The sequence below is a fragment of the Pinus tabuliformis genome, chromosome 7 (assembly GCF_031772625.1).
Source record: "Pinus tabuliformis cultivar Carrire ecotype Pingquan chromosome 7, CPIR1, whole genome shotgun sequence".
NCBI classification, from domain to species: domain Eukaryota; kingdom Viridiplantae; phylum Streptophyta; class Pinopsida; order Pinales; family Pinaceae; genus Pinus; species Pinus tabuliformis.
The window spans coordinates 819,619,019-820,772,451 of NC_142293.1; the positions used below are offsets into that span (position 1 = coordinate 819,619,019).

The following is a 1,153,433-nucleotide window of genomic DNA, read 5'->3' on the forward strand; positions in this document are numbered from 1 at the left end:
TAAATTCAGTGTAAATGAGTCTTTCGCGAATGCGCGAACAGAATATTGTTTATTTGTGACAATGCGGGCAAACAAGGCTCAGCTAGTGTTTTTGGAGTTCACAATTGTAAATGGGGTGTTTGCAGAGGGAAATTGCCGGTGAAATTGTGAGTTTCATCGTTCCTTAAGCCCTCTGAGTAATTTTATAGACAACTGCAGGCGTACGGAGGATAGAAGATGAAAAATACCTGGTAAACAGCGAGCAGAGGTCGCGTATGCGGGCAGGATTTGTACTCTGGAGGTCTCCTTGGTCGATTTAGCAGGTTGGCGGTAATTTGGACGTGAACATCATGCAGCAGAGAGAATAGAAAATAAACGAAAAGAACGTAAAAACCGAGATTTTGGCCAAAATATGGACCTTTTGGCAATTTGGCACCTTTTTGTGATGACGTCAGCATGACGTCATTGGTGGGGTCAAGGTCGGATGACGTCAGCTGACGTCATCGGGTGACGTGGCGAGATGCTATTGGTCCATGGGGGACGGTGCGGTGGCAGCCACGTCGGCGGAGGGGCAGACAAAGGACTGATGCGATGGCAGGGTGGAGGTGACGTGGGCATGACGTGGGATAGCAACTTGGCGGTTAGGGCCGTAGCGGTTACGGTTAAGGATAGCCGCCACGGTTTCTCGGGGCGGTTAGGGTACGGAGCAGATCTTGTCAGAAGGCACTCCGAGAGTCCTGAACGGGCGACGCGTGGCCGCGCCCTGACGTAACACAACGTCATTTTCTCGGGTGCTAAACATCCGCCACGGGGCTGCTCCGATATTGATGAGGACCGTCGGATCCCATGGATCCGATCCGACGTGGACGGGGGAACGATGTGATCGGGGGATACGGATGCGGGCGGGGAATTAAACAATTATTTCTTTTGGAAAGTGCGCCAGGCGGAAGACCATCGGGCATGGGTTTTTCATAAGGTTTTCAATGTATTTTAACAAATCAAAAATGCGCGCTGAAACTTTGGATAAATGCCAAAGGTGGGTTTTTTGGGGTTATCTTTGCAAATGAAGGGGGTATAGGTAAAAACAAGGTTATTTATGAGGCTTCTTTTGGCAAATGAAGCTTTCCAAGGGGCCAAATGACTTCAGAAGAGGGGAGGGGTCTAGGGTTAGGTTCATCAAAGTGACCAGATGCCATTTGATCCCTGACACAGAACTTATTGGCTATAATACCAAGGGGAGGGATATTTATACAAAATTTGGGGTTTATACACCATGGTGTTTAATACTAGTAAGGGAAAAGGTAATGTAGGGGATTTACATAGTAGTGTTAGAGTTAATATGGATGAAGGGGTAAATGGGGGGAAACCACTAAGCTTATTTGAAACTTACTTAGTTTAGAGAGTAGATCAAAATGAAAAGATTTTTAGACAAGAAATGTGGCTTTTGAATGAACAAGAACCACCATGAAACCATGATTTTCTTCCATGAATCTCAGCTGATGAGGGGATGTTAGTAATGAAATGGAAAGGGGAAGGAGGGAGGTTAGTCATGCTCCTTGCTGTAACTTGATGAAGATGAACACCTTGTCAATTGATTGACTTTACTCTGGTAAACACAGTTAACATATCTGCAATGGTAAAGATAACCTTTCTGCAACCCCAACTACTTACCCAGCTACTTATCTAGCATTTTTTTTTTTATTTCTTCTTGGAGGGTGCACTTGGACTTGCAAACCCTTACTTGCCTTTTCTTTTCTTTGGCTTTTTCTTTGTTTTTTCTATCTACTTCTACCCTTATCTCTTCCAAGGTCCCAGATTAAGCTGTTGGGAGCCTTTTCTTCTCTACCTGAACTACTTGTCTGCCAAGATTAAACAGTTTGGACAGACTCCTTTCTCTATTCTACAACTGCAAATTTAAACCATGGAATGATCCAGATTAGACTGTTGGGCCATCCATCAAAATTTTAAAGTCCATACCAAGCTATAAGCACAGATCAGACTCTTTAGGAAATATGTGATCTTTGAATCATCAAAGCAGAGCATATTTGGACCTTCCATAGCCAATCATGAAATATGAAACCTATTGGTATAGGTAGCTAACAGTGGCTCCACATGGGGATGGTTTTTCATTTGAAAGACCAAGAACAGCAGGTCAAATTGCCTTGCTCTTTGGCTTCCCATATCATTCTTGGAGTTTGCTGCTTTGAAGTGCCAAATTGTGTGCTTCTTTTCTTGGTAGACCTCTGATTCTATTTACCTTTTGCTAACAGTCAATAAAGTAAGAAAGCTGCATTTTTTACAATTTTCAACAGAAAATAATATATACATCTGCATATTTACATGGGAGAATCAGGTTGCACTCATGGGTGATATTCAAAATAGTGCTTCAGCATCCTGCCATTCACAGGACCTTCATCCAAATCAGTTTCATTGAGACTCTTAAGGAAATAAGTGTTGTTTCCTTGTACTGCTTGGACAGCAAATGGTCCTCTCCATAAGGAATCAAATTTTCCATGTTTTCTTCTCTTCTCTTCTTGCATCCCACATTGAGGACTTTATCACCAACATTAAAATCTTCTGCTTTGGTTCTTCTGTCAAAGGCTTTCTTTAGTTTTTCTTGTAATACCTGAACTCTGCTGAAAACTTGGTCTCTGGTTTGATGCAGACATATGATTTGATTTATCCTTCTTTGCATATCATTTGGTTCAGCTTGGCTTTCTTGAAGAAGCTTCATAACAGGCACTCCTAGTGAAGAGGGAAATTTGGCTTCTAGTCCATAAACCAACTCATATGGGCTGGTCCCAATCGATCTTTTTGTTGTTAGTCTATCTGCCCATAAGGCATTGACTAGTTTCTTATGCCAATTCTTTTTGTTCTCTTCAAGTACCTTCTTTATAATATTTACAAGGCTTTTGTTTGATGATTCAGCAAGGCCATTTCCTTGGGGATAGTATGCAGTAGAATGGCCCAAAGTGATATGAAATTTGTGGCAGAAGTTCACCATCTTCTTGGATCTGAAAGCAGCAGCATTGTCTGTAATGATTTTATCAGGGCAGCCAAATCTAGCCAGTATGTTGTTCTCCAAGAACTGAATGATAGTGGAATCATTTGCTTGTCTGCATGGAACAACTTCAATCCACTTGGTGAAGTAGTCTGTGGCTGTGAAGATCCATCTATGTTGGCCTGAAGATGAGGGATGAATTTCCCCAATGAAGTCCAATCCCCATTGTTGAAAAGGTCTCTCTGTTGCAATAGGCCTTAAAGGAAGTGGCAGCAGTTGTCTCTTTCCCTCAAACACTTGGCATTTATGACAAGATGTGATAAATTTCTTGACATCAGAGAACATGGTGGGCCAGTAGTATCCAGCCCTTAGTATTTTATCCACAGTGGACTTCCAGTACAAGTGTCCACCACAGTCTCCTACATGAAACTCTTGCATGATATTGTTAGTTTCATTTTCAATTAAACAGTGCAGCAATATCCCTTCATGGTTTTTCCAAAGTAAATTGCCATCCATCACACAAAATCTTGATGTTTTCATTTTTAGGAACCTACACTTAGTTTTGGACAGTCTTGGGGGAGCACACAGGTTTGTAACACATAACAGATATCAGAGTACCAGGGGGATTGTTCAAAGGCTACATTGATCTTTGGAGTCGCCAGCTCTGTTTCACTGTCCAGCTGATTGATGTCTAAGGCTTGAAAATTTGTTTCTGTCATTAATTTGGCCAAGCCTTGCCCTTTTATTAGTTTGGTAGGTTTTATCTCAATGTCAAATTCCAAGATGCTGGCAATCCATTTTCCTCTTCTGCCTTCTAAATTTTCTTGGGTGAGAATGTCTTTGACAATAGGACTTGGCACATATGCTTTGACATGGGAATAAAGGATATAAATCCTAAAGTCTTTGATTGCTTTGACTAAAGCATAAGCTTGTTTTTTCATGATTTGATACTTCAAAGGTGCATCTCTGAGAGCTTTGCTAAAGAAAGCAATTGGCTTCTCATTTCCTTGGTCATCCTTTTGTAATAAAACAACAGCAATAGTATGTTGGGAAGCAAAAGAGAGAATGATAAATTCTCTGTCAAACTGAGGATTGGTCAAGACTGGGGTCTGGGTAAGGGCCAATTTTATACCTTCAAATGCTTGATTGGCTTCAACAGTCCACTTCACTTTTGAATCCTTTTTCAGCATGTTATTTAATAATCTGGTTAGCTCTGCTAGGTTTGGGATAAACCTTCTCAAGAAATTGATTTTTCCAAGAATCCTTGTAATTCTTTGACATTCCTTGGGTGAGGCATTTGCAGGATAGCTTGTATCCTATCTGGGTCAATTCTAATGCCATCTTTTGAGATGATGTGTCCTAAGAGCTTGCCTTCTTCTAAACCAAAGAGGGACTTCTGAGGATTCAAGGAGATTCCATATTTTCTGCATTTTAGGAAGATCTGTCTCAAATGTTTTATGTGTTCTTGGTCTGATTTTGAGAAAGGCGTTAGGTCATCTAGATAAATGACTAAAAAGTCATGAATTTCCTTGGCAAAGGCAATATCCATTGCTCTTTGAAATGTTGCCCCTGCATTCTTCAATCCAAAAGGCATCTTTACATATTTGAAAGTTCCCCATGGGGTTGTAAATGCTGTTTTGTCCTGATCATCAGGGTGAACTAAGATCTGGTTAAAACCTGAAAATCCATCGAGTAATGAGATCCTTGAGGCCCCCACCACCCTTTGAAGAATGTGATCCATCTTGGGTAAGGGGTAGTTGTCCTTTAAGGATACTTGGTTTAGATTCCTTAAGTCCACACACAGCCTGATCTCACCAGTCTTCTTTCTTGTAGGGACTAAGTTGGAAATCCATTCAGAGAATCTGATTGGTGCTATGATGCCTGCTTTGAACATTTTATGTACCTCTTGTTCCATTGCTGGGAGAAGCATAGGATTGATTCTCCTCAGTTTTTGTTTAAAGGGCTTTTGATCAGGTTTGAGAGGGATGGTGTGTTGGATTACAGAGGCGTCATAGGACTTTAGGTCCTCATAGCTCCATGCAAAAACATCCTGGAACTCTTTGAAGAGGTCAATGTATTTTGGCTTTTGGTCAGGAGGTAAGGAAGTAGATAATTTAATTATCTTGGGTTTGTCAATTGTACCTATGTTGCACTCTTCAATGGCTGCATTCAGGGGGTGCATTTTTGGTTTTCTGGGAATATCATTTGAATCAAAAATGTCTTCTAGTGGGGTTAGGCATGTTGGTAAAAAATTGTCTTTTAGCTCAATGATTTCAGTTTCAGCATTGGACACTCCCTCTTCCCAGTCAACTTGTTGAATTTGCTGGATGTTTTCTATATTGAAAATAGTTGGATTCAGCATTTGCTTTGCAGTCCTAGGTGATATTGGCTGAGCAGTCTGTTGAAACTGTATTTGTGATGGACTTGCTCCATTAAGTATTTGTGATTGACTTGCTGTCTCAAGTATTTGTGATTGACTTGCTGTCTCATTGTCAATATTTAATCCTGCAAATTCTTGCTGCAGAGTTAAAAACTGGTTTATTTGCTTGTCATCCTCAAATACTTGCCAATCATTGATGTTGTTTGGAATAGAGGGTCTGTGTTTTACTTCAGCTGTGAAACAATGGTGGGGCTCAAAGGGCAACTTGCAGGTACTTGCAAAGGTGGCTAAACTATGAGCATGTAGATTTTGGGTTCTGGGAATTTTCGTAATTTGGAATTCAGAGAAAAAGTTTAGTATCTCAGCAACAGCAGACCTATAAGTCCTTAGTCTTTTGTCATTGGTGATAAAGTTTCCTTTCACTTGTTGGATAACTAAATCTGAATCTCCCGTGATTGAAACCCTGGCAGCTTGTAAGAATTTTGCCAACTTGAGTCCTAGTAAAAGAGCTTCATATTCTGCCATGTTATTAGTACATCTGAAATTCAATCTATAGGCTCTGCCTTCTGCATGACTATTTTCTTTATTGTGTACCCAAACTCCAGCTCCTGCCCCTAATTTGCTGACCGAGCCATCAAATTCAAGGAACCATTGAATATCTTGTTGGGGAGGAGGTTTTATGATCTGTTCATGGGCTAGTAATGTAAGTAGCAGTTGTGGTTTTTTCTCTAGCTTGTCTTCTAGGGCAGTCTCATCATTTAATTGAATGTTTTTGACAACTAAGGCAGCAGCACTATCTAATGTTTGATTGACTGTTGTTTTATGAGTGATACTACTCTCATTTGCATCTTCCTCTTGTATGAATATCTTGGTTTCAACTTCACCCTTTGAGGGAGTAGTTGTATTATTGAAGAGAATGTATGAGTCTATGTCTGAATGGACAACATATATAGGAAAATTTTGAGGTTTTTCTTCACTGCTGACCATGTACTTCATTAGTGTTTCTCTGTACAGTCTTTTTGGTTGCCCAAACACAGAGATGGTAGCATATGACATGTCTAATTGTAGGGAACCTTGGAGTTTGGCTCCCCATGATCTTGATAACAACATTCCATACTTAGGTGGGATATCAACAACTACCACATCCATTAGGATTGTCTTGTTTGGGTATTGAACTAGAGAGACACATAAGTCTTTTATGAGACCTAGACACTTGACTTGGCTGGAGTCAAAGGAAAACAGATCCTTGTATGGTCTTGTTATGTCCAAATTCAATCTTTCCATGACTGCTTTTGGCATAAGGTTGTGAGAGGCACCTGAATCAAACATTGCATTATGTAATATTTTATCATGAATATGTAAACTGACATAGAAAGGCAGTACCCCTGTGACTACTGTTTTTCCATCCACTTCTGGGCCAAACAGGAGTTCTGGGGTGTCATCCATCACATTGACATCATCTTTGCTACTAGTGAGTTGAAGGGACCTTTTGATCTGTAGTTTATAGATGTCATGCTTGGCAAGTTCTAAGAGAGGAATTGCTATCTTTAATTTGCCAACTTCTGTTTCGAGATCAAAAGGTTTTTCAGATTGCATCTTGGGGTTATAGGTGACAGTTCTTTCCTTGTTCATTACATCTTCTTCTTGATTTTTGTCTTGACTGTGGGACTTATCCTTTTTACTCATCTCTTGAGGAGAAAGAGTTGAACGAGGATGAGCAGGGGGAGTGACCATAGGCTGCTGTTTTAAGGACAGTGGTTCAGTGATCTCCTCAACAATCACTTCTTCTGTATGTGAAGTCATTTTGTCATTAGGTTCAATGACTATAACTCTTTCGGGCTGCTGATTATCCTTTTCCTTTTCAGGATGGTTAACATTCACAGTTCTGCTCCTCAGCTTGTATTGTTTATGGACTTCATAAACAACAGTGTCATAGCCTTGTTTGAAGTCAAAGGATTCACCTGATTTAGTTTGGAATAGTTTGATTTCATCATCCTCATGATCTTCTTGTGTTAAGAAAACTTGACTTTCACCATCTAGACCCATTAAATTAATCTCAGGATCTTCATTGGGCTCAGCTGATGTGGAAGTTTCTGCATAATTTTCTTGGAAAGGGGGTCTTATGTCCTGGTCAGCACTGGTCTTGCCAACGTTTGGGTTTGGATTTCTCCTAAAATTTGGATTCCTAGGAGGATTATTTTGTGGTGCTTCCCATGATGCTTTTCTCTCCACTGATTCTACCCTATCACCCAACCTTTTCATACCATTAAGTATTGCATCAAGTTTTTGATCAAAGGCTGTAGGTTCTTCTTTGTATATGCTTCTCTTTTCTAACCTTGCCCTGTTTCTTTTGGCAATCAGGTTTGCTTCTACTGTGACAGCAGCCTTCTGGGCGTCTTCAAGGGTTTCAGGTTCTCTTTCCTTCAACTGATATGCCATGTCAGGATCAAATCCATCAGGGAATTTGTACAAGGCCAAATCAGGAGGAGGTCTGAGGTTTTGTGGTATTGCATTGTACACATTGTTGAATCTAGCACAATACTCCAGAACGGTCTCTTGCGGACCTCTCTTGATTGTTTCATATTCAGCAAGTATGTGCAGGGGATCTTTCTTCTTCTCCCATCTGGTAGTAAAGGCTTGATACAGTTCATCAGGAGTTGCAATGGAGTTTGCATTCAGGGATCTAAACCAAGTTCTTACATCCCCAGTTAGGCTTTGAACAAACATCCTCATTCTGACACTGTCATCATCTATTTCATAGGTCTCAAAATGGTCTTGCATCTTCTTCGCATGCTGGACAGCTGTCAAAGGGCCATTGGAGTCAAAATATGAGATTTTGGTTTGGTAGTCTTGAGGTAGAGCTGTAGCATTAGCTGGTATTCGCAAGGGTGCATATCTGTTAGCCATATTTGGAGGGTTGGGTATATTAATAGGGGCTGCTGGGATAATAGGAACAGTGGGTACCACAGGGGTTACAGGTGAAGCTGAACCTAAAGTGTGGTTCAAGGGAGTATGTGCAGTGGATGAAGATGGGAGAGGAGGACTGTGAGAAGTGGATGGTGAACTAGGGGAAGTAGGGGTAGACCGGAAAAGAACTTTTATTGGAGTAGAAATGGGGTTGGGATGAACTGTATGAGGGGTTAAGTCAGCAGGCTGCTCCTGCCTTTGCTGCCTCCTAATGTTTCTTGGGATGGTATTTGGATTATCAACAATGATAGGTGGATTAGGGTCAGGATTTGCCCTAGTATGCCGTGGATTTTTCTTAGGAGCCAGCTTCTAATTGTTTTTTAGGATTTTGTAGGAAATTTTATTATCTGGAAGGACTGGATGAAGATTTTGGAATGGCTATGTATATTTCAAAGCTAAGATGAAGATTCCCTAAATAAGCTCTTCCCTAAAGCTGTCACTGTGATGCAGAAACAGTTTTAAGGCCTCTTGGCTGATTTCAGGCTTGATGGTAGCTTTAGAAGATAAATAGCAATTTAACAAATCCTAAAAGTCCCCAGTGGAGTCGCCAATTATGTTAACTCCCAGGTTGTTCCCTATGACTCCCAAGGGAATACGGCCGGGGTAACCACTAACCAATCTTTGGATCATAGTTTCTAGCCAAACTGTGATCAGAGAGGGCTCTCTCTTTATGATTTGTCTCTGTTATGATGGTGTTTTAGGCTAGCTATTTTGCTCAGGTTTTGGTTTATATTTTGGTTGGAGGATTTCCTTCAGGTCTTATGATATAGTGTTTAGATAGTGAAATACCATTGGGCAATGGAGTCTGGAGTTGTGAAATGATTTGATACGCTGGATTGGTGGTGTTCAAACTGCAGGGCCTATTGTGTATTTTAGACAAACAAAATTAGCTTAAATGGTGATGTATGTCAACCAACAGAAAGCAATTAAGAATTTTCTATTAAGTTGGTGAGGTGAAGGTGAACACACTGCACAGGAGCAAAACTTGAATTCCTGTGACAAAGGCCACTGTGAAAGGTGTATTCTGAAAGTGCAGCAATTAAGAATTACACTTATCTAGATTACAGCTGAAGAAAACATTCATAAACAACACAGATTGAACTCAGGGTACTCAGTGAATAAATCCTGAAAGTTATTCTTTTTCTTTGTTGCTTAGTATTGAAAATCAGATAACATGTATGGATTTTAACAAAACAACTAATTGACAGAGAGAGTTACAGAGACTTATTGTATGGTGAAATACAGAGGAATCCAACAGTTATCAACAGACACCAGGATGCATTCAACACTTCAGAAATCCGAGAAATTCCATCACTTTCTTTATTAAACTTCTGAAAGGATTACAGCATAAGAATTTCTTTAGGAGAAATCAACAACAACCCTTGCAAGCTCATGCGAAGGGGACTTTATAGGAATGTTTATACAAAATATCTCAGGCATTGAGTCATCTGAGAGAGAAAATATCTTCATAACTTCGTACAGAAAGTAGAAAAGAAGTTATTACAATTTTAAATGCAGCATAAATGCTCTTCAAGTCTGTCAGAGGATAATTTTGACCTTTGGAGGTCAGTGAGTCGGTTGAGCCGCTTTGCTTTAATGCTGGAGAACGCGTCTTTAAGTTTGCTGCGCTGTATTTTCTCGGGTTTGCCACCTGTGACTGTGATTGCTGCTGTGGTGACCGAATAGCCCTGCTGAGTTGGCTCAGCCTTTATCTTTCCTCTGTATGCTTATCTATCAAAATTCTGCCTGTGTATGACTACTTATAAACTGGACAAAAATTAACATTTTACAGGTTCTGGCTTGATAATATTATCTGTGTCAAATTTTTCCAGACTTCCTGTGGGGGCAATTGGTGCTTCACAATTGCCTCTATGGTTTCATCTGCTTCTGTATACTTAAAAAAGTTTGGAGGCACATCAAACAGATGATTGATCTCATTCATAATAAAAAATAGGTTGTCCACCCTATTGTATAAAGTTTGCCCTGATGCTGGCCCTGATTCTGCTGAAGTGCTGGGCTGTTTTGCAATTTGTCCTGCAGCATAGGCATCAACCCTCTTGGTGTAGTTTTCAAGGGTAAGCAGTCTTCCTACACTGCTTAATATGCTGGGGAGGCCTCTGTTCTGTAATGCCTGAAATCTGTCCATGAACTTGTTGATTTCAGTCTGCATATCCTGGGTTCTTCTTTCCAATGTTCCAACCAGGTTTCGTAGTGTCAGGACCCTTTTAACCATTGAGATTGTCTCAGTCCTGTGAGCAATTCCCATGGTGGCCAGTTGAGAGCTTGTCCTGTTGTTTAAAATATTGATCATTCTGGTGGCAGCATCAGGCATGTTGCCAAGGCTTGCTCTAGCTCTGTGTATTTCCCTGTTTGCCTTTGCAATGAGTACTGTTTGTTCATCTATAGTCTCAATGTACTGCCACTGATTGGTGATAGACCGGCCAATATTGGCCCAAAGGACTGCTTTTAGCTCTGCTGTCACCTTTTCTAGTGTGAGCTCCTTCTCAAGCTCAGTTATCCTCTTCTTTAGAGCTTTTATTTCTCATTCCTTTTCAACCGCATTCTGTTTGCTCTTATCATATCTCTCATTTATTTTAGCCAAAGATTCTTTGGCTGAGTTGAGCTCCAACATTTGAGCTTCCAGGATTTGAATTTCATTTTGGAGCTTCTGCATATCCAGACTATGAGTCTGTTCTGTCGCTGGTGCAGTTGTTGATGTAGTTGGTGCTGTAGGCCCTGTTTGCTGAGGAGGAGGGGCAGTTGTTGGAGCAGCTTCTTCAAGATTGATTATTTCAGGAGGAGGCTGGGAGGTTTGACCCTCTTCTTTTTGTTTCAATGCTGCCTGTAGTGCTGCCTTTGCAGCCTCTGATTCTCCTAGTTTGTCTTGAGTCCGTATTAGCTCCTTGTACAGAGATATCAATAGGGTTGTGGCCTCTTGATCATGCCTTTGCTGGGCCACATCATCTGTTTGAGGGTGGATTGTGGCAGGGAGTTTCATCTTTCTCCTTAATGCTGCCATGTCAGCATCCCTCAACTTCAATATCTCTTGGATCCCTTTGATATCTTTGGGATCATGTCCAATCTCAATGATTATTTCTTCCAAGGACCTTATTCTGTTGTCCTTTGCCTGGGATGATGCCCTCTCTAACTCCAGTTGAGAGGCTGTATTGTTAAGGCTGTTTTGTAGCCTATAGTTATCCAAGGTCTGGTCTGCCAGAGAAGCATAGACCATCTCACCCGTTTGCTTGTGCAGTTCTATTTTGTCCATTGGGTGGATATCCTTGGCAAGGACTTCCAAGTTAGTCCTCAAATAATCAGAGGCAGTTTGGGGCGGTACTGCTGTTGGCATGAAATGACTCATGATCATTTTGCCTCCCTGCACATCATATGCAGACATGAGTCTTTGCTGATTGGTGGGAGCCAAGTTTAGCAGATGGTTGTATAGCTGTCTTTTGATGGGCTCATTTCTCATCTTAATATCGATGAACTGTTGTTTAATACTAGGCCCACCTTCCCTTTGCTGCCTGGAGGAACTTACTTCTCCTCCCATTGCCCTATCCTGTTCCTGTTGAAAGGAACTTGCTGATGTTTCCCTGCTGGGTGGGACCATCCCCAGCGGCTGCCCTATTGGCATCTCTTCCTCTGAAAGAGGAATGATTCTCTGCCTCTTCTCCCCATGAGTTGCTGACGTTGTAAGGGGAGTTTCTCTGTCCCTTTTCCTGCTTGTGTCCTCCTTTTGTGGAGTCTGGAGTGTAGATGCCTCAGCTGAAGTCTCTTGCCTTGGAGGCTCAGTTTGTTCAGTGGATTTAGGGACTTCCACTGTTTGCTTTTGCTGGGCAGGCTGTTCCTGCCTTTGTTCTTTTTGTTGTTGCTGCTCCTCTTGCTGCTGCCCTTCACCCTGCTGCTCCATCTCTTCTTGTTGCTGCACTAGGGTTTCCATTTCCTCTTCGGTCATAGGAGGTGGCTGTTCCACCTGCTTTTCTTTGCCCTTGTTGACTGTCTGTGGAGGATTCATGGCAGCTTGAGGATGCTTTGTTGAGGACGAGGCAGCTGCTCCAAGTTGTTTTTTGTATGAGAGGGGAACCTGTCCACAAGTTTCTAAGTCAGCTTCCTTTTGAATATTTCTAGCCTGTCTCTCTAGCAGCTCTTCACTAGTAATTTCCTCTTCTAGGGTACCTTCTTCCCAGCTTAATGCATTGGCATACTGCTCAATCTCAGGCTGCCTCACGTGTGAATAGCTGCCCAATTTGTATTTTATCCTCCTGAGGGAGACAAAGTGATTGGGGTCATAGGGTATCCATTCAAAGCTAGTTTGCAGTTTGAGGGCCTCTAGGATACTGTTTGCCTCTTTCCACCCCTCCTCTTTTCTGTTGTATAGGAAAGGGCCCAGCTGGCTCCTTACCTTTAACTGTGACTTCTTGTTCTTGCTTTGAAAGTGGAGGTAGTCGGCATTCCCAAACTGCCTGAAATATTCTAAGGCAAAAAGCCTCATGGGGACATACCTTGGCAACCTAAAAGGCTTCAACTCACAGCCAAATATTCTGATGACTGTGTGGTCTTGGTAGAGGTACCAATTACCAATGCTGTAGGTTTTGTTCAGGTGGAGAATTCTCCTCATGTCATCAGTTAACCTTGGAGGAGGAACACCATACAATACTGTCATGGCTGGATGAATGAATAAGTCAATGAACTCAGAGTATGTGTATGGTGATACAGAGGCACAATGAAAGACAGAGGTCCAAAACACCACTGACCTTGGATTTCCCTGGGCATTGACTTGCTTCAAGGGAATAGAGAAGCTGGCTGGCTGATAAAACAAGAATAGGTGGTATATGTATGAAGTATACCTGAACAGTCTTTCCCTCTTCAAATTCATAAGCTGGTCATGGATCTTATCTGCAATGTATGTAGCATAATCATAATGTACAGCTGGGGGTTTACCAGGAGAGAATATAGACAGCATTGCCATTATGATTTCACCCACATCCTCCAGTCCTTTGAACCCTAGGACATAGCTGATCAAATCTACTAGCATTCTCCCCAATTCATTTAAGTACTGATATCCAATAGGAGGAGTTCTGATGGCTTCAGAGCCTGGTTGTACAAACAACTGGTTGATTTTGATGACTTGGTCATTTTACAACTTGTTCCCCTTCTTTATCAAGTTCTGCATGTGGAGGGGGGGCAATGGCTTTGCAGTATGGAAGTGCAGCATCTCATTTATGCTTTCTGGGGTGATATGAAACAGAATTGCGCCTGTAGGGCTGAGGACAGCTCTTTGGCCTGGATCATAGCACTCCTGGCATCTGTAGATCAACTCTGGCATAGGATTTACCTGGGGGAGGTTGTAGATGGGCAAGTTTGAGTCCCAAATCCCTAAGATGTCTGCTCCACTAAGGTGCTGGGCTTTCATCTCATTCAGCATCTGAATATTATATTTGGAGCCCAATGGAAACCAGTCTAGCATTTGATAATCCATATCTCCCAGGGCTTTCCATTCTAATTCCTGGTGAGGGGTATTGAGAGGCTTGATGTTCAGTGCAATTGGAGTCTCCATGGTCTTCTTTAAGCTTGTAAACTGTAAGTGAACTGTTTGAAGGGAGCAGCACAGCACAGAAGTGATTTTTATAATGACAGTTTGAGTTTCAGGTACCAGAGGGAGAATTGATGCAACATCAATTGAAATACTGTTTAAATTAGGAATAGGACTACTGTCTGGTCTCACTTTGTCTTCCTCAGCAGGTAAATTCAGTGTAAATGAGTCTTTCGCGAATGCGCGAACAGAATATTGTTTATTTGTGACAATGCGGGCAAACAAGGCTCAGCTAGTGTTTTTGGAGTTCACAATTGTAAATGGGGTGTTTGCAGAGGGAAATTGCCGGTGAAATTGTGAGTTTCATCGTTCCTTAAGCCCTCTGAGTAATTTTATAGACAACTGCAGGCGTACGGAGGATAGAAGATGAAAAATACCTGGTAAACAGCGAGCAGAGGTCGCGTATGCGGGCAGGATTGGTACTCTGGAGGTCTCCTTGGTCGATTTAGCAGGTTGGCGGTAATTTGGACGTGAACATCATGCAGCAGAGAGAATAGCAAATAAACGAAAAGAACGTAAAAACCGAGATTTTGGCCAAAATATGGACCTTTTTGGCAATTTGGCGCCTTTTTGTGATGACGTCAGCATGACGTCATTGGTGGGGTCAAGGTCGGATGACGTCAGCTGACGTCATCGGGTGACGTGGCGAGATGCTATTGGTCCATGGGGGACGGTGCGGTGGCAGCCACGTCGGCGGAGGGGCGGACAAAGGACTGATGCGATGGCAGGGTGGAGGTGACGTGGGCATGACGTGGGATAGCAACTTGGCGGTTAGGGCCGTAGCGGTTACGGTTAAGGATAGCCGCCACGGTTTCTCGGGGCGGTTAGGGTACGGAGCAGATCTTGTCAGAAGGCGCTCCGAGAGTCCTGAACGGGCGACGCGTGGCCGCGCCCTGACGTAACGCAACGTCATTTTCTCGGGCGCTAAACGTCCGCCGCGGGGGCTGCTCCGATATTGATGAGGACCGTCGGATCCCATGGATCCGATCCGACGGTGGACGGGGGGAACGATGTGACCGGGGGATACGGATGCGGGCGGGGAATTAAACAATTATTTCTTTTGGAAAGTGCGCCAGGCGGAAGACCATCGGGGCATGGGTTTTTCATAAGGTTTTCAATGTATTTTAACAAATCAAAAATGCGCGCTGAAACTTTGGATAAATGCCAAAGGTGGGTTTTTTGGGGTTATCTTTGCAAATGAAGGGGGTATAGGTAAAACAAGGTTATTTATGAGGCTTCTTTTGGCAAATGAAGCTTTCCAAGGGGCCAAATGACTTCAGAAGAGGGGAGGGGTCTAGGGTTAGGTTCATCAAAGTGACCAGATGCCATTTGATCCCTGACACAGAACTTATTGGCTATAATACCAAGGGGAGGGATATTTATACAAAATTTGGGGTTTATACACCATGGTGTTAATACTATTAAGGGAAAAGGTAATGTAGGGGATTTACATAGTAGTGTTAGAGTTAATATGGATGAAGGGGTAAATGGAGGGGAAACCACTAAGCTTATTTGAAACTTACTTAGTTTAGAGAGTAGATCAAAATGAAAAGATTTTTAGACAAGAAATGTGGCTTTTGAATGAACAAGAACCACCATGAAACCATGATTTTCTTCCATGAATCTCAGCTGATGAGAGGATGTTAGTAATGAAATGGAAAGGGGAAGGAGGGAGGTTAGTCATGCTCCTTGCTGTAACTTGATGAAGATGAACACCTTGTCAATTGATTGAATTTACTCTGGTAAACACAATTAACATATCTGCAATGGTAAAGATAACCTTTCTGCAACCCCAACTACTTACCCAGCTACTTATCTAGCATTTTTTTTTTATTTCTTCTTGGAGGGTGCACTTGGACTTGCAAACCCTTACTTGCCTTTTCTTTTCTTTGGCTTTTTCTTTGTTTTTTCTATCTACTTCTACCCTTATCTCTTCCAAGGTCCCAGATTAAGCTGTTGGGAGCCTTTTCTTCTCTACCTGAACTACTTGTCTGCCAAGATTAAACAGTTTGGACAGACTCCTTTCTCTATTCTACAACTGCAAATTTAAACCATGGAATGATCCAGATTAGACTGTTGGGCCATCCATCAAAATTTTAAAGTCCATACCAAGCTATAAGCACAGATCAGACTCTTTAGGAAATATGTGATCTTTGAATCATCAAAGCAGAGCATATTTGGACCTTCCATAGCCAATCATGAAATATGAAACCTATTGGTATAGGTAGCTAATAGCACTGACCACTGTGCTCGACTCTTATGGGCACAAGACTTCGAGGTGGTCACATCTGTACAAGAGTGATCCATAACTCGAGAACACATACCAGACACTCTTGGAAGGCAAGCAAGTTCCAAAATTTCATCTCCATGATACGTTGTTATGTCACCTAGGACACATTTGTATTCCTTCAAGTGAGCATGACAAGATGATTTGGGAGATGCACTACAGTCAGTTCACTAGACACTTTGGAGTAGAGAAAGCAGTGGCAGTGTTGCAGAAGTATTTTTATTGGCTGAACCTTCGACAAGATGTTGGGAAGAACATCGAATCCTGCATTGCCTATGCCATTGCCAAACCGACCATCAAGAAGCAAGGCCTATATACTCCTCTGACTACTCCTAGTTGACCTTGGGAATCCACATCCATGCATTACATGTTGGGCCTCCCTCCTACTAAGCATGGCAATGACTGCATTTTCGTGGTCATCGACAAATTCTCTAAGATGACCATTCTGGCAGCCTGCAAGAAGAGGATCACAACAGATGCCACTACTAAGCTCTTCTTTGAACGAGTATGGGTTCACTTTGGGATCCCACAATCCATTATCTCAGATCGGGACAAAAGGTTCATAAGTACATTTTGGTCAAGTCTCTAGTTGATGCTGGATACCAAGCTCACTAAGTCAATGAATTTCCACCCCAAATTGATTGCCAAAGTGAGGTTGTTAACATGATGATTATACACATTCTGCACATGTACAACTCGAAGCATCCACACACATGGGACGAAAGCCTCTCATATGTCCAACAAACCTACAACATATCTCTACATAGCTCAACTGGCCACAATCCATTTCAGGTGGGGTTGGGATTCCATCCACCATGTCCCATTGATGTGGCCATACCATTTGTAGCTACTTAGGCAGCTTCGTACCATGTTCAGTCTGAAGCTAGTAGGGCTAATAACTTCATTGAGCGCATGAAGCACATCCACCAACAGGTCCATGACATATTGGACAAATCTAATGCTAAGTACAAGTGATGACATGATCAACATTGGGTGCCACACAAGTTCCAGGTGGGCGACAAAGTTTGGTTACATTTGTAGAAGGAGTGCCTTGTTGGGACTCATTGTAATATTTGGTCACTCTAATATGGGTCGTACACCATCACCAAGGCTATAGGGGACAATGATTTCAAGCTCATCATCCCAATGTTCCTTAGCATGCACCCAATGTTCAATGTGACACATCCGACATTGCAAAACAACTCACACGAACAAAGTTAAACCTAGAGTACATGGAACACGTCACAACTGATCGGAATAAGGACACATAGATCAAGAATATTTGACAACAAAAGATCCAACTATATCGGGTTGTCAAAGCTGGCCAACTCTTGCACCAAGGCAAGTGGCTCACTAGGGACCAAGTTCAACAGAAGTTTCCTCATCTCATGGAGGTACTCAATGCAATGGTGACCATTGATTCCTAAGGGGGGAGGACTGATCCACGTGGATATTGGTGGCCACCTGCTTATTCCACTTGGACCCCCACCACTGTTTCTTTTAGTTTTCCAGTTTCCTTAATTCTAGCAAAATTTACTATTTTTGGCAATTTTTTTTCTAGTTATGAACTTCTGGAGTTGTTTTGAGGCCCTAAACGGTGTTTTTTTGGAAAACAGTCAAACATGAGGCAAAAATTGATGTTTGCAGCCAAAATTTGCATTCCTCGGATGGATCTTTCTAACGAGGTATTTTGCGCGTCAAACAAAGATCATATGCCATAGTTATGACCTTAGGAAGTTGATATACCAATTTACCCAAACAGGGCCCATAGTTTTGGCGCTTCATATCCTAGGGTTAGGAAGTTGATATACCAATTTACCCAAACAGGGCCCATAGTTTTGGCGCTTCATATCATAAGGTTAGGTTTTTATATGTTTAGGGTTTTCCATTGTTTCTTAAAAATAATTATGTCTTCGAGCCTCAATTTAACATAGTTCAGAGGCATGTAGCTACCACATCTCTTCTCAAAGATAAGCTACCATCTCCCAAGCTAGTTTATTTCCATTCTGTTTGTAAGCATATTTCAGTTCTTTGATATTAGTGAAATGAAGTGTTATTTCTATTGCATCTCTATATTTGTGGTTATATCCGTATTTTGTTGCATTCCTATTTAAGTTTGGATCAATTGAATTATACATGACTCTAGTATTTCTGCAACCACATGTTCAATTTCACTCTTCTGGGCATAGGTATATGTTTAAGGTCTCATGTTTGGAGGAATGATTCCTAGAATCAAGTGAATACCATGATTATGATCGAGAATAGTTGGGAAAACTTTGGGAGTCCCAAATACCTTGGAATGATTGTCAAGGAATTTTTTGATATTTGGGGGAATGGATGACTTAGATGTTTGAACATCTAGTGAGCATAATTGTGCAACTATCCCTCACTATTCCTTTTTCAAAAGCTTTGTCATGCCATTAGAAGTGATTATCTTCTCAGTTTTCCCTACGACACCCCTTAATTCAATTTCCTTTCCTTCCTAGAAAAATTTCAAGAAAAGTTCTTTAAAATTAAAAGCTATTGTCACTAATTGCTCCATCTATAGTGTCCATATTATTGGATCCTTGCCATTAAACTTCCTCATATCAATATTTGGAATATGGATGGTCTTCAATCCAAAGTTAGAGTCTTTAGAATCATCATTCACATTCCTTTTGTTCTCATCACGAGTTTCATGGAATACATTGTCACCACTAGGAAGCCTTTCTTGTAGCTACTTTGTCAAACCTTCCTTCCAACCTTCCATGTCTAATTTTAAATATTTAATGCCCTGTTTTATGTATTTTTTTAATTCTTTCATCATCACTTCCAGTTCATCTTTGGTTGGCCTTTGTGAGAGCAAAATTTTTTGCACTTGGTCCCGTAATTTTGATATATCAAGTTACATTTATTCCTATTCTTCATATGTCATAGTAGATATTTTTTGAGGGCTTAATGAGTGTAGAATTTTTTTGTTTTGCTTTAGAGGCATTTTGTAACCAATTAATGATATCTATGCTTCACTATTCCCTTTGAATAATTTCAAACTGATTTTTCAAACAAAATTCATGCAAATTTAAAAATACACACCTTTTAAGAGCTTGACTGTGAGTTTGTTGAATTGAATGGACTTGAAACTATTGTATCTATGTGATTTTAGCCTCCCAAGGTCTAAAATTTCGTCTTGAGTTATCTCTCTTTGTCTTCTCTCCAACCCCACAAGTGAGACGAAGATTGGATTCTTCAAGAAAAAGTTATTGCAAATCTCCCACGATGACCTAATTATGGACTGGTTTAGTAGAGCGAACTTGCACAAGATGCCACATATCATTGGTTTTGATTTTCAGCCCTAAAACTTGTACCAAAAAAACTACAGTCCGTGCAATTTCATTCAATTTTTACAAAATTCAAATTCGATGCTATAAGAGAAATTTATGATGAATTTCCCCGAGACACTTGTTTGAGACTGAACTCTGGAGCATACGAAAACCCTAACTTCCTTGGACTATATATCTGAAAATATAATGAAACAAGGTTTAAAATTGTAATCATATATTCATCAATATTTTGTATCCACGTGGTAATAATTTCACGGTCTGAAGTTTCATATAAAAAGTGCTATAGCGAAAATGCCACGATAACCCCTTTGAAGAAACAAAACCCTAGGATCAAGAGCTCTGATACCAAATGTTATGTATCCATATTAAAATAACATAGAAACATAAGAAAGATAGATCAATGACTTGATAACAGTCCACTTCAATGGGGAAACCTCCTTTTACATCACATAAATGAACAATTCTTGGATGATTCAAATTACATGACCTCCTTGGTATATATAAGATTCTAAAGGGTCAAAATATAATTAGGGCCTACATAACAATAATAATATAAGGGGACAACATAGTGGGCTTCTATGGGGCACAAGAATAACAATATAGGGGCTACACTAGTATTATGGAGTCCTAACAGACACATAAACATGCAATCTCAACACTTCATCAACTCCATGTCATCTCCACATTAGTTCCGTGACATCTCCACATTCAAGGTCCTTATCACGCCTAGTAGTGTTTATAGAACAATCTAATAATGGAGTTTCCCAAACCCCTGATATCGAAAAGTTGATAGGTCGATATACCATTGTCATATGACAGTAATCAAACTCTTGAAATATGATGAAATTGTTGGGTTTTTTCTTTATTAGGGGGTTGCATTAATAAGCTCTCCACAACTTGCCTGACACTTCAATGCCTAATATCCTAATAGCCTACGTTGTGGCCTATGAACCACCTCCATTATACTCACGGGTTACACTTTTCCTTTCAATTTTTCTGTCCACATATGAGCTAAAGAACATAAATCCACCTCTAAATAATCCTAAATGTAAAGGGGTCAAAATCCAAATTCCAATAGTTGATCTGCCAATGTTTGATGACTGACACTCTATCAATTGACATGAAAAGTCTTAGGAACTTGTTGGTGTATTAAAACAATAGTGTTGGGGAAATGGTTACAACAATTTTATATGAAATGCTAGACAACATGGCCCAATATCTTGATAACCAGAGACTCTAATAATTTTTCTTCTTCAGGGTTATGCCCCCTTTCAACATAGGCTCCCGGTCATAGCCCCATGTCAACCATGTGACTAAGGGTTGAGGCCAAGGTCTCCAAACTGAAAATTATGAACATTTTGAAGACATTGGAGGGTTAGTCTCTAAATTTCTATTTAGCTTGAATCGAAAGTGGTTAATTCCCTGATTCCCCCTAGGAAACCATGTATGTAATGGGGATCCTTAGTCCATATTGAGAGCTAAAAAGGAGAACTTGATAGAGCTTTGGTTTGCATAGAAGGCTTTTGAACTACAAATATATTCACCAACCCTGAAGGCACCCAAACACTTCATCCTTATTATCGATAACCATCCAACTTCTGAAGTAATTACCAGAGAGGTCACTACACACAATGTGCCTCTTCTGAGACCTTAGATCTCTACTTCCAACCAAGGAAACCTTGTAATTGATCATTAGTCCAAAAAAATACACATCATAGCTACTAAATACTCCATATGTTGTAGTAAAGGCCAAACAACTTCACCCAAAGGTTTTCTTATACTCTTTGAAAACCATCCAACCATCTCAAGGGCTCTTAAGTGAACTCTATAACACTTATTATCAAATGTTTTATGAAGACACTTCTCATTTAGGTCTTCACCTTGTAGTAAAGGTTATTTATCTTGCATCTTGGTCCAAATCACTAACAAGACCTTCTAACTCCATAACATACACAATGCTTTTATAAATTAAATCTCACTAAGAGTTCCTCACAACCAACTAGCCATCATGGCTATCTAGAAGGCTGAGGGGTTAGTTTCCCTGGTTTTCTCAGGCATACTTCTTACAAGATTTAGGCTTGTAATCAGCTAGGAACTTTAACAATTTCCAAGACTATAGATATATCGGTCATGTTCTCTTGGGAGCACAATGTAAGAGTACACGAGGATATACAAGTAGACATATAAACATTACACATGCAACACAACTATTAAAATATATATTTAACCTCTCATGCCATAAAAATGCATCTCATAGAGCGAGACATCCATACAAAAATAAGCTCATTATTACACACAACTTAATACCATCATTTCTATTTCATTTAATATGGATTACGCTATAGGTTTAAAGTCCCCAAGGGAACTTATCTATTTATAAACAACTATTGTCTACAATTGATGAAGGGTGAGCCATGATAGGCTAAACTACATTGCAATATTTCTTGTAATTGGCCAATGAGGGAAGATCTTTCTCAACAACACATGGCAGAGTCATGAAGGCCATTCTCCTTCATCAAGTCAAACTCACCAATTATCTTCCTATATGTCTATCTTTTGCTCTATTCCCGCACTCCCATGAGTGTTTATCTCTACTTTTCTTTGTCCTTGATCTCCTCACTTGTCTCTTTTGCTTCCACAGGTGCATTCCTTCATCAATGACCCTTCCTCATTGCTCATGTGCCAAACTCTCTTTGAAAATTCCTTTTCCTTTGCGCAGATGAGTTCTTCTTACACACACTTCCTCGTCTATCCTCTATTTCCCAAATTTCTTCCTTGATGGGTTTCTTGTCAAGTTTGCCCATTTTGGTTAAATCAAAAACTTCTTATTTAGACTCTAGAAGTCCTTTTAGTAGTACTTTTCCCATACCTTGAATAAGATAGTTGGGGTGCAACGCCACTACTTCCATAAATATGGAAGTTATTTCCGCACTTTCTCATTATATATTTTCTTGGGAATAGTTGTCACTCTCAGATCTTATGAACATTTTGCCCAACTAATTAATTTATTGGAAAATGTTAATTCTATAAATCCTCTTTGTTGGCTTCCTTCCTCCTCATGGCTTCTCATGGTATGTATCAAGGCTTATTTTGGGTATTTTTCCCATTTACATTTACATTCCCCATATAAGGATCACTAACATAATTAATACAATTACAATATCAATGGAAAATTAAAGACTAAGATGTTATACTAATGCTCCACTGCTCCAATGGAATGCCCACGATCCTATATTAAAAAAAAAAGTGAAGCAAAATATGTTTGATGTGATGTGTGGGTGAATAAATTCTTCAATCCAAGTTTAAATAGAGAAAAATCATTTTCTTGGTAATTATTTTATTAATTTAATTTTTATGACATCAAAATTTCTTTTAAATACTTTTATAGGTAGGATTTTTTGGAATCATACACGTGAGATAGTTAATTTGTAAACTATATTAAATATAAATTCTACCAGTAAACCAAATCTATTAATCAAGATAATATTAGAACTTTGTATAGCTTAAAACTCTCTAGGGCTTGATGGTGCTTGCAAATTCTAATCTCCTATGGGGAATTTGGCTAAACCAAAGTATTTTGATTATTATTAATTTAAATATTGCATTTCTCCACTATGTGTGTATGATTTGATTATAAACTCCTCGTAATAGCATTTTGTATCTATGAACTCTTTTGACCCTAAAATTGATAGACTATTAATTTATGTCAATGCAAATTGAAAGGCATTAAAATATGGTGGTGGACAAGGGTGAATGCCAAATTTCAGCATTGTTTGCGCCCACCACACAAGCATTGCTTGTCTTGTAAATGCTCTGTTGTAGGGCCTAGTTGAATGCTCTACTCTAAGCCCTAGTTGCAAACAACTAATTTAACCCACATATTATGGATGATATGCTCGAGGATCTTAAAGTAATAAACAAAGTTAAAGCTATGGTTCTATCAAAACGAAGTTTAATGTTTCTATGGTTTTATATGTTTTCTTTATTAATTTTTTAAAGGATAATTTATTCAAGTATATCACTATAAACTCTTTATTATTATTGATTTGTTTTACTTTAAACTCTCCATAACTCAAATCTTAAAGTTTAGTATTAATACTATCAACCATGCATTATATACCTTTTGTACCAATTAAAATTGCATATTTTTTTTGTTAGTACTGCAAATACTCATCAATTTAGAAAGTTGTAGTTATAGTTTCCTTATGTTTTTTTATCTCTTCCTTCATCAACCACATTTTTAGGGATATAATTTGAGCATGACCACAACTATGCCCCCCATCTAAGATTGTTCCCTGCATCCATCCATTATCATGACAATTCCCCAACATTGCCCCTTCTAAGCCACAATCATTATTGAAGTGAATGTTCTTGAATGGCCACTTCACATTCATACTTGTGCACCCTATTTGCAATCTCCCTCGAAATTTGTTTTGAACAATGGTTTCCATAACCACCCACTTGCCCTTAGATAAAATCTTGTACCCATGTTGCCATCATCGGGATCCTCTAACTAGGTCTTACAACTAAGTGGAAGATAATGTTAACTCCATGAGATCTATATCTCACTTACTGGCAAAGAGTGATCATCAAAGAGAGGTTGCCTAGAGGGAAGGCACATCATCATGGGGACCAAAATGATGCCACATTTTGGGTGCTAGCATGATAATCCTACATGTATTGAAGGATAAACAATCTTAATCTTTGATGGGAAAACATTGAAAATGTTAATATAATAATAATAATAAAACTAGTTTTAAGGTTTAGCCAAGCCAAACACCGAATTGGTGTATCCCTTGTTTGTAGGACAAGGGACCCCTCTCCATTCAACAATTTGACTTAAAAATTATAAATATTTTAATTATAATAAATCTTTTTAGGAATCTCAGTATAAAAATTAGTGAATATGGGACTCAAATTGATGAATATTGTTGTTATGTTCATAGTGGTATATAAATTATAAAAGGAAACATTTCCTAATAAGAGGTTAGAGGTTCAAATATAGAGTGGGGTAGAGTATGTACAACTCCATAAACTTTAGCAGTCAAATTGTTGCGCGAAAGCAAATCCCCTATCCCATAAAGAATGGGGTCTCATACACCAATTTGGTGTTTGGCTTGGTCGTGATCTTAAAACTAGATTATTATTATTGTTATTATTAATATAAAAGAAAATGTGTAACAAATGGGATTAATGGTGACTATTTATTATTTTTATCCGATTTTACTATATGGACAAAGTTATCTTAGCTCCCACTTTATCTATTTATCATTGTGCGGATCTCTAGACTTGGAACTAAACACTGTTATTGCTAATATTTTAGTATTAAATAATGCATCTTTGTTTTTCACAATAACATCAAAGCAAGCATTGGACTTATACGATATTGTTGCTAAAATTTTAGTCATAAATAATGCGTATCACCCTACCTCTACAACTAATTAAGTCGGGTCCACAATTCACCCACATTTTTGTCTTAGCCAATGCTTGGTTCACAACAACCACCTCTACCCAACTTCTTCCACATACGCTACCTCTGGACACGCTTCCTCTACACATGCTCTGGGCTAGACTCCACCAAGGTGAGTGGCTATTATACATCCTACCCTTTTTTCCCACTCTTAGCATTATTCGTATAGGCTAAAATGGGGGTGCTCTTACTGTAAGTATTGAGACTGTAGCTATTCTAAAAGAGAAGCTTAATGGTTTAAACACATATTCAATTTAACCAAATTAGTTGATAGCTTAATGTTGTTGCTTATAGGTGCTACTCAACTACACATTACAATACTTTTTAATTAGTTTGATTGCATTAAGAGAGTAGTTTAATGTTGGCCTCAGTTATGCTTATAAATTCACTTGATCCAATGCTTCCGCAAAACGCATATTCTATTAATATTATAGAGTTAATTAATTTTATTGCATTAAAAGAAGAGTTTAACGATGGCCCCGATTATGCTTATAAATTCACTCGATCCATTGTTTTTGCCAAATGCATATTCTTTTAATATTATAATATTATAATATAGTTAATGATTATAGTTAATATAGTTAATACATATTAATGGTTAATCACTATAGGCATTAGGAATGTACGCCTATCTATGCTCTTCCTTGTAATTATATAATAGAGCAGAATGAGATATCTGGAACATTATAAAAATTGAATCATGGTGCGGAAGATTGACGTGCAAAGGTCGACACAATGAGCTAAACTTTTGCACAAAGTTCTATTAGGTCCCTATAATACTAGTGTATTCCCCTTATTAGTGTAGCCCCCTATTGTTATTGTTGTTCCCCTTAGAAGCCCACTATTGTTATTGTTGTGCCCTTAGATTATTATTGTTATGTAGGCCCTGATTATATTGTGACCCCTTAGACTCCTATATATACTAAGGAGGTCTTATCATTTGAATCATCCAAGAATTGTTTATTTATGTGATGTAAATGATGTTCCCCCTCGAAGATGATATTCTTTAAGTCTTTGATCTATATTTTCTGTGATTTGGTTGCATAACATTTGGCATCAGAGCTTTGGATTCTAGGGTTTCGCTTCTTCAAACAGGTCATCTTGGAATTTTCACTATAATTTTTTTATGATAAGCTTCAGAAGTTTATTTGTTTACCACATGGAACCCAAATCTTGGTGAACTTCATAAAAAATTGAGAGCTTGGTTCACTATATTTTTTGAGATATGATCTGAGGAAGTTAGGGTTTTTGCAGGCTCTTGAATTCAATCTCAAACAGTTGACCTAGGGAAAATCGTCATAAATTTCTCTCCGAGCATCAAATTTGAATTTTGTAGAACGTGACTGAAAGTGCATGGAATCTAGTTTCTGGTATATTATTTTTAGGACCGAAGGTCGAAATAGTGACATGTGGCACTTTGTACAAGTTCGCTCTACTGAACTAGTCCATAATCAGGTCATCTTGGGAGATCTAGCATAACTATATATTGAAGAATCCAATATTGGTATGAATAAAGGAAATGAAATAATATTCATAGGGCTACCACATAACCAAAGTTCAGACCTTGAAGATCCAAAATTACAGAGTTACAACCATTTCAAGATTGATCTCCAAAAAGCAAGAAAAAGGTGTGTATTTTTTATTTTATTTTTAAATTGCATAATTTTTGTTTGAAAAATCAGTTTGAAGTGATTCCAAGGGCATATTGAAGCATAGATATCTGTATTGGGTTTGAAAATTCCTCCTAAACAAAATAATTTCACACCCATTAAGCCCTTAGAAAGCTCTAATTTGACGCATGAAGAGGAAGAATTGCAACATGATATATCAAAATTACGGGACCAAGTGCAACAAATTTCGCTTTCACAAAGAGCAAACAAAGATGACATGGATGGTTTAAAAGGTGACATGAATGGTTTGAAGGCAGACATGGAAGGTTTAAAAGGTGACATGAATGGTTTGAAGGCAGACATGGAAGGTTTAAAAGGCGACATGAATGGTTTGAAGGCAGACATGGAAGGTTTGAAGGAAGGTTTGACAAAGTTGTTGCAAGAAAAGCTTACCAATGGTGACAAGGTAATCCATGAAAATCACGATGAGGAAAAAATGAATATGAATTATTCTTTTAGAGACTCCAATGTGGGGTTTAGGAACCACGACATTCCAAAGATAGATATGAGGAAGTTTGATGGCAATGATCCTGTAACATGGATATTGTAGATGGAGTAATATTTTGATCTAAATGATGTGCAACACACACAAAAGGTACACATTGCATCTTTATATTTAGAATCCAATCAATTTGTATGGTATCAATGGATTTCTCGTAAAGCACTTGTCGCTTGGTCAATTTTTACGGAGGAAATGATAGCGCATAATGACGTTACAAAGAGCAACACCTTCTTTAGCCAATTCATAAATCTCAAACAAAAGGGTTCAATGGCGAAGCACAATGAGGACTTCCCAAAATTGAATATTATGGTAACTAATATTCTAAAGGAGCATATGATTGATGTATTCATAGGGACTTTTAAGGATAACATCCAACATGAGGTTCACCTTTGGGAACCTGATTCATTGGAGAAGGCATTCAAGGTGGCAAGAAAAGTTGAAAGTAAAATTATGGCATCAAGGAAGTCTACCACTCACAACTATAAAGATGGAAGTGTTGATGCTACTAGCCTTCCACAACCTACAAGGTTGATGCCACAACAATTGGAGGAAAAAAGAGAAAAAGGGATTTGTTAAAATTGTGATATAAAATACACTAAAGGTCACAAGTGTGCCGAGAATAAATTATTCTACATAGATTGTGAAGGGGAGGAAGAAAAGGAACAAGAAACATCAAAAGAGGAGGATACACACCAGGAACCAACCCCAAATAAAGAAGAAATGAATCTCCTCAAACCATTAAGATAAAAGGATATATCAAGAAGAAAAAGGTAACAGTGTTGATTGATTTAGGTAGTACTCATAATTTTATTCATTGTAAGACAGCCAAAGAATTGAATTGCTTCCCATATTGAACACCTGAGTGTCAAGTGATGGTTGCAAATGGAGGAACTATAAATTTCTCTGGAATGTGTCATAATATCAAGCTAACCATGGGGGAATATGTATTGAATAGTCCAATGCTTTCCATTCCAATGGGTGGTGCTAATGTTGTACTAGGAGACCAATGATTACAATCTTTGGGGACAATAACTTTTATTTTTCAAGAAAATTTCTTGAATTTTTTTTGGGAAGGAAAGGAAGTTGAATTAAGGGGTATCACAGGGAAACCAGGAAATATAATAAGATCTAATGGCACGACAAAGATTATGAAGAAAGAACAATGAGGTGTAATTGCACAATTATGATCACTAAAGGTGCAAACATCAAAATCATATATTTCTCTAGATTTCCAAAAAGTCTTCAAAAATCATTCCAAGGTATTTAAGATTCTGAAAGGCCTCCCACCTATCCGTGATAATGACATTTATATTCATTTGATTCCAGGAAGTGTTCCTCCAAACATCAGACCTTACAGATATCCCTATACCCAAAAGAGTGAAATTAAACGTATGGTTGCAGAAATGCTAGAGGTTGGTAAATTTCAACCTAGTAAAATTTCTTTCTATGCTCCAGTAGTATTGATGCACAAGAAGGATGGATCATGATGTATGTATTCAGATTATAGGGAGCTCAACAAGCTCACTATTAAAGATAAATTTCCCATTCTTGTCATTGATGAAATGTTAGATGAATTAAATGGAGAAATTGACTTCACCAAGCTGGATCTTCGTTCAGGATATCATCAAATTAGAATAAAGACTTAAGAAATTCTGAAAACAACATTCAAAACTAATGAGGATCATTATGAATTTTTGGTCATGCCTTTTGGCCTTACTAATTTAGCTTCAACATTTCAAGGTTTGATGAATTCCATTTTCAAACCCTTCCTTAGAAAATTTTTGTGAGCATTTTTTGATGATATACTAATCTACAACAAGTCTTGGAATGATAATGTTCAACATATTGATAAGGTGCTCAAATTATTAGAGGAGAAACAATTATATGCAAAATCCTCCAAATGTTTCTTTGGAGTACATGAGGTGGAATATTTGGGCCATACTGTATCTCATGTGGGTGTTAAGGTAGACCCTAACAAAATTAAAGCCATTAAGAAATGTAAAATCCCCACAACCATAAAGCATTTTCGAGTATTTCTTGGGTTGACAGGGTATTATCACAAGTTTGTTAAGAATTATGGGAGAATAATAGCACCTCTAACAACACTACCGAGGAAAGATGCATTTTCTTGGACTATAGAAGCAACTAAGGCCTTTGAACATATTAAAGAGGAAATGTGCCAAGGACTAGTCTTAGCTACACTTGACTTCACAAAACCTTTATTGTTGAATGTGTGCCTCAGGAAATGGAATTGGTGTTGTTTTAATGCAAGAAGGAAGACCCATTGCTTTTGAAAGTCATCCAATCAAAGGAAAGTATTTACACAAACCTATTTATGAGAAGGAAATGTTGGCAATACTACATGAACTAAATCAATGGAGACCTTACCTAATGGGAGGAAACTTCAAGGTAGAAATAGATCATGGTAGTCTTAAATAATTTTTAGAACAAAGATTATCGTCAGAAGAGCAACAAAAAGGGGTCACAAAGATGTTGGGTTATGACTTTGAAATCATCTACAAAAAAGGGAATCAAAATGTTGTTGTAGATGCACTCTGAAGAAAGAATGAGGATGTGGAAGCATTGGTTTGTGCCATTTATATTATCCAACCTGATTAGATAACTGAAGCAAGCGATGAATGGAAGAACGACGAAGAGGTGTGGACACTCATTCAAAATTTGCAACAAGATCCTTGTACATCTGGTACATTTAACTGGAAAAATGATTCATTATGGTACAAAGATCACTTATATCTTTGTAAGAATTCTAAACCCAAGAAAAATATTCTTTTGGAATTGCACACCTCCCCCTTAGGAAGGCACTCAGGATTTTTGAAAACTTATCATAGGGTCAAGAAGGAATTTTTTTGGGGTGGCCTTAAATTTGATATTCAAAAGTTTGTGGCAGAATGTTTGGTTTGCCAACAAAATAAAGTTGAGAAAATTAAGGCCCCGAGTCTGTTACAACCTTTATCCATTCCAAGTCAATGTTGGGAGGAGGTCTTAATGGATTTTATCACAAGTTTACCCAAGTCTGAAGGAAAGAGTGTCATCGTGGTGGTAGTTGATAGACTTACCAATTATGCACACCTTTTTGCATTATCTCATCCTTTTAAAGCTAGTACAGTTGCTACTGCATTTATGGAATTAATTTAAAAGCTACATGTAAACCCAAATATTATTGTAAGTGACAGAGATCCCATTTTCACTGGATTTTTTTGGACAATTTTTTTTCTTGTCTTGATACTCAATTAACTCATAGCTCATCTTATCATCCTTAATCTTACAGGCAAACTGAGATGGTGAACAAATGTTTGGTAGGATATCTTTGTTGCTTCATATTGAATAAACAAACACAATGGGTCAAGTGGTTACATCTAGCTGAATGGTGGTATAACACTTCCTTCCATATTGCAACAAAAATGACCCCATTTATTGCACTTTATGGATATCGTCCACCATCCATCACATCATCTTTAAGAGAAAATTCTAAGGTTCAAGTAGTGGAATATCACATCGAGCATCAACAACAAGTTCTCCAACTCTTAAAGGATAACCTCACTCTGGTGCAGAATCGAATGAAACAATAGGCATATTAGCATCACAGTGAAAGAAATTTTGATATAGGCAACTAATTATTTTTACAGCTACAACCATACAAACAAATGTCCCTCAAGCAAGCTAAAAAGGATAATAAATTATCACCCAAGTATTATGGTCTTTACAAGGTGTTGCAAAAGATTGGTACCATGGCATACAAATTTGAGTTGCCTGCATCTTCCTGATTACACCCAGTTTTCCATGTTTCATGCTTAAAGAATGTTATCGGTGACAAGCTCCTAGTTAAAACATTGTTGCCAGAACTTGACAAAGAAGGAAAAATCATATTTGAGCATGAAGAAATCACAAAAACAAGGACCCAACACCGACAGAATCAATTAATTTTAGAGTATCTCATTAAGTGGAAGAACTTACCTGCTGAAGATTCCAAATGGGAGGATGATAATTTTATACAGAAGCATCTGAAACTACTCAAGCGTTGAGGACAACACTTTTTTGAAGGAGAGGGGCATGTTAGGTCCCTATAATAATAATGTATTCCCCTTGTTAGTGTAGCCCCCTATTGTTATTGTTGTGCCCCATAGAAGCCCACTATTGTTATTCTTGTGCCCTTACGTTATTATTGTTATGTGGGCTCTGATTATATTGTGACCCCTTAGACTCATATATATACCAAGGAGGTCTTATCATTTGAATCATCTAATAATTGTTCATTTATGTAATGTAAAGGAGGTTTTCTCCTTCAAGAGTATATTTTTTAAGTCGTTGATCTATCTTTTCTATGAGTTCGTTGCATAACAAGTTCATTGTGCAAGAGTTCAACTCAGTGTGTAGACCAATGCACAATGAACTTCTGCATAATGGCAATGTAGATGCGGAGGACTATGTCGTGTAGGGACCAAAAATCAAAACTCAGCTTGGGAATATCGAGTTGAAGTCAAGCTTTTAGATATTTAAATATTTCAAGCTTGGAGAACTCCCAAAACAATGATTTTCTTTTGGATCCACTTGCATAATCACACATAAGTTCAAGTCCTTGGTACACTGAATGCCACCAGCTCCCACAATAAATACTGCAACTTACTAGAGTAAATGCAAATAGCAGGAGTATTGTATCCCACAAACACAAGTCCATTGCAACACTCCCCGCTACACATTACAAGCATGGCATCACCCTCCTACAGACCAATCAAAACCCAATAGACTAGCCCACAATTTTTCACCGACATATTATGTTTTCCCTATGCCATTTTAAAATTTAGGTCAATGAAAATTTAGTCGGAAGAATGCATAGGTTAGTTCACAAATGCCAGTAATATATGTACCACAAACACATAACTAGTATCCAAATTAAAGTCATTCCAAAAACATTATGTGTCTATCCGAGAAAATGTATAGAGAATGCAAAGGATAGGGTTTCGGTAATGGTATAACAGATCACTTTTATGGAATTTTTCTTCTTCTGAAACTAGGCATATGTGCGGAAATGTGGAGAAATCGCATGGTGCGGAGGAAGCTTTCAAGCACCTCCTTGTATGCAAAGTAACCCTGTTTTTGCAATAAGACCGAGACAAGCGGTGCACCTATACAATATTATTGGTAATGTTTTAATTATAAATAATGCTTTTATCACTAGTATTTTAGTATTGAATAATCCATATTTGTTGTTCGCAATATTTTAGTTATAAATAATGCAAATTTTCGTATTCCCGAATATCACTAGTCAATTAAGTAAAGGTTGAATTATTATGGAATGCAAAGAACCTGTAATCACATCAATGTTCATATGAGTGCACAAAGCTTTGTTTATGGTTATTTTGCTGAAATTAGGGACATGTGCGAAAGTGCGGAGGAAGTCCATTGTGCTAAGGAAGCTTTCAAACTTCATTGTGCCGATCTCTGCACTTCGCATTAAATACACTTGTATATTTTTTCTCGAAGAAGCTTAGAAGATTTCATCGTGTGTATCTCCGAACTTCACATTGAAGGATTTTTTTGCTAATATTTTAGTGTTAAATAATCCATATTTGTTTTTTTGCAATAACACCGAGGCAAGTGGTGGACCTAGGCGATATTATTGCTAATATTTTAATTATAAATAATGCTTTTATTGCTAATATTTTAGTATTAAATAATCCATATTTTCTCTTGCAATATTTTAATTATAAATAATGTGTATCTCCATATTCTCGAATATCAACAATCAATTGAGTAAAGGTTGTGCGTAGTTCGAAGAAAATTGGATCATTGAGCACAAGCTTTGTTTATGGTTATGTTGCTGAAATTAGGCATATGTGTGCAAGTATGGAGGAAGCTTTCAAGCTTTGATTATTCAAACCCTTGAATTTCGCACTAAAGGATTTTGTAGATTTTTTATCGGAACAGATGCATGAGTGCAGAGTTTGGATTTATCAAATTTAATATCACATATTATACTCGTTATTTGTGTAGTATAACATTAGTGTTTATAACATATTTTATTATGTAATTACTATATATTTTGCCTGGGTAGTTGCAAAGGGAAATGCAAGATCAATGAGAAACAATTGTTGAAATCCCAGGCCCACGTGAAAGGGGTTGTTTCCAGTTGAGATATGTAGATCTCTATTGCCATTAGTTAGAAATATTAGTCATAAACCTTAATTTCCAAACCTATAAACAATTCTTGTACGCTAGGTTGCACACGAAGTGATAGTTATGCGAATCGACTTGATTCTGTTTCTTTGATGCCAGATTGAATCTAGTTCGAATGCTATTTTTTGACTAAATAGTTTCATATTTTTTTTTCTATTACGTTGTGCCTATATGAAAATACAACATGAAAGTAGATATTGTTATTAGCCATATTTTTGTGGTGATATTTCAGAGAAAAATGGTTTTTGGCAATGCAATGATCCTGCAGGTTTTCCAGATGCTGGAAGTTTTGTTAGAATGTTGCATAGTTTACAATCAAAGCTTTTGTTGTGCAAAAAATATTATAATAGTTTTGGAATACTACTTTTTAGCTTAACGCAAAACGAAAAACTATACAAAGTTATAAACTATTACCTAATTTACTTATTTCAGTGAACAAAGTTCATTTAATATTTGGATAATGCGACAAAGACAAAAAGGCATTCAAGTGGTGAATTGACATCTAGGATCTGAAATTACTTTTGCAAAGTAAAAGTTGGCCGATAACAAGGCAAGTATACATAGTAAATGTGTTGGATACACGTTAGTTCAATGAATAATTACGGAAAATACTTTTATTTATTGGAAAAAGAGCTTTAGTTAATGAAAATAGAATGCAATTTACGATATTAATAAAATAATATCTCGATATCGATTTCTAAAGCGTGTAAGACAGATTAATCATGAAACATAATCATGTCAATTGGACTATGTCAAATTGGAATTTAAGTAAAACATATATGATTTAAAGTAATAGATTTTACAACAATATTTTTTTGATTAAAGATCAGGCAAATCAATACTATCCACATTGATAACGATCATTGGTTAGTGGATACCATTAAAATCGATAGTAGTTAAATGTCATTTTAGAACTTAGATGTCAATTCGTGATTTAGATGACTTATTGCCTTTGATGCATTATATATACGCCTGTTTCCTATAAAATCAATTTGTCAATGTTCATTTTGTTCTAGACTGGTTAGTAGGTTATAGGCAATCTACTTGCTTTGTTATACTGACACTGTTAAGAGTTTTAAGCTTTTGATTTATAATTTGTCTATTGCTTTTTTGCATTTGTTACTAACATTGAAGAAATGGCCCATAGAAACAATGGCATGAGCACAAAGCTAGAAGTACATGCAGGGAGCGAAGATATCTTAATGCTTAGCAAAAATATTTTAATGCCAATGGATAAAATGCTAGAAATTTAGCAAATGCTTAGGCGTCTCGAAGATGAATTAGATGTCATAAGAATGTTGTGAGAAGAGCTTCTGCAAAACATGAATAGATCAATCAATTCTTTATTATGGTAGCATAATTAGTACAAGCGTTAATGTCCATAAACAATGGTTAATTAGTAAAGAAATCACTACCAATTTTTGCTATTTGCTGAACCAATTTTGAAATTTAGTATATGCTAAAGGCTATGTATTGTAATATTCTCGACAGAGTTAAAGCAAAAAAACATATCAGACTATTCTGGATTATAGATCTATGTATAAATGCAATATTTTTTATAAGTTATATCGTAATCTTGGTTTTTCGGTTAGAAACTCATTTCAGCTTTGTATGACAATGACTTATTTAGATATTTGTTTAAATCTTGTATGGAATAGTTGTTTAAATAGAAAAAAATACTGGATTGGTCGACATTGTAAACAAAGAAAACTGTGATTGTAAAGTAATGTCACCGAAAATTGCAATGTAACCAACTTGTAATATTTCCTGAGTAGTTATAGAACTTGAAAATTTGATAAATTAAGAAACAATGTAAGAAACGAGACTACAAAAAAGCAAAAAATGACATAGCATAGTACAAAACATAGAGCCAAAACAAAAATAGTTCATTGGATTACGTTTATGTACAATGTCATACTAGCATTTGCATTGGTAGAAGAAATCGCCTTGTTTTCTCTAATGATTACATTTCTAATCTTGTTCCCATGAGTATAGTATATTGATTGATAATGTGAAATCAGATCCCAAATATTGAGTAAAATGAAAGAGTTGTTCGACAAAAAAATAAAAATTCATTTCCTGAATCAGAAACTTTGAGACAATATTAGGATGCTTGGAAATGCAAGGAGCAAGCATTGTGTTGTTACTGAATTTCTTAACAATGTAAAGAAAGAAACCTGCCATTGTATATGTACAACTACGCTATGATGGTATATTGTAAATGTGTCATGCGTCTCGAAGTTGGTCAAGATTTCAATAACATCTATTTTTTTCTGTGAATTATTGGTCGTAGGAAATTTGTCGTAGTGCAGGTAATACTCTTTCCAGTTCAACACCCCTCAGTATACACTGTTTTTTAGTCTTATCACTTACATGTATGATGTAGTTTAAGTGACGAAAATAAAGAAAGCGAGAGTCCTGCGTGCAAGTGTCGCAATAAAGCATAGTTTTGTTCACAACTCTAGTAGTTGTAAATGGAGTACTACATCTCACGCATACAATCTTGAATGGGTTCGTATATACGCTAAACACTCTTAGGTATCCTTGGAAATGTTGTAAAATTGATATATAAAATGTAGAAATTCCTTGTAGATTCAAAATTCTTATGTGATATGCTAAAACAAAAGACTTGAATCTACTCTACTCATTAGCGGAAACAATTAATTGATTGAGAAATCACAAAACACGAGACAAGATCCAATCACATATGCTCATATATTTATCTAAAGGGAAATCTTGCTGCTCAAAACCCCTTACTATCTATATATTGCACTAGATCAAAAAATAGAGAAGAAAATACAATGCTTGTTCAACCTGAACAATATTTGCACAAGTACAATCTATCTCGCTGCCTCACAAGTTGACTCTGGCCAATACTTCGCCAATTTTGCTGCCTTCCAAGTTCTTATTTCCTTTTGTTGTTTCTCAAGGAATTAGTATGATATTAATTAGGGAAATCCCAAACCTGAATTTTGCAATTCCTATAGCCCCTTCTTTGACTACATGCACCACTTGTACAACTTGGAAAATTATACCACTGATAGTACACTGCCCTTGAACTCCAATATCAACTGGATAACTCGAATTTCATGCATGCATGAGTTAATTATAGTTGATTTATCAGTTAATTGGTTGAACACATGAAGTTGCACCCCATTTCTAGACCTCCTACTAGTTCCTCCAACACTTTGAACTAGTTTAACTGACATTAACTCGGTTTAACTAAATTAAACTATTACAACTCAAATTAAACTCAACCTAGGGTCCTAAAATTTAGGAACCACCCTACATGACTCAAGCTAGGCCCTCAACTCGAATTAACTTGGCCAACTTAATGAAATTAACTTAGTTAAACTAGTTGAACACATGAAGTTTCACCCCATTTCTAGACCTCCTACTAGTTCCTCCAACACTTTGAACTAGTTTAACTGACATTAACTCGGTTTAACTGAATTAAACTATTACAACTCAAATTAAACTCAACCTAGGGTCCTAAAATTTAGGAACCACCCTACATGACTCAAGCTAGGCCCTCAACTCGAATTAACTTGGCCAACTTAATGAAATTAACTTAGTTAACTCATTCTCGTTGTCTTGTGATGTGGAATTACAATTTTCTCCTAATTTAATTCAAGGGAAAATTAAATCAAGATTTTCTTGTTTCCATTTTCAACACTCCCTCTCAACAAGAAAGGGATTATCTGCTACCCTGATCTTGCCTCTATGGAACTTGAATTTTCATTTTGACAATGCCTTTCTCAAAATATTTGCATCATGTTCCTCTGTAGGAATGTACTCCAACAACATGATTCTCCTCTGCACACAATCTCGTAGATGGTGATACCAAATGTTGATATGATTGGATTGATCATGAAAAAATGTATTCTCAAAGAGTTTTATACAACTTTGGTTGTCACAGTAAATCACTCTAAGATCCATCATCTGACCAAATAACCCAACAAGAATCTTCCTCATCCAGATAGCTTCAGAAGTTGCTTGACCAGCAGCCATGTACTCTACTTCTGCTGAACTGAGTGCAACTGATCTTTGCTTCCTGCTGTACCAAGAAACTGCTGCTGACCCAATGCTGAAGATGCCTTATGATGTGCTCGACTACCTGCCTAATATGCATCTATGAAGCCTTGCAACTTCACTCCCTCTTTTCGCCTATACCAAAGACCATATTGAGTAGTGCCTCTGAGGTATATCAACACATGTTTGGCTACCTTCCAATATAGTTTGGTTGGCTTAACCATTGTTTGAATAAGCTGGTTAATTGCATAACACATGTATGGTAGTGTGTTCACCAAATATATAAGTGAACCCACAAGCTGCCTGTAAATAGTAGCATCCACTACTTCACCTGAAGTAGTGTCTTTCTTCCTCCAATTCCCCGCTAGAGGAGTCTCTATGGGTTTTCTTCTCTCCATGTGGAAATTCTTCAGTATCTCATTGGCATACTTGCTCTAAGATACAAATAGTTCCCCATCTCCTTTACATACTTCCATACTGAGGAAATAATGCATGAGCCCCAGGTCCTTCATCTCGAATTCTCTTGCAAGATTTTACCAACTTCTCATCACTTGTTAGAATTAAATCATCGACATATAATACTATAATCAATAATTTACCTTCAACCACAATATGGTAAAAGTTTGCATCTACTTCAATTTTGGTGAAGCCCAACCTGGTGAACTCCTTCCGGCTGCTCAATGTATGCCTCTTCCTCAATCACTCCATTGAGGAATGATGTCTTCACATCCATTTGATGTATCTTCCATCCCATCTGTGTTGTAAGTGCTAGAATTGATCTGATAGAAGAGTACCTTGCTACTAGAGCAAAGGTCTCCTTGTAATCAATTCCCTCCACCTAAGAGAACCCCTTGGCCACAAATATGGCCTTGTGTTTCTCGATGCTTCCATATGCTGCCTACTTCACCTTGTAGATCCACCTCGAACCTACCACTGACTTGTTCTCTGGTCTTGGGACAACTTCCCAAACACTGTTTATGACTATGGAATCATATTCCTCTACCATGGCATCAACCCATACTAGATTCTGCATTGCTTCCTCAAATGAGGATGGTTTTGTCTCAACTAGCTCACTCATAAGAGCCATGTACCCAATGTACCGATCTAGTGACCTCCTTTGCCTGCGCTATGATGTGGGTTCTCCCACATTCTCTCTGGCATCATGCAGTAATCTATAAACTTCCCTGGTGTGCTTCCTTCCATCTCTAGATGTATCTACATGAGTGGGTGCTTCCACTCTCTGCTCCTCTGTTCGTGGCTGCTCCACTCAACTATCAATTCTAGCTTTTTCCTTGCATCCTTGGTAACATGACAGTAAAATGATGAACCAAAGATCCTGAAGTGTGACACATATGGTTTCTTCCCTTAAAAATCTATTCTGGTGTACTCATCCTAAGAATCCGATGAGGACTCCTATTTTGCACATATACAACCGTGTTTCATGCTTCAACCCACAAGTGCAATGGTAGGCCTTTATCATGAAATATTGCCGGTATAGCTCCCACAATACTTCTGTTGTCCTATGAACATGAGAAATTTCCACTTGATCCTTTAAGGCATTAACGTGATAGAGCATCAACTGAGTCTCATGCATCGACTAGAGGGCGACCTTCTATGCATGATGATGAGATTGGTCATGGATTGAGGAGATTATCAGATGAATCGGGTGAGGGCCATCATTCGTTACATCATGATCATGGTATATATATGTTTATTTGAAAGTTTTTAAATGATATTTGTTACAGCATGATCATGGTATATATATGTTTATGTGCAAGTTTTTAAATGATATTTTAATAGTGGGTGCTTCCACTCTCTGTTGCTCAATGTACGCCTCTTCCTCAATCACTCCATTGAGGAATGTTATCTTCACATCCATTTGATGTACCTTCCATCCCATCTGTGTTGTAAGTGCTAGAATTGATCTAATAGAAGAGTACCTTGCTACTAGAGCAAAGGTTCCTTGTAATCAATTCCCTCCACCTAAGAGAACCCCTTAGCCACAAATATGGCCTTGTGTTTCTCCATGCTTCCATCTGCTGCCTACTTCACTTTGTAGATCCACCTCGAACCTAACACTTACTTGTTCTTTGGCCTTGGGACAACTTCCCAAACACTGTTTATGACTATGGAATCATATTCCTCTACCATGGTATTAACCCATACTGGATTCTTCACTGCTTCCTCGAATGAGGATGGTTCTGTCTCAACTAGCTCACTCATAAGTGCCATGTACCCAGTGTACCGATCTAGTGACCTCCTCTACCTGCGCTATGATGTGGGTTCTCCCACATTCTCTCTAGCATCATGCAGTAATCTATAAACTTCCCTGGTGTGCTTCCTTCCTTCTCTGGATGTCTCTACATGAGTGGGTGCTTCCACTCTTTGCTCCTCTGTTTGTGGCTACTCCACATCATCCTGAGGTTCTTCCTTTGGAGCAAAAAGCTCCTCATCTGCATGTAACCAAATATCCCTCTCAAGGGAACATATCATGGCCTTCTCTTCATCAAAATTCACATCTCTACGAACAAATATCATCCTGTGAGATGGAAAATACAACTGATAGTTCTGAGGTGTATCAGTGTACCCCACAAATATGCCCAACTCAACTATCAATTCTAACTTTTTCCTTGCATCCTTGGTAACGTGACAGTAAAATGATGAACCAAAGATCCTGAAGTGTGACACATCTGGTTTCTTCCCTGAAAAAGTTTATTCTGGTGTACTCATCCTAAGAATCCGATGAGGAGTCCTATTTTGCACATATACAACCGTGTTTCATGCTTCAGCCCACAAGTGTAATGGTAGGCCTTGATCATGCAACATTGCCCGTATAGCTCCCACAATACTTTTGTTGTCCCGTGAACATGAGTAGTTGCCACTTGATCCTTTAAGGCATTAACGTGATAGAGCATCAACTGAGTCTCATGCATCGACTAGAGGGCGACCTTCTATGCATGATGATGAGATTGGTCATGGATTGAGGAGATTATCAGATGAATCGGGGGAGGGCCATCATTCGTTACATCATGGTCATGGTATATATGTTTATGTGCAAGTTTTTAAATGATATTTGTATAATCATATATACATACATATTGAATTGATATTTTTTCAATTTAGCTTTATTAATTTATAATAAATTCCATCTTTTTTAGGAGCATCTCTCACTAGGTTGAAGAGAGTATCAAATCAATCATTGAAGGGCCATCATTCACATCATCGTGGTATGGTATATATATGTTTATGTTCATTTTCTTAAATGATAAATAAGTAGAATCATATGTACCTACATATATTGAATAGATTTTTGTCAATTTAACTTAATTAATTTTTATAGTTTTTATTTTTTTAGAAGCATCTCTCACTATTTCATTGCGTGAGGGTGGTCAACAAGCTCAAACAACTCATGTACTTAGGCATGATGGTGCTCAACCATTTCCGGTTGGTCATCAATCTCAATCAGATCATCATGAACCTCATCCTTTTGATATATATATATATATATATATATATATATATATATATATATATATATATATATATATATATATATATATATCTATATATATATATATATATTATGTTAAAACAAATTTGTACATGTAAATGAATTGTATGTACATATACATATACATGTCTATCTTGCATGTGTACAAATACATTTGAACATGTTTTTATATTTATGTGATTATATTGAAGCAGGGGGTGAAAATGTTGATTGAAGTAAATGTAGGTGAAGCAGGGCAATTCAAGAAGAAGACCATATACCAACTACCACCTATCCATTCGATATTCATGATGAGCTTCCTTGGGAAACAAACGCCCAACAATCTACGTTACAAAGGTGCATAGCTCATTATTCAACATAGAAGAAAGATCTTGCGAGTTTGGAGCTCCCAGTAGAGAGTTGACAAAGCTTAGAAATAGTTGTGCACTCTCTAAGCTCATTTCTTGATATTTACAAGAACCTTGGGCCTGTTGGGTGTGGAGCTTGATTATCTTCTTTATTAAGAGGTATCACCACGTTGGACCATAGTTCGTTACGTGGCAGCCCATTTAATCATTGTCAGGGGGTGTCCAGGGGAGGCGACAATTTTATGAGCCCCTCCCTGGCAGGGGTTCAGTGACAACACCTCTGAAGCTAAAAATAGATGGAAACTTTCCTTGTAAAATATTGTAATTTCATAGTCAATCTAATTTGTTCATTAGGCGGATGATATGATGATAGAAGTTATGTTTCATTTAGGGTTTTTTCCCTAGAAGGAAACCCCTTGCTATATATGAGGGAATTGTATTGCGGCTGTGGATATGTGTTTTCTGAGCGAGAAAGAGAGAGGATATTGTGTGAGAGCGAAGAGGAAATTATAACGGATTTGTTGTAGGTTGTATCTCTTCATTTTGCTGGATAATATAAAGGAAGGATTGGTTGTTTCTCTGTGGATGTAGCCCAAATTGTGTGAACCATGTATATCTGTGTCTCTCTTGTTTTATGCGTTTTCTGTGTTTGTGTTTCTGCAATATTTTATGTGCTCCATTGCTCTGTAATATATAATTTTATAAAAACTGGTATCAAAGCCGAAGGTCTATTCAGCTGATAAACTTGTAGGAGAGAAGGGTTCCTGGTTTGAGTGGGAGCAATGACGAAAGATGGTAAGTTTAGGGTCAAGAAATTTAACAGCCAAAACTACCAACTGTGGAAGATGCAGATGGGATATTATATGTATCAGAAAGATTTGTACCTAACATTGAGTGGAAAAACGAAGAATCCAATGAGTATGATAGATGAAGAATGGGAAATTCTTGACAGAAAAGCACTTGGAACAATACGACTATGCTTGGTGGCGTTAGTAGCCTTTAATGTTTCAAAGGAAACGACAATAAAGAGTTTAATGGCGACATTGGCTAAACTATATGAAAAACCCTCAACCTCAAACAATGTATTTCTTATGAAGCAGTTATTTAATATGAAGATGTCAGAAGGTGGATCTGTTGCTGATCATTTAAATGAATTTAATACGGTTACTAGTTAGTTAAGTTCTATAGGGGTAAATTTTGATGATGAAGTTAGGGCTATGTTATTTCTATGCTCATTTCCAGAAAGTTGGAATGGCTTATTTATGGCCATTAGTAACTCTATCTCTAGATCTAGTACTTTAAAGTTTGATGATGTAGTTGGTGCTATCCTTAGCGAGGAAATGCGATGGAAAAGCTCCAGTGAGACATTAGGTAATGATTTGACTATAGAGACTAGGGAAGAAAAATAGAAAGAGGAAAGAGCCGAGGATATTATAGTAAGTCAAGGAAAGTCAGAACCAAGTCCAGACCAGGGATAGTGTGCTAGAAATCAGTGAAGAAAGGACACCTAAAGAAAGTCTGTAATTATTGGAAGGGAAAAGAAGGAGACACACAACAAGAAAACGATCATGAAGCGAATGTGACAGGTGATGTGTTTCAATATGCTTTGATTCTTTCATTAGAAAATATGATTGATGTCTGGGTGGTAGATTCAGGGGCCTCATTCCATGCCACACCTGAAAGGAAACATTTTCATGATTATGTTCAAGGAGATTTTGGACAGGTTCATTTGGGTGATGATAAACCCTGTAAAATCATTGGAATGGGTAAAGTTTTCATAAAACAATAGAATGCAAACCAATGGCTATTGAAGGAGGTAGGGCATGTTCCAAATATGAAGACAAATATAATTTCAACAGGGCAGTTGGGAGGTGAAGGTTATGTAAATACTTTTACAAATAAAGCATGGAAGTCACTAAAGGAGCCCTGGTAATAACAAAAGGAGAAAATGTTGGTACATTGTATTTATGAAATGGTATTTCTAATTTTGTTAATGATTTAACCTTCACTGGAGCAAATACAACATTATGGCATCATATGCTCGGGCACATGAGTGAGAAGGGGATGCAGATTCTTCACTTAAGAAATTTGTTGCCAGGTTTGAAGCATGTTGATTTGGATTTCTATGAGAAGTGTGTTTATGGAAAACATAAGAGAGTCAGATTCCTCAGAGTTGGGAAAGAAAAGAAGAGTGAAAATTTAGAGATTGTTCATACCGATGTATGCGGACCTGCTAAGGTATCATCTCTCGATCACTCTCATTATTATGTTACTTTTATTGATGATGCATCCAGAAAAAACCTAGATTTATTATATTTGAAATAAATTTGATGTATTTGATACTTTCAAGAAATGGAAAGGTTTGGTTGAGAATGGGACAAGAAAGAAGTTGAAGTGTCTCAGATCAGACAACGAAGGTGAATATTGCAACAAATAGTTTGATAAGTATTGTTCAGAGCATGGAATTTGCAGAGAGAAGACAGTTCCAGTAACACCACAGGAAAATGGTGTGTCAGAAAGGATGAATAGGACAATCATGGAGCGTGCAAGGTGCATGAGATTGCATGCAAGATTGCCTTCATAATTTTTGGCAGATGTTGTAGATACTATTGTTTATCTAATAAACAAAGGGCCTTCATGTTCCTTGGATGGTGGTATTCCAGAGGAGGCATGGAAAGGTAAAAAGGTAAACTACTCATTTTTAAAGACTTTTGGTTGTGAAGCCTTTATCCACATTAATAAAGAAAATAGAATAAAGCTTGAGGAAAAATCAAAGAAATGTACCTTTATTGGATATGATGTTAATTATTTTGGTTATCGCTTTTATGATTATGAAATCAAAAAATCATTACGAGTAGAGAAGTCATATTCAATGAAAGGGTCTTGTATAAGGATCAAATGCAGGAAAAGAAACAGGAAAAAATAAATAGAGAATACACAGTGCTCGATGAGATCACAAGAAAAGTAAAGGTGTATTAAAATCATAATGATCGACAGCCACAACAACAACAACAACCACAAAAACAACATGCACCTCAAACACCTAAAAGTGGAATTAGAAGATCTATGAGGATAAGTAGACTCCCTGAACGATACTCTCCTTCATTATATTATGTATTGTTGACTGATTCTGGTGAACCAGAATGTTATGAAGAAGCAATGCAGGTAGAAACTAGGAAGAAGTGGGAGCTAGCCATGAAAGAAGAGATGGACTCCTTGGTACATAACTAGACTTGGGACTTAGTCAGGTTGCCTGCAGGTAAAACAACATTATAGAATAAATGGGTTTACAGGTTGAAGGAAGAAGATGGAGGTAGAAAAAGGTATAAAGCTAGACTTGTGGTGAAGGGGTTTGCACAAAAGAAAGGTATAGACTTTGATGAAATATTTTCTCCTGTTGTTAAAATGACTTCAATCAGAACTATTTTAAGTCTAGTAGCAACAAAAGATTTGCATCTTGAGCAATTAGATGTAAAGACAACCTTTCTCCATGGGGATTTGGAGGAAGAGATCTATATGCAGTAGCCATAAGGATATGAGGTCAAAGGGAAGGAGAAACTAGTGTGTAGGTTGAAGAAGAGCTTGTATGGCTTAAAACATGCTCCAAGGCAGTGGTATCTAAAATTTGACAGGTTTATGTCTGAACAAGGTTATACTAGATGTCACTATGATCATTTTGTTTATCTCAAAAGGAAAAATGATGGTAACTATTGGGTCCCTATAATTTTCGCTATAACTTTTTTTCTGTGATGTTTCAGAAGTCGCAAAAAAAACCCATTTGAGAAGAAATCACGCTGAACGTTGGGTCCAAATTTCAGAGCTTTTCACGTGAAATTTGTGGAGATATGATCTAAGGAAGTTGGTCTTTTTGCAGACTCCTGAATTACATTCAAAACAGGTGACCTGGGGAAAATCGTCATAACTTTCTCTCTGGGGATTGGATTGAAATTTCATAAGAAGGTACAGAAAGAGGAAGGACTGTAGTTTCTTGTGTGCATGTTTTAGATCCAAAGGTTGAAACAGTGACTCATGGCACGTCGTACAAGTTCGCGCTACTGAACTAGTCTAAAAGCAAGTCACTGTGGGAGATTTCACATAACTCTTCCTTGGAGAATCCAATTTGGGTCAGACTTGTGGCGTTGGAAAGAGGACACAGAAGGCTACTACAGGTCGCAATTTCAGAACTGGATGATCCGAAATTACAGAGATACATCAGATTCAATATCAGGCTTCTATGAAGCGAAAAAAGGTGTGTAGTTTTTTTTAAATTTTTGTGTAAGCTTGGTTTAACGGAATTTAAAGGGCATAGTAAAGCATTATTATCGGTAACTAATGCCCCGAGGAAAGAAAATGCAAACACCTAGTAAGGAACCTGAAAGCTCTAGCATGACTCATGAAGAAGAGGAAGAAATGCTACATGATATATCAAAATTACAAGAACAAGTGCAACAAATGTCACACTCACAAAAGCTAACAGAAGCTAAGATAAATGACGTGGAATCTAAGATAAATGGCGTCGAATCTAAGATAAAGGGCATGGAAGCTAAGATGGATGATTCAAAGACAGATTTCAAGAGACATGGCAGATTTGAAGATAGATTTGAAGACAGACATGGAAGAATTGAAGAAGTTGCTACAAGAAAGGGTCACTAATGGTGAAAGGGTAGTAAAGGAAACTCACGATGAGAACAAAAGAAATGTTAATCATGATTCCATAGACTCTAATGTTGGATTGAAGACCCACCATATTCTAAAAATTGATATGAGGAAGTTTGATGGCAAGTATCCCGCCACATGGATATTACAGATGGAGCAGTTCTTTGATCTCAATAATGTGAAAAACACACAAAAGGTACGTATGGAAACTATATATTTGGAACCAAATCAGTTTGTATGGTATCAATGGCTTTGCTCTCGCAAACAATTTATCACTTGGGCAATTTTTACGGAAGAATTGATAGCACATTATGAAGATACAAAAAGCAACACTTTTTTTAGCCAATTGATAAGTCTCAAACAAAAGGGTTCAGTAATGGAGCACATTGAGGAGTTCCAAAAATTGAACATAAGGGTAAAAGATATTCCAGAGGAGCATAGGATTGATGTGTTCATAGGGTCTTTAAAGGATAATATCCAACATGATGTTCGCCTTTGGGAACCTGATTCATTAGAGAAGGCATTCAGGTTAGCAAGAAAAATGGAAAGCAAAATTATGGCAACCAGGAAGCATACCACTCACAACTATAAAGACGGAAGTGTTGTTGCCCCTAGTCTTCCACAACCTATAAGGTTGACGCCACAACAATTGGAAGAAAAAGGAGCTAAAGGGCTTTGTTACAGTTGTGATAGAAAATATACTAAAGGTCATAAGTGTGTTGAGAAGAAATTATTCTACATAGATTGTGAAGAGGAAGAAGAAAAGGAGCAAGAAAGGTCAAAAGAAGAAGATATACTCCAGGAACAAAGCCTAGATGAAGAATAAATAAATCCGACCATATCTTGTAATGCATTGGCGGGAATTACCACTCCTCAAACCATCAAGATAGAAGGACAAATCAAGAAGAAAAAGGTAATAGTGTTGATTGATTTAGGAAGCACCCATAATTTTATTCATTGTAAGGTAGCAAGAGAATTGAATTGCTTCCTATATCTAGCACCAGAGTGTCAAGTGATGATTGCAAATGGAGGAACAATAAATTTCTCTGGAAGGTGCCATAATATCAAGCTATCCATGGGAGAATATGTATTGACTAGCCCAATGCTTTCCATTCCAATGGGAGGTGCTGATGTTGTACTAGGAGTCCAATCGCTACAATCCTTGGGCACAATAGCTTTTAATTTTCAAGAACTTTTCATCAAATTTTGTACGGAAGGAAAGGAAGTTGAATTAAGGGGTATTGCAGGAAAACCAGGAAAGATAATAAGCTCTAATGGTATGACAAAGCTTCTAAAAAATGAGCAAAGAGGTGTAATTGCACAATTATGTTCGCTAGATGTTAACACATCGGAATCATCTATTTCTCCAGATCTCCAAAAAGTCCTGGACAATCATTCCAAGGTATTTGAGAATCCCAAAGGTCTCCCACCTATGCGTGATCATGATCATGCTATTCATCTGATTCTAGGAAGTGTTCCTCCAAACATCAGGCCGTACAGATATCCCTATGTCCAAAAAAGTGAAATTGAACGTATGGTTGCAGAAATGCTAGAGGCTGGTATAATTCAACCAAGTCAAAGTTCTTTCTTTGCTCCAGTAGTATTGGTGCACAAGAAGGATGGATCATGGCGCATGTGTCTGGATTATAGGGAGCTCAACAAGCTCACTATTAAAGATAAGTTCCCCATTCCTGTCATTGATGAATTACTGGATGAATTGCATGGATCAATTTACTTCACCAAGTTGGATCTTCGTTCAGGATATCATCAAATCAGAATGAAGATTGAAGACATTCCGAAAACGACATTTAGAACTCATGAAGGTCATTATGAATTTTTGGTCATGCCTTTTGGCCTTACTAATGCACCTTCAACATTTCAAGGTTTGATGAATTCAATTTTCAAACCATTCCTTAGAAAATTTGTGTTAGTATTTTTTGATGATATACTAATCTACAACAAGTCTTGGAAGGATCATGTTGAACATGTTGACAGGGTGCTACAATTATTGGAGGAGAAACAATTATATGCAAAAAGATCCAAATGTTTCTTTGGAGTCCAGGAGGTGGAATATTTGGGTCATATTGTATCTCAAGAAGGAATTAAGGTAGACCCTAGCAAAATTAAAGCCATTAAGGAATGGAAAATCCCCACATCCATAAAGCATCTGCGAGGATTTCTTGGGTTGACAGGGTATTATCGCAAGTTTGTTAAGAATTATGGGAGAATAGCAGCACCTCTAACAACATTATTGAAGAAAGATGCATTTTCATGGACTCCGGAAGCAACAAAGGCCTTTGAACATCTTAAAGAGGCAATGTGCCAAGCACCGGTCTTAGCTACACCGGACTTCACAAAAACCTTTATTGTGGAATGTGATGCTTCAGGAAATGGAATTGGTGTTGTTCTAATGCAAGATGAAAGACCCATTGCTTTTGAAAGTCGTCCAATCATGGGAAAGTTTTTAAGCAAAGCTATTTATGAGAAGGAAATGTTGGCAATACTCCATGCACTTAAGAAATGGCGACCCTACCTAATGGGAAGACACTTCAAGGTAAAAACGGATCATGATAGCCTTAAATACTTTTTAGAACAAAGATTATCCTCTGAAGAGCAACAAAAGTGGGTCACAAAGATGTTGGGTTATTTCTTTGAAATCATCTACAAAAAAGGGAAGCAAAATGTGGTGGCAGATGCACTCTCAAGAAAGGATGAGGATGTGGAAGCATTGTTGTGCGCCATTTCTATTATCCAACCAGATTGGATAAACGAAGCAAGGGAGGAATGGAAGAATGATGAAGAAGTGCGGGCACTTATTCGAAAGCTACAACAAGATTCCAGTACGTCTGATACATTTAGCTGGCAAAATGATTCACTATGGTACAAAGATCGCTTATGCCTCTGTAAGAATTCCCAGCTAAAACAAAAGATTCTTATAGAATTGCACACTTCTCCCTTAGGAGGGAACTCAGGATTTTTAAAAACTTACCACAGGGTTAAGAAGGAATTTTTTTGGGATGGCCTTAAATCAGATATTCAAAAGTTTGTGGTGGAATGTTTGGTTTGCCAACAAAATAAAGTTGAAACAATTAAGACACCGGGTCATCCATTCCAAGCCAACGTTGGGAGGAGGTTTCAATGGATTTTATCGCAGGTTTACCCAAGTCTGAGGGAAAGAGTGTCATCATGGTGGTAGTTGATAGACTTACCAAGTATGCACACTTTTGTGCATTATCACATCCATTTAAAGCCAGTACAGTTTCTACTGCATTTATGGAAACAATTCAAAAGCTACATGGAAACCCAAAGATTATTGTAAGTGATAGAGATCCCATTTTCACTGGAAATTTTTGGACAAAATTATTTTCTTGTCTTGGTACTCAGTTAGCTCATAGCTCATCTTATCATCCTCAATCTGATGGGCAAACTGAGATAGTAAACAAATGTTTGGAAGGATATCTTCGTTGCTTTGTATAAGATAAACAGACACAATGGGTCAAATCAGATATTATATTATATTGTTATCTTCGTTGCTTTGTATATTATATTGTTATTGTATGTAGATGACATGCTTGTTGCAGGGTCTAACTTACAGGAAATAAATGCGCTCAAAGGAAAATTGGCAAATTCATTTGCAATGAAGGGTTTGTGTGTTGCAAAACAAATCCTTGGTATGAGAATAACTAGAGACACGAAAAATCGTAAATTAACATTGTCTCAAAGTGAGTACATACAAAAGGTGTTGGAAATATTTAATATGCAGAATGCAAAACCAATTAGTACACCTTTGGCTAGCCATTTCAAACTAAGTAAGTAGATGTGTCCCAAGAATCAGGAAGAGATGGATTATATGGCTAAAGTTCCATATGCATCAATAGTTGGAAGCTTAATGTGTGCAATGGTCTACGTAAGATCTGATATTTCACATGCAGTGGGAGTTGTAAGTAGGTACATGAACAATCTAGGAAAAGAACATTGGATGGCAGTGAGGTGGATTCTCAGGTATTTGAGAGGTACCATAAATCAAGCATTATTCTTTGGTGGTTTAAACATTGTTCTACAGGGATATGTTGATGCAAATATGGTAGGTGATAAAGATAACAGGAGGAGCACCACATGGTATGTGTTTACTGTAGGTGGAACAACTATCAATTGGGTTTCAAAAATGCAGTGTTATTGCACTTTCGACAACAGAAGCAGAGTATGTTTCTACTAAAGAGGCTAGTAAATAAATGATTTGGTTACAAAGGTTTATGGATGAATTGGGTATGAAGCAAGAGATGGGCATATTATAATACAGTGATAGCCAAATTGTCATTCATCTTGCAAAGAACTCAAAATTTCATTCCAAGACTAAACATATACAACTCAAGTACCATTTCATACAATCAGTGTTGGAAGATGGACAATTGAAGTTGGAAAAGATACACAGTAGCCAAAATCCTGTAGATATGTTAACAAAATTTGTAACCAGGGAGAAAATGAGATTCTTCTTTTAAAGTGGAAGAATTGTCCAAAAATTGAAGCAATGATGGATTTGCTATAATCAGTCTCCAAGTGGGATATTGTTGGGTGTGGATCATGATTATCTTCTTTATTCAGAGGTATCGCCGTGTTGGACCCCAGTTCGTAATGAGGCGACAATGCCCCCGAAGCTAAAAATAGATTTAAAATTTCCTTGTAAAATATTGTAATTTTGTAGTCAATCTGAGGTGTTCATTAGGTTGATGATATGACAGTAGAAGTTATCTTTAATTTAGGGTTTTTTTTCCCTAGAAGGAAACCCCTCGCTATATATGAGGGAATTGTATTGCAACTGTGGATATGTGTATTTTGAGCGAGAAAGAGAGAGCAGATTGTGTGAGAGCGAAGAGGAAATTATAACGGATTTGTTGTAGGTTGTATCTCTTCATTTTGCTAGATAATATAAAGGAAGGACTGATTGTTTCTCTGTGGACATAGCCCAAATTGGGTGAACCACGTATATCTGTGTCTCTCTTGTTTTATGAATTTTCTGTGTTTGTGTTTCTGCAATATTTTATGTGTTCCATTTCTTTGTATATATAATTTCCTAAGAGGGCCAACAACTGATTGGTTTATAGACATGATGAAGCGTAGAAAGGAAACAATGATTGGTCTTGGTAAATGGGTCAAGGTAAGTAGAAGGGTTACAAAATCACATGCCAAATATATGTTTAATTTCAAAGAAGGGCCATAAAGAAAGGTGCTCAAGGTGCAATATTTCTAGCTCCCTAAAATCGCCCATCATTTGTATGATATGTTCTTTGAAGTGTATGGAAAGCTTCCATGGAATGGCAAGGTTCCACATTATTTTGAAAAATTATTTTATGCATAATTATTTTTGGGTATGAGACTTGATTATACTGAACTTCCATCTAAATTTTATGGTACTGGGAAAGTTCGGATATATGAACATAAGGGTGCATTAAGGGATATTGAATTGCCTCATCCTCTGCCACCTTTGGTACCTTAACATCCAAGTCTAGTTACTTTGCGGTTGGAGATGGATGTCACTTATATTGGTCGAGAAGCAAGGGATGCCATTATAGACAACATACATACTGCATTGACTAGAATTGATTTTGGTCTAAATCGACAAAGAGCACGAGCTGGTGCACATGCTAATTTTGTATATAAATAAGACGAGGAGATAGATAATATGAATATTGAATAGGTTAAAGCATATGCAAAGGGTTGTCGTGATGGTTGGAAAGGCCTAATTGGCCATGAGGAAGAGGGCATGGGATCGTTGTGTGTCAATGTTCAGGGTGGATATTTAATGTAATGTAATGTATGTGTTAATGTTGATTCACATACATTTTGTAAAATTTTTCAGATATAATCTAACACGAATGTATCATATGTTCACCATTTGCAGTTAAGTCATTTGTTGAATGAAAAGTTAGATAATATCACAGTCTTGGGTTCAGGTCCCAATCAAGGTATGTTAAGAGATGTTAGTTTTTTTTTTAAGAGTTCTTGTTGATACTATTATTTTACTTTTATTATATCGACATCGCGAAGACATATTTGTAAAAGAAATAATTACTTATATAATTAAATGTTAATAGATTTCGATTCCATCCGACGTTCTCGACATAGTGCCACTCTCTTCCTCTCTATTAGGAGATGTGTCAAATATTCGCTTGTCAGAAGTATTGAATATTTCACTTTGCAAGTTTCATTAAAAAATGGGATCTCTATCTTACAGTTTTAAATTTTTTGAATTTTAGGTTTGTGGAGATAGTTTCCCTTCTCTAGGGACATTAGCAATGGAGTCAACTATGGGGATATGATCGTCTACACAATTTGAAAAAGTTGTAACAATTTTTTTAATATTGCGAGTTTATGCATTTTCATGTGCAATTTTAAAATTTTAATATATACATGTACATGTATTGTACAAGGCATCCATGAGGGTGCAATGCAGGGGGAACACCACGAGGTATTGCATGGAATTTGAAACCTTTATAATTTTGTTTTGATGATTAAATTCTCATTTAATTTTAAAACATTAAAATTTAATTTTAAAGTACATAATCTTATGTATATATGCATATTACACATGTTGTGCAGGGCACCCATGATTCTGATGAGAGCACGAGGATGTTGATAGATTGTATATTTTAACGAGATTCTCTTTGATGCAAATTTTTATTTGACAACCTTTTTATTATATTTACTTTTATCATGATATAAATTTTGGACATATTTAAAGTAAAACTCTTTATTATGAATTGATCTCTTTGATGCATATTTTATTTGACAACTTTTTATTATATTTACTTTTATAATGATATAAATTTTGGACATATTTTAAATAGAACTCTTTATTATGAATTGATCTTTAATATGCTAATTTTGGAGTTTATGTACATTTTGCATGATGATTCTTATAATGTTAGTAGAAGATAATTATTTGACAATTTTTTATTATATTTACTTTTATAATAATATAACTTTTGGACATATTTTAAATAGAACTCTTTATTATGCATGATGCATGGTTTGATGCATAATGCATGATGCATGATGCATAATGCATAATGCATGATTTGATGCATTTTAAATAGAACTCTTTATTTTGCATGATGCATGGTTTGATGCTTAAAGGTTTTACATTTAAGTTCATGAATATGAAGCAATGAAAGTAAATTTGCATTTAGTTGGTACATTTTGCATGATGATTCTTATAATGTTAGTAGATGATTCTTAGGTTTTGTTCAAAGTTGTTTTGTCAAGTTGTTTAATGAATAGTAAAATTGCAAATTACAAAACATGGTACATTTTGCATTCATGAATCTTATCATGGTGTAGATGTCTAAAATGTTTAATCATAACTTAAAATTGCATTATAAAATATGGTATACATTTTGCATTCACGAATAGATAGAATAATCTTGTATAGAAGAACTATTATGGATGTGGGTTGATACTTAACTTTTAATACAAAGTTGTTCAAGGTAGACATAGTATAAAATTGCATTACAAAACATGGTACATTTTGCATGATGCATGGTTTGATGCTTAAAGGTTTTACATTTAATTTCATGAATATGAAGAAATGAAAGTAAATTTGCATTTAGTTGGTACATTTTGCATGATGATTCATATAATGTTAGTAGATGATTCTTAGGTTTTGTTCAAAGTTGTTTAATGAATAGTAAAATTGCAAATTACAAAACATGGTACATTTTGCATTCATGAACCTTATCATGGTGTAGATGTCTAAAATGTTTAATCATAACTTAAAATTTCATTATAAAATATGGTATACATTTTATATTCAAGAATAGATCATCATCTTGTATAGAAGAGGTACTATGGATGTGGGTTGATAATTAACTTTTAATATAAAATTGTTCAAGGCAAACATAGTATAAAATCGCATTATAAAACATGGTACATTTTGCATCATGCATGGTTTGGCACTTAAAGGTTTTACATTTAAGTTCATGAACATGCAACAATGAAAGTAAATTTGCATTTAGTTGGTACATTTTGAATGATGATTCTTATAATTTTTAGTAGATGATTCTTAGGTTTTGTTCAAAGTTGTTTTGTCAAACTTTGTTTAATGAATAGTAAAATTGCAAATTACAAAACATGGTACATTTTGCATTTAAATGAATCTTATAATGGTGTAGATGTCCAAAACAATCACATAAAGTTCTATAGATCATTTTTCATTCATGAATAGTTCATAATCTTTTATAGAAGGGCTACTATGGATGTGGGTTGATACTTTTGACTTTTAATATAAAGTTGTTACCCAACTTTTGATACCCTTTGTAATAGTTACAATTTCCCCATACCATCTTAACTTCCAATGCTTTGTTTGATGTAAGGTTTCAAGTGACTATATTACTAAGATAATAATAAAAATAGCAATAAAAATATTTGAAAAGATAACAATAAAAATATTTGAAAAGATAAAATGATGGCATGTAAAAAAAATGCAGTGCAAACATGGTAGATGTACAATCAACAACAAACAAGAAAATTGTGATATGCTACATCCTTACATTATAGTAGTATTTGGGATCTTTGAATTTCTTTTTAAATTAACAACAAAGCCACCATATTAATGATTTTTTTTTTGTAATAATTAGTACTAGCTAGAATGGACAACTTAAGAGTGCACAAAAAAAAAGGCTAACAATCTACTTGAACTCTTTCTCAACGATGAATAAGGAGAAGATATTGTTGGGAAGTTCAATTAAAAAAATTCTAATGGAATAGCATCCTCAATGATATGTTCATGGTCAGCCTTTGACATTCTCCATTTTTTAACCTTCATTTTTTTTCTTGATTAAACTTCTATCAACTTTATGCGCTTTGCACACACCAAGTGACTATATTGACAACTTATGGCATCAGCTTGATAGTCTTGAAAGTAAACATGACTCTCATTTTGATGAGTTTCTTGGAAAAATTATCCTTTCAATACAATAGACCCTCTTTCATATATAAACTGTTATCATCATAGTCCTCAAATAACTTCATCTTTCATTCAGTGCACCACATCAAATAATACTTGACATTTTCTATGTTGTTAATGGGCGCAACTACAATAAAAAAATCTCATGCACAATAAAAAACATGTAAATTCAGATAATAATTAACAAGAAATTAGTTATCAACATGTACTTGATTTTATTATCTATTTAGATCTATATTTTAACTATTATCTAGATACTTATACACAATGATTTTAAAAACATAAAACACACACACACACACATATCCTTTGAAAGCAATTGAAATCTTACCTTCTTTAACAAGATTAGAAACTCGAACATGCAATTGAAATGTTACCCTCTCTAATAATATCAGAAACTCGATCACCTTCAGATGACACTATAGTCTCCCCTGATTCCATCTCTTTGAAGCTTGCAAGTGACAGTTTCCCCTTTGTATTAAGTTTTGTATGTTGCCAAGCTTTTACATACACATTGTTTTCACAAACGTCATTGAATTGTGTGTCCTCTATGTAAACAAGGCAAAACAATATTCTTTTCTTCTATCAAATGCAAACACATTTCGATACTCTTTTGTTTTATTTGAATGCAATTTTTGAGTCCCTTTTAATGGTTCAACTTCATATGTAATCGATCTATCTACATCTTGGACTCCAATATGCCAAAAAAACCTATAGTAAATTCAAACAAGAATTTAAATATGTTATTTAAAATACAATTTATATATCAAAGATATTGATCGATCAATTATTTAAACTTTATGATTTATAAATGTTTAAAATTAGAAAATTAATAAAAATTGTCATATATTAAAAATATACACTTGAGTTAATCTATATGTACATACCTGCGTACCTCCCTTGATGGGTTAGTCTCATGGCTTAGTGCAATGCACCATTGAGCAACTTGTTGTTATACAGCAAAATGACCCCCTCATCATCTCAAAGGGGAAAGACATGATAGCTGAAGCAAAGACCAAGATCACAAGCCTTGTTTCCACACTAACGCTGGCTAAACACTGACAACATTGTTGGTTTGTGTTATATTCCTTCCACGACTAGCCCACATAGTTAACCGTGGGGTTAGAAGGGGGGCGGAGCCCCCCCTTTGTTGCGCTGATTGCGTAGCAGGGGGTTTGAGGGGTGCAGGTAACCCCACTCTATGGGGTCTAGGGCAATGCCCCAGAAAATTTTGGCTGTGGACCCTATGTTAGGTTGGGCGGACCTACCTATGGTTTTGTGCATAATTTTCGCACATGGTTTTGGACGCAATGGTTTTCGGTCCATGGTTTTGGACGTGATGGTTTTCAGTCCATGGTATTGGATGCTTTGGCATGTATAAATATGTATTGTAACATTGAAAGGAACATAATGAAAAATCAAGTTGGTAGTCCCGGTTTTGGGATCCAGGGGAAAATATTTGTGTATATGTGTTTTATGCGTTATGCTCTCGCATTGTTTATTTTATGTGTTTTAGAATTCGTATCCAGGTAATTTTTGTACAGGGTTAAAACCTACATTTGGTATCAGAGCAATTTTGGCTTCAAGGGTACGCCTTTGTTGCTGAGGGGTTTTGCTCGGGCCTGTAGTAGACCCTTTTTAGTGGGAGATCTGTGGGATCGATTCTAGTGGTGAAAGAAGATGGCGAGCAGTGGAAAGATAGAGATCGAGAAATTTAATGGTCAGATTTTTGAGTTGTGGAAACTCAAGATGGAGGATCTGTTGGTGGATAAATATTAGTGGATCGCGGTAGATCTAGGTACTAAACCAATGGGAGTGTCCGATGAAGAATGGAAGAAGTTGGATTGGAAGGCAAAGAGCACAATACGATTGTGTGTCCCAAATTCAGTATTGCTGAATGTATCAGGGGAAGCTACAACAAAGGCTTTGTGGGACAAGCTAGGGACTTTGTACCAATCTAAGTCTCTGGTGAATAAACTGTTCTTGTGGAAAAAGCTCTATAACCTGAGGATGAAAGATGGAGACTCGGTGACAGAGCATCTAAACAAATTTAATACTGTGGTAAGTCAGTTAGCATCTGTTGATATTAAAATTTCAGATGAAGATAAGTGCATCAGTTTGTTGTGTTCTCTACCAGATTCGTGGGATAGTCTGATTATTGCAATAGGTAGCAATGCAACTGCCTTGCAGTTTGATGAAATAGTCTCATCCTTACTGATGGAGGGGATGAGACGGAAAAATATGGACAACCATAATGGTGATGCCATGTCTGTATGAGGACGGTCCCAGAATAGAAACAAAAATAAGTCATCGAGTGGGAGATCTAAATCTAGAGGGAGATCTAAATCTCCAGGAAACCCTATAAAGGTGGTGTGCTAGAAATGCGGAAAGGAAGGGCACTACAAAGGGACTGTAAATCGAAAGCTCCTGATAAAGGAAAGGGATCTGATGATGCTCCTTCTGCAGAGGAGAAAACCACCTCAGATGAAGGTGGGGATGCGTACTTGGCTTCTTCAAGTACACATGTAGATAGTGAGGCATGGTTGATTGACTCATGTGCATCCTTTCACTTCACTCCCCATAGAGAGTGGTTTTGCGAGTATGAGAAATACGATGGTGGTGATGTCTTCTTAGGGGATGATAAGAAGGCTAGAATCATTGGTCGCGGAAAAGTAAAGTTGAAGTTGCAAGTTGGAAGTGTTAGAACACTTCCGGGTGTTCTGCATATTCCTCCATTGGCCAGAAATTTGATTTCTGTAAGCAAGTTGGATGATGCAGGTGTAAAAATAGTGTTCGAGAAGGATACCTGCAAGATGGTTCGGGGAGCACTGGTATTGATGCGGGGAGTTCAGATTGGAACTCTGTACAAGTTGCAAGGTAGCACGACTGTTGATGGGTGCAACAGTTCTGTGGTTCCTGAAAGTGGAGCAGAAAATCTAGTGGTCTCTGGAGATAAGACCATGTTGTGGCATCAATGGCTTGGAAATATTGGAGAGAAGGGCCTTCGAATACTTCATGGTAAAGGTATGGTAGAAGGTATGAGTAATAGCTCTTTGGATTTTGATTTCGGTGAAAATTGTGTATATGGGAAGCAGAATCAAGTGAGTTTCCCCTCTGGTGGTAAGAGGGTGAAATATATATTAGAGCTTGTGCATAGTGATGTGTTTGGACATGTGAAGGTTCCATCACTAGGTAAGTCTGTGTACTATGTATCATTTATGGATGACTTCTCAAGGAATACATGGATATATTTCCTTAAGAAGAAATCTGAAGTCTTTAACAGGTTTAAAGAATTCAAGGCTCTAGTGGAAAACCAGATAGAGAAGAAGATAAAGGTGCTGAGGGCAGATAACGGTGGAGATTTTTGCAGTAAGGAATTTGAATAATTCTGTAAGAAGTGTGGTATAGCACGACAGAAGACTACTCCATATACACCTCAGCAAAATGGAGTTGTAGAAAGAATGAACAAGATGTTGATGGAAAGGGCAAGAAGCATGCTCAGTGGTGCCGGGTTAGGATAGGAATTCTGGGCAGAGGTGGTGGAGACAACATGTTACCTGGTCAACAGATCACCTTCATCAGCGTTGGAGGATAAAACTCCACAAGAGGTATGGACTGGTAAGAAACCCTCTCTTTCACATCTGAGGGTATTTGGATGTGATGCATATGTACATGTTCCAAAGGAGAAATGAACAAAGTTGGATAGTAAATCTGAAAAGTGCATCTTTATTGGGTATAAGGATGGTTTAAAGGGTTATAACCTTTGGAACCCAGTAACAAGGAAGGTTGTGTACAACCGAGATGTGGTGTTCAGAGAGGTGAAAGATGTTATTAAACATGAAGTCCAACCAAAGGAACCTGAGAAGATAGAGTTTGAGCTAAAGGAGGAAGAATCAGACTCTACAACAGAGGAGGAATCAAAAGATGAAGAGCCAAAAACTCCGGGTGTGAGAAGATTAGTTCGAGAAAGAAGGCAACCAGAAAGGTATAGTCCATCTACTTTCTGTTCAAATTTTGCTTTATCTATTACTGATGATGATCCCAGAACTGTGAAGGAAGCAGTAGATTTAGAGGATAGAAAACTCTGGAAAGAGGCCATGGTTGATGAAATGGCATATTTGCACAAAAATGAGGCTTGGGATCTGGTGGAGTTGCCGGCTGGAAGGAAACCCATTGGTCGCAAATGGGTGTTTAAGAAGAAGACAAATGCAGAAGGAAAGGTGGAGAAATACAAAGCTCGGTTGGTAGCAAAAGGTTATTCCCAGGTGTCGGGAATTGATTTTGATGATATTTTTTCTCCTGTTGCCAAGGTAACTTCTATTAGATTACTTTTATCTGTTGCTGCTACTTTTGATTTTGAGGTAGAACAGATGGATGTGAAGACAACATTTCTTCACGGGGATCTGGAAGAGGAAATCTACATGAAGCAACCTGAAGGTTTTGTGGTGAAGGGTAATAAAGAAATGGTATGCAAGTTAAAGAAGTCTATGTATGGGTTAAAACAGTCACCAAGGATGTGGTATCAGAAATTTGATACATTTATACGGGGACTTGGCTTCACCAGAAGCAAAGCAGATCACTGTGTGTATTTTAAATTAATTTTTGACTGTGTTATTTATTTGGTCTTGTATGTGGATGATATGTTGCTGGTTGGAAATGACAAAGAAATTATCCAGGATTTGAAGACCCAATTGTCCTCCAAATTCGACATGAAGGATCTTGGTGCTGCAAACTATATTTTGGGCATGGAAATTAAAAGAGATCGGGCAAATAGGAAACTCTGGTTAAACCAGAGGAAGTACGTCGAGACAATATTGCAGAGATTTAATATGCAGGATAGTAAACCAGTGAAGGTTCCTATTCCTATAGGTGTAAAGTTATCTACTGAACAGTGTCCCAAGACACAAGAAGAGGAAGAGGACATGTCCCGTGTTCCATATGCAAGTGCAGTCGGTAGCCTGATGTATGCAACGGTCTGTACTAGACCAGACATTGCACATGCAGTGGGAGTATTGAGCAGGTTTATGTCAAAACCAGGAAAGGAGCATTGGACAACAGTGAAGCGGGTTTTCAGGTATTTACGTGGCACTAGTGATTATGGTTTGTGCTACCAAGGAACACCAGGATTGGATAGAGTGTTGGATATTCATGGCTTTGTTGATGCAGATTGGGCTGGAGATCTGGATCAGATAAGATCTACAAGTGGATATGTGTTTAACCTATTTGGAGGTGCAGTCAGTTGGATGAGTAAGAAACAATATGTAGTGGCACTATCAACTACAGAGGAAGAATACATGACAGCCACTCATGAAAGCAAGGAAGTAATTTGGTTGCAGAGATTGTGTTCAAGTATGGGGTTAGTACAGGGAGCTATAAGCATAGACTGTGACAACCAAAGTGCAATTTTCTTGGCAAAGAACCCTGCATATCATTCAAAGACAAAGCACATTAATGTTCAGTATCACTTTGTGAGGGATATGATAGAAGACAAAAAGGTGTTGCTGGTAAAGGTGGACACTTTGAAGAATATTGCAGATGCATTGACAAAATCTGTGAGCTCTGAGAAGTTCTATTGGTGTAGAGAAACAATGGGCATTGCAGGGCTGGATAAATGACTAGGCTCTCTTGTGGCCCCCTGTGGATAGAAAACAACAAGTGGGAGAATGTTGGGTTGTGTTATATTCTTTCCATGACTAGTCCACGTAGTTAACCGTGGGGTTAGAAGGGGGGCGGAGCACCCCCCTTCATTGCGCCGATTGCGTAGCAGGGGGAGTCATAGGGGGTTTGAGGGGTGTAGGTAACTCCATTCTATGGGGTCCAGGGCAACACCCCGGAAAATTTTGGTTTTGGACCCTATATTAGGTTGGGTGGACCTACCTATGGTTTTGCGCATAACTTTTGCACGTGGTTTTGGATGCGATGGTTTTTGGTCCATGGTATTGGATGCTTCGACATGTATAAATATGTATTGTAACATTGAAAGGAACATAAAGAAAAATCAAGCTGGTAGTCCGGGTTTTGGGATCCAGGGGAAAATCTCTGTGTATATGTGTTATGCTCTCGCATTGTTTATTTTCTGTGTTTTAGAATTCACATGCAGGTAATTTCTGCACAGGGTTAAAACCTACAAACATGCTTTATAAAGCTTCTCTGTAAGCCTAAAAGAGCGTTAGTGACCCTATTAACTCTAGTTGTTAGTTCGGGAACAACGTTAGTGGATCCTAATGAGCATCTAGAGGTCAAAGGAGTGAATTGTCTCATAAATATCTATATATTCCCTCCTAAATCCACTCAGAAAAGCAAGGAAACATCTCAAGTTCGACCTATTTATGGGATTTCTAAATCCTAATGAAGGAGGCAAATGGGAAAGAGCTGAAAAGCATGGCAACGTCATTGCTTTTACCTTAAGAGACTCATGGAGGAACTTGGCAACCCTAACTCAATTTCTACATAAGCAAAGCTAGGTCTATGGTGAAAGGGGTCAGATCATTTGAAAGGAGGGTTAGATAATTTGAAAGGATAGCTTACTTGATTATCGAGCATAGTCTCAAATCTAAGCATAAGAAGTTGGTAAGAAGGGAGGGAGAGAGAGAAGCTAGAGGGGTAAGGGAAGGTTAATGCAACAGATGGTTGTAATCACTCTTCCGACATTAATATAGAACTGCGGTTGTACTTTCTACTTCGTGGTGTTGGTACTATCATTCATTTAGTTGTTTGTCCAATACCTTTTTGCATGAGTAGCTTAGTTATGTGTAACTAGATGTATTTTATATATTCATGTATTAGTTATCAAGGTTGTATGCTGTGATTATGCTTGTCTCTTCTATGTGTAGGACTTGATCTGGAGCCGGCTCAGGGGACTTCCACCTAGCTGCATTGCACTCTCCAGCAAATCTACATAGAGGCTTGAGGTAATCAATTTGTTTTGCTTTGATAGTTAGTTATTGTTTATGGACATGCATGTAACTTTGTGACAGCTACAGATAATCTTACAGTCTGCCAAAGGTCCCGGGAAGACCTTTGAGGGTATCTCCATTCTCCATACACCGTGCATTTTATCCTATAGTAGAATTGGCGACTCCACTGGGGACTATACATTTAGTTCTCGGTTCACCTGGACAGTTCTCAGTTTCCTCCTCCTTCTAGACCTCCCCATACTTTTGCATTCCTTTTCTGGCCCATTAAGACCTTGCTGCATTCTTCCCTCATATGTTCAGCCCTGGATCTGATCCCCAAAGCCCTGTTTTGAACCCTTTTCCCACACTAACGCAGGTTAGCAGAGCAAACAGAGCTTTATAAAGCTCTGTGTCTGCACAAATAGTGCGTTAGTGGACCAAGTAACTCTCTGTGGCCTCTGCTACAGAGCGTTAGTCACCCAAATTTTGACATGCAGCAGTGTCTGTAAACTCAAAGGGATGGGAAACCTGCTCATGGACTGAAAAAGGATCTGCAACTGTACTTTGTTAGCAAGATCTGTGTGCTAAAAGAATTTTTTTTTAGGAAATAAGTTTTTTTTATAAAAGAAAAATCAACATTTTTTTATTCATTCTTCTGCTTAGCTGGTTAAAATCTACTTTATTTTGGTTTCAAATAGTTGTTAGAAAGCATTGGAAAGATTTCTATTGGTTATGCTATGTATTAATGACTGGGATGCATGGAACACATATGAATGTATGAAAGACTCTCACTCGTAGAATACAACTTATTTCATCGAATTGAATATTTTCAAGCATTTTATTTTGCATGATTTTTGAGTTAGAGTCCCACCACACATCATACGTCAACACCCCTACCGAAGACACTAAAAAAGTACACATAAAATTTACCTAAAATCAATCAGTAACTCTTTATAGAGCAAACAAACATTAGTTCAGGCTAGGATCTTGGGATAGGCAGTGTGAGTAAACTTCCCAAGATCAGAAACCAAAACTAGTGTCATTAAAAGAGAGAAAATTCCTTTTGCACTCATACTACCGGGACCACTCCAGTCAAAGCGGAGCTAAATACAAGACAACATCGGATTGTAAGTGAAGGTAGCCCACCTTCGCTTGCAACTCCTTTGGGTATTCTGTGTATTGGGGATCCCTTCAGGGATTTCGGAGCTGAGTCGGGGACTCAGGTATCCTGCCCACACAGCGTACTGTTTGCAACTATGTCCCCCCGATAGTGTCTGTGATCTGAGGTATCCTTAGTGGCCATACTTTTAGGGACTTACACAAGGTGACTGGGGCGGGCTGCCCTAGTACCTAACACAGACGGACCTACTCTGTCTTCAGTTTTTGGGAGGGTGCTCGTCTTCATGAGAGTACTTGGCCCCTCAATCTGAGGTTTGGGTGAAGCTCTAGAGTAACCGTAACTATACATTTGGCCAACCCTCTCTGTTATTCATTGTGATACTGGGTTTCATCTCCAGTGATCGGTGCTTATCAGACAAGGTCATTTCCCTCTGTTTGCTGATTGTTTCACTTAGTGTATTTTTTATCTTTATTTTTTATTTTTTAGGCACTCGAGTGTTATCATTGAGACTTTAAAAAATATCACAATAAAATTTATTGATAAAAATTAACGGTCACCGTGGCTACATCTGGCCCTCGTCGTCAATGTAGACGATTGTTAGGAACTCCTTCACTCATTGTGGAAGATACATCGAGCTCCAGTGAACCATATTCCCCATTGATCTGGAATAGATCCAAGACAATTAATTAAGTTATTACAAACTCATGTGCATGGATGTTTCTATGTTATTTTATGCGACGGATCGATAAGATTTCAAAATACACAGACACTGAAGCAGTTAAAGAAAACACAACAGGCAAACATATAAAGGCAACAAGTTTAATAAGGAGTTCACCCAATACTCCTAGGCTACGTCTCCTGGTCCAGCCTTTAGTGGTGGCCTCTCTATTATGTTTTCAAAGCATAATTTTTACAACAGTGAGCTCAATCTGAGTCTCACATAGTAGATATAAATCAGTAGGACTGTACTTGGATCCCCCAAGTCTCTGGAGTACACAGACTCTTCTTACTGAAACTCAACCTCTATTGGTCACAGTAGTATGAGCCCAATCTGAGACTCATACATGACGGGCATATACAGAGCAGTTCGATTGAACATCTCAAGCCTTCTCTGGAGTACACAGACTCTCTGACTCTCTCTCTATCTCTGTCTTGATGCTGCCTTTGCTCTTACAGGTCAGCTCGACTTGTTCTCTGTTCTTTGCCCTAAGCTTTCTAAATTCGCTTACTATTTTACTGCTTGCTTCTCTCTCTCTCAGTTCATGTCTTTAAAGCCAATCTACTTTCTGACTATTCATTTCCGCTTCCCGGACTTTTGGTTCTCTTGCCTCTATCCGTTTGAATTCCTCTGTTCTGCGTCATCATCACTTTGTAATGCCTCACAGGGAGGTGGCCACCTGTTTCATAACGAACTGAGTGTCAGTTCTCTTGGAAATGTTTGAACAGTCGTTAGTTCCGTTTGCTCCAAGATTTGCTCGCGAAACACGAATCTTTGCCAACTCATTGTCCATGCCGGACTTCAAACCTTATACAATTCGGCTTGTTTACCTCGTTGAATCTAGTCATCCATCGGATCACATTTCCGCTGTCGATCTGGAGCCTCCAGATCCTACGGTCTCTATCCATATCGGGCGGGTAAGTAGCATGACGTTTACCCGTTCGATGTGAGTGGTTTTCTCTCTCTTCCACCAGACGCGTGGCACCCAGTGTGTGGCATCGGGCAGGACTTGGTTGCAACCACTTACCGCTCAAAGCACTTCTGATATTCTGTTGGTTTTTGTGTGGGACCCACCTTTGATAGAATCAGCGCGATATCCATAGGGTTTTATGACTTTTCGGGTCCGGGTCACTCGGGGATTTTCCTTCACTAAGGGGTTTGCCCGACGATATGTGTCGCTAATCGCATATCAGAAACCTCCCCCGTTTCTCAAAAAGACCTCTTGTTTTGCCAATTTGTGACAGTGTGCGTTACCATGGGCCAACGGTCTGTGCACTTGACCGAGGGTCCTCGTTGCTCCACGCTGCTCACAAATTACAACTGTTCTGAAGATATTTCTGATAAGCTCGACCTTTGTAAGTCTTTGAAACTTTGGCATGAATTTTTTAGAGTTATGAAAACTTAGAGAGTGTTTTAGGATCCAATTCGGATCATGGCCTTCCCACTGAAAAAGCTTTTGGACCACCAAAAGTTGGTTTTTAAGCATCCATCAAGTGAGGGTACAGATTCCTCACTTGCCCAATTTCTATCCATTTCGCACTACTTGGTTTTGAACCTTTGAGCCCAATCCTAAGGTACTCAACATCCCCTCTGCGCGTAGTTCTCACCTTCCTATCCAGAACTGTATCTTCCTGCAATTCATTAAGATATTCAGGGAACAGAACATTAATAGAAGGCAATTGACTCTGCTCTTCGAGATCTTCAATCAATGAAGGTTCAAATAGTCTCAAGCTATCTGCATTGACAATTGAGTAGATGTGCATGTAAGCTGGTAAATCAAGGCAAAAAGCATTCTCACCAATTTTCTCAAGTATCTTGAAAGGTCCATACCTTATTGGCTTCAGCTTCTTACCTTCACCTTGCATTTTGTCTTTGTTGATATACAACCAGACTTGATCACCAACTTGGAAACTATGCTCAATCCGATGCTTATCATGCCTTGCCTTGTACTTGGCTTGGCTCTTTTCCAGCTGTTCCTGTACTGCCTGGTGAATCTCTTGGATTTGTTCAATGAACTTGGTTGCCTTGTCCACATCACTGTGTCCATCAACTGCTATGTCTTTACCAAAGACAAAATCCAAGGGAGACCTTGGTGTGAAACCAAAACAGGTCTCAAAAGGAGATCTCTGTGTAGAAGAATGTTTAGCACAGTTGTAAGCATGCTGCACATAACATAAATGTTCATCCCAAAGCTTGGGATGCTTGCTGCAATAGCCTTTGAGCAACTGGATCACTGTCCTGTTGACCACTTCTGTTTGGCCATCTGTTTGTGGATGAAAGGCTGTGCTCTTCTTTAGTCTGGTGTCCATCAATTCCCACAGACTCGACCAAAATTTCCCAACAAATCAAGAATCTCGATCAGATACAATGGAAGTGGGTAATCCAAAATGAACCCATACATGCTGAAAGAACAACTTTGCTATTTGTTCAGCTGTAATCTATTTGTTACAAGGTATTAAAATACACATTTTGCTGAACCTATCCACAATAACATATAAATAGTCATGACCTTTTCTAGATTTAGGCAGTCCCCCAACAAAGTCCATGGAAATACTTTCCCATGGATGAGAAGGAACTAGTAGTGGAGTGTACAAGCCTAGTTTTCTATTGCTGGGCTTGCTTTTAGCACACATAGTACACCCTCTTACATATCTAGAAACTGTCTCATTCATTTTTGGTCAATAACAAAATATTTGTAGCTGTGCAACTGTTTTACTTACACCAAAGTGACCTGATATTAGAGAAGTGTGTGCTTCTTGAATTATCTTTACTCTTTCAGTTTGTAGAATGCATAACTTTCCAAAATGATACAAGAGTTTGTCCTTAACATGATAATCCAATTCTTCTAGTTGTTTGCCGCGACTTAAAGTTGCATATACATCCTTAAAATATATATCTTGAGCATACTGTTCAATGTAGCTTTCATGCAATACTAAATTCTGCTTAAGTATAGTAGATGCATTTATGATTGGTCTGGACAACATATGTAAAACTTTATTGTGTATGCCCTTTTTATATCTGATGACAAGATGAAAATGTTGTAGAAAATCCATCCACCTATAGTGTCTTGATTGATGCAACTTAGTTTGGGAGTGTAAATATTGAAGTGGTTGATGATCAGTATGTATAACTGTCTCTTTGCCCATTAAATAATGTTTCCACTTTTTCACACTCTGTACTAATGCATACAATTCCTTATCATATGTGGGATAATTAACTACTACAGAATTAAATGTCTCAGAATGATAACATATGGGTTTACCGTGTTGCATCAACATTGCTCCCATGGCATATTCACTGGCATCCGTTTCAATCTCAAATGGTATTTGAAGATCGGGTAGTGCTAGTACTGGTGCTGTACTAATCTTTTCTTTCAAGGTGTTGAAGGATTTCTGCTGTTTTCCTCCCCACTGAAACACCTTGTTCAATCCTATTAAAGCATGTAAGGGAGCTGCGATCAAGGAAAAGTTAGAAATAAACTTTCTCCAATACTGTGCTACTCCTAAGAAGCTTCTAACTTCTGTAGTAGATTTGGGTTTAGGCCAGTTTACAATGACTGCAACCTTCGAGGGATCTATCTTCAATTCACCACCCCCTACAATATGACCCAAATAATTCAAAGATGTTTTGCCAAATTCACATTTTGAGAGCTTAACATAAATATTTTATCTTTTCAAAACATCTAGAGTCTGCTTGACATGCTTTAAATGTTATTCCCATGTTTTACTAAATATAAGAATGTCATCTAAATATGCAATGACAAAATCATCAATAAAAGGCCTAAGTACATAATTCATTACTCTCATGAAAGTAGCAGGAGCATCAGTTAAGACAAAAGGCATAACTAACCACTCTTACAATCCCTGCTTTGTTTTGAAGGTAGTCTTCCATGCATCTTGTTCTACAACTCTGACCTCATGGTAACCACTATGCAAGTCCAACTTGGAAAAATAAATAGCTTCTTTTAACTGATCTAGTAGATCATCTATGCGAGGAAGGGGATAACAATTTTTGATCGTTATCTTATTCAGTGCTCGGTAATCAATGCACATTCTCCATGAGCCATCTTTCTTTCTCATCAAGACAATAGGAGACCCACATGGTGATGTGCTAGGTCTTATAAACCCTTTCTCAAGCATCTCCTGTACCTGCTTCTTGATTTCTGCATTCTCTATGGCGGACAACCTATACATTCCGATGTTAGGCATTGGAGCATCTTGCTGCAAATTAATATCATGTACTATTTCCTTTTGGGGTGGAAGACTTTTAGGTTCTTGAAATAGTATATCATATTCTGAAACAACCTTTTCTAAATCAGCTTGCTATTTAGCATTACGACTCTCAAATATACTGGTTTTATCAGGTTTCTTTTCCTTTACAACCATCAGTAAAAATTGTTTGCATGAATTTATAGTTCTTTTCATCTGCCCTGAGTTTATGAGAGTATAATTATTCTTGAGTTTATGAGCTCTTACAATATATTCGATTCCACATTTAACGAGTTGATACTTGTTTTCAGCTCTATAGAAAATAGATTTCCTATCATACAAGTAAGGACTTCCTAAAACAATTCCACATATATCCAAAGGAACTATATCTAACTCAACCTCATCTACAAATGCTGATCCAAAAGAAAACTTAAGTTTACATTGTCTAGTCACTTGTAGCTTTGCTTTATCACATAACCAACCTAATGGATATGGCTTCTTGTGAGGTGTGGTTAGTAATCCCAACTTCTTTACAATTGCTTCAAAAATTAAATTTACTTGTGAGCCACTATCAAACAAAGTATCAATCTTTTGATGCTTGGAAATAACTCGAATATGAAAAAGCTCATGTCTTTTCCTCTCATTTTCTTCATTATTAGTAGATTGTGCAGAATTACTAGTAGATGCTTTAAAATTTTTACCTTTTATACCTATGGCTGCGAATGTTGTTTCATCTCCTGAGTTTGACCCCAAATATTTTTGAATAGCTGCAGCAATCTTCTTCTTTTTTCCATCGTACTTCTTGGGTTTCATCTCTGGATGCAAAATCCAGCAGTGTTCATCATCATGCCCATCCTTCTTATAGTGAGTGCATGAAGGCTTGGTCTTTTGTACAACATTTTTCTTCCTCTCTTTCCATTTCTGTTTTCTCTTTTCCTTGCCTTTGCTTGCAGTAGGTTTTGATGATCCTCTAACTTATGGGTTCACATTCTTGCCTCTAGCCTCTAGATGTGTAGCCTGGACAGATACCTCATCTATGCTAGTGGGATTAAACATGAGAATGGTGTGCTTTAAATAGCTGTGTAGACCACCTATATACTTCAACAGAGTTTCAGGTGAGTCTAAAGAAATTCCTAGAATCAAAGCTCTTTTCCTAAATTCTTGAGTGTAGCCTTGTACACTTTGCCCTTTTAATTGGTGAAGAGTTTGCCAGCTCATCATGGCTTGCTGCATATAGGCTAGTGGATAGAATTGCTTTTTAATTGCAGAAACAAATTCACTCCAGATAGAAAGAATTTTACCATGCTTCTTCATGTCAACTTGTGTCCTGCCTTCCCACCATACCAAGGCGGTGCCTCCAAGGCGTAGGCTGGCCAGCTGAATCTTACTTTTGTCTGAATCGATGCTCTGCACTCTGCAATAAGCATCAATCTGTCTAATCCAATTATCCAGCTTCTCTGCATTCAATTCTCCATCATATATCGACAAATCAAATTTAACATCTAATTTAATCAAAAGATGTTTTCTTTTTATTTTCAAGGCTATTAGGAGGTGTGGGCAACTTTTCTTCTTTCCATTTGCTTTTAGAGTGGTCATGGAGGGGAAATCCTTTTGCTCCTTTATCTTTTTTGGAGTTTGCTGAATCTTCTTATCTACCTTTCTTAAATTCTCTATACGTTTCCTCGACCATGGCTCTCATGGTCATAAAACTGTCCATGAACCAGGAGTCTGATTCCAAGGGACTTTCTTCTAACATTTTCCTCTTTGGATAGACTCTTCCAATTTTTGGGTTAGTTTCAACCAACTGTCCTTCTCCTAATTTAAGCTTTGTTCTAGTTAGCATTCAACAACAAAATCCAGCACAAGCTTGTCTAACCCTAACAACCTAGAGCTCTGATACCACTTGATTTGGAATAGATCCAAGATAATTAATTAAGGTATTATAGACTCATGTGCATGGATGTGTCTATGTTATTTTATGCAACGGATCAATAAGATTGCGAAATACACAGACACTGAAGCAGTTAAAGAAAACACAATAGGCAAACATATAAACACAACAAGTTTAATAAGGAGTTCACCCAATACTCCTGGGCTACGTCTCCTGGTCTAGCCTTCAGTGGTGGCCTCTCTATTATGTTTTCAAAGAAGAGTTTTTACAACAGTGAGCTCAATCTGAGTCTCACATAACAGATATAAATCAGCAGGACTGTACTTGGATCCCCCAAGTCTCTGGAGTACACAGACTCTCCTTACTGAAACTCGACCTCTATTGGTCACAGTAGTATGAGCCCAATCTGAGACTCATACATGACAGGCATATACAGAGGAGTTCACTTGAACCTCTCAAGCCTTCTCTGGAGTACACAGACTCTCTGACTCTCTCTCTGTCTCTGTCTCGATGCTGCCTTTGCTCTTATAGGTCAGCTCGACTTCTTCTCTGTTCTCTGCTCTTAGCTTTCTCAACTCGCTTACTATTTTACTGCTTGCTTCTCTCTCTGTCAGTTCGTGTCTTTAAAGCCAATCTGCTTTATAACTGTTCGTTTCCGCTTCCCGGCTTTCTGGTTCTCCTACCTCTGTCCATTTGAATTCCTCTATTCTGCGTCATCATCACTGTGTAACACCTCACAGGGAGGTGGCCACCTGTTTCATAACGAATTGAGTGTCAGTTCTCTTGGAAATGTTTGAACGGTCGTTAGTTCCATTTGCTCCAAGATTTTCCCGTGAAACACGAATCTTTGCCAACTCATTGTCCATGCCAGACTTCAAACCTTATATAATTTGGCCTGTTTACCCTATTGAATTCGGTCATCCATCAGATCACATTTCCACCATCGATTTGGAGCCTCTAGATCCTACGGTCTCCATCCATATCGGGTGGGTAAGTAGCATGACATTTACCCGTCCGATGTGAGCGATTTTCTCTCTCTTCCACCGGACCTGTGGCACCCAGTGTGTGGCATCAGGCAGGACTCGGTTGAAACTGCTTACCGCTCGAAGCCCTTCTGATATTCCACTGGTTTTTGTGTGGGACCCGCCTCTGACGGAATCAGCGCGATATTCGTACGGTTTTATGACTTTTCAGGTCCGGGTCACTCGGGGCTTTTCCTTCACTGAGGGGTTTTCTCGGGGATATGCGATTAACGACTTGTCGCTAATCACATATCAGAAACCTCCCCTGTTTCTCAAAAAGACCTCCCGTTTTTCCAATTCGTGACAACGCACGTTACCATGGGCCAACGACCTGCGTGCTTGACCGAGGGTCCTTGTTGCTCCGCGATGCTCACAAATTACAACTGTTTCAAAGATATTTATGATAAGCTTGACCTTTGTAAGTCTTTGAAACTTTGGCATGAATTTTTCAGAGTTATGAAAACTTAGAGAGTGTTTTAGGATCCAATTCGGATCACCCATCTTCGAGAAATCAGTGTCCAAGATCTCACACGGAATTTGTTTGGACAACCGACGATTCAAGCCTACCGAAGGATTTCTTTACTGCAGGATTTCTTCCTCCCTATAACCCTCCGATCACGAATCCGTTGGACCCACTCTTGGTTTCCGTACCCCCTGTGTCTTCAGTTGGAACAATTCCATCCATCCCGTCGACGACTAATGGGTCGTGGAACTTTTTGGACAATTTTGGTCCTCCACCACTTCCCCAGTCAACAGTCACTACAACACCTTTGATGGAGAACCCTGCTATCCGATTTGTCCTAGGTACAAACGCTCACATGACACCCTCCACAGGTGGAACCCAACCAGTGCCGGGTTCTACCCCTTTAGTGCTACATACAATGCTCCTTATAACGCTCAATATAGCACAGTTAGTGCGGGTCCCTTCAACCAACAATATTGTTGGCGCCCATTGTATAGTTCTAACCCCCAGATTCAAGTATCTGGGGGCACTCCCAATATGCATATACTAGTAGGGAACGTAACAATTCCCCCTCCATTTTTAGGCATGCATGGTCAGTCACTGATTGACATAAGCACTCGCTATGTCAGTCAAGGACATATGGTTAGTTTTATGGTGGGTGGGAATCCTCAAGGAGGTCCCAACCAATCCATGGGGGCACCCTACTCACAACCGCAAATGAGTCAAGGGGGCACTGCTTATCCTAGGGGAAATGCTATGCCCCAGCATCACATTCCCCATGGAAATCCACATTACTATGCCATACCCAAAGGCAACTACTATACCACGCAACCTATGTATAATATTGGGACTCAAACAATGGGAGGACCGCAAGGATCCTGAATTCATATGTCGTCGCCTTGGTCTGAGTTAGGGGTATTGCACACTCTGCCTTTTTTGGAAACATTGGATATCCCCGACTTGTACAAACTTACAAATGACCCCATCTATCATAACTTACTCTTGCCACCAATCCCGCATAAAATACTGATAGACATCCCCAAGTTCACAGGGAAACAAGGGGAGGATCCGGGTACCCATATTATCACCTATCATCTTTGGTGTGTTTCTAACTCCATGGTGGATGATAGTATCCGGCTATGTCTTTTCCCCACACCCTTACTGGCAACGCAGCCAAGTGGTACATCGAGTTACCACGTGTGTCAGTAAATACCTTTGATGCTCTAGCGATGGAATTCTTAAAGCACTTCCAGCTACCCATCTGCTATGAGACTGGGATGGAACTCCTCACTTCATTACGTTAGGATACCGCCACCCACATCTTTGATCATATACATGAATGGAGACGTAGGCGGAGGTTAGTTAAAGCTCCCCTCCCAGACTATCTCTTAGCGGACTGGTTCTGCAAGTCCCTACTCCCCCAAATCGCTAAAGATGTCGCCTTAGGTGGTGCGGTCATAAAAGACCAATCCATACATCATGCCTAACACTTAGATTTGATATATTCACAGTCTGGCACTCTTTACGACATAATCCCCAATGCCACTCGCAACTCCAATGCTCCCGCTACTCAGCACCCCGGAGCACACGCCGATGGGATTATCAGTGCAACCTCTGGGGCTACTGTAAAACAACTCAGTGGTCACATTGCCCAGATGTCAGTGGACCCCTCTACCAAATCGACTGCTCTTCCTACCACCGCGATAAACTCTGTGCAATCTACGCAAAAACCTGGTGGTAAGAATAAGAAGAATAAGAAAAAGACTGCTCCTTCTGAGGAGCAGTCAACAAAGTAGCAAAACCCAAAGTAGAAGGCCACTACGCCTCTTGATGATGGAAAGGATAAACTTGCCAGATTCCCTTGCAAAATCTATGCTGAAGACCACATGACCTATCGCTACCCGCGTCTTTAATAATGCACAGATTTCATTGCTAAAAGGGATACTGGTAGGACCCCCGCTATCCTTAATAATCCTTTCCCCGCACAATAGCAACAACACATCATTGCAAACCAACCCCAACCCCCACAAGGGGGCAACGGTGGTTCACAACATCCTTCAGGTGGTGAAGGATCCTCTTTCGTTTACACCTTTGAAACAGTAGATCTACAAACAAGAGCCAAATCCTATGGAGCTCTTGTCGCTCATGCAGAGGAACCTTCCTCAAGTCAAAACCCACCACCGCCCAATGATTTGCATATCGAAAGGCCGATTGTTGACCTTGTGATTCGGCCCCCTAAAGGGACACTATGACACACAACGCACAATACATCTGCATGTGCCGCCCAAAACTACAACATTGTAGAAGACTTGGCGAAAGCACCGTCGGCTATGTTGTTAGGATATTTCGACACATAGGAAATAGTTAAGTTCAACTTGGTCTAGTATAGAGTTAGGTAAAGTGTGTTTCTTTACCGTTGTACATTTTGTAACTTACAATCCGACGGTCACAATATGTAGTGATCCGACGGTTCACTCTCTCCTCGGTATTACCGACACTTGATCCGTGGCTTGACACCTGATTGGTCCATGAGTTCTATTTAAAGCGCATGGAGGGTCATTGTTCGGGTAATCCATGCATGAGAGAAGCTTATGTAAATTTTCTTTCTTTGATTAATAAATTGCCTGTAGTAGCCACGTTGGCGCAGGCCGTGGACTGTTTCCCTCTTTGAGGGTTTTAACCACGTCAAAAATACTGGTGTATTGATCTGTGATCTGGTTGTGAGCGGTGTCCTTTTGGTGTTCTTTCTGAGGAACTTACCCTGTAAATTCCTACATATGTCGGCGCTCGAAGTATTACAAACATGTCCAGCATAAAGGAAAGCTTTGCTTTCGGCTATTGGTGGTATTGACCCATAGGATTCCATGCTTGCAATTTTCGACATGGAAAAATGTAAACCTCCCCTTTCCCACCAGCTTGCATTTCAGGTGCAATTCTTTTCGAAAGGTAAAGGTATACATAGAACTGTCATCGACGAAGGTGCTTCTACCTGCGTCATGTCGGCTTCATGTTGGCTCGCTTTGGGTTCTCCAACCCTATATCCACCGTTGAATTCCCTTAGAGTTTTCGACGGCCACACTTTCATCCCAAAAGGTTACCTAGCTAGCTACCCCATCACCTTGTATGGGAAAATGATAATGGTGGACATAGAAGTCGTAGATAAAAAACTCAACTATAATCTTTTGCTAGGTCACAGTGGGACATATGCCATGACGACCATTGCGTCTATTATCTTTCAAATCATCCTATTTCCATTGGATGGAAAGGTAGTCACAGTGGACCAGCTGTCCTTTTGCACCCATGATTATTCCCCATTACCAAGCGGCTCTATACCCCTAGTAGGTGGTGTACCTGACTCTTACGTTAGTATCGGTACCGGTCTATTAAAGGCTTCTTCCCTAATGGGTTGTTTCCCTCTTTAGCCGCCCAAGGTTTCACAGATGGTCAATATGCTTTTATCCATTCCTCATGAACAGACCAGTCCATGGATCCTATCGACTCCTTCAAACATTGACACTTACAAGGAACAAATGCTGCTATCACCAGCTGAATTGGCCTACCAAGCCATTCAATCTACACCCAAATCTCCGGTCACTTTGGTTACGGCCAACAATACCACTACCCCTCCCATAACAGCTCCTTCTTTCGATCCACTTAATCAAGTCCTACCTACAGATGGAGCTATTGGAGAGATCATGAGTTTAGAAGAGCGACCTTGGGAGGACTCGCACCATCGTGTTTCAATATCTGATTTGGACATGATGCCTCTTCAAATCCTGTCACCTGACATACCAGAAATCGTTTCCTCACCCTATACGACTATCCAAAATTTGGAGGCGGAAGGAAACATGGGAAATATTTCAAAGACATTGCTCATCGATATTTCTGTCATGATAGGCATCATGGAAAACACCCAGATTGGAGCGGATTACAATCCTGAGGAAATTGCAAGCTTCACTTGCCTTTTTAAGGATTTCCGCGATGTATTCGCCTGGTCTTATGAGGAAATGCCCGGCATAGATCCGTCTATTGTCGAGCATGAGATCAAGCTTTATGACAATGCTAAACCTATCCATCAAAGGCTTTGACCAGTCCATCCCCGCAAAACGAAAACCATAAAAAACGAAGTGGAAAAGTTGTTACATGCTGGTTTCGTCTATCCTGTTCCTTTAACGGAATGGGTTTCCAATCTAGTTCCTGTCGATAAAAAACAAGGAACCATCCGCGTATGTGTCGACTACCGAGACTTGAATGCCGCGTGTCCCAAGGATAATTATCTGACACCATTCATTGATCAAATCATTGATGACTGCGCCAGTTGTGAATCATTTTCATTCATGGATGGATTCTCAGGTTACAACTAGATTGCTATAAAACCCAAAGACCAGCACAAAACTGCCTTCGTCTGCCCATGGGGCATATTTTCCTATCGAAAACTCCCATTCAGTTTAAAGAATGCTAGAGCAACTTTTCAAAGAGCCATGGACTACACATTTCACGATATCAGGCATATCGTTCAAGCTTACTTGGATGACCTTCCAACCCATTCCAAGCAACGAATGCAACACCTAAACCATTTAAGAGCCATCTTTCTTAGGTGCTGGTTTTACAACATCCATCTGAATCCGCATAAATGCATTTTCTTTGTTGAGTCTGGACACTTACTTGGATTCATTGTCTCCAAGTACGAGATTAGGGTTGATCCCGATAAGGTAAAGGCAATTACTCAATTGCCTGAACCACAATCCATTCTATAGCTCCAACGTTTGCAAGGGAAAACAAACTTTTTACGATGGTTCATCGTAAACTATGCTGAGTTAACGAAAGGGTTTATGCGCCTACTTAAGAAGGGAGTGTCGTATATGTGGGATGATCAAGCTCAACGATCATTTGATGCCTTGAAAAAGGCGCTTATATCAGCACCACTCCTTAGCGCTCCCAACTACGGCCGTGACTTTCTTCTATACCTGGCAGCCTCACCATTCTCTCTCGGAATGGTCTTGGTTCAAACTCATGATGATCGGAGTGAACATGTGATCTATTATCTATCCAAAGGCCTGGCTGGGCCCGAACTCAAATATTCACATGTGGAAAAGCTGTCATTGGCAGTCGTCTTTGCTGTCAACCGATTCTGACACTACATCCTGCTGCGACAGACTACTGTCATTGCCTTGGAGAATCCCATTAGACATTTTTGTCTCGTCAAGTAATTGGAGGAAAATATTTGAAATAGATAGTGATCCTCCAACAATTTGATTTGGCTTTCACAACTACCAAGGAGAAGAACTCCTTAGTCTTCACTGGACTTTTGTCAGACCTTCCCATCGTCGATCCTAACGAGATAGCCCACGATCCTCTTCCAGATGAAGCTATCTATCTTATTGACATCACTGACCCTTGGTACGGTGACATTCTTGTCTACCTCCAAGCACAATGGTTCCACCCTGAACTATCGATAGGTGACCGTCGTCGCATCCGCCACCAAGCGCGACACTATCTAGTGATTAACAATACGTTATATCATCGTGGTGTGGATACATTTCTTCAAAGTTTCCTCACTCATGAAGAGGCGGAACATGTTTTAAATGACTGCCATGATAGGGCATGTGGTAGTCATCTTTCTGGCATATCTACTGCACAAAAAATATTGCGCGCAGGCTATTACTGTCCGACCTTGTTCAAAGATTGTGTCAAGGCCATCTGGCAATGCCATCCTTGTAAAGTGTTCAAAAAGAAAATGCGCACTCCTCCGACCCTACTGCACCCGGTTATCTTCGTCAGCACCTTCGCCAAATGGGGGATAGACTTCATAACTTGCAATCCCGTTTCCTCTGCTGGACACAATTATATCATAGTAGCTGTGGACTATCTCACAAAAAGGGCCGAAGCCCTTCCCACCTACCAGGCCGATGGGGAAACTGTGGCACTATTCTTATTTAATCAGGTTATCTGTTGCTTCGGTGTACCCTGCACGATTGTTACAGACCATGGGTCTCATTTCTGGAATCACATGATGTCTGACTTAACATCGTTGCTAGGTTTTCACCAGGATCAATCATCCTCCTACTACCCCCAAGCTAATGGTTAAGTAGAGGCCGTCAATGGTGTCTTAAAGACCATGATCTATAGGTTGGTAGGAAATCATAAAACCAATTGACATCAAATGTTATATTCAGTGCTATGGGGATATTGAACTTCAGTAAAAACTACCACAGGCTTTACACCGTTTCAACTCACAGGTTGGAAGCAGTTTTATCCATCGAGTGTCAGATCCCTTCCCTACAAATAGCTGTTGATTTCTTTCCCGACACAACTACCGAAGAAGAGCGCCTACTATACCTCAATCAACTGGACAAATCTTGTCGAGATGCCGAATTGGCACTCGAGGTTCACAAGCGCCGGGTAAAAACCCAATATGACAAAAAGGTCAAGCCTCGTTCTTACCAAGAGGGAGATCTTGTTTTGCTCTATGATAAAAAACATGACCTCTTGGGGGTAGGAACACTTCAACCCTTATGGCTAGGTCCCTATGTCATCAAGAAAGCCCTCTCAAAAGGGGCATATGAACTTCAGGACTGGGAAGGAGTCCCACTCGCCGAGCCCAGAAATGGGCTCTATCTGAAAAAGTATTATGCCTAGTATTGCACTGGGCATGTGCTTTGTAATTTTATGTATTTATAAGTTTTTCTTCCTTTTTTGGTGTGATTGGATTGTTTTGATATTTATTGGAGTATTTGTCTCATACATCCTTCTCGCAATGCAAATATCTTCATTACCCTTACCATACGTAGGATATGCGGATGGTGCTAGTCGTCACACATGACACATTGCATCAGCTGCTTGGGTCATCTACACACCTGAGTCAGAACTGTTCTGTTCTGAAGGAGTCTTTCTGGGTACAGACACCAACAATATTGCTGAGTATATGTCCGTAATTTCACTTCTCACTAAAGCATCATCAAGGGACATCTCCAATTTGATGGTCAGGTTAGACTCTCAACTAGTTGTTATGCAATTGACAAATCATTATCACATTCATAATCCAACCTTGTTACGTCATTATTTAAGGGTACGACTCTTGGAACGTCAATTTGAAGTTATCACATATGAACACATTCCTAGATAATTTAATACGGTTGCTGATTCATTAGAAAACTATGTGTTAGATTGGCATCTGTCTCATTCACTATAGAAGCATGCATGAAAAGTAAAAATTTACAGAGTTAAAATTTTTACAAAAAACATTTAAAAAACATTTACGCCATCAAAATACCAAAACCTCTGTATATATATATATATATATATATAGAATCTAGTCTTTTACATTAAAATATTCCAAAACTTGGATGTTTTAAGTACAAAATGGCTACTAAGCCTAGCTACAAACACGTATTGGCTATGCCAAAGCACCTGCTAAAAAGAGCCTACTGCTCCTAAAATGCTAAAACCACTCTAGCTATTCTCTGAAGAGGAACTAGAAACCGCTCAGGTACAGCGACTGTGTGCCGATGCATATGAGCGGGAATCTCCCTCATACGAAGAGGGGGGACACCCATGCTCAAGCCCTCCAGGTTCCTCAAAACCTCACAAAGACTGTCGGCATCACCGCCCCAACAGGTAGTTGGCCTCCTCGTCACATATGGCGGGGTTCGCTTGCAGGTCGTAATGGTGCCACATCTGTGTTAAGCATAAAGGTTCATGTCAGTACTTGTTCACCCCTAAAAAACATCACATAAACATTCAAAAGCTAAAAAATACTTGAAGTACTTTCAAAAACCTTTCTCACCTTGAGGATGCCAGTTGGTCCCGGGCGGCAACATCAAGTCAGGGTCATTGGTAAAATCCATGCCCTCATAAGCATAATCAACAATCATCACGATCTGGCCACGAATCCACTGGAAGAAATATTCCTCGAAGAAATGTCGGATCGGTCCTCCTATGTGAGGATCGAGTGATGACCATCGGCCCTGTCTCGGCTCCCTCGGATCAAAGGGACCTAAGCTCATCCTTGGGTGCATAACAGGTACCCTCTCAAGAATGAATGAGACTATGAGAGTACCATACCCAAAACTTTGTTGGGTTCGAGTCTTGCATGCGGTTAACTCTGCCTTCAACTGGCGAAGCACTGCTTCACACTAGTTGAACATCTGTGGCTAGACACAGTCAACTGCAAGCAACAGTTGGGCCTTTGTCGCAACATGGGGACTCTTTGACCTTGCCAACCACACAATCAACCATAAAATGGCCCTCATAGACCTGGACCTTATCCTCTCTATGGGGACCCTGTTGCTGACAAGTCCACTCTCAGGGATGTAGTAGGATTGCACCAGCTCTAGGGTAGATCGTGGATCAGGCCTACCCCCGGTGAGGTTTTCCTATGCCCCATGGCATGACAGACCAGTTAAAAAGTATATGTCATCATGATCAATAGCCAACTCATGATCTGCAATCTTGAACACTTGCTCGTGTTCATCCCAGCGCTAGATAATCCATCTCAATAAATCCTCCTGCCCTTTCATCAGCTCCAGCTTTGCATACTTCAATAAAATGCAACAGCGAAAAGCAAGTATGTGTGTTGGATCATTTTGCATAAGCAATTCTTGGTTATCATGGGCCTGTTCTCTCCATAGGCTAGTCATTATGGCCTGAAACCTATGCAAAATAACCCAAAAATCAGTCAAAATGGGGCACTACAACTTCAGGAATCACTACATGAGGTTTTAAACTATGCCCTCAAGCTCTAACGCTCCACCCAGTGGTACACAGGGAGGATTAACGCCCTCCAGCAGGTTGTATAGGGCGTTTAACGCTCCCTACAGGCTAGCTAGAGGGTGTTAGTGTGCAAATACTGCTTTAGGGCACCTCAGATCTGCAAAAATCCACCCCAGAAACTGATAAGAAAGGTTAAGCAATGCATAGAGCAAGGTTTTGGCCTCTACCTGGGACTGATGGCATGTCGAATGGTTACCTGGATCTCCTGCAATGGTTCACGGAAAATTTGCTCCTCTTTGGCTCCAAAACGCTCTCACAATTCTCAAATAGTGAAAATGGTGAATGTGAAAGCTCAAAGAACTTCCTTATATTTATTTTTGGAGACATGATTTTTTGGAATCATTAAAGAGGAAGTAGTCCATTCCCCATGATTTTTTATCATGCATGAACCCATATGGATATGAATTGCTGCTTTTTTATACTTTTTCCACTTTTGATGAAAGTACCCTCAGGAATGAAAAGAAGTAAAGCGCTGCATGCAATTCTCAATGAGCGCTTTTCTTTTATGGGATGTTTTCTCGCTCTCAAAAAACTGAGCAATCCCCGAGTTTGTCACCATTGGGCTCGTTAAACACATACGACGATGGTCCAAGCAACTCTTTTTCGCTCTTTTTCTAGCTCATTAAACTGAAAAAGATCATTAGAGCATTCTTTTTAGGCACTTTTTCTCGCTCATAAAACTGAAAAAACCCCGAGTTTTTTCTTTAGGCTCGTTAAACTTTTATAAAGATAACCTGAGCATTCTTTTAGGTACTTTTCTCACTCATTAAATTGAAAAATCTCGAGTTTTTGTCACCGGACTCTTTAAAAATCTAGGTAGCAACCAGAGCACTTGCTTTTTTGGGACCATTTCTCGCTCTTAAAATCGAAAAAATCCCCGAGTTTTTCCCCTTCTTTGGGCTCATTAAATCTATGAAGAAGGAATGAGTAGTTATTTTACCTCTTTTTCCTTGCTCAATAAATTGAAAAAGATACCTTGAGTTTTCTTCATTTGACTCATTAAAATTTGATGAAGGTATTGAGTTTGTTGTTGTGTGACTCATTAAAAATTCACGACGAAAAACAAGTTTAGTTTGTCTCCTCGTACTCGTAACAAAATGAGGTCAACATCTATTGAACATAGGTTTCTCTTTATCTGGATTCAATAGATTAACTCATAGAAAAGTAACTGATCTGGGTATACTATTAACCTTTTGTCGCACCTGGTTAACAACTATGACAAAGGGACCACCCTGGAGTCGTTCTTTACGATCTTTTCAGACTCTCTAAATATGAAAAGACCACCGAGTTGTCTCATCTGGACTCATTAAATTAAATAGACGAGGTATAGAGTCGCTCTTTTTACGATCCTTTTCAGACTCTTAAAATATGAAAAGATCGACGAGTTTGCCTGTTTGGACTCATTAAATTAATCAGATAGGGCATAGAGTCGCTCTTTTGGTGATCCTTTTCAGACTCTTAAAATATGAAAAGATCGACGAATTTACCCATCTGGAATCACTAAACTAATCATATGGGGAAAGTACACAATACAACTACATTCAATATTAGAAAGCGTGGTTTGGCAGCAATCGTTCCCTTGAATATGGCACTCCCTCAGATAAACCTTCCTTGTGATGGCCTCTCAATATGAATCCTACCATCCTATGAGTTTAGCCTAAATACCCCAATGTTCTTGCATCTCTGTATCCTAACACTCTTTGGTGTTCATGAGTCTAGTGTTGCATGGTTAAAATCGTTGTCATGCCTTCCATTGTTCAAGGGTTAACCTTTTGTTTCCTCCATCAACCCATCAATCATATCTTTCATCATGCCCTCTGTCGTTTAGACCCAATGCTAAAAGATTCCTAAAAAAAAAAAATCATTCTTATCCCGTTTCGTGTCGATTGATGTAGGACACATTATTGCCTACCTTTCAACAGGTATCTTCCTATCGACTTCAACACTCTATATAGGAAGACAACCCAGAAACACATTCAGTGCCTTGGTACTTGCAGACATTAGTGGCAGGTCACCTTGTGTTTGATCAAGGGTTCTCATTATTGGCTCCCAGTTAAAATATTCTACGAGTGTTTGACGACAAGAACATTTTTCACACTTGCTAGAGTGTACTGTGCATCTTGGAGACCATCACCATTATTGGTGGCCTTCCTCGTGTCTATTAATGGTCTCCATTATTGACTGGTAATCAGACGATTTCATGCATGTTCGACATCAACGCATATATTCACATGTATCGATATATGCTGTTCAGTAAAGCGAAAATCAAGACCTTGGGTAGAGGCTTGCATCACTCAGCCTTGCTTCCTGTCCCAAGTTGCGTATATTGGTTTTTGGAGACAACTCATCAGAATGATCCTATTATGACACCGGATCTGCATTGTGCTTATCGATAGCCAACATCGTCATATCTCTTTTATGATAAAATCACTCTGATATAGCTAATGAGCGTGGGAATGCTCGATTGAGGACATTATTTTAGTTGTTATATATATATGTGTTGTATCAGGTTTCCCGTACCGCCCGAAGCTTCGATCCTCTCTCTCTTTTTATCAAAGAAGGAAAATTACAGTTAAGTAAAGTATTTCAGCCATTGTCGCAGCCTCTGATCTCATACTTTAGGGGGCATCTGTTATACAGCAAAATGACCCCCTCATCAGCTCGGAGGGGAAAGACATGATATCTCAAGCAAAGACCAAGATCACAAGCCTTGTTTCCACACTAATGCTGGCTAAACACTGACAACAAGCTTTACAAAGCTTCTTTGTAATCCTAAAGGAGCGTTAGTGACCCTAATAACTCTAGTTGTTAGTTCGGGAACAACGTTAGTGGATCATAATGAGGATCTAGCGGTCAAAGGAGTGAATTGACTCATAAATATCTCTATATTCCCTCTTAAATCCACTCAGAAAAGCAAGGCGACATCTCAAGTTCGACCTATTTGTGGGATTTCTAAATCCTAATGAAGGAGGAAAATGGGAAAGAGTTGAAAATCATGGCAACATCATTGCTTTTACCTTAAGAGACTCATGGAGGAACTTGGCAACCCTAACTCAATTGCTACATAAGCAAAGCTAGAGCTATGGTGACAGGGGTCAAATCATTTGAAAGGAGGGTCAGATCATTTGAAAGGATAGCTTACTTGATTGTCGAGCATAGTCTCAAATCTAAGCATAAGAAGTTGGTAAGAAAGGAGGGAGAGAGAGAAGCTGGAGGGGTAAGGGAAGGCTAATGCAATAGATGGTTGTAATCACTCTTCCGAAATTAATATAGAACTGCAGTTGTACTGTCTACTCCGTGGTGTTGGTACTATCATTCATTTAGTTGTTTGTCCAATACCTTTTAGCATGAGTAGCTTAGTTATGTGTAACTAGATGTATTTTATATATTCATGTATTAGTTATCAAGGTTGTATGCTGTGATTATGCTTGTCTCTTCTATGTGTAGGACTTGATCTGGAGCCGGCTCAGGGGACTTCCACCTAGCTGCATTGTGCTCTCCAGCAAATCTACACAAAGGCTTGAGGTAATCAATCTGTTTTGCTTTGATAGTTAGTTATTGTTTATGGACATGCATGTAACTTTGTGACAGCTGCAGATAATCTTACAGTCTACCAAAGGTCCCGGGAAGACCTTTGAGGGTATCTCCATTCTCCATACACTGTGCATTTTATCATATAGCACTTGTTCAGCTGAGACAAGTCAGTTTGCAAAGTGGTCCATTTGATATCTTTGAAGTTTTTGTTTTATACATGCCCCTATGCCATCATGTTCTCCTTTTCCATGGCCAGTCTCAAATAAATTCCAACAATGTTTAATGCTGGTTTTGAAGACGACACAACCAAAATAATCATCGTGAAGATTTGAACTGACCTGCGCATCTATCTAACCATATCCAATGTTCATTTAATTTTATTCCACGACCTTTCAATGAGTCATAAATCTTATCAAAGCAATGTTGTACAAAATGTGTATCATGTGTATGATCATCACTAATATAAAAATGATATTCTTTAATAACATGCTGATTCTCACTGGTACTTTCTATATGATCAACATTTTGTTCAACATGTCTACATAGAACATGGACAAGCATAGACTTGGTTAGAATGATAATATTCACTCCGTATTTCATTTAGTGCAACAAATGTGTAATTTTCTGCAAAATCAAGTATTGACAAAATGGTCGCTCGTGGAAAAATTCATGAGATTTTTTGAATTGCAGGTCTTGCCATTGAGCTTTATGAGAATGCTTGGTGTATTTATAAATTTATTTCTCAAACTTCAAAAACTTTATCACATAAATTTCTTCTTCTTGTAAGTCAATCCTTTTAGCACTTGTACTACTACTTGAACCAATTGATGTATGGATATATTCATATCTCTTCCATTTCACTTTTATGTTGGAAAATGATTGGTCATTCATATCAATAGGATATTTGTCGTGAAATAAAGTCAAATTTCCACAAAGATCACATTTTTTACCACCAACACATTTCTTTTGGTAAAATAATTCATGATTTTCTCTTCCACATAAAATTTTAGATATGAAATCATGGATAGTGGAAGGAGGAGGTGAATTTTTCCAAAATGTTTTGTTGAGAAATGGCAACAAGAAATTCCAGTTTAATTTGTCCTTGAATTAAACTGTGAATTAAAATCAAATTCTATTCTCATAGCAACTTGTAAATAGTTAATTAAGTTTAATTAGCTTAATTAGCTTAGAAATTTTGAGTTGGAAGTCTTTCTGTAGTCATGTATATGTTCTCCATAAATTTTAGGGGTCTAGGATGAGTTTATTAGAGTTCTAATTAGATTAACTTAGTTTACTGAGTTATGGTCAGTTAAATTAGTTCTAATTGTTTGTGGAACTAATAGAGGACTAACAATTAGTTGGTGCACTGATGCATCCGCAAGTGTTACTCCAGTTAATTGAATATTCTCTCATCAGAAACTCATGCATGTCGGTTCTGAGAAAGACCCAATTGAGACTAGAGTGCAGGGACAATGTACTATCAATTGTATGATTTACTGAGTTGTAAATATCATGCATGCAATCAGACAAGGAACTATGTTTGGATTGCGCAGTTTTGGAAACATGAATTCCCTTTAAATATGGGCTATTCATCCTAGGAATTGTGCAAGGAAATAGGGGCTTGGATATCTGCGGAAATTGGCTAAGTGTTGGCTAATAACGAGCTTGTGAGGCAGAGAGTTGAGCATACTTGTGCAGAATTTTTATAGTGAGAACAAGATTTGTATATTCACTCGTATTTCTGATTTAATGCAATACAGATAGGTGGGTTTTTGAGCAATGGATTTCCCCAGGAAAACTTATTGTGTTATGTGCCATTAATTTGCCTTCTTCTTGTTCATATTGTTTTCATCGATCTATTGGCTTTTGCTGGTTGAAAGTAAAAGTAGATTCTTATCTCTTGTTTTAGTAGATTACATGAGCTTGTGAATCTATAGGAAAATTCTACATGGTATCGGACTTGAAGACAACATATTAGAGGAGATTTCGAAGTTTTGAGTTTTGGGTTACAGGTGAAATTCGAATTTGTAATACATACTTCAGGATCGGCAGATGGCGTTCTACGGTTTGCGGCTCAAGTATGCCTTGGAAGGAAACTTGAATTATATAGCCTAGAGGGACAAAATGGAGGTTGTGCTGAAGGATAATGGCTTGAAGGAATTCTTTGATCAAGACATTCCTAAGCTAGCAACATCGGATGCACTGAATCTAGTTGAATGGAAGAAGTGTGTGGTGAAGGCGAGGAAGATAATACTTGAGGGAGCTCGAGACCACATTGTCTCGACTATCCATGGTAAGGAAACTCTCTATATTATGTGTAAAGCATTGATGGACTTGTATCAAAACAATATTGACCAAAGGAAGTTGGCACCAAAGGAGAAACTGCAAAAAATCGAAATGGAGAAAGGCGAGACTATTCCAAAATACTTGACCAAGTTCACTCAATGTTGTGATGAACTTGGAAGTGTTGGAATCACGATTTCCAAGGATGATATGGTGAGTCTTGCTCTTCTGGGACTCCCAAAGAGTTGGCATAGCTATCAGGACTCTGTCAATGGTCGGGAGAAGCTGCCAGATTGGGAACGACTGTGGTCGAATTTGATGCAGGAGGAGATTAGGAGGAACACTAGGCATGGTTGTTCATAGAAGTCTGATGATTAAGAGAACCGTGCCTTAGCAATTAAGGATAAGAAAGGGAAATGGAAAAATTCCCATTCCAAATCATATTCTTACTATGGAGGTAAGAAGAAAGACATGATGAAAATTAAGTGCTTTCATTGTCACAAGCTGGGCCATTTTGCTACAAATTGTTCACTTAAGAAGTCCAAGAAGAAGTCCTCAGGAGGAGCGGTGGGTGAGGTTTTGGCCTCTCAATTCGAATTGGACTTTTCCCTCATTGCATGCATGGTTTCATCAATGATGGGAAGTGTATGGTAATTAGATAGTGGAGCTTCATTCCACATGACTGGCGACAAGGAGTTATTCAGTGACCTGGAGGAGAAATATCTCCAGATGCATATCGATATGGGTGACGACGGGAGGTATAGTGCTACTGGATTGGGCATGGTTACTTTTTAGAGGGAGCATGGGGCTCCACTCACCTTGAAGAATGTTATGTATGTGCTTGGGCTGAAGAAGAACTTGGTATCCATTGCCATGCTTGAGGATAGAGGCTATGATGTGATCTTATCGAAAGGAAAGGTGTTCCTTCGACACATAGCCACGGGTCAAGTAAAGAAGATAGGGATTTAGGTGAAGAATCTCTAAGCTAGAGGTGTAGGATTGTGCTACTTCGAGCACAAAAGTAGATATGGTGCAAAGCCGAGACGTGGGCGAGTTGTGGCACAGGTGATTGGTCACTTGCATCATGGGGCTTTGAAGATCATGCAACAAATCTCCACCAGTTTTCCCAAAGGTACACTAGAGAAAGTTGATACATGCAAGGGGTGTACTTTGGGTAAATACACCAAGTCTTCCTTTCATGATAAAGACAATCGAGCAGAGGCTATTCTAGAGCGAGTCCATTCAGATGTGTGTGGACCATTCTCGACAACATCCATGGCAAAACATAGGTATTATGTTATATTTGTTGATGAATTTTCTCGAAAATGCTAGATATTTTTCATGCAGAAAAAGGATCAAACCTTCACAAAGTTTTGTGAGTTTAAAGCATTGGTGGAGAAAGAGTCGGGAAAGAAGGTTAAAGCTCTACAAAGTGATAACAATGGTGAGTATGTCTCAAACGAGTTTAAGAACTTCTATGTAGTGGAAGGGATTAAATAGGAGTTGACAGCAACCCATAACCCTCAGCGGAATGGGGTGGTCGAGAAGAAGAAAAAAAGCATAGTAGGTGAAATGATGGCGATGTTTCATGATTATGGTCTCCCACTACACTTGTGGGATGAGGCATGCAACACAATGATTTATGTTCAAAACCGTAGCCTGCATCAGATTCTTGGGATGAAGACACTAGAGGAGGCTTATTCCGCTAAGAGGAAAAATGTTGGTCACTTCAGGATCTTTGCGTCATCAATATATTTCCATGTGACAAATATGCACTGAAGAAGTTGGACCCAATAGCAGAGTTGGGGATATTTGGGGGGTACACTGATACACCTCACAACTATCAAGTGTTTTTGTCGACCAACATGATGACAATGGTTTGCAGTGATGTCAGATTCAATGAGGAGAAGGCCATGTGAGTTTCCCTTGAGAGGGAGCTTCAGATACATGCGGTTGAGGAGCCTTAGATTGATGTGGAGTAGCCACATGCATAGGATCCAAGAGTGGAGACATTCACTCAAGAAAAGTCTTCAGGAGATGGGAAAAAGCGCACCAGAGAGGCAGATAGATTGTTGTCGGATGCTAGAAAGAATGTGGGAGCACCTACATCATAACGCAGAAAAAGGAGGTTAGCTGACAGGTACACTGGATACATGGCTCTTATGAGTGGATTTGTTGTGACAGAGCCACCTTCCTTTGAGGAAGCAGTGCAGCAAACGATTTGGGTTGATGCCATGGTGGAGGAGTATGATTCCATATTTCGTAACAATGTTTGGGATTTGGTCCCAAGACGAGAGGATAAGTCCGTGGTGAGCTCCCATTGGATTTACAAGGTAAAGCAATCTGCAAATGGTAGTGTGGAGAAGCATAATGCTATATTTTTGGGCTGTGGATTTTCACAGGTAGAGGGGATTGACTATGTTGAGACCTTTTCTCTTGTTGCAAGGTACTCATCGATCAGATCTATATTGGAACTATCAATGAAAATGGGTTGGAAGATACATCAGATGGATGTGAAGACAACCTTCCTTAATGGCACGACTGAGGAAGAGGTGTACATAGAGCAACTTGAAGGTTTTGAAACCTTCGACCATGAGTCGCATGTGTGCCAACTCAAAAGGGCGTTGTATGGGCTGAAGCAAGCACCTCGTGCTTGGTACACCATGATCGATAGCTACTTCACTGAGTTCAGATTCACGAAGAGTGAAGCGGATGTGAACTTGTACCACATAATTGTGGAAGGTAAATTGTTGATCATTGTACTTTATGTTGATGATCTCACACTGACAGGTGATGATCAACTGATCAAATCTTGCAAGGAGGACCTTGCAAGAGAGTTTGAGATGAAGGGCTTGGGGCTCATGCATTACTTTCTGGGCATGGAAGTATGGCAGGGTGATGGGGAGCTGTTTCTGTCTCAAGGCATGTATGCCAACGAGATACTCAGGAGGTTCCGCATGGAGAGATGCAAGCTATGGATAATGCTCTAGCTGGTAACTGGAGGAAGGAGGATGCTACTTCAAGAGAAGTAGTGGAAGCTACTATTTATAGGCAACTTATGGGTTCACTCATGTACTTGGTGAACACACAACTGGATTTATGCTATGCAGTTAACTAGTTGAGTCAAGCGATGGTTAGGCCTACCAAGTTGTATTGGAAGGCGGAAAAGCATGTATTGAGATACCTCAGGGGCACTAATTAGTATAGATTAAGGTACATACTAACAGAGGGAGTGAAGCTTCAAGGCTTCACAGGTGAAGATTGGATGGGGAGTCCATCCGACTGGAAAAGCACATCAGTAGGGATTTTCAGTATTGGGTCAACGACAGTTTCCTGGTACAACAGCGAACATAGATTAGTTACACTTAGTTCGGTAGAGGCAGAGTACATGGCTACAAGTTAGGTAGCATGTGAGGCCATTTGGATGAGGAAGATCCTGATTGGTCTATTTGGTCAGTAGATGGATCTGATAATGATTTACTGCGATAAGCAGAGTTGTATCAAACTCTCTGAAAATCTAGTTTTTCATGATAGGTCCAAGCAAATTGATATCTGATATCATCATCTCAGAGATTGTGTATTGAGGCAAATCATGTTGTTATAGTACATTCCCACAGAGGAGCAAGATGCTGACATTTTGAAAAAGGAATTGTCAATATGTAAATTCGAGTTTCACAGAGATAGGATTTGGGTAGTAGGTAATCCCTTTCTTGTTGAGAGGTAGTGTTGAGAAATGGAAACAAGAAATTCCAGTTTAATTTGTCCTTGAATTAAACTATGAATTGAAATCAAATTCTATTCTCTTAGAAACTTGTAAATAATTAATTAAGTTTAATTAACTTAATTAGCTTAGAAATTTTGAGTTGGAAATCTTTCTGTAGTCATGTATATGTTCTCCCTAAATTTTAGAGGTCCAGGATGAGTTTATTTGAGTTGTAACTAGATTAACTTAGTTTACTGAGTTATGGTCAGTTAAATTAGTTCTAATTGTTTGTGGAAATAATAGAGGACTATGTTATGAAACCAGCTCAAGAAAAGATAGAAAAGATAGATCAACGCCTTAGAATTCAGCCTCTTCGAGGGGGAAACCTCCTTTACATTACATAAATGAACAATTCTTGGATGATACAAATGACAAAACCTCCTTTCTATATATAGGAGTCTAAGGAGTCACAATATAATCCAGCCGACCTAACAATAATAATATAAAGCCACAAAAATAACAATAGAGGGATTCTATGGGGCACAGAAATAATAATATGGGGGTAATAGGGGCACAACAATATAAATAAGGGGTATAACTACAATAGTAATGGGGTAATCACTAGTATTATAGGGACCCAACATGCCCCTCTCCTTCAAAAAAGTGTTGTCCTCAACGCTTGAGTAGTTCTGGATACTTCTACATAAAATTCTCATCCTCCCATGTGGAATCTTCAGCGGATAAGTTCTTCCACTTGATAAGATACTCTGAAATTGATCGATTTCGTAGCTGTCGAGTTCTTGTTTCTGTGACTGCTTCTGGTTCCAATATAATTTTTCCTTCCTCGTCAAGTTCTGGCAATATTGTTTGAACTGGGAGCTTGTCGCCTATAACCTTCTTTAAACATGAAACATGGAAAACTGGGTGCAATCGAGAAGCTGCAGGAAGCTCCAATTTGTATGCCATAGTACCAATCTTTTCCAACACCTTGTACGGACCATAATACTTTGGTGATAATTTATTATCCTTCTTAGCTTGCTTTAGGGACATTTTCTTATATGGTTGTAGCCGTAGGAATACCCAATCACCTACATCAAAACTTCTTTCACTGCGATGTTGATCTGCCTGTTGTTTCATTCTATTTTGTGCCAACACGAGGTTATCCTTTAAGAGTTGGAGGACTTGTTGTTGATGTTCGATGTGATGTTCCACTGCTTGAACCTTAGAATTTTCTCTTAAATATGATGTGATTGATGGTGGTTGGTACCCATAAAGTGCCATAAATGGGGTCATTTTTGTTGCTGTATGGAAGGAAGTGTTATACCACCATTCAGCCAGAGGCAACCATTTGACCCATTGTGTCTGTTTATCAGATACAAAGCAACAAAGATATCCTTCCAAACATTTGTTTACTATCTCAGTTTGCCCATCAGATTGAGGATGATAAGATGAGCTATGAGCTAACTGAGTACCCAGACAAGAAAATAATTCTGTCCAAAAATTTCCAGTGAAAATGGGATCTCTGTCACTTACAATAATCTTTGGGTTTCCATGTAGCTTTTGAACTGTTTCCATAAATGCAGTAGAAACTGTACTGGCTTTAAATGGATGTGATAATGCACAAAAGTGTGCATACTTGGTAAGTCTGTCAACTACCACCATGATGACACTCTTTCCCTCAGACTTGGGTAAACCTGTGATAAAATCCATTGAAACCTCCTCCCAACGTTGGCTTGGAATGGATAAAGGTTGTAATAGACCCGGTGTCTTAATTGTTTCAACTTTAATTTGTTGGCAAACCAAACATTCCGCCACAAACTTTTGAATATCTGATTTAAGGCCATCCCAAAAAAATTCCTTCTTAACCCTGTGGTAAGTTTTTAAAAATCCTGAGTGCCCTCCTAAGGGAGAAGTGTGCAATTCCATAAGAATCTTTTGTTTTAGCTGGGAATTCTTACAGAGGTATAAGCGATCTTTGTACCATAACGAATCATTTTGCCAGCTAAATGTATCAGAAGTACTGGAATCTTGTTGTAGCTTTCGAATAAGTGCCCACACTTCTTCGTCATTCTTCCATTCCTCCTTTGCTTCGTTTATCCAATCTGGTTGGATAATAGAAATGGCACACAACAATGCTTCCATATCCTCATCCTTTCTTGAGAGTGCATCTGCCACCACATTTTGCTTCCCTTTTTTGTAGATGATTTCAAAGTCATAACCCAACATCTTTGTGACCCACTTTTGTTGCTCTTCAGAGGATAATCTTTGTTCTAAAAAGTATTTAAGGCTATCATGATCCATTTTTACCTTGAAGTGTCTTCCCATTAGGTAGGGTCGCCATTTCTTAAGTGCATGGAGTATTGCCAACATTTCCTTCTCATAAATAGCTTTGCTTAAAAACTTTCCCTTGATTGGACGACTTTCAAAAGCAATGGGTCTTTCATCTTGCATTAGAACAGCACCAATTCCATTTCCTGAAGCATCACATTCCACAATAAAGGTTTTTGTGAAGTCCGGTGTAGCTAAGACCGGTGCTTGGCACATTGCCTCTTTAAGATGTTTAAAGGCCTTTGTTGCTTCCGGAGTCCATGAAAATGAATCTTTCTTCAATAATGTTGTTAGAGGTGCTGCTATTCTCCCATAATTCTTAACGAACTTGCGATAATACCCTGTCAACCCAAGAAATCCTCGCAGATGCTTTATGGATGTGGGGATTTTCCATTCCTTAATGGCTTTAATTTTGCTAGGGTCTACCTTAACTCCTTCATGAGATACAATATGACCCAAATATTCCACCTCCTGGACTCCAAAGAAACATTTGGATCTTTTTGCATATAATTGTTTCTCCTCCAATAGTTGTAGCACCTTGTCAACATGTTCAACATGATCCTTCCAAGACTTGCTGTAGATTAGTATATCATCAAAAAATACTAACACAAATTTTCTAAGGAATGGTTTGAAAATTGAATTCATCAAACCTTGAAATGTTGAAGGTGCATTGGTAAGGCCAAAAGGCATGACCAAAAATTCATAATGACCCTCATGAGTTCTAAATGCTGTTTTCGGAATGTCTTCAATCTTCATTCTGATTTGATGATATCCCGAACGAAGATCCAACTTGGTGAAGTAAATTGATCCATGCAATTCATCCAGTAATTCATCAATGACAGGAATGGGAAACTTATCTTTAATAGTGAGCTTGTTGAGCTCCCTATAATCTGGACACATGCGCCATGATCCATCCTTCTTGTGCACCAATACTACTGGAGCTGAGAAAGAACTTTGACTCGGTTGAATTATACCAGCCTCTAGCATTTCTGCAACCATACGTTCAATTTCACTTTTTTGGACATATGGATATCTGTACGGCCTGATGTTTGGAGGAACACTTCCTGGAATCAGATGAATAGCATGATCATGATCACGCATAGGTGGGAGACCTTTGGGAGTCTCAAATACCTTGGAATGATTGTCCAGGACTTTTTGGAGATCTGGAGAAATAGATGATTCCAATGTGGAAACATCTAGCGAACATAATTGTGCAATTACACCTCTTTGCTCCTTTTTTAGAAGCTTTGTCATGCCATTAGAGCTGATTATCTTTCCTGGTTTCCCTGCAATACCCCTTAATTCAACTTCCTTCCCTTCCACAGAAAATTTCATGAAAAGTTCTTGAAAATTAAAAGCTATTGTACCCAAGGATTGTAGCCATTGGACTCCTAGTACAACATCAGCACCTCCCATTGGAATGGAAAGCATTGGGCTAGTCAATACATATTCTCCCATGGATAGCTTGATATTATGGCACTTTCCAGAACAATTTATTGTTCCTCCATTTGCAATCATCACTTGACACTCTGGTGCTGGATATAGGAAGCAATTCAATTCTTTTGCTACCCTACAATGAATAAAATTGTGGGTGCTTCCTGAATCAATCAACACTATTACCTTTTTCTTCTTGATTTGTCCTTCTATCTTGATGGTTTGAGGAGTGGTAATTCCTGCCAATGCATTACAAGATATGGTCGGATTTATTTGTTCTTCATCTAGGCTTTGTTCCTGGAATATATTCTCTTCTTTTGACCTTTCTTGCTCCTTTTCTTCTTCCTCTTCACAATCTATGTAGAATAATTTCTTCTCAGCACACTTATGACCTTTTGTGTATTTGCTATCACAATTGTAACAAAGCCCTTTTGCTCTTTTTTCTTTCAATTGTTGTGGTGTCAACCTTGTAGGTTGTGGAAGACTATGGGCAACAACACTTCCGTCTTTATAGTTGTGAATGGTATGCTTCCTAGTTGCCATAATTTTGCTTTCCATTTTTCTTGCTAACCTGAATGCCTTCTCTAATGAATCAGGTTCCCAAAGGCGCACATCATGTTGGATATTATCCTTTAAAGACCCTATGAACACATCAATCCTATGCTCCTCTGGAATATCTTTTACCCTTATGTTCAATTTTTGGAACTCCTCAATGTGCTCCATTATTGAACCCTTTTGTTTGAGACTTATCAATTGGCTAAAAAAAGTGTTGCTTTTTGTATCCTCATAATGTGCTATCAATTCTTCCGTAAAAATTGCCCAAGTGATAAATTGTTTACGAGAACAAAGCCATTGATACCATACAAACTGATTTGGTTCCAAATATAAAGTTGCCATACGTACCTTTTGTGTGTTTTGCACATTATTGAGATCGAAGAATTGCTCCATCTGTAATATCCATGTGGCGGGATCCTTGCCATCAAACTTCCTCATATCGATTTTTGGAATGCAGTTATTCTTCGATCCAACATTAGCGTCTATGGAATCATGATTAACATTTCTTTTGTTCTCATCATGAGTTTCCTTTACTACTTTTTCACCATTAGTAAGTATTTCTTGTAGAAAATTAGTCAAATCTGTCTTCAAATCTGCCATGCCTGTCTTCAAATTTGTGTTCAAATCTATATTCAAATTGTCCATCTTAGCTTCCATGCCATTCATCTTAGCTTCCACGCCATTTATCTTAGCATCTGTTAACTTTTGTGAGTGTGACATTTGTTGCACTTGTTCTTGTAATTTTGATATATCATGTAGCATTTCTTCCTCTTCTTCATGAGTCATGCTAGAGCTTTCAGGTTCCTTACTAGGTGTTTGCATTTTCTTTCCTCGGGGCATCAGTTACCGATAATAATTCTCTACTATGCCCTTTGAATTCCTTCAAAATAAATTTTCAAACCAAGCTTAAGCAAAAATTTAAAAAAATCTACACACCTTTTTTCACTTTGTAGGAGCTCGATATTGCCTCTGATGTATCTCTGTACTTTCCAGTCATATAGTTCTAAACTTGTGACCTTTAGTAGCTCTCTGTGTCCTCTTTCCAATGCCACAAGTCTGACCCAAATTGGATTCTCCAAGGAAGAGTTATGCAAAATCTCCCACAGTGACTTGATTATAGACTAGTTCAGTAGAGCTAACTTGTACGACGTGCCACGAGTCACTGTTTCAACCTTTGGATCTAAAAAACATCCACAAGAAACTACAGTCCGTCCTCTTTCTGTACCTTTTTACGAAATTTCAATCCGATCCTCAGAGAGAAAGTTATGACGATTTTCCCCAGGTCACCTGTTTTGAATGTAATTCAGGAGTCTGCAAAAAGACCAACTTCCTCAGATCATATCTCCGAAAATATCACGCGAAAAGATCTGAAATTCGGACCCAAGCTTCAGCGTCAATTCTTCTCAAATGGTTTTTGTTTGTGACTTCTGAAATGTCACAGAAAAAAAGTTATAGCGAAAATGCCACGATGACCTGTTTGGAGCAGCGAAACCCTAGAATCCAAAGCTCTGATACCAAATGTTATGAAACCAGCTCAAGGAAAGATAGAAAAGATAGATCAACGCCTTAGAATTCAGCCTCTTCAAGGGGAAAACCTCCTTTACATTACATAAATGAACAATTCTTGGATGATACAAATGACAAAACCTCCTTTCTATATATAGGAGTCTAAGGAGTCACAATATAATCCAGCCGACCTAACAATAATAATATAAAGCCACAAAAATAACAATAGAGGGATTCTATGGGGCACAGAAATAATAATATGGGGGTAATAGGGGCACAACAATATAAATAAGGGGTATAACTACAATAGTAATGGGGTAATCACTAGTATTATAGGGACCCAACAGACTAACAATCAGTTGGTGCACTGGTGCATCCACAAGTGTTACTCCAGTTAATTGAATATTCTCTCATCGGAAACTCAAGCATGTTAGTTATGAGAAAGACCCGGTTGAGACTAGAGTATAGGGGCAGTGTACTATCAGTTGTATGATTTATTGAGTTGTAAATATCATGCATGAAATTAGAGAAGGACCTATGTTTGGATTGCGCAGTTTTGGAAGCATGAATTCCCTTTAAATATGGGCTATTCATCCTAGGAATTGTGCAAGGAAATAGGGGCTTGGAAGGCAGTGGAAATTGGCTAGGTGTTGGCTAATAATGGGCTTGTGAGGCAGAGAGTTGAGCATACCTGTGCGGAATTGTTATAGTGAGATAAATATTTGTATCTTCACTCATAATTATGATTTAACGTAATACAAATAGGCAGGGTTTTGAGCAGTGGATTTCCCCAGGAAAACTTATTGTGTTATGTGCCATTGATTTGTCTTCTTCTTGTTCATATTGTTTTCATTGATCTATTGGCTTCTGCTGGTTGAAAGTAGAAGTAGATTCTTGTCTCTTGTTTTAGTAGATTACATGAGCCTTTTAATATACAGGAAAATTCTACATGTTTTACCAAAATTAAAGACTTATGTTTCCTAAAAATTTAAAAAGATTTGTTTTTAGTTATAGTACATTAAAAATATGGCCCAAAAGAGGTGGGGGCAAAAAAAACCACAATTGCACTTTGTAATGCAAATATAATCAAAGTACAATAAATAAAACATAAACATGCCTCTTAGAAGAATTATTATTGTTCTTAATGGTATATGTTCTACTTGTATTCATTTTCATTGCCATGACGACATGCGTTAGATCAAATATATAAAAATAAGAAAAATAAGAGTTTCTAATTTCATAGCACGGACGTACATCAAAAATAAGAATTATATGATAATAATGTATTTTGTCCAAATGTGTTTAGTATTGTCATATTATATAGTGTTTGAAATTTGTACATCGTTGCCAAAGGACTATACCGTATATTGTGTAAACGTTCTTAATACTCGCATACAAAACTAATACTGCATTGCTTACTTGTTAATAATGGTACTCATTTTGCACTTTCGTTTTAAATGATAGTCCCTCACAATGTGCAACTACCAAACTATAATGTACAAGCTAGATGAGGATTCTATTTGTAACCAACTCCTCTTAAAACTAGTTTGACATGCATTCCTAACATGTATGCTAGAAAGTTTGCATGATGAACACATGGCGAATGCTTCTACGAACAACACAATCAAAATTAGTGGTTAGTATTATCACATTAGCATATAAATAAGAAACATATGTATTAGAAACTTAAGAAAGTTGGACCTGTACATAGTAAAAATTGTAATAATAATAATAATAAAAAAAAGTAATCGAAAGTCAACAAATTTTGACTATGAATGTTTAAGTTTAATGTCTTCCTTTAAAAAATAAAGAAAAGAATCAATGCCACGTGTTCCTAGATGCTTAATTTTTTACATGCTTTAAAATAAATGATTGACTGGTGTTAGTGTCAGTGTCTTCACACTTCCATCAATGATCAAATTGCTCTTTTGCATGCATATTAGGTGTCTCATCCGATCAGCTGGATTCCATTAGGTCATGGATCAACCGATGGTAGTGTTTTCATGCCAATTTCTCTCATGACATTCACCTGCTGAACTGTTCACACATTTTTTTAGTCATTTACTATCATCCTATTTCACTTCATTTATAAAATTCAGTTTTAGGGTTTAGTCTCACTAGGTCTTATGGTTTTTCATCATGGTCATCTTAATTGAATAAAAAGGTCAGCAGGCACATGAGGAGGATAAATAAGTTTATAAAATCATCAATTTCCTTTTGATATGCTCAATAAATATTTTTTGTAGAGTTTTTCCATTATTGTAAAAATTTCATGTAATTTAAATGTTTCTATATGTAATAAGAATTCAATAGTTGTTCCTGGTGACCTGGTGACAAAGTCAACTCCTGCCATTACAAAAGGTCAATGTAAAAGTCCACCTGCAAAAAGGAAAAAATCAGAATGTAAGTGAAACAGAGAATTTTTGAAATATATGGCAAAACATTAGAAAAGTGGGTCTTGGTTGATGAAAAATTAAATGAGAAGGATATAAAAGCCAATTCATTTGTTTTAAGTCTTCATTGTTGAAATTGAATGAGCCAAAGGGAGAAAATCGTGTTTTTGAAGAAAGAGGGCAAAACAGGGGAAAAAATTCAGTCATCTTGCTGGCGCTGCGCACCTGTGCCTTGGCATTGCGCACCCAACCGGCGCAGCGCACCTGTTGCAGATTTTCTATTGAATTTTGGTCTGGCACTGCGCACCCAACCGACGCTGCACACTTGTTCCTTGGCACTGCGCACCTATTACAAGAAGCAAAATTGCCTCAAAACACCTCCAAACTTCCTAAAAATCAAATTGATGCATGTTCCAAGTAAGTAAATCACTCCTCCTTGCTCAGGAAAGTTATGTTTGGTGGCTTGGATGTGTTTGGTTTTCTTGAGAGCAAACCCTAGCTAGTTGCTAAATCATCTCTTCCAAGTTATTGAAAGTCATTTTCTCTTCTTTCTCACTCCATCCATATTGAGCTTATCAAATCCCATTCCCTCTCCCTAAATCATCAAAATTCACTCCCCAAACCCCTCTCCCATTTACCAATCCTAGCCCTATACCCTATTCCCAAACCCTAACTCCCACATCCTATTCCTTCACTACATCCACTTCATTATCAAACCCCTCATTCCACATTCATAATACCATTCACTCCCCTCATTTCCCAAAAGAAACCCTTCCTCCTAGCATTCACTTCCTTATACACACTGCTTACCTCATATTTCAAAATCTCTTCATACTCATCTGCTTTCACTTCAAATTCATAAGCATGGAGATAGATTCAGATTATGAGAGGGAAGAGGAAACTCTTAGTGATTCTTCCAGAGAAGCTCATGTACCAAGAAAGCCACACAAAGGGGGAAAGATCATTCGGGAGGAGCCCACTACTCTTACAGAATTACTTGCTTGCCCTCTTGCTGTAACTAACTTTAAAAACCAGTCTTGTTATCAGTTTTGTGAAATGGTAGAGAGGGTGAAATTTCATCATGAGCTTGCTAGGTTGTTTGTTCTTCATCTCCACAATGGCCAGGTGAACCTTGCTAGTGTCTCTTTCACCTTGACACCTGACACCATTTCAGCAGCAACAGGCATCCCTAATGTAGGTGAACAGTGGAATAAGGGGCAGCATGTGGGCAGAGAATATTATGAGCCTTACATTAAGGCTGGATATCATAGGCAAATCAGCAGGGTTTTTCCTTTCAAATACTCGTGGAACACTTATGCACCTCTCATGAAACTCATCATCAAGTATTTCACCTATGAAGGAAGGTTTTCCCACCTATATACATATCATGTCAGGTTGTTGATGCATTTCACAAGAGTAAGGATGATGAACCTCCCATACTTTATATGCAGGAATATTGAGATGATGGCTCTCTATGTGCAAAGGAAACCTTTTCCTCAATAATTCAACAACATTTACCACTTATCATTGATTAAAATTATTGTCTTGCATCAGCTAAGCTTGCTGAACATACCATGGGATACCTTTATTGCCCATAACATTTTCAAAGGTCCTTAGGTGATTCCATCAGTGCCTCAAGAGGAAGGAGGGCCATTAGGACAACCAGTTGTTCATGAGATCGAAACTACAGGTGTGCCAGTGTTTTTCACCTATGAGAGAGGCACCAAGAGGCTTTTTGCTGCTACCAGATGAGTACTATCTCCACTAGGGGTGGAAGGGGTCTCGTTTTCTTCACCGGACCACAGGAAAATGTTATATTCACCAGGGGTGAAATGGGATTTGCCTTCTTCTCCAGCTATACAGGTTGGTCAGTAATCAAAGAGCAAAGACAAAGGGAAACAAAAGATGCATGAGGAGGGCCCTACCGAAGGGAAAGACAAAGATTTTATTTTGATTGAGGAGGATGTCATTGATTTGGGCTCTCAAAGATCAAAACTCAAGGACATGATTATCAAAGAGAAGGAGGCTGAAATACAAGCCTTATCACTTAAACTTGAGAGGGCCAAATGGATCATTAACTTTCTTGAGCAGGAAAACAAGCAACTGGAAGATAAACAATCTATTATGGAGCTGCAAATGATTAGAGAAAATAGGCAAGAGGCAAAGAAAAGAAAGATTAAGATGACTTCCCTTGAGCAAGAAATTGAAGCTGACCAAGAATCATGGTTGGAAAGAGCAAACATTCACCTTGAGAAGATGCTTGAGAAAGCCATCAAAGAGAAGAAAATGTTGCGCCATATGGACTATCACTACCTAACCCGGAACAAAATTTGCAAAACAAGGATAAAGAGGCTAAAGGCCAAGCTAAAAAGAGCTTTGAGGAGCAAAAAAGAGCAAGATAAACTCAAGATCTTGGCTGAAGCATCATTGGCTTATCAAAGCACTTAACAAGGGTCAATCATGCCAAATTTCAAGAAATTTGGAGAAATTTTTGTCAATTTTGAATTTTTTAATGTAAAAAACAGGCTTTTTCAGCAGGTGTGCAACACCACCGGCACTGTGCTTTTGTTGGGGACACTTGCTTGCAAAAAAGTTTATATTTTTGGAATCAGCATGGAAAAATATGGAAGCTCATAAATGGCTGAGAATTTTGGACAAGTTCTAGGTCTCCAAAAGGGCAAAAAACACCCAAAAAGTGCCCTCTCTACCACTTTTTTTCCACACAGGAAGCAGTCTTGGGAGAATCAATTTTTGGAGGGGAAAATGGACTCCAAATTCAGAAATTCAAGTTGTTCTAGAAAGTAGACTCATCAAGATTTCCAACGAGCTATCCTACACCTGATTTGGACTCCAGGAAGCCTTCCAAAATTGGCCTAGAAAAAGCGCTATGCATAGGATCAATGGCGCTACGCATAGGAGGAATTTTGCCAGTTTTGCTTGATGCTCCAGATTTCGCCTAGTTTTCTCTACAGTTGACTTTTTCTTGCTCTCTTGGTGAATTAGCATGGTAAATGATGTAACTTGATGTAATTATGGATGTAAAACACTTAATAGAGTAGATACATCAAGTCAAAGGTGGTTTTGAACTGAATGAATTGGTTTCCTTGGTTTTAGAGGCAAGTTGTTCCACTGCCTATATTCCTGTTCTTAGTTTAGATATGGTTGAAACCACCCCTTTTCTCATGGATTCGACCTTGATAGCTAGCTTGAGTAGTTTCCTTGCCTATATCATGTACTTTTTGATTCATTTGTAAAGGTTGGACTTTGGCAGAAGTATTGGACTCACTGAACATTTTGTATCAGCAATTGGCAAGGAATAAAACCAGGTTTCACAACTATTTTTGTGGGATTCTTGTGACAGTGAGTTTTTTGTATTGTTTCTTCTTTGTAATGAGTTTTTCTAATGTTTTATATGTATCTATATCTCTCTCTTTCTTCTAAACTAAATGAATCAAGGTGAATAGACAAAATACACTAGATTTACAGTGCTTTGTCTTGGGATTGCATTTAGTTTTCAATGTTTTCACTGTTTGAAGAGGATTCATAGTTTCTTGTGCCCTCCTCAACTTCTCAACAGTCTTAATCTACCATCTCAATCCTTTGCTAGTACATAAGCTCTTGTCTACCTTGCCCCACAGGACATGACTGTATCCCTGAGTTGATTTCCCGGATCCAATCTACCTTCTCCAATTGATCCAGCAACCAAAACCTAAAATCAAAACTAGAAACCCTAATCTACTATACCTAGCCTAAAATCAGCATTCATTTCAGTCATCTCAAGCCATAGTTGCCATATTCTAATTGAGATTGATAAGGAGAGAGCCCTCTCTCGACCTGGTAGGGCTAGCTACCAGGTTAAGCGTGGTGATGTTACCCTAGACCTGCATTCCTTTAGCCTGAGGTAGATTTAGGCACTATCAACTGGTAAATATGATTAATTTCATTAATTAAATAAGTTTTTAAGCTATAGTTTCAATAATGCCATTACCACTATGGAAATTTGTAAAAGTAATAATCATTTGTTACTTAGATCCCCAACCGACGCTAAGAAATAAACCTTAATTAATAAAAATATATTCTAGACTTGTGCGGAGCTTTGCTTATGCAGAGATTTTAGTGTGTGGAAATCTTTGCATAGTGCCTTACATGTAAAGCTCCATACTGTTATTGGGAAATCTAGTGTTTATGCAGAGCTGCTAGTCCCACTAAGGCTGGTAGCTACCTTAGAAACAAACAAACTAAAACCACTTTCGTTTTCCTTTATAAGAAGTAGATAAGAGGGGAACGAAGGAGACCAACCTCTGTCTTGCGCTTGGTTCCTTGCTTGATTCCTCTCCCTTCTGGTAGATCTTTGCCACTCGCTTCCTCATCTACCCAGCTTCAAAGAGCACCTGTAGAATCAAAGCAACATAACACTATCCAAGAACAGATATCTACTATCATAAACAATATAGGACCAGATATATATTGACCACACAAATGCATATATCATCAATCATACAAGAATGTGGAGGAAAACTCGAACAACTTTATTAATAATCAAGAATAGCAAAGAGGATTACAACCAATTGTTCTGAACCAGCGTCATCCTCTCAGCAAGAAAGCCCTTCTTCACCTCATGAAAAGCTTAGATCACCCAACACTATGATGTTACACCAAGAAACCAACAACACTTCCTTACAAGATACAAAATTCCAGTCTTTGGATCTCTGGGATGAGGGATCCATATATAGATGTTTGCAAGGGGGGTGAGTCAGCTTTTGAGATTTGATTAGTGTCCTCTCTCTGATAGTTCCTGATTCCACTTGGAGATTGATGATCTCTTACTCATTCCTGGGCGAATGCAGAGAGGCAAGTGTCACAGGGGAAGTTTCTGGAAGATTCCATGATCTTCCACCTTGCAAATTGACCCTGCCATTTGTCCACTCTCGCCCATCGCACCCCATAGAAGGGATTTTCAGTATGCATCACACCTCCTGTGTGCATTTGGGTGGGATGCAACACACTTTGACCATGGAGCAGGTGAGATGGTCCAGTTTTGACCAGTTCTGAGTAGTTTTTCATGGAGAACTTCTGGGAGATGCTGTAATCAGTTGACCTTGTTCTTTTAGGGGTTGGAACAACACTTTTAGGGACTTAGGAGCCCTTGGTTTATGGAAATTTATGATTGGGGTTGCAGTGCCCAAAAATGTCTATAATAGTTGCCCCCTAAAGCATGAGGTCGTTAATCTTTTGATGTCAGGTGAAATGATTTATCATGAGGATCCAAAGTTTTTTCAAGCTGGAAGGTGACCTGTAATAAGATACAATACAATACATTATCTTCATAATATTTTCATGATCTAGCTGAGGCGGGCATTCCCATGCTAAGCTTTATAAATTCATTTTCATGTACATAAGACAGACAATCGTCTGAGTGCAGACTGATGATTCTGGTAGAGTCATCATCCCTTAGATTGGATGATTATCTGTGCAGCAATGATGTACATTTGATGTCTTTATTTTCCTGAATATATATCGCAGCCCGGATGGACGAAACTAGATTCGGGGTCTTCAATCTCGTTCGATCTTCACTCAAAGTACAAGTCGATCCATGTGAGAGATGTTCTGGAGTCGAACATGGAAAGACATCACCTGATTACCAGCCAATGATGTAAGCTGTTAACAGGCGCGAGAGGAATCACCGATAATGATGATGACCCTCAAGGTACTACAGTAAAATTCATGTGGTGTGAATAAGGGACTTGGCATCGAACACTACGCAAAATCTTTCGGTTGAAGGCCATTGATGTAAACCTGTCGCCGGAAGTGAGAAACTTGCCATTGAGGCATGCAAGCTTCAAAGTACTGAAAGGGTTGTTCCTAGATCGACTTCCTGGATAATGAGCTGATGTCGAAAAGAAGAGATCCATCATAGGAGGGCCTTAATGAATCCCACATCAATGACACAGAATGGAGCAAATGATTTTAATGGAGGTGAAAACGATCTGATGACATAAGGTTCAGGGTGGCGGTCATGAAAGAATGGAGCGTAAATGTATTGCAGTGGATGAGACACAGGTGAATTCTTTGAGCAACTTCTCTTGAACATATCGGCGACACTGACATGATGGATTGGTAGTGTTAACCCCAAATATGGATGGTGTGATGGACCAATGGTGATATGACCAGTGAACGGAACGACCCAACCCGATTCGGATGCGGAGTGAAAGTGTCATGTTCAAGCGCGACTTGCTACCAATAAAGTTTCTTCAAGTTTTCTTCCCAATTTTTCCCCACTCATTGCTGACCAGTACCTCTTTATTTTTGTCAAGCTTGAGGAGGATAACATATGCTTGTTCTATAATTTTCCCTTCGGGCAAACCCATCGCTATGTTTTAACGAGCTTAGTGATAGTGAAACTCGTTCTTGTCTGTATGGACAAGTTTGTCGCTATTCGGTTTTAACGAGTTTAACGACAAAGATAACTTGGTCCTTTTCAATTTTAGAGAGTCTGAAAAAGGGACGTAAAGAAAACTCCAATAATCCTTTTTCGTCATATAATCCCTTGAGTCCAAAAAAGTATAAAATAATACAAAAGGGATGAATTTTCGGTAATTTTAATGAGCCGAACAAAACAAGCGCTTGATATTTTTGTGTAATATTCCCTCAGGTCCAAAAAGATTAAAATCTAAAGGAGGGATAGCACTTCTGGTCACTTTAACGAGCTGGAGAGGCCAATTGCTCGACAATCTTTTCATATTTTACGAGTCAGATGAAAAGAGCTTAAAGGAGACTCATTTTTTGAGGAACGAGTGATAAGTTCGGGTAGCAACTAATTCCAGGTATTGTTTGGAATTTTCTAATCACGTCAGTGTCACAAGGATGGCTAACAGGATCACTCTTCGCAGCTGTTCCTCAAAAAGGTTAAACAATCAAATGGAGGTGAATGATCAGCCAATACAGAGTGGAGGTGATGATGAGAACACGACCAAGGCTTAAAAGGCTGATGATAATGCATTCACAATGGTTATTTATCAGAAATTGGTTCATTTTTTAATGAGCTTAAACTCTGGGGGAACATTTGCTCATTGCTTATGTTTATTTTTTAACGAGCTTGAATTCTGCGTTAAAACTGCTCGATCCAGTCGTATAATAAGGATGTCTCATCTAAGATGCCAGTTTTTATGGAGCTTGCACCTTACAAAGCTTTGCCCCAGATCCTTTCTTTATGCAAGTTAGGAAACGACCAATCCTACGAGTTTAAAGGGTTAGAGGACCTACGAATTTAAAAAATAAATGGTCGCTCTTCGCTTGCATGCCAAAAGGTTTGCATGCCCCAGGTATAGCGAAAAATTTCCAAGTTACCAAAGATTGTTCTATCCGCACTGCGGATAAAACACTTCCTCGGTGATGTCTATCGAAATAAACAAAGGTGAGTGGCGCAACTGGCTCCACTCACATAACTTTGACGAAGGAATTTTATTCCAGTCTAATCTCATAAACCAGTCATATATCCTTCGCGGAAACCTACCCTATACCCAAGGTTTTCTTGTCGAAACAGACCAGGGTGCATGTCCCCTGGGTTTCAGTCATGTCCTCCGAATCACTCGCGCTCATCAGGTGGACGGACTGGGGATTGATGAGACATTCCTTGCGTGAAAAGACCATTTAGGGATGGTATTTGACTATTTGATATGTGAACTGGGGAATGAACACTGGTCTACGAGCTTGACCACTCTTCCTTCATGCGGAAAACACATTACTCTAAAGAGTGAGGAGACAATGGCTCCCATGCAATAAATATAGTCGCGTCCAAGGAGTAGATTATAATCTAGGGGTCCTTGGACTACCATTACGTTCATGTGAACAATTTTCCTTCTCAATGTTATCGGCACATTGGGAAGGATCCCTAACAGTCGATTGGTTCCTTTGTCAAAGCCTGTTAGATTTCTCATTTCAGGCAAAAGCGATGCTGAACCAAGCGCTTTCCAAGTGGTTGAGGAAAGGATACTCACAGAAGCCCCTTCATCTATGATGGTACTAGCCATGACCATTCTATATATTTGAGCAATGATTTGAAATGGTACACTAGCAGGTAAACGGGGTTTGCCTAGTAGATTCCAATCGAAGGAAACAACTAGGTTGCTTGGAGGTGGGACCGAATAGACGACCATATATGACTCTGATGAACTTCCTTCCTGCGGTAAAGGAATGGGTAGACTGCCCCCATGTTCGTCGGAGTCTGTGCTTATGAAGAGAATTTGAACGATGTCTTTCTTGTTCTCTACGATGACTGTATCATCTGAAGATGGACCTTCTAAAGGCAAGATCGGGTCAACTGCCGCCTTGACCTTTTGACTTTCATCTGGTGTGGATTTAGAGGGTTCATCCTCAATGATAGATGCTTCAGCCGACCACAATGGCGTGTCAGCCGGATTTTCAACTAGTGACGGATTCAGCAAGAGTTTCTTATATCCAGGAGGAAGCCGTAACGGTGAAATCGAACGGTCGTCCAAAACTCTTTTAGCCTCGTCTAAGAAGGGACAACGGTGGACGGCGTGATCGCCTTCACACAATTTACAAGGAAATTTACATTTTCCTTTTTGTCCGGGGACTTCACTTTCACTATTTGACAGTGTATTCTCAACATGATCGTCAGAGGTTGATGACACCAGATTGTGCAAACGAGGAGACCAGTCCCTTAAGATCCGAGGGATGCAAGGACAATCTCGATGATAGTGGTCTCCTTTGCAAATGACACATGGTGATTTAGGCCTGGACGGTGCAATGTGTGGATTTTCACTAGACGATGCCTGGTTGCCCCTTTTCGCCTTTGGCTCCTTCTTCTTCTTCTCTTTCTTCTTCTTCTCCTTCTTCTTCTCAGTTACTTGATTTTTGGCTTTACCAGCTTCATCAAGCGAAGAGGAAGGAGGAGAGGGAGAATTGGACGAAGTAGAAGGTTTGGGGGTAACTCTGGTATCGTTTAGTTGCTGACTTGATTGTTCAGGAATCATGGTGTTTTGAATGATAGAGGTCGAGAAGAGCCATATGGGCAAGCCGATTGTCAATCCTAGAAGCGACAATGTGGCCATATGGGGTGCACCAACATCTCCCCAAGAGGAGAAAGGACTAGGATTTCCTCCAAGAGGAAATCCTTGGTTGGTGGACTCCATTTTCTCAACCTAAGACCAATGTAGGAAAGGTGATGTTTATTCTGGTTAAAATAAATTTTAGACGCCTTGACACAACTTGTTTTTTCAATGTTTAAGAGTCGAGAAAAAACAAAAGATGACTCTAGTCGCCTTCAATTTTTAATGAGCTTCAAGTGAAAAGTGCTCAGATGGACCTTTTCCTTTAAGGAGTCTGAAAAGGAACGAAAGAGACTACTATGGAAATCTAGACAGAGGGATTACCAAACCAATCACAAAACTGCAGAATACTTTTTACGGTACGGTAGTCAATCTTCCCGATTTCTGTGTTTAGTGCATTGCGATCGATAGGGTGACAGACACGGCTTCCTATGGATAAAGGATAAAGCCTATTGTGGTCTCCCAATATATACTCGACGGTACGTGGGAGCACAAGTCCATACTGGCACTTATCGTCTCAAAGTGGAGGAATCACCCAACCAGCAATGAAAACAACAGTTACTAGGCTTTACAACGCCGGAATACGTCTCTAGCCTAGACTTCTAAATGTTGTGCGGTAGGTTCCAAAGCGTTTTTAGATTCATTAAATTTATTTTACAGTTGATCTTGTTTAAGAAATTTGCCTTTCAGGTTCACCACGTGATGTAGATATACAATTCCTAAAATGCAATCTAAGATGATAAACAATTGTTTAATCTTCTTTATGCAATGAAAATCATAGCTACTAAGGAAAGAGAGACGATATTCTTTCAACATAGAGCAGAGAGCACACGCTATATGTACCGTCCTAAATCAAACCAACAAATAGTGTAAAAGTAAATTCACATGCATGTATTTGTTTTCAGCCTTCTTAATGTGTGAATGATAGAAAGAAAGCTAAGCGCAAATCTGAATTATTTTTCAAAGCGACATTACTAACAAGTTTCTTTTCAAGACAAAATGAAGACAATGACGACACTTTGTTATTTGGAATTGAAAACTTGCTTTCGACACTTGAAAAACTACTAATTCAAATCAAATACAAGAGTAACAGTGTAATCGACTATAAAGAACAATCGGATTCTCTTCTATGACTGAAAACGACACTTGCAACACTTCCAAATCAAGAAGCGTCAGTTCAATTACGCTGCTTCTTTGTAAAAGAGAACTGAAAATGGCTCACTATACATAAAAACGTTTACAGTTCTTTGCACAATGGAGGCAGAATAATGGCAAGGAAGGGGGTTTCCAACAGAGGTATACTGATTACAGACAACAAAACTCCTGAATAGAGCTAAAAAGAGTGAAAAAACCAAAGTCTGAAGGCAAAATTAGCCCTTTCTGATCAGCGCACCTGTTACACAGGGATTCCAGTATGCATCCCACCTACAGCACACGGGAAGTGCGATGCATACTGATATCCTTGAAGAGAGAGTGTGATGGTACAGTGCGAGACTTTTGATCCCGTTGTTGATCACAGTTTGCAGCACAGTTCAGGGATTTTGGCCGAGTAAGTGGTAATTAGTAAATAATCACAGGGGTAGATCTAAGGAGGTTACTAGAGCCCACAAGGGCAATTAGAGAGTTTGTAAATCAATTGTTCAGTTCATAAACAAAACCCGGAGATAGACTGAAGCAGCATTGATCTACTTTGCACTTGCATAGCAAATGCAGTTCGAAGGCCAGCTGGCTTGACTTCAGGCTCCGTCTGTAAGTTTATAAAGCAAAAAAATATAGACAAACAAACAATCTATTCTTTCCCAGTGGAGTCACCATTTTGTTATCGGAAAATCTAGTGTCTATGCAGAGCTGTTAGTCCCACTAAGGCTAGTAGCTACCTAAGAAACAAACAAACTAAAACCACTTTCGTTTTCTTTTATAAGAAGTAGATAAGAGGGGAACGAAGGAGACCAACCTCTATCTTGCACTTGGTTCCTTGCTTGATTCCTCTCCGTTCTGGTAGATCTTTGCCACTCGCTTCCTCGTCTACCCAGCTTCAAAGAGCACCTGTAGAATCAAAGCAGCATAACACTATCCAAGAACAGAGATCCACTATCATAAACAATATAGGACCAGATATATATTGACCACACAAATGCATATATCATCAATCATACAAGAATGTGGAGGAAAACTTGAATAGCTTTATTAATAATCAAGAATAGCAAAGAGGATTACAACCAATTGTTCTGACCTAGCGTCATCCTCTCAGCAAGAAAGCCCTTCTTCACCTCATGAAAAGCTTAGATCACCCAACACTATGATGTTACACCAAGAAACCAGCAGCACTTCCTTACAAGATACAAAATTCCAGCCTCTGGATCTCTGGGATGAGGGATCCATATATAGATGTTTGCAAGGGGGGTGAGTCAGCTTTTGAGATTTGATTAGTGTCCTCTCTCTGATAGTTCCTAATTCCACTTGGAGATTGATGATCTCTTACTCATTCCTGGGCGAATGCAGAGAGGCAAGTGTCACAGGGGAAGTTTCTGGAAGATTCCATGATCTTCCACCTCGCAAATTGACCCTGCCATTTGTCCACTCTCGTCCATCGCACCCCATAGAAGGGATTTTCAGTATGCATCGCACCTCCCGTGTGCATTTAGGTGGGATGCAGCGCACTTTGACCATGGAGCAGGTGAGATGGTCCAATTTTGACTAGTTCTGAGTAGTTTTTCATGGAGAACTTTTGGGAGATGCTGTAATTAGTTGACCTTGTTCTTTTAGGGGTTGGAATCACACTTTTAGGGACTTAGGAGCCCTTGGTTTATGGACATTTATGATTGAGGTTGCAGTGTCCAAAAATGTCTATAACACGTACGCTATTTAAAGACTTTAAACACGAGTTGAGAAAAAATAATTTAGATCTTCTTAACAATCTGTCTTTGAGACTAAGTCTATTTTTCTCTCTCTCTCTCTGTTTTTTTCCAAGAGCACAATACACTAAACGACAGTTTAAAGATTTGACAATTTTTTAGGAAATGCAGTTAGAGTGAATCAATGAGATCATCAACTATTTTTTGTTACTTTTGATTATGCTATCGGTTCATGATATTGTGAGTGCTTCGAAAATGTGTTATTGCTCTGCTCAATGGTGCTAGAATTGACGTGTTTGAAGTCTTTTCAAAGTTAGAGTAAACGGGAAACGCTGGATAAATTTTAAATTAATATTAATATTTTTGCTTTTGCAGAGCAGATGACAAAGTATGTGTGGAAAAACAAAGATGAAGACCAAACAATGCTTATGCGAATCAATTTATTAGACCATTCCTCAGCCAAATAGTTTGAGACTAATTTCCATTACGATGTGCTTATATGAAGTTGTAATATGGAAATGCATAATCAATCTTCTTGAATTGTGATTTGCGGAGTACTATTTAGTGTTAGATTTTTGATAATGTCCAGAGTAAGATGATTTTGTCACAATGTGATAATGCTGAGAGTTTTGTGCATACTCAAACATTTATAAAGTTGTCATCGATATTCTAGGATTCCTTCTTCTTCTCTTTTTTTCTTGTGACATACACTATTATCTTGTTACATTTACAAGCGTAAGCAAAAAGAGAATATGAAAATATGCATTATTTATAATTAAAATGTTACCAATAATATTAGCAATAAAAGTGTTTAGTGCGAAGTGTGAATATCCACACATTTTTTTCCCCACAATGGACTTCCTACGCATGAAATGTGGATCCCACTCTACCTTGATCAATTAATTAGTGGTAAAGGCAGGGACTATGCTGCATTGTAGCTATTGCAGAGGGAATTTCAAATTGATATTATTATGTTTCATTGTTCGGAGTTTTGACTGTGAGGAGGGTGAACTATGTGTGTAGAACGAGGTTGCATATGGAACTTCATTTGTACAGGAAAAATTAATTTTATACTATGTTTTCATTTGAAACTTTTGCAAATTTAGCTAATAAGGTCAATAGTTAATGTGTCCATAATTTCTTGTTTATATTTCTTTGTTTAGTGTTATCATGTGTAGAAATATAGGCCACCCACATGCATATTGCAAAGTGTGCTCTGCAAAATCTATTAATAATAAATAAGCATTGTTCTTGGGCCAAAGTGATAACCATGCTTTCAAGTTTCATTGCACATGCCTCCACACCCCACACAATCCACCAATATCAAATTGCAAATGCACTAAATCCAAAAGAGTTGAAAACACATTACAATTAAAACATGCCTCTGCACTTGCGTCATTCCACAAAAATTCCACAAATACTTTATTCAACACATGCATTTGTTCTTTGCATAACATCCACATATGCACAACCACCTCCACACAATTACTTCAGTACTCAATAATGCCCTTTGATCAGTGATTGACATTTGAAACTGTTATTAATTGACATGGGTTTCAAATATTGTGGGGAGGAAGCAATCGTTGCGAAATACATTCCTAAATAAGAATTAAAAAGAGATTTGTAAATTTATTATTTTAATAAATATTTCCGAACGCTTTGGGCATTTGAAAGCTCTACACACATGCATTTATTCTGCGCATGCATTTCTTTCGAATATCCTGTAATGACCCACCTACAATTGCAAACAGAACGTTAATATTAGCATGCATACAGGGCATCCATATCATAGCTACATATGCATGAACCACATGTATTTCACTAGTTTACATACTAGCTAATATTGAAAAATGTCTAAGTTTAGGTTGATGAATAAATTATCGAAATAAATTCCTAACTCACTAGAATATAATAAATATATCGAGTAGGGATATGACATGTGTACCACTCTTATATATATAAACTAAAGATAACGAAATAAAAATTAAATTTATTTAAATGATAATTTTATTTATTACAATAAATAAATAAATAATTTATCTATATGTTAAAATAAAGCAATTTGTTTAAATCCATAAATAAAACAATTTAATTAAAGTGGAAATTAAATAAGATAAAATAATACTAATTCCTAAACTCAATAAAGGAACCATTTCAATGAAGAATATAACCGCCTCTAGCCAAAAAGGAAAAGAAGGATCATGAAGCTAGGAGGGTGACAGCGAAAGGAAACGGGAGTCAGTGGAAGGGAGGAAGCCAACAGCATGGAGGTTGGAAGGCAGTGGATTTAAGCATATAAGGGAGCAGAGGAGGCCATAACAGGGAGGGGGGAATTTTTTTTTGAGTTTTACGAGGACAGTAGGAATTTTTAATAGAATCACTGACAAAAGGAAATTGAGCTTAATTGTTCTTGAAGTTTTGGGCACGGGGTCAGAGTGCTTCAATTTTGAAGTATTTTGGAACTGGTTGTAGAAATTTGGAATAATATGACACTTATTCACAGAGATTATCCCGATTATACACTATTGCAGAATACATGCATAATACATAATCTCCTCTACATTGATCATCAATTTAGCAACATAAAAAACAATGAAACATCAATCACATGCACACATTAACACAATATGTAACCCGGGGAAAGCTTACAGCTGAAAACCCCACACTATCTGTATATTAATGATTGAGAACATGTAACAATACATAGTACAATACTCCTCACAAGTACTCAGTACTATCTCCACTTGTTACACACAAAACTAGCTCAGATCCGAACAAGTCACAGGTTCAAATCTCCTCCGCTGCTTTGCCTGCCTCCACTGCACAATGCCTAGTGAAAATCACGTGAGCACATGCTATAATTTGCTTGTATTGGCCCACACTGCGCAGTCCTCATTGGCATAACTCAATCCCATTGATTGTGCAAGATCTCATGCACAACTATAGTCACAACTGATAGCAATCTCAACCTCTAACACCTGTCTCCACTGAACTGTACATGCACTGACATGCAACTGAGTTAACTAATGTATTCTTTAGTTGCTTTATGAGTTAATATAGTGAATTAGTTTAACAATTAATTCATACAACTCATCATTAGTCTATTTGCAGTTATACTAAATGCAACTAGTTCAACCAACTCAAACTGAACACAACTCCATCAACTCCACATCCAACTCCACCAAACTCAACTGCTTGAGTTCTAACTGAAGTCCTGCATGCAATAGCTCAACTGACCCACAAAGAAAGCGTATTTCCTTCTGACAGCTGCATGTGCCACATCTGTAGCTCAAACTGAAGTGCTCCAAGAGGATAAGATAATGTTTATAGTCCAAATATTATTATGAGACAATAATATTCGACTGTTCTATTTTTAGCCTGGCAGTCTAAAAATAGAAACCTGCCCATATGTCTAAAAATATAAGTCCATCTATTTTTACCAACATGACCAATCATCCACAAATAACATACTGCAACTCATAGACCATGATCCATATGTCTAAAAATAGACATAGTCCACAAGTAGACTTTGCGCCAAACATAGCCTGCGGGCCCACTTAGGGAAGGCGACTTCTTTCCACTAAGCTCCATCATCTTGTTGCATTCTAAACACTCCCTCTCAACAAGATATGGATTATTAGGAACCCCTCTCCTGCCTCGGTGGTATTCGAATTTGCTCCTAGTGAGCGCCTTCGTCAAGATATCAGCATCCTGATCCTCCGTTGGAATGTATGAAAGTAACATGATTCTCCGCTGCAGACAATTTCTGATAGGATGATACCTAATGTCAATGTGCTTAGATCTATCATGAAATACAGGATTAGCTGAGAGTTTAATGCAACTCTAGTTATCACAGTAAATCACAGTAGGCTCCAAGTAAGAACCGAACAACCCGACCAGGATCTTCCTCATCCATATAGCCTCGCATGCAGCCAAACTTGCTGCCATATACTCGGCCTCTGCTGAACTGAGTGCCACGGATCTCTGCTTCCTGTTGTACCAAGAAACTGCTGTCGACCCGATACTGAAGACCCCTCTTGATGTGCTCTTTCTGTCCGTTGGGCTCCTTGCCCAATCTGCATCTGTGAAGCCACATAGCTTCACCTCATCCTCCTGTCTGTACCACAATCCATATCCCGATGTGCCTCTCAAATAACGCAATACATGCTTGCCTGCCTTCCAGAAGAGCTTGGTTGGCTTAACCATAGCTTGTGAAAGCTGGTTAACAGCATAGCATATATCGGGTCGTGTATTGACCAGATACATAAGCGACCCCACCAACTGTCGATAAACAGTGGCATCCACTTCTTCTGCTGAAGTGGCATCCTCCTTCCTCCAACCTCCAGGAAGAGGAGTATCAACAGGTTTGCAGCCATGAATGTTGAACTTCTCCAGTATCTCCCGAGCATACTTACCCTGAGAAACAAATAGTCCATCACTGCGCTGCCAAATTTCCAATCCCAGGAAATAATGAAGGAGGCCCAAGTCCTTCATCTCAAACTCCTTAGCAAGATCATCCTTACATGAAAGTATCAACAGCTCATCACCCGTTAGAATCAAATCATCTACATAAATTACAATGATAAGAAACTTACCCTCCACCACAATCTGGTATAGGTTAGGATCCGCCTCACTCTTGGAGAATCCAAGTTCAGTGAAATAACTGTCTATCCATGTGTACCAAGCATGTGGTGCTTGTTTCAACCCATACAACGCTCTCTTGAGCCTGCACACATGCGAATTGTTGCTGAAGATCTCGAAACCTTCAGGATATTCTATGTACACCTCCTCCTCAATGACTCCATTGAGGAATGCAGTCTTCACATCCATCTGATGAATGTGCCACCCCATCTGCGCTGAGAGAGCAAGAATCGTCCGTATGGAAGAATACCTTGCGACAGGTGCAAAGGTCTCCTCATAATTGATCCCCTCTATCTGTGAAAAGCCTTGGGCAACAAATCTTGCCTTGTACTTCTCCAAACTCTCGTCAGCTGCCTGCTTAACTTTGTAGATCCATCTCGAACCCACCACTGATTTCCCTTCTGGTCTAGGAACAATCTCCCATGCACTGTTTCTGACAATCGAATCATACTCTTCCACCATGGCGTCTACCCATGCGGGATCCTCCATAGCTTCCTCGAAAGAGGATGGCTCAGTCACAACACATTTGCTCACAAGAGCCATGTATCCAGTGTACCGATCAAGCGACTGTCTCTGCCTGTGTTGGGCTGTAGGTGGTCCTACAACTTTCTCTACATCTTGAGCCAGTCGCTCAGCTTCTATCAAGCGCTTTCGCCCTCTGATGGTTGGCGCTGCATGAGTGGTCTCTTCCACTCCATGAACCTCGTCCTGTGGCTGATCCATGTCCTGAAGCTCATCTTTAGGAACTAATATCTCCTCAGCTTCATGCAAGTGTGGCTCCCTCTCAAACGAACACTTCATGGCTTTCTCCTCCTGAAATTTTATATCCCATCGCACAACAGTCTTACCACTGTCTGGAAAATACACACGATAGTTGTGGGGCGTATCAGTGTACCCCACAAATATCCCAACCTCTGCAGTCGCCTCCAACTTCTTCCTGGCATCCTTCGTCACATGCATGTAAACGTTATCACCAAAAATCCTCAAATGAGAAAGATTAGGCTTCTTACCAGAATAAGCCTCCTCGGGTGTACTCATGCCAAGTATTATGTGAGGACAACGGTTCTGCACATATACTTTTGTATTGCATGCTTCCACCCACAAGTGAAGGGTTAGGCCCTGATCATGCAACATTGACCGTGCAGCACCCACGATCATTCTATTCTTCCGCTCAGCAACCCCGTTCTGCTGTGGGTTATGGGGAGCTATGAGCTCTCTTCGAATCCCTTCTACACTGTAGAAATCCTTGAACTCGCCAGAGATGTATTCACCACCATTATCGCTCCTAAGAGCCTTCACCTTCTTCCCCGACTCCTTCTCGACCAGTGCTTTGAACTCAAAGAACTTTGAGTATGTCTCACTCTTCTTCTGCATGAAGAAGATCCAGCACTTACAAGAGAAATTGTCAACAAAAATCACATAATACCTGTGCTTTTCTTTTGAAGCTACTGAGAAAGGTCCACACACGTCTATGTGAATTCTATCAAGGATCGTCGTGGCACGACTATCTTTCTCATGAAAGGTGGCTTTCACAAACTTTCCCAAAGTACACCCCTTGCACTGATCTGACTGTGCAAGAGTGCCTTTAGGAAGCCCTATAGTGATCTGTTGCAGTATCTTCAAGGCTCCATGGTGAAGGTGACCCAATCTCCTGTGCCACAGCTCGCCATCATCTCGGCTCACCAATCATTCTGCCTTGCATGCCATTGCTGCATAGCCATCTACATGCAACTGATAAAGGTTCCTCACTCAAACCCCTATCTTCCGGGTTTCTCTAGTTGTCTTACTGCGCAGGAAAGCATTTCCCTCGCTGAAAACAACATCATATCCCTTGTCTTCTAACATCGCCACAAAGATAAGATTCTTCTTCAATCCTGGAACATGCATCACTTCCTTCAATACGAAGGGTTTACCAGAATCCCTCTCAAAGGAAATGGTACCGATATCGGTCGCACTGTATCTACCATCATCACCCATCTCGATGTGCACTCCAAGATCTTTGTCCTCCAGATCAGAAAACAAATCTCGATCTCCTGTCATGTGAAAAGATGCACCACTGTCTAAGAACCATACCGATCCCATCACACTTGAAACCAAGCATGCAATCAATGAAAAATCAAGCTCAAACTACGAGGCTAGAGCCTCTCCTGCTGCAGATCCAGCAGCTTGCTTGTTATTCTTCTTCTGCGGATAATTAGTGGCATAGTGTCCGTGCTGGTGACAGTGAAAGCACTTCACCTTGGACATGTCCTGCTTCTTGCCTTTCGCACCAGACTGAGAAGCTTTCTTGTTCTTCCCCTTCTTTGCTTTGGCAGCCAAAGTGCAATTTTCTTCATCAGTTCCCTTTGATGAAGATCCATCCCTGGTATTCCGCCTGATCTCCTCCTGCACAAGATCTGACCAAAGTCTTTCCCAGCCTGGCAATTTCTCCCAACCATTGGCAGAGTCCTGATAGGAATGCCAACTCTTCGGAAGACCAAGGAGAGCCAAGCTCACCAAGTCCTCATCATCGACAGTTACCCCCACACTTCCCAGCTCATCCCGATACTGAGTGAACTTCGTGAGATACTTGGGCATACTGTCTCCCTTCTCAGATTTGATGTTTTTGAGTTTATCCTTGAGCGCCAGCTTCCTCTAATAACTCTTTCTTTGGAATAGATCTGTCAATTCTTTCCACATCAAGTATGGAGAAGCCTTTCCATGCAGGCTGGACACAATGTGATCCTTCACGCCCTCCAACAAAATCCTTCGGCACTTTGCTGTCTTCTTTTTCCAATCATCAACCTGCGCAGTATCAGTACGCTTTGGGACCTCAGCGTCTATGAACTCCTTCAGCCCATTATCATCTAACAGTGCCTCCATCCTGTCCTTCCATGCAATATAGTTCGAGCTGCCCTCAAGAGCATACTCCAATCGCAATCCGTTGAAAGACATTGCCGCGTTGATACCAAGAAAACACTGCTGCAAATTCGAATTCCACCAGCTACAAACTCAACCGCCTCTGATCTAGAATTCGTGAGAACAAAGTATTTCTCATACAGAGATTGACTGTATGGTCTTTTACCAGATATCTCACCTTCCAAAGGAAGGATGAATCCAGAGGCTACCTGGCCCGATTACAGACTCCGCCTGAAGAAATAAGATGTAAACACTTTCTGAATAATAGATCTGATGATTAACAACTCTGATACCATGTAGAAATTTTGAATAATATGACACTTATTCACAAAGATTATTCCAATTATACACTATTGTGGAATACATGCACAATACATAATCTCCTCTACGTTGATCATCAATTTAGCAACATCAAAAACAATGAAACATCAATCACATGCACACATTAACACAGTATGTAACCCGGGGAAAGCTCATAGCTGAAAACCCCACACTATCTGTATATTAATGATTGAGAACATGTAACAATGCATAGTACAATACTCCTCACAAGTACTCAGTACTATCTCCACCTGTTACACACAAAACTAGCTCAGATCCGAACAAGTCACAGGTTCAAATCTCCTCCGCTGCTTTGCCTGCCTCCACTGCACAATGCTTAGTGAAAATCACGTGAGCACAGGCTATAATTTGCTTGTATTGGCCCACACTGCGCAGTCCTCATTGGCATAACTCAATCCCATTGATTGTGCAAGATCTCATGCACAACTATAGTCACAACTGATAGCAATCTCAACCTCTAACACCTGTCTCCACTGAATTGTACATGCACTGACATGCAACTGAGTTAACTGATGTATTCTTTAGTTGCTTTATGAGTTAATAATTAGTGAATTAGTTTAACAATTAATTCACACAACTCATCACTAGTCTATTTGCAGTTAGACTAAATACAACTAGTTCAACCAAGTCAAACTGAACACAACTCCATCAACTCCACATCCAACTCCACCAAACTCAACTGCTTGAGTTCTAACTGAAGTCCTGCATGCAATAGCTCAATTGACCCACAAAGAAAGCGTATTTCCTTCTGACAGTTGCATGTGCCACATCTGTAGCTCAAACTGAAGTGCTCCAAGAGGATAAGATAATGTTTATAGTCCAAATATTATTATGAGACAATAATATTCGACTGTTCTATTTTTAGCCTGGCAGTCTAAAAATAGAAACCTGCCCATATGTCTAAAAATATAAGTCCATATATTTTTACCAACATGACCAATCATCCACAAATAACATACTGCAACTCATAGAACATGATCCATATGTCTAAAAATAGACTTTGCGCCAAAAATAGCCTGCGGGCCTACTTAGGGAAGGCGACTTTTTTCCACTAAGCTCCATCATCTTGTTGCATTCTCAACACTGGTTACCGAGATTGAGCCTAGTTTGGCATGGAGGTTTTGGTCATTTCGGTAATGGGAGAAAATTTGGTGCTACAACAACTCGAGATCGGCTTCAAACACGGAAGCCATGTATGTATCTATGAATCAAATTGATAAATTCCTGTTTAAATTATAACTGTTAAATTCTAGTAGAATTTAGGGATTTAATTTTGGTTAGGGCATTAAACAACCAGTGTCGCACAATCACATCCTTACAACCACTTCCATATTTGTGAAATATGTTACTAAATAATAATAAAAAAAGAGATTTGTATATTTATTATTTTAATAAAGCTTGTGCGGAGCTTTGCTTGAGTGGAACTTTCAGTTTGTAGGTAGCTTCACACACTGCTTGTTCGCAAAAGAAATGCTTTGCAAACTGCTTATTCCTCTTGAGAAAACTTGATAATTACGGTAAAGGTACTTAACTTTTGTTTTCTAATTCCCAACTAAGAAATTTCATTCACATTGTCACCAAGGATTCATTGGGAACCCAATTCTATATATATGAAAAAAATGGTTATCACTTCGCAGTGTTACCTGACTTGGCATTATTTCAAAGAATTAAATTAGTAAATATAAAATCATGATTTTCAAAGCATTGAAATATTAATATTAATGTGTATTTTCAAAATTAATACAAAATGCAAAGCTTTGAAACTTTTGTTATGATTTTGAAAGCATTAAAATATTAATATTAATATATAAACTATTACTAATTGAGTTAATCGACAAAAAGGGAAGGTCCATTCAAATTCAAAACCTAAACACGTCTACCGTTGATGATTATTAATAGTCTAATGTTCATATTTGTTTACTAATAGTCTAATGTTAATACGATTCTAGTGTAGAGTCCAGAAGTAGAGTCTAAAGTTTTATTGTATGAAGCATTTCTGTGGATTTTCTTACCTCCGCATATGGTTTTTATGTGAACATGAAGAGGCTTAAATTATGCAACGGGACAACCCCCCTGGAGCATAAGCACAAATTTCAACGAGCACCTCTTGCAGACCTGGTACCGTTTTCGCAGTCCAACAAAATCAACTTCTTCTGCACAAAAACTTTCCTAATCAATTGATTAAAGGTTATGTTATTCACACAGTGAAAGCTTTGTTTATGGTTATCTTTGTGTAAATAGGCATATGCACAAAACTACACATGAAGTCCATTTTGTAGAGGATGCTTTCAAGCTTTCATCATGCGAACCTCCGTACTTTGCACAATGAAATCTTCCCGTACAAGGAAAGTTGTCCGCAGAATGCTTTGCCGCTAATTAATTTGTTAAAGGTTACATAGTGCAACACGAGCAATTGAAATTGAAATCATGTAAAATCAATATATCACTTTCATTTCAAAATACAACAAAAAACTTCCATTATGTACAATAAATAGATATGAAGCAAACGTAATAAAAACCCTTCCTAGAGTATCGTACTCCAGACACATTTAAAAATATGATGACAATGAACATTATTAATGTTTCATAGCAAATTGAACTATTTTCATGGGTCATGTTATTGGCATATATGTATCGATGACATAATACAAGTGATCAAATCACAAGTCTGTAACATTAAGCAATACAATCACAGTAACAAGAACAATATCAAGTTTCAAATTTCAATCATCATAGCTATGATTGAAATAAATAAACAAAATACAAATGCATAGAAGATCAGATGCTAAGCATTAAGAACTCTGATTCTCAATGGGAATCACTTGTATTAGTAATGAAAATGCTCAATGGCTCAGTTCATTGGCTCATTCACTATGCTATCTAAACATTTTCTCTTTAATACTTGCTTCTGTATCTGAAAAAAGTAAATGCGTGAACCGTAATATGCAAAGAGGAAACTGCAAAAGAAACTGAGGAATTGAATTTAGCAACTAGACTATGTGAAATTAGTAAAATTAACAAATCACGATGATTGAATACTAATAAACATAAAATGAATATGCAAAGATTTAACGACAGTTACAATTTTTGAAAGCATATACGCTAATTGTTTCACTATCATCTGTCTTTCGAATACATGCCCTCTTGAACCAATGTCTTCGACTTAGATTGAATGAATTCTTTAATTGGTCCCAATTTAATCTCCAACCTCACATGTTGATTGAATAATTTCTTTTTGATCTCCATCACCTCTTCTTGTAACTGAGCAGTTAACACAAATTTCTTGTCATTAATACTAACAAAGCCAACTAGCCATTTTCTAATTTCTTCTGAAGTAAAATCAGTTATATCATCAAATTGTTCTTCCATTGACTATTTTTTCTTATCCAATTCAAATGTTAGCGTATCTTTTGTAATCAATTCAGAATTCTGTATAATGCATGGGCCATCTAGATCTTGAACAATTTTCATCGCCTTTAGAAACACATCACTTCTCCTATTCTCTATGCTCTCACATTCAAAAATAATGTTTTCTAGTGTACTGATTCTTTTGGACCATCCAATTTTGATTTGCATCATTCGATTAACATTGAGTAGTTCTCTGTTTTTCTTATCCATATCAGACAAAAATTCAATCCTTTGACTAAAAGCAAGTAAGTCATTCTTAATGAAATGATTGTCTTCGTTAATATTACTTCTCACCAAGTCGACAAATGAGTTCACCGTAGCTGAACAAAAACCACCTACCATGCATATTCAATGATTTCTAACCTTGTTGAAGAATGTAAGTAGGTTCGGTCTTCATAAAATGTATTTGAGTCACAATGAAATAGATTTATCAAAAGAATGAAAAATATATTTTTATTTTTGTTATTATGACTTATTAAAGCATGGGTTTCATGCTTGGGTCATCATGTTTTAGGTCAAAGTCCCCATTGAGGGCTTCTAGGATTTATTTTGAGTCACTAGAGTCATTGGACGTTTAAAGAGACCCTTATTGGGCTTTTGAATCATGTAAAAAGGTTTATTATTTATTCAAATAAGGTATTTGTCACCTCCACACCAAGTCAGCCTCAACGAGATCAAGTTAGCCTCAAATTGGGTAATTCAACCTCACCATAAGCCTATATATTAAAGCAGTTCGAATTCATTTAAAAAACATTCTCTCACTCAAGTTCAATATCCCAGAAGAAAGAGCTGGAAAAAGTGCGAAGTTGAAAAAGGAGGCTAAAAGGGGTGTGAAGTTGGAAAAGAAGGAAGAAAAGGTCAAGATCGAAATTTTGGGTTATCTCTCTCTTTCTCTCTCTCTCTCTTGTGTGGATTCCTCTAGGAGATTGAAGTCTCTCTTGTCAAGTCGAAGTTGTTGCTGCTGCTGTTGCCAGTTACTGGGTCGAAATTGCAGCTGCAAGTTGTCGCTGTTAGGTCGAAGTTGTTGTTGAAGGTGTTGGGCCTCAACCTTGACATGACTTTTTTGATGAAACCATCCATTTTCACATCAGTCCATTCATCCATTTTTAGAATTTTTAACCACATTTCTCCATAAACAGACCAAATTCCTGCATACATGTTTACATGGTTTATTATTATTATTTCCATTATTTTTAATGAATTAAGAAGAACTTTGCTTGGTTTTACTAATGATAGTTTGGCCAATTCAAGTTTTTGCTATTTAGTCAAGTTTTCGTAGCTATCTCCATGGTTGAGGTAGTAGCACCACTCTAGAAGGAAATCTGACACTTGGAATTGGTTTCTAGAAGCTCCAATATGGATTTGTATTGGTCAAATTCCACCCAGCTCACACGTGTGGACCTCCAACAAGAGATCAAAGGAAAAACATAGTAGTTTTGACCAGTCAACTTCAAATGCAAAACGAATTTTGAAAAAATAAAATATGGGTTTTTTTTAGCACGAGCCCAATTAGGTTCTCCATGCACAGTTCCTCAAATTCGTTAGCATTTGAGATATTTTCGGGGTACTTTGGAGCCCTATTTTGTAGATTGTGTGAGCAAACAATTTTGTAATTTCACAGTCAATGCCCAGTCACCAAAAAGATTGGAACGAGCCATTCTTTAGAAAATTCATGGTAGGGAGATCATTCTTATCATATTTGGGTTGATCTTTGATCCAAGGATCCATCAAATAAGATTGGATTTTATTTTCAAAACTGATCTCATGACCAGAACTCAAGCAAGAAAATTCTGAGTTTGTTAATTTCCTCAAAACTCTATAAATTTCAGTCTCTTTAATGAGAGGAGAGATCAAATGTCAATGATGAATATTAATTGTTGTTGCTGATTGGAGAATAAAAATCTACTTTTTTTAATGAATGCAATCTTTGTTATGGTGCAATTATGAATGTGATTGGCGATTCCAGTCTTGTGATCTAAGTTTTTAAGCATCTCACACTCACTAGGAGGCCCCCCTGAGGATGTGTGAGAGATAATATAGTTGTCTTTTATTATTTTTTTTCAATTTCTTATGCTTTGCAATTAGATCAGAATTTTCCTCATTCAATTGTTCAATTTATTTAGATGTTTAGTTTCATGTCAATGCTATGTTTTTTAAACTAAAATTGCACTCATTTTTCCTTGTTTCATTACAAGTCAAGCATTTGATAATAAATCAAAAACACCAAAAGATTTACCTCAAATTGTCTTTTAAGCTTAAGTCTCAGATTTATGCGTGATAGGATATGATTGACTTTGGTTTAGAGTGCACACATCAGTAATCTTTTTGAGGCTTCCATAATTATTATTTCATTGCTCTTTGTTTTCTATACTCTAGAATAGTTTTTGATTTCAAAGTATTGTAGTATTTAGATCAACTTTACTTTCATGAATTGATAGACTTAGTTTTCTTTCCAAGTTGATTAGATTAAATTTCTCTTCAAAAAAAATAGAATAATCTTGCTTTTCAAGTTCATAGAATAACCTTGTCTTTCAAGTTCACTAGAATATAGATTTCCATTGTTATAATAGATCTTGAAGTCCTTTCTTTAGAATAAATTTTCTTTGAATTCATTTCCAAGTCTTGAGTTGGAATTAAAAAAAACATGTGCAATTAGTCATAGATATATTTTCATTACATTTTTTCATGTTTCTTATTTTACTTATTTTTCTTTGAATTGAAAGTAAATTGCATATCACATACAATGCATGTATACTTCGCAAGCTCACATACCCTGATTGACATATAAATGCAAGTAATTTAACAGTCAATTAAATTACCCAACAGAAGGGTTATCATCAACAAGGAGGAAGAAAGGGCTGACTTGGTGTGGAGGAAGTCTATGTTTAGGTCAAGAGTCTTGGATTATCTCAAGGAAGTTATTAATGAAGCGTTTTTGACTGGGTTTTCCCCTGGTTTTCTGCCTATATTTAGTGTCTATGATCTTTGTGCTATTGTTTTGATAGTTTCGTGATGAACTAAAGATAAAAGAGGAAAATAAGAAAAACATAAATTCACAAGTAATTATCTATATAAAAGAAAATGATTCTGCCTTTCTAATTTTCTAACATGGTATCCGAGCTAAGGTGAAGAAGGAAAAGGGCAGTTTGAGGATATACTGAAAGGAGTCTAAGAAACCTCAAAAAGTTGAGCAAGGATCATATAAGGAGATCTTATAAGGAAATAATATTACTACCTTCAAGGACATTGCCTAACACAATAAAGGGAGAGAAAAAACTAAAAGGAGCATAAAATTACAGGTCATGGAAGAAAATAATTGATCTCATTCTTGAAAAGAACAAAGTCCTGGATTTGGTCGGAAGAAAAGTGAAGAAACTTACTGAAGGATCCAGTGATGCAGATAAAGTGAAGTTTAGAGAGTCAAAAATATTGGATATGACACTAATGGTAGAAGGTATAAAGGACAATCTTGTCACATAGATTTCCAACATAGACTCTTCTCAAGAAATGTATGAAGCCTTATTAGAATTGTTCACTATCAAGAACATTGGTCAAGTAACAAGTCTTAAGAATTAACTAAGGACCACACAAATGACAAAATATGACAATGTGGCTTCCTTCTTTGTAAGGATATCTATAATTAGAGATGACCTTCAATCCATAGATGATATTGTACCAGAAAAAGAGCTAGTGATTACTACATTATTAGGATTGCCGCCTACTTGGAATGTTTTTGCTTTAGGAATCAAGAGCTGGAAAGAAACTCCTTCATTCGAAGAATTATGGAATTCCTGCAGTGAAGAAGAGATGCGAATCTCATTAGTAACCAACAATGAAGAATAGAAAGTTTCAAATGCCTACTCTGCTCATCACAAGAAAGGAAACTTCAAGAAGTAAAAAGGGCCAAGAAGGAAGGTAGACATGTCCAAAATAGAATGCTACCAATGTCATAAAAAGGGTGAGTATAAAAGTGAATGTCTTGAAAATCCGAAGAATAAGAAAAGGAACAGGGACCAAGCTAATGTTGTTGAAGAAGGATCTTCAAAGAAGAATTAATCCGAAAATTCAGATATAATGGACTTACACTACTAAGTCCTTTTCTCTAAGCTTTAGTTGTTTCATTTTTTATAGCTAGTATTTGTAGGTTTAACATATTTTGGATTTTTTTTTTGAATTATTTCTATAAGGTTATAGGTATCCCTCGAGTTTGGAGGGAGCCCTCACCAACTTACAAAGATAAGTATCTTACTCCTTGTATTACCTTTTCATTTTTGGTTTCCCTCACTTATCTAAGTTTGTTTGGATCAAATACTAATCACATTTCTATTCATATTTTACTTGTTTAGGAAAGGATTGCTGAATACTCGAGGATTATGGAAGAAGGCCTCACAAGACAAAGCATTGGAATTACAAGTTTTGTTAAGAAAAAAAAGGCATGCCTTAGAGTATAAGTTTTTCTCTCTTCATGATAAAGGTATATTCATTCTTGATAAACTATTCTACATTACTAACATTATTGTGTCTAGCTCTCTTGAATCATAAAGATTATTGATTGGGTGATTCATCATTAGATAAATCTACCCTCCTAATATCTTTGATTATTTTTGTGGAACCCTAAAAAGGTTCTTTCCAAAACCCTAACTTAAGGGTATGTCGATGATAATGTGTGAAACCCTAGCCTAATTAGGGTTATTGTTGAAGTCTAAAGAAAATGTTTGATGCTTTGATGATGTCATTTTGGGGTTTTGGTATGGTTATAAAAACCCTAACTTGTTAGGGTTGAATGATGATGTTTGAAATCTCAAACCTTTGAAGTATTTATAAATTAGGGTTTTCTGTTGAAACCCTAGATATTTAAGGTTTGGTAGGGTTTATGAGAAAGGCCCTTATTTAGATAATGTCATAGGAATGAAACCCTAGGAATATGGTTGTCCATATAATAAAATATGTTAGATGTATCAATGTGTTTGTGTCATTTAGTTTGACTAACATGTGTTTTTATGATATGCTTGTGCATGATGATGGAATCCTAGATATATGTGTTGACCTAATTGTTGATGGTCATAAGTCCTAGGGTTGGAACTAAGCCCTAGTTGAAGTTTGATACTCTAGGATGATAACGTTTGTAAATTCTAAGGTCTTATAACTAAACCTTAGTAGAAGTTAAATTCTCTACAATGTGAAAATCTTAGATTTATGAAGTATTGTTGAAATATGAAATCGAGCTGTGATTGGTTTTGATTATTGAAGATTAATTGATCATGTATGAAATCTAAGATCTTGCACTAAATCCTAGTAGAAATGTAACACATGAATTCATAAAGTTGCATTATACTAGTTTGAATTGTTTCTAGGGTTTTCTATATGTTATAAAAGAATTTTTCATATCATTGAAAGAGATATTGCGGCCCTAGATCTAATGAGATTGATATATTGTCTAAGCTACTAATGTGATTTAGGGTTTGTAACAAAACCCGGGCAAGAAATTGAAGTATGTGTCTCTTGCTGATTATGAACCTAACTGAGGTTAGGTATCTAGTGTCTAAAGTCTAATGCTTCCATTATTATATGATTCTGATATGGTTAACTTCATGCTTCTATGTATTTGGTTGAACTTTCTATCTAAGTTGTGTAGGTACATAATCTTTAAGGTTCTAAATATATTCATAAGTAAAGCATGATGAAGGAAGTTATATGAATAATGATGATCAAGAAGGATGGAAGGCATGATAAATTATCCGATTTCATAGAAAAGAAGTCGATCTGCCTAAGTTAAGAGGGAGCCTAGAAAAGAGTATATCTCTTAGGTTGAGAGGGAGGGCATATTATAGTCATGATGGATACCTTGAAGAAGAAATTGGAGAATGCATATTGAGGTGTTGCTGAAAGAAGGAAAGCTGGTTTTGGTTGTTGCATGTGAAGTAGGAAATGAAGCTTAATGATTAAGGAAACCTTTGTAAATTTTTGTTTGGGAAACCTCAAAGTCCTATTGTGATGAATTATGAAGCAACATCAAGAAGTCAAAATACCCCAAAGGTTTGTGTTTACTCATGAGTATTTGAAAGGTTGTTACTATTTGGGGTTGTGACCATTTAGGTAAATCTCTCAAAGTTAAAAAAAAAAATTCTTGAGGTTAGAGAGATTTGATGTGTTGAGGCTGTGTGTGTGAGACACATTTCTTGGGAGGATATCGGGCCGACACTTTGTATTGATGGCTAGATCTCGAAGTAGGGATGGTGACGTTGGTCATAGAGCTTTGACCTCAGATACACACCTAGATCCCTGAGTTGATGGTTAGCAAGTAATCCTCATGGTACCTAGATTGAATGAAAGCTTTAGTCCATCTTAGTCCTACTTGGATAGATTGCCCTGGTCAGGAATCTAGTCTGTGGCACCGTGAGTGCCTAAACTGTTGGAGGACCTTGTATGGAGTGCCCTGGTTAGGATTCTAGTCCATGGCATTGTGGTGACTAAACTCTTCATAGTTCATATGTTTTGAGATCTTCCTTGTACCTCTTATTATGAATATCTCCCTAGTTAAGAGGGAGTGTTTAAGAATGTAACTATGTTCGGTTTTCGTAAAATGTATTTGAGTCACAATGAAATATATTTATCAAAAGAATGAAAAATATGTTATTATTATTATGACTTATTAAAGCATTGGTTTCATGCTTGGTTCATCATGTTTTATGTCAAAGAACCAATTAAGGAATTCTAGGACTTATTCTAAGTCATTATCCATTTAAAGAGACCCTTCTTGGGCTTTTGAATAATGTAAAAAGGTTTATTATTGACTCAGACACGGTATTTTTCACCTCCACACCAAGTCGGCCTCAAGGAGATCAAGTTAGCCTCAAACTGGGTAATTCAACCTCACCAAAAGCCTATATATTGAAGCAGTTCAAATTCCTTTGAAAAACACTCTCTCACTCAAGTTCAATATCCCAGAAGAAAGTATTGGAAAGAGTGCAAAGTTGAAAAAGGCGGCTAAAAGGGGTGCAAAGTTGGAAAATAAGGAAGAAAAGGTCAGGATCAAAATTTTGGGCTATCTATCTCTCTCTCTTGTGGATTCCTCTAGGAGATCGAAGTCTCTCTTGTCAAGTCAAAGTTTCTACTACTGCTAGTTGCTGGGTCGAATTTGCTGCTACAAGTTGTTGCTGCTAGGTCAAAGTTGTTGTTGAAGGGATATCATCTACAAGAAGGAAGAAAGGGATGACTTGGTGCGGAGGAAGTCTATGTCTGGGTCAAGAGTCTTGGATTATCTCAAGGAATTTATTAAGGAAGAGTTGTTGATTGGGTTTTCCCCTATATAGGGGTTTTTCTTGGTTGTATGCCTATATCTGGTGTCTATGATCTTTGTACTATTGTTTTGATAGTTGCTTGATGAACTAAAGATAAAACAGGAACATAATAAAAATATAAAGTCGCAAGTAATTATCTATATAAAAGAAAATATTTTTGCCTTTCTCATTTTCTAACAAACCTCTGGCATATATTACCAACAATACGACATTTGATTGCATTAACTAGTTGCAGATATCTAATATATCCATGAGATGTGCTAGTAGTGGGAATTGTAGATTGTTGAGTTTGTATTGCTACTGGAGTCATTTACAAAGGACCCATATGTAAATCATTTTCCAACACTCCTATTTTTGCTTTCAGTACTAGGTTCTCTATTTTCCATTGCTCGATAGACATTGCAAGTACATTATTGGTAACTACATGCAATGTCAAAACACTTGTGGCTGGAATTCCATACATATGAACATTTGTTTATGTTGTATCAACAACTTTTTTATCATGTACCTAAACTTTTTCAATTTTCAATATTTTACTGTCCCTGTTATAGTTTGCATCTTGAAAAGTGGCAAACTGATCATCAAAAATAGAAAATTCTTTGGCAATTTTCTCCGTTATTTTCTAATTTTTGTTCAAAGAACTACTGACCCAATCAGGTAGTAGAGTTTCAATCTCCTCATTGATAGCTTCTTGATTGCTTCTTGTTTGCAAGGGACTTTTTCATTTTCCATTTTCCATTTTAGTCATGTGCATTTTCTCTGGAATAAACATTCGACGATTGACGACTGATAGTTGACCATGATTCTACTGTGAAACTTTGATTTCTTTTCATTTTCTTTCACTTGAAGGTGAAGCCAAAGCAATTTCAGATATACAAATAGAAGATTACGCAGGTTTTCTGCTTCTTTGTTTACACTTTGTTTTAGTGCTAATATTCACTTCTTCAAGAATTTATCTAATAGTCATTGCTCCTTGATTATTTCTTGGAGCATTATGACTCTTTTTGCTTTCACTTGCAACTTTTGTAAACAAGCTCTCACATTTGATCGTACCTATATGTGAGAACAATAGGCCTTCTGGATCAACGTGTCTCCAACCTTCAACTTCTTTTAAATTAAAATAATGCAAATATTTTGCAAACTCTACAAGTTGACTTCCAATCTTCACGGTTACTCACCCAACGGTAAATGGAAAAGAAATAAATTGTTTCTTCTTTATTTGTTCAAATTCAAGTTGCCATTCTCAGTATTGTCTACAAACTCTGGCAACAAAATACCTGTCCATAACAATTCTTGGAAGCAATGGCGGTTTACTTCAAAACCCATAAACTTGAATAACCATATTATTTCCTCTTTCTTCATGTATCCCTTTCCCCAAGAGGAATATTTTTGCTTCACGAAATATTTGATGGGGATCTTATCTAGTTATCATGCAAATAACTTGCTTTACAAAAATATCTTGAATTAGATAAAAAATTGAAATAGCTTCTTGCTTCCACAATATGGGATAACGAAAATCCATTTTTTTTTTGTCAAAATTAAAATTAGGGTTAAGTGGCAACTCATCAAAAGTATGACTCGACACAAGGGCTATTATCAGATACGCCATCATGAAGAACCTACTGCTCTTGAACAAATTTACTAATTGAAAACAAAATTCATTTGAAATAGGATTAGGTTAGTCGAATACACATTTTTTATTTATGAATAATAGAGATTGGATGTTGGGACACTAGTTGTAGTTTCTTGGCCCATTAAATGCACATATAGTGAATACAACTCTCTAAATGGTTCTCTAAACAAAGTAATATCTAGAGAGGAAAGATTAGAAGGAACCTCAAAAATTGACGAAACAAACTCTTGTATGATTTTTAAGCCACCTGCTTATGACTCTAAAAAACTATTTGGTTTTGACAAATCTAAGCACATATCTAGAATCGATAACTTCAATATCTGCCCGAATGTCTCCAAAGTCAAATAAATACCAGTATCTTTGGTTGGTAGCCTAATTTTTTGTTGTTGTTAAATCAAATTTCTTTATGCATAAATAAATGATTTCTCTAAAATCAAATACTTCTGGAATGCATGCAACATTCACTAATCTAGTAGACCAAATCTTATCACTACTCTTCTCCTGCACAGAAATATTTCGATGTTGCTGATACACAACCGAACACTAAAAGCTCTGATCGATGAGCGCAAGTGAGTTATTAGTATAAATGCAAATAACTTCTTTCCTCCCCCTAGAAGCCATTTCTACAATGTACTTTTAAAATATTATGTCAACAAGCAACATTTTCAATTTTCTTTAGGTATAGATCATCGATATGCTAAACAACCACCACTTGTTATTACTATGCCTGTGAAATCCCTTCTACAAGACATTTCCAATATATAGCAATTCAATATAGAAAAATATGCATTTTCGAAAAACAGTACAAATAATTTGCATAATCTAAACCACCACAATTATGGCCAGAAAACATTAGAAATTCCAACATGATTTTTAGAAAAACAGGCACAACTTTTTGGTAAATCAAATTATAGTTGTCAAACTACAAGATTTTCGGTCTCATAGTAATTGTTTATAGCACTAAATTTTCTGCCTTTTTCCATTTCTGCCAGCTGTTACTATTTTGCGTGTGAAATATGTTTGACTGAACATTTTGAATAAATAACAATTAAAAAATAGCAAAGCAGACGTTTATGAGAAATAATAGAAATAGTTTAAAAACAACTCTCAAAATTCGGAAACCAATTCCTCCATGTACAAAAAAATTAAATGTGAATCTTTTCTAATAATGACAACTAGCTTACAGGCTGTCAACAACCGCATCCACTACTATATTGATGCCAGTTTATAGGTAATAACATTTATGTTCCCAATTACATGTCTATCTGTTCATTCGCTAATGGGGTACTGAAATGTTAATGTCATTATGCCATGTACGAAAATGATGACACCTTACTCCGCACAATGAAAGCGTATTTTTTTTTCCCTCTCTATCTTCTTCTTGTTCTTTTTTCTTCCGCTTCTATATAACATAGTTTTGTAATTCCACATCTTTTTCATATGCAACATGCACCTCTCGCATTGATTACAATCACCGGTAAAACTTTAGCCACAACATTAATAATTGTTTTTTGAAATTGATAAAAATTATTATTAAATAATTTTATTTAATTTAATTTTATGATTTTTAGGTTTATTGTTGTTTAATAAAAGCTTTCATTGTGTAGAAATAGCTTCGTGCTCACAATCTAAGCTTTATTATGGGCTCGAGGCAAGAAAATATTTGCACAATGAAACAAGTTTCTATGTATAGCATAAATTATATAAGTACTTACTTCCGTAGATGCATTTGTTCTTTGCATAGCCTCCGCACAACTACTTTCATACTCAATAACACTCTACAAATACTCATTTACAATTGACCACTGCAACTTTTATGATTTACAATATAAGTTTTAATATGAGTTTCAAACAAGAAAAATCTCTGCACAGTAAAGCAGGTTTCTATATCCAGTAGGACTTATTTAACTATTTTTTTTTTTTAACACGATCGGATATTGATTATATTGCAAAAAAAGAGAGAAGCAAACTCCTATTACATTTGATGGGGATTGGATTCAAGTAGAAAGATGAAAATGGGAGCGTAGTCCCTATTTCCAAACTTGAGTCCAATTTTCTATGTATTCATTTGACTAGCTTGGCATATTGCCGTACATACTGTCCTAGAAGTCGAATGAACTTGCAAGACATATAAAATTAAATGATTTCTCAATACTGGTTGATTGACTACCCCTGGTGAGAGTGATGCTTCTTGCTTTGCTGGGTGGAGTTTTCCCCTTGTTGGCTCTGAGTGATTGATTTAATATAGGCTATGGCTTCCTCAAAATGCTTGCATTTGTTTTTGAGCCTTATTATTTCGTCTTTCTAGTTATCTATGTCTCTCTGTTTATAGATGTTCTCTATTTTCATTTCCGACCTGAGATCCTTGAGTGCTTCGTTGAACCTACCTATCATGAACTTGTTTGCCCTGCATGTTGGGCAACCGTCATTTTTTGCAACTCTTTCTATAGGATTGCACTCCATTTTGATCCTCTGACTTGCTATATCTTTTGTAATTTTTCTATTCCTCTTGTATGTGCTCTTGCTGATCTTACTGTTGTTTTGATATACCTTCTGCTGAGATTCTTTTGCTCTGCTGCGCTGTCCTCAGAATGGGGATTTGACCTGTTGCAGCCTGTTACCACACAATAGAGTCTGATACAGAGTAGCACCCAATCTGGCAAAGAGAAGATGCTCTGAACTTGAGTTGGGGAGATACTTTGAAGCCTATTTGAAGGGATGTCCACCGAGACTTTTCCGGAAGCTGGATGGATGATGGTGAAAAAACTATGAGAAGGAAGATGGATCTGAAGGAAGTGATGAAGATTTCGAGAAGAGGGAGACACACTGCTAAAATGACACAAAGGAATGGAGACACAGGGTAGAATGCTATGTCGATTCAAGGGAGGGATACACAGGGAGTTATTGGGAGCGATATGCTTGTTGGGGGAAACGAGAATGCACTTGCTATTACAATGTTTGGAGATGGATGAGAGACTAACGGTGAGCTCGCAGAGGGATGACGAATGACATAGGTGGATGAAAATGCCTAACGGAGAGAATGCTGCACTGATGGCTTGACACAAAAAGCTGAAAACATATAACTGGGAACTTTTGCTATTCACTGGAGAGTTACATAAGCTAGCATTGAAATTACTAAGCCTATTAATGAACGCGAGGATACAAGTCCTGTTGCAGTGATTGCATATGGTCATTCGATTGCGATTTATGAACACATATTTTTCTTGAAACTTGACACTGATATGACAGAAATCAGCTCGATTCAGGCAGAGAATATTTCTATCTTCCTTGGCCTGCGAGCTTTGGATGGTATTAGATTTTATTTGCATTTGCTGATTATACTCTTGTAGATACCCATTGAGTGCTTCTACTAACAAATCTTGCTCCTCTGATGTACTCTCACTGCTGTTTTGATTTTCCTCATGATATTTTCCATTCCTTTGCTCTTTCTTCATGAGGAATGTAATGGATTATGGGATGGAATTGCAATATATTTCATTGTTTTCCTTGATGCTTCATGCTTCTCTTTTTGTGGCCTTATTGGCGAGGTTATCAACCTATTTATTATGTTCTCTCAGGACATGGTGGAACCTGACCCTTCCTAATCCTTTTAGATTCAATCTTATCCTCTTATATATTATGTTCATTATCGAATTAATGGGATTTTTACTGTTGATCATTGCTTCAATAACAATTGCAGAGTCTCCTATTATCATAGGATCTCGGATTGCTTTTTTTCTTTAATATCCTTGAGCCTAATAGAAGACTATAGGCTTCTGCTTTGTTATTTGTGGTTTCCCCTAAGCCCCATTCGTAGGTGGCGATCTCTTTCCCATCTGGGTCACTTATCACTCCTCCTGCTCCGGCTTTCCCTGGATTGTTTTTCGATGCCCCATCGAAAAAAAGACTGAATCTATTTTGTTTTTTTGCTCCACTCTTCAAGCTCTTTTTCACTCATCCTTAGTTTCCAATTTCTTGCTGTAGGAGCTTTCTTTGGTCCTGTTTTCCTAGTGTTTTCCAATATAGCTTTGCCAATCCAATCTCTCTCCTCTTGCTGAAGATTGTTGTGATCCACTGTTGACATCCCTTTAGTGTTTAAAATTTCTGAGACTAAACCCCATGTTTTTGATAAAATTTTACCTGTTCTTGGCTTTTGGTCTTTGAAGATACTTTTATTTCTAGTTAGCCAAATCTACCAACACAATACTGTTGGGAGGCATTTCCAGAGCCTGATTATTGTAGCCTTGTTTTTTGTAGAGTAAGGGTAATTCTTCTCCCATGCTTTATAAAACTTTGAGAAAGTGTTTGTGAAGTTTAAATTGATTTCCAGCGGGCTTGTAATCTGCTTCCAACATTCTCTGGCTATCCTGCATTCCAAGAAGAGATGTTGAATGGACTCTTCCTCTATCAAGCACATGGAGCACCTAGATGGACCCTGGATTCCTTTTTTTTTTAAGTTTTCAGTAGTTAGTATTTTTCCTTTGAGAAGAGTCCATATAAATGCTTTGATTTTAGGGAGACATTTAGTTTTCCAAACCACTTTCCAGAGGCTCCACTCCTAATGGTTTTGCTTCTCTTGAAGTGCTTTGTACCCTGTTTTAACCGTGTATCCTCCTTTGCTTGGATCCCATACATAATCGTCCTTTTCCTCGATGCTTATGGGCATTTCCCCTTTAAGATGACGTTTTAATTTCTCCCATTTTCCTTTTAAGTTTAAGGGGATTGTTGTGATTTGCCACTCATGCCAAGTTTGTTGATCCCATGCTGAAATTGAATGAGGAGTGTTCATCCCTCTTTCTGCCATCCATCTTTGTATACTAAGGAGGTCCCGTTGAAGGTTTAGGGGCTCTTTTCCCATTATTCGGTCATCCTAGATTGACACCGATTTCCCATTTCTCGGAGTTTTAGATATATGATTCTTGATTGAGGGGATTATTTTCTTTACAAGTTTCCAAACTTGCGTTCAAGGCCTCACAAGAATGATGTTTGTCAATAACTTTGTTCTGGTTTGGTTCAAGTATTTTGTGGCGAGGGATTTTTTCCACCAACTTTCCCTTTCGGTTATCATTCTCCATATTATTTTCATCCCTAGTGAAATGTTCATTAAACCTGGTAAACGTATGGATAGTCCTCCCTGTTCATATGGTAGTGTGACTTGGTCCCACTTTACCAGGCTGAACTTTTTGTTCTCTTGCTTTCCTCCCTGCCAGAGAAAGCTTCTTATGATTATTTCCATTTGCTTGTGTGCGCTTGCCGGAGCCAAAATAATCGCATACTAATATATTGGGAGAGCTGAAAGTAGTGCCTTAATCATAATCACCCTGCCTGCCATATTGAGCCACATCATACCCCATTTTTGTATTTTTTCCTTCATTTTTTCAACATGTTTTCTCCATACTTCATCTTTCACATTCTCCTTGGCTATTGGAAGTCCTAGGTAGGTGAAGTGCGTCCATCTTGCTTGTGTTGGGATCTCAAGGATTTGTGAGATGTTCTGCATTATTCTTGGAGAAGTGTTCCAACCATATATTCTACATTTCAAATTATTTAAAAGCCCTCCAGATACCTGGAGAAAGTCATCTAGGACTTTTTAAAATCTTCTTGCTATTATACTTGATGCCCCTCCCAATAAAAGGGTGTCATCAACAAAAAGAGAATGGTTGATATTTTTGACTCCTTTTGCAATTTGGATACCTGTGATTTTTTTTTTCCTTTGATTTTCCAATGTTGCACTTAGCGTTTCAACCATTATAATATATAGAAATGGTGATAGAGGACATCCTTGTCTCAACCCTCTTGAGCTCTGAAAGAAGTTGTTGGGTCTTCCATTTATTAGAGGCGCTATCCAAGGGGTTGAGATGCAAGCCTGTATGGTCTCGATTATGTCTTGAGAGAACCCAAATTTTTTAAGAACTGTTGTTAGATATGTGTGGCTGACTCTATCAAAAGCATTTGCCATGTCTAGCTTTATAATAATTCCTTTCTCTTTCCTTTGAATGCTGGTATGAATTGCTTCCTGAACAATAATCACATTGTCAATTATTTGTCGGTTAGGGACAAAGCCACCCTGATTTTCAGAGATTACTTCAGGGAGAACTCTCTTGATTCTATTGGCTATTATTTTTGTGATAATTTTGTAGGAGTTGTAGAGAGATATTGGTATATATCTGTTGAAAGTTAATGGGTTGGAATCCTTTAGAATTAGAGCTAGATAAGATGATTTGGTGTTTCCTCCCATTTTTTTTGAATACAATTTTTGTCATTCTCATGAAATCTTTTTTAAAACATTCCAGTGCTGCCTATAAAAGGCGATTGTGAGCCCATCTGGTCCCGGAGCCTTGTCTGGATGAAGACTCCATATTGCTGCCAACACTTCTACTTCAGATCTTTCTTTGTTTATTTCTGAATTTTGATCATCACTTATTTTTTTTGGATGTGTTGTAGAAAATCCTCGTGATCTACTGGCTGTTCATTTGCTGTTAATAGATCTTTGAAGTGGTTATGGGCTGTTTTTTTTAATTCCTCCACTCCCTTTATTTCTTGCCCATCCACTTTAATTTGGTCTATCTGATTTTTGGCTCTTCTAATTTTCATTGTGTTGTGAAAGAAGGCAATATTTTTGTCCCCTGCTTTCAGCCAAAGGCATCTGGATTTCAATCTGAGCTCTTCTTCTTCCTTTCTATTTTGTTTGTATATTTCCCAAAATAATTCCTTTTCTTTCAAGTAATCCTGCTTATCCTCCTCTTTGTTTTCCTTTTCTTCTTGCATGCTGTCCATTTTTTTTGCAGCTCTATTTTCCTTTTTTTTTTTTAATTTCATTCTCTCTTGCCCATATTTTTAGCTTTATTCTCAGATTTTTTAATTTTGTTTCCCATACATAATGGGGTGACCCTGTAATGTTTTGAGCCCATCCCTCTTTGATTTGAGTTCTGAAATCTTCATTGCTGTCCCAGATTGAGTTGTATCTAAAAGGTAGAGGACCTTGATTGTCCGTTTTGCCCAAAATGAGGGTGATTGGTTTATGATCCGAAGCTGTTGTATGTATAATTTTGGATTTGACAGAGGTGTATTCAGATGCTATGTTTTCTTGAACTAAAATTCTGTCCAACCTCTCCTTTATATTACTCTTACCCACTCTCTTATTGCTCCATGTGTATTTCCCATTGCTTGGCAGGATGTCAATTAGTTTGTGCTGCTCCATTATTTCTTCCAGGGCTTCTCTTGACGGATCCGCATGGTAAGTCCCTCCAAATTTTTCTTCTATCTTTCTAACCAAGTTGAGATCCCCTCCCAAAATTATTTTCCCATTTTGACTTTCTGTTAGTACTTCTTTTACCGAGTTCCAACATTGTTCTTTTTCTTTATAATGATTTGGAGCATATATGTTGATGAGGCTGTAATTTTCCTTTGTGCTGAGATCCTTTAAATCTGTTTTGATCCAATGCTTACTGATTTTTTGATTTGTCATTTCCCATTTCCCTTTTTTCCAAAGGGTGCAAATTCCTCTTGAGGCTCCTGTTGCCTCAAGCGCTAATCCTTCATAATTTTTTAATTTTTGTATTATTTTTCCAGTTTCTTGACTGTTTGTTTTGGTCTCCTGGATCATGAAAATGTTCAACACTTCTTTCATTAGGATGTCTCTTGCTGTATTTACTTTGTAGGTTGTACCCAGACCATGACAGTTCCAAGAGACCACTATCATTATTTATTGGTTTGTTGGTGCACGATGCCCTTCCCTCTCTGCTGATTTTTCTCATTGTTTCCTGTATTTTTCCCAAGGAAGGAGTCCATTGGTTGCTGAGTACCTAGGGCCATCTCTTTGGCAGCTGCTTCATCCCTTATTTCCTTGTTAGATTTTCTGCCTGCTTTTTTTTGGTGCTCATTGATTTGTAGAGTCTCTTTGGATTGGTTTCTAGTTAAGATACGGTCCACTGATGGGGGGGGGAGAGGGGAACGAGGGTTTGAAGGGATGGAGGACAAGATAAGGGGATTATGGGAATGCGATGGGGATCGGGGTGAGGGAGGATCTGGAGTGTCTTCCAGTGGCCCAAAGGGGTTCGAATTTGTGAGGTGTGGGGGGAGGGCAGTAGAAGGAGATGGTGAGGAAGTTTCATTTGATACCTGGGGCTGCGAAGATGGGGGGGAGGTTGCTTGTTGGTGGGTTTCTTCCTTTTTACTTGCTCCCATTTATTTTCTTGTTCCTCAACACTTTCACTTTCTTTTTTTTAGGACATCTATTTGCAAAATGACCATATTCGTGACATACCTTGCATTTGAATGGGATCTGCTCGTAGTCCAGCTGCTGTATATGCGTCCATTGGTCGACCTTGATCTTTATCGCTTCTAGGAGTCCTTTTCCTAGATCCACTTCCACGCATATTCTGGCACATGCATGCATATTGTCCTTCAGTTCACATCTATCTATATATTTTCCTACTGCATTTCCTATGGCCTTTACTGACTCATCTCCCCAGCAATGTAGAGGGAGATGAAGTAACCTAACCCACACTGGCACTGCACTTGGCACATCCATTTCAGTATCGAAGCCTGGAGTCCATTTGTTTAAGTATAATCCTCTGGTATCCATGAAATATGGGCCATTTCTGAAGATTAGATCTCTGTCTTCCTTTGTTTCAAAATGAAAGGTGTAGTATCCCCTTCCACAAAACCTTATTGAGATTTTCCCATTGATGGTTGAGCTCCAGTTTCTTTCGACCCATCTTTGGACCGATTTGGGGGATGGCCATAGCCCAGTGAACTGTCCAACTAGACCGCGTTCAGTGAGAGACAACGCTGCTTTGCAAGGAAGAGCAGGAGGGAGGGATATTTCTGGAATGTCATCGAGCTTTTTAACAAACTTGTTTATTGTTGGCCTGATTCTTGGAGGTCCTGTCACAACTATCAAGGAAGCAAATGCTTCAGCTACTTCTTCATTTCCTTGGAGTCGATCTAAAAGTGGATTGCCCTCATCTGGGGGATCCATTGGCTCTGGGATCTCAACAGCAGGAGGCTTCTGAGTGGCAACTGCGTGTAGAGAGGGAACCTGCTAGGTCACAATAGCAGGCTCGTGTGCACAACCCAGTGAAAAAAAAATCTTTTACACTTTTATTTAACTACTTATTTACTTTAAGTAAACAAATTGTATATGTCCATAACCATATTACTTACAAAGATTGGTTTACAATTGACTATTGCAAAACAAAATACAAATTTTTTTCACAATGCTTAGAAAAAACAGATCCCATAGTTTAATGTATCATCATCATCATCATCATCATCATATGTCGTTGTGCAAAGATTTTACTCCAGGTAAGAAGCTTCCTTTGCATAATGAAAACTCTCATTCTAATCTCGATAGAATGAAAAATTAATACAATGAAACACTGATGTGTGCAATTCTTGATTTTGTACATGCATTCATAAATAAAGAGAACTTGAACACAATAGTCAGGCTTTCTGGTTGAGAAACCTTCAACAACTATCAACATAGTTACAGTAACTGTAATCGCATTCATATTCAAATTCCAGTCACAACAAATGCACTAGATATATAACAACCAAAACTTTTGCTAAGTGTTTGATGAGCCCCAGAAATGGGTAACTATATGGGCTCATTTTGCCTATTATTCTCATTTAATCCACCATTCTCCATAGTTTTATGCATGCTTTTGAATATATTTATGTTAATTGAGTGAATGGGAATAGTTACTTTACCACAAAGTCTAATACGTGCTTATTGCACATTTTTGGACCAAGATCAGACATTTATGAGAAGTTTGGCAACCAAATTCGAAGAAACAAGGCTGAGGATTTATAGGAGGGGTGTCTCTTGCACTAAATGACCCCTTCCTTGAGTTCTCCACCATCATCTTGGAGTTCAACAACCCACCAAAGATGATTTCAAGGGGCAGCCAAGCAGGTCTAGTGAAGTGGCTGATTAACTGCAGTTTTGGGCAGCCAAGCTCCTAAAGTTAAGGAGGACTATTGGGAGTCCTCATTTGCATAAGTAGGAAGGCTTCAAGCCTTAGTATTTTAGTCATTTGATAGTCTATTTTCACACTTTAGTGCAGCCTTGTATCAACACATTTTCGAGTTCTTCTTGCAGACAGTTTTTGTGATGTAACTATTTTTTTTTGATCAATAAAGATGAATCTAGCTTTGAACCAGCTCTGAGCTTTCTTAGGAGGCTGTATCTCTTGGGGTTGGGCCCAACCCAAGTGCCCAGTACCTCCTTTGTGTAATTTTATGTGATTTTCTTGCATTCATAGAATAATTTATGTTATTTAGGTTAAAATCTTGCTTTGTTACTTAGGTTGTTTTTGATGATTAAGATAGTGTTCATGCTTCAGGTTGATTTGATAGTTTGGTAACAGAAAAGATCCACAAAAATGCTACAAAGCAGTCCTTGATCTCATTTCTCCCTCCTTGGGACCATGAATTGAGACCAAGGCACACTTGCAGCCACAAAAACATTGTTTTTGCCTTCCAATGCAATTGCTAGTGTTAGATTTTGAATTGGAAAAGTTGATATTAGTTGTGTTTTCATGCTTAGATTTGTTCTTGTTTAGTTTCCATAGCTTTCTTGTGGGATCTCCTATCTATAAACTTCTTTTCACCATGTTTCTGGTTTTTAGGTCAGAATTAGGTCAAAATAGATAAATCTCTGTTTTTTTTAGTCTTTGCTTGGATCAGTTTCGGAAAGAAGTGTGCAGAACACCTGTAAGACACCCCAACCTACCCTTACTCCATCATACAACCTGATCCAGTCTCTCTCTCAAGATTTCCTTCACCCATTCTCCATACTTTCCCAACTTGCCCTAATTTCTACATTTTCGTGCAACATTGCTTTCTTCATCTTTGAACAAATCCAACCATCCGCACCACTCTTGAGCTTCATTTACCAGGTCCTAGATCCCTCAACATCCCTATCCACCCTTCATTTCCACTTTACCACCATTTTTCCACCATCAACCCTCTAAAAACCACTTTCGGCCTGTTCCTGTAGAACTTCCTGTAGATCCCCTGCAGCCTCCTGTGGAAGTTCATGCGAGTGATTTTTCAAAGTCTGATCATGGTGGAAATCTCTAGAAGGGTTCTAGGGACTCCTTAGGTCCTCTCCACACCTTCCCAACCTCCTGCAAACACCCACTCCATTTCCTTTCGCCTCTAAACCTCTGCACAATCATAAATAGTTAAAACACAAGCATAATAATTCTACATAAAATTCCTCAAAAATACAAAAAGATGATTTTTCCGTATTTTCCTTCAGAAGTAGCTTAAACAAGCATTTTACCTTCTCAATAGTCAATGGCATCCATTTCAGTTGTTTGCATCTCTTTTCTTGCACAAGTAGGGTTAGTTGGTAAAACTAGGGTTTGCGTTTCCTTTCAGCTTTCATCTCCTTTCTACAAATAGACTAGCCTCTTTTGAGTTAGCTTTCTTCCATCACAGTTAAAAGCTTCTTCTGAGAACTCATAGAAGTTGGCTTGAGCTCCAAGCGAACTTGTGCCAGTTTGTTACGAATTATCGGGTTGATAAAAGTAAAGTAGGGAGTCCCAAGAGTTGCAACGTCATTGCTGCAATACTGGATCTCACCATCTTTTTGGCACCATTGCCGGGGAAGTGTCAGAGTATTTTGTGATTACTGCTTTTCTTCTATTTTCTACTGCAACCTTCTGCTAAGTAGTTTATTTCAGCAAGAGTAGATTAGTTGTTTCATTTCCATTCTGCAATTTCACTTCAGCAAGCGTAGATTAGATATTTCCTGCTTTCCTTTCAATTCTGCAAAATTAGATTAGACATGTCCTGCTCTCATTTCAATTCCAAAATTTCATTTCAGCAAGATAGATTAGTCCTTTCCTGCTTTCATTTCAATTCCGCAATTTCATTTTAGCAAACTAGATTAGTCCTTTCCTACTTTCATTTCAATTCTGCATTTTCATTTCAGCAAGATAGATTTCAGTTAGTTGTAATTTTTTGTTCAATCAATTTCAGTTTTGCAGGTACAAGCAGGAAAAAAGAAACAAAAATCACCCAAAAAAAAAAGATATTTCCTTTCATGCCTCATAGGAATAGAGACAATTCAAGAAAATTCCTACCCAACACCCCGATCACATCACTAAGTCACCCTTCTCTCTTCTTTGGTGGCAGTGATCCAGAAGAACCTATAGGTGAACCTCCAGAGATATACGAAGATCCTATAACAGAAGAAGAGCAAGAAACCATTCCTCCTGAGACCATGGCTGAAAACAGAAACGATAGAGGAAATGGGGAGAGAGTAGAAGATGCCTTTCCCATCCGAGAGACCAATGGGGACACAAAAATGGAAAACATAAGACCCTCAGCCTTACCTCACTTCCATGGATTGACTACTGAAGACCCTGATACCTTCTTGTTTGAGTTTGCTGTCCTTTGTCGAACTTATGACTATGCAGAAGACAAGAAAAAGTTGAAACTCTTCCCTTCTACCCTCAAGGATGCAGCACTACGCTGGTTCATGGGGCTACCTGGAAATAGTATCACAACTTGGGCTCAAACGCAACAAGCCTTTAATAACAAATACCGGGAAGGTCGAAAGATACAAAGGAAGAAATATTTCGAATGACCATGGGAAGCGATGAATATTTAGAAGACTATGAAGAAAGGTTTCAACTAAGTTATAAAAGGGCCAAGTGCACACTTGACCCCGAATCTCTGAAGTTGGTTCTGCTTAGGGGAGTCCCTGAAGACCTTCTAGATACCCTCATTTGTTGGCCGGGGGAGACATCTACCAGCTACCTTATGATGACATAAAAATTGTGTTTAGAAACCATTCTAGGGCAGCCAGAAAGAAAGGTAGAGGAAGTCAACTCTTAGCCAGTACCCCCTTATCTAGTTCATTCCTTAAAAACAAGTTTGAAAATCAGATGGAAGATTTCAAAAGTGAGATGAGACAAACCATTTCCATGCAAATGGACACCTTGCGAATCCAAAAGAAGCAAGAGGAATCCAAGAGGGAATTGGCCATCTTTTGTCTCAAGTGCACCAGAAAGCATTCTAGGAACAAATGTCCATTGCACTCTGTAGAAGTGTGTTTTGTCTGTGAAAAAGACCATCCTACAAATCAGTGCCCTTCCTTGCCCGGATTTAAAGCTATGTATTAAGGGGCTAAAGGAGCCACTGAACCACTATACTTCATGAACCAAAGGAGGCCACATGGGCCCAGTCCTTACCAACAGGGAATGCAAGGGTCATCCCAAACTTATTACAACCCCAATCAGGCCACTTCCATGCCCTCTTGGGGTCCCCCTACTCATCCTTCCTAGTCCAAACCCCCTCCTTAGTTGTATCCTCCTCAATACCATACTCAACTAGCTACTCACTCGTTTCATTCTCACACTTAGCCACAACCTCAGTGGAATGCACCTCATCAGGGGTGGAGGCCCCAATACAACTCTCCTCCCGCTCTTTTGCCTCCACCACCTGCTCAACCACAACCATTACCTCCTGCTCCTCCAAGACAACCCCAGATACCTGCTCAACCGAACCCAAACCCCAATAACAGATAGGCCCAACAGGTATATACTGGAGAGACAACATGCCCTACCTATGCTGTGGAGATTCAGGAGATCAACCTACGATCTGGGAAGGTCCTCCCAGATAGCCAACCTCCTCCTAAGGAGGATGAGGAAGAAAGACAGGAAAGTGAACTCAAAGCCATTCCACCCTTTCCTGAGAGACTCACTGGAACCACACAACCAAACCCAGAAGAAACTGAAATTTTGGGAGAACTTAAACAGTTATGTGTGAAAATACCACTTCTCTAGGCCATAAAAGATGTACCAATCTACAATAAGTTGATCAAAGAGAAGTGTTTCAGGCACCCAAGTAGGTGCAAGAGAGATGCCCCAACTATTAATGTCATAGGACAACTGTCTGCCTGATGTTGGGACAGGTAATCTGTCCAAAATATCTGGACCCTGGGAAACCTGTAGTCGATGTCCACATCAATGGCACCATAATCCTCCACACCTTGATTGATCTAGGGGCTGCCATTAACGTAATGATTAGGGACACTATGCTTAAACTTAACCTTTAGAGTTCCCTAAGAAAGACCTCAACAGTACTGTAGTTGGCAGACCGCTCCATTGTGACTCCTGAGGGGATTGTGGAAGATGTCATGGTCTCCATTGATTCCTGGGAGTACCCTACTGACTTCTTGTTTCTTCAGCTAAAGGCAAAGCTCACTGGGTAACCCCTCATCTTGGGAAGGCCTTGGTTAGCTACTGCAGATGCTCACATCAGTTGTCGAGCTGGGAGCATGACCATCAAGAATGGGCATATGTCTAAATAGCTAGTCTTATATCCTCCTGCCCAACCTCTGCTAGAACATGACTTACCTCTCTGGTTGGAGGAGGAAGATGAGAATGAAGTCTACTTCGCACCATTGTGCACAGTGGAAGCCACTAAGGGAAGTCCTCAAACCAAGGATGATCTTATTGAGAATTTGATTCAAAATTCACCCCGCAGTGTGCTGCCATTAGAAGAGTTGGTGGAAGAAACCCAAGCCAGTGATTTAGTTGATCTCTGTGTGGTTGATTCGACCTCTCTTCGAGTTAAGAATGTGGAATTTGGCCATGAAAGAACCTTGAAGATCAACTCATCCCTATCCACCTCTCAGGAGAAAGAGCTGTGTAGCTTATTGAACAACCATTTGGATGCTTTTACTTGGAGCTACAAAGAGATGAAAGGAGTCCACCTTCAGTCTGTACCCATCACATTTACATTAAGGAGGATTTTAAACCAGTCAGGAAGGCTCAAAGGAGGATGAATCCAGCCTTTAAGGACATTGTCAAAGAAGAACTGCAAAATTTGTTGGATGCAGGATTCATCTACCCCATCTCTGACAGTGAGTGGGTTTCTCCTTTGGTGCTTGTGCCCAAGAAAAATGGGAGGTGGAGAATCTGTGTAGATTATCTAGAACTTAAAAAAGCCACTAAGAAGGACCATTTCCCTTTGCCTTTCATAGATCAAGTGCTAGATGGCCTGGCAGGGAAGAAGTTCTTTTCCTTCCTAGATGGGTTTAGTGGGTACAATCAGATCCAAATCAGCATGGAAGACCAAGATAAGACCACTTTCACTTGTCCATGGGGTACCTTTGCCTACTGAGTCCTTCCCTTTGGGTTGTGCAACGCTCCTGCCACTTTCTAGAGAGCGGTTCTGAGTATATTCACTGAGCTGGTTCATGATTCAGTGGAAATCTATATGGATGACTTTACCCCTTATGGTTCTAACTTCCAAGAAGCTCTGACTAACCTAAGGAGAGTTTTAGCCAAGTGTATTGAAATTAACATGTCCCTTAGTCCTGATAAATTTGAATTCCTAATGACTGAAGGGACTGTGCTAGGTCATACAATTTCTCAGTAAGGTTTACAGGTGGATCCCAACAAGATTGCTATCATCCAAAGGGTCCCACCTCCTCAAAAAGTAAGAGATGTTTGGAGTTTTCTAGGCTTAGCAGGATATTATAGGAGATTCATTAAAGATTTTAGTAAGCTAGCCTCTCCATTGTTTGGTATTTTAGGAAAAGATGCTGAGTTCATATGGACTGACAACTGTCAAGAGGCTCTGGATGCTTTGAAAGGTAAGCTGATAACTGCCCCAATCTTGAGAGGTCCAAACTGGGTCCTACCTTTCCACATTCACACAGATGCCTCAAATAAAGCTATAGGAGAAGCCTTAGGACAAGTTGAAGAGAAGCTACCATATGCCATATATTTTGTCAGTAAAAACCTGTCCAAGGCAGAGTTCAACTATACTGTAACCGAGAAAAAGCTCCTAGCTGTAGTCTATTCCCTAAACAAGTTCAGACACTACATCACTGGCTATCGAACATTCGTGCATAATGATCATGCTGAAATTAGGTATTTGATGAATAAACTTGATGTAAATTCTCGTATCATTAGATGGTTACTTTTATTGTTGCAATTTGATTTGAACATTGTTGATAAGCCAGGTAAGGAAAATGTTGTTGCTGATTTTCTGTCTAGACTAGATTTGCCTGCAGGTGAAGAAGAGAGGGTGGATGATCAAATGCCAGATGAACACCTGTTTTCTATTTCAGTACTCTCTCCATGGTTTGCTGATATAGCAAATTATTTGGTTTCAGCACAGTTTCCGCCATACCTGTCCTCAAAAGAGAAGAGAAAGATCATGAGGAAAAGTGCCCCATTCACTTGGATTGGGGGCAATCTTTTTAAATTTGGCCCAGATCAGATTTTGAGGTGATGTGTCAGGGAGGAGGAATTTTTTGACATCCTCCTAACCTGTCATGATGGACCCTATGGGGGCCACTTTGCAGCAAAGAGAACCGTCTTCAAAATTCTACAAGCAGGGTACTATTGGCCCACTCTTCAGCAAGATGTCAGAAGATATATCAACCAATGTGACAAACGTTAGAGGATGGGGAAACCTACTCCAAAGGATGAGATGCCCTTGCAGCCTCAAGTGAATTTCGAGCCATTTGAGAAGTGGGGCATGGACTTTGTGGGTCCTATCAACCCTCCTTTAAAACAGAAGTCCTACATCATTGTGTGCACAGTTTACCTGACAAAGTGGGTGGAAACAAAGGCAATCAAAGTAGCAGCAGAAGAAAAAGTAGCTAAGTTTTTGAGGGAAAATATCTTCTACAAGTTTGGCTACCCAAGAGAATTAGTCATAGATCAAGGAAGTCAGTTTACCTCTAATCTGATTGAAGACCTGCTCACTCATCACAAGATTAAGCACAAAACTTCCACCCCTTATCATCCGCAAGAAAATGGACATGTGGAAGTTACTAACAGAGCTTTGGAAGGGACTTTGACTAAGGTAGTGAGAAACAACGGAAAATATTGGGCAGATCGTTTGGTTGAGGCCACCTGGTTCTATAACACTACTTGGAAAACTACAACAGGTTTCACACCCTATGAGCTGGTCTACGGGAAGAAGGCTTTGTTGTCCATAGAATTTGAATATAACACATTGAGGTTGGCAGCTCAGCTGGACCTAGATCTCAGCCATGCACAACAGGAAAGATTGCTTCAGTTGAATGGATTAGATGAACAAAGAATGCAGGCCCTTCTCCACTCAGAGGTAGTCCAACTTCAAAGAAAGATATGGCATGACCGACACCTCAAAGAAAAACAATTTTAGCCAGGAGATTGGGCACTGCTATATGATTCAAGATACAAGGATTTCAAGGGCAAGCTGAGGACAAGATGGCTGGGACCATATACAGTGGAAACATGCAATGACAATGGTTCAGTCCTTATTCGGACCATTGACGAAGAAGCCATCCCCATGCTCGTCAATGGGCATAGATTGAAGATCTACAGGAAGCCCCTTTCCAAGTAGGAGTTCATTGAGACTCTTAATAAATCAGTATTGGTAGTGGAGCAGGTCCATGTCTCCACTCCACCTACACCTTGAGCAAAAAAAAAGAAAAAGAAAAAAGAAAAAAAAAGAAAAAACAGAAAAACACAAAAAAAAAGAAAAAAAGGAATAAAATATCCTTGGGTGAAAACCTCTTGGAGGCGACCAGGGTAGAGAGTGAGAGTGAAGACCTCCTGGAGGTGCCCCAGCTGTCTCAGAATTAAAAAAAAAAAAAAAAGAAGAAGAAGAAAAAAGAAAAATAAAAAATAAACCTAATTTCCATTGAATAAATTGCAGGTTGCAAGAAGGTCATTACAGGTTTTAGGAGGATCGCACAAGACAAAGACAGAGGACATGACCAGGCTGCATGCATCCCTCACAATCCATTCCTCCATGACCATTACCCTTTCCCAAGATTTGGTCTCATTTGGTCCGAAATTTCACATCCTACAGGAAGCTCTGTATCTTCTATAGGAGGATCCTGTAGAAACTACAAAAAAGCCAAAATCGATCTCAGAAGAGGGCCCGAGGGTTTGAAATCTGTCTATGAGGCCTATGAACTTCTCTGCCTCCATCCATCACCCTATGTCACCTTTTCCATCTCTGTACACCTTCATTACACTCGTTTTTACCTCCTTGCATAGTCACATACAAAAATTCTATTTTCTTCATACTGCAAACACAAAAAAAATAAAAAAATAATGACAAATCAAAGTAGCATCCTTTTTCACTCACCATACCTGATACCTTCCATCTGTGATTCCTTATCAGCCGAGACCCTCATCAGCAGTTGTAGCCCTACTCAGTTATTAGCTTGAATTTCAGAAGGAGAAGCAGCTACAGGTAATCCTACAGGATTCCTGTAGCAGCTGATCCCTCTAAAAGACATACTCCAGAGATAGGGACAAAAAAGTATGGAATATGAAGCATGCATGGAGCTCTGTTTGAATGTGTGAACATCAGCAATAGCCTGAGGCCGAGCATGCAGAGCGCAAGCAACAATAACAATGAAGAAATGGGTTACAAAATCTGAAATATGCATAACACAACTGCGACTGCACAGGTAAGTGCCTAAACCTATTCCTCAATTACATGAATCATATTTCAAGGCTGCGTGACTATGGGAATGGTTTTAATTGAATGGAATCAATGGCCAGTTAACTAGCCACCCTAGTTCAGTTACACATCCTCGTGGAATTCAAACGAGCCCCGTCAAATCCAAAACTGCCGATCAGATACACAGCCAGCACGTGTCGTATGTCCATTCAGGAAGAAATATTCGGGACTGGTAGTGGTGGCGGTAGATAATAGGAGAAAGGGATGTGCTGGTGGTCAGACGGCATGTAGAAACATTATGACCGTGACGTAGGATCAACGGTCCGGTCTGGCCACCTCATCTCCTCACCACGAATCACGCTAGCAGTTAAAAGACAACTCAGTTGAAACATTCACCACCCTTTGTTCATTTTGCATTCACGATGTTCTCGACTGGAGTATGCACCTACCACTTCCAGAGTAGCTAACCAGTCGTCCTTTGCCAGTTTTCTGCCTATTTTTCAAAAATCTCCTGCCTGTCGGGCTCTACAGGAGCACAGTTTCATTCTATAGGAGTTGGGTGACTTCTACAGGAAGGTTTCTACAGGAAAGGCAGAGAACAACTCTGCAGAAAGAAAACCTAGGATTTTCATCGAAATTCAAGCTTAAAACGAGGTAGGCTCAGGAAAACTTCTCTGTGCATGATTTGTTTGAGTAAGGTGATGAATTGAACACGGCATTAGATTGAAAAAGAGAGTAAAAGTTTGCCTGCACATTGAAAAAAGTGAAAGTCTACCTGCATAATTCACTAAGTCTACACAGTTTTTTTCTCTGCATCCAAAATCTCCTCATCATTTTTCAAATTCTCCTATAAGGAAGATACATGCAGCAGTAGAGGCCAGCCTGTGTGTGTGAAGAAAAAACTGAATCTGCATATCTATCTATGTGCTGAGAAAAGAACCTGCGTCTTTATCCTCTGTTCTATTAATATATATATATATATATATATATTTTTTTTTTTTTTTTTCTCTTCATAAACGGATAGTCAAATTCAGGGTGACAACAACTTAAAATAGGGGAATTATTGCCATTTGATGTTGTAAGGAGCACATGGGAAATTCCTTCTTTGATCTCAGGAAAAAAAACTGAATTCAGCTATCCTCTATTTCAGTGATTGAATGTTTTTCCCACCTGAGCATTTTCTTTTCTGGTTAAAACACAAAAAAGAGCACTCAACACCATGCCAGGAGGATTCATAAGAAAAGAACCCTTAAACTCTAGCAAATTGTATGAGCACCCTGAGGTGGTGGACCTTTTCACCAGGGCAAACTGGATATCCTTCTTTGACAGAATTCAGTGGTATGATGAGGAGGTGACTGAAGAGTTTTTGATGTCCCTAAGACCACATTCGAGGACACATACCACAATTATTTTTAGGGGTTTGACCCTGCAACTTACACTTGATTCCATCAGTAGAATTACCGGTCTCCCATTGGGGCTCTGGTAATCAGACGATGTTCATGCATGTTCGACTTCAGCTCATATATTCGCATGCTTGAACTTGTACTTTTGTTCGGGTCGAGATGGAGCACAAGACCCTGGATTGTGTTTGTTGTAATCCAGGCGTGATTCTTGATACATGACTCATTCACTAGATGGCTGCGACCATACCTGAGTCAATTTATTGATCCTAACCAGATGGCTGCGTCCATACTATGGATCTAGATTATTATGTACTCTCTTATGGATGGCTGCGACCATACCACATACATCATGTACTTGAGCTATCAGTTGTATCTCTCAATGCAGATTCTCGGCGGCAGCTACATGTGTTCTTGTAAAGCATTTCACCCCTCTCTCTCTCTCGGGCCTCATGCTTTAGGGGGCATCTGTTACACAGTAATTTGTCACCATTGGTCACCGTCCCTATTACCCCTGTTTCCGTACTTTGGAGGACTCATTCCGGGACCTGTGAGTAGTGACATAACCTGAAAACACTTGCATTATGTTCCCCTAAGTATGTACTTCATGTTCCCTGAAGACACCTCCTGCAAAATATCCCTGAAAACTGCCTTTTTTCCATTAGCGCGGGTCCACAATGTCCTACCCACGCCAATCAATGAGATCCTCAAAAGAGTGTGCGACCATTGGCGCTCTGTCTTGGAACAACACCCGTACCAACCAAGTTTGGTAATGATTTTTGACAAACGCGCGCCCAGATGTTTTTTCCCTTCAAATCACGAAGTCTTTTGAGGATAAAGCTCATCTTCTAGATGTTGAAGAGTCATCATCTATCCTTGACATCTATCTACAGCGGCTTTTGGAGATAATGCCAATCCACAATGGGTGTCCTGATGCATTGTATCTTCCTCCCTTCTCCATCTATAAAAGTCTGTCCTCATGCATTTGACAAGCTAGTTTTTGAGTGATGCTAGTTATGATAACACTTGTCTTGAGTGATAGTAAGAGTCTTGAAGCACAGGGAGGTTATGCTGCCGGAAGTCTGAGAGAGAGAAGGTCTATTGCAAGACATGTATAGCTACTCGCCCAGCCAGAGGAGAGGTTCAACGTCAGAACTTTGGTTGTATCTTTCTCTGTTGATTATTCATTAATAAACGACTACTATTATGGTTCCGATCTTATTGTTCATCATGATAATGTTTGATCTATTTCCTTTCTGACTGAAATATAGTTGTATTTTAGTGGATTTTATGCTTGTATTCGCTTCGTTCTTTGCATGTGCAGGTATCCGTTCGTGGGGATCGTGAGGATTGTGACCTGCCGAAGCAAGGGAACGGGAGTATCAACTCTTCTTCGACATTAGCGTTGGACTCCAGGTTGGTTCTCATAATCCACTTTCAGTTTGCAACTAGGAACTTGCATGGTAGCGTGAATTGATTGTTGCTAGACCCATTTTGGGCTAGTGGGATCGCCTCTATCCGCAGAGGGGATTTACCACTCCAAAAATTTGGCGACTCCACTGGGGAGGAGCTATTTGTTGTTTGATTTATAAACCTTGGACGGAGTCTGAAGCATGGCCAGGCAGCCTTTGAAACGCTATTGCTTTGCATTAGCGGAGTAGATCAACGCCACTTCAGTCAATCTCCGGTTTGGTTTATGAACCGAACAGCTTGGAGTTTGTCTTGCATGTTAGTTTTCTCTTGCTTGCTTGCGTAAATGAGCTTTCTGGGTCAGTTTTAAAGTTGTTATTTGCTGTTCGATCTGTATGAGTACTGTCGGCCAGACCCTGGGCTGCTTTATTTATTTTTGGGCCAGCAAACTGTGTTGGCGCATTTTTCTGACTGACAGTCGTGCCAGTTGGCGCATGTTTCACAACAGCAACTCGCGCCAATTCTTTAATAGCACAAGTTGCAGGCTGACAGTCATGCCAGTCCTGTGAATTTTGCCAGGTTGTGTGTTGAAAGCTCTTTAAACTCAGATTTTTGTCTTTTTACATCCTCTGCAGCTTCTGGAAGTGTGTTGGAACTCTGTTTGACTGGTTTTTTACCTTTATCCTTCGGTTGTTTGCCTATTTCTATCGATTTTATATATCGAGCCTTCTGTGGGAGTTTTGGTTCTGTGATTGTCCAGTCAACTTTTTGGTTGTTTTCCGCACCTGTCTAGTGGTTGTTAAAGTTTATTATTCTGTGCTTCGGGCAATTCACCTCTAGCTCGTTTGGATTTTGCTTGACTTCATTTGAGCTTAGATCACATGGTTCGTTGAAGCTCTTTGCAATTTTCCTTGTTTTGACAGTTCATCTTGGTGTTTCAGACTTGGTTCTATTTGCATTGAGTGAATTTTATCTGTTTATGCTTGTTAATATCTCTCGAGATTTCTTTAAATGCATTATGCCATTTTGAAAAGAAAAAAAACAAATGATATTTTTGCATTATATTAGTTAGCATTTATTGTTATTGGCAATTAGTTGCTTTTAAAAAGAAAAAGAAAAAGTTTCATTTCTTGTTATTAGCTGCATTAGGATCTTTGTTGATTGTTTATTGTTCATTTTGTTTGTTTGAAAATCTCAACTCTCCTGTAGTTAGCATTCATTGAACGAAATGATATAATTTTGGCATATAGTTTGCATTTAGGAAGTTTTGAGAGATCACATACGGTAGGACCTAAAAACTGAAACTTAATTGAAGATCAACTGTAAAATAAACCGAATGAATCTAACAACGCATTGTAACCTAACGCATATATTCTAGAGGTCTAGGCTAGAGACGTGTTCCGGCGTCGTTAAAACTAGTCACTGTTGTTTCACATTACGGTTGGGTGATTCCTCCTCTTGTGACTCGATAGTGGTCTAGCACGGACTGAGCTCCCACGTACCGTCGCGTATATAAGGGAGACCCCACTAGGTTATCATCCTTTATCCACAGGAAGCCGTGTCTGCCGCCTTACAAGCCGTAATGCACTGAACACAGCATTCAGGAAGATTGACTGTCGTACGGGAAGTCCTTGGTTTTCATCTGATTGCCAAGGTGTATAAGCACTTTTACGGATTGTTTGGTAAACCCTTTGCCTAGAGTCTCCAGAGTAGTCACTTTTGATCCTTTTCGGACTCCTTAAAAGAAAAGGTGCCAGTGAGCGTCTTGTCACTTTGTGCTCATTAAATATTCGAAGGAGACTAGAGTCACCTTTTTGTCCTTTTCTCGACTCTTAAAACATGAAAAGGTCAAGTTGTGTCTTTGCGTCTTAAAATTTATTCGGCCACGATAACATTTACCCGGTTAGATTTGGTTTGCGTTAGTTTGAGTAGGGATTTTGTCTCGTTAGATTCCCTAGGATTGTGTGAAGTTTCATCCTGGCGGAATTACCAATTTCGTCTTCCGAGATACCGGTTGTGAGTGTAACTCTTTCTGTTGTTCTGAGTATACAACCGATTAGTTCTCGTGCTCCAGGCGACGAGAATTACGAGTTTCATTGGAACCCTGTTTGGGAACCTTCTGAGGATAGTGTCCCTTTTTGGGACTACATTTCTCCTCGTGTTTCAGTCCCACATTTCTCCTTCAACATGGAGGACGTGTCCCCTACTACGACTGATGAGTCTGTTGCGACGAGCGGTGAAATTCCCACCACAACGGAACCCACACCTATCAGTAGTACTCCCACTACTGGGAACCTACCACCAGGCTATAAAGCATTAAGGGATACTATGCCCTCTGGAACTCCTTTCATGGGTTCTATTTGGTCACCACTCACTTTTCCTACCACGGAGCCTTTTACTCCACAAAGTCGCAGTACATCTGTCACCTCAATCACAACCGTTCCAACAGTATGTGTAGCCTCTTCGACTCCCATTTTTAGTAGTCCTTCGGCTTCTTTATTCGGAGTCTTTGATCCTACGTCAAATATCCCAACAGAGCGGCCATACGATCGATATTTGCCATCTCAACCGATTGTTGAGGTATCAGTTCCGTTGTCAATTGATTGGGGTTCCACCTCTTTTCATGGTGGCCAAGTACCGTTTGCGCAATCTCCAAGACAACCTCCTCAAGACCAACAAGGGCAATCCTTCCATGGAAACCCTTTTGCCTCTGGTGGTCCGTTTTTTTCCTCTTATGTTCAACCTTCTGGTAACTTAGGTCAATCTTCTCTTCAACAAGCCCAACCTGGTATCTAGCAAGGTTATCCTACTGGACAAATTGGTCAATCATATGTTAACCAAAACCAATCCAATGTCTAGTATGGTCCGATATCTGGACAAGCTGCTCAACCACATGGTCAGCCCACCGTCCAGTATAGTCAACCTTCTGGGCAAGTCGGTCAGCCGCAAATCCAATCAGGCCAACCAATTGCCTAGCCCACTCAGCCATCTGGTCCATTAGGACAACCTTCAGTTGTGCAACAACAACTCCATTCCCAGTAGGCACAACCTTCTGGGCAGGGAGGCCAACCTCAATATCAACAAGGTTATCCTTCTGGCCAGATAGCCCAACCTATAGGACATCCTTCTGGGACTGCTCAACCTGGTTTTTTGCCCCAGGCTGGACCCCAGACCCCATCTGGTTTTCAAATGCAAGCTGGAATTCAATCTCAACTAGCCTATCAAACTCAACCTATTTCTAAAACTCAGTTTGGAGTCCAGCCACCGTATGGTCACCAGCAACCTCAAGGGCAACCTTTGTTTGCCCCGTATCAAAATTACCAACAACTACAGACAAATCCTTATCAGAATTATCCGCAGCCATATGGTGCTCCTGCAGGACCGTTTGGTAATCCATGGAACGCTGGGGGGCAGAACCCAAGTCCCTACGGACAAAACCCTATGGGGCCAAATCCGTCTGGACCAAGCCCTTGGGGGCAACCGCCAGTTGGTTGGAACCCTGGTGCTCCATCCCACCAGCAGCCCCAGATGTCCTTTAATCCTCAATTACCTTTCTTAGCAACTCTAGAATTACCGGATGTGTCCAAATTGACCAATGATCCGATTCTCCATAATCCATATTGGCCTCCGGTTCCAACGAAAATTCCCGGCGACTGTCCAAAGTTTGATGGTAAAGCTAATGAAGATCCACAAGCCCATGTCATGACTTATCACCTTTGGTGCTCATCCAATTCATGGCTTGATGATTCAATTCGGCTTCGCCTTTTTCAAAGAACTCTCACTGGCTCTGCAGCTAAGTGGCATATTGAGCTCAATTGCGGATCCTTTCAGGATTTCAACTCATTGGCTATGGCATTCCTCACGCATTTTCAGTTACCCATTCGATATGAAACGGGTACACACCTCCTCACATCATTAAGGCAAACAATGGCTATGCATATCTCTGATCATATCCATGAATGGAGACGGCGTAGACGTATGATTAAATTTTGGATTCCCGACCAGCTTCTTATCGATTGGTTTACGACTTCGTTCGTTCCTCCAATAGCTCGGGACATTGCCATGGGGGCGTGTGTCACTGAAGAGCAAGCTATTGCGCGCGCTCAGTACCTTGACTTGGTTTACTCTCAGTCAGGTACATTGTATGACTATCTGCCTGATGCCCCGAGACTAGGAACATCCAAAGCCCCGCCAACACCAACTGTTGACGGTATTATTGGTTCTGTTAGTTCATCCTCGAAGAAAAATTCCGCGAACCCTGGGAAGCAAAAACCAACTGCTTCGAGTGAACAAACTTCCCAGGTAGCACCCATTTCAAATGTTACTTCCGAGGTCAACGCCATCCAATCCACCACGGCAGACAAAGCCTCGAAAGGAAAGAAGAAAGGGAAAGCGAAGAATAAACCAGATCAACCTAAGCAGGAGGCCCCTAAACCTCCGCCCGAGGAGGGTGCCAAACCCAAACCCAAGTATCCTTGTCTTATCTGTGATGAGGATCACTATACCAAAGACTGCCCTAGGCGGTCTGAAGTTAGTCGTTTGTTGAAAGGCGCTCCTGGGACTCCTGCGGTGCTCAAAGAACCCTTTCCCTCACAACAAACTCAAAAAACTCAAATGGTGGCTGACCCTTCTCAGCCTCCCTCTTCCTTCGGTTCTCAAGTGTTTATGGCTGGAACGATACCTGTCAATATTAGTACTCGAACAAAAGATTATCTGCCCTCTGCCGGGAAAGAGCCTGAGATCCCCTCCGACGAAGCCATTATTGAGACTATGTCTCTAGAGGAACCTCCTTGGCATGATTTTCACCATTTTTCCTCGTTTCTACCTGCCCCGCAGGATATGCTTACGTGTTTCCAGCGGTTTGCTCCTTGTCTCCCATCTCAAATCCTTCAAACACCTATCCAAGTTTATCAAGTGTCTTCTGAAGGAAATATGGCGAACATTACGCAAACCCAACCCATCGACATCTCTGTCAAGCCAGGGATTGTCGAGCATCTTCACATAGGAGTCACTTGTACTCTGGAGGAGATTCAACTTTATTCCAACCTTTTTCACGAATTTCGTGAGGTTTTTGCATGGTCCTATGAAGAAATTCCCGACATTGATCCTAGCATAGTGGTGCATGAGATAATCACGTACCCAGGTGCTAAGCTTGTTCGTCAACGTCTACGCCCCGTACACCCCCGAAAGGCTGCAGCTATCAAGGCCGAAGTCGAGAAGCTTCTTAAAGCTAGTTTTATTTATCCTATACCGCTCACAGATTGGGTTTCCAATATCATACCTGTGACTAGAAAACAAGGTACAATCCGTGTGTGTGTTGATTATCGTGATATAAATTGAGCCTGTCCTAAAGACAATTTTCCCACACCATTCATTGATCAAATTATTGACGAGTGTGCCGGAAGTGAAATGTACTCTTTTATGGACGGTTTTTCAGGATACAACCAGATCAATATTGCTCCCGCTGATCAACACAAGACTGCCTTTATCTGTCCATGGGGCACTTTTGCCTATAAGAAGCTCCCTTTCAGTCTCAAAAATGCCGGTGCTACCTTCCAACGTGCAATGTCCTATGATTTTCATGACATTCGACACATTGTACAGCCATACCTGGATGATCTTCCAGCTCATTCAGCCAAACGTCAGGACCACCCTACTCACCTTCGTGAGATCTTTCTTCGCTGTCGATACTATCGAATCAGGCTTAATCCTCACAAATGTGTCTTCTGCGTTGAATCTGGTCGACTTCTCGGGTTTGTCGTCTCCCGAGAGGGCATCCGTTTGGATCCCCTTAAAGTCGAAGCTATAGTGAATCTTCCTCCCCCTGCTTCTTTACAGCAATTGCAGAGCTTGCAGGGTAAAGCAAATTTTTTACGTCGTTTCGTTCCAAACTATGCCGAGGTGGCCAAAGGTTTTACACGATTACTAAAGCGCGATGTCCCTTTTCATTGGGATACCATGGCTCAGGAATCTTTTGAGTGTCTCAAGGGTCTCCTTGTTTCTGCTCCATTGCTTCGTCCTCCGAACTATCATCGTGACTACATTCTATATTTGGTCGCCGCCGACACCACTATCGGCATGGTTCTCGTTCAAGCTGACGATGATGGCACTGAACATGTTATATATTATCTCAGCCACAATCTTTTAGACACGGAAACTCGATATGCCTATGTCGAGAAGTTGGCTTTGGCTGTCGTTTGTGCCGTCCAACGTTTCCGTCATTATATTCTGCTGCGCACCACTACCGTGATTTCTGATTGCAACCCCATGACGTATATTTTGTCACGCCAGTTGCTGGGGGGCAAGTACTCAAAGTGGATTGTCATCCTCCAAGAGTTCGACTTGGAATTCACTACTGCCAAGTCCAAGAAATCACTTGTCTTTGCTGAGTTACTGTGCTCTTTGCCATCTTCTTCCATACCCTCTAGTGTAGAGGATCAAATTTCGGATGAGACTTTATTTCTCATTAGCACCCTCGATCCCTGGTATGGTGATATCATCATCTATCTGCAAACGTCCTCCTTTTGCTCTGGTTTGTCCAAAGACGCTCGGCGAAGGATTCGTCATCAATCACAACCATACTGTATCATTGGGGACACACTTTATCGCCTCGGCGCCGACTTTGTTCTCCGCCGCTGCTTAACTCTTGAGGAAGCTGAGCATGTCTTGAATGACTGTCACTCAGGTGCTTGTGGTGGTCACATATCCGGATATGCCACTGCCCAAAAAATCCTCCGTGCTGGCTACTTTTGGCCCTCTATCTTTAAGGATTGCATTCTTGCCATCTGCTCTTGTCATGAGTGCCAGATATACCAGCGGAAGATGCGAGCGCCTCCTGCTCCATTGCACCCTGTTGTCACCGTCGACCCTTTTGCCAAATGGGGCATTGATTATATGACCTATAACCCTCGCTCGGTCGGGGCGCATGGGTTTATTATCGTTGTCGTCGATTACTTTACTAAATGGGCCGAGGCGATGCCTACATTAACTGAAGGCGGTCACACAGCGACGCAATTTTTATTCAATCATGTTATTTCGCGATTCGACGTCCCTCAAGCCATCGTCACTAATCACGGGAAACATTTCCGTAATCATATGATGTCGGAATTAACAACCCAGCTAGGCTTGCAGCACGATAGTTCAACTCCATACTACCCTCAGTCCAATGGCCAAGTTGAAGCTGTCAATAAGATTTTGGTTACCATGCTTCAACGTACCGTTGGCATGCATAAGTCTAACTGGCATTTGATGTTGTTCCCTACCTTGTGGGCCTACCGAACCTTCGTGAAGGATGCCACTGGTTTTACTCCATTTCAACTCGTTTATGGACTAGAGGCTACCCTTCCAATTGAATGTGAAATCCCTTCATTAAAATTGGCTGTCGAGCTACTTCCCAACACTACTTCATTAGAAGAACGCCTTCTTTACCTAGAACGGCTAGATGAGACCCGTCGCCTGGCCTCTTTGGCCATCGAAACGCAAAAGAAGCGAGTCAAGACTCACTTCGATCAGACCGTACGTCCACGTTCTTTTGTGGAGGGAGACTTAGTCCTGCTCTACGATCAGGCAAAAGATAAGCTAGGAGCAGGAAAGCTTGAGTCTATGTGGCTAGGCCCTTACATTGTCAAGAAAGTTTTGCAGAAAGGGGCCTACGAGATAATTGATTATGAAGGGAACCCTTTTGGGAAGCCCTGAAACGGGCTGTATTTAAAAAAGTACTATGCATGATGCTGGTACATTTTATTTTGTACATACATGTACTCTAGCAAGTGTGTTGTGTGTATGTGTGTTATTTTTAAAGGCGTAGCTGCCACTTATTGTGTCTTTTGCTTCTTGTGCAGATGTCTGATGCACCTTATGTTGGTTTAGCTAATGGTGCCTGCCACAGTACTCGCAACTTGTCCTCTGCGGCGTGGGTGATCTGTGATCCTCATGGCGAGTTGATAGATCTTCAAGGTGTGTGTTTGGGTCATACCACTAACAATGTCGCCGAATATTGTGCTGTAATCGAGCTACTTGTTGAAGCAATTAATCTCGGCATTCGTACATTGGTAGTGAACCTGGACTCTCAACTTGTCGTCCACCAGCTCAACGGGCAATATTCCGTCAGAGACCATCACATTCTAAGGTTGTATTTACGTGTGAGATTGTTGGAAAGGAACTTTGATTTTATCACATATCAGCATATTCCACGACAATTAAACACATTATCTGATGCATTGGCTAATCATGTATTAGATAGACATTTGCGTAATTTGTAATCAAAACATTATACAAGCAAGCACATGAAAACACAATAATAAACCATAGGCATATGTATATATATACGTGTGTGTCATAATGTTTGCGCCACGCGCATTACATAATCCAAAAATAATACATGTCAGAATCTCATATGGCCACAGACAACATGTCTCTCAAAATATGCAAAAATGAAACCTAGGCGTCTAATCATGGTGATGCTCGTGATAGCATGTCACCGCTCGCACCAAACGTCTCAGCAGACGGTGGACACGAGTTGGTACTCCCACTGTATGCCTCTGGTACTCGAAAGGCACGTCTGCTAGCCTAGCATAGTCCGGAATCCCTTGGGTAAGACCCTCGAGATTCTGCACCAGCAGCTCCTCTCCTCTGGCACCCCTTGCCTGTTGAGGGTCGGCTGCGGGTTGTACCCTCCATGCTATATGAGATAGACCAGCTGGTCGCTCTGCACCAACATCTGCATACATATATATAGCTGTTGTCAGAGACATGCATGTATTACACAAAAAAAATGAAATACATAAAAAACATCAAAAACACAAAGAGTTCCTACCAAGCTCCTCATCCCAGTTTTCTCCCGCAGGCAATGGGAGATCTGGATCTCCAGTAAAATCAGTGCCCGCATAGGGCCAGTCCTCTATAACGATCATCTGGTGGCGGAGCCATATGAAGAACTCGGGCCTCCAGGCCATCTGCTGGCCCCCTCCTCCTCTGGGCATGAGTGCTGCCCATCGAGCCAACCTCGGCTCCCGTGGCACTGGATCTGCCACTATACCTCCCTGAATCCGGAATATCGGCAGTCGCTCCAGGAAGAAAGATACCACGATGGACCCATACCCGAACTGTTTGTTGCCACGCTTACACTTCGTAAGCTGCCTCTTGATGTTTGTAGTCACTGCCGTGGCCCAATCAAACAGTGTAGGTTGGAGACACTCGGTTGCCAGCAGTAAGTGATTCTTGCTGGCCTTGTGGGGTGCCTGTACCCCAGCCGTCCATGTGATAGTGAATAATATCACCCGTAATACCAAGTCTGGGACTGTGATAATATCTACCTTGGCACTGTTTGATCCAAACTGTGCCCCAGGACAAACTCGTTCCATCACCTCCCCCATCTTTTCCCCGGAAGGCCTACTACCAGTCAAGATGGGCCGTGCACCTCTCCGCGATAATCCAGTGATAAAGTAGACATCAGAAACATCCAGTTCCAATGTCTGATCTTTCAGGCGGAATACCTGATCCTCCGTGTCCCAAGCATCCACGATAAATCGTAGTAACTCAGGTTGTGCACGCAAATAGGAGGTAAGGAAGAATTTCTTCAAGCCGCAGTCCCTCAAAGCATCCATGCATGCTTCATCCTCCAATGCCATGGCATCTATGGCATCATGCTCTCTTTCTCTCCATTCTACAGCCATTCTGACAAATCCCTGCAACCATAAAGTCGAAAATTTCATCATTAGATCACTGGTGAAACCAAAATTGAAAGAAATTTGCAAAATCAACGGTCAAATCTATGGGAAAATTAGGTCGCACGGTTGGCGCGACTGTTTTCAAAACAGTCGTGCCAATGTCACGCCCCCTTTGGGGAAAAAATCCCATTGGCGTGATCCCGCTCGAGAAACTCGCGCCAATGGCGCAGCCCTAAAATTTTGCAATTCCTCTTGCAGGGGACCATCTATGGATGAAAAACTGAAAAAATGGAATGGAAATGAAGCTAAGGATGAGACCTCTTACCTGTTTCAGACGGCGGCTCGATTGCTTTCCTGGATTGATCATGATCAGCAGTTGAAGTTTGCACCCAAAACCCTCCAATGGTAAACTCACAACGTGAAAAGTAAAAAGTAAATTTGTTTTTTACCATTTCACTATTTATAGCATTTTTCAACCTAAAAATACATTAAAAATAATATTTTTTTGGGTATTTTTGGAATATATTTATGTTGAAGTGGGTTTTACACTGTTTTTTGTATGATGACAGGGGTTGGTGCAACTCAAGCAACGAAATGAGCTCCTTTTTCTACTTTTTTAGGCTCAGTAAAACATGTGAAAAGGTTATTTTAAGGTCTTCTTTCAGCTCTTTTCTGACCGTTTAAAGAGGAAAAGATTGCCGAGTTACTCCTCTTGACTCGTTAAACATTAATAAGGGGCGGTCGTTTTAAGTTCTTTTTGCCGACTGTTAAAACGCAAAAAGATTACCGGGTTTTTGTCGTTTCAAACTCGTTAATGGTTACGAAACGACGTGGTTTTGATCACTTTTTTACTTTTTCAGGTCGAAATCACTATTTATGAAAAGTACTCCTCGATCGTAATGGCCGGGCGGTTCTTTCGGGCATTGTTTTATACTTTTTCGGGCTCGCGAGACACAACTTTATGAAAAGGACACCCCGGGAGTTTCCTTTTCTGCTGTCTTTTCAAACTCTCTAAACATGAAAAGACACCGAGTTCTTCCTTTGTCAGACTCGTTAAAACCTGATGACATCGGATTTTGTCGAAATGACGCACCACAAGCATATGTTATCCCCATCAAGCTTGTTAAAAATAATTGGGGTTCTCGCCAGAAATGGCGGGGGGGGGGGGGGGGGGGGGGGAAGGGGAACCATAATTATTGTCGTGTCGGCAGTATGTCGCTCTTGAACATGGCACTTGTCTGCTTTCGTGTCTGGGTGGGGATATCTCATCTCATTTTTCACTTGCCTCCATGGACTTGGGTAATCCTGTTTGACCTCTCATCTGCTCATTGCCTCGTCACCATGACCTCTGATCCATTGATGTCAAATACTGCCAATTCCACTATAGTGCCGCCGATATGTTCAAAAGAAGTTGACCTCTGCAAAGAAACAACCTCCCTTTGATAGTTCACATAATCTTGATTCACAACATTATCTCTCTGTCTCGTGTCGATGATGTGGGAAACATTATGGGCCACCTTCGATCAAGGTCACTTCCTGTCGACTTCAGCACATTATCCAGGAAGCTGATCTAGAGACTCCCTTCCGGTGCCTTGGAGCCTGCATGCCTCAATGGCAGGTTCTTCGTGTTCGACGTGAGGTTTTCATCATTGGCCTCCGATCGAATGATTCTACGGGTGTTCGACGTCAGATCACTAATTCGCACGCCGTAGATTGTACCTATAGTACCTTGAGGGCCATTGTCATTATTGGTGGTACCTCTCGCGTCTTTTAACAAACTGAAAGTTCCTAGTTGCAAACTGAAAGTGGATTATGAGAACCAACCTGGAGTCCAACGCTAATGTCGAAGAAGAGTTGATACTCCCGTTCCCTTGCTTCGACAGGTCACAATCCTCACGATCCCCGCGAACGGATACCTGCACATGCAAAGAACGAAGCGAATACAAGCATAAAATCCACTAAAATACAACTATATTTCAGTCAGAAAGGAAATAGATCAAACATTATCATGATGAACAATAAGATCGGAACCATAATAGTAGTCGTTTATTAATGAATAATCAACAGAGAAAGATACAACCAAAGTTCTGACGTTGAACCTCTCCTCTGGCTGGGCGAGCAGCTATACATGTCTTGCAATATACCTTCTCTCTCTCAGACTTCCGGCAGCATAACCTCCCTATGCTTCAAGACTCTTACTATCACTCAAGACAAGCATTATCATAACTAGCATCACTCAAAAACTAGCTTGTCAAATGCATGAGGACAGACTTTTATAGATGGAGAAGGGAGGAAGATACAATGCATCAGGACACCCATTGTGGATTGGAATTATCTCCAAAAGCCGCCGTAGATAGATGTCAAGGATAGATGATGACTCTTCGACATCTAGAAGATGAGCTTTATCCTCAAAAGACTTCATGACTTGAAGGGAAAAAACATCTGGGCGCACGTTTGTCAAAAATCATTACCAAACTTGGTTGGCGCGGGTGTTGTTCCAAGACAGAGTGCCAATGGTCGCACCCTCTTTTGAGGATCTCATTGATTGGCGCGGGTAGGACATTGTGGACCCGCGCTAATGGAAAAAAGGCAGTTTTCAGGGATATTTTGTAGGAGGTGTCTTCAGGGAACATGAAGTACATACTTAGGGGAACATAATGCAAGTGTTTTCAGGTTATGTCACTGCTCACAGGTCCCGGAATGAGTCCTCCAAAGTACGGAAACAGGGGTAATAGGGACGGTGACCAATGGTGACAAATTACTGTGTAACAGGTTCCCTTGGAGTAAAGAGGAGAAATCATTGGGACAAGTTGCTAAGAAGACATTTTTTATACCTGAGGAGCATCCTGTAGAAGATAAAAACGGGGTCAGAAGGACAAGCTTGCCTCCTCTCTGGAGTGAAGTCAGTTACCAAATAATGAAGTATATCACATGTGAAGGGAGGTTTAACATCATTTATGGTTATCATTTTAGGTTGCTACATGAATTGAGGTATGGGATGGACTTGCCTCCAGCTAGAAAACTGAGCATCCAATATTTCCTCCTTCAATCTTTAATTGAATGTGGTACAAAGCTAAATGTAGGGGTCCCAGATCAGTTGGTCCACCATGGGCTTATCAAACTGTTGGTGGAAGATGCTTTACACACCTATATGATCCCCATAGCTTGGGAAATCTTCAGAAATATGTCTAGTGATGATGACATCAGGACTTTGACTAAGGAAATTGGCCCATCCAGCAGTGATGAGGAGGAGCAAACTGAAGAAATTGAGAAGAAAAATGATGAGGGAGCACAAGACATTCAAGCAGAGGGCAAAACAAAGGAAGAACAGAAGGAAAAAGAGGAATTTGACAAGACTGCTGAGCCTAAGATAGAAAAGGAGACAACAACAAAAACAAAGAAGGGAAAAATGAAAAAGGTTGGGAAGAAAGAGGCCAAGAAATCCCAAAAGAAGACTGCCACAACGAAGGTAGGGACCCAGCAAGAGAAAGAAAAGACACACCCTGAGATATCAGTGACACAAGCAGAAACAGTGGGCATAGAGATTTCTACAAGAAGTGAAGGGAAAGAGCAGTAGAAAGAAACATCCCCTGAAATCTTGGCAAGGGAGGCAGTAGCTGTGCTTGCTGCATTAAGCACACCTACAAAACAAAAAGGAAAAAGAAAAAGGCAAACCTCCATGTATTTTAAAACTAGAAAAAGCACAAGGATCAAAGTGGGCAAACCCTAGCCACCATCAAAGGAACCAATTGTCATTGAGGACTCACCCACTAAAAATAAGGAAGAGTCTCCTTCCAGGATTTCTATCACCTATGAAAGAGGAAGCCCAAAAAGCTCCACATGGAAAGAGAGAATTAAGTTGATGGTCTCAAAGGCAGTTCTACAAGAAGTTGAAACATCTCTACAGGAAACTCTAGCCAAGTTAAAAGAAACTGAGAAATTGGAGGAGAAGGCAGCCAAACAGTCACAGGGGGAGAGCAAGGCCAAAGAAATACCTGAACCAACCCCTCAGCCTAATTTGGGCTCATATTACAATCTGTTAGAGGGTGGGAAAATCATCCCACAAAAATTTTCTGTACCTTTATTCTTCAAATTAGAAAAAGAGAGGGTGAGAACCCACACATGGATGCAAATCGTCAAATCTAGAGGAGTTGAGGACATAGGCCACATGGAGGACAAGCTAAAGGAATTAAGAGGGGAGTTGGCCATGGTGAGGCACATAGAAAGCAACAAAAGAGCCTAGCTATAGGAGGAGAATGAACTACTGAAAAAGCAGTTGCAGCTACAGGAAGTTCATAAGGGAGATAGGCTGTCCATTTTGGGAGGGCAGAAAAAGCAAGAAATTCCTCTAATAGACAAGGAAACAACCGAGAAACAACAGAAAGAGGGAGAGCTACAAGCTAATGTTGAGATGCTGACAAAACTGCTGCAAGAAAAGGAGTCTCAGGTAGCAGAAGAAATACAGGTTTTAAAACAGCAGTTGCAAGAAAAAGAAGCCCAAATGGCCTGCATGGCCAGCTGGGCAATAGAAGCCTTGCAATGTAGGCAACCTGCTAAATCCTATGCATTATATCTTAAAGACCAATGGTTGCAATTTCAAATTAACACATTGGCCCAAAGGGGCACCATTCCATTCCAGAATTACAATTAGTTTATGCATTTGTGTGACAGTAGCTCAATTGAAGACAAGGCCAAGTTAGCAGAATTTTATTTACACAACTTGGCACTTCCTAAAATGAATCTATGGGACCCAAACACTGTATTAGGAGATCTGCAACTCATGGCATGGCTTCTTGGTTAAGCCATGAGGAAAAGAGGGCAGTCGAGATTCAAAAGATTATGACTAGAAAACTAAGTGAGCCACTCATGATAAGGGCAGAACCAGAAGATCCCTCATCTCTCATATATTCCCATCGGAACCTTGCAGAAAACCCTCACATTGCACCTGACTTTGTTGAAAGGCAAGTTTAGGCCATTGCTCACTTTGAAGATATGGAAAGACTGTTTGGTGATAATTACATTCATGCTTGCACAAGGAGATGGAATACATTGTCCCATAGTCTGAAAATAAGAGAGTACCAGTCCGCAACTAGAATGAGGGAGGCTATGAGAAGAGTACCCCTATACAAACAATCAACGCCGAACTTGAAAGCCAATTGGATTGGCCTTAAGTTCAACCCTCCACTACTACTAAGGCTATTAGAAGGGGTTAAGGAAGGAGATGAACAAAGACAATGGGAGGAAGTGGACAGAAAGGCAGGTTTTGATGATAGAGAAGAGGAAATCACCTCAGAGGCCTGGGATGTTAGAGAGGTAGTCAAAGCAATCAAAGATGATGAACTGGATTAGTTGCTTAGAGGATGAGCAACACATTCAGTAGGGGGGTGATGATGAGCCCCGAAAATGGGTAACTATATGGGCTCATTTTGCCTATTATTCTCATTTAATCCACCATTATCCATGGTTTTATGCATTCTTTTGAATATATTTATGTTAATTGAGTGAATGGGAATAGTCACTTTACCACAAAGTCTAATACGTGCTTATTGCAGATTTTTGGACATTTTTGGACCAAGATCAGGCATTTATGAGTAGTTTGGCAACCAAATTCGAAGAAACAAGGCTGAGGATTTATAGGAGGGGTGTCTCTTGCACTAAATGATCCCTTCCTCGAGTTCTCCACCATCAGCTCAGAGTTCAACAACCCACCAAAGATGATTTCAAGGGGTAGCCGAGCAGGTCTAGTGAAGTGGCTGATTAACTGCAGTTTTGGGCAGCCAAGCTCCTAAAGTTAAGGAGGACTATTGGGAGTCCTCGTTTGCATAAGTTGGAAGGCTTCAAGCCTTAGTATTTTAGTCATTTGATAGTCTATTTTCGCACTTTAGTGCAGCCTTGTATCAACACATTTTCGAGTTCTTCTTGCAGACAGTTTTTGTGATGTAACTTTTTTTTTTTGATCAATAAAGATGAATCTAGATTTGAACCAGCTCTGAGATTTCTTAGGAGGCTGTATCTCTTGGGGTTGGGCCCAACCCAAGTGCCCAGTACCTCCTTTGTGTACTTTTATGTGATTTTCTTGCATTCATAGAATAATTTCTGTTATTTAGGTTAAAATCTTGCTTTGTTACTTAGGTTGTTTTTGATAATTAAGATAGTGTTCATGCTTCAGGTTGATTTGATAGTTTGGTAACAGAAAATATCCACAAAAAGTCTACCAAGCAGTCCTTGATCTCATTTCTCCCTCCTTGGGATCATGAATTGAGACCAAGGCACACTCGCTGCCACAAAAACACTGTTTTTGCCTTCCAATGCAATTGCTAGTGTTAGATTTTGAATTGGAAAAGTTGATATTAGTTGTGTTTTCATGCTTAGATCTGTTATTGCTTAGTTTCCATAGCTTTCTTGCATGATCTCCTGTCTATAAACTTCTATTCACCACGTTTCTGGTTTTTAGGTCAGAATTAGGTCAAAATAGATAAATCTCTATTTTTTTTAGTCTTTGCTTGGATCAGTTTCGGAAAGAAGTGTGCAGAACACCTGTAAGACACTCCAACCTACCCTTCCTCCATCATACAACCTACTCCAGTCTCTCTCTCAAGATTTCCTTCACCCATTCTCCATACTTTCCCAACTTGCCCTAATTTCTACATTTTCGTGCAACATTGCTTTCTTCATCTTTGAACAAATCCAAACATCTTCACCACTCTTGAGCTTCATTTACTAGGTCCTAGATCCCTCAACATCCCTATCCACCCTTCATTTCCACTTTACCACCATTTTTCCACCATCAACCCTCTAAAAACCACTTTCGGCCTGCTCCAGTAGAACTTCCTGTAGAATTTCCTGTAGATCCCCTGCAGTCTTCTGTAGAAGTTCATGAGAGTGATTTTTCAAAGTTTGATCGTAGTGGAAATATCTAGAAGGGTTCTGGGGACTCAGGTCCTCTCCACACCTTCCCAACCTCCTGAAAACACCCACTCCGTTTCCTTTCACCTTTAAACCTCTGCACAGTCATAAATAGTTAAAACACAAGCATAATAATTCTGCATAAAATTGCTGAAAAATACAAAAAAGATGATTTTTCCATATTTTCCTTCAGAAGTAGCTTAAAAACATGCATTTTACTTTCTCAATAGTCAATGGCATCCATTTCAGTAGTTTACATCTCTTTTCTTGCACAAGTAGGGTTAGTCGGTAAAACTAGGGTTTGCGTTTCCTTTTAGCTTTCATCTCCTTTCTGCAAGTAGACTAGCCTCTTTTGAGTTAGATTTCTTCCATCACAGTTAAAAGCTTCTTCTGAGAACTCATAGAAGTTGGGTTGAGCTCCTAGCGAACTTGTGCCAGCTGATCAAGTGACAACCTGCAGTAAGAGCTAGTACTTGTGCATATAACACCGTCTCTTCCAAGTTTGTTACGAACTACCGGGTTGATAAAAGTAAAGTAGGGAGTCCCAGGAGTTGCAGCATCATTGCTGCAATATTGGAGCTCACCAGTGTTCATCTCCATTGTAAACAAAAATGGAACATAATAAAGATTCTTTGTGCTTCACAAGCATTGAAGAATAACCAACAGAGTTAGAAAAACAACAATTGTTTTCATATTCAAATCCTAATAACTATATATATCATTCAAATAAATATCACAAATGCAATAGATATCATTGAACCAAAACTCCTGCTAAACATTTATTTTCATTTCCACCAAATTTCATACCATTACATAGAATATAGAAGCTTAAAGGCATAGTCTCATGAACTTATGTTCAATCAATGATGTTGAGAAACAATAAATAAATCATAGTAATACAATTTCACATGTAAAAAATTATCTAAGAATTATTGATATAACTGGTAATAAGTTTCAATATTAGAACAAAGTAAACATAAATCCATTTTAATTATCATTCATTACAAAACATTAACTAATATATAAAAGTTCAAAGCAAATACTGGAAAATAGATGTTCATTTATTGTTTTCTATACAACATTCAAGAACCCAGGGCCATACAACATCCCATGTGAAACGTTATATGAGAATTATTTACATAATTAGTAAACATATCGAAAGATAAGTTGTATAGAGCCATGGTCAAAAAAATAACCTTTGTTGCATAAAGCATTTATGAAACTGCTAATACTTTAGCCGCAAAGCTAAATGTGTTTGTCCCAATGGGGACTGTGACTGGGATCCCGTCGAATGTACTTTGTAAAAGTCATTTGCAACAAATCACAAGGAACTACATTTAGGAATTAGACCATTCCATCATAACACACAAAATATTTCAATAGTAGAATGATTTTACAACAAAAACAATTCTTCCAATGTATTAAAACACTTACAATATGTAAAATCACAACTCAATATTCTTTATCCCTTAGCTATCTCTTGGAATCAATCCTCTTGCAACAAATTCCTTCAATTTAGTTTTAATGAATTCTTTCATTGGAGCAACAGTAATGTCCTTCTTAGCACGTTAATTGAATATCTCCTCCTCAATTTCTTTTGCTTCTTTTTGTAATTACAAGATTGAGGTAGAGTACTCTTTGTTGACACTAACAATATTAATTAGCCATTTTCTAATTTCCTCCACTAAAATTAGTTATATCATCGAACTTGATTCCTTGTGATTGCTTGAGCTTATAATCCAAATGTATCTGTAATACACGAACCACTTAAATCCTGAATAATCGCTACTGCCTTGAGATACACATATGCTCTTCGATTTTCTATGTCTCCACACTCAGAAATAATGTCCTCCAATGTTATGATTTTCTCAGACCACACGACCCTGATTTACCTCATCAGATTAACATCAATCAACCCTTGTTTATCTTTTTTGGTTCTGACAGTGAATCAAGCTCTCAAATAAAAGTTAATAGCTCATTGTCTATGAATTCCCTGTCTCCCTCCAACTCACTTTTAACTAATTCGACATAAGACCTAGTTCTTTGCTTTAAATACCACAAATAAAAAACAACTTTCCATGCAGATTCAATAATCTGCAACATTTTAGATATATTAGTAATGCTATACAATTTCATTGCACTAAGAAGATTGACATATTTCTCAAATATATTAAATCTTCCAGAACTAGAAATTGCCAATGGTAGTCCCCATATCGCTAATGGGGTCTTCAACAAAGGCCCTGACTGAAGCTATCTTCTATATCTTTTATTTTTTCCTTCAACTTCAAATTTTCTACTCTTTGTGAATAAACAAAATTCGCAATTGCTTCACCACCAACTTGATGCAATTTCATTAAACCTGGCATTGCAATCGAAGACAAATCAAAATTCAATTCTGTCTGATGAAAAACCTTTCTGTCAAAAAGATGTATCCTTTCAATCTTCAATCTCCTAATGACCCCGTCATAATTTTCATCCTGCAATGTGACAAAATGGTCATCGAAAGTAATATCCTCTTTAGCATTTCCTCCATTATTTTCTAATTTTCTTGCAAAAAAGTACTAACCCAATCGGGTAGTACGACGCTATCAACTTCCATGTCCATGAATCTATCAATGGTCTTCGTTTCAGGTGCAATATTGGATCTAAATGATTTAACTATATTATCTCTTTCTAGACTTACTCTATGAGAAGGCTCTTTTTCATCCCCACCATTTGATAGTCTATCAATAATCAATTTTTCGCTTCCAGTAGTTCTTTTCCTTCATTTGCTAGTAGACGAACTCACACCAGTACTGCTTGTGCAAGATTCATATCGTACCATAGGAATTGTGCCTCTTTTCTTAAGTATTTCTCCCATCCCGATGATCTCCTTTTCAGTTATCTGTTCAACATCTACTAACGTTTTTTGATATTTTGTTGATACATTCTAACTTTCCTCGCTCTATTCTCTACTTCTAGAAAACAAGTTCCCGTACCTCATTGACTCAAGGTGTTCCATAAAAAATATTCCTCTATCAAAGCCTTTAATAGCTTCAACTTCACTTAAGTTAAAAGCATCTAAAGACTTTGCAAAAATGTTAGCATGAGCCGTATTCTTCACAATCACTTTTCCAACAATAAACGGAAAAATAAATAAATTGCCTTTTCTTTTTCTATTAAAACACATATATCCAATGATGATATTTCCTGTAGATTTTAGCAACAAAATACCTATTTAGAACAAACATTGGCTAAAACAATGGCCTATCTTCAAAACCATAAGTTCATATAATCGTATCGCTTTCTCTTTCCTCATATTCCCCTTTTCCAGATAGGAAAGACTTAGCCTCTGTAGATATTTGAGAAGGCTCTTGTCCAATTACCATGCAATACACTTCCCTTACAAACACATCTTGAATTAAACAAAATTTTAAAGAATCTTTGTGCTTCCAAATATAGGATACTAGAATTGCAGTGGTTCCTTGAAAAAGTTGAATATAGGATTACAGAGTAAACTATTAAACACATTCCTTGACATGAGAAGTGTTATCAGATATGGAATCATAAAGAAGTAAGTTTTCTTGGGTAACCTATGTAACTGAGCAACTAATTCATTCGAAATGACATGAGCCCAATCGATTTTTTTTTTGTATGTATCATAAATCGCAAAAAAATTCATTTTGAAACATGCGACGTACTTTATAGCCATACTATGCAGGAAAAGAGCCAACAAAAATCCCTAAACGGTTGCCTAAACAAAGAAATATCTACAAGAGAAAGATCAAAAGGAATCTTAGAAGTTGCATAAATGTATTCCCGCACAATGTCAATTTCACGTTCTTCTGGCTCAAAGAAACTATGTGCAATGGAAAATTATAAATGATTATTAGGTTCCAGTAAATTCAATAACCATCTGAACGCATTGGGATTCTGAGGAACCTTTATCATTCCTAGCTTAATTGACCCCTTTCTTAAATCAAAATAATTTTCACAAAGGTAAACAATTTCTTTGAAATCAAAGGCCTCCGGAACACACCCAACATTCACTAATCCGGTACTCCAAATATTGCTACTTGTTTTCTCTTCAGTTGACAAATTAACATATTTCCCATACATTCTTGACCAGTCAAAACTATCATTGACCTCGGCAAGTGAGTTAACTGTATCACTACAAATAACTTCTTTCACTCGCATGCTACCCGTTTTTCGTTTGCAACAAAAATATACTCTGTCAATGAATAACATATTCAAATCCCGTTTCACTTTACAATTCTTCATTTTATTCACAAACAATAGTTGTTACTATTACTCGTTTGAAAATCGTTACACATGAAACTTTGAATAAATAGCAATTAAAGTTACTAAAGCTGAATTTTATGGAAAGTAATAGGAAAAAATTTCGAAATTCCAAAAGCATCATGTCCATTTACTTCGTACTTTGCTCCTGCTTCAATATCATTGATATATGTGTCATAAGAAACATAAATTTACGATATACAATAATAGATGTTGTCTACAGAAATGGTAAATTTGTCCATGTGGCCAAAAAGCACCACACTTTGGATTTTTTGTTTTTAAAAACTAACATCGCAAGTGTTTGAATCATTTTTTTGTAACACTGGAAATGGATTCAACATCATCAAAAACCCATATGCAAATTTTCCCATATAGCAAAAAATTGTTGCAAAATGTTTTGTTTTGCACTTTTAAAATAAAAAATAAAAATAAAAATTTGACAACACGACTGTTGACACCCAAGATCATGAAAGTTGACAATTGTAACCTCGAGTTACAAAAAATTACCACCATGTTTTATCAATAGTGTGCTGGAATTTTTGTTGGTTTTCCGGTCAAATTTGAAGACAATAAAATTATTAATAATAACTACAAATAGTAAAGAACGTAAGGACATTCACAAATAAATACTATGCCAACACGTATTCAACTACCTTCTATGATGCAATTGACTTGACAACTATTCCCCACTACTTTGTAAAACTAAACCAAATTCAATTTACGAATAACTTGACACAACTATTTCTCGCAAAATTTGCGACACTCTTGGGAATCACGATTGCCGTTAGACCAAAACCTGCAGGAGTTAGTCAATGATCGCATCGCTAGAGATAAGGATCCACAAGAGGCAGTTAGTCCATGTCACAAAACACACGGGGAGTGTTGGTTTATCCAATGTCTAAGAATCAACCCCCCAACACAATCCGGGTGTGTATCGAACTCGTGACCTATGCTATGATACCACTTGTTGGTTTTAACCCCATAAAGAAATTACCTGCATACAAATTCTAAAAATAGAAAACAAACAATGGTGAAAGCATAAAACATAAAACATATATACACAAAGATTTTCCCCTGGATCCCAAAACTGGGACTACCAGATTGATTTTTCATTATATTCCTTTCAATGTTACAATACATATATATACATGCCGAAGCATCCATAAACCCCAATCCATTAACCTTGGATTAGAACATAACCATAGTTCCCTTGTCCGAATCTACAAAATACCATGGGAAGAAAACCATGATGCCCAAAACCATGTGCGAAAACCATGCACAAAACCATAGGTAGGTCTACCCACCTAATATAGGATTCAAATTTTTTTTCCCTTAGGTGCTACCCTGGACCTCGTAGAGGTGGCCTACCGCCCCCCTTGTAAGCCCCCCTATTGTGCCCGACACAATGAACAAGGGGTGCTCTCGCCCCCCTTGTAACCTCCCCGCGCGTGGGGCTAGTCGTGGAAGGAATATAACAAACACCCAACATTCTCCCACTTGTTGTTTTCTTTCCATAGGGGGCCAAAGGAGAGCTTAGTCATTGGTATAGCCCTGCAATGCCCATTGTTTCTCTACACCAAGAAAAATTCTCATTGCCCACATACTTTGTCAATGCATCTGCAGTATTCTTCAAAGTGTCCACCTTTACCAACAACGCCTTTTTGTCCTCAACCATATCCCTTACAAAGTGATATTGAACATCAATGTGCTTTGTCTTTGAATGATAAGCAGGGTTCTTTGCCAAGAAAAATGCACTTTGGTTGTCATAGTCTATCCTTATAGCCACTACAGACGATCTCTTACTCATCCAACTAACTGCACCTCCAAATAGGTTAAACACATACCCACTTGTAGATCTTGTCTAATCCAGATCTTTAGCCCAATCTGCATCAACAAAGCCACAGATGTCCAAAGCTCTTTCCAATCCCGGTCTTCCTTGGTAGCACAGACCATAATTAATAGTGCCATGCAAATACGTAAAAACCTGCTTCACTATTGTCCAATTCTCCTTCCCTGGTTTTGACATAAACCTTCTTAATACTCTCGCTACATGTGCAATGTTTGGCCTAGTACAGACCATTCCATACATCAGGCTACTAACTTCACTTGCGTATGGAACATGGGACACGTCCTCTTCCTATTCTTGTGTCTTGGGACACTGTTCAACATATAACTACACCTACAGGAATAAGAACCTTCACCGGTTTACTATCCTGCTTATTAAACTTCTGCAATATTGTCTCAATTTTGCCCAATCTCAATTAATTTTCATGCCCAAAATATAGTTTGCAACACCAAGATCTTTCATGTCAAATTTGGAGGATAATTGGGTCTTCAATTCTTGGATATTTTATTTGTTCTTTCCAATCAACAACAAATTATCCACATACAATACCAAATAAATAACACGGTCACCAATTAATTTAAAATACACACAATGATCTTCTTTGCTTCTGGTGAAGCCAAGTCCTCGTATATATGTATCAAATTTTTGATACCACATTCTTGGTGACTGTTTTAATCCATACATAGACTTTTTTAATCTGCATACCAGTTCTTTCTTACCCTTCACCACAATTCCTTCAGGTTGCTTCATGTAAATCTCTTCTTCCAGATCCCCGTGAAGAAAAGTTGTCTTCACATCCATCTGTTTTACCTCAAAATCAAAAGCATAAACAACATATACAAGTAATACGATAGAAGCTACCTTGGCAACAGGGGAAAAAATATCACCAAAGTCAATTCCCGACACTTGGGAATAACCTGTTGCTACCAATCGAGCTTTGTATTTCTCCACCTTGCCTTCTACATTCATCTTCTTCTTAAACACCCATTTGTTGCCAATGGGTTTCCTTCCAACCGCAACTCCACCAGATCCCAAGCCTCATTTTTGTGCAAAGATGCCATTTCATCAATTATGGCCTCTTTCCAGAGTTTTCCATCCTCTGAATCTACTGCTTCCTTGACAGTTTTGGGATCATCATCAGTAATAGATAAAGCAAAATTTGAACATAAGGCAACTGGACTATACCTTTCTAAATTCCTCTTTCTCGAACTGATCTTCTCACAATTGGAGTTTATGGCTCTTCATATTCTGATTCCTCTTCTACTGTAGAGTCTGATTCTTCCTCCTTTAGCTCAAACTCTATCTTCTTAGGTTCCTTTGGTAGGACTTCATATTTAATAACATCTTTCACCTCTCTAAACACCACATCACGACTGTACACAACCTTCCTTGTTTATAGGTTCTAAAGCTTATAACCTTTTAAACCACCCTTATACCCAATAAATATGCACCTTTCATATTTACTATCAAACTTGGTTATTTTCTCCTTTGGAACATGTACATATGCATCACATCCAAATACTCTCATATGTGAAAGAGAGGGTTTCCTACCAGTCCATACATCTTTTGGAGTCTTATCCTCCAATGTTGATGAAGGTGATCTGTTGACCAGGTAACATGTAGTCTCCATCGTATCTTCCATAATTCTTGTCCTAACTCGACACCACCGAGCATGTTTCTTGCCTTTTCCATCAACATCCTGTTCATTCTTTCCACAACTCCATTTTGCTAAGGTGTGTATGGATTAGTCTCCTGCCGTGCTATATCAAACTTCTTACAGAACCCCTCCTTGTTGCAAAACTCTCCATCGTTATCTGTCCTCAACACCTTTATATTCTTCTCTGTCCAGTTTTCCACCAGAGATGAAATCATTTAAACCTGTCAAAGGCTTCAAATTTCTTCCTAAGGAAATATGTCCATGTATTTCTTGAGAAGTCATCTATAAATGATACATAGTATAAAGACTTACCTAGTGATGGAACCGACACAGGTCCAAACACATCACTGTGCACAAACTCTAATATCCGTTTCACCCTCTTAGCACTAGAGGGGAAGCTCACCCGATTCTGCTTCCCATATACACAATTTTCATAGAAATCAAAATCCAGAGAGAAATTAGACATACCTTCTACCATACCATTACCATGAAGTATTTGAAGTCTGTTCTCTCACATATGTCCAAACCTTTGATGCCATAATATGGTCTTTTCTCTAGAGACCACTGTATTTTCTGCTCCACTTTTAGGAACCACGGAAATGTTGCACCCATCAATAACAATGCTACCCTGAAGCTTGTACAGAGTTCCAATCCAAACTCCCCAAATCAATACCAGTGCTCCTCAAACCATCTTGCAGGTATCTTTCTTGAACATTGTTTTTACACCTGCATCATCCATATTGCTTCCACAAATCATATATCTGGCCAATGCAGGAATATGTAGTACACTCGGAAGTGTTTTAATCCTTCCACCTTGCAACTTCAACTTGGATTTTCCGTGACTGACGATTCTAGCCTTCCTGACATCCCCTAAGAAGACATCACCACCATCATATTTATCATACTCGCAGAACCACTCCCTGTGGGGAGTGAAGTGAAAGGATGCACCTGAGTCAATCAACCATGCCTCATGATCTACATGTGTACTTGAAGAAGAAGCGAAATACACATCCCCATCTTCATCTGAGGTGGTATTCGCCTCTGTAAAAGGAGCACAATTAGACTCCTTTCCTTTCTTAGGAGCTTTAGATCTATAGTCCTTTTTGAAGTTCCATTCCTTTCTGCATTTCCAGCACACCTTTATAGGTTTTCCTGGAGATTTAGATCTCCCACTCAAGGATATATATATATTTTTTCCTATTCTGGGACCATCCTCGTACAGACAAGGCATCGCGATTCTGGCCCTCTTTATTTTTCCATCTCATCTCCTCCAACAATAAGGATGAGACTATTTCATCAAACTACAAGGTAGTCACATTGCTACCTATTGCAAGAACCAGACTATCCCATGAATTTGGTAGAGAACACAACAAACTGATGCACTTATCTTCATCTGAAATTTTTATATCAACAGATAAAAATTGGCTTACCACAGTATTAAAGGCGTTCAGATGCTCTGTCACTGAGTCTCCATCCTTCATCCTCAGGTTATACAAATTTTTTTGTAGGAACAATTTATTCACCAGAGACTTAGATTGGTACAAAGTCCCTAACTTGTCCCACAAAGCCTTCGTTGAAGCTTCCCCTGATACATTCAACAATACTAAATCTAAGATACACAACTGTATTGTGCTCTTTGCCTTCTGATCCAAATTCTTCTAATCTTCATCAGACATTGCCGTTGGTTTAGTACTCGGATCTACTGTGATCAACAGATCTTTATCCACTAGCAGATCCTCCATCTTGAGTTTCCACAACTCAAAACTCTGACCATTAAATTTCTTGATCTCTATCTTTCCACTACTTGCCATCTTCTTTCACCACAAGAATCAATCCCGTAGCTCTCCCACTGAACAGGGTCTACCACAGGCCCGACAAAAACCCCTCAACAACAAAGGCATTCCCTTGAAGCCAAAACAACTTTGATACCAAATGTCGGGAATCACAATTTCTGTTAGACCAAAACCCGCAGGTGTTAGTCAACGATCGCATCGCCAGAGATAAGGATCAACAAGAGGCATTTAGTCCATGTCACGAAACACATGGGGAGTGTTGGTTTATCTAATGTCCAACACACACAACTACGATGTAGTGGGAACCTTATTCCACATAAATAAATTTCATTCTAAACTATTTGATTTCTATAAACATGAAAATAATTTAATTACTGAGAGTGGACAGTTGTAACTTCAAGTTACTTTCGGTCAAATTTGAAGGCTCGTAAAACTATCAATAAGAGATGAAAATAGTAAAGTTACCTTCTATGACAAATCAACTTGACAACTGCTCTCCACTACTTTTTAGAACCGAACCAATTTTGATTTATGAATAACTTGACACACCCATTTCTCACAAAATTCAACACACAATCATGTTGGAAATAATACTCGGGGGGGGGGTGAATCAGTATTATCAAATCAATAACTTTTTCATTTCATACTCTGATTCATATGCGCTACTTCAGTTAAGGGAACCCACGTGTACACGCAACTGTGTTTAATGCAACTAGCGTATATCCAGTAAACTTATGATTAAGTTAATCCATCATATGTTGATCTTTAATCAGTGCATCAGAACTTCATTAACCATATAAATAGTAAACAGGTGCATTAAAACAGAACAGATCATCACACATAAGAAATACAAATGAACACCATAATCTGAAGGCCACGTTTCATCCAATTTTCATACTGGACCCATCAACAACATTGAAGCTCAAAATTAATCACCACTGCAATATAACCATTGCATCAACCAATCATCAAATGCTCAATCACCAATCACCCAACAACTGAATCACTGAAGCCCTGTCATCAAAACACAGTCAACAGAACATAGAGCAGAACCCAGAACTCTTCAACAACCACTAGAACCAATTGCATATTCAGATATCACATTTCATAATGTATACACCACTTTGATGAATCGAACCAGCATGTATACGCACTTTTACCAAAGAGAACCCGCGTACAGATCTGCAAGTAATAATTTATAAACTTCATAGCTATTTCAGTTAGTCATACCTAGATCATAAAATTTGAAAAATAAAACATGTGTCAGTATTCAGATCTAGTCTATCCATGATCAAACCACATAATGATAATACATTCCAAGCATTAAGATCCTGATCCATCATCCATCATCATCCACATAGGAGCATCCTTGGTTCAGATCAAGCAAGGCATCACAAACCCATAACCTGCATACTGGATCTCACACTTCATCAGATATTCAATCCTTGCACACTTTGGCCTAATGATCTTCTCCTCCTTATATAGTCTTAGGACTTTCTCAATACCATGGTCCAAAACCACTTAGGACCAATATCTTGGACCAAATACCTGGGGTCAATACTTTGGACCAGATACCTTGGACCAATACCATGGACCAAATACCATGGACCAAAATTTAGTTTTCCATCATGTACACACCTTTCCTTTTGTGAAACTGCGTGTGTACGTTATACGCTTCTTTTGGTCTGTTAACCCACATGTATACGCTGCTTTGTCAAGGTGAACCTACATATACCTCTCTCTGATCATTAATTCTTTGTTATTGACCTTCTGCACTATGATCTGTCATCTAAGTAAGTTTCCATCAAGGACAACACCTGTATCATAATTCCAACAATCTCCCCGTTTGGACTTGATGGAAACAACAGCACCAAGTCACTCTCCCCCTTTGACATCAAGGGCAAAGGGCGGACCAAGATATTCTCTCCCTTGGATATACATTATGCTGTCCATACTCCCCCTGAGTACTTGTTAAAATCTCTGATTGAGCTCCTCCTTTGTACATGCTAAGATGTATCAATCCGTCCATGCTCCCCCTGAGCACGTGTTGAGTTCTTTGATCGAACTCCCCTTTTGTACATGCTAAGATGTACTAAACCATCCTTGCTCCCCCTGAGCACATGCACAGTCTGCAAAAATATTTCTCAAAAGAATAACATGACTCTACAACTCAACTAAGTGAGTATGACCTTCCTATCACCAATGACTCATACATACATCAATCTCCCAACCAAGTGGGGATATACAAAATGTTTATACATGACTGAAAAACAAGAAACATTACATCATCCATCCCATGCATAGTGGGGTTACAAATTAGGTCTTTGCATGACCTTTACATCAAATGATATACATGACTTTTATAACAAAGACTAGCAATCTAATCAAGACCATGATAGTCATCAGCAACTATCATACACCATATATGATCTGCACCATAAGCATCTGTCAACAACATCCAGACCTGTAACCTGCAATACCATTCTCTTGACCAACCAACAATAAGTATCAAGATGTATCATTTAGCCACATAAGCATCATCACCAAAGACTTCTAACCATAATGCCAACAATGCATTATTTGAAGCATATGTTCCCCCTGAACCTGTTCCATCTGTTCACTATCAGATCTGATCATGCATATATCAACAAGAAGTATCAAGGCATCATCATCAATCAGATATACATCAAGTTAGGATCAAAAGCACTTCTAAACAACATCTTATGAGTACCAACACATTTCCACACATCATTAGCAGATTGTAACCATCATCAAACAGAGCAAATACTTGATTGAACCATATCAGACCCTTTTTCCTGAGTCTATCCCATAGCTTTTCCTCAAACTAACATATACGCGATTGTGTAGCTTCAAACTCGTGTATATATGCGACTTGCCTTCATGAAACTTGCGTATGAGATTTAGAACACTGAAGTTTCACACTTTCAGCTCCCTCTGAGTCTGCCATGTCTGTATACTCTGCTATGCCACATCTTTCTGACTGTACTTCCTTCTTCTTCCATATCTTCGACTGTTATGATGTTTTCTCCTTTTGGTATGATGCCCAAAATCTTCTCTTGCATTCCTTTGCTATATGTCCAAGCTTGTTACATGCATAACATCTCATATGTTTCATATTCCTTCTGTAGCAGTCAATGGCTTTGTGACCAAACATATTGCAAGAAAAACAATATCCCTTGAAGTACCTAGAACATGATGATATTTCTGTGTGACGGTCTTGCACCATTCTACTTCTGCATCTCACTGCAGCATGTCCAAGATTATGACATACATAACAATCAACATTATTTATCCGAGAAAATAATTGACTATCACTTCCATAGTTTGGAGTAAAAGATTTTCTTTGACGGATTTCTTTCCTTGGTTGTTGATGTGGTTGACCTCTTATATCTTTGTTGAGCATTTCAAGTTTTGCATTAGAGTTCCTTGCCTCACACTGTGAGCTAGATTCACCTTCAACAAATTCATAAAAACCAAGACTAGTTTTGATAGCAGGGGATCTTTGACTACTAAGAATATCATCCAAAATCTTAGTATTGTCTTGAAATCGTAACAGTTTATCTTTTTCTTATAATTTACCTTTTAAGATATTTACCTCAACCTGATATTGCTCTTCCTTTTCCAGATGTTGTTTCTTCAAGATTTCTGCAGCCTTTCTTCCTTTTTCCACTTGTTGCCTTAATTTGAGAATCTCATTTTCTTGTTCTTTATCTGCTTGAGGTAGTTCTTCCTTCTGCTTATTTTTTATGATATCACTTCATCCTGCAACATTTGACGTACTTTGAAGGCACACTCCAACTGAGCTTTTAATCTGGAAACTTCTTCTTAGAGGGCACACTCCCTTTTGTTAAATAGATCTTGTTGATCTATGATTTTATCTGATGCTTCATTTGCTTGTTCATCTTCAATCTAAGGTGATTTAGAATCTGAATACTTGCTTCCACCTAACGACAAACTGTCGATGTTCCTTTGAGCTGTCTTCTTCTTTTGATGTGCTTTCTTTCCCATTGTTCTACGGATCTCCTTTAAGTGATCAAGCTTCTACCAAAGGACCCGCTCTGATACCAATTCTTGGAAATAATACTGTTAGGGTGGGGCGGGGGGGGGGGGGGGGGGGGGGGGGGGGGGGGTGGTGGTGAATCCGTATTAGAAAATCAATAACTTTTTCATTTCATACTTTGATTCATATACGCTACTTTAGTTAAGGGAACCCGCGTGTACACGCAACTGTGTTTAATGTAACTAGCATATATCCAGTAAACTTATGATTCAGTTAATCCATCATATGTTGATATTTAATCAATGCATCAGAACTTCATTAATCATATAAACAGTAAATAGGTGTAGTAAAACAGAACAGATCATCAAACATAAGAAACACACATGAACACCATAATTTGAAGGCCACGTTTCATCCAATTTTCATACTAGACCCATCAACAACATTGAAGCTCAAAATCAATCACCACTACAATACAACTATTGCATCAACCAATCATCAAATACTCAATCATCAATCACCCAACAACTGAATCACTGAAGCCCTGTCATCAAAACACAGTCACCAGAACATAGAGCAGAACCCAGAACTCTGCAACAACCACTAAAACTAACTGCATATTCATATATCACATTTCATAAAGTATACGCCACTCTGATGAACCGAACCAGTGTGTATACGCGCTTTTACCAAAGAAAACCTGCGTACAGATCTGCAAGTACTAATTTATAAAATTCATAGCTATTTCAGTATTTAGTCATACCCAGATCATAACATTTGTAGAATAAAACATGCATCAGTATTCGGATCTAGTCTATCCATGATCAAACCACATAAAGATAATACATTCCAAGCATTAAGATCCTGATCCATCATCCATCATCATCCACATAGGAGCATCCTTGGTTCAGATCAAGTAAGCCATCACAAACCCATAACCTGCATACTGGATCTCACACTTCATCAGATATTCAATCCTTGCACACTTTGGCCTAATGATCTTCTCCTCCTTATATGGTGTTAGGCCTTTCTCAATACCATGGTCCAAAACCACTTAGGACCAATACCTTGGACCAAATACCTGGGGTCAATACTTTGGATCAGATGCCTTGGACCAATACCATGGACCAAATACCACGGACCAAAACTTAGTTTTCCAACATGTACACGCCTTGCCTTCTGTGAAACTGCGTGTGTATGTTATACGCTTCTTTTGGTATATTAACCCACGTGTATACGCTGTTTTGTCAAGGTGAACCTGCGTATACCTCTCTTTGATCATTAATTCTTTGTTATTGACCTTCTGCACTATGATCTGTCATTTGAGTAAGTTGCCATCAAGGACAACACCTATATCATAATGCCAACAAATCACAAATAGATTTAATTTTAAATTCTTTGATTTTGTGGACGTGAAAATAATTTAATTACTCAAAACAAAAAATTTAATTCATAATGTAACACACACAATTGCAAAAACTAACCTGTAAACTAGAAATAACAAATATTTTCTCGATTAAATACTTATTACTATTATGAAACATTAAATTAAGTCTCCTTTTAACAGATCCCAATAGGTACTACTTTGCCATATAGGGATACACGATAAATTAAGTGTTTTATGTTAATAAGAGAACATACATAGAAACGATTAAAAAAAAACTATAACTATACCATATACTTTCAACATAACACAAATGCATATGCTATTACCTACGTGAAAACTGCTACTATGACACACTGAATAATTAGCAATTGAATAAACCAAAGCTAATCACAATCCACTGATTTAATAACAGAGTTATACGTTTCATAAGAAACATAAATTTACCATATAAAACAAGTTCGAACTAACTGTAACCATGATAGTCAACTAAGAAACTACCAAATGCAAACAAGAAATAGGTAAAGGTAAATCAATTTAAAAGCTTGCAATATTGTACAACTTTTGTATTTTTGCACTACTACTATTGTCTACGATTTAATAGAATGTTAGGTCCCTATAATACTAGTGATTCCTTCATTACTATTGTCATTGTAGCCCTTATTGTTATTGTTGTGCCCCTATTGTCCCCATATTGTTATTATTGTGCCCCATAGAAGCCCACTATTGTTATTTTTGTGCCCCTATATTATTATTGTTAAGTCGACTTTGATTATATTGTGACCCCTTAGACTCCTATATATAGAAATGAGGTTTTGTCATTTGTATAAGTGAAGAATTGTTATTTTGTGTAATTTAAAGGAGGTTTTCCCCCCGAAGAGGATGATTTCTAAGTTGTTGATTTATCTTTTCTATCTTTTGTGAGCTGGTTTCATAACATTTGGTATCATAGCTTTGGATTCTAGGGTTTCACTACTACAAAACTGGTCATTGTGGAATTTTAGCTATAACTTTGTTTCTGCGATGTTTCAGATGCTAAAACAAAAACCCATTTGAGCAGAAACCTCGGTGATCCTCGGGTTCGAATTTCAAATCTTGTCTCACTATATTTTCAGAGATATGATCCAACGAAGTTAGGATTTTTGCAGGCTCCCGAATTACATCCCAAACATGTGACCTTGGGAAAATCATCATAAATTTCTCTTTGAGTATCATATTGAAATTTAGTAAGAAGTTACAGAAATAGGATGGACTATAGTTTTCTGTGCATCGTTTTCAGGTCTGAAGGTTGAAACAGTGACATGTGGCACTTCCTACAAGTTCGCTCTACTGAAAAAGTGTATAATCAGGTCATCTTGGGATATTGGGCATAACAATTTCTTGGATAATACAATTTCAAACAGACTGGTGGCATTGGAAATAGGACTGAAAGGGTTACCATAGTTCAAAATTTCAGACATTGGAGATCTGAAATTTCAGAGATACATTAGATACAATATCGAGCTCCTACAAAGTGAAAAAAGGTGTGTATTTTTTTTTAAATTTTTGCATAAGTTTGGTTTGAAAAATTAGTTTGAAGGAATTAAAAGGGCATAGTGAAGCATAATTATCATTAATTGATGCCCCAAAGAAATACAATGGAAACACCTAGTAAGCAACCTGAAAGATCTAGCATGACTCATGAAGAAGAGGAAGAAATGCAACATTATATATCAAAATTATGAGACCAAGTGCAACAAAATTCACTCTCACAAAAAGTAACAAAAGCTAAGATGGTTGGTTTAAATAAATGCGTAGAAGCTAAGATGAATGATGTTGGTTTAAATAAAGGCGTATAATCTAATATGAATGATGTTGGTTTAAATAAAGGCGTAGAAGCTAAGATCAAGACAAATTTGACAAAGTTTCTACAAGAAATGCTTACTAATGGTGAAAGGGTAGTAAATAAAACTCATGATGAGATCAAAATAAATGTTAGTCATGATTTCATAGACTCTAATGTTGGATCGAAGACCCACCATCTTCCAAAGATCGATATGAAGAAGTTTGATGGCAAGGATCCCGTAACATGGATACAACAGATGGAGCAACATTTCGATCTCCATAATGTGCAAAACACACAAAAGGTACACATTGCAACTTTATATTTGAAACCAAATCAATTTGTATGGTATCGATGGCTTTGCTCTCGTAAACAAATTGTCACTTGGGAAATTTTTACGAATGAAATGATAGCACATTATGAGGATACAAAAAGAAACACTTTTTTTAGCCAATTTATAAATCTCAAACAAAAGGGTTCAATGATGGAGCACATTGAGGACTTCCAAAAATTGAATATAAGGGTAAAATATATTCCAGAGGAGCATAGGATTGATGTGTTCATAGGGAATTTAAAGGATAACATCCAACATGAGGTTCGCCTTTGGGAATTTGATTCATTGGAGAAGACATTCAGGTTGGCAAGAAAAATAGAAAGCAAAATTATGGCAACAAGGAAGCCTACTGCTCAAAATTATAAATATGGAAGTGTTGTTGCCCCTAGCCTTCCACAACCTACAAGGTTGACACCACAACAATTGGAAGAAAAATGAGCAAAAGGGCTTTGTTACAGTTGTGATAACAAATACACTAAAGGTCATAAGTGTGTTGAGAAGGAATTATTTTACATAGATTATGAAGAGGAGGAAGAAAAGGAACAAGAAACATCAAAAGAAGAGGATATACACCAGTAACAAACCCTAGAGAAAGAAGAAATGAATCCGACCATATCTTGTAATGCATTAGTCAGAATTACCACTCCTCAAACTAATTCAAGATAAAAGGATATATCAAGAAGAAAAAGGTAATAATGTTGATTGATTCGGGCATTACCCATAGTTTTATTCATTGTAAGATAGCAAAGGAATTGAATTGCTTCTTATATCCATCACCAGAGTGTCAAGTGATGGTTGCAAGTGGAGGAAGCATAAATTGATTTAGAAGGTGCCATAATATCAAGCTATCCATGGGAGAATATGTATTGAATATCCCAATGCTTTCCATTCCAATGGGTGGCGCTGATGTTGTACTAGGAGTCTAATGGCTACAATCCTTGGGTTTTTAATTTTCAAGAACTTTCCATGAAATTTTCTTCAGAAGGAAAGGAAGTTGAATTAAGGGGTATCACAGGGAAACCAGGAAAGATAATCAACGCTAATGGAATGACAAAGCTTGTAAAGAAAGAACAATGAGGCATAATTGCACAATTATGTTCGTTAGAGGTTCCCACATCGAAATCATCTATTTCTCCAGATCTCCAAAAAGTCTTGGACAATCATTCCAAGGTATTTGAGACTCTGTTGTGACCATCAACAACCCCCCTTTTTTTAGTGTTAGTAATAACATTAATAAATGGGGACCCTTCTAAAAAAATCAAATCTTAGCATTTAATGTTGCCTTTTTATTTTTAGAATAAAATAGGATGTCAAAGTGGAACTTGATAAAAGATGGAAATTTACCTTCTCATACTCCAAGCGCACAAAACTTCACAAACTACAAATTTCCTTATAAAAAGTGCTACATGACCATAAGACCTAAGGAAAAACTTTACAACAGAAAGTCTTGAATATATAAGAAAACCATGAAAAACCCGCTTTAGAAAATATTATTCTCACATCGCAAAAGGTTACAGCGGACATCCATTATAAAAGTAACTCCTCGAAAATGAGATCCGTGAGAATGCGAGATCACAAAGCTTACAACCACATTGCATCAAAAATTCCAATACTGTGGCGCTACTTTATGTAACATAACCAAATATCGCGAAATGCGATAGCGTTTCGCAAATCGCATATCGCAATGGCTCAACGTAATGATAGTTTTTAACGAAAGCGGGTTTTTGCGATATAACGATTTGCGATATTGCGAACCAAATCGTAAAATCTCTTTTATCGCAATTCAAAGGGCTCAGGATTCTAGGATAGTACTTTACGGCGTTCGATGCAAAGTTATGAACATTAAAGTTTACCATAACGTTCCATTAGTGGTCATTTATTAAAAACGATTAAGATTAGTGTAAAGGACCATTTGACACAAGTTGATATCTTTTGATATGATTTAGAATTAAAGATCTCCCGTCACCTTTATCTTCGTCTTTCTATTGATTATTCCTGTATTCACTATCATCTTATAATATTTTTGCTCTCTGCTTGCAATTCTCAGGAAGAACACATAGAGCATAATACACAAAGAAATGGGGAAGAAAGGCAAGGCTCCTACATCTGAGAAGACAGAAATGGCCCCATTATTCACAAACACTACCTGTAGTTGGGACGCAGGGATATCTACGTGGGAAGCTATGTATTATTGTTGGAGGACGAAAAGCCAAGAATTATTGAAGTTACAGTTACAGCGGATGGGTGTGGCTCCTTTGAAGCATCTCTTACTGAACTTGCATGCTCGTTTCTACATCGCATTGCTGCGAGGCCAAAGATACTCCCCTACACTAACACGGTGAAATCGATTATAGATGACACAGACATATCCGATAGAGAGTTCAAGACGGCCAGACAACAAGTCATGGGGTCATTTACTCCAAGCAATTTGAGGCGTATGTACCACTTACTAGAACCCCAGGCCAGCTACAACAAGAAATTCGTCGAGAAATTCGCCAAGGAGAATGAAGACTTGGCAGAATGCACAAAGCACTGGTCAAACAATGAGGAAAGGCTAAAAAAGGATAAAAACAGTATGTACACCACTGTATCTCTTTGTTCTCCTTACTGTTTTGCCGCTGCAATGTTATGTAGATTGTTTGGGAAACTAGACATCAACAAGTTTTCATCAAAATGGTTACCTTTAGTGGATGCGACTACAAATGCCACAATAATGAATTAGGCCCAAATCCTATCGAACAATTTGGCCACTGCAATTTTAGCATACAAAACTAAAAGAAGCTTTACCACGAGGGTTTACCCTCCATCCTTTTTGAGTGCCTATATTATGGACGCTATATGTTTTGTTTCTGATTTTCCTATTATGGGTTGGAGGTGGACGGTACAAAACCCACTTCCCATTCAGGTTTATCACAAAGTATTGTGGGAATCCAATTTCATCCCACATTTCTTCAAAATCTGTCATGGAGTTATGCTCCCAATTTGTAAAATGCTCTACAACCAAGATGCCCCAAGGTTTTCCCCAGAAGCTGAAGTGGATATTCTCTCAGTGGCAAGGTGGTTTGGGGAAGAATTTTTCATGTATATCAAAGTGTTTGGCAGCATTGCTTCACCCCATGTGCTACCTTTTTACGTCCCTGAAAAACTGATGGCTAGGGAGATAGCCTATCAGACTTGTGGCGTGGGGGGAATAAGCAATGTTCTAAAAGATAACAAGAAGGTCATTTGGCCCCAATTTCCTATAGTATGCGGAGCATTTGCATTGCATGACTTAGGTCATGCTTTCAAAGAAGTGGATAATGTATTATGTTTACAAATACCAAAGTTATGGGGGAGGTAATATGATCTCTTTGGGGTTGTAAGTAATTTCACTACAATGGTTAAAATAAAAGTGTTTTCTCATGAAGAAGATACCTTTGACAATGTTTTTCTACAGAAAAATACCTTTAGAGAAGTTCATCATATAGCACGAATTCAGTTTGACCAAGAAAATCTCCAAAAGGTTGACAATTACAGAAAGCAGGGGTTATCAAAGGTCCCATTGGACCAATTGCTCATCGAACCAATAAGGGAGCCTACTCCCAGTGTTAGCATAAGTGAGGGTTCAAAAGAGAAGTCTAAAACTGTTATGAAACCAGCTCAAGAAAAGATAGAAAAGATAGATCAACGCCTTAGAATTCAGCCTCTTCGAGGGGGCAACCTCCTTTAAATTACATAAATGAACAATTCTTAGATGATTCAAATGAAAAAACCTCCTTTCTATATATAGGAGTCTAAGGAGTCACAATATAATCCAGCCGACCTAACAATAATAATATAAAGCCACAAAAATAACAATAGAGGGATTCTATGGGGCATAGTAATAACAATATGGGGGCAATAGGGGCACAACAATATTAATAAGGGGTATAACTACAATAGTAATGGGGTAATCAGTAGTATTATAGGGACCCAACATGCCCCTCTCCTTCAAAAAAGTGTTGTCCTCAACGCTTGAGTAGTTCTGGATACTTCTGCATAAAATTCTCATCCTCCCATGTGGAATCTTCAGCGGATAAGTTCTTCCACTTGATAAGATACTCTGAAATTGAACAATTTCGTAGCTTTCGAGTTCTTGTTTTTGTGACTGCTTCCGGTTCCAATATAATTTTTCCTTCCTCGTCAAGTTCTGGTAGTATTGTTTGAACAGGGAGCTTGTCACCTATAACCTTCTTTAAACATGAAACATGGAAAACTGGGTGCAATCAAGAAGCTACAGGAAGCTCCAATTTGTATGCCATAGTACCAATCTTTTGCAACACCTTGTACGGACCATAATACTTTGGTGATACTTATCAATTGGCTAAAAAAAGTGTTGCTTTTTGTATCCTCATAATGTGCTATCAATTCTTCCGTAAAAATTGCCCAAGTGATAAATGGTTTACGAGAGCAAAGCCATTGATACCATACAAACTGATTTGGTTCCAAATATAAAGTTGCCATACGTACCTTTTGTGTGTTTTGCACATTATTGAGATCGAAGAATTTCCCCATCTGTAATATCCATGTGGCAGGATCCTTGCATCAAACTTCCTCATATCGATTTTTGGAATATGGTGAGTCTTCGATCCAACATTAGCGTCTATGGAATCATGATTAACATTTCTTTTGTTCTCATCATGAGTTTCCTTTAGTACCCTTTCACCCTTAGGGACCATTTCTTGTAGAAACTTATTCATATTTATCTTCAATTCGTCCATGTCTGTCTTCAAATCTATCTTCCAATCATCCATCTTAGCTTCCACGTCAATCATCTTAGCTTCTACGCCTTTCTTTAAATAGTCCATATTAGCTTCTACACCTTTCTTTAAACCATCCATCTTAGCTTCTACATCTTTCTTTAAACCATCCATCTTAGATTCTGTTCCTTTTTGTGCAAGGGATAGTTGTTGCACTTGGTCTTGTAATTTTGATATATCATGTTGCATTTCTTCCTCTTCTTCATGAGTCATGCTAGAGCTTTCAGGTTCCTTACTAGGTGTTTGCATTTTCTTTCCTCGAGGCATCAGTTACCGATAATAATGCTCTACTATGCCCTTTGAATTCCTTCAAAATAAATTTTCAAACCAAGCTTAAGCAAAAATTTAAGAAAATCTACACACCTTTTTTAACTTTGTAGGAGCTGATATTGCCTCTGATGTATCTCTGTACTTTCCAATCATCTAGTTCTGAATTTGTGAGCTGTAGTAGCCCTCTATGTCCTCTTTCCAATGCCACAAGTCTGACCCAAATTGGATTCTCCAAGGAAAACCTATGTGAAATCTCCCACAGTGACTTGCTTATAGACTAGTTCAGTAGAGCGAACTTGTACGACGTGCCACGAGTCACTGTTTCAACCTTTAGATCTGAAACATGCATACAAGAAACTACAGTCCATCCTCTTTCTGTACCTTCTTACAAAATTTCAATCCGATCTGCAGAGAGAAAGTTATGACGATTTTCCCCAGGTCACCTGTTTTGAATGTAATTCAAGAGTCTGCAAAAAGACCAACTTCCTCAGATCATATCTCCGCAAATATTGCACGAAAAGCTCTGAAATTTGGATCCAAGGTTCAGTGCAATTTCTTCTCAAATGGGTTTTTTTGCGACTTCTGAAACGTCACAGAAAAAAAGTTATAGTGAAAATGCCATGATGACCTGTTTGGAGTAGCGAAACCCTAGAATCCAAAGCTCTGATACCAAATGCTATGAAACCAGCTCAAGAAAAGATATAAAAGATAGATCAACGCCTTATAATTCAGCCTCTTCGAGGGGGAAACCTCCTTTACATTACATAAATGAGCAATTCTTGGATGATTCAAATGACAAAACCTCCTTTCTATATATAGGAGTCTAAGGAGTCACAATATAATCCAGCCGACCTAACAATAATAATATAAAGCCACAAAAATTACAATAGAGGGATTCTATGGGGCACAGTAATAACAATATGGGGGCAATAGGGGCACAACAATATTAATAAGGGGTATAACTACAATAGTAATGGGGTAATCACTAGTATTATAGGGACCCAACAAAAACAAGTTCTGAAAAAGAATCAGCTGAAAAGTTTGGTGATCAGTCCAAGAGTGAACACAACAGAAGCGAGGAGTCAATTAAAGACACAACTCAATCTACAGAAAAGCCTGATCAGCAGGCTTTGTCCCCAAAACAAGCTGAAGTTCCCACTCCTCTTACAAAGCCAACAAAGCCACTTATAATTGATCTGGAAGGGGAATGGGAAAATTTTAGTAAGATTCTGAGCACAAAGGAACAAACTCCAGAGACTCCAACAAATCCAAAAGATACGACTACGGAGATGGTAATAGAAACAACTGTAAATACTTAGGAAATGGAGCACATTCCTGTTGCCCCCTCATCCGAGATTGTACTGAGGATAGAGGAAATTCCTCCTCTAGATGTGTTTTATAGCCCTCAACATAAAGCTGTTGTCAGAAGGCAAATAAAGAAACGAAAATTGGATGTTGTGCTCACTCCCGAGGACAAACCTCTGGATGTTCTTTGGAAAGACCCCACTACAGACCCATCGGAAAATCTAACTAAGCTCTCATAGATCGCTGGAGCATACGCTTCAACAATTAATGATAAAGCAGCAGAAGTTCAATTGTTACTTAAATAAAATGAGGATAGGATTTTGTTTTTGGAACAACAATTATAGAAAGTCAATATCAATCAAGAAGCAGAAACATAGCTAGCAAAACTCCAGCAAGACTTCCAACGACTACAATTGGCACATGAAAGCAGTTTGGTCATTAAAAAAAAGCAGCTACAGGATAGATAGAACTGCATAAAGATGATCCCAAAATTGGGGAGTTCATCACAAAAGCACTTACTCTTAATTCTCAGCTTTTGCAACAAAAAGAATTACTATGCCAGAAGATTTCGCAATGGAATTCCCATTACGAAACAAGTGATAATATTACTGATCAAGTCATAGAATTGTGACTTGAATACGATTCAATTCTTAAGAATTTCTCAAACTTCTTGAACTGGCAGAGATCCGAAGAAGGGAAAAGAGTAGACATGCCTAGAATTGACGAATTGCACAAAGATATTTTATTCGCGAAATGGGATTCTCGGTTAAAAGAACTGGAACAGGCAATGGAAGAGACAGCAGCAGCGGCGAACAATGTCATTGAATGCATAAATGAAAATTTGCACAAGGCCAATTTGGTAGTAGAGACCACTCCGGGCTTCCTTCCAAAGGCACAACAACTTCAAACAGTGTGGAAACAAACAATAGAGGAAAGGGAAGAGGTGATTAAACAGGTAAACAAGTTAAACTGGGAGACATACTGGCAGTACCTGGTAAAACCACATAGCTAATGGATGACCCTGAAGTGCCTCATAACTTCTGTCGAGAAGATAGTGCCAGCTCTTGCCAACGCCGTAGTTGTAGGGCAGTTAAATGCTAAAGTCGGCCAACCAATGCTCTTGAAACCAATGCTGGACATTTGCAATCTAAAAGATCAGATGCAAGATTTATCATAGATACAGTTTATTTTTGTTTTAGTTTATTTTTGCTTAAAATGAGGAAAGTCGTTTAAACCTCCTATCTATTTTTTTTAATAATTATTTTTAGATTTCATAGAGTAGTATCTAAACCCCTCTCATGCATTTAGAGAGGGGTCCAGAGTTTTATCAAAAACAATTCTTCAGAATGTGCATTTTGCCCCTCACTGAGGAGGTTTTGATAAAATGAATGGAACAAGATTTATTTTCTATATGAGTTTGATATCTTCTACTGAAATGCACTTTTGTACTCTTAGCAGATGTTGAGTGATTTGAAGATAGATCTATGTTGCTGCAGCTCATGAGTAGAACATATTACAAATGGTATTTTTATCTCCTAATAATTTTTACTTATGTGTCAAACGATAAATCCTTTTCAGTTATTTATATATGAAAGTTTGAAATGTTTAGTTATCATTATTGCACTTCTGTATGGTGATGAATTACTCTTTATGTTGAATAATGTGAATGACTCTTATGCGATATATTTCTCATAATTGTTTCGGCTAACTTTTTATACGAAACAATAATTTTTAGAAAGGATTCTATTCTCGTTGTGATTGAATGATTTTCAATATAAATTTCTTTTAGAAATTATTTTAGATCGCATAAGTAAACGTTACTCTCGGGATAGTTTAAAGTTAGATGTTTTCTTTGATTACAATAGACTGCATATGATAGTTAAAAGATAGATTAGATTTCGAACAAGCATTCACCTCATAAAACCCCAAAAAAGAAAAACATCATCCCGCTAGCATACACATCATAAATAGATTGGGAAATTGGTCCCATCATCCCCAGTCAGAGCCACTATTCCAAATAGAAAAGGAGCTGCATTAAGGTCCAGATTGGGTGGTTATCCCCCTTGTTGTAGACCCGATTTTTCGAGCCTTCAACATATTTGGCGCTAGAAGGAGGGCCTAACTGTGAATGGAAAGTAAATCTACATTTTCACGCCATTCTAAGAGTAAAACTCCCTCACCATCACCCTCAACTTCTCGTTCGCATGATAAATCTTCCATTTCTGAACCAGAAGTTGAAAAGAAAAATACAGAGCACATTACTGAAATCCAAAACAAGCCAGATCATTCTTCTTCAGATACCCCTGAGTTACAAACTTTAATTCATAAGTTACAGGGAATTTATTTATCTCAAGAAGACTCTGAGTTTTCCTAAGGTAGTGTCACTTCTCACCTGACCCTGTCTCGACAACTGACTACATCACAAAGCGAAAAGTTAGGAATCACACCAGTTGAGTTTCCTTTACCGAGTCATAAGAAAGCTAAGAAAACACCAGCATAATCTTAGAGTGAGGTTCTATCATCATCTTTGTCTACCATCCCATCTATATCATCACAAGGTCATTCATCCATCCCTCAACTCCAGATCATGGTTCACATAGGTACAGGAGAAACATCCTCCTCTACCCAACCACCTTCAACTACTGCCACTCCTCCTCCTACTCATACTCCAACAATGGCAGGAAATCCACCACCAAGGCCATGGGCCAATCCAGGAGCTATAAGAATGCCTGCACCTTTATCGCAATTACCAGCTCATCTTGAGAAATGGCTCCCCAAGTTTAATCCTGATAATGGCCTATCAGTCGAAGAGCACATAAATAATTTCATGTTGTATATTAATTTAAATGGAGTAACAGAAGAGGACGCAGTTGTACGATTATTCCCCTATACTTTACAAGGAGCAGCAAGATCATGGTATTTTTTGTTACCATCGGGCTCCATTAATAACTGGGATACATTTCAAGATCAGTTTTTAACTAAATTTGGAGATGATTGATCTACAACAACCTTAATAAATGACCTCTCCAATTTAAAAGTTGAACCAAGAGAACCAATTAAGGATTTCAATTCTCGCTTCAATAAATTATTAAACAAAATACCAGCAGCGTCGAAGCCTAGCAACGAAGTCCAAAATGAATGGTATATTTCCACTTTGCCTTCAAATTCAACCATCTTTGTAGATAGAGCTGCCAAGCCAATGTTAGCTGAAAACATGAAAGAGGCAATAGCTGTAGAGAAACGTATCCTAGCCGTAGAAAAGAAAAACACTGTAGATGAAAGAAAGTCTAAAAAAGTGTCTTTTAGAGATGATCCTAAGAAAAAACAATCAAAGGACCCATTCGACCTGGAAGGGTTATAGAAAGTTTTGAAAACCATGTCTAACAAAATGGTTGATATTAAGAAACAAGTCACAGAAACCTCTTCTAAGAAACCTTTTAAACCCTTTAGGAGAAATCCTTCAATTGATCCTAAACCACCAAATGCTATAACAAACGCAGAATCAGAAGGGGAGGAAGAAGAGGTTTCGAATGAGGAACAAACCAATGATGTTGAAGTCATGGAACTACAAGGAATGTGGGACTTCATTCTCCCAGATGAAGAAGATCAAGATGTATTACCTGTTGCTACAAGAAGTAGAAATCAACTTGATCCTCCACAATCCAGTTCTAAATAGAAAAACCCAAGCCTGACTCCTAAGGATAAAATCGCAGGTAAGAAATCCTCACCAAAATCTACTCAGACAAACCCAGTCCAATCTGATTCAACAACTCCATCTAAAACACTTATCATCTCTGACGAAATGGAGTATAGCATTGTTAAAGACATGAAGAAAACTAGGGCTAATATTACATTTCACGAGCTCAGCAAATTAAAGCATCAACAGAAATTACTCTTGAAAGAGCTGAATGCAGTACCTATTACGCCTCTACCTGCCACTGTAATTTCACAAGCTACTCATGAAATGGGAAGACCTCCGACTGGCATTTCAAATAAAGTCGATCCAAATGACATTTCTTTGATTGGAGGAAGGTCAAAATCCCATACTCTGCCATTTCTCCTTACCTTTGAAGTTTTCAATAAAAATTTGCATAATTGTCTGGTAGATTCCGGTGCCTGATCTAATATTTTGCCTAAGACAATTTGCGCAAAGTTAAATGTCCAACCTCAGAAATCTACAGTATGAATAGTACAGCTGGATCGGTCTCAAGTTTAGGTTATCGGTGAACTTAATCAAGTGACCATAAGGCTTTCATCAAACCCAAAGGTATGCCAAGTTATTGATATACTTGTCGCAGACATCCCTGAATTTTACGGATTAATCCTTAGCAAGGATTGGTTAGAGAAGCTTCGCGGTTACTTTGCGACTGATTGGTCTCATATGTGGCTCCCTTACAATGGTAAACCAAATCAGATCATGGTTGAGCGAGAAAAACACCAAAAGTATATAGTAACGGAGTTAGAAGGAGAAAACGAGTCTGTAGCGTACAACAACAATATAATTGGAAACTATTTTGTTGATTCGTTCTTAGGGAATTTCAACACTCATACTTCACCTTTTTTAGAAAATTCCGTTTTATCTCATATAGAAAATTTCTCTCAAATGGACACTTCTAGATGCATTGATTTTGTAGATAAACCTGTAAATAAAACTTTGTTTTGGAAATTATTTTTTGATGGTTCTAAGTCCAATGATGGAGCAGGATTAGGTTGTATATTAGTCAATCCAAAAGGAGAAAAACCAATGCTAGCATGTAGACTGGAGTTCGATTTCACGAAAAATACTATTGAATATGAAGCGTTAGTTCAAGGGTTATACAAGGCAATCGGGCTTAATATCAAATACCTGCAAGTATTTGGAGACTCTGAGATTGTTATCAAACAGGTAAGAAATACTATACATTGTCTGTCAGGACACTTGAAGCACTATCAATTGTTAGTACAGGACCTGACTTCACACTTTATAGCATTTAATATTTCATCTATTCCAAGGCTCCAAAATGCTAGTGCTGATCTCCTTGCTAATGTAGCTTCCAAGCTTATTCCATTAGAAGACTATAGCCAAGACAGATTCTCGATTGAATTAATCTTTAGACCCTCCATTCCTGATAACATTACCAATTGGAGAGTTTTCAACAATGACCCTGATATTGTGAGTTTTCTGACATCAGAAGGCTTTTACAATAATTAGCTAATCGATTAAGACCAACATAACAAGCAGATGGAACAAGGAAACAACAATAGTGCTATACCAAAATCCGTATTTAGTCAAGTTAGAGGACCTATATGACCTAAAGGATAGATTCAAATGGTCCACCAATTCAAAACTTCAGAGTTCAACTCTGAGATATGAATTAGTGAATTTGGGGACTGATATAAAACCACAAAACATCAATCTAGGTCTTGGTCTAACATCCGAGGAAAAATTAGCTTTCATTCGACTGTTAAAACAATACAAGAGTGTCTTTGCCTAGAATTACGATGATCTTAAAACTTATGACACTTCGATTATACAGCATACAATCCCGATGATCGCTGATGAAAAGCCTGTCCAGCAGAAATTGAGGAAAATCCATCCTAATTTGGAAAACCAGATTAAATCTGAGTCGAACAAATTACTAAAAGCCAAGATTATTTTCCCTGTTAGGCATTCTAGATGGGTCTCCTATTAGGCATTCTAGATGGGTCTCTAATCTGGTCCCAGTCAGAAAGAAAAATGGTGATATCCGGATTTGTATTGACTTTCGAAATCTCAATAAATCTTGCCAAAAGGATAATTTTCCAATGCCCCCTATGGAACAGATATTACAATTGGTCACAGGGTCTGAACTGATGTCTTTTTTAGATGGCTTCTTGGGGTACAATCAAATCTTGGTCCACCCGGATGATTAATTGAAAACTACATTTTGAACGAAATGGGGCACTTACACGTATCAAAAGATGCCATTTGGGCTGATTAATGCCAGTGCCACATTTCAAAGGGCCATGGACATTGCGTTTAAAGGATTAGTGAACAAGTCAGTGGTGATTTACTTAGATGACATAACAGTGTATTCTAAAAAACACAGTAATCACCTCAAAGACTTAAAACAAATCTTCCAATGATGTCAAAGATATGGAATCTCACTTAATCCAAAAAATCTTTTTTTTTGCATTAAGTGAAGGAAAGCTTCTTGGATTCACAGTGTGTAAATTTGGAATCCATATTGACCCAGATAGTATTAAGGAAATTTCTGAGATATCTTTACCCCATAACAAAAAAGCAATGCAGTCTTTCCTTGGTTAGATCAATTTTGTTAAAAGATTTGTCCCTGACTTCTCATGAATCATGTCACCTCTCCAAGCCATGATAAAGAAAAACTCCCTCTTCAAATGGGGTCATGCAGAACATGAAGCATTTGGCTTGATAAAACAAGCAATTATAAATGCCCCATCTCTAGCAACTCCAAACTTTTCCAGCCCTTTCACTTTATATACATTCGCCTCTGAGAAATCATATGTTGCCATACTTACACAAGCGAATCAAGATAAAGCCGAAGCCCCAATTGCTTTCTTCAGTTCAAACTTGCAAGGAGCTGAATTAAATTACTCCGATGTTGAGAAACAAGCTTATGTTGTTTTCAAAGCAATCAAACACTTCAGACTCTTCCTTCTCAAGATTCATACCAGAATAATAGTACCATTTCCAGTGGTAATAAACTAATTGGTACAAAAGGATGTGGGCAAAAAGAGGGCAAATTGGGTCACAGCCCTGCAAGAATATGATGCTGAAATTAAAGCAGCAAATATTGTAAAAGGTCAAGGTTTTTGCAGGATGTTGGCTGGAGCATCGCACATATCAGAAACGCAGTCTCCAGATAGTGAAGTACAAGTGTATCAGGTAAGCCTAAACGATTCTGAATCAAGGTATGCTGATATCATGTTCTACTTAAAAAACGGATATGATCCTCCACATTTGAATCATACAAAGAAAAGAGCCCTAAGGCTAAAAGCTAAACAATATCAAATTGTAAATGATGTACACTTTAGGATGAATTATGATTCTGTTCTCCTTAGATGCCTTGATAAATATGAAGTAGAAAAAGTTTTGCAGGAACTTCATGACGGACTAGCAGGCAAACACTACGCAGGAGATGCGACAGCACATAAAATCCTGCGCGCAGGCTACTATTGGCCAAATTTATTTAAGGATGCACATATCTATGTAAGAAGATGTCAGATTTGTCAAACTGCTACTGGAAGACAGAGGAAGCCATCATTGCCATTACAACCGGTCAACATTGATCAACCATTTGAACAATGGGGATTAGATATAATAGGTGAGATCGTTCCTCACTCTTCTAAATAGCATAAATACATCCTTACAACTACCGATTACTTTACCAAATGGGTAGAAGCAGTTCCACTCAAGACAACCAACTCTGAGAGTATCATCGAATTTATAGATCAATTCATAATCACTAGGTTTGGCTTACCTTTTGCTTTAATGTTTGATAATGCATCATATTTTTCAGGTAATGCTATGACTGAATTTGCGCTCAAAAGAGGTTTTAAACTTAAATATTCTGCTAATTATTATCCGCAAGGAAATGGGTTGGCTGAATCAACAAACAAAAACCTTATTAGAATCATTAAACGGACTATTGATCAAAATCATAGAAACTGGCATAAGTCTTTAATGTATGCTCTTTGGGCAGATCGAATAACTCAGAAAACTTCTATTGGCACTTCTCCTTTTAATTTAGTTTATGGGAAAGAAGTGGTCCTACCAACAAATCTAGCTATTCCTTCTTTAGCCTTAGTTCAATTCATTGAAGAAACCCCTTCCTCATCCTTGCAATTAAGACAATTGCAGATCCTTAAGCTTGAAGAGGAATGAGAAAAGGCCAGAATTACCCATGCGCATCATCAACAATTAGTAAAAGCTTCTTTTGATTCAAACTTGGTATCTAGAAAAGATTTTCAGCTTGGAGACTTAGTATTAAAATGGGATAAAGCCCATGAAGAGAAAGGCAAGCATACTAAATTCCAATGGATGTGGCTTGGACCATTCCAGATTGTCGAACTCATTGGTCCATCAACTTTCATGTTACAAGATTTAGCAGGGAAAAGAGAATCTTTATCTGTTAATGGATAGATCTTGAAAAAATATTTCCCATAGAAGATGATCTCTTCTATTTTCTGTAGATTATAGTCTAGTTTAGTTTTCTTTTGGTAATAAAACAGGTTGAGAATGTTCACTTTTGGTTTCCATGAAAAGAATAGTGTCTCATATCAATTTTGTTTTTTGCTTGTATAAGTGGGAGTGATTAGGAAAATTAATCTCCATTTTTGAAACATAGGGTTAAGTGCTATCATTTTGAAAATTTTGCCTGTTCTTTTGTCTCAACTATAAAAATTTTGCTTAGAATCCACCTTAGGAAGAATTTTTCCTTATATCAGTTGTAAACGGTATCAATAACAAAACAAAGGTTCTATGCGGAAAAGCTATCTTTAAACTCTACAATTGTCATCCAGAAGAATGCTTAAGGAACCAATGACTTCCCCCCACTTTAGGAAATTGCGAGATTCAAAGGGTAATCCAACTATGCACTTTAAACTTAAAGAATAAGAGGTCTCATCAAGAGTCGACTTATCATGATCATAAAGATTATAACTAATTGACATTTCCATACTGCATATCAAAACAGGGTAATGGCTTGAGATTGTTTCAATCAAAAGACAAGGGGTCTCATCACGAGCCAGCTTGTTCAATTAAGTTATAAATCAAGTGAATGGCACTGTCAATTTTGGCCACCAAACTAAGACATTGTTCTTTAAGAATTAAAAGAGAATAAGAAAAGAAAAATCAATAAGTGTATATGAGGATTTATCTTTGGAAATTGCATGCTTCTTGAGTGGGACACTGGATCATTGCTGGGTAACAGGTAACCCTGTTGAGGCTATGAACACCTGCTGGCAGCAGAGGCTATACCTATGACAAATGAGTACACCTAAACTGATATAAAGAGATGTCTTTGTTTTTATCTTTACAACCAAGTAATGAATGATGTGAGTAAAATGACTAACTCTGAGAAGAAGATAATTAGAATAAAAGATAGTTAGAACAAGATGATTGTTATTAATAAATAGCACTATTTACCTTATATTTCTACAATGAAGTTTCATTTTCAAAACCATTTCTATTTTGGAAGTTTTAGAAAATTCAAAAAACCATCAGAGATAACTGGTTCTTTCAAGTGAATCGCTAATTGTTGTGACCATCAACAACCCCCCTTTTATTAGTGTTAGTAATAACATTAATAAATGGGGACCCTTCTAAAAAAATCAAATCTTAGCATTTAATGTTGCGTTTTTATTTTTAGAATAAAACAAGATGTCAAAGTGGAACTTGCTAAAACATGGAAATTTACCTTCTCATACTCCAAGCGCACAAAACTTCACAAACTACGAGTTTCCTTATAAAAAGCGCTACATGACCATAAGACCTAAGGAAAAAATTTATAATGGAAAGTCTTGAATATATAAGAAAACCATGAAAAACCCGCTTTAGAAAAGATTATTCTTGCATCGCAAAAGGTTACAACGGACATCCCTTATAAAAGTAACTCCTTGAAAATGTGATCCGCGAGAATGTGAGATCACGAAGCTTACAACCACATCGCATCGCAAATTCCAATACCACGGTGCTACTTTATGTAACATAACCAAATATCATGAAATGCGATAGCGTCTCGCAAATCACATATCGCAATGGCTCAACGTAACGATGGTTTTTAACAAAATCAGGTTTTTGCGATATAGCGATCTGCGATATTGTGAAGCAAATCGCAAAATCACTTTTATCGCAATTCGAAGGGCTCAGGATTCTAGGACAGTACTTTCCGGCGTTCGATGCAAAGTTATGAACATTAAAGTTTACCATAACAGTCCATTAGTGGTCATTTATTAAAAATGATTCAGATCAATGTAAAGGACCATTTGACGCAAGTTGATATCTTTTAATATGATCTAGAATTAAAGATCTCTCGTCACCTTATGTTCGTCTTTCTAATGATTATTCCTATATTCACTATCATCTTATAATATTTTTGCTCTCTGCTTGCAATTCTCAGGAAGAACACACATAGCATAATACACGAAGAAATGGGGAAGAAAGGCAAGGCTCCTGCGTCTGAGAAGACAAAAATGGCCCAATTATTCATAGACACTACCTGTAGTCAGGACACATGGATATCTACGTGGGAAGCTATGTATCAGTTGTTGGAGGGCGAAAATCCAAGAATTATGGAAGTTACAGTTACAGCGGATGGGCGCGGCTCCTCTGAAGCATCTCTTACTGAACTTGAATGCTCGTTTCTGCATCACATTGCTGCGAGGTTGAAGATACTCCCCTACACTGACATGGTGAAATGGATTATAGATGACGCAGACATATCTGATAGAGAGTTCAAGATGACCAGCTAGCAAGTCATGGGGTCATTTACTCCAAGCAATTTGAGGCATATGTACCATTTACCAGAACCCCAGGCCAGCTACAACAAGCAATTTGTCGAGAAATTCGCCAAGGAGAATGAAGACTTGGCAGAATGCACAAAGCATTGGTCAAACAACAAGGAAAGGCTAAAAAAGGATAAAAACGGTATGTATGCCACTAGCTCTCTTTGTTTTCCTTACTGTTTTGCCGCTACAATGTTATGTAGACTGTTTGGGAAACCAGACATCAACAAGTTTTCATCAGAATGGTTACCTCTAGTGGATGCGGTTACAAATGCCATAATAATGAATTAGGCCCAAATCCTATCGGACAATTTGGCCACTGCAATTTTAGCATACAGAACTAAAAGAAGCTTTACCACGAGGGTTTACCCTCCATTCTTTTGAGCACCTATGTTATGTACATTGTATGTTTTGTTTTCGATTTTCCTATTATGGGTTGGAGGTGGACGGTACAAAATCCACTTCCCATTCAGGTTTATCACAAAGTATTGTGGGAATCCAATTTCATCCCACATTTCTTCAAAATCTGTCACGGAGTTATGCTCCCAATTTTTAAAATTCTCTACAACCGAGATGCCCCAAGGTTTTCCCCAGAAGCTGAAGTGGATATTCTCTCAATGGCAAGGTGGTTTGGGGAAGAATTTTTCTCGTATATCAGAGTGTTTGGCAGCATTGCTTCACCCCATGTGCTACCTTTTTACGTCCCCAACAAACTGATGGCTAGGGAGATAGCTTATCAGACCTGCGGCATGGGGGGAATGAGCAAGGTTCTGAAAGATAACAAGAAGGCCATTTGGCCCCAATTTCCTGTAGTATGTGGAGCATTTGCATTGCATGACTTAGGTCATGCTTTCAAAGAAGTGGATAATGTATTATGTTTACAACTACCAAAGTTCCCGGGGAGGAAATATGATCCCTTTGGGGTTGTAAGTAATTTTACTACAATGGTTAAAATAAAAGTGTTTTCTCATGAAGAAGATCCCTTTGACGATGTTTTTCTACAGAAAAACACCTTCAGAGAAGTTCAACATATAGCACGAATTCAGTTTGACCAAGAAAATCTCCAAAAGGTTGACAATTACAGAAAGCAGAGGTTATCAAAGGTCCCATTGGACCAATTTCTCATTGAACCAATAAGGGAGTCTACTCCTAGTGTTAGCATAAGTGAGGGTTCAAAAGAGAAGTCTAAAATAAGTTCTGAAAAAGAATTAGCTGAAAGGTCCGGTGATCAGTCCAAGAGTGAACACAACAAAAGCGAAGAGTCAATTAAAGACACAACTCAATCTACAGAAAAGCCTGATTAGCAGGCTTTGTCCCCAAAACAAGCTGAAGTTCCTACTCCTCTTACAAAGCCAACAAAGCCACTTGTAATTGATCTGTAAGGGGAATGGGAAAATTTTAGTATTGATTATGAGCACAAAGGAACAAACTCTAGAGACTCCAACAAATCCAAAAGAGACGACTACGGAGATGGTAATAGAAACAACTGTAAATACTCAGGAAATGGAGCACATTCATGTTGCCCCCTCATCCAATATTGTATTGAGGATAGAGAAAATTCCTCCTCTAGATGTGTTTTATAGCCCTCAACATAAAACTGTCGTTAGAAGGCAAAGAAAGAAATGAAAATTGGATGCTATGCTCGCTCCCGAGGATGAACCTCTGGATGTTCTTTGGAAAGACCCCACTACAGACCCATCGAAAAGTCTAACTAAGCTCTCACAGATCGCTGGAGCATACACTTCAGCAACTATTGATAAAGCAGTAGAAGTTCAATTGTTACTTAAAGAAAAAGAGGATAGGATTTTGTTTTTGAAACAATAATTATAGAAAGTCAGCATCAATCAAGAAGCAAAAACACAGCTAGAAAAACTCCAGCAAGACTTCCAGCAATTGCAATTAGCACATCAAAGCAGTTTGGTCATTAAAGAAAAGTAGTTACAGGATATGATAGAACTGCATAAATATGATCCCAAAATTGGGGAGTTCATCACAGAAGAACTTGCTCTTAATTCTCAGCTTTTGCAACAAAAAGAATTATTATTCCAGAAGATTTCGCAATGGAATTCCCATTGCGAAACAAGTGATAATATTACTAATCAAGTCGTAGAATTGCGACTTGAATATAATTCAATTCTTAAGAAGGTCTCAGATTTCTTGAACTGGCAGAGATCCGAAGAAGGGAAAAGAGCAGACATGCCCAGAATTGACGAATCGCATAAAGAGATTTTATTCGCGAAATGGGATTCTCGGTTAAAAGAAGCGGAACAGGCAATGGAAGAGGCAACGACAGCAACAAACAGTGTCATTGAATGCATAAATGAAAATATGCACAAGGCCAATTTGGTAGCAGAGACCACTCTGGGCTTCCTTCCAAAGGCACAAAAACTTCAAACAGTGTGGAAACAAACAGTAGAGGAAAGGGCAGAGGCGATTAAACAGGTAAACAAGTTAAACTGGGAGACATACTGGCAGTACCTGGTAAAACCACATAGCCAATGGATGACCCTGAAGTGCCTCATAACTTCTGTCGAGAAGATAGTGCCAGCTCTTGCCAACGCCGTATTTGCAGGGCAGTTAAAAGCTGAAGTTGGCCAACCGACGCTCTTGAAACCAATGCTGGAGATTTGCGATCTAAAAGATCAGATGCAGGATTTATCATAGATACAGTTTATTTTTGTTTTAGTTTATTTTTGCTTAAAATGAGGCAGGTCGTTTAAACCTCCTCATCTATTTTTGTAATATTTATTTTTAGATTTCATAGAGTAGTATTTAAACCCCTCTCATGCATTTAGAGAGGGGTCCAAAGTTTTATCAAAAACAATTCTTCAGAACGTGCATTTCCCCCCACTGAGGAGGTTTTGATAAAATGAATGGAATGAGATTTATTTTCTATATGAGTTTGATATCTGCTACTGAAATGCACTTTTGTACTCTTAGTGGATGTTGAGTGATTTGAAGATAGATCTATATTGCTGCAGCTCATGAGTAGAACATATTACAAATGGTATTTTTATCTCCTAATACTTTTTACTTATGTGTCAAGCGATAAATCATTTTCAGTTATTTATATATGAAAGTTTGAAATGTTTAGTTATCGTTATTGCACTTCTGTATGGTGATGACTTACTCTTTACGCTGAATTATTTGAATGACTCTTATGCGATATATTTCTCATAATTGTTTCAGCTAACTTTTTATATGAAACAATAATTTTTAAAAAGGATTCTATTCTCATTGTGATTGAATGATTTTCATTATCAATTGCTTTTAGAAATTATTTTAGATCGCGTAAGTAAACGTTACTCCTGGGATAGTTTAAAGTTAGATGTTTTCTTTGATTACAATAGATTGCATATGATAGTTAAAATATAGATTAGATTTAGAACAAGCATTCACCTCATAAAACCCCAAAAAATAAAAACATCATCCCGCTAGCACACACATCATAAATAGATTGGGAAACTGGTCCCATCATCCCCAGTCGGAGCCACTATTCCAAACGGAAAAGGCGCTGCATTAAGGTCCGGACTGGGTGGTTATCCCCCTTGTTGTAGACCTGATTTTTTGAGCCTTCAACAGACTCCCAAAGGCCTCCCACCTATTCTTGATCATGATCATGCTATTCATTTGATTCCAGGAAGTGTTACTCCAAACATCAGGCCTTACATATATCCCTATGCCCAAAAGAGTGAAATTGAACGTATGGTTGTAGAAATGCTAGAGGTTGGTATAATTCAACCTATTTAAAGTTCTTTCTCTGCTCCAATAGTATTGGTTCACAAGAAGGATGGATCATGGCGCATGTGTTTGGATTATAGGGAGCTCAAGAAGCTCACTATTAAAGATAAATTCCCAATCTTGTCATTGATGAATTATTGGATGAATTGCATGGATCAATTTACTTCACCAAGTTGGATTTTCATTTAGGATATCATCAAATCAAAATGAAGACTGAAGACATTCTGAAAACAACATTTAGAACTCATGAGGGTCATTATGAATTTTTGGTCATGCCTTTTGGCCTTACCAATGCACCTTCTACATTTCAAGGTATGATGAATTACATTTTCAAACCCTTCCTTAGAAAATTTGTGTTAATATTTTTTGATGATATACTAATCTACAACAAGTCTTGGAAGGATCATGTTCAACATGTTGATAGCGTGCTCAAACTATTGAAGGAGAAACAATTATATGCCAAAAACTCCAAATGTTTCTTTGGAGTACAAGAGGTGGAATATCTGGGTCATATTGTATCTCATGAAGGTGTTAAGGTAGACCCTAGCAAAATTAAAACCATTAAGGAATGGAAAATCCCCACATCCATAAATCATCTATTCGGATTTCACGAGTTGACAGGGTATTATCACAAGTTTGTTAAGAATTATGGGAGAATAGCAGCACCTCTAACAACATTATTGAAGAAATATGCATTTTCATGGACTCCAGAAGCAACGAAGGCCTTTGAACATCTTAAATAGGCAATGTGCCAAGCACCAGTCTTAGCTACGCCAGACTTCACAAAAACCTTTATTGTGGAACGTGATGCCTCAGGAAATAGAATTGGTGTTGTTTTAATGCAAGAAGAAAGACCCATTGCTTTTGAAAGTCATCTAATCAAAGGAAACTATTTACACAAAGCTATTTATGAGAAGGAAATGTTGGCAATATTACATGCACTTAAGAAATGGCGACCCTACCTAATGGGAAGACACTTCAAGGTAAAAACAGATCATGATAGTCTTAAATACTTTTTAGAACAAAGATTATCTTCAGAAGAGCAAGAAAAATGGCTCACAAAGATGTTTGGTTATGACTTTGAATTCATCTACAAAAAAGGGAAGCAAAATGTTGTGGCAAATGCACTCTCAAGAAAGGATGAGGATGTGGAAGAATTTCTTTGCGCCATTTCTATTATCCAACTAGATTGGATAAACGAAGCAAAGGATGAATGGAAGAATGACAAAGAAGTGTGGACACTCATTCAAAAGTTACAACAAGATCCCAATACATCTGATACATATAGATAGAAAAATTATTTGTTATGGTACAAATATTGCTTATACTATGTAAGAATTCCCAACTCAAACAAAATATTCTTATGGAATTGCACACCTATCCCTTAGGAGGGCACTCAGGATTTCTAAAAACTTACCACAGGGTTAAGAAGGAATTTTTTTGGGATGGCCTTAAATCAAATATTCAAAGTTTGCGGTGGAATTTTTGGTTTTCCAACAAAATAAAGTTGAAACAATTTAGACCCCAGGTCTATTACAACCTTTATCCATTACAAGCCAAATCTATTTATGAGAAGTAAATGTTGGCAATTTACATGCACTTAAGAAATAACAACCCTACCTAATGGGAAGACACTTCAAGGTAAAAATATATCATGATAACCTTAAATACTTTTTAGAACAAAGATTATCTTTAGAAGAGAAACAAAAATGGGTCACAAAGATGTTGGGTTATGACTTTGAAATCATCTACAAAAAAGGGAAGCAAAATGTTGTGGCAGATGCACTCTCAAGAAAGGATGAGGATGTGGAAGCATTTCTTTGTGCCATTTCTATTATTCAACCAGATTGGATAAATGAAGCAAGGGATGAATGGAAGAATGATGAAGAAGTGTGGGCACTCATTCAAAAATTACAACAAGATCCCAACACATCTAATACATATAGTTGGAAAAATGATTCGTTATGGTACAAAGATCGCTTATACCTATGTAAGAATTCCCAACTCAAACAAAATATTCTTATGGAATTGCACACCTCTCCCTTAGGAGGGCACTTAGGATTTCTAAGAACTTACCACAGGGTTAAGAAGGAATTTTTTTTGGCTGGCCTTAAATTGGATGTCCAAAATTTTGTGGCAGAATGTTTGTTTTGCCAACAAAATAAATTTGAAACAATTAAGACCCCAGGTCTATTACAACCGTTATCCATTCCAAGCCAATGTTGGGAGGATTTTCCAATGGATTTTATCATAGGTTTACCCAAGTCCTAAGGAAAGAGTGTTATCATGGTGTTAGTTTATAGACTTACCAAGTATGCACACTTTTGTGCATTATATCATCCATTTAAAGCGAGTACAGTTTCTACTACATTTATGGAAACAATTCAAAAGCTACATGGAAACCCAAAGATTGTTGTAAGTGACAGAGATCCCATTTTCATTGGAAATTTTTGGACAAAATTATTTTCTTGTCTTGGTACTCAGTTAGCTCATAGCTCATCTTATCATCCTCAATCTGATGGGCAAACTAAGATAGTAAACAAATGTTTCGAAGGATATCTTCGTTGCTTTGTATCTGATAAATAGACACAATGCGTCAAATGGTTGCCTCTAACTGAATGTTGGTATAACACTTCCTTCCATACTGCAATAAAAATGACCCCATTTATGCACTTTATGGATATCATCCACCGTCCATCACATCGTATTTAAGAGAAAATTCTAAGGTTCAAGCAGTGGAAGATCACATCGAGAATCAACAACAAATTCTACAACTCTTAAAGGATAACCTCACTTTCGCACAAAATAGAATGAAACAACAAGCAGATCAATACCGTAGCAAAAGAAGTTTTGATGTAGGTGATTGGGTATTCCTACAACTACAACCATATAAACAAATGTCCCTAAAGCAAGCTAAGAAGGATAATAAATTATCACTAAAGTGTTATGGTATGTACAAGGTGTTGCAAAAGATAGGTATTATGGCATAAAAATTGGAGCTTCCTGCAGCTTCCCGAGTGCACCCAGTTTTCATTATTTCATGCTTAAGGAAGGTTATAGGTGACAAGCTCCTAGTTCAAACAATATTGCCAGAACTTGATGAGGAAGGAAAAATCATATTGGAACCCAAAGCAGTCACAAAAACAAGAACTCAATAGCTACGAAATCGATCAATTTCAGAGTATCTCATCAAGTGGAAGAACTTACCCACTGAAGATTCCACATGGGAGGATGAGAATTTTATACAGAAGCATCCAAAACTACTCAAGCATTGAGGAAAACACTTTTTTGAAGGAGAGGGGCATGTTAGGTCCCTATAATACTAGTGATTCCCCCATTACTATTGTTATTGTAGCCCTTATTATTATTGTTGTGCCCCTATTGTCCCCATATTGTTATTATTGTGCCCCATAGAAGCCCACTATTGTTATTTTTGTTCCCTTATATTATTATTGTTATGTCGGCTTTGATTATATTATGACCCCTTAGACTCCTATATATAGAAAGGAGGTTTTGTCATTTGTATAAGCGAATAATTGTTCATTTGTGTAATGTAAAGGAGGTTTCCCCCTCGAAGACGCTGATTTCTAAGTCATTGATCTATCTTTTCTATCTTTTGTGAGTTGGTTTCATAACATAGAAATACCATTGAGGCACTATTGAATACGCAAGCTTAGCTTTGAAGATAACAATTTATGTAAGGCAACAAAAGCTTCGACAATACTCCAATCTCTTAAACGCAATTTGCAAAGAACAAACACTACATGATTTATTGTTTTTTCTATCACTGCAAATAATGTTTTCCCCTCACTATACTAGCTATTTCAAATGTTTGTAGTCTCATTTCCCTAGAAATCACCACTTGCCACTATTTTGCATCTGAAACACGATACAAAGATAAAGATGCCATCCATAGTTTTTATCATCCCGATGTCTGTCCTTTGAATAAAAGAAACAAAGTTGCAGGGAAGTAGAAGTCATCTCAACATTCAAGTCTCTGATTACACACCTGCTCACGCATTCAGAAAACCACATAATCACTAAAACATCAAATCTAGAAACATGCTTTTCGTATTAATTTCAATATAACACAAATTCATATGTGCGAAACTGCAAAGAAAATGCAATTATGCGCAAAAATCTATCAAACACAACCACCTCCGCATAGCTTCGTCCACACAACTACTTTGGACTCAACAACGCTCTTTTTTTCAGTCACTGACATTTGAAGCTCATGTTAATAAATGTGGGTCCTAAATATCATGGGCAGGAAGCATTTGTTGCGAAATACGTTCCTAAATAAGAACCAAATAAGAAATTTGACAAAGCATTTTTTTTTCCATACACGCTACCTCCAAACAACACAATCCATTGTGTGCAAAGAGCTCTCAAGATTTCATTGTATGCACTTCTGCACTCCACAAAATCTAATAATAATAAAATAAGCACTTCTCTTGTGCACAATCTAGTAATATTGAAACACATTACAATCACTTTTCTCATTATGCACAAATTCTGCACATTAATTTGTTCTCTGCATAACCTCCGTAGACACACAACCACCTCCTCACAACCTCATTCACACAACCAATTACACACTCAATAATGCCCTTAGTCATTGACTTTCAAAACTGATATTAATTAATGATCATACGTTTTGAAATAAGTCTGCAAATAAGAATTAAAAAAATGGGATTTGTATACTTATTATTTTCATGAACTTTGCACAAAATTTTCACATAACATCCACACATGCACAACCACCTCCGCACAACCACTTCCACACTTAATAATGCCCTTCGATTAGTTATTGAAATTCAAAACTCTGCACATGCTACCTACGCACAACCACCTTCACACAACTCCTTCCCCACATCTACTTCCGTGGTTGCAAAAAATGTTCTAAAATAACAATTAAAAAAAGTCTTGTATATTTATTATTTTAATAAACGTTGCACAAAGCCTTTTGCACATTCATTTTACCACAAAACACTTCTTCTTCACACGGATTGTAAACACAATTTATTTAGCACCTTTGTTTATGCGAAAGAGTCCCAGTTCTCTCGCACATACTCCACAATAATACCAATTGGAGATTTGTTCAACCCACACCACCCACCCCCCCCCCCCCTTCCCCTCCCCCATGCAAAAAACCTGCAACCACATCAATTCTTACATCATTGACCAAAGCATTAACATAAAAGTGCCCTGCAACCACATGTCACATGGATTGAAAACATGGTTTATTTAATCCAATGATTATGATAATTGTTGAAAAAAGTGATGCTAGTTTCCTCTGCATCCCCATCAGTGTTAGAGCACCCATTTCTATGCAAAAGACCTTAGTTCTCCCACACATACTTCATCCTCCGCACATTAAAGGTTCCAAAAAAGAAACCATACCAATTAGTGCATCGGTCATCAATGTCACAACACTCACCATGTAAAGGACCCTAGTTCTTCCACACATAAGCAATTTGTAAACTAGAAATAATGAATATTTTCTCGATTAAATACTTATTACTATTATGCAATATTAGATTCTCTCCTTTTAACGGATCCCAACAAGTACCGCTCTGACATAAAACGAATGTGTGGAACAAAGATGCGAAATGTTCATACCTTGTTGAAATGTAGCAAGAAAAGTCTTCATTTGACTTGTGCCTTAGTCAAATGGAGAAATTCAATTTTCCACATCAACATGATGACTTGGATTGCAGTTAGCTGGAGTGACATCACTTTGTCTCCTAGTTAAGTCAGTAAATTTGAGTTATAGGATAGAAGTATAGTTGTGCATGGGTTGATTCCTAAAATTTAGCAATCTAGTAGAGTTATTGTTAGTTAAACTCAGTTAACTGAGCTCTAGTATTTAATGGAGTTAGTAGGAGTTCAGTTGAGTAGTTATAACAATCGTTAACTCACTGATCTCTCATTTAACTGATCAATTTACTAAAATTAAACCTAGTGATGCATGGAATTCGAATTGCCAAGTTGGAGTGGACAAAAACACGCATTGTAATTATCAATTGCATACTAGTTGAGTGTAAAAACTTTTGCATTGAGTATGTGGTCAATTCCTCTAGTAATCGCACAAGTAGGAATTTACCTATTACTTACGAGCTAATTTCCTCTTGGATTGTGCAAGAAAATAGGATGAAGGTTGAGGCTTGAATTAGATAAGAGTTGGTCAGAGTAAGTCAGTGATCAATTTTGAGAAGTGCAATAAGAAAGTCTCAATTTGATTATGCATTGGTCAAATTGAGAAAATTCAAATTTCCACGTCAACAGACAACTTGGATATAGTTAACTTGTGTGACATGGATCTTGTCACTCAGTTATCTCAAAAAAATTGAGTTAGAGGGCTTGGAGTTCAGTTAAGCATGTGTGATTGCTAAATTTTAGTAACCCATTTCAATTATATCCAGTTGAATTTAGTTAAACTAGTTCTAACGGTTGGAGGAACTAGTAGAAGGTTAGTTGTGCAGTGGGACAACAATGTAACTCAATGATCATCCAGTTAATTGATCAATCAACCTAAAATAACTAGTGCATGTAGAGAATTAAAGTTCCTATCTATGATGGAGATGCTAAGGCAGTAAAACAAGCAGCTGCAAACTAGTTTGAGTGTACAGGTGTTGCATGCAAGAAGATGATCAAACCTTGGGAATCACACAATCAGTTAAAGGAAAATTCCTAAATAATAGAGGCCTAATTTTTTAGAAATTGCGAAAGGAAATATGAGCTCAACCAGGGGTAGCAATTGATTAAGTCTAGGTCAGAGCTTCTCATTGAGTAGAGAGATAGGTTATTCACTTGTAGGTTGTGCTCAATTTGGCCAAGCAATTGTAATACATCTCTATTCATCTGATTAATGCAAAGAGGCTTGAGGGGTTTTTCCCAGTTGGGTTCCCATAAAAAAATACTATGCATGTGTGTTATTTCTTATTACATGTCTGAGATTGCTATTCTAAATTGTGAATTGAATTCTGCAAATCAGTAGAGTAGAATTGTGTCTCTTGATTTAGATTAAAATTTCTTGAGCAGTTGTAATCGTATCACCATATTTCTACATGGCATCAAAGCAATATTCACATTAGAGCATGAATTTTGAATTTGTTTCTTAGGAGACTTGAATTTGCAACTTTAGTGTAGGAATATCTCCTCGGAGTTGGGAGAATGACCTTCAATGGACTGAGATTAGATTATGCCTTGGAAGGCAACTCATTGCATGGAAGGATCACATGGAGGCAGTGCTTGATGACAATGGGTTGCTAGAATACATCAAGAGAGATGTTGCAAAACTAGTGGAATATGATGCCCAAAACCTAGCCCAATGGAAGAAAGATGTAGCCAGGGCGAGGAGAATAATCTTGGAGGGAGTGTGAGACCACATTGTCTTAAATGTCATAGGGAAAGGAACTCCTTTTGCATTGTGGAAAGCACTGAAAAATATGTTCAAGAATAACAATAATCATAGAAAAGTGGCCCTTAAAGATGAAATTTGAAACATCAATAAGCAAAAGAATGATACTATTCCGCAATATCTTAGCAGATTTACACAAGTTTGTGATGACTTCTGAGGGGTTGGTGCGAATGTTGCAGAAGATGACCTGGTGATCCTAGCTCTTGTAGGCCTTCTCAAAAGATGGCATAGCTACCAAGATTCCATGAATGGGAGGGAGAAATTACCAAATTAGGAATGCTTGTGGTCCGATTTGGTACAAGAAGAGATCAGGTGGAATACCAGAGATGGAACTTCATCCAAGGGCGAGGATGAAGAAAAGTTTGCATTGGCTAGAAAGGGAATTAATGGAAAAGGGAATAAATCTCAAACCAAATCAGAATCTAGCCAAGGGGGCAAGAATAAATACTTTTCCAAAATAAAATGCTTCAATTGTCATGAATTCGGGCACTATGCTATAAAGTGTCCACACAAAAATTTTGGAAAGAAGAACTCAAGAGTAGCAACAAGTGAAGCTTTGGCTTCATAGTTTGAGCTAGACTTCACCCTTATCACATGCATGGCCAACACGGTGATGGGGAGTGTGTGGTACTTGGGCTCAGGTGCCTCTTTCCACATGATAGGGTGTAGAGAGTTTTTTAGTGACCTGGAGGAGAAGCATCTCTATATGCATATTGAGCTAGGGGACAAAAAAGGTACAATTCTATTGGGATTGGTACAATAACCTTTCAGTGGGAGTCGATAGCTCCTCTTTGCCTCAAATATGTAATGTTTTTTCCAGGCCTAAAGAAGAATCTCATATCTGTAGTAGTTTTGGAAGACCATGGTTATGATGTGATCTTCAACAAAGGGAAAGCATTCTTGAGACACATAACCACTGGACAAGTGAAGTAGATTGGGGTTTGGGTGAAGAACCTATACAAGTTGGATGTGGAAGATTGTGTTGCATTAAGAAGTAAGGTAGAGAAAGTGTAGAGCCGTGATGTCAGTGAAATTTGGCAATACAGATTGGGCCATTTTCATCATGGTGCCTTGAAAATTATGCAACAAATAACCACTGGCCTCCCTAAAGGAGCACTTGAGAAACATGATGTCTACAAAGGTTGTACCTTGGGGAAGTATGTAAAATACACATTCCATGATCGAGACAACAAAGCACATCCAATCTTGGAAAGAGTCCACTGCCATACACAAATATTTTGTCATTTTTATTGATTATTTCTCAAGTAAGTGCTAGATCTTCTTCATGCGGAAGAAGGATGAGACATTCTCAAAGTTTGTAGAATTCAAACCACTAGTTTATAAAGATACCGAAAAGAAGGTGAAGGCTCTTAGGAGCAAAAATGGAGGTGAGTGTGTTTCAATTGAATTCAAGGATTTCTTTTCTCTCAGAGCTGACAAGACCCCACAACCCAAGTGCTAGATCTTCTTCATGTGGAAGAAGGATGAGACATTCTCAAAGTTTGTAGAATTCAAACCACTAGTTTATAAAGAGACTGATAAGAAGGTGAAGGTTCTTAGGAGCAAAAATGGAGGTGAGTATGTTTCGATTGAATTCAAGGATTTTTTTTCTCTCAGAGCTGACAAGACCCCACAACCCATAATAGAATGGGGTAGCTAAGAGAAAGAACCAGAGCATTATTGGAGCTGCAAGAGATATGCTACATGACCAAGGCCTATCATTGCATTTGTAGGTAGAGGAATGTAACACAACAGTCTAATTGCATAACCAAAGTACTCAGTGGATTCTTGGTATGATTGCACCAAAGGAGGCTTTCTCGGGGAGAAAGCCGAATGTGTCTCACTTTAGGATTTTTGGAGCCTCTGTTTACTGCCATGTCTCTAAAGATTCAAGGAAAAAGCTTAAGATGAAAACATAGTTGGGAGTTTTTGTGGGCTACACCGAAGCTCCACAAAATTACCATGTGTACTTAACTTCCCTCAAAATGATAGTTGTGCGAAGGGATGTAAATTTTGATGAGGAGAAAGTGATGTGGGTTCTCTTGAGAGGGAGATTCAGATCCCAATAGAAGAAGAGATTTTATCTACAAAGGAGGAGCCTCAGTAAGTTGTGGATAAACCACAAATAAAGGACCAGAGAGTGGAGACATTCACTCAAGAAGAACCATGCAGAGAAGGTAGAAAAATAACCAGGGAAGTTGATAGATTAGTGCACGATGCGAGGGAGAATATGGGAGCTCCTTCAAATTTGCGTAGGAAAAGGAGGTCACCTGAGAGTTACACTAACTACATGGATCTAATGATTGATCTTGTAGAGAATGTGCCATCCTCTTCTGAGGAAGCAGTAGAGAAATCTATTTGGGTTGATGCAATGGTGGAAGAATAAAAATCCATCATGAAGAACAATGCTTGGGAAGTGGTCCCAAGACCAGAAGATAAATCAGTTGTGGGTTCAATATGGATCTTCAAAGTTAATCATGCAACATATGGAAACATAGAGAAGTAAAATGAAAAATTTGCAGCCAAAGGATTCTCTCAAGTAGAGTGAATTGACCAAGAGGAAACCTTTTCTCTTGTAGCAAGGTATTCATCCATTAGATCAATTCTTGCACTAGCTATGCAGATGGGGTGGAAGATCGACCACATGGATGTAAAAACAACATTTATCAATGGTGTTATTGACAAGGTGTACATAGAGAAACTAGAAGGTTTTGAGACATTTGATCGGGAGTCTCATGTGTGCATACTAAGGGGAGCATTGTATGGTCTCAAATAGGCACCCCGAGCTTGGCACACCAGGATCGACAATTATCTCACTGGCTTGGGCTTCACCAAAAGTGAAGCAGATGCGAACCTCTATCATATTTTGGTAGAAGGAAAATTTATTATCATTGTTTTATATGTTGATTATTTAATATTAACAAGTGATGAGTAGTTGATTAGCTCTTGCAAGGAGGACCTTGTAAGGGAATTTGAGATGAAGGACATGGGTCTCATGCACTACTTCCTTAGGCTGGAAGTATGGCAAGGTGATGGGGAATTGTTTATGTCTCAAGGAAAGTATGCCAACAAGATAATACAAATATTACACAAGATAATGCAAAGATTACACATTGAGAGTTGTAAACCCATGGAGACACCTCTAGCGACCAACTAGAAGAAGGGGACTACCACTTTAGGTGAAGAGGTGGATGCTACATTTACTGATAGTTAGTGGGTTCACTGATGTATCTTGTGAACACATGACCAAATATGTGCTATATAGTCAACTAGCTGAGCCAAGCTATGGTTAGGCCGACAAAATTGTATTGGACGAAAGCCAAGCATGTTTTATGATACCTCAGAGGCACTACCCAGTATGGATTATGGTACAAAAGGACAAAGGGAGTGAATCTGTGTGGCGTCACAGATGCAGATTGGGTAGGGAGTCCATCTAACCAAAAGAGTACATCAGGTGGAATTTCCAGTGTTGGGTCTGCAACAATTTCTTGGTACAACAAGAAGCAAAGATCTGTGGTGCTCAACTCGACAAACGCAGAATACATAACTGCAAGTCAAGAAATATGTGAGACGACCTCGATGAGAAAGATGCTTGTGGGACTGTTTGGTCAGATGATGGATCCAACTATGATCTATTGTGATTATCAGAGTTACATTAAGATCTCTAAGAATCTGATATTTCATGATCGATCCAAGCATATAGATATCTAGTATAATCCTTTACAGGACTGTGTGCAGAGGTGGATAATGTTGCTACAATACATTCCGACAAAGGAAAACATTGCTGACATCTTGACAAAGGCTTTGTGAAAAGGGAAGTTCGAGTTCCACAGGTGCAAGATAGGGGTGGTTGATAATCCCTTTCTTGCTAAGAGGGAGCGTTGAGAAGTGCAACAAGAAAGTCTCAATTTGATTTTGCCTTGGTCAAATTGAGAAAATTCAAATTTCCACATTAGTGGACAACTTGGATGCAGTTAACTTGTGTGACATGGATCTTGTCACTCAGTTAGCTCAGTAAATTTGAGTTAGAGGGCTTGGAGTTCAGTTAAGCATGTGTGATTACTAAATTTTAGTAATCCAGTTCAGTTATATCTAGTTTAGTTCATTTAAACTAGTTCTAACAATTGTAGGAACTAGTGGAAGGTTAGTTGTGCAATGGGACAACAATCTAACTCAATGATCATCTAGTTAACTAATCAATCAACCTAAAATAACTAGTGCATGCATAGAATTCGAGTTCCTAGTTGTGGTGGATATTCCAAGGCAGTGTAAAAGGCAACTGTAAACTAGTTTGACTGTACAATTGTTGCATGTAGGTATATGATCAAACCTTGGGAATTACACAATCAATTAGAGGAAAAGTCCTAAATAATAGGGGCCTAATTCCTCAAATTACAGAAGGAAATAGGGGCTCAAGTAGAAGCAAAAATTAACTAAGTATGGGTTATATCTTCTCATTGAGAAGGGATATATGTTATTCACTTGCAGGTTGTGCTCAGTGCAAACAAGCAATTGAAATACAACTTTATTCAGTTGATTAATACAAAGAGGCTTGAGGGGTTTTTCCTAGTTGGGTTCCCCTAGAAAAAACATTATGCATGTGTGTTATTGCTTATTGCATATATGATATTGTTGTTATAAATTGTGAATTGAATTCTGCAGATCAGTAGAGTAGAATTGTGTCTCTTGATTTAGATTAAAATTTCTTGAGCAATTGCAATTCCATCACCATATTTATACAAGAAAGAGATCATAATTGCAATGCAAGGTGTGCTTCAGGATTGAAGCAAGACATTGTAATTGATCCATATTCTCTTCTGAATTAATGAAAAGTAGCTGGGGGGTTTTTCCTAGTTGGGATCCCTTGTAAAATCATTATGTTCCTTGTGTTTTGATGGTTGCATGTGTTTCTATCACATGTTTTCCTTTCCGTGGAATAATAGAAGAAATTTCTGTCTCTTGATTTCCGTTCGATTTCATTAGCATTAGCAAAATTTCTTGCATTTTATACATGGTAATAGAGCATCAGAAGACTACATAGAAGCCTTGTTCCATATCTTCTCTCGGATAATTTTTTATTTGTAGAGATTTTGGTGCAGATTCTCTTCAATGTAGGAAAAATGTCTTTCAATGGATTTTGGCTTGAGTATGCATTGGAGGGCACCTCAAATTTTTGTGTTTGGAAAGACATGATGGAAATTGTCCTAGATCATAATTAAATATGGGAAATAAACAAATTGATATTCTGAAACCAACAACATCAGATGCACAAGCAATTTCTTAGTGGAATAAAGACACAACAAAGGGTAGGAGGATTATTTTGAAGGGTGTCAGAGATCACGTGGTTTCAAACTTGCATGGAAAGGAGACTCCTTTTACAATGTGGAAAAATCTCACAGATCTCTTCCATAGTAGTGGTGATGTTAGGAAACTGGCATTGAGAGATAAACTCAGGAGAATCTAAATGCAAAAAAATGAAACCATTCCACAATACTTATCCAGATTCACTCATGTTTGAGATGAATTTGGAGTAGGAGAAAATGTACCATCGCCTAAACTTGTGAGATTCACACTCCTTGGACTTCCAAAATCTTGGCACAACTATTAGGATTCAGTTAATGGAAGAGATAAGCTACCAATTGGGAGAGACTTTGGGCTAATTTGGTGTAGGAGGAGATCAAAAGAAACACTAGAGATGGTGTCACAACCAAAGTCGAGGAGGAAGAAATTTTTTCCTTGTAAGGTAAGGGAAAGAAAGCCAAGGGAAAGAATGCCCAAGACAAGGTAGAATCCAACCACAACCAGGGAAAGAAGAAGGACCTCATCAGAATTAAATGTTTTCATTTCCATGAATATGGACACTATAAAACCAAGTGTCCATATAAGAAATATGGAAATAAGCTTGCATGAGGAGCAGGGGGTTATGCTCTTGCATCATAATTTGAATTGGATTTCACCCTCATTACATGCATGGAAAGTACTGTATGTGGTAGTGTATGGTACTTGGATTCTGGAACCTCTTTTCATATGACAAGATCTAAGGAGTTCTTCAGTAGCCTGGACGAGAAGGATCTACAAGTACACATAGGACTTGGAGATGATGGGTGATATATTACCAAAGAGATTGGTTCTGTCACCTTTAAGAGGGAGTCACACTCCCATATTCACCTGAAAAATGTAATGTATGTGCTTGTGTTGAAGAAAAAAATGATTTTTGTAGTTGTATTGGAGGACAAAGGTTATGATGTGGTGTTCAGGAAGGGGAAATGTTATCTGAAGAATGTTACTACTGGACAAGTATAACAAATTGGTGTTAGAGTGAAAAATCTCTACAAGCTAGAGGTGGATGCATGTGCTGCATTGAGAAGCAAAGCAAAACATGTTAAGAGTCGATATGATGGAGAACTTTGGCATAGGTGCATGGGTCACCTACACTATGGAGCTTTGAAAATCATGTAGCATATCACCACGGGACTTCCAAAATGTACCCTTGACCAACATGATGTTTACAAGGGATTCACTTTTTGAAAATATGTCAAAGCATCCTTCCAGGGTTGAGATAGAAAAGGTGGAGCCATCTTGGAGCGAGTCTACTCAAATGTGTGTGAATTATTTTCTACAATTTTAGTTGCAAAACACAGGTATTATGTAATTTTCATAGATGAATTTTCCTGCAAGTGCTAGATCTATTTTATGAAGAAGAAAGATGAAGTGTTTACAAAATTTGTTGAATTCAAAGAATTGATTGAAAATGAGACTGGTCAGAAAATTAAATCTGTGAGAGGTGATAATGGAGGAGAATTTTTGTCTAATGATTTCAAATATTTTTGTGCCAAGGAATGCATTAGAAGAGAATTGATTGCAGCCCACAACCCACAAAAAAATGAGGTGGTAGAGAGGAAAAATAGAGGCATTGTAGGGTCTGCAAGAGAGATTTTGCATGATCAGAGATTGCCACTATATCTGTAGGCAGAATCATGCAACACTTCAGTTTATTTGTAGAACCGGAGCCCTCACAAAATACTTGGCATGATCACACCCGAAGAAGATTTCTTTAGGAGGAAGCCAAATGTATCCCATTTTTGAATTTTTGGAGCTACAGTCTATTGTCATGTCTCCAAGGATAGCAAGAAAAAGTTGGAGCCTACAATTGAGATGGGGATCTTTGTAGGATACATAGAGACACCTCATAATTATCGAGTGTATTTTCCCTCACTAAGGATGACAGTGACAAGGAGAGATGCAATATTTGATAAGGAGAAGGCCATGAGAATATCTCTAGAGTGAGAATTGAGTATTCCACCAGAGAAGGAGCTTCTAGCTACAAAGGAGGAGCCTTAGTCAGAGTTGCAGGATGTTGTGGAGAAACCACATATGGAGGAGCAGAAAGGAGGTTGAGTGAAGCCACCCACTCAACTAGAATCTTATAGAAAGGGGAGGAAGAGTATCAGAGAGGTTGACAGGTTGGTGTAGGATGCACAGGAGCATGTGGGAGCTCCTACATACTTGCACAAGTAGAGGAGGTCACCAGACATGTATACTGGCTATATGGCACTTATGACAAAACTCATTGATTCTGAGCCTTCTTCATTTGAGGAGGAAATTTCCCAACCATGATGGGTGGATTCCATGGCGAAGGAGTATGATTCCATCATGAAGAAAAATATATGGGAGGTGTGTTGAGACTAGAGAGCAAGTCAGTGGTTAGTTCTATATGGATATACAAAGTGAAACATGTAGCTGATGGTAGTATCAAGAAGTAAAAGGCCATATTTGTGGCCAAAGGCTTCTCTCAGGTAGAGGGAGTGGATTATGAGGAGACATTTGTGCCAGTGGAAAGATATTCCTCCATCAGAACCATTATAGCATTAACTGCATAGATGGGGTGGAAGATCCACCAGATGGATGTGAAGACTACCTTCCTCAATGGAGTGGTAATGGAAGAGATTTACATAGAGAAACCTGAGGGATTTGAGACATTTCATAGGGAGACACATGTGTGTAGACTCAGGAGAGCCCTTTATGGTCTCAAGAAAGCATCCCGTGCTTGGTACAATTGGATAAACACATATCTTATGGTATTGGGATTCACTAAAGTAGATGCCAATCTCTACTACATTGTGGTAGATGGAAAATTTCTCACTGTTGTCTTGTTTGTAGATGATTTGATACTGATAGGGGATGATAAGTTGATACAATCTTGTAAGGAGGACCTTGTAAGAGAGTTCAATATGAAGGAAATGGGATTGATGCACTACTTCCTTGGCTTGGAAGTGTGGTAGTGAGATGGAGAGTTGTTTTCCAGTATTCAATTCACCGACTACACACCTGCTCACACATTGAGAAAACCACATAAGAACTAAAACATAAAATTTAGAAACATGATTTTTGTATACTTTCAACATAACACAATTGCATATGTGTGGAATTGCAAAGCAACTTTATTTGTGTGAAAAAATATCTCATGCACAACCACCTCTGCACAACTTCCTCCATATAACTACTTCCAAACTCAACAATGCCCTTCCATTAGTCACTAAAATTTAAAGTTGATATTAATAAATGTGGGTCCCATATATCGTGGGCAGAAAGAATTCATTGTGAAATACGTTCCTAAATAAGAACCAAAGAAGAAATTTGTATATTTATTATTTTAATAAACATTGGACAAAGCATTTGTTCTCTGCACACACTACCTCTAAACAACACAGTCCATTACTTGTAAAAAGCTATCAAGATTTCATTGTATGCACTTCTTCTCTTCGCAGAATCTATTAATAATAAAATAAGCAGTGCTCTTGTGCACAATCTACTAATATCAAAACACATTATAATCATTTACCTCATTTCACACAAATTCTGCACATGCATTTGTTCTCCATTTAACCTCCGTACACACACAACCATCTCCACATAGCTTCGTCCACCCAAATACTTCTGCACTCAATAACACCCTCAGTTATTGACATTCAGAACATATATTAATTAATGATCATACATTATGAAATATGTCCATAAATAAGAATTAAAAATGGGATTTGTATATTTATTATTTTAATAAACTTTGCATTTTTTTTTTTGCATAACATCTGCACATGCACAACCACGTACGCACAAATTTGTCCACACAACTACTTCCACACTCAATAATGCCCTTCAATCATGCATTGACATTCGAAATTCTGCACATGCTAGCTCCGCATAGCCAGCTCTGCACAACCACATTCACAAAACTCCTTCTACACAGTTACATCTGTAGTTGCAAAAAACATTCGTAAATAATAATTAAAAAAGAGACTTGTATATTTCTTATTTTAATAAACCTTTCATAAATCCTTCCACACATTCATTTTACTGAACAACAATTCTTCTTCACACGGATTGAAAACATAGTTTATTTAGCACCCTCATTTATGCAAAAGAGCCCTATTTCTCCCGCACATACTCCTTAATAATATTAATTGGAGATTTGTTCAGCCTTGCTCCCTATGCAAAAAACCTGCAACCGCATCAATACACACATCATTGACCATAACACTAACATAACAGTGCCTTGTAACTGCATATCACATGGATTAAAAACATGGTTTATTTAATATTGCATAATAAGAGTAGCTTTTATAGTCCAATGATTATGATAATTGTTAGAAAAAACAATAATAGCTCCTTCTGTGCCCCTGTCAGTGTCAGAGCACCCTCGTCTATGGAAAACACCCCAGTTCTCCCACGCATACTCCGTCCTCCACACAGTAAAATTTCCACACTTTGAAACTATAAAAATTATCGCATCGTTCATCAGTGTCACAACACTCACTATGCAAAGGACCCCAATTCTCCCGCACATAGTTTGTCCTCTTGCACAAGGAAACATAATAATATTAATTCGACATTTGTTTAGCGTCCCACGGGGGCCTATGAAAACAACCTACAATTGCATCAATTCTCGCATCATTGAATATAATGCTAACATAATAGTAACAATGTCAAATCACTCATCAACACAATGACCACTCACAAAATTACTTTTATTTTAATTTTAAAATGAATTGTCAGGCATTGGAAAAAAACGAAAATAAAATGCCCTCCACTAGGGGAATTATGTCCTATCAGAGCTTCCTCAGCCAATCGGAAATTAGAAATAACATTTAATGAAAATTCGAAAATTATTTTTGAATTTATGCAAAAATGGAAATATTAAGCATTTTCCCGAAACTTTAAATGTGAAAAAACATAGCCAAATAATGCACAATCAATGCAACTTGACTATGAGGCAAATGCTATAGTCCATGATGAGACAAGGACTAATAAGTAAATTATTGAAATTGATTTACATTGATATTCATTTTATAAGGTACAAATTAGATTTGGTTTACGAGCAAGATACATATTTATGATATAAGTTGTAATGTTAATAAAAATATTTGTTTTACTATTTTTAGTTCACATTATTAATAGTTTATGCTTGAATTATTTTAAGAAATGTGTTGAGCTCTTAATAAGTATATCATTACAATTTTCAATTACGCTTATCTTAGGTGATTGGGAGAAATGTTTCTATTCTCCCTACCCAAGTTCAGTTCTTGCAAGTGATATGATGAGCCCATATCGAGTATATTATTTTAATGGCTTTCAGCCTGGTTGTTGAATGGTCTTGAGTCTTGAAGAATAACTTACCCTTACTGATAGACTAGATGGTGGGGTTGTTTGTTTCATGGAAAGAAATTTCATTATAATAACTTCAAGCCTTGTTATTGACCAACCTTGTGCCTTGAATATTTTGGGGGTTTACCTTGCGTACCATCCTCGAAATGAAATGAAGTCCTTGGGGGTTTTCCTACAACATGTGACACACACACACACACACACACCCATACTTGTGGATTTAACACTTATTAATCTTGTTGCATTGACCAACAAATCAATAACAAATAGACATGTCACTTTAAGTAATCTACAACAAAATAAAGTGAAATAGAAAGCCTTCCACATACAACAAATACCTTTAAATTTTAAAGCAATGAGACTATATATAATAAGTAGGAAATGCATTTTAACCATAGTATTTTTAGATCTATATCAACTCTAACTCAGTGGGCTAGCTCTAGCTTTGAGCTTCATGAAAAAGTTATTGGGGTTAATCCCCTGGGTCACTTGCCTTTATTGTGTGTCTCACTTGATGTCTCTATCGAGATACACACCATAATAAATAATGACTAGTTTTCACTAGATACTATCCACAAAATTGAGAAAATGTCAAAAAATTTCCCTAAAATTTCCCTCGTAAAAATAAGATCTATATCAACTAAAAAAACAAAATACAGACATATAAATTAAAATACATACAATTAAAAGTTAACTTGACAAAATATTTAGAACATATTTTAATTTCTTACAACTTACAAAGACATTAATAAGAAAAGAAATTCATAATAATCTAAAATTATTTTTCCTTTTATTGTAATATCATTACTTTGACTTTCCACCTGTAAATTATACACATTTGTCTTTCTATATGTTTAGCATGTGACAATCTAGAATAATAGAATGCACACTTGAAGTTTAAAATAAATTAAAATTTTGATATTAGACATTTTAACATAATATAATGTTGACGAAGATGATAATGGTTAACATCTACATAAATCAAATTTAGATTTATTAAACCTTAAGAAAGGTATGGAGTTACATGATTCACTCTAGAATTTTATTTTGTGTCCAAAAAGATTTAAAATAAACTTTCCTAAATCACCATAGATTTGATGAGTCAAAAAGTTAGGAAGGTTGGAATTCTAACAAATATTTAAAAATAATGATTTAATGTGGGTGTACATAGGACATTATAAGAGAAATTGATTTTCATCTTCCACCTTGTTTTTTTTATGTCAACTAACCCATAGGGGGAATTTGAACCAATGACCTTTTTCACAAGGAGTGTCTTAATGATACACCCATTCACCATCAATTAAAGGCCATGTCGTTCAAACTTGGCTTGCCATTTCCTGGATGGCCATGGTGTAGTGGGTTCCTTGTTGTGATTGAGCTTTGGATGGCTAGTAGACTTTTTATCTTGGTGAGGTGGTCTCGGGAAAATTCCCAAGGGTTGAGGGTGGAGATGGGATTTCTCCTGGAACTCTTGATAGATGGGTGGAGATAGGAAAATTCCTCTGGGTATGGTGAAGAAAGTCAGAGGCATCCAAGCTTTTTTGGTGTTGGTGGTTTCTAGACTGTTTTAGGTGAAATCACTATGGTTGAGGGTTGAGGTGGTTTGGCCTCTGGAAGTCTGGTTGGTTCTATTTTGGTTTAGCCCATCTGATCCCACATTCATGCTTGGAATATGACACAATGGTGATTTGATGAAAGAGAGATTTTGCTTAGCCTAAGCTATGGTTGGGTGGTATGTGGAAGTCCTTGACTTGGTTGGATTTATGCATATGATATTATGTGTTATTTCTTATTGAAATAAATGAGCACTTGTATGAGTTATTCTGTTGATTTTATGACTGGTTTGTCATGGATTTATTTTGGTTAAATGTTGGTTATATGCATGATACCTTCTTGTTGTATAATGTGCCCTTGTTGTGGATCTTGCTTATGTCTTGATAAGATATTGAATGGTATATGAATGCATGGGCTAAGAAATGTTGTTGCAACTATTTTGAGAGGGAATTGAGCCTTCTTGGTGATTCTTTGATGAAGTTAAGAAGATATTGAACAAATAGGCATTCATGACCTATAGTTATTGTGTTTACTATGTGTTTGGAAAATTTTGAGCAAGATCTAGCCTTAGTATTCATCATTCTGAATTTTTATCATATTAGATTGAATTCTAGAAAGTTTTGGGTTGTTCTTGGTAGCTAACCTGTAGCTAACCCTGAAAATTCAGATCTGGGTTGCTAGCCGCACTATTTGAACTGAGAAATTTCGGTTGCAACTGCATGGAGGAAGGCCTATGCGTGCAAATGGAGCCTTCTGGATGCATTAAAGGCTTGTCATACATGCAGATGGGCTGTGTGGTTAGGTAAAAAGTTAGTTCCAACCTAGGGAAGTTCATCAACAAATGTTGTCTGGTATCTGGGTGATGTGGTGCTCCTGGGAGGTTTTTAGTATGTTTGCGGTTGGTAGACCCCACTTCGATAACTGGAACTTGGATGTTGGGTCATGTCATAGTATATATTAACTCATGTTTACCTTAGAGAGCTTGTAAAAGTGGGTAAATGTGGGGTGGGGTGTTATAGAGTGGTATGGGAACGAGGTTGCAACACTGGACCTTGAGGTAAATGCAAATTGTTGTGCATGCAAGTAAGTTATCTATATGTTATTATGAATGCATATTAGCTAATTATTATTATGGATATGATATCCATGTATGAGCTGGTATGATCGAGATGTTGTATCATTTTATGAGAGATTCTTCAGCGTAAATCACATAGAATATCATTTGTCGACGCGTTTCGAACCAACTAGTGTGGTTCATCGTCAGGACAAGTTGAAGAAACAGATCCAGCTTAGCATGTTAAATAGTCTGAGCAGAGTCTCCAACAACTAATTCGACCAACGGCTAATTTTGACTTTGGGACCAGGGTCAAATTATTAATATTATTATTACTATTATTTATTTATTATTATTATTATTATTATTATTCATTTTTAATAAATAAAATAAATCTAATTGGTGTTAATGGTTAGTTAAAAAATTAATTAATTAATTAATTTAATAATTAATAATTATAAAGATTATAATAATAGGTTGTTAATAAAAGCCCCAAGAGTTAGCTCAATCGGTCAAATCAAGTGCCTCGCCAATGGGAGGTCACAGGGTCGAATCCCGAAAGCTCTTGGGGTTAGGTCAGTAAATAGGCCGAGGGGTGTTGATGCCCTTCGGGTGGCGTCCACTCAGTGTTTAAAACCCTGGACGTAGCGGCTACCCATTGACCCGGGTATCCGTAAACCAGTAAGTGAAAAAGAAAGAGAAAATAGGTTGTTAATAAAAGTTAGTTAGAATTAATAAAAATATAGGAACGAGGTAACTTAAAAAATAAAAATAATTGGAACGAGGTAATAAAAATAAAAATACATAAATAAATAAATAAATATTAATGTATGTAAATTAAAGAAGATGGTTATAAAAGGAACTAAAATAAATAAATAAAATAATAAAATAAATTAGTTAATTAATAAAAAATAACCATAAATTAAAAAAAAACAAATAAATAAAAAATAAATTAAGATAAAAAAAAAATAAATAATAATAATAATAATAATAATAATAATAATAAGTAACAAGAAAATATTATCAAGTTAAAAAAGTTAATTAATAAAAATCATAATCCTTCAATTAGGAAGAGAGGGCTGGGATCCAGCAGCTGCTTATCTTCCATCCGTCCTCTCTATTGAGATTGTTTGGTCTTTTCTCAATTTCAAGGGCTTCCCTAAATTTTCGGTGATGGAATTGCGAAACCCTAGCGATAACACTTGCCTCCTATATGCAGACATGATGATTGGAACTCTCTGCATGCTCAGCTAAAGCGGAAGACTTGGTTCTCCTATGCCTGAGGTCAGCTGCATGCTCACTAATCCTTTGACTAATGGAGCAACCAGTCTCACCAATATAGGGTGCCCCACAGGAACAAGGAATAATATAAACCCCTTTCATGTCCTTAGTGTCGATAGGATCCTTCACAGATCTGAGGGATTTACGGAAGGTGTTGAGGGGTCTAAAGGTCGAGGGGACATTATGCCTCTTAAGAATCCTAGCAATCTATCATGCTAATATGGATTGGCCTGTGCAGATGCAATAACCGTCCCTCAGATACATTGAGGTATGATTATTATTATGCTTTTATTTAGCTAACGATGAAATATTATAGGAAATAGAAGGGCAAGAGATGAAGAGTAGAGTAGTTGAGTACAATTCCTATGACTCTTCATAAATTCCTGAAGACACATTGGTAGGATAGGAGAGATCAGTTGAGCAGTAGGGAGAGGACATTCTCCTGTTTTGACAAATACATTGAGAAGTTTGAAGGCATAAATCATGAGTTGCAAGGTAGATAATGAGAAGTTGATTGAGGCATAGGAAAGGCTTGAAAAGCTTAAGAAAAGAAAGCCAAGGTTAATGCATTTATCCTCTAGAGCCTTTCAGATTTGCAGAAGTAGGGACAAATGATCCATCATGGACAAGAAGAAAAGACTAATGGTGTAGATGGAAGTAGGTCTCAGAAAGGGTACAAGATGGACAAAGATGATGTAGTGAAGAGGGGAAGATCCTTGGATACACCTGAGAGGAGGGATACCACATGGACTTCATTCTAGCTCTGATTTGAGAGACATCATCGCAATTATTGCTAGCATCCTTATAGGAGGAGTGAGATAGGGTACTTGCTATAGGAGTTTAAGAAATACAAGCCTCCTACTTTTGATGGGGAAGTGAAGAAATCAAAAGATGTAGAAGCATGGATGCTTGGGATGAAGAAATTATTTAGATTGCATGATTAATTAGAGAATATGAAAGCCAAGATAGATGCCTACAGTCTCAAAGGAAAAGAAAATATTTGGTGGGAAGATGTTAAACATGTTAGAGGCATCAGAGAAGAGGAGCTGATTTGGAATGAGTTTGAAAGAATATTTAGGAAGAAGTACCTGTCTAAGAGATATGATGGTGGAAATGCCAAGGGATTCTATGAGCTCAAGATGGGTTCCGTGATAGATGAATAGTACATGACCAAATTTCTAGAGCTATTGAGGTATGTTCCCTACCTCAAGGATGAGAAAATAAAGGTCCAAGGGTTCATCAATGGATTGGAATTAGCATTCAAAGATCATATTGAGTATGGTGAGCCTTGGTCATTGGAGGAAGTCATATAAAATATGAATAATTGTTATGAGCTATCAAAGTGCAAGCCTGGGTTTAAGTGTTACTGGAAAGGTAATGAGAGGATTAAAGGAAAATGACATAAGAAGCGAGGAAGATCTTAGGATGTAGGTGAAAAGGAAAATGTGGAACCTCATAAGAAGTTTAATGAAATTGAGAGAGGACATGGGTCTCAACTTGAGGAGCAACAAAATAAAGGTGATGATAAGAAACCATTGAGGTGTTGGACTTGTGGTCAAGAACATCACAAGAGGGATTGTCCATCGCATCAAGGTAGCATACCTCATATTTACAATGCTCAGGAGGCACATACAGTTGGGGATGTAGTCCAGAGCATTCCTCGAATCTATGTAGCAGTGGATAAAAAGGATGTAGATCATCAAGAATCTATTATTGAGATGGAAGTGCCATTTGAATAAAGAAGTGCATGAAAAATCTTGACTAGTGTTGAAAAATGCAACCAGAAATTCTCAATTTGATTTTTCCTTGATTAGATTGAGAAAATTCGTATTTCCACACCAAAAAACAACTTAGATGCAATTAACTTGTGTAAAATGGATTGTGTCACCTAGTTTACTTAGTAAATTCGAGTTGGAGGAGTTAGAGTTTAGTTAAGCATGTGCTATTGCTAATTTTTAGCAATCAAAGTCAATTATCTCAAGTTGTTTTCAATTAAACTAGTTCCAATCGTTGGAGGAACTAGTGGAAGGTTAGTTGTGCAGTGGGACTTCAGTCAAACTAAGTGATCATCTAGTTAACTGATAAATTAGCCAAAAATAGATAGTGCATGAATATAATTTGAGTTCCCTAGCTTTGGTGGATATTCCAAGGCAATGTAACATCAATTGTAGACTAGTCTTGAGTGTAAAGGTGTTGCATGCAGTAAGATGATCAACCTTGGGAATTACACAATCCATTTTGGAGAAATTCCTAAATAATAGGGGCCTAATTTCTCAAGGAATTGAGAAATGAAATAGGGGCTCAAGCAGAGGTAGAAATTGATTAAGTTTGGGTTAAATCTTCTCAGTGAGAAGAGAGATAGGTTATTCACTTCTAGGTTATGCTTAGTTGAGCAAAGAAATTGTAACACATCTCTATTCATCAAATTAATGCAAGTAGGGAAGGGTTTTTTTTGCAGATTGCTTTCCCTTGGAAAAATACTGTGTGCATGTGTGTTATTTCTCATTGCATGTTTGTGTTTGATGATCTAAATTTTGAATTAACTTCTGCAAAGCAATAGAGTAGGTTTGTGTCTTGTGATTTTGATTAAAAATTCATGAGCAGTTGCAAATATAAACCATAATTTCTACATGGTATTAGAGTAGGATTCATAGTAGAACAAGAAATTCGAATCTATTTATTAGAAGGATCATATATGAAGTTTAGTGTAGTAGGATCTCTTCAGATCTGACAACATGACCTTCAACGAGTTGAGGCTAGAGTATGCCTTGTGTTAGTGCCTAGATTTACCTCATCTTGAAAAGGTACGATCCAGGGCCAACATCAAACCACGCTCAGCCTTGTAGCTAGCCCTACGAGGACAGGAGAGGGCTCTCTCCGGGTCAATCTCAGCGAAAGATAATCGATGGGGCTTGAGATGACTGATTTAACAACTGATCTTAGGCTAGGTATGAAGTGCAAGGATTTGATTCGAGTTTTTGAGGGTTTTTTGGAAAAAAGGGAAAGGCAAATTTGGGTCCGGGGCGAGGTAGGCAGTAGTTTTGATGCTTTAGATTAAATGAATGGATGGAAAAGACCACTAAGGAGCTGAAGAGGGCAAGAGGGCACCAAGAATCCTCTTCAAACTGAAGAAAACATTGAAAATTAAACAAACTAACAGGCAGAGCACAACAAGCTAATGAATTCTACCTTTTGTCACTCATTTGTTTAATTTCAGAAGCAAAGAGAAGGGAAATGGCATACATAAAACATCAATGAACTTACAATTGCATGAAGAAAACACCATCAAAGCACAGAGCCACAAGGATCCCAACAAGTGCTGCAAAACCCTGGTCTTTCCTTAGCCAAAAATGCAGAAATCAAATGTACAATGGAGTGCCAAGAAATCCCTAGTGTCCAACCCTGAAAATGACTCAGAAAATACATGATATAGACTAGCTCAACCCATTCCCATGCCTCTAGGGGTCGAGCTCATCATTCTAGGAGCTATTTCAACCAATTCTAAACAAAGCACTGAAATCTAGGCAATCAAACAACTTGCCTCTATATGGTAGGAAACTGATTCATTCATTTAATTTTGACTTTTTAGTGAATGAATCCTCTAGAACAAGTAAATATGTACCAAAATTACATCATGGTTATGAAATTACATCATGGTGGATCAAAAGTTACATGAAAAAGTGAAACTAGTCAAAACTGGGCGAATTTCTGAGCTGTACAGTGAAAAATAGGCAAAAATCCTCTATGTGCCGCGCCTGATTCTCTATGCATTGCGCCACTTTGGAGTTGAATTTCAGGCCCTTCCCGAAGTAAAAATTGAGCCCAATATAGCTTGTTGGAAATCCCTTCCTATCTACTTTCCAACCCAAGTGGAATTTCTGAATTTGGATGTCATTTGCCCCTCCAAAACTTCAATCTCCCAAGACTGCTTCCTGTGTGTCAAAATAAGGGCAGTGAGGTCATTTTTTGAGTGTTTTTGACCCCTTGAGGGCTCAAAACCTAACCAAATTTCTTGGCCATGCACAATAAACCATAATTTTTCATGCCAAATCCAGAAATGTAAAGTTTTTGAGATTTGGAGCCCTCTAGCGAAAGCGAGCGACACGTGGCGCGACGCATAGGGAGGCGAAACCTGTTTTTTAGTGCAAAAAATTTCAAGATGCCAAAAATTTCTCCAAATTTCTTGAAATTTGGGCTGGACCTTCTCTATCAAGTGTCATGCTGGGCCAAAGAGACTTCAGCCAATATCTGAAGACGATCATGCTCCTTTTGCCTCTTTTGCTTCCTTATTGCCTTCTTTAATTTTGCCTTTAGATTCCTTATTCGTGCCTTGCAAACCTTGTTCCATGCCATGTAGTGGAAAGCCATGTGTCTCAGCAATGCTTTGTCCCTATCGGCCTTGTCCAATAATCTCTCTAAGTGGATGTTGACTCTTTCGAGCCAAGACTCCCGATCATCATTAATCTCTTGCTCCAATGAAGTGAATTCAATCCTCCTCCTTTGGGTAGCTTGACGATTCTCCTTGATGTTTTGTAATTCCATAATCACCTGCTGATCTTCAAGCTACTTATTCCTTTGCTCCAAGTATTTTATATTCCACTTAGCCCTCTCCAAGTTGAGGGATAAGGCTTTGATCTCTGTCTGCTGCTCCTGGATGATTTCTCTAAGGTTGGCACTTTGCGGGCCCACATCTGTATCATCATCCTGAATGAGAATGAAGTCGGTCTCTCATTCACCTGAAGGCCCCTCATCCTGCATTGGCCTCTTGCCTTTGTCTTGTACCTGTGGTGCTGATGTCGGAAGTGAGGCCCCTTCCACACTGGGTGGAGATAACACTCGCTTTGCTGCTGCAAACAATTGCCTGGTACCCTTCTGATAAGTAATGAAAACCGGTATAGTAGCAGTGTGTGGATCATGGCCTTCATGCTGATAAGAAGGTCCTCCTGTCACATGTCCAACCTCTGAAGATCCCTGTGGAGCTTTGAAGAAGTCACGAGAGATGAAATCATCCCAAGTGATGCCCTGTAATCCAAGCTGATGAACCACCACAATCTTGATGAGAGAAAAATGATAAACACTGTTAAGTTGCTGCTGAGGGGTCTTGTGCTGCACAAGGGTGGTCATCCTTTCTATATTTCGGCATATGAAATAAGGAATGTTCATCATCCGTACCCGGGTGAAATGCATTAGCAGCCTGATGTGATAAGCATACAAGCGGGAGAACCGTCCCTCACAGCTGAAATACTTCATGATTAATTTCATTAGTGGAGCATATTCATCTTTGAGGTACCGAAATGGAAACAATCTCTTGAGTTGTCTCAAAAAACCGGGTTTAATATATGGCTCATAATGCTGCCGGTCAATTTTCTGCCTCTTGTTCCATGGTTCTCCAATGTTTGGTATGCCGGTTGCTAATGAAATGGAATCTGGTGTTAGTGTGAAAGTGACACCAGCTAAAGTGGCCTGATCACCCTGTAAATGTAGTACAAACAGACGAGCCAACTCATGATGAGATTGAACATTAGCAACCTTATCACAAACTCATAACATGATTGACGTTGAAAACAGGAGATGGCAAGAGGGCGGGCCTGTAATTCAGTAAGGGTGGTTGGTTCTTCTCTGATATGTCTACCACCTCTATGAGGCCTCTTGGGTGCATGTCCCTCCATGGGTGAGTCACTTTGGGTCTCCATTTCATAATCAGATGAATGACCGGATGACATGACTACTGTACAAAATGCCTTGGAGAAAACTGATTGCTGATGTATGAAAACTGTGTTGGACTACTTTTTGTGTTGGACTTGACCTCTGCCACCAAGGGGAAAACAATGAAACAAGGGACTGTTAGGAGAGGGGAAAACTAGTGGGAAATTTGGGATTGTTGGGATAGAAGTAATTAGGGAAATATGGGATAGTTTGGGATTTTATGTATGGGATTAGGGTTTAGGGTTTTACATTTGGAAATTTGGGAAAGGGAATTTGGGATAGGGGTTTAGTGATTTTAGGGGGTAGGGAACAATGAAATCAGGGGAAAATGGAATAAGGGAGAAAAGAGAATGATGGAAAGAGAATAAACTTGGTGGCAAATAGTTGTTGAAACCCTAGGCAGCCATTTTTATGTGAGGGCTTTGACATGGTAGGGTTTGATTATATGTTTAGACCATCACCATTCATAAACCACCATAGCCTATCACAAAATTGGATAAATCACAGAGATGGAGGCTCTACCTGTCAAATCGTGCAAGTTAATGGCAATTTGGAGCAAAGGTTAGCAGTTTTCGGGCCTTTTGCTGTGTGCACCGCGCAGCTCACCCAATGCGCCATGCCTTCCCAGTGCACCGCGCCCGTGTTATTTTTCACTAGTTTTTTGCTTCCAGTGTGCCGCGCCTCCCCAGTGCGCCGCGCCTCCTGCTCAGTGCGCTGCGCCGGCCAGTTTTCTTCCAAATTCACCCAAATTTCGCACTTGTTCACCAAATTTGCTCTACCTTGCTTCTCTTTAACAAATGAGCTTATCAAATGAAGGAATTGCTTATAATCAAAGAGCTTTTAAGATTTTAGCTCATGAAACCCACTTTTATAATGTTTGGCAAATAACCTTTATTTCAACCCCTGTTTTTGGACTTTTTTCACTTTTTTGGCATGTTGATGAGCTAAATGAGCTGAACTTTGTTTGTTTTTGCAGGTGTTGGAGCTTCTTAGGCTAAGGAAAGGAACCAGGGTGCAGATGAAGGAATTTGCAATGACGAAAACAAAATTTACATGATTTTTGTACAAATAAGGCTAAATACTCTGTTTTTTCCTCAAAACAGAGTTTTGAGGAAAAACACATTTCCGAACACTTGTTGATGAAATTTATTGATGTTGAAACATCCTCATGGCCTACTGGCAATTATTGAACACTCTGACACATTTTTTGATGAAACCCTAATAAAACCCTAGACCTAAGTGACCATGAAACCCTAAAGACAACTTATGCAATTTTCAAGATAAAAAGACTGTATATGTTTTTTTTTAAATGATGAGCCAGCAGGTAGATAACATGAGGGGAATAAGTGACAAGGCCCTTCCGTCAGACTATGGCATGCTCCCTAACGGAATGCAGATGAATGAACTGTATGAGAAACCTAAAAAATGAAATGCAATAAGAGAAATGATCTCTGACAGAGGGATGTAAAGGCTGACTCTAACATTGGCTCCAATGGGGATGGTAGCTCCTGGGAGGTGCCAAGAACGACAGACCTCTGGGAGAGATAGACAGTGCCTTCGGCCATTGGGCTATGGAGTCCATTATTTTGACCAATTAACACAAGACTCTTGACTTATTTATTGACTGAAAATTTGACTCAAACTGACTCAATTTTGAAACTAAAATGACTGAAAGAATAACTCAACAAACTGAACCCAAAACTAAAATATTTATTTAGAATTATAGCCTTCACCTCAGGCCCCAGACTGAAGAAAAGACCACAAAACACACTTGCAATGAAACTGAAATAAAATGGTATTTACAGTGACAATGTGAACAACAGAAACAACTCAGAAATGATACCGCTTGAGCAGCTGACCATTGGCCAACCCTCCTAGACAATCTTCCCCGTTCATCTCCTTCAGAAGAAAGGCATTCTGACCCCGATATGCTGCAATCTTAAAGGGACATTTCTAGAGATTTTTAAACTTACCGTGCTTGCACTTTTCCTCATTCCTTGCATCCCACTTCAGCACCACATCATCCAACTGAAATTTGTCCGCCTTTTCTTTTTTGTCATAAATTTTCTTAATTCTCTCCTGCAGCTTGAATGTGCTTTGAAAAACTTCTTCCCGTGTCTGCTGCAAATGGATCATTTGATTTAGTCTTCTCTGCATTGGATCATTTTTACTACCAGCTTCCTAAAGAAGTTTGACTACCGGAGCTGTGAGAGAGGTAGGAAACACTGTATCAACTCCATAAACTAGCTCAAAGGGGGACATACCAATGGATTTCTTCTGACTCACTCGATCTGCCCAAAGTGCATGGACCAACTTCTTATGCCAAATCTTCTTGTTTATTTCCAACACCTTTTTAATGATGTTAACCAAATATTTTTTGGAAGACTCTGCCAATCCATTGCCTTTCAGATGATAAGCGGTTGAGTGCCCCAAAGTAATGTGATATTTATGACAAAACTCAACCATCATTTTTGATTTAAAAGCTGCTGCGTTATCAGTGATTAAATTATTTAGGCAACCAAAACAAGACAAAATATTATTCTCAAGAAATGAAATTATTACCGCATCTGTAGCTTGTCTGGTGGGAATTCCTTCGATCCACTTTGTGAAATAATCTGTCGCCGTGAGGATCCATCTATGATGACCTGAAGAAGCAGGATGAATTTCACCAATGAAATCCAACCCCCACTATTGAAAAGGGGCACTCACCTCAATGGGCTTAAGCGGCAAAGGCTGTAATTTCTGCCTTCCTTCAAAAATCTGACATTTATGACAGCTCTTGACAGTCTTAAATACATCAGAAAACAATGTTGGCCAATAGTATCTGGCTCTCAGAATTTTATTTGCCATTGTTTTCCAAAAAAGGTGACCGCCACAATCTCCTTTATGGAAATCCTCCATGACCTGCTTCGCTTCTTCTTCCACCAAACAATTCAACAAAACACCATTGGGATCTTTCCAATAAAGTGCAGAATTCAAAATACAAAACTTAGCAGCCTTTAACTTAAGAGTTCTAGCTTTGTTTCTAGCCATACCAGGTGGTGGGGACAAATTTTGAAGCACATATATGATATCTGAATACCATGGAGAAAGAACAAAGATTTCAGATACCTGAATTGACGAACCTTCCTCATTCTCATCAGACATAGTAGCAATCAGATTTATGTCTAAGACGTGCAGATTTGATTCAGCCATTAACTTTGCCAATCCCTGTCCTTTAACAAGCTTTGTGGGCTTTATCTCCACATCATACTCCAGCAAAGCTGCAATCCACTTGCCTCGTCTTCCTTCTGGATCTGTTTGTACCAAAATATCTTTGACAGCAGCGTTAGGAAGATAAGACAAAATATGAGAATGTAGAATATATACCCGAAAATCTTTCAATGCTTTTACAAGTGAAAGGGCTTGCTTTTCAATGATGTTGTACTTCAAGGCTACATCTCTTATAGTTCGGCTGAAAAAAGTAATTGGTCTTTCGTGCTCATCTTTTTTCTGCATTAATACATCTGCCATACTGTGCTCCGAAGCAAATGAAAACAGTATAAAATCCTGAGTATAATCCGGGCTGATTAGAACCGGAGTTGAAGAAAGAGCCAATTTTACTAGATTGAAAGATTTTATAGCCTCTTCGGTCCACTTCACTTGGTTTTCCTTCTTAAGCATGTTTGTAATCTCTCTTAGGTGTTCAGCAAGACTAGGCACAAAGCGGCGTAAAAAATTCATCTTACCATTAAAAGATTGAATTTCATTCTTGTTCTGGGGAAGGTCAATTTGCTGAATCGCTTCTACATGTGCTGGATCAATACGAATTCCATCTTTTGAGATAATGTGTCCAAGTAGTTTTCCCTCATCCATGGCAAACAAGCTTTTCTTCGGATTCAGCAACACACCATATTTTCTGTGCTTTTGAAAGACAATTTTCAAATGATACATGTGTTCTTCATTTGAATTAGAAAACACCGTCAAATCATCAAGGTACACAACCAAGAAGACATCCTTCTCATTTGCGAAAGCCATATCCATTGTCCGCTGAAATGTGGCACCTGCGTTCTTCAAACCGAAAGGCATTTTAGCATAATGAAAATTTCCCCACGGAGTGGTGAACGCTGTTTTATCTCGGTCATCTTCATGGACCAAAATTTGGTTATATCCAGAATAACCATTGAATAGTGACATACGAGATGCTCCAACTACTCACTGAAGTATGTGATCCATTTTTGGCAATGGATAATTATCCTTCAATAAAACTTTATTGAGATTCCTAAAATCAATGCACAAACGAATCTCACTTGTCTTCTTTTGTACGGGCACCAAATTAGAGATCTAATCATAAAATCTGATGGGAATGATGATTCCTGATTTGTACAACTTGTTTACCTCCTTCTCAATTGATGGCAACAGTTTTGGATTTAGCCTTCTAAACTTCTGTCTGAAAGGTTTTTGATTAGGCTTAATAGGAATAGTATGCTTAATTATATTGGTATCATATGTCTTCAAGTCAGAATAGTCCCAAGCAAACACATCATCAAAGGATGAAAAAAAACTGATATATTTGGCCTTTACCTTTTGTGGCAATGCTTTGGACAGCTTTACCATCTTCGGATGTTCAGTTGTTCCAATATTAACCTCTTCAACTCCCTTCTCTGTTGGCTGCAATGTTGGTTTGCGGGCTACATCATCATGATCAAAGAGTTCCTCTAAAGGTATTGTTATAGACATTTTTGGGCACTGCAACCCCAATCATAAATGTCCATAAACCAAGGGCTTTTAAGTCCCTAAAAGTGTTGTTCCAACCTCTAAAAGAACAAGGTCAACTGATTACATCTTCTCCCAGAAGTTCTCCATGAAAAACTGCTCAGAAATGGTCAAAACTGGACCATCTCACCTGCTCCATGGTCAAAGTGCGCTGCATCCCACATAAATACACACAGGAGGTGCGATGCATCTTGAAAAGCCCTTCTATGGGGTGCGATGGGCGAGAGTGGACAAATGGCAGGGTCAATCTGTAGGGTGGAGGATCATGGAATCTTCTAGAAACTTCTCCTGTGACACTTGCCTCTCTGCATTCGCCCAGGGATGAGTAAGAGATCATCAATCTCCAAGTGGAATCAAGAACTATCAGAGAGAGGACACTAATCAAATCTAAAAAGCTGACTCAGCCCCCTTGCAAACATCTATATATGGATCCCTCATCCCAGAGATCCAGAGGCTGGAATTTTGTATCTTGTAAGGAAGTGCTGCTGGTTTCTTGGTGCAATATCATAGTGTTGGGTGATCTAAGCTTTTCATGAGGTGAAGAAGGGCTTTCTTGCTGAGAGGATGATGTTGGGTCAAAACAATTGGTTGTAATCCTCTTTGCTCTTTCTTGATTATCAATAAAGCTATTCAAGTTTTCCTCCACATTCTTGTATGATTGATGTTATATGCATTTGTGTGGTCAATATATATCTGGTCCTATATTGTTTATGATAATAGATCTATGTTCTTGGATAGTGTTATGCTGCTTTGATTCTACAGGTGCTCTTTGAAGCTGGGTAGACAAGGAAGCGAGTAGCAAAGATCTATCAGAAGGGAGAGGAATCGAGCGAGGAACCAAGCGCAAGACAGAGGTTGGTCTCCTTATTCCCCTCTTATCTATTTCTCATAAAGGAAAACGAAAGTAGTTTTAGTTTGTTTGTTTCTAAGGTAGCTACCAGCCTTAGTGGGACTAGCAGCTCTGCATAGACATTTCTGTTTCTAAGTGAATACTGACATTGCTGGGTGGACAAAGCATTCATATAAACTCTCTGATACTCATCCGACTCTTCTTCAAGAGCTGTGTCATTCGCCAAGATAAAATCTGCATCCTCCTGTATAACTGAACTTTCTGCAAACTCATCATCTTCAGTGATAAAGGTGGGCATATCATCAGGAGTAAAGAAGTGATTTTCTTCTCCTACTACATTGTCTTCATCATCAAATTCGGGACCAACAAAATTTTGCTGAAGAGGTGTCTTTACTTGCTGTTGTTGTGATGCCGGTTCTTGTGCTCGTTGCTCACGCTGTTTGATCCTGAATTGAGGTTGCTGCTGGCCACGAAAATTAGGATTCCAAATCTGCGGTTCAGGCTTATCAAGTGTTAACCTTTCAATCATCTTTTCTACCTTGTGGAGCACTTGATCTGAGGTAGAAGCTTCTTCCTTTATTGAGACTCTCTTCTCGGCTTTCAATCTGGCTCTCTTGTCATTCAGATTTGCCTCAACACTAATGACAATTTTCTGCATTTCTTCTAAGGTAGCCGGATCTCTCTCCCTTAATTGATAAGCCATGTCTGGATCAAAACCATCCGGGAACTTGAGCAAAGCTGACTTTCTATATGGCCTTAAATCATCGGGAATTGCATTATAAACCGCATTGAATCTAATACAGTAGTCTTGCACGGACTCACCAACATTCCGCTTGATCTTGGTATATTCAAAAGTGATTTGAAGAGGATCTTTCTTTACTTTCCAGCGATCCAAGAACTGTCTTTGAAGCTCTTCTAATGTGGGAACACTTCTAGCTACCAAAGCTCTTAACCATTTTCTTACCTCACCGCCGAAAGTCTGCATGAATAATATCATGGTCATGTTTTCTGCATCAATCTCATGAAGATCGAAGAAATCTGTCATTCTATCCACATGTTGCTGAGCTGTGGTACCATGAGGAGTGCCATCAAACAAAGGAATTTTACTCTGATAATCTGCGGACATATCATCCAAAACTTGAGGCAACGCGAGAGGTGCAAAACGAGCAGCCATTTCTCTTGGTGGATTTGCAATCGGTCTTGGTGAAGTTGGGGAGTGGGCGCAGCTGATGTGTGAGGTGTATGAGGAGGTGTATGCAGAGGTGAAACAATCTTGGGTATTTTAGGAGTAGAAGGAGTAGATGGAGGCGATACGACTGCAGATTTTTGATCAGAAATAGTAGGCTGTGGGGAAGGGTAGGAATGAAAGGAGGTTCGGTGGGAATTCTTGAACTAGACGTAATTGCAGATGACCCAAGGGTTGCAGAAGTAGTCTCTAAGAAATCAGCAATATTAGAAGCCGTAATTGAAGTATGGAGCTGGTTCAAAATGTAATCATCAATGGATTTATTAGCCCTTTTAGTTTCAAGATTTCGAACAAACTCAGGATTTAAGACAGTGGAAGCAACAACGCTTTCAGATTTGGTTTCAAACAAAGACAACTCAAACTGCTCATCAAATTCTTAGTCCTCAAGATAATCAAAATCAACAGGACATGACTGAGCTTTTAACATGAGAATGATAGAACTTCCTCGGCGAACGATTCTTGGAATAAGGTTAGGATTTTCGTAGACAGGAGGAGGTTCAGGATCCGGATTTGCTCTGGTATGTCTTCTGGAAACCCGTGTGTTTTTATTTCAAGAAATCAAAGGGACATAAACAACTTGTTTAGCCTATCAAATTCTAAACTTATCATCCAAAAGATTAGAATTCTCAGATGTACTGGGTGATTTGAAAGTCAAGTGTCACGATTACAAGCTAGACCGGAGATTGATTGAAGCAGCATTTATCTACTTCAGCTAATGCAAAGAAAAAGCTTTTCGAAGGCTACTTGGCATAACTTCAGGCTCCGTTAACTTATAAAACAAATGACATCAAGCAAACCATTTTCTTCCCTAGTATGGTCGCCACTATGTTAGTGCCTAGATTTACCTTAGGCTGAAAAGGTAGAATCCAGGGCCAACATCAAACCATGCTCAGCCTCGTAGCTAGCCCTACGAGGACAGGAGAGGGATCTCTCCAGGTCAATCTCAGCGAAAGATAATCGATGGGGCTTGAGATGACTGATTTAACAACTAATCTTAGGCTAGGTATGAAGTGTAAGGATTTGATTCGAGTTTTTGAGGGTTTTGTTGGAAAAAAGGGAAAGGCAAATTTGGGTCCAGGGATGAGGCCAAATTTTTGCAGAGTTCCGATTGGGGCGAGGTAGGCAGTAGTTTTGATGCTTTAGATTAAATGAATGGATGGAAAATACCACTGAGGAGCTGAAGAGGGCAAGAGGGCACCAAGAATCCTCTTCAAACTGAAGAAAACATTGAAAATTAAACAAACTAACAGGCAGAGCACAACAAGATAATGAATTCTACCTTTTGTCACTCATTTGTTTAATTTCAAAAGCAAAGAGAAGGGAAATGGGATACATAAAACATCAATGAACTTACAATTTCATGAAGAAAACACCATCAAAGAATAGAGCCACAAGGATCCCAACAAGTGCTGCAAAACCCTGGTCTTTCCTTAGCCAAAAATGCAGAAATCAAATGTACAATGGAGTGCCAAGCAATCCCTAGTGTCCAACCCTGAAAATTACTCAGAAAATACATGATATAGACTAGCTCAACCCATTCCCATGCCTATAGGGGTCGAGCTCATCATTCTAGGAGCTGTTTCAACCAATTCTAAACAAAGCACTGAAATCTAGGCAATCAAACAACTTGCCTCTATATGGTAGGAAACTGATTCATTCATTTAATTTTGACTTTTTAATGAATGAATCCTCTAGAACAGGTAAATATGTACCAAATTACATCATGGTTATGAAATTACATCATGGTGGATCAAAATTTACATGAAAAAAGTGAAACTAGTCAAAACCGGTTGAATTTATGAGCAGTACAGTGAAAAATAGGCAAAAAATCCTCTATGCGCCGCGCTTGATTCTCTATGCGCCGCGCAACTTTGGAGCTGGATTTGAGGCCCTTCCTGGAGTCCAAATTGAGCCCAAGATTGCTTGTTGGAAAGCCCCACCTGTCTACTTTCCAACCTAAGTGGAATTTATGAATTTGGATGTCATTTGCCCCTCCAAAACTTCAATCTCCCAAGACTGCTTCCTGTGTGTCAAAATAAGGGTAGTGAGGTCATTTTTGAGTGTTTTTGACCTCTTGAGGGCTCAAAACCTGCCCAAATTTCTTGGCCATGCACAAGAAACCATAATTTTTCATGCCAAATCCAGAAATGTAAATTTTTTGAGATTTGGAGCCCTCTAGCGAAAGCGAGCGCCACGTGGCGCGGCGCATAGGGAGGCAAAACCTGTTTTTTAGTGCAAAAAATTTCAAAATGCCAAAGATTTCTCCAAATTTCTTGAAATTTGGGCTGGAAATTCTCTATCAAGTGTCATGCTAGGCCAAAGAGGCTTTGGCCAATATCTGAAGACGATCATGCTCCTTTTGCCTCTTTTGCTTCCTTATTGCCTTCTTTAATTTTGCCTTTAGATTCCTTATTCGTGCCTTGCAAACCTTGTTTTGTGCCATGTAGTGGAAAGCCATGTGTCTCAGCAATGCTTTGTCCCTATTGGCCTTGTCTAGCAGTCTCTCTAAGTGGATGTTGACTCTTTCGATCCAAGACTCCCGATCATCATTAATCTCTTGCTCCAATGAAGTGAATTCAATCCTCCTCCTTTGGGCAGCTTGACGATTCTCCCTGATGTTTTGTAATTCCATAATCACCTGCTGATCTTCAAGCTGCTTATTCCTTTGCTCCAAGTATTTTATATTCCACTTAGCCCTCTCCAAGTTGAGGGACAAGGCTTTGATCTCTGTCTACTGCTCCTGGATGATATCTCTAAGGTTGGCACTTTGCGGGCCCATGTCTGTATCATCATCCTGAATGAGAATGAAGTTGGTCTCTTGTTCACCTGAAGGCCCCTCATCTTGCATTGGCCTCTTGCCTTTGTCCTGTACCTGTGGTGCTGATGTCGGAAGTGAGGCCCCTTCCACACCGGGTGGAGATAACACTCGCTTTGCTGCCGCAAACAACTGCCTGGTACCCTTCTGATAAGTAATGAAAACTGGTATAGTAGCAGTGTGTGGATCATGGTATTCATGCTGATAAGAAGGTCCTCCTGTCACATGTCCAGCCTTTGAAGATCCCTGTGGAGCTCTGAAGAAGTCACGAGAGATGAAATCATCCCAAGTGATGCCCTGTAATCCAAGCTGATGAACCACCACAATCTTGTTGAGAGCAAAATGATAAACACTGTTAAGTTGCTGCTGAGGGGTCTTATGCTGCACAAGGGTGGTCATCCTTTCTATATTTCGGCATATGAAATAAGGAATGTTCATCATCCATACCTGGGTGAAATGCGTCAGCAACCTGATGTGATAAGCATACAAGCGGGAGAACCGTCCCTCACAACGGAAATACTTCATGATTAATTTCATTAGTGGAGCATATTCATATTTGAGGTACCAAAATGGAAACACTCTCTTGAGCTGTCTCAGAAAATCAGGTTTAATATATGGCTCATAATGCTGCCGGTCAATTTTCTGCCTCTTGTTCCATGGTTCTCCAATGTTTGGTATGTCGGTTGCTAATGAAATGGAATCTGGTGTTAGTGTGAAAGTGACACCAGCTAAAGTGGCATGATCACCATGTAAATGCAGTACAAATAGACGAGTCAACTCATGATGAAATTGAACATTAGCAACATTCTCACAAAACTCATAACATGACTGATGCTGAAAATAGGAGATGGCAAGAGGGCGGGCCTATAATTCAGTAAGGGCGTTTGGTTCTTCTCTGATATGTCTGCCACCTCTATGAGGCCTCCTGGGTGCATGTCCCTCCGTGGGTGAGTCATTTTGGGTCTCCATTTCATAATCAGATGAATGACTGGATGACATGACTATTGTACAAAATGCCTTGGATAAAACTGATTGCTGATGTATGAAAACTGTGTTGGATTGCTTTTTGTGTTGGACTTGACCTCTGCCACCAAGGGGAAAACAATGAAACAAGGGACTGTTAGGAGAGGGGAAAACTAGTGGGAAATTTGGGACTGTTGGGATGGAAGTAATTAGGGAAATATGGGATAGTTTGGGATTTTATGTGTGGGATTAGGGTTTAGGGTTTTACATTTGGAAATTTGGGAAAGGGAATTTGGGATAGGGGTTTAGTGATTTTAGGGGGGTATGGAACAATGAAATCGGGGGAAAATGGAATAAGGGAGAAAAGAGAATGATGGAAAGAGAATAAACTTGGTGGCAAACAGTTGTTGAAACCCTAGGAAGCCATTTTTATGTGAGGGATTTGACATGGTAGGGTTTGATTATATGTTTAGACCATCACCATTCATAAACCACCATAACCTATCACAAAATTAGATAAATCAAAGAGATGGAGGCTCTACTTGTCAAATCGTGCAAGTTAATGGCAATTTGGAGCAAAGGTTAGCAGTTTGCGGACCTTTTACTGTGTGCACCACGCAGCTCACCCAATGCACCGCGCCTTCCTAATGTGTCGCGCCCATGTTATTTTGCATTGGTTTTTTGCTCCCAGTGCGCCGCGCAGGCCAGTTTTCTTCCAAATTCACCCAAATTTTGCACTTGTTCACCAAATTTCCTTTACCTTGTTTCCCTTTAACAAATGAGCTTATCAAATGAAGGAATTGCTTATAATCAAAGAGCTTTTAAGATTTTAGCTCATGAAACCCACTTTTATAATGTTTGGATAATAACCTTTCTTTCAACCCCTGTTTTTGGACTTTTTGCACTTTTTTGGCATGTTGATGAGCTAAATGAGCTGAAATTTGTTTCTTTTTGCAGGTGTTGGAGCTTCTTAGGCTAAGGAAAGGAACCAGGGTGCAGATGAAGGAATTTGCAATGACGAAAAAAAAATTACATGATTTTTGTTCAAATAAGGCTAAATACTCAGTGTTTTCCTCAAAACAGAGTTTTGAGGAAAAACACATTTCCGAACACTTGTTAATGAAATTTATTGATGTTGAAACATCCTCATGGCCTGCTGGCAATTATTGAACACTCTGACACATTTTTTGTCGAAACCCTAATAAAACCATAGACCTAAATGACCATGAAACCCTAAAGACAACTTATTCAGTTTTCAAGATAAAAAGACTGTATATGTTTTTTTTAAATGATGAGCCAATAGGTAGATAACATGAGGGGAATAAGTGACAAGGCCCTTCCGTCAGACTATGGCATGCTCCCTATTAGGCCCCTATACAGCTGGTTTCATAACACTCCCTAACAGAATGCAGATGAATGAACTGTATGAGACACCTAAAAAATGAAATGCAATAAGAGAAATGATCTCTGATGGAGGGATGTAAAGACCGACTCTAACACCTTGGAAGGCACATTTAATTTTAATTGCATGGAAGGATCAGATGGAGGCGATATTGGATGATAATGGCTTGCCAGAACACATCGAGATAGATGTTGCAAAACCACAAGAATTTGATGCCCAAAACCTTGCTTAGTGGAATAAAGATGTAGCCAAGGTGAGGAGAGTAATATTGGAGGGAGTACGTGATCAAATTGTCTCAAATATCCATGGGAAATAAACTCCATTCGTAATGTGGAAAGCACTAACAAAATTGTTCGAGAATAGTGGTGACCATAGGAAGTTGGCGCTCAAGGATAAACTTAAAAATATCAAGATGCAGAAGAATGAGATTATTACACAGTATCTGAGCAGGTTTACACAATGTCGTGATGAACTTGGTGGGGTTGGTGTTAATGTTGCAAAAGATGACTTGGTAAGCCTATCCCTTCTAGGCCTTCCCAAGAGCTATCATGGCTAGCAAGATTCAGTGAAGGGGAGGGAGAAACTACAGAAAATTGAACGCTTATGGTATGATTTGGTACAGGAGGAAATAAGGCAAAATACTAGAGATGGGAATTCATCCAAGGGTGAGGAAAATTTTCATTGGTTGTGTTATCTCAAAATCAGACCCTGGAAGGCTGCAGACCAGGAAGACTTCAAGTAACTGTTTCAGACCAATTTTTTAGCTAAGGCTTAGCCTCCTTAGCCTGAGAGGGCTCTCTCAAAGGGTTTAAGATTTGTGATTGTGATTGAGATGGCTAACTCTTTTATGAAACAAATAGTAATGAGGCTGGTAGAATCTAAATTAACAAGCATCCATTGGGCTCATGGAGTCATATGTCATTTAGCATTAATAGTGAATTGGCTTTGCAATGAAATCAAGGCATTCAGACTTCAATATACATAAAGGAGAACAGACACAAAAGGGACAGTATATGAGTACATGAAGGAAATTAGAACATAGCATGTGATTTCTAAGTAATCAAGTACTCATCAAACTGTAAACAACATGAAAGACAACAAGAGGAATTCATACATTGAAGTCACTATGATTCTTGAGCAGCAAAAAACCATTACTGTATTACCAAAGGACAAAGTCTTTACATAAGCTTCACAACAGGCTTTTTTACATAAAATTCCAACCCCTATTACATTTCCCATCCTTCTATATATAGAGTTCCTCCTTAAACATTAAGGGAACTCGAAAACTACTTCTAATGACATCTGTTTAGCTTTTAACTGCCTATTTAATGTAACAAACTTCCACTAGACCTTCTAGATATCTAAATCAAGTAGGACTCTAATTCCATAACAGCCTTGGTCTACAATCATCCTCGTTCTTTGACATCTGGTCCCCTTCTAGTTTGGCTGTGATGGGTCTTCAAGGCTCCATGTTTGTCTTCAATGTCACATGTTTTCCAATGCCCTGAAACATAGGAAACTACCCCTGTGTACCGGTCTTTAGTTTGCCTCAAAATGTTCGGATCCAACGAAGTATATCCTTTATCTTTTAATTACCCAAAATGGAGCAGACTGCCACGTCCTTGATGTGCTGTCCACCGTTTTCATGCATGAAAGCCAAAATTATTGCAAATTGTTTCACATATTCTGAAGTGTGGTAAATATGCTCACTTTATGACAAAAATCTAAAGTTGGATTCGAATACATATTATCTCCACCTATCTTGACCTGGTTGAATCTTAATAGCTTCAGCTGATGCCTTGCATACCTTGTAGACATTCCCCTTTCAAAAATTCCCGCTCATATTCAAAACCGGTTAATTGAAATTAGGCTGTTTAGCTTTAGCAGTTTCGTAGCGCGCTACGAAACTGCTGAGCTTTAGTCATCACCTTCAGCAGTTTCATAGCGCGCTACGAAACTGCTGAGTTGTTTTAAAAATCACAGTTTCAACCCAAAACTTTACTATTTGAGCACTTTACAGTTAAAACATTCTTCCAACTGTTTCAAAACTTTCCAAAACTGAATGGGATGTTTGATTCTTCAAGAAGGATTATACCAAGCAAAAACATCAAAACTTTGAGACATAGCCTTACTTGTAGTGAGATTTCTTCATGGAGATTATTGTAGTTGGCTCAACTGTATCTTTAAGTCTTCAACTTGTTTTTTCATGACTTTGATCCTAAACCTGAGGTCTGTATTGACTTTTCTAATAAAATGAGCTTCCTTTATTGCAGGAGTAGTCCAGCTACGGAATTGAACACTAAAATCAACCACTTCAGGAATTTGAAAATTTTAGTCCTCCCACTGAGCTTGCATCTGGTTGAAATAAGCCTCCTTAACTACAAATTTCCTAGCAGCCTTCTTTAGTCTAGCAATTTCAAGGTTGGCCAATCCTAATTTCTTTTTCAAGTCTTCCACATTACCTTCTTCTTGAGTGGCAACTGTTTTGCCTTTATCCTTTCTTTCATGAGGCCGTGTTTCCTCCCCTGTTTCATCTGCCCTTGGCGGTACCTCCTGTACTTGTTTGAACTTCCTCGTTATGGGTTTGTTACACAAAAATATCATCACCATGATTATTTGCAGTCAGTATGAGTCTATCATCACTTGTACTATCCTCCTAAGCAAGTCTCAGACCTCAGCTCTTTAAGTCAAGCTTTGAAAATGAGAGAAAGACATTGAAAATCAACAAAGTTCTGGTTCCGCACTTCCTCTCACTATTGCCTGCGGTCCCGCACCTCCTGTTTACAAAAACTGTGGACCTGCCTGCTCTGTCCCTAAAGGTGTGGGTGCGGACCCCTGTGAAAGTAAAAAAGGCGCAAGTTTATTCTAAAAAACTCACTTTGGGTTAATTCTAGATGATTCTAGAAGGAATTTTGACGTGGATTGGCCGCTCTTAGGTGGTTCATGCATCCCAAAAGAGAAGGAGCTAATCCCTTGATGAGAGGAGCTATCCCTTTGAAGGAGGGCTTTATCCCTTTGAAGGAGGACCTATTAACTTCCCTCCATTGCACTATAAATTCAGGCATTGGGCTGGTTGCTAAGGAGGTTAGAAGCTGAACATTTTTGAGGGTAAATGCTGGTGAAATTAAGACTTCCTAGTTGAGCTTGAGAGGAGAGATCACATACCTTTTGGGCTTCATTGGGAAGAGAGTGAAACTTGTCAAAGTACAGGAGACTTCTTGCTGGACCCTGGGAGGAGCTTGTACAGCGTCAAGGCACAGGTTGTAAAGTTCTTCTTTGATTTGAATTAATACAATCAGATTCATTTTTCTCAACAAATTGTCTCATGTCATTTGTTTCATGAATTCCTTGACTTTCATGTTAAATATGTTTTATGATATTGGCTTTTCAGGTGCTATTTAATTTGTTTGCTTGTTTGTGTTTGCAGATTCACGACAAGGGAGCTCATTTGGATCGAAGGAGCGAAGGCTTCCACAAACTTGCGTTGGACCTAAGGTAGGCCTAAAACACTTGTTTGCCTTTGTTTATAAATGCATATTTAGAGAAAGATAGTTTGTGATTGGTTTTCTTGTCATTAGGTCTTATTTAGATTCTAGGAAGGTCTATCTTATCCGCAAGATCGACTCATTCCGTGTGACAAAATGGCGACTCTGCTGGGGACTTGATTTTTTCCTTGTTTTTACTTTGACCTGAGAAACTGTGTTTTTGTTTCTGTTTTTGGCTTGTTGTGTGTGGAATTGGGTGGAAATTGTAGATCCAGGGTTATTTTTCATTTTTCATAACTTTGGCAGAGGACCGCACCCTAGCCTTTTGAAACAGTGCGTACTTATCCGCACTTTTGCTTTTAGCACAGAGTGGTACCGCACCTGTGTTAACTGTGGGCCTGCGGACCTTGTCAAAATTTTGAAAAACCTAAGATTTCATCTGTTAGTCAGCTTAGTTTTTGTTTAGAAGTTATTATCCATTGCCCAGATCTGCATATAACCTGTCAGAAGCTTTCCTTAGATTGATTTCATTGGTGTTAGGGTTTTAGGTGAAATTCCTAGGAGTTTTGCTTGTTGGGTTTGTTTTTCATTTTGGTCTTGTAGTAGTTCTGAGCTTAGAAGCTGTAGGAACCTCAGATCACCTTGGTCTCTACCAGCCTTCTTATGAGTATGAACATTTATGAAATCTACCCTTGTTGAGGAATCCGCTTTGTGTTTTCTCTTTACAAAACTTTGAAAATCTTGTGTTTAAAAGTTTGGATTTTCATTTTTAAAAAGAAAACAAAATTGGTTGTTTTTGACTGATTTGTGATTCTGCATAAATTGGTCCTTAGTTTACATCTAGATAAGTAAAACATCCTTAAAAAAGACATCTTGTAGGCTTTGACTTCAAATAGGTTTTTATAATTTATAGATCTCAAAGTTAGTCATTTGCATAGTTTTGAGTGTTTTATAAAAAATAAAAAAAATCTCTTTTGGAAAAAGTTTGTTTTTGTAGTGGTTGAGTGCTTTGAAAAGAAACGGGAAATTTTTTGTGAAAATAACTAGTTGTCTTGTTTTGAGTGCATTGGAAAGGACAAAAACTCTTCTTTTAATTTGTTTGTTAAGAAAGATTTGTGTTTACAAAGTATTTGCATTCTCAAACTCTTTCCTAGCTAGAAGTTCATCGAAGGGAAAAAATTGTTTAAATCATCTTAGGTGCATTTTTAGTGATTTTGAGTCGAGTCTTCATACCACGAGTTTCATCTCCGCACCTTTTGACTTAAACAAAAACCAATAAAAATAACGCTTAAAGTAAAATTCATTTAGTAACATTTTTATTTCTAGGGCTCTGATACACCAACATAGCTTAGGCTAGTGTCTTGGAGTAGGAGAGTAATTAACTCTCCAAGACAGTAAAAACAAACAAGTAGCTGTATCTTGTGGTAGGGAAGAAATCTAATTGTTGCATTTATGCTCTGGGAAAGCTCCTCTTAAAGGAGAAGCATGAGATCGTGTCCGAACCAGTGTGGGGATCAATCCTTCCTCATGGGAACGACGCCAGATATTCACGTATTAAAAACGGTAAACCTCAGATTAACCATTATCGAGGAGCCTGGGGTCACTTGTTGGTAAACCTTGGATTATGTTAAGGAGCTTTCAAGGGGATTGAGCTTGCTACTCTGCCCTTGCGTGCGTATCGGATCGTAGACTGTTCCCCCAGGTATATTTATTTCAGTTGGTAACCTTAGTGGCCATATTCTTTAGGATTCTTCCTAAGGTGACAGTGGTGGGAAGATCCCACTGTACCTGGAGCACACATCGGCTAGACTCACTTGGATTTTCTGGGGGGTTCTCTTCACTCGAGACGGTCAAGTGGAGGAACTTGTGCCAGTCTATTCATTAAGCAGGTTGCCAGGGTAACTGTTCCAACCACCATTTCTGTATTGAACTCTGCGATGTTGGATTTCATCACCAACTAGTGTTTTCAGTACGGAAAGTTACTGTTTGTGTGTGTTTGATCTCCTAGATTCTTTAGGTGTGTGATACAAATTTGTTTGGTTCTTTAGAGGCTTTAGGTGGTTTTCATTGAGATTTTACTTTGTTTGCGTGTGAAGTAGTTAAAATTTTTTAACCGTGGCTGAATTACCGAGGAAGTCCCGTAGAATTTAGGGCCAACCTCCTGAGTTTTCACCGAGCCAGCCTGAAGGGTTGAAAGTCCTCGTAACTCCTAGAGACAGTAGAGTTGGGTCACCTGAAGAAGGAGAGTCTTCTTTGGTAGTACATCCTGATTTTCAAGCTTTAGTAGCAGATTATAATCCACAGTCAGTGTCTGTTTCTGAAGTTACTGGTAGCTTTTCATCTACTAGTGATATAGGTGAGGAACCTAAAATATCCGAACCTGAAAGTGAATTTGCTGCTACTCCGACATCAGGGTTTGCTTCTCTAGCTTCTAGTGGTCCTGGTTCACCTAGGGTAGAAAGAATAATCACCCAAAAATCTTCCTTCTGGACTTATAGCTATCGAAGAACTTGCTACTCCGGAAGAAGAAGTAGGCATCCCTATCCCTGAAAATCAACTTGCTATTGAGCTAAGGGAGCGTGAATCAATTTTTTACAGTCCACCTAGGAGCAGTGCTTGGTATCTTTCTTTGACTAATTTCTTATAAAACCCAGGGTTAAGTTTTTCACCACCTCGTGTTCCTTATCACCCAACACCTAGAGGTTATTATCCTCCGTTAAATATGTCAAGACAGTCGTCCATGTTTACTCAATCGCCCAAATAGTTTTTGTACGGCAGTCCTTCTGTTCCCTCTGGGTATCAGTCACTTTCTGGTACTTTTTCGGGAGCATCTCCTCAACCCATTGAACAAGGGTTATTAACTGGAAGCAATGGTACTAAGCCGTTGAGTGTAGAAGATATTCTCATGATGTCAAGTTCTATTCCCAATCCTCAACCTCAAGGTGGCCAGTTACTGCCTGGGGGGCAGCCTCAAAATCCTCAATTATCGCTTGGGGGGAAACCTCAATGTACCCAATTTGCGCTTGGGGGGCAACATCAAGGACAATACATACCTACGGGACAGTACGTTCCTCAAGGTCAATCCCAGACTCAATATGTACCCCAAGGTCAACCCCAGTATCAATTTATACCTCAACGTCAACCCTAGTATCAGTACGTGCCTCAAGGGTATCAACCCCAAGGTCAGTACTTGAACCAAGGTTTCCAACCACCCTCCGGTCAATCATATGTTCAAGGAACGAGAAATGTACCTTTGAATTATCAATCCTACCCTCAACCCGGTTATGGTCCTCAATATTCTCAACCAATTATGGGTCTGTACCTCGGAATGAATTTAGTGTGGGATCCATCACAAACTCAATAGGTGTTGCAGCCAAATGTACAGTTGTCATCTCAAACTGGAAAACCCTAAGTTTCTGGTACACCCCAGCAACCTGTCCAGTCTAATATTCAAACTTCTGTACCTTCGGTAGTTTCTCAGCTTGGGCCTAGTATGCCTCATACTCCGCCTCAAACGACTGCTGCAACTACCACAACATCTATTCAATCTACCCCACCTACTTCCGGAGTATCGACAGCTCTGTTTTCTACTGTTCCTGTATCTACTCCTCAGACATCTTTACCTCCGTCTGGATCTACGATTCAAACTTCGGTTCAGATGCCTGTAGGACAACCTGGTTCAAGTACGGTTGTCACAAGTCAACCACAATTTACTTATCAACCGTACCAGGGACATTACCAATTCGGTCCTGCTATACAGCAGCCAGTCTATCAGTATCAACCATACCCTGGGTACACATATCAACAACCTCAACAAGGTTAATTTTAGGGGCGAATAATAGCCCAAAGGCGAAATTTAAGGCTTTTTATATTTTAATGGGGTGAATTTTTAATTAAAATAATAATTTTTTTTTATATAATTAGCCCTCATTTTATTTAAAAATTAATTTATTTTTTTATTTTAGCCCAGGGCGGATAAACTAACCGAATCTTATTTTCTTAAAATCGCCCCATTTTGATATTTGCTCCCAGTTTGGCAGATCAAAATCGCCATTTCTGATTTACAGTTCGGGTTTTCTGGTTTGGGAGTGGTTTTTGAGGGTCGATTTGGTCCTGGAAGTGGTTTGTGAGGGTCGATTTGGTCCTGGGAAGTTAGATTTGTTTTGAAATGGAGGGCGGAGCTTAATTTCTTTTCAAATGGAGGGTGGCCCCCTGTTTTCACGGATTCAGTCCGTTGTTTTCATGAATTCCGGATTCAGGGTGTATATGGCTCCCTGGTCCTGTATAAAAATGGTTTTGAAATAGGTTTTTTCATCATAGTTCACAAATCTAAATGTTCTAGTTAGCAGCAGCAGTTTCAGTGCGATATTCTTGCATTTTCATTGTTCAATCCGCTTATTCTTCTCTTGTTTTGGTATCCATGGTTTCTTGGATTTGAACGGCTCATGCCACTGCAGCAGCAACAACAACAATAGTCGGTACTTGACAGAATTGTTGGCTGAGCGCGAGAAATTAGGCCCCTTTATGCAGGTCCTGCCCATCTGTAGCCAGCTTTTGAATCAGGGTAAGTTGGCTTCATATGTCTTGTTTTTCTTCAAGTTTGAAGTACAGGAGAAGATAGTTGCTGAGTATGATACAGATTATTAGTTGTTCTGGAAGGCCAAATTAGGTGGATTCATGCCTCCTGCAGTTGTTCGGTGATAATCACTTTGCCAGTGAACGCTGAATGCTTCCGTTGGTTTGGAAGCAAATATAACCGTACTTTGCCAGTGAACGCTGAATGCTTCCGTTGGTTTGGAAGCAAATATAACCATGGTTGCAAGAGACCATGATTTTTTTTTTAATGGTTGGATATCAAATTTTGTTAAAGATTCTCTCCATCTACCTGTTACCCAGAAGCAAAAGAAAATAACTAAAGCTGAAAAAACATGTAGAAGTATCATTATGCTGATTTGGATTTCATATTTTGGAAAGAAGATTTCGCTTCAAAATTAACCTGAATCGTATATTGACTTTTCAGGAAATGGTCCATTCTGATTGTGGCCGAGGCCTTGTACCATGGTGGAAGTATTGAGGAAGTGATGACTGATAATGACCTTTTTACATCTGATAGAAAAGTTGAACAGAGATCATAGTTTTCAACACGTGAGTGCGTTTCAACATATGAGAACTTTATAAGGTATGCTGAACTGTATTGAATGTTGCTTTATTTTGCTGCCAAGTTTATCCATGGTGACTGTTTTTATATACAACACTGGAGTTGCTCGTAGTATGCGTAATATTTGACTAGACCATGTCTAGCATTGCAAAAATTTGCTTTTCGCTTAATTTTACCCATGGCTGAATCTCTGCTTCCACTTATTCTGCTATGTTTTTCAGAGCATGCAATGGATTTTTCATATTTAACATTATCTTGCCATTTACCCCGGTCATTTGGACTTTGATAAACCACTGACAACACGTTTTTAACACGCAAAGTGGCCTACATTGTTGAACCATTCGAGGAATGATCCAAGCATGCCTGCCCATGCATTTTGTATAGTGCACTCTAAAATGGTCCATTTTCAGGTTTGGTTAACCAAAAATACTAGGACCCAAAGATAAGAGTTGCATGTAGCTATTTCCAGTTACATAAGATGCAAGATTGCACCAATAAAGAATTAAGAACCTGGTAACCTATGGGAGTGCCTACACTATGAAGAACTATGTTTTGAGTTTGGGAAAAAAGACACCCACTTAATATGTAGGATTTTGCTTGAATAGAGGACAGGAACAACTCTAATATTGACCAGATATCTTACACTCCACTAAGGCAATGAGAAGAAGAAACACCAGATCAAACCAAGAAAAAAAATTCCGGTAAAATGTATAATGAGTGAAAAGATAAGAATGCTACCATGCAGGCAACGCAATAATAGCCTTCATATTTCCCTCCCTTATTTGTCAGGCTTATTGTATTACCCAGCATAACCAGACCCCTGAGCATAATAATAATTCTTACCCTCCATCCCATCTAAATCATCATCTCCGTTCTTTGATTATTGAAATTGAAACACCATTCTGTCTAAACCCTTATCTTCCATCTGCGTGGTAATCATGCCTTCTGGAAAAAGTTAAAAATGGCGGTGCCTTATGGATATGGCAGATTCTGCATGTAACTTGAACTACCAGGTTCCTCCTCCCTTTCAGAGTTTTGACCAGTTGTGTAATAATGGGATGCCCAAGGTTCTTGATGGGTTGCTTGGCTGTATATCTGACTTTGATTAAAATCTGGTCTAACTGCTTGGCCTGATCTTTCCCAATCATTTGGATATGAGTTGTAACCATAGTTTGAAGCCACCTCTTGAGGATTCTGATAGGGTAATGTGTTTGTACCTTTGTAGGTATTGTCATTCAGGTATGACACAGTGGACAGGCTAGCTTCAGTAGCTGTGAAACCAGGCCCTGGATTATGTCCTTCAAAACCATGCATGAAGCCATTGTTTACTGGATCTACATACGATACAGAGAAATTATTGCTGGGCTTTTTTGGTTCAAAGATGTTCACACATTCACTAGTTGATGGAACAAATACTATGAAAGAAGGATCAAAGAGGCCATCAAAATAGAAACTAATACAAGTTGTCTTTAGCAAGATGATGGATTAAAGATTAGTTGTAGACTTGTAGTTGGCTTTCATCTCTTAGGAATAATGAAGTGCAAAGCAACAACTGAAGTTTTTCCCTGTGCTCAGTAGTCTAGGTTGTAGGTTGGGTTCTCACACTTGCATCTTAGAATATTTTATATCATGACAAGCATAATCAGCTTACCCCTTTTACTGTGGCTTAATAATGATAACAAAAGTCTATTATAATTCATGTTCAGCCGGTTATACAATTAGTTCATTAACAAATTAAGGAAGCATGTAAATATATATACCGAGGGAAGATGAAATATCTTGACACTAAAGTCCTGATGATGAACATTAGTTTGTGGGCTTAAAACATCAAAAGAACTATGAACCAAATCACATATACTCCAACAACCAATGGAGGAATTCCTTCATTCATCAATGGATGAAATGCCTTCATTACTCAAACTGCAACTTTCAACGATCTAAAGTTATATTACTTATTGTCCTAATAAAATTCAAGTTTATCATTTATAGCTTACGTGTGTGTAAGTTACATAATTAAAATCAAGGATGCTCCCTCATAAAATGGAAAGAAATAGCCAAACCAAAATAAGGCAAGGCTGTAGTTTCCAAAATAAGGCAAGGTTGTAGTTTGAGAGTTTAAAAAAATACACACTATTATGGCAAGGCTGTAGTTTCCAAGAGCATATCGAAAGTAATACAGGGGCAAGTTTGTGGCATCAAGTCATAGGCCAAAAATATGTGGACCTATGATCTTTGGAGGAATGGATTAGACTTCCAAATAAAATTGTTACAAATGTCTCAATGGTTAAAAGGCTCTTGTTCAATCTTTTCCTCTGCCGGGCAATTGGCAATGTGGAGAATAGGAAATGGATTGAATGTGAAAATAGGTGAAGACACCTAGCTCCACAAGATTAATGAAGAAACTATCAAGACCCTGGCAATGGCATACTCACTCAAGCTGATGTTATGTCCAAAATTGATCACCATATAGAAACAGCACTGGAAATTTGCAAGGTCAACAGGCTTGGAAGGAGGTTCAAAGGACAATCGAGATGGCTATGTTAACATATTACAACTAAGTACAATGTGGAGAATAGGAAATGGAGAGAAAGTGAGAATAGGTGAAGATCCCTAGGTGAGGTTTAAAAGGCTCCAGGAGATTAATGAAGAAACTATTGAGACCCTGCATAACAATGGCACACACTCAAGCTGATATTGTGGATCCAAATTTGACCACCATGCAGAAACAACACTAGATATCAGCAAGGTTCTTGATGGGTTGCTTGGCTGTATATCTGACTTTGATTAAAATCCGGTCTAACTGCTTGGCCTGATCTTTCATTAACAAATTAGTTCATTAACAAATTAAGGAAGCATGTAAATATATATACCGAGGAAAGATGAAATATCTTGACACTAAAGTCCTGATGATGAACCTTAGTTTGTGGGCTTAAAACATCAAAAGAACTATGAACCAAATCACATATACTCCAACAACCAATGGAGGAATTCCTTCATTCATCAATGGATGAAATGCCTTCATTACTCAAACTGCAACTTTCAACGATCTAAAGTTATATTACTTATTGTCCTAATAAAATTCAAGTTTATCATTTATAGCTTATGTGTGTGTAAGTTACATAATTAAAATCAAGGATGCTCCCTCATAAAATGGAAAGAAATAGCCAAACCAAAATAAGGTAAGGCTGTAGTTTCCAAAATAAGGCAAGGCTGTAGTTTGAGAGTTTAAAAAAATACACACTATTATGGCAAGGCTGTAGTTTCCAAGAGCATATGGAAAGTAATACAGGGGCAAGTTTGTGGCATCAAGTCATAGGGCAAAAATATGTGGACCTATGATCTTTGGAGGAATGGATTAGACTTCCAAATAAAATTATTACAAATGTCTCAATGGTTAAAAGGCTCTTGTTCAATCTTTTCCTCTGCTGGGCAATTGGCAATGTGGAGAATAGGAAATGGATTGAATGTGAAAATAGGTGAAGACACCTAGCTCAAGAAACTATCAAGACCCTGGCAATGGCATACTCACTCAAGCTGATGTTATGTCCAAAATTGATCACCATATAGAAACAGCACTGGAAATTTGCAAGGTCAACAGGCTTGGAAGGAGGTTCAAAGGACAATCGAGATGGCTATTCTCCGTAAGGATCGACATTCAAATACACTACCTGCACTTCTTTACTGGCCCAGGTTCTGGCATGGCTTTGAGGAATATGCACATTTTCTTCCCTTATAGAGCCACTCTAGAAGAGGAAGATCTCCATAAGATGTGGAATTACCCTGCAACAAGAGATATAGAACAAAGCAGTGGGAAGTGCATATGGCCACCAGAAGCCAATTAGTCTAACCTTTGTGTCTCAACAGAAGCTAAGCCATAGGCCATGTATGGGTTCTTTAGCACCTTTTTCCAAATGATATAGGATTCTCTCTGGTAACCTTGTTATAGTTTCAAGCGATTGTTCTCAAGTTTGACCGTTGTTTCACCTCTTAAGTATTTATAACCATTCTTCATTGAGCATGAATTTGGATGTAATATCCCCTTTTAAGTATTTCTAACCATTCTTCTTTCAGCATGGATTTGAATCGAAGGAAGCCATGATTTTCATTGGAAAAACCATTACTTCTTTCAGCATGAATTTCAATGTGATTTTCCTTTTTAAGTATTTCTAACCATTCTTTCTTTCAACATGAATTTGAATGCGATCTCCCCTTTTGAGTATTTTTAAGCATGAATTTGAATAGATGGAAAGACATGATTTTCATTGAATAAGTTATAACCATTCTTCTTTCAGCATGAATTTGAATGTGATTACTACATTTAAGTATTTCTAACTAATCTTCTTTCAGCATGAATTTGACGGAATGGGAAGCCATGATTTTCTTTGGAATTAATGCCGCCATTAGGTAAGCTAGCTATTTTAGTTCCACATACCCTCTTTATTTCAACAATATTATTTTACAATTATTTTTTCTGTTTTTGTCTGAAACATGTTGAAATATGGCATGTCAGACCTTATGTAGATGGGACAACAGAACATTCTAAGCTACAAAGAAATGATGGCCTTTCCCATGTCTTGGAAGCACATTGCTAACAAATTGTTTATTTTTATCTGTAGTTTTGATGTTGTATCCTGCTTTTCTCTCTTTCAAACTTCAATTTTAAGTTTACTCTATTCAACACATCTTCTGCAGCGTGAGAGTTTCCAATGAACTAGGTGCTGGCCATCCAAGAGCTACAAAATTCTGTGTTATGGTTGTGGTTGCACAATCACTATTGATTGGCATTATTTGCATGGTTATAGTTCTTCTCGTGAAGAACAAATTTGCCGTACTATTTACTGACAGCGAGGTGATCATGAGAGCAGTGTCTAAATTAGTAATCTTTCTTGCAGTAACAATGCTTCTAAATAGTGTACAGCCAGTTCTATCAGGTAATATTTTGTATGTGATTTGCATTCAATCCTCTTATATTTGATTTTGATTTGAGTGGGCAAAGCTCATATCTCCAACATAATTCCGTGCTTATTACCACCTACATGCTTGGGAGGTTTTCACCTTTGCTTATAAATTTTCAATCATCACATTTTTTCAATCATAATGGTCCCTCTGATCCAGAGCACTCTCCTCATAACGCTCAAAGAAAGTAGATTAGTGATTTGAAGTCAAACCAAACAATTAGCAGTCAACCCTAATGGTTTCAAGGTGTAATGTTTTCAAGATACTCATGTTTTTCTCTTGGAAATGTTATCAGGTGTGGCTGTTGGTGGAGGGTGGCAAGGTTTGATAGCCTACATAAACTTAGGATGCTATTATGTTTTTGGTGTACCTCTTGGTCTACTTTTGGGCTACAAGTTTGACTTAGGAGTAAAGGTGCACTAGGCATTCCCATGTTTTGTTTTTTATGCTTTGTTCGTTATGATTCCAACACACTGATTTCAGCATTGCAACCATTATTGGAGTAGAAGGCAAGACTAGTAGGCCTTCTCTGGTCTCTCTATTCCAAGCTTTAAAAATTGATCTTGTTGTAAGCATTGCCTTCAGTGAAAGCAAAAGTTTGTTCAGCCATCTAACTTTTTGTGTATATTTGATGTTGAAATGAGTGAGCAGGGTATTTGGAGTGGGATGATTGGTGGAACTGCACTGCAAACCTTGATTTTGTTATTGATTGTATATTTCACAAACTGGAACAAAGAGGTATGAACTATGAAATGATCTTATGAAAGCTGGAGATGAACTGATGGAATAGTTGTATTTGTTTATATGTTGAACACTTCAGTTCTTGATCTCCGTGGAAATGCAGGCCTCTGCTGCCGAGAATCGTATCAAGTTATGGGGTGGTGGTGTAGTTGAGGCCCTCAAACACAGCTCAGTTGATTTAAAATCAGAGCATAATGCTGATGTCAATATATTGATTGTTGCATAGAAGTAATAATGCTTTAGCAACAGCCAATTATTCGTCACATTAGCTTCCATTCTAACTTTCTTCCACATGAGTAGCAGGCAACAAACGGCAGTAAGAGGAACAGTGAACCATCAACTTTCACGAGAATCAATAATATTTGAGATGGTTGGAGATTGGAGTGGAAGGAAAAATATTTCCGTTTTAAAATGTCTGGGAGATGTTTATTCACAAAGTATCACTTTCAAAGTGTATGCTTATTCACAGGTATTACTATCTTTTGAATGGCTGGCCCAAATTTCACTAAAAAATTGGGAGGTTGGTCAAGTAAATGTTCATTCACAGGTACTATGAAAGCTGGAGGCATATAAAACCACCTACAGGTGCGAGTACAACATATTAAAATATCAAAAAAATTCAGGAATTCTGAGATAAATGAGGAGATAGAGTTTTTCCTAATTACCATTTTTTTTTAATGAAGTATTACGAGCTACAATATTTTCATTGATTTTCATAGCATATATATCTTAACGGAAATTTTTCTTGATTGTATGTACGTATCATATTAATTTCAAATAAGAATACTTTCTAAATTCATAGGCTTTTGTTTTCAGAGCGATGTCAGTTTTAAATGCTGTTGTTCGATATAAGTAACAATTGAGAATGTTTCATTCTCTTCATTTTTTTTCATTTTATTTTAATTTTACTAACATATTTACGTTTAAAATATATTATTATACCTGATAAATCATAATCATAAAAGATATGATAAAACATAATCATAAAAACCGTACCAGTTTTGGTTCAAACTTTTAAATTCACTAAAAATTTATAGGTTACTTATTAATTATTAATTACTTAAATTATTTATTAATTTAAATTTATTTTAACTTTAAATCTATTAAAGGCTATGGGATTCATTTTTTTTGGTGCAAAACATTTTTTTAATGCAAAATTAGGAAATGTTTGCACCTCGAGTGATTTTATGTCTCTCATTGTTTTATAGATCCAGAATTAAGATGGATCTAGAGTGGTTTCAGTGATGCAGGATCACACAAAATTTGTTAAACATTTAATTATTCTGATCATTTAAATATGCTAAATATGTGTATTTTTTTTTCTATGTTAAGACTAACCTAAGTACCCACGGGGGATTTGAACCGGTGACCTATCGCAAGGAGTGCCTTAACAAAGCACCCATTCACCGTCAATCCAAAGCCCCGTGGGCATGCTAAATATGTGTATTATAGATCTGACTATTTTAGTTTTAAATTTGCTCAGTTACCTCAGTTTGTCGAGCTGATGGAGACTATTATAACTTGAATGATGAAATAAAATTTTCGAATGCAAAGTGACAATGTAACAACGTTGAATGATAGAAAATGTGAATAATTAGGATGTAGTTAGTTATAAATAGTTTTCATTGTGATAAACCTCAAACTATTTTGTTCTTGTGTTCTTATTGCCATATATGATAGGTTTTCCATCTTTTCATATCGATCATATAAAAATGGTGTTTGAAATCATAGGCCAATCAAACCTTTAACTTGAGCTATTATAGTAAACACCATACCTTGTCTTTGTTGTTCTCCAATATTAATAGTAGTCTTCTCCAAAGTCAATCATTGTGACTTATGGAGTTTCAAACACCAAGTCAATGTTAGTTGTTTTCTATTGCCTAGTTTGAATGCAAAGTAACTAACAATGTTGAATGATAAAGAATGGGAATAATAAAAATGTAGTAAATTACAATAGTTTATAGTTTCAAGAAGAAAACATTTAAGGTAAGTGAACATTTTATTTAAGATGAAAACTGAAGTATTTTATTTATGGATTGAAAATGTAACACGGAAACCAAAGCATGTCGTCAATAATTTTTTTGTGCTTACACTAAATTCAATGCACACTATTAATTTTATTACTTTGAAATTAATGCACATCATACATCTAGTTTGTAATGTTCCCAAGAAATTAATTGCCTAAGAGACGAAGTACCCTATCAATCCATGTAGGCTATAGTCCTTGGTAAAGGTGAAAACCAAAAAATACCTAATGTTTTGTAGGTTTTTAACCCTGCACAAAAATTACCTGCAAACAAATTCTTAAAACAAAAAATATACAATGGCGAGAACATAAAAATATATACACAAAGATTTTCCGCTCGATCCCAAAACCAGGACTATCAGATTGATTTTTCATTATATTCGTTTTAATGTCACAATACATATATACATGCCGAAGCATTCATAAGCCCCAATCCATTAACCTTAGATTAGAACATAATTGTAGTTTCCTTGACCAGATATACAAAATACCATGGGAAGAAAATCATCATGCTCAAAATCATGTGTAGAATATATGCACAAAACCATGTGTAAAATCCATGCACAAAACTATGGCTAGGTCTGCCCACCATCTTTGGGTTCGCCCACCATCCTTGGGTCCCCCAACTATTATTGGGTTTGCATAAAAAAATCTCGGGGCGCTACCCCAGAACCCGAGGCAAGGGGGTTACTGCCCCCCTACAAACCCCCTTGGAACCCTCCCACTGCGCCCAGATCTATAACAACCATTTGAAATTGAGACATACTCCTCTAACCATGTTATTGGTGCAATTCTTACCCAGCAGGGGAATATCACAATGAGGTACTTTCAGATACAGTCTGAAAGTATCCCACGTATGACAAAGAGATGTATTCTATTGTTCAGGTCTGCCGACAATGGAAGCATTACATTATGGAGAACAAAATAGTCATCCTCACACACCACCGATCCCTGCAATTCATACAGACACACGGGAAGTTAGAGAACGATTGCCATTAAAAATGGTCCACATATCTACAACAGTTCCATTTGAACATCAAGTATAAGAAGGGAAACACTAATAATGTTGCAGACTGTCTCAGCTGACCACCGATTATGGCGCTGACCATTGTGCTCGACTCTTGTGGACACGAGACTTCGGAGTGGCTGCATCTTTACAAGAGTGACCCAAAATTCGGCAACACATACCAAATGCTCTTGGAAGGCAAACAAGTTCGAGATTTTCACCTCCAGGGCACATGTTATGCCACCTTGCACACATTTTATGTTCCTACAAGTGAGCATTCCAAGATGATTTTGGAGGTGCACTACATTTGGGTCGTTGGACATTTCAGAGTAGAGAAAATAGTGGCAGTGTTGCAGAAGTATTTTTATTGGCCGAAACTTTGACGGGATGTTGGGAAGTACACAATATCAAGCACTGTCTACACCATTGTCAAACCAACAATCAAGAAGCAAGGCCTATATACACCCCTGCCTAATCCTAGTAGGCCTTAGGAATCCATCTCCATGGATTACATGTCCGGCCTTCCTTCTACTAAGCATGACAATGACTACATGTCCGTGGTCATCAACAAATTTTCTAAGATGGTCATTCTAGCGACCTACAAGAAGAGTATCATAGCACAAGCCATTGTTAAGCTCTTCTTTGAATGAGTGTGGATACATTTTGGGATCCCAACGTCCATTATCTTAGATCAAGACAATAGGTTTATGAGTACGTTCTGGTCAAGCCTCTGGTCGATGTTGGATACCACGCTCACTAAGTCCACAACCTTCCACCCCCAAACTGATGGCCAAACATAGGTCATCAATAGGATGATTGTGAATATTTTGAGCTTGTACAACTCGAAGCATCCATGCACATGGGATGAAAATCTCCCCTATGTCCTGCATAGCTACAATAGAGCTCTCCATAGCTCAACTTGCCATAGCCCCTTTAAGGTGGGGTTGAGATTCCAGCCACTATGTCTCAGTGATGTGACCATACCATTTGCAGTTACTCAAGCAGATTCAGCTCATGTCCAGTTCATGTTGAAAAGTGTTCAACAGGAAATGCTAAATTTAGAAAGTGCTAAAAATAGAACTCCTAAAAATAACACTTCTAAAAATAGCAATTTGGCGATTGAGCATTTTGGCCACCTTGGGTGAAAGGTGAAACTGCTAAAAACAGAATCTTCTAAAAATAGAATTTTTGGGTCCCTTCCTATTTTTAGCAGCCCTGGTCTAACTATAGGAAGTAAAAACAAATTTAGTCTTAACAGCAGATTAAAATATTAATTAATTAATCTCCATGAGTTAATTAGTTATGGAAAATTAAACTTGAAGTCTTTGTGAGATCATGCAATTAGGAATTTATCCCTTGATTTAGGAATTTATCCCTTGATTAAAGGAATTTCTCCCTTGATTTAGGAATTTATCCCTTGATTAAAGGAGATATGGTTCAGTTCTATATTTAGAGGATCAGTTGACTTAGTTTAACTTAGTCAAGTCTAGTTAGATTATTTGAACAAGTTGTTAAAATAATGAAATATAGTATGTTAATGCTTGCATGCATGTGACAACTAATATTTCAGATAATTGAGCATTCCCTCATGGATCACTGATGCATGTCAGTTCAGACAGAGACCCAGTTGAGATCAGATGAGGGATAGTGTACTATCAGATGCTTGGATATTTCTAGTAAGTATTCCTTGCATGGAGAAGGATCTATTTCCAAGAGAAATATGTATTATAGGAGACTGGAGGATTTGTGGCCTATATATTGAGGCCTAGGTAGTCTATGATATTCATCATCATAGTACAGAAAGAGTAGTATAGCTTTTGAGCTGATTCTTTTTGTAATTTGTTGAAGATTTCCACTTGATTGATAATACATAGTTGGGGTTTTATGCTGGTGCTTTCCCCTGTGACATATTCTGTGTTATGTGTGATTGATTATGTCTTATGCGTTATATGTGTTCATGCTTGATATTGCTCATGTTATAATTGAGTAAAATATTCGCCATGCCTGGTGAGAGATTCGCCAGAAAATTATATATACATATTATATTATTGATAAAATCGCCTTCCATTTTTCCTATATACCATGGAGATTCGCCCAATTATTATATTTATAAATTTGGGGGGGGGGGTTCTTAAAATTTTCCTGAACCTCAACAACCCAGTACGGCCGGTTAATCCTGGTTTTCCCGGGAGGATACAATATCCCAAATGCAATTCCTATTCCTAGTTATCCTGGATATCCTCCTCTTGGGACTGGTCTCATTACCCAGAGTTTTAGGGACCCTAATTGTCAGTTACCGTTTATCGCAACTTTGGACTTGCTTGAGTTGTTGCGCCTAACGAACGATCCCATTAATTATCTTCCGTTTTAGCCGCTAATGCCGAATAGGTTGCCTAGTGATATTCCTAAGTTTGAAGGCAAATCAGAGAGAGACCCGTCGAACCATGTGATGACTTATCACCTCTGGTGTGCGTCTAACTCCATTTCAGATGATTCAATCCGTCTAAGACTTTTCCAGCGTACTCTAATTGGTCTTGCGGCCAAGTGGTACATTGAGTTACCGCGAGGCACTTTTTATAATTTTAGTCAATTAGCTACCTCATTTTTAACTCATTTTCAGTTGCTAGTCCGATATGACAATGGCACGGAATTGTTAACTTCGTTAAAGCAATCGATGTCCACTTACATTTCAGATCATATTCATGAATGGAGACATCGACGACGTTTAGTGAAGGTTTTTATTCCGGCTCAGATCTTGGCTGAATGGTTTGTAAAGTCTTTGTTGCCAAAGATAACTAAAGATGTAGCTAATGCCGGAGTTGTCACTGAGGAGCAAGTAATTTCTCAAGCACAGTACCTTGACTTGGTCTATACTCATTCAGGTACGTTACACGAGAAAATCCCTGATCTTCCCAAGTAAAATCAAATTGCTGCAGCTCCTTCGGGATCTCATGCTACTGATGGTATGATTGGTACGGTTAACACTAAAAGTAAGAAGAAGTCTTCCAAGAATTCTTCTCCTATCATAATCTTGCCTGATTCCCCGACAGGATATTCTTCCGCGGAGATTTCCGCCGATATTCACGTTGTAGAGCCATCTACAGCCAAATCAAAATCCGGTGGGAAGAAGAAAGGGAAGAAGAAGAATAAAACGGACAAAAATTCAAAGGAGAAACCTGAAAAATCAGAATCTAATGATGAAAAGTGCAAACCTCGTTATCCTTGTCTCATTTGTGACGAAGAACATTTTACAAGAGACTGCCCTCATCGTGCAGAGGTTGCGAAGATTGTCAAAGGTTCCCAAACGCCTGCTGTTTTGAAGGATCCTTTTCCAAGTCAAGATAGTAAGATGATAGGTTCTTCCTCGAGTTCCAATGAAGAACCCATACTGATGATGTCCCATGTTAGGATTGTGACTCGATCGCATGATTATGGTAGTAAAAGTCCTGTTGATGGTAAAGAAGCAGAATTTTCTCATTCCAATCCATCAACCTCAGCTCCCGGTTCCGATCCACTACAGATCGAGAAACCTAATCCATACTTGGTAATCAAACCACGCGCCAAGGGTATACTTCGAAAGTCAGCTTTCAATCCACATGCGAGAGTAGCTTAGAACTATAACATTGTTGAGGATTTAGCTGTTTTACCCTCAGCAATGTCGGCTTTGGAAGTGCTGCAATCATGTCCAGCACAGCGTAAATTACTTTTGTCGGCTATAGGAGCTGTTGACGTTCAGGACTCGAACCTAATAATTTTCGATCTAGAAAATAGTACACCGTGCTTACCTCATCAAATGGCTTTCCAGATTCCAGTGATAGTAGAAAACAGACCTATTTATCGGACTGTGATTGACGAGGGAGCCTCAATGTGTATTATGTCGATACAGTGTTGGAGATCGCTTGGTTCTCCTTCGCTAAATCAATCCCCGACGATTCTAAAGGCCTTTTATGGCCGTGGGTTTCATCCTTTTGGCATTCTACAAGATTTGCCTATAGGGGTTGAAGGAAAAACCGTTAATCTAGATGTGGAGGTGGTTGATGCCCCTTTAGATTACAACCTTCTCTTGGGTCGAAGTTGGTCTTATGCTATGACAGCTGTCGTTTCATCGGTCTTTCGGGTTATAAAGTTTCCTCATAATGGAAAGATCATAACAATAGACCAGTTGGCTTACTTTTCATCCGACCTAGCCTCTTTTGAAAGTATTCAGCATGTTGGTAAAACGACTATCCCGTATAAGGATGTTGGAGTAGGGCTAGTTAAAAATGCCGGTTTACTGGGAACTTTTCCTTTTCCTCCGATCAACACATCGTCTTCATTTGCAACCATTCATATGATTACGTCAGACACCATTGTTTATGATGATCCTTGGATCGTTCCTTCTGAATTTGAGATAGACTCATTTGGTGATGTAATGCCTTTGAGTCCATATGAAATTGCGTATGAGTCCGTGCAATCGTTTACCGACCCATCTTCAACCGAAATTGACTTAATGAATGTGGTCTGTGAAGAATCACTTTTGACATCAAGCTCGGATTCAATCACGTTTTTTGAACTTGTTCACTCTGATGAGCAAATTCGTGAAATCCTATGTGTAGATGATTTACCATGGGAAGATCTCCATCACAGATCTTCATTTTTACCCGAGAATGATCATTTCGAAAATGATTTTTCATCAATTTTTACGACTGAATATGTCAAGGAACCTCAGAATCCAATGAAACATCCTGATTCAAAGTTAAATTTGGGAGACATCTCTCGAACTATTCCTATTGACATTTCAGTTAAACCTGGAATTGTTGAGAACATTCATATAGGTGCCTCATGTACAGAAAACAAAATTCAAATATATAAGGCGCTATTTCAAGAATTCTGTGACGTGCTTGCCTGGTCCTATGAGGAAATGCCAGGAATTGATCCCACAATTGTTGTTCATGAAATCAAGACTTACCCGGATGCTAAACCTGTCCGGCAACGTTTGCGTCAGATTCACCCAAGAAAAGCTGTTGCTATTAAAGCAGAAGTTGAAAAATTACTCAAAGCAGGTTTCATTTATCCGATCCCGTTAAGGGATTGGGTATCGAATATTGTTCCGGTTAATAAAAAGCAAGGGACAATATGAATATGTATTGATTATAGGGATCGAGCCTGTCCAAAGGACAATTACCCAACTCCCTATATCGATCAAATCATTGATGATTGTGCCGGAAGCGAAATATTCTCCTTCATGGATGGTTTTTCCGGTTACAATCAAATCAATATTCTACCTGCCGATCAACCAAAAACGGCTTTCATTTGTCCATGGGGGACATTTGCTTATTGCAAATTACCTTTTGGGCTCAAGAATGCCAGAGCAACTTTTCAAAGGGCCATGTCTTATGTGTTTCATGACATCAAGCACAATGTGCAACCCTATCTCGATGATTTGCCTGCTCATTCATTACATCGATCTGATCACCTCGTCCATTTACGAGCAATCTTTATGAGGTGTAGGCATTATCGGATTCGATTGAATCCACACAAATTTGTTTTATGTATAGAAACAGGTCGATTGCTGGGGTTTGTAGTTTCAAAAAGCCGACATTCACGTCGATCCCTCGAAGGTCGAAGCTATTGTCAAATTGCCTCCTCCTTCGAGTCTTCGCCAACTCCAAAGTTTGCAAGGGAAAGCAAACTTTTACGACGATTCATTCCTAACTACGCCGAGGTTACAAAGGGTTTTACCTAGTTGTTGAAACAGAATACTCCATTCTATTGGGATGAGATAGCTCAGAAATCTTTTGATGTGCTAAAACACGCGTTGACCCATGCACTGTTATTGCATCCTCCCAACTACAACCAGGATTACTTCTTGTATCTCACCGCCTCTCATTCCACCACTGGAATGGTCTTAGTTCAGGAAGATGAATTCGGTACTAAACATGTGATATATTACCTTAGTCGAACTTTAAATCCAACTGAGCTAAAATACTGACATGTGGAGAAATTGGCATTGGCAGCTGTTCAAGATGTCCAACGTTTTCGTCACTACATTTTACTACGTAAAACTAAAATAATTTCTGATTGCAACCCTATGATCTACATTTTGACCAAGCAATTGCTAGGGGGCAAGTACTCTAAATGGATTGTTATCCTGCAGGAGTTCGACTTGGAATTTGAAAAATCTAAGTCTAAGAAATCTTTAGTTTTTGCGGAGTTAATGTGTGACTTCCCGCATGCTGACACAGAAACTGTGGCGGAAGAACCCATTGCGGACGAATCCTTGTTTCTAATCAGCACTTTAGATCCATGGTATGAGGATATCATCGTTTATCTCTAGACCCAATCCTTTTGGCTAGAAATTTGAAGGTCGGAAACGTCGGAAAATACGATTCCAGTCCCACCACAATTCAGGATTATTGGAGATACCTCTTTATCGCCGTGGGGCAGACTCTGTTTTTTACGACGTTGTTTAACTCACGAGGAAGCTGAAAAGGGTTCTAAATGACTGTCACCCTGGAGCGTGTGCGGTCATATGTCTAGGTATGCACACACCCAAAAGATATTGCGCGCTGGCTACTTCTGGCCGTCTTTGTTTAAAGATTGTATTACCGCGGTCCGAAAATGCCACAACTGCCAAATTTTTTATCGAAAGATGCGCGCTCCGCTTGCTCCTCTCCACACTATAATTGCCATTGGTCCTTTTTCCAAATGGGGTATCGATTTTATTACATGTAACCCTCACTTGGCCGGGGGGCATGCATATATCATCCTTGCGGTAAATTAGTTTACCAAGTGGGCTGAGGCGATGCCTACATTTGAGGCAGACGGAAAGACAGCTGAAATTTTCGTGTTCAATCATATAATTGCTAGGTTTGGTGTCCCACAAGCGATTATCATTGATCATGGACGTCATTTTCGAAACGTTATGATGACCGAGCTTACAGGCCAACTTGGTTTACGCCACGATAGTTCAACTCCTTATTATCCACAAGCTAATGGTCTGGTTGAATCCATCAACAAAGTCTTAGTCATCATGATCCGACGAATCATTGGGATTCATCGATCGAATTGGCATAACATGCTATTTTCACCGCTTTGGGCGTATCGTACCTCAATAAAAATATCAATAGGGTTCACTCCTTTCCAACTAGTTTATGGTCTGGAAGCTGTGTTACCCATTGAATGCGAAATCCCATCATTGCAAATGGCCATCAAGTTACTTCCAGCCACTTCTGAAGAGGAAAAGCATTTGTTATACTTGGCTCAATTAGATGAGAATTGATGTGATGCTACATTGGCGATCGAGACTCACACAAAACGTATGAAAGCTCAGTATGATCGAAATGTGACCCCTCGAATTTTTCGGAAGGAGATCTAGTCTTAGTTTACGATCAAGCTAATGATAAATTAGGCGCTAGAAAATTCATTCCTATGTGGCATGGTCCTTATGTTGCCAAGCGAAAGCTAGCAAAAGGGGCTTATGAATTGGTAGACTTTGACAGGGACTCTTTAGGTAAACCCAGAAATGGTCTTTACCTGAAGAGGTATTATGCTTAAAGAATGGGTATGGAGATTTTTAGTTAGGATAGTTTTTTCTTTCTAGCTGGTGTGTTTTAGTTTAAAAAGTGTGCTTAGCTTAGAGAGTGTTTTTCATCGTTATTCCTGCTTATCTTGGTTTTACTCTTGATATTGCAGATGTCGATGCCTCTCCAAACATACATTGGTTTCGTTGATGGTGCTTGTCGTAATACACGGAACATTTCTTCCGCAGCTTGGGTTATCTATTCACCCTCTGATGAGTTGGTATCTATGCATGGGGTAAACCTCGGTCAAACAACGAACAACATTGCCGAGTATAGTGCAGTGATTGAGTTATTATCTGAATCGATTTCATTTGGGATTCGGAGTTTGATAGTGAGGTTAGATTCTGAACTCGTTGTATTACAACTTAATAGAGTGTATGCCATTGGAAATCCAGTGTTATTGAGATTATTTTTGAGAGTGCGTCTCTTGGAACGTGAATTTGATTATATTGAATATCAGCATATTCCAAGATCTTTAAATACATTAGCAGATGCAATTGCTTCTCGAATGTTAAGTAGATATTTGCAATAATCATACATGTAAATTTAAAACCATTCCATAACATGATTTACAAAGTAAGCCAGTAATAGTGATATATATATATATATATATATATATATATATATATATATATATATATATATATATATATATAGGAGTGTGTCAAAAAATACATCGTCCTCGATCATAGGTTGAAAAACACCTTATGATCGGCAAAAATGATAAGTTCAAAAAACAAAAATGTCATATGTGCCCACAATAGGTGATCATCCTATGTGATGATGTCGATAAGAAACCACTGCACCAGCCACCTTGCAAAGGAACCTCCTAAAAGGTCCTTGGGCCCCAATCACATAGCGTTGAAGTCGACGAGGAATGTCATCTATGGTGGTCTCCGGAATATCTCCTGTCAAGTGCTCTAGATGACTCTCCAACTCGGCCAAAACCTCTGCTGATTCGCCCTGTGGGGCTGGCGAGGCTGCAACTGGTTGTTTCCTCTCGTAAGGCCGGAGAGCGGCTGGTCGCTATGGACCCACATCTGCATTTGAAACTTTTACTATCAGTTTTGGGATGATAGAAAAATAAAAAAAAAATTAAAATAGGAAAAATGTGAAAATGATTTTACCTGAGTCATCCCACTGCTCTCCTGGTGGAAGAGCCATGTCTGGGTCACCACGAAAATATACCCCAGCGTAAGGGAAGTCCTGAATAGAAAAAACCTGGTTTTCCAACCATTGGAAATACTCAGGTTTGAATCGAACAACCTCTGTCCCCTCGTCCGGATGACGGGCCATAACTGCGACCCATCGCATCAGTTTGGGCTCTCGAGGAAGCCCAGCTCCAACAGTAAGGTGCTGCGGGATCAACATGGGAACCCTCTCTAGACCAAAGCTCACAACCAAAGCCCCATAACCAAAGGTCTTTATTTGTCCGTTTTTGGCTCTGGTCAGTTGGCCTTTCACATTGGCCAACACAGCATCGCACCAGTTGAAGATGGTGCCTCGAAAGTAGTCAACTTCCATCCGCATCTGGGATCCGGTGGCAATATGTAATGTGGCACTCCCGCAAAGTCTGGTGACAGTAAACGCGATCACCATGAGTTCAGGAAGGGATATGGTTTTTATGTCTATCCCTTTGTCTCTAGCCTGGATGTTGCAGAACTCTAGCTGGAGGCTATCAACAGACTGGCCACTTGGCCTAGTCCCGAATAGAGTCAAGTCTTCGCCTCTCTTAGGCAAACTGGTCAAGAAATATATGTCTACCAGCTCGATTTCGAGCTGGTGGCCACCAATGAAGAAGCATTGGTCCTGTATGCTCCATCTGTCAACCAGCCACTGTAAGAAATCCACCTGGGCCCTCATGCCAGGTATGGCCCAGAATTTGTACAAGCCGCAGGCCTTCAATGTGTCGATCAAAGGTTGGTGATTCAACGTGGCTAGATCCACGTCCTCATTCTCTCGTTCACGCCAATCTAGCATGATGTACTCTCTGCATCAAGTAAAAAGACAAATTAGAATGCTAGAAATTAATTTGTTTGGGCCAAATTTGAGAATTTTTGGGTTAAAAACCCTTGCTGCGGGGACCGCACCCTCTGGGTTAGACACAGTGCGTGGGTTCTCACCTTGCCTACATGGAAGGTGCGGACCCCTGACTTTTTCCCCATTGAGAAAAAGTCGGGGTTCGCGGGCTGGCAGTGTTACGCCTGCGGGCCCGCGCGCGCGGGTTTTAAGCCTAAAAACCCTCCAAAAAATGAAATAAAAGCCTAAAATAAGAAATGAAACGGTTAAAAATGAAGAGTAGGATGATGTGGATTACCTGGAGAAGACGACGTTCGATTCCGACGGTTGGATTTTCCGCAATATTCACGGGAAGTTTTCTGGACAAAAGCACTATTTTCTCACCCAAAACTCAAACGGTAAAAATGAATTGACGAAAGCCCTTTTTATAAGTTTTTGAGTAAATAAATTGCAAATTTGTTTATGTTTCACTTTGGAAAAGTATTTTTGCAACATTTTTATCCATTTCAAATAGGTATGAGTAATGTTTGCGTTTTTGTTCAGGATAACGGATTATTCAGGCGAAATCTATCATTTTCGACGAAAAAACATTTAGAGTCATATTTAAGCTCTTTTCTGAATCCTAAAACATGAAAAGATCGTTGAGTTTTTCTTTTAAACTCGTTAAAATGGAACTAAAAGACGGTCCACTTACAGCTCTTTTCTGATTGTAAAAACATGAAAAGATTGCCGGATTTTTGTTGTTTCAAATTCGATATTGGTTATAAAACGACGTGTCGTTGATCGCTTTTTTACTTTTTCGGATCAGGGGCACTAATTATGAAAAATACTCCTTGGTTGTAAAGATCAAGCGGTTCTCTCAAGTATTATTTTATACTTTTTCGGGCTTGGGAGACACAAATTTATGAAAAAGGTCAACCCTGGAGTCTTCTTAAGTTTTTTCAGACTCTCTAAAATTGAAAAACGCTGAGTTTCTCCTATACTGGACTCGTTAAAATTTCACAGTAAAGGACCTGTTCAATTACAAACAGGAACGAACCACTCCTTCTTAGGGTTCGAATTTAAACTAAGTTGGACTCATCCGAAGGATGAGCTTATAATCAAGCAAATGTTATCCTCCTCAAGCTTGTAAAAAATAAAGAGGTACTTGCCAGAAATGGTGGGGGAAAAGAGAGAAAAATAAGCCTGTTTGTCATACTTTGTAACCACTCTTGAACACAACACTTTTATTCACCTGGGTTGGGAAATCCTTTGCCTAACAGTTGATCAAACCACATTGAAAGTCTTCAGCCGGTTTCTGGGTATTAAATTTGGGTCAATTGTCACCAAGCCATCTGTCGTGTCGTTATGTGTTCAAGAGGTCACTGCCAATAAGCCGTTCATCTGCAAAATATATGTCATCCATCTTGACCATCCCTGAGTCAATCCTTGCAACTAAATTTCTTCAACTTGATCTATGATTTCGTGTTGTGGGCTTGCCTGCGACGGATCGCTTTCTATCGACTTCAGCTCATTATCTAGAAAGATGATCTAGAAATCGTCAGTACCTTGGGATATGCATGCCTCAATGGCAAGTTTCTCGCCTTTGACGACAGGTTGCATCATTGACCTTCGATCAAAGGATTCCATGACATGTTCGACATCAACACATTTATTCACATCTCATGGATTGTACTGGGTACTTTGAGAGCCATTGACATCACTGGTGGTTTCTCTCACACTTGTTAACAGTTTACATCATTGACTGGTAATCAAGTGGTTTCTACCATGTTCGACTCAACACATTCATTCGCATGGATAGAATCGTACTATTTTAGGAAAAAGAAATGAAGACCCTGGATTTAGTTTCCACAATCTAGGCTGCGAGGAATTTTGTATTCATTATATAATGGACTATTCATAAACAGATGGCTGCGTCCATACTGTGTCCACATGAGTCTATACTTGTGATGTCTTACAAGATCATTCCTGTATCAGAGCAGTAGTTAGTTTTCTAAGTCAGTTTTGATCTGAGTATGGGAATGCCTACCTCAGTGGTGATATGATCTCATATATATATCTTGCTGTTAGAAAATTATATATTATGGAGCAATGGAACACATAAAATATTGCAGAAATATAAACACAGAAAGCGCATAAAACAAGAGAGACACAGATGTACGTGGTTCACCCAGTTTGGGCTACGTCCACCCCGAACAGCCAGTCCTTCCTTTCTATTATCCAGCAAAATGAAGAAAACACAACCTACAATAGATCTGCTGTAATATCCTCTGTTTTCTCTCACAGTCTCACCTTTCTATTTCCCACTCACAGAATACACATCTATCACACAGCCTCAAATACAATGCCCTCATACAAAGAGAGGGGTTGCATTCTAGGGCAAAAAACCCTAAACTAAACATAAGTTCTACCGTCAGATCATCCGCCTAATGAACGGCCCAGATTGACTAGAAATTACTATACTTTTACAAGGCAATTTTACAGCTGTTTTTAGCTTCGGGGGCGCTGCCCCCGAAACCCCCTACTAGGGGGGCTCCCAAAGGTCGCAGCCACCCCCCTACAATGAAGATATACGTGGTTCACCCAGTTTGGGCTACGTCCACCTCGAACATCCAGTCCTTCCTTTCTATTATCCATCAAAATGAAGAAAACACAACCTACAGCAGATCCGCTGTAATATCCTCTGTTTTCTCTCATAGTCTCACCTTTCTATTTCCCACTCACAGAATACAAATCTATCACACAGCCTCAAATACAATGCCCTCATACAAAGAGAGGGGTTGCCTTCTAGGGCAAAAAACCCTAAACTAAACATAAGTTCTACCGTCAGATCATCCGCCTAGTGAACGACCCAGATTGACTAGAAATTACTATACTTTTACAAGGCAATTTTACAGCTGTTTTTAGCTTTGGGGGCACTGCCCCCGAAACCCCCCGCCAGGGGGGGGCTCCCAAAGGTCACAACCACCCCCCCCATTTCGAACTGGGGTCCAATGTGGCGATACCTTTGAATATAGAAGATAATCAGGCTCCACACCCAACAATCTCCCACTTGGAGACTGATTGTAGCAACTCCACCGCTGCTCCATTTGCTGGACAATGACTCCTTTTTGGACCTGACTGTTCCTCATCTTCATCATCATCCTTGAAGACCAATTGAAACTGAGCATATTCTCAGTTTCTCCCTGGTTACAGCTTTTGTTAGCATATCTGCAGGATTCTGGCTAGTGTGTATCTTTTCCAGCTTCAACTCTCCATCTTCCACAGTGATCGTATGAAATGGTACTTGAGTTGTATGTGTTTAGTCATGATGCTGAGTTCTTTGCAAGGTGAATGGCATTTTGGCTATCACTGTATAATGTGCCCATATCATGATCCTTACCCAATTCACCCATAAACCTTTGTAACCAAATCATTTCTTTACTAGCCTCTGTAGCAGCAACATACTCTGCTTCTGTTGTTGAAAATGCAACAACACTTTGGATTTTTGAAACACAACTGACAGCTGTTCCTCCAACAGTAAATACATATCCTGTAGTGCTCCTCCTATTATCTCTGTCACCTGCCATATCTGCATCAACATATCCTTGTAGGGAGATGCTTGAACCACCAAAGCATAATGCTTGATTTGTGGTACCTTTCAAATATCTGAGAATCCATTTCACTGCCATCCAATGTTCCTTTCCTGGATTGTTCATGTACCTGCTTACAACTCCCACTGCATGTGCAATATCGGGCTTTGTGCAAACCATTGCATACATTAAGCTTCCAACTGCTGATGCATATGGAACTTTAGACATATAATCCATGCCTTCTTGGGTCTTTGGGCACATTTCCTTGCTAAGTTTGAAATGGCTAGAAAAAGGTGTACTAACTGGTTTTGCATTGTGCATGTTAAATCTTTTCAACACCTTTTGTATGTACTCATTCTGAGACAATGTTAATTTACGATTTTTCTTGTCTCTAGTTATTCTCATACCAAGGATTTGTTTTGCAGCTTCCAAATCCTTCATTGCAAATGAATTTGCCAATTTTCTTTTGAGCACATTTATTTCCTGCATGTTAGATCCTGCAACAAGCATGTCATCTACATACAATAACAATATAATATAGCTGCCATCATTTTTCTTTTTCAAATAAACACAATGATCAGAGTGACATCTAGTATAACCTTGTTCAGACATAAACTTGTCAAATTTTAGATACCACTGCCTTGGAGCCTGTTTTAAGCCATACAAGCTCTTCTTCAACCTGCACACTAGTTTCTCCTTCCCTTTCACCTCATATCCTTGTGGTTGCTGCATATATATCTATTCCTCCAAATCCCCATGGAGAAAGGTTGTCTTTACATCTAACTGCTCAAGATGCAAATCTTCAGCTGCTACAAGACTTAAATAGTTCTGATTGAAGTCATTTTAACAACAGGAGAAAATATTTCATCAAAATCAATACCTTTCTTCTGTGCAAACCCCTTCACCACAAGTCTAGCTTTATACCTCTATTTTCCTCCATCTTCTTCCTTCAGCCTGTAAACCCATTTATTCTTCAATGTAGTTTTTCCTACAGGCAACCTGACTAAATCCCAAGTTTGGTTATGCATTAAGGAGTCCATCTCTTCTTCCATGGATACCTCCCACTTCTTCTTGCTTTCAACCTGCATTGCTTCTTCATAACATTCGGGTTCACCGGAATCAGTCAACAATAAATAATATAATGAAGAAGAGTATCGTTCAGGGGGTCTACTTATCCTGGTAGATTTTCTAACACCACTTTCAGGTGTTTGGGGTGCCTGTTGTTGTTGCGGTGGTTGCTGTTGTTGTGGTTGTTGATTATTATTATTTTCAGGAACCTTTACTTTTTCAGTGATTTCATCAAGAACTGCATATTCCTTGTTTTCCTTTCCTGTTTCTTTCCCTGCAACTGATTCTTATAAAAGACCTTTTCATTGAATAATACATCTCTGCTCCTAATGATTTTGTGATTTTCGTAATCATATAAGCGATAACCAAAATCATTAACACCATATCCAATAAAGGTGCATTTCTTTGACTTTGCCTCAAGCTTTGTTCTATTTTCTTTATCAATATGGACAAAGGCCTCACAACCAAAAGGCTTTAAAATAGAGTATTTTACCTTTTTACCTGTCCATGCTTCCTCTGGAACACCACCATCCAAGGAACTTGAAGGCCCTCTATTTATTAGATAAATAGCAGTATCTACAGCATCTGCCCAAAACTGTAAAGGCAATCTTGCATGCAATCTCATGCACCTTGCATGCTCCATGATTGTTCTGTTCATCCTTTCTGACACACCATTTTCTTGTGGTGTTCTTGGAACTGTCTTCTCTCTGCGAATTCCATGCTCTGAACAATACCTATCAAACTCTTTGCTGCAATATTCACCTCCATTGTCTGATCTAAGACACTTCAATTTCTTTCCTGTTTCAATCTCAACCAAAGCTTTCCATTTCTTGAAAGTATCAAATACATCAGATTTATTCTTAATACAATAAATCCAAGTTTTTCTAGTTGCATCATCAATAAAAGTAACATAATAACGAGAGCCACCGAGAGATGATACCTGAGCAGGTCCCCATACATCTGTATGCACAAGCTCTAATTTTTCATTCTTCTTTTCTTTCCCAACTCTGAGAAATCTGACTCTCTTCTGTTTTCCATAAATGCAATTCTCACAGAAGTCCAAATCAACATTCTTCAAACCCAGAAACAAATTCCTTGAGTGAAGAATCTTCATCCCCTTTTCACTCATGTGTCCGAGCCTATGATGCCATAATGCTGCATCTGCTCCTTTGGAAGTTAAAGCATTAACAGAGTTAGAAATACCATTGCATAAATACAATGTACCAACCTTTTCGCCTTTTGCTATTACCAAGGCTCCTTTGGTGACCTTCCAAGATTTATCTGTGAAAGTTGTCACACAACCTTCACCACCTAACTGCCCTGTTGAAATCAGATTTTTCTTTAGATCTGGAACATGCCTTACCTCCTTTAATAGCCATTGGTTTCCATTCTGCTGTTTTACAAGAACCTTACCCATTCCAACGATTTTACAGGGTTTATCATCACCCAGACGAACTTGTCCAAAATCTCCTTGAACATAGTCATGAAAGTATTTCTTATCAGGTGTGGCATGGAATGAAGCCCCTGAATCTACCACCCAGGAATCAGTAATATTTTTGAAAGAAAGAATCAAAGCATCTTGTAACACCTCACCTGTCACATTTGCTTCATGATTGTTTTCTTGCTGTGCATCTCCTTCTTTTCCCTTCCGAGATCTACAGTCTTTCTTTAGGTGTCCTTTCTTTCCACATTTCCAGCACACTATCCCCGATCTGGACTTAGATCTGCCTTTCCTTGATTTACTGCGATATCTTGAGCTCTTTCCTCTTTCCATTTTTCTTCCTCTAGACTCTGCACTCAAAGCATTTCCCGATGTCTCACCGGAGCTTTTCCATCGCATTTCCTCGCTAAGGATAGCACCGACAACATCATCAAACTTTAAAGTACTAGATCCAGAAATAGAGTTACTAATGGCCATTACCAAACCATTCCAACTTTCTGGTAATGAGCACAAGAATAACAGAGCTCTAACTTCATCATCAAAGTTTACCCCTACAGAACTTAACTGGCTTGTAACTGTATTAAAATCATTTAAATGGTCTGCAACAGATCCACTTTTCGACATCTTCATATTAAATAACCGTTTCATAAGAAATACCTTGTTTGAGGCCGAGGGTTTTTCATATAGTTTCGACAACGTCTGAATCAAACCCTCTGTCGTGGTTTCCTTCGAAATGTTGAAGGTGACTGACGTAGCAAGGCACAAACGTATTGTTCCGAGTTCCTTTCTATCGAGAAGGTTCCATTTTTCATCTGTCATACCCGTCGGCATCTTTGATTTTCCGCCCAATGGTAGGTATAGATCTTTCTGATACGGATAATCTTCCATCTGCATCTTCCACAGCGAGAAGTTTTGGCCGTTAAATTTCTCGACCCTAAACTTACCATCTTTCGCCATTGCTCCCACTCGAACCAGGAACCCTTCTTTCTTGCGAGTTTATCAGCTAAATAGAACTTTTGGCTCCGATACCAGTTGTTAGAAAATTATATATTATGGAGAAATGGAAAACATAAAATATTGCAGAAATATAAACACATGAAGCGCATAAAACAAGAGAGACACAGATATACGTGGTTCACCCAGTTTGGGCTACGTCCACCCCGAACAGCTAGTCCTTCCTTTCTATTATCTAGCAAAATGAAGAAAACACAACCTACAACAGATCCGCTGTAATATCCTCTGTTTTCTCTCACAGTCTCACCTTTCTATTTCCCACTCACAGAATACACATCTATCACACAGCCTCAAATACAATGCCCTCATACAAAGAGAGGGGTTGTCTTCTAGGGCAAAAGCCCCTAAACTAAACATAAGTTCTACCGTCAGATCATCCGCCTAATGAACGGCCCAGATTGACTAGAAATTACTATACTTTTACAAGGCAATTTTACAGCTGTTTTTAGCTTCGGGGGCGCTGCCCCCGAAAACCCCCGCCAGGGGGGGCTCCCAAAGGTCGCAATCACCCCCCCTGGACCCCCCCTACAGTGAATATTTTACGGGCGGCGTTGCTTCCCCCATTTTGAACTGGGGTCCAATGTGGCAATACCTTTGAATATAGAAGATAATCAGGCTCCACACCCAACACTTGCATTGAATGTTTTTACAGGTTCCAACCGGGCTCTCCACAAGATGATCCTCGAAATGATAAAGTACTTCACTCTTCCTAAATGATAAATGAAATCCTCATCTACTACAGACTTCGCACTTTAGGGGGCAATCTATTACACAAAAATATTGTCACCATGATTATTTGCAGTCAGTATGAGTCTATCATCACTTGTACTATCCTCCTAAGCAAGTCTCAGATCTCATCTCTTCAAGTCAAGCTTTGAAAATGAGAGAAAGACATTGAAAATAAAAAAAGCTCTGGTTTCGCACTTCCTCTCACTATTGCCTACGGTCCCGCACCTCCTGTTTACAAAAACTGCGGACCTGCCCGCTCTGTCCCTAAAGGTGTGGGTGCGGACCCCTGTGAAAGTAAAAAAGGCGCAAGTTTATTCTAAAAAACTCACTTTGGGTTAATTCTAGAAGGAATTTTGATGTGGATTGGCCGCTCTTAGGTGGTTCATGCATCCCAAAAGAGAAGGAGCTAATCCCTTGATGAGAGGAGCTATCCCTTTGAAGGAGGACCTAGTAACTTCCCTCCATTGCACTATAAATTCAGGCATTGGGCTGGTTTCTAAGCAGGTTAGAAGCTGAACATTTTTTACGGTAAATGCTGGTGAAATTAAGACTTCCTAGTTGACCTTGAGAGGAGAGATCACATGCCTTTTGGGCTTCATTGGGAAGAGAGTGAAACTTGTCAAAGTATAGGAGACTTCTTGCTGGACCCTGGGAGGAGCTTGTACAGTGTCAAGGCACAGGTTGTAAATTTCTTCTTTGATTTGAATTAATACAATCAGATTCATTTTTCTCAACAAATTGTCTCATATCATTTATTTCATGAATTCCTTGACTTTCATGTTAAATATGTTTTATGATATTGGCTTTTCAGGTGCTATTTAATTTGTTTTCTTGTTTGTGTTTGCAGATTCGCGACAAGGGAGCTCATTTGGATCGAAGGAGCGAAGGCTTCCACAAACTTGCATTGGACCTAAGGTAGGCCTAAAACACTTGTTTTCCTTTGTTTATAAATGCATATTTAGAGAAAGATAGTTTGTGATTGGTTTTCTTGTCATTAGGTCTTCTTTAGATTCTAGGAAGGTCTATCTTGTCCTCAAGATCGACTCATTCCGTGTGACAGGGTTTCCTGGGCTTGAAAACAAATTGTTCAACTTGCTCATCAAATTTGAGTTTCTTCGAGGCTTTAACTTTCTTGGCCTTCTCTTTATCTGACTCGATCAAATCAGCTTGCACTAGTGGGGATTCTTCAATGTCAATGGCTTGCAATAAGTCATTTAAATCTCCCCTTGAAACAAGACTTTCTTCAATAGCCACTGACTTACCCTTTTCTTTTGCCACCTGACTCCTAGTCCTTCTTCTTTGAACTCCTTCTCTTGTGCTTGATTCATGTGCAGTTTCTTTGACCTGAGTTTTTTCTTTATTTGACTGCTGGGGTGTATCCTAAATAGTCAGTGGCTTGGTAGACTCTCCAACTTGTTTCCTTGCTTTTAACTTTGAAACCCTCTTGGCTCTTGTTTCTGTTTGAGGACTGGTTGTTGTTGAAGGTTCTTTTGCCGTTAGAGGGCTGAGACCGGTCTTGCTCTTGAAACCGGACATGAATATGAATGTGTCCCAGTCTCTGCCTACCCTCTGGAGTTCATGCAGAACCATTAACTTAACCAAGCCATGGTGGAATAGTGAAGTCTCACAGGCTTCCTTTCTCAGTTGTACCTTATCACACATTTTACTTAAGCTGCGAAACAAGTAAAAAGGTAGATCAATAGATGTTTTCCTTGTGAAATGCAACAGCAATTTAAAATGGTATGAATACACTTTGTTATATCTCACTTCACAGGTCAGATACTTCTGTATACAAGTAAGCAATTGAGCATATGATTCTTTAACATAACTTCTAGGAACAGACTTGCTCAAATCTGAGTTAATGAACTCCTGTTTTAGAAATTCTTTGCATGGATTCATGTCAAATTTGAAATTCTTGAACCAATTTTCTTGCCCTCTTGGTATTTCTGTAACTGTGGATATCATGTCTGGTGAGACCTGCAATTCCAACATGCCAACCTTTGAGTTTAGCCCTGTGAAATTCAGTGCAAATTCCTTAGTCACTTGTGCATGTCCTCCTTGGAGCTTCTTGCAAAAATTCCAACATCCAGCTTGTTTAAATGCCTGTTCGACCTCTCTGTTCTTCAAGGTTATATCCAAACCTTTAGGCTCATTTCTCAGACATTTGCCTGATCTATGGTCTTTCCTTTCTGCCGATCCCTCCATGAAGATTCAGTGACCTGTAGGCTGGAAATTCTAGCACTGTTCAAACTCCCAACTCTACCTCGCTTGAATGGCTGCCTCGCTTGATAGCTGCCTCGCTTGATGACGATGTTTTCAAATTGAAATCTAGTAGATTTGTTTCTCATGCAAAGCCTACAATCATCATTAAAACCGAGCACACTTGGCATTTCTTGGAACTTGTATTTCGTGTGTACCAATGTACCTTATGATTGCAATGATGGAGATAAGTGGTTGGAGACGATGTATGGAGTGCTGTTGTAGGGAAAAGTATCCGACTCGGATGACCCTATCCCACTCTAAGGGTGATAGTACCTTAGCAACAACTGTAAAACAAACTACTTAAGGTTTACTTCTTTATGAAAGCAAAAGAGAATGGAGAAATGCACTAACCGTTGCCTTGCGCTTAATGTCGAATCCAAACTCTTCTCTTTGGCTGCTTGCTCCCAACTCCTTTCTCTTTTGCTGGCCCAGCTACAATGAGATCCTGCAAAATAACAAAGAAGGAAACTACAAGAAGCATGCAATCATAACTGGTTCAAGGATTAGTGTAAACCAAGCATGCAATTATCACAATATATTATTGAAACAAGAGCACATAGAAGAACCTCAATAGCTTTTATTAATGAAGAAGTAAAGGTTCTGAGAGTATTACAACCATTGAAGGCTCCAATCCAGCAACACCTCCCAGCAGAAAGAATTTCTCCTCTTCACCTCTCTCAAACAATCACCCAATAGCTCTATAGTGAAACCAACATCATATCATTATTTTGCACCAAATTCCAGCCTCCTGAGCTCATAGGAGAGAGCTCAATATATAGATGAATTGAGAAAGGATGAGTCAGCTTGCAACTGATGTGTAGCTGCCTTGTGTCCTCTCTCTCTTCAGTTAATCTTTAGTTGATCTTCAGTTCTTGAGTCCACTTGGAGAACCAGAGCCTCTGACTCATCACAAGGCGAAATCCCTGATCCAAGTGTCATTTTTGGAAGATTCCAGAGCAATGACTCATTGTGCCACTTGTCCCATCTCGCTCAGCGCAGGTGGCCTTTGTTCCACTTGCTTTGCAACGCAGGTACACCATGGAGCAACTGAGTTTCAGCGCAGAAACCTAGTGGAGCACCTGCTTTGATTTCAGGATTGCTTGTTTTTGAGTGTTTTCAGGTGGAGAACTGATCTGAGAGCTATTGGTTTGCTGACCTTGTTCCTCTAGGGGTAGGAACATCATGTTTAGGGAACTTTGGATCCCTTGGATTATTGACAATTCATGCTTGTTGCTGTAAGGCACAAAATTGTCTATAACAGATGCCCCCTAAAGTATGAGGTCGTTTATCGGGTGAAATACTTTATTGAGAGGATCCGAAGTTCATTCAATCTGCTGAGAAGTGTCCTGTAATAAGATACAATACAATACATTATTTTTCATACATTTTCATGATCTAGCTGAGGCGGGCATTCCCATGCTCAGCTTTATAAATACATTTTGGTACATAGAATAGACGATCGTCTGATTGTAGACTGATAATTCTCTGCTGAAATTATCATCCTTTGAGAAGGATGATCATCTGCTGTAATGATGTACATATCAAATGTCTTTATGTCCTGAATATATATCGCAGCCCGGATGGATGAAACTAGATCCGGGGTCTTCAATCTCTTCCGATCTTCACTCGATGTACAAGTCGATCCATGTGAGAATTTCTTGAAGTCGAACATGGAAAGACATCGCTTGATTACCGATCAATGATGTAAACCGTTAACAAGCGCGAGAGGAATCACCGATAAGGATGATGACCCTCAAGGTACGGCAGTACAATCCACATGGTGGGAATAAAGGACTTGGCGTCGACCACCATGCAAAATCTTTTGGTCGAAGGTCATTGATGTATACCTGTCGCCGGAAGTGAGAAACTTGCCATTGAGGCATGCAAGCTTCAAAGTACTGAAGGGGGTGTTCCTAGATCAACTCCTTGGATAATGAGCTGATGTCGACAAGGAGTGATCCATCAAAGGAGGGCCTTAATGAATCCCACATCAGTGACACGGAATGGAGCTAGTGATTGTGATGAGGTGAAAACAAACTGTGATGTATGATTCAGGGTGGCGGTCATGAAGTGGATGAAGGATAATGTATGGCAGTGGATGGGACACGGTTGACTCTTTGCAGAACCACATCTCTTGAACATATAACGACACTGATGTGATGGATTGGTAGCATTACCCCAATTTTGGATGGTGTGGCGAGGACCATGGTTATGAGATCGGTGAACGAAACAACCCAACCCGATGTGATACGGAGGACAAAGTGTCATGTTCAAGAGCGACTTGCTACCATTAATGCTGTGAGGTTCTCCCAATTTTTCCCCAGTCATTGCTGACCAGTACCTCTTTATTTTTGTCAAGCTTGAGGAGGATAACATATGCTTGTTCTATAACCTGCCCTTCGGGCAAGCCCATCGCTATGTTTTAACGAGCCTAGTGATAGGGAAACTCGTTCTCGTCTAAAGACAAGTTTGTCGCTATTTAATCATTTTAACGAGTCTAACGACAAGGAAAACTCGGTCCTTTTCATTTTTAGAGAGTCTGAAAAGGTACGAAAAGTTAACTCCAAAATTCCTTTTTCGTCTTCTAATCCCTTAAGTCCGAAAAAGTATAAAACCATACAGAAGGGATGAATTTTCGATTTCTTTAACGAGCCGAACAAAACAAGCGCTCGATCTTTTTGTGTAATAATCCCTCAGGTCCAAAAAGATTAAAATCTAGAGGAGGGATAGCTCTTCCGGTCCTTTTAACGAGCTGGAAGGCCAAAACTCGGCAAACTTTTCATATTTTACGAGTCAGTGAAAAGAGCTCAAAGAAGACTCGTCTTTTGAGGAACGAGTGATAAACAGGGATAGCAGCAGATTCCAGGTACAGGTTGGAATTTTCCAATCACGGCAGTGTCACAAGGATGGCTAAGTGAAATCACTCTTCGCAGCTGTTCCTCAAAATGGGTAAACACACATATGGAGATGAACGATTGGCCAAAATGAACGGATGGAGGTGATGGCATATAAACACGACCAAGGGCTTTTAATATGGCTATCAAAGGTTACATTTCTCAAGGTTATTTACCGGTTCATTTTTTCTGGATGAGCTTGAACTGTAGGGAAAGATTGCTCACAATTTATGTTTATTTTTTAACGAGCATGAACTCTGCACAAAAACTGCTCGATTCTTGCGTTTATTTTTTAACGAGCATGAACATTGCTAAAACTGCTCAATTATACCAGTCTTAATACAAGGAATGCCTTAGGTGAGGTAATCTTATTTAAGGAGTGATACCTCACTAATTACTCCAATTTGGCAGGTTTTAACTTTTGCCTTTCATCCTTTCTTTATGCAAGTTGGAAACGGCTAATCCTACGAGTTTAACGGGTTAGACCTACGGGTTTAAAGGGAGGACCTAAAAATTTAAAAAATAAATAGTCGTCCCGTGCTTGCACTCCAAAAGGTTTGCATGCCCCTAGGTATAAAGTATAATTTCGAGATTCTGTCCTCTTACTTATTATCCGAAAAATGGTTTTGTTCGCTGCCGCAAACTAAACTCTCTTTTCGGCGATGTCTATCATTAGGTTGCTAAGGATGGTGACTACTTGTTTCAGCAATTTCATCTCTTTCTTTGGAGACTGCCCCTACTCTCTTTCAAAACATATTGTTTTAATGGGTGAGGCTTGACATTCAAAGATGGTGGCTACTTGCTGCCACAAGTGGATCTCCTCCTTAGGAGAGCCTACTTTTTTAGACAAAGGGAGCGATTCTTCCGCTTCACATAACTTTGACAAAAGAATTTTATCCTAGAACAACCCTCTCTTCCTTTTTCGGACGGGGTACAGACTAGTCCATTCTTCTGCGGAAATTAACTTTATACCCAAGGTTTTCTCTGCCCAAGGCAGGCCAGGGTGCATGCCCCCTGGGTCCCAGTTCTTTCTTTCTGAATTACTCGCATTCATCGGGAAGTAGAACCGGGGGTGGTGGCATTCCTTGAGTGAATAAACTGTTAAGGGATGGTATTTGACTATTTGCGATGCGTGATCCTGGAAATGAAAGTTGGTCTACGAGCTTGACCATTCTTCCTTCGTGCGGAAAACACATGACTCTGAAGAGCGAGGACACTATTGCCTCCATGCAATATATATAGTCTCGTCCAAGGAGTAAGTTATAAACCAAGGGTCCCTGGACGACCATGATGTTCATATGAACTGTCTTCCCTTTCAATGTAACTGGAACATTGGGGAGAATCCCTAACGGGTGACTGGTTCCTTTATCAAAACTTGATAGATTTCTTATCTCAGGTAAACGCGCCGGGCAACCCAGTGCTTTCCAAGCAATAGAGGAAAGGATACTCACAGATGCCCCTTCATCAATGATAGTTCCAGCCATCACCATTCTGTAGATTTGGACTATGATTCTAAATGGGATACTGGCTGGTAACCGGGGTCTACCTAGTTGATTCCAATCAAAGGATACAACTAGGTTGCTTGGTGGTGGGACCGAATATACGGCCGGATACGACCCTGACGATGTTCCTTCCTGCGATAAAGGAATGGGCGCATTGCCCTGATGCTCATCAGAGTCTGTGTTGATGAAAAGGATATGGACGGTGTCATCTTTATCCTCTTCAGTGAGGGTGTCATTTGAAGATGGGTCTTCAATGACGGAGTCATTGGAGGATGAAACCTCTGAAGGAAGAACCGGGTCAACTGCCGTTTCGACCTTTAGACTTTCGTCTGGTCTGGATTCAGTAGGTTCATTCTCAATGATTGACACTTCAGCCGACCACTTGAGCGGGTCAGCTGAATTTTCAACTATCGAGGGATTAGGCGCGAGTTTTTGGTATCCAGGAGGAAGTCGTAACGGTGAAACCGGACGATATTCTAAAACTCTCTTTGCCTCATCTAAGAATGGACATCGGTGGATGGCATGATCGCCTTCACACAACATACAGGGTGATCTTGGTCTTCCTCTTCGTCCTTCACTCTCGCCAGTTGACGGACTGCAATCAACATGACTACCAGAGGTTGATGCTACCGGATTGTGCAACCTTGGGGACCAGTCCCTTAGTATCCGGGGAATACAAGGACAATCACGATGGAAGTGGGCCCCTTTGCAAATGACACATGGCGATTTAGGCCCGGTCGGTGCAGTGTGTGGGTTTTTGTCAGCTGTCTTTTGCTTGCCCCCAGTCGCCTTCGCCATAGGCCCCTTCTGCTTCTTTTCTATTTTCTTCTTCTTTTCCTTCTTCTCCATGGGAGGCTGACTTTTGCCGGCTCTACCTTGCGAAGATGAAGGATCAGAGGAAGTATTGTAAGAAGTGGAAGGCTGGTGGGTAGTTCTAGACTGGTCTGACTGTTGATTCGACTGCTCAGGATTAGTGGCGATCTGGACTACATTAGTTGAAAAGAGCCATACAGGTAGGCCAATTGTCAATCCTGGAAGTGACAATGTGGCCATATGAGGCGCACCAATATCTCCCCAAGAGGAGAAGGGATTTGGACTTCCACCAAGGTTACTTCCTTGGTTGGTGGGCTCCATACTTTTCAACTGAAAGATCAACGTGGGAATAACAGGTGATTATGTTCCGTTTAAAATAAATTTTATTAACGACGCTTTTAGACACAAACTTGCTTTTTCATGTTTTAAGAGTCGAGAAAAAGCTAAAGATGACTCTAGTCGCCTTCGATGTTTTAATGAGCCCGAAGTGACAAATGCTCGGATGGACTTTTTCAGTTATAGAGTTTGAAAAAGGCCAAAAGAAACTTCTCTGGAGTTCTAGGCAGAGGGTGTGCCAAACTTTTCGCGAAACCACAGAATACGTTTTACGGTACGGGTGGTCGATCTTCGTGAATGCTGTGTTCACTGCATCGCGATCAGTAGGGCGGCTGACACGGCTTCCTATGGATAAAGGATAATTGCCTATAGGGGTCTCCCAATATATACTCGACGGTACGTGGGAGCGCAAGTCCGTATTAGTGTCACCGACTCTCAGGAGGAATCACCCACCTTCGTAGAGATCGACAGTCACTATGTTTAACGACGCCGGAACACGTCTCTACCTAGACCTCTATGTGTTTGCGTTATGTTACAAAGCGTTGTTATGTAAATTGGATTTATTTTAATGTTGATCTTGCTTAGCAGTTTGCCTTTAAGGATCACCACGAGATGTATGTAACAAATTCCTGAATGCAGTCTAAGATGAGAAGCAAACTTTTCAATCTTTCAACTTTGAAAACCTTAACTACTGAGGGAAAAGAAAGGCAAATATTTTCACACAGATCATAGAGCACACACTAAATGCAAATTTTTCCTAAATCGTCAAGCAAACAGTCAAATGCAAAATGCACAATGCATGTATTTTCTTTTCCCTTTCTTAATGTAGATGGGTTACAAAAAGAAAGTTGTTATATAACTTTGATTTCGATTTAAAGTGAAAACAAACAAGCTTGTCCAAAATCAAAAGACACCTTAAGATTTACTTGCTTAATCACTGGAAATGCATGAAATCAAACCATAATGACAAAAGTAAAATGACTAATCAGCTATGGACAGCAAACAAGCTAACTCTTTAGACCAGCAAAATGCCTAACACAGGTTCAGATCTAAGAGGCCAAAAGCAAGACTAGTTTACTCTTCGTCATGGGAAATCGTAAATGAGTAAGAAATACAAAGAACAAGTACAATTTCGTTATATAACAGAGGCAGAATGATGGCAAGTAATATTGGTTTCAGAACAGGTGCAAGACTGGTAACTGGCAGCCAAATCAATAGTGAAAACAGGCAAGAGAAAAGGAGGAAACCCCAACAGCACTAGGCAAAATTGGGCCAACGCAGGTGCTGCACAGCCAGTCTAGCTCTCAGCGCAGGTAGCCCCTTCGGGACATGCGTTGCAAAGCAGGTAGCCTGTGTACTACCTGCTTTGGAAAACGAGAATTGCGTTTTCACAGTTTCCGGGTCATAATTTTCTCAAAAATGCACAGTTTTTGCTCAAATCAGAAACAATCAGTCAAGCACACTCAAAGGGATGATTAGGAGTATGAAAAGCTATCACTAAGAGCTTACAAGGATCCTTGTAGATCAGCTCTTCAAATCATGAACATGCTCAGAAATGAGCTAGAGTAGCTGCCCTCTACTTCGCTTTTGATATAGTCAAAAGCTTTTCGATTTGGTACTCTCTTGTTCAGGAAATGAATAGCAAAATACTACAAACAATCAAACAGATACGATCCCCAGCGGAGTCGCTAGTTTGTTGTAGGGAAAAGTATCCGACTCGGATGACCCTATCCCACTCTAAGGGTGATAGTACCTTAGCAACAACTGTAAAACAAACTACTTAAGGTTTACTTCTTTATGAAAGCAAAAGAGAATGGAGAAATGCACTAACCGTTGCCTTGCGCTTAATGTCGAATCCAAACTCTTCTCTTTGGCTACTTGCTCCCAGCTCCTTGCTCTTTTGCTGGCCCAGCTACAATGAGATCCTGCAAAATAACAAAGAAGGAAACTACAAGAAGCATGCAATCATAACTGGTTCAAGGATTAGTGTAAACCAAGCATGCAATTATCACAATATATTATTGAAACAAGAGCACATAGAAGAACCTCAGTAGCTTTTATTAATGAAGAAGTAAAGGTTCTGAGAGTATTACAACCATTGAAGGCTCCAATCCAGCAACACCTCCCAGCAGAAAGAATTTCTCCTCTTCACCTCTCTCAAACAATCACTCAATAGCTCTATAGTGAAACCAACAGCATATCATTACTTTGCACCAAATTCCAGCCTCTTGAGCTCATAGGAGAGAGCTCAATATATAGATGAATTGAGAAAGGATGAGTCAGCTTGCAACTGATGTGTAGCTGCCTTGTGTCCTCTCTCTCTTCAGTTAATCTTTAGTTGATCTTCAGTTCTTGAGTCCACTTGGAGAACCAGAGCCTCTGACTCATCACAAGGCGAAATCCCTGATCCAAGTGTCATTTTTGGAAGATTCCAGAGCAATGACTCATTGTGCCACTTGTCCCATCTCGCTCAGCGCAGGTGGCCTTTGTTCCACTTGCTTTGCAACGCAGGTACACCATGGAGCAACTGAGTTTCAGCGCAGAAACCTAGTGGAGCACCTGCTTTGATTTCAGGATTGCTTGTTTTTGAGTGTTTTCAGGTGGAGAACTGATCTGAGAGCTGTTGGTTTGCTGACCTTGTTCCTCTAGGGGTAGGAACATCATGTTTAGGGAACTTTGGATCCCTTGGATTATTGACAATTCATGCTTGTTGCTGTAAGGCACAAAATTGTCTATAACAAGTGCATAAACTGACAATGAATGACGTAGCCATAGGTTAACTTGACAGATTTGACAGTTGGGAAAGATTCGCTGCGGAATGCACGAATCTTCGATTTCGCAGCGCGGTCACTGTAAATTTTGAATAATGCGCTACGAAATCACCTAAAACCTATCACGCTGCGAAAACACCTAAAGGACTTTTGCGCTGCGTAATCACCTAATGAACCTTTGCGCTGCAAAACTGCTAAAAGGATTAATGCGCTGCGAAAACACTTCAGAATGGTTACATGCGCTACGCAATCACCTAAAAAGGCTTTGTGGGACATAATGGTTTTTTTTTTAAACCAAACTGACACATGGCTATGATATCGGTGATGAATGAGGGTGACCAATGATAGATGAGAATGCATGCTTGACTCAAGACCTCCTAAGACTCAGACTCTAAGGAAAACGAAATCAAACTTAGACTAACACTGACCTTTATCATCAAGCTAGTATGAGAAATTTTGGCATTAGAATTCTTAAGTGATAACAGTGGCTCCACTTGGGATAGTGTGCTCCTGTAGTACACTAAGAACTCGCAGGTCCAGTGCTTTGTCCATTTTATGAAAAACATATATTTGCTTGACGAGCATTCCTTTCTAGCTTCTTGGGCCTTCACCTCGGGCTTGAGCTTTCTGTTCAACTTGTCATTATTTGCAACAAAAGAAAAATTGATAAAACGGGTATATACAATGTTGTGAGAAACTGGCAGAATTTTGATCAATAATAATGCTTTAGGAACCTGCCATTGACAGGTCCTCCAACATATGGTTTTCCATCAATATCTTGTAGAATGTAAGTATTATTTCCATGAAAAGCAGAAATTTGATATGGCCCTTTCCACAGATTTTCAAATTTACCATGCTTACCTTTTTCTTCGATTCTAGCTTCCCATTTCAACACTTTATCATGGATCTGAAAGGTAACTTCTTTGATCTTTTTATCAAATGTTCTCTTGATTCTGTTCTGACTTTGTTGATGACTGTCAAACACCTCATTTCTTTTCTCCTGCAAGGCTATCAGCTGATTGATTCTTCTTTGTACAGCATTTGGTTCCTCCTCTAATCCTTGAATCAACTTCATCATAGGTACTCCAAGGGATGTTGGAAATATGGCTTCAGCACCGTATACTAACTCATATGGCGATGTTCCAATGGATCTCTTTGTACAAATCCGGTCAGCCCACAAAGCATACTTTAATTTCAAATGCCAAGCTTTCTTATTTTCCTGCAGCAGCTTCTTGATGATTCTTACAAGGCTCTTGTTTGATGATTCAACAAGGCCATTTCCTTGCGGATAATAAGCAGTAGAATGCCCAAGAGAAATGTGATACTGATGGCAAAAATTAATCATCTTCTTGGACTTAAAAGCTTGAGCATTGTCAGTTATAATCTTCATTGGACAACCAAATCTTGATAATATATTATTTTCTAAGAAAGAGATAATCACTGAATCATTTGCTTGCCTTGTTGGTACCGCTTCTATCCATTTTGTAAAGTAATCAGTGGCTGTGAGAATCCAACGATGCTGACCTGATGAAGGAGGATGGATTTCCCCTATAAAATCTAATCCCCATTGCTGGAAAGGCGCTTCAACATATATGGGAACCAAGGGCAGTGGCATAAGCTTCCTCTTTCCTTCAAATACTTGACATTCATGACATGTAGCTATCTTTTTATAGATATCTCTGAACATAGTTGGCCAAAAGTAACCAGCCCTCAAGATCTTGTTTGCAGTAGCTTTCCAATAGTGATGTCCCCCACAATCACCCTTATGAAATTCATCAATTACTTTATCAGCTTCTTCTTCAATGAGGAAATTTAACAATATCCCTCCTGCATCTTTCCAAAACAAATTTTGGTCATACACAAAATATCTTAAAGATTTTAGCTTGACAAACTGGGCTTTGGATTTTGAAAGATTAGAAGGGGCTCTATTATGCTGCAAAACAAATGCTATATCCTTGTACCATTCTGAAAGTAAGAATTTTTCATTTATTTCGACCAATTCCTCTTCATTTTCAGAAATTTCTGAGATCTCTGTACTCAAGTTAATATCAAGACAGTCCAAATTTGATTGTGTCAGCAGCTTGGCTAAGCCTTGACCCTTTACCAACTTTGTGGGTTTAATCTCAATGTCATACTCTAACAATTTTGCTATCCACTTGCCCCTTTTTCCATCTGGATCGACTTGTGTAAGAATATCCTTTATAACAACATTTGGAACGTAGGCAACAATGTGAGAATGAAAAACATAAATTCTGAAATCCTTTATTGCTTTCACCAAGGCATAGGCTTGCTTCTCTAGGATGTTATCTTTCAGCTCAGCGTTTGCTAATGTCTTGCTAAAGAAAGAAATAGGTTGCTCAGTATCTTGACTTCCCTTTTGCAGCAGAACTCCAACAATTGTGTCCTCAAAAGCAAATGTAAAAATAAGGAACTCCTTGGTAAAATCTGGGCTGATAAGTACTGGTGCTTGTGTGAGTGCCTTCTTGATCTCCTCAAATGATTTCTTTGCTTCAACTATCCACTTGAAATCCACTCCCTTTTTTAACATCTTTGTTATATTCTTGAAAGCTTCAGCAAAGTTAGGAATGAATCTTCTAACAAAGTTAACTTTTCCAAGGAAAGATTGAATCTCTTTTCTACTCCTTGGCAAATCTAGCTTTTGAATTGCACTAACTCTATTAGGATCAATCCTAATTCCTTCCTCAAAAATAATATGACCAAGAAGTTTGCCAGAGGTTAAAGCAAAAATATTTTTGGTTGGATTAAGAGAAATACCGAACCTTCTACACTTCAGCAGAACTCTTTCAAGGTGCTTCAAATGATCTTCTTCTCTCTTTGAAAAAATTGTGATGTCATCAAGATAAACCACCACTGATTTGTCCTTTTCTTCAGCAAAAGCAATATCCATTGCTCTCTTGAAGGTGGCTCCTACATTCATGAGACCAAAAGGCATCTTGGCGTACATGAATGTTCCCCATGACGTTGTGAAGGCTGTTTTCTCTTGATCATCTGGATGAACAAGAATCTGATTGTACCCTGAGAAACCATCAAGCATAGACATCCTTTGTGAACCAACAATGTTTTGCAGAATCATATCCATCTTTGGAAGAGGATAATTGTCTTTCAATGAAGCTTTATTCAAATTTCTGAAGTCTATACAAATCCTGATCTCTCCACTCTTTTTCCTAACTGGGACCAAATTCGCAAGCCAATTTGAGAATCTGATTGGAACAATAATCTTAGCATCAAAGAGTTTCTTCACTTCCTTTTCAATCAATGGCATAAGAAGAGGATTAATTCTTCTTAACTTCTGCTTGAAAGGATTTTCATTCTCCTTAATAGGAATGGTATGCTGTATAATTGAGGAGTCATATTGTTTCAAGTCAGCATAGCTCCATGCAAATACATCAATGAACCTCTTCATCATCTCAACATATTTAGTCTTCATATCAGCTGAAAGAAATTTTGAAATCTTGACCATCTTAGGCATAAGTGAATCTCCTAAATTGCAGCTTTCCACCTCTTCTTCATCAGCTTGTAATTTTGGTGCTTTGAATACATCGTTTTGATCAAACAATTTCTCAAGGGGAATGAGTCCCTTTGGAATCAAGTTGTTTTTTAATTGTAAGACTTCAGGCTTTTCCTTTGATTCCACAAACATATTTTGCTGATCCATTTGGGTGCTCTGAAATTCTTCCTTTAACTCAATGAAATTCCTCACCTGTTGATCATCCTCAAAGACCTGCCAATTAATGATGTTATCTGGTATAACTGGTCTGTGACGGACTTCCACCTCATATTTTCCAGAAGAGTGTGTAGGAATAATAAAAAGGCTGGCTGAAACAACAAGAGAGTCTGCAACAGAGTTTTGATCTCTGGTTTTGATACTGAAAGTATGAGTTTGAAACTTTTCCAACATATCCAACACTAAGTTTCTATATGCCCTCATCCTTACATCCTTGGTTTGGTAAGCACCTTCCACTTGTTTTATTACCAATTCAGAATCTCCACAAACAACAATATTTCTAGCTTTCAATTTTAATAAAGCTTCTAATCCCAAAATCAGAGATTCATACTCGGCCATATTGTTAGTGCAATCAAAATTCAACTTGTAGGAGAGAAACTTACTTTCTTTATCAGGACTTGTGATCCAAATTCCAGCTCCTGCCCCCTCTCTTCCTGCTGATCCATCAAAATACAATGACCACCAACCTGCTGTCTCATTCTCATCTTTTTGCTGATCTCCTTGGCGCTGGTTTTCTGAAAACTTATCCTCTGATTCCTCTTCAGCTGACTCATTGAAAAGGATGGCTAATCCGAGAGCAGTGTCACATGAATAAATAGGAAGTTTTGAGGTTTATCCTTGCTGCTTACCATATAAGCCATTCTGGTCTCCTGATATAGTCTTCTTTGCTCACCAAAAACAGGGATAGTAGCATAAGAAAGGTCCATCTGCATTGTGTCCTTGATTTTTGCTGCCCACGATCTTGAAAGAAGCATACCAAACTTGGGTGGAATGTCAGCCACAATAATGTCCATGACAATTGTTTTTGCTGGAATTTGTGTAAGACCCACAACAACATCTTTAATCAGACCAATGCATTGAACTCTTTTTGAATCAAAGGAAAATAAATACTTATATGGCCTAGTTACCTCTAATCCTAGTCTTTCCATGATCACCTTGGGCATAAGATTATGAGATGCCCCTGAGTCTAACATAGCATTATGTAAAGTCATATCATGAATGCTAATGCTTATGTAGAAAGGAGGAAACTCTTCATTCTGTTCATCTTCAAGTCTTGGACCCAAATAAATAACAGGATTATCTTCTTTTACATTTAGGATATCAGCTACTCCTGGTTGTGAATTGAGCATTTCAACAATTTTACTTCTGTATTTGTCTACCTTGAGGATTTCATTAAAGGGGACTGATATCTTGATTTTTGCAATCTCATTCTCAAGGTTAAAAACAGAAACAGTCTTCTCAACTTCTTTAGCAGGTGATGGAGCTTGAATATCCTTTTTGTCAGGTGGAGAATCATTCTTACCTTCAGCAACCTTTGAGTTGTCCTTCTTATCTTCAACTGCCTTTGAGGCATCCTTCTTGGGCTGTGCTTTGCTTGCTGTAATAGGCACATTTCTATTCCTGAGATTGTATTGCTTTTGCATCTCAAAGATAGCATGCTGATAGTGTTACCGGGAAAAGTGTCTATTTAGAACTGCTCTATCCCACTAAGGTGTGACAGCTGCCTTAGAAACAAACATAGAAAAACTACTATTGTATTTCCTTTATGAACTATAGACAGAGAGGAATAGAAAGAACCAACCTGTGTCTTGCGCTAATCCTTTGATCCAATCCTTCTCTTCTTTGACAACTCCCAGCTACCTGCTCCCTTACTTGCCCAGCTTCACCAAGTACCTGTAAGATCATAGAAGAAGAAAACTATACAAAGACATGGATCTATATTCATAAACAACTTAGGATCAGATTTAAGTTAACCATACAAATGTAACAAGCATCAATGATACACAAGCATGGAGGAAAAACTCAAATAGTTTTTTATTGATAAACAAGAAGATCCAGGAGGAGTTACAATCGATGGTTCCTGACCCAGCATCAACCTCCCAACAAAGAAGCCCCTCTTCACCTCCAACAAAGCATAAATCACCCAATACTTTGATATTTGTCTCAAAACCAACAACAATTCCTTACAATGTGCAAAATTCCAGCCTCTGGATCTCTGGGATGAGGGATCCATATATAGATGTATGCAAGGAGGATGAGTCAGCTTGTGATTTGATTAGTGTCTTCTCTCTGTCAGTTCTTGCTTCCACTTGGAGACTGAAGGCCTCTTACTCATCCTTGGTCGAATTCAGTGAGGCAAGTGTCATAGGAGAAGATTCTGGAAGCTTCCATTGTCTCTCCACCTCGCGGAATGACACTGCCATTTGTCATTTCTTGCCCAACACACCCTCATAGTGCATTTAGGTGCATTGCAACGCACCTAGCTAGTGTGTTTAGGTGCTATGCAACACACCTAGCCAGTGGAGCAGCTGAAATGATCCTGTTTTGACTTATTATGAGCAGTTTCTGGTGGAGAACTTCTGGGAGAAGCTGTAATTTGTTGACCTTGTTCCTTTAGGGGTTGGAACAACACTTTTAGGGACTTAGGAGCCCTTGGTTTATGGACATTTCATGCTTAGAGCTGTAAGGCACAAAAATATCTATAACAGTTGCCCCATAAAGTATGAGGCCGTTAATCGGGTGAAATGCTTTATTATGAGGATCCGAAGTTCTTTCAATGCGGGGAGGAGACCTGTAATAAGATACAATACAATACATTATCTTCATACTGTTTTTCATGATCTAGCTGAGGCGGGCATTCCCATGCTCAGCTTTATAAATTCATTTTCATGTACATAGGACAGACAATCGTCTGATTGTAGACTGATGATTCTGATAGAGCCATCATCCTTTTGGTAGGATGATTACCTGTGCTGCAAAGCTGTACATTTTAATGTCTTTATTTCCCTGAATATATATCGCAGCCTGGATGGATGAAACTAGATCCGGGGTCTTCAATCTCGTCCGATCTTTACTCGAAGTACAAGTCGATCCATGTGAGAAATGTTTTGGAGTCGAACATGGAAAGACATCGCTTGATTACCAGTCAATGATGTAAACTGTTAACAAGCGCGAGAGGAATCACCGATAATGATAATGATCCTCAAGGTACTGCAGTACAATTCACGTGGTGTGAATAAAGGACTTGGCGTCGAACACCACGCAAAATCTTTCGGTCGAAGGTCATTGATGTAAACCTGTCGCCGGAAGTGAGAAACTTGCCATTGAGGCATGCAAGCTTCAAAGTACTGAATGGGGTGTTCCTAGACCAACTTCTTGGATAATGAGCTGATGTCGACAAGAAGTGATCCGTCACAGGAGAGCCTTAATGAATCCCACATCAATGACACGGAACGGAGCAAATGATTTTGATGGAGGTGAAAACGATCTGATGATATACGGTTCAGGGTGGCGGTCATGAAAGAATGGAGTATAATGTATGGTAGTGGGTGGGACACAGGTGGCCTTTCTGGATGACTTCTCTTGAACATGTCGGCGACACTGATGTGATGGATTGGTAGCATTAACCCCAAATGTGGATGGTATGGTGTGACCATGGCGATGTGACCGGTGAATGAAACAACCCAACCCGACTCGGACACGGAGTGGAAGTGTCATGTTCAAGAGCGACTTGCTACCAATAAAGATTCTTTGAGTTTTCTTCCCAATTTTTCCCCAGTCATTGCTGACCAGTACCTCTTTATTTTTGTCAAGCTTGAGGAGGATAACATATGCTTGTTCTATAATTTGCCCTTCGGGCAAATCCATCGCAATGTTTTAACGAGCCTAGCGATAGTGAAACTCGTTCTCGTCTAAAGACAAGTTTGTCGCTATTAATCTTTTTACCGAGTTTAACGACAAGGATAACTTGGTCCTTTTCATTTTTAGAGAGTCTGAAAAGGTACGTAAAGGTAACTCCAAAATTCATTTTTCATCATCTAATCCCTTAAGTCCGAAAAAGTATAAAACAATACAGAAGGGATGAATTTTCGATAGTTTTAACGAGCCGAACAAAACAAGCGCTCGATCGTTTTGTGCAATAATCCCTCAGGTCCAAAAAGATTAAAATCTAGACGAGGGATAGCACTTCCTGTCCCTTTAACGAGCTGGAGAGGCCAATGGCTTGGCAATCTTTTCATATTTTATGAGTCAGTTGAAAAGAGCTTAAAGAAGACTCATCTTTTGAGGAACGAGTGATAAAATGGGTAGCAGCTGATTCCAGGTAAGGTTTGGAATTTTCTAATCACGGCAGTGTCACAAGGATGGCTAGTGAAATCACTCTTCGCAGCTTGTTCCTCAAAATGGGTAAACAATCAAGTGGAGGTGAATGATCGGCCAATGAAAAAGTGGAGGTGACGGTGCAAACACGACCAAGGCTTTAATGGCTGAAGTACTTCATTCACGGTGGTTATTTACCGGGGAATATTTCATTTTTTTAACGAGCTTAAACGCGGGTGGAAACATTTGCTCGGTGCGGGTGGACCATATTGCTGTTTATCATTTTTTGTTTATAATGTCCTTGTGCTTTATTCTATCAAGACTTTAATCAAACTCATGTGTACATACAGATGTTGGTCCCGTTCGTCCAGTAGTTCGCCTGAGAGTACCAGCTGTTGCCCCAGCAGGAGAGGCCGTCGGAAGGGCTATTCTTCGTGACCTCGATGTGGCCGAGATTCTCATAGCTTTGCAGGAGCAGGTTGAGGGCCTCACTCTCGGTATTCCAGATGTGAGGACTGACGAGCTACCTTTGCGGTTACAACGGCATACTACTGGTGTGCCCAGATGATGGACTCGTCTCCTACGCATGATCGCACAGGCTGTGACTTGCTATCACGAGCATCATTAGACTAGGGTGCCCCCTAACATTTTGAGTTTTTGGGTCGTTTGACCGATTTTGTCTTGGTTACAGAACATTATGTGTAAACCACAAACAGTTATATGTATTTTTGATTTTCGGAGTTTTATTTTGGTTGAGCTACATGATCCACATGCAAAACATTGATGATATGTTTTTTTTATAAATTTTGCAAATGTCTATCTAACACATAGTTTTCTAGTGAGTCAGTTAATGTGTTTAAGTTTCTGGAAATATGTTGATATTGAATAAGATCAAATTTTCTTTCCAAAATCTTAACCCTTAGGAACTTGCGATAAATAGCTGGGTTTCAGACGGAATATATACCATTGAGTTGTAGTATTACGAGTTGTGAGTCTAGCCTGACAATTAGTCGGCATATACCATGAGTGATGGCATCAGAGAGAAGCTCTATCAATGCGCTATACTCAGCGATGTTATTCGTTGATCGACCAATACATACACCTCTGAAACTTACTAACTCGCTGCTTGGATCAAAAATGGCCCAGGCTGCGGAGGACATGTTTCGCGAACTACGAATCGCTCCGTCGGCATATCCAACACATGGATCCAATAGGTTTGACATCTGCAATAAATGTAAAAAGTGGATTACTTGACCAAAACAAACTCTTTAGCGAAAACAAAAATATAACAAAAGCATACTGGTTACCATTACGCATAGTAACGCTTGAGGTACAACCCATTACGAGGTTGCGCCAGTGGAATTCCGTCATAATCCATTAACTTGTAGGCTCCTTTTGCTAACACTCGTTTAACAATATAGGGGCCCATCCATAAAGACTTAAATTTACCTGCTCCCAATTTATCGGATTCTTGGTCGTAAAGCAAGACCAAGTCACCTTCTAAGAAGACACGGGGTTTGACACTTTTGTCGAACTGCGCCTTGACTCGTTTCTTATGGGTTTCGTTAGCCAAGGTGATGTCACGACGAGTTTCATCCAATTGGATTAATTCCAAGAAACGAGCCTCTTCTTCTGAAGTTCCGGGGAGGAGATCAATTGCGAGTTTGAGAGACGAGATTTCACACTGGATTGGTAAGACTGCTTCCAGGCCATATACCAATTGGAAGGGTGTGAACCCGGTTGCATTCCTTACCGATGTTCGGTAAGCCCACAAAGCTGAGTACAGGATTAGGTGCCATCTTCTTTTGTGAACTCCGATCATCCTTTGCAGCATGCGTTTCAGGACCTTGTTGATCATTTCAACTTGTCCGTTGGCTTGCGGATAATATGGAGTAGAGCTGTCGTGAGACAACCCTAGTTTGGCAGCTAATTCGACCATCATGTGATTGCGAAAATGTGATCCATGATCTGTGACTATAGCTTGTGGTACGCCGAATTTGGCGACTACATGATTGAAAAAGAAGAGGGCAGCTGTTTCACCAGTATTATCTAATGTAGGCATCGCCTCGGCCCATTTGGTAAAATAGTCAACTGCGACTATTATATACCCATGCCCCCCGGTCGAGGTGGGGTTACATGTCATGAAATCAATGCCCCATTTGGCGAATGGCCCAACAACAACTATTGGCTGTAGAGGTGCGGGTGGTCTTCTGGTTTTGCTATCAAAAATTTGACAAGCATGGCAACTTCTGACTGGTGTTATGCAATATTTGAACATTGTTGGCCAGAAGTATCCTGCTCCTAAAATTTTTTGTGCTGTAGCATATCCAGATTGATGCCCCCCACACGCGCCTGAATGACACTCATTCAGGAATTTTTCGGCCTCCTTATGGGTGAGGCACCTTCTCAGAACTGTATCGATACCACGACGGTAAAGTGTATCACCGACGATCATGTAGTCTTTTGCTTGGTATCGAATACGTTTTTGTTCAGAGTGGGAGGTGTTTGGCCTGAATTTTTGGGTTTGGAGATAAATGATTATATCTCCATACCACTCATTGCTTGTAGATATCAGAAACAAACTCTCGTCCACGGTTGATTCTTCGGATGTTTCATCGTTGGATGACGATGGGAGATCGCACAATAATTCTGTGAAAATTAGAGCTTTCTTTGACTTGGATTTTACAAATTCCAGGTCAAACTCTTGTAGGATTGCTATCCATTTTGAGCATTTCCCCCCCAGTAACTGCCGCGACAATATATAAGTCATGGGGTTGCAATTTGACAGAATGTTAGTTTTCTAAAAGAGGACATAGTGTCGAAATATTTGTATCGCTTGAACAGCCGCAAGCGCTAGCTTTTCAACGTAAGAATATTTGCTTTCTGTATCATTTAAGTTTTTACTTAAATAATATATAGGATGCTCAATTCCATTGACTTCTTGAACTAAAACCATTGCGATGGTCGTATCTGCTGCAGCCAAATACAGGTTAAAATCCCTTTGATAATCAGGGGCGTACATTAATGATGCTTTCATAAGGGAATCTTTTAAAGCATCAAAGGAAGCTTGCACAACCTGATCCCAGACAAAGGGTACCTCCTGTTTCAAAAGACGTGTATAACCTTTAGCAAGTTCAGCATAATTTGGAATGAACCTCCTCAGAAAGTTTGCTTTCCCTTGGAGTTTCTAAATCTGAAGCAAATTCGAAGGTGGAGGTGTTGGAAATAATACTGAGAGGGGGGGTGAATCAGTATTATCAAGTTTTTAATAAATCTTCCTTATTTATACTTTGAATTATTTTTGCATGTCAGTACCATAAAATAATGAGCATGAACAAGAAAAACAGATATTCACACCAAAGAAAACCAGATATAAGGTGGAAACCCAATGTGGATGAAAACCACCTGCTGCAATATGTCTCTATCTTCTTTCAAATTAGAAACTCCTTTTACAATGGTTTTGTACTGGTGCAGTCCTTTACCAGTACACAGGCTGCAACCTGCAGAGAGGTACAACTCTCTCTCGTTTTCCAGTCTCTCCTGGAAGGGAGCTACAACCCCCTACTTCTTTTCTTTCAAGGACCACTTTTCATAAATTTTCAAACTGGATCCATGAAAATCAATTGATCATCAAGTACATGTAAATCACACAGTCAACTGCAGTAACCAGATAAAAAATAACAGTAAACTAAACCCAGAACACCTTATCAACAGAAAAATTCAGCCAACAAAAGTCTTAAGACAGATCCGCAGTTTTTCTTTATCTGGCCTGCGTGGCTCCGCACTTCACCTTCTGCTCTCCTGCGTATACCCGCAGAGAGCCTTCTGCTGCACTGCGTATCTACGCACCTGCACCTTTTGTCGCGCCGCGTACATATACTGTAGCTTCGCACCTGCGGCTTCTATCGCGCCGCGTACCTCTACTGTAGCTCCGCACCTGCGGCTTCTATCGCGCTGCGTACCTCTACTGTAGCTGCATACCTACGCACCTGCGGCTTCTGTAGCGCCGCGTACTTTCACTGTGCCTCTGCACCTGAACCTCTATCGCACTGTGTACCCACGCACTGCGCCTTCTTCTGCTGTGCGTACCCCCGCACTTGCACAGTTAATTACCTGCGTACCTCTGATTAGGGCCAAATTGGCAGTCCACCAGTGTGCCACAGATAGTCAGATGCCCAGATCTGATCATGCGCCCGAGAGATCACTCTTCATAGATTCACTTTCAACTTCACTTTTATATAGATCAAGCTTTTAAACCGATAACCCAATATTTCAGATCTTAAGATATTCAATTTGCAAAAGATACTTTGGCCAAGTGATCTCCTTCTCTATTTATAGTCAAGCCCTTATCCACACCATGGGACAAAACCATCAATAACCAATACAAGGGATCCAAACCGGGGCTAAATTAGATCCTATACCACGGGCCAAAACCATAGAATCAAGAACGGCGGGCTAAATACCACGGGCCAAACATAAGAAACCCCACGTGAGCGCGCTTCTCTGCCTTGAAGTGAGTGAACTGGGGGTCCACACCTCATGAACGGGTAACCTGCGGGTATGTACGCACTTTATCTATGATATTCCTGTGGGTCCGCAGCTTTTGTACGGTGTACCTGCGTACCTCTTATTTTCCAACATATTTTGAGAGCCTGAACAGAGCATTGCCACTTAAGAGAGTTGCCATCAAGTACAACACCTGTAACATAGAGCCATACCAGAATCATAATGCCAACAATCTCCCCCTTTGGACTTGATGGCAACTTCAAGATCTTCAACATCATTCTCCCCCTTTGACATCAAGGGCAAAGGGTTATGCTCCCCCTAAGAACATGCTCCCCCTGACTATAAACCAGATCTGCAAAGAAGAACCATAATCCACCAAACACCATAAATGACCATGAAAGAGATAGAGACATATTGCAGCAATATTCAGACCAGCATCCATGATCTTCTTCTGTACTTCCTCCATAATGCCAACAATGCATTATATGCTCCCCCTGAACCTGTGCCATTCGATCTTCGATCAATCCGCAACCTAGCACATGTACGCATATGAGCCTTGCGTACAACCAACCATCAGAAGAGATTCAACAACAAGATGATGCATCAACAACCCCCAGCTTTTGCCTGAGGTATTCAAAGGTCTCCCTGGGCAATGGTTTGGTGAGTATATCAGCAACTTGTTCCTTAGAAGGAACATACTCCAACTTGACCTTTTGTTCAAGTACTTGTTCCCGGAGAAAATGATACTTGATCGGTATGTGCTTGGTCTTTGAATGCATCACTGGGTTTTTTGAAATGCTGATTGCACTTGTATTATCACATAAGATGAAGATGGGTGGTATACAAGTGATTTGAAAATCCTGTAAGGTCTGCATCATCCAAAGGAGTTGAGTGCAGCAAGATGCAGCAGCAACATATTCCGCTTCAGCTGTAGACAAGGCAATCGAACTCTGTTTCTTTATGAACCAAGATACTAATCTGGAACCCATAAAGAATGCACCACCACTTGTGCTCTTCCTGTCATCCACGCTCCCGGCCCAATCTGCATCTGTATAAGCATGAAGTGTGAGATCTGTATCTCTAGGATACCATAAGCCATAGTTTTGAGTTCCTTGAAGATATTTGAAGATTCTCTTTACTGCCTGAAGATGAGTTTCCTTTGGATTTGCCTGAAATCTTCCAACTATTCCTACTACATGCATTATGTCTGGTCGGGTACCTGTCAAATAAAGTAGACTTCCAATCATAGATCTGTAGGTTGGTTGATGCACTGCTGCTGATTCATCATTTGCACTAAGGCTACATCCTGTGACCATGGGTGTACATATTGGTTTTGCAACTTCCATGCCATATTTCTTCAAAATCTGCTTGAGATACTTGGTTTGAGACAAAAAGATCCCTCCTTCTTTTTGTTGGATTTGCAAACCAAGAAAATATGTTAGTTCTCCTAGCAAGGACATTTCAAATTCTTTCTGCATTACCAAGGCAAAGCTTTGACTCATAGCTTCTTCATTGCTGCCAAAGATAATGTCATCTACATACACAACAAGTATTAGCAATTTGTCGTTTTCAACTTTTATATAAAGATTGCTATCTGCTGATCCTTTTGAAAAACCTTGTTGATGAAGATATTTGTCCAAACGATAGTGCCAAGCCCTTGGAGCTTGTTTGAGACCATAGAGAGCTTTTTTTAATCTGCATACAAGATTTGGATCATTCCCAAGAATGAAACCATCTGGCTGCTCAATGTATACTTCTTCTTCCAAGTCTCCATTCAGAAAGGCTGATTTCACGTCCATTTGAAATACTTTAAAGTTTTGAAAGCTTGAGAGAGCAAGGAACATTCGGATGGCCTCAAGTCTTGCAACGGGAGCAAAAGTTTCTACAAAATCTATTCCTTCTTGCTGCGCATACCCTTTACAAACAAGTCTGGCCTTGTTTCTAATTACTTCTCCATTTTCATTCAATTTATTTTTGAAGACCCATTTTGTCCCTATAACATTCTTATCCTTTGGTCTAGGAACCAACTCCCAAGTGTTGTTCTTTTCGATCTGCTCAAGTTCTTCATCCATTGCTTTGACCCAACATTCATCTTTGCATGCCTCTTTCACATTTTGTGGTTCAGTGGAAGAGAGTAATGCCAAATAGCTTGAAGCTTCTGCAATTGTTCTTCTTGTTTGTACACCTGCTTCTTTCTGCCCCAAAATCTGAGATTCTGGATGATTCTTCTGAACATACCTGGATGGAGTCTTCTCTTCTGTCCTTATCTGCTCCTCTGGTTCTTCTTAAGGTTCTTCTTCTTCATCATTCTGTCTTTGAGGGTAGTCTTCATCTTCTTCGATGTCTTCATGATTTACTTGCCTAGGAATGTATCCCTTCTCATCAACCACTATATCAATGCTGTCAACAATTATTCCAAGTCTTTTATTGTAGCACTTGTATGCTTTGCTGTATGGAGAATAACCAAGAAGAATGCCTTCATCTGCTGTAGGTTCAAGTTTTCCAAGTTGCTCATCAGTATTCTTAATATAGCATTTGCTCCCAAAGATTTTTAAGTGCTTTACCGAAGGAGTCTCAACATACCAGAGCTCATGAGGGGTTTGAGTGCTGTTCACCCGGACATTTGTTTTGTTGAGAATAACAACTGCAGCATATGCAGCTTCACCCCAGAAAGTTGCGGGAGTTCCAGACTCATCAAGCATAGCACAAGCCATTTGTTGGACTGTTCTGTTCATTCTTTCCACCACTCCATTTTGTTGAGGAGTTCTAGCTGTAGAGAACTCTCTTCTTATCCCATGTTCTTCACATAAATCGAAAAATTCATTTGAGGTAAACTCCCCACCTCTGTCGGACCTGAGGCACTTAATTTTGTATCTTGATTCATTTTCAACCAAGGCTTTAAAGGATTTGAATTTTTCGAATGCTTCATCTTTGTGCTTCATAAGTCCTAACCAGACAAACCTGGAGAAATTGTCAATGAATAATATCAAGTATTCTTCTCCTCGAGGTGTCCCTTTCCTGAATGGACCACATACATCTGTATGTACTAGCTCAAGAGGCATGCTAGCTGATCCTTCCTTCTCTGGAAAGTTAGTTCTGGTTTTCTTTCCAAACTGACATGATTTGCATATGGTGTTGTCTAGAATTTTGATATCTGGAAGACCACGAACTGCCTGATATTTGCATTCTTTCCTTATTTGTGAAAAGCTTAGATGCCCCAACCTCAGGTGCCATAACCAGTGTTCATCATCCTTGCTCAGATAGCATTGTTGTTGTCCTTCTTCAAATATGTATAGATTATTTGGAGTTCTTTCACCTTTGATCACTGTTTTACCTGTATCAAGATCACGAACAAGACATCCATTTGATCTAAATATCACCTCGGTTCCTTGATCACACATCTGGCTGACACTCAGAAGATTATGCTTCAATCCATCAACATACAAAACATTTCCAGCTTTGACTTTTTCTTTTAACTGAGCAGTGCCTTTTCCTTTTATAGCTGCAGGAGTATCATTTCCAAAAGAAACTTTCTTTCCCTTTTCTAAAGCAAAATATGATTCAAGTTTTTCTTTATCTCCTGTCATATGCTTCGAACATCCACTGTCAATGTACCATAGATTTTCCTGTCCCTCTGCATAAAATGCTATCCCACATCTTTCTGTTTGTGGTTCCTTTATTCTCCATGTTTTGGTGCTTGAGGCTTGTTCCTTTGTCTGCTGAAACCTGCTCCTGCATTCAGAATCTTCATGACTAAAGTTATTGCAAATAGAACATTCAAATTCATTTTCAAGAGCTGAAAAGTTGTTATAGGTCCTTTTTGTAATCCCGGTCATACTTCTTTGTTTTTGAGCTTCTCTAGTCATGATTGTTTTATATGCAACACATTGAGCTGCTTTGTGACCAAAGTTATGGAAAGAGAAACATTGTCCATTGAAGAAACTTCTGCGGTTATTAAATCTACCGGCCAAATGATTGTAATTTCTATTGTCATCCATTCTTGAACCAAATTGAGAAGATTTTACCTGTGGCTGGTTGTAGCTTTTGTTCACCCTTAAGACGGATTGCCCCTAATAGTCTTTGTTTGCAATTCGTCCCTGCTTTACCTGGTGATCTCCATTGTGCTTTTGCTCATTCCTTCTTGCTGCATCAAGATAACTTCTTGAGGTGGATGCTTGAGAAGTTTCTCCATTATAGCCCAGACCTGTCTTGTTTAGAGGAGAATGTTGTACATTGATGATCTCATCCAGAGTTTCAGATCCTTTGACAAACTTAAGATTAAGAGCCTTTGTTTTCTCAATCTCTTTTCTAAGACCAACAATTTCACCTTCTAACTTTTCAAGATATTTTTCTTTTTCATCAATTTGAAGTTGTAGGGTATCAATGATCCTATTCTTTTCTTCTATACATGTCTTGAGTCTAGAAATTTCGTCATAAAAGCTATCCACATCCATAGCATCCATGTAATCATCATCTTCAAATGCCATTAAAAGTTTGTAGTCATTACCTCGTTCATCTTCATCACTATTTGATAGACCATCACTATCTTCATGAGTGTAGTAGCTTTTCTTATTTGCATTCTGTTTCTTGTTCCATCTAGCAGGTTCCTTTCCTTTGTCAATCTTATCCTTATGAGGACATTTCGCAGCATAATGACCTACTCTTCCACAAGCAAAGCATTTAAAGGGTAACTTACCTCTGAACCTTCCAGTACCTCGTTGAAGATTTCTGACAAAATTTGATTCTTCTTCTTCTTCTTCTGGCACGTGACTTGCTTCATAGTAGTCTCCTTTGCCTGAAGCCTTGAAAGCAGCTTCTCTTCTGTCTGATGGACCTCCTTTTCTCATTTCATAAGTAGTTAGGATTCCGTGTAGCTGAGACATAGTAAGAGTTCGTAGATTTTCCTTTTCTTCTATTGCAGACACTTTAGATTCAAACTTGGGGGACAATGATCTTAGAACTTTTTCAACCACAATAGCCTCTTTTATTTCTTCACCCAAGTTTTTCATGCAATTAACAATCTCATCTACCCGAAGGAAATAGTTAGCCACACTTTCATCATTATACATTCTGAGATTCTCATACTGAATCCTGAGGGTTTGAAGTTTAGCACGCTTTACCTGTTCATCTCCTTCGTAGCTCAAGACAATCTTGTCCCATATTTCTTTTGCGGATTTATATTGCATAACCTTCACGAATTCTGTTTGAGATAAGCATCCTACCAGAGTATTGATTGCTTTAGCATTTGTTTCATATTTCTTCTTTTCGGCCGAATCTGTAGGAGTAGCTGAAGGAAAAGTGTAGCCTGTATCTATGATATCCCAAACTTCTGTACCAAGAGATTGAAGATAGGCAGTAACTCTTACCTTCCAATAATTGAAGTTTGTCCCATCAAAAATTGGTGGCCTGATTGATGCTTCCCTCTCGTAGTTTCTCATGATGAGTGATCTTCCTTCAAGCGATCAAGCTTCTCTGAAGGACCTGGTCTGATACCAATTGTTGGAAATAATACTGAGAGGGGGGGTGAATCAGTATTATCAAGTTTTTAATAAATCTTCCTTATTTATACTTTGAATTATTTTTGCATGTCAGTACCATAAAATAATGAGCATGAACAAGAAAAACAGATAGTCACACCAAAGAACACCAGATATAAGGTGGAAACCCAATGTGGGTGAAAACCACCTGCTGCAATATGTCTCTATCTTCTTTCAAATTAGAAACTCCTTTTACAATGGTTTTGTACTGGTGCAGTCCTTTACCAATACGCAGGCTGCAACCTACAGAGAGGTACAACTCTCTCTCGTTTTCCAGTCTCTCCTGGAAGGGAGCTACAACCCCCTACTTCTTTTCTTTCAAGGACCACTTTTCATAAATTTTCAAACTGGATCCATGAACATCAAATGATCATCAAGTACATGTAAATCAAACAGTCAACTGCAGTAACCATATCAACAATAACAGTAAACTAAACCCAGAACACCTTATCAACAGAAAAATTCAGCCAACAAAAGTCTTAAGACAGATCCGCAGTTTTTCTTTATCTGGCCTGCGTGGCTCCGCACTTCACCTTCTGCTCTCCTGCATATACCCGCAGAGAGCCTTCTGCTGCACTGCGTATCTACGCACCTGCACCTTTTGTCGCACCGCGTACATATACTGTAGCTCCACACCTGCGGCTTCTATCGCTCCGCGTACCTCTACTATAGCTCCGCACCTGCGGCTTCTATCGCGCTGCATACCTACGCACCTGCGGCTTCTGTAGCGCCGCGTACTTTCACTGTGCCTCCGCACCTGAATCTCTATCGCGCTGCGTACCCACGCACTGCGCCTTCTTCTGTTGTGTGTACCCACGCACTGCGCCTTCTTCTGCTGTGCGTACCCCCGCACTTGCACAGTTAATTACCTGCGTACCTCTGATTAGGGCCAAATTGGCAGTCCACCAGTGTGCCACAGATAGTCAGATGCCCAGATCTGATCATGCGCCCGAGAGATCACACTTCATAGATTCACTTTCAACTTCACTTTTATATAGATCAAGCTTTTAAACCGATAACCCAATATTTCAGATCTTAAGATATTCAATTTGCAAAAGATACTTTGGCCAAGTGATCTCCTTCTCTATTTATAGTCAAGCCCTTATCCACACCATGGGACAAAACCATCAATAACCAATACAAGGGATCCAAACCGGGGCTAAATTAGATCCTATACCACGGCCAAAACCATAGAATCAAGAACGGCGGGCTAAATACCACGGGCCAAACATAAGAAACCCCACGTGAGCGCGCTTCTCTGCCTTGAAGTGAGTGAACTGGGGGTCCGCACCTCATGAACGGGTAACCTGTGGGTATGTACGCACTTTATCTATGATATTCCTGTGGGTCCGTAGCTTTTGTACGGTGTACCTGCGTACCTCTTATTTTCCAACATATTTTGAGAGCCTGAACAGAGCATTGCCACTTAAGAGAGTTGCCATCAAGTACAACACCTATAACATAGAGCCATACCAGAATCATAATGCCAACAGGAGGCAAATTTATGATTGCCTGGACCTTACATGGGTCGAGACGAATCCCATCCTTGGAGACTACAAAGCCAAGTAAATGACCAGAACTGACGCAAAATACACATTTGTGCGGATTGAGTCGTATCTTGTAGTGTCGGCAACGTAGAAATATCGCTCTTAAATGCTGCGGATGATCAGTCAGCTTTCGCGAATGAGCCGGAAGGTCGTTGAGGTATGGTTGAACGATGTTTTTGATGTCATGGAAGGCATAATTCATTGCCCTCTGAAACGTCGCCCCTGCGTTCTTTAAACCAAATGGTAATTTTCGATATGCGAATGTGCCCCACGGACAAATAAATGCAGTCTTTGACTGGTCCTGTGGGCGGATATTTATTTGATTATACCCGAAGAATCCATCCATGAATGAAAAGATTTCGCATCCGGTGCATTCATCAATTATCTGGTCAATGAAGGGTGTAGGGTAGTTGTCTTTTGGACAAGCTTGATTTACATCCCTATAATCGACGCACACTCTAATTGTCCCTTGTTTTTTCATAACAGGGACAATATTCGGTACCCAATCGGTTAGAGGAACCGGGTAGATGAAACCAGCATGGAGAAGTTTTTCAACTTCTGCCTTAATGGCAGCGGCTTTCTTGGGGTGCACCTACCATAGCCGTTGTCTTACCGGTTTGACATCTAGATACATCTTGATTTCGTGTTCAACGATACTTGAGTCAATGCCTGGAATTTCACTGTATGACCAAGCAAAGACATCTCTGAATTCGCGAAAAATAGCATTATATATTTCCAGTTCTGAAGGAGAACAACATTTGCCAACATAAATATTCTCTACAACATCTGTTTTGGTCGAGATATTTATGGCTATAGTCTCTTCAATGTTGGACAAGTTTCGTTCGGAATCCACCGTATTTACAGTATTTGACAGAAAATCAAATACTGAAGGATGATAAAGGTCATTTTGAGTATCTTCTCCACAATCCGGAAGAAGAGAACGATGGTGGGAATCATATCATGGTGCTCCTTCAATTACCATTGATTGGACAATTCCTTCGTCGGTAACATGCACTTGCGACCAAGGATCTGAAGGAGTATCATATTCTCTAGACCTGTCTATCCAAACGCTTGATGAGTGTTGATTTGGGTTTGACTCCCATGCTAGGGACATTGATTGCTATAATATTTCCGTTGGGCTTGGGGGCAAAACCACTACATGATCCGTGTCGATATCGTTTTCTGAGATATTTGTAGAAGATATCATGTTGCAGGTTCCTACTGACGCTACTTCTGCCAAATTGATTGGAGGTGGAAGAGCGAAAGTTCCCATTAGTATAGGATCTTTTAGTAGGCCTACTCCGATATTCTGAAGCGAATGCTGGCTTCCATGGATCATGGGAATGCTTCTAGTAACTTGAGAACCATTGGGGAGGAAGTTTTGTTGATCGACGATTGTAATCCCTCCTTGAAAGGGAAATGCAATCTTTCTAAAATAGGTCGACACAACAGCTGCCATGGCATATATCCATGGTCTTCCTAGTAGGATGTTGTAATCAAGATTCCCATCGATGACTTCAACATCTATTTCTACCGTTTTCCCTCCTAGTTCAACTTTCAAGTTATTTAGGACACCATATGGGGTATATGTCCTCCCGTCGAATGCTTTTAATGTCGTCGAAGATCGCGACAAGGTTGGAGATCCTAAAGTTTTCCAGCAACTCATCGACATAATGCATGTAGATGCCCCCTCATCAATAATTGTTTGATGAACAGTTTTGTTGAGGGCTTTCACTTGAACAAGGAAAGCTAGTTGAGCTGGTAACTGAGGATCGTATCCTTTATGATCGAAGGATACAAGATTGGAATCCTTTGGGTCAATCCCACCAATGGCCGATAATAAAGCCTGCCTTTGGGATGGGCAATTTTGTAGTACTTCAAGAGTCGATATAGCGGATGGCGATTGGGCCAAATCTTCCACTATATTATAATGTTGTGTCGCTCTAGCGCGGGGATTAAATGTCGACTTGTGTACTACTCCCTTTGGCGGTTTTATCGTTAGTTCAAGGATGGTGGGTGGCACAACTTCTGTCGAACTACTTGGTTGATCTTTATCCTTGTTGTTCGACAGTTGTGGATTCCCATAATCTTTGTTTCTTGTCGATATCAAAGCATCATTTTGCTGTTTTGAAACCGACAACATTAGCACTTGAGACGGGGAAGCATTTCCACTTTCAACGAGATTTGTTCCTGGATTTGGAAACGGATCAGTTAACACTGCGGAGGTTTTTGAATTCTTGAAGAATTTTTTAAGCTCAGCTCTGTGTGGACAATCTGAGGTCCAATGATCCTCATCGCATATATAGCATGGATTTTTTGGTTTCCTATTTCCAGGAGGGTTTGAAGAAGATTTTTCAGGTGATGATTCCTCCTGTTTCTTCTTCTTCCCTTTGCCTTTCTTCTTCCTCCATGGTTGTTTGGTTTCTTTGCCTTTATCTATCAATACGGCATTTACTTCCGAAGCAAGAAGTTCATCTTTTGCATTTTGACCTGAAATCTTACGGGCCTTTTTGGATGTAACCTTTTTCGAGTTCGTGTCTATCGTGCCAATCACACCATCGCCGACATGAGAGTCATTGTTTGATTTAGGAGGAGGAGGAATTGAGAATTCTGGTCTAGGGGCGTCAGGTATTTTGTCGTAGAGCATGCCGGACTGAGTGTAGATCAAGTCCAGATATTGTGCACGAGCGATAACTTGCTCTTCTGTTATGACTCCCCCCTTTGCCACATCTTCCGTGATGGAAGGCAGTAATGACTTGATAAACCATTCAGCTAAGAGCTGATCGGGGACGTACGTTTTTACCATCCTACGACGACGTCGCCACTCATGTATATGATCAGATATGTGAGTGGCCGTTGTCTGTTTGAAGTTGGTAAGAAGTTCTGTTCCCGTTTCGTACCTTATTGGTAATTGAAAATGGGTTAAGAAGGTTGTGGCTAAGGTACTGAAGTTGTCAAACGAAGCTCTAGGCAATTCAATGTACCATTTTGCCGCCGGACCCGTTAACGTCCTCTGAAAGAGGCGAAGTCTTATCGAATCATCATTTAGGGTGTTTGATGAACACCATAGATGAAAGGTCATCACGTGATTCGATGGATATTCACCCAGATTTCCATTAAATTTAGGAATATCTGATGGAAGTTTATGCGGAATTGCTGGCCACCAAGGGGCGTAAGCAATTGGATCGTTTGTTAACCGATTTAAATCAGGTAACTCTAAGGTTGCCACAAAGGGTAACTGTTGATTCAGGTTAGGTGAAGCATACCCAGGATAAGATGGGATTGCCTGAGCAGTTGGTCTTTGCATACCGGCATAATGCATTTGATGCTGGTATGTTTGGTAAGGTTGGTGGACATGACCATTGTAGAATGGTTGATTCTGACCGTTTTGAATGTACGGCTGTCCACTGTTCGCAAATATTTGCTGCTCAGAACCTTGGTATACTTGTTGGAATTGCGGTTGTTGGTATTGGACCAGCCATGGTTGTGAAGCCATGTGCTATTGCGCGATACTAACTGTTTGACCAAGGTGAGGGGTAATTGTACTCGTCTGGACCTACGTCGCTCCACTAGTCGGCGATTGTGGTTGAGTCGCAGGGTCAAGGGGTTGTTGCATTACAACCTGAGAAACCTGAGGTTGGCATACAACAGGCAGCGTTTGAACTTGCAACACCGTCACAATAGCTGGCGTAGTTGGGATATTCGACATAGGTATGCATTGTTGCATCGAATACACAACTCTTGGTTGTTGAGGTAGTATAGGTACCCAACTACTTGAGGTAATTCCAGTGTAACCTAAATGTTGTTGTGAACTCCCGTATGGATATCCTCCCGGAGGGGATAATGAAAGGGCATACTGCCCCCCATATTGTGGTAATCCGGAACTCAAGGGAATTGTTTGCCCTTGGGGACCGGACTGCCCAAATTGACCTCCAAATGGATCAATTTGTTGAGACTCAACATAAGAGTTTCCGGATATTATTCCGGATGAACAAACAGGAACGGACCATACTGTCGTAATAGCCCCTGAGTGGGCTCCTTCTAGCGGCAGAGAGCTAGTCGGGACAGATGGTATGCCGGCGAAAATTGTAGGAGTGATAGCAGGGAGTTCTGCCGTCGCTGTGTCAGATGGCACAGTCCTAGATGTTGACGGTTGTTCAGACATTTGTAATCTATCCAAAAGATTACCTAGTGATTCTACAGGAGCTTCCACTGGTGGTAGACTAACTTCTGATGAAGAAGGATATAAAGTGATCCCGACTCCAAAGTGCGTTGGAGTACTTGTTTGAGGATCTTCTACAATTTCTTCTATTGCAATCAGACCAGGTGGAAGGGGAAGACCGTCAGGTCCGTAAAATATTTCTGGTGCCGAAGAAGGTGTGAAATTGGCAGTGATAGATGTTTGAAGAGTAAGACTCTCCGAACTGGTTGTAGATGGAACTGGTTCGGTAACACAAGTGTTTACTTTCAAACTAGGATCAGTATCACTGTCCTTCCGTGGCTGTTGAACTTCTTCTGTAGAGGCAGGGATTCCAGAAATGCTTGGAGTAACCGGAGTCTCTGATGTCGTTGGAACACTTGTTCTAACTTTTATAGGAGATTTGGAACCGGTTAAATGAGTTCTCTTTGTCCGTACTGGTTTCGATTCCGGAGACAAAGACGGTTGACTCGTAAGCCTCTACGAACGACGGGGTTTCAATTGACTTTCTTCCACGATTGCGGATTACTCGATCAACTAAAATAAAGGGAAGGTATGTTTCCGAATTAAATGAATTTTAGATGCTTTGACACAACTTATTTTTTCAGTTTTTAAGAGTCGAGAAAAAACAAAAGATGACTCTAGTCTCCTTCGATTTTTAATGAGCTTGAAGTGACAAGTGCTCATATGGACCTTTTCCGTTAAGGAGTCTGAAAAGGAACGAAAGGGATTGCTCTGGAGATCTAGGTAGAGGGAGTACCAAACCAATCGCAAAACTGCAGAATACTTTTTACGGTATGACAGTCAATCTTCGCGAATGCTGTGTTCAGTGCATTGCGATCGATAGGGCAGTAGACACGGCTTCCTATGGATAAAGGATTTAAGCCTATAGGGGTCTCCCAAAATATACTCGACGGTACGTGGGAGCACAAGTCCGTACTGACACTTATCGTCTCAAAGTGGAGGAATCACCCAACCATCAATGAGGACAATAGTTACCAAGCTTTACGACGCCGGAATACGTCTCTAGCCTAGACCTCTAAATGTTGTGCGTTAAGTTCCAAAGGGTTGTTAGATTCATTGAATTTATTTTAAGTTGATCTTGCTTATGAAGTTTGCATTTTGGGTTCACCACGAGATGTAGATGTAATTCCTAAAATGCAATCTAAAGATGATAAACAAACTTTTATCTCTTTTGTGCAATGAAAATCCTAGCTACTAGAGGAAAAGAAAGACACAATCTTTTCACAAAGAGCAAAGAGCACACTGTAAATGCACTTTCCTAAATCAAGCCAAACAGACTGTCAATATGCAAATGCACATGTGCATGTATTTGTTTTCGACTTTCTTAGTATTGATGCTAAAAAGAAAGTTGATGTACAAATCTGAATTTTCTTTCAAGCGACAAACACAAACAAGCTTCTTTTCGAAATCAAAAGATAAAGACGATTACGACACTTTAAGATTTTGAAATAAATACTCATTTTTGACACTAGAAAGTCACAAATTCAAACCAAAGGCAATAATAAAAGTATAATCGACCATCAACAGTAATCAAACTTTCTCCTATGATCGAAATCGACACTTGCGACAGATCTAAATCAAAGGACGACAGTACAACTATTCTACTTTTGCAATGGAAAACTGTAAACGACTCAACAAACACACAAAAACATTTACAGTTCTTTTGTACAAAGGAGGCAGAATAACAGTAAGGAAAAGGGGTTTTAGACAGACATACATATACTGATCACGGGCAGCAAAATTCAGAGACAAAACTGGAAAGAATGAATCATAAGAACCTCAGCTGCACAGGGCTAGTCTGATCAGCGCACCTGTAACACAGAGAAACTACAATGCAGCGCAGGTTTCCCTTTCGGGAAGTGCGTTGAAATGCAGGATCTCTTAACAGTACCTGCGCTGGGCCATAAATGAGAATCTGTCCGGGTTCTGGGTCACAGTTTGCAGTTTAGTCTTTGGTTTTTGGCCGAGTAAAAGCAATCAGTAATGCACAATCAGGGGTAGATCTAAGGAGGGTCTAAGAGCTATCACAAGGGCAGTCAGATCGTTTGTGAATCAGCTGTTCAAATCATAAACAGATCCAGTGAATGGATTGAAGCAGCAGATGTCTAATTTTCATTTTTTATGGCAAATGCAGTTCGAATGCTACTTATAAGTTTATGAAACAAACAACAAAGAATGATACACAAACAAACTAATTAGACATTCTCCCCAGCGGAGTCGCCATTTTGTTACCGGGAAAAGTGTCTATTTAGAACTGCTCTATCCCACTAAGGTGTGACAGCTACCTTAGAAACAAATAGAGAAAAACTACTATTGTATTTCCTTTATGAACTATAGACATAGAGGAATAGAAAGAACCAACCTGTGTCTTGCGCTAATCCTTTGATCCAATCCCTCTCTTCTTTGACAGCTCCCAGCTACCTCCTCCCTTACTTGCCCAGCTTCACCAAGTACCTGTAAGATCACAGAAGAAGAAAACTATACAAAGACATGGATCTATATTCATAAACAACTTAGGATCAGATTTAAGTTAACCATACAAATGTAACAAGCATCAATGATACACAAGCATGGAGGAAAAACTCAAATAGTTTTTTATTGATAAATAAGAAGATCCAGGAGGAGTTACAACCGATGGTTCCTGACCCAGCATCAACCTCCCAGCAAAGAAGCCCCTCTTCACCTCCAACAAAGCATAAATCACCCAATACTTTGATATTTGTCTCAAAACCAACAACAATTCCTTACAATGTGCAAAATTCCAGCCTCTGGATCTCTGGGATGAGGGATCCATATATAGATGTATGCAAGGAGGATGAGTCAGCTTGTGATTTGATTAGTGTCTTCTCTCTGTCAGTTCTTGCTTCCACTTGGAGACTGAAGGCCTCTTACTCATCCTTGGTCGAATTCAGTGAGGCAAGTGTCATAGGAGAAGATTCTGGAAGCTTCCATTGTCTCTCCACCTCGTGGAATGACACTGCCATTTGTCATTTCTCGCCCAACGCACCCTCATAGTGCATTTAGGTGCGTTGCTACGCACCTAGCTAGTGTGTTTAGGTGCTATGCAATGCACCTAGCTAGTGGAGCAACTGAAATGATCTTGTTTTGACTTATTCTGAGCAGTTTCTGGTGGAGAACTTCTGGGAGAAGCTGTAATTTGTTGACCTTGTTCCTTTAGGGGTTGGAACAACACTTTTAGGGGCTTAGGAGCCCTTGGTTTATGGAAATTTCATGCTTAGAGCTGTAAGGCACAAAAATGTCTATAACATATAGCCCTTTAAAAAGTCTGAAGGCTCTTCTCCTGGTTTGGTCATACTGGACTCATCATGTTCTTCCTTAGTCAAGAAAATCCCTGACACTTCTTCATCAAGACAATGGATGGACTCCTCGGAATTTCAGGTTCATCTTCTTCATCCACCAAATTTTGTTGGAAAGGAGGTATTACTGGAGGATCTGGCTGTTGATTTCTATTCTCTCTTGGCCTTTGCTGATTTTGAGGTCTTCTGAACTGAGGATTCCTAAATTGAGGTTCTTGCTGTGCTAGAGGAGCAGAGGTATTCCCAAGAGCCAACCGATCCATAAGTTTTTCCATGGTCTTCATCATCGTTTCAAACTTATCTTCTGGAGCTAATGTAGAAGGTTTCTCTTCTTCTTTTAGTTTGGCTTTTGCCATCTTCGATTTCTGAGCAGCAATCATGTTTACCTCCACTTTAATTGCATCATTTTGCATATCATCAAGAGTAGCAGAATCCCTTTCTCTAAGTAACAGAGAGAAATCAGAATCAAATGCTTCGGCATATCTCAGTTGTGCCAAAGCCCCAGGAGGTTTCAAATGAGCTGGGATGGAATTGTATATCTTATTAAACCTCTTGGAGAAGTTTTGGACAGTTTCATCAGGAGCTCTCCCAAGATTGTTGTATTCAGTAAGAGCTTGGATAGGGTTAGTTCTATTTCCCCATTTCCTTAGGAAACTATCTTCAAACTCTGCCCAACTATGAATGCTTCCAGCTCTGAGAGCTTTAAACCATTTTCTAACCTCTCCAATGAAAGTTTGAGCAAACAATCTTAGTTTCACATCCTCATCATCAACTTCCTCCCTGTCAGCAAAATCATTGAATCTGTCTACATGTTCTTCTGCTGTAATGTCTTCATCTCCACCCCATGTTAGAATTCTAGCAACATATTTGCTAGGGAGGTCATGTAGAACAGCAGGGAGGGCTAGTGGAGCATACCTAGCAGGTACAACCATAATGAATGGAGGAGTAGTGATGACAGGTATTGTATGAACAGTGGAACCAGAACTAATATGAGGTGGATTTCCTAGTGTCTGAGAACTACTAGGACTAGCAGAGGCAGAGGATAAAGTGCTGGTACAAAAAGGACTATTTGGACTTTGTAAACCACCGACAAAGGTACTCCAATTTGGAAGGGGTAGACCAGTTTTAGACTTGAGTAAGACTTCAAAAGGATCAAGTTCTTTGAGTTTGTTTAAGTCTTCCTCTTCTAACAGTAATTCTGAAGTAACAACCTCACAAAATTCCTGCTTATCCTTTTGTGACACTAAGGATGAAGTATCAATACCTCTTTTTTGTAAATCTAAAATAATTCCAATAAGTTCTCCTTCGTTCTCAGACCTCAACAACACCTCATGAATTTTATCATCAACAATTTTATCTTCAGGACTTCTTGAAAATTCAGAGAGCAAAGATTTTGAAAAAGATGGAGTACCTGGTGTTTCAGGAAATCTTTGTCTGCTCCTTGAAATGGTGTTTGGATTGTCCACAGGAGTAGGTGGATTTGGGTCAGGATTGCTCCGTGTATATCTCCCTCTCGAAGCCACCTTTTAAAATTTGAAATTGTATGGAGTCACCAAGGTAGAGTGCAGCCTCGAAAAATCTTCTGAGCTCCTGCTACCTTCAGAAGTTCAATCTCTTGTTTTCGGGAATAAATAATCTTCAGGCTCCCGGCAGACGCACCAAAATGTTATCTCAAAATCAGACCCTGGAAGGCTACAGACCAGGAAGACTTCAAGTAACTGTTTCAGACCAATCTTTTAGCTAAGGCTTAGCCTCCTTAGCCTGAGAGGGCTCTCTCAAAGGGTTTAAGATTTGTGATTGTGATTGAGATGGCTAACTCTTTTATGAAACAAATAGTAATGAGGCTAGTAGAATCTAAATTAACAAGCATCCATTGGGCTCATGAAGTCATATGTCATTTAGCATTAACAGTGAATTGATTTTGCAATGAAATCAAGGCATTCAGACTTCAATATACATAAAGGACAACATACACAAAAGGGACAGTATATGAGTACATGAAGGAAATTAGAACACAACATGTGATTTCTAAGTAATCAAGTACTCATCAAACTATAAACAACATGAAAGACAACAAGAGGAATTCATACATTGAAGTCACTATGATTCTTGAGCAGCAAAAAACCATTACTGTATTACCAAAGGATAGAATCTTTACATAAGCTTCACAACAGGCTTTTTTACATAAACTTCCAACCCCTATTACATTTCCCATCCTTCTATATATAGAGTTCCTCCTTAAACATTAAGGGAACTCGAAAACTACTTCTAATGACATCTGTTTAGCTTTTAACTGCCTATTTAATGTAACAAACTTCCACTAGACCTTCTAGATATCTAAATCAAGTAGGACTCTAATTCCATAACAGCCTTGGTCTACAATCATCCTTGTTATTTGACACCTGGTCCCCTTCTAGTTTGGCTGTGATGGGTCTTCAAGGCTCCATGTTTGTCTTCAATGTCACATGTTTTCCAATGCCCTGAAACATAGGAAACTACCCCTGTGTACCGGTCTTTATTTTGCCTCAAAATGTTCGGATCCAACGAAGTATATCCTTTATCTTTTAATTACCTAAAATGGAGCAGACTGCCACGTCCTTGATGTGTTGTCCACCGTTTTCATGCGTGAAAGCCAAAATTCTTGCAAACTATTTCACATATTCTGAAGTGTGGTAAATATGCTCACTTTATGACAAAAATCTAAAGTTGGATTTGAATACATATTATCTCCACCTGTCTTGACCTGGTTGAATCTTAATAGCTTCAGCTGATGCCTTGCATACCTTGTAGACATTCCCCTTTCAAAAATTCCCGCTCATATTCAAAACCGGTTAATTGAAATTAGGCTGTTTAGCTTCAGCAGTTTCGTAGCGCGCTACGAAACTGCTGAGCTTTAGTCATCACCTTCAGCAGTTTCGTAGCGCGCTATGAAACTGCTGAGTTGTTTTAAAAATCACAGTTTCAACCCAAAACTTTACTATTTGAGCACTTTACGGTTAAAACATTCTTCCAACTGTTTCAAAACTTTCCAAAACTGAATGGGATGTTTGATTCTTCAAGAAGGATTATACCAAGCAAAAACATCAAAACTTTGAGACATAGCCTTACTTGTAGTGAGATTTCTTCATGGAGATTCTTGTAGCTGGCTCAACTGTATCTTTAAGTCTTCAACTTGTTTTTTCATGACTTTGATCCCAGACCTGAGGTTTGTATTGACTTTTCTAATAAACTGAGCTTCCTTTATTGCAGGAGTAGTCCAGCTACAGAATTGAACACTAAAATCAACCACTTCAGGAATTTGAAAATTTTGGTCCTCCCATCGAGCTTGCATCTAGTTGAAATAAGACTCCTTAACTGCAAATTTCCTAGCAGCCTTCTTTAGTCTAGCAATTTCAAGGTTGGCCAGTCCTAATTTCTTTTTCAAGTCTTCCACATTACCTTCTTCTTGAGTGGCAACTGTTTTGCCTTTATCCTTTCTTTCATGAGGTCGTGTTTCCTCCCCTGTTTCATCTACCCTTGGCGGTACCTCCTGTACTTGTTTGAACTTCCTTGTTATGGGTCTCCTGGGCTTGAAAACAAATTGTTCAACTTGCTCATCAAATTTGAGTTTCTTCGAGGCTTTAACTTTCTTGGCCTTCTCTTTATCCGACTTGATCAAATCAGCTTGCACTAGTGGGGATTCTTCAATGTCAATGGCTTGCAATAAATCATTTAAATCACCCCTTGAAACAAGACTTTCTTCAATAGCCACTGACTTACCCTTTTCTTTTGCCACCTGACTCCTAGTCCTTCTTCTTTGAACTCCTTCTCTTGTGCTTGATTCATGTGCAGTTTCTTTGACTTGAGTTTTTTCTTTATTTGACTGCTAGGGTGTATCCTGAATAGTCAGTGGCTTGGTAGACTCTCCAACTTGTTTCCTTGCTTTTAACTTTGAAACCATCTTGGCTCTTGTTTCTGTTTGAGGACTGGTTTTTGTTGAAGGTTCTTTTGCCGTTAGAGGGTTGAGACCGGTCTTGCTCTTGAAACCGGACATGAATATGAATGTGTCCCAGTCTCTGCCTACCCTATGGAGTTCATGCAGAACCATTAACTTAGCCAAGCCATGGTGGAATAGTGAAGTCTCACAGGCTTCCTTTCTCAGTTGTACCTTATCACACATTTTACTTAAGCCGCGAAATAAGTAAAAAGGTAGATCAATAGATGTTTTCCCTGTGAAATGCAACAAAAATTTAAAATGGTATGAATACACTTTGTTATATCTCCCTTCACAGGTCAGATACTTCTGTATACAAGTAAGCAATTGAGAATATGATTCTTTAACATAACTTCTAGGAACAGACTTGCTCAAATCTGAGTTAATGAACTCTTGTTTTATAAATTCTTTGCATGGATTCATTTCACATTTGAAATTCTTGAACCAATTTTCTTGCCCTCTTGGTATTTCTGTAACTGTGGATATCATGTCTGGCGAGACCTGCAATTCCAACATGCCAACCTTTGAGTTTAGCCCTGTGAAATTCAGTGCAAATTCCTTAGTCACTTGTGCATGTCCTCCTTGGAGCTTCTTGCAAAAATTCCAACATCCAGCTTATTTAAATGCCTGTTCTACCTCTCTGTTCTTCAAGGCTATATCCAAACCTTTAGGCTCATTTCTCAGACATTTGCCTGATCTATGGTCTTTCCTTTCTGTCGATCCCTCCATGAAGATTCAGTGACCTGTAGGCTGGAAATGCTAGCGCTGCTCAAACTCCCAACTCTGCCTCGCTTGAATGGCTGCCTCGCTTGATAGCTGCCTCGCTTGATGACGATGTTTTCAAATTGAAATCTAGTAGATTTGTTTCTCATGCAAAGCCTACAATCATCATTAAAACCGAGCACACTTGGCCTTTCTTGGAACTTGTATTTTGTGTGTACCAATGTACCTTGTGATTGCAATGATGGAGATAAGCGGTTGGAGACGATGTATGGAGTGCATAAACTGACAATGAATGACGTAGCCATAGGTTAACTTGACAGATTTGACAGTTGGGAAAGATTCGCTGTGGAATGCACGAATCTCCGATTTCGCAGCACGGTCAGTGTAAATTTTGAATAATGCGTTGCGAAATCACCTAAAACCTATCGCGCTGTGAAAACACCTAAAGGACTTTTGCGCTGCGTAATCACCTAATGAACCTTTGCACTGCGAAACTGCTAAAAGGATTAATGCGCTGCGAAAACACTTCAAAATGGTTACATGCGCTACGCAATCACCTAAAAAGGCTTTGTGGGACATAATGATTTTTTTTTAAAAACCAAACTGACACATGGCTATGATATCGGTGATGAATGAGGGTGACCAATGATAGATGAGAATGCATGCTTGACTCAAGACCTCATAAGACTCAGAATCTAAGGAAAACGAAATAAAACTTAGACTAACACTGACCTTTATCATCCAGCTAGTATGAGAAATTTTGGCATTAGAATTCTTAAGTGATAACAGGTTGGAAAGGGAAAGAAGGGAAAAGGGAAGGAATCTCACACCAAACCAGAATCCAACCAAGGGGGGAGGAAACAATATTTTTCCAAAATTAAATTCTTCAATTGCCATGAATTCAGGCATTATGCCACAAAGTGTCCACACAAAAAGGCAAGTAAGAAGACTTTAGGAGGAGTAGCAGGTGAAGCCCTGGATTCAAAGTTTGAGCGTGAATTTACCCTTATCAAATGCATGGCCAACACAGTGTTGGGGAGTGTGTGGTACTTGGACTTAGGTGCGTCTTTCCACATGACAGGGTGTAGAGAGTTTTTTAGTGACTTGGAGGAGAAATACTTGTAGATGCACATCGAGTTGGGGGATGAAAAAAGGTACAATGTGACCGGGATTGGTACAATAACCTTTCAGGGAGTCATGCTCCCCTCGTAGGCTCAAGGATGTCATGTTCGTTCTGGGCCTAAAGAAAAATTTCATCTATGTTGCAATTTTGGAAGACTGTGGTTATGATGTGATCTTCAACAAAGGAAAGGCATTCCGGAGTGTTATAGAAATTTTTGGGCACTGCAACCCCAATCATATATGTCTATAATCCAAGGACTCCTGAGTCCCTAAAAGTGTTTTTTCATGCCCTAAAGGAACAAGGTCAACTGATTAAATCATCTCCTAGAAGTTCTCCACAGGAAACTGCTCAGAACTGGTCAAAACTGGACCATACAGGTTGCTCAATGCTAAGGGTGTGATGCATCTCACCTGCCCAGTGTAAAAGGTGCGATGCATACTGAAAATCCCTTCTGTAGGGTGCGATGGGTGAAAGTAGACAAATGGCAGAGACAGTTTGCGAGGTGTATGATCAAATAATCTTCCAGAAGCTTCTCCTGTGACACTTGCCTCTCTGAATTTGCCCAGGGATGTGTAAGAGATCATCAATCTCCAAGTGGAATCAAGAACTATCAGAGAGAAGACACTAATCAAAATCCCAGAAGCTGACTCACCTCCCTGCAATCATCTATATATGGATCCCTCATCCCAGAGATCCAGAGGTTGGAATTTTGTATCTTGTAAGGAAGTGATGTTGGTTTCTTGGTGGAATATCATAGTGTTAGGTGATCTAAGATTTTCATGAGGTGAAGAAGGGCTTTCATGCTGAGAGGATGACGCTGGGTCAAAACAATGGGTTGTAATACTCTCTTCTAATCTTCATATTAATAAAGCTATTCAAGTTTTCCTCTACATTCTTGTATGTCTGATAGTATATGCATTTGTGTGGTCAATATATATCTGGTCCTATATTGTTTATGATTGTAGATATCTGCACTTCAAAGGTATTATGTTGCTTTGACTTTACAGGTACTCTTTGAAGCGGAGCGGTCAAGGGAGAAGTGGCAAAGACCGGTCGGTGAGGAGAAGGAACAAGCGAAGAACTGAGCGAAGGATTGAGGTTGGTATTCTTTGATCTTCTCCTATCTACTTCTCATAAAGGAATACGAGAGTAACTTTAATCTGTTTGTTTCTAAGATAGCTACCCATCTTAGTGGGACTAGCAGCTCTGCATAGACACTAGATTTCTCGATAACAAAATGGCGACTCCACTGGGGATGCAAACCTCTTGTGTGCGAGTGAGAAGTGACTAGCATAATGCTAACTCTATGGTTACGCTGACTTCAACCGCCTAAGTCGGGTGAATTGTCAAATCGACCGTTCGTCTTCGTAGGGGCCAAATGGCACCGGCAAAGTAAAGGAAAACTTTTCCTACCTAACCTTGGTAGTGATCTTGGTAGTTAAGTAGAGGAGCGTAGTTGGTCGTTCCTAGCTTGCGTATGAGAGGCAACAGAGCAGAGCTTCGAAAGGTGCAAGTTCCCTAAAAATGGAATCTATCGATGAGATGTCCTTACTATATGACTGGCATGAGTAGTTTTTATGTGAAGTTCAAGCTCGTTAAAAATTAAACCTAAGCAATGAGAAAATGTTTCCCCCGGAGTTTAAGCTCATTAAAAAATGAACCAATCTCCGGTAAATAACCATTGTGAATGCATTATCATCAGCTTTTGAGCCTTGGTCGTGTTCTCATCATCACCCCCACTCTTTCTTTTGGTCGATCATACGCCTCCATTTGATTGTTTACCCATTTTTTAGGAACACCTGTGACGGGTGATCTTGTTAGCCATCCTTGTGACACTGCTATGATTGGAAAATTCCAAAACTTACATGGAATCAGCCGCTACCTGAAATCATCACTCGTTCCTCAAAAAACGAGTCTCCTTTAAGCTCTTTTCATCTGACTCATAAAATATGAAAAGATTACCGAGCGATTGGCCTCTCCAGCTCGTTAAAGCTATCGGAAGTGCTATCCCTCCTCTAGATTTTAATATTTTTGGACCTAAGGGATTATTACACAAAAAGATCGAGCGCTTGTTTTGTTCGGCTCATTAAAATTATCGAAAATTCATCCCTTTCATATTATTTTATACTTTTTCGGACTTAAGGGATTATATAACGAAAAAGGATTATTGGAGTTTCCTTTCCATCCCTTTTCAGACTCTCTAAAATTGAAAAAGGACTGAGTTATCATTGTCGTTAAACGCGTTAAAACCAATAGCGACAAACTTGTCATATAGAGAAGAACGAGTTTCACTGTCGCTAGGATCGTTAAAACATAGTGATGGGTTCGCCCGAAGGGCGAATTATAGAACAAGCATATGTTATCCTCCTCAAGCTTGATAAAAATAAAGAGGTACTGGTCAGCAATGACTGGGGAAAAATTGGGAAGAAAACTTGAAGAAACTTTATTGGTAGCAAGTCGCACTTGAACATGACACTTTCACTCCATGTCTAAGTTGGGTTGGGTTATTCCGTTCACCAGTCATATTGCCATTGGTCCATCATACCATCCATATTTGGGGTTAATGCTACCAATCCATTTCAAGTGTTACCGATATGTTCAAGAGAATTCGATTAGAGAATTCACCAACCCATCTTGTGTCTCATCCATTGCAATACCTTTACGCTTCATTCTTTCATGACCGCCACCATGAACCCTATATCATCATATCATTTTCACCTCCAAAAATCATTTGCTCCATTCCGTGTCATAGATGTGGGATTCATTAAGGCCCTCCTATGACGGGTCACTTCTTGTCGACATCATCTCATTATCCAAGAAGTCGACCTAGGAACAACCCTTTCAGTACTTTGAAGCTTGCATGCCTCAATGGCAAGTTTCTCACTTTTGGCGACAGGTTTACATCAATGGCCTTCAATCGAGAGATTTTGCGTGGTGTTCGACGCCAAATCCCATTTTCACACCACGCGAATTGTATTGTCATACTTTGAGGGTCATCATCATTATTGGTGATTCCTCTCGCGCCTGTTAACAACTTACATCATTGGATGGTAATCAGGCGATGTCTTTCCATGTTCGACTCCAGAACATTTTCCTCATGGATCGACTTGTACTTCGAGCGAAGATTGGATGATTTTGAAGACCCCGGATCTAGTTTCATCCATCCGGACTGCGATATATTCAAGAAAATAAAGACATCAAATGTACATCATTGTTGCACAGATGATCATCCGAATCAAAGGATGATGGCTCTATCAGAATCATCAGTCTGCCACATAGACGGTTGTCTGTCTTATGTACATGAAAATGAATTTATAAATCTGAGCATGGGAATGCCCGCCTCAGGTAGATCATGAAAATATTATGAAGATAATGTATTGTATTGTATCTTATTACAGGTCGCCTTCTAGTTCGAAAAACCTCAGATCCTCATGATAAAGCATTTCACCCGACATCAAAAGATTAATGACCTCATGCTTTAAGGGGCAACTGTTATAGACATTTTTGGGCACTACAACCCCAATCATATATGTATATAAACCAAGGACTCCTGAGTCCCTAAAAGTGTTGTTTCATGCCATAAAGGAACAAGGTCAGCTGATTAAATCATCTCCCAGAAGTTCTCCATAGGAAATTGCTCAGAACTGTTCAAAACTGGACCATACAGGTTGCTCAGTGCTAAGGGTGCGATGCATCTCACCTGTCCAGTGTAAAAGGTGTGATGCATATTGAGAAGCCCTTCTGTAGGGTGCGATGGGCGAGAGTGGACAAATGGCGGAGATAGTTTGCGAGGTGGATGATCATACAATCTTCTAGAAGCTTCTCCTGTGACACTTGCCTCTTTGAATTCGCCCAGGGATGAGTAAGAGATCATCAATCTCCAAGTGGAATCAAGAACTATCAGAGAGAAGACACTAATCAAAATCCCAGAAGTTGACTCACCTCCCTGCAATCATCTATATATGGATCCCTCATCCCAAAGATCCAGAGGCTGGAATTTTGTATCTTGTAAGGAAGTGTTGTTGGTTTCCTGGTGGAATATCATAGTGTTGGGTGATCTAAGCTTTTCATGAGGTGAAGAAGGGCTTTCATGCTGAGAGGATGACACTGGGTCAGAACAATGGGTTGTAATCCTCTCTTCTAATCTTCATATTAATAAAGCTATTCAAGTTTTCCTCCACATTCTTGTATGTTTGATAGTATATGCATTTGTGTGGTCAATATATATCTGGTCCTATATTGTTTATGATTGTAGATCTCTACACTTTGAAGGTATTACGCTGCTTTGACTTTATAGGTACTCTTTGAAGCGGAGCGGTCAAGGGAGAAGTGACAAAGACCGGTCGGTGAGGAGAAGGAACAAGCGAAGGATTGAGGTTGGTATTCTTTGATCTTCTCCTATCTATTTCTCATAAAGGAAAACGAGAGTAACTTTAATCTGTTTGTTTCTAAGATAGCTACCCATCTTAGTGGGACTAGCAGCTCTGCATAGACACTAGATTTCCCGATAACACCGAGACACATAGCCATGGGAAAAGTGAAGCATATCGGGGTTTGTATGAAGAACATGTATAAGATAGACGTGGAATAATGTTCTACATTAAGCACTAAGGCAAAGAAAGTGCAGAGCCATGATGTCAGTGAAATTTGGCACAAAATACTTGGCCATTTGCATCATGGCACCTTGAATATTATGCAACAAATAACCACTGGCATCCCCAAAGGAGCACTTGAGCAACAAGATGTATGTAGAGGATGTAATATAGGGAAGTACACAAAATTTACATTCCATGATCGAGACAACAAAGAACATGCAGTCTTGGAAATGATTCACTCTAATGTCTGTGGACCTTTCTCGACATACTCCACTACCAGACAAAATTTTTTTTTTTTAATGACTTCTCACAGAAGTGCTGGATCTTCTTCATGCGGAAGAAAGATGAGACATTCTCAAGGTTCATAGAATTCAAGGCACTGGTTGAGAAAGAAACTGACAAGAAGGTGAAGGATCTTAGGAGTGATAATGGAGGTGAGTACGTGTCAAACAAATTCAAGAATTTTTGTGCAAAAGAAGGAATTCAATGAGTGTTGATATCACCAACAACCCATAACAGAATGGGGTGGTTTAGAGAAATAACCATAGCAATGTGGGAGCTGCAAGGGCAATGTTGCATGACCAAGGTCTACTTATGCATTTGTGGGCTAAGGCATGCAACACAACAATCCATTTGTAGAACTGGAGTCCTCATCATATTCTTGGTATGATTACATCGGAGGAGGCTTTCTTGGGGAGGAAGCTGGATGTGTTTCACTTTAGGATTTTTGGGGCCTCCATTTACTAGCATGGTTCCAAAGAATCAAGGAAGAAACTTTAGCTGACAACAGATTTGGGGGTATTTGTGAGTTACTTAGAAACTCACAAATATCATGTGTACTTGCCATCCCTCATAATGATAGATGTGCAAAGGGATGTAAAGTTTGATGAGGAGAAAACAATGTGGTTCTCTCTTGGGAGGGAGATTTAGATCCAACCAGAAGAGGATATTTTAGCTCTTAAGGAGGAACCTTAGGAAGTTGTGGAAAAACCACAAACTAAGGATGAGAGAGTGGAGACGTCCACTCAAGCAGAACCATCCAGAGAAGGCAGGAAAAGGACCAGGGAAGTTCATATACTTGTGCAGGATGCGAGGGAGAATGTGGGATCTCCTTCAAATTTGCGCAGGTAGAGAAGGTCACATGATCGATACACTAGCTACATCTCTCTAATGACTGAGCTTGTAGAGACTAAGACATCCTATTTTGAGGAAGCAGTAGAGAAAATTGTATGGGTTGATGCAATGGTGGAGGAATACAAATCCATTGTAAAGAACAATGTTTGGGAAGTGTTACCAAGACCAACAGATAAATCAATAGTGGGTTTGAGATGGATCTTCAAAGTAAATCATGCAATAGACATAAGCATATAGAAGTATATGGACATATTTGTGGCCAAGTGGCACTCTCAAGTTGAAGGAATTGACTATGAGGAGACATTTTGTCTTGTAGTAAGGTACTCATCCATTAGATCAATTCTTGCACTGGTTTCACAGATGGGGTGGAAGATCCACCAGATGGACGTAAAAACAACATTTCTCAATGGAGTTATTGAGGAGGAGGTGTACATAGAGCAACCAAAATATTTTGAGATATTTTATCGAGAGTCTCATGTGTGCAGACTCAAGCGAGAATTGTATAATCTCAAACAAGCACCCTGTGGTTGGTACACCAGGATCGATATTTATCTCACTGGTTTGGGATTCACCAAAATTGAAGTGGATGAAAACCTCTATCATATCTTTGTAGAAGGTAAATTGGTTATAATTGTCATATATGTTGATGATTTTATTTTAACTGGTGATGAGCAACTGATCAGATCTTGCAAGGAGGACATTTCAAGGGAATTTGAAATGAAGGACATGGGTCTCATGCACTACTTCCTTGGGTTGGAAGTATGGAAATGCGACAAGGAACTATTTGTGACTCAAGGAAAGTATGCAAATGAGATACTATAGAGATTCCACATGGAGAGTTGTAAACCCATGGAGACACCTCTAGCAACCAACTGGAGGAAGGAGGATGCCACTTCAGGTGAAGAAGTGGATGCTACCATTTATCGATAGCTAGTGGGTTCACTAATGTATCTTGTGAACACACGACTAGATATGTGCTATGTAGTCAACTAGCTGAGCCAAGATATGGTTAGGCAAACCAAATAATTTTGGAAGGAAACTAAGCATATTTTATGGTACCTCAAAGGCACTACCCAATTTGGACTATGGTGTAAATGGACAGAGGGAGTGAAGCTGTGTGGCTTCATAGATGCAGATTGTGTAGGGAGTACATTAGATTAGAAGAATACATCAGGTGGAATTTTCAATGTTGGTTCCGCAGTTGTTTCCTGTTACAATAGGAAGCAAATATCATTGGCGCTAAGCTCGACAGAAGCAAAATACATGCATACAAGTCAAGTAACATGTGAGGCGATATGGATGAGAAATATACTTGTTGGATTGTTTGGTCAGATGACGGATCTAACTGTGATCTATTGCTATAATCAGAGTTACATTAAGCTCTCTGAGAATTCTATACTTCATGATTGATCCAAGCATATAGATATTCGACATCACCATTTACAGGACTTTGTCCAAAGGTGGATAATGTTGGTACACTACATTCCGATAGAGGAACAAGATGATGAAATTTTAATAATGTAATGTTCAAGAGGGAAGTCTGAGTTCCACAGGTGCATGATAGGGGTGGCTGATACTCCATTTCTTGCTAAGAGGGAGTTTTTAAATGAAGCAAGAAATTCTCAATTTGAATTTGCCTTGATGAAATTGAGAAAATTTGAATTTCCACATCAACATAAAACTTGGATGCTGTAAACTTATATGACATGGCTTGTGTCACCCAATTTACTCAGTAAATTTGAGTTGGAGGAGTTAGAGTGCAGTTAAGCATATGTGATTTCTAATTTGTAGCAATCAAAGTCAGTTATCTCAAGTTTTTTTCCAGTTAAACTAGTTCCAATTGTTGGAGGAACTAGTGGAAGGTTAGTTGTGAAGTGGGACTTCAATCAAACTTAGTGATCATCCAGTTAACTGATCAATCACCCCAAAATAGCTAGTGCATGCAGAGAATTCAAGTTCCTAGCTATGATGGAGATTCCAAGGTAGTGTAACATTAGATGTAGACTAGTCTTGAGTGTACATGTGTTGCATGCAGTCAGATGATTAACCTTGGTAATTGCACAATCCATTTTGGAGAAATTCCTAAATAATAGGGGCCTAATTTCTCAAGGAATTGTGCAAGGAAATCGAGGCTCAAGCAGAGGTAGAAATTGACTAAGTGTAGGTTAGAGCTTCTCAGTGAGCAGAGAGAGAGGTTATTCACTTGTAGGTTGTGCTCAATTAAGCAAAGAAATTATAAAACATCTCTATTAATCATATTAATGCAAGAAGACAAGGGTTCTTTTGTAGATTTCTTTCCCTTGAAAAAATACTATGTGCATGTGTGTTATTTCTCATTGCATGTTTGTGTTTGATGTTCTAAATTGTGAATTAACTTCTAAAGAGCAGTAGAGTAGGTCTGTGTCTTCTAATTTTGATTAAAACTTGATGACCAGTTGCAAATGTACACCATAATTTATACAATTGGTGCAGTTGTCTACAAGGGCCAAGAAAAGAGTTCATCATTGGGTGATATCTTTTGAATTTGGGCTTAACGGTATGCCTGCATCAACACATCTAAATGTGCTTCCTTTGGCTTCATATAACGTGCTTTTGGGCATGGACTAGCTGTTCAATCACATGACTAAGGTAGATTGCTATGACAAGGCCATTGAATGCTTGGATGATGATGGAGAAAGGGGAGTCTTGTAAGGAAAGAATAAGACTATATCAGTGAGAATGGTTACAACTATGCAAGCTATGCATTGCCGCAAGAAAGGATTTTTATTGTTTGTAGTACATGTTTCCAATGACAAAGGGAAGGAATATGAGGATGACGAAGTCTTGAGGAAGTATCCTATTTTGCAACAGTTTCAGAAAGTGCTTCCTACAGAGATTCCAGAGCTACTGACTCATAGGGAGGTGGATTTCTCTATTGAGTTGATGCCGAGAGAAATGCCAACATCTAAAGCACCTTACAGGATCAGCACACCCGAGTTGGTGGAGTTGAAGTTGCAACTTAAAGAGATGCTTGATAAGGCTCAGATACATAAGGCCAAGTGTGTCTCCTTGTGGTGTGCCAATGTTGTTTGTAAGGAAGAAGGATGGCACTCTCAGATTGTGCACTTATTAGAGGCAACCAAACAAGGTGATTATCAAGAACAAATACCCATTGCCATGGATTGATGATTTGTTTGATTAGCTAAAGGGAGTTGCAATATTTTCAATATTTGAGATCAGGATATCATTAGGTGTGCATCAAAGAAGAAGACATCTACAAGACTACATTTCGTACAAGATATTGGCACTATGATTTTTTGGCGGTTCCTTTTGGTCTTACCAATGATCCAACCACCTTCATGTGTTTGATGAAAAATGTGTTGTACCCTTATCTGGATAAATTTGTGATAGTCTTTGTTGATGATATATTGGTATATTCAAAGAATGAGGAGGAGCATCCATAGCACATGGGAACAATGTTGATATTGTTGAGAGAGCATAAGTTATATCCCAAGCTCAAGAAGTGCAGTTTCTTTCAGACTCAACTTCATTACTTGGGACATGTTGTTTCCAAGGATGGGTTAACAATGGTATCGAAAAAGATTAAAGCTATCATGGAGTGGCTAGCTCTGAAGAATGTGGATGAGGTCAGGTCATTCATGGGACTAGCAGGTTATTGCAGGTGGTTCATCAAGAACTTCTCTAAGATTGGCTATCCTATCACATATTTGCAGAGGAAAGGGGAGAATTTTGAATGGAGAAAAAAGTGTCAATCTAGCTTTGATCAACTGAAGCATTTTCTCACCAATGCAACAATTTTGAAGATTGTAGATCCTAATAAGGAGTTCGTAGTTTGTACAAATTCTTGCAAGGAAGGAATAGGTGGCTTCCTAATGTAGGAAGGATAGGTGGTTTCCTATGAATCAAAGAAAATGAATGAGCACAAGCAGAACTATGTGTCTCATGATCATGGGTTGGAAACTATTATTCATGCACTGAAGATGTGGAGACATTATCTCCTTGGTAGGAGGTTTGTCTTGATGAGTGATCACATTGGGCTAAGGTACTTTTTTGACCAATCCAATTTGAATGCAAGGAAAGCAAGATGGTTGGCTACTCTTAGTGAGTTTGACTTTGAGACTAGGTACATTAAGGGCGAGGAGAACTAGGTTGCGAATTCTTTCAGTAGGAGAGTGCAGGTGAATCATATTTCAGCTATGAGCTCTTATGAGACAGATTTAAAGGCGAATATCTTGCATGGAAGGATAAATGATGAGAAGTACCAACAACTAAGGAAGAGATTGCAACAACAAGGTGAAGGTGAGAGGGATGAAGAGAATCTCCTCACAACAGATGGCTTGGTTAGATTCAAGAGCAGGATTTATGTGCCATGTAGTAGCGAATTGAAGAAGCTTATTTTGAGATAGTTTCATGTCAAGCCATATTCAAGACAACAAAGATACCAAAATACTTTGACAACTCTTAAGAAGTTCTAATATAGCCGAATTTGAAGAAAGAGGTGGCTAAGTTTGTTGCAACGTGCTTGGATTGTTAGTAGGTGAAATTTGAATGCAAGCATCTAGCTGGTTTGTTGCAGCCTATTTCGATTCCAAAATGGAAATGGGAGGTCATTTCCATGGAATTCTTTAAAGGATTGCCTAGGAAATGGAGACAACATGATTCCCTCATGGTTGTGGTTGACAAGTTGAGAAAGGTATCTCACTTCATTGCAATGAAGTCTACTAATTCAGCTAGTGAGGTAGCTCAGATATTCATTAGTGAGATAGTGAGGTTGCATGAAGTTCCTAAGAAGATTATATCATATAGAGATACCAAATTCACTTATAAGTTTTAAAAGGAGATGTTTGTAGGCTTGGGGACAAAGTTAGCCTTCAACACAACTTATCATCCACAAACAGATGGACATACAAAGAGGGTTAGCATGATCCTTAAGTATATGTTGAGGATGTATGTCATGCATTAACAAAGGAGGTGGTATGATTATCTTCCACAGGTGGAGTTTACTTATAATAATGGGTATCAGGAATCCTTGAAGATGAGTCCATTTGAGGCTCTCTATGGGCGAAGTTGTAATACTCAACTAGAGTGATCCAGTGAACATGGTGTTGATTGGACCGAATATGTTGGATGAGATGGAGCATGAGATGTAGGTTATTCAAAGGAATTTGAAGGGAGCACAAGACATGTATAAGAGTTATGCAGATCAATATAGAGCATTCAAGGAGTTTCAGTTTGGGGAGCATGTGTACTTACATATCAAGACCAAGATGATCTCCTTGAGGATTGGATCACGTGCCAAGATGACACCTCGATATTGCAAGCCTTTTGAGATCCTTGAGAGGATTGTACCAGTGGCCTACAGACTTGCACTACCTCCAACAATGAACATCCATGATGTTTTCCATGTTTCATTGCTTAAGAGATATGTAGAGGATTTTGATCATGTGATTAATTGGCGTGTATTGTAGGTCGAACCAGCGTGAGAGTTCCATCCAGAGCCACAATGCATATTGTAGCAGAAACAAATCATGCTATGGAACCAAGCAATAGAGCAAGTTAAAGTGCAGTGGAAGCACTTTGGGCCCAATGAAGCTACATGGGAGATGGCCAGGGAAAATTTTAAGAACCCCCCCTAAATTTATAAATATAATAAATGGGCGAATCTCCATGGTATATAGGAAAAATGGAAGGCGATTTTATCAATAATATAATATGTATATATAATTTTTTGGCGAATCTCTCACCAGGCATGGCGAATATTTTACTCAATTATAAAATCTTGTAAGATCTTGGCGATTCTTTCACTAAATAATAAAACTTTGTAAAGTCCTAGTGAATCTTAGCATAGGCTACATGCTGGTTTAATTCCCCCATTTAAATAGGCGTGAATACCATGGGTCAATACCATGTGCCATTTTGGTGAATACCATGGGTCAATACCATGTGCCATTTTTATTTTTATTAATTCTAATATTAGGGTTAATAATGGTTTTTTGCATGGTATTAATAACAATCTAGTCCATGGTATTTGTCCCATAGTATTTTGGCCATAGGTTTCACCTAAATATAACCCATTTTTTGAGTGTTCGTAAATATAAGGTGACTTATGGAGTAAATATAAAAAAAATGTTTTATTTGTTTACCATACCTCTCGTTTATTTATATTTTTATTAATTTACCATACCTCTTTTACAAATATGGTATTTGGCCCATAGGATTCACTTAAATAAAACATCTTTCTTGAGCTTTCATAAATAGAACGAGGGTTATGGACTAAATATAAAAAGAGGTTTTATTTATTTACGATACGTCTAGTTTATTTATATTTTTATTTATTTACCATACCTTTTGAGTAAGTATAAAAAGACGTTTTATTTATTTACCATACCTCCACTTTACTTATATTTTTATTTGTTTACACCCTTACATGTATATAAGGTGACTTATGGAGTAAATATAAAAAATGTTTTATTTATTTACCATACCTCTCATTTATTTATATTTTTATTAATTTACCATACCTCTTTTATAAATATGGTATTTGGCCCATAGGATTCACTTAAATAAAACCTATTCTTGAAAAATGGGCGAATGGATTCACTTAAATAAAACCTATTCTTGAAAATGGGCGAATGGAAGGTTGTAAGTCCTAATTTCAAGGGCTAAATTTACCTTTTTTACCCTCTCCCTTAAAATAAGGTGGGCTATTTGAGGTGATTTGTAAAAATGTACTATGATACAAAATATTCGCCCACTAAAAATTTAAAACCCCTTAGTTTCGCCAAAGGGCGAACATTCGCCCCTAAAATTATCCTTGGAGATGGCTGATCATATTCAGGCATTATATCCTTCTTTATTTATGGTTTAAGAAAATGAGTTTTTGGTACACACACACACACACACACACATCAATGTAAATATCACATCAATATATGTTTATAAAGCTCCAATAAGCTATATGTCATGTTTTCAGCAGTTTTCCATTGTAAATACTGCAACGAGCTATGTTATAAAGCTCCAATAAGTAGTATATTTTGTTGGTCATAAGTGTCATAGAACACCGAGGACGGTGTTCACCCTAGGGGGAGGGGTTTGTAACCACATTGATTGGATTTTCCATGTAAATAAATTAAACCAAGGTCATGGGACACACATTCCAAGATGAACGGAGGGGAAATCATTATAGTGGGCATCACTTGTGGTTTATTATTAGCTATGGAAATTGGAAATGACATTGGAAAATGAAAAAGACAATAGATGGAAATTTAATATAAGAAATAAAGGAAAATAGGAGAAAAGGGAGATGAATAGACAAGAATATGCATGCAAGGGAAATTAGAGAGAAAATAAAGGAAAATGAAAGAAAATAGGAAAAGGAAAGGAAGAGACACAAGACATCAATGATAAAAAGGCATATGAAAAACATTTGACATCGTTTGATTAGTTTTCAGTTGGAGAGCTTAGTTTTGCTAAGATAAGAGAAGAGTAAGAGGAGAAAGAGAGCACTTGGACAGTATTAAGCAAGAAAGCAAAGGCAACTAGGGCATCGAAGAAAAAGGTTGGAAAAACAACTAAACCAAGAGAATATTGCAGGTAACTGTAGAAATTCCCACTGTAGATTAAATTGATTATGCAATGTACTAAAGAAAAATACTTAATCTACTTCTACAATCAAACTTGCAAAAGCTTAATCAATTTGAGCAAGATCAATAAAAACACATATAACAGAGAAGAAGAAACAATCACACATGAAACACAGAAGAATACTCTAGGGAAAGCCTCAGCTAAAAACCCCGCTATCTGTGTTATCGTACAAGTGGAAATATCTCAGGATTACACAAAGCTTTAGCTCTCAAGCTATCCAACTCTCAGTACAATCCCTCTCTACTACTCATAGACATAATAGACAACACATATGCCTTCTCCTCTGTCCTCCAAGCCTCCTATTTCCTTGTGCAGTTTTCCCTGGGTCCTCCAGCTATAACCTGTGTGATTCTCACCTCACACACTGCTCTGACCTCTGTAAAAACTGCGCAATCCTCACGGAATGAATTCATTTTGCATGAAAGATATTTCCTCATGGGAATATTCTTGCAACTAATAATACACTATCCCTGCCTTTAATCTCGACTGGGTCTTTGTCTGAACTGACGTGCATGAGTTATTTATGAGAGAATATTCAGTTATCTAGAGAACACTAGTTGCATGCATGCATGCATTAACTGACTGAACTCACAATTAGTTCCTCAAACTATTTGGAACTAATTTAACTGGACATAACTCAGTTAATTGAGCTAACTAATTACAACTCAAATACAACTCATCCTTATCTCCTTAATTAAGAGATAACTTCCTCAATCAAAGGGATAACTGTTGCATGTCTTCACAAAGACTTCATGTCTGAATTTCTTCAACTAATTAATTCAAGATAAATTAATTAATTATATTTCAAATAGCTGGTGAGACTAAATTAAAATTTTAATTCTCAATTTTAATTCAAGGAAAATTAAAATTGGAATATATCCTGAAATGCTATCTATAGCAATGTTATTTTTAGCATTTCTTGTTGCTATTTTCAACACTCCCTCTCAACAATAAATGAATTCAACTTGATCTCGATCCTGAACCTTTGGAATGTTTTGCATGCAAAACTTCTATCAAGTGTTGTTGCTCCAGCAACTCCAGAAACAAAAAAAATCCAACCTAAATCAGTATGATGCATCTGTCATCAAAGTCTCTGACTGTTATTGCCTCTGTCAATTGAAAACTTTGTGCTTCTGCTGACTTAGCCTTTCTGCACTATTGTCAATCCTTCTCTATGCTCTTTAGTATCTGACTGCTCTAGCCTCTGTCACTTTGATCTCTGACTGCATCAATCCCACTGATTCTTCCCGCTGCATCCGTGCTGCTGCTGGTCCTTTCTCCCAGAATTGCATCCGCATTGCACCTCCTCTCATCATGTTACATTATGCTGTCCACTGTTGCACTGCAACTCAGTTACTGAGAAGTAAGTAACTGATCTCCCAATTGACCTCCCTGTTGGGCTAGAAACACCCTCTGATGCTGAAGCTCCCTCTATCACTCCATCCGCATCTGTCTCTACCCACTCAGCCAGTCTTGCTACTCCTCGTCGGGGCTCCCATAGCAAGGTCTAATCAAAGAGGCTGGGTACCTCAAGGATCCTACCCCTATTTCAGCCGTCTTCGGATTATCACTTCACATTGCCCCACCTCGCACCTGGAGGTGTGGCTGCATGCGATCCCTCTGCCCACTTGGCTCAAAATTTCCCCCTACTGGAGGTCTCTGCATGAGTGGATGCCTCCACTTGGTCTCCTCTCAGCATCTCCACTTGTGGCTCCTCCACAATTGCCTGAGACTTCTTCTGGGGCTATATGTTGAGAGGTAATTTACTCTCCCTCTCAACCACCAAGTCTCTAACATTTGCCTTGCTCCTCAAGGCTTTGCATGCATCTTGAACCTAAAGAGAATACAGGTTCTTGACTCATGAACCGATCTGCTTCACTTGTCCCATGGTGATGTGTATAAGGAAAACCTTTCCCTTACTAAAGACAACATTGTAGCCTTTGTCCTCCAACATTTTGATCGATACCAAGTTCTTCTTCAGTCCAGGCACATACTTCACATCTGTCAAGGTGATGAGAGCTCTCTGCTCCCTCTTAAAAGCAACTGTGCTGACTCTTGAAATACTAAACCTTTCATTGTCACCCATCTCTATGAGTATCTTGAGGTCTTTCTCCTCCAAGGTAATGAATAAACTTTTATCGTCGGTCATGTGGAATGAGGCTCCATTGTCAAGAAACCAACCATAACCCATCATCAATGAAACCATGCATGCGATGAGGGTAAAATCCAATTCAAACTGAGAGGCCAATGCCTCACCTTTAGATCCTTCCAAGGATCCCTTCTTGGATTTATTCAATGGAAAATTAGTTGCATAGTGGCCCACCTCATGACAATTAAAGCATCTCACTTTAGATTTGTCAATATTCTTCCCTCCATGAGAAGAACTCGATTTGGGATGAGAATCCTTCTCCTTCCCTTTCCTTTCCTTACTGGCTAAGTCTAGATTTTCTTCATCATCATGCTTAGATGAAGAACCATCTCTAGTGCTCCTCCTGATCTCATGCTGCATCAGATCCGACCACAGTGATTCCTAATTTGTCAATTTCTCTCTTCCATTCATTGAGTCCTGGTGGCTATGCCAGCTCTTAGGAAGACTGAGGAGAGCAAGACTCACCATATCATCATCAGCTATCATGATTCCTACACTTCCAAGCTCATCTTTGTAGGTTGTAAGCTTGTTCAGATATGTAGAAATCGTGTCACCCTTTTCACACTTGATTTTCTAAAGCTTGTCCTTCAGCGCCAGTTTCCTTTGGTCATTGCTATTCTGATATAGGTCCTTCAATGTCTTCCACATTGAAAATGGAGTCTCCTTCCCATGGGGACTCAAGACAATATTGTCTCGAACTCCCTCCAGAAGAATCCTCCTCGCTCTCGCCACCCATTTCTTCCATTCCACCAATTCTTGGGCATTAGCTACTACTGGCTTGGGGACTTATTGATCAATGAAGTCCTCCAAACCATTGTCTTCTAATACCGCTTCCATGCGATCCTTCCATGCTATGTAATTTGAGCTGCCATCCAAGGCATACTCGAGTCTCAAGCCATTGAACGCCATTGGGGAACTTTGAGATGTGATTAGAAATCAATTTTGTACTTGCAATCAAGAGCTTCAAACTTTGAATTTCTCCCTTCTCAATATGCTATTCACAACTCTGATCACCTTTGCTCTAATACCATGTAGAAATTCTCACTGTAGATTAAGCTGATTATGCAATGTACTAAAGCAAAATACTTAATCTACTTCTACAATAAAACTTGCGGAAGCTTAATCAATTTGAGCAAGATCAACCATAACACATATAACAAAGAAGAAGAAACAATCACACATGAAACACAAAAGAATACTTTTGGGAAAGCCTCAGCCAAAAACTTCGCTATCTGTATTATCATACAAGGGAAATATCTCAGGATTACACAAAGCTTTAGCTCTCAAGCTATCTAGCTCTCAGTACAATCCCTCTCTGTTGCTCATAGATATAATAAACAACACATATGCCTTCTCCTCTATCCTCCAAGCCTCCTATTTCCTTGCGTAGTTTTCCCTGGGTCCTCTTGTGTGATTCTCACCTCACACACTGCTCTGACCTCTTTAGAAACTGCGCAATCCTCAAGGAATGAATTCCTTTTGCATGCAAGAGATTTCCTCATGGGAATATTCTTGCAACTGATAGTACACTGTCCCTGCCTTTAATCTCAATTGGTTCTTTGTCTGAATTAACATGCATGAGTTATTTATGAGAGAATATTCATTTTTCTGGAGAACACTAGTTGCATGCATGCATGCATTAACTAACTGAACTCACAATTAGTTCTTCAAAATGTTTGGAACTAATTTAACTAGACATAACTCAGTTAATTGAGCTAACTAATTACAACTCAAATACAACTCATCCTTATCTCCTTAATTAAGGGATAACTTCCTCAATCAAAGGGATAACTGGTGAGACTAAATTCGAATTTTAACTCTCAATTTTAGTTCAAGGACAAATTAAAATTGGAATATATCCCGAAATGCTATCTATAGCAATGTTATTTTTAGCATTTCTTGTTGCTATTTTCAACAATAACATGTTTCATGTGTGATTTCATTGTTGATATTTGCATGCATGGTACATGCATTTGGTTATTTTGGTTGCTTTGCTATCATTAACATGGAATTTAAAATAATTGACAGTGGTTTCAACCTTTCCTTGCCATTTCCTAGGTAGCCATGGTGTAGTGGGTTCCTTGTTGTGATTGAGCTTTGGATGGCTAGTAGCCTTTCGATCCTAATGAGGTGGTCTCAGGAAAATTCACAAGGGTCGAGGGTGGAGATGGGATTTCTCCTGGAACTCTTGACAAATGGTTGGAGACAGGAAAATTCCTCTAGGTATGGTGAAGAATTTCAGAGGCATCCAAGCTTGTTTGGTGTTTGTAATCTCTAAACTTGTTTAGGTGAAATCATTGTGGTTGAGGGTTGAGGTGGTTTGACCTCTAGAGGCCCTGGTTGGTTCTATTTTGGTTTAACACATATGATCCCACATTCATGCTTGGAATATGGCACAGGGGTGATTGGATGAAAGACATATTTGGTTCAGCCCATTCTATGGTTGGGTGGTATGTGGAAGTCCCTGACTTGGTTGGCTTTATGCATATGCTTTTATGTGTAATTTATTATTGAAATCAATACGCACTTGGATGGGTTATTGTGTTGATTTTATGAATGGTTTGCCATGGATTTATTCTAGTTAAATGGTTGTTATATGCATGATACATTCTTGCTGTATAATGTGCTCTTGTTGTGGATCTTGCTTATGGATTGTTAAGCTATTGAATGGTATATGAATGCAAGGGCTAACAGGTGTTGTTGCAACTAGCTTGAGAGGGAATTGTACCTTCTTGATGATTCTCTGATGTAGTTAAGAAGACAATGAATAAAGATGCATTAATGACCTACAATTATTATGTTTACTATGTGTTTGAAAAAATGTTTAGTGTGTGTTTGGAAAATTCTAAGCAAGATCTAGCCTTAGTATTCATCATTATGATTTTTTATCATCTTAGATTGATTTCTAGAAAGTTATGGGTTGTTCTAGGTAGCTGGCCTATAGATAGCCCTGAAAATATGGATCTGGGTTTCTAGCCACACCCTATGAACTGAGAAATTTTGGCTACAACCACATATAAGAAGGCTTGTGCATGTGGTTGGAACCTTCTGGCCACATGGAAGGCTTGGCATGTGTGTGGATGGGCTGTGTCGTCAGGTAAAAAGTTAGTTCCAACCAATGGAAAGTTCATCAATAGATGTTGTTTGGTGTTTGGGTGATGTAGTGCTCCTGTGAGGTTGTAGTATGTTTCCAGTTAGTAGACCCCACTTCCATAACTGTAACTTGGATGTTGGGCCATGTCATAGTAACTAGCAACTCATGTTTACCTTGAAGAGCTTGTAAAAGTGGGTAAATGTGGGGTGGGGTGTTACATATAGTCTCTTAATTTTCTTGTATCCTCTAATTCTTTATCGAATTAAAATTTCTCCTTAGATTTAGATGTAATAATATTTTTAACATTTTCATTATTTTGTATAGTGGTCTCTTCCTATATTCCCCAATGATTTAGCCAAGACATGACATCTTTATGCCAACTTTGCTGGAGCCGCAAGTGAGTTTGAAGCAATTTCAAGAAGCCTCTTATCTTCTATGTTGCTTATTTTGGTCTTGTATATTAAGTACCTAGTCTCAACCATGCCCTTAATGGGGTAGAAATTCACTTCTATGAGGGGATTAGATAAGGTGTATTGCCTTTGATTTTCATATTTTGAGTTATAAACTACTTTTGGATCTTTCTCCAAAATTCTTTAGATATGTTGCAGCCCCAAACTTCATAGCCATATAATATTTTATTTATGAGGATAAAACCACAAATAACATCCATATAAAGAGAAAAATACATGTATGGTGTGTTTTTCAATAGTGAAAGGGTTTATGTAGGTTAAATTTATTGGTAATGGAAGTCAATATATTGGAGTTCTTTTTAGAATCAAAGATCTCTATGGAAGAGGATATTGTTGACTATGGAAATGGGGATGGTTGAGCCTCTTTGGTAATATGCATGCATGTGGAATTATGTGAAGTCCTATAGTGTGTGAAAGACTTGTTTACAAATTTGAGGAAAGAGTCAAAAGTAGGGTTTCCACCTGGAAAGAGTTGTTTAGGACCTTTATCATTAGAATTACATTATATGTTACTTTGTAACATACCCTCTTTGGATATCCAAGACTTGCCTCCTTGTGCCTCAAAGTTGGATAAGAATCCAGAGTCTTGGATTCAACCTAATTCCAGGGAAAAATTCCATAGAATGGAAAAGTGTGTCAAGACATGTTCTAATCAAGTTCACATGGTGTTAGGAAGGGGCGTGGGAATGAAATTAGTGGAGATATTTTTTGTGAAAGTGTTGGTTTGGAAATTTATGGAAAAGGTGGTATCAAGGATGAGCCTAATGAGATGGATGGAGGTCGAATGATGGAGTTTCTTAGGATACTATCTATTTTTTCATATGTTAGTAAAAGTTTTGGTTTGTTTTGAGTTACACTTGGTAGTGATGTTGAGGTGATTTTGTGGATTTGGGGATTGTCGAGTCTAGTCCTTAAAAATTGGTTACCCATGTTCGATCCCTACTCAAAATTGTTTGTGACTCAACATATATGGGTGCTACTCCTAGTGTTTCCACTTGAACTTTGGTTAAAACTACTATTCATTTCCATTTATAGTACCACTGGAAGATTTGTTTTATTTGAAGAAAAGAGTCTAGAACAAGAAGATAATCAAGTCACAAAAATATTGGTGGAACTTGACCTGACTTGAGTTTATTACTAGAATTGGAATTCCGATGGAACAACAAGTGTTTCTTTAAGGTACTCGATTACTAGAAAGTTCTTTTTTGATGTGAAATTTTCCAAGAGGTAGATCATCTCAAAAAATTGTTTGAGGCCCCTTTCTAAGCTAAAAAGGAGACCTAACAAAATATATGATTCTAAAAAGATTCAAATGGAGGAATCAATAAAGTTTGTGGTTGTGTGAGTCCTAAAAATTTACATAACCAAGTAGTTAGGAAGGGATTCAAATGCATTGGTAGAGTGGACAAAGGCTTCTAATTTGGACTAAGTGATGACTCCATTGTAGTGGACAAAGGTATGTATAATAAATTTGATTCTTTGTTGAAGAAAGTCAAGTTTTTCTTATATTCTAAAGATTCATCCCCTCGATCAAAAGGTGTTGTATCCTTCAAAGTGGTTTTGTGTGAGGGATTTATGCACATTGAGAGAGTCATAGTACTCCCATAACCCAATCACATCGATAGGCCTCAATTCCTTTAAACGTGGTACGAACCATCCCTTCATAATAACATTAGACTCATTCTATGAAAATGAAGAAATTAATTGAGTTGGGTGTTGTAGAAGGGGGTGTAGTCCTAATCCCATAGGTGACAAACCTCCTTGGATGTAAGTCCCATTTGTCTAAGGGGCCGCCCCTGATCCGGATTTAAACAGGAACGCAACAAATTACAGAGATAACCATAAACACATAGATGCAACGGAAATAATACTTCATTTCATTAATGTAAAATATTGAAACATGCTTACAAACAGAAATGGAAATAAACCAGCTAGGGCGATGGTAACTTTTCTCTAAGAAGAGATGTGGTGGCTACATGCCTCTAAACTGTGTTACAATGAGGCTCGAAGGCCTATTTATTGTTGAGAAACAATGGAAAACCCTTAACATCCCAAAACCTAACCCTAGAAGATGAAATGCCAAATTGTGGGCCCTGTTTGGGTAAATTGGTACATCAATTTCCCACAGTCGTAACTTTGGCACCCGATCTCCGTTTGACGCATACAATAGCTCATTAGAAAGATCTATCCGAAAAATATAACTTTGGGAAGAGCAACATCAGTCCATGGACCCATGTTTCTCCTATATTTCCCAAAAAATGTCGTTTAGGGCCTCAAAACGGCTCTGGAAGTTCAAGACCCGAAAAACTGCTAAAAATATTAAATTGTGCTATAATTACGGAAACTGAAAAACTGAAAGAGACAGTTGTGGGGGTCCAAATGGGATAGGTGTGTGGCCACCAACATCCACCTGGATTAGTCCCAGAGCGTCGAGCTCTCCATATATTATTAACTCTATGTAAGTTGGATTTTATTATGCTACAAGAAACAATTATTCCTAGGAATAAGGCCTTATTTTCTCTTTTTTCTTTGGTGCCAAACTGGAATTCCTGCTCCACAAAATTTATTGGCCTATCTAATGGGTTGGTTTCTACTTGGAATGATTTGGTTATAGCCTTAAATGATAGTGTTTTATCTGTAGACATCTTAAATGAAGGGAAGGCCAAGGATTTGGGGAAATTATTTAGGGTTATCAGTTATTATGGTCCTTATGTAGACTACGAGGGTTTTAAGGACTCTCTACGTTATTAAGGATTACTAAAGGACCCAAATCTTGTTCTTGGAGGGGATTTGATTATCTAGAAGAGAAGTGTGGGGGGATGCTTCCAGGTTTGACCCCCTTTCTCAGTGTTTGGGCATATAATGAATTCAACTTCTTGGTGGATGTGGAATTTATACCCATGGCCCCAACTTGGAGGAATGGAAGAAGTGGCATGGCCATAATTTCCTAATGTGTTTATAAATTCTTATTGGCAGCCTCTTGTGATCAATATGCTATAATCTTATCTACCTACAACTTGAACATGATAATTCAAAGACTTTAGGGCCATTAAGATTCAACTATTGATGCTTGTAGGAAGATATATTATGAAGGCTAGTATTAAATAATTGGAATAATGATGATTATAACTTATCTAGTTTAGATATGGACCAATTCAAAAGTAACTTAAAACTGATCAAGAAACTTACAAATAAATGGATTATCAACAGAAAGAGAAGTCTCAAAGGAAGATACTTGAATTGGAAGAAATCGTTTAAAAGGTTTATGCCGGTAATTCAACTAAAGTTTTCTTAGAAGCTGAAATTGTAAAATTGTTGGTTTTGGAAGGTTGCAAGGCCAATTGGTTGGTAAAGGAGGAGGTGAAATTGAACTTAAAAAGTAATGCATTATGGTTGAGTGAAGGAAATGGTAACACTGAACTTTTCCACAAACATGTTAATAACAAGAAGGATGTTAACACAATTTAGGAGTGGAATGGCTTAAATGGTTCTAAGATCAACCATTTTCAAGATTTGTTAAAGGTCAAGGTCAAGTATTTAGAAAACTTGTTCACATAATTGGAGGAAAAAACATAATGGATCAAATGTGAGGTCTTTCACCCATTTTTCAATCAAGAAACAAGTGAAAGGGTAGGATCCCATGTTAGCAAAGACAAAGTGAATAATATGTTGATGGGGTTTAAAAGAGAAAAAAATGTTGATTTGGATGATTGAATGGTGGAGTTTTGTTTAGATTTATTCAATCTTCTAAATGATGATTTGTTTAAGGGGGTAGAGGAATGAAAATTTTGATCCCAAAAATCCAACCGTAATTCTTTCATTGATTCCAATCCTATTTCATTGTGTAATGTATTGTGTAAAATGATTGTGAAACTTTTGTCTAGCAAGATGAAGGAGGATTCGTCAAATTGCATTTCGTTTGGTTTTTTTTCAACAAGAAGATATTGGATGCCACAGGGTTGTATCAAGAGGGATTGCACACTATTAAATTAAAAAATATGGTAGTAGTACTCCTAAAGTTTGTTTAGGAAAAAGCCTATGACAAGGTAAGTTGGACCTTTCTGAGGCTAATTCTCCTATGATTGTCCTGGGTTTGGAAGTTGTGAATTAGGTGATGAGTTGTGTTTCATTATTGAATTTTTTTCTTCTTCTTATGAATGGTTATCCAACGAAGTCTTTTAAGGCCTATTGAGTTATAAGGAAAGGATGTCCCTTATCATAGTTATTTTTTTTGCTTATTGCAGAGGGCCTAAGTAGGTTGTTGTATCATTCTAAAATGGAAGGTTATATTAAATGGGTAAAAGGTAACAAATTATGATGTCTTAACACATTTTATTTGTAGATGCTGTTTTTTTGTTTGGTGAAGGAACAATGAGGGAACATAAGACTTTTAAATTTATTTGAATGTTTTCTACCAAGGCACTAGGATGGAGGTCAATGTAGATAAATATATTATGCTTAGTAACAAGTTCCCACGGAAGGTTGAGGCATACATGCAAGAATTTTTCATTTTCAAATTTAATCATATTGATTATGGGTTAAAATATCTAGGATATTTCCTTAAGCCCGATGACTAAGATTTTGGAATGGATGTGGTTGCTTGAGAAGGTTGAGGATTGAGTTAGTTGTTGGTGTCATAGGTGTATTTTTGGGTATGTGCTATGTTCTTTGCATGAATAACCTCACATAATGTACGTTTTGTTGAGATTAGTGGGGACGTCATAAGAGGGTTCAAGGGAAATGCCCTTGAATTTTTTTTTGGAAGTTTTTTTTTGTTTGTTTTTAGTGGTTTCCTCTTTTAGTAATTTTGTAGTGCATGGTTATTTACCCATGGTTTTATAGTTTTGGTTAAGGAACTATGATTATATTCTAATCCAAGGTAAATGGATTGGTCATTTATGGATACCATAGGATATTTATTTTCCAAGATAAAATCTCCTTGCTAATGTGTGTCTTTGACATTACATCTTTCTTGTTTCATTAAGAACCTATTTGCAACATTTATCTGCATAGGGTTAAAACCTACATGGCTCTCATGAGGTGGCCACCTTATTTTAGTGAAGTCAACGGTTGAAAGTATCCCCATTTATTGGATTTTAGTGGTCCATGTCACTAAGTGCATTATGGAGAGAATTAGGAAGAGGTTCTTTAACTCTCTATAGTCAAGTCAAAAGGAAAAAGAAGGTATCCCTTTGGTTGAATGGAGCTTATTGTCCAAGACAAACAAAATGGATGACTGGGGATTGAAAAAAATTTACTGGTTTGGGCAATCACTAGCTACTAAAATTTTATGGAGAACATTGTTTGATGAAGGTTTATTGGGTAACCTCATGAGGAATAAACATTTCCCTATGTTAACTATTGAATAATAGATTAGAACCAAGCCTAAATCTCTTTGAGGAGTGTTAAATATGTATACATGGTTGATTCAATCTTTCCTTGTTCTTGGGAAATGGAGGTATCCCATAAAAACAAGAATCTTGGATTGGCTAGCCATTGTAGATATAATTTTAACCTGGGATAATGGCCAAAGGAGAGCTTGGCATGGACCAAACATACGTGCCTTGTGTAACATTAAGGAAGAGTTTAAAAGAGCGAAAAATGTTGATTTAGATGATTGAATGGTGGATTTTTGTTTAGATTTATTCAATCTTCTAAATGATGATTTGTTTAAGGAGGTAGAGGAATGAAATTTTGATCCCAAAAATTCCAACCCTAATTCTTTCATTGATTCCAATCCCATTTCATTGTGTAAAATGATCATGAAACTTTTGTCTAGAAAGATGAAGGAGGATTCATCATATTTCATTTTGTTTGCATTTTTTTCAACAAAAAATATTGGATGCCATAGGCTTGTCTCAAGAGGGCTTGCACACTATTAAATTAAAAAATATGGTAGTTGTACTCTTAAAGTTTGATTTGGAAAAAGCCTATGACAAGGTAAGTTGGACCTTTCTCAGGCTAATCCTTCTATAGATTGTCCTAAGTTTCGAAGTTGTGAATTAGGTGATGAGTTGTGTTTCATTATTGATTTTTTTTCTTCTTCTTACAAATGGTTATCCATCAAAGTCTTTTAAGGCCTATTGAGTTATAAGGAAAGGATGTCCCTTATCATAGTTCATTTTTTTGCTTATTGCAGAGGGCCTAAGTAGTTTGTTGTATCATTCTAAAATGGAAGGCTCTATTGTTGGCTCGAAAGAGTCATCAGGGGAAAGACCCTGGGTTTGGGCACAGGAGGCCAACAGTGGTCCACTGTAGTCTAGGACAACACTGGTATTTTCACCTTACCCCGAAGGGCAAGGAGTCTCACCCGAGGCGCGTCGTGACCAAAAGGGAGAAGGGTTCAGCATGGGGTCGAAGGAGTATCAATCGGGCACAGTCGATCACACACACACACATCCATTATACGGGAAACAAAGATAACAACATCCTTGAATCATACACATATATCCATTATAGAGAACACAAAGATAACAACATCCTTGAATCAATCTATGAATTACTGTCTACATACAACAGATAGACTATTCAAAATTTTAATAGACCCACTAAGCACGAGGCCAAATACATCAAAAGTCACAACCAACATTGACTCTATCTTGTATTAAACTTAACATAAAAGATTACATTATGATCTGGAATTCGCCATAAGCATTACATAAAGTACTCGGCTTAGTCGCTCGGGTTCAGATCAGCTTTGCAACGAATTCCCTTGGATCCCGACACTCTATCATTCGAGCTCTGCAACTGTGTATCCCTTCGCCTACAACCGACTCCTTCTTCCGCTAGCAGGTTCAACAACAACCATTTTCCTCTCTGGTCTTCCCCTTTTATGTCCTTCTCGGCTGCTTGGACTGCTAGTTCTTGCTCAACTATTTTCTCTCTTGGCTACTTCTGCGCCTTCCCGCCTCCTCGGATACCTTTGCTTTCTATTGCCACCTTGCCACCACTCCTCCGCAACTGTTCGTTTTGCCACCCAACCGTTGCTATCGTCTGTCTCTTTCCTGCCCTTTGGTCATTCAAAACTGGTCAAAGTAGGTCAAAATTAAATGAAGGCCCCAACAGGCCCTGACCACAATTTCTTGACTCGTCCCCGAGTCAAGTCATTTGGACCTCTGGCAGTCCTGATGTTACTTCCATGTGCTCTACAGGTGGTGGTTGCGTTACTACTGACATTGTCTCTGCTGTTTGTTGTACCGGCACTTCTCCTACTTCGATCATTGCTTGCAGAGTGGGTGCCTATTCTGCCTCGATCCTGGCTTGCGGTGTGGCATTTGTTCTTATGACCCTTTCTTGCCCTTATGGTTCCTCCGTTCCAAAAGAAGGCTCCAACTCTAGGACTGAAGCTGTTGTCCATTACCTAAACTCAGTGTATCTTTGAAGGGCCAGGTCCCAGTTGGTGAGGATTGCATCAGCACCTTGAGTGAATGCCTCGACTAATTGCGATGTTAGGTTTGTTAGCCGTTGGCTCTGCAGGTTATCCCATTGCTGGTTGCTGGAGTCACATGCCTCCTTCAAGAGTAGAACTTGCATTTGAACCAGGGGCCACAGATCTCTGATTGTCCATTTCATCTCTGCTGAATCCTCCTCAATGCTGTCAACCTGGGCCTAGAGGATGTTGATTTTCTCATTGATCTGCTACAGTTGAGTATGGTCTATACAATCCCTTGTGCTGGCAAACATTGACTGAATCTTCTCTCTTAGTAGGTAAACCTGGTAGTTCTTTAGTGCTAAACTGCCTGACCAGTCATGGACCTTGCCCATTAGGGCATATCCGTTGGTGAGGGCCTCATCCAAGGCTTTCTTCTTCACTTCCAGTTCTTTGACCTTTCCCTCGACTGTTCGCATGTAAATTTCCACGGGATCTGGTAGTGCATACTTTACCGTCTCTAGCTTCTGCCTCATCTCAACATTGGTGGCTACCAGGCATGTGCACTCCATCTGTATGTGATCGCAACAGTCAACCAATGTGTAGGCAATCATGTCCGCCGGTGCTTCAGTGTTGCCTTAGTGACGGTTGGCCATATTGATCTAAACTGTTGTGTAATTTGATCAACCTGGGCTTGCAATTCCGTGTTTTCTTCCCATAGGAGATCTCACTCCTTCGTCACCATGTGCAACTACTTCATCTATTGTTCATGTTCTTTAGCTAGGTCTTCATGGAGGCTCTCGGCCTTGTGTGTTTCTTACTGAATGAATGAAAATAATTGGGCCAATGACCAGTGATGGAGTGTATCGGCCTGCATTGTGTTTGGTTGAAATGCTGCTGTAGGGGTAGTCCACTGGCAATGGATTTTTCAGAATGGGAGGCTGGTGAGTGGACCTGCTATGATGGTGGAGTGAACTGTGGGGTGGTTGGAATAATGCTAGGGTTTGGCAACACTGCGAGATTTATAGGGAGAGTTGGCAAGTACAATTCAGTCCTTTCCCCTTGCCAAATGGTATCAAGGTGTCTCCCTGTTGGTGGGTTCAACCCAAGCATTGGTGATGTGCTCTCCATTGGTGGCGTTCCCATGGTCGAGATGGTGCCCTCTGTCCAGCCAGCTAACTAAACTTCTACTTCTACAATAGTCCTTCGATGGCCGAAGGGGAGGATCTCAGACAGGGTCATGGAAGTGGAAGCGGTTTGCTCGGATGACTCCCGTGACTGATGTAATGCGGTGGATGTAGTGGCAGGGATCTCTTCGACTATGGTGGTTGTGGGAATTAACTGCTTGACCTCAACAGTGAGGTCAACAACTAGAGCTGGCGGGTTAATTTTTGGCTTTTTACTACCCGGCTTTTTGGCATGTGGGGTTCGGATGACTCGCTTTTTCTGAGGTTTGGGGACCGTGATCTGGGAGGGAGCCTGAGCTGCTCTCAAGGGAAGCGCCATAGCAAGTGGTGGCATTACAATGGGGGAAAGCATGGTGGAACCTTGAAAGTTCTCAAGATAGTTACTCTCACCTGGCTCAAAGTTGGCGACTATCCATCTTAGTTTGAACATCTTTTCTTCCATCTGGAGCAGCATCGGCTGGAGTACTTCATCGGCTGCCTACTTTCGACTGCTTTCTGCCCCATCTCCCTCTCGGCCCTGTGGCATCAAGGCTCTGAAAAGGTACTTGGGTTTCCCTTCCCTTACCTCGCAGGCCACTCCCGGCCAGGACTCCACCTCTCTGTGCAATGCTTCCTCCATCAGGCTAAACCTCTGCGGCCTCAACTTAAACATGCTCGGGTTGACACACCGTGGCCTTAGGTAAGTGTATGCGTGGGAGGCGCCAAACCAGAGCTCGTCTGAGAATTCATCCAAGAGAGCCTTTGGTATCCTATCAGTGTATTGAATGATGTCCAACATCTGCTCATACCAGCTCTTGAAAGCTTTCTCGTTGATTTCCTTTGTGTTGGGATCCCCTGATGCCTTCCACAATTCATACCCGAGCGCAATTGGTTGGTCTTCGGTAATGGTTTCCATTTGCCTCTCTGGTGGTGGCCTCCATTTCCACATTGCTAGTGCCATTAACAAGTACCCGAACACAAACCCAGTTCTCCTCTTGTACACATCTTCATAAGCCTCAAATAGTTGAGCACGAAGGCTGACCAGTTGAGTACTTCCCCTTGGCAATAATGTTCCGTGATTGAAACGTTGTCTAAGGTGCACTCATTCCTTGTCAAGTGCCTCATTGTTTTACATGCAATGAGGTAGCAAGAAAACCTGATATTATCCTTGTTAATCTTGTCCAGCTTTGTGCCCCTCCCACCTTGCTTCGTCCCGTATCTGGCATAGATGTTGTCCTCCGTCTGCTTCTTTCCCCACTTGACCCCAGCCTAGAACACTATGCTGACTGCATTTCCAACTTATTCCAGCCCGGTGAGTTGATTGATATCCTCGACATGAATGGGGTATTCCTTATCCAACCATAGCGACCCTCCATGCATCCTGCTTGCCATCAATTTTGTGCACTGCATAGCGGCAAATTGGGTGCCGAATATGAGCATATTTCTTAAGTGGAAGAGCGTGGACCTCTGTATTCCCCTGAACTCTTCTATGATTTTGGAGGTCCTGGTGCCATCTTCCCTTTGAAATTCTTCCGCATACACCTCCCTTTTCATTGCTGGAAACTGGAAACCATCTGTGAAGTCGTTGTCGATCAAATTTGACCTGTCATACTTCCCATACAGGTCATCCAATTCTTCAATTCATGCATTGAAAGTGTTCTGTGGGACTGATATTATTCCTTTTTCCATCGTCGTAGTTATTTTCTACCGTAGAGAGATTCCTGCTCGCATAGTATACTGATGGTCCATCTTTTCTCCTGGCTGCACTAAGACAACTCCTAGGGCTATTCCAGATGCATCAATGTGTACATGGAACATTTTGTTCCAGTCTGGGTACACTAATATGGGGGTGCTTACTAATCTTTTCTTTAGTCTATTCAGAGCTGCTTGAGAATCCACAGTCCAGATGAATTCTTCCATCTTCCTTAGCAGTTTTTCCATTGGGGCTGTTATGGCTGCGTAGTTCCTGATGAACCATCTGTAGTACCCCGTGTGGCCTAGAGATGCCCTTAGTTGTTTCGTGTTGCGCGGTGGTTCCATGTGGAAAATTACTACAACCTTGGCGGGGTCCACATAGACTCCATATTTGCAGACGATATGGCCTAGTAGAGTTCCAAAGGGAACTACGAAAATACATTTTTTTAGATTTAAGGAGATTCGAAACTATCTGCACCTCTCAAACATCACTCTTAGTAAGCTGGTATGCTTCTTCAATAGGATTTATATTGTCCAATCGTCCATGTAAACTTCTAGGAACGTATGAATATAATCCTGGAATGCAACTATTACAATCCTTGAGAAGACCATTGGCGCATTCTTTAATCTGAATGGAATTACATTGTATGCGTATGACCCCCACTCAGTTGATGAGCCCCAAAAATGGGTAACTTATTGGGCTCATTTTGCCTATTGTTCTCCATTAATCCACCATTATTCATAGTTTATGTATGCTTTTGAAGTATGTTTATGTTAATTGAATGAATGAGAATAGTCACTTGACCATGAAGGCTAATACATGTTTGTTATAGATTTTTGTGACAACTTTTGGACCAAGGTCAAGCATTTATGGGCCATTTGACAGCCAAATACGAGGGGACAAGGCTGAGGATTCATAGCAAGGGTGTCTCCTGCACTAAATGATCCCTTCCTTGAGTTCTCCACCATCAGCTCGAAGTCCAGTAGCCCACCAAAGTTGATTTCCAAGGGCAGTCGAGCAGCTTTTGTGAAGTGGATGAGTACTTGCAGTTTTGAGCAGCCAAGCCCCTTGAATTAAGGAGGACTGTTGGAGGTCCTCGTAGTGCATAAGTAGGAAGGCTTCCAGCCTTCATAGGTTACTTGTTGAACATTTTTATTTTGCACTATAGTGCTGCTTTGTTTCTCAGCCCATTTTGGAGCTTCTACTGTAACACATTTTGGACATGGTTGTTTTTTGAGTAATGGAAACCAGTTTCATGTTGCATCAGTTCTGAGCTTCTTTTTAGGAGCCTGTAGCTCTTGGGGTTGGGCCCAACCCAAGCGCCAGGGCCTCCTCTGTGTACTGTTATATGTTTTTTTGTTGTCTTCATAAAATAATTTCTGCTAGTAGATTAGAATCTTGCTTGGTTATCTAGGTCATTTTTGATGATTGAAAGAGCTTTTCGTGGTTCAGAGTGAGTTGATAGGTTGAAAATAGGAAATATCTTCGAAAAGGCCATCAAGAAACCTTGGATCTCACCTCTCCCTCCTCGGGACCATGAGCTGAGACCCAAGTATCCTTGCTGCCACAAAAACACTATTTTTGCTTCTTCATGCAATTGCTAGTGTTAGTTTCTCAGTTGCAAAAGTTGATACCAGATGTGATTACATGCTTAGATCCATTCTTGCTTGGTTTTCATAAGTTATTTTACATAATTTTCTACCAATGAATTTCTGTTCATCATGGGTGTTGGTTCCTAGGTCAAATTAGGTTAGAATAGCTAGATATTTGGTTTGCATGGTCTTTGTTTGGTCAGTTTCAAGAAGTAGTGTGCAGAACACCTGTGATACCTCCCTACTTACTTTTCCACCATCAGTGAAATCTGTTCCATCCCCTAACTCAGATTCTTGCCCTTCATTTGCCACATTTTCTCACTTTGACCCAATTTCCATATTTTTGTGCAACATTGCTCTACCCATCCTTGAACAAATCCAGCCATCCTCATCACTTCTCAGCTTCATTTGCCAAGTTCTAAACCTCTTCACACCCTCATCCAACCTCCATCTCCACTTCTCCACCTTTCTTCCACTTTCAACCCTCCAAAATCTCTTTTCGAAACATCCTGTAGAACCCCTGCAGAATTCCTGTAGAAGATCATGAGAGTGGATTTTCGAGATCCGATCATGATGAAACTCTCTAGAAGGGTGTTAGGGACCCCTTAGGTCCTCTTTTCACCTTCCCAATTTCCTGCAAGCCCCTCACCATTTCTTTCCATCAATCAACCTCTGCACAGTCAAAACAGTTAAGCACATGCATAATAATTCTACAAGATTACTCAAAAATACAAAAAGACATTCCTTTTTAGATTTCACTGCAAGAGTAGCTTATTCGCATGCATTCTACATTTCTTGAAGTCAATGGCATCCATTTCCACTGCTTTCATCTCTTTCCTAGCACCGGTGGGGTTATTCTATAAAACTAGGGTTTGCATTCCTTTTCCACTTTCAGCTTCTTTCTACAAGTAGACTAGCTTCCTTTGAGTTAGATTTCATCCATCACCATTAAAAGCTTCTTCTAAGAGCTCATAGAAGTTGGCTTAAGCTCCTAGCGAACTTGTGCCAGCTGATCCAGTGACAGCCTGTGGCAAGAGCTAGTACTTGTGCATATAGCACCGTCGCTTCCAAGTTTGTTACGAACTACCAGGTTGATAAAAGTAAAGAAGGGAGTCCCAGGAGTTGCAACATTATTGCTGCAATACTGGAGCCCACCATCTTTTTGGCGTCGTTGCCGGGGAAGCGTCAGAGTATTTGTGATTGCTACTTTTCTTCTACTTTCTACTTCAATCTTCTGCGAAGTAGTTTATTTCAGCAAGAGTAGAGTAGTTGCTTCATTTCCATTCTGCAATTTCATTTCCGTAAAAGTAGATTAGACATTTCCTACTTTCATTTCATTTCAGCAAGCGTAGATTAGATATTTCCCGCTTTCATAGATTAACATTTCAATTCCGCAATTTCAATTCTGCAAGCATAGCTTAGCATTTCATTTCTAAAATTTCGTTTCAGCAAGATAGATTTTAGTTAGATGCAGTTCAATCACTTTTAGTTTTGTAGGTACAAGCAGAAAAAATGCCAAAACTCCTCCAAACATATTCCATTTCATGCCTCGTAGGAATAGAGACAATACAGGGAAATTCTTACCCAACACCCCCACCACATCACTGAGTCACCCTTCTCTCTTCTTTGGTGACAGTGATCCAGAAGAACCTGTAGGTGAACCTCTAGAGATATACAAAGATCCTATAATAGAAGAAGAGAAAGAAAACATTCCTCTTGAGACCATGGCTAAACACAGAAATGGTGTAGAAGATGAGGAGAGAATACAAGGTACCTTTCCCATTCGAGAGACCAACAGGGACATGAAAATGAAAAACATAAGTCCCTCAGCCTTACCTCACTTCCATGGATTGACCACTGAAGACCCTGATACCTTCCTGTTTGAGTTTGTTGTCCTTTGTTGAACTTATGACTATGTAGAAGATGAGCAAAAGTTGAAACTCTTTCCCTCTACCCTCAAGGATCCAGCGCTATGCTGGTTCATGGGGTTACCTAGAAACAGTATCACAACTTGGGCTCAGATGCAGCAAGCCTTTAACAACAAATATCGGGACTACTTTAGGTTAAAGGAAACGAAGGGAGAGATCTTTCGGATGACCATGGGAAGTGATGAGTCTTTAGAGGACTATGAAGAAAGGTTCCAACTTAGTTATAAAAGGGCTACTTGCACACTGGACCCCGAATCTCTGAAGCTGGTTCTGCTCTGAGGAGTCCCTGAAGACCTTCTATATACCCTCCATTTGCTAGCTGGAGGAGGCATCTACCAACTACCTTATGAGGACATAAAGATTGTGTTTAGAAACCACTCTAGGGTAGCCCGGAAAAGAGGTAGGGGGAATCCACTTTCAGCTAGTGCCACCTTCTCCAAGCATGAGTTTGCAAATCAGATGGAAGACCTCAAAAGTGAGATGAGACAGACCATTTCCATGCAACTAGATACCTTCCGAATCCAACAGAAGAAAGAGAAAGCTGAGAAGGCTTTGGCCATATTTTGTCCCAGATGTACAAGGAAGCATCCTAAGAATGAGTGTCCATTGCACTCAGTGGAGGTATGTTTCGTTTGTGAGGAAGACCACCCCACAAACCAGTGACCAACCTTACCCAGACTTAAAGCCATGTACCAAGGGGCTGAAGGGGCCACTGAGCCACTCTACTTCCTCAACCAAAGGAGGCCGCATGGATCTAGACCTTACCAGCAGGGGATGCAAGGAACATCCCAAACTTATTACAACCCCAACCAATCTGCTCACATGCCTTCTTGGGGCCCCCCTGCTCATCCTTCCTGGTCCACACCTCCTCCTTGGTCTTATCCATCTCAATACCATACTCAACCTGCTACTCATTCATTTCACTCTCATTCTCAGCCACAACCGCAGTGGAATGCACCTCAACCGGGGTGGAGGACCCAATACAACTCTCCTCCCGCTATTTTGCCTCCACCGCTTGCTTAACTACAACCATTACCTCTTGCTCCTCCAAGACAACCTCAAATGCCTGCTCAACCGAACCCGAACCCTAACAACAGACAAGCCCAGTAGGTATACACTGGAGAGACAACATGCCCTACCTATGTTGTGGAGATTCAGGAGATCAACCTACAATCTGGAAAGGTCCTTCCAGATCGCCAACCTCCTCCCCTGGAGGATGAGGAAGGGAAACAGGAAAGTGAACCCAAAGCCATTCCACCCTTTCCTGAGAGACTAACAGTAGCCATGCAACCAAACCCAAAGGAGACCAAACTTCTGGGAGAACTTAAACAGTTGTGTGTGAAAATCCCACTTCTCCAGGCTATAAAAGATGTACCAATTTACAACAAATTGATCAAGGAGAAGTGTTTCAGGCACCCAGGTAGGCGCAAGAGAGATGCCCCGACTATCAATGTCATAGGACAACTGTCCGATCTGATGTTGGGGCAAATAATCTGTCCAAAATATTTGGATCCTGGGAGTCCTGTAGTTGATGTCCACATCAATGGCACCATGATCGATCTAGGGGCTGCCATCAATGTGATGACCAGGGACACTATGCTCAAACTCAACCTTCAGAGTTCCTTAAGAAAGACCTCGACAGTACTGCAGTTAGCAGACTGCTCCACCGTGACTCCCGAAGGGATTATGGAGGATGTCCTGGTCTCTGTTGATTCTTGGGAGTACCCTGCGGACTTTTTGGTCCTTCAGCCAAAGGAAAAACTCACTGGATACCCCCTCATTTTGGGAAGGCCTTGGTTAGCTACTGTGGATGCTTACATCAGTTATCGAGTGGGGAGCATGACCATCAAGAATGGGCCTATGTCCAAACAGCTAGTCCTATACCCTCCTGCCCAACCTCTACTAGAACATGACTTACCTCTCTGGTTGGAGGAGGAAGATGAGGATGAAGTCTACTATGCACCAGTGTACACAATGGAAGCCACCCGGGGAGGTCCTAAAACCGAGGATGACCTAATTGAGAATTTGATTCAAAATCCACCTCCCGGTGTGTTGCCATTAGAGAAGTTGGTGGAAAGTGCCCAAGCCCGCGCTTTAGTGGACCTCTGTGTGGCTGATCCAACCTCTCCGAGAGTTAAGAATGTGGAATTTGGCCCTGAAAGAGCCTTGAAGATTAGCTCATCCTTATCTCCCTCTCAGGAGAAGGAGCTATGTAGTGTTGAAAATGCAACAAGATGATGGAGCTTAGTGAAAAGAAGTCGCCTTCACTAAGTGAGCCTGCAGGCTATTTTTGGCGCAAAGTCTATTTTTAGACTATGTCTATTTTTAGACATATGGATCATGGTCTATGAGTTGCAGGATGCTATTTGTGGATGATTGGTCATGTTGGGAAAAATAGATGGACTTCTATTTTTAGACATATGGGCGGAGTCTATTTTTAGACTGCCAGGCTAAAATAGAACAGTCGAATATTATTAGCTCTTAATAATATTTGGACTATAAACATTATCTTATCCTATTGCAGCACTTTAGTTCGAGCTACGGATGTGGCACATGCAATTGCCAGAAGGAAATACACTTTTCTTATGGGTTAGTTGAGCTATTGCATGATGGAATTCAGTTAGAACTCAAGTGATTGAGTTTGGTGGAGTTGATTGAGGAGTTGATGGAGTTGTGTTCAGTTTGACTTGGTTGAACTAGTTGTATTTAGTCTAAATGCAGAATACACTAGTGATGAGTGATGTGAATTAATTATTAATTAATTCAATTCACTAATTATTAACTCATAAATCAACTAAAGAATACATTAGTTAACCCAGTGCATGGACAGTTCAGTGGAGACAAGTGTTAGAGGTGGGTGAAAGGGTGAGTCTACTATCAGTTGTGACTATAGTTGTGCATGAGATTTGCATAATCAATGGATTGAGTATTTCCAATGAGGATTGCGTGGTTCAGCCAAGGGAAATACGAGTTTGGATCAGACATTCTCATCTATTCTCATGCAGGATTGCACAGTGGAGGCAGGCAAGCAGCGAAGGAGATTTGAACCTGTGATTGATTCAGATCTGAGCTATTTTGTGTGTAGTAGGTGGAGATAGTACTGAGTACTTGTGAGGAGTATTGTACTATGTATTGTTACATGTTCTCAATCAATATAATATACAGATAGTTGGGGGTTTTCAGCTGTATGCTTTCCCCGGTTACACACTGTGTTGATATGTGTTATTGTTGTGTTTCAATGTGCACATGCGAATGTTTAATTCTGCAAATTGATGATCAACGTAGAGGAGGTTATGTATTATTCATGCATTCCAAAAATAGTGTATAATAAAGATAATCTCTGTGAATAAGTGTTATATTATTAAAAATTTCTACATGGTATCAGAGCAGAGTTGATCATCAGATCTATTATTCAGAAAGTGATTACGTTTTATTTCTTTAGGCAGAGTCTGTAATCAGGCCAGGTAGCCTCTAGATTCATCCTTCTTTTGGAAGGTGAGATATCCGGTAAAAGCCCATACAGTCAATCTCTGTACGAGAAATACTTTGTTCTCACGAATCTTAGATCAGAAGCGGTTGAGTTTTGAGTTGGTGGAATTCGAATTTGCAGCAGTGTCTTCTTGGTGTCAAAGTTGAAATGTCTTTCAACGGATTGCGATTGGAGTATGCTCTTGAAGGCAGCTCGAACTATATTGCATGGAAAGACAGGATGGAGGCGGTGTTAGATGAAAATGGGCTGAAGGAGTTCATAGAGGCTGAGGTCCCAAAGCCTACTGATGCTGCTCACGTTGAGGCTTGGCAAAAGAAGACAACAAAGTGTTGAAGGATTCTGTTGGAGGGCATGAAGGATCAAATTTTATCCAACCTGCATGGAAATGCTTCTCCATACTTGATGTGGAAAGCATTGACAGATTTATTCCAAAGCAAGAGTGACCAGAGGAAGTTGGCGCTCAAGGATAAACTCAGAAACATTAAGTGTGAGAATGGAGACAGTATGCCCAAGTATCTCACAAAGTTCACCCAGTGCCGGGATGAGCTGGGAAGTGCGGGGGTGACTTTCGATGATGAGGACTTGGTGAGCTTGGCTCTCCTTGGTCTTCCGAAGAGTTGGCATTCCTATCAGGACTCTGTCAATGGTCGGGAGAAATTGCCAGGATGGGAGAGACTTTGGTCAGATCTTGTGCAAGAGGAGATCAGGCAGAATACCAGGGACAGATCTTCATCAAAGGCATCTGATGAAGAAAATTGCGCTTTGGCTGCCAAAGCAAAGAAGGGAAGGAGAAGGTTTCTCTTTTCGAATCCAGTTCTTCCAATGATGGGAAGAAGGTTGACAAATCGAAGGTGTGATGCTTTCGTTGTCATGAGGTGGGCCATTATGCTGCAAATTGTCCACGGAGGAAATCCAAGAAGGGATCCGGGGAAGGATCTGAAGGTGAGGCACTTGCTTCACAGTTTGAGTTGGATTTCACACTCTTCGCATGCATGGTTTCATCCATGATGGGAAGTGGTTGGTTTCTTGACAGTGGAGCTTCTTTCCACATGACCGGTGACAAGATTTTGTTTAGTACTTTGGAGGAGAAATATCTCTAGATACTCATAGCGATGGGTGATGATGAGAAGTATAGTGTCTTAGGTGTAGGCACGATTATTTTTTAGAGGAGCATGGAGCTAACCTTACCTTGACCGCTGTCAAGTATATACTAGGACTGAAGAGAAACTCGGTGTCAATCGCGATGCTGGAAGACAGAGGCTATGATGTAGTCTTCAGTAAGGGAAAGGTTTTCCTTAGACACGTCATCACTAGACAGGTGAAGTAGATTGGTTCACGGGTCAAGAACCTATATGCTCTTGAGGTTCAAGATGCATGCAAAGCCTTGAGCAGTGAGGTAACTGATGGAGACTTGGTGGTTGAGAGGGAGCGTATATTACCTCTCAACATGCAGAGCCAAAAGAAGTCTCAGACGATTGTGGAGGAGCCACGATTGGTGCAACAGCTTCAGGAGGTTGTGGAGCAGCCACAACAAGGGAAGCTGAGAAGAGATTGAGTAGAGACATCTACTCATGCAAAGACCTCCAGTAGGGGGAAACTTCGAGCTAGGTGGGCTGAGGGATCACATGCAGCCATACCTCCAGGTAGGAGGTGGGGTGATATAGAGTGATCGTCCCAAGGAGGAGGGGCAGAATCCTTGAGGTACCCAACCTCTTGGATGAGACCTTGCTACGGGAGCCCCGATGTGGAGTAGTAGGAACAGACTGATTGGGTAGAGATAGATGCGGATGGAGCAGCAGAGAGAGCGACAGTGTAGGGAATCCCAGGACAGGGCATACGTAGTAGGCTGCAGCAATGTGAGAGGCACAAGTGTTTTGCATAGTGCCAGGTGGCAAAGAGAAGTGTGCAATGGTGCGAGATGCATGGAGATGTTGCAGTAGCGCAGATGTCAGAGAGGGAGCACTTGTCAGCAACAGGTAGAGCTTCAGCATCAGAGTATGTTCCTAGCCCAACAGAGTGGTCAGTTGGGAGTGTTTTTGTTCCAAGTGTTGTTGGAGCAAGTGGACTGGGCAAATGTGTTGCATGCAGAACATTCCAGAGTTGCAGGATAGGGGTTGCAGATTATCCATATCTTGTTGAGAGCGAGTGTTGAAAATGCAACAAGATGATGGAGCTTAGTGAAAAGAAGTCGCCTTCACTAAGTGAGCCCGCAAGCTATTTTTGGCGCAAAGCCTATTTTTAGACTATGTCTATTTTTAGACATATGGATCATGGTCTATGAGTTGCAGGATGCTATTTGTGGATGATTGGTCATGTTGGTAAAAATAGATGTACTTCTATTTTTAGACATATGGGCGGAGTCTACTTTTAGACTGCTAGGCTAAAAATAGAACAGTCGAATATTATTAGCTCTTAATAATATTTGGACTATAAACATTATCTTATCCTCTTGCAGCACTTCAGTTTGAGCTACGGATGTGACACATGCAACTGCCAGAAGGAAATACGCTTTTCTTATGGGTTAGTTGAGCTATTGCATGATGGACTTCAGTTAGAACTCAAGTGATTGAGTTTGGTGGAGTTGATTGAGGAGTTGATGGAGTTGTGTTTAGTTTGACTTGGTTGAACTAGTTGTATTTAGTCTAACTACAGAATACACTAGTGATGAGTGATGTGAATTAATTATTAATTAATTCACTAATTATTAACTCATAAATCAACTAAAGAATACATCAGTTAACTCAGTGCATGGACAGTTCAGTGGAGACAAGTGTTAGAGATGGGTGAAAGGGTGAGTCTACTATCAGTTGTGACTATAGTTGTGCATGAGATTTGCACAATCAATGGATTGAGTATTGCCAATGAGGATTGCGTGGTTCAGCCAAGCGAAATACGAGTTTGGATTAGCCATTCTCATCTATTCTCATGCAGGATTGCGCAGTGGAGGCAGGCAAGCAGCAGAGGAGATTTGAACCTGTGATTGATTTAGATCTTAGCTAGTTTGTGTGTAGCAGGTGGAGATAGTACTGAGTACTTGTGAGGAGTATTGTACTATGTATTGTTACATGTTCTCAATCAATATAATATACAGACAGTTGGGGGTTTTCAGCTGTATGCTTTCCCCAGTTACATACTGTGTTGATATGTGTTATTGATGTGTTTCAATGTGCGCATGCGAATGTTTTGATTCTGCAAATTGATGATCAACGTAGAGGAGGTTATGTATTATGCATGCATTCTGCAAATAGTGTATAATTAGGATAATATCTATGAATAAGTGTTATATTATTCAAAATTTCTACATGTAGCTTATTGAACCGCCATTTGGAGGCTTTCGCTTGGAGCTATAAGGAGATGAAAGGAGTCCATCCGTTGGGTCTGTACCCATCACATTTACATTAAAGAGGATTCTAAACCAGTCAGGCAGCCTAAGAGGAGAATGAATCCAGCCCTTAAGGACATTGTTAAAGAAGAATTGCAAAAGTTGTTGGATGCAGGATTCATCTACCCCATCTCGGACAGCGAATGGGTTTCTCCTCTGGTGCTTGTGCAGAAAAATGGGAAGTGGAGAATCTATGTAGATTATCGAAAACTTAACAAAGCCACCAAGAAGGACCATTTCCCTTTGCCTTTCATAGATCAAGTGCTAGATGGGCTGGCAGGGAAGAAGTTCTTTTCTTTCCTAGATGGTTTCAACGGGTATAATCAGATCCAAATCAGCCCGGAGGACCAAGATAAGACCACCTTCACTTTTCCATGGGGTACCTTTGCCTACCGGGTACTTCCCTTTGGGCTATGCTATTACCGGGAAAAGTGTCTATTTAGAACTGCTCTATCCCACTAAGGTGTGACAGCTGCCTTAGAAACAAACAGAGAAAAACTACTTTTGTATTTCCTTTATGAACTATAGACAGAGAGGAATAGGAAGAACCAACCTGTGTCTTGCGCTAATCCTTTGATCCAATCCCTCTCTTCTTTGACAGCTTCCAGCTACCTGCTCCCTTACTTGCGCAGCTTCACCAAGTACCTGTAAGATCACAGAAGAAGAAAACTATACAAAGACATGGATCTATATTCATAAACAACTTAGGATCAGATTTAAGTTAGCCATACAAATGTAACAAGCATCAATGATACAAAAGCATGGAGGAAAAACTCAAATAGTTTTTATTGATATAACAAGAAGATCTAGGAGGAGTTACAACCGATGGTTCCTGACCCAGCATCAACCTCCCAGCATAGAAGCCCCTCTTCACCTCCAACAAAGCATAAATCACCCAATACTCTGATGTTTGTATCAAAACCAACAACAATTCCTTAAAATGTGAAAAATTCTAGCCTCTGGATCTCTGGGATGAGGGATCCATATATAGATGTATGCAAGGAAGATGAGTCAGCTTGTGATTTGATTAGTGTCTTCTCTCTGTCAGTTCTTGCTTCCACTTGGAGACTGAAGACCTCTTACTCATCCTTGGTCAAATTCAGTGAGGCAAGTGTCATAGGAGAAGATTCTGGAAGCTTCCATTATCTCTCCACCTCACGGAATGGCACTGCCATTTGTCATTTCTCGCCCAACGCACCCTCATAGTGCATTTAGGTGCATTGCAATGCACCTAGCTAGTGTGTTTAGGTGCTATGCAACGCACTTAGCCAGTGTAGCAGCTGAAATGATCCTGTTTTGACTTATTCTGAGCAATTTCTGGTGGAGAACTTCTGGGAGAAGCTGTAATTTGTTGACCTTGTTCCTTTAGGGGTTGGAACAAAACTTTTAGGGGCTTAGGAGCCCTTGGTTTATGGACATTTCATGCTTGGAGCTGCAAGGCACAAAAATGTCTATAACAGTTGCCCCCTAAAGTATGAGGCCGTTAATCGGGTGAAATGCTTTATTATGAGGATCTGAAGTTCTTTCAATGCTGTTTTTCATGATCTAGCTGAGGCAGGCATTCCCATGCTCAGCTTTATAAATTCATTTTCATGTACATAGGACACACAATCGTCTGATTGTAGACTGATGATTCTGATAGAGCCATCATCCTTTTGGTAGGATGATTATCTATGCTGCAATGCTGTACATTTTAATGTCTTTATTCCCCTGAATATATATCGCAACCCGGATGGATGAAACTAGATCCGGGGTCTTCAATCTCATCCGATCTTCACTCGAAGTACAAGTCGATCCATGTGAGAAATGTTTTGAAGTCGAACATGGAAAGACATCGCTTGATTACCAGTCAATGATGTAAACTGTTAACAAGCGCGAGAGGAATCACCGATAATGATAATGACCCTCAAGGTACTACAGTACAATTCACGTGGTGTGAATAAAGGACTTGGCGTCGAACACCACGCAAAATCTTTCGATCGAAGGCCATTGATGTAAACCTGTCGTCGGAAGTGAGAAACTTGCCATTAAGGCATGCAAGCTTCAAAGTACTGAATGGGGTGTTCCTAGACCAACTTCTTGGATAATGAGCTGATGTCGACAAGAAGTGATCCGTCAAAGGAGGGCCTTAATGAATCCCACATCAATGACACGGAATGGAGCAAATGATTTTGATGGAGGTGAAAACGATCTGATGATATACGGTTCAGGGTGGCGGTCATGAAAGTATGGAGTATAATGTATGGTAGTGGGTGGGACAGAGGTGACTTCTCTGGATGACTTCTCTTGAACATGTCGGCGACACTGATGTGATGGATTGGTAGCATTAACCCCAAATGTGGATGGTATGGTGTGACCATGGCGATGTGACCGGTGAATGAAACAACCCAACCCGACTCGGACACGGAGTGGAAGTGTCATGTTCAAGAGCGACTTGCTACCAATAAAGGTTCTTTGAGTTTTCTTCCCAATTTTTCCCCAGTCATTGCTGACCAGTACCTCTTTATTTTTGTCAAGCTTGAGGAGGATAACATATGCTTGTTCTATAATTTTCCCTTCGGGCAAACCCATCGCTATGTTTTAACGAGCCTAGCGATAGTGAAACTCGTTCTCGTCTAAAGACAAGTTTGTCGCTATTAATCTTTTTAACGAGTTTAACGACAAAGATAACTCGGTCCTTTTCATTTTTAGAGAGTCTGAAAAGGTACGTAAAGGTAACTCCAAAATTCCTTTTTCGTCATCTAATCCCTTAAGTCCAAAAAAGTATAAAACAATACAGAAGGGATGAATTTTCGATAGTTTTAACGAGTCGAACAAAACAAGCGCTCGATCTTTTTGTGTAATAATCCCTCAGGTCCAAAAAGATTAAAATCTAGAGGAGGGATAGCACTTCCTGTCCCTTTAACGAGCTGGAGAGGCCAATGGCTCGGCAATCTTTTCATATTTTACGAGTCAGTTGAAAAGAGCTTAAAGAAGATTCGTCTTTTGAGGAACGAGTGATAAAATGGGTAGCAGCTGATTCCAGGTAAGGTTTGGAATTTTCCAATCACGACAGTGTCACAAGGATGGCTAGTGAAATCACTCTTCGCAGCTGTTCCTCAAAATGGGTAAACAATCAAATAGAGGTGAACGATCGGCCAATGAAAAAGTGGAGGTGACGGTGCAAACACAACCAAGGCTTTAATGGCTGAAGTACTTCATTCACGGTGGTTATTTACCAGGGAATAGTTCATTTTTTAACGAGCTTAAACGCGGGTGGAAACATTTGCTCGGTGCGGGTTTATTTTTTAATGAGCTTGAACCTTGCGGTAACACTACTCGATTAATCCAGTCGTATGATAAGAATGTCTCATATAAAAATGGCAACTTTTAGAGTTTTTCCCCACATCCTTTCTTTATGCAAGTTAGGAAACGACCAATCCTACGGGTTTAAAGGGTTAGAGGTCCTAAAAATTTAAAAAATAAATAGTCTCTCTTCGCTTGCATTCCAAAAGGTTTGCATGCCCCCATGTATAAAACAGAGTTTCAAGGTTACCCCTTCTTTAGTCCGTTAAAAAATTTGTTTTACCGAGAGAGGCCTACCTCTTACAGGTTACCCAAAGATTGTTCTGTTCACGACGCAAACAAAACACTTCTTCGGCAATGTCTACCGAAATAAACAAAGGTGAACGGATGATATAGTGAGACCATCCCTGACATAACTTTGACAAGAGAATCCTGTACTAGAATAACCCCCTCTTCCAATCACGGACGGGGGTACAGACTAGGCATATTCTCTCGCGGAAACCTACTCTATACCCAAAGTTTTCCTGCCGAAGCAGACCAGGATGCATGCCCCCTGGGTTTCAGTCATATCCCTCCGAATTACTCGCGCTCATCGGGAGGACGGACTGGAGATTGAGACATTTCTTGCGTGAAAAGACCATTCAGGGATGGTATATGACTATTTGCTCTGTATGATCCGGGAAATGAAAGCTGGTCCACGAGCTTGACCACTCTTCCTTTGTGCGAAAATCACATTACTCTAAAGAGTGAGGAGACAATGGCTCCCATGCAATAAATATAGTCTCGTCCAAGGAGTAGATTGTAATCTAGGGGTCCTTGAACTACCATTACGTTCAGGTGAACGGTTTTCCCTCTCAATGTTATGGGCACATCGGGAAGGATCCCTAAAGGTCGACTGGTTCCTTTATCAAAGCCTGTCAGATTTCTCATCTCAGGCAAAAGCGATGGCGAACCAAGCGCTTTCCAAGCAGTTGAGGAAAGGATACTCACAGAAGCCCCCTCATCTATGATGGTACCAGCCATCATAATTCGAAATGGTATGCTTGCTGGTAAATGGGGTCTGCCTAGTTGATTCCAGTCGAAGGAGACAACTAGGTTGCTTGGAGGTGGGACCGAATAGACGGCAGGGTACGACTCTGACGAACTTCCTTCCTACGGTAAAGGAACAGGTAAATTGCCCCCATGTTCGTTGGAGTCTATGCTTATGAAGAGAATTTGGACGGTGTCATCCTTGTTCTCTTCAGTGATTGTATCATCTGAAGATGAAACCTCTGGAGGCAAGACCGGGTCAACTGCCACCTCGACCTTTTGACTTTCGTCTGGTATGGATCCATATGGTTTACCTTCAATGATAGGTGCTTCAACCGACCACCTGAGTAGGCCAGTCGGATTTTCAACTAGTGACGGACTCGGCAAGAGTTTTTTATATCCAGGAGGAAGTCGTAACGGTGAAACTGGACGATCATCCAAAACTCTTTTAGCTTCGTCTAAGAAGGGACAACGGTGAACGGCATGATCACCTTCACACAGTTTACAAGGAAATCTATATTTTCCTTTTTGTCCTGGGGCTTCACTTTCACTAGTTGACGGTGTGCTTTCAACATGGTCATCAGAGGTTGACGACACCGGGTTGTGCAAACGAGGAGACCAGTCCATTAATATCCGAGGGATGCAAGGACAATCCCTATGAGAGTGGTCTCCTTTGCAAATGACACATGGCGATTTAGGCCTGGTCGGTGCAGTGTGTGGATTTTTGTTAGACGACGCTCGTTTTCCCCCATTCGCCTTCGGCTCCTTCTTCTTCTTCTCTTTCTTCTTCTTTTCCTTCTTCTCCTTAGGAACTTGACTTTTGGCTTTACCAGCCCCATCAAGTGAAGAGGAAGGAGGAGAAGAAGAATTAGAGGAAGTAGAAGGTTGGTGGGCAACTCTGGACTCATCTAATTGCTGATTTGATTGTTCAGGAATAGTGGTGTTCTGAACGACAGAGGTTGAGAAGAGCCATACAGGCAAACCAATTGTCAGTCCTGGAAGCGACAATGTGGCCATATGGGGTGCACCAACATCTCTCCAAGAGGAGAAGGGACTAGGATTTCCTCCAAGGGGAATTCCATGGTTGGTAGACTCCATTTTCTCAACCCAAGATCAATGTAGGAAAGGGTAATGAATATTCTGTTTAAAATAAATTTTATAGACGCTTTGACACAACTTGTTTTTTCAGTTTTTAAGAGTCGAGAAAAAACAAAAGATGACTCTAGTCTCCTTCGATTTTTAATGAGCCTGAAGTGACAAGTGCTCATATGGACCTTTTCCATTAAGGAGTCTGAAAAGGAACGAAAGGGACTGCTCTAGAGATCTAGGTAGAGGGAGTACCAAACCAATCGCAAAATTGCAGAATACTTTTTACGGCACGACAATCAATCTTCCTGAATGCTGTGTTCAGTGCATTGCGATCGATAGGGCGGCAGACACGGCTTCCCATGGATAAAGGATTTAATCCTATAGGGGTCTCCCAAAATATACTCAACGGTACGTGGGAGCACAAGTCCGTACTGGCACTTATCGTCTCAAAGTGGAGGAATCACCCAACCATCAGTGAGGACAACAGTTACCAGGCTTTACGACGCTGGAATACGTCTCTAGCCTAGACCTCTAAATGTTGTGCGTTAAGTTCCAAACCGTTGTTAGATTCATTGAATTTATTTTAAGTTGATCTTGCTTATGAAGTTTTCCTTTTGGGTTCACCACGAGATGTAGATGTAATTCCTAAAATGAAATCTAAAGATGATAAACAAACTTTTATCTCTTTTGTGCAATGAAAATCCTAGCTACTAGGGGAAAAGAAAGACACAATCTTTTCACAAAGAGCAAAGAGCACACTGTAAATGCACTTTCCTAAATCAAGCCAAACAGACTGTCAATATGCAAATGCACATGTGCATGTATTTGTTTTCGACTTTCTTAGTATTGATGCTAAAAAGAAATTTGATGTACAAATCTGAATTTGCTTTCAAGCGACAAACACAAACAAGCTTCTTTTCGAAATCAAAAGATAAAGACGATTACGACACTTTAAGATTTTGAAATAAATACTCGTTTTTGACACTAGAAAGTCACAAATTCAGACCAAAGGCAATAGTACAAGTATAATCGACTATCAATAGCAATCAAACTTTCTCCTATGATTGAAATCGACACTTGCGACAGATCTAAATCAAACGACGACAGTACGACTATTCTACTATTGCAATGGAAAACTGTAAACGACTCAACAAACACACAAAAACATCTACAGTTCTTTTGTACAAAGGAGGCGGAATAAAATCAAGGAAAAGGGGTTTTTAAACAGACATATACTGATCACAGGCTGCAAAATTCAGAGACAAAACGGGAAAGAATGAAGCACAAGAACCTCAGCTGCACAGGGCTAGTCTGATCAGCGCACCTGTAACACAGAGAAACTGGATTGCAGCGCAGGTTGCCCTTTCGGGAAGTGCGCTGAAATGCAGGAACTCTTAACAGTGTTGGGTGTGGAGCCTGATTATCTTCTATATTCAAAGGTATCGCCACATAGGACCCCAGTTCGAAATGGGGGCGGCAACGCCGCCCGTAAAATATTCGCTGCAGGGGGGGTCCAGGGGGGAGCGGCTGCGACCTTTGGGAGCCCCCCCCTGGAGGGGGGTTTCGGGGGTAGCGCCCCCGAAGCTAAAAACAGCTGTAAAATTGCGTTGTAAAAGTATAGTAATTTCTAGTCAATATGGGCCGTTCATTAGGCAGATGATCTGACGGTAGGACTTATGTTTAGTTTAGGGTTTTTTTGCCCTAGAAGGCAACCCCTCTCTTTGTATGAGGGCATTGTATTTGAGGCTGTGTGATATATGTGTATTCTGTGAGCGAGAAATAGAGAGGTGAGACTGTGAGAGAAAACAGAGGATGTTACAGCGGATTTGCTGTAGGTTGTGTCTCTTCATTTTGTTGGATAATAGAAAGGAAGGACTGGCTGTTTGGGGTGGACGTAGCCCAAACTGGGTGAACCACGTATATCTGTGTCTCTCTTGTTTTGTGCGTTTTCTGTGTTTATATTTCTGCAATATTTTATGTGTTCCATTGCTCCGTAATATCTAATTTTCTAACAAACAGTACCTGCGCTGGGCCAGAAACGAGAATCTGTCCGGGTTCTGGGTCACGGTTTGCAGTTTAGTCTTTGGTTTTTGGCCGAGTAAAAGCAATCAGTAATGCACAATCAGGGGGTAGATCTAAGGAGGGTCTAAGAGCTATCACAAGGGAAATAAGATCATTTGTGAATCAGCTGTTCAAATCATAAACAAATCCAGTGAATGGATTGAAGCAGCAGATGTCTACTTTGCATTTGTTATGGCAAATGCAGTTCGAATGCTACTTATAAGTTTATGAAACAAACAACAAAGAGATACACAAACAAACTAATTAGACAATCGTCCCCAGTGGAGTCGCCATTTTGTTACCGGGAAAAGTGTCTATTTAGAACTGCTCTATCCCACTAAGGTGTGACAGCTGCCTTAGAAACAAACAGAGAAAAGCTACTTTTGTATTTCCTTTATGAACTATAGACAGAGAGGAATAGGAAGAACCAACCTGTGTCTTGCGCTAATCCTTTGATCCAATCCCTCTCTTCTTTGACAGCTTCCAACTACCTGCTCCCTTACTTGCCCAGCTTCACCAAGTACCTGTAAGATCACAGAAGAAGAAAACTATACAAAGACATGGATCTATATTCATAAACAACTTAGGATTAGATTTAAGTTAACCATACAAATGTAACAAGCATCAATGATACAAAAGCATGGAGGAAAAACTCAAATAGTTTTTATTGATATAACAAGAAGATCTAGGAGGAGTTACAACCGATGGTTCCCGACCCAGCATCAACCTCCCAGCATAGAAGCCCCTTTTCACCTCCAACAAAGCATAAATCACCCAATACTCTGATGTTTGTATCAAAACCAACAACAATTCCTTACAATGTGCAAAATTCCAGCCTCTGGATCTTTGGGATGAGGGATCCATATATAGATGTATGCAAGGAAGATGAGTCAGCTTGTGATTTGATTAGTGTCTTCTCTCTGTCAGTTCTTGCTTCCACTTGGAGACTGAAGGCCTCTTACTCATCCTTGGTCGAATTCAGTGAGGCAAGTGTCATAGGAGAAGATTCTGGAAGCTTCCATTGTCTCTCCACCTCGCGGAATGGCACTGCCATTTGTCATTTCTTGCCCAACGCACCCTCATAGTGCATTTAGGTGCATTGCAATGCACCTTGCTAGTGTGTTTAGGTGCTATGCAACGCACTTAGCCAGTGTAGCAGCTGAAATGATCCTGTTTTCACTTATTCTGAGCAATTTCTGGTGGAGAACTTCTGGGAGAAGCTGTAATTTGTTGACCTTGTTCCTTTAGGGGTTGGAACAACACTTTTAGGGGCTTAGGAGCCCTTGGTTTATGGACGTTTCATGCTTGGAGCTGCAAGGCACAAAAATGTCTATAACATATGCAATGCTCCTGCCACTTTCCAGAGAGTAGTACTGAGCATATTTGCTGAGCTGGTTCATGATTCGGTAGAAATCTATATGGATGACTTTACTCCTTATGGGTCCAACTTCCAAGAAGCATTGACTAACCTGGGAAAAGTTTTAACCAAGTGTATTGAGATGAACCATGCTAGGTCATACAATCTCTCAGCAAGGATTACAGGTGGATCCTAACAAAATTGCTATCATCCAAAAGGTTCCACCTCCTCAGAAGGTAAGGGATGTTCGGAGTTTTCTAGGCTTAGCAGGATACTATAAAAGATTCATCAAAGATTTTAGTAAGCTAGCCTCGCCATTGTTTAGTCTTTTAGGGAAAGATGTTAAGTTTAAATGGTCTGACAATTGCCAAGAGGCTCTGGATGAGTTAAAAGATAAGCTGGTAACTACCCCAATCCTGAGAGGTCCAAACTGGGCCCTACCTTTCCACATCCACACTGATGCCTCGAACAAAGCCATAGGGGCAGCCTTAGGACAAGTTGAAGAGAAGCTACCATATGCCATATACTTTGTCAGCAAAAACCTGTCCAAGGCAGAATTAAACTATACTATGACCGAGAAAGAGCTCCTAGCTGTAGTCCATTCCCTAAACAAGTTCAAACACTACATCACTGGTTATCAAACATTTGTACACACTGATCATGCTGCGATAAGGTATTTGATGAATAAACCTGATGTGAATGCTTGTATCATTAGATGGTTACTTTTATTGCAGCAATTTGACTTAACCATTGTTGACAAGCCAGGAAAGGAAAATGTTGTTGCTGATTTTCTGTCTAGATTAGATTTGCCTGCAGGTGAAGAAGGGATGGTGGATGACCAGATGCCAGATGAACACCTGTTTTCTATTTCAATACTCTCTCCATGGTTTGCTGATATAGCAAACTACTTGGTCTCAGCACAGTTCCCTCCACACCTATCCTTGAAAGAGAAGAGTAGAATTGTGAGGAAAAGTGCCCCCTTTACTTGGATTGGGGGAAACTTGTTCAAACTCAACCCAGATCAAATCTTGAGTTGTGTTAGGGAGGAGGAAGTTTTTGACATTCTCCTAACCTGTCATGATGGACCCTGTGGAGGCCACTTTGCAGCAAAAAGGACTGCCTTCAAAATTCTACAGGCAGGCTACTATTGGCCCACTCTTCATCAAGATGTCAGAATATACATCAACCACTGTGACCGATGTCAAAGGATGGAGAAACTGACTCCGAGGATGAAATTTCCCTCCAACCTCAAGTGACTTTCGAGCCATTTGAGAAGTGGGGCATGGATTTTTTGGGTCCTATCAACCCTCATTCAAAGCAAAAGTCTTACATCATTGTGTGCACAGACTACCTGACAAAGTGGGCAGAAACAAAGGAAATCAAGGCAGTGACAGAAGAAAAAGTGGCTGAGTTTTTAAGGGAAAATATCTTCTACAAGTTTGGCTACCCAAGAGAATTAGTCACAGATCAAGGAAGTCAGTTCACCTCTAACCTGATTAAAGACCTGCTCGCTCATCACAAGATCAAACATAGAACTTCCACCCCTTATCATCCGCAAGAAAATGGGCAAGTGGAAGTCACTAATAGGGCTTTAGAAGAAATTTTTACTAAGGTGGTGAGTAGCAACAGAAAGGATTGGGCAGATCGCTTGGTTGAGGCCACCTGGGCCTACAACACCACTTGGAAAACCACAAAAAATTTCACACCTTATGATATGGTCTACTGGAAGAAGGCTCTATTGTCCATAGAGTTCGAGTACAACACATTAAGGTTGGCAGCTCAGCTGGACCTGGATCTCAGCCATGCACAACAGGAAAGGTTATTACAGTTGAATGGATTAGATGAACAGAGAATGCAGGCCCTCCTCCACTCAGAAGTAGTTCAACTCCAGAGAAAGATATGGCATGACCGGCACCTTAACGAAAAGCAATTTCAGCCAGGAGATTGGGTGCTGTTATATGACTCAAGATACAAGGATTTCAAAGGGAAGCTGAGGACAAGGTGGCTGGGACCATATGCAGTGGAGAAATGCAACAACAATGGTTCAGTCCTTATCAAGACCATTGATGAAGAAGCCATCCCCATGCTCGTCAACAGGCACCGATTGAAAATCTACAGGAAGCCCCTTTCCAAGCAGGAGTTCATTGAAACTCTGGATAAATCAGTTCTAGTAGTGGAGCAGGGCCTTATCTCTACTCCACCCACACCTTGATCATCAAAAAAAAAAAAAAGAATAAAAAGATCCTTGGGTGAAAACCTCTTAGAGGCACTTGGGGCAGACAGTGAGGGTGAAAACCTCCTGGAGGCGCCCCAGATGTCTCAACAAAAAAAAAGAAAAAAGAAAAAGGAAAATAGGCCTAATTTCTGTTGAATAAGTGCAGGTTGCAGGGAAGACATTGCAGGTTAGGGGGGGCGCGCAAAACAAGGACGGAGGTCAGCACCAGGCTACAAACATCCCTCACACACACTTCCTCCATGACCACTCCCCTTTCCTAGGATTTGATCACATTCAGGCTAAGATTTCACCTTCTACAGGAAGTTCTATATCTTCTACAGGAAGATCCTGTAGAACCTCCAGACAGGCAAAAATTGATCATGGAAGGGAATATGAAGGTTGGAATATGCCTGCTAAGCCTGCAACCACCCCTGTTTATGTCCATCACCATACATCACCCTGTTTCATCTCTTTACCCCTCCATTGCACCCATTTTGTTATTTATTCCTGCACAGTCACAAAAAAATATATATAATAAAAAAACCCCTGTTTTCCTCATACTACCAGCAAGAACTTTGAGTGACAAATCTAGCAGTGGTGCTTCGCTCTCCCTACCTGTCAATCTCCATTTGGACTCCTCATCATTCGAATCCCTCATCAGCAGTATAGCCCTGCTCGTTTAGCTTGCATCCCAGGAGGAGAAGTAGCTACAAGACATCCTACAGGAATCCTGTAGTAGCTGATCCCTCTGGAAGACATACTCTGGAGATGAGGATAGTCAAAAAATAACAAAGGAGACATGCAAAGAGCTCATCCTGAACGTGAAAACATCATCAGCAGTTGAAACCAAGCAAGACCTGAGCATGCAGCGACAACAACCAATGGAATGGACTCCGAAACACGTGCATGCAGCGTCAATGAATGAAGGAATGGGTTCCAAAACCTGTGCAGGAAGCAGCAGCAAACGAAGGAATGGTTCCAAGACCCAAAGTCTGCACAATGCGGCCGTGACCACGTAGGTAAGTGCCTAAACTCATTCGTCAATTGCGTAAACTATATTTTAAAAGCTACATGCCTATGGAAATGGTTCGGATAGAATGGGATCGGTGGCCAGTCAACTGGCCACCCTCGGCCAATTACATAGCCTCGTGGGATCCGAACAAGCTCAGTTACATTCAAAATTACCGACGAGACATGCAGCCAACATGTGTGGAGTGTCCATTCAGGGAGAAATCATCGGGACTAGTAGTGGTGGCGACGGTTAACGACAGAGGGAAGGTGATGGTGGCCGAAAACACGTAGAGAAATTATGGCCTTGACGTTGGATCAATGGTTTGGTTCGGCCACCTCATCCCCTCACCACGAATTACGCCACAGTTAAAATATGCTCGGTTGAAACTCACACCACCCTCTGTTCATTTGCACTTGCGACATCCTCGATTGCAGCACACGTCCTCCGCTTCCAAAAACTGTTAATCAATCATCCACCACCAGTTTTTATGCCTGTTTTTGAGAATCTCCCACGTATTGGGCTCACTCAGAGGCACAGAGATATTCTACAGGAACCGGGGAGTTTTCTACAGGAAGGGTTCTACAGGAAAGCCTGCACAGCTTTCCGGAGCAGAGAAGCCTGGGATTTCTCCTCATTGAATTTGGAGTTCCAATCGAGGTAGGCTCGAAAAACTCTTCTATGCATGGTATGATTTGAAAAGGTGGTGAATTGAATGGTATCAGACTAGGGAACCAGAGAAAAATCTGCCTGGGGATTGGAAGTAAAACATTTGTCTGTGTGTTGCACTGGGTTTCTCAGTTGTTTTTGCATCCAAATTCTCCTCCACGTTCCTATTTTTTTTTTAAATTCTCCTGTAGGGAAGATATGCAACTGTGGGGGCCAACCTGTGTATGAAAATTTTGAATTTGTATATCTGTATATGTGCTGGGAAGAAAAATTGAGCTCTGTACTCTGTCTGTAGAAACAAAACTCTTCCTTTCATAAACAGGCAGCCGAGTTCTGGGCAACAACAGTCTTGAAAACCAGGGAATAGCTGCTAATTAATATTGATACCCGAGAAATCCCTTCTTGAGTTCAGGGGGAAAACCATAAACAACATTCCTTTTTCTGATCAAAGCAAAAAGAAAAAAACACTCTCACCATGCCAGGGGGATTCATAAGGAAAGAACCCTCGGACACCAACAAACTACACGAGCATCCTGAGGTGGTGGACCTTTTCACCCGAGCCAATTGGATGTCATTTTTTGAAAAAATTCAAGGTCATGACGAGGAGATAACAGAGGAATTTTTGATGTCCCTGAGAGCTCAATCAAAGACACAAGCCATAGTAAGTTTTAGGGTTTTGACCCTAGAACTTACCCCTGAGCTCTTTAGTCGTGTTACTGGTCTGTCGTTAGGGCTCCCTTGGAGCAAAGAAGAGAGGTCATTGGGCCAAGTTGCCAAGAAAACATTCTTCCTACCCGAGGAACATCCTATAGAAGACAAAAATGGGGTTAGGAGAACCAGGTTGCCTCCTCTCTGGAGTGAGGCCAGTTTCCAACTTATGAAGTACATTACATGTGAGGGGAGGTTTAGCATTGTCTATGGATATCATTTCAGGTTGCTATGTGAACTAAGGCATGGGATTGATTCACCTCCAGCCCAGAAGCTGAGCATTCCCTATTTTCTTCTTCAGTCACTAATTGAATGTGGTACAAAATTGAATGAAGGGATCCCAGATCAGCTGGCCCATCATGGGCTCATCAAGCTATTAGTGGAAGATGCCCTGCACACCTACACTGTCCCCATATCTTGGGAAATCTTTCGAAACATGTCCTGGGATGAAAATATTAGAATTTTGGCTGAAGACATCACCTCATCCAACAGTGAGGAGGGAGAACACACTGAAGAAGGTAAGAAAACCAATGGTGAAGGAACACAGGACATTCAAGCACAACAAGGACAGAAAGAAAAAGGGGGAGAGGGCTAGATTGCTGAGCCTAAAACAGAGGAAGAAACAACAACACAAACACCAAGGGAAAAGAGAATGCAGAGGAGATTAGAGAAGGTCGAAGAACTCCAAATGAAGGATGTCATAGCCAAAGCAGACACACAGAAACAAAAGGGAAAGACAGATCTTGAAATGGCCACAATATAGACAGAAACAGTTGACATAGGGACTTCTACAGGAAGCATGGAAAAAGAACAGCAAAGGGGGAAATCACCTGAAATATTGGCAAGGGAGGCAGCAGCTGTGCTTGTTGCCTTAAGAACACCTCCAAAACAAAAAGGGAAGAGAAAGAGGCAAACCTCCATGTACTTTAAAGCAAGAAGGAGCACACTGTTGAGTCCTAAAACTACATATCTCCTACACACTTTCCTAGACTTTTTCCCCTCACCTGGACCTCATAAGCTATCAAAATCATTGCATATTGATTTCAAAAGAGAATTTAAGTGGTTTTCTAACTGTGTTTTTGTGTTTGCTGTTTGAATTAGATTTTGCTCATTAGCTGTGGAATGCAGCCACTTTCTGTAGCTGATTCAACTTTCCGCAGATGTTTTTGTTAAACTCCAGGTTGCAAGTGTCATCAGGAAAAACAAGACACGTGGGTAGATCATGAATGACCTGGACATGGATCAGGTCCTATTGGTTCAGTCGGATTCATTAAGGAAAGCCGTGGTCAACGGTGGTCAAACAGAGGAATCCTACAGCAACATGACTCCGATTTCAAGCACGTGAAGGATTTGTGGCCGTTCCTAGATCCTTGGGGTCATGTTGACAGCTGTAGACTGCCCCACGATGCGAATCCAATAGCCACTTTTGATATACTGAATAATCTCGGCAACCATTATGTTAAATTCATCGATGCTATCTTTTATGTGTCCTCTATTGACGTAGTTTCACAGGAAAACAATTATGAAGCTTTTGTTATAAATAACGCGTTTCCAAACGCATAGAGTTAGTTTTTTGTTAATGTAATTTTGCTGTTAAGTCTACTGTGTCGTGACACTAATCCCACTGTGGTAACGAGAGGATTCGTCCTTTGTTTTGAATTATAAAGAAGACTCTGTTTTTATATGACTACGTGAGCATAATTTTGGACTGATAGCCTGTTGACCAAGGCCATGCAGAGGGCCCCTACACATTGAGGTTTCGTTTTCCTTACTGCTGTAAAGTTTTATGCATTGTTTCTTTATTTTCATTGCATATATTTCATAGTTATCCACCTGTGTATATTTCATTTGCTATGGTATTAACATTTCATTCCTGTACATGATCTTTCAAGCTTTGTATATTGTTAACACTGATCAGTGTGTGTATGTTTCAGGATAGAGTAGGCCCGGGCATTTTCATACAATTTTTGCAATAATTAGTGACATGGAATTAGCCTCTCTGCTGACTTTGCTTTTCTTAATTTTTTTAATTCCAGTTCTGTTTTTTTGATTTCAGTCTTATTTACTTTCTTTGTTAGTTAGTTTAGATATCAACTTTCTCATATCATTGATGTTATCTCCGAAAGCCATAGCTTAGACTACCTGGCGAGGTATCGGACTATGAATGATGTGATTTGATTTTAGTTTTACTTTTCTGCAATTAGACATCAACTTGCTCATATCATTGACGTTATCTTCGAAAGCCATAGCTTAGACTACCTGGCGAGGTATCGGACTATGAATGATGTGATTTGATTTTAGTTTTACTTTTCTGCAATTAGACATCAACTTGCTCATATCATTGACGTTATCTCCGAAAGCCATAGCTTAGACTACCTGGCGAGGTATCAGACTATGAATGATGTGATTTGATTTTAGTTTTACTTTTCTGCAATTAGACATCAACTTGCTCATATCATTGACGTTATCTCCGAAAGCCATAGCTTAGACTACCTGGCGAGGTATCAGACTATGAATGATGTGAATTGATTTTACTTTTACTAGATCACAGTTTTTGATTTGTTTGAGTGTAGTAGCTTAATTCATTTTTCTATATTTAGACAGTAGCAGAGATAATGGTTTCATGATCAGTAGTTCATTATTTTCTTGATTTGAATAGCAGCACATTTTTATTCTTGTTCAAGTATTAATTTCACCACTAGTATGTTCTAAGACCCTCTAAAGTGTTAAGTTCTGGAAATCATTATAAAAGACATAATTGCCTTAAAATCTATATCCATACTTGCCTTTTGGAGTATTCTTAAAACTCAGGGATAGGATTTCCATTCATATTAGGAGATAAACGAAGATAAAAACCCCCAAAACAAAATAAAAATTGAAAACAACAAAAAGGTAAGAAAGGGGCTGTCTTGCACATATAGTGCGCCACACTTCATCAGTCTACGACTCCCGGATTGATAATTAATGTAGCAATTTAGGACACACTAAATTGACTAAACACACGCGGATCAAAGTGGGCAGACCCCAGCCGCAGTTAAAGGAGCCAATTGTCATTGAGGACACAACACCTAAACCAAAAGAAGGGTCTCCTTCAAATATATCAGTCACCTATGAACGAGGGAGCCCAAAAACCTCGACCTGGAGAGAGAGAATGAAGACAACGAACTCAAAGACAGCTCTATAGGAAGCTGAGAAATCTCTACAGGAAACTCGGGCTAAGCTAAAAGAGACCGAGAAATTGGAGGAAAAGGCGGCCAAACAATCACAGGAAGAAGAAAAGACAGAGGAAATATTGGAACCAAGCCCTCAGCCCAGCTTGGGCTCATACTATAACCTGTTAGAAGCCAGGAAAATAATTCCCCAGAAATTTGCGGTGCCACTCTTCTTTGCACTGGAAGAAGAAAGAATTAGGACTCACACTTGGATGAGGATTGCCAAGTCCAAGGGTGTGGCAGACATAGGCCACCTGGAAGAACAACTCAAGGAGTCAAGGAGAGAATTGGCCATGGTGAAGCATGTGGAAAGCAGTCAGAGGGCCAAACTACAGGAAGAGAACGAGCTGTTGAAACAGTAGCTACGGCTACAGGGAATTCATAAGGAAGACAGGCCCTCCATTTTAGGAGAACAACAGCAACAGGAAAAGCCTCCAGCAGACAAAGAAACCTCTGATGAACAACAGAGAGTGGACGGGCTGTAGGCCGAGGTTGAGGCACTAACAAAACAGCTACAGGAGAAGGAGTCACAGGCAGCAGAGGAAATATAGTCTCTAAAGCAACATGTACAAGAAAAGGAAGCCCAACTGGCCTGCATGGCCAGTTGGGCAGTAGAGGCCTTGCAGTGTAGGAAACCTGCCAAGTCATATGCCTTATATCTTAAAGATCAATGGTTGTAGTTCCAGATTAACACCTTGGCCCAAAGGGGCACCATTCCATTTCAAAATTACCATTAATTCATGACCTTGTGTGACAGCAGCTCAGCAGAAGATAAGGCCAAGTTATCCGAATTCTATTTACACAACTTGGCCCTTCCAAACATGACTCTTTGGGACCCTAATGCTACATTGGGAGATGTGCAACTTATGGCCATGGTCTCTTGGTTAAATCATGAGGAAAAGAGGGCAGCAGAGATTTGGGATATTATGAACAAGGAGCTAAGAACCATAAGGAGGTGGAACACACTGCCCCACAGTTTGAAAATAAGAGAATACTACTCCCCAACCAGGATGAGGGAGGCCTTGGCAAGGGTACCCCTCTATAAACAGTTAATGCAAAATTTGCAGGCCAGCTGGATCGGCTTAAAGTTTAGTCCTTCCTCACTTTTAGGATTTCTGGAAGGAGTCAAAGAAGAAGAAGAACATAGGCAGTGGGAGGAAATGGAAAGAAAAGCAGGATTTCATGATCGAGAAGAAGACATCACCTCGGAGGCCTGGGACATGAGGGAGGCAGTCAAAGCTATTAAGGATGATGAGCTAGATTAGTTGCTCAGAGGATGAGCAACCCATTTAGCAGGGGGGTGATGATGAGCCCCAAAAATGGGTAACTTATTGGGCTCATTTTGCCTATTGTTCTCCACTAATCCACCATTCTTCATAGTTTATGTATGCTTTTGAAGTGTGTTTATGTTAATTGAATGAATGAAAATAGTCACTTGACCATGAAGGCTAATACGTGTTTATTGCAGATTTTTAGGCAACTTTTGGACCAAGGTCAAGCATTTATGGGCCATTTGACAGCCAAATACGAGGGGACAAGGCTGAGGATTCATAGGAAGGGTGTCTCCTGCACTAAATGACCCATTCCTCGAGTTCTCCACCATCAGCTTGGAGTTCAGCAGCCCACCAAATTTGATTTCCAAGGGCAATCGAGCAACTTTTGTGAAGTGGCTGAGTACTTGCAGTTTTGAGCAGCCAAGCCCCTTGACTTAAGGAGGACTGCTAGAGGTCCTCGTAGTGCATAAGTAGGAAGGCTTCCAGCCTTCGTAGATTACTTGTTGAACATTTGTATTTTGCACTATAGTGTTGCTTTGTTTCTCAGCCCATTTTGGAGCTTCTGCTGTAACACATTTTGGACATGGTTGTTTTTTGAGTAATGGAAAACAGTTTCATGTTGCATCGGTTCTGAGCTTATTTTTATGAGCCTGTAGCTCTTGGGGTTGGGCCCAACCCAAGCGCCAGGGCATCCTTGGTGTACTGTTATATGTTTTTTTGCTGTCTTCATAGAATAATTTTTGCTAGTAGATTAGAATCTTGCATGGTTATCTAGGTCATTTTTGATGATTGAAAGAGATTTTTGCGTTTTAGAGTGAGTTGATAGGTTGAAAAAAGGAAATATCTTCGAAAAATGCCATCAAGCAACCTTGGATCTCACCTCTCTCTCCTCGGACCATGAGCTGAGACCCAAGTATCCTTGCTACCACAAAAACACTATTTTTGCTTCTTCATGCAATTGCTAGTGTTAGTTTCTCAGTTGCAAAAGTTGATACCAGATGTGATTACATGCTTAGATCCATTCTTGCTTGGTTTTCATAAGTTATTTTACATAATTTTCTACCAATGAATTTATGTTCATCATGGGTGTTGGTTCCTAGGTCAAATTAGGTTAGAATAGCTAGATATTTGGTTTGCATGGTCTTTGTTTGGTCAGTTTCAAGAAGTAGTGTGCAGAACACCTGTGATACCTCCCTACCTACCTTTCCACCATCAATGAAACCTATTCCATCCCCTAACTCAGATTCTTGCCCTTCGTTTGCCACATTTTCTCACTTTGACCCAATTTCCATATTTTTGTGCAACATTGCTCTACCCATCCTTGAACAAATCCAACCATCCTCATCACTTCTCAGCTTCATTTGCCAGGTTCTAAACCTCTTCACACCCTCATCCAACCTCCATCTCCACTTCTCCACCTTTCTTCCACCTTCAACCCTCCAAAATCTCCTTTCGGAACATCCTGTAGAACATCCTGTAGAACCCCTACAGACTTCCTGTAGAAGATCACGAGAGTGGTTTTTCGAGATCCGATCACGATGAAACTCTCTGGAAGGGTGTTAGGGACCCCTTAGGCCCTTTTTTCACCTTCCCAACCTCCTGAAAGTTCCCTCACCATTTATTTCCATCAATCAACCTCTGCACAGTCAAAACAATTAAGCACATGCATAATAATTCTACAAGATCAAAAATACAAAAAGACACTCCTTTTCAGATTTCACTGCAAGAGTAGCTTAGTCACGTGCATTATACATTTCTAGAAGTAAATTGCATCCATTTCCACTGCTTTCATCTCTTTCCTTGCATCGGTGGGGTTATTCTGTAAAACTAGGGTTTGCTAGGGTTTGCATTCCTTTTCCACTTTCAGCCTCTTTCTGCAAGTAGACTAGCTTCCTTTGAGTTAGCTTTCATCCATCACCATTAAAAGATTCTTCTAAGAGCTCATAGAACTTGGCTTAAGCTCCTAGCGGACTTGTACCAGCTGATCCAGTGACAGCCTGTGGCAAGAGCTAGTACTTGTGCATATAGCACCGTCGCTTCCAAGTTTATTACGAACTTCGGGTTGATAAAAGTAAAGAAGGGAGTCCCAGGAGTTGCAACATTATTGCTGCAATACTAGAGCCCGCCATCAGTCATGAAATTTGTTTTCCTTTTGTCCCCTTCAGCTATTCGGACCTGGTGGTAACCTGAGAACCCATCTATGAACGAGTATGCTTCATTCCCCGAAACATTGTCTAGGACTTCGTCGCTGAATGATGTGGGGAACGGGTCATGCACGCATGCATTTTTCAGGCTTCTGTAGTCGACGCTTACCCTAATTTCAGTTGCATCTTTCTTGTTCTGAATAACTGTGGGGCTTATCTAGTTATCTTCATCCATCGGAAATATGATTCCTGCATCCAACATTTTGTCAATTTCCCTTTTAAATTTCTCTTTTACACTTGGGTTTAGTCGGTATGGTCTGTGCTTTACTGGCTGGGCACCTAGTTTCAGAACAATTTTCATTTCTCCTAGGTTACCTTTTATCCCCTTGAGTTCTGCCACTAAAGCTGGGAACAGGTCCTGGTATTCTTGCAATAAGTCAAAAATTTCTTTGGTGGTTTGTTCATCCCAGTAATCTCCCACCGATGCTATCTTGGGCTTATCTTCCATCCCCACATTCTGTTTTCTCAGCTTCACTGGTAGGAGATGGGCGCCTTTTGTTGAAGGGTTCTCTCGAATACCTCTTTCCCCTTCTATTTCTTCAAAGGCTAGATGTCTAAGCCCCTCTAATCCGTCCTCCTCTGGTTCTGCACCTATTTTGTCACAAGTCACAAATCCTGATGATTCCATATCGTACAAGCATTGCAGAAAGTTTCCTTCGTGCCCCCCTTCAACTAACGTCTCTGAGGTGAAAAAAACCCCTTTTACCGCTTGGAGTACCTCTGTCATTTGTGCCTCATTGCCCTTGAATGAAAAATCGCCGACGAACTGTGCCTCCAAGGTACCCCAACTAGCCGTCTGTCGCCATAGCTCCTCTTGGATATACCAAGCCCAAGGGACAACGCCGAGGGTATGTATAAACACATGTAGCCAGCCATTCCTTAGCACTCCCTGGCTTTCCTAGGTTGTCATGCAGTCTTTGATGTGCTTCTCGGGACTTGAATTCCCCGTGTATTTCCCTTCATCCTGTGGCTGATCTGCCTCCCTGCCAAACCTCTCCTTCATTGCTTGCTTAGCGTCCCTCCAGTATTTTAATACTTTGCAGTGCACCTTCCACCATCTTTCTGGCGTTGCCATAAGCACGATGTCTAGAAAGGGAATTCTTTGGTCTTTTGGTATGTCCTGGTCCACCTTGTCTAAAAAATGATCTATCGGGTCAAGGCCATAGTACTTTAGGTAACCGTCCATTCCCATGTCTCCCCAGTTTACTCAACTTATCATTTCACATCGTCGAGTTGTCAGTTCGTATCCACCCTACTGCCATGCATCCCATGCAACTTCTGAACCAGTTTCCGAGCTTTGAATGCTTCTCCAGCTAACAGATCCTCCGACCGTAGGATTTATGTAGTCCTCCCTTTTCCCTGCTATGAGCGTATATAGTTGGTCTAACACCCCTGGTTCATCCCTGTCATTTGCTGGCTCTGTAAACCTAGGTCCTTGGTAGGGGTCTAACGGCTGGATCACCCTTAGCCCATCTGCTTCAAAAATCATTAGCTCCTTCTTCAAATCTATGACAACGTAGTTTTCATATGCCCAATCAATCCCCAAGAGTGCTGGATATGGGTCTTTATCCCCCATAATGTCAATTACTTCGAACTCGGTGTGCATTTTCACCCCTGCTACATCAACCTCTACATTTTCCAATCTCTCGATGGGCAATATGCAATACTGATTCGCCATTCTTAATTGAATTGGTGAGTACTTCAGCTGTGGCTTCCCCATTGCCTCCCAAGTCTTCCTGGGTAGGATGTTTACATCCGACCCTAAATCTAGCATGGTGTCCCTTATCTGGAATCCTACCACTTGTGCATTGATTCAAAACTCCTTTCCACTCCTTTTCTTATTCCGCTTCACTCTCCTGGAGGCTTTCTCCGGTAAGGTTGCACACAGTTGTCCTTCCTCCATGGATACTGCGGCCTTTAAAATTTTCCACAATTCCTTTAGCATGGCCTCATCCTCAACAATTTTCAAGAATAATTTAAACCACTCCCCAATTGGCTGGGTGTGATCGGTCACATTGACTTGCGGTCTTCAGGTGTCCCTTTCTTTGGTCATTCCTTTGAACAATTTGGCTGCTTCTTGATAGTATTGTTTTTGGCTCTTGGGCTGCCCTTTGTGGTGATGCCGCTTTAACGATCGAGGGGGGGGGGTCCTCTGATCCAGGTGGATGTTGATGGCCACCCACCTATCCCATTTGGACCCCCACAACTGTCTCTTTCAGTTTTTTAGTTTCCTTAATTATAGCACAGTTTACTATTTTTAGCAGTTTTTCGAGTCCTAAACTTCCGGAGCCGTTTTGAGGCCCTAAACGACGTTTTTTGGGAAATCTACCTCCGCAATTTTATAAATAAAAAATCATCTTTTCCATCATAGTCCTCAGAGAGTTCTTTCCAACGGGCTATCAAGCACGTCAAACGGAGATCGTATGCCAAAGTTACGACCCCGGGAAGTTGATGTACCAATTTACCCAAACGAGACCCATAGTTTGGCGTTTCATCTTCTAGGGTTAGGTTTTGAAATGTTAAGGGTTTTCCATTGTTTCTCAATAATAAATAGGCCTTCGAGCCTCATTATAAACACAGATCGAAATAGTTCAGAGGCATGTAGCCGACACATCTCTTCTCAGAGATAAGCTACCATCGCCCTAGCTGGGTTATTTCTATTTGTAAGCATATTTTAGTATTCTCCATTAATGAAATGAAGTATTATTTCTGCTGCATCTCTGTTTTTATGGTTATCGCATCTCTGTATTTATGGTTATCTCTGTAATCTATTGCGTTTCTGCTTAAATCCGGATCAGTGGTATCAAAGCGGTCTGCTTTTTCTCTATTTTTCTTTGCATGTCCCCAACGAGGTCAGGATATAAGGAGTTAGGGCTTGAATTGGTCGAACCTTTGCAAGACCAGCCTCGCAAATCTCGACGACCTCCCATGGCGGATGAGAAGAAAGACGAGGGGGCAGGAGATCTATCAGAATCTTGCTCGAAGAAGCCCTCGAGCGGCAAAGGAACGTGATGATGGATAGCTTTGTGCAGATCCTTCAGCGGCTACCCAGAGGCGACGCATCGGCTTCCAACAGCTACTCTAGAAACGCCACACCGTTTAAGGTACAAGTTAATTATGAAATCCCCATCTTCGAGGGTCAAATAGATGCAGATGCCATAGATAAATGGTTAAATCTGCTAGATGGGTATTTTTCTGTTCATGAATTTTCAAGTCGGGAAAAGATTGTTTTCGCTCTTCTCAAAGCAACCCCCCACGTCAAGGACTGGTGGGAAACATACTGTGAGCAGAAGGATGAAAGTACAGGCTCACTATTTTCAGCCGCCCCCACTTGGAATGACTTCTGGGATGCCATCAAGGAGCAGTACTACCCTGTCAAAAGCTATGAGGACAAATACATCAAATGGACCACACTGCGGCAGGGACGAGACCAAGATGTACCAGAGTTCATAAATATTTTTCATACCCTTCACACATAGTTGGGTATCAAAGATTCTGAGCTGCATCTGGTACTCAAATACCGCAACTGCCTACACAGATACATCCAAGAAGAGATGGAGTTCTTGAACATCTCCTCACTCGGCACAGCATACTGATACGCTGTCAAAATCGAGCAAAAGTTCAAACAGAAGAAGCGAGAATTTGGATCTGCAAATCCGAAGCCCAAAGGAAAAAGCCAAGGCGGGGTGACCCAAGACAACCCCTCTAAGTTGCAAGAAAAGAACAACACCACGAAGCCGAAGAAGGACACAGGAAAGTGGTGTGAGTTCCACAAGAGTCCCACTCATAACACAAGTGAGTGTCAGACCAAGCAGTCGTTGGTGGCCGAGTTGAAGGCTTCCGAATCAGATGCATTTTCTGACTCTGAGCCAGAACCTGACAAGGGGGATGGCAAAGGGAAGCAAATCATTGATGCGGATCCTAGTGCCACTATTGCCACTGCCAAGATCTAGAAGAATGAGCCAGAGGAGGGGAACGTCTTTTCCACTCACAGATGTGGGTGAAGGGTTCGCCGCTGCAATTCATTGTCGATAGTGGCAGCCAAAAGAACCTCATTTCAGTAGAGGTCGTGAAGCGGTTGGGCCTACCAACTATGCCACACCCACAACCGCACAGTATCGGGTGGCTTCATGAAGGACGAGATCTCAAAGTTCACCAGCAGTGCTGCCTTCCCTACAGCATCAAGCCCTTCACAGATGAGGTATTGTGTGATGTTACACCTCTGGATGTTTGTGATGTACTATTAGGCCAGCCATACTTGTGGAGGTGACATGCTGTGTATGAGTCAAGGTCTCGCGCTGTCATTATTTCTTTGGATAATTCATTATACAGGATACGAGAGGTAGCTCCACCTACCACCACCTCTTTGATCACTGCCAAGAAAGGCAACAAGCTCATCTCACAGACTAGGAAATTTATTTTCTATTTGGTTCACTCCCAAAGTAAGGGGAAGATCGTTGCTACATCCATGACCCCCGCAAAGGGTTCCTCCACGCAGCAGCAGCAACATAGGGATACAGTCATGACAAAACACAGGAACAACTTCTCCTTACCCAGAGGGGTACCACACAAGTTTCAGGTGGGCGAAAAAGTTTGGTTACATCTGCAGAGAGAACGCCTTACCAGAACCCATCAGAAACTCAGACCACTTCGACATGGTCCTTACACCAGTAACAAGGTTGTGGGCAGCAATGCTTTGAAGCACATCATTCCTCCATTCCTTCGCTTGCACCGATTGTTCAATGTGGACCATCGCTGACCATGCTTCCCACCATTTCTGGACACATCAGAGATTGCAGAACAGCTCACTGGAGACCCAACTCAGCAGAAGCTTCCTCATCTCAAGGAGGAACTCAACGCAATGGGGACCATTGCTTCCTAAGGGGGGAGGAATGATCTAGGTGGATGTTGGTGGCCACCCACCTATCCCATTTGGACCCCCACAACTATCTCTTTCATTAATTATAGTGCAGTTTACTATTTTTAGCAGTTTTTTCGGGTCCTAAACTTCCGGAGCCGTTTTGAGGCCCTAAACGACGTTTTTTGGGAAATCTACCTCCACAATTTTTTAGTAAAAAATTGTCTTTTCTGTTGTAGTCCTCGGAGAGATCTTTCCAACAGGCTATCATGCGCGTCAAACGGAGATCGTATGCCAAAGTTACAACCCCGGGAAGTTGATGTACCAATTTACCCAAACGGGGCCCATAGTTTTGCGTTTCATCTTCTAGGGTTAGGTTTTGGAATGTTAAGGGTTTTCCATTGTTTCTCAATAATAAATAGACCTTCGAGCCTCATTGTAAACACAGTTCGAAACAGTTCAGAGGCATGTAGCCGACACATCTCTTCTTAGAGACAAGCTACCATCGCCCTAGCTGGGTTATTTCTATTTGTAAGCATATTTCAGTATTCTCCATTAATGAAATGAAGTATTATTTCCGCTGCATCTCTGTTTTTATGGTTATCGCATCTCTGTATTTATGGTTATCTCTGTAATCTATTGCGTTCCTGCTTAAATCTGGATCATCCTCTGCATAGCAGTCCTCCCCTGTCTTCTTCCCTCCTTGGGTGACTATATTGATATTGGTTGCGAGGAGGCCATCATTGGTCCGAGACTCAACATTCACTAAGTTTCCCCCCCGCTGTCCGGTTCTCTCTTCCCACTTCGTAATGAGCTCTAGGCAGTCCTCCGTCGCATGGGTGTTAACTCTTCACTGGGAATACCAGTGTCTCCTCAGGAGTGGGCATTCTCTTGTGACATGTCCTTCTTGGTTGTAGTTGTAACACCTTAAGGGCCCTCTTCCTCCCTTTCTTCCTTTGAATCCATTTCTTCCTCGCCCCCCTTGGCTCACTTCATTGGCCCTAAACGTGGATCTGTCTAGCCTTTCTGCTAGAGTGTCCAACACTTGGCACTGATCGGTGTGATGAGTTGTTGATGCACAGAACTTGCAGTAGTTGTTATTAGGGACATTAGAGTTATTTTGTAGAATTGGGCACATCTGCGACAGGTGTCCATATGCCCTACAGATCTCACAAAAGTCTAGGTTATTCCTTCCTGGGAAGGGTCCTTGTGCTCCGACTGTTGCAACCCCTACGGTGGGAGGGGCCCCTGACGACCCCACCACCCCCTGGGTGATTAACTCCTCGCAACTGTGGGCATTCCATCACAAAATTCCCTTTCGCCAGGCAATGGGTGCACCAAACATTGGGCCTGACTGGTCGTATGGGCTAGAGATCCCTCAGCTTCTTGGTCAAGTTCGCGATTTGGCTCTGCAGGCCTGTGATCACCAGATTTTGTAGACTTGTGCCTCCTCGGTATTCATGGGGTATCCCACCATTGCTTATATTTAGGATGCTTGCTCCAATGCATCCTACAGGGTTCCTATCTTCTATTGTGTCAGCGATGTTCTGGTCAAAGGCAAGAGTGCCTTGATAAACGAGTGTTGTTGGTGGTTTGGGTCCAGGGTGTAACTCAGCTTGGCGATGGCATCCTTAAACCTTTGCATGAGCTCCTAAGCCATATCACCCTCTCTCTGCTTAATTTCCCACAACTCTGATAACCCCTGTTGGTCTATCTGCGGTGCCTTGAATTCCTGCACAAATCCCCTCTTAATATCATCTATTGTGGGATTCTGGTTCTGCTCTACCCACTTTATGAACCAGCGTAGAGCCTTTTATCTTAGAGTGGTCTAGAATTCCACCGCCCAGACGTTATCCGGAGTCTGTGGGCCCTACAGATGCCTTTGCGGAGGTACCAGTGCTGCTCCACATCCTCATTCCCCCTTCCTGCAAATTCTGGGTATCTAGTAAACGACCCCACCATACTGCTCTGAGTATGGGCTAACAACACAAAACCTTTTCTTCCTGGCTGTTGGGATCCTTGTAGTCCTAAGTTACTGCTATAGCTGGCTCTTGCATTACTTAAAATATTGAAAACGACCCTGTATCTCTCTCGCACACTATATACTCGCGCTGTCTTGACTAAGCTACTAAAAAATTCCTCCTGTTTGTGATAAGGTACCAATGGAAGGTTGGGGAAAATGGCACTTATGTTTCGGGTTGGGGCTGTTGAATTTTGATGGATGCTTCTTCCTCATCAAACAACCTCCTCATCCCATTGCCCACATTATCATCATCTCTTTCCTCATGCCGATATGGTTTCTGATCTCGCGATTCTACTTCCACAACCTGCAGGGAAGGTCCCCCGTCCATTCCATGTTGTGATTCTACTTCCGCAACCTTCCGAGATGGTCCTCCTTTGGTTTCCTGTTGCGATCCTAGTTCCACAACTTACAGGAAACGTCCTTCTTCATTTTCCCGGTTCCGACATCCCTCTCTCCCGCACTCGGGTTGCCTAGCACCATCTTCTCCCTCCTCTTCAACTCGAGGTTTTCCCATCACCACTCTTATTTGGTGGGGCCCCTCCTTCTCTTCCCTAGAGCCTGAGCCACTCATGCCTACCAAATGTCCACTAGCAGTGCCCTCCTATATGCTCTAACATTCAATCCTTCTGCATCCATCCCCTCGCAACATCCCTATCCCTCAGTAGGCAGCATCTCCACCTTTAATTCCTTCCCCCAGTACTGGGGTTTTACGCTTCCATCCAAGTAGTAGGTAAAGGAAACAGTCCCTCCTCTACCATAAACATTTTAATCCACGTCGGGACTTCTCTTATCAATTCCCTTCTCAGCCCAAAGTCAAACACAACTTCCGCTTTTGAGAAAGACTAGTAGCTCTCTACAGTAAACTCGACACATACCCTTCCACCATAGTCTTCACCCAGAAATCGACTGCTCTCGTCCGATCGTTATCCAACTATTGTAGCAGTGCAATATCAGATGGAGTCCAATTATGGCAAACTGTCGCCGATCCACCTGACTGACTCTGCCTCTTCAGCTCCCTCAACCAATTGTATAGGTCCTCGGGGAACTTGCACCAGAAAATTTCATAGTGGTCATTGATGCTATCAATGTATAAAATCCCCTCACTTACCTTGCCGATCAGTTGATTCCTGCAGGCAACATTCTCTGCCACAAATTGATCTACTTTATGATTCCACCAGTCTCTGATTTCTCTTTTAAATACCCTTGACACCATATTCTGAACCAGTTCTCTCAACTTCAGGTCCTGGCAACGGAACCATTTGTTGGCTTGAAATAGTCATCAGGGGAAAGAACCTGGGTTCGAGCACAGGAGGCCAATAGTGGTCCGCTGTAGTCTAGGATAGCGTTGGAATTTTCACCTTACCCCGAAGGGCAAGGAGTCTCACCCGAGGCGCGTCGTGACCAAAAGGGAGAAGGATTCAACATGGGGTCAAAGGAGTATCAATCGGGCATAGTCGATCACACACACATAACCATTATATGGGAATAGAGATAACAACATCCTTGAATCATACACATATATCAATTATAGAGAACACAGAGATAACAACATCCTTGAATCAATCTATGAATTACCGTCTACATACAACAGATAGACTATTCAAAATTTTAATAGACCCACTAAGCACGAGGCCAAATACATCAGAAGTCACAACCAACATCGGCTCTGTCTTGTATTAAACTTAACATAAAAGATTACATTATGATCCGGCATTTGCCATAAGCATTACATAAAGTACCTGGCTCAGTCGCTCGGGTTCAGATCAGTTCCGCAACCAAGTCCCTCGGATCCCAACACTCTATCATTCGGCCTCTGCAACTGTGTATCCCTTCACCTGCAACCGACTCCTTCTTCCACTAGCAGGTTCAACAAAAACCTTTTTCTCTCTGGTCTTCCCCTTTTATGTCCTTCTCGGCTGCCTGGATTGCCAGTTCTCGCTCGGCTGTTTTCTCCCTTGGCTGCTTCTGCGCCTTCCCACCTCCTCGGCTACCTTTGCTTTCCACTGCCACCTTGCCACCACTCCTCCACAATTGTTTGTTCTGCCACCCAACCGTTGCTACCATTTGTCTCTTTCCCGCCCTTTGGTCAGTCAAAACTAGTCAAAATCAGTGAAAATTAAACGAAGGCCCCAACATCTATTAAATGGGTAAAAGGTGACAAATTATGATGTATTAACACATTTTATTTGTAGATGATGTGTTTTTGTTTGGCGAAGGAAGAATGAGGGAACATAAGACTTTTAAATTTGTTTGAATGCTTTCTATCAAGGCACTAGGATGGAGGTCAATGTAGAAAATCTATTATGCTTAGTAACAAGTTCCTAAGGAAGGTTGAGGCATATATGAAAGCATTTTTCCTTTTCAAATTTAATCATATTGATTATGAGTTAAAAAATCTAGGCTATTTCCTTAGGCCCGATGACTAAGATTTTGGAATGGATGTGGTTGCTTGAGAAGGTTGAGGATTGAGTTAGTTGTTGGTGTCATAGGTGTATTTTTGGGTATGTGCTATGTTATTTTCATGAATAACCTCACACAATGTACGTTTTTTTGGGAGTAGTGGGGAGGTCATAAGAGGGTTCAAGGGCAATGCCTTTGAATTTGTTTTTTGGTAGTTTTTTTTTGTTTGTTTTTAGTGGTTTTCTCTTTTAGTAATTTTGTAGTGCATGGTTATTTACCCATTTTTTATAGTTTTGGTTAAGGAACTATGATTATATTCTAATCCAAGGTAATTGGATTGGTCATTTATGGATACCATAGGATATTTATTTTCCAAGATAAAATATCCTTGTTAATGTGTGTCTTTGACATTACATCTTTGTTGTTTTATTAAGAACCTATTTGCAACATTTATCTACATAGGGTTAAAACCTACATGGCTGTCATGAGGTGGCCACCTTATTTTAGTGAAGTCAATGGTTGAGAGTATCCCCATTTATTAGATTTTAGTGGTCCATGTAACTAAGTGCATTATGGGGAGAATTAGGAAGAGGTTCTTTAACTCTCTATATTCAAGTCAAAAGGAAAAAGAAAGTATCCCTTTGGTCGAATGGAGCTTATTGTCCACGCCAAAGAAAAGGGGTGACTTGGGATTGAAAAAAAATTATTGGTTTGGGCAATCACTAGCTACTAAAATTTTATGGAGAACATTGTTTGAGGAAGGTTTATTGGGTAACCTCATGAGGAATAAACATTTCCCTATGTTAACTATTGAATAACATATTAGAACCAAGCTTAAATCTCCTTGAGGAGTGTTAAATATGTATAAAGGGTTGATTCAATCTTTCCTTGTTACTGGGAAATGGAGGTATCCCCTAGAAACAAGAATTTTGGATTAGCTAGCCATTGTAGATATAATTTTAACCTAGGATAATGGCCAAAGGAGAGCTTGGCAGGGACCAAACATGTGTGCCTAACATTGAGGAAGAGTTTATGGATCATTTATTTATCTCTTGATATTTTGCAATACGATTCTATAGGGAGGTCTTTTGTTATTTCAATTGTCCAAGCTCTTGGAATGAAAGCTCCTTATACAATTAAATTCTTTCAACAACTACTGTCCTTTGTTTTTTGGGGGATCTAGCTCCAAAGAAATCATACTTTGTTTAGGGGCACTTAAGGAAGTGCTAGTTGAGTTGCACACACAACTTGAGTTACTTTTAAAAAGGAGCAAAGACATAGTGTACCAAAACATACTAAGCCAAAGAATGCATTGAATTTTAGGGCAAATGTGGTTTGAATTTTTTTTTTTTTTAATGGTGCAAACTAAGATATGAAATGTGGGGTAGGTATGACGCTTTTAGCTTAAAGATCATAGTAGGAATTAGATCAAATTTGAGGGCTAAGCTCTTGCAATCTGGGCTCTACATAGGTTTTCTAGTGATAGAGATGTAACATAGCTTCAAGTGGTTGGGGAGTTAAAGGTCATAGTGGATTGGTTTCAAAGGAAAGATAAGTTGGGTATTATTAACTTGCAACCATGGCATTGTAGGAAACTTATGACTTATTGTTAGTGGGTCATATTTATAGGGTGCATAATCAACAAGTAGGCATGGTGCATAATCTTAATCAACAAGAAAACATGGTGCATAATCTTAATCAACAGGCAATCATGGTGCATAATCTCAATATTTACATGGTGCATAATCTTAATCAATGAGGAGACACCATTTGAAAGGAATTTTTTGTATTGGATGAAGGATGTTTGGTATGCATAGAGAGCTAAGGTGGGATAACACTTCTAGAAGTAAAAATACTACAAGGAAAATACATTGTAGCAAAGGGTTTTAGAGTTATTTTTATTTTTTTCCAAAAACACATCTTCTACCACCTTTTCCATTCAGTATAGAGGTTTTAGAAAAACGTTAAATGGACAATCCTTATAATAAAATAATTGTGTGGGTGGAGGTTATAGTGGAATTCTTTTTGCAATGTGCTTTTTGGTAACACATTGTGTTGCTAGAATGTACGTATTGGTGCATTCATACTTAAGGCATTGGTGTTGGTTCAAGTATTACACATCGTATCTACCTTTTAATAACAATTTTCGTTGGTTCTCTTATACATAATATTCCATAGGCGATTATGTTTTGTCTTAAAGCACACCAATGCTAGTATAATTTTTATGCATCAATATTCATAATTTTTTTTTTTAAAGTCGCTAGTGCTCATACACCTATATAACGCACCAGTGCATTTTAAGAGTATAAAAGCATTGGTTCTTCTAGTTTATTTAAAGTGTTATCATGTATATTATCATAAAAACATTGGTGCATAGACAATTACAATACACTAATGTGGTTTGTTTATTTGAAAGAACTAGTGCAATTATTTCATTGTGGGCAGTAATGCATAGATTTTTGTTTTATTTTTTTGTTTTTTATTTTAACCATAATGAAAATTTGATTAACAAAAATCTAAATCTAGGGTGGAACAAAATTCGATAATTACATTAAAATTTCCTTTTAAGTTGAGTTTTGCTATCAAGGATAAAGGCCAAATTTTTATATAATACATCCACAAAAATATATCAACAGTTTTGTTCTTGATAATGTATACAAAATAGAATATGCCCAAAAACTGAATTAATTTAGCCTACATGTAGTCATTATGGATAGGGGTTGTTGTCTCTCTTCACTGTAGAGACATTATGTGACTCTAGATTCAATTATGGCAACGTGTGAGGAGAAAAATTAGCTGGGATAACTTAGAAAGAGGACCAAGGAGTTCCTTGTTGACCTATATTCTTTAGTTTTTTTATTTAACTCTTTAATGCACTAATTTCAACCTCTACGATTTGTACCTATTCTCTCTAGCTAACTGTAATTTCCATTTTGAATTCCATTGAGAGTTCAGGAGAATGTGTTGGGTATAGAGTTGAGCTATCTCATTCTGTATTTCCATGATTTCTTTAGAGAGCTTGAGTTAATTGTTTTTTCCTTGTGACTACTAGGGTGAGCGATGATTCCAAGCACGGTAAAAGGGTTTTGGAGAATAGGTGTAGCTGGTTGAGAAAGGAGAATCAAAATAGCAAAATCTAGGAGGAATGAAGAGGAACAACTATGGGAGGAAAGAATGAGTCAAGATGAAGCTATACAACAATGAAATAACATTTTAAATTGTCTATTATTTTCCTAAAAAACCCATGGGTGATGCCATGTTCACTTAATGGAGGTCCTCATACAATGAAACAATTATCATTTGAACCATGGATCGATCTCCCACCTTGTGCTTCTACTAGATTTCTTCTACTTAGATGGGAGAGGGACTCAATATAATAATGTGAAGGGAAAGTATCATAACCGAAATTGTAATTGACACTTATACCTTTCTCCCACACAACTTAAAATGCCACCATTAGCCACATAAGGGCATCCCACTTATTATTATGGAATTGGTGAGTGCACCTTGATCACATTATGTGAATATTCCATTCCTTTGACTCTATGGCTTGATTAGAAAGCACATGAGCCTTCTTGTTATTGTGACACAATATTTCCATTCCTTGAGTTGCTTCAATTATATTCTAATTATTTGGAATATGGAAGTAAGCTTAAAGTTTGAAGGGGGAGAGTTATAATAAAGGTGATTGATTATTAGATTAGAATGAGGCTAGAGATACTAAGGACTAAAGCTTGTTTTATTCCTTGGTAATAACATACACTTCTACTTGATTGTTAGTGGCTCAAACAAGGCTCCATGAATATGCAAGTTCCTTGTGTCCTCTTGGGTGCAAATGAAGCCCCTCGCATCTACTACCCTTGGTTTTTGTTTAGATGCTTTGTCAAAACATAAGACATTTTTTTTATCTTATCCATTTAGCAAACTCTTTTGGAGAAATTTGGAGTTGTCACATTTTGGGAGAGGGGGAAGTGGGGAGAGAAGAGGAGAGATTAGTTTAAGATTTGATATCCAATTTTCCCCTTGTTTGTCCATATTTTTTGGGACGTAAGCTTCATATCTCTGGAGTTGAGGTGTTTGAAGAAAAGAGGAATAACTCTTTTTGCTACTATCAAGGGTTGGGATTTGTTCTCATGAAATATAACTTTATTTATGGCTAACCAAAGTTTTTAGCAAATAAATTTAGGGAGAGATTTAATATCCACTTTCCCCCTTGTTTTTCCATATTTTGTTGGGACGTAAGCTTCATATCTCTGGAGTTGAGGTGTTTGAAGAAAATAGGAATAACTATTTTTGCTACTATCAAGGGTTGGGATTTGTTCTCATGAAATATAACTTTATTTATGGCTAACCAAAGTTTTTAGCAAATAAATTTAGGGGAGAGATTTCTAAATTCTTTTGAGAATGGGTTTTCTAGAAAAGGAGTTGGGAAAATCCTCAAATAAGTTTTGAATATTTGATGGCTAGTTAAGTCTAAGGGATAGTTCCTTTAAGGAATCAACCCAAAATAGTTCAGAGAAGCTACGAGAGATAAAGAGGAGGGGAATAGTTTCACTGCTTCCTCAACAGAGGGAATAAATTGAAGGGCCTTAAGTTCTTATTTTTAATATATTTTCATTCATGAGTAGTTTTTTATGGGCAAGGGTTTAATAAAATATGTTAATTTTTAGGATTCCATTAGTCTTCTAGATTTTCTTCCATAATCCATCTTTGGGAGGAAGTCCTTCAGTGAATAGGACAGATTCATAACCATTTCTAACAAGTAATATGATCCCCCCCCCCCCCCCCCCCCCCCCCCCCCACCCCCTCAATTATTCCTCTTATATGTGCTTTAGAGTGTGGCTAACTAATTTGGAACTTAGAAGATGGGATAAAGACTATAAATGGGGAGGAACCCTATCAGGATTTCAACCAGTCCAAACATGTTATGAACCTTACACCTTAAAAATCATAAGAAACCAATAATTACAACTCTCTTCATGGGAAACCTCCATTTACAATGCATATGATGTATGATATAATATATTATGATCCCGATGCTTGGTATCCTTAGTATATACATAAGAGATAAGGGGTACAATTATAAATAAATGGGACCATGAAATGTTCTAGCCTACATAACAATATAACAACATAAATGCAATCACTCAATATCTATGGCTTGATAATGGGTTTTAGGGTTAACATAGGGCTTAACATGCCCCTCCTCTTCAAGCAAGTGTTGTACTCAACACTTGACTAACTACTAGTGACTATGAATGAATAAGTCATCTTCTCATGTCACCTTTTCCATTGGTAGGATATTTTGTTTTATGAGGTACTACACAATTTTTGTTTAACTTAGCTTCTTAATATTTGTTTCAAGGATTGTTTTTTCTTCTAATATGATTTTTTCCTTCATTTATCTTTGGTACACTTTTAGGCTGCAAATGAATATCATAATCATGATCACGAGCAGGGGGAAAACCCTCAGGCATTACTCCTATTTTGGAATGATTGTCGATAATATTACGGAGATCCCCTGACATAGACGATATTGGAATTTGAAAATTTAGTGAAACAATTGTGCAATTACACCCTCATGCCTCTGTTTGAGTAGTTTTTTCATTCCATTAGAGCTTATCTCTTTAGAGGGTTTTCCTTGGATACCTCTAAGATCAATATCCTTGTATTATAAGGTAAATATTATGAAGATATCTTGGAAATTAAAGGTCAATTTTCCCAATTATTATAACCATTGTACCCCTAATACAACGTCAACACCACCCTTTCATATTGCAATCATGGGACTATCCAATCAATACTCCCTCATATTTAGATCAATACTATGGCGATTCCTTCGAAAAATTTATGGTACCTCCATCTGTAATCATTACTTGAAACAATGGTGCTAGATATGTGAAATAATTCATAAGTTTTGATACTTTGTAATTGATGAATTTATGTGTACTACTCATAATGAATAAACACAATTACCTTTTTCTTCTTGATATATCCTTCTATCTTGAGGGTTTGTGGAGTATTGATGCTGACCAATGCATGGCAAGGTATTGTTGGAGTAGTCTCTTCTAGCTCTAGATCTTGTGATGGTTCCAATTCTTAATATTCTTCTTCTTCTTCAGAGTCTACGTAGAATAATTTCTTCCCACCACATTTTTAAACTTTACTATACATGTTGTTGCAATTGAAACATAGTCCTTTTGTTCTTCTTTCATCCATTTGCCGAGGAGTCAACCTTGTTCGTCAAGTGAGGTTAGGAGAGAGCATGATTTTCTTTATAGTTTTTGATGACTAATTTTCTAGTAGCCATAATTTTCTTTCAACTTTCCTCACTAGACTGAAAGCATGCCCTAGGGATTTAGGTACAAGGAGGTGCACCTTATGTAGGATGCTTTCCTTTAAAGTTCCCATAAAGAGGTCTAACAATTTATTCTCTGAAATGTTCTTTACCCTAAGACTCAACCTTTGGATTTCTTAAATGTGCTCTATAATTGGACCTTTTTGTCGAATATTTACCAATTTACTAAAGAATGTGCTTCTCTTAACACCCCCATAATGTGTTATCAATTCCTTTGTAAAAATGGACCAAAATATAACATAATCCTCTTTCCTTTCATAAAGCCATTGATGCCATACATGTTGGTCTTTTTCTAAAACCATGGATGTAATATCTACCTTTTGTAAGGATATCACTTGGTGTAGATCAAAGTATTGCTCCATCTAGAATATCCATGTTATAGGATCATTGGTATAAAACTTCCTCATACAATGTATGGAATGTAGTAGTTCCTTGGTGTTGACTTGAAACCTTGACGATGTGGATCTTGGATTGAAAATTCACGAATATAGTTTCATGGTTCACTATTTGTGCTCTTCAATTGTGGTAAAATACTCCTCATATGTGATTGAGTCTCAATTTTATGCTTCTCCTTATGTTCATGATTTCCTTGGATCTCCATATCCTTTTTTTCCTTTTATAGAATGGTTTGCGATTCTTTTATGGATTTTTATATTTCTTCCTTATTTTCATTTTCGATTTCATCCATCATTTCTTCCTTATTTTCATTCATATTCTTTTCCATTTCATCCATCATTTCTCTTTTAAGGTTTCCTTGAGAACCTGATAAATCTACATTTCTCAAGATACACAACCATTTCTTTCACTAACTTTCTTCTCTGATTGGGAGAGCCTAAATTCTAATCTTCACTTTCTTCATAAGTCTTGGATGAGCCTTTCAGAGGATTAATTAGTCTAGTATATTTTTGTTAAGTTATGGTATGTTCTATGCTTATAATAGTTTACTTCTTTTTCTTATTTTATTCCACCGATTAGCAATCACATGTACATAAAGTAAAGTGCAGATAGAACATTAAACGATCGACAGAAAACAAGCCAAGACAAGAGACACAAGATGTGGTGGCTAGCCAGGGACAAACCCCACAATGTGTGGGGAAACCCTTTGATCAAATATTCTTTTATCTTCAATAATTCAGCAAAGAGAAATAGTACAATAAATCTGATTCATATCAGCAGTAGCAAAACCCTAGATCAGCAGCATCAGCATTTGCGGCTTCATTATCAAACTAGGGCAGACCATATCTCACAAACCGACCGTCGGATTGACTTCATTCCACCACCAAAAGTTTCGGCTTCCAGAGGAGGTTCAGATGAACCTACAACGCAGTTCCAAAGAGGAGATCTTCTAGGCCACGTAGGTCAATCTTTACTTCTGCAGTTGCAGCTTTAGTTTCAGCAGTTTCCGGCTTCAAACTAGGGCAGTTGATATCTTGCAAACCGTTCATCGGATTGACTTCATTCCACCACCAAAAGTTGCGGCTTTCAGAGGAGGTTCAGATGAACCTACAGTGCAGTTCCAAAGAGGAGATCTTCTAGGCCACGCAAGTCAATCTTTACTTCTGCAGTTGCAGCTTCAATTTCAACAGTTTCCAGCTTCAAACTAGGTGTGAGAGAGAGACCCATTGCAGCGCAGTAGAGAAGAGACTCATTTCTGCGTAGTAGAGAGAGAGAGAGATGTGATGAGATGTGTGAGTCCAAATGAGGAAAAGTCCTCTTATATTTATACACAACGTTGGTGGGTGAATAGATGCGACTGTTGGGCTTCTGAGCCTACATGAGTTGTAGGTCGGCTTGATAATAATTCCATAATCAAAATCAATTCATATCTCCATGAATACTTATCGGAATTGGATGATCTTTATATCAATCCTACACCTCTCGATGAGAGGAATCTAATAAAAATATTATTAGCCATGAATAAGATGACCCACATGAAGTTTTTCCCTGGTTGCCAATTTTAACACTCCCTCTCAACCATGGAGAACTTCATCTGCAATCTGTCTATTGGTTGTTACTATTCATCCATTAAATGCACTGCCCTGTACAGCCTAACCCTTGCCCTGCTCTGCTCTATTCTGCCTGTTCTGCTTTGTCTTGTTCTGCCCTGCATTGATCTGTACTGTTTTGCTCTGTTCTTCTCTGCTTTTGTCCAAATTATGAAGAAGAAGAAATGATCGAGGATGTATCATACTGACTCAAAGTCAGTCTCAGAGTATGTACCACTGGTCCCAGACCAGTCTCAACCAACTCGAAGTCAGCGTCATAGTGAGTACAACTCCACTGGTCCTAGACCATTATCATCCTCCACTGACTCAAAGTCAGTCTCAGAGTGCGTACCACTGGTCCCAGACCAGTCTCAGCTGACCCGAAGTCAGCTTCATAGTAAGTACCACTCCTACCACTGGTCCCAGACCCGTATCGCAGTCTCAAAGAGTGTACCACTGGTCCCAGACCAGTCTCAACTGACCCGAAGTCAGCGTCATAATATGTACCACTCTCACTGGTCTCAGACCAGTACTGCACTGACACGAAGTCAGTCTCGGAGTATGTACCACTGGTCCCAAACCAGTCTCAACCAACCAGAAGTTAGTGTCATAGTATGGTACAACTCCTACCACTGGTCCCAGACCAGTATTGCAGTCTCAGAGAGTGTACCACTGGTCCCAGACTAGTCTCAACCAACCCGAAGTCAGCGTCATAGTATGTACCACTCTCACTGGTCCCAGACCAGTACTGCACTGACACGAAGTCAGTCTCAGAGTATGTACCACTGGTCCCAGACCAGTCTCAACTGACCCGAAGTCAGCGTCATAGTATGGTACAACTCCTACCACTGGTCCCAGACCAGTATCATTGATCCCAGATCAATGGAGGTCATCCTAGCGTAGGGAGTACGGTAGATACAACGATGCGTCCATCGGTACTACTATGGTCCCTAACTTCATTTCCCTGCTCATTGATCAGATGAGAGGTACTTCCCATGAGTCCCAGACTGCATGGGTAGGATGCCTCGACATGAGAACTAATCAATCCTGTCCTCACAGGAGAACACATCAATCCTGCTACAATCGCCGTGGAGAACACATCAATCCAGGCTGCCATGGAGAACACATCAATCCAGGCCTCACAGGAGAACTAATCATCCTGCTACACAGGAGAGCGAATCATCCTATTCCACAAGAGAGCGAATCATCTTGTCCCACAAGAGAGCGAATCATCTTGTTCCAGTGTGCACCACCAGGGGAGGGTGAGTCACCATGTGGTCATATGTTGCTCTAGTAGGAACCACAAGCCCTCAGAGCTCCCAGAGCTCAATGTATGCAACATGCAGGACCCTTGTACAAGGGTTTCTTGCCGACTCCAAGTCGTTTGGGAAAATCACAGATTAGATCTTTCCTCGGGGCTTTGACAAGGTGTATCAACCTGTACATCATCTTAATGTGATGGAGCTTCCTTGCTCATGGACTTACCATATCCCAGATGAAGTCTATCTGTTGGAGCAATTGACGAATACGGGATTCCTCAATAATCGAATCCCACCTCTGGTTGTTACAGAGAATCACAGTGGTATCCAATGTAAATCCAAACAGCTCACGGAAGAGCTTTTGCAACCAAACTGCCTCACACGACGTTATGCTAGCAACAATATATCCTGCTTCGGCGGTGCTCAAAGCCACCAACTTCTACTTCCTGCTCATCCAGGATATCGAAGCAGATCCCAAGGTGAAAGAGTACCTGGAAGTGCTCTTACGGTCCACCACACTGCCTGCCCAATCAACATCGGTATATCCAACTAGTCTCACATCTCTGGCAGTGTATCTTAATCCATGAGAGATTGTGTCCTGAAGACATCTCAGAAGATTCCTGGCATCAATGCAGTGAGGCTCAACAAAATATGAGCTCACAGTGCTAACTGCAAAACATATGTTCGGACGGAGGTTCACCAATAACATCAATTCGAATGAGTTTTTGAAACTCAGAGGCATTTCCCAAGTCTGGTCCGACATCACTACCATATAAATTCTAAAAGTTAAGATCCTTGAGGTAGTCACAGGCTTGCAGTCCATCATACCAAATCTTTCCAATATCTTTACCACATATTTTCCTTGAGATAGGAAAATTTCCCTTGGCTTCTGCCATACTTCAAGTCCTTGGTCCTTTATTTCAAATTTAGAAGCCAGCTCCCTCTTACATTTGTGAATGAGAGGGTTTGCACCTGTTAGAAAGAGGTCATCCGCATACAACACCAGTATGAGAGGCTTGTCATATTCAACCTTAAAGTAAAGGTTAGGATTAGCTTCACTCCTAGTGAATCCCAGCTTCACCATGCTCGGGGTGCTTGCTTCAGCCCATAGAAAGCCTTCTTCAACCTGCATACATGAGATTTTCAATCATAAATCTCAAATCCTTCAGGTTGCTCCACATAGACCTCTTCTTTGATAGAACCATGCAAGAACGCGGTCTTAACATCCATCTGATGTAGGTTCCATCCTTGTGAAGCCACAAGGGCTATGATCAAGCGGATGGTCGTATATCTAGCAACAAGTGCAAATATCATAGTCTATACCTCCCTTCAGGGATAAACCACGAGCAACAAAATGAACCTTATAATTTTCCATACTTCCATTTGCTGCATGCTTTATCTTGTATAGCCATTTTGAAGTAACAATTGTCTTGTCCAGGGTCAGGGAACTACTTCCCAGACATCATTCTCCATAATAGACTCATATTCTATGGTCATAGCATCCTTCCATAGTTAATGCTTGATGACATATGAGAATGATGAAAGTTCATTTTGTATGATCGTGCTCATGATGGTCAGGTATCCCTGATACCTGTTAAGTTTCTTACTTTGATGGAAGGTTCCTCAGGGTGCAGCATATCCTTCAGCATCATCAAGTATCCCCCTAAGCCATGAAGACCTCTTCCTAGAAGAGGAAGGCTCATGTGGATGAGGACCAATTGGATCCATGGGTTCTTCTACATCAGGAATTGATTCATCATCCTTTTCTTTCGGTTCCCTGGTGTCGGCTTCTTGAGAGCTACTCAAAGTCAGCAGATTGTCCACCTTGCTGAGAGCCATATCTTTGTCAAAGGTGACATCATGACTAATCACGACTTCCCTTTGACCGGTGGTGAACATTTCTTCAAGAGTTTAGGAACCCAATGCTTGATGAGGGCATCGATTTTGTACATATACGGTGGTGATTGTAGTTTCAGCCCATAGAAACTTTGGAAGTCTTTGATCATGTAGCATGGCCCAGACAGCTTCCATCATCGTGTGGTTCTTCCACCACACCATTCTGCTCAGGAGTATGTGGTGTAGTAGTCTCCCTCTTAATGCCAACCTCAGGTATGCCTGAGTAAACCAATTGTAATATATCAGAGGTCTTGCTTTGGCTTGAGGGGAATGGTCCCCTTTTGAGCTTTCCTTTGGCACATCCCGGACATACACCTTCTTTCTCTACTTGGAATTCGGGCATCCCTGTTACCATCTGTCTTACATCGGGTAGAGCTTTGTAATGAAGGTGGGCAAACCTCCGATGCCAAAGTTCAGACTAAAGAGTTGTGTCACAAGACATGACACCTAGCGGACTTCCATCGACCTGATATAATGAATCAACACTAAACCCAAGAGTAAAGACATCTTTAACATTATTTTTCCATATACATACCTTGCCATTGCTGAAGGTTACCTTGTAGCCTCTATCTTCCATTGCCAAGATGGACACTAGGTTCCTTCTGAGGTCAGGTGCATTTAATACATCCTAGAATTTCTAGCCTTCTTGAATGCTTGTCCTCTTCCTTGATTCCCAGCTCTCCTCTTACCTTTGCTGTTGAATTTTTCATTCCTTTGATTGCCATCAGAGGGATTTCGAGTTGCACCACTGCATACTGTACCGTGCTCCTCTAATCATGATTATCATAATGCTGCCCATGTCCATGATTTTATCCATCATAATGCTGCTCAAACTAGAGTGCATCATCATCATGCTATCCTATATGTCAATGATCTCATGTTGCCCTTTATGTCCACGATCTCATTCATCATGATGCTCATGATCTCATACATAGTGACTTGCTTTATCGCAAATGTAACATCGTCATTTTCTTCTAGCCTTAGGTCCAGCCTTTCCTTTTGATTTAGTCCCGGAATTATTTCTTTTCTTTGCATGAGAAGAAAAGGCAGGAGGAGGATCTTTAGGCATGGGCATTTCTTGCACTTCTTCCCTTGTTTCTTCTTGAATGCATCTAGCCATTAATTCCTCGAAACCAGGAATTACATTATAGTTCTAAAGAGTAGTCCTGAACACATACCGTTCAAATGGCAATCCTCCAAGAGTTGTGAGTGCCATTTCTCTGTCAGTAATAGTTTCCCCAATAGATAGGAGATCGTTCTTGATCTCGGTGATTCTTAAGGAGTATGCTTGCATACTTTCATCTTTACCCTTCTTGATTTCCTTCAGCTTATTTCTAAGAAACAAAACTTGATTTGCATCATTAACTTTAAATACACTCACCAGTCTATCGTAGATTTCCTTGGAGGTTTCCAGTTCAGAGATGTAGGCCACCAAGCGCTTGTCGATAGAGTCCCAGATGATCTTTTTTGCTTTAATTTCTCCGTTCTTCCATTTGTTCCTGGCAGCAGGAGGTGCATTTGATGGAGGCTCAACAATATTGCCTCTTACATGACCCAACACTCCTTGATCCTCTAGGGTTAGATCGATAGACATCTTCCATCCGTGATAGTCAGCTTTCTCACGGAGCTTGTCTTCAACAGGGAAGAGTGTTGAGGACCCCGTAGTTCTTTTAGAATAGCCTTGCCAATCTTCTCTTCAATGATTGCTCTTACTCTTGCTCGGCCTTTGTCTTCACCTCAGATCTGATACCATGTTAAGTTATGGTATGTTCTATGCTTATAATAGTTTACTTATTTTTCTTATTTTATTCCATCGATTAGCAATCACATGTACATAAAGTAAAGTGTAGATAGAACATTAAACGATCAACAGAAAACAAGCCAATACAAGAGACACAAGATGTGGCGGCTAGCCAGGGACAAACCCCAAAATGTGTGGGGAAACCCTTTGATCAAATCTTCTTTTATCTTCAATAAATTCAGCAGAGAGAAATAGTACAATAAATCTGATTCATATCAGCAGTAGCAAAACCCTAGATCAGCAGCATCAGCATTTGCGGCTTCATTATCAAACTAGGGCAGACCATATCTCACAAACCGACCGTTGGATTGACTTCATTCCACCACCAAAAGTTTTGGCTTCCAGAGGAGGTTCAGATGAACCTAAAGTGCAGTTCCAAAGAGGAGATCTTCTAGGCCACGTAGGTCAATCTTTACTTCTGTAGTTGCAGCTTCAGTTTCAGCACTTTCCGGCTTCAAACTAGGGCAGTCGATATCTTGCAAACCGTTCATCGGATTGACTTCATTCCACCACCAAAAGTTGCAGCTTTCAGAGGAGGTTCAGATGAAACTACAACGTAGTTCCAAAGAGGATATCTTCTAGGCCACGCAAGTCAATCTTTACTTCTGCAGTTGTAGCTTCAATTTCAGCAGTTTCCGGCTTCAAACTAGGTGTGAGAGAGAGACCCATTTCAGCGCAGTAGAGAAGAGACTCATTTTTGCGTAGTAGAGAGAGAGAGATGTGATGAGATGAGTGAGTCCAAATGAGGAAAAGTCATCTTATATCTATACACAATGTTGGTGGGTGAATAGATGCGACTGTTGGGCTTCTGAGCCTACATGAGTTGTAGGTTGGCTTGATAATAATTCCATAATCAAAATAAATTCATATCTCCATGAATACTTATCGGAACCGGATGATCTTTATATCAATCCTACACCTCTCGACGAGAGGAATCTAATAAAAATATTATCAGCCATGAATAAGATGACCCACATGAAGTTTTTCCCTGGTTGCCAATTTTAACAATTTTGGATCTTTTCTTGAAGTCAAGTGAAAAAATAATAATACTCCTATTAAGGAGGCCATTGAGGTCATCAATCACCTCACTGACCCTGATACCTCTCGTTTAGTAGAGATTTGTCTTACTTCTACTTTTTTATGCTTTGAAGGGGAATTCTATGAACATACATGCGGGGTGTCCATGGGCTCCCCCTTTTCCCCAGTTGTTGCTAATATTTTTATGGAAGACTTTGAATCCAAGGCTTTGGCATTAGCGTGTCTCTTGCCTAAGCTATGGAAAATATTTGTGGATGATATTGGTGTCATCTGGCCAAGATGAGTTATATCAGTTTTTCCAACATCTCAACAATTAATCTTCCTCCTTAAAGTTTACTATGGAGCAAGAGGTTGATGGGTTCCTTCCTTCCCTTGATGTTCTCATTTCGAAGAAGGATGATGGTTCTTTCTCCCACCAGGTGTTTCGGAAGAAAACTCATACTGAGCAGTATCTTCATGCAAACTCTCATCATTTCCCTGCTAAAAAATGGGGTGTTCTCAACACGCTTGCTACTCGTGCTCTGAGAATCTCTGATGAAAATAACCTTGATAAAGAGAAAGCCCATCTTCTTAACGTTTTTGTTAATAATGGTTATAGTAGGGACCAAGGTCTAAAATATTTCCTCAAAGCTAGCAGAGGTCCCAAGGCTAGGAAAGACCCCATAGATCAAGTCTTAGGGGTGCATCTCCCTTTCATCTAGGGGACCATTGACAAGATTGTGAGAATCCTCAAAAAGCAGAATGTTCCCTCAACCTTTAGACCCCTCAGCATCATTCGTAGCTCCCTAAGATCTGTAAAAGACCATGTTGACCCCAAGGGCATGAAAGGTGTTTATGTTATTCCATGTTCGTGTGGGACCCCTATGTTGGTGAAACTGGGACCTCTATTAATCAGAGGATTCATGAGCATGCATATGACATCAATCATGGGAGGACCCAGACTTCAGCCTTAGAAGAGCACGTGGAGAAGACTAAGCATCATATATGTATTGAGGAGGCCAAGGTTATTGCTAAGATTGCTCATTTTCATCATCGGAAGTTTAGGGAGGCCATAGAAATTGAAAGGAGGCCGAGCAATCTCAATAGGGATGATGACTGAAAGATTAGTAGTTGTTGGATCCCTTTCCCTTCCTCTTAGCCCCCCTCCCCCACCCTCACCCCCCCCCCCCCCCTTATTACCCCTTTTCGTCTTTTTATTTCCTTTATGATATTTTCCCTCATCTTCTGGATTGTTTGGATTTCCCTTTCTATTGTTTTGTTGTTTTTTGATACTCGTGACCTTTTCTTTTCTTTTTTATTATTTTATTCATATAAATTTACTTATATTTCATTTGTTGAAAATAAGAGGATAATAAAACCTCCCTTATTATTTATTTAATCTCTGAGTTTAAGTTCTAAAAAAATTTAGTATATTTTTACTTAGTAATTTGATATATAAATAAATAAGTTTAAAATTATAATAATTTATTTTAGATAAAAAATCAACTAATTAATTGATTAATTGATTATCATTTAGGTTTAATCCTTATTGTTCCCATAATATTTTTCTCTCATTTAATATAAATAAATAATTTGAATAAAAGAGTTAACTAATTTATTTAGTAATTAATAATCCTTTATTTATAAATTTATTCTAGTTCATACCATAATACCTCATAGGTTGGAATTATTATGAGTTTATATATTTTATTTATTTTTAATAGAAAATTATACATATTTGGTTATATAAAAATAGGCCTAGTAATAAAATTAACTAATTAGTTATTTATCGAATAAACAAAATATTTTATTCCCTATATTATTATGAGTTTATTTAGTTTTTATTATTAGTAAAGAAAAAAAGGGTAATTAAATTATTAGGTTTATAGTTCCTAGTTCAATTTTTGTTTTGTTTTGTTTTGTTTTTTTTTTTTTTTAGATATATTTAGGTACATATGAACTTAAAAATAAATATGTCTAACAAATTAATTAATGAATTAACTAAAATTTCCCTAACTCTTGGACCAGTCAAATATAGTTGTTGCCCTGCCAATTGTACCCATTCCCTTTGGTCAGTTATAATTGTTTCTTTCTAGCCGTTTGAATGATTTGTCTCTCTATTTAACTTGTGCTTGGATCTGGTTCTTCATCTTGTCCTGATGATGAACCACACTTGCTAGTTCGAAACGTGTTGACAAATGAATTTTGATGTGATTATCACTGAAAACCTGTCTCAAAAATTTGATATGGATCACAGAAGCCTCAATTCAATAATAATACTCCTCTGTATCATAATTTTTAGTCACCCCGAAAAAAGGATCTTCTAATTAAAATTTATGATACTTGTCAGTTACAGACCTTTAAAACCTTAATTTGGAGAATATTTAAAAGACTGGTATTTTTCTTGATATATATGAGATTTGAGCCCTTCTAAATTTGAAACTTTTGTGTGTAATGCTATGATATTTCTTCTTTGTAATTCCACACATTTGCACAGAATTTGATGTGCCAAGTGAAAGTTATGATAACCTTCTTAAAACTTGTTGCTTGTTGACTTCTTCCCAAGATAAATTTTTTATAACTTTCCACATGTCCATTTCTTCAAATATAATTCTAATAACTGAGGTAATACAATATGTCTCCTAAGATCTTTAAAAATTTCAGAGTATAAAATGTCCAATAAAAATGTTATATCAAATATGCCAAGATGACCTATTTGAAATTGATTCCATGACCATTTAGAAACCACCACTTTCATAGAATATATGTAGGACATTATAGTGAACCAAAGTATACATTTTTCACAACATGTACCTCTAACTCATCCTTAAAATAAATTATAGTGAAAATACCAAATAACCCTTTTGAAACTGATTTTAGCAACATTTAGGAATCATAACTTCCTTAGAGTGTACCTCTGAAAATATAGTGAGCCAAACTTTGAAATTTTTATCATGGGTACCTAGCAATCTCACCTATGTCCCCTCAAAATTTCATGGTCTAAAACAACACCAAACAAAATTATAGAAAAAATTTCAAGTTGACATGTTTGAAATTGATTTCAGGAGCATTCAAGACCCTAACTTCCTCAGAGCATATCATTGAAAGTTTAGAGAACCAATATCTAAGATTTTAACCAAAGGTTCCTCGAGATATATCCTTAATATGATCCAAATTTCACCATCTATTGATAATGTTGGAATTAATGTCAAATGATCATAGTCATGTTGATGAGTTTGATTGATGTTCATGAGGTTTCTTGATGTTGCAAGGTCAAGGTTGATTGTGTTGATTGCTTGATGTGTAAAGGATGAACAAAGTGATGTGAAGTGCAAAGGCTGATTAAATGATGTATTGTACAAAGGTTTTGATGTTTGTCCATTGATGATTACTTTGATGATTTTTACAAACAAAATGAAGATATAACATACAAGAATTAGAGAACAAAGTCAGAGAACTAGAGAACATGTTATGGTATCAATAGAATCAAATGTACAAAATCATTTATATTTTTGGCCTATTTATAATAGTAACACTCTTGTTGTTCTCAGGAATAGTGTTATAACACAAATCATCTAGTGTCTAAACTGCGTTACCCTAGATAATAATGCACCATATCTTCAACCAACCTATGTTACGACACATTTGTCTATCTAAGCCTTGTATTATGCAATACCAAATGATTAACTATGATTCTTTGGATGTGCAAACAATAAAAATCAAACTTGCCCCGATTTGAGACAACTGAAAATGAAGAGGTGAGATGCAAATAGTCTTGAAATACCAAGAGACAACTCCTCATTTCGAATTCTTGCATATAATGCAAACAATTAGAGAGCCATGTTTATAAAAGATGCACAATTGAATGAGAATTAAGTTTTATGAATTGAATATTTGTATGGGAGAGTTCTTGAACAACCTCGTAAGGAGAAAGAGAAATTAAAAGAGAAGCAAAAGTGGAGTAGACTTGAAGAAGAGAAGAAGAGATGATAAGTATCAGAAAAGAGGGTAAAAACTAATTTTAGAACAAAGACAAATGCCAGGTAACCAAAAATTCTGATTTGCAATTTGATTAAGGGGACTGTAGTCTCCTTTCAAGTAGTGGCTCGATAAAGAACATGTTGGAACATGCTGAGGTAGGAGCCTCCTTTGGGTTGTAGTCCATAGAAAAATTTTGGGAGTCAGAGCTTCCTTGCAAGTTGAAGCTTGCAAAAGAATTGAGGTAGCAACCTCTTGTAGGTTGGAGCATAATTTTTTTTTGATGTAATAAGGGAGTAGGAGCTTGCCTTCACATCACTTCAACTAATAATTCATGGTTTTCTCACTTTATAGGTTTCCACTTATATTCAGGGTCTTCATGTCTTGCATGTTGAATTTATCATTTGTGTGAATGCTTTTGAATTCAGTTTATATATGCAAATATATCTCTGGTAACTACAAAAGAAACAATTAACAACTAAACATATACATAAGCCATTAGTTAACAAAGAAAGCAATTGAAAAATGAAATTAATTTGAATTGATTAATTGAAAAGATACAATTATTGATTCACCCCCCTCAGTAATTGCCAAAGTATTTATCAATTGTTATTAGAGCATGATCCTTTTATCTCAGCTTAACTATTGGAAGGGAGATCTAGTGCATAGGAATGTCCAGTCAAGGAGGATTTTCAATGAATAAAGTACCCTTGTCCAGTGGTACAAATTATGCTTTCTGGAAAATTAGGATGAAGGCACACCTAATGCCACTCAGCGTAGATGTGTGGGATACAATAGATAATGGCTATAAGAATTGCCTGATAAGGTACAAAGGACCACAAAATTGAATTTAAATGTAATGTTAAAGCTACAAATGCAATTCTGAATGAAATAGCCGAATCAGAGTTCTTTAAAAATGAATGATGACGAAGACATAGGCAAGTTCTTCCTTGGAGTGTATGAAATAGTTAATGTCATGTTGGGACTAGGTGAGAAGATTAAAGAGGCTACAATGGTTCAAAAGATATTGAGATCTCTACCTACCAAGTTCAATCCCAAGGTATTAGCAATTGAAGAAATAACCAACTTTGAGATACTAACAAGGAATCAACTACTTGTTTCCTTGACAACATATGTGATGATAATTTCAAGAGGAAAGTTAGTTACCAGAGATGTAACTTTTGAAGAAGAAAATTCTACAAAAGACAAGGAATGCTCATGCTCAGACTCTGATGAAGAAGAAGCAAAATTTGTTAGAAGATTGAAGAAAGGTACATGTAAGTACAAAGGAAAACTCCCATTTAAATGTTTTAATTGTGGAAGAGTGGGGCATTATGCCTCAAAATGTCCATATAAGAAATAAGAAAATTAGTTTAGAGGGAAAGAAGAGAACAAGTTTAATAAAAATTAGAAAGAGAACAAGTTTAAAAAGAAGAGCTTCAATGCATAAGAAGATAGTAATACATCTGAAGGTTCTAGTGAATTCTCTGGTGAAGATGGAGCTAGCAAATTTATTCTAATGGCCATAGAAAATTTTAAAGGAACTTAATGAATATGAAGAAGAAGAAGAAGAAGAAGAAGAATAAGGCAAGGTAGATCTTGAGGGGGAGTTGATTAGTGCCCTAGAGGAAATAGATAGACTCAAACAAAAGAATAAGAAACAAAAAGATATTTTGTTAAAATTTGTAAAAGAATAATATAATTTAGAGGAGTTTATCAAGTTGAAAGTTGAATTGGAAGAAGCCAAGAAGGTGGAGGACATTCTACTACAATAATTAAAAGAGAAAAGTAAGGAGTGTGAAAGAATGGAAGAATAAATAGTAACCCTAAAGAAAAATCTAGAGAAATCATAAACTGATTTAAATATGAAACTTCAACATATAAAAGGATCTGAAAAATTGGATGTGATATTAAATGCTCAGAGATATCCACTTATGAAAGTTGGGTTAGGCTATGAAGGAGAATTTAGTGAAAGGAATACAAAATACAAAAGGACCTTTAGTTTTGTAAAAGTAGTCAAAGGAGACAATGATAGTCCACATCAACCTGAGAATAAGGAGGTCAACATCACACTTAATATACAAGGAAACATTACACCTAAGGAGTAGCAACAAAAATAAACAAGAAGAGTGGAAAAACATACAATAAGCTACTAGAGACCGTACTTCTTCAAGAGAGAAAGTTATCAAATTCCAAGGAGGATCTATTCTCAAGTATTATCCATTCCTAGGTATCAAAACATTTTCTATGGATATTGTTATTATTGTAAACATTTTGGAAACAAAGCTATAAATTGCAGAGCCCATATCAAAATAAATGAAATTAGAAACCCTAAAAGAAGTGAAATAAGCCATATTTCTACAAATATCAAAACAAATATGAATCTAGACATGAATCTATTTTCTCCACTCTTTGATATCACTAAATGTTTCTACTGTCACAATTTTAGGCATAAGTCATATGAATGTCAGCTCAGAAATAGTAGGTCACAATCTCAAAATAATTGTAGAACATAAGAACATATGTAGTGGAGAAAGAAGAAAGAAGAAAATAAAGCTAATAAGTGTGGCCTAGTTTTGTATGCTCAAAATCAAAATAGTCAATGGTATGTGGAAAATGGTTATTCTAGACATATGACAAGAGACAAAAGTAAGTACTTAGTTTTAGATGAAAATAAAATAGGGAATGTCACATTTGGAAATGATGCAGTAGGAAGAATTAAAGGAAAGGGTACAGTCAGTTTGAATAATGGCAGAGGAAAGGCTCAGGATGTATTATTTTTTGAAGGACTGAAACATAATTTTCTGTGTTAGTAGATGTGTGATAGAGGTTGTGATGTCCTCTTCAGAGCTCAGGATTGTGAGATTAGTTCAACAACAACAAGGAATGTTTTTTCTAAAGGAGTTCAAACAAAAAAAATGTATATATCTTGAAGGAAGAAAATGAAGAGTGTTATATGAGCAAACAAGATGAGTCTTGGCTATGGCATATGAGTTTGTGGCATCTCAATTTTATCACATCATTAGGCTTAGTAAAAAGAGAGCAATTAAAGATCTACCAAAGACAACGAAACCTCAAAATCCCATTTGAAAATCACGCCAAATGGGAAAACAGGCTCAAACTTCATTCAATATCAAGGATAACTTGTCAAGTAGAAAGCCTCTATAATTAGTACATGTGGTTTTGTGTGGTCCTTATAGAATGAAAGCACCAAGATGAGAAATATATTTAATTCCGTTAATTGATGACTACTCTAGATCAACATGGGTAATATTCTTAAGAAACAAGTCATAAGCATTTGATAAGTTTAAAGCATTCAAGGCATTAGAAGAAAATCAAACAGGATACAAGGAAAAATGTATAAGATTAGATAGATGAGGTGAATTTACATATGATGAATTTGTAGAATTTTGTGATGAACTTGGTATAAAAAGGAAATATACTATTGCAGACACTCAACAAAATGGAGTTGCAGAGAGACAAAACAAGTTTGTACAACAAATGGCTAAAGCCATGATGAGAGAAACATTCCTCAAACCTATTGGGCAGAAGCAGTTCACACAATCATTCACATTCTGAATAAGGCACATCTTAAACCAAATTGTGATAATACGCCATATCAATTGTCGCATGGCAATCCAACATCTATCAAACATTTTAATGTTTTTGGAAGTAAGTGCTATATCAAAAACAATGATGAAAAGTTATGGAAGTTTGATTCAAGGTCAAGTGAATGATATTTTTGAGATATTCAACAAAAGTAAAGGATAAAAGTGTTATAATAAATGATTGCATCAGATTGTGGATTGTATAGATGTAAATTTTTTTGAAGAGCTGCATAACAAGAACACGAATACAAGTTTTATCAATCCTCTAGATCAACATTCCAATGAAGAAGAAGGAAAACATGTTGAAGGTTCAGAAGAAATAAAGATCGATTCAAAGGATCCCTCAAGGTATGTGCAAAAGAACCATCCTGATAGTCAAATTATTGGTGATGAAGATGCAAGAGTTCAAACAAGGAGGAAACTTGCAGAAACAATAGATCAAGCCCATGTTGTCAAAGATTGAACCAAAGATTTTTTTAGAAGCAAGCAAAGACAAACACTGAATAAATGATATGAAATAGGAACTCGATTAAATTGAGAAGAATAAGGCCCATGAAATAACACCTAGACCAATAGGAAATACTATCATTGATACAAAATGGGTATTCAAAAATAAGTTGAATGAATAAGGGTCAATTGTTAGAAATAAAGCAAGTCTGGTATGCAAGGGTTACTGACAGGTAGAAGGATTAGACTATGAAGAAACTTTTTCTCCAGTGAAAAGGTTAGAGGCAATCATAATGTTCTTACCTTTGTATATTATAATGATTTCAAAGTGTACCAAATGGATGTAACTTCTACCTTTCTGAATGGAGAACTTGAGGAAGAAATCTATATAGAACAACCCAAGGGCTTCTTATTGTTAGAAAATCCTAACGATGTATGCATGTTAAAGAAGGCATTGTATGGAATTAAACAAGAACCATAAACACGGTACTCTAGGTTGGACAAGTACCTTCAAAACCATGATTCCAAGAGAGGTGCAAATGATAGTAACTTGTACATAAATGCCAATGAAGATGGACTCCTAATTGTGGTGGTGTATGTGGATGTTATTATGTTTGGAAGCAACAAAGACTATTTAGTGCAATGATTTTCTAACGAGATGAAGTATGAGTTTGAAATGTCAATGATTGGGGAGATTAATTTTTACTTGGAGTTGCAAATTTTACAAGATACAAAAGGTATATTCATATTTTAAGAGAAGTATATAAAGGATATGTTGAAAAAGTTCAAAATGGAAGACTGCAAACCTGTCTCAACCCCATGGAAATTGGATGCAAGTTGTGTGTAGATGATGAATCACCTGATGTTGATCAAAAGATTTACATATATATGATAATAAATTTACTATATCTAACATCCTCTAGACTAGATATAATATTGGCAGTCATATTGGTGGTAATATATTAGTCAAAACCTAAATAAAGTCATATTTTAGCAACAAAAAGGATATTCATATATTTGAAAGGGACTACAAACTATGGACTATGGTACCCAAAAGGAAAGGACTTCACATTGACAACATACACAGATGTATATTGGACTAGTTGTATAGATGACAGGAAGAGTATGAGTGGTGGTGCATTCTACTTAGGAGAATCACTGGTTGCATGGTTAAGCAAAACACAATCCTCAGTATCTCTATCTACAGTAGAAGCTGAATACATAATAGTTGCAACTTTTTTCACACAAGTGTCGTGGATGAAAGAAAATCTACAATATATGAAGGTAATTTTCAGTGAACCAATATCTATTAAGTACGATAATATTAGTGCAATAAGCATCTCAAAAAATCAAATGCTTCATTCTAAGACTAAATGAAATATTCATATAAAGTATCACTTCCTCAGAGAATAGGTGGCTGAAAAAATAGTGAAGCTAGAATACATATCAACAAAAGAGAAGATATCAAACACATTTACTAAGCCACTAACAAGAGAGCCATTCAAATATCTAAGGCACAAGTTGGGAATAGTCCCTACTTCCTCTTCTCATTAGTTTGACTTCAAAGAGGAGCTTTAAAGGAATGTAGAGAATATGAAAAAGTATGGAGCATCTAAAGGGAAGATTCTACTACAACAGTAAGAAGTATTTGAATGAAAGTAAGAAGAAACAAAGAATGAAGCAATGTCTAAGTGTCAAGAATTTGAGGCAGCTAGAGAAGCAACATGAATAAAGAAAAATTTGTACTTGCATCAATCCATCTTCATCATGAATGATGCCTTCAACTTAGTCCAATCATTCAGAATTTTATCCTTTGGTACAAAATTTTGTGCAATACATACATACATACATACATACATACATACATACATATACATATACATATACATATACATATACATATACATATACATATACATATACATATACATATACATATATATATATATATATATATATATATATATAGATATATGACACAATGAATAAGCATGTTCAGAATGCATATGATTTATCTTAGCATTTTCATACCTAGTCAAAGCATTTTGAATATGAGTCTAGCTCAAAGTATATTTTTGCATCATTAGAATTCCTCAAAATTGTTCAGCCTTTGATGACTTTAAATATGCATGACCTATGCATCAAAATATTTTGTATTTCTTATGTATTCAATTAATGTTTTCCGAATCTTAAAGAAAGAAAAACAAGTTTTTTTTTTTAATATTTAAAGTGAAAGAAACAATATTGATATCAAGCCAAGATGAACAATAACTATCCATCCTTATTTATGTTTGGTCACAAGGTGTCTTCAATGTGAAGTGTCACGTGAATGAAAACCAAACCATATTTAGTGCAACTATAGTGGTAAAGTTATCATGCTATAAAACTTCATACATAAATGTAGAAGTGCAACTAAGCACATAAGTTAAGAACATATTACATGTCCAACGCAAAAGAATTTCAAATACATCTACTATGACAAGGTTGAAGCAAGTACTATTTGACAGAAAAATGACTTTATCAGAGATATTTGATCAAATGAAGAGCCATAGTATCATAAGGATATGAGCATAACATCAATTCATCATGATCTAATCATTGTGTGATATCTTTGCACCAATATCAATGAGAAGTCTAAAATAATCTAGAGAAAACAAGCATTCAAGTGGAAAAAGAGCACTATTCTTGACACAAAACCATATCCAGAAGTCTTGTGCCAAATCTCTTAATAAAAATTTTGTTTCCAAAACCAATTATGAATAGAGAAAATTAATAGTGATATATGGTCAACTAAAATAATCAATGCAAATGTCAGTAAATAAATCAATCAAAGTTCAATACTGTGATTTCATTACCATAAATTCAAAGCAATAATACTGATGCAAAGTCTTAACTCAAAGTCCATCTTTTTTCAAAAACCAATCATCAATGAATCCTAGAATTAAGAGACATACTGACGCATAAAGAATGATATCAAATGCAAAGATACTATAGTTAAAGACAAACACATAAATAAACTTCTATGCAGAGATATCACCAACGCAAACCACTGAGTAAAGTTGGAATGGGAGAATGATGAATTGAGGTTATTAGTCTTGAATATAGGCACACTGGAATCAAGTTTTAAATTCCAATTAAGAAAAAAAATAGTGATTTCTATTTATCTGGTAAACATGTGTGGCACAATGAATACCAAGTCATGATTCATTATCTGAATATGGTAAAACAAATTGAAATCTATCTCTAGTTCGAAGCTTAACATTTTATTGGTAATATGATATGGATATGACCTCTTTTGAAGCAAACTGTGTCATCTTCTTAACTAGATTTTACATCATCAAAATAAAGTGGTATTCCCTTTCATTTAAACAACAAAGACACAGTCGAGGGTGCATTATTCATATATCGACAGATAAATTCTTCAAAGGTAGTTGGCAATGATTCTTGCAAAAGTCAACAATATGACTCAATGTTCACTAAGCAAATTCCCTTGTCATTGATGTCAAGGGGTGGTGGGGGGGTGAGGAAAGGAGAAGCAACTTTTAGGATAAATAAGAAGAGACTCTCAGGGGGAGGAGCATATTGTTTCCATTGATGCTAAAGGGGGAGAATGTTGGCAATGTTTGCATTGATGTCAAATGATCATAATCATGTTGATGAGGTTGCGTGATGTTGATGAGAAATCTTGATGTTGCAAGGTTAAGGCTGATTGTGTTGATTACTTAATGTGTAAAGGTTGATCAAAGTGATGTGAAGTGAAAAGGATGATTAAGTGATGTGATGTACAAAGGCTTTGATTTTTGTCGATTGATGATTGTTTCAAACAAAATGAATATATACCACACAAGAACCATAGAACAAAGTCAAAGGACCAAAGAAACAAATAATATATGGTATTAGTAGAATCAATTGAATAAAATCATTTATATTTTTGGCCTATTTATAACAATAGCACTCCTGTTTCTCTCAGCACCAATTTTATAACGTAGATAATCTGATGTCCTAGATAGTAACACACCATATCTTCAGGCATCGCGCATTACAACACATTTGTCTATTCGAGCCTTGTCTTATGCAATATTAAATGTTTGACTATAATTATTTGAAAGTGAAAACAATACAAAGAAAACTTTTCCTAATTTGAGACAACTAAAAATTAAGATGTGAGATGCAAATAGTCCTCGAATACTAAGAGACAACTCCTCATTTGGAATTCGTGCATAGAATACAAACATTCAGAGATCCATGTTTATAAAATATGCACTGTTGAAAGAGAATTAAGTTTAATGAATTGAACATTTGTATGAGAGAGTTCTTGAATAACCTGGTAAGGAGAAAAGAGAAAGTGAAAGAGAAGCAGAAGTGGAGTAGACTTGAAGAAGAGAAGCATAGAGGATAAGAAGTAAAAAAGAGGAAAAAAACTAATTTCATAACAAAAACAAAGGCCCGTAACTAACAAATCTGATTTGTAATTTGATTAAGGGGATTGTAGTCTCCTTTCAAGTTGTGTCTTGATAAAGAACACGTTGGAACCTGTTGAGGTAGAAGTCCCTTGTGGGATGTGGCCTATGGAAAATTTTCGGGAGTTAGAGCTTCCTTGCAAGTTGAAGCTTGCAGAGAACATAGGTAGCAGCCTCCTGTAGGTTAGAGCCTACTGAAAATCTGATGTCATAAGAGAGTAGGAGCTTGCCTTCACATCTCTTCAGTCAACAATTCATGGTTTTCTCCCTTTATGGGTTTCAACTTATAATTGGTGTCTTCATGTGTTGCATGTTGAACGTCTCATTTGTATGAATGCTTTTGAATTCAATTTATATATGCAAATATCTATCTGGTAACTAAAAAAGAAACAATTAAAAGCTGAACATATACATAAACCATTAGCTGTAAAACAAAATACATTAAAAAAAAAATTAAGTTAAATTGATTAATTGAAAAGATACAACTGATGATTTGTTAAATTTGGAAACTAGGGCCAAACTTCACATTGGAAAGTTCATATGAGGCAACTCATATTTTTATTGGATTCCTCTCTCTGAGAGGTGTAGGATTGATCTAAAGATCATCCCATTCTGACATGTACAAATGAAGTTATGAATTTATTTTGATTATGGACAAATTGTCAAGGTCGGCCAACAAACTCATGTATGCTCTAAAGCCCAGTAGTTACATCTATTCATCCTCAAGGTTAGCCTATAAATACATGATGCCCCATCCTCATTTGGACACACTTCACTCATTCATCTTTCTCTCTCTCATCTTGATTGGGTACAGATTTATGGGCATCTCTCTCTACACACGTGCAAAGGAAGATATAATTTTCTAGCTATTGCGTTGACAAGATTTGACCGAAATTTCAAGAGGCCGAAATTTCAGAACGCTGAAATTTCAGAAGGCCAAAATTTCAGGAGACTAACTTTGACCAGTGTTGACTTCGGTTTTATGAGGGAGACTTCTGTTTTGGTAGGCTACAATTCTGGGCACAAAAACTGAGGTAGTTTGACCAGCGTTGACTTCCCTAGTTCCAGTTGTTGCGTTGACTTTTGTTGACCAATTATTTTCGGACTTTTTTGGGCTGCATTATCTTGCTATTGGAGGTCGAGTTGACCAAGGTTGACCGAGTTGTTTTGGAGGTCTATTTCAACCCTGTTAACCAACTTTGACTTTCTTGTTAGGGCTTTCTGTTTTCGCTGTTTTTCCTAATAAGATTGGGCAAGTGAATATTGTAAATTGTACTCTCTCTCTACTAAACTTTTGAATAATTATAAGAATAATTGATCATTGGTTTCCCCACATTGGGGTTTGTCCCTGGCTAGTGCCGTATCATGTGTCCTCCTATGTTGGGTTGTCTACTACTATTATTGTTTATGTTCTATCTGCATTTTACTATCATGTTGATGTGATTTCTATACTAGATATGATATTGGGCTAGTAAATAAAATTGAAGTAAAATTTCTCTAAGCATAGAACATACCATTGTTATCCTTTAGGTCAAGACAAATCCCAAGCAAGGGTGAAGAGAAATCACTAAGAGGTGCAATCATTGATCAAGAAAAAGTCTTAATGGCCTCTGCATCCTACTTCAAGTATGATGATAAGCTTCATGATAAGTCTGATTATCATGCATGGATGATGTCTCTTGATTTGACTTTAGAAGAGAAAAATGTCATGGATTATGTGCAGGAAAAGATTCCAGAATCTCTTTCAAATGCACCGGCTGCTACTAAGACAAAGTACAAGAAGGGTGAAGTCAAAGGCAAGAAGATCACTAGGGATTCTATTCATAAGAACTTAGTTTCTTACATCTCCGATTTGAATACATCAAAGGAGATATGTGACAGGTTGGTTGGCATGTTCAAATCTAGCAATATGTTATGGCCTCAAAATTCTGTTGCCGAAACATGGGGGATGACCACCCGGTCTGGACCTTAAGACAACTCCTTTTCCATTTAAAGTGGTGGCTTTGACTGGGGATGATGGGACCAGTTTCCCAGTGTGGGTTTTAAGATGAGAGTGGGTGGTTTATGAGCTATTTGCAATAGAATAATGATAATCTAAGTGACCTATTCTACCATGCAATTTCTGTAACTAACTTATTCTAATATAAACCCGGGTGTTCTTGTGTGATATGCGATCTACAAGGATATCTATTTAGCATGTGGTAATAAATATTGAACACAACTAAAGAGAGATGATAACGTAAAAGATAATTCCTTTGATTAAATAGTTAGTCAAAGGAATTTATAAAATATATCACATATATGATGAGTTATATATGAAAATCACAACCTCAGCTAGGCATTGTTACACTAAAAAATGTCACCATGACTATTTACAGTTAGTATGGCTCAATCAACAGTCATGCTACCCTCTTAGGCAAGTCTTATGCCTCTGCTATCCATCTCAAACTCAAAAAAGAGAGAAAGTCTTGTAAAAAAATGTGTTTATCTCTGGGGATGCAGGTTCTCTCTAGCCTTACCTACGGGGACGCTCACAATGTTCACAAAAGCTGCGTCCTTGGGCGCTCTGTATGTTAAGGGACAGGTGCGTCCTTCTGTAAAAGGCAAAATGCGCAAGTTTCATCTTAAAAAAGTTACTTGTGGTTACTTCTAGAACTTTCTAGAGGTCGGTTTGATGAAATGGATGCGCCTCCAGTTGGTTCATGTATCCCTATTAAGGAGGAACTTATCCCATCAATAAGGGAGCTATCCCACCCAAAGAGGGGGATTATCCCATTGATGGTGGACCTGAATAACCTCTTTACAGCACTATAAATAAAGGCATTGAGCCAGAGGGAGAGGAGGTTGGAGCTATACATTTTCTTTGGGTAAATGCTGCAGGAATTAGGACTCCCATTTAGAACCTTGTGAGGAGATATTGTCTTTGCTTGATTCTACTTGGAAGTGGGTGAGCTTTGTCAAAGTAGAGGAAAACCCTTGATGGACCCTGGGAGGAACTTGCACAACACCAAGGCCAGGTTGTAAGAGTTTCTTTGTTTCGTTATTAATACAAACTGGTTTATTTTTCTCAATAGCTTGTGTTAATGAGTTATTTCATGTGTTCCTTGGTCTGCATGTTGAATATATTTTTTATTATATGAAATGCAAGTGCTTGGTAATTGTTTGATTGTTTGTGGTTGCAGGAATTGATGTGAAGGAGGAGCTCATCTGGATCGGCAAGGACGGACTACAACAACAGCGTTTTGGAATAAGGTAAGCCTAAACACTTGTAGTTTTCATGTTTTAAAAGGTATATTTAGAGAAAGATCACTCCATTTTGTCTTGTTTGTCGCTAGAGAGTTTAGACTCCTAGGGAGGTCAGTTGTGTCTGCACAAACGACTTTTTCCGCCACGACAAATTGGCGACTCAAAAGGGGAAAGATTCCATTGATGAGAAAAGTCTTTTCCTTTATGTGAACTTTGCTTTGAGAAAATTGGTTTATTTTTCTGGTTTTGGCTCTGTGATTCTGTCTCTAGGTGGGTTAGCTTAGGATTAGTTTTATTTTGGTTTTTCTTGAGTTTTTCAGACGGACGCACCCTCTGAGTACTGCACAGTGCGTCTTTGGACGCGCTGTTGCCGTTTGCACAGAGCGGGCCCGCGCCTGTTCTAACGGGTTGCCTGCGTCTTCCTGTAAAAATTTAGGAAAACTCCATTTTTGCTTTAATTGCTTTTAGATTTTGTTTTTTTCTTAGTTTTTTCTGCCCAGATTCATTAGTCCCTTGCCCAGAATCTTCACCTAAGCTTGTTTCATTGGCATTCCTGCTTTTAGCTTTCATCAATTGGGTGTTTTGAGTCTCTTTTTTGAGAAATTCTTAATTTGATTTCCTTTGGTCATTACTTGGAGGTTTCTCTCAGTCTTTTCACAATTTTGCATCTTTTTGCTTTTGTTTTTGCAAAAAAATTTCCCCCTCATTCGCCCGGGGGGGCTAAATTGTGTATGAGTGTTAATCGCCTTTGAGTGTTTTTATTTTATGATCTTTGGAACTCTCACCCAATTTTCTCAACTTGCACTTGATTGGTTCTTAGATCACATTAGAATCGTCTTGTGTTTGAGGATTCTCTTGCATAGATCACATTTGCATAATTAGAATTCTCTTTTTCGGAATATGAATGAAAAATGTGCATAGATTACATTTACATACTTTTCGAGTGAATTGTGCATAGATTACAGTTGCATAGTTTACATTCTGAAAAATCAATTGTAGATTTAGATCAACTTTCTTTGATTTGAGTTTACACAAAAATAAAATAAAAAAAAGGTTTGGAATTGATTTGCATTAGTTTTTCCTGATGAAATTAGTGCATTAGAGAATTTGTTATATTTTCTCTTAGTGATCAATTTTTTGCATTGTTGGAAGTGAATGGAAACTCTCTCCTTACTTTAGTTAGGATTCATCGAATTGAAACGATTACATTATCATATTCGATTGCATTCAGTTGAGTCGGGTCATAACACCATTGGTTTCATCTCCATTTACCCATTTGAGTAATAACAACCTTAATAACACAGCGCTTAATTAAAATTCATCTAGTAATTTTTACATTTCTAGGGCTCTGAAACACCAATATAGCTTAGGCTAGGGTCTTGGAGTAGGTGAGTACTTAACTCTCCAAGACTACAAAACCAAACAGATAGTTTATCTTGAGTAGAATAAATCCAATTGTTTCAATTGCACTCTGGGAAAGCTCCTCTTAAAGGAGAAGCACGAGCTCGTGTCCGAACCAGTGAGGGGATCATTCCCCCCTCGTTGGGAACGACGCCAGACAGTACGTATTACAAACGGTAAACCTCGGATTAACCATTGTCGAGGAGCCAGGGGTCACTTATCGGTAAACCTTGGATTACTGTCAAGGAGCCGGTAAGGGGATTGAGCTTGTTACTCTGCCCTTGCGTGCTGTCGGAGTTTAGACTGTTCCCCCAGGTGTAATTGTTGTGATTGGTAACTTTAGTGACCATAATCTTTAGGGTTCTACCGAGGTGACGGTGGAGGGAAGGTCCCACTGTACCTGGAGCAGACGTCGGTTATACTCACTTGGATTTTCCGGGGGGTTCACTTCACTTCGAGACGGTTAAAGTGGAGGAACTTGTGCCGGTCTATTCATTAAGCAGGTTGCCAGGGTAACTGTTCCACCCGCCATTTCTGTACTGAATTCTGCGAGGTTGGGCTTCATCACCAACTAGTGTTTTCGGTCCGGAGAGCTTACTGTTTGTGTGTGGTTTGACTCCTAGATTTGATAGCGCGTGTTAATTTGTTTGTTTTTACTTTTAGAGACCATAGGTGTGAATTGTGAATTTTAATTGTTAGGTGTGAATTGTGAATTGTTAATTTTAGTTTTAAATTGTTAATAAAATTCACTGAAGTTGAATATAATGGCAAATGTTCCGGAATTTATCAACCTAGGAACCCCTCCTAACGAGAATCCTAGTACTTTTCCTTACTTTGGAAATGTTGGTCCTCCTTATATGGCTACTTTGTCATTACCTAGATTTACAATAGGTTTACCGATATGGTTATTTTCAACTTCGTTGGCCCAAAATACTCCAATTGTTCCATCTCAACCGGATGCTTCACCTCAACAGAGTTCACCATCTCAACATCACCAACCTTCTGTTGACCCTTTACCTTCTTCGCCTAATTTTTCTTCCTCCATTTCTTCCTCTTCGCCTGGTAAAAGCCTTGATGCTAGTAACCAGGAGGCTAAGAAGAAGAAGAAAGGGAAGAAGAAGAAGAAGAAGAAGAAGCAAGATAAGAAAGAAGTCAACCAACCAACCATGGCTGTAAGTGTTAGTTGTGTTGAGGAAAATTCCGACATGCATCGTAAACCCAAATACCCTTGCAGGCTTTGTAAGGGTGACCACTTCCTTGTCAATTGTCCTGGTGTTCCAAAGGTCTTGGAAGTATGGTCAGAAAAATCTCATCAACTTTCCATTGATCCATCAACCAGTGATAGTCAGGTTCCTGGGAAAAAGGGTAAAGTTAGGTTTCCTTGTAAGTTATGCAAAGGGAGTCATCAAACTCACATTTGCCCTCACATGGATGATGCCTCAACATTGTTGGAAAACCTTACTATTCCACAGCAAGAATTTCCAACTGGTTACCGTAAACTTTCTCCCAACCTACCGTCAACTGACGGAGTGATTGATCTAAATTCAAGTACAGTCGATCACACTCTCCCATTGGAGAGTGAAACTCATGTCACTCAGGTTGATGATCCATTAGTTGATCAAGTGGTCGATTCAATTTCACATTCGGTCGATCACACTCTCCTTTTCGAGTGTAAATTTCATACCGCTGATGTTCTTCTTGTTACATCGGATTCTTCTATGCCGGGGGGCATTTCACCTGTTTCTACAGAACCCCCTCCAAGTACTGAGGTCTTTTCCTTTGATTGGAATAGACTGACAGAACCTCGTCTTCCTTCCTCCATCCCTTTCCAAATCATTGTCAAGGCTGGTGGTAGGGACATACATCGTACTCAGGTAGATGAAGGTGCTTCTGTTAGTATTTTATCCTCAACTATTTGGAAAGCTTTGGGTTCCCCTCAGCTTGCGCCTATTACGCAGAATCTGAAAGCTTTTAACAGAACAATTAGTGAACCTTTAGGGATCCTTCCTAAGTTTTCTATTACCTTGGAAGGTAAAACTGTCTGTATTGATCTTATGGTAGTTCGAGGTCCCTTGGATTTCAATTTACTCCTTGGGCGAGACTATGTTTATGCAATGAAAGCTGTCGTATCAACACTCTTTCGCGTGATGTCTTTCCCTCACAATGGCAGTATTGTGACTGTAGACCAGCTTTCGTTCCCTAGTCTTGTCTCAACTACCAATAATATGACACCCCTAAATGTTCCTGATTCTAAAGTGGTATCTACCCTGCCACGGGTTAATTATGTGGCAACTGGTCCCATGTTTTCAGTTACCGATGTAAGTGAGCCTCTCACTGTTGATTTAAATCCGGTAATTGACATGGAAAACTCTATGGGATTATTTGAACACGATGTTCTTATCCCTCTTGAGTCCCTTGACATGTGTTCCTTCCAGAGGAGTATTCTTCCTTCTGATGAAGACCTCTTGGAAGCCATGATCAAGGTGTGTCCATTGACATGTCTTTCTTCCAGTTGGAAGCCATGATCAGTGAGTAGCGAGGAAAGTTCCTTTTACTGAGTCAACCTCGTTAAAAAATGAATCAGGAGCGAGGACAGTTCCTTTTCCTGTGCCAACCTCGTTAAAAAATGAAACAGGTGTCCGTGAGGATAGTTTGTTCCCGTCTCAACCTCATTAAAAAATGAAACTGGATGTAGTGAGGAAAGTTCCTTTTACTGTGTCAACCTCGTTAAAAAATGAATCAGGTACGAGGATAGTTTTTTCCTGTATCAACCTCGTTAAAAAATGAAATAGGTTGTAATGAGGATAGTTCTTTTACTGAGTCAACCTCATTAAAAAATGAATCAGGTAGATTTTAGGTTATGTAGGTAGACTGTAAAAAGTAGGGTTTTGAGGATAGTTCCTGTTACTGAGTCGACCTCGTTAAAAAATGAATCAGGTACGAGGATAGTTTATTCCTCTCTCAACCTCGTTAAAAAATGAAATTGGATAGTACGAGGAAAGTTCCTTTTACTGTGTCGACCTCGTTAAAAAATGAATCAGTGTGGGTGAGGATAGTTTCTTCTAGTCTCAACCTCGTTAAAAAATGAAACTGGACGTCATGAGCATAGTTCCTTGTCTTGTGTCAAGCTCATTAAAAAATGAAACAAGGAGTTGTGAGGATAGTTCTTCCTGTATCAACCTCGTTAAAAAATGAAATAGGAGGGTATGAGGAAAGTTCCTTTTACTGTGTCAACCTCATTAAAAAATGAATCAGTGAGTACGAGGATAGTTCTTTTACTGAGTCAACCTCGTTAAAACATGAATCAGGTAGATTTTAGGATATATAGGTAGATTGTAGAAAGTAGGTTTTTGAGGATAGTTCCTGTTACTGAGTCAACCTCGTTAAATAATGAATCAGGTATGAGGATAGTTCTTCTCTTGTGTCAACCTCCTTAAAAATGAAACAACTCCCTTTTCAAGTTAAATATTGAAAGTAAACCTTCATTTCATCCAGCCGGTTGAATGCAATGAAGCCTGGGGGGCATGTACCTCGCTTTGCATCGTTATGCTGGGGGCATGCGAACTTTTTGAGCATAGTTCCTTGTCTTGTGTCAAGCTCGTTAAAAAATGAAACAAGGGTAGGTTAAGTAGGTAGATTGTAGAGAATAGTTACGAGCATAGTTCCTTATCTTGTGTCAAGCTCGTTTAAAAAATGAAACAACTCCCACAAGTCTTTCCAAGATCTTGAAAGTAAAGCTTCATTCCATCCACCTCATTGAATGCAATGAAGCTTGGGGGGCATGTACCTTGGTTTGCATCTTTATGCTGGGGGCATGTGAACTTATAACAAGCATAGTTTTTCATTTCAAGCTTGCATAAACATGAAACTGAATCCGAGCATAGTTCTTTTCCTGTGTCAAGCTCGTTAAAAAATGAAACAAATCCTCCTCTACTTGAGTCGAGAGATTGACTAGATCTTATAGATGTTAAGTATTTAGGTTAGTTATTTCAGTTTTTTGCATAATTTTCTTACAGTTTTAGGTCAAGTCCTTCAAATGATCTCGTACTTGAACCTTCATTTCATCCACCTTAGTTGAATGAAATGAAGCTGGGGGGGGGCATGCGCTCTAACAGTTATGCTTAGGGGGCATCAAGCACAGTTTTATCTCTGTTTCAAGCTTGTGTAAAAATGAAACTAATTTGAAGCATAGTTTTTATCTGTTTCAAGCTTTTGTAAAAATGAAACCTATCTTGAGTCAATTTCAGTTATTTTCAAGACTCGTTAAACTCATGAAAATCTCGAGATTATTTTGCTATTTTTCATTCTCGTAAAACAAATGAAAATGCCGAGTTCTTTCCGTCTTTTCCTGCTCGTAAATTAAATTGAAAGTCGGCTATATGAGTACATTTTTATCATTTTTTCGAACTCGTTAAAACTTACGAAAAAGTGAAACCTTGGAGTTCTCTTTTAAGCCCTTTTCTGACTCCTAAAACATGAAAAGATCGCCGAGCGTTTCTTTTACACTCGTTAAAACGGAATTAAAAGACGGTCCCCTTTTAGCTCTTTTCTGACCGCAAAATCAGGAAAAGATTGCCGGGTTTTTGTCGTTTCAAACTCGATAAGGAAATAAAACGACGTGTCCTTGATCGCTTTTTACTTTTCAGGTCAACGACACTATTATGAAAGTACTCCTTGGTCGCAAGATCAAGCGGTTCCCCCAGGTATTATTTTATACTTTTTCGGGCTTGAGGGACACAAATGTACGAAAAAGTTCAACGTGGAGTCTCCTTTAGTTTTTTCAGACTCTCTAAAATTGAAAAACGCCGAGTTTCTCCTATACTGGGCTCGTTAAACTTTTACAGTAGAGGACCTGTTCAATTACAAACAGGAACGAACCACTCCTTCCTAGGGTTCGAATCAAAACTAGGTTGGACTCATCCGAAGGATGAGCTTATAATCAAGCATATGTTATCCTCCTCAAGCTTGTTAAAAATAAAGAGGTACTTGCTAGAAATGGTGGGGGAAAAGAGAGAAGAATGAACCTGTTTGTTACCTTTTGTCTCAAAAGAAACTTTATTACCACTCTTGAACACGACACTTTTCATTCACCTGGGTTGGGAAATCTTTTACCTCACAGTTGATCAAACCACTTTGAAAGTCTTTAACCGGGTTCCGGGGATTAACTTTGAGTTATTCGTCACCAAGCCATCTGTCGTGTCGTTATGTGTTCAAGAGGTCTGCAAGCAAAACTTTCATCTGCAAAATACTTGTCATCCATTTGACCATCCCTGAGTCAGTCCTTACAGCAACATTTCTTCAACTTGAACAATGATTTCGTGTTGCGGGCTTGCCTGCAACGGGTCGCTTTCTATCGACATCGACACATTATCTAGAAAGATGACTTAGGAATCGACAGTACCTTGAAGTCTGCATGCATCAATGGCAGGTTTCTCGCCTTTGACGTCAGTTTACATCATTGACTTTCGATCAAAGGATTCCGTGAAGTGTTCGACATCAAAACATCTATTCACATTTCACGGGTTGTGCTTGGTACTTTGAGAACCATTGACATTACTGGTGGTCTCTCTCACGCTTGTTAACAGTTTACATCATCGACTGGTAATCAAGTGGTTTCTAACATGTTCGACATCAAATCATTTAATCACATGGCTAGAATCGTACCAATTCGGGAAGTAGAAGTGAAGACCCTGGATCTAGTTTCTACCATCCAGGCTGCGAGGAGTTTTGTATTCATTATCTATGTAGACTAATCATAAACAGATGGCTGCGTCCATACTGTGTCTACAAAAGTCTATAAAAATGATGTACTGCAAGATCATTCCTGTATCAGAGTAGTTAGTCCATTAGTTAAAGTTTTGAATCTGAGTATGGGAATGCCTACCTCAGTGATGATATAATCTTATACATGTATTTTGTGTTGAAAATTGCAGGTTCCAACTAGGTCATCCACAAGACAATCCTTGAAATGATAAAGCGCTTCACGCTTCCTAGAATTACAAAACCCTAATCTATTCCAGGCTTCGCACTTTAGGGGGCAATCTGTTACACTAAAAAATGTCACCATGACTATTTACAGTTAGTATGGCTCAATCAACAGTCATGCTACCCTCTTAGGCAAGTCTTATGCCTCTGCTATCCATCTCAAACTCAAAAAAGAGAGAAAGTCTTGTAAAAAAATGTGTTTATCTCTGGGGATGCAGGTTCTCTCTAGCCTTACCTGCGGGGACGCTCACAATGTTCACAAAAGCTGCGTCCTTGGGCGCTCTGTATGTTAAGGGACAGGTGCGTCCTTCTGTAAAAGGCAAAATGCGCAAGTTTCATCTTAAAAAAGTTACTTGTGGTTACTTCTAGAACTTTCTAGAGGTCGGTTTGATGAAATGGATGCGCCTCCAGTTGGTTCATGTATCCCTATTAAGGAGGAACTTATCCCATCAATAAGGGAGCTATCCCACCCAAAGAGGGGGATTATCCCATTGATGGTGGACCTGAATAACCTCTTTACAGCACTATAAATAGAGGCATTGAGCCAGAGGGAGAGGAGGTTGGAGCTATACATTTTCTTTGGGTAAATGCTGCAGGAATTAGGACTCCCATTTAGAACCTTGTGAGGAGAGATTGTCTTTGCTTGATTCTACTTGGAAGTGGGTGAGCTTTGTCAAAGTAGAGGAAAACCCTTGATGGACCCTGGGAGGAACTTGCACAACACCAAGGCCAGGTTGTAAGAGTTTCTTTGTTTCGTTATTAATACAAACTGGTTTATTTTTCTCAATAGCTTGTGTTAATGCGTTATTTCATGTGTTCCTTGGTCTGCATGTTGAATATATTTTTTATTATATGAAATGCAAGTGCTTGGTAATTGTTTGATTGTTTGTGGTTGCAGGAATTGATGTGAAGGAGGAGCTCATCCGGATCGGCAAGGACGGACTACAACAACAGCGTTTTGGAATAAGGTAAGCCTAAACACTTGTAGTTTTCATGTTTTAAAAGGTATATTTAGAGAAATATCACTCCATTTTGTCTTGTTTGTCGCTAGAGAGTTTAGACTCCTAGGGAGGTCAGTTGTGTCCGCACAAACGACTTTTTCCGCCACGACAGGCATCATAAAAAAGTGCAATTAACGCTTAACAGAAATAATAAATCTCACATATAATCCATGAAAGTAAAGTTTTGCCACTAATTAAATGTAGACATAATCGATCATACAAGATAATAGTACCATATGTGTGAAGTCCTGCTCATTTGACAAATGACATAGACCAACTTCTTTCTTCAAATCAAATTATCTCCCAGGAATAAAAAAGTGCATCGACAAAGGAAAGTAGTATGATATCTAAAATAAACGATCATGTTCCATCATTTCACCAAAGCATTCACAAACTTACAATAGTGCATTCTTTGCAAATGTTTTTGATAAAATTCTGGACCCTTCTCTAAATGCATGAGAAAGGTATAAATACTACTCTAACTAAATGTGCAAAAATAGATTATACAAAATTTGAGGAGGTTTCAAACGACCTTCCTCCTAACTAGGTAACTAACACAAAAAATAAACAGAGACTAAATAAACAAAACTAAGAGGATGACTTGCTGTTTGCCAACTTGTCCTTTAAATTGAAAATATTGGTCATCGATTGAATTTGAGGAGGTGGCCTGAAATGAGTCCTAAGCTCTCCTGTGAAGATGGCATCGGTGAGCGGTGGCAACATCCTTTGAGTCATGTGAATGGAACAATTGAGAGTCATAATCTGGCTATGTGGCTTAACCATATACTGCCAATATGACTCCCAATTGGTCGTTGTCAGTTTCGTAATTGCCTCTCTCTAACTCCCTGCCTTTTCTTGCTAGTCTATACAGAGCAGTTAAATTAGGCATTTCTTTCGTATTGCCTTCCTTGATGAGATTGGTGGCGAACAAGATGTGATTCACTGCTGTGATGATATTCTTTAATACTCCAGCTGCCCTTGCGACTGCTAGCTCAGATTGTTTGATTATGGCATCCCAATCTATGAAGAGAATGTCTTTATGAGTTTCTTCAATCTCGAGTAGATAAGCCTTCTTTCCATATTCTATTTCCTACCACTCAATGAACTTTTTGGTGTTTAAATCGTTAAACTCCATTCTCTGGTCGATTGTCTTATCTGTTAGATGGTCACTAATTGTCAGATAGGGAGTAATGTAAGACAACCTCTGGCAGAAATACTCTTGTTGTCTCACCATAAGGGAATTTAATTCCAAGGCCTCTTTGATGAACTCCTCAGTAGTGGGAACGTCCTTGTATCTTTCCATGGATTGCTGCATTTCGTGGAGTTGTATGGTTTTACCTAATATATCAGCCTCATGGCTTATTTTCAGGACCTCCATGTCTTGCTGCAATTTCTTTAGTTGCTCCGCCACCTGCCTATTTGTGCTTGCTTTCTCTGCCTTGAGCTCTCGTTCGAGTTGCGCAATTCTCTCCTCTTTCTCCCTAAGTAGAGTAGAGACCTTAGTAGCCTTGTCCACAATGGCCGATGCATATGCTCCCATGAATTGTGATATTCTAGTCAAGTTCTCGTTCGGATTGAAAGGAATGTCCTTCCAGACAACGTCCATGGGCTTGTTTCCAGGTGGGAATTCAGGTGCATCTACCCTTCTCTTTTTCCTTTGCCTTCTAACTACAACCTTGTGGAGAGGGCTATAGAACACATCAAGTGGAGGTATTTCAATCACTTTGAGAACAATTTTCGATGTGGGCAGAGCAGGGATAATTTCAGTATGCTAGGACGTTGTTTCTTGTTCCTCCATAGATGTAGATTGTCTGTCGACAGACTTGGGCTCTGTATCTTTATTAACATGTGGAGGAGTTTTGAATTCCTATATTTCTTAGGCATTTGAGGCTTTAGGAGTAATTTCTGATTAAATTGATCCCACTCCTGCTCCAAACTTCCACCTTTGGTCTCTGAACTGATTTCTGTAGCTCGAGTGCTCATCACTTGCTTCTCAGCTAACTTCCTTCTAGACTCAGCTGTGTTGTCGGCGTCTAGGGGATTCCCTATGTCTGGTGTCTTTTCAGTGTTTACCTGAGAGTCTTTTTGAGATATAGGACATCCACTATCAATGGTGACACTTGGAGTAATCTTATCCTTGGGTTTTAATAGATGCATTGGGATCACCCGGAGCCTCTCATATCTTAATTCCTGAAATCTTTGAAAATATTCAGGTTTCAGATTCGCTTTTGCCCATTCAAACGCTTGTTCGAAGGATACGGATGACTGTAACAAATCCTCAAAATAATTATCATCATTATTGTATGGCTTGAGCTTTACTCTAGTAGTGACATTATATGCCACTTTGTTTGGATCAAATTGCCTCTTAGGCAATGTATGAAGCCTAAGGGCCTCCATATGTACTGATTCCTTAGTGGCATGAACAAAATTGGCTAAAGCAAAAGAAACGCATTTGACAGGGAAAATCAGCCATAATGACTTCTTGTCGTCTTTGAGAACTTTAGTCAGGCCCTTTCCCACAGTCTGGTAGGCAATATCTCTTGCTAATAACTTATCAGAAACATATAAAGGAAGGACATGTGGATCAACCGTGCTACCAAAAACTCTAATATAGGTGAACCACTCTTCAATAAAATACTTGTCGACAGTAAGGAGGTCTGCTGTAGCTTCTTGGGAAAACCTAGTGGCTTTCTTATTGAAAATCATTTGATGTAGGGGAAACACAACAACATGGAATATCTTATAGAAGTGAGGCATGTAATGTGACTCCCATATTTGTTTATGACTGAGATGGATTGGGTAAGGATATTGTAAGGTCCATTTCCAACCCATGGTTGGAAATGTTGTGCAAACATAGATAACATCCATGATGTAGGCACTAAAATAGTAGGGAGGGAGGTTATCTGAAAAGGAGGCTTTCTTCTGTCAATATTCAATAATGGTGGTGGATAGGTTTTCAGATAGGATGGAATGCCAATTCATGATATGGGAATTAACACATACATCAATCAGAGGAATCCATTCTATTGAAAACTTAGTATTATTGGGTAGCCCATACAATCTACATAACATGGTTGCTGCATAGTTGTAGGGGTTTGCCAAAGAGGCTATAGCATACATACCTGATTTGTCATACTTGAATTTGTTGTCCAACACCATCTAACCCTGAATTAGCTTGAAGGGGTCTAGATTCTTCTTTGCGAAGTTAGCCACAAATGTGTTGTCATAGATATCCTGGGGATCAGGTATGTGGTACATCTTCTTCAAATCCTCTGCTCTAAACGACCCTATGAGCTCCATCTTTGAATTCTTGAACTGCCTATCTTCAATGATAAGGTTTTCAATCACCCACTTGATCATATCTATATAGGGGAGGATTTTAGCCCTTGCTCCTATCCTATGAAGGAATGAACAGGAAGCATCTCTACATTGAAGTTCTGAAGGCCTTTTTGAGTCAGATGTTGCTCTCGTAACAGTGATTTTAGGACACTTGTCCTCCAGCCTATTGTAAATTACTTCCCAAGCTGTTATGCCTCCAACAGCATCATGTTACAGGGAAAAGTGTCTACACAGAACTGCTTATCCCACTAAGGTGTGGTAGCTACCTTAGAAACAAACAAAGTAAATCTACTTTCATTTTTCCTTTATGAAATATAGATGAGAGAAGAACAAAGAAGACCAACCTCTGTCTTGCGCTTATCTCCTAGTTTGATTCCTCTATCTCTTGATAGTCTTTCACTACTTTCTCCCTTGTACGCCCAGCTTCATAGAGTACCTGTAGGATCACAGTAGCATAACACTATACAAGAACATGGATATATAATCACAAACAATCTAGGATCAGATGTAAATTGACCATACAAATGCATAAAACATAAATGACACAAGAGTATGGAGGAAAACTTGAATAGCTTTTATTGATAATCAAGAAAGAGCCAAGGGAGTTACAACCAGTTGTTCTGACCCAGCATCATCATCCAGCAAGTAAGCCCTTCTTCACCTCATACAAAGCTTAGATCACCCAACACTATGATGTTGTCTCAAGAAACCAACAACAATTCCTTACAAGATGCAAAATTCCAGCCTCTGGATCTCTGGGATGAGGGATCCATATATAGATATTTGTAAGGGAGGTGAGTCAGCTTGTGATTTGATTAGTGTCTTCCCTCTGATAGTTCTTGCTTCCACTTGGAGATTGATGATCTCTTACTCATCCTTGGTCGAATTTAGAGAGGAAAGTGTCACAGGAGAAGTTTCTGGAAGATTCCATGCCTCTCCACCTCGCGGATTGACACTGCCATTTGTCACTTCTCGCCCATCGCACCCCATAGAAGGGCTTTTTGAAATGCAACGCACCCACAAAGTGTACTTAGGTGAGATGCAACGCACTTTGCCTATGGAGCAGCTGAAATGATCCTGTTTTGACCAGTTTTGAGTAGTTTTTCATGGAGAACTTCTGGGAGAAGCTGTAATCAGTTGACCTTGTTCCTTTAGGGGTTAGAACAACACCTTTAGGGACTTAGGAGCCCTTGGTTTATGGACATTTCATGCTTGGGGTTGCAGTGCCCAAAAATGTCTATAACAGTTGCCCCCTAAAGCATGAGGTCGTTAATCTTTTGATGTCAGGTGAAATGCTTTATTATGAGGATCCAAAGTTCTTTCAAGCTGGGAGGAGACTTGTAATAAGATACAATACAATACATTATCTTCATAACATTTTTATGATCTAGCTGAGGCGGGCATTCCCATGCTCAGCTTTATAAATTCATCTTCATGTACATAGGAAAAACAATCGTCTGAGTGTAGACTGATGATTCTGGTAGAGCCATCATCCCTTTGATTGGATGATTATCTGTGCAGCAATGATGTACATTTGATGTCTTTATTTTCCTGAATATATATCGCAGCCCGGATGGATGAAACTAGATCCGGGGTCTTCAATCTCGTTCGATCTTCACTCGAAGTACAAGTCTATCCATGTGAGAGATGTTTTGGAGTCGAACATGGAAAGACATCGCCTGATTACCAGCCAATGATGTAAGCTGTTAACAGGCGCGAGAGGAATCACCGATAATGATAATGACCCTCAAGGTACTGCAGTACAATTCACATGGTGTGAATAAAGGACTTGGCGTCGAACACCACGCAAAATCTTTCGGTTGAAGGCCATTGATGTAAACCTGTTGCCGGAAGTGAGAAACTTGCCATTGAGGCATGCAAGCTTCAAAGTACTGAACGGGGTGTTCCTAGATCGACTTCTTGGATAATGAGCTGATGTCGAAAAGAAGCGATTAGTGACAGGAGGGCCTTAATGAATCCCACATCAATGACACGGAACGGAGCAAATGATTTTAATGGAGGTGAAAACGATCTGATGATATAGGGTTCAGGGTGGCGGTCATGAAAAAATGGAGTGTAAATGTATTGTAGCGGGTGAGACACAGGTAAATTCTCTGAATGACTTCTCTTGAACATATCGGCGACACTGACGTGATGGATTGGTAGCATTAACCCCAAATGTGGATGGTGTGATGGGACCATGGTGATGTGACTGGTGAATGAAACAACCCAACCCGACTTGGATGCAGAGTGAAAGTGTCATGTTCAAGAGCGACTTGCTACCAACAAAGTTTCTTCAAGTTTTCTTCCCAATTTTTCCCCAGTCATTGCTGACCAGTACCTCTTTATTTTTGTCAAGCTTGAGGAGGATAACATATGCTTGTTCTATAATTTTCCCTTGGGAAAACCCATCGCTATGTTTTAATGAGCCTAGCGATAGTGAAACTCGTTCTTGTCTGCTATGGACAAGTTTGTTGCTATTAAGTTTTAACGAGTTTAACGACAAAGATAACTCGGTCCTTTTCAATTTTAGAGAGTCTGAAAAGGGACGTAAAGGAAACTCCAAAATTCCTTTTTCATCATCTAATCCCTTAAGTCCGAAAAAGTATAAAACAATACAAAAGGGATGACTTTTCAATACTTTTAACGAGCCGAACAAAACAAGCGCTCGATCTTTTTGTGTAATAATCCCTCAGGTCCAAAAAGATTAAAATCTAAAGGAGGGATAGCACTTCTGGTCCCTTTAACGAGCTGGAGAGGAATCTTTTCATATTTTACGAGTCAGTTGAGAAGAGCTTAAAGGAGACTCGTCTTTTGAGGAATGAGTGATAAAATTGGGTAGCAGCTGATTCCAGGTAAGGTTTGGAATTTTCCAATCACGACAGTGTTACAAGGATGGCTAGTGGGATCACTCTTCGCAGCTGTTCCTCAAAAGGGGTAAAAAATCAAATGGAGGTGAATGATCAGCCAATACAGAGTGGAGGTGATGATGAGAACACGACCAAGGCTTTAAAGGCTGAAGTACTACATTCACGATGGTTATTTACTGGGAAATAGTTCATTTTTTAATGAGCTTAAACGTGGGGAGAAATATTTTCTCATGACTTATGTTTATTTTTTAACGAGCTTGAACTATGTGCTAAAACTGCTCGATTAATCCAGTCGTATAATAAGGATGTCTCATCTAAGATGCCATTTTTCAGAAGCTTAAACCTCGCTCCTAATCCTTTCTTTATGCAAGTTAGGAAACGACCAATCCTACGAGTTTAAAGGGTTAGAGGACCTACAAATTTAAAAAATAAATAGTCGCTCTTCTCTGGCACGCCAAAAGGTTTGCATGCCCCCAGGTATAAAATAAAGCTTCAAGGTCACCTTTCATTCTACCGAAAAAACATTTGTTTTATCAGGAAAGGTCTACCTCTTTCAGGTTACCAAAGATTGTTCTATTCACATCGCAAACAAAACACTTCTTCAGCGATGTCTACCAAAATAGACAAAGGTGAGACAATCCACTCACATAACTTTGACGAGGGAATCTTATTCCAGCCTAACCCCCTTTTCCAATCACGGATGGGAGTACAGACTAGTCATATATCTCTCGCAGAAACCTACCCTATACCCGAAGTTTTCCTGCCGACGCAGACCAGGGTGCATGCCCCCTAGGTTTCAGTCATGTCCTCCGAATCACTTGCGCTCATCAGGTGGACGGACTGGAGATTGATGAGACATTCCTTGTGTGAAAAGACCATTCAGGGTTGGTATATGACTATTTGCTATGTGTGATCCGGGAAATGAAAGTTGGTCTATGAGCTTGACCACTCTTCCTTCGTGCGGAAAACACATTACTCTAAAGAGTGATGAGACAATGGCTCCCATGCAATAAATATAGTCTCGTCCAAGGAGTAGATTATAATCTAGGGGTCCTTGAACTACCATTACGTTCATGTGAACGGTTTTCCCTCTCAATGTTATGGGCACATTGGGAAGGATCCCTAACGGTCGACTGGTTCCTTTGTCAAAGCCTGTTAGATTTCTCATCTCAAGCAAAAGCGATGGCGAACCAAGCGCTTTCCAAGCAGTCAAGGAAAGGATACTCACAGAAGCCCCTTCATCTATGATGGTACCAGCCATAACCATTCTATATATTTGAGCAATAATTCGGAATGGTACACTAGCCGGTAAACGGGGTCTGCCTAGTTGATTCCAATCGAAGGAAACAACTAGGTTGCTTGGAGGTGGGACCAAATAGACGGCCGGGTACGACTCTGATGAACTTTATTCCTTTGGTAAAGGAATGGGTAAATTGCCCCCATGTTCATCGGAGTCTGTGCTTACGAAAAGTATTTGGACGGTGTCATCCTTATTCTCTTCTGTGACTGTATCATCTGAAGGTGGAACCTCTGAAGGCAAGACCGGGTCAACTGCCACCTCGACCTTTTGACTTTCGTTTGGTATGGGTTTAGATGGTTTGTCTTCAATGATAGATGCTTCGGCTGACCACCTGGGCGGGTCAGCCGGATTTTCAACTAGTGACGGACTTGGCAAGAGTTTTTTATATCCAGGAGGAAGTCGTAACGGTGAAACCGGACGATCGTCCAAAACTCTTTTAGCCTCATCTAAGAAGGGACAACAGTGGACGACATGATCGCCTTCACACAGTTTACAAGGAAATCTATATTTTCCTTTTTGTCCTTGGGCTTCACTTTCACTAGTCGACGACGTGTTTTCAACATGATCATCAGAGGTTGACGACACCAGGTTGTGAAAACGAGGAGACCAGTCCCTTAAGATCCGAGGGATGCAGGGACAATCTCTATGATAGTGGTCTCCTTTGCAAATGACACCTGGCGATTTAGGCCTGGTCGGTGCAGTGTGTGGACTTTCGCTAGACGATGCTTGGTTGCCCCCTTTCGCTTTTGGCTCCTTCTTCTTCTTCTTCTCTTTCTTCTTCTTTTCCTTCTTCTTCTCAGGTACTTGATTCTTGGCTTTACCAGCCCCATCAAGCGAAGAGGAAGGAGGAGAGGAAGAATTGGAGGAAGTAGAAGGTTGGTGGGTATCTCTGGATTCGTCTAGTTGCTGACTCGATTGTTCAGGAATTGTGGTGTTCTGAATGACAGAGGTTGAGAAGAGCCATACGGGCAAGCCGATTGTCAATCCTGGAAGCGACAATGTGGCCATATCGGGTGCACCAACATCTCTCCAAGAGGAGAAGGGACTAAGATTTCCTCCAAGGGGAATTCCTTGGTTGGTGGATTCCATTTTCTCAACCTAAGATCAACATAAGAAAGGGTGATGATTATTCCATTTAAAATAAATTTTAGACGCTTTGACACAACTTGTTTTTTCAATTTTAAAGAGTCGAGAAAAAACAAAAGATGACTCTAGTCGCCTTCGATTTTTAATGAGCCTGAAGTGACAAGTGCTCAGATGGACCTTTTCCGTTAAGGAGTCTGAAAAGGAATGAAAGGGAATGCTATGGAAATCTAGGTAGATGGGTTACCAAACCAATCGCAAAACAGTAGAATACTTTTTACGGTACGACAGTCAATCTTCCCGAATGCTGTGTTCAGTGCATTGCGATCGATAGGGCGGCAGACATGGCTTCCTATGGATAAAGGATTAAGCCTATTGTGGTCTCCCAAAATATACTCGACGGTACGTGGGAGCACAAGTTCGTACTGGCACTTATCGTCTCAAAGTGGAGGAATCACCCAACCATCAGTGAGAACAACAGTTACCAGGCTTTACGACACCGGAATACGTCTCTAGCCTAGACTTCTAGATGTTGTGCGTTAGGTTCCAAAGCGTTGTTAGATTCATTAAATCTATTTTATAGTTGATCTTGCTTAAGAAATTTGCCTTTCAGGTTCACCGCGAGATGTATATGTACAATTCCTAAAATGCAATCTAAGATGATAAACAGTCTTTTATCTTCTTTGTGCAATGAAAATCCTAGCTACTAAGGAAAGAGAGACAATATTCTTTCACAAAGAGCAAAGAGCACACATTAAATGCACTGCCCTAGATCAAACCAATCAAACAGTCTAAATGCAAATGCACATGCATGTATTTGTTTTTGGCTTTCTTAGTATGTGAATGGTAAAAAGAAAGCTAATGCGCAAATCTGAATTACTTTTCAAGCGACAATTATTAACAAGTTTCTTTTAAAAATAAAAAATGGAGACAATCACAACACTTTACGATTTGGAAATGAATACTTGCTTTCGACACTAGAAAAACTACAAATTCAGACCAAATACAATAGTAACAGGGTAATCGACTATCAATAGCAACCAAACTCTTTCCTATGACTGAAAACGACACTTGCAACACTTTCAAATCAAGGGACGACAGTACAATTACGTTAATTTTTGCAAAGGAGAACTGAAAATGACTCAACAAATACACAAAAACATTTACAGTTCTTTTGCACAATGGAGGCAGAATATCAGCAAGGAAAGGGGTTTCAAACAGAGATATACTGATTACAAACAACAAAACTCATGAATAGAACTGAAAAGAATGAACACAGAAACCAAAACTGAGGAACAATGCCTAGTCTGATCAGCGCACCTGTAACACAGGGAACTTGAAATGCAGCACACCTACTACACTCGGGAAGTGCGCTGAATTTCAGATTCACAGAACAGAGCCTACACTGTGCCAGAGACGAGACTTTGCTTGGGTTCCGGGTCACAGTTTGCAGTTCAGTTCAGGGGTTTTGGCTGAGCAAATGGTAATCAGTAAATCAACAATCAGGGGTAAATCTAAGGAGGTTCCAAGAGCTACCACGAGGGAAATTAGAGAGTTTGTGAATCAGTTGTTTAATTCATAAACAAATCCCGGAGATTGACTGAAGCAGCATTTATCTACTTTGCATTTGCATATCAAATGCAGTTTGAAAGGTACCTGGCTCGACTTTAGGCTCCATCTGTAAGTTTATAAAATAAACAACAAAGAAGATAAACAAACAACCTAGTCGCTCCCCAGCAGAGTTGCCATTTTGTTACAGGGAAAAGTGTCTACACAGAATTTCTTATCCCACTAAGGTGTGGTAGCTACCTTAGAAACAAACAAAGTAAAGCTACTTTCATTTTTCCTTTATGAAATATAGATGAGAGAAGAACGAAGAAGACCAACCTCTGTCTTGCACTTATCTCCTAGTTCGATTCCTCTCTCTCTTGATAGTCTTTCGCTACTTGCTCCCTTATACACCCAGCTTCACAGAGTACCTGTAGGATCATAGTAGCATAACACTATACAAGAACATGGATCTATAATCATAAAAAATCTAGGATCAGATGTAAATTGACCATACAAATGCATAAAACATAAATGACACAAGAGTATGGAGGAAAACTTGAATAGCTTTTATTGATAATCAAGAAAGAGCCAAGGGAGTTACAACTAGTTATTCTGACCCAGCATCATCCCCTCAGCAAGTAAGCCCTTCTTCACCTCATACAAAGCTTAGATCACCCAACACTATGATGTTGTCTCAAGAAACCAACAGCAATTCCTTACAAGATGCAAAATTCCAGCCTCTGGATCTCTGGGATGAGGGATCCATATACAGATATCTGTAAGGGAGGTGAGTCAGCTTGTGATTTGATTAGTGTCTTCCCTCTGATAGTTCTTGCTTCCACTTGGAGATTTTTGATCTCTTACTCATCCTTGGTCGAATTCAGAGAGGCAAGTGTCACAGGAGAAGTTTCTGGAAGATTCCATGTCTCTCCACCTCGCGGATTGACACTGCCATTTGTCACTTCTTGCCCATCGCAACCCATAGAAGGGATTTTTGAAATGCAACGCACCCACAGAGTGTACTTAGGTGAGATGCAACGCACTTTGCCTATGGAGCAGCTGAAATGATCCTGTTTTGACCAGTTTTGAGTAGTTTTTCATGGAGAACTTCTAGGAGAAGTTGTAATCAGTTGACCTTGTTCCTTTAGGGGTTAGAACAAAACCTTTAGGGACTTAGGAGCCCTTGGTTTATGGACATTTCATGCTTGGGGTTGCAGTGCCCAAAAATGTCTATAACACATCACAAACTGTATTAGCAAAGATAGGAGCCTTCTCTGTAAACTCAGTTTTAACAATGGTCTGTTTGCTCTGTTTCTGCATCACCTTTCTTAGGGACGTGTCTTTTGCAAATTTCCTGAGATAGACAAGATATATCAGAGAAAAGTGATTGCAAAGATCGCGATATCGCATTTCGCAAATCATTTGTGGTTGTTCTAATGGCATGGACAAGTTTTTCGCGAACTATGTGAAGTGCGAAATGTGATTGCGAAATGACAAGGTGATGTTATCACAGTGGGAGACCTAATCGCATATCACAATTTTGTAAAGGTTTTTTAACATGGTCATGTGGAAAAGTGTGATTTGCGATATGGATTTCATCCTTAGTTAGTTTTGCAAGGTTTTTCTAGGAATCTTCTCAGAGTTATGGTTTTATTATCCTAAGCCTAAAAATTTAAAAGGGTCCCCATTTACAACTCTAAGCCTAGCTATTATTTGTTATAAATGGGGGGGTTGTTTTGTAGTACAACAATTGGCGATTCACTTGGGAGAACCAGTTATCTCTGAGTAGTTTTCTGAAATTTCTAAAAAATTTCAAAGTAATTAGGGTTATAAGAATAATGATTACATGAGTTATAAGGTAAACAACATGTCTCTGGAATCATCATTACTTGCTCAGTTTTTTTTACTTAATTACTTTACTCTTGTAATGATAGAAGTATAAACATTTGCATCAGCAAATAAAGTTTAAAGAAATATAGTAGGTGTCTTTTGCAGATAACTTTTTTGTAAATTACTCATTTATCACAGATAGGGCCTTTGCTGCCAGCAAGCGTTCATAGCCTCGACAGGGTTATCTTTTAACCAACAATGATTCATTGTCCCATCTATATGAATTTTCAAATTTCAAAATGATATTCACTTGGATTGAATCTCACTTGGACCTTGTCCTATTTTTCCTTTTTTGAATGTAATCTTTGCTCTTTTTTGGTTTCTTAAAAGACATTGTCTAGGCATGGTAACCTACTAATGACAATGCCATTCACTGGTTGTAACTAAACTGAACAAGCTGGCTCTTGATGAGACCCCTTGTCTTCTGATCGAGGAGACCATTAGCTATTACCCTGTTTGGTATGCAATATTGGTAATATCAGTTTAATCACTTCCCTATGAACATGGTAAACAAGCTCATAATGAGACTTTTTATCTTTTAAGTTTTTTATATTTTAGAATTACATTCTAAAAAAGGAAAATTTTAATAGATGGGGTGGATCATTGGCTCTTTTGAGGGTTTTGGGTGATAATGATAGAGTTTTTAAGAAACTGATCTGCAAAAAATCCTTACTAGGATAAAGATTCTTTTCTGGATTGATAACAAAACCTTCATATTCTATACAGATAAGAGTTTGTTCGTAAAATAAATGTTTTACACAAGGTCAAGTTTTTCCAAATAAATCAAGTTTACTTTAGTACTCACATGTCCTAATTATTCCTTTTAACTCTTCCTTTCTTATAAAAGCGAAAAAATAGAAATGTTATCAAATATTTTATTTTGAAAAGCCAAAAGTAAACACTATTTGACCATTATTTTCCTAGAAAGCAATATGTTACAAAATTGGAAGAGGCTATCTCCTAGGAGAAGTACTTTTTCAAAATTTTCCCATTGACGGGCAAAGAATCCTTCTTACCTGACAAGTCTTGTAAAATAAACATTGATTGTCCAATTTTTTCAATGATCTAAAACGGGCCAAGCCATAGCCTTTGGAATTTGGTATGTCTACCCTTTTCCTCACATGCTTTTTCCCATTTCAGAACTAAGTCACCGACTTCAAGATTTTTATGACTGGCATAAGTTGTGTCAAAAGAAGCTTTGACTAATTGTTGATGATGGAAGTGGGTTGATTTAGCCTTTTCTATTTCTTCTTCAAGCTTGAGAATTTGAAATTGTCTAGCCTGGAGAGAAGATGAAGGGTTTTCATCAATAAATTGCACTAGGGAAAGAGATGGGATTGCTACGTTTCTGGGAAGAAAAACTTATTTTCCATAAACTAAATGAAATGATAAGAACCAATAGAGGATTTCTGAGTAATCCTGTCTACCCATAGGGAAAATTATAATTCTTTGTGCCAATTCCAGTGATTTCGATCAATAGTGCTTTTGATAATTCTAATGAGGCTCTTGTTTTTTGATTCTGCTAATCCATTACCTTGAGGATAATAATTGTCTGAATATTTCAACTTGAAACCTCGCTTAAGAGAAAATTATAGCATTGTATTTCCAGAGAAGTAAGATGCATTGTCAAACATTAAAGCCGAGGGTAAGCCAAACCTAGTAATTATGTACTAATCAATGAAGTCTGTAATATTTTCTGTATTAGCTATCTTTAATGGGACAATCTCTACCCACTTAGTAAAGTAATCAGTAGCAGTAAGGATGTACCTATGCTGTTTGGAAGAGTTAGGAACAATCTCACCAATTATGTCTAATCCCCATTGTTCGAATGGTTGTTAGATGTTAACTGGTTGTAAAGGGAATGATGGCCTTCTTTCTCTTCCAGCTATGGTTCGACAAGTTTTTCACTTCCTTGCATATTCATGTGCATCTTTAAATACCATTGGCCAATAATACCCTGCATGTAGGATTTTGTGAGCTGTGGTATTTCCTCCAAAATGTCCTCCAACTGGTCCATCATGTAATTCCTGCATGACCTTTTCGGCTTCAGGTTTCTCTAGGCATCTTAGCAATACTGAATCATAATTCTTCCTAAACAATACATCATTGACTAGCTCATACTGATTTGATTTCAATCTTAAAGCTCGTTTTTTTTTATAATTAAGATGCATAGGAGCATACCCATTTTTTAGATAAAATTTCAAATCAACATATTGTGATTGCGTCTCATTGAGGCTTACCTATGATATTTGTACTTCATTACCTTGATCTTCTTCTGGTGGTAACTGGGAAGCTCCTGTTAACATCCTGCAAAAACCTTGGCCCCTAACAATTTTAGCTGGCCAGATTTCTACATCATATTCTTGGAGTGTAGTTACCCAATTAGCTCTTTTCTCCCTTACTTCTCTTTGGATCAATAATTGTCTTACTGCAGGGTAGGGTGCAATTATCTTTGTATGGGTTTTAAGAAGAAAAGGTATGAAATGTTTCAAAGTTTTAAAAATAGAAAATGCTTGTTTCTCTACAGTTGAATAATTTAATTTAGTGCCTTGCAAGTTAGAACTGAAAAAGGAGATGGGTGCCTCAACATTTTTATCGTTCAGCTGTGTCAAAACTGCTGCATATGATGTATCAAATGAGAAAGTACATAATAAAAAAGGTTTGAGAAAGTTCAGGGTTGTTAATGAGGGAGCATTAATAATAGTTTTTTTAATCAACTCAAATGACTCTCTTTCATCCTTGTTCCATATGAAAAATGTATTTTTTGTTATCATCACTTGAAGAGGTAGAACAATTTGTGAAAAATCTAGGACAAATCTTTTTACAAAATTTATTTGGCCTACGAATGATTGCATGTTTTTCTTGTTGTGTGGGAGGGGAATTTTTCAATCTCTTGGACTCTATCAGGATCAATGTAAATTCCTTTCTTGGATACTGTAAACCCAAGGAGTTTGCCTTCTAGTAAAGCAAAATAGGATTTTTTGGGATTTAAGGAAATGCCATATTTCTTACGTCTTTCGAAAATGTGTTTAAGATCACTTAAATGACATTTCCTATCCTTGGAATAGACTGTGATATCATCCAAGTAAATAACCACCGATTTATTGATTAGACCTCTGAAATCAATGTCCATAGCACGTTGAAATGTGGCACCCACATTAATGAGTCTGAAAGGCTTCTTCTGATAGGCATATGTTCCCCACTTGGTCCTGAATTTTGTCTTTAATTTTTCATCTGGATGGACAAGTATTTGATTATATCATGAGAATCCATCTAGAAAGGACATTAATTCAGAACCTGCAACTGATTGTAATATCTACTCCATGGTGGGCAAGGGAAAATTATCTTTTTGGTATCTCCGTTATTTTTCCTTATGGGTAGCATATTTGATACCCACTTAGAATGTCTAATAGGGAAGATTATTTTGGCTTTCATAAGCTTGTTCAATTCCGATTTGATTTGACTTTCAAGGTTTGGGTGAATTTTGTGAAGCTTCTATTAAATTGGCTTTTCGTTTGAAGTCATGGGTATGGTATGTTGAATTATAGAGGCATCATAAGTTTTGAGATCTGCATAATCCCAAGTAAAAATGCCTTTATATGGCTTCAACAACCTGATGAATGATATTCTTCCTTCAGATGGTAGGCCAAGACCTAGGTTGACATTTTGAGGTTTTTCATTTGACCTTAGGTTTACTACATCAAATCTCAAAGTAAAACTTTGAGTTTTGGAGTTAGTAATTTTCTTAAATCTATCCTTTAGATCATAAAGATCTTCCATTTTAACCATAGACTTTGGGATTGGGTTATGATCATGATTAAGCTTGATTTCTAGATCATGCTCATGTTCATCTATGATCTGTTCTTCATATGATCCCTCTGATGTAAGGAAATTAACTATATCCGCATCGTTGTTGAATACTCTCCAATTTGTTACATTGTTGGGAATTGATGGCCTAAATATTAATTCTATTGAAAATATATCTGGACTAAAGTCTTCTGAGGGCATAAGCTTGGATGCCACATTAGCAAGTAAGTCAGCACTTGTGTTTTCTAATCTAGGGACTGAAGATATGTTGAAAGCAGAAAAATGAGAATTCAATTTCTGAGCTAAAGATTGATAGTGTTTAATGTGCCCAGAGACACAATGAATTGTATTTCTCACCTGTTTCACAATTATCTTCGAATCACTGTAGAATTGCAGGTATTTGACATTAAGACCGATGGCTTTATACAGTCCTTAGATTAGTGCTTCATATTCAACGACATTGTTAGTGCACTGGAATTCAAGTCTGCATGCCAACATGGTTTTCTCTCCTCATGGATTGATCAAAATGCATCCTACACCTGCGCCATCCTCTGATTTAGAACCGTCAAAATAGAGAGTCTAGAATGGAGAGTTATTAGAAACTTTATCTACTAAATTTAGACATTTGGAAGGATCTGTTTGTGAAAAATTTTCGATTTGGGAGACTACAACGTTATCTAAAAAGGGAGACCTCTGAGCATTAAAAGATCCTAAAGAGGACTTGGCTGAGTAATTTCTAATGATATTATTAGTGAAAGCAATAGGTTCATTGCTTCCCTCATGGTCGGTGACCGTGTATTCCATGAATTTCTCTTGGTCTACCCTGATTTGGTTAGGTTTACCATTGTGTGGCAACCACATGTGAGACCAATCAGTTGCGAAATAATCATGCAACTTTTCAGACCAGTCCCTATTGAGAATTAAACCATAAAATTCGGGGATATCAACCACCAGAATATCAATTATTTGTGAAACTTTTGGATTAGAGGAAAGCCTAATTGAAACTGATGCTATTTCTCCAAGGACCTCAACTTTTGTCCTATCTAGCTGAACTATGTGCACTGCAGATTTTTGAGGTGTAATGTTCAATTTGGTACACATATCCCTTGGCATTATATTTGAGGAGACTCTTGAATCAACAAGGCAGTTGTGAATGTTCCTGTTGAAAATTTCAGAAGTGAGCAGAAACATAGGAACATGAGAAATAGACCTATCACCAATCAGAACTAGATATGAAGGATCTACCTTGTTTGAGGATGAGGGAGGTTTTCCCATATTGTAGGTAGCTTGAGTAACTACAACAGATGGCAAAGGGGATACTAGAACTGCTTTCAATTCCCTTAATAAAATCTTCTGCTGCTGTTTGAGTTTAGTGAGCTCATGCAGTGAGATGTTAGCTCTAGTATTTTTCATGTCTTCCTCTATATTGTATTTGATGGTATCTGAGATTACCATTGTTTTTGAGGCATTTGGGGAATATGGAGAGATAGGATCGGTTTGGCTAGTCTTAGATTTCTTATCTATTGTTGTCTCCTTGGCAAGAGTAACAAATGTTTTCTTGTGATTTGTGATAGACATGCCAGGAGAATTTTTGCTTCTTGTAGTCACTGGCATTGCTTGTGCCTCATCTTTAATTGGGAGAATAAAATCCCACATCCTATTTAGTTCGATTTCTTCTTCCGTTTTGGCTTCCTCTTCATTTGGCAAATATTCTTCTACTTCTTGGTCAGATTCAACATTTGAAATGGTGTTTGGGGGTTGTGACGTAGAAGAAGGGTTCCTTTTGAATGATCGAAAAGGTTTCTTGGGAGAAGAGGATTAATCAACTTGTTTTTTAATTTCAACCATTTCGTTTGACATCGTCTTTAACACTTTCTAAAGGCCTTCAAGATTGAAAGGGTCTTTTGAAGCCTTCTTCTTAGAGTCATCCTTAAATGTCACTTTTTTGGTCTTCCTTTCATCTATTTGTGATCTCTTTTCCAAAGCTACGATTCTTCTTTCTACAGACAAGGCTTCTTTCATGTTTTCTACAAGGGTAGCCTTATTGGCTCTATCTCCAAAGATTGCAATATTAGAAGGCAAGGATGACATATACCATTCTATTTGTGCATCTACAGCAGGTTTAGAGGCAGTTGGGATTTTGTTTAGCAATTTGTTAAATATGGAGTTGAAATATTTGATATTTTCATCTGGATTAGCTTTCAAATTAGAAATATCATTGATCAAGGACGCTATGGTCCTATCATCACCAAATTTTGCAAGAAACACTTCTTGAAAAGTATCGCAGTCTCTAATTGAACCTGCTGGGAGGGAAAAATACCAAGACCTAGCAGATCCTTGGAAAGTATAAGGAAACAATCTGATTATAACATCTTCATGTGAAACCCCATTGAGATTCATGGCTAACATAAAATTATTTAGATGTTCTTAGGCTGAGAGAGCATCGTCAGGATTATACTTAGGCAACCATTTTTTTGGGTTTGTTGGGAGTGAATTTGGATTTGCAACTAGGACAGCACCAAGATTTGTCCAAGGTTGATTGGCCATAACTTGAGTTGGGGACTGAGAAAATGGGAAGGTCGATCCAGAAGTAGGTATAGATGGCGAAGAACTTACTACTAGATTAGTAATGATAATTGTAGTACTAATTGGAGAAGTGGATATTTGAGAAGTCGTGGATTGAATGGAAGTAGATGGAGGAGTAAATGGATGGAAAGGTGATGTGATCTTGCTAGTATCTAATTTAGATGTTGATTAAGTGACTTTCCTACATCGTGGAGGAATGGGGAACTCGAAAGGGGTAACCCCAAGTCTCTCACTTTGCAATCTAGTCAATACACCAGTTTGTTGTAATAAGGAGGTAACACTTTCTTCAGATACTTCGGGTCTCTGTGGTTTATTTACAGAAATGGATATCTGTTCCAATTTTTGTATCAAAGAATGGATTGCAGAAGACTTAGGAGTGTAATCTGGGGAAGGTGGTCACCTTACTACTTCAGGAGATGAGGGAGATGTTTCTACAACTTCAGATTTCCAATCAAGAGATTCTGAACAAGTTTGAGAAGGGGTAGAAATGATGGAGGGGTTTTGACTCTTATGAATGCTTTTTGAATGATTTTTAGCTTCATCTGCCATTCACAGTTGAAGGCCCTCCTTCTAGCGCAAAAATGTTGCTGCCTCAAAATTCTGAGGCCGAAACATGGGGGATAACCCCCCGGTCCAGACCTTAAGACAACTCCTTTTTCGCTTAAAGTGGTCGCTCTGACTGGGGATAATGGGACCAGTTTCCCAGTGTGGGTTTTAAGATGAGAATGGGTGGTTTATGAGTGATTTGCAATAAAATAATGATAATCTAAGTGACCTATTCTACCATGCAATTTCTCTAACTAACTTATTCTAATATAAACCCAGGTGTTCTTGTGTGATATGCGATCTACAAGGATATCTATTTAGCATGTGATAATAAAGATTGAACACAACTAAACAGAGATGATAATGTAAAAGATAATTCCTTTGACTAAATAGTTAGTCAAAGGAATTTATAAAACATATCGCATATATGATGAGTTATATATGAAAATCACAACCTCAGCTAGGCATCATACAAAAGTGCAACTAACGCTTAACATAAATAATAAATCTCACATATAATCCATGAAAGTAAAGTTTTTCCACTAATTAAATGTAGACAGAATCAATCATACACGATAATAGTGCCATATGTGTGAAGTCCTGCTCATTTGAAAAATGACATAGACCAACTTCTTTCTTCAAATCAAATTATCTCCCAGGAATAAAAAAGTGCATCAACAAAGGAAAGTAGTCTGATATTTAAAAGAAACGATCATGTTCCATCATTTCACCAAAGCATTCACAAACTTATAATAGTGCATTCTTTGCAAATGTTTTTGATAAAATTCTGGACCCTTCTCTAAATGCATGAGAAGGGTATAAATACTACTCTAACTAAATGTGCAAAAATATATTATACAAAATTTGAGGAGGTTTCAAACAACCTTCCTCCTAACTAGGTAACTAAATCAAAAAATAAACAGAGGCTAAATAAACAAAACTAAGAGGATGACTTGCTGTCTATCAGCTTGTCCTTTAAATCGCAAATATCGGTCATTGGTTGAATTTGAGGAGGTGGCCCAAAATGAGTCCTGAGTTGTCCTGTGAAGATCACATCAGTGAGTGGTGGCAACATCCTTTGAGTCGTGTGAAGGGAACAGTTGAGAGTCATAATCTGGCTATGTGGCTTAACCAAATACTGCCAATATGACTCCTAATTGGTCATTGTCAGTTTTGTAAATGCCTCTCTCTGACTCCCCGCCTTTTCTTGCCAGTCTTTATACATAGCAGTTAAATCAGGCATTTATTTCGTATTGCCTTCCTTGATGATATTGGTGGCAAACATGATGTGATTCATTTCTTTGATGATATTCTTTGATACTCCAGTTGCCTTGCGACTGCTAGCTCAGCCTGTTTGATTCTAGCATCCCAATCTATGAAGATAATGTCTTTATGAGTTTCTTCAATCTCGAGTAGATTAGCCTTCTTTCCATCTTCTATTTCCTACCACTCAATGAACTCAGAGATTCTGGTGTTTAAATCGTTAAACTCTGTTCTTTGGTCGATTGCCTTATCTGTCAGCTGGTCGCTGGTAGTTAGATAGGGAGTAATGTGTGACAACTTCTGGTAGAAATACTCTTGCTTTCTCACCAGAAGGGAATTTAATTCCAAGGCCTCTTTGATGAACTCCTTAGTAGTGGGAACGTCCTTGTATCTTTCCATGGATTGCTGCATTTCTTGGAGTTGTATGTTTTTGACCGATATATTGACCTCATGGCTTATTTTCAAGATCTCCATTTCTTGCTGCAATTGCTTTAGTTTCTCTGCCACCTGCCTGTTTGTGCTTGCTTTCTCTACCTTGAGCTCTTGTTCGAGCTGCACAATTCTCTCCTCTTTCTCCCTTAGTAGAGTAGAGACCTCAGTAGCCTTGTCCATAGTGGCCGATGCATATGCTCCTGTGAACTATGATAGTCTAGTCAAGTTCTCAGTCAGATTGAAAGGGATGTCTTTCCTGACAACGTCCATGGGCTCATTTCTAGGTGGGAAGTCAGGTGCATCTACCCTTCTCCTTTTTATCTACCTTCTAACTACAGCCTTCTGGAGAGGGCTTAGAACACATCAAGTGGAGGTATTTTAGTCACTTTGAGAACAATCTCCGATGTGGGTAGAGCAGGGATAATTTCAGTATGCTGTGATGTTGTTGCTTGTTCCTCCATAGGTGTAGATTGTTTGTCAACAGACTTGGGCTCTCTATCTTTATGAATATGCGGAGGAGTTTTGAATTTTGATTAAATTGATCCCACTCCTGCTCCAAACTTCTGCCTTTGGTCTCTGAACTGATTTCTGTAGCCGGGGTGCTCATCACTTGCTTCTCAGTTGACTTCCTGCTAGACTCAGCTGTGTTGTCAGCGTCTTGGGGCTTCCCTGTGTCTGGTGTCTTCTCAGTGTTTACCTGAGAGTATTTTTGAGAGATAGGACCTCCAGTATCAACAGTGACGCTTGGAGTAGTCTTATCCTTGGGTTTTAATATATGTATTGGGATCATTTGGTGCCTCTCATCTTTGAATTCCTAAAATCTTTGAAAATCTTCAGGTTTCAGTTTCGCTTTTTCCCATTTGAATGCTTGCTCGAAGGATACGGCTGACTGTAACAAATCCTCAAAATAATTATCATCATGATTGTATGGCTTGAGCTTTACTCCAATAGTGACATTATATGCCACTTTGTTTGGATCAAATTTCCTCTTAGGCAATGTATGAAGCCCGAGGGACTCCACATGTGCTCGTTCCTTAGTGGCATGAAAAAATTTGGCTAAAGCAAAAGAACTGCATTTGACAAGGAAAATGGGCCATAATGACTTCTTGTCATCTTTGAGAACTTTAGTCAGGCCCTTTCCCACAGTCTGGTAGGCGATCTCTCTTGCTAATAACTTATCAGAAACATATAAAGCAAGGACATGTCCATCAACCATGCTACCAAAAACCCTAATATAGGTGAACCACTCTTCAATAAAATACTTGTCGATAGTAAGCAGGTCTGTTGCAACTTCATGGGAAAACCTAGGGGCTTTCTTATTGAAAATCATTTGAGGTAGGGGCAACACAACAGCATGTAATATCTTATAGAAGTGAGGTATGTAACGTGACTCCCATATTTGTTTATGACTGAGATGGATTGAGTAAGGATCTTGTAAGGTCCATTTCCAACCATGGTTGGAAATGTTGTGCAAAAACAGATAACATCCATGATGTAGGCACTAAAATAGAAGGGAGGGAGGTTATCTGAAAACGAGGATTTCTTCTATCAATATTCGGTAATGGTGGTGGCTAGGTTGTCAGATAGGATGGAATGCCAATTCATGATATGGGAATTAACACATGCATCAATCAGAGGAATCCATTCAATTGAAAAATTAGTATTATTGGGTAGCCCATAAAATATACATAACATGTCTACTGCATAGTTGTAGGGGTTTGCCAAAGAGGCTATAACATACATATCCGATTTGTCATACTTGAATTTGTTGTCCAACACCCTCCAACCCTGAATTAGCTTGAAGGGGTCTGGATTCTTCTTTGTGAAGTTAGCCACAAATGTGCTATCGTAGATATCCTGGGGATCAGGTACGTGGCACATCTTCTTCAGATCTTCTGCTCTGAACGACCCTATGAGCTCCATCTTTGAATCCTTGAACTGCTTATCTTCAATGATAAGGATTTCACTCACCCACCTGATCATATCTGTATATGGGAGGATTTTAGCCCTTGCTCCTATCCTATGAAGGAATGAACATGAAGCATCTCTACATTGAAGTTCTAAAGGCCTTTTTGAGTCAGCTGTTGCTCTCATAACAATGATTTTAGGACGCTCGTCCTCCAGCCTATTGTAAATTACTTCCCAATCTGTTGCGCCTCCGGCAACATTACAAATTGTATCAGCAAAGATATGAGCCATCTCTGTACACTCAACTTCAACAATGGTTTGTTTGGTCTGTTTCTACATCACCTTTCTTAGGGACATGTCTTTTGTCGCTTTCCTGAGATAGACAAGATATATCAGAGCAGACGATATTTAGTAATTAAGATTGAAATATTCTGTGAAATGACTTTGGATCGTGAGAAAGGTTTTAATGAGATACTTGATTATAACTACCCATAACCATGAAAATGATTATCCTTCCTCGGGCCGCTAAATATTTAATAACCTGCCAACTCGTTTGTTTTGGCATTTAAAACATAATTATTCCACACGTTTTATCGGACTTAATCATGCATCACGGTCTTAAAAGGGATACAGTATAGTGTTACTGGATATATTAAGCGAAATGCAATTGTAGAGATCGCAATATCGCATTTCGCAAATCATTTGTGGTTGTTCTAATGGCATGGTCAAGTTTCTCGCGAACTATGCGAAGTGCGAAATGCGATTGCGAAATGACAAGGTGATGTTATCGCAGCGGGAGACCTAATCACATATCGCAATTTTGTAAAGGTTTTTTAACATGGTCATGTGGAAAAGTGCAATTTGTGATATGGATTTCATCCTTAGTTGGTTTTGAAAGGTTTTTCTAGGAATCTTCTTAGAGTTAGGGTTCTATTATCCTAAGCCTAAAAATTTAAAAGGGTCCCCATTTACAACTCTAAGCCTAGCTATTGTTTGTTACAAATGGGGGGGTTGTTTCGTAGTACAACACAATGCAAATCAAATTCTTTTCCTCAAGAGCAAGCTGAAGGATATAAGGAAGGGAAAATGTGAGGATATTCAATCCTACTTCATGAGGATTATTGAGATAAAAAATGATCTTCTTTCAATTGGTGAAGCTATTGCTGGCAGGGAGCTCACTCTCATTGCCCTTGGAGTTCTTCCTCTTGAATGGCATGTTTTCAACACTACTATTCTCAATAATGATAAAATTCCAGGTTTTGAAGAATTGCTGACTAGATGTTCTCAAGAAGAAACAAGGATGATGGAATTGGAGATGCTTTCGAATAGGAATAATCCTACTGCATTCTCCGCTCATGCCAAGAGGAAGAAAACTGCAGGTTCAAAGAAGCAAAGTCAAGGAAGACTAGGATTCAAAAATGGAAGGAAGGGAAGATGCTTCGTTTGCAACAAGTTCGGTCACTATGTCAGGGAGTGTCCAAATAGAAGGGTCACATCTCGTGATGATGATCACAATCATTTGAGGGGCAACAACAACAATCTAAGGAATGGCAGGCTCAACAACAAAGGGAAAAGGAATGCTTTTGCTACTCAACTTGGAAATGATCGAGCTTCTAAAAGAAAAAGAAACTCCAGGTATGATGAGTCTAATCTTGTAAATTCTAAGAAAAAGGAATTTTATCTTATATCTGCCCTCTCTACTACCTCTCCTCCAGATACTTTGGGAAATTGGTTAATTAATAGTGGCGCCTCAAGGCACTTCACCAGGTACAAGGAAGCTCTTTCAAATATGATAGAGAAGGATACAAATTTGGAAATTTTCCTTGGAGACAATGCCATCTATCCCGTGAAGGGAGCTGGGAATGTTACCCTTCAATTGAATCAAGGTAACACCGTTTAGCTTCAAGAAGTACTATATGTACCTAATCTAAATAAGAATCTAGTGTCTATCTCAATGATGGAAGACATAGGATTCAAAGTGGAATTCATCAATGGAAAGGTACGTGTGTGTAAATGAAATTTCCAAGAAGCATTACTCTTGAATTCAGGGTTGAAAATTTATATCAAGTTGGAGGAAGTCCACTGGGAGCCATGTCTTGCGACACATCTCTTCAATCCGAACTATGGTACCAGAGGTTTGCTCATCTTCACTATAAGGCTCTACTCGATGCAAGGAATATGGTAACAGGTATGCTTGAATTCAAAATATAGCATGGTGGTGTATGTCAGGGATGTGCCGAGGGAAAACATACAAGGGGAAGATTCCCCTCAAGTGATAGCAAGACCACAAACATTTTGCAATTGTTTCATTATTATCTATTTGGTATGTTGCCTATGACATAATTAGGAGGATATTTATATTATGCTATCTTTGTGGATGACTTTTGTCGCAAAAATTGGATATCTTTCTTGAAGAAGAGGGATGAAATGTTCTCATGGCTCTGTGCCTTCAAAGTCTTGGTGGAAAATCAAATAGGGAAGAAGATCAAGATATTGAGGACCAATAATGGAATCGAGTATGAGTCAAATGAATTCAATGACTATTGCAAGGAAGATGGAATTAAGAGGGAGACTACTACTGCATATACTCCTGAGCAAAATGGTGTTGCTGAAAGGAAGAATTGTTCCATTATAGAAGCCACTCGTTCCATGCTTCATGGTCAAGGACTTCCAAAGTTCCTATGGGGAGAATCTGCCAACATTGCTGTGTACATTCAAAATCGATGCCCTCATCAAGCATTGGAATCCAAAACTCCCGAAGAAGTTTTCATCGGTAATAAACCCGATGTTTCTTATTTTTGAAATTTTGGTAGTCCCGTATACTTTCATGTGCCGAAAGAAAAGAGAAGTAAATTAGAGGCATCTGGAAGAAAGGAACTTTTGTGGGCTACAGTGAAACTTCTAAGGCATATAGAATCTATGTGCCTGGTCAAAGAGAAGTAGAGTTGAGTCATGATGTCATCTTCAATGAGGATGTTTCCTTAAGGAAGGTTGGCAACCTTCCTATTCCAAGGAAGGAAAAAGAAGTAGGTGTAGGAAATCAGGGAGATTTGCAGGATGAGTCGATGCCCGATGTTGAAGAACCGATGGATCCCATTGATCCTCCTCCTCATGAACCCTCATCCTCCAAAAGGAGACCCTCATGACTGAGGGGAACTCTCGAAGATGCTAAGAGACATGTTGCACTGAGGGGAAAATTTCGTGAAAGAAAGAAGCCTAATAGGTACCAAGGGTACTTAACTCTTATGAGCACCATTATTAGTCTGAACCTTGCTCATTTGAAGAAGCTATGAAGCAAAAAGTATGGAAGGATGCTATGAATGAAGAGTATGAGTCAATTATGAAGAATGATGTCTGGATGTGGTTCCTAGACCCAAGGACAAATCTGTTGTCACCTCGAAATGGCTCTACAAGATCAAGCATGGTGTTGATGGAAGTGCTAAGAAGTTCAAGGACAGATTTGTTGATCGAGGCTTCTCTCAAACGGAAGGTGTATATTATGATCATATATTTTCACTTGTTGCTCGCTACACCACCATCTGTTCAATTATAGCCCTTGCTATCTCGTAAGGATGGAATATACACCAGATGGATGTCAAGACTGCCTTCTTGCATGGTTCACTTAAGGAGGAAGTCTATGTCGAACAACCTGAGGAGTTTGAAGTTCAAGATCATCAGACACATGTATGCAGGTTGAAGAAATCCCTCTATGGGTTGAAACAAGCACCCCGAGCTTGGTATGAGAGGATCAATAGCTATCTAGTGAAGCTAGGATTTACAAGAAGTGAAGTTGATTCGAACCTTAGTTTAAGGTTGAGAATGATAAACCTCTCATCTTGGTACTCTATGTGTACGATCTCTTTCTGACAGGTGTAGACCCTCTTATTCATCAATGTAAGAGGGAGTTGGCTTTTGAGTTTGAGATGAAGAACCTAGGACTGATGCATTACTTCCTAGGGTTGGAGGTCTGGCAAAAGCCAGATGAGATTTTCATTTCTCAAGGAAAATATATTGTGAAGATTCTTGAAAGATTTGGGATGGTGGACTGCAAGTTCGTGACTACTCTGATGGAACTTAACTTAAATAAGTTATGCATAAGTGTTGTTGGGCTTGATTTGGGAAATCCTTCTCAGTATTGTCAACTCATGGGGCCCTGATGTTATTGGTGAACTCCTGTCCAGACATATGTTTTGCAGTGAATATATTGAACCAGTTTATGTTCGAGCCTCATCACATACATTGGATTGCTGCCAAGAATCTTTTGAGATATCTTCGAGGCACAATCACTTATGGACTGAGATAAACTGCATGGAATGTGAGGCTCCATGGTTACTCTCATGCATACTGGGTTGGCAGTGTGGTGGATCGTAAAAGCACATCTAGATGTTGCTTCTCTCTAGGTTATGCTTCGATATCATGGATGAGCAGGAAGCAGAAGTCGGTTGCCTTGAGCACCATTGCGACTAAATATATTACTGCTAGTTTGGCCTCTTGTGAAGCTGTTTGGTTGAGGAAGCTCTTTAGTGAGCTGTTTGGACATGTGTTGGATACCACCTTGATCTTTTGCGACAATCATAGTGGGATTCATCTTTCGGAGAATCTCGTCTTTCATGATCGCTCCAAGCATATTGATATCAGGTACCACTTTATCCGAGATATGGGACAACAGGGATCAATAAGGCTCCAACACATTGGGACTGATGATCAATTCATCGATATTCTTACAAAGCCCTTGGGAAAGGTCAAATTCTTGACCTTTCGTGAATGAATTGGAGTTATGGAGAGACCCTATTATGAGGGTTCCGTATGAGATGGATGTTGAGCTCTGGGAGCTACGGGGGGCTTGGGGTACTTCTTAGAGCGATGAGTGACCAAAGGGTGAGTGGTTCACCTTCCCCTATTAGCGCGCGATGTATAGGGTGAGTGGTTCACTTTCACATTGGAAAGTTCATATGAGACAACTCACATTTTTCTTAGATTCCTCTATTTGAGAGGTGTAGGATTGATCTAAAAATCATCCCATTCTGACATGCACACATGAATTTATGAATCTATTTTGATTATGGACAAATTGTCAAGGTTGGCCAACAAACTCAGGTAGGCTCTAAAGCCCAATAGTCACGTCTATTCATCTTAAACGATATCCTATAAATACATGATGTCTCATCCTCATTTGGATACACTTCACTCATTCATATTTCTCTCTCTCATCTTGATTGGGTATGGATTTCTGGGCATCGCTCTCTCTCCACAAGTGCGAAAGAAAGTTTGATTTTCTAGCTGTTGCGTTGACCAGATTTGATCGAAATTTCAGGAGGCTAACTTTGACCAGTGTTGACTTCGGTTTTGTGAGGGAGACTTCTATTTGGGTAAGCTATAATTTTGTGCACAAAGCTGAGGCAATTTGACCTTTTCTTTGACTAGCGTTGATCCGGATTTAAATAGGAACGCAACAAATTACAGAGATAACCATATACACAAAGATGCAGCGGAAATAATACTTCATTTCATTAATGGAAAATACTGAAATATGCTTACAATTAGAAATGGAAAATAAACCAGCTAGGGCGATGGTAGCTTATCTCTGAGAAGAGATGTGATGGCTACATGCCTCTGAACTGTGTTACAATGAGGCTTGAAGGCCTATTTATTGTTGAGAAACAATGGAAAAACCCTTAACATTCCAAAACCTAACCCTAGGAGATGAAACGCCAAACTGTGGGCTCCGTTTGGGGTAAATTGGTACATCAACTTCCCGAGGTCGTAACTTTGGCATATGATCTCCGTTTGACGCGTACAATAGCTCATTAGAAAGATCTATCCGAGCACTATCATTGTTGGAACGAGCCCTCGGATTCCCCAAAAAACGTTGTTTAGGGCCTCAAAATGGCTCCGGAAGTTCAGGACCCGAAAAACTGCTAAAAATAGTAAGTTGTGCTACAATTAAGGAAACTGAAAATGCTGAGAAAGACAATGGTGGGGGTCCAGGTGGACTTGGCAGGTGGCCACCAATATCCACCTGGATCATTCCTCCCCCCTTAGGAAGCAATGGTCCCCATTGCGTTGAGCTCCTCCATGAGATGAGGAAACTTCTGCTGAACTTGTTCCCTGGTGAGCCACTTGCCCTGTTGAAGGAGTTGGCCTGCTTTGACAACTCGATACAGTTGGATATTCTGTTGGCGAGTGTTCTTGATCTGTGTGTCCATGATTCGATCAGTTGCAGCTTGTTCCATGCAATCTGGATTTAATTCTGTGGGTTGGAGCTGTTCTGCAATGTCGGATGTGTCTAGCAATGGTGGAAAGTATGGCCGAAGGCGGTCCACATTGAACACTGGGTGCAGGCGAAGGAATGGGGGAATGATGAGCTCAAATGCATTGTCTCCCATAGCCTTAGTAATGGTGTAAGGACCATATCGGAGTGGTCTCAATTTCCGATAGGCTCCAGTAAGGCGTTCCTTTTGCAAATGCAACCAGACTTTGTCGCCCACCTGAAACTTGTGTGGCACCCGATGTTGATCATGTCGCTACTTGTACTTGGCATTTGATTTCTCAAGAATGTCATGGACCTGCTGGCGAATATGTTGGATGCGCTCAATGAAGCTGGTGGCCTTATCTGTTTCGGACTGGACATGAGATGAATTCATGTGAGTAGCTGCAAGTGGCATGGCCACATCAATGGGGCATAGTGGCTGGAATCCCAAACCCACCTGAAAAGGGCTATGGCCGGTGGAGCTGTGAAGAGCTCGGTTGTAGCTATGCTGAACATAGGGGAGGCTCTCGTCCCATGTGCGTGGATGCTTTGAGTTATACATGCGCAAAATGTGCACAATCATCCTATTGACAACCTCTGTCTGGCCATCAGTTTGAGGATGGAAGGCTGTGGACTTCGTGAGTTTGGTGTCCAGCATTGACCAGAGACTGGACCAAAATTTGCTGAGAAACCGACTGTCCCGATCTGAGATGATAGACTGTGGGATCCCAAAGTGCACCCACACTCGTTCAAAGAAGAGTTTAGCAGTGGCTTCTGCTGTGATATTCTTCTTGCAGGCCACCATAATGGCCATCTTCGAGAACCTGTCGACGACCACAAAAACACAGTCATTTCCATGCTTAGTGGAAGGAAGGCCTGACATGTAATCCATGGAGATGGATTCCCAAGGTCGACTAGGGGTAGGCAACGGGGTATAGAGGCCTTGCTTCTTAATGGTCGGTTTGGCAATGGCACGGGCAGTACATGATCGGATGTACTTCCCAACATCCTGTCAAAGATTCGGCCAATAGAAATAATTTTGCAGTACTGCCACTGTTTTCTCGACCCCGAAATGTCCACCAGCCCGACTGTAGTGTGCTTCCCAAATCATCTTGGCACGCTCGCTTGAAGGAACACAAAGGTGACCAAGGTGGCATAATAGGGCATCCTGGAGGTGAAAATCTGCAACATTCCGACCCTCCAAGAGTGTCTGGTATGTGTGGCCGAATTCTGGGTCGCTTTTGTAGAGAAGTGGTCAATCAGAAGTCTCGTGCCCACAAGAGTTGAGCACGGTGGTCAGCGCCATGATCGGTGGTCGACTGAGGCAATCTGCAACATTATTGGTGCTGCCCTTTTTATACTTGATATTCAAGTGAAACTGTTGCAGGTATGTAGACCACTTCTGATGGCGATCATTCTGCAATTTACCTTGGGTCTGTATGAACTGCAGGGGTCGGTGGTCTGTGTGGATGACCATTTCCTTCCCCAAAATGTAATGCTTCCATTGTCGGCAGGCCTGTACAATGGAATACATCTCTTTATCATAAGTGGGGTACTTCCGGACTGTGTCTGAAAGCATTTCACTGTGATATGCCACTGGATGTCCATGTTGAGTAAGGACTGCCCCAATAGCATAGTCAGAGGCATCTGTCTCGACCTCAAATGGTTGTTGTAAATCTGGTAACGCGAGCACTGGTGCTGTGCAGAGGCGATCCTTCAACTCCCTGAATGCCTTCTGTTGAGATTCAGACCAAAAGAATTTTGCTTTCGCCCCTCCCTTGGTGACTTGACTCAAGGGCCAAGAAATATGAGAAAACCCCAGCACAAACCTGCGGTAGAAGTTGGCAAGACCTAGAAAGCTGCGGAGCTCTGTTAGAGTGGTTGGAGAGGGCAAATCCCGAATGACTTGGACCTTGGTTGGATCGACATGCACCCCCTGTTCATCAATGATGTATCCCAGATACTGAACCTCGGTCATGCCAAAAGTGCATTTCTCCAAATTGGCACATAGCTTGTGTTGCCGCAGTGTTTGGAGAACCTGTCGGATGTGGTGGAGGTGCTCTTCCCAACTCTGGCTGAAGATCAGAATGTCATCCAAGTATACTACTACAAAGGAGTTGGTGAATGGCCGCAAGATGTCATCCATTAGCCTCATAAAGGTTGCAGGAGCATTCGTCAATCCGAAAGGCATGACCAACCATTCGAAGAGGCCCTCCTTGGATTTGAAGGCAGTCTTCCACACATCTGAGGGTTCGATTGGTACCTGGTGATATCCTGACTTCAGATCGATCTTGCTGAAATATTTCGCCCCCTTTAATTGGTATAGGAGGTCATCAATCTGCGGGATCGGGTACCTGTTACGGACAGTGATCTTGTTCAGCGCCCGATAGTTAATACAGAGTCTCCACGTCCCATCCTTCTTCTGTACCAACACGATCGGGCTCCCACAGGGCGATGAACTCAGACGGATGTGACCTTTCTGCAGGAGCTCCTGAATCTGCCTCTTGATTTCATTGTTCTCTAGAATGGAGCGCCGATAAATTGGTCCATTGGGTAGCGGCGCCCCTGGGGTCAGATCGATGGAGTGCTTGACTTGACAGTGCAGAGGAACCCCTGCCGGGGAGGTGAAGATGTCTTCGTACTCCTCCACAATCTTGTCCATCTGTAGCTGTCGTGCAGAGGGGCCCTGTTTGGAGGCCGCGACCACTGTCTTCTTCTTCCCTTGATGGCGTATCATCAGGAAAACAAATTTCCTGGTTTTGGAAATGATCTTACTACATTGTTTTGCAGTAATCAAAGAGATGGCGGCAGGTGGTGCTACCTCTGGTATCCTGAACAACTTTTTTCCCAATGTAATGATAACAGCACGGGGCCTTGATTCATACACAGCATGTCGCTTCCACAAGTATGGTTGTCCTAGTAATACATCACAAACTTCAAGGGGAGCAATGTCACACAATACCTCATCCGTGAAGGGCTTGATGTTGTATGGAAGGCGACACTGCTGGCTCACGCGAAGATCTCGCCCTTGGTGAAGCCACCCAATGGTGTATGGTTGTGGATGTGCTGTGGTCGGTAAGCCCAACCGCTTCACGACCTCTGCCGAAATGAGGTTCTTTTGACTCCCACTATCAACAATGAATTGTATCGGGGAGCCCTTTACCCACATCTGGGAGTGGAAGAGACGCTCCTCCTCCTCTGGATCTTCGGGTTCATTTTTCTGGATCTTTGCTGTAGCAACAGTGGTGCTGGGATCCGCATCAATGATCTGCTTCCCTTTTTCATACCCCTTATCGGGTTCTGACTCAGAGTCGGAACATGCGTCTGATTCTGAAACCTTCAGCTCAGCCACCAGTGACTGCTTGGCCCGACACTCACTTGTGTTGTGAGTGGAGCTCTTATGGAACTCGCACCATTTTCCAGTGTCCTTTCTCGGCTTCGCGGCATTGTTCTTTGCTTGCAGTTTCGACTGGTTGTCTTGGGTTGTCCCGCCTTGGCTCTGTCCTTTGTTCTATGGTTTAGGGGCACCTTTCCCCTGCTTTGAATTCGCAGATCCAAAGTCTCGCTTCTTTTGTTTAAGCTTCTGCTCGACCTTGACGGCATATCGGTATGCTGCGCCGAGCGAGGGGATGTTTAGGAATTGTATTTCTTCCTGGATGTACTTGTGCAGGCAGCCACGGTATTTGAGTATCAAATGTTGCTCAGAATCCTTGATACCCAACTTTGTGCGACGGGTATGGAAAAGATTGGTGAACTCCGGCACGTCTTGGTCCCTTCCCTGCCGCAGCGTGGTCCACTTTATGTATTCATCCTCATAGCTTCCGATAGGGTAGTACTGCTCCTTGATGGCATCCCGGAACGAATCCCAGGTGGGTGCGGCTGAAAATAGTGAGCCAGTACTTTCATCCTTCTGCTCGCAGTAGGTTTCCCACCAGTCCTTGACGTGGGGGGCTGCTTTGAGAAGAGCAAAAACAATCTTTTCCCAACTCGAAAATTCATGAACAGAAAAATAACCCTCTAGCAGATTTAACCATTTATCTACGGCATCGGCGTCTAATTGACCCTCGAATATGGGGATTTCAAAATTAACTTGTACCTTAAAGGGTGTGGCGTTTCCAGAGGAGCTGCTGGAAGCCGATGCGCCGCTTCTGGGTAGCCGCTGAAGGATCTGGGCAAAGTTGTCCATCATCGCGTTCCGTTGTCACTCGAGGGCTTCTTCGAGCAAAATTTTGATGGGATCTCCTGCCCCCTCGTCTTTCTTCTCGTCCGCCATGGGAGGCCATCGGGATTTGCGAGGCTGGTCTTGCAAAGGTTCAACCAGTTCAAGCCCTAACTCCTTATATCCCGACCTTGTTGGGGACATGCAAAGAAAAACAGAGAAAAAGCAGACCGCTCTGATACCACTGATCCGGATTTAAACAGGAACGCAACAAATTACAGAGATAACCATATACACAAAGATGCAGCGGAAATAATACTTTATTTCATTAATGGAAAATACTGAAATATGCTTACAATCAGAAATGGAAAATAAACCAGCTAGGGCGATGGTAGCTTATCTCTGAGAAGAGATGTGATGGCTACATGCCTCTGAACTGTGTTACAATGAGGCTCGAAGGCCTATTTATTGTTGAGAAACAATGGAAAAACCCTTAACATTCCAAAACCTAACCCTAGGAGATGAAACGCCAAACTGTGGGCCCCGTTTGGGGTAAATTGGTACATCAACTTCCCGGGGTCGTAACTTTGGCATATGATCTTCGTTTGACGCGTACAATAGCTCATTAGAAAGATCTATCCGAGCACTATCATTGTTGGAACGGGCAACATCGATCCATTCCATGGACCCATGTTGCCCCCGGATTCCCCAAAAAACGTCGTTTAGGGCCTCAAAACGGCTCCGAAAGTTCAGGACCCGAAAAACTGCTAAAAATAGTAAGTTGTGCTACAATTAAGGAAACTGAAAATGCTGAGAAAGACAATGGTGGGGGTCCAGGTGGACTTGGCAGGTGGCCACCAATATCCACCTGGATCAAGCGTTGACTGCCCTAGTTCTGGTTGTTGTGTTGACTTCTGTTGACCAAGTTTGACTGGTAATTTTCAGGCTGCTTTGGGCTGCATTATCTTGTTGTTGGAGGCCGAGTTGATGAAGTTTGACTGAGCTATTTTGGAGGTCTATTTCATCCCTGTTGACCATCATTGAATTTCTGGTTAGGGCTTCTTGTTTATGTTGTTTTGTTTAATCAGATTGGTCAAGTGAATATTGTAAATTATACTCTCTCTGTGCTGAACTTTTGAAGAATTATAAGAAGAATTGATCAAGGGTTCCCCACATTGGGCTTTGTCCCTGGCTGGTGCCATATCTTGTGTCCTCTTGTGTTGGCTTGTCTTCTATTGTTATTGTTTATGTTCTATCTGCATTTTACTATCATGTTGATGTGATTGCTATACTGGATATGATATTGGGCTAATAAAGAAAATTGAAGTGAAATTGCTCTAAGCATAGAACATACCATTTTTATCCTAAAATTAACATGATTTAACCCCCTTCTCAGTAATTTCCAAAGTATTTATCATAATTGTCCTAGAAAAAAATTATAGCGAAAATTCCTACGATTACAAGGTCTAATACCAAATGTTATGAACCCATTGAGCCCTCAACAACTCTCCTTTAACTTTTGCTAAAAAAAATAAAGGGGACCCTCGTTAAAATTTTGAAAATTTCTTTCATTTTGATCATTTGATGATACTTTTCTTGATTTAATGTTTGAATCTTGATTAGAAAGCTTATTGTTTTCCTTTGAGTTATTTTGATCCTTTTTGTTTTTTTTTTTTTGCATGTTGATTTTTAGCAAGATGATCCAATAACTTTGAAATTGCAAGAATGATTGAAGTAATTACATTTGAAAATAAAAATATTATATTACAACCTATTGATTAAAGTTTTTGATTGATATTTTTGTTGGTTGTTTTGTCTCATTATTCTTACATACATAGGGGTTGTGCCACTTTAGTTGGGGTTGTGCCACTTTAGTTCCATCTACTTTCTGTTCATTCAATAATTGTATACACACTCATTTAAACCTATTGAAATGATTGCATAACCCTCTTTCACTTAAAACCAAACTTTGACAAGTTTTCCATCTTCGTGCAAACTTATAAAAAACTCATCATTCTATTCTTCTACTCAAAATATCATTATCTAGCTTACCCTCTACAAACTTCATGTGAAAATGATATAATGAATAAAAGATGAATTAAGTTTTTCATTTCCTTTGTGCATGATTTAATAAAAATTTACATACTTCATGATTTAATAAAAATTTACATACTTCATGTGAAAATGATATAATGAATAAAAGATGAATTAAGTTTTTCTTTTCCTTTGTGCATGATTTAATAAAAATTTACATATACCTTTTAAATAAATTTTCGGATTTTTTGTTATATTATAAATAAATATATAATTTTTAGGATTTTTTAAAAAAAATATATAATTTAAAAAAAAATAAAAGAATAATAATAATAAATAAACAAAATAATTAAAATAAAATGTAATATATGTTAATAAGAAAAATTATTATAATGCACAATTTAATTAATAAATAAGATAACATTTTTTGGTCAGAATATCTATTTGACAATACAATTTTGAGCAAGATTGTAGTTTTTTATTGTTTAAAATGCATTTTTGAATATATAAATAAATGAAAAACTTGAAAGACATTTAAACTTTACAAATTAAACAATTTAAACTTAAGAATTTTAAAAATCTCTATCAATTTTAAGTAAAATTGAAAAAAAATAAATAAAATAAAAAATTATTTTATCTATCAATTAAACAATTTAAACTTAAGAATTTTAAAAATCTCTATCAATTTTAAGTAAAATTAAAAAATAAATAAAATAAAAAATTATTTTATCTATCAATTAAACGCTTATCTATATTAAAAATTAAAATTAAAAAAAAAAATTATATATAATCTCAAAAATAATAATTAATATACCATTTTTATTACTTAACATTACATATAATATTGAAATTTAAATTTTATATATATATATATATATATATATATATATATATAGATATATAAGTGCGGTAACATTACATATGTCACGTGATATTTTATATCATTCGCAATTTCCATTCTTTACTTCATGAACATCTCTTTTATTGGTTAGAAAGTTATTTATTATGTGTAGCTTTATCTTTGTAGTAATGAATCACAAAATAAATTAGTAAATATGTGCACATTGACCAATCAGGTTAGGTTGGTGTGACATAGAGCTTATCCTGTATTATAACTTTTTATGGTAACTTTATTTCATCTCGCATAGTTCATTCACATGGTTCATTAATCTATACATTAAAGGGAAAATGATTATTATCCCAGTCGGGCAGGGTATAACTTATTTGGTATGCGGTTTTACCATTAATTAATGTGGTTTGACAATTTTATTTTTAATAACAGTTTATCATGTTAATTTTATTTATTTATTTATTTTTTAAATAATTTAATTTTGTTTTTTCTATTTTGGTTGGTTATAATTTTTATGGTTTTATTATGATTTTATTGGGTAATGATGACAATGTATTATCACCCTGCTAATAAGTAACAATTTGTTTTTGGAATGTCAAAATTGCATTTTAATAATTTATCAATATTTTCAAATTTTCATTATTTAAATTATCATAAATAGGTGAAAAAATTAAAATCAAAATTCTCACAATTATAACTGGCCAAAAAATAATTTATAAAGAAAAATATAATTTTATTTACTTATTAACTTGCTTATAAAAGTAAAATTTAATCAATTTCACAATTTCATTTATTGATAAAAGCATTCTTCATAAATAACTATAAGAGTTAAAAACCCAATTTCTCTCTCTTAACATATTAAATATATTACAATTTAGTGTAACCTGTTAGATGAAATCTTTTATTAATAAATATAAAGATTTATTCAAAAATAAATAAAAGAATTCAACAAGGTATCTATTTTTATTTATTTGTATGGTAATATAGTAGTATTAATAATAATAAACCAATTTTAAAGCTATAGCCAAGGCTACATCAAATTGGCATATGAGACCCTCTTATGTGTGAGACAAGGGACCTATCTTTGTGTAATTATTTGACTACTAGATCTAGGAAGGTGTACATAACTAACCACTCTAAATTTGAACTTGTGAGCTCTTATGAGGAAATGACATGTTCTCAACCATTAGGCCCACTCAAGTATTTTTGTGACACAAAGATATGTTACTTGGAAAATCAAATGTAAAATATTTTTTTTTAATGGATATGGATCCTTAATTAAAAGTTTAGATAATGACATTTAGAAAAAAGAAGAAGCTTTTATTCGTTTTGTATGACAATACAATGCTATCATGATTCATTGATACAGGATATACATTGGTTAGAGAATCAAACACATAATTTTTTTCTAATTGAAATGGATCCTAAAGCAAAACATTAGACTCACGTTCAAATGTAGAAACTAGTTCCTACCTTTCAAAGTTCAATAATCAGTTCAAATGTAGAAACTAGTTCCTACCTTTCAAAGTTCAATAATCAAATGAAGGAACTAGTTCATGCCTTTCAAAATTCAATAATTAAACTAGTTCATGCCTTTCAAAGTTCAATAATTAAACTAAGCGGCACAGAACACGAGCTACGTGGCTTTGTTTAATATGAAAAGTTTTTACTATTATTCCTTTTTCAACCACTGGCTTTGACCAAGACATCTTAAAAAACAATGTTGGGAAGAAAAAAAAACAATGTTGCCAAGTAAACAGTTTTCAACATTGTGAACCATGCAAATGATGATGTGAGTTGACATCAACCACAATGGATTCTTCAAATACTCATGATGTGCAGGTTGTGATTTTTTTTTTAGGTATGTGTTTATATTAAAAAACAAAAGTGAGAGAGAGCCCAACACTTGTATTTTATATGGAATCTCAGTTACATTATATGTAATTTTATTTAAATTTAAATAAATTGAGAGTTAACTTTATGATAGAAGGAGTGCACCAGTTCACACACATATTTTGCAACTATAAGTCTTACAAAAGAGAACCCAACAAATGCGTTTACAAAAATTCATACTATGACTGCACAATTCATAAGAACCCAACAAATGCGTTTACAAAAATTCATACTATGACTGCACAATTCATAAGAATCCAACAAATGCGTTTACAAAAAGTCATACTATGACTGCACAATTCTTATGAAGTTTGCATATGACTGCCCTCGTTAGGGCCACCGGGCCGACGAACTCTTTTTCACCAGAAGAAGGGGTACTCGCATCTTGCTCATCGTTCGAGTTGCCACCACCAGCAGACGAAGATACCTCCAAAGCTGCCACCCGCTCTGTAAGGAGAAGGATTTCCTCCTTTAGATCATCCAACGAGTCCACTGTTTCCACCCGATGCTTAAGAATTTTTGCCTCTCCATAGAATGTTGAAAATAATTTCGTTGTCGCTCCACCATATCTTCAAGCATGTCAATGGATGCCAACAAGGCCTTAGCTACATTGACCATTCTCTCAATTACCTCGCTGAGGTCCAGAAAATCCTGAGGGTTCGCCATCTTATGAGGGAACCCAAGAGCTGCCTGCAAATAATACTAAGTGCTTCCTCCAAATTCCCAACAGAAGGGACAGAAGGGACTGATGGCCGAAGCCATTGATAAATCAAGATGGCTCTGAACCTTACATGAGCCAACCTGCAGTGATAAGAATGCCTTCCCCATATCGAAGTCACTCGCACTGGGTCTCTGTGCAATTGGGACGATTTGAAGCCAAGGAGTTAAATTTTTGTTTAGCCAAATTTCTCTGCCGTCCTAACTACGCCTATAAATGATATACTCAGGCTGACTTTCCTTTAATAAGAAGTGACTAGGGTGGTAATGAAGTGGCTTAGGAGACGGCCACATGTCCCCATCCATTGAACACTTGTTACTGATGTTGGAATTACAACGCCAAAGGAGAGAGGGGATCCGGGGAGCTTGTCTTGTCAAACTTGAAATATGGTTTACTCATACTTTTCATATTATGGAATTGGAATGAAGAAACTCCTTTGGTTGAAATTGAGCTTTCCTTGAGCCATCAAGGAGCCTTATTTTGCTAATGTGCAATCTCCAAATTCAAGAGTCTAAGGATGTGAAAAAAAAATTTATTCCTTCAAACTTTGATAATAGGGAGAGGATTCTTTGGCTGGTTGGAGCCAAGTTATTGGTGATTTATGTTTTCCCTTTTGTGAACGGTTGGATGATCACTAAGGAGTTTCCAAATACATTTAGCTTTGAGATTTTATGTTAACATGCAATTTCAAGTCTTTTTCATAATGCCAAAAATTCTGTTTGGTTGTTGGTTGCTATGTTTTCCCTTTCGTGAATTGTTGGATGACCAATAAAGAGTCTCCAAATACATTTAGCTTTGAGATTTTATGATCACATGCAATTTCAAGCCTTTTCCATAATGCCAAAAACTCTTTTTGGTTGTTAGTTGCTCTTCCAAATCCCCACGCAAACTGAAACACCATTTTCCCACCAGTATTGAAAATGATCCCTTCCGCCCCATCCTCCCTGAGGAAGCCATGGGTATTACAAGCAAAGTAACATTAGATTACCATGGATTATGAAGGACATCAAAAGCGAATATGGAATTAGATTTTTTAAAATAGAGTTGACCATGCTCAACTCAACGAGGAGAGGAGTGATGGAAAAGTCAAAGTGCAGTGTACAAGTAAAACAAAGCCTAATGCTCTCAACATTGACATGATAGAAAATATGCTACGGAGATCATTACATTCATTATTATAATTTGAGAATCACAAGTGTTCCTTTATATGTATTTAATGGAGATAGGAAAATAGTTTCATATTTAAATTCATTTCAATAAATGAACTAGCCTACGCGTCTATAAACAATACAATGTTTATGGTATGTGGGAGAGAATTTCATTGTATAGACATTTAAGGAGAAGAACTTTGTGGAACTTCGAGTCAACATAAAGGTACAATAAAAATGGTTGAAAATATGTACGAGGATAGGGTGAACGTTGTCATAGATTTCTAAATGAAAACCATAAGGTATTGCCATGATAAGCTAGACAATGATTTTTCTAATTTTTCTATACTACAGGGAAAGTCCAATGCAAAAATCATACCAAAACTAATATTTCTAAGATTCCCAACTGTGACAAAATAACAATGTAGATGTTCAGGCTCTTCAAAGGTTATTGATTCAATGGCTCTTCAAAGGTTATATCATGAAGTACATCAACTATGCACAACCAGATCAAATTGAGGTAATACGACTATAGCTTTTGCTTGTAATGTAAAACGGACGAGAGGAAAATAAATAGTGGGTCTTCTTTGTGTGGTATTTGGTACCTGCATACTTTTTTCCTGTAATGTAAAACTTTAGGAATTTATATTGTGGAAACAAGTTGAACCAGTTTACTAGGAATAAATACTCAGGTGAAATTAAAAGGCCTATTAAAAAGGTTAGATTTTAAAGAATCACTTAAACGTTGTTTCTTTTGGAGAAAACCGAAAAAAATCCTAGCGGCTCCGCTATCACAATCCTTCATCTCCCAAACAACATTGACAGTGATCTCAGTATGGAAAATTTTCAATTAATTTGTACGCTGGAAGAGATTCGAACATTTCAAGTTGCGCCAATCATCACCTTTGCGAATGGAGTTGCAAAATCGGTAAAAAAACTTGCGTTTTGTAAACAAATTGCATCTTTTATTGCCTTTTATTATTCTTTACTTGTGTTTCTTTGTTAGGGTTTTGGGTTAACTACCAGAGCTTTGCAGATCTGAATCCCGATACCTCTGTTTTGCAGCTGGGGAGTCCTGCTTACTAGTAAGGTTACTCATTTTATTTTATTTTTTTTCCAGTGGAAAAAGATTTCATTCTTCATTAATCAAAATGAGAAATTACATATGGTTTTACAGATCGCTGAAACCCAAGAGAGAAAGACAAAAACAGTGGAAAAAACCAGTGAAAGACCAAAGAGGCAGAGGGAATATCAGGAAGAAACAACATTGACAAAACAAATAAAACATACGAGGCCTAGACAAGGCCTAAACAGAGGAGAAGAAAAAGAAAGACCACACATAGAAATAGAGGCAAGACCCAAAAGAAGCGAAATAAGGGATCCCAAAGGAGTCAGATTCCTATAAAGTGGCATCAATCCGGATTTTAAAAAACATAATACTAGGACAGAGAGGTATCCCTCTCTTAGATAAAACATTGATGACCAAATTTTGCTCTCTGTACACATGCATGAATGAGATGTCATTGAAGGAGGAGCAGAGAGCCTCAATGTTGACCATCCAATGGTGAAGGGAAGGGGCCTCTAGAGAGTTCCTCCTGTACAACTAATAAATGACCACTTTAGAGTCACCAACAATCCTAAAGGAATCTATGGCAAGCCACACGAAATTTTGGAGAATTCCCCACAACGCAACAATCTTAGCTTGACTGTTAGTACCTCAACCACCATTCAAGAAGAAATGAAATTCCCTACTAGGGCAGAGTCTTACAAGAGCCCCACATCCACATGAACCATTAATAGAGTCCTTGTTGAAGAAGCCCAAAGGAAATTGATTACCGAGATCCGTGAAGAGAAAGAAGCCCAAAGGAAATTGATCACCCAGATCCTTGAAGAGAAAATAACATTGAGGAGACCAGGGGAACCACAGACAAATTTCTAGGAAATGGCTAACAATTTTAACACTGATAGATTGAAAATCATAGAAAACATTCTAAAAAATAGAGGCATTTATGGAACACCAGATACCCCAAATAACATATAAAGGGAGGGCACAAAGAGGTCTCTAATCCATTTTCTAGTACATGAAGCATTCCAAAATGGAGGACTAGATCCTGTCAACCCTGATGTTAAGCAAAACTACCACTTGGTTCCAAATAGACTTGGCATGAGGGTTGCCAAGAAACAGATGTGTGATATCCTCAAAAGCAGAGCGAGAAAAATGGCATCAACCTTGCCCATTATAGCCCCTTTTCATCAAGTTTTCCCAAGTCACGATGCGATTAAACATAGTTAACTAAGAAAAGCACTTGATCTTCAAGGGAACTTCCCAACTCCACATAGACACAGTCCACACGTCATTTGGGAAGGAACAAGGCGAACAAAATGTGTATGAATAAATTTCACTAGCAGCAAGATTTCCACGAGCAACACGTCCACCCCAGGCAAGAGAACCAAACCTTTCGAGCAACACGATCCCTGCCTCGATGAGCTTTAGTCTATAAGACTCCCATTCGAATTCAAAAGCAACGTTGAGGTCCAAATCCAAAGAATGAGTCTATATGACTTAACTTATCATTAAATATTCTCTCATCATGCTTCAACTTATTAATTTCAATAAATAGATATAATGCTAATAATCTGTGTGTTACAAACCCTTTAATAACAATTGGTTTTATGGAAATTTTCACATATCGCTTGCATCGATTTCTTAGTTGCATGTACTGTAGTTTTTTTACAGTAATGGAAGATTTGCCTAATACTCAGTAAGGGTAGTGAATCGAGAGGGTACCTCTGGATTTGTGTATCAAGAAAACTTACCAGACAATCAAGTGGGCACCGTCAAGAGAAAAACGGATTTGGATCTCAATTTATTCAAATAAGAATTATCTAGATAGGATTGATTCAACAATCCTAGATATGATTGATTTAATTATCTCGATAGGATTGATTCAAGTTTTGGGATGCAACATCTGCAAAAAATCTTGGAGAAGGATAGAGAAAATCCAAAATAATTCTATAACTTATAATATTAATATTAAAATCAATACACCCTATCCTATCCTCCTCATAGAAGTGAGCCTCTCTCCCATTGAGTGCATGGCCATGGTTAGGTACTTAATGTACAAGAACAAGATAAACAACATCGATGACAAGGGGCTACCAAAAATTGCTTCCAAATCTAACCATAACTATCAAAAACTCAAGGAAGGATAACATCAAAACACCAAATCATTGCTAAATCTTTGGGGAATATAGGAAGATGTCATTTTGCAAGATACCAACAATATTAAAAATATAATTACATTTAAATTTAAAGAGAATTTGTGCTACAATAAAGAGTTAGAAAATAAAAGGAAGCTAAGATACTACAAGGAGGTGGTCAACCCTAATCTTGAAGATCAAAAGCATATTTTGGTTTCAAATAACACAAAGAAGACAATCAAATTTGCTAAAATATGAACCAACTCCCACAAGTTACATAGCTAAAATGGGTGTTAGGAAATTCCTAAAACATTGTGGGATGCAAAAATTTGTTATCTTTGTGAAACTAAGAGGGTTGAAGAAAAATGTCACTTTATCTCCAACCAAATTAGAACTTAATTTGAAAATATCTATTACAATACTCACTTTCCTAACCTCCTAACTCATCAAAAATATGGTAATCTTGGAATGCTTCTCTTAATGGTTTTTGAGTGTAGAAATAAGATTCTAAAAGAACATAAGGAATCTTTACCTTTATTAAGCTCCAATAAACCAATTATAGTTTCAATTGACATTCTTCTTTATCATAATTTTTTTTGTAAATGTCGTCCGTTGATTTCTATTGATAAAAAACAATATTACATAGATAAACCTTCATTCCCACACTAGAAGATTTTGAGTAGCTCCCAAAATGTCCAAAAACACAACTGACCAAAAAACTATTGAGACAACACTTATGCCAAGGAATACATATGTAAAAACCCATGATTTACATCTGAAAGAAAACTAACTATGACTGCCATAAGAAAAAAACATCATGGAGATATTGACATCTCTCAATAGAACAAAAGTATCGTGAAAACAAAAAGCAGTATATAGCTACCGACAACTAGAAGTAGATAGTGAACATAGTGTATGTAGAGAGTAGGCATAGTGGATCTATTAGTCAAAAATGATAACTAGAGAGTGAGGAGGAGAGTTTGCATTTGTAGTGTTAAGAGGTGGAACACTGTTAAGAGGTGGAGCATTGATCCTTGCGTCCTCATCCTGATGGTCGTTTAATTCTGTCCCTAAGTTGGAAACAACAAAGCATTCCACTGAATTTAATATAACCACTATATCATCCATGCCATACCTTATGTCTTTGAGTATTCTCTTAATATCCTCCTGACCGACAAAGAGCTTGTAGTTGTCTATCTGTTTGTATCGAATGACCATGCTGAGTAGTGTCTCCATATGCAGTCTTCTTAGTGGGCTGGTCGTAGGTGTTAAGGATAACCGTTCAAAACCAGAAACAATTTCTTCAAGCTTGGGTGGAACTTCTTCTCGGGTTTCCTTTGGAGTATCAGTCATCAACCTCCAATTTTAGTTATTCTGCTAAAAACAACAGAACTATTAAATTTACCCGATATATGGCAAACCTTCTATTTTTTCACAGAACAGAAAGTAATTAAAACCCCAGTTTATAACCTTATCGCATCGATCATTCCCCAAACCTTTAGCATGTTAAACCTCTGATGTCGATCTCATTCCTCAATTTGACGGTTATCGCTTTCCCTACTCGCAAACTAGCCGGACGATCTCCACTGTTGATCAATCCTACTTGATCCAACGGTTGTCGCATAATCTCGCGTGGAATAATACGCGATGTATAACAAGTCGAGAGCATGCGACTAAAGTGGTTTTCTCGTTCTAAGTGTTGGCTGCTAAGGCTAATCGTGTGAAAATTTAAAATACCACTTACAACCTTTAGACCGCATGAGAAATAGCTTCCACCTACGAAGATCGCTTTCCTATTATGTTTAACTTCTACGCTTGTTGGCACGCGATGACCATTAGATTTGTTGGATCTGTTGATTAGACGATTCAGATATTTTCCTGGGTTTCTTGCGAATTTGTTAGTGTTTCCTCTTTCCACTAAGATTTAACACTTCTGCCAAGGTTAATTTGTCTCTAAGCTATATTAAGGATATTGCAAACTAAACTCTGTGATTGCTTAATACATTCGATTTATTTCAATGCGCAGTGAATGAAGATTTAAACGCGATAACACAAGACTATATAAAACTCTAATTCCAGAGAGGCCAAACTGGAAATCAACAACACTTAGAAATATTTCGAAGGAAATTCAACCTCCAGGATTGACCGTTCATGCATAGAATACACAGAGACATAGAGAAGTTCCAAATTTTACAATACAATCCTTCATAACCAAATCCCTTTACATTAATTCAAAACTTACATAAATACCTGTACATACAACAACTAGATCCTAAAGCAATGGATCGAAACTGCCTAATCCTATCTAATCTGCATGATACTCTCCTCGAGAATCTCAACTAAGCCTAACTAATTGAATTAATTACAAGATAATCCAAATCCCTGAAATCTAGCTCAAATCCTATCTAGAATGCTTTGTAAAGTGACAGCTAAAGGATCCCACTCCTTTGCTTATAAACTTTTTTTGTATTTTTGGAATAAGATTCGAAGCCTTTTGTCTTCAAGCCTCATGCTCCTGCATCAGAATCTTGAGGACAAAATTCTTCATGGGCTCCTGTCCATGAGCTCTTCTACATAACTACCCAACTTATGTATCATGGCATTTCATCTAGGTAGCATCAGCAATTGGTTGATCCTTCCACTTGACCAAATACTAAAAATACTCCTATCCTCTTGTCATTTCAAACACTCTCTTATCCAATACCTTCTCTGGCTGCAATGCCTTTGCTGTAGGTAATTGTTTTACCCAATCAACCCCTTGTTCTTCTTTATCTTCTGTTGTATCCTCTGCATTTCCACTTTCATACCTGTACAAATTAGCAACATTGAAAATTGGAGATATTCCAATATCAGGGGATAATTCAATTTCATATTCATTTGTAGAAAATTTCCTCAAGGCTTTTCATGGTCTAATTTTCTTAAATTTTAACTTGTTATACTCCCTTTTTGGGAATCTTTCCTTCCTCAGGTGTGCTAAAACCAAATCTCCAACTTCAAAATTAACTTCTCTCTTCTTCAAATCTGCTCTGCTCTTGTACTTTATGTTGCTATCCTGTAACTGTTGTTTTACCTGTTCATGTATTGCTTGAATATCTGAAGCAAAATCTTCTCCTTTAGCACTTCTCATTTCAGCTTTTCCCAAGTCTCTTAATTCAAACACTCCTCTTGGGTGCATTCTGTAAACTATATGGAATGGAATCTACCCTGTACTCCTGTTAGGAGAATCATTATAAGCATATTTAGCCTGTTGCAAAATTTAATCCCACTATTTTGGATGTTCACTTGCAAGACTTCTCAGAAGATTACCCAAGCTTCTGTTTACAACTTCAATCTGTCCATCGGCCTGAGGATGATAAGCTGAACTAAAACTTATTTTAGTACCAAGTTTCTTCCACAAGGTCCTCCATAAATGTCCAACAAATCTGGTGTCTCAGTCTGAAACAATGCTCTTAGGTAACCCATGCAACCTTACAATCTCCTTAAAAACAGATTAGCCATGTGAGTAGCATCATTGGTTTTATAACATGGAATAAAATGTACCATTTTAGAAAATATGTCAACCACAACATAATTTGAATCATTTCCTCTTTGACTTTTTGGTAAACCCAAAACAAAGTCCATACTTACCATATCCCAAGGTCTATCTGTATAGGTAATGGAACATACAAACCTATGTTTTGGCTCCTTCCCTTTGCATACTGACAGACTTTACAATTTATCACATACTTCTCCACTTTAGATCTCATCTTCGGCCAGAAATAAAACCGATTCAACTGCTCATAAGTCTTGTCTGCTCCAAAACGTCCTCCAAGTCCACCACTATGTGTTGGCATTATGATACAGGTGTTGTCCTTGATGAAAACTCACTCAAATGACAGTTCACAGTGCAGCAGGTTAACAACAAAGGATTACAGATCAGACTCCAGAGATTGAAGAAAGAGAGTAGTTGAAGAACTATACATTGGTTCACCTTGTCCAAGAAGCGTATACACGCAGGTTAACAGAACAAAAGGAGCGTATAACGTACACACATGATTTCACAGGAGGAAAAGCACGTACATGTTGGAAAACCAAGTTTTTGGTCCGAGGTATTTGGTCAAAGGTATTTTGATCCAAGGTATTGGTCCAAGGTATTTGGTCCAAGGTATTGACCTTAGGTATTTGGTCCAAGGTATTGGTCCTAAGTGGTTTTGGTCCAAAGTATTGAGAAAGGCCTAAGAGTATATAAGGAGGAGAAGATCATTAGGCTAAGGTGTGCAAGTATTGAATATCTTATGAAGTGTGAGATCAAATATGTAGGTTATGGGCTTATGGTTCTTGATCTGAACTAAGGATGAACCTTAGCGGTTGATGGGGGATAAGATCTAATGATGGATCAGGATCTTAAGGCCTAAAATGAATTATCATTATGTGGTTTGATCATGTATAGTCTAGATTTGAATACTGACGCATGTTTTATTCTGTAAATGTTATGATCTGGGTATGACTAAAGTCTGGAATAGCTGCAAAGTTATGAGTTAATATTTGCAGATCTGTACGCTGGTTGGCTTTGATAAAAGCATGTATACACATCATTCGGCACATCAAAGTAGCATATACATTACGAGATATGATGTTTGAAGTTGCATTTGGTTCTGGTTGTTGATGCAGAGTTCTTGGTTTTGCTTTGTGTTCTGGTGATTGTGTTCTAGTGACAGTGGTTTGAATGTTCAGATTGATTGATTGTGATTTGCTTTAGTGATGATGGGTTTTCAATGATTGATTCAGTTGTGGTTGATTCATATATTGATGATTGAGTTTCAGTGATTGGTTGATGCAGATATATTTGATGGTTATGGTGATTGATTCTAAGCTTCAATGTTGTTGATGGGTCCAGTATGAGAATTTGATGAAATGTGGCCTCCAGATTATGGTGTTGTGTTCCAGGAGCATCCAGTCTGAAAATTTATGAAACGTGGTCCCTAGAGGAAGAGAGAAGGTCGTAGGCTTCTGTAGGCCGGCGCCTACGTACTGGTAAACATATCGGCTAGTACAAGAGCCAGGGGGTTGTAGCTCCCTTCTAGTAGTAGCTGGAAAATGAGTGAAGGTTGGAGCATTCAGTAGGCCGGCGCCTACGTACTAGTAAACATATTGGCTAATACAAGAGCTAGGGAGTTGTAGCTCCCTTCCAGTAGAACTTGGAGAATGAGAGAAGGTTGTAACCTTCTGCAGGTAAAAGCCTACGTACTGGTATGAGTCTGCACCAGTACAATATTGTAAACAGGGTTTTCCTATATTAAAAGAAGACAACAACAGGTGGTTTTTGTCCCGCATTGGGTTTCCACGTTAAATCTTGGTGTTCATGTGTGTTTCTTATCTGTGATGGTGTTTTTTGTTATTATTGCACATGGTTACTGTTTATATGGTTAATGAAGTACTGATGCACTAATTAAAGATCAACATATGATGAATTAACTGAATCATAAGTTTGCTGGATATACGTTGGTTGCCTTAAATACAGTTGCATGTACACGCGAGTTACCTTCATTGAAGTAGCGTATAGAAATCAGAGTATGAAATGAAAAATTTATTGATTTGACTAATACTGATTCACCCCCCCCCCCCCCCTCTCAGTATTATTTCCAACAATTGGTATCAAAGCAGGTCCTTCAGAAGAAGCTTGATCGCTTGAACGAAGATCCATCAAGATGAATAATCACAAAAACATGCGATCAATCAGACTGCCAATCTTTGATGGGAGCAACTTTGTTTATTAGAAAATAAGAACCGCAACCTATCTACAATCTCTTGGAATAGATATTTGGGAAATTGTGGAAGGAGGATATAAATTTTCAACAACAATTCCTACAGACATGGCAGGTAAAAAGAAATATGAAACCAATGCCAAAGCTATCAATATTTTATTGGGAAGCTTGTCACAATTAGAGTTGGTCAAAGTCATGTAGCTCAAATCAGCCAAAGAGATATGGGACAAAATCGTTCAGAGATATGAAGGAGACTCTCAGGTAAAACGTGCTAAGCTTCAAACTCTCAGAATTCAGTATGAAACTCTTAAGATGCATAGTGATGAGAGTATAGCTAGTTACTTCTTACGTAGAGATGAGGTTGTTAATTGTATGAAGAATCTGGGTGAAGAGATAAAGGAAGTCACTTTAGTTGAGAAAATTTTGAGACCTTTGTCTACTAATTTTGAGTCAAAAGTGTCTTCCATAGAAGAAAAATAGGATCTTCAGAATATCACTGTGACGCAACTTCATGGAATCCTAACTGCTTTTGAAATGAGAAAAGGAGGTCCATCAGATATGAGAGAAGCCGCATTTAAAGCATCAACAAAGGGAAAAGAAAAGGAAGAACACAATGAATCAGGACACATTTAAGAATAAGAAGATGAGGTAATTTTTGTCAAGAAGCTTCAACAGGGTTCTGGAAGGTTCAAAGGTAAGCTACCTTTCAAATTCTTTTCTTGTGGTAGAGTTGGTCATTATGCTACTAGATGCCCTCATGTCAAAGGAAAGATGTTTGTAGAAGGTAATAGAAGTTACTATACTCATGATGATAGTGATGGCTTGTCAAATAGTGATGAAGATGATCAAGAAATTAAACTACTCATGGCATGTGAAAATGATGCCTTAGAAAAGGAAGATTTCCTTAAAGAAATCAGTCAACTCAAAATTAGTTTGGCAGAAAAGGATACAGTCATAAACACAGTGACACATCAACTCACTGAAAAAGACAAACAAAATGAAGTGTTAGAAGGTGAAGTAGTAAGTCTAAGAAAAGAACTTGAAAAGACAAATACTCTAAATATTAGATTTGCTAAAGGATAAAAAACATTAGATGAAATCATAAAAGTTTGAAACATTCGCCCATTATAAAGACTGGGCTTGGTTTTCATGAAGGTGAATCTAGCTCACAACATGAGGTAAGAAACTCCAGTGAAAAATCTAAAATGCTCAACAAGGAGATAAAAAGTCAACCCCATCAACAACCAAGGTAATAAATTCTTCAAAGAAAATATTTTACTCCTAACTGTGGAAGTGATAGTCGGTTATTTCCTTCGATGAATAATTTTGAATGTTTTATATGTCATAATTTTGGACATGTTGTAGCCATATGCATAAGTAGAATGGTTCAAGACCGTTACATAGAAAGATCGTCAGTTTCTAGGTACTTTAGGGGATATTGTTTTGCTTGCAATATGTTTGGTCACAAAGCTATTGATTGCAATAGAAGGAATATGAAACATGTAAGATGCTATGCATGTAACAAGTTTGGACATAAAGTAAAGGAATGCAGGAGAAAATTTCGGACACCATACCAAAAGGAGCAAACATCATCACAATCCAAGGTATTGAAGAAGACGAAATTGTTGTCAGAAAGATGTGGCATAGCTCAGTTTACAGACATAACAGACCCAGGGGAAGCTGAAAGTGTAAAACTTTAGTATTCCAATTTTCATACACAGCTATTATGAAGAGAAGTCGCATATATACACGAGTTAGAAGCTGCACAGTCGCGTATATGGTGTTTTGAAGAAAAAGTAGCTGGATAGACTCAGGAAAAGGAGTCTGATATGGTTCAATCAATTATCTGCTCTGTTTGATGATGGTTACAATTTACTGATGATATGTGGAAATATGTTGGTGCTCATAAGTTGGCACAGGTTTAGGGGGAGCATATGCTTCTAATAATGCATTGTTGGCATTATGTTAGAAGATCTTGGTACTTGAATATGCTTATATTGCTTGATCCACATAGTTGTTTTGATTCATATGATTCTTTTGATGATGTACATATACATGCTGTTGATCTTGATGCTGCTGACAGATGCTAATGGTGCAGATCATATATGGTGTATGATAGTTGCTGATGACTATCATGGTCTTGTTTAGATTGTTGGTCCTTGTTATAAATGTCATGTATATCATTTGATGTAAAGGTCATGAAAATACCTAATTTGTAACCCCACTATGCATGGGAAGGATGATGTAATAATTTCTATTTCAGTCATGTATAAAAATTTGGTATATCCCTACTTGGTTGGGTGGATGAGTCAAAATTGGTGTATCCCCACTTGGTTGGGAGATTGATGTATGTAAGAGTCATTGATGATAGGAAGATCATACTCACTTAGTTGATTTAAAAAGTCATGTTATTCTTTTGAAAAATGTTTTTCTAGACTCTACATATGCTTAGGGGGAGCATGGGTGGTTTAGTGCATCTCAACATGTACAAAGGGGGAGCTCAATCAGAGAATTCAGCATGTACTTAGGGGGAGCATGGACAACATAATGTATATAAAAAAGGGAGAATATCTTGGTCCACCCTTTGCCCTTGATGTAAAAGGGGGAGAGTGTCTTGGTATTGTTTTTGCCATCAAGTCCAAAGGGGGAGATTGTTGGAATTATGATACAGGTGTTGTCCTTGATGACAACTCACTCAGATGACAGTTCACAGTGCAGCAGGTTAACAACAAAGGATTACAGGTCAGACTCCAGAGATTGAAGAAAGAGAGTAGTTTAAGAAGTATATGCTGGTTCATCTTGTCTGAGAAGCGTATACACGCAGGTTAATTGAACAAAAGGAGTGTATAACGTATACACACACTTTCACAGGAGGAAAAGCGCGTACATGTTGGAAAACCAAGTTTTTGGTCTGAGGTATTTGGTCCAAGGTATTTTGATCCAAGGTATTGGTCTAAGGTATTTGATCCAAGGTATTAACCCAGGTATTTGGTCCAAGGTATTGGTCCTATGTGGTTTTGGTCCAAGGTATTGAGAAAGGCCTAAGAGTATATAAGGAGGAGAAGATCATTAGGCTAAGGTGTGCAAGTATTGAATATCTTATGAAGTGTGAGATCAAATATGCAGGTTATGGGCTTACGGTGCTTGATCTGAACTAAGGATGAACCTTAGCGGTTGATGAGGGATAAGATCTAATGATGGATCAGGATCTTGAGGCCTGAAATGAATTATCATTATGTGGTTTGATCATGTATAGTCTAGATCTGAATACTGATGCATGTTTTATTCTGTAAATTTTATGATCTGGGTATAACTAAAGTCTGGAATAGCTGCAAAGTTATGAGTTAATATTTGTAGATCTGTACGCTAGTTGGCTTTGATAAAAGCACGTATACACGTCGGTTCGGCACATCAAAGTAGCATATACATTATGAGATATGATGTTTGAAGTTGCAGTTGGTTCTGGTTGTTGATGCAGATTTCTGGGTTCTTCTTTGTGTTCTGGTGACCGTGTTCTAGTGATAGTGGTTTGAGTGTTCAGATTGATTGATTGTGATTTGCTTTAGTGATGATGGGTTTTCAATGATTGATTCAGTTGTGGTTGATTAAGATATTGATGATTTAGTTTCAGTTATTGGTTGATGTAGATATATTTGATGGTTATGGTGATTGATTCTAAGCTTCAATGTTGTTGATGGTTCTAGTATGAAAATTTGATGAAACGTGGCCTTCTGATTATGGTGTTGTGTTCCAGGAGTATCCAGTCTAAAAATTTATGAAACGTGGTCCCTGGAGGAAGAGAGAAGGTCGTAGCCTTCTGTAGGCCGGTGCCTACGTACTGGTAAACATATCGGCTAGTACAAGAGCCAGGGGGTTGGAGCTCCCTTCTAGTAGTAGCTGGAAAATGAGTGAAGGTTGGAGCATTCAGTAGGCCGGTGCCTACGTACTAGTAAACATATTGGATAGTACAAGAGCTAGGGGTTGTAGCTCCCTTCCATTAGAACCTGGAGAACGAGAGAAGGTTGTAACGTTCTGCAGGTAGAAGCCTACGTACTGGTATGAGTCTGCACCAGTACAATATTGTAAACAGGGTTTTCCTATATTAAAAGAAGACAACAACAGGTGGTTTTTGTCCTGCATTGGGTTTCCACCTTAAATCTTGGTTTTCATGTGTGTTTCTTATGTGTGATGGTGTTTTTTGTTATTACTACACATGGTTACTGTTTATATGGTTAATGAAGTACTGATGCACTAATTAAATATCAACATATGATGAATTAACTGAATCATAAGTTTGTTGGATATACGTTGGTTGCCTTAAATATAGTTGTGTGTACACGCGAGTTACCTTCATTGAAGTAGCGTATAGAAATCAGAGTATGAAATGAAAAAGTTATTGATTTGACTAATACTGATTCACCCACCCTCTCAGTATTATTTCCACCACTATGTTTCTCCTTGATTAAATTTTCCCTCATAGAACAATTTGGTATGCACAACTGATTTCTTTTAAATAACAATCCTTCTTGCAAGAAAAAATCCAGCCACTTACTTTTGTCTAACAAAGCAGGATTTTTACAAGCTTCAAATGCCTCTTTAAAATCTAAATCTTTCTCATATAATTCTTTAAGAAAATCAAAACCCAACACTTGAATTTGACTTTCAAGAACGAAAATATTTTTCCTGCTTAAGGCATCTGCTACTTTGTTTGATTGACCAGTTATATGGTTTAATACACAATTAAAACTTTGAAGATATTCTACCCATTTTGCATGTTTCTGAGTAAGCTTTGGTTGTTGCATAATGTACTACAATGCATGATTGTTTGAATAAAGTATAAATTCCTTAGACATCAAGTAATGTCTTCACTTTTTCAGTGACTGTACTACTGCATAAAATTCCTTATCATAAGAAGAATATTTCTTCTTTGATTCATTCAATTTTTCACTCAAATAAGCTACAGGTTTGTCCTCCTGACTTAAAACAACTCCAATAACTTCTCCACTAGCATCAAATTTCACTTGAAAAGGTTTATTAAAATTAGGAAAAATTAAAATAGGTTTTTTAGTGATCTTTCTTTTCAATAGCTGGAAGTTCTTTTCTTCTTCAACTGTCCATTTAAATGGTTGTTTATCCTTCTTTATAGTGTCAATAATAGAAGCATTGATCTTACTAAAATTCCTTATGAATATCCTATAAAAACTAGCAAGACCATGAAAACTTCTTACCTCAAAAACACTTTTTGGTGAAGGCCACTCTATGATTGCTTTTATCTTCTCCGGATCCATCTTTAATCTATCAGCATAAACAAAAAAGCCCAAATATACCAACTCTTCCTTCATGAATGAACATTTCTTTAAATTTAACAGTAACTTTTCTTGTTGTAGCTTCTGTAAGACATAACTCAGGTTTCTCATGTGTTCCTCTTTAGATCTGTTGTAAACTAATATATCATCCAGATATACTATTACAAATTTACCAATAAATTCTTTTAGCACTTCATTCATAAGCCTCATAAATGTACTATGAGCATTTGATAACCCAAAAGGCATTACCATCCATTCATACAATCCTTCGTTTGTTTTAAAAGCAATTTTCCATTCATCTCCTTCTCTAATCCTTATTTGATGATACCCACTTTTTAAATCCAGCTTTGTAAAATATCTTGCTCCACTTAAACTATCCATCAAATCCTCAATTCTAGGTAAACGAAATCTGTACCTGATTGTTATTTTATTGATTTCTCTTGAATCAATACACATTCTCTAGCCTCCATCTTTCTTTGGACTCAACACTATTGGCACTGCACAAGGACTCAAACTCTCTCTAATTAGTCCTTTATCTAACAATTCCTGAACCTGTTTTTTTATTTCTTCAGTTTCTATGGGAGTCATCCCGAAGCTACTTTATTTGGCAGATTTTCCCCTGGAATCAAATCTATATGATGACTGATTTTTCTAATGGGTGGTAACTCATTAGGCAAATCGTCTACAATGATATCACAATAATTATCCAACATCTCTTCGATTTCAATTGGCAAATAAGAAATCTTAGTAGAAGTAATTATTACCTTAGGTTTGCAAATCAGTGCAAAATTTACCTCATCCTCTTCAATATGCTACAAGAATTCTTTTCCACTCATCAATAAGGTCTTTGGATCAGATTTTCTTGATGCATCCTCTTCTTCCATAGGCAACAATGTATGATTAACACCATCTTTACCAAATTTTTATGTGTTCTTTTTCCCATCATGCATAGCTCCTCTGCCATAATGCCAAGGTCTTCCCAGCAATATGTGACACACATCCATTGGCATCACATCACACAGAATTTTGTCTTTGTATCTACCCAACTACAACTCCACTTTGCACTGTTCATTCACTAACAATTGATGTCCCTTTTGAAGCCATGACACCTTGTAAGGTGTTGGATGTTTCTTTGTCTTTAATTTCAACTTTTCCACCACTTATGTAGAGACTAAATTATTTGTGCTGCCACTAACAATTACCATTTGACAACATTTTCCTTGAATCTTGCACAAAATCCTGAACAAAGCCTTTCTCTGTGCTGGTTCAACAACTTCCTTTGCTGGCTTTAACAAAACTTTTTTAACTACCAAAGATTCCCCTTTCTCTGGTACATTTTCTTCTTCTGGCACCTTTGCTGATTCCACTTCAGTCTAAGCAGCAATTACATTTCTCTGATTTGTCCCTACGTTTTCTGGGCACTCATAGGCTCTGTGTCCCAGCTTGTTACATATGTAACATCTGATTTCTCTTCCTCTGCCTCTGCCTCCTCTTCCTCTGAAAAAACTCCTTCTGCCACTTACATCACCTTCTGTGGGTGTATGTTGACTCGAGCTACTGCTAGCTCCATCTCTAGGTGTTGTAGATATTCCTCTACCACCTTGACTTCCTCTTCTTTGGAAAGTACCTCTACTTCTGGCAGATTGCTTCCTCATGAGTTTTTCTTCAGCCTTCAATACCATATGAGAAGCCTATTCTACTGTTTTAGGAGACAACACACTTATCTCATCTTGGATCTCCATTCTGAGACCATTTATATATCTTGCAACCTTCTCATCTATATCTTGAATTTGTCCAGCTCTTATGCTCACTTTGTAAAATTCCTCTGTGTATTCTTTCACTATCAAAGACCTCTGCCTAAGATTTTGCATCTGTCTAAATAATGATTGTTGATAATCACTTGGCAAAACTTACCTCTTAACTTTGCCACCATCCTATTCCAATTTTTCATTGGCTGCTTACCAAGTCTTTTTCTTTCTGCCTGCACTCCATACCACCAAAGGGCTGCATGTCCTTTCAATTTTGTGACAACATATTTCACTCTCTTTCCTTCTTCCATTTCTTCATAATCAAAGAATTTATCCATGTCATTAATCCCGTCTATCAACTCCTCAGGGTTTAAACCTCATGTATAAATTGTACCCTCAAGTCTGGGTTTAGATGTGGATCCCAACATTGATTTAAAGAATCTCATTTCAGGAGTAACTTTTGTAGATTCCTCTTCTTCTGTAGCTTCAACTTCAGGCTCATTGACATCTCCAGCATCTACATCTCTTTGATTTCCCATTTCCACTGCTTCTAGTCTAGCTTGCATCTGTTCCATAGCTTCCAACACTTCAGCATTTGCAACTGGTCTTCCTCTTCTTCGACCACCACCACATCTTCCTCCAACTCTGAAAGCCATGTTGGATTTCTTTTTCTGATCTTTGAGATCCTGATCAGTGTCAATAAGCTGCTCTGATACTACAAATGGTGGGCTGGTCGCAAGTGTTAAGGATAATCATTCAAAACCAGAAACGATTTATTCAAGCTCTGGTGGAACTTCTTCTCGGGTTTCCTTTGGAGTATTATTCATCAACCTCCAATTTTAGTTATTCTGCTAAAAACAACAAAACTATTAAATTTACCCGATATATGGCAAACCTTCTATTTTTCCATGGAACCGAAAGGAATTAAAACCCCAGTTTATAACCTTATCGTGTCTGTCATTCCCCAAACATTTAGCGCGTTAAACCTCCGTCGTCGATCTCATTCCTCAATCCGATGGTTATCACTTTCCCCGCTCGCAAACTAGCCGAACGATCTCCACCATTGATCGATCCTGCTTGATCCAATGGTTGTCGCATAATCTCATGTGGACGATGTATAACAAGCCGAGAGCATGCGAGAAAAATGGTTTTCTCGTGCTACGTGTTGGTTGCTAATGCTAATCGCGTGAAAATTCAAAATACCACTTACAACCTTTAGACCGCGCGAGAAACAACTTCCACCTATGAAGACCGCTTTCCTATTAGGTTTAACTTCTGTGCTTGTTGGCATGCGATGACCATTAGATCTGTTTGATCTATTGATTAGACAATTAAAATCTTTTCCTATGTTTCTTGCGAATTTTTCAGCATTTCCTCTTTCCGCTAAGATTTAACACTTCTGCCAAGGTTAATCTGTCTCTAAGTTATATTCAGGATATCGCTAACTAGACTATGTGATTTCGTAATACATTCAATTTATTTCAATGCGCAGTGAATGAAGATTTAAATGCGATAACACAAGAGTATGTAAAACTCTAATTCTAGAGAGGCCAAACTGGAAATCAATAACACTCAGAAATATTTTGAAGGAAATTCAACCTCCAGGATTGACCATTCATGCACAGAATACACAGAGACACAGAGAAATTCAAAATTTTATAATACAAACCTCCATAGCCAAATCCCTTTAGATTAATTCAAAACTTACATAAATACCTGTACATACAACAACCACATCCTAAAGCAATGGATCGAAACTGCCTAATCCTATCTAATCTGAATGATATTCTCCTCGAGAATCTCAACTAAGCCTAACTACTTGAATTAATTACAAGATAATCCAAATCCCTGAACTCTAGCTCAAATCCTATCTAGAATGCTTTGTAAAGTGACAGCTAAAGGATCCCACTCCTTTGCTTATAAACTTTTTTTTTTGTATTTTTGGAATAAAATTCGAAGCCTTTTGTCTTCAAGCCTCATGCTCCTACATCACTTCTCTTCCAGAATTTCATTGGATCGGGAACCCATTTGAGAGAACTTCCACCAATTTATGAGTCAGAATGGTATTTGTGATCCCAAAACTCCCTTGCTTCCAAATGGAGAATCTCCTTCGAACCTCCAAGGGCACCGCATTGAAAAAGTTTGCCACCAATTCCCAACCAAATAGCCAATGATGTTTGGAAGAGGATGCCCCCAGAGCACCTCCTCTGTGGTTGGGAAGCCTTTGCAAAGGTGGCATTACCACATGAGTCATGCTAACAAGACACAAAACAAGCACTTGAACTAACTGAGGGACCATATGATAACTAAACAAAACAAACAATGGAATTAACTGAGGGACCAAATGTCTGACTGTAGGATTAGGAGACGACGGTAGAAATGAAACTAGCAGGTTAAAAGTAACGACTGGCAGAAATGACAACCCCAGAAGAATGACATAACATTTCCACTCACGAATCACTTTAAGTAAGATTAAGTGAGTGCGATAAGAGAAGACAAAAAAATCCTTAATCTCATCATCAACAATAAAGAGAAAAAGGCCTTAAACTCAATAGATGTTTGTCATCATCATTATTATCAAATAAATTTTATTTAAAAGTATTAATATAATTTAGTTGATTAAAATAATTAATCAATAAACTTAATAATAAAATCATTATAAAAATATAATCATTATTTAGAATAGAATAAATGATAAAAAGGTAGTAATCAATTAATGAAAATGGCTTTTATCATATCAAATATATTAATGTATGTTATTTATTCCATTTTATTATTATATGAAGTTGATTGATGTTTAATTTAAATTAACAAAGTTAAAATAGCAATAATAAAAGAATTTAAGGTCGGTCATCATTAAAATACTTCAATTTGCATCTTAATTTTACATAACTTTATATAGAGATATAAAGTAAAGGAAAGTAAAATAAATAAATTACCTTCTGGTATGAGGAATAAATGTATTTTAATTCTTTCTAGTTAAGTGATATTTAAAACAAAAATATATTAATAACAAAAAATATTTTACATTCGAACATAAATAAAATATTTCAATGTCCATATTAACTAACATAATTTTATATTTTAAATTAATTTTTTTCTTACATTTTCACTTTCCATAACTAGGGAGTTGTGTACTTTATTTCATTTTTAATATAGAGTTGATATATACTATTTTAAAAATATCAATAATAAAGAAAAATTTAACCTGTGTTATAAATAAAGTATTTCAATACGATAGAGAGAGGGATTGAGAAAATTCTTATTCCATTAATAGTTGCTTTCTAATTCAATGTATGAGGGAGGTTTTTAATTCTTTCAATGATTAATATGGATTTGATATGTAATATTTTAGAAAATATTAATGATAAAAATAATTAAATGTATTTGTACAAGAAAAAATACAAGGGAGTATGTTTTAACATTTTAATGTGGAGAAAGTGAATTATAAATAAAATTTTGCAATGTCAATTATATATATATATATATATATATATATATATATATATATATATATATATATATATATATAGATATATATATATATATATATATATATATATATATATATATATACCAGTGTAGATCCATCTTAACTTTGGATTTACCAAGCGCCCAGAGGGATCAAATCTCTTTTCATTCTAAAAGAGGTTTGCATCTCAAGAGATTTGATCCCTCTCGGCGCTTGGTAGATCCAGAGTTAACATGAATCTAAATTCATTTATTAATGATATATTTTTTAAATATACAGTTAATTTAATTAAATACATAAAAAAATTTAAAATATCAATGGAGTAATTTTCTCAATTATTTAAAATTAGTTAAAGCATATGAGTTTAACATAGTAATAGTGTTAAATTATAACCATAGATAAATTTATGGCCAATCGAAAGATTGTAACAATATCATAATGGTGCATAAGGGAATCCTCTCATATATTAGCAATCCACACATTTTTCCATTGGTCAATGGGAAACCATCTTATTTCTTCACTGTGAGCCAAGGGTTTCGACAACACTGCCCAGTATCTCCATTAATTTACATCATCATGGAATAATCATTTAGTAGGAAGCTTGAATTTGAGCACAATATAGGAAATCTCACTGGAATCAAGGTGGTAAGTGGAGTTAGAGGAATTAATCACTTTCAACTCACTGATGATACAGTCATGCTAGGAAGAGATTCAACTATTGTAAATACTAGATTCGAGAAAGTGTTGGGTCCTTTTTTGGCCATTTCCAAAGGACTTGCAAATCACAACAACTTCTAAACATATGCACGGAATATCAACAAAATACTATTATTACTTCTCAAATCATTTCCTTTCCTTATAAGGATGAAGTGAAGGACTTAAAATACCTTGACATGCCAATTTGTCTTAAAACATCATCATCAATTTAATGTTAGCAAGAAATCAATAAAATAAAGTCCAAGTTTAACCAATGGGGTTCCTATTAGCTAAACCTAGTAGGTTGGTTGGTTTAAACAAATATATTCTCTCCACCCTTTTGATTTTTCAATTTTTAGCCTTGCTTTCTCTAAAAGGGATTGCTTCACAATTAGCTCAAAAATTATGTATAGCAAGGGGGAAATGCCAACACAAAATAATATCATGTAGTTAAATGGGCCACTGTTAGAGCCCTAAAATATAGTGATTGATTAGGAATCAAAGATCCTATTATGATGAACTTAGCTCTAGGAGCAAAGCTTCTTTGGTGGGCCATAACTAGAAATAATTAATGGAGGAAAAACAATCCTCTCAAGAAATATTTGGGGGAACTAAGGAAAAAGTGCTCGGAAATGTCATTGTTAGATCAAGAGGGCTCCCCGATCTAGAAGCATATAAAAGTGGCTCACCTCATCTTACTTTCCAAACTAATTTGGATACTAGGAAATGGGAAAAGCATTAATATTTGGATGAATAGTATCCTAGGACAACACCTTTGAGTATAATCCAAACCTCTCCCTCTTCAAGAATGCCTGATTCAATAGAGGAAAACTTCATTATTTGTTATGCCTTCATGGATGGGTACTGAGATTTGGTCAAGGTGGCATCTCAGTCAACTTGGAACCCATAATGATCAATCTTAAGAACTTTTAGAACTTTCTCTTCATGGATGTGCCCCGTGACATCTCTCTTTTTTATATTAAAGAGGATGGGGTACATCAATCTACACAGTGAACTAGGGTCACTTTCAATAGTTAAGCAATGAAATCCTCCCCCCAAAAGGGACCATTTGGAGTAAAATTTTGGATTCAGATGGCCACCTAAGGTCATCATGTTCTACTAGACCTTGGCACATGGGAAAATCCTCACAACAAATAATATACACATGTGTGACATACATTAACCTTCTTGGTGTGTATTATGCAAACAATAATGGAAATATTGCATCATATGTTTCTTGAATGCCAATACAAATGCACAGTATGATAAAATGCATTAGAATGAATTTATCATCACCACCAATAACCAACATATTGGAGGTGTCTATTTGACAAATATGACAATTTGTATCAGGGATCCTCCAAACATAAATCCTTCTTCAATTAACTCTACATTGCACTCCTGAAATTCATCTGTCGGAAGCTTTGGATTGCTAGAAACAAAGTGATTTTCAACAAGTTTAGATTTTCCCTACACATGTAGCAGTGTAAGATAAAGTTTTACTAATAGAATACTTAATTTCTAAGGGAGTTTAGATTTTAGATCATAAAATTTTGGAAGAAGATGAAGATCCTTGGTGGAAATAATTTAATATTCCAATCTCAACCATGAAAAATCTCCAACCCACTTGTAACAAGTCATCTAGAAGCTTCATTTGAACTCACAAGAATTCAACAAATCATATATTTTCCAAAACTATCATCTCCTCTTCTTTGATGGGCCTTCAAAGGGAAACCCCAAAGAGGTAGGTGTGGGAAGGGTTTTCTATATCCCCAAGGAGGAAAAGGTGTGCACCTACGAATGGATACTAGAAACTATGTCAAACAATAGAGTTTAAGTTTATACTCTCTTGCAAGGGATCAAATTGGCTAAAAGTTTTTAGATCCAAAAACTCATTATGTTAGGAGACTCATGCTTGATTATCAAGCACATGTTATTCAATTCCAATCCACCATACTCACTTTTATCCTCCATTTTAGAAAGGATCGACCAACATTGTGGAAACTTAGAATTGGTGAACTGGTACTGCATTCTTCATGAGCATAATACCATGGTAGATTCAAAATCCAATAATAAAACTTAGAGAAAAGGGGGAATGTTACATGGTAATGACCAAGCTTATGACTAAACTATTCCATAATCTAATTCCCTCATCACTCGTTCCAACATCATTAGGGAAAATAGTGTCAAGAATGACAAGGGTTTCCCATGAAGCTAGGATGGAAGGGATAAGACTTCCATATCTCTGCACCATGCTCTATTTAACTTGCATAGTGTATAATGAATGCTCACCTTAGAAAATATGTCATTAATGTAGGATTATAGCATCAACCTCCAATATAGTGGAATTCACTACTTGTTTTCAGTCTAAGTAAGGGGTGTTGTGTTTAGTCTTAGTGGCCTTATGTTCTCTTGATTTGATTCATTCCTCATAATGCAAATCCTGGTTGTGTTTTTAGAAAGGATCATAGTGAGTGTCACCATAGAGGTCCTATTCTTGCTAGCTCTTTACAATCAATGTAGTTCAAACCCTTCTATTCCAAAAGTTATCGACGAGCCTCATTAGGGAAACAAATCAAGCTTAGTTAGTCTCGTTCTTAGCGAAGTGGAATCATCCCTTAGGTCAAATCCCTCTCCCTCACAAGTTTGCATACTTGGATTTGAAGGATACCTCAATGATGGACTATCAATCATTTAAAGAAATGTGATACACTCTACAAAGGAATGAGAGTATGAACATCATCCCAACTTCTCAATTCTAGCCTCTCCTTGATAACTAAAGAAAACAAGAGCGCAGTGTCAATGTCAAGCTTGAGTTTTTAATGGGTATGATGCTTCAACAAAAGAATAGTTGGATGCATTGGAAACAAAGGTTTGGGATCTCAACCACTAGAAGGGATCCAATTCAATAGATAGTAGGACCGAACTGCAACCAACCTACAAGGTCCAATAGGAGATAACATTGACCAGTTAGGATAGAGAATAGAATAAAAAACCTTCGAGTGCATCCAACACAAGGAAAATCCACAATGAAGGAAACATAAGACTTGACACTCTTCTAGGACCCTATTTTTCAGTTAGAAATGCTATGTTAGCCCATATTTTGGCAATACATTTTTGTATCCTCCTTAGTAATAATTATAGCATATCCTCTAAATAGCTTTTGCACTATAGTTTGTATGATTTCTAACTTGTGTTTTTAGCAAACAAACATTAAATAAAAAAATACAACTTTATAACAAATAATTACTCTCTATGAACAATGTTGTAAATTCCAAATTCAAACTTTTTTTTGTAAGCTGTAGAACTATATTAATATTACGAAGAAACTTGGATTACATTCATAACATTTGCTTCCCAAAATATCTGTGGGATCCCATAAACAACTATTTATGAAAAAACCAGGTTCCCATGATCGCCAGATTGTACCTAAAACTAATAACCAAAACTGACCAACATTCAAACTAAACTGACTAACATTCAAATTGCGTAGCTCATTTATAATGACATACATAGAGGTGTAGCGGGTGTTCACCAAAATTGAGCATATATAGACCATACTAAGACATAGCAGAGGTCTTACAGCCATACCAAAGTCGACATATGATTTCAAGAAAGGAAAATTCACATTTTCAGAAAAGACAGTTGGTCTATTATGATAACTGGAGAGGTATCATGAGAGTTGGCTTGTGGTAGAGCTACAATTGGTGCATTGATAACAACAGGGGTGTGTGGTTGTGAGTGTGAGCCAAAACCTGAGTTAGGAACCACGTAGCATTGCACCTGCGTCAATCTAGTGAAAATTTCATTGAGGTTGTACTTGATATCGTGAAAGATCCTTTTAATCTCCTCTTGACCTGAAAAAAGATGATAGTGATAAAATTTCTTATTATTGATGACCATGTGAAGTAAGGTGTCTAGCTGGCGATGTAGTGCCACTGAATGGAGAAAGTGGAGTCATCATTTGTGGAATTTTCCCAAGTCTGGTGTCCACCTGAAGGTGCTACCACCGATCTCAATATCTAACAAATAAGCCCGATCACCAAATTCCTTGGCTTCTAGGTGGAGGATTTCATTCCTCACTTCTAGGGGCACAAATTCAAAATAATAAGCCACTGGGTGCCAACCAAATAATGCTGGCGGAAATAGGTGGAGGAACTAGTAGCTCCACCTCATTGACTGGGTTAGCGCGTCCTTCGATCCATAAGAATTACTTAAGCGGACCAACTTACTAGACTTGACAAGACAGGGTAAACAAGCCTATTAATGAACCCTTATGTGTGAACAAAACCAATTAACGAAGCCATAGGAAGAGGTAAAAGTCAACAAGAATAATAGAGAAGTAAACCTGTAATGTAGGACGTGAAAGAAGAGTAAAATGGAAACGGAAACAATATGTCGTCAACCAAAAACAAGAAAGAGTACCTTATACCCAAGTGACCAGACAATTGGTTTTGATAGAATTTGAGAATTGGAAAGAATAGAGTGTAGACAAGACCTAACATGATGGTAAAAAAAATCCTGAGATTTCTTCAAAACCAAATTGAAAATGTGTCGGAGTACAAGACACCACAAATAAGGATTCAACAACTAAATGAAATGCCAACGAAATCAACAATTTTGAGGATGCAAAGGGTAGCACAACGACCAATTCAAATGTAGTACCCATCGTTGTATTGTGAATAAAAAGTACGAGGCACATGGGCATTTGTGAGAGCGAGTGACACTAGGAGATCAAAGCAATGCATAATCACCCATATATGAGACTGTGAACCAAACAATTCTAAACTAGGCCGATGCCCAATAATGTAGATACAAGACTATGAAACAAAACAAAGGGTAACCCACAAACAAACTATAAGAGAAATAACAACCCGCAGTGAAATAATATGGGGGAAAGGAAATAAATGGATCTTCTCCATTTTCATAGAATGCCCATGTTGACAAATACTATTGGTCTGAAGCTTCTGTTATCCTACAATCAGTCACGACTATCTACCATCTTGTAGGTCAAACCATGCACTTAAATAGACCACCCATGTCCTAAGCATTGAAGACGATGAAAGGCCGCCCAAGCGAGACGAAACAAAGGAGGTATAAGTGTGCAAGAGGGTACATAAGTTAACATTCACATTTAACACCCACTTCATATGTACAACATCCAGGACTGAATCCATGATCAAGTGCGATCGAACCAGAGGAATGTTAGACAAGATAACAGTTGTGCTCAGGCGGCCAAATTTAAATCAATATAAAAAATGGAGGTAGAGGTTAGGGCCAATGCATTTTCCATGCAAGGGTCAAGGTCAGACAAGTGGTGACGTCATCAACCTTCCCCAAGATCGTCTCTCGTTCCTCCATTGTCTTCATGTGCATGTCAATTATACATGTTAAGATCATTAATTCCCTAAATAACACCCTATTGAGTATTCCAAATTTAACCTTATTATCAATGTAACTTTTTAATATATATTAAAAAATACAACATAACTCACTCCTTATTTATTTTAATTAAAATGTAATACATAACAATAAAAAATAAATACTATTCAACTTAAAATATATATTACATATATTACATAATTAAAATAATATAATCCAAAATAAATAAATATGATTCAATATAAAAAATAATCCAAATTAAAATTCAATATTATAGCAATTATTACTCACTATGAATTATTCCTAAAAGGATAAATATGTACTTTATATATCTATACTTTCCTATAAATACATATTTGTGTTTTTATGGAACAACAATGAGCATTGCCATTCGAGAGTTTTAAAAGAGATTTGAAAACTTGTTGCGAAACACATGGGGTAAAATACAGATACAAATGTTTAATTTTGTTTTGGATACACATTTATTAAGACAAACAATAAATTTAACTTTATTGACATTTAAGGCAATGTATATGTGGCTGATTTTGCATGCATAGGCATGTAATGTTCAAATTTCGCAACTATAATTTATTATGGTGCAATGGAGGGAGCCATTTCCATTATGAAAGGTTCGTTTGGAGGTGAGGGTTGGACCTCGACCTTATATACTTTATACAATATAAAGTATCTCGATCAAAGGATCCACTGTAGTAATGAAAAAGATTTCTCCAAATTTGATCGAATCGATCGAGGATATTATCATCTGTTAGACTGGTCCAAGACAATTTAATAATTGGTCGCCCTGATATGTCACAGAATTTTTTACTGTGTGTTTCTCTTTTCAGCTAAGCTAGTGAAGTTCCTAGGCTTTAGTTTTAATATTAGATTCTGAGTGGCAGGAGTGGGTAGGCTTTGTTTTACGAAGGTGGTGGAAGCCCTGGATAATTTTCTTGCGTATTTAAGCTTGGTTGTGAGATCTAGATGCTTTGAAGGCTGAATGGATGGTGGCTCCATCCTTTGTAACACTTGTCGTGGTATCTCCTTTTGCTTCTTGATATTGTTTAGTTTTCTCGACTGTATTGTTGCATAATTGTGTCGAGTCTGATTTTGAGGTTTTAGAGTCTACGTCATTAGGTTTAGTTTATAAGCCTCAGGTTGCATTTCATAGGTGGAATGGTCCATTTATTTTCCTTCACCTCTCGCCCCAGTGTTGTGGGTTTTGTTTAAATTCTGGACAATTGGTCTGTGTATGGTCTGAATCTGTAAGGCATTAGTGCACTTGTTGTATAGTAAAGCTGGAAAGGTTCTAGGGATGTTTGTTTAGAGTTTTCTATTGCTTGTTTGTTGAAGGTGGTAGGTGCTTATTTTTAGGTCTTTCTCTAGTCTTAATGGAATATGGGTCTGACTCTTTCTTTGAGGAGGTTGTGACTCCTATCTCTCTTGTTAATGTATGTGTTGAGTCTGAAGATTTTGTCCTTAGTTATAGTGATGACATTATAGGGTGGCATCCCAGTCCTGTCGCTATTGGATCCAATTTATTTTCGTGTTATTTTGTAGGAAGAGGTCCTTTCAACAATTTTCCAAGGTGTGGCCCTGGGGTTTCATCCATGCCACTAAGGAAGAGAATGAGATGTTGTCAAGGAGGAGGTGGCAATGCTCCTCAAGGTCACCAAAGAGCATATATTTGCACATGACTCAGTTGTCGCCTATTTTAATGCAATTTCTCCTAAGACCAGAAAGGAAATCCAAAAACCAGAGACCTAAGAAGGGATTGAAAGTCAATCCCATTCAAATTCTAAAATTATAGAGGACATGTTAGCATGGGTTATTGGCCCTAGGCACACTAGGGGTAGAAATAAATAATACTTAAATTTGACAGCTCTACATTAACAGATGAATACCCTCTTGGGCATAGTCTTGAAAGATAAGAAAGTAGAAAGGTATAATGTCTTCACTTCTATGGAAGACATTAAAAGGATGCTTCAGAACCAACATTTTTGTCTAGATAATATTGATTCTCTCCTTGTGCATGTTGAAGGACATGTCACTTGTAATTCTGATAACGGTTACTTGCTGGATCGTTTGGGGTCTAGTGAAAGGTTCCCTGTTACAATTTCTACCTCAAAAAATGATTAGGGTCCAAATGGGATGGCTCTCGGTGAGGCAGTTTGTGCTACTGTCTCTGAAAATGCATGTTTTCTTCTTTATATTTTTGGCACATATGGGATCCTGGTTGTGTTCCCTATTCTGTCTCGACATAAGCACATGTTTATTTAGATTTTCTTAGAGGTTGTTGGAATTATGGCTCGTTATGGTATATATCTTGGTGCTTGTTTCATGGGTAAATTTTTGCATTCTGGCCATGTGAGAATTCTTTGATTCTAATTAACTGGAAATTTATCTCCTAATTGTTCTTGAATTTATTTGTTATTTAAAACAAATATTGATAAACTCACAATTGCAATCTTCACCAAAAATAAATTACATTGCAGAAAATAATCTGGAAGTTGAGAAAATAATGCACACACACAATAAAATAAACATCAATATTTTGGACTAATCGTCCTTGGAAAAAACCCAAAGGGAAAATTGGTGCAACATATGAGGATTTATTTTATTATTATGCGGTAGTAAAATTTTGAGTGCAATAATCTGGATGCCCAATTGACAATCCTCTAGAAAATATACTGGAAAAATAATTTGGAGAAATTTTCTCCTTTCTGCAACAATTTGACCTCCCTCTGGCCTACTTGAACCCTCTCACTGGTAACTAACTATGACAGAATTCACACTGCCTAGTCTGGAAAAAATTGTACAACCTATTAGCTAGCTTCATATGAGCTTTCCTACCTCCCCTTGCATCTGGAATGAAGTCACTTTTCCTTTTGGCCAATCTTTCTACCTCTAGCAACTGAATCAACATCCTTTCTGACACTTCACACCAGGTTCTAGCTCACTCGCACTGGATATGAAACCCTCTCTATAGAAATATTTTACCTCCTATCTCCTGCCAAAATAGCACTAGACAAACACTGGAAACTATTTGGATCTCTTTGATTCCACTCCATCAATATTTGGTGTTCGTCCATTGGCTCAAATTCTTCCATCACTGAATTACCGTGCATTAGTAAATTTGCATTGCTTGGATAATTTGCTCTTCCTCTTGTGTCTATCTCCATCCCATTAAATTTCTCTTATAATCTCTCGTTGGAGCTTCAATTACCATTATTAAATCCTCACCAACGACTAAGATGATCTCAAACTATATCCATGTGATTTTCTAGAGAATTACCGATCTTCTTTAATTAATTCCCATTAATTAACTAGTTTTCCGAAGTTATACTTAAGAAAAATTTTAATGATGGCTAATTAAGGTAATTAAGGTTTTTCACAAGCTTATCTCGTGAAATCTTTTCTGGGTTTTGAAGATGTCATGTTCCTTAGCCTTTTAGACACAAACTGAGACTAGAAAACCTATCCAATGCTACAAAAGCTAACACTCCCTCTTAGCGAGGAAGGTGTTCTCTCATAACATCTCCCCTTTGTACCACACTCCTGGTGTCTAACATCTGTAACAACCTATCATTGTCCACCAAGCCACTGCACATATTATGATTAATTTTCTAACCATGTAGTTGAACCACTCTTCATCTATGTTGTTGTTGACATTGCACTCTGTCTCACTGCACTGTTGCCAACACTGCTTGCACTGCATATGAACTCATGTTGTTGCTACAACTACTGCAACTGAATACAAATATATTGTTCGTGCGACTGGATTTTGCAACTGTCTCTTGAATCTCTGACTGCACTAGAAGTGCTATATCTACTTAGTAACTATCTGGACCCAACTGTCTCTACACCCCTGTAGTTCCTGACTGCATCTAGTTCTGCAACTGTCCCTCAATATCTAACTGCACTTGCTGACACCTTGATCCTCTTACCACTTAATACTATGGGCCCCCATAGCTAAGGTAATTGTCCATGGGGAAACACTTGTCTGATGTTATCCCCCTTGGACCCTGCCCAAAATTACAAATATGAAGCATCACACTCCTCCTCCATTTGGAGGTATAGTCGCTATTAATGTAAACTTCTCCAATTTGGAGGTCAACTTATCTATCTCTACCGAAGCTATGGTCTACTGCTCTCTCTTCTTCTCTTTCTTTTTCTTGGGACAGTGGGTGTTGTAATGACAAAACTCACCACATATGAAGCATTTGATCTTTGACATATCCTTCTTCATCTTTTTTCCTCCCTTTGAGCTTTTTCCCTTACTGGGACCCTTCTTTTCCTTTCCCTTACTTGTAAGGGCTACATTCTCCTCCTCTTTATCATCCTTCGCCCCTTTTATACTACTGCTAGTAGTGCCCTGGACAAGACCGAGCCTTAGCTCCTCCTGTGTGAAGTCCCTACAAAGGTGTTCCTAGTATGGCAATTTGTCTTGTCTAATAATTTCCCTGAAAAACATTGCTCAATCTTTGGTAAACCCATTCAGATAAATTCACACTAGTTCAATGTCCTTTGGTTTCTCTCCTACATCTACTAGCTCATCTCCAACATTCTGAATTTTGGTTAGGTAGGGAGTCACGCCTTCACCGTTATGCATATTTGTGGTCATCATCTTCTTCTTGAGAATCATCTTATGATTCTCTGATGGATCTTTGTATAACTTCACAACGACATCCCACATGTCCTTTGTTGTTTCCTTCTCTGCAATATGTGGAACTATATGATCTCAGACTCCATCCAAGACCATCCTCTTCACTTTGGCCATATCCTTCTTATACTCGTGGAAGCGTATAGGGTCTATTGGTACAACTATGATTGCTGCCACGAACTCCTTCAACCATGCTCATCCAAAAGGAATTGCATCTTAGCCTTTTAGACACTAAAGTTTGAGGCTTTGTCAAGTCTATCCTGATCCCTGAGATCTGTTGCGGCCATCTCTGTGAAAACTCAAATAGGTCGAGACTAAAATTGGAAATCTCCTTCTCTTCCCTTCTTTGCCTCTCTTTTGCTACTCGCAATTCCCCAAGAAATGCACATATCTACTACTGTTTTCACCCAGAAATCCTTCTATGGCTCTCACTCTGCCTCACCTGTGCCTGCTGCTTCCTACTAGGAAACTTGCTCAACCTTTGAGAAGTCCTTCTCCAAAATCTAGCACCCGATCTGCTACTCTTGAAGCTTGCACTGGTTGACTGGAAAAACTGCTATGGTATTTTGCTTTTGGAAATTATGGATTTCCTCCTGAAAATTGGATTTGGAAACCCTATGAGAAATTTTGGAAATTTCCCTTCAGTGTGTTTTTATCTTCTTGTCCCTATATATATTTGTAGCTAAAATCTTTGTTGCAAAACTTCTGTGCCCAAATCTGCTCAATGAACTGACTAATATTCTCACCAGAACCTTATATATGGAATATCTAATACCTGCATATTTTTCTTCTAAGGCTATTCAAATTTTGCCTGCACATGTAACTGGAAATCAAACCTCATTACCTTTGCAATTCACGCTCCTAGCTAGCCTGCTCAGATATGGAGAAATTGTGCCCATATCTCCCTCTAAAGTTACACAATTTTTCTCCTCTCGCTTCTGAGCCTATGATATGATCTTCAATGCTATGATTTCATGTGAAAATTTGTTGATCACAATTAACTGAAATTTATCACCTAAATGTTCTGCAGTTTATTTTTTTTTACAAAAAATATTGATAAACTCACAATTGCAATCTTCACAAAAAAATTACACTGCGGAAAATAAACTAGAAGTTGAGAAAATAATGCACACACACAATAAAATAGGCACCAATATTTTGGACTAATAGTCACCGGAAAAACCGATACAGTAGATGAAGGTTTATTTTATTAGTATGCAACAATAAAATTCTGAGCACAATAATTTGAATGCCCAATCAGTAATCCTTCAAAAAATATATGGGAAAAATAATTTGGAGAAGATTCCTCCCTTCTGCAATGATTCAACCTCCCTTTGTCTTGCTTGAACTCTCTCACTAGCAACTCGCTTTGCCAGAATTCACATTACCTAATTTGGGAAAATCATACAGGCTACTAGCTGGCTCCAGATGAGTTGTCCCAACTTCTTCTGCTTCTGTAATGAAGTCACTTTGCCTTCCAGATAATCGTCTGGCCTCCAACAATTGAATCAACCTCCTTTTCGACACTTCACACTGGAATTTGGCTCACTCACACTAGTTATGCAACCTTCTTTGTAGAACTATTGAACCTCATCTCTCCTAACAAACTTGCATTGCATAGACATTGGAAAATCTCTAGAGCTATCTGTTAATTCTCTCTCAATCTCTAATGCTCCTCCATTGGCTCGAATTCTTCCCTCACTAAATCACTGTGCAATGGGTAATTCACACTGTCTGGATACTTTACTCTCCCTATTGTGTCTATCTCCATCCCATCAACTTGCTCTTATAATAGCTTGTTAGAGCTTCAACGACCATGATTAATTCCTCATCAATGGCTAAGATCATCTCAAACTCGATCCATGTGAGTTTCTAGAGCATTCTTGATCTTTCTTAATTAATTCCCATTAATTAACCAATTTTTCTAAGTTAGACTTAGGAAAAATTTAAATGATGACTAATTAATTTAATTAAAATGTTTCAAAAGCTTATCTCGTGAAACCATTTATGGGTTTTGAAGATCTCATGTTCCTTAGCTCTTAGACACAAATTGAAACTAGAACACTTGTTTGATGCTACAAAAACTAGCAAGCCATTGTTGGTCCCATCCTTGGAAAACTCGTGGATTAGTCAGTCATTTATGTTTAGGTACTATAATGTATGATGTTTCTATATGTGAAATTTTCCACCTTGGTTGCTCCTTGTTTGTATCAACGAAGCATGGCTTCGAGTTTAATTGGGTAAACTATGCTTCTTATGTGGTTGGGTCTTGTACTTGGAGTGCGACATCATGCTCCTTATGATGGTTTGAGCACTCAACTTTGTGTATATTTTTTATATTGGGGCCTTCTATTGGGGATTCTATGAGTGCTTCTGAGTTTGATTTGAGCTTTGTTACGCAACAAAGAGAAATGCACTCGAAGGAGAGATGTATGCAAAACTTTGTAACCCTGCTTTTATCGAGTAATATAAATGCCTTAATTCACAAAACATTTTTACAAATATTTTGGATCAATTTTTATTTTTAACATAAATATTATCATAATTATTTTTAAAATAAAAACAATTTTTTGTTTATGATAAATATACAACTAAAAATCATTTTAACTAAAATTATTAATATAAAAATTTTCATTTAAATGATGCAAAATATAGAAATATTAGTTATATAATTTTTATAAAAATGAAATTATTTTTAATAAAATAATTATTAAAAGACACCTCACTGGGGTGAAATAACATAAAGGGGAGGGAGGTAGGGTAGCCAACCCATTATCATCTCAGGAAATAAGTGAGGGAGGCATGGATGTCACCCTCCCTAGCAAGCAATTGTGTTTAATACTGATTCACCCTTAGCAATGAATGCCTACATCAAAGAAATTTGTGACACTAGGTGGAAATACAATGAAATTTGAATGAGTGATGTACAGTATTCAATGTTTCCTTCTTTGCAGTGCTTTTCTAGTGGTTCAGGGACAACAACTTTCATTATGCACTCTATTAGGTTGTAGTTAGGATTCTCTAAACTTACTGCTTTTGTCACAAAATTTCAGACTCTCTAGGAACTTTCTGGAGGCTTTGAAGAGTATGGTCCAGGCTCTTCTGGCTAGGACATCCCAATTTTCATAAATCATTTTTCTTTGGAGGCTCTACATGTAGTATCAATTCTAATGTCTTGGAGAGGGGAGAAGAGTCACGAGATGTCTAGCATCTAGTAGGTGGTGGCATGGACATCTCAGATTTCATAGTTCTTTCTTCCTGGGAGGCTTTACATTCAACATCCATTCTAATCTCTTGGAGAGGGGAAAATATTCACGAGGTGTCTAACATCTGGTAGGTGGAGCAATGCATAGATACAATTAATATCACCTCTGCTACTATTAGGTGGCGGAACTTTAGGGTATGGCTTATTTGACTGAACCTTCTTGTCCTAAATCGATCGAGGGCTAAGCTACTAGAAAGCGTTGGGATCCGTTACTAATTATTTTTCATCTATTCTGGCTTCTTGTCTAGTTCTATCTTTTTTCGTTGTTATTATATTCTATGTATTTCTATCTTGCTCAAGTTCTTCTGGTTTCTAGACGCAGTTGTATATCTTTCTCTTGTCCTCACAACTCTTGTTTTGTCATGGTAGGAGACTTTGATTGGTCTCAATTTCAGTTATGCTCCTAGAGCTTTACTTTTCAAATTCGAGGCTAGGCATGCTCTCCCTTCTGGTCTTTTTTTAACAGTGTCCTATTTGTTCTCACTAACTCGCTCTATTTTCTGTGATCCTTGCTCTCTTGTTGCCTTTCCCTTTGTGCTTCGTTCTTCATTGTGCCATGGCAGTTCATGAGGTTGTGCCATGGAACATGTATTCGTGGATACCATAGTGGTTTGTGTGCTAGAGTAAGAGCTATCTCTTCTACTTGTTTTTATCGCTTTTAGACTCCCTTAGATATACAATAGGAACTTCATAATGATGATGTTGTCATAATTCAGAAGAGAGATGGTCAATCTGATTCAAAAGTTCTTGTTGAGATGGTGGACTGGGTTCCAGATCCTAGGCACATGTGCAGAAGACAAAATCAATATCTCCACAATGTCGACTTGTATTGGTAGGTGAAATATCTAATGGATAGAGTACCCTTGGAGAGAAATGATATCAAAATGAAGATTGGATAGTAATTGGATGAAATCCAAAAGGAACATGTGAGGCTTATTACTGCACACCTAGACAACTTAGATTGCTAACTAGCTTGCATTAAGGAGAAACTCTACAACAAATCAAATATTTCACCTCTAGTCAATCCAATGATTCTAGACATTATTGATATTTCCATGTCCTCTTGATAGTTTCAGTTAACTTATGGTTTTTCTACTTCACTTCTAATTTATGAGTACATCTAAATAAGCATATAATTATGTTCCTACTATGTCATAATGTATTGCATAATAAAGTTTTGTTCAATGCACTTTTTTATATATATTCGGTTAGTATATGGACATTTGGAACAAAAGACATTGAATTTGGCCATTAATGTGATTTTCTAGTCTGGAAAACCACTACAAAATATTTTATTATTATGTTATTTGGTATCAGTTTAATAGAAAAAAATACTTGACGAAAAACCTTAACTAAGAAATAGACTTATGTTTGCATTTTCAAACTTCAATTACATGTAAATACATAACTGATATTTAATTTGTATAGACTAGTCCAATGACAAATGATATTTAATGTTTAACAATAGTCTAACTAACTAAATGTTAAAGTGGTTGATTTTATTGTAGGCAAATATTTAATTGATGTTTGATATGTGATAACCATTCTACATAAATTTTAAAGTGAAGATGCATATAATTTGTATAAATTTTTGTTTAATTATTTATTTGAAAAAAATTATTATTTTTAATTATTATTTTTTATTATATATAAAATTGGAAAGAGAATAAGTGATTTATACAAATTGGTTTCAACTATGATATCAAACATAACTATTTTATAAATGTTACAAACTAGCCAGTTACAATATGTGTGTGAGATTACAACATGTGCGAAAAAACTTAACAAAATAAATTATTTACTAAACTACTCGAACTAAAATACTTTGACTTGGTTATAGAAAAAATATTAAATTTAACTATTATTTTTATTTAAATTATATAAAAAATAATTTTAATTGATCTATAATATTAATACAAATTGTCATTTTAAAACTAATTAAATACAAAATTTTAATATAATAAAAATATCAAATTATTTTAAATAAAAAATAAATATTTACATAATATACCTGTACATATGTATACCATTCTATTAGATATCATCCTAAGATGATAACAACCATCATCAAATATTTAGTGTCTTTTAAATCATTGTAAACATTTTTGTGTATGTTTCAACATATCTACACATTTCCCTGATTAACCATGTATAAAAAGATGATGGGTATACTTTAACTTGTGAAAAAAAAAGGAATTACACATTTTATTGTAAAATGGACTATTTTGCTAAATAAAATTTACTTATATATTAATTTCCCCATCTAATTAAAATACAAACCTATTAAAATTGAAATAATCTCAAATTCCAAAACATTAAGACTAACCATACGCTAACATATTCTCTTGAAAATAAATTTATTCAATAACTACAAAAATAATAAATAAATAAATGCTCATTCACTTCAAATTAAGTTAAATAAAAAATCTTCCCAATAAACAAGTATCCATACTAAAAATACCAAAAATAACGGACAACTTAAAAATGAAACCTAAAATTAATATAAATTGATCCTAACCATTATTATAACTGACATGTTTATATTTATATTTCTGTGTAATGCATGTTAATGCCAACCACCATAAACACTCGTAAAGTTCAGAAAAAAAGAGAAAGTTGATGCAAAGCTATTGACAGGCTTGAATGAAATGTGAAATACAAGCGCTTCGCTTTCGAGATGTACGCATACTGAATGAAACACAGTTCTTGTAAATGCTTCCAATATGGGAAAATTGTATTAGGTGATTGAGCTCTAATAACTGATCCAAACAGAATGTGCTCTCATGGCAGCATACTAGCATTATTGATGGAAACAGATATTGAACCAACATAGAAACAGCCACAGCCACAGCCACGGCCACGGACGTTTAATGGGTTGAATTTTCATCATTGAAATGTCATGGGTTCAATTCTGCTTTATACACAGATTTCTGGACATAGCTATCACAGATCTCCAAAAACCACACAGCAAGGGAAAGGGAAAAAAAGCGCGAACATAGAAGCTCACAGCTTATTTGAAAAACGAAACGAATAATTGAAGGCTGAATTTAACGATGCACAGGAAGAAGCCGTTGATCAGGAACTGAATCTGAAAATGTCTGGTAAGAAGTGCCGAGGGGGGACTACCGGGAGTAACAAGAAATCAAGAAGCAGCTGGAGGGGCATCTCCATTCTCAACAGGTTTGGCCACAGGAATATCGCGACCTCCTCCTCCTTCCAAATCCCCATCAATGCAAGACGCGCATCTTCGTTCCATCCAGCCGACGCAGTCATATTTGCTGTTTGCACTGAACAAGCGCCCCGCACAGATCCTGCCCAACACACAGGCGATCACCCCCAATATCGTTATCACAGACAAAACTGCTAACACAGGCCCAACGGACCCATTTGAATGAGAGCCGCCATTATTGGCAACTGCATTTTGATAAATCAAAGCAGCTTGCTGTTGTTGTTGTTGCTGCTGCTGCAGTGCAGGGTTGAGGTACGACATGATGTTATAAAAAATAACGAGACGATCAGAATTAAAACAACCTCCTAATAATTATACTGCAGCACTGCTCCAAGTTGAGCTGTGAGTGTGTCTTTATATCTCAGGATCATCTAGCTGCTTAGGCTTTTCAAATGACAACTGTATAACCCAATACAGCCCAATTCAGTTGCAGGTCTGATGGATTATTATCATGCAAACCCTAACAAAAACCATGCATTGGAATTCACCTAATTCAAAGTTTTCACTGCATCTGAACCTATAAAATTCACTACATCCCACATGCAGTGGAGACAGGTAGATGCAGTCTGCTGTGATATACACATAAATATATACCTAGAACTGTTTGTGCTAAAGCTTAGGATATGGGATGAATATAATGAGTGGTCTCTTTTCCTTTACTTAGGCATGGGATCCAACTGAGCATCACCACCGAAAGAGAAGGGAGAATGAAGACCTCGGAAGCAAAGCAGACCGTACAAAAGTCAAATAATGGAATAATTGCAGAGACTGATTGGAGAGTGAAAACAACCTCATCGTCTATCCTGTGCACAATTGTTATTCTCTGGATAGTGATTTGGTTGATTGATCTCACAATGGAACAGCTATTTCCCAAATGGGCCAGGCTCTCTCAATATCAAATTAAAGTAGAAAGTTAAAGTTTTTCATGTTTGGTTAACTTTTACTTATTCCCCTGCCTGTGTACAGCTGATTACAATTTCAAAGTGAAAGAAATGACTATAAAATATAAAATAAATGATGCTTCTCACTTTTTCTTTATTTTCATATATAAAAGAGACACGCTTAGTTATGAAATACAAGGAGTAGTCCACATACATGTAACTCTTTTAATATTGAATTAGGAGGCATGGGACCCCTAGGACTTTGATCCTACTTTTCCAGAAACGTATACCTCATTCAATTGAATTTGAAGACATGAGACACCCCACCATCCTTATCTTGGGTTCCATATGTCTTATCACAACCTCATTCAAATTTTGAGCCCAACCATTATATAACATTTCTATTATATAGGGAAGGAAAATATTTTTTTAAAGTGTGGATTTGGTGAGGGAGATAAGTTTGGATTTTATGAGGAAGATGTTACATCTTTTAATTGATAAAAATAATTTGATATTTTTATATTTTTGTTGTAAATTTGGTAGGACTCTATGATTTTGTGTTTATATGTTTATTATTCACCCAGCTATGGGTGAGGGTAGCACAAGATTTGAATCTAAGACTTTAGGTTCTAGAGACTTCATTTCTGTGGCCACTGCCACTTGAGCTACCACAGGGAAGGGTAGCACAAGATTTGAACCCAAGACTTCCACTTATGTGAGACTTCATTTCCACGGCCATTGCTACTTGAGCTACCCTAGGGGGAGATAGTTAATGTTTATTTTGAGTAAAATGTTTTTTTATTATCAATTTTATATATACAAAATTATTTTTATATTTGATATATATAATTTTTTTTGATTAAAAACTTTTTATATAGAGAAATGCATAATTATTTTAATATTTAATACATAATTAACCTACAATATGTAAAAAAATAAACATATTCACTATATTCTATAAACAAAATATTTCAATTTTTATTTTAATAAAATATTTTAATATCAATTTTTATCTTTTATATAAAAAGTATTATAAAAATAAACATTTAGAAGGTATAATGTAAAAGTGTAATTAGTTTCAAATAATTGATAACATTAATATATTCTACTCTAAACAAAATATTTCAATATTTACTTTATTAAGATATTTTAATATTAACTTTATCTTTTTCCACTTATTTTTTCCCTTTTTACCCTTTTTATATAGAAAGAAAATAATGTAAGAATAAACATAGGTATAATGTAAAAGTGTAATTAGTTCCCAAGTTCATTTTAGGTGTTTTTGTTTCCATTTTTTTAATGGAAAGAAACTTGAGAGAGACCAAAAACTTGTGCTTTTGCTCTTTTGGTGATTTGTTGTGCTTGATTGTGGTTTTGTTTGTGTCTTGTGCATGGCCATGCCATTTTGTTCGTGGTGTCATATTATTGTTGGTTTTCCATGGTTTTCTTCTTGTTTGCTTCTCGGTCTTGCCTTTATTGTTTTGAGTCTCGGGAATTTGTTTGGGAAAGAGGTAAGTTAATGGAGCTAGGGGAGAGTTGTGTGGTACCTGACAGGTAAGGTAAGACCTAGATGAAGCTCGGTGCATGTATAAGGGCAGTTGAGGGCAAGAGTATGACAACTAGTTGCAATGGTTGGGTCCATTGGTATAAATTGAAGATGGTAGGACAATCATGGGAAAGGTAACCAAGAAAGGTAAGGTGAATGGACTTAAGGCATCAAATGCCTTATCTATGTTGGAAATTGTGGTTCTCAATGTTGTGCATGGATAAAGGGAGTTCTCTTAACCTTGACCTTATGATATCTAGTAATTATGTTGTGATCATGATTCTTTTATGCTGATGTTTATATGTATACATGTATGGATGTATGTCATTGTTTGACAGGGTCATCAGGGATCATGATTGTTTTATGTTGATGTTTATATGTATACGTATATGTATGTATGTCGTTGTCTCACATGGTCACCAATGATCATCCTTGTGGAGGAATGATTGCTTACGCAGGTGAATGACATGAAGAGGTTCCTGGTTTATGAGGAATCAAGTGGAAGAGTAGTCATGACAAATATATGAGGCCAATATCATGTGGTTATGAGTTGATATTATGTGATTATATTATGTCTATGCTATGGAAATGCTATACCAAGGGATACATCAACGAAATGAAAGTACAGTGGTCTACAAGATGCTAAGATAAGCATGGATGGTGGAGAGACACTGGAAGCAAGGTTGCTTGGTAGAGATAATGTGGTTTTGGATGTGTGGTACTATTATTGTGCATATGTTGTATATGTTGTACATGTTGCATCTGTGATGTTTTGTGCATGTAGTGTTATGTATATATAGTGTGTGTACATGTTTTTTATGGAATTTTATATACAAAGTGGTACAGATAGTGTTGTGCGAATATTGCACATGCAGTACTAGGTATAGATGGTGCTATGTACATGCTGGATATGCGTTGTTGTGTACATATTGTACTATGCATATGTTGGATATGCAGTGATGTGTACATAGAGTGTTATGTACATGTTGTATATGCAGTTCTATGTACATATGGTGTTGTGTGCATGTTGTATATGTGGTGTTATATACATATGGTGATTGTGTGCATGATTGTACAAGTGGTGTTGCGAGCATGTGGTGTCGTGTACATGTACATATGGTGTTGTATAGCGTTGTGTACATGTGATGGCATGTACATGTTGTGCATGTGGTGTTGTGTACGTCTGGCATTGTGTACACATTGTACAGGTGGTACGATGTACATGTGGCATTGTGTACACGTTTTACAGGTGGTGCTGTGTACATGTGATGTTGTGCACACTTTGTGCAGGTGGTGTTGTGTACAAGTGGTATTGTGTACATGTTGTACAAATGGTACTGGTGTACGTGTGGTATTGTGTGCATGTCGTACATGTTGTGTTGCAGGCATGCAATACTATGTATGTGCATTGTGTAGTTGTGGTATCGTGACATATGTATTCATTGTGTTGTACTCTATGTACGTATTTGTGTTGTGCAGTATACTGGGTGTAGGTGTATGTGTGGTATTTCAAGTGTAGGTGCATGTATTGCATGGTGTTGTATGTCGTGTGTGGTTGTATGTGTGTGATGCACACTATGTGTATGTGCACATAGTTGAGGAGAAGACACTGGGTGTTGTCGGGTGTGGAAACCGATCCTGAGTGCGTACAAAATAAGGACAAAGGCAGAAACTAAGGATTGATTAAAGAATAAGTTTCAATATTTTATTTCAATTTTATTATGCATGTGATTTATGATTCTGGTCTATGATGATTACATGTGATCTATGATTCTAGTTTATGATGGTTACATGTGATTTATGATTTTGATCTATGATGGTTGTGTTTTGAGCTAACCTAATGTGATATGTTTATACCTAATGATTTGGTAAAAGATGCTAGCTTGACTTGTTATGTCAGGAAGCAAACATATTTGCAAGTATACCATATTGACGGGCCACCAATGAGGTATGATTTGTAGTTATTCAATTTGTTTTGAATATAATGGAAATTATTTGCTTGGTACAGGAAAACATGAAATGTCTGGTTGGGTGGTCGAAACTAACAACATGCATTAGCAACAACAACAAAAGGAATTGGAACATACAGTAGTATGTTGGTAAAGCATTTAGGAGCAGGGCCATTGTGGGACATTGGTACCCAATAGTTTCCATTGAATTCCATGAGCATGCTATGACCGGTATGATGGTTTTAAGGCAAGGATACGCCTTGGTTTTTGTATCTTCTCATGTGAGGAAGCCTTGCCAAGGGATGGAATACATGGAAGGGGGTGACCAGATTTCCCGAGGGACTGTGTAGAAGAGAAGGGAAGACCGATGATGGATTTGTTTTGGTGATTAGCATTTCCAGATGGAATTAGATGCACATTGAGAGTGTTCCTTGGTGTAGGTTTTAACCCTGTACATAAATTACCTGCATACGAATTCTACAAATAGAAAATAAACAATGGCGAGAGCATAAAACATAAAACAAATATACACATAGATTTCCCCTGGATCCCAAAACTGGGACTACCAGATTGATTTTTCATTATATTCCTTTCAATGTTATAATACATATATATAGATATATATATATACACGCCGAAGCATCCATAAACCCCAACCTATTAACCCTGGATTAGAACATAACCGTAGTTCCCTTGATTGGATCTACAAAATACCATGGGTAGAAAAATATCATGCCCAAAACCATGTGCAAAATCCATCCACAAAACCATAGGTAGGTCCACCCACCTAATATAGGGTTCAATTTTTTTTCCCGAGGCACTGCCTCAGACCTCGTGTAGGGGGACTGCCGCCCCTGTGCAAACCCCCTGATGGGGGGGGATTCCGTCTGCCAAGTGACCCCCTGCTGCGCCTAGCGCAATGAAGGGGGGGCTAACCACCCCCCCTCTAACCCCCCAGCTTCGCACGTGGGGCTAGTCATGGAAAGAATATAACACACACCCAATACCTGAAACAATGAGCCTGTAACTATTCACTAAGAGGACAAGTGGTGCTGCATTGTAGCACTGGACACTAGATGCAATTTTGACTTTAACAGTGGATTATGGACTTCCTGCGAAGGAGGTGAATCCTGATACTTTTGAGGGTGGAGGTGTGCGCCCTTGGATTCCCTTGTTGATTGATACATGTAGCATATCCTTTTATTTGCTAGTTGAGAAAATGTGTATATGTGTGTATTATTGTAAATACTATATTGAACTAGTTTATAAAGCTCCATAGATAGTATGGTTATTTGTTGGTTGAAGTAAATGTGCTTAAGTATATGTGGTTGTTATTGTAAATACCGTAACAAGTTGTGTTATAAAGCTCCAGTAAATGATATGATTGTCATGTTTCAGCAGTGGTCATTGTAAATATTACAACAAGCTGTGTTATAAAGCTCCATTAGCAGTATGTTTTTCTTTTCATCAGCCTTGCTGGTTATAGGTGTCATTGAACACTGAGGACGGTGTTCCCCCAAGGGGGAGGGTTTTGTAACAACCCTAGTTAAAAATCCTTTTAAAAATATATAAGACCATGGTCATGGGACACGTATTCCAAGATGAATAGTGGGAAAAACATCCTAGTGGGTGTTCATTTGGTTTATTATGGCTAAAGGAAAATGGAAAAGGTAATGGAAAAGGCTCTGGAAAGGCAAAATGGAATTTTTGGCACATTTATTTATGAAAATAATGGAAATTAGGAGAAACGGAAGGCAAAAGGTCACAGGTTTCATGTGAGGAGGAAATTGAAGGAAAATGAAGAAAATAGAAGCATCATTAATAAAAATGCTTCTGAAGGTTAGTTGACAAGCTTTTGCTTAGGTTTTGCATTGGATCAAGAAAGGAAAAGAAGTAAAGAGGAAGGAAGGAGCAAGAAAGGAAGAAAATGATCAAGCATCTACAATAGGATTCTTTGCAGGTATCGATTTGCATGTGTGTTTTCCTTGCTAAATTTTACATGCATGGTATTACATGTGGTTATTTCTATTATGGCATGGGTTTTTCCAGGTGTGAAAATGTTTTTAGCCTAGCCTTTAGATAGCCATGCTGTTATGGGGTTCTCATGTTTTGGTTGAATTGGATTACCGGATGGATTCAAAGATGAGTGAGGTGGATCTCCGAAAGAAAGAGCACATGGCCTAGTGATCTCTGAACCAAACTATGAATTGCGGTAAATACACTAACCTAGTGACTCCTGAACCAAATTATGGGTTGCGGTAAATCCAGGTATTGTGTTGCCTCAATGGGCCTAGGAATCCTCGACAGGTGAGTGGCGAGATATATGGTAAAGCCTAGAGGTGGGTGCTCTCCATCAAGCCTAGTAATCCTGGGATGGGATATGCGGTAAAGTCTGGAGAGTGGGTCTCGGTTTAGGGCCTAGTGGTCCAGTGTGGATTGCGGTAAAGTCTGAGAGACTAAGAGACAAGAAAATTCCTCACAGTGTAGGTGGAGAAATCCAATGGAATCCATGTTTATTTGGCCAGTGATCTGGTGGAGATCATGGTAAAGGATGTTATTACATGTTTATTGTGTTGGCCTAGTGATCCGTGATGGATTACAGTAAAGCCTAGTTTCTATTGATGAGGGTGAGGTGGTTTAACCTTGGGATGCCCTGGTTGGTTCTTTTAGTTTGAGTCCCACATTAATGCTTGGAATATGGCATGGGGGTGAATGACTGAAAAGAGAATAGGCTTAGCCATTCTATGGCCGGGTGGAATGTCATAGTCCCATCCTGGGTTGGATTTTGCATTCATTAATAAGAGGTTATTTCCTTGACATATTATGTGTAAATGTATTGGTTTATATGTGGATTCTATGGCTGATGTATCCTTGATATTTCTATTTTTATTATGTTGGTTATAAGAATGTATTATGACAGTAATGATATATGTCTCTCCTCATGTTTTGATTTGTAAATGAATGAACAATGTATCTATGACCTAATTGATGATACTGCAGCTAATGATATAAGGGAAAAATGCTTCTTAACAATCCTCATATAAGTATGAGACCCCTACGCTCAGATCTATTGTTTACTCCTATAGATTACATATTTGTGATATGTTTGATGAAATTCCTGTCATGGTTAGTAGGGTTTTAGTCAAAGGCTTGTTCAAGTAATTGCATTTGTATCGTCATTCCCTTGTTATCATTATGTTATGAAGGTGTCATTTAGTTCTGGGCAGTGACTTGGGCTTTGGGCCTGAAAAAGTGGCTCAAATCCCGAGGACGCTGGCACATCACTGAGAAAAATAGTCCCTGGACATTGGCATACCATGCTGTGGGAGCATCGAGAGCCTTTTGGATGCATGCATGCCAATATCATGGGAGCGTCTGAGGGTTAATTGACCTAAAAACTCAGTGGGACCCAGGGGTTGGTTACCTGAGAGGTTGGGATAGTTCCTGGGAGTCTTGTTGTTGATGTGGAAGGTCTGTAGCTTGTGTTTCTATCAACTCCACTTCCTTAAGGTCACCTAGGAGGTTGAATCCCATCATAGTAGCCTCTCTTCACATGTTTACCCTAGCTGGCCGATTGCTTGGGTAGATGTGTGAGGAGGGTTTTACAAGAACCAACATTTCTGTCTAGATAAGATTGATTCTCACCTTGTGTAGGTTGAAGGACATGTCACCTGTGATTCTAATAAGGGTGAATTGTTGGATCCTCTGAGGTTTAGTGAAAGGTTTCCTGATACAATTTATACCTCTGAAAATGAATAATGTCCAAGCAGGATGACTCTCGGTGAGGCAGTTTGAGCTACTGTCTTCGACAATGCATATTTTCTTCTTTATATTTTTGGCAGGTATGGAATCCTAGATGTGCTCCCTAGTTTGTCTCGACCTAGACACATGTTTATGTAGAGTTTCTTGGAGGTTATTGGAATTATGGCTTGTTATGGTATATATCTTGTGCTTGTTTCATGGGGACATTTTTGCATTCTTTCCATGTGAAAATTCCTTGATTGCAATTAACTAGAAATTTATCTCCTAAATATTCTTGAATTTATTTGTTATTTACGATAAATATCGATAAAATCACAATTGAAATCTTCATAAAAAATACATTACATTGCGGAAAATAATATGGAAGCTGAGAAAATAATGCACACATACAATAAAATAAACATCAATATTTTGGACTAATAGTCCTCAAAAAAACCCTAAAGGGAAAACCAATGTAGCAGATGAGGGTTTATTTTATTATTATGCAGTAGTAAAATTTTGAGTACAATAATTTGGATTCCCAACTGGAAATCCTTTAGAAAATATCCTAGAAAAATAATTGGAGAAATTTTCACCCTTCTACAACAATTCAACCTCCCTTTGGCTTGTTCAAACTCTCTCACCGGTAACTCACTTTGCTAGAATTCACACTGCATAGTCTGGGAAAATTGTACAACTTGTTAGCTAGCTTCAGATGAGCCATCCTAATTCCCTCTGCATCTGGAATGACATCGCTTTTCCTTTTGGACAATCTTTAGACCTCCAACAATTGAATCGACCTCCTTTCTGACACTTTGCACTGGGTTCTAGCTCACTCACACTAGTTATGCAACCCTCTTTGCAAAAATATTTGGCCTCCTATCTCCTGCCAAACTAACACTCGATAAACACTAGAAAATAGTTGGATCTCTCTGATGCTGCTCCATCTATCTATGATGCTCCTCCACTGACTCAAATTCTTCCCTCATTGAATCACTGTGTGGTAGGAAATTTTCATTTCCTGGATAATTTGTTGTTCCTCTTGTGTTTATCTCCATCCCATTGACTTTCTCTTATAATCTCTCATTGGAGATTCAACAACCATTATTAAATCCTCACTAACGTCTAAGATAATCTCAAGCTTGATCCATGTGAGTTTCTAGAGAATTTTGATCTTCTTTAATTAATTCCCATTAATTAACTACTTTTCCTAAGTTAGACTTAAGAAAAAAAAAATGATGGCTAATTAAGTTAATTAAGGTGTTTCATGAGCTTATATCACAAAACCTTTTCTTGGTTTTTAAGATCTCCCCTTTGTACCACACTGCTAGTGTCTGACATCTGTAACAACCAGTCACTTTCCACCAGGCCAATACACATATTTTGATTAATTTTCTAACCATGTAGTTGAACCACTCTACATCTACACTATTGCTGACATTGAACTGTTCCTCACTGCACTTCTGCCAACAATGCCTGCACTACATATGGACTCATGGTGTTGCTACAACTACTACAACTGAGTACTGATCTAGTGTACTCACATATGATAGAAGCCTTACTATCAGTGAAAAGGATGAAGAAGAGACTGAAACAAATGAAGAAGAAACAGAGAGGGATGAAGAGGAAATAGATGAGGAGTAAGAGGAAGAGAAAGATAAGGAAGGTGATGAAGAAACAAAGGAAGATTTCAAGGAGGAAATTGATAAACAAGATGAGGATCTAGAGGGAGAAGAAGAGGGGAAAGACAAAGGTGAAAAGGGCAATGGAAAAGAGGAGGCAAAGGACAAAGAGGAGTCACCTATGTAGAAGTTTTGAATAATATAACACTTATTCACAGAGATTATCCTGATTATACACTATTTGCGGAATGCATGCATAATACATAACCTCCTCTACGTTGATCATCAATTTTGCGGAATTAAAAACAATGAAACATCAATCGCATGCGCACATTAACACAGTATGTACTAGCGAAAGCATACAGCTGAAAACCCCAACTATCTATATATTATAATGATAGAGAACATGTAACAATACATAGTACAATACTCCTCACAAGTACTCAGTACTATCTCCACCTGCTACACACAAACTAGCTCAGATCTGAATCAAGTCACAGGTTCAAATCTCCTCCGCTGTCTGCCTGCTTCTACTGCGCAATCCAAAGTAAGAATAGGAATGATCCAATCTCATTTTCCTTGGCTTGTACTGTGAAATCCTCATTGGCAATCTCCATCATTGATTGTGAAAATCTCATGCACAGCTATAGTCACAACTGATAGTAGTCTCCACCTCTAACACCTGTCTCCACTGAATTGTCCATGCACTGAGTTAACTGATGTATTCTTTAGTTAATTTATGAGTTAATAATTAGTGAATTAATTAATAATTAATTCACATCACTCATCACTAGTGTATTCTACAGTTAGACTAAATACAACTAGTTCAACTAAGTCAAACTGAACACAACTCCATCAACTCCTCAATCACTTGAGTTCTAACTGAAGTCCATCATGCAATAGCTCAACTGACCCATAAGAAAAGTGTATTTCCTTCTGGCAGTTGCATGTGCCACATCCGTAGCTTGAACTGAAGTGTTCCAAGAGGATAAGATAATGTTTATAGTCCAAATATTATTAAGAGCTAATAATATTCGACTGTTCTATTTTTAGCCTGGCAGTCTAAAAATAGACTCCGCCCATATGTCTAAAAATAGAAGTCCATCTATTTTTACCAACATGACCAATCATCCGCAAATAGCATCCTGCAAATCATAAACCATGATCCATATGCCTAAAAATAGACATAGTCTAAAAATAGACTTTGCGCCAAAAATAGCTTGTGGGTCCACTTAGTGAACGCGACTCCTTTCCACTAAGCTCCATCATCTTGTTGCATTTTCTACACTCCCTCTCAACAATATATGGATTATCTGCAACCCCTATCCTGCCTTGGTGGTATTCGAATTTGCTCCTGGTGAGCACCTTCGTCAAGATATCAGCATCCTGATCTTTCGTGGGAATGTATGAAGTAACATGATTCTCCGTTGCACACAATCTATGATATCATGGTACTTGATGTCGATGTGCTTGGATCTATCATGAAATACTGGATTGGCCAAGAGTTTAATGCAACTCTAGTTATCACAATAAATCACAGTAGGCTCCAAGTGTGACCTGAACAACCCGACCAGGATCTTCCTCATCCATATAGCCTCGCATGCAGCCAAACTTGCTACCATATACTCGGCCTCTGCTGAACTAAGTGCCACGGATCTCTGCTTCCTGCTGTACCAAGAAACTGTTGTCAACCTGATACTGAAGATCCCTCCAGATGTGCTCTTTCTGTCTGTTGGGCTCCCTGCCCAATCTGCATCCGTGAAGCCACATAGCTTCACCTCATCCTCTGTCTGTACCACAATCCATATCCCGATGTGCCTCTGAGATAATGCAATACATGCTTGCCTGCCTTCCAGAAGAGCTTGGTTGGCTTAACCATAGCTTGTGAAAGCTGGTTAACAACATAGCATATATCGGGTCGTGTATTGACCATATACATAAGCGACCCCACCAACTGTCGATAAACAGTGGCATCCACTACCTCCGCTGAAGTAGCATCCTCCTTCCTCCAACCTCCAGGAAGAGGAGTATCAACAGGCTTGCAACCATGCATGTTGAACTTCTCCAGTATCTCCCGAGCATACTTACCCTGAGAAACAAATAGTCCATCACTGCGCTGCCAAATTTCCAATCCCAGGAAATAATGAAGGAGGCCCAAGTCCTTCATCTCAAACTCTCTAGCAAGATCCTCCTTGCATGAAAGTATCAACAACTCATCTCCCATCAAAATCAAATCATCTACATAAAGTACAATGATAAGAAACTTACCCTCCACCATAATCTGGTATAGGTTAGGATCCGCCTCACTCTTGAAGAATCCAAGTCCGGTGAAATAACTGTCTATCCGTGTGTACCAAGCACAAGGTGCTTGTTTCAACCCATACATCGCTCTCTTGAGCCTGCACACATGCGACTCGCTGCTGAAGATATCGAAACCTTTGGGATGCTCTATGTACACCTCCTCCTCAATGACTCCATTGAGGAACGCAGTCTTCACATCCATCTGATGAATGTGCCACCCCATCTGCGCTGAGAGAGAAAGAATCGTCCGTATGGAAGAATACCTTGTGACAGGTGCAAAGGTCTCCTCATAATCGATCCCCTTTATCTGTGAGAAGCCTCGAGCAAAAAATCTTGCCTTGTACTTCTCCACACTCTCGTCAGCTGCCTGCTTCACTTTGTAGATCCATCTCGAACCCACCACTGATTTTCCTTCCAGTCTTGGGACAATCTCCCATGCACTATTTCTGACAATTGAATCATACTCTTCCACCATGGCATCTACCCATGCGGGATCCTCCACAGCTTCCTCGAAAGAGGATGGCTCAGTCATGACACATTTGCTCACAAGAGCCATGTATCTAGTGTACCGATCAGGTGACTGTCTTTGTCTGCGTTGTCCTGTAGGTGGTCCTACAACCTTCTCTACATTTAGAGCCAGTCGCTCAGCTTCTGTAGTGCGCTTTCGCCCTCTGATGGTTGGCGCTGCATGAGTGGTCTCTTCCATTCCATGAACTTCATCTTGTGGCTGATCCATGTCCTGAAGCTCATTCTTAGGAACTAATAGCTCCTCATCTGCATGCAAGTGTGGCTTCCTCTCAAGAGAACACTTCATGGGTTTCTCCTTGTTGGAGAGGTAAATCCCCTCTACGGGTAGAGGCGATCCCTACTAGCCCAGCAGGGGTCTAGCAACAATCACACAATGCTGCTACGCATGTTCCTAATTACAATTAAACAAGAGGTAAAAAGCACCTACTTGGATTCCTGCGTTGTCGTTTGACGAAGAGATGTTGCCTTCGCTCCTCCACTTCGGCTGGTCACAATCCTCCGCGATCTCCGCGAATAGATACCTGCACACACGAAGAGGAAACAAACACAAGCGTGAAATCTAGTAAAAGTAACCATACATCAGTCAGAAAAGATGTAATTCACATTTAACCATTGCATAGACAAATGAGAATGGAACAATAATAGCAGTCATCTATTATTAATCAGAATAGAGAAGAGTACAACCAAATGTTCTGACGTCGGTAACCTTCTCAGGAGGGGCCAGTCAGCATGTATCTCAAGCATTCACCTTTGAGGATGATTTTCCCAAGACAAGCAACTCTCTCTCTCGCACAAATAGCACAAAACAACCTTCCCTAAGCAATCAATCACTTCCACACCTAGCACACCAAACCTATAGCAGCAATCTGAGCACTACAAGCTCTGTACAATCCAAGCTATTCCAAGCTAAGTCTAACTAGCTGCTCATGGTAATGGTGGAAGTTTATATAGGAGAAGGAGTCTCCTAAAAGGGTGGAAGGATGAGCTTATCTTTGAGGGAAACGGTTGCAAAGGGTCGAACAGTCATGCCATAGAAGGGAGTCGACATTCACAAAGCTAACAACCAAGCCTGGAGTTATCTGGAAGGCTGGTTGTTTGAACAAATTCGCCCAAACTGGATCAGCGCGGATAATGAGGAAACTGACGCGATGTCGCCGCGTCTACATAACTGGGACAGTCATGTCAGCGCGGAAGAACATGGGAAAGGCGCGCTGGCGACCAGCGCGGAAAAGTGATGTCCTTCCGAGCTGTCAGCGCATTGAATACACTATGGAGCGCCAGTAATCGCGGATATTTTTCAAACAGACGCGCTGATGCATAAAACTTTAGAAAAATGGGTTTCTGGGCTAGTTCAGAAGGCATGAAGCTTAGTGATTGACACAGCAGGGTGACTGACAGGAAGGCAGTGACAAATTACTGTGTAACAGATGCCCCCTAAAGCATGAAGACCGAGAGAGTGGGAGGGGTGAAATGCTTTACAACACACGCCGAACTGGAACACCACCAAGAAGGACCGAAATATCTCTGATAATCAAGTACATGCAGTCTAGGCATGGGCGCAGCCATCCACAAAGACATGCGAAAAGGTCTGCGGAATGGACGCAGCCACCCAGCTAAAGAGACCATAATAATGACAAGGTATGGTCGCAGCCATCCATGAAGACTCAGGTATGGGTGCAGCCATCCATCAATGAGTCATGTAATGATCATCCACAAAATCGCAACCTGGCCCACAACAGACACGGATCCAGGGTCTTGCGCTCCGTCCCGATCCGAACAAAGTACAAGTTCAAACATGTGAATATATGAGTTGAAGTCGAACATGCATGAACATCGTCTGATTACCAGTCAATGATGAAAACTGTTAACAGACGCGAGAGGTACCACCAATAATGACAATGGCCCTCAAGGTACTATAAGTACAATCTGCGACATGTGAATCAATGAGTTGGTGTCGAACATCCATGGAATCATTCGATCGGAGGCCAATGATGAAAACCTCTCGTCGAACACGAAGAACCTGCCATTGTGGCATGCAGGCTCTAAGGCACCTGAAGGGAGTCTCTAAGTCACCTTCCCGGATAATGAGTTGAAGTCGACAGGAAGGAACCTTGATCGAAGGTGGGCCATAATGTTTCCCACATCATCGACGCGAGACAGAGGAAAAATGATTTGTGTGAGATAGCAGATGAGGTTGTATTATTGCAGAGGTCGACTTCTCTTGAACATATCGGCGGCACTGTAGCGGGTTTGGCAGTATTTGACATCAAATGAGAAAAGGGTATAGTGATGATGGCAATGAGCAGATGAGAGGTCAAAATAGGATAACCCAAACCCACGGAGGCCAGTGAAAGACAAGATGAGATGGTCCCACCCAGACACGAAGCAGAAGAGTGCCATGTTCAAGAGCGACATACTGCCGACACGACTATGATTACAGTTCCATTTTCCCCACCATTTCTGGCAGGTACCCCGGTTATTTTTGGATGACGAGCTTGACGGGGATAGCATATGCTCGAAGAGTGTCATTTTGACAATACCCGATGTCATCAAGTGTTTAACGAGCCTGACAAAGGAAAAACTCGGCGTCTTTTCTTGTTTAGAGAGCCTGAAAAGACAGCAGAAAAGAAGACTCCGGGGGGTCCTTTTTCGTACAGTTGTGTCTCTCGAGCCCGAAAAAGTATAAAACAATGCTCGAAAGAACCGCCCGACCATTACGATCGAGGAGTACTTTTCGTAAATAGTGCTTTTGACCCGAAAAAGTAAAAAAGCGGTCGAAAACACGTCGTTTTAGGGCCTATAACGAGTGTGAAACGACAAACACCCGGCAATCTTTTTAAGTTACACGGTCCGAAAAAGAGCTTAAAATGACCGCCTCTCGTTCTTTTTAATGAGCTGAAAGGAGACTCGGCTATCTTCTCTTGTTTAATGTCGGAAAAGAGCTTAAAGACGACATATTTGGGACCAAGCGATTTCAGAACCATGATGATTTGCCCCGTTTATACTAACCTGCACAAGAGCACTACCCGCATAAATCCATTCGATATGAGTAAAAAACATATTAAAACATGTATTTGACAAAACTAGGGCTAAATTTATGGCAAAAGATGGCAAAAACCCAAAAATATGACAATTTTATGAGTTTTTGCTATAAATAGAAGAGGGTGAAAACTCATTTTTACCATTTTACCATTTCTGGATGTGAAGGACGTGGAGAAGCCAGAAAGTTGACGGAGTGATTTCCAGCCCGTACGGACACCATTTCTCGAACCGCTTCTTCCAGGTAGGTCCTCGCTCTCTTGCCCTGCATTTTGGTCGTTTTTGGTAGAATTTTAGCGGTCGAATTTGCCCAATCGGGCGAATTCTTGGTGCATGGATGCGCTCTCGGTCAGCGCGGATATCCCACGCGGGTCCGCGCTGGCCGAATTAGGACAAAACGCGGCCAACTTCGGGTCAGCGCGGAAAACCCGTGTTCTTCCGCGCTGACCTCGAAAATTAACAAAGGGCTGTCATGGCCAGCGCGTCTGTTTTTAAAACAGCCGCGCTGGCGCGGAAAAATTATTTAGTTTTAAATTGGACGTAAAAATTCCAATGGCAGCACTTCTAATTTCTTTCATGGTTCCTGCAGGACGTAATGGCTTTCCAATGGCAGGAAAGAGTGCACGATGTCGAAGATATTGCTGCTTGGGCAAATGTGGATTGCTGCAATGCCATGCGGGCTTGCGGTTTTATGAAATTTTTCCTCACACCTCGCCTAAGAGCTCAGCATGATCTTCTCGAGCTACTGATCAGGGCATGGAACCCGGTGGATATGAAATTCACTATCCGGGGCCAGGATATCGAATTTGACCACATGGATATCTTCTTTTTGACCGGGCTGTCACGCCGAGGTGCGAGGCCCATCATAGAGGGGCAGCGACCTAGCGGTGGTACGCTAGATGATCTGATGGCTCGGGTATGTCCGGAGGCTGAGAAAGCGCGAAGTGGGAAAGTAGCAATCCCCACAGTGGGAAACATAGTGCTTCGCACCATTCTGTTCATGGTGACCCGGGCAGCGGGTAGTATGGCCAACCACGAGGCCTCAAAGACTCATCTCTTGTTAGCTCTCGATTGCCTTGAGCCTACAGTGTTTGATTGGTGCACAGCAGTGACCAATAACATGAAGAGGCAGCTGAGCAATTGTCGTCGTGGGGAGACGAAACAGTTCGACTACGGGTCCATCTTAGTCCCGCTCATTCTAGAGCAAGTGCCAGCCATGCGGCTGCAGACGATGGCCGTGGATGCTCCCAGGGATCCTCGGGAGACGAGGGCCTCACGATGGGCTCGAATCATGCCACGCGGAGGTGGCGGCCGGCCACATAGCTGGGGAGCATTTTTCCGAGACTGGCTGGATCAGCAGGAGATCTTTGTGGAGGACTGGCCATATGCGGGCATGGATTTCCGCAATGACCCTGATCTGGCACTGCCCCCAGGTGAACAGTGGGATGATGCAGGTATAACACTTTGACTTTTGATTTTTTTAATGTTTTGGATTTTTATGTACATGTCTTTAACAAATGTCATGGTATGCAGATGTGGGGCCTACTAGACTGATTGGCCTGGCTGCCACGGCACGGAGAGAAGGACAAGGAGCTGGGGTCCTGGCCTTAGCCCCTCCAGGGGTTGATACGTCAGAGACTGTGGCTCTCAACCTTGAGGGGTTGCTGGAGGGGGTGCCTGACTACCAGGGGGTCGAGGAGGTCCCCATAGAGCATCAGATCCATACAGTGGGGGTGCAGCCCAGGGTGCACCGCCTTCTGAGGCGGGTGGCACGAGCAGCTGTGTACTACAGAGAGCATCATCCAGCCGAATAGTCGCTTAGGCTTTATTTCCACTGTTATTTTGAGACTCATGACTCAGACATACTGATTTTTGGACATATACACTTATTTTTGAGCGCCTTAGTGCGCCACACGATATATATATATATACATACCGGTTTTTGGATGGATCATTGTTACATGTGATGATGTTTTGTTTATGTTATGCATTTATTCAATACAATTGTGATCTTATGTATGAATTTGCACGACACATGACCCATGGATTTTATATTTTTTAATGCAAGCTTAAAAGCACCCATATGCAAACTATGCTTGAAATGATTTATTTACATATGCTTTACTCTATTATGCTTTCTATGTCTTCTTGCATGATGTTTATCTGTTACGCAAATGTCTATCTAACACATGATTTGCTAATGCGTCGGTCAACGTATTTAATCGTCTCGGAATGTGTTGATAAGTAATGTAATCAAAGTTCCGTTCCAACAATCTTACACGTAGGTACATCCTTAATATGCGCTGGTCTCTGACGGAATATCGCCCGTTGAGTTGGTGGACAACTAGCTGGGAGTCCAGGTTCACCACTAGTTCGCGGATGCCAAGGTCAACCGCTTCGGCAAGTAATTCAATTACAGCGCTGTATTCGGCAACGTTGTTAGTGGTACGACCTAGGCAGACCCCCTGAAGGTCTAACAATTCTCCGTGAGGATCGTAGATCACCCATGCCGCAGATGACAAATTACAAGTACTACGGCAGGCGCCATCAGCGAAACCAACATAAGGTGCACTAGACATCTGCACAAGAAGAAGAAAACACAATAAGAGGAAAACACGCTTGCACACCAAGGCAAAACGAAAACATGCACAACACACAAAACACACGTATATACAAAGTGAGTGCGCGAAGTTATGCATAATATTTCTTCAGATATAGCCCGTTGCGGGGCTTGTCAAGAGGATTTCCTTCATAATCAATCAACTCATATGCGCCCTTTTGTAAAACTCTTTTCACGATGTAGGGACCTAACCACATAGATTCGAGTTTCCCTGCCCCCAGCTTATCCTTAGCTTGATCGTAGAGCAGTACTAAATCTCCCTCAACAAAGGAACGCGGATGGATATTCTGGTCGAAGTGAGCCTTGACTCTCTTCTTCTGTGCTTCGATAGCCAGAGAAGCCAAACGACGAGTCTCGTCTAACCGTTCTAGGTAAAGAAGCCGTTCCTCCACCGGAGTGGTGTTGGGGAGTAACTCGACAGCTAATTTTAATGAAGGAATCTCACATTCGACGGGAAGGGTAGCCTCCAGTCCATAAGCCAACTGGAAAGGGGTGAAACCGGTGGCATCCTTCACAGAAGTCCGGTAGGCCCACAAGGCTGGGAAAAGCATAAGGTGCCAGTTAGACTTGTGCGTATTGACGGTGCGCTGAAGCATAGTGATCAAGACTTTGTTCACGGCTTCAACTTGGCCGTTAGATTGTGGATAGTACGGTGACGAACTATCTTGGCGCAAGCCTAGCTGGGACGTTAGCTCCGTCATCATATGATTTCGGAAATGCTTTCCATGATCTGTAACAATAGCTTGAGGGACTCCGAAACGAGTGATAACATGATTGAATAAAAACTGCGCCGCGGTGTAACCGTCTTCGTTTAATGTAGGCATCGCTTCGGCCCACTTGGTGAAATAGTCCACAGCAACGATAATGTATCCATGCCCCCCGCCGAACGAGGGTTACAAGACGTATAATCGATGCCCCATTTTGCAAATGGACCTACGGTTACGACAGGGTGCAGTGGTGCAACAGGTGCACGCATCTTCCGGTGGTAAACCTGGCATTCGTGACATGCACGTACAGCAAGGATACAATCCTTGAAAATAGAAGGCCAGAAATAACCAGCACGGAGGATCTTCTGAGCGGTAGCATATCCAGACATATGGCCGCCACAAGCGTCGGAGTGGCAGTCATTCAAGACTCTCTCAGTCCCCTCAAGGGTTAAGCATCGGCGAAGAACAGAATCGGCGCCGAGGCGGTACAGGGTATCGCCCAAAATGCGGTATGGTTGAGCTTGGTGACGAATTCGTCGTCGAGCATCTTTCGATGTGTTGGGACGAAACGAAGACGTTTGTAAATATACGATAATGTCCCCGTACCACGGGTCGAGAGTGCTGATGAGAAAAAGCGTTTCATCCGGAATATGTTCCTCTGAACGAGATGGTGTAGACTGAGATGGTAAGGAGCAGAGCAGTTCGGCGAAGACCAGTGATTTCTTAGACTTGGCTGCAGTGAATTCCAAGTCGAACTCTTGGAGGATTACGATCCACTTTGAGTATTTGCCCCCCAGCAACTGACGTGACAAAATATAGGTCATGGGGTTGCAATCAGAGATCACGGTTGTCGTGCGCAACAGGATGTAATGACGGAAACGTTGGACGGCACAGACAGCTGCCAATGCCAATTTCTCGACGTATGCATAGCGAGTTTCCGTATCCAGAAGGTTGCGGCTAAGATAATATACAACATGCTCGGTGCCATCATCATCGTCTTGCACTAAAACCATGCCGATGGTGGTATCGGCGGCGGCCAAATAAAGGGTGTAGTCACGGTGGTAATTTGGAGGTCTTAGGAGCGGAGTTGAGACCAGAAGGTCTTTAAGACGCTCAAAAGATTGTTGAGAGATAGCGTCCCAGCGAAAGGGCGTGTCTCGCTTCAATAATCGCGTGAAACCCTTAGCCACCTCGGCATAATTTGGGATGAATCGTCTGAGAAAATTGGCTTTCCCCTGCAGGCTCTGTAACTACTGTAGAGAGGCAGGGGGAGGAAGATTCAAAATGGCCTCAACCTTAAGGGGATCCAGACGGATACCTTCCCGGGAGACGATAAACCCGAGCAGTCGGCCAGATTCTACGCAGAAGACACACTTATGCGGATTGAGTCGAATACGGTAGTGTCGACAGCGGAGAAAGATTTCGCGTAAATGAGATGGATGGTCTTGACGTTTAGCTGAATGAGCTGGTAGGTCATCCAGGTAAGGTTGTACGATGTGTCGGATATCATGAAAAGCATACGACATCGCACGCTGGAAAGTGGCACCGGCATTTTTGAGACCGAAAGGTAGCTTCTTGTAAGCGAAGGTGCCCCAAGGACAAATGAAAGCAGTCTTGTGCTGGTCTGCGGGGGCTATGTTGATCTGGTTGTAACCAGAGAAGCCGTCCATAAATGAATAAATTTCGCTTCCTGCGCAATCGTCGATAAGCTGATCAATAAACGGCGTAGGAAAGTTATCTTTTGGACAGGCGCGATTGATGTCGTGATAGTCAACACAAACCCGAATAGTACCCTGTTTTTTATTCACAGGGACTATATTAGATACCCATTCCGTGAGAGGAATGGCATAGATGAAACCAGCTCGAAGAAGTTTTTCAACTTCGGCCTTGATGGCTGCAGCCTTTCGAGGGTGCACTGGGCGTAAACGCTGACGAACAGGCTTAGCGCCGGGATAAGTAGGGATTTCGTGCTCCACGATACTGGGGTCAATGCCGGGCATTTCCTCGTAAGACCATGCAAAAACGTCACGGAATTCACGAAATAAATCAGTGTAAAGTTGAATTTCCTCAGGAGTGCATGTGACTCCAATATGAATATTTTCGACAACCCCTGTTTTGACAGAGATGTCGATAGCCAGAGTTTGCGTAATGTTACCCATGTTTCCTTCCGAAGACACTTGATACAACTAAACAGGCGTTTGGAGAGGGATAGATGGGACACATGAAGCAAACCGCTCGAGACATGTGGCCATTTCCGAATGAGGAGGGAGAAACGAAGAGCGATGGTGGTAATCTGACCAAGGGAGCTCCTCGGGAGACATAGTCTCAATGATAGCCTCGTCGGAGGGAAATGATTCCTTCAGGGGATCCGAAGTGGCCTCCCCTCCCATCCAAGGGAAGCGGTCATATGAATCGGGAACGCTGCTTGGAAAAGCAGGTTCAGGAGGTGGAGCCGATGCAGCGACTATCTCGATGTAGTTGAGCTCGGCGGGACTCAACGGCATCATCTCGCCCCAAGAGTCTTCCTGATTCAAGGGAGGGAGAACCCATGGATCGGAACGTACTGAGATCATGTTAACGGAGGCGAGATTTGGAGGTGGGAGGGGAAAGACTCCCATCAGGGAGGGATCTTTAAATAATCCAGCACCCACACTCACTAGCGATTTGGAGGTATGCTCTACGAATGGCACATTCCCTTCAGAAGAGGAAGCGAAAAAGGACAGTTGGTCCACTGTGACGATTTTCCCTTGATGGGGAAAGTGAATGACACGGAACAAAGAGGAAGCCATGGCATGCATGGCATATGTCCAACTTCGTCCAAGGAGGAGGTTGTAAGTGAGATTAGCGTCAACGACTTCAACCTCGACCTCTACCGTTTTCCCTTCTAAAGAGATAGGCAATCGCAGGAGGATACCATATGGACGAGATTCTCTTCCATCGAAAGCCTCTAGGGTGGTAGGAGACTGGCTCAGAGCAGGGGAACCAATAGCCTTCCAACAAGCAACCGACATGATGCAGGTTGAGGCACCTTCATCAATGACCGTACGATGGATCGTTTTGCCGTTGATGAGAACCTGTATAAGGAAGGCCACCTGGTGAGGCAATCTCTGCGTAAAACCCTCGAGATCAAAAGAGATTAAATCCGAATCTGCCGGGTCTATGCCACCAATCGCTGATAGCAGGGACTTCCTCTGGGAGGGGCAGCTCTGGAGGACTTCTAATGCAGACATAGCAGATGGAGCTTGAGCTAAGTCCTTGACAATGCTATAATGCTGTGCAGCACGAGCATTGGGGTTATAAGATGACTTCCTGAGTACACCTTTGGGAGGGGGTCGGGGGATCGTCTCGGTGCTGGGCCGTTCAATGTGAAGGGGACCAGAACTGGACGGAGGAGCGCTGGAGGAAACCTCTGGCTCTTTCCTGGCTGAAGATGGATAATCTTTTGCTTGAGTCGTGACATGGATGGGGATGGTTCCAGCCATGAACACTTGAGAACCGAACGAGGAAGAGGATTGAGAAGGATCTACCACCTGATGCGTCTGCTGGGACGGGAAAGGCTCTTTAAGCACGGCAGGGGACCCTGGAGCACCTTTCAAAAGCCGACTAACCTCGGACCACCTGGGGCAATCCTTGGTGTAGTGATCCTCTTCGCAAAGGAGACAAGGATACTTAGGCTTCCGTTTGGCTCCTTCCTCAGAGGGAGGTTTAGGAGGGTTCTGCTTTGGCTGTCCAGATTTATCTTTGGCCTTCCCTTTCTTTTTGCCTTTCGAGGATTTGTCTACCGCGGTGGACTGGACGGCATTTACCTCGGAGGTATTCCCAGGAATAGATTGGCTCTGAGAAGCATTTTCGTTAGAGGCATTTTGTTTCTGCTTCCCAGGGTTCGCGGCCGATTTCTTAGATGATGAGTTTACGGAACCGATAACTCCATCAACAGAAGGCTTTGGTGGAGCTTTGGGTTGTCCGTGTCTCGGGGCATCTGGCAAATACTCATACAAGGTACCTGACTGAGAATACACTAAGTCCAGGTATTGAGCTCGCGCGATTGCTTGCTCCTCAGTTACACACGCCCCCATTGCGATATCTTTGGCAATTTTAGGGACAAAGGACGTGGTAAACCAGTCGGTCAGGAGTTGATCAGGGATCCAAAATTTAATCAAGCGACGACGCCTTCTCCATTCATGTATATGATCGGAGATGTGCGTTGCCGTATCCTGTTTTAGAGACGTGAGAAGATGAGTCCCAGTCTCGTACCGAATGGGTAACTGAAAATGAGTTAAAAAGGCCATAGCCAACGAGTTAAAATCAGAAAACATGCCGCGATTGAGTTCGATGTACCATTTAGCAGCTGAACCAGTGAGGGTCCTTTGGAAGAGGCGAAGTCGGATAGAATCATCAAGCCATGAGTTAGATGAGCACCAAAGGTGATAAGTCATTACATGGGCCTGAGGATCCTCTCCGGCTTTGCCGTCGAACTTTGGACAGTCACCTGGTATCTTAGTTGGAACCGGTGGCCAATATGGATTATGCAAGATAGGGTCATTTGTTAACTTGGACACATCAGGTAGTTCCAACGTTGCCAAAAATGGTAGCTGCGGGTTGAAGGACATCTATGGCTGTGGATTCGAGGCGACATTAGGGTTCCACCCAGATTGGGGTTGCCCCCACGAACTTTGTCCGGACGGGCCCGGCCCAAAAGGACCTGACGCGTAGGAATTTTGTCCCGACGGACCAGGTCCAAAAGGACCTGGCGCATAGGGAGTTTGTCCGTAGGAGTTTTGTCCGTATGGATTTTGGCCATATGCGGACGGCTGTCCCTGTGTCTGGCCCCCGGCTCCCCAAGTATTAGCAGCTTGCCCGACAGGTTGACCATATTGATAATTTTGATAAGGAGTGGCCTGTGGCTGCTGATAATTTTGATAAGGAGCATACTGATTTTGCCCCTGGGGTGGCTGGTAGCCAGATGACTGCTGGGACCCATACGGAGCTTGGTAGGCAGACTGCGTTTGGTATGAAGGTTGATAACCTGTTTGAGTTTGAGGCCCAGAGTAATGTCCTTGAACCGGCTGGGGTTGAACCATATGTCCCGAAGGTTGACTTGGTCGGATTCGAGATGGACCTGGTTGGCCAGCAGGGTAGCCTTGCTGGGCGCCAGGTTGTCCATGTGCCACCAAGGGTTGTCTCTGCGGAACGGATGGTCGAATTGGCTGGATAGCTGGTTGACGCCGAGGTTGGCCAGCTTGTCCAGTTTGGCGATGAGGGTGGACACCGGGTTGATTCGGCTGTATAGACGGTTGGCCCGTTTGTCCCCCAGTGTGACCAAATTGAGAAGAGGGCTGGGCTTGCTGCATAGCAGGTTGCCCCCCTTGGTGCATGGGCTGACCAGAGGGTTGGCCTTGCTGTATAGCATGTTGCCCCCCTTGTCCAGAAGGATTCGTGATTTGAGGGGTGGGTTGGCCCTGTTGAACATAAGGTTGTCCACCCTGCCCAGGGAATTGACCAGACTGGGTGGTAGGTTGGCCCTGTTGTACATAGGGTTGTCCACCCTGCCCAAGAGGATACCCTTGCCGGACTACTGGTTGATTTGGAGGATTGTAAACTGAGCCAGTTTGTCCAGAGGGGTACCCTTGCTGGAAACCGAGTTGGCCTTGTTGAAAAGAAGGTTGCTCCGGTTGTCCAGTGGGTTGATTTTGATATGGATACGGCGGACCTCCAATGCCCATGGGTTGTTCCTGGTAAGGTTGACCTTGTGGGCCCCCAGATTGTCCTAGGTCAGGTGGGCCATAAAGTGGTTGCCCCTGGGGGGTTTGCACGTAGAATGGCTGGCCTTGATTGGGTGGTCCTATGGGCTGCCTGGGAGGATCCCGGTTCCCTTTGAACATATGAGTAGCGTAATCGTACGTGATATTCAAGGGTTCCTCGTTTTCTTCGAAAGGGCGATGAGGGAGGCCTGAGACGCTCTCAAGGAACTCACCGTTTTCATCATAGAAAAAGAAGGGACCTTCGTAATCCGGGTCCGTTATGGGTTCCCCATAAGCATCATACGGCCCTGATCCTGGAATTCCACCAACAAAAGAACCAGCTTGAGGGATTTCAGACGAGGAAACCGGTACAGCACTGACGACCGGAGTCGAACGTGCTACACAGACAGTAGGTTGAGTGGGAACTGAGGTGACGGGCGTGTTAAGCCCTGTCGTAAGGGGTGTACTAAGGGGTTGCGAAACAAAAGGCCCAGTGGAAGCAGCAAGACTAGGATCCCATATAGTTGTAGAAGTCGTTCTAGCGGCATACCTATCCCTCAGTGATTGGTATCGTAGAGGGAGGGGAGAGGAAGCCGGGATCGGGGTCTCGATGTCTGTGACCACGGGTGTCTCACCGGTGCTGGAAGCTGCCTCATCCATGTGGGAAGAAGACATTGGAGACGACATACCGAGAGGGGTACGAGGGGTACGGGGGGTATAATCGGGCTCCCAGATGGGATTCCAATCCTCTATGTAATCTTCGTCGCCTGGGGCACGTACGTTGATAGGCCGGATACTCGGAACAATGGGAAGAGTACCGCTTACAACTGGTACCTCTGGAGCAACAGAGGACGGAGAACCTTGATCACTTTGACCAGGAGTTGATGGATCAGCCAGGATGACCAGACCCCTTAGAAAACCTAAAGGAAACTAACGATAAAACCCTACTCAAAACTATCGCACACAAGATCTAAAATAGGTGATGTTATCGTGGCCAAATTAATTTTAAGACACAAGAACCAAACTTGACCTTTTCATGTTTCAGGAGTCGAGAAAAGGATGAAAAGATGACTCCAGTCTCCTTCGAATGTTTAATGAGCACGAAGTGACAAGACGCTCACAGGCACCTTTTCGTTTAGGGAGTCCGAAAAGGATCAAAAGTGACTGCTCTGGAATTCTAGGTAGAGGGTGTGCCAAACTTTTCGCAAAACCACAGAATACTTTTTAGGGTACGGGTGGTCAATCTTCGTGAATGCTGTGTTCACTGCATTGCGAATCATAGGGCGGCCGACTCGGCTTCCTATGGATAAAGGATAAAAGCCTAGTGGGGTCTCCCTATATACGCGACGGTACGTGGGAGCGCAGTCCGTGTTAGATCACTATCGAGTCACAGAAGGAGGAATCACCCAACCTAATGTGAAACAACAGTGACTATGTTTAAAGACGCCGGAACACGTCTCTAACCTAGACCTCTAGATATTTGCGTTTAGTTCCAATGCGTTTTTAGATTTATTTGGTTCATTTTATAGTTGATCTTGAGATTAAGTTTCGGTTTCAAGCTCTATCGTATGTTCGCTCACAATTACCTAGATGCAATCTATATGCCAAAGAATTTCGTTTTGTTCGATGAATTCTAGCTACGAGAGGGCAAGGAATTTTCTACCAAACAAAACAAGTACAAGCAAACAAGCAACTTAATGTAACTAAAGCGAGGAAAGGAAACTTTTCTTTTGAAGATGCAAATTAATGAAATGTTCTTTTCCTTTTCAATTTTCAAAAACAAAGCTACTAGTTTGATTTTCTTTCAGCGACACAAAGCATCTTAAATAATTTGGAGGAACCGGAACACCAAGTAAACTACTTAATGAAAGCACACAAAGTTCCCAAAACATTCAACCAAAGCTTCCAAATCAAAGGAAAACAGAGGTCTACACGAGCTATGTGATCTAAGCTCTGTAAGACAAGCAAGGATTGCAAGCAAGGAGGAAGCGAAAAGAAACCACTTGGAAACACAACCCAAAACACTCCAACAATCACTGAACAAGTGCATGAATAGATCTGAACTCGGCTGGTCGAACAAGCAAACAAGCTCCCTACGGCAGGCTTGACACACACACGGCCTCTAGATGTCCTAGAGCTAGAGTGCGAAATCAATAGAAAAAAGCAAACACCCGAAGGACGAGAGTCACAACCAGTCAACTAGAGACACAACACAATCCAGCAATTGCAAAAGCGATGATGGGAACACAAACCAAGCAGCGAAAGCAAAAAAGGGAAGGTATATGCAAACTTGAAACTGAGCAAAAACGAAACCTTATGGAAACAAGCTCCGCAATCAAGCAGTTCAGAGTTCAAACAATGAAAAACAAGTCATCAGACAGGTGGAGAGAAGAAGGGAAAGTCACAGCAAGAGGTTCAGGAGGCCAATTTGGTCAAAAATGAGTTTTACAGGATCAGCGCGGGTAGCCTTCAGCAACTCGGCGCTGACAGGGGGAGGCCTGTAGCAACTTTGCGACGTCAGCGCGGAAAGACAGGAATAAAGCGCGCTGTCTTAGAAAAACGAGGTCAGCGCGGAAAGAAAACACACAGACGCGATGACAAGAAACACAAAGAAGCGGCGGCGCGATGCCAGCGCGGAAGGACACGAATAAAGCACGCTGCCTCTGAAAACGAGGTCAGCGCGACTGTTAGACGTACAGGCGCGATGGAAAGAAAACCAAAAAACAGGAACGCGATGTCAGCGCGACTGTTTGGAATTAAAACGCGCTGAGCGCAAAAACAAGCAAGGCCAAACTAAAAACTTCCCAAACCAAAGGCAAGAGCTTTTTAACAATAAAGATGCTTCCCAGAAATGCCCAGAAAGTTCATAAGCAAAAGAGACGATCCCAAAAACTCGAAAAGAGATCAATCAAAGCCAAACACAAAAGTGGACTCAAGAGACAAAAAGGCTGATCCCCAGCGGAGTCGCCAAATTGTTGGAGAGGTAAATCCCCTCTACGGGTAGAGGCGGTCCCTACTAGCCCAGCAGGGGTCTAGCAACAATCACACAATGCTGCTACGCATGTTCCTAATTACAATTAAACAAGAGGTAAAAAGCACCTACTTGGATTCCTGCGCTGTCGTTTGACGAAGAGATGTTGCCTTCGCTCCTCCGCTTCGGCTGGTCACAATCCTCCACGATCTCCGCGAATAGATACCTGCACACACGAAGAGGAAACAAACACAAGCGTGAAATCTAGTAAAAGTAACCATACATCAGTCAGAAAAGATGTAATTCACATTTAACCATTGCATAGACAAATGAGAATGGAACAATAATAGCAGTCATCTATTATTAATCAGAATAGAGAAGAGTACAACCAAATGTTCTGACGTCGGTAACCTTCTCAGGAGGGGCCAGTCAGCATGTATCTCAAGCATTCACCTTTGAGGATGATTTTCCCAAGACAAGCAACTCTCTCTCTCGCACAAATAGCACAAAACAACCTTCCCTAAGCAATCAATCACTTCCACACCTAGCACACCAAACCTATAGCAGCAATCTGAGCACTACAAGCTCTGTACAATCCAAGCTATTCCAAGCTAAGTCTAACTAGCTGCTCATGGTAATGGTGGAAGTTTATATAGGAGAAGGAGTCTCCTAAAAGGGTGGAAGGATGAGCTTATCTTTGAGGGAAACGGTTGCAAGGGGTCGAACAGTCATGCCATAGAAGGGAGTCGACATTCACAAAGCTAACAACCAAGCCTGGAGTTATCTGGAAGGCTGGTTGTTTGAACAAATTCGCCCAAACTGGATCAGCGCGGATAATGAGGAAACTAACGCGATGTCGCCGTGTCTACATAACTAGGACAGTCATGTCAGCGCGGAAGAACATGGGAAAGGCGCGCTGGCGACCAGCGCGGAAAAGTGATGTCCTTCCGAGCTGTCAGCGCATTGAATACACTATGGAGCGCCAGTAATCGCGGATATTTTTCAAACAGACGCGCTGATGCATAAAACTTTAGAAAAATGGGTTTCTGGGCTAGTTCAGAAGGCATGAAGCTTAGTGATTGACACAGCAGGGTGACTGACAGGAAGGCAGTGACAAATTACTGTGTAACACTCCTCCTGAAATTTGATATCCCGTCGCACAACAGTCTTGCGATTGTCTGGCAAATACACACGATAGTTGTGGGGCATATCAGTGTACCCCACAAATATCCCAACCTCTGTGGTCAGCTCCAGCTTCTTCCTGGCATCCTTCGTCACATGCATGTAAACATTAGTACCAAAAATCCTCAAATGGGAAATATCAGGCCTCTTACCAGAATAAGCCTCCTCGGGTGTACTCATGCCAAGTATCCTGGACAACGGTTCTGCACATATACTGCAGTATTTGATGCCTCCACCCACAAGTGAAGGGGTAGGCCCTGGTCATGCAACATCGCCTATGCAGCACCCACGATCGTTCTGTTCTGCGGCTCAGCAACCCCATTCTGCTGTGGGTTATGGGGAGTTATGAGCTCTCTTTGAATCCCTTCTGCGCTGCAAAAGTCCTTGAACTCGCCAGAGATGAATTCACCACCATTGTCGCTCCTAAGAGCCTTCACCTTCTTCCCCGATTCCTTCTCGACCAGTGCTTTGAACTCACAGAACTTTGAGTATGTCTCGCTCTTCTTCTACATGAAGAAGATCCAACACTTCCGAGATAAATCATCAACAAAGATCACATAGTACCTGTGCTTTGCTGTCAAAGCTACTGAGAAAGGTCCACACACGTCTGTGTGAATTCTCTCAAGGATCGTCGTGGCGCGACTATCCTTCTCGTGAAAGGTGGCTTTCACAAATTTTCCCAAAGTACACCCCTTGCACTGATCTGACTGCGCAAGAGTGCCTTTAGGAAGCCCAGTAGAAATCTGCTGCAGTATATTCAAGACTCCATGGTGAAGGTGGCCCAATCTCCTTTGCCACAGCTCGCCATCATCCCAGCTCACCAATCCTTCTGCCTTGCATGCCATTGCTGCGCAACCATCTACATCTAATTAATAAAGGTTCCTGACTCAAACCCCTATCTTCTGGGTTTCTCCAGTTGTCTTACTGCGTAGGAAAGCTTTTCTCTCGCTGAAAACAACATCATATCCCTTGTCTTCTAACATCGCCACAGAGATAAGATTCTTCTTCAATCTTGGAACATGCATCACTTCCTTCAATACGAAGGGTTTACTAGACTCCCTCTCAAAGGAAATGGTACCGATACTGGTCGCATTGTATCTACCATCATCGCCCATCTTGATGTGTGCTCCAAGATCTTTCTCATCCAGTTCAGAAAACAAATCTCGATCTCCTATCATGTGAAAAGACGCACCACTGTCCAAGAACCATACCGATCCCATCACACTTGATACCAAGCATGCGATCAACGAAAAATCCAACTCAAAGTGCGAGGCTAAGGCCTCTCCCGCTGCAGATCCAGCAGCTTGCTGATTTTTCTTCTTCTGCGGATAATTTGTGGCATAATGTACGTGCTGGTGACAGTGAAAGCACTTCACCTTGGACATGTCCTACTTCTTTCCTTTCACACTGGAATGAGAAGCTTTCTTGTTCTTCCCCTTCTTTGGTTTGGCAGCCAAAGCACAATTTTCTTCATCAAATGCCTTTGATGAAGATTCGTCCCTGGTATTCCACCTGATCTCCTCCTGCACAAGATCTAACCAAAGTCTCTCCCATCCTAGAAATTTCTCTCGACCATTGACAGAGTCCTGATAGGAATGCCAACTCTTCGGAAGACCAAGGAGAGCCAAGCTCACCAAGTCCTCATCATCGACAACCACCCCCACACTTCCCAGCTCATCCCGGCATTGGGTGAACCTCGTGAGATACTTGGGCATACTATCTCCATTCTCACACTTAATGTTTCTGAGTTTATCCTTGAGCCCAACTTCCTCTGGTCGCTCTTGCTTTGGAATAAATCTGTCAATGCTTTCCACATCAAGTATGGAGAAGCCTTTCCATGTAGGATGGATACAATGTGATCCTTCACACCCTCCAACAGAATCCTTCGACACTTTACTGTCTTCTTTTGCCAAACCTCAACGTGAGCAGCATCAGTAGGCTTTGGGACCTCATCCTATATGAACTCCTTCAACCCATTGTCATCTAACACCACCTCCATCCTGTCTTTCCATGTAATATAGTTCTAGCTGCCTTCAAGAGCATACTCCAATCGCAATCCGTTGAAAGACATTTCAACTTTGACACCAAGAAAACACTGCTGCAAATTCGAATTCCACTAGCTCAAAACTCAACCACTTCTGATCTAAAATTCGTGAGAACAAAGTATTTCTCATACAAAGATTGACTGTATGGGCTTTTACCAGATATCTCACCTTCCAAAAGAAGGATGATTCCAGAGGCTACCTGGCTCGATTACAAACTCTGCCTGAAGAAATAAAATGTAATCACTTTCTGAATAATAGATCTGATGATCAACTCTGCTCTGACACCATGTAGAAATTTTGAATAATATAACACTTATTCCCAGAGATTATCCTAATTATACACTATTTGTAGAATGCATGCATAATACATAACCTCCTCTACATTGATCATCAATTTTGCGGAATTAAAAACAATGAAACATCAATCGCATGTGCACATTAACACAGTATGTACTGGGGAAAGCATACAGCTGAAAACCCCCAACTATCTGTATATTATAATGATAGAGAACATGTAACAATACATAGTACAATACTCCTCACAAGTACTCAGTACTATCTCCACCTGCTACACACAAACTAGCTCAGATTTGAATCAAGTCACAGGTTCAAATCTCCTCCGCTGTCTGCCTGCCTCTACTGCACAAATCAAAGTAAGAATAGGAATGATTCAAGCTCGTTTTCCTTGGCTTGTACTGCGCAATCCTCATTGGCAATCTCCACCATTGATTGTGCAAATCTCATGCACAACTATAGTCACAACTGATATTAGTCTCCACCTCTAACACCTGTCTCCACTGAACTGTCCATGCACTGAGTTAACTAATGTATTATTTAGTTAATTTATGAGTTAATAATTAGTGAATTAATTAATAATTAATTCACATCACTCATCACTAGTGTATTCTGCAGTTAGACTAAATACAACTAGTTCAACTAAGTCAAACTAAACACAACTCCATCAACTCCTCAATCACTTGAGTTCTAACTGAAGTCCATCATGAAATAGCTCAACTGACCCATAAGAAAAGTGTATTTCCTTCTGGTAGTTGCATGTGCCACATCCGTAGCTTGAACTGAAGTGCTCCAGGAGGAAAGATAATGTTTATAGTCCAAATATTATTAAGAGCTAATAATATTCGACTGTTCTATTTTTAGCCTGGCAGTCTAAAAATAGACTCCGCCCATATGTCTAAAAATAGAAGTCCATCTATTTTTACCAACATGACCAATCATCCACAAATAGCATCCTGCAACTCATAGACCATGGTCCATATGCCTAAAAATAGACATAGTCTAAAAATAGACTTTGCGCCAAAAATAGCCCGCGGGTCCACTTAGTGAAGGCGACTCCTTTCCACTAAGCTCCATCATCTTGTTGCATTTTCAACAACCTAGGGCGTCTCCAGAACCCATCGAGAAAGAGGTGGTAACTTCCCTCACTGCCCTTAGCACCCCTATCAAACAAAAATGCAAGAGATAGAGGCAAACCCCATTATGCTTTGGAACAGGGAAAAGTACAAGGATAAGGTAGGGAAAACCTCAAACTGCAACCAAGGTTCCCATCGTTATTGAGGACTCACCTAAACATCAGGAGAAGATGGCTCCTCTTATAAAAACTCAAGGAGAAGGATCCTCAGCACAAACCTCCCCCAAGCCTTCTATACTTATGAGAGAAGGCCTGTGACTAGATCTACCTCATCCAAAGGAAAATACATCCTATAGGATACACAGCAGGACCTATAGGAAGTAGAGGTATTCCTATAGGAAACTCTGCTAAACCTACAGGAAACTCATAAATTGGATAAGGAAGGAAGTATGCAGCAAGAAACAAAGAGAGAGAACCCAGAGCTAAGGGAACCTGGTCCTCAACCTAACCTTGACTCCTACTACAAATTTATTGAAGGGAGCAGGGTCATTCCACAATTTTTTTCCATCCCATTATTCTTTGAGCTTCAGAAATAACGAGCCAGAACACATAGATGGATGCAGATTGCCAAGTCCAAGGGATTGGAGGGCATTGGTCACATGGAGAAGAAGCTCAAAGAGATGGGTAGAGAACTAAGTAGCCTGAGGGATAGAAAGGCCATAATGAAAACTCAGTTGGAGGTAGAAAATGCATGGTTGAAAGGACAACTGCAAGAAAGAGAGAATCAATTGGCATCCATGGCCAGTCTATCTTTGGAAGCAATCCAATGTAGGATTCCAGCTAAGTCCTATGCATTATACCTTAAGGAATAGTGGCTATAGTTCCAAATCAAGACCCTAGCACAAAGAGGCACTATGCCATTCCAGGATTATAGACAGTTCATTGATATTTGTGATCAAAGAAAATTGGAAGATAGGACTAATATGTCTGAGTTCTACTTGCATAACATGGCCTTGAAAGATATGAATGTATGGGACCCTAATTAAAAGCTAGGGGATTTACATTTGATGGCTTTGGCATCATTGATGAACCATGAGGAAGCAAGGGTTGCAGAAATGAAGAGGATATTGGCAAGGGAACAAATAGAACCTCTCATGATAAGAGCTAACCATTCCAATCCAATGGTTATCATCAACACACATAATCTAATTGCAAATGATCCTCAACTTACACCTAGGTATCTTGCTGCTAAAGAGAAAGCAATTACACATTTTGAGGATATTTTTAGACTGTTAGGGGATGACAACATGCATCTTGTCAAAGGACAAGGAATACTTTGACTTACAGTTTGAAAATCAGAGAGTACCATTCTCCTCAAAGGATGAGAGAAGCACTGAACAAGACATCCATGTACACCATCCAAAGGCTCAAAGTCAATTGGATTGGCTTGAGACTCATTCCACCACTACTCTTGGGGATGTTAGAAGGAAGGAAGGAAGAGGAAGAAAGAAAACAGTGGGAGGAGATAGAAAGGAAGGCATGATTCTATGCACAAGAAGAAGAACCCATAGCAAAAGCATGGGATGTCAGGGAAGCCACTAGAGTTATGAAAGACATGGATATTGATTGAGTTTCTCAGAGGATGAGCAACACTTTCCGTACGGGGTGATGATGAGCCTCATCATTGGGTAACTATATGAACCGTCATTCACCTCCTAGATTAGTCAAATCAACTCTTCTCACAACTTATTACATGTTTTGATTATTTGTTTAATGAGATGAGTCAAAGTGAGATATTATGCCTATTGGACTAATGTGCATTAAATGCAGGTTCATGAGAGAAAATTAGGGAATTTTGGCAAGCTTAAAGGCTGAAATTCAAATGGGACAAGGAAGAGAGATTGTAGGAGGTAAATCCTCCTCATTTACTCCTCCCTCATTTGAATATTCCTCCATCAATAACACTAGCTCGGAGTACAAGCAACCAAGTCATGAAGATCAAAAGGCAGCCGAGTAAGTGATAGTCAAAGAGTTAGTTCATCTCGATTTTGGAAGCCAAGCCTCCCTAGATTTAAGGAAGTCATTGGAGACTTTAGTTGTATAAATAAAGAGGCCTAGAGCCTCATTAGGATTCAACCTTTTGTTGTAAAAACACTAGCTATTTTGGAGCTCCAGACTTGTGGAAGACATTACTATGTAATTATCTGTTTTGAAAATGAGAATGAGATTTTTCATGATCTAGTACTAAGTTAAATCAGAGGGATGAAGCTCTTGGGTTAGGGCCCAACCCTAGTAGCAAAGGCTCCTCTTCTTGTATCTGTATGCTTATATTAGTTTCATAGATTCATGGTTAAATTGTCCTTAGAAGTATTTCATTGCAAGTAGTGTAGATTTGATTAGTTTGCTTCCATTTATGCTTTACTTCAGCAGTAGGTTAGAAGGGATAAAAGGAACACCAAAAAGCTATCAATAGGTGTCTTGGCCTCACTTCTTCCTTCAGGGATCATGATTTGAGGAAAGGACCCCTATGCAACCCCAAAAAGACAGATTTCTACTTTCTCATAGAATTTAGAGTTTACTGTACTTGAACCAGCATTTGATCAGTTTTCAAGTGTAGGATTTAATTACCATTTCCTCCATTTTTAGTCTTACAGTAGATCTCATCAATGATTCCATTTTATTCTGCAATTTCCCTCATGCATGAAGTAGATAACTAGCTCATTAAACTCTGCATTTTCTAGATTAGTGAAATTCTTCTTTTTTACATGATTTTTGGGAAAATACCATTGTTTGATGTAGTGCAGGTGTTTTGGAAGTATAGAAAGATTTCTTAACAAGAAACCTCCTTCCAACTTCATCCATCCATAATCAGTCCTTGCTTTCACCAAGACCTTCACCAATTTCATCATTTTACATGGAAACTTCTCCAAGCATGTATAGCAAATCCAACCATCTTCCAACCTTGGTTTTGGGTTCTGAGTGATCCTAGGCATTTTCTCACTCCATTCCACCCACCGACCAACTTCGCTAAGCCTTCCATCACCTTCAACACCCATCGTTTTGATCTCGGTTGTATCTTGTAGAAATATAGGGAATCCTGTAGGCTTTTAGGACATCCTGTAGGTTTTCTTGTAGTGGTCTGTTTTGAGGCCGAATTGAGGAAAAACCTCTAGGAAGCCACAGAAGGTCACCTAAGGGTCTCCCAAACCTTCCAACCATCCACCAGCATCCCTAATCCACCTGCCACATCACCAAAAGAGATTAGCTTTCACACTTGTTTTTCCATAAAAAGAATAAAAAGAAAAAAACATATTTATTTCAGTCCTTTACATGCACAATAGTGATGTTTAATGTTTTGAAATTCCATGCTTAGGACAACAACATTTCATACATGTTAGCTTGGCATTCTTGTAAAGCATAGTTTCTCAGTAGTTAGTTAGGAAATAATGTGTTTTTAGCATTGCATTTCAATCCTTTTCCTTATTGGAGTAGACAAGATTTTCCTAGAGTAGATTTCTCTTTCTTGCATCAGTAATCAAGCTTCTTCTGAATCCATTGAAGTCTAGCTTGAAAATCCTAACGGTCTCTCGCCAGCTGAATAGTGATAAAAGACAGAACCATAACTTTTACTTGTGTATACAACATTATCACCTCCAAGTTTGTACAAACCCCAGGTTGATAAAGTAAAACTGGTAGCCCCAAGAGTTGCAACATTCTTGCCGCAATACTAGTGCTCATCAGGGACACTAGGTCTTGTAATGACCAAAATCACCACATCTGAAGCATTTTCTCTTCGTCATATCCTTCTTCATATTTTTTCCTTTCTTTGAGCTTTGTCCCTTACTGGAACCCTTCTTCACCTTTCCCTTACTCGTAAGGGCTACATTATCCTCCTCTTTCTCGACCTTTGGCCCTTTTCTAATACTTCTAGTAGTGCCCTAGACAAGACTAAGCCTTAGATCCTAATCTAGAAAATTTATCTTGTCCAGTAATTCCCAAGACAAAGATTGCTCAATGTATGGTAAACCCATTTAGATAAATTCACACTAGTTTAATGTCCTCTAGTTTCTCTCTTGCATTTGCTAGCCCATCTCAGACATTCTTAATTCTGGTTAGGTAGGGAGTCATGCCTTCACCCTTTTGCATATTTTTGTTCATCATCATCTTCTTGAGAATCATCTTATGATTCTCTGATGGATCCTAGTCTAACTTCATAATGATATCCCACATGTCCTTTGTTGTTGCCTTCTCTGTATATGTGGAACTATATGATCTCAGACTCCATCCAAGACCATCCTCTTCTTTTTGTCCATATCCTTCTTATACTCGTGGAAGTGTATAGGGTATGTTGGTACAAGTGTTGTCTTGTATGGGCCTGACCCAGGTTCAGAGGTGATTTATCCAAGCAAATCCCGGTACTATTGGCCCTTTTGGAAATAGTCCGCGGAGCGCGAACTGAGGTCTCACCCGATGTAGTATGGGAGGGTGCTAGAACCAGGTTTCTGCACCCTCGGGATGTCTGAGGGGCTTCTGGAGGTCCGTGGTCTGACCTGTCGCTATGCATACTTGCGATCCCTTCGCAACCTGCGGTGTGGCTTCTGCGCAGCCCTACATGGGGCACGACCCATATACTACCCAAGTCTCTTGCTACTTACCCAATTACTTAACTTGTGTGTGTAAGAGTTATGGTTATTACAACATATTCAGTAATCATATCAATGCGCACGATACATAACCCAATACAAACATAAAGAAGATAATGCACAAAAAATACATAGAAATAGGAATCAACTTCTCTTTTATTAATCTTCAAACTTGCTTACAAACTCAACACCACCCTACGCACTTGGCTATAGAATCTACTAGGCCTCTGCGCACTCAGCTGTAGAGCCTCTTCCTACTACCACGTCCCAATACACTTAGAATCCTACTCTAAGCTCGAACCATTCCTTTGCTACTTTCTCTATCATCAACTATCTTTACAACTTAGAGCCTCGCTCTATTTATACAATCCCATGGTCCAGACCATGGGTAGGCAGACATGACTTTACATTACATAAAATTACTTTAGGGTGGACAACCCTATGACTTTTAACCTCTACTTCGCGCTCTGCGCCTGTAATTTGTAGAGTCTTAAAAAACCTTTGAACAAAACTTGGGCTTTGAGCCTCAAAACCTATTGTGGGGCGATTCCATGCCCAACAGGCCCCCAAAAAATCATCGTGACTTGTCCTGAGTCACTCTGCTGGTGCGGAAATCTTGGTATGAAGCCCCTCCAACTGGTTCTGTACTACCCAGAGGTCCGCGGTGCACTGTTCTACTGTTTGCTGGACCTGCTGCATTCCTGCTTCTAAATCATCTGTGTCTGACTCATGTCCTTTCTTTGGTACCAGCTTTTGGTGCTTGAGTTTATAGTCCTGCACCCTTGTTCCGCTCCTCGGGCTGCGAAGACTGTGATTCGTCCGTTAGTCAGAGAGTTGGCCCAGCCGTGTAGGGTTTCAAGTGGCTACCATTGACTTTGCCTGGGAAGGGTTCTCCATTGAGTTTGACTAGCTGGACCACACCTCCATCTGTGACCTCTTTTACCACAAATGGTCCCAGCCAGTGCATTCTGAATTTTCCCAGAAATTTTTCACTTGTTGTCATACAGTAGCACTAAGTTGTTTACCTTGAAGGTGTGCAACTTAATATGGTGGTTGTGCTAGGATTTTTCATGCTGCTTTTGTACCTGCTAGTGAAATCCGGCCATAAATCATTCTTCCTCAAGTTCTTCTAATTGCGAGAGCCTTTATTCTAGAGCTTCGCGGTCCGTCATGCCTGTAAGTACTGCTATTCGCAGACTAGGTACGATGTATTCCATCAGCATGACTGCTTCCATACCATAGAACAACCGGAATGGTGTCTATCCCATCAATTTATTGCACATTGTCCTGTATGCCCATAACATAGTGGGTAGGCGTAGGTCCCAATCATTCCACTGCGTGTTACATACTTTGGTCAACGTAGTCTCCAATATTTTATTGAATGCCTCTACTCTTCCATTAGCCTGTGGGTGGTACGGTGTACTTTTTTGATGATACACCTGGAACTCTTCTGTGAGCGCACTGATGGTTTCATTCAAGAAATGTGTGTCGCGATTGATCATTAAGATTTTCGGACAACCAAATCATGTCAACACATTTTCGAACAAAAACTCTGCAGCCATAGCAGCCGTGCAATGCTTGACCGGCTGTGCTTCCGCCCATCGTGTCAGGTATTCCATCGCGGTGATGATGTAGCACACACCTGTCTTTCCCTGAGGTTTGATCAGGCCCATGAAGTCGATCGCCCATTTTTCAAATAGTTGTAGTGTCATTTGGGGATTTAGTGGCATCTCGTCCCTCTATGATGGTTTTCCCATCCTTTGACATATATCGCAGACCTTACAGTGTGCTTTCGAATCCTGGTGCAGGGTTAGCCACCATAATCCTGCGTGAAGAATCATTTGTGTGGTCGCACGTCCTGCATAGTGTCCTCCTGCATCGCCCCCATGTGCTTCCGTGAGGATCTAACCTCGTTCAAATTCAGGTAACTATCTTTGCAATATCTCATCGTTGCACATCTTGTAGAGGTGCCCCGCGATGACATAAAATTCCGTCGCGCGTACCACCAATTCCTTCTTCTGTTGGATTGAGTAATCCTTCAGCGCAGTCCCTGTTGTTAGAAAATGGATTATATATTTGAAGTGTCTACCTGCGATGCACACTGTAAAGAGTTGTGCATCAGGTAGTCCCTCCTCCAAATTTGTTGGTTCCTCGCCCGTCTCAATTCATGACAAGTGGTCTAGTCCTGGAGGGTGAAATGAGTATCGGTGTGGGTGGGGGTGGTAAACATGGAATTCTCTATCTTATCAAACTGACCGTGCTTCTCGGAGAAACTTTCGCAAGCTCCTCCTCTCTTTCCCGCGAGGGTGAAATTAAGGGACTGTTTTCCAACTCCTCACTACTTCTACTTCTGTAGATCTTTCTCCTTCGCGTAGTCCCAAACATTAATTTATTCGCATAACCCGCTTTTCACAAAATAACATCTTAATCTAAGTGTTCGAAGATTTAATATACTTAACTCACAGAACCTTGAGAAAATGTCGCTCTGCCTCACTGTGGTTGATGGTTGTGTCTATCGCGAACTCAGTGATAAATACTCTTATTATTCAGTCGAGCCAGTGGTCCACAACTCGCACTATCTTATCTTCTAAGGCTTTTAGTCTGCGCACTAGTTCCAGAGTCCAGACTATTGATTTGTCGAGCCTACACCTTCCCTAGCTATCTGCTAACTTCGCGATCCATTCATACAGCTCAGACAGAAAAGATGCAAAGAAAATTTCATGGATTTTAATGTACAAGTAGTGATCCAACCACTGTTCCTTAAATATTCATGGATTTCTATTTTCCTGTGTCGCGAACTCGTGAATCTTCTTGTCCAACCACTCTTCAATTTCTTTCTTTGTAGGATTCCAGTGGCACGACATCATACATCCTTTATGTAGATCTCAGTCCCAGCAATGGAACCATTTTTTGGCTTGTATGGGCCTGACCCAGGTTCAAAGGTGATTTAGCCAAGAAAATCCCTGTAATACTAGCCCTTTTGGCAACAGTCTATGGATCGCGGATTGAGGTCTCACCCGAAGTAGTATGGGAGGGTTATAGAACTAGGTTTCCACACCCTTGGGATGTCTGAGGGGCTTCTGCGGTGCGGCTTCTGTGTAGCCCTACCCGGGGCGCGACACATATACTACCCAAGTCTCTTGATACTTACTCGATTACTTAACTTGTGTGTGTAAGAGTTATGGTTATTATAGCATATTCAAAAATCATATCAGTGTGTGCGATACATAACCCAATACAAACATAAAGAAGGTAATGCACAACAAATACATAGAAATAGGAATCAACTTCTCTTTTATTAATATTCAATATTTCTTACAAACTCGACATTGCCCTGCGCACTCAACTGCAGGGTTTCGCGCACTCAACTACAGGCTTTACTAGGCCTCTACGCACTTAGCTGCAAAGCCTCTTCGTACTACTATGAACCAATACACTTAGAATCCTACTCTAAGCTCGAACCATTCCTTCGCTACTTTCTCTATCATCAACTATCTTTACAACTTAAAGTCTCGCTCTATTTATACAATCCCATGGTCCACGGACCATGGGTAAGACGACATGACTTTACATTACTTTAGGGTGGACAACCCTATGACTTTAACCTCTACTTCGCGCTCCGCGCCCACAATTTGCGGAGTCTTACAAAACCTTTGACCAAAAATTGGGCTTTGAGCCTCAAAACCTGCTGTGGGGGGATTGCATGCCCAACAACAAGTATGGCTACTGCCGTGAACTCCTTCAACCATGCTCATCCAAAACAAATTGTATCCTAGCCTTCTAGACACCAAATTTTGAGGCTCCATCAAGTCTATGCTGATATCTGAGACCTATTGCGACTATCTCTATGAAAACTCAAATATCTAGAGACTAAAATTGGAAATCTCATTCTCTTCCTTGCTTGGCCTCTCTTCTGCTACTTGCAATTCCCCAAGAAATTCATAGATCTGCTACTGTTTCCCCCCATAAATCCTTCTATGGTTCTCACTCTACCTGCTTCTTTCTACTGGGCAACTTGCTCAACCTTTCGGAAGTCCTTCTTTGGAATTTGTCACACGATCTACTGCTCTTGAAGCTCACAAAGTTGAGTAGAAAAACTAATATGGTATTTTGCTTCTAGAAATGATGGATTTCCTCCTTAAATTTGGATTTTGAAACCCTCTGAGAAATTCTGTAAATTCCCCTTTAGCGCGTTTTTATCTTCCTGTGCCTATATAAATTTGTAGTTGAAATATTTGTTGCAAAACTCTTGCACCCATATCTACTCAATGAATTGACTAATATGCTCACCAAAACCTTCTATCTGGAAAATCAATTGCCTGTAAATTATGCTTCTAAGGCAATTTGAATTTTTCCTGCACCTGTAACTGGAAATCAAACCTTATTTCCTTTGCAATTCACACTCCTGGCTAGCTTTCGCACATTTGGATAAATTGTGCCTAGATCTCCCTCTAAAGTTGCACAATTTTTCTCCTCTCACTTTTGAGCCTATGATTTGATCTTCAATGCTTTGATTGCACGTGAAAATTCCTTGATTGCAATTAACTAGAAATTTATCTCCTAATTGTTTTGCAGTTTATTTGTTATTATGACAAATATCGATAAACTCACAACTGCAATCTTCAAACAAAAAAAATTACGCCATGGAAAATAAGCTAGAATATGAGAAAATAATGCGCACACACAATAAAATAGACACAAATATTTTGGACTAATTTTCCCCGAAAAAACCTCGAAGGGAAACCCGATGCAGTAAATGAGGGTTTATTTTATTATTATGTAGCATAAAATTTTGAGCACAATAATTTGAATGCCCAACTAGAAATCCTCAAGAAAATATATTGGAAAAATAATTTGGAGAAACCTTCTCCCTTCTACAATGATTTGACCTCCGTCTGTCATGCTCAAACTCTCTCACTAACAACTCACTCTGCCAGAATTTGCATTGCCTGGTCTAGAAAAATCGTACAGCCTTCTAGCTGGCTCCAGATAATCCATTCTGCCTTTGTCTTCCTTTTGAATGAAGTCACTTTTCCTTCCATATAATCTTCCAGCCTCCAACAATTAAAAAAACCTCCTTTTTGACACTTCACACTAGAATCTGGCTCACTTGCATTGGTTATGTAGCTTTCTCTACAGAAATATTCAACCTCCTCTCTCCTGCCAAACTGGCACTGCATAGACATTGGAAAATCTCTGGATCTCTCTCCCAATTCTCCCTCAACCTCTGATGCTCCTCCATTGGCACAAATTCCTCCCTCATTGATAATTCACTCTTCCTCTTGTGTTTATCTCCATCCCATCGACTTGCTATTATAATCTCTCGTTGGAGCTTCAATGACCATGATTAAATCCTCATAAAATACTAAGATCATCTCAAACTCAATGCATGTGATTTTCAAGAGCATTCTCGACCTCCCTTAATTAATTCCCATTAATTGACCAATTTTTGTAAGTTAGACTTAGGAAAATTTTAAATGATGGCTAGTTAATTTAATTAAGGTGTTTCACAAGATTATCTCACGAAACATTTTTTGGGTTTTGAAGATCTCATGTTCCTTAGCCTCTTAGATAAAAATCAAGACTAGAACACCTATCCGATGCTACAAAAAATTAACAGGTCATTGTTGGTCCCATCCTTGGAAAACTCGTGTATTGGTCAGTCATTTATGTTTTAGGTACTATAATGTATGATGTTTCTATATGTGAATTTTTCCACATTGGGTGCTCCTTGTTTGTATCAACGAAGCATGGCTTCGAGTTTAATTAGGTAAATTATGCTTCTTATGTGGTTGGCTCCTATACTTGGAGTGCAACGTCATGCTCGTTATGATGGTTTGAGCGCTCAACTTTGTGGATTCTTTTGGTATTGGGGCTTTGTATTGGGGATTAAATGAGTGCTTCTGAGTTTGATTTGAGCCTTGGTTATGCAACAAAGAGAAATGCACTCCAAGTAGAGACAAAAAAAAATTACAAATATTTTGGATGAATTTTTATTTTTAACATAAATATTATCATAATTATTTTAAAAAAAAAATATTATGATAAATATACAAATAAAAATAATTTTAACTAAAATTGTTAATATAAATTTTTTTCATTTAAATGATAAAAATATAAAAATATTGGTTATATAATTGTTATAAAAATGAAATTAATTTTAATAAAATACACCTCTCCGGGGTGAAATAACACAAAGAGGAGGGAGGGAGGGTGGCCAACCCACTGTCATCTTAGGAGATAAGTGAGGGAGGCATGGATGTCACCCTCCCTAGCAAGAAATTGTGTTTAATACTAATGCACCCTTAGTAATGAATGCCTACAACAAAGAACTTTATGACACGAGGTGGAAATCAATGAAATTAGAATGAGTGATGTAAAATCTCTTTGGTATTCAATGTTTCCTGCTCCATGGTTCTATTTTGGTGGTTCAGGGATAACAAGTTTCATTAAGTACTCTATTAGGTTGCTGACAAGATTCTATAAACTTACTACTTTTGTCACAAAATATCAGATTCTCTAGGCACTTTCTAGAGGCTTTGAAGAGTACGGTCCAAGCTCTTCTGGCTAGGACATCCCAATTTCATAACTCCTTCTTCTTGGGAGGCTTTGCATGTAGTATCAATTCTAATCTCTTGGAGAGGGGAGAAGAGTCATGAGATATCTAGCATTTGGTAGGCGATGGCTTGAACATCTCAATTTTCATAGTTCTTTCTTCCTGGGAGGCTTTACATTCAACATCAATTCTAATCTCTTGGAGAGGGGAGAATATTCACGAGGTGTCTAGCCTCTGTTAGGTGGAGCAATGCATAGATACAATTAATATCACCACTGCTAGTACTAGGTGGCAAAACTCTAGGGTATGGCTTATTTGATTAAATCTTCTTGTCCTAATTTGATCGAGGGTTAAGCTACTAGAAAGTGTTTGGATTCGTTCACTAGTTATTTTTCATCTATTCTGGATTCATGTCTAGTTTTATCCTTTTTTGTTGTTATTATATTTTAAGTGTTTCTAGCTGGCTCAAGTTCTTTTGGTTTCTAGAGGTAGTTGTATATCTTTTTCTTGTCCTCGCAACTCTTTTTTTGTCATGTTAGGAGACTTTGATTGGTCTCAATTTTAGTTACTCCTAGAGCTTTACTTGTCAATTTCGAGGCTTAGCCTACTCGACCTTCTGGTCTTTTTCAATGGTGTCCTATTTGTTCTCACTAACTCGCTCTATTTTCAGTGATCACTACTCTCTCCTTGCCTTACCCTTTTTGCTACGTTCTTCATCGTGCCACCCCAGTTCATGAGGTTGTGCCATGTAGCATGTATTCATGGATGTCATAGTGGTTTGTGAGCTAGAGTAAGAGTTATCTCTTCTACTTGTATTTATCGCTTTCAGAATCCCTTAGATATACGAGAGGAAATTCATGATGCTAACATTGTCATAATTCAAAAGAGAGATGGTCAACCTGATTCAGAAGTTCTTGCTGAGATGGAAGACTGGGTTCTAGATCCTAGGCACATGTGCAGAAGACAAAATCTATATCTCCACAACGTCAACTTGTATTTGCAGGTGAAATATCTACTGGATATGGTACTCTTGGAGAGAAATGATATCAAAATGAAGATTGGATAGTAATTGGATGAAATCCAAAAGTAACATGCCAGGGTTATTACTGCACGAATAGACAACTTAGATTGTTGACTAGCCTGCATTAAGGAAAAACTGTGCAATAAATCAAATCTTGCACCTCTAATCAATCTTGTCATTCTAGCCACTATTGATATTTCCATGTCCTCTTGATGGTTTCATTTAACTTATGGATTTTCTACCTCACTTATAATTTATGAGTACTTCTAGATAAGCATATAATTATGTTCCTACTATGTCATAATGTATTGCATAATAAAGTCTTGTTCAATAGACCTTTTTGTATGTATTTAGTTAGTATACAAAACAAAAAACATTAAACTTGACCATTAATGTGATTTTTCAATGGAAAACCATTACAAAAATATTTTTTATTTTTTTATCAGTTTTAATAGAAAAAAACTTAATTAAGAAATACTTACAAAAAAACCTTAACCAATAAATAGATTTATGTTTGTATTTTCAAACTTCAATTACATGTAAATATATAATTGATATTTAATTTGTATAGACTAGTCCAATGGCAATTCATATTTAATGTGTACCGATAGTCCAACTAAATGAAAGTTAGAGTGGTTGATTTTATTGTAGGCAAATAAATTAATTGATGTTTGATATGTGATAACCATTCTACATAGATTTTAAAGTGAAGATACATATAATTTGTATGAATTTTGTTTAATTATTTACTTGATAAAAAATCCTGGTTAAAAATCCATGTAAAAATATTGAAGACCATGGTCATGGGACATGTATTCCAAGATAAATGGTGGGAAAAACATCCTGTGTTCATTTGGTTTATTATGGCTAAAGGAAAATGGAAAAGGCAATGACAAAGGCTCTAGAAAGGAAAAATGGCATTTTTCCCACATTTATTTATGAAAATAATGGAAATTAGGAGGAAAGGAAGGTGAAAGGTCACAAGTTGCATGTGAGGAGGAAATTGAAGGAAAATAACGGAAAATGAAGAAAATAGAGGCCTCATTAATAAAAAGGTTTCTAAAGATCAATTGGCGAGATTTTGTTTGGGTTTTGCGTTGGATCAAGAAAGGAAAAGGAGGAAAGAGGAAGGAAGGAGCGAACAAGGAAGAAAATAATCAAACATCTACAACCTGATTCTTTGCAGGTATCGATTTGCATGTGTGATTTCATTGCTAGATTTGACATGCATGGTATTGCATGTGGTTCTTTGCTGTTATGGCATGGGTTTTGCCAAGTGTGACAATGTTTTCATCCTAAAATTTCCATTTCCAGATAGCCATAGTGTGATGGGGTTCTCATGTTTTGGTTGAGATGGATTTTCAGATGGATTCAAAGATGAGTGACGTGGATCTTCGAAAGAAAGAACACATGTCCTAGTGATCCCTGAACCGAACTGTGGATTGCAATAAAGCCACTAACCTAGTGACCCTTGAACCAGACTATGGGTTGTGGTAAATCCAGGTATTGTGTTGCCTCTATGGGCCTAGGAATCCTTGACCGATGAATGAAGGGATATATGGTAAAGCCTAGAGGTGGGTGCTCTCTGTCAGACCTAGTAATCATAGGATGGGTTATGTGGTAAAGTCTAGAGAGTGGTTCTTGGTTTAGGGCCTAGTGATCTACTGTGGATTGCAGTAAAGCCTGAGTGACTAAGAGACAAGAAAATTCCTCATGGTGTAGGTGGAGAAATCCGATGGAATCCATGCTTATTTGGCCTAGTGATCAGGTGGAGATCATGGTAAAGGATGTTATTACATGTTTATTGTGTTGGCCTAGTGATCCGTGATAGATTATGGTAAAGCCTAGTTTCTATTGATGAGGGTGACGTGGTTTACCCTTGGGATGCCTTAGTTGGTTCTTTTGGTTTGAGTCCCACATTTATGTTGGAATATGGCACGTGGATGAATAATTGTAGAGAGAATTGGCTTAGCCATTCTATGGTCTGGTGGAACGTGGTAGTCCCATCCTCGATTGGATTTTGCATTCATTAATAAAAGGTTATTTCCTTGACATATTATGTGTAAATGTATTGGTTTATATGTGGATTCTAAGGTCGATGTATCCTTGATATTTCTATTTTTATTATGTTGGTTATAAGCATGTATTATGATAGTAATGATGTATGGCTCTCCTTGTGTTTTGATTTGTAAATGATTGAACTTATCTATGATGTAATAGATGATAATGTAGCTAATGATATAAGGGAAAAATGCTTCTTAGTGATTCTCAGATAAGTATGAGACCCCTATACTCATATCTGTCGTTTACTCCTGTAGATTACATATTTGTGATATGTTTGATGAAATTCCTGTCATGGTTAGTAGGGGTCTAGTCAAAGACTTGTTCAGGTATTTGCATTTTTATCATCATTTCCTTGTTATCTTTATGTTACGAAGGTGTCATTTAGTTTTGGGCAGTGACCTGGGCTCTGGACCTGAAAAAGTGGCTCAAATCCCGAGGATGCTGTCACATCACTGAGAAAAATAGTCCTTGGACATTGGAATACCATGCTATGGGAGCATCTAGAGCCTTCTAGATGCATGCATTCCAATATCATTGGAGTGTCCGAGGGTTAATTGGTTTCAAAACTCAGTGGGACTCAGGGGCTGGTTACCTGAGAGGTTGAGATAGTTCCTAGGAGTCTCGTTGCTGATGTGGAAGGTCTGTATGTTGTGTTCCCATCAATTCCACTTTTTTAAGGTCACCTAGGAGGTTAATCCCATCATAGTATCCTCTTCTCGCATGTTTACCTCGGTTGGCTGGTTACTTGGGTGGATGTGGGAGGAGTGCCTTACAAGAACCAACATTTCTTTCTAGATAGGATTGATTCTCACCTTGTGTAGGTTGAAGGAAATGTCACCTGTGATTCTGATAAGGGTGACTTGTTGGATCCTCTGGGGTCTATTGAAAGATTTCATGATACAATTGATACCTTGGAAAATGAATAGCGTCCAAGTAGGATGGCTCTCGGTGAGGCAGTTTGTGCTACTACCTCTGACAATGCATATTTTCTTCTTAATATTTTTGGCAGGTATGGAATCCTAGATGTGTTCCCTATTTTTTCTCGACATAGGCACATGTTTATTTAGATTTTATTGGAGGTTTCTAGAATTATGGCTTGTTATGGTATATATCTTGGTGCTTGTTTCATGGGGAAATTTTTGCATTCTGGCCATGTGAAAATTCCTTGATTGAAATTAACTAGAAATTTATCTCCTAACTTTTCTTGAATTTATTTGTTATTTATGATAAATATCGATAAACTCAAAATTGCAATCTTCACCAAAAATAAATTACATTGCGGAAAATGTCAGGCCAGGAGTAACTCCAGTTTGGCAGAAAACTCAGAAAAACTGATTTGATTTATTACATTAGGTAGCTATTGTTATATACAAGTGTTATAGACATTTTTGTGCCTTACAGCATTAAGCATGAAATGTCCATAATCTAAGGGATCCAAAGTCCCTAAACATGTTGTTCCTACCCCTAGAGGAACAAGGCTAACAAACCACAACAGTTCACAAAAGTTCTCCACCAGAAACTGCTCAAAAACAAGTCAACTCAGGATCATTTCAGTGGCTCCATTAGCTGTTTGCGCTGAATATCAAAGCCAACACTGGCTACCTGCACTGAATGTCAAAGGCAACACTGGCTACCTGCGCTGAGCGAGAGTGGACATGTGGCAAGTTCATTTCTCAAGGTGTCAGAACCCAGGAAGCTTCCAAAATGACACTTGCCTCGGGGAATTCGACTGGTGATGAGTAAGAGGTTCCAAATCTCCAAGTGGAAGCAAGAACCTCCAAGTGGAATCAAGGACTAACAGAGGGAGAGGACACTAGTCAGATCTCAAGCTGACTCATCGTCTCTCCAAACATCTATATATGGATCTCTCCTCCATGAGATCTAGAGGCTGGAATTTTGTTATTGCAAAGAATTGCTGTTGGTTTGAGATTGGAATCATTGGGTGCTTAATGCTTTGAAGGGGGTGAAGATAGGAATTCCATTTGCTGGGAAGGAGATGCTGGATTGGAACCCTCTGGGTTGTATCTCTTCCTGAACCTTGTTATTCATCAATAAAGCTATCTTGGTTTATCCTATATACTGATGTATTTTTGATATATGATTGCATTAGTATGTTTAATTTATTTCTAATCCTGAACTAGTTATGAATATGAATCCATGTCTTGTGTAGAGTTCTCTTCTTGTGATCTTGCAGAAACCTCTTGAAGCTGGGCGAGCGAGAAGGCAAGTAGCTGGGAACTCTCCAAGAGAAGGGAAACTGGATCGAGGGACAAACGGAAGACACCGGTAAGTCCATTTATCTCTCTTCATTCTTAATTCATAAAGGAAGAGATATTAGAATAACTGTCTCTGTTTGTTGCTAAGGCACTGTCACACCTTAGGTGGATAGGATTGTCCTGCATAGGCATTTTTCCCCACAACAAATTGGCGACTCCAGCAAGTGTACCAAGGTTCTGAGCAGCAGATCTTTGTGAACAATGGACAACCATATATTCAAAACGGTCAAAACCAACCGCTTTACAGTGGTCAAGTCCACCAACCATATCAGTCATACCAACATCAATTGCATTATGCTGGAATGCAAAGGCCAACTGCTCAGGCAATTCCATCGTACTCTGGGTATGCTTCACCTAACCTGAATCAACAATTACCATTCGTGGCAACTTTAGAGTTACCCAATTTACACCGGTTAACAAACGATCCAATTGCTTACGCCCCTTGGTGGCCAGCGATTCCTCACAAACTTCCTTCGGACATTCCTAAATTTAATGGAAATCCTGGTGAAGATCCATCGAATCATGTGATGACCTTTCATCTGTGGTGTTCATCAAACACCCTAAATGATGATTCGATAAGGCTTCACCTTTTCCAGAGGACGTTAACGGGTCCGGCGGCAAAATGGTATATTGAATTACCTAGAGCCTCGTTCGATAATTTCAGCTCCCTAGCCACGACTTTCTTAACCCATTTTCAATTACCGATAAAGTATGAAATGGGAACAAAAATCTTAACCAACTTCAAGCAAACAATGACCACTCATATATCTGATCATATACATGAGTGGCGTCGTCATCGTAGGATGGTGAAAACGTACGTTCTCGATAAGCTGTTAGCTGAATGGTTTATAAAGTCGTTACTTCCTGCTATAACAGAAGATGTGGCCAAGGGGGGAGTCGTAACGGAGGAGCAAGTTATTGCTCGTGCACAATATCTGGACTTGGTCTATACTCAGTTTGGCACGCTCTACGACAAAATACCTGACGCCCCTAGACCGGAATTCTCAATTCCTCCTCCTCCTAAATCAAACAATGACTCTCATGCCATCGATGGCGTGATTGGCACCACAGACACGAAATCGACAAAGGCTACATCTAAAAGGGCCCGTAAGATTTCCAGTCAAAATGCGAATGAGGAACTTCTTGCCTCGGAAGTAAATGCCGCGTCGACCGACAAGGGCAAACAACTGAAGCAACCAGGGGGCAAGAAGAAAAAGAAAGGGAGAAAAAGGAAACCCCCTGCGGGGTGTCATATATGCGATGAGGATCATTGGACGAGAGATTGTCCACATATAGCTGAAGTTAAGAAACTCTTTAAGAGTTCAAAAACCTCAGCAGTATTGACTGATCCGTTTCCAAGCCCGGGTACCAAACTGGTTGCTAATCAAAATGCTTCCCGATCCCAAGTGCTTATGTTGTCTATCTCAAAGCAACAAAATGATTCTTTGGCAAGGAATAAAGATTACGGGAATCCACAGGTGTCGAATAACAAGGCTAATGAACAACCTAGTAGTTCGACAACAACTTTGACCAAAGTTGTGCCACCCACCATTCCTGAACAAATGATAAAGTCGCCAAAGGGAGTAGTGTACAAGTCGACATTTAATCCTCGTGCAAAAATAGCACAGAATTATAATATAATAGAGGACCTGGCCCAATCGCCGTCCGCTATGTCGACGCTTGAGGTACCACAAAATTGCCTCTCCCAAGAGCAAGCTTTATTATCAGCAATAGGTGAAATTGACCCAATGGACTCCAATCTTGTGGCCTTTGATCATAAAGGATATGACCCTCAGTTACCAGCTCAAATAGCTTTCCTTATTCAAGTGAAAGCCCTCAACAAAACTGTTCATCGAACAATTATTGATGAGGGGGCATCTACGTGTATTATGTCGATGAGTTGTTGGAAGAATTTAGGCTCACCACCCTTGTCAAGATCGTCAAAGACGTTAAAAGCATTTGATGGACGATCATACACTCCATACGGGATTTTAAGTAACTTGCAAGTTGAACTAGGGGGCAAAACAGTAGGAATTGATGTTGAAGTAATTGATGGAAACCTCGATTACAACATCCTACTGGGAAGGCCCTGGATATATGCCATGGCCGCAGTTGTGTCGACCTACTTCAGGAATATTGCATTTCCCTTTCAAGGAGGAATTACAGTCGTCGACCAACAAACTTTCCTCCCCGACAGTTCACAAGTTACGGGAAGCATTCCAATGATCCATGGAAGCAATTATTCGCTTCAAAATATTGGAGTAGGTCTCCTAAAAGACCCTGCCTTAATGGGTACTTTTGCCCTACTACCTGCAAGTAATCTGGCGGAAGTGGCCACAGTGGAAACCTACAATATGAAATCTTCTATATCTAATGGATTCGGAAGATTCCTAAACATTTTGTCAGCATGGATCATCGCCCTAATAGAAATACTGTAAATACAGTGGGCTCTGAGGACGGTTCTAATCTCGTGTCAACCTTGTTAAAAAATGAAACAAGGAGTCATGAGGATAGTTCTTTTACTGTGTCAACCTCATTAAAAAATGAAACAATCTCCTTTCCAAATCTCAAAGGTAAACCTTCATTCCAACCACCGAGTTGAATGCAATGAAGCTTGGGGGGCATGCACCTCGATTTGTGTTATTATGCTGGGGGCATGCAAACTTATCGAGCAGTTTTAGCACACAGTTCATGCTCGTTAAAAAATAAACACAAGATCCGAGCAGTTTTAAGGCGGACTTCATGCTCGTTAAAAAATAAACATAAGCAATGAGCAAGTGTTTCCACCGACGTTTAAGCTCATTTTAAAATAAAAAATGAACCACTACCCGGTAAATAACCACTGTAAATGTAACCTTATCAGCCATTAAAGCCTTGGTCGTGTTTGCACCGTCAACTCCACTTTTCATTTGGCCGATCGTTCACCTCCATATGATTGTTTACCCATTTTGAGGAACAGCTGCGAAGAGTGATTTCACCTAGCCATCCTTGTGACACTGCCATGATTGGAAAATTCCAACCTGCACCTGGAATCAGCTGCTAACCCTGTTTATCACTCATTCCTCAAAAGACGAGTCTTCTTTAAGCTCTTTTCAACTGACTCGTAAAATATGAAAATATTGCCGAGTCCTTGGCCTTCCAGCTCGTTAAAGGGACAGGAAGTGCTATCCCTCCTCTATATTTTAATCAAGGATAATTTTAGGGGCGAATGTTTGCCCTTTGGCGAAATTAAGGGGTTTTAAATTTTTAGTGGGCGAATATTTTGTATCATAGTACATTTTTACAAATCACCTCAAATAGCCCACCTTGTTTTAAGGGAGAGGGTAAAAAAGGTAAATTTAGCCCTTGAAATTAGGACTTACAACCTTCCATTCGCCCATTTTCAAGAATAGGTTTTATTTAAGTGAATCCATTCGCCCATTTTCAAGAATAGGTTTTATTTAAGTGAATCCTATGGGCCAAATACCATATTTATAAAAGAGGTATGGTAAATTAATAAAAATATAAATAAATGAGAGGTATGGTAAATAAATAAAACATTTTTTATATTTACTCCATAAGTCACCTGGGTGTAAACAAATAAAAATATAAGTAAAGTGGAGGTATGGTAAATAAATAAAACGTATTTTTATACTTACTCAAAAGGTATGGTAAATAAATAAAAATATAAATAAACTAGACGTATCGTAAATAAATAAAACCTCTTTTTATATTTAGTCCATAACCCTCGTTCTATTTATGAAGGCTCAAGAAAGAGGTTTTATTTAAGTGAATCCTATGGGCCAAATACCATATTTGTAAAAGAGGTATGGTAAATTAATAAAAATATAAATAAACGAGAGGTATGGTAAACAAATAAAACATTTTTTATATTTACTCCATAAGTCACCTTATATTTACGAACACTCAAAAAATGGGTTATATCTAGGTGAAACCTATGGCCAAAATACTATGTGAAAAATACCATGGACTAGATTGTTATTAATACCATGCAAAAAACCATTATTAACCCTAATATTAGAATTAATAAAAATAAAAATGGCACATGGTATTGACCCATGGTATTCACCAAAATGGCACATGGTATTGACCCATGGTATTCACCTGGAATGTAGCCTATTTAAATAGGGGAATTAAACCAGCATGGAGCCTATGCTAAGATTCACTAGGACTTTACAAAGTTTTATTATTTAGTGAAAGACTCGCCAAGATCTTACAAGATTTTATAATTGAGTAAAATATTCGCCATGCCTAGTGAGAGATTCGCCAAAAAATTATATATACATATTATATTATTGATGAAATCGCCTTTCATTTTTCCTATATACCATGGAGATTCGCCCATTTATTATATTTATAAATTTAGGGGGGGTTCTTAAAATTTTCCCTGATTTTAATCTTTTTGGACCTAAGGGATTATTGCACAAAAAGATCGAGCGCTTGTTTTATTCAGCTCGTTAAAACTATCGAAAACTCATCCCTTCTGTATTGTTTTATACTTTTTCGGACCTAAGGGATTAGATGACGAAAAAGGACTTTTGGAGTTAACTTTATGTATCTTTTCAGACTCTCTAAAAATGAAAAGGACCGAGTTATCCTTGTCGTTAGACTCGTTAAAATCATTAAATAGCGACAAACTTGTCTTTAGACGAGAACGAGTTTCACTATCGCTAGGCTCGTTAAAACATAGCGATGGGCTTGCCCGAAGGGCAGGTTATAGAACAATCATATGTTATCCTCCTCAAGCTTGACAAAAATAAAGAGGTACTGGTCAGCAATGACTGGGGAAAAATTGGGAGAAACTAAAGAAAACTTTGATGGTAGCAAGTCGCTCTTGAACATGACACTTTTCCTCCGTACCACAATCGGGTTGGGTTGTTTCATTCATCGGTCACATCCATGGTCTTGCCATACCATCCATATTTGGGGTAATGCTACCAATCCATCGCATCAATGTCGACATATGTTCAAGAGAAGTCGTTCAGAAAAGTCAACCGGGTCCCATCCACTGCTATACATTATCCTTCATCCTTTCATGACCGCCACCCTGAATCATATGTCACAGATCGTTTTCACCTCCATTAAAATCATTAGCTCCGTTCCGTGTCACTGATGTGGGATTCATTAAGGCCCTCCTTTGACGGATCACTTCTTGTCGACATCAACTCATTATCCAAGAAGTTGATCTAGGAACAACCCCTTCAGTACTTTGAAGCTTGCATGCCTCAATGGCAAGTTTCTCACTTCCGGCGACAGGTATACATCAATGACCTTCGACCGAAAGATTTTGCGTGGTGTTCGATGCCAAGTCCTTTATTCACACCACGTGAATTGTACTGCAGTACCTTGAGGGTCATTATCATTATCGGTGACTCCTCTCGCGCTTGTTAACGGTTTACATCATCGACCGGTAATCAAGCGATGTCTTTCCATGTTCGACTTCAGAACATTTCTCACATGGATCGACTTGTACTTAGAGTGAAGATCGAACGAGTTTGAAGACCCCGGATCTAGTTTCATCCATCCGAGCTGCGATATATATTCAGGAAAGATAAAGACATTGACATGTACATCATTGAAGCAGATAATCATCCTACTCAAAGGATGATAATTTCATCAAAATTATCAGTCTACCATTAGACGATTGTCTGTTATATGTACAGGAAAATGAATTTATAAAGCTGAGCATGGGAATGCCCGCCTCAGCTAGATCATGAAAGCAGTATGAAAAATAATGTATTGTATTGTATCTTATTACAGGTCTCCTCCCAACATTGGATGAACTTCGGATCCCCCTGATAAAGCATTTCACCCCATAAATAGCCTCATACTTTAGGGGGCAACTGTTATAGACATTTTTGTGCCTTACAGCATTAAGCATGAAATGTCAATAATCTAAGGGATCCAAAGTCCCTAAACATGTTGTTCCTACCCCTAGAGGAACAAGGCTAACAAACCACAGCAGTTCACAAAAGTTCTCCACCAGAAACTGCTCAAAAACAAGTCAACTTAGGATCATTTTAGTGGCTCCACTAGCTGTTTGCGCTGAATTTCAAAGCCAACACTGGCTACCTGCGCTGAATGTCAAAGGAAACACTGGCTACCTGCACTGAGCGAGAGTGGACATGTGGCAAGTTCATTTCTCAAGGTGTCAGAACCCAGGAAGCTTCCAAAATGACACTTGCCTCAGGGAATTCGACTGGTGATGAGTAAGAGGTTCCAAATCTCCAAGTGGATGCAAGAACCTCCAAGTGGAATCAAGGACTGACAGAGAGAGAGGACACTAGTCAGATCTCAAGCTGACTCATCCTCTCTCCAAACATCTATATATGGATCTCTCCTCCATGAGATCTAGAGGCTGGAATTTTGTTATTGCAAAGAATTGTTGTTGGTTTGAGATTAGAATCATTGGGTGCTTAATGCTTTGAAGGGGGTGAAGATAGGAATTCCATTTGCTGGGAAGGAGATGCTGGATTGGAACCCTCTGGGTTGTATCTCTTCCTGAACCTTGTTATTCATCAATAAAGCTATCTTGGTTTCTCCTATATACTGATGTATTTTTGATGTATGATTGCATTAGTATTTTTAGTTTATTTCTAATCCTGAACAAGTTATGAATATGAATCCATGTCTTGTGTAGCGTTCTCTTCTTATGATCTTGCAGAAACCTCTTGAAGCTGGGCGAGCGAGAAGGCAAGTAGCTGGGAACTCTCCAAGAGAAGGGAAACTGGATCGAGGGACAAACGGAAGACACCAGTTAGTCCATCCATCTCTCTTCATTCTTAATTCATAAAGGAAGAGATATTAGAATAGTTGTCTTTGTTTGTTGCTAAGGAACTGTCACACCTTAGGTGGATAGGATCGTCCTGCATAGGAATTTTTCCCCACAAAAACAAGAATGTGACTGCTTAGTTCATCTTCTGATGACTGTTCACATTCCAGGTTCACCCAACTGCAGAGGATTAGGTGTCAACATTCCCCCCCTTAATCTGAAGGGATGTTGGTGAGTCCAAGCATCATTTTGAATCTTTCAAGCTTTTCTCTTCCAAGCGCTTTGGTGAAGATGTCTGCAATTTGCTCATTTGTGGAACAATGACGGAGATGGATTGTTTTGGCCTCAACATGATGTCGGATCAGATGATATTTAGTATTGATGTGCTTTGTACGATCATGGAACTTTGGATTCTTTGCCAACTTTATTGCAGAGGTGTTGTCAATCATGAGTGGAGTTGATTGTACTTGTTTTACCTGCAAATCTTCAAGAATTTTCCTGGGCCACACAATTTCTTTCGTTGCTTCAGCTACTGCCACGTATTCTGCTTCTGTTGTGGAATCTGTTGGAACTGATTTTTTGCGTGATCTCCAAGAGACAGCTCCTGATCCAAGACTCATAACATATCCTGAAGTAGATACCCTAGTTTCTTTGTCTCCATCGAAGTCTGAATCAAGTTGAAGTCGTCCGCCTATGTATACTTGATTCCAAGGTCTTGAGTTCCCTTCAAGTACCTTAGAACTCTTTTTGCAGCAGACCAATGTCCCTCACAAGGCTTTTTCATAAACCTGGAGAGGATTCCAACAGCAAATGAAATGTCTGGTCTGGTAGTAGTGAGGTAGATGAGACTTCCTATAAGTTGTCTATACTTTGTTGCATCCTCAAATTCCTTTCCTTCAATAGATGTGAGCTTTAAGTTTTGTTCCATTGGAGTAGAAAGAGGATTGCACTCTGTCATGCCAAATCTGTTTAACAAATCTCCAATGTATTTCTTTTGAGAAAGAAATATGGATTTTGGATGTTGGGTTACTTCAATGCCAAGATAGTAATGAACATAGCCCAAATCAGTCATTTCAAAACTTTTCCCCGATTCCTTCTTTATGGATGCAATGTAGCTTTCATTGTTCCCTGTCATTAAAAGATCATCTACATATACCAAAAGATATACAACTGTTTTTCCAACTTTCTTGACAAATAAAGTTGCATCATCAAGATCAAAATGATTGAAGTTGAGTTTCAGTAGATGCTCAGTTAGTTTTTCATACCAGGCTCGCGGTGCTTGTTTGAGGCCATACAAGGACTTCGCAAGTTTGCATACTTTTTGTTCATGTCCTTTCACAGCAAATACTTCAGGCTGGGACATAAAAACATTCTCTTTTAGATCTCCATTCAAGAATGCATTTTTTACATCCATTTGATGGACTTTCCAACCGTTCTGAGCTGCTAGTGCAAAGAGTGTCCGGATGGTGGCCCATTTTGCTGTGGGGGCAAAAGTTTCCTCATAATCGACCCCTTCCTTCTATGCAAAACCTTTTGCCACAAGCCTAGCTTTGTGCTTGTCAAGTGAGCCATCAGCTTTGTATTTGTTCTTGTAGACCCACTTGCAGCCAATTGATTTGGTTCCAAATGGAGGATCAACCAGCTTCCAAGTGCCATTCTTTATGAGGGCATCATACTCCTTTTTCATTTCTTCTTTCCATTCATCATGAGAAGTAGCTTCTTTGAAGGAAGTTGGTTCAAAATATGTAGACAAGTTCAATTCACAATCATAAGTAACATCCATATCAACAGGTGAATTAGAGTCATCTACATCACCTCCATCTTGTCTTTTTGAATTTCTGGTTCCTGTTTTTCCAATTTCATCAGGATGAACACTTTCAAGTGTCTTTGTCAGCCACTTTGGGGAACCTTTCTGAGATGGTCCAAGCTGCTCTGTTGATTGAGTTGGGACTGAATCAAGATTGAGTCTCCCAATTCTATCAATTATATCACTTAAAGCATCATCCGTTGTTGGAGTTTCATGCAGAGGAGATTGTTCTTCAGAAGAAGAAGATTCCACATGTTGTTCTAGTATAGGAATCCCCCCTTCAAGATGAGGAATATGATTATCAAATTCTTGAAATGATTTCGTTTTTGCGAATCTATCCAAGCGATCAAGTTGCCGCTCAACAACATTGTCAGATTTGGATGATTCAAGAAAAATGACATCTCTAGATACAACAAACTTTTTATTTACTTCATCATAGAGGCGGTATGCTTTAGAGGTGTTTGAATACCCGAGGAAGATACACTTACGACTTCTAGCACCAAGTTTGTTTCTATGTACCTTTGGTATCAAAGCATAACAGGTGGAACCAAAGATCCTGAGATGTTTTACTGAAGGAACATGTCCATACCACAATTCATAAGGAGTCTTGTTTCTTATAGCATTAGATGGACATCTATTCTTTATATATGCAGCACATAGAACAGCATCAGCCCAAAACATTATCTTTACATTTTTGAAGAAAAGCATGGATCGTACCATATTCAAGATTGTTCTATTCATTCTTTCAGCTACATCATTTTGTTGGGGATTATAAGGCACAGTTGTTTGATGTTTGATCCCATGTTGGCGAAGATAGTTTTCAAATTCATTTGATGTATATTCTTTTCCATTATCAGTGCGAATAGACCCAATATGAGATTGTGCATCATTTTCAATCCATTTATGAAAAGTCTTGAATGTTTGAAAATCATCAGATTTGTTCTTCAATAAATAAACCCAACACATTCTGGTGTAATCATCAATAAATGTCATGATATATTTATTTCCATTTGCAGAAGGAACAAGCATTGGACCACATAAATCTGAATGAATGAGTTCAAGCTTCCTATGTGCTCTTGAATGTGAATCATGAAAAGACTGTTTGCTATGCTTTCCTAGAATGCAAGCATCACATTGCTTATGTTTCCTAGGAATTGTAGGCAAACCAGCAACACCATTTTTCTTCAATAAGCGAAGATTGTCATAGTTTAAATGTCCAAATCTAGCATGCCATAATAAACTTGATGGAAGTGTACCTTCTTCATGATGAGAAATATATGAGAAATGTTGTGCATGAGCAGAGGTTCCTTGCAGTTTGAGAAGCCTTTCTTCTTCTATTCCCCTCATGACAAGTGAGTGGTCAGATGCTTTTCTTACCTCAAGCTTGCCATCAAACATATGAATGGAGTGACCTTGCTGGTGGATGTGGACCAAGGACAACAAGTTTCTCTTGAGCTGTGGGAGATATAGAACATGATCCAGAAGAAAGTCTGGAAGACCAGGCAGTTTAAGCCTGATTGTGCCAAGCCCTGATGGCTTGATTTTTGACTGATCTGCAAAGTATACTGCTCCATCAACATTGTCAGTGAAATCTTCAAAAAAATATTTTCTATGAGTCATATGACAGGTTGCTCCTGAATCAAGAAACCAATCATTTTTCGAAGAAGCACGTGAAGCATTAAACAAATCTTCATTTACTCCAATGTTACATTGTGCCTCAATATAGTGAGCAGATTCAGGTGCTTTACCTTTGTCTGTATCATCAGTTTTACCTTTCTGCTAGTTTCTTTTCTGCTCAATTTTGTCCCATGGTAGCTTGCATGTAGAAGCATCATGTGATCCATTTTGTTTACAGCGAATGCAATGTAAGTCTGCCTTTTCTCCTTGAGAATGTCTGCCCCCCCCCCCCCCCCCCCCCGCCTCTGAATTATCTTCCTCTTCCTCTTCCTCTTCGTCCACCTCTTCCTCTTGTAGAATCTTGAGCTGGATGCCTTTCTTTATGAGCAAGGCACACAGTCTCTTCAGAAGATTTAGGAGCTGTCTTCTTTCCAAAGGCTTTCTCTCTTTCAGCAAACTTTTTCACAAGAGAGTCAAAGGTTATATCTTTAAGATTTCCATTTGCTTGTAAAGACTCAAGATAATTGGAGTAGGTAGGATAGAGTGCCTTGAGAAAAGCAATAAGAGGGATATCCAGCTCAACCTTAGTGGATTTAGTATCATGCATTATAGACTTTACTTCAGATGCAAGAGCAAGAGGATCATTATTTTTCAGTTCAAGAGTGAAGAGTTTAATCATGAGCTGAACAACTTCAAGTGCAGAATGTGAGTCATAGAGTTCTTTCAGCTTTTGTAAAGCTTCAAAGGCAGTTGAATATGATGAAATATGGCGACTTACTTCTTCATTTACAGATGTTGCGATTAATGCATAGGCTTTGTTGTTCTTGTTTTCCCAAATGACGAGCTCTTTGTCTGATGTAGGCTGCACTGGGTCATTGTCTCCTTCTCCGACACACACTCCTTTCCACAACTCATTGAAGATGAGGATGTGTTTTATCATCCGGGACCATTCAGGATAGTTCTCCTTGCCAGTGAGAACTATTCCTACCATAGAGATGATTGAATGCATTCTGTAAAAAAAATACTTTGGCTGATAAAAAAAAAACTTTTGCTGATAAAAAGAACTTCTGCTGATAAAAAACTTTCCCTGATAAAAAACTTCTGCTGATAAAAAAAACTTTCTGCTGATATACGATGAAGTTGTACTCAAAAGGGCAACTCAAAAGATTTCAAATCCACAATGTGACCCTTATAAATCCATCATTGTATAAATTCACCTTACATAAACCTCATATAAGTTTCATATAAGTCCATCATATAACCCTCATAAAACTTCACCTTATAAATCTTATATAAATCTCATAAAACTTCACCTATAAATATCATGGTCATGCGCATTCTTTGAACTGTAATTTACAGCGGTCAACTTCGGCAAAGAATTAAACCAAGTTATGGGTGAACCAAGTTATGGAGGCCAGCGCACAAAACTTATTTTAAATTCGAACTTATTTGAATCAGGCAGCAAGCGTATTTATTTGAAAACTTCAAAATATATGTTAGCAACATTTATTTGAAACAGGCATTCGATACCATTCTCAATGGAGCAGACTGAAATAAATTGTTTCCATCTCTATTGATCGGAAAAAACTCGATGAATCTGCGACTTCAAAATAAATAAATTCAACTTCTCGATCTCTGTCAAAGATAATTTTTTCGAATGATGAAGCAATCCCTGAAGAGGAAGGGAATAGAGTTAGCTTGAATAAGCCCGGGGCCCCATGGGGATGATATCCCGCTTCCGAGATTGAACAGTGCGACGATGGGCTGTTGAGGGTTCAGCATCGTTTCTCAGCTTCTATAAGACGAACTGTCTTTTCCTTTGCTGTTCGATTATTGTGCCAGTATGCCCAATAATTAAATATAAATACATATATCGTTTTTTTGCTTTTATACCTTGTGATTTCTGTATTTTACAATGGGATTTTCACGAGTCAACCCAGATAAAAAACAAGAATCGTTTTAGAGATTTTGTTTGATGGGTTTAGCTATTTCAAAAAAACTGGGTTGTTTCCAACCATCTCTCGTAACATATATGGGCTTCCATGGACTTTCACCAAACGTGAAGCAAAATAAAAATATATTGATATGCTTTGATACCATTACCAATAGAGATATAGTGCAGGCAGCCCAAAATTTCTCAACATTCCGTGCTACAGCTTGACAACGTACCCAAACAACGGGGCCACGTCCTGCGATTATGGACGACAGCGACTTGGACAATCTCTATTACGAACCCCACGAGGAGGAACCTTTGTTGCTTGATGTGGAGCACCTCAGGTATCTGCTGGAATTGGGCGTCAACGTCAATGTGAGGGACAGCGTTCAATACCACCATACACAGTCAATTGAACAACGTTCCAATTGAACAACGTTTCAATGGAATGGTGCGAATGGGTGCCATAATGGAGATTCGAACCTTGACTGTTCAATTTCAGATGCGATCAGGCCTATGCAGGTCAGAGACAAGCGTTATGGATAGAGCGCAGTGGCAGAGGCAGATTATTTCAGAACAGAAGGGAATAAAGCAGAGGCAGAGGCAGAGGTCAGGATAGAGGAGTTACAAGGAGCATAATAGCTAAAACAAGGAGCTGGCTCTGATACCATGTTAGGCCAGGAGTAACTCCAGTTTGGCAGAAAACTCAGAAAAACTGATTCGATTTATTACATTAGGTAGCTATTGTTATATACAAGAATGTGACTGCTCAGTTCATCTTCTGATGACTGTTCACATTCCAGGTTCACCCAACCGCAGAGGATTAGGTGTCAACAGAAAATAATCTAGAAGTCGAGAAAATAATGCACACACACAATAAAATAGACATCAATATTTTGTACTAATAGTTCTCAGAAAAACCCCGAAGGGAAAACCGATGTAGCAGATGAGGGTTTATTTTATTATTATGTAGTAGTAAAATTCTTAGTACAATAATTTGGATGCTCAACTCGTAATCTTATGGAAAATATCCTAGAAAAATAATTTGGAGAAATTTTCTCCCTTCTGCAACAATTCAACCTCCCTCTGGCCCGTTCGAACTCTCTCACTGGTAACTCACTCTGCCAGAATTTGCACTACGTAGTTTGGGAAAATTATACAACCTGTTAGCTAGCTTCAGATGAGATTTCCTACTTCCCTCTTCCTCTAAAATGAAGTCACTTTTCCTTTTGGACAATATTTTGACCTCCAACAATTGAATCGACCTCCTTTTTGACACTTTGCATTGGGTTCTAGCTCACTCGCACTGGCTATGCAACCCACTTTGAAAAAATATTTGGCCTCCTATCTCCTGCCAAACTAGCACATGATAAACACTGGAAAATACCTGGATCTCTCTAATGCTGCCTCATCAATCTTTGATGTTCCTCCACTGGCTCAAATTCTTCCCTCACTGAATCAGTATGCACTAGGAAATTTGCATTGCCTGGATAATTTGTTGTTCCTCTTGTGTTTATCTCCTTCACATTGACTTGCTCTTATAATCTCTCATTGGAAATTCAATGACCATTATTAAATACTCACCAATGACTAAGATAATCTCAAACTCAATCCATGTGAGTTTCTAGAGAATTATTGATATTCTTTAATTAATTCCCATTAATTAACTAGTTTTCCTAAGTTAGATTTAAGAAAAAAATAAATGATGGCTAATTAAGTTAATTAAGGTGTTTTACAAGCTTATATTGCAAAACCTTTTCTGGGTTTTGAAGATCTTGTGTTCCTTAGCCTCTTAGACACAAATTGAGACTAGAAAACCTGTCCATTGTTAGAAAAAATAACACTCCCTCTTAGCGAGGAAGGTTTTATCTCATAACATCTCCCTTCTATGCCACACTGCTAGTCTCTAACATCTGTAACAACCAATCACTTTCCACCAAGCCATTGCACATATTTTGATTATTTTTCTAACACTGTAGTTGAACCACTTTACATGTACATTGTTGCTGACATTGCACTGTGCCTCACTGCATTACTGCCAATAGTGCCTGCACTGCATATGGACTCATGTTATTGCTACAACTACTGCAACTGAAATCTGATCTACTTTACCTGCAAATAGATTTTTCATTGTCTCTTGAATCGCTGACTACACTAACTGTGATTTGTCTACTGAGTAACTGTATGCACCCAACCATCTCTGCGCCCCTCTGGTTCACGACTACAACTAGTTCTGCAACTATCCCTCAAGATCCAACTACACTTGTTGAGACCTTGGTACTCTTTCTACTGAATACTGTGGGTCCCCGTAGCTAAGGTGATTATCCATGTGGAAACACTTTTATGATGATATCCTCCTTGGACCCTACCCAAAACTGCAAATCTGAAGCATTGCGCTCCTCCTCCATTTGGAGGCATAGTCGCTATCAATGCAAACTCCTCCAACTGGGAGGTCAACTTATCTATCTCTACAGAATCTGTGGTATGCTACTCTCTCTTCTTTTTCTCGGGAAACTGGGTGTTGTAATGATCAAACTCATCACATCTGAAGCATTTTATCTTCGACATATCCTTATTCATAATTTTTCCTCCATTTGAGCTCTGTCCCTTATTGGGACTCTTCTTCACCTTTCCCTTACTCGCAAGGGCTACATTCTCCTACTCTTTCTCCTCCTTTGACCCTTTTATACTACTACTAGTAGTGCCCTGGACAAGACTAAGCCTTAGATCCTCCTATCTGAAGCCACTACAAAGGTGTTCCTAATCTGGCAATTTATCTTGTCCAGTAATTCACAGGACAAAGGTTGCTCAATGTATGGTATACCCATTTAGAAAAATTCACACTAGTTCACTATCCTTTGGTTTCTCTCCTGCATCTGCAAGCTCATCTCAGAAATTCTGAATTTTGGTTAGGTAGGGAGTCACGCCTTCACCCTTCTACATATTTGTGTTCATCATCGTCTTCTTGAGAATCATCTTATGATTCTTTGATGGATCCTGGTATAACTTCACAACGACATCCCAGATGTCCTAGGTTGTTTCCTTCTCTGCAATATGTGGAAATATATGATCTCAGAATCCATCCAATACCATCCTCTTCGCTTCGGCCATATCCTTCTTATACTCGTGGAAGTGTATAGGGTCTATTGGTACAACTATGGTTGTTGCCACAACTCCTTTAACCATGCTCATCCAAAAGAAATTGCATCCTATCCTTCTAGACACCAAAGTTTGAGGCTTCGTCAAGTCTATCCTGATATATGAGACCTAGTGTGGCTATCTCTATGAAAACTCAAATATCTAGAGACTAAAATTGGAAATATCATTCTCTTCCTTGCTTGGCCTCTCTTCTACTACTTGCAATTCCCCAAGAAATTCACATATCTACTACTATTTTCCCTGAGAAATCCTTCTATGGCTCTCACTCTACCTGATTCTTCTTATTGGGCAACTTAATCAACCTTCTAGAAGTCCTTCTCTAGAATTTGGCACATGAGCTGCTGCTCTTGAAGCTCACACTAGTTGACTGGAAAAACTGCTATGGTATTTTTCTTATGAAAATGATGGATTTCCTCCTGAAAATTGGATTTGGAAACCCTCTAAGAAATTCTAGAAATTCCCCTTTAGTGTGATTTTATCTTTCTTGTGCCTATATAGATTTGTAGCTGAAATATTTGTTGAAAAACTTTTGCACCCAAATTTGCTCAACGAACTGACTAATATGCTCACTGGAACCTTCTATCTAGAAAATCAACTGCCTGAAAATTATGCTTCTAAGGCTATTTGAATTTTTCCTGCACCTGTAACTGGAAATCAAACCTTATTTCCTTTGTAATTCGCACTCTTGGCTAGCCTGCAAATATCTAGATAAATTGTGCCCAGATCTCCCTCTAAAGTTACACAATTTTTCTCCTCTCGCTTTTGAGCCTATGATCTGACCTTCAATGCTCTGATTGCACGTGAAAATTCCTTGATTGCAATTAACTCAAAATTTATGTCCTAACTATTATGTAGTTTACTTGTTATTAGGAAAAATATCGATAAACTCACAATTGCAATCTTGACACAAAATAAATTACGCCGCGGAAAATGAACTGGAAGCTGAGAAAATAATGCACACATACAATAAAATAGACATGAATATTTTGGACTAATTGTCCCCGAAAAAACCTCGAAGGGAAACCCAGTGTAGTAGATGAGGGTTTATTTTATTATTATGAAGCATAAAATTTTGAGAACAATAATCTAAATGGCCAACTAGAAATCCTTAAGAAAATATATTGGAAAAATAATTTGGAGAAGCTTTCTCCCTTCTGCAATGATTCAACCTCCCTCTGTCCTACTCAAACTCTCTCACTAACAACTCGCTCTGGCAGAATTCACATGCCTGGTCTAGGAAAATCTTACAACCTACTAGCGGGCTCTAGATGAGCCATCCTACCTTCATATGCCTTTGGAATGAAGTCACTCTACCTTCCAGATAATTTTCCAGCCTCCAACAATTGAATCAACCTCCTTTTTGACACTTCACGTTGGAATCTGGCTCACTTGCACTAGTTATGTAGCTTTCTTTACTGAAGCATTCAACCTCCTCTCTCTTGCCAAACTAGCACTACATAGACATTGGAAAATATCTGGATCTTTTTTTTGATGCTCCCTCAATCTCCGATTCTCCTCAATTGGCTCAAATTATTCCCTCAATGAATCATTGTGCACTGGGAAATTCACATTGTCTCGATAATTTGCTCTTCCTCTTGTGTCTATCTCCATCCCATCAACTTGCTCTTATAATCTCTCGTAGGAGCTTCAACGACCATGATTAAATCCTTATCAACAACTAAGATCATCTCAAACTCAATCCATGTGATTTTCTAGAGCATTCTCTACCTTCCTTAATTAATTCCCATTAATTAACCAATTTTCGTAAGTTAGACTTAAGAAAAATTTGAATGATGTCTAATTAATTTAATTAAGGTGTTTCACAAACTTATCTCTCAAAACATTTTTTTGGGTTTTGAATATCTCATGTTCCTTAGCCTCTTAGACACAAATCGAGACTAGAATACCTATTCGATGCTACAAAAATTAGCAGGCCATTGTTTGTTCCATCCATGGAAAACTCATGTATTAGTCGATCATTTATGCTTTAGGTACTATAATGTATGATGTTTCTATATGTGAATTACGACACATTGGGTGCTCCTTGTTTGTGTCAGCGAAGCATGGCTTCGAGTTTAATTGGGTAAACTATGCTTCTTATGTGGTTGGGTCATGTACTTGGAGTGCAACATCATGCTCCTTATGATGGTTTGAGCACTCAACTTTGTGGATTATTTTGGTATTGGGGCTTTGTATTGGGGATTAACTGAGTGCTTCTGATTTTGATTTGAGCTTTGGTTATGCAACTAAGAGAAATGCATTCCAAGGAGAGATGTATGAAAATCTTTGTAACCATGTTTTATGAAGTAATATAACTTCAATTCACAAAAAAAACTTTACAAATATTTTGGACGAATTTATATTTTTAACATAAATATTATCATAATTATTTTTAAAATAAAAATAAAAATAAAATTATTATGATAAATATACAAATAAAAATAATTTTAACTAAAATTGTTAACATAAATTTTTTCATTTAAATGATAAAAATATAGAAATATTAGTTATGTAATTGCTATAAAAATGAAATTATTTTTAATAAAATACTTAATAAAAGACACCTCATTGGGGTGAAAGAACACAAAGAGGAGGGAGGGAGAGTGGCCAACCACTGTCATCTTAGGAAATAAGTTAGGGAGGGATGGATGTCACCCTCCCTAGCAAGCAATTGTGTTTACACTGATGCACCCTTTGTAATGATTGGATACAACAAAGAAATTTATGACACGAGGTGGAAATACAATGAAATTAGAATGAGTGATGTACAATCTCTTTGGTATTCAATGTTTCCTACTTCGTGGTTCTATTCTGGTGGTTTGGGGATAACAAGTTTCATTACGCACTCTATTAGGTTGCCAACAATATTCTATAAACTTAGTGCTTTTGTCACAAAATATCATACTCTCTCCGTCTTAGAGAGGAAGGTGTTATCACACTAACTGTGATTTGTCTACTAAGTAACTATATGCACCCAACCATCTCTGTGCCCCTCTGGTTCACGACTACAACTAGTTCTGCAACTATCCATCAAGATCTAACTACGCTTGTTGAGACCTTGGTACTCTTTCTACTGAATACTGTGGGTCCCTGTAGCTAAGGTGATTATCCATGTGGAAACACTTTTATGATGATATCCTCCTTGGACCTTGCCCAAACTGCAAATCTGAAGCATCGCGCTCCTCCTCAATTTGGAGGCATAGTCGTTATCAATGCAAACTCCTCCAACTGGGAGGTCAACTTATCTATCTCTACAGAATCTGTGGTATGCTACTCTCTCTTCTTTTTCTTGGGAAACTAGGTGTTGTAATGATCAAACTCATCACATCTGAAGCATTTTATCTTCGACATATCCTTATTCATACTTTTTCCTCCCTTTGAGCTCTGTCCCTTATTAGGACTCTTCTTCACCTTTCCCTTACTCGCAAGGGCTACATTCTCCTACTCTTTCTCCACCTTTGGCCTTTTTCTACTACTGTTAGTAGTGCCCTAGACAAGACTAAGCCTTAGATCCTCCTATCTGAAGCCACTACAAAGGTGTTCCTAATTTGGTAATTTATTTTGTCCAGTAATTCACAGGACAAAGGTTGCTCAATGTATGGTATACCCATTTAGGGAAATTCACACTAGTTCACTATCCTCTGGTTTCTCTCCTGCATCTGCAAGCTCATCTCAGAAATTTTGAATTTTGGTTAGGTAGGGAGTCACGCCTTCACCCTTCTGCATATTTGTGTTCATCATCATCTTCTTGAGAATCATCTTATGATTCTATGATGGATCCTAGTATAACTTCACAACAACATCCCACATGTCCTAGGCTATTTCCTTCTATGCAATATGTGGAACTATATGATCTTAGAATCCATCCAAGACCATCCTCTTCGCTTTGGCCATATCGTTCTTATACTCGTGGAAGTGTATAGGGTCTATTGGTACAACTATGGTTGTTGCCATGACTCCTTTAACCATGCTCATCCAAAAGAAATTGCATCCTAGCCTTCTAAACACCAAAGTTTGAGGCTTCATCAAGTCTATTTTGATATATGAGACCTATTGTGGCTATCTGTATGAAAACTCAAATATCTAGAGAGTAAAATTGGAAATATCCTTCTCTTCCCTGCTTGGCCTCTCTTCTACTACTTGCAATTCCCTAAGAAATTCACATATCTGCTACTATTTTCCCTGAGAAATCCTTCTATGGCTCTCACTCTAGCTGATTCTTCCTACTGGGCAACTTAATCAACCTTCCGGAATTCCTTCTCTGGAATTTGGCACATGATCTGCTGCTCTTGAAGCTCACATTAGTTGACTCGAAAAAGTGCTATGGTATTTTTCTTATGAAAATTATGGATTTCCTCCTGAAAATTGGTTTTGGAAACCCTCTAAGAAATTCTAGAAATTCCCCTTTAGTGTGATTTTATCTTTCTTGTGCCTATATAGATTTGTAGCTGAAATATTTGTTGCAAAACTTTTGCGCCCAGATTTGCTCAATGAACTGACTAATATGCTCACTGGAACCTTCTATCTTGAAAATCAACTGCACTTGTAACTGGAAATCAAACCTTATTTCCTTTGTAATTCGCACTCTTGGCTAGCCTGCAAATCTCTGGATAAATTGTGCCCAGATCTCCCTCTAAAGTTACACAATTTTTCTCCTCTCGCTTTTGAGCCTATGATTTGATCTTCAATGCTCTGATTGCACATGAAAATTCCTTGATTGCAATTAACTCAAAATTTATGTCCTAACCGTTATGCAGTTTACTTGTTATTAGGAAAAATATCAATAAAATCACAATTGCAATCTTGACAGAAAATAAATTACACCGCGGAAAATGAACTGGAAGCTGAGAAAATAATGCACACATACAATAAAATAGACATGAATATTTTGGATTAATTGTCCCCGAAAAAACCTCGAAGGGAAACCCGGTGCAGTAGACGAGGGTTTATTTTATTATTATGAAGCATAAAATTCTGAGCACAATAATCTAAATGGCCAACTGGAAATCCTTAAGAAAATATATTGGAAAAATAATTTGGAGAAGCTTTCTCCCTTCTGCAATGATTCAACCTCCCTCTCTCCTACTCAAAGTCTCACACTAACAACTCGCTCTTCAACGTGCTAGCGGGCTCCAGATGAGGCATCCTACCTTCATATGCCTCTGGAATGAAGTCACTCTACCTTCCAGATAATTTTCCAGCCTTCAACAATTGAATCAACCTCCTTTTTGACACTTCACGTTGGAATCTGGCTCACTTGCACTAGTTATGTAGCTTTCTCTACAGAAATATTCAACCTCCTCTCTCTTGCCAAACTAGCACTATATAGACATTGGAAAATCTCTGGATCTCTTTGTTGATGCTCCCTCAATCTCTGATTCTCCTCCATTGGCTCAAATTCTTCCCTCAATGAATCATTGTGCACTGGGAAATTCACATTGTCTTGATAATTTGCTCTTCTTCTTGTGTCTATCTCCATCCCATTGACTTGCTCTTATAATCTCTCGTAGGAGCTTCAACGACCATGATTAAATCCTTATCAACAACTAAGATCATCTCAAACTCAATCCATGTGATTTTCTAGAGCATTCTCTACGCTCCTTAATTAATTCCCATTAATTAACCAATTTTCGTAAGTTAGACTTAAGAAAAATTTAAATGATGTCTAATTAATTTAATTAAGGTGTTTCACAAACTTATCTCTTGAAACAATTTTTTGGGTTTTGAATATCTCATGTTCCTTAGCCTCTTAGACACAATTCGAGACTAGAATACCTATCCGATGCTACAAAAATTAGCAAGCCATTGTTGGTTCCATCCTTGGAAAACTCATGTATTAGCCGGTCATTTATGTTTTAGGTACTATAATGTATGATGTTTCTATATGTGAATTTTGACACATTGGGTGCTCCTTGTTAGTATCAGCAAGCATGGCTTCAAGTTTAATTGGGTAAACTATGCTTCTTATGTGGTTGGGTCCTATACTTGGAGTGCAACATCATGCTCCTTATGATGGTTTGAGCGCTCAACTTTGTGGATTATTTTGGTATTGGGGCTTTGTATTGGGGATTAACTGAGTGCTTCTGATTTTGATTTGAGCTTTGGTTATGCAACAAAGAGAAATGCATTCCAAGGAGAGTTGTATGAAAATCTTTGTAACCATGTTTTATGAAGTAAAATAAATGCTTCAATTCACAAAAAAACTTTACAAATATTTTGGATGAATTTATATTTTTAACATAAATATTATCATAATTAATTTTAAAATAAAAATAAAAAAAATATTATGATAAATATACAAATAGAAATAATTTTAACTAAAATTGTTAACATAAAAATTTTCGTTTAAATGATAAAAATATAAAAATATTAGTTATATAATTGTTATAAAAATGAAATTATTTTTAATAAAATACTTAATAAAAGACACCTCGTTGGGGTGAAAGAACACAAAGAGGAGGGAGGGAGAGTGGCCAACCACTGTCTTCTCAGGGAGTAAGTTAGGGAGGGATGGATGTCACCCTCCCTAGCAAGCAATTGTGTTTAACACTGATGCACCCTTAGTAATGATTGGATACAACAAAGAAATTTATGACACGAGGTGGAAATACAATGAAATTAGAATGAGTGATGTACAATCTCTTTGGTATTCAATGTTTCCTACTTCGAGGTGGAAATACAATGAAATTAGAATGAGTGATGTACAATCTCTTTGGTATTCAATGTTTCCTACTTCGTGGTTCTATTTTGGTGGTTTGGGGATAACAAGTTTCATTAAGCACTCTATTAGGTTGCTAAAAAGATTCTATAATCTTAGTGCTTTTGTCACAAAATATCATACTCTCTAGGCACTTTCTAGAGGCTTTGAAGGGTATGGTCCAAGCTCTTTTGGCTAGGACATCCCAATTTCCATAACTCCTTCTTCCTGCAAGGCTTTGCATGTAGTATCAATTCTAATCACGAGTCACGAGATGTCTTGAATGTGGTAGGCGATGGCTTGAACATCTCATTTTTCATTGTTCTTTCTCTTTGGGAGGCTTTACATTCAACATCAATTCTAATCTCTTGGAGAGGGGAGAAGATTCATGTGGTGTCTAGCATCTGGTAGGTGGAGCAATGCATAGACACAATTGATATCACCTCTGCTAGTACTAGGTGGCAAAACTCTAGGGTATGGCTTATTTGACTGAATCTTCTTGTCCTGATTCAATCGAGGGTTAACCTACTAGAAAGTGTTGGTATTCATTCACTAGTTATTTTTCATCTATTCTGGATTCCTGTCTAGTTTTATCCTTTTTTTGTTGTTATTATATTCTAAGTATTTCTAGCTGGCTCAAGTTCTTCTTGTTTCTAGAGGCAATTATATATCTTTTTCTTATCCTCGCAAATCTTTTTTTGTCATGGTAGGAGACTTTGATTGGTCTCAATTTTAGTTATGCTTCTAGAGCTTTACTTGTCAATTTCGAGGCTGGGCCTGCTCGACCTTCTGGTCTTTTTTCAACGGTGTCCTATTTGTTCTCACTAACTCGCTCTATTTTTTGTGACTCCTTGCCTTTCCATTTTTGCTGCGTTCTTCATCGTGCCATGTAGCATGTATTCGTGGATGTCACAGTAGTTTGTGAGCTAGAGTAAAAGTTATCTCTTATGCTTGTATTTATCGCTTTCAGACTCCCTTAGATAAACGAGAGGAACTTCATGATGCTAACGTTGGCATAACTCAAAAGAGAGATGGTCAATCTGATTTAGAAGTTCTTGCTGAGATGGCAGACTGGGTTCTATATCCTAGGCACATGTGCGGAAGACAAAATCAATATCTCCACAATGTCAACTTGTATTTGTAGGTGAGATCTTTACTGGATAGGGTACTCTTGGAGAGAAATGCTATCAAAAGGAAGATTGGATAGTAATTGGATGAAATCCGAAAGGAACATGCCAGGGTTATTACTGCACGACTAGACAACTTAGATTGCTAACTAGCTTGCATTAAGGAGAAACTCTGCAACAAATTAAATCTTGCACCTCTAGTCAATCCAGTCATTCTAGCCACTATTGATATTTCCATGTCCTCTTGATGGTTTCATTTAACTTACAGTTTTTCTGCCTCACTTATAATTTATGAGTACATCTAGATAAGCATATAATTATGTTCCTACTATGTCATAATGTATTGCATAATAAAGTCTTGTTCAATAGACCTTTTTGTATGTATTTAGTTAGTATACAAAACAAAAGACATTAAATTTGACCATTAATCTAATTTTTCTAAAAACCACCACAAAAAGAATTTTTATATTTTTATCAGTTTAATAGGAAAAAAAAACTTAATTAAGAAATACTTACAAAAATATTTAACCAATAAATAGATTTATGTTTTTATTTTCAAATTTCAATTACTTGTAAATATATAATTGTTATTTAATTGTTATAGACTAGTCCAAAGACAATTGATATTTAATGTGTAGCGATAGTCCAACTCGCTGAATGTTTCACTCGTTGATTGTAGGAAAATATATAATTTATGTTTGATATGCGATAACCATTCTACTTAAATTTTAAAGTGAAGATGCATATAGTTTGTATAAATTTTGTTTAATTATCTATTTGAAAAAAATCTTTAATTTTAATTAAAATTTTTATTATATATAAAATTGGAAAATGAATGAATGGATGAAATTTTAAGGTCCACTAGACTATGAGACCACAGCTTCCCTGCTTTTCCCCTTTTACAACTCAATATTTTTATTATTCAAATTAATAATGAGCTGACCTAACCATTAGTAGTCCTTCAATAAAAAACAAGCCAAAAGACAATGCCAAAGAAGGGATGTTAACATTGAAAAGAGAATAAATGATTCTTACAAATTAGTTGCCTCTATTATATCAAATATAACGACTTTATAAATGTTACAAAATAACCAATTACAACATGTGTGAGAAGACTTAATCCTCTTAACTAAGCAAACAAATTATTTACCAAACTACTAAAACTAAAATACTTTAACTTAATTATAAATAATTTTAGTTAATCTATAATATTAATACAAATTACCATTTTAAAACTAATTAAATACAAATTTTTAATATAATAAAAATATCTAAGTATTTTAAATTAAAACTAAATACTCACAAAATATACATGTACATATGTATACCATTCTACTAAATATCATGCTAAGATGATAGCATCCATCATCGAATATTTACTGTATCTTAAATCATTGTAAACATTCAGTGTACGTTTCAACACATCTGTTTCAAATTAATTAGTGTTTGAGAGTGACAGCATTAAATAACTTGGTCATGCATCAAGAATGCTATTTTCATATTGTAAGGTGATGAGTATCTTATTGAGATGTTATGGGTTGAATTTTGTTTCACACTAGACATTTAGTGGACATAATTAGTACCTGGTAGACATTTAGTGGACATAATTATTACTGATTTCCAGTAGGAAAAGAAAAATTGAAAGAAATAGCTAATGAAAAAATATTAAAATCGCCATCCTTGAATTCTCATTCTTAAAATAATTTTTGCTATTAAGATATCACAAGTTCAATTCTGTCGCAAAAACAAGTTCAACTCTGTCACATATTTTGTGGACATTTCATGGACATAGCTATGGTGGATCTCCAAGAACCACACAGAAAGGGAAAGGAAAAAAAAACGGCCGTTGATCAGGAGCTGAACCTTAAAGAAGTGCCGAGGGGGAACTACCAGAGAGTAACAAGAAATCAAGAAGCAGCTGGAGGGGCCTGACCTTCATCTCCATGACGGGGTATCTCCATTAGGGGGGATCTCAATTCTTCCAGGGGAATAGCTTCTACTTCCCAATCCCCATCAAGGCACGATGCGCATCTTCGTTCCATCCAGCCGACGCAGTCATACTCGCTGTTTGCACTGGACAAACGCCCCGCACAGATCCTGCCCAACACACAGGCAATCACCCCCACTATCGTTATCACAAACAAAACTGCAAACACAGGCCCAAAAGACCCATTACTGGCAACTGCATTTTGATAAATCAATGCAGCTTGCTGTTGTTGCTGCTGCTGTTGCTGTGCAGGGTTGAGGTACGACATGATGTTATGAATAATAACGAGACGATCAGAATTAAAACAGCCTCCTAATAATTATACTGCAACACTGCTCCATGTTGAGCTGTGACTGTGTATTTATGTCTCAGGATCATCTAGCTGCTTAAGCTTTTCAAATGACAACTGTATAACCCAATTCAGTTGCAGGTCTGATGGATTATTGTCATGCAAACCCTAATAAAAACCATGCATTTAGTATCATGCAAACCCTAATAAAAACCATGCATTTAGTGTGTATTTATTTCTCAGGATCATCTAGCTGCTTAAGAACTGTTTGGTTAAAGTTGTCAATATCAAATTAAAATACAAAGTTAAAGTTTTTTTTTGTACAATTAATCTTATTGGCCAGGCCCTCTCAATATCAAATTAAAGTAGAAAGTTAAAGTTTTTCATGTTTGGTTAACTTTTACTTTTTCTCCCTGCCTGTGTACAGCTGATTACAATTGCAAAGTGAAAGAAATGACTATAAAATATAAAATAAATGATGCTTCTCACTTTTTCTTTATTTTCATATATAAAAGAGACACACTTGGTTATGAAATACAAGCACTGGTCCACATACATGTAACTCTTTTAGTATTGAATTAGGAGGCATGGGACCCCTAGGACTTTGATCCTACTTTTCCACAAACATATACCTCATTCAATTGAATTTGAAAACATGGGACACCCCACAATCCTTATCTTGGGTTCCATATGTCTTATCACAACTTCATTCAAATTTTGAGCCCAGCCATCAATGACATATAACATTTCTATTATATAGGGAAGGAAAAGATTCTTTTAAAGTGTGGATTTGATGAAAGAGATTAATGACAAAAATAATTTGATATTTTTATAAATAAAATACTTAAGGTTTATTTTGAGTAAAATATTTTTATATTAATTTTATATATACAAAATTATTTTTTTATTAATATATAATTATTTTAATATCAACTTTAACTTTTACATTTTTATATAAAAAAGATTATAAAAATAAACATTTATAAGGTATAATGTAAAAGTGTAATTAGTTCCAAATAATTTTTAACACAAACATATTCCACTCTAAACAAAATATTTTAATTTTTATTTTATTAAAATATTTTAAGATCAACTTTATCTTTTTTCCATTTTATTTTTCTCTTTTTTAGATAAAAATAAAATAACGTAACAACACACATAGGTATAATGTAAAAGTATAATTCGTTCCCAAGTTCTTTTTAGGTGTTTTTGTTTCCATTTTTTTTACTCGAAAAAGACTTGAGAGAAATTTTACATGTAAAAAAAATTGATCTTTCTATATTCATATGATTTAAGTGCTAAATAGATTTACATTAATAATTAATATATATATATATATATTTATATAAAAATTTGTGCAATAATTCATAAGCTGTTTTTGTTTCCATTTTTTTATTGGAAAAAAAATTGAGAAAAAATTTACACCTAAAAGAATTAATCTGAATTAATCCTTAAATATTCATATTAAATCAAGAGCTAAATGGATTTGCATTAATAAATAATATACCTTTTTATAAAGAGATGTGTAGTTCCTTTAATAGTTCATAAGGCATTGAAAGGTGACATTAAAAAAATATCAATAACAAAAAATTCAATATTTCTGGTAAACAAAATAGTTCAATATTTGCTTGGTAAAATATTTTAATATGAACTTTATCTTTCTCCCTTTATATCCACAAAATAAAAAAATTCTTGTAGCAAAAGCATTTTAAGACTATAAAGGAAAAGTGTAATTCCTTCCACTCAACATGACATGACGTTGAGGTGCACTCTAACTAATAGACAAATGAATTTTGGTTGGAGTCGGAAAATACAATTTCTAGCAAGATTGAGATTTCTTGTTGTTTAAAATACACTTATGAATGTATAAATGGATTCAACACCCTTAAAAACCCCTAAGAAACTCTATCTTGGCTAATTAAACAACTTAAAATTATAATTTTTAAAAATCTATACCAGATTTTAAACAAAATTGATGAGGAAAAATGTTCAGAAAAATGTCATTTATTCTATTAATTAGACTATGTGTTGAGGAAGTCCCATATGTGTGTGTGTGTGTAGTCTAACTTATAGATGAAATGACCTATTTTGGAGCATTTTTTCTAGTTAATTTTAAGCAAAACCTGATAGAGATTTAAAAAAAAATTGAGTTTAAGTTGTTTAATTTGTAGAATTCAAGTGCCCCAAGGGTTTTTCACAGTGTTGAATCTATCTATTTATGTATTCTAAAATGTATTTTTAAACAAAAAAATCACAATCTTGCTTGAAATTGTATTGTAGGTTTCTAGTGAAAAAGAATATTTCGTCTATAAGTTAGACTATATAGATATATATATATATATATATATATATATATATATATATATATATATATATATATATATATATATATATATATAGTTAGACTTCGATCATAGAGGCCTAAAACGACCTTAACAAAGTCTCAGACTCAATACTTCGTAGGAGTCCAGCCATGTTAGGTTCACATATGCATCAAAGTGCACATGCACATGCTTGTTTAACTCGACCTAAGACATAATGACGCATAGCTTTAGAGAGAGAATGAGAGCTCAAAAGCACAGACTCGAATGCCTAAACGCTGATACATTTTCATTATTTATAGGATTTCAAGAGAGCTTCAAGCACCTTCTTGAAATATGACTTGTCTACATAAAGTGTACAAACTATAGATCTCAAATCTACAATTTTCTGTAGATTCTCTGAAATGTGGGTCAAATCCCACCAAAGTAGGAGAAGTGCTCCGAGTTTCAAATATTCATTCGGAAAGTTAACCTAATATTTTACTTTGGAGGACGAACCCCTCCACTTAGTCATTTAAATTGTCCTGAAAATATCTCCTAGTATTGACACAGTGGAGATTTTATCGGAATCCCACAATACCAGTGACACTCATTGTCAGGTGACTTGACATGAAATACAACGCACCATGCTTCCTTACAAAGATTCTGTCACTCACTTGGATATCCATAATTATCACTGTCACTTGAGTAATATAGATGTTGCAGGCTTGGTGACAAATGGGCTTCTGCATGAGGTGGCATGATATTATAGCATGGAAAGAAAGGAGATCCATACATACTAGGTACCCTCTCATCTACAAGATTACAAATTGATCCAAAGAATCGAGATATCTCCTTGTAGATGGGTTTCTCTGGTGGTTGAATAATATGTACTTTAAGTGTGCTGAACAAATGTTCTATCTGGAATAAAAACCATGCATCAGACTGATATATTCTCGAAGATAATTAATAAATTCATGTTTTCTGATGGTCCAGATGATTCCTTCCCTTGGGCACCAATCATGTAGCAATATTTTGAAGGCGATTAGTGATTGCAGGGGTTACACATAGAACTACATTCAAACATCAGCCAAAATTTCTTGGCATATTTTGTGTACATCATGATATTACAATAGTCTACATAGCTCAACCATGGCTTATACATAAAAATATATATATTTGTCCTACAAAATGTGTAAATCTAATGGCCCCTTGAAACATTTTGGGTGACTCTATAAAATACATAATATTACTTACATTACTATGGCTACTATTAACCAATTTTTCACGAATGTATTCATATGCAAGACTCTCCTTGACCCTATCAATGAGACATTGAAAACAAAATGACATATGACAATATTTACATTTTAAAACCCACTTAAAACCCTCTGGAGTAGGGGAGGTGTGGATGAAGCTAAAGATGATGAACAACTGAACATCTTGATTTCTTTCGGAGCTACTTCTCTTGTAAGAAAATTTGCTAGACAATTATCTTTTCCCTTTTTATATTCAAATTCAAAGTCGAATCCGTCCAACCATAGGCTCCATCTTAGTATCCTATTGTTGCCTTGTTCTAACAATATTTTGTTTCCAAGCATTCCAACCATATGTTTGAGGTATGTTCTTACAATATACCCTACTGGCTTTAGGAACAACCTAAATCTTTTGATTCCATTTTTGACAGCAAGGATTTCTTTATGAGAAGATGGGTACCTAAGTTCAATGTTATTAAAACATCCTGATGCATATGAGCAAACTTCTCCCCTTTGTGCATTCTTTTGCATCAAAACTCCTGCCCATACTTCATTGGATGCATATGTTTCTAAAATATAGGGCAATTCATGTCTTGGAAGAACCATACTTGGGAAAAGTTTGGACCTTTTGTTTAACAATTTGAATTGCAGACATCATAGATGGGGTCCATTCTATTCCTCTAAGCCTCTTCTGTAGGAACTTGACATCTTTAGCTTGGTTTTCATAAAACTTCCTAATTTAATTGAGGCTTCCCAAGAACCTGTGCAATTGTCTGCGGTCATGAATGGCACTTGGAAATCCTATTAAAGCTTTCAACACATGTTCTTGCAAATCAAATTTTCCTTGGAATAGGATTAGTCCTAAATATTCAATTCTAGCTTTTGCAAACTCAAGCTTAGGCTTGTTGAGGACTAACCCATGCTCAAAAATCCTGTGGTAAACTATCTCCAAGTGATTTCTATGTTCTTTTAAATCAAGAGAACATATTAGTAAGTCATTAATATACACAATAACAAATTTCAAATCTCCAAAAATATCTGCCATTCCTTTTTGGAATTCAGATAGCGCATTCTTCAACCCAAAGGGCATTACTTGACATCGGAACTGCCCATGTGGTACCACAAAACCAGTCTTGTATCTTTGATCCCTATATGGCAGAATCCACTCTTAAGGTCAAATTATCTAAACACATTATTATTACAGAATTTTTGAAATAAAGCTTCTTTAGATGGTAGAGGATACCTGATAGGCATCAAAGCATCATTTAATTCTCTATATTTAATTACCATCCGAGGTTTACCTCTCTTTTGTTTTGAATGCTTGTTGATATAAAATGCTGGGCAAGCCCAAGGGCTTCTGCTTGGTTCAATCAACTCTATTCCTAATAGTTCAAAAATCTCTTTTTTACAGAGTTTGAGCTCTAGTTGGGACATCTGGTTTGTTGATGATTTTTTAGGTGTTCCAAAGTAATTTTATTTGTAGGGAAGATCCAAAAAGTATTGCTCCCTTTGCCAAAATGCATTGGGTGCATCTGTTGTACATTCTGCTTCAATTTTCTCTTTTATTTTTCTGATGTATTTTGGCCCTTAGATATGAACATTTTTTATTAATTTGTTGATCTTTGCTAGCTTGTCAAGGGAACATTCATCTATATCTGGGATAGGATCTACAATTCTATTTGCATAGATGGACTTGCTCGAAATGTTTATATTTCTTCCTTGGATGTTGAGGCAAATATGGTTTGCTTCCACAACAAGAGGAATATGTTTCCTTACAAAATATTGTCCCAACAAAATATCACTACCTGTATCAAAACTGTACAGCTTTATAGAAGTATGAATTCTATCAAGAATAATCAGGAAATTAGGAGCCATAGCTCTGATAGTCATTAACGTCATATTTACAACTTTGAAATGCAAGTTTGTGGGTTGCCAATAATATCCATGAATGACACTATGTTTTGCACAGGAATTCATGGCTCCTGTGTCTAGTTGTGCATCCAAATAATATTGTTTATTACCACTGACTTTGACATCTACTCTAACAACAATCCTATCTTCAAATCCCTTCATCTGGAGAATAGATGTACTTGGTTCTGGCTAGTGATATTTTAGTATGCATTATAATGGTTGCTTCTCTCGGTTATGATCTTCTTATTCTTTGATCAAATCTTCAAATTCTTCTCTCATCATTGAATTTTTTAGTTCTGCAAGATGTTTCTATTTTTCGGCCAATTCCTTTTGGTCAACTCTCATACTAGTTAGAATTTAATTAACCAAACCTCTTTTTTCTTCAATGGTGGTTTCTAGATGTAATATTTCTCATTGTAGTTTACGAACCTGGTCTGGTTCTTCTTCTTCATCTGAGAGATTCTCAATGATGGGAGTGGCTTTCTTAAAACCATAATATTTTCTTTGATGAAGAAAGCTTACTTCTTCTCTTCTAATAGTAGATATGCATGGAAACTGCTTCTTTGGTGGAATGTTAGATGAGGGTGTAATGGAAATCTGTGTAGATGTGGTAGGTGTGTCACTTGGATAGTAGGTGCCAAGATTCACCACGCTTGGCTGCGTGATTTTGGCAAGTTGACGCTGGAGGGTTGAGAGATGTTCTGTGAGATGGTGTTAGATGGCGAAATCGCCTGGTGTGAGGGAAGAAATATGAGATTGTATAGATGCAATTTTAGAGCGGAGGTCTGCGGGATTTTCCAAATGAAACATCTTGACATCGGAAATGAAGTCAAGATCTAAGGTGGATTCAGAGAAAGATGAGTCTTAAACATGTGGAGATGGAGGGTTTGACTCATCTGAATATGTGTTTGAAAAATATTATTCATTTTGTGGGGGATGATTTACTTGCTCCCATTCAGTCAGATCATAAATATTATAAAAAATGTCAAACAATTTCTTTTGGAAATGAGTTTTACCCTTCAAAGGACATTTTCTTGCCCCATGGACCAACTTTCATACAAATAAAACAAGTTCTTGATTATGCTCTTTGTGCGCTTTCTTGCCTTCTCTTGAAATATCCTTTTCTTGGTCTCTGAAACCTTTGTCTCCTAGGATAAAACCTTCTGGGCTGGCTTTTCTTCATGCATTTTCAACATTGGCAATCACTTCCACATTGTCCTTTGCTAGCGTTCTTCTTTTTTCTTTTGCAAACAAAATGATAGGTTTCAACATATATATCAAAAACACTTGCATTGAAATCGAGTTTTTTCTTCACTGATTTGGCTATCTTCTTTCAGAGGCATTCTTTCTGTAGAGTAAATACAGTTTGTTCATGGAGACCTGTAAGAGAAAGATTTTCAATATCTATATTTTCAGCTTCAAAGCTAGCCCTGAAAAGGTCTGGGATTCTGCCAAGCATTATAGCTATTTTCTCAAATAAGCTATATTCTATGGGTCTCTTGCATTATAAAGAAGATCCTACATTGTGTAGAAGAACTTAGGAAGTTCTTTTATATCACAATGTCTTTGGCTCATGAACATATAATCATAATGATGGCCATCAACCTTACTTTCTCCATAAAACTTGTGGAGAACTGCCTTGACAAGTTCAATGACTGGCTTATCACTATTCATAATATTTAGCTTGTCAGATTCATGCATTCTAGACCACCATAATTCTAAGTTACCTTGGAAACCCCAAGTTATCCTTAAAGCTAATTATTACCATGAGACCTTGTTTCTATGAATGGACATTTGAGTGCTTGCCCATTCACTCCATGTATGGATTGCCATGAGGATTTCATTTTAGGACTTGCAGTTTAGATTTTTCATTGGAGCTTGATCTATGTTAAATCGACTAAGAGTATGGAACTCATTAATGTTTGAAGGAGCATATGGAGTTTTTCAAGGAGAACCATACTTGAAAATACACCACTTTTCCCATGCAGATTCAAAAGACTGGTTTGTTCCATCACCATCTGCACTTCTAGGTCTTTGGTTGGATCCTTCTTCCTCTTCTTTTACCATTTTTATTTTTGCTTTGTTTTGTGGTGGCATATTAAAGACTAGGATTTGTGATTGAACTAGAGCCACTTTTTCTCTAACAAATGAAATAAAATTTTCGAATTGAAAAATTATGGGATTATGTACAAAGAAGTGTTTGTGAAATAGTGGATTATTTTGCTTTTCAGGGTTCTTTTCTTTTAGCTAGAATGTCTGGCTATAAACTTCTGTTGTAGTAAGTGATTCTTCTAACCCTGGATTTTCTTTCTCGAAACTCAACTTTAAATATACTACTACTTACATAATTTTCTCTAACTTCATATTTACATCTTTAACTTATCAAAATTCTCAGAAGCTTTTTTACTCAAATCATCTAAACTAGAATGGAGTCCTCACACATGGGACTATACTTTTAGCACTTTTTGTGATAGGTCATCTAGATTCTATGCTACACATGTTAGCTGATAATTGTTCTAGTTTTGAAGCCTTATAATCTCTTTGGTCTTCTAATATATCACTTTCCTATATGTTAGGAAATCCACATCAGCTACAACATTCCCATCTTCGAAATTTTGTACAAAATTGCAAGGACCAAGTCTCCTTTCTGGGAGTAGAAGTTTTTCTAAATCTTCCCCTGCCTTTTCTCTAGGAAATGTGTATCTCATGAACTAATATATCTCGGAGAGGAAATCTATAGACATTCGTGACATTCTATATGTTGGCCCCAATGTTCCTCTTTCAATATGGACTGAGGTTTGTGAAAGCCTTGAAATTTTTGATCAAAACTTGGACTTCTAGAGGCAATACAAAATTTGCATTAAGAGGATGATTCATAATTGTATTTTGCTAGATGCTTACTAAGGTATGAAGTATCATGGTTTCTGATAGAGTGACTTCTAACAGGGATTTTGGATAATGTGGTTTCATTCCTTAGTCTAATGATTGGTCCTCTACTCAACTCAGAAATAAACAATCTTTTAGGTTTCGGAGTTAGAAAATACTTTTGAGACAATGGATGGTATTCTGTAGTCCACTTGTCAGGTATTGTTAATTGAGAAAACACTATTGTGATAGGATTGACATTACCAAGTCCAACCACCAATCCTTCTGTTGTGGCTCTCTGAGTAAGCTAAGGATTGAGTGTTGATAGAGTTGTAGAGACAAATTGTAAAAAAACAATGGAATGTAACTATGAAATATCAGTCTGCTTAGTCATATTAAAGCTAGAAAAATGGATGTAATCTTTAAGTAGCTAATTAATATGGGGATCGGTTAACGAAACTTGGTATCATGGGATGATGGATGACTAACTGGACCATTGTGAAAAGGGGACTCAAAACCACCTAGCAGGGCATCAATGAATTGATTATGGCGTGAATCAATAACATAAGCTAAGAGAGGCACATTCAAACCAGGTATGACAAGAGGGTTAATGCTAAATTGTATTAGCCCAATATGCACATACTTATAACCTTGTTCTAGTCCCCATTGGACGTCTTCTAGTTTTAGGAGAGGTATCTGATAATAGGTTGGGTAAGATTGATAGGTATATTTATAGAGGCATATCTAATGAGATTGGTTGCACAAAACTTAAACATTGGAAGGCTATAAATCTTATTAGGAGATATATGCGGAAACTGCCAATTAGGAATGGGGGTAAATTCCTGAACTACTACCCTAATATCATACAAGGGCTCAGATTGTGATTTTTTTAATGTCCTTCCAATCCAATTGGTTTTCTTTAAAGATTTCATATCAGCAAATAAATCAAAACTACTTGAGGCCATTTCTTACTGCAATTCACTACTTAGTATTTCGCAAGCAAGTAAGGAAAAGAAATATGTGAAGGTAAAATACTATGCACCTGCGAAATGGGACTCCCTCGGAGTTACAATACCTTCCTTTGGCTTACATTTTTTGGAAACACGATCCACTAGAAATCTTTGGTGCAATAAGATTTTATATAACGTATTCACACTACTAACCACATTTGCTTGCTATACTGATAGTTAATATGGCTCAAAATTCTTACTCAAATAATAAAGACAACTCACAAAATGACAAGGCACAACTTTTATTGGAAAATATAAAATATTACATCAGATACATTGTAAATACAAAGATTGACTGTAAAATCATTTATCAACTAGATTGAAAACGGGAAAGCCAAAGCTAACTTTGTTTAGAGGCTGAAGGTTTCTTGGCTCGTTACAAACTCTACTTATTACAATGCGATCTTCACACAAATTTTTTGGCTTTGATACCAGATTTTACAGACTTCAATCACAGAGCCGCAGATCGACCTTAACAAAGTCTCAAACTCAATACTTCCTAGGAGTCCCGTCACTTTAGGTTCACATATGCATCAAATTTCACATACGCAGGCTTGTCGAACTCAACCTAGGACATAATGAAACAAAGATTTAGAGAGAGAGAGAGCTCAGAAACAAAAATTCGAATGCCTATATGGCACTACATTTTCCTTATTTACAGGATTTCAAGAGAGCTTCAAGCACCTTGTCGAAATCTGACCTGTATACATAAAGTGTACAAACTATAGATCTCAAATCTAAACTTTTCCATAGATTCTCTGAAATGTGGGTCAAGTCCCACCAAAAGTTGGAGAAGTGCTTCGAGTTTCAGATATTCATCTGGAAAGTTAACCTAAAATTTTACTTTGGAGGATAGAACCCTCCACTTAATCATTTAAACTTTCCCGAAAATATCTCCTAAGATTTACACAATGAATATTTTATCGAAATCCAACAATACCAGTCACACTCATTGTCAGGTGACTAGACATGAAATAAAACCCACCATGCTTCCTTACAAAGATTATGTCAATCGCTTAGATATCCATAATGATCACTATCACTTGAATAATATAGATGTTGCGAACTTGGTGTCAAATGGGCTTCTACATGAGGTGGCATGATATTATAGCATGAAAAAAAAGGAGATCCATACATATTAGGTACCCTCTCATTTATAGGATTACAAATCGATCCAAAGAATTGAGATATATCCTTGTAGATGGGTTTCTCTGGTGGCTGAATAATAAAACCATGCCTCAGACTGATATCTTCTCAAAGATAATTGATAAATTCATGTTTTCTGATGGTCTAAAATATTCCTTCCCTCGGGCACCAATCATGTAGCAGTATTTTGAACCAGGGAGACCAATGATTGTAGGGGTTACACATAGAACTAAATTTGAATATAAACCAAACTTTCTTGGCATATTTCATGTACATCATGATATTAAAATAGTCTACATAGCTCAACCATGGGTCATCCAAACAAATATATCTTTTTCCTGCAAAAGGTGCAAATCTAATGGCCCCTTGAAACATTTTGGGTGACTCTATAAAATACATAATATTACTTACATTGCTATGGCTACTATTAACCTATTTTTCAAGAATGTATTCATATGCAAGAATCTCCTTGACCCTATCTATGAGACATTGACAACAAAATGACATATGATAATATTTACATATTAAAACCCACTGAAAACCCTCTAGAGCAGGGGGAGGTGTTGATGAAGTTGAAGCTGATGAAAAACTGAACACCTTGATTTCTTTAGGAACTACTTATCTTGTAAGAAAATTTGCTAAAAAATTATATTTTACCTTTTTATATTCAATCTCAAAGTCGAATCCATCCAACCATATGCTCCATCTTAGTATCCTATTGTTTCCTTGTCCTAACAATCTTTTGTTTCTAACCATTCTAGCCATATGTTTGAGGTTTGTTATTATAATAAATCTTACTGGCTTCAAGAACAACTTGAATCTTTTGATTCCATTTTTGATAGCAAGGATTTCTTTATGAGAAGATGGATACCTGAGTTAAGTGTCATTAAAACAACTTGATGCATATGAGAAAACTTCTTCCCTTTATGTATGCTTTTGCATCAAAACTCCTACCCATACTTCATTAGATGCATCTGTTTCTAAAATATAGGGAAATTCATATCTTGGAAGAACCAAACTTGGCAGATTTTGGACCTTTTGTTTAATAATTTGAACAGCAGTCGTCATAGATGGGGTCCATTATATTCCTCTGTGTTATGAAACCAACTCAAGAAAAGATAGATCAACGCCTTAGAATTCAGCCTCTTCGAGGGGGCAACCTCCTTTAAATTACATAAATGAACAATTCTTCGATGATACAAATGAAAAGACCTCCTTTCTATATATAGGAGTCTAAGGGGTTATAACATAATCAGATCCGACATAACAATAATAATGTAAGGGCACAATAATACCAATAGTGGGCTTCTATGGGGCACAATAGTAACAATATGGGAACTACATGGGTACATCAATATAATAAGTGGGTTATACTAATAACAATAAGGGGTTACACTAGTAGTATAGGGGCCTAACATGCCCCTCTCCTTCAAAAAGCGTTGTCCTCAACGCTTGAGTAGTTCTTGATGCTTCTATATAAAATTCTTGTCCTCCCATGTGGAATATTCAGCGGGTAAGTTCTTCCACTTGATGAGATACTCTGAAATTGATCGATTTCGTAGCTGTCGGGTTCTTTTTTCTGTGACTGCTCCAGGTTCCAATATGATTTTTCCTTCCTCTTCAATTTCTGGCAATATTGCTTGAATTGGGATCTTTTGCAACTTTTGAATAAGTGGCCATACTTCTTTGTCCTTATTCCATTCATCCCTTGCTTCGTTTATCCAATTTGGTTGGATAGTATAAATAGCACAAAACAATGCTTCCATATCCTCATCCTTGAAGAGTCTTCCCATTCTGTAAGGTCGCCATTTTTTAAGTGCATGTAGTATTGCCAACATTTCCTTCTCATAAATAGCTTGCTTGAGATGTAGCAGTAAAAATACCCAATCACCTACATCAAAACATTTTTCACTACGATGTTGATCTACCTGTTTTTTTTGTTTGATTTTGCACCGAAGTGGCATTATCCTTTAAAAGTTGGAGAACTTGTTGTTGATGCTCGATGTGATCTTTATCTGCTTGAACCTTTTTCTTCTTGATATGTCATTCTATCTTTTGAGGAGTGGTAATTTCTTCCAGTCCTTTACAAGATATGGTCGGATTCATTTCTTGATGCTCGATGTGATCTATCACTTCTTGAACATTTTTCTTCTTAATGTGTCCTTCTATCATGATAGTTTGAGGAGTGGTATTTTCATCCATTGAATTACAAGATATGGTTGGATTCATTTCTTCTTTCTCGATGTGATCTTTCACTTCTTGCACCTTTTTCTTCTTGATATGTCCTTCTATCTTGAGAGTTTGAGGAGTGGTAATTCTTACCAATGCTTTACATGATATGGTCTGATTCATTTCTTCTTTCTCTGGGGTGGTGTCCTGGCTATATCCTCTTCTTTTGATGTTTCTTGATCCTTTTCTTCCTCCTCTTCATATTCTATGTAAAATAATTTCTTCTCAGCACACCTATGACCTTTAGTGCATTTGCTATCACAATTGTAACAAAGCCCTTTTTCTCTTTTTTCTTCCAATTGTTGTGGTGTAACCCTTGTAGGTTATGGAAGGTTGGGAGAAACAACACTTCCATCTTTATAGTTGTGAGGGGTATGCTTCTTGGTTTCCATAATTTTGCTTTCCATTATGTCACAAAGCCCTTTTACTCTTTCCAATTGTTGTGGTGTTGCTCTAAAGAAGGTGTTGCTCTTTGTATCCTCATAATGTGCTATCATTTCCTCCGTGAAAATTGACCACATAACAAGTTTTTTACGAGAACAAAGCCCTTCATACCATAAAAATTGATCTGGTTCTAAATATGAAGATGCAATACATACCTTTTGTAACAGTTGTACACCATGTAGATCAAAATATTTCTCCATCTGAAGTATCCAATTTACCAGATCCTTGCCATCAAACTTCCTCATCTTGCTTTTTCTTGATTTTAGGAGCTTGACCTTGAAACGACTGTAACTCTGTACTTTCAGATCTTTAAGTTCTGAAATTGTGAACTGTAGTAGCCCTCTATGTCCTATTTCCAATGCCACCAGTCTGATCCAAATTGGATTCTCTAAGAACGAGTTATGCACAATCTCCCAAGATGACCTGATTATAGACCTTTCCAGAAGAGCGAAATTGTATGAAGTGCCACGTGTCACTGTTTCAACCTTTGGATCTGAAAAATGCATACAAGAAACTAAAGTCCATCCTATTTCTGTACCTTCTTACAAAATTTCAATTCGATCCCCAGAGAGAAAGTTATGACGATTTTCCCCAGGTCACCTATTTTGAATGTAATTCAGGAGTCTGCAAAAAGACCAACTTCCTCAGATCATATCTCCGTAAATATCACGTGAAACGCTCTGAAATTCGGACCCAAGGTTCAGCATGATTGCTTCTTAAATGGGTTTTTTTTGCGACTTCTGAAACGTCACAGAAAAAAAGTTATAGCGAAAATGCCACGATGACCTGTTTGGAGCAGCGAAACCCTAGAATCCAAAGCTCTGATACCAAATGTTATGAAACTAGCTCAAGAAAAGATAGAAAAGATAGATCAACGCCTTAAAATTCAGCCTCTTCGAGGGGGCAACCTCCTTTACATTACATAAATGAACAATTCTTCGATGATACAAATGAAAAGACCTCCTTTCTATATATAGGAGTCTAAGGGGTTATAACATAATCAGAGCCGACATAACAATAATAATGTAAGGGCACAATAGTACCAATAGTGGGCTTCTATGGGGCACAATAGTAACAATATGGGAACTACATGGGTACATCAATATAATAAGTGGGTTATACTAATAACAATAAGGGGCTACACTAGTAGTATAGGGGCCTAACACTCTGACCCTCTTCTATAGGACGATGACATCTTTAGCTTGATTTTCATAAAATTGTATAATGTAATTAAGGCTTCCCAATAACCTTTGCAATTTTCTGCGATCATGAATGGAATTTGGAAATTCTGTTAAAGCTTTCAACACATGTTCTTGCAATTCAAATTTGCCTTGCAATATGATTAGTCCTAAATATTCAATTCTAGTTTTTTCAAACTCAATCTTAGGTTTGCTGAGGACTAACCCATGCTTAAAAATCTTGTGGTGAACTATCTCCAAGTTCTTTTTATGTTCTTTTAAGTCAAAATAATAGATTAGCAAGTCACCAATATAAACAATAACAAATTTTAAATCTCCAAAAATATCTTCCATTCTTTTTTGGAATTCAGAGGGTGCATTCTTCAATCCAAAGGGCATTACTCGCCATTGGAACTACCCATGTGGTACCACAAAATAAATCTTGTATCTATCAGATGGTTTGATCCCTATATGCCAGAATTCACTTTTAAGGTCAAATTTTCTAAGCACATTATTATTACTGATTTTTCAAATAAAGATTCTTTAGATGGAAGAGGATACCTGATAGGCAACAAAGCATCATTTAATTCTCTATAGTTAATCACCATCCAAGGTTTACCTCTTTTTTTTCCGAATGCTTGTTGACATAAAATGTTGGGCAAGCCTAAGGGCTTCTCCTTGGTTCAATCAACTTTCTTCCTAATAGTTCAACACTCGTTTTTTTACAAAGTTCAAGCTCTGGGGGGACATTTGGTTTGATGATGATTTTTGAGGTGTTCTAGAGTAATTTTCTTTGTAGGGAAGGTCCACAAAGTATTTCTCCCTTTGCCAAAATGCATTGAGTGCATCTTCTGTACATTCTACTTCAATTTTATCTTTTATTTCTCTGATGTATTTTGGCCCTTGGATATCAACATTTATGATTACTTTGTTGATATTTGCTAGCTTGTTAAGAGAACATTCAACTATATCTAGGATAGGATCTACAATTCTAGTTACATATCTAGACTTGCTTGAAATTTTTAAAGTTTTTCCTTGGAAGTTGAGGAAAATATGGTTTTCTTCTATAACAAGAGGAATATGTCTCCTTACAAAATATTGTCCCAACAAAATATCACTACCTGTATCAAAACTGTACAAATTTACAGAAGTAGGAATTCCATTAAGAATAATCAGGAAATCAAGAGCCATAACTATGATAGTCATTAATGTCTTATTTATAGCTCTGAACTGGAAGTTTTTGGGTTGCCAATGATATCCAAGACTGGAAATATGTTTTTCACAAGAATTCATAGCTCCTGTTCCTAGTTTTGCATCTAGAGAATATTGTTTATAACCACTGACTTAGACATCTACTCTAATAACAATCCTATCTTCAAATCCCTTCGTCTGAAGAACATATGTACTTGATTATGGTTAGTGATCTTCTGGTATGCATTGTAATGATTTCTGCTCCCAGTTATAATCTTCTTCTTTGTTGAGTACATATTCAAATTCTTTTATCATCATTGAATCTTTTAGTTTTGCAAGTTGTTTTTGCTTTTCGGCCAATTCCTTTTGGTCAACTCCCATTCCAGTTAGAATTTATTTAACTAGACCCCCTTTTGTCCTCAATGGTGGTTTCTAGATGCAATATTTCTCCTTGCAATTTACTAACATGGTTTGGTTCTTCTTCTTCGTCTGAGAGATTCTCAATGATGGGAGTAGCTTTCTTAAACCCATAGGATTTTATTTGATCAAGAAAGCTTACTTATTCTTTGCTTATAGTAGATCTACAGGGGAACTACTTCTTTGGTGGAATGTTAGATGAGGATGTAATAGAAATCTATGTAGATGTGGTAGGTGTGTCACTTGGATAGTAGAAGCCAAGATTCACCATTCTTGGCTACGTGATTTTGCAAGTTGACGCTGGAGGGTTGAGAGACGTTCTGTGAGATGGTGTTAGATGATGAAATCTCCTGGTGTGAGGCAAGAAATACGAGATTGTTTAGATTCAATTTTAGAGAGGAGGTCTACGGTATTTTCCAAATGAAACATCTTGGCATTGGAAATGAAGTCAAGATTTGAGGTGTATTCAGAGCAATATGAGTCTTCAACATGTGGAGATGGAGGGTTTGACTTATCTAAATCTATGACTGAAAAATAATCTTCATTTTGTGGGGGATGATCTACTTGCTCCCATTTAGTTAGATCATAAATATTAGAAAAAATGTCAAACAATTTATTTTGGAAACGAGTTTTACCCTTCAAAGGATATTTGCTTGCCCAATGGCTCGGCTTCTTACAAATGAAACAAGCTCCTGATTGTGCTCTTTGGGCACCTTCTTTCCTTCTCTTGAAATATTCTTTTCTCGGTCACTGAAACCTTTGTCTCCTAGGGTAAAACCTTTCGCGTTGGATTTTCTTTGTGCATTTTCGACTTTGGCAATCACTTCCACATTGTCCTTTGCTAGTGTTCTTCTTTTTTCTTTTGCAACCAAAATGATAGGTTTCAACATCGATATCACAAACACTTGCATTGAAACTGAGTTGTTTCTTCACTGATTTGGCTATCTTATTTCAGAGGAATTCTTTTTGTAGCGTAAATGAAATTTGTTCATGGAGAACTGCACGAAAACGATTTTCAATATCTATATTTTCAGCTCTAAAATATATCCCTAACGAGGCTTGGGATTCTAACCGGCATTGCAAACAAATATTTTCTCAAATAAGTTGTATTCTATGGGTCTCTTGCCTTATAAAGAAGATATTTCATTGTGCAAAAGAACTCAGGAAGTTCTTTTATATCACAAAGTATTTGGCTCATGAACATATTTGCATAATGATGGCCATCAACCTTAATTTCTCCATAAAACTCATGGAGAACTGCCTTGACAAGTTCAACGACTGACTTATCACTATTCATAATATTGAGCTTGTCAAATTCATGCATTCTAGACCACCATAATTCTAAGTTACCTTGGAAACCCCAAGTTATCCTTAAAGCTAATTCTAACCATGAGATCTTGTTTTTGTGAATGGACTTTTGAGTGCTTTCCCATGCACTCCAAGTATGGATTGCCATAAGGATTTCATTTTTAGATTTGCAGTTTAGATTTTTTTCATTGGAGCTAGATCTATGTTAGCTCGACCAAGAGTAGGGAACTCATTAGTGTTTGAAGGATCATATTGAATTTTTCCAGGAGAACCAGACTTGCCATTACACCACTTTTACCATGCAGATTCAAAAGGTTGGTTTGGTCTATCGCCATCTGCACTTCTAGGTCTTTTGCTGGATCCTTCTCCCTCTTCTTTTACCATTTTTATTTTTGCTTTGTTTTGTGGTGGCATATTAAAGACTGAGATTTTTTATTGAACTAGAGCCAATTTTTCTCTAGAAAATGAAATAACATTTTCGAATTGAATTTTTTTGGGATTATGTATAGAGAACTATTTGAGAGATAATGGAGTATTTTTCTTTTCAGGGTTATTTTCTTCTAGCTGGAATGTTTGGCTATAAACTTTTGCTGTAGTAAGTGCTTCTTCTAACTCGGGATTTTCTTTCTCCATACTCAGATTTAAATATACTACTACTTTCATAATTTTCTCTAACTTCATATTTACATCTTTTAACTTATCGAAATGCTCAAAATATTTTTGACTCAAATCATCTAAACTAGAATGGAGTCCCGACACATGGGATTGTACTTTCAACACTTCTTGTGATAGGTCATCTAGATTCTGTGCTACACATGCTAGCTGATAATTGTTGTAGTTTTGAAGCCTTATAATCTCTTTGGGTTTCTCATCTACCACTTTCATATATTGTAGGAAATCTTGATCAGCTACAACATTCCCAACTTTGAATTTTTGTACAAAACTTCTAGTAACAAGTCTCCTTTCTAGGAGTAAAAGCTTTCTAAATATTCCACTTCCTTTTCTCTAGGGAGTGTGTATCTCATGAAATTAATATCTCTGAAAGAGGAAATCTGTAGACATTCCTAACATTCTGTATGTTGGCTCAAATTTTCCTCTTTCAAGATGAACTGAGGTCTATGAAAGCCTTGAAATTTTTTATCAGAACTTGGACTTCTAGATACAATACAAAATTTGCATTAAGAGGATGATTCATACTTGTGTTTTTCCATATTCCTACTAGGTCTAAAGTATCATGGTTTCTGATAGAGTGACTTCTAATAGGGATTTTGGATAATGCAATTTCATTCCTCAGTCTAATGACTGGTCCTCTAGTCGACTCAAAAATAGGCAATATTTTAGGTTCTGGAGTCAGAAAATACTTTTGAGACAATGAAAGGTATTATGCAGTCCACTCATCAGGGATTGTTATTTGAGAAAACCCTATTGTTATAGGAGTGACATTACCGGGTCCAACCACCACTCCTTCTACTGTGGCTCTTTGAGTAAGTCGAGGATTGAGTGTTGACACAGTTGTAGAGAAAAAGCATAAACAAATAGTGGAATGTAACTGGGAAATATCATATTACTCTGTCATATTAAAACCATAATAATGGATGTAAGCTTGCAGTAGTTCATTAATATGGGGATCGGTTAACAAAACATGGTATTGTGGGATGATGGATGACCTAACTGGACCATTGTGCAAAGGGGCCTCAAAACCACCTAGCAGGGCATCAATGAATTGATTATGGCATGAATCAATAACACAAGCTAAGAAGGACACATTCAAACCAGGTTTGATAAGAGGTTTAATGCCAAATTGTATTAGTCCAAGATGCACATACTTATAACCTTGTTCTAGTCCCCATTGGACATATTTTGGTTTTATGAGAGGCTTCTGATACATAGGTTGGGTAAGATTGATAACAAATATTACATCAGATACATTATAAATATATAGATTGACTGTAAGAGCATTTATCAACTAGATTGAAAACAGGAAAGTTGAAGCTAACTTTGTTCAGAGGTCGAATGCTTCTTGGCTCGTTACAGACTTTGTTACAATGTGGTCTTCACACAACTTTTTGGCTCTGCAAACTTCGATCACAAAGGCGCGGATTGACCTTAAAAAAATGTTAGAGTCAATACTTCCTAGGAATCCCAAGACTTTAGGTTCACATATGCGTCAAAGTGCACATGCGCAAGCTTGTCGAACTCAACCTAAGACAAAATGATACAAATATTTAGAGAGAGAGATCAGAAACACAGATTCAAATGCCTAAATGGTGATACATTTTCCTTATTTATAGGATTTCAAGAGAGCTTCAAGCACAATATCTAAATATGACCTGTCTAAATAAAGTGTACAAACTATGTATCTCAAATCTAAACTTTTCCATCGATTCTCTGAAATGTGGGTCATGTCCCACCAAAAGTCAGAGAAGTGCTTTGAGTTTTAGATATTCGTCTGGAAATTTAACCTAAAATTTTACTTTTGAGGACAAACCCGTGCTAATTTCATTGATATATCAAACAAAATTACATACACTAATACGATGTATTTTAAATTCTTAACATAGATTGTCACAAATGAAACTATATGAGTACAACAACAAAAAGGTTTAAAAAAATTACAGATATGCATGTAGTCCATAATTTACTAGTCACAAAATAACCTCTAGAAATACCTTGATGTGGAGTCCATACTATTTCATATAATGCCACAAAGATAACCACTAAAAACTTGTATGAGGTGAAAAACCCTTTGGCAGAGAGTAAAAATAAAGTAGGGTTCTTCACACTGTCACCGACATAAAATGATTGGCCTAATATCCTCAGGAAATAATCACCATAGCAGCAGAAGATAAAAAAAGAAATCTATTGGTGCTTGGAACAGAGCTAAGCCTAAAAAAGATAATGCCGCATCCATATACAACCATTGATAGAACTCAAAGTGATCTGCACCTTAGGAATCAGTTACATGTCATGTCCTCTGTCCAGAAGAATTCCCTCCTTAAAAAGATTATTGACTTCAAGATTTCTTTCCCTGTATATATGCCTGCAAGAGAAGTATGCAAAGCCAAGACATATCTTCTAATATCTTCCATAATGTTTGACAGATATATGTTTATGCACTGTAGAGATGCATGGACCCAATTGATCACCAACATTGAGTAACCAAAAATTGTGATATGTCATAACATTTCTCAAGGGTGAAAGCTATCAAAGATCTACATGTAAGGGATTCAACTAGTAGTTGTTTGTGCCAAAGATAAAATAATTTTAATGCGATAAGAATGTTAATCAGTTAAGTGAATGATGAAACAATAAAAACCTCGGGTTAAGTTTCCATGTAAATAAAATAAAGCCAAGGTCAAGTGACATGTATTCCAAGATGAATGAAGGGGAACAATATTTGATTCAGAATCACTTATGGTTCATTATTGGCTATGGAAATTGGAATTGGTATTGGAAAAGGTAAAATAATATAAATGGAAATTTAATACAAGAAATAAAGGAAAACAAGAGAAAAGGAAGATGAAGGGACAAAAATATGCATGCAAAGGAAAATGAAGGAAAAGTAAAGGAAAAAAGAAAAGAAAAAGGAAAAAACATTTGCACACGCTCTTGGACATTCTAGCATTCACTTAGAGAAGAGATGAGAAAGAGAGGGAGAGCAAGCACTTGGACATAAGGATGACTGAAGCAAGCAAGAAATTAAGGAAAAGTAAGGAGCACAAGAGGAAGTTTGGACAACAGTAAAAAAGGGCAGGAAATAACCGTGGATTTGCAGGTAACAATGTGCATAGCATGTTGGGATTTGATGCATGGTCTATGCATTAGTTTATTGGTAATGTTTCTTGTCATTGGCATGGGATTTTCCCGGATTTACAGTGATGTACGACCTTGCCTTTTCCATTTTCTAGATAGCCATGATGTAGCAGGTTCCCTATTTTGGTTAAGCTTTGGATTGCTGGTAGATTTTGGATCTCGGTTGCGCTGGTCTTAGGAAAATTCCCAAGGGTTGAGGGTGGAGATGGTTTTCTCTTGGAACTCTTGATAGCAGGCTAGAGAGATGAAAATTTCTCTGGGTATGCTGAAGAAAGTTTGAGGCATTCAAGCTTGTATTGGTTTTGGTGATTTATGGACTTGTTTAAGTGAAATCACTGTGGTTGAGGGTTGAGGTGGTTTAGCCTCTAGATTCCCTTGTTGGTTTTGTTTTGGTTTATCCCATGTGATCCCACATTCATGCTTGGAATATGGCATGACGGTGACTAGCTGAAAGAAAGATTTGGTTCAATCCAATCTATGGTCATGTGGTATGTGGAAGTCTCATACTTGGTTGAATTTATACATATGTTATTATGTTCTATTTCTTGTTGAGAACAATGAACACACATATTGGTTCTTGTGTGGATTTTATGATTGGTTTTTCAGGGACATATTTTGATTAAATGTTAGTTATAAGCATGATACATTCTTACTGTATGATGTGATCTTGTTATGGATCTCATTCATGCTTTGATAAGTTGTTGAATGGTTATATGAATGCATGAGCTAACAAGTGTTGTTGCAACTAGTATGAGAGGGTAGTAATCCTTCTTGATTGTTCTCTGATGGAACTAAGGAAATTATGATCAAATATGCATTCATGACCTTTAGTTACTATGTTTACTAAGTGTTTGTCTAAATTTTCATTATGTGTTTAGCAAGCTTGGGCAAGATCTAAGCCTAAGTATAGATTATGTAGACTTGCGATCATCATAGACTGGATTCTAGAAAGCTCTGGGAAGTTCTAGATAGTGTCTTGTGGAATAACTTTGAAAATATAGCATTGAATCTGCAGCCATAGGCACAGAACTAGAGATTTTCAGTTTTAGCTACACAAAGGACAACTTGTGCTCGTAGTTGGAGCTTATAACAACATATACTAGACTGCATGTTTGCGACTTGGCTGTAAATCTTGGTAAAAAGATAGTTCTAGCTAAGGGAAATATCATCAGTGGATGTTGTCTAACATCTAGGTGATTAGGTGTCCCTTGGAGGTTGCAGTAAGTTACAAGATGGTAGAATGCACTTCCATAAGTAGAAATTGGATGTTGGGTCATGCATAGTAACTATCATCTCATGTTTACCTTATTGAGCTTGTAAAAGCAAGTAGATGTGGGGTGGGGTGTTATAGAGTGGTATCAGAGTGAGGTTGCAGCATTGGACCTCAGGGTAAATGTAGATTGTTATGCATTCATGTTAGTTGTATATATGTTCTCCATGTATGCATGTTAGTTACTTATTGATATTTCTATTATATCATGCACATGATATGTTTTGTCATGCTAATCTGGATTGACATGTTAAAATGCAATAGCCTCAATAGCAATAAGTTGAGGTATTATTTTGATTATGATTTTATTTAGCTAACAATGGCGTATTACATGAAATAAAAGGCCAATAGATGAAGAGAATAATAGTTGAGTACAATTCATATGACTCCCCGTATGGGACAGAAGAGACATTGGTGGGATGGGAGAGATCAATTGATCAACAAGGAGAAGGAGACTCTCTTGATTTAGCATATACATTGAGAAGTTTGAAGGAAGAGATCATAAGTTGCAAGGAAGATAATGAGAGGTTGATTGAAGCATAGGAAAAGCTTTTGAAAGCTCAAGAAAAGCAAGCTGAGGTCAATGTAGTTATTATTCAGATCTTTTTAGATTTGTAGAAGCAGGGAGAGCTAAGAATCAATCATGGAGATAAACAAGAAGAAAATACTAATGGAGTAGAAAAAGTAGGTCTCAGAAAAGGCATAGGCTAGACAAGGATGATATAGTGAAGAGTGGCAGACTCTTGGATACACCTGAGAGGAGGGCTAGTACTCATGGATTTTATTCTAGCTTTGCTTCTAGGAGACATCATCACCATTACTGCCAACATCGTTATAGGAAGAGTGAGAAGGGATATTTCCCAGAAGAGTTCAAGAAAGTTAAGCCTCCTACTTTTGTTGGTGAGTTGACTAAGTAAGAAGATGCAGAAGTGTGGCTTCTTAGGATGAGGAAATTATTCAGACTTCATGATTACTCTAAGAACATGAAAGCCAAGATAGCTACCTTCAGTCTTAAGGGAAAATAAAATATCCAGTGGGAATATGTTAAGCATGTTAGAGGTATCAGGGAAGAGGAGTTGACATGGAAGAATCTATAAGACTCTTAAGGAAGAAGCACCTATCTGAGAGATATTATGATGGAAAGGCCAAGGAATTTTATGAGATCAAGATGGGTAACATGACATATGAAGAATATACAACCAGATTTCTAGAGCTACTAAGATATGTGCCCTATATCAAGGATGAGAAAGAAAATATCCAAAGGTTCATAAAGGGATTGCCATTTTCATTCAAAGATAAAATTGAGTTTGATGAGCCCCAGTCTTTGAAGGAAGCTATTAGGAAGTTGAAGCATTTTTATGAGTAGTCAAAGTGCAAGCTTGAGTTCAAGCATGATTGGAAGGGTAATGAGAAGACTAAAGGAAAATGGCCTAAGAAGCGAGGAATATCTGAGGATGTAGGTGTGTTGTGACAAGCAACAACCCCCCCCCTTTTTCATTTAAGTGTTGTCCATAATACTAAATGAATGGGGACCCTTAGTTAAAATTTAGGAAAAGCAAGAGTTTCCTTTCTTCAAAATAAGGTTACCATCGTAAGCTTAGGAAGATCTTTTGAATACATTAAAACCTAAGTTTATGATGAGAAAAAATTCTTTAAAAAGCTGCATCATAAAATAATAGATAAGCACCTCCATTTTGGTATAATCCCGGTATGTGCAAGATTCTCATACTAAGCAATATATCGCATCGCAATAAGGTAATGCTAATGAGAAAGACTTCAAGATTTTCCGATTTGCGATAACCCCGATCGCATATCGCAGGGAATGGGCTAACAAAATATGGCAAGCATAAAACTTCTGCGATCTGCGATGTTGCGATATTGTGATAAAGCGATGGTTGTGATATTAAGCCAAATCAACTCTGCGATGTTATATTTGTGAGTCGGTGCGAGAGTGCGATAGTGCAATAATGCGATGTCGCGATCTGCGACGATTGCGAACCAAATCGCAAAATCACTCCATCACGAATCTTTCGGGCACGCTATTCAAGAAAAGCCACTTACCATAATCTGACTCAAGATCATGTGCTTTTAATGATAATAAAGGAATTAGTTGTCATCTATTAAATGTAGACGCGTGCTTTTGCAAAGAATTACTTCACGTAAGGTGGCATATTTGATATATCTGCTGCATTTAAGACTCTCCCATCACCTTTCTTGATCAGTCATTTCCATTTCGCTTGTGAGCTGCAGGAACGAAGAACGAAGGACGATACCAAGCCATACGCAAGAAGAAATGGGAAAGAAAAATAAGGCTCAGGGCTCTGAGGTGAAGGAAATGGCACCTTTATATACAGACACAGCTTGTAGCAGAGACGCAGGGATATCGACGTGGGAAAGCATGTACAGACTGCTTGAAGAAGAAAACCCCAGAATAATGAAGGTTACCGCTGTCGCAGACTCACAGGGCTCTTCCGAAGCATCCTTAGAAGAACTAGCGTGCTCATTCCTTCATCGGATAGCAGCAAGGCCCAAAATTCTCCCATATATGGATATGATCAAGTGGATACTTGACAATGCAGAAATGAACAACAGACAGTTCAAGATGCAAGGACATGGGCTCATCGGGTCATTCGCTACACAAGACTTAAAGCTCATGTATCATCTTCCTGAACCGCAGGCGACTTACAATGCACAATTCATTAAAAAATTTGTGGCGGAGAACCCAAACCTATCAGAGACCACCAAAGATTGGTCCAGAAAAGATGAACCGCTCAAGAAAGATAAAAACGGTATGCATAGCACTGGTTCCCTCACCTCTTCGTATTGTTTTGCTGCGGCCATGCTTTGTAGATTATTTGGCATGCCAGATATCAATAAGTTTTCGTCTGAATGGTTACCATTGATCGGTGCTGCCACAAATGCTGTTATTATAGATTGGGCCAAGATCTTTTCTGATAACCTATTCACGGCTATTATCAATTACCGGTCTAAAATATCCATGTCTCAAAGGATCTATCCTCCTTTTTACCTATCTGCATATGTTATGGATTCTATTTGTTATGTGTCTAAATTTCCCGCTATGGGTTGGAAATGGACAACTCAGGACCCATTACCCATCCATGTTTATCATAAGATATTATGGGATTCTCAGTTCATTCCACATTTCTACCAGATTTGTCACGGGCTTATCTTACCCATGTATAGAATGATGTATGATAAAGACCCCCCGAGGTGCTCACCTGAGGCACAGATAGATATCATCCCCATCGCAAGATGGTTCGGAGAAGAATGGTTCACCTATATTAGAGTATTTGGAAGCACCCTCCCCCCTCATGTCCTGCCTTTGTATATCCCTAACGAACTTCTGGCTCGAGAAATTGCATATCAAACCTGTTCAAAAGGCGGCCTAACTAAAGACCTAAAAGACAAAAAGAAGGCCATGTGGCCACAGTTTCCTGTAGCTTGTGGGGCCTTATCATTGTTCGATGTAGGTCACGCGTTCACCGAAGTAGAGAATATGACGTGTCTACAATTATTTAAATTCCCGGCAAGGCCATTTGACCCAAATGAGGTTGCCCAGGATTTCACAACGAAAGTCAAGATAAAAGTGTTCGTTGGAAAGAAGGATTTATTTGATGATTTATTTCAGAGTAAAATCTCACTTCAGGAAATTTTTCGGGAAGCCTAATCACGATTTTCTCCAGATGACCTCCAAAGATTCATGGTATACAGGGAAAGAAGACTAGCCAGTGTTCCTCTAGAAAAGCTGCGACTATCTGCCAGAGAACCGACTCCAAGCATTAGCCTTAGTGGGAATTCAAGCGCTTCCGTATCTAAATCTAAGACTGGACAAGAGATGCCTGAGCATTCTAAAAGATCCGAAAACAACCAAGATAGGAGCGAAGAGTCAGCTAAAGACACCGCTCAGTGAATGGAATTTACACGACAACAGGTTATTACCTCCCCGCCAAGAGATGTCCCCCCTCTCGTCATTGAAGCACCACCCATCACAACAGAATTAGATAAGGAATGGGAAACCTTCAACGAACTGATCAATCTTGAAGGACAAGCCCCAAAAACACCTATGAGCAATACACAGGTAGCACAAGAAGTGGGCTCAGTGTTGCTCTTCAACGAGTGGGACGATCAAATCAGGGAGGCAGAACAAGCAGAATGGAAGCAGAAGGCGCAAGAAAAGGGAAAAGCGGTCCAAGCACTAAACAGGTTAAATTGGGAGTGTTACTGGGCATACTTGGTGAAGCCGCATAGTCAGTGGATGACTGTGAAATGTATCATAAATGCGCCCGAGAAAGTGGTGCCAGCTCTCATAGATTCTGTTTTCTCAGCCCAGCTCAAAGCAGAAGTCAGCCAGCCGACTCTCCTCAAACCAATGATGAATGCATGCAGCTTTAAAGATCAAATTCAAAAGTAGCTTAATTTAGAATGTTGTTTTTACTTAAAAATTTAGATTAGAAAAAGGACTGTCATTTGAAAACCGCATCATAAATTTTGTAAATAAACTATTATTAGAATTAGGAAGTAGTATTTAAACCCTTCTCGTGCATTTAGAGAAGGGTCCAGAAATTTGTCAAAAACTTGTCCTCAGAACATGCACTTTTGCACCCTCAAAGGAGGTTTTGATGAATGAATGGATCAAGGTTTATTAATGTTTGCATTTGATATCTGCTACTGATGTTGCACTTCTATACTCTTGGTAGATATTAGAACAAGTAGAGATAAATCATTGTTGCTTGAAGCTTATGAGTAGGACCAATCATAAATGGTACTTTTATCTCTTGGCCATTTCTGCTTATATTCTTAAAGTGATATACAGTTTTTAGTTGTTTATATGTTATTGCATGAATGTTTGAGTTACCATTTGGCACTTTTGTACGGTGGAGTCATTTATTTATGTTTGATATATGAATAACTTATTATGCGATATGCTGTTCACAACTGTTTTGCCTAACTTTTTATGCAAAGTGGTTCATCTTAATTGATTTCCATTCTTATGATAGCTGAATGATCTTTATTACCAGTTATTATTTGAAATCTCTTTAAATCGCATAATAGAAGAAATACATCCCGGGTTAGCATAGATTAGATGTGCTGTTTTCATTAGATTACAATAGCATAGAATTAGATTAAAGTAGCTTAGATTAGAACTCTTAGATCAACATCATCCAACTCTGCACACACACACACCCTTAGATTGGGAAACTGGTCCCATTATCCCTAGTCGGATCCGCTACACCAAACGGATAAGGAGCTGCCAACCAAGGTCCGGACCGGGTGGGTATCCCCCTTGTTGTCGACCCGATTTTCGGGGCTTCAACATATTTGGCGCTAGAAGGAGGGCCTGAGCATAATGTCTGTTGGAATGGCTTGAAATCGTAAACATTTGAATTAGGATGGCTGCTCACAAACTTCCCATTTGGAGTTGCATCCATGTTCGTGCCTCTTCCAACACTCCACCTGAAGTGGTAAGACTCTTGTCTCAGGTAAAATTCAATGGTAAGAATAATTCTTCTGCTTTTAATCATGCCCTTCAATTTATTCAAAGTGTTTCAAGTTCGAACGTTCAAAGAATTGATGAAGGAATTTTATGCAGAATTTTTACTCTCACATTCACGGCGGAAGCTAGAAAATGGTGTAGAACCCTCCCAGTTGCCTCGATTCACAGCTGGGACCAATTTGTCAAGGCTTTCATTTGTAAATTTGATTGCTATGATTATGATCAGGTATATGATGTAATTGAGTATCTACGAAAAGAAGATGAATCTGTTAGGGATTTTAATATGCGATTTCATCTTGATTGTCTAAAATATGATCTTGAAAATGAACTCATGAATGAAGAATCTTCAGATTATGCTGAGCATTCCCTACCTCCTATGTCCGATCCATCAGAAATTAGTCCAAGTCTTGTTTTATTTTCTTCTAATAGGAATGAAAATTCCAATTTGAATGTGCCAATCACTCATGATGAAGAAACTTCCCAAAGCTTAGGAAACATGCCTGCTCTAATGCAAGAAGACAAAAGCGAGAATGTTGAAAGAAAGCCTGCCTTGGAACCAGAAAGCAACTTGGAGACAAGGTTAGATAATATCATCGCAAGTCAACAAATGCAGATGCCAAGGTTAGAACAGCAAATTAATTCTCTTTCGGAAAATACAAACACGCAAAGGTATGATCTAAAGCCCGATGTCTACAATGAATGCGATAAATAAGATTTTTTCACGATGATATTTTCAAATGCATTGTTTCAGAATCACATTTTTCTATTTATCCTGATGTATTTAGTGATGATAATTTTTTCCCCCTCAGTATTAATGATATCTCAAAAAGTACAGAGGATTATTCAAATGAATCACCATTAGGTTTTCAAGATAAAGAGGCAGCTATAGAACATCCTTTGGTCATTTACAAACAAGAACGACTTGACCTTCCTTTTTTGAAAATATTGGATAAAAAAGAAAAATCTAGAGAAACCTGTGAAATCATTTATGATAGCTACTTTGATGATGATGATGTTGATTTATCTCAAGTAACTCAACAGAGCTCAGATAATGAGAGATATTCTAATTCAAGAATCATATCAGTCGATTCTCATTCCAGAGTGATGGATCATTTGCATGATTTTACTATCCAAAACAATATCCCGATCTATGATTCGTATCATGAGAAAACCCCCATGCCTGTTCCCAATCATAACTTGTTTTCTGATTCACAAGACGTAATTCGAAATTACTCGGATCCCATAATTATGGCCAGTTCTTGTGAAAAAGAAGATATTTCAAGTCAATCCCAGTTGTGCTGTAACGTTAGTTTTACAGATAATCATTGCATTCTTTTTCGCTTGCACTCATTTTGTATAAAATCGGATTGTATTTTAAATTTTCAAACTTTTGATAGATTACTATGGTATATTGAGCACCTTATCAAAAAACATTCGAAATATGTATTACCATTTTGTAAAACTAAATTGTGTCAAGGAAATACAGAACTTCTTCAATTCCACGATCAATCAATATCAGCCTTTCAGAAGAAACTTCTATGTCATGCAAAACATCATCAACGAAAGAAAGTATTTTTGGAAACTTGCCAGCAATTCGCGTTAATTAATAAATCTCTTTCCAAAAATTTCCATCTATTCTTCATTGATTTACTTAGTGATTTATATGTGGAAACTTTCCTTTTACGAGAAATTGCTAAAAGCTTGACTTTAACGCATAGTAGATTACAGGCCATTAAAACTAAAAAATCATATTCCCAACCTGGCTTGTCATCTTTCCTATTACATGATCACCAATCCATAACAGAAATTCATCCTGATTTTTATGATCCAATAGGTATCCAATTGGACAGAAGATTTCATAAGAAAGAAATTTCAGGCGGAATTCCGACTGAAGTTACACTTTCTAATCCTACATTCAATATTCATAGTCCAAAAAAAGTTTTATTCTTAACACTGATGTTTAAAAGGTACATATGTGTAGGAATAAAAATGAAAAGATGGTTTCACTGGAAATATCATTTTACCTAGTCAATTTGTCTGTGTATAGTTAGAATAGAAGTAGGGGTAGTTTAGCTAGGTTATTAGGTGGATAATTTAATTTTTAAATGTTGGTAGGCAAAATAAAAGAAGAAATTATCCCTATCATGTACATAATCCAAGGGAATAGTTACCTCTCATTTCTTTAAATATTTTCCTCCCTAATAAAATTTGCCTGTGGTTAACAACATTTGACATTTACTAAAGACACCATTTCTCTATCATATTTTGAACTTCTGCTTGTATAAATAGCAAATCTTTTGGAAACTTGATCTTTATTATTAATAGATACAGTTAAAAACTTTAAACCAGATATGATACTAGTTTCAACTTCAAAAAATTTGACGAAAGAAATCTTAGTGAAGAAATTGTTTTATATCAGTACAATGAAAGGTATCAATAACAAAATGAGAATTCCCTGTAGAACAGCCATTTCCAAAAAAACTCTATTATTTTCGTCTAGGGCTTTCTTAAGGAAAAAATGACTTCTTCCCTGCTAAAGAAAATCACAGCATCTAGAGAAACAACCCAAGGATACACTATATCTTGAAGAATAAGAGGTCTCATCACGAGCCGGCTTATCATGATCACAGATATTATAACTTGCTGTCTTTGCCATTACTGTCCACCAAAACAGGGCAACGACTTAAGATTGTTGAGATCAAAAGACAAGGGGTCTCATCATGAGCCAGCTTGTTTAGCAAAAGTGTAAATCAAGTGAATGACTGTGTCATAATTTGGCTACCAAACCAAGACATTTTTCTTTAAGAAAAAAAAAGAAAAAAAAAGTGTCAATATGGGTTTTTCTTTGAAAGTTGTAGATCGCCTTAAGCAGGATAAAGGATCATTATTGGGTAATAGGTAACCCTGTCGAGGCTATGAACGCCTCCTGGCAGTAGAGGCTCTACCTATGACAAATGAGCATATTTAAAAAACTGGTACACAGGGAAGACCTTATTTTATCTTTACAAGACCAAGTAATGGCTGATGTAAATGCAAGGACAAGCTGAGGAAGCAAATAATTAAAATAGAAAGAGGTTGGAACAAAATGTCATTGACAGTTTGGAGTATAATACGCTTTATCTTTTTATAATAAAGTTTAAATTTCTAAAAAAAAAATGTTTTGGAAATTTGAAAAGTTCAATAGAAAATCAGAGATAATTGGTTCTCCCAAGTGAATTGCCAATTGTTGTGACCAGCAACAACCCCCCCCCCCCCCCTTTTTAATTTAAGTGTTGTCCATAATACTAAATGAATGGGGACCCTTAGTTAAAATTTAGGAAAAGCAAGAGTTTCCTTTCTTCAAAATAAGGTTACCATCGTAAGCTTAGGAAGATCTTTTGAATACTTTAAAACCTAAGTTTATGATGAGAAAAAATTCTTTAAAAAGCTGCATCATAAAATAATAGATAAGCACCTCCATTTTGGTATAATCCCGGTATGTGCAAGATTCTCGTACTAAGCAATATATCGCATCGCAATAAGGTAATGCTAATGAGAAAGACTTCAAGATTTTCCGATTTGCGATAACCCCGATCGCAAGATCGCATATCGCAGGGAATGGGCTAACAAAATATGGCAAGCATAAAACTTCTGCGATCTGCAATGTTGCGATATCGCGATAAAGCGATGGTTGCAATATTAAGCCAAATCAACTCTGCGATGTTATATTTGTGAGTCGGTGCGAGAGCGCGATAGTGCAATAATGTGATGTCCCGATCTGCGACGATTGCGAACCAAATCGCAAAATCACTCCATCACGAATCTTTTGGGCACGCTATTCAAGAAAAGCCACTTACCATAATCTGACTCAAGATCATGTGCTTTTAATGATAATAAAGGAATTAGTTGTCATCTATTAAATGTAGATGCGTGCTTTTGCAAAGAATTACTTCACGTAAGGTGGCATATTTGATATTTCTGCTGCATTTAAGACTCTCCCATCACCTTTCTTGATCAGTCATTTCCATTTCACTTGTGAGCTGCAGGAACGAAGAACGAAGGACGATACCAAGCCATACGCAGGAAGAAATGGGAAAGAAAAATAAGGCTCAGGGCTCTGAGGTGAAGGAAATGGCACCTTTATATACAGACACAACTTGTAGCAGAGACGCAGGGATATCGACGTGGGAAAGCATGTATAGACTGCTTGAAGAAGAAAACCCCAGAATAATGAAGGTTACCGCTGTCGCAGACTCACAGGGCTCTTCTGAAGCATCCTTAGAAGAACTAGCGTGCTCATTCCTTCATCGGATAGCAGCAAGGCCCAAAATTCTCCCATATACGGATATGATCAAGTGGATACTTGACAATGCAGAAATGAACAACAGACAGTTCAAGATGCAAGGACATGGGCTCATCGGGTCATTCGCTGCACAAGACTTAAAGCTCATGTATCATCTTCCTGAACCGCAGGCGACTTACAATGCACAATTCATTAAAAAATTTGTGGCGGAGAACCCAAACCTTTCAGAGACCACCAAAGATTGGTCCAGAAAAGATGAACCGCTCAAGAAAGATAAAAACTGTATGTATAGCACTGGTTCCCTCACCTCTCCGTATTGTTTTGCTGCAGCCATGCTTTGTAGATTATTTGGGATGCCAGATATCAATAAGTTTTCGTCTGAATGGTTACCATTGATCGATGCTGCCACAAATGTCGTTATTATAGATTGGGCCAAGATCTTTTCTGATAACCTATTCACAGCTATTATCAATTACCGGTCTAAAAGATCCATGTCTCAAAGGATCTATCCTCCTTTTTACCTATCCGCATATGTTATGGATTCTATCTGTTATGTGTCTAAATTTCCCGCTATGGGTTGGAAATGGACAACTCACGACCCATTACCCATCCATGTTTATCATAAGATATTATGGGATTCTCAGTTCGTTCCACATTTCTACCAGATTTGTCACGGGCTTATCTTACCCATGTATAGAATGATGTATGATAAAGACCCCCCAAGGTGCTCACCTGAGGCACAGATAGATATCATCCCCATCGCAAGATGGTTCGGAGAATAATGGTTCACCTATATTAGAGTATTTGGAAGCACCGTCCCCCCTCATGTCCTGCCTTTGTATATTCCTGAAAACTTCTGGCTCGAGAAATTGCATATCAAACCTGTTCAGAAGGCGGCCTAACTAAAGACCTAAAAGACAAAAAGAAGGCCATGTGGCCACAGTTTCCTATAGCTTGTGGGGCCTTTTCATTGTTCGATGTAGGTCACGCGTTCACCGAAGTAGAGATGACGTGTCTACAATTATTTAAATTCCCGGCAAGGCCATTTGACCCAAATGAGGTTGCCCAGGTTGCCCAGGATTTCACTTCAAGAAATTTTGCGGGAAGCCCAATCACGATTGTCTCCAGATGACCTCCAAAGATTCATGGTATACAGGGAAAGAAGACTAGCCAATGTTCCTCTAGAAAAGTTGCAACTATCTGCCAGAGAACCGACTCCAAGCATTAGCCTTAGTGGGAATTCAAGCGCCTCCGTATCTAAATCTAAGACTGGACAAGAGATGCCTGAGCATTCTAAAAGATCCGAAAACAACCAAGATAGGAGCGAAGAGTCAGCTAAAGACACCGCTCAGTCAATGGAATTTACACGACAGCAGGTTATCGCCTCCCCGCCAAGAGATGTCCCCCCTCTCGTCATTGAAGCACCACCCGTCACAACAGAATTAGATAAGGAATGGGAAACCTTCAACAAACTAATCAATCTTGAAGGACAAGCCCCAAAAACACCTGTGAGCAATACACAGGTAGCACAAGAAGTGGGCTCAGCGTTGCTCTTCAACGAGTGGGACGATCAAATCAGGGAGGCAGAACAAGCAGAATGGAAGCAGAAGGCGCAAGAAAAGGGAAAAGCAGTCCAAGCACTAAACAGGTTAAATTGGGAGTGTTACTGGGCATACTTGGTGAAGCCGCATAGTCAGTGGATGACTGTGAAATGTATCATAAATGCAGCCGAGAAAGTGGTGCCAGCTCTCATAGATTCTGTTTTCTCAGCCCAGCTCAAAGCAGAAGTTAGCCAGCCGACTCTCCTCAAACCAATGATGAATGCATGCAGATTTAAAGATCAGATTCATAAGTAGCTTAATTTAGAATGTTGTTTTTACTTAAAAAATTAGATTAGAAAAAGGACGGTCATTTGAAAACCACATCCTAAATTTTGTAAATAAACTATTATTAGAATTAGGAAGTAGTATTTAAACCCTTCTCATGCATTTAGAGAAGGGTCCAGAAATTTGTCAAAAACTTGTCCTCAAAACATGCACTTTTGCACCCTCAGAGGAGGTTTTGATGAATGATTGGATCAAGGTTTATTAATGTTTGCATTTGATATCTGCTACTGATGTTGCACTTCTGTACTCTTGGTAGATATTAGAACAAGTAGAGATAAATCATTGTTGCTTGAAGCTTATGAGTAGGACCAGTCATAAATGGTACTTTTATCTCTTGGCCATTTCTGCTTATATTCTTAAACTGATATACAGTTTTTAGTTGTTTATATGTTATTGCATGAATGTTTGAGTTACCATTTGGCACTTTTGTACGGTGGAGTCATTTATTTATGTTTGATATATGAATAACTTATTATGCGATATGCTGTTCACAACTGTTTTGCCTAACTTTTTATGCAAAGTGGTTCATCTTAATTGATTTCCATTCTTATGATAGCTGAATGATCTTTATTACCAATTATTATTTGAAATCTCTTTAGATCGCATAATAGAAGAAATACATCCCGGGTTAGCATAGATTAGATGTGTTGTTTTCATTAGATTACAATAGCATAGAATTAAATTAAAGTAGCTTAGATTAGAAATCTTAGATCAGCATCATCCAACTCTGCACACACACACACCCTTAGATATGGAAACTGGTCCCATTATCCCTAGTCGGACCCGCTACACCAAACGGATAAGGAGCTGCCAACCAAGGTCTGGACCGGGTGGGTATCCCCCTTGTTGTCGACCCGATTTTCGGGGCTTCAACAAGGTGAAAAGGAAAATGTGGCCCCACGTAAGAAGTCCAATGCAGCTAAGAGAGCACATGGGTCTCAACCCCAGGAGAAGAAAAGGAAAGGAAATGGTAGATACCCTTGAGGTGTTGGGCCTGTGGTGGAGACCATCGTAGGATGGATTGTCCTTTGTATCAGGGTGGTAGACCTTAGATCTACAGTGCTCGAGAGATGCATATAGTTGGGTATGTAAGCCAGAGCATTCCCTGGATCTATGTAGCAGTGGATAATAGACATGTATATCATTAGACATCCATTATTGAGATGGAAGGTAAGCTTTATGATCAATTTATTTCTGTTTTGATTGATTCTGGATCAAATTATAACTATATTAGTCCTGACCTTGTGGATTAGTGTCATTTGAATAAGGAAGTTCTTGCAAAATCTTGGTTGGTGCAGTTGGCTATAGGGATTGAGAGAAGAGTTCATCATTGGTTGAACTCTTGTGCATTTTACCTTAATGGCATGCCTACAACAATCAATCTGAATTTGCTTCCTCTAGGTTCATATAACATGCTTTTGGGCATGGATTGGTTATTTATTCATAAGACTAAGGTAGATAGATATGACAAGGCCATTTAGTGCCTAGATGATTGATCCAGACTTAAATAGGAACGCAAAAAATTACCGAGATAACCAAATACACAAAGATGTAGTGGAAATAATACTTCATTTCATTAATGGAAAATACTGAAATATGCTTATAACCAGAAATTGAAATAAACCAGCTAGGGCGATGGTAGCTTATCTCTGAGAAGAGATGTGTGGCTACATGCCTTTGAACTGTCTTACAATGAGGCTCGAAGGCCTATTTATTGTTGAGAAACAATGGAAAACCCTTCACATTCCAAAACCTAACCCTAGAAGATGAAACGCCAAATTGTGGGCCCCGTTTTTGGGTAAGTTGGTACATCAACTTCCTGGGGTCGCGAATTAGTCGTTCTATCTCCGTTTGATGCGCATGATAGCCCGTTGGAAAGATCTCTCCAAGGACTATGATAGAAAAGACGTTTTTTAGGCAGAAAAATCATTGGCGGTAGATTTCCAAAAAACGTCGTTTAGGGCCTCAAAACAACTCCGGAAGTTTAGGACCCGAAAAACTGCTAAAAATAGTAAACTGTGCTATAATTAAGGAAACTGAAAAAACTGAAAGAAGCACTAGAGGGGATCCAAGTGGAATTAGTGGGTGGCCACCAATATCCACCTGGATCATTCCTCCCCCCTTAGGAAGCAATGGTCCCCATTGCGTTGAGCTCCTCCATGAGATGAGGGAACTTTTGCTGCACTTGGTCCCTGGTGAGCCACTTGCCCTGGTGAAGGAGTTGTCCTGCTTTGACAACTCGATACAGTTGGATATTCTGCTGGCGAGTGTGCTTGATCTGTGCGTCCATGATCCGATCAGTTGCAGCTTGTTCCATGCAAGCTGGATTTAACTCTGTGAGCGTGAGTTGTTCTTCAATGTCGGACGTGTCTAGTAATGGTGGAAAGTATGGCCGAAGGCGGTCGACACTTGAACACCGGGTGCAGGCCAAGGAATGGGGGAATGCTGAGCTCAAATGCATTGTCTCCCACAGCCTTGGTAATGGTGTAAGGGCCATATCGGAGTGTTCTGAGTTTCCGATAGGCTCCAGTAAGGCATTCCTTTTGCAAATGCAACTAGACTTTGTCACCCACCTGAAACTTGTGTGGCACCCGATGTTGATCATGTCATTGCTTGTACTTAGCATTTGATTTCTCCAGAATGTCATGGACCTGCTGGCGAATATGTTGGATGTGCTCAATGAAGCTATTTGCCTTATCTGTTTCAGACTGGACATGAGCAGAATCTACTCGAGTAGCTGCAAATGGCATGGCCACATCGATGGGACATAGTGGCTAGAATCCCAAGCCCACCTGAAAAGGGCTATGGCCAGTCGAGCTGTGGAGAGCCCGGTTGTAGCTATGCTGAACATAGGGGAGGCTCTCATCCCATGTGCGTGGATGCTTTGATTTGTACATGCGCAGAATGTGTACGATCATCCTGTTGACAACCTCTGTCTCGCCATCAATTTGAGGATGGAAGGCTGTGGTCTTAGTGAGTTTGGTGTCCAGCATCGACCAGAGACTAGACCATAATGTACCAAGGAATCTGCTATCCTGATCTGAGATGATAGACTGTGGGATCCCAAAGTGTACTCACACTCGTTCAAAGAAGAGTTTAGCAGTGGCTTCTGCTGTGATATTCTTCTTGCAGGCCGCCATAATGGCCATCTTTGAGAATCTATCGACGACCACAAAAACACAGTCATTTCCATGCTTAGTGGAAGGAAGGCCTGACATGTAATCCATGGAGATGGATTCCCAAGGCTGACTAGGGCTAGGTAGTGAGGTATAGAGGCCTTGCTTCTTGATGGTCGGTTTAGCAATGGCGTAGGCAGTGCATGACCTAATGTACTTCCCGACATCCTGTCGAAGATTCGGCCAATAGAAATACTTTTGCAGTACTGCCACCATTTTTTTGACCCCAAAATGTCCAACAGCCCGACTGTAGTGTGCTTCCCAAATCATCTTGGCATGCTCGCTTGAAGGAACACAAAGGTGACCTAAGTGGCATAACAGGCCATCCTGGAGGTGAAAATCTGGAACATGCTGACCCTCTAAGAGGTTCTGGTATGTGTGGCCGAATTCCAGGTCGCTTTTGTAGAGCAGTGGCCAATCAGAAGTCTCGTGCCCACAAGAGTTGAGGACAGTGGTTAACGCCATGATCGGTGGTCGACTGAGGCAATCTGCAACATTATTAGTGCTGCCCTTCTTATACTTGATATTCAAATGGAACTATTGCAGGTATGTGGACCACTTTTGATGGCGATCATTCTGCAATTTCCCTTAGGTCTGTATGAACTGCAGGGGTCGGTGGTCTGTGTGGATGACCGTTTCCTTCCCCAAAATGTAATGCTTCCATTATCGACAGGCCTGCACAATGGAATACATCTCTTTGTCATAAGTGGGATACTTCCGGACTGTGTCTGAAAGTGTTTCACTGTGATATGCCACTGGATGCCCGTGTTGAGTAAGGACTACCCCAATAGCATAGTCAGAGGCATCTGTCTCAACCTCAAATGGTTGTTGTAAATCTGGTAAAGTGAGCACTGGTGCTGTGCAAAGGAAATCTTTCAACTCTATGAATGCCTTCTATTGAGATTCAGCCCAAAAGAATTTTGCCTTCTCCCCTCCCTTGGTGACTTGACCCAAAGGCCAAGTGATATGAGAAAACACCAACACGAACCTGCGGTAGAAGTTGGCAAGACCTAGAAAGCTGCGGAGCTCTGTCAGAGTGGTTGGAGATGGCCAATCCCGAATGACTTTGATCTTAGTTGGATCCACATGCACCCCCTGTTCATCAATAATGTATCCCAGATACTGAACCTGGGTCATGCCAAAAGTGCATTTCTCCAAATTGGCACATAGCTTGTGTTGTCGCAGTGTTTGGAGAACCTGTCGGATGTGGTGGAGGTGCTCTTCCCAACTCTAGTTGAAGATCAAAATGTCATCCAAGTATACCACTACAAATGAGTTGGTGAATGGCCGCAAGACGCCATCCATTAGCCTCATGAAGGTTGCAGGAGCATTCGTCAACCCGAAAGGCATAACCAACCATTTGAAAAGGCCCTCTTTCGCTTTGAAGGCAGTCTTCCACACATCAGAGGGTTCGATTGGTACCTGGTGATATCCTGACTTCAAATCAATCTTGCTGAAATATTTTGCCCCCTTTAGTTGGTCCAGGAGGTCATCAATCCACGGGATCGGGTACCTATTATGGACAGTGATCTTGTTCAGCGCCCGATAGTCAATACAGAGTCTCCAAGTCCCATCCTTCTTCGTTACCAACACAATTGGGCTCCCGTAAGGCGATGAACTTGGATGGATGTGGCCTTTCTACAGAAGCTCCTGAATCTGCCTCTTGATTTCATCATTCTCCAGAACGGAGCGCCGATAAATTGGTCCATTGGGTAATGGCACACCTGGGGTCAGATCGATGGAGTGATTGACCTGACAGTGCAGAGGAACCCCTATGGGGGAGGTGAAGATGTCCTCGTACTCCTCCACGACCTTGTCCATCTGTAGTTGTCGTGCAAAGGGGCCTTGTCTAGAGGTTGTGGCCACCGTCTTCTTCTTTCCTTGAGGGCGTATCATCAGGAAAACAAATTTTCTATTTTTGGAAATGAGCTTACTGCATTGTTTTGCAGTAATCAAAGAGATGGAAGTAGGCGGTGCTACCTCTGGTATCCTGTACAACTGATTTCCCAAAGTAATAATAACAGCACGGGGCCTTGATTCATACACAGCATGTCGCTTCCACAAGTATGGTTGTCCTAATAATACATCACAAACTTCAAGCGGAGCAATGTCACACAATACCTCATCTGTGAAGGGCTTGATGTTGTATGGAAGGCGACACTGTTGGCTCACGTGAAGATCCCGTCCTTGGTGCAGCCACCCTATGGTGTATGGTTGTGGATGTGCTGTGGTCGGTAAACCCAACCGCTTCATGACCTCTACCGAAATGAGGTTCTTTTGGCTCCTGCTATCGACAATGAACTGTAGCAAGGAGCCCCTTACCCACATCTGGGAGTGGAAGAGATGCTCCTCCTCCTCTAGATCTTCGGGTTCATTTTTCTGGATCTTGGTAGTAGCAATAGTGGTGTTGGGATCCGCATCAATGATCTGCTTCCCTTTATCATTCCCCTTTTCGGGTTCTGACTCAGAGTTGGAACATGCATCTGATTCTGAAACCTTTAGTTCAGCCACCAGTGACTGCTTGGCCTGACACTCACTTGTGTTGTGAGTGGAGCTCTTATGGAACTCACACCATTTTCCCGTGTCCTTTTTAGGCTTTGCGACACTGTTCTTTGCTTGTAGCTTTGGCGAGTTGTCTTGGGCTGCCCCGCCTTGGCTTTGTCCCTTGTTCTGTGGTTTAGGGGCACCTTTCCCTTGCTTTGGATTTGCAGATCCAAAGTCTCACTTCTTTTGTTTAAACTTCTTCTCGATCTTGACAGCATATCGGTTTGCTATGCCGAGCGATGAGATGTTCAGGAATTCCATTTCTTCCTGGATGTACTTGTGCAGGCAGCCACGGTATTTGAGTATCAAATGCTGCTCCGAATCCTTGATACCCAACTTCGTGTGAAGGGTATGGAAAAGATTGGTGAACTCTGACACATCTTGATCCCTTGCCTGCCGCAGCATGGTCCACTTTATGTATTCCTCCTCATAGCTTCCAACAGGGTAGTATTGCTCCTTAATGGCATCCCTGAATGAATTCCAGGTGGGTGCGGCTGAAAATAGTGAGCCTGTAGTTTCATCCTTCTGCTCGCAGTAGGTTTCCCACCAGTCCTTGACGTGGGGGGCTGCTTTGAGAAGAGTGAAAACAATCTTTTCCCGACTCGAAAATTCATGAACAAAAAAATAACCCTCTAGCAGATTTAACCATTTATCTACAGCATCTGCGTCTATCTGACCCTCAAATATGGAGATTTCAAAATTAACTTGTACCTTAAAGGGCGTGGCGTTTCCAGAGTAGCTGCTGGAAGATGAGGCATCACTTTTGGGTAGCCGTTGAAGGATTTGGGCAAAGTTGTCCATCATCGCGTTCCATTATCGCTCGAGGGCTTCTTCAAGCAAGATTTGGATAGGATCTCCTGCTCCCTCGTCTTTCTTCTCATCCGCCATGGGAGGCCGTTGAGATTTGCGAGGCTGGTCTTGCAAAGGTTCGACTAGCTCAAGCCCTAACTCCTTATATCCCGATCTTATTGGGGACATGCAAAGAAAAACAGAGAAAATAAAAGCAGACCACTCTGATACCACTGATCCAGACTTAAATAGGAATGCAACAAATTACCGAGATAACCAAATACACAAAGATGCAGCGGAAATAATACTTCATTTCATTCATGGAAAATACTGAAATATGCTTACAACCAGAAATGGAAATAAACCAGCTAGGGCGATGGTAGCTTATCTCTGAGAAGAGATGTGTGGCTACATGCCTCTGAATTGTCTTACAATGAGGCTCGAAGGCCTATTTATTGTTGAGAAACAATGGAAAACCCTTCACATTCCAAAACCTAACCCTAGAAGATGAAACACAAAAATTGTGGGCCCCGTTTTTGGGTAAGTTGGTACATCAACTTCCCGGGGTCGCGAATTGGTCGTACTATCTCTGTTTGACGTGCATGATAGCTCGTTGGAAAGATCTCTTCGAGGACTACGACGGAAAAGATGATTTTTAGACAAAAAAATTGTTGGCGTTAGATTTCCCAAAAAATGTCGTTTAGGGCCTCAAAACGGCTTCGGAAGTTTAGGACCCGAAAAACTGCTAAAAATAGTAAACTGTGCTATAATTAAGGAAACTGAAAAAACTGAAAGAAGCACTAGAGGAGATCCAAGTAGAATTAGTGGGTGGCCACCAATATCCACCTGGATCAATGATGATGGAGAAAAGAAAGTTTTGTAGGGAAAGAAGAAGCCTACTTCGGTGAGGATTGATACAGTGATGCAAGCCAAGCACAATCGTAGGAAAGGATGTTTATTTTTTTCAGTACATGTTTCCAGTAACAAATGGAAGGAGGATAAGGATGATGAAGTCCTTAGGAGTTATCTTGTCTTGCAAAGGTTTTTGGATGTTTTTCTTACAAATATTCTAGAGCTGCCTCCTCATAGAGAGGTGGATTTCTCTATTAAGTTTATTCCAGGAGTAGCACCAACATCTAAGACACCTTACAAGATGACCACGCCTGAGTTGTTGGAATTGAAGTTGCAACTTAAAGAGATGCTTGATAAGGGATACATAAGGCCAAGTGTGTCTACCTGGGGAGCACCATTGTTGTTTGTAAGGAAGAAGGATGATACTCTTATATTGTGCATTGATTATAAGAAGCTGAACAAGGTGAATATCAAGAATAGGTATCCATTCCCTTTCTTTCATGATTTGTTTGACCAACTAAAGGGAGATGCAACATTTTTGAAGATTAACCTGAGATCAAAATATCGTCAGGTGTGCATCAAAGAAGAATACATATACGAGATTGCATTTTGTATAAGGTATGGGTACTATGAGTTTGTGGTGGTTCCTTTTAGTCTTAACAATGCTCCAATCACATTCATGTGTTTGATGAACAACATGTTACGCCCTTACCTAGATAACTTTGTGATATTATTTATTGATGATATATTGGTATATTCAAAGAATTAGGAGGAGCATGCAAATCACCTGGCAGTGGTATTGAGATTATCGAGAAAGAATAAGTTGTATGCCAATGTTAGCAAGTGTAGTTTCTTTCAAGCTCAAATTCATTACTTGGGACATGTTGTTTCTAAAGAGGGGATAACAGTGGATCCAAAAAAGATTTAAGTCTACCATGGAGTGGTAGACTCCGAAGAATGTGGATTAGGTCAGATCATTCATGGGACTAGCAGGTTATTACATGAGGTTCATCATGAACTTCTATAATATTGGTTATCCTATCACATCTTTGCAGAGGAAAGGGAAGAAGTTCGAATGCACTATTGAGTGTGCAACTAGTTTTGATCAGTTGAAGCAGTTGCTTAACAATGCTCTAGTTTTGAAGATTGCAGATACCGATAAGCAATTTGTGGTTTTTACAGATGCTTGTAAGGAAGGACTTAGTGGAGTCCTGACAAAGGAAGGACATGTGGTTTTCTATGAATCATGGAAGTTGAATGAGCATCATCATAATTATGTGACTCATGGTCTTGAGTTAGAATATATCATTCATGCATTTAAGATGTGGAGACATTATCTCCTTGGTAGGGGGTTTGTTTTGATGAGTGATCACAGTGGACCGAGGTTCTTGTTTAACCAACCCCATCTAGATGTAAGGAAGGCTAGATGGTTGACTACTCTCAGTGATTTTTATTTTGAGATTAGGTACTTCAAAGGAAAAGAGAACTGGGTTGCAGATGCTCTCAGTAGGAGAGTGTAGGTGAATCATATTTCAGCTGTGAGGTCTTATGGGACAAATTTACAGGAGTGGATCTTACATGTAGAGAAACATGATGAGAAGTACTAGCAGCTGAATTAGAGCTAATAGCAGTAAGGTGAAGGTGATAGAGATGATGAGTATCACCTCAAAACAAATGGCTTGGTTAGATTTAGGAGAAAGATCTATGTGCTCAAAAATATTGAATCTAAGAAGCTTATCTTGAGGGAGTTTCATGTCAAGATGTATTTAGGCCACCTAGGATACTAGAAGAATTTAACAATTATCAAGAAGTTCTACTATCGGATGAATTTGAAGAAAGAGGTGGCTGATTTTTTTGTAAGTTTCTTGGACTGTCAATAGGTGAAGTTGAATGAAATCATTCAGTTGGTTTTTTACAACCGATTTTGATTCCAGAATGGAAATGGAAGTCATTTCCATGGATTTCATTACAGTTTTTCCTAGGACATCAAGACAACATGACTTCATCATGGTTATGTTTGACACGTTGAGCAAGGTAGCTCACTTCATTGCACTAAAGTCTACTAATTCAGCTAGTGAAGTGGCTCATATATTCATTACGGAGATAGTGATGTTGCATGGAGTTCCCAAGACAATTATATCAAATAGAGATGCCAAGTTCACTTCTAGGTTTTGGAAGGAGTTGTTTGTAGACTTGGGGACAAAGTTAGTATTCAATACAAATTATCATCCACAGACAGATGGACAAAAAGAGAGGGTTAATAGGCTTCTTGAGGATATGTTGAGCATGTATGTCATGCATCAACAAAGGAAGTGGGAGGATTATCTTCCATTGGTATATTTTTCTTATAATAATGGGTACCAAGAATCCTTGAAGATGAGTCGATTTGAGGCTCTCTATGGGAGGAGTTGTAATAATCCCATTAGCTTGAGTGATCCAGTGAATAGGGTGTTGATTGAACTAGATATGTTGAGGGAGATGGAGCAAGAGGTAAAGGTTATTAGAAAGAATTTGAAGGAAACACAAGACAAGTACAAGATCTATGCAGATCAACATAGGGTGTTAAAGGAGTTTCAGGTTGGGGAGCATGTGTACTTGTGTATCAATCCTAAGAAAATATTCTTGAAGATTGGATCATATGCTAAGTTGGCACCTCAATATTGAAAGCCTTTTGAGATCCTTGAGAGGATTGGACCAGTGGCCTACATAATTTCTTTGCCTCCATCTGTGAAAGTCCATGATGTTTTCCATGTTTCATTGCTTAAAATATATATTTAGAATGAGATGCTGATCATGTGATTGATTGGTTTGTATTTGATCTGAAATGGGACACTAAAGGCTTCTTTGGAAACAACTTACAAGAACCTATCCTACTCCAAAGCTTATATATTCCCAAGATCTATGCTTATGATTAACAAGTTGCAGAATTAAAGGACTTGAAATAGGTGTATGCTTATGTTTGCCTTTAACTGTTTATTTGCTTAAAACTGATATGTAGCATATAAAAGTGAAACAGTGTAGCAAATAAACATCGTACACATAGCAACAAGATGCAGCAAGTAAACAAACCATAAGACAACAAGTTTAATATGGAGTTCACCCTGATATGGCTACGTCTCCTTGAGCTCTAATCAACTCAATTAGGATCTTTGGGATTATGGCTTCAATTATTTTACAAGTTCGACACTCAACTCCATTGGTTTACAACTGAACCAATGGGATTAGAATGCCATCTTATCCCACTGGTTGTCCATACTCTGCAGACAAATCTAGGCTTCTCTAGACTAGACTCCTTCAATCAGCACTCTGAGCTATATTGAGCTCTAGCTTGCACCAAATCCCTCAGAGTTCTTTTAAATGTCTCTAGAATTCCTTCCCCTGTCTTCAACACACATCAGACACCAGTAACATCTTGATCATTTCTATCTCTTTGTTGTTCTACAACTTCATTACAACATCATGGCTCTTAGAAGTCGGCTTTGAGCTCTCTGGCTCTGCGGCTTTCTGGTTTTGCAACTCTGCTGCGCTCAATCTCTCTGGCTCTACAAATCTGTTGCACTCAGCTCCTGAGGAATCACCCATTTACCATTGCCCCAACCTCTGGTGGATTCCTTGGCTTTCTCGAGCTCTCTGGTTCTACGGCCTTGTGGCTCTCAGCTCTATCAGCTCTGTGAAGGGGGAGAGAGTACTATGTGATTCTGTCTCTACCTCCAGCTGTGAGCTCCCTCAAGAGAGAAGTCACTTCTCTGCTACTGCATTTTCATGAGCTCCTCTGTCAAGCGCTCTGATTATTACAATGTGTGAGCTCCCCCCGTCAATTGTGCTCTCTGGCTTTTGTGAGGCATCCTTCCGACTTTGCGACTTCTTGTCCATTTCTCTGTGTGTAATCATTCCTTTGCCTTTATGTTTCTTTGATTGGCCCTTTGGCTCTCTGGCTTTGTGGCTCTATGACTGGCCATCTGGCTCACTGGCTCTGTGGCTCTGTAGATTACATAATGCATAATTGTTCTAAAAATGCCCCATTACAACGTGGAATAAAATGTTGTAGGAATAGAGACCGTTTCACAATGAAAAGAATGGTCTTTTTACAGAACAAAATCTACGAAATAACACATATCTCATTCATAATGGAAATACAAAGAAATACACAAAAAAACCCATCATGGGCCTTAATCTCAGACTTCAAATGGCCTTAAATCATATATATATCCCTCTCGGGACCGTCCTGTGATCGCAATTACAATCGCTCAGTGCATGGATCGTTTGTGTTGCGATCTGATCGCCTATCACAATCGCTTTATCGGCACTATCGTGTTGGCATATCACATTGTGCATTGGCCCTCTTTATCATGCGATCCGATCGCCAATCGCAATCGCTCATTGCATGGCTCCTTTATGTTGTGATTTGATCGCCGATCACCTATTGCAATCACTTTATCGGCGCTATCACATCAGCGTATCGCGTATCGCATTGTGCATTGGCCCTTTTTATTGTGCGATCCGATCGCCGATCACTGATGTCAGTTGCAATCACATATCACAAATGCGTTGGTGCAGGGGTTTGGGTGCTCTGTTCCTTCGATTTCTGATCGTCGATCACTTTATTGCCCATCACAACATTGAAACATCACAAATCGACCTACTCAAGGTTCAGATATCATATGTAAGCCTTTCCCCGATGCAATATGTCAGAGATCGTTGATCGAGGGTCCATCTGACCTTTGGTCTAAGTCCGCCCTTTGCACCTCTTCCGATGCGATTTCCTTAAGGAGCCTTTAAGTCCATTTTTATAAGAAATGCCTCCTTTTCTAAGGATAATGGGAAATCTTCTTTTTACAATAACTTCTTCATCCGAAGTCCATTTTAGCCCATTCAAATTCCGTTAGATTCAGAATGAAGAGATCTCTGCAATGGGAATGTTTCCAAGAGCATCCTTTGACTTTCATTTTTCTTTGTGAGAAAGATTTTTAGACTTAGAAGTCTATTCTAGATCCATTTTGGATCACACCTTCCCACTAAAAAGATTTTGAACTCTGAAAGACTGATATACTAATCTGAATAGTAAATGAGAGTATCTCACCCTCTTCTTTCAGCTTCCATACATTTTCCTTGCATAGTGCCTCTGAACAAAAGCCTCTGAACACTTCCTTCCTGGATGTGCTTGTCCTCTTGGGAAGAACTGTCTTCCTCATTGACTTCCTGTAGAACTCCTGCTAAGAAGGTCACAGAAGGTAGTTTGAACTTTTGTGCCTTGATCATTGATCCAAGGTGGCTCAAACCAATGTGTAGTTACATCTTCTTCACAAAATTTTCATTTTTACCTGTTTGACATACTGTCAACAACAACTGTTAACAACAACAAGATTATAGACAACAACTGGATGGACTAAACTCCTGCTTAAACAACAGAAATAGGTTTCACATCTTGTGAACACCTCCATGTCTTTACATCTGCATACAAATGATTGACTAGATAACAAGGCAACAAAACATGTCTTTAAAACAATTGACCCTTCAAGTCAAGCATGTAGAAAAAGAATTCTACAATTCTTTTTCAAAGATGAAACACTTCATCATCATCTCCATCTTGGAGACCAAATCAACTTTTCTCAAGTCAATATTGTATTACATGAATGTTTACAACAAAGTAATCAACCCTTCAAGTTAATCACACATACATGTTCAAATATAAGGAAATCATCAACATCCTTGTGTTCATTCATATCAAGCTTATGCATGCATTTCATCTTTGAACTTTCACTTAAGTACACTGTACTTTCGACGCTGAAATGAACATAATGTTGCAGCAATAAAGTGAGTCTCCTAGTCAACTTTTCCATTCACCTTCTTGGTAAAATCTTGCAACTTGCATCTCAGTAACAGAGAAATGCAAATATATGCATTATATCAATAGACATGCAATCTTAATTGGATAAGAACTCTAACCATTTCTTACCAATCCATTTCAAAGGTCCTTCCTTTGTTTTCACATCAGCATCAACATGTGAATCATCCTGAAACACATCAATCATGGAATCTTTCTTTCCATTCCTGCCATTTTCTCTTTCCACCTTCTTCAAGTTTCGTGGAAGCATTGTTGGATTCAGAGTCCAACATTTTGCAGTGATATGTCCTTGCTTATGGCAGTAAGTGCAACACATGTGCATCTTCTTGACAGCATGATTTTCCTTGTCCAATGGAACTTTGGCTTTTTTCTTCCTTTCCTTCAAAAGTTTCCTGTATGTGGCCATTCTCTTGCAACATCTAGAAACATTATGGTTATCCAAACCACAAAAGGAACATGCAATTCTTTTCCCATACTTATATGGAAATTTACCATGTTGAACATAATCAAAAGGAATATGATTAGAACTAGATTTATACCTTTCTTTTTCACCCCTTTTACCTTCATGAGGAGGTGAATCAAATGAAGAAGTAGCTCCCTTTGGAACACCATCAACCTCTTCATGGTTTCAGAGTTTCCACAACTCTCTGGTTCAAGTGTATGCTGATATACACCATCTTTCTGCAAAGTATGATTCACACTATTTCATTCCCCAAGAATACAATCTTCATAATCTTGAGGTAGAAGAGCTGCAATGAAACTCCTTCTTGGAGCTGTTTCAATGGTCTTCATGGCAGCTTTGGAAATTTCTCCATAAGACTGTCCACAGCCAAGACCCAAATAATTAGGCCTTTCCTCAACTATTATTGGCTCAACAGTACCCTGTGCATGTTTTCCCAAGCCGTTTCCTTCATAGCCCATCTTGGACATTAACTTGGAACCTATGCCTCTAGTATGTTTTTCAAAAGAACCAATATAAACATTATTAAAGAAAATTGAAGACAAACTAGAATTATTTACCTCTTCTTCGAGCTCATACTTGACTAAGGCTTCCTTTGCAACAAAGAGTTGTGTCTCCAACTCATGCATCCTTTCCAGATTCATATTTGCAATATGAAGTTGCCTCTCCATTTCCTGTAATTTTTCAGAAAGAAACAACTTCTCTTCCTTCATGGAATTCAACTACTCTCTAAGTCTGATGCTCTTCCTTCCATCCTCATACATTTCTCTCACCATATCCATCATGATGAACAAGTCTTGCTTCATGTCTTCACCAAAGAATCTTGTGAAGAAAGGAGAATTTGAGGACTCACTTGTAGAAGTAGTCATTATCAAATGAACAAAATAAATTCAAACAAGATTCACAAAGAGCTTATTCAAGCAACCTTTTGCAAAAAACCTCTTGTGCTTCAAGGATTTCTTTGACGTCCTTTGGGATAAGGAGAATGCCTTCAACCCTTCTTCCTTCTTGTCCTCTCCTGGACTTAGCTAACAGCAGCTTTCCCTGAACCTTTGTAAACTCAAACAATAGTCATTTTACAACAATCAAACAACAAAATCCTTGCTGCTGTTTGAACACCTTTCAATTCAAACAAGCATATACTGGTACCACTTGCATCATGATACAACCTGCTTTGGTATAACCAGCTCTGATACCACCTGATCTAAAATGGGGCACTAAAGGCTTCTTTGGAAACAACTTACAAGAACCTCTCCTACTCCAAAGCTTATATATTCCCAAAATCTATGCTTATGATTAACAAGTTGCGGAATTAAAGGAGTTGAAATAGGTGTATGCTTATGTTTGTATTTAACTGTTTATTTGCTTAAAACTAATATGTAGCATATAACAATGAAACAGTGCAACAAATAAAAATTGTACACATAGCAACAAGATGTAGCAAGTAAAAAAAAATAAGACATCAAGTTTAATATGGAGTTCACCCTGATATCTTGGGCTATTTCTCCTTGAGCTCTAATCAACTCGATTAGGCTCTTTGGGATTATGGCTTCAATTCTTTTACAAGTTCCACACTCAACTCCATTGGTTTACAATTGAACCAATGGGCTAGGAATTCCATCTTATCCCGCTAGTTGTCCATACTCTGTAGACAAATCTAGGCTTATCTGGACTAGACTCCTTCAATTAGCGCTTTGAGCTATCTTGAGCTCTCGCTTGCACCAACTCCCTCAGAGTTCTTTTAACTGTCTCTGGAATTCCTTCCCCTGTCTTAAGCACACATCAGACACGGGAAACAACTTGATCATTTCGATCTCTTTGTTTTTTTGCAACTTCATTATAGCATCATGGCTCTTCGAAGTCTACTTTGAGCTCTTTGGATCTGTGGCTCTCTAGTTTTGCTACTCTGTTGCGCTCAAGCTCTCCGACTCTGCAACTCTGTTACACTCAGCTCCTGAGGAATCACCCCTTTGCCATTGCCCCAACCTCTGGTGGCTTCCCTAGATTTCTTGAGCTCTTTGGCTCTACGACCTTGTGGCTCTCGGCTCTGTCAGCTCTGTGAAGGGGGAGAGAGTACTATGTGATTTTGTCTCTGCCCCCAACTATGAGCTCCCTTGAGAGAGAACTCACTTCTCTGCTACTAAATTTTCATGAGATCCTCTATAAAGTTCTCTGATTATTACAATGTGTGAGCTCCCCCTTGTCAATCGTGCTCTCTGGCTTTTGTGAGGCATCCTTCCGGCTCTACGATTTCCTATTTGTTTCCTGTGTGTAGTCATTCCTTTGCCTCTATGTTTCTTTGACTAGCCCTTTGTCTCTCTGACTATGTGGCTCTGTGACTGGCCATCTGGCTCGCTAGCTCTTTGGCTCTGTGGATTACATAACACATCATTGTTATAGAAACGCCCCATTACAACGTGGAATCAAACGTTGTAGGAAGAGGGACCGTTTCACAATGAAAAGAAATAGGTGGCCTTTTTCTAGAACAAAATCTGTGAAATAACGCATATCTCGTTCGCAACGGAAATAGAAAGGAATACACAAAAAAACTCATCATGGGCCTTAAGCCCGGACTTCAACTGGCCTTAAATCACATCTATATCCCTCTCGGGTCCATCCTGTGATCGTAAATCACAATCGCTCAATGCATGGTTCCTTTGTGTTACGATTCGATTGCTGATGCCTATCACAATCACTTTATCGGCGCTATCGCATCGGCGTATCACATTGTGCATTGGCCCTTTTTATCGTGCGATCTGATCACAATCGCATATCCCAATCTCTCAGTGCATGGCTCCTTTGTGTTGCAATCTAATAGCCAATCGCCGATTTCCTATTGCAATCGCTTTATCGGTGCTATCGCATCGGTGTATCGCTATCGACGTATCACATTATGCATTGGCCTTTTTTATCGTGTGATCCGATCGTCGATCACCAACACCGATAGCAATCGCATATCGTAAATGCATTGGTGCAGGGGTCTGGGTGCTTTGTTCGTTCGATCACTGATCGCCGATCACTTTATCACCCATTGCAACATTGACACATCGCAAATCAGCCTACTCAGGGTTTCGATATCATATGTAAGCATTTCCTTGATGCGATATGTCATAGATCGTTGATCAGGGGTCCGTCCGGCCTTTGGTCTAAGTCTGCCCTTTGCACCTCTTCCGATGTGATTTCCTTAAGAAGCCTTTAAGTCCATTTTTATAAGAAATGCCTCCTTTTCTAAGGACAATGGGAAATCTTCTTTTTACAATAACTTCTTCATCTGAAGTCCATTTTAGCCCATTCAAATTGTGTTAGATTCAGAATGAAGAGATCTCTGTAATGAGGCTATTTCCAAGAGCATCCTTTGACTTTCATTTTTCTTTGTGAAAAAGATTTTTAGACTTATAATTCTATTCTAGATCCATTTTGGATCAGTATTGCAGGTGGAACCAGAAGGAGAGTTCCAAATAGAGCCTTAATGCATCCTACAATGGAAGAAGCTCATGCTCCACAATTGAGAAATAAAGAAAGTTAAAGTGTAGTGGAAGCACTTTAGGCCCAATGAATCTACTTGGGAGATGGATGATCAACTGAAAGAATTATATCCTTATTTATTTGTTGGTTGAAGCCATTGAGTTTTTGGTATATATGTGTGTGTCTGTCATTGTAAATACTAATTTGAGTTGTGTTTATAAAGCTCCAATAAGTAGTATGTTTTTCATGTTTTCAATAGTTTGTCATTGTAAATACTACAACGAGTTGTGTTATAAGGCTCCAATAAGCAGTATGTTCTTTTTTTAGTAGTTTTGGCTGGACATAAGTGTTAAAGAACACCGAGGAAAATGTTCCACCAAGGGGGAGGGGTTTGTAACAACCCCAGGTTAAGTTTCCATGTAAATAAAATAAAACCAAGGTCATGGGACATATATTCCAAGATGAATGGAGGGGAAAAATATTACATTCGGAATGAATTATGGTTTATTATTGTCTATGGAAATTGGCATTGGCATTGGAAAAGGAAAAAGGAAATAAATGGAAATTTAATACAAGAAATAAAGGAAAATAGGAGAAAAGGAAGATGAAGGGACAAAAATATGCATGCAAAGGAAAATGAAAGAAAAGTAAAGGAAAAAATAAAATAAAAAAGAGAAAACATTTGCACACACACTTGGACACACTCTTTGACATTCTAGCATTCACTTAGAGAAGAGAGGAGAAAGAGAGAGAGAACAATCAATTGGAAACAAGGACTAAACAAAGAAAAAAATCAAGGAAAGAAAGGGAGTGCAAGAGGAAGATTGGACAACAACAAGCAAGGGCATAAAATAGTTGTGGATTTACAAGTAACAGTGTGCATGTGTGATTTAGCATGCTAGGATTTGATGCATGGTCTATGCATTAGTTATTTTTCATGTCTATTTTCATTGGCATGTGATTTGCTTGGATTGACAGTGATGTACAACTTTGCCTTTTCCATTTCCTAGATAGCCATGATGTAGTTGGTTCCCTGTTTTGGTTAAGATTTGGATTGCCAATAGATATTGGATCCTAGTTTAGGTGGTCTCAGAAAAATTCCTAAGGGTTGAGGGTAGAGATGGTTTTCTCCTATAACTCTTGACAGGTGAGTGGAGATAGGAAAATTCCTCTGGGTATTTTGAAGAAAGTTTGAGGCATCCAAGCTTGTATTGGTTTTGGTAATTTCTGGAATGGTTTAGGTGAAATCATTGTGGTTGAGGATTGAGGTGGTTCAACACATGGATTCGCTAGTTGGTTTTGTTTTGGTCTATCCCATGTGATCTCACATTCATATTTGGAATATGGCACAAAGGTGGTTGGATGTAGTGTCCCTTCCTGGTGAGATAACTTTGATGACACTCAGAGAGGATGATTTTGATATAATGATATAATATTATGTGTGAGAAACTTATGTACATGCTTATATGCTATAGACCTAGTTTGGGTCACCTAGTTGTTGTGTGCTTAGGATAATATCTATGGTTGTGTGTATAAGAATTGATTTTGGTTAAGAACATATTATCGATGTTTTCTCTTTTGGTATCTTAGTTCGGAAATATGTGTATGCCATGGATGTTGATTCAGGATTGATACAGATAGATCCATGGATGATCATGGTTATGTGGAACATATGGTTAATTATCATTTATGGATGATACATGATTTATATGATTATATATGTTTAATCTTGTAATGAGAAAGATGTGGTAGGTACATAGTTATTTGAAAATAAGGATGCTCAAATTATAAATGACTATGGAAGTCATGATGCATGATTTTTATGATTTTATATGATTAATTTTGTATTGAGCAGGATGTGATATGGAATGTGGTTATTTTCAAACAAGGATTTCAACTTTTAAATGGTTGTGGAAGTCATTTCTCTAGAGCCAAAATGGTTGTGGAAGTCATGCACAATCTTTGGTAAAATGTGAATAAGTTAATTATGAAATTCATTGATTCCTTTGATTTATGAGATTGGGATGTGTGCAGGTCTTGGAAAAAGGCCTTACCAACAAACCATCAGATGGGTATGAGCTCACAATTAGTACCTTAAGGTGAAGCGTGGAGTTTCAAAGCAGAGTAGATGAGAAGCCATGGAAATTAGGCGCAAAGTTCTAAATCCATGAAAGATAAAGACGTGGAGTCTTGTATTTATAATAAAATGTTTAGGGTGCAGAGTCCTGAATATTTAAAAGGATCAAAGTGTGGAATCTTGGATCTTTAGAGTAGATCAGGGCGCAGAGTCCTCAATCTACTAAGGCACGAAGATGCATGCAATAGGGGTATGTAATCCCTATTCTGCAAAAGAAAAATACCACTCATGGGAAGCTCAAGGATGAATTTCCTTAATAAAACCTCTTTTCTAACAGCCCTAAAGTGACTTTCTAAAAATAGTAAATCACCTTACATAAATTGTCAATCAAGTATAGTTGAAGGAAAATCACTTAACTTATCATTAATCAATCCTAATCGTTCAATCTCAAATTAATCCTCAATATTATTAATATTATTATTATCTTTTATGAGCAGGGAAAATTTTAAGGATGGAAATTTACCTTAAAGTTTAGAAACTTTGGCGAATCCCACGAGTCCATAATGTGAAATCTACAAAATGTTTGGAGATATTTTTGTAAAAATATTCAAATTAATAATATTTTTATATAGCCTATATATATTTTTTTGGCGATTTTAAGGGTAAAATAATTTCATTCCATAAAATCTGGGCAAATCATTTTTACAAAAAAATGGAAATTAGCGAATCTTTTTTTTGGAAAAAGTATAGAAAATTAGCCCATGGGCGAATATTAGCCCTTAAAATTTTCCCTGTTTATGAGACTATGATATTATTATTATAAGAGAATTACAAGTCACCTTCATCTCCTCAATCACTTCACACCTATCTCCTTGATGACTTTCATGGATCTATGTAAATCTCTCTCTTTTAATAATACATTACACTCTATTTTATGCACTCACCAAAGAATGGCATATTCCTCTTCAACTCATTAAAGACATGTCATAAAAGATTCCTCTTATGCTCTCTTTAATGCATAAGTTACACTATCCTTAACTAAGGCATGCATACCTCTCCTTAATGGCATGAGTTACACTCCTCTAAATGGAATACAATGCATGCATATTACTCCTCCTTTATGACAAGAATTTGTTGCTCCTCCTATATATGTGTCTCATGTATTCTTACTTAGGGGGAGGTAGGTGCATTGTGATACCAAGAGTTGGAGAGATTTGAAAAATATTATGAGAGTGAGAGACTTGGAGAGTAGCCAATTTATTTCGAAATGATTTTGAAATTCCTAATCTAAATTAATATGTAGCTCTACCTGGTGGATCTGACCATGAGTGGTGTTGGGAGGAAGTGAAACTTATCTCCCTTATCTTGCCTTGGATATCTCTCTACTGCTATATTTTGGTATTGTTTGTGAGCTCTTACCGCTCGGGGGTTCCAGGGGGAGAAGTTCTCCTTGGATATGGTTGGGAGGAAAACCGTATGGTTCACAATGAGTTGGTAAGGATATTGGAGTAGGAGCACAATCCCATTGGTGTTGGAGCATATTCCCATTTTTTTGGAATTGTATAAATACATTGCCAGGTATGTTTATAAGCATTCTTAAAATTTTAGTTTATTATTAATTTAAAAGTGTTGTGGAACTTTAAAATCTATTGGAAATTGATACTTGTGAACATTTATGATATATTTATAGATTTATTTATGAGCTAACCAATAATGAATGGAAACTGTAGTTGAGAATGTACATGTAGGGGGATTAAAACAATGATGTGTTGCCAAAGTTTTAAGTTCTGTTTATAATGAATTTTTGTCCATTGCAGGTTGCCATGAGTTGACTAAAATACCACATTATCATAAATTTGAGTTTTTTTTCTCCATGTACATCTATAGATGAAGTTTTCACACTAAGTGTTTGACAAAGTGATAAATGAGATAGTAGGAATGTTTTTTTGTTGTTTTAATAAATCACATCTCTGGAACGTTTTGTTACTTTTCTGCTCAACATCAAGGGGTATTCGTGCCATTAGGCCATTTAACCCCACCTGTGATTCCAAAAAAGTACTTTGCAGAACCCTGATCGAAAATATGGGTGATTTTACAAATTGTTGCTATCAATTATATGCGTCTATTTTCGAGTTTTTGATGAAAAACTAAGATTTTTTAGTTCCTGCTTTAAGATACCAACATTTGAAGTTTCAATTTCTAAATATTCCTAGTTGAATAGGTTGAAGAAGAATCTCAAATTAATTGTTGCCAAGTGTTTGGAAAAATGCCTCAATGGTTGTAAATTGCATGCTTGCAAAGTGTTCGTTAAAATGCCTCAATGGCTATAAATTGCATGTTTGCAAAGTGTTTGTCAAAAGACATGAATGGCTATAGTTTTTGCATATACATTGTTATAGTAAAAATCCTACTTACCGTCATGCAAAGTGTTTTTCAAAAGATATGAATGGCTGTATTTTTTGTGCATATAGATTGTTAGAGTAAAAATCCTACTTACCATCATGCAAAGTGTTTGTCAAAAGACATGAATGGCTATAGTTTTTGTGCATATAAATTGTTAGAGTAAAAGTCCTACTTACCATAGTTTTTATGTACTAGAAATTTATGAATAGACTATTTGATGGATGTAGCTTCTTATGTTTGCAAGTTTTTGGTATGAATGTGAAAATTAATTTAATAATTTGCTGAAGTGTGAATAGAGAATAGGATTGTTGTTACTTTTATTATCTAAATCTTTCATAAAAAAGGGGGTTGTTGGAAACAATTTTATAGTGAATTTCTGTAGGATTTTGTGCAAGTGAGCATAATAAGTTTTGTCTGAGCTACATGTGTTCATGGGTGCATTCTTGTGCTTCAATGACTGTAGAAAACAACTACTTGTGCCCAATTTATGTAGTTTTGTTGTTTTACATGACACTTTTTGAAGAATAACATGCTTTTGAATTAGTAACAGTAGTTTCTTTTGTTTCAACATTCATTATATAATTCTCATGATTGCAACATTGCCTTAATAATTGAGATTGAGAATTTTAATTGATGAATTTTGAAATGTTGTTGGGTAAATATATTTTGTGATTCTCTTTCATAAACATATCATATTTATTGGATTTATTGATGAAGAGAGACACATTCTTCCCTCAGTTAACTTGTTATAGGTAGGTTAACACTCATACACTTATATGTGACTTTTGTAAAAGAAGTATAATAATTTTTTGGTTATGATATCAAGAGTCAATAAATGAAACTTATTTAGCATAAAATAGGAAATCAAATAGGTTGATCTAGCTTATGTTCGCACATGGAATTATGGTAGAATTTATTTCCACTCTTACTTAGAGCTCATGTATAATATGAAAAGAGCACATGTTACGATCTTTTAAACTTGAGAGGAAATGTATTTTATAATTGGTCTTAAGGGAAAGTTATCCCTGACTTCTTATGTTATGTTCTTACATTGAAATAGTTGAAGGAACATGATTACATGATAGCTAAGTTAGTCATATTATGAATAAAACAAAAAAAAAAATTAAAAAAAAAAATTTGAGTAATAGTATTTGATGTGACCTTTACTTCTCTATACTATTGATGGTTGGTAAGGTGGGAGCTTACATATGGTATGAGATCCAAGTTAAAACACTAGGGCCTAATGGCAACATGCTTGCTTGTAGGTTGATGCATGAATGATTATTTTGGATGCATGTTGAATTATTGTGTATGTTGACTTGGAAGCATATTTGTTGCAGAAAGGATATTATTATTATTATGTCATTTATAAACTTGTGAAATAAAAAGAATGGCTTCTTATATTCCTTTATATTTTTGTTAAGACAAATTATAAGAAATATGATAAAGGACTTAAAAACATGTAGGGAAAGGATGTGCTTGAGAAATTGGGGTTAAACCCAAACATGTGAATGGTTTGATTTTCAATAGGTGAGTGATATATGTGGAGTGGATGCATGGTTGCTTATATGTTTAATGCATAATTATGAATGTGATATGGGCCTACTAGCCATCTATGCTAGTTGAAATTGTATCTACCAAGAAAAATATTAGCCTAATCTAAACTATAGCATGATGGCATTGGTGTGTATTCTTTGGGAATGTGTGTTAAGTGTAAGGCCAATATTCAATTAGCATGATGATTGGGTTATTCATGTTAATTTTGACTCTTTTCTTACCTAAACTAATGGAAACTTAACAAAAGCTAACTTGAAGGATGTCACTTTTAATTGTGAATGAAGATTCAAGAGTAATGTATGTGCATTAATTTGATGTGTTAAAATATGATTTGGGAATACATTCTTAATGAGTAAGAATGGAATTCCTATGATTTCTTTGACATGAATTTGTGTAGTTTGGGTTGACTTTATGCATCAAATAACTTGAAATTACTCAAATACTAGGTTGAGGTATGACCTTCCTAATAAACAAGAGGCTTAAATGACTGGTGCATGAAGGGTTGTGGAAGCCATTTGAAGGAACACTTGAAGGTTATGTTTTCCCTAAGTTATGTATGGGTGTGGAATCCATACTAGCATATATATATATATATGAATGAGCTGATGTATGGATGTGGAATCCATACTAACATATATCTATGACATAAGTAATTCTTCTAGTTAGAATGAACAAAAATATTTTGATGAAATCTCAGACATGATTAAGGAGGATTGATTATGTGTAATAAAAGTTAAATGGATAGAGATTCGTAACATAATTTTTCTTGAGATTTAAATCCATTATTTTGTTTTTATTACAAATGAAGATACTAAGATTGGTATACTAAACACCATTAGGTGGTTTAGAATGTTTGGAATAATTGATTTTGATATATGGAGTCAAGTGTGAACTAGGTATCTATCCTCTAGTAATTTAATTATTTTGTATGTGTTGGATTTAGGTAGAATTAAAATGATTGAAATGTAGAAAAATATTATTGTGATAAGTTGATGAAATATAATTTCTATTGGCTCAAGACAAATTAGGTATAGGAAAGTCATAATAGTCTCTTTAATTATTTTGTCAGTTGAATATTGGTTGAATTCTATTTAACCAAATTAATTAGAGAAATTATGAGGATTTAACTTATGAACTTCTCTAAACTATTTCTAGTTAGGTGATGCATTCAAAATTCATATTGTTTATGCACTTGATGAACTGCTTTCTTGGAATTTGATTAACTTGTAAATTGTTAAGAGAATAACATGTTTAGAAGATGAACATTTTATGTGGTGAGAACTTTGTTTTATTTGAACTTAAAGAAAAATGTATGTGATTAATGAAAAACTTAATTGAGTTATTGTTTTACAAGAAGTGATATTTTTGGAGGGAGAAATTGAAGGAGAGTGAGATCACATTTTGATGAACTGGAATTCTTGCATGATTTAGAAGCCTAAGATGATTGTATTATATGTGGAATGGAAGAGATTGAAGGATTTAGGACTTTTTTTCTTGGATGTATAGTTGTATGGGCAGTTAGTAATCCTACAAAAGGTTATAATCTTTTGAGAGTTAGTATTAAAAAAATAATAATAATAAATAAATAAATAACTTATCCTTAGGCTAGTAATGTCTTTATGATAGTCTAAATATTATTTAAAATCAACAATATTCTTCATAATTTGAGAAATGTATGGTTTTCATAACTTGTTTTTCTTTGTTTGTGTGTGTGTATTAATAGTAAGGAATAAGACGTGAAACCAAATAGATTGATTAATTATTGAATAGAAATTATGAGTGATTTTATAGTAGGAGAACAAGTTGACTTATAGTTATCAAGATATATTCAATAATATAGATATTGTATTTGTATAATTACAAAAGTTGTTCTTGATTACAAGACACTTTCGAAAAGATATATTTAATTATTTTTGGAATGAATATCTTCTAACTGAATCATTCATAATTGATTCTTAAGTAAGAGAAAATAATAATGAAGATTATGGGAATTAAAGGAATGGTCTATAATACAAAAGTGGGTCAATGAGTGTCATGCGGAAAGAGTCAATTTTGTGGACAAAACCGACCTCCCTAGAAAACAAGGCTTTTCTAGTGACAAACAAAACAATCAAGCACTATCTTTCCCTAAATATGCATTTAAAATAAAAGCAACCAGGTGTTTAAGGCTTACCTCTAGTCCAACGCTGTTTGTAGCAGCCAAGCCTCTTCGATCCAGATGAGCTCCTTCTCCTTGAAGCCTGCATTCACTAACAAGCAAACGATTACATAGCACCTAAATAACTCATATAATAAAACATATTCATCATAAAGACCAAGGAGTTTATGAAACAAATTATATATAACAACTTGTTGAGAAAAATGAACTTAATTGTATTAATTGGAAACAAAGGAAACCTTACAACCAGTGCCTTGGTGTTGTGCAGGTCCCTCCCAGGGTCCAGCAAGAGTTCTCCTCTACTTTGATCAGCTCACCCACTTCCAAATGAAGCTAAGAAAGGATTGGGATCTCTCCTCTCAAGCTCTATAAGGGAGTTCTAATTCCAGCAGCATCTACCCTTAGGAATGTTCAGCTTTCAACCTCCCTTGCCTCTGGCCCAATGCCTGTATTTATAATGCTTTGGAGGAAGTTAAACAGGTCCACCATCAATGGGATAAGCCCCTCTTTCAAAGGGATAGCTCCCCTCTTCATGGGATAAGTTCCTCTTTCATTGGGATGCATGAACCATCTGGAGGCGCTCAATCCACGTCAAACCATCTTCTAGAATGCTCTAGAATAGATCGCAAGTAAGTTTTTTGAAGTAAAACTTGCGCCTTTTGACTTTTACAGGGGTACGCACCCACCCCTTTACAGACAGAGCGTACAAGTACACAGGTATTATGTACTTGAGGTGCGTACACGCAGGTAAGAGTAAGAGAAAGTGCGGAACCAGAGTTATATTGATTTTTAAAGGCTTTCTCTCTTTTTCAGAGTTTGACATGAGGAGCAGAGGTATAAGACTTGCCAAGGAGGACAGTATGGTTATTGCTGGAGCCATACTGACTGCAAATAGTCATGGTGACAAATTTTAGTGTAACAGATTGCCCCCTAAAGTGCGAGGTCTGTAGTAGATTAGGGTTTTATATCATCTAGGAAGGGTGAAGCACTTTATCATTTCGAGGATTATCTTGTGGAGAGCCCAGTCGGAACCTGCAAATATTCAACACAAAATACATATATGAGATCATATCATCACTGAGGTAGGCATTCCCATACTCAGATCAAAAACTTAACTAACAAACTAACTACTGCTCTGATACAAGAATGATTTCGCAATACATCATAATCATAGACATATGTAGACACAGTATGGACGCAGCCATCTGTTTATAATTAGTCTACTGTATAATGAATACAAAACTCCTCGCAGCCTGGATGGCGGAAACTAGATCCAGGGTCTTCATTTCTGCTTCCCGAAATAGTACGATTCTATCCATGCGAATAAATGAGTTGATGTCGAACATGGTAGAAACCACTTGATTACCAGTCAATGATGTAAACTGTTAACAAGTGTGAGAGAGACCACCAGTGATGTCAATGGTTCTCAAAGTACCCAGTACAATCCATGAGATGTGAATGAATGGGTTGATGTCGAACATGTCACAGAATCCCTTGATCGAAGGTCATTGATGTAACCTGTTGTCAAAGGCGAGAAACCTGCCATTGAGGCATGCAGGTTTCAAGGTACTGATGATTCCTAGATCATCTTTCTAGATAATGTACTGATGTCGATAGAAAGCGATCCGTCGTAGGCAAGCCCACAACACGAAATCATAGATCAAGTTGAAGAAATGTAGCTGTAAGGACTGACTCAGGGATGGTCAAGATGGATGACAGATATTTTGCAGATGAATGGTTTATTTGCAGTGGCCTCTTGAACACATAACGATACAACAGATGGCTTGGTGACAATTGACCCAAAGTTAATACCCAGAAACCGGCTGAAGACTTTCAATGTGGTTTGATCAACTATTAGGCAAAGGTTTTCCCAACCCAGGTGAATGAAAAGTGTCGTGTTCAAGAGTGGTGATAAGGTTTTTCCGAGACAAAGTGTAACAAATAGGCTCATTTTCCTCTCTTTTCCCCCACCATTTCTGGCAAGTACCTCTTTATTTTTTACAAGCTTGAGGAGGATAACATTTGCTTGATTATAAGCTCATCCTTCGGATGAGTCCAACTTAGTTTAGATTCGAACCCTAAGAAGGAGTGGTCAGTTCCTGTTTGTAATCGAACAGGTCCTTTACTGTGAAATTTTAACGAGTCCAATATAGGAGAAACTCGACGTTTTTCAATTTTAGAGAGTCTGAAAAAACTTAAGAAGACTCCAGGGTTGACCTTTTTCGTAAATTTGTGTCTCCCAAGCCTGAAAAAGTATAAAATAATACTTGAGAGAACTGCTTGATCTTTACGACCAAGGAGTACTTTCATGATTAGTGTCTCTGATCTGAAAAGTAGAAAGCGATCAAGGACACGTTGTCTTATTTCCAATATCGAATTTGAAACGACAAAAATTCGGCAATCTTTTCGTGTTTTTACGGTCAGAAAAGGGCTATAAGAGGACCGTCTTTTAATTCTATTTTAACGAGTGTAAAAGAAACGCTCGGCAATCTTTTCATGTTTTAGGAGTCAGAAAAGGGCTTAAAGATGACTCTGATGTTTTTGTTTGTAAAAAATGACAATTTTCCCTGAAAATCCTTTATCCTGCACAAAAACCAACACATTACTCATACCTATTGAAGACAGATAAAAATACTTTGAAAAATACCTTTTCATGGTGAAAAATAAACAAATTTACCATTTATTTACCCAAAAAACCAATAAAAAGGGCTTTTACCAATTCATTTTTACCATTTTACTATTTGAGGAGAGAAAAAGGGCTTTTGGAAAGAAACTTCCCGTGGACATTACGGAGAATCCGACCGTCGAAATCGAACGCCGTCTCTTCCAGGTAATCTACAACATCCTCCTCTTCAATTTCATCTGTTTAGAATTCTTTTTTAGGCCCCAGATTTCATTTTTGGGAGGTTTTATGGTTTCAAAAACCGCCTCTCGGGGTACGCAGGCACCACACTAGGGACCCGCGTACCCCGACATTTTCTCAGTTGGAAAAATGTCAGGGGTACGCACCTTGCCTTCAGGGACCCTGCGTACCCACGCTCTGTTCCTAAAGGCGGGGTGCGTACCCCGCGCAACGAGTTTTTAAACCCTAAATTCTCCAAAATGGACCAAAATTTTTTGATTTCATGGAATCTAATGGATGTTTTATGGTGTGTAGATTGTTCACCATGCTCGATTGGCGCGAGAGGGAGCACGAAGATGTTGATTTGGCCGCCATTAATCATCAACCGTCAATTGATGATTTGAAGGCATGCGGCCTTTATAAATACTGGGCCATACCTGGCATGAGGGCCCAAGTGAGCTTTCTAGAGTGGCTGGTAGAAAGATGGAACGTTCAGGACCAGTGTTTTTATATTGGAGGGCACCAGCTTGAGATGGAGCCAGCAGATATCTACTTTCTCACTAGTTTGCCCAAGAGAGGCGAACACTTCACTCTGTTCGGGACTAGGGCAGGTGGCCAGTTTATCGCTAGTCTCCGACTAGAGTGGTGTAACACTCAGTCTCAGGAGAAGGGGATAGAGATCAAAACTATATCCCGTCCTGAACTTATGGTGATTGTCTTTACAGTTACCAAACTTTGCGGTGCTGCTGCTTTACACATTGCCACTAGATCCCAGATGCGGATGGAAATTGATTGCTATCGAGGTACCATTTTCAACTGGTGTGATGTTGTGTTGGCCAATGTAAAAGGCCAACTGACTAGAGCCAAAAACGAACAGCTAAAGACCTTTGGTTATGGGGCTTTAGTTGTGAGTTTTGGCTTAGAGAGGGTTCCGATGCTGATCCCACAGCAGCTCACTGTTGAGGCTGGGCTTCCTTGAGAGCCCAAATTGATGTGATGGGTTGCGGTTATGGCCCGTCATCCTGATGAGGGAATGGAGGTTGTCCGATTTACTCTGGAGTACTTTCGCTGGTTAGAAGACCAGGTCTTTTCTATACAGGATTTTCCTTATGCCGAAGTTGATTTTCGTGGAGATCCAGACATGGTTCTTTCACCGGGAGAACAATGGGATGATACAGGTAACTTCATTTTTCACAAGTTTTTTAAATTATCTATTATTTTTGTTTGTTTTATATCGTCTCAAAACTTGATAGTAATAATTTTCAAAATGCAGATGTAGGCCCACGTCATCCAGCCAATCTCCGGCCTTACGAGAGGAGACTACCAGTTGCAGCGGCACCGGCCCCACAGGACGAGGCCACAGAGACTTTGGCTGAGTTGGAAAGTGACCTGGAGCGTCTTACAGCAGATATACCGGAGACTACCATAGATGATATTCCAATCAGGCTTCAGCGCTATGTAGTCGGGGTCCCAGGACCTTTTAGGAGGTTCTTGTGTAGGGTCGCCCGTGCAGTGGTGTCATATAGAGATCATCACCAGTGATTGGATGGTCGTTTTGTAGACACATGTGACATTTTGGTTTTTTGTACTTATCATTTTTGCCGATCATAAGGTGTTTTTCAACCTATGATCGAAGACGATGTATTTTTTGACACACTCCTATATATATATATATATCATTATTACCGGCTTATCTTGTAAATCATGTTATGGAATGGTTTTAAATTTACATGTATGATTATTGCAAATGTCTATTTAACATTCGAGAAGCAATTGCATCTGCTAATGTATTTAAAGACCTTCGAATATGCTGATATTCAATGTAATCAAACTCACGTTCCAAGAGACGCACTCTCAAAAATAACGTTAATAACACTGGATTTCTAATGGCATATACTCTATTAAACTGTAATACAACGAGTTCAGAATCTAACTTCACTATCAAACTCCGAATCCCAAATGAAATAGATTCAGACAATAACTCAATCACTGCACTGTACTCGGCAATGTTGTTTGTTGTTTGACCGAGGCTTACCCCATGCATAGAAACTAACTCGTCAGAGGGCGAATAGATAACCCAAGTTGCGGAAGAGATATTCTGTGTACTATGACAAGCACCATCAGCGAAACCAATGTATGTTTGGAGAGGCATCGACATCTGCAATATCAAGAGTAAAACCAAGATAAGCCAGAATAATGATGAAAACACACTCTTTAAGCTAAGCACACTGTCTAAACTAACAAACACACCAGCTAGAAAGAAAAACTAACCTAACTAAAAATTCTCCATACCCATCTTTTAAGCATAATACCTCTTCAAGTAAAGACCATTTCTGGGTTTACCTAAAGAGTCCCCGTCAAAGTCTACCAACTCATAGGCCCCTTTTGCTAGCTTTCGCTTGACAATATAGGGCCCATGCCACATAGGAACGAATTTTCCAGCACCTAATTTATCATTAGCTTGATCATATAATAACACTAGGTCTCCTTCCGAAAAATTTCGAGGGGTCACATTTCGATCATACTGATCTTTCATACGTTTTGCGTGAGTCTCGATCGCCAATGCAGCATCACGTCGATTCTCATCTAATTGAGCTAAGTATAATAAACACTTTTCCTCTTCGGAAGTAGCTGGAAGTAACTCGATGGCCATTTGCAGTGACGGGATTTCGCATTCAATGGGTAGCACAGCTTCCAAACCATAAACTAGTTGGAAAGGAGTGAACCCTGTTGATGTTTTCACTGAGGTTCGGTACGCCCAAAGCACTGAAAATAACATGTTGTGCCAATTCAACCAATGAATACCAATGATTCGTCGGATCATGATAACTAAAACTTTGTTGATGGACTCAACCAGACCATTCGCTTGTGGATAATAAGGAGTTGAGCTATCGTGACGCAAACCAAGCTGGCCTGTAATTTCTGTCATCATAACGTTTCGAAAATGGCGCCCATGGTTAGTGATTATCGCTTGTGGGACACCAAACCTAGCAATTATATGATTGAACATGAAAATTGCAGCTGTCTTGCCGCCTGCCTCGAATGTAGGCATCGCCTCGGCCCACTTAGTAAAATAATCTACCGCAAGGATGATATATGCATGCCCCCCGGCCGAGTGAGGGTTACATGTAATAAAATTGATACCCCATTTGGCAAAAGGACCAACGACAATTATAGGGTGGAGAGGAGCAGGTGGAGCGCGCATCTTTCGATCAAACACTTGACAGTTGTGGCATTTTCGGACCGCAGTAATACAATCTTTAAACAAGGACGGCCAGAAGTAGCCAGTGCGCAATATCTTTTGGGCTGTGGCATACCCAGACATATGACCGCCACACGCTCCAGAGTGACAGTCATTTAGAACCCTTTCATCCTCTTCGTGAGTTAAGAAACGTCGAAAAATAGAGTCCGCCCCACGGCGATAAAGAGTATCTCCAATAATTTTGTATTGTTGGGACTGGAATCGAATTTTCCGACGTTCCGACTTTGAAACTTCGGGCCGAAAGGATTGGGTCTAGAGATAGACGATGATATCCCCATACCACGGATCTAAAGTGCTGATTAGAAACAAAGATTCGTCCGCAATGGGCTCCTCTGCCACAATTTCCGTGTCAGCACGCGGGAAGTCACACATTAACTCTGCAAAATCTAAAGATTTCTTAGACTTAGATTTCTCAAACTCCCAGTCGAACTCCTGCAGGATAACAATCCATTTAGAGTACTTGCCCCCTAGCAATTGTTTGGTCAAAATGTAGATCATAGGGTTGCAATCCGAAATGACTGTAGTTTTACGTAGTAAAATGTAGTGACGAAAACGTTGGACAACTTGAACGGCTGCCAATGCCAATTTCTCCACATGTGAGTATTTTAGCTCAGTTGGATTTAACGTTCGACTAAGGTAATATATCACATGTTCCGTTTCGAATTCATCTTCCTGAACTAAGACCATTCCAATGGTGGAATGGGAGGTGGCGAGATACAAAAAGTAATCCTGGTTGTAGTTGGGAGGATGCAATAACGGTGCATGGGTCAACGCGTGTTTGAGTGCATCAAAAGATTTCTGAGCTATCTCATCCCAAGAGAATTGAGCGTTCTATTTCAACAACCGTGTAAAACCCTTTGTAACCTCGGCGTAGTTAGGAATGAATCGTCGTAAAAAGTTTTCTTTCCCTGCAAACTTTGGAGTTGGCGAAGACTCGAAGGAGGAGGCAATTTGATAATAGCTTCGACCTTCGAGGGATCAACGATAATGCAGGCTTTCGAAACTACAAATCCCAGTAATCGACCCATTTCTATACAGAAGACACATTTGTGTGGGTTCAACCGAATACGATAATGCCTACACCTCATGAATATTGCACGTAAGTGGACGAGGTGATCAGCTCGATGTAATGAATGAGCAGGCAAATCATCGAGATACGGTTGCACAATGTGTTTGATGTCATGAAACGCATAAGACATCGCCCTTTGAAAAGTTGCTCCGGCATTCTTGAGCCCAAAAGGTGATTTGCAATAAGAAAATGTCCCCCATGGACAAATGAAAGCCGTTTTTGGTTGATCAGTAGGTAGAATGTTGATTTGATTGTATCCGGAAAAACCGTCCATAAAGGAAAATATTTCACTGCCGGCACAATCATCAATTATTTGATCGATATAGGGAGTTGGGTAGTTGTCTTTTGGACAAGCTCGATTAATGTCCCTATAGTCGATGCATATTCTTATTGTTCCCTGCTTTTTGTTAACCGGAACAATATTCGATACCCAATCCGTTAACGGGATCGGATAAATGAAACCTGCTTTCAACAGTTTTTCAACTTCTTCTTTAATTGCAATAGCTTTTCGTGGGTGAATCTGACGCAAATGTTGCCGGACGGGTTTAGCGTCCGGGTAAGTCTTGATTTCATGAACAACAATCGCGGGATCAATTCCTGGCATTTCCTCATAGGACCAAGCAAACACGTCGCGGAATTCTTGAAATAGGGCCTTGTATGTCTTAATTTCGTCATCTGTACACGAGGCACCTATATGAATGTTTTCAATAATTCCAGGCTTAAACGAAATGTCAATGGGAATAGTGCGAGAGATGTTTCCCAAATTCAGCTCTGAATCAGGATGTTTCATGGGATTCTGGGCTTCCTTGACATATTCAGCTGTAAAAATTGATGAGAAATCATTTTCAAAACGATCATCCTCGGGTAAAAACGAAGATCTATGATGGAGATCGTCCCATGGTAAATCATCTACACACAGGACTTCACGAAGTTGCTCGTCAGATGAAACAACTTCGGGAAACGCTATTAACTCCGAGGTTGATGTGAAAAGTGATTCCTCACGGACCACATTCATTAGGTCGATTTTGGTTGAACACGGGTCGGTAAAAGACTGCACTGCTTCATAGGCAATTTCATATGGACTCAAAGGCATAAAATTACCAAATGAGTCTATTTCAGATTCAGAAGGAACGATCCAAGGATCGTCATAATAAATAGTGTCTGATGTAATCATATGAATGGTTGCAAATGAAGATGATGCGTTGAGTGGAGGAAAAGGAAAAGTTCCCAGTAAACCGGCATCTTTAACTAATCCTACTCCAACATCCTTGTATGGGATAGTCGTTTTACCGACATGCTGAATACTCTCTGAAGAGGCCGGGTCGGATGAAAAGTAAGCCAGCTGGTCTATTGTTACGATCTTTCCATTATGTGGGAATTTTATTACTCGGAAGACCGATGAAATGACCACTGTCATAGCGTAAGACCAACTTCGACCCAAGAGAAGGTTGTAGTCTAGAGGGGCATCAACCACCTCCACATCTAGACTAACGGTTTTTCCTTCAACCCCTATAGGCAAATCTTGTAGAATGCCAAAAGGATGAAACCCACGGCCATCAGAGGCCTTAAGAATTGTCGGGGATTGATTTAGTGAAGGAGAACCAAGCGATCTCCAACACTGTATCAACATAATACATGTTGAAGCTCCCTCATCAATTACAGTCTGATGAATAGGCCTGTTTTTGACTATCACTAGGATCTGGAAAGCCATTTGATGAGGCAAACGCGGTGTACTATTTTCTAGATCAAAGATTATTAGGTTCGGGTCCTGAACATCAACAGCTCCTATAGCCGACAAAAGTAATTTTCGCTGTGCTGGGCATGATTGCAGCACTTCCAAAGCCGACATTGTTGAGGGTGAAACAGCTAATTCCTCAACAATGTTATAATTCTGAGCCACTCTCGCATGTGGATTGAAAGCAGACTTTCGAAGTATACCCTTGGCGGGCGGTTTGATTACTAAGTCTGGATTAGGCTTCTCGATCTGTAGTGGATCGGAACCGGGAGCTGAGGTTGATGGATTAGAATGAGAAGATTCTGCTTCTTTGCCATCAACAGGACTTTTACTACCATAATCTTGCGATCGAGTCGCAATCCTTACATGGGACATCATCAATATGGGTTCTTCATTGGCATTCGAGGAAGAACCTATCATCTTGCTATCTTTTGGAAATGGATCCTTCAAAAAAGCAAGAGTTTGGGAACCTTTGACGATTTTCGCAACCTCTGCTTGATGAGGGCAGTCTCTTGTAAAGTGTTCCTCTTCACAAATAAGACAAGGATATCGAGGTTTGCGCTTTTCATCATTGGATTCTACCTTTTCAGATTTCTCTTTTGAACTCTTGTCCATTTTATTCTTCTTCTTTCCTTTCTTCTTTCCACCGGATTTTGATTTAGTCGTAGATGATTCTACAGCATGAATATCGGCGGAAACCTCTGCAGAAGAATCTCCTGTTGGGGAATCAGGCAAGGTTATGATAGGAGAAGAATTCTTGGAAGACTTCTTCTTACTTTTAGTGTTAACCGTACCAATCATACCATCAGCGGCATGAGATCCCGAAGGAGCTGCAGCGATTTGATTTGACTTGGGAAGATCGGGGATCTTTTCGTGTAACGTACCTAACTGAGTATAATCTAAGTCGAGGTACTGTGCTTGAGCAATCACTTGCTCCTCAGTAACTACTCTGGCCTTAGCTACGTCTTCAGTAATCTTCGGTAACAATGATTTAACAAACCATTCAGCTAAGATCTGGTCCGGGATAAAAACTTTCACTAACCACCTTCGACATCTCCATTCATGAATATGATCGGAAATATAAGTGGACGTCGATTGCTTTAATGAAGTTAGTAACTCCGTGCCATTATCATATCTGACCGGCAACTGAAAATGAGTTAAAAATGAGGTAGCTAACTGGCTAAAATTATAAAAAGAGGCCCGTGGTAACTCAATATACCACTTGGCCGCAAGACCAATGAGAGTGCGCTGGAAAAGACGTAAGCGGATCGAATCATCTGAGATGGAATTAGAGGCACACCAGAGGTGGTAAGTCATCACATGGTTCAACGGGTCCTCTCTAGATTTACCCTCGAACTTGGGAATGTCACTGGGCAACTTATTCGACATTGGCGGCCAAAACGGAAGATAATTAATTGGATCGTTCGTTAGGCGCGACAAGTCTGGTAAGTCCAAAGTTGTGATAAACGGTAGCTGCCGATTAGGATCCCTAAAACTCTGGGTCATGAGACCAGCCCCAGGAGGAGGATATCCAGGATAACTAGGAATAGGAATCGCGTTCGGGATATTGTATCCTCCTGGAAAACCAGGATTAACCAGACCATACTGTGGTTGTTGGGGTTGTTGATAAGTGTACCTAGGATACGGTTGATACTGATAAACTGGCTGCTGGACAGCAGGACCGAATTGGTACTGTCCCTCGTACGGTTGATAAGTGAATTGTGGTTGACTTGTGACAACCGTACTTAAACCAGGTTGTCCTACAGACATCTGAACCGTAGTTTGAATCGTGGATCCAGACGGTGGTAAAGATGTCTGAGGAGTAGATACAGGAACAGTAGAAACCGGAGCTGTTGATACTCCAGAAGTAGGTGGGGTAGATTGAACAGATGTTGCGGCAGTTGCAGCAGTCATTTGAGATGGAGTACTAGGCGCAATAGGCCCAGACTGAGAAACTACCGAAGGTACAGAAGTTTGAATATTAGACTGGACTGGTTGCTGGGGTGAACCAGAAACTAAGGGTTGTCTAGTTTGAGATGACAACTGTACATTTGGCTGCAACACCTGTTGAATTTGTGATGGATCCCACACTATGTTTATTCCGGGGTACTGACCCATAACAGGTTGAGAATATTGAGATCCAAAACTGGGTTGAGGGTAGGATTGATAATTGAAAGGTACATTTCCCGTTCCTTGAACATAAGATTGACCTTGGGGTGGTTGGAAACCTTGGTTCGAGTACTGACCTTGGGGTAGATACCCTTGAGGCATGTACTGATACTGGGGTTGACCTTGAGGCATAAATTGATACTGGGGTTGACCTTGGGTTACATATTGAGTCTGGGGTTGACCTTGAGGAATGTATTGTACCGTAGGCACGTACTGTCCTTGAGGTTGCCCCCCAGATGAAAATTGTGTACCTTGAGGTTGCCCCCCAGGCGTTAATTGAGGCTTCCCCCCAGGCAGTAACTGGCCACCTTGATTTTGGGTTCGATCCCCAGCGGAGTCGCCATTTTGTCATGCAGAAAGAGTCAATTTTGCGGACAAAACTGACCTCCCTAGAAAACAAGGCTTTTCTAGTGACAAACAAAACAATCAAGCACTATCTTTCCCTAAATATGCATTTAAAATAAAAGCAACCAGGTGTTTAAGGCTTACCTCTAGTCCAACGTTGTTTGTAGCAGCCAAGCCTCTTCGATCCAGATGAGCTCCTTCTCCTTGAAGCCTGCATTCACTAACAAGCAAACGATTACATAGCACCTGAATAACTCATATAATAAAACATATTCATCATAAAGACCAAGGAGTTTATGAAACAAATTATATATAACAACTTGTTGAGAAAAATGAACTTAATTGTATTAATTGGAAACAAAGGAAACCTTACAACCAGTGCCTTGGTGTTGTGCAGGTCCCTCCCAGGGTCTAGCAAGAGTTCTCCTCTACTTTGATCAGCTCACCCACTTCCAAATGAAGCTAAGAAAGGATTGGGATCTCTCCTCTCAAGCTCTATAAGGGAGTTCTAATTCCAGCAGCATCTACCCTTAGGAATGTTCATCTTTCAACCTCCCTTGCCTCTGGCCCAATGCCTGTATTTATAATGCTTTGGAGGAAGTTAAACAGGTCCACCATAAATGGGATAAGCCCCTCTTTCAAAGGGATAGCTCCCCTCTTCATGGGATAAGTTCCTCTTTCATTGGGATGCATGAACCATCTGGAGGCGCTCAATCCACGTCAAACCATCTTCTAGAATGCTCTAGAATCGATCGCAAGTAAGTTTTTTGAAGTAAAACTTGCACCTTTTGACTTTTACAAGGGTACGCACCCACCCCTTTACAGGCAGAGCGTACAAGTATGCAGGTATTATGTACTTGAGGTGCGTACACGCAGGTAAGAGTAAGAGAAAGTGCGGAACTAGAGCTATATTGATTTTTAAAGGCTTTCTCTCTTTTTTGGAGTTTGACATGAGGAGCAGAGGTATAAGACTTGCCAAGGAGGACAGTATGGTTATTGCTGGAGCCATACTGACTGCAAATAGTCATGGTGACAAATTTTAGTGTAACAATGAGGACTGTATGGAACCTTAGCTTGTTAGTTTAAAAAAAATAAAAAATAAATGGTGTCTTAAACCTAAAATTTTAAATTTTCCTAAAGATTAATCATTTAATAAAAAGTATAGGTAGATCCCAAAGATTTTGATTGCAAGAATGTCTTATGGAATGAAAAGGGGAAACTTGGATTGAGAAGACATAAATCAAATGATATGTAAGATTGGGTTTTATATATGACATCATGTTTTGTTGCATAGTTTCACTGGCAATTGTATGTGCATGATTTTATGTTTCTTGTATGCAAATTTGATTGTCAGATGGGATGGACCATTATTGTTTTTTTTTTTTGACAACCAATGTGTGAGCTATTTATAGCTTGGCAAGCTCAACGTACTATAGAACCAGGAAGATGACACATGTAGGATTCATGTAGACCATGAAAAAGAACATGTAGAATATCAAAATATTATAGATATCTTAATTAAATGTCATATCAATTACATAAAATAGTATTTTGATATGGTATTATAAATTGTATGGTTAGTTTTGATATAGAAATATTTGGCATTTTATATAGAAACATGCCTAATAGGGCATGGATATATTTTCTACATGATTAAAAATGGTGTGTTTCGGTTTTCATGGAGTTGCTTTGAATTTAGAAAACATTAAACTGTGGTTTGGCATGAAGAAAAATATATCAAATACATATACATAAGGTTAACACCTTAGTGATAGGAGAATTGAAAATGACCAAGTATCTTATGTCTGTAGGAAAAATTTCCGGCCAAGTTTAACCCAAGAGAGGGAGTATGTAATGTCCCTTCTTGGTGAGATAGCTATGATGACAATTAGAGAGGGTGATTTTGATATAATGATATAATATTATGCGTGAGAAACTTATGTACATGCTTATATGCTATAGACCTGGTTTGGGTCACCTAGTTATTGTGTGCTTAGGATAATATCTATGGTTGTGTGTATAAAAATTGATTTTGGTTAAGAACATATTATCGATGTTTTCTCTTTTGGTATCTTAGTTTGGCAATATGTGTATGACATGGATGTTGATTCATTATTGAGACACATAGATCCATGGATGATCATGGTTATGTGGAACATATGGTTAATTATGATTTATGAATGAAACATGATTTATATGATTATATATGTTTAACCTTGTAATGAGCAAAATGTGGAAGGTACATAGTTATTTGTAAACAAGGATGTTCAAATTTTAAATGGTTGCGGAAGTCATTTCTCTAGAACCAAAATGGTTGTGGAAGTCAAGCAAAATCATTGGTAAAATGTGAATAAGTTAAATATGAAATTCACTGATTCCTTTGATCTATGAGATTGTGATGTGTGCAGTTCTTGGAACAAGGCCTTACTAACAAACCATCAGATGGGTATGAGCTCACAATCAATACCATAAGGTGAAGCATGGAGTTTCAAAGCAGAGTAGATGAGAAGCCATAAAAATTAGGGCATAGAGTCCTAAATCCATGAAAGATAAAGATATGGAGTATTGCATCTATAATAAAATGTTTAGGGTGCGGAGCCCTGAATATTTAAAAAGATCAAGGTGTGGAATTTTGGATCTTTAGAGTAGATCAGGGCACGGAGTCCTCAATCTACTAAGGCACGAAGATGCATGCAATAGGGGTATGAAATCCCTATTCTCCGGAAGAAAAATACCACTCATGGGAAGCTCAAGGATGAATTTCCTTAATAAAACCTCTTTTCTAACAATCCTAGAGTGAATTTCTAAAAATAGAAAGTCATGTCTAGCATCTCAAGCATGACTTTCCAAAAATAGTAAATCACCTTACATAAATTGGCAATCAAGTATAGTTGAAGGAAAATCACTTAACTTATCATTAATCAATCCTAATCATTCAATCTTGAATTAATCCTCAATATTATTAATATTATTATTATCTTTTATGAGACTATGATATTATTATTAAAAGAGAATTACAAGTCACCTTCATCTCCTCAATCACTTCACACCTCTCTCCTTGATGACTCTCATGGCTCTATGTAAATCTCTCCTTTAATAATACATTACACTCTATTTTATGCACTCATCAAGGAATGACATATTCCTCTTCAACTCATTAAAGACATGTCATAAAAGATTCATCTTACGCTCTCTTTAATGCATAAGTTACACTATCCTTAACTAAGGCATGCATACCTCTCCTTAATAGCATGAGTTACACTCCTCTAAATGGAATAAAATGCATGCATATTACTCCTCCTTTATGACAAGAATTTTTTGCTCCTCTTATATATGTGTCTTATGTATTTTCACTTAGGGGGAGGGAGGTGCATTGTGATACCAAGAGTTGGAGAGATTTGAAAAATATTATGAGAGTGAGAGACTTGGAGAGTAGCCAATTTATTTCGAAATGATTTTGAAATTCCTAATATAAATTAATATGTAGCTCTACCTGGTGGATCTGACCATGAGTGGTGTTGGGAGGAAGTGGAACTTATCTTCCTTGTCTTACCTTGGATATCTCTCTACTGCTATATTTTGGTATTGTTTGTGAGCTTTTACCGCTCGAGGGTTCCAGGGGGAGAAGTTTCCCTGGATATGGTTGGGAGGAAAACTGTATGTTTCACAATGAGTTGGTAAGGATATTGGAGCAGGAGCACAATCCCATTGGAGCTGGAGCATATTCCCATCTTTTTGGAATTGTATAAATACATTGCCAGGTATGTTTATAAGAATTCTTGAAATTTTAGCTTATTATTAATTTAAAAGTGTTGTGGAACTTTAAAATTCATTTGAAATTTCTACTTGTGAATGTTTATGATATATTTATAGATTTATTTATGAGCTAACCAATAATGAATGGCAACTGTAGTTGAGAATGTACATGTAGGAGGATTAAAACAATAATTTGTTGCCAAAGTTTTAAGTTCTGTTTATATTGAATTTTTGTCCATTGCATGTTGCCATGAGTTGAATAAAGTACCATATTATCATAAATTTGAGTTTTTTTTTCTCCATGTACATTTGTAGATGAAATTTGCACACTAAGTGTTTGACAAAGTGATAAATGAGATAGTAGGAATGTTTTCTTTGTTGTTTTAATAAATCACATCTGGAATGTTCTATTATTTTTCTTCTCAACATCACGGGGTATCCGTGCCATTTGGCCATTTAACCCCACTTGTGATTCCAAAAAAGTACTTTGCAGAGCCCTGATCGAAAATATGGGCGATTTTATAGATTGTTGCTATCAATTATATGCGTGTGTTTTCGAGTTTTTGATGAAAAACTAAGATTGTTTAGTCCCTATTTTAAGATGCCAACATTTGAAGTTTCAATTTCTAAATTTTCTTTGTTGAATAGGTTGAAGAAGAATCTCAAATTCATTGTTGCCAAGTGTTTGGAAAAATGCCTCAATGGTTGTCGATTGCATGCTTGCAAAATGTTTGTCAAAATGCCTCAATGCTTGTAGATTGCATGTTTGCAAAGTGTTTGTCAAAATACATGAATGGCTATAGTTGTTGTGCATATAAATTGTTAGAGTAAAAGTCCTACTTACCGTCATGCAAAGTGTTTGTCAAAATATATGAATGGTTGTAGTTTTTGTGCATATAAATTGCTAGAGTAAAAGTCCTACTTACCGTCATGAAAAGTGTTTGTCAAAAGGCATGAATGGCTGTAGTTTTTGTGCATATAAATTGTTAGAGTAAAAGTCCTATTTATTGTAGTTTTTATGTACTAGAAATTTATCAATAGACTATTTGATGGATGTAGCTTCTTATGTCTGCAAGTTTTTGGTATGAATGTGAAAATTAATTTAATAATTTTCTGAAGTGTGAATAGAGAATATGATTGTTGTACTTTTATTATCTAAATCTTTCATACAAAAAGGGGGTTGTTGGAAACAATTTTATAGTGACTTTCTGTAGGATTTTGTGCAAGTGAGAATAATAAGTTTTGTCTGAGCTGCATGTGTTCATGGGTGCATTGTTGTGCTTCAAGGATTGTAGAAAACAACTACTTGTGCCCAATTTATGTAGTTTCATTGTTTACATGACACTTTTTGAAGAATAACATGCTTCTGAATTAGTAACAATAGTTTCTTTTTTTTCAATAATCATTATATAATTCTCATGATTACAGCTTTGCCTTAATAATTGAGATTGAGAATTTTAATTGATGATTTTGGAAATGTTCTTGGGTCAATATATTTTTTGATTCTCTTTCATAAACATATCATATTTATTAGATTTATTGATGAAGAGAAACATATTCTTCCCTCAGTTACCTTGCTATAGGTAGGTTAATACTCATACACTTATATGTGACTTTTGTAAAAGAAGTATAATACTTTTTTGGTTATGATATCAAGAGTCAATAAATGAAACTTATTTAGCATAATATAGGAAATCAAATAGGTTGATCTAGCTTAATGTTCGCACATGGAATTATGGTAGAATTTATTTCCACTCTTACTTAGAGCTCATGTATAAGTATGAAAAGAGCATATGTTACGATCTTTTAAACTTGATAGAAAATGTGTTTTGTAATTGGTGTTAAGGGAAAGTTATCCCTGACTTCTTATGTTATATTCTTACATTGAAATAGTTGAAGGAACATGATTACATGATAGCTAAGTTAGTCATATTATGAAGAAAATAAAAATAAAAATTGAGTAATAGTATTCAATGTGACCTTTACTTCTCTATACTATTGATGGTTGGTAAGGTGGGACCTTACATTGGTTGAAAGAAAGATTTGGTTCAACCCAATCTATGGTCGGGTGGTACGTGGAAGTCCTAGAATTGGTTGGCATTATGTATACGCTATTATATATTATTCTTATTGAGATCAATGAGCACATGTATTGGTTCTTGTGTTGATTTTATGATAGGTTCATCATGGATCTATTTTGATTAAATGTTGGTTATATGCATGATATATTCTTACCATACGATGAGCTCTTGTTATGGATCTTGTTAATGGTTTGATAAGTTATTGAATGGCTATATGAATGCATGAGCTAACAAGTGTTGTTGCAACTAGTATGAGAGGGAAGTAAGCCTTCTTGATTATTATCTAATGGAACTAAATGAAATATTGATCATATACGAATTCATGACCTTTAGTTACTATGTTTACTAAGTGTTTTTCTAAATGTTCATCATGTGTTTAGCAAGCTTGGAAAAAATATGAGCCTAAGTATAGATTATGTAGACTTGTGATTATCATAAACTGGATTTTGGAAAGTTCTAGGTAGTTCTGGGTAGTGGCGTATGGACTAGCCCTAAAAATATGGCAGTGAATCTATGACCGTAGGTATAGAACTAGGGATTTTCAATTGTAGCCACACATAGGACAACTTGTGTGTGTGACTAGAGCCTTCTTACTGCATGGACTAGAGTGTATGCATGTGACTAGGATGCAAAGCTTAGTAAAAATATAGTTCCACCTGAGGAAAAGATCATTAATGGGTGTTTTATGACATCTAGGTGATCAGGTGTCCCTGGGAGGTTACTGTAAGTGTCAAGATGGTAGACTCCACTTACATAACTGGAAATTTGATGTTGGGTCATGCATAGAAACTCTCGTCTCATGTTTACCTTGGTGAGATTGTAAAAGTGGGTAGATGTGGGGGTGGGGGTGGGTGTTATAGAAACCCCCTCTAGAAAGGTTCACATCCTCTTGTGCAACCCCATTGAAGAACCCCCATGGCATGTATTTATCAATCACCTTCATTGTAATATTTCTCACAGCCTACCGGTCTTTTAACTATGGGAAATGTTTGTGGATAGCTAGGCATTCTATAACAATCCTCCAAAGATATGAGGGTAGGCCCTGGAAGATCTCCTTAAATCTCACAATCCCAATTCCCCAATTGATGATAATGGGATGGGAACTAATAATTTTGTTAGCTCATTTTTGTAACCAATATTTCCAGGAGTCTACAAAAAGTAGTATGTTCCATTTGCATTGTAAGCCTAGCGATTGTCTACAATCTGACCACACTTGTTGAGTGAAAGGGAATGATACAAAAAGATGATCTATTGTCTCATTTGATCCCTTTCATAAGACACACCAACCTAGACCAATCATAAACCTTCATTTCATAATTTCCTGGGTTGGAATTTGTTTAGCCATAATGCACCAAGTTAAAAGCTTGGATTTCAGACGAAACTTTACTTTTTAAACATAAATCCACCACTAGTCCATCTCACTCAAATGGTTCTATAGAATTAGATTATATATCCCATTTTCAAAATGTAGATCCCATGTGGGGTTGAATCACATATAAGCTCATCTTCTTGGTCAGTGAGTCTGATGTGATCCCTGACTAGAGCCTACGTATAGCGCCTCCATTCCTCTCGATATTCCATAGGTATATTTAATTCCTCAGTATATTCGCACCCCTAGGTCCATATATTATTAGCAAATATTCTTGCAATTTGGTGCTTCTTTGTATATCACTCTCCCCACAAGTGCATTATAATATTTTTAGAAAGGAAGTGATCTCTGTCACTTCTAGGCCAAGGGTCTTCAAAACAAACCTCCACACAATAGATATGTTGCCTCTGACTCTATTTTCCAGTCTGATCGAGTTCTCCAAGGATAGAGGGCTGATGTGCTTTTTATTTACAACTTCAATCCATAAGTTGTATTTTGAAAGAAGCATCCATCTAGACTGTGCTTTTTGAGCCTTGGAGAACAAGAAAACGTTTCTAAACCCCATTCCCCCAACAATTTTGGGTTCACAATCCTTGACCATTATACCTAAGGAAAAACAAATTTCTCATGAGTACCTTCCCAAAATAATTTAAAACATATCCTCCAAGAATTCTCCAAAATTCCTTTTGGGATCCACGCTAGTGCCATCCAATAAATTGGAATTGATTCTAAGGCTAATTTTGCTAGAACAAAATTATCAGCTCTGGAGAGCCATCTATGACTCCACAAATTTAGTATCTTTTCTATTTTTTCAATCAACCAAAACCAATATTTAACTCGGGAACTATTGGGCTTCAGGTGAAAACCCAAGTACTTTATACCATAATCAAAAGTCAAAATTTCATATGGAAAAAATAGTCTTATGTTGTTTATATTTGGCTCCTCCAAATTATGAATAGTGATAATAGACTTTGAATAATTTATAATCATACTTGTAGCTTTGCTAAATAGAATCAAAATGTCATATAAACATTTTAGGCCTCTTAAGGCATCATTATAAAATATTACGATGTCGTCTATAAAGAGAAGGTGAGTAATGGCAAGTGTTTGAGTCACTTTTACCCCCTGGAAATCCCCTCTTCGTCATGCAACATCCAATGTTCTACTAAGCCCTTTTGATACCAAAAGAAACAATAGTGGAGACAACGAGAAACACTTTTTGAGGCCCCTCTCTACTCTAAAGAAAGGCGAGGCCACCCCATTGATGAGTACCACAAATAATATAGACATAAGGCACCACATGATCCAGTTTATGAATGGAATATAAAAACCTACATGGGTTAGGAGAAGGCAAACAAACAGCTAGTTGACACTATGATATGCCTTAGAGAGATCAAGATTGATAATTACCCCTTTAAGCTTCTTCGACTTTATGCTATGAAGTCCTTCTTGGGCCACTCAAATAACTTCATGAATTTTTCTTCCATCCAGAAAGCCAAATTTCTCACTGGAGATTGATTTAGATAGGATGGGATTGATCCTCTAGGTGATCACCTTGGAAATAATTTTATATACACAATTTAACAATGATATTGGACATAACTCCTCAAACCAAGAGGGGTTATCAACCTTTGGGATTAATACTATGAATGTTGAATTGAATGCTGGTAACATATGTCTATAACACCCTCCTCCCACATCTACCCAATTAACCAACCAACCGAGGTAAACATGTGACGAGAGGCTACTATGATTGTATTCAACCTCCAATGTGACCTTAAGGAAATGGAATTGATGAAAACACAACATATAAACCTTCCACATCAGCTACAAGACCCCTGAGAACCATGCCAACACTTCAAGCATCTTTCCCCTGGGTCCCACTGAAGTTTTTGATCACTTGACCTCCAGATGCTCTCATGCTATGGGAATGCTAATGTCTAGGGACCTTTGGATGCTCTCACAGGCCTACAAGCCAGCATCCAGGGACCATTTTGTCCAGTTCTGTGCCAGTGTCCCCGGGATTTGAGCCACTTTTTCAGGCCCATAGCCCAGTTCAAAGTAGTAAAATAATAGGGGAAACAATGTTGCAAAAGCAATTAGTTGAACAAGCCCTTAACTAGACCCCTACTAGCCATGACAGGAGTTTTATCAAACATATCACACATATGTAACATGATGAGAGAAATACATAGCTGCTATCATAAAACATATACATAACCCACATAGTAACAATAAAAATACCATAAATACATCAACCATAGAATCCACATATAAACCAGTACATTTACACATTAAAACCAAGGGGATGAATTTCTCATTAATGAATGTAGAAACCAACCAGAGATGGGACTACCACGTTCCACCCGACCATATATTGGCTAAGCCAAATCTCTCTTTAGCCAATCACCCCGATACCATATTCCAAGCATGAATGTGAGACTCATAACCAATCGAAAAGAATCAAACAATTATGGATTCTACTAGAGTTCTCCACCTACACCATGAAGAATTTGCGTGCCTCCTAGTCTCTTAGGATTTACTATAATCCATAGCCTGATCCAGGGATCACTAGGCCCTACAATGAGACCCACTCTCTAGGCTTTATCATACATTCCATCTTGAGAATACTAGGCCCAATAGAGAGCAATCCACCTCTTGGCTTTACTGTATATCCCACCGTTCATTGGTAAGGATTCCTAGTCCCACTGAAGCACACAATCCTGAATTTACCGCAACCCATAGTCTGGCTTAGGGGTTACTAGGGCAGTGTTTTTATCGTGATCCAAAATCCGGTTCAGGGACCACTAGGCCATGTGTTTTTCATTTTAGAGATCCACCCCACTCAGCTTCGAATCTATCTGGCAATCCAGCTCAACCAAAGTATGAGAACCCATGTCATCAAGGCTATCAGGAAATAGCAAGGCTAGGCTAAAAACATTGTCACACCTAGAAGAACCCATGCCATGATAGAAAACAACCACATGCAACACCATGCATGCAAAATATAGCAATGAAAATACACATGAAAATCAATACTTGCAAAGAATTTCGCAGTAGCTGCTTGATATTTCCTTCCCCTGCTTGATATTTGCTTCCTCTTGCCTTCTTTTCCTTTCTTGCTCCAATGCCAAAGTGCTCCAAGAAAACTCTAAGTGTCCATGAGTGAGAGAGAGAGAGAGAGAATAATGAGAGAGCTCCAAAACTGAACTGACAAAAGGTTACCAACTGATCCTCATAAGCCTTTTTATGAATGAGGCCTTTATTTTCTTCATTTCCCATTATTTTCCTTCATTTTCCTCCTCACATGCAACCTGTGACCTTTGACCTCCCTTTTCTCCTAATTTCCATTATTTTCATAAAAATGTGCCAAAAATGCCATTTTACCTTTCGAAGGCCTTAGAAATTTCCCGTGCCAATTTCCTCAACCATAATAAACCAAATGAACACACCCTAGGATGTCTTGTCCATCATTAAACTTGGAATAAGTGTCCCGTCAACCGTGGTTATTATTTTTTCCTTAACATGGAATTTTCACCAAGGCTGTTACAGAACCCTCCACCTTAGGGGATGCCGTCTTCGGTGTTCAATCACACATGTACATCAACAAAACCATTCGAAAGAAGACATACTGCTCATGTAGCTTTATAACATAACTCGATGTAGAATTTACAATGATCACCCTACTGAATGCCAACCCATATGACAACATAACAACATGATAACATAATAACATGATAACCTAGTAACATAACAACATGACACCCATACCTCTTATTGGAGCTTTATAACATAGCTCATGGTGATATTTACATCCATATACATATGTACATACACCAAAACATCATCAAAACATGTACCAAAACATATACCAAAGACATGTACCAAAACACCATACCAAAACTGCTTTGCCTCAACTGACAAACAAGGAAGAATACATAACCCACATCTGACCCACCATCTCCCATGTAGCTTCATCAGGTCCAAAGTGCTTCCATTGCACATTAACTTTCTTGATTTCTTAGTTTCGCAGCATGAGCACCTTTTTTTTCAATATACACTGAGGCTCCGACTGGAATTCTCCATCTAGCTCCACCTGCAATACAAAGTAGTCAATCACATCTTAAACATATTTAAAATACTTCTTAAGCAATGACACATGGAAAAAATCATGGACTTTCACTGTCGAAGGTAGTGTAAGTTGATAAGCAACTGGCCTAATCCTCTCAACAATACTAAAGGGTCCACAAAACCATGGTGCCAACTTGGCACATGATCCAATCCATAAGAATCTCTTCTTTGGTTTGATGCGCAAGTACCCCTGTTCCCTAATGTGGAAATTCTTGAACAACTTGTTTTGATCTGCATAGCTCTTTTGACTATATTGTGATGCCTTTAGATTCTTCTTGATTACCCGCATTTCTTGTTCCATGTCTTCCAAAATATCTGGTCCAATAAGTACCCTATTCACTGGATCACTCTAGCTGATGGGAGTATTACAACTTCACCCATACAATGCCTCAAAAGGACTCATCCTCAATGACTCATGATAAACATTTTTGTATGCGAACTTGACAAAGGGAATATACTCCTCTAACTTCCACTGTCGATGCATCACATAAATCCTCAACATGTCCTCCAATATCCTGTTGACCCTCTTTGTATGTCCATCTATCTACAGATGATAAGCTATAATGAAGGCTAACTTTGTGCCCAAACCTACAAAAAAATCCTTTGAAAACTTGGAAGTGAACTCTGCATCCTTGTTTGACACAATATTCCTTGGAACACCATGCAATTTAATGACATCTCTAATGAATACCTGTGATACATCACTACCTGAGAATGTAGACTTAACTGGAATGAAGTGTGCAACCTTTGTCAACCTATCCACAACAACCATGATGGAATCATGTTTTCTCAATGTCCTCGGAAACCCTGTGATGAAGTCCATGGAAATTACCTCCCATTTCCATCCTGGAATCGTAATTGGTTGTAGCAATCCACATGGGTTCTTACATTCTTCTTATACATGCTGAAAATCAAAACACCTAGCCACAAAATATTCTACATACCTCTTCAGGTTCGTCCAATAATAAAGTTTATTCACTATTATCAGTGTCTCCTGATAACCTAGGTGACCCAAATATGGTTTTGCATGAAACGCTCTCAAGATCACCTTCTTGAGCTCACTGCTATTTGAAACATATATCCTATCTCTAAAGCTAACCACTCCATCTTCTATAAGGCAATAGTCCACAGCCTGTGCACCTACACCATCATTTGTACTGGTACCGGTACTCTACTGCAATCTATGCATAATATCCATATACCTGACATCCTATTGACCTGCCTGCAAGATCCTATCCTGTAAGTCGATCCCGTAAGAGCTCATAGTTACTATGTGATTTACATGTGTCTATCTGCTAAGAGAATCTTCCACCTTGTTCTCTTTTCCTTTGATTTATCTGATCTCAAAATCAAACTCATTGATCGTGGCCAACCATCTCACCCGCCCGACGTTTAGGTTTAGCAAGTCAAACAAATACGTCAGCCCAATATGATCACTCATCAGTACAAGCATCCTGCCAAGAAGATATCACCTCCACATCTTCAATGCATGTATGATCGTTGCTAACTCAATCTTATGCATTGGGTAGTTCTGCTCATGCTCATTCAGTTTTCATGATTCATATCACACCATCTGTCCATCATGCATAAGGACCCCACAAATTCATCTCTTGAAAGCATCTGCACATAATAAAAATTCTTTGTCCAAATTTTCAATATTTAACAGTAGTGCATGTGTTAAAAAATTCTTAAGCTGCTCAAAACTAGCCTCACACTCCTCTATCCATTTGAACTTCTTACCTTTCCTCTGCAATGATGTGATAGGATAAGAAATATGTGAGAAGTTCCTGGTGAACCTCCTATAATATCCTGCCAACCCCATGAAAGATCTCACCTCATCTACATTCTTAGGAGCTACCCACTCCATGATGATCCTTATCTTTTCTGGATCTACTACAATTCCCTCCTTGGGGACAACATGCCCCAAGTAATGTACCTCAGTCTGAAAGAAGAATCTTCAATAGTGATATCTGACTCCAAAGGAAAAGCAAAAGTATGGGATGAAAAAGAAACAGTATTTGTTGATGTGTATCAAGATGCTCAAGTACAGAATGACCCCACTTGGGAGAAAGAATATCTATCATGGCTTACATCTTCATGGGAAAAGCCAGAGGAAATGCTGTCAAAGCTAACATATTCATGGGAACGACAAAGAACTCCACCAGATTAGGATTTTGAGGCAGATTTTGATAGTGACTAGCACTTGTTAGTGCGTCTTCTTTTTATAATGCATTTTGAATTATTGTACTAAGAGAATATTGAGCAGACACCGTCATGACTAAGTAATGTCAGACAAGGACCCTCAATTATTCTCATATGTCTTATAAATAGGTGTGTTGTAGATAGTTTGGGCATCGTGTGTTTGAGTGTGAGTGTGTGTTTGTATTCTGAGCTCTCAAAGACCAGAGACTAGCAAGCTCTAATCTTGAGGCTTAACTTGGTATGTACTATTTTGCTTGAATTAATATTGAAGCCTGCTGGGCCGCCAGTCTGAGGACTGTTTTGTTCCAAGATCATCTTAGAGAAGTGAGATTGTAAGGCACGTTGGAGAAGCGAAAGGGTCGCGTTAGTCCGTGCATATCTCAGGTTGATGTGAGGAGTTTGCCTTAAGCGTCCACTTCGTATATTCAAGTAAGTACTGAGTCCATCATCTTTGTCCAATTCGTATATTGGTATCAGAGCCCTGTTCTAGTCCTGAGTTTGTAAACTACAAACAGAGCCTATAGAAAGCCAGGCAGCCTTCGAAAAGCATCTTTGTTTTACATTGTGCTGAGTAGATAAAAGCTTTCTTTAGTCCATCTCTGGTATAGTTTATAAAACATGGCCAATCTATTACGCTCATTCTCTTCTATCGATCGTAAAGTTATTACTGAAGTTTCATCAAGGTCCAATGAATCTGAAATTGCTGAAAATGAAAATCATGAGATAGTTGAGAACCTTACAAATTGGACTCCTCTTGCTCTGCATGCTACTGATATTTATAAACTGCCTATGACTTTTGTGTTGAAAAGAAAGAATTTCTTGAAAGAGGTAGAGATTACAATAAAAATTTCAGGACCATCTGTTCAAATCCTTGCCTTAAATTTGTTTTTTGACGACGAAATTAAAAAGTTCCACCAGTATGCTAAAGAGGGAAAATATTTCTATCTTCATTTTGGAGGTATAAGGATAGGTCTAGCACCATTGTTCCGTCATGGTATAAATACCCCTTGCATAGCTGAATTGTTTGACACTTGTCATCAATCCTATGATAATGCTAGGATTGGAACCATAATGGGAAATCTGTCCACAGGATGTCAATATGGGACAATATATCATGATTACTCTATTAGTTTAAATGATGCTCATTTAAAAGACTGTTGGAAATTGTTGACTGGGGTTCAAGGTCTAACCATGGCAGAAGAAAGCGAATATCTTTCTGTAATAGGACAAGCTTCATTTCAGCTGACAAACACTGCCCATCCAAAGCTGAAACAACCTATGTTAAAAGACTGTGTCGCAGTTGGTTTATCTAATGCCCAGGTTGAAGGTGTTTTATATGACCCTGCTGAATTACCCGGCAATTGGTATTTCCGTTACAAATCCTTTGTTGATGAAAAGAAGCCTGAGTCCAAATTAAAAAGAGTCGCTATAGATAATGGCCAAGTAAAGTTGATTCCTCCAAGACCAAAAGCGCCTCGACCAGTAACCAGGCCAAAAATATATGTTTTTCCTATTGCTCCAAGTGAAGTCCCATCTAGTAGTAATGATTTGTCTACGATTGAAGAAGTCAGTCAATCTGAGCCTCAGTTGTCCTCTACTGAGTTGTATATACCTGAGTCAAAACCTTTTCTTCCTATTGTAAATAAAATGCATCGTATAGGTTATTTTCCTCCTGTTGAAGAATGGCAATATGCCAATCGTCGGTTTGTCAAAGGTGGCAAGTGGCCTCCTCGTACAAAGTTCTGTACAACCTCTTCATCATCCAGACAACCAACCAATCATGATGACTGTGCTCCCCTGATAGAGCATAATGCACAGAATACAAATGATTTGGATCAGACTTACCAGATCGGTAATTATCTGACCACCTGGTGTGCACATGCCGAAGAAGTACTTGATGATCTAGGCTGTCAGAGTGAATTAATTCTTGCCAATCTTAAATTATTACATGATGAACAAACAACAGATAGACAGAAGAGGGAGGACAAAGAGAGAAGAAGAAGAGAAAAGAAGAAGAGAGAATCTCAGCCTCCAAAATTTTCCAAAACCATGGAAGTTCCTCAAAATTGGCCTACTAGTGAATCTCAAGAAGAATATGTAGCTGAATCAAGTAGTCAAGTTGGACATAAAATAGAAAGACCAAAACCAGTTATTGTCCACAAAAATAAAAGTGAATTGGCTACTTTAGAGAATGCTGCTACTTTGTTTCCATCCTTTATAATGCCATCACTCCAAAAAGAAAATGTGTTTACAGAAGCCAAATATCCAAGAGTAGAAGAAGATTTGTTTCCCACTAATTCATCTGGGTATGTTCTAGATTTGGATAAATCAAAGAATCCAACTGAATCCATCAGAATCTGGATTGGTGCTTTATACCAGATGCAAGTTGTCTCCAAATTAGACAACTATTCAATCTTCTTGTTAGCAGAAAAACGAATGGCTGGTATTGTGTATGATTGGTGGATGGGTGGAACAGCCGAAGAAAGAGTAAATGTTGCAGCCTCAGGGTTAGCTACTCTAGAAGTCCTTTTGCTTACACAATTTGTCCCTGAACCTGGAGATGAGAAGAAGCAGCTTATTACAGATTTAACAAGAATGGAATTGAAAGACTTAAAGGATTTAGATAAATTTGGTTATGATTATATGTCAATAATATACAAAGCTAATCTGACCAATGATGTTACTCAGAAGATTTCCTTTTTGTCTAAGCTGCCAGGAAACTTAGGAGATATGATAATGAAAGATCTAGAAGTCCAGGGTAAAAAGATAGATCAAATCTATTGGATAGATCTTTTATTCAGGTGTCAGGAAAAAGTAAAATATTTGTGTTGGCAAAAACAGGTTCATAATGTTTCACCAAATCTGAATGTCTGTCGTTCTGTATTACCATGGACTCCTTTTAGGAAAAGAAGATCTAAAAAATATGGTAAGTACAGACCAAAACGTGTTGCAAATCCAAGATGACCATTCAGAAAATTCAAGTATATCAAAAAGAGAAAACAACCCAAAAGAGATAATGCTTGCTTTATCTGTAAGCAAGAAGGACATTTTGCTCGCAAGTGTCCAAAGAGTTCTAATAAATTGAAAGCTTGTATAGAGTTTGAAGATTTTGTAGATAATTGGTCAGTGGTCGACTCTCAAGATGAAGTGTCCGATGTATATATTTCTACAGACGCTTCTTTGTCAGATAGTGAAGATATTCCTGATGTTAGTCAGAAAATGAATATATGTTATGGTGAATGGGAAAGTGAACCCAGTGAACAAGAGCTTCATTACAGTGATGAATATGAATCAGACGATTCTACAGAGGAATATTCAGATGATTCTTCAGTTGATACTGTTATCACCACAGACTCTAAGAATGTCACCCCCGTTTTCGATTCCTTGTCTCCACAACCCATGGTGAATTCTTTTTGTCCATATCCAAAAATAGTTGCGTCATCCTCGTCATCACTTCCGGTAAATACTACTGCTCTTGCTGATGAAAATGCCTTTCTAAAAAAGATTGTCAAGTCCAATAACCTCCTGTATATCCCAGTTGAAGTTCAGGTGAGAGGTGAATGGATAGCTGTTGATGCTTTTATTGACACTGGTGGCTCCAATAATCTTGCACGACCATCTCTCTTTAAAGGATTATGGAAACCCCTACAGCATATTCTTGTCTCAGAAACTACTGGCAGATCAGTAAATCTCACCCACTATGTAGATAATATTTCTTTAAAACTTGGGAGGAGTATTATCAAAATCTCTGCCATACAGCATTATGATGCTTCTGCCAGTTTGTTTTTAGGAATGCCATTTATTAATTCAATATTTCATGTTACTATCAGTGAAGATAAAATCATTTGTAATATAAAAAAGAAGGCAGTCGTAGTTCCTAGGCTAACTTTGGCAAACTCTGAAGCAAGAAGAGAGCAGAGTCAAAAGAAAGTAGGTATAAAGAAATCAAAGAATGAGTCTCATGATTGGAAAGAAGTTTTACAAATCTATGAGGCTAAATCTCAACCTACTGAGAAAGCCAATAGAAATCCTGATTGGTCACCAGAACAAGTTAGAATATATGAGGAATTGCTAAAATGTTGTTCTAACAATCCTCAAGCTTTCTGGCAAGTTGAAAGCCCTCAGCAAGAAATTGTTATGTTGCATGATAATGGGGTAACTAGTAAATTGATACCCTGCACCCCTGCTGAAGAAAAAGAAATGAGAAAGCAGATTGAATAATTGCTAGATCTTCAACTTATTAAACGAAGCGGATCTCATTATTCCTATTCTGCATTCCTTGTTCAAAATCATTCAGAAATAGTCCGAGGGAAAGATAGGATGGTTATCAACTATAAACCATTAAATGCTATTACTAAAAGTTTTAATTATCATATGCCCAGACAGGAGACTATAATGCAGAAAATTCAAGGAAGTAAGATCTTTAGCAAATTTGATATGAAATCTGGATATTATCAAGTTCAGATTAAAGAAGAGGATCGCCATAAAACTGCTTTCACATGTCCTACCGGATTCTTTCAATGGAGAGTTGTTCCATTCGGTTTGAAGAACGCTCCTGATTTCTTCCAGAAAAGAATGGATTATATCTTCAGTAAACATGATTTTATTGTTGTATATATAGATGACATTCTTGTACATAGTCCATATTTAGAAACACATTTGAAGCATCTCCAAGTGTTTCTTGAAGAAACAAAAACACATGGTCTTGTGTTATCAGAGAAGAAAATGCTTCTTTTTCAAGACAGTATTGATTTCTTGGAATTCATGTTAGTCAAGGAAAAATTCAGATGCAGCCACATGTTTTGACAAAACTCTCTGAATTTCCTGATCAGTTGACCGATGTAAAGATGATTCAAAGATTTTTAGGAATTTTAAATTATGTACATAAATATATTCCTAATCTTTCTAAAAAAACTGCTCCTATTTGTCAACATCTACATTCCGGATGGTCACCTGAAGCAACTAAAGCAGTCCAGCTTTTAAAGGCAAAATGTCAGAGTAGGGAGATGCTGACATTCTACCTTTAAAAGTTGGACTGCTTTAGTTGCTTCAGGTGACCATCCGGAATGTAGATGCTGACGAATAGGAGCAGTTTTTTCAGAAAGATTAGGAATATATTTATGTACATAATTTAAAATTCCTAAAAATCTTTGAATCATCTTTACATCTGTCAACTGATCAGGAAATTCAGAGAGTTTTGTCAAAACATGTGGCTGCATCTGAATTTTTCCTTGACTAACATGAATTCCAAGAAAATCAATACTGTCTTGAAAAAGAAGCATTTTCTTCTCTGATAACACAAGACCATGTGTTTTTGCTTCTTCAAGAAACACTTGGAGATGCTTCAAATGTGTTTCTAAATCTAGACTATGTACAAGAATGTCATCTATATATACAACAATAAAATCATGTTTACTGAAGATATGGTCCATTCTTTTCTGGAAGAAAGCAGGAGCGTTCTTCAAACCGAATGGAAAAACTCTCCATTGAAAGAATCCGGCAGGACATGTGAAAGCAGTTTTATGGCGATCCTCTTCTTTAATCTGAACTTGATAATATCCAGATTTCATATCAAATTTGCTAAAGATCTTACTTCCTTGAATTTTCTGCATTATAGTCTCCTGTCTGGGCATAGGATAATTAAAACTTTTAGTAATAGCATTTAATGGTTTATAGTTAATAACCATCCTATCTTTCCCTCAGACTATTTCTGAATGATTTCGAACAAGGAATGCAGAACAGGAATAATGAGATCCGCTTCGTTCAATAAGTTGAAGATCTAGCAATTATTCAATCTGCTTTCTCATTTCTTTTTCTTCAGCAGGGGTGCAAGGTATCAATTTACCAGTTACCCCATTATCATGCAACGTAACAATTTCTTGCTGAGGTCTTTCAACTTGCCAGAAAGCTTGAGGATTGTTAAAACAACATTTTGGAAATTCCTCATATATTCTAACTTGTTCTGGTGACCAATCAGGATTTCTATTGGCTTTCTGAGTAGGTTGAGATTTAGCCTCATAGATTTGTAAAACTTCTTTCCAATCATGAGACTCATTCTTTGATTTATTTATACCTACTTTCTTTTGACTCTGCTCTCTTCTTGCTTCAGAGTTTGCCAAAGTTACACTTTCTGAGCTTAGCATACAACTGATTCTCTTTCAACAATCTCAACACTTTTGCTAAATTTCCGACATGCTCTCCCTCATTTTTATAATATATCAATATGTCATCAATGAACACAATAACAATTTTATCCAAATACGGACACAACACATTATTCATCAAGCACATAAATGTAGTTGGAGCATTAGTTGAACCAAATGGAACTACAAAAAACTCATAATTCCCATACTTGGTCCAGAAAGTTGTCCTATAAATGTCCTCCTCTTTGATGTGTACTTGGTGATATCTAGATCCCAGATCAATCTTTGAGAACATTGCTGCTCCCTTCAATTGATTGAATAAGTCATCCATATTTGGCAACAAATACATGTCCTTGATGGTCACTTTGTTCAATTGCCTATAGTCAATGCATAATATGAGAGTACCGTCTTTCTTCTTCACAAATAATACTAATGCGCCCCATGGTGATACACTTGGCCTAATGTATCCCTTTTCCAACATTTCCTTCGACTAAAACTTCTCTACCAACTTATGTGTGCTCATCCTGTATGATGCTTTTGATGCTGGAGTTGCCCCTTGCACTAACTCAATAGAAAATTCTACCTCCCTGTGAGGTGGAAACTCAGTAATGTCGTTAGGAAATACATTCTGAAACTATTATAGAACTGGGTACCTTCTGAACACATTTTCATTTTCAACTTCCTTACCCTTGTCACTAGAAGTGTGCACTGCAAATATCATAGACCCTTTCCTGCAACTACACTTTGCCTGCATAGTTGTCACCATCCTAACTGATTTGGCTTTCTTCTTTCCTTGTAAGACTTTTAGTTCCCCATTTTCATCAACACACTCAATAACTTTGTCATAATAATCCACCTTGGTTCTATGAAGATATAACCAATCCATGCCCAACAACAAACTGTATGATCCCAACGATAATACATTCATATATGTTGCAATAGGCATACCATTCAAATCAAATGCACAAGTTCTTACCCAATGATGAACTCGCTTCTTTGTACCTGTAGCCAACTGTACTAACCAATATTATGCAGGAAATTCCTTACTCAAACCACACTTATCCACCAAGTCAAGACTAACATAGCTATAATTAGATCTAGGGTCAATCAAAATAGAAATAAATTGATCACAAAGCTTACTATCCATCTCAATGATAGATGTCTGGTGCTCTTCTATCTATTGTCCATGTCTGCATAAATACAAGGAATACTCTTCCCCACATCCCCAACAATATGCACCTCCTATGCACTATATATCTTAGGCCTACCACACTGATTCTGCGGAGCATTTTAAAAATTTTTACAAAGAAATATCATCTTAAATTCAAACATAAGTAGATAAAGGCCATTACATTAATCATGTTGGGTGTGGAGCCTGATTATCTTCCTGATTGTTTAGAGGTTTTTGTTTCAGCCATGGTTGGATCCCAGTCCCTGATTGGTGGGGCTTTCCCCCCCCACTATTGTTGCAAGGTGGGTCCAGTGGGAGGCAGTTGGAATTTTTTGGAGCCCCCCCGGCAGGGGTTTGGGGGGAGCACTCCCGAAGTGAAGAATTAGAGAAAAATTACCTTATAAAATATTATAATTTCGTAGTCAATTTGGGTTGTTCATTAGGCGAAATATCTTATGATAGAAGTTATGTTAATTTAGGGATTTTTTTCCTAGAAGGAAAACCTCGGTTTATATTAGGGAATTGTATTACAACTGTTTATTATTATTTTGTGTGAGAAAGAGAGAGGATACTATGTGAGAGCGAAGAGGAAGTTACAATGGATTTGTTCTAGGTTGTATTCCTTCATTTTTTTTGGATGATATAAAATAAATTACTGGTTGTTTCTCCATGTGCATAGCCCAAATTGGGTGAACCATGTATATCTATGTCTCTCTTATTTTATCATTTTCTATGTTTGTGTTTTCACAATATTTTATGTGTTCCATTGCTCCATTATTTATTTCCTAACGACTGATATTAGAGCGAAAGGTATATTTGGGTGATAAAATCAGAGGAAAGAAAGGTTCCTGGTTCGAATGGGAGCAATGGCAGAATGTGGTAGGTTTAGGGTTGATAACTTTAACATCCAAATTACAAGCTATGGAAGATTAAAAAGGAGAATTATTTGTATCAGAAATATCTTTACCTACCATTAAGCGGAAAAGAAAAGAAGCCAACGAGTATGACAAATGAAGAATGGGAGATTCTTGAAAAAAAAGTCACTAGGAACAATACGATTGTTTCTAGCAACATTAGTGGCCCTCAACATTTCAAAGGAAATAATAACAAAGGGTCCAATGAAGGAATTGGACAACCAATATGAAAAACCCTCGGCCTCAAACAAGGTATTTCTTATGAAGCACTTGTTTAATATGAAGATGTTAGAAGGCAATCTATTACTGATCATTTAAATGAATTTAACGCAGTTTCTAGTCAATTAAGTTTTGTAGGGGTAAATTTTGATGAAGTTAGGGCTCTATTATTTCTGTGCTCATTGCTAGAATGTTGGAATGGCTAAGTCATGGATATTAGTAACTCTGTCTCTGGATCTAGTACTTTAAAATTTGAAGATGTTGTTGATGTTATCCTTAGCGAGGAAATGTAATGAAAAATATCAGGTGAGAAAATAGGTAATGATTTGATTGAAAATACTAGGAGAAGAAAACTAGAGAGAGAAAATAGCTTGGGACATCATAGTAAGTCAAAGAAAGATAAATCTGAATACAAATCGGGGATAGTGTGCTAGAAATGTAAGAAGAAATGACACTTTAAGAAAGACTGTAAATATCAGAAGGGAAAAGAAGGAGTTGGACATCAAGAGAACAATCGAGAAGCAAATGTAACTAGTGATGTGTTGCAAGATGCTCTGATTCCTTCATTAGAAAATATTATTGATGCATGGGTGGTAGATTCAGGGGCTTCATTCCATGCCACACCTGATAAGAAATATTTTCATCACTATATTCAAGGAGATTTCAGACATGTTCATCTGGGTGATGATAAACCCTATAAAATCATTAGAATAGGTAATTTTTTTGTAAAACAATAGAATGGAAACCAATTGCTATTAAAGAAGGTAAGGCATGTTTTAGATCCAAAGAAAAATCTAATTTCCATAAGGTAGTTTGGAGGTGAAGGTTGTGTAACTACATTTACAGCCAAAACCTGGAAGGCCACTAAAGGAGCCCTAATAATAGAAAAAGGAGAAAAGGTTGGTACATTGTATTTATGCAATGGTATTTCTAATTTTGTTAATGATTTAACCTATAAAGGAGTAGTTAGGACACTCTAGAATCATATGCTCAAGCACATGAGTGAGAAGGAGATGTAGATTCTTCACTCAAGAAATTTGTTACCAGGTTTGAAGCATGTTGATTTGGATTTATGTGAAAATGTGTTTCTAGAAAACAAAAGAGAGTCAGATTTCTTACAGTTGGGAAAGAAAAGAAGAGTGAAAAATTAGAGCTTGTGCATATAGATGTATGGGGACCTTCTCAAGTATCATCTGTTCGTGGGTATTCCTATTATGTTACTTTATTGATGATGTAACTAGGAAAACCCGTGTTTATTGTATTTGAAATAAATATGATGTCTTTGATACTTTTAAGGAATGGAAAGCTTCGGTTGAGAACAAGACATGAAAGAAACAAAAGTGTCTCAGATAAGATAATGGAGATGAATACTGCAACAAGGAGTTTGATAATTACTTCTCAGACCATGGAATTCGTAGAGAGAAGACAACTCCAGGAACACCACAAGAAAATGGTGTGTCAGAAAGGATAAGCAGGAAAATCATGGAGTGTGCAAGTTGTACAAGACTGCATGTAGGATTTCATTTACAATTTTGGGTAGATGTTGTAGATACAATTATTTATGTAATAAACAAAGGACCTTCAAGTTCCTTATATGGTGACATTCTATAAGAGGCATGCAGAAGTAAGAAGGTAAACTACACATTTCTAAAGACTTTTGGTTGTGAAACATTTCTCCATATTAATGAAGAAAACAAAACAAAGCTTGGGGCAAAATAAAAGAAGTGTACTTTCATTGGATATGGTATTAATGATTTTGGTTATCGCTTATATGATTATAAAAATCATAAAATCATCAAGAGTAAAGATGTGGTATTCAATGAAAGGATCTTGTACATGGATCTATTGCAGGGAAAGAAACAGGAAAAGGAAAATGCAAAATACACTATGCTTGATGAGATCAAAAAAAAATAATTAGAAAGGTGCTAGGAAATCATAATGAGCAACAATAACAAGAACAACATTAGGCACCTCAAAATCTTTCTAGTGTTGTTAGAAGATTGTCTAGGTTAAGTAGACCCCTTGAACAATATTCTACTCAATTATGTTATGTTTTGTTGACTAATTCAGGTGAAACAAACAGATATGAAGAAACAATGTAGGGAGTAAGTCATGACAAAAGAGATGGACTCCTTGGTACATAACTAGACTTGGGACTTAGTTAGGTTGCCTAGAGGTAAAAAAGCATTGCATAAAAAATGGGTTTACAGATTGAAGGAAGAAGCTGGAGGAAAACAGAGGTACAAGGCTAGAATTATGGTGAAGGGGTTTGCAAAAAAGAAATGTATAGACTTTGATGAAATATTTTCTCCTATTGTTAAAATGACTTCAATCAGAACTTTTTTAAGTCTAGTGGCAACAAAATATTTGCATCTTGAACAAGTAGATGTAACTACAACTTTTCTCCATGGGGGTTTGGAGGAAGATATCTATATGCAATGAGTACAAGGGTATGAGGTCAAAGGGAAGGAGAAATTAGTGTGAAAGTTGAAGAAGAGCTTGCATGGCTTAAAACAAGCTCCAAGGTAGTGGTATCTAAAATTTGACTTGTTTATGTATGAACAAGGTTATACTAGATGTCACTCTGACCATTATGTTAAAATTAAGAAACAAAATGATGGCAGGTATATTATATCATATTGCTATTGTATGCAAATGACATGATTATTACAGGTTCTAACATGCATGAAATAAATGTTCTTAAAGGAAAATTGGCTAATTAATTTGCAAGGAAGGATTTGGGTGCTGCAAAGAAAATACTTGGTATGAGAATTATTAGAGACCGAAAAGATCACAAATTAACATTGTCTTAAAGTGACTACATAGAAAAGGTATTGAAAATATTTAATATGCAGAATGCAAAACCTGTTAATACGCCTTTGGCTAGCCATTTCATACTAAGTAAGGAGATGTATCAGATGACACAAGTAGAGATGGATTATATGTCTAAAGTTCCATATGCATCAGTAGTTGGAAGCTTAATGTATGCAATGGTGTGCACAATACCTGATATTTCACATGTAGTGGGAGTTGTGAGTATGTATTTGAACAATCCAAGAAAAGAGCATTGGATGAAAATGAAGTAGATTCTTAGGTATTTGAGAGGTACTACTAATCAAGCATTATGTTTTGGAGGTTCAAAATTTGTTCTACAAGGATATGTATATGGTAGGTGATGAAGATAACAAGAGGAGCACCACATGGTATGTTTTTACTTTAGGTGGAACAACTATCAGTTTGGTTTAAAAATTGCAGATCATTATTACACTTTCAACAATGGAAGTCGAGTATGTTGCTGCTGCTGAGGCCAATAAAAAATGATTTGATTACAAAGATTTATGGATGAATTGGGCAAGAAGTAGTAGATTGACAGGTTATACAGTGGGAACAAAAGTTTCATTCATCTTGCAAAGAAATCAACATTTCATTCTAAGACTAAACATATACAACTCAAGTACCATTTCATATGGTCAGTTTTGGAAGATGGACTATTGAAGCTGCAAAAGATACACACTAGCCAAAATCCTAAATATATTTTAACAAAGGGTGTAACCAAGGAACCAAGGAGAAATTGAGTTTCTGCTTAGTTTTAATTAGTCTTCAAGGATGATGGTAAAGATGAGAAACAACTAGGTCCAAGTTGAAGCATTGTTCAACAAGTGAAGCAATGATGGAGTTGATATAATCAGTCTCCAAGTGGGAGATTGTTGGGTGTGGAGCCTGATTATCTTATTAATTGTTCAGAGTTTTTTGTTTCAGCTGTGGTTGGATCCCTATCTTGGATGAGGGAGATGTGGGGGGGCTTGCACCCCCACTATTTCTATTAGGGGGGATGACTGCAATTAATTGGAGCCCCTCCCCCTCGGTGGGGGTTCGAGGGTGGCACCCCCAAAGTGAAAAATTAGATAAAAATTGCCTTGTAAAATATTGTAATGTTGTAGTCAATTTGGGTTGTTCATTAGGAAAAAGATCTGACAGTAGAATTTATTTTTATTTAGAGATTTTTTCCCTAGAAGGAAACCCTAATTTTATATGAGGGAATTATATTACATTTGTGTATTATTATTCTGTGCGAGAAAGAGAGAGGAGACTGTGTGAGATGGAAGAGGAAGTTACAATAGATTTTTTGTAGGTTGTATCCCTTCATTTTACTACATAATATAAAAGGGACGATTGGTTGTTTCTCTGTGGATGTAGCCCAAATTTGGTGAACCAAATATATTTGTGTCTCTCTTGTTTTATAGTTTTCTATGTTTGTGTCTCCACAATATTTTATGTGTTCCATTGCTCCATTATTTAGTTTCAACAAATCATGATACCATTTGCCCCACAATTGTTCGAGATTTGTGTATTTTGTACCCTGGTTGTTCCCTGCAGTGGATTATCCCATGTTTTATGATTTCTCGATCAACATGGACCATTAGTTCTTTTCCTGTCATGATGTTAAATATAATCCATCCTTCGCATAAGTCATAATCCTTTCCAACAACTACTACCGTCAACAAGTTTTCCATTATGATTATATAAGATATTTATCAAACCCCATAATCAATATTTACTGGTTATGCTTAAACATATTTTCACATGCATAAATAAAATGTATGCAAAGTATCAAGAAATGCCTCTTTTATTGACGCTACAAATGCATTAATTAAAATCACAAAGCTACCAGAAAATGTTGATTTATATTTACGTGTTTATGGCTATGACACAAGTATATCCATCCAAATCTCACATGCATAAAGAAAAATACATAAGATTACCAAGCCATGCCTATGACCCATTCTCACAACAAGACAATAATATTTTAAAGAATCACCATGGTTATCATAAAAATATTTAAAAGAAATGGTTGTCACGATCGGTTCACAAAAGGAGAGGGAAGTCTTTCCATGAGATAAACACCACAACTTCTATTATGTTCTTTGCATAATAACACCCTATTTTCCAAAATAATAAACCATTGCAATTGCCCATAAACATTTTTAAAGAAAACTAGCACAATAATTGTTATCTTTGTGCATGCAAATACATAATATTTATCCAAAAGAAACTAACCCAACAACCATTATCTTTGTGCATATAAACACATATTTCTCTAATACAATAGTTATTATTTTGTGCATGCAAATACATGTTTCTTTTCCAAGAAATCTAACACGATGGGCATTACTTCTGTGTATACACACACACATAATATATTTCAATAAACTAGCATGGATTCTTATCTATGTTTGCACAATATTCATATGCAACCCTTCAAGAAAATAACCTTGACTCTTATCATTTCATGCACAAGAATTCATATGCAATCTTTTAAAAAAATAACATGGTTACTTATAATTTTATGCAAAATATTCACATGTATTCCTTTCCAAAAGATTAGCACAATTAATTTATTCTTTTCCATGCAATGTTGTCCAAGAAAATGACATGTTTAATATTTTTATGCAAACAATATTTATATGTGTTCCTTTTCCCAAACATTAATATAGTTAATTTACTTTTTACCATGTAGTCTTTTCCAAGTAAATTTAAAAAATATATGCATATTATTATTCATTAAAATTGGAAAAGATACTTATCTTTCTTGCATATAACTTGACATAAGTTCTTTGTCCCTCAATTCTCCTTCAAGGAATCTACACATTCCTTCTAGAGGATGACTGAGATCGTCATAAAGTGTTGCATTTGTTATTGCTCCTCCAACGGAAGTTGATATTTTACTGATCTTAATTTCTTTGTTTCGTGTAGAAAGACCATCCAAATTTTGGACAAGATCGGCTAAGAATTTAGAAACATATCTGAAATATAACAGATCTATGGTTATGTTAAATTGTGGTGGCTTAAAATATCCTGGATGCATAATCATGTCCATCATTTTCTGTTAGGTCCCTATACTATTAGTGTAACCCCTTATTGTTATTACTACAACCCCCTTATTTTATTGTTGTGCCCATGTAGTCCCCATATTGTTATTATTGTGCCCCATAGAAGCCCACTATTGTTATTATTGTGCCCTTACGTTATTATTGTTATGTCAGCTATGATTATTTTATGACCCCTGAGACTCTTATATATAGAAAGGAGGTCTTGTCATTTGTATCATCCAAGAATTGTTCATTTGTGTAATGTAAATGAGGTTCCCCCCTCGAAGAGGCTTATTTCTAAGGCATTTATCTATCTTTTCTATCTTTTTCTGAGCTGGTTTCATAACATTTGGTATCAGAGCTTTGGATTCTAGGGTTTCGCTGGTCCAAACAGGTCATTGTGGCATTTTCACTATAATGTTTTCGCTATGAAGTTATAGAAGCTAAAAAAAAACCCATTTGAGAAGAGATCAGTTTGAACCTCGTGTCTGAATTTTAAATCTTGTTTCACTATATTTTCAAACATATGATATGAGGAATTTAGGGTTTTTGCAAGCTCCAGAATTTCATCTCAAACAGGTCATCATGGAATTTTTGCTATAATATATTTCTACAAAAGTTAAGACTCTAAAATTAAACCCATTTGAGCCGAAATCTTGGTGAAGCTCGGGTCTGAATATCAAATATTTTCTTGCTATAGTTTCGGAGATATAGTCTGAGAAAGTTAGGGTTTTTGCAGACTCCTGAATTACATTCTAAACAGGTGACCTTGGGAAAATTGTCATAACTTTCTCTATGAGCAACAAATTGAAATTTCGTAAGAAGTTACAGAAAGAGGACAAATTTTAGTTTTATGTGTATATTTTTCAGATCCGAAGGTTGAAATAGTGACACGTGGCACGTCATACAAGTTTGCTCTAATGAAACGTTATATAATTAGGTCATCTTAGGAGATTGGGAATAACTCTTTCTTGGAGAATCAAATTCTGATCAAAATTGTGAAATTAGAAAGAGGACTCAGAGGGATACTGCATGACACAATTCTAGAACTTGGAGATCTGAAACTACCGAGTTACAATCGTTTCAAGATCAAGCTCCTAAAATCAAGAAAAGGAAATATGAGGAAGTTTGATGGCAAGGATCTGGTAAATTCGATACTACAGATGGAGCAATATTTTGATCTACATGAGGTTCAACTGTTACAATAGGTACATATTGAATCTTTATATTTAGAACCAAATCAATTTTTATGGTATAAAGGGCTTTGTTCTTTTAAAGCACTTGTCACTTGGTCAATTTTCACGGAAGAAATGATAGCACATTATGAGGATACAAAGAGTAACACCTTTAAGCAATTGATAAATCTTGAACAAAAGGGTTCAATGGCAGAGCACATTGAGGACTTTCAAAAATTGAATATAAGGGTAAATGATATTCTAGAGAAGCAAAGGATTGATGTCTTCATAGGTACTTTAAAGGATAACATTCAACATGAGGTTCGTCTTTGGGAACCTGATTCATTGGAGAAGGCATTCAGGTTGGCAAGAAAAATTGAAAGCGAAATTATGGAAACAAGGAATCCCACAACTCATGACTATAATTATGGAAGTGTTTTTTCTCCTAGCCTTCCACAACCTATAAGGTTTACATGACAAAAATTGGAAGAAAAAAGAGAAAAAGGGCTTTGTTACAATTGTGATAGAAAATACACTAAAGGTCATAAGTGTGCTGAGAAGAAATTGTTTTACATAGATTATGAATAGGAGGAAGAAAAGGATCAAGAAACATCAAAAGAAGAGGATATACACTAGGAACCAACCCTAGAGAAAGAAGAAATGAATCCGACCATATCTTGTAAAGCATTGGCAAGAATTACCACTCCTCAAACTCGCAAGATAGAAGGACATATCAAGAAGAAAAAGGTTCAAGAAGTGAAAGATCACATTGAGAAAGAAGAAATGAATCCAACCATATCTTGTAATGCATTGGATGGAATTACCACTCCTCAAACTATCAAGATAGAAGGACATATCAAGAAGAAAAATGTTCATGAAGTGAAAGATCACATCGAGCATCAAGAAATGAATCCAACCATATCTTGTAATGAATTGGAAGAAATTACTACTCCTCAGACTCTCAATATAGAAGGACATAACAAGAAGAAAAAGATTTAAGCAGTGAAATATCACATAGAGCATCAACAACAAGTTCTCCAACTTTTAAAGGATAACGCCACTTTGGTACAGAATCAAATGAAACAATGGGAAGATCAACATCGCAGTGAAAGAAGTTTTGATGTAGGCGATTGGGTATTTTTACAACGACATCTCAAGCAAGCTATTTATGAGAAGGACATGTTGGCAATACTACATGCACTTAAGAAATGGTGATCTTACCTAATGGGAAGACACTTCAAGGTAAAAATTGATCATGATAGTCTTAAATACTTTTTAGAACAAAGATTATCTTTAAAAGAATAGAAAAAATGCATCACAAATATGTTGGGTTATGACTTTGAAATCATCTACAAAAAAGGGAAGCAAAATGTTCTTGCAGATGCACTCTCAAGAAAGGATGAGGATGTGGAAGCATTGTTTTGTGATATTTCTATTATCCAACCAGATTGGATAAATGAAGCAAGGGATGAATGGAAGAAGGACGAAGAAGTGTGACCACTCATTCAAAAGTTGCAGAAGATCTTAGTTCAAACAATATTGCCAGAACTTGATGAGGAAGGAAAAATCATGTTGGAACCTGGAGCAGTCATAGAAACAAGAACCTGACATCTACGGAATCGATCAATTTCAGAGTATCTCATCAAGTGGAAGAACTTACCTGTTGAAGATTCCACATGGGAGGACAAGAATTTTATACAAAAGCATCAAGAACTACTCAAGCATTGAGAACAACACTTTTTTAAGGAGAGGGGCATGTTAGGTCCCTATACTACTAGTGTGACCCCTTATTGTTATTAATACAACCCCCTTATTATATTTTTGTGCCCATGTAGTCCCCATATTGTTATTATTGTGCCCCATAGAAGCCCACTATTGTTATTATTGTGCCCTTACATTATTATTGTTATGTCGGCTCTGATTATATTATGACCCCTTAGACTCGTATATATAGAAAGGAGGTCTTGTCATTTGTATCATCCAAGAATTGTTCATTTGTGTAATGTAAAGGAGGTTTCCCCCTCGAAGAGGATTATTTCTAAGGCATTTATCTATCGTTTCTATCTTTTTCTGACCTAGTTTCATAACATTTTTCCTATTATAAATCCTTTTACTCGCAAGAAATCCACATAATCTCCATACACTATATTAGTATTGTCAACAAATTTCATAGCAGACTAGAAATATTGATAAAGAGAGGCTCTTGAGCCTTTACTCCAAAATTTTGTAGGTCTAGGAAGTACCATTATATCCATCCCTAGGAAAGAATATTATCTGAAATATTGCAATTATAATGGCTAAGAAGACTACAGATCCCAAAAAAATTTCTTTGAGAACAAATACACACACACACTTCTACCAGTTAGATAACTATGTCATGCGAATGCAAATCTACCTTGAGTACCATCAAGCTATATTTCCAGGCCCCAAATGTTACATAATCAACCAAATACTTTTAAATATCATACCAACATTTGACGTAAAGAATTTAAGGGTATATAGCTAAAGAAATTTCTTTATTGATCTCAAAAATGTTGTTACATCGCCACTCTAAAGCAATCTCCAGAGAGCGAAATAAGATCACAATCAGCAAAACATTGCACATCACAAAAACATGGGCATAGATCCATCAAATAAAGAATGAAAAGGTGGTTATCAAGATCTGTTTAATTTTATCTGATTCTTGATATTAATTATAGATATTAAATTAGTAATATTTTCACCTTGTAAATACATGAGTTTTTACGAGTAGGAATATTACAAGTAGTATTTAAAAGACACTGATAACATAAAAATATTCCAATGTCTCCTATTAATGAAATATTTCAATATCTGCTTTGGTAAAATATTTCAATATCAACTTTATCTTTCTCCTTTTATAAATAAAGGAACAAAATTCTTATAGTAAAAACATTTTAATATAATGCAAAAGTGAAATTCATTCATGGAGTCGAGCAAGTCTTTTAGATAATTTTTTTAAATGAAAAAACTTGAAGAAAAATTACAACTAAAAAAGTTTGATCCTTTTATATTCATAATAAATCAAGTGCTAAAATGGATTTACACTCATAAATGTTATCCCCTTTTTCATATGGATGTATAATTTCTTCAATACTTAATATCATATAGACATGTAACATTTAAAAAATATCGATAACAAAACAAATATTTCCATGCCTTTTTTTTTGTAAGTAGGAAAATTTTTCATTAGACTTTCACAAAATTATGTAGAGTACATGCATGGATTAACATGTGTAGAGAATGTCTGAGATGAGTACATTATGTTGCTAAAACTATACTAGATTGGTGCATAGTAGAGAGAGACCATCTTCCCTTGAGAGAGAAACCATACAACCCTCTTGATAATTTTGACGGTAATTTTTTATTCCAAAATACATTAACAAAAAAAAGTGTGATAGAGACATCAAAAGAGAATAAGAAAAATAGTGACAGAGAAGAAACTATGAAACCACTTCCTAGAACTTGTTGATGAGCCCAGTAATTCTTGGAAGGATGTTGGGAAGGGTCATTGTAGCCTTCTGCAAGACATGGAGGTTTTTCCCACTTAACAAACATGCCATATGAGTTCGTGGTGGCATTCTACTGCAAAGTTTCACCGTCCTGAGTAGTTGTAGTGGGAGTCTTATTGGTTTTAATTTGAACTTTCCCCAATTGAGCAAAAGTTTGAGCTTTCTTCCTAGGGTCACCTGGTTCCTTTTCCTTTGAGTTTTGAGGCCCTAGGACCTCAAAGAAGGGAGGTTCAAATCTCTAAAATAAAAAGTCTAAATTTTCCAATTGTGTTGAAAACTTTAGAGAAGTTGGAGATGGTGGAGGAGGAGGGAATTGAATTCCCAAAGGCCTTGACATGGATCTCAAATCCAAACGAGCATGAACTAGATGAAAGTGCATGTCTGCGATTCTTCCTTCTTCCATTTATAGGACCTCTTCCTGGTCCCTTAGATAACGAACCAACAAGTTCTTGACAACCCAATGATCATCACCAATATTCCTATCTCTTGAGCTTCCATGGTGGCGAATAACATCTTGATCTATTGAGGCATATCTTCATCATATTTCTCCACTCTTGGACCATACCAAGTTAGGGCAGGTTGGCAATGCCCTAGCCCACACCCACCACACCTGGCACAACCTATTTCTCATACCATGGTAGCATGGGAAGAAGAATTTTTGCACACAATTTCAATCTCCTTAGCCTTCATTGCCCACCAAATGCAACAAAGGTTGAAAATAGAGTCTAACAAGCATAATGGTGACCAATCATAGAGACTACAAGGCTAGTCCAAGAGAGAATGCAACAAAGGCTAACAATGGAGCAATGGAGCAATGAACTAAATGCTTGTGGTAGTGGCCACCAAGCATAATGGAGATAAGCTACCAAGGCTAGTGAGAGATGCAAGGATCTACAACAGAGACCAACGAATGTATCAAATGTGTGCTACTTGTAAAGCATAACAAATGTGGGAATGTATGTTCTCTTGCTCATTAACTCTAGAATCCATGTCCTGAGCGCATTGTAAATGCCCAAGTTTTGTCCATTCGCTACCCTTGCTCTCAAATTGAATGCGAGCTATAGTGGAATATGATTGAGATGGCTACCTAGCCTTGGCCATAAATGTGTTATGGTGTGCTAGCATGGGTGGCAACAATATATGCATTGAGGGAGGAGGCCTCTGAATTCAAGATATATTCCAATGCATTAGATAAACAAAATATTTCAATATTTATTTTAGTAAAGTATTTTAATATCATTTTATCTCTCTATTTATATATGGAGATTAAAAAAAATCTTAACATGGATTTGAGCAAGTCCTTTAAAGTATTTTTAGCAAAAAAGAGTACACCTTAAAAAAATTTGATCCTTCTATATTCATAATAAATCAAGTTCTATAATGAATTTATAGTGATAATTATTGTCCCCTTTTTTATATACGGAGATGTTTAAGATATGTTATTTATATAACACTTAATATGGGATTCAAACATAACATCTAAAAAAATTATAAATATCCCCATAAACAAAATATTTCAATATTTATTCTTAGTAAAATATTTTAATATCAATTTTCTGTTTTTCCCTTCAGGAAGTAAAAGGAATAAAAAAATTCTTATAGTAAAAACAGTTTAAGGGTATAATGGAAAAAAGTAATTCCTTACAAACTTAACTTGAAGTTGAGCAAGTCATTTAAAGTAAATTTCTTTTCTTAAATGAAAAAAAAAAATACTTGAGGAAAAATTACACCTAAAAAGGATTGAGCCTTTTATATTCATAATAAATCAAGTATTACAATGAATCTACACTAATAAATACTATCAGTTTTTACATAAGATGTGTAATTCCTATAATAATTGAATTGATAAGTTGCATTTGAAAAATATTGATAAGAACATGTATCACAACGTCTCCCATGAACAAATATTTTAATATCCACTTTAAAAAATATTTGAATACCAATTTTATCGTTTTCTTTTTATATACAAAGAGTTAATTATTTTTATAGTAAAAACGTTTCAAGTGTATAATGAAAAAATGTAATTTATTCCAAACTCATGATGGAGTTAGAGCAAATTTTTGTTAAGTATCTTTTAATCGAAACTAGAATTTATACTATGAAAATTTGAGCTTTGAGTGCAGTAGTTACATCAAGCATAGTAAAGCATATTGTTGGATGGCTTAAAAAAACTAAAAGTGATCTCTATAAATACTTTTTATACTACATGCCAACTATATATAATCATTATACTATCACTAGTGTTGAAAATGCAATAAGATGATGGAGCTTAGTAGAAAGGAGTCGCCTTCACTAAGTGAGCCCGCAGGCTATTTTTGGCGCAAAGTCTATTTTTAGACTATGTCTATTTTTAGACATATGGATCATGGTCTATGAGTTGCAGGATGCTATTTGTGGATGATTGGTCATGTTGGTAAAAATATATGGACTTATATTTTTAGAAATATGGGCGGAGTCTATTTTTAGACTGTCAGTCTAAAAATAGAACAGTCGAATATTATTAGCTCTTAATAATATTTAGACTATAAACATTATCTTATCCTCTTGGATCACTTCAGTTCTAGCTACGGATGTGGCACATGCAACTACCAGAAGGAAATACGCTTTTCTTATGGGTCAGTTGAGCTATTGCATGATGGACTTCAGTTAGAACTCAAGTGATTGAGTCTGGTGGAGTTGATTGAGGAGTTGATGGAGTTGTGTTCAGTTTGACTTGGTTGAACTAGTTGTATTTAGTCTAATTGCAGAATACACTAGTGATGAGTGATGTGAATTAATTATTAATTAATTCACTAATTATTAACTCATAAAGTAACTAAATAATACATCAGTTAACTCAGTGCATGGACAGTTCAGTGGAGATAGGTGTTAGAGGTGGAGACTACTATCAGTTGTGACTATAGCTGTGCATGAGATTTGCACAATCAATGATTGAGATTGCCAATGAGGATTGCGCAGTACAAACCAAGGGAATTCAAACTTGGATTGAAGGTATTCTCACATTGGATTGTGCAGTGGAGGCAGGCAAACAGCAGAGGAGATTTGAACCTGTGACTTGATTCAGATCTGAGCTAGTTTGTGTGTAGCAGGTGGAGATAGTACTGAGTACTTGTGAGGAGTATTGTACTATGTATTGTTACATGTTCTCTATCATTATAATATACAGATAGTTGGGGGTTTTCAGCTATATGCTTTCCCCGGTTACATACTTTGCTGATATGTGTGATTGATGTTTCAATGTGCGCATGCGATTGTTTTGATTCCGCAAATTGATGATCAACGTAGAGGAGGTTATGTATTATGCATGCATTCCGCAAATAGTGTATAATCAGGATAATCTCTGTGAATAAGTGTTATATTATTTAAAATTTCTACATGGTATCGGAGTGAGGTTGATCATCAGATCTATTATTTAGAAAGTGATTACATTTTATTTCTTCAGGCAGAGTCTGTAATCGGGCCAGGTAGCCTCTGGATTCATCCTTCTTTTGGAAGGTGAGATATCTGGTAAAAACCCATATAGTCAATCTCTGTATGAGAAATACTTTGTTCTCATGAATTTTAGATTAGAAGCGGTTGAGTTTTGAGCTGGTGGAATTCGAATTTGTAGCATTGTTTTCTTGGTGTCAAAGTTGAAATGTCTTTCAACGGATTTCGATTGAAGTCTGCCCTTGAAGGCAGCTCGAATTATATTGCATGGAAAGACAGGATGGAGGCGGTGTTAGATGACAATGGGTTGAATGATTTCATATAGGCTGAGGTCCCAAAGCCTACTGATGCTGCTCATGTTGAGGCTTGGCAAAAGAAGACAACAAAGTGTCGATCGATTCTGTTGGAGGGCGTGAAGGATCACATTGTATACAACCTACATGGAAAGGCTTCTCCATACTTGATGTGGAAAGCGTTGACAGATTTATTCCAAAGCAAGAGTGACCAGAGGAAGTTGGTGCTCAAGGATAAACTCAGAAACATTAAGTGTGAGAATGGAGACAGTATGCCAAGTATCTCACGAAGTTCACCCAATGTCGAGATGAATTGGGAAGTGTGGGGGTGATTGTCGATGATGAGGACTTGGTGAGCTTGGCTCTCCTTGGTCTTCCGAAGAGTTGGCATTCCTATCAGGACTCTGTCAATGGTCGGGATAAATTGCCAGGATGGGAGAGACTTTGGTCGGATCTTGTGCAAGAGGAGATCAGGCGGAATACCAAGGACAGATCTTCATCAAAGGCATCTGATGAAGAAAATTGTGCTTTGGCTGCCAAAGCAAAGAAGGGGAAGGAGAATGGTTCTCTTTCTGAATCCAATCCTTCTAATGATGGGAAGAAGGTTGACAAATCGAAAGTGCAATGCTTTCGTTGTCATGAGGTGGGCCATTATGCTGCAAATTTTCCACGAAGGAAATCCAAGAAGGGATCCAGGGAAGGATCTGAAGGTGAGGCACTTGCTTCACAGTTTGAGTTGGATTTCACACTCTTCGCATATATGGTTTCATCCATGGTGGGAATTGGTTGGTTTCTTGACAGTGGAGCTTCTTTCCACATGACCGCTGACAAGAGTTTGTTCAGTACTTTGGAGGAGAAATATCTCCAGATACTCATAGCGATGGGTAATGATGAGAAGTATAGTGTCTCAGGTGTAGGCATGGTTATTTTTCAGAGGGAGCATGGAGCTCGCCTTACCTTGACTGATGTCAAGTATGTACCAGGACTAAAGATAAACTTGGTGTCGATCACGATGCTGGAAGACGGAGGCTATGATGTAGTCTTCAGTAAGGGAAAGGTTTTCCTTAGACACATCATCACTAGACAAGTGAAGTAGATTGGTTCACGGGTCAAGAACCTGTATGCTCTTGAGGTTCAAGATGCATGCAAAGCCTTGAGCAGCGAGGCAACTGATGGAGACTTGGTGGTTGAGAGGGAGAGTATATTACCTCTCAACATGCAGAGCCAGAAGAAGTCTTAGATGATTGTGGAGGAGCCACGAATGGTGCAGCAGCTTCAGGAGGTTGTGGAGTAGCTACAACAAGGGAAGCTGAGAGGAGATCAAGTAGAGACATCTACTCATGCAGAGACCTTCAGTAGGAGGAAACTTCGAGCCAGGTGGGCTGAGGGATCACATGCAGCCATACCTCCAGGTAGGAGGTGGGGCGATATAGAGTGATCGTCCCAAGGAGGAGGGGCAAGATCCTTGAGGTACCCAACCTCTTGGATGAGACCTTGCTAGGGGAGCCCTAATGTGGAGTAGCAGGAACTAACTGATTGGGTAGAGACAGATGTGGATGGAATGACAGAGAGAGCGACAGTGTAGGGAATCCCAAGACAGCGCATAGCTAGCAGGCTGCAGCAATGCGAGAGGCACAAGTGTTTTGCACAATGCTAGGTGGCATAGAGAAGTGTGCAATGGTGTGAGATGCATGGAGATGTTTCAGTAGCGCAGATGTCAGAGAGGGAGCACTTTTCAGCAGCAGGTATAGCTTCAGCATCAAAGTAATGTTCCTAGCCCAACAGAGTGGTCAGTTGGGAGTGTTTTTGTTCCAAGTGTTGTTGGAGCAAGTGGACCGGGCAAATGTGTTGCATGCAGAATATTCCAGTGTTGCAGGATAGGGGTTGCAGATAATCCATATCTTGTTGAGAGGGAGTGTTGAAAATGCAACAAGATGATGGAGCTTAGTGGAAAGGAGTCGCCTTCACTAAGTGGGCCCGCAAGGTATTTTTGGCGCAAAGTCTATTTTTAGACTATGTCTATTTTTAGACATATGGATCATGGTCTATGAGTTGCAGGATGCTATTTGTGGATGATTGGTCATGTTGGTAAAAATAGATGGACTTCTATTTTTAGACATATGGGTGGAGTCTATTTTTAGACTACCAGTCTAAAAATAGAATATTCGAATATTATTAGCTCCTAATAATATTTGGACTATAAACATTATCTTATCCTCTTGGAGCACTTCAGTTCGAGATACGGATGTGGCACATGCAACTGCCAGAAGGAAATACGCTTTTCTTATGGGTCAGTTGAGCTATTGCATGATGGACTTCAGTTAGAACTCAAGTGATTGAGTTTAGTGGAGCTGATTGAGGAGTTGATGGAGTTGTGTTCAGTTTGACTTGGTTGAAATAGTTGTATTTAGTCTAACTGTAGAATACACTAGTGATGAGTAATGTGAATTAAGTATTAATTAATTCACTAATTATTAACTCATAAAGAAACTAAAGAATACATTAATTAACTCAGTGCATGGACAGTTCAGTGGAGACAGGTGTTAGAGGTGGAGACTACTATCAGTTGTGACTATAGTTGTGCATGAGATTTGCACAATCAATGATTGAGATTGCCAATGAGGGTTGCACAGTACAAACCAAGGGAATTCAAACTTGGATTGAAGGTATTCTCACATTGGATTGCGCAGTGGAGGCAGGCAAACAACAGAGGAGATTTGAACCTGTGACTTTATTCAATCTGAGCTAGTTTGTGTGTAGCAGGTGGAAATAGTACTGAGTACTTGTGAGGAGTATTGTACTATGTATTGTTACATGTTCTCTATTATTATAATATACAGATAGTTGGGGGTTTTCAGCTGTATGCTTTCCCCAGTTACATACTGTGTTGATATGTGTGATTGATGTTTCAATGTGCGCATGCGATTGTTTTTGATTCCGCAAATTGATGATCAACGTAGAGGAGGTTATGTATTATGCATGAATTCCACAAATAGTGTATAATCGGGATAATCTCTTTGAATAAGTGTTATATTATTCAAAATTTCTACAACTAGTACAAAATGGCTAATTAGCTACTTAAAAAAGAACTAAAATTTGCATATAAATGACCATTTTTCAATCGGTGACCAATAGTAGCTAATTTACAATATCTTATAACATGACCAAATTTTAGTCGTTTTTAGCTTAGTCATTAATTGTTTGTCTCAATTTTATTGTCTAGTAGTATATTTAATCATAAATTTGGTCATTGATTTAGTTATTAATTGCCAAAACTAATGACCAAATACACAACAAAATATACTACTATATAATCACATGAGAAAACTAATTAATGACCAAAATGTTGGTCGTATTATAAGACACTATAAATTAGCTACTAATAATCACATATATGCAAATTTTAGTCATCATTTGAAACCAATTAATGACCAAAGAAATATGACTTAATTTTGGTCGTGTTATAAGATAATGTAAATTAGCCACTAATAATCGTATATATGCAAAATTTAGTCGTCATGTGTAATCACAAATTTATCATTTATGTAGTCATTTATCTTTTTTGGTAGTTTCATATTCATTATATAAACGAATGATTTAGTAGTTTATATTCATTTTATTTACTTTCATTAATAATCGTCATCAGCAACTAATTTAGTCGTATATTCATTTTATCTGTGTTCATCATTAATCAAGACTATCAATTTAGTTGTTTTAATTTGATTTTATGTGTTTATTATTAATCAACATAAATTAATTTGTATGATTTTGCAACTAAGTTAAAAAAAAAAATGTCATATAATGTGCTTGTTCATTTAATATGAAAACATAAAGTTTCATATGTTAATTACAATACAAAATAATGTCAATTACAATTATAAATAATTTCAACCAGATAAATTATATTATATGAAATGTCAAGTATTACAATATCAGTTTCCAACTTAATATTGGTTAGACAACAATTTACACTTGAAATATTGTTTCATCACTTCAAAACATTATCATTGTGTTGTCAAGGCATTGCGGGTGAATTCACCAACTCTAGATAATTGACCATCAATCTCTATGTGTGTGTCTCATGTGGGGATATTGGCTTTAAGGGTATCACTATACTGGTTCTCTTCTCTCTCTCTTTTTTCATTTGTCACTCTAGTGTTATTGTTCTCTTCTTTTTTCAATTCCTACTTCTTACCATCAATATTGAGTTCCTCTTCTAAAAACAAAAGAAGATACAATGAAAAGTATAAGACATGAAAGAAAATGAGGACTGAAATATAAATCAAAGTAGACTATAAATGATTTATACGAAATATACCTCAATTAATATTTTAAACCATATGCTAAATAAATTTCCCTCTGTATAACATTGGTATCTCCACTATGTTGAGTTTCTTTGACCAATGAAGGCACACCTTACCATGATAACCTACCATTATTAGCCTGTTTGTGTCGTTCAATCCATACCTTCATCCAATCTTTATTGTTCACAATGTATAAATATATTGCATCCCACTCTTGACCAATTGTATTAAAATAAAACAATTCACATATATATAATTAGTTACCATGTTATAACTTCATAATAATGGATTATGCAGGAAGACTAAAGATTAAATTATAAGTACAATATACATAAAAACAAATAAGTGAAATGTGCTATAAATCTCTACTATCTACTTACATCTCACTTTGATCATTCTACCTTTCCCCAATAACTGCTCCACTTCAAAATCGTCCACGGAGTTGACATCCCAAATGTGATCCAATACATTAATATTTTTTCCTATTTCATCACGATATTGATGAATATAAGCCATGGTTTTATATATCATATATCCTTATACCATACAACCCTCAAGATGTGCTCTTTGTTTGACCAAAGTCTTCAGTGATTTTAGGTGCCTCTCAACCATCCACATTGATCTTGTGTGTACAAATCCATAGTTTTCAATCTCCTCGACTTGGTGTATGAGGTAGCATTCTTATGCATTGAAAAAATTTAGAGGTAGATACTTTTTCATTTCACACATTAGACAAGGAATTTGTTTTCTCCAATACTTCATATGTTTTTTATAATTTCTTTAGATAACAACCATATACAAATGAAGCAAAAAATAATAGGTTTCAACATAAACAAATAATATAGTACATGATGACAAGCAAAGAACATGGAATGAAAAATATGTAACACAACAACTTATTGAACAAATTACACTTTGCACACAAATCTCCACTTATCTCATGTATTTTCCAAGATCACATATAACTTCTTTGAAATTGTTGTCAATTTTTTATGGGAGAGATAAAGGTAGAGCATACTTAAAAAAATGATCGATCATTATTTTTTCCCAAATTAGTAGAAAAAAACAGTAATTAACAAGATGTTTCACCAATGTATAAAATATATATACACCAAAATAATTACATTAATGAATGTTGTATGCCAATCATGAGTTTTTACCCTATCTAATTCAACTTTCTTTGTTAGGATATTCTTTATTCTTGAAGAAAATCTAGTAATAAATTTAATTTTTTCAATAATCTCTTTAACATGCTTGCTTTGTTGCTCTGTCAATAACCATGGAAGGGTGCAACTTATATTTTGGTCGTATATATTGCTATTTAAATTGGTAAGTTGTTACAAGTTGATGTATTTACCTAACGTTGCATGATTACAAAAGGTAGTATTCTTCACAACTGAAAATGACTTCAAATCTGACCATAGTGCTTGCAACTCCTATTTTTTGTATCATATAAGAACAAAATTATACAACCTAGCAACACAATGCACATTAAGCAATACCAAAGTGAAAAGAACCTACATGAGATAGATATTGTGGATTGAAGGTTGCGCGTTGAAATTGTTGAAGGCTAAGTACTAGGAAGGTTGGTTTTATACAATTATTGTCTTCTCATCTATCCCCATCCATGCTCTAATTGTCCGTAATTGATACCCTTTGTTCCCTTTGACGTCCCACTAATGTCTTGATTTAGAGTTCAGGGTTTAATGATTCCTACAAAACTACCACATGTTTCACATGACCTAAGGTAAGTTTTTATATATTCCTCCTCTTCATTAGTCACCAATTGCCCTGTTTTAAAGTCGACAGATTGAGCCTTTGCAGTTGACAACTAGTGTCTATAGTCACAAAGTTTTTTTGTGAGTTCCATGATTTGAGTGGTGAGCAAGATTCTTTTTAGAAAAACAACTAGTTGGGTACTTCTCAAAATTCCACTAGAGAATTTTGGTAGAGGGCCTGGAGTTCTAATAGTTTGAAAAGTAAGGAAATCGATGGTAATTAGGAGTTTTGAATGATGAAGTATGGGATTGTGTCACTAATACCCAAGGTGAGCACAAAAAAACAAAAATTAACAAGGAAAGCGTCTAGGAGCATTGGGGGACAATGATCTTGCTTCGATTATGCCAAATATTTCTTAATGAAAACAAGTCATTATTTTATGTTACATGCTTTCTTAGTCACAACCATTCTTCCTACCTTTTAAGAAATAATTAATCTATATTTCTCTCTTTCTTTTTTTTGAAAACGTAAAAAAAGACGATACCTTATTATCATCTTTAAAATCAAGTTGTGGATATTTAGCCCATGTTTATGCTAAGAGGTAAGTTTCTAGTGTTTAGTGTGTACAATTCAAGGGGTGCTTGGCATAGTCATTGTTTAATAGAATAGATTTTTACCCTTATACATAAAGTGCTTATTTTTCTTTTAATAATACAACCTAGTTCAAATAATATTATTAAAAAATATAAGGATGGTTGCTTTAAATTGTAGTATGTAGTGGTTTTCTTGTTTTTTCTGGTTGATAATAGGCTTTACAGTTCATTTTGTTTCTTCTCTTTTCTTCTTTTGCTATTGAAAGGCATTTTGTTAAGATGGAGGGACAAAAAAATTGCATATTTTGTACATCAACCACATAAGTGCAATGACCATTCCCTTGTCTACTTCAATGTAGGCCTTTATCAAGTGGGGCATGCCTACTGTGATTGAAAGCTAGATCATTGTTGTTGTAAGTGGCCCCACTACTACATCTTGACTTACATAGTTAATGTTAATTGATAAGCTAGGGACCAACTGACCAACAATAATCAATCCATATTGTCTCCTGCTCTACTAAACATAATAAGATATATCACTTAATATGTCACTTGTGGACTAATTTTAGTCATTCAGTGTAAAAAAAACATCGAAATCCATCTCTCATATTGTCTATTACTAAACATTTGTGATTAATAACAACTTATGCCTTATCTCTTTTGCCAATTTTGATTCTTGATATTTCTTTGTTTGTGAATGTTTAGTAACATTCTAGTTGATATCTAGTTTGGGGCATTCATTTAGTTAGACATGGGAAATACTCTAAAATTACAAAATATTATAGTTAGTACATGAACATAAAAGCTACAAACAAATAGAAATGTAGCTTCACACTATTAAGTGCAGGTAGAGAAAGCGGGAAGGTGTCATTAGTGTAGGATAAGGTGAGCAAGATGCCAAACTTGAGTCTGAAAGCAATGTTTCAAGTGATTCTCAAGTGGAATAAGTTGGTAAGGAATGTTTCTATTTTAGAAGAGACATGTCTCCGTTCAATGAATTGTGTCATTTTGGTGTTCTGTTTGTTATTGTTTTGGCAGTTTACCTTTATAGAACCTAGTATTTTGTTGGTCATTATGTTCTAACTTCTCTCTGTAGATGTTTACAAACTGTAGGAATTTACAGGGTAAGTTCCTCAGAAAGAATACCAAAAGGACACCGCTCACAACCAGATCTCAAATCAATACACCAGTATTTTTGACGTGGTTAAAACCCTCAGAGTGCAAGGAGGGAAACAGTCCACGGCCTGTCCCAACGTGGGTACAGACAATTTATTAATCAAAGAATGAAAATTTACATAAGCTTCTCTCATGCACGGATTGCTCGAACAATGACCCTCCATGCGCTTTAAATAGAACTCATGGACCAATCGGGTGTCAAGCCACGGATCAAGTGTCGGTAATACCGAGGTGAGAGTGAACCGTCGGATCACTACATATCGTGACCGTCGGATTGTAAGTTACAAAATGTACAACGGTAAAGAAACACACTTTACCTAACTCTAACCTAACTCTATGCTAGACCAAGTTGAACTTAACTATATCCTATGTGTCGGAATATCCTAACATCCCCCCTTAAGAACAACTTGGGATAGGATTGAAGGATTTACAAATATGACACAATAGGAGAAGGAAGGAGGCACTAGAGCCTATCCCCCCTTAGTGACAACTTCCTGAACTCCAAGCATATATCGAAGTTTAGTGAACTTCGCCTCTGTGAGAGCCTTTGTGAAGATGTCTGCAACCTGATCATCCGTTGGACAATATTGCACTTCAAGAACATGGTCATGAATGAGCTTTCTGATGAAGTGCATGTGTAGTTCAATGTGTTTACTGCGCTGATGCTGGACTGGATCTTTGCATAGCTGAATGGCACTTTGATTATCACACCAAAGTGTGGTTGGATGCTGCTGCTCAAAGCCAAATTCTGATAGGATCTGACGAAGCCACAAGGCTTCCTTACTAGCTTCCACGGCACCACGATACTCTGCTTCTGCTGACGAAAGAGAAATGGCAGCCTGTTTCTTACAAGCCCATGTAATAGGTCCTGAACCAAGAGTGAAGACATAACCGGCAGTAGACTTCCGATCATCAAGGTCACCAGCCCAATCAGAATCAGTGAAACCAACTAACAGAGGAGCTGCTTTGGCACTGTAATGAATCCCAAACTGTACTGTACCTCGAACATAACGAAGTATTCTTTTAGCTGCTTTCCAATGACTTTCACGGGGGTTTTGCATAAAACGAGCAACAAGGCCAACAGCAAAGGAAAGATCAGGACGAGTATGGGTTAAATACAAGAGTTTTCCGACAAGTTGACGGTATAAGGTAGCATCAACTTCAGGAGAAGTACAAGAGACTGAAAGTTTGACTCCAGACTGAAAGGGAGAAGGGGCTGGCTTACAGTCTTCCATGTGAAAATGACGAAGAATATCACAAGCATACTTGGACTGGGAAAGGAAAATACCTTCTTGGGATTGCAAGACTTGAAGACCGAGAAAATAGTGTAAGTGTCCTAAGTCTGTCATTTCAAATTTCTTTTTAAGGCTGGACTTCACATGGTTTATAAGGTTGGGATCACTACCAGTAAGAATAAGATCATCAACATAAAGAACAAGGATGATAAGAGAGTTGCCCACTTTCTTGGTGTAGACAGTATTGTCAGAATGACACCTAGAAAAGCCAGATTCTAAAAGAAAGCTATCCATTTTGGCATACCAAGCCCGAGGAGCTTGTTTGAGGCCATAAAGGGATTTCTTAAGTCGACAAACGAGGCTGGAGTCTGTTTGTATGAAGCCAATGGGTTGTTCCATATAGATTTCTTCCTGCAAGTCCCCATGCAAGAAGGCAGATTTAACATCCATTTGATGGACTTCCCATTTTAAAGAGGCAGCAAGGGAAAGAACAAGGCGGATAGAGTTCATTTTGGCAACTGGAGAGAAGGTTTCAGTGTAGTCAATGCCTTCAACCTGTGAAAAGCCCTTAGCAACTAGACGAGCCTTATGTTTATCAACTTTCCCATCTGGTCCATACTTGGTTCTGTAAACCCATTTGCATCTAACAAGTTTGCGTCCCTTTGGTAGAGGAACAAGATCCCATGTATCATTTGTCATCAATGAATGATATTCTTCATTCATAGCTGCTTCCCAATGTGGATGGCCTGAAGCTTCTGCAAAAGTGTCAGGATCATGATTTACTGGAGCTTGAGCCAGTAAAGAAGAGGCTCTTTCAAACTGAGAACGTGTACGCCGCTGATCTGTAGGATCACCGGCAAGATCACCTGCCGCATCCCGAGTAGCACGGACCCATCTTGGAAGTTGAGGATCCTGAGAAGGTGGGGGAGGATTATCATCCTCGCTTTCATCATCAGAAGAAGAAATGTTTTCAAAGATAGAAGAGATAGGAAGAGGTGGCACATCCGCCGGACTAGGCTCGCAGGCCGATTTATTTTCATCAAATTTTACATCTCTTCTAATGATAACATTTTTGGACTTAAATGGAATAAGTCTATAACCTTTTACATCTTCAGAATATCCAACAAAAGTACATTTCTCACTCTTAGGTTCTAAAGCTTTATGCTTTTCATCTGGAATATGGGCCCATGCTTCACTTCCAAACACACGAAAGTGACTTACATCTGGTTTAATGGAACTCCAAGCTTCTTCTGGAGTGATATTCTCTAGAACCTTAGTAGGAGTGCGATTGATTATATAATTTGCACAATTAATTGCTTCGGCCCAAAAACTAAGACTGAGTCCTTTAGATTGCAGCATACAATTAGCCATTTCCTTTAAGGTGCGATTTTTCCTTTCAGCTACACCATTTTGTTGTGGAGTGTATGGAACAGTATGTTGCATTTGAATTCCATTTTCGGTGCAAAAGTTGATGAATGCGTTTTTAACATATTCTCCACCATTATCAGTTCTTAGCTTAAGAATTTGATGTCCAGATTGTTTTTCAACAAATGCTTTGAAGGCCAAAAAAGTGCTAAATACTTCGCTCTTGAGTTTTAAGAAGTATACCCAAGTGCGTCTAGAGAAATCATCAATGAAAGTTAAGAAGTACTTGCAGCCAGAGAATGAAGCAACAGGAAGAGGACCACATAAATCACTGTGCACAAGCTGTAAAGGGGCTGAGGCGTGCCAAGAGGCACGTTTGTCAAAACTGTCCCGATGATGTTTTCCGAGTACACATCCGGAACAAACACCATCTTTGCAAGATACCATAGGAAGACCTGTCACCATATTTTCTTTACATAGATGCTGAAGGGAGCGATAGTTTAAGTGACCAAACCGCTCATGCCAAAGTTTGCTCACTTCATCATTATGAGCAACAAACACTGAGGGAAGATGGGATGACCCAAAGTTGTGAAACTTATACAACCTTTTGGAATCATCAGCAAGACCAGTAGCTAGAATCTGTTTAGGATCTTTTAGATCCTTGATTACAACATCATGAGGTGAAAATTCAACAATTTTACCTTCACCTGAATGAGTTATCTGATAGACAGATAGAAGGTTGCAGGATAAGTTTGGAACACATAATACATCATTGAACTGACCATTGTCTAGATGAACAGTTCCAGTCCCTACAACATTAAGAGATCTATCATCACCAACGTATATATTTTTGGTGTTACAATCATTTAAAGAAGAAAACATGGCTTGGTTTTTGGCCATGTGACAAGAGGCTCCAGAATCAATGAGCCACTCATGAGAATGAGAAGAAGAAGAAGATACATTTAATGCATAACCAGACTGAGATGATTGACGATGACATGCAGAAAGTGCCGTTCCGGAAGTTGAAGTTGAAGTAGGCTCCAGATGGATGTTATGTTTCTTCATTGCGGCTTCCAAGGCTTCCATCTTCTTAAAGCATTTAGATTCTAAGTGGCCATCTCGATTACAAAAGTTACAATGTCTGTCAGTCCTCTTCCATTTGTTTTTATTGGTCTTGTCATTTTGCTGAAATGATCTTTCATCTTGAGGCTGAGTTGGTTTAGGACCATTCCTTTGAGGATAAGACTTCTTAGGATTCTTTGAATTTGGTTGCTGCTGGGCGGCTAACGCTTTCGAGGAAGAGTTTCCAAGATTAAGAAGACCAAGGTGTAAGAGTTTTTCTTGTTCTCTTATTAAGGAATCACAAAAGGAGTCAAAGGAAGGGGGTTTGTAGTCTTTGCCTTGACAAATGAAAGCTTCCCTTGTAGAATGGAAAGTGGAAACAAATACAGAGTAGGCTGGTCCCAACTTAGTAAGGATGGAATAAATAAGGTTACCATCTTCTTTCTTAACTTTAACACCTTCCAAGAGATATCTAAGGGTCTTGAATTTGGACAAGAAATCTTCAATGCAAGAAAAATTATTAGGATCCAAAGTAAGCAACTCATTCTCAAGTTGATGGGCTCTAATTTCATTTTTAATCCCAAAAACTTTAGCAAGTTTTTCTAATGCTTCATGAGGAGTTTCAATTTCTGCAATGTGGAATCTAAGATCAGGAGAAACAGACATTCCTATCAAACCACGTGCTTGATCTTGTCTATTTTCCCATTTTTCGGCCTTGTCTTCATCTTTGGGTTTCTTCTCTTGGTCTGTGGCTATTCTGAAGAGACCTTTACTTCTAAGTAAATCTCCCATGTAGGCTACCCATTGGAAGTAGTTAGTGCTGTCAAGAATGACTTGGCATGGACTTTCCATTTTTTGAAAAAAAACTTGAAGCTGAAGATGCTGAAAGTAAGTGGTCCAATGGATAGATCTCGAAAAAATAGGCGGTTTTAAAAAAAACGGCTCTGAAAAAGGCTTCCGGATGAAGAAGTTATGGCTTTTTGAAAAAAAATTGTTGACGTTGCCGGCAAAGTGCGCGAATGTGCGGGAATGAAAAAATCCGCCCCCACAAAATGGAGACTTGAACCCAAGACCTCTACTCTCTTAAAAAGTCTTTGAACCAATTGATCTATACAAAATATTTGAGAGAGAGAGAGAGAGAGAGAGAGAGAGGGGGGGGGGGGCCTCGATTTGCGTGCTTGCCTTGGGAAGGCTCTTTTCCCCTACAAAACACAAAACACAAAACCCAACACGAATATGCAAAGAAAAACGAACCTTACGGCTCAAAGTTAGCTTTAGCCAAAAAACTAGAATTTTAAAAAAAAATCTCAAAGTTAGCTTTTAACCGAAAAACTAAATATTTTTCTCAATGTTTCTGATTTTCCAAGATCACACTAAGGTGCAGGGAAAAGAGCATATGCATGAGAAAAATCCTTTCTTTCTGTTTCTGATTTGCCCAGATCGCACAGAGTCGCAGGGCAAAGAGCATACGCAGAAATGAAAGGTATAGATCCGGGAAAAAAAAGGCTAAATAAACCGAAACCGAAATAAGCAGAGAGAAAATGACAGTAAACTGCAAAAAAAAACACTGTATACCTCCCGATCTGAAAAATGACGCAGCTAGGGCTACCGGAAACCTTTTCGCGTGAAACGAAAGGGGTTCCTCACTGAAACAGATGCTCCGAACGCAACAGAGCAGTCCTCTCGGCCCGAAAGCAGTCAGAAACAGCAGATCTAGGAAACGACAGCCGCATGCAGTTCTACCGGCTTCAGATTTGGATCACCAACGGACGCGGCCCTCAAATAGCTCTGATACCATGTAGGAATTTACAGGGTAAGTTCCTCAGAAAGAATACCAAAAGGACACCGCTCACAACCAGATCTCAAATCAATACACCAGTATTTTTGACGTGGTTAAAACCCTCAGAGTGCAAGGAGGGAAACAGTCCACGGCCTGTCCCAACGTGGGTACAGACAATTTATTAATCAAAGAATGAAAATTTACATAAGCTTCTCTCATGCACGGATTGCTCGAACAATGACCCTCCATGCGCTTTAAATAGAACTCATGGACCAATCGGGTGTCAAGCCACGGATCAAGTGTCGGTAATACCGAGGTGAGAGTGAACCGTCGGATCACTACATATCGTGACCGTCGGATTGTAAGTTACAAAATGTACAACGGTAAAGAAACACACTTTACCTAACTCTAACCTAACTCTATGCTAGACCAAGTTGAACTTAACTATATCCTATGTGTCGGAATATCCTAACACAAACTACCTAAGTGTAGTAAGATAAACTGAATTTTCTTGTTCTTTATTTCATACAATCTAAGGGATTACTGTCACATGCATAATTGCTTCCTTATCTAGTGCAGAGGACTATTTCTTTAAGTTCCTATTCATTATCTTTGATTGTTAGGATTCTTGGTTAAACTTAGACTTAGTTGTAGTGTGATGGATAAAGTGTGACAATTTCAAGTCATAGGTGACTAATATCTATATGATCTCAATCAAACAAGTAGAGTGTTAAATCTAATTAATGTTGGAATTAAAATTCAAACCATATCATCAATCACACAATAGCTATAAATTAAATAGTGGAAGCATAACAATTAATTTTGCACACACAAAGGTAATTACTCCAAATCAATTTTTCATTCTTTCGAAAATGTTACAAAGAAACCTCCACATTCTGTCCAGAAAACAACACTACATGGTTACCAAAATCACTATATACTTGAGCTTTTATAGGCTGCTTAAGAGGCACAACTATCAGAAAAAATAGAGACAACCAACATTATGTTGAGGTCTGATTCAAGGGTTTATGGAGGGGTTGTACAAGCCATACATGTGCCCAATTAATTTCAAAAGTTTTGTTGTAGATGTATTGTTTTCTGTGTGGACTATTTTCCCGGTAGGGTGTCCTGGTAAGCTTTGATATTATTTTAATAAGAAGCTGATTTGAAGGGCGGAAATATTTATGTGCATGTGTGGTTTCATTTGCTTCCACTATAATTTTATTTTGATAATTAAAAATTACATTGAGTTCATTTTATTCAATAAGCTAAATTCTAATTTATTTTTAGCAAGGAAATTTAAAGGAAGTAATTTTCCAATTTACTAGGGTTAAAAAATTTAATAGTATCTTAGTGATCTAGTGTTAGAGCTAGTCACTTTTGATGACGACGATCCTCTTGAAGGGTCCTCCACACTAACAAATGCACAAATTGGATAAGATATTAAAGAAGAGGAGGAGGTTGGAGGAGACAATAATGGTAGTGGTGATTTTGAATATATTGACATGGAGGACTACATACAATCACGAGCTGTGATATTCTTCTATCTGTGGTTCTATTATCTACCCTATTTTGTAATTTCCATTGGCATTTTCACTTATAGTAGCATTGCCTCAATATCTATGTGATGCATTTTAATTTTGATGACTTAATAAGAGAACTACGGTTTATGGTTCTAAATTATTTTGTATTTGTCATTTGATTATTATTGATGTAGTACTAGTACGAAGTAACTAATTGTATGATCGTATTTGTATCATGTAAATGTTTTAATTTCTAACAAAATTTGAATCTTTACGTCTGAATTTCATTTTTTTCATGTGTAACTTGTGATATATATATATATATATATATATATATATATATATATATATATATATATATATATATATATATATATATATATATATATATATATATATATATATATATTGCGTCCTCCATGTCCTGTGTCATTGTGTCTTGTGACTTCAGAAGTGGGTGATGAGATTCTTGCCATTCAGTGGTTGTGTGTCATGGTGTTTGTGCTACCTGATTGACCCAGTGCTAGGGATTTTCTCATGATGGCTCTTGTGATCCCTTCTCACAGAAAGCATGAAACCGTCATGTTATGGAAAACCGTGTGCCTCTCCATACCTTGGGCCATCCATGACTATTGTAAAAATACCATTGATGGTAAACATAGAATGAAAGCTTGCAAACTTGAGGCCAATGACCTCTTGTTGTGGCACTATGTTGTTTGTGGTTTGTATAGGAACTCCATAGAAACTCTGCAGAAAGAGCAACAAAATTTCATATGATAAACATGAAAAATCCCTAAGAAATATTAATAGTCTTCACATGATACTCCATTAGAATTTACCATTTCCAGAACAAAGATTCTCTTGTTCAACTCTTAATAAAGAGCTTGTTACAACACTTGGTCATCCTCCTTTCCATCCTTGTACATTTCCTGTTTCCACCCATAGGGTTTAGGCAAGAGAAGTTCCTCCCAAAAAAGCAATGGTTGAGGAGCCATCCCGACAAATAATTTTGGTTTTGCAAAATTTTAAAATTTCAAATTGTTTTATACACCACCTTTTGGAATTTACTTATTTTCAGTTATTTAGTTATATATATGTATTTGCTTCTAAAATGATTCATCTATCTGTAATATATGATCCCATAGGATATACCATTTGAGTTTATCATGGAGTTTTCATTCTAGGACTGATGCATATTTATATACAATGTTTTGTGATTCTATCTTGGTAAAGCCTAAGAAAGGTATCTATCTCAATGTACAACTCAAATGGGCCTAATAGTTAAGAGCTTATGTTTCCTCCATGGACATCATAGGTTCCAATCTCAAGGGGGGTAGGGTATGTACACCTTTTGTTGATGGTGCTGGACCCACCAACATTCAGGGGATCTCTCCGCTATGAAGTCCCAATCAGACCTCACACTATTTGGTGTAGGAGTCCCATCTGGTATAAAGGCTCAATTGCCAAATCCTTAAAAATTTACCTTGGCTCTAACTATCAGCATAAGGGAGTGATGGAATGGTATTTTCAAAAAGGAAGGGGAGTGTGCAGTGCAACTATGTCGAGGTTATTCTACTACAAAGGGGGAAAGAAAAGTGAGCCTCTAAGTGAGAGGTAACAGTACCACCCAGGAAGAGACACACATGAACTAGAAGGATCCATCTGACATCCAGTGGAATAGTCCACATCGTATGCGACAGTCGTTACAACCAATGAAAAAGGAAAAATACGTCTAACATCTAGTGGAATAGTCCACAACAGATGTGACGATCGTTACAACCAACAAACAAGGAATGATCTATCTAGTATCCCGTGGAATAGTCCACAAGGATTGGACAATGATAACAACCATTACAATGTATTTTCAATAAGATAAGCACTAAAATAACCAAAATAGTTCAACTATATTAGTACATGTGAAAGAAAACATGAAATACAAACGTCCACAAAATAGTCTTACAAACATTCATACTCCATGCGTGAACAAATTTTTGCCCTTAAAAGTCTTATGTTATTAAGAAAAAGTTCAAAGACACATATTTACATTGTACATCACTAGCCTGAGTAATGGGACATTGGAGCCACTCCTTTCTCCTCAAAGAACTAGTTGGTCTCTCTAATGATTTGCAGGAGGATCCAATGTGAAAATTCATTTGCTCATAAAATGAGAGGGTATATATAACCAAGGGGTGATGCTTCCCCTGTGACTCTTGGACTATCCTCATGACTGTTCAAATTCCTATGACTTTTCAACTTACATGACTCTTCATATTCATGTGTGTCCTTTGGACTTCCACTTCACAATACATTTGATTTATAATATACATGGTCCATACTAGTGATGTGGCATATGACAACTCATGACACGAATTGACATGACATTGCTGACATGGACTGGCATGATGATGTGGTGATGTCAAGTCACTGTTTCTACTGAGTGCTAGATATGTTCTTGGATATTATTTCTCTTCTCCTCCGCATAGCTTGGTGATTTAGGGTCTTCAATGATCTTCATTCTTGGAAGGTGGTTGCAAACTTATGTCCCTTTTCTTGCTTTTGATAGGTCCATTCATAAGTTCAGCTACAAGTGAGTCTTTAGGCATGCTTCCCTCCTTCTTCATCATCTCACCATGACTTAATAGTGTATTTGTTACTGCAATTCACTCATGACTGGACAACATCAATCTGAAAACTCACTAGTCTAAGATGACGCGTTATTATCCATGAACTGAGCCCGAGACAAGTCACAAACTGGGAGGAAGGGCTCAATGATTACGCATTGTGAAGTTCCAACTTACAGGGAGAGAGCTTGATCATTGAGACTGCATAGAGAACAACTCTGTTTTGACTGAGGAACTTTTCAGCATAGTCCTCACTAAGGAGAAATATTGTAGAGTTCCCATTGAAGTTCGAAATTGTGCAGTTCAATCAAGCAGTGGTTGCTGCAGGATGAGGCGTTGAGAGGAAATATTGCATAGTTTCAAGAGGCAAGGGGGGTTGGGCAGCAGAGAGGCATGAAGGGAAAATCTGCACAGTTTCTGAAGGTAGTGACTTCTGGTTGAGGGAAGGGCATTGGAGGAAGCATTTGCACAGTTTTTGAGGCCAAGGAAGGCTGGGCTCTTTGCACATTGCACAGTTACAATGGGAAAGGGAAAATATTAAGGGTTGAAGGTGCGAAGTGTGCAGTTCAAGGTTGACCGAGAGGAACAACTACGCAATTCTGGGTAAAGGAAGGTTGTTGGACTTTGGAATGGCACAAAACCACAACCCTAGAGGAAAGTGAATGTGCACTGCTTGGAACTGCGAGTGGGTTAGTGAGTAAATATTTTTTTGCAAGAAAATTGTGTGTGCGATAAGACTATTGTGAAAATTGGAGTGCGAGAAACCTACGTGTGGATAACTGTGATGATTTTGTGTGTGGAGAAGTATGTAGCACATAGAGTATCAAGCCAACATGTTCTGGCAAAGGTGTGTATGAATTAGTAAAGCCACAGACTGTTTAAAATCCTTTTATGCATGCAAGGGGTGTTTCATTCATGGTTAACAAAATGGCTAAAATGGTCTGTAAACTTACGACTTTTCTATTTAACTTTCAAGTGATTTTAACTCGTGGCTTAAATTTGTTTTGAAAGGTGTTAGAAAACTAAGTTTCTCTGTGCCCAATATTTTCCTCTTTATTCTAGCCTACAAAGCTAGAATCAAATTAGATATAGGTAATTAACATAAAATGGTTCACATGCCCAAAATTTTACATAGGGAATAATGTAGATGAAGCTTGCATTATAACAAACAACAACTTTTATGCTTGAATGGATATTATATTACAACAAGCCAAAGATTTTATGCTTGAATGAAGCTTATATTACGACAAACCATAGCTTTTATGCTTGTATAACCCTTTTTGGATATGTTTGTATGTGCATGTGGTTTTTGGTTATTGGAATCCCAACAATTGTATAATTTTGAAGGCCAATATGCCTAGCAATTGTGCTTCCTTTATTGCAACTGTGTAGTGAATCTTTTTTATATTCCATCTTGTGGCCTTTATACCTTTTCAGAACTTTATTTTAGCAAGGGTGTGTCATAGGTTATATGACCTCATAATGTTGAATAACATGTCTTTTAATTTCCATGAAGTGGGTCTTGTGACTTTGTCCCCTCTGAAATATTGGGGTTGTGATCTTATGAAAAGATAGTGAGGGACTATGTTGTGCTCACATGTAGACTTTTGTCAATGAGGTAAAACAATTTGATTAGTTGAATTGCACTATTGTGGAGGAATTAAATATGCAAGGAAGATAAAATATAAAATGTATAGAAACTTGAGTAATGTATGAAAAAGGTTGCTAATATCTATACCCATATAATGTCCACATTGGAGATCCATGTATTGCATGGATTTTCTATTTATCTATTGATATGTTTACTAAATATTTATTATTTTTATTGTCATCCTTGGTTAAAATATGCCTTCATTTGATGAATTGAACATACTATGAATAAGAATACATGTTATTATCAAAGTAATTTATTGGATGTAATTTCTCTAACTCCCCTTACAACATGTCTAGTCCTTGTATGCATCAAAATATTATATTTCCTCTTATTTGGAAGGCATGCATGACCATTACTTGTACACCTATTCTATAAGAAATACACCTATGTAAATATGTTTATGCTTCCATGATTCACTCACCAAGGCTAATGATGGTTTTTAGTCCACTTCATCTTCATTTCATAAGTAATATGAAGAACATTATCACTACCATTATTGGTCATCAAGTCCTTTGTGTTTCCTGCTATTGGTGCTCAAATTGTCCTCGTAATTGAGGACAACTTAAGATCACATCACTGAGGATCCTAGATCCTTTCACTATAGGTGATAAGGGTTGGCCTCCGTTTCACCATAGGGGGTAATCCCTGTTGATAATGTATATTAAATGGTCATTGTAGAATAATATAAATTAAATGTATTTTCTAATTAGGAAAATAAATAAAGCTAGTTTATAGATATGATGCAAAGAGGTATAAGGTGCGAAGGTCTAGGTGGGGAGAGACCTATACGACATCTGGTGAATGATATCAAAATGTAACCTACATTATATAACATGAAAACAATATTGAATATTCCATTAGATCTAAAATAAAGGAAAAGAAATGGTTAGAGATAGAGGAAAAACAATTAAATTTTAGTTATTCTTATCTCCCATTTATGGTAACTCGTCGTAGTGCTAAATGTGATGTAATATAATATCATGTATTTTTATTTATCACTCACTCAGTAAAGAAGGGTATCAAGGATAAGATCATTGTCCAATAGTGTATATATTGGTCAACAAACTGACCCTACATAGGTTGCAAATAGACAACTGCGATCAAGTCGTTGCATAATCTAGTTCAAATATTTTGAGATATAAACATATAAGATAAATGAAAAGTTAATGACAAAGGAAACGAAAAGAAAATGAAAGAAAGAAAGGGCAAAAACATGAAAATATTAGCGTGAAAACTATTCGCCAAGCTTAAAACATAATATGTGCATCAGATGCAAACATATTTGTAATTTTGCTCTAATCTATAGATGCAATCAGTTAATAGTAAATATTGTTAATAGTAAATATTGTGACCAGAATCCATGATAGGAAAGAAAAATTTCATGATTTGGAGAATAGAGAAAACATGTTGATAAAAACACATATAACATAATCAAGAACAGAACAAAAAAATCTACAATCACAATTAAGATAGATATTACTGTAAAACGAAAGTTTGACCTTTAGTTATCAATAATTCATGACTGATCATTCAGCATTTATGTTGATAGTATAGATAGAGGAACATGAAAACCAAATGATCTAATTCCTAAATGAGCGTAGGCCTTAGATTTAGTTCTCTATGATTACGAATCAAAATAACAAGAATAACAAAAAGAACATGTAACTGCAGAGAATAATATTTAGATGAGATATTGTAGCAAAACAGAAATGTCAAGCATTTAGAAATTCTATCAACAATAAAACATGTAAGTAATTCTATCTTTTTTCGTCTGATCGTATGTATATCTGAATAATGAAAGAAATTCATATAATTGATCATGTCAAGTATCTAAACCACTATTTCAAAACAACAGATGTTCATAAATTGAAATAGAAGGAAAATGAAAAAATATCAAATTCAAATTATATAATAAAAGGTTACAAAATAGATTTTGGCTTGTGAATAAAGTGCAGATAGGCATATAACAACCAAGTTCCTTATCTCTCTGAATCACCCAACCTTCCACCCCCTCTCGAATGATAAACAAGGAGTTTTATATAAATGTTTCAATAACTATTTTACATAACTGTCTAAAATACATATTTCAAAAATATTATTTAAAAATAGTTTCCCTATTCTCATAAATAGTTTAAGACTTCAATTTTTCCCTTTAAGTTCAGAATTAGGAATCCATGCTCACTAGTCTTCCATGGAGATAGTTTATCCAAATTATAGTCCTTTCTAAATAACCTGCATAACATAAAACATGAGTTATGAATTAATAACAACAAACAAATAAACATATGAAAAATACCCCATATTCTTGAAAAATACCTTATGTTCTTGAAAAATTCTTGCGGTAAAAATCCTCTTCATATTTAAGTTACAAAATATTTGTCATAATGGTAAATTTCCAAAGAAATAAACCAGTTTTAAATAAACCCTCGAAAACACATTCACATGTGCAATCAAGTTGTTTTTCGATTAAAGAATTAATTTCTCAGGAATGTAATGGTGGCCTTCTCAGTAAACGGGCGTAAACTCTTTAAAAATTTCAACAAAATCATAAAACATTCTATCCTCCATGGTAAAACACTTTAAACAACTTCAAACTCTAAGAACATATCAAGTTTTGGAGCTTATGGGTTATAGGAGAAAATGCATACGTGAAGGTAGTTTAAATCCAAAAACCTAAATGTTTCACACGGCTCCATAAAACTGTTACAAAGTTGAATTGAATGTATAATTACATATAAAGGCATCAAAATTTCCAACAAACATGTAATGGTCTCGAGATGAAAGTCATGTTTAGTCCACGGTTGGTACTTCCCATCACATGGAAAGTTGGAGGGAGGTTTAATGACCATTTGTGATGCGATGAAAACTTAATGGTGAGTTTCAATTAATCAAACGATGGCCATTCCATGTTGGGTGGTAAGGTGATGGTGATTTAACCTCCCTTCTCTGCCCCGATGACCTTATTATGAATGAGTGGGGCTTCATATTTAATACGATAACATTTATATTTAATATGGGTTTTACTGAAAACTTAGTATAATGTTTATATTTAGTATTGGTTTTATTCAAAACCTAATATAAAGTTTTCGAAGCCTTTGTTCACTATCATTAGCTCATTTTTCAATAACCTTATTAAAAAATGGTTTTTAAAATATTTCTTAGGAACCTCTTTAAATAAAGAATAAATGATTTCTGCATTTTTTTTCCACCTAGGGTTCAGACATCTGGAAGTAAAAGTAAAAGTAAAGGTTAAAATTTGACGACTAATTCATGATAAGATCAATGGTAATATTATGTGAGGTAAAAATACATATTTAACATTCATGAAAGTCTATTTTCAATATTCATTACATTGGTTGTTCAAGAAATTCAACCCTCCCAAATATATAGGAATTAAAAGATTTGCATAATAAATAATTCATTTGTATATCTAATTCCCCCATTTTGTGGACAATGTTTCCTTATTTTTAGGGTTCTTAGTTATAGTAATAATAATTTAATTATGTTTTAGGCACATATACTAGTTAGTACTATTTAATATTTTAATCATTTGTATTTTGAATTTTTATGTCATTTATAGAATCAAAATAATAATTAAGTATTTCATATACATATTTATAACATGGCATTTCTTTAATGTCACTTAGCCACAAGCCCTACTTATTTTTGATTTTTTAATCCCTTCTACTCATTTCCCTTTTTTGTTTTAGGGAGCGATTTGAATCATAAGAGCATGATAAGGATTCAAATGGCAAGGAAACATAAAGCAACACCCTTAGAGGAGACCTAGTTCTAAGGAGAGTCGTTTTGGTGACCACATTCGACTCCAACTCAAGATGATGCTCCCCTAGGGAGGATCAAGAACGTTGACCAAAAACCTTCCTATGGGCATGGAGTCGAAAAAGGATGTTGGCATTATGAGACAAGAGTTGTCCTTGATGGCAAATCACACAGATGACAGATCATAGTGCAGTAGGTCAGTAGCAAGGAATTGATGATCAGACTACAAGAATGAAGGAAAAATATATATACGCAGGTTCACCTTGACGAAGCCGTGTATACACGCGGGTTATACGTTCCAAAGACGTGTATGCGTATACACGCACTTTCACGCAAGGAAAAACACATACATATGGGAGAACTTATTTTTGGTCCGTGGTATTTAGTCCTTGGTATTTGAACCTATGGTTTTGGACCATGGTATCTCATCAGAAGTGTTGATCCCAAGTATTGGGTCCATGGTATTGATTTGTTATGGTTTTGGACCATGGTATTGAGTAAGGCCTAAGACTATAAAAGGAGAAGAAGATCATTAGGCAAGGAAATTGAGAAAGTCTTGAATATCTGATGAAGTATGAGATCTAGTATGCAGGTTATGGGTTTATGATGCATTGCTTGATCTAAGCTAAGGAGGAATCTCAATGGTTGATGGAGAACAAGATCTAAGGATAGATCGAGATCTAATGGCTTGGAATGAATCATCTCTATACGATTTGATCTTGTTTAGTCTAGATCTGTATACTGACGCATGTAATGTTTTGTAAATGTTATGATTTGGGTATGATTGATGTCTGGAACAGCTGCAAAGCTCTAAGTTAATATTTGCAAATGTGTATGTGGGTTAGCTTTGGTAAAAGTGCGTATGTATGCGGGTTTGGTTCATCGTAGTAGCATATACATTATGAAGTATGATATTTGAAGTTGCAGTTGGGTCTGATTGTTATTGCAGAGTTTTGTTGTTTGCTCTGTGTTCTGGTGACTGTGTTGTTGACAGGGTTTCAGTGTTTTAGTGATTCAGAGATTGATGATGCTAGTATTGATTGATTTTGTGCTTCAATGATATTGATGGGTCCAGTATGAAAATTGGATGAAACGTGGCCTTCAGATTATTGTGTTGTGCTTCAAGAGTATGCAGTCTGAAAATGTATGAAACGTGGTACCTGGAGGAAGAAAGAGAAGTTGGTAGCCTTCTGTAGGTCGGCACCTACGTACTAGTACATCAACTAGTACAAGAGCAAAGGGGGTGGTAGCTCCCTTCCAGTAGCAGCTGGAGAACGAGTAAAGGTTGGAGCATTCAGTAGGCCAGACCTACGTACTAGTAAATGAATCGGCTAGTACAAGAGCTAAGGGGGTTGTAGCTCCCTTCCAGGAGAGTCTGGAGAACGAGAGAAGGTTGTAGCCTTCTGCAAGTAGAAGCCTGTGTACTGGTATAAGACTACACCAGTACAAAAATATTGTAAAATGAAGTTTCTTATTAAAGGAAGATAGAGACTACGTGCAGCAGGTGGTTTTCACCCACATTGGATTTCCACCTTATATCATGGTGTTCATGTGTGCTTCTTGTGTGTGTGATGATATGTTCTATTTTACTGCACCTGCTTACTGTTCATATGGTTAATTAAGTTATGATGCACTAACTAAAGATCAACATTTAGTGTATTAACTAAATCATAAGTATTATGGATATACGCTAATTGCATTAGACACAGTTGTGTATACATGCGGTTCTATTAACTGACGTAGCGTATATATATCTAAGTATGAAATGAAAATGTTTTATTGATTTGATAATACTGATTCACCCTCTCCTCTCAGTATTATTTCCAACAATTGGAATCAGAGCAGGTCCTTTGGTAGAATCTTCATCGCTTGAAGGAGATCCGTAGATCAATGGGAAAGAAGCTTAAGAAGAAGGCGCCAAAGAAGAAGAAGACATCTCAAAAGAACTATGACAGTGGGAGTATCAATTGGGGATTATGTGGAAGAAGCACTTCAGAATGAATATGAACAAGATCGATTAGGTATGAATTTGTTATCCTCTGGTGATACATTTATCCATCCATGTGAAGATGATGAAAGTGATAGCGAAACAACTGAATTTGTTCTTATGGGTGAGCAAGAAAGATATCAAATAGAGACAGAATTTAAAAGGCTTACAGACAAAATTAGAGATCAACAAGATCTGTTGAACAAAAGGGAATGCGCCTTCAAAGAAGAATCTACCAAACTAAAATCTCAACTAGAGGAAGGAAACAAGGTAAGGAAGGTATTCAAGGACAAGGTAATTCAATATCAAAAGTTGCAGGATGAAGTGACCTCATTAAGAAATGAAGTCAATGAAAGGAGCACAACAATTAGGAAACTCAGAGATAGATCCAGTTATTATGAAAGGCTTGAAGCTATGATCCTCTTGCTAAAGGAAGATCTTGAAGAATCAAAGAAGCAGAATAAAGATCTACTCCAAGCTCTTGAAAAACAAGAAAATGAAGTTCTTGAACTAAGACATCAGTTAGAAGAAGGAAGAAAAACTGAAGAAAAGGAAGAGCATCTCCAGGTTGAGGTAAATATTCTAAAAGAAAAATTAGAAGAAAAGGATAAGCTCTTACAATTTCAAGATAGTACTAAGATCTTGGATGATATTCTTAGTAGTCAAAGGTCTCCTGCTATCAAAGCTGGTCTTGGTTTTCATGAATTTGTTGAAGAAGAATCTAGTTCACAAAGTAAGACAAGGGAATCTAATGCAAAATCTGAAATTCTCAACAAGGAGATGAGAGGTCAACCCCATCAACAGCCAAGGAAAGAAATTCTTCAAAGAAAACCTTTTACTCCTCCAATGAATAATGTTGAATGTTATGTATGTCATAATCTTGGACATGTTGCAGCCAGATGCAGAAGTAGAATGGTTCAAGACCTTCACATAGAAAGAACATCAATTTCCAGGTACTTTAAGGGATATTGTTTTTCTTGCAATATGTTTGGTCACAAAGTTGTTGATTGCTACAGAAGGAATATGAAACATATGAGATGTTATGCATGTAACAAGCTTGGACATATAGGAAAGGAATGCAGGAACAAGGTACAGGCACCACACCAAAAGGAGAAAATATCATCACATTTGAAGATATGGAAGAAGAAGGAAGTACAGTCAGAAAGATGTGGCACAACACCATATACAGACATAACAGACTCAGGGGGAGCTGAAAGTGTAAAACTTCAGTGTCCTAAATCTCATACGCAAGTTGCATAAATGGAAGTCGCGTCGCGTGTTAGACACTGTGTTATGAAACCAGCTCAAGAAAAGATAGAAAAGATAGATCAACGCCTTAGAATTCTGCCTCTTCGAGGGGGCAACCTCCTTTACATTACATAAATGAACAATTCTTGGATGATTCAAATGACAAAACATCCTTTCTATATATAGGAGTCTAAGGAGTCACAATATAATCCAGCCGACCTAACAATAATAATATAAAGCCACAAAAATAACAATAGAGGGATTCCATGGGGCACAAAAATAACATGGGGGTAATAGGGGCACAACATTATAAATAAGGGGTATAACTACAATAGTAATGGGGTAATCACTAGTATTATAGGGACCCAACATGCCCCTCTCCTTCAAAAAAGTGTTGTCCTCAACGCTTGAGTAGTTTTGGATACTTCTACATAAAATTCTCATCCTCCCATGTGGAATCTTCAGCGGATAAGTTCTTCCACTTGATAAGATACTATGAAATTGATCGATTTCGTAGTTGTCGAGTTCTTGTTTCTGTGACTGCTTCCGGTTCCAATATAATTTTTCCTTCCTCGTCAAGTTCTGGCAATATTGTTTGAACTGGGAGCTTGTCGCCTATAACCTTCTTTAAACATGAAACATGGAAAACTGGGTGCAATCGAGAAGCTGTAGGAAGCTCCAATTTGTATGCCATAGTACCAATCTTTTGCAACACCTTGTATGGACCATAATACTTTGGTGATAATTTATTATCCTTCTTAGCTTGCTTTAGGGACATTTGCTTGTATGGTTGTAGCCGTAGGAATACCCAATCACCTACATCAAAACTTCTTTCACTGCAATGTTGATCTGCCTGTTTTTTCATTCTATTTTGTGCCAACACGAGGTTATCCTTTAAGAGTTGGAGGACTTGTTGTTGATGTTCGATGTGATGTTCCACTGCTTGAACCTTAGAATTTTCTCTTAAATATGATGTGATGGATGGTGGTTGATACCCATAAAGTGCCATAAATGGGGTCATTTTTGTTGCTGTATGGAAGGAAGTGTTATACCACCATTCAGCCAGAGGCAACCATTTGACCCATTGTGTCTATTTATCAGATACAAAGCAACGAAGATATCCTTCCAAACATTTGTTTACTATCTCAGTTTGCCCATCAGATTGAGGATGATAAGATGAGCTATGAGCTAACTGAGTACTAAGACAAGAAAATAATTCTGTCCAAAAATTTCCAGTGAAAATGGGATCTCTGTCACTTACAATAATCTTTGGGTTTCCATGTAGCTTTTGAATTGTTTCCATAAATGCAGTAGAAACTGTATTGGCTTTAAATGGATGTGATAATGCACAAAAGTATGCATACTTGGTAATTCTATCAACTACCACCATGATTACACTCTTTCCCTCAGACTTGGGTAAACCTGTGATAAAATCCATGTAAACCTCCTCCCAACGTTGGCTTGGAATGGATAAAGGTTGTAATAGACCCGGTGTCTTAATTGTTTCAACTTTATTTTGTTGGCAAACCAAACATTCCGCCACAAAATTTTGAATATCTGATTTAAGGCCATCCCAAAAAAATCCCTTCTTAACCCTGTGGTAAGTTTTTAAAAATCCTGAGTGCCCTCCTAAGGGAGAAGTGTGCAATTCCAGCACACTTATGACCTTTAGTGTATTTGCTATCACAACTGTAACAAAGCCCTTTTGCTATTTTTTCTTCCAATTGTTGTGGTGTCAACCTTATAGGTTGTGGAAGACTAGGGGCAACAACACTTCCGTCTTTATAGTTGTGAGTGGTATGCTTCCTGGTTGCCATAATTTTGCTTTCCATTTTTCTTGCTAACCTGAATGCCTTCTCTAATGAATCAGGTTCCCAAAGGCGAATATCATGTTGGATATTATCCTTTAAAGACCCTATGAACACATCAATCCTATGCTCCTCTGGAATATCTTTTACCCTTATGTTCAATTTTTGGAACTCCTCAATGTGCTCCACTACTGAACCCTTTTGTTTGAGACTTATCAATTGGCTAAAAAAAGTGTTGCTTTTTGTATCTTCATAATGTGCTATCAATTCTTCCGTAAAAATTGCCCAAGTGATATATTGTTTACGAGAGCAAAGCCATTAATACCATACAAACTGATTTGGTTCCAAATATATAGTTGCCATACGTACCTTTTGTGTGTTTTTCACATTATTGAGATCGAAGAACTGCTCCATCTGTAATATCCATGTGGCAGGATCCTTGCCATCAAACTTCCTCATATCGATTTTTGGAATATGGTGAGTCTTCAATCCAACATTAGCGTCTATGGAATCATGATTAACATTTCTTTTGTTCTCATCATGAGTTTCTTTTAGTACCCTTTCACCCTTAGGGACTATTTCTTGTAGCAACTTATTCATATTTATCTTCAATTCGTCCATGTCTGTCTTCAAATCTATCTTCAAATCATCCATCTTAGCTTCCACGTCAATCATCTTAGCTTCTACGCCTTTCTTTAAACAGTCCATCTTAGCTTCTACACCTTTCTTTAAACCATCCATCTTAGCTTCTACATCTTTCTTTAAACCATCCATCTTAGATTCTGTTCCTTTTTGTGCAAGGGACAGTTGTTGCACTTGGTCTTGTAATTTTGATATATCATGTTGCATTTCTTCCTCTTCTTCATGAGTCATGCTAGAGCTTTCAGGTTCCTTACTAGGTGTTTGCATTTTCTTTCCTCGGGGCATAAATTATCGATAATAATTCTCTACTATTCCCTTTGAATTTCTTCAAAATAAATTTTCAAACCAAGCTTAAGCAAAAATTTAAGAAAATCTACACACCTTTTTTCACTTTGTAGGAGCTCGATATTGCCTCTGATGTATCTCTGCACTTTCCAATCATCTACTTCTAAATTTGTGAGCTGTTGTAGCCCTCTGTGTCCTCTTTCCAATGCCACAAGTCTGACCCAAATTGGATTCTCCAAGGAAGAGTTATGTGAAATCTCCCACAGTGACTTGCTTATAGACTAGTTCAGTAGAGCGAACTTGTACGACGTGCCACGAGTAACTGTTTCAACCTTTGGATCTAAAACATACATACACGAAACTACAGTCCGTCCTCTTTTTTTACCTTCTTACAAAATTTCAATCCGATCCCCAGAGAGAAAGTTATGACGATTTTCCCCAGGTCACCTGTTTTGAATGTAATTTAGGATTCTGCAAAAAGACCAACTTCCTCAGATCATATCTCCGCAAATATCGCACTAAATGCTCTGAAATTCGCACCCAAGGTTCAGCGCAATTTCTTCTCAAATGGGTTTTTTTTCGACTTCTGAAACATCGCAGAAAAAAAGTTATAGCGAAAATTCCACGATGACCTGTTTGGAGCAGTGAAACCCTAGAATCCAAAGCTCTGATACCAAATGTTATGAAACCAGCTCAAGAAAAGATAGAAAAGATAGATCAACGCCTTAGAATTCTGCCTCTTCAAGGGGGCAACCTCCTTTACATTACATAAATGAACAATTCTTGGATGATTCAAATGACAAAACCTCCTTTCTATATATAGGAGTCTAAGGAGTCACAATATAATCTAGCCGACCTAACAATAATAATATAAAGCCACAAAAATAACAATAGAGGGATTCCATGGGGCACATAAATAACAACATGGGGTTAATAGGGGCACAACAATATAAATAAGGGGTATAACCACAATAGTAATGGGGTAATCACTAGTATTATAGGGACCCAACACACTGCACAGTCGCGTATATGTCAATCTGAGGAAAAGCAGAAGGGACAGGCTCAGAAAAAGGGTCTAATATGATTCAATATTTGGCTCTGTTTGATAATGGTTACAATCTGCTAATGATGTGTGGAAATGTCTTGATACTCATAAGATGTTTAGAAGTGTTTTTGATCCTAACTTGATGATGATGATGTCGTGATACTTCTTACTAATATATGCATGATCAGATCTGACAGTAAACAGATGGCACAGGTTCAGGGGGAGTTTATGTTTTGAATAATGCATTGTTGGCATTATGGTTAGTAGTCCTTGGTGATGATACTTATATGGCTAAATGATATATCTTGCTATGATTATGAGTTATCCATGACAAAATCTCATATGATTCTTGGGGTTACATAGTTGATGTTCAAATCAGATTTGTGGTTGATTCTCTGATGATGCATATATGGTGTTTACATGGTGAGCTTCATAAGGATAAGGAGAAGTACAAAGCTTGAATACACATCTTCTTTACTTGATGATGAGTTACTCATCTTATGCATAAAGATCATATAATACAGTTATGATGCAGGATTCCTATAGTTCTTGGCGCTCATGTGGATGAGGATTGTTGATGTTGATGATATAAAGAAATCTTGACAAATGATCTTGAGCTCAAGATACATAGTGCTGGATACATGAATGATTACTCAAAGTTGCATTGTTGGAGACATGATGATGATGAGTTCTTACCTATATGATGATAGGTTGATACTTACATATGTTGATTGATGCAAATGTTCCCAAAGTGATGATACTTGGATCATGCAGATCTTGATGATGATGAGATGACCATGGTGTTTTTCACAAATGTTATAATGATTTTATGATGATGAGTTGATATCTATATGCAGACATACCTTGTTACAGGACATTTACAGGTTGTTGATCTGGAAGTGGTTGTACGTGAGTTTTATGAGGGACATCCGCGTATATACGCATGTTTCTGTGGATACAGTCGCGTATATTTTGGAAATCAGTGGGCCAGACTCAGGATGAGAAAAGTCTGTTATGGGTCTGACAAAGACCATCTGGAACAGGTGCAGAAGGAGAACATGGTTGCTGATCTAAATGATGATTGACAGATGCTGCTGATGACTTTCATAGAATTGTTTTAAATATTTCGTCTCTATGTCATGTATATCTTTTCTTATCAAGGTCATTTAATGACCTATGTTGGTTTCCCCACTATGCCTGGGATGAATAACGTAATGTACTTATTTGTCATATGTAAACTTCTGGTGTATCCCCACTTGGTTGGGTAGATGAGTCAATTCTGGTATATCCCCACTTGGTTGGGAGATGGATGTATGTATGAGTCTTTGGTGATAGGTAGGTCATTTATGATGTATAGAGTCATGTTCTTCTTGTAGAACATATTTTTGTAGACCTTACCTATAGTTAGGGGGAGCATGATCATCTCAATTTAGCAGAGCAGAGACTTCAGCATGTACTCAGAGGGAGCATGGTCAGATTGGTACACCTTGGCATATATAAAGGGGGAGCTCATTCAGAGATTTCAGCAGGTACTCAAGGGGAGTATGGACAGCGGAATGTTTATCAAGGAAAGAGAATGTCTTGGTCCGCCCTTTGCCCTTGAAGTCAAAGTGGGAGAGTGATTTGGTGTTGTTGCCATCAAGTCCAAAGGGGGAGATTGTTGGCATTATGCTGCATCTCGTAGAAGAACATCTCACTTAATTATAACTAGATGAATCTACAGAAGAGATATCGGATGTGACTGAATGCTGGGATGCTAGACAGCTCAAAGGAATCAGATGATAGTTCTCAGTATGACAGTTAGCTTTGCCATCAAGTCCAAAGGGGGAGATTGTTGGCATTATGAGACAAGTGTTGTCCTTGATGGCAAATCACACAGATGACAGATCATAGTGCAGCAGGTCAGTAGCAAGGAATTGATGATTAGACTACAAGAACGAAGGAAAAATATATATACGCAGGTTCACCTTGACGAAGCCACATATACACGCGGGTTATACGTTCCAAAGACACGTATGCATATACACGCACTTTCACACAAGGAAAAGCGTGTACATATGGGAGAAATTATTTTTGGTCTGTGGTATTTAGTCCTTGGTATTTGAACCTATGGTTTTGGACCATGGTATCTCGTCAGAAGTGTTGATCCCAAGTATTGGGTCCATGGTATTGATTTGTTATGGTTTTGGACCATGGTATTGATTAAGTCCTAAGACTATAAAAGGAGAAGAAGATCATTAGGCAAGGCAATTGAGAAAGTCTTGAATATCTGATGAAGTATGAGATCTAGTATGCAGGTTGTGGGTTTATGATGCATTGCTTGATCTAAGCTAAGGAGGAATCTCAATGGTTGATGGAGAACAAGATCTAAGGATAGATCGGGATCTAATGGCTTGGAATGAATCATCTCTATACGGTTTGATCTTGTTTAGTCTAGATCTGTATACTGACGCATGTAATGTTCTGTAAATGTTATGATTTGGGTATGACTGATGTCTGGAATAGCTGCAAAGCTCTGAGTTAATATTTGCAGATGTGTACGCGGGTTAGCTTTGGTAAAAGCGCGTATGTACGCGGGTTTGGTTCATCGTAGTAGCATATACATTATGAAGTATGATATTTGAAGTTGTAGTTGGGTCTGATTGTTATTGCAGAGTTCTGTTGTCTACTCTGTGTTCTGGTGACTGTGTTGTTGACAGGGTTTCAGTGTTTCAGTGATTCAGAGATTGATGATGCTAGTATTGATTGATTTTGTGCTTCAATGATATTGATGGGTCCAGTATGAAAATTGGATGAAACGTGGCCTTCAGATTATTGTGTTGTGCTTCAAGAGTATGCAGTCTGAAAATGTATGAAACGTGGTACCTGGAGGAAGAAAATGAAGGTGGTAGCCTTCTATAGGTCGGCACCTACGTACTAGTACATCAGCTAGTACAAGAGCAAAGGGGGTGGTAGCTCCCTTCCAGTAGCAGCTGGAGAACGAGTAAAGGTTGGAGCATTCAGTAGGCCGGCACCTATGTACTAGTAAATGAATCGGCTAGTACAAGAGCTAAGGGGGTTGTAGCTCCCTTCTAGGAGAGTCTAGAGAACGAGAGAAGGTTGTAGCCTTCTACAGGTAGAAGCCTGTGTACTGGTATAAGACTGCACCAGTACAAAAATATTATAAAATGAAGTTTCTTATTAAAGGAAGATAGAGACGACTTTGTTGAGGGAAATGTTCCCCTAGCACTTTTTAGGTTGAAACCCTAGCAGACTAAAAGTTGTCTATATAGAGAAACACACATTCACACAGCCATTATGCTATTATAAGTAAATTCTATGATAAGGGAACGTACCTTAGGTCCTACGTTTGAGAAGGTCCTCAAGGGTCCAAACCCTTCTTCAAGTTCCTCTTGCTCCTTTGCCCTGCAAAACAACCAATTCCAAAGAACACAGTAGTATATGGACAAAAACTTATAAAGAAACCATCTTCATGTTATAAAGAAAGGTAGTTAGTTATGAAATATAAACAACCATTCACATATGAATTCTAACATGAATATCATAAACATAAAGAAGATTCATATCAGGAACTAGGACATGTGTTTCTTTTATTATAGACAAATAAAGTACAGAAAAGGAATAATTTCACCTGAGTCACCTTTCGCAGGCTCCAAGCAAAGCTTCCTTCCAGATTCGTCCAGCCTCAAGCCTTTAACAAACTCCTTCCATGACTTTCTCCATGATGTCACAAGTAATGGATGAACATCAACACACAAGGAAACAAGGGTTTCCTGTACAAATGGGGGAAGTGCAGAAGGCACAAGGGTCTTCAGACCTGGTTAGGGGAAAAATCTCAGCATAATAACATTTCTCTCTCTTCTCTCCTCTCTCCTCTCTTAGGCCTTCCCATTGAGGTCTTTTTATACCTTTCCCAAAGTAGTTTTTTAGTTGGGAGTTGGTTGGGAACAATTGGGCCACGGGCACTAACAGGTGATCAGTAGGTAAAACCCGCGATCTCCGCCCGAAAATAAGGAGTTTTATATTTTTTAAGTGTTTTAATACATATACGCGGGTTGGGTATATGCCTACCCACGTATACACGCGTTTAACTCAGGGAAATGTCGCGTATAAGAGATAAAACATTGTTTTTTTAAATTTTAGGACCATGTCTGGAAGGAGGGGTTGCCCTAGGCCATGAGTGCAGCATCACAAACCATAAGAGTGAGATTTGGAGCTATAACAGATGCCCCCTAATATATGAGGTCAGAAGGGGTACATGATGGCCGAAATGCATTAAGCAAGTACATGGAAAGGAAATCTGTCAAAAACCGAGGAGGACTTCACCAGAATTCAGCCTGCCAAGCCACAAAAGGAGATCGGAAAGAAACACTGTCTGAGGCGGGCATAGCCATGCTCAGAAAAAGTAAAGCATGTCTACGTATCAAGTAAAAGCGGATCCACTAAGTATACAAGTATAAATGACTGGAAAATACATAATGGATCATCTGATCATGATCGAGCAAGTACATGTCTGAATATCACATATAAGACTGTCAATGATGCTGAAAGATGCAACGGAGCACTGATATCAAAGACTGATCCCAAAAGATACCAACTGAAAATGATGGAATAGGATGATACTACACTGCAAACTCAGGTGCCAGCATATAGATTGTCGCCATGACTAACTGCAACATATAAGGTGGAGTGGTATCAACTAGCAGCAACAAAAGCAACTGTCAAGTGAACCAATGAATGTTGATACAACCTGAGGTCTTCACCAACCGCCGTGGTACATTTCTTACACCATGGGAATAAATGATCTGAAGTCGACCATGTGAGAAATCGTTTCATTACCGGTCATTGATGTATACCGTTAACAAACACGAGACTACTCACCGATAATGATAATGAGCGTCAAGGTACCCAGTACAATCCAACAAGTGTGAATAGATGAGCTAGAGTCAGACACCTGTAAGAATATATCGATCAGGAGACAATGATGGTTTCCCACTGTCGATAACGAAGGTTCTGCCACTAATGACTGCAACCCCAAGTTACTGCCAAATGGACTCTAGATCTTTTCCCCAGAGCAATGAGTCGAAGTCGATAGGGAAAGATCCGCTAGAAGGAAGGAATTAAGGCATCCTCCATCAATCTAGCACGAGTGTAACCCGTAGGCCAATAATGTGGAAGGAATCGGACGAAAGAGATGTAGTAACCCAACCGTAGTACATTTCCGGCGTACACAAGATGTGGCTAGCGCACGACAAAAACCCTCTGAACCAACCAATAATGAAAGCTGACACAGAGGTGAGGTATCCACCAATAGGGTCAAATGGAAACCAAGGTATTGCACGAATCCCAATGTGTGATAATGTAAGCTAATGTCGGACACAAGAGAAACCACTCATTCAAAGACCCATGATACTGATCGATGTTAAGCACAAGGTGACCTATCAATAATGAAAATAGGGCCAGGGTGCAGCTCTAGGCCTGTCCTCATAGCAAGGTGTCGCCGTTGATAAGGACAAGACCCGCCAGCAAGAAGTCAATGGGGACCTTCTCAAACCTGCACGAGTAAAGGACCAATATAGCTGATGTGATGATAGACATGATACTGACAACCAGGGATGGCTGGCTGAAAAATGAGTCAAGAGACACCGCAGAGAGGCCGACTCAGGCTAACTTCCCTTGAACAAAAGCACAACTCAATGTGACTATGTGGCAGCATATGATGACTCTATATAAGTTCGCCATGCAGGAGGTGTTACACTAAAAAATGTCACCATGACTACTTACAGTTAGTATGACTCAAATCAACAGTCATGCTACCCTCTTAGGCAAGTCTTATGCCTCTGCTATCCATCTCAAACTCAAAGAAGAGAGAAAGTCTTGTAAAAAATGTGTTTATCTCTGGGGACGCAGGTTCTCTCAAGCCTTACCTGCGGGGACGCTCACAATGTTCACAAAGACTGCGTCCTTGGACGCTCTGTATGTTAAGGGAAAGGTGCGTCCTTCTGTAAAAGGCAAAATGCGCAAGTTTCATCTTAAAAAAGTTACTTGTGGTTACTTCTAGAACTTTCTAAAGGTCGGTTTGATGAAATGGATGCGCCTCCAGTTGGTTCATGTATCCCTATTAAGGAGGAACTTATCCCATCAATATGGGAGCTATCCCACCCAAAGAGGGGGATTATCCCATTGATGGTGGACCTGAATAACCTCTTTACAGCACTATAAATAAAGACATTGAGCCAGAGGGAGGGGAGGTTGGAGCTATACATTTTCTTTAGGTAAATGCTGCAGGAATTAGGACTCCCATTTAGAACCTTGTGAGGAGAGATTGTCTTTGCTTGATTCTACTTGGAAGTGGGTGAGCTTTGTCAAAGTAGAGGAAAACCCTTGATGGACCCTGGGAGGAACTTGCACAACACCAAGGCCAGGTTGTAAGAGTTTCTTTGTTTCGTTATTAATACAAACTGGTTTATTTTTCTCAATAGCTTGTGTTAATGAGTTATTTCATGTGTTCCTTGGTCTGCATGTTGAATATATGTTTTATTATATGAAATGCAAGTGCTTGGTAATTGTTTGATTGTTTGTGGTTGCAGGAATTGATGTGAAGGAGGAGCTCATCCGGATCGGCAAGGACGGACTACAACAACAACGTTTTGGAATAAGGTAAGCCTAAACACTTGTAGTTTTCATGTTTTAAAAGGTATATTTAGAGAAAGATCACTCCAATTTGTCTTGTTTGTCGCTAGAGAGTTTAGACTCCTAGGGAGGTCAGTTGTGTCCGCACAAACGACTTTTTCCGCCACGACAAATTGGCGACTCCGCTGGGGAATCCATTAATGAGAAAGTCTTTTCCTTTGTGTGAACTTTGCTCTGAGAAAATCATTTTTATTTTCTTGTTTTTGACTGTGAGAATTAGTATTTGGGTGGCTTAGCTTTAGATTTAGTTAGATTTGGTTTTTCTTAACTTTTCCAGAAGGATGCACTCTCTTAGTACTGCACAGTGCGTCTTTGGACGCGCTGTTGCCGTTTGCACAGAGCGGGCCCGCGCCTGTTATAACGGGTTGCCTGCGTCTTCCTGTAAAATTTAGGAAAATTCCATTTTTTGCTTTAATTGCTTTTAGATTTTGATTTTTCTTAGTGTTTTCTGCCCAGATCCTTTAGTACCCTGTCAAAATTTTTCACCTGAACTTGTTTTGTGAGCTTTGAGTGTTTTAGTGGATTTCAACGAAGTTTAGGCCTAGGGTTTGATTTTTGGATAGGTCCTGTAGTGACTTTGACGGTAGAAAGTTGTCCAGCCTTAGATATCTCTGGTTAGTCAGCCTTCTTAGAAGTCGGGCCTGTCGTAAAGTCTCCTTGTGTGAGCAGCTTGCCATTTAAGTTGTTTTGGGTCAAATTTCGAATTACTTGTTTATAAAGTGTTGATTTCCATTTTACAAAAGAACAAAAAGATTAGAGTTTTGTTTTGGCTAGTTTTTGGTTCTGTAATAAGCTAGTCCTTGATTTGATTGTGATCAAGTAAAACACCTTAGAATAATCATTGTTGGTTTTGGCCTCGTTAAGATTGCTTAGAGTAAATTTACCTTTTAGTTTGCTTATGAGTGAATTTTCGTAGATTTTAATAGTTGTTAAGATTGATTTTTGTTACCTTAGATTTATTTGCTTTATTAAAAGAAAAATACAAAAACATCTTCTTTAAAAGTCTTGTTTCAAGTAGCTTTTTGTTTTTGAAAGAGAAAAAGAGTTTTTTCGTGCATGTAAAGAGCGGTCATGTTTTTATGCTTGGAAAAGACAAACGAATTGTTTCTTTGATTGTCTTCAATTAAGAAGTTGTTTTTATAAAGATTGCATTCTCTCAACTTTTTAGTTAAGCAATTCATCGAAAAAGTAAAGTAGTGGGTAAATCATCCTAGGTGCATTTTGTAGTGGTTTCGAGTCGAGTCAACACACCACTGGTTTCACTTCCATCACCTTTTGACTTAAGAAACAACCTTAAAAGTAACGCTTAAATTAAAATCAATCTAGTAATTTTTATTTTTCTAGGGCTCTGAAACACCAACATAGCTTAGGCTAGGGTCTTGGAGTAGGTGAGTACTTAACTCTCCAAGACTACAAAACCAAACAGATAGTTTATCTTGAGTAGATTAAATCCAATTGTTTCAGTTGCACTCTGGGAAAGCTCCTCTTAAAGGAGAAGCACGAGCTCGTGTCCGAACCAGTGAGGGGATCATTCCCCCCTCGTTGGGAACGACGCCAGACAGTACGTATTACAAACGGTAAACCTCGGATTAACCATTGTCGAGGAGCCAGGGGTCACTTATCGGTAAACCTTGGATTATTGTCAAGGAGCCGGTAAGGGGATTGAGCTTGTTACTCTGCCCTTGCGTGCTGTCGGAGTTTAGACTGTTCCCCCAGGTGTAATTGTTGTGATTGGTAACTTTAGTGACCATAATCTTTAGGGTTCTACCGAGGTGACGGTGGAGGGAAGGTCCCACTGTACCTGGAGCAGACGTCGGTTATACTCACTTGGATTTTCCGGGGGGTTCACTTCACTTCGAGACGGTTAAAGTGGAGGAACTTGTGCCGGTCTATTCATTAAGCAGGTTGCCGGGGTAACTGTTCCACCCGCCATTTCTGTACTGAATCCTGCGAGGTTGGGCCTAATCACCAACTAGCGCTTTTGGTCCGGAAGACTACTGTTTGTGTTTGGTTTGACGCTCTAGATTATTTAGGCGTGTGCTTCAAATTTGTTTGCTTCTTTAGAAGACTTTAGGTGGTTTGATTTGAAATTTTTACTTTGTTTTCGTGTGTTGTAGTTAAAAATCTTTAATTGTGGCGGAATTACCGAGACAGTCCCGTCGACTTCGGGGCAAGTCTCCTGAGATTGTTACCGGAATAGATTTGTTAAGAAAACTCCGTAAATCGCGGGGTGAATCTCCTGAAGACATTCCGGGTCAGTACGAAGGGTTAAAGGTCCTTGTAACTCCTCCTAGTGACAGTAGAGTAGGTTCACCTGAAGAAGGAGAATCTTCCTTGGTAGTCCATCCAGATTACCAAAGTTTAGAAACAGGTTACAATCCCGAAACTGTTACAGTTTCCGAGCTTGCAGGTAGTTTTTCATCTGCCAGTGAAACAGGCGAAGAACCTGAAATTTCCGAACCTGTTACTCCAACTTCTAGTGTCCCTGATTCACCGAGAATAGAAAGAATTATCACCGAAAATCTTCCTTCTGGTTTGATTGCTATAGAAGAACTTGCTCCAGAAGAAGATATAGGTGTCTCTCACCTTGAAGGTCAACTTACTATTGATCTAAGGGAGCGTGAATCCATCTTTTACAGTCCTCCTAGAAGTACTTCTTGGTACCTTGCGTTAACCAATTTTTTAGACAACTCAGTAGGTTTTTCTACACCTCGTACTCCTTTTCCACCTGGAGGCGTTTATACTCCTGTAAATATGTCTGGTCAGTCGTCCGTGTTTACTCAAAGTCCTGAATCTTTTTTACACGGCGGTCCTTCTGTTCCCACTGGGTATCAGTCACTTTCTGGTACCTTTGCGGGGGCATCTCCTCAACCCGTTGATCATGGGTTATTTGCTGGAAACAGTGGTAATGTACCATTGGGTGTAGGAGACATTTACATGATGTCAGGTTCAGTTCCCGTTTCCCAACCTCAAGGTGGCCAATTACCACCTGGGGGGCAACCGCAGTTAACGCCTGGGGGGCAACCTCAAGGTACACAAATCGTGTCTGGGGGGCAACCTCAAAGTCAGTATGTACCTATGGTGCAATACTTGCCTCAAGGTCAACCTCAGCCTCAATATGTACCCCAAGGTCAACCTCAGTATCAATATCAACCTCAAGGATGGCAACCCCAAGGATGGCAACCTCAAGGGTATCAACCCCAAGGTTATCAACCTCAAGGGTACCAACCTCAAGGTCAAGGTCAACCCCAGTATCAGTATTTACCTCAAGGTTATCAACCTCAAGGTCAATACTCAAGTCAAGGTTATCAACCGCCTCAAGGTCAGTCATATGTTCCAAGTATGGGAACTGCACCTTACAATTATCAATCCTACCCTCAATCTGGTTATGGATCTCAGTATCCTCAACCTGTTACGGGTCAGTACCCTGGAATGTTAGTGTGGGATCCATCACAGGGTCAACAGGTGTTGCAGCCAAGTGTACAGATGGTTCCACAAGCTGGACAACCCGTAGTTTCTGGTCCAACCCAGCAACCGCAACCTGTCCAGCCAAATGTTCAAACTTCTGTAGCTTCGGTAGTTACTCAGCCGTCAATTGCACCTAGTACTCCATCTCAAACGGCTGCTGCAACTACCGCTACATCTACCATACTTACTTCTGGAGTATCGACGGCTCCAGTTTCTACTGTCCCTGTTACCACACCTCAGACATCTTTACCGTTGTCTGGATCTACGATTCAAACCACGGTCCAGATGCCTGTAGGTCAGCCTGGTATAAGTACGGTTGTCACTACTCAACCTCAATTTGTTCAACCTCCGTACCAGGGACAGTACCAACATGGGCAAGCTGTCCAACAACCGGTTTACCAGTATCAACCGTATCCTGGGTACACTTATCAACAACCTCAACAACCCCAGTACGGTCCGGTTAATCCTGGTTTTCCAGGAGGATATAATATCCCAAATGCGACTCCTGTTCCTAGTTATCCTGGATATCCTCCTCCTGGGGCTGGTATTGTGACCCAGAGTTTTAGAGATCCTAACCGGCAGTTACCGTTTATTGCAACTTTGGATTTACCCGACTTGACGCGCCTAACTAATGATCCAATTCAATATCTTCAGTTCTGGCCGCCAATGCCAAATAAGTTGCCCAGCGACATACCCAAGTTTGAAGGTAAGTCTGGAGAGGATCCGTCCAATCATGTGATGACTTACCACCTCTGGTGTGCTTCGAATTCTATCTCAGATGATTCTATCCGCTTACGTCTTTTCCAGCGTACACTCATTGGTCTCGCGGCCAAGTGGTACATTGAGTTACCACGGGCCTCTTTTTACAACTTTAGCCAGTTAGCTACCTCGTTCTTAACTCACTTTCAGTTGCCGGTCAGATACGATAACGGCACAGAGTTATTAACTTCACTAAAACAATCGACGTCCACGTATATTTCTGATCACATTCATGAGTGGAGACGTCGAAGGAGATTAGTGAAAGTTTTTATCCCGGACCAAATCTTAGCTGAATGGTTTGTCAAATCATTATTACCGAAGATTACTGAAGATGTAGCTAAGGCCGGAGTAGTTACTGAGGAGCAAGTCATTGCTCAAGCACAATACCTTGACTTAGTTTACACTCAGTCGGGTACGTTACACGAGAAGATTCCGGATCTTCCAAAGTCGAATCAAATCGCTGCTGCTCCTTCGGGATCTCATGCCATTGATGGTATGATTGGCATCGTGACTACGAAGAGCAAGAAGAAGTCCTCCAAGGCTTCAACTACTCCAATTATCACTTTGCCTGATTCTCCGACAGGAGAGTCTTCTCCTGAACTCACCGCCGACATTCACGCTGTAGAGTCATCTACGGCCAAATCAAAAAACGGTGGAAAGAAGAAAGGAAAGAAGAAGGCTAAAGCAGACAAGGCTCCAAAGGAGAAAACTGAAAAGTCGGAAACCAATGATGAAAAACGCAAACCTCGATATCCTTGTCTTATTTGTGAAGAGGATCATTTTACGAGAGATTTCCCTCATCGGGCCGAGGTTGTGAAAATAGTCAAAGGTTCTCCCACTCCTGTTGTGTTAAAGAATCCATTTCCGGAGCAGGAGAATAAGATGATAGGTTCTTCTTCGAATGCCAGTGAAGAACCCATTTTGATGATGTCTCATGTGAGGATTGCGACTCGATCGCAAGATTATGGTAGTAAGGCTCCTGTTGATGGTAAGGAAGCAGAATCTTCTCACTCTAACCCATCGACCTCAGCTCCTGGTTCCGATCCACTACAGATCGAAAAACCTAACCCAGACTTAGTGATTAAGCCACCCGCCAAGGGTGTACTTCGAAGGTTTGCTTTCAATCCAAATGCGAGAGCAGCCCAGAATTACAACATTGTTGAGGACTTAGCTGTTTCACCTTCAGCAATGTCGGCACTCGAAGTGCTGCAATCATGCCCAGCACAACGGAAATTACTTTTGTCGGCTATCGGAGCTGTCGATGTTCAGGACCCGAACCTAATGATCTTTGATCTAGAAAATAGTACGCCACGTCTCCCCCATCAAATGGCTTTCCAAATTCCAGTGATAGTCAAAAACAGGCCTATTCATCGGACTGTGATTGATGAGGGAGCTTCTACGTGTATTATGTCGATTCAATGTTGGAGATCGCTTGGTTCTCCTTCGTTGAACCAATCCCCCACCATCCTTAAGGCCTTTGATGGCCGTGGGTTCCGTCCGTTTGGTATTCTACAAGAATTGCCTATAGGGGTTGAAGGTAAAACCGTTAGTCTGGATGTGGAAGTGGTTGATGCCCCTCTAGACTACAACCTTCTTTTGGGTCGAAGTTGGTCATATGCTATGACAGCGGTCGTTTCATCGGTCTTCAGAGTAATTAAGTTTCCACACAACGGTAAGATCGTGACTATTGATCAGCTGACATACTTTTCATCCGACCCAGCCTCTTCAGAGAGTATCCAGCATGTCGGTAAGACGACAATCCCTTATAGGGACGTTGGTGTAGGTTTAGTTAAGGATTCCGGTTTACTGGGAACTTTTCCTCTCCCTCCACTCAGCGCAGATCCTTCGTTTGCAACAATTCATATGATTACATCAGAAAATATTATTTATGATGATCCTTGGTTCGTCCCATCTGACTCTGAGATAGACTCACTCGGTAATGCTATGCCTTTGAGTCCGTATGAAATTGCTTATGAAGCTCTCATGTCTTTTACCGACTTTCATTCAACCGAAGTCGACCAAATGAATGTGGTCAGTGAAGAGTCACTTTTCACCTCACCCTTAGAACGGATAACGTTTCCCGAAGTCGTGTCATCTGACGAACAACTTCGCGAAATCCTAAGTGTAGACGATCTACCATGGGAGGATCTCCATCACAGATCTTCGTTTTTACCTAAGGATGATGCATTTGAAAATGATTTTTCATCTATCTTTACCGCTGAATATGTCAAAGACGCTCAGGATCCAACGAAACATTCTGATTCAGAGTTGAATTTAGGGAATATTTCTCGTACTATTCCCATTGATATTTCAGTGAAGCCCGGAATCGAGGAAAACATTCATATAGGTGCCGCTTGTACAGAAGATGAAATCCAAACTTACAAGGCCCTATTCCAAGAATTCCGCGACGTGTTTGCCTGGTCTTACGAGGAAATGCCGGGAATTGATCCTGCCATTGTTGTTCATGAAATAAAGACCTACCCGGATGCTAAACCCGTCCGGCAACGGTTGCATCAAATTCACCCTCGAAAAGCGGCTGCGATTAAAGCAGAAGTCGAAAAGCTGTTGAAAGCAGGTTTCATTTATCCGATCCCGTTAATGGATTGGGTATCGAATATTGTTCCGGTCAATAAGAAACAAGGAACAATAAGAATCTGTATCGACTATAGGGATATAAATCGAGCTTGTCCAAAAGACAACTATCCTACGCCTTATATCGATCAAATTATTGATGATTGTGCCGGAAGTGAAATGTTTTCCTTCATGGATGGTTTCTCGGGCTATAATCAAATCAATATTCTACCTGCCGACCAACCAAAAACGGCATTCATTTGTCCATGGGGGACATTTGCTTATTGCAAATTACCTTTTGGGCTTAAGAATGCCGGGGCTACTTTTCAACGGGCGATGTCTTATGCATTTCATGACATCAAGCACATTGTGCAACCCTATCTCGATGATTTGCCTGCTCATTCTTTACATCGAGCTGATCACCTTGTCCACCTACGAGCAATCTTTATGAGGTGTAGGCATTATTGAATTCGGTTGAATCCCCACAAGTGTGTTTTCTGTATAGAAACAGGTCGATTGCTGGGATTTGTTGTTTCAAAAGCCGGCATTCGCGTCGATCCCTCGAAAGTCGAGGCTATCATCAAATTGCCTCCTCCTTCGAGTTTGCGCCAACTCCAAAGTTTGCAAGGGAAAGCGAAATTTTTACGCCGATTCATCCCAAACTACGCCGAGGTCACTAAAGGTTTTACACGGTTGTTGAAACAGAACGCACAATTCTTTTGGGACGAGATTGCCCAACAATCTTTTGATGCACTTAAACACGCGTTGACCCATGCACCGTTGTTGCATCCTCCCAACTACAACCAGGACTACTTCTTATACCTCGCAGCTTCGCATTCCACCATTGGAATGGTGTTAGTTCAAGAAGATGAATTCGGAGCGGAGCATGTGATATATTATCTTAGTAGGACCTTGAATCCCACTGAGCTAAAATATTCGCATGTGGAGAAATTGGCCCTGGCAGCCGTTCAAGCTGTCCAGCGTTTTCGTCACTACATTCTTCTCCGCAAAACTACAGTTATTTCGGATTGCAACCCTATGATTTATATTTTGACAAAACAACTGCTAGGGGGCAAGTACTCTAAATGGATTGTCATCCTGCAAGAGTTCGACTTGGAGTTCGAGAAGTCCAAGTCTAAGAAATCCTTAGTTTTTGCGGAATTGATGTGTGATTTCTCGAGTGCTGACACAGAGACTGTGGCAGAGGAGTCCATTGCGGACGAATCTTTGTTTCTTATCAGTACGTTAGATCCGTGGTACGGGGATATAATCATCTATCTCCAAACCCAAACCTTTCGGCCTGAAGCTTCCAAAGCGGAACGTCGAAAAATTCGGTTTCAATCCCAGCCATACAAAATTATTGGAGATACACTTTATCGCCGGGGGGCAGACTTAGTTTTTCGACGTTGTTTAACTCACGAAGAGGCTGAGAGGGTTTTGAATGATTGTCACTCTGGAGCATGTGGCGGTCATATGTCTGGGTATGCCACAGCTCAGAAGGTGTTGCGCGCTGGCTATTTCTGGCCGTCTATGTTTAAGGATTGTATCATTGCAGTCAGGAAGTGCACAACTGTCAAGTGTTTGATCGCAAGATGCGCGCTCCACCTACTCCTCTCCACCCTATAATTGCCGTTGGTCCATTCGCCAAATGGGGTATCGACTTTCTTACTTGTAACCCTCACTCGGCCGGGGGGCATGCGTATATCATCCTTGCGGTTGATTATTTTACTAAGCGGGCCGAGGCGATGCCTACATTCGACGCAAGCGGCAAAACAGCTGCAGTTTTCGTATTCAATCATATCATAACTAGGTTTGGTGTCCCACAAGCAATCATTACTGACCATGGGAGCCATTTTCGAAACGTCATGATGACTGAGCTTACAAGCCAGCTTGGTTTGCGCCACGATAGCTCTACTCCTTATTATCCGCAAGCCAACAGTTTGGTTGAGTCTATCAACAAAGTTCTAGTTATCATGATCCGACGAACCATTGGTGTTCATCGGTCGAATTGGCACAACATGTTATTTTCAGCGCTATGGGCATACCGAACCTCAGTGAAAAATTCAACAGGGTTCACTCCTTTCCAGCTAGTTTATGGCTTAGAAGCTGTGTTACCCATTGAATGCGAAATCCCATCACTTCAAATGGCTGTCGAATTACTTCCAGCTACTTCCGAAGAGGAGAAACGTTTATTGTACTTGGCTAAATTAGATGAGACTCGACGTGACGCTACATTGGCAATCGAGACTCACGCGAAACGGATGAAAGCTCAGTATGATAGAAATGTAACCCCTCAAAGTTTTTCGGAAGGAGACCTAGTACTATTATATGATCAAGCTAACGATAAGCTAGGTGCCGGAAAATTCGTTCCCATGTGGCATGGACCCTACATTGTAAAGCGAAAGCTAGCAAAAGGGGCTTATGAGCTAGTTGACTTTGATGGGGACTCTTTGGGTAAACCCAGAAATGGACTTTACATAAAGAGGTATTATGCTTAAATGATGGGTATGGAGAAATTTTTAGATAGGTTAGATTTTCTTTCTAGCTAGCAAGTGTGTTAGTTTAGTCAGTGTGCTTAGCTTAGAGAGTGTGGTTTTTCGTCATTATTCTGGCTTATCTTGGTTTTACTCTTGATATTGCAGATGTCGACGCCTCTCCAAACATACATTGGATTTGCTGATGGTGCTTGTCGTAGTACACGGAATATCTCTTCCGCAGCTTGGGTTATCTATTCGCCCTCTGACGAGTTAGTTTCTATGCATGGGGTAAGCCTCGGTCAAACAACGAACAACATTGCAGAATACAGTGCAGTGATTGAATTATTATCCGAATCTATTTCATTTGGAATTCGACGTTTGATAGTGAGGTTAGATTCTGAACTTGTTGTATTACAGCTTAATAGAGTTTATGCCATTAGGAATCCTGTGTTATTAAGGTTGTTTTTGAGAGTGCGTCTCTTGGAACGTGAATTTGATTACATTGAATATCAACATATTCCAAGGTCTTTGAATACATTAGCAGATGCAATTGCTTCTCGAATGTTGGACAGACATTTACGATAATCATGCAAGTAAATTTAAAAAACATTTCATCACATATGTTAAACAGGATAAGCCGGTAATAGTGATATATATAGATAGAAGTGTGTCAAAAAATATATACATCGTCTTCGATCATAGGTTGAAAACACCTTATGATCGGCAAAATGATAGTACAAAAAGTCAAAATGTCACATGTGACTACAAAAGTGACTAGTCAATCACTGGTGGTGCTCTCTGTATGACACCACTGCGCGGGCTACCTTACGCAAAAATCTCCTAAACGGTCCAGGGACCGCGACTACGAAGCGCTGAAGCCGGGTAGGAATGTCATCCACAGTAGTCTCAGGTATATCTGCCGTGAGACGCTCTAGATCATGCTCCAACTCAGCTAGTACTTCTGCAGCCGCGTCCTGTGGGGCCAGTACCGGTGCAGCTAGATGTAGTCTATCAAAAGGCCGGAGGTTGGCTGGACGCTGTGGACCAACATCTGCATTTTGAAAATTTTACTGTTAGTTTTGAGACGATATATATGAAAAATAAAAAAATACATAATTAGAAAACTTGTGAAAATAAAAGTACCTCTGTCATCCCATTGTTCTCCCTGTGGAAGAACCATGTCCGGATCATGTCGAAAGTCTACTCCGGCATACGGAAAGTCCTGTATCGAAAAAACCCTGTCCTCTAACCAGTGAAAGTAACTATCTGAGAATCGAACCACTGTCGCACCCTCGTCAGGATGCCGGGCCATCACCGCAACCCATCGTATCAGCTTTGGCTCCCGAGGACCCAAGATATCAACAGTGAGTTGCTGAGGGATCAGCATTGGAACTCTCTCCAAGGCAAAGCTCACGACTAGAGGCCCATATCCAAAAGTCTTTAGTCGTCCGTTCTTTTCCTTGGTCAGTTGGCTCTTCATATGAGCCGACACAGCTTCACACCAGTTGAAAATGGTGCCTTGGTAACAGTCAATTGCCATCCGCATTTGGGATCCGGAAGCAATGTGTAAAGCGGCCGCGCCGCAAATTCTGGTAACCGTGAACGCTATGACTTTGAGTTCAGGCAGAGTGATGTGTTTTATCTCTATGCCTTTCGAATGGCGAGCCCCAGGTGTGCACCACTCGTCGCGGAGACTATCAAGGGATTGGCCACCCGGCCTAGTCCCCGCAAGACTGAGTTGCTCACCTCTGTTCGGCAAGCCAGTGAGAAAGTATACATCCGAGGGCTCTATCTCGAGCTGGTGCCCTCCTATGTAAAAGCATTGTTCTTGAACGTTCCATCGCTCAACCAGCCATTCCAAGAATCTTACCTGGCCCCTCATGCCCGGTATGGTCCAATATTTGTATAATCCGCATGCTCTTAGGGCATCCAGGGAATGTTGATGATTTATTGCAGCTTCATCATCCTCTACATGCTCTCTTTCTCTCCAATCTAACATGGTTAATGCCCTGCACATCAGAAGTAGTCATTAGAAATTGATTTGGGAATTTTTAGATAGTTTTTTGAGGGGGTTGGGGTTTTGAAATGCGCGTTTCACGGAAGACGCACCCCGACTTTACAGCACAGGGCGCCCGGACGCGGATTCCCTGAAGGCGGGCTGCGTCTTCCGACCGTTTTCCTGTATAGGAAAAAGTCGGGGGACGCGGGTCACCCGAAGGGCACCCGCGTCCGCCGAGAGGCGCATTCCAAAACCAAAACCCCCCAAAAAATGAAACTAAGACCTAAAAATTAATTCTAAACGGATAGAAATGCAGAGTAGGATGTGTAAAATACCTGGATAAGACGGCGTTCGATTCCGACGGTCGGATTTTCCGCAGCGACCACGGGAAGTTTCTTGTCAAAAGCTCCTTTTTTCAACCTCAACAGTCAAACGGTAAAAATGACATGGTAAAAGGTCTTTTTATAGGTTTTTTGGATGAATTAGTTCATTTTTTACCATGAAAAGATATTTTTCGATGTATTTTTGCCTATTTTAAACAGGTATGAGTAATGTGTTGCTTTTGTGCAGGACAAAGGGATTTCGAGGGAAATTGTCGTTTTTCACAAACAAAAATATTAGTCATCTTTTAAGCCCTTTTCTGACTCCTAAAACATGAAAAGATCGCCGAGCATTTCTTTTACACTCGTTAAAACGGAATTAAAAGACGGTCCCCTTTTAGCTCTTTTCTAACCGCAAAATCAGGAAAAGATTGCCGGGTTTTTGTCGTTTCAAACTCGATAAGGAAATAAAACGACGTGTCCTTGATCGCTTTTTACTTTTCAGGTCAACGACACTATTATGAAAGTACTCCTTGGTCGCAAGATCAAGCGGTTCCCCCAGGTATTATTTTATACTTTTTCGGGCTTGAGGGACACAAATATACGAAAAAGTTCAACGTGGAGTCTCCTTTTGTTTTTTCAGACTCTCTAAAATTGAAAAACGCCGAGTTTCTCCTATACTGGGCTCGTTAAACTTTTACAGTAGAGGACCTGTTCAATTACAAACAGGAACGAACCACTCCTTCCTAGGGTTCGAATTTAAACTAGGTTGGACTCGTCCGAAGGATGAGCTTATAATCAAGCATATGTTATCCTCCTCAAGCTTGTTAAAAATAAAGAGGTACTTGCCAGAAATGGTGGGGGAAAAGAGAGAAGAATGAACCTATTTGTTACCTTTTGTCTCAAAAGAAACTTTATTACCACTCTTGAACACGACACTTTTTCATTCACCTGGGTTGGGAAATCTTTTACCTCACAGTTGATCAAACCACTTTGAAAGTCTTTAACCGGGTTCCGGGGATTAACTTTGAGTTATTCGTCACCAAGCCATCTGTCGTGTCGTTATGTGTTCAAGAGGTCTGCAAGCAAAACTTTCATCTGCAAAATACTTGTCATCCATTTGACCATCCCTGAGTCAGTCCTTACAGCAACATTTCTTCAACTTGAACAATGATTTCGTGTTGCGGGCTTGCCTGCAACGGGTCGCTTTCTATCGACATCGACACATTATCTAGAAAGATGACTTAGGAATCGACAGTACCTTGAAGTCTGCATGCATCAATGGCAGGTTTCTCGCCTTTGACGTCAGTTTACATCATTGACTTTCGATCAAAGGATTCCGTGAAGTGTTCGACATCAAAACATCTATTCACATTTCACGGGTTGTGCTTGGTACTTTGAGAACCATTGACATTACTGGTGGTCTCTCTCACGCTTGTTAACATTTTACATCATCGACTGGTAATCAAGTGGTTTCTAACATGTTCGACATCAAATCATTTAATCACATGGCTAGAATCGTACCAATTCGGGAAGTAGAAGTGAAGACCCTGGATCTAGTTTCTACCATCCAGGCTGCGAGGAGTTTTGTATTCATTATCTATGTAGACTAATCATAAACAGATGGCTGCGTCCATACTGTGTCTACAAAAGTCTATAAAAATGATGTACTGCAAGATCATTCCTGTATCAGAGTAGTTAGTCCATTAGTTAAAGTTTTGAATCTGAGTATGGGAATGCCTACCTCAGTGATGATATAATCTTATACATGTATTTTGTGTTGAAAATTGCAGGTTCCAACCAGGTCATCCACAACACAATCCTTGAAATGATAAAGCGCTTCACCCTTCCTAGAATTACAAAACCCTAATCTATTCCAGGCTTCGCACTTTAGGGGGCAATCTGTTACACTAAAAAATGTCACCATGACTACTTACAGTTAGTATGACTCAAATCAACAGTCATGCTACCCTCTTAGGCAAGTCTTATGCCTCTGCTATCCATCTCAAACTCAAAGAAGAGAGAAAGTCTTGTAAAAAATGTGTTTATCTCTGGGGACGCAGGTTCTCTCAAGCCTTACCTGCGGGGACGCTCACAATGTTCACAAAGACTGCGTCCTTGGACGCTCTGTATGTTAAGGGACAGGTGCGTCCTTCTGTAAAAGGAAAAATGCGCAAGTTTCATCTTAAAAAAGTTACTTGTGGTTACTTCTAGAACTTTCTAGAGGTCGGTTTGATGAAATGGATGCGCCTCCAGTTGGTTCATGTATCCCTATTAAGGAGGAACTTATCCCATCAATATGGGAGCTATCCCACCCAAAGAGGGGGATTATCCCATTGATGGTGGACCTGAATAACCTCTTTACAGCACTATAAATAAAGACATTGAGCCAGAGGGAGGGGAGGTTGGAGCTATACATTTTCTTTAGGTAAATGCTGCAGGAATTAAGACTCCCATTTAGAACCTTGTGAGGAGAGATTGTCTTTGCTTGATTCTACTTGGAAGTGGGTGAGCTTTGTCAAAGTAGAGGAAAACCCTTGATGGATCCTGGGAGGAACTTGCACAACACCAAGGCCAGGTTGTAAGAGTTTCTTTGTTTCGTTATTAATACAAACTGGTTTATTTTTCTCAATAGCTTGTGTTAATGAGTTATTTCATGTGTTCCTTGGTCTGCATGTTGAATATATGTTTTATTATATGAAATGCAAGTGCTTGGTAATTGTTTGATTGTTTGTGGTTGCAGGAATTGATGTGAAGGAGGAGCTCATCCGGATCGGCAAGGACGGACTACAACAACAGCGTTTTGGAATAAGGTAAGCCTAAACACTTGTAGTTTTCATGTTTTAAAAGGTATATTTAGAGAAAGATCACTCCATTTTGTCTTGTTTGTCGCTAGAGAGTTTAGACTCCTAGGGAGGTCAGTTGTGTCCGCACAAACGAATTTTTCCGCCACGACAGGAGGCACGAACAAACCCTCCATATGATTGGAAGAGATAACCAATCGGGGGAGAACTGATTCAATAACAAGGTTAAGGCATACCTAAGTCAAACTAAATCCCGCCCAAACGAAGGAGACTTTTCTTTGAGTGCTTTGTTCAAGGGCGACATGAATGACTCTAGCTGCCAAAAATAAATGGAAATATTGTCCCGTTCCCACTCTTTTTTTGGAATATTTAATTTTTTTGTCTTTTTCTGTTAAGCTTGAAAAAGAATAAAAGAATTCTATGGTATAGTGGAAAGAATGAGTGTCGGTGAAACAGATGATCTAGTTGCTGGGAATGGAACGTTCCTATGCTCAATGAAGGGAGGTGAAAACTGGTCAGTTTGCGTTCCTTCCACAGGTCAAGGTGTGTCAAGCTATAGAAGTCAAAGGTATGCAAGGTTGATTTTGCAGTCATCATGGTCAAAAGTTGGCTTAAACACGAGTCCAAGTGAAGCCAGCTCTAGGCCAAAAGGTGCAAGTGGTCAACATGCAATGCAGTAGTACAACTCAACACAAAGGAACCTCTAGGGTATAAGGCCAGAACAAAGCGAAGAAGCTAAGAGGAATGAGTCTTCAACGCATAAGTCATGGTGGGACTACAGAGGACTCCCGAGCCTACTCAAATCAGATCAGCATGGGCAAAAAAGGTCAATGAGGTGCTAACTACGATGCCCATGTAAAGGATGGCTCTACCATCATGTCATGATTAAAAAAGCGGCAAGTGAATATGGCTTAAGAACCATAACACGATGGGATCGACCCTATGGTAGATGTATCGGCAAATGGAGGCTAGTATGCATAATGCAACGGAAAAATGGTGTCCCTAACCTATATGCCAGTGAGAAAACGATACCTGCCATGACGGGTCAGCAGTCATGGAACCATCTCGAAACTGTCAGAAAATGTCCAAAATGTCCTGAAAATCAAACCATTCTCGACATTCCAAGCTCCCAAGTTAAAGTCACATGAGGCCAAACAAAATAAAATTTTGAAAAAAAAATTACATTTTCAAAACCTATAAAAGAGATTTTGGACTCACCATTTTCACCATTTGAGTTTGAGAGCAAAGGATTTGGAGCAAAAGGAGCAAACTTCCCATAGCCAGATTCAACTGTTAAAATTCTTCAAAAACCTCCAGGTAACTCTTATACTTAGCTTGCAATTGATTGTGACTGGTTTTAATATTTTAAATTAATGTTTCACCGTTGAATTTTTTGTCAAAAATTTCACCGCGGCGTATACGCAGGTTGGTAATATGAAACCCACGTACACACGGGCCCTATACGTGACTGTGTGCACAGGGACCCGCGTATACGCAGCGAACATTTTTTAACCAAAAACTAACGGTTGAAAATCATTTTTTGCTCAGAATGCCAGTCACGTGGCGAGAAAGGGAGCATGCAGTGGTGGATAATGAAGTCATGAACGATCTTGATGCTTTGGAAGCCCTATGGGGATGCAGTTTGCTTAAATTCTTCAAACTGCCGAATATGAAGGCAAACACACGTCTGCTTGAGATTCTCATGATTATTGGGATGTTGAGGAGGAAGCCTTTATGATTGACCAGATGCCACTCAGGGTAGAAGTGGAGGATATCTATTTCATCACGGGCCTTTCCCGAAGGGGAGAGGTAGTACATTCCTGGGGTAGGACACGGAGCAGTCTCACAATAGAGGATTACGTACAGATATATTGCCCGAGACATCCCAAGAAAGTTGGGAGCCAAATTTCCATCACACATGTGGCGAGTTTATCACCAAGGATAATCCTGTTCACCATAGCTCGAGTGAACGGGTCATCCTCTCTGCATCAAGCATCACGAATAACTATGAGTGTGGCAGTTGACTGTCTCACTACTGTGTTCGACTGGTGTACTCCTCTTCTGGCCAACATGAAGAGCCAACTCACTTCTATCAAGAGGGGACAGGCCAAAAACTTTGGATATGGGACTATCCTGTGTACTTTCTTTTTCAAGAAGGTTCCCGCACTCCGCCCCAAGGTAGCAATTTCCATCAGCACCCCACGAGATCCACGCATGGGCCGGTGGGCTGATCTGATGAAACGTTTGGGGGGTGGGGAGGTCCCAAGGACTGCCTTTGACGATGACTTCTTCACCTGGTGGGATCAGCAGATCATCGTTGTAGATGACTACCCCTATGCTGGGCTAGATTTCTGAGGAGATCCTGATCTAGCATTACCACTGAACGCAGCATGGAGTGAGATTGGTAAAATTTTTTGATTTTATGATTTTTTTTAGATTTTTCAAATATAATGATGCATTTTGAAAAATATTTTTGATGAGATTCAAATGACTGATATGATGATCATGTTTCAGACATTGGACCGGTACGACCAGATGGGTTCCCGCGGCATGGACGGCGCGGCCGAGGAGCCGAAGAGGCGGCTGTTGATATAGAACGGACTCTACATAACGTCCAGCGACACTTGGCGAGACTGAGCTGCTGAGTACCGATGGCTGCCATAGAGGACCTTCCTGAGGATATGCAGCATCATGTGGTTGGCATGCCACGTGACTGGGTTCACACTTTTCGATGTGTGGCCAATGCGATAGTTACCTACTTAGTCGCTTATCCTGAGCCGGGGCATTAGATATGCCAGACATGATTATGGGCATTTGAGTCCTAATTTTGTATATTTTTGGACAAACATATGTACACTCGAGACGCTTTATGATATATATATACAATTCGACTTTTTGATGCTTGATTTTATTGTGATGAATGATTGATGTGCCAGTCTAATGCTTGATTAGCAATAGAATCAGATAACCAATTATGAGATCTTGGAATGTGCAAATAATTAATATAAGTAAATGATCTTTGCAACGACCTCACCCTTAAATACTGGCGATATAAACATGGATCCCTTACCCGATAAATGTTGTTTAATTGTGACACTATCAATTGAGAATCAAGATACACTACCAACGAGTCGATCCCATGAGAGATTGCCTCGGATAATAAATTAATAACGGCAGTATACTCAGCCATATTGTTTGAAGCAGGACCGATGCATACGCCTCTTGATACCATCAATTGACCAGTTGGATAATAAAGTACCCAAGCTGTGGAAGCGAGATTCCGAGTGTGCCGACTAGCACCATCGGCAAACCCAAAATAGACCAATTCATCCATCAACACCTGCCACAGCAGACCAAAAAGTGTTGATATCAAAAAACTCTCGACGAAATATGTACAAATATACAAAATGTACAAAGAAGCCATTGCTTGGCCTAAACTAAGCAAAGAACTTCTTGAGGTAGAGCCCGTCAGGGGGCTCTGCCAACTTGCTCCTAGGGATGTTTATAGGTACTATGATCGAACCAATCAATATACTTCCTTCGGCGAATAACTATGTTGGAGTCAAAGGAGCCATACAAACATCGCTAGTCAGACTGAAGGACCTAGATTCGACTTCATGCACAGGGGAATGAAAGTGTGACCGACGATATAAATCTTCCAAAGGTCAATCTACAGCCGTCATTGCTTCGAATATCGCTTCATCCGATGGAAAAACAATATCTGAGCAATCCGATGCAGAGGTGGAATCAAGGGTCCGAATATGAGCCACATTATCATCTAACTCGTTCTCTGAGGAAGGAGTAGGATGATCATCTGCAGAGTTATCGATAGATTCACATCTAGGTTCTACTACAGACATAAGAGATTCTATTCCACTCACCTTATCATCATCTGATGTGGTCACGGATGAAGCTAAGGTTCCAGGATCCGAAGAATAAGGAGTTTGAACAAACTCTCTCCGTAAAGGATCCCTGGAGGATGAAATTGTATCTATTCTAGCCGTAGGAGGGGGAAGATCAAACGTACCCATTAATGAAGAGTACATCCTGACTCCTAGATTCTCAGTAGGCGGACGGGGGTTATCCACTAAGGGAATAGTAGAGTCTGAAGTTGCTCGAGGATCGACTGGAGAATAATCCAATTGATCAACCTTAATGATTTTCCCTTCATGAGGAAAGCAAACGACACGAAACAGAGTCGAAACAATGGCTTCCATTTCGTATACCCAGTTCCTTCCTAAGAGGAGATTGTAGTCTAGGTTAGCGTCAATGACTTCTACTTCAATGTTAACGACCTTCCCTCCAACACATATAGGAAAGGCCGGGATAGTCCCGTATGGCCTATGAGAATGACCATCAAACGTTGTCAAGAGGGTAGGTGAAGGGACAACCGATGATGATCCAATGGCCTTCTAGCATGACATAGACATGACACATGTGGAAGCTCCCTCATCTATAACCGTCCGAAAAATATTCGTTTTCTGGTAGGTAGACTTTATCTGGAAAGCCATGTGATGAGGAAGTCTCTTTTTGACACTATTCATATCAAAAGTGAGAGCTAAGGAATTACCTGGATCCACTGCCCCCATTGCCGATAGCAAGGCACTTCTTTGAGCAGGACATGACTGGAGAACCTCTAAAGCGGACATATCACATGGAATCTGAGCCAGATCGTCAACAATGGAGTAATTCTGGGCTGCCCTAATATTAAGGTTGATAGTCACGCGTTTAGCAGAACCTTTCGGTACCCGTGGTATAGTCTCGATAGAAGGTCGCTCAATATGAAGTGGGTTGTTAGTTTCGGGGACTGATTTACCCTTGGAAGTTTCACCTTCACCATAATCGTGTGACCGTGTGGCCACGTTAGCGTGAGAACCCATCATGAAAACATTTGATGACTTGTCCCCTTCCTGGTTGTTATAGACATTTTTGTGCCTTACAACTTTAAGCATGAAATGTCCATAATGCAAGGGATCCAAAGTCCCTAAATATGGTGTTACAGCTCCTAAAGGAACAAGGTCAACCAATGACAGCTCCTCCCAGAAGTTCTCCACCAAAAACCACTCAGAAACAGTCAATTCAGGATCAATTCAAGTGCTCCACTAGCTGCCTGCGTTGCAAAGCACCCTAGTACACTAGCTAGGTACGTTGCAATGCACTTGAATGCACTACCCAGGTGCGTTGAGCTGGAAATGACAAGTGGCAGAGTCATTCAACGAGGTGGAAAGACCATGGAAGCTTCCAGAATATTCTCCAATGACACTTGCCTCACTGAATTCGACCAAGTGATGAGTAAGAGGCTCTTAGTCTCCAAGTGGAAGCAAGAACTGACAGAGAGAAGCCACAAGTCAAAACATAAGCTGGCTCATCCTCTCTGCTTACATCTATATATGGATCCCTCATCCCAGAGATCCATATATAGATGTAAGCAGAGAGGATGAGTCAGCTTATGTTTTGACTTGTGGCTTCTCTCTGTCAGTTCTTGCTTCCACTTGGAGACTGAGAGCCTCTTACTCATCACTTGGTCGAATTCAGTGAGGCAAGTGTCATTGGAGAAGATTCTGGAAGCTTCCATGGTCTTTCCACCTCGTTGAATGACTCTGTCACTTGTCATTTCCCGCTCAACGCACCTGGGTAGTGCATTCAAGTGCGTTGCAACGCACCTAGCTAGTGTATTGGGGTGCTTTGCAATGCAGGCAGCTAGTGGAGCACTTGAATTGATCCTGAATTGGCTGTTTCTGAGTGGTTTTTGGTGGAGAACGTCTGGGAGGAGCTGTCATTGGTTGACCTTGTTCCTTTAGGAGCTGTAACAACATCTTTAGGGACTTTGGATCCCTTGCATTATGGACATTTCATGCTTAAAGCTATAAGGCACAAAAATGTCTATAACAGTTGCCCCTAAAGTATGAGGTCGTTTATCGGGAGAAATGCTTTATTAGGAGGATCCGAAGTTCATTCAATGTTGGGAGGAGACCTGTAATAAGATACAATACAATACATTATTCTTCATACTGTTTTCATGATCTAGCTGAGGCGGGCATTCCCATGCTCAGCTTTATAAATTCATTTTTGTGTACATAGGACAGACAATCGTCTGATGGTAGACTGATGATCCTGCTAAAATCATCAGCCTTTTGGTAGGATGATTATCTGTTCTGCAATGTTGTACATGTCAATGTCTTTATTTTTCTGAATATATATCGCAGCCCGGATGGATGAAACTAGATCCGGGGTCTTCAATCTCGTCCGATCTTCACTCTAAGTACAAGTCGATCCATGTGAGAAATGTTTTGAAGTCGAACATGGAAAGACATTGCTTGATTACCAGTCAATGATGTAAACTATTAACAAGCGCGAGAGGAATCACCGATAATGATAATGACCCTCAAGGTACTGCAGTACAATTCACGTGGTGTGAATAAAGGGACTTGGCATCGAACACCACGCAAAATCTTTCGGTCGAAGGTCATTGATGTATGCCTGTCGCCGGAAGTGAGAAACTTGCCATTGAGGCATGCAAGCTTCAAAGTACTGAAGGGGTTGTTCCTAGATCAACTTCTTGGATAATGAGCTGATGTTGACAAGAAGCGATCTGTCAAAGGAGGGCCTTGATGTATCCCACATCAGTGACACGGAACAGAGCAAATGATTTTGATGGAGGTGAAAACGATCTGATGGTTCAGGGTGGCGGTCATGAAAAGAATGAAGTATAATGTATGGTAGTGGATGGGACACGGTTGACTTCTCTGGATGACTTCTCTTGAACATATCGGTGACACTTGTGTGATGGATTGGTAGCATTTACCCCAAAGGTGGATGGTATGGCGAGACCATGGTGATGTGACCGGTGAATGAAACAACCCAACCCGACTCAGGCACGGAGTGGAAGTGTCATGTTCAAGAGCGACTTGCTACCAATAAAGGTTCTTTGAGTTTCTTCCCAATTTTTCCCCAGTCATTGCTGACCAGTACCTCTTTATTTTTGTCAAGCTTGAGGAGGATAACATATGCTTGTTCTATAATTCGCCCTTCGAGCAAACCCATCGCTATGTTTTAACGAGCCTAGCGATAGTGAAACTCGTTCTCGTCTAAAGACAAGTTTGTCGCTATTAATGTTTTTAACGAGTCTAACGACAAAGATAACTCAGTCCTTTTCATTTTTAGAGAGTCTGAAAAGGTACGTAAAGTTAACTCCGGAAGTCCTTTTTCGTCATCTAATCCCTTAAGTCCGAAAAAGTATAAAACAATACAGAAGGGATGAATTTTCGATAGTTTTAACGAGCCGAACAAAACAAGCGCTCGATCTTTTTGTGCAATAATCCCTCAGGTCCAAAAAGATTAAAATCTAGAGGAGGGATAGCTCTTCCGGTCGCTTTAACGAGCTGGAAGGCCAAAACTCGGCAACCTTTTCATATTTTACAAGTCAGATGAAAAGAGCTTAAAGAAGACTCGTCTTTTGAGGAACGAGTGATAAAAATGGGTAGCAGCTGATTCCAGGTAAGGGTTGGAATTTTCCAAGCATGGCAGTGTCACAAGGATGGCTAGTGAAATCACTCTTCGCAGCTGTTCCTCAAAATGGGTAAACAATCAAATGGAGGTGAATGATCGGCCAATGGAAAAGTGGAGGTGACGGTGCAAACACGACCAAGGCTTTAATGGCTGATAATGTTACATTCACGGTGGTTATTTACCGGGGGATAGTTCATTTTTTAACGAGCTTAAACACGGGTTGAAACACTTGCTCAATCTTATGTTTATTTTTTAACGAGCATGAACTATGTGCTAAAACTGCTCGATTATCCAGTCATATGATAAGAATGTCTCATGTAAGATTCCATTTTTCATGGAGCTTGCGCCTTACAAAGCTATGCCCCACATCCTTTCATTATGAAAGTTTGGAAACGACTAATCCTACGAGTTTAAAGGGTTAGAGGTCCTAAAAATTTAAAAAATAAATAGCCGCCCCTTGCTTGCACTCCAAAAGGTTTACATGCCCCCAGGTATAAAGTATGATTTCAAGGTTACCTCTTCTTTAGTCCGTTAAAACATTTGTTTTAATGAGAGAGGCCTACCTCTTTCAGGTCACCCAAAGATTGTTATGTTAATCTTTCAAACAAAACACTTCTTTGGCGATGTCTACCGAGATAAACAAAGGTGAGCGACGATGCCCGCCAACTCACATGACTTTGACAAAAGAATCTTATTCTAGAACAACCCCTCTTCCAATCACGGACGGGGTACGGACTAGTCATATTCTCCCGCAGAAACCTACCCTATACCCAAAGTTTTCCTGCCGAAGCAGACCAGGACGCATGCCCCCTGGGTTCCAGTCATATCCTTCCGAATTACTCGCACTCATCGGGAGGATGGACCGTGGGTTGAGACATTTCTTGCGTAAAGAGACCATTTAGGGATGGTATATGACTATTTGCGATGCGAGATCCGGGAAATGAAAGCTGGTCCACGAGCTTGACCACTCTTCCTTCGTGCGGAAAACACATTACTCTAAAGAGTGAGGAGACGATGGCTCCCATGCAATATATATAGTCTTGTCCAAGGAGTAGGTTATAATCCAAGGGTCCTTGAACGACCATCACGTTCATTTGAACGATCTTCCCTTTCAATGTTATGGGCACATTGGGGAGGATCCCTAAAGGTCGACTGGTTCCTTTATCGAAGCCTGTTAGATTTCTCATTTCAGGCAAAAGAGATGGCGAACCAAGCGCTTTCCAAGTAGTAGAGGAAAGGATACTCACAGATGCCCCCTCATCAATGATGGTGCCAGCCATAACCATTCTGTATATTTGGATAATTCTGAATGGTATGCTTGCTGGCAAACGGGGTCTGCCTAGTTGGTTCCAGTCGAAGGATACAACTAGGTTGCTTGGAGGTGGGACCGAGTAGACGGCCGGGTATGGCTCTGACGAACTTCCTTCCTGCGATAAAGGAATGGGTAGGTTGCCCCCGTGTTCGTCGGAGTCTATGTTGATGAAGAGAATTTGGACGGTGTCATCCTTATTCTCCTCAGTGATTGTGTCATTAGAAGATAAATCCTCTGAAGGCAAGACCGGGTCAACTGCCGCCTCGACCTTTTGACTTTCGTCGGGTATGGATTCAGCTGGTTCATCTTCAATGACCGGCGCTTCAGCTGACCACTTGAGCGGGCCAGCTGGATTTTCAACTAACGAAGGACTTGGCAAGAGTTTTTTATATCCAGGAGGGAGTCGTAACGGTGAAATCGAACGATCATCCAAAACTCTTTTAGCTTCGTCTAAGAAGGGACAACGGTGGATGGCGTGGTTGCCTTCGCACAATTTGCAGGGAGATCTAGCTCTCCCTTTTCGTCCTGGGACTTCACTTTCGCTAGTTGACGGTGTTCATTCAACATGGCTATCAGAGGTTGACGCCACCGGATTGTGCAAACGGGGAGACCAGTCCCTTAGTATCTGAGGGATGCAGGGACAATCTCTATGAAAGTGGTCTCCCTTGCAAATGACACATGGCGATTTAGGCCTGGTCAGTGCAGTGTGTGGATTTTCGTTAGACAACACTCGTTTGCCCCCAGCCGCTTTTGGCTCCTTCTTCTTCTTCTCTTTCTTCTTCTTTTCCTTCTTCTCCTTAGGAACTTGGCTTTTGGCTTTGCCAGCCCCATCAAGTGAAGAGGAAGGAGGAGAGGAAGAATTAGAGGAGGTAGAAGGTTGGTGGGTAACTCTGGATTGGTCTAACTGCTGATTCGACTGTTCAGGAATAGTGGTGTTCTGAACGACATTGGTTGAGAAGAGCCAGACCGGCAAGCCAATTGTCAGTCCTGGAAGCGACAATGTGGCCCTATGGGGCGCACCAACATCTCCCCAAGAGGAGAAGGGACTAGGATTTCCACTAAGGGGAATTCCTTGGTTGGTAGGCTCCATTTTCTCAACCTAAAGATCAACACAGGAAAAGGGGTATGAATATTCCGTTTAAAATAAATTTTAACGACGCTTAGACACAACTTGCTTTTTCAATTTTAAAGAGTCGAGAAAAAGCAAAAGATGACTCTAGTCTCCTTCGATGTTTTAACGAGCCCGAAGTGACAAATGCTCGGATGGACTTTTTCCGTTATAGAGTCTGAAAAAGGCCAAAAGGAACTGCTCTGGAGTTCTAGGTAGAGGGTGTGCCAAACTTTTCGCAAAACCGTAGAATACTTTTTAAGGTACGGGCGGTCAATCTTCCCGAATGCTGTGTTCAGTGCATTGCAATCAGTAGGGCGGCCGACACGGCTTCCTATGGATAAAGGTTTTATGCCTATAGGGGTCTCCCAATATATACTCGACGATACGTGGGAGCACAATCCGTACTGGCGCTTATCGTCTCTCAGGAGGAATCACCCAACCATCAGCGAGATCGACAGTCACCAGGTTTTACGACGTCGGAACACGTCTCTAGCCTAGACCTCTATGTTGTGCGTTAAGTTACAAAGCGTTGTTAAGTTCATTCGATTTATTTTAGGTTGATCTTTCTTAGAAGTTTGCCTTTTTGGATCACCACGAGATGTATATACAATTCCTAAATGTAGTCTAAAGATGATAAGCAAGAATTTATCTCTTTTCAACAATGAAAATCCTAGCTACAAGGGGAAAAGAAAGACACAATCTTTTCTCAAAGAGCAAAGAGCACACTGTAAATGCACTTTTTCCTAAATCAAACCATACAAACGATCAATATGCAAATGCACAAATGCATGTATTTGTTTTCACTTTCTTAATATTGATGCCTAAAAAGAAAGCTGTTGTACAAAATTGAATTCGATTTCAAGTGAAAACATAAACAAGTTTCTTTTTTGAAATCAAAAAGACGATTACGACACTTATGATTTTGAAGTAAACACTTGTTTCGACACTAGAAATTCACAAATTCAATCCAAAAGACAAAAGTAGAAGCGCAATCAACTGTCAACAGCAAACAAATTTACTCCTAAGATCAAAACGACACTTACAACAGGTCTAGATCTAAAGGCGACAGTATGACTAGTTTACTTTTGTAATGGGAAACTGCAAATGATGTAACAAATACACAAAAACAAATACAGTTTCTTTTATACAACTGAGGCAGAATTAAGGCAGAGAAAAGGGGTTTTCAGATAGGTACACTCACTGATAACAGGCTGCAAAAAACAAAGATAAAACTAAACACAAGGATGCAAAGAACCACAGCTGCATAGGGCAAAGGCTGATCAACGCACCTGCAGAACAGAGAAACTGAATTGCAGCACAGGTAGCCCTCTCGGGACCTGCGTTGAAATGAAGAGTCTCTTCACAGAGACCGCTGAAGCAGAAACGAGAATTGTCTCTGGGTTCTGGGTCACGGTTTGCAGTTTGATCTGGGGTTTTTGGCCGGATAAAAGCTATCAATAAGGTACAATTAGAAGGATGATTTAAAGGAGGACTAAAGAGCTATCACAAAGGGCTGTTAGAGCATTTGTGGATCAGCTGTTCAGATCATAAACAGGCCCAGTGATTGGACTAGAGTAGCAGATCTCTACTTTGCATTTGTAAATGGCAAATGCAGTTCGATTCAGCACTCCTGAGTTTATGAGAAGAACAACAATAGAAACACAAATAAACTAACTAGATACGATCCCCAGCGGAGTCGCCAATTTGTTGTTGGGAAAAGTATCTAATTCAGAATGCCCCTATCCCACTCTAAGGTGTGATAGTGCCTTAGCAACAGACAAGACAAACTACTTGAGTATTCTTCTTTATGAAATGTAAATGAGGAGGAAGGATGTAACTAACCTGTGTCTTTCGCTAGTTTGCCGATCCAATCTCTCCTCTCTTCAGCAGCTCCCAGCTCTCTGCTCCTTTACTGACCCAGCTTCACCGAATTCCTGCAAGATCACAAGAGAGAGAAACTACACGAAGATATAGATATACATTCATAAAAAGCTCAGGATCAGATTAAGCTAAACATGCAAATATAACAAAACATCATTGATACACAACATGTAGGAGAAACTCAAATAGTTTATTGATAGAATAAGAAAGTCCAAGAGGAGATACAACCAAGTGAGTCCCGATCCAGCATCTACCTCCCAGCAAAGGAATCCCTTCCTCTCCTCCAACAAAGCATAAATCACCCAATGTACTAATCTTAATCTCAAACCGACAGCAATTCTCTGCAAAGTACAAAATTCCAGCCTCTGGATCTCTGGGATGAGGGATCCATATATAGATGTAAGCAGAGAGGATGAGTCAGCTTATGTTTTGACTTGTGGCTTCTCTCTGTCAGTTCTTGCTTCCACTTGGAGACTGAGAGCCTCTTACTCATCACTTGGTCGAATTCAGTGAGGCAAGTGTCATTGGAGAAGATTCTGGAAGCTTCCATGGTCTTTCCACCTCGTTGAATGACTCTGCCACTTGTCATTTCCCGCTCAACGCACCTGGGTAGTGCATTCAAGTGCGTCGCAACGCACCTAGCTAGTTTATTGGGGTGCTTTGCAACGCAGGCAGCTAGTGGAGCACTTGAATTGATCCTGAATTGACTGTTTCTGAGTGGTTTTTGGTGGAGAACTTCTGGGAGGAGCTGTCATTGGTTGACCTTGTTCCTTTAGGAGCTGTAACAACATCTTTAGGGACTTTGGATCCCTTGCATTATGGACATTTCATGCTTAAAGCTGTAAGGCACAAAAATGTCTATAACATGGTTGCCCCTTGCGAAGGTACCAGGATTCGAACTCGCGCCAGCAAGAATTTGCTTTCACAGCCTTAGAAGTCCCTTGCTGCCCTAGCACTAAGCATCTTCAATCTTGGGCAGAGGTGAGTTAAATGGTCTCCACTGCACAACAGACTTGACTTAGACTCATTTCTACCACCACCAGCATTATTGCTGGATTTATTTGCGTCAGCCTTCCCATCCTGATTCTTTTTCTTACCTCGTCCTTTCTTTTTCCCATTCAAATTTTGATTTCCTTTGGGGTTATCAGATTGGACGACATTAACCGAAGAGGTTTGGGAAGCTGGAAGGTTAGACGATGTGACTTGGTTGTTAGAAGCAGTTTGTAAAGACAACTGTTGCAATTGGTTCAACAAGTTCACCGCATTTGTGTCTACCGACCCAACGATACCATCCGCGTACGGACCTGGCTTCGACTTAGCTATTTCAACCTTAGACCCAAGAGCATCTGGCAAGTATTTTTGTAGGATCCCAGACTAAGAGTAGATCAATTCTAATTGTTGGGCCCTAAAAATGGCTTGCTCCTCATAATAGACTCCAGACATGGAGACATCCTTAGAGATCTCGGGTTGTAAAGATTTCAAAAACCATTCGAGATGGTACTCCGGAGGGATTTTGACTTTAATGAGCCTCTTTCTCTGTCTCCATTCTTGAATATGGTCAGAAATGTGAGTTGCCTTATCCTGACGAAAAGTGGCCAGAAGTTCAGTTCCGGCATCATAACGGACAAGCAACTGGAAATGATTTAAGAAAATATTGGCTAAGTCAGCGAAAGATGTAAATTTTCCCCCTTGCAACTCTATATACCATTTGGCTGCATTACCAATCAAGGTGCATTGAAACAGTCTCAACCTAATCAAATCATCGATAAGGGAGTTATATGAGCACCACAAATGGAATATGGTTACATGGTCACCTGGGTCTTCACCGCTCTTCCCTTAGAATTTTGGAATGTCCGAAGGGAGTTTGGTTGGGACCGGAGGCTAGGCTGGATTGTATTTGATTGGATCGTTTGTTAACTTAGTGAGGTCTGGCAAGTTCAAAGTTGCCAGAAACGGAAGCCTCAGAGGACCTTGGGGATTCCACCCAGACTGGGCGGAGCTCCCAAAGTTCTAAAAAGATTGGCATGGATTTTGGAAGGCACCAGGCTGCCCGAAGTAACCAGTAGAACCGGCTGAACCAAAAGGCAAGCCTTGTGATCCAACAAAATTTGGAGTTTGACCAACTCCGGCCGCAAATCCTCCATAACTAGCAAAGTTTCCTCCTAAAGGATTATAAGGAGTTGATAAACCCTGATACGGATTCAAAGCCGAAGCTAAGGGAGGAATACTTTGAAACGAACTAACTGTGGAGTACGACCTATTCCCTTGTTGGCCGATAAATGGATTCCCAGTTCCCGCGCCACTAACCCCAGGGTTAGTCTAACCTTGGAAAGGATTGTTGCTTTGTCCTATAGAAGAAAAAGGCATGGATCCTATTGTCGGGTTGGAATGTGGTATATGACCACTTTCAAAAGGAAAACCCTGGAATGAATCCGATCCACCCATCATGGATGTGGCCACACTAAACGGAATTGATGGAATACCCTGTGAATGGGTGCCAAATGGGAAGAATCCAGAACCAAAAGCATTGATTTGGGCATTTCCACTCGTGGACGGAATGGAGGTAGACCCAACTAAAGATGTGCTAGCAAAAGATCCAAACAAAGAAGCAGAGGAGATGGAAATCGTTCCTCCCCCTTGCACCGATGTTGGAGTCTGCATAGTCGTAGCACTTGTAGTAGAAGCCATGCTTCCAGTAGTGGTCATCGATGGTAAGCGCGTAGCATAACCTGGACTTGATGGTCTATGCGCCAGAGTCCCATCGTATTTTAATACGTCTGGATGACTAGATGGTAGGGGAGAATTCGGAGCGGCTAATGACTCTGAGAGTTCTTCTACCTCTATGTTATTCTCTGCTTGAAAGAGAACTCGAGAAAGAACTGGAGTGTTCCTCTCTTGTTCCACGGAAGTGCCAGGCCTTGCTTGAATACTTGTGCCCCCGAGAGGAGGATCAATCCCCGATGCGTCAACTGTCGTGGGACGAAACCCACCAGCAGTATTACCTTTGCGCCTTCTAGGAGAAGGCTCTAAACTTGGTGTTGAAATACCACGAAGTCTTCGAGACCATCTGGGTGATCAGTCAGCCACTTTGAATTTCTTGTTAAGATCTAACTAAAGACTCAAAAAATTGAAAGCTAGGCCAACTAAGAGCACAGAGCACAAACTATAAAGTCCCTAAAGATAACAACCAGTCAAACAACTTCCAAGTATTTCCACTCCGGGTGATTAGGACCGGACACCAAAATACAAGAAAGCGAATTAAGGGGCCTTCCGAAGATAGTCTGGGATGATGAAGGCCCAGTCCTATCAGCGAAGGTAATAGAGGAAGTTACGCTGACCTCCTAACAACAGCCTGCATCAGTGCAAGCCCCCAAGCTTCGCAAGGGTGCCCTCTAGTAGTACCGTTGAGAGTGATGCAACGTCGACCTCAGGTGCCACGAGATTCCCCTCCGTAGCCACCTATGTAGATCTCTAGGAGTAGCAACTATGGATACCAACTCGTCGCAGAATCCAGGCGAAACAATCATGAGGTAAGTTCGGACAAGTAGGAGAGGGGGTATCTCTCTTCCCTGTCTTCGCAGACCCTCGTGCTTAACTCCCAGATCCGGAGATTTCCTAGTCTTCCTAACGCTATTGGATTTTCACTCACTATTCAGACTCCTACATTTGACGTTTAAATGGCCTTGGAGAGTTAACTCTCCACTCGCCTAATCCAAGGCCCTAAAATCCTAAAACTTGTTGGTGTATCTAACTTAAAAAAAAACTTTTAGTGAATTTTAATTAGCGCTTGATTTTAAAATAGGTTGTTCTTTAAGTCACAGGATAACGGAAGTGAAACTAGTGGTGTTTTTGACACAAAATAAATTAATAAAAAACTAACTACATGCACATGCACTTGTTTTCGTTTTTCGATGAAAAGCAATTTCTACAGGGTTCAGAGGAACTTCTAATAAAACAAAATTTTCTTTTCTTTTCATTAATTCATGCTTCACACTCACAAAAGTTAACAAAGCTATGTATGCCTAAAAAGATATGCAAATCTATCCTAATGCAACAAATATATGCTGATGCAAGATTCAAAACTACTCTAAAAACAAGAAATGAAAGTTGCTTGCTTATCAATTTTTATTTTGCCACTTAAAATGTCTAGATGGAATATGATATGCTACCATTCATTTCGTCTAAACACTAAAAACAAGTTCCAAGACAAACATAAAGCACTTTCATTCACTAAAAGGAAACCAAATGAAAACAAAGTTCAAGAAAGCAAAACTAAGTTTTTCAAAAAGTTTTCTTCAAAAACAACAACAAAAAAGTCTTTTCAAAAATGCTCTCAACAAGACTGAAACTTTGTGACTGAAGAATAGGCAACAAACACTTTTGCAAGTTGACACCACACAATGGATGAAAACTCAACAAAAATAAATGTGTTTAAGGATGCTCTTAACAATCAAAAGCAGCAATGAAAGCTTTGGCAACAAAGACCAAAAAGATCAAAAAGACAAATTTCAAGAAAGTGTCAATCAACAACTTTCATGAAACAAAGAAGTGGATGGTCACAAAAAGCGGTTTTGTCAAGCAAACAAAAAATCACCAAAAGAAAGATTTAACACAAAGATTGAGATCAATCTTCCTTCCCTAATGAATCAGAGCAGCCAAGATTCCTAGCAAGAAATCTTGCGTGCTTTAGCAAAAACGATGACGCTTGCAATAACAAAAACAAGACCAATACCCCTTACAATCAGAGAGAATTTCGAACAAGATGCTTGCTGTAAAACAAACAACTGATACTGGAAAATGATTGTTTCAGACTGAATCAAACCACCAGACAGACCTTCAGAGACAAAAATATTAAAAAATCTTGAAAATTGCAAGATATACGCGACTGTACTGATGTACAGATTGCGTGTATACGCTACTGTAACTAAGAAAACCTGCGTATACGCGGGTTCACTTAAAGAAACATGCGTATATACGCCTCTGTAACTAAGAAAAACAACGTATATAAAAGGTTTCAAGAGAAATAAAAAACAAACTGAAGAAACTGGCGAAACTTAAAGTTCAAAAACAGAGCACACATCAACAGCAAGAAAACAGGCAACTGAGCCCTGATTGGCTTGAAAACACCCAAACTAGGAACAACAAAAGTGTTGTCCCCAGTGGGGTCGCCAATTATGTTGAGGGAAATGTTCCCCTAGGGCTTTTTGGGTTGAAACCCTAGCAGACTGAAATTTGTCTATACAGAGAAACACATATTCACACAACCATTATGCTATTATAAGCAAATTCTATGATAAGGGAACGTACCTTAGGTCCTACGTTTGAGAAGGTCCTCAAGGGTCCAAACCCTTCTTCAAGTTCCTCTTGCTCCTTTGCCCTGCAAAATAACCAATTCCAAAGAACATAGCAGTAAATGGACAAAAACTTATAAAGAAACCATCTTCATGTTATAAAGAAAGGTAGTTAGTTATGAAATATAAACAACCATTCACATATGAATTCTAACATGAATATCATAAACATAAAGAAGATTCATATCAGGAACCAAGACATGTGTTTCTTTTATTATAGACAAATAAAGTACAGAAAAGGAATAATTTCACCTGAGTCACCTTTCGCAGGCTCCAAGCAAAGCTTCCTTCCGGATTCATCCAGCCTCAAGCCTTTAACAAAGTCCTTCCATGACATTCTCCATGATGTCACAAGTAATGGATGAACATCAACACACAAGGAAACAAGGGTTTCTTGTACAAATGGGGGAAGTGTAGAGGGCACAAGGGCCTTCAGACCTGGTCAGGGGAAAAATCTCAGCATAATAACCTTTCTTTCTCTTCTCTCCTCTCTCCTCTCTTAGGCCTTCCCATTGAGGTCTTTTAATACCTCTCCCAAAGTAGTTTTTTAGTTGGGAGTTGGTTGGGAACAGTTGGGCCATGGGCACTAACAGGTGATCAACAGCTAAAACCCGTGATCTCTGCCCGAAAGTAAGGATTTTATATTTTTTTAAGTGTTTTAATACTTATACGCGGGTTGGGTATATGCCTACCCGCGTATACATGCGTTTAACTCAAGGCAATGTCACGTATAAGGGATAAAACATTGTTTTTTTAAATTTTAGGACCAGGTCTGGAAGGAGGGGTTGCCCTAGGCCATGAGTGCAGCATCACAAACCATAAGAGTGAGATTTGGAGCTATAACAGACTTGCAACAGGTGGCTTTCACCCACATTGGGTTTCCACCTTATGTCATGGTGTTCATGTGTGCTTCTTGTGTGTGTGATGATCTGTTCTATTTTACTGCACCTGCTTACTGTTCATATGGTTAATTAAGTTATGATGCACTAACTAAAGATCAACATTTAGTGGATTAACTGAATCATAAGTATTCTAGATGTACGCTAGTTGCATTAGACACAGTTGTGTATACACGCGGGTTCTATTAACTGAAGTAGCATATATATATCTAAGTATGAAATGAAAAAGTTTTATTGATTTGATAATACTGATTCACCCCCCCTCTCAGTATTATTTCCAACAAAGGAAACTAAAGAAACAAAAAGTAATGAAAGGAAAATATTTTGCATCTTAAAGGCTCAGTCGATTGACAACAAGAACCAAACAAGGATAAATGTGAGGCCCTAGCACGTATAGATTAAGAAGTTCAAAGATTATTTACATACACAAAAGACATATGTTTGTATATTAACTATATCAGGGTAGTTATAATAATGATTAGGGAAGGTATTCTTAAAAATGATAAATGTGTGACTTCATAAGAACATCGAATACCATAAAAAGTTATACCTACTTATAGCTAATGATTAAGAAATTACATAAATCATGGACCTAATTAAGGTACATAAGAGTGACTTTCATTTTTTTAGTTCATTGGGACTAAGGAGGCTAGCCGTCAAGGATTTTCATTCCCTTTTTGGTCCATAGCATGAGTTTCCAAATTGGATGTCGCTCCACTACCAGTGAGCGTCCATAGCCCCGATGGAGTCATCCACTAACCTGAGCTAAGGAACACTCTAGAATATTGTTTTCTCTTCGCATTAAAGGTTCTTCATTAATTTTATTTAGTCAATATAACATTCATGGGATGGGAGGATTATACCTTTGGACTTAGTCCAATACCACTCACTTTTATCCACTGCCAGTAAGATTTCATAGCCCCAGTGGAGATTTCAGCATACCCCATCAAAGTCACCTCAATAGAAGGAGTGGGAGGATTACATGCTATAATTTAATCTAACTCCACTGGCCTTGCTCCGCTGCCAGCGAGATTTTATAGGCCCAACAAAGATACTAGCATGCTAGATGCAAGAAGCCATTAGTTCATATCCCTAGGGTAGTACGTTGATTAGGAAGGTCTCATGTATGGTTTTGATGTGACTAACTTGTCTTAACAAAGCTTCAATTATATGCATGAAAGACGATCTTATGATTATAGGTCTAGCCATTATGACTTAATGTGATCCCTTAGTATTTATGTGTAAGTATAATGGAAGAGGAATGTGATGAGGAATATTCAATATGAATATGACATTACTAAGAAATTAAGATTTGATCCCTTTAAGATGTTACCCCTTAAACATGATTTACCAACGAATCTATAAATATGTGTTTAAAAATCTTGTTAATATAGTTCATACTAAGCGAAAAACCCTTATTAGAAAGAAATACTCAAAATCTCGAAGGAAATGAAGGCAAGGTTATCGAGATTAGGGTCACGGGCTAGGGTTTGATGCAGGTTTTCCTTGGCAAGCCTGCAATAGCAACAGAGGATAGGGGATACAGTAGAGTCAGATGAAAGAGCACCATCACAAACCACAGAGTAAGACTGATTGAGGAAGGTGCGGACTGACGGAGGTATGATGAGCTTGGAAGGGGGGAGCGATCCCCTCCTATAAGAATGTGATGACGGGAGAAGCAAGCAGAAATGGGACTATGAGAAGTCATGGTAAAAGGAGCAAAGACACACTAGTCATGGGAGTGCGTTGGGAAGCTGGTCTAGGAGGTAAATGCCTGCCCAGAGTAGAAAAAAACCTAGGTTTGTCATTCCCAACAACAAACTGGAGGAATATAAGGGGTTTATGAAAGATCACATGTTGATCTACAAATTCATAGGGGCCTGGCCTACAGAAAAGGAACGGGTTAAATGGATACAACAACGATGGCAACTGAAAGGGCACATAGATATGAAACTAAGAGCGAAAGGATTCTTTTCAGTAGTATTCTCCAACCTAGAAGACAAAGAGATGGTATTTAAGGAGGGTCCTTACTTCTTTAATAATGCTGGATTATTTATGCACCACTGGGAAGAATGTTATAATCCGGATAAGGAAAAAATGCTGGCAGCACCAATCTGGGTCTGATTGTTTGGCCTCCCAATGGATTTCTAGGATCCAGAAATCCTAGAAGGAATAGGCAGCTCCATTGGGACCTTTTTCAAGGTGACGGAAACAATAAGAAAAGGAAGGTACACTTCTTATGCCTGGATCTGTGTTTATGTGAACATTATAGAACCTCTCCCTGACTGCATAGAAGTAGAATATCATGATGAAATCTGGCAACAACCTTTGGATTATGAGCACATACCCTTTAGGTGTAGGAGATGCCATGAATATGGGTACCTATTCAGATCTTTCCCTCAGAACATTCCAGAGTCCACTCAGGGAAGCAAAAGGGAAGAAGGATCAGGCAAGGAAACGGAAGATGGATTTTAGGAGGTCCACAGAAGGAAGAGGAATAAAAAACCGACGAGTATCCATAAGAACAGGAAAATAAAAACAAATTTGATGTGCTATAGGAAGAGGAAATGGAAGAGATTAATGAGGAAAGCACTGAGGAACCAATAGAAACAATACATAAAGACAAAGGGAAAAAGCAAGAAAAGGTCAAAACAGTGGAAGAAAATGCAGGAGAAATAAATAGAATGCAAACGGAGCAAAGCCAGATGGAGATAGACCCTCAGAAAGAAAATTTTAGTGAAGAGGAACAAGTAATGAAGAGATTACTACAGGAATGGAGACACTTGGATGAGAGGTTCATCCCAGAAGACCAAAAACAACTATACAAAGAAATGTTTCAACAATATAAAATGAAACTAGGAGCGATCGTGATAAGTCAACCCGAGCATCTTGGATCACAGGGGGGACAGGGTCAGGAAGAAGGAGCATCAGGCAAAGGAGAGAAAAAAGGGGTAGACGACCCATGAGTGAATCCATCCAAATGGTGGGAGAAATTCTCGTTAACTCAGGAAGAGTGGTGCCATTATCAGAGGTATTCCACCAACAAACCAAACTATTGAAATGATAATAACGACCTAGAACATAAGAGGTCTAAAGAGTAAATGGAAACAGAGATATCTCAAAGAAAGATTAAGGAAAGATAAACCTAGTGTTATGATACTGCAAGAAACCAAGATCAGTGAACTAAAACTGAAGGAGATCATGGGAAACTTCAAGCCCAGGTATGAGGTAGTAGGACAAGATGCTCTGGGAAGTGCAGGTGGTCTGGCCATACTATGGAACCCAGAAGAAGTAAGATTCGAAGAATGGGTAAGTATGCCAAGAATACTCTCTGGAAAATTCAGAAATATTGGATCCAGAGAATGGATAATCCTCTCAGGGGTCTATGGTCCCCATGTCCCAGGAGAAAGAAGGAACTTCATCAAAAACTTAATAAATGTGAGTGGTCTATACCAAAATATACCATGGATTATCGGAGGGGATTTCAACATGATTAAATCCTTGAATGAAAAAAGAGGAGGTGTGAGGAGGATAGATGGAGATATGGAATTGTTTATGGATACCATAAATTACGAGAGGCTAGTAGATATCATAACTAATAATGGGATACACACCTGGAATAATAGAAGAGGAGGGAGGCATCAAATAGCCTCAAGGTTAGACAGATTCCTAATATCGGAGCAGATTGTTAGCAGAGATATTTTTGTGGAAGCAATGATATTACCTGGGATGGGGTCGGACCACTGGCCAGTGAGATTAGAGATTGACCTCAAAGCCAGTCCTAAAAATCAACCATTCTGATTTGAGGCTTTCTAGCTCAGAGACCCTAAGTTTATAAACAAGGTAGAGGAATGGTGGAAGCAAAGTGAACAAAGGGGAAGAAATAGAATGCAAACGTTCCAGCTCAAGTTAAAGGAAATGAAGAAAAAAATTAAGAAGTGGAACCAAAAGGAATTTGGAAACATAATACAGGACCAACAACAGTTAAATCAAAGGATGATGGTAATTCAATAAGAAATCATAAGGGAAGGGAGAAGTGAAGAATTAGCAGCAGAAGAAGGCAGACTGGTCAGCCAAATAGAGGAAAGAAGGAAACAAGAAGAAATATTATGGAGGAAAAATTCAAGAGTGAACTGGTTAAGGGAGGGAGAAAGGAACACCAAATTTTTTCACAAAGCGATGGTACAACACAGACAGAGGAACAAAATTTTTTCCCTGAAAAATGAAGGAGTCCGACAAACCCAGCATGAGGATATGGAGGAAACCCTGGTAAGACATTTCAAAGATCTTTTAACGGAGCCACATGAGGAAAGGTGAGAGGCAGCGTGTAGAATATGCAACCAGATCCCTAATATGATCACCAGAGATCAAAACCTTGCATTAATGAGAGCAACTATAATAGAGGAGGTTAAGGAAGTGGTGAAAGGATTGAAGAGAAACAAGGCCCCAGGCCCGGATGGCTTTACGACGGAATCCTATCAAGCTGCATGGAAGTTCATAGGCAATGACATCCTAGAGGTGGTGGAAGAATCCAGAAGAAAACAAAAGGTATGTCCAGGTTTCAATGCCATCGTTCTCTCTCTCATCCATAAAACCTCCAAGTCAGATGAGCCATAGGAATTTAGAACTATTTCCCTTTGTAATGTTATTTATAAAATTATATCCACTCTGATAGTTAAAAGATTGAAACTGATTCTCCCTAGTATTATATCCCCTAAACAAACAGGTTTTGTGGAGGGTAGACAGATTCTAGATGGCTTGATAGCATCCCAGGAGGTGGTTCATTCGCTAAAATAAAAAAAGGTGGCTAGAATGATGATAAAATTGGATCTATCCAAATCCTACGATAGATTAAACTGGGAGTACCTGAGGAAAGTTCTGGAAGCCTTTGGTTTCTGCAACAGATGGATAGAATGGATTCTAGCGATGATATCTACCCCAGTCTTTTCAATCCTCTTAAATGGAACCCTGTCATCCACCTTCAACGCCACTAGAGGTCTTCGGCAAGGGGATCCCTTATCACCCTTCCTCTTCATTATTGTTGTAGATGGGATAGGAAGGTATATCAAAAAGGAAGTGCAAGAGGATAGAATCAAAGGGATAAGGGTATGGGGGAATGATCTCCCGATAACCCACCAGTAGTTTGTGGATGATATCATGCTATTCTGTAATGTCTCTCTCAGGGAAGTTAAAAGGATGAAATACATCTTGGATCTCTTCATGAAAGCCTTAGGCACCCAAATTAACAAAGAGAAATCTTGCACTTATTTCTTGAACACATCCAGTAATGTAACAACTTACCTTGCGCAAATATTGGGATTCAAGGAAGGAGAGCTTCCCACCAAGTATCTAGGAATACCTCTGGCAATCAACTCTCTCAAAATGGAAAATTGGCAGCACACTATACAAAAGATCCTAGGAATGCTAGCCAACTGGTCATTGAGGTCTTTAAACCTTGCAGGAAGAGTAGTTCTGGTAAAAGTAGTCCTACAATCAATACTGATTTACCAACTATCGAGGATGGCCACCCCGAAATGGGCTTGTTCCAAAATGGTGGAAATTTTTAAGAAATTCATATGGGGAGGGCCTCAACAGTAGAAAAAATGGGTTTTGATTTCATGGCAGGGATTGACAAGAAAAAAGGAGGAAGGGGTCCTAAGGCTGAGGGACCCATACCTCACCAACCAAATTATGGGGGCCAATCTGTGGTGGAGATGGATGGCAGGATGAGGTGACCTCTAGAAACGAATATGGATGAGGAAGTATAACATGCCAGGGAGAATCGAGGATATATTAAGGTATGCAGAACCGCCGAGAGGATCTACCATTTGGAACTTGGCTAGCGAGAATAGGGACATAATCACAAACCATGCCTTCTGGGAAATACGAAATGGAAAAACAACAAAGTTTTGGGACGAGGCTTGGCAACAATGAGAAAAATTAAATGGAAAGCAAGAACTCAGAAACATTATGCAGTTTTCAAAAGATGTAGGCCTAAATCGAGTAGATGAATTTTGGAAGGATGACAACAATGAGGAGAATTGGAGAGTCTGGAAAAACCCAGAAGAGTGGGGTCAAAATATAGAAGAAGAACATAGAGAGCTCTATGTGAAAGAAATGGGAACAAGAAAGATACCAATCAGATTAGGACCGGATATATTGAGATGGGGACATTCTACGAAAGGAATCTTCTCGGACAAGGTGGCATACGATCTAAAAACTGAACAGGAACAGGACGAGCACCATCATCTACGGAAACAAATCTGGCACAGAAAATGGTGGCCAAAAGTCGCTCACTTCCTATGGTTAACATGTAAATGTCTAATTTTGACATGGGACCAACTTCAAAAAACAGGGATGCAGGGACCATCCCTATGTGGTCTTTGCAAGAAGGACAATGAAAATATAGATCACCTAATGAACTCATGCCTGTTCACACATCGACAATGGGAAGCTATCTATGATGTCATCGAAAGGACGGATAGGAATCAACAGAGCATAAGAGAGAATATTCAACAATGGGGATGAGCCCACTTTACCAGCCCGGTTCTAAATAGAGCATGGGGGCTAGCCATAGGATTTAATCTATGGATGATATGGATGGAACGAAATTGGTAGATTTTCAAAAGTAAAGAATCCGTGCCAGATTAGGTATGGAAAAGAGTAATAGAACATATCAGAGAAACCATCCTAATAGACGAATGGCGCCAAGAAGATTGAGAGATCTTGCCTCAGGAAGCAAGAATTCTATAAAAGCTCAACCTAGCCAAAGAAATGGTGGGAGTGCATACATGGAAAGCAACACAAACAAGCAGGGTATCGTGCCAGAACTTTAGCAAACCAGCAAGGATTCATCAAATTGAACTTTGACGGAGCCTCCAAAGGGAACCTGAGTATTGCAGGAATAGGTGGCATCTTTAGAGACTACCATGGAAGGGTCCAACTGTTGTATTTTGCATATGGCGGCATGATGAGAAACAATGAAGCCAAACTCATGGCAATACGACAAGGTATGAGAATAGTAGTAAGGCTAGGGTACAAACAACTGGAAGTTGAGGGGGAATCATTGCTGGTAATCAACATGATGAGGAAACTTTACAACGGAAAGGCATGGGAAAAGCTCAGCCATAGTTGGAGAACAGCAAGTCTTATCCAAGAGTTGGGAGAACTAATGAAAATGTTTGATTATATGATAATCAAGCACATAAAAAGAGAAGGGAATAAAGCGGCCGATTTCCTGGCCAACTAGGGATGCAATCAACAAGGAGGACACATGGAAAGAACTTGGCCTATACAACCAAGAGATACAAGAATGGACCCACTAAGAGAAATATTATCCCATGATGACTCCAAGTCATAAACGAAGTGATAAGGTTCATAACAAAACCCCGATCGTTGTGACGGAGTGGGTAATTAACAGTAATGGCGATATTAGATGCCAGGAGGCGAAAGGACTACCTATCGCAGCCCGCATGACTATATCATAGGATGTGGAGGAGTACTGCCTACTAAGAGTGATGTCAGAAGGTAGAAGTGGTGTTAGGAATGTTGGGGTGAGGAGAGGTGGTAAGGACGATGACAGAAGAAGGATGGGATGACAGGGAGGTAAGACAGAGTATGAAAGTGGACGTATGGAGAGGAGGATGGTTAGATTGCAAGGGAGAAGGAGAAGGAGAGCAGAGGACAAGCCAAGTGCGCATCCAACAAGTAGGAAGAGTAACCTCGGGTATGTTTATTATCTTTTCTCTATAATTTGCAAAGGAAAATTTAGTATGTTGGGAGGGAAAAGGAACTCAGGCTAGGATGGAAAGAGAGACCTCGCAGAGAGGTTATGTTAAGCAGACAGAGCATAATTAGAGAGAGAGAGTGGCCTGGTAGTTTTTATTCGAGGCTAGAAAGGTTGGAGGGCATAGCAGACCATAGGGAGTCACGCATTTTGCTCAGGGTTAAGGATAGGGAGGCCAGAGAGGACAGTATTTGGTTGGCAGGGAGGTTTGAGAGTCCAAAAAATTTCCTCAAAAATAAATTCTGGATTGATAAGGGGAGTTTGGGTAACAGAGGCGAGTGAGTAAGGGAGGGGAAGTTAGGAAGGAAGCTAAGTAAAGAAGGGGTGACCCACAAAGGAGGTAGTGCTGAGAGGAGAGGGAGTTGTGTCAGCAAGCAGGGCAGGGAGGGAGAGGAGAATCCTAGAAGGAAGCACCCCTCATTCACTATACAGGAGTTGCATAGGGAGTGGGTCAGCCTGAGGGAACCCAAGGGGAAAGGCCGTGAAAAAGGGGGGGAGATAGTAACTAGGGGTCCGAATGAGAGGCAGGAAGAGGGGAGCAGGGAGAAGATGCAGACCATCCCTGGCTCACCTGACTGCCTAGGATCAATGGAGAGTAGATAGAGGGGAGATAGTTTTGGCAAATAACAACCCCACGAAACAACGGGAATTTGGATGGGTAATGGATTTCTTATCCTGACTTTGAAGTGTGACCATTGTGAACAAGTAGCAGATATAGAAGACATGGCACGACAGCTAGAGGAAGAGGTCGTAGAGGACGGGGAAATAATGGTCCTCGGTCTCAGGATATGGGAACCCCTGGAAAAAGGATAGGAAGACGACCCCTAGATGAAACGGTAGGGGAAGCAGCCAAAGCTTATAAACAAGGCACGGATGAAGGGATACAGAAAATCATAGAGGAAATGGAGGAAAGGGTTATGGAAGAGGACTCTGAGGAAGAAATGGAGGAATGGAGAGATCTCATTCCTGATCCAGGAAATACCAGAGGGAGGCTCTCCCAATTTAAACAGATCCTACATCTATACTGGCTTATGAAGAGACTAGTGCGAAAAGTGATGGAACAAGTGTCCATGGGCATGGCTCTGATAATCAGAGACATGTCAGACTATAAAAAATATCTGCAAACTATCTAGTTCCAACTTTGTAAGAAGGACATAAGATTAGACAGGATACAAGGACACATTCCATGCATCATCGAAATGATACCAGCGCCTAGAGATTTAGCTGAAGAACCAGCAAATGTAGAGTCAGAACCGGAAGACCCCAAAGAATAACTCGAGCTCAATGACCTCAGGTTTCTGTTTTTAGCAGATAGATTTTATTTTATATGCATGCTTATGGGACCTAAGATTAAAGACTGGTTTCTAAATAGTTGTGTATATATTGCCTGGGTAGAAAGACTGAAAACCTTCCATTTTTGGATGGCTTATAATGTGCATAGGTGGCCAATAGACTTGGTTTCCCAATGGGAAAGTTGAGGCCACCTATTGACAGTATGTTGTTTCATTTTGCTTTCATATAAATAGAAAAGAAGGACCTACCTAAGCTTACAAAAAAAAAATATAGTTCATACTAAGCACTCATATATGTGAATTTCATTCTACTATGATCGCAAAACACTCTTTATGATACAAAAAAACCTTCATCTTTGTATGTTGTAAACTTAAAAAGCATAAAAGGTTTATTTATATACATATTTTATATACAATATGTTTTAATGACAATAGTTATCAAAAAGGTCGAAAATCCAGTGTAACCAGACACAAATATTGTCAACAGAGAACTTCTTGACTTTAGGCCTCAATTTGATCAATAATAATAACACATTCAACTGTTGAAAGAAGCAAGGGAGAAATTCTTTTACCAAGACATCAAGAAATATATTCACATTTGATTGGAAACAAGAAGAAACCTTTTAAAAGTAAGCACTCATCCATATTTCAACGAAGTCCTGCAGGACTCTATGAACATCTAATGAAGAAAATCTTGAAATATTAACAACCTCTCTGTGATAAATACTTTCATGTTTTCCTATTCATGGCTACCTTGTATTGGCATATAGTTAATCATGTCAAAGTTAAAAAAAAACAGATAGAAATAAAATTCAATACATTAACAACCATAAGATCTATAGTATAATCTTCCTGTTGTACCATATGATCAACATGCATAGGTTCATCATCATGTAGTGATGTTAAATTAGTTAAATCATTATGTTCAACATATTCATTTGCATTAAAAGAGTTGAAATAACAATATGATTGTAAATTTATTCTTGTAAGTTTATTGTTATTCAATTCAAGATTGTGAGAGGAAATTGATAAGTCGTCTCCTTATGTTTCGTATATGGGTGGTTTTGAAAATCAACATAACTCTCACATACAAAAGAATCAAAATCATTAAATATATCACCACATGTCATTGCATTAGATAAAAAAAGATCTTCCATTAATGACAATTCATTGACACAATCATAAATATGTGATAGTGATATGGTTATTGGTATAATTTATTCTTTAACATCATTACCCTTAGAAGAATCAAAAGAAAAGAAATTATAATTATCATTGGTGTTTAAACTCTTAGATTCTTTAAGGTTCTCCTGACATTCAACATTAGATGTTATTCCTATTCCATCTAAACTTTCATTTGGTAAACCAAGAGAGGGTAAGTATTTTTTGTTAGAATCACCATCTTTCCAACTCATTATTTCATTATTAATACAAGATTCATCTTCCTACAATGTTGAACGAGAATATTCACAATGTTCATCTAGTAAACAACAAAAAATTTCAGCAAATGTAGTAGAGGGATACATATTTGCATAATGTTCATATAAAACTGTATGGAAATCCTTTAAAGATAAAATACCTATAGGAGGAAGTTTTTGATACCACTATTGAGCTCTACCTTCCAACAATATCATGAATAATTTCATATGTACATCCTCATGTTTGACCCCCATCCTATGAAGGGAGTCATGAAATAGGAGCAGATGTTAAATCAGATCACCATCTTCATCTTCAAAAAATGGGGTAGGTAGGTATCCCATATGTCTATATCTGGTAACTCATTTGGAAACCTTGCAATCTGAGAAAAATCCAAAGGAAAAAAACGTGATGCAATCCAATAAATAGCCATTACTAATTTTAAATTAGGGAGTCACCAAGTGAACAAATAAACAAAAATGGTATACACTTGAAATGCTATAAGGCGCATACAATTGTGACCCTATCCACCAATGGATCATAGAATTAACCAATAAATAAGTTACGAAAGGAAACAAAAAGTATACCTTCGTTCCTTAGCAATGACACCAAAAAATGTTGGTGCTCAAATTTTCCCGGTAATTGAGGACAACCTAAGACCACATCATTGAGGATCCTAGATCCTCCCACTCTAGGTGATAAGGGTTGGCCTCCCATTCACCATAGGGGGTAATCCCTAGTGATAATGTAAATTAAATGGTCGTCGGAGAATAATATAGATTAAATATATTTTCTAATTAGACAAACACATAAGGCCAATTTATAGATATGATGCAAAGAGGTATAAGGTGCGAAGGTCTAGGTGGGGAGAGACCTATAGGACATCTATTGAATGATATCAAAATGTAACCTTAATTATATAACATGAAAACAATATTCCATTAGAACTAAAAGAAATGAAAAGAAATTGTTAGAGATAAAGGAAAAATAATTAAATTTTAGTTATGCTTATCTCCCATATATGGTATCCCGTCATAGTGCTAAATGTGATGCAATATAATATCATGTATTATTATTGATCATTCACTCAACCAAGAAGGGTTTCAAGGATAAGATCATCATCCGATAGTGTATATATTGGTTAAAAAACTGACCCTACATAGGTTGCAAATAGACAACCACAATAAAGTCATTGCATAATCTGGTTCACATATTTTGAGATATAAACATATGATATAAATGAAAAGTTAATGACAAAGGAAATGAAAATAAAATGAAAGAAAGAAAGGGTAAAAATAGGAAAATGTTAGCGTGAAAACTGTTCGCCAAGCTTGAACCATAATATGTGCATCAGGTGCAAGCATGTTGGGTAGGGTTCCCCTAGGTATAAGTTTTGTCGGAGTAATGTAAAGACTTTGCATTTTGAGGAGTGGAAGGCGATTAGCACGTGGTTATAATAGTAAAAGGGGCTGTAGGGTGGGTCAAAGCCCCTTCTTTTGTACAGGGATGGGATTATCGAGAGGATTTTGAGCTCCACCCATGGTTTGTGAACCATGGTATTGTAAGGGTAAAAGAATATATAAAGTGATGTTTTAATGAGTCTAAGGCAACAAATTAATTGAAAAAATATATTTGAGTCTGTTTTTGTGAGATATTTCTGTAGTCAGGTGAAGAGGAAGGTTGCTGCATATGTGTGTGCGAAGACCTTGGTAAGTTTGTAGTTGTGTGCATAGGCCTGTACAACTATGTGCGTAGGGTTAGAAAGATTGTATCTGGGAAGACTTGACTAATAAAGAAGAATTTTGAGGCAAATCTATGTATTTCCTTATGTTCAGGTAGTTTCTGTGTTTTAGCATGTTTATGGTTCATTTTTACGTATTTATTCTGTAACTGCATCACGAAAATTCAAATACTGTTTTATATGATGGATAATATATGTTAGGCTAGTTACGCACAATAAGAAAATTTTCTAAGTAGCAAAATGATTTACAACTGTAACAATAAGGTTAACAGTTCATGAAGGCCAGATTAAGCCTTAAACTATTAGAAACCTAACAACCACACCGCATAGTCCCTCTGGATGTAGAAACCTAGTTCTAGCATCCCCCAATATCACCTCAAGTGAGATCGCGGCCTATGCGAGCAGGTCATTGCCGGAAGGGCTGATGGTTTAGGGTTTTGTTGGTTAGCGTAGCTAACTTTGAACCTGGGTCTAAACCCCAAAAGCCAACAAATGGTTCCATTGTCAGGACCAGGATCTATCCAAGGGATGTGTGATGTGGCGACCGACTAGAAAAGAGATCCAAAATTGGGTAGATTGAAAGTTGCATGAATTTTCAACACTTGAAAGAAGAGATCCACACTACTCAAAAGAAAGGTAGTTACAAAGGTATATCTATACAGAACAACACGATGTCTTTTTTGCATCATTTGATAACGAACTACTCGAGTGGCTTTCAAAGTTAGTGGAAAACGAACCTTGTTGCAAACACGATGATCCCATTGTGTGGACCTCAAAGCTGATTAAGTAACCTAAGGAGTTATGCCTATAGATTGATGTTTAAAAGAAGCCTGACTAGATCTATATGAAGTGGAAAAAAATTCAGAGGCGAACGTGACAAATGTATTGAGGGTGAGTACAGTCCATTACTGGGTGAATAAGACAATGAAGAAGAAAGGAGCAACCCTAGTACATCTAGAGGTGTCGGTAGTCGAGAACTCAAGGCACTTATGGGATTCCTCACCCGTCCACTCCACCTCCACCTTTGCCTCCACCTCATACACCTATACCTTCACCTCCACCTCCACTATTTGACATGGCTAATGCAATGAAGATGCCTATATTTAAGGGTCAAGGATCAGAGGATCCTGATCAATTTTGGTTTGTCGCAGAAGCTGTGTGGAAAGCACAGCAGATCAATGATGACAATATGAAGAAAGCACAACTTTTCATAGCACTGTAGGACAGAGCATTGTCATGGTATATCAAGTACAGTACAACGAATCCAACTTCTTCACTAGCTGCGATGAAGAACACACTAAATGTAGAGCTTAAGAAGACCAAGTCGCAATCACAATGCATTATAGAAATAAAATAAATTAAGAAAGATGTCAATGAGATTGCCTAGGATGTAGATCAAAGGTTAAAATGTTTGATGGGATAAGCCAACTTCCAGATCTCTGATGAATTGCACAAAGAGTGGTATATAGTTGCGCTATTGCCACACCTCAAATTACCATTATCACAACAAAATATTGGGACGCAGGCGGAAGCATTAGAAATCACGATGAAATTAGAAGCTTCACCAATACAAGATACTCACATAGGGGTTCAGCAGATATAGTCCCAGTTAGCAAGCTTGCATATGGAGCTACAAGACCTAAAGAAAGGAAATGACATTCTATCTGAGATGTGCTCAGAAGTATGGTGCCTAAAGTGTAAAAAAGAAGGTCACTATAAGGACCAATGTCCTGTCTATCTTGATTATTTGGCTGGAAGAGGTCCCAAACCTTTGAAGTTTAAGCCTAGTGTTGGACCAAGTACCGAATCAAGCATATGGTGTAGTATTTTCTGAGTTGCAAGCCAGCACCCGACTGATCACTGCTATTTGCTATAGAAATATGTGCAGTCGCTGCAACAATTATTTTGTAAGTTCTGTCAATTAGTAGGACATGATGAGAGCCATTATCATAGCTATGACTTGATGATAGATCAAACCTCGGCATATATGATGCAAGTTGAAGGCTGCAGGAACAAAGATAATGGTTCACCTATAATTTGCAGAGGATTTCAAGGTCGAGGATGTGGTTAAGGAGGAGGTACTGGATGCGGATGGGTTCAGATCATATGCTATAATTGTGGTGAAGTTGGACATTATGCATGAGATTGTTAGAATCCCACTCACCCTTCATGTTAGTAATGTAGATAATTTGATCATGTGATAGAATATTGCCCTGTTTTTATGGCTAAGATGCAAGAAAATAAGAATGAACAGCCTGCATAGAGTATACAAATGATGTGATCCGAACCGCGCGAGGATGATCCAAGTATTAGTATAGTGGCACGAAGTGGTATGAGTACTAGAGAAGATAAGGCAGAAGGTAAAAATCTTGTGGCAGATACGTGGCTTTGGAAGGCAGGAGAAAATAATACTAAGTTCGATCTGCAGAAGGAAAAGACAACTTTCTTGGAGGCGAAGAAGATTTTCATGGACCCAGGAGCTTCGACATCAAAGACGTAGATGCAACTAGTACCAAGAAGAATGCTCCTGAAGTAGGTACTGCGACAGAGAACCTTGATTCAAATGTTCTGAAGTCCTTTTTGCAGACATGTATGAAGTTTCTACAAGACCAGAAAGCAGTGGAAGGGTTGCAAGAATTGATCGACAGTTATGCCAGTAAAGAGAAGCCACAACCTGAACAACGTGCAGTAAATAAGGTCAACAAAAATAATAAAAGGATTGGCCAGCAAATGTGATTAATTGCACAAATTGGCAAATTTGAAATGGATAAAGTGATTCTAGACTTAGGATTGGATGCAAATGTGTTTCTGAAGAAAACTTGGGAGCAGATGGGGCAACCAAAGCTACAATGGTCACCAATTCAGTTATGCATGGCCAGTTAGTAGAAGATTATCCCGATGGGTTGATTGCAGGGCGTTATTATAGACATTGAAGGAGAAAGCATGAAGGCAGACTTCAAAGTCATTGACATTATGGATGATAGTAATTCATATCCAAATTTTCTCGGAATCGATTGGGCTTTTGATATGGATTCCAAAATCAATCTAAAAAGGAGTATGGTATTCGAAAAGAACAGTACCAGGGTTGTTGTTCCCTTAGATCCCTTTGAAGGAGCGCGATATACAAAACTCGTCTGTGAAGCATGCGATGATGAAGATATTGACCACATATACAAGTTAACTACATGCGATGATGATTAGATCAACCACACCACAAATGGATGGATAAGCTGGGAGAAGAATATTTCATGTCATTCAGACTCAGATGAAGAATTAGAGAACTGGAAAAAACATTCGCACGAAGTTTCTACTCTACGTTGTAATAGAATAACAAAAATCTCTTTGCTACATATCAATCGAGGTACATAATTTTCCATATTATGATGGGATAGTGATGTCAATGTATTTCTAGATAAATTTGAAATGGATGTACCAAAAGAACATTGATTCCGGGCCCTGGATATAGATTTGAGGGCTACACCTTCACGTTGGTGGGGTAAACATAAGAATAATATAGGAGATTAGAGGGAGTACCGAAAATTGATGAGGCTTAGGTTTGGTCATGCAAACATAATGATCACAAATAAGTACAATGGCAAAGATGATCCTCAAGATCATTTGTCTTATTGGACTAAGGCATGGGGCGAAGAACCTTAACTAGAATGGGTAAATGTATTTGTTCACACTTTGGATGTGATACCAATGAATTGGAACGATATGAAGGAAAGTTTCATATTGACCTTTAGCTTTGAAAATGGCTCTATGTGTATAGATGATTCCCTTCAAGAAATTAGAGCAGCAATTTTCTGGAAACCTAAGGAGCCAATGACTTGGGTACAACCCGAATGGAACTAGCAATTGAAATGTGCACTAGAATGCTATAATATCACAGTTGAAGAGGGCGAGGATGATTTTCACAACATTAATATTCCTTTGTCAGAAGGACAACATGAAGTGGAAGGACTAGATGTTGAAATACCTGATGTAACACAACCTGTTAAGACGAGGCAGTTCAACATAGGCTTAGAGGCAGAACCCAAGTTCACGGGCATAGGAGATTACTGGGATGAATATACAGCAGGAAAGATCACTGAGTTATTGCATGAGTACTAGAAGTTGTTCCCAACAAAGTTCACTGAGTTAAAAGCCATCGTGGGAGACCTGGCCATCATGAAAATCACTTTGAATCCAGATGAAAATTCTATAAAACAGTGACCATATAGGCTCAACCCAAAGTACAAGGAGAAGGTAAAGGAGGAACTTGAGAAGATGGTTGCAGCTGGCATAATCGATGTCATGGAAGAATCTGACTGGGTGAGTCCAGTGGTAGTATAGGAGAAAAACACCAAGGGAGAAATAAGATCTGTTTTGACTTAAGGAACCTGAATGATGCATGCGTACATGACTCGTTCCCAACACCATTCACAAACGAAGTTTTGGAAAATGTAGGAGGACAGGAGGCCTACTCCTTTACAGATGGGTTTTTTGGGTACCATCAGATTAAGATAGTGCAGAAAGATAGGAATAAGACCACCTTAACTACTGAATGGGGATGATTTTAATATACAGTCATGCCATTTGGGTTAAATAATGAACGGGCGATATTTTCTAGAGTTGTCATCGCAACATTTAAAGAACTCATCCACAAGTTTCTGGAGGTGTACTCTGATGACTAGACAGTCTTTGGACTATTGAAGAAGCATGTCTTGAGCCCACGCTTGATGTTGGATATCTGCAGTAAGTATCAAATCTCATTAAAATTGAAGAAGTGTATTTTTTTGGTACCTTATGGAATTTTATTGGGACATGTTGTCTATAAGAAAGCGTTGATGGTAGATCCTACAAAAATCATTGTTATTATTAATCTGGATCTGCCAAAGAATGTGAAGCGGGTACACGCAACTCTTGGACACACTGGATATTATCATAAATTCATTAAGGCGCATATGCAGATCACTGCGCTGATGGATAAATTACTAAAGAAAGATGCCACCATTTGTGGGACGATGGGTGTTAGAAAATCTTGGACGTCTTAAAGGAGAAAATGGTCACTACGTCGATCCTAGTGTTTCCGAATTGGAAGAAGGAGTTCCATGTTCATGTGGATGCATCATGTATAGCTTTGGGAGTTGTCTTAGTGTAGCCATGGGAGGGGGATATTGATCACCCCATTTCATTTGCAAGTCACAAATTGTCTAAGGTGGAGAGGAATTATTCCACAACGGAATGAGAAGGCTTGGCTATGGTGTACGCGCTGCAGAAGTTCAGGCATTACTTATTGGGTGCGCACTTCAAGATGTTCACGGACCATTCCACGTTGAAATACTTGGTGAACAAGCTTATGTTGGGGGGAAGATTTGTAGATGGCTAATTTTGTTCCGAGAATATGATTTTGAATTAATTGTCAAGCTAGGATGACTGAACGCTTGGCCAGATCATCTGTCTAGAATTGAGACTAGCAAAGAACTAACCATCCTTGAAGAAGGATTGCCTAATGCAAAACTCTTTGCATTAAGGGTTGATGATGAACATTTTTCAAATATTATTTACATTTTGACTACCAAAGTAGCCCCTGTGGAGTATACAATGCATCAAAAGAAAGAACATGTAGTCAGAGCAATGAATTTTTCTCTGATTGTTGGGCATCTATATAAAACGGGCCCTGATGAAATATTGCACAGATATGTACCTAAGCATCAATGACACAGTATTTTGGTAGAAGCACATGGTGGTGTTGCGGGAGGGCACTACGTAGGAAAAGCAACTGTGCATTAAAATTTTGAGTCCAGGATTATGGTAGCCCACGGTGCGCAAGGATTCTAAGGAATATTGTAGTGCTTGCAATGTTTGCCAAAGGACTGGAAAACCATAGCAAAGAGATGAATTTCCTTGAATCCACAAGTTACTTTACAGGCTTTTGATAAGTGGGTGATTTATTTTGTAGGGCCGATCAATCTTCCAGGCAAGAAGACTGGTGTGCGATATATTATTATTGCGACGGATTATCTGACTAGGTGGGCTCAGGCACAGTCGGTAAAGGATAGCAATGCAGACACTACTACACACTTTGTATTTGAGAATATATTGTTGAGGTTTGGGTACCCAAAGATCCTGATGAGCGACAGAGGAACACACTTCCTCAATGACACTATTGAATAATTAACATTAGAGTTTCAGGTACATCACCAGAAGAGAACGCCTTACCATCCTCAAGAAAATGGCACAGTTGAAGCTTTTAATAAAATTTTGGAAAACACTCTGACAAAGGTGTGCAACAATAATAGGAATGATTGGGATGTGCACATACCTACAGTGCTATGGGCATACCAGACTACTTGTAAGAAGTTGATGGGTTAGAGTCCATTTAGACTAGTATACAGACAAGAAGCTGTAATACCGATGTAATATATAGTATCCAGTCTTGGAATCATAGTAGTCATGAATAAGGAAGACAACGATATTATGGAAGAAATATTGGAAGAAATACTCACGCTAGAAGAAGATTGCTTTCTTGCAAGATTTCACCAACAAGTACAGGAAGCTTGGGAAAAGGCCTCACACAGTCAACATATTAAGAAATGAAATTTTAAGAATGGAGAATTGGTTTTGGTGTACGATAGTAATTTCACACATTTCCCTAGTAAGTTCAAGATGCATTGACTAGGCCCCTACGTTATCAAGGATATCTCAAATGGTGGCGTAGTTCATCTCGCAAAGCTAAATGGCGAATTATTTGTTGGGCAAGTAAATGGGAGTAGGTTGAAACTCTATAGGGACGATTCCGTCCCTAGGGCTATGCGATGACTATATGAATGGAGGGCAGTCTTAGTGCTATAAGTAGTTGGAAGGAAGCACGAGACTATAAAGTACTATGCCAATGAAGGACCTTGTCGAAGAAGGAGGGTTGCGCAATATTTAGGAGGATGGCGCAGTTGGAGAAAGATGCAATGAAGAAGGGGTAACTACGCTACAGGGACGGATCCGACGTAGTTTAGTTTGTCCATAATATGACCGTTGGGGTTGATTTGACAGGGAAATAGTCGTTAAAAGGAGTGGGGGAAATGCATTTAAATAGCATATATGGGAAAATCTTCCACCAAATCTGCATTTATGAGGAAGATCTGGAGGGAATTGAGTGGTTTGAATTTGAGAAAGGCTATAAATATGGCACCCTAGTCCACATTCAGACACTTTGTTTGTTGAGAATTCACTCTATGGTTTTGCGCCTAAGTGTGAGTGGAACATTCTTTTGCATGTCTAGTTGGAGTTGGAAGGAGCTTGAGCAGGAGTTTCTGAATCAAGGGCTAGAATCCAGTATGATCGCTTCATAGCCAACACATACTACTGCACTAAGATCTCGAAGAACTAAGCCTACTTCCACAACAACAATGACCAAGAAGTAGAAGGAGCCCCAAAGGACCCTAGTTAGGAAATCACCAAGTAAAACCCCCACATAACAATAGACTAAGGAGAAAATGGATACACAGAAGCAACCAAGCCCCAAGATCTGGATGAGGAGGAAATAACCGAAGTACTTGAGGATATCATCGCAGACGAGGTGGAAACAATCTCTAGGTTTCCACACTATATGCCGCCCAGGAATCCAACTGCAAAGGTGAGGAAGGACCCAGATTATATCAAATAAAATATATTTACATCCCTGTTACAAGAGGAAGTGCCGATTGAGGGAGATTTGTTGGGCAAGGTGACACAACTGCCCATGGAGGACTGGGAATTGAATGATAGCAGTAAGTATCCCCAATTTGAGCCTAGCAAGTACCTCCAATCCATTTATTATGAAGAATCTAGAGTGACAAGGGTTGAGCCAATGAAGTGGGTAGCCAGGATTCAACACATTAGGTTGATGAATATGCTTTATGTTCCACACTTTGGGTGCAACCATATAAACACAATATGTGTGCGCCAACTATTAGCATTAGTACATGATGGGTGTCTATGGCTCAGAATGCCATTCCCTATTGATGATATGTTAATCTGAAGGATTGCTCTGCTGCCTCACTAAGGAGTGAACCCCGAGGATGCATTTGTCGAGAAATATCAGGAGAAAAAGTTGGCCAATAAGATGAAGAGTGACTTTGGCTTAGTCAAGAAGTCTCAGGGCTATTCTATTAGTTATATTAACAATGAGGTTGTGCATTTTTCCACATCCATTTTGGCTAGTAAGAACATGAGGAAGTGTCGCGCAGACAAATTGCCAACCCCAGTTGTATCCTTAGCTGTGTAGTGCAGTAAGGGGGTCTAGTTTAATTGGGTCGGGTATCTATGTCAAGAGTTTTTGGATGACTATCAAGAAGCACAGGAAGAAGGGAAGCCATTCCACTATGCGTGGCTATTACTCTTAATTGCATTGGTAGCATGGAAAACACCGAAGGATTTGTAGTTCCCCAATGTGGAACCTGATGTGTGTGAGGCTGCAAAGTTTGCCTCACTATGGGAATCTAAGGAACCGACCTGGGTTATGGAGAAAAAAATATTATGGGTTCTCTTTGAGATGGATCTGCGCACAATCATCAACCAGAGGTCGTGGCTATCACCCGCATTATTTCAACAATATAGCGACATTGCCGACTTTAAAGCGGACTTTCATAGTGTCTTTATCTGTGCCAAGAAATATTTGGAGAAGGTATGGCATGAGCTACCATACTTAGTTTCTGAAGATGACATCTTGATGGTCATCAGTAAGTGGTCGAGTAATTGGCTTACCCCAACAAATGTAACAGTGACAGAGAAGGCAGGCACAAGTAAGACCACTACAGGTACATAGGCCGAAAAATCAGCGACCAAGAAGGATACTGAGAAGGTGCCTCCAACGGTCACAATTGACCTCGAGGAAAAGAATACCAAGCGCGCATTAGATAAGGAGACTAAATGAGGGAGAACATGGTGGTAGAGACCCTGTTGTGGACATGGAGGACGTTGAATGACAATATATATAATAAAGAAGCGGCAGAAGCAGAGTGTTGGCAGTCCATGGAAGAAGCAAAAGTCTGATAAATCCACTAGCAGAAAACCTTTGATCCTCAATGAAGGGGACTTTGACAAAATCAACAACACCGTCCGAGCTACGATAGAGAAGATGTGGGGGAATATTGAAGATCAATATAGGGCAGGTCCAGCAAGGCCTTAAATAATTTCATGTTCAGACGAGCATGATCCAAGTGAGCATGGTTTAAGCCTGCATGGTACCTTCGATGACAAAGCTTACCACAAACCTCTAAGAACTACATTTTCTAGAAGGATCACTACACGTCGAGGCTACAAAAGAAAGGGAGAGTGCACAAAAATTAAAGAATTTGAGCCTCAATCTTGCGGCGCTCCCCCTTCAGACATTGCACGAGCTATGTCAGGGCGTCATAGATGAGCTCAAGATACAGGAGCAACAAGCTTTGTTGGTCATCAACGAATTTAAAATCAACAACCAACAGATGTTTGAAGAAAAGAATAAAGTGATGTAGCATTTCAAGGAGGTAGTTGCACACAGCCAGCAATTGGAAGAGGCCATAACCAAAGTATGCAATGAGCTTCCAAAGCTCCAGACCCCAGCCGAGGTAGCTTTAGCAAAAGAGATTCATAAACTAGAAAGAACAGATAGAGAATCGAATGAAGAGGTGGGTAAGGTTAGATTTGAAAAACATATGCATATTACAAAGCTTCAAATGAAGCTATAGCCTACAACACCACCAAAAGTTCTAGAGAAGCGCGAAGCTATAATAAAAGTTGCTACATCACAGATAGTAACTGCAGTCTAGGATTGTAGTCAAATTTTTTAATATACAATGGAAGTGTGGGCCTCATTGCAGGAGGAACCACATGTGTCGAAGATTAAAGCAGAGATAAGAGACAAGAAACTATAGTTTGATGAGATTAAAGCAATGATGCAGACCTTAGCACCTATGCAACAGTTCACCTATCTCCAGGAAGGAACACTTTTACAGGGAAAAATCGATGAGTTGCGTAGAAACGCACATATCATCTCCACACAGACGCAACCTTGGGTAGATGAGGTCTGCTAGATCTCATAGGAAGTAGAGGGAAATTGAAGAGCATGTAGCAAACATAGAGGACAATCGGCCTCGCAACAGAAGAGTCGAAAACAGAGAAGCTCGTGGATGAAGTTCAATAAGCCGTAGAGCAATGCACATCAACACTCGAATCATTGAATTCTGCGTACAGAGGCCTAAAAGCAAAGATCGAGGATGTACCAGCTAAGTGACTCGAGGACAAGTCACATCTTTGTGTTGGGGGCCTGCTGGGTAGGGGTCCCCCGGGTCTATGTTTTATCCGAGACATGTAAAGACTCTGCATTTTGAGGAGTAGAGTGCGATTATCATAGGGTTATAAGAGTCAAAGGGGCTTTAGGGTAGGTCAAATCCCCTTATTTTGTAAAGGGATGGGATTAACTAGAGTATTTTGAGCTCCGCCCATGGTTTGCAGACCATGGTATTGTAAGGGTGAAAGCATATATAAAGGGATGTTTTAGCAAGTCTAAGACAATGAATTAATTGATAAAATATCTTTGAGTTTGTTTTTGTGAGATCTTTTTGTAGTCAGGCGAAGGGGAAGACTCTTGCATCTGTGTGTGCAGATACCTTGGCAAGTCTACAGCTATGTGCACAGGCCCCTACTGTCGTGTTTGCAGGCCCCTACTATTGTGTACACAGGGTCAGAAAGATTATACCTTGGAAGACTTGACTAATAAAGAATAATTTTGAGTCAAATATGTGTATTTTCTTATGTTTGTGTAGTTTCTGTGTTTTCACCTGTTTATGGTTCATTTTAACATATTTCTTCTACAATTTCATCACAAAGGTTCAAATATTATTTTATATGATGAGTAATGCATGTTAGGTTAGTCACATGCAGTTTGCAAATATGTTAAGTAGGAAAATTCTTTACGACTGTAACAATAAGGTTAATGGTTCATTAAGGTCAGATTAAACCCTAAATTATTAGAAACCTGATAGGCACACTGCATAGTCCCTCTGGATGTAGAAACATGGTTCTATCATGTTGGGTTGTGTTATATTATTTCCACTACAAGCTCCCCTAGTTAACTGGGGGGTTAGAGGGGGGACAAAGCCCCCCCTTTGTTGTGCCGATTGCGCAGTGGGGGGGTCACAAGGGTGTTTGAGGGGGGCAGTTATCCCCCCTCTACGGGGTCTGGGGCAATGCCCCGAGGAAATGTTTTTTAGACCCTATATTACGTGGGCAAACCTACTTATGGTTTTTTGCATGGTTTTTCGCACATGGTTTTGGGCGCGATGGTTTTGGGTCCGTGGTATTGGATACTTCAGAATTTATATATATGTATTGTAATATTGAAAGGAACATAATGAAAAAATCAAGTTGGTAGTCCCGGTTTTGAGATCTAGGGGAAAATCTTCATGTATATGTGTTTTATGTGTTATGCTCTTGCATTGTTTATTTTCTATGTTTTAGAATTCGTATGTAAGTAATTTCTGTACGGGGTTAAAACCTACATTTGGTATCGAAGTTATTTTGGCTTCAAGGGGATGCCTTTGTTGCTGAGGGGTTTCGCTCGGGCCTGTGGTAGACCTTGTTCAGTGGGATATCTATGGGATCGATTCTGGTGGTGAAAGAAGATGACGAGCAGTGGAAAGATAGAGATCGAGAAATTTAGTGGTCAGAGTTTTGAGTTATGGAAACTCAAGATGGAGGATCTATTGGTGGATAAAGATCAATGAGTCATGGTAGATCTGGGTACTAAACCAATGGGAGTGTCCGATGAAGAATGGAAGAAGTTGGATCAGAAGGCAAAGAGCACAATGTGATTGTGTGTCTCAGATTCAGTATTGTTGAATGTATCAGGGGAAGCTATGATGAAGGCTTTGTGGTACGAGTTAGGGAATTTGTACCAATCTAAGTCTTTGTTGAATAAAATGTTCTTACGGAAAAAGCTGTATAACTTGAGGATGAAAGATGGAGACTCGGTGACAGAGCATATGAACGCATTTAATACTTTGGTAATTTAATTATTATCTGTTGATATTAAAATTTCAGATGAAGATAAGTGCATCAGTTTGTTGTGTTCTCTACCAGATTCATGTGATAGTCTAGTTATTGCAATGGGTAGCAATGCAACTGCCTTGCAATTTGATGAAATAGTCTCATCCTTGTTGACGAAGGAGATGAGATGGAAAAATATGGAGAGCCAAAATGGTGATGCCTTGTTTATACGAGGATGGTCCTAGAACATAAACAAAAATAAGTCATCAAGTGGGAGATCTAAATCTAGAGGGAGATCTAAATCTCCAAGAAAACCTATAAAGGTGTGCTGGAAATGCAGAAAGGAAGGGCACTACAAAAGGGACTGTAAATCTAAAGCTCCTGATAAAGGAAAGGGATTTGATGATGTTCCTTTTGTAGAGGCGAAAACCACCTCAGATTAAGGTGGGGATGTGTACTTGGCTTCTTCAAGTAAACATGTAGATCATGAGGCATGGTTGATTGACTCAAGAGCATCCTTTCACTTCACTCCCCATAGAGAGTGGTTGTGCGAGTATGAGAAATATGATGGTGGTGATGTATTCTTGGGGGATAACAAGAAGGCTAAAATCATTGGTTTCGGAAAATTTAAGTTGAATTTGCAAGGTAGAAGGATTAGAACACTTCTGGGTGTTCTACATATTCTTGCATTGGCTAGAAATCTGATTTCTGTAAGAAAGCTAGATGATGCAGGTGTAAAAATAGTGTTCGAGAAGGATACCTGCAAGATGGTTTGGGGAGCACTGGTATTGATGTAGGGAATTCAGATTGGAACTCTATACAAGCTGCAAGGTAGCACTGTTGTTGATGGGTGCAATAGTTTTGTGGTTCTTGAAAGTGGAGCAGAAAATCTAGTGGTCTCTAGAGAAAAGACCGTGCTATGGCATCAAATGCTTGGACATATTGGAGATAAGAGCCTTCAAATACTTCATGGTAAATTTATGGTAGAAGGTATGACTAATAGCTATCTGGATTTTGATTTCTGTGAAAATTGTGTATATGGGAAGCAAAATTGGGAGAGTTTCCCCTCTTGTGGTAAGAGGGTGAAATAGATATTAGAGTTTGTGCAAAGTGATGTGTTTGGACCTGTGAAGGTTCCATCACTGGGTAAGTCTGTGTACTATGTATCATTTATAGATGACTTCTCAAGGAATACATGGATATATTTCCTTAAGAAGAAATCTAAAGTCTTTGACAGGTTTAAAGAATCTAAGGCTCTGGTGGAAAACCAGACAAAGAAGAAGATAAAAGTGCTCATGACAGATAATGGTGGAGAGTTTTGAAAGAAGCAATTTGAAGAATTCTGTAATAAGTGTTGTATAGCACAACAGAAGACTACTCCATACACACCTAAGAAAAATGGAGTTGCAGAAATAATGAACAAGACGTTGATGGAAAGGGAAAGAAGCATGCTCAGTGGTGCCGGGTTAGGACAAGAATTCTGGGCAGAGGCGGTGGAGACTGCATGTTACCTGGTCAACAGATCACCTTCATCAGCATTGGAGGATAAGACTCCACAAGAGGTATGGACTGGTAAGAAACTCTCTCTTTCACATCTGAGGGTATTTGGCTTTAATGCATATGTACATGTTCCAAAGGAGAAAAGAACCAAGTTGGATAATAAATCTGAAAAGTGCATCTTTATTGGGTATAAGGATGGTTTAAAGGGTTATAAGCTTTGGAACCTAGTAACAAGGAAGGTTGTGTACAACCGAGATGTGGTGTTCAGGGAGGTGAAAGATGTTATTAAACATGAAATCCCATCAAAGGAACCTGAAAATATAGAGTTTGAGCTAAAGGAGGAAGAATCAAACTCTACAACGGAAGAGGAATTAGAATATGAAGAGCCACAAACTCCAGTTGTAAGAAGATCAGTTCGAGAAAGAAGGAAACCAAAAAGGTATAGTCCATCTGCTTTTTGTTCAAATTTCGCTTTATCTATTACTGATGATGATCCTAGAACTGTGAAGGAACTAGTAGATTTAGAGGATGGAAAACTTTGGAAAGAGGCCATGGTTGATGAAATAGCATCTTTGCAATAAAATGAGGCTTGGGATCTAGTGGAGTTGTCGACTAGAAGGAAACGCATTGGTAGCAAATGGGTGTTCAAGAAGAAGACATATGCAGAAGGAAAGGTGGAGAAATGCAAATCTCGGCTGGTAGCAAAAGGTTATTCCCAGGTGCCAGGAATTGATTTTGGTGATATTTTTTCTCCTGTTGCCAAGGTAGCTTCTATTAGATTATTGTTATCTGTTGCTGATGCTTTTGATTTTGAGGTAGAACAGATGGATGTGAAGACATCATTTCTTCACGAGGATATGGAAGAAGAGATCTACATCAAGCAACCTGAAGGCTTTGCGGTGAAGGGCAAGAAAGAGTTGTCATGCAAGTTAAAAAAGTCTCTGTATGGGTTAAAAAAGTCACCAAGGATGTGGTATTAGAAATTTGATACATTTATATGGGGACTTAGCTTCACGAGAAGCAAAGTAGATCACTGTGTGTATTTTAGATTAACTGGTGACCGTGTTATTTATCTGGTCTTGTATGTGGATGATATGTTGCTGGTTGGAAATGACAAAGAAATTATCCAGGATTTGAAGACCCAATTGTCGTCTAAATTCGACATGAAAGATCTTGGTGTTGCAAACTATATTTTGGGCATGGAAATTAAAAGAGATTAGGCAAAGAGGAAGCTCTAGTTAAACCAAAGGAAGTATGTCAAGACAATACTACAGAGGTTTATTATGCAGGATAGTAAACCGGTGAAGGTTCCTATTCCTGTAGGTGTAAAGTTATCTGCTGAACAGTGTCCCAAGACACAAGAAGAGGAAGAGGACATGTCTCATGTTCCATATGCAAGTGCAGTCAGTAGTCTAATGTATGTGATGGTTTGTACTAGACCAGACATTGCACATGAAGTGGGAGTATTGAGCAGGTTTATGTCAAAACCAGGGAAGGAGCACTGGACAATAGTGAAGCAGGTTTTCAGGTATTTGTATGGCACTAGTGATTATGGTTTGTGCTACCAAGGAAGCCCAAGATTGGACAGAGTGTTGGATATTCATGGCTTTGTTGATACAGACTGTGCTGGATATCTGGATTACAGAAGATCTACAAGTGGGTGTGTATTTAACCTATTTAGAGGTGCAGTCGGTTTGATGAGTAAGAAACAAACTGTAGTTGCACTATCAACTACAGAGGCAAAACACATGACAACCATTCATGCAAGCAAGGAAGCAGTTTGGTTGCAGAGATTGTGTTCAAGTATGGGGTTAGTATAGGGAGCTATAAGAATAGACTGTGATAGCCAAAGTGCAATTTTATTGGCAAAGAACCCTGCTTACCATTCAAAGACAAAGCACATTGATGTTTAGTATCACTTTGTGAGGGATATGATAGAAGACAAAAAGGTGTTGCTAGTAAAGGTGGACAATTTGAAGAATACTATAGATGCATTGACAAAATATGTGAGCTTTGAGAAGTTCTCTTGGTGCAGAGAAACAATGGGCATTGCAAGGCTGGATAAATGACTAAGCTCTCTTGTGGTCCCCTGTGGAAAGAAAACAACAAGTGGGAGAATGTTGGGTTGTGTTATATTCTTTCCACGATTAGCTCCCTTAATTATCCGGGGGTTTAGAAAGGAGGCAGAGCCCCTCCTTTGTTGTGTCGATTGTGTAGCAGGGGGGTCATAGGGGGTTTGAGGGGGGTGGTTAGCCCCCCTCTACGGGGTCCGAGGCAGTGCCTCAAGGAATTTTTTTTGAAACCTATATTAGGTGGGCAGACCTACCTATGGTTTTGTGCATGGTTTTTCACACATGATTTTGGGTGCGATGGTTTTCGGTCCAATACCGACATATATATATATATATATATATATGTAAAATTGAAACGAACATAATGAAAAAATCAAGATGGTAGTCCCAGTTTTGGGATCCAGGGGAAAATCTCTGTGTATATGTGTTTTATGTGTTATGCTCTCGCATTGTTTATTTTCTATGTTTTAGAGTTCGTATGCAAGTAATTTCTGTAGAGGGTTAAAACCTACATAGCATCCCCTAATATCACCTCAGGTGAGACTATGTTCTTCACGAGCAGGTCGTTGCCGAAAGGGCCAATGGTATAGGGTTTTGTTGGTTAGCGTAGCTAAGTCTAAACCTGGGTCTAAGCCCTTGAATCCAACAAAGAATATTCATAATTTTTCTCTAATTTGTAGATGAAATCAGTTATTAATAAATATCGTGACTGGAATCCCTTACAGAAAAGAAAAATTTGATAATCTGGAGAATAGAGAAAACACACTGATAAAACACATATAACATAATCAAGAATGGTATAGGCAAATTTTCAATTGAAATTAAGACAAAAATTATTGTAAAACAAAAGTTTGACCTTTACTTATCAATAATTCATGACTAGTTGTTGTTGGGAAAAGTATCCAATACTGAATGACCCTATCCCACTCTAAGGGTGATAGTACCTCAGCAACAATCAAAGCAAAGCTATTTGAGATTACTTCTTTATGAGATGTAAAAGAGGGGAGAAAGAGATCCACTAACCGATGTCTTTCGCTAATGATTGATCCAATATTCTCTCTTTGCTGCTTGCTCCCAGCTCCTTGCTCTTTCACTGGCCCAGCTACAACAAGATCCTGCAAAATGGCAAGAGAGGGAAACTACAAGAAGCATACATTCATAATTGATTCAAGGATTAGAATAAATCAAATACACAAGTATAGCAACACATCATTGAGACACATGTATATAGAAGAACCTCAAATGCTTTATTAATGGAAGAAGTAAAGTTCAGGAAGTGATACAACCATAAGAGGCCCAATCCAGCATCACCTCCCAGCAGAAAGAAATCTCCTCTTCACCTCCTTCAAAGCAAATCACCCAATAGTTCTATACTCAAACCAACAACACTTCCTTACATTCACAAGATTCCAGCCTCCCTAGACCTCATGAGAGAGCTCTATATATAGGAGTTTTGGAGAAAGGATGAGTCAGCTTGAGGCTGGCATGAAGCTGACTAGTGTCCTCTCTCACTTCAGTTATTCTTCAGTTCTTGAGTCCACTTGGAGGTTCTTGCTTCCACTTGGAGATCTAGGCCCTCTTACTCATCACCAGTCGAATTCCCTGATCCAAGTGTCATTTTGGAAGCTTCCTGGGCATTGACACCTTGAGGAATGACTGTGCCACATGTCCCAACTCGCCCAGCGCAGGTAGCCTTCTTTGCAGTTGACATTCAGCGCAGGTAGACAGTGGAGCAGTTGACATTCAGCGCAGATGCTCAGTGGAGCAGTTGACATGATCCAGAATTAGCTTGTTTTTGAGTGTTTTCAGGTGGAGAACTGATATTCAGTGCTGTGGTTTGCTGACCTTGTTCCTCTAGGGGGAGGAACAACATGTTTAGGGACTTTGGATCCCTTAGATTATGGACATTTCATGCTTCATGCTGTAAGGCACAAAAATGTCTATAACAGTTGCCCCCTAAAGTATGAGGTCGTTTATCGGGTGAAATGCTTTATCAGGAGGATCCGAAGTTCATTCAATCGCCGAGAGGTGACCCGTAATAAAATACAATACAATACATTATTTTTCATTTTGCTTTCATGATCTAGCTGAGGCGGGCATTCCCATGCTCGGTTTTATAAATTCATTTTGGTACATAGAACAGACGATCGTCTGATGATAGACTGATAATTCTCTGTTGAAATTATCATCCTTTGAGTAGGATGATCATATGCTGCAATGATGTACATGTCAAATGTCTTATATTTCCTGAATGTATATCGCAGCCCGGATGGATGAAACTAGATCCGGGGTCTTCAAACTCGTTCGATCTTCACTCTAAGTACAAGTCGATCCATGTGAGAATTGCGCTGAAGTCGAACATGGAAAGACATCGCTTGATTACCGGTCAATGATGTAAACCGTTAACAAGCGCGAGAGGAATCACCGATAATGATAATGACCCTCAAGGTACTGCAGTACAATTCACGTGGTGTGAATAAAGGACTTGGCGTCAAACACCACGCAAAATCTTTCGGTTGAAGGTCATTGATCTATACCTGTCGCCGGAAGTGAGAAACTTGCCATTGAGGCATGCAAGCTTCAAAGTACTGAAGGGGTTTGTTACTAGATCAACTTCTTGGATAATGAGCTGAAGTCGACAAGAAGCGATCCGTCACAGGAGGGCCTTAATGAATCCCACATCAGTGACACGGAACGGAGCTAATGATTTTAATGGAGGTGAAAACAATCTGTGACATCTGATTCAGGGTGGCGATCATGGATGGATGAAGGATAATGTATGGCAGTGGATGGGACACGGTTGACTCTTTCTGAACAACATCTCTTGAACATATAACGACACTGATGCGATGGATCGGTAGCATTACCCCAAATGTGGATGGTTTGGCGAGACCATGGTGATGAGACCGGTGAATGAAACAACCCAACCCGATGTGGTACGGAGGAAAAGTGTCATGTTCAAGAGCGACTTGCTACCATTAAAGTTTTGAGGTTCTCCCAATTTTTCCCAGTCATTTCTGACCAGTACCTCTTTATTTTTGTCAAGCTTGAGGAGGATAACATATGCTTGTTCTATAACCTGCCCTTCGGGCAAGCCCATCGCTATGTTTTAACGAGCCTAGCGATAGGGAAACTCATTCTCGTCTAAAGACAAGTTTGTCGCTATTTAATCATTTTAACGAGTCTAACGACAAGGAAAACTCGGTCCTTTTCATTTTTAGAGAGTCTAAAAAGGTACAGAAAGTTAACTCCAAAATTCCTTTTTCGTCATCTAATCCCTTAAGTCCGAAAAAGTATAAAACAATACAAAAGGGATGAGTTTTCGATAACTTTAACGAGCCGAATAAAACAAGCGCTCGACCTTTTTGTGCAATAATCCCTCAGGTCCAAAAAGATTAAAATCTAGAGGAGGGATAGCTCTTCCGATCACTTTAACGAGCTGGAAGGCCAAAACTCGGCAAACTTTTCATATTTTACGAGTCAGATGAAAAGAGCTCAAAGAAGACTCGTCTTTTGAGGAACGAGTGATAAACAGGGATAGCAGCAAATTCCAGGTACAGGTTGGAATTTTCCAATCACGGCAGTGTCACAAGGATGGCTAGGTGAAATCACTCTTCGCAGCTGTTCCTCAAAATGGGTAAACAATCATATGGAGGTGAACGATCGGCCAAATGACAGTGGAGGTGGCAGGTGCAAACACGACCAAGGCTTTTATGGCTGATAAATTTACAATCACAAAGGTTATTTACCGGGATAGGTTCATTTTTTATTTAAAAATGAGCTTAAACTCTGGGGGAAACATTGCTCACTGCTTTTATTTAGTTTTTAACGAGCATGAAGACTGCGTTAAAACTGCTTGGATCTTGCGTTTATTTTTTAACGAGCATGAACTTTATGCTAAAACTGCTCGATATACCAGTCATAAGATAAGAATGTCTCCTGTGAGATCTCTATTTTTTATAGAGCTTCATCTTCACTAAGCTTTGCTCCCTCTCATCCTTTCTTTATGCAAGTTTGGAAACGGCTAATCCTACGAGTTTAAAGGGTTAGACCTACAGGTTTAAAGGGAGGACCTAAAAATTTAAAAAAACAAATAGTCGCCCCTTGCTTTCACTCCAAAAGGTTGCATGCCCCCAGGTATAAAATACAATTTCAAGGCTGCCCCTACTTATCCATCAAAACATTTGTTTTAAAGGGTGAGGCTTACCTCTTTCAGGTTACCCAAAGATTGTTCTGTTAATCTTTCAAACTGAACACTTCCTCGGCAATGTCTACCGAAATAGACAAGGGTGAATGACTGTTGTCAAACACGTAACTTTGACAAAAGAATCCTATTCTAGAACAACCCCTCTTCCAACCACGGACGGGGTACGGACTAGTCATATTCTCCCGCGGAAATTCTATCTTATACCCAAGGTTTTCTCTGCCCAAAGCAGACCAGGATGCATGCCCCCTGGGTTCCAGTCCCATCTTTCCGAATCACTCGCACTCATCGGGAAGGAGGACTGGGGTTGGAGACATTTCTTGATTGAATAGACCATTCAGGGTTGGTATGTGACTATTTGCAATGCATGATCCCGGAAATGAAAGTTGGTCTACGAGCTTGACCATTCTTCCTTCGTGTGGAAAACACATTACTCTAAAGAGTGAGGAGACTACAGCTCCCATGCAATATATATAGTCTCGTCCAAGGAGTAGGTTATAATCCAAGGGTCCTTGAATGACCATCACGTTCATTTGAACGGTCTTCCCTTTCAATGTAATAGGCACATTGGGGAGGATCCCTAATGGTCGACTGGTTCCTTTATCGAAACCCGAGAGATTTCTTATCTCAAGCAAAAGCGTCGGGGAACCCAGTGCTTTCCAAGCAATAGAGGAAAGGATACTCACAGATGCCCCTTCATCAATGATAGTCCCAGCCATTACCATTCTGTATATTTGGACGATGATTCTGAATGGTATACTGGCTGGTAACCGGGGTCTGCCTAGTTGGTTCCAATCAAAGGACACAACCAGGTTGCTTGGTGGTGGGACCGAATACACGGCCGGATACGACCCTGATGATGTTCCTTCCTGCGATAAAGGAATGGGCGCATTGCCCTGATGCTCATCAGAGTCTGTGTTGATGAAAAGAATCTGGATGGTGTCATCCTTATTCTCTTCAGTGAGGGTGTCATTTGAAGATGAATCTTCAGTGACGGTGTCATTTGAAGATGAAACCTCTGAAGGCGGAACCGGGTCAACTGCCGTTTCGACCTTTGGACTTTCATCCGGTCTGGATTCAGTAGGTTCATTTTCAATGACTGACGCTTCAGCTGACCACTTGAGCGGGCCAGCTGTATTTTCAACCAACGAAGGACTTGGCACGAGTTTTTTGTATCCAGGAGGAAGTCTTGACGGTGAAACCGGACGATCTTCCAAAACTCTCTTCGCTTCGTCTAAGAAGGGACAACGGTGTATGGCGTGATCGCCTTCACACAGTCTGCAGGGGGATCTTACTCCCCCTCTTTGTCTTGAACCTTCACTTTCGCTGGTTGACGGTAAGCATTCAACATGGCTATCAGAGGTTGATGCTCCCGAATTGTGCAAACGAGGGGACCAGTCCCTTAGTATCCGGGGAATACAGGGACAATCTCTATGGAAGTGGTCTCCTCTACATATGACACATGGCAATTTAGGCTCGGCCTGTGCTGTGTGTGGATTTTTGTCAGATGTCTTTTGCTTGCCCCCAGTCGCCTTAGGCTCCTTCTTCTTCTTCTCTTTCTTCTTCTTCTCCTTCTTCTCCATGGGAGCTTGGCTTTTGCCGGCTCTACCTTGCGAAGATGAAGGATTGGAGGAAGAGTTATAGGAAGTAGAAGGCAGGTGGGCAGCTCTAGACTGATCTAACTGTTGACTCGACTGTTCAGGAACCATGGTGTTCTGAACTACATTGGTTGAGAATAGCCAAATTGGCAGGCCAATTGTCAGTCCTGGAAGCGACAATGTGGCCATGTGGGGTGCACCAACTTCTCCCCAAGAGGAGAAAGGACTAGGATTTCCATCATGTGGAATTCCTTGGTTGGGGCGTTCCATGTTCTCAACCTAAAGATCAACGTAGGAATAGGAGGTGATTATGTTCCGTTTAAAATAAATTTTATAACGACGCTTTAGACACAACTTGCTTTTTCACTTTTTAAGAGTCGAGAAAAAGCTAAAGATGACTCTAGTCTCCTTCGATGTTTTAACGAGCCCAAAGTGACAAATGCTCGGATGGACTTTTTCAGTTATAGAGTTTGAAAAAGGCCAAAAGAAACTACTCTGGAGATCTAGGCAGAGGGTGTGCCAAACCTTTCGCAAAACCACAGAATACGTTTTACGGTACGGGTGGTCGATCTTCGTGAATGCTGTGTTCACTGCATTGCGATCAGTAGGGCGGCCGACACGGCTTCCTATGGATAAAGGCTTTATTCCTATAGGGGTCTCCCAATATATACGCGACGGTACGCGGGAGCACAAGTCCATATTGATACTTATCGCTTCACCGTGGAGGAATCACCCAACCACTCAACGCTAAGATATCACGTTTAACGACGCCGGAACACGTCTCTAGCTTAGACCTCTATGTGTTTGCATTATGTTTCAATGCGTTGTTATGTAAATTCAATTTATTTTAATGTTGATCTTGTTTAGCAGTTTGCCTTTATGGATCACCACGAGATGTATAATACAACTTCCTAAATGCAGTCTAAGATGATAAGCAAGCTTTTCAATCTTTCAACTTTGAAAATCTTAACTACTGAGGGAAAAGAAAGACATCATCTTTTCACACAGATCATAGAGCACACACTAATGCACTTTTTCCTAAATCAACATACAAGCTGTCAAAATGCACATGCACAATGCAGGTATTTCTTTTCTCTTTCTTAATGTTGATGTAAGACAAAAAGAAAGCTGTTGTATAATCTTGAATTCAATTTCAAGTGAAAGCAAACAAGCTTTTGTCCAAAATCAAAAGACACCTTAAGATTTACTTGTTTCAACACTAGAAATACATAAATTCAAACCATATGACGAAAGCAAAAGCTCAATCAGCTATGAACAGCAAACAAACTAACTCTTAAGATCAAAACGACACTTATCACAGGTCTAGATCTAAGAGGCCACAGCAAGACTAGTTCACTTTCGTTATGGGAAACTGCAAATGATGTAAGAAATACACAAAGAACAAATACAGTTTCTTTATACAACCGAGGCGGAATAGTGGCAAGGAAAGGTGGTTTCAGATAGGCACATTGACTGATAACATGCTGCAAAAACAAGGATGAAAACAGGGCAATAAACAGCAAGGAACCCCAGTTGCACAAGGCAAAACTGGTTCAGCGCAGGTAGTACACTGTTAGTTTGACATTCAGCGCAGGTAGCCCCTTCGGGACCTGCGATGAAATGCAGACTGCCTTCACAGTGCCTGCAATGAAGAGATAAACTTTCGTTTTTCTCAGTTTCCGGGTTACAGATTGCTCAAAAATTCACAGTTTTTGGCCAAATCAGAAGCTATCAATCAAGTACACACTAAAGGATGAAAAGGAGGATGAAAAGCTATCACTAAGAGCTGTTCAGAGTCCTTGTGGATCAGCTCTTCAAATCATAAACATGCCCAGAAAATGAGCTAGAGTAGCTGCCCTCTACTTTGCATTTGAAAGATTCAAATGCAGTTCGATTCGGTACTCCCTGTGTTTAGGAAATGAATAGCAAAAACAAAAACAACCAACAACATACGATCCCCAGTGGAGTCGCCAATTTGTTGTTGGGAAAAGTATCCAATACGGAATGACCCTATCCCACTCTAAGGGTGATAGTACCTCAGCAACAATCAAAGCAAAGCTATTTGAGATTACTTCTTTATGAGATGTAAAAGAGGGGAGAAAGAGATCCACTAACCGATGTCTTTCGCTAATGATTGATCCAATATTCTCTCTTTGCTGCTTGCTCCCAGCTCCTTGCTCTTTCACTGGCCCAGCTACAACAAGATCCTGCAAAATGGCAAGAGAGGGAAACTACAAGAAGCATACATTCATAATTGATTCAAGGATTAGAATAAATCAAATACACAAGTATAGCAACACATCATTGAGACACATGTATATAGAAGAACCTCAAATGCTTTATTAATGGAAGAAGTAAAGTTCAGGAAGTGATACAACCATAAGAGGCCCAATCCAGCATCACCTCCCAGCAGAAAGAAATCTCCTCTTCACCTCCTTCAAAGCAAATCACCCAATAGTTCTATACTCAAACTGGCAACAGCACTTCCTTACATTCACAAGATTCCAGCCTCCCTAGACCTCATGAGAGAGCTCTATATATAGGAGTTTTGGAGAAAGGATGAGTCATCTTGAGGCTGGCATGAAGCTGACTAGTGTCCTCTCTCACTTCAGTTATTCTTCAGTTCTTGAGTCCACTTGGAGGTTCTTTCTTCCACTTGGAGATCTAGACCCTCTTACTCATCACCAGTCGAATTCCCTGATCCAAGTGTCATTTTGGAAGCTTCCTGGGCATTGACACCTTGAGGAATGATTGTGCCACATGTCCCAACTCGCCTAGCGCAGGTAGCCTTCTTTGCAGTTGACATTCAGCGCAGGTAGACAGTGGAGCAGTTGACATTCAGCGCAGATGCTCAGTGGAGCAGTTGACATGATCCAGAATTAGCTTGTTTTTGAGTGTTTTCAGGTGGAGAACTGATATTCAGTGCTGTGGTTTGCTGACCTTGTTCCTCTAGGGGGAGGAACAACATGTTTAGGGACTTTGGATCCCTTAGATTATGGACATTTCATGCTTCATGCTGTAAGGCACAAAAATGTCTATAACACTAGTCATTCAACATTTATGTTGATATTATAGATATAGGAAAATGAAAGCCAAATGATCTAATTCCTAAATGAGGACAGGCCTCAGATTTAGTTTTCTATGATTACAAATCAAAATAACAAGAAGAATAGAAAGAACATGCAACCACTGTAAATAATATTTACATGAGATATTGTAGCAAAATAGAAATGTCAAGCATTTAGAAATTCTATCAACAATAAAACCTATAAGTAATTCTATCTATTTGCCTCTGATAGTATGTATATCTAAGAGGCAATTAGATTAGATAATGAAATCAATTCATATAATTGATCATGTCAACTATCTAAACCACTATTTCAAAATAGCACATGTTCAGAAATTGAAATAGAAGGAAAATGCAGAAATATCAAATTCAGATTATATAATAAAATGTTACAAAATAGGTTTTGGCATGTGATTCATGTGCAGACAAGTGTATAACAACCAATTTCCTTCTCTCTCTGAACCACTCAGCCTTCTGCCCCCTCTCAGATGAGAAAACAGGGGTTTTATACAAATGTTTCAATAATTGTTTTACATCAATGTCTAAAATACATATTTCAAAAATATTATTTAAAAATAGTTTCTCATTTCTAGTAAATAGTTTAAGATTTCAACTTTTCCCTTTAACTTCAGACTTAGGATTCCATGCTCATTAGTCTTCCATGGAGGTAATTTATCCAAATTATAATCCTTCACGAATAACGAGTTATGAATTAATAACAACAAACAAATAAACATATGAACAAAACCTGTAACTCTTCCTCATTTGTTAAATTTTCTCATAAAACTATTAAGGAAAAATTCAGATGTAAACATTATTCGCATACCTCACGTCCTTGAAAAGTTCTTGTTGTAAAAATCCTATTCATCTTTAAGTTACGCAATATTTTTCATAAGGATAAATTCGCTCCTCCGTGGTAAAACACTATAAATACCTTCAAACCATAATAACATATCAAGTTCTGGAGCATATGGGTTACAGGAGAAAATGCATAGGTGGAAGTAGGTTAAATCCAAAACCCTAAATGTTTTACACGGCTCCATAAAGTTGTTACAAAGTTGAATTGAATTTAGAATTACATATAAAGGCATCAAACTTGCCAACAAACATGTAATGGTTTCGAGATGAGAGTCATCTTTAATCGATGGTTGATACTTCCCATAACATGGAAAGTTGGAGGGAAGTTTAATGACCATTTATGATGCGGTGAAAACTTAACGGTGAGTTTCATTTAATCGGATGATGGCCATTCCATATCGGGTCGTAAGGTGGTGGTGATTTAACCTCCCTTCTCTGCCCCCGAAGACCTTAAAACGAATGAGTGGGGCCTCATATTTAATACGATAACGTTTATATTTAATATGGATTTTATTGAAAACTTAGTATAATGTTTATATTTAATATTGGTTTTATTCAAAACTTAATATAAAGGTGGTGGTGAGTTAATCTCTCTTCTCTGCCCCGATGGCCTTAGAACGAATGAGTGGGGCCTCATATTTAATACAATAACGTTTATATTTAATACGGGTTTAATTGAAAACTTAGTATAATGTTTATATTTAATACTGGTTTTATTCAACACTTAATATAAAGTTTTCGAAGCCTTTGTTCACTACTATTAGCTCATTTTTCAATAACCTTATTAAAAAATGGTATTTTAAATATTTCCTAGGAACCCCTTTAAATAAGGAATAAATGATTTCTGCATTTGTTTTCCACCTAGGGTTCAGATATCTATGGAAGTAAAAGTAAAGGTTAAAATTTTATGAGTAATTCACAATAAGATCAATGGTAATATTACATGAGGTAAAAATAGAGATTTAACATTCATGAAAGTCTATTTTCAATATTCATTACATACGTTGTTTAGGAAATTCAACCCTCCAAAATATATAGGGATTTAAAGTATTTGCATAATAAATAATTAGTTTGTATATCTAATTCCCTCATTTTGTGGGCAATGTTTCCTTATTTTTAGGGTTCTTAGTTATAGTAATAATAATTTAATTATGTTTTAGGCACATATACTAGTTAGTGTTATTTAATATTTTAATCATTTGTATTTTGAATTTTTATGTCATATATAGAATCAAAATAATAATTAAGTATTTCATATACATATTCATAATATGGCATTTCTTTAATGTCGCTTAGCCACAAGCCCTACTTACTTTTGTTTTTTTAATCCCTTCTACTCATTTCCCTTTTGTGTTTTAGGGAGTGATTTGAATCATAGGAGCATGATAAGGAGTCAAATGGCAAGGAAACATAAAGCAATACCCTCAGAGGAGACCTAGTTCTAAGGAGGGTCATTTTGGTGAGGGTGTGCCTTCATTTTGGAGTATAAAGAAAATTGGGTGATATCCTAGCAGAATTTCTATGATCAACTGAAGTTAACAAAGTAGGATTTAGGTCGTTTGAACATGCTGAGAGAAGAGACAACCGACCCTTCCACAGTTGTCGATGCTCTTTGTCGATACTTTACTATTCTAGTTGGGATAAACAAAATTATAAAAAACCTATCTACTACCAGGTACCAAATAAGGTCACGTTTGGTAGTATGGATCACCAAATACAAAAGCGTGTCTTCGTTACCTACTATTGAATGGGACAAGTTGGTAAAATTAAATAATAGCTTCAAACGCACCATTGCAGTTGAGAAACTCACTATTACCTCATAGTCTGTTAAGCCCGTTCAGGCTATGTAGTCTGTTACGGACCAACCTAAGGAACTGGAGCCACGATTCCTCCTTTTTAAATTAGCCTTAAAATCCATGAATGGAACCTCCACAACTTTATGTGAGATTCTAGTTCCTCTCATGATATTATGCCCAAAGAAATCATAGAGAAACTTGGGTTAAGTATAACCCAGGAGTATTGGTCCTAATTGTATTGTCAGAAGATAAAAATATGAGAATGGTTTTCTTACAGTGGATCTATATTGGATGAAATGTTGATTTATTCTATGACTAATGAATTCACTGTTACATTTTCGGATGCGGCGCAGGACTGGTAAGAGCTAGGGTTTTAAGAATATTCAAGAATTGAATGCCATGGAGGGGCGCAAAGGGGGGAGCTCCACTCCCTCCTACAGTCAAGCAGAAGCCAGTCGAGGTAAGAAACCGTTGGAGACGGCTAGAGGTCTTTCAGGAGAAGGGAAAAGGAACAGTGACAAGGCACAAGATTTGACCAATTCAAGGGAGGACAACAAATAAACTAAAATGAGGAAGAGGACAAGAAACAGAAAGCAGAAAAAAAAAAACACAAAAGGGTCCATGTAAGCCTAAGGCTGAGGTCACACCCAGAGTAGTTCTAAATGATCTTGCACTGTAGGTGCACAGGGATCACATGCGTACCTATGCTATCATTTGTAAATTCATGGGATTATGGCCCATTGAGAAGGCGCCGCAAGCATGGATTAAATACCACTGGAAACCTAAAGGAGGCATAGACCTACATCTTGGATCAAAAGGTTTCTTCACGGTAGTCTTCACAAATATAGAGGACAAAGACAGGGTGTTTGAAGGAGGGCCCTACTTCTATGTAGCTCCAGGCCTTTATATGCGGCCTTGGATGATGAATTTTGTATCGGAACACAAAACTTTCACTTCGGTACTGATCTGGTAAGACTCTATTCCCTACCTCTAGATTACTGGCAAACTAAATCTTTATCTGCAATAGGAAATAAATTAGGGCATTTTGTCAAAGCATCTGAGGCAACCAGAAGGGGAAAATACACTTCCTTCGCCCGAATATGTGTGGAGATGGATCTCTCTGGAGCTCTGCCGAATGAGGTCATCCTGGAAGTTTTTGATGAAGAATGGGTGCAAATAGTGGATTACGAACATATTCCTTTCAGATTTCGAAGGTGCCATGAACATGGGCACCTATTTAGAGATTGCCCTCTTAGTAAAATAGAGACCAAAAGTAAAGCTACCACAGTGAAAGACACTGAAAGCTTTCACAAAATGGGATATAGAGGAAAGGGGGGTAAAAGGGGGCCAAAGAAAAATCAAACAGAGGGGCAACAGGCCAGTCCGAACAGGTTCCAAGTATTAGAAGAAGAGGAAGAGACAACAAAGGTAGATCAGGAAATGGAGGGAAGCCCAGGGGATAAAGATAAGGAAGAAAATAGTGTGAAAACACAGGGTACTTATAAATAGAAAGGGACTACGTGGAACAACGAGGAACTGGAAATGGACCAATAAATGACCCCGAGTGAGATGGAAATGGAGGATCATGAACTGTAGGATATTCTTGACAGAGAACACTTAGATCTAGAAGGATTCTTGAAACAGGGAACCATGGGAGGGGTGGACTCATTACCTCAAGAAGAGTTTAACAGAGTGTAGCAGTTGTTCCTATGGAGAACTCAGACTAACGAGTTGGAAGGACAAAGACACACTGAAAGGCAGGGCTACGAAGGGGTGAAAATTATGAAAACCACACCAGGACTAGCTCCCAGGAATCCAGGAAGGAAAAGCAGTAGAAAAAACTAAATAAGTTATTGATGGAATGTGGAAAACTAATGATAGATTCAGGTAAGATGGAAGATCTAACCAGCTACTCCTTTACAAATATTTCATAATGAAGTTAACATCTTGGAATATCAGAGGTCTAGGAAGTAAAAGGAAACAAAGGCTACTCAACAATAGAATGAAACAAGAAGCTCCAAACATGATATTTATCCAGGAAACTAAATGTTCCATTCAAAAAATAAAGGAAATACACAATAAATATGAGTTTCTAGAAGTAAAAGCAGATAAGACAGTAGGAGGTATCCTTACTCTTTGGAACTCCCAAAATATTGGCATTATAGATGTTGAGGCATCTAGGAATTATTTATCAGTGGTTATTCAGCCTGTGGGAGACAGAGAGATGTATTTAATTACAAATGTTTATGGCCCTCAAAGACCTAATGATAAACTCAGGCTTCTAGATTCTCTTGTGGAAGTAAGAGGCAGACATGTAGGAATACCATGGATAATGGGCCATGATCAAATCCCTTACAAAGAAAAAAGGTGGGACCAGAACTTTAAGCAAATACTCTATAGAATTTTAGAATTTTCTAGACAACATGAAGCTAGTTGACATAGATACGAGTAATGGCCTCTTTACATGGAACGATAAGAGAGGAGGAGAGTCTCAAGTAGCCTCAAAGTTAGACAGATTCCTTATCTCAGAGGACCTCATGCTCACAGGTATGGATATGACAGTGAGAATTATCCCCTTCGGTGGCTCGGACCATTGGCCTGTCCAACTTGAGGTTCAGGGCATTGGCACCCCCAAGAACAAACCTTTTAGATTTGAGAATATCTGGCTCACCCACCCAGATTTTATTAGCAACATTGCAAAATGGTGGACAGAGGATCTGCAGATTCAGGGTACGAGAATATTTCTACTACACAAACGACTAAAACATATCAAGCTCAGACTCAAAGATTGGAAAAAGAATGAGTTTGGCAATATTTTTGAAGTGAAAAAAGCTGTCGAAGGTAAAATGCAGGAAATCAATCAAGCCCTTATCATGGATGGCTTTAATAGAGCAAGGAACGATCAAGCCACCAAGCTTCATCAAGACTGGGAGAACTTATGTAAGCAAGAGAAGATATTTTGGAGACAAAAATCAAGAGTTCAATGGCTAAAAGAAGGGGAGAGAAACACAAGGTTTTTCCATAGATCCACAATGGAGAACAGGTCGCATAATAGGATCTCAACGATCAAGGACTCCGAAGGTCAATTACTCAATACCCATGAAGACATAGAAGCTGTGTTGGTTCAACACTTTCGAAGTATAGCAAAGGAGACCATATTATATAGAGCTCATTTTATCAGGGACTTCACTAAGCACATTCCTAAGCTAATAACAAGAGAAGATAATTACAATCTCAATAGGCAGGTGAATGAAGAGGGGGTTAGAGATGTTATCAAAGAAATGCAGAATGGAAAAGCGCCTGGCCCTGACGGTTTCAATGTCGATTTCTTTAAAGCTTGCTGGAACATTGTCAAGCAAGATATTGTGAATGTCGTGGAGGACTCCAAGATGAGTAGAGCCATTCTGAAGATGCTCAATACATCCTTCATCTCTTTGATCCTGAAACAGGACATGCTCTAACTCCATACAAATTCAGACCCATAGCTTTGTGCAATGTGGTGTGCAAGATAATATCCAAAGTAATTGCCAATAGACTCAAACCCCTTCTTCTCACTCTTGTTACTGTGGAGCAAACATGTTATGTGGAGGGCAAACAAATTCTCGATAACATCATCCAAGTGCATGAGGTGGTTAATTCATTATTAAGTAATAGGAAGGTGGGAATGATTATGCAATTGGACATAGCCAAAGCTTATGACAAGTTGAATTGGACCTACATCAGGAAGGTCCTTCTAGCCTTTGGATTTGACCACAACTGGGTAAGGTGGGTTATGGCCCTGTTGACTTCATCTAGTTTTTCAATTCTGGTTAATGGTTCTCCTTCTCATACTTTTAAACCTTCAAGAGGCCTCAGGTAGGGAGATCCTCTCTCCCCCTTTCTTTTCATCCTCATGATGGAAGGACTTGGTCGATCTATCAAGCATGCTAAAGAAGTGGGTACTATCTAGGGTCTCAAACTCTCCGATACTGGACAGGCTTTGACCCATCAGCAATTTGTAGATGACACCATGCTTCAGAGCATCCCCACGGTAAAAGAGGTGCTAGCATATAAACAAATCCTAAGTGACTTTTCCATGGCAGCAGGTACAGAGGTAAGCCTCTCCAAATCTAAGATTTTCTTCTTTAATACTAATTTTTCTATTCAACGGAATATCTCCAGAATTCTGGGCTTTCAAAGAGATGTGCTACCTTCCAAATACTTGGGCATTCCACTAACTAACAAACCTCTGCACAAGAGTATTTGGGAGCCAGTGATTAACAAGATGCAAGACAAGACTCAGAAATGGACAATTAGATCTTTGAACTTGGTAGGCCAACTGATGCTTACAAAAGTTGTCCTTCAATCAATTCCCATATTCATGCTTTCATCCCTTCCAGCTCCAAAAGGAGTCGTGCATCAATTTATAATCATTCAAAGAGACTTTATTTGGGGTAAGGGGGAGGAGAAAAAGAAATGGGCCTTGGTAGCTTGGGAATTTATCTCAACAACAGTCTTAATTTGATAAAGCGAATTGGTATGTTTTTCACTCTCACACTAATTTTGATGACCAATAATAATATTCTTAGAAAATTTAGGATATTGAACAAGTTCATTATGATGGTAGGGTATCTTCCCTTTATATGATTTTTGATGGGAGGAAACTATATAACTCATTAGGGGACCATGGTAACTGTAAGTCCGAATTTGACAGAATCTTTCATATTACATGTAAGGAATGGAGTTGTTGGAGAAAAAGTGAAGCACGAGGATATTAATAGAATAATATTTTAGTAAATGCCAACAAAATCCATGACAAGAAAAAAAATGACAATATCACACATTTAGAACTGGAACAATTGGGGAGTCATGTACAAAATGACGAGGATCAAACATATCACCCAAGAAATGAGGTAGACAAAGAAATATTTGTGTCATATCAACGTCAAGATCCCAAATTTACTTCAATCTATAATGGGAAAATAATAAAACAAGAAGGTTTTCACATGAGTAGATTTCCTAGGTATCCTAGCGCAGATAATCAAGAGAGAAATGAAGAAAGGTATGAGCAAGCAATAGAAAGTAACTACTACTTCAATTCTAACAATATTATTTTGGACTCTTATGCTAAAAACAGACGTGATGGAAACACTTTGGCCTATCAGTAGGGCAATGGTTCACTAGCCTTAAATACATTTACCAATGTCTATTACATTTCTTAGAGATATACAAATGATATAAATAGGTCACAATATAGTAAAAATGATTGCACAACTGCTGGTCAGATAGAAAGCAAGGGTGATCCTAATCAAAGTGCAAAAGATGGAAGTGATTACACTGGGAATAGTCCTCAAAGGGAAGATAATTTATAATCTTTAAGTAATATGAATCACTAGGGATATGGCCATCTGAGTACAATGGGTACTAGTTCAAGTGAAAGTTTTGGAAATGATATGTTGAGAATTCCCCCTAGGTACATGTTCCAGTAGGCAGTAGGAATGAATTCAATGAACCAGTGGCATGTAGAAAGTGTTAGATGAGACTCATCTCTAAGAGGAATAGTGCAAATGAATTCTCATGGGGCAAAAGGCTCTTGAACATGCAGACTTAGCATAATCAAAGGTGCTTAGGACAAGCTCACAAAATAAAACTATGAACACATGAGAGGTATTAAATTTATTCGATGTATTTGGACTCGAATGAAATACCTAATCTATGAATACTACGGATCCTTCTAAGAAGTTTAGTTTTTCAGTATTGTGCATCCTTTTTCCCAATTGAAAATAATTCATGCTTAGATTGATATCATATGCTTGATTTGTTTGTAGCTCTTTTGTAATAAGCAGTTGTTTCTTTTGCAGGATGTTTTGAATTCAAGTTTACAAACCAATTTAAGATAACTACTAGGAGGAGGACATAATAAATACTTTGGCATAGGTTATGCTTTTGCAAACTCATATTTATTTGAGAACCACACAAAAATATATGGTTCAAACAAGCCAACATCTTTATCAAGATAAGGTTTTGGTTCTTGTTTTGTTCTTAAGTAATTTGTGTATTTGTTGTTCCACCAACTTTTACTAGTTTTCTATAATATAATATACTGAGATGTTCAATTTCAGCTTATAAATTGTTTCTATCCATCCAAAACGTTCTTGATCTTCTAAGCAAGTTAGATAATCCAAATGAAAGTGACACATTAAAGCACACTATATTTAGTGAGTAGAATGCATCTATTGATCTCAATGAATCTTCTTCACTTGATGTTTCAGTTACTCATTTTGGTCATAACCAGTCGCCAATAACTCGCTCTTCTCAGGGATTTGGATTTAGACTGGCTTCACCAACCCAACTATTGCAAAGGATGAAAAATTGGTCTTTACAAAAAAGTGCAGCTATGCAAGCTACCGATGTAATATTGGATAGGCATATTCATCCATCAAAAGGATAAAGTGCCCACAAGAGTGTAGCTTTAGAAACTCATAAAGATTCTTTATCAAACGTAGGTGATGATGCCACAACTGAAGTAAAAATCAAGCAAGTGACCACCTCCACAATATCATTAAGTGTTCCCTCTAAATCATCACCAACATGTGTAAAAGAGAATGTTGTAAATTTGGAAAAACCTCCATACTTCACAACCTTTGATAGTCATCCTTCAACTCAGTTAGAATATATTCAACACCTAAATTCCACTGTATAACTTATATCAATTCCTTAATCAATAGTTCCACGTGTAGTTACCCAAATACATACCAACATATAGGTAATATTATCACCACTCATAAACTTCAAAGCTCACAAGATGTAGCTGTTGTAGGGAAAATAATACCAAGTTGTTATTTAGCGGCACCATCTACAATTTCTTAATTAAATTTTGCTATAGAAAGGGAAACTAAGATGTGGGGTTATCTCACCCACTCAACTTGACCTTTTAGTTGAATAAATTATCAAAATTATTTACTGATTAGGTGCTCAAAATTATGCTCAAAAATCAAAGTGTCAGAATCTTTTCAAACTCATCTTTAGATTGAATAGCTCCTCATTCTGAATCCAACAATGTGAACGACACCCAAATCTGAGTTCGTATGTAGAAGATTGAGCAAGTCAAATTTCAAGTTTGACTTGTCTATGTGGTAGGATTGGGTGACATGGAAAGGGACCCAGCGAATGGGGAAGTGCCAAGTGGCAGGTTTCCACTACGTCCTGCATATCCCATATCTGAAAAAAAAAAGAGGCGTAGGTCAAGAATCGGCCCCCGCAAATCACACCGAAACCCCATTGTTATTATTTGTTACCACTGATAAATTGTTGATTGTGATACACTATCAAACGCATGATTTTATGTGTTGCAGTTTAGTGTCCCAGTGGGTCTGTCATATCACATTTGTTATGTCCCCATAGACGATTATTGATTGTGATGAGCACCCCAATCGTGGGAATTTTATATGACACAGTTTAATACCCCGGCAGGTTCGCAACATTGCTGATATTATCGTAGTGTGTCGTCGTGTTGAACTTCACCAAATTCAATGAGCGGGAGGTTCCAGACGCAGGAATTTTATATGTTGCATTTAGTTATCATGTTGGATATGCAATACTGCATCACAACATTTTGTTGTGTTAAGAGCCCGCAAAGCTTGATGATTGTGATTGCGATAAGACCAACAAATTATAGCTCACCGAATGGCGAATTCCTCGCTCTATTAACAGATTTTGGAGCAGAAATGGGGTTTTTGGTCGTTTTTAGAGAATTTTGTGGAACAAATAGTGGAAGAACTAGGAGAAGTCATAAATTATTCAGTTCTTATCCAAATTGGATGCAAAAAGAGACTAGATAGCCATTTTTGAGTATTCTAAACTCATTGAGACAGGTTTCAGAGGCATTTGAGCATTGTAAACACACTTTTATTGTAATTTGAGCATAATAGAGAGGCCCAAGCCATTGGAAGCTGGACCAAGGAGACGTAGCCCAGGAGGGGTGAACTCCTTTATCATGTGTTTTTTGTGTGATGTATTTTGATGTTCTTTGTTGATATTTTTATTTTTTTCAACAAATATCTTTATGTTGAATTGTTTATAACATTTACATAAGAAACTCTCATGGGAATCAATTAATTAAGAAAAAGTATTTAATCCTCAAGCACTTGATAAGAAAATGATAAGAATCTTGGGTTTTATTCTGAATGGGGAATTAGCACAACATTAGTAATCTGCTCCATTTTAGATCAAGTTGGTATCAGAGCTAGGTTTTTGCTTACTAGATTTTCTTTGTGAAAGAAGGATTTAATTGTTTGCAAGTTTATGTCATGCTTACAAGGTTAAAACTCAAAAGAGAAGAAGGAAAGATGGTTGAAATCCCTATGGTTGGCTCAAGGAGAAGAAGAGAAAGGTTGCAAAATTCTTCTACACCAGTACATCCTCAAGTTGCAAAATTTGCAGTTGAATCTCCAGAGATCATGTTCATGAAGGAGAACGTATCATCACAGAAGATGAGAATACCTTCAAAAAGTATTTCTTTGTTATGACATAGATGGTTAAGGTCCTCTATGAAGAGAGGAAGAGCAGGGTACAATGAGAAAGTTCTAAGCCTCCCAATGGAGAAGGATCTTCAGGAGCAGGTAATGGAAAAGAAGATAAAGGAAAAGGAGGTAATGGGAATGGAGGAAAACCTCCACCATCTCCACCATCTTCTTTATATTCTTCTTTGAAAACATATTCACCCTCTTCCACTAATACCACCGCTACTCATACTCATCATCATTCTTCAAAAGGAACTGGTAAATCACCTTGTCTAAAGATTGATGTTAAATTCGAGTTGCCTATGTACAATGGTGAAGTGAATGTAGAGAAGCTGGATATCTGGATTCATCAGTTGGAGGTGTATTATAGAATTCAGCACCTTCAAGAGGATGATATCAAAATTCAATTGGCTCCATTCAAAATGGAGGGTGCAACACTTGTATGGTGGGAATCAAGGACTCAAGATGAGATTAAAAAACATGGTAAGATCTCTATTTCTTGGACTGATTTCATTGCTGCTATAAAAAGACAGTTCTACCCTTTAGCTCATATGCAAAAAACTTTCATGAATTGTCAAAATTTCAAACAGTTAAAAGGTCAAAATGTGCAAGAGTATACTCAAAAGTTTAGTAAAAGAGCTCTTATGCTAGGAGTAGACTTACAGTCACAAGATACTTTGTTGAAATACATAGGAGGATTGCATATCTATCTTCGACATACCATTATTATGTTTAGTCCCACGAATCTTGATGAGGTCTGCATTCAAGCTACACACCTCGAAGAAAGAGGGAAAAATGTACAAGAAGAAGGTAAGAAGAATCAATTTCAGAGTGGTGAAAAAGGAAAGAAATTTAAAGAAAAGAAGAAGAAGAATGCTTCTATTAAGAAAGAAGAGGAGAAACCTGCGTGCAAGAATTGTTCCAAAGAGAGCCATGATGAAGCGCATTGCTGGAAGCTTCATCCAGAATTAAGACCGAAGAAATTTAACAATAAATGGAAATAGATGACAAACGCCGATGCACAACAAGAATTGGGTTTTAACTCAGGAGATGAAACCAAGATTGCAGCCACAGTCACTAAGGGAAAGCCATGGCAAAAGACTCAAAGAGGAAGCCATGCAAGCACCAACGCAGCAAATAAATCTAAAAATGATTCGAATGAGGAAACAAATTTGAGTTGTTCCATATTAGAGTTATTTCCAAACACACCAAGATTGATCAAGATTGATATGTTGTTTGACAGTGGATCTCAGGAAAATTTAATTTCTACAAACTTGGCCAAGAAGTTGAATCTAGAAATCGTGCCTCATCATAAACTGTATCCATTGGTTTGGATAACCAAGGATGCCAATTTTCAAGTCACATAGAAATGATTTTTTAGGTTTTCAATCACTTCCAATTTCATTGATGAAGTCAAATTAGACGTTTTGCCTTTGGATATTTCTGGGATTGTGTTGGGAAGCCCGTATCTGTATGACAGGAAAACTGTTTTCCATAGATTTGAGAACAAATATCATTTGTTCAACTATGGTGTGGAGTATATTGTGAGAGCCCATCGCAGAAAACTTAGTCTCTCTTTAGAAAGCGCAGGGGAAATGAAGCAACTGGTCAATTCTAGCAAGAGTCTCGTGCTCCTTATGATCAAGCAAAAGAATGGCTCAGAGAACGAATCCTTTGCAGGTTGTGACATGAATCTGAAATCTGAATTGGTTGATGTGGTCAATAAATATGGGGACATGCTTCAAGAACCAAATGGATTGCCACCAAAAAGAGGAATTCAGCCCAAAATTCAACTACAATAGGACTGTCCACTCTCAAACATCAATATGTATCGAATGTCAATTCTAGAATGTTTAGAAATTAAGAAAAAAGTCAAGGAATTGTTGGATAAAGGTGTAATTCGTCCCTCGACTTCGCCATGTGGTTCACCAATTTTATTGGTACCAAAAAATGATGGAACCTGGTGCATGTGTGTAGATTATTGAGATTTGAATAAGATTACAATAAATAATTGATACCCACTACCCAAAATAGATGATTTACTAGAGCAATTGAAAAATGAAAAATATTTCACTAAATTAGACTTGAGAAGTGGATATCATCAAGTAAGAATAGTTGAGGAGGATATTTGGAAGACCACTTTTAAAACTAAACAGGGATTGTTTGAGTGGTTGGTTATGCCTTTCAGTCTTTGTAATGCTCTAGCTACATTCATGAGAGTTATGAATGATGTTTTAAGATCACTTCTTGATGAGTTTGTAATTGTTTATTTAGATGATAGAGTCATGATCTGGATTACCCACGGTTTCTAGTTCACTAGAAACTGTGGGTAATCCGGATCATGACTCTACAAAAAACTTCCACAGAAGCTTGAAATCTAACATATTTAGATGATATTTTGATATTCAACAAATCACAAGAAGAGCATATAAAAAATGTGAGGAAAGTTTTGGATATCTTGAGAAAAGAACAGTTATTTCTGAAGATGTCTAAATGTGAATTCGGGAAAAATTCCTAAGTGTATTTGGGCCACATAGTTGGAGGAGGTGAGCTGAAGATTGACCACTCTAAAGTTTCGGTCATTGTGAATTGGCCAATACCCAAATCAGTCACAGAAGTAAGGAGTTTTTTGGGAGAAGCACAGTACTGGAGGAAGTTTATTGCTAACTTCTCCTCCATAGCAGCTCCACTACATGCTTTGACCAACGTGAAGGTTGTCTTCTAGTCAAGAGGCAAATAACAAAAAGAATTTGATGCTTTAAAACAAAAGATAAGTTCAACCCCAGTTTTAACATTGCCGGATTTGAAACAACCATTTGAAATACAAACAAATGCAAGTGACTACGCCATTGGTGTAGTTCTTTTACAACATGGTAAACCCATTTCATTTCATTATGAGATTTTTAATGGTGTTGTTATTAACTATCCTACATATGATAAAGAGCTTTAAGCATTGGTACAAAGTGTGAAGAAATGGAAGCATTACTTAATGGGAAAAGAAACCATTATTCACACCGATCATCAGACTCTGCAATATCTGCAATCTCAAACTAAATTGCAGTAGTCAAGGCACTTTCATTGGATGGGAATTTTATAGAAATTCCACTTGGTAATCAAGTACAAGAAAGGTATTTATAACATTGTTACTGATATGCTTTCTAGACTAGCTACTAATGTAGCCATTTTTCTCAAGAATCATTCTGTTATGCCTGAAAGTGATGTTGAACAATACACACAGGATGCTGACTTTCAAGAGGTATATTTAAACTTGAGTCAAGGCCACCAAGTTGAGGAATTAGACTACCATGTACATGATAATTTGTTGTATCATTTGGGAAAACTTTGTGTTCCATAGGGAGAGAGAGTAAATGTCACAAGGGAAGCACACACTTCTCTTATTGTTGGACATTTCAGTGTAAGTAGAACAACGAAAAATCTTTAGAGGTTTTTTTATTGGCCTCGTATACTTGAAATTGTGTCACCTTTTATCAAAGGTTGTTCATTGTGTGCAGTCAATAAGCCTAGTAATAGGAAACTAGGATTATACACACCACTTCCAGTGCCTTCACAACCATGGGAAAGTGTTTCTATGGATTTTGTAGGAGGTCTTCCTTTATCAAGGAAAAGTCATGATTATTTGTATGTATTTGTGGATAGGTTCAGCAAGATGTGCATATTAATGCCTTGTAAAAAGAAAATTACAACTGAATAAACAACTCAACTTTTCTTTCAAAATGTATGGGTTCATTTTGGATTGCCTACTTCTATTGTAAGTGATCGTGATTCTCGATTTGTTGGGAATTTGTGGTCAAGTTTATGGTACTTGATGGACACCATGTTGAAGAAAAGTACAGTGTTTAATCCACAAATAGATGGTCAAACTGAAGTGGTTAACAGGACAATTATTAATTTTCTAAGAGGATATCGTAGCAAACATCCTAATTTGTGGGATGAACCGTTGCATTATATTCAACATGCTTACAACCAAGTAAAACACTCTTCTACTCTAACTTTGCCTTTTGAGGCATGTCTTGGTTATTTGCCTAAATCGCCTTTGGATTTAATCTTTGAGAAAGATGTAGCTATATATGGACATAGTGACATAGGCAGAGAAAAGAAATTCATTGAGAAAATTCAGTTGATTCACCAAACAGTTCAAGAACAACTAGAAAAGAGTCAAGGCAAATATAAGGTAAGGCATGACAAGAATCATGTTGATCATCAGTTTCAAGTACGTGATGAAGTTTGGCTATACATTAGCAAGGAAATTCTTCAAGGTGAAGGTAAAAAGCTAAAATCAATTCATTATGGTCCATTTAAAATTCTAGAAAATATTGGTAATAATGCTTTCAAGCTTGATTTGCCTTCATATATGCAAATATATTATGTTGTTAATGTTGAAAATTTGAGATTGTATGAACCTCATTTGATTGCATATCAAGGAGAGAATGTTCAAATTCCATCTAAAGAAGACTAATCTCCAAAATTCCTTGATGTGATTCAGCAAGACATTATACTTAACAGAAGGACAAGGACAACTAAAAGGGGAAGTATTGATTATCTTCGGGTGGGTCTCAAAGGTACACATCCATGAAAGGCCAAATGGATTGAAGTGGGGAAGGTGAGGGAACATTACCCTCATCTGTTCAATAGTTGAATATAAATCTTTTGGGGTCTAGAAGGCTTCCAGTGGGGAGAAGTGATCAAGTGCTCAAAATTATGCTCAAAAATCAAAGTGTTAGAATCTTGTCAAACTCAGCTTCAGATTGAAGAACTCGTCATTCTGAATCCAACGGTGTGAATGACACTCAAATTCGATTTCGTATGTAGAAGATAGAGCAAGTCAAAGTTCAATTTTAACTTGTCTATGTGGCAAGATTGGATGACATGGCAAGGGTCCTAGTGAATGGTGAAGTTCCAAGTGGCAGGTTGCCACTGGGTCCTGCATATCGCATATCGGGAAAAAAAAGAGGCACAGGTTAGGAATCGACCCCCGCAAATCGCACCGAAACCCCGTTGTTATTATTTGTTACCAATGATAAAGTGTCGATTGCGATAGATTGTCGAAAACGGGATTTTATGTGTTTCAGTTTAGTGTCCTGACAGGGCCGTCATATCACACTGATTATTTCCTTGCAGCTAATTGTTGATTACGATGAGCACCCCGAATGTGGGAATTTTCTATTATAGTTTAATACCCTGGCGGGTTTGCAACCATTGATATCATCATAGTGTGCCGCTATGCTGAACTTTGTCGATTGCAAGGAGCGGGAGGTTCCATAAGCGGTAATTTTATATGTTGCAGTTAATTATCCTGTTGGGTCCGCAATACCATATCTCATCGTTTTTTTGTGTTAATAGAATGCAACACTTTCCGATTATGATTGCATAATTCCAGCAAAATATAGCCCATCAAATGGTGCATTCCTCACTCTATTAGTGGATTTTGGAGCGGAAATGGGGTTTTTGGTCAGTTTTAGAGCATTTTGTGGAACAAATAGTGGAAGAACTGGGAGAAGTCATAACTTCTTCAGTTCTTATCCAAATTGGATGCAAAAAGAGGTTATATGGCCATTTTTTAGTATTTTAAACTCATTGAGACAGGTTTTAGAGGCATTTGAGCATTGTAAACACACTTTTGTTGTAATTCGAGCATAATAGAGAGGCCCAAGCCATTAGAAGATGGACCAAGGAGATGTAGCCCGGGAGGGGTGAACTCCTTTATCATGTGCTTGTTGTGTGATGTATTTTGATGTTCTTTGTTGTTATTTTGCTGTTGTTTAGCATATATTTTTAAGTTAAATAGTTTATAACATTTACATAAGAAACTCTCATGGGAATCAATTAATTAAGCAAAAGCATTGAATCCTTAAGCACTTAATAAGAAAATGATAAGAATCTTGGGTTTTATTCTAAATGGGGAATTAGCACAGAATTACTAATCTTCTCCATTTCAGATAATTTACTTGTTCAAGATGGCCTTGGTAGAAGCCATAAACTTATGTCTGTAAATAACAACTTGCCTTTCTCAAGGAGTTTTGATCAGGGAGTACAAGAGTCTCAATCAAACTCTGCACATCATCTACCACGACCTTCTAGAATGCCTTAGACAGTTGAGCTTTCAAAGATACTTAATTCCATATAAACTGCTTTGGCATCTGAAAAGGATGTCGTTAGGAGATGAGAGGGTATTTCTAAATAGTTTTGACTAATTTTGACCATCAATTGTCAGGCCTCCAAATAATTTACAACCCTATATGTCATGTTTGGATAGATATATGAAATTCGACATGGTAGGAAAGCCAATAGCTTCAATGCATGGCCAAATCATTAGACCATATATAATTACTTCTCAGTAGCCACCCTCTATGGGGGTGTTGTCAAAACAAGAAAGTTCATTTTAGTAGATGTCTTATGATAGAATTGAATTGAGTGTGAGTCCTAGTCCTCAAACCTTAGTGAGGGGTCTGCTAATAGCAGCAACCACATTGCCACTTTAGAAATTTGGAGAAAGTCCTTAGTTGTCCATATTACAGTCTCAAAGGCAATATCAAAGACAATTTTTATTGTCAAAAATTCATTCATGCACAACTACATTTGTTTCCTCCATTTTTCATCAAGTATTAGTGCTCATAAGTAAGAGCAAAGAAATCCCACATCTGGAAAAGATTCCTAGTCGCAAGTAAATCTTTGTGCTACATGTCCACCTACCCATCAACAAAGTGTTTCTTTCAGTGATGATCATGTCGAGAGTGAAGCCCCTTAACCATATGATTCTCCTCACCATCAATATATTTCTTCTAGCAGGATGTCACCAATGACAACCATGTCGATTAATTTTGATAGAAAAGAAGTGAAAAGATTATAGATTGCAGATGTTGGCAGCGGTGGTAAATCTCCAAATAAGAAGAAAAAATCCATCGATCAAACAATGAACCTTCATTATGGGATAGGATAGTCCAAATTTGGGACTACACACAAGACAACACAACAACAAGTATCTTTTCCAGTCGATTGTGAGGATGCTTCATTTTTCTCAAGGAATCAAAGAGAGATGTGAAGAAGCCTCCAATAAAGGCATGGCTTCAATTATGCAGAATCAGTTACAAAATCAAGGATACAATCATAATATTATGGATCTTCATAGTTGTCTTCAAGAGTGGGTGATAGAAATCATTTCACTCAACAAATTTTGAATTCCATATTAATGTAGTTTTGGCCTCATACTAGTGAGAGACTCTTAGCCTTGCAAGTTGCTACCATGTATAAGAGTTTATGTGAATTTGGAATGCCTAGAACTTTAAAATTTCAACAGATTCCTTTGGGGAGAATTCTTGAGCATCTGTTCCCTGGATCAATATTAGAACCAATAATTACTAGCCACGCTAGTCAGTCAAACATGAAAGATGTTGAATCTACAGTAATTGTGTGAACCCCAATAGTTGTGTCATTGCCAATGATGGAGGGACACACTGCATATCAACACCAATATTATTTATCTAAAGCAAAGATTAGAGCTCCATTTGCATTTCTGCCTAGTAAACGTAAGAAACAAGTGTAACAAGTCATTCCCTAGCATGTAGATATTACTAAAGCTTGAGGGAATATTCCCACTACAAGGTTTTGAGATACTACGGAGGAAATTCACTTCTTTTTTTGTTGTCAATATTTTGTGAATTTATATCAATGGTGTTACTTTTGTTTATTCCTTGTAGTTTAAATGGTTTATGTTTCTTTATGAAGACTAAGTCAATGTTCATGCTAGGGGAAAAAGTTTTGATTATTGATGACCATTTATTTTTAGTGATGTTGTGCTAGCATGGGCATATGCAACAAACCGCTTCACACAAAAAGTCTGGTTATATTTAAGGTCTTTCTATCACTTTTTTACCATTATTTAAATAATAATAAAATGCATCCTTTCAAATTTGAAGGCATCATATGATTATCGTTATTCTTCCTGAACCGAAATTATTCCTGTGTTGGCTATAGGAGAAAGATGATATTGATAACCAAGAAGTAGGGGAAGGATTAGTACCTCAAGTAAAGATAAGTTTAAAGATGACAACTCACCGGGTGTAGCAACTAATTCCTCCAATACTTGTTGCGATTGTTCATGGCAAATCAAGTGTGGAATATGAGAATGCAACATATACTCTTGCTAAAACAACCTTGCAAGATGCATGTGAGTTAGCTTTGACCTCAAATAAAGATATGGGAAAGAAATATGAAAATGAAAACTTGTGTGTATCTAGTTGGCTTCAGTTAGAATAATTAATCAATTGTATTACATGTAGGATTTTGTTAGTTCTACCTGTAGTTTATATCTAGTCTATTATTTTGTAATAATGACCATCTATTTTAAGTTTCTTTTTCTATCCGAAATATACAAGTTTTACTTTTAACATGAAGTCTTCTAAGAAATATTGTACACAACTTTTTTACTTGCTTGCTTGATTTGTCTATCACATGGTCAAACTATATTTTTTCAGTGCCAGAAGCATTTTATGAAAATCAATGAAATCTGCTGCTTCATTTGGCAGGGCCTTTGGGAAACTTCAGAAACCTAAAAGATTGAATGCGAATTTTGTTTTGAGGATAGTAGAAAGCTTCATGGATAGAGAAAAGAATTTGGAAGATGAGTTCTCTAGGTAGTATTTCTCTTTGAACAAGACCACTAGTTGTAGTTGATTGTCAATATTTATAGTTGTTTATCAAGCTTCATCAAAAATATTATCCTTTTTTGATTGATTATTAATTGATGGATTATTTATTTCTACTTGTTGCTCTTTCTTGAAGTTTCTGTGCTAACTAGTTTGAACTAATTGAGGATCAAACATTGGTGGTATTGCTCTAATATGTTAAATTCTTGTTTATATTGAATCAAGTGTTTTCCATAAAAGATTAATCGATGTGTTATATCTTGGAAATTACATGGTAAATATGGGAAAACTATTGGTTCTTTGCATGTAATCTGCAAAATAGATCAAAATTAATATTATTTTATCTTTTCATTATATTGATCACTAAGGTTTTGAGTTGGGAGATTGAGTGATTGACTGTTTTAATCAATATAGAGGCCTTGGCTCTAGGGAGTGACTTATCTAGCTTCAAAAATACACTAGGTTGGCCATATGTGTTCCCTCAAATTGGTAGTTTGGTGTTGGAATTCAATGTGGACTTTCCATTCAATAATCATATAGTAACTAGAATATGAAAGTTACGTTCCAAAATAATACTATTTGGGGGATTACTAGTCGTGATTGCTACATATTTTCGATGCCTATTTGGGTGATCACTAGTGGTGATTGCTACGTATTTTCGATGTTGGAAATTTTCTCCAAATCACAAATAGTATATTTTACCACAGGTCAGGAACACAGTGGGAATAGAATTGCTTTTGCAAAACATTAATAATTTGATATAGACTAGTTGTCTTATTCATATGTGATAATGGACCCAAATAGTAGTTATTATCTGAAGAAATGCTCATCAAACTTGGACATTCTTGACTTCATCGACCTCCAGCCCTGGACTTATTCACTTAGCCTTCTACATTATCCAGTTATATACATGTATACGAGGATATTCTATTATATTTTTATCCTTTTTACTTCATTTCATTTTATTCTAGACCTAGCTTTGGCATTTTCTAAGAGTTGTGTTTGCACTCCCACATTGTATAAGTAATTTACATCTTGAGTTTTTTAACATGTAACTGAGTTTGCATGATTATGCGTAAGCTTTCCCTAAAGTTTGAATACTATGTTTAATAAGGCTATCTTAAATTTCTACGGTGACGTTTTTATATAGGTCATTTGGCCACACAATGGCCATTATCGTCCAACTGAAGAAAACTTGTTCAAGATTCTTGATTTTATGGGGGGAAATGGCATTGACATTGATTTTGTTGAGGTATATATCATATAAATCCTTTATAGTATACTTTAGTTTATATTCTAGTGTTCTTCATCTTTCATGTCTTATACTTTGTATTGTATCTTCTTTCATTTTCAGAAAAGAAATCAGTAATGACGGTAAGAATTTGGAATTGAATAAAGAGGAGAACAATAACAATGGTGACCCGAATGGAAATTGGCATCCACCCATGGTATTCATCGACCCATGGTATTTATCAACTCATGGAATATTCCCATGGTATTCATCCACTAAAGATATTTATCCACCCAAGGTTATGAATCCATGCACGTGCTACGACCTCTACATAACACTTTCTTGGGTAAAGCAGAAAGATTTTTTTATTTTATTTTTTATTTTTTTGTAGGAATTTTTTGGGCAGCGAGTTTGCATATCAGATATGAAAATTTTGGTGAAAAATTTACAAACATAAATAAAATATTTGGATTCCTTTCAGAAAAATACCCAAACTCAAAAAAAAATCGGGCAAATCAAAGTTGGGATGAGGGAGATATCACTGATTTAAAATCAGTTGTGTTGCAGAAATTTTTCTAATGACAATTCGTGAATGGCGGCTCTCCTATCATTTTTTGCAATTTTGTGTAGAATTTAAGAAAAATGATTGTAGACTTGAGATTCTTTTGAAAAATAACCCACTTTCAAAAAACAAAATGATCAAATCGGATTTTGGATGAGGGATATATCGCTGATTTAAAATCAGCTCTTTTTTCATAACTTTTGTGACATTGGGGTAGTTGCAGTGCGAATCTAAGTTTCTTGAGTGTCCAAATAGGGATTTCAATCACATGGGAAGATGAAAAATGGTCATTCTATTTCCAAAAAATAGGTTATAATAAATATTATGAGCTATATTGACCAAGTTATGCCCATTTTAAATTAGTTTTTATATTTGGAGCAACATTCGAAGCGGGTTCCCTTTTGAAACGTGCCCTCCCACCTTGCTTTAGTAGGCACCTGATTCACATTCATCAGTTTAAACATAAAAGCATATGGCTTGGGTTCTTTGGAGACATGTCCTCCCACCCTAGGCTATGAAGGCACCTACTACTTCATCAACAGTCAGTATCACAGTTATGGGTCATCCACACAAAATCCTTGTCATCGAAGTCCATTTGCTAGGTCGCACACTGTTAATATCACAGTTGGTCACAATCATTATAGGGTATCCCTATCCTTGGATCTTCATTTGTCATGGTTATGGGTCATCCACAAACCCACACTTCATCAAAGTCCATTTTCTAGGTTACACACTGTCAATATCATAGTTGGTCACAAGTATTACAGGGTATCTCTATCCTCAGATATTCTTTCATCATAGTTATGGGTTAACTACACAAAAACCTTCTCTTTAGTGGCTCTTCATATTCAAAAAAGGCTTCTTAGGAGGGAACTTCATGCAATGAGGACCATTTCTTCTTAAGGAGGGTGGAATGATCCGAATGGAAATTGGCATCCACCCATGGTATTCATCGACCCATGGTATTTATCAACTCATGGAATATACCCATGGTATTGTAAGTGGCATCCACCCATGGTATTCATCCACTGAAGGTATTTATCCACCCATGGAATTTACCCATGGTATTGTAAGTAGCATCCACCCATGGTATTCACCCATTGTATTGTAAGTGAGATCCACCCATAATATTCAATTACCCATGGTATCTACCCACCCATGGAATGTACCTGTGGTATTATAACTAAAAAAATACTATAAGTAACAAGTCGTATTTTGTAAAAAGATAGATTGTCCACCACAATGTAGTCTTTAGAGTTATTATATATTTTAATAAAAAAATTCTTTATGGTTTTTTTATTGTGTTTTCTCCTATTTTCTTCTATCATTTCAATTTTTTAGATCTTAGGGGCCTCCCCCCAAGATCTGGATCAACTGGAGCGACAAATACAAAAAGAGAGAGAGAAGAGAATTGGTCTAGTGGTACCCATAGAGTCAATATCCCACATAAGACACACACATAGAGATTAATGGTCAAGTCTTCAGAGTTGGTGAATTCACCTGCAATGCCTTGACAATACAATGATAATGTTTTGAAGTGATGAAACAATATTTCATGTGTAAATTGTAGTTCAACCAATTTTAAGTTGGAAACTCATATTTTAATACTTGACATTTTATATAATATAATTTATGTGGTTGAAATTATTTATAGTTGCACTTGATATTATTTATTATTGTAATTAACATATGTAACTTTGTGTCTTCATATTAGAAGAACATTCACACTGTGTGACATTTTTTTAATTTATTTGCAAAATCATACTAATTAATTTATGTTGATTAATAATGAACACATAAAATCAATATAAAACTAATAAATTAGCAGTTTATGTTGATTAATGATGAACACAAATAAAATGAATATATGACTAAATTAGTTGCTTATAATGATTGTTAATGAAAGTAAATGAAATGAATATAAACTACTAAATTAGTCATTTCTATAATGAATATGAAACTACCAAAAAAAGATAAATGACTACTACAAATGATAAATTTGTGATTACAAATGAAGACTAAATTTTGCATATATATGTCTATTAGTAGTTAATTTACAGTATCTTATAACGTGACCAAAATTTAGTCATATTTCTTTGGTCATAAATTGGTTTCATGACTAAAATTTGCATATATATGATTATTAGTAGCTAATTTACATTATATTATAACACGACCAACATTTTGGCCATATTTATTTGGTCATTAATTGGTTTGCTCGAGTGATCATATAGTAATATATTTTGTTGTATATTTGATCATTAATTGTAGAAATTAATGACTAAATCAATAACTAAATTAATGATCAAATTTATAACTAAATATACTACTAGACAATAAAATTGAGACAACCAATTAATGACTAAGTTAAAAAAGAGTAAAAGTTGGTCGCATTATAATATAATGTAAATTAGCTACTATTGATAACCGACCTAAAAATGGTCATTTATATGCAAATTTGAGTTATTTTTTTAGTAACTAATTAGCCATTTTGTACTAGTGGAATGAATTGCACTTTTCAATGCATGGTTGGCCTCCTTAATGTCATTATAAATCTTGACAATTTTTTCTTTCTCTCTCCTTCCATCTAAGATTCTCCATAAGGTCTATATTACATTCTTCTTGATGTGCATTATATATAAAAATAAAAATTAGGTGCTCATAGCAGGGGAGTCTATTGAATTTCTTAGAATAAGTTTTCAATCCTTGTGGAAGTTCCCTGTTATTAATACCTTGACGACCTACAACGTGAATCATATATAAAGATATTATAACTGCAATATAACCTGTCAATTAGTACAGTGAAGAAAATTCCATAAAAAGATAAAATAATACAAACATATAATGTATATTGATACATAGATAATTTGATACATACCTTGAGAGACTTTATTATATTGGAACTTCCATGCACGAAGTGTCATTCTTCGTGATCTTACTTTAGTATTTTCTTTCACATTGCAAAGATGTTTTTCAGTACCTACGGTTCTTAGAAAGGAAGTTCTTATACTCATCAAACACCTCATTTCCTAAGCTTCTTGAATGCTGAGATTTAATCTGAGGACCTCAAACTAGACAAGAAAAATTACCCTTTGTTTAAAGACCTAATTACCCTTTGTTTAAAGACCTGCAATGGATGGAATAATTTTTACATCAATTATTTTATGTATGTACAAAGAATCTCGAACTATTTAAAAAACATACTTGAAATGAACTTCATAAAATTAAACACTATTAAAGTGCAGGGTAATGTTATAACATACCACATAAATGTGTTAGCCCTAGGGCATCATGAATTTTCCATACAAGCATTGCATGGAATTTAAATTCCCTTTGTGCAACTACTAGTCTAGAGATATCATACATAGTGACATTGTTCCATAACTCCACTAACTCATCGATAAGAGGCTCAATATATACATTCATATCTTTGATCTGATACTTACCTAATTGATTGAACATACAATACATAATTACTACATATACGAGTATAAAAAAATTTATAAGGCATAATTGAACATATATGAGTAAATTAACAAAAAAATATAGGACATAATTATGAAACAAACAAGACAAATGAGATATTATTGTTCTAAAAAAAATTATTCTAAAGAAATTAATACCTCAAACAACCATTGTCAACGTTATGTGCTCCCTCTTTATTGACTTCCACAGAGGAATATTATTGTTGATAACAAAACTGGGCCACACTGAGTAAGTAGATATGGCCTCCAAATGGATTGACACCATCAGTTGCTAATGAAACCCTAAGATTACAAGGTTCTCTTTTCAACTCTTGCGACTTTTCATCTATATTCCTAAATGCAGATCCATCTGTAGGAATTCGAAGAACACCATCTTCACTTCTATTCCTGGCATGATAATCCATAAGTTTTACTACATTTTTGCAACTGAACAATTGTTACAGATGTGGAATTATGATTTGTAAACTGTTGTGGATATTCCACTAGATAGTTCGTCACAATAGATCTGATAATAATATATTAAAATACTGAAATTTTACACTATTACAGTTTCATTAAAAATATAGATTTGTAGATTTAATTGTAATTATTGCATGCATGTGAATGGAAATTATGCAGAAAAGTAGAGAACGATAAAATAATCTCTCTCACACACATAAGACACAAGATATTCTCTGGGAAACCCTTTTGGGAGAAAACCCAACTAGAAGGTGAGGTCGCTTCGCTCTCTTTATTTATCTGGAAAATATGGCTGCATGTACAAAGAAGTAATGTATATGGCCCATGGGATGCTACAGTGCACAAATCCTCTCTATGTGCTCTACCTTCTATCTCTCTTAGATAGTTTTTCTTAGTTATGTAACAAAATTCTCTCGAAAGAATGGAATACCTCTTCCTCCTAGTGGCCTAGTTATACACAACCCAATAGACTACTAGTGGTTAATTTTGACATCGACCCTTAACTAGAGTTACTATATAGACCCTTATAGCATAGTTTACATCATAATCACATGGCTAGCCCCTTTTCCATGAATAAAGGGGGCCGATTCGACATCCTCTCGAACTATAGGTGTGAAAACAGGAAGTTCAAATTCTGAGTGGCATAAATTTTGCATATGAACTCTGATTTACACGCTTCTTGCGTCATTGGAACGATATTTGTGTGTAGAATAACATGAAATGGTGCTTTGATAAAGTGATAAATTTTTACCCCCAAAACACGTTGTTTGATGACTCAAAATGCTCCTGAAAGGTTTCAAACCTCGTTTCACCAAATTGAGTCTCGCCGGTAAAATTGGTCCCATGAGTTGATTCCTCCACTTTTTCCACTTTGAATGCATCGAGATGGATGAAAAACAATATAATGCTCCAATCCTGATCACACCTCCCCATTTTGGGAGGCTTTTGGTCCCCAATAGCTTCTACTAAAAGAGGTGAGGAAATTTTTTCTCCACCTTTTCTTTGGTGTACCATTTAGCTTTTCCTAGAAGTTGTCCCTTCAACCCAATGTGCCAAAGGTCATGTTGCCCCTATCTTGTATTTTTTGACCTGTTCTAGAAAACTGTATCTTCTCTCAACTTTTCCTAAGAATATGGTGCAAAATCCTCCATAGAATATAGGACCTATTCCTCTTCCTAATCTAGCATGGAAGGCTCATAGAGTTTCAAATTCTCTACATTCACAACTGAGTAAATGCACATATATGGTGGTAAATTGAGTCAATAGGCATTATCTCCCACCTTTTCCAGTACCTCAAAGGGACCATACCTAAGAGCCTTGATTTTCTTACCAGGCCCCTACATCCTCTCCTTGTTCAACTATAACCATACTCTTTCTCTCATCTTGAATGATTTCTCTATTCTGTATTGATCATGCCTGTCCTTCTACTTCTCCTATGACTTCTGCAGTGTTTCTTTTACATGTAGATGGATTTGCCTGATCTTCTCTATAAAAATTTCAGCCCTAAAATCATTTCCTGTAACATCTTCCCTCAATCTTGCTTTTTTCCCATATGCAATATCCAAAGGTTAAGGTGGAAAATATCCAAAACAAGTTTCAAATGGGGACTTTCCTTTAGAAATGTGGACTACTTTATTATAAGAATGTTATATATATACCATATTTTCACGCTAGGTCTTTGGATGCTTCTGGTTGTATCCCCTCAAAAGTTGCACTACATTCCTATTGACTACTTCTGTCTGTGGATGGAATGTTGTAGATTTCTTCAATTTTGTGTCCATCTTCTCCCACAAATTAGTCCAGAATGCACTGAGAATCATGTATCCTTGTATGATCTAGGTGGATCCTCAAAATGTTCAAAATTAAAAGTTCTCGGATGCATTTGGAACTAGCTCTATTGAGTAGATCTCGTCGTCCTGATTCCAACGCAACTTGAATGGGCGAAAAAGGAAATAATACGACAAAATTATTACTAGTCAAAGTTTAGGGTCAAACAAGAAAAAAATAATCAAAGTCAACCTTTGTCAAAGGTGAACGCAAGGTTCCATGTAGTCAAGGGTCATGGTTTTTACCAACAAGTGGCAGTATTTGATTAGAGTAGGAAGACCAATGCGATGGTGACATTTTTCAGTTTTTCATTATTGGCATGTGGACCAATGGATTGGTGCCATGTAGCCCAATGAAAGGGAGACATGTGGCCCAATCCGGGGAGGTCATGTGGCTTTGTTCTATCCAACCAAAGTTATTGTTGGAGCTCCACAAGGGTCAAACTCCAGACATGCCGCCTACAAATCATACCTTACCATTAGGCCACCATTGGGTTTTGATATATGAAGGATCAAAACTTCTATTTGAAGTTTATGTGCCTATGGAATGGGGTAAAAGTTGGCGGAGCCACCATATTTGGTGGTCCACCAAACTTAACTATAGTTAAGTACATCGCTAACAATGGAGCAATGGAAATGGTGCTATATTATTTGACAAAATTTTTAGTTCATATGAGCTCCATAGGGTCGAACCCATGACCTCCCGCCGACAATACATACACCTTATTGTTAGGCCATCATATGGGTCTTGTTATATCATGGATCACATGTTTTATTTAAGGTGATAATACTAGCAGTTTGGGGGGAAACGATATGGCAGGAGCCCACCATATCTGGCAGCTCCGCCATATACGATATATCAATGGTGGGTCAGATACATATCGTAGCAACAGTTCCAGTTAACAATTGATATGAATGATCACATGTCGAGTACGAGGAATTATTGCCACATTCAGTGAAAGAGCCCTATTTGGCACCATCATTTCTTTGGAAGTCATATTGCGAGTGATATTTCTCTAAAGGAGAACAATTCTTTGAAGGAGAAACAATGCCACTCCAAAAGGAGGTTTACTGCATAATACGTATTGTAATATTTTTTGTTGTTGTCGAGATCAATAAAGTGGCCTATCCATTGAAGCATGGCCCGGAAAGATAGCCCAGTGAAGGGGGTGAACTCCGTTATCATATTGTTGTTATTGTCTTTATTTTTAACGTTTTGGGATTCCTATGATTTCATTTCATATTTAAGCTCATTTAAATTTAATTATTCATATTTGAATAAGTTATGAACTAAAGAAACAAATTTCAAAGCTTGCAAAGTGTCAGAGGACAACCAATTCATTTTCAGATCAATATATACTATATTTTCATTCCAGGTCTTTAGACGCTTCTGGTTGTATCCTCTCAAAAGATACACCAAAATCTTGTTGACTACTTCTGTCTTCCCTTATATATGTGGGTGGAATGTTTTAGATCTGTTCAACTTTATGTCCGTATTCTCCCACAATGTAGTCCAAAATGCACTGAGAAATCTTGTATCCCTGTCTGAAATGATGCTCCTTGGTATCCCAAAGTGCACCCAGACCTGTCCAAAGAATAAGTATGTTGCTTCCTAACTACTGATGGTCTTTTTACATGGTAGCAGAACACACAAATTTTAAACCTATCAACTACCATGAATAGGTAGTCATGTCCCTTCCTAGTTATCAGTAAACATCCCACAAAGTCCATGGAAATACTTTCCCAAGGATGAGTAGGTATAGGTAAGGAATGATATAGACCTTGTATCTTGTTGCTAGGATTTTGGTACAATAAAACATGCATCCTCTTATGAACCTAGCTACCTGCTCTTGCATCTTGGGCCAATACACATACCTTTGCAATTTAGCCACAGTCTTCCCTACACCAAAGTTCCATGCAACCTTGAAGGTGTGAGCCTCTCTAATCAGATGCAATTGCTCACCTTTAGGAACACATATCTTATTCATCCTATAGAGTAGTCCATCATGGAGATGGTAGTCAACGATGTTGTCGCCATCATGAAAATGACTTTAAATCTACAAATGTTGATACACCTCCTTGAAGTCCTCATTTTTTGAATATACATCTTTGTATGCATCATGGGTGAATGGATCCATGTGCATAAGAGTCCCCAAAGCTCTAATCTTTGATGTGGGTGGCCTCAAAAGAACATCGACCAACTTGTTGGTGCTTCCATTCTTATGCTTGATCACTAAATGAAACTGATGTAAAAACCCCATCCACTTGTAATGCTTTTTATTGTAGCTTACTATGGGCCTACAAGTACTGTAATGGTTAGTGATCTGTGTGGATTATTGTCTCCTTTCCCATTATATAGTGCTTCGACTTCTTCATAGCTTGCACCATGGCATAGAGTGCCTTGTCATATGTAGGGTAGTTAAGGATTTCCCCATGAAATACTTCAGAATGGTAGCAAACATGCCTTCCTCCATGCATCAAGACAACTCCCATAGCATACCCACTTGCATATGTCTCCACTTCAAAGTGTCACTACAAGTTTGGTAACTCCAGAACATGTGCTTGACTGCTCATCTTCTTTAGCTCCTCGAAAGCCTTATGTTGGCCATTTCCCACTAGAAAATCTTGCCACTTGTTGTTATGGCATGGATCGGTTTTTCTACTACTAAAAATGAGTCTCTGCGTTTCCTTAGGTACTATGTTGTCCCAATGAAACTCCTGACCTCAAAAACATTAGTAGGAACCAGCCATTTCATGATGTCCTCCATATTGGAAGGATCTATATTTAGTTCTCCTCCACCTATCACATACCCCAAATACACCAAGGACTATTGCGCAAACTTGCACTTATTGAGATTTTCTAGCAAAGGGTGCTTCTTCAATGTTTCCAGGACCTGTGTCAAACGTGAAATTTTCTCCTCCTAGGTAGCACTATATACAAGTATATCATCCAAATAGACAATAAAAATGAATCTATAAAAATGTTCAGTACATCATTCATTAATCTGATAAATGTAGCCGGTGCAATAGATAAGCCAAATGGCATGACCAACCATTCTTACAAAGCTTTCCTGGTTTTGAAGGCGGTCTTCGAGGTATCTTATTCTTTGACTTGAACTTGATGACATCTAGACTTCAAGTCCATCTTGGTGAAGTATTTTTCTTATTGCTACTGATCCATCAGATCATCTATCCTAGACAGGGGGTTTATGTTCTTGAGCGTGACTTTGTTCAACGCCCTATAATCTATACACATATGTCAAGTCCCATCCTTCTTTGGCACAATGATGATGGGTGACCCACATGGTGATATATTGTATTGAATGACACCCTATTCCAACAGCTACTGCAACTATTTCTTCAACTCACTTGCTTCTATAATAAATTTCCTGTACAACCCATTATTTGGTAATGGGGAGTTTGGAAATAGTTGGATCTCATGATCCACTTCTCTCTTAGGTGGTAACCCTTTAGGCTCTCGGAACACATCCTTGTATGCAAGTAACAACTCCTCTAATTGTTGTTTTTATTTCTTAGTAAACCCCTCTATGGATTCCTTACCTCTTATTGACTCCTTTTTAGACCGTCTTTCTCTTAAAAACAATAAAACAAACTTCTTGCTGGAACTGATCAATTTCTTGGCTTGGTTGGCACTTACCAGTGAAATTTTTTACTTGACTTTGTGCGGTTTGATGATAAATGATTTTCCATCCTTAATGAGCCGGTATTGGTTGGATCTCCTCATGAATATTTCATATTTCATGTACATGTATCGACTCCTAGACACAACTCCACATACATCAAGGGGAACCACATCTAGATCTACTTCATCAATAAAATGAACATTGATAGTGAGTCTAATTTTGCATTGTTTAGTTACCTTCATCTTTGAATCCTTATTTACCCATCTAAGTGGATATGGGTTTGGATGATCATGAACTTTGAGCCTTGAATTCTTGACCATCTTTGCTACAATGAGATTTTTCTGCGATCTTGAGTCAAACAGAGCATCAATATTTGTCTTCTTGATTTGTAACTTTATTTGGAAGAGTTTAGTCATTTCTTTCTCTTCCTGTTGTTGAAGGCAACTCAGATTCACCTACTTTTGCACTGACATACAAAATATATTATCATCCATGTCTGATCTACTTTCAAATTAGTTGCTCAAATCCGTGGCCGTAAGATTCTTCTTCTTGTTATCTTTAGTCTAGTTCTTTGGGTTTAGCTCTGGATGAAATTTCCAACACTTTTCCTCTATATGGCCATCAATGTTGGAATTCTTGCTATGATCTTTGCACTGGTGTGTTGTGGTTGTCATCTTTTTATATTTCCCCCTTTTTGCTTCTTCTTCCCCTCCTTAGAAGCTTCATGTTGCTCCTTCTGCTTTGATCCACTTGTGTAATAGGCCTGGTTAAAAATCCATGTAAGAAATATATAAGACCACAGTTGATGGGACACGTATTCCAAGCTGAATGGTGGGAAAGACATCCTAGTGGGTGTTCATTTCGGTTATTATGGCTAAAGGAACTTGGTAAAGGAAATGGCTAAGGCTTTAGAAAGGAAAAATGGCATTTTTGGCACATTTATTTATGAAAATAATGGAAATTAGGAGAAAAGTAAGGTGAAAGGTAATAGGGTGCATGTGAGGATGAAATTGAAGGAAAATAATGGAAAATGAAGAAAATAGAGGCCTCATTAATAAAAAGGTTTCTGAGGATTAGTGGGCAAGGCTTGGTCAGTGTAAAATTTTTCTCAGTTTTTTCATTGGATCAATAAAGGAAAAGAAGGCAAGAGGAAGGAAGAAGCAAGCAAGAAAGAGAAGTATCAAACGGCTACAACAAGATGCTTTGAAGGTATCAATTTTCATGTGTGTTTTCCTTGCTAGACTTGGCATGCATGGTATTGCATGTGGTTCTTTGTTGTTATGACATGGGTTTTGCCAGGTGTGACAGTGTTTTAAGCCTAGCCTTTCCATTTCTGGATAGCCATGTTGTGATGTGGTTCTCATGTTTTGGTTGAGCTAGATTGCTAGATGGATTCGAAGCTGAGTGAGGTGGATCTCTGCATGATAGAGAACATGGCCTAGTGGTCCTTGAACTAGATTATTGATCATGGTAAAGCTACTTTCCTAGTGACCCTTGAGCCAGACTATGTGTTGCGGTAAATCCAGGATTGTGTTGCCTTAGTGGGCTTAGGAATCCTTGGCCAATGAATGGCGAGATATGCGATAAATCCTAGAGGTAGTTTCCCTTGATTAGGCCTAGGAATCCTTGTCGGTGAATAGCCAAATATATGGTAAAGGCTACAGGGTGGTGTCTCTGTTTAGGGCCTAGTGATCCCTAGATCAAAATATAGACTATGGTAAAGCATGAGAGACTAGGAAACATGAAAATTCTTCATGGTGTAGGTGGAGAAATCAAGTGGAATCCATGCTTGTGTTGGCCTAGTGATCTGGTTGAGATCGTGGTAAAGCCTCTCATTACATGTTCATTGTGTTGGACTAGTGATCCAAGATGGATTACGGTAAATCCTGGTGTCTATTGATGAGGGTGAGGTGGTTTATTCTCGGGATGCCCTAGTTGGTTCCTTTGGTTTGAGTCCCATATTCATGCTTGGAATATGGCATAGGAGTGAATGGATGAAGATAGATTTGGCTCAACCATTCTATGGTCAGGTGGAACGTGGTAGTCCCATCCTGGGTTTGCATTTTGCATTATCAATATGAGGTTATTTCTCCTTGTATTTCTATGAGTATTATACTGGTTTATATGTGGATTATATGGTTGTGATTTCCTTGGTATTTCTATTGTTATTATGTTGGTTATGTATATGTTTTATGGTAGTGGCTATGTATGTCTCTCATCATGTTTTTACTTGTAAATGAATGGACAATGTATCTATGACTTAATAGATGATAATGAAGCAAATGATATGAGGGAAAAATGGTTCTTAGCGATTCTCAGACAAGTATGAGATCCCTATGCATAAATTTTTTGTTTACACCTGTAGATTACATATTTGTGATATGTTTGACGAAATTCCTGTCATGGCTAGTAGGGGTCTCGTTAAGGGCTTCTTGAAGTATTTACTTTTGCATCATTGTTTCCATGTTATATTACTGTTATGAAGGTGCCATTCAATTATGCGTATTGACCTGGGAACTGGGCCTGAAAACATGGCTCAAATCCTGGGGATGCTGGCACAACACTAAGAAAAACAATCCCTAGACGTTGGAATGCCTTGTGATGAGAACGTCCAGAGCCTCCTAGACACTGGTAGGCCTATAGCATGACAGCACCCAAAGGTCAAGTGGTCAAAAACTTTAGTGAGACCTACGGACTAGCTACCTAAGTGGTTGGGATGGTTTCTAGGAGTCCTATAGCTGATGTGGAAGGTCTATATGTTGTGTTTCCGTCTCTTCCACTTCTTTAAGGTCACATAGGAGGTTGAATCCAACTATAGTAGCCTCTCTTCACATGTTTACCCCCATTGGCCTTTTACTTGGGTAGATGTGGAAGGAGGGTGCTACAGAGTAGTATCAGAGCAGGTCATGCTCTCTTTGGGTCATATTTGATACCACAAAGTGGTATCAGAGCATTTTTCACCCCTCATACTAGATGGGTTGTGTGTTGGTCATGCATTCATGTTGGTTGCATATGTGTTCCTTATGCTTGTAGTCCATGTGCTTATTACATTTGCATGGTGTTGATCATGGTTGTAGTGATGTCACCATGTGAAGGTTGATAGTGTTTTTGTGGGATGTTTCATCATGAGTGTATGGTTTTATATGCATTTGTTATGCATGTTGGTGTCTATATGTTGTTATGCATGCATTGTCATGGTTATGGTTATGCATGTATGGTAGGTCAGACATGCATTGTGAGGTCATTATTATGTAATTAGGTCATTATGATAATATTGGTATGTTATGATGCTAATGTGTTGGTTGAGATAGAGCAGGAGATGCAAATCATCAAATTGAAGTTGCATCATTGGACCTCAAGGCAAGCCCATCGTCATGTAGGTTTGTATGTTGGGCATGCAGGTATGTAGGTTAAGGGTTGTTATAGGAATTATGGTTATGTGTATGACTTTCATTCTATTCATGTTATGGTTACATACATGATAGATGCTAGTCTATTAGGGTAGTCATATGAACATGTGTCAGATAGTCATGAATGATAGTAACATGTTGTTGTATGCATTACTATTGTTTTTTATGTTAGATAACCTGATGATTATGTTATATGTTGTTGATGAGCATGATATATAATTTGTTGTTGTTATATGCCAGTAACTTGATTATTAGGGTTATTACATTAAGATCTAGATGTTATATGTATCATACTAATTTGGATTGGTCTATGCAATGGCTCGGGTTATGACATTCAAGTATGAGTCGACTTATTTGTAACATTGTGTTGTACTAATCTAGATTGATCGTACATACGTGATTGTTATGTATGAATGACAAATTTTTATGAGCTTATGATGTGAACATGTTAGTTAGTTATTGTTATGGATATCATGATCTTATTTTTACTTGAGCTGACGGGTTGTAAAGTTATGTCGTGGTAACTAGATTGATTGTGTAGACAAGATAGCCTCCCCTGAGATACATTAAGGTATGAGTTTTCTTATGTCGTATATTTGGTGCTTGACTGTTTGATTTTGTCATTAGTTGATTAATTTAACATGGCTCTTTTCAAGTTGGTTGGATGTTTGATTACTTGAAGGATATGAGTATGGGTCTATAATATTGCATCAAGAAATGATATTGTTTTAAGATGGTCGTACTAACACATATGTGTTGAGACAGTTGATATGTACTTGAGTGTAATAGGTGACAATTGTAGAGTTATCTCTAATGACAATGAGTTGATTATGGATTATGACATGATTGTTAGTCTTGGTAAAGGTTGATTTCAAATTATTAGATATGTTTCCTTGATCATTGGAGCAGGTGGTTGACATGTGTGAGAAGTTGCAACATAACATGCTCGATATTAGCATGACAAGGTAATATTTGATTTTCTTATATAACTAGTAGTTGGGCGTTGTGACAATACATAGTAAGCCTCGATTGCAACAAGGTAAAATGGTAAAAGAAAGGAATTGGGTAATAATTCCTTTGGCCATGTTTGGAAACCTTAATTCCAAATGAATGATTGCTTTGCATACAAGAAGTCTTCTTAACCCTAATTTGTATGAAATTATGTGGTTATGTTCTATATTCATGGACTTGTATTTGATAGGTATAACAACTGGTGTCTAGTTATAGTTATATTTGTCAAGAGAATTGGAGTCCCTTGAGACATGGAATAGATGTGATCAACTACAAGGCAATGTGCTTGACGCAAAAAGGTAAGATAACTAGCGTGTTGTTATGTTCATTTATGCACTGATAATTATGCGTTCATGGTAATATGATGTAGGGGATTGCATGGCAAGGAGACTGCCATGAAGTATTGAAGAAGGATCAGGTTGAGATTTCCTTTGGAAGCACTGGGAACCATGGGGATTGAGTCATGGTGTTTGTTTTTAGTCTTGTGCTTTTGGTATTTTGTGATTTTCTTGCACTTGATTTATAGTTTTGTTATGTCTAGTGCATGATCATGCCACTTTGTTTGTGGTCTTGTATTGTTATTGGTTTTCATGGTTTTGTTGTTGTTTATTTCTTGTGCTTTCCTATTAAGCTTTGAGTCTTGGGAATTGGTTGGGAAAGAGGAAATTTAGTGGGCTTGGGGAGAGATGAATGAAATCTAGTAGTAAATGAAAGACTCAGTTGAAGTCGTTGCATGTATAAGAGCAATTGAAGGCAAGAGTATGACAGTGAGTTGGATTGGTTGGGTCCATTGGTGTAAATGGACGATGACATGATAGGCATAGGAAAGGTAATCAAGGAAGGTAAGGTGAATGGATTTGAGGCATCATATGCCTTGGCTATGTTGGGAACTATTGTTCTCGATGTTACGCATGTATTGCACGCATAAAGGGAGTTCTATTAACCTTGACCTTATGATTAAACAATAATAAGAATATTATTGTTCTCAAAGCTGACAAAGGTGGTGTTGTGGTTATTCTTGATAAAGATGATTACCATCGGAAGATGTTAGACCACCTCCATAATAGTGGAAGCTACAAAAAACTCAACAAGGATCCCCTAAATAAGATTTCCAAAAGTGTGGCTCTCGTTATAAAGGCTAGTAGCCCAGTCATCTCATTCAGTCATAATATTATAGAAAGTTACCCTCTTACCCCCAAAATATATGGCCTTCCAAAGATTCATAAGGAAGGGGATCCTCTAAGACCCATTGTCAACACGATAGGAGGGCCAACTTATCTTCTTGCTAAATATTTAGCTGAGAAGCTTAAGCCCCTTGTTGGCCATACATAATCCTTCATCAAGGACTCCGCATCATTTGTCAATGAGTTAAAGAGTTTCAAGCTTGATCTGGATGAAAAGCTTGTGAGCATCGATGTGGTCTCCCTCCACACCAATATCCCTATCAACGAGGTCATCGAAGTCATGAAGTGCATTACGGATCTTGATACGAATAATTTAGGTGGTATTTGTCTTACTTCTACTTTATTTTCATTTGATGGGGAATTCTATGAGAAAACTTGCTTGTTGCCATGGGTTCCCCCCTATCCCCTATGGTAGTTAATATATTCATGAAGGATTTTGAATCAAAGGCCTTATCTTTTTCTCGTCTTCTGCCTAAGATGTGGAAGAGTTTTGTGGATGACACCTGTGTCATTTGGTCCCACGGTAAGGAAGAGTTGGAATTGTTTTTCGTCCATCTTAACAATCAATCTAGTTCCATAAAGTTCACCGTGGAATTTGAAAGAAATGGTGGTTTACCCTTCCTTGATATCCTCCTCTCAAGGAATGATGATGGCTCTTTTTCTCATCAAGTATTTCATAAGAAAACTCATACGGAACAATATCTTCATGCTAATTCTCATCATTTACCAACTCAAAAACTTGGTGTTCTCAACACCTTAGCGATTAGAGATTTAAAAGTTTCTGATGACAACCATCTCAATGAAGAGAAAGCACATCTCCTAAGTGTTTTCTTTAATAATGGGTATAGTAGACACCAATGTACTAAGGCTTTCCTCAGAGTTGAAAAAGGTCATAATGCTAAGAAATATACCAAGGATTGATTTTCTGGTGTTCATCTTCCTTTTATCCAATGGACCACTGATAAGATTGCGAGGATCCTAAGGAAACATAAGGTGGCTTCAACCTTTAGGCCTTTAAATACCATCCAGAGCTCCCTTAGATATGTAAAAGACCCAGTGGACCCCAAGAATATGAAGGTTGTTTATGTTATCCCATGACCTTGTAGGACTCCCTACATTGGTGAGACTGGTCGCTCGATTAATCAAGGGATTCATAAGCATGCTGCTGACATCAAGCATGGCAAGACCTGCTCCTCTACTTTGGCAGAACATGCAGATAGAGGTTGTGAGTTAGATGGAAATTGCAATTGTGGTGGATTTATTGGTGGAGGAGCAGGCAGTGCTTGTTGAGTAGGTTGAGGTTGAGGTTGGTAAACAACTTGCTACTGAGGGTACTGCTGATATGATTGAGGATGTGACAAGTATGGCTGATGATATTGTTGATATGGCTGCGAATATGGTTGGTATGATTGAGGATATGTATGATATGATTGAGAGTATTGTTGAGATGGTCTCCATTGTTGCTGTGGGTGATTTTGGTGCTGCCATGGCATGGGTACATTCCAAGAATTCTGAGCATACATTTGATCATTTACAGGAAATTGCAAATTCTGATTTGGAAACATACCTTGAGGTGCTGGTCTTGGCTGCCATGGTCTCTTTGTGCCCATATAATATACATTTTCCATCTCTGCATTAGCTGCCATATTACAGTTCTGCAAAACCTTAACTTTAGAACAATTAAATATATCATGATTTTCAGTACAGAAGGCACAAACTTGGATGTTTTCTAATGGGCAGTCTTTTAAGGCATGTTTCTTCTGGCATTTTGGGCAGAAGATAGCCATTATCTGATCTTCATCTTCTTGTTTCTTCTTAGCTTTTAGAGTGTCAATTTGGTTTCCTAAGGTGCTTAACAGATCTGTTTTAAATTCTTCTAACAGATTCCCTATTTCAGCCCTTGTGACACTTGCTGAAGCAGATTTTGTGGCTTTGGATGACAATGTTCTTTTTCCAATTTTAGCTTTGCTCCTTGAATACTTTTCACATAATTCAGCGATTTCTTCAAAAGGTAAGGTAGAAATGTCACCTTTGCCCATCAAATTAAGATCTTCCATGTATTCCTCTCGGATGCCTTTCAAGAATATTGTGCGAATCAAATCAAGAGGCATAGTTCGGTGTTTGGATTTTTGTAAGTTGTAGACAAACTGTTCTAAGTATTCCTCTAAGGTTTCATCCTCTTGTTGGTTCATTCTAAAGATATCATCTTTGGAATCTTTCGATCTACAATAAGGTTTATTTCTCTAGAAATATTCTTCTCATGCCATCCCAATCAGTTATCACATGTTCACCAAGCCCCATGAACCATCTTAAGGCTGATGCCTTTAATGTCGCTGGGAAGAGTCTAAGCCTATGGGCATCATCTGTGTAGCCATATGTTCGACATACAATGTCAAACTCGAACAAGAATGAGTCTGGGTCTTCTGAAGCCATGCCATAAAAGTTTGGTAGCACGGATGGAGGTATGTTTTTCATTTTTATCTCATCATCTTCTTGTGGTTCTTGAATAGGAAACTTAAAGGTTGACTCTTCTTCATCTCTTCATCCTTGATTTGGTACTGATCCATCTCCTTCCTCAGCCATTTTAATAGGTTCCTCTGTGTCAGTGTCACTTGTTTCAAAGAGAAGATTAAAGAAAGATTGTTCGGTCACTGTGCTACTTTCTCCTTGTTTAGAGGATCTAGGAAAGTGTTTCTTCTGCGATTTGTGTGCTAATAAAGTTTGCCTCTCGATGAGAGTAAGTCTTTGCCCTGACTTTTGTTTATCCTCTAATGCTTGTATGGTGACTTCCTCAGCTGGTGTTGTATTTCCTAAAGAGTCTGCTCCTGATGATAGGTTAGTTTTTGGATGGGGGGTTTTTATGAATCTACCTTGATTATCTCTAGATCTAGGCATAAGTGAACATGATTTCTAAATCTATGTTTTTGCTCGTTTTTGTTTATAAAATTTTTCAAATCCTTTAACTACGCCTCCCCGGCAACGACGCCAAAATGTAGTGTCCTATCTAGGGTGCTAGATTAGGCTATATTTATTATCGACCAGGATAAGTAAACTTCGAGGCATGCGTCTACAATCTATAGACATAAAGGATTCCTAACTAAGTGTTCGTGATGGTAGGTTACAGAACTTCTTTACGGAAGGTTGAGGTATGCTCCCTATCACCTGGACACTCAGGTCACTCAATTCATCTACCTATTCTAAAAAAACACTGTGTATTACTTAAACCAAGATTTCAATCCCCTTACGAGGATGCTGTGCATAAAACCCTTGTTCAATGAACACTCAGTATTCAATGTTTATCATTCATGAAAGATTGAGACATACTGAAATCATAAGCACGCTTAAAATTCAAATACATGGGAAACGGGGTTCATGAATATGCTCTAAAAAGACAACAAAAGATCAGATCCCTTACAGGATACAGTTCAACGATCTCAGCGATGAATCCTTCAAGCCACCATCATAAACATCACCCATATGAATTGCTAATTAAATCAACGAAAGCATAAACCAAACTCTAATCACTGTGCATACAGAAGTTGCTAATAAAATAAAATGACAGTATACCCGTTCCACGCAAGGCCCGTCCACGTTTCAAAAGTATACTGGACTGTGCTCAAGCAACCATAGAATCAACGCAATAACAAAATCGTGACTACAACTGAGTTCTGGTATTAAGTTCAAAATCTCTGTTTTTCAAAATGATACACAGATAACAACTAACCAACAACACATAACTGTGTTTACATATGTCTTTTTAAAAAAACTAACACTGTTTACATTTTGGAATGAATGTACATTCGTTATGCGGCTGTTGCCGCTTTTGTTATGGAATAGTTTTTTTTAAGTTGTTTCCATTCTGAACCGATTTCAAAAAGGAACAAAACTAAATCGGTTTAGAACCCTATGCTATTGCTGCTTTTGTCGCCAACATGCTGTGCTTTGACCATCATTGACCGCGCATTCAGGAGTGTTGGTTCTGCTGTAGGATAGGTGTTCGTCCATGCTTGTACATTCTATTTTTCGTCCCTACCCTTTGCTTTAGCTTACCTGTCATGCCATATGTCAAACAATAAACCATTTACAGGATGTTGTAACTTCCTGTAGTCTTTTTATCAAAAATCCCTAATTCTTTAACATAAAACTCATAAATCAATACTAATGCATTTAACAACTATAATACTGTTAACTAATCAATTTCAAGGGGATCTAAGAGATTTATGAAGGAAAAAGGTAGGCAAACGATGTGTTTCAGGAGGAAAAAGGAGGTCATGGAATGGTACCAACAAATACTATAAAAAGGACACTAATACCTACATCGATAAACAAACAAACAAAATAAATCCTAAAAAGAAACCTAAAAAACTAGGAGGACAAAATAGGGCCCAACTTCTACTAATATTCCAACCATCGTCTCTATTCAAATTATAGGGTCTTTTTTCAATTTCTAGGGCCTCCCTCAATTTACGATGATGGAAATGACTAACCCTAGCAACAACTTGGGCCTCCTCAATGCAGATGTGATGCTTAGATAGACCTACTCAAATACCTGCTCAAACTGTCCCAAATCCAAATAACAGAGCAGAGAGGCCAACCTACAATGTAGAAGAGGGAACCTCATATCCCACACTACCCTTGTAAAATATCAACTTGAGGTCTGGTAAGGTACTCCATAAAGATTCTCCAACAACTGATAAACAAGAAGAAAACACAGAAAATGAAAACGAAATGACAAATCAAAGAAAACTAAACGATGACACCAAAGATAAACAAATGCAACCATTGCATCCACCTTTTCCATACCGATTGGTCCAAATGAAGCTTCCAATGTCTATACCACATTTTGATGTTTTAGATGAGCTCAAGAATGCCTATATAAAAATTTCGCTACTGCAAGCCATAAAAGACATTCCCATATATACTAAAGTAATCAAAGAAATGTGCCTTAAGAAGCCCACTAGGAAAAGGATTGATCCACAAACCATTCATGTTATAGGACATTTAGCTGGCCTTATGACAAATACCATCTCAATGGAAAAGTATGTTGATCCTGGTATCCCCAAAGTTACTACAATCATTAACAACATACATATTCCAAACACTTTAATAGATCTTGGGGCCACAATAAATGTCATGACTCTTGAAACCATGAGAACACTCCAGCTCATAAATTTGCAACACACAACGATTGTTCTAGAACTAGCTGATAGGTCTAAAGTGATTCCTGAAGGGATTTTGGAGGACATAATTGTTTCACTAGACTCTTGGGAGTATCCAATGGACTTCTTAGTTTTTCAACCCAAATCCAATTTAGGAGGGCACCCTATCATCCTTGGTAGACCATGGTTAGCGATTGTTGATGCATTCATAGGATGTCGATCTGGCAACATGATCATTTCACGAGGAACTGAAAGAAAACAACTCACTCTTTATCCGTCGGCACAATCACCAGCAGTAGCACACAATTTATGGCTTGATGATAAATACAATGATAAAGAAGAAGTACAATATGTTTTTAGCATCGACCAAATCTATGATTTTCAAGAACAAAATAATAATGATTTGGTAGAATTGTTCCTTTCTCAACCTGATATCTCCAAAAATTTGAGAAACGACCAATATCATGCTGCAGATGTGCTTTTAGCCCAAAATTTTCAAGAAAAATGCACCATTCAATCTTTGCAAACAACATTTCATGATATTTTTCACGTTCAATCCATCACAAACACACAAAGTCAGATCATAGAGATTAGTCCAGGGAAAACTCTGAACATTGGCAATCACCTAGACTCATCTCAGCAAGAGAAATTGATTCAACTATTGAGAAAAAACCAGAAAGCATTTGCTTGGGACTACACCGATATGCATGGGATTCACCCCGACACATGCACTCACCATATTTATACTGATAGTACTATCAAACCAGTGAGGCAACCACAGAGAAGAATGAACCCCATGCTCCAGGATATTGTCAGAGAAGAATTGCAAAAATTGTTGAGAGTTAATTTTATATATCCTATTTCTGACAGTCAGTGGGTATCCCCATTGGTAATAGTGCCCAAGAAAAATGGTAAGTGGCGAATTTGTGTTGATTACAGACAATTAAACGAAGCAACGCTCAAAGATTATTTCCCACTACCATTTATTGACCAAGTGTTAGACACATTAGCTGGGAAATCATCATTCTCTTTTCTTGATGGTTTCAGTGGCTACAACCAGATCAAGATAGCCTCAGAAGACCAGGACAAAACCACATTCACTTGTCCTTGGGGCACTTATGCTTATAATGTTTTTCCATTTGGACTTTGCAATGCTCCAGCTACATTTCAGAGAGCTGTATTAGCTATTTTCGTTGAATTAGTTCATGATTGTGTTGAAGTTTACATGGATGATTTTTCAGTGTACGACAATTCATTTGAACATGCATTAGAGAACCTTGAAAGAGTTTTGAAAAGATGTATCGAAGCTAATCTATCCCTGAGCAATGAAAAGTGCTTTATGATGTTAAACGAGGGGATAGTATTAGGCCACTATATTTATTTTCAAGGCATTAAAGTTGATCCAGCAAAAATCCAGATCATTGTTGATTTGCCAATTCCAAAGAATCAAAGAGAGGTAATAATTTTCCTTGGGTATGCAAGCTATTACAGAAGGTTTATTGAACATTTTAGTAAAATAGCTTTACCTTTGTTTAAGCTTCTAACAAAAGACGTACTTTTCAACTGGAATGAGAATTGCCTGCAAGCATTCGAAACACTCAAAAAGAAGTTATCAACCGCACCAGTCTTAAGAGGGCCTAACTGGAGCCTACCAGTTCATATCTTTACAGATGCATCTGACACTGCGGTAGGTGCCTCATTAGGCCAAAAAGAGGAATCTTGTAATTATGCCATTTATTTCATTAGCAAAAATCTAACACCTGCAGAATTAAACTACACAGTCACAGAAAAGGAAACACTCGCCATCATATATGCTGTGAATAAATTCTGACATTATATAATTGGTTATGAAGTCTTTGTACAAACTGACCATTCTGCCATTAGACATTTAATGAATAAACCAATAACTAGTGGCAGAGTTACCAGATGGTTATTATTGTTACAGGAATTTAACATCACAATGTTAGATAGACCAGGTAAAGAGAATCAAGTGGCATATTTTCTTTCTAGACTGCAAAATCCAGGTGAGACTGTTCCGGTTGAAGATTCTTTTCCAGATGAAAATTTATTTGCAATTTCCATAGTGAATCCTTGGTATGCTGACTTGGCCAATTATTTTTCTACAGGGAGGACACCTCCATACTTTACTCCAAAGGAAAAGAAGAGACTAGTCAAACAAAGTGCTCAATACTCATGGATTAATGGCGATTTATTTTACACTGGTTATGATATGATTATTAGATGATGTGTAAGAAATGATGAGATAATTGATATTTTAAAATCTTGCCATGATGAACCATGTGGTGGGCATTTTGTAGCTAAGCGAACATCATACAAAATTCTTAGTCTTGGATACCACTGGTCATCCATTTTTAAGGATTCCAAGAAGTATGTGAAGAGTTGTGATAGCTGCCAAAGAATGGGCAGGCCAATAGCTACAGATGAGATGCCACTTCAACCCCAAGTACACCTAGAGCCATTTGAAAAATGGGCTCTAGACTTTATAGGACCCATTAACCCAACCTCCAATGGTAAGAAGTACATCTTAGTATGTACTGATTACGTAACAAAATTGGTTGAAGCAAAAGCACTAGTTAGAGCCACCGAACAAATAGTGGTAAACTTCCTTTTTGAAGAGATTTTTGTAAGGTATGGGGTACCAAGGGAGATAGTGACTGATCAAGATACTCAATTTACTTCAAAGTTAGTGAAGGACATCACAGAAAAATACCAAATCAAGCACAGAAGAAGTACACCTTACCATCCACAGGCCAATGGCTAGGTGGAGTCCACAAACAAAACTTTGGAAGGGATTATCACTAAAATTGTGGCAATGAACAAAAAGAATTGGGAAGAGAAGCTCAAAGATTCACTCTGGGCTTATAGAATTACGTGGAAGAATACTACAGGATTTACACCATACCAGTTGGTGTATGGCAAAGAGGTAATGCTTCCTATTGAATTTCAAATACATACTTTTAAAATGGCTGCAGATTTGCAAATTGATTTGAACCAAGCACAACAAGAAAGAATTCAGCAGTTGAACCAGCTGGATGAAATGAGGCAGCAAGCAGAGCAAACAACAATCCTCATGCAAAAACAAAGGAAGCAGTGGCATGATGCACATATCAAGAAGAAACAGTTCAAGGAAGGAGACTGGGCTTTACTCTTTGACTCTAAATTCAGAGATCATAAAGCCAAGTTTACTACACATTGGATGGGCCCATACGAAATCATTCAAGTCTATGACAATGGATCAGTCAAGCTCACCACTATTGATGGAGAAGGGCACTCCTTTACTGTCAATGGTCATCGCTTGAAACTATATAATAAGCCCATCAGCAAGCAAAATTTTCTTCAAACTGTATCTCAACAGAGAGAGGTTGAGATATTGCAGCCTTCAGCTGCAGTATCTCTGCCTTAGTTCATTTCATTTTAATTTAGAAATTCAAAAGAAATTAATAAAAAACAAAAAAAACAAAAAAACAAAACAAAACAAAATCTAAAAAAAAAAACACAAAAAAATAATAATAAAAATGGGTTAGATGTGAAAACCAGACTCTGGCACACTCTAACCTAGAATTCTTACTTGAAAACCAATTCATTGGCGGGTAAGAATTCCTTTTCTTTTGTTTCCTGTTTGACTCATCAACTGAATAATGACTTGAGGACAAGTCAAAACTTTAGTGGGCAGGGAGAAGCATCAGCATTTTGTTTTCTTATCTCCTCATTGTAAATTCTCAAAGATTTCTTATCTCATCTCCTCACTGCAAATTTCCAAAGAGTTTGTTTCAGCACTCCAGATTTCAATAAAGAAGTTGTTTTGTCCTTGTTTTATCTCAGAGGGACCTGGTTAAAAACATTATGCAGGGGGTTATGTTCTGTCCAGAAGACCATGTTACCAACACCAGCAGTAATGGGACCTGTTCAAGACACATAAAAGGGACCTGTTAAGAGATTGTTACTTCAAGATTACTTCAACAAAGCTTCATCAAGTTTCAACAAGGATCCACAGGTTGCCAGTCACCAAGACTTCATCAAATACCAAAGATCAAGGAGCCTGTATACATATAGTTCTTTTCCGGATTCCAAAGAAGCTGCATGAACATTTTCCAGATCTCAGAGGGACCTGTTGCATTCGAATCTATTCCAGGGGGACCTGTCATGAACAACAAAGAGTAGTCAAAAGAGACTAGTCCTACCTAGCATGCCAATGCAATGCTTGAAGAACCAACAAAAGTGTAATGTATTCCTTGTTCTTAACATTTAAATTCTTAGATTAATTTTTAATGTTAAATTTAATAACTATGACTGTTATGATCAATTTCAGAGACACCCCCATACCTATCACCCCTTATCCTATTGTTAATTCCTATCATCTCCTAATACTCCAGCCTATCTCATACTTATATGATTTCGTTAATCCCCTCTCATATCAACTTTTCAACCTCTGTTACACCAATTAGACCCTACAGCCATTCCAACATATCTATTTGGCCGGGTACCAACAGAAGCAGGACACGTGGTGAATTGTTTAAAAACCAAATGTTATGCGGGCTTATTCATTGTGTTTGAAACGGCCGAATTATGACTTAACCACCCGACGAAGTCAAATGATGCAAACAACTACCTGAAATCATATCCCAATACTTCATATATGCTTCTAGCGCTTCTATGATGGTATCCATATGACCAGTACAGCCATTCCTCTGTTTCAAAAGATGAATATGTTATGAATTGAGTTAAGCCGGTTATTTCATTATCATTCTCAGTTATTCTATGTTAGCATTCAACTCCTGTGACTTCAACAGTAAGGACTGAAAGTAGCAAGCGCCACGGAAGGAAAATGTAGTCAATTGGGTTCGACCTCCACCATAATTACAAGACAGTCAATCGAGCATCGCTTGGGTTACTAAAGGAGCTAGTGTTAAAGAGCTGAGGGCGCCACTAGGTCAGCAGTATTGGGGCGGAAGACAAAAGGTAACAAATCAAAACTTCTTTGTTGAATTTGCAAAACATAAACAAAGAAGAGTTAGAGCAAAACTCTCTGCCAAAATGACCAATAGGGTCGAGCCAAGCATATTCAACAGTTCCCAGTATCACGAAGACTGCATTTCAATTCTCAAAGAAATACAGTGGCTGCCCTTTTTAGAGAAGTTTCGTGGAAGTAATGAGGAGGTCACCAAACAATTCGCTTTTACATTCAACGGAGAGAAAGCTCTGATAGGTAATTTTTCATTCAGGGTTTCGGAAGACACCATAGCTCAATCCCTAGGGATCAGCCCAGAAGGGGAGAAGTACTTCAAGACAAAGCAATTTAAATAGAATTCATGGACTCAATTTATGTCCAGATTAAGGGTTTCATCCGTCAATTGGAAGAAAGGCGTCCCAAGGAGCTGGCTAGTGCATCCCTGGGATGAGATGGTCTATATCATCCAAAAATTTGTAACTTGTTAAGGCTGCTACAGTATTGTTTACTTGTACCATATCAAACTACTGTTACATTTGAAAGGGCATTGTGTTATCAGTCTGCCATACTTTCTCTTGCAAAGCCTAACCAAAATGTCGAAGACCACCCAAAAGCAGGAAGGTAACGAAGACAAGAGCTTATATCACTTTGGCTAGTTAAAATTCTTATAGAGTATGAGTTACAAAGAAGAGGAAAAACGTGGAAGGAATTCTTGGATGCTAACCAAATTAAAGATGAAGAGGACAAGGAAGAACCACAGGAGAACTCAGGATTTATGAATGATATCGATGAAGAGATTCCTATACACAAAGCAAGCAAGGTGCCTCCACCTGTTAGTAGTGTAAGGACGAGGAAAATGAGAAAAGAGGATGCTCAGAAAGCAGAGCAAGATAAAAATTTTACCACCTATTCAAGAAGAACCAGGAGAACATCAAAGGCCCAGCTACAAGAAGACCAACCCGAATCAAATGTACCTATACCAATGGATATTGAGAGTAGTGCTCACTCACAACCTGGACCAGGAGCTGAGATGGAGGTTGAAAGCAACAACAGGAAAGAAAAAGATTCACAACCTGCCATTAAGAAACAAAGGAAACTGGAGAAGCAAATTGAGAAGTTAAAGGAAGGACTAATGGAGGCTAATATGCTGGAAAAAGTCATCAAGAAAGAAAATGAATTGCTAAGAGCACAGAGTAAAGAAACTCAACAGAAAAATGAGAAGTTAAGGGAACGAATCAATGAACTTGAAGCTGAACAAACAGATATTTGTAAGTGGGCCACTAAATGGTACAACCAAAAGAAGGCCCTCAAGGAAAAGTACAAAAGTTTAAAGCATGAGCTCCATGGTCAGAAAGATGCCCAAGTGAAGAAGAATGTTGATACATTGTTGAAGGCAACAGAGGTACAGGCAGGGACAGAGTTCAGAGGAAGCACATCAGGGTTAGCATGAGGACATGCTAATTCATTAAGCCGAGGAGAGATGTTGGTACCATTCCATGACCTCCTTTTTCCTCCTGAAACACATCGTTTGCCTACCTTTTTCCTTCATAAATCTCTTAGATCCCCTTGAAATTGATTAGTTAACAATATTATAGTTGTTAAATGCATTAGAATTGATTTATGAGTTTTATGTTAAAGAATTAGGGATTTTTGATAAAAAGACTACAGGAAGTTACAACATCCTGTAAATGGTTTATTGTTTGACATATGGCATGACAGGTAAGCTAAAGCAAAGGGTAGGGACGAAAAATAGAATGTACAAGCATGGACGAACACCTATCCTACAGCAGAACCAACACTCCTGAATGCGCGGTCAATGATGGTCAAAGCACAGCATGTTGGCGATAAAAGCAGCAACAGCATAGGGTTCTAAACCGATTTAGTTTTGTTCCTTTTTGAAATTGGTCAGAATGGAAACAACTTAAAAAAAACTATTCCATAACAAAAGCAGCAACAATCGCATAACGAATGTACATTCGTTCCAAAATGTAAACGGCGTTAGTTTTTCTAAAAAGACATATGTAAACACAGTTATGTGTTGTTGGTTAGTTGTTATCTGTGTATTGTTTTGAAAAACAGAGCTTTTGAACTTAATACAAGAACTCAGTTGCAGTCACGATTTTGTTATTGCGTTGATTCTATAGTTGCTTGAGCGCAGTCCAGTATACTTCTGAAACGCGAACGGGCCCTGCGTGGAACGGGTATACTGTCATTTTATTTTATTAGCAACTTCTGTATGCACAATGATTAGAGTTTGGTTTATGATTTCGTTGATTTAATTAGCAATTCATAAAATTGATGTTTATGATGGTGGCTTGAAGGATTCATCGCTGAGATCGTTGAACTGTATCTTGTAAGGGATCTGATCTTTCGTTGTCTTTTTAGAGCATCTTCATGAACCCCGTTTCCCATGTATTTGAATTTTAAGTGTGCTTATGATTTCAGTATGTCTCAATCTTTCATGAATGATAAACATTGAATACTGAGTGTTCACTGAAGAGGGGTTTTATGCACAGCATCCTCGTAAGGGGATTGAAATCCTGGTTTAAGTAATACACAGTGTTTTTTTAGAATAGGTAGATGAATTGAGTGACCTGAGTGTCCAGGTGATAGGGAGCATACCTCAACCTTCCGTAAAGAAGTTCTGTAACCTACCATCACGAACACTTAGTTAGGAATCCTTTACGTCTATAGATTGTAGACGCATGCCTCGAAGTTTACTTATCCTGGTCGATAATAAATATAGCCTAATCTAGCACCCTAGATAGGACACTACAATATTTGTTGTTGATTTATTCTTCATTAGAGTTTATTTTCTTGACCCTTCGTGTTTTCTTAAGTATTTTAGCATCCTATTCGTTCTTAACTCCTTTTAGTATTTATGTTATTTGTCTAATGAGCTTCAACTCCATATTTTATTGTTGACCATGTTTTATTTATTGATTACTTTTCTTTGAATATATATATATATATATATATATATATATATATATATAGATAGATAGATAGATAGATAGATATATATATATATATATATATATATATATATATATATATATATATATATATATATATATTTCTTTTGACTTGTGTATATTTTTGTTTTATTTTATTTATTTTCCATTAATTATTTTTATTTATTAAATGATCTTGTCCTAATTAGGGTCTTGACTCCTTTTTATAATTTTTGACTTCCCTCCTTGTTTGGATTTTGACTTTGATTTTTTTTTATTCTTGTTAGTTTTTTTTAATATTTGATTTTAATAAATTAGTTTAAATATTTTTTTCAAAACTAACAGTTTAATATAGTCGTTACTTGAAATTTTGGTCTCTACATTGCTCTCTCTTGAATCCCATGCCATGGTCTGCCTCTTCATCTGGTCTTGATGATGAACCACACTTGTTGGTTCACAACACATCGGCCAAAAATTTCTCTTATTTGATTTCTACCTAAAGACTTTACTTAAATCATGATTGTGCTTATGTCTATATATGTATACATGTATGTATGTATGTATGTTATTGTTTGACAGGATCATGATTGTTTATGCTAATGTTTATATATATATATATATATATATATATATATATATAGATATAGATATAGATATAGATATAGATATAGATATAGATATAGATATAGATATATATGTCGTTGTCTGACAAGATCATGAGAGTTTTATGTTGATGTCTATATGTATGTATGTATGTATGTATGTATGTATGTATGTATGTATGCATGTCATTGTTTGACAGGGTTGTTAGGAATCATTCTTGTGGAGGAATGATTTATTATGTAGGTGAATGACATGAAGAGGTTGATGGTTTATGAGGAATCAAGTGAAAGAGTAGTCATGACAAATATACGAGGTCAATATCATGTGGATATGAATTGATATTGTATGCTTTTATTATGCCTATGTTTATATTATGATAGGTAATGAAAGTAGTGAGATTCGAGGCATGCTAGGATAAGCATGGATGACAAAGAGACACTGGAAGCAAGGTTGCTTGGTAGAGACAGTGTGGTTTTGGATGTGTGGTACTATTGTTGTGCATATGTTGTATATGTTGTACATGTTGCATCTGTGATGTTGTGTGCATGCGGTGTTGTGTATATATAGTGTGTGTACATGTTGTTTATGTAATGTTATGTACAAGGTGGTACATATAATGTTGTGTGAATATTGTATATGAAGTGTTGTGTATATATCGTACTATGCACATGATGGATATGTGACATTGTGTGCATATGGTGTTGTGCGCATGTTGGATATGCATTGTTGTGTACAAATGATGCTATGTACATGTTGGATATGCAGTGCTTACATGTGGTGTTGCGTGCATGTTGTACATGTGGTTCTATGTACATATGGTGTTGTGTGCATGAGTGTACAAGTGGTGTTGTGTACATGTTCGACAAGTGGCACTATGTGCAGGTGGTGTTGTGTACATGTCGTGTATGTGGCACTGTGTACATGTGGTGTTGCATACATGTCATGCATGGGGTACTGTGTACATGTGGTATTGTGTACACATTGTACAGGTGGTGCGATGTACATGTGGCATTGTGTACACATTGTGTAAGCGGTGTTGTGTACATGTGATGATGTTGTGCACATGCGATGCAGGTGGTGTTGTGTATAGGTGGTACTGTGTACATGTTGTACATGTGGTACTGGTGTATATGTGTTATTATGCAAATGTCATACATGTTGTGTTGTGTACATGTGGTACTATGTATGTGCATTGTGTAGTCGTGGTATCGTGACATGTGTACTTGTTTTGTTGTACTCGGTGTTGTACATGTATTATGTTGTGTTTATGCCAGGTGTAGGTACATGTATTGTGTGGCGTTGTACATCGCGTATAGATGTATGTATTTTGTTGTACATCGAGTGTAGGTGTATGAATTGTGTGGTGGTGTACACTAGATGTAGGCATATGTATTGTGTTGTGTTATACACTGGGTGTAGGTGTATGTGTGGTATGTCAGCTATAGGTGTGTGTATTGCATGGTGTTTTGTGTTGTGTGTGGCTATATGTGTGTGATGCACACTATGTGTATGTGCACATGGTTGGGGAGAAGGAATTGGGTGTTTTTCGGGTGTGGCAACCGATCGGGAGTGCGTACCAAATGAGGACAAATGTAGAAGCTAAGGGTTGATTAAAGGATAAGTATCAGTATTTTATTTCAGTTTTATTATGCATATGATTTATGATTCTGGTCAATGATAATTACATGTGATTTATGATTCTAGGTTATGATGTTTACATGTGATTTATGATTTTGATCTATGATGGTTGTGTTTTGAGCTAACCTGATGTGAAATGCTTATACATGATGATTTGGTCAAACATGTTATTTTGACTTATTGTGACAAGAAGTAAACGGGATTGTAAGTGTACCTTATTGACGAGCTACCAATGAGGTATTATGTGATTTTATTTCAATTTATTTTAAATCTAATGTAAGGTGTGTGCTTGGCATAGGAAGCACGGAAATGTTTGGTTGGGTGGTTGAAATCAACTGCAAGAATTAGCAGCAGCAGTGAAAGAAATTGGAACAGGTAGAAGTATGTTGGTAAAGTATTCAGGAGTAGGGCCATTGTGGTACATTGGTACCCATTAGTGTCAATTTATTTCCATGAACACGGTATGACCGGTATGATGGTTTTGAGGTAGGTATATGCCTTGGTTGTGGACCTTCTGATGCAAGGAAGCATTGCAAATGGATGGATCACTCGAGATTGGGGATGCTAGTAGAACTTGGAAGGTGTGTGACAACATGGATAGGGGTGACAGGATTTCCCGAGGGACTGTGTAGCAGAGAATGGAAGGCCAAGGATATATATTTTTTGGTCAGTAGCATTTCTAGATGGAATCAGATGCACAGTGGGAGTGTGCCCTTGAACAATGAGTCAGTAACTATTCACTGAGAGGACAAGTGGCACAGGATTGTAGTGTTGGAAATTGGATGCAAATTTAACCTTGCAATGGATTATGGACTTCCTAGGAAGGAGGTGAATCCTATTATTACTTTGAGGGTGGAGGTGTGAGCCTTTGGATTCCCTTGTTGCGGGTGCAAGAATCACATAATTTTATTTGTTGGTTGAGAAAATGTTCATATGTGTATACGTGTATATCATTGTAAATATTGTATCAAGATGGATTTATAAAGCTCCATAGACATTATGGTTATTTGCTGGTTGAAGCAAATGTGCATGAGTATATATGGCTATTATAAATACTATAATGAGTTATGTTATAAAGCTCTAGTAAACGTTATGATTGTTATGTTTCAATAGTGGTCATTATAAATATTGCAACAAGTTATGTTATAAAGCTCCATGGGTAGTATGTTTTGTTTTTAGTGGTCTTGATGGTTATAGGTGTCAATGAACACCGAGAACGGTGTTCCCCCAAGGGGGAAGGTTCTGTAAGAACCCTGGTTAAAAATCCATGTAAAAAATATATAAGACCACAGTTGATGGGACTCATATTCCAAGTTGAATGGTGGATAAGACATCTTAGTGGGTGTTCATTTTGGTTATTATGGCTAAAGGAAATTGGCAAAGGCAATGGCTAAGGCTTTGGAAAGGAAAAATGACATTTTTGGCACATTTATTTATGAAAATAATGGAAATTAAGAGAAAAGTAAGGTTAAAGGTCACAAGTTGCATGTGATGAGGAAATTGATGGAAAATAATGGAAAATGAAGAAAATAGAGGCCTCATTAATAAAAAGGCTTCTGAGGATCAGTGGGAAAGGCTTGGTTGGTGTAAGCTTTTGCTCAAGTTTTGCATTGGATCAAGAAAGGAAAAGAAGGCAAGAGGAAGGAAGGAGCAAGAAAGGAAGAGCAGGATCAAGAAGCTACAATCGGATGCTTTGCAGGTATCAATTTGCATGTGTTTTTTCCTTGCTAGACTTGGCATGCATAGTATCGCAAGTGGTTCTTTATTGTTATGGCATGGTTCTTTCCAGGTTTGACAGTGTTTTAAGCCTACCCTTTCCAATTCTGGATAGCCTTGGTCTGATGGGGTTCTCATGTTTTGTTTGAGATGGATTTCTGGATGGATTTGAAGCTAAGTGAGGTGGATCTCTGAATGATAGAGTACATGGCCTAGTGGCCCCTGAACTAAAATGTCGATCACGGTAAAGCCACTGGCATAATGACCCCTAAGCCAGATTGTGTGTTGTGGTAAAGACATGGTTGTGCTTCCTCGATGGGCCTAGGAATCGTTGCCAGTGAATGGTGGGATATACGATAAAGCCTAGAGGTGGTTTCCCTTGATTAGGCCTAGGAATCCTTTCTGATGAATGGTAGGATATATGTAAATCCTAGAGGGTGGTATCTCGGTTTAGGGCCTATTGATCCCTGGATCAAACTGTAGATTGTGGTAAAGCCTGAGAGACTAGGAGACAGGAAAATTCCTCACTGTGTAGGTGGAGACATCCAGTGGCATCCATGCTTGTTTTGGCCTAGTGATCTGTTGGAGATCATGGTAAATCCTATTATTACATGTTCATTATGTTGGCCTAGTAATCCAGGATGGATTACGGTAAAGCCTGGTTTCTATTGATGAGGGTGAGGTGGAATAGCCCCAGGATGCCCTAGTTGGTTCGTTTGGTTTGAGATCCACATTCATGCTTGGAATGTGGCATGGGGGTGAATGGATGAATAGAGATTTGGCTCAGCGATTCTATGGTCGGGTGGAACATGGTAGTCCCATCCCGGGTTTAGATTTTGCATCATCAATATGAGGTTATTTCTCCTTGTATTTTTATGAGTATTATACTGGTTTATATGTGGATCATATGGTTGTGATTTCCTTGGTGTTTATGCTACTATTATGTTGGTTATGTATATATTTAATGACAGTGGCTATGTATGGCTCTCATCATGTTTTTACTTGTAAATGAATGGAAAATGTATCTATGACCTAATAGATGACAATGCAACAAATGATATGAGGGAGCAATGGTTCTTAGTGATTCTCAGATAAGTATGAGATCCATATGCTTAAATATGTTGTTTACACCTATAGATTACATATTTGTGATATGTTTGACGAAATTCCTAGCATGGCTAATAGGGGTTCGGTTAAGGGTTTGTTCAAGTATTTACTTTTGCATCATAGCTTCCTTGTCATCTTACTATTCTGAAGGTGTCATTCAATTTTGGGCAGCGACTTGGGCTCTCAGCCTAAAAAAAGTGGCTCAAATCCTGAGGATATTGGCACAACACTGAGAAAAATAGTTCCTAAACGCTGGCATGCCTTGTCATGAGAGCACCCAGAGCCTCCTAGACGCTGGCAGGCCTATAACATGAGAGTGTCTAGAAGTCAAGTGGTCAAAAACTTCAGCGGGACCCATGGGCTAGCTACTTGAGTGGTTAGGATGGTTCCTAAGAGTCCTATAACTGACGTGGAAGGTTTGTAATGTTGTGTTTTCATCAATTCCACTTCCTTAAGTTCACATAGGAGGTTTAATCCAATCATAGTAGCCTCTCATTACATGTTTACCCTGGTTGGCCAATTACTTGGGTAGATGTAAGAGGAGGGTGCTACAACTTGATTGCAACCTTTTTATACCTATGTTTTCCAAGTATTGTATCGGTACACAAGCCTCGTCCATGGACTTTGGCTTGAACAACATCACTTTCTCATGCAAATGGCAGTGCAAACCCCCCAAATACTTGAGTAGTACAACTAGATTGTTTGGAGAGATACCTAGCATTCTAGCCATCTTTCTGAATTCCATGGTGTACTCTTGCACACTTGGGCCCAACTTTTTCCTAAAGTAATGCCACCGGATCCACTGGTCCTCCACGACCCAATGGGATAAAATTGTGACTTAATGATGGTTTTGAAATCTTCCCACTTAGTCACTGGAGGTTCTCCCTCCAACCTTGGGGTTTCCGTGTGGCTCTCCCACCAACTCAGTGCATGCCCTCTAATTTTAGCCGCGTGAATGAGATATTTTTACCTTCCTCGATCTGATGGATGCTAAAATAAAATTCCAAATGTTGCAGCCATTATTTCAGCTTCAGAGCGTCAATCTCATCATGGTACGACATGATATCAAATTTTTCTTCCATTTTAAACAAGGATTGATTCACGACACTCGAACTGGGTTAATCTTTTAAGGGTTCTTTCTTTAGTTGGTTCTCCTTATCTTCCCGATCCCCCTACTGATTTTTCTATGCATTTGAACCCTCATCTTCTACAAATATCCCCGACTTATTGCTTAGGGCCACCATGAGGAGGTTTACATTGCATCTTATATCTGCGACTTGTTGTTCGAGCCCTGAAAACCTCACCTCTGCAGGATCACGAGGTTCGTTTACATATTTTTTTGTTGTGATTAGAGTGTTACGATTTTTGACCCTGTCAACATATATCCCCCACAAATATCTACAAATACCCAAAGAAACAGACTCTGATACCAAATGATCCATAAAATTCCATGGATATTCCACTGTACAGTTCATCATAACATATTTGACAATAATAGATTAAAATACTGAAATTTTACATCATTAAATTTTTATTAAGAATCTAGATTTATATATTTAAGTTTAATTATTGCATGCATTAAAATGGAAATTATGCAGAAAAGTAGAGAACGATAAAATAATCTCTCTCTCACACACACACATAAGACTCAATATATGCTCTGGGAAACCCTTTCGGGAGAACCCAGCTGGAAGGTGAGGTCGCTTCACTCTCTTTCTCTATTTGGAAAATATGGATGTGGGCACAAAGAAATAATGCATTTGGCTCATGGACTGCTATAGTGCATATATCCTCTCTGTATGCTACACATTTTATCTCTCACGGTTGTCTTTTCTCAACTATGGAACAAAATGTTCTCAAAAGAATGGAATGCATCTTCCTCCTAGTGGTCTGGTTATAACACAACTCGATAGCCTATTAGTGGCTAATTTTGACTACATAAAAACTTAATTAGAGTTACAATATAGACTCTTCTAAAGTATTTTACATCATAATAATGTGGTTAGCCCCTTTTCTATTAATAATGGGGGCTTATGCGACATCCTTATGAACTATATGTGTGAAAACAGGAAGGTCAACGTCTAAGTGCCATAATTTTTGCATACAAACTCTAATTGATGCGCTCCTTATGTCATTGGAAATATATTTGTGTGTATAACAACATGTATTGTGAACAAAAAAGCAGAAAATTTTTATCTCCGAAAAACATCATTTGATGCCTCAAAATGCTCATGGAAGGTTTCAGACCTTGTTTCGCCAAATTTGGTCTCGCTAGTAAAAACAGTCCCATGAGTTGATTCCTCGAATTTTTCCACTCCAATTGCATTGATATGGATGAAAAACAATATAATGATCCAATCCGGATCAAATTATGGGAATATAATGAAGAACCTTGTGAGGTACCTTTTTTGTTAGTTTATCGGTTTGATATCTACTCTCATCACATTTTAGGCATTTGTCTTTCAATGCATGTTATTAATAATAGATATTAACATCATTATGGAATTCATGAATAACTTTATACTACATTCCAGTATATTTCATAATGACATGTAAATCTCAGTACGTACGAGGTAAAACATTTGACGGTGATAACATAAATTCACCTAATAATCTACAACATAAAAAAATAGTATTGGTTAATGTACTAAACAATATTAGTCTTACATATTACATCCAAATGTTACAAATTAATGAAATGATGCAAATCAATGAACTAACATTAAAAACAACGGAAAAAATAATTGCTTTATCATGTATACAATACTAAATTTCACAAAATATATAACATATCTTAGGAGTTGTGTCACACATGTGATTGACAAACCATTCACCACCTTTAAGTTGACCAGCAACAATAGAGCAGAGAGAAGAGATGTTTCTTAGCCTTCATAAAGAGGTTTAGTTTCCATCTCAAGTACAAGTAAATCAAAAGCATGGTCATCATATTGGTTGTCATCTTCATCCATTCCAACATTATTAAATGTCTCCTAGATCAATCTATTTGTCCCATCTTCTTCAACTATGCTATGAACACCATTATCTTCTTCCATAGGATCATTAGCTTTATCTTGAATATTAATCGCTCCATGTTCTTGAACATGTGCTTGTAATACAACCACCTCTTCCTTGTCGAGCAATACCCTAGGGGGATGATACTATACAATTACAATCAACAAAGTAATATTAGTATATATAGAAAATATTGAAATGTCTATATAAAAACAATTTAAAAATACAATATATAAGGAAAACAAAGAAAAAAAAGACAACAAAGAAATAAAAATTAGGTGAGACCAAGAAACAAAGACAACAAATAAATAATGATGCTTGTGCAATTTATCAAGATATTTAAAAATATGTTGAAAAAAATCTAAGAAAGATGTTACTTTTCTTGACATGTAGGAAGTGAGACACTTTTTGAGATATATAGTCATGACCAGAATAAAAAACATATTGATATTTTTTTCATTCATCATTGTAATGTCATCTTCTATCTTAATGTCATATTTTGCATAATATACTTTAAAAACTTATTAAAAATGCTCCATAAAACCCATGATTAACCTTTAAATCCTCTAAGTCCAAATTAACTCCCTAAAAAATATACATTAACCCCCTTACACCTATACCCAATTCCCCTAAGCCCTTAAGCCCCTAACCGCTAAGCCCTTAACCCTTAACCCTTAAAAATAACCCCTTATCCCTAAGCCCATAAATTAATTAACCCGTAACTCGACTTAACCCCTTAAACAACTCTAATAAAAATAATCAAATATTGTTTCTAGTCCACATCAAGATGAAAACATAGTTCAAACTTCAAACACCTCCCAAAAGAATATTATAAAATACATTTACAATAGAAAGATAATACAATTTACAACACAAAGGCGTACAATCTAAAATTTTATATACATATAAACATTTAGAAAAACAATCTACAATACGAAAACATATAATAAACAAATTACAAATGGATGATATTCATGTCTACCTTCAACGTGTTCATAGTCTTTGCAATGCTTTTTAGCTGATTTTATTAGAATTCTCCTTGGTCTTAAGCCCTTGCAATTTTTACAAGGGCAATAACATTTTCCATCCTCAAAATCCCTTGATGTCGATCTCACATATCCTTGGTCTCCTTGAGGAATGTTATTGACATTTTTTGTCACCAAACTTTCAATGATGATTTTGTTCAAAAATTAACCTCAAAATAAGCATACAACCTTTCAAAACAATCGCTACTAATATATATATATATATATATATATATATGTTATATTTATTTTAATTATTCAAATTGATCAACGTAAAGCGGTCCCATATTAGACGTTGTCAGCACAAAAAGCTATTAATGGTGGAATTGAATGCTGCGCAATGATTATTTACCATTTGTAGGAAATTGGAAAACACATTTTCATATTGGCTATGGCGTAGGATATCCAATGTTAAAAGAACTATAGTCGGTTATTCAACGACATAAATGATTATAAGAAAACATTTGATAATCGATGGGGTAGGGTATTCCATCGAATATTCAACCGTTAAAGAACTGTCGTTGGATATTTGACAGTCGTCGAGATTTTAGAAAACAAAAAAATCATTTAACTTCCGACAGTTTTTCCGATTTTAGCCATTCCGTTGGATTTCGTCATAGGAATTTCTGCCCAAATGTAGGAGTAGTTAAACTATTATTTTCTCAGATTTCGTTATGTACTGCAAATACGATCTGATACTAGGAGTATTTTTTAGAGTTTATAGTAGGCATATGTTTCGAATAGTTCGTAGAAAGAGTCATAGACATAGGCTATCTATATTTTGGACTATTGAATATAGTGTTTATGAAGAACATGATGAATTTTGTGAGGGAACTAGCCTAGAAACTAGTCTTTCTATAATATAAAATATCTGTTTGTTCCTTAAAAAAATATAGAATAGATAAGTCATTCAAAGTGGGAGATAGAGTATGGTTATATTTGAACAAGGAGAGGTTATAGGGTCTTGGTAAAAAAATCAATGTTCTGTGATATGGTCTCTTTGAGATACTAGAAAAGGTGGGAGATAATGCCTATAGACTCAGTCTACCCCCAATACACATACATTTGCTTAGTGGTGAATACAGAAAATCGGAAACTATATGAGGCTTCAATCCTAGGTCAGGAAGAGGAATCAATCCTACCTTCTGTAGAGGATTTAGCACCAAATTTTTGGGAAAAGTTGACAAACGATATAATTTTGCATAAGAGGTCTAGAACCATGAGACAGGGGCAACATGACCTCTAGAAAATTGTGTTGAAAGGACATCTTACAAGAAAAGATAAATGGTACTCCAAGGAGAAGGTTGATGAAAAATGTCCTCACCTTTTTCAGTAAAATATTTTTGGGACCAAAATCCTCCCAAAAAGGGGAGATATGGTCCAAATTGGATTTTTGTATAATATTTCATCCATATGGATACTTTTAGAGTGGAAAAATTGGAAGAATCATCTCATAGTATTATTTTTACTTGCAAGTCTCAGTTTGGAAAATTGGGGTTTGAAAGTTTGTAGAGGCAATTTGATGTATTTTCTGAATTTTTTTGGGGTCCAAAAACTCTCACTTGTGTGAGACCTCGTGATATTGGTTTTACAGTCAAACACATTTCCAATAGCACAAGAAAGACCTCAAACCGATTATGTATGCAGAAGTTATGCCACCTGAAAATTGACCATCCTATATTGAATACCATAATGAGATTATGAATCATCATCATATATATATATATATATATATATATATATATATATATATATATATATATATATATATATATATATATATATATATATAGCTAAGTTGGGTTTCCCATCACATTCTATTGTGTACCTTTGTATGATGGTTGCACACTTTGTATAAAGTAATATAAATCTTAGTTAGTGTTAATAATTTTAAACAAAAATTTACTTTAATGAAGTTTTAACAATTGTGGAAAGAGTAAGGTGTAGCCCAAGTTAATTATGACGAGTTGGTCTTGCCATCAATTAGAAATGCTTTGGTGTTACACACATAAAGGATGTCAACACATTTGGGCATGTACAAGTCCTATAGTGTCATGGCAAGAGGAGTCCACTGTTTCAAATTAATGTTTAAATGTTTCAAGGGTTGTGCTATATTACATGTCATGTGATATTTTAACAATATAGATCCATCTTAACCACAGATCTAGTAAGTGTCGAGAGGGATCATATCTTTTGAGGTGAAAACCTCTTTTAAAGTTTAAAACTTGTAAAATTATTTGCACCTCGAGAGATTGATTCCTCTGGGCATTTGATAGATTTGTGGTTCAAATGGGTCTCTCTCTCTCTCTCTCTCTCTCTCTCTCGCTAGCTATATATATATATATATATATATATGCACACCATGTGCATGGGCTCAATGGCTTTAAAATCCCCTTGAGCACTTGGATTGTGTAGACTACATAGCCTAAACATGCTATTCCAACAAATCTTTGCTAGATTTCATACAAAATTGAACAAAATATATACTTTAAAAAAGGGTAAAATGTAGAATATTGATACTTGAAATGTTTTAACCATAAAATTTTATTTTTTTTAATTGTTTTATATAATATACAGAAATAATTTATTTAACCATATTTAATATAATATACTTTACATATAAATATTTTAGTTAACATGGGTATTTAATTATTATATTTATGAACTTCATTATTCACAATAACCTTTTACTATTAATATATGTTTATATACATGTAAATATTAATTAATTATTGAAATATTGTATTCATGACCTACATTGAATTTTATTATTAATATTGTACCTTTTAAATGTTGTGTATTAATTTTGTGGTAAAAAATAAATGAATTACATATCTCCCTCTTATTATTCCTATTAAAAAGTACTTGAATTTTATACTTTCAATTACTTCTTCTATTAACACATTTAAATATTTTTTATAATTAACATTAAATAAATAAATAAAACGTTCTTTCTTTATGCATACATATATGAAGTCGATATTGAAATTAATTAACATGGATATTGAAATAGTTTATTTAAGTTTTGTGGTGAAACATTTTTGAAACGTATAATAATTATACATTTTCTTTACATTTCAAACTAAAAATATAAGTGTTTTTAACTTTTAATTACTTTATCTTTCTCTAAATTTGGTATAAAATTGTGTTTCGTCATATGGACATCTAGATATTATTTATGGATAAGAGTGCAAGTGAAATATATTTACCACATCTTAATATTAAATTGTAATATCATGAATTGATTGGGTAAAGTGAGAGTGAGATTACTGATGTTTTATAATGTTTTTAATTAACTAACTAAACATGTATATTCATTTTTGTTTTTTATTATAGCCGACATTGTTATCTTATTTAAAGAAATGTTTTATTTTTATAGGTTGAGTGCAGAAGGAATTACACATCCCCTTCATATTGGGCTATAGAATGTGTCTCTCTACGCAAAAATCCTATTGATACTTAGCATATAACAAAGTACCAATGGTAAATATGTTAAAGTACTATACATTTATTAGTGGATAAATTGGTGGGATAATACACCATTAACCATAATTCTTCCCTCCTTTTCTTCGAGTAAGATTTTGCCCACTAATCTGCCCTTGATTATGTTCTTGCAAGACATCGTAAAATTGCATATTGATGAAGGAGCCTTCTAGTTGTCTACATCAATCCATAAATGAGGTAAAGAATTAACCCTTGGTTTTAATTTTTTTTACCGATAATGGTCCTTGAGTCGCCAATCAAAATGATCAAATAAACTCCCACTACTTTGACAAGTCTAAGATGAAGGAGCCTTCTAGTTTCCTACATCAATCCATAATTGAGGTAAATAATTAACCCTTGGTTCTAACATTTTGACCGATAATGGTCCTTGAGTCACCAATCACAATGATCGAATAAACTCCTACTCCTTTGACAAATCTAAGCCTTTGTTAAAGTGCACATTTAAAACTATATTTAACCCCAAATAAAACAAACTTATATTATCTCTCTAAGATTAATAATTATTATTATTATTATCCAATTTTAAGGTCACGGCCAAAACAGACACCAAATTGGTGTATGAGACCCTCTTGTTTGTGGGACAAATGACACACCTCCGCCAAATTGGTGTATGAAACACCTTTGTTTGTGGGACAAAAGACCCACCTCCGTGCAGGGATTTGACTACTAAATATACGAAGGAATACATACTCTACTGGTGAGCACTAGTATTGCAGCAAGAATGTTGCAACTCCTGGGCTGCCAACTTTACTTTTATCAACCTGGTAGTTCGTAACAAACTTGGAAGCGTCGGTGCTGTATGCACAAGTACTATTTCTCACTGCAGGTTGTCACTTGGTCAACCGGCGCAAGATAACTAGGAGCTCAAGACAACTTCTATAGATCTCAGAAGAAGCTATATGTGTGATGAAAGAAAGAAAGATTACTCTACAGAAGTTATTCTAATTGCAGAAAAGAAAAAGACTGGAATGTAAAGCAAGACCTAGTAAACCCTAATTAACAAGCTAATTTTACTTGTGCCAAAAACACTATGAAAACCATGAAAGCAATGCCATTACCTACTCAAGAAATAAAACAACATCTAACCATGCTATTTCTGGAAGTAAATAAGCAAAAAACATATTTTTGGATTTTTATGTGTTTTTATGTGCATCTAATTTATTATGTGTGAGTGTGGCAGTGAACAGGTGGCGTTGGAGGGTGGTTTTGGATGGGTCCTAGGAGGCCTTAGGTGGCCTTCTGGAGGCTTTTCCCATGCTCAGCCTTCGAAAGAAAGCCTACAGGAAAAACTACAGCAGGACACAAGGAAACTACATGAGGAAAATAGGGAAACTACAGGAGGCCTACAGGAGGAGGCCGAGAGAAATTTCCACTATTTTGAGGGTGTGAGAGTGGGTAGAAAAGGTGGATGAAGGTTGGGGTGAGGTGTTAGAGCACCTAAGGTCTACCATGAATCACTAGGAGAGAGAAACGTGATTGGGTTTTCTCAAGGAGAGAGGAAGAAGTCCTATGAAAAATGAAGGAAACTAAGGCAGAATGGAGGTGAGGTTCGGGAGACCTATAGGGCATGGATCAGATGGAGGATGTGATTTCTGATAATCTAGCCTACTTCTTGAAGAGATCTGCTGCATAGAAACTGACAGTTAACCAAGAAGATCAAGAAAGCAATGAAATGAGTGCATCTAGAAAAACAAAGTTTTGCATTAAAGTAGTCTAAACTATGATCTATGGAAGGAAATACTAAGAAATGATGCAAGGAAAGCATGGAAAAGGACTATTGTAAATCAGGAAGTGATCATGATAAAGGAGATCTAGAACAAAGCAAAATTACACTATTATCCTACTAAAATGCTGCAAACATTAGAAGTCCTATGAATGAGGAAATTCTGTGTTTTTGGGGCAGCAAGAGAGTCTTTGCCTCAAATCATGGTCCTAGAGGGAGGAAGAGAGGCCAAGGCACTATTGATAGCCTTTTGAATCTTTTCTGAACACTGCTTAACCTGCTACAGAAAGCAAAAATGGAAGCAAACTACTAAATCATCAACAACGACCTATTCTTAACCATAAAAGAAAAATACATCTAACAGTAAATTAATATACAAACTGAAGTAAAGCATACAATTACAAGTAAAGAGAAGCTTGGCTGCTTGAATTGGGCCCTAACCCAAGAGCTTCAGCCCTCTAAGGTAACTCAATGCTAGCTCAAAAAGGATTCCATCTTCATTATAAAAAAAATATCAAGATTACATAAAATTGTAAGAAGATAATAAGCTCGAAATTTGAGCAGAGTTTAGATAAGAACAAATATGACCCTAGTGAGGTCCTAGGCCTCTCTACTTATTCATATGAAGCTACCAACAACTTCCTTAAAATCAGGGAGGCTTGACGCCCAAAACTCGAGATAACTATCAATCATCCTCCACTTGCTCGATTGCCTTCTAGTGCATGATTCAGCTACTTTTACTCCGAGCTGAATGAAGGGGAACTCAAAGTGAGGAGTAATAAATGAGGGGGATTCCCTCCTATAAGTACTCTCCTCTATCTACTTCGAGTTATTTCTACCATTTGACCACTGGATCCTTGACTTTGACCTCAAAATCCATCAATAATCTGCATTAAATACATGTTAGACCACATGGCATCATAACTACCTCAACTCACTCTATAAGCATAAATATAATCAGAAAAAAATACAATAAGCTAAGAGAATAGTTGATTTGACTAGGTTAGGAGGTAAAATGAGCCCATCTAATTACCCATTTATGAGGCTCACCATCACCCCCCTACTGAAGGTGTTGCTCATCCTCTGAGCAACTTAGTCAATATCCTCATCTTTTATGGCCCTGGTGGCCTCCCTAGCATCCCAGGCTTCTGATGTGGTCTACTCATGTTGGCCATAAAACCATGCCTTTCTATATATGTCCTTCCATCGCTCCTCCTCTTCTGTAGGTTTTAACCTCGTACAGAAATTACCTGCATACGAATTCTAAAACACAGAAAATAAATAATGCGAGAGAAGAACACATAAAACACATATACACAGAGATTTTCCACTGGATCCCAAAACCGGGACTACTAGCTTGATTTTTCATTATGTTCCTTTTAATGTTATAATACATATTTATACATGCCGAAGCATCCAATACCATGGACCAAAAACCATCGTGTCCAATACCATGGACCGAAAACCATCGCGTCCAAAAAACATGTGCGAAAAATCATGCACAAAACCATAGGTGGGTCTGCCCAACCTAACATAGGGTCCAAAACAAAAATTTTCCGGGGCACTGCCCCGGACCCCATAAAGTGGGTTATGGGTGCCCCTCAAACCCCCTATTAACTATGTGGAAAGAATATAACACAACCAAACATTCTCTCACTTGTTGTTTTCTTTCCACAAGGGGCCACAAGAGAGCCTAGTCATTTTTCCAGCCCTGAAATGTCCATTGTCTCTCTACACCAAGAGAACTTCTCAAAGCTCACAGATTTTTTCAATGCATCTGCAATATTCTTCAAAGTGTCCACCTTTACCAACCACACCTTTTTGTCTTCTATCATATCCCTCACAAAGTGATACTGAACATCAATGTGCTTTGTCTTTGAATGATATGCGAGGTTCTTTGCCAAGAAAATTTCACATTGGTTGTCACAGTATATCCTTATAGCTTCCTGTACTAACCCCATACTTGAACACAATCTCTGCAACCAAATTGCTTCCTTGCTTGCATGAGTGGCTGCCATGTATTCTACCTCTGTAGTTGATAGTGCCACTACAGATTGTTTTTGACTCATCCAACTGATTACACCTCCAAATAGGTTAAACATATACCCACTTTTAGATATTCTCTAATCTAGATCTCCAGCCCAATCTGCATCAACAAAGCCATGAATATCCAACACTCTGTCCAATCCTGGTATTCCTTGGTAGCACAAACCATAATCACTAGTGCCACGCAAATACCTGAAAACCTGCTTCACTGTTGTCCAATGCTACTTCCCTCATTTTGACATAAACCTGCTCAATACTCCCACTGCATGTGCAATGTTTGGTCTAGTACAGACCATTGCATACATCAAGCTACCAACTACACTTTCATATGGAACACGGGACATGTCCTCTTCCTCTTCTTGTTTCTTGGGACACTGTTCAGCAGATAACCTCATACCTATAGGAATAGGAACCTTCACCAGTTTACTATCATGCATATTAAACCTCTGCAGTATTGTCTCAACATACTTCCTCTGGTTTAACCAGAGCTTCCTCTTTTCCCGATCTCTTTTAATTTCCATGCCCAAAATATAGTTTTTGGCACCAAGATCTTTCATGTCGAATTTGGAGGACAATTGAGTCTTCAAATCCTGGATAATTTCTTTATCATTTCCAACCAGAAACATATCATCCACATACAAGACCAAATAAATAACACGGTCACCAATTAATTTAAAATACACACAATGATCTGCTTTGCTTTTGGTGAAGCCAAGTCCCCATGTAAATGTATAAAATTTCTGATACCACATCCTTGGTGACTGTTTTAACCCATACAAAGACTTCTTTAACTTGCATACTAGTTCTTTCTTACCCTTCACCACAAAGCCTTCAAGTTGCTTCATGTAGATCTCCTCTTCTAGATCCCCATGAAGAAATTATCTCTTCACATCCATCTGTTCTACCTCAAAATCAAAAGCAGGAGCAATAGATAAAAGTAATCTAATAGAAGTTACCTTTGCAATAGGAGAAAAAATATCACCAAAATCAATTCCCAACACTTGGGAATAACCTTTTACTACCAACCGAGCTTTGTATTTCTCCACTTTTCCTTCTGCATTTGTCTTCTTCTTAAACACTCATTTGCTTCCAATGGGTGTCCTTCCAGCCGGCAACTCCACCAGATCCCAAGCCTTATTTTTGTGCAAAGATGCCATTTCATCAACCATGGCCTCTTTCCAGAGTTTTCCATCCTCTAAATCCACTGCTTCATTCACAGTTCTGGGATCATCATCAGTAACAGACAAAGCAAAATTTGAACGGAAATCAGATGGGCTATACCTTTTTGGCTGCCTTCTTTCTCGAACTGATCTTCTCACAGCCGAAGTTTGTGGCTCTTCATCTTCTGATTCCTCCTCTGTTGTAGAGTCTGATTCTTCCTCCTTTAGCTCAAACTCTATCTTCTCAGGTTCCTTTGGTTGGACTTCATGTTTAATAACATCTTTCACCTCCCTAAACACCACATCTCCACTGTACACAACCTTCCTTGTTACCAGGTTCCAAAGCTTATAACCCTTTAAACCATCCTTGATTTACTATCCAACTTTGTTCTTTTCTCCTTTGGAAAATTTACATATGCATCACATCCAAATACCCTCAGATGTGAAAGAGAGGGTTTCTTACCAGTCCATACCTCTTGTGGAGTCTTATCGTCCAACGTTGTTGAAGGTGACCTGTTGACTGGGTAACATGCATTATCCACCACCTCTACCCAGAATTCCTCTCCTAACCCGACACCACTGAGCATGCTTCTTTCCCTTTCCATCAATGTCTTGTTCATTCTTTCTGCAACTCCATTTTGCTGAAGTGTATATGGAGTAGTCTTCTACCGTGCTATACCACACTTCTTACAGAATTCTTCAAATTCCTTACTGCAAAACTCTCCACCATTATCTGTCCTCAACACCTTTATCTTCTTCTCTATTTGGTTTTCCACTAGAACCTTAAATTCTTTAAACCTATCAAAGACTTCAAATTTCCTCTTAAGGAAATATATCCATGTATTCCTTGAGAAGTCATCTATATATGATACATAGTACACAGACTTACCCAGTGCTGGAACCTTCACAGGTCCAAACACATCACTGTGCATAAGCTCTAATATATCTTTCGCCCTCTTACCACCAGAGGGGAAACTCACCTGATTCTACTTCCCGTATACACAATTTTCACAGAAATCAAAATCTAGAGAGCTATTACTCATACCTTCTACCATACGCTTACCATGAAGTATTCGAAGGCCCTTCTCTCCAATATGTCCAAGCCTTTGATGCCACAGCATGGTCTTTTCTCCAGAGACCACTAGATTTTCTGCTCCACTTTCAGGAACCACAGAACTGTTGCACCCATCAACAACAGTGCTACCTTGCAGCTTGTACAAAGTTCCAATCCGAACTCCCCACATCAATACCAGTGCTCCCCGAACCATCTTGCAGGTATCCTTCTCGAACACTGTTTTTACACCTGCATCATCCAGCTTACTAACAGAAATCAGATTTCTGGCTAATGCGGGAATATGCAGAACACCCGGAAGTATTCTAACCCTTACACCTTGCAACTTCAACTTTACTTTTCTGCGACCAACAATTCCAGCCTTCCTACCATCCCCCAAGAAGACATCACCACCATCATATTTCTCATACTCACAAAACCACTCTCTATGGGGAGTGAAGTGAAAGGATGCACCTGAGTCAATCAACCATGCCTCATGATCTACATGTGTACTTGAAGAAGCCAAGTACACATCCCCACCTTCATTTGAGGTGGTTTTCGCCTCTGCAGAAGGATCCTCATCAGATCCCTTTCCTTTGTCAGGAGCTTTAGATTTACAGTTCCTTTTGAAGTGGCCTTCCTTTCTCAATTTCCAGCACACCACCTTTACAAGTTTTCCTGGAGATTTAGATCTCCCACTCAATGACTTATTTTTGTTTCTGTTCTGGGACTATCCTCGTACAAACAAGGCATCACCATTCTGGCTCTCCATATTTTTCCATCTCATCTCCTCCATCAATAAGGCTGAGATTATTTCATCAAACTGCAAGGAAGTTGCATTGCTACCTATTGCAATAACCAGACTATCCCACGAATCTGGTAGAGAACACAACAAAATAATGCACTTATCTTCATCTAAAATTTTAATATCAACAGGCGCTAAGTGACTTACCATAGTATTAAATGCGTTCAGATGCTCTATCACCGAGTCTCCATCTTTCATCCTCAAGTTATACAAATTTTTCCATAGGAATAGTTTATTCACCAGAGACTTAGATTGGTACAAAGTCCCTAACTTTTCCCACAAAGCCTTCGTTGTAGCTTCCTGTGATACATTCAACAATACTGAATCTGAGACACACAATCGTATTGTGCTCTTTGCCTTCCAATCCAGCTTCTTCCATTCTTCATCGGACAATCCAGTTGGTTTAGTGCTCAGATCTACCACAATCCACTGATCTTTATCCACCAACAGATCCTCCATCTTGAGTTTCCACAACTCAAAAATCCTACCATTAAATTTCTCGATCTCTATCTTTCCACTGCTCACCATCTTCTTTCATCACTAGAATCGATCTCGCAGATCTCCCACTGAACATGGTCTACCACAGGGCTGAGCGAAACCCCTCAGTAACAAAGGCATCCCCTTGAATCCAAAATAGCTTTGATACCAAATGTAGGTTTTAACCCTGTACAGAAATTACCTACATACAAATTCTAAAACACTGAAAATAAATAATGCGAGAGTAGAACACATAAAACACATATACATAGAGATTTTCCCCTGGATTCCAAAACCAGGACTACCAGCTTGATTTTTCATTATGTTCCTTTCAATGTTATAATACATATTTATACATGCCAAAGCATCCAATACCATGGATCGAAAACCATCGCGTCCAAAAAACATGTGTGAAAAATCATGCACAAAACCATAGGTGGGTCCGCCCAACCTAACATAGGGTCCAAAACCAAAATTTTCCAGGGAGCTGCACCAAACCCCATAAAGTGGGGTTATTGGTGCCCCTCAAACCCCCTGTTAACTACGTGGAAAGAATATAACACAACCCAACATCTTCTTCTTCTCTTCTGCCTTCCAGCATGCTTAATAGGAGTGGGGGACTCAATTTGAGGCCAAAACAGTTGACCTTCAGCCTTTGCATAGAGTGCTTGTACATTGGCACTCTTTTCAATGCCTCCTTCAGCCTCATGGGGGAATGGTATTCCCTGATCTGCCAATTGTGAGGTAAGGTGTTCCATCTTCTCATGCATGCATGCACACAATCATCCCTAAGTAGCCTTTGCATATCTTCAAAGTGTGCAATGGCTTGTGCCTGATTGGTTAGATATTTAGGGGCAATCTAAGGGTCATTGGAAAGCAGGTTGTGTGTGTTGATGAGTGACATAGGATCTGATGGTTCAGATCTTATCATTAATGGCTCATTCTGCTCTTTTATCATCAATCTTTTCATTTCTGCTGCCCTCAATTCTTCATGGTTCATCCATGAGTCCATGGCCATTAATTGCAGGTTCCCACACATTCATGTCTGTGAGGGCCATGTTGTGTAGGTAGAACTCTGCCATCTTTGCTTTATCCTCTGAGGTGCTTTGGTCACACAAATCCATGAGCTGCCTTTAGTCTTGGAAAGGCATTGTGCCTCTTTGTGCCAAAGTCTTTATCTAAAATTGAAGCCATTGGTCCTTCAAATAGAGATCATAAGATTTGGTTGGTGTTCTGCATTGTAATGCTTCCATGGATAAGTTGGCCATGAATGCCAGCTGAGTCTCTTTCTCTTGCAGCTACCTCCTTAGTAGTTCATTCTCATTTTCAAGGTGGCTTCTTGTAATGGCCTCTCTGTCTCTGAGAGCACTCAATTCTCTGCCCATTTCCCTGAGTTTGTTTTCCATATGGCCAACATCCTCAACTCCTTTAGATTTGGCTATCTGCATCTAGCTATGTGTTCTCACTCTTTCTTTCTCCGATTCGAAAAACAATGGAATTGAAAATTTCTATGGGATTATCCTGCCTCCCTCAAGTAGATTGTAATAGGAGTCAAGACTAGGCTGAGGGTCAAGTTCTTGTAGCTCTTGTGCTTCCCTCTTCACCTATGGTTCTCCCCCTATCTTTTTCTCAAGCTTTTGGGTCTCCTGTAGTTTGGACAATGTCTCCTGTAGGACTGTTTGAGCCTCCTATAGGTTTGGTTTTGGGTCATGTAGTACTGCCTTTCCCTTCCATGTAGAAGATCTTGGAGTCCCCCTTTCATATGTTATAGGTGTCTTGGAAGGAGATTCTTTCACCTTGGAAGATGGTGAATCTTCAATGGTAATGGGAACTTTTGAAGAGGGCTGAGGTTTGCCTGTTTTAATTCTTGTGCTCTTCCTTGCCCTAAAATACATGGAGGTCTATCTTTTCCTCTTCTTCTTTGGCTTGACTGGTGTACTGAGGGCAGTGAGGGCAGCTACTACCTCTCTTTCCAAAGTCTTAGGGGACTCTTCTCCTTGCTCTGCCTTTTCTGTCTCTTCAACTTTTCCCTCCTCTGTTTCTTTTCCTTCCTCCTTCCTTTCTTGATCTATGATGTCACCACTAGCTTCATCTTCTCCTCCTTGTTGTTCTTCCTCCTCACTACTAGTAGGATTGACATCATAGGTTAGTTTTTTTATGTCATCCTCAGCTATCATATTTCGGAACACTTCCCATGCTATAGGGAGTGTAAAGGTATATAGGGCTTCCTATACTAGGATTTTGATTAAGCCATGGTGAGATAACTGCCCTAAATTTCCTGCTTATACCTTGGTGCTGGAGTCAATGAGGTGTTAGCCTCCTGTTACAACGTGTTCATCTTTCATGATTAACAGTTGAAAGTTCCAAATATGTCATACTTTGCATGCTGCAATGCTCCATATTTCCAAAAGAGGCCAAAGAAAAGGCCATGAAAGTGTGACATTCTAAATGCCACTGCTCTATTCCAATTTTGATAGGTTATTCCTTTTTGAAGAATTTTCTGTTAAGGGAAGGCCAAACAACTTAATCTTGGCTTCCCTAGGTGTCAATTTCTTGTTCTAGAATGTAGAGAATGAAAATATGTCCAAACAGTTTAATCTTGGCAAATTTGTAGGTAGGTAGAGAAACAAAGGAGCCTAACTGCTTAATCTAGGCCCTTGGAAGAAATAAGTGTATATTTAGATAGGAGGAAAACAAAAAGAAAAAAGGATAATCAAGGTCTGCAAGTCCAAGTGCACCCATGCAAAAAGAAGAAAAAATGCTAGGTAAGTAGGCTGGGTAAGTAGTTTTGTGGTTGCAGAATCAAGCTGTGTGATCCATTTCATGTTTTCAAGTGTTATATCTATTCAGATCACAAGTGCAAGGAAATTCCCCTTTGGAGGAGCTCAAGCGAGGTATGTCTAACTCCCCTTCTTCTCATTCCCCAAATCACTCACTAACATCCCCTTGAGGACCTTGGGATCTGCCCAACCAGTCCTGTTATCACTTCATTTTTGTAAAGCACCAAGTCAAGCTTTGACTTTCTTCAGTGAAAAGAAGCCACATTTCTTGTGTAAAATCATGTCTCCATAGTCCATTCACTTCCTATGTCTAAATTTCAGCTCACAAACTTAGCCTCTCCCCTACACTTCACCTTACCAATTCATATTAACTCCTAACTCTACTATCTAGCTCCCTAGATCATCTCCTTATCCCCTATTACACAAAAAACTATATAAAAACCCAAAAAATATTACATATCCCACCCTATAGCATTATAGCTATGTACATACAGTTCTGGGATATGATAGTCCACCTGGGACTATTATGAACCCATATGTGTCATAACTCTGGGATTGGTCTAAATCTCTGGTTAGGCCAATAACCTATATCCACCCCTTTACCCTTAAAAACCTTATAATTCTACCTCCGCAATCATTTCCCCAATGTCCAATGTTTAATAGTTTTTTGGTTAAACATTAAATTAACCCGCGACCCACATTAACCAAGTTTTTGACCCCTCGGCGCGTTTTTATTTAAAAATGTCGGGTGGGTCTCGTCCCTAACCCCCTATCACCTCATCTTTACCGCCAGCCATCCGATGGACAGCGCCCGAGATCAACGGTGGGCAGTTATTCCTGCGCCCCGATCCGACGGAGGTTAACGTCCGGGGGATGGGCGGTTTCCCCGTCGTACCCCTGCCACGTGTCAGCCTCCCGGTGTGTTCGGAGACCCCTTCTCCAATACTACTTGTGCTGAAAGGTGGTGCGGGGAAAACTGGATACCACCTTCCGCCCTCCTACGTCAGCACCACGTCATCATGACGTCATCATCCTGCGTCGGCCTCCTGCCACCGTGTCTTTGCCACGTCATTGCCACGTCACTGCCACCGTACTACCACGTCATCACCCCACTGTACCACCACGTCACCCGGCCGTACTGCTGACTTCACCCTGCTGACGTCATCCTGCCACATCACCGCCGTACTGGGACCCACCGCTGACATCATGCTGACATCATCGTCAAAAAGGGTGAAGCGCGAAATCTGCACAACAGATGCCCAGAATGAAAAACTGAGGCAGTTTTTGATGCGCGATTAGCGCTTAGCGCTAATCGCGCATCGCTAAGGGAAATAGACCAAAATGGAAGCCCCCTCATGGCGCGGCTACTAGCAGGGCCCGAAATTCGCAAATTCACAGCAATTTCTTCACATAGGTTCGGGAAAGCGGAAAAGACAGTTCTAAAGGCAAACAGAGGGCCCAACAGCAACCATAAAATGTCGATGGGACAATTTAAAGCATTCAGAAGACATTAAAGAGCCTAGCTTCAGTGAAAGTGTATCAGAGGAAGCGGCAAAGACTATCAGTTAGTGTTTTGGTGGAAATCCGTATTTCCAAAGCAGGAGAACATTGAAGGCCCCAAGCAAAGTCAAAGAAAGCGGTGAAGCTATTTCAAAACTCTCAAATCATAGTTAATGCACCTCAGAACCACTCATGAGCAGGGGATCAAAACCCAAAGCATAGTTATGGCTAAGTGATCAGCACAGAGCCATAAAGACAACACATTAACTCTTTTTGATACAGCTGCCCCCAGCGCAGCTCGAAGATATTTTCTTGCATTTATTTCAGGCATATGTTAGGTTAAAGACACTTATTATATCAGATCTATCTCAGATCTGATTCTTCTAGATATTTTACTTATAAAACCACCCTAATTTACTGTTTAGGGGGTTGGGTGGTTAAAACACTCCAAGAGAGACTCGCTTTGTATATCTGATATGTTTTCTTTAATCAAAGACTGCTAAAAGCTTGGAGGACGGACTGTCTACTGCGTTATTAATGTTTTGAAGAATGAATATGGAATTCTTGTGCTGCAACATGACTCAATAAGTGTTTCTTATCTCTTTTTTAAATTCATATATGTTTATATCATACATATATCACCATCTAAGTTACAGAAAGAAAGATTAGCTTAGAATTTGCATGGCTGCACTCTATGCTCAGTTTCCGTGACTTCTATATGCTTTTCTTCTGATTCAGACATAAATATGAATTCCTCATGGATCGTGTTTGCTCTGTTTCATTCATGTTTGACAGTTATCTAGGGATTTTTTATTGCTCCTAGATAGAGCTCATTCACCTTCCCTCTGTTAAGCTGAATGAGAAATTCTTAATTGCTTCTCATTCCTTAGCCCTCATTCCATCCTTTTAGCTTGAATTATTGTTTCATGTGCAACTAGTTTGCTCCATATTCTTCTTGTGACCAAGAAAACGCAACAGCGGTCCTAATCCTTGACTCCACGCCCAATGGTTTGAAAATCTCACACTATACTTACCTCTCTACTTGGAAGCCTCATCCATCCCACCAAACTCAAACAAAACCCCTTGAACTCAATAACTAGCCTAAAATCATCATCAATAAAGCTAAATTATTAAGAGAGAGCCCTCTCTGATTGCAGGTGGGCTAGAACCTGTAGTCCAAAGATTGGTTTGTGGTTACCTCGGTCGTATTCCCTTGGGAGTCAAAGGGAACAACTTGAGTGATAACATGAGGGGCTCGAGGAGAAAGTAAGGGATACTGAGCTTTTGAGGCACTGGGGTATCCATGCCATACCCAAGTCGTGGAGGATTCTGAAATGATAACCATAGAAAATGTTGTTCCTCCCCTCACAAGAAATGTATTTGATTATTTGGTAGCTATCCTCATCCCAGGGATATGGTGTACTAGTCCTCCTAATTCCATTTTTATCTTCAACAGGGGTTTCATTATTTTGGAAAATTTTCTTCTTGGCAGCCTGGCCAATTGGTTTCTCATCTTTACTCCAAGGCAGCCCAAGAGGAAGGGTGGTGACCCTATTGATGAATTTAGGGGTTATTTCGATGGAGAGGCCTCTAATGATTACAGTGGCATGTGTTCTTATGTAAGGGACTAGAGAGAGAGAAAATTCTTAGGCAATCTCCTCATCAAACCCTCGGAATTTCTCAAAGAAATTCATCCAGTTTTCCCTTGTGAATATGTCCACTACTTAAGGATGTGCATGGAGCCTAGTGGAGTTAGTGGGTTCCTTTCTCATAAAACCTCCTGTCATACTACTTGTGCCTTTTTTTAAAACCAAATATGGAGGCGGAGACAAAGAGTTTTGAGAAAATAAAAAAACAGAGGAGATTGTGTTTAAAAAAAAAAAAATGTATTTTCTACCCTCCTAAAGGCTTATTTCATCCTCAAATCTAGACCACTTCTTTCATATATTGATATTCAACAGGGGGCATGCATGAACCCTACCTCTTCAGACTGAAATTCGAGCCAAAAAATATGTTTTCTCCCTTCAAAATGGCTCACTTCCCCTCTTGTAGAAGCCCGCTATCTCTCCTGTAGATTTCCTGTAGGTGCTCCTGTAGATTTCCTGTAGACAACGCTGAGAGAAAGAATATGGAGGAAATCGATGGAGGATGGTGTTTACGAGGCTGTGGGGGCACAAGAGGACTGTTGTGGCTGAGTTACGAGGAGGGACTGAAGAAAAGGTGGTGAGAATGCACGAGGAGGAGTGCTCATTACCCTTTATGGATATTTTCGTTGATGAGTGCTGATCTGGCAAGGTGTACATTGGCCATATTCGGACCGTTGGTCCCCACCTTCCTTGTCATCGTGGCCCCTCCTCGTAATCATCCCTCATTATTGCATCGGAGTTCACACTTCCTCCCACTACCTGTCCTTGGCATCTCGTGCCTGAGTTGACTATGCGCACATGTGGGTGATATTTCGGATAAGTGGAGTCAACTAAAGGAAGGTGGCCAAGTTAACTTTCCACCTTTCCCTCGTTCAATCTCAACCATCTCATTGCCTTCATATGAATCTTAATTACATAAATGCAGAGAGAGGAGTGACTTAGTTACTTACCTGTGATCCAATTGTATTTGTTGTGAGGTGTTGTGTCTCTCTCTGCTGCATGCCTTCATTCTTCTTCATGCATGTTGTCTCTGCTAGCTAATGTGTGGTTGTGTAATTTTTCAGGTTCTTCTTTTGCTAGAGCTGAGCTGCATGTGCCTTTCCAACCTTCAGATGTGCATTCTTTTGTTGCTGGTGTTGGACTTCTATGGGATCAGTTGCTATAGGAATTCCTACAGGAGCTCCTGTAGTTGCTTCTCACCTTGAAACTTTAGCTTTTCCCTGTGCTTGGAGCTCGATAATAATGTTATAGGTGTTATGGATGATGGAGGGATAATAGGTAAGCTTCAGGTAAGGTTATTGGTGCCTTTTCCCTTTTTTATTTTTTCTTTTTTTTCAAAACCTAAAAACTGTTTTTCTGTGCTTTTTTTCTTTGACAGGAAGAAAAAATAATGATGCTTGGGGTGTAATGCAGGCTTGGAAATAATGGCAAGGAGGTTTAAATATGGTAGGAGGGTTGATAAGTTCCTCATGAAGCTCTCCTGGTCCCTCAAACTGCCTTCTGTAGACACTTTTGGCTCTCTGTAATTCCTACAGGAGCCTCCTATAGAAAACACAGAGCCTCTTGTAGAAAACACAGTTTTGGAAAAAAAAAAGGTACATTGGGGTGAAAGAGATGCCAAATATGATGTAGGAAGGTGTGGAGAAGGTGAGATGGATGCTAGTGTGAATGTCAGGGTTCCCTTGGCACCTTCTTCTGCTTCCTATAGTCCTCTTGCAAACCTACAATGCAACAAGAATTCATTTTTTTTTTTGAAAACAACTAGGGTGCCTCAGAGAGGTTTTCACCTTAATTTCTTGCCTTGGATGCCTCCAAGGGAGGTTTTAACCCAGGGATCTTATTCTTTTTCCTTCTTTTTTTGATGTCACTGGGCCACCTCATAAGAGGTTTTCAACCTAATGATGGGACTCAAGCGCCTCATGGAGGTTTTCACTTGAGTCCTTTTTTTATTTTTCTTTTATTCAGTGAGTGGGTGAAGTGGAAGCTAATACATGCTGCACTACCATCACTGTTTTATCAAATCTTAAATAATCTCTCTTGGAGAGGGGTTTCTCGTAGACTTTCAATTGATGTCCATTGACAAGCATGGGGATGGCTTCATCATCAATGGTTCTAATCAGAACTAAACCATTGTCATTGCATTTCTCCACAGTGTAGGGTCCCAGCCATCTTGTCCTCAGCTTTCCTTTGAAATCTTTGTATCTTGAATCATAGAGTAGTGCCCAATCTCCCTCTTGGAATTGCTTCTCCTTGATATTGTTGTCATGTCATATCTTTCTCTGAAGCTGAACTACCTCTATATGGAGAAGGGATTGCAATCTATATTCATCCAATCCATTGAGCTGAAGTAAGCTCTCCTTCTATGCATGGCTGAGGTTTAGGTCCAACTGAGCTACCATCCTTAGGGTATCGAATTCAAACTCTATTGACAACAAAGTCTTCTTCCCATAGACCAGTTCATAGGGTGTGAACTTGGTGGTGTTCTTCCATGTTGTGTTGTAGGCCCAAGTGGCCTCAACTAATCTGTCTGCCCATTATTTTCTGTTGCTGCTCACTACCTTGGTTAGGATCCCTTCCAATGCTTTGTTAGTGACCTCCACTTGCCCATTGGCTTGTGGATGGTGAGGGGTGGAAGTCCTGTGCTTGATCTTATGATGCGTGAGCAGGTCTTCAATCAGGCTGGAAGTGAACTGACTACCTTGGTTTGTGACCAACTCCCTCAGATACCTGAATTTGTAGAATATGTTTCCTCTCAAAAACTCAGCTACTTTTTCTTCTGTCACTGCTTTGATTGCTTTTGTCTCTACCCGCTTTGTCAGGTAGTTAGTACACACAATGATGTACTGCTTCTGCTTTGAAGGGGGGTTGATAGGCCCCACAAAGTCCATGCCACACTTCTCAAATGGCTCAAAGGTCACTTGAGGCTGGATGGGAATTTCATCCTTTGGAGTTGGTTTCCCCATCCTCTGACACCGATCACACTGGCTTGTGTATCTCCTCACATATTGATGAAGAGTGGGCCAATAGTAGCCTACGTGCAATATCTTGAAGGCAGTTCTTTTTGCTGCAAAATGACCTCCACAAGGCCCATCATGACAGGTCAGGAGGATGTCAAAGACTTCCTCCTCCTTGACACATCTTCTTAAGATCTGATCTGGGCCAAGTTTGAAGAGATTTCCTCCAATCCAGGTGAAAGGGGTGCTTTTCCTTATTATCTTGCTCTTCTCTTTTGAAGACAGGTGTGGTGGGAACGGTGCTGAAACCAAGTAGTTTGCTATATCAGCAAACTATGGTGAGAGTAATGATATAGAAAATAGGTGTTCATATGGCATTTGGTCATCCACCATTCCTTCTTCACCTGCAGGCAAATTTACCCTAGACAAAAAGTCAACAACAACATTCTCTTTACTAGGCTTATCAATAATGGTCAAATCAAACTGCTGCAGTAAAAGCAACCACCTAACAATGCAAGAATTTACATCCGGTTTGTTCATTAAATATATAATTGTAGCATAATTAGTGTGCACAAAGGTTTGATAGCCTGAGATATAATGTTTGAATTTGTTTAAGGAATGCATGACAGCTAGGAGTTCCTTCTCGGTCACTATATAGTTTAACTCTACCTTTGACAAGTTCTTGCTTATAAAGTATATGGCATAAGGTATCTTTTCATCAACTTGTCCTAAGGCTACTCCTATCACTTTGTTCAATGCATCTGCATGAATGTGAAAGGGTAGGGCCCAGTTTGGGCCTCTGAGAATTGGGGCAGTCACTAGCTTGCTCTTCAAGGTATCTAGGGCTTCTTGACAATTTTCCGACCATATGAACTCAACATCTTTGCCTAAGAGGCAAAACAAAGGAGAGGCTATCTTGCTGAATTCTTTAATGAATCTCCTGTAATATCCGGCTAATCCTAGGAAACTTCTGACATTTCTCACCTTTTGAGGAGGTGGGACCCTTTGGATGATGGAAATTTTGTTGGGGTCCACCTGCAGTCCTTGTTGAGATATTGCATGACCTAGCACAGTCCCTTCAGTCATCAAGAATTCACATTTTTCCGGACTGATGGACAGGTTCATCTCAATACACTTCTCTAGAATTTTTTCTAGGTTAGATAAAGCTTCCTGAAAGTCAAAGCCATAAGGAGTAAAATCATCCATGTATATTTCTACTGTATCATGAACCAGTTCAGAAAATATACTCAATACCACTCTTTGGAAAGTGGCTGGAGCATTGCACAAACCAAAAGGAAGGACCCGGTATGCAAAGGTACCCAAAGGACAAGTGAAAGCGGTCTTATCTTGGTCTTTCGAGCTAATTTGAATCTGATTGTACCGCCAAACCCATCTAGGAAGGAGAAAAACTTTTTCCCTACCAAACCATCTAACACTTGATCTACGAAATTTAAAGGAAAGTGGTCCTTTTTAGTGGCTTTGTTCAATTCTCGATAGTCGACATAGATTTTACACTTACCATTTTTCTTTGGCACTAGCACCAAAGGAGAGATCCATTCACTGTCAGAAATGGGATAGATGAATCCTGCGTCCAACAATTTCTGTAGTTCTTCTTTAACAATACCTTTAAGTGTTGGGCTCATCCTCCTTTGAGGCTGCCTGACTGGCTTGCAATCTTCCTTGATGTATATATGATGAGTACATACTGAAGGGTGCACTCCCTTCATCTCCTTATAACTCTAGCTGAAGGAATCTAGATGTTTTCTCAGCAGGCTGCATAGCTCCTTCTCCTGGGAAGTAGATAGGGATGGATTGATTTTCAATGTTCTTTCTAGGCCGAACTCTATATTTTTGACACGGAGATAAGTAGGGTCGGCCACACCGATATCAATTGAGGGGTTGTTTTGGGTTTCTCTTACTATGTCTTCTAATGGTGATACATTGGGAGGTGGATTCCAAATCAAATTTTCAATCATATCATCCTCATCTTGCGGTTTTCCTCCCATAGTGATTTCCAATGCACAAAGTGGTGTAGAATAAACTTCATCCTCATCCTCCTCCTCCAACCAGAGAGGTAGATCATGTTCTAGTAACGGTTGAGCAGGATGATATAGGGTTAATTGCTTGGACATATGCCCGTTCTTTATGGTCATGTTCCCAGCTCGACAGTTGATGTAGGCATCATTTATAGCCAACCAAGGTCTTCCCAGAATGAGAGGATACCCAGTGAGCTTTGCCTTTGGCTGGAGAACTAAGAAATCAGTAGGGTACTCCCAAGAATCAATGGAGACCATCACATCTTCCACAATCCCCTCTGGGGTCATAGTGGAGCAGTCTGCTAGTTGCAGCACTAGCATGGTCTTCCTCAAGGAGCCCTGGAGGTTAAGTTTGAGCATTGTGTCCTTTGTCATCACATTAATGGCAACTCCCAGATCAATCAAGGTATGTGGGACCATTGTGCCATTGATGTGGACATCAACTACTGGGCATCCAGGATCCAGACATTTTGGAAAGATTATCTGCCCCAACATCAAGTCGGATAGTTTTCCTATGAAATTGATGGTTGGGGAATCTCTCTTGTGCCTTCCTGGATGCTTAAAGCACTTCTCTTTGATCAACCTATTGTAGATAGGCACATCTTTTATGGCTTGGAGAAGTGGTATCTTCACACATAAGTGTTTCAATTCTCCCAGGAATTCAGTCTCTTCTGGGGCAAGGTGGATTGTCATGGATAGTCTCTCAGGAAAGGGTGGATTTCCTTTAAGTTCGCTTTCCTCTATATCTTCCTCAACCTCCCTGGGTGGAGGTTGGATATCTAGGAGAACTTTCCCAAGTCACAAGTTAATTTCTTGAATCTCCACAGCATAAGTAGGGCATGATGGTTCCCCACTATACACTTGTTAAGCCTGTCTGTTGTTTGGTTTCAGATTTGGCTGGGCAGGCATTTGGGGTTGCCTTGGTGGAGTAGAATGTAACGGTTGTGGTTGAGAAGGTGGTAGAGGTAGAAGAGCAGGAAGAGAGTTGTATTGGGGTCTCCACCCCTGATGAGATGTATTCCACTGAGGTTGTGGCTAAGCATAGGGTTGAAATGAATGAGTGGTTGGTTGGGCATGATATTGAGATGTGAAGGACCAAGGAGGAGGCATGGAGCAGGAAGGATGAGTAGGGGGGCCCTAAGAAGGTATGGAGGTGACTTGGTTAGGGTGGTAGTATGCTTGAGATGTCCCTTGCATCCCCTGTTGGTATGGTCTAGTTCCATGCGGCCTCTTTTGGTTTATGTAATACATCTGTTCAGTGACTCCTTCGGCCCCTTGGTATACAACTTTAAGTCTGGGCAAGGAAGGCCACTTGTCTGTAGAATGATTTTCTTCGAAGACTGAACAAACCTCTATAGATTTCAAGGGGCATTCATTCCTAAGATGCCTCCTGGTGCATCTAGGACAAAAGATGGCCAAAGCCCTCTCAGCTTCCTCTTGTTTTCTTTTGATATGTAAGGTATCCATTTGCAAAGCAAGAGTCTACAACATCTCACTCTTGAAGTCTTCTAGCATGCTTCCAATTTCTCCTTTAATGGATGAATTGAAAGAAGAGGTACTGCCTATGGGTTGACCCCCCTACCTTTCTTTCTAGATACTTTAGAATGGTTTCTAAAAACAGTCTTTATGTCCTCATAGGATAGTTGGTAAATGTCTCCCCCAGCGAGTAGATGAAGGGTATCTAAAAGGTCTTCTCGGATTCCCCTAAGCAGGACCAACTTCATAGAATCAGGGTCAAGTGTACACCCGACCCTTCTGTAATTGAGCTGGAACCTCTCTTCGTAGTCTTCCAGGGACTCGTCACTTCCCATGGTCATTCGAAATATTTATTCTTTAGTATCTTTTAACCTACAATAGTCTTGATACTTGTTGTTAAAGGCTTGCTGCATTTGAGCCCAAGTTGTGATGCTATTGCCAGGTAATCCCATGAACCAGCGCAATGCTGTGTCCTTAAGAGTAGAAGGGAATAGTTTCAATTTTTGCTCATCTTCTACATAGTCATAAGTTTGATAGATGACAGCGAACTCAAACAAGAAGGTGTCGGGATCTTCTATAGTCAAGCCATGGAAGTGAGGTAGGGCTGAAGGACTTATATTTTTCATTTTGGTGTCCCCATTGGTCTCCCAAATGGGAAAGGTACCCTCTATTCTTTATCCATTTCCCCTAGCATTTCTATTTTCAACCATTGGCGTCAGAGGAATGTTTTCTTCTTCTTCTTCCCCTATAGGTTCTTCAAATATGTCTAGCTATTCACCTACGGGTTCTTCTTAATTTCAGCCACCAAAGAAGAGAGAAGGTTGGCTGTGTGAAGCAGTGGGGCTGTTAGGAAAAAAGTTTCATGAGTTATCTCTATTCCTACGAGGCATGAAAGGAAATCTTTTTGTTTGGTTTTTTTCTTTTCCCCACACTGATAGTACCAGCAGAAACTGAAACTGATAAAACAAATTGCAACTAGCTGAAATGAACTTGTTGAATGGAAACTTTCAGAATTGAAGAGGAAAGCAAAGAAATGCAGAACTGAAAGAAAGGAAGTGACTAGTCTACTTTTGCTGAAATGAAATTTGCAGAATTGGAAAGGAAATCAAGGAAATGCAAAACTTGAAAGAAATGAAATGACTAGTCTACTTTTGTCGAAATAAATGTTGCAATAGGAAATAGAAGAAAGCAGTAATCACAATACTCTGACGCTTCCCCGGTAATAGTGCCAAAAAGTGGTGAGCACCAGTATTGCAGCAAGAATGCTACAACTCCTAGGCTGCCAACTTTACTTTTATCAACCTGGTAGTTCGTAACAAACTTGGAAGCATTGGTGCTGTATGCACAAGTACTAGTTCTCACTGTAGGTTGTCACTTGGTCTGCCGATGCAAGATCACTTGGAGCTCAAGCCAACTTCTTTAGATCTCATAAGAAGATCTATGTGTGATGAAAGAAAGAAAGATTACTCTACAAAAGCTATTCTAATTGCATAAAGGAAAAAGACTCGAATGTAAATCAAGGTCTAGTAAACCCTAATTAACAAGCTAATTCTACTTTTGCCAAAAACACTATGAAAACTATGTCAAGAAAGCAAACAACATCTAACCATGCTATTTATGGAAGTAAATAAGCAAAAAACATATTTTTGGATTTTTATGTGTTTTTATGTGAATTTGACATGCATCTAATTTATTGTGTGTGAGTGTGGTAGTGAACAGGTGGCATTGGATGGTGGTTTTGGAGCTTGGGAAGATGGAAGATGGTGTGGATGGGTCCTAGGAGGTCTTAGGTGGCCTTTTGGAGGCTTTTCCCACACTCGGCCTTCGAAAGAAAGCCTACAGCTAAAACTACCGGAGGGCACAGGGAAACCACATGAGGAAAATAGGGAAACTACAGGAGGCCTACAGGAGGAGGCCGAGATCAATTTCCGCTATTTTGAGGGTGTGAGAGTGGGTATAAAATGTGGATGAAGGTTGGGGTGAGGTGTTAGAGTGCCTAAGGTCTACCATGAATCACCAGGAGAGAGAAACATGATTGGGTTTTCTCAAGGAGAGAGGAAGAAGTCCTATGAAAAATGAAGGAAACTAAGGCAGAATTGAGGTGAGGTTTGGGATACTTGTAGGGCATGGATCAGATGGAGGATGTGATTGCTGATAAGCTAGCCTACTTCTAGAAGAGATCTGCAGCATAGAAACTGACAGTTAACCAAGAAGATCAAGAAAGCAATGAAATGAGTGCATCTAGAAAAATAGAGTTTTGCATTAAAATAGTCTAAACTATGATCTATGGAAGGAAATACTGAGAAATGCTACAAGAAAGGAAAGCATGGAAAAGGAATATTGTAAATCAGGAAGTGAACATGATAAAGAAGATCTAGAGCAAAGAAAAACTGGACTATTATCCTACTAAAAAGTTGCAAACACTAGAAGTCCTATGAATGAGGAAAATATATGTTTTTGGGACAACAAGAGAGTCTTTGCCTCAAATCATGGTCCCAGAGGGAGGAAGATCTCGTCGATATCTTTCCAATGACACTTGAATCGTCGAAATCTAATTTCGTATGAGAAAGTTAGACTGATTTTAACATTGAGGTTTTTCAGCTGCAAAATTGATGTTTAGCTGCGGAATAACTTTCTAGTTGTAGAACATGCACAATTTCTGTAGCTAAAAATCTTGAACAGAAAGTTAGCTATGCATTTTTCATCATCAGTCCAAAATTAATCAATATCTTCCAGAAAAATGAGCAAATAATCTACTTATTTCATTGATTCAATTTTATTTTATTTTTTACCTGTGAACCTTTTATTTTGTTTTTCATTTTGCTCCTTAAAGTCCGGAAGAACATGTGGCGACATAGTGATAACACACACCTCAAAATTCTTGCCCTCATGTTTTCCAAGCTACCTATGTAGTCATTTTTCCCTCTTGACACTTGGAACCTGTAAAAGCGTGAAAGTAGTTGTGGAATAGGCGATTAGCTGCAGAATGTGGCTACAATCCGTAGCTAAAAGATAGCCAAGACATCAGCTTTCTGATTTAAGTTATTGGAAAAGAAATTTTATGCAGCCAAGTACCAGGAAGAAAGTACAAGACCGCCCTAACCAGAATCGACGTCAGAACTTTTCCCTAGAGAAGATAAAATAGATATTTTCTCGCTTTTCTTCAGTTCTTCAAACATGTAATGTGGTGAAAGAGAACCTGAAAATATGAAAACAGAGTGACTGCGTTCAGCACCGAGGGTATCCTATTACGTTGACCACCGTGACCCATAAGTCATTGACTACCGTGACCTATAGTCCCACCTCTAAGGAAGGCACGCATATATGCTCAAAGGGTAGACTAAAAGGCTAACTAGACAGAATGAACTGATGTTGAGAGAAGCCTTATTGAGTAGGGCCAAACTCCTTGAGACCCTCACTAAATAGTGAAACAATCCATAACCAGTTGTATAAAGTAACAAAGTGTTTGTATGCATGAAAAGCGTTTGACAGGTGTGCTAGAGAAGTCTGGTTGAGTAAAAAATGGAGATTTCATCATTAGACCGTTTGGCATTGAAGATGGAAGGCATAGTGTAATCAGTCTGAATCGAATTAGACTCTTTATATTTAACAAAATATCATGCCATTTGGACTAAATGCCACAGCATGATTAGTTTTCAAATCGAATTTTTCTTCCTCAAGTGTGCCGTGTTCAAATAGTGCTCTTTTCATTTAATAAAAATCATTTTTTCCCTCACGCAGCATGTCAAATGGGCTCCAAAGAACCAGAAAATTCTCCCAAACCATTGTGAAATTCTCAAAATTATTTTTGGGTTATCTAATTGACCCCGTTCTCGAAAAAACCCACGTTTTTTTTTTTTCTGAATTCGTTTTCATTTGGCCAGAATTTAGGTTTAAATTTTGACGTTTTTTTAGTTCTACGTTTTTTGTCAATTACGTCTTTTGTAAAATCAATTTCGAATTTTCTCCAGATGCAATCACAGCACAAACAATAACACTAGCAGATGAACCAGCCAATGGTGTGTTCTTAGTGATATAGCCTCTATAAGTAAGGCTCTCGGTGATCCGAACACTTGCATTTTTTGGAGATGGTGTTGACCAGCGAATCTGACAAGCACATGGTCTAATGATACACTACCCAACGGGTTGCTAAACAATTGTTGCAGTGGTTGTTTTAATCCAAATTTGTACCTTGGATATTTAAAACAACAATTTAATAATTTTGCTGAAGCTCGCAGCTCAGATTGTTTACATTGCAGGTTTTATTTTTTTGCAGGCGGTGGAAATCTGAGTGGCAACAATAACTACATTGAACTCGTAACTCGTCGAGTTCATTTTCAGGTTGAAAAAAATGTCGAGGCCCCCTCAATGGAGTCAGCGTGGACCTACAAATTTGCATTCACCTCCTCGTTGTGACCTAGTCGTTTAACATTTGAACCCTTGGTTTTTTCACATATACATTGCATTTTTTAAAACATAGGTTATATGTTATTTGTTGGTTATGTAGGTTATGTTTTATTTGCGTTCTCTCGGCTCTTTATGGGTTATGTATTATTCGTTGGTTTTTTTTTAATTGATTTGTTAATAAAATTATATGTTATACTTTCAAAAAAATTAAAAATATACATATATATTTCATTAAACACAATACCTTTTTTTTAAATGATTTGTTATTAAAATTATATATATATATTTTCAAAGATTTAAAAATATGCATATATATTTTATTAAACAAAACAATTTATTGAAATTAAAGTTTTCATTGAATGAAATGAAATATATATATATATATATATATATATATATAACATAAAAATTCTTTTTTTGATCCTCCAGATCACACAAAGTGCAAGAGGAGAGCATACTCGAGAAATTATTAATTTTTTTTAGATGTAAGAAATAAGGTCTCCTAATTACACTTCCCTGGCAATGGCGCCAAAATGTCTAGTCAATTTAGTGTCGTAAATTGCTCTACATAAATTATCAATCCGGGTATCATACACTGATAAAGATTAGTGCACTATATGTGCTTAGTTAACATTTCTCTTACTTCATTGTTTTATAGTTTATGTTGTCTTTGGGGGTTTTGTTTCTCATGCTTACGGAAATTAATCTAAGAAAGAAAAGTTACGCTTCTAAATGAAATCTCTAAATGTTAATGGACAACTAAATCTCTTTTAATGTTAAAATCTAATTTCTAAAGAAGGGAGAAAAGGAAATGAACAAAACAAAACATTGAATAGTTAGATTAATCTAAGCCGGCAAAATGCCTATAAAATGAAAGCAAAAATGATAACAGCTAAATGAAGTGTTTTATCACTCTGCTATACAATTTTGGGAGAACTACCTCCTTGTGATAACATTTTGAGGGACTCCATACTTCATTTTTCTAAAACTGAAAATGAAATCTAAATGAAACACTAAGACTGAAAGTGACATTGCAACTAATCTACTATAACATCTAAATGAAGTGTTTTATCACTCTGCTATACAATTTTGGGAGAACTACCTCCTTGTGATAACATTTAGAGGGATCCAATACTTCATTGTTCTAAGAAAAAGTAAACATCAAAATGCAGAGAAAGACCCATTCATAAATGAAATAAGTCACCGCTTAGTTTTAAGATGAACCATCAACTGAAAGGGATTTCGGAAGTATTCACTTACAACATGAGTTATTAAACTAACATCAAATCTACTGTGTGCTCTAATGCTCCAAGCACCAATTCGAAAATAGGAGGACTACTTTCTTTGACTATTTTGTCAAGCATACATTACACAATTAGATAGATCTACAATCAACCGGTTGAACACACTTGCATGAATCGAAAATCTAAACTATTAAACTTGAAAACAATAAAATGACAAACCTGAATGAAATCAAAACAAAACTACAAAATAAAATCTACTCTACCTTACATTCTAATATGCTCCATGGCATCTCCTACTTCACATCTCTTTCCATGTTGGGAACCTCAAAGCTTTATTCAAATTCTTCAAAATTACAAAGTACAAAGTAATGACAAGTTGAGCTAACAAAGTTAACAAAAACACTGCAAATAAAGGAGAGAGATCTCCTATTTATACAAAAATATTAGAAGTCATCTCATTAATGAGATTCCATGAATCTCTCCCTATACCTCTAGAGTTATAATCAAAATAGGAAATTATAAGACACATGTCTTCTCAGAGTTTCAATACAAATAAGAAATGTGACACATATCCTCATGATCCCATGATCCTCTCTACTCAAATTCGAATTTAGCCTTAGGATGCCACATAAAGGTCTTCTAGAAGCTTCCTTTTGACCTACACATGTCAACAATCTCATCCCACTTGTTAGGTATAATCATATGCACATTATTTTCTAATTTTTAACCAAAAATTCACTTAAAAATGCTAAGAATTAATAAAGTTTGGAAAAACATAAATGTGACCCAATAATGATGAAAGTGAGATGAATGTAGTGACATGGTAGTGAAATGAAGGTGAAATGGAGGTGATATAATGGACATGATAGTGAAAGTGTAATGGAAGTGAATGACAATTTCAAGACCCAACATACCCCCCAACTGAAGCTATTGCATGTCCTCATGCAATATATATTACATTAATTCTTTTGATCCTTGAGCTTTGGCTTAACTTTGCATGATATCATTTGATAACTTCATACTTCTGCAAAGTGTTTTACTTGAATTGCAACATGGTTGGTTCTTGTGTTACAACCATATTTTGTTGTTGCATTCAATTTTGATATTTGAACTTTGCATAATGATAATTTGATTATTGTTGCAAAGTATATCTTTATTGGATTGCATCATAATTGGTTTTTGTGTGACAACCATGATTGTGTTTGTATCCAATTATCCTTTAAGCACTTTTGAAAAGCCATTGTATGCTCATAATAATAATGTAATAGTTAATATATTTTGGAAGTATGTGGGCTTCTGAATATGATATGAACATGGCAAGATATGAATATAAATGTATTCCCCCCCCCCAAACTTATTGGAAATTTTATGAAATGAGGAAGAGAAATGTTTTTCCAACAATTATCATTCTAACTTTTTATGGAATTCTATGGTAAAAAGTTAGAAAATGATGTACCTAAACTTACCCTTTGGAAATGGATGAGTTGTATGTGTGGTGGCTACAAAATTTTGATCATAATCTTCTTCAAGTAGCTGCATAAAAAGAGTCATGGATAAAAGAGTCAAGATGACTTTTTATTGCTTCTACTAAAACTTGTTGAATCTACTCCAAAATACTGAAAATAATAATCTTTATGTCTTCAAAACTCATTGGCACAATTCCTACTATGTGAAGAGATGTTCTCATGTCGAACATAGCAAGAAATTGTTGACTTAATGGCCATTAATGGATGCCACTAGTCAACACGAGAACTCTCACCATTGATGACAATGAGAGTCAAGATGCCCAAACACATCTTACTAGGTACAAATAAATTTTCCGATGTCGAGTCACCTAGAAGATCCGATGAACAAGGGACATTAATGTATTCCCATTGTTCGTCGGCTTGAGGACTTGCCATTAAGGCATGCAATCCTCAAGGTGTTTTTGCAAGGAATTTAGACTCAAAGGACTATGGACTCAATAATTTGCATTGAAGCAAAGTTTATTTGTGAAATGAAAATGATAGGAAAGGGAAAATGAAAATGGAAGATCAAAATGGAAAGTAATAATGGCAATGGGAAATAAGCATGTAATTGAGCCTCTTACTTTTATTTGTGGGTTAGGAGTGGACAAAAAGTAATGGAAAGTGTATGTGAATGTAAATGGAAAATATGAAGGGAAATAAGGTGAATGGTTTATTATGAAGTATGGATGTAATGGAGATAATAGTATGTGAAAGTTTTGCAAGTGCTTGGATCTGATTTTTCATTAGTATGTGCTCATGCATTGATGTTTCTTCTTTGTTGCTAGTCATCCTCTTATGAAACAAATTGGTCTCTAAGAGAGACAATATTCACTTGTAGTCATTTATCCTTCCTCTTAGAACCTGCAAAAAAAACTAATGCTTCTTCTGCAATGGAATGTAAGACTATCAAAATAGAGAGGTGATCAATCTCTCTAGTTATGATATTTACACACAAAACTAAGAATTCGTATTAATGAAACAAGTTCACGAAGGAAAACTAAAAGAATTTATACCTGCTTTGGAATTAGTGCCTCAAGTTAACTATTATTCTTTTGATCAATTTCTTCATTCTTGGCTATTTCAAACTCTGATGATGGATTTCTCATTGTGTAGATCTCATCGATATCTTTCCAACGACACTTGAATCATCGAAATCTGATTTCGTATGAGAAAGTTAGACTGATTTGAACAGTGAGGTTTTTCAGCTGCAGAATTGATGTTTAGCTACGGAATGGCTTTCTAACTGCAGAACATGCACAGATTCTATAGTTAAAAATCTTGAATAAAAAGTTAGCTATGCATTTTTCATCATCAGTCCAAAATTAATCAATACCTTCCAGAAAAATGAGGAAATAATCTACTGATTTCATTGATTCAACTTTTTTTTTTTTACCTGTGAACCTTTTGTTTTGTTTTTCATTTTGCTCCCTGAAGTCAGGAAGAACATGCAGCAACATAGTGATAACACACACCTCAAAATCCCTGCCCTGATGTTTTCCAAGCTACCCATATAGTCATTTTTCCCTCTTGACACTTGGAATCTGCAAAAGCGTGAAAGTAGCTGTGGAACAGCCGATTAGTTGTGGAATGTAGCTAAGTTCCGTAGCTAAAAGACAGCCAAGACATTAGCTTTCTGATTTAAGTTATTTGAAAATAAATTTTATGCAGCCAAGTACCAAGAAGAAAGTCCAAGACTGCCCTAACCAGAATCAACACCAGAACTTTTCCCCAGAGAAGATGAAATAGATATTTTCTCTCTTTTCTTTAGTTCTTCAAACATGTAGCATGGTGAAAGACAACCCAAGAATACGAAAACAGAGTGACTGCGTTCAGCACCGAGGGTATCCTATTACATTGACCACTGTGACCCATAAGGCATTGACTATCATGACCTATAGTACCACCTCTAAGGAAGGCATGCATATATGCTCAAAGGGTAGGCTAAAAGGCTAACTAAATAGAATGAACTAATGTTGGGAGTAGCCTTTCTGAGTAGGGCCAAACTCCTCAAGAAACTTACCGGACTGCACTTATTTTTCCACATGGACATAGAAAAAATCAACCTTCACTAAATAGTGAAACAATCCATACCCAGTTGTACAAGGTAACAGAGTGTTTGTATGCACAAAAAAGCATTTGACAGGGGTGTTGGAGAAGTTCGGTTGAGTCAAAAACGGATATTGCATCATTAGACTGTCTGGCATTGAAGATAGAAGGCGTGGTGTAATCAGTCTGAATCGAATTGGACTCTTTATATTTAACAAAATATCACGCCATATGGATTGAATGCCACAGCATGATTAGTTTTCAAATCGAATTTTTATTCCTCAAATGTGTCGTGTTCAAACAGTGCTCTGTTCGTTTAATAAAAATCATTTTTTCCCTCATGCAGCATGCCAAATGGGCTCTAAAGAACCGGAAAATGCTCCCAGACCGTTGCGAAATTCTCAAAACAGTTTCTGAGTTATCTAATTGACCACGTTCCTGAAAAAATGCATGTTTTTGTTTTTCTTAATTCAATTTTATTTGGCCATAATTTGGGTTTAAATTTTGACTTTTTTTTAGTTCTGCATTTTTTTCAATTGCGTCTTCTGTAAAATCAATTTCGAATTTTCTCCAAATGCAATCACAGCACATACAATAGCACCAGCAGATGAACTAATCAATGGTGTGTTCTCAGTGATCTAAACACTTTTGTTTTCTAGAGATGGTGTTGACGAGAAAATCTGGCAAGCACATGGTCTAATGATACACTACCCAACGGCTTTCTAAACAATTGCTGCGGTGATTGTTTTTAATCCAAATTTGTACCTTGGATATTTAAAACAACAATTTAATAATTTAGTTGAAGCTTGTAGCTCACATTGTTTACATTGCAGGTTTTATTTTTTTGCAAGCAACAAAAATCTGAGTGGCAACAATAACTGCATTGAACTCGTAACTCGTCGAGTTCATTATCAGGTTGAAAATAAAGCTGAGTCCCCCTCAATGGAGTCAGCGTGGACCTACAAATTTGCATTCACCTCCTCGTTGTGACCTAGTCGTTTAACATTTGAACCCTTGGTTTTTTCTCATATACAGTGCATTTTTTAAAACATAGGTTATATGTTATTTGTTGGTTATGTAGGTTATGTTTTATTTGTGTTCTCTTGGATCTTTATGGGTTATGTATCATTCGTTGGTATTTATTTTAATTGATTTGTTAATAAAATTATATGCTATACTTTCAAAAAAATTAAAAATATACATATATATTTCATTAAACAAAACAATATTTTTTTTTTTTAAATGATTTGTTATTAAAATTATATATATCTTTTCAAAGATTTAAAAATATACATGTATATTTTATTAAACAAAACAATTTATTGAAATTAATGTTTTCATTGAATCAAATGAAATCATGAAGATATATATATATATATATATATATATAAGCCCCAAGGGTTAGCTCAGTTGGTCAAAATCAGTGCCTCGCCATCAGAAGGTCACAGGGTCCAATCTCCTCGAAGCCCTTGGGGTCAGGCCTTGCTAGTGGGTTGCGGGGCTAGATTCACTTCGGGATGATCAGCCCAGATTTTTTTGTGGACGTAGTACCACCCGTTGACTAGGGTGTTCGTGAACCACAACATAAAATATATAAACATAAAAATTCTTTTTCTGATCCTCCAGATCACACAAAGTGCAGGAGGAGAGAATACTCGAGAAATTATTAATTTTTTTTTAGATGTAAGAAATAAGGTCTCCTAATTACACTTCCCCAGCAACGGCGCCAAAATGTCTAGTCAATTTAGTTCTAAATTGCTCTACAAAAATTATCAATCTGGGTATCGTAAACTAATGAAGTGTAGTGCACTATATGTGCTTAGTTAACCTTTCTCTTACTTCGTTGTTTTATATTTTATGTTGTTTTTGGGGGTTTTGTTTCTCATGCTTAAGGAAATTAATCTAAGAAATAAAAGTTATGCTTCTAAGTGAAATCTCTAAATGTTAATGGACAACTAAATCTATTTTAATGTTAAAATCTAATTTCTAAAGGGAGAAAAGGAAATGAAAAATCAAAACTTTGAATAGCTAGATTAATCTAAGCCAACCAAATGTCTATAAAATGAAAGCAAAAATGATAACAGCTAAATGAAGTGTTTTATCGCTCTGCTATACAATTTTGGGAGAACTACCTCCTTGTGATAGCATTTTAAGGGACTCCATACTTCATTGTTCTAAAACTGAAAATGAAATTTAAATGAAACACTAAAACTTAAAGTGAAATTGCAACTAATCTACTATAACAGCTAAATGAAGTGTTTTATCACTCTGCTATACAATTTTGGGAGAACTACCTCCTTGTGATAGCATTTGGAGGGATCCAATACTTCATTGTTCTAAGAAAAAGTAAACATAAAAATGCAGAGAAAGACTCATTCATAAATGAAATACTTCACCACTTAGTTTTAAGATGAACCATCAACTGAAAGGGCTTTCGGAAATATTCACTTACAACATGAGTTATTAAACTAACATCAAATCTACTGTGTGCTCTAATGCTCCAAGCACCAATTGGAAAATAGGAGGACTACTTTCTTGGACTATTTTGTCAAGCATAGATTACACAGTTAGATAGATCTACAATCAACTAGTTGAACACACTTGCATGAATTAAACTTACATGAATGGAAAATCTAAACTATTAAACTTGAAAACAATAAAATGACATACTTGAATGAAATCAAAGAAAAACTACAAAATAAAATCTACTCTACCTTACATTCTAATATGCTCCATGACATCTCCTACTTCACATCTCCTTCCATGTTGGGAACCTCAAAGCTTTATTCAAATTCTTCAAAATTACAAAGTACAAAGTAATGACAAGTTGAGCTAACAAAGTTAACAAAAAGCCTGCAAATAAAGGAGAGAGATCTCCTATTTATACAAAAAGATGAGAAGTCATCTCATTAATGGGAGTCCATGAATCTCTCCCTATACCTCCAGAGTTATAATCAAAATAGGAAATGATAAGACACATGTCTTCTTAGAGTTTCAATAGAAATAGGAAATGTGACACATATCCTCATGATCCCATGATCCTCTCCACTCAAATTCGAATTTGGCCTTAGGATATGACATAAAGGTCTTCTAGAAGCTTCCTTTTGACATACACACGTCAATAATCTCATCCCACTTGTTAGGTATAAGCATATGCACATTATTTTCTAATTTTTAACCACAAATTCACTTAAAAATGCTAAGAATTAATAAAGTTTGGAAAAACATAAATGTGACCCAATAATGATGAAAGTGAGATAAATGTAGTGACATGGTAGTGAAATTAAGGTGAAATGGAAGTGATATAATGGACATGATAGTGAAAGTGTAATGTAAGTGAATGACAATTTCAAAACCCAACGCAAAGCATGGCCTATAAATCTTCTGGAAGTCACCACCAAAATACCCCAAATGCAGGTGTACAAAATGATAGAGTGGGAGAAAGAGTCCACTATAGTTTCCACCTCCCCATCACCTTCAGAACCATTGTACTCTATCCATGCAATTATCCATCTGCGATATTTATAAAAGACGTATTGTATTGAATGGCGATCCCATGGAATGACAAGTGGTGTGTCTGGAACACTTGTTAATGAATACATTCCTCTCGTAATCCCTCCCACCATTAATTCATGTCTCACCAAGTATACTCATGTACTCCATAACCTGACCTCTGCAAGCTCCCACAAACTTCTTCATTTCTACAATAAGGAAAAGTGCACATACAAAAAATGTTTTCTGGATACCGAAAACATCAACCTTCCCAGATTTAAAATGATAATACCATAGTTGGGTTGTTTAACCCCCATCACTGTTTAGTTTTCCACCCATGAAGAGAGGGGCAGTTGGAAAATATGGCACGTTCTTCAAACCTACCTTATTTAATTTCACGTACTCAACCCCATTGGGGATCCAAAAATATTTGTTTTGCATTTGATTTTGATGAACTTGCATGAAACTCCTGAGAGTATTAAGTACCCATTGCAACATAATATAAGGACAAAGCACATTTGCAAGAATCACATTCCATATGTGTACCTAGGAAGCTCGTCATTCCTCTGACCTATATCCACCATGAATTTGTTAACCTAGAAATGCTTTTGTTCCCAAACAAAGAAGCATAAAAAACTTGAATCATACTTAATAAACAGTTATGCACTCTATATCGATGTATCCACATTGTGTTGTCCATAATCTTCTATTAGTAATACATTTAATCTTTGTGTAACCTCCATTATATCCTATATAGGCTAAGGTAGGTCAATATGAATATTTAGAGAAGAACAACCCACATTTTATAGATAGTCTTCCACTCCAATCCCATCTCGTTTAGTATGTAATACTATAATGTAATCAAAACCTCTTAAATGATAGGCAATATTTGATGTCAATCCTTCTAGTCACCAACTATGCACAACTTTAGAAACCGTATGTCCATTGATAATTCTTTGTACATAATTAACCACCATTAAGGAATCCCATATGATCTGTAATAACTTGTATCCCTCTTTGAGAGCGATCCGAAGTCTTTTTCAAGGGCCATGAACTCTGCATAATTGTTACTAGCCATCCCACAATCCATAGCATAGATTCTCAAGGGATTGAGTTTATCATCCCGGAAAATACCTCCAAACCCTGTGATACCTGGATTTCCTTTAGAAGCCTCATCAAATTTTAATTGAATAAAATGCATAGGAGGAGAACTATGACTTGACGTAGCAACAACTTGTTTAGTCAGAATCCCTATGGGTTTTGTGATTACCATTATTTTATGCAAGCTTAGATTTCGAAGTATAGGAGCCTCCATGACTTCAACCTCCCAATCTTGTGATGTCCAGGGTATGATCAAGAGAGTTTCTCAAATGTTGAAAAGATTTGATCCCAAACCATTATCGGATTTCTCTTCTTATCCCTGAAGATTAAGTAATTATGCTCCTTCCATAGATTCCACAAGATAAATCCAATTGTAAAGTTTCAAGATCTCTTAATAATAGGATTCTTGAAACGACTTGTGAACCATTGAGTTCTTGTTATGATTGATCTCAGCACGTGCCTGGGAGTTAATAAAAAATATAGGAAGGAGTTTCGAGACTTCTATTGCATAAGTGTATGAAATAAATAAATGATACAATAATTCATCTTCTTTACCACACAGATAGAAAATTGAAGGCCCTTCCACACCCTTCTTACGAATCCTTTCCCATGTCAAAAGACGATTCCATGCAATTAACCACAAGAATATATAAATTTTTGGCCAGCCTACATCAATCCATATATACTTCAACAATGGTGCCTTTTCCAATATGTTATGTGCCACAACAATCAAGTAGGCCTCTTTAACTGTGAAGGAGCCTGTAGAAAGAGGTCCCCATCTTAATACGTCAGAATCATACAAGGTCTAGTCATCTTTTATGAAAACTCCTTATGAAATATTTCCCAAGAGAGACTCTGAAGAAATTTAGGCTAATCTTGATTTTGTTCCCAATATCTCCAAAAATTACTATCCCCATTTCATTTCCAATAATCTACTACATTTGTAAACCCCATATGTTTCAAGAGTATTTACATTTCTCTAAGAGTAGGATCGTCCTTCAACCTTGGCATCTATTTCCATGCTTCATCCCAAAAATATGCCTTTTCTCCTGACTTTATATCCCAAAACACATTATTTCGTACCAAATCCCTATTGTTGTTCACCCATACACATAAGCTAGAACATGTAATATTCCTATCATAACGAAGCATGTCTTCTTGTGTATGTAATGAAACATATTTCGTTAACCAAATTTGTAACCAAAGTTGGTCCCCTCTTTTTATCCATTACCACAAAACCTTAGTGCCAAAAGTAGTATTCATGATTTCAGTATCTCGTAAGCCTAGGTCACCTAAATGTTGGGTAAAATAAGCTTCTCCCGACCAAGTAATGACCATTTCCTAGACTTTTTGGCTCCTTGCAACAAAATCAGTCCATAATGATCAAAGTTTAACTGCAAGAGTTTTTCGAAGAGGCATAGTCGCAATCTGATATACAAGAATGGCTTGTAAGACCACCTTAATGAGAAATAATCTTCCTACAAAATTAAAGGCTCGAAAGGTCCAATTTTGAATCTTGTTTGATAGATTTAAATCTTTCCACCAGGTTATTCATTTATGATATAAAACCAATGGGCTCCCTAAATATTTAATAATAAATTGATTGTGATGTAACGCCAAAATACTTGTAAGATGAATTTGAACAAAGTCTTTATAGTTAAAGAAAAATATTCGGCTCTTATCCCTGTTTATTATAGTCCCCAAATCTTCAACAAATGTCTTCAAAATATTTTGAATTCCTTTAGCATCCTGAAGAGTAGGCAGACAAAACAAACAAATATCATCTACAAATTGTTGGTAAATCCGTGGGAGATCCTTACCAAACAAAGAGAGACCTCTAAGTTGACCTTGTGAGTGGGATTTCTTTAATAGTCTACCCAATTCTTCCATCACCGATATAAAAAGAAAAGGATATAAAGGATCTCCCTGTCTCAACCCTCAAGAGGAGAAAAAGGTTGATGATGGTAACCCATTGATTAAAATTGAAAATAAGGGGGGGATATGAGATTTGAATTATCAAACATTGATCATTATTTTCATATTTACTTGTGTGATTTTTAGAACTTCTTTGCCATAAATTTCATCCAAAAATAAAATGAGATATGTTGATAGAATTATTTTTCCATAAGTTTCATCTAAAAAAAATGAGATATGTTGATATCAACACCTATTTTTGCATTCTCTTTTTTTGATCCAAGTTTTTGTTGGTACCTCCAAAAGCATATTATTTGAAAACCAAAAAAGATATTTGAATTCTCAAATATTGATCATTATTATCATATCTACTTATGTGGTTTTTAGAACTTCTTTGCCATAAATTTCATCCAAAAAAAGAGGTATGTTGATATAATTACTTTTCCATAAGTTTCATCCCAAAAAATAATAAGATATGTTGATATTAACACCTAACTTGCATTTTCTTTTTTTAAATCCAAGTTTTTTTTGGTACCTCCAAAAGCATCACTTCTCAAATGATAGTTCTTACTAAACTTTTTTTTAAGAATTATTTTATTATCTTGTAGTTTGGAATCTTTGAATCTCCTAATTTTACATGCAATTTTAAGATTTTGATCTTTGCGTCATACTTCAAAGTTAGCTATTCACATAATCATCGACCTTATGGAAATTGTGATCTCAAAATGAGAACTCTTGTCTTAAAAGTCATTTTTTTCGTCAAAAGCACCAAAATCAACCGCCATTTCAAAAAGTGATTTTATGGATAGCACACTTTTTTGTGGGGTTAATTTTGCGACCATGGCCTTAACAACTTTGTAATATTGTCGATGAAAGCCTTAAAATCAACCATCAAATCAAAATTTGACATTAAAAGCAACATGCTTTTATTTTATTTTCAAGGATCAAACTAGAATTTATTTCTGTAGACTAGATAACCAATACCATTTCAACCAAAATATTAAAATCAACACCTGAATTAAGAAATATTGCTCCCAATAGAACCTATTTTTTTAGTGATAAATTTGTAATCCTTTTGAAATTATGTCCTTGAGAACTAGTACCCTAGGAACTAAAATATTAAAACCAATGTCTAAATTAAAAAGAGTAACAATTAGTAATACCATCTTTCATATTTTCATATATATATATATATATATATATATATATATATATATATATATATAACTAAGCTTAAAATTGAAAAATTTAAGAAACAATCGTCCAAAAACATATACAAAGAAGAAAAAAATAGATTAAATAAAAATTTTGAATTTAATTAAAATAAATATTTAAAATTTAAAAACAAATAATGTTTTGAATTTTCAAAATTAAAATGCCCTATTTATAAATTAAAAAATAATTAAGTTTCATGTATTGAACTTCAAATTTTATAAAAAAATGGGTGCTATGGTTTTCTCACATTCACCACGGCCACGTCTGGTGTTGTTTCATAGAACAATGGAAACCTACTTCCCTACAAGAGAAAATGGGATTAATACAACATTGTGATGGAGGATACGGATTTGGGGATGATATTTATCTCAGGGACCAAGAAACCCAAAGTGGGGCCACACTCATCACTCGCAGATGATGCTGAACTCTTGACACTTTTGGATATATTTACTAAGCTGGATAGTTACACATATAAGGAGGGGTTCTCATGTGAGACAAAGGACAAGGAGGGTTTTCACCTCAAACCCTCAGATCAAGCAGATCAGATTGAGGGGAAATTCATTTTGAGACCCTTATATCATATTGTGATCATTTCAGACTCTAATTGGGAAGATCAAAGGGAAAATTTTCCTATTGTTAGCTTCTCCCTCCTTCCATGATGAGGTCATTACCCCATATCTGGGGAATTTTATAGTTTTTATGAGACCATTCCCAGGAAGATTTCCTATTTGTGGGTCAAAACCACGAATCTCATCTCTTCACTTGCATCCAGAGCTCAAGGTTAGATAATGATCCTTGCTAGTTGTTTTTGGCTCCTACATGGACATACAACTTCAAAATTGGAAATCACTCAACTTGTATGGAATTTCCAAGGATACCTCAATTTTTCTAATCTCTGGATTATTCAAGGGAGCCAAAGGTTGGGGTGTGTCCTACTCTTCCCATCCCAAATCGTTGAAGGATGCCCTAAAGTCAGGGATTTCACCTCAAAATACCAAATATCTCTCAAGGTCGACATTTGTTATAGATTAGGCTACAGACATTCCATATGTTGAAGTGGATGATTTTGTAGACAAATTGGCTTCTATAAATTTTGGGTGGTTGGAGATTATTTTTTGATTTAATGGATTTTGGCCTTCAACATCTACGCTTTGGGAATGGGTGCATTAGAACTGGTCCCCAAATACGAAGCTATTTTTTTGTTCGAAATGAATTTTTGTTTTTACTCTTCAGAAATTTAGAGGAATGTTTGAATGTATTTGATCAAGGACCCTAGTCTTGGGGCTGGCTGGCCTTTCATTTCAACCATGTTTTCCTAATTCTCTTCCTCTTTCTATGACAACTTTGGCCACACTAGTATGGGTAAGGCTTTTGAACCTACCCATTTATTTGATACAACTCAACATATTAGTTGATGTCACAGATTTACTGGGCCGCTTCATTAAGACATACACTAAAAGGCTTGATATGGGTATTGTAACATTCTCATTCATATGTGTGGAACAAGATCTCAGTAAAAGGTTTCTTGATAAAATCCTCTTCAAGTGGAAGGATAGATTTTATTCATAGCTAGTGGACTACGAGAACATTGTCTTCCGATATAGGAGATGTCAACAACCCGGTCATCTTCAAAATTTCTTCCCTTTTCTCAAGGGCCTTACCACCAAAAAAGAGTCATGGTTGGCAAGTCTATCCAAAAGATTCAAAAGAATCTGAGAACTCCTTGGCTCACAAGTAGGACAGCATAACAACAAAAGACTCTTACCGCTAATTCAAATCCCATTGACTCAACTATTCCACATGTAGAGCTAGCCCATTTCTTAGTTGAAGGGGTCCACTCCTTGACTAAAAGAAAAAGAGACTCAGACATAATCTTGGCTTCATCAAAGAGTGGGCACAAACATTCCCACAAATTGGATCACTATGATAGTGATAAGGAAAGAAAAAGTCTGAAAGAACCCTCATCCATGGAATTGTCTAAAATTAATGAAGTCATTGTCCCCCAAACATATATTTCTGATAACTCTTTGAAATGGATTGATATCTAAAAGAGAAAAAGGAAAAAAGGATAAACTTATGATAAATCTTGACCTTTGAGAATGAGATTGTAGTAAATGTATTGTCTTATATTAGGTGATCTGTGAAGGATGGAACAATGTAATTTGTTATTTAAAGAAATACAAATTAGCTTACAATAAAAATAAAAATAAAAATGGACAAAAAAAGGAAAAATAAAAATAAAAATAAATAAGAAATTTACAAAAAAAAAAGCATTTATAACCTAATTAAAGAAAACAATAATGTTAAAAACCAATTTAAAAAGTGAACCACACAATTCATTTTTCTTAAGTAGGACAATTGTGAGCGCCACTTTTATATGTGTGTGTGTATTAAAAAATAATCTTAAAACTGAAACTTACAATTATGTTTACATCATGGACTCCACTACACACACACACACACATATATATAATCCCCTATAGTCAATGTCACCACCAAAATAAAATAAAATAATTAGGCATTGCATCTCCCACACTCCCACAAAAAAACAAATTGATCTTTTGGAAGGATTGTCACCCTTGCCTTGGTTTGCATTTCCAAATCCATCACATATATGCACTATTAAATCCATTGTCAGTGTGTGTTGGCTTTGGTAATGGGGATAGGGGGTGGTCACAGATGTTGTTCCCTTTGCTTAAAAGAGCGGACTAGAAATTGTTTTAGAATAGGGGAAGTGGATAATGATGCCCATTGCTTTAGAAAATCAAAAATTGTTGGGGAAAGGGGATGAGGACACCTACTCCTCCAAAAATAGAAAAATTTGTTAGGGTATTAAGGGGTGATTCCTAACACCAGATGAGGTGTTAGGGTAGCGACAAGTTTGGGGGGGAGGCATGGCCACCATCCTGCCAGGCATCAAGGGATGAGGACATGGTCACATGCCCCATCATTTTTTCATTCATCCATAATCACTCTATACTGCTATGTGCGTATGACTACAATGGTAATGTGAAGTAATGATGGGACAAATAGCAATTAAAAGCAACACAATAAGTGGAAGATTGTCATTTTAATGATTTGGAGACATTAGAGGTCATTTCCGCTAGCATTCCTAGTCCATCTTAAATCTTCAATGCATAATAGTCATTTCATGTTAGAGGAGAAACTTGAGTTAAGTAGAGGGAGACTAGACCACACACATGGGGATTTACCAACACACCTAGGTTGGAAGGAAGGCATATCATTGGTTTTCATGAATTTTTGCTTCCTTATTACTCTTGCTACTTCTTTTTCCCTCCCTAGTTATCCTATTTATTACTATGTTTTAAGTTTCTTCTTCTATAATCTATTCCTCCATTCTTCGTAGCTTCTAGAGCTTGAAACATCTGCTCCATTCACTCTAAGTGGGAACTTCCCTTTGGTTTATTACCCTTCATTTTCTTCTAGCATTTAAAGAGAATCATTGGCTTCCTTCCTCAACAAACATATATAAGGGGAATTCTCCTTGCAACATTGTAAAAGAACTTTTCACTTTAACCCTCTTCTCAATGCATCCTCTAAATCTAGTTGTTTTTTCTTATGTTACTCTTAGTAGGATTCTACCCTAGGTCTCTAGTGGGTGAAAGCATGAAGATGGGTTACACTTTTGGGCCACATGTGCCAATGAAATTTCAATTTTTTCCTCTTTTATCGAATTGCACCCATCAAAATTCATATAAGAAATATGAATTTTGATTCGAAGTAAAAGGAAATATGTGGAGAATTATGTTGTTGTCCTAATGATATGTTTTGAAAAAAAATTAGTGTCGTATAATCTATCAATTTTCCATTAAATGCAATATATGTCCTTGCAAATTTTCGCAAAACTTAAAGAGATATGTGTGTGTTCACATAGGATAACTTAGTCTAATAAGTGTAATTTTTAAAAAATATATAAATGAGCATGATATACACAGAGAGAACTAAGTTTTTTATATTAAAAGAATATTTTTTTATGCAAAATTATATTTTTTATTATTTTTCGAAGTTGGCGAAGTAATATTTCAATTGCATTTTGGAGACACATGTGTTCATGTAAGATTTTTTCAACTCTTTAAATAAATTGAAAAACCAAGAGTACCCTTTTGAAGAGGACTCGTAAACGAAGATAGTGGTATTTTTTGAAATTTTTTCATTGTGTATATTTTATGTTATTGATTTTTTATTCATCCCCTTTGAAACTGTCAAAAAAAAATTCAAGTGTTACGTTTAAAAGAATTTAGACGAAAAATATCATATGAATTCAAAAGTGTCAAATTAATATGCCATTGGATAGAGGATTATTTCACGAATCCAATGTGATCAACTCCACCAATTCAGGATAATTTATGTCCTAAATCCGATAAGGTACAAAATGGGGTTGCAAAGAAATCTACAGAAGAGGTGTTGAAACCGCAATTTTTAGGATTTCAAGAGCTCAATCGAGCACCATTAGTGGTTAACCAACGGCTCGATCGAGCCATTAAAAATCCAACCCATCATTGGCCTTACCAAAAAAAAATTAATGGTATTAATGGTGGATCATACGGATTAAGGGCTAGATCGAGCCTCTACTGCCAACAAATAGTTTAGTTTCTAAACTCGATTGTGTAAAAAAAACAGCAAACATTATTTCATAGACAAATAACAGAGTGTGGAAATTACACAAAGATTCACAACGAACATGGGAAATTGGAGATTTGGATATACAAAAGGAAATAAATTTCTATTCACAAAGGAAATATAAGAGAAATCTAGGAAAGGATGAGAAAAAGATGTTAGACATTGAGAGAACAATAATTTCAAGCAAATACAAGTAATTCAAATTGTCTCACTTCTCATATTAATTGCTCCATATTGTATGCATTAAGAAATGTGATTGAAAACCAGAAATAAATGGAGAATGCAACAATAAAATTAAGATAAAATAAGCATTGAAAGTAATTTACCATGTAGTTAAAAAATGAGATGTAACAACAACTAAAGAAAACCACTTGAAACCATACAAATTATTGAAAACCACTTGAAACTATGCAAATTATTGAAAACTACTTGAAACGTGGTTTATTGGAATTTTTTGAAACCACTTGAATTCATACAAATTATGAACCATATTTGAATTGTAATGGTTTAGATAACCCATGAAAACTAAGTATGTGATTTAACGAAAGAAAACCATTGGAACATACTTTCCATATGTTATTTACATGAAATACAATTCATGCCAATTTATTTACAAGAGGGATTAGAAAAATTGGTCGTCAAATAGGTACTCCAAAACCTATAAAAATTAGTTTGATTCATGTTTGATATCCAAATTAGGAGTTAAAAGAGAGAAAATGTGGCAAGATCTACAAGGAGCAAGAATATCCCTACTTTCAATGTGCATGAACTTAGAAGACATTCTTTGTTAAACATATATTTAACAACTTTAAACTTTCATAACATGCATCATTATATATAACATTTAATGGTTCTTTGAATCCTAAATTATGATCCCTACCTTTGAAAATCTCACAAGTTCTTAGACTTTCAATTCTCAAATGAAGGTTATGAGATTTTTTTTAAATAACAAATTTTTTAAAGACATACAAAGTGTAGTGTAAATTCATGCTTGCATAAAAATGAGTTTATTATTGCATATAACTATATTGATCCATGGAAGACTCATGGGATTAATCAACATTAAATTCATAAATAATAAATGCAAAATAAATAAATTAGCATTCTTGTATTGATGGTATGCTAGAAATGTTTACAATGTTAATCTTCTTAGACTGTGGCAATCTAATGTCGATTAAATTCATCTAGTTGTTTCTCAACATATGTAATCGTGAAATATATTTCACAATATGGTTCAAAAGTACAAAGGGTTCTTTATTTTAAACTTTGTCAAGATTTGATGAAAATAATTGAAAACATAAAAGACATTAGATATCCATCTTTGCACACGCATAAAAAAAAGTTCCTTGTAGAAACATATAGTTTTTTAAATCCTCTTACCCCTCCTTGTGCCCTACTTGATTGTTGTGTTAAAATTTCCATGTGCATTCTCCCAAAAAACACTCAAATCATTTATGCCCCTCTTCACCACAGATGATAAAAATGTAAATTCATTGTTGATAAGACCTTGAAGCATCTTCCTTGTTCTCTAAATCCACTAAAACCTCCATATGTTGATTTCTTTTTGTTTTCTTATCAACAATTTCATTGTCCTTTTCATCCCACATTTTTTCCACTTTTTATTTGGAATTATGAGATTCTCTATCATTACATGATAACTTATTCCTTTAAGAAATATATTCTTACTATTGTTTAATGGTAATTTTAGTTACATGTTTTAAAAAGTTAAATGATATGGTGCTTCTAATGAAGAATTTTTTTTCCAGCTAATTTGATTTTGTAGTAGGCTTTCAAACATTAACATACTTAAAAATTAGTTGAATAGGTTTCTTGTTGCATCATGAAGTGTATATTTATGTATTATATGGTTTTTCAGTCACAATTTATCTTATAGTTGATTAAATTTTTATGATTTTATACCTATAGATTTTGTTTTATCTCTTTGGCCCTTCAATTTGGTAGTCACTAGCTTGATTTTTCAAGAATCTCTCATTTTATCACATTCAAAAGATTTGCCACATCATTAAGTTCTTTAAGTAATAATTCCCTCTTAAATATGTACATCTAGAAGTTTCCTATACGGGAATTTAAACTTAATTTCTATTAGTAGATTTAGTTCAACAACCATACAAAATATTATACAAATGAGTAGATTTAAATAATTGATATTGGATTTAAATAATTGAAATGTTTGGTACATATGATATATATGGAAAAAATATAATAATTTCCTTGTTACAGTAGGGCTCACTTTTAGTTTTGGATTTATATCTAATATTTTGAAGAAACAAAAAATTGTTGATAAGAATGAGTAAATTTGAAAAACGTCTTGAAATGCTTCACTTTGTTATGGAACTCACTTTTAGTTTAGGATGTATATAGTCTCTAGAAAAAACAAAAAAAAATTGGTAAGAAGAACTAATTTTGAAAAAGGTCAAATGCGTCACCTAGTAAATGGAGACAATATTCTTATGATCTATCAAATTAATTTTTTTAAAAATTGATAATATTGTATTTTACTAACCGTTTATAAAAAAATATTTAACCACACATTATAACTATATAATACATATATTTCACACATACTTTCAATTCAAACACTTTGTATGTGCACTAAATTCACCTTACACACACCATCACTACTAACCAATTTGCTATACTAACCATTACAAGTAGATTAATTGAGACATTATTTTACTTTGGAATTTTGCACACAAACATATGCTCAAATAGTATAATTAGGAAATAAGTAAGTAGTCCACCATCCACACATCATTTCTTTTCTTGGAAGGAACAAACATCACATAGTGTAATCAAGGGAATTGTATTAAAGGATCATGAACCACATATCCACATACTTCCAATTCAAACACTTTGTATGTGTACTAGATTCACCTTGCACACACCATCACTACTAACCAATTTGGTTTACTAACCATTACAATTATAGTGATTAATTATATTTTACTTTGAAATTTGGCACACAAACATATTCTCACATAATATAATTAGGAAAGAAGTAAGTGACCCATCATCCACACATCATTTATTTTCTTGCAAGGAACAAACATCACATAGTTTAATTAAGGGAATTGTAAAGGATCACCGCATATCCACATCAATTCACACTTTGTATGCTCACAATTTCACTTTCATCAACATTCACCCCACACACTAAACTCATTTAAACTTTGTATAAAGGGTAGCCTCTTTCTGGAATCTTTGTACCTAATTTATTTGAGTTTATATTTTCTTGCACACCCTAAGTGAAGAAAATCCTTTCTAAAAATAATCTTAACCTAAACACACTAAATTCCCCACAAGAGCACAAGATAATTTATAGTTTCTAGGCTATGACCATGGCGATAGGCAACACATAAGCCATCATGGTTGTTTTTCATATTGAAACATAGAAAGTTGTCTTTTAGGGAGCTTAAAATCCTGCATCATCCAATGACAAATCTGGTACATGGAGAGAAACTTGTGAAGGGGGTAAGGCCTAGGTGGTGGATTATCACAAACCTTCATGTTGTCTCCTAACACGTGGTAGGGGTTTTGGGTCCAAAACTGACAACCAAAAGCTGAGATTCATCCATTTCCATTGGATGCAGGTAACTTACTAGACAATTCTTAGGGAATCTTTCCCCAGAGGTTGAGGTGTGGTAGCACTTAGACCTAAGGTGATCTTGGTCAGACTACTGGAAGCTTCGCTAGCTCTTTCGGGATGTAGCCCTAGTACGTTTTTCCACTATAACCCTCTCCATACCTTGGTTGGCTTTTTGGTTGCTAGAATTATCACTAGTGACATTTATGACGTGGCCCTAGTACCCTATTCTAAAATATTCACAAGGCCCAGTTACTACTTGAGTGGAAGGGTGTTAGGTATTTTTAGGAATTTTTCTCATACACAAAACCTCATATAAAACTTTTTTGTTGATTTTTTCACACATTCGAATTAAAGGGAAAATTAACCATTTATTTTTCACTTTGTCTTATGTGATACATTTAGTTTTCCTAATGGAATTGTATTTTTTCAGGTGTGCTTACAAATGCAACATTCTCAGGTGTTATTGATTTTTTTCTTTTCTTGCCAACTAATTTATTTCTCATTGTTTTTCATTAGTTACATGTTTCATAGGGATTATACCATCCCTAAGTGCCTCCTACATACAATTCACATCATCGTGAAAATTCTTTTACCTTTCATACATGTTGAAGCTTTTACTTTTCATCATATTCTGAATCACCCTTTTTGTTGACACAGGGACCGATATTTTTACTGACTTACTCTCTTCTTTGACCCGTCTTTCCCTGACCTCAAAACCCTTTTATTTTCATTTTTCAACTTAGAACCCTTGGTCCATGTGACTAGAACCTTAAGGTTTCCAAATTGATTCTTGTTGAGTGAGGAAGAATGCTTTTACCTTTCATCATATTCTGAATCACCCTTTTTGTTGACACATAGACCGATATCTTTATTGGTGCGCTCTTCTTCGACCCATATTTCCCTGAGCTCAAAACCATTTTATTTCCATGTTTTAATTTATGACCCTTGGTCCATGTCAACTGTTGCTACTTAGTTTTCAACTATCAATTTGTTTTTCATTTAACTTTTCCCTAAGGTTTGTGACTAGAACCCTAGGGTTTCACAATTGATTTTTATTGATTGAGGATGAATGCTTTTTCTTTCATCATATTTTGCATCACCTTTTTTGTTGACATAGGGACCAATACCTTTACTGGTGCACTCTTCTTCGACCCATTTTTCATGAACTTGAAACCCTTTTATTTCCATGTTTCAACTTGTAACCCTTGGTCCATGTCAAATTTTGCTACCTAGTTGCCAACTCTCAACTTCTTTTTCATTTAAATTTTCCCTAAGGTTTGTGACTAGAACCATAAGATTTCCAAGTTGATTTTTATTGATTGAGGATGAATGATTTTATCTTTCATCATATTCAGCATCACCATTTTTTTTACACGGGGACTGATACCTCTATTGGTGCACTCTTCTTCGACCCATCTTTCCTTGAGCTCGAAACCCTTTTATTTCCATGTTTCAACTTATAACCCTTGGTCCATGTCAACTTCTTCTACTTAGTTTCCAACTTTCAACTTATTTTTCATTTAACGTTTCCCTAGGGTTTGTGACTAGAACCCTAGGATTTCCAATTTTTTTTTTATTGATTAAGGATGAATGTTTTTATCTTTCATCATATTCTACATCACCATTTTTGTTGACACAGGGACCGATATCTTTACTAGTGTGCTCTTCTTCAACCCGTATTTCCCTGAGCTCAAAACTCTTTTATTTTTATGTTTGAACTTATAACCACTAGTCCATGTCAAATTATGCTACCTAGTTTCCTACTATCGAATCATATCGTTACCTTCAACCTATGGTGATTTCTTAAATAAGCATGTGTAGATTTACTATTCACTTGTCTTATTATGATGATTCACTTAAATTACGATTATATTTTATATTCCACTATGTAGGGATGGAAATTTAACATTCACATAAGGGAGAATATGTGTCCCATAAATTTGATCAACCAAATGATGATCAAGATGTTCCCTATGTACTTGATAAACCACTAGAGTAACATGTGCCCTATCAAGCTGGTCAATTGTCACTAGGGGAACAACATGTGTCATGTCAAGCTAATGAACCAATGGAGGAAGAATATTTTCCCTATCAAGTTGATCAACCACTGGAAGAACAAATTGTTTCCTCTCAAGTTTACAGGGTAACAGGGAGTTTCAGTGGTTTGGAAAGGGGTGGACCATTTGTAGAAAATTTGGATGTAAGCACAATAGAGGACCTTAGGGAGCCTATACCTGCTTTCACTCTTGGAGGTCATACCAATAATATCATTCGACAACATTTTGAGAAACATTTATTTGTTGCACAAACTCGGATACTACGTGGGTTAATCAATCATAAGAAACTTAAACATGCCACAAAGCTTTTGGATGTCCAAGATGCTAAAAGCAAGAAAACACATATGAATGTCACTGAAAATATATTAAAGTCATTCACTATGTTTGGAAAATAAATCAAAGCTTATGTTCAAGTTGCGCGCAACAATGTCAAAATTCCTCCATGTCTCGGAAATACTTGCACAAGCATAGCAAATTGATGGTTCGAGTAAATGACAATGATGAATTTTCTTGTTGGGCTCTTATCACCAGGCAACGCTACCTAGAGAAGCTTATAGCAGGACTTAGAGAATTTGTGGTAAATTTTTGGGAGATCCGTTCCCATGCTATTCTAGATATAAATCATGGTGTACGAAATCGCATAGCTAAAGGTGAGTATGTGAAACACGCTAAGCACATAGTAGAAATAAAAAGAGTTGCACTATTTGAGGAATTTCAAGAAAGAAATCGTCATGTGAAGATATCCCTAAGGATGTTTCAGAAATTGAATTCATGGTTTATTAGGCCTAATACAATCTGTGACACGTGTTTTTGTTGATATCATGTTGAATTACAGCTTCATTATGACACTTTTCGGGAATTTTACAAGAAGAATTGTCACAATGACCCTCCTCCTCCTACAATGCATGATTTTGTTTCATTAATATTGTGCAGAAGGGAGCCACAAGAGTTGTATTATAAGAAAATTTGTATATGTGGGAGAAGATGCACTGAATGTGGTGTTTTGGCATTACTCCATAAGAACCTTTTTATCAATCCCAAACAGTCTAGGATTTTAGATGCAACCGTCACATGGAAGAATTATGAGTATGTCATGGGAAATCAACCGTCTTATTCAACTTTGGTGCCTAAGAGATGTTGAAAATAGCAACAAGAAATGATAAAAATATAATCCAAAAATTCCAGTTTAATTTTTCCTTGAATTAAACTGAGAATTAAAATCGAATTTTATTCTCATGGCAACTTGTAATAGTTAACTAGAGTGAGTTGACTTTGTTAACTTAGGAATTTCGAGTTGGAAGCCTTTCTGAAGTCATGTATATGTTCTCCCTATATTATAGGGGTCCAGGATGAGTTAAGTATGAGTTGTAATTAGTTAACTCTGTTTATTGAGTTAAGTCTAGTTAAATTAGTTCCAAACTATTTGAGGAGCTAATAGTGAGTTAACAGTCAGTTGATGCATTAGTGCACTCGACTAGTGCTACTCTAGTTAACTAAATATTTACTCATCAAAAACTCATGCATTTTGATTCTGAGAAAGACCCAGTTGAGACTAGAGTGCAGGGAAAGTGTACTATTTGTTTTATATTTTTCTAAGTTGCACTGATAGTGCATGCAATCAGGAATTGATCCTTAAGGGATTGTGCAGTTTTTAGAGGCTTTATTTCCATTTAAATACAAGCTATCCTCCATAGGAATTACACATTGGAATAAAGACTTGGAGAGATTTTGAAGAGGATAAGCTTTGGCCTTGAGCTTTCTTATGAGTTGGAGACTGAATTTGCTAAGTGCTGGGATTGTTCTAGAGAGAACAAGCATTGTAATTTCATCTTGATTTTTTGAATTAATACAAAATAGATTGTGGGGTTTTGAGTTGTGGCTTTCCCAAGATATTTATTGTGTTATGTGCCCTTGATGTTATTCCTCTATTGATTATTGTTTTCTCAATGTTTATGGGCTTCCTCTATAAAGAGTAGAAGTAGATTCTTGTCTCTTGCTTTAGAAAATTGCATTAGCTTGTGAATCTACACGATATTCTAGATGGTATCAGAGCAACATTTTTTTTTGGGCTGTGAGTTTGCAGAGAATATTTGAAAATTTTTGTGAAATTTTTCATAAAAAAATAGAAGATATGGATTCCTTGTGACAAAATACCCAAATTCAAAAAACAAATCGGCTGAATCGAAGTTCGAATGAGGGAGATATCACTGATTTAAAATCATCTCTTTTCTAGAAAATTTCGTGACGTCGGGACAAAGGAAGATAAGGTGAGTCTTTCTCTTCTAGGACTCCAAAAGAGTTGGCATAGTTATCGAGACTTTGTCAATGATCAAGAGAAGCTTCCATGTTGGGAATGACTGTGGTCGAATTTTATGTAGGAGGAGATCAGGAGGAACACTGGAGATGGGACCTCTTCCAAGGAAGTGGAAGAGGATTTTGCCTTAGCAAGTAAGGAAAAGAAGTTCATGGGAAAGAAGTCCCAAGGCGAGGAGGCTAGAAATAAGAAGGACTTGATGAAAATCAAGTGTTTTCATTGTCATGACCACGTGCACTATTCCAAGAACTGCCTACAGGAGAAAGAAAGCAAGAAGGAGCCGACAGTAGAGGCAATAGGTGAAGCTCTAGCTTTACAATTCAAACTTGATTTAACTCTCATTGCATGCATGGCCGCACTACCATGGGAGGCTTGTGGTATCTTGATAGTGGTGCCTCATTCCATATGATGAGGAATAGAGATCTCTTTACTGATTTTAAGGAGAAAGACCTCAAGAAGAGCATAGAGTTTGGAGATGATGAGAGGTATAGAGCTACTAAGATCGGTATAGTTACCTTTCAAAGGGAGTCTAGCTCCCCTCTGAGGATCACAGATGTGATGTATGTTCCAGGACTAAAGAAGAATCTTGTTTCAGTCGCGGTATTGGAATACTATGGCTATGATGTGGTTTTTAGTAAGGGAAAGGTTTTCCTTAGACACATCACCACGAGCACAAGTAAAACATATCGATGCATGGGTCAAGAACCTGTATGCTCTTGAGGTTCAAGATGCATTAAAAACCTTGAGGAGTAAGGAAAACGTTAGCGACTTGGTTGTTGAGAGGGAGATTAAATTACCTCTCAACATGCAGCCCCAGAAGAAGCCTCAGAAACAGCTTTAGGAAGTTGTGTGGCAACCACAACTAGAGAAGCTAAGAGGAGACCGAGTGGAGAGATCCACTCAAGTAGAGAAGAAGCAATCTTAGAAGTAGTCTCAAACAATTGTGGAGCAGCCACAATTAGAGAAGCTGACAGGAGACCGAGTGGAGGCATCTAGTCATGCAGAGACCTCTAGTAGGGGGGAATTTTGAGCCAGGTGTGTTACACTAAAATTTGTCACCATGACTATTTGCAGTTAGTATGACTCCATCAACTGTCATACTATCCTCCTTGGCAAGTCTTATACCTCTGCTCCTCATGTCAAACTCCAAGAAAGAGAGAGAAAGTCCTTAAAAAGTCAATTAACTCTGGTTACGTAGTTTCTCTTAACCTTACCTGCGTGTATGCACCTCAAGTTCACAATACCTGCATACTTGTACGCTCTGTCTGTAAAGGGGTGGGTGCGTACTCCTGTAAAGGTCAAAAGGTGTGAGTTTTACTTCAAAAAAGTTACTTGTGGTCGATTCTAGAGCATTCTAGAAGATGGTTTGACGTGTATTGAGCGCCTCCAGATGGTTCATGTATCCCTATGAAAGAGGAACTTATCCCATCAAGAGGGGAGCTATCCCATTGAAAGAGGGGCTTATCCCATTGATGGTGGACCTGATTAACTTCCTCCAAAGCATTATAAATACAGGCATTGGGCCAGAGGGAGGGGAGGTTGAAAGCTGAACATTCCTAAGGGTAGATGTTGCTGAAATTAGGACTCCCTTATAGAGCTTGAGAGGAGAGATTCCCATCCTTTCTTAGCTTCATTTGGAAGTGGGTGAGCTGATCAAAGTAAAGGAAAACTCTTGCTGGACCCTGGGAGGGACCTGCACAACACCAAGGCACTGGTTGTAATGGTTTCTTTTGTTTCCAATTAATACAATTAAGTTCATTTTTCTCAACAAGTTGTTATATATAATTTGTTTCATATACTCCTTGGTCTTTATGATGAATATGTTTTATTTTATGAGTTATTTAGGTGCTATGTAATCGTTTGCTTGTTAGTGAATGCAGGTTTCAAAGAGAAGGAGGAGCTCATCTGGATCGGAGAGGCTGGACTGCTACAAACAGCGTTGGACTAAAGGTATGCTTTAAACACCTGGTTGCTTGTATCTTAAATGCATATTTAGGGAAAGATAGTGCTTAATTGTCTTGTTTGTCACTAGAAAGCCTTAGTTCTAGGGAGGTCGGTTTTGTCTGCAAAATTGACTCTTTCCGCATGACAAAATGGCGACCATACTGGGGATAGTTTTTTCCTGTATCAACCTCGTTAAAAAATGAAATAGGCTGTAACGAGGATATTTTTTTCCTCTATCAACCTTGTTAAAAAATGAAACAGGCTAGTGCGAGGATAGTTCCTTTTCCTGTGCCAACCTCGTTAAAAAATGAAACAGGTGTGTGCGAGGATAGTTCTTTTCTTGTGTCAACCTCACTAAAAAATGAAACAACCCCCACGAGTCTTTCCAAGATTTCGAAAGTAAAACTTCATTTCATCCACCTCATTGAATGCAATGAAGCTTGGGGGGCATGTACCTCGTTTTGCGTCATTATGCTGGGGGCATGTGAACTTATAACAAGCATAGTTTTTCATTTCAAGCTTGCGTAAACATGAAACTGAATCCGAGCATAGTTCTTTTCCTGTGTTCTTTTCCTCTAATTGAGTCGAGAGTTTGACTAGATCTCATAAATGTTAAGTTGTATATTTAGGTAGTTATTTCAGTTTTTTGCATAATTTTCTTACAGTTTTAGGTCGAGTCTTTCAAATGATCTCGTAACTCAACCTTCATTTCATCCAACTAGTTGAATGAAATGAAGCTGGGGGGCATGCGCTCTAGCAGTTATGCTTAGGGGGCATCAAGCACAGTTTTTCTCTGTTTCAAGCTTGTGTAAAAATGAAACTACTTTGAAGCATAGTTTTTCTCTGTTTCAAGCTTTTGTAAAAATGAAACCCATCTCGAGTCAATTTCAGTTATTTTCAAGACTCGTTAAACTCATGAAAATCCCGAGATTATTTTGCTATCTTTCATTCTCGTAAAACAAATGAAAATGCCGAGTTCTTTCCGTATTTTCCTGCTCGTAAATTAAATTGAAAGTCGGCCATATGAGTACATTTTTATCATTTTTTCGAACTCATTAAAACTTACAAAAAAATGAAAACCATGAGTACATTTTTATCATTTTTTCGAGCTCGTTAAAACTTACGAAAAAGTGAATTACCTTGGAGTTCTCTTTTAAGCCCTTTTCAGACTCTCAAAATATGAAAAGATTGCCAAGTTTTTCTTTTAAACTCGTTAAAATGGAATTAAAAGACGGTCCACTTACAGCTCTTTTCCGACCGTAAAAACATGAAAAGATTGCCGGATTTTTTTCGTTTCAAATTCGATACTGGAAATAAAACGACGTGTCCTTGATCACTTTTTACTTTTCAGGTCAAAGACACTAATCATGAAAGTACTCCTTGGTCGTAAAGATCAAGCGGTTCTCTCAAGTATTATTTTATACTTTTTCGGGCTTTGGAGATACAAATTTACGAAAAAGGTCAACCCTGGAGTCTTCTTAAGTTTTTCAGACTCTCTAAAATTGAAAAACGCTGAGTTTCTCCTATACTGGACTCGTTAAAATTTCACAGTAAAGGACCTGTTCGATTACAAACAGGAACGGACCACTCCTTCTTAGGGTTCGAATCTAAACTAAGTTGGACTCATCCGAAGGATGAGCTTATAATCAAGCAAATGTTATCCTCCTCAAGCTTGTAAAAAATAAAGAGATACTTGCCAGAAATGGTGGGGGAAAAGAGAGGAAAATGAGCCTATTTGTTATACTTTGTCTCGGAAAAACCTTATCACCACTCTTGAACACGACACTTTTTCATTCACCTGGGTTGGGAAATCCTTTGCCTAACAGTTGATCAAACCACATTGAAAGTCTTCAGCGGGTTTCTGGGTATTAACTTTGGGTCAATTGTCACCAAGCCATCTGTTGTGTCGTTATGTGTTCAAGAGGTCACTGCAAATAAATCATTCATCTACAAAATACCCGTCATCCATTTTGACCATCCCTGAGTCAGTCCTTACAGCTACATTTCTTCAACTTGATCTATGATTTCGTGTTGTGGGCTTGCCTGCAACGGGTCGCTTTCTATCGACATCAGCACATTATCTAGAAGGATGACCTATAAATCGTCAGTACCTTGAAATCTGCATGCATCAATGGCAGGTTTCTCGCCTTTGACGACAGTTTACATCATTGACTTTCGATCGAAGGGTTCCGTGACATGTTCGACATCAACACATTCACTCACATCTCATGGATTGTACTGGGTACTTTGAGAACCATTGAAATCACTGGTGGTCTCTCTCACACTTGTTAACAGTTTACATCATCGACTGGTAATCAAGTGGTTTCTACCATGTTCGACATCAACTCATTTATTCGCATGGATAGAATTGTACTATTTCGGGAAATAGAAATGAAGACCCTGGATCTAGTTTCCACCATCCAAGCTGCGAGGAGTTTTGTATTCATTATATAGTAGACTAATCATAAACAGATGGTTGCATCCATACTGTGTCTACAAGAGTCTATGATTATGATGTACTGCGAAATCATTCCTATATCAGAGCAGTAGTTAGTTTGTTAGTTAAAGTTTTCAATCTGAGTATGGGAATGCCTACCTCAGCGATGATATGATCTTACATATGTATTTTGTGTTGAATATTTGTAGGTTCCGACTGGGCTCTCCACAAGATAATCCTTGAAATGATAAAGTAATTCACCCTTCCTAGATGATATGAAACCCTAATCTACTATAGGCTTCGCACTTTAGGGGGCAATCTGTTACACTAAAATTTGTCACCATGACTATTTGCAGTTAGTATGGCTCCATCAACTGTCATACTATCCTCCTTGGCAAGTCTTATACCTCTGCTCCTCATGTCAAACTCCAAGAAAGAGAGAAAGTCCTTAGAAAGTCAATTAACTCTGGTTACGTAGTTTCCCTTAACCTTACCTGCGTGTACGCACCTCAAGTTCACAATACCTACGTACTTGTATGCTCTGTCTGTAAAGGGGTGGGTGCGTACTCCTGTAAAGGTCAAAAGGCGCGAGTTTTACTTCAAAAACGTTACTTGTGGTCGATTCTAGAGCATTCTAGAAGATGGTTTGATGTGTATTGAGCGCCTCCAGATGGTTCATGTATCCCTATGAAAGAGGAACTTATCCCATCAAGAGGGGAGCTATCCCATTGAAAGAGGGGCTTATCCCATTGATGGTGGACCTAATTAACTTCCTCCAAAGCATTATAAATACAGGCATTGGGCCAGAGGGAGGGGAGGTTGAAAGATGAACATTCCTAAGGGTAGATGTTGCTGAAATTAGGACTCCCTTATAGAGCTTGAGAGGAGAGATTCCCATCCTTTCTTAGCTTCATTTGGAAGTGGGTGAGTTGATCAAAGTAAAGGAGAACTCTTGCTGGACCCTGGGAGGGACCTGCACAACACCAAGGCACTGGTTGTAATGGTTTCTTTTGTTTCCAATTAATACAATTAATTTCATTTTTCTCAACAAGTTGTTATATATAATTTGTTTCATATACTCCTTGGTCTTTATGATGAATATGTTTTATTTTATGAGTTATTCAGGTGTTATGTAATCGTTTGCTTGTTAGTGAATGCAGGTTTCAAAGAGAAAGAGGAGCTCATCTGGATCGGAGAGGTTGGACTGCTACAAACAGCGTTGGACTAAAGGTATGCTTTAAACACCTGGTTGCTTGTATCTTAAATGCATATTTAGGGAAAGATAGTGCTTAATTGTCTTGTTTGTCACTAGAAAGCCTTAGCTTCTAGGGAGGTTGGTTTTGTCCGCAAAATCGACTCTTTCCGCATGACAAGGTGGGCAGAGGGATCACATGCAGCCATACCTCCAGGTGTGAGGTGGGGTGATGTGAAGTGATAGTCCCAAGAGGGTTGAAATCGGGTAGTGTCCATTGAGTGGTTTTATCTCATGGATAGTACCTTGCTACGGGAGCCCAAAGTACATGATAGCAGGAGGAATCAGTGGGATTGATGTAGTCATAGATTAGAGTGGCAGAGGCTATAGCAGTCAGATACTGAAGAGTGCAAAGAGGGTTGACAATAGTGCAGAAAGGCAGAGTCAATAGAAGCATAGAGTTTTTAGTCGACAGAGGCAATAGAAGTCAGAGACTTTGATGACAGAGGCATCATTCTGATTCAGGTTGGATTTTTTGTTTCTAGAGTTGCTGAAGCAACAACACTAGAGAAAAGTGTTGCATGCAGAACATTCCAAAGTTTCGGGATCGGGATAGAGTTGAATTCCTTTCTTGTTGAGAGAGAGTGTTGGAAATAGCAACAAGAAGTTATAAAAATAGAATCCAGAAATTCCAGTTTAATTTGTCCTTGAATTAAACTGAGAATTAAATCGAATTCTTTTCTCATAGAAACTTGTAATAGTTAACTAGAGTGAGTTGACTTAGTTAACTTAGGAATTTCGAGTTGGAAGTATTTCTGAAGTCATGTATATGTTTTCCCTATATTATATGGTTCCAAGATGAGTTAAGATGAGTTGTAATTAGTTAACTCAGTTTACTGAGTTAAGTCCAGTTAAATCAGTTCCAAATTGTTTGAGGAACTAATAGTGAGTTAACAGTTAGTTGATGCATTAGTGCACTCAACTAGTGCTACTCTAGTTAACTGAATATTTACTCATCAGAAACTCATGCATGTCAATTCTTAGAAAGACCCAGTTGACACTAGAGTGCAAGGATAGTTTACTACTTGTTTTAGATTTTTCTGAGTTGCACTGATAGTGCATGCATTCAGGAACTGATCCTTAAGGGATTGCGTAGTTTTTAGAGGCCTTATTTCCCTTTAAATACAAGTTATCCTCCATAGGAATTATGCATTGGAATAGAGACTTGGAGAGCTTGTGAAGAGGCTAATATTTGGCCTTGAGCTTGCTTATGAGTTGGAGACAAAATTTGTTGTGTCGGGATTGTTTTAGAGAGAACAAGCATTGTAATTTCATCTTGATTTTTTAGATTAATACAAAACAAATAGTGGGGCTTTAAGTTGTGGATTTCCCCAGATTTTTATTTTTTTTATGTACCTGTTGATGGTGTTGGACCCGCCAACATTCACGGGATCACCCCGGTATGAAGTCCCAACTAGACCTCACACCATTTGGTGTGGGAGTCCCATCCGGTATGATGGCTCGTTGCCATTGTATTAAGGATTTTCCTCAACTCTTGCTTGTCAGCACAGGAGAGTGGTTCGCTTTGTCTTCGAGAAGTGAGGTTCGTGTTCCTGGTGAGTGTAAGTGTACTTGTGTCAATGGTTCTTTCACTGTGAGGGGAAGAAGATGAAGGTGAGTTCCAATTTGAAAGGGATTAGTCCCAACTCGTCTAGGAACACACAACAAAATAGGACATACACAACTTCCGGTGGAGCAGTCCACTCAAATGTGGTAGTCACAACATACAAGGTAAGATAACACTTACAACACTCACTGAACAGTCTGAACGAGTGCAAAAGTTGTTACAAAAAGGTTCATGTGAAAGTTCTGTCTGATGTCCAACAGAATAATCGACACGGACGGGACAACATTAACAACATATACAACACATTTCCATTAATAGATTATGCATTACAACAAATGACTCTGTTCATATGTAGAACACAGGTTAAATCAACATGCATTACAAGTGTTAAAGATTAGTGTTACAACAAATATAATACATGTATGAAAATATGTTGGCCTGTTAAGAGACTTATGAATTATGCAAAAGTTCCAAGACTTATCACCATACATCACTAACCCCGTCAGCGGGGCGTTGGAGCCACTACTTACTCCTCAAAGAAAAGATTATAGGCTCTCTTGGCAATGTGGGAGGAGTTGAGGTGAAAAGTCCTTTCATGTACAAATGAGGGGGTATTTATAGCCAAGGGTGAAACTAACCCTTATGGTTGTTCAACTACCCTCATGACTGTTTGACTTCTATGACTCTTCGACTTACATGACTCTTTGTTCAGCAAGTGCGTCACTTGGACTTCCACGTTACATCACATTGATTAACAACAAGCCCATAGTGAAGATGTGGGCGACATGATTGATGACGTGACTCGACATGACTTGACATGACAATGCTGGTACATTCGTGTTGTTGATGGAGTGCATGTCGAGCTATAGTGTTGTTGGGTGATGGATGTCTTCATGGTGTATCATAGATTCACCTCTGCATGATGAAGTGCATGGAGTCTTCAATGGTCCTTGGTTCGCTTGATGAATCCTTAGCATGTTATTCCTTGCTTGCATGTTGGAAGACTTGACATGCTCATATGTTCATGAAGGTGCTTGTTCGTTGCGTTTGTTTGCTTCGCATGCTTCATTCATTCATCCGTTGGTGAACCTCTCATTCTGCATTTTCTCTCTTCATTCATCCCATTCATCGTCTTGCCATGTTTATTGGTGTACATGTACATTCAGTCACTCATGATGAGACGAAATCAAATCCAAAACCTCCTAGTTTACCATGACACATGATCATTCGGTGCAGGTGACCAGGAGAGGCAGCAAGGTTATGATGCGAGATGAAGGCTCTGGGCAACTGCTAATGAAAACAACACAAAATTCAATGAGAGAATAAGACAGGTGATCTGAGACTTGAGTCGACAGTGACTATCTACAAGGTCTGGCTCAGCTGGGAGGAAAAATTGCGCAAATTTTGGGAGGAAAAATCTAGGTTGTTGGAAGGTAAGGTAGACATGCTTTGTGCATTTTTCAGAACAAACGGGTAGTGGGGATGGACAACCAGATTTGTGCAATTTTCCAGAGGAATGGGCTAGGCTGCATGAAGGGTCAGCAGGCAGGAATTGCACAGCTTTTCTAGGGAACTGCCTGGGTCACTGGAAGCTAGAACTATGCAATTCCCAGAAGGAACTGCTAGTTGACTGTTGGGGTCACTGACAGCCAAAACTATGCAATTCCTAAAGGGAACTGCCAGTTGGCTGCCCAGGAGACTAGCAACAGAAACTGTGCAATTCCTAGAGGGAACTGGAAGTCTGCTGCTAGGGGCTACTGGCAAGGAAAACTGCATAGAGGCCGAGAGGCCGGCCTACTGATCATCTCTATGCAATTTTTGAGCTGAGTTGACTCATGGGAAGTGGAAGGTCTATTCATGAACACTGTGCAATTTCTCAAATGAACAGTTGGTCGACTGTCGAGATGACTGACTAGGAAAACTGCATAATTTTCTGAGGGAGACAGGGACAAGCATTTGTTGTCTATCCGGCCTATCTGTGAAATTTCCTCAATCAGTTGAGCAGGTGAGTTCAGTGGCCTCTACGTAATTTTTTAGAGGAGTCAGTCCTAGGGTGACTGTTGCGTCTGACTGTCCGGGTGACTAGTATGAGAGTTGATTGGATTGCTTGTGGGAGGCATAGCTTGAAAATACTGGCTTGGTGCTTCTGCATTGTTCTAGTTGACAGTCAATCGAGTCGATGGTAGGGTGATGGTCCAGTTTTTAGAGGGGATTTAGCTCATCAGAACCTTCAGTAAAAATGGCTAAGTGTGTGAACAATCAAAAGATGCATAGGCGATCATACGAACACACACTCGCATGACTCGATGATGAAACAACCAAACCATCCAGACACACATTCTCATCAAGACTGAATGAAAGTGTAAGAGACAAGTGGGACACTCATGATTGATCTTTCATTGATCAAGATGAAGCTTGCACAACAGTGAATTTGACTCCATGTGTGAGTGCGACAGATGCTTTCATAGCAAATACAACAAGCACATACGAAGCGAAGACTTTAAGCATAACCAAAACATGGTCACAAGCATGACTTAGACATCAGCATGTAGAGGCTTGAATGCAATGAACAAGCAAGGCAGATGTAAGGACTCACGCAAGCTCACGGAGTGAACCCGATTGTGTGCAATCATCAAGTGAACTCTTCAAGGGAGGCTCTGAAATTGGTGTCGGCCAAAATTTTGGAGGGTGGTTGTAGCCACTACAACGCTTGGCGACATACTGGTAGAACTCTAGCTTCTCTATTTTGGTTCATTACTAGCACAGGGCCTTGGTCTTTCGAGGAGTATTGAATCAATGTGCGAGTTACTTCAGTTTCCCCACTTACCCCATGGACATACATGGTTCAACTTTTTCCAACTCAATCGAAAACAATCAAAAGTTCAACTTAGATCTCAATGTTTCGAATTCGGGAAGGGTTGTTTAGTTCACGAGTTGAATATTTCAGAGTATAAGTTTTCATCTCTGGTGTTGTTCTACTACCAACATGCCTAGATAGTACCCCAGCGGAGTCACACAGGAACACAAAAATTTCTCCACTGCCAGCGAGCCTGGTCAGTACCCCATTGGAGTTGCATGCTTCACCTCTCTGCACAAGAAGCCTTTCTTTTCTTTCACCTTTGTATTTTTTAAGAGGATTGTGCATATGCACTTATTTATTTTTGGGGCAGAAGAGGGATCCCGACTTATTGAGAGCAAAATAGGTTGTTCCTTCATAGAATCATGTAAGACATCTCACATAGGTTTGCTCATTTAGATTTCCGCTTCTCTGTTTCTACTAGTTGGATTAGCTTAAACACACGAAGCAGAAGGCTGAGTACAGGCATGGGGCTTCTGTTACAAATCCATTTGGGAACATCAAATCCCAACATCCAGATCAGTGTTTTAGGGCTCATCAAACCCTAATTTCATTTGCTTCATGCCCTAAACAAGTCACCCCTCTGAATTCCTCCTTCCCAGATAGTTTCATGACTTGAAGACGTCCAGAAATAGCCTCTAGAGGGACCAGCGCAGGTAAGCCCTTGTAAAGGTGCACTGCAGAGAAGTTGAGTCCACTGCCAGGGTGCTCTGCAGAGCACTTAGGCTTCCTTTCACCTACGTTGGGCGAGAATGAGCGAAATTCACATAGGTTTTGGGGAATATTCTTATCTTTTGGAGTCATCTAGAAGGTTCCCTCACTTATCAACTCCTATGAGCTCGAAAATGGATGAGGAATGAGTTAAGGTGCATCCTATCCTCTCATCGCTTCCTCCATGGAACTAATTCTAAGTATGGAAGGTCATTCAATGCCACCATTTATGACAAAACCTCCTTCATCTTCCTATAAATTGACCACTCATCTAAGTGATCAGGGGCTGGATTATGTTGAATTGTAAGGAGATAATGCTGCTATGAGATTTGGCTTTGAAGAAAGTATTGTAATGCTACAAGTTTGTCATGCTTTTGATGTGATGTGGATGGGATCCAAGCTGGAGGAATGGCTTTGAATCAGACACCGATGGTTGTAATTCCTTCTTCTATCTAATAAAGTGTTTGAACATTTTCCCATATGTTTGTATTGTTTCATAATGCTTATATGTGTGAATTGTATCTGATTCCTTTCACTTATATTCAACAAATTGTATTCTTTGATTGGTTCTTTGTTTTTTGTTGTGTTTACAGGGTACTCCTCAAGCGTATTAAGTATGGGAAGGAGCGACAGGATCGACACAAGGGAGACGAGAGGAAAGCGATACTACAAGTAGGTATTCTTATCTTCTCATCTTATCTATTTCTTATAGGGAAAGTCTAAAACACTTTAAATTGTTGTTCTAGATACAGCTACTTATCTAGGGAATTAGTATTTATCCGTAGATACCAAATTCTCCAAAACAAATTGGCGACTCTGTCGGGGATAGATCCTCTTTCCTAGTAGCTTAGCCACCTCCTAGGACATCCTTGCAGACCTTATTTGTGTTCATATATTGTAATTCTACTCTTTACATTGAAAAATTGGTTAAAATTGTGTCAAATTGCCTCTTGAAATGGCTTATTATCACCAGCGCAGGCTTGTGAGGGACACAGTGCGTTGAAGAGTACCCCTGGCTTAGGGACAGTTTTCTGAAGCGCACTGTCTCCCACTCTAGGCTGTGTTGATCCTCCTAGGGTCAGTTTCCCACCTTTGGAAAGTGATTTTTCCAACTTTTCTCTATTTGTTTGTTTGTTGATTGATCAATGAATGTTATGTCTCAAAAAATAAGTTTCTATCTCCTGGTCTAGCCCAAATTTGATTTGATTGATTAATGTTTCTTATTTTTTTTCTTTGTCATTATCGATCAATAGTCAAAGTTAGAATATAGTTGATTAATCTTCATTCGAAATAAAGTGTCGTAAAGTATTCTCTTCCTTCAAATTAGAACTGTCGTAAAAGTCTTTGTTCTTATGAAAGATTGATTGATTGTATGTGCATATTTCCTTTTATTCATATTCAAATTAAGGAAACTGAAAATAAATACATGCATGTTGCATTGAAAAAGTTTGTGTGTGTCCATAGGTAGTGTAGGGAAATTGCATTAGATTGTCCTCTTTGATCTTTGATCAAAACAAATCAGATTTATCTATCCCTAAGTAGCTAGGATTTTCATCGTTAAATTGAATGGAAAGAATTATTATCATGATAGTTGCATTCTTAGGAATTTCAAAATACATCACGTGGTGAAATTGAAAGGAAAATTCCTAAGCAATATCAACTTAAAATTAACATCATTTTACCTAATGGAGCATTGTCATTAATGAGAACATTTAGTGGTTCTAGGCTAGAGACATGTTCCAGCGTCGTAAAACAAAGCAGTTGTCTCTAACTTGTCTATAATACATCCCAAGTGTGATACCTCATTCCACGTATGTGAGTATATCATAGCTCGTCCACATACCTTCGGGTATACAGACCGGTGTTACAGTACATAAAATATATGGGAATTCTCTCACTCTGCGTTTTTGCATTAGAAAGCGCTTATATGGAATGGGCCTCCATGTGCTTTAGGGTAAATATGGGAGAACAACACTAGGTTGCTATCCATCCTTAGGTAACCGAGTCAGCTGCCTTGTACACTGTGATACATTGAACACAACATTTGGGGAGATTTCCTGCCCATACTTCTCGGTTTGCTGAGAGGTATTCTGCAATTCAGAGTTGCTTGGTGAACCTTTTTCCTAGATTATCCTTCTTTTGTTTTGTTATGTTACTTTGATTAAAATAAAATTAATTGACCATGGATAACATCCTCTACGCTCATTCCTTAGTTGATCTTAGGTTGAAACATATGGTAACAACTCCAGAGTCCACCGAACAAGGAATTTCTTTTGATGGGAATCCTAGTCCTTTTCCTCCTTTTAGAAATATTGGTGCACCTTATATGGATACATTATCCCTTTCGAGATTTACCATTGGCTTGCTAGTATGGTATTTTGCAACCTCCTTGGTTCAAAATGTCGTGATTTCTCTGCAGTCGAGTACTCTTCCAACTGGACAAAATGAACCTCCAGTTGATCCTAAAATTTACCCTTTTCCTTCTTTCTCTTCACCTGGTGAAAGTATTGGTACTAGTAACCAGGTAGCTAAGAAGAAAAAGAAATGGAAGAAGAAGAAGAAGCAGAAAATTCAGTAGAGGGGAAACCAGGAAACCATTTCTTGGAATGAAACATCTAATGAGAAACCATCCGTCAAGCCTCACAAAGTTCGATATCCATGCAAACTTTGTGCGGGAGACCATCTTCTTCGAAATTTTTCTGGCATTCCTCAGATCTTGGAAGAATGGTCTTCCCATTCACATCATCCTGTGTCATTAACTTCTGGAGATCATGATGGTGACACACCATCAACTGGTGGTATTAAAGTTCATGGAAAAGGGAAAAGCTAAGTTTCCCTATAGGTTATGTGAAGGGAATCACCCCAGTCACCTTTGTCCCTATCTAGATGAAGCCAAAAAAGTGTTGTATAATTGTCCTGCTTCTCTGCAGCAACTTCCATCTAGTTATAGGAGACTCTACCTTAATCCTTCACTAGTTGATGAATTGACTGACAAAAATCAACCGTCGGTCAAACCCACACTCTCTGAAAGTCAATCCTATGAGTCTATACCTAACCCAAATCAATAGGTCAAGGAAATAACTGACTCGATTTCACCTTCAGTTAATCGTACTTTTTCTAAAGAGAGTGGCCACTTGTGCCAGTTACCTAGAATATGTTGTCTTTTAATAGAGGAACCAGTCAACCATTAGGGATCCTTCCTCAGTTACCTATTATTTTGGGAGGAAAAATTGTTTATCTAAACGTGATGGTAGTCCAAGGCACTTTAGATTACAATTTACTTCTTTGGAGCGACTATGTTTATGACATGGGAGCTATTGTTTCAACACTCTTTCGAGTGATTTGTTTCCCGCATGAAGGCGGAATTATCACTGTTGAGTAGCTTTCATTTCCCCATCCAAATATGGATTCCAGTCAACCATCTTCCCTAAATGGTCCTTTTGTACCAATGGTATCTTCCCCACCACGGGTTAATTATGTGACAACCAGTTCCATGCCTACATCAATAGACGATCAATTCCATGATGTTATACATTATGTACTAGGGGCATTGGACCCAGATCTCTCCTTCCAAAGGATTGTTCTCCCATCAGATGAGAACCTCTTCGAAGTCATGACCTCCTATCATGGGTTGTGACCAAGGATATGAGGATAGTTCCTTGTCTTGTGTCAACCTCGTTTAAAAATGAAACCAAGTTCCATGAGGATAGTTCTTTTACTGTGTCAACCTCGTTAAAAATTGAAACAGGTCAATGAGGATAGTTCTTTTACTTTGTTAACCTCATTAAAAAATGAAACAGGTCCATGAGGATAGTTCCTTGTCTTGTGTCAACCTCATTAAAAAATGAAACAAGGAATATGAGGATAGTTCCTTGTCCTGTGTCAACCTCGTTAAAAAATGAAATAAAGGGTATGAGGATAGTTCCTGGTCTTGTGTCAAACTTGTTAAAAAATGAAACAAGGAATCTGAATAGAGTTCCTTGTCTTGTTTCAAGCTTATTAAAAAATGAAACAAGGTACCCTGGAGCAAAGTTCCAAGTCGAGTCTTTGATTAGATCTCGTAAAAGCCCAGTCAAGTCTTTCACTTGATCTCATAAAAGAACCTTCATTCTATCCACCTGAAAGCCACGAGTAGTCTACTTAGGTGAATCTAATGAAGCTTGGGAGGCATGCACCTAGTGGTAAACTTATGTTTTCATGTAGGTTATGTGAAGGGAATCACCCCATTCACATTTGTCCCTATCCGGACGAAGCCAAAAAGGTGTTAGATAACCATCCTACTTCACCTCATCGACTACCATCTGGTTACAGAAGACTCTCCCTTGCATCATGAAGGGGGCATGTACACCAATCTCAAGCATAGTTCTTCATTTTAAGCTTGTGTAAAAATAAAATTGAATCCAAGCATAGTTTTTCGTTTCAAGCTTGTGCAAACATGAAACTGAATCCAAGCATAGATCCCTATGGTTCAAGCTTGTGTAAAATTGAACCCATCTTCATTTTAACCCTCGTGATTGCCATTCTATTAGCCTATTTCGTCAGATGAGCCTTGGTTGTTTTCATCCCATCACCACCATCCCTTTGGCCAATCATACACTTTCACTTGGTTGGTTTACCCTTTTTGAGGAACAGTTGCAATGAGTGGTCTTATTACCTAGCCTCTTCACATAAATCAACATGTTTTGAGAAGTTCCAACATCACCAAAACCAATTTCTATCCTAGACACCACTCGTTCCTCAAATTGGAGTCCTCTTTAAGCTCTTTTAAGACTCTCCAAACATGAAAAGATTGTTGAGCACTTGTCCTTTCCAACTCGTTAACGGATTGGAAATGATATCTCTCTTGTATTATTTTATGCTTTTTTGGGCTTGAGAGATTAATTTATGAGAAATAACTTGTGGAGTTTTCTTTTTGTCCCTTTTCAAAATCTCTAAACATGAAAAGGATCGAGTTATCTTTGTCATTAAACTTGTTAAAACATCAAATAGCGACAAACTTGTCCATCTAGACAAGACCGAGTTTCAACTTTGCTAGACTCGTTAAAACATCCAATAGCGATGGATTCACCCGAAGGGTGAAATTATACAACAAACATATCTTATCCTCATCAAGCTTGATAAAAATAAATAGGTACTGGTCAACAATGACTGGGGAAAATGGGAAAAAAGGGAAAACCACTTTATGGTAGCAGGTCGCTCTTGAACATGACACTTTCACTTCATCACCTTGACTATCTAGGTTGGATTATTAGCTTGATGGTTATCACACCATTGGCCTATCATACCATCCATCACTTTGTTTTGGGTCAATGCTACCAATTCATTTCAGTGTCGCCGACATGTTCAAGAGAAGTCATCCAGTCAAAATTCATCCTTTGCAATACCATAAACCTTCATTTTCATGACCACCATTCTTGAACCTTGTGTCGTCAGTCAAATTCCATCTCTAAAATCACTACACTTGTTTCGTGTTGTTGATGTGGGATACATCAAGGCCCTCTTGTGATGAGTCACTTCTTGTTGACATCAGCTCATAATCCAAGAAGTTGACTTAGAAACACCCTTCCAGTACCTTAAGGCTTGCATGCATCAATGGTAGGTTTCTCGCTTCCGGCGATAGGCATACATCAATGGCCTTCGACCAAAAGACTTTTTATGGTGTTCAACATCAAATAATCCATTCACACCATGCAGAATGTATTGCAGTACCTTGAGGATCATTATCATTATCGGTGATTTCTCTCGCATCTGTTAACAACTTACATCATTTGTTGGTAATTAGATGGTGTCTTCCCATGTTCGACATTAGATTACATATTCACATGGTTAGAATCGTACTTGAGTGAATGATTGAATGAGATAGAAGACCCCGGATCTAGTTTCAATTATCGGACTTCGATTTCAGGAGTACTAAATCATATGTACAAGGGCTTTACATTGATGGTCATTCCGATCATGGGTCTATATCTATATACGATTGTTTATGTACATGTAATGAAAGTTTACAAGTTGAGCATGGGTATGCCTTCCCTCAGCAATTCATGTAAAATAAAATATCATGATATATGTATCGTAATTGATATAGGTCACCTTCCACTTTGATACCTCCTCATCACATCGTAAAGCATTTCATTCGACATTGGCATTTTTCCGACTTCATGCTTTAGGGGGCAGCTGTTATAGATCCATTTGGGCACATCAAATCCCAACATCTAGATCAATGTTTTAGGGCTCATCAAACCCTAATTTTAGTTGCTTCATGCCCTAAACAAGTCACCCCTTCGAATGCCTCCTTCCCAGATAGTTTCATGACTTGAAGACATCCATAAATAGCCTCTAGAGGGACCAATGCAGGTAAGCCCTTGTGAAGGTGTGCTACAGAGCAGTTGAGTCCGCTACCAAGGTGCTCTACAGAGCACTTAGGTTTCCTTTGACCTGCGCTAGGCGAGAATGAGCGAAATTCACATAGGGTTTGGGGAATATCCTTATCTTTTGGAGTCATCTAGAAGGTTCCCTCACTTATCAACTCCTATGAGCTCGAAAATGGATGAGGAATGAGTTAAGGAGCATCCTATCCTCTCATCCCTTCCTCCATGGAACTAATTCTAAGTATGGAAGGCCATTCAATGCCACCATTTATGACAAAACCTCCTTCATCTTCCTATAAATTGACCACTCATCTAAGTGATCAGGGGCTGGATTATGTTGAATTGTAAGGAGATAATGTTGCTATGAGATTTGTCTTTGAAGCAAGTATTGCAATGCTACAAGCTTGTCATGATTTTGATGTGATGTGGACGGGATCGAAGCTGGAGGAATGGATTTGAATCAGACACCAATGGTTGTAATTCCTTCTTCTATCTAATAAAGTGTTTGAACCTTTTTCCCATATGTTTGTATTGTTTCATAATGATTATATGTGTGAATTGTATCTGATTCCTTTCACTTATATTCAATAGATCGTATGCTTTGATCGGTTCTTTGTTTTCTGTTGTGTTAGTAGGGTACTTCTCAAGCGTACTAAGTATAGGAAGGAGCGATAGGATCGATACAAGGGAGACAAGAGGAAAGAATAACTACAAGTAAGTCTTCTTATCTTCTCATCTTATCTATTGCTTATAGGAAAAGTCTAAAACATTTTAAACTGTTGTTCTAGATATAGATACTTATCTAGGGAATTAGTATTTATCCGTAGATACCAAATTCTCTAAAACAGCTTCCCAGTGTGGACATAGGTTCACGGTTGGATCAAAGCTTCCCTTACAGATGGTTCGTATTTTCTGTCAAGACTTCATCGGCTAAAGGTTGTAACCAAGCATAGATAAAATGAACATAGTACTAGCCAAGTGCTACAATGTCACAAGTCTCTTCAAATTTCAACCACACTCTATTCAAAATCTAGAACGTAGTAGTTGGAAGCACTTATTTCCAGAAACAAAAATAGTAATATATCAAACCAAAAAAATGAATGTGAACAAAAATAGTAAGCAGAATCAAACAAAGTGAAAGCAAAGATAATAAGCAAAACAAACCAAATGAAACAACAAGCATCAAGTAGACTATGTACATGGCACGAGCACGGCCCTACCTATTGAAAATAATGTTTGATATCTTGTCCATTGGCAGGAGGGTTGTCAATCCTCCTGCCTAATGATTGAAAATGATACATGTGTGGGCCAAGCTTCTCGTAGACCAGTGCAAGTCCATCGGGATCCGCTACCAAAACCTGGTGGCATTCCGGGAAACCTTCAAGTGAATACAACACCATTGTTTCAGGTATTGTGTGCAACATGAGCTCGGATGATGGCACGGGTTAGTTGTTCTTATTCCGGGAAGGATTCAAGTTTCTGAAGTCAATGCATAAGTGAATTTTCCCAGATTTCTTACGTGCAAGATTTACATTAGAAAACCAAGTGTGATGACGAACTTTGCAAGTAATCCAAACACTTAAACTGTTAGTCAATCTTTTCAGTGAAAGGAGTGAAAACAACATGTATGTGTTACCTATTCGTTGATGAAATAACTTGTCTCCTCCTTTACCTAGAATCTCATGTTGGATTGCTCGTGTGCAGTGTGTACTCAGGTCATCCTCTACTCATGCAGACCCATCTATGTACTATTTGATCAAGCGATCGAAAATTTGCCACTGTTGTAGCATGTAGCTTGTATGATATTTCCCATCTTCGGATCGTGGTGGGTTCCCAAGTTGCTTTGTTCTTTTGTAGTGTTGGTCCTTTGTGTGTTCAATATGAATGCTTCATACTCAACATCGTTGTTTGTGCCTTCGAACTTCAAAAAGCTCGAACTCATGCATTGTCCATTTTGTTGGATGACTGAGATACACTCGGTCTTTGGGCCATCATGCATCCCCGACTTATCAAGGCTCATAGCCCATAGCTCGTCTGTACATGGACCATTTTTCGTACTGGTATTGTTGCTACTACCATTGTTTCTACTACTACTATCAGAAAAAAAAATTGTATAAGTTTCATTATCATCATTTGGGTGAGGAAGGAGTCCCTACTGCTTGTTTGATGAGGTTGGAGCTGGCCATGTAGGATAACACCCCAATGTTGTCTCAAGGAGGCAATTTCCAAACATGAGTTCTGTGAAAGCCAACGATTCATTCTCACCATTGATGGGAGTGACATTATGCTTCATGTACCTCTCAGATTCTACCCGTATTTGGTTGCACTTGCCCTTGTATGGAAGCCACATGTGAGACCAATTTGTAGCAAAATATCTATCTAGTTTGTTGGACCAGTCTCTGCTGAGTAGCAGGCCATATGCTTACGGCATGTCCACAACAACTATGTTGATGCATTGGTGGACTTGACTTTCATGGGATAGTCAGATGATCGTGTCTCGCAGTTCATCAATGGGTGGTACTGACTTTCTATCAAGTTGGATGATTTTCGCAAATGTTTTGCTCCATCGTGCATTGATCTTCTTGGAAGTGGAGAGTGGCATAATGTTGGCTACCATGCCAAAATCAACCAAACAGTTGTGAACATTGAAGTTGAAAATTTCAAAAGATATTAGAACTGGGGGGCAACCAGAGTGTGCTTCTTCCATTTGGAGTGTATTGAGCACAGTGGAAAGTGATCCGGGAGGTATGCTTGCTTCCCTGTTGGTAGAGGTTGTGTTGTCTATCACTGTCTGTCCCAACACGCACAACAAGATATCTCGCTGGCTTTGAATCTTAGCCAACTTGAAAAAACTAATGTTTTCCCGAGTTTTCTTCATGTCATCAATAATGTTGTAATCCAGGGGTGGTAGACTCACTGAGGTATCCAGGGTGAGATGAGTGTTCGTGTTATCTGGCAGAGTGTTTTGTAGCTTGCCACTCATGGATGTGTTTTTGTCCGCTACTATCCTCCCAGACTTGCTTTTTGTTTTCTGCTTTGGGCCGGTTGGTGGATCAGTCTTCCTTATCAGGAGCCTGATCTTTTCTTGCATCTCCCCAAGTGTAGGGGGAGCCCCTTTGCTTCTAGTATTGTAATGGTCAGTTTGCTTTCGGGGGCTGCTTCTCAGTGTTCATCTTTGTAGTTTTTTGTGAGCACTGATACATGTCCACCACATGCTCCAAGCTTGATGGCTCATCAGGTGCAACATCTTCTTCATTGTCCATGTCTTTTGGTTGCTCCCACATATTGCTCCCCACCTCGAGTGTACAACTGCAAAAAGCATTTGTGACTCTTTTCCAGCCCGAAAAAGAGTTCTCTCGATGATTATCTTTATGGAAGGAACATATTTTCGGATCGGCACATTGTTTGAGTTGGAACACAGGCTTCTACACAGTTTTTGAAATGAACTGGTTGTTGCTTGATGCACTGCTTTCCTGTCTCTCTCTAAAAGGGTGACTTCTTGCAAATGTGTCTGTCTTAAGTTGTTTGAGTTCAGACATTTCAGTGGACAAGCCCTTCACAAGACGAGTGAGGGTCTCAATGTCTGTTGCTCCCTTGTCTCTACCCTTACTCGTCATTGCTTGGAACTTCCTGCTCACATCCTTGATGCCTTTTGCCAATTCATCATCATTTATGACTCTGACTACACATAGGTCCTTTTCAACAGTGACATCCTCTTCATAGTTTTCCAATAATGTTGGTTTCGCATCTCGCTTGACGAACTGCGTGATGCTGGTTGGCAATGCGGACGTGTAGTACTCAATGGTGATGGAGTCATGAGGCTTAGTTTCTGCTGCGAACTTATTCAATATACATATAAACCTCTAATTGAAATATTTTACTTTCTCCTTTCCCTCCATCTTGAGGCTTCCCAATTCTTTGAGCATCATGGCTGGGGTCTTGTCATTAGCAAACTTTTAAAGGAACATTCATTTGAGAGAACCCCAGTTCTATATGGAGTTGGGCGAAAGGCTGTGATACTAGGCAGTTGTGTGCCCATCCAAGGTACATGGGAACAATCTACATGCTACATCATCATAACGTACCTCAAGGGTCTGTAGCTATAGGTAGAATTTGTCTAAATGGTCTTCTACCTTTACTGTGTTATTAGCATCGAACTTGATGTTCATTCTCTCCACTCACCTCGACATCTTCTGCAAGATGGCAGGGACAGCCAATGGTCCCTGACTCATCCATTCAAGATTTGGGTCAGCCATCTCTTCTTCTTCTTCATCTTCTTCCTCTCCTTTAGAGTCTGATGGTTCTGGCTCTGAGTCTGTTGGTTCGTCTCCACCTCCTCCGTTGCCTACCCCTCGGCCTCCTGTACCAGACTTTGATCCCAAGATCACAAGAGTGTCTTGTTTTCCTTTCTGAAAGACTAGACATTCCTCTCCATATTTGATGGCTTCTACCAAACCTTCAAGTGTGGCAAGGACTTCTTCTTCCACTAATGACACAACAACTCTCGTGGGAGTGGCTTTTGACTTCTTTGATGCGCATGGAAGTTGTTGTATGCCTGGGATCAATCCGACTACTTTCGTGAACTGGCGAGTGAAGAGACGGACGGAGTGAAGGTGTTGATATGAAATCTTGTGTTCAATTCTAGGAGGTGAGGAGTAACCAACTGCAGAGTCGTGTGAGAGGGAGTTCAAGTTACTACCTTGATCAGATGATTGATGAGTGAGTGTGAGGGGAATTTCAGCTATGTACAACTAACTTCCCTCCTTCTAGTGCCAGAAATGTTGACATTGCTGGACCCGCCAACATTCAGGGGATCACCCCGATATGAAGTCCCAACTAGACCTCACACTATTTGGTGTGGGAGTCTCGTCTGGTATGATGGCCCAGTTTCCATTTTCTTAATGATTTGCCTCAACTCTTGCTTGTCAGCATAGGCGAGTGGTTCGATTTGTCTTCAAGAAGTGAGGTTCGCATGCCTGGTGAGTGTAAGTGTACTTGTGTCAGTGGTTCTTTCATTGTGAGGGGAAGAAGGTGAAGGTGAGTTCCAGGTTGAAAGAGATCAGTCCCAACTTGGCTAGGAACACAGAACACAAAAGGACATATGCATATTCTGATGGAGCAATCCACTCGAATGCGGTAATCACAACATACAAGGTAAGATAAAACGTACAACATTCACAGAACAATCCAAACAAGTTCAATGGTTGTTACAGCAAGGTTCATGTGAAAGGTTTATCTGATGTCTAGAAGAACAGTCGACATAGACAGGACAACATTAACAGCATATACAACACATTTCCATTAATAGATTATGCATTACAACAAATGAATCAGTTCAGATGTAGAACACAGGTTAAAGCGACATGCATTACAAGTGTTAAAGATCAATCTTACAACAAATACAATACATGTGTGAAAACGTGCTCGCCTGTTAACAGGCTTATGAATTAAGATAAAGTTCCAAGACACATCGTTACACCATACATTACTAACCCTGTGAGTGGAGCATTGGAGCCACTACTTACTCCTCAAAGAAAAGATTACAGACTCTCTTGGATATGTGGGAGGAGCTGAGGTGAAAAGTCCTTTCATGTACAAATGAGGGGGTATTTATAGCCAAGGGTGAAATTGACCGTTGTGGTTGTTTGACTACCCTCATGACTGTTTGACTTCCATGACTTTTCGACTTACATGACTCTTTGTTCAACAAGTGGGTCTCTTGGACTTTCACATTACATCACATTAATTGATAAGATGCCCATAGTGAGGATGTGAGCGACATGACTCATGACGTGACTCGACATGACTTGACATGACAATGATGGTACATTTGTGTTGTTACTGGAGTGCATGACGAGCTATAGTGCTGCTGGGTGATGGATGTATTCATGGTGTATCATAGCTTCACCTATGCATGGCGAAGTGCGTGGAGTCTTCGATGGTCCTTGGTTTGCTTGATGAAACCTTAGCATGTTATTCCTTGCTTGCATGTTGGAAGACTTGATAGGCTCATATGTTCGTGAAGGTGCTTGCTCCTCACATTCGTCCGCTTCGCATGCTTCGTTCGTTCACCTGTTGGTGAACTTGTCATTCTGCATGTGCTCTATTTGTTCGTCCCATTTGTCATCTTGCCATGTTCGTTGGTGTACCTATACCTGCAGTCACTCATGACGAGAAGACATCAAATCCAAATCCTCATAGTCTAACATGACACATTATCATTCAATGCAAGTAACTGAGAGAGCAAGCAAGGATGTAGTGCGGGATGAAGGCTTCGGGCAACTGCTGATGAAATTACGCGAGAGTCACTGAGAGATTGAGACAGGTGATTTGAGTCAACAGTGACTGTCTGCAAGGTATGGCTTGGCTGGGAGGAAAAATTGCGCAAATTTTGGGAGGAACAGTCCAGGCTGCTGGAAGGAAAGGCGGGCATGCTTTGCACACTTTTCAGAATGAATGGCTAGCGGGGATGGACAACATAATTTGTGCAAGTTTCCAGAGGAATGGGCTGAGCTACATGAAGGGTCAGCAAGCAGGGATTACGCAGTTTTTCTAGGGAACTTCCCGGGTCATTGGCAGCCAAAACTGTGTAATTCCCATAGGGAACTTCTAGTTGCCTGCCCGAGAGGCTGGCAGCAGAAACTGCAAAATTCCTAAAGGGAACTGGCAGTCTACTGCTAGGCGCTGCTGGCAAGGAAAATTGCATTAAGTCCAAGAGGTCGACCTGCTGATCATCTTTGTGCAATTTCTGAGCTAAGCTAACTGATTGGCATTGGAATGCCTGCTCATGAACACTGCACAATTTCTGATATGAAAATTTGGTCAACTATTGGGATGACTGACTGGGAAAACTACACAATTTCTGAGGGAGACAGGGACAGGCATTTGGTATCTGTCTAGCCTGTCTGCACAATTTCCTCAGTCAATTGAGCAAGTGATTTCAATGGCCTCTATGAAATTTTTGAGGGGAGTCAGTCCCAAGGTGACTATCAGGTTCGACTGTCCGAGTGACCAGCATGAGAGTTGATTGGATTGCTTACGGGCAGCGCAAATTGAAAAGACTAGCTTTGTGCTTTTGCACTGTTCTGGTTGACATTCAATCAAGTTGATGGCAGGGTGATGGTCCGATTCTCAAAAGGAGTCAGGTCGTTAGAACCTTCCTCAAAAATGGCTAAGTGTATGAACAATCAAAATATGCATAGGTGATCATATGAACACACACTCATATGACTTGATGATGAAATGACAAAACCATCCATACACACATGCTCAACAAGACTAACTGACGGTGTAAGTGACAAGCGTGACACTCATGATTGATCATTCATTGATCTAGACAATTCTTGCGCAACAGTGAATGTGACTCCATGTGTGAGTGTGACAGATGCTTTCATAGCGAATACAACAAGCACATACAAAGCAAAGACTTTAATCATAACCAGAACATGGTCGCAAGCATGACTTAGACATCAACTTGTAGATACTTGAATGCAATAAACAAGCAAGGCGGATGTAAGGACTCACGCAAACTCATGGATTGAACCCAAGTGTGTGTTGTCATCAAGTGAACTCTTCAAGGGAGGCTCTGAAATTGTTGCCGACCAAAATTTTGGAGGGTGGTTGTAGCCGCTACAATAGTACCCTTGATGTTCTTCCTCTATTGATTTTTTTTGCTCGATGTTTATGGGCTTCCAATGTAAAGAGTAGAAGTAGATTATTGTCTCTTGCTTTAGCAAATTTCATTAGCTTGTGAATCTAGAGGTGTTGGCTTATTAGGGCCTGACCCAAGTTCAGCGTTAATTAGACAAACAAATCCCTACACTATTGGCCCTTTTGGCATTGGCCCGCGGAGCGCAAACCGAAGTCTCACCCAAAGAAGTATGGGGGGATGCTGGAACCAAGTTTCCGCACCCTGAGATGGTTGTGATGAAGTTTTATTCCTTCTATTCCTGCCTTTGCGTAGGTCACTTAGCTCTAGAGCTTGCCAAACTAGCCCTCTATTCTGACTGTCAGTACCTCCTCGAAAAGGTATGATCGACCTTCACACAGCCCTCACCTATGGCTCAGGTACTTTCGCACTGCTAGGGCAGCGTACCGTGAAGATTCCCCAAACTAGTCTAAGTGTCTTACATATCTTATTAGATACTCACATTTAGCATCGCATAAACATATATTCTTATTTGCGTTCAGTTATCCAACATAATTACATACATTCACACATCACATAAGCATTATAAAGGAAATTCATACATAATATGACAAAATTCATTAATTGGAACAAAGACAAAGGATTTGCATAATACTTCTCTTTATTGATATCTTCAAGCGATTACAGACTCTATCCACCCTGCGCACATAGTTGTAGGGGTCCACACACTCAGCTGCAAAGCCTCTACCTACACTACGACTCAAAACTTAGACTTCTTACTTCAGAGCTATTACTCTCTAAGACTTATTTGCCCTTCTTAACTACTTAGAGCTTACTTAGCTCTTTTTATACAATCCCATGGTCCACGCACCATGGGTAGATCTTTTACAACCGACTTTACTTTACAAAAATAAGGGCGGACAATCCTTTATGACTCATAATACCTTCGCACTCCACGACCACAAAATGCGAAGTCTTTACAAGTTTATTACAAAATTTGACCCAAAACATGGGCTTTTAGCCCCAAAACTGTCCTTGGGGGATCTTGTTAACAACAGGTCCCCAACGCAAACATTACGACTCGCCCTCGAGTCACTCAGTAGGTGCAGATTTCTTTGTGCGAAGACCTTCTAGTTTGACACGTATGACCACAACCTTAGCCATGCACTGTGCGACTACCTGCTTCGTGTCTTCGACCATCTACTCGGTCATTGCTCCTGAATTGTCGGCCTGAAGCTTTTGCTGAGTGGCTTGCATAGTTGCAAACTTTCCTTCAATAGAGCCTGTTACCATGTAAGCCTCATCCATCTAGGGCTTCAGTCTTGCCTTTAGTATTGCTTCCTTGTGCAGCACTGCATCCACTTGTTCTTTTAGTTGCTTGGCCTCTTGCAGCTTTGCTAGTCTTTGTGTCAGTGCGATGGTTCACATTATGCCCTTAACATCATCATAGTGATGTTGTAGCTCATGCGCTTCCATCTCTAGTCGTTGTACATTAGGGTCCTCTTGCAAGTTTTTCAGGACCTCAAACGACTGCTCAAAAATTTGCATGTAGTCTGCTAGTGCACTGTCCACTACTGTTACTGCTTCTATGACAGTGTTCGCCCACTGCTCCTTCACTTCTAGTGGAGTTGAAGGTTGGGCCTTCAACTATAAATCTGTGATCTGCAGGTTCAAATCCAACTAAACCTTCTCCATCTCAGTGTGAGTGTCCCGCACCCCTATAGCCAGCTTGCGGATGTGCACCTCGATTGGCTCCTCCTTAGGAGTGGCCAACTCCGATACCATTCGGCACGCCTCCTTGACAAACTATATAATGCGCTTGTTTTGATTGGTCACCTCAGTCATAGAGGTTATGGAAGAGTCTCATTATAGTGCCATCTGCTCATTGTTTATCCATTGTTCACTGATAACCTGGAGGGTGCAGTGCTCACGGGCCCTCAGCTATGCAGTGAGTGCTTCCAGATTCAACCCTACTCCCTTTAGGGTGCTGACAGTGGGCCTATCAGCTTTTTTCTCCATGGTCAATGCTGCATCAGACAACACTATCGCACTAGAGGCCTTCATGCGCAGCATCTTGGCAGCCTCTATCATGTTGATAGCTAGGTTGGTGGACACCATGCCAGCTTGAGACGCATGGGTCTACAGTTCCTATAAACCTATCTGGATAGCCACAAATATTATCTGCTGTTGTTTCTAAAACTGTTACAGGGCCTCTGCAGTGACATCCCGCACTGTGTCATTGATGTCATGCAAGTCACCCTTTGTTAACGTGATAGGGTCTAGTGATGTCTTGGTAGCTTTTGATTTCTTCCTGGACCCTCCTTTCTCCAGCTCCTTTGGGTGCTTGATATGGGTGGACGTCTCCTGTGGGTCCGCACCATGCTTCTCGTCTGTCTCCTCCTCCATCTCAGGTGAAGTCAACCTCGTGCCTTTGTCAAAGCCCCACTTTGTCTACTTTGTTTTCCGTTGCACGGCCTCGCACTCCTCCTAGGCCTTTTCAGCGGCCTCCTTTTTCCTCTTTTGGGATAGCTGTGTCATCTTCAGCTTGGCCTCCTCCTTCTTCCTCTGCGCGACAAACTTTCTCTCTCCCACCGCCAAGTCTATTGTAGCGCAGTAATCTGTCGGTCATTGATCAAGTACCGCATCAATGGTGTCATCCATTATAAAATAAGGCAAGTTGTACCATTTTTGTGTAGGGTCCTTCCATGCCCTAATGGACACATGGTGGAATTCTACTTTAAATTCTGCATATCCTTGCAGGTTGGCGTACACCATAGGTGACAACCATGGTTTGCCATTGATGGCCATGTGGATGTTCATCTCCATCAAGATCCAGAAGCTCTTACTGTCCTTGACTCGCTGCGCGTCCTTGGTCACCCACAGCAAAGCGTACTTTGCTGCTTCTGGAGGGTCTGGCGTGACCGTAGGGAATTGGCTATCCTCTGGCAGCTCCCACACTACCAACACAATTCATAGCAAGAGCCACGCATAGTGGAATGTCTTACTAAGCTCCTGCACTTCACAATAGTTCGCTAGGAACTCTCCGCGAAGGTAGTGCGACCAGTTGAACTGGACTCCTCTAGCACACTGGGCTGCTAGCGCAACAACAAGTGCCAGTACCTCATCGGTGTGACATCACTTTTCCTACTAAAATATGTGTAGCTACCTTCACAACAGGATCGCAGATGCTAGATATAGCATATTCGCATGGCTTCGTCACCATCTTAAACTTTTCTTTCATGGATTCTACGAGGGCCTGCTCACCCCCTTTTCTGCCAAATATCATGGCTGAATTCTCTCTTGTATATGGCAACCGCATTACTCTGTGAATCAATCTATCTATTATGGGTATTAGCTCCTCTAGCCATAGACACCCATCATGCACCAAGCACAGCAGCTGCTTGATGACCAATACTGTCACTAGGGTGCAGTTGTAGTGCGCCACCCAAAGAAGGTTGAGCAACCCTGCCTTGTATACTCCTTTGAGCCACCTCCACGGCTCCAATGCGGTCATTCCAATGGTTTTATCAATTATGCGGGGCATCAACTGCTCAGTCGCCAGGTGTGGGAACTTCTCGTGATCAGCCAAGTCCTAGTCCTCAAGTTTTAGCAGCAGCACTTGCACCAAGCATGGTCCTTCGAACACAATCTCATACGGCAACAGAGGGGTTTGCAAGGGGGCCTTGCTCTCATTGATGTCTTTTAGCACCTTGGTCTTGGGCTTGCGTGGAGGGACATACTCAGGCAACCGAGTAATAGGGTCAGCACCCTGGGCTTCAACCTCCTCCACTTCAACTCCCACATCCTCATCATCCATCAGGATGTCTTCGATTTCTTCCTCCTCTAGCTCCAAATTTATGGCTTTGCCCTTCTACTATGTGGTAGGCTTCGGTGGGTTTATTCTTGGTGATGCGCGCATCGGTATTCCAAGTTGCTTTCCCTTTTTATCCTTCATGGTCTCCTTGGTTGGGATCGGCTTTGGTCTTGGCGTCCTCGAAGATTTAGGGACTTCTACTAATACTTCGGCCACTTATGGAGCAGCTACTTCTGCCTCTATCTCCATTTCAACTTCCGGCACCGACTCTCCTACTAATTCTTCAGTATCTATAGCTTTTGTGGGTGTCGACATAATGCTTTCCAATAGTACTCATGACATCTTTGGTAAGTTTGCAAACACTGGAGTCATTTTCAAAGCCTCAAAGAATTCTCGGTTCATGTGTGCTAGAGGGCTCAACAACTCAATTCTCAAAATGCCAAGTGTTTTTTTATGGGCATCCACCTGTAATTTATAGGGCATTTTGAATTCAAATCCAACCATTCCCCCCAAATTCGGTTCATTAATGTTGGATTGTCAACAGGTTTTCAAGGATATGAGCCATAAATTTTGTCTTATATTTATGTCTGCCCGCTCCATTTGGCCACATTTCTACCTTCAAATCATGAACAGCGACTTTAACGATCACTTTCCGGCCGACCTATGCAATTTCTCCCTGGGTAGCACAACTCCCATCGCGTTGCCATGAACACTGTGACACATCCTTACTTCGCACAATTCTCCAAACGCGCAGCTCCCCAACCTAGGCAATGTAGTTTATAATCCCACACCTCCTTTTAGTTGCCTGGAGCACTAAGATTGAGCTACCTTCATGTAGTCACATGGCTGAACCGCCAGTGTATGGCTTCAATCGACTGCCATTTACCTTTCCTGGGAAGGGATTTCCATTCAATCTGACCAGCTGTACCGCTCCTCTGTCGGTAATCTCCTTAATGACATAGGTTCCTAACCAGTGCATCCTAAACTTCCCTGGAAATTTATTAAATTTACTGTCATATAAAAAAACCAAGTCATTTACCTTAAAGGTGCACATCTTAATGTGCCGATCATGCCATGATTTTTTGCGCTGCTTTTGGACCTGTTGGTGAAATCTAGCTAGAAATCTCTCTTCCTCAATCTCAGCCAGCTACGCGAGCCTTTTCTTGAGGGATCCATGATCCTTCATACTCGTGAGTGCTACTATGCATATACTAGGCACAATATATTCCATGGGAATCACTACTTCAACACCATAGACAAGCCTAAAGGGAGATTGTCCAGTCAACTTCTTGCATGTTGTCTGGTATGCCCATAGTACCGCAGGTATGCGTAAGTCCCAATCACTTAGCTGAGCATTGCAAACCTTGGTCACCACGTTATTTAGCACTTTATTGAATGCTTTGATCGTCCTGTTAGCCTGCAGGTGATAAGGCGTTCTCTTCTAGTGATATACATGAAATTGCTCCGTCAGCGCGTTGATCGTCTCATTTAGAAAGTGCGTACTGTGATCACTCATCAAAATCTTCGAACAGCCAAATCACTTTAGTACATACTCAAAGAGGAACTTTGCAATAGTCGTGCCTATGCAATCCTTCACAGGTTGTGCCTCTGCTCATGGGTCAAATACTCCGTCGCAGTAATAATGTACCTCGCTCACATCTTTCCTTGGGGCTGCATGACTCCCAAAAAGTCTATCGCCCATTTCTCAAAGGGTTGTAACATCATCTATGGTTTCATAGGCATCTCATCCTTCTATGATGGCCTGCCATCCCTTTGACATACATTGCACGCCTTGCAGTACACTTTTGAATCCTGATGGAGGGTTGGCCCCACAACCCTGCGCGTAGAATCTTCTGCGCGGTCGCTCTCCCTACATAATGTCCTCCCGCAGCACCCCCATGAGCGTTTGTGAGGATTCTTCTTCTTTCAAACTCTGGTACATAGCGTCACAATATCTCATCAGACCCCATTTTATACAGATGCCCAGCAATGACAGAAATATTTGTCGCATGCTCCACTAACTCCTTCTTCTACTGATAGTGTATCGTTCTGGGGCAGTTCATGTCATTAGGAAGTGCATGATATCCTCAAAATTACCATTCGTGATGCACATTGCAAAAATCTGCGCGTTGGGCAATCCTTCCTCCAAATTACTAGACTCATCCCCTATTTCAATGCGCAACAGATGATCTGGTCCCGCATTCAGTCGTCCAAGCTTCACAATAACTTAAAAATCATATTCCTGGAACAATAACAACCATCTATAGATTCTCCCCCCCAACACATGCTTATTGACCAGGTACTTCAGCATGGAATGATCTGTGTACATCTTAAAATGGCCTCCCAGCAAGTAGTGTCTAAACTTCTGGAGCGCGTATGCCATGGCTAGCCCTTCGCTCTTAGTGGTGGAATAGTTATTTTTTGCCTTAGATAACCTTCTACTTGTGAATTCTATAGGATGGTCCAAGTCTTCTCCACCAGCCCGTGTCAATACTACTCCCAGCGCTATACATGACGTGTCGATGTGTACATGAAACTCCTTCTTCTAATCCGAGAAGACTAAAATCAGCACAGTGACCATCTTTTCTTTCAATACATCCAAGCTCTTCTTGTAGTCCTCATTCTAGTAGAATGTGACATCCTTCATCAACAACTTCTCCATAGGCGCGGTGATCTAGGCATAACCCTTGATAAACATTCTGTAATATCCTGTATAGGGTAGCACGCAGCTGTTTCACACTCCTCAGCACTTCCAAGTTCAGTATCACCATGATATTCATAGGATCTACCATCAGTTCCTGCCTGCAAACCACTTGACCCAATAGTGTCCCAAAAGGAACATAGAACATGCATTTCTTCAAATTGAGCGCGATATGGTATCTTCGACAGGTATCTAGCATCAGGCGCAAGCTTGCTACATGGCATTTCACCAGCCCAAACACAATGCAATCATCAAAGTATACTTCTAGGAACTTATGAATAAACTCCTTGAACGTAGCAACGACTACGCACGAGAAAATCGCAGGTGCATTCTTCAACCCAAACGACATTACAGTTTATTGGAAACAACCCCACTCAGTTGCAAAGGTTGTCTTGATTCTATCCTCTAGCACGATTTTGATCTGATGGTACCTAGAGAACCCATCATTGAAGGAATATTCTTCCTGGCCACCTACATTGTCCAACACTTCATCTTTGAATGGAGTCGGGAAAGGATCATGTACACAAGCGTCATTCAACTTTCTGCGATCCACGCATGTCCTTATTTCATCCTTTTACTTCTTCTCTTGTACCACCATTGGGCTTACCCAATCAGATTCTTCCACAGGCTCAATGATGTCTTCTGCAAGCATCTTGTCTAGCTCTAAGTGGACCTTATCCTTATACTTTGGATTGAGACGGTAAGGTCTTTTCTTAACCGGCTTCGTGTCGGGCTTCAACGTGATCTTCATAACACCTAGGTCCCCGATTATCTCTTTTAGATCCATAAACTTGGTAGGGAATAAATCCTGGTATTCGCGGAGTAATTAAATGACCTTATCCACCATCGCATTGTCCTAGTAGTCTCCAATCTTCATGAATTTGGGCTCTTCCACCATACAATGTTTACCTCTTTTGTTTTCAGTGGCGAGGTTATATCAGGATTCTCAACCTGCAGTCCTTCAACCTCGTGGTGACCTTCTATTTTCGAGATGTTAATCTTTCGCGGATCCTCATCCTCTTCTTCAATGGTTACGTTATATCATTCTAGCACGTGACTTAGCTGAGTAGCACAGTCAAGTTGAATCAAGTCTCAAGGATCCTGCAATATCCTAAAGATTGTTGCTTTCACCTCTTGTAGCGCCTCGTCAATACAATCAAACTCGTCTTCAAAGCTGAATGTCATTATGAATCCTTCGTGCAGAATATCCCATTCACCTGTACCATGGCGAAGCTTTATTTCTACGTACTAGTTCATTGGGACGACATCCAGGGTGTCACAAAACAAGTGCACCCATTCAAGTTGGGGCTTCTCTCCATAAGCCTGAGCCCATTTGGCCAAGTGTGCGTGCGGATCATCCTACCCATCATATTTGTATGTTACTAGCACCTTCAAATTCCCAAAGCGTGTCCTCATCATCCTCCTACATTTGTGCCAATCATCAAAGCTTCCCTTGTGCGTACCCAACCATCTTGCGGGTATAGCGCACAGTGCCCAGTCCAATGCCTAAAAGCGCTGCTTTTCTAGTAAATCCCTCTCAAATACATCCAAAAAGGTATCTACATCATTCAAGCCATCATAAGTGGGAAAATTTCTTACCTCTGATGACACACAATGCAACAATCAGGTCATCATGTTACAGCTCAGCGTGGTTACTTCATGTAACCGATTTTGTGAGCGCTCTAATTCTTCATTAGATTCAGAGGTGCAAGAACTCTCGCAATCCCATGTAATTCATCCATCCGTTATCGGATTCACCCAGTCTTGATCCCACGTTGTTATCTTATAGATATAGTACAGATCATCATCACTCTCATAATCACGGACTGGTTTAGTATAGCACGATCCTTCAGCGAGATCTAGGGGTACTATTATGCAGATCAATTTCTTCTCAAATATCATCTTTCGTTTCTTTAGGTTGATTACCCTGTTCATATTAGTTGCTAAATGAATGCCAAGGAGTGCAGGGTAGGGGTTGCCATCATCCACAATTTCTATTACCTCAAAGTAAGCTAGCGCACTTGCACCTTCAATATCTACAGTCACCCCCTTCAGCCGTCCCATGGGTATGATCTTCTGCTCATTCACCATCCTTAGCTGAATCGGAGACCACTACAACGTGGGTATTCCCATCTACTCCCAAGTCTGTTTTGGTAGGACGTTCGCATTTGACCCTAGGTCTAAGATAACCTGATCCATCTTATACTCTCCTATCTGTGCAGTTAGTCTCATCTCCCGTATCGTCCTTGTTTTATGCTTACCAAGCTTTCGTACTACGCAAGGCTCAACCAGAGTGTTTTTGGTGCATCTATTTATGAGCTCCTACAACCCCTTCACAACCTTCCTATCACATAGTAGCTTCATACAAGTCTCCAAGAAGGTTGTAAGCATAGAAGGATCCATCTTCTGATCAGGCTTATCCTTGCTCCCTGAGGTGGAGGCCTCAGCAAAGCTCTTCTTCACCTCTATGAATGTTTCACATGCGCTCTCCAAATCGAACTCAGTCTCCTTCGCTAGAGCTTTGCGAACCCATGTTTTTTCCTCGGGATGTTTCCCCTTATCATCTCTTGTTGTGATTCCACTTTGGAGCACTATATTTACGTTCAGATCCTCTTCGCATGGCTCAGACCTCATCATTTGCAGGTTTTGAGTCAACTGGGGTGGTAGTGCCCCTTTATCACATATCCTTGCTATCAGTGTAGGACATTCTTTTGTTTCATGATCAAACAGTGTGCAATACTTGCACGATGGATGTTTAGGGTTAGTGCAATCATGGGCATAGTGTATTGGTTCTCCACAATTGTAGCAGATCAATTGTCCTCGACCTCTGCTAGGTCCTCCTCCACCTTGGCCTCGTCCGTGCCCCTGAAAGCCCATTCGTACCATCACTGCGCTCTGGTTAGGGGGCCACAATTATGTATGTACCCTATTGTCGGGAGTTCTATCCATCATCAATTCATATCTTCTGCAATTACACTCATCATGCCCTACCGACCTACAAAAGTTGCAGAATAGTTGTTGCAGTGTCTATACAAACTTCTAAAACAAATGATAGTTATATGTGGCATGCTTTCCTGCTACCTGACATATAGCGCACCACAATGCAAGCCCTGTGCTCAGTCCTTCCTGAGCTTTCGGCCTCAAAGGCATTAGTCCTCCTCCCGCAATATAGTTCGTAAAGACTGGACAATGGTCTTTTTCATTTCCCTGACTCTTTCATTTCAGACACCATACCTCTTCGCACACCTCTGGTTGAACTATTCTGTCCTGCTTCAAACTTTGCATTTCCAGGCAAATATTTCTCAGTTGCGCATGGCTCTGCTAAACCCCCAAATTTGGATCTTGCATCAGTTTTTCATGCAGTCTCATTGAAATCTCCAAGGCCTCTACCTGAGTCCTTATCTTCTATTGTGACAGTGCAACCCTCAAGTGAGGCAAGAGTGAAGCCACAAACCATGCGCGATGTTTTCCATCTGTTAAGTTCATGTTACCTTCACGGATTTTACACTTCAACCTCTGATCTAATTCCCAAGGTGTCTTACCTGGTTCCATCATGATTTCCTTGAACTCCACAATCGACTGTGCCACATATTTAGGCCTACTGAATTCTTTATTTGGTGTTCTCTGGATGTCTTCCACTCCAGCATTTGGATCATCATTAGAGTACTTGATGTACCAGGTTAGTGCGCGATCCTGCAGAGCACTAACCAAGGTTTCCTTCTTCATGTTATCATCTGTAATGCCCTAAGCTTCCCATACATCTTTCACAACGAACCAGAACTGGTCTGGGTCCTCATTTCCCAAGCCTTTGAACAGAGGAAACTTCACTGATTTTTCCATACTGAACTGTGGTGGAGGCGGAGGTGGTATGGGTGGAGTCGTAGGTGATGGTGGTGAATTTGGAGGTGGTGTGGATGGAGGTGGCAGTCGCGGGAACCCTTATCTTATTAACTGAATAGCACTTCATGGAGAAACCTGCGCTATTCCCTCTTCATCACCTCGTGTAGGTGAAATCAATGGACTATACTCAAGATCCTTTCTTCCTTCGTTCTTGTAAGTTTTTCCGCTTCGCGTAGCTCCAAACATCAAGGTGGCTGCATAACCCGTTTTTCACATAATAAAATTTTAATCCAGTTATTCAAAGATTTCACATACTTACCTCGCGAACCTTTGAAAAAGCATCGCTCTGCCTCACTGTAGATGATTGAGGTGTCAATCGCAAATTCAATTACAAATCCTCCTATGACGTGATTGAGCCAATGATCGACAGCGCTGGCGATCTTATCCTCAGATGCTTCCAATCTCCTCACTAGCTCCAGGGTCCAAACAATAGGACAGTCAAGTTTCCACCTTCCTTGGCTATCTGCTAGCTTCTCGATCCATTTGTATAGCTCAATCAGAAAGGAACAAAAAAATATCTTGTGTATTTCTGTATATAGGTACCTATCCATCCATTGTTCCTTTGTCAGTCGCGGACTTCTGTTTTCTTGCGCCGCAAATTCGTGGATCTTCCTATCCAACTAGTCTTCGATCTCTTTCTTAGTTGGATTCCAGTGATACGACATCACACATCTCTTATGCATATTCCAGTCCTAGCAACAGAACCATTTGTTGGCTTGTTGGGGCCTGACCCAGGGGTTATTTTCCTATACCACTAGGTGTCATAATTTATGATTGGCATAGTTTATCTCTATAATATGTACATACCTTTGCTTTTTGCAAATGTTTTCCATATTTGTAAAAAATCAAAAAATTAAAAAATGTAAAGAGGGTATGTCCTAAAATAAAAATCAAAGGACATAAAGAATGAAAAAGGTCAAAAAAGATGAAAAATGAACCCCAAAGAAAAAGGAAAAGACCATGAAAGTGTGCAAGTCCAAATGCCACTGATATTTTACTTTTTGAATAATAATGATTGTGCGCAACTTGTTATTCATGCCACAATCCATGGTAACCAAATAGTTTATTCTTGGTTATTCCATGTTTTGAATTTCTTGTTTATAAATAGAGAATAAAATCTAACCAAACTGTTTAATATTGGCAGATAAGTAGATAGGTAGAGTGAATAAAAGGAGCTCAACAGTTTAATCTGAGCCATTGGATGTAATAAGGATAGACTTAGATAGATTTCCATTTTAAAAGAAAATAAAAATGTTTGATAAGGGTTTGCCAGCTTAAGTGCACCCTAATAAAGAGTAGAAAAAATGGTAGGATGTGTAGGCGGGTGAGTAGATGAATGGTTGCAGAATTGTGTATGATGAATGATTAGTCATAACTCATATCATTTACTTTCATCATCATATTACTTTGAAAAGTATGGATAACAATGAGATATTTACAAAGTCAAGTTATTAATTTCCTCATTTATTTTCCCCTAATTTCCCACAAATAACAATCAAAGTACCTAAAGCCTTAAATTTAAAGGGGCTCAGAGCATTTCTCTGACTTCTGGAGGCATCAGACCCTCGGCCTAATGACTTACAGGTTCCAAGTGCTAAAATCCCCTCAGCAACACTCACCCCCTCCATAATTCATTCATTTTCCCTAAAAAATCCCCTTTTTTCCTAAGGTAAAATCCTTATTTGCTTGGGAAAAGTAAGTATCCTCATACAAAACCCCCATATAAAAACCCATGAAATGCACCTAAACCTAAGTTATAATGTTTAATATGAGAGTATGAACCACACTGGTTGGTTCGAAACGCGTCAACAAAAGATTGATTATGTGATTTTGCCGAAGATTATCTAAACAATGTTATGGATCACAGAAGTCTAAATTCCTTAGTATGAATATATTTCAAAAGAATTTGACTTAGCACATTTTTCACCCCCGTTTCCATTTCATATTAATATTAATCTACTATATTTAACTCCTTGGAAATACACCACTTTCCCGTATATATTATTAAGATTCCTTATGATAATATCCCGCTCCCGAGGTTTGAAATATAAACCATAAATATAGAATATTTAGATGGATTAACTAATCTATCTATGATTAATTAAGACCCATAACCTTCGCCGCATTAAAAAGGGATTAATTAATCAATCTGTGACTAATTAAGAACCCTCCTCCAATCACTTCACCCCCGATGTCATTAGTCTACCTAATCAGCAGTCATGATCCCATCGAGCCACTCCATTAATTCACAATCAAATCCCTACCCTGCAAATCGTACGATCTGACCCCTTCAAATCTAACGGTCGACGCTCATATTGGGCGACCTCCAATGCTGACCTTTACCTGCCCAATGTGAGCGGTTTCACTATTTTCCCGCCGATACTTTTCACCCGATGAATGGCATCAGGCAGACCTCTCCCAATACCGTCGAACACCCAAAAGTAGTGCGATAAACTCCACTTACCACCCCCGCTAAATGACAAAATGTCCCATTTGTTAGTTGGCGCCAACTTTCGCTTTCATTATACCCGCCAAAACATTGACTTTGCAAATAAAAACAAAAATACTCATTATTTTTGTTCTACCAAAACAAAAGAACCTTTTGTTCTCCATGCATACACAGAGTACGTTCAAACTATCACCCTGCTTCCAACCATCAACCTCAAGAAGCTTCTGAACTCCATGTTGTTGTTGCAGACCCACACGCTCCCTTAAAACAGTACATTAGTGCCATTTGTCCCTTCATACAAACTAAAGCCAGGTATTTACCCGTTTTACTTAGAAACCCTACTTTCATATTGAACCTAGACTAAATTGCTGTAAAAATCAAGTAATTTAGTAAAATTAAGTTGTTCAACAGTCGTGAGACTCCTTGGAACGACCCAGTTCTTCATAAATTCCCTGAAATTTTCTGCCCTCATCCTTCAATCCACAAGAACCAAGGATGGACGTTCCATTCGCCCTAAATGTCATGCTAGTTACCACTCCCCACAAAGATTTATACCATCTTCCCCTGGCTGATAGAGACTTTCAAATAAAGGACCTCACCTTTGATGAAACCCCTTTGAAATTACATTGTAAATATCGAGACAACTATTTGAACCATGTCGATAAGATAGGTCTCTGGGAATCAAACCTGCCCAAGTATCAATTCCCCAGTGTCCATGTCTTCCCGGATAGTATCCACTACTACCATGCAAACTATGATCCTATGATGAGAGTTGTAATGTCCCCAGACCAAAAAATCCTATTCACCATTACAGTCGAGTCCATTTATGAGATGTTACAGTTGCAGTCTGGTCAAGACCTCACTCCCCTCTCCATTGTTGATTTACTTGAAAGATCTTCAAAGATGTCCAGTTCCAGAAGTACCAAAATCTATCGGACTTTCATTAAAGAAGGGCACATGCCGAAAGACCCCCCTCCTTACATGTCAATAATTTTTTCTGATCTAGGTAAAGATATCACCTCAATGATTGCTCGCATTTTAGGTTTTTCCGCTAATGAGTTTGTAGATGAGATGAATTTTGCCTACATGTCTATTTTCACCCCTGGTCAACCTCCTGCGGTCAAGTTTGACTATGCCAAGTTCATTGTAGATAAAATGCATGACCAGTTTATGAGATTAGAAAACGAAAGAGTATTCAAATATTCATCTGTCTTGTATCATTTGTTTCTTTACTACCAAACTGATAGGTTTCCATTCTCTGTACAAAAGCTTGATACCAGAGGGAATCCTAGGTCTGTCATCTTCTGGACTTCTATATTTCACAGGTCTAGTTCTTCTCATTATCCATATACATAATTCATCGACTTATTTGTACATCCAGTGACTACAATGCTATAAGGAAATCCTCCTCCCAGAATTAGTGCATACATCAAGAGGGTTTTCTAGCTATCTAAACAATATAAAGTAGGGGATTGGTACCTATACCAAAACCATGCCGAAATTAGAATTTATGGGTGTGAACTACCTCCTTATAAACTAACTAGATATCTCCCATACGATTATTTGCTTTGGAGTACTACAGGAAAATGATCAATTCTGATGAGATTCACTTTGTCAAGACCAAGAAGAAATCCCAACTGAGAATAAAGGATCACCTAGGTCCATTTATTTGCAACAACAGAAAAGCAAGAATGGAGGCAGATGAAATCCTCCAGAGATTGAGATTAAAAGAGAGTTTCATCTGGGCCTATGACCCTCGCAGCTTCATTTGTGATAGAAGGCAAAAAGATAAGCAATCACCTTATATCCACCATAGGATCCTAGAGATTGAACAATATGCCAATCAATCTGAATGGGTGGAAGGCACTTTAGTAGAGCAGCATAGCACACAAGTTGAAGTTGACAATGTATGGGTAGATTTAGAAAGAAAACTTGATGAATATTCCTTTGTACAGGTGCCATGAGAGACTTCATCGCAAAGGCAATAACAGGAACCCAGTACACAGCCAGTAGAACATCAAGGTACATCAGAACAGGCAGAAGATTCAGAGCAACAAAAGTCCTCAGAACAAGCAGAGCCATCAAGAATACAGGAACATTCTGGACAACAAGAAAAATCTGAGCAACTTGAAATCTTAGAGGAGCTATGTTATTGTTGAGGGCCCTGAAATCGGGTCAACAACAAGGGGGATACCCACCCGGTCGGGAACCTGGTTGGCGGCTCCGTGCCCGTTTGGTGTAGCGGGTCCGACTGGGGATAACGGGACCAGCTTCCCGTTCTAAGGGGGTGTGTGTGTGTAGAGTTTAGTGATGTGTGTGTGTGTAGGATATGATAATGAAAATATAGAATTATTTCTAAACTAATCTAGCTATGAACTATGAGAGTGAATTTTATACTACTTTAATCTATAAAGAATAACACATCTAATCTACGCTAACCCGGGATAGAACTTTTTCCATTATGCGATCTAGAAAGGTTTCACACAATAACTGGTAATGAAGATTATTCAGCTATTATGAGAATATAAATCAATTAAGATGAACCATCCTGCATAAAAAGTTAAGCAGAATGATTGTGAACAACATATCGCATAATCAGTTATTCATGTATTAAGCACAAATCAATGACTCCACCGTACAAAAGTGCCAAATGGTAGTCCACTCATTCATACGTTAACATATAAACAACATCATCTGTATATTACTCTAAGAATGCAAGCAGAAACTCGTCAAGAGATAAAAGTACCATTTATGACTGACTTTATACTCACAGACCTGAAGCAATAATGATCTATTTCTACTTACTTCTAATGCCTACTAAGAGTACAGAAGTGCAACATCAGTAGCAGGTATTAAAATGCAAACATAAATAAATCTTGATCCGTCCATTCATCAAAAACCCCCTCCGAGGGTGCAAAAGTGCATGTTCTGAGGACAAGTTTTTTGACAAATTTCCGGACCCTTCTCCAATGCAACGAGAAGGGTTAAATACTACTAACCAGCTAATTTTAATTACACAAATTGAGGGAACGCCTTCAAATGACCGCCCTTTTACTAAAAGAAAATTTATTTCTAAAAATCAAATCTAATTTCTAACTGTTTATGTATCTGTTGTTTAGTGCTGTAAGCAATGCGCTGTTCGCCCTGAAAGAGTCGGCTGGTTGTTCTTTCCTTTTGTTTGAGCTTGAAAATTAGAAATAACAAGAGCTGGCACCTCTTTCTGACAGGCTAGAAGATATTTTCGAAAACCTTTCTCTGGCTGGGTGTATTCGCTGTGCGCACACTTAGCACAACCCAGTTTCTTCTCGAACTGATTTTGCTGTTGCTATTTCGGTTTCCGGTCGTGCGAATGACTCAATGAGTTAGAAGTCGTGCTGTATGGACAATCCCCTGTTTCGAGAATTGTTTCCGTTCTTTGTTCCAGGCTTTTGTGGGGCGTCTTCCTTCTCTTGCACTTCTTTCTCTGCTTTACCAAGTCTGAGCTTCAGGATCTTTTGTAAACACGCTACTTTTGTGCGCCTTTGACTCTGAGTCTTGGACAGTCTATTTTCATCAGTGCCTGTTGGGCGATATTCTGGAATCCGCGGTTCTGCTGCATGCGGCATCCAATTGCGGAGACATTTTCTCTCTGTTGTCTTATTGGCGCTCTTCCCTTAGATGTTTCCTGCATATAGATTTATATCAGTAGCATGTCTTGCAGTTTACGCAAAGAAGAAGGGAAATGACGAAAAGATTGACATGAAAGCATTAAATTCTAATGAATGCGTAATTCTGACATTCATCATGACTTGACTCTTCGATAAATGCGATGCAATCATTCCTGGATATTCAAGCATGCGGTCATTAATTTCCCGTAAGGTGCGCGCGCCTAATTTTGGGCTCACAGATCATGCTGAGGAATGCCTGCGATGAATGATTTCTGCGATTTGCATCGCAGTCTTGAAAATTGCGATGTAAATAGGTGGCGTTGTAGCCATTGACAGTCTCATTCATCGCAAACCATAGGTCGCAGATCGCAGCTTTGCATGGTCGCAAATCGCATATCGCAATATCGCACGATCGCAAGGTTTTCGCTTTGTCACTTCGTGCTGCTCATGCGATATTGCGACGTGCGACGTCGCATATCGGCCGTCAGTGTTTCTTCAGGTTTTCCCTTTTCAAGCGCTTTTGATGCTCGCGATGCGATGGGTTCTCGCGTCGCTCGTTTTTCAGTGTGTTTGTGCGCTTTGGGCAAGCGCTCTTTTTTTTCATTGCGACGCGATATAGCTCTTAGGGAGTTGATACAAAAGATTTTTTCAAACAAAAATATTTTTTGGATTTTTTGGCTAAGGGTCCCCCTTTGCTTGATGTTATTACTAATATCAAATAAAGAGGGGGGTTGTTGGTGACCACAACAATGGCGATTCACTGTGAAGAACCAGTTATCTCTGCATTTCTATTGACCGTTCACTTCCGAAACAGCAAAAAAAAAATTATATGTCTAAATTTTGTTATGGACAGATAGAGTAGATTACCCCTCACCTTGTCGACGATATTTTGTCTCAACCTTTTTACATCTCAATTTCTTGCTTCCTCGGGTTTCTTCTTGCACTTGCATCAGACATTACTTGGTCTTGATAAAAGATAAAATAAGGTCTTCTCTGCGTACTGGCTTAAAAGTATGCTCATTTGTCGTAGGTAGAGCCTCTGCTGCCCGCAAGCGTCCATAGCCTCGACAGGGTTACCATATTATCCAGCAATGATCCTTTTTCCTGCTTTGAGGTTACTCGCAACATTTCCAGAGAAAAATCCTTTTTAACACACTTTTCCTTTTTTAATTCTCTAAAGAACCATGTCTTGGTTTGGTGGCCAAATTATGACACAGTCATTCACCTGATTTACACTTGTGCTGAACAAGCCAGCTCGTGATGAGACCTCTTGTCTTTGGATTGCAACAATCTTAAGTCGTTGCCCTGTTTTGATAGACAGTATTGGCGAAGTCAGCAAGTTATAATATCTGTGATCATGATAAGCCGGCTCGTGATGAGACCTCTTATTCTTTGAGATATAGTGTTTTGCTTGGATTGTTTCTCTGGATGCTGTAGTTTCCTTTTTGCAGGGAGGAAGTCATTGTTTTTCCTTAAGAAAGCTCTGGACGATAATAATAGAGTTTTTGAAAACAACAGCTTTGCAGAGAATGCTTATTTTATTATTGATGATACCCTTCATGGTGCTGATACAAAACAATTCTTTTACCAGAGGTTGCTTTTGTCAAAGTTCTTTAGAGGTTGAAACGAGTATCGTAATCAAAGTGAAGTTAACTCTATTTGTCAATAATAAAATTCAGACTTTTTTAAAAAAATTTGCTATTTGTACAAGCGAAATCAAAATTTGATAGAGAATTGGCGTGCTCTTTCATGAATCCTTTTTAAATGATCATCCACAACGGGTTTTATTCAAAAGAGAAAAGAAAAACAAAAATAAGAACTAAAAACTAAATCTATCCTACAAAAATTAGAAGATTTATCTTCTATGGAAAATATAATTTAAGAATCAGTCCATTGACAGGTAAAGAATCTCTCCTTCCTGCCAGATCCTGCAATACAAATGTAGATGGGCCTACGGCTTCCACAATCTGAAAAGGGCCAAGCCACAGCTTCTGAAATTTCGTATGTTTTCCCTTTTCTTCATGAGCCTTATCCCATTTCAAAACTAAATCACCTATCTGAAAGTTTTTTCTGGTTATGATGCTTGAGTCAAAAGAAGATTTTATTAGCGCTTGGTGATGTGCATGGGTTTTCCTAGCTTGTTCTTGTTGTTCTTCTAGTTTGATTATTTCCATTTGTCTTAATTGTAATGAGGAAGTAGGTACTTCATCGATGTATTGCACTAAAGACAAAGAGGGAATGACTAAGTGAGTCGGAAGAACCACTTCCTTCCCATAAACTAAATTAAAGGGAGAAGTGCCGATTGAAGCTTTCTTTGTGATTCTATCAGCCCATAAAGCATTTACCAGTGCTTTGTGCCAATTCCTTTGGTTTTGGTCAACTGCTCTTTTGATAATTCTGATTAGGTTCTTGTTCGTTGATTCAGCCAATCCATTACCTTGCGGATAGTAGTTGGCAGAATATTTCAGTTTGAACCCTCTTTTAAGCGCAAACTCAGTCATAGCATTTCCAGAAAAATATGAAGCGTTATCAAACATTAAGGCCGTTGGAAATCAAAACCTAGTTATGATAAATTGGTCTATGAACTCAATAATGTTTTCAGAATGAACTGTGTTGAGAGGAACTGCTTCTACCCATTTGGTAAAATAATCAGTTGTTGTAAGGATATACTTATGCTGCTTAGAAGAGTGAGGAACGATCTCACCTATTATGTCCAAGCCCCATTGACTAAATGGTTGGTCGATGTTGACCGGTTGTAGCGGCATGGATGGTTTCCTTTGTTTTCCTGCAGCAGTCTGGCAGACTTGGCATTTCCTTGCGTGATTGTATGAGTCTTTGAACAGCGTGGGCCAAGAGTATCCTGCACGCAAGATTTTGTGTGCAGTCGCATCTCCGGCATAGTGTCCACCTGCTGGTCCATCGTGAAGTTCCTGCAAAACCTTTTCGGCCTCAGTTTTCTCAAGACACCTAAGGAGTACAGAATCGTAATTCTTTTTAAACAGGACATCATTTATGAGATGGTATTGTTTAGCTTTTAATCTCAGAGCTCTTTTCTTGGCATGATCCAGATGTGATGGAGCATACCCGTTCTTAAGAAAATAAATGGTGTCAGCATATAATGATTCTGCATCGTTTAGGCTTACCTCATATGCTTGTACCTCTTCAGATGAGTTCTCTGGGACTTGCGATGCTCCGGCTAACATCTTGCAGAAGCCTTGACCTCTTACGATGTTTGCTGGTTTGATCTCAAGATCATATTCTTGTAAAGCGGTAACCCAATTAGCTCTCTTCTCGCCCACTTCTTTCTGCACCAAAAGGTTTCTTACCACTGGAAACGGCACTACGACTTTGGTGTGGGCTTTAAGCAAGAAAGGTCTGAAATATTTGATTTCTTTGAAAACAGCATATGCTTGTTTCTCTACATCTGAGTAATTAATTTCAGCACCTTGTAAGTTCGAGCTAAAGAATGCAATTGGAGCTTCCGCTTTCTCTTGATTTGCTTGGGTCAAAATCGCGGCATAGGATTTCTCTGAGGCAAAAGTATATAAGATGAAAGATTCTGAAAAATTTGGGGTGGCCAAAGATGGAGCATCGATGATAGCTTGTTTGATTAAGTTAAATGCTTCGTGCTCATCTAGACCCCATTTGAAAGTTGAATTCTTTTTTATCATATTTTGTAAGGGATAAATAATACGTGAAACATCTTGGACAAATCTTTTGACAAAATTGATCTGTCCAAGGAAGGATTGCACAGCTTTCTTGTTATGAGGTATGGATATTTCGGAAATTTCCTTGATTCTGTCGGGTTCTATGTGAATACCGGATTTCGACACAATGAATCTGAGCAATTTCCCTTCGCTTAACGCAAAGAAAGATTTCTTTGGGTTGAGCAAAATCCCATACCTCAAGCATCTTTGAAAGATTTGCTTCAAATCTTTGAGGTGGTTGTTTCGATTTTTGGAGTACACTGTTATATCATCCAGGTAAATCACTACTGATTTATTGACTAACCCTTTAAACGCGATGTCCATGGCTCTCTGAAAGGTAGCTCCGGCATTGATCAGACCAAATGGCATCTTCCGATATGCATAAGTGCCCCATTTGGTTCGGAACGTAGTCTTTAACTGATCATCGGGATGCACCAGTACTTGATTGTATCCTGAGAATCCATCCAGGAATGACATTAATTCTGAGCCTGCTACTGCCTGTAGAATTTGCTCCATAGGTGGGAGGGGAAAGTTATCTTTCTGACAGGCTTTGTTGAGATTTCGGAAATCAATACAGATTCTAATGTCTCCGTTTTTCTTCCTAACGGGCACCATATTGGATACCCATTTAGAATGCCTGACGGGGAAGATTATTCTTGCTCTCAACAACTTATTAAGCTCAGCTTTTATCTGATTTTCTAGGTTAGCGTGTATTTTTCTGAGCTTCTGCTGGACAGGTTTTTCATTGTCAATCATAGGGATAACATGTTGAATGATAGAAGTGTTGTAAGTCTTCAGCATATCGTAATTCCAGGCAAAAACGTTTTTGTATTGTCTCAGAAGACGGATATATGCTGATTTTTCTTCAGGGGCTAGGCCCTGGCCTAGGTTAACGTTCTGTGGCTTCTGATCGGTCCCTAGGTTTACTAATTCATAGTTCAGGGTAGAACTGCAAAGTTTAGCATTGGCGGACCTTTTAAACCGACTTTTCAAATCATATAGATCTTCTAGCTTGACCACCGATTTCGGTATAGCATTGTCAGAGCTATTTTGTTGTATTTGGTGATCATGATGGTCTTCGTCGATTATCTGATTTGAGTAGGATCCTTCAGAAGTAAGGAAATTTACGATGTCGGGATCGTCGTTGAACACTCTCCAATTGGTGATATTGTCAGGGATGGATGGTTTAAAGATCAATTCTATTGAAAACCTATCAGGACTAAAATCTTCAGAAGGGATAAGTCTAGAGGCTACGTTAGCTAACAGGTCTGCACTCGCGTTTTGAATTCTTGGAATGGACGAGATGTTGAATGCTACGAAATGTGTAGTGAGATCTTGAACTAATGATTGATAATGCTTTAAATGACTTGACAGGCAATGTATGGTGTTACGTACTTGTTTTACCACGATCTCCGAATCTCCAAAGACTTGAAGATACTTAACGTTCAATCCGATTGCTTTGTATAGGCCTTGAACCAAGGCTTCGTACTCCGCTGTGTTGTTCGTGCAATCGAACTCAAGTCTGCATGTGAGCATAATCTTGTTCCCGTCTGGGTTAATCAGAACGCATCTTGCTCCTGCTCCCTCATTTGATTTAGATCCGTCAAAATATAATTTCCAAAATAAAGATGTATTTACAGAATTATCTAAAAAACTAAAACATTTTGAGTCATCAGTTTGTGAGAAATTTTCAACTTGGGATACAACTGAATTCTCTAAGTATGGTGAAATATGAGCATTGAAATTACCTAGGAAAGAATCTATTGCGTAATTGCCTACAATGCTGCTATTGTACGTTATGGCCTCATTTTCTCCTTCCAGTTCTGTCACTATGTATTTTTGGTGTAACTCTCGTTCAACCTTGTTACACTAAAAAATGTCACCATGACTATTTACAGTTAGTATGGCTCTATCAACAGTCATGCTATCCTCTTAGGCAAGTCTTATGCCTCTGCTCTCCATGTCAAACTTCAAAAAGAGAGAAAGTCTTTATAAATGTATTTATCTCTGGGTACGCAGGTTCTCTCAACCTTACCTGCGGGTACGCACCCAATGTTCACAAAAGCTGCGTCCTTGGACGCTCTGTATGTAAAGGGGCAGGTGCGTCCCCCTGTAAAGGTCAAAATGCGCAAGTTTCATCTTTAAAAAGTTACTTGTGGTCATTTCTAGAGCATTCTAGAAGGTTGTTCGACGTGTATTGAGCGCCTCCAGATGGTTCATGTACCCCTACCAAAGAGGAACTTATCCCATCAATAAGGGAGCTATCCCATCCAAAGAGGGGATTATCCCATTGATGGTGGACCTGATTAACTTCCTCTTGAGCACTATAAATACAGGCATTGGGCCAGAAGGAGGAGGAGGTTGGAAGCTAAACATTTCTAAGGGTAGATGATGCTGGATTTAGGACTCCCATTTAGAAGCTTGTGAGGAGAGATTGCCATCTTTTCTTGTTCTATTTGGAAGTGGGTGAGCTTTGTCAAAGTAAAGGAGAACTCTTGATGGACCCTGGGAGGGACTTGCACAACACCAAGGCTCAGGTTGTAATTGTTCCTTTTGTTTCCTATTAATACAAATGAGTCCATTCTTCTCAATAACTTGTTATTTATGAGTTGTTTCATGTACTCCTTGGTCTATGTGTTAAATATGTTTTATTCTATGAGATTATCAAGTGCTATTTAATCGTTTGATTGTTAGTGGATGCAGGTTTCAAAGTGAAGGAGGAGCTCATCCGGATCAGCGGAGCTGGACTGCTACAACAGCGTTGGATTACAGGTAGGATCTAAACACTTGACTTCTTATATAGTAAATGCATGTTTAGAGAAGGATTGCTCTTGTTTGTCTTGTTTGTCACTAGAGAGTCTTAGGCTCCTAGGGAGGTTGGTTGTGTCCGCACAATCGACTCTTTCCGCCTGACAAATTGGCGACTCCACTGGGGATTCCATTGATGTGAAAGTCTTTTCCTTTGTATGCAACTTTGCTCTGAGAAAAGTCATTTATTTTATGGTTTTTGGCTCTGTGACTTTGTTTTTGGGTGGGTTAGCTTAGGGTTAGATTCAATTTAGTTTTTCTTGAATTTTCTAGTAGGACGCACCCTCTGAGTATTTCACAGTGCGTCCCTGGACGCACTGTCGCTGTATGCACAGAGCGGGCCCGCACCTGTCTTAACGGGTTGCCTGCGTCCCCTACTAAAATTTAAGAAAAATCCATTTTTTGCATTTTTTCTCTTAGATTTTACTTTTTCTTAGTTTTTACTGCCCAGATCCATTAGTCTCTTGTCAGAAATCTTCACCTAGGCTTGTTTCATTGGCATTTCGGCTCTAAGCTTTCATCAATTGGGTGTTTTGAGTCTCTTTCTTGAGAAATTCTCGATTTGTTTTCCTTTGGTCATTACTTAGAGGTTTCTCTCAGTCATTTCACAATTTTGCAAAATTGTGTATGAGTGTTAATCGCCTTTGAGTGTTTTTATGTTTTGATCTTTGGAACTCTCACCCAGTTTTCTCGACTTGCACTTGATTGGTTCTTAGATCACATTAGAATCGTCTTGTGTTTGAGAATTCTCTTGCATAGATCACATTTGCATAATTAGAATTCTCATTTTCAGAATATGAATGAAAAATGTGCATACATTACATTTGCATACTTTTCAAGTGAATTGTGCTTAGATTACCATTGCATAGTTTACATTCTGAAAAATCAATCGTAGATTTAGATCAGCTTTCTTTGATTTGAATTTACGCAAAAATAAAAAAATAAAAATTGGTTTGGAATTGATTTGCATTAGTTTTTCTTGATGAAATTAGTGCATTAGAGAATTTGTTGTATTTTCTCTTAGTGATCAATTTTTTGCATTGTTGGAAGTGAATGGAAACTCTCTCCTTACTTTAGATAGGATTCATCGAATTGAAAATATTACATTATCATATTCGATTGCATTCAGTTGAGTCGGGTCATAACACCATTGGTTTCGTATCCATTTACCCATTTGAGTAATAACATCCTTAATAACACAGCGCTTAATTAAAATTCATCTAGTAATTTTTACATTTCTAGGGCTCTGAAACACCAATATAGATCAGGCTAGTGTCTTGGAGTAGGAGAGTAATTAACTCTCCAAGACAGCAAAACCAAACAAGTAGCTCATCTTGTGGTAGGATAAATCCAATTGTTTCATTTGTACTCTGGGAAAGCTCCTCTTAAAGGAGAAGCACGAGCTCGTGTCCAAACCAGTGAGGGGATCAATCCTCCATCGTTGGGAACGACGCCAGACACGCACGTATTACAAACGGTAAACCTCGGATTAACCATTGTCGAGGAGCTAGGGGTCACTTGTCGGTAAACCTTGGATTATTGTCAAGGAGCCGGCAAGGGGATTGAGCTTGATACTCTGCCCTTGCATGCTGTCGGAGTGTAGACTGTTCCCCCAGGTGCATTTGCTGTGGTTGGTAACCTTAGTGACCATTATCTTTAGGGTTCTACCCAAGGTGACGGTGGAGGGAAGATCCCACTGTACCTGGAGCAGACGTCGGCTAGACTCACTTGGATTTTCTGGGGGGTTCACTTCACTCGAGACGGTTAAAGTGGAGGAACTTGGTACAGTCTATTCATTAAGCAGGTTGCCAGGGTAACTGTTCTGCCCACCACTTCTGTACTGAATTCGGCGATGTTGGATTTCATCACCAACTAGTGTTTTCGGTCCGGAAGGCTACTGTTTGTGTGTGGTTTGACTCCTAGATTTGATAGCGTGTGTTAATTTGTTTGTTTTTACTTTTAGAGACCATAGGTGTGACTTGTGAATTTTAGTTGTTAAGTGTGAATTGTGAATTGTTAATTTTAGTTTTAAATTGTTAATAAAATTCACTGAAGTTGAATATAATGGCAAATGTTCCGGAATTTATCAACCTAGGAACCCCTCCTAATGAGAATCCTAGTACTTTTCCTTACTTTGGAAATGTTGGTCCTCCTTATATGGCTACTTTGTCATTACCTGGATTTACAATAGGTTTACCGATATGGTTATTTTCAACTTCGTTGGCCCAAAATACTCCATTTTTTCCATCTCAACCGGATGCTTCACCTCAACAGAGTTCACCATCTCAACATCACCAACCTTCTGTTGACCCTTTACCTTCTTCGCCTAATTTTTATTCCTCCATTTCTTCCTCTTCGCCTGGTAAAAGCCTTGATGCTAGTAACCAGGAGGCTAAGAAGAAGAAGAAAGGGAAGAAGAAGAAGAAGAAGAAGAAGCAAGATAAGAAAGAAGTCAACCAACCAACCATGGTTGTAAGTGTTAGTTGTGTTGAGGAAAATTCCGACATGCATCGTAAACCCAAATACCCTTGCAAGCTTTGTAAGGGTGACCACTTCCTTGTCAATTGTCCTGGTATTCCAAAGGTCTTGGAAGTATGGTCAGAAAAATCTCATCAACTTTCCATTGATCCATCAACCAGTGATAGTCAGGTTCCTGGGAAAAAGGGTAAAGTTAGGTTTCTTTGTAAGTTATGCAAAAGGAGTCATCAAACTCACATTTGCCCTCACATGGATGAAGCCTCAACATTGTTGGAAAACCTTACTGTTCCACAACAAGAATTTCCAACTGGTTACCGTAAACTTTCTCCCAACCTACCGTCAACTGACGGAGTGATTGATCTAAATTCAAGTACAGTCGATCTCACTCTCCCATTGGAGAGTGAAACTCATGTCACTCAGGTTGATGATCAATTAGTTGATCAAGTGGTCGATTCAATTTCACATTCGGTCGATCCCACTTTCCCTTTAGAGAGTGAACTTCATACCGCTCAGGTTCTTCTTGTTACATCAGATTCTTCTATGCCGGGGGGCATTTCACCTGTTTCTACAGAACCCCCTCCAAGCACTGAGGTCTTTTCCTTTGATTGGAATAGACTGACAGAACCTCGTCTTCCTTCCTCCATCCCTTTCCAAATCATTGTCAAGGCTGGTGGTAGGGACATACATCGTACTCAGGTAGATGAGGGTGCTTCTGTTAGTATTTTATCCTCAACTGTTTGGAAAGCTTTGGGTTCCCCTCAGCTTGCGCCTATTATGCAGAATCTGAAAGCTTTTAACAGAACCATTAGTGAACCTTTAGGGATCCTTCCTAAGTTTTCTATTACCTTGGAAGGTAAAACTGTCTGTATTGATCTTATGGTAGTTCGAGGTCCCTTGGATTTCAATTTACTCCTTGGGCGAGACTATGTTTATGCAATGAAAGCTGTCGTATCGACACTCTTTCGCGTGATGTCTTTCCCTCACAATGGCAGTATTGTGACTGTAGACCAGCTTTCATTCCCTAGTCTTGTTTCAACTACCAATAATATGACACCCCTAAATGTTCCTGATTCTAAAGTGGTATCTACCCTGCCACGGGTTAATTATGTGGCGACTGGTCCCATGTTTTCAGTTACCGATGTAAGTGAGCCTCCCACTGTTTGCTCATCTTCCTTTGATTTAGATCTGGTAATTGACATGGATAACTCTATGGGATTATTTGAACGCGATGTTCTTATCCCTTTTGAGTCCCTTGACATGTGTTCCTTCCAAAGAAGTATTCTTCCTTCTGATGAAGACCTCTTGGAAGCCATGATCAAGGTGTGTCCATTGACATGTCTTTCTTCCAGTTGGAAGCCAGAATCAGTGAGCGTGAGGATAGTTCCTTCTAGTCTCAACCTCGTTAAAAAATGAAACTGGACGTCATGAGCATAGTTCCTTGTCTTGTGTCAAGCTCATTAAAAAATGAAACAAGGAGTAGCGAGGATAGTTTTTTCCTGTATCAACCTCTTTAAAAAATGAAATAGGCTGCGTGAGGAAAGTTCCTTTTACTGTTCAACCTCGTTAAAAAATGAATCAGTGAGTGTGAGGAAAGTTCCTTTTTACTGAGTCAACCTCATTAAAAAATGAATCAAGGACGAGGATAGTTTTTTCCTGTATCAACCTCGTTAAAAAATGAAACAGGCTAGTATGAGGATAGTTCTTTTACTGAGTCAACCTCATTAAAAAATGAATCAGCTAGATTTTAGGATATGTAGGTAGATTGTAGTAAGTAGGATTTTGCGAGGACAGTTCCTGTTACTGAGTCAACCTCGTTAAAAAATGAATCAGGTATGAGGATAGTTCATGTTACTGAGTCAACCTCGTTAAAAAATGAATCAGGTATGAGGATAGTTCTTTTCTTGTGTCAACCTCCTTAAAAATGAAACAACTCCCTTTTCAAGTTAAATATTGAAAGTAAACCTTCATTCCTTCCATCTGGTTGAATGCAATGAAGCCTGGGGGGCATGTACCTCGCTTTGCATCGTTATGTTGGGGGCATGCGAACTTTTTGAGCATAGTTCCTTGTCTTGTGTCAAGCTCGTTAAAAAATGAAACAAGGGTAGGTTAAGTAGGTAGATTTTAGAGAGTAGTTACGAGGATAGTTTTGTTCCTGTGTCAACCTCGTTAAAAAATGAAACAGGGTCTACGAGGATAGTTTTGTTCCTGTGTCAACCTCGTTAAAAAATGAAACAGGGTGTGTGAGGATAGTTTGTTCCTGTCTCAACCTCATTAAAAAATGAAACTGGATGTTGTGAGGAAAGTTCCTTTTACTGTGTCAACCTCGTTAAAAACAATGAATCAGTGTGTACGAGGATAGTTTTTTCCTGTATCAACCTCGTTAAAAAATGAAATAGGTTAGTATGAGGATAGTTCTTTTACTGAGTCAACCTCATTAAAAAATGAATCAGCTAGATTTTAGGATATGTAGATAGCTTGTAGAAAGTAGGGTTTTGAGGATAGTTCCTGTTACTGAGTCAACCTCGTTAAAAAATGAATCAGGTATGAGGATAGTTCTTTTCTTGTGTCAACCCCCTTAAAAATGAAACAACTCCCTTTTCAAGTTAAATATTGAAAGTAAACCTTCATTCCATCATCTGTTTGAAAGCAATGAAGCCTGGGGGGCATGTACCTCGCTTTGCATCATTATCCTGGGGGCATGTGAATTTCTTGAGCATAGTTCCTTATCTTGTGTCCAGCTCGTTAAAAAATGAATCAAGGTTTTTAGAGTAGAGTTTTTTGTTAGGTAGATTGTAGAGAGTAGTTATGAGCATAGTTCCTTATCTTGTGTCAAGCTCGTTTAAAAAATGAAACAAGGGTTTTGAGGATAGTTCTTTTCCTGTGTCAACCTCACTAAAAAATGAAACAACTCCCACAAGTCTTTCCAAGATCTTGAAAGTAAAGCTTCATTCCATCCACCTCATTGAATGCAATGAAGCTTGGGGGGCATGTACCTTGATTTGCATCATTATGCTGGGGGCATGCGAACTTATAACAAGCATAGTTTTTCGTTTCAAGCTTACGTAAACATGAAACCGAATCCGAGCATAGTTCTTTTCCTGTGTCAAGCTCATTAAAAAATGAAACAAATCCTCCTCTAATTAAGTCGAGAGTTTGACTAGATCTCATAGATGTTAAGTTGTATTTTTAGGTTAGTTATTTCAGTTTTTGCATAGTTTTCTTACAGTTTTGGGTCAAGTCTTTCAATGATCTCGTAACTCAGCCTTCATTTCATCCAACTGGTTGAATGAAATGAAGCTGGGGGGGCATGCGCTCTAGCAGTTATGCTTAGGGGGCATCAAGCACAGTTTTCTTTCTGTTTCAAGCTTGTGTAAAAATGAAACTACTATGAAGCATAGTTTTACTCTGTTTCAAGCTTTTGTAAAAATGAAACCTATCTCGAGTCAGTTTCAGTTATTTTCAAGACTCGTTAAAATCATGAAAATGCCGAGTTCTTTCCGTCTTTTCCTGCTCGTAAATTAAATTGAAAGTCGGCCATATGAGTACATTTTTATCCCTTTTTCGAACTCGTTAAAACTTACGAAAAAGTGAAACCTTAGAGTCATCTTTAAGCCCTTTTTCAGACTCTCAAAACATGAAAAGATTGCCGAGCGTTTCTTTTACACTCGTTAAAACGGAATTAAAAGACGGTCCCCTTATAGCTCTTTTCTGACCGTAAAAACAGGAAAAGATTGCCGGGTTTTTGTCGTTTCAAACTCGATACGGAAATAAAACGACGTGTCCTTGATCGCTTTTTACTTTTCAGGTCAGAGACACTAATCATGAAAGTACTCCTTGGTCGCAAGATCAAGCGGTTCTCTCAGGTATTATTTTATACTTTTTCGGGCTTGGGAGACACAAATTTACGAAAAAGTTCACCTTGGAGTCTTCTTTAGTTTTTTCAGACTCTCTAAAAATGAAAAACGCCGAGTTTCTCCTATACTGGACTCGTTAAAATTTCACAGTAAAGGACCTGTTCAATTACAAACAGGAACGGACCACTCCTTCTTAGGGTCTGAATCTAAACTAAGTTGGACTCATCCGAAGGATGAGCTTATAATCAAGCATATGTTATCCTCCTCAAGCTTGTTAAAAATAAAGAGGTACTTGCCAGAAATGGTGGGGGAAAAGAGAGAAGAATGAGCCTATTTGTTATCCTTTGTCTCAGAAGAAACCTTATTACCACTCTTGAACACGACACTTTTCATTCACCTGGGTTGGGAAATCCTTTACCTCACAGTTGATCAAACCACTTTGAAAGTCTTCAACCGTTTCCGGGTATTAACTTTGGGTAAAATCGTAACCAAACCATCTGTCGTGTCGTTATGTGTTCAAGAGGTCTCTGCAAATAAACTTTCATCTGCAAAATACTTGTCGTCCATTTGACCATCCCTGAGTCAGTCCTTACAGCAACATTTCTTCAACTTGAACAATGATTTCGTGTTGTGGGCTTGCCTGCAACGGGTCGCTTTCTATCGACATCAGTACGTTATCTAGAGAGATGACTTAGAAATCGTCAGTACCTTGAAGTCTGCATGCATCAATGGCAGGTTTCTCGCCTTTGACGTCAGTTTACATCATTGACTTTCGATCGAAGGATTCCGTGAAATGTTCGACATCAACTCATTCATTCACATCTCATGGATTGTACTAGGTACTTTGAGAACCATTGACATTACTGGTGGTTTCTCTCACACTTGTTAACAGTTTACATCATCAACTGGTAATCAAGTGGTTTCTACCATGTTCGACATGAACTCATTTATTCGCATGGCTAGAATCGTACCAATTCGGGGAGTAGAGATGAAGACCCTGGATCTAGTTTCCACCATCCAGGCTGCAAGGAGTTTTGTATTCATTATCTAAGTAGACTAATCATAAACAGATGGTTGCGTCCATACTGTGTCTACAAAAGTCTATGATTATGATGTACTGCAAGATCATTCCTGTATCAGAGTAGTTAGTCTGTTAGTTAAAGTTTTGATCTGAGTATGGGAATGCCTACCTCAGTGATGATATAATCTTATACATGTATTTTGTGTTGAAAATTGCAGGTTCTGACCAGGCTCTCCACGAGATAATCCTTGAAATGATAAAGCGCTTCACCCTTCCTAGATAATACAAAACCCTAATCTATTACAGGCTTCGCACTTTAGGGGGCAATCTGTTACACTAAAAAATGTCACCATGACTATTTACAGTTAGTATGGCTCTATCAACAGTCATGCTATCCTCTTAGGCAAGTCTTATGCCTCTGCTCTCTATGTCAAACTTCAAAAAGAGAGAAAGTCTTTATAAATGTATTTATCTCTGGGTACGCAGGTTCTCTCAACCTTACCTGCGGGTACGCACCCAATGTTCACAAAAGCTGCGTCCTTGGACGCTCTGTATGTAAAGGGGCAGGTGCGTCCCCCTGTAAAGGTCAAAATGCGCAAGTTTCATCTTTAAAAAGTTACTTGTGGTCATTTCTAGAGCATTCTAGAAGGTTGTTCGACGTGTATTGAGCGCCTCCAGATGGTTCATGTACCCCTACCAAAGAGGAACTTATCCCATCAATAAGGGAGCTATCCCATCCAAAGAGGGGATTATCCCATTGATGGTGGACCTGATTAACTTCCTCTTGAGCACTATAAATACAGGCATTGGGCCAGAAGGAGGAGGAGGTTGGAAGCTAAACATTTCTAAGGGTAGATGCTGCTGGAATTAGGACTCCCATTTAGAAGCTTGTGAGGAGAGATTGCCATCTTTGCTTGTTCTATTTGGAAGTGGGTGAGCTTTGTCAAAGTAAAGGAGAACTCTTGATGGACCCTGGGAGGGACTTGCACAACAACAAGGCTCAGGTTGTAATTGTTCCTTTTGTTTCCTATTAATGCAAATGAGTCCATTCTTCTCAATAACTTGTTATTTATGAGTTGTTTCATGTACTCCTTGGTCTATGTGTTAAATATGTTTTATTCTATGAGATTATCAAGTGTTACTTAATCGTTTGATTATTAGTGGATGCAGGTTTCAAAGTGAAGGAGGAGCTCATCCGGATCAGCGGAGCTGGACTGCTACAACAGCGTTGGATTACAGGTAGGATCTAAACACTTGACTTCTTATATAGTAAATGCATGTTTAGAGAAGGATTGCTCTTGTTTGTCTTGTTTGTCACTAGAGAGTCTTAGGCTCCTAGGGAGGTTGGTTGTGTCCGCACAATCGACTCTTTCCGCCTGACAAATTTGTCAGGCGGAAAGAGTCGATTGTGCGGACACAACCAACCTCCCTAGGAGCCTAAGACTCTCTAGTGACAAACAAGACAAACAAGAGCAATCCTTCTCTAAACATGCATTTACTATATAAGAAATCAAGTGTTTAGATCCTACCTGTAATCCAACGCTGTTGTAGCAGTCCAGCTCCGCTGATCCGGATGAGCTCCTCCTTCACTTTGAAACCTGCATACACTAACAATCAAACGATTAAATAGCACTTGATAATCTCATAGAATAAAACATATTTAACACATAGACCAAGGAGTACATGAAACAACTCATAAATAACAAGTTATTGAGAAGAATGGACTCATTTGCATTAATAGGTAACAAAAGGAACAAATACAACCTGAGCCTTGGTGTTGTGCAAGTCCCTCCCAGGGTCCATCAAGAGTTCTCCTTTACTTTGACAAAGCTCACCCACTTCCAAATAGAACAAGCAAAGATGGCAATCTCTCCTCACAAGCTTCTAAATGGGAGTCCTAATTCCTGCAGCATTTACCCTTAGAAATGTATAGCTTCCAACCTCTCCTCCTTCTGGCCCAATGCCTGTATTTATAGTGCTCAAGAGGAAGTTAATCAGGTCCACCATCAATGGGATAATCCCCTCTTTGGATGGGATAGCTCCCTCATTGATGGGATAAGTTCCTCTTTGGTAGGAGTGCATGAACCATCTGGAGGCGCTCAATACACGTCGAACAACCTTCTAGAATGCTCTAGAAATGACCACAAGTGACTTTTTAAAGATGAAACTTGCGCATTTTAACCTTTACAGGGGGACGCACCTGCCCCTTTACATACAGAGCATCCAAAGACGCAGCTTTTGTGAACATTGGGTGCGTCCCCGCAGGTAAGGTTGAGATAACCTGCGTCCCCAGAGATAAATACATTTATAAAAGACTTTCTCTCTTTTTGGAGTTTGACATGGAGAGCAGAGGCATAAGACTTGCCTAAGAGGATAGCATGACTGTTGATTGAGCCATACTAACTGTAAATAGTCATGGTGACATTTTTTAGTGTAACAGATTGCCCCCTAAAGTGCGAAGTCTGTAATAGATTAGGGTTTTGTATTATCTAGGAAGGGTGAAGCACTTTATCATTTCAAGGATTATCTCGTGGAGAGCCTGGTCAGAACCTGCAATTTTCAACACAAAATACATGTATAAGATTATATCATCACTGAGGTAGGCATTCCCATACTCAGATTAAAACTTTAACTAACAGACTAACTACTCTGATACAGGAATGATTTTGCAGTACATCATAATCATAGACTTTTGTAGACACAGTATGGGCGCAGCCATCTGTTTATGATGAGTCTACTTAGATAATGAATACAAAATTCCTCGCAGCCTGGATGGTGGAAACTAGATCCAGGGTCTTCATTTCTACTTCCCAAATTGGTACAATTCTAGCCATGCGAATAAATGAGTTCATGTCGAACATGGTAGAAACCACTTGATTACCAGTCGATGATGTAAACTGTTAACAAGCGTGAGAGAGACCACCAGTAATGTCAATGGTTCTCAAAGTACCCAGTACAATCCATGAGATGTGAATGCATGAGTTGATGTCGAACATTTCACGGAATCCTTCGATCGAAAGTCAATGATGTAAACTGACGTCAAAGGCGAGAAACCTGCCATTGATGCATGCAGACTTCAAGGTACTGATGATTTCTAAGTCATCTCTCTAGATAATGTGCTGATGTCGATAGAAAGCGACCCGTTGCAGGCAAGCCCGCAACACGAAATCATTGTTCAAGTTGAAGAAATGTTGCTGTAAGGACTGACTCAGGGATGGTCAAACGGATGACAAGTATTTTGCAGATGAAAGTTTTGCTTGCAGACCTCTTGAACACATAACGACACGAAGATGGCTTGGTGATGAATAACTCAAAGTTAATCCCCGGAACCCGGTTAAAGACTTTCAAAGTGGTTTGATCAACTGTGAAGTAAAGGATTTCCTGACCCAGGTGAATGAAAAGTGTCGTGTTCAAGAGTGGTAATAAAGTTTCTTCTGAGACAAAAGATAAAAAACAGGTTCATTCTTCTCTCTTTTCCCCCACCATTTCTGGCAAGTACCTCTTTATTTTTAACAAGCTTGAGGAGGATAACATATGCTTGATTATAAGCTCATCCTTCGGATGAGTCCAACCTAGTTTTGATTCGAACCCTAGGAAGGAGTGGTTCGTTCCCGTTTGTAATTGAACAGGTCCTTTACTGTGAAATGTTTAACGAGTCCAGTATAGGAGAAACTCGACGTTTTTCAATTTTAGAGAGTCTGAAAAACTTAAGAAGACTCCAAGTTGAACTTTTTCGTAGATTTGTGTCCCTCAAGCCCGAAAAAGTATAAAATAATACCTGGGGGAACCGCTTGATCTTGCGACCAAGGAGTACTTTCATAATTAGTGCCACTGACCTGAAAAGTAAAAAGCGATCAAGGACACGTCATTTTATTTCCGTATCGAGTTTGAAACGACAAAAACCCGGCAATCTTTTCCTGATTTTACGGTCAGAAAAGAGCTATAAGGGGACCGTCTTTTAATTCCGTTTTAACGAGTGTAAAAGAAACGCTCGGCAATCTTTTCATTTTTTAGGAGTTAGAAAAGGGCTTAAAAGATGACTCTGATATTTTGGTTTGTGAAAAATGACAATTTTCCCTCTAAATCCCTTTGTCCTGCACAAAAACGACACATTACTCATACCTGTTTAAGATAGGTAAAAATACATCGAAAAACATCCTTCCATGGTGAAAAATGAACAAATTCATCCAAAAAACCTATAAAAAGACTTTTTACCATGTCATTTTTACCATTTTACTGTTGAGGTTGAAAAAAGGGCTTTTGGCAAGAAACTTCCCGTGGTCGCTGCGGAAAATCCGACCGTCAGAATCGAATGCCGTCTCTTCCAGGTATTTTACAACATCCTACTCTTCAATTTCATCCGATTAAAATTGTATTTTAGGTTTTAGTTTTGATTTTTGGGGGGTTTTGGGTTTCAAAGCGCGCTCTGCGGTGGACGCAGGTGCCCTTCGGGTGACCTGCGTCCCCCGACTTTTTCCTGTACAGGAAAAAGGTCGGGGGACGCAGCCCACCTTCAGGCCAGCTGCGTCCCGACGCCCTGTGTTCTAAACGCGGGGTGCGTCCTCCGCAAAACGCGGAATTTGAAACCCCAAACTCCAAAATCAACCATTAAAAATTTCCCAAATTAATTCTAATCTCTGTTTCTTGGTGTGTAGGGCACTCACCATGTTGGATTGGAGAGAAAGAGAGCACGAGGACGTTGATTTAGCCGCAATTGAACATCAACCTTCCATTGATGCCCTAAAAGCATGCGGGTTATATAAATACTGGGCCATACCTGGCATGAGGGCTCAGGTAAGATTCTTAGAATGGTTGGTTGAGAGATGGAACGTTCAAGAACAATGCTTTTACATCGGAGGGCACTAGCTCGAGATAGAGCCCTCTGATATATACTTTCTCACTGGCTTGCCGAATAGAGGTGAGCAACTCAATCTAGCCGGGACTAGGCCGGGTGGCCAATCCCTTGCTAGTCTCCGGGTAGATTGGTGCACACCTAATGCACACCATGCGAAAGGCGTGGAAATCAAACACATCTCTCTGCGTGAACTCAAAGTTATAGCTTTCACGGTTACCAGAATTTGCGGCGCAGCCGCTTTACATATTGCTTCCGGGTCCCAAATGCGGATGGCGATTGACTGTTACCAAGGCACCATTTTCAACTGGTGTGATGCTGTGTCAGCTAATATGAAGAGCCAACTGACTAGGCCAAAGAACGGACGACTGAAGACCTTTGGATATGGGCCTCTAGTCGTGAGCTTTGCCTTAGAGAGAGTTCCGATGCTGATCCCTCAGCAACTCACTGTTGATATCTTGGGTCCTCGGGAGCCAAAGCTGATACGATGGGTTACGGTGATGGCCCGGCATCCTGACGAGGGCGCGGCGATTGTTCGATTCTCTGATAGTTATTTTCACTGGTTAGAGAACCAGGTTTTTTCGATCCAGGACTTTAGGTATGCCGGAGTAGATTTTCGACATGATCCGGACATGGTTCTTCCACAGGGAGAACAATGGGATGACAGAGGTACTTTATTTTTCACAAGTTTTCAAATTATGTATTTTTTTTTGTTTTTTATATATATCGTCTCAAAACTGATAGTAAAATTTTTTTAAAATGCAGATGTTGGTCCACAACGCCCAGCCAACCTCCGGCCTTTTGAGAGGAGACATCCAGTTGCACCGGTACCGGCCCCACAGGACGCGGCTGCAGAGTCACTAGCTGAGTTGGAGCAGGATCTAGAGCGTCTGACGGCGGATATGCCTGAGACTACCATAGATGATATTCCTATCAGACTTCAGCGCTATGTAGTCGCAGTCCCTGGACCGTTTAGGAGGTTTTTGTGTAAGGTAGCCCGTGCAGTGGTGTCGTATAGGGAGCACCACCAGTGATTGACTAGTCACTTTTGTAGACACATATGACATTTTTGGCTTTTTGTACTTATCATTTTGCCGATCATAAGGTGTTTTTCAACCTATGATCGAAGACGATGTATATTTTTTGACACACTCCTATCTATATATATATCACTATTACCGGCTTATCTTGTTTAACATATGTGATGAAATGTTTTTAAATTTACTTGCATGATTATCGTAAATGTCTGTCCAACATTCGAGAAGCAATTGCATCTGCTAATGTATTTAAAGACCTTGGAATATGCTGATATTCAATGTAATCAAATTCACGTTCCAAGAGACGCACTCTCAAAAACAACCTTAATAACACAGGATTTCTAATGGCATATACTCTATTAAGCTGTAATACAACAAGTTCAGAATCTAACCTCACTATCAAACGTCGAATTCCAAATGAAATAGATTCGGATAATAATTCAACCACTGCACTGTATTCTGCAATGTTGTTCGTTGTTTGACCGAGGCTTACCCCATGCATAGAAACTAACTCGTCAGAGGGCGAATAGATAACCCAAGCTGCGGAAGAGATATTCCGTGTACTACGACAAGCACCATCAGCAAATCCAATGTATGTTTGGAGAGGCGTCGACATCTGCAATATCAAGAGTAAAACCAAGATAAGCCAGAATAACGACGAAAAACACACTCTCTAAGCTAAGCACACTAACTAACTAACAAACATACTAGCTAGAAAGAAAACCTAACCTAACTAAAAATTCTCCATACCCACCATTTAAGCATAATACCTCTTTAGGTAAAGTCCATTTCTGGGTTTACCCAAAGAGTCCCCATCAAAATCAACCAGCTCATAAGCCCCTTTTGCTAGCTTTCGCTTTACAATGTAGGGTCCATGCCACATAGGAACGAATTTTCTAGCACCTAGCTTATCGTTAGCTTGATCATATAATAGCACTAGGTCTCCCTCCGGAAAACTTCGAGGGGTCACATTTCTATCATACTGAGCTTTCATTCGCTTCGCGTGAGTCTCGATTGCCAATGTAGCGTCACGTCGAGTCTCATCTAATTTAGCTAAGTACAATAAACGTTTCTCCTCTTCGGAAGTAGCTGGAAGTAATTCGACAGCCATTTGAAGTGATGGGATTTCGCATTCAATGGGTAACACAGCTTCCAAGCCATAAACGAGCTGGAAAGGAGTGAACCCTGTTGAATTTTTCACTGAGGTTCGGTATGCCCATAGCGCTGAAAATAACATGTTGTGCCAATTCGACCGATGAACACCAATGGTTCGTCGGATCATGATAACCAGAACTTTGTTGATAGACTCAACCAAACCGTTGGCTTGCGGATAATAAGGAGTAGAGCTATCGTGTCGCAAACCAAGCTGGCTTGTAAGCTCAGTCATCATGATGTTTCGAAAATGGCTCCCATGGTCAGTAATGATTGCTTGTGGGACACCAAACCTAGTTATAATATGATTGAATACGAAAACTGCAGCCGTTTTGCCGCTTGCGTCGAATGTAGGCATCGCCTCGGCCCATTTAGTAAAATAATCAACCGCGAGGATGATATACGCATGCCCCCCGGCCGAGTGAGGGTTACAAGTAATAAAGTCGATACCCCATTTGGCGAATGGACCAACGGCAATTATAGGGTGGAGAGGAGCAGGTGGTGTGCGCATCTTGCGATCAAACACTTGACAGTTGTGGCACTTCCGGACTGCAATGATACAATCTTTAAACATAGACGGCCAGAAATAGCCAGCGCGCAACACCTTCTGAGCTGTGGCATACCCAGACATATGACCGCCACATGCTCCAGAGTGACAATCATTCAAAACCTTCTCAGCCTCTTCATGAGTTAAACAACGTCGAAAAACTAAGTCTGCCCCCCGGCGATAAAGTGTATCTCCAATAATTTTGTATTGCTGGGATTGAAACCGAATTTTTCGACGTTCCGCTTTGGAAGCTTCAGGCCGAAAGGTTTGGGTTTGGAGATAGATGATTATATCTCCGTACCACGGATCTACAGTACTGATAAGAAACAAAGATTCGTCCGCAATGGACTCCTCTGCCACAGTCTCTGTGTCAGCACACGGGAAATCACACATCAATTCTGCAAAAACTAAGGATTTCTTAGACTTGGACTTCTCGAACTCCAAGTCGAACTCTTGCAGGATAACGATCCATTTAGAGTACTTGCCCCCTAGCAGTTGTTTTGTCAAAATATAAATCATAGGGTTGCAATCCGAAATAACTGTAGTTTTACGAAGAAGGATGTAGTGACGAAAACGCTGGACAGCTTGAATGGCTGCCAGGGCCAATTTCTCCACATGCGAATATTTTAACTCAGTGGGATTTAAGGTCCTACTAAGATAATATATCACATGTTCCGCTCCGAATTCATCTTCTTGAACTAACACCATTCCAATGGTGGAATGCGAAGCTGCGAGGTATAAGAAGTAGTCCTGGTTGTAGTTGGGAGGATGCAACAACGGTGCATGGGTCAACGCGTGTTTTAGTGCATCAAAAGATTGTTGGGAAATCTCGTCCCAAAAGAATTGTGCGTTCTGTTTCAACAACCGTGTAAAACCTTTAGTGACCTCGGCGTAGTTCGGGATGAATCGGCGTAAAAAGTTCGCTTTCCCTTGCAAACTTTGGAGTTGGCGCAAACTCGAAGGAGGAGGCAATTTGATGATAGCTTCGACCTTCGAGGGATCGACGCGAATGCCGGCTCTTGAAACAACAAATCCCAGCAATCGACCTGTTTCTATACAGAAAACACACTTGTGGGGAATCAACCGAATTTGATAATGCCTACACCTTATAAAGATTGCTCGTAGGTGGACAAGGTGATCAGCTCGATGTAAAGAATGAGCAGGCAAATCATCGAGGTACGGTTGCACAATGTGCTTGATGTCATGAAATGCGTAAGACATCGCCCGTTGAAAAGTGGCCCCGGCATTCTTAAGCCCAAAAGGTAATTTGCAATAAGCAAATGTCCCCCATGGACAAATGAATGTCGTTTTTGGTTGGTCGGCAGGTAGAATATTGATTTGATTATAGCCCGAAAAACCATCCATAAAGGAAAACATTTCACTTCCGGCACAATCATCAATAATTTGATCGATATAAGGCGTAGGATAGTTGTCTTTTGGACAAGCTCGATTTATATCCCTATAGTCGATACAGATTCTTATTGTTCCTTGTTTCTTGTTGACCGGAACAATATTCGATACCCAATCCGTTAACGGGATCGGATATATGAAACCTGCTTTCAACAGCTTTTCAACTTCTGCTTTAATCGCAACCGCTTTTCGAGGGTGAATCTGACGCAACCGTTGCCGGACGGGTTTAGCATCCGGGTAGGTCTTTATTTCATGAACAACAATGGCAGGATCGATTCCTGGCATTTCCTCGTAAGACCAGGCAAACACATCGCGGAATTCTTGGAATAGGGCCTTGTAAGTTTGGATTTCATCTTCTGTACATGTGGCACCTATATGAATGTTTTCCTCAATTCCGGGCTTCACTGAAATATCAATGGGAATAGTACGAGAAATATTCCCTAAATTCAACTCTGAATCAGAATGTTTCGTTGGATCCTGAGCGTCTTTGACATATTCAGCGGTAAAGATAGATGAAAAATCATTTTCAAAAGCATCATCCTTAGGTAAAAACGAAGATCTGTGATGGAGATCTTCCCATGGTAGATCGTCTACACTTAGGATTTCGCGAAGTTGCTCGTCAGATGACACAACTTCGGGAAACGCTATCCGTTCTAAGGTTGAGGTGAAAAGTGATTCTTCACTGACCACATTCATTTGGTCGATTTCGGTTGAACGCGAGTCGGTAAAAGACATGACAGCTTCATAAGCAATTTCATATGGACTCAAAGGCATAGCATCACCGAATGAGTCTATCTCAGATTCAGATGGGACAATCCAAGGATCATCATAAATAATGTTTTCTGATGTAATCATATGAATTGTTGCAAATGAAGGATCTACGCTGAGTGGAGGGAGAGGAAAAGTTCCCAGTAAACCGGAATCTTTAACTAAACCTACGCCAACGTCCCTATAATGGATTGTCGTCTTACCGACATGCTGGATACTCTCTGAAGAGGCTGGGTCGGATGAAAAGTATGTCAGCTGATCAATAGTCACGATCTTACCGTTATGTGGAAACTTAATTACTCTGAAGACCGATGAAAAGACCGCTGTCATAGCATATGACCAACTTCGACCCAAAAGAAGGTTGTAGTCTATAGGGGCATCAACCACCTCCACATCCAGACTAACGGTTTTACCTTCTACCCCTATAGGAAATTCCTGTAGAATACCAAACGGACGGAACCCACGGCCATCAAAGGCCTTAAGGATGGTGGGGGATTGGTTCAACGAAGGAGAACCAAGAGATCTCCAACATTGAATCGACATAATACACGTAGAGGCTCCCTCATCAATCACAGTCCGATGAATAGGCCTGTTTTTGACTATCACTGGAATTTGGAAAGCCATTTGATGGGGGAGACGTGGTGTACTATTTTCTAGATCAAAGATTATCAGGTTCGGGTCCTGAACATCAACAGCTCCGATAACCGACAAAAGTAATTTTCGTTGTGCTGGGCATGATTGCAGCACTTCTAACGCCGACATTGCTGAGGGTGAAACAGCTAAGTCCTCAACAATGTTGTAATTCTGGGCTGCTCTCGCATGTGGATTGAAAGCAGACCTTCGAAGTACACCCTTGGCGGGCGGTTTAATTACTAAGTCCGGGTTAGGTTTTTCGATCTGTAGTGGATCGGAACCAGGAGCTGAGGTTGATGGGTTAGAATGAGAAGATTCTGCTTCCTTACCATCAACAGGAGCCTTACTACCATAATCTTGCGATCGAGTCGCAATCCTCACATGAGACATCATCAAAATGGGTTCTTCACTGGAATTCGAGGAACAACCTATCATCTTATTCTCTTGCTCCGGAAATGGATTTTTTAACACAGCAGGAGTGGGAGAACCTTTGACTATTTTCACAACCTCGGCCCGATGAGGGCAATCTCTCGTAAAATGATCCTCTTCACAAATAAGACAAGGATATCGAGGTTTGTGTTTTTCGTCATTGGTTTCCGACTTTTTCGTTTTCTCCTTCGGAGCCTTGTCTGCTTTAGCCTTCTTCTTTCCTTTCTTCTTTCCACCGTTTTTTGATTTGGCCGTAGATATCTCTATAGCGTGAATATCGGCGGTAAGTTCAGGAGAAGACTCTCCTGTCGGGGAATCAGGAAAAGTGATAATAGGAGTAGTTGAAGCCTTGGAAGACTTCTTCTTGCTCTTTGTATTCACGATACCAATCATACCATCAGCGGCATGAGATCCCGAAGGAGCAGCAGCAATTTGATTCGATTTTGGAAGATCCAGAATCTTCTCGTGTAACGTACCCGACTGAGTATAAACTAAGTCAAGGTATTGCGCCTGAGCAATAACTTGCTCCTCAGTAACTACTCCGGCCTTAGCTACATCTTCAGTAATCTTCGGTAATAATGATTTAACAAACCATTCAGCTCAGATTTGGTCCGGGATAAAAACTTTCACTAGCCTTCTTCGACGTCTCCACTCATGAATGTGATCAGAAATATACGTGGACGTCGATTGTTTTAGTGAAGTTAATAACTCCGTGCCGTTATCGTATCTGACCGGCAACTGAAAGTGAGTTAAGAACGAGGTAGCTAACTGGCTAAAATTGTAAAAAGAGGCCCGTGGTAACTCAATGTACCACTTGGCCGCGAGACCAATGAGTGTACACTGGAAAAGACGTAAGCGGATCGAATCATCTGAGATAGAATTTGAAGCACACCAGAGGTGGTAAGTCATCACGTGATTGGACGGATCCTCTCCAGACTTACCTTCGAACTTGGGTATATCACTGGGCAACTTATTTGGCATTGGCGGCCAGAACTGAAGATATTGAATTGGATCGTTCGTTAGGCGCGTCAAGTCTGGTAAATCCAAAGTTGCAATAAACGGTAACTGCCGGTTAGGATCTCTAAAACTTTGGGTCACAATACCAGCCCCAGGAGGAGGATATCCAGGATAACTAGGAACAGGAGTCGCATTTGGGATATTATATCCTCCTGGAAAACCAGGATTAACCGGACCGTACTGGGGTTGTTGAGGTTGTTGATAAGTGTACCCAGGATACGGTTGATACTGGTAAACCGGCTGTTGGACAGCTTGCCCATGTTGGTACTGTCCCTGGTACGGAGGTTGAACAAATTGAGGTTGAGTAGTGACAACCGTACTTATACCAGGCTGACCTACAGGCATTTGGACCGTGGTTTGAATCGTAGATCCAGACAACGGTGAAGATGTCTGAGGAGTGGTCACAGGGACAGTAGAAACTGGAGCCGTCGATACTCCAGAAGTAAGTATGGTAGATGTGGCGGTAGTTGCAGCAGTCGTTTGAGATGGAGTACTAGGTGCGATTGGCAGCTGAGTAACTACCGAAGTTACAGAAGTTTGAACATTTGACTGGACAGGTTGCGGTTGCTGGGGTGGACCAGAAACTACGGGTTGTCCAGCTTGAGGTACCGACTGTATACTTGGCTGCAACACCTGTTGACCCTGTGATGGATCCCACACTAACATTCCAGGGTATTGACCCGTAACAGGTTGAGGATACTGAGATCCATAACCGGATTGAGGATAGGATTGATAATTGTAAGGTGCAGTTCCTATACTTGGAACATATGACTGACCTTGAGGCGGTTGATAACCTTGACTCGAGTATTGACCTTGAGGTTGATAACCTTGAGGTAAATACTGATACTGGGGTTGACCTTGACCTTGAGGTTGGTACCCTTGAGGTTGATACCCTTGGGGTTGATACCCTTGAGGTTGATACCCTTGGGGTTGATACCCTTGAGGTTGCCATCCTTGAGGTTGCCATCCTTGAGGTTGATATTGATACTGAGGTTGACCCTGGGGTACATATTGAGGCTGGGGTTGACCTTGAGGCATGTATTGCACCATAGGTGCATATTGACCTTGAGGTTGCCCCCCAGACACGATTTGTGTACCTTGAGGTTGCCCCCCAGGCGTTAACTGAGGCTACCCCCCAGGCGGTAATTGGCCACCTTGAGGTTGGGAAACGGGAACTGAACCTGACATCATGTAAATGTCTCCTACACCCAATGGTATATTACCACTGTTTCCAGTTAAGAACCCATGATCAACGGGTTGAGGAGATGCCCCCGCAAAGGTACCAGAAAGTGATTGATACCCGGTGGGAACAGAAGGACCGCCGTGTAAGAAAGATTCAGGACTTTGAGTAAACACGGACGACTGACCAGACATATTTGCAGGAGTATAAATACCTCCAGGTGGAAAAGGAGTATGAGGTGTAGAAAAACCTACCCCTGAGTTGTCTAAATAATTGGTTAACGAAAGGTACCAAGTAGTACTTCTAGGAGGACTGTAAAACATGGATTCACGCTCCCTTAGATCAATAGTAAGTTGACCTTCAAGGTTAGAGACACCTATTTCTTCCTCTGGAGCAAGTTCTTCTATAGCAATCAAACCAGTAGGAAGATTTTCGGTGATAATTCTTTCTATTCTCGGTGAATCTGGAACACTAGAAGTCGGAGTAACAGGTTCAGATATTTTAGGTTCTTCGCCTGTATCACTAGTAGACGAAAAACTACCAACAAGCTCAGAAACTGTAACAGCTTCGGGATTATAACCTGTCTCTAAACTTTGGTAATCTGAATGGACTACCAAGGAAGATTCTCCTTCTTCAGGTGAACCTACTCTACTGCCACTAGGAGGAGTTACAAGGACCTTCAACCCTTCGTACTGACCCGGAATGTCTTCAGGAGATCCACCCCGCGATCTACGGAGTTTTCTTAACAAATATGTTCCGGTAACAATCTCAGGAAACTTGCCCCGAAGTCTACGGGACTGTCTCGGTAATTCCGCCACAGCTAAAAACTTTTAACTACTACACACGAAAACAAAATAAAATTTCAAATCAAACCACCTAAAGTCTCTAAAGAACCAAACAAATTTGAATCACACGCCTAAAGAATCTAGGGCGTCAAACCAAGCACAAACAGTAGCCTTCCAGACCGAAAGCGCTAGTTGGTGATGAAACCCAACATCGCCGGATTCAGTACAGAAGTGGCGGGTGGAACAGTTACCCCGACAACCTGCTTAATGAATAGACTGGACCAAGTTCCTCCACTTTAACCGTCTCGAGTGAAGTGAACCCCCCAGAAAATCCAAGTGAGTCTAGCCGACGTCTGCTCCAGGTACAGTGGGATCTTCCCTCCACCGTCACCTCGGTAGAATCCTAAAGATAATGGTCACTAAGGTTACCAACCGCAACAAATGCACCTGGGGGAACAGTCTAAACTCCGACAGCACGCAAGGGCAGAGTATCAAGCTCAATCCCGGCTCCTTGACAATAATCCAAGGTTTACCGACAAGTGACCCCTGGCTCCTCGACAATGGTTAATCCGAGGTTTACCGTTTGTAATACGTGCGTGTCTGGCGTCGTTCCCAACGAGGGGGGATTGATCCCCTCACTGGTTCGGACACAAGCTCGTGCTTCTCCTTTAAGAGGAGCTTTCCCAGAGTACAAATGAGACAATTGGATTTATTCTATCACAAGATAAGCTACTTGTTTGGTTTTGTTGTCTTGGAGAGTTAATTACTCACCTACTCCAAGACACTAGCCTAATCTAAATTGGTGTTTCAGAGCCCTAGTAAATAAAAATTACTACGTCGATTTTACTTTAAGCGTTAATTTTATGGTTTTTCTTAAAGACAAAAGGTAGCGGAAGTGAAACCAATGGTGTGTAGACTCGACTCAAACCACTACAAAGATGCACCTAAGATGATTTACGCTACTTTTCCTTTTTTCAATGAAATTCTTAACTAAGAGAGTTGAGAGAATGCAAATTTTAGAGAAAACAACTTTCTTAATAAAGACAATCAAAGAAACAATTCTCTTTATCTTTTCAAGCATACAAACATGACCACTCTTTACGTGCACGAAAAACTCTTTTTCTTTCAAAACTTTTCAAAGCTACTTGAAACAAAACTTTTCAAAGGAGATGTTTTTGTATTTTCTCTTTTTAATAAAGCATATAAATCTATTGTAACGAAAATCAATCTTAAAAGCTATAAAAACTATGAAAACTTGACTCACAAGCAAATCAAAAAGGAAATTAATCTAAGCAAACCTAACAAGGCAAAAGCTCACAAAGATGATTCTAGGTTGTTTTACTTGACCAAAATCAAATCAAGGACCAGCTAATGCAGAATCAAAAGACTAGTCAAAACAAAACTCAAATCTTTTTGTTCTTTTTGTAAAATGGAATTCAAGACTTAATCAACAAGCACTTCGAAATTTGCCAAAGAGACAACTCAATGGTAAGTTTCTCACACAGGTAGACTTTATGACAGGTCTGACTTCTAAGAATGTTGACAAAACCAGAGAGATCTAAGGCTTGAAAAATTCTACCGCCAAAGTCACTGCAAGACCTACTCAAAAATCAAACCCTAGGGCTTAAACTTCTATGAAATCCACTAAAACACTCAATGCTATCGAAACCAGTTCGGGTGAAGATATTTGACAAGAGATTAATGAATCTGGGCAGTAAAAACTAAGAAAAAGCAAAATCTAAGAGAAAAAATGCAAAAAATGGAATTTTCTCAAATTTTAGAAGGGGACGCAGGCAACCCGTTAGAACAGGTGCGGGCCCGCTCTGTGTGCACAGTGACAGTGCGTCCAGGGACGCACTGTGCAATGCTCAGAGGGTAGGTCCTACTGGAAAATTCAAGAAAAACTAAAAGGAATCTAACTCTAAGCTAACCCACCCAAAAACAAATTCACAGAGCCAAAAACCAGAAAAATAAACCAATTTTCTCAGAGCAAAGTTCATACAAAGGAAAAGACTTTCACATTAATGGAGTCCCCAGTGGTGTCGCCAATTTGTCAGGCGGAAAGAGTCGATTGTGCGGACACAACCAACCTCCCTAGGAGCCTAAGACTCTCTAGTGACAAACAAGACAAACAAGAGCAATCCTTCTCTAAACATGCATTTACTATATAAGAAATCAAGTGTTTAGATCCTACCTATAATCCAACGCTGTTGTAGCAGTCCAGCTCCACTGATCCGGATGAGCTCCTCCTTCACTTTGAAACCTGCATACACTAACAATCAAATGATTAAATAGCACTTGATAATCTCATAGAATAAAACATATTTAACACATAGACCAAGGAGTACATGAAACAACTCATAAATAACAAGTTATTGAGAAGAATGGACTCATTTGCATTAATAGGTAACAAAAGGAACAAATACAACCTGAGCCTTGGTGTTGTGCAAGTCCCTCCCAGGGTCCATCAAGAGTTCTCCTTTACTTTGACAAAGCTCACCCACTTCCAAATAGAACAAGCAAAGATGGCAATCTCTCCTCACAAGCTTCTAAATGGGAGTCCTAATTCCTGCAGAATTTACCCTTAGAAATCTATAGCTTCCAACCTCTCCTCCTTCTGGCCCAATGCCTGTATTTATAGTGCTCAAGAGGAAGTTAATCAGGTCCACCATCAATGGGATAATCCCCTCTTTGGATGGGATAGCTCCCTCATTGATGGGATAAGTTCCTCTTTGGTAGGAGTGCATGAACCATCTGGAGGCGCTCAATACACGTCGAACAACCTTCTAGAATGCTCTAGAAATGACCACAAGTGACTTTTTAAAGATGAAACTTGCGCATTTTAACCTTTACAGGGGGACGCACCTGCCCCTTTACATACAGAGCGTCCAAAGACGCAGATTTTGTGAACATTGGGTGCGTCCCCGCAGGTAAGGTTGAGAGAACCTGCGTCCCCAGAGATAAATACATTTATAAAAGACTTTCTCTCTTTTTGGAGTTTGACATGGAGAGCAGAGGCATAAGACTTGCCTAAGAGGATAGCATGACTGTTGATTGAGCCATACTAACTGTAAATAGTCATGGTGACATTTTTTAGTGTAACATCAGTTTGTGAGAAATTTTCAACTTGGGATACAACTGAATTCTCTAAGTATGGTGAAATATGAGCATTGAAATTACCTAGGAAAGAATCTATTGCATAATTGCCTACAATGCTGCTATTGTACGTTATGGCCTCATTTTCTCCTTCCAGTTCTGTCACTATGTATTTTTGGTGTAACTCTCGTTCAACCTTTATCTGATTTGGTTTACCATTGTATGGTAACCACATGTGCGACCAATCGGTTGAAAAATATCCGTGGAGTTTTTCCGACCAATCCCTGCTAAGAATCAAACCATAGAACTCAGGGATATCAGCTACTAGAATGTCGATAACCTGACACACTTTCGGGTTAGACGACAATCTTATGGTCACCTGATTGAGTTCACCAATCACTTCGACTTGGGATCGATCAAGTTGAACTATGCGTACTGTGGATTTTTGAGGTTGCACATTCAATTTAGCACATATTGACCTGGGTAAAATATTCGTTGAAGCACCAGAATCAACCAAGCAATTGTGCACGTTTTTGTTGAAGATTTCATATGTGAGAAGAAAAGGAGGAGTATGAGATCTTGATCTTCCTCCAATCAAGGCGATGTCATTTGGATCAATTTTATTGATCGTGTTGGTTGGAGGCCTTCCCAGATTGTGGGAAGCTACCGCTGTAGGTAAAGATGTAGTAGGCACAGCATGTAATTCTTTCATCATTATTTTCTGCTGGTGTTTCAATTTACTCAATTCATACAGAGTGATATTAGCCCTAGTCTTCTTCATGTCATCAATGATGTTATACTCCATTTCATCCGACACTATTAGTGTTCTTGATGGAGGCGTCTGATCAGATTGGACTGGGCTAATCTGGGTCGCTTTAGCAGTTGTCTTTTTTGTTGCGACCTTTTCTTTTGTTGCAGGGCTTGCGCCCTTTTGTTTTGGGGTAGTTATGGGAGGATCAAGTTGATTTTTGCTTCTCGTGCTAACAGGAAATGCTTCTTGATCCTCTTCTTGTGGGAGGATGAATTCCCACATTCCTTGTAGTTCTACGACCTCTTCCTCGTCGGTCTGCCCTTCAGTGGTATTCTCTTCTTCTTCGTCTTCTTCAGATTCAACGTTTGAGACAACACTAGGTGGTCTTACCTCCATGGGAGGATTTCTTTTAAAAGTCCTAAAGGGCTTTTTCGAAGAAGTCTCTACTACTTGTTTCTTAATATCAATCATCTCATTTGACATGGTTTTCAACACTTTTTGTAATCCTTCCAAATCGAAAGGATCTTTCGTTTGCTTCTTCTTGGTGTCTTCTTTGAAAGAGATCTTCTTAGATTTGCGTTCTTCTATAGCAGATCTCTTTTCTAGGGCTACCACACGTTTTTCCACTGCTAACGCTTCTGTCAAGTTGTCGACTAAGGTGGTCTTGTTTGCCCTATCTACGAAGATAGCCAAGTTTGGAGGTAAAGCCGTGATGTACCATTCACATCTTACTTACTCGCTGGGTTGTGAGGTAGCGGGGATTTTGTTGAGGATCTTATTGAACCGTAAGTTAAAATCTTTAATGGGTTCTCTAGCCTCAGCCTTAAGATTAGATAGGTCACTGATCAATGTCGTCGTGGATCTGTCATCACCAAACTTGGTGAGGAACTGACTTTGAAAAATGTCCCAGCTAGTGATGGATCTGGAAGGTAACGAAAAGTACCATGACCCGGCTGTTCCTTGCATTGTATAAGGGAACAGCCGGACAACAGCGTCTTCGTTAGTGACTCCGTTGAGATTAACAGAAAGCATGAAATTATTGATATGTTCCTCGGCTAGCATGCCTGCTTCCGGATTGAATTTAGGCAGCCATTTCTCAGGATGGGCCGGTATAGGGTTCAGGGGTGGAGGCATTAAAACCGCCCCAGGATTGTTCCATGGAGACTGGGCCATCGTTGAGCTGCTAGTTAATGGAAGTGTAGAAGATGAATTCTGATGTCGAGAAGATGAAGATATTAAGATATTTGATGTTTGAAGAGGAAGGTTTGTAGAAGATGGGTGAGTGAGTTGGAATGAAAGAGTGGGTGGTTGACTTCGCGGTGAGGGAGTTGATATGGACGAAGTGGATGAAGGAGTCTGACTGCCAGACTCTGGTGGTGCTTTCCTTGCTCTTTTCCTGGTAGGGAGAGGGAGTTCACTTGGTTGTATGCCAAATTTTTCACTCTTTGATCTGGTAAGGGGATGAGCAGGGTTATACTGCGAAGTCACGCTGCTTTTAGATTTATCAGACTTCTGGTTAAAAATAGAAAATCCCTGGAATTTATGAATCAAAGTCTGAATTTCAGGGGGTTCAATGATAGATTGGTCTGATATATTCGAATATGTAGCAGTGGTAGATACTCGAGCGACTTCAAATTCTGAGTTTAACCGTGTTGGATAAGTCGAGGGAGTTGATGAGGGTGTATTACTCTCAGAATGGTATTTAGATATTTCTTTAGGTGCCATTCATAGTTCGTGCCCTCCTTCTGGCGCCAAATATGTTGAGGGCCCTGAAATCGGGTCAACAACAAGGGGGATACCCACCCGGTCGGGAACCTGGTTGGCGGCTCCGTGCCCGTTTGGTGTAGCGGGTCCGACTGGGGATAACGGGACCAGCTTCCCGTTCTAAGGGGGTGTGTGTGTGTAGAGTTTAGTGATGTGTGTGTGTGTAGGATATGATAATGAAAATATAGAATTATTTCTAAACTAATCTAGTTCTGAACTATGAGAGTGAATTTTATACTACTTTAATCTATAAAGAATAACACATCTAATCTACGCTAACCCGGGATAGAACTTTTTCCATTATGCGATCTAGAAAGGTTTCACACAATAACTGGTAATGAATATTATTCAGCTATTATGAGAATATAAATCAATTAAGATGAACCATCCTGCATAAAAAGTTAAGCAGAATGATTGTGAACAGCATATCGCATAATCAGTTATTCATGTATTAAGCACAAATCAATGACTCCACCGTACAAAAGTGCCAAATTGTAGTCCACTCATTCATACGTTAACATATAAACAACATCAGCTGTATATTACTCTAAGAATGCAAGCAGAAACTCGTCAAGAGATAAAAGTACCATTTATGACTGACTTTATACTCACAGACCTGAAGCAATAATGATCTATTTCTACTTACTTCTAATGCCTACTAAGAGTACAGAAGTGCAACATCAGTAGCAGGTATTAAAATGAAAACATAAATAAATCTTGATCCGTCCATTCATCAAAAACCCCCTCCGAGGGTGCAAAAGTGCATGTTCTGAGGACAAGTTTTTTGAAAAATTTCCGGACCCTTCTCCAATGCAACGAGAAGGGTTAAATACTACTAACCGGCTAATTTTAATTACACAAATTGAGGGAACGGCTTCAAATGACCGCCCTTTTACTAAAAGCAAATTTATTTCTAAAAATCAAATCTAATTTCTAACCGTTTCTGTATCTTTTCTTTAGTGTTGTAAGCAATGCGCTGTTCGCCCTGAAAGAGTCGGCTGGTTGTTCTTTCCTTTTGTTCGAGCTTGAAAATTAGAAATAACAAGAGCTGGCACCTCTTTCTGACAGGCTAGAAGATATTTTCGAAAACCTTTCTCTGGCTGGGTGTATTCGTTGTGCGCACACTTAGCACAACCCAGTTTCTTCTCGAACTGATTTTGCTGTTGCTATTTCGGTTTCCGGTCGTGTGAATGACTCAATGAGTTAGAAGTCGCGCTGTATGGACAATCCCCTGTTTCGAGAATTGTTTCCGTTCTTTGTTCCAGGCTTTTCTGGGGCGTCTTCCTTCTCTTGCGCTTCTTTCTCTGCTTTACCAAGTCTAAGCTTCAGGATCTTTTGTAAACACGCTGCTTTTGTGCGCCTTTGACTCTGAGTCTTGGACAGTCTATTTTCATCAGTTCCTGTTGGGCGATATTCTAGAATCCGCGGTTCTGCTGCATGCGGCATCCAATTGCGGAGACATTTTCTCTCTGTTGTCTTATTGGCGCTCTTCCCTTAGATGTTTCCTGCATATAGATTTATATCAGTAGCATGTCTTGCAGTTTACGCAAAGAAGAAGGGAAATGACGAAAAGATTGACATGAAAGCATTAAATTCTAATGAATGCGTAATTCTGACATTCATCATGAATTGACTCTTCGATAAATGCGATGCAATCATTCCTGGATATTCAAGCATGCGGTCATTAATTTCCCGTAAGGTGCGCGCCTAATTTTGGGCTCACAGATCATGCTGAGGAATGCCTGCGATGAATGATTTCTGCGATTTGCATCGCAGTCTTGAAAATTGTGATGTAAATAGGTGGCGTTGCAGCCATTGACAGTCTCATTCATCGCAAACCATAGGTCGTAGATCGCAGCTTTGCATGGTCGCAAATCGCATATCGCAATATCGCACGATCGCAAGGTTTTCGCTTTGTCACTTCGTGCTGCTCATGCGATATTGCGACGTGCGACGTCGCATATCGGCCATCGGCGTTTCTTCAGGTTTTCCCTTTTCAAGCGCTTTTGATGCTCGCGATGCGATGGGTTCTCGCGTCGCTCGTTTTTCAGTGTGTTTGTGCGCTTTGGGCAAGCGCTCTTTTTTTTTCATTGCGACGCGATATAGCTCTTAGGGAGTTGATACAAAAGATTTTTTCAAACAAAAAAAAAATTTGGATTTTTTGGCTAAGGGTCCCCCTTTGCTTGATGTTATTACTAATATCAAACAAAGAGGGGGGTTGTTGGTGACCACAACAGTTATGAAACCAGCTCAAGAAAAGATAGAAAAGATAGATCAACGCCTTAGAATTCAGCCTCTTCGAGGGGGCAACCTCCTTTACATTACATAAATGAACAATTCTTGGATGATACAAATGACAAAACCTCCTTTCTATATATAGGAGTCTAAGGAGTCACAATATAATCCAGCCGACCTAACAATAATAATATAAAGCCACAAAAATAACAATAGAGGGATTCTATGGGGCACAAAAATAACAATATGGGGGTAATAGGGGCACAACAATATAAATAAGGGGTATAACTACAATAGTAATGGGGTAATCACTAGTATTATAGGGACCCAACATGCCCCTCTCCTTCAAAAAAGTGTTGTCCTCAACGCTTGAGTAGTTCTGGATACTTCTGCATAAAATTCTCTTCCTCCCATGTGGAATCTTCAGGGGATAAGTTCTTCCACTTGATAAGATACTCTGAAATTGATCGATTTCGTAGCTGTCGAGTTCTTGTTTCTGTGACCGCTTCCGGTTCCAATATAATTTTTCCTTCCTCGTCAAGTTCTGGCGATATTGTTTGAATTGGGAGCTTGTCACCTATAACCTTCTTTAAACATGAAACATGGAAAACTGGGTGCAATCGAGAAGCTGCAGGAAGCTCCAATTTGTATGCCATAGTACCAATCTTTTGCAACACCTTGTACGGACCATAATACTTTGGTGATAATTTATTATCCTTCTTAGCTTGCTTTAGGGACATTTGCTTATATGGTTGTAGCCGTAGGAATACCCAATCACCTATATCAAAACTTCTTTCACTGCGATGTTGATCTGCCTGTTGTTTCATTCTATTTTGAGCCAACACGAGGTTATCCTTTAAGAGTTGGAGGACTTGTTGTTGATGTTCGATGTGATGTTCCACTGCTTGAACCTTAGAATTTTCTCTTAAATATGATGTGATGGATGGTGGTTGATACCCATAAAGTGCCATAAATGGGGTCATTTTTGTTGCTGTATGGAAGGAAGTGTTATACCACCATTCAGCCAGAGGCAACCATTTGACCCATTGTGTCTGTTTATCAGATACAAAGCAACGAAGATATCCTTCCAAACATTTGTTTACTATCTCAGTTTTCCCATCAGATTGAGGATGATAAGATGAGCTATGAGCTAACTGAGTACCAAGACAAGAAAATAATTCTGTCCAAAAATTTCTAGTGAAAATGGGATCTTTGTCACTTACAATAATCTTTTGGTTTCCATGTAGCTTTTGAACTATTTCCATAAATGCAGTAGAAACTGTACTGGCTTTAAATGGATGTGATAATGCACAAAAGTGTGCATACTTGGTAAGTCTGTCAACTACCACCATGATGACACTCTTTCCTTCAGACTTGGGTAAACCTGTGATAAAATCCATTGAAACCTCCTCCCAACGTTGGCTTGGAATGGATAAAGGTTGTAATAGACCCGGTGTCTTAATTGTTTCAACTTTATTTTGTTGGCAAACCAAACATTCCGCCACAAACTTTTGAATATCTGATTTAAGGCCATCCCAAAAAAATTCCTTCTTAACCCTGTGGTAAGTTTTTAAAAATCCTGAGTGCCCTCCTAAGGGAGAAGTGTGCAATTCCATAAGAATCTTTTGTTTTAGCTGGGAATTTTTACAGAGGTATAAGCGATCTTTGTACCATAACGAATCATTTTTCCAGCTAAATGTATCAGAAGTACTGGAATCTTGTTGTAGCTTTCGAATAAGTTCCCACACTTCTTCATCATTCTTCCATTCCTCCCTTTCTTCGTTTATCCAATCTGGTTGGATAATAGAAATGGCACACAACAATGCTTCCACATCCTCATCCTTTCTTGAGAGTGCATCTGCCACCACATTTTGCTTCCCTTTTTTGTAGATGATTTCAAAGTCATAACCCAACATCTTTGTGACCCACTTTTGTTGCTCTTCAGAGGATAATCTTTGTTCTAAAAAGTATTTAAGGCTATCATGATCCGTTTTTACCTTGAAGTGTCTTCCCATTAGGTAGGGTCGCCATTTCTTAAGTGCATGGAGTATTGCCAACATTTCCTTCTCATAAATAGCTTTGCTTAAAAACTTTCCCTTGATTGGACGACTTTCAAAAGCAATGGGTCTTTCATCTTGCATTAGAACAGCACCAATTCCATTTCCTGAAGCATCACATTCCACAATAAAGGTTTTTGTGAAATCCAGCGTAGCTAAGACCGGTGCTTGGCACATTGCCTCTTTAAGATGTTCAAAGGCCTTTGTTGCTTCCGGAGTCCATGAAAATGAATCTTTCTTCAATAATGTTGTTATAGGTGCTGCTATTCTCCCATAATTCTTAACAAACTTGCGATAATACCCTGTCAACCCAAGAAATCCTCGCAAATGCTTTATGGATGTAGGGATTTTCCATTCCTTAATGGCTTTAATTTTGCTAGGGTCTACCTTAACTCCTTCATGAGATACAATATGACCCAAATATTCCACCTCCTGGACTCCAAAGAAACATTTGGATCTTTTTGCATATAATTGTTTCTCCTCCAATAGTTGTAGCACCCTGTCAACATGTTCAACATGATCCTTCCAAGACTTGTTGTAGATTAGTATATCATCAAAAAATACTAACACAAATTTTCTAAGGAATGGTTTGAAAATTGAATTCATCAAACCTTGAAATGTTGAAGGTGCATTGGTAAGGCCAAAAGGCATGACCAAAAATTCATAATGACCCTCATGAGTTCTAAATGCCATTTTCGGAATGTCTTCAATCTTCATTCTGATTTGATGATATCCCGAACGAAGATCCAACTTGGTGAAGTAAATTGATCCATGCAATTCATCCAATAATTCATCAATAACAGGAATGGGGAACTTATCTTTAATAGTGAGCTTGTTGAGCTCCCTATAATCTGGACACATGCGCCATGATCCATCCTTCTTGTGCACCAATACTACTGGAGCTGAGAAAGAACTTTGACTTGGTTGAATTATACCAGCCTCTAGCATTTCTGCAACCATACGTTCAATTTCACTTTTTTGGGCATAGGGATATCTGTACGGCCTGATGTTTGGAGCAACACTTCCTGGAATCAGATGAATAGCATGATCATGATCACGCATAGGTGGGAGACCTTTGGGAGTTTCAAATACCTTGGAATGATTTTCCAGGACATTTTGGAGATCTGGAGAAATAGATGATTCCAATGTGGAAACATCTAGTGAACATAATTGTGCAATTACACCTCTTTGCTCCTTTTTAAGAAGCTTAGTCATGCCATTAGAGCTGATTATCTTTCCTGGTTTCCCTGCAATACCCCTTAATTCAACTTCCTTTCCTTCCGTAGAAAATTTGATGAAAAGTTCTTGAAAATTAAAAGCTATTGTACCCAAGGATTGTAGCCATTGGACTCCTAGTACAACATCAGCACCTCCTATTGGAATGGAAAGCATTGGGCTAGTCAATACATATTCTCCCATGGATAGCTTGATATTATGGCACTTTCCAGAGAAATTTATTGTTCCTCCATTTGCAATCATCACTTGACACTCTGGTGCTGGATATAGGAAGCAATTCAATTCTTTTGCTACCCTACAATGAATAAAATTGTGGGTGCTTCCTGAATCAATCAACACTATTACCTTTTTCTTCTTGATTTGTCCTTCTATCTTGATGGTTTGAGGAGTGGTAATTCCCGCCAATGCATTACAAGATATGGTCAGATTTATTTGTTCTTCATCTAGGCTTTGTTCCTGGAGTATATCTTCTTATTTTGACCTTTCTTGCTCCTTTTCTTCTTCCTCTTCACAATCTATGTAGAATAATTTCTTCTCAGCACACTTATGACCTTTAGTGTATTTGCTATCACAACTGTAACAAAGCCCTTTTGCTCTTTTTTCTTCCAATTGTTGTGGTGTCAACCTTATAGGTTGTGGAAGACTAGGGGCAACCACACTTCCGTATTTATAGTTGTGAGTGGTATGCTTCTTGGTTTCCATAATTTTGCTTTCCATTTTTCTTGCTAACCTGAATACCTTCTCTAATGAATCAGGTTCCCAAAGGCGAACATCATGTTGGATATTATCCTTTAAAGTCCCTATGAACACATCAATCCTATGCTCCTCTGGAATATCTTTTACCCTTATGTTCAATTTTTGGAACTCCTCAATGTGCTCCATTACTGAACCCTTTTGTTTGAGACTTATCAATTGGCTAAAAAAAGTGTTGGTTTTTGTATCTTCATAATATGCTATCAATTCTTCCGTAAAAATTTCCCAAGTGATAAATTTTTTACGAGAGCAAAGCCATTGATACCATACAAACTGATTTGGTTCCAAATATACAGTTGCCATACGTACCTTTTGTGCATTTTTCACATTATTGAGATCGAAGAATTGCTCCATCTGTAATATCCATGTGGCGGGATCCAAGCCATCAAACTTCCTCATATCGATTTTTGGAATATGGTGATTCTTTGATCCAACATTAGCGTCTATGGAATCATGATTAACATTTCTTTTGACCTCATCATGAGTTTCCTTTACTACCTTTTCACCATTAGTGACCCTTTCTTGTAGCAACTTCTTCAATTCTTCCATGTCTGTCTTCAAATCTATCTTCAAATCTGCCATCGAATCCTCCATATTAGCTTCCATGCCTTTTATCTTAGATTCCACACCATTTATCTTAGATTCCACGCCACTTATCTTAGCTTCTGTTAGCTTTTGTGAGCGTGACATTTGTTGCACTTGTTCTTGTAATTTTGATATATCATGTAGCATTTCTTCCTCTTCTTCATGAGTCATGCTAGATCTTTCAGGTTCCTTACTAGGTGTTTGAATTTTCTTTCCTCGGGGCATCAGTTACCGATAATAATGCTTTACTATGCCCTTTGAATTCCGTTAAACCAAGCTTAGACAAAAATTTAAAAAAAAAAAACTACACACCTTTTTTCACTTTATAGAAGCCTGATATTGAATCTGATGTATCTATGTAATTTCGGATCATCCAGTTCTGAAATTGCTACCTGTAGTAGCCTTCTGTGTCCTCTTTCCAATGCCACAATTCTGAGCCAAATTGGATTCTCCAAAGAAGAGTTATGTGAAATCTCCCACAGTGACTGGATTTTAGACTGGTTCAGTACAGCGCACTTGTATGACGTGCCACGAGTCACTGTTTCAACCTTTGAATCTAAAACACACACACACGAAACTACAGTCCGTCCTATTTCTGTACCTTCTTACGAAATTTCAATCCGATCCCCAGAGAGAAAGTTATGATGCTTTTCCCCAGGTCACTTGTTTTGAATGTAATTCAGGAGTCTGCAAAAAGACCAACTTCCTCAGATCATATCTCCGCAAATATCGCGCGAAAAGCTCTCAAATTCGGATCCAAGGTTCAATGTGATTTCTTATCAAATGGGTTTTTTTTGCGACTTCTGAAACATCACAGAAAAAAAGTTATAGCGAAAATGCCACGATGACCTGTTTGGAGCAGCGAAACCCTAGAATCCAAAGCTCTGATACCAAATGTTATGAAACCAGCTCAAGAAAAGATAGAAAAGATATATCAACGCCTTAGAATTCAGCCTCTTCGAGGGGGCAACCTCCTTTACATTACATAAATGAACAATTCTTGGATGATACAAATGACAAAACCTCCTTTCTATATATAGGAGTCTAAGGAGTCACAATATAATCCAGCCGACCTAACAATAATAATATAAAGCCACAAAAATAACAATAGAGGGATTCTATGGGGCACAGAAATAACAATATGGGGGTAATAGGGGCACAACAATATAAATAAGGGGTGTAACTACAATAGTAATGGGGTAATCACGAGTATTATAGGGACCCAACAAGCTAGCTCAACCTCAGCAAATCATGAGCAACCCACCTGTTTTGTAGACTCCTCTTAATGAGGAAAGAAATCTTGAAAGAGACATGGAAGAGGCCACTCCTTCCAGCATGCCTATTGATCAAACTTTTGCTAAAAGGAAAAGGTTAAACCCCTATGCAAAAGAAGAGTATACTGAGGAGACCATAGGCAACACAATAGCAGAAAGGACAGATAGTATGCAGACTATCCCAACAGGTGGGACCCCATCTACCTCACACATACAAGCATTGGAAAGACACCAAAGCACAGAGGTGTCTTCTTTCAGGGCTTCCTGTGAATAGGGCCTAGATATTAAAGGTAAGTATAAAGAAATTAAATCGAGGAATGAAAAATTGAAAGCTCAAACCTATGCTCACTACCTCAAAATGGCTCCAACTAACCAGACCAGGCTTATGTCAGCCTTTGACATAAAGGAAGGGAAAATGTAGATGAGCTTCCTCAAGCCAACTGTGCCCAGCCAAGATCCATGGCAGATTATTTGAAGATTGATTTTGAAGTTTTGGCAAAGGATATCCATCCTATCGACCAAATAGAACTGCATAAGCAAACTGGTGAGATGGTTTATTCCACCTTAACCAATAAATCCATCACATCACGTCAATTGCAAAATTCATTGCAAAATACCACTGCACAGCTGTAATTGGAAAGGGCCTCCTCTCATTCAAAAGACATCAGAATAAAAACTTTAGAAGACTTGATGATAGAGTTGGGACATGATCCCAAGAATGTCAAAGCAGTTGAAAAATTAATTAAAAAGAAAAATGATGATATAGCTGCACTGAAGAAGCAGCTCAAAATCCCTCCTCTCCACCATCCTCAAACTATAGAAATTATAGAGAGGCAAAAGGAGGAAGAACTTATGGACCTAGTCCTTAAGTTAAATGACCAGCTAAAAGAAACTAAGAAGGAATTGGAGAATGCAATATAGTCTAAGCAGAGTGAACTGTCCACTGCTCCTCAAACTGTCATACCCACAGTTTCTATAGCAATACCCTCCACTCTGGCAGCTTCCTTGGCACCAACACGTCCACCAATGATAGCATTTCTAGTAGCAGAGACTACTTCGACTACAGGTACATCAACCAGTGCAGGGTCAACAACAGAAAGAACAGATGAAATGATCAAAGCCATGGAACAGATGAGTATCCACGCTACAGAATTGAAAAAGCTTAAAGAAAAGTGTCAAGTTTGCAAACAAACTATGAGCTTGCACAGATTCAGAATAAATAAGAAGAAAGAAAGAAAAAAAGGATGGATGAAAGAATCAGAGTCCTGGAGAAGGACTTTACATTAGAAAAACCATTGGGAGATATGAAAGATATTTTGTGGGCCAATATCATTGATTCCATAAATGATATTTAGCCTTCTATTCAGGTTATGTTTGAACAGACTGAACTAGTCAAGGTAGCTGTGCAAGCTATACAAAAGACAAAAGAAGAATTGGGAGATAAGCCTGAAGAGGCAAATAAATTGATTAATCTTTTGAATAGCAGAAACATGCATCAGCTAGAGCAATTAGAGATTGAGGATCGAACAGCTACCATCATTGAAATAAAGAAAGTTCTTACGAAGAGGAAATTAATGCTTAATCTAGAGAAAAGGTGTTAGAGTATTCAAACAGACATAGATAACTTCATGTTAAAATATGGCATTCTGAGAGAGAAAGGCCTTCCAAGCCCACTGGTCATAAATGACAAGTTGATGTCACATGAAGACTATATTGAGAGACTAAATAAACATGCCAGGAGCGAAGCTAGCTCTTCAGCAGTGAAAGCATTACCTACAGGAAAGGTTCTTTATGATGGCTTAGAGAACCTATTTTACATAGAACATGAAGTAAAGCACCTACTCACCAGCAAACCCAATTTTGCTAAGTACACAGAAGCTGATGAAGTATACAGGAAGATGATCAGAATAAAAATACCGGATAACAAATGGTGGACTTATATGACTGATATACTATAAGTTACTATAGTAAAATTGTGGGGTAAAAAATGTTTACTATGGTAAAGATTGGTAAATACAAGTAAAGAGTCTCAGCACAGGTAAAGAGTATCAGTAGGTGAAGATAAGAGTGAAATCCAGCACACAATTACCAAGACAACTGCAAGAGGCAAATCCGAGTTCCACGATCTAGCACGTTCACAAATAGAGGGACAGCAAACAATCTATTTTCCATCTGTCTCTATCTTCATGTGGAAGATAGCTTTTGTTTCCTAGAATAAATCTCATATAGTTATGAGATATTTTGTATTAATTTTTGTATAAATACTTCAGAAATTGAAGCAATTAGGGTGGATTAAAAAAATGTTTTTGTAGACTTTTTATTTTGAGCTAAAGGAGCTATTGTAATCAAGGCTGGACTGGTTTACTGGATTAAATAAAGCTGAGCACATTTCACTCGATTCATGTGCACGGTGGGAAACAAATAAGTATCATTTCTCTAAGTTTGAATAATGTTTTCCTTTATGTTATGAAATATCATATGTGTTTTATTATAAATCTTAAAAGCAAACAAGGAATAATATGTTGAAAATGCAACAAGATGATGGAGCTTAGTGGAAAGGAGTCGCCTTCACTAAGTGGGCCCGCGGGCTATTTTTGGCGCAAAGTCTATTTTTAGACTATGTCTATTTTTAGACATATGGATCATGGTCTATGAGTTGCAGGATGTTGTTTATGGATGATTGGTCATGTTGGGAAAAATAGATGGACTTCTATTTTTGGTTCACAGCGGAGTGATCAGAGTCTATTTTTAGACTGCCAGGCTAAAAATAGAAACAGTCAAATATTATTAGCCCTTAGTAATATTTGGACTCTAAACATTATCTTATTCTCTTGGAGCACTTCAGTTTGAGCTACAGATGTGGCACATGCAGCTGACAGAAGGAATCACGTGGTTTCTTATGTGTTAGTTGAGCTATTGCATGGAGGACTTCAGTTAGAACTCATGCATGTGAGTTCTGTGGAGTTGGATGTGGAGTTGATGGAGTTGTGTTCAGTTTGACTTAGTTGAACTAGTTGTATTTAGTCTAACTAAAGAATACGCTAGTGATGAGTTGTGTGAATTGATTTTTAATTAATTCACTAATTATTAACTCATAAAGAAACTAAAGAATACATCAGTTAACTCAGTGCATGGACAGTTCAACAGAGACAGGTGTTAGTGGTAAGTGAAAGGGTGAGTTATGACTATCAGTTGTGCATGAGATTTTGCACATGCATGGATTGGGTTATGCCAATGAGGACTACGTAGTGTGGGCCAATACCAAGGAAATATAGCCTATGCTCACGTGATTTTCAGTGTGGGTGATTCCCTTGAGGCATTGTGCAGTGGAGGCAGGCAAAGCAACAGAGGAGATTTGAACCTGTGACTTGTTCAGATCTAAGCTAGTTTTATGTGTAACGGGTGGAGATAGTACTGAGTACTTGTGAGGAGTATTGTACTATGTATTGTTACATGTTCTCAATCATTATAATATACAGATAGTGTGGGGTTTTCAGCTATATGCTTTCCCCGGGTTAAATACTATGTTAATGTGCACATGTGATTGATGTTTCATTGTTTTTTATGCTGCTAAATTGATGATCAACGTAGAGGAGGTTATGTATTATGCATGTATTCCACAATAGAGTATAATTGAGATAATCTCTGTGAATAAGTGTCATATTATTCAAAATTTCTACATGGTATCAGAGCTGGTTGATTTGTAGAAAAAGTTCTATAGGATATCAAAGCGGGATTGATCGTCAGATCTATTATTCAGAAAGTGTTTACATTCTATTTCTTCAGGCAGAGTATGTAATCGATCTAGGTAGCCTCTGGATTCATCCTTCTTTTTGGAATGTGAGATATCTGGTAAATGCCCATACAGTCAATCTTTGTACGAGAAATACTTTGTTCTCACGAATTTTAGATCAGAAGCGGTTGAGTTTTGAGCTGGTGGAATTCGAATTTGCAGCAGTGTTTCCTTGGTGTCAAAGTTGAAATGTCTTTCAAGGGATTGCGATTGGAGTATGATATTGAAGGCAGCTCAAACTATATTGCATGGAAATACAGGATGGAGGCGGTGTTAGATGATAATGGGTTGAAGGATTTCATAGAGGCTGAGGTCCCAAAACCTACTGATGTTGCTGAAGTTGTGGTTTGGCAAAAGAAGACAGCAAAGTGTCGAAGGATTCTTTTGGAGGGCGTGAAGGATCACATTGTGTCCAGCCTACATGGAAAGGCTTCTCCATACTTGATGTGGAAAGCGTTGACAGATCTATTCCAAAGCAAGAGCGACCAAAGGAAGTTGGCGCTCAAGGATAAACTTAGAAACATTAAGTGTGAGAATGGAGACAGTATGACCAGGTATCTCACGAAGTTCACCCAATGCCGGGATGAGCTGGGAAGTTTGGGGGTGACTGTTGATGTTGAGGACTTGGTGAGCTTGGCTCTCCTTGGTCTTCAGAAGAGTTGGCATTCCTATCAGGACTCTATCAATGGTCGGGAGAAATTGCCAGGATGGGAGAGACTTTGGTCAAATCTTGTGCAAGAGGAGATCAGACGGAGCACCAGAGACAGTTCTTCATCCATGCATGATGAGGAGAATTGTGCCTTAGCGAGTAAGGTGAAGAAGGGGAAGGTGAAGGGTTCCCTTTCCGAATCCAGTTCTTCCAATGATGGGAAGAAGGTTGACAAGTCGAAGGTGAGATGCTTTTGTTGTCATGAGTTGGGCCATTATGCTACTAATTTCCCAAAGAAGAAGTCCAAGAAGGGATCCAGGGAAGGATCTAAAGGTGAGACACTTGCTTCACAGTTTGAGTTGGATTTCACACTCTTCGCATGCATGTTTTCATCCATGGTGGGAAGTGGTTGGTTTCTTGACAGTGGAGCTTCTTTCCACATGACTGGTGAAAAAAGTTTGTTCATTACTTTGGAGGAGAAAGATCTCCAGATACTCATAGGGATGGGTAATGATGAGAAGTATAGTGTCTCAGGTGTAGGCACGGTTATTTTTCAAAGGGAGCATGGAGCTCGCCTTACCTTGACCGATGTCAAGTATGTACCAGGACTAAAGAGAAACTTGGTGTCGATTGCGATGCTGGAAGACAGAGGCTATGATGTAGTCTTCAGTAAGGGAAAGGTTTTCCTTAGACACATCATCACTAGACAGGTGAAGCAGATTGGTTCACGGGTCAAGAACCTGTATGCTCGTGAGGTTCAAGATGCATGCAAAGCCTTGAGCAGCGAGGCAACTAATGGAGACTTGGTGGTTGAGAGGGAGTGTATATTACCTCTCAACATGCAGAGCCAAAAAAAGTCTCAGACGATTGTGGAGGAGCCACGATTGGTGCAGCAGCTTTAGTAGGTTGTGGAGCAGCCACAACAAGGGAAGCAGAGAGGAGATTGAGTAGAGACATCTACTCATGCAGAGACCTCCAGTAGGGGGAAACTTCGAGCCAAGTGGGCTGAGGGATCACATGCGGCCATACCTCCAGGTAGGAGGTGGGGTGATGTGGATTGATCGTCCCAAGGAGGAGGGGCAGGATCCTTGAGGTACCCAACCTCTTGGATGAGACCTTGCTACGGGAGTCCCGATGTGGAGTAGCAGGAACTAACTAACTGGGTAGAGACAGATGTGGATGGAGCAGCAGAGAGAGCGACAGTGTAGGGAATCCCAGGACAGCGCATAGCTAGCAGGCTGCAGCAATGCGAGAGGCACAAGTGTTTTGCACAGTGCTAGGTGGCACAGAGAGGTGTGCAATGGTGCGAGATGCATGGAGATGTTGCAATAGCACAGATTTCAGAGAGGGAGCACTTTTCAGCAGCAGGTAGAGCTTCAGCATCAGAGTATGTTCCTAGCCCAACAGAGTGGTCAGTTGGGAGTGTTTTTGTTCCAAGTGTTGTTGGAGCAAGTGGACCAGGCAAATGTGTTGCTTGCAGAACATTCCAAAATTGCAGGATAGGGGTTGCAGATAATCCATATCTTATTGAGAGGGAGTGTTGAAAATGCAACAAGATGATGGAGCTTAGTGGAAAGGAGTCGCCTTCACTAAGTGGGCCCGCAGGCTATTTTTGGCGCAAAGTCTATTTTTAGACTATGTCTATTTTTAGACATATGGATCATGGTCTATGAGTTGCAGGATGTTGTTTATGGATGATTGGTAATGTTGGAAAAAATATATGGACTTCTATTTTTGGTTCACAGCGGAGTGATCAGAGTCTATTTTTAGACTGCCAGGCTAAAAATAGAAACAGTCAAATATTATTAGCCCTTAGTAATATTTGGACTCTAAACATTATCTTATTCTTCTTGAGCACTTCAGTTCGAGCTACGGATGTGGCACATGCAGCTGACAGAAGGAATCACTTGGTTTCTTATGTGTTAGTTGAGCTATTGCATGGAGGAATTCAGTTAGAACTCATGCATGTGAGTTCTGTGGAGTTGGATGTGGAGTTGATGGAGTTGTGTTCAGTTTGACTTAGTTGAACTAGTTGTATTTAGTCTAACTAAAGAATACACTAGTGATGAGTTGTGTGAATTTATTGTTAATTAATTCACTAATTATTAACTCATAAAGCAACTAAAGAATACATCAGTTAACTAAGTGCATGGAAAATTCAACAGAGACAGGTGTTAGAGGTAAGTGAAAGGGTGAGTTGTAACTAACAGTTGTGCATGAGATTTTGCACATGCATGGATTGAGTTATGCCAATGAGGACTGTGCAGTGTGGGCCAATACCAAGGAAATATAGCCTATGCTCACGTGATTTTGAGTGTGGGTGATTCACTTGAGGCATTGTGCAGTGGAGGCAGGAAAAGCAACAGAGGAGATTTGAACCTGTGACTTGTTCAGATCTGAGCTAGTTTTGTGTGTAACAGGTGGAGATAGTACTGAGTACTTGTGAGGAGTATTGTACTATGTATTTTTATATGTTCTCAATCATTATAATATACAGATAGTGTGGGGTTTTCAGCTGTATGCTTTCCCCGGGTTACATACTATGTTAATGTGCGCATGCGATTGATGTTTCATTGTTTTTGATGCTGCTAAATTGATGATCAACGTAGAGGAGGTTATGTATTATGCATGTATTCCACAATAGTGTATAATCAGGATAATCTCTATGAATAAGTGTCATATTATTCAAAATTTCTACACAATACTATCAGAATTAGCTTAAGTGTTCTTTGTTTTAATTGTTTGCTTATTTAAAGTTTTCTGCTAAATTTCTTAAGTCTGGGAATTCTTAATTGCTCCCTCAATTCTGTAATTCATTCCTTCTATTGGTCCCTAGTACATGATTCTTAATTGCCCTTGCTACTTTCCAAACCTCCCTTCTTCATCTTAATCCCTGTTAAGGATTCTTAATTTCCCTTGGCCCTGGTTAAGACTTTCATCCATTGAAACCTTTCATATTTGTCCCTGCTGTGCTAGCTTGCCTTATGAACTCTTACCTCGGTGATTAAACAAATATTGTTAAACCTTTCCTACTTGACTCCATAGCCAAATGGCCTAAATACCTACTCTTCCCATTTGTTTCCTTAATCCCACCAAACAAATCAAAACAAACATTTTGAGCATTAATAACTAGCCTAATATCATATCAAAACAATGATAAATCATAAAGAGAGAGCCCTCTCTAAGTATATATTGCCTAGGATCTATACTTAAAACATTGGCTTGTAGTTACCTTGGATCCTTTCCTTATTTTAAATAACTTCTATGGAAAATCTGAGTGATAACATAGTGGCGACCATACTACGGAACGAACAAATCCTCAGCCGAAAGTAAACCTTTAAGAAACCCAAAAGTTTAATTTAAAATATCTTAAAGGATTGTTAGAAGTTATTTTGAACATTCATAAAAGAAAAGCATTTAAAGACTTGAAATCTGGCTTCAGGGAGAACTCATTACACCAAGGCTAACCCTGATCCTAATCCTCCCCCTGTGGTTGAAAATTCCAACTTGATTCTGAGGATCATCAGAAGACAAGAAAGTTCAGTTAGCCCTAGACCTTTGTTTAGATCACATTCATGCCCGGTTGAGTGGCTTTTCTTAGAGGACCTTCCTTTTGACGAATATTTTGAAACTTCTTTGTTTAGAAATACATCTGATACTGAGCTATTCGACTTAGTCCAAGATCTAGAATTCATCAAAGAACTTGAAGTCCAACGAGCCAACTTGTCAATTGATCGACATCTACAGAACTCCACTCAGTCATCCCTTACCACTGATAGAACCCCTGAACCTTCTGATACAGCTTCACTTTCTTTTAGTTCACCATTATTCCCTCACCTTTTCGAAGTCCAATCCACCCCTCCATTCATTCCTTCACTCCCTCCTTAGCCAATCACTACTCAGCACCTTACCACTACCTCTAGTTCTTCCTCCACAACCCAAACACCCCCTGTTACCCCAACTCTGGTTCCCAATCCTACCCAACCTAGAATCATGGCCAATAGATATGCTCCCCCGGTGATTCCTACTCCCCAAAGTGTAATGCCATATGACTATCAGAGTAAAATTGTTACCTTTGATGGTACTGGAACATACACAGCGCTAAAGCAAACTAGGAAAATGACAGATTACGTTGAAATTTATGAGATTGACGTAGCTGATGTTCAAATGAGAATTTTCGTTCAAAGTCTAGCTGGGGAAGTGAGAACATGGTTTAGATATTTAACCCCTCAAAGCATAGATAGTATAAGAGTACTTTACCAACAATTCTTGAATAGGTGGGAGAAGAAGATGGACCCCCTTCAAATTTTATCTGAATATGAAAACCTTAAAAGGGGGCCCCATGAAACTGTTCAGGACTATTGTACCAGGTTTAATAATGTATATAATGCCATTCCACTTGAACTTATACCTCCACCTAGCTTAGCCCTGATAAAATTTCCGGATGGATTTGATAGAGATATGGCTTTACAATTAAGAGAAAGAAATTCCCCCACTCCAGAAGAAATGCAGAGTGTAGCAGTAAGTGTTGAAGCTAACCTGCTTGCCAAAAGAGCCAGAGCTAGGAATGAGAGAAGAATACCCTTGAAAGAGGAAACTATACCCTTTGAACAAAAAATCGATGCTTTAGCCAAAGGGATGGAAAGATTGTTGGACAGAGTTGAAATTATTGAAAGAAAACCTCACTGGGATAACCAACAGGCTAATCCAGTGAGAAATCCTAACTTTAGGAAAAACCAAAACCAGAATGCTGGAAAGAATATTCCTGACCAGAATATCATACCACCTTTCCAAGAAAACTATGCAGAGGCCTCACACTTAGAAGACCCTGAACAAGACACTCAGATAAATTTGATGGGTCTAGATGATGAGGAATATGTTTTCCTAACTTCGGATAACCAAGAGTCGCACGTGATCCAATAATTCCAAATCCAAATAGGGGAATCATTTGATTTCAAACTGGGGTATGAATCTGCTATTTTTGAAGTACATAAACAGTACAAATTAAGAAGCAAAAGGAATATCGATGCCCCAAAACAAAACAAGAAAACAATGCCTAGTCAGCCTAAGAAAGGAAAAGCTACAAATCATAATCCTCAAGTTACAAAAACCTTACAAATCCTTTCTATATCCAACCAAAACCCCCCCAGCCCCACCATTGAAGATGTAACAGCTAACCAGCCTTCTAATGAGTAGCCTTCCACTTCAGTTCCCCTGAAAGGAACAGTGGAAAAACCTCCAGGCATCATATCAGAAAGTCCAATTGAAAATACTCCTGACAATGAAAAAGAAAAACACACTACTCAAAACCTTAGCTCTAAACTTCCAAATATTCAAACCAATAAAACCCCTTTTCCTTTCAATTTGGGAGCAGAAGTGGCCAAACTCAAAATCTCAGTGCCTTTGACAAAATTGGTTAAACATGAAACTTACAGATCTCAAATTAGTAAATCACTGAACTTTGTTGAAAATGAAGATTCTGTAAACCTCTTTGATGATCAACCTGAGTTAATTTTTGGCCCTGATGTAAACAGGAAACCAATGGAAGGAGGGATACCTCCCTTCTATGTTAGCCTCAACATCCACGACAAAATCTTACATGATTCCATGTTTGATTCTGGTGCTTCACATAATCCCATGCCCAAGTCTGTTATGGAGAAACTTAACTTAGACATCACTAGACATTATAGGGATTTATTTTCCTTTGATTCAAGTCAAGCTAGGTGCTTAGGGCTTATAAAGGGTTTGTGTGTTTCTCTGATTCAATACCCTGCCAAACTATACTCATGGACATTGTTGTTGCAGACATACCACCCAAGTATGGCATGCTATTTTCCAGATCCTGTGGTGCCAAACTCCGAGGATCTATGCAATTGGACATGTCCTATGCTGCCATATCAATCTTCGGACAACCCAAGAAACTGTATAGAGAAACTTTAATGATGTATGTAGTGAATAGTCATGAGAAGCCTCAGAACTTTCCTATATATTCAGTACATTCTAACATGGATTCTTTTATTCTTTACAATGCTGAAACTAATCAAGAAGATACTCCAAATGGTATAGCAACAGAACCAAAAGAAATTGTCAAAGAAAATTCAAATGTCCAAATTCATGAGATATCATATGACAAAGAAAATCCAGATGCCCTAGTTAAGAAGGATTCCACTACCCCAGATGAAAACTATGAACATGAAATCTTGTGGCATTTGGAATTTGATGGTTCAGTAAACAAGCTAGGTGCAGGGGTAGGTGTATGGATTTAAAACCTAGAGAATTATCACGCAGAGGGTCATGCCTATAAGTTAAATTTCAAATGCACAAACAATATGGCAGAATATGAAGCACACTTGTTAGGTCTTAAACTGGTTAAAGGATTAGGAGCTATAAGGGTATCAATTATGGGAGATTATAAATTGATAGTTAAACAAATTAATGGTGCTTATCTAACTAGAGACCCTAGATTAGGATTTTACAGAGGTACAGTTGTAGAAATCCTTAACAATTTTTTAGAAACCAAGCTTGTTTCTATCCCCATAAAACATAACATGAAAGGTCACAATCTGGCCATGTTCGCTAGTACCTGTAAGTTGCCTTTTCAACCCAACCATCAGTACATTGCTGAGGTTAGGCATAGACCAGCTATACCTGACAACCTAAAGAACTGGCAAGTACTTGAAAACGATAATCAAATTAACCATCTTTTGACACTAGATGAAGAATTTGCCAATGTTAACATAGATACAGACATAGTTTCAAAATTTGAGCATGCTAATGAAATAGAAATTAACAAATTGGAAGAAATTTCAATTGACAGAATCCACCCTACAAAATTCAAAAAATAAGATATTAAGGATTTAAAGTAAATGGAAATTGATAAAGTAATTGATGATGAAACTGAAGTCATAAATCTCAAAGACAATTTCTTACCTAAGGGATTAGCTCCTTTGGAGGACTTATTCGACACAAATGATATTCCTAAAAAGCCTAAAATGGAACCTTTGAAATCAGACATTGATGAATGTAACATAGGATCTGAGGAGAATCCTAAGCTAATAAAATTTTCTAAATCATTACCTCTCAATGAAAAATAAAATATATGGAACTGATGAAAGAATTCCAGGATATTTTTGCCTGGAGTTATGAGGACTTAAAATCCTATGATACCAGCATTATACAGCACACTATCTGTTTAAAATAAGATTAGAAGCCCTTTATAAAGAATCTTAGAAGAATTAGCCATGTTCTATTACCTTCTATCGAAAAGGAAATCAAACGAATGTATGAATCAGGAATTATTACACCCATTAGGTTTTCAGATTGGGTATCTAATCTTGTCCCTACAAGAAAGAAAACTGGAGAAATAAGACTGTGTGTTGATCTTAGGAATTTAAACAAAGTTTCACTCAAAGATAACTACCCCCTACCTAAAATGGATCACATATTATAAAGGATAGTACGTTCCACAAGGATCTCACTGGTAGATGGATTCTTTGGTTACAAACAAATCCTAGTCCATCCTGACGATCAAGCCAAAACGACCTTCACCACCCCATGGGGCACCTTCATGTATGTCAAAATTCCTTTTGGATTGAAAAATGCAGGGGCCACCTTTCAAAGGGAAGTGGATATTGCCTTTGCTAAGGAAATCCATGATTTCCTGGTTATATACCTTAATGATATCATAGTGTTTTCTAAATCAGATCAACAACACCTGGATCATCTTAGGCAAGTCTTTATCAAATGCAGGAGATATGGTATCTCTCTAAACCCAAAGAAGTCTTTATTTGGTTTGGAAGAAGGAAAATTATTAGGCCCCATTATCTCTAAATATGGAATCCGGATAGACCCAACCAGTATTGAAGCTATTTTGCAAATACCTTGCCCCAGAAACATCAGATAACTTCAGGAATTTTTAGGAAAAATAAATTTTTAAGAAGATTCATCTCTAACCTGGTTGAATTAATCAACTGTTAAATAACGTGTTGAAGAAAGATTCGGCTATCAAATGGACAGTAGAGGCTAAAAAATCATTCGAAGATATAAAATTAACCTTGACTCAAACACCAGTCCTCATAAGTCTGATGTTTGACAGAGAATTTATCATTTTTTCTTTTGCATCTGAACATAGTATTGCTACAGTTTTACTACAGAAGAATGATCAGGGATTTGAACAACCGATATCCTTCTTTATTAAAGCTCTAAGAGATGCATCCTTAAAGTATAACATAATGGAAAAACAGGCTTTTTCTTTGGTACAAGCCATCAAAGATTTTAGAGTCTATATCTCATACTCTCACATTGTAGCTTATGTTCCCAATGTTGTAGTCAAAGACATTCTAACATAGAATGGAGTTGATGGAAAGAGGGTAAAGTGAATAGCTACCATATTAGAGTATGAAATAGAGATTAAACCTACAAAATTAATCAAAGGCCAAGGGTTGGCTAAACTTATGGCTGAAACCAATTTCCAAGCCTTAGGTATAAATTTTATTGCGGAACTGGATAACGAAGAGGAGATGGCGACTCCACAAATCAGCCAAGCCTTTTTAGACTCACCCTGGTATGCTAATATAATATACGTTCTACAAAATTTACAAGCTCCTCCAGGGTTGTCTAGAACTAAAAGTAGGTTTTTTAAAATGAAATCTTTGAAATTTTGCATAATGGATAGTACTTTATTTTGGAAAAATCATGAAGGAATTATGTTAAATTGTTTATTAAAGGAAGAATCTGACAAAGTACTCCAACAATTTCATGCAGGTGATTGCGGAGGACACCTCTATTGGAAGACAATAGCTGATAAAATCCTAAGAGCTGGATTTTACTTGCCAACCTTGTTTTCTGATGTAAAAAAGTTTGTAACATCCTGCCACAAGTGTCAGATCTTTGAAGGAAAAATAAAACTTTTGCCTTTACCTTTGAAACCCAATTCTACTGAAAACATTTTCAACAATGGGGTCTAGGCTTCATTGGCGAAATTCACCCCCCTTCTTCTGCTCAACATAGGTGGATCTTAACTGCCACAGATTACTTTACAAAGTGGATAGAAGCCATTCCCTCTAGACAAGCCATTGATACTGTCATAATAGGTTTCCTTGAGGCCAATATTCTATCCAGATTTGGTTGCCCCAACAAAATCATAACAGACAATGTTGCAGCTTTTAAATCAAAGAGGATGATTGATTTCTGCCATAAATACCATATAACCCTCGGTCACTCTACAGCCTACTATCCCCAAGGGAATGGACTTGCAGAATCCTCCAACAAAAGCTTAATGAATATTATTAAAAAATTGTTGGAAGACAATAAGAAAACCTGGAATAAGAAACTGATCAATGTTTTGTGGGTAGACAGGATGACCACTAAGAAATCTATCGGTACCAGTCCCTATCAGCTAGTCTATGGAATGGAGGTTGTTTTCCCTTCATCATTGGGAATTCTAGTAATGAAACTACTCCATGAACCCCAAGTTGAGCCAAATTATATTCAGAGGAGAATCAATCAGACCATTCATTTGTAGCAAACCAGGGAGGAAGTAGACATCAGAGCCCAAATACTGCAGGAAAAACTCAAGAAAATTTTTGACAAAAGAACCAAGGCAGAAGACTTCTATCTTGGTGACAAAGTGTTTTAGTGGGACTCAAGAAGAGAAGATAAAGGGAAACATGGGAAGTTTGATTTCCTATGGAAAGTTTCATACATTATATATGCCTTTAGAGGGAATAATTCTTATTTTCTCAACGAATTAAATGGTGCAGAGGTAGAAGGAGGGCCAGTCAATGGTCGAATGTTGAAACACTACATTGATCCAAACTACTAATTTTACTAGTTTCATTTGTACATACTATATCCTTCATAATGTTTAGTGTTGATTGGATGGTGAAGTTCTAGAGTTGACCGAAGAGAAGGCCCTAAGCTTCAAGAGTGTCACCATCATAGATATCAATAAAGCAGCAGAATAAAGGGAAAATTGTAGAAGAAAATCACAATATTTCAGAAGGCCATTGATCTACAGTTCTTTACTTTCCACCAGGGAAAACCATCCCCAAGTGGAGCCACCGTTATGTTCCTATAACAATAGGTGTCATAATTTATGATTGACTTAGTTTATCTCTATATTATGTACATACCTTTGTTTTCTGCAAATGTTTTCCATATTTGTAAAATAATCAAAAAATTAAAAAATGTAAAGAGGATATGTCCTAAAAGAAAAATCAAAGGACATAAAGAATGAAAAAGGTCAAAAAAGATGAAAAATGAACCACAAAGAAAAAGGAAAAGACCATGAAAGTGTGCAAGTCCAAATGCCACTGCTATTTTACTTTTGAATAATAATGATTGTGTGAAACTTGTTATTCCTACCACAATCCATGGTAACCAAATAGTTTAATCTTAGTTATTCCATGTTTTGAATTTCTTGTTTATAGATAGAGAATAAAATCTGACCAAACTATTTAATCTTGGCAGATAAGTAGATAGGTAGAGTGAATAAAAGGCACTCAACAGTTTAATTTGAGCCCTTGGAAGTAATAAGGATAGACTTAGATAGATTTCCATTGTGAAAGAAAATAAAAATGTTTGATAAGGGTTTGCCAGCTTAAGTGCACCCTAATAAAGAGTAGAAAAAATGGTAGGATGTGTAGGCGGGTGAGTAGATGAATGGTTGCAGAATTGTGTATGATGAATGATTAGTCATAACTCATATCATTTACTTTCATCATCATATTACTTTGAAAAGAATGGATAACAATGAGATATTTACAAAGTCAAGTTATTAATTTCCTCATTTATTTTCCCCTGTTTCATTAATTTCCCACAAATAACAATCAAAGTACCTAAAGCCTTAAAGTTAAAGGGGCTAAGAGAATTTTTCTGACTTCTAGAGGGACCAGACCCTCGGCCTAATGGCTTACAAGTTCCAAGTGCTAAAATCCCCTCAGCAACACTCACCCCCTCCATAATTCATTCATTTTCCCTTAAAAAATCCCCTTTTTCCCTAAGGTAAAATCCTTATTTGCTTGGGAAAAGTAATTATCCTCATACAAAACCCCCATATAAAAACCCACGAAATGCACCTAAGCCTAAGTTATAATGTTTAATATGAGAGTACGAATATATTTCAAAATCATTTGACTTAGCGCATTTTTCACCCCCGTTTCCATTTCATATTAACATTAATCTACTATATTTAACTCCTTGGAAATACACCCCTTTTCGGTATATATTATTAAAATTCCTTACGATAATATCCCGCTCTCAAGGTTTGAAATATAAACTATAACAATAAAATATTTAGATGGATTAATTAAACGATAGATTAATTAATCTATCTACGATTAATTATGACCCATAACCTCCGCCTCACTAAAAAGGGATTAATTAATCAATCTGTGATTAATTTAGAATCCTCCTCCAATCACTTCACCCCCGATGTCATTAATCTCCCTAATCAGTAGTCATGATCCCGTCGAGCCCCTCCATTAATTCCCGATAAAATCCCTGCCCCAACAATCGTACAATCTGACCCCTTCAGATCTAACGGTCGACGCTCATATCAGGCGGCCTCCGATGCCGACCTTTACCCGCTCGATGTGAGTGGTTTCACTATTTTCCTGCCGCTACGTGTCGCCCGATGAATGGCATCAGGAGGACCTCTCCCAATAACGACGAACGCCCAAAAGCGGTGCGATAAACTCCGCTTACCACCCCTACTAAACGACAAAATGTCCCATCTCTTAGTTGGCGCCAACTGTCACTTTCATTATACCTGCCAAAACATTGACTTTGCAAATAAAAACAAAAATACTCATTATTTTTGTTTTACCAAAACAAAAGAACCTTCTGTTCTCCATGCACACCCAGAGTACGTTCAAACTGTCACCCTGCTTCCAACCGTCAACCTCAAGAACCTGCTAAACTCCAGGTTTCCATTTCAGACCCACGCGCTCCCTTCAAATAGTCCACCAGTGCCATTTATCCCTTCATACAAACCACAGTTAGGTATTTACCCGTTTTACTGAGAAACCCTACTTTCATATTGAACCTGGACTAAATTGATGTAAAAGTCAAGTAATTTAGTAAAATTAAGTTGTTCGATAGTCACGAGACTCCCTGGAATGACCCAGTTCTTCATAAATTCCCTGAAATTTTCTGCCCTCATCCTTCAATCCACAAGAACCAAGGATGGACGTTCCATTCGCCCTAAATGTCATGCTAGTTACCACTCCCCGCAGAGATTTATACCATCTTCCCCTGGCTGACAGAGACTTTCAAATAAAGGACCTCACCTTTGATGAAACCCCTTTTAAATTTCATTGTAAATACTGAGACAACTATTTGAACCATGCAGATAAGATAGGTCTATGGGAATCAAACCTACCCAAGTATCAATTCCCTAGTGTCCATGTCTTACCGGATATTATCCACTACTGCCATGCAAACTATGACCCTATTATGAGAGTTGTAATGTCCCCAAACCAAAAAATCATATTCACCATTACACCTGAGTCCATAAATGAGATGTTACAGTTGCAGCCTGGTCAAGACCTCACTCCCCTCTCCATTGTTGATTTACTTGAAATATCTTCAAAGCTGTCCAGTTCTAGAAGTACCCAAATCTATCAAAGTTTCATTAAAGAAAGGCACATGCCAAAAGACCCCCCTCCTTACATGTCAATCATTTTTCTGATCTAGGCAAAGATATCACCACAATGATTGCTTGCATTTTAGGTTTTTCCACTAATGAGTTTGTAGATGAGATGAATTTTGCCTACATGTCTATTTTCACCCCTCGTCAACCTCCTGCAGTCAAGTTTGACTATGCCAAGTTCATTGCGGATAAAATGCATGACCAGTTTATGAGATTAGAAAATGAGAGAGTATTCAAATATTCATCAGTCTTGTATCATTTGTTTCTTTACTGCCAAACTGATAATTTTCCCTTCTCTGTACAAAAGCTTGATACCAGAGGGAATCCTAGGTCTATCATCTTCTGGACTTCTATATTTCAAGGGTCTAGTTCTTCTCATTATCCATATACAGATTTCATCGACTTATTTGTACATCAGTGACTACAATGCTATTAGGAAATCCTCCTCCCAGAATCAATGCAGACATCGGGAGGGTCCTCCAGCTATCTAAACAATACAAATTAGGGGATTGGTACCTATACCAAAACCATACCGAAATCAGAATTTATGGGTGTGAACTGCCTCCTTATAAACTACCTAGATATCTCCCCATGCAATTATTTTCTCTAGAGTACTACAGGAAAATGATCAATTCTGATGAGATTCACTTTGTCAAGACCAAGAAGAAAGCCCAGCTGAGAATAAAGGATCACCTAGGTCCATTTATTTGCAAAAAAATAAAAGCAAGAAAGGAGGCAGATGAAATCCTCCAGAGATTGAGATTAAAAAAGAGATTCATCTGGGCCTATGACCCTCACAGCTTCATTTGTGACAGAAGGCAGAAACATAATCTATCACCTTATATCCACCATAGGATCCCAGAGATTGAACAATATGCCAATCAATCTGAATGGGAAAAAGGTACTTTAGTAGAGCGGGATAGCACATAAGTTGAAGTTGAAAATGTATGGGTAGATTTAGAAAGAAAAATTAATGAAGATTCCTTTGTACAAGTGCCAAGAGAGATTTAATTGCAAAGGCAGTCACAGGAACCCGGTACACAGCCAGCAAAACATCAAGGTACATCAGAACAGGCAGAAGATTCAGAGCAACAAAATTCCTCAGAACAAGCAGAGCCATCAAGACAACAGGAACATTCTGGACGACAAGAAGAATCTGAGCAGCTTGAAATCTCAGAGGAGTTGGCTCAACCTCAGCAAATCATGAGCAACCCTCCTATTTTGCAGACTCCTCTCAATGAGGAAATAAATCTTAAAAGAGACAAGGAAGAGGCCACTCCTTCTAGCATGCCTATTGATCAAACTTTTGCTAAAAGGCAAAGGTTAAACCCCTATGCAGAAGAAGAGTATACTGAGGAGACCATAGGAAACATAGTGGCAGAAAGGACAGATAGTATGAAGACTATCCCAACAGGTGGGACCCCATCTACTTCACACATACAAGCATTGGAAAGACAACAAAGCACAGAGGTGTCTTCTTTCAGGGCTTCCTCTGAACAGGGCCTGGATATTAAAGGAAAGTATAAAGAAATGAAAGCGAGGAATGAGACATTGAAAGCTCAAACCTATGCTCCCTACCTCAAAATGGCTCCAACTAACCAGACTAGGTTTATGTCAGCCTTTGACATAAAATAAGGGAAAATGTAGATGAGCTTCCTCAAGCCAACTGTGCAGCAGCCAAGATCCATGGCAGACTATTTGAAGACTAGTTTTGAAGTTTTGACAAAGGATATCCATCCTATTGACCAAATAGAACTCCATAAGCAAATTGGTGAGATGGTCTATTCCACCTTGACCAATAAAGCCATCACAGCACATCAATTGCAAAATTCATTGCACAATACCACTGCACAACTGCAATTGGAAAGGGCCTCCTCTCAGGCAAAAGACATCAGAATAAAAACTTTAGAAGACTTGGTGATAGAGTTGGGACATGATCCCAAGAATTTCAAAGAAGCTGAACAATTATTTAAAAAGAAAAATGATGATATAGTTGCACTGAAGAAGCAGTTCAAAATCCCTCCTCTCCACCATCCTCAAACTGCAGAATTTATAGAGAGGAAAAAGGAGGAAGAACTTATGGACCTAGTCCTTAAGTTAAATGACCAGCTAAAAGAAACTAAGAAGGAATTGGAGAATGCAATACAGTCTAAGCAGATTGAACTGGCCACCGCTCCTCAGACTGTCATACCCACAGTTTCTACAGCAGTACCCTCCACTCTAGTAGCTTCCCTGGCACCAACATGTCCACCAGTGATAGCATTGCCAATAGCAGGGACTACTTTAACTACAGGTACATCAACCAGTGCAGGGTCAATAGCAAAAAGAATAGATGAAATGATCAAAGCCATGGAACAGATGACTATCCAGACTACAGAAGAGAAAAATCTTAAAGAACAAATGTCAAGTTTGGAAACAAACTATGAGCTTGCACAGATTTAGAATAAAGAAGAAGAAAGAAAGAACAAAAGAATGGATGAAAGAATCAGAGTCCTAGAGAAGGACTTTACATTAGAAAAACCATTGGGAGATATGAAAGATATTTTGTGGGCCAATATCATTGATTCCATAAATGATATTTGGCCTTCTATTCATGTTATTTTTTAACAGACTGAACTAGTCAAGGTAGCTGTGGAAGCTATACAAAAGACAAAAGAAGAATTGGGAGATTAGCCTGAAGAGGCAAATCAATTGATTAATTTTTTGAACAACAAAAACAGGCATCAGCTAGAGCAATTAGAGATTGAGGATCGAACAACTACCATCATTGAAATAAAGAAAGTTCTTACGAAGAGGAACTTAATGCTTAATCTAGAAAAAAGGTGTCAGAGTATTCAGACATACATAGATAACTTCATGTTAAAATATTGCATTCTGAGAGAGAAAGGCCTTCCAAGCCCACTAGTCATAAATGACAAGTTGATGACACATGAAGACTATATTGAGAGACTAAACAAATAGGCCAGGAGCCAAGCCAACTCTTCGGCAGTGAAAGAATTACCTACAGGAAAGGTGCTTTATGATGGCTTGGAGAACCTATTTTACATAGAACATGAAGTAAAGCACCTATTCACCAGCGAACCCAATTTTGCTAAGTACACAGAAGCTGATGAAGTATACAAGAAGATGATCAGAATAAAAATACCAGATAATGAATGGTGGACTAATATGATTGATATACTATAAAGTTACTATAGTAAAACTGTGGGGTAAAAAATGTTTACTACGGTAAATACTGGTAAATATAAGTAAAGAGTCTCAGCACATGTAAAGAGTATCAGTAGGTGAAGATAAGAGTGAAATCTAGCACACAATTACCAAGACAACTGCAAGAGGTAAATCCGAGTTCCAGCATCCAGCACGTTCACAAATAGAGGGACAACAAAAAATCTATTTTCCATCTGTCTCTATCTTCGTGTGGAAGATAACTTTTGTTTCCTAGAATAAATCTCATATAGTTATGAGATATTTTGTATTAATTTTTGTATAAATACTTCAGAAATTGAAGTAATTAAGGTGGATTAAAAAACATTTATGTAGACTTTCTGTTTTGAGCTAAAGGAGCTGTTGTAATTAAGGTTGGACAGGTTTACTAGATTAAATAAAGCTGAGGACATTTCACTCGATTCATGTGCACAGTGGGAAACAAATAAGTATCATTTCTCTAAGTTTGAATATTGTTTTCCTTTATGTTATGAAATATCATATGTGTTTTCTTATAAATCTTAAAAGCAAACAAGGAATAATACTAACAGAATTAGCTTAAGTGCTCTCTGTTTTAACTGTTTTCTTATTTAATGTTTTCTCCTAAATTGCTTAAGTCTGGGAATTCTTAATTGCTCCCTCAATTCTGTAATTCAGTCCTTCTATTGGTCCCTAGTACATGATTCTTAATTGCCCTTGCTACTTGCCAAACCTTCCTTCTTCATCTTAATCCCTGTTAAGGATTCTTCATTTCCCTTGGCCCTGGTTAAGACTTCCATCCATTGAAACCTTTCAGATTTGTCCCTACTGTGATAGATTGCATTGTGAACTCTTACCTCAGTGATTAAACAATTCCTGTTAAACCTTTCATACTTGACTCCATAGCCCAATGGCCTGAATACCTACTCTGCCCATTTGTTTCCTTAATCCCACCAAACAAATCAAAACAAACATTTTGAGCATTAATAACTAGCCTAATATCATATCAAAACAACGATAAATCATAAAGAGAGAGCCCTCTCTAAGTATATATTGGCTAGGATCTGTACTTAAAAGATTGGTTTGTAGTTACCTTGGATCCTTTCCTTCTTTTAAATAACTTCTAAGGAAAATCTGAGTGATAACACCAGGTTCAGCATTAATTAGCCAAACAAATCCCTACACTACTAGCCCTTTCGGCATCAGCTCGCAGAGCGTGGACCGAAGTCTCACTCGAAGCAGTATGGGGGGATGTTGGAACCAAATTTCTGCACCCTAAGATTGTCGTGATTTCGTTTTATTCCTTCTATTCCTGCCTTCACGCAGGTCACTTAGTTTTAGGGCTTGCTAGACTAACCCTCTATTACAGTCATCAGTACCTCTGCAAAAAGGTACGATCGACCTTCGCGCAACCCTAACCTACAGCTCAGGTACTTTCGCTTTTCTAGGGAAGCGTACCGTGTAGATTCCCCAAACTAGTCTAAGTGTCTTACTTATCTTATTATATACTCACAATTAGCACCGTGTAAAAATATATTCTTATTTGTGTTCAGTTATCCAACATAATTACATACATTCGCTCATCACATAAGAATTATAAAGGAAATTCATACATAATATGACAAGATGCATTAATCGGAACAAAGACACATAATTTGCAGAATACTTCTCTTTATTGATATGTTCAAGCAATTGCAGACTTTATCCACCCTGCGCACATAGCTACAGGGGTCCGCGCACTCAGCTGCGGACTTCCACCTTAGGCCTCTGCGCACTCAGCTGCAAAACCTCTACCTATGCTATGACCCAAAACTTAGACTTCTTACTTTAGAGCTATGACTCTCTAACACCTATCTGCCCTTCTTAACTCTTAGAGCTTACTTACTTATCTCTTTTTATACAATCCCATGGTCCACGGACCATGGGTAGATCTTTTACAGCCAACTTTACTTTACAAAAATAATGATGGACATCCCTTTATGACTCGTCATACCTTCACGCTCTGCGACCACAAAATGCGGAGTCTTTACAAGTTTATTACAAAATTCGACCCAAAACATGGGATTTTAGCCCCAAAATTGTCCTTCGGGGATCCTATTCCCAACAACAGGATTTTCTACAAGAGGATCAACTATGTTGAAGATGAGATTTACATTTCACAATTCCGGGGGAGGGTTTCAAAACTAGATCTATAAATATATCAAACACTTGCACAAGTCCAGGTGGGAAGCATGTGAATTTAAGCATTCTCGCAAAGTATTTCATCTAGGCACAATATTATCAGTGGTGGAATTTGTTGAGAGTCACACATTTTCTCCTTAGATAGAGATACAGAGTGAGTAATATCACTTAGGACAAGCATCCATATTAGTACATGTTTTGTACGGGCATGCACAATTAAACATTGATGGTAGGGATAGAACTAACGAGTCACATGATGTGATTAAGGAGTATCACTTTTACATTAGTGATGATCGTGAGCATGACACATTGTTTGTGCAACATTTCTTTGACCTAATTTATGAATCATTCAAAAAAATGGCATATCATTCAGGAAGCATTGGATATGGTTAGATGGTTGTGCAGGGCAGTTCAAGTTAGCACACACTTTTTATTGGTTGAGCCGACTACACAAGAAGACAAAAAATCAACATACTTGGAGCTACTTTGAAACAAGACATGGAAAGGGTGAGCATGATGGTGCAGGTGTTTGTGTGAAGCAATCACTTAGGAGGTACAAAATGAGTCATGATGTAGATCAACTCAAATCATCACCACATGTGGTCAATTGGTGCAGATCCCATTTAGGAAATGAAGGTCACAAATATACAAGGCTTGTGCATAGGTTCTTCTGGAATATTGAACTTGGTAATGTGAATAGATCCATTCCTTGGTATTGTAATATTGTAGAAGGAACAAGGGAATTACACTCAGTGTGGAGCAAAGACATGGGGGGAATATTTTCCATCGAGACAAGAAAACTCACATTTTTTTGTGAGTTTTGCATTGGTGTTGATGGATGTAGACTTGATCACTGTGAAAAAAGCAGTTATGTGAAAGGATGGAAATATGCCCATCTTAATCCAAAGGGGTCTCATCCAATTCCGACATGGCAAGAGATGCACAATGAAGAGGTCATCATTTCACTTGATCATGTTCGAGTCTCTAATTTTTTAAGGGAAGGTAAGTGGCTCATCTATCAGTAACAAAATCATCTATAGATTGAAATATTGAACGTATTTGACTAACACATATTTTGTATTTTGTTTGTAGGTGACATTTTTGTTGTCACTTCCCCCACAGGAAACGAAGAGAATGTGGCCTATTATTTGATGCGATGCACACAGGTGAAAAGTAGGTTGGTGAGACCATATGAATATGGACAATTCACATACCAAATTGGTGACACGGTTGTGATGGGTCATTTTTTGAAAAGGTGAAAAAACAGACTCTTCACATCATTTATAGATATTTTATGCCTAAATATATATCTTGTCAATACATTCATCTAGTCATAGCATCTCGGATCAATCTCATAAAAATCAAAACAAAGAAAGGTGAGCCAAGGAAATGGAAGATGATAGAATCATACCATGAGCATATTATGGAGACTTGCATTCCTATGATCATTGGTCATATGAGTAGATGATGAATATGGCTAGGTCTGAAGTTGAGTCTAGAGCAGTCAAGTGTAATCTAATATAGTATAAGAGATCTCAAATGTATTATTTTTGTAATCTATAAATGTGACCCTTGAATACTCGTATAATTTTTTAATTTTGAATAGAGAAATGTCTCCCTCTTATCTAGGATGGATTCATAATGGTGTACATATATGTTATATAGGCATTAGTTTCCTTTAGGTGCTTAAGTTTCTAAAGTACACCAAATTTCAAGGAGGTGCTTTAGAATCAATAGAGATTTAGATTTAGATTTAATTAAAAAAATTCATCTTAAATTTTTTAAATTTCATGTGTATAATATTCATGTTGAGCATGCAAGAAATTTTATAGATATATATACATGTCATACATATTTGGTTTCAAGAAAATCCATTTCAGTATGTAACAACCAAGTTGATATGGTCCATTTTACTTGAAATGGAAATTCAACAATCTAGGTTATGAACAAAATTGAAATATTTGAATGTTATTAATAATAAATGTGTCATGTGAAAATTTGATAAAATATGTAATTGAATGTCTTAAGATTAAAAAAAAAAAATGATTGAAATACTTGGATAGACAAATAAATTTAGGAAATTTCATAAAATTATAGAAACATATCATTATTTGTTTAAATTAATATGCATTGATTGCACTAAAAGACACTTTCTAGATATTCAATATTAAATTGATGTACATGATATATTTTAGTTCATTTTAAGCATTAAAGTGACTTGCATCAGAGTAAGATTGTACTTATTTCCTTAGTCTATGAAACTAGAATTCAATATTGATGTTTGGTAAAATTTTACTTCTTGAATGTTCTTAGTTGAATGTCTTAAGTTAAGGAATTGATTGAAACATTTGATAGCCAACTAAATTTAGGAATGTTCATAAAATTATATAAAATTATCTAAAAACATATCACTAATTATTTTTTGGTATATTAAATTCCAATACATATGACTTATATCATGTGTTATGACTAATTTGTTGTAGGTGACCTCAAAAGAAATGAAATTTAATAAAACAAGTTATTAGTTGAACATTACTAGTTGCATACATTTCTAAAATTGAATTTAAAATGTATTTCAATCATATTTGTGCATTTTAATTGAACCAGTATCAAAATGACTTTCTGATAGTCTAAGATTGTACTTATTTTCTTAGTTTATTTCTTAAGAAGTCAAAATTGTTATCTTGTTATCTATGTATGATAATAAACTATCCATATGAAAATATATACAAATTACATTATACACATGAACATCCACAAACTAAAATAATAAGCATCCATAAACTAAAATAATGCTCATGCATCCATAAGCTATCCATGTATGAAAATATACAAAGTTTGTACATCACATGTGAATATGCCCTATGAAATGGGCCTGAAAATATATAAATTACCTATGATGCACTCTATAAAGTATCGCTTCTAGAACTCTAATGTGTTTTCCGCTGCATAGAGTGAGTGTCCATAATCTAGTACCACAATATAACACATTCAAATTCGAATTGATTAAAACATTATTTGTAAAAATATACAATCTGGAAATAAATTATTTTGAACTGTGCATTTAGGTAGTCCCCTACATGTGACTCAGTCGAGTGCAAATGGAAATCAGGTGGGATGGGGGCCTGATCAATCTGGGTTCGGTTCTCCCTTGCCTATGTCTCAATGCCTCCATACCCAGTATCCCACTCATGTGTCCACATAACTGCAACATCGACATCCCTTTACATATGGGTCTGTGTACATAATGACAAAGACAAATTATAATTAATCTATGAATTAATTATCATGCATACATTTAACTTAAAAAAGAAAACGTTTAAATCTGAAGAATAAAAAAATTCATCTCAACTATTAGTCCATGAGATTTATGAGGTGGAGGTGGAGAAGGCTGAGCCATGGAAACATGCGCTAAAGGAGGTTGCTATGGCTGGTTAACTACTCCCTCAAATGACCTCAGAAGCTCATCTGTGTATTTGTGTTGCACCTGCATGTTATGATGAAATTATTAATATAAATACAGTATGATACAAACTTATTAATATAAATAATTTAAAATTTGACGATAAGAGTCAAAAGTTTCAAATATATGTACCTAGTTTATGTCACATGGGTCATGCACCCTCCAAGTGTCATTGATGGTATCACAACAAGTACGTGCATATGACAAAAGTCAGCCATGCCCTAGACTCTTGAGATATGAATCATCATGTATTCCAATTGGTGGGACACGAGGCAATGAAGTTGGTTTCCTCATTTCTCCAAGCAATGTGACATGTGCAATGGTCGATGTCCTTTGCATGCTACCTGCAATGGTATGCCTAGTCTTAGAGAAAATTTCTGATGACTTCTCTAGCTTCGTCGACAATACCACGATCCGAGATGGTAGTGGAAACAATATTAGAGGTGGTGCTACATGTGCAGGTTCCCTACGAGCCCTGACATGTTCATAACTATGTCCCAAACCTGGTCCATAAAACTTAGATCCAGTGCTAGTGTAATTTGGCCTCATATGTAGCAAAAACTCTGCATATATATGCTTTGAAAAATAAATGGGGACTTGGTCATGGTGGGGGGGTTGGCCCCAAGCTCTAATGAATTGATCATAAACAAAAGGGGTTGAATCAACATTCTTAAAATATTTTAGCGGAATTGGACAAACATATCTGGCAAGACATGTCGGAGGGATGTCAAACAAATCCCCATGAATATCAATGTTCTTGGTCGAATATTTCACTAACTTCCAAGTATGTGGGTCACTAACATCTAGCCTGCTAATCCTATGTATGGAATATAGGAGGTGGCTTTGCGGGCCCACCCTCTAGTATTTCTCGATCAACTTGTCAATGATATCCATTATCAATGAAAAATTATGCCTAGTAGGTGAACTAGCAGAGATTTTATCCATCTCTCATGTGATCCATCTCTATTGGGCCCTAACATCCTCAATTTTGATATTGACTATAGTGTCGTTCCATATATGGATTGACACTGCACTTTGATCCTCGCCTTCACCCTATTATGGGGTTACAAATCATAAACATAATTATATATGATATGTTTCTATATAATTAGTTTTTCTGTGCTAATAACAATTACAAATTTATAAACATGTGTTTTCTATTTGCTTCTTGTGATGAGGTTTCCTTAGTTATTCATGCATACAATTAGGTAAATTTCCTTAAGTTTAAAAAGACATTCATGAGAAAAATAGCTTCTAAAACAAATATTGAACAAAAAACATGTATAGTGCAGCAAACCATCAAAGAGACACATTAACATAGTGTTTTGATGAAGGAGTTCACCCCTCTTGGGCTACATCTCCTTGGCCTAGCTTCCATGGCTTAGGTCTCTGTATTATCTCAATGTGGCAAAAATGATATTTACAAATCTTTATGGCTCTTGATACCTACACCAATGTGTTCAAAATGTCCAAATTAGCCAAGAACACCTCTTTCTAAGCTCAAATTGGTCAAAAATTGCTCAAGATATGCTTCAGTCAATGTTTTCCTAGGAAACCTGTTAAACTGGAGAAGACTCCAGTTAGCACCGCAAAAATTGGCAATTCCGCTGAAATTGGCACACCTCCAAAATTGCCGCCAACTTAAAAGATGGATTAATTAAGTTAAATTTGGATTAGTGGTGCTCTAAGCACGCTTATCCTTTAGCACTGGCCCATGGTTTATACTATATGGTCGTATGGTGAGGGGGTTGGCCCCCTCCGCTCCGCCATCGGCATTCGCTGTAGGCATAAATAAAGTATTGGGGCCCCATTTAATAAGTCCATTGTTGGTTCAACGGTTATGCAACAGAGTTGGGAGGGTGATGTCACAGGTTCAACCTGCCCTCTGTCCGTCCCTTCATACATTTTTCCACACCCAAAAAAACATTTTCCATTCAATTGTTTCAATGCCTTTGGATATAGATCGAAATTATATATATATATATATATATATATATATATATATATATATATATATATTTCGATATATATATATATATATATATATACATATATATATATATATGTATGTATACATACATATATATATATATATATATATATGTATACATACATATATATATATATGTATGTATACATACATATATATATATATGTATGTATACATACATATATATATGTATGTATACATACATATATATATGTATGTATACATACATATATATATGTATGTATACATACATATATATATATATATATGTATACATACATATATATATATGTATACATATATATATATACATATATATCTATATATATATATATATATATATATATATATATATATATATATATCGAAATTATATATATATATATATAATAATTTCCACATAATATTCATCATGAACCCATAATTCCATCTTGGAGGACATTGGGCAATTTCACCTTCACACAACCAAACTTGTGAATCCTGAAGTGACACTTGTCACAACCTCATTAGAAGAAAATTGAAGAAGATTCACATCATGCTTACTGTACTGCCATGTCATCATTCAGTCTTGTTCTGCAATTTTTTTAGCTGTTTAGGAAAACGAACAATAGGTCTTTTCTCCCTCATTCGGACTCAGTTTTCAGTGAAACAAATTGTTTTGTGATCGTTTTGACGAGGCGGATGCAATTGTTCAAGTTTTGAGACAATCTGAGAACTTTGAATTTTGAGCTAAATACTGAGGACCTAATCATTCCTCCCCGCTAGAAGCCTTTTGGACCCCAAAAGATACTATCAATTGTTCAACAAGTGAGGATACAACTCCCTCCCTCATATGTGGGATAGTTAGTTATAGCTACATTAAATATTTCATAATGAAATGAAATGGGCTTGTCATGCTGCAATAGAACTTGGCCCATGGCATAATCGCTTGCATACGTTTGAATCTAGAATGGGTGTCTAAGATCCGGAACTGCCAATACCAGTGTTGAACTTATCTTTTTCTTCAAAGCATCGAATTCTTTTTGTTGTACATCTCCCCAATGGGAGACTTTCTTAACACTTGTCAATGCATGTAATGGAGTTGCAATGGAAGGAAAATTAGCAATAAAATTTCTCCAATATTGTGTTGCCCCTAAAAAGCTTCTTACTTATGTAACTGTATTGGGCTTGGGCCAATTCAAAATGACCTCAACCTTAGAGGGATCTATCTTTAGTTCACCTCCTCCAACAATGTGTCCCAAATACACTAAATAATTCTTGCCAAATTCACACTTTGACATCTTTAAAAACAATTGTTCTTTTCTCAAGATATCAAGTACTTTGTTTACATGCATTATATGTTCATCTCTTGACTTGCTAAATATGAGGATATCATCTAACTAGACAATGACAAAATCATCTAGAAATGGTCTCAATACATCATTCATTACCCTCATGAAAGTAGCTGGAGCATTTTTAAGACTAAAAGGCATAACAAGCCACTCAAACAATCCTTGTTTAGTTTTAAATGTAGTTATCCAAATGTCTTCTTCAACTATCCTAACTTGATGATAACCACTTCGTAAGTCTAACTTAGTGAAATACTTTGCATACCTCAACTGATCAAGAAAATCATCAATTGTTGGGAGTGGATAACGATTCTTTACCGTGATTTTATTCAGCGCACAGAAATCCACACACATGCGCCAAGTTCCATCCTTCTTTGGAACCAAGACAATGGGTGAACCACATGGAGAAGTAGATGGGCGTATGATACATTTGATCAGAAATTATTAAATTTGCTTTTTGATTTCCAAGCTCTCTATAATAGACATGTGATACATGACAACGTTCGGAAGTGGAACATCCTGTTGCAACTGAATCTCATGTTCAATTCCCCTCTTGGGAGGTAACCCCTTTGGTTCCTAAAACATCTCACCATGATTTCTTACCACATCAAACAAATCAGATTTCAATTTATGATCACAACCTTCAAAATATTCATAATCAATATCATTCTTTTTCTTGATCATGAGAAGCACAAAAAAATTTCTTGCATTTACTAGTCTCTTCATTTGCCCTACATTAACCAAAGAAATGTTCAGCTTTTTGTGATGGGCTCTCACTATGTACTCCACCCCATTCTTGAGAGATATGTATTTGTTGTCATGGCGATAAAATACTGCTTTTCTATCATGCAAATAAGGACTACCCAAAATGATTCCTAAGATTTCAAGTGGAACTACATCTAACTCAACTTCGTCAATGAACTTTTAAGTAATGACGAACTTGAATAAACACTTCCTTGTAACCTATAAGTTTGCATTGTTTACTACCCAACCCAATGGATATGGCTTACGATGAGGTACAGTTTCAAGGTTTAGTTTTTTAACCAAGTTTTCTGAAATCAATTTTGATTGTGACCCACTATCAAATAATGCATCAATCTTTGTGTGATTTGAAATCACTCTAACATGAAACAACTCTATTCTTGACTCTTCATTTGGAGTGTTGTTTTGACTATGTGATGAACTAGTGCTGCAACAGTTTCTTTTCCTTTTGTAACCATGGCTGAAATCTTGGTCTCATCACCAAAATCTGAACCAAGGTCATGTTGTGTGCTAGCAATCGTCTTTTGTTTTCCCTTATTGTTTTGTTTCTTAGGCCTTAATTTTGGATGCAATTTCTAGAAATGGGCTTCATCATGCCCCTCTTTGGAACAGTGTTTGCATGTGATTTTCTCCCCTTCTTTCTTCACACTTTCATTCTTCTTTCCCTTCCATTTTCCACCCTTTTCTTTCTTCTTACCCTTGAATGGATTTCTCTTACCACCCTCTTCCTAAATGTTCTTTCCTCTAGATTCAAGGTGCGTGGCTTGCACACATACTTCATCTAAATTGTTTGGATTGAACATAAGAATAGTATGTTTCAAATAGGAATGTAAACCCCCAATATATTTGAGTAGTGTGTCTTGGGAATTAAAATTCACTCATAATAACAAAGCCCTTTTCCTAAACTCCTGTGTATAATCTTGGAATGTTTGAACTTTAAGCTACCTAAAATTCTGCCAACTCATAATGGCTTTTTGCATATATGTTAAAGGATAAAATTGTTTTTTTAATTGTAGAAACAAATTCAACCCGCATGATGGATACCTTACCATGGATTCTCATTTCCTCTTGAATCTTTGCTTCCCACCAAACTAATGCAGCTCCTTCTAGCCTCAATGAAACCAACTGGATCTTTATTTTGTCTTCTTGAAAGTTCTAAATTCTGCAGTATGCCTCCAACTGTCGAATCCAATTGTCCAACTTTTCTACATTCACCTCTCCATTGTCCATGGGAAGTTCAAATTTTATGTCCAATTTTAGTAATGGAGTCTTTCCTTTTGGGGTTTTTGAATGAGTGTGGGTAGTTTCAATGGTGGTAGTGGAAGATGATGTTGTGTGAGATGAGGAAGATGATGAGGAAGATGATGAGGGTGGTGGAGATGGAGGTGGATTTCCACCATTCCCTTTGGAATCCTTCTTCTCATCTTTTTTGGCCTCTGAGCTTACTTCTCCATGTGGAGTTTTATAACTCTCTCCAACCATTCTAGTGTTCCTCTCTTCATAGATGACTTTAACCATCTCAGTCAAAGTATAGAAATACTTCTTGAATTATTCCTCTTCTGAAGAGGGACCTTTAGGCTCTCTTTCTTCAGACATAATGGCTATGGATTCAAGCTCAGAAATTGGTACTGCTTGTACCTCTTCAATCTCAATTCAAGGAAAAACTTGAGTTTCAAGTGTAGCTGGAACTGGAACTTTGGGTGGTGGATATTGTGGCCTTATGGCTCTCCTTCTTCTGGGCATTACCTCGAGAGTTGCAACCAATAGCTTCCCTTCTCCTTTCTGCAACTTTAACCTTGTAAGCATCACAATTTTGCAATCATTAAAACCCTAATTGCACAAACTCAAGAAATCAAGCAATTCAACCTTTGCTTTGATACCAACTTGATCTATTTTTGTATAATTAGTTTTGTTTTGCTAATAAAAATTATAGATTTATAAACATGTGCTTTCTATTTGCTTCTTGTGTTGACGTTTCCTTAGTTGTTTATGCATAAAATCAGGTAAATTTCCTTAAGTTTAAAAAGAGATTCATGAGAAAAATAGCTTCAGAAACAAATAATGAACAGAAAACATGTACAGTGCAGCAAACCATAAAAGAGACACATTAACACGGTGTTTTGATGAAGGAGTTCACCCCTCCTGGGCTACATCTCCTTGGGCCATCTTCCATGGCTTGGGCCTTTGTATTAGCTCAATATGGAAAAAATGTTGTTTATAAAGCTCTGTGGATCCTGATACCTACACCAATGTGTTTAGAGTGTCCAAATTAGTGAATAACACTTCTTTTTGAGCTCAATTTGGTTGAAAAAATCTGAAGATATGCTTCAGTCAATGTTTTCCTAGGAAACCCCCCTAAAACTGGAGAAGACTCTAGTTAGCAACGCCAAAATTAACAATTCCGCAAAAATTGGCACGCCTCCAAAATTGTTGCCAACTTAAAAGACAAATTAATTAAGTTAAAGCCAGATTAGCGAGGCTCTAAGCGAGCTTATCCTTTAGCATTGTCCCATGGTTTATACTGTGTGGTCGTATGGTGAGGGCACTGGCCCACAGGGTTGTCCCCCTCCGCTCCGTCATTTGCATTCGTTGTATACATAAATAAAGTATTAGGGCCACTATTTAATAAGTTCGTCGTTGGTTCAACGGTTATGCAACGGAGTTGGGAGAGGGAGGTCACGGGTTCGACCCGTGCTCCACCCGTCCCTTCATACATTTTGCCACACCAAAAAACCATTTGCCATTCAATTGTTTCGATGCCTTTGGATATAGTGCAAAATTATATAATGTTTATATATATATATATATATATATATATGATATAAAGTCATATAAATATATATATATATATATATATATATATATATATGATATTAAAATCATACAAAATTATATATATATGATGATGATGATGATGATGATGATGATGGTTAACGTCCGCTGAGACCAAATAATGATCTATCGGACCTAAAAAGACAAATTATTTATTTTGATTTAAGATTTTATTCCTATGCTCAAAAAGCTTGGAGAGAAGCCTTCCGAGTTCACTATAATTTTGGCATTGTAAAAGGCTAGGAAGGTCAGTATTGTAACAAAGGTTGTGAAATTGAGATCTAATGTGGTTGTATGCAGGGCACTCTAAGAGGAAGTGTTTTTCATCCTCGATGCTCCTATTCTCACAAATATGGCAGATCCTTTCCATCCATGGCATTTTAGGAACTACCCAGCGGCCAGTTTCACTATGGAGCTCATGAGAATTCGTTCTAATCTTTGCTATATTAATTTTCTTTTTTGAGCTAGTTAGAATAGAGAGATACTTTTGATCTTCAAGGGTGGGGTTGATGACCTTCTTATAATAACTTAATTTTCTTTTAGACGTTAAATCTTTCTCACACCACAATTTTTCTTTGAACTTAGAAGTAACAATATCTTTAATGTTATTTATGTTTTGCAAAGCATCATTCTCATTGATCTCCCAATAGTTTAACCAGGCCCTTGTGTCCTTATGCCATCCTCGGTTAAGCCTTAGGTGATTCTGGCTGGAATTTAAAGCTAGCTTAGGAAGTCTATGATTGTCTATGTTATTGAGCTTGTGCTTGTACATCAGAAACCTGAGCATAGCTAGGCTCTCAATAGAAGAAAGACCTGCTTCTATAAGGAGAATAGGATAGGGTGTATTACTTTTAATTTTCAGGTTATAAGTTATAAAACGCTTCTGGATTTGCTCAATCTTCCTCCATGATTCTCTGGAGATGTTGCAGCCCCAAACTTCACAGCCATATAAGATAACAGGAGTGACTAAAGTTTCAAAGAGGAACTTCTTTTTATCCCACATTACGAGGTTTGTTGTTTTACAATTATTTTCAAGACCAAAATAAGCTTTCCATCCCCCATTGATCTTTTTCTCAATATATATATAAACAATTCCACATAATATTCATCGTGAACCCATAATTCCACCTTGGAGGACATTGGGAAATTTTACCTTTACACAACCAAACTAGTGAATCCTGAAGTGACATTTGTCACAGCCTCATTGGATAAAAATTGAAGAAGATTCCCATCATGCTTACTGCACTGTCATGTCATCGTTCTGTCTTCTTCTACAATTTTTTAGTTGTTTAGGAAAATGAACAACAGGTCTTTTCTCTCTCATCCAGACTCGGTTTTCAGTGAAACAAATTGCGTTGCGATCATCTTGACAAGACAGACACATTTGTTCAGGTTTCGAGCCAATATAAGAACTTTGATTTTTGAGATAAACACTGAGCACCTGATATATATATATATATATATATATATATATATATATATATATATATATATATATATACAAAATAGAAGAATAATAATATATACATTAAATTCAAACACATCAATTGAAGATGATTTAGAAATTAAAGAAAATTTCAAGGCATAAACACATTAAGTTTAAAGAGGATATAAAATGCAAGATTTATACCTGCAACCGGTGAAGAAGGTCCACTATTTGTAGTAATATCATCAACAGAGACAGAAACACTTCCTTTAACACTCTAACTTGTGTTAGAGCAAGGATTTAAGAGTGGAACATACACTCTAGTATGGCTACGTGATCTATCCCGACTATGTATAACAAATCCCCCAACATTCCGACGGGTTGAGGTTGGGGGGTGTATGGGAGATAGCTCTGCAATTTACATATAATACATATAAACTAATCCAAGAAAAAAAAAGTTCACATAGAAAGAATGTTGACAAGAAAACCATCTATAAACTGAAATTGAATAATCTAGGCTAAAGTCTTAAACTAAATAGAGTGTCTATTTTGTTAAATTATCAACCAAAGTATTGAGTTTCATATACACACAATCGTAAAATGTGAACTTGAAAATCTAGCTTACACTTTTTCCCATTTAAAATAATTCATTTTATTCATAGAGCAGAAATATGTAAATATATGTAAAAAATTGAAATAAACCTATCTGTAAAACTAGTAAAACTTCATGCTAACCAAATACTCCATAAGACAAATACTTACAATGTTTGATTTTGATGCATGACATGTACTAGGTGCAAACACATGAAGACAATGTTTATGGTACGCCACACTCCATAATGAAATGGTTTGGTACAAATTAGAAAAGAGTCAAAACACTTATATATTCACTTTAGGTACACTTTTCATTGTGAATTTAATGTATGTATGAATGATGCATTGTTGAACCTTTATATATATATATATATATATATATGGTAAGTGTTCTATACTATGTGTTTTTGTTTGTGTTAAATGTTATAGCTATGTATAACTTTATATTTTGTTTTATATATTTCACCAAGGAAAAATCATAATTTTCATTATATAAAATATTGGAAATTACATGTTCTAGATGCTGCAAAAGGAGCATATCTCAAAAACTAGTGGTCATATTTGCCACAATGTTTTGTTATATATATATATATATATATATATATAGGAAAATTGTTTCGGACTTTTAATTTAGTTAAATATGTTATTTAAGTACAATTAATTTTATAAAACAAATTATCATATTTATTATTAAAAAATATTTATTTAAATTTAAAAAAAAAAATGAAATAAAATGTCTTATTTGATTTAATAGAGGTTCACTATGAGCAACCATATTCATTATGTCAATTTGAAGTTGCTAATTTATTTATTTATTTATTGGAGTTCTATAGTTTAATTGTTTTCTATTTTGAATTTTTTTTTGGCATATTTCTAATCAAATTTGTTCAAAATTTAAAATGAATTTTTAATAACAAAAAATCATTTTTTTTATTTCACTAAAATCTTGAAGAAAAAAAAAAAAAAAAAATATATATATATATATATATATATATATATATATATATATATATATAGTATTAAAAAATTACGAGAGAAAATATTTATAGTAAACATGTTAATATTGTAGATAGTGTATACAATGAAATTTAAAAAGAAATAATTAAAACCTAAATTATAGTTTTTTGTGTTTTTCAAGTGTTTTCTTGGTGGTTTTCTAAGTTATTTTTGGCCTTCAAGGGTTTTCTTGGTGATTTTATAAGTTGTTTTTTGTGGTTTTTGTTAGAGTCGCTCTTTATATCCCTCCGTCAAAGATCAAACTCTTTTTGCATTTCATTTTTAGGTGTCTCGCTTGATTCACTCCGTTGCATTCCACTAGGGGCATGCCATTATCTGACGGAAGGGCCTTGTTACTCATTCCCCTCATGCCTTATCTTGTTGGTTTAGGTCTGTTTGTTGAATCAATTTTAAAGTCATTTACAGCCCTGTTTGATGACTAGGTCAAAAAAGAGTCTTCAGTTTCTAGGTCTAGGGTTTGGTCTTCAAAATGTCAAATAATGCCATTAGGCCAGAGGGAGGTTCAAAATATGTTTTCATTTCAAAAATTTCATTGTCATACTGATTGATCATGACTTTTCTTCAAAACCCTGTTTTGAAGAAAAAGTCGTCTTTTCATCTTTTGAAATAATTGCCATGTATATTTTCAAGGTTTTTCGATTGAAAATGTTCAAATGCAGCCTCTGGTCATTTTTTGCCGAAATCCGATGCCACCACGCCTGCAAAAGATTCATCATCAGCTCGAAAATCACTGAGGAAACCAAAAGACAGAGTTATATTAAATGCAAAAGTGCCAAAGTTCAAAAAGTGGGTGTGCACAAGTCAAAAATCAAATCCTTGTCATAAGAGACATTTTTGTGTTCCAACATTTCATTTGCACGCCAAATAACATCAGAGAACCGAAGCGAAAACGTGGAGAAGAAAATTCAGTTTTTGGAGGTCGAAATTGTGTTGAAACAGAGCTGCGCGGCGCATTGGGAGCAAGCATGGCGCATCCACAAGGCGCGGCGCATTGGGTGCCTCTACATAGTGTAAAGTTACTCCAGCGTGGCACATCCATGAGGCGCAGCACACTGGGCGTGCGCGCGACGCACATAGCCTCCCAAGCAGGATTGTGCCACTACTACATCAAAACATTAAAATGAATCCAATTCTTTTGCTGCAGGTGCGGTCGTTCACTGTTATGGAAGATATTGTAGTTGATGCAATATCTGAAAGATTGCGTCAAAGGTTTTATATTAAGGACAGCATCATTTTGCGGATGAAATACCCTGTCGATCGAATGTTGTTCATTATACGTGGAAAGCTGGAGAGCATTGGTGATGATGGGTCTAGGGTTATTGTTAATGAGGGGGAGTTCTGTGGAGACGAGCTGTTGACATGGTGCATTGAAAATGCTGCAGTGCAGTCAAGCTCAAGGAAAAATGTCGTTAGACAAAGGGCGCTTTCCAGTAGAACGATTAAATGCATAACCAATGTTGAAGCGTTCTCTCTCGAAAGCTGCAGATCTTGTATATGTCACCAATAATTTTAGTCGTTATATGAGGAATCCGCGAGTTCAAGGAGAAATCAGGTATGAATCACTATACTGGAGATCATGGGCAGCTGGGCGAATACAGGCCACTTGGAAATATAGGAAAAGAAAGCACATCAATTCTCTTGCGTGGACAGTGAGATAAGGGGATAACAGAATGTCAATTGCAAATTTATCGAGCTTTAATTGGGCTATTCCTCATGCTCAAATCGCAAAATGAAAACTTAAATTTCCCGGTATCGGATCGATCTTGCATCATTTCAGCTGTCAGACAAATGCTGGAGGGGTTGATGGGGAAAACTACAGCTATCTCAGGGCATGGCCCAAGAGGTCCAAGGAGTGTCAGTTTTTATCATGGGCTGGGATTAGCGGAATTTTGTTTCCCTTCATTAAAGGCAAAATTCAAAACTATTTTTATTAAAAGTTAGCTTTCATTCAAACGGCAAATGTAAAAGGATAAAAGTCAAAGACCGAGAGCCTAAATTAAAACAAAGAATATCCACCACAGTAGAAAGATAGGAACAAATTGCCTATTTTTGTCCTCAGTCACGATTTCATGGGATCCACGCTACAGTTTTTGCCTTTTAATTGGTCATCAGAGAAATTCAAGTGGAACGTTGTTCTGTCTTTAGAACAGATAAATGGCTCTTTTTCTATTTTCATAATTTCAGTTGAAACAGCTCCCTATTTTCATCGATCTGTTTTCCCACCTTTGAGTTTATTTATTGTATTGTAAATCATTTGTAAAGGGTCTGAGTTCTGGGAAAGGTGTGGAAGAGAAACTCAGTGCTTCACTGTACAGTTTGGCCAGGAAATTAATTAAATGATGCAGCTCTGATTCATGAGATTCATGTGGTATGAGTTTAGCATTTGTTTCTTCTTTCTATTTCATATTTACCTTGTTATGTTTTACCATCCATTCATAATCATATCTATTTGAATGCTCTTAAGTAAGAAAGGTAGAATCCAGTTTATTGCTCTGCCTTAGAAAGCATTCATCCTCTGTGTGTCTTCTTCTGTCTGAAAAGGATTCATTATGTATGCCCTTTTCAGCCTCTCAATAGTCTTTCCACTCCATATTATTTCAAATTTGATTTCTAAACTTCCTGCCTATCTTGCCTCATGAAACACTCTGTGTCTTTGATTTAATTTCCCAGCTCATGCTGTCCTTTGTCCCATACAGCCCTGAAAACTCAGTCATTTATTAAACTACCTCTTTCATATTTATTTACTAGCCTAAAATCAGTATACATTTTGAGTCATCTCAGACCTTATTGTTTATTTTTACTGAGATTGACCCAGAGAGAGCCCTCTCCTATCCTCATAGGGCTAGCTACGAGGTTGAGCGTGGTTTGATGTGGACCTAGAACCTTGTCTTTTCAGCCTGAGGCAAATCTAGTCTCTAACAGTTTTGAAGGGTTTTCTTGGTGGTATTTTGTGGTTTTCATGGTGAATTTCAAGATTTTTTCCTATAGCTTTTGTATGCTAGGTTTTTTTTCAAATTAATTTATTTTGTTTTGCAGGAAAAAAAGAGAGAGAGAGAGAGAAAAAAATGACTGGAAACCTACCTCGTCTTGAGCCTCTAGGTTGTTCGCGGGGTTATTTGGTAGTTGGATTGAGTTCCTTCATCTTGGTTGAGCTTAGAAATCTTCCATCAAATTCCTTTTCCTCTCATGGTCTAACCAAAATGACTTGCACAGGTCATGACTGGGGGATTTGAAGTAGAAATAACACTCAATCGAGCCAATGCCTTGATCGAGCTATTAACTTGAGTTAGAAAATGGCTCGATCGAGAGTTTGTTTAAATGTTCGATCCAGCTATTTTTAACTGCCTCCACAGTGCGGTAGAGGGCTTAAAACTTTCTCGATCAAGCACTTAAAATTTCTTAATCAAGCCTCTGTTTTTTAGCAAAATGTGCCCTAATTTCGCCAAAAAGTGTAACCCATCTCCATGCTTTGACCCTAGTCTATTTTCTAGTTCTCTCAGTGAATAAAATTATGAACAATCACAACAACATCTCCTCCTTGTTTGTTCATCTTATAATTTTCTCTCTCTATTTTACACTCCCTCTAATTTCTTTCTTTGTCTCCCCTACCTAAATTTTTCTTAGCCATCCCCCCTTTCTCTCAAGTCATTCGTGAAACTTCCATCTCTGCAAGTCCCCTATCCTTTAGTGATTTTCTAACAACAATGTCACATCAATGGGATCGAAGCATGAAAGGGACAACATACTTTTAGGAATAAGGTTTCTCTTTCTCCCAACAAAGGGAAGAAAGCTCGAAACAATGATACCAGGCCAACACTCCTTAGGATACCCAAGAGGAAATTTCCTGGGTTGAATGTGAAATTACTAGGGAGATATCGTGCTTAACAAACTCTAATATGTTGATGGAGATCGCTGATTGGTTACTTAATATTGGTCACATCAAGGGACATCCCAGTCAATACATGCACACCACTTATATCTATTGGCATATGAAGCTCATCCTTGGCCAATTTCTGATTGATCAAATGAAGCCAAAGAAGAGATTCTCCTAATGTAAGATGAGTTACATTTGATTATGAAGAACCTGGATAATAAACTAGGATGTGTTGAAGTTAACATGGGCATTCCCCTGGACCCAGGATACTCTCCTAACATCAGCCCTAGACTCTTTGTATTCCAAATGATGGGTTCTTATTAGTCAATCTTTTTCAGTTGCTTAAGTTTTGTTTTATCTCTTAAGCTAGAATTTAATCTAGGCTATCTAATCCTCCAATACAGTCTTGGGATAATTTTGTCGAATCTTAAAACTCTTTATGTTTGGATACTACAAAAATTGTGGTATTGTTATTAATTTGATTTCCCTAATGGCAGACCAAGCACCATAACATTTTTGATGTTATTCCTTAAAGTTTGAAATAGAAAATTTTAATTTTAGAAAAAAAATTGATTCGTGAGATCACCCCAATGCCACCAACCAAAAAAAATAATTGTTATTTTATATATCAATTTTTTAATTAAATGAATCATATATTCACTTTTTAAAAATATATATTTTATATTTTTCAATTTTATGTTTCCCCTTGTAGATTGTCGTTATATCCCTCTTTTTTTAATAAATGACTAAAAAATTATATATTTATTTTTTAAAAATTATATATTTAAATCCTTTGTTTCACTTTTTAAATTGTTTTTGTTTCACTTTAAAATTTGTTTTTATTCCCCAATGGGGGTGTCGATCCCCTATATAGACCCAACACGTGGGCAATGAAAAGTTGTATCAAGCAGATGGGGAGGAGGACAACACATCCAACCTCCCATTATGCAAGACGTATGGTGAAATTCTATATGCAGCGTGTGAAACTTCATTCGACCTCTACTGGAATTCATGCTAGTAAGGCAAGTGGTTTAATGGCACATGCAAGGGCTGGTAAAAATTATATTGGGTTTTTTATTAGAGCTTGTTTGATATTGGTCTAAGTTGCTACAATTTGGCTAGGTATTTTGGCTCTCAACTAATCCTGGAGTGGTGGTGATTTTGACCTCGTTGCTCCATCCACTAGATTCACTTTTCAAAAGCTATAAGTTCTTCTTCTGGTGCCCATTTCTTCGTTCCAATTTGTGGGTTGCAAGATTACTTCAGGGAAGGGTGGCTAGTCTTAGGTTCCTTTTCCATGGCACTCTGGAGAGTTTTGTATAAGGATCCTATATGGTTGAGGTGGCATTTGGGGCTTTCGCTTGGAGTGAGTCTTATGATCTTTCTCCTCTCTCTGGTTTTATCTTTGTTCCCTGTGTCGCTTGCTTGTTGGGGGACTCTCTCCTGGGCCTTAGGGTGGAATTCGATTGATAGAGGAGATAACGAGGTTCTGGCTCGGTCTGCTTCATGTGTGTTTAGATGCCTGGTTGGTTCTTTTTTCATTTGGGTACATTGTATTAGTTCTTAGGGATCTCTGAAGGGTCTAGTGGCGTTGGCTTTAGCTTTGGCTCTCGGTGTTTTGGGATCTGGGGTTTAGTCAGGTGGCATGTGACTTTTCCCTCTGGTGTTCCCCTTGTCAGTTAAGCGATAGAGGTGTGGGTCTGGCTGGTGTGGAACCTAATTTTCATTGAAGTCTTCTCCTTCTAGGTTTGCGGGTGGTGGTGGTCATTTTTGCAAGGGTGGTCGTTGTTGGTTGTTGCGGGGTTGGCGTCAATCCTTTGCTATAACTTAGTGTGGTGGAAGGGTGTGCGGCATGTTGTGGGTCTCTTCTTGGGAGTGTCCTCCTATGTTCTCAACATGCGCCCTATTCCATGGAGTTCTAGCTCCCACCCCTAGAAGTCAGGCATCTCGGCTAACCAAAGCAGCTCGGGCAGATTGTTGGAGGTGTCGTGGGGGGGTAAGATTGTTAAAGGTTTCAAGCTAGGAAGGAGATCCATAGGTGGTATCGTTAGGGTGTTGGCTATAATTCAAGGTGGCATGGGAGTTGCGGGCTCTTGGTAGGGTGGTCATGTAGTTCATGGCCATAGATCGGGCATGCGAGGATAGAGTAGCATACTGAGGCGTGTGGATCTTTCGGGGCATTTTGTTGCTAGTCGGTTCATTAGTCCTGCCGCCCTTCATGACATGTTCTAATATGTTATGGACCATATGGAATCTTATGACAGGACCAGTAAGGAAGAGCATGAGGCTGGCATCGCCACGCTTAATCAATTGCATTAATTTCAATGCCATGTTAGTGAAAGGATTGTAGTGGTTTGGCGGGGGTAAAACTTGCTAGCAAAAAAGGTTGAGAAGTTGGAAACATGGTTGGCTCACTTTGAGAAACATGTAAACTGTCCATATCACCCTCCTCCCTCTACAAGGATTGGGCCAGATAATCCATTGTCAATTAATTCTGATGATTAAGTATGGTCACTGGTTTCCTTCTGGTTATGCTTGTCTTATGGTGCTTTTGCCCTGTTAGGATTTGTACTACTCATTTGTCTCTCTTACTCTTTCTTTGGAATATGGTGATAGAATTGGTCAATAAACCCAGTCGGGGTTAGACCACTTGCATTTTGATATCTATGTACTGCTTGTTTGATGAATGAATAGAATCTTGACTTACAAAAAAAAGAAAATGTTTTTATATTTTTTTTCTAATAAATAGGTTATAAATTTTCTCCCTTTTTATGCTTTAAAATGTTTTATTCTTTTCCTTTTTAAAATATTTATTTTTTAATGGTATGTTGTTCTCTTTTTAGATGGAAATGTTTATTTTTTATTTTTGTTTAACCAAAAAATGATTTTTTTCCTTACTTTATTTGTTTTTTTTCTTTTTTATTTTATTTTTCATTATTTCATTTTTTTACGATTTTGTTTGCGACATTATAAAGCTTTTAAACCATGGTTTCTAAAATGTTACAATTTTAGTCTAAAATAAATAAATAAGTAAAAGAGGGTGTTATTGATAACACTTCTTTTCAATTTAGGTATTCGTTTTAAGATTTCGGTTCCAAGGGTATTGGTTTTCAAGGCCACGATTTAAAAACTTGCAATTTTATCCCTAGAAAAAGTGGGAGTGCTATTTGGAACACCACTTTTTGATTCGAGGGATGATTTGTTTATTTTTGTTACAATGGTACCAATTGTCAAGTATAGATATTTCAAAGAAGTTATACTTGTAACCTTGAAAATAAAAATAAAAACAATATTGTTCTTACCACTTTTTGATAATCATGGATGATTTTAAGGTTTCATCGACAACATTATGAAGATGTTAATGTCGTGGCTACAAAATGTGATAATTTTAACCCTAGAAAAAGGTATTGTTGAAGTAACAACACTTTTTCAAATGAGTAAAAGTAATCACTAAATACAACCCATAAAAAAATGATCTCTCTCTATGGTTCTCAACAAGTTAGTAATTATGTTTGATTCAAGGATAATTTTAGGGGCAAATGTTCGCCCTTTGGCGAAATTAAGGGGTTTTAAATTTTTAGTGGGCGAATATTTTGTATCATAGTACATTTTTACAAATCACCTCAAATAGCCCACCTTATTTTAAGGGAGAGGGTAAAAAAGGTAAATTTAGCCCTTGAAATTAGGACTTACAATTTGTATCATAGTACATTTTTACAAATCACCTCAAATAGCCCACCTTATTTTAAGGGAGAGGGTAAAAAAGGTAAATTTAGCCCTTGAAATTAGGACTTACAACCTTCCATTCGCCCATTTTCAAGAACAGGTTTTATTTAAGTGAATCCATTCGCCCATTTTCAAGAATAGGTTTTATTTAAGTGAATCCTATGGGCCAAATACCATATTTATAAAAGAGGTATGGTAAATTAATAAAAATATAAATAAATGAGAGGTATGGTAAATAAATAAAACATTTTTTATATTTACTCCATAAGTGATCTTATATACATGTAAGGGTGTAAACAAAAAAAAATATAAGTAAAGTGGAGGTATGGTAAATAAATAAAAGTCTTTTTATACTTACTCAAAAGGTATGGTAAATAAATAAAAATATAAATAAACTAGACGTATCGTAAATAAATAAAACCTCTTTTTATATTTAATCCATAACCCTCGTTCTATTTATGAATGCTCAAGAAAGAGGTTTTATTTAAGTGAATCCTATGGGCCAAATACCATATTTGTAAAAGAGGTATGGTAAATTAATAAAAATATAAATAAACGAGAGGTATGGTAAACAAATAAAACATTTTTTTATATTTACTCCATAAGTCACCTTATATTTATGAACACTCAAAAAATGGGTTATATTTAGGTGAAACCTATGGCCAAAATACTATGGGACAAATACCATGGACTAGATTGTTATTAATACCATGCAAAAAACCATTATTAACCCTAATATTAGAATTAATAAAAATAAAAATGGCACATGGTATTGACCCATGGTATTCACCAAAATGGCACATGGTATTGACCCATGGTATTCACCTGGAATGTAGCCTATTTAAATGGGGGAATTAAACCAGCATGTAGCCTATGCTAAGATTCACTAGGACTTTACAAAGTTTTATTATTTAGTGAAAGACTCATTTAGTGAAAGACTCGCCAAGATCTTACAAGATTTTATAATTGAGTAAAATATTCGCCATGCCTGGTGAGAGATTCGCCAAAAAATTATATATACATATTATATTTTTGATAAAATCGCCTTCCATTTTTCCTATATACCATGGAGATTCGCCCATTTATTATATTTATAAATTTAGGGGGGTTCTTAAAATTTTCCCTGGTTTGATTCTAATTAAAAACCTTAAACAAAATTGAATCTACCTTTCCCATGTCACCTACATTGAAATGAAGTATAATAAGCGTGCCCCATGTAGGGGTTTTTATTTAATTATGCACCCACTTTCACACATTCACTTTACACACTCACAAACACTACAATAATATCCAACATGTTGGGTCAAAGAGGCAATTGGAGTAATATTGTGTTTTTACCAAGCAAGAAACTAGATTCATTATTAGTCTCAATTTCAAGTACATTAAAGGGTATGTCTAGTTCATAGGGCCTATGATTAATTCCCACTTCTCCACGACCTTAGGTGTTTGTCCAATCCATTATGCATATGAAATTTTATCAATTTTAACAAGTCTACTAATCAACCATAAAGACAAATTAAGTGGAATTTATAAGGTTGATGGTGCTTGTTTGATGATATTTCCATGTATAGAACTCTAGCCATCCTTTATATAATGTTGTAATTTGTGTTTTTTGATGTGTAAAATTGCATTTCCCCTTACTCTAGTTTTATTGATTTATTTGAGTTAACCCTAGATTCGATGCATTATCAACATCACCCCAATAGCTATGGAATGGCCTAAGATTTATAATTTAGGGTTTCAACAACCAAAAGTCCAAGGGTAAAATTCACCTACCTACTATCAAGGTAGATCCCCAAGTTTTCATGTGCATTGAGAAGCTCCCAATGAATACTACTATGAAGGAGTAGCATCATTATCCATTTCATCTTAGATGACACCTAAACCTCTTATTTGAAGCATTTACATTCAAAATATAGTTGTTGAAAAGGAATGTATTATCAAAAATCATATTTTATTACTTTTGTATAAAAGTAATAAAACAAGAAGAGGCATATTTTAAGGAAATTGTTGGTCGAAATTTTCTTTTGCAATCTATTAATATATAGTACATTGAAATGATCGCCTTATGAATTGAAGAGTGTTAAGACATTGCCAACTCATCAATAGATAGGGATGAAATCTCTTCAAGGATAAGGATGACAAGTCATAAAAGGGGTGAACTGAGAATTTGTGATTGATTAGGGACTCACATGATAACAATCCTACTATCAACCATAAATTTAAATAATTATACCAATAAGGTAACAAGAATTAGTGCATCAACTACTATCATTTGAAAAATAAATTTAAAATTTTTAAACTAAGCTTTGGTGAAGATACACCTAAAAATTACCCATATGGATGTTGAATGATTCATCTCAAATGAAATTTGAAATAGAGTAAAAATTCTAGAAGTGAACAATTGCCATGTCTGAATATTCCTAGATTACATGACAATTTGATCATCTGTTAAGTAATTTGGCTAGAAGAAACTAATGCCTTCTTCTAATCAGTGATCAAATAGGATCCCCATATTGCTATCAATGAACAATAGGATCACCAAAGTTCTTTCTATATTTAGACACAATTAGGTGTCAAACATCATCCCATTGCATAATTGAGAAGATTAGTTACCATGTTGGAATTCTTAGTTTACAATGGAATTTTCATTGGTAGGACTTCAAAACTTGAAGATTGACTACCATCATTTATATTCCCACCCTACCAGGTTTAAGGAGAGAAAATTTTGAAAGGGATATAAGCTTTATTTCTTGGATTCTTCAATAATTATTTCATTATTGGTTTTTAGAGTTCCGATAATCCACAGTCTGCATTTTTCCTTGTCTACGTTTCGAGTCTAGAACAAGACTCATCATCAAGACTTGGATCTACAAAGAAGAGAAATTAAAGCTATTAATATTTAATGGAATGATGCAAGGGTTTGGGAGCCGACTAGCTTATGGAGGGGATTATTTGTTAATCAGAATTTTATTATAATTCATTTCTTATTTCTAATGATGGATTGATTTTCCATTTAATTAATTAATAAATTATATTTTAATTGAATTGTAATAATTTTATGATATTTTAATTCTAGATTAATGAGATATTAATTATTCATTATATCAAACATATAATGAATAATTAATATCTCATTAATCTGGAATTAAAATATCATAAAAAGATTACAATTAAATTAAAATATAATTTATTAATTAATTAAATGGAAAATTAATCCATCATTAGAAATAAGAAATGAATTATAATAAAATTCTGATTATTAATAAATAATCCTCTTCGTAAGCTAGTTGGCTCCCAAACCCTTGCAGCATTCCATTTCATATTAATAGCTTCAATTTCTCTTCTTTGTAGATCCAAGTCCTGATGATGAGTCTTGTTCTAGACTCGAAACATAGACAAAGAAAAATGCAAACTGTGGATTATCCGAGCTCTCAAAACCAACAATCACACCACAAAAATCTCCAGTCCATTATTTCATCATTGTATATAATGGTTCATTACATCAACGTACTTCCCCCCCCCAAGTTACAAGAAAGCACCATTTTATCAATGTAATCAATTTTCAATTTTGAGAATGGGCTCAATTCATTCCCAAAATCATCATGTATAACAATTTTTTGAAACCTACCTAATTTTGCATCTTCTCTATGTATTTATGTGTTTACCTATGTTTGAACTCAATGGTAAGACTTATGCAACTTATTGACTTGTTGATTCCATCACCAAGGACTAAGCTCAACATAATGAATTGTTTATTTTGCACCCTTCTTCCTCTTTTAACATTTATTTGAATGATGATTTGTCTTTCCACAATGAAGACAAGGATGTAGATCAACATGTGACTAAATTGATGACAATTTTTCCATAGTTTAACTAAAATAGAAGTGCAATCTTCTTGAAGGAATCCTACATCATATAAGTGGATTGATTTGCAATAATTGGGAATATTATGAAAGGTAAATTTATTATCATATCTGAGTCTATTCTATATATGTTTTTATAGACTTCTTCCAAGTTCTAAATATAGGTTTGGAAAGCTTATTTTGACCTTGTTTCTTCATAAATAAAGGAAATTTATGTTGAAAAAATGTAGCAAGAAAGGCTCAATTTGACTTTAGCCTTAGTAAAATTGAGTAAATCGAATTTCCACATCAACAGGACAACTTGGAGGCAGTTAACTAGTGTGACATAGATCTTGTCACTCAATAAATTTGAGCTATATGGCTTCGAGTTCAGTTATGCATGTGTGATTGCTAAATTTTAGTAATCTAGTCTAGTTATTTTCAGTTAAATGACCTTTAACTATTGATAGAGTTAGTTGAAGATCAGTTGTATAGTGGGACAACAATATAACTCTGAGATATGTCAATTAACTGATCAATCAGCCCAAAATAGCTAGTGAATGCAAGGAATTTGAGTTCCTCAGTTGAAGTGGTGATGACAAGGCAATGTAACATTAGTTGTAGACTAGCTTTAAGTCTATAGGTGTTGCATGAGTCGGGATATCAATCCTTGGGAATTGTGCAATCAATTTGGAGAAAATTCCTATCTTTTATGGGCTAATTTCTTCAAAATTTGTGCAAGGAAATAGGAGGCTTTGTGAGAAAATAATTGGCTAATTGTTAGCCAAAGTTTCTCATTGAACAAAGAGAACAATTATTCTTTTGCAGGTTGAGCTCAAAGCTGGAGCTAGAAATTGTAATAGTTTCTCTATTCAACTGATTAATGCAAAGAGGCTTGAGGAGTTTTTCCAAATTGAGTTCCCCAAGAAATCACTGTATATTTGTGGTTTTTCTTATTGCATGTATATGCATGTTGTTCTAAATTGTGATTTCCATTCTGCAAATTAGTAGAGTAGAATTGTGTCTCTTGTTTTTCAATTTGAAATCTTGAGCAGTTGCAATTTCTATCAATTTTCTACATGGTATTAGAGCCATGAAATCACATCAAAACCAATATTTTGAACTTGTATCTCAGGAATTTCGATTTGGAAACTTCAGTGTAGCAGTTTTTCTTCGGGATCGAGAGGATGTCTTTCAATAGTCTGAGATTAGAGTATGCCCTGGAGGGTAGCTCGAATTTCATAGCATGGAAAAATCGAATGGAAGCAGTTCTTGATGATTATGGTGTGTTAGAATATGTTAAAACTAACATTACAAAACCCCAACAGTCTGATGCACAACAATTAGCCCAATGGAAGAAGGATGTTGCAAAGGCCAAAAGAATTCTTCTGGAATGTGTGAGAGACCATGTGGTCTCAAATCTCCATGGAAAAGAGACATCATTTTCTATGTAGAAGACATTGAATGAGCTATTCAAAAATAGCAGTGACCATAGAAAATGGGCCCTGAAAGGAAAACTTTGAAACATCAGGATGCAGAAAAATGATACTATTATGTAATATCTCTCTAGGTTTACACAAGTCTGAGATGAGATTGGAGGGGTTGGGGTGAATGTTGCATAAGATGACCTAGTGAGCCTAGCTCTTCTAGGCCTTCCAAATTCTTGGCATACCTACTAGAACTCTATGAATGGAAGGGAAAAATTACCGGATTGGGAAATTTTATGGTCTAATTTGGTTCAAGAATAGTTCAAGAGAAATAACAGAGATGGAACTTCGTCCAAATCTGGGGATGAAGAGAATTTTGCATTGGTTGGAAAGGGAAATAAGGTCAAATGAAAGATGACCCGAAGCAAACCTGAATCCTACCAAAATTGTGGCAATAGAAATACTTGAGCAAGATAAAATGCTTCCATTTCCACGAATATGGGAACTATGCAACAAAATGTGCGCACAAGAAGTCTACCAAGAAGGCTTCAGGAGGAACAGCAGGTGAAGCATTGGCTTCACAATTCAAATTAGACATCACCCTAACAACATGCATGGCCAACATTATTACGGGGAGTTTATGGTACCTTGATTCTGGTGCCTCATTCCATATGATAGGGTGCAAGTAATTTTCCAGTGACCTGGAGGAGAAGGATCTCCATATTCATATCAAAATGGGGGATGATGAGAGGTATAGTGCTACAGGAATTGGTATTGTCACCTTTGAGAGGGTGAAAGCCTCTCCTCTTCCCCTAAAATATGTTATGTTTATACCCGGGCTGAAGAAGAACCTGATCTCTGTAGAAATATAGGAGGATCGTGGCTATGATGTTATTTTTAGTAAATGGAAAGCCTCTCTGAGACACATAGCTACCAAGCAAGTGATACAGATCAAGGTTCGATTGAAGAACCTGTACAAACTTGAGGTGGGAGATCGCACTGCATTGAATAGTAAGGTTGAAAAGGTGCAAAGTCGAGATGTTGGAGAACTCTAGCACAAGAAATTGGGTCATCTATGGTGCCTTAAAAATCATGCAACAAATTACCACTGGTCTCCCTAAAGGCTCCCTTGACCAGCAGGATGTTTACAAGGGTTGCACATTGGGGAAATATGTTAAATCATCATTCCATGTATGATATAGCAGAGCAGGTGCCATCTTGGAGCGGGTCCACTCTGATGTTTGTGGACCCTTTTCTACAACATCCATTGCAAAACATAAGTACTATGTTATTTTTATTGATGATTTCTCTAGAAAATGTTGGATATTCTGCATTAGGAAGAAGGATTATTTTTTCTCAAAATTTATTGAATTCAAGGCATTGGCTAATCTAGGTGGATGTTGGTGGCCACCCACCTATCCCACTTGGACCCCCACAACTGTCTCTTTCATTTTTTCAGTTTCCTTAATTGTAGCATAGTTCACTATTTTTAGTAGTTTTTCGGGTCCTAAACTTCCGGAGCCGTTTTGAGGCCCTAAACAACGTTTTTTGGGAAATCTGGGAGCAACATGGGTCCATTCATGGACCCGTGTTTCTCTTCCCAAAGTTGTAGTGCTCGGATAGATATTTCTAACGAGATATTGTACGCGTCAAACGAAGATTGGGTGCCAAACTTACGACCCCGGGAAGTTGATGTACCAACTTACCCAAAACAAGGCCCACAATTTGGTGTTTCATCTTCTAGGTTTAGGTTTTGGGATGTTAAGGGTTTTCCGTTGTTTCTCAACAATAAATAGACCTTTGAGCCTCATTGGAACACAGTTTAGAGGCATGTAGCCACCACATCTCTTCTCAGAGATAAGCTGCCATCACCCTAGCTGGTTTATTTCCATTTCTGTTTGTAAGCATATTTCAGTATTTTACTTTAATGAAATGAAGTACTATTTCCGCTGCATCTCTGTGTTTATGGTTATCTTTGTAATTTTTTGCGTTCCTATTTAAATCTGGATCAGTGGTATCAGAGCAGTCTATGTTTTCTCTGTTTTTCTTTGCATGTTCCCCAATGAGGTCGGGATATAGGGAGTTAGGGCTTGAATTGGTCGAACCTTTGCGAGACCAGCCTCGCAAATCCCGACGGCCTCCCATGGCAGATGAAAAGAAAGATGAGGGGTAGGAGATCCTATCCAAATCTTGCTTGAAGAAGCCCTTGAGCAACAAAGGAACGCGATGATGGAAAGCTTTGCCTAGATCCTTCAGCAGCTACCCAGAGGTGACGCATCAACTTCCAGCAACTACTTTGGAAACACCACGCCCTTTAAGGTACATGTTAATTTTGAAATCCCCATCTTCGAGGTTCAAATAGACGCAGTTGTCATAGATAAATGGTTAAATCTGCTAGATAGGTATTTTTCTATTCTTGATTTTTCGAGTCGAGAAAACATTATTTTCGCTCTTCTCAAAGCATCCCCCCACGTCAAGGACTGGTAGAAAACCTACTGCGAGTAGAAGGATGAAATTACGGGCTCACTATTTTTAGCCACACCCACTTGGAATTCCTTCCGAGATGCTATCAAGGAGCAGTATTACCCTGTCAAAATCTATGAGGACAAATACATAAAGTGGACCACGCTTCGACAGGGAAGGGACCAAGATGTGTCGGAGTTCACAAACATTTTTCATAACCTTCGCACTCAGTAGGGTATCAAGGATTTTGAGCTGCATTTGGTACTCAAATACCACGGCTTCCTACACAAATACATTGAGGAATAGATGGATTTCCTGAACATATCCTCGCTCGGCACAACGTACTGATACATTGTCAAAATCAAGCAAAAGTTTAAATAGAAGAAGCGAGACTTTGGATCTACAAATCCGAAGACCAAAGGACAAAGCCAAGGCGGGGTGACTCAAGACAACCCATCAAAGCCACAAGAAAAGAACAACACCACAAAGTCAAAGAAGGACATAGGAAAGTAGTGTGAGTTCCACAAGAGTCCCACTCATAACACAAGTGATTGTCGGACCAAGCAGTCGTTGGTGGCTGAGTTGAAGGCTTCAGAATCAGATGCATGTTCTGACCCTGAGTCAAAACCTAACAAAGGGAATGGCAAAGGGAAGCAGATCATTGAAGCGGAGCCCAGTGCCACTATTGCCATCGCCAAGATCCAGAGGAGGGGGAGCATATTTTCCACTCACAAATGTGGGTGAAGGGTTCACCACTGCAATTCATTTTCAATAGTGGCAGCCAAAAGAACCTCATTTTAGCAAAGGTTGTGAAGCGGTTGGGCCTACCGACTACACCACACCCGCAGCCGTATACTATTGGGTAGCTTCACCAAGGACGATATCTCCGAGTTCGCCAACGATTCCGCCTTCCCTACAGCATCAAACCCTTCATAGACGAGGTATTGTGTGATGTTACACCTCTGGATGTTTACGATGTATTATTACACCAACCATACGTATGGAGGCGACATGTTGTGTATGAGTCAAGGCCTCGTGTTGTCATTATTTCTTTCTGTAATTCATTATACAGGATACCAGAGGTAGCCCCACCTAAAACCACCTCTTTGATCGCTGCTAAGAAGGGCAGCAAGCTCATCTCATAGACTAGGAAATTTATTTTCTGTCTGGTTCGCTCCCAAAGTAAGGGGAAGATCGTTTCCACATCCATGACCCTTGCAAAGAGTTCCTCCATGCAGCAGCAGCAGCAAAGGGATACGGTCATGATAGAACAGAGGAACAACTTCTTCTCACCCACAGGGGTACCACACAAGTTTCAGGTGGATGACAAAGTTTGGTTACATCTGCAGAAAGAACGCCTTACAAGAGACCATTAGTAGCTCAGACCACTCTGATATGGTCCTTATAGCAATACCAAGGTTGTGGGGAACAATGATTTGGAGCACAGCATTCCTCCATTCCTTCACCTACACCAACTGTTCAATATGGACCGTCGTCGACCATGCTTCCCACTGTTACTGGACACATCAGAGATTGCAAAACAAGTTCAACAGATGGAGGAACTCAACACAATGGGGACCATTGCTTCCTAAGGGGGGAGGAATGATCCAGGTGGATGTTGGTAGCCACCCACCTATCCCACTTGGACCCCCACAACTGTCTCTTTCAGTTTTTTAGTTTCCTTAATTGTAGCACAGTTTACTATTTTTAGCAGTTTTCCGGGTCCTGAACTTTCGGAGTCATTTTGAGGCCCTAAACGATGTTTTTTGGTAAATCTGGGAGCAACATGGGTCCATGGACCGATGTTTCTCTTCCCAAAGTTTTAGTTCTTGGATAGATCTTTCTAACAAGCTATTGTACGCGTAAAACGAAGATCAGGTGCCAAAGTTACGACCCCAAGAAGTTGATGTACCAACTTACCCAAAACAGGGTCCACAATTTGGCGTTTCATCTTCTAGGGTTAGGTTTTGGGATGTTAAGGGCTTTCCATTGTTTCTCAACAATAAATAGGCCTTCGAGCCTCGTTGTAACATAGTTCAAAGGCATGTAGCAGCCACATCTCTTCTCAGAGATAAGCTACCATCGCCCTAGCTGGTTTATTTCCATTTCTGTTTGTAAGCATATTTCAGTATTTTACATTAATGAAATGAAGTATTATTCCGCTGCATCTCTGTGTTTATGGTTATATCTATAACTTGTCGTGTTCATGTTTAAATCCGAATCATTGGCTAAGAAGGAGACTGGGAAGAAGGTGAAGGCTCTTAGGAGAGAAAATGGAGTTAAATTTGTTTCACATTCCTTCAAGGATTTCTATGTGAAAGAAGGTATTCAAAGGGAACTAATATCATTCCATAACCCATAGTAGAATGGGGTAGCTAAGAGGAAGAACATGATCATAGTGGGAGAAAAAAGGGCCATATTGCATGATCAAGGGTTGTCATTGCATCTATGGGTAGAAGCATGCAACACAATAGTCTACTTGAAGAATAGGAATCCTCACATAATACTTGGTATGATCACATCGGAGGAAGCTTTCCTTGGGAGAAAGTTGGATGTGTCTCATTTCAAAATTTTTGGAGCTTTAGTTTATTATCATGTCTCTAAGGATTCAAGGAAGAAACTTGAGCCTAGAATAAAGTTAGGATTTTTTGTAAGATACATTGAAACTCCACACAATTACCGGATGTATTTACCTTCACTAAGGATGATAGTTGTGAGGAGAGATGTGTAGTTCAATGAGGAGAAGGCTATGAGATGCTCCCTGGAACCAGATCTAAGTATCCCACTAGAGAAGGAGCTTCTAGCTCCAAAGGAGGAGAGTCAGGATGAGTTACAGGAGGTTGTGGAGCATACAGGTGGTAGAGTGGAGGCACCCACTCAACCAAAATCTTCTTGAGAGGGGAGAAATAGAATTAGAGAAGTTGATATATTATTTCAAGATGTAAGGGAGAATGTGGGATCCCCCACATCACAACACACGCAGAGGAGGTCACTTGATAGGTACATTGGGTACATGGCTCAGATGACTGAGCTCATTGAGATAAATCCTTCTTTATTTGAGGAAGCATATTCTCAACCTGTTTTGGTTGATGCCATGGTGGAAGAATATGAATCCATCATGAAGAAAAATGTATGGGAGGCGGTGTTGAGACCAAAAAGGAAATCAATGGTTGATTTGAGATGGATCTACAAAGTGAAGAACACAGCTGACAAGAGCATCGAGAAGTGAAAGGCCAGATTTGTGGCCAAAGGATTCTGTCTAATGGAGGGAGTGGACTATGAGGAAAATCTTGCACCAATTGCAAGATATTCCTTAATCAGATCCATTCTAGCATTGGTTATGCAAATGGGGTGGAAAATCCACCAGATGGATGTGAAGACCGCTTTTCTCATTTGTGTTGTTGAGGAGGAAATTTACATAGAGAATCTAGAAGGATTTGAGACATATGATCGGGAGCCACATGTGTGCAGACGCAAGAGAGCAGTGTATGGTCTAAAACAGGCTCCCCGAGCATGGTACACTCGAATCGATCTCAGTTGATTGGGCTTCACCAAAAGTGAAGAAAATGAAAACCTATATCACATTGTGGTAGATTGTAATTTTCTTATTCTTTTTTTATATGTTGGTGACTTAATATTGGCAGGTGATGGGAAGCTAATCCAATCTTCCAAAGAGGATCTTGCAAGGGAATTTGAGATGAAATACATGGGTATCATGTATTACTTCCTCGAGTTGGAAGTATGGAAAGGTGATGGTGAATAGTTTCTGTCTCAAGGGAAGTATGCCTATGAAATACTTTAGAGATTTCACATGGAGAATTGTAAGCCCATGGACACACCTCTAGCTACAAATTGGAGGAAGGTGAATGCCACTTCAGGTGAAGAGGTTGATGTTATCATTTACAGGTATCTTGTGGGGTCTTTGATGCATCTTGTGAACACAAGACCCGACATGTGTTATGGAGTAAACCAGTTGAGTCAAGCTATGGCGAGGCCTACCAAGCTATATTGGAAGGTAGCAAAGCATGTGTTAAGTTACCTCAAAGGCACTACCAAGTATGGATTATGGCATAGGAGGATAGAGGGAGTGAAGCTCCAAGTCTTCACTAATGCAGATTAGGCAAGGAGTCCATCAGTCAGGAAAATTACTTCAGGTGCTATCTTCAATGTTGGTTCTGCAGTTATTTCCTGATACATCAGGAAGTAGAGGTTTGTGGCACTCAACTCAATAGAGTCTTAATACATGGTTGTAAGTCAAGAAGCATGTGAGGCCATATGGATGAGGAAAATACTTGTGGGACTTTTCAATGAGGATATGGATCTGACAGTGACATATTTTGATAATCATAGTATCACTAAGCTCTTTGAGAATTTCGTATTTCATGACAGGTCCAAGCACATTGATATATGGTATCATCATTTGCGAGACTGTGTGCAAAGGAGAATTATGTTGCTATAGTACATTCCAACTGAGGAGCAAGATGCTGACATATTGGGAAAGGAATTTTCAAGAGGTAAATTCGAATTCCATAGGTACAGGATAGGGGTGGTGAAAAAAATATTTCTTGCTAAGAGGGAGTGTTGAAAAAATGTAGCCTGAAAGGCTCAATTTGACTTTAGCCTTAGTAAAATTTAGTAAATTGAATTTCCACATTAACAGGACAACTAGGATGTAGTTAAGTATTGTGACATGGATATTGTCACTCAATTAGTTTAGTAAATTCGAGTTAGAGGGCTTGGAGTTCAATTATGCATGTGTGATTGCTAAATTTTAGCAATCTAGTTTAATTATTTTTAGTTGTATTCAATTAACTGGCCTCTAACTATTGATAGAGTTAGTTGAAGGTCAGTTGTGCAGTGGAACAACAGTCTAACTCAGAGATATGTCAGTTAACTGATCAATCGACCCAAAATAGCTAGTGCATGCAAGGAATTTGATTTCCTCAGCTGAAGTGGAGATTACAAGGTAGTGTAATATCAGTTGTAGACTAGTTTTGAGTGTACAAGTGTTGCATGAGTTAGGAGATAAATCCTTTGGAATTGCACAATCAATTTGGAGGAAATTCCTATCTTTTAGGGGCTAATTTCCTTAGGATTTGTGCAAGGAAATATGAGGCTTGGTGAGCAAATAATTGGCTAAGTTTTGGACAGATTTTCTCATTAAGTAGAGAGAACAGTTATTCTTTTACATGTTAAGCTCAGAGTTAGAGCTAGTAATTGTAATAGTTTCTTTATTCAACCGATTAATGCAAAGAGGCTTCTGGGGTTTCTCCCAGTTGATTTCCCCTCAAAATCATTGTGTATTTGTATTTTTTCTTATTGCATGTCTATGCATGTTATTCTAAATAGTGATCTCCATTCTGCAAATCGGTGGAGTAGAATTATGTCTCTTATTTTTCAATTTCAAATCTTGAGCAGTTGCAACTTCTATCAAATTTCTACAATTTATTTACTACATGTTGTTGCAGCATCGAAATGTTTTCATCAATTACCTCTTGAAATTTAGGTTCATATATAACTTAAACTTAAATTGAAGCTTCATCTATAACCATATTTCTATGTTAATCATGTCCTAACTCTTGATTTGAATCTGGAATTTGAAATTGATGGGCATCAAATTTGAATTAGGGATTGTTTTGAACAAATACTAGTTCATAGTTCCATAGAAGTTGTTGATTCTTGAGTCTTATTTCATCATGTTGGAATTGTGATTGAGTTTGAAGAATTTTAACTTTATTTTACTAAACTTTCAAACATGTTAAAACATATTGAAGACTTCCATTGTAGATTGTGATTATGTTGTCTTCAATAATGTGTATTAGAGTGTTCAGTAACTCTAGTAATTCTTGAAGTTGAGCCATTTGAGAAGCTAAATGAATCTTTACTGTGCAAGAAGATCTTGGTACAATATGCTTGGATAAAAAAATTGATTTACTCAACAAAAAAGAGGGATTCTTGCATATCCACATTTTGATAATAAGACCCTACAATCTAAATTTAGACTTGGAAATTAGAAAGTATTCGGTTCAATCAAGAATGCACCTGATTAAAAGGTAGATTTGAAACTTACATTTCAAGTTCACTAAATGTTTGATGTGGATGGTTACCTTGATTTGAATGTGACTTTATCATTTTATTAATTTGATTGAGTTGTTATGTGCTTGTGCTTACATATATAGATTGAGTGTAGCAATATTGTGATAAAATAAAAATCACCATGTATGAGAAAACATCATCACATATGAGAACATGAACATGAGCACAAAAATCTATTATTTTATTTTGGTGTGGCCTAGGACGTAGTTTCCACCAAAAATACCTTGTTCTTGAGTTTGGATTATTACAATGGTATTGTCCTTTGGTATGAGTAAATATTCAAGTTACAAAACCAACCTCCTTTGACAAACATTTGTAAATTTGTAAAACTTTTGCTAAAACACATACGAACTTTGTAATATGGATCCTTTTCTAAAGACTTAAATCTTTGTTTACCTCCTTTTACAAACTTTATTATTACCAATGTTGCAACAAAGCTTCACACTTATCTTTGATTATGTGTCATTTAATTCATAAAATTGAAATGTGAACTCATAATAATAGCTTACTCCATGAAAAATTTGGTAGACAAAATAACTTTGAATGGAGGGAAAATTTTGGATTTGATGATCAATGGTAGTAAACTTCATGCATTTGTTACATTATGGCTACACATGGGGATACATGTTCTCTTTCCTATTCTAGCATGTGTTCGAGGTCAACAAGTGAGCTATCATGTTGCATAAGTGGGTTGTATCTTCCTTCTAAATATGACATCTCAATAACTATATCAATTTGTCTCTAACAATACCTAGAAACATCTATAGTCTGCAAATATCACTCTTCATTGTAGTGATCATGTTCATCATCATCCATATGTGTATTTTTGCAGCACAATCTAAATATGGAGGCGAAGTATCCAAATTGCTTTTCAAAACTTATGCATCATTTCCTTCATCAACATAGATACCAAATCTTAAAATCAATGCAAATATCAAACTTTAAGAACCAATACAAATGTAAGACCCAAAAACAATGTGACCATCTTGTTGTTACTAAATCAACTGATCAAATCATAGAAGGAAAATTTGTAAATCTCTTGAATAAAAAAGATAAAGTCCTTTAGACATAGATAATTTTTGGAAGGCAAAGGCGGATCACTATAGGAATTATATGTCAATTGTTTTGGAAGAAAATGTTGTAGTAGATCAATAATGCATATAATTGATTCGATCACAAGTTCTCAAATAAATCATAACATAAACACAAGAGTATTTTGATTCATGGACTTAATTTTCAATTTTAACAAAACATGTAGAGTTGTCAATCTTTTGGTACTTTTCAATTCACAAACCGATTACATCCATATCATAAAATGAACTCAAGTTAACATCTTATATTTATCAACTCAAAAAATGAAAAATCTCAATGGGAAGAGGCACTTAAAATGGAAGCACAAGAAAAATAGGTGCATATAATGGAAGTTTTAAAGGAATTGGAAGATTCAATTATTCGAGAAATCAAGAGTGTGGCCATGGTCATGTTCAAATCCAAGGAAGAGGAATAAATAATAATAAATAAATAAAAATTAAGAGATCTCAAGATACTCCTAACAATAATAATCAATTAGGGAAAGGTGAATATATGACTCAAATAAATTGTAGTATATGTATTCACATTAGGGATCTGGTAAATGCATCTAGAAGACATAATGAAAATTTGAAGCAATGTCCAAATCTAAACAACATTCTAAGTATAATGCTTCAACTTCAAATTAGTATGTAGATAATCAAGAGGATGATTTTTAATATGGGTTGATAGTTAATTAAGAGATAAACTTTTCAAATTCAGTTGCTCCCACCAAGTTGATGAGAAATGATTATGAATATGATTGGTTACTATATATAGGGGATACTCAACATATGTACCATAAAAAATATTATTTTGGACATATATGCATATGGAACTTAATCTAATTTATCTAGCAGATGACACAATCCACACCCCTTAAAGAAAAAATTTAGCCCACTTCCCTCTTCTGGGATTTGGTAAATATTACTTTCTAATGTTAGGTATGTTCTAAACTCTAAATGAATTTGTTTTCTATGGTCCCAATTACATAAGAAGTTCATAAAATATCATGGAAGATGACTTGATCAAAATAAATTCAATCAAACACAATTTCAAAATAGTAATGAATGGTTTTATAAGATGGGAAACTTTTGAGGATACAATCCATATACTTTCCTTCCAAACAGGATTTTGTAGCACCAATGGATTTACCCCTAGCTCCTTAAGATTATTTCATTACAAATTTGAAAATTTGAACTTTGAAAGAATCTTAAATTAAAACAAATAGATGTTTAAAAAAAATCCTACTTTCAAAAAGGAAACTACTAAGTGTGAAGCATGTATACTTGCCAAAAACATTACTCTTATAATTATCCACAAAAAGGGGAAAATTTTCTCTTAATAGACATATTTAATCATTACCATTTTACCTCTTAATTCAAGTACAAAATTTCTCTTTCCTATAACCTTGTATTCTTATTTGTCGCTCAACACAACAAAATCAAACCAAGATGTATCCTCTACAAAATCAACATAAAAATCTAAATTATTAGTAAATTGTCTAGATGCTCATGAATGAACATACATATCAACCTTACAAATATGTGCATACTAGTCTTTAGCCATAAACACGTTCAACTCTACCTCCTTGTGTTCAACCACATTATCATGTTTCTTTCTGTATTTATCATTAGAAGAATCCTCTTCATTGTGATTTTCATCCCACAACCAATTATTGCAAACTATGCTTATATTGAAAGTTTTCTTATATGCTTTTAATTATCCCTAAGTTTCTCATAAGCACATGGCAAGCAAACATATGTTTGAAAATTATACATAGCGACACTTGTGGCCTTATGGAATATCCTCTTGGTGGACACAAATACTTCATTATTTTGAATGATTTTACAATAATGAATCAACTTTAGTTTACTAAAATTTCAATCACCTTAAAACATATTGAAGAGTTCCTTTGTGGATTGTGATTGTGTTGTCTTGAATAATGTGTATTAGAGTTTTTAATAACTCTATTAATCCTTGAATTTGAGCCATTTGAGGAACTAAATGAAGCCTTCTTGTGTAAGAGTATCTCGGTACAGGAGTGGCAAGAGTGGGGAGGTGGGGAGGTTATTTTATGCCCTGAAGAAAAAAAATTCTCAATATTCTTGGGATTGGGAAAGACATCCAATAATCAATCCAAGTACCTTGAATTATGGCAGGAACTGGAAATTGCAATCACAAATAAAATAACCAAAATAACAGTTTATAGTGACTCAATGTTGGTAATACGTCATATGATAAAAAGAAAAGGATTGCAAAGCATGGATTCTCCCTAATTCTACAGAGGCTCATCCTGTGTATTTTGGCATCATAGAATTCTTCTGTGTATTTTGGCATCATAACGTAATGGCAGATTTGTTGGCCTTTGGGTGGAAATATTGGAGATGGTGTGGTTATATAAGGTTTTTTAGTGTGTGGATGCCCTACATCTCTCTATTGTCAAGCCCTCATAATTGTGAACTTAGGTGGCCCTTGCTCTGTGAAGCTCTATCTGTGAAACATAATTCAAATGTGATGGAAAATATGGAAGATCTGTCACCAGCGGAGGAATGGGTCCAAACCAACAAGTTGCTTTCCAGGCTAACAAAATCGATTAAGAGGATTTTCTATAGAAGTAATCTTCGGTAGAAGAGAAATAAAGAGATACCTTTCATTTGTTGATGAACACAAAGCATGTTCTTTGGCAAGCTCAATTGGAATAATTTAAGGCATAAATTTTCTCAGCATTGATAGCCTTGGAGGTCAGGGTGGAAAAAATTGAAGGCAATGAAGGAAATGGGCTTCTAATCTCTGAGGACATGATGGGATTCAGCGAGGAGACTGAAAGAAAAATAATATTAAAGGCCCTCAGGAAGATAGGACAACTGGATAGAACAAAGCATTGGCCACATAGAGAGTCGGATGCACCAAGAATATATGTTGTCAGTTAATCTTGAATTTTTTTAATATTCTAGTGTTATGTAAATATAGGAAACTATTAGGAGTCTTTTGTCATGACTATAGCCGATATATATTTAGTACAATGGATAAAAGTAGTCTCAGAATTAGATACTTTACTTTTTGGACTTCTAAAATAATTGTTTCTATGAAACTCTATGAATGTGTAAGGATCCAATTTTTTATTAATACAAACCAGTATTTGTTTCCTTCAAAGAAAAACATTGGTACAATATGTTTCGATAAATGATGTGGTTTGCTCAACAAAAGAGAGAGATTTTTGCATATCCACCTTTTGATAATAATACCCTACAATCTCAATTTAGACTTGGAAATTAGAAGGTATTAGTTTCAATCAAGGATGCACCCGATTAAATGGTAGATTTGAAACTTACATTGCAAGTTCACTTCATAATTGATGTGGATGATTACCTTGATTTGAATGTGAACTTATCATTTTACTAATTTGATTGAGTTGTTATGTGCTTGTGCTTGCATATATAGATTTAGTGTAGAAATATTGCAATAAAAGAAAATCTGTTATGTATGAGAAAAAATCATCATACATGAGAACATGAACACGAGCACAAATATGTATTTACAACCTCTTATTTAATTTCGGTGTGGTCTAGGACGTAGTTTCCACCAAAATAATATATTGTTATTGAATTTGAATTATTACAATGATAGTGTCCCTTTGTATGAGGAAATATTCAAGTTACAAAACCAATCTATTTTGACAAACATTTTTAAATTTATAAAAAAAATTACCAAAACATATACAAACTTTGTAATATGGATCCTTTTCTAAAGACTTAAATCTCCATTTACCTATTTTTACAAACTTTATTATTACCAATGTTGCAACAATGCTTCACACTTATCTTTGAACATGTGTCATTTAGATTCATAAAATAGAAATGTGAACTCATAATAATAGCTTACTCCGTGGAGAATTTGGTAGAAAAAACAATTTTGAATGGAGGGAAAATTTTGGATTTGAATATCAATGGTAGTAAACTTCATGCTTTTGATACATTATGGCTAAACATGGGCATGCATGTTCTCTTTCCTATTGTAGCATGTGCTCGAGGTCAACAAGCAAGCTATAATGTTGAATGAGTGGGTTGTCTCTTCCTTCTAAATATGACATCTCAATAACTATATTAATTTGCTTCTAAAAATACCCAAAAACATCTATAGTGTGCAAATATCGTTCTTCATTGTAGTGGTCATGTTCATCATCATCCATATGTTTCTTTTTGCAACACAATCTAAATTTGGAGTCAAAATATCTAAATCACTTTTCAAAACTCATGCATCATTTCCTTCATCAACATATATATCGAAGCTTAAAAATCAGTGAAAATATCAATTTAAGGCATCAATACAAATATAAAACATGAAAACAATGGAGTCACCTTGTTGGTACTAAATCAACTGATCAAATCACAGAAGGAAAAATTGAAAATTGCTCGAATAAAGGAGATAAAGTCCTTTAGATGCAGATAGTTTTTGGAAGGTAGACGTGGATCGCTATAGGAGGTGTAGATTGATTGCTTTGGAAGAAAATGTTGTACTAGATCAACAATGCATAATGTTGAGGTGATCACAAGTTCTCAAATAGATCATAACATAAATGATGTTGCGATATGAACAAATTTTTACTCAATACTTTGTAGATTAAATATACAATAACACACACACAACAATCTCCACCTTATAGATTCATAATCCAATTTGTATAATGTTCCTAAAGAGCATATATATGTATTGTTGCACAATATATATGCATATGAAAGACATGATGTAATTATTCAAATAAAATAACAAATGCTTGTATATTCAACAAATTTTGTGTATATACAATCGATTCCACTTTGTGTAAGAGATTTTTTTTGCATCAATACAATCAAAGAGGTGCAAACTTTCTATTTTTTCAATTTTAGGCATAGAACCATGAACTAATTTGTAAATAAAATATTACCCTTTCCCTCTTGCTTGTCTGTGTCATTTCCATTACACCATATATTTGCATATTTTCTTCACAAGCTCTTTACATATCATAGCACTAGCATGTCTCCACTATAGGATACGCTTTCATGGATCACTACCATGAGAAGCTAAAATACCTCACCTTCCATGGGTCATTACCATGGGGATAAAATATTTTTCCTTCCATGGATTTCACTACCACAAAGACATTAAGCCCTTGAGGCTTAAGGAGATTTAATATCGTGTATCTAGTGTTTTTGGTTAATCTCTAACCACTTTGATTTGATTCCATGTACTCTCTCCCATAAGGTTCAAGGGAGTACCTTTCTCATTTAGTTTCTTACAACTACCCATCGTCACCCACTACCCATGCACCCCCTCCCCCCAAAACCCCCGCAAGGTATGCATGAGTATTTAGATTCATGGACCCAATTTTCAATTTTAAGATAACACGTAGAGTTGTAAAAATGTTGGTACTTTTCAATTCACAAGTCTATTACACTCATATCATTAAATGAACTCAATTTAACATCTTCTATTTATCAACTCAAAAAATGAAAAATCTCAAGGAAGAGGCACTTAAAATGGAAGCATAAGAAAAAGAGAGGCATACAATGGAAGTTCCAAAGGAAGAGGAAGATTCAATAATTCAATAAATCAAGAGTTTGGTCATTGTCATGTTCATAACCAAGGAAAATAAATAAATAATGAAGATCTCAAGATCTTCCTCATAGAAATAATCAATCAGGAAAAGGTGAATATATGACTCAAATAAATTGTAGAATATGTCTTCATATTGGAGATGTGGTAGAAAAGCGTAGAACACATAATTAAAATTTGAAACAAAGTCCAAATATAAACAACATTCTAAGTATAATGCTTCAACTTCAACTTAGTATGTAGATAATCAAGAGGATGATTTGTTATATATGTCGATAGTTAATTAAGTGATAAACTTTGCAAATTCAGTTGCTCCCACCAAGTTGATGAGAAAGGATTACGAAGATGATTGGTTACTAGATATAGGCGCTATTCAACATATTTACCACAGAAATTATTATTTTAGACATATATGGATATGGAACTTAATCCAATTTATCTATCAGATGATACAATCAACACTCCTTAAGGAGAAGGTTTAATCTACTTCCTTCTTCCATGATTTGAGAAGTATTACTTTCCAATGTTAGGTATGTTCTAAACTCTAAAATAATTTGTTTTCCATGGTCCCCATTACATAACAATTTCATAAAATATCATGGGAATATGGCTTGATCAAAATTAATTCAATCAATCACAATTTCAAAATGGTAATGAAGGGTTATGAAGATGGAAACTTTTGAGGATACAGTGCGTAACCTTTCATTCCGAACAAGATTTTGTAGCACCAATGGATTTACCCCTATATATTTAAAATTATTTAATTATAAATTTGAACATTTTAACTTTGAAAACTTGTTAAATTAAAATGAATAGATGGTTAAAACATCTCCTACTTTCAAAAAAGGAAACTACTAAGTGTGAAGCATGTATACTTGGCAAAGCAAAATACACATAATGTTACACAGTAATTTGTCATTGCCTTCATCCCAGTCTTCCTACTGTGTCATGAGTCCAAATCATTCATGCTCATGCTCTCTGATGTTGCCAAATGACCCACTTTGCCAAAGTTTCTGCATCATCGCGACTGTTGTCAAAATAAACGCGCTGATGAGCGCTGCAAAACAGACCATACACGCTGTCATCGCGGAAGTACACGTGATTCCCGCAATGGTCGGATTGCATGAGACAGCGCGACTGTTGCTCATATTTGATCGCGATGACATAACCTTCTCCGTTATGCAATATCGATGTCAGCGCTCCAGTACAGTTATGTACCCGCGATGATCCAGTCTGGGCGAGTTTGTTCTAACAGTCGGCCTTCCAGATGACTCCAGACCTGGTTGTTGGCCTTTTATATGTCGCCCTCCCTTCTCTGGCATGTCTGTTTCATCAATTGAGCCACCTTCCTTGGAGATAAGCTCATCTTCCCACCATTCATGGAGACTCCTTCTCCTATTTAAGCCTCCACCATTTCTATGAGCTGCTAGTTTGGAATTCTTAGTGTTTGGAGTGTTGTTGATAGTGTTGTGAGCTTGATAGGTAGCTGGTGTGACAATTGTGGGATTGTTAGAGAGCTTAAGGAAGGTTGTGAAGTGTTTTGATCTTGTGTAAACTTGTGAGTGAGAGAGTTTTGTCTTGGGAGATCTATCTTCAAGGGTGAATGCTTGAGGAACTTGATGGATGGACCCTCTTGAGAAGGATTTGACGTCAGAACTATGGTTGTATTCTTCTTTGTTTATCAATAATAGACGACTATCATTATGGTTCCACTCTTATTATCTTTGTAATGGTGATTGATTTATATCCTTTCTGACTGATATATAGTTGCATCTATTGCATTTTATGCTTGTGTTTGTATCGTTCTTTGCATGTGTAGGTGTCTATTCACGAGGATCATGGGGATTGTGACCAGCCAGAGCAAAGGAACGGGAGCGACGACTCTTCTACAAGTACTAGTGTTGGAATCCAGGTAAGCCTTCATAATCAGTCTTTAATTTGGAATTAGGAACCTGCGTGTTAGCGTTGTTTGATTGTTGCTAGACCCTATTTGGGCTAGTAGGGATCACCTCTGTCTGCAGAGGGGATTTACCTCCACAACAATTTGGCGACTCCGCTGGGGAGTTTACCTTGTTGTTTGATTTGTAAACTTTAGACGGAGCCTGAAGCACGGCCAGATAGCCTTCGAAACGCTATTTCTCTGCATTAGCGAAGTAGATCAACGCCACTTCAGTCAATCTCCAGTTTGGTTTACGGACTAAACAGCTTGGAGCTAGCTTTTGTCCCTTTTTGTTCATTCTTCCCTTGAGTTTTGCTTTGGTCTCTTTTCAAAATTTGGGGATTAGTTCTTTGTTTCTTGGTTTCCTGGTTTGGTCCGGGAGATGCCTTGTTTGTTTAAAGATTGACTGTCTTGGTTTGGGAGTTTTTGGCTTGATTGTGGTTGTTTTTGAACATCATCGCGGTTTATAATTAAACAGTCACGCTGTCGTTGTGCACCCCTTTCTGTGATCTCTTGTTCATCGCGTTAATACACCTAACAGTCGCGACGGTTCTGTAAATTGGACCATCGCGGGTAAGGCGTGTACTTTCGCGCTGACATCGCATTGTTGCTACGTGTAGTTCTTTATCAGCGCATTGTTGTTGTGTATCACCCGCGCTGATTCCTGTAGAATTGAATTTCTTCAATTCTGCCTCCTGAACCTGTTGGTCTTGCTATCCCCTGTTGTTCTCACTTGGTTTATGACTTGTTCTTCACTGTCTGGAGGTTGAAGCACTCTCTTGTGAGTTTTGTTGAGCGAATCTTGCCTTTTTGCTTTGTGACCTAGTTTTATTATTCCAAGTTTGTTGGATCAGCTTTGCTTGGTTACTTGTTTGAAAAGGTTCGTTTACTGCTTGCTATTGGTTTGATTGAGCCTTCCTCTTTGCTTGCTTTTGGTTGATTGTTTAAGTGATCGTTGTTGAACCAATCTTGACATTGTTTCGATTTCTTTTCACTACCCGGACACAGATCACAGTTGTTTGGGGTCAACCGGTTTTCCACATTTGTTTGTTATCATTTCTCAAAGTTTGTTTAATGCACTTTGCCATCAACAAAAGAAAAAATCTCTTTGCTTTGTATTAGTTAATGAGAATTAGAAGCTTTTCATTTTGATTAGTGATTAGTGATCTCAAAGAAAAGTTTGTTAATTTCCATTGGCTGCATTAGGGAAGTTATTTGTTGTTTTGTGATCATTTCGTTCGCGTGAAAGTCCTCAAACCCTCTCGTAACTAGCATTCATCGAATGAAATTACATATTTTGGCATATAGTTTGCATTTAGTGAATTTTGAGAGATTACATAAGGTAAGGCCTGAAAACTAAAACCTAATACAAGATCAACCTTAAAATGAACTGAATGAACCTAAAAACGCATTGGAACATAACGCACACTGTTTAGAGGTCTAGGCTAGAGACGTGCTTCGGCGTCGTTAAACCTAGTCACTTTTGTTTCACTCAAGGTTGGATGATTCCTCCTTCTGTGACTCAATAGTGGTCTAGCACGGATTTGAGCTCCCACGTACCGTCGAGTATATGGGGAGACCCCACTAGGTTATCATCCTTTATCCATAGGAAGCCGTGTCTGCCGCCTTACAAGTCGTAATGCACCAAACACAGCATTCGAGAAGATTGACTGTCGTACGGAAAGTCCTTGGTTTTCGTATGACTGCCAAAGTGTATATGCAGTTTTACGGATTTGTTTGGTAAACCCTTTTGCCTAGCTCTCCAGAGTAGTCACTTTCGTTCCTTTTCGGACTCCCTAAAAGAAAAGGTCCATCTGAGCACTTGTCACTCCAGGCTCATTAAACATTCGAAGGCGACTAGAGTCATCTTTTTGTCCTTTTCTCGACTCTTAAAAAATGAAAAGGTCAAGTTATGTCCTTGCGTCTTAAAATTTATTCGGCCACGATTAACATTTACCTGGTTAGATCTTGTTTGTGTTAGTTTGAGTAGGGTCCTTTCTCGTTAGTTTCCCTAGGATTTTTGAAGTTTGTCATCCTGGCGGAATCATCGATCCCGTCTCCCATTCCAAGTGACCAAGGGTCTCCTTATTCTGTTGCTCCTGAGGTATCGGTTGTGAGTGATACTCTCCCTATTATTCCGAGTATCCAACCGATTAACTCTCGCGCCCCAGACGACGAGGCTTACGAACTTCACTGGAACCCCATTTGGGAGCCTTACGAAGACGATATTCCTTTTACCCCTACTGGTGTTTCGACCCCAATGTCTTCCTCTGACATGGATGACACATCTCCTAGAGCGAGTGAGACACCTGTTTTGTCAAGTATCGAAACTCCTATCCCGGCACATCCCCGGTACCCTCACGCTATAAGTCTTTGAGGGATAATATGGGTACTAGGAACCCCTCTTCAGGTACCATGTGGGATCACCACATCACTCCCACTACGGGATCTTTTATTCCACAAGTTCACAATACACCCGTCACTTCAGTTCCAACTGTTCTGACTGTTTGTGTAGCGTATTCAACACCGGTTGTTAGTGTCGTTACGACATCTTCGGCTGTGACTACTGTTGCTGGTCCGTCTCACGACCTAGTAAGTAGTAGCCAGCCGGCACATACACCCAGAGTTGTTCATCCTGCACAAAGTGCCCCGCCTTCTTCTGGTCCCACTCCAGCAGGGGGGGCATATGATCGATATTTGCAAGCTGTCCAGGATCCGAGCTCGCAAGGTCCGTTCTATTACTATGATTCCACAGGTCAGTACCTTTATCTTTCCAGGCCCTTGCCATCTCAGCCTGTTATTGAGGTCTCGGTGCCATTATCCGTTGCTTGGGGCACCACCACTTATCATGGTGGCCAAGCAATGCCTGCACAACCTCAGGGACCGCCTAACCAAGGCCAGTCGTCTTACGTGCAAACCCCCCAAGGGTAGCAGTATTACGGCTAGTCTCACCCAGGGCAACTTGGGGGCCCACAAGGAAAACCCTTTCAGGAACAACCTTCGGCCTCTCGTGGTCCATCCTTTACTTATTTAGCTCAACCTTTTGGTAATCCGGGGCAACCTGGTGTTCAGCAAGGTTACCCATCTGGGCAACCGGGACAACCTTACATCCAACAAGGTCAACCTGGTGTCCAGCAAGGTTATCCATCTGGACAAGCAGGACAACCTTATATGCAACAAGGACAACCTGGAATCCAGAAAGGGTACCCTTCTGGGCAAGGTGGTCAGCCTTACGTGCAGCAAGGCCAACCCATTGCCCAGCTTAGTCATCCATCTGGACAAGTTGGTCGACCTCAGGGTCAACCAGCCATACAGCCCGCTCAGCCATTTATTTCGCAAGGAAAACCCTCGGTTGTACAAGGAAAACCTAGCACCCAGCAAGCTCAACCTTCTAGGCAAGTGGGTCCATCCCAAATCCAACCAGGGCAACCTTCCGGCCAGGTGGCCCAATCTCCATCCTTTCAAGGACATCCTTCTGGGCCCCAGACTCAAACTAGTCTTCAGATGCATGGTGGGTTTCAATCCCAACCTTCTTACCAAGCGCAGCCTGGTCCCCAGGCTCAGTATGGAGCTTAGCAACTGTATGGTTTCCAGCAACCCCAGGGGCAAGCTCAATTGGCCCCGTACCAAAATTATCAACAAATGCAGGTCACTCCTTATCAGAATTACCAACAACAATATGTTGCTCCTACAGGTCAAGTTGGTAACCAATGGGGTGTTGGGGGGCAGATCCAGAGTCAACCGTCCGGTTATGGATACAACCCCTATGGACAGAATCCCTACGGACAGAACCCTTATGGGCCAGGCCCGTCCAGACAAAGTCCATGGGGGCAACCACCGCCTGGTTGGAACTCTGGTATTACCTCTTATCCACGGCCACAGATGTCCTTCAATCCTCAGTTACCTTTCTTAGCAACATTGGAACTGCCAGATGTGTCCAAATTGACTAATGATCCTATTCTTCATAATCCATACTGGCCACCAGTTCCAACCAAGATACCCGGTGATTGTCCCAAATTCGATGGCAAAGTTGGAGAAGACCCTCAAGCCCACATTATGACTTATCACCTTTGGTGTTCGTCAAATTCATGGCTTGATGATTCCATCCGACTTCGCCTTTTCCAAAGGACTCTCATCGGCTCGGCTGCTAAGTGGTACATTGAGTTGAATTACGGATCCTTTCAAGATTTCAACTCGTTGGCAATGGAATTTCTAACTCACTTTCAGTTGCCCATTCGGTATGAGACGGGAACGCATCTCCTCACATCTCTTAAACAGGACACGGCCATGCACATATCCGATCATATACATGAATGGAGACGGTGTCGTCATTTGATCAAGTTCTGGATTCCTGATCAGCTCCTGACCGATTGGTTTACAACCTCCTTTGTCCCTGCAATCGCGCGAGACATTGCTATGGGAGCTTGTGTAACTGAAGAGAAATCTATTGCGCATTCTCAGTACCTCGACTTAGTTTATTCTCAGTCAGGTACCTTATATGATTATTTGCTTGATGCCCGGAGACCCAGAACATCCAAAGCTCCGCCAAAGCCATCTGTTGATGGTGTTATTGGCTCTGTAAATACATCTTCAAAGAAATCATCCACAAACCCTGGGAAGCAAAAATCGAATGCTTCAAACGAAAACACTTCTCAGGGTGTATCTAATTCTGGAAATACTTCTGAGGTCAACGTCGTCCACTCCACCACGACGAATAAAGCCTAGAAAGGAAAGAAGAATGGGAAAGCGAAGAATAAATCTGAGCAGCCCAGACAGGATTCCCCTAAACCTCCACTCGAGGAAGGAGCCAAACGTAAGCCCAAGTATCCTTGTCTTATCTGTGACGAGGATCACTATACCAAAGACTGCCTGAGGTGGTCTGAGGTTAGTCGATTGTTGAAAGGTGCTCCCGAGACTCCTGTTGTGCTCAAAGAACCTTTCCCCTCACAACAAACTCAAATGGTAGCTGATCCATCACAACCCTCTTCTTCATTTGGCTCTCAAGTATTTATGGCTGGGATGATCCCCGTCCACATCAGTACTTGGGCAAAAGAATATCCGTCGCATGCCGGGAAAGAGCCTAAGGTCCCCTCCAGCACTCCTTCGTCCAGTTCTGATCCACTCCATATCGAGAGACCTAGCACTGAGACACCCATCCGACCCCCTCCAAAAGGTGTACTCTGGAAATCTTCTTACAACCCTAATGCTCGTGCTGCCCAGCACTACAGCATCGTTGAGGACTTAGCTCAGGCTCCATCTGCTATGTCCACCCTAGAAGTGCTCCAGAGCTGCCCCTCCCAGAGGAAGTCCTTGCTATCGGCCATCGGTGGCATAGACCCGGCCGACTCGGATCTGATTACTTTTGACCTCGAAGGCCATACGCCGAGACTGCCTCACCAAATCGCCTTCCTCATACAGGTCATTATCAACACCAAAACGATTCATCGTACAGTCATTGATGAAGGTGCTTCAACTTGCATCATGTCTGTTGCCTGTTGGAAGGCTATTGGTTCTCCGACGCTGAGCCAGTCTCCTACAACCTTGGAAGCCTTTGACGGAAGAGAGTCTCGTCCTTATGGTATACTCCAACGTTTGCCCATTTCTTTGGAAGGGAAGATGGTCGAAGTGGAAGTTGAAGTTGTTGATGCTAATCTTACCTACAACCTCCTCCTCGGACGTAGCTGGACATACGCCATGCAAGCCGTGGCTTCGTCTCTTTTTCATGTCATTCATTTCCCTCATCAGGGGAAGCTTGTCACAGTAGACCAGCTCTCCTTCTTCGCCTCCTCCTCCAAAGGCAACATGCCTTTTGTGGAGCATACCTCCAAATCATGTGAGGGTGTGGGAGCCGGACTTTTTAAAGATCCTGCCCTGATGGGTGTCTTTTCCCTCCCACCTCCTAATCTCGCTCCTATTAATATGATTTCCATGCGCTCTAATCCGTGGGTTCTTCCCCCGCTAATCAGATAGAATCCTGGGGCGATATGATGCCGTTGAGTCCTGTCGAGCTCAACTACGTCGAAATCGTTGCTGCATCGGCTCCCCCTCCTGAACCTGCTCCTTCGAGCAGGGCTCCCGACTCGTATGTTCATTCCCCTTGGCTTGGAGATGACGCTACTTCGGATCCTTTAAAGGAAATATTTCCTTCCGATGAAGCCATTATCGAGACCATGTCTCTCGAGGAACCTCCTTGGTCTGACCATCACCATCGTTCCTCGTTTCTCCCTGCCCATCAGGAAATGATCACCTGTCTCGAGCGGTTTGCTCCTTGTCTCCCATCTCAACCCCTTCAAACACCTATCCAAGTTTATCAAGTGTCCTCTGAAGGAAATATGGGAAACATCACGCAAACCCAACCCATCGACATCTCTGCGAAACCAGGGATTGTCGAGCACATTCACATTGGAGTCACTTGCACTCCGGAGGAAATTCAGCTCTATACCGACCTTTTTCGCGAATTTCGTGATGTCTTCGCTTGGTCCTATGAAGAAATGCCTGGCATTGACCCTAGCATAGTGGTGCATGAGATACCTATGTATCTGGGTGCTAAGCTTGTTCACCAACGTCTACGCCCCATGCACCCCTGAAAGCCTGCAGCCATTAAAGTAGAAGTTGAAAAGCTTCTCAAGGCTGGTTTTATTTACCCCATTCCACTCACGGATTGGGTTTCCAATATCATCCCTGTGAACAAAAAACAGGGTACCATTCGAGTCTGTGTTGATTACCGTGACATTAACCGGGCCTGTCCTAAGGATAACTTCCCCACACCCTTCATTGATCAGCTCATTGATGAGTGTGCGGGGAGTGAAATGTATTCATTTATGGATGGTTTTTCTGGGTATAACCAGATCAATATTGCACCCGCTGATCAGCATAAGACTGCCTTTATCTGTCCTTGGGGTACTTTTGCTTACAAAAAGCTCCCTTTCGGTTTGAATAACGTCGTTGTTACCTTCCAACGTGCAAAGTCCTATGCTTTTCATGACATCCGTCACATTGTACAACCGTACCTGGATGATCTACCAGCTCATTCAGTCAAACGCCAGGACCACCCCACCCATATTCGTGAAATCTTTCTCCGTTGTCGACACTACCGCATCAGGCTTAATCCTCATAAATGTGTCTTCTGCATTGAATCAAGCAGACTGCTCGAGTTTATCGTCTCCCGAGAGGGCATCCGTTTGAATCCCCTTAAAGTCGAAGCTATTATGAATCTTCCTCCTCCTGCTTCTTTGCAGTAATTGCAGAGCTTGCAGGGAAAAGCAAATTTCTTAAGACGATTCGTTCCGAACTATGCCGAAGTGGCTAAAGGCTTTACACGGTTATTGAAGCGAGATACCCCTTTTCATTGGGATGCTATCGCTCAAGAGTCTTTCGAGCATCTCAAGGGTCTCCTTGTTTCTGCTCCATTATTGCGTCCTCCCAATTACCATCGTGATTATACTCTGTATTTGGCCGCTGCCGATACCACTATCGACATGGTTCTCATCCAAGACGACGATGATGACACTGAGCATGTCATATATTACCTCAGCCGCAACCTTTTAGACATGGAAACTCGATATGCTTACGTCGAGAAGTTGGCATTGGCCGCCGTTTGTGCCGTCCAACGTTTCCGGCATTATATCTTGTTGTGTACTACGACCGTGATTTCTGATTGCAACCCGATGACGTACATTTTGTCACGTCAGTTGCTGGGGGGCAAATACTCAAAGTGGATCGTCATCCTCCAAGAGTTTGACTTGGAATTCACCACTGCCAAGTCTAAGAAGTCCCTGGTCTTTGCTGAGTTACTTTTCTCTTTTCCATCTCCTACCGCACCCTCTCACTCAGAGGACCATATCCCGGACGAAACTCTATTCCTAATCAGCACCCTCGATCCCTGGTACGGGGATATCATTGTATATCTGCAGACGTCCTCTTTCCGTCCCGCTGTGTCCAAGGATGCTCGGCGACGGATCCATCATCAGTCTCAGCCCTACCGTATTATCGGGGACACCCTGTACCGTCTCGGCGCTGACTCCGTCCTCCGCCGATGTCTAACTCTCGAGGAAGCTGAGCGAGTCCTGAATGACTGCCATTCTGGCGCCTGTGGTGGTCACATGTCCGGATATGCCACGGCTCAAAAAATCCTCTGTGCCGGTTATTTCTGGCCCTCCATCTTTAAGGATTGCATTCTTGCCGTCCGCTCCTGTCACGAGTGCTAGATATACCAGCGGAAGATGCGTGCCCCTCCAGCTCCATTGCACCCTGTTGTCACCGTTGGCCCTTTTGCAAAATGGGGCATTGATTATACGACCTGTTGTTGAGCCTCGAACCTGCACCTTCCTATACACCCTCTCAGCCTTCTTTTTCCACTCATTTCATCCACCACGTTGATTAAATCATTGTATTTTAGTTTAAAAACGAGCTTTTGACATGGTTTTCTAACTACGCTGATGACTGTTGTTTGGTTTAGAATTTTGTTCAGACAGCTGCGGAAGCTTCTCAGTTTTCGGAGCCGACACAGGTTTCCGCAGCCGACCCAGGTTTCTGCAGCCAGCACAGGATTCCGCAGTCGTTTTGTCAAACACCATGCTACAGGTGTCCTTTGAAGAAATGAGCCACATGGGCAAGTTACAGGAGTCAAGGACATGGAACGCGTCCCTCCAGATCATCCAGCACGGCCATAAAATCTCGCGGTCAAACAAGGGGCAAAGGATAGTCAACAAAAGTGTTCAGCGGTGGCACGGCTCTGTGTAGCTCTGTTTTGGAGCACGTGAAGCTACGTGGCACAATCCTTAGCCACGAAGACATCCTGATAGGGTGAATCCAACAGCCATAGCTCTCAGATTTAATAAACATGATGACAGTTACCTAGATCCGGGCTGAAGAGGATTTACGTGTCTCTGGCAGCGTGGTTAATAGCGTAGATTTAGTTAATCTGTTTAGCTTTCTTTCCTTATAAATAACGCGTCCATGAACGCTGTAAAAGTTAATCTTTTTGTAATGTAATCTGAAGCTGTTGTATTTCCCCACTGCACTTTTACGTTGCTGTTTAATATATGAGAAGACTGGTTTAAACTTAAGCTTGTAGTTGTTCGTTGAATCGGTAGAAGTGGCAGAGGGCCCCTGCTCACTAAAGCCTTGTACAGTTGTCTTTTAACTCTTGCATTACTTTTTCCTGTTCATGTATATTAGTTGTACAGTTGTCATTTAAATGCTGCGTTTTATTTCATCATGTATATTAGCTGTACATAACAAAGCTTTTTGATTTCTGTTGATTTACATTTTCATTACTGCTCTTTTATGGTTACAACTGATCAGTGTTTTCTGCAGGTTTCCTTAGGCAGCCCGGGGCAATTTTTCACCTTTCTTTTTATCACTATTGGCATACGAGATCATCTTGTCTTTGTCGCTGACTCTTGTTTTCTGAAGTTTGATTTCCAGTACTGTAATTTCCTTAAGTTGTACATTTATTTTCTGCTCTTAGAAATCATGCTATTCATCTGTTAACGATTTCTTTCTATAATCAAATAACTTTATTAGGAACCAGAATATCACTCATTATAGCTTGATTTAGTTTGCTTTAGATCTCACATTGCTTGACTTGTTCATGACTATTTCTCACAGGGTAAATTAAGCTGAAAGGCAAAAGGTCAAGAAAGTTAAAGCAGTGTGATTAGCTTCTTTTATGCAGTTTAACTTCTTTTAGATTTCACATTGCTTAACATTTCATGATATCTTTTCACAAGGAAGATTGAGTTGAAAAGTTGAAATAGTGTGGATTAGTTGTTCTTACTTTTAATTGAATTTAGTGTAGATTTCACTTTCATTTCCATTCAGCAACAAAGATATTGGGCCGATGTCATTAGTTCATTGTTTGATGTCTTTATTTCTTTTCAAGAATTGATTTCATTGCAGTTATTTTAAAGCTTTCTTTCTTTTAAGTTTTGAAAAACCACTTAGAGATAACTATAATCATCCATATTTCACTTGCTTTATCACCTTTTCATCATCTCACATTAGGGAAAGATAAATCCAAAACAAACTTAAAAAAAAACTAAAAACGACAAAAGACTAAGGAAATGGTTATCTAGTACATATAGTACACTTCACTTCGTCAGTTTACGAACCCCGGGTTGACATTATAAATAGCAATTTAGATCACACTAAATTGGCCAAACATTTTGGCGTCGTTGCCGGGGAAGTGAAATTAGGTAGCCAAATTCTTAAAAAAAAAAAAACAAGAAAATTTCAAGGAAGGAAAATTGATAACCTCTCAAAGTATGCTCTCCTCTTGCACTTAGTGTGATCTGGAGGATCAGAAAAAAGAAAGTTATTGGTTTAATAGTTTCTTGAGTATGCTCTCTTCTTGCACCTAGAGTGACCTGGAAGATCAGAAAGAGAATTATTACCCCGACTTGAAGAAAAATAAAAAAAAATGACATGCATAGAGCAAGAGATTCTAGGGGAAGGTTTTTAGCTAGAGCCAAGAGTTTGATTTTTACAAGTCCATCTACTTCAAGGAATAGACAAGGGACACCTCCATCATCTCCAACTTACACTCCTAGCCCTAGGATTCCTGGAATTCAAGAGGCAGGAGTCGACTCTCCCACACCTTCCATCGAATCTGAATTAGAAAGAGATCCTTTCCTTCCTTCTACAGAAAGACAAATTGTAATTGAAGAAGTAGAATCATCTGAAGAAGAAGAGGGAGAAATTCCTTCTCGTTCACCCTTAGTAGAAGAACCAGAAGACTCTGAAGTCTCCAGGGAAACTACCATGACAGAGGAAGGAGCAACTGGATTTGGTAGAGGTAGAGGTAGAGGAGGAGGAGGAGGAAACAATGGAGGAGGTAGAGGTAACATTGGGGGAAATAGGGATGGAGATAACTCATTCGGATTTCCTATAGTCGATGAGGACTCCCGAGCCACAATGAAAAACATCTCACCATCTGTCCTCCCAAACTTCCATGGGTTAAGGAATGAGGACCCTGAAAAATTTCTATTTGAGTTTGAAGTCGTGTGTCGAACTTATGATTATCTGGAAGACTCTCAAAAACTCAAACTGTTTCCTTCAACATTGAAAGGAGCAGCCTTGAAATGGTTCATGGGATTACTCACTCAATCCATTAGGTCTTGGAATGATATGAAACAAACATTTTTGGATAGGTACCTGGACTATTGTATGCCCACCAATCACAAGGTTGAGGTATTCAAAATGGTGCAAAGAGAAGATGAAAACTTGGAGGATTTACTTGAAAGATTTCAATACAACTTGAAAAGAGCAAAAATGAGTAACTTAGATGAGGAGACCTTGAAAGCCCTTCTATTAAAAGCCGTTAGAGATGAATGGATAGATAGTTTGAACATGATGGGAAAAGGAGACATATCTCAACTTCCACTTCATGATATAGCAGAGCTATGTGTCCATCTCTCAAGGGGGAAATCTAAAACTCAAAAAGGGCCTAGAGATCCTTCTCTCATCAGAGCAAACAAATCTGCAACTGGATCAGTAAGTAGGGCTGAGATTGGCAACATGCTTGATGAATTCAAAACTGACATCTTAGGGAGTCTCAGTGAGCAACTAGACACCCTTAAGATTCACAATAAGCAGAAAGCAGAAGCTGAGGCTTTGGCCATCTTTTTCCCAAAGTGTAGGAAGAAACATGCTCTAAGGGAATGTCCCTTGGATGCAAAAGTTGTAGAAACATGTGTAATTTGTTCAGAGAGTCATAAGACCAAGGATTGTCCTTCAATTCCTGGGCTCAAAGCTGTCTTTCAAGAAGATCCAAATACAATCGAATCTCTCTGTTTTGTTGCAAGGAGACCTTGGCAGGGGCAACAAAATCAAGGATTTAGCAACTCTATGAACTTTCAAAACCCACCAAATTGGAATCCTTGGCAACAACCTTGGTCCCAACCTCAAAATCCTTTTCAATCATGGGTACAAGGTATGCAAAATCCTTATGGGAGATTTGCTCAATTTTACCAATATCCTCCATATTTTCAAAACCAACAAGCTCCACAACTTCCAAATCAAAATCCACAACTATCATTGCCATTTCCACAACAACAACAACCTTCTCAACAGAATCCAAATTCTCAACTCTTGCTTCCATTCCAACAAAAGTCAAATCAACTTCCTTCTCAGGCATTGCCAAACCCCAATAATAAAAACCCTCAAAATGCTTACATGATGGAAGGTCAACAATTTCCTACCTATATGATTATTCCTCTCAATGAAGTACAACTCAGATCAGGTAGAGTCTTAGATAAGCCTTCTATAAATGCTCAAAAGAAAAGCATTTTTGAGGAAGATTCTCTTGAAGCCAATAAGGGTTCTGAAGCATCTTTTCAAAACCCAAACACTCAAAAAGAAAAAGAAAAAGAGTTAACCCCCACAACTCCCATAGTTGAGCAACCTGCAACTTTATCCACACCTCCTTTTCCTGAAAGATTACAAATTGACAAAGGAGTGGAAAAACAAATTTGGTTGCCTGACTATAATTTTCTAGATGAATTGAAGAATGTCTGTATCAAGATTCCCTTGTTACAAGCCATTAAAGAGATTCCTATTCTAGCAAAAATAATAAAGGAGTTGAGTCTTAAAAGACCAGGAAGAAAACCAAGAGATACAAGAAGAATCCACCTGGTAGGGAAAATTGCAGATATCATGATGGGAAAAATTACTATGCAGAAATATGTAGATCCCGGTAGTCCAATTGTCAAAACACATATCAATGGGGTAGAAATACCAAATACTTTGATTGATTTATGGGCTGCTATCAACATCATGAGTAGACAGACTATGGAACAGCTAAAACTTCCTAATCTTCTTTTTACACCTACTTTATTGAAACTTGCAAATCGATCAATTATTAAACCAGATGGTGTATTAGAAGACATTCCAGTCTCCTTAGACTCTTGGGAATATCCAGTGGATTTCATGATTTTAACTCCCAAGAGTAATCTAGGAGGACATCCTCTTATTTTAGGAAGACCTTGGCTAGCCACAGCTGATGCTTTCATAAGTTGTAGGTCTGGGGATATGTATATTTCTGATGGTAATTCGACAAAGAAGTTCAATCTGTATCCTCCAGCAAAAGAAATTACAGAAATAGGAGATAATGAGTGGGTTGATGATGAAGATACTATACAACCTGTCTTTACCATTTCTGAGATTAGTGAAGATAGTCAAATTCTGAACACATTAGAAAAATTTGAACCATCTTCAGAATATGACCACACACAATTTCAATTGGATTCTGACATTGAGTGTCTATCATCTAGACAAATGTCTCTTTTCTCTATGGAAGAATTTGGTAGTTCTGCCATTGAGATTTTTCCAGGAAAAACATTGAATATCAACAAAAACTTAAAAAAATCACAACAGGAAGAGCTAACCAAAATCTTGCAAAAACATTCTACTGCATTTGCATGGGAGTATACCGACATGAAAGGTATTGACCCTAAGACTTGCATTCATCACATCTACATTGAGGAAAACAGTAGACCAATCAGACAACCTCAAAGAAGGATGAATCCAAACCTTAGGGAGATAGTGAAAGAAGAACTCCAAAAGTTACTTAATGTAAACTTCATTTACCCCATTTCAGATAGCCGGTGGGTTTCTCCTTTGGTTATAGTACCTAAAAAGAATGGTAAATGGAGGGTTTGCATTGATTACATGGAATTGAACAAAGCAACTTTGAAGGATCACTTTCCTTTACCCTTTATTGATCAGGTATTAGATACTTTAGCAGGCAAAAAGTATTTCTCATTTTTGGATGGTTTTAGTGGTTACAATCAGATTCAGGTAGCACCTGAAGATCAGGACAAGACCACATTTACCTGTCCATGGGGAACTTTTGCTTACCGAGTACTTCCTTTTGGATTATGTAATGCACCCGCAACATTTCAAAGGGCAGTACTATGAATCTTTTCTGATCTAATTCATGATTGTGTAGAGGTCTATATGGATGATTTTACAGTTTATGGTAATTCATTTGAAGAGGCATTAGAAAATTTGGAAAAAGTCCTTATAAGATGTAAAGAAACAAATCTTTCATTAAGTCATGAAAAATGTTTTATGATGTTTACTGAAGGGATTGTTTTAGGACATCATATTTCAGGAGATGGGATTAAAGTTGATAGATCAAAAGTTGAAGTCATCTCCAAGTTACCTATTCCAAATTGTCAAAAAGATCTTAGAAGTTTTCTTGGATTTACTGGATATTATAGAAGATTTATTGAAAACTTCACCAAAATAGCATCTCCACTCTTCAAATTACTTACAAAAGACTATGAATTCAAGTGGGATCCTGACTGTCAATCTGCATTTGAAACTTTGAAAACAAGAATATCTGAAGCACCCATTTTGAGATGGCCAAATTGGAAACTTCCTTTCCATATTTCTACAAATGCTTCAGATACAGCTCTAGGAGCTGTGTTGGGTCAAAAGGATTTAGTTCCTTATGCCATTTACTACACCAGTAAAAATTTGACTCCTACTGAGTTAAATTATACTGTGACCGAAAAAGAGTTCTTAGCTGTTGTTCATGCAATCAACAAGTTTAGACACTATATAATTGGCTATGAAACTTTTGTCCATACTGATCATTCTGCAATTAGATATCTCATGAACAAACCTGTTACTAATGGCAGAGTTACAAGATGGCTTTTACTTTTACAAGAATTCAATATTACTGTGTTAGATAGACCAGGGAAACAAAATACAGTAGCTGATTTCTTGTCTAGAATCCAAAATACTAACGAAGATTCTCCTGTAGAGGATAAGTTTCCATATGAATATTTGTTTGCAGTAAATACTAAAACTCCTTGGTATGCAGATATTGCTAACTATTTGGTTACATGGAAGCTACCTCCACACTTATTTCCTAATGAGAAAAGGAAAATTATTCAGGAGAGTTCAAATTATTCATGGATTTCTAATGAATTGTTTAAAACAGGGCTAGATTGTGTGATCAGAAGATGTGTTCGGGAAGATGAAATGCCTGACATCCTTAAGGCATGTCATGATGAACCATGCGGTGGACACTTTGCTGACAAGAGGACGGCCTATAAAATCCTTTCTTTAGGATATTATTGGCCTTCTTTCTTCAAAGATGCAAAACAATATGTTAGAAGGTGTGACAGCTGCCAAAGAGTTGGGAGACCAACTCTTTCAAATGAAATGCCATTACAGCCACAGGTACTCATCGAACTCTTTGAAAAATGGGTTTTAGATTTCATTGGACCTATTAATCCACCATCTAGACAAAAGAAATATATATTGGTTTGCATTGATTATGTCACTAAATGGGTAGAAGCCAAGGCATTGCCTTCTGCCACTGAAAATTCAGTTGTTCAATTTCTTTTTGAGGATATTTTTACTCATTTTGGTGTCCCAAGAGAAATTGTGATAGATCAGGGAAGTCAATTTACATCTAACTTGATGGAGAAGCTGATGGAAGAATACAAAATCAAGCACAGAAAATCTACTCCGTACCATCCGCAAGCAAATGGTCAAGTGGAATCTACAAACAAAGTTCTTGAGAGCATCATCACCAAAACTGTTCATCTCCACAGAAGAGATTGGGCAGAAAGGCTTCCTGAAGCCTTATGGGCCTATAGAACTACATGGAGGAACACATCAGGACATTCTCCCTATGAACTTGTTTATGGGAAAGAAGTCCTGCTCCCCATTGAGTTTCAAGTCAAGACTTTCAAGATGGCAGTTCAGTTGGGGATGAATCTATCAGAAGCCCAAAAGCACATAATGGAGCAACTGAATGAGCTAGATGAAATAAGACAAGATGCAATTTTAAGGACTGATCTAGTTCATCACCAAAGAACTAAGTGGCATGACAGATATATCAAAGAGAAAAAGTTTCAAAAGGGAGATTGGGCGTTACTGTTTGATTCCAAGTTTAAAGACTTCAAAGGAAAATTTCAGACTCATTGGCTTGGACCATATGATATTGACGAAGTCTTTAGCAATGGAGCAGTTCGAGTCAAGACCATTGATGAGTTTCAAACTCCTCTCATTGTGAATGGCCACCGATTGAGAATTTATCATAAGCCACTCTCAAAAGAGGACTTTGTCAAAATGTTTCAAGAAAATTCTGCAATGAGGCTGGTGGAGAGGAATCCTTCTCCTCCATCAGCCTAGTCTTTATTTCTTTCAGTTGAAAAAAAAAAATCTTTTGTATAAGCCTGAAAACCAATCATAGATTGGCAGTCTTATACAGAAAATGTAGAGTGAAAATCAGGGGCACCTGACACTCTATATTTTCCAAAAAAAATCTCTCTTTCTTCCCATCTTCACTCCACCTCACTTGTCATTTCACTTCACCTCCATCTCATTTTCATCTCCATTCCACTTCACTCCACTTCATTTCCATCTCATTCCACTCATTTCATTTCATTCCATCAATAAAAGTCCCTCTCAGGACTATTTTATTTAGTTAGTTCTTCTCTAACTATCTTTGTGCAGTTAAAGGGGTGTTATCTTAGTTTCCGCAACTAGAAACTGTTTCTGCAGCTAGAACCAGTTTCCGCAACCATAAACGATTTCCGCAGCCAGCATCACTCTGTCTTTACAGCCGGCATCACTCTGTTTTCAAAAAAATCACAGTCAAAGGTTAGTGTCATCATCACCAAGTGCAGCAAAGACATGGGGCATCTTCAAGATCAAAGAACAACCATGGGTCAGAAGCCTTAATCAAGAAATGATAAACTTCCAAAGGTATGATCAAAAATCTCTACCAAATAACAATTCAATGTCATTATTATGCATAGTTATTTAAACCATGGCAAGTTCCACTAAATGCAATGATTTGATACGACAAGCCCCATACCACTCCTCTTCCACGATGTCATTCCATACACACCTTATTCATTTCTAACGGTCCCATGATCATTCTAAATTTATGGACTGCTCTCCCATTTATTGGCCGTACTTTGAGACGTGACCTACTGTACTACGGCTCTCCTTCACCATAATTTCTGCAGCCGTCTGCTGAGACGTGTGCGCAAGTCATCCGATTCAAAAGGACTCAGCCGTTATTCCGCCCATTTATCACTTCACTCACGCATGCATTCGATGTTAAACTCGTTACTGTTGCTTACCCTTTACTCCCTCGGTACTCATACCATTCCCTGTTCTCCATTTCCGCTGCATCCACTACAGCTTGCTCCAAACCCTGGCTACAGTCACCACATACATCCTGAACTTCGATTACGGCTACTCCAGTTACCCTAAGAATCCCGTAATCAACCCATTTTTTTCCTGAACCTTCATACGCAGTAGAATTTTCAGTCGGAATTTAAAGCCGAGAATGGGAAAACTACTAAGAGTTGAAACGGAGGGACCAAAATACCTGGAGGGTTATCCTCAAACGAAGGAGTCGTTGAAGAAAGCAAGGTGGCTCAGATTCATTCAAAAGTTTAGGGGCTATAACAAAGAAGTGACTAAAGCCTTTGCGCGGTCCTTTAATGGACATGCAGTGGAGATAGGAGACTTAAAATTTACAGTGACCGAGGCCACAATAGCAGCTGCAACAAGTCTCCCACAAGAAGGCGAAAGGTGGTTCAAAAACAGAAGTGTGGACGATCAAGGATGGAGAATCATGCTCCAAAACCCAGGTATGGATACCTCTGTATTTACCAAAGGAATCCTTGTGCATGCAATAAAAGAAGAATGGTCCACTCTGTTATTACTTATCCAGAAATTTATCACATGCGAGGGTCATTTTGGTACCATGTACATGTATCATGCCAGGCTAATGATGAATTTTATGGAAGGTTATACCCTTAATTTGCCTTATTTTCTGTTATCAAGCTTGAATAAAATGAGCTCTACTGTTCAAAAACACGTAGGCAGTATTGAACCCCATCTTTACCATCACGGGTTCATAAAAATCCTTATTGAAGATCAGTTGAAAAACACTAAGGATACTTGGGAAAAAATTTTGACAAGAAACCACTTCCAAGAACTGACTGAAGCCTCTGGAAGCAGTTCCCCAAAAATTCCAAAGAGAAGTAGGAGGAAAGAAAAGAATATTACAGCCCAAGACTCTACTACAATAGACATTCAGGAAACTATTCAAAAAGAAGAAGAGGAGGGAGCTAAAAACAAGAAACAGAAGAAGGACAAAGGCAAGATAACCATTCAAGAAACCTATCCATCCCCTAAACAATCCATAGAAGAATATTATCAACCTCTGTCAGAGAGATTAATAGATCTTCAAGCTGCTGCCATAACCAAGAAAAAGCAAAGAGGAAAACAGACTGCACAAGAAAAGAGCACTAGTTCATACCTAAGAAGGAGCACTAGGCTAAAAGGGAAGGGGAATAAAACCAAAGAAAAACAGTCTCACTTTATTGATTTAGATAAAGAGACACTTGAGAAATCTCCAACTCAGCCAAACATTGAGCCAAGTCCTCCACGTGAAGAAAGCCCTTTTCAGCCAGAAAGAGAAAGCAGTCCTCCTTCACCAGAATTTGAGTTCAAGCCGAGAAAGACACCTGAGGTAGATTCTAACCAGCAAGAAGCATATAACTACCTAGAATCCTTGGAACAATCAGCTGCAGGACCAAGCACCACCTTGCCACTTGATGCACAAGTACAGTCTTTAAAAGAGGAAGTGTTTGAATTGGAAGTCCTAAATAGGCACATCAAACAGGAAAACGAAGCACTCAAAGAGCAGAGTAAGGTAGACAAGATTGTCCATGATAACACTATGCTCCATTTAGGACTGTGGCAAAAGAAGAACAGGAAGCTGAAGAAAAAGTGTAAAAAGTTGAGCAGGGCATTGATTAATCTTAAGTTCAAATGTCTAGTCAAGAAACCAAGGACCATTTTAGCATCAAAGAGAAAGAGAAGAGGGCTAGATGTTCTTGCAGAAGCCTCAGAGCATATGGATTGAGGGAAAATAACTAAGTTTTGGTTGCATGAGGACATGCAACACCTTCACAGTGGGGGTATGTTGAGCCTCGAACCTGCACCTTCCTATACACCCTCTCAGCCTTCTTTTTCCACTCATTTCATCCACCACGTTGATTAAATCATTGTATTTTAGTTTAAAAACGAGCTTTTGACATGGTTTTCTAACTACGCTGATGACTGTTGTTTGGTTTAAAATTTTGTTCAGACAGTTGCGGAAGCTTCTCAATTTCCGCAGCCGACATAGGTTTCCACAGCGACCCAGGTTTCTGCAACCATCACAGGATTCCGCAGCCGTTTTGTCAAACACCATGCTACAGGTGTCCTCTGAAGAAATGAGCCACATGGGCAAGTTACAGGAGTCAAGGACATGGAACGTGTCCCTCCAGATCATCCAGCATGGCCATAAAAACCCGCGGTCAAACAAGGGGCAAAGGATAGTCAACGGAAGTGTTCAGCGGTGGCACGGCTCTGCGTAGCTCTATTTTTGAGCACGTGAAGCTACATGGCACAATCCTTAGCCATGAAGACATCCTGATAGCGTGAATCCAACAGCCATACCTCTCAGATTTAATAAACATGATGACAGTTACCTAGATCCGGGCTCAAGAGGATTTACGTGTCTCTGGCAGCGTGGTTAATAGCGTAGATTTAGTTAATCTGTTTAGCTTTCTTTCCTTATAAATAACGCGTCCATGAACGCTGTAAAAGTTAATCTTTTTGTAATGTAATCCGAAGCTGTTGTATTTCCCCACTGCACTTTTACGTTGCTGTTTAATATATGAGAAGACTGGTTTAAACTTAAGCTTGTAGCTGTTCGTTGAATCGGCAGAAGTGGCAGAGGGCCCCTGCTCACTAAAGCCTTGTACAGTTGTCTTTTAACTCTTGCATTACTTTTTCCTGTTCATGTATATTAGTTGTACAGTTGTCATTTAAATGCTGCGTTTTGTCTCACCACGACGACAGTTGGTCAGTTGCCTCTTCATGTTTGTCGCTACTGCCCCTGCCCAGTTAAACATGGTGGGATTCAGGCATTCGAGGGCCAGTCGGAGATGGGTCTTCGAGGCCTCATGTTGGGCCTGGGAGCCCGCTACCCGTGTCACCATGAAGAGCATCACACGAAGGATTATATCCTCCACCGTAGGGATTGCCACTTTTTCGCTCCTCGACTTGCGTGCCTCTGGGCACACCTGAGCCATCAACATATCTAAAGTATCACCCCCGGGTCGCTGCCCCTCCAGAATAGGCATCTCACCTCGATGAGACAACCCGGTCAAAAAATAGATGTCTGTATAATCAAACTCAATGTCCCGACCTCGGATAACAAATTTCCCATCCGTGGGATTCCAGGCCCTGATCAGTAGCTCCAGAAGGTCAGGTTGTGCCTGTAAGCGTGGAGTTAGAAAAAATTTGAGCAATCTGCACCCCTGCAATGCGTTTTGGCACCCGGCATTAGCAAAAGCCACTATATCATCGTTATCATGAGCACGTTCTTGCCAAACAAACGCCATTATAACCCTGCATGACCAAAAATCTCATTAGCGCTCTGCTTGCAAAGTTTCAAACGTAAATTTTATTAAAAACTTGTCGCGCGGCGTCAGCGCGACTGTTATTAAAACAGTCGTGCTGATAATGGGCGCCTTTGTTATTTTTTCCGGGTCAGCGCGGAAGTACATCACTTTTCTGCGCTGATCTGGGCGCGGCCTATGGAAGTTTTTATCGGTCATCGCGGACCCGATAGCGAAATCCACGATGACCGAGAGCGGAATGCAATTCAAAAAAACCGCCCAAACAACCTTATCCCACCGTCAAAACGCAGAAAAAAGACATCAAAACAGAGCGTAGGGCAATGTGTATCTACCTGGAACTGATTTCGGGACGAATGATGCACGTACGGGGCCGAATTTCGTTCGCCAACCTCAATGCTCCAAGTCGCTCCACAAAGGCTCAATGGTAACAATGGTAAAAAATATGGTTTAACCCCCCCTATTTATGGTAATTTTGTAAAATTAAATATTATTTTCCATAAATATTGGTTTTTATCATGGTTTTTACTATATGCTTAGTCGAAATATGGTTTTTCACTATGTTTTTATGCGCATTGTTTATATTATCTTGAACGGGTTTACGTGTGCAGTGTTCTTTATGCAGGATCTCAGGTGATAGAATTACGACAGTTTTATACGCACTTGGTCTCGCGAAGTCGTCTTTAAGCTCTTTTCCGACGTGAAACATGAAAAGATAGCCGAGTCTCCCTCTCAACTCGTTAAAAGGAGCGAGAGGCAGTTGCCTTTAAGCTTCTTCTTTTTTGACCATTTAAACTTAAAAAGATCGCCGGGTTTTTGTCGTTTCAGACTCGTTATTGGCTACGAAACGACGTGCTTTTGACCGCTTTTTAACTTTTTTGGGTCGAAGTTACTACTTACGAAAAGTACTCCTCGATCATACTGGTCGAGCGGTTCTTTCGAGCATTGTTTTATACTTTTTTAGGCTCGAGAGACACAACTTCACGAAAAAGGACCCCCCTAGAGTTTCCTTTTCTGTTGTCTTTTCAGACTCTCTAAACATGAAAAGACGCTGAGTCCTTCCTTTGTCAGACTCGTTAAAACTTAATGACATCGGATTCTGTCGAAATGATGCCTTTCAAGCATATGTTATCCCCGTCAAGCTTGACATCAAAAAGTAACCGGGGTACTCGCCAGAAATGGTGGGGAAAATGGAACCACAATCATTGTCATGTCAGCAGTATGTCACTCTTGAACATGGCACTTGTCTGCATTTGTGTCTGGGTGGGGACATCTCATTTTGTTTTTACACTTGCCTCTGTGGGTTTGGGTTATCCTGTTTGACCTCTCATCTGCTCATTGCCTTGTCACCATGACCCCTGATCATTTAATGTCAAATACTGCCAAGTCCACTGTTGTGCCGCTGATATGTTCAAGAGAATTTGACCTCTATAGAATACTCAACCTCCCTCTGATACCTCACACGAAACATCTTATCCTTCTCTATCTCGTGTCGATGATGTGGGAAACATTATGGCCCACCTTCGATCAAGGTCACTTCCTGTCGACTTCAGCTCATTATCCAGGAAGTTGCCCTAGAGACTCCCTTCAGGTGCCTTGGAGCCTGCATGCCTCAATGGCAGGTTCTTCGTGTTCGACGCGAGGTTTTCATCATTGGCCTCCGATCGAATGATTCTATGGGTGTTCAACGCCGGCTCACTAATTCACATGCCGTAGATTATACCTATAGTAGCTTGAGTACCATTGTCATTATTGGTGGTACCTCTCGCGTCTGTTAACAGTTTTCATCATTGACTGGTAATCAGACGATGTTCTTGCATGTTCGACTTCAACTCCCATATTCGCATGCTTGAACTTGTACTTTGTTCGGGTCGAGATGGAGCGCAAGACCCTGGATTTTGTCTGTTGGGATCCAAGTTGCGATTTTGTGGATTATTATGATTATTACATGACTCATTGATGGATGGCTGCAACCATACTTGAGTCTTCATGGATGGCTGCGACCATACCTTTGTTATCATCATGGTCTCATTAGCTGGGTGGCTACGTCCATACCACAGACCCATTTCGTATGTCTTTTGGATGGCTGCGCCCATGCCTAGACTACATGTAATTCATTATCAGAGATATCAGTTGTACTTGCGTGCAGGTTCTTCCCGGTGGTGTTCCAGTTCAGTCAGTTTCGTAAAGCATTTCACCCCTCCCACTCTCTCGGGCTTCATACTTTAGGGGGCATCTGTTACACAGTAATTTGTCACTACCTTCATCCCAATCTTCCTACTGTGTCATGAGTCCAAATCATTCATGCTCATGCTCTCTGATGTTGCCAAATGACCCACTTTGCCAAAGTTTCTGCATCATCGCAACTGTTGTCAAAATAAATGCGCTGATGAGTGCTCCAAAACAGACCATACGCACTACCATCGCGGAAGTACACGTGATTCCCGCGATGGTCAGATTGCATGAGACAACGCGATTGTTGCTTATATTTGATCGCGATGACATAACCTTCTCCGTTATGCAATAGCAATGTCAGCGCTCCAGTACAGTTGTGTACCCTATATGATCCAGTCTGGGCGAGTTTGTTCTAACAGCCAGCCTTCCAGATGACTCCAGACCTCGTTGTTGGCCTTGTATATGTCGCCCTCCCTTCTCTGGCATGTCTGTTTCGTCAATTGAGCCACCTTCCTTGGAGATAAGCTCATCTTCCCACCATTCATGGAGACTCCTTCTCCTATTTAAGCCTCCACCATTTCTATGAGCTGCTAGTTTGGAATTCTTAGTGTTTGGAGTGTTGATGATAGTGTTGTGAGCTTGATAGGTAGTTGGTGTGACAATTGTGGGATTGTTAGAGAGCTTAAGGAAGGTTTTGAAGTGTTTTGATCTTGGGTAAACTTGTGAGTGAGAGAGTTTTGTCTTGGGAGATCTATCTTCAACGGTGAATGCTTGAGGAACTTGCTGGCTGGACCCTCTTGAGAAGGATTTGACGTCAGAACTATGGTTGTATTCTTCTTTGTTTATCAATAATAGACGACTATCATTATGGTTCCACTCTTATTGCCTTTGTAATGGTGATTGAGTTATATCCTTTCTAACTGATATATAGTTGCATCTATTGGATTTTATGCTTGTGTTTGTATCGTTCTTTGCATGTGCAGGTGTCTATTCACGAGGATCGTGGGGATTGTGACCAGCCGGAGCAAAGGAACGGGAGCGACGACTCTTCTACAAGTACTAGCGTTGGAATCCAGGTAGGCCTTCATAATCGGTCTTTAATTTGCAATTAGGAACCTACGTGTTAGCGTTGTTTGATTGTTGCTAGACCCTATTTGGGCTAGTAGGGATCGCCTCTGTCCGCAGAGGGGATTTACCTCCACAACACATAATTTTCCACAAAAAATGAGGGAAAATTTTCTCTTAATATACATATTTACTCATTACCATTTTACCTCTTAGATAAAGTAGGGAGTTTCCCTTTCCTATAACCTTGTATTCTTCTCCATCACTCAACACAACAAAATCAAACCAAGATTTATCCTCTACAAAATCAACATAAAAATTTATTAGTAAATTGTCTAGATGTTCGTGAATCATCATACCTGTCAACCTTACAACTATGTGAATCCTAGTCTTTGGCCACGAAAACATTCAAATATTCATCCTTTTGTTTAACCACATTAGCATGTTTTTTTCCAGATTGATCATTAGAAGAATTCTCTTTGTTGTGATTTTCATCCCACAACCACTTATTGCAAACTTTGCTTATAGTGAAAGCTTTCTTATATGCTTTTAGCTATCCCTAATTTTCTCATAATGGAAGCAAACATATGTTTGAAACTTATACATAGCGACACTTGTGGCCTTATGGAATATTCTCTTGGTGGACACAAATACGTCATTCTTTTGTATGATTTTACAATGATGAATTGTGTATATTTTTTGAAGGATAAATCAAAAGTGATTAAAATTTTCATGCATTTTCAAAAATTGGTAGAAAATTCCACCAAGAAAAAAAATTCCACATTGAGAATAGATAATAGAGGAGAATTCACTTCAAATGAATTCAATTATTATTGCAAAACAAAATGGAAAGAACAGACAGTTGAAAAATTCCTATTCTCCATGGGAAAATGGGGTTATAAGAAGAATGAATAGAACTCTAATGGGAATGACAAGATATATGTTACTTTTCAAGGGGTTAATGACAAAATATACAACATAAATAGTTTATACAACTACCTATTTAAGGAATAGATCACTCACATCAAACTTAGATGAAATCGATCCATATGAAACTTGTTATGGTACTAAGCCTTTAGTTAATCATCTTCAAGTTTTTGTCTCCACTTTCTATGCCTTAGTTCCTAAGGAAAAATGACCAAGTTAGAAAATCACAATATTAAATTCATAATTATTGGATATCGAAATGAAAAAAAAAGGACATTAGTTTATATGGTGGTCAATTCATTATTGATTGGGATGTTGCCTTTGATGAAACAAAAATTCAAACTACAAAAGACCTTGACAATCTCCTTAGTCACTTTGAGAAAAAAGTATCTCAAGATACAACAATTCATCAATTAAAACCAAATTGTATTGAAAAAAAACTTAACCCTCGACATTAATATCCAAGGTTTCATATGATGATTCCTCTTCAACATGGGATAGATTAAATGTAGAAATTACTTCACTATAGACACAATATAATAGACTGGAATGGTTCACACAACCACTCAAAGATGTTTACCCAAATGAATAAAACAAAACAAGAACTAGAAATTTCCACTCATCTCTATTCCAATTTTCCTTAATCACTAATGTTTCTATTGAACTCACTACTTTTGCAGAAGCAATGAAACACAAAGACTGGAAACAAGCCATTGTGGATGAATATGATTCAGACGCTATAAATGGGAAATTTTTTGAGTGTCCAATAGATGTTAAACCCATCAACAACAAATGGGTTTACTAAATCAAATATAAAGAAAATTGTGAGGCGGCTAAGTATAAAAGCAAGACTTGTGGAAAAGGAATTTTCTTATAAAGAAGGCATAGACTATGAATAAAATTTTGCACTAATAAAAAAGTGGAGTGCAATCAGAAGGGTACTTAATCTTGATGCATGGTATGGTTAGACACTTCACCAAATGGATGTTAAAATTTTCTTTCTTAATGGTGACTTATGAGTTGGTTAAGTTCAACTTGGTTTAATGTGTCTATTAGGTAAAAATGTATTTCTTAGTGTGTTTCTTAAGTAGGCATTAGTTGCATTGTAATATGATAGTCATGATATGTTCAAAAAAGAGTGATATGGTGTTTCACATTCTCCTCTATACTAATTACTATTGATCCATGGCTTAACACCCAATTGGTGCATGATATCTATTTAAAGAGCATGAACGGTCATGACTGATGATAGATTGTGAGACCTCCCTTATGTCAAATTTTATTCTACCTTTATAAAATTGCCTCAAGTGGCCATGTTGGTACCATGAATTGTTTCCCTCTTAGATGGTTTTTACCACATAAAAATGTATTTGCTATGATATTTGATCTGGTTGTATGAGTGTTTACTCAAGGTGTTTGTGCCGTATGGAATACCCTATTTTCCCGAACAAGAAGTCATCCATATGATTCAAACCCCAAGTTATGAAATTGAAGGAAAAGAGAAAAAAATTTGCATATCAATCAAATCTTTATATGGCTTAAGCGAGGTACATAGAACATATCATATGCCAAAATATATGAATACCTTCGATGTGTTAGTGTTCATTGTCGTGAGTCTAATGATCCTTTCTATTCCAAGATTCAAGTTCAAAACTTCATAGTAATTGTTCCTTATATTGGTGACTTAATAATTATAAGAATCATGAAGTCGCACACTAAGAAGGTGACACAAGAACTTAAAAAAGGGTTCATTATTGAATTGGGGCCACTTCAATACTACCTTGGGGTTGAATTTTCTCTATAGTCTCATCAAATATTCCTTACTCAATCCAAGTGTGCAACAAAATTGTTAGAGTTTGGCATGGAGGATTGTAAACCTTCTCTAACACTTATGGAGAAAATTTCAAAACTTTCTAAATTTGGAGGGTATTGGTGAATAGTACTAGCTACAAAAATTTAATTGGAATCCTAATTTACTTGAAAAATACTTGTCAAAATTTGTCATATGCAATCAACATTCTTTCCAAAATCATGTAGAAATCTAAAGAAAGTCACTTGAAAGTACAAAAAGGGGTTCTCAAATAAATTCAAGGTACAAAATATTTTGGACTTATCTATATGAATAATGACAACTTTACACTTGTTGGACATTCAAATACAGATTTTGTAGGTAATATTGATTATAGAACATCAACTTCATGTTATTTAATGAATATAGGTTCAATAGAAGTATCTCATAATTTTAAAAGAATCCTACAATGGAAAACTCTTCCATAGAGGAAAAATATATCCCAACTTGATAAGTAGCATGTGAAATTGTCTGGTAACAAAAAAATTTGCAGGATCTTGGTGGTATTCAAAAAACACCAACTACTTTATTTATTGACAATCAATCAACAATAAACATGGCTAGGAATCCAACATTTTATTCTAACATGAAGCATGTTGACACCAAGTACGACTTTATCGTAACACTCATCGACAATGATATCATCAATACAAAATATTTTCCATATGAAGCGGATACTTCATATATTTTCACTAAGCCACTGGATAAAATAAAATCGCTAAGTTCAAAGATGAACTTGGCATTTTTAAAAATAAACTTTTGTATTAAACTAGGGAATGTTAGTCTAATAATTATAAAGTTTCTTTAGATAAGTATTTTCCTAGAATAATAAGAAATAAGGTCATTCTAAAATATAATAGTCTAGGAGATACATTGTCCTTGTCACATCCTTGTCTTGGTGATTATCCTTGGGACAAATAACATGTTATAGTGTTAGTGTTAGTGTGTGTGTGTGTGTCTACACACACACACACACACTATGCCTCTTGCTTTTAATGAAATTCTATTTACATGATCAATTAAATTATGTGTGTGAGCACACTTGGTGAAATTAGCATTACCAATAAAAAAGAAAAATAGAAACATGGATCATGAAAATGTCCACAATAATAGTTATTTTAATATTACATTTTGTGCAATATATTGAAAAAAATCATTAATTTAAAGGTTTGTGAAAATATTCAATGCATTGAACAATTAACTTGCTCCAAAAAGAACCATGTTCTAGCTTCCATATCCAAACCAAAATTTTAAAGGCCATTGGCAGCCATATTCCTTTCTTGATATAAAAGTCAAAAACATATATAGTTAGCGGTTGTTCAAACAATAATAATTTCCTTAAATAGAAGCCTCAAATTGTAATTGTCTAAGAAATTCACACTATTCATCCAATTATTCATATTCTACAAGTCACCAAATATTTGAATAGATTGTGTCGCTTTCTTCACATATAACATTAGCGCCAACTTTAAGGCCATGAGCTTAGTGAGATTATCGGTGCACTTTCCCAAACCAGCTTGATCATCACTAAATAATTCATACCTATAAATCCATAAAGTAGAGGATCATTTGACATCCCCTATCAAAAAATGCCCAAGGACCTCTTTTATCAATATGCTCTACAATGATTTGCCTTTGAGACTTTTATTTAAAACCATGTACAAAATATTCAATGAGGGAAAAACTTTGAACAACACATTGAAAAGGAGGAACATATATATCTTTGAAAATATAAGCATTACAAGAAATCCATATCCCCCATCCAACAATCAAGGGAAGAGCTTTCAATTTAGTTACTACAAAATTATTGCACCACAATTTCAACATCTTATTAATGGAAAAACCTTTTGAAGCCTCCTTTATACCTATAATAGACTAAATCTGCATACCTACAAAATAAAATGGCATGATAAAAATATGTGTATTATTCTTTCATTGTACTCTTTACATAGTATGCATCATCTAGGTCCTTGTTTTCCTATTTTTTGCAAGTGATCCGATGTAAAAGCCTTATTTTTAAATGCCAACAACATGAATATATGAGACTTTAGTGGAAATTTTAATTTCCATGGATATTTCCCCCAACAAACAACTTTCCCTTCCCTTTCATTTAGTTTATCTAGTTTTAGGCATATCTATCCCACTAACAGGATTTCCCCCCATTACAACTCATCATCATCCTCATTAATTCACACATGGCTAGATCTAGGTATCTCTATATGGTTCTATTAGTGAATGGCATCCCTACCATTTAATCCTATCATACCAGTATATTCACTCTTGTCTTCGAATAGTTGTTAATTCAAGAAATGAAACTTGCCTAATGAAAAATGTCCCTCTTGATGAAGCTTCTCAATCAATATAGTAGATAACATATAACTCTCATCGAACAAACCTAAGGATGAAATCCAATTCATACTCTCAAGCCATTTCATATTCTCCAAACCATCCAATAGCCAATCAATATAAATGCTAATATAGTTTCCTTCCAAATTATAGAACCATTTTTCCATTTCTTAATCCAATTTTCCATTGATTCTAGAGCAACAAATCTTTAAGTAATCAACTCACACCATATACCTTTACCTTGAATAAGCCTCTAGATGCATTTGGAAACCAAAGATTTGCTAAATAAATAAATATTTATTAATACCTAGCTCTTGCTAATCATTTGGTAGAGATAAGTGTTGCCAATTTACGAAGGGGATCCCAAATTTCTCTTTCCTTCCAGACCACATAAATATATAATTGATTTGTATCAAATTTTCTATAACACCTTTGGGAATAAAACCTAAGGACGTATGATATATAGTAATTTCCTTTAAAACAAATTTTACTAGTACAAGCCTTCCCCTTCATGACAACCATTGATTGTAAATGACACATAACATTTTTCTCCATCTTGGTTATAAGCCAATTCCGGTCTCTTTTCCTATGGTTATTGGATTTGAGGTAAAATCATAAATATTTCAACCCATGTTGCATATTAATCTTATGATATGGAAATAACTATAAGAAAATCAAATTTCATCATCCTCAATCCTAGAAAAACAAATTGTTAAATTTTGAATATTAACTAAAATGTTTGTTGTGATACAATATAGATCAAGCAAGTATTTGAAATTTATCTCATTAAAATTTGGAATCAAGGAAATGGAAGTGGAAATAAACATTTTTAGCATCTCTCCAAATACTTTGGAGTCATTAATAACCCTCAATAAATAATCTTTAATTGCCTTGAAACCCCAGAATATATATATATATATATATATATATATATATATATATATATATATATATATATATATATATATATATATATATATATATATCGAGATCGAGAGAGAGAGAGAGAGAGAGAGAAGCCATCTAGCCCAAAGTTTTTATCCTCACTAAGACTTTGCATTACCAACCCAAACTCCAACTTTGATGCTTCTTCTTACAACAACTAATTATCTTCCTTTGAGATGAAGCTTGAAAAGAGAGTAGTCATCTTGACTACCTCAAGGATAGTCACTATGATTTCCTCTCTATAAATATTATTTTAAAAAATCCACATCAATATGAATAATATCTTCAAAGATGTGAGCCATGGAACCATTTTAATTGTGTGTCTTCCATATAATGTTGACACTTTCTCCAATAGTTGCATAGAAATAGTAAATTTTATTATTTTCATCACCCTTGGCTATTAATGACAATCTTCTTTTGAGCCTCCATATAGTGTCATTTTCAGCTAAGAGAATGCACTTCCTCTATTCCAATTGTGTGACCTCCTTAATTTCATCATTTGGAAATCTAGCGTAATCCATACTGTAAAAATGTTCCAACTAAGATTCTACCCTAACACTTGCTCACCTTGAATTATTCACTTACGATCTAACTCTATGAATATATTCTTTGTGTTCCTTAGACTCCTTAAAAGCTGAATAGTTGTTGATTCACATGAAGAGCCATCAAAGGGAGACCATGCTTTATTAATCAAATTGGAATATTTTGACTCTTAAAGCCATGAATGGTTAAACTTGAAAGGGTTAGGAAGATTCTCTTCTCCTTTTTCAATCTCCAAATACACAAGCATGTGATCAAACTCCCCACCCATTCTTATCAGCTACTTAAGTGTCATTAGTAAAGGATGCACCAACCAAAAACCTATCCAATCACTTTGCAATTCTACCCTCACCAAACCTCATATTCCTCTAATTTTGGTTCAATTTCAGAGATTCAATGTTTAACAAGGTCATGTCATCAAATGTTCTCATGGAATATTTTGACAAAAAAATCCACATTTGCAACGAAGCCCCATACTTCAGGCTTGCCTATAAAAAAATTCAAGTCGCCCCCAATTATAATGTTCCCCTAATGAATAAATGTCTTGGAGAAAAACTTATCCAAATATACCACCTGATCAATCTATGGCCCATAGATATTGAGAATAGTCATTTCCTCACCAAGATCCTATGCATAATAAAGTGTGTCTAACCCTAAATCAAGAGAGAATACATTGACAATTAAAACTAGGTTTCCTTCATGCTACTTTAAACTCACAAAGCAATCAATGGGGTCCAAAAACAAAAAACCCAATACCCCATAATATTTTCCAACTCACACGTGCATTTCTAACCATCAACCATTATTTCTTGAAACAACAAACCATTTAGCTTATGCAAATCTACTAGTCTACAAAATCCCAACTTCTTCAAGGGGTTACCCATCCCTCTCAAGTTCATAGACATAAATATCAAGAGAAACCAACCATGGGGTTTGCACTACTCTAAGAACCCCTTCAAGAATACATTTCTTACCAACCATGACCTCTTTATTTGCTTTTTTAAGTGCTAAAGACATCAAATATTTCCCACCCCTTAGTATACCAAATTGCACCAATGGGATTATTGATCCCCATACCACGCCCTAACCCATTATCCATATAATTTACACCAACTTATCTAGGCTTGATATCATATCTATAATATCCATCAAATCCCCTTTCCCTTTCCCTCAATAGGGTTTATCTGAATGACCAGTACCATAAAGGGAACACTGTCAATTGTTTTTTAACTACCTCTTTAAAGTATGGCACAAATATTGTATGTCAAGTTACCACCTCCACGGGATTTATAACCTCAGTTTTCATAACATGAGGTGCACTCTTGTCCATATTACACAATCATCCATCCTTCTCTTTCCTAACAAAACCCAAATAAATAAAATTGATAATGAGAGGCTTAAGACTAGACTTCCATTATCCACACTTCTAATATAATGGGTTGTCACGACCTTTAAAACTTCATTTCCTCCAAAACATACCACAATTGCAAATCTTAAACATTCATGTGATCAGTCCTTAATGACATATCCTTTATTTTATTTCACCATTACATCCCACTTAAATTGAAATCCTAGCATATCCTTCTCAATGTCGTCTTTCTTGGGATAATTACCATTGTTTCTGACCTCTTTTTCCCTCGAAGATAAACTTATTTTCTTTACCCATATTATTTCACGAAGCTTGAGGGCACAATCAACTACCAAGTGACCCTACCTATGGCATCTAACAAATTGAAATTGTACACCTAACTAGTCCAAAATCTAAGTATGAGAAATAGAGCCTTTCTAGATTATCAACTCCTCAACAAACCCCTCCCTTAAATCAAGGCCTACTAAAATCCAACCTACAATCATGATGTCTGTCTCCATAAAGCTTAAATTAGTGTCCATAAAAAATAGCATTCCAAATATCCTGGAAGACATCAATGAACCAAAATTCTAAACATTCCAAGAAGCTTGGCCTAGATAAGAATAATGAAAAAAAAAAAAATTAGCATCAAAAAATGGAACCACTTCTTTAACATGACAAGAGTCGACTTCTGACAGTTATTCACCCTTAAAATCCTCTCCAAGTCTATTGTAGCACAAAAAGGGAATTTCATCCATACCCGAGTTAGTATGTGGAATCGTAGACTATATTCAAGTCGAGGCTCCTAGACTTTACACAACTAGTGCAAAAGGATGTTATCATTCATACTTCTCCCTTGAAAATTCCCAACCAAAACGTGTGAGGCTAGGCCAACTAATTCATTCATTTTGACATCATCTTTTGTGACCAAATGGATTGAATATCACAACTTTCAAACACCAATGCTTGTTCTTGCTAAGAGGCGAATCCCAACTACTATACGTTTGGCTTCTTTTTTTACCAAGGAATCTAGTTTGCAACCTTATGCTTCTTTTACCTATCCCCACACCACTACTTTGATTTAATGAACCATACCTAATTCAAACCTTTCAATTGATAATAAACCATCACCCTAGGGCTTTAGAAATCACACCACCATATCATCCTCAAATCAATTTACAGAGTAAAAAACTCTATCCCCAAACACAAAAAAGAACCATATTTAAAGGGGGAAACATTCAAGTAAAGTTAAAACACAACTTTTGCAGCATCCCTTTTCCTTAAGGGAATACATATCATGGTTTATGTCTATTGAGGCTCAAGTCTACATCCCCATGGGAAGTATGATATCTCCACCACTAGATGCAACCTAGTTCCATGCTAGTTACCCCTCAATGGATCCCAAATTCAAACAAGGATTAATGTAACAAGACTACTTGTGACAACTAATGAGGGACCCATGATAAAAATACCTAAGTATTATCCAACAAATATTCTAAATAATCCATTAAATCATCATATGTCATGGTTCCACAACCTTCCAAACAAAAAAAATAGATTTCCAATTTAAAAAAATAGATTTAAAAATCATCATCATTTGAGTAAACTCTACAAATAAAACACATAATGACCCCATCCAAAATTATATTTTCCCCTTGCTACTCTTTCCTCAAAAATGTTATTGGTTCTAAAGTTGTTACAAATGCTTTGCATGTTTTCTCCTTTAGAATAAGATCCATAAATCTCCTTAGAAGATCCATAGGCACTAGACACTCTTTAGTTAATTAATATTGTTTTAATGAAGAAATTGCACAATGTGACACCAAAAATTTAAATGTCATATTTACTTTTTCTAAGGAAAATATCACAAATCCTCCTTCTTCCTTGGAATATTCAGATGGAGGATGGCTCAAACATCAATCATAATAGTGATTGGTAAATGCGTTGTCTACCTATTTTTCTTTTTTCTCTCTTTAGCAAGAATTCAGCGAACCAATTCTTTATGAAATTGTAATTCCTCATTGGTTAAATCACATTTTTGGATGCATAAATGGATTTAATATCCTGAAATATCCTTGAGTCACTCAGATTGTGTAGAATTTCTCAAACATACAAATCCCTACCAAATTATGGGGAAATTGATCGTAAAGAACACCCAGAAAAAGGTCAAAATATAGAAGAGTTAGACTATGCAATTAGTAAAAATAAGGGAGTCAAGAAAATTTGACTTTTAGCTTATCATCTCCCCATGGGAAACCTTCCTTAGGTAGATAGTTCAACCAATTAAATTAACTCTTGGAACTCCCTTGAAATATCATATACATGAGAAAACTCTATTTCTAAAAGATAATTTATATTAGAAATCCCAAACCACCAAAATGCATTACTCTAAGTTTAATAAAGTTTTAGTTTCTAGGTTAACATGAGATATATCTAACCAAAACTAATTTTATAAATTATATACATAGTTTTGTTGATTATTAAAATCATTGTAATATTTTTGTGTTAATATTTGTTTAAATACATTAAGTATACTTTCTATTTGGTGTAGTTCTCAAAACTTAAAACAATATAAAATTTTATTAAATTAAATCATGCTCCAAAACATGAGCATCACTAACAATTACATGGCTATTTATTTAGAGGAGATAAGTCTCTCATATCTCTTCTAGAGAAACTTCCTCCTAGATATTTGGAGGAAGTTGAGAGCTATCCTCTCAATTTTAGAATTATATCCTAACTTCCCTATCTCCTAATTAATTCTGGAATGCCCCGAATGCGGGTGGCACTACAGCTCTTAATGCTCATCATGCAGAACATTAAATCCTGGTACTGCCAGCTGCAAAGCAGCGTGGCTTCCCAAGACTTCACCTTGCGCGAGCGGGAGGGAGGTTTTAAGGTTGGATCTGGTAGGAGATTTGCATTAATGGATCACGCTCTTCAACGCAACATTCCCCCTGTTATAATCATGTCGACCCTTTGTGTCTTCCTCACACCTTGCGCTTAGTCTCACGGCAACGGAACCTGGTTAGCTGTGGTAGATGGTGACGGGTTGTTTCTTGCTCACAGACGCGAGCTCCAGGCTAACTTTTTCAGGGGTAAGCTCTCCTCTTTTCTTGACTTAAGCATTGGTTGTATTGCGCCTTCGTCTTGGGTGTTTTCTATGCATTCAGTTCGGTATCTTTGTCGTTTCAACCAACCCTGTATTGTAGTCTCTGGTTTCTATAATCTCTCTGCGCCCTACCCTTCGTCATTCATAATGGTTTGTTCGGGTAAAAGACGTCGCTCTGGGGGGCATCGTGACAGTGGCTTACATTCATCTACCGGTCACTCTGTGGAACCTGAGCAGGTGCCCATCAATCCTCCCCCCACCCATGAGGCTGTGCCACCTTTGAGCTCTGGGCGCAAGCCAGTTCCTAACAGTGCTTTCCAAACCACGCACTTTAAATTTCAAATCAATTTGAATAGGCCTCTGATTACTGCTCACATCACCATTATCCTTTCGGAAGAGGAAAATCAAGTCTCCCCTCTGGCTTCCATTGCTCCTGATCCTTCCCAAAGTAGTGAGCATTCCATGGATAAAGATAGCCCGAAGAATTGGAAAATTGAGAAGTCTGGTCAGGAGGAATTTCTTAAAAGTATTCCACCCCTTGAAGACATAGGCCCTACTATTGAGGAAGGGACTCATGGTGAAGCAAGTCACTCCATGGCTATCCCTGTCAGCGAAATGGATGGCAATGAGAGTCTGAGGACCGGCAGTGCGTGTCTGGTTGAGTAAAAGAATCATGGCAAGTTTAAGGAAGGGTAGCGCCACCTGGGACTGATTTTTCCTTTCTGTTTTGACTACTACTCAGATAACCACCTACAGGCATCCTCGCTCACAGTCAGGATTCAGCACTCATGGCATGTTGTTTTTGGCTTCCCGCTAGGGAATTGGTGATACACTTACTGCTGGTTTGCACTGATTTCGAGCTTTTGTTTCCAATGTCTCCTTCTCAGCTAAACATGTCACTCTCTGTGTTTTATATCTGGTTTTTGCTATATGTAACTGGTCTCCCCAGCTTCTTTTTGTAAGGAGGTATTTCTGCTGTGTTGAGTGTCCTCAAGCTCTGATATCTAAGGCCTCAACTCTATGTAAAAATATTCTTCTTTTCAGTTAATAGAATTTAGTATTTGCAGAGAAAAAAAAAAAAATTCTAGAATGACTCACTAATTCTAGAAAACCCTAGATTCTTCAATTAAATAATTACATAAAATTAAAAATGAGATGCTCTTGCATCATACTACCCAAGTAGAAAATTTCCATGGCCTCCTAACCATGACTCTTGTTGTCATGTCTTCATGGATCCCATATATAATTTTGTTCATGTTTCTGTCCTTCTACATCCACTTCAAGCTTTACTATAACTCCACTCCTACTTTTCTCACTGCAAAACATTCTTCTTCACCATGCTTCTACTCACCATTTCAAGAGGAATTTTCCTAACCATGAAAACCATCAAAAGAAGAGTACATGACCAGACCAATATACCTTCACTCTTATCCCATGCTTGTAAACTTGTTTCCTGAACTCTTTGCTCTCTTTGATTGAAATTTCTCTCGTTGTTGCCAACAAATTCTTCAATATTCAGATTTACAACAAATTTTAGAAGTTGTCCATCCTCACATTCTATATTTGGTTCATCATCCCTGATGAGCATTCCATTCAAGTATTGTTATTCATCTTTGATAAGAACAAAATTTGGATTTTGTTCCCTTTCTTCATCTTTCTCAATCTTCACGATAGTTTCAAAATATTATTCATCACTTGTATAAAAACCTTTATGAGTTGCTTCTTCATATGCAACTGCTCTGAGTTCTTCCTTCAACCTATATCTCACCTTCGGTCTTTGTTTCTTTAAAGTTTGTATGATGACATAGAATTCTTTATCATAAGAAGAATATTTTTGCTTGGCTTGATTAAGTTTTTCACTATAGTAGACAAGTGGTTTTCCTTTTTGACTTAGAACATCTCCTATTGCGGTTCCACTGGCATCAGTCTCAACCTCTGAAATTATTTTTGGAGTTATCCAATTGATTATGGCCTTCACTTTCTCTTGATCCATCTTTAGGCCTTTTCTTGAAATCACAAAGCCTAAGTACAATATTTTTGTCTTCATGAAACTACACTTCTTTAGATTGATTAACAATTTCTCCTGTTGTAGCTTCATTAAAACCATCTTAAGATGTCTTAGGTGCTCTTCTTTTGATTGATTGTAGATTAAGATATCATCAAGGTAAACTATAACAAATTTTCCAATGAATTCTTTTAAAACTTCATTCATTAACCTCATAAAAGTGTTGGGAGCATTGGTAAGTCCGAAGGGCATTACCAACCATTCATATAAACCATTATTACTTTTAAATGTTGTTTTCCATTCATCACCTTCTCTAACTCTGATCTGATGATATCCACTTTTTAAATCTATTTTAAAAAAATATGCAGCACCACTTAGACAATCTATAAGATCAACAGTATGGCGTAATGGAAACTTGTACCTGATTGTAATTTTGTTGACTGCTCGAGAATCCGTGCTCGTTCTCCATCCACCATCCTTCTTTGGAGTTAATATTGTTGGAATAGCACATGAACTTAAGCTTTCTCGAATAACACCTTATCCAGCAATTCTTGTACATGATTTTTAATCTCTTCGTTCTCTTTCCGAGTCATTCCATAAGTTGCTTTGTTTGGAAGACTAGCACCTAGAATGAGGTCAATATGATGGCTAATATTTCTAATGGGAGGCAATTCATCAGGTAAGTCATCCACTACAATATCAATAAATGAATTCAACATGTTTTTAATTTCTTCTGGAAGATCATTCAAATTTTTACTTGTAAGGACTACCTTTGGTTTACCAATCAAGGCAAAATTTATCTCCTCATGCTTGATTTCTTGAAGAAATTATTTCCCACTAAGTAACATTACCTTGGATTGGTCTTCTTCTGGTGGTTTGTCATTTTTCAAAGGAAAAAGTACATGTTTTTCACCATCCGTTTCAAAAGTGTAGGTATTTCTCCTTCCATCATGCATTACTTTCTTGTCATATTTCCATGGCCTTCCAAGTAAGATATGACATATATCCATAGGAATAACATCACAAAGAACATTATCCTTATAACTTCATATTTTAAACCCCACTTCACATTGTTCATTAACTAGTATCTGATGCCCTTTTTGCAACCATGAAACTTTGTAGGGGGTAGGATGTTTAGTTTTCGTTAAATTCAACTTTTCTACCATTTCTGTGGATACTAGATTATCAGTACTCCTACTATCAATAACGACCTTACAACATTTTCCTCCTGACTTAAAAATAGTTCTGAACAATGTTTTTCTTTGTGTAGGTTTTTTTACTTCTTCAACAGATTTTAATAAAGTTTTTTTCATCATCAAAGATTCACCAGTTTTAAGTCAACTTTCATATGTAGAGGATTTTACACTTTCTGTATCAGTTTGTGCTATATGTGTGCTTCCTTGATTAGAAAATATTTTTGGACATTCATTAGCCTTATGACCAACTTTGTTACATATATAACATCTTACCACAAAAGATCGGCCTCTACCTCTTTGATATGGTCTTCGTCCTCTGTAATCTCCTCTTGATGATTATGCCTGTTGTGAACTGCTACCTTCTTCTCTTTGAAATATTCCACTAAAACTTCCTCTGCTTGATTGTCCTTGGCTTGATGATCCTCTGCTTCGTCCTCTTTCTCTTTGACTCTGCTTCAGTGCCAATTTTTCTTCAACCTTAAGAGATATCTGGTAAGATTCTTCAACTGTTTTTAGAGACAAAATATTCAATTCATCTTGTATTTCGAATTTCAATCCATTAATGTATCTAGCTAATTTTTCTTCATCAGTTTCTAGATGACCAGATCTTATAATCAATCTATAAAAATCCTCTGTATATTATTTTACAGACATAAATTTGTACTTAAGATTTTACATCTGGCGAAAGAGATTTATTAGATAATCTTAAGGAAGAAATTTACCTTTGAGTTTAGCCACCATCTGATCCCAACTAGTGATCTTTCCTTTGTTTCTATTTCTCCTTTCAGCTTGCACATTGTCCCACCATAACGCAGCATGTCCCTTTAATCTGGTCACTATGAACTTAACCTTATTCTCGTCCGCTACACCTTCATAATCAAAATATTTGTCGATGGCGTTGATCGAATCGATCAATTCTTCAAGATTTAAGCTGCCTTCATACATAGGCATGTCTAATCATGGCTTGGCACTTATTCCCGCGATCATCTTGATGATATTCTCTTTTGGAGTTTCTTCTTCAGCTTCTTCTTCTGGGATTTCTTCCACTTCACTGATGTCACGATGTCGACATCTCTTTGACGTGTTGTCTCTAATGTGTCCAATATGGTTCTAATATGTCTTACTTCATCAAGAGAAACTTGATTTGCAGCTGGTCTTCCTCGACCAATTCCAACTCCTCTTGCTCCTTAGCTCTATGGGCCATTTCTATTTTTATTTTTAATTAAAATAAAGGATAATAATCCTTTCTTAAACTCCCTTTTAATAATAAAATAGATTTCACTTCATAGATTTTATGACTTTTCAAAATAATAATTAAATATTGAAAATACTTTATGAAGCATCTAACATAAATTCACCTTATGTAGTCTCCACTTACATAAAATTATATTAATAATCTCCACTATATATTTTTAAAACTATCACCGCGATTCAACGTGAAAAGGAGATATGGTAATTCGATGAACAAATAATCTTCAATGTAATTACTTCAAACTTTTTTCAACGATGTCTGCATCCACACATTAACACGCAGAACTAGATGAAGAGACTATCGTGACACCGCCCATACCCATGTTGTGCTCCATGTCGTATATCTAAAATAGCTAACAACAAATGCAGTGTTCAACCTCCCAGCTTGCAGAGTCACACAAACAACAACATATGCACTGTGTATACATTGTCAGAAAACACCAGTGCGTATTAAATCAACATGAGATGTGCTCTTTGTTTCTAAACTCGAACTCCTGCGATCACACTATTAAAAAAAATGCTATTGCAACTTCAATCAACGAAGCCTTGCAGCAGAAATCGATCCAAAGTCGCCTAACACTCCAGGCCCTGCACAAAATCCTCCTTCATGGCCTTGCTCACCCTTTCAACCCGCTCCCACATGCAAGCTCTCAACATCACACATGCAAAATTAATTCCTTAAAATCGTACACAGTAGGTTCTCACATGCAAACTCTCATGCAAATGCTTGGCAGCACTTGCTTTCTGTAATGCGGCAATTTCTCAAACGAGCTACAAAGAATCTCACTCAACACTCAACCTTATAGCTCTGATACCAAAAATGATGCAGCGCTGAAAACTTAAAACAATATAAAATTTTATTAAATTAAATCACACTCCAAAACATGAGCATCATTAACAATTACATGGCTATTTATTTAGAGGAGAGAAGTCTCTTGTATCTCTCCTAGAGAAACTTCCTCTAGATATTTGGAGGAAGTTGAGAGCTATCCTTTCAATTTTAGGATTCTATCCTAACTTCCCTATCTCCTAATTAATTCTAGAATGACTCACTAATTCTAGAAAATCCTAGATTCTTCAATTAAATAATTACATAAAATTAAATATGAGATGCTCCTGCATCACTATATATATATATATATATATATATATATATATATATACCTATCAATCATACATGTTTCACTGATCAACCCAAAAAACACTTTAAAATAGCTTAGATTGTTGATGTGCTTAAAATGAGTTGTCCTCATATAGATGTGAAAAAATATATTGATTTTACACTAGACAAACCTTGAGAGTATATATATATATATATATATATATACCTATCAATCATACATGTTTTACTAATCATACATGTTTCACTGATCAACCCAAAAAACACTTTAAAATATATATATATATATATATATATATATATATATATATATATATATAGATATATATATATATATATATATATACCTATCAATCATACATGTTTTACTAATCATACATGTTTCACTGATCAACCCAAAAAACACTTTAAAATAGCTTAGATTGTTGATGTGCTTAAAATGAGTTGTCCTCATATAGATGTGAAAAAATATATTGATTTTACACTAGACAAACCTTGAGAGTATATATATATATATAACCTATCAATCATACATGTTTTACTAATCATACATGTTTCACTGATCAACCCAAAAAACACTTTAAAATATATATATATATATATATATATATATATATATATATATATATATATATATATATATATATATATATATATATATATATATATATATATATATATATATATATATATATAACCTATCAATCATACATGTTTCACTGATCAACCCAAAAAACACTTTAAAATAGCTTAGATTGTTGATGTGCTTAAAATGAGTTGTCCTCATATAGATGTGAAAAAATATATTGATTTTACACTAGACAAACCTTGAGAGTACTATTCTAGACAAGAGAAACTGTGTAGCGGCAGTCCCTGCCAATGTTATTGCATCCCTTTATATATGGCGCCATTCCCTGTGCCCTTCTCATAATATACTTATACTTCAACTTTGTTTATGTCTCTCTTATAATATACTTTATTTGTATCAATATTTAATAATAAAATAAATAAATAAATTATTGCCATCAAATTCATTAATTTACGATTTATGGCAGCAACATCGACTCGACAAGCCACTTGAAAGCAGTGGTCGTAGTTGTCTCCATTTGTTAGTTGTCTGTCAGCTTCCATCAGGAATCTTGTTGTATGATTTCCACTTGTGTTGCATGATTTTCACTTGTTCTTGTGATAACATTTCTATAACCTCCTTTGTTCTTGTGATTTTATGTTACTGTATTTCTATGACCTCCTTTCAAAGTTTTATGGAATTTTCTAGTTTTGGAAAAAAGTAATAGAGAATCCACAATTTTTGCAAGGGATTTGAGAATTTGGCACATATAATGTTGAATCCAACAAATTAGATACTGTTGCAGAGAATAGTTGTAAGGGATGAATGATAGGTGATGAATTTGGCCTTTTAAGTGGATGCAGAGCCCCTCATGTCTGATCTTCTGATAAGAGTTCCTAAAAGAGGGTAGTTCTGACAATCCAACAATAGGTAATTCCTTTCATGTACATCCCACTATCTCTCTCTCTCTCTTTGGTAGAAGGTAAAAAAGCAAGGTCGATTTAAGCATTTGGGGTATGCCAAGTTTCATTGTGTCTTGAGTTTAACTTTCAACTGCTCACCACCCAATTCGTGCACTTCCACTTATTATAAGTGGCTAATGATGTGGTTATGGTCTATTAGGTAGCGACCACCAAGATGTATGCTGATTCTAAGAGTTGGGAACTAGCTTCCAAAATGCCCAAAAAGCTTTCTTGAACTGCCTGAACTGAACCTTCCTACCTGAACTAAAACTCGATGTTGTCAGTCACAGTCATCCAATCTGGTCTGATAATAATTACTTGAAGTTGTATTATGCTACAAAACAAGCGTGACATATATACCTTCTATTCATAATGTACGACATCAACAAAACTATCGTGGCATGGACAATTTCTCTATTACGGCATCAACAAAACTATGTTGGCATATCTATTTTGGTTAGTTAAGCCTTAATTTGTTCTCAATTTTTTCTGAAAGGGTTGGGTGCTTTAATTTATTTATTTTCGTTTGGAAAAAATTTGATGAGTGAACAATGGTCAAATTACCAGAAGCTTTGGCAAGATTCGTGCTAGGGATTTTACCACGATAAGACAGGGCTCTGTTTGGCAAAATAACTAATATACTGCCTGTTAGACTAAACAATGCGCAGCAGAAATAAACTAAACAAAACATACACAGCACATTAAAGAATCACAAAACCATAACACACAAATTTAACGTGGTTCACCCAACCAATCTGGGCTACGTCTCCCTATTTTCTCTACTTTCTCTACACACTCTCATAATCCTCTACGGGATTACATTTCTATATAGCTGGAGCATAAAACGGAATCATAAATTCCCTCACAACAAATATAGGATGCATTAACTCCTCAAAAAATACTGGAGCTAATATAGAAACTAATCCTATTGTTGTCACATACATGAGATTTTTCCCAAATATAATAAAACAGAAAATCTCAACAATCTCCACCTTGACAACAATTAGCCTGATACCCTGTTCATTTATTATTTTTATCTTTTCTGCAAGCCAAGAGAAGCCAGACACCAATGTAGCTTCTCATACAAAATTGTTTCGTGAACATGTCTGCACAGTTTTCCTTCGTATGCACTTTTTCAAGAGAAACACCCCTTTCAATGATAACCTATCTTACAAAATGGTACTTGATAGGTATATGCTTTGATTTACTATGATAGGCTGGATTCTTAGCCAAATGAATTGCACTTTGACTATCACAAAATAACTTGATGTTGTCAAGTAACCTACCAAACTCACCAATCAAACCTTTCAACCAAACCGCTTCTTTGCAAGCATGCGAAGCAGCTATGTATTCTGCTTCAATGGTGGATAAAGCAACAATATTCTGTAGCTTTTACATCCAGCTAATAGCTCCACCTGCAAGAGTAAAGACATACCTTGAAGTTGACCTTCTCTTATCCAAATCACCTGCAAAATCGGAATCAACATATCCGCAAACAAATTCACTACTTTTGTTATAAGTGATACAATAATCACTTGTGCCTCTCAAATACCGAAGCACCCATTTCACTGCTGACCAGTGTTCTTTTCCTAGATTTGCCATATACCTACTGACAACCCCAACTGCATGTGAAATATCTGGTCGAGTACAAACCATCGCATACATTAAAAAACCTACTACATTGGCATATGGAATTCAAGACATATATTCCTTTTCTTCATTTGTACTAGGACATAAACTTGAAGAAATCTTAAAATGGGAAGCTAAAGGGACTGAAACAGGGTTCACATTGTTCATACCAAACCTCAAGAGTATTTTCTCAATATACTTCTGTTGTGATAGCCACAGCTTACCATTGCTCCTATCTCTGAAAATCTCCATGCCCAAAATTTGACTTGCTGCTCCTAGGTCTTTCATATCAAATGTCCTAGCCATCTGAGCCTTTAACCTGTTAATCTATGTTATGCTTTTGCTTGCTAAAAGCATATCATCAACATATAACACTAAGATAATGAACATGCCATTACTTAATTTCTTAAAGTAAACACAATGATCATATTCACTTATATAATTTTGACTCAACATGAAAGAATCAAACTTCTTGTACCATTGTCGAGGCGACTGCTTCAGACCATACAATGATTTCTTGAGCCTACAGACAAATTTCTTGTTGCGATCTTGAAAAAACCCTTCCGGTTGTTCCATGTAAATCTCCTCATCTAAATCTATTAGAAATAATACTGAGAGGGGGGGTGAATCAGTATTATCAAGTCAAATATTTCCTTTTTCAATTCTAGATGATATACGCTACTTCTGTTAATAAAAACCGCATATATACGCAACTACAGATAAAGAAACCCGCGTATACAAAGCAGACTTATAATTTGATTTATCTTTCAGATGTCAGTTATTAATCTGTGTATCATCAAATAAACAGTACCAGAAACAGAGCAGAAGACAGTCACACACAAGAACACAAGATATAAGGAGGAAACCCAATGTGGGTGAAAACCCCCTGCTGCAATTCGTCCCTATCTTCTTTTTAATTAGAAACTTCTCTTTACAATGTTTTGTATTGGTGCAGCCTTTACCAGTACGCAGGCTGCAACCTGCAAAGAGCTACAAGTCTCTCTCGTTCTCCAGCTTTCCTGGAAGGGAGCTCCAACCCCCTAAGTTCTTGTACTAGCTTGAGATACTAGTACGTAGGCTCCTACCTACAGAAGGCTGCAACCTTCTCTTTGCTTTCAGGGACCTCGTTTCATTAATTTTCAGACTGGATCCACAAGTAACATCAATCAAACATCAGGAATTTCTGCATAACCCAAACTCCTTTTCACCAATCCAAAGCTGAACCAAATAAACACTTCTCTGATCGCTGTACCCAGAACACAGTAACTGTAATCAAACACCAATTCTGAACCCAGAACACTGCAGTAATAAAACAGAAGCAGTTAGAACATAAATCAAGATATATACGCTACTTCACTGTTCAGCAACCTGTGAGTATACGCCTCTGTACCACAACCAACCTGCGTATACGCTTCTTTCACTCACAGAAAAAGCGTGTATATGCACCTGCAATTCACTGAACCTGCGTACAGATCTATAAAGGATAATTTATTCTTTTAAGCATTCAGACATCAGTTAACCCAGATTTATAGATCAAGAGTGTGCCACATATAACAGATCAAAATCATACAGAGATACCAATGTTCAAGCCTTGAGATTTTGATCCATCAATAGTCCTTATCCTTCTTGCGCTTAGGTTCCTCCTTCATTCAGATCTAGATCTACACCATAACCCAACCACCAGTATTCCAGATCTCATATATTATCAGATATTCAATAATAATTCAGATGTTCGCTTGTCACATGATCTCTTTCCTCTTTTATAGTTTTAGGCCTTCCACGATACCACGGTCCAAAACCATAATAAAACAATACCAAGGGCCCAAAACCTGGGGTCAACACTTCTGACGAGATACCATGGTCCAAAACCATAGGTTCAAATTCCAAGGACTAACAACCATGGACCAAAAATAAGTTTCCCACCATGTACGCGCTTTTCTGTGCATAAAAGTGCGTGTATATGCATACGCGACTTCTGAATGTATAACCCAAGTGTATACGCGTGTTTGGCAAGGTGAACCTGCGTATACAAGATTTCCTTCATTCTGAGCGCCTGAACTGAGATCTGTCACCAAAGAGAGTTGCCATCAAGGACAACACCTGTACCATAGCACCACTCCTGTGCCAAAATGCCAAAAATCTCCCCCTTTGGACTTGATGGCAACCCCAAGATCCTCAAAGTCATTCTCCCCCTTTGTCATCAAGGGCAAAGGGTTGTGCTCCCCCTGAGTACATGTAGATATCTCTGCTCTGTTGTGCTAAACATGTTCCCCCTGACTGTAGGCAAGATCTGCAAAGGATGTTCTTCAAGAAGAACCAAGACATATACATTATGAAAGACCTTCCTATCACCAAAAGACTCAATACATACATCCATCACCCAACCAAGTGGGGATCATCCACCCAACCAAGTGGGGATACATCAGAAATTTACATATGACAACCAATCACATTGCATCAATCATCCCAGGCATAGTGGGGAAACCAAAATAGGTCGTTACATGACCTTGATAAAAAAAGATATACATGACATAGAAACGAAATATCAAGACTATGCAAATCACCAATAACTACTATCAGCAACATCTGACAATCACTGTATATATCAGCAACCATGTTGTTCTTCTGTTCTCCTTTCTGCAGCTGATCCACCTGAAACAAAAACAGCTTGAGTACTAGAACCAAGAGCTTCTAAGGTAATGCCAACAATGCATTGTTAGAAGATTATCTGCTCCCCCTGAACCTGTGCCTGATGGTCTCTGACAGACCCATATCAGACTCTCTTCAACCAGAGTCTGTTCTTGCTGATTTTCTTCAGAATTCCATATACGCGACTGCACCTGCATAAATCTGCGTATGTACGCGGATTCCCCTCATCCAACTCGCGTACACCAACTTTTCTTTGAAACAGACAAGCTTCAACAGTAGGATGAAGCATCAACTACTCCCAGCTTCTGTCTGAGATATTCAAAAGTTTCCCTGGGCAGTGGTTTGGTAAGGATATCAGCAATTTGTTCCTTGGAAGGAACATACTCCAACTTGACTTTTTGCTCAAGCACTTGTTCCCGAAGAAAGTGATATTTGATAGGTATGTGCTTGGTCTTTGAATGCATGACAGGATTCTTTGAAATTCTTATTGCACTTGTATTATCACATAAGATAGAGACAGGTGGAGTACAAGTGATTTGAAAATCTTGCAAGGTTTGCATCATCCAAAGAAGTTGAGTGCAACAAGATGCAGCAGCCACATATTCCGCTTCAGCTGTAGATAAAGCAATCGAACTCTATTTCTTGCTGAACCAAGATACTAATCTGGAACCCATAAAGAATGCACCACCACTTGTGCTCTTCCTGTCATCCACGTTTCCAGCCCAATCTGCATCTGTGTAAGCATGAAGTGTGAGATCTGTATCTCTAGGGTACCATAAGCCATAGTTTTGAGTTCCTTGAAGGTACTTGAAGATTCTCTTGACTGCCTGAAGTTGAGTTTCCTTTGGATTTGCCTGAAATCTTCCAACTATTCCCACTGCATGCATGATGTCTGGTCGGGTACCTGTCAAATAAAGTAGACTTCCAATCATGGATCTATAGGTTGGCTGATGCACTGCTGCCGATTCATCATTTGCACTGAGGCTGCATCCTGTAACCATGGGGGTACATACTGGTTTTGAATCTTCCATGCCATACTTCTTCAGAATCTGCTTGAGGTACTTGGTCTGAGACAAGAAGATACCGCCTTCATTTTGTTGGATTTGCAATCCAAGAAAGTATGTCAATTCTCCAAGCAAAGACATTTCGAATTCTTTCTGCATCACCAAGGCAAAGCTTTGACTCATACCTTCTTTGTTGCTGCCAAAGATAATATCATCTACATACATAACAAGTATTAGCAATTTGTCATTTTCAATTTTTATATAAAGATTGCTATCTGCTGATCCTTTTGAAAAACCTTGTTGATGAAGGTATTTGTCCAAGCGGTAGTACCAAGCCCTTGGAGCTTGTTTAAGGCCATAGAGAGCCTTTTTAAGTCTGCATACAAGATTTGGATCATTCCCAAGGATAAAGCCATCTGGTTGCTCTATGTATACTTCTTCTTCTAAGTCTCCATTCAGAAAGGCTGATTTTAGGTCCATTTGAAATACTTTGAACTTCTGGAAGCTAAAGAGAGCAAGGAACATTCTGATGGCCTCAAGTCTAGAAACGGGAGCAAAAGTTTCTTCAAAGTCTATTCCTTCCTGTTGAGCATACCCTTTACAAACAAGTCTGGCCTTGTTTCTAATCACTTCCCCATTTTCATTCAACTTATTTTTGAAGATCCATTTTGTTCCTATGACATTTTTGTCTTTTGGTCTAGGAACCAACTCCCAAGTCTTATTCTTTTCAATCTGCTCAAGCTCTTCATCCATTGCCTTAACCCAGCACTCATCTTTGCATGCTTCTTTTACATTTTGCAGTTCATTGGAAGAGAGCAATGCAAAATAGCTTGAAGCTTCTGCTATTGTTCTTCTTGTTTGTATACCTGCTTCTTTCTGCCCCAAAATTTGAAATTCTGGATGATTCTTCTGAACGTACCTGGATGGAGTCTTCTCTTCTATCCTTATCTGTTCCTCTGGTGCCTCTTGGGGTTCTTCATCATCATCTGTCTGATTTGGAGAGTAGTCTTCATCCTCATTGATATTTTCATGATTCACTTCCCTAGGGATGTATCCTTTTTCATCAACCACTACATCAATGTTGTCAACAATTCTTCCAAGCCTTTTATTGTAACACTTATATGCTTTGTTGTAGGGAGAATAACCAAGGAGAATGCCTTCATCTGCTCTAGGTTCAAGTTTTCCAAGCTGCTCATCAGTATTCTTAATATAGCATTTGCTCCCAAAAATTTTGAAATGCTTTACCGAAGGAGTCTCATCATACCAGAGCTCATGAGGAGTTTGAGTGTTATTCACTCGGACATTTGTTTTGTTGAGAATAACAACCGCAGCATATGCAGCTTCACCCCAGAAGGTTGCGGGAGTTCCAGACTCATCAAGCATAGCACGAGCCATTTGTTGGACTGTTCTGTTCATCCTTTCTGCCACTCCATTTTGCTGAGGAGTCTTAGCTGTAGAGAATTCCCTTCTTATTCCATGTTCTTCACATAAATCAAAAAATTCATTTGAGGTAAATTCCCCATCTCTGTCGGACCTGAGGCACTTAATTTTGTAATCTGATTCATTTTCAGCCAAGGCTTTGAAGGATTTGAATTTTTTGAATGCTTCGTCTTTGTGCTTCATAAGTCCTAACCAAACAAACATGGAGAAGTCATCAATGAATAATATAAGGTATTCTTCTCCTCGAGGTGACCTTGTCCTAAATGGACCACATACATCTGTATGGACTAGCTCAAGAGACCTGCTAGCTGATCCTTCCTTCTCAGGAAAGTTAGTTCTGGTTTGCTTACCAAACTGACATGATTTTCATATGGTGTTGTCTGGAATTTTGATATCTGGAAGACCACGAACTGTCTGGTATTTGCATGCTTTACTTATTTTTGAAAAGCTTAGATGCCCCAACCTCTGGTGCCATAACCAGTGTTCATCATCCTTGCTTAAATAGCATTGTTGTTGTCCTTCTTCAAATATGTATAGATTATTTGGAGTTCTTCTGCCTTTGATCACTGTTTCTCCTGTATCAAGATCACGAGCACTACATCCATTTGATCGAAATATTACTTTGGTTCCTTGATCGCACATCTGACTAACACTCAGTAGATTATGCTTCAAGCCATCAACATACAAAACATTTCCATCTTTAACCTGTTCTTTCAACTAAGCAGTGCTTTTTCCTTTTATGGTTGCAAGGGTATCATTTCCAAAAGACACCTTCTTTCCCTTTTCTAATGCAGTATATGATTCAAGTTTTTCTTTATCCCCTGTCATATGCTTCGAACATCTGCTGTCGATATACCATATATTTTCCTGTCCTTCTGCATAGAAGGCTATCCCACATCTTTCTGGTTGTGGTTCCTTCATTCTCCATGTTCTGGCACTTGAGGTATGTTCCTTCTGAGTTGTCTTCCAAAACCTTCTCCTGCATTCAGAATCTTCATGACCAAAGTTATTACAAATAGAACATTCAACTTCATTTTCAAGGGCCGAAAAGTTGTTATAAGTCCTTTTCGTGATTCCAGTCATATTCCTTTGTTTTTGAGCTTCTCTAGTCATGATTGTCTTATAGGCAACACATTGAGCTGCTTTGTGACCAAAATTATGGCAAGAGAAACATTGGCCATTGAAGAAACTCCTGCGATTATCAAATCTATCATCCAACCTATTGTAGTTTCTACTGACATCCATTCTTGAGGCAAATTGGGAAGATTTTACCTGTGGCTGATTGTAGCTTCTGTTTGTCCTTAAGGTAGCTTGTCCCCGATTTTCTTGATAGTCTTTATTCGTTCTTGAGGTAAACTGTCCCTGATTTACCTGATGATTTCTATTAGGCCTTTGCTTGTTCTTCTTTGCTGCATCAAGATAACTTTTGGAGGTAGAAGCTTGAGATGTTTCTCCATTATATCCCAGACCTGTCTTGATTAGTGGAGAACGCTGCACATTAATAATCTCATCCAGAGTTTCAGATCCTTTAACAAATTTAAGATTAATAGATTTTGTTTTCTCAATCTCCTTTCTAAGACAAACAATTTCACATTCCAATTTTTCAAGATGTTTTTCCCTTTCAGCCAGTTGACATTGTAGAGAATCAATAATTGCACTTTTCTCTTCTAAGCAGATTTTGAGATTAGTCATCTCTTCACAAAAGCCTTCTACATCTATAGCATCCATGTAGTCATCATCTTCAAAAGCCATTAAAAGTTTATACTTATTACCTCGTTCATCTTCGTCACTATTTGAAAGTCCATCACTATCTTCATGAGTGTAATAGCTTTTCTTATTTGCATTCTGTTTCTTGTTCCATCTAACAGGTTCCTTCCCTTTGTCAATCTTATCCTTGTGAGGACATTTGGCAGCATAGTGACCGACTCTTCCACAAGGAAAGCATTTGAAAGGTAACTTACCTCGGAACCGTCCAATACCTCGTTGAAGATTTCTGACAAAATTTGATTCTTCTTCTTCTTCTGACACGTGTCCTGACTCATAGTACTCGCCTTTCCCTGAAGCCTTGAAGGCAGCTTCTCTCCTGTCTGATGGTCCTCCTTTCCTCATTTCATAAGCAGTTAGAATTCCATGCAGCTGTGACATTTTAAGGCTTTGTAGATTCTCTTTTTCTTCTATTGCAGAAACTTTAGATTCAAACCTAGGGGACAAAGATCTTAGAACTTTTTCAACCACAACAGCCTCTTTTATTTCTTCACCCAAATTTTTCATACAATTAACAATCTCATCTACACGAAGAAAATAGTTAGCCACACTTTCATCATTATACATCTTGAGATTTTCATACTGAATCCTGAGGGTTTGAAGTTTTTCTTGTTTTACTTGATCATCTCCTTCATAGCTTAGGACAATCTTGTCCCATATTTCTTTTGCTGATTTTAACTGCATAACTTTCACGAATTCTGATTGAGATAGACATCCCAATAGAGTATTGACCGCCTTTGCATTTGTTTCATATTTATTCTTCTCAGCCGGATCTGTAGGAGTTGTTGCTGGAAAAGTATATCCTGTATCTATGATATCCCAGACTTCTGTACCCAAAGATTGAAGATAGGCAGTAACTCTTACCTTCCAATATACGAAGTTTGTCCCATCAAAAACCGGTGGCCTGATTGATGCTTCCCTCTCGTAGTTGCTCATGATGAAAGATCTTCCTTCAAGCAATCAAGCTTCTTCAGAAGGACCTGCTCTGATACCAATTGTTGGAAATAACACTGAGAGGGGGGGTGAATCAGTATTATCAAGTCAAATAATTCCTTTTTCTATTCCAGATGATATACGCTACTTCTGTTAATAAAAACCGCATATATACGCAACTACAGATAAAGAAACCCGCGTATACAAAGCAGACTTATAATTTGATTTATGTTTCAGATGTCAGTTATTAATTTGTGTATCAGAAGCAAATAAACAGTACCAGAAACAGAGCAGAAGACAGTCACACACAAGAACACAAGATATAAGGAGGAAACCCAATGTGGGTGAAACCCCCTGCTGCAATTCGTCTCTATCTTTTTTTAATTAGAAACTTCTCTTTACATTGTTTTGTACTGGTGCAGTCTTTACCAGTACGCAGGCTGCAACCTGCAGAGAGCTACAACTCTCTCTCGTTCTCCAGCTTTCCTGGAAGGGAGCTCCAACCCCCTAAGTTCTTGTACTAGCTTGAGATACTAGTACGCATGCTCCTACCTGCAGAAGGCTGCAACCTTCTCTTTGCTTTCATGGACCTCGTTTCATTAATTTTCAGACTGGATCCACAAGTAACATCAATCAAACATCAGGAATTTCTGCATAACCCAAACTCCTTTTCACCAATCCAAAGCTGAACCAAATAAACACTTCTCTGATCGTTGTACCCAGAACACAGTAACTGTAATCAAACACCAATTCTGAACCCAGAACACTGCAGTAATAAAACAGAAGCAGCTAGAACATAAATCAAGATATATACGCTACTTCACTGTTCAGCAACCTGCGAGTATACGCCTCTGTACCACAACCAACCTGCGTATACGCTTCTTTCACTCATAGAAAAAGCGTGTAAACGCACCTGCAATTCACTGAACCTACGTACAGATCTATAAAGGATAATTTATTCTTTTAAGCATTCAGACATCAGTTAACCCAGATTTATAGATCAAGAGTGCGCCACATATAACAGATCAAAATCATACAGAGATACCAATGTTCAAGCCTCGAGATTTTGATCCATCAATAGTCCTTATCCTTCTTGCGCTCAGGTTCCTCCTTCATTCAGATCTAGATCTGCACCATAACCCAATCACCAGTATTCCAGATCTCATATATTATCAGATATTCAATAATAATTCAGATGTTCCCTTGTCACATGATCTCCTTCCTCTTTTATAGTTTTAGGCCTTCCACAATACCACGGTCCAAAACCATAATAAACCAATACCAAGGGCCCAAAACCTGGGGTCAACACTTCTGACGAGATACCATTGTCCAAAACCATAGGTTCAAATTCCAAGGACTAACAACCATGGACCAAAAATAAGTTTCCCACCATGTACGCGCTTTTTTGTGCATAAAAGTGCGTGTATACGCATACGCGACTTCTGAACATATAACCCGCGTGTATACGCGTGTTTGGCAAGGTGAACCTGCGTATACAAGATTTCCTTCATTCTGAGCGCCTAAACTGAGATCTGTCACCAAAGAGAGTTGCCATCAAGGACAACACCTGTACCATAGCACCACTCCTGTGCCAAAATGCCAACAAAATCTCCATGTAAAAATGCAGTTTTAACATCTAGTTGCTGTAATTCTAAATCAAGTAAGGCAACTAATGCTAATACAATTCGAATTGAAACAATTTTTACAACTTGTGAAAATATCTCATGAAAATCAATGCCTGCTTTCTGAGAAAAACCTTTCGTGACCAGCCTTGCTTTGTACCTGTCCTTTGAACCATCAACACCCCTTTTCAATTTGTACACCCATTTACATCCCACATTTTTTCTGCCTTTAGGAAGTTCTACCAGATCCCATGTGTCATTCTTGTGTAATGCCATCATCTCATCCTTCATAGCTTCTTTCCACTTCTCACTTTTAGAACCTTCTACATCTTCCTGATAGCACAAAGGTTCATCATCGTTAGAGATTAAAGCAACTGAAGTAACATAATCATCATACCTTCTAGGAGGACGTTTAATTCTCATGGACCTCCTTAAAGATGTTTCTAGTACTTCCACATTTTGCTAATTATTATCTGTAGGAACATCTTCATGATCAGCATCTGAATCATGTTCATGATCTACATCTGAAACTTGTTCATGACCTGCATCTGGAACTTGTTCATGACTTACATCTGAACCATGTTCATCTTGATCATCATCAATATTTGGACTGGTTTCAAATTGAATGTGTTGAAGCTTAGATACATTATCTTGTTTCACTTTATCATCTACATCTGAATTTTCAAGTGAGGATTCATTAAATTTAACATCTCTGTTAATGATGATCTTGTGAGTAGTAGGATCCCACAATTTGTATCCCTTAGTCCCATTACCATATCCAACAAAGATATATCTTTTTGATTTAGGATCTAATTTAGAACGCTGATGTTTTGGAACTAGAGCATATGCATCACAATCAAAAACTTTCAGTTTAGAATAATCACAAGGATGACCTTTCCATACCTCTTGAGGAATTTTGCATCCTATTGCAGTTGATAGTGATCGATTTATCAAATAGGAAGCTATAGCAACCGCTTCTGTCCACAATTCCTTCTGCAAATTGGCGTTACTCAGCGTACTTCTTGCTCTCTCTAAAAGAGTCATGTTCATGCGTTCAGCAACTCCATTTTGCTGCAGAGTATACACAGTGGTTTTATGTCTTTCGATCCCAGCTTCCTTGCAATACCTATCAAATTCCTTTGAAGTAAACTCACCACCATTGTCAGTTCTTAAACATTTAATAGTTATTCCAGTGATGTTTTCAACTAATGCTCTAAACTTTTTGAAAAATGTAAACACATCAGACTTCTTCTTTAACATGTAAACCCACACTTTTCTAGAGAAATCATCAATAAAAGATACAAAATATGACGAACCTCCATATGAGGTTGTAGGAGACGGACCCCAAACATCAAAATGGATATAATCAAGGATTCCCTTACTAGTATGTTTTCCAGTTTGAAACTTCTGCTTTCTTTGTTTCCCAAACAGACAATGTTTGCAGAAATCTAACTTAATAGACTTTAGACTAAGAAGTAACTTACGATCAGATAAAATCTTTAAACCTCTTTCGCTCATATGGCCCAACCTTTGATGCCATAAACGAATAGAATTATTGTCATTCTCAGACACTATAGAAACATAATCTGACTCTGTTCTTCCTTCTAACTGAAAAATATTTCCAACCTTCTTTGCTTTCATTACTAGTAAAATTCCTTTATAAATTTTCATTACTCCACCTTGAATAAAGGTTTTATATCCATTTGTGTCCAGTACTCCTAATGAAATGAGGTTTTTCCTTAGTTCAGGTACATGTCTTACATTAGTTAAAATTTTATTTGTCCCATCAAACATTTTAAGCTGAACGGTTCCAATTCCCATAATGTTACATGTGACATCATTTCCCATGTAAACTACTCCATCATTGATTGGTTTATAAGTTTTAAACCATTCCCTATGAATACACATGTGATTTGATGCACCAGAATCTAACAGCCAATGTTGATCATGACTAGACAAATCAACTGATAACACTTCATCACTCATACCTGTCTTGGATGCTGAACCTGTATTTGTCGTGTTTTCTTCTTTCTTCGCTGTTGAAGAGTCTTCTTTGGATGCTTGCTGTCTCTTCCAACAGTCATTCTTCAAATGTCCCGATTTGCCACAAAACCAACACTTTACCTTACTCTTCTTCCCTTTCGATTTTGAACGCGAGTCGCTGTGCTTACCGGAGCATCTTTCTCTAGAACGACCTCTAGCCATCATTGCTTCTGATGTAGAGGTTTCTGAATGTGACCTCTTCCTTGTCTCTTCGAACAACAAAGCTCCAATGACATCATCAAATTCAAGGGTTTCTGATATACTTAAACTTATAGAAGTAACAAAATGATCCCATGACTCGGACAACGAGCACAATAAAGTTATAGTTTTATCTTCTAATTCAAATTTTACTTCTATACTTTCTAATTGCACCATGAGAGTATTAAAAACATTCAAATGATCAGTAATAGCTGTACCTTCCTTCATGCGCAGATTGTACAATTGTCGCTTCAGAAGAATCCTATTGGTTAAGGATTTTGTCATGTACAGCTTTTCAAGCTTTGTCCACAAACCAGCAGCAGTTTTTTCTGACACGATGTTAAACAAAACATCATCCACCAAACACAGTCGAATACCGCTCAGAGCTCTTCCATCCAATTCATTCCATTCATCATCTGTCATGGGGTAAGGCTGTTTGGATCTTCCCAACAGCGCCTTCGCCACGCCTTGTTGCACAAGCAGATCATGCATCTTCACTTTCCAGATTTCGAAGTTATTTTTGCCATTGAACTTCTCGATCTCAAAACGAGCACTTTGAGTTTTTGCCATGTTGTATCAAACAAAATCTCCAATTCCAAATTAAAAAATGCCTCTGTCGTACCATGTAATCACAATTTGAAAAGAAAAAATAAAAAATTGCAGGTTTACGAGAGGGAAAAACTGCCTGGCGCTCCTTGACAGTGAAAAACCCGTGCCTAAAACACAATCCACTGCCTGGCACTCCTTTGACAGCAGATGATCCGTGCCAGAACAAAATCCGTGTAAGTGACAAAAAATTGGCGCGCTTAAACCCGTCGATTCCGCGCCAATCGGGATAATGAGCTCTGGCACGAGTATTAAACTCGGATCTGCGCCAATTGGCGCATCTGTTTCAAAATAAACCGCGCCAACCCGTTCACAGTCAAAAATTGGCGCGACTGTCTATGCTGAAACCGCGCCAACCGCCGGAACTCCACCTTCAGCAGCTCTGTCACACGCACCAACTCCACAACCAAAGACCTGTAGGTTATAGGCCCTCCACGCTTCCGCTGCGCCACTCTAATACCACTTGTTAGACTAAACAATGCGCAACGGAAATAAACTAAACAAAACATACACAGCACATTAAAAAATCACAAAACCATAACACACAGATTTAACGTGGTTCACCCAACCAATCTGGGCTACATCCACCAGAACAAAGGCATTGGCAATCTTATTATTCAAAAGAGATTACAACAAATCTAATTCTTCACACATACTCTCAGCTCTCCCTATTTTCTCTACTTTCTCTACACACTCTTACAATCCTCTACGGGATTACATTTCTATATAGCTGGAGCATAAAACTGAATCATAAATTCCCTCACAACAAATATAGGATGCATTAACTCCTCAAAAAATATTGGAGCTAATATAGCAACTAATCCTATTGTTGTCACATACATGAGATTTTTCCCAAATATAATAAAACAGAAAATCTCAACACTGCCAAGTTCATTATTTTTCATTTTCCAGACCACGGGCTAGATTCTAAAAGTGTAATTGAAAAATATGTTATGTTCACGCTGACAATCTAATTGCAGGTTATTTCAGGGAGTTTACCTTGTTCTCGATCCATTCCATTCCTAGAGCCCATAGTAGCACCCCCTCTTACAGATCCGAGAAGAGATCGGTACCCAGATCCATACAACTCTTTATATGGTATATGCACAGGAACAATGATTCCAACCATACCAATATTGATATGCCAAAATTGTTCATAGAATGCCGAGAAACTATATTTAATTGCAGAGGATTGTGAATCGATGCCATATATAGTGTGCATAGAAGTCAACAGAATCGCAAATAACCATAACATATATATTGTGTGTTGATGTCATACATATTGCAGAGGAGCATAGGCTATACACTGTGTGTCGAAGCCGTACACATTATATAGGATCATAGTATATATAAACTGCAATTTGAAACCATACACATCGCAAGGGATCATTGCATTCATATCGCAGAGGATAATACCATATAGTTATGTCAATGCCATACATATTATGCCATATAACTATATAATTATGCCATACATCTCATGACATACATTTTTTTATATATACACAATGTTATATGCCCTGTCATATATACATGATGCCACACACTCTAATTGCAGAGGAATGATACAATATATTGTGTATCAATGCTAACCACATCATAATGCAAAACATATCAATGCGTGACCATATATATTCATGGCAGCGACGTGAGTACAATTATGTCAATGTGAGATCATTTCTATGGCAAAAGTAGAAGCATATTATAGACCTGTAGTAGACGCGAGTAGTTCTATAGCCAATGCAAGTAGTCTTGTAGTAAAAAATGAGAAGACTTGTAGCCACTACGAGTATTCTATCCAGAACAGAGATGAGAGTATATGGAATTTTTCACAGGTGTGTATTTGACCACGAGAGGCCAGACAAATCTATGCTACTAAAATCTATGATAATATGATGAGTATATTATAAAGTCGCTTGATAAGAAAGATTCGGGATAAGGCAACTTCATGATACAGCTTCGGGTCAGATAAATTGGTTGGAGTAAGAATTTATAAGGTCGATTTGGTTCATCTACATATGAAAAAAAACGTCCACTGAGGTTGAGTAAATGACCTCTTGAAATGCATAACACCCCCAATTCTTTGTAAAGGGTGGTTAGTCATTTAGTTCAAGTGAAATATTATATACGTATTAACAACTTCAAGTTTAAATAAGATAGGGTGAATATTGCAATACTAACCTACTGTAGTTCTGCTAGAATTGAGTGATAAATGAGCTCAGTGGAATCCACTTGTGTACTCCAGAAGTAGAGATGGCAGTGGGAGGAGGAATTCTATAAATTTTCCCTTTAGTAATGCCTGTCGACCACCCTCTGATTCATTATTCAACTAATTGTTTCAAGGAAGTAGTGTGGTTGAATGAAAGGGGAAAGTTCAACCACCCTTTGATTCATCACTCAGCTAACTATTTCAAGACAGCAGTGTGGTTGAATGAAAGGGAAAATTCAACCACCCTCAGATTCATCACTGAGCGAACTATTTCAAGGAAGCGGTGTCACTGGTTGAATGAAATGGGAAAGTTGCATTTACTTCGACAAGCGGTTTAGGTTGCAAGGGGAAAGTTGTGGAGCACATGCCACATAAGGAGAATTGTATTGAAGTGGCAGGTTATGTGTATTGAAGTGTCAATGTGCTAGCTATTGAACTCTCAGCCTTCGAGATAACAATTCATCAGTGTCAAACGTTGAGGATGTATCAAAACTTTGGATATTAATTTTTTATGTGTACTAAAACTTCTTACTTTTATTAAACTTTGGACTGGTATATAATCTTATTTAAAACGTAGGATATTTCTCTTTCCTTGTTTTTTGAAACTTTAATTTTAACTTTACCTGAACTTTGTTTTGAAAAACTTAGAATAAACTAAGTTGTCCACACTAAAATAACATTGGGGCAAATGACACTCGCAATAAGAGGGCAAATTGAGAATTTTGGTTAAAATTTTCTTGCAATGAAATTGACAGCCATAAATTTTGGTTAAAGAATAGTGAAGGAGTAAAAATTTGTGGTCAACGCATGAATTAATAGTTTTTCAACCGTCAAGCAAACACTATAGTCCCTGTGTTGCCGTACGCAGGGACTAATAACAAAGAAAAGAATAAGTCTTAAAAGGTTACTTAAACATGAATAAAATTAACATACAAATGGACTCATCTTATAATGTGATAAAAAGCATAAAGAGCATATAATATTCGTGTTGTGATAAATTTGAAAAAATACGTCATTTATAAAGTAAGCAAGCAATACATTATAATTGACAATATTGAATGGTGAGGTTAAATTTGAAATTCTAAAACATTTAATTCAATTATTGGTCTTCTAATCGAGGAAATCATGTTTACCATGACAAAATATATTGAATTTAGTGTTATAAAATAAAATAATAAAAAAAAAATTCAATATAAAATATTTATTTTTAAAGATATATAAAGATTTATCAAAATTACATAGGTATAAAAATATTCGGTAGTCAAGAATAAATTAAGATATTACTTGGAATTCTTTAAAAGTCTATTTCTATATTCAAAAAGTATTAAGAGAAATCTTCTGAAATCACCATAGTTTTGTTGAGTTAAGAGAACAAGAATGTTGGTAGTGTGGCAAATATTTTGAAATTGAAATCTAATCTAAATATATGCTGGACAATTTAAGAGTGAGTTTCAGTATGTAGCTTATGAGAAATTGTTCTTACTTTAACATTGTTTATTTTTCTTCTTTACACTAACCAAGATAGGGGGATACTTTGAATTTCAACATTTGGGTTGATAAATTCATTCTAATATGAGTGGATGTGATAATAATTGTTTTTCTAGTTTGACGTTATAATGATAATAAATGTGATGTACGTGTTTTATGATTATGTCTAATCATGTGATGGATTCAATATGTGTATGTTTACATTAGTTCTTGATCATGGTTACGAAGATGATGATTATGTGACGATGATAATTTAGCATACAAAATTATGTTGGTGACTAATATTATGAATCAAATATTATTGATGATTATTGAGTGTGGCAGGAGACTACCTAAATTCCCTTGCATGTGATGAGTCAGCGACATTTGGTTTGGTTTGAATTACATACTATTGTCTCAAAAATTTTAAAATTCAATTTTAAATTTTGTCGTGAATTCTAATGACATGTTAGTGGCCGCAGAAAAAGGTTAGTTTGTTGGTTAAACAACTCACACACGGGTGATGGGGTTGTAAAAATATATGGAACCCTGTGGGAGGGGTGAGACAATGTCCCTGATTCCACCCACTCACACTCTCGATGTGACTTGGGCTGGAAGGGTTGGGATACCTTCGCCTTGAAGATCACGATGATGTGGGGGAAGGTCCAGAGTGGGTTTCTCAAGAGGATTTTATTAGGCGGGCAAACATCAAGGTAGATTCCTCGATACCAAACACCATTAGTCTCACTATATATGACGACGTAGGAGAGGATAGCAGTCTTCATCATTGTGCCTATTTCTTCCCCTCAGAGTCACGGGATACTTGAAGGGAAAACAACGTGGCACCCTTGGAACCTCAAAGGGAAGTTCTTGAAGGGCATGACCGACTTGGTACCCTTGGCATCAAGAAGAAACCAATTGGTGTAACACCCTTGGAACTTCAAAGGAAAGTTCTTAAAGAGAACGAATGACTTGGCACCCTTGGTATCAAGAAGAAACTACTGAAATATAATTAAGATATGATAATCATACTAATTCATATAATGTGGTACATGGGGTTTTAGAACCAAGTTACCTAAATCAAGAATAAACCTTGGGATAAAGGGAGAATAGGAATAAATAAAAATATTGGACCACTCGAGAACTCCACCATTCACACATTTGGAAAATCTTAGGTAGATAATGTGCATAAGTGTTTTAATAAGAAAAAGGGGAGAAAGGTACATAGAGTTAATTAGAAAGATTAATACTAAAGTATTTTAACTTCATTAAGAAAAGAAGGTGGTGAATGAAAATAAAAATAATAAATTTAAATTAGATAAATTTAATTTCATGAGAGAACCTCCATGTGGCAAGATCCAACACAAGGATCTCCATCTAAGAGTCAAATTGAGTTAAACTAGGGTGTAGTTGGGGGACCAAATATGAGACCTACTAGTTGACTTCAGTAATGAACACAAATTAAGGAACATAAAGGGGGAATCAAAAGACAACTAGGAGAAGAAATAGGGAGTCATGTTGGGGTGAGGAAAAATATTATTTTTGAATAAAAATTTAAGTAAATAATTTAGGAGAGCCTTGGTGAGAGAGTGAAACATAGGTGGCTAAATAATCAAAATTTTAGATTAATAAAAATATTTATTTATGCATGAAGTGTCAAGTGTCACCTATGAAGCCTCCTATAAAAAGAGGGGCAAGCTATATGGGAGAGGAGCCCTTTTTTCCCTATTGTTAGATGGATGAGATAATGCTACTGTGTGTGACTACGTAGATTATAGTGAGTTTGGTGAGATGCAGATAATTAGAAAGGGATCTCTTGAGAAAGGGTGCTTTCCTCCATCTGCTAGCATTCTTCCTCTACTTATAGCCCCATTGCAGTTCAGGGCGTTGAGAAATATAAGCTAGAAGGATTAGGGTTAGATTTATCTTTCTTGATAATTACTTGTGAATTATGTTGGTTTCTTTTAATTATTTGTTATATTATCTTTCATCAAGAAATTACCAAATTATGTGTGCATGAAGATCACAAAAACACAAGACACAAGATGTAGGCACTCTGCCAGGGAAAAATCCCTATCTAGGGGAAAACCCAGTTAAAATATCTTCCTTCAATATTTTTTCCTTAAGACTCTTAAACCTAGACAAAGACCTCCTCCACACCAAGCCAGCCTCTCCTTCTTCGATCCAACCTTCGACCTAGAAGCAGCAACACTTCGACCCTAACAACTTCGACTTGGAAACTTTTGGCATCAGCAACAACTTCAACCTTGATTAGGAGACTTTGATCTCCTAAACTAGCCCACGCAAGAGAGAGAGAGAGACCAAAGTTTCTATTTTTTTCTTCCCTTTCTCCTTGACCAAATTCGCACTCCTTTTAGCCCCTTCCTTCAACTTCACACTTCTTCCCAGCTTCTAGCCTCCAACTTCCAAATATTGAACTATTCTTGAGAGAGTGAGATTCTCAAATGAAGTCAAATTACCTTGTATATATAGCCTCCAATGAGGTCGAATTTCCTTCCTTAAGGCCGAATTGATCTTCTTGAGGCCGACTTGGTGTGGACGTTACATAATCTATTTTTGACTCAAAAATATTTTTTTTGCATCATTTGAAAGCCCAAGAAGGGTCTCATAAAATATGTAAATGACTCTATTGATTCTTTATTAATCCTAGGAGTTCTCAATGTGAACTTTGACTAATAGAATGATGACCCAAGCATGAAACCTATGCTTTAATAAGTCATTGTAACAATAATAAAAATTCTTTTGAAAAATACATTTTATGAAGACCGAACCTAGTTACATTTTTCAACATTCCCTCTTAACTAAGGAGATATTCATACAACTAATCTCAAACTATATGAACTATGAAGAGTTTAGGCATTGTAATGCCATGGACTAGATTCCTGACCAGGGTAATCTATCCAAGGTCTCTCAATAGTTTAGGTACCGCAATGCCATGGACTAGATTCCTAACCAGGGAAATCTATCCAAGTGGGACTAAGATGGACTAAAGCTTTAAACCTTGCTAGTCACCATTAAGCTTACTTGTTAACCATCAACCTAAGGATCTAGGTGTGTATTTGAGGTCAAAGCCCCATGACCAATGCCACCCTCCCTACTTTGGGAACTAGACATCAACATAAAGTGGCAGCTAGATGTCCTCCTAGGAAATTTGTCTCACACACAAAGCCTCGACAAATCTCTTCCAAACTTTTATCATCATCAAAAAAATCAGCATTATCAACTAAGCCAAGCATGCTTCTAATATACTCAAACTTATTATTAGGAAGAGACTTTGTTATTATATCATCTATCGTGACATATTGTAGCTTCACGATCCCATCTTGCACCAAGTTCCTAAAATAGTGGAACTTGTTGTTGATATGCTTCATTCTAACATGAAATGCGAAATCTCCATACATCTTGATACCACTTTGATTATCACAATTAATCACAATAGGATCTAGAGGTTTCTCAAACAAATATGTCAGAATCTTCCTCAACCATATGACCTCCTTTCCTACTTTGCATGCATCCATGTACTCTGCTTCAACGCTACTCAAATCAACATGATCTTGCTTTCTACTCATCCATGAAATTATGGCAGATACCAAACTAAAGCATCCTCCGGTAGTGCTTCTTCCATCGGTCTCACTACCACCCCAACCAGAATCTGTAAATCCAATAAACTTGACTTCCTTGCTATTGTACTTTAGGTAGTGATGTATTGTACCACGAAGATATCTCAATATATGCTTGGCAGTTATCCAGTGATCATGATGAGGCTCCCACTAAAACTAATTGAGGATGTTCATAGCAAAGCATATATTCAGCCTAATATTTATGAGATACATCAGAGAACCTACCAACTTATGATAGGAGGTAGGATCCACGAGACTTGAGTCAGATCTTCTCAACTTCTTGAGATTGGTGATCATAGGAGTAGTCATGGGCTTGGGATCCATCATCCCAAATTTTTGCAACAACTTGATGATGTACTTTCCTTGCCCCAAATATATCTCCCCATGATGTTTCCATACTTCCAGACCTAGGTAATAGTGCATTAGTCCTAGATCCTTCATCTCAAATTCAGCTACCATCATCTTCTTACATTCTTGTATCCTTCCCTCCACACCTGTGATGAATATATCATCCACATACAATAGAATAATGACTAGCTCATTATTCACAAACTTGATGTAGAGATTAGGATTAGTGAAACTCTTTACGAACCCAATTCTCAAAAGGTATGCATCCATTCTTTCATACCATGCCCTAGAATCTTGCTTCAATCCATACAGGGCCTTCTTAAGTCTACAGACATGAGTGTCCCTTCTATTTCCTCAAAGCCTTTGGGCTTATACTTCCTCATCAATGGTTCCATTCAAAAATGTTGTTTTCACGTCCATTTGATGGATGTTCCATCCCATTGTAGCATCCAATGAAACCAAAGATCTAATGGTAGTATACCTTGCAGTGGGTGCAAAAGTTTCTTCATAATCTATGCCTTCCTTTTGAGAGAAACCCCTTGCAACAAATCTGGCCTTGTATTTATCTATGCTTCCATCAACAACATGTTTGATCTTGTAGATCCATTTTGAGGTGACAACCGATTTGTCACTAGGTCTAGGAATGATTTCCCAAACCCCATTCTTCATGATGGATTGATATTCTTCCTGCATAGCTTTCTTCCATACTTCTTGATGAGCAACTTCTTCAAATGTAGATGGTTCTGCTTCAATTAGTCTTGTCATATATGTAGCATATCCAGAATATCTCTTCAGCATTTTTCTTTCCCTAAAGGTTCCTTTTGCAGCTCCATGCCCTTCGGCATCATCAAGAGTGGCTTTTAACCAAATTGGCCTCTTCCTTGTGCTTGGTATGATAATAGCTTGAATAGGCTCACGTGGTCCTTCTTCTTCCTCTTGAATTGTAGAAGGGTTGTCGGGTTTTACTTCTTCTTATTCAAATATGGGTATATATTCGTCATCAGAATCAATAGGAATATCCTTCGATCTTTTGTAGGCTTTATTCTCATCAAATATAATGCCCTTGTTTACTTAAATGTGTCTCCCTTCCTTGATATATATTCTATATGCCTTTGAGGAGAGACTATAACCAACGAAGATCCCTTTGATGCCTGTAGAATCCAACTTCTTTCGTTTGCCTTTTGGAACATGGATATATACAAGACTCCAAAATATTCGGAGATGGTCCACACTTCGCTTCTTTCTTTTGAATGCTTCCTCAGGTGTCATATTATCAATAATTCTATGAGGACTTTTATTTTGAATATATACAGCTATCATTGTTGCTTCTCCCCATAGAAACTTTGGCAAATATTGATCAAATAGCATTGTTCATACACCTTCTTCAATTATCTTATTCTTTCTTTTGGCCACTCCATTTTGTTCGGGATAGTAGGGAACAATAAGATCCCTCTTAATTCCTGCTTCTTTATATTATGCAATTATTTTTTTAGAAGTGTATTCCCCACCATTGTCAGATCTCAAAGTTTTTAACTTTCTTTCATTTAGGTTTCCACTTCACATCTAAACTCCTTGAACTTCTCAAATACTTCATCCTTTTTCTTGAGAAGATAGAGCCATGTCTTTCTAGAGTGATCATAAATAAATGTTACATAGTAAAGATGTCCTCCAAGTGGATTTTCAGACATGGGCCCACACACGTCAGAATGTATGAGGTCTAATATTTCTTTAGACCTTGTTTCATTATTTGAAAATGGTTTTCTTGTATGTTTTCCCAAAGAGCATCCCTTGCAAACTCCTTCATGGTCTTATTTGATATCAAGGATGCCATGAACTAGATGTTTAAGAGTGGGAATAACCTTATACTGAAGATGACCCTATCTTCTATCCCATAGCTCAATAGGAGATATTTCCATACGAACTAGGGCTTGAGGAGGTGTTGTAATCACTCTATACAAACTTCCTTCACGAACTCCAATAACCCTAGCTTTATCAATACTTGAATCTTTCCCCAAACAAAGACTTTTCCATCAACAAAAGAAACTCTATCCCCTTTATCTTCCAAGCAAGAAATTGAAAGCAATATTTTTTTCAAACCTAAAACATATAGTATGTTGTTGAGATGTAGTTTTTCTCCATGCCCCAACTTCAAAGATGTTGATCCTAGGCCTCTAATAGTATAGTTTTTGTTGTCTCATTCCACTGCATGGGAATATGGTTCCTTTAATAGAGTTTGTAGTTGCTTACTTTCCCCTATCATATGATTTGATGCTCCACTGCCAATGATCCATGCATTATCATCTTTGAGGGATCTTGTAAGTGCAACTAAGAATTCTTGACTTTTGACCTTATTGAATAAGTAATAGACAGTCTTCTTTATCCATCTTCCTGTAGAAGTGAATCCCATCCTTATCATGGAGGGAATCAGCATTTCCTTTAAGCCAACAAAGTGATCTTCAATCTTCTTTGACCTTAGCTCTGAAACCATGTTGAGAAATCAATGCTAGTAAGATTAGGGTTAGATTTCTCTTTCTTGATAATTACTTGGAAATTATGTTGGCTTATTTTACTTATTTTTTATATTATCTTTCATCAAGAAATTACCAAATTGTGTGTGCTTGAAGATCACAAGACACGAGATGCAGGCACTCTGCCAGGGAAAAACCCCTATCTAGGGGAAAACCCAGTCAAAATATCTTCCTTCAATAGATTTTCCTTGAGACTCTTCAACCTAGACAAATACCTCCTCCACACCAAGCCAACCTCTCCCTTTTCGATCTTGTTGTAACATTTTTGTTTTTGAGAAGTCAGTCATTAGTTAAAAAAAAAATTCCGTTGAAAAAATGATAAGTTAGGATATGGACCAAAAATAAAATTGAAAATAAAAAATGTTAGGATTTATTATCATTTCATGTCCATATCAATAAAAATGATAGGGTAGTTCCTCTCCAAAACGAAGGAAAATGACAAAATGTTAGATAAGCAATAAAAGAAAATATTTGCTTTAGAACAAAAAAATTAAGGCTGTTAGTTCAAACGCACCTTTGAAATTTGTTGTTTAGTTTAAATAATGCTTAAATTCCTTAATCGGGGTTTAATTATTGTGATAAACTTGATCACCTTGTTCATAGTTATAATGCATGATGTGGTCATATGGACGAGAGTAACAAAAATTCATGTTTGCGCCAATAACCGTCGGGCACTTTTCAACGGATAAAATTCACTCCGCCTGGATCAATGGCAGAGGAAGCGTTTCGTCCCCCCTTCAATCGTTTCCCATTAACGCGAGCAGGGGGGGTCCGAAAATTAGTTTTAATGGCTGCCCTCTTTTTCTACGTGTCACTCTCGTAGCATTTCAAGCCCCCAAAGCACAAAACCATAAACCACCTCACCCCCACCCCCGAAATCTCGACAGCAGTTTCCTCCCTTCCAACCGTTGACCTTGTTCCTACGCCATACCATCCATCCATTATCCCCTCCTCCATACAAAACCTGCCACGTCACAAATCCGTTATCTCTCATCCACTCACAAACCGCCACATCACAAAGTCTTTGTGTCATACGCTCCTATACCATTGTCAGCCTCATTTAACCATTTACCCTCTCGTTAGACATTAATCCCGCTCCTCTGCAATAAATTGCCTACGGCTAGATTTAAACGAAAAATTAAGCTCGATTTCACTTATAAATATCCCATGGCTCTACCCTTTACCACTTTTCTGCTTCCATCCAATCACTGAAAATTTTATTCGCTCTATGCAATTTTCCCCTGTCATCCGACTTTCAGTTAAAATAGTTTCCAAATCCACCACCTGCAAAAAGATGCCTCCCAAAGCTAAAGCATAGAAAACTGTCAAATAAGGAAAACCATCTACAACCTTACTTGATTTGGATCACCTTCCCCTTGTAGATTCCTTGTTCAAAGTCACTGACTGTCAATGCAAATTTGATTTCCAAGAATTGCATTTATGGTGAAAGCATAAATATGCAGATAAAGAAGATACCATTCTTTTCTGGGAGACACTTTTTCCCTTCTACTCCTTTCCCAAGACTCATCATTTCCCTAATTTGATCACTTGGTGTCAATCCAGGTATGATCCTATGCAAAGAACAGTGATGACTCGGGATGGAAAAATCTTGATCACCATTACCGCTCAGAGTTTAAACTGTTAGAAAATTATATATTACAGAGCAATGGAACACATAAAATATTACATAAATATAAAAACAGAAAACGCATAAAACAAGAGAGACACAGATATACGTGGTTCACCCAGTTTGGGCTACATCCATGGAGAAACAGCCAGTCCTTCTTTTTATATTATCCAGCAAACTGAAGAGATACAACCTACAGCAGAGCCGCTGTAACTCCCTCTTCTCTCTTAATCTCCTCTCTCTTCCTCACTAAGAATACAAATCTACATAGACACAATACAATTCCCTCATATATAATGAGGGGTTTCCTTCTAGGGGAAAAAACCCTAAATTAAACATAACTTCTACCATCAGATCATCCGCCTAATGAATGGCCCAGATTGACAAGAAATTACTATACTTTTACAAGGCAATTTACACCTGTTTTTAGCTTCGAGGGTGCTACCCCCGAACCCCCTCTGGGGGACAGCTGGCCCCCGGATCCCCCAACCAGGGGAGATTAGCCCCCCCCGGACCCCCGCGAGGGGGATAAGTCTCCCCCGCACCCCCCTGCATGGAGGGGTGTACAATCTTCCTGGGATATACATCCGGCTGAAACCTTTGAATACAAAAGATAATCAGGCTCCACACCCAACAATCTCCCACTTGTAGATTGATTATAGCAACTCCACTACTGCTTCATTTTCTAGACAATGACTCCACTTTGGACTTGGTTGTCTCTCATCTTCTTCATCATACTTGAAGATCAATTGAAACTTAGCAGATTCTCAGTTTCCCCCTGGTTACAACTTTTGTTAGCATATCTGCAGGATTCTGGCTAGTGTGTATCTTTTAGAGCTTCAACTGTCCATCTTCCAATGTTGACCGTATGAAATGGTACTTGAGTTGTATATGTTTAGTCTTGGAATGAAATGAAAAATTCTTTGCAAGATGTATGGCACTCTGGCTGTCACTGTATAGCCTGCCCAACTCCTGCTTCTTACCCAATTCATCTAGAAACCTTTGTAACCAAATCATTTCTTTACTAGCCTCTGTAGCAGCAACATACTATGCTTCTATTGTTGAAATTGCAACAACACTTTGGATTTTTGAAACCCAACTAACAGTTATTCCACCTACAGTAAATACATATCCTGTAGTGCTCCTCCTGTTATCTCTGTCACCTGCCATATCTGCATCAACATATCCCTGTAGAGCAATGTTTGAACCACCAAAGCATAATGTCTGATTTGTGGTACCTCTCAAATACCTGAGAATCCACTTCACCGCCATCCAATGTTCTTTTCTTGGATTGTTCATGCACCTGCTTACAACTCCCACTGCATGTGCAATATTAGGCCTTGTGTAGACCATTGCATACATTAAGCTTCCAACTGTTGATGCATATGGAACTTTAGACATATGAGCCATTTCTTCATGAGTCTTGGGACACGCCTCCTTACTTAATTTTAAATGGCTAGCCAAAGGAATACTAACTGGTTTTGCATTCTGCATATTAAACCTTTTCTATGTACTCACTTTGAGACAATGTTAATTTGTGATTCTTCCTGTCTCTAGTTATTCTCATACCAAAGATTTGTTTTGCAGCACCCAATTCCTTCATTGCAAATGAGTTTTCCAGTTTCCTTTTGAGCACATTTATTTCTTGCATGTTAGAACCTGCAACAATCATTTCATCTACATACAATAACAATATAATATAGCTGCCATCATTTTGCCTTTTGAGATAAACACAATGATCAGAGTGACACCTAGTATAACCTTGTTCAAACATAAACCTGTCAAATTTTATATACCACTGCCTTGAAGCCTGTTTTAAGCCATATAAGCTCTTCTTCAACCTGCACACTAGTTTCTCCTTCCCTTTTACCTCATATCCTTGTGGTTGTTGCATATATATCTCTTCCTTCAAATCCCCATGGAGAAAGGTTGTCTTTACATCTAACTGCTCAAGATGCAAATCTTCAATTGCAACTATACTTAGAATAGTTCTGATTGAAGTCATTTTCACAACAGGAGAAAATATCTCATCAAAGTCTATACCCTTTTTTTGTGCAAACCCTTTCACCACAAGTCTAGCTTTATACCTTTTTCTACCTCCATCTTCTTCCTTCAACTTGTAAACCCATTTATTCTGCAATGATGTTTTACCTGCAGGCAACTTGACTAAGTCCCAAGTCTGGTTATATGCTAAGGAGTCCATCTCTTCTTTCATGGATTGCTCACACTTCTTCCTGGTTTCTACCTATACTACTTCTTCATAACATTCTGGTTCACCAGAATTAGTCAACAATACATAATATAATGAAGGAGAGTATTGTTCAAGGGGTCTACTTATCCTGGTATATCTTCTAACACCACTTTTAGGTGTTTGAAGTGCTTGTTGTTGTTGTGGTTGTTGTTCTAGCTGTTGATCATTATGATTTTTAGGCACCATCACTTTTTCTATGATCTCGTCAAGCACTGTGTATTCTCTGTTTTCTTTTTCCTGTTTCTTTTCCTGCAGCTGATCCTTATACAAAACCTTTTCATTGAATATGACATCTCTACTCCTAATGATTTTGTGTTTTTCATAATCATAAAAACGATAACCAAAATCATTAACACCATATCCAATAAAGGTACATTTCTTTGATTTTGCCTCAAGCTTTGTTCTATTTTCTTTATTAATGTGGACAAAGGCTTCACAACCAAAAGTCTTTAAAAAAGAGTAGTTTACCTTTTTACCTGTCCATGCCTCCTCTAAAATACCACCATCCAAGGAACTTGAAGGCCCTCTGTTTATTAGATAAACAGCAGTATCTACAGCATCTACCCAAAATTGTAAAGGCAATCCTGCATGCAATCTCATGCACCTTGCACGCTCCATGATTGTCCTGTTCATCCTTTCTAACACACCATTTTCTTGTGGTGTTCCTGGAACTGTCTTCTCTCTGTGAATTCCATTCTCAGAACAGTACCTATCAAACTCTTTGCTGCAATATTCACCTCCATTGTCTGATCTGAGACACTTCAACCTTTTTCATGTCTCATTTTCAACCAAAGCTTTCCATTTCTTGAAAATATCAAATACATCAGATTTATTTTGAACACAATAAATCTAGGTTTTTCTGGTTGCATCATCAATAAAAATAACATAATAATGAGAGCCACCAAGAGATGATACCTGAGCAGGTCCCCATACATCTATATGCACAAGCTCTAATTTTTCGCTCTTATTTTCTTTCCCAACTCTAAGGAATCTGACTCTCTTATGTTTTCCATAAACACAATTCTCACAGAATTTTAAATCAACATGCTTTAAACCTGGCAACAAATTTCTTGAGTGAAGAATCTGCATCCCCTTCTCACTCATGTGCCCGAGCCTATGATGCTACAATGTCGTATCTTCTCCTGTAAAGGTTAAAGCATTAACAGAATTAGAAATACCATTGCATAAATACAATGTACCAACCTTTCCTCCTTTCACTATTACCAAGGATCCTTTAGTGACCTTCCAGGTTTTATCTGTGAAAGTAGTTACACAACCTTCACCTCCCAACTACCCTGTTGAAATCAGATTTTTCTTTAGATCTGGAACATGCCTTACCTCCTTCAATAGCCATTGATTTCCATAGTGCTATTTTATGAAAAATGTACCCATTCCAATGATTTTACAGGGCTTATCATCACCCAATCGAACCTGTCCAAAATCTCCTTGAACATAATCATGAAAATGTTTCTTATCAAGTGTGGCATGGAATGAGGCCCCTGAATCTACCACCCAGGCATAAATAATATTTTCTAATGAAAGAATCAAAGCATCTTGCAACACATCACCTGTTACATTCGCTTCATGATTAGTTTCTTGTTGCGCGTCTCCTTCTTTTCCCTTCCGAGACTTGCAATCTTTCTTCAGGTGTCCTTTCTTCCCACATTTCCAGCACACTATCCCCAATCTGGACTTGGATCTGCCTTTTCTTTACTTACTACGATATCCTGGGCTTTTTCCTCTTTCCATTTTTCTTCCCCTAGTCTTTGCAGTCAAAGCATTACCTGATGTCTCACCAGAGCTTTTCCGTCGCATTTCCTCGCTAAGGATTGCACCGACAACATCATCAAACTTTAAAGTACTAGATCCAGAGACAGAGTTACTAATGGCCATAACTAAACCATTCCAACTTTCTGGCAATGAGCACAGAAATAACAGAGCCCTAACTTCATCATCAAAAGTTACCCCTACAGAACTTAACTGACTTGTAACTGTATTAAAATCATTTAAATGATCAGCAACAGATCCACCTTCTGACATCTTCATATTAAATAAACGCTTCATAAGAAATACCTTATTTGAGGCCGAGGGTTTTTCATATAGTTTGGCCAATGTCGACATTAAACCCTCTGTTGTCGTTTCCTTTGAAATATTAAACGCTACCGACGCTGCTAGGCACAACCATATTGTTCCAAGTGCCTTTCTGTCGAGAATATTCCATTTTGTGTCTGTCATACTCGTCAGCTTCTTTGTCTTTCCGCTCAATGGTAGGTACAAATCTCTCTAATACAAATAATCTTCCATCTGCATCTTCCACAGTTGGTAGTTTTGGTCGTTAAATTTTTCGACCCTAAACCTACCATCATCTGCCATTACTCCCACTCGAACCAAGAATCCTTCTCTCCTGCGAGTTTATTAGCCAAATAGACCTTCGGCTCTAATACCAGTTGTTAGAAAATTATATATTACAGAGCAACGGAACACATAAAATATTACATAAATATAAACATAGAAAACGCATAAAACAAGAGAGACACAGATATACGTGGTTCACCCAGTTTGGGCTACGTCCACAGAGAAACAGCCAGTCCTTATTTTTATATTATCCAGCAAACTGAAGAGATACAACCTACAACAGATCCTTATAACTCCCTCTTCGCTCTCAATCTCCTCTCTCTTCCTCACTCAGAATACAAGTCTACATAGACGCAATACAATTCCCTCATATATAGTGAGGGGTTGCCTTCTAGGGCAAAAAACCCTAAATTAAACATAAATTCTACCGTCAGATTATCTGCCTAATGAATGGGCCAGATTGACTAGAAATTTCTATACTTTTACAAGGCAATTTTACATATGTTTTTAGATTCGAGGGCGCTACCCCCGAACCCCCGCTGGGGGACCGCTGACCCTCGGACCCCCCAGCCGGGGGAAATTAGCCCCCCCGCATGGAGGGGTGTACAATCTTCCTAGGGTATACATCCGGTTGAAACCTTTGAATACAGAAGATAATCAAGCTCCACACCCAACATAAACCAAATTCTAATGATACCTTCATCCGACTCCCTCAGCCATTTCTCACCAGCAGCTCTCATGGACCTTTATAATAAACTCACCTTCCCACAGGGAGCCCTTATTTTTGAAATTTTTATGCAAGAAGATGTTGAATTACCTAAGAAAAACCCACCTTATTCATCTTCTATGTTCCCTAAAGCCACTAGACATATCATCTCCCTGCTATCATATCTCCTAGGCTATGAAAATGATCAACTTGTTGATGAATCCATCCTTGAATTCTTTTCCCTTTTCAGTAAATAATATCAACCTGCTTTCATGTATAATTATAGCCAATTTATGGCTGATAATATACATGAACAATTTATGAATTTCACCACACAAGGAGTGTTCAGATATAGCTCAGTCATAATCAATTTAATTTTGTTTCAGCAGGGAGATTCATTGCACATTCAGCTTAACAGGCAAGATGAGCAGGGAGTGAATCAATCAGTGATTCACTGGACATAGTTAGTGAATGCAACTTCATCAAAGTTTACATTCTCTCAGTTTATAGATTCTTTTGTATATCCAGTTATTCAATTACTCAATAGCCAGGCGGAGCCCAAAATTGGAGAAGAGATTAAGAAGACTTCGCACTTATTTGAACAGACCAAGACCGGTGACTGGTATCTGTACCAGAACTACATTGAGATTAGGATATATAGCAGTTAGTTGGCTCCATACAAACCTCCTAAGTATGTGCCAATGAGGATATTCTCACTGGAATACATCAGGCAGATGATAAATATGGATGAAGTCCATTTTGTCTCAAGTAAGAAAAAGTCACATTTCAAACTCAAAGCCAAGGTAGGGACATTCATTTGTAATACTAGGTCTGCAGGTATAGAGGCAGACAAATTATTGAAGAGAAAGAATCTCAAGCCAAGCTTCACCTAGTCTTATGATCATTTTGGGATCATTTCATCCCTTAGAGTTCAGTTGAAGGCAACACCTTACAATCATACTCCCAGACCAAAATTGGAGAAGTTTACGAACCAGGAGTAGTGGTCTGAAGGGACTCTCTTAGAAGCAAATGAACAGGTTATAACCACTCCACAGGTAAATACTCCAGTCACTCAGAGTACTCAACGCAAAAGAGTCAGAGAGGAAACTCAGTCATCTACAGAATCAGTTAAGTAGTACTATATACTACAAAAGAAAATGAACACCGAATTGTCAATGTCATCAGGGAGCAAGCCACCTCAAATAATTGATCTTGGATATTTAGAAGATGTTTCATCAGTAGGGACCACTAATCCTAAACCTCCTTCTACTTCTTCAAATCCTTCTTCAACTGAACTTATGGAGATTATTCAGTCAACTGAGACCAGCTCAGTAGAAGATACTAATATCTTCTCAACATTTTTGGAAATTAATCAAAAGAATGAAAGTCTTAAATCACAAGTATACAGTAAGTTTTGGAAACAGACATCCACTTCTCAGCAGAGACTTCTCTCTACCTTTGACAGTGAAAGAGGAAGGATGCAAATGGCATTTTTGCGAGCTCAAATTCCATTTCCAAAATCCACAGCAAATTACAAGAAGACCATATTTTCATTTGATATAAACCAGATACATCCTATTGATCAAATGGATTTGGATAGGTAATAAGGTGAAATGTTATTTTCAACAATGACTATAATTGTCGTGTCTCTTTCCAAGCTCAGAACTGCCTTGTCAAATGTGCAGTCACAACTTAAGATTCAAAAATTGTCATCTTTAGCTAAAGATAACAAATTAAATTCTTTAGAAGATATTATTTTCGAAATTGGATATGATCCACAAGACTGTAAAGAAATTGAAGAAATACTCCAAAAGAAGAATATAGAGATAATAGCTCTAAAGAAACAGCTGAAACTTCCTTCAACTGAGGATCCACAAACCAAAGAGATGGCAGAAAATGAACAGCACAGGGAGGAGATGTTGAAGCTCATTATTAAGCAAAACATACAAATCAAGAACATGGAAGAGAAAATAGAACAACTGCTCAAGGAAAAAGAGGCAACACAGCTTGTTGTGACCTCAGTGACAGCTATTCCCATAGCAAATACAGAGCCAAACTCATCTCCTACTGACATTGCTTCATCTTCAGCAACAGTTGAAACACAAGGTTATCATAGGAGTTACATGCACAAAAACAACAGAATGAAAAGTTACTCCAGAAGTTCCAAGCCCTAGAGTCACAAAAGGTAAAAATTGATACCTTATATGTAGAGGAAATGCAAAAATCACACAAGTTAGAACTAAAGGTCAAACAATTAGAGAGTAAGACTCTAATGGCATACACTTTGGCCTAGGCCAAAGAGGACATCTGGATAGATATCAGCCACTCCATAACAGAAGTATGGCCATCTATTCAAATTATTTTTGAGCGGACAGAATTGATTGCTAGATGCAAGACAGAGATAGATAATCAGAGGGCAGTATTGGGCACAAAACCCAAAGAAGCAACAAGGATGATCAAAGTACTAAACTCTAAGACTAGGCAAAAATTACAAGAGATAAATATTCCAGATATGACAACTACTATTTTGGAGATTAAGAAAGTCCTATTCAAGAAGAATCTACTAACTCAATTGAAAACAAAGTGTGAAGATTTGAACATTGCAGCCAAAAGGTTTCATTATAAATTCAGTATTTTGAAAAAGAAAGGTTTACCAAAGTTAGTGACATCAAATGATCAGCTAGTAAAATTGGATGATTACTATGAAAGATTATATACTATTGTAGCAAACAGCAGTCAATTTGCATGGATAAAAATACATATTACTGGAAAAGGGTTTTTGGAAGCTTTGAGCCCTGACCTCACAATCAAATATGAAGTTGGACATCTTTTTCTCACTAAACCCAATTTTGAAAGATATACCAAAGGTTATGAGATATTTAAAAGAATGGTAAATTTGAAGATACCAAGTGAGTAGAGGTGGGATCAATTGTGTGAAACAATTGATTAACTTTCCATCCCAATAAGAAGACAGTACAGCATTTTTTCAAGGAACAATCATCAACAACTTCCTAGCTAATAGGGACACATCATTTAGCAGTTTTCTTTTCCTATTTTCTTTCAAGCTATTTTTGTAATCAATTTAGGATATTTTTTTCACTATCCAAACTAGTATAAATAACTCTCTTCTACGAGTTATTAAAGGTGGTACCTTTCCATAAGCAATTTTGTAAAGCATTGATGTACAAGCTCTTTCTAGATCACTGATAATAAAGCAAAGGATTCTGGATTTAATATCATACAGTCTCGTTTTATTTGTAAGTATTTCATGTGTTCTAATCATTCTGTTAATTCTGCATATGTTTAAGTTTTACAGAGATATTAGGTGAGAATAAATGTGTTACAGTTATTCTTAAAATTCCTTCTAAAGTTATTATTATACAAATATTGAGATATTGGACTGTTTGTCTGAAAGGCTCCCTCTAAATCATAAAATTTTCAGTATCTTATGTAATTTTAAGCATATTTTGTTTAACTTTTGAACATTGGTCAAAGGTTTTCCCACTTATGATGATTTATCTTTCTATATGAAATTTAGAGTAATCATATTTCCTTACTATTCCTTTTTCACATCTTATCAACTTAAATCACTGTGTGAAGTTAAATGGAAGCCCTTTGGCTATTTATTAGTACTATCCAAAAGGGTTAAATACATCATCCTTATAATTTGTTTTATGTATTGGTCCTCCATAAAAACCAAAACCCAAAACCCCAAAACAAATATCTTAGATGCTCTGGCATGATCAATTGACCATTATCATCTTAGAGGTACAACATCAATCTGGCGTCGTTGTCGGGGACTCAAATTTGATTAGTCTCCCTGGGACAATGATATAAATATTATTCCTTTAAAGATGACTAAAGATCTACATAGGTCAAAATTCTTCACCTGGCGACTCCACTCTACCAAACTGGCACCTTTTAAGCACACTGGATCCCATTATGAATATGACACAATTAACCCTCTACCAGATCCAAAAAAACTTGTGAGAAGGGACGATTCTAAAAGAAGACTTCAACCATCTTCTTCTTCTTCAACCCTGCAGTCTAAAGATAAATTATCATCAGATCCCTTTAGGAACATTCCATCCAATCCATATTGGACACAATTATCACTTAGGATCTCATAACTTTTAGGTAAGGGAGTTGATTTTAAATCAGCTTTCCTTATTCACTCACTTGAAACATATCAAGTACCCTCACTACCATTAGAATCACCTAAATCTGAGGCTGAATTGGATGTTCATTTACCTGAATTCAAACCTACAGACTTCATATCCCCCACTACTTATTCATTCCCTTCTACTTCTAAACAACCTGAAGAAACCTTCTATCTATACTCAAACCCACTCTTTGAAACAAAAGAGGACATTCACTCACAGGTTAAGAAGTTAGTTATTAGGACTCCCTTAAAGTCGTTTACAAGATCTCCTCCTTCTTCACCTCAACACAGATATACACCTTCTCTAACATCATCTTCCTCTTCTTTTTCATCATCTACCCAAACACCGCATACACCATCTTCTACTATGGCATTCCAACCCATTATACAGGCTAGATATGCAGCTTTAGTTTTGCCTCAAAACCTCGATGCATTCCCTCCTGGATATTTAAAACACCTTCCTAGGTATAATGGAGAAATTGGTTCCTCAACTGAGGACCATCTTCAAGCATTTCTAGATTTTGCAAATAATATGAACATAGAACAAGAAAATGTTTATATGAGGTTGTTTGTCCAATCTCTTGAGGGAAATGTTAGAACCTGGTTTAGGCAGTTACCTACAAATTCCATTAGGTCATGGGAGGAGTTAACAAATATATTCAAAAACCAATGGGGTGTGAGGAAAGACCCTCTTTACTTTTTGACTGAGTTTTAAGAACTAAAATGAAACTTTGGTGAACCTGTAGCTGATTTTATTGAAAGGTTCAACAAACTTTACCATAGTATGCCTCCTGATTGCAAACCCCCTGTAGCAGCAGCCAAATCTAGGTTTTGAAAAGCCCTTGAAGATGATTTTGTTGTAATGTTAAGAGAAAGAACTTCTAGGACTCTAGAATACATGCAGACCAATGCTATAGAGGTGGAAGCAAATAGGGTTGCCTCAGCCACCTTGAAAGCTAAAGAGGAAAAGGCCCAAAGAAAGCTTAAATCTAGTCAAGAGGCCTCTACTTCTTCAAAAAGTAAAACTGAAGATTCCAAAATTGATGAGATAACTTCACTTCTTATAAATCTATCCAATAGAATTTCCAAGATTGAAACTCAACCCAAAACATTTCAACAGACGGTCACTCGACCTCAAAATCATAATCAAGGTCAGTAAAAAAGAACTCCACAATTGCAAATTCTTCAAAGGCCTAGTAATGATCAACAAGTTCCAACTCCTTTATTGATCAATGGTTAATAGCCTGATGACAATACCATGACTATCATTGAAGAAATTAACAATATGGATACCTCTTCTAGTCAGACCACTATTGTTCCTCTTTCACAGAATAAACAAGTTCAAGAAGATCAAGAATCCTCACAAATTTCCAAATACCATGCCTTCTCTGAATTTCTAATTGCTAAGCTAAACAAAAGATATGATCTCAGACCTAGACCTGGCCCCGGAAGACCTCTTAAGGAACCTCCAACAATTCAACCTCATACCAAAGTTGTTGAGACTCAGACAACTACTATTCGACCATTAAATCAGTCAACTGATACAGCTCAAATTGATAAAATTGTCTTAACTACATTTAATGTTGAAAAGGAGTTAGAAAGAGTTAAGATCCCTATACCACTTTCAGAACTTTCAAAAAACCCTGGATATAAAAATCAAGTTTCCAAATGGATACAAAACACCTATGTTGATGTTGAAAGTGATGTTATTAGCCTTCAGGATGAAAAACCAGCAGTTATCTTTGGTCCTAGCTCAGATATGATAGATGAAATAGTACCCCCTTTCTATGTGACACTAAAGGCAAATGATTCCATGTTATACAACTGTATGCTTGATTCTGGAGCATCACATAATCTCATGCCAAAAACCATCATGGATCATTTAAATCTTGACATAACTAGATCCTATCATGATTTGTACACCTTTGATTCCAAGAGGGTACCTTGTCTAGGATTGATTAAGGATTTAGTAGTCACTCTTGCCCAAATCCCAGTAAAAATCATAGTATTAGATATAGTTGTCACTGATATCCCTCCCAAATTTGGAATGCTCCTTTCAAGGTCTTGTTGTGCCAAATTAGGGGGAACTCTTCAGATGGACATGTCTTATGCCATTATTCCAGTTTATGGGGGAGAACAACTTAGGTTGTATAGAGAAGTTAAAGAACCACCCCATCTATGTAATTGATCAAGATTTTAGCTACTTACAACTCTCTTCAAATCAAATACATGAATCTCAAGTAAAAATTGAAGATGTAGTTGAAAACCTTATATCAAATCAAATTGATGTACGGAAAATATTCTTTGATGGCTCTTGTACAAAAGATGGAGCAGGTGTTGGGGTAGTATTAATCTCACCAGAAAAAAGAAAACATTACACAATCGTGTAAACTTGATTTTGAAGTAACCAACAATGTAGCAGAATACGAGGCTTTCCTTCTAGGACTACAGTGAGTCAAGAGTTTAAAGGTACATAACTTGAGTGTTTTCACTCACTCCACACTCATTGTGAGACAGGTTAGGAATATTTACCAAACAAAGCATCCTAGGCTTAGGTCCTATTGAAATGAGATTTAGGATTCCACTGAAAATCCCTTAATGCCTTCAACATAAATTATGTCCCTAGAAATGAAAACATACATGCAGATTCTTTGGCTATCTCTGCAAACTCATTTAAAATTCATGATCAAACACAAGTGTTATACCAAATCCAGGTCAAATACAGGCCATCCATACCAGATAACCAAAAGCATTGGCAGGTATTTGAGGACGATGAACAACTAAAATCTTTCCTTCAAGTTGTAGGTGAATTTTCTCTTCTACAAATTGATGAAGACAATCTTGACATGATTAATCCTCAAGCTAATGATGATCCAGAACTAAACTCCAAGATTGCAGATCATGACATCATACAATTATCAAACAACTTCATTCCTAAAGGGTTAATTCCTTTAGAGAAACTATTCGATTATAATGATGTCCCTCGAAACCCTCCATCCATTTCTCCTGAAGATGATATCGAAGAAATCAATATTGGAACCCAAGAACAAGTGCAAAATATAAAAATCTCTACATCTTTAGCCCCAAAAGTTAAAAATGAATATCTTAAGTTACTTAAAAATACAAAGATGTTTTTGCTTGGTCTTATGCTGATCTTAAAACCTATGACACATCCCTCATTGAACATAAGATCCCATTAAAAACTAAAGCTAAACCCTACCAGCAAAAACTCAGAAGAATTAACCCAGTTCTTCTACCAACTATTGAGAAAGAGCTTAAGAAAATGTTAGATGCACAGATTATTCTTCCACTAAGATATTCTAATTGGATTGCCAACCTAGTACCTGTAAGGAAAAAGAATGTTGAAATTAGACTCTATGTTGATTTTAGAAACTTAAATAAAGCATCACTAAAGGATAACTCTCCCTTACCTAAAATGGATCAGTTACTTCAACAAGTTTCTGGAGTTAACAGACTTTCTATGTTAGATGGTTTTTCTGATTATAATCCAATTATGGTTGACAAGTGGATAGGGAAAGTACTGCCTTCAAAACACCCTGGGGTACTTTTATGTATGCTAGGATGCCTTTTGGTTTGACAAATGCAGGAGCTACATTCCAAAGAGCTATGGATATAGCTTTTGTAGACCAGGTAAATAAATTTCTTGTTATTTATCTTAATGACCTTATAGTCTTTTCTAATTCTGATCAAAATCATTTAAAGCACTTGATGAATGTTTTTGAAAGATGTAGGAAATTCGGAATACCGTTGAATCCAAAGAAGTCTCTATTTGATATCATAGAAGGGAAATTGCTCGGTCATATAATTTATAAAAATGGAGTAGTCCTTGATCCAAACAGAGAATCAGCCATTCAGACATTATAATTACCAAGAAATAAGAAGGAAGTTCAAGCTTTTCTTGGTAAAATCAACTTTTAAAGAAGATTCATACCCAATTATGTTGAAATTATCAAAGATATAACTGATATGATTAAGAAGAGTCATGAGGTTAAATGGATTGTCTCTTCCAGACATGTATTTGATGAAATTAAGAAATTTAATTTTGAAGCCCCAACCTTGGCCAGTCCTGATTATACCAAACCATTTAGCATATTTTCCTTTGCCTTTGAAACAACCCTTGTTATTGTCTTACTACAAAAGAATGAAGATTCCCATGACCAACCTATAGTCTTTTTCAGCAAAGTCATGAGAGATGTTGAGCTCAAATATGACATAATTGAGAAGCAGGCTTATGCCCTAGTTCAGTATTTGAAATCTTTTAGGATGTATGTTTTACATTCAACCATCATAGCATATGTCCCCAACAGTGTTGTTAAAACTGTTCTCACTCACTAGATACTGATGGGAAGAGAGGTAGATGGATCACCCAAATTTTGGAGTATGATCTAACTGTCAAAACCACAAAGCTAGTAAAGGGTCCAGGATTAATTAAGCTTCTAGCTGAGTCCAACTGTAAAGTGCTAGGCATCAACTCTATTTTGGAAATACCAGGGGAGAATCCACAAGAACCTTCCCTGCATCTTGAAGAAAATAATCCACAAGAACCTTTACCTTTAGATGAGACCATTTCTTTACATATTGATGAGAAAGTTCTGTTATCAAATTGGTATCAAGATATTGTAAATTTCTTGATTCATTTTGAATGTCTTGCATCATTTTCCAAAAGTCAATGTAAAACTCTCAAATTGAAAGAAGTCAAATACTGTATCATAAATCTGTACTAGAAAGACCCTCTCAATATCTTGTTATTATGTTTAACAGAATTAGAGACTGAAGGGATCATTGATCATATTCATGCGGGATTTTGTGGAGGACATTATGCTTGGAGAGAAATAGCATATAAGATATTAAGGGTAGGATTTTATTGGCCAACATTGTTCTTACAAGTAGGAGAAAAGGTCAGAAGTTGTGTCCCTTGTCAGATGTTTGCTGGTAAGCAAAAACTAGCAGCTCTTCCACTAATCCCAACATTGGTCTCAGCACCTTTTCTCCAGTGGGGATTAGATTTTATTGGAGAGATTCATCCTACTTCAAGCAATCAACATAGATGGATCCTCACTGCAACAAACTACTTTACTAAATGGGTGGAAGCAATTCCAGTAAGAAATGTTACTGATGCAGTAGTGATCAAATTCATTGAAGAAAACATTTTATCCAGGTTTGGTTGCCCACAGCAGATTGTTACTGACAATGCCACAACATTTTCCAGTATTAAAATGATTGAGTTTTGCCAGAAATATCAGATTTTGTTACACCATTCAACTCCATATTATCCTCAAGGCAATGGTCTTACAGAATCATCTAATAAAAGTCTGGTAAAGGTTATCAAGAAAACTTTAGCAAATCATAAGAAGAGCTGGGACAATCATCTAATTTATGCAGTCTAGGCAAACAGGATTACTCCAAAGTGATCTACTGGAAAATCTCCTTTTCAATTAATTTATGGGAAAGATGAAATTTTCCCTACCAACTTGGCTTTCCCTGTTTTAAATTTTCTGTAGGAATCAACTAATGAACCTGATGATTTTTCAAGGAGGATAAATCAAATCATTGAACTGAATGAGAACAGAGATGAAGTCCAATACAAATTGAAAAAATATCAGAATAAAATGAAGAGCCTGTTTGATAGAAGAGCCAGGGAAAGGGACTTCAAAAAGGGAGATTTAGTTCTAAGATGGGACTCTAGAAGAGAAGACAAAGGAAAACATGGGAAGTTTGACAACCCCTAGTTCGGACCTCTAAGTATTGCCGAACTAAAAGGAAACAACACTTTTGTGTTACAAAATCTAGAGGGACAATATTCCACATTTCCTATTAATGGAAGATTTCTGAAACATTATATTCATTATTGAGAAGTTTGAAATAGATTTTATTACCATCATTGTAATAAGTCCGATTTTTATTTACTTTTCCAACTGTCAGTATGATTTTTTACAGCAAAGACTCCAGAGCCCGAGGAGAAGACACATGGATCTGCAATTTCTCTGCATTCTACAGGAGAAAGCAATCCCCAGTTGGAGCCGATGTTGTAACATTTTTGTTTTTGATAAGTTAGTCATTAGTTAAAAAATATATCTATATCTATATCTATATCTATATCTATATCTATATATCTATCTATATATATATATATATATCAAAATGCCATTGAAAAAATGATAAGTTAGGATATGGACCAAAAACAAAATTGAAAATAAAAAATGTTAGGATTTATTATCATTTCAGGTCCATATCAATAAAAATGATAGGGTAGTTTATCTAAAAAAGGAAGGAAAATGACAAAATGTTAAATAAGCAATAAAAGAAAATATTTGCTTTAGAAAATAAAAATTAAGGCTGCTAGTTCAAACACGCCTTTGAAATTTGTTGTTTAGTTTAAATAATGCTTAAATTCCTTAATCAAGGTTTAATTATTGTGATAAACTTAATAACCTTGTTAAAAGTTATAACGCATGATGTGGTCATATGGATGGATAACTGTCGAGCACTTTTCAATGGATAAATTTCACTCCGCCCTAATCAACGACGAAGGAAGCGTTTCGGCCCCCCTTCAATCGTTTCCCGTTAACGCGGGGGGGGGGGGGGTTCCGAAAAGTAGTTTTAATGGTCGCCCTCTTTTGCTACGTGTCACTCCCGTAGCGTTTCGGGCCCCCAAAGTGCAAAACCGTAAACCACCTCACCCCCTCCCCCAACTTAAATGTCGCCGGCAGTTTCCTCCCTTCCAACCGTTGACCTCGTTCCCACACCATACCATCCATCTGTTATCCCCTCATCCATACGGGACCTACCACGTCACAAATCCATTATCCCTCATCTACTCACAAACCGCCACGTCACACAGCCATTGTGCCATGCGCTCCTATATCGTTGTCAGCCTCATTTAACCGTTTACCCTCCCTTTAGACATTAATCCTGCTCCTCTACAATAGATTGCCTACGGCTAGATTTAAACAGAAAATTAAGCCCGATTTCACTAATAAATATCCCATGGCTCTACTCTTTACCACTTTTCTGCTTCCATCCAATCACCGAAAATTTTATTCACTCTGTGCCATTTCCCCCTGTCATCCGAATTTCAGTTAAAATAGTTTCCAAATCCCCCACCTACATAAAGATGCCACCCAAAGCTAAAGCACAAAAAACTGTCAAAGAAGGAAATCCATTTATAGCCTTGCTTGATTTGGATCACCTTCCCCTTGTCAACTCCCTGTTCAAAGTCACTAACTGTGAATGCAAAATCGATTTCCACGAATTGCATTTATGGTTAAAGCAGAATTATGCAGATAAAGAAGATCCCATTCATTTCTCGGAGACACTTTTGCCATTGTACTCCTTTCCCAAGTCTCATCATTTCCCTGATTTGATCACTTATTGTCAAGCCCGGTATGATCCTGTGCAAAGAACAGTGATGACTCAAGATGGAAAAATCTTGATCACCATTACCGCTCAAAGTATAAACCAAATGCTAATGATACCTTCATCTGACACCCTCAGCCATTTCTCACCAGCAACTTTCATGGACCTTTATAAAAAACTCACCTTCCCACAGAGAGCCCTTATTTTTGAACTTTTTCTGCCAGAAGATGTTGAATTACCCAGAGAAACCCACCTTATTCATCTTATATGTTCCCTGAAGCCACTAGACATATCATCTCCCTGCTATCATATCTCCTAGGTTATGAAAATGATCAACTTGTTGATGAATCCATCCTTGGATTCTTTTCCATTTTCAGTAAAGAATATCAACCTGCTTTCATGTATAATTATAGCCAATTTCTGGCTGATAATATACATGAACAATTTATGAATTTCACCACATAAGGAGTGTTCAGATATAGCTCAGTCATAATCAATTTGATTTTTTTCAGCAGGGAGATTCATTGCACATTCAACTTAACAGGCAGGATGAATAGGGAGTGAATCAATCAGTGATTCACTGGACAGAGTTAGTGAAAGCAACATCATCAAAGTTTACATTCTCTCAGTTTATAGATTCTTTTGTACATCCAGTTCTTCAATTACTCAATAGCTAGGCAGAGCCCAAAATTGGAGAAGAGATTAAGAAGACTTTGCACTTATCTGAACAGACCAAGACTGGTGACTGGTATCTGTACCAAAACTACACTGAGATTAGGATATATGGCAGTGAGTTGGCTCCATACAAACTACCTAAGTATGTGCCAATGAGGATATTCTCACTGGAATACATCAGGCAGATGATAAATATGGATGAATTCCATTTTGTCTCAAGTAAGAAAAAGTCACAGTTCAAACTCAAAGCCAAGGTAGGGACATTCATTTGTAATACTAGGTCTGCAGGTATAGAGGCAGACAAATTATTGAAGAGCATGAATCTCCAGCCAAGGGACTCTCTTAGAAGCAGATGAATGGGTTATAACCACTCTACAGGTAAATACTCTAGTCACTCAGAGTACTCAACACAAAAGAGCCAAAGAGGAAACTCAGTCAGCTACAGAATCAGTTAAAGAGTACTATATACTACAAAAGAAATTGAACACTAGATTGTCAATGTCATCAGGGAGAAAGCCACAACAAATAATTGATCTTGGAGATTTAGAATATGTTTCATCAGCAGGGACCACTGATCCCAAACCTCCTTCTACTTCTTCAACTCCTTCTTCAACTGAAACTATGGAGATTATTCAGTCAACTTAGACCAGCTCAGCAGAAGATATTAATATCTTCTCAACATTTTTGGAAATCAAACAAAATAATGAAATTCTTAAATCACAAGTATACAGTAAGTTTTGGAAACAGACATCCACTTCTCATCACAGACTTCTCTCTGCCTTTTCCAAATCCACAAAAAATTACAAGAAGACCATATTTTCATTTGATGTAAACCAGATACATCTTATTGATCAAATGGATTTGCATAGGCAATCAGGTGAAATGTTATATTCAACAATGACTACCACTGCCATGTCTCTTTCCAAGCTTAGAACTGCCTTGTCAAATGTGCAGTCACAACTTAAGATTGAAAAATTGTCATATTTAGCTAAAGATAACAAATTAAAGTCTTTAGAAGATATTATTGTCAAAATTGGATATGATCCCCAAGACTGTAAAGAAATTGAAGAAATACTCCAGAAGAAGAATATAGAGATAACAACTTTGAAGAAACAGTTGAAACTACCTTCAACTAAGGATCCACAAACCAAAGAGATGGCAGAAAATGAACAGCACAAGGAGGAGATGTTGAAGCTCATTATTGAGCAAAACATACAGATCAAGAAAATGGAAGAGCAAATAGAACAACTGCTCAAGGAAAAAGAGGCAACACAGCTTGTTGTGACCTCAGTGACAGCAATTCCCATAGCAAGTACAGAACCAAGATCATCTCCTACTGACATTGCTTCATCTTCAGCAACAGTTGAATTATCACATGAGTTACACGCACAAAAACAACAGAATGAAAAGTTACTCCAAAAGTTCCAAGCCCTGGAGTCACAAAAGGTAAAGAATGATACCTTGTATGTAGAGGAAATGCAAAAATCACATAGGTTAGAACTAAAGGTCAAACAATTAGAGAGTAAAACTTTAATGGCAGACACTTTGGCCCAGGCCAAAGAGGACATCTAGATAGATATTAGCCACTCCATAACAGAAGCATGGCCATCTATTCAAATTATTTCTGAGCAGCAAGAATTGATTGCTAGATGCAGGACAGAGATAGATAATCAGAGGGCAGCATTGGGCACAAAACCCAAAGAAGCAGCAGGGATGATCAAAGTACTAAACTCTAATACTAGGAAACAGTTACAAGAGATAAATATTCTAGATAGGACGGCTACTATTTTGGAGATTAAGAAAGTCCTAATTAAGAAGAATCTACTGACTTAGTTGAAAAAAAAGTGTGAGGCTTTGAACATTGCAGTCAAAAGGTTTCATTCTAAATTCAATATTTTGAAAAAGAAAGGTTTACCATAGTTAGTGACATCAAATGATCAGCTAGTAAAATTGGATGATTATTGTGAAAGATTATATACTATTGCAATAGACAACAGTCAATTTGCAGGGATAAAAAGACAGATTACTGGCAAAGAGTTTTTGGAAGCTTTGAGCCCTAACCTCACAATCAAATATGAAGTTGGACATCTTTTTCTCACTAAACCCAATTTTGAAAGATATACCGAAGTTGATGAGATATTTAGAAGAATGGTAAATCTGGAGATACCAAGTGAGCAGAGGTGGGATCAATTGTGTGAAACAATTGATTAACTTTCCATCCCAACAAGAAGACAGCACAGCAGTTTTTGAAGGAACAGTCATCAACAACTTCCTACCTAATAGGGACACATCATTCAGCAGTTTTCTTTTCCTATTTTCTTTCAGGCTATTTTTGTAATTAGTTTAGGATATTTTGTTCACTATCCAAACTAGTATAAATAACTCTCTTCTACGAGTTATTAAAGGTGGTACCTTTCCATAAGCAATTTTGTAAAGCATTGATGTACAAGCTCTTTCTAGATCACTGATAATAAAGCAAAGGATTTTGAATTTGATATCATACAGTCTCGTTTTCTTCTGTAAGTCTTTCATGTGTTCCAATCATTCTGTTAATTCTACATATGTTTAATTTTTACAGAGATATCAGGTGAGAATAAATGTGTTACAGTTATTCTTAAAATTCCTTCTGAAATTATTATTATAAAGAGACTGAGATATTGGACTGTTTGTCTGAAAAGATCCCTCTAAATCATAAAATTGTCAGTATCGTATGTAATTTTAAGCATATTTTGTTTAACTTCTGAACATTGGTCAAACGTTTTCCCACTTATGATGATTTATCTTTCTATCTGAAATTTAAAGTAATCATATCTCCTTACTATTCCTTCTGCACATCTTATCAACTTAAATCATTGTGTGAAGTTAAATAGCAGCCCTTTGGTTATTTATTAGTACTATCTAAAAGGGTTAAATATATCATCCTTATCATTTGTTTTATGTATTGGTCCTCCATAAGAACCAAAACCTAAAACCCCAAAAAAAATATCTTAGATGCTCTGGGATGATCAATTAACCATTATCATCTCAGAGGTACAACAGATCCAACCTTCGACCTAGCAGTAGTAGCACTTTGACCCTAACAACTTCAACTTGGCATCTTTTGACATCAGCAGCAGCTTCGACCTTGACTAGGAGACTTCGATCTCTTAAACCAGCCCATACGAGAGAGAGAGAGAGAGACACCAAAGTTTCAATTTTCTTCTTTCCTTCCTCCTTGACCAAACTCACGCCCCTTTTAGCCCCTTCCTTCAACTTTGCACTTCTTCCCAGCTTCCAGCCTCCAACTTCCAAATATCGAACTATGCTTGAGAGAGTGAGATGCTCAAATGAAGTTGCACTGCCTTGTATATATAGCTTTCCAATGAGGTCGAATTGCCTTCCTTGAGGCCGACTTGATCTTCTTGAGGCCGACTTGGTGTGGAGATTACATAATTTATTTTTGACTCAAAAATAATTCTTTTTACATCGTTCGAAAGCCCAAGAAGGGTATCATAAAATATAAAATGACTCTATTGACTTTTTATTAATCCTAGGAGTCCTCAATGGGGACTTTGGCTAATAGAATGATAACCCAAGCATGAAACTCATACTTTAGTATGTCATTGTAACAACAATAAAAATTATTTTGGCAAATACATTTTATGAAGACCGAACCTAGTTACATTTTTCAACCCGGGGGTCCATGGGGAAGAAGAGTACCCAAGGAGTAGGCTGGGAGGTGAACCAGTGAATCACCAATGTTCGGATTGGATGCATCATGATCCATGGGTGGACGTGGAAAGTAGCAAGGGAGCACAAGCAGTAGCAAGGTTGATAACCAAAACTCCACTTCTTGGTGAATGGTACCTTGTGTATTCATAATTTCTATAATATGATTATTGATGTATCTATAATATCCATCTATAATAACCAGATTATAAAAGTTGAATGTTATGATGGTTGAATTGTAATTTATGGTTATTGGTCTATGTATCATAAATTTATGTATTTTCAGCATTGTTATAATTTTAAGTAATATGTGACTTCATAATGGGTGTGGCTAAGAATTGACTAATTTGAACGGAATGTTTATTTGCTTATTATTATAATAGCATAACTTAAATATGAGTTGTTCTCTATACCTGGTAACTTGTTGCTACTTTGAATTGTAAATTTTAATTTTAAATTAAAAAACACAAAACAAAATACACAAAAAAAATAAAAATAATTAGACATTATAGGGAAGATTTGTACACTTGATATCGGAGTCAAATTTTAGCCTCTAAAACCTATGAACCCTTTAAAGTTTAATTTCCATAAATAGAAAAATACACTTCATTGAGCCCATTGTTTTAATAGCATGTGTTGAAGTCATATTTGAGATTTAGAAACAAGAGTATCATGCTGACATGTTACAATTCGGCTTACATGCCTCATGCTTTTCACGATTTCAACTGTAAAGAAAATGGAGACCTTAACTTATCTTTCAAAGTCTCTATTGTTATCATAGTTAATTCCATCCCACGGTATCATGAGAAATCCAATCTTTTTATGTCAAATCTCCTTTTGATAGGGACAAGAGCATCAACAGCAGTTTAAAAACTTCATTATGCATTGATTTGTAATTTCCTAATTTACTTAGGAGAAATTTATTAAGGGAAAGTCTTACAATCTTGAGAATATGTCCACTCGTCTGATTGAAGTAGCTCGCAATACTCTAGGTGTGGATTATAGGAGGAAGGGTGGAGACATTGTGCAGATTTGAAAATGTTGGTACAGTTTTTAGATAGACTGTAAACTCTTGATCAGAATACTTTCACATCCAAGTAATGGTTTCAAGTTGTCCATCCACCAAGATTGAAAATGACCTAGATTCAGACATATTCAACCTCTCGATCTCGGCAAAATATAACAGCAGTGATGTCCAAGCCAAGTCAGAATAATTTTCCCCATTGAATGTTACCGATTCTTGCATTGAAATGTTTACAACAGCTGTTGTTAGGTCGCATGACATATCTCAGGAAAAAGGTAAAGGAATGGCAAGGCTATAAGAAACGTTCCAATAGATTAGAATTGTTGGATATTAACAAAGAGCTTAACAATATCGCCAGTTGTATGTCTGATCACAAAATTTCATGGGATGTGCAAGCTCGGATATGGGAGCTGGAAAGAAGGAAAAACAGTCTCCTGGCCATTGAAGAAGCAACCTGGAGACTGAAAATCTAGGCCATTTAGCTAAAGGAGGGCGACAAGAACACTAAATTCTTCCACAGATTCACAAATAAGAAACCGGAAACAAATTCTATATGGGAAATTAAAAATGATGAGGACCATCTGGTGCATTCTCATGAACAGATTTCTAAAGAAGCGGTAAAAAAATTTCAGAATTCATACAAAAGGGACCAGGACATTGGGATGGATGATATCATATCAGATATTGAGCCTTTCCCAACAATGTTCGATGAGGAACATAATGATCGTTTATTTGCTAGTGTCACGGAGGAGGAGCTATTGGCCATCATGAAATCAATTAAAAAAGTTAAATGCCCTGGTCTGAATGGTTGGACTATAAACATTTTTATTCATTTTTTCAATCTGATGAAAAATGATATCTTAGGTATGATTGAGGAATCCAGGATAAAGGGAAACATAAATCAAGTCATCTCTTCGACTTACATTGCCTTAATCCCAAAAAAAAAGATTTCTCTTTCCTTTACATACTATAGACCCATATCTCTATGTAACACCATATATAAAATAATTTCTAAAATCATATCTGCAAGGATTTGGGGCATCTTGTCCAGCTATTTATCCCAAGAACAACATGGTTTCTTAATAGGCAGGAATATCTTGGAAGTTGTTGCTATTACTCAAGAATGTCTCCATTCTATGCACACCAAAAAAATTGAAGCAACCATCCTGAAAATAGACCTAAAAAAGGCCTATGATTGTCTTGACTGGGGCTTTTTGTGGTGTTTTCTTATAAAAATTGGGCTCAATAATCAATGTACTAACTGGATTATGGCATGTGTGGAAAATGTCAATTATTCCATTCTCATAAATGGTATTCCAACTCCTTTTTTCTCTGCTATTAGGGGTTTTTATCAGGGATGCTCCCTTTCTCCCCTCCTGTTCATCCTTGTTATGGATTCTCTTAGCCTTCATATAAAAAGGGTTGTTAGTGAGGGTAAATGCCACCCACTAACTATCAACAGGGGAAACAATTTTTCGCATAATCTATTTGTAGACGATATATTGATTTTTGCCATGCTCTATAGACAGACCTGAATAAATATGCATGAGATTTTGGAAAACTTTCAAAGGGCCACTGGTCTGCGTATAAATGGAGGTAAATCATCTTTTCATCATGGTGATGTTAATATGGAAGTAATTTAATTCCTCACCCATTTTTCAATATTCAAGCTAAATCTATTAAAGATGGTATGAAATATTTGGACTATCATTTTAAGCCAATAGGTTATTCTAAATCAGATTGGACATGGATCCTTAACAGATTCTATAAAATAATTGTTGGTTGGGAGTATAAATGTCTCTCTTTGGTAGGAAGGATGATTCTAACACAATTTGTGCTGACCCGCTTTTGGTATATTGGGCACACTTATTTTATATTTCGTCTAGTATCATTCATAATCTAAATAGTTTGACGGCATATTTCATATGGGGGGGTTGTAAGGAAAAAAGGAAATTTCACCTGTCCAAGCTTTCATACCTCACCCTCCCAAAGAAGATGGGGGGTTGGGGTATCATGGATCTTCGTAAATTTGGTCTTGCCTTGCTGTGTAAATCATTATGGAGAGCTGTAATGGGTAACAGTATATGGAGTAATGCCATCAGAACGAAATACATGGGGAACGGAAATATATCTTTTTGGTACAGGTATAGATCATTAGGGCATGTTCGAGGATCTGCCACATGGAGGAGTTTTTATAAGATTCAACGTTTCTTTTTCAAAAATCTAGTGTGGAATTTTCAGTCTGGGAATAACATTTTAATTGGTCTTGATCCTATTTTGGGAGGAGAAGAAGTTTCTCCTATTCCTCCACAGATTTTACATATTCTCCATCAAAAAGGAATTTTCTACTGGGCTCAGGCTATTGACGAGTGGTAGGGTGTTATACCCAGGTGGAAATCTGCTAACGTCTTGGGCCTTAAGGGTTTATTAGCATTCCAATGGAATAATATCATCTGGAAAATGAAGAGCATGGGTATATTCAGATCTGAAGATGAGGACGGCATTGTTTGGAGGGGTAGGGGTGGAAAGATTAATGTTCTTGTAAAAGATACATATCTCTCCATAATAGAGGATCAATATACACTTGCCGATAACATTTTTCCATATTCATTTTGGAAGTCTGGGTGCCCCTACAAGATTATATTATTCTCATGGCGTGTGTATCACAACAAAAATCTCATCTTGGACAACCTGCAAAAGAGGAATTGGCATGGTCCTGCTATCTGCTCTATATGCTTATCTGAGGCAGAAAGCAATCTACACATCTTTTTAAATTGCTATCACTCCCAAGTTCTTTGGAAGAGACTGGCCTCAAATATTGAGTTCAATTTCATCGCTCATTCATCCATTAAAGATGCATTTGCATGGTGGAGTATTCAGAAAGTGATATGGAGGCCTATCCCTCTTATTTTGTTTTGGTCTATTTGGAAATGGAGGAATAAGATTATTTTTCAAGACTGTAAGGAGAGTTTCAAAAACGTTTTTGATCATATCATCTCTATATATTACACTCTCCTATCCTCCATTCCTCATCAAGTTAAAATCAAATGATCATTTTCTTTCTCAGTTGATATATCCAAGGGCACACTTTAATGGGGCTGCGAAAGATGGAATATGTGCGTGTGGAGTTTCCATTAAGATTCTGGAGGACCAGCACTATGCAATATATTGGAACGGGGATGCAGGTACAAACAATAAAGCAGAAGCCATGGCTCTATATGGTCTTCTTCTATTCTGTTCTTTCCTGAATATTGAATCCCTTTGGATCTATGGAGACTCAAAACTCATTTTAGATCATGTTATCGGTAAATACTCCATAAACAATAACACTCTGGCCGGATGGATGTATAGAATCTCCCATATCTGGAATACTACAAAGGATTTCTCCATCGCCCATGTCAACCGATCCTAGAATATGATCGTAGATGAACTATCAAAGAAAGGGCTACTCTCTCAGTGCGGGATATGGAATCTAAACATAACGGTGGGAACCATCACGCATCAAATTCAAGAATTCACAATGCCGGGTATATAGGAAATCTCAAAATGTCCTGGTATGTTTCATGAACCTGTCTATCAATCATCTGTTATAAGCTCAAGATCTCTAGTTTTATATATCGCCAATTGTGGGTATATGTCATTTACTAGTATCTATAAATAGTTCTCGTAATCGGCGGTTTTGCATATTTCTGTTTTATTGCAGGAACTTTTATAGTTTTACTCTATTTCATATATTTCTATATCAGAAAACTTTTATATATAATACCATCCAGCTTTTTTTTCGTACTAAAAAAATGTGATTAGTATTGTTGTTGAAATACTAGTTACCAAATTTGACCCAATCCGTAATAAAAATTTGAAAATTCTTTAGGTTTGGCCTTATTATCCCATATACATATATATATTTCTTTTAATATATAATAACAAGGGTGGGACCACTGCAAATTAATTTCAAACACCAAAATTTCAAAGGCTAAAGTTAGTGATGGCACTTGCTTTCATATTGTTTGTATCCTCTTAAGACAGATTCATGGGTAAGAGAAATCAAAATGAAGGATATGAACATCAAAATTGTTTTAATAGATGCTTCTTATTGTCCAAAACCATTATAAAAAAATGCATTGTAGTTTATATTCTTTGTAGCCCAAAGAGAGTAACCAATTTTACCATACAGAAGGATTACATAGGCGAGAGAAATCAAAGAGAAGAATGGGGACATCAAAATCGGAACCAATTAGCAACGCAAGCCAAAGCAACAAGCACGAGGAGAATGGGGACATCAAAACCGGAACCAATTAGCAAAGCAAGCCAAAGCAACAAGCACCCTTACTCAGAAATTAGTAGGGAAAGTCAAAACAACAAGCACTTTTACTAAGGAAGAACCTAAATTACAAATAGATTTGGAAGATTTTGAAACATGTGGATAAATTTTGAAGTATATTGGAGAATTTGAATTTATTCATGTATTGCATAGTATTAAATTTTTGTATTGTATAGTATTTAAACCCAAATTCGAATTTGAATTTGGTAACTATGGTCAAATAGATTAAAATGGACTATTTCAAACTTATACCTTGTAAATAAATTTTGACTCTAAATGTTAATTTGATTATCTCTAGATAAGGTCAAATTTGCGATGAAGATACTTGCTCAATCAACCATACAAAGCTATCAAACTTATATCTTGTAAATAAACTCTTGACTCTAAATGTGAATTTGATGGTCTCTTATAGGTCGAATTTGTGGTGAGGATACTTGCTCAATCAACCATACAACGCTATGCATGCCAATCATTACCCCAACCAAAAAAGCATGGTCTCTAGATGAGGTCAAATTTGTGGTGAGGATACCTACGCAATCAACCCTACAAATCTATGCATGTCAATCATTACCCAAAAACAAAAACATATGGCACCTGCACAACTGCATTTCATCAAAATTGGTTCAAATATCAGTAAGTCTCATTGTAGGGAAGTGCGAACTTTAAAGATCTAACAATTTATTCTTTTGTCTTGATTCCCATAGGTAAATATAAAAGGTTATAAATGTTCATCTCACCATCTAAGTTCCACCAACATCATCTCTTGATACTATGACCAAGATTTTTCGTGGATGAGCATCTTTATACATGTCATGTTGGAGTTATGGGGATTCACTTAATGAACCTCTGACATGCGTTCATGGAATACTAAACAATAACTTTAATTTGACTACATATTGGAAAATACCTCTAAAAATCGAATTATTTAAGCCCCTATTAATACAAACCAATATACTTTCCCAATCTAAAAAACCCCTATTTTCACTAGATATTGTAGGTATCCATTTCTCATTAACATTTTTTTATTAACTTTGAGCCCCATTTTTTATACTTATCAATATAAAAACATTTCGTTTCTTATTATAGGTTCAATATATTATTTCATTTTTTCTTCAATATATATTCCCCAATATGAATACACTTGGTATGGTATTGCTCTATAATTACGTTTCACAAAGGAGCGTATGGTTTAATACTAAATTATCACATATATGAATTGTGTAGACAGTCTAATCCAATTCAAAATTTGAACTCGAGACTCATTCCCACAGATTCCTGCGCTTCTCATAAAAATCAAATCATTGAAAAAAACATGTTGACGATAGTTGACTAATTCCCGCAGATTCCTGCGCTTCTCTGCAATTTCACCTTGATTTACATCGCTACCAGTCCAAACCCTCACCAATGAGCAACGCCATCAGAAGTCCCCAAGAACGAAGCATCAGCCGTTGGCATTCGATATTTCACTCGGCCGATATTTTGAATAGGACTTTTTTCAATAGAGGAAAAATCCTTTCAATTAATTTTGTCGAGAAAGTACATATTCCAGAGAAGGGATATTCTCACTATGCCAGATTTAAAACTTACATGATTATACCATAGCAGTGATCTATAAAACTGGAACTTACCGCCATACAAAAATGTAGATTGTCGCTACTATGAACTGTCTAAAATACATAGGTGCAACAGACAGCGATTCGCGATTCGAATACAGAGGAGAATGTCCAAATAAAATAGAGTATACTAGAAAAAATGACAAGAACCAATCAGTTAGATCATAACGTGACAAGTGCCCTGCAAGATGCCAGATTCAAAAAACTGGAAGTGGATCCTGTCAGGCTCTGAACTGCAAGTGACGATAGGCTTCGCAATTTTGGATCTGATAGACATGGGAGATGGAAACGGAGTGGAACACTTTGATCAAGGTCTTAGTTCTGCTTTTCCAGGAGTTGAGAGTTGGAGAGTTTAAAGAACCTCTATCATTTTCCTAATCAATGACACATTTGGAGTCTCCAAAAACTATAAAATCCTTAGGGCCGAGCCAATTAGCATAGTGCAAGACACGTCCAGAATGCGAGCCATTGCCATAGTGCCTGTGAAATCTGTAGGAGCTCAGTGGCCCTAAATGAATGGCCATACCACATCCACAAATACCAGAAGAGGATGTCCCATCGAAAAAACCGACTGGAAAAGTAGACCATGGGGAAGAAGGCATTTTAGAATTCGTAGACAAAATAAGAAAATTCCAGATAGTAAGATGTGATCCTACAGCAGGTCCTCCGGATATCAGGCATCACTTGCTCAAAGATAAGAGCACTTGCTTCGGGTATCAGGCATCACTTGCTCAAAGACAGGAGCATTCCTAGACCGCCAAATTCCCAATATAATAAAGAAAGCCAATTTCCTAGAGACAATATTTGTCTGGTCTCAATCTGTAGGGGAGTTTATCAAGTGTAAAACGCATGTCCAAACCTATGTGGCAAAGGGACAGTGGAGAAAGAGGTGATAGATGTCCTCTAAAGAGGAAACGCAAAGGCTACATCTGCCCAGGCCCTGATAGCCCCTCTCGCAAAAGATTTCCCAAATTAGAATCCTCTTATCTACCATCAACCAAGAAAAACCACTTAAGAGGAAAATTCCATTTCCAAGACCAAGCAAGCCAAGAGAAAAACAAAATATGTCTGGTGAGTTGGGTGATTATCCGATATGCCTCATGAAAAATTACCTTTCCCTGTTATGAGCCACCAAACCAAATAAATTTGTCTTCTTTTGGAGAGGACAATCTCAGCGAATTTAAGATTAGTAATATATAATTTTCATTCTGGAATCTCTAGCTCAGATGCATCTTTTCAATGACTGAATCTTTTCAATGAGTGAATGAAGGAAAAGAAAGATAAGCATTGGCCATATTTTTAATCACAAAAAATTGTAATTTTGCAAAAAATTAATAGGAGAAAGAGATAATAAATGCTGACCCTGTTAGAAATCTGCAGTTTCTAAATCTTAATGTGACCCGATTAAAGCATTAAAGCATTAAAAGCGTTAAAAGCATTAAAGCATTAAAGTATTAATCTTAAGCGTTGAATTGGTATATGATGGACGTACCAGATTAGAGTTAAATGATATATAAAGGATTGGGTCCTCTCTCTCCCTGACAAGAGTTGCATTCTTCTCCATCAAGAAGCACATAAAGGAAGTGAGGGCAAGAGGAGAGAAACCGAATTCTGAGAAGAAGACAGAAGACAGAAGATGGCAGCCATTACATCTTCCGATGTTAGTCAAGGTATGTCATCTTAAGTTCTGAATGTGAAATATTTGGTATTGATAATCTTTGGCTGTTAGTAGCTATATTTTACATTTGGTATCGGAGCCACAATCAATAACTGAATATTTCCTATGATTGCAATTGATCTGTTCATGGCTTGACGAAAATACGCTGTCCTCTATGGTGACACATAACCCCCATATTTGCGTGTCGGCCTTTTGATTCAAGCGCTTTCATCCAAATGGATTTTAAGATTATTTAGGCATGCTACGGTTGCTTTTATTCTTTTCTCTCGTCCACTGTGGACCTCAATCACTCGTTTTACACCGTAATACTCATTTCCAAATGCGCCATAGTGCTATAGCCAAATTCTGTAGCAGTCGAAGGGGAAACATCGTTCAGTCTCGGTGATAATATATACATCATGCCTACTCTGTCCGGAACCCAACGATAAAGGGGAGAAAGTTAAGCTATTGGTTCCGAAGCGCTAAAATCTAAAATCATTTAGCCCCAAACCATGCCCTCATTAACTGCACCCTGGATTTCTGTTAATCAAGATGTCTCAAGTCGAGGATATCTATGATTTTATCTCTTGTAATGGCTGCCGGAAGGCCCTTTGAGGGTTTCAGGCGTGCAAGCATTAGGCCCTTTTTAAATTGTAAGTTTCGTAGCGGTCGCCGTAAAGCTTGTTGGGGATATAGGCGTGCTTATCTTAGGCGTCTCTCTTTCTTTTTAATTTTGGCAATGGCCGTGCGAAGGCTCTGCCTGTGAGGGCTGTAGTCGTGGGCTTGCAGAAATCGCTAGGGTTTCGGGAAAAATAATGATGGATCCATAAGGCTTAATAAAATTTGGGATCCCTGTGATATAGAATTCCTGCATATATGAATCTCACAATTTATTTATTCACCATATCATTGTGTGTTCGCTGTGTATGTTGGAATGAATGTATTAAAATGCGGTGAATATAAGTTATTGAATCCTGGTAGATAGTCGAATTTGTGCACTGTAAGAAGACTAACAAAGCAATCATTTTAGTACAGAGTTGAGTAGAACTCCTGTAGGAAAGTTACAGTTTCGATTGACGTTTGAAATTTGGGCATAAAAGTAATTGCTCTATGACTGATTGTTTTGCATAAGGTATGTGTTATAAATTATTTATGCACATGAGATTTATGATTTTGTTAATCACCAAAGTGGTCAAAATCAGAATGTTGTTTTGCATAAGGTATGTGTTATAAATTATTTATGCACATGAGATTTATGATTTTGTTAATCACCAAAGTGGTCAAAATCAGAATAATCATTTAGTGCATAAGTGACATAATGATTATTGATAGAAATTGCCAGTTATAATAATACCAATTAAGAACTGGCGTCACTAATGATAGAACCTGAGAACTTACCCAAAGGAAAGACTTGTTCTATAACTAGTTGACATGATGAGGTTTGATAGATATTTTGATTAAATAAATATTGATCATCCAAAGATGTCAGTTCTATTTAATTGAATATATTTATTACCTATTTATGTTTTGGTATTTAATTATGTTAAGTATAAGATAGTATCTACCCAAAGGAGTGCTATATTATACTATTATGTCTACATCTGAATCGCGTTAGTTATGAGCTTATAGTTATTTCATTTTTGATTTGCAGGTTATCTATCTTTCGTATGTTTTGAATCAAATTTAGTTGAAGTTCCTATTAATACATGGTGGCTTGATACTGGTGCTACAACTCATGTTTCCAACAATATGCAGGGATTTCTTACGATCCGAACCATAAATCCAAATGAAGATCGTTTTCTCTTTATGGGAAACGGAATGAAATCTTCAATTGAAGGCATTGGG

General features: G+C 38.5%; 3 protein-coding genes across 4 annotated transcripts; 1 reads left to right on the plus strand and 2 right to left on the minus strand.

Moving 5' to 3' along the window:
• Window positions 1-258,340: 258,340 nt before the first annotated feature.
• Window positions 258,341-260,116, plus strand: LOC149250122 (protein DETOXIFICATION 35-like). Of its 2 annotated transcripts, none has more exons than XM_089456391.1 (4): window positions 258,341-258,689; window positions 259,010-259,128; window positions 259,366-259,452; window positions 259,535-260,116. In XM_089456391.1, exons 1-4 carry the CDS (start codon window positions 258,509-258,511, stop codon window positions 259,679-259,681), a joined length of 534 nt encoding a protein of 177 aa, XP_089312517.1. In that variant the 5' UTR covers window positions 258,341-258,508; the 3' UTR covers window positions 259,682-260,116. The 2 variants fall into 2 exon arrangements, with proteins under 2 accessions (XP_089312517.1, XP_089312518.1); XM_089456392.1 differs by having other exon boundaries at window positions 258,391-258,689; window positions 259,559-260,116.
• Window positions 260,117-506,609: 246,493 nt separating this feature from the next.
• LOC149250123 (uncharacterized) lies at window positions 506,610-507,768 on the minus strand. Its single transcript, XM_089456393.1, has one exon. The coding sequence runs from the start codon at window positions 507,394-507,396 to the stop codon at window positions 507,049-507,051; it is 348 nt and encodes a 115-aa protein (XP_089312519.1). The 5' UTR covers window positions 507,397-507,768; the 3' UTR covers window positions 506,610-507,048.
• A 72,972-nt stretch (window positions 507,769-580,740) lies between these two features.
• Window positions 580,741-581,559, minus strand: LOC149250124 (uncharacterized). Its single transcript, XM_089456394.1, has one exon. It carries the CDS (start codon window positions 581,302-581,304, stop codon window positions 580,957-580,959), a length of 348 nt encoding a protein of 115 aa, XP_089312520.1. The 5' UTR covers window positions 581,305-581,559; the 3' UTR covers window positions 580,741-580,956.
• Window positions 581,560-1,153,433: the final 571,874 nt, after the last annotated feature.

What these genes read in the sequence shown, in the direction of transcription:
- LOC149250122 (XM_089456391.1), top strand. Translation starts at nt 258,509, where the DNA reads ATGGTTGTGGTTGCACAATCACTATTGATTGGCATTATTTGCATGGTT. An exon ending in TGTACAGCCAGTTCTATCAG is followed by an intron (nt 258,690 to 259,009) that starts GTAATATTTTGT and finishes AAATGTTATCAG; the next exon opens with GTGTGGCTGTTGGTGGAGGG. An exon ending in TCACAAACTGGAACAAAGAG is followed by an intron (nt 259,453 to 259,534) that starts GTATGAACTATG and finishes TGAACACTTCAG; the next exon opens with TTCTTGATCTCCGTGGAAAT.
- LOC149250123 (XM_089456393.1), bottom strand. Translation starts at nt 507,396, where the DNA reads ATGTCGTACCTCAACCCTGCACTGCAGCAGCAGCAACAACAACAACAG.
- LOC149250124 (XM_089456394.1), bottom strand. Translation starts at nt 581,304, where the DNA reads ATGTCGTACCTCAACCCTGCACAGCAACAGCAGCAGCAACAACAGCAA.